Source organism: Tamandua tetradactyla, chromosome 6 (genome assembly GCF_023851605.1).
Source record: "Tamandua tetradactyla isolate mTamTet1 chromosome 6, mTamTet1.pri, whole genome shotgun sequence".
In the NCBI taxonomy this organism is placed as follows: domain Eukaryota; kingdom Metazoa; phylum Chordata; class Mammalia; order Pilosa; family Myrmecophagidae; genus Tamandua; species Tamandua tetradactyla.
The window spans coordinates 127,867,065-129,020,497 of NC_135332.1; the positions used below are offsets into that span (position 1 = coordinate 127,867,065).

A 1,153,433-nucleotide genomic window follows, 5' to 3' on the forward strand; every position below is an offset into this window, starting at 1 on the left:
TGGGCTCAAAGGGACTTCAATTTTCTACATCTCCAACAGATACCTCAGATCATCAATTTACCAAACAAATCCTAGATTACTAGATCTGAACAACTGAAAAAGGAAGAAGCCTAACATTTAACAAGTGACTACTATATGCGTTACAAAACAAGAGATGGGATTTAATTTTTATTTGTCAAAAAATGTAATGGGATTGGTACTATTATCCTCATTGCATTCAATTTCTTAAACTGAAGGCCACAAACCAACTTTTCATCTTATAAAGCAAAGTTTAAAAATTGTACTAAATTGTGTTATGGTAGCTACTGGTTATTCTCCCAAAAATTCATTCTTTACTTTCTTGGTAATGTGGCCATCCTAACCAGCCCCTTGTGGATAGCTGTGGCCATGTGGTTAAGTTCTCACCAATGAAACATCACTTGCTTAAACTGAAATTGCTTGCCTGGGATGTCCTCCTGCCTCTTCCTCTTCTCTGAACTGGAACAAGGAAGTGCATGGACACAGTTTAGACCTTGGAGATTAGGATGATGCTCAACGAATGACCTGACCAAATGCGGAAAGAGACCCTGGATTGCACATTGCTTTTGTGAAGCAGACATGGTCAACATGATTCAGTTACCATATTTAAACACATTCGTAATCTTAAACCATATCCCTGTGCATGTAAAACTGTACTAAATAGGGCCCTTTGAAGATGTTATTTTTAGTTAAAAGGTGGCCAAGTGAAGCTGGGTCTTAATATGGATTACTGGAGGCCTTATAAAGAAAAGAAACTGAAAGTCAAGGTCAGAAAAGACCACATAGAGAAGTAGGAAGCCAGTGAAAACCTTGGAGAGAGCACCATCATGTGCCAGGAAAGCCAGGAAACCCTTATGACTATCTGCAGCCAGTACCAGAATGCTAAAATCTTCAGAAAGCCTTGCAGATGTCTAGATTTTGGAATAGTCCCAAAACCATGAGCCAATAGATCCCCATTCTTTAAGTCAAAATCTGTTTGTGGTATTTGTGACAGCAGCTCAGACAATCCAAAACAGTCACTTTGTGACAGTTCTTTGTGACAGCCTTTGATCCTGTGTGACCCTGTTATCTAGCATTGACTTTGGACTCTTGAGACTCTAATGGGATATGGAATATACTTTATGCTTAGGGCTTAGCGACTGTGCACAATTGACTAAATTATTTGTAATTTACATATTGTACCCAAAATATGATGCTGCATCTATTTTTGTTGGTTCATGATTATAATATGAAACGTGAGCAAACTTTGCAAATGGAGTTAATTAGCATCACGTTATCTAAATGATCTATATTGCTAACAGAAAATCTTACAAAAAATCCAATATCTCTGTTTGGATCTAATGTTTGATTCTCATTACTTTCAGCTTTCAACAATAGTTTTGAATTTATTCAATTACCTTGCTTAGCTAGCAGGTACTCACACGCATGCACAAAATTTTTCATGGGCTGTTTTTTGAAAGTGGTTTGTGTAGGCATCCCAGCAGTTAAAATAGGAACCACTTTTTGTGCTGACCTAGAGTTGAACATTTTTTATATATACATGAAAATATCACTCTTATCCAATGGCTAATGACCCCAAATTCCAACCTTTCAATTATCCCTTTTAGTTATGATGCTAATTGCAGAACTCTTTTAGTAAATCAAAAGACATGGTTGCCTGGTAGAAAATATAGTAACACAATAGCAACATAAAAAGTCTGAAGGAATGGGACCAAAGATGGGAAATGTTTCTTTTGGCAGTGAAAGGGGATAGAGGCCAGCTGAGGAAAAGTAGATCTGAGTGCTTAAGATTCAATGAGAGGCTCTGGATGATTACAGGGATAAGTACAAATTTATGTACAAAAGCATTAGAAGGAGAAATAAAGGAGGCAAAAGGATGCACAGGTCACATTTTGCTACTTCCCAGGGATTCCATATCACAAAATACTAAGACCTTTGCTCTGGACAAGTATCTAATAAGAGATAAAGCTGACCTCAGCTCCCTATTCTCCCGGAATAATCACTCCTTAGAAGTGAAGAGTGATCTTAAGGGAGAGATTATAGCTAAAAAGATTTTGCCTAGGAAATCCATGAAGGATCACTATACATAAGGTTAGGAATTAATCTCTATGTGTATCAGGTGACAAGGGTGGGCCAGTCAGCCTTCTTAACTGCTTTGATTTGTCTCTGTTCTTTGGAAGGCATAAGAAATTGTTCTACAAGAGACCTTCAAAAATACCTAGAATCTTTACTGTGAAAATTTCAGTTGCCCTGCATTAATTTATAGTCAAGATATGAAAAAGACAGATAAAAATATACTGGGAGAGGACTACATAGATATGAACTTGAGAGAAATGTTTTGTAAGGCTTTAGACTTACATCTTCAAAAAGACAAGTATGCACATACTAGATAATCAGGAGAAGTCTCTATCTGTTATATCTTAATCAGAAAAAGGAGGAGGAAGAGATGGAGGAGAGTGGAATAGAAGTTTTCATTTTTTGAACACTTCGGTGATATGTATTCTTCAAACTACATAATGTGTTGCCTTTATTAATCCTTTCCTTGTAAATGACTACTTCTTGTTTTTCTTCACCTTGACAGTTTTCAGTACCAGTCAGGTATGTTGCAGAATGTCTCTCAATCAGGGTTTTTCTGTAGTGTTCGCATGGTGAGACTGGGGTGAAGAGTTTTGAGGAAGAAGACCACAGGTAAAGTGCCCTGTTCATCACATTGTACCAAGGGTACATGCTATGAACATGACTTCTCATGGTTTATGTTAACCTTAATCACGGGGATGAGGTAGTGCTTGTTAGGTTTCTCCACTACAAACTTACACTTGCTCTGCCTTTTCTACTCTGTACCCTTTAGATGGAAGTTACTGTGTGCAGCTCACATGTACGAAGGGGGGATTTATGCCATATTTAGTAATCATCTGTACGGGAGATGTGTTTATTCTTTCTTATTGAGATATTCAGTCACATATTAATATCAGTATAAACTCATAGATATTTATTTTCTACTTTGGATTACACTCTAATATCACTTTTTAAAAATTTATTTCAATGCTGAAATTGTTCCAGCTTTGGCCATTTGGGACTTCTTTCAGTTTGTTTCTCTGTCCCTGTTCTTTTGGCATGCACCAATCAATATGGGGTAGATTTGGGCTTTTATTTTTCTGGCACTACAAGATGCTCCAGGATCTTATTTTTCCAAGGAGTCTTAGTCTCTTTTATTGGAGGAGGGTATTACAAACCAAGATCTGGGGTCTGGGTGGATTACTCATTTACACTATCAGCTGTTTGCCACTGGCTCACAATTCTATATCCCTGAACATCTCTCTGAAGTAAAGATTGCAACTGCCAGATGAATATATATAAATGAATTCCATGGATCTCTGAAATCAGACTTTCCAAAACAGAAGTCTTCTCCTTCACCAAACCGGCTACACCCTCTGTTCTTCTAATCCTCATCGCTATTATTATTTTGCCCCCAGTCATCCTACCAAATGCTGAGTCATTCTAGTCTCTCCTGTATCTCTTATTCTGTCTCTTCGTCAATAATCAATTACTGTTAATTCCATCTCCTAAGAGATTATCAAGTCAACACCCACCAAGGTCTATTCCTGCACCTTCTAAAGTTCTAGTCTAGTTGTAGTCCTCACCAGCTCCTGGATGGCTATTGTAAGTCTCAATATCTACAACTGTGCCTCCTCAAAACCATGCTCCAACCTGAGGTCATAGGGAATTTTTAGAAACTCTGATCAGACATGTCATTTCCGTACATAGCATTATAACATGTATACTCTATACCGTCAGACAGTTAACAAAAGGGAAAAAGGCCTGTGTTCTTTCGTTATTATTCTAGCACTTGGCACAAGCCTGAAACAATAAAAACACAAATGATAAGCAGGTAGGTAGATGATAGATCAATAGATACATAGATAGATAGACAGATAGACAGGTAGAAACATCTTGACCACACCAATATTTCAAGTTTCTATGGCAGGTGCTGGAGCAACAAAAGACTTCAGAAGAAATCTCTCACTGTCTAATGAAACTGCTGAAAAGTGTCTTCCAAAAGCAATCATTACATGGAAATCATAATACTTATCATGACAGAAAAGTGACCATAGAATTGATACAACAGCAATTAAAAGAATACAATGCCCAAAATGCAATGCTGTTTGTTTATTCGTTTGTCCTCGATTGTTGTGTGGCAATGCTTTGTTGTAATCTATTAACTTTTTTTTTTGAGGTTATAAACAATTTGCTGCTATTAATAAAGAACTATGAATGATTTACATGCTTAATAAATTAAATTTTGTCTAATATATGCATAAAACAGTATCTGCTTTGCTCACATGTATGACAATGTGTTTTTTTGAGAGGAGGAGTAAAGCTGATCTTATAGCCAGCAAGCTGTAACAGAGGAGTGTGGCATGCATTTGAATAGCACTCTCTAATGGGAAACAAAAGGGATGAGAACTTTTATTCTTGTGCCAGTAAAATAAAACTACTGCAGACATGTTTCCAAGACTCTGAATTGTTTTCACCAGCAACACTGGGCCAACTAAACATGGTGGGTGCTTTACATTTGTACCTAAATTTATCATTCGCTTATCCAAAATATTTATGCAGCAAAACATTTATTGTCTGTTTCAGTGCAACAGATGAATCTATAAGAATTCCAATGCTGGAAGTCATAATATATGCCATCTTGTTTAAAGATTCTATATTCACATATGTATCCCAAGTGAGCTTTCCATTAGTGAGTATAAATTATGCCTTAAAAATCGTTTAAATATCTAAAATATGTGTGTTCCAGAAGTCTAAAGAATACAGATATGATAATATCATGGCTTAATTCCAATATTCCATATTCTGTTCCAAGCACCATCACTCAATTTTCTGTAAACTAATATAGATTGTTTATTTTTAAGTCTATCTACCAATATTATTGTACAGGACATACAATGTCCACCTGCTTTCAATAACTTTAGAATTTAATTGGAAAGATAAGACTCTCAGTCTCTCCGTCTCTTCGAATTACATATATGAACAATTCACACAGACACATATTGTTAAATAAAGTGGTAAATCAAACATAAGAATACAATAGATGTCCCAAATGAATGGTATACATGAAGGAAAAAAAATTTGACAGCCTCTTTTGGTTAGTATCATGCCTATTTTGCACCAATGGTTGAGTGGATTTTAACTAAATTTCAAGGGAAAATTTGGGACTTAAATTATAGGCTATGTGACATTCACAGATTTCACCTTAGGGATCCAGGGTAGCAACTGAAAGAGATCCCAACAATGCCAAGAGTAGTTGAAACAGAAATACAAGATGCTCATGTAGCTGACAACTCTCTCAGACCTGCCAGACTGATTAAACAGTTTGGACAGAGGAAACATTGTTTTCAAAGATGAGGCTCAAATAAAAAGTGCCTAGATTTGTAGATGTTGAAATTAGCTGCATCTTACATAGGTGTATAGGGGTAGTGCACCCTGTTTTACATATATGTGTGTGTATAAGTTAGTTTTGACTGCTGTGTATTATAAACACCTAAAATCAGAAAGTCTTGTTATAGCTTTATAATAACTCTCATTAGGGGAGCACCAAAAATATTTTTTTGTAATCATTGCTTGTGATTTACTTAAGGAACCAATCTGAGCAGAAGACATTTTTAAAATGCCTGCCAACATAATTTATGCCTTTGATGTTACCACATTAGTCAAATATAAACTGTTACTTTTATATTTGAAATTTTCAGCCTCATAATGCAAACACGGTACGTATCATAAACTAAAAATATTAGCCTATTAAAATATACATATTTTTATTTGAAGTTAATACATAGATATTATAAGGTATAAAATTTGAATGACAAAGTGTTTATTTTTGAGTAATTGGTTTGAAAATTTGACTCTTTTAACTAAAAAGATGGGTTGTATTTTATAAATCATTTTTATTGTTTCTTCCTAGCATGGGAATGTTTATTCTTATCCTTTTTAAAGCCATGTATTTGATCTTAAATATGTTGACAAGTAGTATCTGCTGACAGGAGGTGGTAATATTTTTCCTTTTTGCTAAATGAACATCACATTTAAGAAGAGCAGATTTATTTCTTTCAGAAAAATACATGAACAGCTATATTCTAATTATAATGCTAGTCAGCATCAATACGTTTATACTCTACCTTCTTAATATGTCAGTGTTCTTATGGTTTGCAAATATTCTTTCAGTCTTTCTTAGAATGTATGTTCTTTTAAAAAAAAATCCTCAGTTAAAGAGGTGATTCTTGAAACCTACTGATTTTAAGTTGGTTTTATATTGTTTCCTGCAGGTTGCATTTAAACTCACTATCAGTATCATTATAAACTCAAAGAGTATGCTGCCAGTTTTGAAGAGATGAGGCGATAGGCAGTAGAAAAGAAAGGAATACATGAATAGCAATGCAGTTCACCATAATTCATATCCCTCTTTAGGAATTCAGGGAGAACAAAGAAATGAGCATTAACAAAAAAGACGCTCTTTCTCATATCTCACCATTATTTTTAAATTACAGGAAAATGCCAGAAATTTTTCTAAGAATTAATCTGAACAGAAATTTCCTATCTTTCATTTTTGTAAATAAACTAGATTACCATAGTTTCTATTATTAATTAGCTTGTTAATGTCTGTTACAATAGGAAATTAATATAAAGCAGAGAGAAAATTAATTTATATGAAGTCCAAATATGCATTTTATTCACCTTTTTTCTTTCACCCTGTACAAATATCTTTTAGTAAAAAAAAAAAAATTCCCTTAATAATTTTGCTGATTTAAAAAAAAAATTACCACTGATTTTCTGCAACAGTCACAATTTCTTCATGAGATAAATGAATATTAAGTGCTATCATTGCAGCATTTGTACTGTGCAACATGAATCTAGTTAAAAATTCTAAAAGACCCAAAATCCCAGTTCTCAGAGAACTAACTTTTATATTTAGCAGACTCTGCCAGTTGCCTTCATAACATCTATTTTCCACATCTTCTTTCCTAACAAAACTGATTTTCTTAAGGTGCTATTTAAACATAGTCACCTCTGTGGCTTCCCTTACTTATTTGCCCTTTTAACTTTCTCCTTCCTTCTGAATGGAAGGCAGATGTGATGCCTGGAGCCATCTTGGGGTCAGGATAAGCATAGCAGAAAAGACGCAGAAAGAATCCGGACCTTTGAAGAGTTCTTGAGAAAATGTCTCAGCTTTGGAAAATCAGGATGCTGGCACAGGATGGTGTGAGCAGAAATAGGCACCAATTAAACCTGCACATTTTTCTTTGTTGCTAGCAACTAAATCCAGAAATAAAAGTAATTTCTTTTTTGAAAGAGACCCTGAAAGTTTGATTGAAATAATTAAGTTCCATAAGGTAATATCTTGCTTAAACCAAAATAAATGTTCATTGGACCTTTTAAAACTTAATTTTGATTACTGACTATAAAAAGCAAAGATATATTTAAAAATTTTTAAAGTTTGCTTTCATCTTAAAACTTCAAAATAGAAAATTCAGATATATATGAGATTATGTCATCTGCAAACTTGGGCAAGCTAAGTTAATTTTCTGCTTTGAAACCATCAGTTTGGATGCATTTTAAAAATCATTTCTTATCCTAATTGTATTATGTCCATCAGTTGAAAAAAATTTAATTATTCTAAGATGTATTTGAAGCATCTTATTTTCTGCCTGCCCCCACCACTCTCTAAGAAAGATACTATATGCCTTGTTATTCATGCCAGTTTTGGTACTGTTTCAATTATCTCATGGTTCAGGGAGTTGTTGGGTTTTAAATGGATATTCCCGCAATGGGAAATGGCTGCTGTTTTTCACCATATTTTCTCTTATCATCCATAGATAATTAGTTCTGCCTGACAAAGCACATCACAAGGGACAACTCCATAGCTTTCATAAGCATCTCAGCAGTATCTTCCTTATGGCTAATTCTTCCTGAACCTGTTTAAAACTGCTTCATTATAATTATTATAACTCATCACTTGTCTACACTATAAATGTAGGCAGTATTATCAATTTATGAAGCAGGTATCTGCATGTTATCTTTTTAATGCTCCTAGATATTTGCATAGTAGTAAATTGGAGCATGTAAAAAAAATAGGTTTACTCATCTGACCCTCAATATCCAAGCTTATGCACCAACATTGGAGTTCTATATATATTATTAATGTATAATAAATTCCTAAATATATTTCCTGCTCCTCCTCTTTTACATAAACAGTGTTAACATAAAGGAAAACAAACAGTTCTTCCTTCTTTATAATAATAAAATATATACAAATCATGGGTGAAAGTCCCTGAGTACTGAGTACAGTGAAAACATTAAAAAAAATTTTTAATATGATCAAATAAAAGATGTAACATCTATTTAATAAAAGCTGTTCAGGAATAGAAAAATCTACATATTAATGTATATCAGTTGTGAAATTTAACCCAATTAAAATATACTAACATGAGGAAATGTACTTTTTCACTTTTTATAATCAAATATAATATTTTTATACAGTCTTATATGTAATCACGTTTTGAAAAATATATATTGTCATGTCCATGTTCTTTCTTTAACCCTTCCCATGCCTCTTTTTCCATTTATTTCATTCTCTCACTTACAACCTTAACTCTAGACTCCTGAAATTTTAGCCCCTGTCATCTGTCTAGATATGGCCTATGGAAAACTCATCCTCTCAAAACCCATGCTGATTACTTTCAAAACTACGAAGACACTATTTGAGAATTTAAGTTACAAGAAGTGTATTTTTCTGATTACCTATTGGTATTTCCATTTGTGTATCTTGCTCTCTCTTCCAGTACAATATGTCTCCAAACTTATCAACTTTCTCAAAGACAAGTTCCAACACCAACTACACCCTCTGCTATTTTTTTTAAACAATGCTAGCTCCATTCTCCCAAAAAATAGGTGACATCAAGTTATAGTCTAGCTTTTCTTCCCAATCTTCCAAAATCTGTTCCTAAAGTCATTTCAGCTCTCCTCCAACACCTCTCTAGTGCCTTTCTCACTACACTGGTGAGTTTCTTCCCCAAGCATGAACAGCAGAAAGGAACTCCTCTGCAATGATGGGTGTTCATATTAGACAGGTCTCACCAAAGAGCTATTTTTGGAATCTTTCTAATACTTTTCTTCTGTGTCATCTGGTTCAATACAAAATCACATCTCTCTCTTGAAATCTCAACAAACTTCGCCTCTCTTGACCACTCCTGCCTCTTGAAACCCTCCTAGCTTCTAATGCATTTTGACCACTTCTTTAAAAGTTGGTGTTTCTTGGGACTCAAGGCACTGTAGAATGGTATGTAAACATGGGCAAATTATATCATTTCCTCATGCATCAGTTTCCTCATCTGTAAAATAAGGATAATGATAGTGTCTATGCTATACAGTTGTCCTAAATATTAACTGGTGAATCTATTTTATTAACTCTCATCTAGATAATTTTCCTAAGCTCCAGATAAGTATTTACAGTTACCCAGTAGAGATTTTCTATTGGAATACTTCCTCCTACACTTTACAACTCCAAATTCTCCTACAGGGTCTAGCTTGACTGTAGCTGTAATGTAAGAGATAAGATTATGTGCTAAAAGGGAAGAGGGCAGTGGAAGCATAAAGAACTTAGGCTGAGTGGTTGAAGCAGCTTCCTTATGTGGAAAAAAGGCAGAAAAGGACACAGGAAGGACTTGTACAGGGCCACTCAGCTGTGATTGGAGACAGTTCATCCAGAGGCATGAACGGAGTATAGCAACTAGATTTCTCTATCACTGTCCTTCCAGCATGGAGCACAGTGTTGGGAACACAGTATGTCTGAAAGTAAGCTCATTTCCATGAGTGAAAAAGACACATGGCTAAGCAAAGAAATGAATAAGTAAATAAATGATGATACCATGGCCTCTGAAAATGTTTGCCCCCTGACATTTTAGAACTGGCACAAATTAAGAGGTCCTATAAACACACTCAGTCCTGGGTAACTATAGTTCCAGAAATAACAGTTTCACATTGTTGTTCAGTTGTTATTTGGGGCAGGCTCCTTTCATTGTTAAAGGGATAATGATAAGTAATCTCATTCGAAAAATACATCAAGTTGGATACTTCTGGGAATGTTTGAAGTTTGACATTCTGGTAGATTCTTAAGAATGCAGTTCTATTCAAAGTCAGATCTGCTTTTTGTTTGCGCTACTTTTTGAAATAACTGTCCTTAAAACTGTTCAAACCCTTGTTACTCTTATATTTCTCTCTTTTTTCTCTTGGCAAAGCTCTGGGTCTCTATAGAATACATAGCCAAATTACTCAGTGCTTTTAATAAAGCAAAAAAAAAAAAAAGTTATCCCTGTCTATTAGTACCCACCCTGCATCACAGCACCCTGAGGAAGTGGACTGCCTCTCCAACTGAGTGAAACATATAAATCAGGTCCTGAATTTTCACAGGGAATGTCATTTCCCCTGCCTGAATGCTTGGTGTTTAAAGCATATGGAGGTCCACTCAGCATCACCCTCTATCAGCATTTTAGGCACTTGCCAAAGAATTCAGCCATGAATTGACTGTGATCCAGTACTTTGGAAAAGCTTGCTTGAAAATCTGATATTTCAGAATGTGAAGGGGAGACACTAACTGCCCATTACCCCAGTTTTTCAAAAACCTAACCCTTTATAGTTAGAGTGTAAGAAAGAAACAGATTCTGGCAGAAATGCTGAGCTGAGATCTTTACATTATGACCTCAATCTTTATAGAAAAACAATATAGAAATATTTATTTGAGGGTGGTGCAAGGGTAGCTCAGTGGTAGAATTCTCACCTGTCTTGCAGGAGACCAGGTTTGATTCCCGAACCGTGCACCTCCCTCCAAAACAAACAAACAAACAAAAATACTTATTTGAAAATTCTGTGTATTGCCAAAGAGTCATTGTAAAGATCTAAGAAAAACTCCTTTGAGATCCCAACATTGGAATAAGTTGATCCTTCCTAGTGAATTGGTGTGTTTTCTTTATCTGTCAATGAGAACAAAGTTTCAAAGGTAAATTTAATCCTTTGTTCAGAAAACTAACTCATCACAGGTGCTTGGTACATTGATTTCTCTGCAACCTTTAAAGAAATTGTGTTTTATTTAAAATATATGTATATTCTACAACTTAAAAATGGTTAATATATATATATTTAAAAAGTAGGAAGTAGGAAAATAAAGATTCAGTTCATATTTTAGACTGAATTTAAAATATTGAGAATCATCATATATGATATGCATTAATTCCACATAGCTAAATTTGCGATTTTAATAAGGAAATTCAGGTCTCAATTTTAAGTGTCTTTTATTCTTTTATTCATGTCTCCTGGAGAAATGAACTGAAATGCAAGGTTACTATAAGAACGTTTCAGAGTCATATTGACAAAGTTTCTGAGATGAGATTGTTTAATTAGTTTTTAAACTCTGACATCTTGTCTAAACAGATCAAAACATAATTCTACATATTGTTAGATAATTTGTAAATATTAATTTATTTTAGGGTATCCGAAGTTGCATTTCTCTAACCCAGCATAAACTAAATAGAAAATTAAAAATGAGTGGCTTTATAATTGTTATCTATTATTTAAAAGTATTTATCTACTTGAGTGCTTTACTTGGCAATTTATTATTCTATCCACTGGATTTTTTGTTGCTGATGAAAAAATATATTACAATTAACATTTAAGTAAGCATAAAATTAGGATATATTACATTTCTAATTCTAAAAATGGAATCTTTCCTGAATAAAATAATTTCTTCTTTCATCAGTAACTATAGTCCATTTCAAGAACATTTTCATCAAGAACAGAGGAACTGTCTATTCCCACTAGGTTGCTTGCAGAAAATTAGGAGACAGACTCTGGATTGATAAAATTTTGCTTATAAAATATCCATCCAAAAGTAGCATATGCTTGAATAATTTAAAGTTTAATTTTCCATCCTTATTTTCTGTTTTGTAAACTTTCACTTAGCTTATTATAATATTTTGATAATAGCCTTTTAAATTATTTGAGCCTCCAATAAACGTTCAGAAAATGTTTGTTGTTTTCTTCTTATAAGCCTTAAAATATACTATATATTCTGTTGTACTATAAATGACAAAAAATTACATATTACATTTGTTTGCAAGAAAGAAGAAGAAGCAAATTTATTTCCTGGGCCTTGAAGACAGTTGATTTGGGAACTGCTGATAAAGCATGCTATTTAGATTAAAAATATGCTATGTGAATATATCTCAACAAAATCTGCAGATTCAAAGTAAATAAATAAATAAACATATATTTATTTTCAAGACAAATTGGAAATTTGTCTTGAAAATTTGTCTTGAAAGTAAACAAGAATAAATACCGTATATCAAAATGTAATTAAATAATTACATTAAAGAAGAGTTATGACACTCGAGAAAACTCCTACATTTGCTTTTATGTAATTTGTAAGGTAAATGCATTGGAAACTGGCCCCCCTGCAAAGGCAAGTGTGAGGACTTCTGTTGAATAGTATACTGCTTTCTATGATGTAGAGCTTAACTGGAATATTTGTGTATTTATAAGTTTGTAGTTTGAAATATTCATATTTTGCCCAGTGGCCAACTAGTAGTATATTAACTTTTATTTCGAAAGCCTGTGTTTGATCTATGCTCCTGTTTTCTCTGGAGCTTTAAATGAATAAAACAACAAATAACTCACTACCCTGAAGCCAAACTGCCAAGGTTGTGATTTTTTTTCAGTTTTTAACAAGTTTGTCCCCTATCTCTCTCTTCTGAGTTGGGAGACATCCACTGGCAGTGGGGTGGGGGTGGGGTGGAATCTGGGGAGTACATACCACAACGATAACTGACCATTCTCTATGATCATATTTATCAAATTTCCATCATGCATTTGCTGGTACAAAGGATTTGTATGATTATTTACATAAAAATAAAAAACAAGGAGTTAAACTATTATGATGCCCAATTCTAGCCACAGATGAATACTATGAATTTATACTATGAATATGCATAGGAATATATAAGAGATCTGAGTTCTCCAAGATGAAAGAAGGGACTAGAGATTATCAGAGAAAATTAAAAATATAAAAGAGAAACCTTACATGAAAGTATCAAACTTAGAATTTCAATGAGACCAAAAGAGAAATGTGGGAAATACAAATCTACACATACCACAGACATAATTGACAATTTCCTATAATCACTTTTTAGCAAATGTTTGTTCATAGATTTGTTTGTACAAAGATTTGCATGAGCAAATATTAATTGATTAAGAGTAAAAGTAACAGAATAACTATTAGTGTGCAAATTTTCAACATGGCAAATCTTCAACTTTAAAGTAAGAGTAACTCTATAGTAAGAGACCTGCTGAGCCTATTATCATATGGTTTGTCATAAAATTATCTATTATATTCCTCTAGCTTTTGAAACTCTTGGCTTCAATCATTTACAAGGAAATACTGCCTTCAAACATTAAATTAATAAAAATAATTTACTGAATTTCATGGACATTAAAAGTGCCTCTTATTGACAAGAGCACAACTGTCATAATGCATTCATCTCTTGAATGCTATCATCTTTACACAAATAAATAATGAATAACCCTTATCTCACAAAAAAAAAATCCGGAGAGTAAATTAATATTTTAGCTAAAATCTCTAAGGCTCAAGGTTGTCTTATTTAAAACAAATAAAATTCAAATCAACAGAATACTAGCTTATATCTCTGTACACAAAGGAGTAACTTCATACCTCTGATTTAAGATCCTGTGGATGAACAATAAAATGCCAGTTTCCTCTTGCTCATATTCAAGATTCTTCTCCTTAAAAATTAATTTTCCGGGTGTGCAATGATGGTTCAGTGGCAGAGTTCTCCCCTGCCATGCCAGAGACCTGGGTTTGATTCCCAGAGCCTGCCCATGCCAAATAATAATAATACTAATAATAATTTTCCAATGAAATCTAATTGTCCTCTATTACCAGTCCTTGTTATTCAGATATATGAATCTCTTGATTTTTAACATGCAAATGAAGATAGCTCTCTCTGGTTTTCCTCTTGTTTTTGTTTTTCTTTAATCCTCCTTCCTCTAGCATAGTTTTGTTAGCCTCAGCAAGATTGTTTTCTGGAATTGTCAGGCAACATTTAGTCTCACTAAAGAAATGTATTGTAAAGCCTGCAATATACTTCGTAATATACTTTTGTCATATGTCTTTTAGGACTCATCTGTATGACCCAGATCTGTCCGGTTTTTGCACTCGTCTTACATTTCTCATATGTTGTTTAGGAGATTTTCCAGGCCCCAAGTGCCCTGGGTCTTGCAACTCCTTCTTCCCCTCTGCTTCCTTTCTTTTTGTTCTTACTCCTTTTCTTCTTTTCTACTGGTTCATCCCTCAACTTCTGCCTCTTGTCTGCATTCTCCTTCCCTCCATCTTTCCACCTTTTTTGATTTTCTTAGCTTCCTAGCTATATGGCAGCACTGTGCCATTAAAATGTCTTTATCCATTGTATGGCCCTTACTTAGTCAATTTACCAGGTATGGAGGTATGAAAGCCCTTTACTAACTAGTCTTAAGATCTTGCTGAGAGTCTTTTAGAACCTCAGTTTCTGACAGGGGGATTTTACGACATTATATATATCTAGCATCTAAAGCACAATAAGTGCTTATCGAATGGCAGATATTTTTTCTTCATTTTGTTTTTCGTTTTGCATAAAATGCCCTTTCTTTTTGGTCCCTTCAGTCTTACTTCATTACTGTATAAAAAATGTATTTTTCAGTTAACTTAATATTTTGTCTTTGGCATCTTCTCCGAGGCTCTCTTGGTTAGCCAGGCTGCTACGCCAAATGCCATACAATGGGTTTGCTTAAACAGTGGGGATTTAGTGGCTCACAGTTTTGAGTCTGCGGAATTCCAAAACCAAGGCATCAGTAAGGTGATTCTTTCTCCTCAAAATCTGTAATATCTTGATGCTGGCTACTAGTGACCCCTCGGGCTTCCTGGGCATGTATCCCCGCCTGGTTTCACGTGGCCAATGTCTGCTCTTCCTGTTCCTTGGCTTCCGGTTTCCCGTGCCTCCCCTGGCTCTCTCTATGTTTGAATTTCTTTGTTTACAAAAGATTCCAGCAATCCCAATTAAGACCCAACAACCTTCATTTAGTTGGACCACACCTTAACTAAAAGTAACATCTTCAGGGTGCAGGGGTAGTTCAGTGTTAGAATTCTGTCCTGCCATGAGGGAGACTCGGTTGGTTTCCCAGTCCGTGCACTTCCCCCAAAATAAAACAAATAAGCAAAACAAGCAAACAAACAAAAATCAACAAATGGTGATGCAATAACAGGATACTCACACATGAAAAAATAATGAATTGTGACCCCCGCTATACAGCATACATACGTACACATAAATAAATAAATAAATAAATAAATAAATAATATCTTCAAAAGATATCCTATTTTTTATAATAGGTTCACAGTCATAGAAATGCAAATTAAAATTAACATGTCTAAATTGGTGTGTATAATTAAATCTACCACAGGGGCCTATTTTCAGTCACAGTAATACCGCATTTTCATATTTAACTCTTAAAATCTAAGAAAATACTTGAATGAATTAATAGCTACTAAATTTATAAACTGACATCTTATATTCTCTTTAAAATGGATGACTGGCCCAACAGTAATCAATGAATGATAACAAATGGTGCAGAACATGGAACATGGCATGTGCTGCTCTTTTCTCTTTTGTGCCTAAATTTATCAGCGAATTCATGATTGCTTTCTTGTGTACACGTCTGTTACTTTTACAGGATTCTACTTTGTCACAGAACCAGGCTCAATAGGTTTAATACAAAATAAAGACATTTAAAGTAATATTAGTAGACATAGCAATTTGTTTTAAATTTACCTCTTTAAAAGTAGACAAGTTTTACTAGTAATTTCACATATGCAAATTATGAGTAAACATAGATCATAAGAAATTTGAACGTCTGTATCTGAATTTTTTGCATTCTCATAAAAATATATTACATGAAGATTAAAATAAATGTTAAAAATTAACATCTACAGGTTGCATAAAAATTTTGGTAGTGCTTCCTGGCTTATTTTACCCATGCCATATTATATGTTTAAAATGTATTTTCAAATCTTCTAACCACTTTCTTCGCTAGTTGGTATAAATTATCTGATGGTATTAGAAAAATTAAATGAAATCATATAAACTTGAAAGTGAAATATAAATGAAGTATGTACATTTACAGAAATAGGAAACATAATGAAGAAAAAAATTAAATGAATAAAAATTCAATTTTTGTGAACAAAACATCAAGAAAATGAGAATAAACTATTTGAGAGTATTGGTTATTAAAGTGTGCCTTTATACCATGTTGCTGCAATATATAATTTCTGTGTATATATTCAGATAAAAATAATACACAGATTTATATCTGCATAATTCATGCATCTAAATACGCTGTAAGGGAAAAAATATTGAGATTACATACCGCATATTTCACTATAGATTTTTCTTCAATCATCGTTTATATGTTTGGTCTTAAATTTAGTATACTTTTAAATTATAAAACCTCCATATCTCAACTCAGAGTGGTTATCAAAAGGAGCAGTTTATAACTGAAACTGTGTTTAAAAATTTTATATTTAAAGAGCTAACTTCTGAGCACATGACCAGGAAGACTTGATCATAATCTTTTGTACATACTTTTGTTAAAGGAAGTTTTAACACCCTCACCTCTACATTTTGAAAGTTTACTTCTTTCTTTATGTGTTTTTTGGAATCATTTAAATGACAATATGTGTACTACTAATTTTAGTTGGGGTGAATAATATAGAAAAATCAATTTCCATAAACATATTTTAGACGTACTTACACTGAAAAAATCATGCACTTATTAATTGGCATTACTAACGGTACTTGAATGCATTTAGTATCTTTCATGTACCTATTTTTCAAACCAGATATAGTTTTGATTCAATCCCATCTCTTCTATTTACTAACAACAGAATCCTGGGCAAATTATTTAAACTCTCTGACATTAGTTTTCTACTCTGAAAAATGGGTATAATAATATATCAGAGCTGTTGCTAGGATTAAGTGAGAAATTATGTTCAGTGAATATTAGTTCCCTTAATCTAACTCTATTTAGTCTTGTTCTTAATGTAGCAATGCAACCACAGACGTGAATGGCACATTGAAAATAAATGGTCATGGAATATTTTGAGTAGTGTACTATAATTATGTAGTAAATGGGAAAAGTACAGAGAGGATATTGATGTATTTTGCTTTTCTTCAGCAGAGCTGCATTTAAGATAAAGGGGAGTCATTTTATTGAATAATAAAAGCCCGACAATCACTGTGATTGGCTGACAGCCATTACTGCAGTGTAATTCTAAACAGCTTGTTTTTAAAGTTCTTCTTGAATAACTCTTTAAAACCCAGTCATTGCCCAGCCTGGTTGAAGGTTCAAAAAACTCATTTCTAAAGTTAAGTTGCAATATGTGCTGGGGGAAAAAAAATGTGTTAAAATAGCATTTTCTTCTTAAATGATTAGAATAGGATAGTTTTTGACAACAAAAGGGAAAATTTAGCAAACTAAAGTTCAAAGAGCAAATTCATGAATCTTGGAAGAAAGAGATCACATTTGAAGAGATGTTTTTAAAAATCTAAGGTCTTTTACAGGGAAAAGAGTATTTAAGCTGCATTATCCAGCCTAAAATGCTGTGATTTACAAACAGAACGCAACACTGTTCACAAAGTTACCAATCCACTGTGATACATTCATCTTTCACACTCAGCATCTCTAATCAGCAATCCTCAACTCAAAAGTATGTATAATAAGTTGGCAACTCTCCAAAATAAATATTTAATAATACTTTAATAGTAATTTTAAATCCCTTTATTTAAGTTGTGGATTAATACTTTATTTGGCCAATGAATTCTGACTAGAATGTTTGAGAAACATATTTGCTTTTGAAGCACTCTGTAGAGGATGTGGACTTAATTTTCAGAATTGTCTAGGTCAAATCATCTCTGGTGTAGCATTTTATCTTAAAATGTCTACATTGGAAACATTGGGATAAATATCAGGAGCAGCAATCTGCGAAATGCAGAACTGAATTAATTGCTCCTTCTCAAATATAGGGATACCAATTAATTCCACACAACCTAGATCCGAAGGAGCACAGGGAATGTGTCCTGGTGTTTGCACAAAAATGTATTGCACAAATTGAAGTGTAGCACAAAAATGAAGGAGGAGGAGGAGGAGGAAGGAGAAGTATAAGAAAGAGATGTACTCCAGGGCCCAGGAAGCTGATTCTTGAGCAGACAGCAATAGGAGAATCCCAACGCATTCAGCAATTGGCGGATGGCATCTTTGTTCAGGCGATAGGCATCCTAAGTCAGATGCTGGGTGGAGAAATCCCTTTCTCACCCTCACCTTCAGAATCCTGGGCTCAGCCACCTGGACTCCCGCGGGTTGCGCCGCCGCCTCACTCCTGCCTCAAGTCTCCCCCTCTCAACCGCCGAGTGCTCGCTCCCTCCCAGCAAGCACTCACACAATGGACTCACTTGTTTCCCCCGCACCTCTCTTTTGACTTCCAGCTCCAAGCCAGCAACTTGTGCAAGAGTCAGGTAGGAGGCTCTGCCGTGAAGCACGAACCCGAGGAGCCTTCCAGACAAGCTCTGCAGCACGCACGCACAGGCAGACAAAACAAACAATGCTTGGCCCACAAATGAATAAATTAACGACACCCACGCCCACACCCATCGCCTCGCAACCCGCAAAAAGAAACCCAGAATGGGGCGTACCAAATGAGAGATTTTGTTATGTGTTTTTTTTTTCAAACTGCAAACACTTAACCCTGAGGACGGATTAAGAGGGGCCGGAGCGTTCTGATGGCAATAAACATTGACGGTGGCTTTGCCCGTGACAACGCCCCCAGCATCGCGTTGAGCCAGGTTCCCTGAGAACCGCGCGGGGAAAACAGAGGTTTGGCGGGGAGAGAACCACAGAGGCGAAGGCTGCGCTCAGGAGGGGTTGGACATGGGAAATTGGAAAGAAAAAAAAAATGAGTCAAACCAGGTTTTAATAGTGAAACTTCAAGAGAGAACCGGATGGGTCCTCTCTCCAGGTAACTAACTTGAAGTGAAAAATAGATGAATACGTAAGGAAGTGCCAATCAACTACAAGTTTGAGGTGAGCAGCAAGTTGGACACCTCCACTCTGGCGTCTGCTCAACACCTCCTTAGCTGCCCGCAGCACACACGCTCCCAATCCAAGGCGGTGGCGACCGTGGCAGCAGCAGCAGAGGCGGCAGCAGTAACAGCAGCAGCAGCGGCCGCGGCAGCAGTAACAGCAGCAGCAGCTGCGCGCCTCCCGCCCAACCCAGCGCGGCTCCCCCTCTCGCCCGCGCCCTGCCCGTCTTGCGTGTGCGTGTGCGTGTGCTCAGCTTCAGCGTGAGGGGCACCTGCTCGTCTGGGCTCACAGCGGAGGCAGCCTCGCCGCGAGCTGCCGCTGCTGCCGCCACTCGTGCCGCCGCTCGCAGGCGCCGGGCTCCCAGCCGCCGCCGCCGCCGCCTCGCCAGCCCGAGTTGGTCTCTGTGGGGCTCCCCCCCTCGCAGCCTCGGTCCTTCCCCGCTGCCTGCAAGTCAGCCTGGCTCCAAGTCACGTGTCAGTGCCTGAGGCAGAGACTGAGAGAAAAAAACGCGCTTCATTCCTTCTTCCACCGCCATACTGTATTTTATACTAAATCTCATTTTTATTCCATCATTTTACTCCCGCTCGGTGAGTACCTTCTCAGTGGCATTCTTGTCCTATTCTTTTTTTTTTTGTCCTTTTTTGTTTTTTGTTTTTTTGTTTTTTTTTCTTCTTCTTTTTTTTTTCCACCTCTTTGATTATTGTTTATATTTGGGAAAACTGGAGGAGCATGGTTTTGAGCCTTTTCCTGAATCCAAGTTTTTCTAGCATGCGATGGTTCTGTAGACAAGGCGCTGTGTCGGGGAGTCCGCGGCGACCGTGCCGGCTGGGAGCGACTCCCAAGTCCAGCAAAATATGCAACTGGTTTTATGGAAAAAGCGATGTGAAATATGGTGCCTATTTTTCCTTTATAAATATAAAAAGCATGTTTCTAACACTTTTTTTGCATATTCTTTTTATAACATTTTTGTATAGGTGGTATTTTACAGCAGTGTTTACAAGTTTGTGGTCTTGCGATATACTGGTGCAAACCACAGAGCAAAGACATTAATTTTCTTTTTTTTTGTTCCCTTTTTGGAAGCCGGTGACAACAAATTCGTTTTTTCCCCCCTGTTTTTGATACCTATTGATAACATGAAACTTTTCTTGCAGCTGGTTACTGGGATCATTTTTAAGCAAAATACTTTTTTCTTCCTTTAAATTAACTATCACTTTTGCACATTTGATTTTTTTTAAGAAAGCCGAGATAATTTTATGATAGATATCCTGATATCTATATCTATATTATCCCTTCTTCTTCCCCCTTCCCTCCCCGTAAATCAATTTTCAAATGATGGCAGTGGAAGGTTTTTCTGACAAAAAAAAAAAAAAAAAAAAATGAAGTGCGGTTTGGTTTCCTTGTCAACGGAGGATGAAGTGAACAGCTGAGCAGCTTGCAGAGAGCAGGTACTTGGTCCCCTTGGAGGCGTTTCCCGGGTTTGCAATGGCAACAGTGGTCCTGGCAAAGAAATGTGTGCGTGTGTGTGTGTGTGTGTGTGTGTGTGTGTGTGTGTGTGTGCGTGTTCGCGCGCGCGCGTCTGCGGGCAGTGTCCGAGCCCGCGGTGGGGAAAGCCGCGTCCGGAGCGGGTGGGGGGTGGGGGGGAGCGCGAAGCCAAAGTCGGTCCCCGGCTTCGGGATTGTTTTCGGATGTGAGCAAAATACCGTCGCTCCCTCCGCTGCGTCCAGGTCGGCTCCGCGGCGGGCGCGCGGGCCCGGGATACCGTTGCCGGCGGGCCGAGTAAGTTCTCTGAGGGCCACTTGCAGAGCCCAGGGGACGAGGGCCGTGGGTATGCGGCTGGCCGTCGGGCAGGCCCAGGCGGCCCCTCGGAGCGTCCAGGTGATTGAGGGAGAAGGGGTAGGGGCAGGATCTTCTGGAGGGGCTGCCTCCTGGCCTCTCGGGCAGGGAGCTGGAGACGTTTCCACATCCTTAAGGATGGCACCAGCCGCCGCACGCACAACTCCAGCTCCTGATCTTCCCAGTGAGTCACGCAGGAGGTCTTCCGGTATAGTTTGCTTGTTTGGACGGGCTTTGCTTTCTGAATGGTGCTATCTTTGGACCTTGTCTTTCCGTGTGGTCTTGCGTTGGTTGTCAGTGACTGCTCACGTCTTCCAGGGCGTGGGGAAATAGTTACTTTCCATGATGGTTGCTTGGGTTTAATATCGAGGGTGAAACTGTTGGCATAATGGGACTACATTCCTAAGGTACAAAGTAACCTTTTATTTAAGTTTTAAAAGGGCAGTGTTTTCCCTCTTTTTCATATCACCTGACAGTGGTTGCAAAGGTCTTCCCCTGAGAACTGGGCACTTGGGGGAGAGGTGTAGGGACGTAGGGACGGAGGATTGTTGGGGGGAGTTATTAGCACAGAAGTGCTCAGTGTTGAATGTATTCTATGGAGTGTAAGCTTCTTTTTCTTTTTTTGACGATTGTACTGTTACATTTCCTGTATCTTCTAGCACTACTTTTGAGAGATTGTCAGTTGGAAATAAGAAGCCTTTTCTGTATTTAACACTGTGACAGAATCTGCTGGATAGCTTGCTAGCCAAATGAATTTCGAAAAGTCATACTTTGGGTGACTGTATTTCAATTTTTTTTGAAGTTTCAATTTTCTTACTATTTTTTTCTTAAATAAAAAGTTCAGCCATAAAATGATTGTGTGCATATATTTTGGATTCCGTTAAAATAAATACAAAGCAATTGGAATAACTTTTTTACTTCTTTTAAGATTTCTTCTAGATTGACAATAGGTATAAAAAGTAACTCCAAAATAAGAAGTACCCATAACAAAAGGGTTAATAGCCTACATTGTGGCATTTTCAAGCAAATATTTCAGTAAGTCTCTAACCTCAGTTAATGAAAAGTATTAAATTTATAGCTTTTGCTCTTTATAGTAAAAGTAAGGAGTCCAAAGAGTCATTATCACTAGGAGATTCAAATTTATTGCAGTATTTAGAAAGCTGCAATATTTTATTCACAGTGGATTCCCTCATCTGAAAGATCCTTGGAAGTTACTGTGCATGTGAGTTGTTTTTATATTCAGGCTAACTTTTCTCCTGTCAAGTAAGGTCTGCTGTATGTATATAAGGAAGATAGTTTATATTATTTATATGTAGACTATCAGAGTTTTCTTGAGCTGCACAATTCTTAGATTTGAAGCAAATATTACTCTATTAAGCCTTAAATTTAGATTTTCTTGTATATGTGTGTGTGTGTGTGTGTGTGTGTGTGTGTGTGATGACCTCATTGCTAAAATGTCTTTCATATGGGTTAAACAGCTAACATTAAACAATAAAAGAGACACTAGTAACATTTTCTGTTTATTATCATTTGTATTGTAATAATGTATGTAACTAGAAATGCTCATTTATTTAAAAAAGCAAGATGACATATGGATATAATAATCCAATATTGGAAGTTATTTAGACCTTTGAGAGAGAGAGAGAGAGAGAGAAAATTTAAGTGATCAAACCTGTGTTTTTAATGAGAGCCACTTTGTTAGTTTGTGTCTTAATACTGGGGCAAAAACCAGCTGTAATGTATGATGTATCAAAATGAGATTAATGCATATGGGGCTAAAAAAGACACTCATGGGATCTTAACTGGGGACAGATAGGTAGGTGTGCTTTTAATTCTATAAGTAAAGATATGCTAAGAACTTTTAGTCATTGTATGCTTCCATTTTATTTAATATCATTTTTCATTATATTTTATGCTAATATTAAATTTCTATTTATTACGTTGTTTTTTCAAGTTTCCTCTTTTCTGAATCATATTGGGAATTCTTTAATTCATGGAACTTGTCATGTGTTTTGTATGAGTTTTTTGTTGTTGTTATTGTTTAAACTTTTGAATGTAGTATTCTAGAGTTAGCACCGTCTACTGGTTTCTCAGGGAAAAATATATTGTTCTTTCATTCACCCGGCAATCCATTCCCATTCTGATCAATTTAATCATGCAAATTATTTTAACTGCTTATTGAGGTGAAAAACAAAGTTTTTGGTTTTATATCTTTTCATTTTTATTTTGCAGGAAGAGAGGGTTTGGGAGAGGATGGGGCTGAGGTGTAGAAGATCCAGAAATTATGTTGGCTATTGGACCAGTAAATGATCTCAAGAATTTTACTATCTGAAATGGTCATAAACTTTAAAGAGCCTGTTAAATTTTCTAGAGTTTTGTATTTGATGCCAGAATTTACATATTTAAAAAGATCTTGGATTACTAATTTAATTTTAAAGCTTCTGTACCAGTTTCAACATTGTAGAGAAAGAAAATCCTACTGGAGTTTTGTCTGAGTCTGTGGTCTGTCCAAGAATATTTGAATGAATACATTTTCACTGTTAAAAATAAATATTTCATTATTTCTTATATTTACCCTTACATAGTATTAAGTATTATTTTTCTCCTTTCTTAAAATGTGTCAAATAGTCACACTGTGGTAGTGTTATATATAAGAGGAAAAGCTTAGAAACATGTATTCATGAAAGGACTCTTTTATGTTGAAAAGTACAAAAAGATGTATTAACTATTTTGTATTAACTGTTTTGAAAAGAAAGTTTATTTTCCCAACTTTTGTGAAAGTCTAGTGGTTAAAAGAGCTACTGTGTTTATTTGTGATGACATTAGACGTGAAAATAAGAAAATAGAAAAATAGGGCACACAAATTTGATATTCCTAAACAATAAACAGTTTCATAGTTAAAAATAACATGCATTTGAATAACTGTTTCTTAAAGAAAATAGTTATTTATTAGGCAGATAGTAAGAAAGGTAGGGAAATGCTCCTATGTCTGTTACATTTTCGAATGCTTTCCACCTGAGTAAGAGTGTGGTCATGCTTTGCTTACTGTTTGTAAGTAACTAATTATACAGTGCAGCAAATCAAATCAAGCTCTACATTTCAAATCTTAAAAAGCTCCATTATGGTAGTAGGATAGACATGAAATGGACATTTAGAATTGCTTGCATGATAAAATGGAAATTGAAGAAAATATTTTATTGCATTTTAATTAATTTATTCTCCTTTCTGACTCTTAAAAACTAGTTTAAGTGGTAATTAACTGTGACTTTAAAAAACACAGTAATTTCTTTATTTCTTTTTATCACACTGCCATTAAGAAAAATCTCTTTTGCCTATAAAAACCTGAGAAAATGATACATTTTATTCTTCTAAATGTTTTTGAAGCTCTGGAAAGTAAATAAAAACTGATTTAAAACATTTTTCCTTATTGTTCTGTAGTTGTTTCTCTTCCTACTCTTCCTCTGCCTTCTTCTATGCTACTTCCAGTGACTTGATTATTCTTGCACACATTCTTTTAGATAGAATTAATTTAGTTAGAATTCAGTTATATTCTTTTTAACTAAAATTTTGTTTTTCACATGACTGTTAGATTTTCAAGAGAGTGTTGGGAGAATATATATGTTTTTTTTTCACAATTTACATTGTAGAAGAATGACTGTGTGTTTTTCTAATTCCTATGTAAATTAAAATAGATGTTTTTTGGTTCTCATTTTATTTCCCATTATCTTGCTGTTTTTCTAGGGCCAAAGCACTGGAAATGTGGAGGTGGGGTGATTTTTGTTCCCCACCCATTTCTAATACCAGAAAGGGCATTGGAATAACTTTGCTCAGTGTTGATTATGAATGTATGCTGGTCTGTCCTTCGAAACTGCTCTTCTGGGGTCAAGACTGCAACAGTTTATTTTTTGGACCATGTACAAATCCTAGTGGAGAGGAGAATTATGGAGAACGTGGAACCTTTCTCTACTTTTCTGAAAGATGTAATGGAACGCATCACAAAGAAAAATTAAGAAATTTTTCTGTTTGTAAATATTTTGGAACAATTACATTGGATTTATCAGTTAATTTTCTTTGGCTTAGAATAAGATAACTGAATAAGTTTTTCTAAACTTAATAGAAATTAGATGTATTTATACATTATCCATGTGTTTGGGGAGAATATTTACACACATTGGGATGACCATATGCTAAGTAATAACAGTAGCAACATTTTTTTTTGAGTCAGTTTGAAAATTAACAGGATGGAGTGGGGGGAAAACTATTTTTTCATTAAATGAAGATGAGAGAGAAACAAAAGGAGGCGTAGCATTTATCGATATGACAAATTTAATATTCTTCCATTTGCTTTTCTCTTCTGTAAATAGGTAGTAAATAAGTAGGATCATTATTTTATGGTTTTGAGGACACGAGCTTAGAGAGATGAGTAAACTTGCTCAGAACCCCAAGGGAAATAAGGCACAAGTGGCAGGACTGTCTGAATCAATAACTCATTTTCCTCTTCTGCACAGAAGCTGTCCCATTTGTGGAGAGGAATTTTTGGTTTGGTTCGCCTAATATAAAACAGTGTCTGTATACTTTCTTTGGAGCACTATTTTAAATGCCTGTAGTTTGGCACGTTTTCACCGGTGAGTAATAGAGCCAAAAATAACAAGTTGGCACCATTGACAAGATGTCACTGATCCCGGAAGACCTTCGAGTAGCCTTATGTCACATAACTCTCCAGGACTATAGGATTTTCTAAGGAGGAACCCAATGTGTAATTAAAGAGATGATCTGTGTCTATACAGGTTTTCAAGAGCCCTGGGAAAAGCGTTAAACACAAATATTTACTTCATAAGTGCAATATGTAGCCCCTGCTCTTCAGGCTTTTGCAGCATGATATGGAAAATTAGTCTTTTGCACAAGGAAAACTAAATGGCCAATTCTTTCATAACACAATGAGTCTATAAATGTAGGTGTCTCTTCTGTCTACCAACACCTCACTGTCAGCAACATCCCTACCCCAAAATATCACTGCTAGGCATATTCGATTGTGACATTTCTCAAGCTCATTTTTGTGTGTTTGTTAATAACATAAACACATAACTGCAAGATGTTATTTTAAGATGCTCTAACTGCAAGATGTTAAGATGCTGTTTTTAATTGTCTCTTCAGATGTGCAAAAAATATCTTCAATTATTAAATAGTTTTCTTAGAACTTGAAGATGCAATTATTTTATTTAGTGAGTACTTTCCAGAAAGATTGGGAAATGTAAATCAGAATTGAAGCAATGTTAATAATGATGGAATGGATTTCAAAGACATCTTGATGATAAATCCGCAAGTCCATATAATCAGTGTATTTGGAGGCTGAGAAGGTAGGAGGAATAAAAGATGACTTTGAATGTTCTGATCTGATAATATTGGAAACTAGTGGTAGAAAAAAGGCAAAACAAGGCAGAATGAGACTATCTAGAGGAGAGACTGATTTGAGTGGGGGATGGGAAAATGGTTCCATTTTGGAAATATCACTAATTCAAAGTTCTAATGTTAATTTTTGGATGAAATAACCAATATGCAATTGGAATTTAGATCTAAAGCTGGGAAACACCCTCAAAGCTAGAGAGAGAGATCTTACAAAACCAACCACATTGAAACTCTAGGAGGGGTTATGTCGACCAACAGCAGAATTTTGAGAAATTTCTTCATTTTTGAGAGTGGGTGTAGGAAGAGGAGGTTATAAAAGAGAAAAAGACGCTTAGGAGCATCTCAGGATAGTATTTGTGTGTGTAGAAGGCAGTGTTAGCAGGGGCAAATGTTGCATGGTTTTAAAGGAAGATGTAGTCCTTGAATTTATGATTAAAGTACCTTAGTTTTAAGAAGAAGTGAAATGAATGAGGCATATTAAATATGAAGAAATGAAGAATTATTCCAAGATTCTGGATAGAGTGTGGTAGGGATCATAAAGATTATTCCTTAGATTCTTGTGTGTGTGTGTGTGTGTGTGTGTGTGTGTGAGTGTGTGTGTGTAGAACATGATCTAAATAGCAAGAAGAATAAGAAGGTTTTTCCTGGATTAGATCAACAGATTTTAAAGATAGTTATATAAAAATAGAAAAGAAAGAACTTCCAGGAAAGTTCTGAAAAAAGAAGCAAAGAGGGGCCAATCTATCAGATATTGAAATATAAAGTTTTTCAAAATAGCATATATTTATTAGCTCATTCTACTGAACAGGCTTCAAAGCAATGTTTTCCAAGCAGTAGTGAGCACATCTATTGCATAAATCATGGTTTCTAGGTATCATTCCCCATATAAGGGAAGCAAAACTCCTTGGAGAAAATGGCTGGTTTTAGCTCACAGCACCTGGATGTCTTGTTGTGCCAGAAAATGATACCCAAAGAGAAATAATGGTCCAAGGAATGGAAACAGTAGTCAGTTTGAAGGGACTCCCAGTTGTAATATTTGGGCCAATTTTGAACATCAAGTGACTATATTAGTTTGTGAAACAATGAAGAAAGTAAAAGCCATCAGTCAGCAGTGATGATGCTATAAATAAAAAAGGATAGTAAAATATATAAGGCAATTCATAATTATATTGGAAAAATTAACCAGTTATTCTGCTTTTTTAGAAGAACTCATCTCAAGCTGATGAGGGACCTCTTTCTTTACCTATTGCAAGCCAAAAAATGTGAGAAATGAAAGAATTAAAGAATTACTTCTACCTTTCAATGAAATAAATGACTCAGGGAAGGATCATGAATGGATGCTAAAATCATTAGTTAAAAGTATTTTTGGTAGTAGCATTATCTTTTGGTGCCCAGATATTATTTCTAGCAGTTACTGTTTTAGTTTCCAGGCTGCTAAGACGAATACCAGGAAATGGGTTAGCTTGACAAAAGATATATATTGGCTCACAGTTTCAGAGGCTAGAAGGCTTATACCTCCCGGGGCCCACAGTATTCTGCTTGACTGGCAATCCTAGAGTTTCTTGATTTTTCTCATGATCTAGTGATGTCCTCTCCTTTTTCTTCCGGGCACCCCCGGACTTCCGGCTCCTCTCCATGGCTTTAGTCCTCTCCACTAATAGATTTAAGACCCATCCTGATTAGTTGACCACACCTTACTAAAAAGAACATCTTCAAAAGGTCCTATTTATAGTAGATTCACACCCACGGGTATGGGGTTAGGATTAGGAACATGTTTATTTCTGAGTACTTTACTCAATCTACCATTGCCACCTTCTTAAATCACTGAATGATCAAACTTAGCATGACTAATCGGAACATTTACATGATGGCTCTCCTAATGTGATACAGTATGAAATATCAATATCATTTGTGACAATTATTTCTAGAAATGTTAACCTGAATCGAATAGAGCCTATATAGACTTAAATTTCAGTTTACAGAAAATACTGGGAAAGAAGAATAGGTTAAACTAAATCATAGGGATATAATCAGACAGTGTAGAAAATGGGACATTCTACATAGAGGAGATCAGACACTTGGCCTGGTCTCTTAAAAAGTCAGTGTCATAAAAAACTTTGTGGGGTGGGGGGACTTTTCTAGACTGAAGAAAACTGAGGAAAGCCATATGCAAAGTTTGACACTTTATCTGATTCTAGTTGAAAAAAAAATAAAGCAGGATATAAAAGGTCAAATTTTGATATAATTGGGAAAGTTTATGTGTGATTTAGGTAATACATGGGTCTAGGAAGTGCATGCTGAATTATTTAGGGATGAATGACATGATGTCTTCAATCTAATTTCATATTATTCATTTTTAAAAGTGTGTGTGTGTGTGTGTAGGCCTGCATAAAGCATATAATCATTTGTTAACAATTTCTGGATCTAGGGAGTGGTTACGTAAGTTTTATTGTAATAGTCCTTGAAAATTTTTGCATATTTGAAAGTTTTTATTGTAAAAAATGCTGAAAATTTATTGGTTATTGCTAAGAAAAATGTATTAGGATTAAAGGCCAAAGTCCAATTGCCAGTACTTAAAGACACATGCAGCCTTAAAGATATGGAGATGGAAAGTAAATGAAGTTTAGTGTTAAATTGTGGAAATGAAATAGGATTTAGCACATTATTGAAGGAAGGGTATATATTTTTAAACCAGGATAAGAGAAATCTGAATGTGTATTCATTTTCTTTTTTCAGGATAGAATTTTCTAACCAGAAGAGACGGTGGTATAATAGGGAGGAGGATAATTACAGTAGCAAGTTTCAGAATGTTCTAAAACAGTTGGTATGATCAATTGTAGTACAAGAAGAGGCTGGTCACATCTTGCTTAAAAAAGGAAGAAAAATGGCTCAGTTCATTAGTTAACTAAGTATTCATTATTTATTAAACATATATTCTGCTGAGCATTTCATCTGTCAGTACTGTGCCACAGGATTGGATACACTGGTGAATAACACTGCTAAGTCCCTTCCTACAATGAGTTTGCCATCTATTAGTAGTTTGTCTGATTTTTCATTAAAGTTTAAGTGAAATTCTAGGCTGAGATTAACTGGTATGGGGATAAGAGCCTGGGGAATATAGTAGGGAATCTGCAATACATAAATCAAAAGATTCTAGAGCCAAAATAAGGGATTTGCCAAAGTTAATAGCAATTTGTTGTCACTTCGGTCAGCACAATTGCAATACTCTCTCCAGCAGTATTTAACAGCTTGTCAGCCAAATGGGACAAACGATCGGGGTTTACTTGGTTAGGAGATAAGCAAAGCATACGTGTTTAAACCAAAGAGCTTGGCTTTCTAGAGGTAATGTATATGTTGTAGAAAACGCCGGCAATTAATCTGTGTTGCTAAGGGGGCAAAGGCAGCTCCAAGAGATGAATGGACTAAGAACTGTTAAGATTTGAGAGCCTGAGGTGAGCATGAAAATTAATAGCCAGTTTACATTTTTTTTTTTTTTTTAAAGGAAAGACAGAGAGAAGGAAGGAAGGATAGAAGGAAGGAAGAGAGGAAGAAAGGGAAACATCTTTTAAACATTTTCTTGTTTTATTGTATTTTGTTTCTCCGTTTTCGTTACATGGGCTGGGGCCGGGAATCGAACCGAGGTCCTCCGGCATAGCAGGCAAGCACTTTGCCCGCTGAGCCACCGCGGCCCGCCTAATAGCCAGTTTACATTTTTAATAGAACAAGAGAGGTGTGAGTATGCAGGATTCTCAGAGGAGAATACTGTATTTCCAGATTGTGAAAGTGACACATATTAAATGGTGAATATTTGTTTTAGAGTATGGTAAGGCATGCACTTACTAAGACAAATGGTACCGATGTTGAGAAATTAAGGAACTGTGAGGCTGAGTGTTAAAGGTATAATTTATTGTAAGATATTGTTTCTTTAATCTATAATGTATGACAGAGGAAAAGGTAGAGAGGAAAACTCTATGACACTTGTAGTGTCATTCCTGGAAGTTTATAATCAATTGTCTTCATTTCCCATGGCTATGACAAATACCGCAGAATGGATTGGAGCAATTAGAGGAATTTATTGGTGGTGTTTTGACTGGCTGGTATTCCCTGGGTTCCTTGGCATTCCTGTCTCATGGTGATGTCCTCTCCTTTTATTTCTGGGTTCTTTTGACCTCTAGCTTCTGCTCTTACACGTGGCTTTCTCCCCATAAATCCTCCAGTAAAGCACTAAGGCCCAACCTCTTTCAGTTGATTCATACCTTAACTAAAAATAACATCTTCAAAAGGTCCTATTCACAATGGTTTCACAGCCACGGGAATGGATTAAAGATTAAGAACACATTGCCGTCCCCCCATTACCAGCGTGCATAATTCAATTTACCACAATGAACTAATCCCAAAAAGGAATTTTTTTTTTCATTTATGACTTCTAGGATTGTTGTCCTTTCTTTGAAACATCATGAAGTGAGCTATAGGTCTGCCATGTACAAGTTTCTTGCTTCTATTTGAGTAGAATTTTTCAATAGTACAGATAAACATTCTCATATGCATATACAGCAGACACTGTAACCCAGCTTTGGGTTTTATAAGACAATCATTGAGCAGAACAGAGAAAATGATATTGGATGCTATAATCAAGCAATTTCTACATGTAACAGTAAATGATTCAGATTTAAAAAAAAGTTATAAAGTGTCTGTTAGTGTGTTTTATATTCTAATTCAAGCACCTTTTTTTTAATCAAAAAGTCCAGGTGGCAGGTAGCTAGACAGGAGCTATTGTTACTACTATTTATGCTATTGCTCTGGCTCCCACCACCTTCCTTTGCAAATCATCCCGCTGGACCACGTGTATGCTAAGTGCTTAGCCATATGTGACCCATCTTTGGAACATCCTATAAAATACATTATTACCCTAGATTTTATCAAGGAAGAAATTGAGAGTAAGACAAGTGACTTGACAAATGTCTCAGTGCTATTTAATCAGTAAAGATGGGAATCCATCTTTGTTCCAATTGTTTGTTCGAAATCCATTACCTAAGTCACTGTATTTTAGGAGATGTTTAAAAGTTTTAAAACAAAACAAGAGACCCAAGATTTCCCCTCATTTTTTGTGAATCTTCTCGGGATATAAGTGGTACATTTGGAAAATGACAAAGCATAAAGTTGTGAGAGTTAAGAAAGGTGTAGATCATTGATACGAATGTTTGGATTATTAAGGTACTTTACAAAAACATTTTTGAAATGCAATACCCAGCTCTTCCCCAATGACTTGGGAACATTTAACAATACTCTTATGTTGTTCTCAAATCAGGATTATATAGAACCTTATGGGGAAATACGAAGAAAGAAAAATCAAAGAGCCCAAGAAAGAGGAACGACAACAAAAAGATTTAGAGAGAGCCAGTTGGGAGCCAATCAGGAGAGGAAAATAGTGATAGGATTTTGAGGAAGGAAAGGGGAGGTCAGCAATAAAGAGGTTCAGTTATATTAATGTGTATTTGCATCATATACAATTTATTTTCTAATATATAACACAGTGTTTGGGCAAATGAAATTTGTGTTGGAATATATTGAGAGTACCCAAGATTTCAAGTAAAAATATCTTATTAGAAACTCAAGTACTATAAAAAATAAAAATGCGTTTCAAAATAAATCTCTAGCTTTTAGATGTTTTAAAAGGGATATATAGTTTAATGAAAAATTTAATTTAATATTAATGAAACAGTTATATTAAAATATTGTTTTATTTAAATTAAATTATTTACATTTCTGAATTCATTCTACCAAGTTTGGAATATATATATTTATAGCTTTTTTTTTTAATTTCAGAATTGCTAGTCCTTCCCTCTCTGTTCCACATCTCTCCGCTGACATTCATGCAATGCTGTGGTGGCAGTGCTGGAAAGAAGAAAGAAGAAAGGGTAGAAGGGGCGTGGGGAAATAGAGGAGGAGAGTCACAATGGCTATGACCAAAATTCTCTAGATCAGAACTATCCAATATAAATATAATGCAAGTCATGAAAACAGGCCACACATGTAATTTTAAGTTTTCTATAAGCTGCGTTACAAATCCAAAGAGAAAGATGTGTAATTAGTTTTAATATTTTATTAACACAATATATCAAAACTTATTTCAACATGAAATCAGTATAAAATTATTAATGAAATAGTTTACTTTCTTTTATTTTTTTGTATTGTTTTCAAAATCCAGTTTGTATTTCACACTTACAGCACAGAACTAGCCACATTTCAAGTGCCCAGTAGCCACTTGTGCTAATGGCTAGCACATAACACTTATTTAAAAGTCTCAGGACTATGTCATGTTTTTAAACTCTTCTGAACATGTTGTTTCTTATGAGAGATCAGCCAAGATAGATTTTTAAAATATTCTCCAATGTTCTCAATATTTTAACTTTTGCTTTTTATTTAGAATCTAAATTGATATCCATTGAAGTTCATATTTTGACAAAAGTGATCCCAAAATATAGTCACTTGGCTAAGAAATATTAAGATTGCCTTGGTATTTACTGTTCCTTAGGAATAAATTAGCTTTCACTAAAATTTGCCTTTTCACTAAATTTGCCTTTTCAGTCTCCTCATTTGTTATTTGGTCCTTTAAGTTAAAAAAAAAAGCATTCAATTGTCAGAAAAGGGCATCTTCCTAAAATAGCTTTTATATTAGTGGTATTTGTAAAACATCTAATTTTTGGTAGGAGCTATTCATGGTCCTGTAGAGATATTTGTGGTTGTTAAAAACTGAATGATAAATTTAATGAGAATTCACATAGAGATTTAAGATTCCACTGACTACCAATTTAGCTTTAGATGTTACTGAAAATGAAATAACAATCCATTTTCTGAATTTTAGAAGTCAGTAAGTACAGGAAATCAAGGGCTTTGAATAATATGAACTTGCCTCTGCAATTGGGCTATTTTGAGAAAAGTTCATGCATATATCATTATATGGCTTGAAAATGCATTCTAAACTTTAATGAGGTAGATGGCATCTGGCATTATCATTATTTACTACAATTAACAATTCTGTTTTCAAGGTTGAATAATTACAGGTTTATGGCACTTACTTATTTACCAGTTCTGAAAATATAAGTATATTGCTTGCTGTTAGTTATGAAATATATTATCTTCACATTATTTTATGAATCCATTAATTTATTCACCCAGTAAATATTTCTTGAGAATTCCCATTCTGTGTTTCATGGGGATAGTAGATAAATGCGTGAGGAAGAAGCTAACACTGCAAAAGGGACAGACACGAATATATACCTTAAAGGTAAAAATAAGGTAAGGGACTTCGGTGATGCCTGTTGTTAAATGAATTAGATGGAACATATACCATCATTAAAATTAAGTATATACAGTTTTTCATACTATATCCTCATGCATTGTCTCATGAGTATGTGTCTGTGCAGGGTTTTTTGTTTTTGTATTTTAACCTGTCCACAATGGACTTACTCATCACTTCCTCTCTGTCATAATGTGTTATTTAGGAAGAGAATTATTGAGAATATAACTGCCAGTCTTAATTCTTTTCTGAATGTAGTTAAATGATGGGTGTCCTCCAGAAATATCTCTCTGCCCACAGAGCATGCTCCAGATTGTATAGAAGATGGTGTGTTGTGCAGGTGTTAGGTGGTACATTTACACCTTTCCAGCTAACTTGTTTTGGTTTATGATAATTCTGGCTCTACCCTCCGGTGGTTTTTCTCCAGTGGAAATTAACCAAAAGAAAATGTGTTTATATGGAGTTCATATTTGCATTTGTTAATTTGAAAACGACAACATGACTTTTTTTGGCCTGTGCTCACTGTGTTTTGAATGACTTATATTTCATTACAAATAAAAAGAATATTTGAACTTCCGGAGAAGATGGCGGCTTAGTAAGACGCACGGATCTTAGTTCCTCCTCCAGAACAGCTACTAGAGGAGTAGAAACGATACAGAACAGCTCCCGGAGCCACGACAGAGATCAAAAAGACAGCGTACCCCATCCTGGAACGGCTGACTGGCTGAGAGAACCCGCTGCGGTGAGATCGCCGAGGGGTGCGGGCTTCCCCGGGCCGGGGCGGCAAGCGGCCGGAGTCACTCCCTTCCTCCTTCCCGGGCCAGCTGGGACAATTGGACAGGCGGTCCCCTCAAGCCGCGGCAGCTGGCGCCACCCCCACGCATGGCCTCCCAGACCAACTGGGAGAATTGGATCGGAGATCCCCAGGCCGCGGAGAATGGTGACCAGGGTCCCTTCCAAACACGTGACTTCCCGGTCCAGCTGGGAACGGTGCACTCTCCCGGGCCGTGGTGGCTGGCGCCCTCCCACCACGCTTGGTGCCCCGGGCCGACTAGGATTTCAGACGGGCACTCTCCCGGGCTGCGGCGGCCGGCGACCCTCCCCACATTCGGATTCCCAGGCCAGCTGGCACTCTTCCAAGCCGCTTTGGCTGGCGAACCTCCCCCAGGGCGAGAGTTTTCCAAAGTTAAAGGACCCACAGCACCTTTTACTGGTGGGACCTGCAGACAAACGTGTGCCGCGAGCGCCACCTACTGGGCAGGATAAGAAAAACAGAACCCAGAGATTTCACAGAAAAATCTTTCAACCTGTTGGGTCCAACACCCAGGGAAATCTGACTAAATGCCCAGATGCCAGCAGAAGATAACGGATCAGGCTCAGAAAATTGAAAATATGGCCCAGTCAAAAAAACAAACCAATAGTTCAAATGAGATACAGGAGCTGAGACAACTAATGCTGAATATACGAACAGAAATGGAAAACCTCTTAAAAACAAAATCGATAAATTGAGGGAGGACATGAAGAAAACATGGGCTGAACAAAAAGAAGAAATAGAAAAACTGAAAAAACAAATCACAGAACTTATGGAAGTGAAGGACAAAGTAGAAAAGAGTGCTCAGATATAGACCCTCTCATCTATGGACATTTGATCTTTGATAAGGCAGTCAAGTCAACTCACCTGGGACAGAACAGTCTCTTCAATAAATGGTGCCTAGAGAACTGGATATCCATATGCAAAAGAATGAAAAAAGACCCGTATCTCACACCCTATACAAAAGTTAACTCAAAATGGATCAAAGATCTAAACATTAGGTCTAAGACCATAAAACAGTTAGAGGAAAATGTAGGGAGATATCTTATGAAACTTACAATTGGAGGCGGTTTTATGGACCTTAAACCTAAAGCAAGAGCACTGAAGAAGGAAATAAATAAATGGGAGCTCCTCAAAATTAAACACTTTTGTGCATCAAAGAACTTCATCAAGAAAGTAGAAAGACAGCCTACACAATGGGAGACAATATTTGGAAATGACATATCAGATAAAGGTCTAGTATCCAGAATTTATAAAGAGATTGTCCAACTCAACAACAGAAAGACAGCCAACCCAATTACAAAATGGGAAAAAGACTTGAACAGACACCTCTCAGAAGAGGAAATACAAATGGCCAAAAGGCACATGAAGAGATGCTCAATGTCCCTGGCCATTAGAGAAATGCAAATCAAAACCACAATGAGATATCATCTCACACCCACCAGAATGGCCATTATCAACAAAACAGAAAATGACAAGTGCTGGAGAGGATGCGGAGAAAGAGGCACACTTATCCACTGTTGGTGGGAATGTCAAATGGCGCAACCACTGTGGAAGGCAGTTTGGCGGTTCCTCAAAAAGCTGAATATAGAATTGCCATATGACCCAACAATACCATTGCGGGGTATCTACTCAAAGGACTTAAAGGCAAAGACACAAATGGACATTTGCACACCAATGTTTATAGCAGCGTTATTTACAATTGCAAAGAGATGGAAACAGCCAAAATGTCCATCAACAGACGAGTGGCTAAACAAACTGTGGTATATACATACGATGGAATATTATGCAGCTTTAAGACAGAATAAACTTATGAAGCATGTAATAACATGGATGGACCTAGAGAACATTATGCTGAGTGAGTCTAGCCAAAACTAAAGGACAAATACTGTAAGGTCCCACTGATGTGAACCGACATTCAAGAATAAACTTGGAATATGTCATTGGTAACAGAGTCCAGCAGGAGTTAGAAACAGGGTAAGAAGATGGGTGATTGGAGCTGAAGGGATACAGACTGTGCAACAGGACTAGATACAAAAACTCAAAAGTGGACAGCACAATAATACCTAATTGTAAAGTAATCATGTTAAAACACTGAATGAAGCTGCATCTGAGCTATAGGTTTTTTTTTTTTTTTGTCTGTCTGTTTGTTTGTTTGTCTTTTTTTTTGTACTATTATTATTATTTTTATTTTTTTCTCTATATTAACATTCTATATCTTTTTCTGTTGTTTTGCTAGGTCTTCTTCTAAATCGATGCAAATGTACTAAGAAATGATGATCATGCATCTATGTGATGATATTAAGAATTACTGATTGCATATGTAGAATGAAATGATTTCTAAATGTTGGGTTAATTTCTTTTTTTTCTTTAATTAATAATAAAAAAAAGAATATCTGAAAAATTAAAAATTAAATTTTATTGAAGAATTTTATATATATCTTACTGCTGTAGAAGTCTTTCTCAGGTCCAAAGGCAGAAGAGTGAAAAAAAGTCAAGAATAATTTTAATCAATTCATTCAACAAATATTTATCAAATACCTATTATGAGGCAAGCATTGTTCTAAAAAGGAAGACAGCTGAGAACAAAAAGACAAAAATCCCCATTTTGGTTTGCTGATTTATTTCCAGTGTTGTGATTTGGATTAAAATGGTATTTTATATTAAATCATAGGATTAATTTCCCTATGTAATTCAAAGCCCAAAATATGAATCATAATAAAGTCAAAACAAGTTTTTGGAGACTGCGGAAAATGACACGTTAACTAAAAGAAACGCCACACATTTATAGAAAATTAGACAATTTGTGTAGTCTCAGAGGTATTAAATAAAGTGACTCAGTATCTTTGATTGAAACTCATGACTCACCAAGAATTTGACAGGGAAATATAAGCACTGAAATTTGATCCATTACCTTACATTTTTAGGTTGTTTCAGAGAATGTATCCGTATTCCCCTGTCCAGGTCCTGTAAGATGTGTCAGGGTGTGAATGAGAGGAATACACCTCGTGAGTGTGTATGGGGCAGGGGGATTAATTGTTTACGAAGGGCTTTTATGGAATGATATTAGGTATCTAGTTATCAGATAGAATCAAGTTAGAGAATAATTGTTTTTTGCACCTGTGGCACTTTGCCCCTAAAATATGTATCATGTATATTTGATTTAAGTTGCTTTTACTATGCGATAGATTTCCTGTTTTTGATATCAGGTAGGGAGTTGGAGATAATCAAAGCACATTAATTCCAGATTGTGAATTCTGGGTTTTTGACTAAATGTGCCCTGGTTTTGATTCAGAAAGATAACAACAGAAGTAATTTATTTTGAACTGTTAATGATATTGTGAAACTTTGTTCCTTTAGGTAAAAAATGTTATTGTGAACGTCACATTTTTAATTGGTCTGATGATCTTTATATTGGTCTATCCATCAGGTCTTCAATTAGGAGATATCCCTTAGTTCCTTTTGCTATGTCTTTGTCAGTTAAGGGGAAAGCAGTTAAATACATTTAGCAGATATTGAAATGCCATACTTTCAGATTAAATTTATAGTATATTGAGAGAAAAAGTAGCTTTGGGTCTATGAAAAGTAAAAATGCATTATTTAGCCTTATATTTTGCTTTAATATAAAGAGTGGGTTTCTCAAATTCCAAATTTTTATTTTATACGTTTTTAGGTTTTTTCCTTCCAAGTTAAATTCATCCACATACTCTAAATAAATGTATATCCTTTAATAAAAAATGAAATGAAAATGAAAAATGCTCAAAAAGTTTAAAAGCTTATGATACTATGATAGTGTTGATACTACGTTTTAAATCACATAATAGTGAAGCAATTAAAAATTGCATCTCCCTCTGCCAACATAATATTTTGTATATATCCTTCTAGTTTTTGTTTAAATAGCTAATAAATGGTAAAATTTATAATACCCATATTATGCCACACATTGTATAATTTATATGGTTTATAAATAACTCATATATAAATACATATATTATCATATATAATAAAAATCATCCACTCAATATCCTGTAAGTACACTACCATTAACTATTATTTTACAACATGATTTTAATGGATATATAGTATTCTGTTGTAATAATTTATTTTGCCATGCCCTATTGTGACTGTTTTAGTTGATTCTTTTTTCTTCTCTTTTTCTTTTTTATGGTTATTTAAAAACAAAGTGCCTACCTGAACTTATATCCTTTTTTAGCTTGTCTTATTTCAGTAATGTAATATCATATTCACTCTTAATTTACATGAATTCATAAAATTGTAGCTATATTTTTGGTGAAAATACAAGCCTAGCTCTTCTCCCAGTGTTCATATAAGGACTTTGTCTTTGTATTCACCGTTCGTGTAAACCTGACTGAGTTGGACTTACTGAAAGATTATATAAAACATGAAAATCGTGTATAAGTATTGTATGATCTTCTAAGGCATTTTTAGAAGTAATTTTTACCTGCGTTTCATGATGACCTTAAAATCTAACCACTAGAAAAGACACCATGCAATTTCATTTTCCAGACTAGTTTTCTTGTGTAAGAAATAATATTTTAAACATTTAATTAAAAAATTGTCCAAACTTCTTTTTTATTTGGGTTGAAAATGTTGTAATGATTTCTTAATATTTTGTCATGTACATGTGAATTAACTTCTGGGTACTGTGATTGCTTGATAGCACAAATCAAAACACTTTCATAAGTAATATTTCATACACAGGTGAAATTATGTGAAACATATGACATAAAATCCAGTGTTACATGTGAAGGTACCTTGTGCTGTTTTAAATGAATTATTTCCAACAACAAAACTAAGGGATGTTAGTTTTGTTTGAAAAAAGAAACGAATGAAAATGAGGATGCTTATGACATTTACATTCATCACTTAAGGAATTGGATTTCTTACCTGCCAAAATGAGAGTGCTGGTGCTGTGAGTCTTTTCTAGGGAAAAGAAGCTGTATATATATTTCCTCCTTTAGAATTCTGCAGCCTAGCTAGAATGACTGGAGTTTCCTGAAAAGAAATATATGGTATCCTGTTTTTATTTTGTTTGGTTTTTTGTTTGTTTGTTTGTTTGTTTTCTGTTGCATGGATCACTACAGCATTCTGGACAGTATAGGAAGAAAATTGTAATTTCTCCAGCAGATTATACTAAGCTAATCTTAATGGAACTTTCAAATGTTTTTCTTTCATTTAGTCATGTATTGGCTGGGGTTTTCTCCCATCACGTTGTTCATGATGATAGGATAAAATGATGCTACTCAAAATATGGTCCATGGTTTGTTGGTTGCTAGTTTGAGATCAGAAAATTCCATAGCAATTTTACAGAAAAACTTTATATCATATTGTATGTCGTTGTGTTCTCCCCTACTTTTCTAGTAACTTATTTTAATTACTTTTAAAAATATTGGCTTGTGATTGATTGTAAATGGGAAACATTGTCAGTCACATAAATTGCTTAAGAAGTACAGATAAAAAGCTTATCACCTTGTATTTATACAGTTTTAGTCCTTTTTAGATTATGTTTCTTAAAAATAGGGACTGTATAATTCAGTCGTTCACTAATTAATTCAGTCATCTAGTCATTCATAAACAATTATCAATTGACCTAGTGCTAAAAAGTGATACATAATGATATATAAAACATTGTTCAATTATCATTGCTCACAATTCCTGGAAAACTTTCTGTATGAAAATAGTTTCCCTAATGATCAATAAACATTCCTAGAATTGAACTGTGTTTATTTAAGTAACTCTCTCAGTAATATGTTTATGAATATTTATGTATATGTACATATTTAGTGTTTATATGTGTTTACAGTTCTAATTCTCAACTGCTGATATTGTATGTGAATTGCCTAAAATCTCTAAAGTAATTCCAAAGACAAGCAAATCATATTAATTAGCCTCATAATTTAATAATTCTGAATTTAAAACAATCATATATCAGTCCTAAATAGTTCACCCAATAGATGTGAGCAAATATAAAATACTCAGTTGGTAGAGCTCCAGCTCTGAAAAGAAAGGGAGGCAGAGAAGGGTGAGCATAAAGCATATATCTTTTTTGTTTTTGAATTAGAAAGTATAGAAGAATATGAATAAATTAAATCTGTAGATATTATTATATGATTGTCTTAATAAAGAATAACTGAATATAGTACTTTGTTTTTCTTTGAAAAGATTATCCATATTCCATGTTCAGTGCATATAAACATGCATTACTTTGTTAAAAAATATTTTTATTGGTGACAACAAACAAACATGCAAACATTCCTGACACGCAAACATTCTATACAAGGTATACAATCAGCGGCTCTCAATATCATCACATAGTTGTGTATTCATCACCATAATCATTTTTTTGAGCATTTGCATCTTTCCAGAAAAATAAATAAAAAAGAAAAACTCATACATACAATACCCCTTACCCCTCCCTCTCATTGACCAGTAGTGTTTCAATCTACTCAATTTATTTTGACCTTTGTTCCCCTTATTGTTTATTTTTAATCTGTAGTTTTTACTCGTTTGTCCATACCACAGATAAAAGGAACATCAGATGCAAGGTTTTCACACTCACACAGGCACAGTGCAAAAGCTGTACCATTATACAATCATCTTCAAGAAACATGGTTACTGGAACACAGCTCTACAGTTTCAGTTACTTCCTTCTAGCCATTCTAATACACCTAAACTAATAAACCATAAACTAAAAAGGGGATATCTCTATAATGCATAAGAATAACCTCCAGGATAACTTCTTGACTCTGTTTGAAATCTCTCAGCCACTGACACTTTATTTTGTCTCATTTCTCTCTTCCCCCTTTTGGTCAAGAAGATTTTCTCAGTCTCTTGATGCTGAGTCCCAGCTCATCCCAGGATTTCTGTGCCATATTGCCAGGGAGGTTTATACCCTTGAGAGTCATGTCCACATAGAGGGGGGAGGGCAGTGAGTTTGCCTGCCATGTCAACCGAGAGAGAGAGCAGTCACATCTGAGCAACAAAAGAGGTTCTCTGTGGGTGACTCTTAGGCATAATTTTAAGTAGGCTTAGCCTACTTGGGGGTTGCCCATATGCAGGGATAAGTTTCATAGGGGAAAACCACAGGATTGAGGTTTGGCCTATTGATTTGGTTGTCCCTACTCCTTGTGAGAATATCAAGAATTCTCCAAATGGGGAAGTTGAATTTTTCTCCCCTTTCTCCCCATTCCCCCAAGGGGACTTTTAATTTTTTTTACTGTATAATATAACATACATACAAAGCAAAGAATGAAAAAAAGCAATAGTTTTCAAAGCACTCTTCAACAAGCAGTCACAGGACACATCCCAAAGGGACTTTTAAACATGCATTACTTTTTTGAGTCCCAGCTTCTAAAACAAATACCATTCAATGAGTTAGCATAAAAATAGGAATTTATTGGTTCATGGTTTCAGAGGCTTGAAAGCATGCTCCCTCCTAAATCCGTATCTTCAGACTTGCTGGCAATCTTTGGACTTCCTTAGCTTTGGGGTCACATGGCCATGCACATGGTGGAGTTTTTCTCCTTCCTCTTCTGGGGTCTGTTGACTTCCAGGTTCTGGCTGTTCCCCGAGGCTTTTCTTTCTCTCTGTCTGAATTTAATTCTGTTTATAATGGATTCCAGTAATCTAGATTAAAACCCAGTCTGATTCAATTAGGTTTTAATCCAGCCATACTTTAACTGAAGTAACATTGAAGAGATCCTGGTTACAGTGGTTCCACAGCCACAGAACCAAGGGTTGGCATCTGACTTACCTTTTGTCGGGGACATGATTGAATCTTCAACACAGTATAATTGTGGAAGTCATTACTGCCTATAGGTTCTATCATTGTATTACTTTTACATACCCCTTGCCAACATTAATTTGCCACATCACTCTTCTTTATGCTTATCTGTTTGTTTTTTACAAGAATGTTGTCTCACCATATTTTGTTCCTCAAAGTACCATGTGATATTTTGCTCTTTTATAATATTTGGTGAATTCCTGAGTGTATATATTTTTGTGCATGCCATATGTTCAACTACTATCTCCAATTTCTTTATAAAGCTTATGTGAGTATTTATATAATCAGTTCCAAAATTAATTTACTCTGAAGACATAATTTCAATAAGCAAAGATAGTGTTCATATTACTAGGCAAATATATAAATATAACACTTATTTGAATTCTTAGTATTACATTGACATACAAAGTATTTTTATTTTTTCCTCTCAATAATCATCTTGGTTCATTATTGTTTATTCCTGTTTTATAGAAGATGGGCTGAGGACTCAGAAGCATTAAGTTACTTGCACAAGGAGACAGGGCTAGTAAGTAAGAGCTAAAATGTCAGCCTAGGTCAACTAAGACTTTAAAATCCCTCAACTATGGCCCACTAGGTTGCACTCATATCATCAAAGCTAGGTTAACTAAGATTAGGCTATTTACAAATATAGCACTTTCATTTGATGTTCATTGTTATTTTTTTACATGTTGATACTGTAAAGTGTCTTCAGAGCTTTTGGTCTCTGTTAATGTTCTCAATATACAATTACTGAACACTTCCTAACCTTGACACAGGTCAGCTAACTTGACAATTTTATGGTTTCCAGGACCCATCTCTCTTACAGCTTTTGTACCTAGCATCCCTAGGTAAGATGAGTATATCATGATAATGAGGGCTATATGCTGGAAATTAACTGCTTGAAGCCCTTGTCTTCTCTGGATTTAACAGCAATCTGTTTAAGTTTGAATTTGAGAAAATTCCAAAAACGTTATAAATGAAAATACAGCACAGTGCCCCTCCAACATTTTTTTTAACTGGGAGATTTTGGCTTGTCACTATTCTATGACTTCCAACTGAAGCGTGTTACTTGAAGGAGCAAGTAACCTAAATTTAATATATCTTTGAAGCTGGGTGCTAGAAATAGCAGTGCTCTTCTAAAGCACTAAGTTAGCAATAAAAAGAACAAAGAGTAATCCGTGATTTCAAGATGTTTATTATTGTGAATCTGCCCATTTTAAAAACTTGGACTAAGAACGGAAAGGTAGCAAATTCAAAATTCCAATCAGTTTGGCAAATAAATAAAGATATCTACCATTCTATGCATTGTGGGAAAGACTAGGGAAATAGACAATAGTTCTGGACTTTGAGGAATTTTGTGTGAGACAGGATATAATAATCATGGCATGACTGACATGACAATACCAGTCTTCCTCCTTGTGCCTAAAGTGAAGTGACCTCATTTGAGTATCTGGGGTAAAGTTCTTTCCTTAGTCACTCAAATTCTACTCACTCTTTTAGGAGGGCACTTTTCTTATTAGAAAATGTAATTATTTCATCAAATCTCCATACATGAAACAAAGGAAAAACAGTTCAATAGGAACATATGGTTAAGGGCTGAATTAAATGCTATAAATTCAATTAGAAGACAGTATGAATTCAATTTGTCAAGTGACATATTTGAGGTGTCAATAGGTAAAATAATTGGCTGGTGCTTGGGGGAGAGGTCAGGAATAGAGAGAAGAGTTTTGGAATTTTCTAGGTGGAGATGATAAGTGATAATTGAAATGAAAGTGGATAAATTCTGGGAGTAAGAAATTACAGGCAGGAAAGGGCTTCTGGCATAGCATTTAATCATGAGGAATGTCCAGTGAAGTGAGTTAAAGGAAGGTGAACCTGTGAGGAAGTTAGATAGGTTGTGAAGTTCTGTGGAAACTGAGGGAGAGTAAAAAACAAGAGGTCTATCAAAACAGTCTATCAAAGCGGAGTTGCCAATTTGCTCTTTAAAGAGTGTGTAGATAGTTATATAGATATAGGTGAATAGATATATTCACACATATGTTTATTTTATTAGCATATTATTAGAAGGGAGAACTTTAGCTGCAAAATCCTATTGGCAATTGTGAAGTATAGGTCAAAGCCACTGTTTTTCTTTCAACAATTTGAGTTTGCTTGTTTGCTTTAGGTCAGCTGATGTATATCCTTGGAGTCTCTATAAATAACACAAAGATTGTATGGCTACATGAAACCCTTTTCTGTACAGTATTAAATTGTGAAATCAGTAATAAAAATATTTATATGAGAAGGTCAGCATTACTACTTTTCATTGAAGTAACATATATACAACTCGAAATTTCACATTTTCACTGAAGACAAACTTTTTCAGATTTGAATTTATTTTTTCATTGTCTTCACCAAATACGTGTTTTCTCTTCAAATCAGGATTTTCTAATTTTGTATCCAAGAAGATCAAATATAGTGACTAATTAGAAAAATTATCATGAGTTCCTTTTCCCCTCAAAATATAATTGGTAAATTATCATTTTTAAACCTTCTAACTGCTGGAAGAGATGAACTGCACCTTGTGAATTTTTGAATGATTCAGTGACCAGCCCTGTTGTTGTAGCTGTGATGGTTCTTAATCCTCTCTGGAGAAACAAACTTTCCAGAAGGAGAGGACTCTGTTCCTTGAGAACGGAGAGCTGTGTGTTGAAAGGGCCTGACAACTCAAGACCTGGCATAATTCCTGCCCTGCCTTTGGGCCTCACAGGGCACCTTGTTTGCTTGAACCTCAGTTTCCTTATCTATAGAAAATGGTCCTAAATTGTCTTGTCCTCTTTCATTACTGGAAGAGATGACAGAAAAAAAAATGTTGTGTAGTGATACTCAAATATATTATTTATTTATTTATTTATTCAAAATGTTTATGAAAAAAATTGAACTTTTAACAGCAGAGATCACGAACAAAGCTAAAACTTTGTAAGAGGGAGTATGTGGCTCCCTAAGTTTTGACTACTTGAAAGTAGCAGCCTTGCCTAAAAGTATGCTCTATTCTATCCAGCCACCAGGATAAAATACACAAGTAAGAAGGAAAGAGACCATTTATCAGGAAAATTGTATTGCTTTCATGAAGCTCCCACACCTTTGGGGGTTAGGTAATGTTCTGCTTTAATTTTGACTTGAAAAGCCTTAAACGAATAGATAATACTAAATAAAAGCATTTTTAAAATGACTTAACTCACAAATATCCATGCCCGCATCCCTAATGGAAAAAAAAACAAAACCACCAACCATACAATATATAGGAAACTAATTTTTAAGAAAGTGTGGTCTTTTTGATATTCCCTAAAGTCCAAGAGAACCATATGCAGTTTTCTGACCACTCCTGGAGGAACAAAACATAAGTGCTCACCCACTGTGAGCCTCCTTTCAGTCACATTATAACTACAGTTTTAACCTATAAATGTTTTTTGTTTGTTCAGTGTGGTGTTTGATAAATGACAGAAGTTTGGATTAAACAGATCTGCTCTGAGTATTGGCTTTGCATCCCAAACTTTAGAAACATCTGTTTCATCTGAAAAATGGGAATGATGTGGATGCTATGAAGATCAAATTAACAAACTGAGCCACCAAATGACAGTGTTTTCAATAAATGATGATTTCTCTCATTTAACTCTGTGATCCTTGCCTTCAGATTTGAATCATCTGGGGAGTTCCAACCAATCTCAGTCCTGTGATTTTTTTTTAAATTTTTTTTTTATTAATCAAAAAAAAAAGAAAAGGAATTAACACAACATTTAGAAATCATTCCATTCTACACATGTACTCAGTAATTCTTAGTATCATCACATAGATGTATGATCATCATTTCTTAGTACATTTGCATCGATTTAGGAAAAGAACTATCAAAATAGCAGAAAAAGATATAGAATGTTAATATAGAGAAGAGAATTAAAATAATAATACTAATAAAAAATATATATATATATATAAAAGGAAAAAGAAAAAAACAAAAACAAAAGATACAAACAAACAAACAAAAAACTATATTTCAGGTGCAGCTTCATTCAGTGTTCCAACATAGTTACATTACACTTAGGTATTATTGTGTTGTCCATTTTTGAGTTTTTGTATCTAGTCCTGTTGCACAGTCTGTATCCCTTCAGCTCCAATTACCCATTATCTTACCCTGTTTCTAACTCCTGCTGGTCTCTGTTACCAATGATATATTCCAAGCTGATTCTCGAATGTTGGTTCACATCAGTGGGACCATACAGTATTTGCCCTTTAGTTTTTGGCTAGACTCACTCAGCATAATGTTCTCTAGGTCCATCCATGTTATTACATGCTTCATAAGTTTAGTCTGTCTTAAAGCTGCATAATATTCCATCGTAGGTATACGCCACAGTTTGTTTAGCCACTCGTCTGTTGATGGACATTTTGGCTGTTTCCATCTCTTTGCAATTGTAGATAATGCTGCTATAAACACTGGTGTGCAAATGTCCGTCTGTGTCTTTGCCCTTAAGTCCTTTGAGTAAATACCTAGCAGTGGTATTGCTGGGTCATAATCCATTCTGCCAGTCTATGTCTTTTGATTGGGAAATTCAGTCCATTACCTTTTAGTGTTATTACTGTTTGGGTAATATTTTCCTCTACCATTTTGGCTTTTGTATTATATATATCATATCTGATTTTCCTTCTTTCTACACTTTACTCCATACCTCTCTCTTCTGTCTTTTCGGTTCTGACTCTAGTGCTCCGTTTAGTATTTCTTGCAGAGCTGGTCTCTTGGTCACAAATTCTCTCAGTGACTTTTTGTCTGAGAATGTTTTAATTTCTCCCTCATTTTTGAAGGACAATTTTGCTGGATATAGGAGTCTTGGTTGGCAGTTTTTCTATTTTAGTAATTTAAATATATCATCCCACTGTCTTCTAGCTTCCATGGTTTCTGCTGAGAAATCTACACATAGTCTTATTGGGTTTCCCTTGTATGTGACAGATTGTTTTTCTCTTGCTGCTTTCAAGATCCTCTCTTTCTCTTTGACCTCTGACATTCTAACTAGTAAGTGTCTTGGAGAATGCCTATTTGGGTCTATTCTCTTTGGGGTGCGCTGCACTTCTTGGATCTGTAAATTTAGGTCTTTCATAAGAGTTGGGAAATTTTCAGTGATAATTTCTTCCATTAGTTTTTCTCCTCCTTTTCCCTTCTCTTCTCCTTCTGGGACACCCACAACACATATATTTGTGCGCTTCATATTGTCATTCAGTTCCCTGATCCCCTGCTCAAGTTTTTCCATTCTTTTCCCTATAGTTTCTGTTTCTTTTTGGAATTCAGATGTTCCATCTTCCAGTTCACTAATTGTAGCTTCTGTCTCTTTAGATCTACCATTGTAGGTATCCATTGTTTTTTCCATTTTTTCTTCTTTGTCCTTCACTCCCATAAGTTCTGTGATTTGTTTTTTCAGGCTTTCTATTTCTTCTTTTTGTTCAGCCCATGTCTTCTTCATGTCCTCCCTCAATTTATTGATTTGGTTTTTGAAGAGTTTTTCCATTTCTGTTCATATATTCAGCATTAGTTGTCTCAGCTCCTGTATCTCATTTGAACTATTGGTTTGTTCCTTTGACTGGGCCATATCTTCAATTTTCCGAGCGTCATCCATTATTTTCTGCTGGTGTCTGGGCATTTGATCAGATTTCCCTGGGTGTGGGACCCAGCTGGTTGAAAGGTTTTTCTGTGAAATCTCTGGGCTCTGTTTTTCTTTTCCTGCCCAGTAGGTGGCGCTCGTGGCACTCGTCTGTCTGCGGGTCCCACCAGTAAAAGATGCTGTGGCTCCTTTAACTTGCCAATCCGAATCTCACAGTCGGCCCGGGAAACCACGCATGGAGGGGGGGTCGCCGGCCGCCGCAGCTTGGGGGAGTGCCGGTCCAAATTGCCCAGCTGGCCCGAGATGCCAAGCGTGCTGGGAAGGCCCCGCTATCCAACGTTCCCAGTCAGACCGGGGAGCCACGTGCGTGGAGGGGACCCCAGTAGCCAGCCGCCCGGCCGGGAAAACGCGCGCCCCTCGGGTATCTCACCGCAGCAGATTCTCCCTGCCCGTTCAGCCGTTCCAGAATGGGGTACGCTGTCTTTTTGGTCTCTGTCGTGGCTCCGGGAGCTGTTTCGTATTGTTTCTGTTTCTTTAGTTGCTTTTCTGGAGGAGGAACTAAGACCTCGCGTCTTACTAAGCCACCATCTTCTCTCAACTCTCTCAGTCCTGTGATATTAACCCTAGAGATTCAAATTCAACTAAGGCTAGGGTGGAGCTTGAAAATCTACATATTAAAATTCCCCTAGTTTCTTTTAATGGGCCATCTGGATGGGAACCCCTTCTATAATTTCATTATGGTGAGTACAAAGTGTTACAGAATAGATTTATCCCTCTCTCCCCCAACTCTGTGTGTGTGTGTTTGCATGCTTGTATGTTTTCCAATGCAATAACTATTTCTGAGTAGGGAGCTATCATGTTTTTTGCACAATATTCTACTTATTTGTATTTATCATCTCAAATTTACTTCTCTTTTCTTTGACAGTTTATGTTGTGTGATATGAATTGATGTGGCTACTTAGTATGGCAAAACTCACACAAAGGTAGTTATTAAAGAGAAGTGGTGACAGGATCATTGGAATAAGTGTATATCTCTGAAACTGACATTTTTGGATTGACACTACACATTTCAAAGAATGAATATTCTCATGTTGGTTTAAAAATGATTTTCATATCATATGCTGTCTAGGGTTACAGCCTAGGAATGTACAAGTTTAAAATAATTATATGCATATATATGTGTGTATGCAATTAACTTATAAAATTTAATTATTTTAAAAGAATCTATATGACAGCTGATAAGCCTTTAGTCTCTGGATTTAACATTTTGATAAATGATATTCAATACATTATAGATTTCTCAAAATGGATATTTTTTAGCAGCCTCTTGACATCACCCTAAGCTTCAATAGTGCTAACACCAGTACACACTGTTCCTCTTTCTCAGTTAGTAAGTCTTACATAAAAACAATATCTCATTAGTCTCAAAAAAAAAGAACAATTAAGGTTACTGTGATGTGAAAAATATATATACCAGTACTTATTCAAGAGTCCAAATAGAAATGAAGCACAAATCCACCTGCTCTTCTGTATCACTCTCTCTACCACTGCAGAAAACTTAGAAATATTCATGATATGCTCTCCTTTATTTTATTCATTGACAGAATCCAAGTCACAAGGTCATGAGCCCATGAAGGCATATTTTATAGTTTGATGAATGCATTTTTATTATATTTTATTTTCACAGATTTATTTAATTAAAAGGAGATGCACAGATTTATTTAATTAAAAGTATGCCAGTCATACTTGTATGAGATATAGAAGTGCTTAGATTGTTCATCTCACTCTGTTGCCAAAAATTTCATCATCATAACAATCAGTTTCATGAACTTAATGTGTGCTGGGTGCTAATATCTGAATGACCAGTATAATATTCATATTTTTATATGATTATAGCAAACTGTTAAATGGTTTTTGTAAGATATTTATATGTTCATTTCTCTATTGATAGCTATCATTTCATGGTTATCAATAAAAATTAGCCCAGATCCCTGAATAGTATTGCATACCAAATATTCTGTAGTCTTTGTTTCTAATATTTATACAATACCTGAAAGGCAGATGTCTTCTGATCTCCATTTTACAGGTGATGGAACTGAAAAAGTTAAGTCATTTGCCCATGTCAGTCAGTAAGTGGCAGAACAGAGATTTGAAGATTTGTCTGTCTGACTGTACCTGACCTCTTTCTCCCATACCTAAGTACTTCATCATCATAACGTACATTTCATGGTGGCTGTTACCTAAAGATCGTGCGAATTGGAGTTTACAAGGCCTCTTAGTTAATTTTCTAACAACGGGTCTTAATTTGACATGCACAGCTACTAGATTTCCAGCCATAGCTTGGACCAGGGCCTAAAATGGTCTATTGAGTGTTTGGTTGTGTAAATGAACACAACAACTTGCTCATCTTCTCCATCAAGTTACTGAATAGTAATGTAATTAGATCCAGTGCTTAGATTTTGCTTCCTTCCATGATGTTTTATCTTTGGTGATTAGATTACAATGTCAGTGATTAACATGCATAGTTTCCCCACTCAAAGCAACAAGAAACTCTCTGTTCAAAGTTTGAAGATGGCTGATGGGTTAATCCACTAATAGCCTGTACCACTATTCAAAATTTTGTACTAATGAATGGTGATGAATTCCATGATACTCAGAAACTGCTTTGTTGGCTGACACCAAGATACATCATGATTGGATATAGCTGTATATAAATGCTTATACTCAATCAGAATCCTGGCAAAAACATATTTAGAATTACAGAACAGAACAACATGCCTAAGGAAAAATCTGTGGATTAATAATAATAAGAAGAAGAAGAAGAAGAAAAGTAAATAATGACATTACTGAAAACTTATTTAGTACTTATATATTGCCAAGCATTGTTTTAAGCACAACATTGCATACATTTATACCTTAAGTAATTACAATAACCATTTAGTAAATTGAGGTATACAGCATGTAACTAAGTTGCTCAAGGTCAAAGAATAGCAAAGCCCTGATTGCAACTCAGGTAATTTTATTCCAGATTCTGTGTTTTTAACCATTGTGAATTCTGCCTTTCAGGAAGCCTCCTATAGTTGAAAATATTCTGAGTATAAAATGCAGGTTTAATTTTCATGAGGATTCATAGCAAATTAAAAATGGTTAATAATTTGAATATCAATTTTGAGTAAAACATTTTTTCCATGGATCACATGATCATAGTATTTTCTGATAAATAAATGGATGCTTAATTTCTTCTACAGCGTATGTATTTTTTAACATGAGGAATGTTATTTTAGACTTCTGCCCTCCATAATGTTATCACCATCTCCTATTTCTTGATGCTTTTTATTTTCAAAACTATTTCCAATGCAGTAGTTGATGTAATCTTCATAACTCCTTTGTGTTCTCGAGGCAGGTATAATTTTATAAACTGTTAATGTAGTGAGTAGCCCCAAATCACCAGCAAGTGAATCTGATGCTTGAAATGGGGAGATACATTTCATTTTAAAGAGGCAAATGCTAAATTACATCATCCACATTTGATGAAATACTTTCAAGCTTCAAGAAACAAGGTTTTGGTAGCAATATCTGCAGTCATACATGGAAAACAGCATAAATGAGGTAGAGGAAAATTAAGTATGGTATGACTAGGAATATCCCCATTAAAAAGAGAAGATTAGTAATTAAAATATTTTGTTAAGATATACTCTAATTATGAATTTATGAATATATATTTGAAAAGGCTCAGTATTCTCTCAAGCATGGTTTTCTTCAGTGTCTCTTCATATTTTGAAACAAGTCATTTTACTCACAATTTTTATCAGAATTTCACAAAAAGATTTTCAGAATGACAATTCATAGTAAATAAGTAATGAGATAGCATTCTCTATTTAAATAAAAATACCACATGACGTAAATTAATTTTAATGGCTGGAAACTGTTCTTTATAACGTGTTTCCTCATGAAATATCTGTGTTCCCTTTTCCTTACTTTCTAGGTTATTCTTAGGGGCTGGGGATAGAATGGGCAATTGTCTTATTGTGTGAAGACAGAAAATTTCTGCATATAATTAAAATATTATTTTATGCCTAAAAGGACTGCTATTTTGGAAATATGAATCAGATTCCATTCTTAAATTTATTTTATTTGGAGTAGCTAGGTTAACTTTTACTTCAAATTAAATTATATGTATATACTTAAGCGTGTGTATATTTTGGTTCAAGATAAAAGTAATCACTTTTAATTGTGACACAACATACATACTAAACATCAACTTTCATTAATCTGCATTAGTCATTTTCAAAACAAATCTCTGACCTAAATTTCATATAGCTTCCATTAATTAAGCTTTGTAAAGTATAAGAATTACATATTCATATTTAGGTTCCATCCTCAGAATATGTATCTGAATGTTCAAAATTGACATACATCTGCTATGGACAGTGATGTATACAATGATTAATAATTTATGTGAACTGACTACAGGTGCCCTCAATATTCCTTTTTAGTGTAAAAATGATTTCCTCATCAATAAAAGGATGGACTTTTCACTTATACTACTGTAAATTGCATGAACAAAATGATCCAAAGAGCTTAATAAAAAAAAAATTAAAGCTCTCCTTATTCTTCTTTCTAAATTACTAACACTTCATCTGCTTTGTCTTTTTAACAATTTGCTTTGCTGTGGCTGTGGTCCATCATTGTTATCAATTGCTTCAACCTGTACCTAATACTTCTGTCCAATTATTTACAGATGTTCTCTACTAGGTCATGTTACAGTTGTTGCCCTGGTGGGAAAGATAAGGCAATGGAATTAGGTAGGATGTAAATCAACTTTGAGTGACGAAATTTGATAAATTACATATCAGAAATTAGGATAAATTTCATATATAGAGAATAGGCAGTAGAATTATGGGTATGATTTTATGACCCTACTTTATTTCTAATAACTGGGTAGATTTGTATAGAATGGTATGGAAAATATCTTTGTGAGTTATTAAATCTATATAATACACTGAGTAGAGGAAATACAATATCCTTATAAACCTCCATATTTGACATGAATATAATCACATATTTCCCCAAAGAAACTTATTTACCTAAATATCTCTAAACTATGACATAATAATGTTTTTTAGCTCTATGTTAAAATTTTCAAATATTGTAAAAGGGATCATTTTACTACTATTTTAACATAAGAGCCATGATTCTATAAATATGGTAAGAATTAAAGAATTATTTGAGACATTTTTATAAAACTGTGTGTTAGCTCTATTTCAAGAAAAAAATGTGACCTCTGTTTAAGTGCTGCTCAAAGAATGGTCTCTGATTCTACTGCTCCATAGGTTTTCATCAGTTTCGCCATGAGGTAGAAACTGAGAGAATTTACATCTATCTTTACCATTTTGACAGAGTAATTTTTATCTGTTGGGTATGATAAACATTTGGCTCATCTTTTTTGTATGTCATGTTTTATTTCATTTTCCTGGTAATTTATTTTGATTTTATCAGTCCATGACAGATTGAGAGGGAAGAGGGGGAACCTATGTTCTTCATTCTAGAGAATTTAAAAAGCACCAATTTATCTAATTCATGATACAGAAAATTCAATACTACAAAAACAATGATAACTTTTAATAGTATCAGTGTTATTGGAAAAATTGTAATGCTTGAGTAAATGTCATGTCCATAATGATTTTTGACACAAAATATGCAAAAGCTAGCATTATCATTTGAATAATAAACACTTTATCAAAATATTGATCAGAGCTAAAATGGATCTTTCTGTTTATGACCAAAAACTCTTTTATACTTTACTTTTTATTGATTTGAACAATTTAAATGATTGTATGTTAAAAATAATGTTCATTTAAACTGAGTACAATATTAGGCACAGAGAAATTTAAATGTTCATTATTTTTGTAGAAAAATATCATAAATTATATTCTTTAATTTATCTCCTTTGCAAGTTACATCTTCATTTTTCTCTGAAAGTTCCTCCCTTTTTGCTGCATTGTTTAAACAATTTAAACATTTAAACAATGCATTGTCCTGCATGCAATCCATAAACTAGCCAATACCTTGCTCCCAATTTCTGAGAATATTTGTGATTTCTGAGAATATTTGTGATATTACCCTCATTAACTCAATTATCCTAACCCCAGAATGTACAGGGAGGAACAGAGACAAAAGATCTTTTTCAAACATGTTACTATCCACATTAACTCAATTATCTTATCCTCAAAAGGTACAGGGAAGAGCAGAGACAAAAGATCCTTTTAAAGCATATTTTAAATGATTCATTTGAATAAGTAATACATGGTAAGAAAAATCAAAAGTTACCAAAAGATATAAACTAAAATTTAGGACTCCCTTCTCATCACTCTACCCACTAGCTAGAACAAACTATTGCTAGCTACTTGTGTGAAGGCATATAAATATTCTCCCACACAAAGACATATATTCATGAAAAAGTGCTTTAGGAAGTCAGAATTTATAGTCCTAGAGGAAGGAAATTATTGCTTCAGAACATAATGCTACTTACTTGGACTTACTATTTATAAAATACTGTACTTGATGTTTTATGGTTATTAATTTTCATCCTTCTCACTACTCCATGGCCCAGAGCTGTGATTATCCCTGTTGTACAGATGAGGAAAATGAGCCTTAGAGGTTGAAGAGTTTGCTGGTACACCAGATCCTGAATTTGAGCATTGGCCAGTTGGTTGCCAGAACCTGTAGAGACATTTTGGCTATAAGCTGATATATGGACTCTCGAAAACAAACTAAAATTATGCAAGATTATGAGATAGAGTTTATAGGGCTTATGGGGAAATGCATTTAGGAGGAGATGACCCTAAATCTATTTAATAAATATCATAGACTACTTAAAAAGAAATGTAAAATTGTTAAGAAGTAAAGGGATACTAGGATAAATATAAGAATTAACCCTAAAAAATGGTGAAGATTGTATTAGTTTCTTGGCTGCTAAATATAATGGGTTGGTTTAATGACAGGAATTTATTGGCTCATGGTTTTGAGGCTAGGAAAAGTCCACAATGGAGGCATCAGCAAGGCAATGCTTTCTCCCCAAATACAGTTATACTGGAGTTGGCTGCAGGCCTTCCTTGATCCTTGTTGTTTCTGCCATATGATAATGCACATGGCAACATCTTTCTCTTCCAGGTTCTGTGGACTTCAGCTTCTGTTGCTCCCAATAGCTTCTCTCTATATCTGAATTTCACTCTGTTTGTAAGGGACTCCAATCATCCCCATTAAAAAACCTGACTCAGATGGACCACACTTAAACTGAAATAACATTCCAGAGATCCTATTTACAATGTACCCACAAGAAAGGATTAAGATTAAGAGCATGTTTTTCTAAGATACATAACTCAGTTCCCGACAAGGCTGTTGGTATAGGGGGTGAAGTTGTGGAAATAAAAGCAAAATGCTGTAAAATCAGAAGTATGCCATAAGCACTTCCAAGACAGAGTCGGTGGCCAAGCTGTGCCAAGAACGTGAAGAGGGTATGATACATTACTCATTCTTCCAAGGCTTGCTGCTTTCAGCTGTGTTACTGAACCTGTGCTTTCCTGCTGCTAACCTGCTGATGTAAACCCTTAAATTATTGGGAAACATTAAGCATAAACCAGTGATATCTAGTAGACCTTTCTGAAATGAGGGAAATGTTCTATAACTACACTGTCCTTTCTGTAACTACATATGGGTAATGAACGCTTGAAATGTAGTTACTGTGACAGAGAAATTGCATTTTTAATTTTATTTACTTTATTTACATTTACATAGCTGCATATGGCTAGTGCAGGTATAAACTAAATGATATATGTATTATACTAAGGTTATTTCCCTATTCACCAATGCATGTGAGCTAATTCTCATTCCAGAAAGAAGGGTTGCAGCAAGCAGATTGGTCTCATAACCTGCACGCTATGTTCCAGTCCTAAAATAAAATTGGGACTAGCTTACTTATATATGCAGCTAGCATATATTAACTTCTTTGATGATAAGAGAAAGGGTTGTAATGGGTTAGAATCCTTTTAAATAGAAGCCTGCTCATCGCTGAACACAGCTTAGCTTCTGAGCCTGAGCAAACTTTCTGTATCATTAATATGTAAATCTTAGTTTCAGTAGGTAAGCTCTTTCAGGACTGTGATCCACTTAGGGTATCCTTGTTTCTCTGTGAATAATCTTACCAGACAACACACTTTGTATTTTGATTTGCTGTGTGATTTTTAGAAATGACTCTGTCATTAAAGGTCAATGTATTTATTAGAAAGAAAGAACTATTAAAATTTCCCAAACAAAAATTATTAGCAAATACATATTTAAATATCAATTTTGTAAATGTATATTGAAATATTTAGATATACCAAATATTAAATATATTGGAAGTAAAAGACTCCTCAGATTGTTAGTGAATATAAGACTATAAGGTTATTTTAAATAAAACAGTTAACAAAGGGAATAGAATGATAGTTTGGGCAATACTTGAAAACTAGATTATATTTATCACTTAAGACTGGCTTTTATTGTGATATACTGAGAAGGAAATAGTCATGAGTTGAAGTTGAGAACACCATTTTTTAAACTATACATATATCTTGATCATATTTTTTCAGGCTTGTAGGGTTTGGTGCATGTGTAATGGAAATTTGCAAGTCCACTTGAAAAACAGGATACTTAGAAATATTTTATAGTAGATCATCTTTGAAAATAGTTTGTCTCATTCCCTGATTTTTTAGAAGATGCCTTGTTTTGATATGTTCTGCATAATCAGGCTTTAACTTGATGGCTGAGGATAAAACTAGACCCGCCTGAAAAGATATTCCATAAAACAAGTCTCATCACAGATTCAACAGTTTAAGCATTGTTTTAATATGTTTTCTGAAATATATATATATATGTATATATATATATATATCTTTACACTCTAGAAAAAAGATTCTTGAATATAAGTACTGGCGAGCTGCACCTATTTCTTGAAAGTAGATGGACTAGTCATAGACTATTTATTTAAGCCACTTTCCTAGTTGATAGCTGGGATGATGATAGTGTTTAAGTCTTTGTGGAGAGGAAGTGGGAGTCAAAAGCCTTATAATTGGAGATAAAATAATCAGGACAGATTACCATATCTCTGTAGAAATATTTTGCCCAAGCAATGTTTTGCATAAAGATAGCTTCATGCATTTCATCAAAACTGTGATGCCATTGAATGTAAGATGCACCATTAATTTATGTGTCATTAAGGAAAAAATCTTGTCAATTAAACTATGACATGCCATCAGTTGTGGAAAATGGCCTGCCTTCAAAGCTGTTAAAATGTGAAAAATATATGTTTAAAATTTTAAGAAATAGGGTAATAACTCTTTCATAAAGAATTCTCTAGTGCAATAATTTTGGGGGAAACTACAGACTAACATCAGGGGAAACCTTCATGCCCTACCTTTTAGAATGCCAATCACATTTCATTATCTCTGGAGAATATTCCTAACTCCAGCTCTGATTCAGATGTACCTCCTCTGGGTTCCCACAACACCTGTTCACAGCTCCACTGAAGCTTATCCAACAGTTGATTTACTGCTCGTCTCTACCTATCACATGATTTCCAGAGCCTCATGGGCTTCTAATAGATTCTATTCAAGTTAGTTGTGCAGTAACCTGTATATGGTTGGTGTGGAATTAATCTTTCATTAATGAATAACTGGACGAACAGTAAACAAAAGGGGTGCTGATGTTGCAGTCACAGTATCAAATGGAATTCTTTCTTTCAAACACCTATAGAATAAGAAAATGATTTTTCTGTCGCTGAATATTAGGGTAACATTTCAGAGATGTTTTCAAGATAGTCTGAAACCTGGAGTATGAAGTGCGTATACCCTAGAATAACATAATGCCACAGTAAGGCCTGGAGTTAATGACAGTGTAACTTAAAAATGAATAAGATGCTACTCTGTATTTCTTTTTTAACAGAGTGGAAAATGAAGCATATTTCTTTCAGTGGAGATGAAAGAGGATGAATGGAGCTGCATAGAATAACTGAATATGAAGAAAAACAGGAAATTTCAACTTTTAGGATTATTAAATATAGTAACTATAACAGAGTCTAACATAGATAGTAGGATCTATATTGAAAGGAAATAATGGATTTTGGAAGCAGAAGATTACTATCCTCCTTGTCTTAAAAAAGCAATGATAACAGAAGACATGCAGACATACAAAGAGGAGATGTGGCCAAACATTTTAACTATATCAGGATGATGAGCTAAAAAAAATGGGCCCTTGTTCTAGTTTGCTAGCTGCTGGAATGCAACACACCAGAGACAGATTGGCTTTTAATAAAAGGGGATTGATTTTGTTAGTTCTTCAGAGGAAAGGCAGCTAACTTTCCACTGAGGTTCTTTCTTATGTGGGAAGGCACAGGATGGTCTCTACTGGCCTTCTCTCCAGACCTCTGGGTTCCAACAACTTTCCCCGGGGTGATTCCTTTCTGCATCTCCAAAGGCCTGGGCTGAGTTGCAAGTGCTGAGATGAGGTATGCTGAGCTGCTTGGGCTGTGCTACGTTGCGCTCTCTCATTTAAGCACCAGCCAATTAAGTCAAACATCATTCATTGCAGTAGGCACACCTCCTAGCTGACTGCAGATGTAATCAGCAACAGATGAGGTTCACATACCATTGGCTCATGTCCACAGCAACAGGACGTGGTGCCTTCACCTGGCCAAGTTGACAACTGAATCTAACTACCATAGTCCTAATTTTTTTTACCATGACTTAACAATAAGAACTCAATTTTTAAAAAGGTTTTGACGTTCCTAGCCATAGTCACATAAATGAATGTATGGCTAGGGTATTCTGGAAAGTTTGGACAGCCTTAGTTGCTTGATTTGATCTGGACATCAGTACTTTCTAACAGTGTAGTTAGTTGTGATTTGATTATATACTGATTTCTTAAAAATGTTATCTGACTACATTAAGAGATTAAAGCTACCAATGCTATGAACAGTTATGAAATTTCAAGTTCTTTAAGTCTGAAAAAAGTGTTTGTGCCATATGTATAAATGTGATCAATTTGTCATGTGGGTAAGTGTAATTAATTTTTTAATGATTTGGCTTGACATAAGGTACATTATGTTTTCTGAGAATCAAATCCCAGTAGTTTTAACATGGATGGTGAAATATGGTATATTCCTGTCCCTGATAAAAACTACAACTGAAAAGTAAATAATGCCCTTGTTGCAAAACAACGACTTTTGGGAAACCCCATTCATGCAGTAAATGATTGACAAAGAGCTCATTGCTATAAAAATTTTCTTGAAGATGATAGGAAATGATAAAAAAGAAGAAAAAAACATAATGCATTTCCAAATGTCTTCCTGATTTTTACATCAGAGCACAATTTTTTTGCACACATAATAGCTATTTGAAAAAATTTGCATATTAACCAATATTTTATTTCCACTTGGCAATGAAACTAGCCATTTCACGTGAGTTTCATGCAATTAAATCAAACAAGAAGGACAATTTTGATAAACCACAGTCTGGAAAAATTAAATAGAATTTGTACATAAGTGATTAGGATAGCGTTATTAAAATAACTATGGAAGATTTTTCAGTTCCTTCACTTCATTAAAATTTTTCTCAAATATATTCACTTTATTAATTTAAACTGTAATATCTAAGTATATTTCACCAAACTATAAATTACTTTAAACTATTTTACTAAATCTATTTAATATTCTTACATTACACTTTAATTATTTAGTGGTGAGATAAAATGTATTTTTTCTGTATTTCTTCCTCATGATAAGGTTCACTGTGAAAGAAGAAAATCATGCTTGCTACAGAATGAATAGGCTTTGAGATTCATTATCCACCTTAGTTTTGCTTCAGCTATTAATCTAGGGAGGCATTTATTACTTTGCATATTACAATGCAATAGAGAATATCTGTTAATTAATTCCATTGGGAGATTTTGTTGCCACCATAAACAACATTTAAAAAATAATTTAATCATATAGGAGAATGGAAAGTAGAATATATACACAGTATGCACAAAAAGAAACATTACTGCAAGTAGTGATTATTTTCACATTCATAGAAAGAACCTGTGGTTATAACTCAGGAATTTTTCACAGGAGTAGAGGTGACATGGGATAGAATTTGATGGAGAGGAAGCCAGCATGGGTTAGTGGTTAAATATTTACGCAGTGGGGAAATCTTGGTTTCTGGTACTTGCTTTGCTGATTACTAGCTGTGAGAGCTCATGCTAGTTGTTTCTCTTCTCTAAACATGGATTTTGCCAACATAAAATGGAATAAAAAATAGTACTCAAGAGAAGGCATTTAAAGAATTAAGATACCATAAATAAAATGTTTAGTATGTGAATATAGTAATGCTAAATATATATATATATATGATATTATTAGATACCAAGGAAAAACTAAAATTAAAATGTGGAAAACATAACACTTACTATGTTATGTTTCAATGTCCATGTACTTAGACATAAGTTACCTAGAGTGCAAATTGATGGTAAATGTGTGTACTGTTGGGATTCTAGTGCAACCCATCTTCTTAGAGTCTGTCAGTTATGGTTTTGAACACAGAGCACAAAATTGCTATGTTCCATTCTTGACTGTGTATTTACGTTGAGCAACTATAATATACATGAATATCCATTTTTGTGTTTGTGTATAACTATTTAAAATGCTTGGAGATGAATGGATACTGTAAGTATGATATTGGGCAAAGAAAATGAGTATTGCTTAATCATTTGTGTAATGGCAACATTAATAGCAATTGTACCTTCCCCCAAGAATTTTTTGAGGATATTCAAGATTATTTTCTAAAATAGTGCATTGTAAAATGTGAATAGTTTGACTAGGTAAATGATTACTATTGTGTTTACCATCCTTTAAGAAAGTAAATATATAGTTTTCAAGTACAAGTTGAAATTTAGCCATATAAATCAATAAAAATCCTAAGTATTTATTGAAGATCTACCAAGTTCAATCCTTGTGTTATATCTATGCTGAATATGCACACTACTTAATAGAATTAACTTTTACTTACTTACGCAATAATACATTTTTAACACCCTTTATGTGTTAACTAGGGATACAGATAAAAACAAGGTACAGCCTTTATCCTCAAAGTGCATGATAAGTATTATGAAAGAAATAAGCACAGGGAGGAATGGAAGCCTAGGAATGGATCAGAATAACAGAAATGTGCAGAATAACGCCCTTTCTAAGGAGAGCACATGTCCACCTGTATCATGGACATTTATGAATAACATTACTTTGAGGTGGGGGGGTCAGTAAAGTCACCCTGAAAGGATATATTGAAATCACTTTCGTCTACGAAAATCTGGTCCCTGCTGCCGCAGAGGTTCTTAAGAGTTCATAAGCCATAGAGAGCTATCACTCACTTTTAACGTAACAAACAGGGGTGAAGGGATAGAGGAAAGAATGCTATAAGAAGACCGAGCCTTTAGTTGTGAGGTGAGGGAGGGTGCCGTGTCCTTGAAACACACACCCTTTTCAAATGAATCCCTGAAAAGAGAGTCTTGTAGGAAACCACATACCTGAGAAAATATTACTATAGCATCTACTGCCTGCCGTATCCACCTTGGATAATTTCTTTATTAGGATAATATTGTGTCTTCAAACTTGGGAATTTGGGGGATGGGTGGGATGGTAAAGTCTTCTTGCTTCTCTCTCCATCTCTGTTTTCCTCTCCCTCTCCATTCCTCTCTCCCATCCTCCCTCTCTTCTTTTCTCCCTCTTTTACTGGTTCTCACTTTCTCTCTCTCTGTCTCTCTTTAAATATCTTGCATTGAATATTGAATGTTCTTTTGGCCAATGGGGTTATATTGGGAGGGTGTTAATAAAGTCTTTTCTCTCCAAATCTTCTTTCTCTCTCAGAGTAGTTATCCAGAGTGACACAAAAGTCAAGTGAAAGTCTTGCGACTTTGATAGCACTCAAGGACTATCAAGGTTAGGTTGGGCAAGGAGCTAGGTAAGAGTCTGGAATATTCACTGTAGAAAATAGGGAGGTTGCGGAGAGTGGGTATGCAGAAAGAATACCAGGTGGCAAGATGTTATCATCATCATGAATTGGCTATTACCTTAATCTGCATAATGAAGTACTTATCTTCAGTCTGGACAGAGGATATTTTGTTGAAAGGAAATTTACGATTGAGGGTGTGATTATGGGACTCTGGCTGCTAAAGTGGAGTAAGGGTCTGGGGACAGACACCTCTGTCTTGTGTATCTTTCCAAGCCTAGTCAGGAAGTCAGGAAGTAAGTGGTGGTTACATATTTCTCCAATGAATAAATTAATATTTACAGGTCAGTAAAGTCAATAAAGTCAAGGAACTATATTACTAGAGTGTTGTGAATTCAATTCTTCCTAAACAACAGGAGGAGTTTAGGTGAATAACAATAAGCCAGGAACTCAATCTCAACCATGACTTAGATCCCCCAAATTCTCATAACCAGTATTCTCCTACAATATTGGTTTTCACTTGAGTGTGAGTAGGCATCTTATACTTATCATAGAAATGCTGTGTTTTCATCCTCCTTTAACCGTTCCCGCTTTCACCACGACCCATACATACACGTAAAATGGTCTCTACTCTTGGTCTTGTGCTTGATTTGACCTCTTCCATTTGTGCACTCTGTTGAGCCAATATGAGCCAGTTTTCTTCTCGACTTCTAGACAAAGCTCCAGGTACCAAGAAACTGAGAATTACATCTTCAAATAGACACTCTACCACTTTGAGAGTTGGATAACTCTCTCCCCTAAGTTCATTCTCACAAGGATGGACCAAGTCATTTCTGTGCATACTTCAGAGTTCAAATTGTGGCTTCTTGCCAGAGATGGGATTGTGGACAGAGCTTGTATTTTTAGGTTGGAGTATCCAACTGTATGTGAGTAAGGTTGCTTGTAGTGCAGTATGCAACAAGGCGTGGAAAAAGAAGTGGGTTAGGCTGGGACCCAGGGCCCAGCTTTTTCCTTGCTTCCTCACTCCTACCCAGAATTCCAAGGAATTTGAAAATTCTAGATTTAAACTCAGCCTGCAGATTCACTATGAAAAGTGCCTTCGTCAAGGTAGGATGATAGAACATATTATTTCAGAGTTTGACGGCTTGATTTATAATTTCTAGATGTTTAAGAACATGATTTGTATACCATCTATTCTATCCTGGCCCTGGGTCCCATGAGTAAGATTAAGTTGCTTGCCTTCTTCTGAATTTTCCTCTTAGCTAATAGCATTACCATGTACCCAGTTACTCAAAACAGATAGCTAGAAATTATCCTTAATTTCTTTCTTTGCCTTGTCTTTCTTCTCTAATACTGAGTAAATCTTAAAAGTTTTCCAACAAAGGCTATTTTGAGAATTTCCACGATTTTTCCATCCCATTGCCACCACCCCAGTGCAAGTCACATCATGTCTAGCCTAGATTTACTGAAATAGCCTCTTAATTGGGCTTACTGCTTTCATGTGTGCACTCTCTAATCCCTTCTCTACAAAGAAATTAGAGGTGATTTTTCAAAAATGCAAATCAGATCATGTCACAAGTTGTCTTAGTCCTTCAGTAGCTTTTCATTACACTTGGAACAAAAATGTAAATTCCCTGTCATGGCTTACAAGGCCCTGCCTGGCTTGGGTCCTGCTTATCTCTCCAACCTTGTCTTGTTCCCTTTTGCGGATTATGTTTCAGCCACATAGGCCTTCTCAGTTCCTAAAAGAAACTTTATTTCTGTCCAGAAGTGTGACCATTGCTGTTTCTTTGCAGGGAAATTCTTCCTGTAGCTCTTCGCGTGACTGTTTCTTCTCATTTTCGTGTCTCAGATTTTATTGCACCTACTCAAAGAGGCCTTTATTGGTCTCAATATTTGTGACTTCCCCTACTCCTGTTTTTTTCTCTCACATTACCCTCTTAATTGTCTTCATATTTCACCACAGTCTGGAAGGTGAGTGTGGTCATTTACTTGATTGCTATTAACTTGCCTCTCTGAAATGAATGGGCCATGAAGACAGAAATCATATCTCCCTTTTTCTCCATTGTGTCTTAATAGTCTGCCCTGTGTCTGATACATATGCAGAATCTATAAGATTTTGGAGGAATGAATGGTTGAGAAGAAATGTAAGTGAATTTTAATAGAAAGAGCAGAGGATCTGCATATCAAAAACAGAATTTTGATAATAAAGTATAGATACTTAAACATGACTATGTTTATTCAGAGATAATTTTGTATTTCATAAGATTATATTTCACTTATTCATATGTTCACAAATTTATTTATTTACTGAAATTAGACCTTCATATTTTATCTATATATTTATTGAGGGCCCAGTTCTATATTTATACCTAATCATGCCCCTTCAATCATTCTTACTACTCATTGAAAAAAAAAAGCAGCTATTACTCTGCTTTTCAGTTAAAATGCAAAGATATAACTAAAAGAAAACATGGACTCATCTAATTCATATTTTTAAATTTTGGGGGAATTTTAGTTCAGAAGCCTATTATGAAAGGAAGATAGGTCATGCACGTCCACAGGGATTATATGGGAAAAAAGTAAACATTGAAAAATACCATTCAGCCCTCAAGGGACATGAGTTTAAGAATACAGACCAGTAAACATATAGTGGCATAAGTGTTTCAGTGGCACAATATTGAGCTATAAGGGAGTGAATTGAAGAGACACTACTCCATTCTTGAGGGTTCAGTGACAATTTCTTTGTTCTTGAAGTGTCATTTAAGCCATGACAGAAAGGATAAGTAATTTACCTTATGCAAAACATATAGTTTAGTAGCAGATATATACTTAATAAATGGTGGCCAGCAAAGAGCATAGCTTAAGAGAGAGATTATTTATATCTATATCTACTGCCCTTTCAATTTATTTACCTGAAGATTTCTTTAGAAAATTTCAACATTTTTGTTAAAGCCAGTGAGCTGTATATATTTTAAAATTTGAATTTATTCTTGAAGTAGTTTCATCTTTTCTGTATACTATTTAAGTGCGATTTAAATTTTTAAAAATCTGGTTGTTCTGTGATAGCAATTTAGTGACATCCTTCAAGGGCCATGTTTTTCAAGTGTGAGCCACAATCTAATATATTGGTACTGATATTTATTAGTGGAATCTCGCCAGCATGTTATTAATGAATGTGGAATGGAATTGATTGGAGTAGAGTAGAGTAGAATTGCAAAGAAAGAAATATCTTAGAGTATCTTGCATAAGGTAGATTTTATGAAACTTGCTTCAGTTTTATGGGTGTACATGTCTGTGTTGTGTGTCTGTACTGGGATGCAAGAAGAAATGTATTTATTGAAAGAGATGTGAACAAAAATATTTGAAAGTCCCTAGTCTAGGTGTTAACATTCTAAAAACATTGCTTACTATTCTTGCTGACAATCACATGAATCTTTCATTTAGAGGGAATTTGATAGATAGTGCTTTATACGGCCAGAAAATGATACATTCAGTAGATACTTACCAAACAAATTTACATGAATCTTTTATTCCACAATTAAAATTTGTTTTCATTTTTTATTTCTAATTTTTTGGCATTTTCACCTGCAAGCTCTGTTGTCATTTTACATTCATTCTATGTGATATTTCCCCCAATCTCCTTTCCTACCTGACTCTCTTTGAATATAAAGAAATGATGTAAAGTTGATAAAGATTAAGTATTATTGCAATAGTTACGAGGCATAAGGTACCATGAACCATGTTTTAGAAATCATTTTTATTATTGTAAACTGAGTTAGGAAACATTTTTTGTTTCCTTTTTGACTTTTTAAATGACTATATCTATAATATGTGCATTTGTGTATTTGATCATGAAATGTTCATCAAGGAGCTACTTTGTGCCTGTCATTACAATTGAAAAATACCATTCATCCCTCAAGGGACATGAGTTTAAGAATACAGACCAGTAAACATATAGTGGCATAAGTGTTTCAGTGGCACAATATTGAGCTATAAGGGAGTGAATTGATGAGACACTCCTCCATTCTTGAGGGTTCAGTGACAATTTCTCTGTTCTTGAAGTGTCATTTAAGCCATGACAAAAAGGATGAATATAAGTTAGCACAAAATTTATGTGATTGTGGTTGTTAATGATCCAGTCAGAGAAAATAGCATAATGTGGTGATATGAAGGTGGAGGAGGGCTATGAAATGGAGTGGCGAGATTAGTAAACCAATTTAAAGAAGTTGAACTCCAGCTTTGGTATACAGGAGATAATAAAGTGTTTGAGCTAGCGTGTGCAAAAGTACCACCCTAAAAGAATTTTGATATCCATTTGCACTTGACCATAGACAGCTGAGTTAGCATTGGACTCTTGAAAATAAGACCAACCCTGGACGCAAAGGGATCAACTGGCAAAATCCCACCGTTTTTGTGTGGGAATGGAAATGGTAAGAACATCAATATTTACAACAGAGTCTCCTGAACTGCCAAATAGAGGAAATACCTGTCTTTGTGTCATGATGGTGAGGAAGCAACATCTTTTGCTAAATTAAATATAGATGACTCATCATACACCCACACACGAACTAGACATATTTAGGACCTCTACACCATTTCTGTACTTAGTTTCCTCCCTTTCATAAAGCTTGCATCAGTTCCTCTCTGTTAATCATATATCAGTTTGATCAATATTTACCTTGGCTCTAAAAGGACCTTAATACTCAGATCCTAACTGTTTTTACAGTTTCATCTCATACTCTTCATACATACATACATACATTTAGTCAGTCAATCATTCAATTAGCAAGTAATTTTTTGGTAAAACTTATAAAAACAAAGCATACTTCAAGTTTCCTTAGCAGGCACAGTGATCTTTAATGTAGTCCTTATCCTTGAAGAGAAAAAAAGAAGTGTTCAGAGACATCACAGGAAAATACCTAAATCACTCTGAATCTTCATAGTGGGCGCAAAGAATGTCTCATAGAGGTAATGGATTTGAACTAAGTCTTCAGGAATGAGAAAGCTTTGAATGTGTAAAATGTACAGTAAAGGACAAGCAAGTGCTAAATGCTCAGAAGGGAAAAGCACGTTAAATGTCAATTACTGAGTTTCCCTTGTGTTGCTTCAATCAGGAGAGAATTTGAAACCATTTCTTCTGTAATACTAGCATTCCATTAGATTTTTGAGTTGCACTGACTCCATGAAATGTCCACAGTCACTCCAGCCTCTTTGTTTCACTGCCCTGCCCCTCATCTCACTAAATGTTAAAATGACTTGGGTTTAAAATCTGAGTAACTGGAGGATGAATAGAGACTTCCAATTCAGAAAAGATAATGGATATTTCTGAAAAAAGAGAAAGTATAATTAGAGTGAACATCGAAGTATTTCCTGTAGAACTTGATCATTTTTGGATAAGAATGTATTATGTGACAGCTCAAAGAGAGATACTATTTAGAGGCAGAGCTGAGACAAGAACCCATGGTTCCTGCCTTGCAATGTTTCTCCCCCATGGTAGGGAAATGGAATTAGACCATATGGTAAGAAAGCTGTTTGCTGAACTCAAAGCTGAATATTTGAGTCCCACGTAAGTGAAAAGGCAATTATTAAAATAATATTTACACATACCTGTTGGTATGACATCCTTAATTTAAGAAGAGGGGGCATAAGTAACTAATTACATAATTTGTACTTGATTAAACAAAATCTATTCCAATATATATTACACACAGGTAGGGTTCACTGTTAAATGTCATAAGTGCTAGTAGACTAAATAATAATGTAGAAAAAGCTTCAAATATTTAACTTCTAAAATTATATGTGTAACAGTCAAAATTTTTCTATTGTATCTAATCTAGTTAAGGGAATTTGCATTTTGTTGAACAAATTAATTCACATATTTTTTACAAACCACAAGATAATTTACACGTGGAGAGTTATTGCCAATTCCATAACATTATTAAATATTGTAAAACAATTTGAAGAACAAATCCACTCATTTAATTTGTATGAAGAAAATAACGATAAACAAAACAATATGCATAAACAGAACTACATTTATGGAAATCTATTATCAGTGAAATTTGTGAATATCCCATGAATAATGTGATCAAAAGCAAATTTTGGTATTTAAATATTTATTTACTCAAGTTAAAATATGCATTTACTGTATAATAAATTATTTTCCAGTTATTCTCCTTAGAATTCTTGCAGGTATTGAAGAGACAGAACTTTTTTTCATAAGAAATAGAACTTAATAGTATTTGCTACTATATACTACTAATAACCACCATTATTGAGCACATATTTTGTGCCATATGCTGTGCTAAAATCTTTTCCTACATTGTCTAATTTAATTCTAATAATATTCTTGCAATTTTGTTATCAGTCTGCCCATTTTAGAGATGAAGAAACAGTTTCAGGGAGGATGAAGAATTTACTGAGCATCAAATAGCAATTAAATTAGTAGAGGTGATATTTTCAAACCCAAGCTTCTCAGATCCAAAGCCTATACTTTTCTTTTTTTTAAGTTCAGGTATGCAGGTGATATTCTTTATTAAAAGTAGTAATAAATAATATATAAATTCTGAGAATAAACCCAAGGGCGCAGGTTATTGGGTGAAGGCTCATTGTAAATGTCCTCAGACTGCAAACTGCTACACAGACACATCCATTCTGAAGCTATAGCTGTTACTTCTAAATTCTGAGATGCTGGGCTTTTTTTTTAACATTTTTTTATTGTGAACTATAACATATGTACAAAAAAAACAATAAATTTCCAAGTACATTTTAACAAGTAATTATAGAACAGAATTTAAATTTGGTGTGGGTATAGTTCCATGATTTTTTTTTTTTCATCTAGCTGCTCCAAGACACTGGAGACCAACAGAAATATCAATAAAATGATTCAGCAGTCATACTCATTTATTAAATCCTATCTTCTCTGTTATACTCCTCCTTCTCTTTAAATAATATAATACATAAAAGCAATACATTTCAAAGTACATCACAATTACTTGTGGAACAGATTTAAGAGTTTGGTATGGGTTACAATTCCACAATTTTAGGCTTTTATTTCTATCTGCTATAAGGTACTGTAGGTTAAAAGAAAAATCAGTATAATGATTCAGCAATCATACTCATTTGTTAAACCCGAGCTTCTCTGTATAACTCCACTATCAGCTTTGATCTTGTTCCCACTCTTTAGGGGTATTTGGGCTATGTCCATTCTAACTTTTTCATGTTGGGAGGGGCTGTCGATAATGTGGCATAGGGTGGAACTAGTAGATGTTCTGCAAAGGCCAGCGCCTCTGCATTTCAGGACTTATCTGATCCAGGAACACATCTGGAGGATTTAGGTTTTGGAGAGTTACCCCAGTGCATGGAACCTTTATAGAATATTCTGTAATGCCCTAGGTATTCTTTAGGATTAGTAGGAATGGTTTTGGTTGAGGTTTGGCAAGTTATGATAGGTAGCAATGTCTAACTGAAGCATATGTAAAAGTGACCTCCAATGTAGCTTTCAACTCTATTTGAACTCTCTCAGCCACTGATACTTTGTTACAAATCTTTTCCCCCTTTTGGTCAGGATGACATTGTTGATCCCACAGTGCCAGGGCCAAGCTCATCCCCAGGGGTCCTCTTCCACGCTGTCAGGGAGGTTTTCATCCCGAAGCCCATACTTTTAGCTTCCATGCTACAGTGTACTTACAGTCCGCACATAATTATAGAGTTACTGTATTTGCCAGGTACTCTTTCGGGTGCTAGGGCTATCAAGACACAAAAGGCATAGCCTGGGCCTTCCAGATCTTTTCTAGGAAGAGAATATATTTTTAGAGGAACAATTGCAATGAAATCTTTCAGATGTTAAAATTCGAAGGCATTAATGTTTAGCAACATCATAGAGAAGGCCTGTGATATCTACCTAGGGATTTTAAGGAAAGACCTTGTATAAGAAGTGATACTTGAGCTGAGTCTAGAAAGTAAGGAAGTGTTGGATGGCTAAGAGAGGAAATGGCCATCCACAAAGATGTGTGAAAAGATAAGGAACCATGTCATAGCGTGGGGAAATGTATAACTTACAGATTGATGGAAGCTCAAAATAAGACTAGAGAAAAAGGCATATATATATGATATATATATCATAAAGTACCTTACACCCAATTAGAAAGAGCTTATATTGTATCCCATAGCTTTTGGGAATTTAAGGTGTTGAAATGGTTCTGGAGTATTGAAAATGAAGTCATAAAAGATCCCTCTGGACTTCATGTGCAGTGCCATGAAAGGGGGCAGCCCCAGAGCAATGAGTACCAGTAAGGAGATGGTGACAGGCTCAAGTGGGGGCATGAAAGATGTTTTTAAAGGGTTTGTTTTTTTTGGCTCTTAAAACACATTTCTTTGGTTATATGAGCCTAAGTAAATTTACAGAGATCTGTTTAGTTCTCACATAATTATGTTACACATTTGTATCAGCAGATATTTCCATAGGTGCTGAATCATCACCAAGTCCATTAAACTCTCTCTTGTAGCCACTCCATCCTTTTGAAATACTCTTGTTTTGAATAATTAAAATATGAAAGCTCCTGTTCCTGGAGAGGCAGTTCAGTATCCCAAGTTTCCTCTTCCTGTTCAGGAAATTGAAGGGCAAATCAGAAAACAGAAAGAATTACAGTATGGGTTTGTCAAATATATCTGGTATATAGGGATTTAGTATTTGATAATGGTGACGTTTCAGATCATCAGAGAAAAGGCATATTATTCCTGAAGGGACCTTCATATAAGCAACTAGTCATTTGGAAAAATAAATATCTGGTCAGTAGATTCCTCCTTATTTCAGTATAAATTTCAGATGCATAAAAGATTTAATTTTAAAAACTGAAATGGTAATAGTACCAATATGAAATTTGGGTGACTTAGAATTTAGAAAGATTTTTAACAAATAAGTGATACCAATGATAGAAATTTAAGGAAAAAAGATTAATTAAGTATTTAAAATGTGAAAATATTTCAATGAAAATAAGTTGAAAAAAATGACGATGAAAATTGTTTTCAACAGAAGTGAGAGATGAATGGCCGGTAAGAAGAATTTGACCAATAAAATATTCAAATATATTCACACTCTCTAAGAATCTAATAAATGAAAATAAAAATGATAATGAAATGTCATTTTATTCTATTTAGTCAGAAATTATTTTTTTAAGTTAATATCCAGTGTTGTTCTGAAGTTGTGAAAATGGCCACTCAAATATACTGTTTGTGGGCATATAAATTGGTGTACTCTTTCTGTATTGTAGCTTAATTGTATGTATAAAAAATATTTTAAAAGTGTGTATATTTAAGCTTATAGTGTGTGTGTGTATATATATATATATATATATGTATATATATATGAATGTACTTTAAGGAGATAATCTCACATGTTAATAATGATGTTCAACAGAGATGTCCCATATAGTATCACATATAAGATCAAAATACTTTTAAAAAACTTCAGTTCCTGAGACTAAGGGACAGGTTAAAAACAACAAAATATAAAAATATATTTAGCCATTAAAAGTGGTTAAAAAGTAGACCAGTACTTGTGGATATGGAAAAATGCCTTGACGTATTTTGGAGACGTCTAGGTAATTAGGTTTTGGAAAACTTCTTACTTTTCTACTTAGATTTTTATTTGTGATATATTTTTATAATCAGAGAAGTACAAGTGTGTTAGTTAGATTCAGTTGTCAACTTGGCCAGGTGAGCATACCTAGTCTTGTTGCTGCGGACATAAGCCAATGGTACCTGAACCTCATCTGTTGCTAATTACATCTGCAGTTGGCTAGGAGGCGTGTCTGCCGCAATGAGTGACGTTTGACTTAATTGGCTGGTGCTTAAATGAGAGAGCGCAATGTAGTACAGCCTAAGCAGCTTGGCATTCCTCATCTCAGCGCTTGCAGCCCAGCCCAGGCATTTGGAGATGCAGAAATAAGTCACCCCAGGGAAAGTCGTTGGAACCCAGGGGCCTGGAGAGAAGACCAGCAGAGACCATCCTGTGCTTTCCACATAAGAAAGAACCTCAGTGGAAAGTTAACTGCCTTTCCTCTGAAGAACTAACAAAGTAAGTCCCCTTTTATTAAAAGCCAATCCGTCTCTGGTGTGTTGCATTCCTGCAGCTAGCAAACTAGAACATATTTGGTACCGGAGAGTGGGGTGCTGCTGCGGTTTGCAAATGCCAGATATGTTTGAACGGTGTTTTGGATGGCTAAGGGGAAGACTTTGGAGGAACTGTGAAGAGAGTGATGATGAAGTCCTGGAGTGTTTGAAGAGACTGTTGGTGTAAAAGGAACTACTACCAATCATGACAAAGGAAGACACAAAAGGGAGAGATTGGAGTTTGCAGAGTGAGAACCATGGAAGCTCAGGTCTGAAGCTAAGAAACCTCGGTCAAGAGAGTGGACCCACCCATATACATGGAGAGGGTGAGTTTACCCTGAAGGGCGAGGATGAATCTCCCCTTTCATTGCAGTGGAAGAGTTGTGCAGCCTCGGGCCTTGGAAAAGTCATAGCATGCTCCTTGGGGGACTGGGAGAGCCTGGCTGCCACCATGTGGAGGGGTTGAGAGTGTGCCCCAGAAATGGCAGAGAGCCCAGGGGTGGCCCTGATGCCTGGAGAGAGTGGAGCCCAGAGGTGGTGTCCTCGATGTTCCCCAAGGTTGATTTGGAAAGAGGCCAACCACTGCATAGGCCCTTGGAAGGGGTGGGACTGCCACCTTCTACAGCCGAAGGATGAATAACTTTCAGACTTTGAAATCCAATGGTGTTTGCCTGCAGGTTTCCCTTCCAGTTTCTCCCTATGGATCCGGTGTTTATCCTCCTTTGCATACTGGCATCAGATAACTTGTTTTAAGATTCACAGGCCCACAGCAAGAAGAGAAGTTTTTGACCCTGTTTAAGGTGATGCTTGAAGTTGCCAAGTTGACAAGGGTTGGACATGTGTTGGTTAGATTCAGTTATCAACTTGGCCAGGTGAGCATACCTAGTCTTGTTGCTGAGGACATAAGCGAATTGTACGTGAACCTCATCTGTTGCTAATTACATCTGCAGTCAGCTAGGAGGCGTGTCTGCTGCAATGAGTGATGTTTGACTTAATTGGCTGGTGCTTAAGTGGGACAGCACAAGCTAGCACTGCTTAAGCAGCTCAGCATTCCTCATCTCAGCACTTGCAGCTCAGCCCAGGCCTTTGGAGATGCAGAAATTAGTCACCCCAGGGAAAGTTGTTGGAACCCAGGGGCCTGGAGAGATGACCAGCAGAGACCATCCTGTGCCTTCTATGTAAGAAAGAGCCTCATTGGAAAGTTAGCTGCCTTTCCTCTTAAGAACTAACAAAATAAGTCCCCTTTTATTAAAAGCCAATCCGTCTCTGGTGTGTTGCATTCCAGCAGCTAGCAAACTAGAGCAATAAGGAATTTTTCATTTTGTAGGAAAAAAACTGATGGATTTTTTTGGAGAAATTTCATTATTGTGACAAGGCACACTGAATCCCAGGTGTAAGGCAGCTAGACTTATTCCATTCTGATCAGGTAAGTGGCTCAATGCAATTAATCCATTCTTGCTTGTGTCTTCTTTAGTTTAGGAACTGAGCAGAGTTGGAACTAAGACTTGAATTTTGAAATTTTGAGACAGCAGGAAAGGAGGATGGGACTGTTTGTATGTTACAAGCATGCCACCTCTATTCTTCTAAGCATTCAAACTCAAATCTCAAGTTTCTTGTGAAATTTTCTGTCTTTGTATTAGTCACCTTCATGCCTCAACAAGTCCCACTAATTCTTCCCTCCATTCTTTTTACTCTACTTGGACGCACATCATAATATTCTGAGTTTTCTTGTGTATTGGGGATGCAATCACTTTCCAATTGGTCTGGTTTCTTTCTGTCTCTTTCTCTTTAGTCTATTATAATACCACTGCTAAAATGTTTTCTTATGCCCGTTTTCAGCTCAAACTCTTCTAGTCACTTCCTGTTACCTACTGGTGACTGGCTTCCTTTCCTCATATGCTTCAGATACTAACTATAAGACTTTTAGTTGGCCAGCCAGTGCTCCGATGTATACACTTGACTTTGCAATCTCATCTGTCTGGAATATTATGCTGCATCTTTGATTACCTTGCCTTTCTTTCCTATTTTCTTTTTTTTCTCACATGGACAGACACCAGGAATCAAACCCAGGTCCCTGGCATGGCAGGGGAGATTTCTGCCTGCTGAGCCACCATCACACTGCCCACTCTTTCCTATTTTTTTGACAGCACTTTTACCTATTGATCTTTCAGTGTCTCCTATTGAACAAATAATGAACAAATATCATAAAAGAAGGCCCAGATAACTACTATAAAATGCAGTGCATTAGAGATTTTTGGAAAAAATCCATGGTTAAATTGTTCATTTACTTTCAAGAGTATAGTCTTACTATTAGTCTTCTTAGTTCAGGCATTTCTTAGCTTTGGCAGGTTGTCTCATTTGTCCATTTGCCTTTCGATATGTCTAAAAAAAAAAAAACAAGAAAAACATAGTCTTATTTTTCTAAGTGCCCTGTCAAATATAATTTTTTTTCTATCCATGTGACAAAATGTCATGTTTCTTTCTCATATCTTCCACAGAAATTGCATCATCCTACAAAGCTTCTTCAACCTGCATCTTTAGGCTAGAATACATGATGACTAGCATAAAGTATGGTATAGGGATTAAGCATTTGATTTGCAATGAATAAGAGAAGGATTGGTTTTAAATCCATATTCTGTTACTGACTTAGCTGTGTGACTTTGGAGAAGTTATTTCACCTATTTTAAGCCTTAGTTCCCTTGTCTGGAAAATGCTGCCATCTTTTAGTGTTTTGCCTTCATTAGAATATCTTTTCTTTTAAAAGTTTTAAAGTCTTTTATTCAGTTTTCTAAGGGGATTTGCAACCTAATCTTGTGACAATATTTACTAAAGTTGCAGCATTTTAGAAATAGTAGAAATGTTTATTTTGTTTTAGATACCATTTTCCATTTTGCCCATTTTGAACATTTTATAGAGTTTTATCTGATTATTTGCATTCTTTAACTTTTATTTTATTTAATTATATGAAATCTGCTTTTAGTTAACTCTAATGCGATTTTGTTTTCAATTTAATATATTTGAATCAGTGCAAACATATTTAGAAGACACTGGATGGAATACAGGAGAAGAAGTCAGTAGACAAATTAAACTTTAGGCAAACTGGTTTAGGAGAACTGAAGTGCTTCAGACGCCGGTGTCTTTTACTATCCTTCCTGCCCTATAGTTTAGGATTTGGAATCTGCACCCTTTTTCTTCACATAACAGGAACATATTTAAGAAATACTCCTCCACCTTACCCCCCCTCCACCCTCCTCCCACATAGAAAGTCAACTCCAGAACTGCCATTAACTTTCCAGGCTGATTCTAACTGCAGATGTGTCTCCTGGCCCTAGCAGCCTGGATGTTTGCTGCATAACTATTTCATGTCCATAAATAAGTGAGCTGCAATGCTACTGAAGCTTCTTGACTAAGAGCTAAGCATTTGGGGGATGAAAGAGGAAGGGGATGTGAAAAAGTAATGTAATTATGCACGATATATTAAATGTTAAAAAATAAGTTTCTAAAAATGCATTTTATAATTTATCAAATATTGATAACCTACCTTGCTACACAATGCCTTTGACTTTAGGTCACAAAGATTGATCTGGTATTGTCTTTACCTTAGAGGGGCTCACAGCCTCAAGCGAAAAAAGACAGGCTTAAATATAATTTATGTTGTTTGCTGTTTTTATTATTTTTTAATTAGCATTATGGACGTTGAAAAAGGAGTAATTATTTTTGCTGTGAGGTTAGACATGTTACATTGAAAATCATTGTAGAATTCTTTAGCTATTGATATGATTATGAATAAGGAGACTGATGCTTTGAAATATTTGATGTAGAAATCATTGTTCAAGAAAGATGTTAAATGTGTAAAATTTATAAAGTAGAAATTTCTTTACCTAACCAATATAGGAACCAATCAATTCACATAGGGGCTAATATTAGGAAAAATTAAGGGTAAACAATTTCATCAGAATAATTGAATCTTCTGACTTGTTAACCATTCCTTGTAGGTTTTCTATACCTGTGGAAGAGCCTAAAATAAAGACAAAACATTATGTAGATAACACATTAATTCAGTAGTGGATTTATCTTGCCATGCCTGTGGTCTATGCATACTTTTAGTTCTTTGAGAGGAGTGTGGAGCAAGTCATTGAAAAGCTTTTCCTTCCTTCATTTTACTTTGTAGCTGATTAAAAGCTGTATCTCAGTTGTCGGTTTCTATGACTTATTGAAATTTGTTAGGCATCTTCACTTCTGAATTTTGATCTGACCTCCAAAGTTATATTAAACCATTTTTTGCTACTGTCAATTGATTGAAGATTGAAGATTGGAAATAGAATGGCATCCTCTGAATATTTTGCAAAATTTTGATACATAAGTCACATGGGTCACAGAAGGAGAACTCCAGAAGTAGAGTCTCCAATATTAACACCTTAGCTTCCAGCATCAGTGATGCTGGTACTTGCCTCAAAACGTCTGATAACTAATAGTACTTTTAGTAAGTACTGTTTTACCAATTCAAATTGAATGAAGCTAAATTGATATATTCTAAATATTATCTGATGAATTACTTAGTGATTACCAACATGATTTCAGGGAAGGCCATCTGTTTAATTGCTTATTATGGCTTTAGAAAGTGTAATTGTACCACATGCATACAATGTAATCAACCTGAGTAATCTATTTTGCAATGTATATAAAAAATTTTAAAAACAGAACTATAAGGGTTTATTTGGGAGGCTGCAAACTTTGATGCTTTCTTTAGTCATGTATTTATGAACACGTGTATATGTTCTTGCATCTGCCTAATAGTATGAAGTTGGAAAAAACAATCACTACAAACCAACATGTATAAAAATATGATGAGCATATGCCAGGGATTAAATGAGAATGACTTTTTTTTAAAAAAAAACTTCTCAGCAGTAACCAAGAACTTAGTTTAACAGTCAAGACTTGACACAGGCCAAGCCAAGTAATTGCATCCCTCAGGAGGGATCTGCAGGTCAGTGGAGAGTGTTTGGGGTGAGTTTGAGCCTGCTTGTGATGGGGACCTTTAATGTTGTATAGTAGTTCTGGTCCAACTCGGGCAATTGCGTTGCTAAATTTCTCTGTCTAATAAAGGAAGACACCAGGAATTATGCTAAAAGAAAATAGGATGTAGCAAGTCCACTAGAGAACTTTTCTGCACAAGGCTGATCTGTGTCTGCCAGACACAGACATTAAAGGGCTTTGCCTTCAAATCACTCAGTATACTTTTCCAATCACTATCTTCATGTGGTAATTTCAGTGATAACATTTCACTGCATCAAAAAACTAAGATCTAATAAGCACTCAAAATAAAAATTTGGAAGCAAAAATAAAATGGTCCCAAGTTTCAAACACAAGTAGAAGATAAAATAATGGGAGATGCCATGTGATTTTAAAAAAGGATGTTGAATTGAATGACGTAGTATGATGTAGTGTAATTTACTTAATTAGTTACTATTATAGGTTGAATTGTCCACCCCAAAACATATCTTGAAGTCCTAACCCCTGGTATCTATGAATGTGATCCTAGTTGAAAATAGAGTCTTTGCAGATGCAATCGTGTTAAGATAAATTCCTACTGAATTGGGGTGGGTGCTAACCCAATATGGCTAATGTTCTTATAAATGGAAAAGAAAGACACAGGGGGAAGATGGTCATTGAAGACAGAAGCAGAGACTGGAGTTACTCTACTATAAACTAAGGAATGCCAAGAAATGCCATGGATCACTGATGACTGCCAAAAACTAGGAATGAAACCGGATGCTAGTCATGGCCAAACACAGATAAGAGCAATCATGAGAAAGAGGGAGAAGTCCTGAGATGAGGTCTAATTTCTGATGGATAAGAGCGCTGGCTATTAGAGGATCTAAAGGAAGGATCTGAAAGATGTGCAGAAGCAGAAAGCATTGCCTCAAGGGAAGAAAAGGAAAGAAACTTCGGGGGCTGAGAGAGAAGGAAAAGAAGAAAGCATTTGGTAGACATTAAAGTATAAATAAATGGACAGAATATCCCAAAATCATATGACCCACTACCACCTTTATCCCTGATAGGTGGTAATAATATACATTTTATTATATCAAAGAGAAAGGTGCTCTTAAATTAAATAAAATAAAAGCGCATTCAAATCCTTCATCCCTAGATAAAACTATTTTGTTGTTTATGCAAACAATTTCAAGATAATTTAAAATGAATAGAAATCATCAGCTGATCCAAACCAAACATCTCTAAGGAGTAAACAAAATGCAAGGTTTATTTTTATTTTGATGACAGTATTTCTCAAATACCAATTGTTCTAGTTTGCTAGCTGCCGGAATGCAACACACCAGAGACGGATTGGCTTTTAATAAAAGGGGACTTATTTTGTTGGTTCTTCAGAGGAAAGGCAGCTAACTTTCCACTGAGGTTCTTTCTTATGTGGAAGGCACAGGATGGTCTCTGCTGGTCTTCTCTCCAGGCCCCTGGGTTCCAACAACTTTCCCGGGGTGACTTCTTTCTGCATCTCCAAAGGCCTGGGCTGAGCTGCAAGTGCTGAGATGAGGAATGCTGAGCTGCTTAAGCAGTGCTAGCTTGTGCTGTCCCACTTAAGCACCAGCCAATTAAGTCAAACGTCAATCATTGCAGCAGACACGCCTCCTAGCTGACTGCAGATGTAATTGGCAAGGTTCACATATCATCAGCTTATGTCTGCAGCAACAAGACTAGGTATGCTCACCTGGCCAAGTTGACAACTGAATCTAACACACCAATCATGAAGCAGAATGAAATATAATATTAAATAAATACTAATAAACAAGGATTTGGAGATGTGAAAGAATATTTCATACTGAAAATTCAAAAAATCAGGAATGGACAAAAAAACTGGAGAATAAGAAATGAGTTGTTAAAATCAGTAAATTGAAGAAATATCACCCTGGAAAAAGAAATCCTAAGAAGTTCTTGCAGAATTAAAGATACATGATTTTATATAAGAACTTAGGTTTAATTTTGGAAAAAAATTAATAGAAAAAGAATTATTAAAATAAGAACTTTGACGAAAAGACAAAAAGCCACAGAAAATTAATTTTGGGGGTCTCACAACTTGAAGGGGAAGGCTTATATAGGCAGAAAAAGGAAGTTTTAAAGAAAATAATCAGGATTGATTGGTGCAGGAGTTTTCCTTATTTAGCTTAGCCTTGAGTTAAAGAAACTAAACTACATGAGAAAAGGGAGCTGGAGTGTGTACTGATTGATTGTTCTCAGGTTTCAGATTCTAGGAGAGCTAGCACTGATAGAGGATAACTTAATTAAGCTTTCATTCACTGACATGGGCATATCAAGAGGGTCTCTCAGGCTGGTCTCTATCTCAAGTCTACTTAATTTATTTAAGCAGTGGAAACGTTAATTACACTGGTAATGTTAAGTTGCTTTAAATCATTTTGTAAGTTAAAATATTTAGAAGTAAGACCCTTTCTCTTTCATAAAACTATAATTATCTACTATCAGAGATGGGGTACCTAATTTTTATAGACAGTATAATATTCATCGGTGAATGGAAAAATAGATACTCTTGAGTATTACAATTATTGCCAGTCGAAGACTTTGTTCTCTTAAATAAGCACAAAAACACATGCACACACGCATATGTACATGGATGTGCATGCACGTAAATACTTTTCCACATTTCTTCATGTATTACCATCATGATTTGGTGGTACATTACCAGTAGGAAGGCTGTATTTCCACGAAAGTGTTTTTATTTTCCCTTCATGATCTCAGTTTATTATTGATGCAATAGACCATTTTGGCTTCCCTCTTTTTCATGTGGGAAGCTTCCTCAAGTGTCTTAGACTTTCTGGTGCATTCGTCAGGGTTCTCAGGAGAAACAACCATTAGGAGATATCTGTAAATATTAGGATATTTTTATTTTTATAAGAATTATCTCACATGGTTGTGGGGTGTACAAGTCCTAATTCCAGAGGGCAGGCTGTGAGCTGGGAACTCTGATGAAGGTTTTTGATGAATCTCCCAGGAGAAGCTGGCTGGCTGAAGTAGAGATGGAAATTCTCTCTTTTGACAGCTGAAATCATCATTTCCCTTTTGAAAGCCTTCAACTGATTGGATGAAACTTCTGTTATTGTTGAGGTACTCTCCTCAGTTGATTGTAGATGCAATCAGCCACAGATGCAATCAGCTGCTAATGACTTAAGTCCACAAAATGTCCTATTAGTGACAATCAGGCCAGTGCTTGCTCAAGCAAACAACGGACACCAAAGTCTGGCTAAGTTGTCATATTACTTCATCATCTCATCTGGTTAGGTTCATATTTAAGAATAAGGCACTAAAAATCTCTGCCTACTTGGGATTGGTGAAATTGGATAAATGAAAGAGGGTACAGAAGACTTGATGACTGATAGGTTTCCTAAAGAGTGATCAGTAATTCGGATTGAATTCTCTGTTGAGGTGTCTTCCAAGTATCAGTACCTATTTTCTTTGAGGCCTTTCAGGTTTTACAGAAAAGAATACTGTGATTTTCTTTTTGGAGAGGTGTATATCTGAAGGTCAGGTAGGGAAAGAAGGCCGAGGGTCCTATAAATATGTACACTTCATTTGGCTTCACTGTTAATTTGCCTCTTCTCTCCCCTTTGCTGTTATAGATGTCCTCTACTCCATGCTCTCTTGAGTTTTATTTGTCAAAAGAATACCCCTCTATACACTTGGCAGGGTGGCGTGTGGGTCATTACCTGGCTGCACAGAGCTGGAGGCTTGCATTTTGAGTTTTCTTACACATCATATCTGTCAGGGCTTCTGAGATGATGTGAAACTAGCATCACTCTTTGTTCTTTCTCCTTGAAGGCAAACTCCCTCTGCTCTGCTTACCAAGTTTTCATTCCTACAAAAGCTTTCCATCAACATAAATGTGTTTAATTCTTCTACATGCTCTCATCTCACTCCTTTTCATTTTGCCCATATGACTTAGTAAAATTTTCATTCTAAATTGCCATTTTAGTGAGTTTGGCGATGGGGCAGGAGATGAGCATGCATATTTAATCTGCCCTGATTAAATAGAGGCAACCAAATGTTTTGTTATTGTTATTTCTTATAAAATTCTCAGTAAGTCTCTGATGTTATCACATTTAACAGATGAGGATATCAAGATTAAATAGAAATTAAATAACTAACCATTCAGATTTTATTCAAAAGCTTTTACTTGGGCAGGCCAGGTGGCTCAGGAGGCAGAGTTCTCACCTACCATGACGGAGACCTGGGTTTGGTTCCTGGTGCCTGCCCATGTAAATAAAAAAGTAAATAACTAAAGAAAATTTAAAAGCTTATGCTCATTGCTACCTAGGAAAAATAAAGAAACACATCAATATAGGAGTCCTAACTTTTTAACTCAGATGACTTTTTAATATTCTTTCTTGCAAGATTCCACATTTCAAATAATTTTGTCTGCTAAACAAATTGTACATGAAGTTATACAACACTGCATTTTACCATTTTGTTGCATTCATCCAAATATATAACCAAAGATCCTGAACAGCCTGAGTAGCCAGAGCTGTCCCACATGACAATAACAATTTTCAATATAAATGTTTCCACTGTCCTTCGAGCACTTTCTGATGACCATCACGTTTCTGCTAGCAGTTTATTCAAAGATGTGCAGTTTTGCTCTCCATGTCATCCCAAATTCCTTAACATGCTTTGTTTTGTTTTGGTAAAGTAGCACCTTACTTCCAGGTGTTAGTTGCCTTTTGCTGCGTAACTAATTACTTCAAAGCTTATTGGCTTAAAACAAAGCAATCATTTATTATCATTCATATTTTGTGACTCAGAAATTCAGACACTGCACAGCAGGTATGGCTTGTCTCTGTGCCATAGTATATGAGGCCTCAGCTGGAAGAATTAAAAGTTGGGGAGCTGGAATCATCTGGAGTCTCATCTTATTTCTGGAGGTTGATCCTGCCTGTTAGTTGTGACTTGCCAAGAACGGTAACGGGTGTGAGATCTTAACCCTGTGTGCATCTATTGTGGATTCTGGTAGAAGACATGAAACTTCTGAGTCAGAGGCCAAGGACTTTACTGATCAAGGCACAACATGCATTTCAAGTTTGCATCTTTGCTCTTGTCCCTAAGTCCCACCAGTAGGGACAAGAGTAAGATCCAGCTGAGTGGCTCAGGTGGATATTGTATGTATGTCTATATAGTGGGTTTGCATCATAACTGAGAAACCTTAAGATTAGGAACCCTAGTCTTTTTAAGGGGCTGCAAATAGGCCTGCCTGACCTTTGTCCTGGGGAAGACATCATTATACTCATCAGGATACAAACAAACATTATCCCTACCTTCCAACATCGCTTGCTATATAAAAATCTGTTCTAGTTTGCTAGCTGCCGGAATGCAACACACCAGAGACGGATTGGCTTTTAATAAAAGGGGACTTATTTTGTTGGTTCTTCAGAGGAAAGGCAGCTAACTTTCCAATGAGGCTCTTTCTTACGTGGAAGGCACAGGATGGTCTCTGCTGGTCTTCTCTCCAGGCCCCTGGGTTCCAACAACTTTCCCCGGGGTGACTTCTTTCTGCATCTCCAAGGGCCTGGGCTGAGCTGCAAGTGCTGAGATGAGGAATGCCGAGCTGCTTAGCTGTGCTACATTGCGCTCTCTCATTTAAGCACCAGCCAATTAAGTCAAAGGTCACTCATTGCAGCAGACACACCTCCTAGCTGACTGCAGATGTAATTAGCAACAGATGAGGTTCACATACCATTGGTTTATGTCCGCAGCAACAAGACTAGGTATGCTCACCTGGCCAAGTTGACAACTGATCTAACACATATCCTTTGGAAAGCTAATCTGTACAGAGACAAGTCATGTTTCTGCTGGCAAGATAGGGAGAAACACAAAAGACCTATTGAAAAATTTCTCCCAAGGAAAAGAAGGAGGAGAAAATATGGACATTGAAAGATAATTTTCAGCTCCTGAGACTATTAGGACAGACTAGTTAGAAATGAATAATTTTACCAGAGTATAATAAATATAAAGGAATTAGAACTTCTTATATTGTCGCCTAAAGGCAAGACTGACAAATTCAGCTTGGGGTCTTTTGAGTCAACATTTCAAATGGAAAGTGCTTGAGGGAAGCAAATTAGATACTGAAGAAATCTTCATACAACCTTATTTTTGTTCATATTATTATCATTGTCATTAGCTAGTGACCATATTCATGAGCTTTAGCAAATCTAAGATGCTTAAATAGTTTTGGATGGCATATTTTCATGGGAACATTTATAAACATTAAAGTAAATGCTTAGCCTGGAGAAAAGTAGGCTCAGGGGCATGCATGATGCCCTGTTTAAATAAACTGAAGGAATGCTGGTGTGGGGGATGGGGTGAGGAGAGGTGGAGCTTTAGATTGCTTCAGAATGCAGAAATAAGATCAATTAATGAAGGTTATAGGGAGCAGATTTACCTTCACTACAAAAAAAGAATTTTTTAATAATAAAAGCACAGCCTGGAAGGAATCTTAATTGACAAAAAGAAAGTACAGCTTTGAAAGCAAATGCAGAGAGACCTTCACAGAAAATAGAGCATGGAGAAATCAAGCTCTGAATACTGTAACATCATGTGTTGATGTTCAGAAGCCAAAGTAAGACAGTAAATCAGTAGCAGGGGCAGTGGCCCTAGAAGAGAAGTGCTCTTTGTAAAAATGGCAAACATTTCTTCAGTTTAAATTTTTGACATTGAGAAAATGAAGAAACCTGAGTGTCCCTAAAGTTACCTGGCAAGGATCATTGTATATTCTCAACAGGAAGACAAGACCAATGAAGACAGATGGGGCAAACTATGAGCTTCTTCCCTTCCTTTCCTTTCCCTCCCCTTCCTTTCCTTTTCCCTTCCCCTTCCTTCCTTTCCTTCTTTTCCAGCCCCCCTCTCTTTCTTTTTTTCCAGTCTCCCCTCTTCCTCTCTCATTCTGTTCTCCCTCTCTTCCTTCCTTCTTCCCTTGCTTCTTTGTCCATTCATCAGGTACATATCTACTTTGTACTAGGCACCATGTTCATACTTAAAGTTTGTGTAGTAAGCAGAATTTGTGGTCTTCACCTTCAAGAAATGTAAAAATTAGTGGGAAAACAATGGCAAAAATAAATAGTTGCAAAATGTAAATACTCTGAGAGCAATTGGAGGTTGCTTTAAAAGAGATCTACAAGGGAAAACTAGCTTACATTGGGAGAGCGAAAAATCATCTCTGAGAGAAGAATATTTAAGCTGAGATCAAAGGCAAATCAGGCTGTGCCATGTAAAGGAAGAAGAGAATATCATGAAAGATTTGGTGAGAAAGATTGTAGCATATTCAAACAGTGAGAGTAGGCCAATGTGCCTGGAGCACATTCGGTGTAGGTAAGTGATATGAAATGAGGTTGGAAAATTAGCCAAACTCCAAAAGCTGAACATGGTTTCTGCCTGGAGGCCTGATTGGTGGTGTGTAGATGTGTAAAGGGAAGAACAGCCAGCAGGCTATTGCCATAGTCCAGGTGAAATGTTCTGGTAGCTTGGACAAAAAGTTGGCCTTGGGGATAGAGAGACACTGATAATTGCTTTTCAATTACAAAATAGAAGAATTTACCAATTTTACAAGCAAAAAGATTGGTCATTCACCAGTATTATTTTCTGATCATCACAGTTATAGATGGCCCACAGTAAAGCATCTTGGTTATGGACACGAGCTCTTGAATGAGACTGGCTTTGTCCATCCTATGGTAGCTGTACCACTTCAGTAATTCTGGTCTTCACATCCCTTGCCCTAAATAAGCTGCTTAGAAGTAGCCACCTTATAGGTTTGCAAGACGGTCAGACTGATAATAGTAACGTATAGAAGGAAATCCTAGTCAAAGCATACAAGTTCCTTTAATTCAAGGTAGCTTATAAGAACTTAGCTGGGTGACAGTGGCTGTACAAAGCAGGAGATTTTGCACGATTTCCCTATGAGAGCAGCAAATGTCCTTCTTGTGCCTTCAGGCAAATCATGGCATTCGCCCAATATGAGGTCCTTGTAGATGTTTACTTTGCCATTCTTCTGTGATCTCCTAAACCCTTTTAGCTTGTTCCAATATTTGCGTATTACTCTTCATGTGTATGCCACCAGTAGTAACAATCCCAGCACATTCCTGAGTTTTTCTCAAAGCTAAAGTACCAGCTAAGTGTTTCTTTGCAGACCAGAGATTTATGTCTGTTTAAAGTTGATTTCTGCAACTTTGTGAAGTAACTCAATGAGGAAATATGTCAAAGACATTTGGTACATTTTCTGGAGAGTAGTAAACACATAATAGAATGCAGGATTTGATTATTAGTGAATTGCTAAATAAATCTATGCTTTAATTTTAGTTACTCTAACGGAATTTCTTTCATTTTCCAAGGGCCTATAATAAAGCACCCCTTCAAGTGTAATAATCCAGACATGTCTAAACGAAGTGAACCAGCTCACCATCTGCTCGCAGTTCTGCTACTTAGGCAGGGATAACACTGAAAACAACTGCCAGAGTTTCACTTATGCAAATGAATTAAACAGTTGAAACCAGACTATTCTTGCTCTGTATTAATCTCTAACTCCTAAAAAATCAGTACCCAAGTAGAAACAGTCCCTCTCTGAATTTTGTCAAGTGAATACATTTTATAATAGCTTTTTCAAGTGAATAGTTTCAAAATATAAAACAATTTTATGTTTAAATTTCCTGAACTAATTAATAATAATAATGTAGCTTTCTTTTTCCCTTAGCTTGCTTAGGAGCTACTTTTATGTACCTAAGAGAAAAAAAAATGCATTTGCTAATTTATATACTAGATACTAAATTATCTGTCTGTGACAAGCTTGCTTGGTTACATTTGGCTGTCATGAGATATCGCTTCAGGATGCTCATGAAAAAATTGGCCAGGTCTAGGCTTACAGCTTGAAGAATGATTCAGGGGGCTCTGGGGAGTAATTAGAAGTAAGGATTAGTCAGTAATGGGCCCTACTCAGCAACTATATCAAGCCTGGACCAAATGATCTGCTTCTAGGCAAACAGTGTCATGTCTTTCCAAGAGAATAACACCTGATGTGTTTCTCTTAATATACCTCAGAGTTCTTGGTTGTCAAAATTCATACATTATTAATGACTGTTCTAATATTGTTTTCCCGCAACTGTAACAGCTGCAATTTGGTGGTGTCTTCTCTTGCTCTAAATATCATCTGCTTTCATGTAATCTTTATTTATTTTGTGTTCTTCCCCAAATTCTCTCCTGGTTATAGAGTTGCATTGTGAAGCTGCAATGGAAAAGACATTCTTCCTCTCACTCCTGTCTTTTATTATCTGATATTATCGGACATTTGGGCTGAAAATCAATCATCTTGAGAGTTGGTATGCAAAATCTGTGCACAACTTAAGCTCATATTTATATGCTTCCAAAATAGGAGCATATAAGTAGTAGCAGTTTCATTTTTGAAAAAAATTTAATTAAGGAAATTGTAGGGTTACAGAAAAATCATGTAAAAAATACATCATTCCCATATTACCCCCATCTCAATAAAGAAAGGAAACTGAAAATCAATGTATCTATGTATAGTCTTTAATTTAGGAAAACAAGGTTTTCTAGCACTCACATTTTTAAATATTAAGACAAATAGTCCTTTATATCTTGTTGTAGAATAAAAAATTATTTTTGAACTCCATATCCAGATAAGGAACTGAGCACTTGGTACAATGTAAAACTCAAGTGCCCTCTCTTCATGTTAAATTATATTCTGTTTAATTTATTCTCAAATGTGGTAATGTTATTTTCTGGTTTTATGGGACTTTTTTCTATTTTCCAACAGAAAAATGAACATTTTTGATATTGTTATGGAAAAACTGCTTAATATTTTAGTTGGAGGAAATTGCAAGATAGAAATATAAAATTATATGGAGTTTAATTGAAACACAGGGAGCACAGAATAAGAAAGAGGTCCTTATAGATTGTTGTAATGCCTGGATATATCCTGGAGTATATTAAGCAGATAATCAAAAAAGTATTGGCAAAGTCCCCTGAGGGACGTGAGAAAAATAAGTATTAAACCTTACTATCAGAGAATCCCCTGAAACTGTGTCAAACTTTAGGGACACCCAAATCAGTAGGCCATGCCCTCAATCAGGAAGCTTACTCTTGTGAAGTTTATATAAGTAACAGAGAAGCTTACACTACTTATAGGCATACCTAAGAGTTACTCCTGGAGGAACTTTTTTGTTGCCCAGATGTGGACTCACTGTCTCTCAGTCCAACTCTGCAAGTGAAATCATTGCCCTCCCCCCTACGTGGACGTGACATCCAGGGATGAAAGTCTCCCTGGCAATGTGGGAGATGACTCACAGGGATGAATCCAAACCTGGCACTGTGGGATCAACAATTCCATCCTGACCAAAAAGGAGAAAAGAAATGTAATTAATAAAGTACTAGTGGCAGAGAGAGTTCGACTAGAGTCAAGAAGCTGCTCTGGAGGTTACTCTTATGCAAGCTTCAGTTAGACCTTGCTACCTATCAGAACCTCCCAATCCCCATTGACGGGACCATTCCAGCCAATCCAAAGAACACCTAGGGCAATATATAAAATCCTGCAAGGGTTCCATGCACTTCTGAAAACAAGCTCTGGGCACAGATAAACCTGGAGTAAGCACTAAAGGAACCAGAAGTTTCCTCCAACCCCATTCCAACAGAGAGAGGGCAGGGCTGACACAATTCTAAAAACAAAACAAAACAGAAGCCTTTGAGTTATACAGTACAAAATACTGGAAAATGTCTGGACCCCAAGAAGGGGGAGCTCATAGTGCTTGGGGACACATGCAACCATGTACCAACTCTAGGTCTTGATTGGCAAACCCAGGGAGAAGCACCAACTCTGAAAAGACTTCTTTTCTTTTTTTTTTACTTCTTAACAATTCATTAGAAAGAACTGCAAGCATTTTCAGGCTCCAGCACTGGCCCAAGCAAGGATGGAATTGAGGCATGTCTGAGAGACAAAGGAATTCGTCAGGTAAAAGAGGTTAATTGCCTAAAGGTTTATCATCTCCAGGAAAAGGGGGTGGGGCCCAGCTCAAGTGGACATCCAGCTTCAGGGAATTCAGAACCCAGGGGCTGGAAAAAGAAGCAATCAAATCCCACCTACTATCTCAGCCTCTTTCTCAACCACGCCACTGGCAGGGGGAGGCTGCTAAAATTAAAGGCACAGCATCAATTTACGCTGGTGGGGAGCTGCAGGCAGAAAAGTGCCATGTTCTGGGCAGGATATGAAAAGTATAGGGTTTAGAAGCTTGGTAGGTAACTCTGACAACCTGCTGAATCAAACCTGCAGGGAAACTTGATAATAGTTACTCTCTCCTCCTGAGACGTGGGCCTGCCTGATTGGCGAAATTCTGTCTGGAGTTGATACTATCTGAGGAGACCCTCTTCAAAAAAAAAAAAAAAAAAAAAAAGAGAAGCCTATATAGGCAGGGCAAGATACAGAAAAACTAGAACTGAATCAGTTCTGATCAGTTAAACAGAACCTATGCTAGAGGTCTAGAATACATTGAAATGAATGAAAAAGAACTCATAGAGAAAAAAGTCATCCTACAAGAAAACCCTAGGGAAAGCAGTGAAAACAACCTTTAGGATAAACTAATTAAGGAAATCAAATGACTAGATGCCAGCAAAAAATAATGAATCTTACTAGGAACCAAGGGTATAGCCAGTCAAAGGAAGAAAGCAACACTTTGAATGAGATATAGGAGTTGAATAAAATAATTCAGGATATTTGAACATTCAAAATCTCAACAAAAATAAAACAAAGATCTCATCAAAAATCAAAATGATTTGAGGGAGGATATAAAGAAGACATAAAAATGTGAACATAAAGAAGAATTGAAAGTTTGAAAAAACAAATTGCAGAACTTATGAGAATGGAAGTCACAATAAAAGAGATGAAAAAAGAAATGACATTAAATTTGAAGAGACAGAAAAAAGAATTAATGAACTAAAGGACAGAGCAACTGATACCCAATACACAAATGAAAATATAGGGATAAGAATGAAAAAATGCAAGAAGGGTTTCAGAGAATTGAATGGCAACATGAAGCACACAAATATACATGTTATGAGTGTCCCAGAAGGAGAAGAAAAGGAAAAAGGAGCAGAAAGACTAATGGAGGAAATAATCACTGATAATTTCCATCTCTTATGAAAGAGATAAAATGACATGCATATCCAAAACAGAAAAAATCCAAACAGACATACTCCAAGACACTTACTAATCAGATTTTCAGATGTCAAAGACAAAGAATTTTGAAAACAGCAAGAATAAAGCAACACTTCACATACAAGGGAAGCTTGATAAGACTAAGTGCAAATTTCTCAGCAAAAACCATGGAGGTAAGAAGGCAATGGTATGATATATTTAAGATTCTGAAAGAGAAAAATTACCAACAAAGAATTCTATACCCAACAAAACTGTTCTTCAAAAATGAGGGGGATATTAAAATATTTTCAGACAAGCAGTCACTGTAAGTTTTTGTCACTAAGAGACTGGCTGTACAATAAATATTAAAGGGAACATTATAGGCAGATAGGAAAAGACAGGAGAAAGAGGTCTGGGAGAAGAGTGTAAAAATGAAGACTATTAGTAAAGGTAAAAAGAGAAAAAAAATAGATAAAACATATAAAATCCAAAAGACAAAATGATAGAAGGAAGTACTGCCTTCATAGTAATAACATTAAATGTTATTGTATTAAACTCCCCAATCAAAAGACATAGAGTGTCAGAATGGATTAAAAAACAGAACCCATTTACATGCTGTCTACAGGAGACTCACTTTAGGCCATGGAAAAAAATAGATTGAAAGTGAAAGGTTAGAAAAAGATGTTTCATGCAAGCAATGGCCAGAAAAGAGCAGGGGTGGCTATATCCAATAAATTAGACTTTAAATGTAAAACAATTAAAATAGACAAAGAATGACACTATGTATTAATTAAGGGAGTAATTCAAAAAGAAGACATAAGAATCGTAAATATTTATGCACCAAGTCAGAGTACTCCAAAATACATGAGGTGAACACTGACAAACTGAAGGGGGAATAAGATACCTCTACCATATTTGTTGGAGACTTCAATTCCCTGCTCTCATCAACAGATAGAACATCTAGACAGAGGATCAATAAGGACACAGATTTTGAATAGTATGAGAAATGAATTCTACTTAATAGACATTTATAGAACATTACATACCACAACAGCAAGATACACATTGCTCATGGATCATTCTTAAGGACAGACCACATGCTGGGTCACAAAGCAAGTCTCAATACATTTTAAAAAATTGAGATGATACAAAACACTTTCTTGGATCATAAAGGAATGAAGTGGGGAATCAATAACAGTCAGAGGACTGAAAATTCACAAATATATGGAGGCTAAACCACACACTCTTAAACAACCAGCAAGTCAAAGAAGAAATTACAAGAGAAATCAGTAAATACCTCAAAGTAAATGAAAATGAAAGCACAGCATATCAAAATTTATGGGATGCAGCAAAGGTGGTGTTAAAAGAGAAATTTACTGCCTTAAATACCTATTTTAAAAAGAAGAAAGAGCAAAAATTGAGGAAATAACTGTTCACTTGGACGAACTTGAGAAAGATCAACAAACTAACCCCAAAGCAAAAAAAGAAAAGAAATAATGAGGGCAAAAGCAGAAATAAGTGAAATTGGGAATATGAAAACAATTGAGAAAATCAACAAAACAAGAAGTTGGTTATTTGAGAAAAATCAATAAACTCTATGGCTAGGCTGACAAGAAAAAAAGAAAGGATGCAAATAAATAAACTCAGAAATGGAAGAGGAGACATAACCACTGACTCTGCAGAACTAAAGGAGGTAATGAGATAATAATTATAAGCCACTATATACTAAGAAAATAGAAAATGTAGATGAAAAGGACAACTTTGTAGAAAGGCATGAGCAACCAACATTGACTCGAGAAGAGATAGATGACCTCAACAAACCAATCCCAAGTAGAGATTGAATCTGTCATCAAGAAGCACGAAAAAAAGAAAAGCCCAGGACCAGGTGGCTTCACGTGTGAACTCTACCAAGCATTCAAGAATGAATTAGTACCAATCCTGCTCAAACATCACCCTAATACCAACACCAGACAAAGATACTACAAGAAAAAAAATTACAGACCAATCTCTTTAATGAATATAAATGCAAAAATCTTCAACAAAATACTTGCAAATCAACCCAGCAGCACATTAGAAGAATTATACCCTATAACCAAGTGAGATTTATTCTAGGTATGCAAGGCTAATTCAACACAAGAAAATCTATTAATGCAATACACCATATCAATAAGTCAAAGCAGGAAAACCACATGATTATCTCGATTGTTGCAGAAAAGGCATTTAACAAAATTAAACATCCTTTCTTGATGAAAACCCTTCGAAGGATAAGACTACAAGGGAACTTCCTCAATAACATAAAGGGAATATATGAAAAACCCACAGCTAATATCATCCTCAATGGGAAAAACTAAACCTTTCCCTCTAAGATGAGGATCAAGACAACGATGCCCATTGTCACCATGTTATTCAACTTTGTGCTGGAAGTTCTAGCTAGAGCAATTAGACAAGAAAGAGAAATGAGGCATCCAAATTGGAAAGAAAGAAGTAAAAGTCTTACTGTTTACAGATTATATTATACTATATGTTGAAAATCCCAGAATATCTACAGCTAAGCCTATAGAACTAATAAAAGAGTACAGCAAACTGGCAGGGTACAAAATCAATTGTGTTTCTATACACTAGTAATGAGCAATCTGAGATGGAAATCAGGAAAGAAAATTCCATTTACAAAAGCAATTAAAACAATCAAATATTTAAGATCAAATTTAACTAAGTATACAAAAAACCTATACGCAGAAATCTACAAGAAATTGTTGAAAGAAATCATGAACAACCTAAATAAATGGCCAGGCACACTGTGTTCATGGAATTGAAGACTAAGTTAATATGTCAGTTCTACCCAAATTGTTTTATAGATTCAATGCAATGCCAGTTAAAATCCCAACACCTTACATTATAGACATAAAAAAATAAGGACAGAGTACCTCAAATAGCTAAAAATATATTGAGAAAGAAAAACAAAGTGGGAAGTCTCACACTACCTGACTTTAAAGTATATTACAAAGCTACAATGGTCAAACAGCATGGTACTGGCACAAAGATAGATTTTCTGACCAATGTAATCAAATTGAGTGTTCTGAAATAGAACCCACCTGGGTCAGAGCAGCCTGTTCAATAAATGGTTTTGAAGAAATGGATATCCATATGCAAAAGAATGAAAGAGGAGCCATATCTCACACACTTTGCAAAAATTAACTCAAAATGGATCAAAGACCTAAACATTAAAGCTAAGACCATAGCTTTAGACCATAAAGCTTTTAGAAGAAAATGTAGGGTTTAATATCCAGAATATATAAAGAGATTCTATCACTCAAGTATAAAAAGACAAACCACCCAATTAAAAAATGTGCAAAAGATGTGAACAAATACATTTTAGAAGAGGCAATACAGATGCTTAAAAGACACATGAAAAGATGCTCAACTTCATTGGCCATTATGGAAATGCAAATCAAACCACATTTAGATATCTTATCACATTCACTAGAATGACTATTACCAAAAAAAAAAAAAAAAACAGGAAGGGTTGGACAGGATGTGGTGGAAATGTAAAATGGTGCAACCACTGCTGGAGACAGTTTGGCGGTTCCTCAGGAAATTAAATAAAGAATTACCATGTGATCCAGCACCCCCATTACTAAGTATAGATTCAGAGGAACAGAAGGCAAAGACACAAACGGACATTTGCATACCAATGTTTATAGCAGCATTATTAATGATTGACAAGAGATGGAAATAGCCCAGTTGTCCATCAATAGACAGTAGCTGAACAAGCTGTAGTATATACACACAATGGGATTTTATGTTATGCAGCTGTGAAAAGACTAGTCATGAAGCATGTAACAATGTGGATGAACCCTGAAGACATCATGCTGAGTGAAATTAGCCAGAAACAAAAAGACAAATGCTGTATGATATCACAAATATGAACTAACATTAATGTGTGATCTTTGAGAGTTAAAGTTAAGAACACAGGTTATCAGGAGATAGAAAGAAGGTAGAGATCGGGCATTTGGTGGTGAAGGAATACAGAATGTGCAACAGGACTGATTGTAAAAATTCAGAAATGGATAACACAAAACTATCTGATGGTAGCATAATAATATAAATACGTGAATGAAGCTGAACGTGAGTATGATTGAGGCAGAAGGACTGGGGACATATATAACACTGAAAAGAAAGAGAAAATGAAGACTGAGACAATATAACTTAGGAATGGTTAAAATGGACAATGATGGTGATTAAATGTACAAATATGAAAACGTTTGTGCATAAGGGAGAACAAATGAATTTCAACATTGCAAGGTGTTGAAAATGATCTGCTGTCAGGAAAAAGTACAATCAATGCAAGCTAGGGTCAGCAGTAACATTGTAATATGCTTCCAGTAAATGTAACAAAAGCATTATGCCAAAACTAAATGTCAAAAAGTGGATGCTATTGGGAAAGGGGGGGTATGGATTATTTGCAGAAGAAAAGGAAATGTCTTCATATAGATTATGGTGGTGAAGGTGTGACTGTTTACTTAGGTTGAATTGTATGATGTGCGAATGAAATTGTTTAAAAATGAACAGAGAGAAAGAAGTGCTAGAGAAAATGTGAAGGAGATGTACCAATTCACTGTTGGTAGGGAAACTGAGAGGTGCAGCCCCTCTGGAGGGCAACGTGGTGGTTCTACAGGAGGCCACGATTGGGTTTGCCATACGATTCTGCAACCCTGTTGCTAGGTACATACCTGGAGGAATTGAGAGGGGGGACAGGAGTGGACATTTTCACACTGGTGTTTATGGTGGCGGTGTTGTGATTTACAATAAATGAAAGTGGCTTAAGGGTACAACGACTGAGGAATGGAAGGGGTACTGTAGTGTTTACATGCAATGGACCTCTGAGCAACCTCCAGAAGGAATGAAGTTGTGAAGCATGCGACTAGTAAATGAATCTTATGGACAGTATGTTGAATGAAATATCAGAAACAAAAAGACAAATATTATCATGCCTCACTCCTATGAAGTAACTATAATCTACAAATTCAGAAAGTTGAAACTGAAAGCATGGGTTATCAGATTGGAGCCTGTTGTATAAGGTCCTACATTATAAGCTCTTACAGCAGTGACATATGTTCAGGAGGTCTACATTCTGAGATATGGAACTATTTGTGCATAACCTAGTAATTCCCTGAAATTTCAGGTATTTATGTGAGACCTGAGACTGAATTAGAGCACTGAAGCTACGAAAGCCTGCAATACCCCGTACAGTAACTGTTAAAGAAGTGATCAGATTTTGACTAGAGATGAATGAAGCTGATCTAGATAGGAATGAGATAAATCAGTATATAGGGTAAACAGTGATATGGCCCATATTTTAAAACTTCAACTTCTGTATGAGACTAAGGGGAGAGATGTTTATTTGGTGCAAAATTTATATTTTGGGTAGTACATTATCTAATTTAACTTGTATGGTCAGTTTATTTGAACACCATAATTACATGGAATTTTGAATAGGGCGTGAGATCTCGTTGTTTTATACAGGTTAGTGTGATGCCCAGATATATCCCAGTATAATTTGGTCAGTGAATAAATAAGTATTTGCAAAGTCCCCTTTGGGGACTGGGGAGAAAGGAGGAAATACTCAATTTTCCCATCTGAGGAATTCCTAACATTCTTATAAAGAGTAGGTATAATCAATTCGGTAGGCTGAGTTCTCAATCTTGGGTCTCGCCCCTATGAAACTCATTCCTGCAAAGGAATAAGAAGCTTCGCCTACTTGTAATTATGCTTAAGAGTCACCCCCAGAGAACCTCTTTTGTTGTTCGATGTGGCCTCTTTCTCTAAGCCAACCTGGCAGGTGACTCACCGCCCTATCCCCTAAAGGGGACATGACTCCCAAGGGTATAAATCTCCTTGGCAACACAGGACAGAACTCCCGGGATGAGCACAGACTTGGCATCATGGGGTTAGGAATGTCTTCTTGACCAAAAGGGGGAGGAGATTAATGAGACAAATAAAGTCTTGGTAGTTGAGAGATTTCAGACAGAGTTGAGAGGTTATCCTGGAGGTTATTCATATGCATTATATAGATATCCTGTTTTAGTTTATTGTGTATTGAAGTGGCTAGAGGGAAGTAACTGAAAATGATGAACTGTATTCCACTAGCCTTGATTTTGAAGACGATTGAATAACTATATATGTTTTACATTGTGACTGTGTAATTATAAAAACCTGTGTCTGATGCTCCTTTTGTCCAAGATATAGACAGATGAGTAAAAAAAGAAAAAAGGATAAAAAATATATACATAAGAGGTGGAGATAAAGGGCAAAAAAACTGTGTATATTGAAATATTAGTGGTCAATGAGAAGGGGGCATGGGATGTATGAGTTTTTCTTTCTCTTTTATTTCTTTTTCTGGAGTGATGCAAATATTCTAAAAATGATCATGTTGATGAAAACACAAGTATGTGATGCTGTTGTGAGCTATTCATTTTACTATGGATAGATTGTACTATGTGAAGATTTCTCAATAAAAATATTTAGAAAAAAATGTTGTGTTTAACTATTGCATCAGCTCCTAATGCAGGTGGGTGGCAAGCTATTCTGGAAAGTTTTATTAGAACCAGTGCTTGGAAACTTTGAAATCCAGACTTAGGTGTTTGACCTTATTTTAATCACCTGAACTTTTTATTAGAAAAACTTTAACTTATTTATCTTTCTATCCATAGAATGATGACTGACAGCATACACTCAATAAAATATTTGCATAAAAATGGATTAATAACAGCATAATTGTGGCTGCATATCTATAATGGCTACATGTGTACCTAACCTCACTTACATAGAATTTTTTTTCCTGAGAAATTCTATTTAGATTTTTCAAAACCAATTTCATGGAAGCAGATGAATGAATGTGATATTGCATATAATTTCACTATAAACCAAATTAAAGATTTTTCCCATTTTAGAACCAGGGGCATAAATAAGGATTACACAGAGAAAAATTATTTGCACATGTAAGCTTTTATTTTAAATATTTTGAAAGACATAGATTTAATATCATGGAAATCCCCAGTGTGATGGCAAAAGAAGCAAATTGCCACAATTACATAGAGACACAAAGGCCACAGCAGCAAAACTTATGCCTAATTACTGCTAAAGGGTATAATTATCTCTGAAGTTGACAAGAGCTATATCTGTTGGCCAATTTGCCAACATGTCACATATTTCAAGGAATTACATTTTCTATCCTAGTTTTTAGCCTCAGATATGAAGTCCTCAAATAGGAAAGACGAAAGTGGAATTATATGCAAAAATAGATGCAAGCTTATCCCTTACATGTGTTCTTCCACAAAGAGGAATATTTCTAGATCCTGAAAATGACTTTTTAAATTGATAACAGAAACCTGTATTTTGATACATATAACAATTTTCATCAAGTCAGGGTGTGTTCTTTAAGTGTTTTTCCTCTGTAATAACTGGAGATTATGGCATTTTCTGACATAAACCATTTCAGAAGTTTGTACTTTCTGTCTGGAGGACCTGTAAGGTAATTTTGGCTCTCCTTGGGATCTCTATCTTGTCTACATCCTTAAAGAAAAATGGGACCCGCAGGCAGCTTTGTAGAGAAAGTGAACTGGACGTGGATATTTATCTGAATCAGGGAAATGTTATTTATTAACTATATGACTTTCAGCAAGTGCCTTGACTTCTTTGTCTCATTTCACTTTTCTTCTAAGGGCCTTAAATGAATTAACTAATTTAATTCTCAAGCAACTCTAAGGAAGAGGTACTATCATGATGATGACCACTTTCTAAGGAAGAAACAGAAGTATTAGGGGTGTAGTAATTTTTCCACCTAAATAGCATGTAATCCTGGGAATTGAGCCAACTTCTGTCTCTTGAGCAGTAACCCTACTCACTTCCTTCTCTGTCTAGCTAATACCTATATCTGTCTGTGTATCTATCTATCTCCCTATCCCTATCTATATCTATCTATCTATCTATCTATCTATCTATCTATCTATCTATCTATCTATCTATCTAATACCTGCTTTGTAAGAGTCTTTTGAAAATTAAATAAGATAATGCCTGAAAAGCAGGTGTTTATTAAGTGTTTTTTAACCCTGAATATATACATTTGAGAAGAAGATTTGGAAACAGGAAATTAATTTTTCTAACAAATAAAATTTTATCCTTGATAAAAGGAAGAAAACTGCTAGGAGAAAGATTATATGAACAATTTGGCCAGTAAAGGTAATTAGAAATAGTTTGGGTGGTTGGTGCCCCACTTTCAGCCTGAATTACTTTATGGAGCATTAGGTTACAGATTATTGAATTTTAGAACTATAGAGGAAAATTTATATAGAATTTCATTGTTTTTGCCAATTTAAATTCCAATTACCAAAGGCTATGCCCAGAGTTGAAGGATCCTACTTAGAGCAATGACACTTTGAAGAAATGAAGACTCACTAATTATTTAATGGAACTGTAAAATGTCAAGTACAGCCATAAAATGCTAAAAGTTCACAGCAGGCCAGGCTTTTGGTGTTATAAATTTCCATCAACATCATCATAGGGATACTAACATATGCCTTCTAATACCAGGTCAGAAATTATATCACGCTTGGTTTGTGGTATGTTGTTGGCTGGCTAGAAGTGACTCTGGGACAAAAGGCAATATACAAATGTCACACTCAAGCAAAGCGTCTTTTCTCTGAGTGATTCCATTCGCTTTCCTAACGGGATAGGTACATTTTCTGGTTTTATATTAACTTGATTTTCCTAGTGAAGATTCATAATAAAACAGGTGAAATGTTTTTTATGGATATGTGTGTATTTGTATTTTAAACTCATTTTAAATTTTGGAATCAAATTATTTGTGAAAAAAAATTCATCATTTCTAATTGAGACTTATTTGGATAAGCTTACCTTTCAGCAAGTTGGGGAGTAACAGAGCAAAAGCACATTTAAAGGGAAAATGGAGATTTAGTGCCTTGGAACATTGAGATTAATATCTGTATGAAAACTCTGGAAGATAACCAGACCGTAGGTCTAGAACTTAAAAGAGAAGTAGTGGCTATAGACAGATTTGAGATTCATCAGCTTATCTGGGTCCTGAAGCATGGGAGCTGTGGTAGTCTCACACACAAAAAAGTATTTACCTGATTTTTTAGATCAGTGCTTTATATGAGAACTTAGAAGATGATTTTTTCAGGATTTCAGATATCATAAAAAATGAGTCACATAAGAAGTATACTTGATGGCAAAATCAACTTCAGTTAATTTTGTTTGACCGAAAATTTAGAGGAATGTATATTAAGGTCTACATTTAGGTTGGAAAATTAATTATGGCACTACAGAAAGAATAGCAGAGACAGGCTTTTAGAAGATTTAGTTTGAAAATGGGCTAGGAGTGTTTCTGTGTGCAAGGGGCTAGGCTGCTGCTTCCCTCTGCCTCTCCCTCTCACCCCTTAAAACTACAACAACTAAAAAAACAAAATATCTGCGTTTCTGCCTTGGATTGTATCAAAACAGATCCTCTGTATCATTTGTCTTTCATTAGGTTATTATTTCTCCACCTCCTCTTCCTTATTCTTCAGATCTTAACGCATTCAGAGAAATGATGCCCTTTGTCTGGTTGAAGAGTGGGTCTCTAAATTATGTACTGTGAAGATAAGGTCAAGACTGTTTAAGAAATCATCAATTTGTACCAAGAGGTGCCATTGAGAACCTGTTAGCTCCCTGAAGTAAGTAGAGGATTTTTACTGCTTACCTTTCCCCACAAGCACACTTTTTTATATCTCTCCACAAACTTATTATTCCCATAATCATCTTTCAAGACTCTATTCTAGAGACACTTCCATGAGGGCTTCCCTGATTTTCCCAGCTCAGTGGAGCACTCCCTCTTTGTGTTTCTGGCACAGCTTTATTGTTACTATACTTACTACAATGAAGAAAAAGGATTTATGCACATATTTGTCTCTCCCTAGGAGTTTCTCTACGAGTTTCTCTGTGAATTATGCGGGAGCAGAGATCTTGTCTTACTCACTTGGGTCATTCAATTCTGTAGCCCTAGTCCTACTTCAATTTGTGACAATATGCTTTTATACTGAATTGAACTGAGTGTAGAATAGAAATGTTCTCTGGGGCTCTGGAAAAAGAAATAGGGCTAAAGGGCAGTAGTGACAAGGACACAGATTATTCAAATTAATTACTGATAATAAGGCTGTTTGATAGTAGAATGACCCACCTTTACAGTATAGGTCAAGCACAAGGTGAACGATAATGCAGAAGAGATTTTGTATTGTGTACTCTTGCGTAGCATGACCTCTAAATTACCCACCAACTCTTGCATTCTATGCCTTACATTTTTCTCTCATGTCGTTAACTACCCTCTTGGGTATTTTCAAGAGTACTTTCATATATATTATCTCATTTATTTGAACAAATTTCCTGTTATGTATGTAGGGACAGGTAATATCATTCTAATTGTTCAGTAAAATGAGGCATAAAGAAGTTAAGTGACAGGAACAGGGATATTCAGTCAGCATTAAATTTGAGGCCAGAATATATTCTTCCCCAGAGTAGTTTAGTATATTTTTATAAAGAATATCTGAAATTTTCTAATTCGGACATTTTGGAGAGTATAGTCATCCAGATATTCACTAATGAATATGTTTTTTCCTGCTATGTTTTTATACATGCTTACTTTTTTAACTGTTCAAACCACCAGCCAATAGTTTATGCAGCTTTGTCATGATTCCTAAAGGATTCTGAAAAGCGAGGAAAAAAACAGAGCAGCACATATGCAAAATAAAGTGCCTATGAAGAAGTGGTGATGACATTCCATCGTGTTTCAGCAGTCACTGTGATAGAAGCACTTCATGTCAGGATCCTCAAGAGTGAAGCCTGGGTTGCTGCAGGTCAAGTATCAGATTTGGAAGAGATATTTGGCTTTAATGCATTCTCTGGAAAGACTAGAGATGCAAAGGAGTGATTTGGTGTTGTATTAAACACCTATTGTGCATTTAATTTTGTCATGTCTCTCTAAATTCCTTGTTTTTGGTAGCTATATAAGAAGGACTGTACTAACAAGTTAGATAGTTCCTGAAGTCAGTTAAGATCTTATGAGAAAAATAAACTCATCATTTCAGGTACTTATTCCTGACTAACAAACTACCCCAGACTTGGTGGATTAATATTTAACAATGATTTTTACCTCATGATTCTGTGTATGGGTGGTTCATCTACTGGTCTCATATGAGATCACTCATGAACCTACGGTCAGCTGGTGGCTGGGCTATGCTTTCAGCTGGATCCTTTAGTTTTCCTCCTTTTATGGCCTGTCCAGATAGATAGTTTGGCCATCCCCTGTGTAGTGGTCTACGGGTCTAAGGGCCATTCATATTAAGGCCTGGGCTTTGTATCCAGTAATGTCATTTCACCACATTCTAGTTGATCTGAATAGGCCTGGACTCAAGAGAAGGAGAAATTGCCTGCACTTCTTGAAGGAGAAGCAGTATGCATAAAAGGGATAACAATGCATTGTGGTGACCAATGTTAGTGGCCGTAGTTAAATGCAACCTATTGCAATGACCACCCAGGAAAAAAGTGACAAAGAAAACAGGAAAATATGATCTCCAGAATAGCATTGTTATTTGCCAAGATCATAGAAATAATCACTTAAAAATTATATGAATGATGCTTCTACACATGTTATTTAAAAGCCCTAACAATCCTGATGTTCTTAGAGTAAATCAGTTGTTATTAGGTCTGAATTATAGTTATGCTTTTCCCATCTATGTGGGATTTTTATTGCTTGTTTCTTGCAATTTGGGGATGTGATAAGCGTTTTCTGAGATTCAGCAGTCCCACCAACTTGTGTAATTAAAGCAAATTGTTTCCAAAGAATTTCTTATCATGCATTACTTAGTTTTTGATTGATAACTAAATTATATTCATATAATATTGGGTTAATTTCCAGATCAATTTTTATAATCTAAATTTTTACTAAATATTTGATTTGATTTTAAGTTATTTCAGCAAAATTCTGATTCACATTTGCTTTCTTTTACCACTTCTTGATGATTATATAATAAATAGGTGATTTTCTCTATATGCATTTTAAAAATCTGAAAATATGGCTCTACAATATTGATCTGAAACATTTGGACTGGCTTTAATAGTTTTCTAGATATCTGATGTTTGAAAATTTCATTTATAGCATATGTTTTATTGCTTTAGTTGTGTCATGGCATTGGAAAAGCCATGTTGATGATTTTAGGATGTGTATTTTGCTTTCTTGAAGTTCACTGTGTCAGTACAGGTTTCTTAATTTATAAAAATCAAATGCATAATATGCTTATAAATCAATTGCTCAGCAATAGACTTTACAACATAAAGATGCTTGAAATTTTGTCTCATCACTTACTAAACTCAAAACCAGATTTAAAAAGTCTTGCTACTTAATCATTCTTTAAATATTTTCATGGCAATATAGTCAGCTCTTTTCTGGCAATAGTAATTTAGTAATTTGCATGATATCATTGACTAGAGGAGTCATGGTTCCAGAACAGAAGGTTTTGGTAACTTTTTCTTTTTAATTTGATTTTAGTGTTTAATGCCTGGTCCTCTGATTTAACATTTCATTCTGTCTACTGTATTCTTTTGCTAGTGGAAACATATAGCTTCCTTTTTTTTCGTTCTGCCTCTGTATACATAAGAATATTTTTTGATTCACACTTGAAACTCAAGATAACATTTCTAGTTTATTTGTAAGGAGTATTTACAAATCTAAATTGAAAAATATGATCTCTCAATGTATTTATCAAAGTTTTTATAGTTTCATTTTTGGTTACACAAAATAATATTATTTAATAAAATCCTAATGTGTTTCTTTGTTATTTCTGTAGATAATTTTTAAAAATCTATAATTTCTAGCTTTCATAAATAATTTTCTTAATTTTTTTTAAAAAATCTATAATTTTAGCTTTCATAAATATTTTTGTTAATGAAATAATACATTTAAGTATAACTTAACAAATTGTCCTATTCCCTTATGTACAAGAACTAGTGTGAGCTATTTTGTATACATTTTTAAATTGATAAATAGAAAAAAAGGTTTCTAAGTTTTAAATGAGCTGTATAGAATATCCAGGAATTATATCTTTTCAAATATCTAGTGATCTTTTAACATCATGAAATCAAATTTGTAGATTGAAATCAAGATATTTTAAAAGTGGAGTAGAGAGCGTGAAATAGTTTAGAATAGAAAATATCAGAGTACATAAGCATGTAGTAAAGGGTAAATGTTATTTTGCAAACGTTCTATTTCAATGTTATACATTTATGTGTATTCAGTCACAGCGTAAAATTTGCCTCTAGCTGAGAGTCATGGTTAAATCGGTGTGAAAGCTACCTGTGAGAAGCATCTTTATTTAGTTCTTCAATAACAAGATTAAATCTCACTATTAAGCTAAGTATAGCATATCCACTTACAGAACCACAAAGCTAGTTTTAAAATGAGCTGTAATTAATCATAAAAAGTATGAAATTTCAGACTTAAATAAGTTTTAAGTAAGGTATGGGTCTTCTATATTTAAACTTTACTTTTCATATTAAGATGCTTGGATTTCATCTACTTTTTAATTTTAATGTCTCAGTTTATTCTTCATAACCATAAGGACAATTGTCAGTCATTCTTGGAAATATATTGACAGGAGACTTCTCCTTTGATAGGTGTGAATATATTTGTTTATAGGACAGAAATAGTTTAATACTATGAAATAGTAAGTTTCTATTAATTTTATGTTATCAAGACCTTCAAATTGAAATGGTATATATAAAAAAAAATCAATGCAGTGAATAATGCCAATTCTCCCATTCTGCTTAATTTCATGCAGTTATGATCAAAGGTTAATACATTAGATTGGTATTGAAAACGGATGTTTTTCATTCTAATAATTGGTCGGTCATATGTTTAATGAGATGTGTGTGCCTTGGCTTAGTGCCTTTTGCTAAGGCACTAAAGGTGCAATTCTTCTTTCATGGTCCTAATATTTTAGTTACAGAGACTAAATAAATGGTCATGAAAAATGGGAGTTCCTTGAAGGCAACAATGATGTATATTCATAATTATAACTATTTCACCTCCAATAAAACTTTAGTAAGTGTTATTGAAAGAATGGGTGATTGGATAAATTAATTTAAATGATATTGGAAAGCCTGTGGCATTGTCTATGAATTTAACATGTGGTAAGAGAAAGGAGGAACTGAGATGAACTCAAGTAGTTTGGAAAAAATTTAAAGGAGATTTTTCTAGAGTTGAATTCTAAACGATAGAAAGAGTTGTTTCCGATTGGGACGATTGCAAGTAAAACTGTAAAGCCTGTTCTTCCCTACCTTTTTTCTTCACCAAGAAGAAATAATCAAATAAAAACCATCTCCACAGCCTTTGTTACCTGGGTGGTTGTATTGTCAGAATACTGGTTCCCAAAAGATGTCCATATCCTAATACCTAGAATTTGTGAATGTCACTGTTTTGGTTTTTCAAAGCTGTTGGAATGCAATATACCAGAAACAAACCAGCTTTTTAAAAGGAATTAAGTAAGTTGCAAGTTTACAGTTCTAAGGTTATGAAAATGTCCAAATTAAGGCATAAGAGGTTATCCTCACTCAAGAAAGTCTGATACCATCTGGAACATCTGTCAGCTGGGAAGGCACCTGGCTGGTGTCTGCTGGAGTCTCTGGCTTCTGGACATCTCTGTCAGCTGGGAAGGCACGTAACAATGTCTGCTAGCTTTGTTTCCTCATCTCATGAGTCTTCCCAGGGGACATTTTCCTTCTGCATCTCCAAATGTCTTTGGCTATGTGGGCTCTGTCAGGACTAAAGCTTTTTCCAAAATGGTTCCTTCTTAAAGGGCTCCAATAAACAACCCCACCTTGATTGAGTGGAGACACATCTCGATGGAAACCACCTAATCAAAAGGTACCCCCCACAATTGGGTGGGTCAGATCTCCATGGAAACAGTAAAAAAGATCCCACCCAGCAATGCTGAATGAGGATTAAAGAACATCGCTTTTCTAGGTACACAACAGTTTCAAACCAGCATAGTCACCTACGTGCAAAAGGGATTTTGCAGATGTGTTTCTGAATGATGTCTCTTCTCTTTTTGCATTTCCTTGGAATAGAACTGATTATCTGACCTGGATATCCAAGGCACACATTAGCAAATGACATATAAACTCCTGATTAGCAATGACATATAAACTCTGTCCTGACTCAAAAATGAACTTGGTCAATTAAATTCTCTTTCTCCATTTCTAACTTTGGAGTACAAAAAAAAAAAAGAAAGAAAGAAAAAATTATGATTTGTGATATGACTTGTAGCTAAAAGGTCATGAAGTAAGTCAGAGCTGAAAGTCCATGAAGGTCCTTGTGCAAGATAAAGTAATGGAGAAGAAGAAACTAGGGGGTACAAGAGCATAGTTATCATCAGAGAAACAAGATACGGGGAGGTATGCAGAGAGCAGAGACCTCAGAGCCCTTGACATTGAAGTGAAGGAATAACCCCACTGCAAGTTTCGATCCCCAACATAGTCCATGATTAATCTTCCAAGATCCTATTCCTTCCTTGAGATTATTTAAAAGAGTTTCCTTCATTTAAAAGTCATAGGCCTAAGTGAAACATGAACATTATCTATAAGGAGTCTTTGATAAAACCATTTTAAATGATCTAATGCAGAAAATTCCAAAAGAAGAAACTGGGTCAAGAAATGAGAGAAGGAGAAGGGACAGAAGGAAGGACAGAACAAGCAAGAAAGTCTCAAGACTTCACTTTAGGTCTTCATGAAAGTACATGAGATAAATTAACACTTGTAATTTAAAAACTTGCCCCGGGCCAATATCATTTTATAGGAATGATAAAATCAGGAAAGGGAATGAACAGCGATGAATAGTTTTCTGTCCTTTCTGTCCTTTTTTTCTGTCCTACATCATCGGTCTGAGGCTCTCAGGAGTGTATCAGTCACTTCATGGTGCATGCAGCTGATGATAACCCTGTGATGGCCTTTAATACATACCACTTTTTTCCTTGTTAACGTGTCTTGAAATCTACCACTCACAGCCTTCTGGCAACAACATATAATTTCTTATCAAGATCGAATCCTGCAATCTCTTACTCATCACTTTCCTCCTTTTCATATCCCCACAGTTCTAATCCCGGTCTGATCACATCTTGACTTGTCACCCACATAGGCCACCTTTCTCATATCTTTTCCATCTGACGTAATCTAGATATGCCCCACAATAATCTTTTAAAACTCCTTTTAATCTTGTTGCTGCCTGAGTCAAAAGACACCAAATGATTCCCTAACATTTACAGGTTCCTACTCCACAGTATAGCTTTCAAGGTACTCTTCAGGCTAGTTTCAAGTTCCATTTATCATGCCTCATATCCCATTGTATTTCCACAGAAATCATCTTCAGCAGCTAACTTGGCTCATTCAAAATCCTCTAAATATATCTCTTCATTTTTTGCCAGTGTGGTTTCTGCCCATCTCAATCCTTTCACCTTCAGTGTTCTCCCTGGCACATTTTACCTATTCAAACCCTAGTCTTCTTTTGTTTAGGCTCTTTCAAAGTAGAAAATGCATTGCTTCTGGAATAACCCATGCTTCCATTCTTTTAAAGACACTGAAAAGGAAACTTCAGAGCTACAAGAGACTGACTGAGAAGAACGATATTTTCTTCTCCTTTATTCCCTGTCAAATGCAATGTCATGCATTGTGGCCAATCCCAATATCATTTTCATCGTTTAGTCCTGAAGGTGGGAAGCATCAAGCGTTAAACTATCCCATACTTCAAAGTCAGGTCAGACTACTACACTAGCGATCTAGCAAAGGAATGTTTCAATACTTTTTTTTTTTAACACTTTCCCTGGGACAGAGATTGAGAGCTCCTAGTGAAATAAAATCATAACCTTAGCAGGTAAATGCCAATCCTTGCAATTGATGTGGGAAACAAAGGTATAACCAGTCTCCCTAATCAGTATTCAGAGGCATATCGTTAAAAAGAGTATAAACATGACCCCTTAAGCAGCAAATGTGCTCATTATTCACTCTCAGAGCAGATATACAGGAGTCTTACAGGTAAGGACAGAATGATCTTGCTTGGTTGTCTTGCTAAAGAAAACTGATAATATATTCTTTTTATCTTTTATGTAAGAAAGAAAAAAATATTTCATGGTGATTTATCAGTTTCAGGGCTCATTTGGATATTTACTTGAGAATCCCCCCAAATATCCATCTCTTAATTAAAGCCCTTTGATCTTTACTACCTAAAATTTCCTGATTCTGAGCTTCTGAAGCCCATTATACCTAAAACATGCATTAGCAATTAATCATGAAGCAGCTGATGTCACTTACCTCCTTGAGCTCTTATTTAAATAGTATATAGTTGTTTTAAGTATTATCTATTTTTTGTCACACCTACTTAAACAAATTAGAAGTTCCTTGAAGGAAGTTGCTGTTCCTTTTTGTTGTGGTGGTATTCCATAAGGTGCCCACCAGTGCTTTCATTAAAATAATATTCAATATTTCATACTGAAATTTTAGTATGCATAAAGCATTGTTCTGGACACTCATATCTTGCATATGTTAGGTTCTTTTCCCTCTCTCTGGAATGTCATTTTAAGCATCTGTCATCAAGAAGGCAACATCCTTTCAGCAAACCTAGAGAACTGTAGCCAAAAAAAATTACTTGCCTATTTCCTGAATGTTCATTAACATCTTTGCACTGACTACAGAATACATTATAGAATGCCCTATTGGGACAGAATTGTTCAAGGGTAGGCTCAGCAATAAGTAATCTTTTTCACCAGGGTTTACATAACCTCTTTGATTGCAAGTGAAGTCAAAGCAGAGAGAATTCCAAGATCTTTGACTATTCTAGATCCAATATCAAGTAGGCTTGGCTATTTTGCTGCTACTGATTTAAATTTATTAAATGATTGCTAGCACAAGTATCAGTGTTCATGGTGTTGAACTGATTCTACCTTTTCAGGTTTTTAATAAATAAAAAAAGATAATAAGCAGAGTAGTTTCAAGTGAGAAGCAGAGGAAACACTTTGAGGACCCTTGAGAATGACTACAAATAGTTTGTGGCACCTATGAACTGTAAGGTTAATCCTAAATGACATGAAGCTTTCAGAAATAGGTTACATCTTTTCTAGCAAATGCTTCAAGAGACTGGGACTCTAGGAGACAGTCAGAACGTGAGCAACTCCTCACAGCTGCATATCATAAACCAATGATAAATTTCATTTATTTTTAGAGAGTATTTGGAGGGCCATTAGCTGTCTACTGCTCTTTTAAGTCACACCCACATACTTTAAATCATAATCACCTCCATGAGAGTCATTATTCTTAAAAACAATCTGCATCACAATGTATAATGGAGAGGTCCAAATAGGAGTGTATGTCAGGTAATGATTGGAGTAAACTCGGCCTAAAGAACAATGCAGTACAATAATATAATTAATAGAATACAGGATAGTAATATTTATAGGAGAAACAAGGGTATTAAATGCAGTACTCTATAGTTTTCTGTATTACTTTCTGGTTTATTTCCTTTCTAAGAAACTTTTCCCTAAACCATAAAAATATCCCTTTTACAATTAAATAAGAAAAATTGGAACATTTGATTAATATAGACACAATTCTCAATATTAATCAAACAGAAGTCATCTTAGAACTACTAATTTCCTCTGAGAGAGATTTTTGTCCAGTCCATCCAAGCAATTTCTATAACAAAGTAGATAGCTGTCCATGTGCTGTAGCCTTCTCAAGTTAGACGGAAAACTGGATGAGTCCTTTGTTGTCTCACATCTTAATGAATGTTCCATATTTTCTTTGATATGTAAGTTCTTCTATGGCAAGAGAACATATTGTTTAGCAAAGAACAGAAAAGACTTGACTATTATGTGATAGTCTGCCAGCATATATAGTCAATTAAGGAAATGTTTAAAAGGCATTATTCTCATTACTAAATATGATAAATCCATAAGTTGAAAGAGTACCAATAATTAGTACTGAACATAAATGTTGGAAATGCCTTGTATTTTACAGATATAATAAACAGCAGGTATTCCTACTTTTCAGGTGATTAATATGAGTTTTTCACTAATTCTTTCTCTAAATCTTTTACTCTTTCAAGAGCAGTATCTGTATTACACTGTAGAAATTATGTAATTAATGGAAGAAAATTACTCACCTGCATATTTAAGAATAGAATTAGAACAGTGAATACAAATAAATTAAAAACTAATTAATTTGTAATTTATGAACTGATGGCCACTTATGCCATGACACATTGAATGCTTTAATAAGCAACTGTATTCAACACAAGTCTTAGTGGGAGTGATTGACAAATGTGGGCATGCAGGTCTCCTGTCATGAATACAGATGATGTCAGAAGTAGCTTTTTGTATTTTATACACTATTTGAAGATTGCACCTTGTTAATATGTCATTTAATTGTTGTTTGAATTACATATACTCAGTTTTGACTTTCTGTTCTTTAAGTTTTAATTGTCCTATGTTAATTAAAATTCTTTTGGACTAATAAACCACATGTTGTCAATGACAGGAAAATGCGGCCCATTAAGTTTAATTAATGGTTCAGACTGATTAGCAATGGCTGAGTAATATCAGTGACTCATAATGTATTTAATATATACCAACCATTATAATTATTATTTTTAAGAAAGATCATCAACTCTGGGTGTTTGTGATTCAACCCTATACTTACTATGGTCAATACTTTTTTTCCCTACTTTTATACATATTTTCTGGGAAGATATGGATATTAATACTCTTTGGATCATAGAAATAAATACTCATATGTATTATTGACAAATATATTTAGAGAAAATAATAATATAGAATTTTAACTGAAGCACATTTTCTTGATTTTTATGTTATTAAAATTATAGCACAAATGTTTATCTTGCTTATTTCCAAAATTTTTTAAGGGTATACTAGTTTTTTATTGTACATTTTTACTATTAGAATGCCTCAATCATGGCAAACACTTACTGGTTTTTCATAATGATACTGTTGTGGAAAAAAAGACCACAGACTCAAATTTTGGGATTATGTGAGCCATATTGCAGGGAGGCAGAGTTGAACTTTCACGAGCAAGGGAGCACCCATTCTGAACACTGTCAAAATACCAAGTTATGCTTTATGCCTTAAGATTTGCCTTGAATTGGTCACTCTCTGGAAAAGAAATGGCGCAAGAGATGATAAGAACTCATCTTAAAATGGGAAACTTTAAAAAGGCTATTTGAAACAGTTTTGATAACTCACAGAAGACAAAAGCAAATATATGTTTGAAAAGAGATTAAGGTACATTTGAAAACAGAAGTCTTGAAAATACAAAGGAGACAATACTAGCATTGAAGACCAGTAAAGGAATTCTAATGTTTTTAAGACACAGCAGCATACAGAAATTTTTGCTTGAGTTTTTAACTGATGACTTGACATAAAAGCCATTATGTCTATAATTTTCACATATACTTCTACAAAATATTATTACACAATGTACTGACATCAGATAATACCGTAGCATCTTCATAATGTACCTCATCCTACATTTGCTAATTCTTAATTATAAATACTGAATATGGAGCAGTAGAAGAAATTCCTTCTACTTTTCTTAACATTTTGCAGGTAGGAAAGTAAAATGCTTAAAATTAAAAAAAAAATAAGACTTGGATCTGAGGAGTTACAGGGAATTAATTAACTTGGTGGTGGAACAAGGGATCTAACGGGATTGCAGAAAGAGCACAAGCCAGACCTATTTTATGGAATTGCACTCCAGTTTACATTCACAATACAATAAGGGCTTTCTTCTTTCCTCTTCCCTTTCTCAATTTTCTTCCATTACATAATTTTTTTTTCACTTTGGCTAAACTGGTCACATTTGGAGAAAATTATTTCATATGCATTTAAAGCTTTTAGGACATACTAAGAATTCAAAATTATTTTTATTTTCCTTTTCATGCTGTTCATTATTATTATTATTACTTGGCCATTTGCTCTGGAGGACAATCTATTACACTGCCACTTCACTGAATATTTTTGAAGATGAGCGAGAATGCCAGTTCCTGGTTTGTAGTTTACAAAGACACTTCATAACCCATTCTGAGACTTAATAACTCATCTGTAATGCTAGCTTGACTCTAATAAATTCCAAAGGCTACAGGGTGCATTTCTCATTGTCTGTCATAGGAGAAGGTGGAGTTTTTTTGTTTGTTTGTTTGTTTTTTTCCATGTAATATCATAAGATACCTATTTTTGCTGTGGAATAAATTTAACTGTCTCTGGTTTTCTCTTTTGTGTATCCTTGTATCTCTGCTGAAACAATTGCATATTTCTATTAAAATTATTATGTCATACGAGGTCACAGGACATAAGATCAATAAATAGAGTGGCATGAATTTTATGTCAATTTTATTTCTGTATATTAGGAGCAAACAATGTAGAAATAAAATTTAAAAATGGAATGAAACAATTTCATTGATAGTAGCATCAAAAAGATTTAAATGTAAGAACTAAAATTATGAAATTTCTAAAAGAAAAATAGGAGAAAAAACTTGAGATCTAGGGGTTGGGCAAAGATTTTCTTACTATGGTAAAAAGGCATGAAAATTTTTTTAAAGATGACAAATTGAACCTCAGAGAAATTAAAATGTTTACTCTTTAAAAGAAAATGAAAAGATAACCTAGAACTAGAAAGAAAATATTTAAAAAATATTATTTGATAAAGGACCTATATTCCAAAATGTGTAAATAACTCTTACACCTCAAAGACAAAAAGACAAATATCTCAGTTAAAAATGGACAAAATATTTTAATAGACCCATAAATGCTGTATGAGGGGCAAATAAGAACATAAAACATGCTTAACATATTTTAGTCATTAGGGAAATGCAGATTAAATCCACAATGAGATACCATTACAAACCCATGAGAATAGCTAAAAATAAAATGCAAAATGTCGGTGAAAATATGGAGAAACTTAATGTAAAATGAAAACAGTTTTGTGGTTTCTTACTAATTCTATCCAGCTATTATATTCTTCGGTATATACCCAAAATAAATGAAACCATATGTCCATAAAAAGACTTGTTTTAACTGGAAACATTTCAAATAGCCATCAACTTGTAAATGAATAAACAAATACTACTCGGCAATAAAAAGAATGAGATATTGATACATGCAACCACATTAACAGATCTGAAAATATCATACTAAGTGAAAAAAGGTGGACAAAAAGCTATATAGTGTATTATTCCACTTATGTGGAAGCTCTAGAAAAGTCAAAGCTTTAGAGACAGAAGGTAGATCTGTGGTTTCCTGAGGTCCAGGAGTGAGGATTGGCTGTAAATGGTCACGGAAATTTGGGGAGGTTCTAAAATCATTTTAAACCTATTGTGGTGATGGTTGTGTAATTGTATTAATGTACTAAAATTCATCAAACTACATACTTAAGTGAATTTTATGGTAGTAAATTAGTTCACTAAAGCTATTAAAATTATGAGGCTACTCATAACATTGATTTTTAAAGTTGTTTTCTGTGATTTGTGGGAAAAGTATATAAATGCTTAATTAAAAGAAATGCACTGAAAGCAAAATTATTAATCTGGAGAGAAGACTTGCTGGCCTCTATCTGTGAGAATTCAGAGAATGGCATTCATTAACATCTAGCTCAGAAAACTGATTTTGTCAGCAGAATAAAACTATTGGTCATAGGGGCCTATATTCTTGTACATAAAACTATATTTATTACTGCAGACAGTACTATATTGCAAGCTAGGTGGCATTATCATTTATTAATCATAATGAAAATGCATTGACATATTTTGGAAAACAGCAATTACAGAGGTAAGAATTTCAGTTCTCTAAGAATGGCTTATAAGGCTACTCGTAAATTAGAAAACTGCTTGATTAGCACAGACTAAAACAATAGGAATTAGATAAATTTGATATTTAGTGGTATCAGGATACCCTGGTTCCTCTGTTCCACAGCATGGTTGGCCTTTTCCATGACCAAACAACTCCCTCATAGATATAGCTATAAATGGATATGGATATGGAGATGGATATGGATATGGATAGAAGGAGAGGTTAGAAGTAGATATATGCATTTGTTAGATTGATTCCTAAAAGCAACAAGATAGAAGCCACAAACTTTTTAACCTATCTCAGAAGTGAAACCTATTACATCTACGCATCCTATTGAATAGAAACAAGCCACTAAACCCTCTCTCCAGGGGAGAAGATTACATAAGGACCCAAAAATCAGGAGGCAGACACCATCAGAGGCATCTTAAAGGATGCCCACCATAGTTCTGTTTGTCTATTTTTGGGAGCAGCCTCCTTTTAGCTGAGAACATCAAGTGAAATTTCATCAATGGGGAAAATATATAGTTCCTACCAAAAAAGGCCGAATCAGAAATGCAGATTCCAGTAAAGAAAGCGTCAACTATTTACAGATGTATACTTCTTTTGTTAACAGTTGAAGGTCTTTTTATTAAGAATAATAAAATATAATAATAAGAAAAGAGAGAAAAGATATATATATTTTTTGAAGGATACTGAGAGATACAGAGCTACTTGAATAGTATAAGCCTCATGTTCCCACGTAAATTGTTGCTATTTGCTTTTAATTTAGCATCAGTCTAGCTGGAGACATAAAACTAGGATCAGGGAACCAAAAATATGTTTTCTGTGTCTCCTCTTTTGACTTCCTCCTTTATTCCTTTCTCATTTTTCATTCAAAATCATACATGTTTTTTGATTATTTAATTAGCGATAAAAACATTTGTTTTTTTTTTCATTGAGCTGGTCTGAAGCCTCTAAACTCCAGGGTCATGATCATATTCAAAGATTATTTTTATTGGCCAAATATAAAAATGAAATGTGAATTTAAAAATCATAAAACTTTAGTGTGACAGTAGAGCAGTTGGTGGTGGCGTATGTATGTGCCTTAAATTAGGAAACCATTGACAAATATTACAAGACTGAGTAAAAGATCTTTATATTTTTTTCTTAATAATTTTTAATAGTATTTTGTGTATTATTATCATTATTGTTATTGTTTTGCTTATCCATTTAATATGAACTTCATTAAATTGTAATAATTGAGAGAGAAAATCCACTTAATGTTCTGTCATGGTTAACTTAGGAAAGCCTAGCTGTACATACTATGAGTATAGAGTTCTCTGCATTGTCAGTAGGCAGTTTCCTGAAACTCATTTTTATGTTATTCTGAAATTCACTTTTATGTGAAATAGAGAAAATAATCAATTTCAATCCTCTAAAGTAAAACTATATGCAAACCATTTTAAATATAATATTTCTTTTTGAACAGTAAAGTTATTCAAAACCATTTTTTAACCTCACAGCCAACATTAATAAACTACTGTTAACACCAGGAGAGATTGTTTCTTCGGTGTTAACATTTTTATATAGTTCAGGAATTTTATGTCTACAAGTCATGGAAATCGAATTCAAATGAGCACAGAAAAAAGTTAGATTTTATTGAAAGACTCCTAATTTACCAAAGAGAGAATTAAAAAACAATAATGATGACTGTCTAGAATTCTGCCAAGACCTTTTCTGTCTCATAGCTTCTCACTATAGGTTCCCTCCATATGACGTGAGATAGTCTTCAGAGTTCTGCAACTTGGAGCTCCACTGTCAGGGTGAAAAATACCAGAAATATGCTCTAATGGCTCAGGTTTGGGTCAAATGTCCTCCTACGGATCACTCATCTGTGACCAGGGGAACAAGACCCTGTGGCTGACCCTACTTGAGTCTTGTACTAATTTTGTACTAATCAGCTACAACCCAGCGGGCGGTGAAATACACAAATGTTTTGAAAATTATGAATCAACTTGCTTTAGCCTTTGAACCTAATATATCTTGTTTATGCTTAGATCTTTTTTTTCTAGCGTTCTATTAAATTATAATAATTGAATGGGGAAGCACACGATATACTCTCTTAGTTCTCTATGCTTGTACTGGTTGAGTTGAAGGACTGGACAGTTCCCAATAGAAGGGAAGAAGGATAGAAAAGTAAAAAAAAAATACTGTTGACATCTCTAAATCATTCACATTTTTTTAGAACTTAGCCTGCTATTTGTTGAATACTTTGTGCAAGCATTTTAAGTCCATTCCTACTTGCTAATGTGATATACCATACCTGTATTGGGAAGTGGCAGATGAACTTGAGTTGTATCTGCATATTAAATTTAGAATTATTACATAGGCAACTTAAACTTCCAAGATCATATTGATTTTTCCCAATGGATTGTCCATTTCTTTGTCAGGGAAAGACTTTTGGAAGAGGGAATGGTCAATTTAGTCAGTTTTCTTAAATTCTTAGCAAGTTCTTTATCAGGATGTGATGCTTGAAATGAATTAACCAGGAATCTGTACCCCTGAAACAGTATTTATATTTCAGTTATTAATAAGCAAAAATTAAGTTTACTTTGGAAAATTAATGTTTGTACCATTCATCTCACAGCTCACCAGGCTGTACTCAATGGATAAGAAATCATATCACCTTCATCATTTGCTTTGATTATTGAAATATAGCAAGTTAATTGTGTTTTGCCATCTATATTTATTATTTATATATGTATCATAAGTTTTGAAGTCAAAATAATCATTGTAAATAGCTGTTTTGTGTTTGTTGATAATTTAGGGTGTATTGGAAAGAAAATGAGCTTTAGAAATAGACTTTGAACTCCACCTGGTTCTGTCACTTATTAGTGACATATCTAATCTGAACATAGATATGTTTTTACTGTCTTTGAGAATCAAATTGTCAGTAAAATAGCACATACTGAATGCATTGTTATGCTTTCATGTTATTGCATGTGAAAAGGCACCTACATAAAACATGTGACTCAACAAAAGTGAGTTGCCTTTCCTAGCCTAAATGACCCTCACTTCCACTATTCATTACTGCTTTGCATTTTACAAAGCACTTTCATGTCTTTTGTGCTTTTTGAACCTCATAACATCTTTATGCGGGAAGAAAGAAAGCTGTTATTCCCATTTTGCAATTAAGCAAACTAAGAAACAAAGTTGAAAATAGTAGATATTAAGTATTCTTCTGGAAAGTTTATTAAAAGACTTCTGAATTAGACCTGCTACTAGAATGATTCTGTTGAGTCTGTACTCATATTATTAGAAGCAGACAATACTGGGAAGAAAGGAATTTAAGGATGCTCCCTGAGAACAAGTAAGAGATGAACGGTAAATTAAGTATAATATTTAAAGTGTAATTTGAATTAAATTTGGACATACTCTAGATATCCTTAAGCTACAGGACAAAGAAATATAATGATCAGAGAACAAAATCATTTAATATTGGTACTTCAATCATGTCCAGCTTTTTTAATAAAGCAGTTATACTTATTGGATCAGAATATCATATTCAAACACTTGTTATCATCACCAAGTCTTTCTTCACACCAGTGAAGATTGAAAAATAAAGAGCTAAATTAATAAGAAATAGAATACCCTCAGAAATAAAGGCAATGCTGACATTTTCATAAGTATTAACATAACAAGTCACATTACATTGAAGAAAACACCCAATTGTCAGAAGACCAGAGTGTGATGTCCACCTCTGTGTCTTGGACTTTTATACTGTCCTCTTACTTGTCATTATTTATGTAGTAATTACCATGTTTTGAGCACTCTTCCAAGGGCAGGTTTCTGTAGTTAACAAGATAGACAAGTTCCAAGTCCATATTAGGAAGTTATTATTCACATTGAGAAAGAAATAAGTCAAACAATAAAATTCTGAAACAAAGTAATTTTAGGTAGCGGCAAGTCCCATGAAGAAAATGAGAGCATGTATTAATTTTCTATTGCTGTTACAGTAAATTACCACAATTTTAGTGGATTATAACAACATAAACTGAGTCTCTTACATTTCTGGATGTCAGAAGTTTAAAAATCAAGATGTTGGCTGGGAAGAATTCTTTCTGGAAACGTTAGGAGTAGATCTTTTTCCTTGCCCTTTTCAGTTTTTAAAGGCTGCTAGCATTCTTTGTTCATGGCCCATTCCTTGCATCATTTGCATCACTCCAATATCTTTCATTCATCATTCCAGCTCCAAGGTAAATTCTTATTTCGAAATACTCAGCTCAATCACATCTATAAAGACCCCTTTTCCATATAAAGAAAGATACTCACAAATTCTTAGAATTAGGATGTGAATATCAGCCTATCATATCAAACTAAGTGAGAGTATAATCTAGAAGGAATTGGATGCTTTTAGTTGGGGCAATCAGTGCTGGTTTACTGAAGTGAAAACAGTTAAGCTGAGGTCTTACTACTGAAAAGCTCTGTGTAGTAAAAGTGTTTGTATATGACATGCTACTACTAATATATATATATAAAAAAAAGAAAAGATATTACTTGCCCTTGGCCACCATTTTCTTAGTAAAATAAAAAATTATTTAAATTGCTATATAATGTGTTGTGATATACAGTTTCTTCATCACCAGGAACCAATGCTAAGGGTCCTCAGGAATGAGAGAGAAAAAAAAAATCTGAATCTCTAATAGTTGTACCACTGAGGGAGAGCCATCAAGACTATAGGCTCAGGAATTCACTCTGAGATGTTTTTCTCTGAAAACGACTATCAGTGCATATCAGAGGAAAGGTGCCACTGATCCCTTCAGACTACATTAAATTCATGTTTTAATTATAATATACAACAGTACTCTTCTGTTTGCTCTCGAAAGGCTTAGACATCCAAATATTGATATTAAATATCTGCAACTAATGATATCTCTGAGGCAACTACATGAGAATTGCTCCTAGGGTGGAAAAGCAACACGGCAAACTTTGCACGTTCCAAAGTATTAATTCAGGTTTGTTGGTTTTTATTTCATTGTAAAGCAAGATGTAATATATCCATTTGCTTTCCCTGACTTCCTAAATACTTAAAGCCAATGGCAATTTTTTCCTACTTCTAGGGTTTCCATTCCAGAAGTTGTTTATGTTCCTAATATAGAAAGTTGGAAATTTTAGAGGCATCATTAGAAACTTGACAGTATCTTTGTATTTCTGTGTTTAACTCCAGACACATTAAACTATAAGATCTTTGGGCTCAAAGACTCTGACTCCTGTATCTTTGCACTGACCATTTTGCACTGAGTACGTGCTCAGCTTGAACTCACAGAGCCCAGAAGTGTTCTACTGCAGAGTAGGTGAGCCATACGATTGCTTTGTAACAATCTAGATTAGGATTTGCTGTACATATTTATTTTTTTGGCTCAGAGTATCACCACATAGTTGTGCATATACGCCCATGATCAATTTTAGAACATTTTCATTACTCCAGAACAGAAATAATAATAAAAAATAAAATCAAAATCCTCCTATACCCCTTGTCCCTCCCTATTGTTGACCCATAATATTGGTGGAGTAAATTTGTTAGTGTTGATGAAAGACTATTAAATATTATTGTTAACTATAGTCCATAGTTTGCATATATTTATAACTATATATACATATATATATATGTTTTGTTTTGTTTTTAATTAGCCAAAGGGGTGGTTAGTTTTGTGTGAAAATATCTTTTGGGAGGAGGTATTTTTTGGTGTTATCCCATGAGGTAAACACATGTAGAATAGTCAAATGACATTTTTCACTTAGGTTTATTTTCCAGTTTTAAAACTCCCTAATACTGAGAGCCTGTGTTTTCACACTTTGGATATGTGCAGGGAAGAGGTGCATTATCACCAGGATAGGGGCTTGGGTAAGTGAGATTCCAAGCTGACAACCATGCCAAGTGTTCGTTAGTACTGAAAAGGAGTTTTATATGTTTATAAGGAGATTTTTCTTTTGCCTGAATCCTGGCTTGCTTTCTAAGTGTTATTCCTGATTGATGATGCTGTTTTAGTGTGAGAGCTAAGTGGAGCAGTCTCCTAAAACCAGTCAAGACACTGGTGTGTCCTAAATACTTCTGTATATTTTCTTGATAATATGAAATATTACAGGTTTTATTAACAAAACCTGTAATATTTCATATTATCAAGATACTCTGTTGGGATATACAATTTTTCTTGGAAATAGTTTAAAAATTCAGGGTTTTACAGTATATCAGCGAAAGAATTTAACACTATGAGTCAAATTTAACTTTTATTATGGTCAAGAGAAAGGCGTCCAAAAATGAAATTCTAACCAGAGTGTCCCCTCTTGGATATACATCACTATTTAACTTGACCCTAGGCATTTCATCTTTCCTCCTTTCTGGAATTGTCACCTTTTGGGAAATGCAGTAGGAGTTACTCTTCCCCAAAGATTAGTCCGCAAACTTTCGTTCTCTAGTCTTATTATCTCAAAGCAAGAAATAATTAAATATATATTCATTTCACTACTAGCCTTTTAAAAGTTTCCCATAGCATTCTAGTCACTGTGAAGAAAACCCTGAATTCTACCATTGTGTAGCTCCTGCTTATTTTTCCTATTTCATCTTATACTATCTTTTCCCCTTCCCCTATGCTTCAGCCATGAAAGCATCCTTTGCATTCTCTGACCAGGCCTTTATCTCAGATCTCTGACCAAAAGTTTTGAATGCCTCTTGACTTCGCACATGTTGTACGAATGGCACTGATGCATTACCTGGTACTGAAAAATATTATAATTTTGCTTGTAGGTATTTGTTTAGTTGATTATTGCCCTTTTATCTTGTCATATTATAAGTTTCACACAAATGGGGTTCTTATTCTTTTATTCTCTATTATATCCTCCATGCTTCATAGTATGGTGGGCACAGTTATTGATAAAATATATTTCAATGAATGAATGAGTAAATGAAACAATTTTTATCTCCTGAACCTATATCCTTATCTCTTTCAAATGTGAATCTTTGGCCTATTTTGGAAACAAGGCAGGGGTATGTGACTTATTATTTAAAGGCTCTTTTTCTAACTACACAAAGACTCAGCCCAGATCTTACTAGGACCTGGTTACATATTTGTTTTTCCATTTTTGTTTAGTTTTCGTTTTGGCCAATGGGAATGCTGTTTTGATTTTTGAGGACACAACATCCAAGAAGAGGTAAAAATAAAATGGTTGAGGGCACTAAAATCAAGTGAGTATGCACAGGTCACACAGATTTTATGGGTTAGATCAAATACTGGCAAGGAAATTAGAGGCTTTTTTAAATTTATTAATGACAAAAATACAATTTGAAATTGACAAAATGGAGCAGACCATCCAAAATTAAGGAAAACATCCACAAGACCTCACTGACACCAATTACAAGTTAGGCATCTGTGCTGGCTTGAAACTATCATGTACCCCAGAAATGCCATGTTCTTTAATCCATATTCAATATTGCTGGGTGGGATCTTTTTTATTGTTCCCATAGAGATATGACACACACAATTGTGGGTGGCAACTTTTGATTAGATGGTTTCCATGGATACGTGTCTTCGCCTATTTGAGGTGGGGTTCCTTACAGGAGTCCTTTAAGAGGGAACCATTTTGGAAAAAGCTTCAAAGCCAACAGAGACCCCACAGCCACCTTTGGAGATGCAGAAAGAAAACACTCCTGGGGAAGCCTTACAAAATGAGGGGAGAAAGCTATCAGACTTCACCATGCTGAGAAAGAAACCCTGAACATCATCATTTCTTTCTTTGGAGTTAAGGTATCTTTCTTTGGATGCCTTTGTTTGTACATTTTCATGGCCTTAGAACTGTAAAATTGCAACTTAATAAATTCTCCTTTTAAAAGCCATTCTGTTTCTGGTATATTGCATTCCAGCATGTTAACAAACTAAAACAGGGTCCCAAGACCAACCTCAGGTTCAGTAATTCCCTGGAAGGGCTCAAAGAACTTATTAGTGCTATTGTACTCAGAGTTGTGGTTTATTTCAGTTAAAGAACACAGAATAAAAGTAGCCAAAAGAAGATATGTATGGGACAGAATAGAGGAAATTTCTAAATGCAGAGCTTCCACTTCTCATTTCCTAGTGGAGTCACTGGCAGTGTTACTTTCTTGGCAACAATATGTGACAATTCATACAGAGTATTGCCAACCAGGGAAATTCACTGGAACCTTTGTGTTTATATTAGGGTTCTCTTTCTGGTGACATAGTCAACCGCCCATATGACTGACCTCATTCTCCAACATTGAGCTGATACCATGTGACCCATAGCCTCTATCATAAATCACATTGCTAATCTTTCTGGCATGGTCCAAAGCCCTAAGGTAAATAAAAACACTTTTAGCAGCCAAGACATCCCAAGGACTTAAAGATTACCTTCTAAGAACTAAGGGCAAAAGACCTTTATTTGATCAGGGTTGTGTTTTTTTACTACACACCTTCCCTCTCTGTTTGCCATTGTACTACAAAATAATCCACATAGAAATGTCATAAACAGAAATTAGAAGTGGAACTGCATATATTCCAGCTAACTCTTTTTTGGGAAAAAGGTTTAGAGAAATATTTTGGAAAGAATTTGTGCTATAAAGAATGAGGCAGGGCGGGCCGCGGTGGCTCAGCGGGCAAAGTGCTTGCCTGCTATGCCGGAGGACCTCGGTTCGATTCCCGGCCCCAGCCCATGTAACGAAAACGGAGAAACAAAATACAATAAAACAAGAAAATGTTTAAAAGATGTTTCCCTTTCTTCCTCTCTTCCTTCCTTCTATCCTTCCTTCCTTCTCTCTGTCTTTCCTTTAAAAAAAAAAAAAAAAAAAAAAGAATGAGGCAATGATGTGTAAAATTTGAGATGTATATATAAAGAGTTAACCTGAGTCTGCCAGTGGATACTCTCCCTGGGCACTTACTGACTTGTTTTTCTCTTGATCTAATCAAGTCACTGTGGGTAAACATCATTTATTTGTATAGCCATGCTATCTTCCTGTTCTGCTTGTTACTCTCACAGTCTGCAAGGACTCATAGAAAGGAAAAAGGCAAATTCGCTCTCATTTTTTTTGAGTTTCCTTAGGAGAAACTCTTTTCACTGGTGCCTCTGTTTGCACGTGGCATGCTACTTTGAGGATGTGATGCCTATACAGGTGACATCTGTCTTGTGATTATGATGTAATTAATATGAGGAAGAAAATCCAATATGGTTTTGCAAATAATAAAAGAGGCTAGGTTCTAGTTTAATCATTGAAAACTCTGGAATCAGACATGATCTGAGTGATTGAAAATATTTAGATTTAGGGCACAATTAGTTAGGTTTGCTATTACTTAAAGACAAAAGCACCCGTCATAGATTTTATGCCTTAAACAAGAGAAAGGAGAGCAGCCTATCTAAGGAATGCAAAATTTTCTCAGAGATGGAGACTTATAAAATATATGATGTCACATACTTCCTACTTCCAGTAAAATGAATGACAAATATTCAGAAATGAATAACTGATGCCATGGAATAATAAGAGGTTGATTATATTTATTAAATGAGTGTTACTCGAGACCACTTAAAAATTTAAAAGAATTTGCAAAGCAGCAAATTAAAGCAATTTATTAAAATACAATATTTTCTGTAATACACACTGCATATTTGTTGTAAAGCCTACACAAAAGAAAAAACAATAAATTAAATAAGTAAAAATAGTAGATAGTTGACAGAATAGTCTTTAGAGAATTATTCCTATGTTATTCCTATATTACAATAAAATGTGGCAAAAAGAAAATATTGTGATAAGAAATAGCTCATTCAATGATAGACAAAGTCTTTTCTTTTCCCCTAATAGCTGGTATGAAAATATCTTATTTAGAGATACTATTTTCTCCAATTTTCCAATATGTAAAAAGGTTAGCTATTTTCAGAAAGTTAAGCAGTAATGCAGAAAATTGCTCTGTTTGAACAATTGTTTTTCAGCTTCTAAAGTCATCTTTAGTTCAACATTAGAGAAATGTATAATGTTAGACTATATAAAATTCATTCTTATTCTCTTATCATAGTGACAATGGTGATTTGTTAAACAAACCAGTACATTTCCAGCTAAATGCAATGTTTATATTGTGAAATAAGTCACTTAGAAATATTTAAGGTTCCATTATGTAGCCTTCAGTTTTTCTTGTTTATACATGTTTTTGGCACTCCATAACAGGGTTGTTAAAAAAAGCTCTGCAGGAATATGTGAAGATTTTTCAAGGCAAAGGATTCACAGACCATTTTAAGCTTGTCACAGTCATGTTGGGCATCCCCTAGAGATTTCTGAATTATAGAAGCCTGTGAAGTCATTAGAGGAAAGAGGCCTAGGTTAAATCTTGTATGGCTGAGACCCTTCATATACTCAGTAATGGCAAAAACGAAGGTTAGGGTCAAGCTCTTTCTTTCTAACCAGCATTTTTTCCATTATCTTGAAATATCTACTTTGAATTATATTAATTGCATTGAAGGATGCAATAATTTAGAAACCTAACATTAGTGTCATATTTAATAGAAGGCTTGCTTAGGTGCCTGTGTTTAAACTGAAACATTCAAGGGAATTCCATTTCTCTGTGAGAAAGTAAAAAGAAATAGAAAGGAGTGGAGAGTTGTGGAGAGGAGAAGAGAAGGGGAGAAGAGAGAAATGTAATTGTAGATGGTGCTAGAAAACAAAAGCTTAATGAGTTAATTTGTTTTTTCATTCTAGTGCATTGATTTAGCCTCTATGAGGTATGAGATACTACACTAGTTCCACATGTGACTTTATAATGTACCCCTTATGGGGTGGGAAATTTTAACCAAGCCTGCAATACCTAAAATAACTACAGTGATGCATTTCAGTGCTACAATTCAAAAATATTTTTATTAGATTTCAAAGTCATTAAAAGTAAACATTTCAGTATACATTCTGCAGAGTATAAAAATGTTTTGTGATTTAATATCGTTAAGTAATAATGGATAGAAAGCTAATTTTTGATGATTATTATTAAGATCTATGCTTCCTCAGATTTCATAAAGTTACTTAGCTTAAGGACAACCCTACTGATGGGGGATAGATAGTGAATAAGCAAAACTACAGCATATAGCATGATAGATGATCATAAATGCTCTGAAGCAGGGGAGAGTTATGAAAAGTGTTGGGATGGAGGCACTGCAACTTTAAATAAAGTAGTTACTGAGAAGATAGTCTTCTGATGAATATCTGAAGGAGGTGAGAGAATGGGTCATATAGATATCTTGGGAGGATGATTCTAAGCACTAGGAACAGAAACTGCAAAGGCCTTGAGTGAGAACCTACCTTATGGGGGGGAGGAACAGCAAGGAGGTTAGTGTGGACTAAGAAAGAAGAACAGTTAGGAAATAAGGCCAGATGGAATAACAGGCAATTCTAGGCAATGTTGAGGACTTTGCAATATACTGAGTGGGAAAGGAAGTCATTGAAGGATTTTGAGTTAAAAGAGTTACATGATTTGACTTAAATTTGAAAAGGATAACTCTGATTTCCATGTTAATGTAAGCAGTGAGATCAGTGAGTAGGCTTTTGTAATAATACAAATGAGAAATGATGGTGGTTTAGACCACAATGTGGGTGTGACAATTATCAAATTCTGCATATACGTTGAAGGTTTAACTAGCAGGATGTGCTGGTGATTGAATTAATTGTATGAGAAAAAGAGATGAGTCAAGGATGACTTCAAGGGTTGGCAACTTCAAGGTTTTTGATTGGCATAACAGAAAGGGTGGAGCTGCCATTAACCAGCATAGGTATGTCTTTTCCTCTGGCAATGTTTAGTTATGCGCAAGAAGAGACAAGGTATGATGAAAGTCTGATGTGAGCAAGATTGATGTTTTATAGTTTCAATACTATGAAACAAGGGACGTATTAGGGAGTTGAATGTATATACAAAAAGGTTGTCATTATGATGGACCAAATAAATTAATCCTGAAAGATAAAGTGAGGATATAATGGTGATAGAGAATGGATGTGATAGGGTGGAGATAACATCATGGAAAAGAAAGGTCAAGAAACTGTGAAGATCTTATAGTGGTAAAATTATTGAATTCACTTACAATTATAATTGAGTTAATGTTGATGAGATGTCAGTAAGCCTGGGGCTGAAAATTTCAAGGGAGGGGATTTGACCTGGAAGGTTCAGAAGTGGAATCTGACTACAAGAGATTCAAAAGAGATTTTAGGAAGAATGGTGGGAAACGGTTTGCAGGAGGCAAAGAAAAACAACCCATTGTTTCAAGGTCTTTGGGAAAGAAAATGGCCACCTCAATACAACTAAAAGAGAAGCATTATCTTCAGGGGAGAACCAGGATTTAGTCAGAGTAGGGAACAGAGCAGAGAGTGAGTAAATATAATAGACTGAGTTATGTATCCCAGAAAAAAAGTATGCTCTTAATCTTGATCTGTGTTCCTGCAGATGTGAATCCACTGTAAATAGGATCTCTTGTAGATGGGGTTTTAGTGAGAGTGTGGACTGATTGAATGAGGTTGGGCTGTAATTCAGATTACTGGATTATAAACAGAGGAAATTCAGACATAGAAAGAAATGTATTTACTGTACTGTATTGTTTTTGTTTTTAAAGTCTCTATTACTAGAATGTGAGTCCCTTAAGGGCAGGAAAGAGAACATGATTCATTTACGTATCTCCATAGTATAGTTTTTGGCATATGAAAATTTAATAAATGTTTGTTGAAAAAAAAGAAAGAAATGGAGAGGAATTAAGTCATGGAAAGACACAGAGGTCAATGGAACCCAGAAGATAAAGGAGAGGACATTACCATGTGATGGGAAAGCCAAGGAATCTATTCAAAATGCAACTAACCCTAGGAGGAAGCAAGCCTTCCACTTCCTGAGCTGTGAGCCATTAAATTTCTGTTGTTTAAGCCAAAACCAGTTTGTGGCATTTGTGATAGCAGCCTAGCAAAACTAAAATAGTGGGTGTTAGGAAAAGCAGGGCACACGGGGATGTAGAGAGTGATGATCGCAGGTGAAGTTTATTGAGAAGCTCTCTCAGGAGAGATGGTGTGAAGAATAGACTTCAGCTCACCTCTGGGAGAATCATACAGCATTATATACACTGTGTTACGTGGGGCAAGGAGGGGTTCTTGCAATTGATGGATTATATTGATGTTGGGTCAGCATCATTAAAGAATTCCCACAAGACAGTGAGTCAAAGCTTAACAGATTTATTGAAGGGAGAAAGCAGAGAAAGCAGATGGGAACCAGCGACCTACCAGCAAAATGAAAGAAAATGTCTCTGGCTCTCCTTCTGAGAGTTATAGTTTTTAAAAGAAAAACATGTGGGGATGGTCTCTGTTACCAACGAAATATTCCAAGTTTATTCACTAATGTCAGTTCATATCAGTGAGACCATACAGTATTTGTCTTTCAGTTTTTGGCCAGTCTCAGAGACCATCAGGAGATAGAAATAGGGTAAGATATTGGGTAATTGGAGCTGAAGGGATACAGACTGTGCAACAGGACTGGATACAAAAACTCAGAAATGGACAGCACAATACTACCTAACTGTAATACAATTATGTTAAAACATTGAATGAAGCTGCATTAAAAAAAAAAAAAAAAAACACGTGAGGAGGGGAGGGTGCCCACTAGGTGGTGTTCTGTCCCTTGATTGGCTGGGGGCTTGTTGACTTGTGATCTGATTGGTTGCTGGGGTTCTGATACCCTGCTCTCCTGTGATGTGCAGCTGCCTGTACCGTCAAGGGTTATCAAGCAGGAACAGGTCTTGACCTATACCTATGGTAGTTTATCTTATAGGCATGTCTGGTCTCTCTTCATTCACCTTCTGGTGGTTGCAGCGTGGACGTGTCTGGTAATCATTCATCTTACTGTTACATTTGGTTCTGCCAAAAGAAGCTGAGAGGCCCTCGGGTCAGAGAGATCTTTTTTATATGTAAAGTTCTTTTCCTGAAAACTGACAATTATGATTGCTGTGGATCAGGGTATGGAGAAGTGGCATTTTTGGATAGGTAGTGGGACTTGGTTAGCAGCAGGAGGTTTAGGGTCAATAAGGAACCATTAGGTTTCTTTGCTGTCCTGGGAAGGTATTGGTGGTTGCACTCCGGTATGTAGGCTATGGTTTGCTGCATCCGTCACATAGGTCATGGATGGAGGTTGTTGTTACAGGGAGAAAAGCTCTAGCTGGTTAATTATTGCCAAATTGTGAGGGGGGATCTCTAACACTGGGTAAGGAATTCTGCCCAGAAAATGTGTTAGTAGTGGAATGGTGAATTCTAGAAATTGTGGGAGAAAGTTTCAGGAGTTGGGGTGGGGTGAGAAACAGAGTCAAAGGGTGATGTAGAGAACTGTAAAGGATTTTTGTTGGGGTTGAGATGCCCTGGTGTGCTGGTCTTCTGATGACTGATGTGCATAGTCCTCCACATGGTTCCGTGGCTCCTGAATTCAAATCAAGTTACTATCAAATCTCAGTTGTTTTCATGGAACCATGCAAAGCAAGGGCTGACTGTATTCTGAAATAAAAGGAGTAATAAGATTAAACTGGCTCCAGTGGGCAACTAAAGCCCTCAAGCTTCATCGGAAGCCTGATGCTGGAAGAGGCAGTTGCCTTGGAATTCAGGCCAATGGGCAGTAATGAGAGATGTTTGCAAGGTGCCAACAGCAGTGGTTCTCCAATTTTTCTGCACACTGAAATCATGTAGGGGCTTCAAAATCTCTGTATGTCCAGGCTGCGTCCCTTATCAAATAATTAGAATCTGGGAGGATTGGATCTGGGGATCAGTGTTTTAGAACTCTTCAAGTTGATTCCAATGGGCAGCCAAATTTGAGGACCAGTGTGCTATACTATCTCCTAATCTTATTATACTCAAATCATTTAAAGCATCTGTTGTGTCTTCACTGCTGATTTTCTCTTCTTCAGTTGTTATCTGTTCAAATGGTGACAGGCCTCATTTTTCAGTAGCTTAGCTTGATATATAAATAGTTGCAGAACATCATATTCATCAATTACATGGAATTCTGCATCTATGGAAATTTGTAATGTCACATCGCACATCTTTTGAATTTTATTTGCATATTATTGTCCTCCTGCATTTTATTGTTTATATGAAACCATTAATAGTCAACAAAAATCCTGGCCTCAAGAGTGGAGATAGATGTAAGATATTTTTATTTTACAATTTCTTACCTAAAAATTGTGTGAAGATTTGTAAAAGGAAAGTAATATTCTCTCTGATATATTTTATTTGTTTCACAATACTGGTGATTTAAGTAACTTTTGTCATTCAGCATTTGATATTTTATCAGAGACAATTCATTAATAAATACAATAATGCATATCTTTTATGTACACCTCACATTATTGTTTTAGGAAGAAGTGTGAGTTGCTAGGTGAGCACAAGAATGCTTTAAAAATTTTGATTTGTATTGGAAAATTGCCTTTAGAATTTTTTTTTTTTATTATTTCTTCATTAATAGGATATAAGGTATGATCTTTAGTTTCTAATGACAACTTAGGTTGTCATCTTGTCCAGGTGATGATGCCCACCTGTCTGGTCAGGCAAGCAGTGGCCTAACCATTGCCACAAGGATATTTCATGGGTGGTTGATAAACTGGAAGGTTGGTTTATTAAATCAACAATCATTTGATTTCAGCTATGACTGATTATATCTATGATCAACTAAGGGCTCATCTTCACCAACCAAATAATCCAATAAACTAGATTTGATCCAATCAGTTGAAGACTTTTAATGGAGAGGAGAGAATTTTCACTGCTTCTTTAGCCAGCAAACCACTCCTGTGGATTTCACTGAGACCCTTCATCAGAGTTGCCAGCTTCTCAGCCTGCCCTATGGATTTTGGACTCTTGCATTTCTATGGTTGCTTGAGACACCTTTATAAATCTGATATTTACAGATATCTCCTGTTGGTTCTGTTTCTCTAGAGAATCCTGACTAATACAGCTCGGTACTGGGAGTGATTCTTGAGAAACAATCTTAAAGATGGGTTTTTAATATTCATTTTCTGCTCTGACTAGACTCAGAGGCACTAATGACTCTGTTTCCAATAATCAAGATGGCACTGAAAGTCCATGGGATGAGTTGACAATAGAATACACAAAATATCACCATTAGATTCTACTATTTTTATACTCATATGAGGCAAGGCTCTGGGTGATAGTGTTCTTGACACCTTAACAGAGTTTTGTGGAATCAAGAGATACAATGATGTTGGTTGGTTGTTGTTAGATATGCTGGAAACATTTATGAGGAAAGGGATGAACTGAAGGCTTAAGATTTGCAACTTCAGTGCCATATGAAAGATGTTAATGTTTCCATGTGTGCCCTGAAAGTAAATCTTACTTCCTATAGTCTCAGACTTGAGATCTCTGAAAACCAGAGATTGTGCAAGTGGTAGATCTACAATGTAAACTAACATCTCAACCTTGCAGGGTGTCTGATGTTAAAGTGAGGGCTTTGTTGGAAAAGAATGGGATCCTGAAATTTGTGATGGGGACATGTGGCTTGATAATGATGACAATGGGGACATGGAAAGCCTGGAATCTGCTGAGCCTTTGCTAGATAGACCTGTAATGGACTGTCCTGAAGAAAGAACTTCTGGATCTCCAGACTGCCTTGAGTAGACAGCTTTGAGGCCTCCAGTCTGCCCAGAGAAGTCTTGCCATAGAACCATTCACCTAAAGAGATTAACTCTTTGGTACCTGCTAAACTTGTAACTACCTCCTCTGGGGAAACAGCACACTACCCCCACCCCTACCCTATCTGTAGCAATTAATCTTATTTCTCCAGATGAAACTGCAAGGAAATACCCTGAGGTATTTGGCTTGAAAGACACTTCTATTTCTTTTCATAATTCACCCCCACCACCCCTCTTTTCTTTAAGACCCATAACTAGACTAAAGTACCAACAGGTACAAACGTGAGGTACAAAGGTGAGGTAAAAAGTGTGACCCATGAGGAAGTACACTATACTCCAAAAGAACTGCAAGTGTTTTCCAGTCTATATAGATATAAGTCAGGGGAATATGTGTGGGAATAGATATTAAAGGTGTGGGATAATGGTGGAAGGAATATAAATTTGGATCAAGCTGAATTTATTGATATGAGCCCACTAAGAAGAGACTCTGCATTCAAAGTTGTAGCTCTAGGGATTTGAAAGGGCATTAACAGTTTGTTTGGATGACTGGCTGAAACATGGATCAAAAGGTGGCCGACATTACCTGAGGTCGAAATGCCAGAAATGCCCTGGTATAATGTAGGTGAGGTGATCCAGAGGTTTAGAATTGGAATGTTAGAGTTGATTTATCATGGAAGACCTGCTCATGTACCCAGGAATATCCAGAGGACACATCTTTCACCAGAACTTTGAGAAATAAATTTGTGAGACTAGCTCCATCATCCCTGAAGAGCTCTGTAGTCACACTTCTCTGTAGGTCAGATATTACTGTGGAACTGCTGTCACTGAGCTGAAATCCTTAAACACAATGGGGGAATGATCAGATCCTGAGTTAGCACAAGCCATATGGTGACAGTTAATCACCATAGACAAGGTGGGCATGGCTACCATAATGGACAGCAGACTCAAAGTAGCAGTCAAAATAATCTGACTCACAGAGACTTTGTGATGTTGGCTAGTAGATCATGGGGTACCTAGAAGTAAAATAAATGGGCAGTCTACCAAATTCTTGTCTGAGCTGTATAAGCAGAATTCTAGATCAAGTGAACTGACGTCTAAATTGAATTGCAAAAACACAGAGTCATGGCCCGTTAATTAATTCTCAGACTTGAGACAGTTTACAGACCCAGAGTCCCTTGAATGAGGGGAGGACCAGGTACCCTTGAGGAAAGATCCTTTTACATGGCCCAAAGTTTACACTGTTAACCTTCTTCCCAGCCTTCCCCAAGGAGACCTATGGCCTTTTACTAGGATGACTGTGCACCGGGGAAAGGGAAATGATCAGATATTTGAGCGATTGTTAGACACTGGCTCAGAAGTGACACTAAGTCCAGGAGACCAAAAATGTCACTCTGAATCACCAAAGTAGGGGCTTATGGAGTGTTAAAAAACATTTGATGTGTATTGGAAAATTACCTTTAGAATTTTTAAAAAAATTATTTCCTCCTTAGTAGGATATGAGGGTTTCCATTTTCCTCTGTGTGTACCAACATAGGATTAAAACATTATTTCCAGCTTTTATTTTTACTTTGACCAATTTATAAGTGAAGATTGGAATATCACAGTTTCAATTACCAATGAGGTTGAATGTTAAAAAAAAAATATTGTCCACTTTTAATTCCTTTGTGGGGAATTGTCATTTCATAAAGATTTTTATTTTTCTTTCTTAAACAAAATTCCACGTTATTCTGTTTAATCATTCAGAAATGGCGAAAAATCTGTATAATGTACTAAGAGCTAACTACAAACCTAAGCATTTGTTTTACCATGAAAAATTTAAACCTCCCTTCTGTTATGAATAAGAATGGCTGGACTAAGAGATTCTGTTCTAGTTCAAGGGTATTTTCTTTTCATTTTGACTTTAGGCGAAAGGAATGGCTATGTTGTGGCTTTAATAAAATGTTAGACACTGACATTACTGTTAATTGAAGATAATCAGTGATTGTTAGAGGAACACTGGAGAAAAGGGATATTTTACAAGATAAATGTCATGACAAGCAAAACTTTGGCTAGGGAAAAACATGTGGTCCTCCACTTGGCTGCCGAGCCTCTCCATCAGCAACCTCCCACCCACACTCCAGCACACCAAGACATGAATATTGCAAGTTTCAACTTGTTATAGTAAGCATTCTTGGTAGTAACACTTCCATAGTTACCTCCCATTTACATTCTTTGGATATTTTAGAAGTCTCCATCTTTTACCTCTTCATCAAATTCTAAAAGTTTCAGTATATTTTAGAGCCATATATCATTGGAGAAAAAGTGTTATTTTGAAATATAATTCTACTTTTGATATCTTCCAGATATTTTTTCTTTCTTATATTTATTACTTTTGTTTTCTTATCTCCTTTAAAATAATTGGTGAATCGATTGCTTATTCTGAAGCACACTGTTCTTTGGGGTTGAAATGCTGAAATGAGGCTCTACAAGCTCATTGTAGAGGGAACAGTCACTGAAGCATGTAATTTCAATGCAGTGTGAAGGTTCAGTGCAGGTTTCAATAAAGATAAACAGTGTGAAATAAGCCCAAGTGAAGGAGAGAGGGGGAAACTAAAGCTTAGTGAGTGTCACTGCTAATTGCCAAGCACTGAGAGAAGTCCAATCTCATTTAAATAAGAAGCAGATATTGACTGAAAGATCTGTGAAAATCCCTATATTTAATTTTGAATCTCAGAGTTTGCCATGGAAACTGGCAGACAGTAGGCATTAAATGAATGTTTGAGTAGAAATAGAGAGGACTTGGGGAAGCAAGGGACATTTGAACAGTTTTTGATGCATAGAATAGATGAATATTTTTTATCTTTAAAATTCCTTATAACAATATATAACTTTACATAATTTATAGATTTTTAAAATATAACACGAATTAGATTTCTATTCTCTGATAAATATTAATTATCAAAATATTGATTTTAAATCATTTCTTAAAGAGCTAAACTTGACATTTTAATATCTGACTAATAACATGACTTTATTGCTGATTAAAAATAATTAAAACTAATAAAATATTTTGTGATGTATATTAATGATGCTGATTTGCTTATTGTAGCTAGAATAGGCATCCAGTTTCAAGAAAGCTTCTCATTTGAATGGGGAAGGCTTCTCTTAATAAAAATGATAATTTGGTCTCGATTCATAGCCAATAAAATGACATCAAATCCTTCTTAGAGCTTCAATGAAGGTAATTAAGGATAAATTTTGCTTTCTCTAATGAGTTATTGGTAATTTAGGAGAGTATATTATTTCAAAAGTCTGTTGGTTCAATTCCAAGAAGTAAATAAAATGAAATTACAAATATGTATTATTTATGTTGTCAAGCAAAAAACAAATCTGGACTTGGTAAGGAGAGACTTGATTCTAAGGGATCATAGAAGGTGGGAAGAGGGACTGTTACCACTCTACGGTGGTACTATTTCAATGGGGGGGAACACTCTAACCATAAGATTAGCAAGCATCTCAAGAGTTGGGCAAAAAATAGCTTTTCTTTAATAGAAAGGAGTAAACAGAAAGAACCAGATGTGGGGAAGTGGGAACAAAGGGTGGTGGGATAGGATAGTAGATCAGAGAATGTTTAATCCTGAGACCAACTCCTAGAAGAGTTGTTTAGGAAGAACTGTACTTAGATCAGACTGAGTATGGGCCAAAGATCAGGGACTTGGAGAAAGAAGAAAATCTTAACCATAGTTTGATTAATAAGCATTGTGTTCAGATTGAACAGTGAGGGTGAAACAGTTCAGCTAGTCATTTCTTGAGGTAAAGAATGAGATATCGGAGGGCCTGTGTCTGGACTTGCCATAGAGGACTATGCATGAGTTTTAGCTAAATTAATATGGGGAAGGTAGGCCTTTGCAATGTTGCTGAAGTGAATTTGCTGCCCAGTGTGCATAAAAGCCAACATATGACACTTGCGTTTCAAAGAGAAAAAGAACTTTATTACAAAGAACTGTGTAAGGAAATAGGAGGCAAAAAAGCCTCAGATCTGTCTCCCAAAGTCACAAGGGTTTAGGGTTTTCATGGCATTTAAGCCATTTAGATATGAATGGTCGGTTATGGTTATTTGGAAGTGAGTAAAGATAGGCCTGAAAACTGATAAGAGCTGGGGTAAGCTTTAGGTTACAGTTTGTAGCAGTGTTGTAAATAGTTTGATTAACATAAAATAACAAGTAAAGTGACCAAGCTAACTAAACAGACTGACATAAGATCTGACAAAAAACTGGCTGGAGCAGATAGACTGTTACCTGTGACATCAGCAGTTGTTAATAGCTCTTTAACATACGATAAGTAACATAAGATAAGTAAAGAAATAGAAATAAGCTAAACAAGCAGGCTGTAAGTGAGGGGCTGTAAATAAGAGACAAGCATTTAGTTTATAGCAATGTTATAAATCCTCTATTAACATAAATTACAATAATAAGTAAAGCCACTGTAGTCAACTGTTACAATATCTCCACAACATTTTTTCCTGGCAAGGTTTCAGCAGTACTTTGTTTTCTGGAACACAAGGAATGGGGCAATTTTTAACCTCGGCTGTGTTCCAGGATGACAGCACTTTGGTAGAGTTCAACATTGTCGAGATACATGACATTTATGTTATAGTAACTGTGGAATGCACACACACATATGTATATAGAATACACACACAAACACACAATCATTACAGATTGCAATTTGATCTACCCTAAACCCCAAGTTACAGAAGGGTACTGTAACCAAGAATTAAGAATTAACAAATAATTTTGATTACTGAATCATTATATAGGTGCTTTTCTTACTTTCTCCTATATCGTAAAATGGCCAAAGAGAAGTAGCTGCAGTTGCTGAATCATGGCCCAGCTGCCTTGATCTTTGATAATTATAGTATAACTATATAGCCTTTATCTTGCGATTATAAAAACTTTGTGACTGACCCCCACTTGTAATCCCCTAGCCCTGTTTTTAGAGTCTTATGATCACAAAAGATAGCCCTAATGTTTGTTAATGAAGGACATAGAGTCAGCTCAGAACTAACCCATCCTAATTCCTAAACTATTTAAAGCTGAATCTAACCAAAATAGACCTGCCTGACATACACAGTAGCTTAAACTTCAATCTGTAAGTGACCTATGCCTCATTATAATAGTAAAAATCAAACCCAACATCATATGAAGGTTGCCATTTTCTTACACATGCTCTGTGACTAAGAATGTAATCAGTGTGTGCATGCTCAAATATTAGATCATCTCTGACTTCATCTTTAGCCATTGTACTCATTTTCATAAAACTTGCCCATCTTTTGATACTATAAAACTATCAAAGTTACTGCAGCTTGTTGAGACAGATTTTTAGGCCTATAGGTCATCCGATCAGCAATAAACTCTGTCTTTGAAAACCTGGTGTTTCAGAAATTAGTCATTTGAGCACATTGGGCAGAGAACCCTCTGCTTTTGATCAATATTAGTACTCTTATCTCATTTGAAATTTAAGTCTCACAGATTTTTCCTGTTTTCTTCCTAACATGGAATTAATAGCAAACACCAGGCTAAAAAAACATCAAGAAGCCTGGTCTAAAACTATACTGGAATAGCTTCTCATCCAGCCCTCCCTTTTCTACATCATGTTCCTATCTTTTGAATACCAATAATGTTAATACATTTCTTAAAAACAGTTTCTTCAATATTATATATTTATCTAATATGATAATAGAAAAAAGTGGAAAGAATAAATAACAAGAAACTACTTCTAAGTTTAAAATTCAAAGTAGATAATTGATTATAAATGCAAACAAAATCAGCTAAAAGGGAAATTTGAAAAAAAATAAAAATAAAAACAGAACCCTGATTGTGAGTCTTATATTTATATGGCTACAATTACAGAATAATTTGTTACCTGGATGTCAATTACCTGAGCTGTCTCCAAATCAAGTAATCTTCTGAGATTATTCTTCCTTTCATATATAACTAAAATTTAAGTATGTTCCATCTTAATTGTTATGGAAAAGCTAGCATTTATCCCACAGTAGCTATAAGAACACTTAGAATATATATTTCTCCCAATTATCTCTTGGCCTCATTTCACATTTCCACTTAATTCTCAGACTTCTAGTGTCTTTTCTCTATTCTTTGCCGATTCAAGCACTTTCATCTTTTCTCTTTGGCTTTCCCAATCAATCATGATCAAAAAGCTTTTGAAATTAGCAGTTTTTGTAACGCACTCTCAATAGCACAACATAGAAAACAATAGCAAATTAAGTATTGGAAACCTTACTCTTAACAGTCTCTCAGTTATATCCAGCCTTGGAATTTCTGGGGGATCTCATTTGTCATCAGTCGCGGGTCCCCATGCCTGCAGCTTTCCTGATAACTGCTGAGATTCAAGATCTTACCCTACCCCCCCGTCCCCAGAAATTGAAACCTTCTTTACCACTTCTTCTTGCTCCTCTCTGTTCTAAATTTCTTCATATTTTATTATGCATGAAATTCAGTCCTCTATTTTTCATGTTGGAGTAAGCTCTGGAAACGTGACTTTTTATATCTCCAAAATCTGTAAGATTATTTTTTTGAGTAGTTAGCCACTAGGAGAAAAACTGTGTCCCTCTCTTGGAAGGCAGAAACCACTGTCTGCTTCTCACTTCCCTGGATTAAAAAAAGTAGTCTTTTTCCTGTCTCCACTCTATGTAAGAGAATTTTTTATAGCCCTTTATATTCTACCTCTAAAATTTATCTTGCCAAACAAGATACTTGGAAATGTTATTGGCATTTTTAGAAGGTTTTAAAAGATAATGAAATTCATGTCAGAGATCTGGGTTCTATTCCCAGAGCCTACCCGTGCCAAAATTAAAAAAAGAGAGAAAGATAATGAAACTGACCATTTAGAAGTATTGTTAAGTGGTGCTGAAGTAAAAAATAAAGTGAATTGTGATTATCTAAACATGTGATACCCAGGTGGTAAACTAAAGAATGAAAAATGAGATGTGTAGAAGAGAGTTATTTTTAAATGAACAGCAGAATTTGAGGATGAATTTTAAACGTGGACCAGGTTATGTTGTTCAGGAATGCCTGCTCATTGGTATCCTCAATTTCATATGCAGATATCAACAGTATCCAAAGCTCAACTGTCACTTAAACTGTTGTCTGTGTAGGGAGCTCACTAATTTCTGTTAAAAGCTTGGCTGTAAGATTAGTATTTCTGAAGAATATGTTGCCAATTCATTCTTCTAAAAGCTTCCCCTGTACTCATGCCCTGTTGTCAAAGCACACTCCTCTAGAAAGCAATGAAGGCTAACAAAATGAGAAAAAAATCAGAGGCCATTTAATCATAACCTCATATAGCAAGACAGTCAGCCACCACTACTTAAGTTTAGCAGAGATTCAAAGGCAGATAGGTAGTCAAAAAGCTTTATAGTAAAAAGATGGGGAAAAATTCAGGTATATTTTGATTGGAGGTTGTCAGTATGGAGAAGCTGGAGGTGGGCTAATTAGAACGGGGTCATCTTAGGGGATGGTTGGGGCATATTTGGCATTCCCTGGGTTGGTGCTGAGTTGGAATGGGAGAGCACAATATAGGGAAGGTGACAATCATTAAGTTGTGATGTTCTGGACTGATTATAGCAGAGGTTGTGCTTTGAATTCCTCAACTAGTTCTGCAGAGGTTATGAGTCACAGTTCTATGGTCATACATGGTCACTTATTCCCCAAATATTAGCCACACAGCCTATTGATAAGGCAAAGATGAGTTTATTGCTTACCTGTGTAAGGGAGAACACCACCTTGCAAAGTTTTGGAAGTGTCTTGAGGTAAAGTCAGAATTCACTGCAGATGGAAAGTTTCATATAAAGTGAGTCTTTCAAACCTGGGGAGGGCTTGATTAGACTGGGAAAGTATAAAGATACAGCAGTCCAGGATTGGTGGAAACAAGGCAAGGATTTTGAGGTGGAGAATTCAACTGCCTGTTGATGTTTTCTAAAGGAAATGATGGACTTTTACAGAAGTTCCTGTAATGAGCATTCAAACCATTTATTGGACAGGAGGTTCCTGGACAAATGAAGTCATGCCAATAAAGACACCAAGGTGCTGTTTGGTTCTCATTGTACAGGCTGAGTTTGCAGTGTAGATAATTTCTGTTCTCACTGTTTACTGGGACTGTATTCTCAATGTTCTCTTTAGATACCATTGTTCTGCATTAAAGGATGCATTTTATATATGAAATAGCTACAATAAATTTATAGTCACATTTACTGAAATTTTTTAGAATTATTCATTACATTCCATTTCATAGCAATGTTTTTAGCAAATACTGTCCATTCAACCTCCAGGTCTTTATATGGGTCTAAGAATCCTGTATTATTTAAGACTTGACATTGTTTGGTCTTGCTGACTGTGGAAGGAGTCTCTCCTTGGGAGAAAATCAGTCTATGAAATATGTGTCTGAAGCATGGTAGCATAAACTTTGCTTGTTTTCTCCAGCTCGTACCAGGAGGCTCAGAGCTACTGTGGTGGGATTTATCTGCAGCTCGGAGGACGGGGGAGTAGCACTGGCTCTGGCCAACAGTGGCAATGTAAAAATTTATCCCCAGGGAAGAGGTAAAGTGAGTGGTTCCAGAATTTTATGAGGTAGGGAATTAGTCATGTTGTTGTGTTTGCATGACAAGCATGTTCTCATCCTACTGTATATGTCTTTCAAGTAATTGGATAGTGCTTTATCCACAAAGCCATAATTTAGCACCTGCTACTGGCTAAATGGAGACTTCCTACAGAGGTGGTAGTTATTCAAGGCAAGGACATTTCCCTAGCAATAAACTCAGAGCAGAGTTCAAACATTAAAGTTTCCTGAGCCACCAGGCTATTTTCTTAGTGAGCACTTTCATATCACACACACATATATCTGAGGACATATTTTTCCTAGGGCTGTGCCATTTTCCATGTTAACCACATTCAGCTTTCCCTTCCCTCAGAAAGGCCCCAGGCTCCTTATGCTAATTATTCCATCCAACCTCAAGAACTCTGCATACAAAGATATGGCATGCTGAGTCACACAAAAAGTCTTGTTTCACCTATTCCCTAGGGCAGGAAACATCTTTCTCTTACATTTATTTGACTGAGAGATACAGCTCAAGTAACATAGAAAAAATTAAAATTTCTGCAAGGTTACCTGGTTCTGCTTAAATAGAAAGTAACTAATAGTTTCTTTTGCTTAAAAAAGCAATCATTCAGGCAATGAGGATCTGTTAGGGACACCTTCACACCATTACACAACTGAATGAATATTTAATGCTGATCAGCTGATTATTAGATTTGCTTTGCTGCCTAAAGAGTTTTACAAATGTTGTCATTGCTGCTTTTTTGGAGTAGATAAATTTGTAATGGGAAAGGTCAAATAAACATGTTTATAGATGACAGTTGGATTGTTCATGGACGAAATTGGAAGACTTTAAAGATAAAGTGTTATAAGATTAAAATTACAAAAGTACAGGTATTTCTTACTTTGTATGGTAAAACAAGATTGTAAAAATGTACAAACTGAAACTATGCAAAACAATCTTAATAATAGATGGAAAAATGATGATTGCTATGTGATCTTGAAAACATTTTTTGCCAAAACATTAAAAACTAAGCTGTTAAAATACTGTAAAATGAAAAAAAAAATTAGCACATTGTGGTTTAAAACATTAGAAACAATCAGAACTATTTTTTTTTTTTATAAATAACTTTTCAATTCTAGTATGAATAGTGCTTGCTTTCTTCTTCTCATCATATAACCTATGATATGGAGTGTTTCAGTTTGCCAAAGTTGCTGGTATGCAATATACCAGAAATGGGTTGGCTTTTACAATGGGGATTTATTAGTTTACAAATTTATCGGTTCTAAGGCCATGAACATGTCCCGGTTAAGACATCAGTGGGATGATACCTTCTCTGAAGAAATACTGCTGGCATCCAGGTTTCCTCTGTGTGATAGTAAGGCAGATGGCCAGTGTCTGCTCGTCCTTTGTTCCCGGGTTTCATTACTTTCAGCTCCTGGTTCCAGTGGCCTCCTTTATGTGCTTCTGTGGGTCCTCTCTTATCTTCTCCAGGGCTTTTCTCTCTAAGCTTCCGTGGCTTTTTCTGCCTTTTATCCTCTCATAAGGACTTCAGTAAGGGTTTAAGACCTGCTTTGAATTGGGTGGGCCATATCTCTATTGAAACAACTTAATCAAAAGGTCCCACCCACGATAGATCTGTATCTACAGGAATGGATTAAAAGAACTTGGACTTTTTTAGGATACGTAGCTTCAAACCAGCACAAGGAATCAGCATCTTTTCTATGCATTGACAAATTACCATATTCCTTTCTAGGTTTGGATCAGCTTCCATTTTCTTATCCATTGTGCTTTTTCATCACAGATTTTTCTTCATTTATGTCAATAAATTTACCCTCACTAAGCTTAACTGGCTGTAATATTGTTTCTTGACAGACAACTGTGTGAACATTCCACACACAGCATTTCTTCTATTCAATATTTGCTTCCAGCACTATGGCTTTTTGATGCTTTGAGGCACTTCCAACTTTGTTGGCTAGTGATACCTCATTTCTGTAAAATGCCAAAGGGTTTCATCACAGGGAGACAAGGAGGCAACACAACTACATGCTTTGCTGTCTGTGCATGAACTGATTAACAGATGCACAGAGACTAATCACTGCAAGATTTTGGAAAAAACGATGTGAATCACCACTGATCATGATGCACATTTATTACATGCATAGCAGAGCTAGCAGCAGAGGTAATACTTTATGACATTACTCAGTGTGAATATAGTGTGATAATTGAAATTTGTATTATATTGTAGGGCTACTGGCATTATTTAAATGGCCATTGGTAATTGAAATTTGAGCATATTGGAACTGTGCAAAGCAAGGAATGCCTGTAAACTGTAGACTGCAAGCAGGTTATTGTTTCAGTTGCTTATATTTTGTAGAATAATGAAAGGGAACAAATACCATCACCTAGATTCTTGCTCTAATGAAAGACACACTAGTGGCCAAATGCAGATTTTAGAATCTATTTTAACTTGAAGTAGATCATAGTGAACAAAGAGTTGAAAATGAACAAGGAGAGGTCACTAATTTGATGGGCCAAAGGAAGAAAAGCAAAGGAATCTGTCACAATTGGGAGAACAATGCTTCCTGGTATAATTCCTAAAGAAAATTGGAATTTTAAAAGAATATATTATTTGGGAACCAAATCACTGCTGGTTATCTTGGCTTTCCAGGTGAGTTTGGAAAGTGATAAAGTCACTAAGTAATGGATTTTATGTTTTAGGGTTAAGGCAGTAGGGAAGGGAAAAGAAAAATTGCCTCTACAATTCTTAGGTTATGAATTTGCATATATTTTGTATATTTGACTTGTAATGTGGTAGGATTTTTAGCAGACGTTTTCTTCATAAACATACTTGATAGTTACTTTATAAGATAACTAGGGCTCTAAAATGGAAATCCAGTTAAGCAATTTGGAAATAGCACCCTTTAATAATACAAATTTTTCGTATTTTTTTAGTTGACAATTTACAATTTTCAGTAATGGGAACTAAACATCTACATCTTAATTATGAACTCAAAGTATGAAAATAAATTAATAATATGTACAAAATTTATCAAAATTATTATTTAGACTTTGGGCATTATCTAATATAATACTCAAAATTTGGAGTTATTGCTGGACTCTATCAAAGATTATCATATAAGGGAGACACTGACAGGTCAGGGTTAGTCTACTCCATCTTTCCCTTCAGTTCAGGGTTATTGTGAAATATAACAGTTATACAAAAAAGCCATGCATTTCAAAGTATACTGTAACAAGTGGTTACAGACAGATTTCAGAGTTTGGTATGGGTTACAGTCCCACAATTTCAGGTTTTTCCTTCTAGCTGCACAAAATACTGGAGACTAAAACAAAATCAATATAATGATTCAGCACTCATATCATTTGTTAAATCTTAACCTCTCTATTATCACTTCTCCTTTTCCTTTGCTCCTTCTCTCAATCTTTAGGGGTGTTTAGGCTATGCCTGTTCTGTTTCATGTTGGAAAGGGGTGTTGATAATATGGGATGGGGAATGGAACCAGTTGATGTTCTTGGAGAGACTGGCCCCTCTGGGTTCCAGTATTTATCTTGCCTAGGAACTATCTGGAAGTTTTAGGTTTCTGGAAAGTAATCTTAATGCATGAAACTTTTTAGAATCTCAGATAGAGCCCTACGTGTTCTTTGGGGTTAATAAGAATGATTTTGCTTGGGGTTTGGCAAACTGTGGTAATTAGTAATATCTACCTGAAGCTTGTGTAAGAGTAGCCTCCAGAATTGTCTCTTGACTCTATTTGAACTCTCTAGATACTATTTTCCCCCTTTTGGTCAAGACGGTGCTATCAATCCCACAGTGTCAGGGCCAGGCTTATCCCTGGGAGTCATATCCAGTGTTGCAAGGCAGGGTTTCTGTTTTTAAGAAGCTTACTATGTGGACCTTCTGATACGTACTGAAACCCTTTTCCATGAGACAGCTGCACATGATACCAAACGTAATAGTGATCATTGAACAATTCTTCTTTTTGTTGAGCTGAAGTCATCTTATCTCTTCTCCTTATGGTCCTTTTTTTTTTTTCTCTCTAGAATATAATGACTAAGTCTACTTGCTGAATAGAATAGCTCACCAAACATTCAGAGAGAGCTCCCTACCTTCCCTCACTCTTCTTTTCTCCAGGTTTCTAGATCATTTGCCTTCTGATTTCTGCAAACCTTACAAAGTTATTAGTTCCACTCTCTTTACTTTTTATATTGTGATTCAGAGAATTTACTTATTGATATGAAAGTTTTATCCTTTTCACATTCCTGATTCCTTTTGTGCTGAAGAGCAAGAGGAAGATCTTGGAAGCTGTAGTCTAGACATTCTCTTAAGGTGACTGGAAAACGATTTCAAGGTTTTTTCATAGACAGAGGACTGAGATAAGCAGATTTGCATTTTTAAAAGGATGCTTGTATAGCAGTTTAGAGTGGTCTTGGGAAAGAGCAGAGAGGACCTGGAAAGGGATGCAATTATAAATCTAGTGGGGGATATAGGAGAGAGGGAAGAATAGTTTAAGTTAATGTAGTATGTAAAATTTAAATAATGGAGCATATTGTCATGTTAATCATTGAGGCGGGAAATTTAGTAGATTAGTGTAGCAAAATGGATTTTAGTGTCTGGTGGGCTCCCCGGCATTGATAGGCATGGGTTGTTTGTGAACAGGATGGTGGAGGAGGGATACTGGACAGAGAATGTTTTGCTTCACAGGTCTTTGTCGGGAGTATCAGGGATGATCAAGAGACCACATGGTATCCACTTCTTGACCCTGCCTCATGACCAGGTTAACACTTTAGGAAGAAAGAGGGCTGTAAATAAAAGCAAAATGTACTTTTCCATGTGGGCCAGGTAATGCTTCAGGACCTAGCTGCCAATGTTTGGCCAGAGTGGGGACAGGGGTGTCTCACCATTCTTGTACAAAATAACATATGACTCTGACTGAATGAGCAGTGAAGTCAGAATGTTTGGAACACCGGAGACCACACCTGAGGGAAGGGACACTGTTCTGTAGAAAGCTCTGGCAGGAGAGGCAGTGTGAGGAGTCCTCCAAGTGCCTGTATTGAACTAAGTATTCATAAGGAGGCTGGTGCAGAGTAGCAAGTGACTGGTCAAGAACTTATATTAGGCACCTAAGGGATTCCCAGAAATAGTCAGGGAGGCCTTGAGATGTAGAATCTGAAGTCCTGTAGTTATGTAGGCAAGAGTCTATGAATCAGTGAATTTGAATATTAATACTAACATGATTTCATTTTTTTTTTAAATATGGAAGGCTTCACTAATTTGTGTGTCATCCTTGCGCAGGGGCCATGCTAATCTTCTCTGTATCGTTCCAATTTTAGTCTATGTGCTGCCGAAGCAAGCACTGATTTCATTTTTATCAATAATCTGTTGAGGTTAACACACATTCAGGGTGCATTTTCATTTATCATAATAAATGAAATGACCCTCTGTATTTATGTCTCTCCCACTAGACTGTGACCTACTGATGGCTGAGAGAGTGACATATTGATGTTTCTATCTTTGTAAATAGCACAGCACCTGTCACATATTAGAAACAACGTAAATAAATGTTGGCTAACTAAAAGAATAAGTGAATGAGGGGTAGCCAAAACATATAGTTGTTAATCAATTTATATTATTCCAGTGTTTTGTTGTCTATTATTAGAAATAAACTTGCTTAGAAATAAACTGTGAGTTAGAATTTAGAAATAAAGAGTTGCATTACAAATAGTACAAAAACATTTCCAGATAACATTGAACAGCCCTACAAGCGTGTTCTTAATGAACTTTAAGATATAGCTTCCCCTGTAATTGCTGACAACCATGTTGTTGTAAGTTGAAGATCATGTGTGCTTATCAGAGGTACTATTGACTTATACTCGTTCTGTTTATTGATTACTTAATTAGTTTTCTAAGATAGCTAATCAGGGAGAGATGAGGGTATTTAGGAGTCTTTCATTAAACCATGCTAAGAAATTTAAAACAGAAATGTGTGACCTGAATCTAAAGCTCAGTAGTAGAAGAGCTCTAGGGGACCACAGACACATGCAATACTATCCGATGGGTGCCAGAGTTATACAGTTTCATATTTCTATTTTCCTTTTCAGAATACAGTCCACAAGAGAGAGAAAGACATCACATAAACATAGCTATGATTATATTGATATTTTCATTTGCATCTTAATTACAGAGTAGCAGAAGTAAATGTACATTTATATGTCCCGTATATAGCCAACACATTACAGTTCTGACATTTTCTTATTTTTTAGAAATGTATTTATAAAGTATAAAGTCACTAATATCTTTTTTCATGTTTTAAAGGTGTAATTTTTAAATACAAATCAATATGTATTTTTGTTCAACTATTGACTGATACAACGTGAAATCCTTTATCTAGTAATTCTTTAACTTCATTTACTGTCTTTTAAAAATCAAGTTGTTCCTCTCTCTTTTATAATTAATTCAAATCTAGTAGCACTTTTACATCTAATTCTGAGTTGTCCTATGCAAAATGAATTCTAACAAATTTTTGTACTATACAAAGGAGTGGCTTCTAATTTTCTGCCTCCTTCACAATCACACAAGCTTTTAAAGAAAAGTCCTAGGATAAATTTGTACCTCCCACATATCTTTAAATTTTATTAGATTATTTGCTGCCATGTTTCTCTTAATAATAATTTTTGTCACAATAAATTAGAATAATGGGATTGTGCTATAATGAAAGCAGGATATTAATGATATGTGATTAAACTAGAGGTATGAACTATGAACACTGAGAGGAGAACATTTATTCTAGAGAATTCTAGTTGCCGCATTTAAAATGCACTCATTAAACAGTTTCTGATCTTCGAAAAACCATGTGATGAGGCTTTTATTATCAAGTTACATCATTTATTTATTAAAACTATTTTTCATATCAGTTTCAGAAAACAAAAATTACAGAGCTGATTCATGAAAAGTACTTGCACCTAACAGAATAAGGAAAAATAAGGATGATAAAATTAAGAGATAGTTTTTTTCTGTTTTAAGCTTAAAACCTAGGAGATATATGAACTATTAAATTAAAAATGCCACTCATTCATTCATTCATTCCTTCATCCAAGCATATGATAACACATATTTATTAAGCATACAATGTTCATCTGCATGAAAATTGAATGTGAGGGCTTTTTTTCAGAGCAAATTGCTCTCATTTAAAAATTCTTAGCATGGAGTAATAAAAGACTCATCTATACCTCTAGCTCTCACTTATTCCTTCCTCTAATCATTTATCTAGTCTTCAGCTGATTTTTATTCAGTAACAGATGCTCATTTACATAAAATAGGAAACAATATGTTCAAGAATGGGGGAACTGAAAAACAGATAGTTGTTTAGAAAATATGAATAAACTTTAATTTTATGAAAATAATCTATAGAGGGAGCACTTAGAAAAAAATACTTATAGATTTAGGTGTGTGGAGACAGAAAAGACCAGAAGTTAGACTATTAACAAACATAAAAAATATTTACATGTCTTCCAGTGTTTTTGAATTGAGTCAGATTATTTTTCGTCTGTAGATAATTTGGAGCATAATGTATTTTTTACCATGTAGTTTACAAGAACATTTGTATTTCAGCTTCTACCTGTTATTTCTACTCTTCCCCTTTAATGGTAAGGAAACCAAACTTACCATTTGAAATTGAACAAAATAGTGATCATTTATCCCAGTAAGTTACATAGTGTCCTTATTTTAATAGTTCTACACCAGCGGGATGATTTGGATGGGAAACTGGAGGTGAATGAGAATGTTAATGTGGGGTGAAGGAAGGCCTTCGGCAACCTGTTTGAGAAGAAAACTGAAGATGCAGAGCATGCTGCTCCGTTGTCCGAAGGCAAAGAGGTTTTCAGAAAGTATTAACTCTTTTCAAAGACAAAAAGTATTCTAACAGTATTCAAAATAAATTCCTAGATATCTTTGACTGTGCCAAAATAGGGTTTCTTAAGCAAATATTTGAGCTGTGATGAAGATTTTGGATAATCATACATATAAAAGAAAAGGAAAACATTTTTTTTCTAAAGCTAGGTTTTGGGTTCCTCTAGCTAGACTGTTTCTTAAACACTGCCTACCTAAGTGTTTTTAGATGATTCTCTAACAAGTCTCTTTCAGGGCTGGGTATTCTAGTGGATATGATGGACCTCTTCCCAGAACCCTTCCTCAAGGCCAAGGCTCCCATCCCCAGCTTCTAGGAGGCCCTTAGTGCTAATTGCTTTGAACTTTAGCAAACTGCCTAAGCCCAGGTTATCCCACCTCTCGGGGGCAGCCTATGGTTACTGTCAAGCTCATGGAAGAACACAAAGGCCTGGCCCTTTGCCTAAATTCAGGATAACCCTGAAGGAATTCCCACTGCTTGACAGTGAAGGAGATTTGGTGAGTGGCACATTGTCCAAAGCATGTGAAGATTGGGGCCTTAGACAAACGTGAAGTGCAGAGCTTTCTCGTAACTCTAGGTGACTTGTTCCACAAAGACAGAATTCTCAGGGTGAGATAAGCAAGTTGGATTGCTAGAGCTCTGTTTCCTGGTACTGCGATCAGAATCAAGAAAACTGGGGATAGACACCTTAAACTACCTGAAGGGAACTTTCCCTAGTGTTAGCATGTGCATCACAGGGCTAAGAAAAAGCCATATAAAGCCAGTTAAAAATATTATAGTTCCTTCTACCTTGAGTGTCTGTGTAGGTGTGTGCGTGTGTGACAAGTTCTAATACAGCATTTATGTGGGAAAGGGCTGGTACAAGCAGCTGTAGCTTGAGGCCACCACTGATTGGAAGACTCACAGTGGCAAAGGCTACTATGTTTTACATTCAGGGCTGTGGGAGAAACGGTGATCTTCTATGAGTTAAGAAGAACATGGAAATTCTATTTGGGAATTCCTCTGTGTGTACGTATGAAAGCACACGTTTCCTTCCTTTGTTTGTGATTCAGCCACTTACATGTACAATTCACCTTGATCCATAATATAGTAGATCAGTCTGTAAGCCCACAGGAACAAATGTTTATGTTTTAACATAAAAGGAAATGCAAACCTGTCAGTCATAATGAGTCTTCACTGAGTTTCATGTGTCAGGGCTTAAATTAAGGGTTAAGTTGAATCAGCAAAAATAAAAGGAAGATTAGAAAGTTGTTTTTCACTTCTTAATTCCAGTTTATATGTTTTCATTCTTCAGGGCTGTTTGGGTTTGCTAATGCTGCCCAAATCCAATATACTAGAAATGGATTGGCTTTTACAAAGGGGGTTTATTAAGTTACAAGTTTAATTGTTTTAAGGCCATAAAAATGTCTGAATTAAGGCATCCAAAAAAAGACACCTTGACTCTGAAGAATGGCTGATGGCGTCCAGGGTTTCCCTGTCACTTTGGAAGGCACATGGCAATGTCTGCTGACCTCTCCCAGTGCTGGTTTCAAACAGCTCTCTCAGCTCCTGTAGGTCTCTCTGGCTTACCCGGGGCATTCTCTTTCTGCATCTTCAAACATCTGTGACTTGGCCTCTGATCTCTCTCTCTCCATGAGCTCCTTTAAGGACTCCAGTAAACTAATTAAGACCTGTCTTGAATGAGCAGGGCCATATCTCCTTGAAACTTATCTAATCAAAAGGTGCCACCCACAATTGGGTGGGTCACATCTCCATGGAGACAACCTAATCAAATGATCCCACCCACAATAAGTCTGCACCCACAAGATTAGATTAAAAGAGCATGGCTTTTCTGGAGTTCACAACAGTTTCAAACCAGCACAATAACCAATTAACAAAAAAGCACAATCATACATGAATATATAAAATTTTACTTCATTTATTAAAATAATATCAATTCAAATCAACATTCAGAACAAACATTTCCTCCCCATACTGAAAATAATTCAAGACCACAAGGAGAATAGAAAACAACTTTCTAATTATATCTTTAGTGACAATAAGTAGGAAGTGCTGCCAAGAACATGGAGAGGGAGCAGAGGTGAATGAAGGAGGAAGAGTAGAGGAGATTTCCACAGCTGCATATCCCAGAAAGCCAATCAAGTTCAGTTTTCAGAGTTACAGGGCACTTTCTAAGACACAGAATAAGATCATGTATTTGCAGAGGTAGGAATGGGATGCATTGGTTTGAGTGAACAACTTTCCAGAATATGGCTTATTTTCCCAGAAGCAGAGGCCTCAGGGATTAATGAGTAATACATTTATTATTAATGTAATAATAATAAATTATTATTACCCTATTTTCAAAAACCCTATTTTCAGGAAGAAGTCTGTCTCCATAGTAGGGGAACTCACAAGTCATTGAGTTGTGTGGGAAAAACTAGTTGCCTATCTCCATTAGCTGTTAAGAAGTAAAAGCTAATTGAACCTCCTGCAAAAACCTGGGTCAGAAAAAGTAATACCACGTAGACCATAACTCTCAGCTCTCCTAAGTACAAACCACATGCATATAGACCACTCAGGAAAAACTCAGCAGTGGAGTGGATGGTAAATCAGATAGGAACCACCAGTTTGTCTATATAATGATTCTTTAAGAAAAAAAAGGAAAAGAATGTGACCTTATATCTCAAAATGTTGATCTAAGGTTAAAAATGACTAATTAATATAAAAATAAGCAGTTTGTAATTCTAAAATATATACTACAGAATGAAGTTATAGCAACAATGATCATCTGTATACAAACAATATAACACCAATATCCGTAAACTGGAAATCTATAGGAGATAAATGGAATAGAATAGAACCATAGTATTAGTAGAAAGCTTTATTCACCTCATTAGTTTATGATAAATTAAATAAACAAAAATAAAAGCATGCCTAAATAATATAAGTAATTTAATTATCAATATTTCCATATTGTTACATCCTGAAAAGAAGAAATGAACCTTCTTTTTGGCATTGTTAAAGCATTCATTGGAATTGATAACAACTACGTTCATAAAGGCAGCCTCAAGCATGTAGCCAAAATAGTTAGTGCAGAAAACAATCTGCAATAATAATGCAAGAAATTGACAACAAAATTAAAAATCCCACCATTACAAATTAAAAAACAAAAATACTCTCTTCAACTTTGTCAAAAAGGTGAAGAAGCAGCCAACTCAATGGGAGAAAACATTTGGAAATCACATCTCGGACAAAGGTTTAATATCCTATATACATAAAGAAACTCTGAAGAGCAAATACAGATAGCTAAAAAGCACATGAAAAGATGCTCATTTTCATTAACTGTAAGGGAAATGTAGATCAAGACTGCATGAGATACCACCTCACACCTCTAAGAATGGCTGCTTTGAGCAAACAGGAAACTACAAATGTTGGAGAGGATATGGAGAAATTGGGACACTTACACACTGCTGGTGGGAATGTGCAATTGTACAGCTTCTATGGAAGATGGTTTGATGTTTCCTTAGTAAACTAAATGTTAAGTTGCCCTATGACCCAGCAATAGCACTACTTGGTATATACCCAGAAGAGCTGAAAGCAATGACACAAAACAGACATTTGCACACTGATGTTCATACCAACATTATTCACAATCACCAAAAGATGGAAACAATCCAAATGCCTATCAACAGATGAGTGGATTAACAAAATGATGGACTATTATGCAGCAGTAAGATGAAATGACATTCTGAAATGCATGACAAGATGGATGAGCCTTGAGGACATAATGCTGAGTGAAATAAGCCATACACGAAAGGCTAGACACTGTATGACTCCACTTTTATGACCATGGTAAAGGTAAAGCCAAAGGTTTATAATACAGAATGTAGGGGTCTTAAAGATACATAGAAGCTAGAGGTGGGTGAAAGATGAGCTAATGAGGTTGAACTCAAATATAAGAGAAGAGATAGAAGTAAAGGCAGCTCTCTAGCAGGTCTATAAGTAATATTATATATTGAAGGTGAACATGATTGAAAGGGGTTGTATAGACCTATACACTAATTAACACTAAAAATATAAATAAGTTCTTACAAGAACTACTTCAAAGATATGATGCATGTACAAAGAGTGTTGGAGTCCAGGATATGGGGGAAAACTGTTATTGCATGTTATGGGCTTTATTTAACATGAAAACATCAGCAGTACCACAGCAACAGCAGGGGTAAATAATGAGGGAGGGACAAGAGTTAAGGGAAAGTTTAGATTTCCTGTTTGTTAAGGGTATGTTTATTGGTTATCTTTCTCTTGGGAACAATGAAATTATCTAAAATTGAGAGTGTTGATGGACTGTGCACTTTGGGCATTATACATGATGCCTAATGAATGCAGGTGGCTGAAGGATGCACCGACTGAGAAATAGATGGACGAATGATGGTGTATACATATGATTGAATATTGTGCTGCTACGAAAAAGGAACGAAATCATGAGGCATACAGTGATATGAATGAACCTGTGGGACATTTGGTGAGGCAAAATAAGCCAGAAATGAAAGAACAAATATTGTATGGTCTCCTTTAGAAAATGTTTATGAGAAAACAGGGGCCTAGATTGTAAGCTCTTATAGCAGACACATTTAGTCTGAGGTGGTAATTATTATTTCTGGATTTAGAGACCCAGTTTTACATATGTATAACCTGGTATTGAGAGATAAGAATGAAGCCGATCATGTTGGGATTAAGGTAATTCACACAGGGGTAAGGAAAACATTGTCTATATTTTAGGACTGCACCTACTCTTTGAGACCAAAGGAAGAAACTTTTATTTTGTCCAGAACCTAAATTTTCCTGTAGCACATAATCTAACTCAACTTGTCTGGATAGCTCATTTAAACAATTGAAACACAGGGAGCCCAGAATAAGAATGAAGGCCTTCAAACCTGTATAGTTTAAGCCAATGCCTGGATATATCCTAGAATATATTAAGTAGATAATCAAAAAATATTGGCAAAGTCCCTTGAGGGAAGGGATAAAATATATGGAACTATTAAACTTTGCCATCAAGGAATCCCCTGATACTGTGTCAAATATCAGGGGCACCCAAATCAATAGGTCAAGACCTTGATCTTGAGGATTACTGTTTGTGAAGCTTATGTAGGTAGCAGAGAAGCTTAGCCTACCTATTTGTATGTCTAAGAGTTACTTATGAAGGTCCTCTTTTGTTGGTCAGATGTGGCCTCACTCTCCCTATGTCTAGTTCTGTAAGTAAAATCATATGCCTTTCCCCTATGTGGGACACGGCATCCGGGGGTCAAAGTCTCCCTGGTGGCATGGGAGATGACTCCCAGGGATGAATCCAGCCCTATGGGATCAACAATTCCAACCTGACCAAAAGAGGAAAAAGAAGTGTAACTAATAAAGTATCAGTGGCAGAAAGAGTTCAAATAGAGTCGAAAGGCTACTCTGGAGATTACTCTTATGCAAGCTTCAGTTAGACTTTGCTACCTACCATGATTTGCCAAACCCCAGTCAAAACCATTCCAGCCAATCCTAAAGAACACCTAGGGCAATATATAAGCTTCTACAATGTTTCCATGCACTAGGGTAACTTTCCAGAAACCTACAACCTCCAGATGGGTCTCTGGACCAGATAAGTCCTGAAACCAGAGGGCTCAGCCTCTCCAGAACATCAACTAGTTCCATCTCCCTACCCCATATTATTGACAGCCCCTTGCAACATGAAAAAGTTAGAATGTCATAGCCCAAATACCCCCATGAGTGAGATAGAAAGTTCAGAGTTGATAGTGGAGTTATACAGAGAAGGTAGAGTTTAACAAACAAATATGGTTGCTGAATCATTAAATTGGTATTTCTTTTAGTCTCCTGTATCTTAGAGCAGCTAGAAGTAAAATCCTTAAATTGTAGAATTGTAACCCATACCAAACTCTGAAATCTGTTCTACAACTGATTGTTCTGCTGTGCTTTGAAATTTATTGCTTTTATGTATATATGTTATTTTTCACAGAAAAGAAAAAAAAAGTCTATTGCAATAATAAAAAAGTATTTATTTCCTCTAGCCTCCTATTCTGGAGTAGTAGAAGGAAAACTCTGAGATGATGGTATGGTAACCCATGACAAACTTTGGGATCTGTCCTGTAACTACTTGTTGAAGAGTGCTTTGAAAACTATTGCTTTTATCTCTCTTTGCTTTATGTTATATTATACAATAAAATAAAAAACTCTCTTCAATAAATTCCTATTTGAAAGAGTAATCCTAAAATATTTTAGAATTCTAGAAAATATGTAATGGAGACACTCAATATCCAAATTATTGAGATATCTAGTGCTCAGACATATTTACAGACTTAAATTTTCTAATTTAATATGAAATAAAGGTGCCATCATGTCATCAAATCGGATTATAGAATAAGTGATTTTGGGACAACCTTGTGTCCATCTGGGAAAAAAAAATTGGAACCTTACATAATGCCTTAAATTTTGTCAAAGTTCCAAATTGAAAAAAAATAAAAATAAAAGAAATATATTAACCAAGGGAAAATCAGACCACTACAGTGATTATACATATGTGCATATTTGTATTCATACATTGATAGGTATAAATATAGAATCAGATGTAGGTGGGTATAGATATATATATAATTATAGAATAGATCAATATAATTTGCTGTGGGCAAGGTAAATTCATTAAAAATAGATGGAACTTGAAGACATAATGCTGAGTGTAATTAGCCAGAAACAAAGGATGGCCTCACTGATATGAACTAACACTAATGGGTGAACTTGGAGTATTTTAGTCAACAACACAGGTTATCAGGAGATAGAAATAGGGTAGAGATTGGGTAATTGGTGCTGAAGAGATACAGATTGTACAACAGGACTGATTGTAAAAATTTAGAAATGGATAGCACAATACTATGACTTGTAGCACAATAATGTAAGTAAATTGAATGAAGCTGAATGTGAGAATGAGAGAGGGAGAAGGGCTGGTAGCACATATGAAACCAGAAGGAAAGATAGATGATAAAGACTGAGATGGTATAATTTAGGAATGCCTAGAGTTTACAATGATGGTGATTAAATGCACAAATTAAAATATGTTTTTGCATGAGGAAGAACAAAGGAATGTCAGTATTGCAGGGTGTTAAAAATAGATGGTCATCTATATTTTAAAACTTCAACTTCTGTGTGATACTGAAGGGAGAAATGTTTATTTGATGCAAAATTTATATTTTGACTAGTGCATTTCCTAATTTAACTTTGTATGGTCAGTTTAATTGAACACCATAAGTACATGGAACCTTGAATAGAGCATCAGATCTTGTTGGTTTGTCCAGTTCAATGTAATGCCCCAATAAATCCCAGAGTGATTTGAACAGTGAATAAAGAAGTATTTGCAAAGTCCACTTGGGGGAATGGGGAGAAAGGGGGAAAAAATTCAACTTCCCCATGTGAAGAATTCCTGATATTCTTGCAAGCAGTTGGAACAACCAAATCAATAGACCGAGCCCTTGGTCTTGGGGTTCACCCTTGTGAAACTTATCCTTGCAAAGGATGGGCTAAGCCTACTTAAAATTAGGCCTAAGTGTCATCCCCAGAGAACCTCTTTGTTGTTCAGATGTGGCCTCTCTCTCTGTAAGCCAACACAGCAAGTGAACTCACTGACCTTCCCCCTCTATGTGGAACATGACTCTCAGGGATGTAAACCTCTCTGGCAACTTGGGACAGAAATCCTGGGATGAGTTGTGACTCAGCATCAAGGGATTGAGAAAACCTTCTTGACCAAAAGGGGGAAGAGAGAAATGAGACAAAATAAAGTGCCAGTGGCTGAGAAATTTCAAACAGAGTTGAGAAATTATTCTTACTCATTATAGAGATACCCCATTTTTAGTTTATGATGTATTAGAGTGGCTAGAGGGAAGTACCTGAAACTAGAGCTGTGTTCCAGTAGCCATATTTCTTGAAAATGATTATATGATGATACAGTTTTTACAATGTGACTGTGTGATTGTGAAAACCTTGTGTCTGATGCTCCTTTTATCTATGGTATGGACAGATGAGTAAAAAATATGGATTAAAAATAAATAAATAATAGGGGGAACAAAGTTTAAAATGAATTGAGTAGATTGAAATACTTGTGGTCTATGAGTGGGAAGTGTAAGAGGTATGGTATGTGTGAGTTTTTTCTTTTTTATTTCTTTTGCTGGAGAGATATAAATGTTCAAAAAAATGATCATGGTGATGACTACAAAACTAAGTGATAATATTGTAAGCCATTGATTGTGCACCGTGTGTAGAATGTTTGTATGTCAAGAATGTTTGTATGTTTGTTTGTTAAGTTTACAATAAAAATATTTAAAAACATATTCTATGTAAAATCACCATAAACTTAATACAAAGTAACAAATGTGATATATATTTCTTTAGTTGACAAGACAAGGAGTAAAAATAGGTTAAAGATATAACAGATAGCTCACAGAAAACAAATAGCTTTTAAACATATTAAATAGTCTCAAAGTCTCTTGGGTAGAGTTTTGGAAAGTCAGGCATTCTTACATACAGCAGGAATGTAATTTGGCAACCATTGCTGAACTTAACATACCTGTCTAAGAACTTTCCTAGGAGTAGATGCCCACATGTACGAGGGAACATAGGTAAAAATTTATTCACTCAATATTATTTGCATTAAAAAATTTGAAATGAAGTGCCTTCAATAAAAATGATGATTAAATAAATTATATTCTTCTACATAATCCATCTAAGAATTTTGCTATAGTTATATTCCCACATATACATACAAGAGACATTGATTATATAAATTGTATTTGTCCACACAGTAGAATAATATGCACCTTTTATAAACTGATGTGGGATATTTACCAGTTATATTAAGTGATACAAGCCACATACAAAGCAGTGTGTTTAGTTTAGTTTTATACCTATATAAAGCTATTTTTATAAAAAGGAGAAAACGTATATTTTTACATATTTTAATATGCACAAAAATATTCCTGGAATTATATATGAGAGACTGATATAATGTACACCCATTGGGAAGAGGAATTTCATGTCTAGGGGAGATTTGTTTGGGAAAAGACTTCAGTGCATACTATTTTTGTATTTATGAAATTTGAACCAGATCAATGCCTTATCTTTAAAAAAAAGCGCTATTAACTTCAGAGGGATCCACCCATCTCTCAAAATTGGTTGAATTAGCTGATCAATTTCTTGATAATCTCAGACCTATTAAAAAGTCTTTGCATATTAAAGCACAGTGGGGATTCTTGTTACCCTATGATGGAGTATAACACAAGAGCATAAAATAATCTATTTGCAGCACAATTTGTAGCCAATTCTGAATATTTAATCTGAGTGAGAAATTGATTACATTCTGCTATCCTACAGTTTGGGAAAATTGTTACAAATCAATCACACAAATGTTGAAATTGTATAGAACATCTCCTGGAATTTTTAACTTTAATAAAATTGTAAGTTTCTTTGATAATAACATTTAGTTAAAATTTGCAACTGATATTATTTAGTCCAACTACTTGACTAAAAAATGAAGACCCTAGAATATTTGGTAAATTTAATTTTACATGGGGAAAACTTCACATACCTGTGACTACTGATGTATATAAAACCCATGTTTTCCACTTTTTGTTAATTTAGAGACAGTAGTCAGACATTTGAAAAGTCCTTTAAGCTCATATTCCTATCAGAATTTCACCAAAGCCATTTTTATTCTCCTTTCCCAGAAATAACATCTAAAAACGTCTCTTGAAAATCCATTTACTCTTTAGAATCTCTATCTTAAGTCTGCCTAAATCCCTTGTTTGCAATTTATATTCATTCCCAGAAGTTCTGACTGACAAAGAGATGGAAATGAACTGGTAATGTTCTTTTATATAATAATATTTCATATACTCTAAATCATTTGTTAGACTTTTCTCAGAAAGTATTTGTATGCTCAAAAATAAGAAAGATAAATTGTATTTCCATGAGTTTAGTCAAGTTATTATTGATAGTTATGATGAAATCCTTTATTAGTGACAGCAAAAATTAGATAGAAAATTAGAAAGGTTATTTCTACCCATTACACGTGTATTCTAGTAAGCATGATCAGAGAAAAAGCAAAATCTTAATGATTTATCATTTTTTGACATATTGTTTCTAGTGTTTGCTTAAACATTGTTAAAATGAACTGTTGATGTTTGCCAGGTGAATCTATTTCTTTTTAATTTCAGTATGTTTAAATATTTATTCTCATTCTACACTGTTAATTCAGTAATTTAAACTCAGCAACTTTCAAATTTAGGAAACTACTTTTCTTTGTTTCTAGAATCTTCATCCATCTCTATTCTGATCAATTAAAAAACTGGAACGGATAAAGAGCTCCCTTTTCCAGTAGTAAAATTGCACACTAAACACTTAAAATAAAATATAATTTGGGGCTGACAACAGTGGCTCATTGGCAGAGTTCTTGCCTGCCATGCTGGAGACCCAGGTTCAATTCCCGGTGCCTGCCCATGTTAAAAAAAAAAATACATATATATATATATATATATATAATTTGAAGTCATTAAAGAGCTTTTTAAAATTATTTGATCATTTCCTGAGAATGATTTTGGTTATGGATCTGATTAATTTTGATTAGCACACATTAATTAAAATTTGCTAATACTTCATATAATTAGGTATTCTCAAAAGCGCTAAACATTTAGATTTTGTGATTCATACAGGCAAAAATACCCACTTCTTATTAAGCAATCTGATTCCATGTTTAAAGGAGTATAGTAAGAGCTGTAGGAATGTAGCAGGTGTAAATCAGTACCAAATAATATTTTGTGAATCTTTAGCTACACATAATTCCCAGCTCCTAAATGAACTCATCTTTCACAACAGTAGATAGAGCTCTGCAGTTGAAAACACTGTTAGTTCCTAGAGGCAAAGCAAAGATGAATAAAACAGACTCTGACTTCAAGGATATTAAATCTAGTAGGAATTTTAGTGGTCACATGTTAGAATTTTCAAAGAAGAAGGTTAGAGATTGGGGAATTCAACCATCCAATGAACATTTTACCATCTTTTTACCCTGTTATCCTGAGCATGTTATCTTTCCTTACTCATGATCTTATAGGACAAGGTCATGTGGACTTGGGCAAAGGAGAGAATATGTGTTCTTTAGTGATGAGGGACTCTTTCAGAAGCCCTTAGGCTTAGATACCATCATATCACATCTACTTGAATTCTATACTCATAATGATGGAGAGGAATGTGTTTGCTCTGATTGGCTTAGAGAATCACATGGTTCTGTAAAGAGGATTTCAACTGAAGGAAAGAGGTTGGGGATAGCTTTTGCTTAGGCAACTGTCAATGTCTGCTACATTTTAGTTCCCTAAGCTTCTTAAAGCAAATGCCATGAAATAGTTAGGCTTGATCAATGGGAATTTATTAGCTTACAGTTTTGAGACAAGAAAATGTTTAAATCAAGGCAATGCTTTTCTCCCAAAGATTGGCTTCTGGTGATCCTTGGTTCTTCTGGCACATGGCAAGGCACATGGCAGAGTCTGCTGGTCTCTATTCTCTTACAGATTTCATTGCTTTCAGCTTCTTGCTTCCATGGCATGTTCTCTTGCTCTTTCTCTTTCTCTTTCTGTCTCTCTCTCTCCCTGTCTTCCTTTCCATTAAAACCTCACCATGTAGCACAGTGCAAGGCATCTAGGAGGATCTCAATAAATATTTAATTGATCGGCAATGAAAATAGAGTTTAGAATAGGAAAAATATAGTCTGTGACATCACAATATTTATAGTGTAGGAAAACTAACAGATTCTGTAAAGCTAGCAATTTCTGACTCATTATCTTTAAAATTTTTAAATGTTTGAAAGTAAATCAATGACATATAACATTAATATTTTCCTCCTTGTGAAATTCTTATTGGCTTTACTTGTAGAGAATAGGATAGCCTGCTGTTTTAGTTTCCTGGCTGCTAAAGCAAATTCAATGCAATGGGTTTGCTTAAACAAAGGGAACTTGTTGGCTCACAGTGTTGAGGCTAGGAGAAGCCCAAAACCAAGGCTTCAGCAAGGTGGTGCTTTCTCTCAGAAGACTATGACATTCTGGTGCTGACTGTCAGAGATTCTTGGTCCTTGGCTTTTCTATCACAAGGAAATGCACCTGGTGCCTTCTCCTGGCTTTTCCTTTATATTCCAGGTTCCAATCACCCTCAGCTTCTGGTTCCTCCCTCTGTTCCCTCCCTCCTTCCTCCCTCCCCCCCCCCCCCCCCCCCCCCCCCCCGTCTCTCTTTCTCTCTCTCTCTCTCTCTGTAATCTTCCCTATATTTTCAATAATTGAATTAAGACCCATCCCAATTCAGCTGGGCCACATATCAACTGAAGCAACCTCAAGTGAAGCAACCTCATCAAAAGGTCCTGTTTATAAGATTTCACACCCACAGGAATGAATTAAGTCTACGAATTTGTTTTTCTTACATACATGGCTCCAAACTACCATACCTGCTAACACATGTTGTGTTTTATATGGATAAGACTGCTTTGCCCAGGAACTGCCATTTACAAAATTAAGTGAATTGAAGTAGTTAACATACTCTATATTGATAGTCAACCACAAGCTATTTTCTTAAGTGATTCTAAAATATATGTATATATACGGTTTTCCCCTGTGGCTGGGAATACAGTTGGAGCAGAAGGATGCAACTGTATCAGAAGCTGGATCATAGTGTTCCCGTGAATATCTTTAACAAGGTTCAGGCTTCTTCTGTGTTTATGAGAATAAATAGCTTAGTTCCATTTATGTTTAAAATGAAGGACACTATAATGCTAAGATTGTTAGAAGTCAGCTAGAGAGCATTCTCAATGTTTTATGATGCTAATCTGTTTTCATAGTGAATAGATGGTACCATACCATAGTTGGTAAAGTTTGTCTAAATAACATTTGACTTTTCCAAAGGGTCAGATATTGCCCTTGGTTGAAGATAGTTTTAATACATCTATTAGATGTATTCAAAACTACATTTATGTTATGAATAGCTGGCCAAATTCATAACTTTCTTTCCTGCAGAGAAGAGAAAAGTGTTGTTCTTTTTCATTGTCTGTTACAGCAAGACAGAGGGAAGGCTCCCTTAAGTTGCTGTAGATGCCAACTGACATCCTCAAACAGGGCTTCCCTGCTCATTTTTTTTTTAACTTTCCAGTCCTTTAATCATAGCTAGAACAGATTTTTAAGGAAATCTTGATATTTACCAAATGCAAGTAAAGGTTTTATTAACATTTTTTGAGTCACTGGTACACAGACGAGGCGTAGAAGAGGTGAAGGTGTTCAAGGTAAAAAAACACATTTTCCCCATCATTTCAGCATTTAAAGATATCTTGTTTAAGTTCCAAGGAAAATGTATTTTTTGAGCTATGCTGGTCATAAAAAAGATATAAATTCTCAAAGGTAACTTATGAAAATGTAATTCAGATATATAACTAGTTCTGTTCTCTTCTTTGTTGTACAATTTTTTGAACATAGATATTTATGTAAAATTCTTGCCTTGTACTTAAAATACATAAATTGTGTCAGCATATGTAAGTCCTTAAATAATAGATATGTATTATTTAAAAACATAAGCTGAGCAAATGTTCTCTCCACATTTGAATTAAAATGTTTTTGTAGTTGAAATTACAAAATTTTATAGTACTATTAATTTGATAGTAAAAGACACATACATAAATCAAAGTCAGATAGTTGATGTCATGTTCAAATTTGACATATTTTGTTTAGGTTTTCATCAAGTACATAATACCAGTTATTGACCTGTGCTTGTGCTGTCTAATCTATTGTAATATGAAATATAGGGAGGTATATGATGGAGGTTCTAAGCTTGATGTTTTCCTTATGCAGTCAGCTCTCCATCTACTTCTCTCCCTGTGTGAGTACTCACATACACACACCACACTTTTATATCTCATTCTCAATTTCTTTCACTATAATAAAATTGCACTCTATGTATATTTATAGACATTCATAAATACATGTCTTGTATCTTGGCTACATGACACAATTTAATGGAAACACCAAAAAACTTAATGGTATTTGTAGATGCTTTTGAAGTCAAAATAAAGTGGAATTGTTTATTCATTCCTTTAGCAAATGATTACTTAATATCTGCCATGTATCAGAAACATAGTAATCTTGCTTCTATGAATAGGCATAAAGTTTTTTCTCCAAATGCCTTTCTGGGCACACATTCATTTTTCTGGTTGATTCAAATGAAGTTGGGTTAAAAAATTAAAATAGGATTTTTGTTTTTTTATGATTCCAGCTAAGATTATCTGGGAGCTTTTATCCCTTTGCACGATGTCTCTGATTATTAACTATCTTATTAACTTGAGTATAAGGAAAACTGGTGCTCTGGAGTTTGCCATGAAAATAAATTTTACTTACACCTCATCACCTACCACGGCACCTGTCATGGTCAGGTTCATGTGTCAACTTGGCCAAGTGGTGGTACCTGTTTGTCTGTTTGGGAAAGTGCTGGCCTGTCTGTTGCAATGAAGACATTTCATAGAATTAAATCATGATCATGTCAGCTGCATCCACAGCAGATTCCATTTGTAATCATCCAAGGGGAGTGTCTTCTGCAGTGAGTGATGCTTAATCTAATCACTGGAAGCCTTTTAAGGAGGATTCAGAGGAGACAGGCTCTCTTCCTGCTTCAGCTGGTGAGCCTCTCCTGTGGAGTTCGTCCAGACCCTCCATTGGAATCGTTGGCTTCACAGCCTGCCCTGCGCATTTTGGACTCTGCATTCCCATGGTCACTTGAGACACTTTGATAAACTTTATATTTATAAGTGTTCCCTGTTAATTCTGTTTCTCTAGAGAACCCTAACTAATACAGCACCATTTTCCATCTCTTCTTTTTTTGAGAGGACTCAAAGTATCTAAGGAAAAACCAGTGGTTGTGGAAAACTGTTGTGTTATTGTGTATATGATGGTGAAAAGTTTTGTTTTGTTTTCTTGGTATAGTAAAAGAGAGAGAGGAGAAGAGAGAAGATTGTAAGAATAAAGAAAAGGAAAAGAAAAGATTAAAAGAAGAATATGAAAGATATGAATGGGACTTCCGATTTTAGCTCTGACATGCAAAGGGCTTGGAAGTCATTACTTTTATCCTTACAACAAGAAACAGTTGAACAAATGGAAAATTAATTACTTTTGTTTTACTTTGAAGGCACAGAACAATCTATCAGTCTGAAATCTGAAAAGACACTACTCCAGAGAGTTACAGTTAAAATCTGCTTACCTTGAACAGAAGCCTTTGTGGCCATAAAATAGTAAGAATATTTACTTGATGATTTTGTTGATTCATTGGAGGGTGACTGTGGACTACCATGAGTGTGAGAAACTCTTTGGGGGCCACAGTCTTGGGCAAGTCTCCATACTTCCAAGGGTTTTACCTCCTGAAGAGCTGAGGAAGAGTCCCTCATGGTTCTGGCAGGAAGAAGGGAAGAGTAATCTTGGTGAAATATGCCCAGAACATTCTCCACAACAGAGACCTGTTCTCCAGGGGAAGGACTTTACCAGAGCCTTATCGCAGCTATGAGAATGGCATTTCCCCACTCCAGCCCCTGCACTACTGTCTCACCTAAATTGGGAGTAAGTGAAGAAACACTTGTGAAAGTCACAGCCCAGTGACAAAGGCTCACAAAAAGACAGAGTTCATCATCAGATTATAGAATGTTTCCCCTTCCCCACAACTTACCACCACATCCACGGGCTCTAGTATAATAACTGTGGATTATAGCTGAAAGAATTTTAAGACACAGATTTAAAAGCAAAGGGATGGAGAGAGATATGCACTGCTAAAGCTAATTAAAAGAAAGCTGATATAGCTATTTTAATTTCAGACCAAGTAGACTTCAGAACAAGGAAAGTCATCAGGGTAAAGAGAGGTATTAATTAATGATGAGATCAATTCTACAAAAATACAGAACAATCTTAAACATGTATTCACCTAACACCAAGCATCAAAATAAGTGAGACCAAGACTGATACAATTGAATGGAGAAATAGGCAATTCACTTATATAGTTGGATATTTCACCACCCCTTTCACAGTAAACAATAGATCAATAGACAAAGGTCAGTAAGGATGTTGCTGAACTGAATAGCACTATCCATCAACTTGGTATAATTGACATTTATAGAATATTTCCTGTACTAACAGCAGAATACACATTCTTCTCAAGCTCATGTGAAACATCCTCTGAGACAGACCAGATTCTGGGCCTATAAAAGGTAGGTACAGAATGTAGGAAGTCAAAAAATGGTAGAGGAGGAAATTTATCCGGAAATAAAGTAGGAAGAAAAATTAAAGACAGAAGAAAAGAGAAGAAACAAGAAAGCTAGAAAAGGAGAAAAATAAATACTAATAGCTACCACTTAATTTGAGCTTTTACTGTATGTATGGAAGTTCTGTACCAACCTCATCGCATACATTTTTTCATTTAATCCTCATGTACTATCATCTACACTTTTATCACTGTTTGTGGATGGGGAAATTGAGACTCAAAGAACTACAGTGACCTGTGAGTAACAGCCAAGATTCAAACCCACAGACCCTACTTTAACTAAGACTTGACTTTTTTGACTCTTTAAATATGGAGTCAGTATATAAGTCTATCTTTTATGGGCTGAATTGGATGGCTCAAGTCTAGAATGGATTCATTCCTAAATAAGCATTTTGCAGAGTGACCATGCCTGGTGATATAGTCTCATTTTATTCATATCCTTTCCCTCAAACTCTAGCTCCCTTGCTAAATCAACACTCATGTGTTTTAGATCTCCCTGCCTTTTACTATAAAACTTGTTTTCCTCTGTAGATCAATTTAGTCCAGCAAGGTTGTTCTCATAAATTGCCTCATATCAATCACTTTATACTATTTGTTTTTGGTTTTTATTTTTTTCTTTTTAAATTTTTATTGATACAACAACGTGCAAGCACATACATTCTTAACATATAAACATTCCATACATGGTGTACATCAGTGGCTCACAATATCATCACATAGTTGTGTATTCATCACCATGATCATTTTTTAGAACATTTACATCACTCCAAAAAAGTAAATAAAAAGAATAAAGAAAAAAACTCATGCATACCATTCCCTTTATCCCTCCCTCTCATTGACCACTAGTATTTCCGTCTATCCAATATATATATTTTTTAATTTTAACATTTTTCTCCCTATTATTTATTTATTTTTAATCCATATGTTTTACTCATCTGTCCATACCATAGATAAAAGGAGCATCAGACACAAGGTTTCCACAATCACATAGTCACTTTGCTAAAGTTATAGGGTTATACAATCACCTTCAAGAAGTATGGCTACTGGAAAACAGCGCTACAATTTCAGGCACTTCCCTCTAGCCTAATATACCTTAATCTAAAAAGGGGATATCTATATAATGCATAAGAATAACCTCCAGGATAACCTCTTGAGTCTGTTTGAAATCTCTCAGACACTGACACTTTATTTTGCCTCATATCTCTCTTCCCCATTTCAGTCAAGAAGGCTTTCTCAATCCCTTGATGCTGAGTCCTAGCTCACTCTAGGATTTCTGTCTCATGTTGCCAGGAAGGTTTACACCCCTGGGAGTCATGTTCCACGTAGAGAGGGGGAGGGTGGTGAGTTTGCTTGCTGTGTTGGCTGAAAGAGAGATAGATCACATCTAAGCAACAGAAAATGTTCTCTGGGAGTGACTCTTAGGCCTAATTTTAAGTAGGCTTTGTCTATCCTTTGCAGGGATAAATTTCATATGAACAAATCCCAAGGTTGAGGGCTTGGCCTATTGATTTGGTTGTCCCCACTGCTTGCAAGAATATCAGGATATACTATTTAAAGTAGGTGGAAAAGCTATTATATGAAGTTTGATGATTTTGCAAATGGCAGTTACCAGTATCTATAATTTTGGATAATGAGACCAGCATTGGGTGGAAAAGAGAAAGATGAAAAGATGGTTAAAATAAGAAAGCTTTTTCCCCAAGTAGTGACATGATATTTCTCAAAGTAAAGATATACTACAGTGTATCTTAATGACAAGGGCCGTAGCTTATTCATCTTTGTTTCCTCCAAGTTGAGGGTTTGTAAATAGAAGTGGTTCAATATATGTTAGGTGAATTATAATCCTTTATAACCATTTAAAATTTTGAAACATGCCTCATATTTTAGGAAAAGCTCGTACATATATTCTAAGTATGTTTTATACAAAGGAATGTGGTATGCTGCCAAATGTTCAATTAACACATAAATTATACAACTCTATTGTATTATAAAAATTTGGCCTAAATCTAACAAGGTCACTATAAAAAGCATTTCAATTTTCTTGTTCCTTTAAATTTAAGAGTTTTTTTTTAGAAGATTTAAGATGACCTAGGTTTCTGAAAAATAGCTGTCCTTGGAACTTTAATGCTTTCCTCTGTTCTCAAAAATATGTCCCTTAACAAACAAAAAGTCCTTCCATTGCTTGGTCTGGAGCTGAGCTCCTAACCATAAAGTCTGTTTTCCTCTTTTGCCATTCAATGTTTAATATTAAGCTGATAAACCAACACAAAAGAATGTAAAGGCACTTGAAATGTAGTTCTAAATTAAATATTTTTAAATAAACCAAATTAGGACAATTGTGGACTGCCTATACAACCACACATAATAAATTCTGATTTACTGTGAAAGTAAGTTTCCCTGGGATTCAGATTTCTATCATCCTTCATGCAAGTATTTTGTCAGTTAAAATTTTAAACATGCCATCTTATGACAGATAAGTGCTACATTATGACTCAATACGGCAATTATACTGGTAATCACAAAGTTGGAATACTAGAATGGTTAAAAGAGATTGGAATGTCACTGCAGTAGCATTGGAGCCATCCTTTTGACTCTCTTGTGTATATAGTTGGATCTTGTAATATAGTTAATAACACATAGGTCAGTATTGCAGTGAGTTTTAAAATGTAATATAGGGTGTGGGCTTAGAAGAATGATGCTTCATCTAATAAACAAGTGTTTTACTATATTAACTCTCCCTATCTCACTATTTTTTAAAAAATATTAGTAGATTGATTGTGCTCCTCAACTAAGAAGACTGGTGGTTTGACTATTGAATAAGTTGGTTATTTTACTGTTGAGTCAACCAAATGTTTTTAGTTAATTTTTCTTTTTTTTTTTTTATTACTGAGAATAGCATTACTCACACTTTGTATTTCAGTGAGGAATGGTTACTTACACCATTTTGCTAGTGACCTTTCTTAACCACTGCTGGCTTCACTTTTCCTATCTAAAAGTGGGGATAATAGAACTAACCATGCTGAGTTCTTTTTAAGAGCATATTTAAAAGAATCCTGAAGCATATTAAAATTTTCAGTATATTGAGAACCGATTCAGCTCTTTGGTGGAGTTCTATTATAAGGAATTATAATCCTTTTGCTGTCTGTCAATTCTCTACTTACATATTTTTAGTAAATAATTGTTTTTTGTAAGAATTTTCAGATTTTCGATTTCAAAAAAAATACTAATTTTGGTTACCAGTGTGATACTTTTATTTTTACAGTTAATATCACTATTATAGAATTATGAATGCTTCTCTAGATCCTGTGTTCTTCCTACTACCACAAATTAGTGAGGGTAATCTTCTGGAAGATTTCTAGGGTGGAGAAGCAGGTTTGCAGATACTTTAGCTCCCAAAAATAATTCTATCACTAAGAACTACATAACCCACAACAGCCTACTTCATCAAGAAATGCTCCCAAATATGTTACCACATATACTTTTTGCTATTGACTTAGCACTGCTAATTCTATGAAGATTGGCTCAACCGTGTATGTATAACTCAGCTATACAAAGCTTTTGTTTGTTTTTTTGTTTGTTTTGCTTGGGCAGGCATCAGAACTCGAACCCAGGTCTCTGGCATGGCAGGGGAGAACTCTGCCTGCTGAGCCACTGTGGCCCGCCCTATACAAAGACTTTTAATGGATTTTCTTATTGCGGCTTAAGGATTTTTGAATCACTGGGAAAGAACTACCATTTCCCTAAGTATGTCCTATGTTCACATTTCTGTAAATGTTTTCAGTGGAGGCCACTAAGTCCACTTTTATGGATTCAGTGTTATGGAGAGAGGGAAAATGTCATTACTAAGAAGCGTTCCGACTCCAAGTTGTGTGTCTCAGAGATCAATGACTATATCTACTTTTTATCTTGTCCATCTTGACAAATGTTGAACCTGAATTTGATCCTCACCATCACTCATGCACATTCTTCTTTATTTGTCTGTCTATTCTCTTAGGCTAGAGATGCAGACAAGTTATTTCAACATTGCCCAGTTAACATTCCAAGATGGCTGGCCCCTTTGGCCTCCAAAAATTCAGTTTCCTATTATAATATATATATAGATAGATAGATAATAGGTAATTTTTGGCCTACATCTTTTCGAGAAAATACAACAAAGAATTGAAATTCTTTTTCAATTTAGTACATAATACTTATGTACTAAAAATACAAATAAATAGTATATTACAGATGTACTAGACTTATTTCATATTTATAATATATATATGTGATTGCTCAGATAGTTTCATTTATGATTGTATTAATTATAGTGACTGCAATTAAATGGAAATTCTACTTATGACCCCAGTATCCTGTTTCAGGTAATATCCCTTATGATTCATCTGAAACTGTATCAGCTTCCAGCCTTTCTGATCGCTTCTCTGCTAATGGCCTCTTAGGACTATTCACTCCTTTTCTAGAAGGTAAAATTGGAGAGTGTTTATTTACCACCACTCTGGTAAGCAAACCAAAAAAGGGTTAGAGAGTTTGCTAGAAAGGTATTAAAGAGTTTGTGTGAGAAGGAAAAAGGTCCTAACCTTTTACATTGAAAGAATCAGTAGACTTTGGTCGCTATTTTAATTAAGTTTTGAGTTTGTCTTTCATTTAGAACTTATGGCAGTAATTAGCGGGAATTATCTTGACTTTATTGTCAAGTCAACATAATAGAGCTGTGAGAGTAAAGCAGGTCCGGGCCATGACAGAAACTGAAAAACTGCAGAGAACATTTGGGTTAGTTCACCATCTCTAGACTTAGAAATTTGTCAGTTGTCCGAATAACTTCTTTTCAAAAACCAAGTCACCCCAGATTTTCTTAACCTTGGAGCCTTTTAAGATTTCTTCATGAAGTTTTCATTCAGTATTAATGCACAGTGAGCATCATTCATTAAGCCAACATTAATCTGACAAACACTGTACTTCAAATAATTACTGCCTACCACAGTACCCTTGTCCTTTGTAAACTTTAATTTCACATACCAACAGCAATCACTTTAGAGTGTGATATTTGAAGGTACAAAAAAGTCTTGCCTTGGCAAATGTGTGTTTGAATGGTAATGTCTTAAGCTATGAACTCTTGGACTTTTCTTTGCTTCTCATGTTGCTATTATTTATTAAAGTGTCTCTTATACTTGAGTGTCATTTGTATGATTTTTTTCCTGTTCCATTCATGTCAATTAAAGTATTTGCTCTTTTATTAATGAAAACTAAAACACTATGACTTGTTATTTTTTAATATTTAAAAAATATTTTCATTGAGATAATCTTCACACATGTATAGTCCATCCAAAGTATACCATCAACGGCTCACAATATCATCACATAGTTGTGTATTCACCACCATGATCACTTTTAGAACATTTGCATCACTCCAGAAAAAAGAAATAAAAAGAAAAAAGAAAAAACTCATATATCCCATACCCCTTACCCCTCTCTCTCAGTGACCACTAGTATTTCAATCTACTCAATTTTTCACCCCTTCTCCACCCCCCCATTTTTAATTTTTTTTGTCTGTCTATACCCTGGACAAAGGGAGCATCAGCCACAAAGTTTTCACAATCACATGGTCACATTGTAAAAGCTATATAGTTATAGAATAGTCTTCAAGAATCAAAGTTAGGTATTTCCTTCTAGCCACTCCAATGCACTATAAACTAAAAAAAGATTATCTTTACAATGCATAAAACAACCTCCAGGATAACCTCTCATCTCTGTTTGAAATCTCTCCACCTCTGAAACTTTATTTTGTCTCATTTCTCTCTTCCCCCTTCTGATCAAGAAAGCATTTTCAATCCCATGATGTCAGGTCATGTCCCATGTTGCCAGGGAGATTTACACCCCTGGGAGTCATGTCCTATGTAGAGGGACTGGCAGTGGATTCACCTGCTGTGTTGGCTTAAAGAGAGAATGAGAGGTGTGGCTTGTTATTGAACAAGGAGATTCTGTTAGATCTCCTATTTTCCTCATGATATTTTAATTTCCCACAAATTTAATGGGTTTTAAACAACTACGATGCCAGAGGACTGCTTATTTTGCACAGTTTTTCATGTTCAGGATTTAAGCTATTCCATTGCCTTTAGATGGAGGCAGAAGTCTTTGCATTTTCATGGGAACTCTCTTATTGGAAATAATATTAGATAAGTCCCTTCGAAACTTATTTTAAAAGCACTATATCATAGCTAAAAGAAGAAAGATAAACTGACAAATCAGGAAAAGGGATATTATCATGAATATGTAAAAGACTCAAAAAATCATAAATAAAAGCTCCTATCACAATAGAAATTGAACAAAACATGAAGATGTTCAATCACAGTATAAATGCAAATAGCTAATAAATATGTAAAGGGACACATAACCTCACTGGAATAAAGGAAATGCAAATTAAAAGAATAATGAAATACTTGTATTTTATTTATCACATTGTGAAGGTGAATAAAAAGTTTTGACTCCAGCAGTAGCTAGAGCAAAGAGACAAACACTCTTATCTATTGTTCACAGGATTACAATATTTACAGTCCTTCTAGAGAAGAGCCTGGCTGTTTCTACCACATTTTTTTTTTTTTTTTTTTTTTTTTTTTTTTTAAAGGAAAGACAGAGAGAAGGAAGGAAGGAAGGAAGAAAGGGAAACATTTTTAAACATTTTCTTGTTTTATTGTATTTTGTTTCTTTGTTTTTGTTACATGGGCTGGGGCCGGGAATCGAACCGAGGTCCTCCGGCATAGCAGGCAAGCACTTTGCCCGCTGAGCCACCGCAGCCCGCCCTGTTACTACCACATTTTAAATGCCATACTATGTAATACCCTTTTTATCGATTCATAGGATTTTTTATTTTTTATTTTTATTTCATAGGATTTTATGCAAAGGAAATAGTAGACCAAAAACACATAGACCACGATACATTTGTAAGAATTCTCATCACAGCATTGTTGGAATGACAAACTAGGAAAAGAAACTTATGATTTACTAGGAGTTGACAGAATGTTATATGGGACACTTCTAAAATGAATAACATTCAGCTACTATAGAAGACACTGTGAAAGTAATAGTATCTTTCTTAATGAAATCCTCTTCTCTTCATTTCTATGAGAGTATACACTGTATTTTCCTTTAGCGTGTCTGGATTTTGCATCTCTTTAAAGGCTTATCCTCCTCCAACCAGCAGTTAAATTTTGGATTTCACAGAGTCTTGCCCAAGACTTATTTCCCTTCTCATATACTCTCACTCGATCAGAGTTTTTCGAGCTGTGGGTGGTGAGTCAATAGTGAGTCATGAAATTGATATAATGGATGGTAACCAACACTTTAAAATGTATTATTTTAAGGTCTATTTTGGAATCTTAATGTTGTACTTAAATACTGATAAATTGTTGACATTAGTTTTATGCTCTTTTCTTACTACATATGAAAAACCATTTCCCAAAGCTTTGTTTTGATTTTTATGAAGGTGTGTCTACTAGATTGCAATGGAAACAGACATATATCTCTTGTTATGTATTAGGACTTTTTTGAAAGTTTATAAAATGAATCCCTAGGGATCTTATCACATTCAGAGCTTCAAATACCTCCTACAAACAGATGGCTCTAAAATTTATAACTGTAGTCATATTCTTTTCTCAGAGATCTAGACACATGTATACAACCATTACCTTGGTATAGCCAGTTGGAAATTTCTAAAGCCGTCATGTCTGAAACTTAATCTATGATTTTCACTTTAAATGTTGGTCTTCAATGAATGGCACCATTAGCAGGTCCAAACCAGAAGCACTTTCTCTCATAACGCTTCCCTCTGCCAGTGTGCTTATTGATTTACCTTCTAATTTTTCTGAATCTTTATTATCTATCTCCATCTGCACTTGATGCACTGGGCAAGCTATTCTCCACACTTGTCTGAAATATAGCAATGAAATCATAAATGGTTTCTCTATATTTTCTCTGCACCATTTCCCAAATCTGTTCTCCTCTATGCAATATGAACGTGCTTTCCAAAATGCATGTCTTATGGTACCTCCACCCAGCCTTAACATCAGTGCTAGCTTCTTAGTTATTCAACCTGTGCAGTTGCCCAGGGCCTCATTTAGAAATAACTTGTGCCTGGTTTAATGCTCAGTATTTGCCATTTTGAAATTCGCAATTGTTTGTTTTGTTTTGTTTTTTCTTTGCATGTTGTACGGCAGCGGTCACATTTCATTCTTTTTCCATGTGAGTATCCCCTTATTGCAGCACCATTTGTTAAATTTTTGTTTTTGTTTGGTTTTCCATGTGTTTGCTTGTTTGTTTTGGGGAAGCGTATGGGCTGGAAATTGAACTGGGGTCTCCTGCATGGCAGGAATTCTACCACTGAACTACACTCACATACACACACACCCCCAACTGTTTTTTTCTTTTCTTTTCTTTTCTTTTTTGGCATGGGCAGAGACCGGAATTCAATTGTTTTTTAACACAAGGTCCTGCGTTTTCATTTTGTTATGGACCCCACAGAGTAGGTAGCTGGTCCTGCCTGGCATAAATTCTCAATGGCTTCTTATGTCTATTAGATTAAAACCAAACTTCTTTAATATAGTCTGAAAGGTCCTGCTGGTTTGGCCACCTTTATATATGTAAGGAACATAAAAAGAAGTTAAAATTGCTCTCCTCAATAGAAATTGAACAACAACAAAACAGACATTCAGTTCACAATATAGTTACAAATGACTAATTCTGTCCCAGTCATTGCCATTTTTCCTAATTCAGCCTTCCTTCAGTGACTGAGACATAATGTGATCCTCCTGCTGTATAGTCCTTGTGTGTGGACTCCTCTAATTGAAATGCTTTATTACTCTCTGTCCCCTCGCTCTACGCCACATTCTGTGCATTCTCATAACTAATATCAGCTCATCTTTCAGAATCATGGAAACTTTTCTTCCTTTTTAAATTAGGTCAAATATCTTGGGTAAATCTTTTCTTTCATAGTACTTTTTGCATATTTTTTTTTTTACAGCATGGATCATGATTTAAATTTTGGATCATGATTTAAATTTTGTAATTTGTGGAGCCTTTGATTAATATCTATCTGATTAGTTTGCAAGCATCTTGGAACCACATATCTGCTTTTGATCAATATTGTATTGCTAGAACTTGGATGAATTCACAGTACAAAGTAGCTGGTTTATAAATATATGTTGAATGAATGAATTAATTAAACATTACCTTGATATATTGTTAAATGGAGCTAATAGACTTTGAAACCATAGATATATCACAATCCTCTTATGAAAAAATAGATGCTTTTAAAGAGCCCCCAAAGCACATATACCAAACTGTTAATGCTTCTTAATGCTATGAGGTATGATTGCAGTTGGTGGCTATGCTTTTCTATTGCTCTTTATTTCAATGAAGAAAAATATAAAGCTCAATTTCTTTTAATAAAAAGTATACTAACAAATAGAAAATAATAAGGATATGAAAATGCATACTTCATATAAAGGAAATCCAGCTGATCAATATATATATGAAATAATGCTAAACCTCATTTTTTCTACGGTATATAAAATTTTTAAAAAGACACTCATTTCCACCATCAGAATGGGAAAAATTAAAATAAATTTAAAATGACAAGTGCTAACAAAAGGACCTCTTAGATACTGTAAAAGGCAGTGTAAATTGGAACCGCTGCTTTGGAGACCAATTTAGTATTATCTTGTATGTTGTTTGATTTAAGTTGCTTCATGCCTTCTGAGCCTAGAGAAATGTTTATGCCTGAGTGAGTATAAGGAGATATTTAAAGAAAGTTCGCAGAAGCAATGCTTGTCATAGCGATAAATTGGAAACGCTCTACAAATCTATCAGCAGGTGAATGGTCATTACAATGTGGTATATTTATACAGCAATGAAAATGATTGAACCAAAGCTACAGGCATTAACTGGATAAACCTTAAAAGCCTAATGTTGAGTGAAAAAAATGCCTTATGTGAAATATAAGGCATGGAGAATTTTCTTCTTTTCTTTGCCATCAGTCCACTCAATGGCTCAACTGTTTGTCATATTTATTCTTAGAAATCTCTTTATTATCCCTTGAAATCAGAAATGTTGTGCCTTAGGAAATGTTGTAGCTGTATTTTTTGCCATATCACAAGTGATTTAACTGTGACTGAACATTGCCAGTTTACCAACCAATGCTATTAAATAAATCTTGCTGGAAAAAAAAATTCCATGTACACCAACTCTTCATGTCAGTTTTGCTATTTATTGGAACTGCTCCAGCAGTACTTGCCTCCTCCTCCTACAATGGAGAGTTTCTTGCTTATGATAATTGATTGGCTGGAATAGGACTATGAGAAGCATAGAATGGAAGCGATATTGGATGTTTGGGGATTCTGATCTAAAGCCATTTAGGAATGCTTTATTTAAAATATAAGGCTTAGAGAAAATCCCTCCAGTCCTGCATGGCCCAGTTTCTTCCTAGTCCTGTTGTAGTTGGCACCACTGCTGCCAAGGCCTAGCACTGCAGTGCATATGCCTCAGCTACTGTCACTGAGCTGTTAGTGGACCTCAGTGTCAATAAAGAAGAGGCAAAATATTTGACAAGTAAATTCAACCATCAGGACCCACCATTATATTACCAAGTAGGGGGTGGAAATACAAAAAACAATCCTAATGATCCTTTTATAATGTAAGACAACGGATTGTGTGCCCCTCCTCAGGGCAGACCATCCAATGGTTTCCCATTTATCTCCAGGGAAAATCAGAGTCTTAACAATGATCTATAAGGTCACACCCCATTTTACTCTCACCACATCTAATACTATTCTCTCCTTTGCTTTCACCATTTTAGCCTCAGAAGCTTCCTTGTTGTTCTTCAGGGCTTTGGGGCCTTTACACTTTCCCTTCTGTCTACCTAAGCTCTGTCTCCCCATGTATATCCCTTTATTCATTCATGTCTACTATGTTTGTTACTGAACCCCTACTGCATGCTTAGTCCTAGGCACAGAGTGTCCTATTTTTTCCAAACTGCAAATCTCTGCAAGTTTTATATGTTTATCCTTCGACTATCTTGTGCAACAGTTGTGTTTTCTTAGCTATATAAGCAGGGGTTAAATTACTGCTATGCATGTTGGTTAGTGCTACAAGAGATGCATCCCAGGACGGTATGTGAGAAGAGAGGAGGAACCCCTTACTTAATCTAAGGGATTATAAAAAGACTTTCCAGAGCTAGTAGGGCTTGAGCTGGATCTTGAACTGTGTGTAGAAAAAGTCAGAATAGGGAAAGGACATCTTTGGCAAAGGAAAAAGCATGGGCAAAGCTATGGATTGAGAAATAATCAATCCATATTGAGGAATTTCAAGAAGTTCTAGAAAACTAAACCATTATGTTCATTTGGACATGTTCAGTGAGTTGAGATTGTTGAGAAGGGTCACTAAGCGCATTGGGTGCTGTGCAAAATGAAAGGCATTTTACCTTGAAAATGATTAAAATACACTAATATTTTAAACTGTATTATAAGAAACTATTGAAGAGTTTCATGTACACACTATCTTTATAAGCAGGAAAAACAGTCAGTGCATTTCTCCTCTGTTTACCAGAAATCTACTTGAGACATTTTTATCAAAACATCACAGGAGAGACTGATCTTTATCAATAGTCTATTAGGACCTATTCAAGCAGTAACTATAATATTCATCATTACACTTTTTATATATTTATAATTTTTATAATTTATATAATTTATAACACTACCTCTGTCTTTACTGCTAAAGCAGTAGTCCTGAGCATGTATGTCTGACTCACAGAAAAGAATGCTCAACTTATCCTGTGCCATTATTATATGTGTAACTTTGGAATCATGGCATCAAATCATTATGATAATCCTCATTTTAGTTGGATGCAATAAACTCCAGTTAAGGTTTTACTAGGTCTCTAGCGTAACTTTTAAAGCAGTTGCTACTTTAGACTAGTTAGAGGATTCTGAAATTTGACTCCACATCTTTTCTGAAGCCATTGTCAGAAATGCCATAAAACTTCATTCTTCATTATGCAACTTGAGATTTGTGTCAATACTATCCCCATAGTCAGAGGCCACTGTAAGTATTAAAATGAAAATATTCTGAATAAGAAAGCCTATCTGAAAAGCATATTAATTTTTCTTTCCCAATATTTGTCATGGAATTGAGTTTAGCTATGACCAAGCAATGCAAAAACAAAGTTGGTTGATACATCATTATTTTCTCATATGAATGGCAATATTTCAATACATTTGTAAATGTACTATATCTATGCCCCAGACTTATTAAGCATAATATTCTGTAATTAAACACAGATGGTTCTAAGTTACCATAATATTATATAAATCACAATAATTCCTTAAATTTATATATAATGAATTAGTGTAAATAGGTATGTATTATTTGAGTTATGTGAAATTATATTTTTATGCTTACAGAGTTCTTAAAATAGCTGAAGCTATTTGAATCTACATTTAATAGCCCCATCCTGCACATGCTTTGTGGTGCTTGCATCTGCTTTTTATACTTTTTCTGCCTTTTACATCTTCCACATCCACATTTTAACTTTTGCTTATTACAGTAGGCAATGTGGCTTTTTCAAATAATGCATCTTTCTCTGTAAGGAAAAGATTTAGAATGACTTTTCCATGTGGATCAGAAGAGCAGTTTGTTAAAATGTCCAGTCTGAAGTGCCATATGATTCTTTCTTGAGATTTATAGTTCCCATTTTCTATCAAGACCTTTTTTTTTTCTTAAACTATCCACAGTATCTGATTCTAAAGCAAATACAGAACACAGGAGATGGGGGAGACTCACACCATGAGGTATGAGAAAGGGAAATAAAAAAAAGATTGATCTGGTTGCCCATCACATATATATTTTTTTCTTTTTCAAGTATACAAGAGGTCCGATTCAAAAGAGAGGACAGAAGACAAAGGGGAAGGGGAAGACTCAGGAGTATGAGAAATGGGAATGAAAGGATTATACAAGATTTGGTCTCACAAAAGTTAAAAAAAGCACATAACTAAATAATTGATGAAAGAAGAAGAGAGGAATATCTAATAAAGAACAGTCTTAGTTATATTTGTATCTAGTGAAGACCATTGATAATATTTTAGGTGTTTTAGACTTTCCCTTTTGTAATGTCTCCAAGTTTATTATTTTAAAACTCCTAAGTACTACTTTTTTATTGCTGGCTACCAGAGTCTTTGTTTTCCTAGTGACCTTTATGAGAAGATCCAAGAAGAGAGAGAGACTAATGGAAATATGCCCATATAATGGCAACAAAGGAAAGTCCCTGAAGGACAATCTTTGGACTCAGAGAAGAGCTGGGAAGGATGGGTGGGTGACCTAGAAATTAAGCTAATATCCAGAAGTGAACCAAGACAATTAAATCTTAAAGACCATCCTGGGTTATTTCCCTAAAAATACATCAGCAGTCCTGTTATTTCAAGCCACTTAGGCATGAATGCAGACTTTACCTTTCTGAACTAAGGAATATAGCTTCCAGAAAGAGGGGGGAGGCAGAAACACTTTTACACATTTTATAGAAGAGTAAGTATAAGTCATTTAGATCCCATTTTACATCCAGTTAGTGATGTTTGTGTTTTACTTGCTTGTTGTTTGTTTTTTCCCCAATCCAGGGAGTGGTCTCTAGCCTAACGTTGAATTAATGCTTTCAGTAACCAACCCCTGGCCTAGCTTCAGGTGCTGATGTTGGATACCTTTAGTTCCTGCTCAATCTTGCCATAAATGTCAGTGAGAAAACATGAAAATGCCCAGTAAAGAATTTGATACACACTAGCAGTCCTTTAATATTAGTAGCCTTCTTGTAAATAAAATATACTAATTGAACACTCTGAAAGGAATTAAGATGAACTAAGAAGAACTTAAAAGATGAATTACACTATCTTTTTAAAGTGTTCAGTCCAATAAGATTGGATGCCTACTGATAATAACTAAAAGAGAAAAACCTTGTGAAAGACTTAGGTAAAATGCCATCTTTGATTAATTTAATTGATTAAAATTAATTTACTTAATTACTTAGGTAAATTCGCCTATTGCCCAAGCCTAGGTCCCTAATTAGAGTCCATGGGAATTTTCCTTATTGGGCTGTGCTGGTTTGAAAAGATTTATGTACCCTAGAAAAGCCATGTTTTAATCCTAACAGCCTTGTGGGAACAACGGTCTTTTCTAATCCCTATTCAGTACTGTATGCTTGAAACTTTAATTAGATCCTGGAGATGTGACTCAATCAAGAGTGGTTGTTAAACTGGATCAGGTGGCGACATGTCTCCTACTAGGTGGGTCTCGATTAGCTTACTGGAATCCTATAAAAGGGGAAACATTTTGGAGAAAGGTGGAGATTCTGAGAAAGCAGAGAATGCTGCAACACGACGAAGTGGAGAGTCTACGAGCCAATGACTTTTGGAGATGAAGAAGGAAAACACCTCCCAGGGAGCTGGAGAGGAAGCTAGCATATGATGCCATGTTCACCATGTGCCCTACCAGTTGAGAGAGGAACCCTAACTGTGTTCATCATGTGCCTTTCCAGATGAGAAAGAAATTCTTACCATGTTCGCCACGTGCCTTTCCACTTGAGAGAGAAACCCTGAACTTCATCAGCCTCCTTGAATCAAGGTATCTTTCCCTGGATGCCTCAGATTGGACATTTCTATAGACTTGTTTTAATTGGGGCATTTTCTCAGCCTTAGAACTGTAAACTAGCAACTTATTAAATTCCCCTTTTTAAAAGCCATTCCGTTTCTGATATATTGCATTCTAGCAGCCAGCAAACTAGAACATGGGCTAAGTCAACAGTGATCATCACCCTAATACAGATTTCTCAGCCCAGAAAACCTGTTGACTCTCTTATCTCCAGAAAAATTTCTGACATGTACTAACATGGAGCACATGATCTTGGCTTTCTAGAATTGAGTCAAACTGCGCAACTTGAAGTTGAAGGTTGTCTTAATTTGTTATGGCTGTGCAAATAATGGCTTAAAATAACAAAAGTTTATTTTCTCATAATTTTGGAGTCTAGAAGTCCAAAATCAAAACAAAATGTATGCTACTTATGAAGGCTGCAGGGAAGACTCTGTCCCATTCCTCTCCTGGCTTCAGATGGTAGCTTGGTTTTCCTTGGCTTATAGATACATCTCTGCCATTGTCCTCATGTGACCTTTCTTGTAGTCCTCTTGGTGTCCTCATCACCCTAATACAATCTGGCCTCATTTTAACTATTAACATCTTCAAAGCACTATTTCCAAATAAGAGCACATTCACAGGACTGAGAGTTAGAACTTGAACATGTCTTTTAGGGAGAGAAGTTATGATTCTTTGCCATGTATTAATTCTCTAGTATGTGTACCTCAATAGTAAATATTTTCTTGAGAATTTAAGCTATAAAGATGTGCCTAGCTCTAAGGACTCCATATTTTATCTTTTTTTAGAACTAGATCTTAGCACTTTAGGGCCATCATTTCAACATTTTAAGTGATTTATTTTTGATTATCAGAGAAAACAAATCTTGGCAGGTTTAAAGTTAAATTCATCAACCTTATCTTTGCCTGCCTCAATGGAACTACAGGTGAGCTCTCTGATATTCATATAAGGGAATCTAATTTCCTGATTGCATTTGGTTCCTGTCAAGCTGAAGAGGCTTTCATTTTAACATCTATACTCTGCCTTTTAATTTCCATTCTCTCTGCATGGACATCTAGATATGTTTGGGCAATTTTGACTTATTCTATCTAAATCTTTGCAGAATTAATTATCTCTGCATTGGTTCTTGATACAATGGAGACATTGAAATTTTGAGGAAAAGAAAATTATTTTTTTCAGGCTGTTCTTGTAGAGTCAAAGGTATTAATCACAATAGAAAATGAATTTTAAAATTTATATTTAAAGAACTTGACAGTGATAAATGCTAGTACTTGAAATGAATGTAAAAGAGACACAATGTTTTTGTTCTGGATGCCATCATCATAGAGTATATTTTAATTAACACTTTTCTTATTTATACTTTCTTCTAGTTGATTCCATGGTCATAAATTTGTTCCTTTCCCCTCCATTTTATTTTGGCCTAGCTTATCTCCATTCTGGAAACTAGTTTGAGTTGTTTGATAGAGATTTGAGCTTTTTCCACCTAAGGAACTTCTCTAAAAGAAAACAATGCAAACTCATGTGTCTCGAGAAAGAAACTTTCCCTCTTGCCTTGTTGATGAATTAATTAAAAAATAGTTTTTATTTATTCCAAGAAAATGTGCACTTCCAACTTTTTCTTTTTTTCTGATTTGCTAAAATCTATTATAATGAGAGGCAAATGACATAAAATCAGTTCTGGCCAGTTAGTGAGGACACATGCAAAATAAAAATCAGGAGAGGCTATCTGGGATTATATTAAATTAAAAGTTGACTACAACTGTATCATTCTCTGGATGCATGAAGACATAGTATATTGTTTTGGGAAGACCCTTAGTTTTAGTAATGGAATTCTGACACAGTAACCTGAGGTATGAGTTTGGTGAGAGGAGTTATGGATTCCCAGATTCTAGTTGAGTAATAAAACACATTTTTCTTCTGTCTTTACAGTCCTAAATCAACTGCTTTGAACTTTTTAGACTTCAGGCTGGCATCTGATTGCTTTCATATAGCACAGTTGATTAAACTTCAAGCAAATAAGACATCCTAGGAAAATGTCTGTAATTCTTATCCTTGCCAATGCTTACTTTATTAACCTTACTAGTATGGTCCTCATTGGTTAGGTTCAGAATTATATTTTTTCCACTTAAAAAAAAAATTAACAGGATGGTGCAACAGTGGGTCAGTGACAGAATTCTTGCCTGCCATGCTGGAGACCCGGGTTTGATTCCCGGAGACTGCCCATGAAAAAAAAAAAAAAAAGAACAGTTCTCTTCTAAAAATAATTACAGACCTAGTAACTTAAAAGTAATTTGATAGAAAATGTATCATTTCTACTTAAAAAGCAGATGGGTTCAAGACATACCCTTTTTGCCTCTACTCATAATTACTACACTCCCAGAAAACTTTCAGGAACAACATTTGTGAAGCATTCCAAATTTCACTTGGTTTTGTGTCTTTGGAAATGAATCTGTTAGGGGCTAATATTGTGAGATTGTTATGGAACTTAGATAATCAAGTCTTCTTAGAGCCAACCTCTTAATTATACCGATAAATCCAGTTCTGTACATTTGTAATGGTGATCAGTTCTTCAGCTTTATTTCCTCCCACACTTTCCTTTGCTCCCACACTTTCCTAAATTTCAGTCACAGGGGCCTTGTTTCAAATTCTTATACTCTCTCCTCATTCATGCATTCTGCTTCAGAATTCTGCTTTGCATTTGCTCCTTTCTCCCTCTAAATTCTTATGCTCCAGATTTTGCATAGCTTCAGGTTATTTAGATTTCACTCAGTATCATCACTTGCTATTTACCCTCCTCCCCACCATGTGTCTTAGTTTGTCAGAGCTGTTTTGACAAATTACACAGAATAGAATGGCTTAATTAAGAATTTATTGGGTCATCGTTGAATTTAGAGGCCAGACGTCTCAATTCAATTCAAGGTGCTGGCAAGGCCATGTTTTCTCCTGGAGTTGGTAGCGTACTGGTGATGGCTTGTTACAATCCTTGGAATTCCTTGACTGTACACCTTTGCCTCCACCACACAGTAAGGTCCTTGGATGCCTCCTGTGCTTCAAACGAACCTGGGTCTCTGGCGTGGCAGGCAAGAACTCTGCCTACTGAGCCACTGTGGCTCTCAACTGATTTTGTGCAGGGAGTGCATGGTCCGGGAATTGAACCCGGACCTCCTGCATGAAAGGCAAGCATTCTACCACTGAACCACCCGTGCACCCCCTCAACTGATTTTAACACAACAAAACTATACTGCAATTCACCTAGTTTAGTTTAGCTGTTATCTGTTGATCTTGGAGGGTTCATTTGAAAGTACCATTCCTAAGTTAGATGTTCTGTGGATCTGTGGATGCTTTGCTGAGTTTGTTTTTCTTTCATAGTACACTTCTTTATAGCACATAAACTCATCCCTCCCCAGGTTAAAATCATTAACCTGGCCAAACTGAAACATGAAATTAACCATCACACTTTTCAAGGTATTATCATTCTGTTGTTGTCATCGTTTTTTTTTTTTTTTTTTTTTTTTTCGTTTTTGTTCTTAATTCATTTTATGGTTGCAAGTCAGGTTGGGAATCTTAAGTTTATTAGTTACTTGTAATATTCCCAGAACCAGTTTGACTCCCGAGCTGCCTCCAGAGAACCTTGAGAGACTTTGTTGGACTGAGAAAAGAAATATTTTATTGCTGTTGTTTTTAAGGTAAACAAGAATAGAATATTGTTAGGGGAAGAGGAAGAAAAAGACAGGGAGAGAGGAAGACCTCAGGCCAATTTCCCAATCCAATCTGCTCTCCCTAGACTTGGACTAGATTCTAAGAACAGCCTATTTTTATCATTTAAACCTCCTTCCCTTTACACTTTCCTGTTTTAGGGCAGAAACTTCTTTTTTTTTTTTTTTTTTTTGAGGAAAGTTAATCTTTCCCTAATTATATTACCTTGAGAAACTCATTCAGAATAATGAAGAAATTTCAATCCTGGACATAGGTCACCTTAGATAGAAGACTGCCTGAGAACAAAGAGAAGAAGCTGATAGCATCTATTTCTCACATTCTTATAACTTTTTTATTTTAGTATGATTTCAAACATTGAAAAAAGGTATGCAAATAATGCAAAGAATGCCTACATCCCCTTAATTAGATGTATTAATTGTTCATTTTTTGTCTCACTTATTTTAATCATTATTTCTATATACACACATATTAATATTAACAATGTTAATATTTTTAATCGTTTGAGTGTAAGTTGCAATCATCATGCTCCTATATACTTAAATGCTTCAGTGTGTATTTAAGAACAGACATTCTCTTATATAGCCAAATTATAATTATAAAAATGAGGAAATTTAACATAGATAGAATACTAACCCATAGTCTATACATACATTTCATCAATTACTCCTGTAATGTGTTTTATAGTTTGCATAGCTGACATTCATTTGGTATATATCCACTATTAAAGGAAGTGTAAAAACATCCTGTGAAACCTTCTGCTTTTATTGGTGGATGCTTGATCATACTACTCTTTACAGTGTGTTTTTTACTCAGTCTGTGAGAAAATTTTTTCTCGGTCCACAGTTCCAGGAATAGCCATCTTTCTTCTGAGTAGCTGGTTTCTTCAAACCTTACGGACACTGCAATCACTTGTTTTCCACTATTGATAAAAACTAGCAGAACCGCAAGATACATGTTTTGTTCATTGCTTCAGCTTATGTTATTTTCCTTCCCTTTTTTATTTTTCTCTTCTAATTCCCTCACTTTCATTTGAAGCCTAGCATATTAAAAAATAATTTGGGGAACAGAGTAAGGTAAGAATAAATAAGTAGTTAACAAGATAGCTCAACATTTTATTTATCCAGGAAGGATCTCAGTCCCGTTTCCTACATCTTTCAGGGATGGGGTGGGAGATTTTTAAAGCCTGTAAAAAGCTATGTGTTCTTATAAGCCATTTTAGAGTGGTTGGGGAATCACTTAAAAATAAGAAAAGAAAAATCGGTAATTATTAGGAAATTTTCATGTGTTTTCTTAGATGGCAAGCTTCTAAGGAAGATGCCTTACCTCTTTTTTCATGGTTTGAAACTGTTTCCACAAACAGTTTAAATCCAGCCACAACCATAACTGCAGCCACAAAACCCAGAGTAGAAAGTACGGGTCACCCATCAAGAGGTTCATGTCTGAACCGTGCCCATGACAAGCAATGCACTGGGGCAGAAATGATGCCTGCTGCACACTTAGCAGAGCCTCTCTGAGCAGAGTTCTTCTTAGACACTAAACACTGCTGCACATTGATTGTTGTTTGTTTGCTCATTTGTTTTGTTACTTGAGAATCACTATACTATATAGAGAGTTGATTTAAATCTGCTTACAGTTAAGCTCTTCATGGTAGATTTAGTATCTTACAGCAATTGGCTGTCTGATAATCTTGGGAAAGGGTTAATTCAATTGTTACATTTTCACTTGCTGCCTACATCGTAGACTTGCTCACAATGGAAAGTAGTACCATTTTCTTTTCACCAGTGTTTGAGTGCATATTTGATTAGTTTCAGTTTTGTGTTAGAAAATTAATATGGCATTATCTTTCTATGATGTTTCCCACTGTAGTCACTGTAGAAATGGGCTAATAACACTAGCTTATTCGGGGAATATAGCTTCAGAAATGAATGTGATTTTTCCTTTATATTGAAATGGTAGTTTTCTAATAGAGATGCTGAATGTTGTGTATTCAAATATCTTTAAAGGAATAGTTAATTTAAAATTGAGTGCAAAGAAGCTACAGAAGAGTATTCATCCATGTAGATACAATTATGTTATGGTGGATAATGGATTTGTGTTATTCTTAATATCTATACATGGCTACAGTGAGACTGAAGTGGTTTTTATAACTTTTCAGTGCATTGAACGAAAGAAAAGTATGACAGCAGAAAGCATCTGATAAATTAAATGTGACATGTTTTTTATCCATATAAAATGCTTTCTGAGCAGCTGGTAATTGTGAATATTTCAGCAGTCATTTTTGATGTGGAATTCTTCTATGTTCAACACTAATGAGTTGTGAGTTGTACTTCATCAAATTGACAGTTTCCTTACTTTTGTAAATAGTCATGTGATACACCTTATAAAAACGTGATAGATACTCAAATCATTTTTAAAAAGGGAGAGATTTCTCTCTCTCTCTCTCCTCCCTCCCCCTCCTTCCATCCCTCCCTTCCTCCCTGCCTCCTATCCTCATTCCCTTCTTCTCTCTTACCTCCCCTCCCTCTATCTCTGCCTGTTTGTTTGTTTTTTCTTAAAGTGCACTGTTATCTTCTCCTCTAGGGGAACGCAATAAAAAAGAAAGTTTAGCCTTTATTCCATGCTTGCTAAAATTCCAGGCTTCATGCTAGGTAATATAATACACATAATCCATTGAAAAATTATTAAAGTTCAAATAAGCTCAAGGAAAAAATTATTATCACTCAAATAAACTCATAGAAATAAACTAAACTATGCATTTGATAGAATAATAAATGAGTATACCATAAAATTATAGGTTCTGTAAGATATCTTAATATAGAATAGTTGTATTGTTTCTTATATTTTAATATGGGTTATTTTTAGAGAATAAAGAGTTCCTTACATACTTACATCTTTTATAAAATCTGTGTATGCATTATCCTCATTTCATAGGTAAGGGTAGTTACAGATGGAGATGAGTGTTCATCACAGAGCTGAAGCAGAGTGCAGACTCTGGTGATGTAATTTATAATCTTTTTTTTACTAAATGATAGAAAGAAATTAATTTAACTCTATTAAGAATAAGGAAGAAATGTAGAGGGAGAATTATTAAATAGAACTAAAGATGTTAAGATCAATTAATCAAGTAGCGTATCTTGAATCTAAAAGGCTGAAATTGGCTCCGGCACTGGAATAACAAAAAAAATTTCACCTTAAACTGATCTAGTGTCATTAATGATATTAGCCCAACCCATTCTTTGGGGAAACATTATATATTAGGAAAAGTTCTATTAAAACTTGCAAATATTGTCATCTTTGAGTGGAAAGGGAACTTTAGTGTTCAAATAGTGCAGCTGAACTACTCAGGCATCTGCTTTTTGATGAAATGGTCATCTTTGACCTGTTCTATATCCTGTGATTCTATATAGTTCCCTGAATAAAGGCTTCCACTGTCTCACAGCTTGCACCTATATCTTCTTAGAAACTTCCAATGATAGTAATTTAGAATCTCACTCTCCTAAGAATGGCACCTGAGATCTTTGTAGGTCATTACTGCTTTCCAAGGAATTTCATTCAGATAATTCTGAAATATGTCAGAATTAGTAATCCAAAATACCTTTCAAAACAAGTCCTTAGAGATTCTAAATAAAATATAACAAAGTTCTTTTATAAAGGCATAGATGAGATCATACACCCGAAATTAAGGGATTTCTTCAGGATTCCAGTACCAAAAAGGCACTAAAAATCAGTGTTATAGCACATGAAATGAAGCTGGAGTTAGTACAGAGCTAAGAGGCTATTGTGTCAGTTTTGTCAGTCCAGGGACTTTGCCCCTCTTTACAAAATGGTAACATTCTACTGCATAAATGAGAGGCACCAATAGACTATAGTCAGGATTGAATATACAACAAACTTCCTCCATGACAAGAGGAAATGGCAATGGATCTTAGAATGAACTTCAATTTGTCTTTGGTTCCTCCTACTCTGCTCATAGGAGAACCTAATGCAAGTTTGGGGCTTCCTGCATGCAGCAGGTCCTTTACTTTATGAGGACAATTATGACTTCTTTGCTAAGTCTTGCCTTTTCTAGACTAAACATTCCCATTTTCTTCAAATATTCGCATGTGGCATGGTCATTGGTACTACAACATCATATTTACCTCCTTCTTAATCTTACTAAAAGAAACACGCAAGTTGCAGATAAACATGCAAAAATGGCATGTTCAAATCCTCTTTCAGCCCATTTTCTTTGAGTTTAATTTGGGGATAATCATCGTTTGAGATGTAAGTGAAATTAGTGGTCACATAACACCTTAGCACAAAACCTGGCACACAGTAAGTGTTTGACAATTTGCTTTTATTATTGTTTCTCTATAATGCAACCTCAGTATTACATCTATATATCTCTAGTCCTGGTATAACATTCTGTTATGTGCAGAACCCTCAAAACAGCCATTTACTACAGATATCAACATGTTAATTCAGAATGATGAGCTCTGTCTATTTGAATTTTCTGTAAATTATAAAAAATGTTCTCAGTAACATGAACAATTCTGTAAAACATCCCCTTAGAACTTTCTTATTTAAGTAACTTGCTTCAAAATATCAATGTGCTTCAAGACATAGTAATAGTAGGTAGTTTCCTAAATTTTACATCCAAAGCATAAGCAACAAAAGAAAAACTAGATAAATGGAAACCCCTCAAAATCAAATGCTTTTATGCCTCAAAAGACTTTGGTAAAAAGGTGAAGAGGCAGCCAACTCAATGGGAGAAAATATTTGGAACTCACACTTCAGATAAAGGTTTGATATCCCATATACATATAAAGAAATGATACAGCACAACAACAAAAGAACAACCCAATTATAAAGTGGGCTGAAGATATGAATAGATGTTTTTCTGAAAAGCAAATGCAGGTGGCTAAAAAGCACCTGAAGAGATGCTCATTCTCTTTAGCTGTAAGGGGAATGCTGGTCAAGACTACAATGAGATACCACCTCACACCTGTAAGAATGGCTGCTATTAAACAAACAGGAAACTACAAATGCAGAAGATGTGGAGAAACTGGGACACTTATGTGCTGCTGTTGGGAATGTAAAATGGTACACCTGCTTTGGAAGAGAGTCTGGTGGTTCCTCAGTAAACTAAATATCAAGTTTGCCCTATGACCCAACAATATCACTACTCGATATATAACCAGAAGAGCTGAAAGCAGTGACAGAAAACAGACATTTGCACACCGATGTTCATAGCAGCATTACTCACAATCGCCAAAACATGGAAACACTCCAAGGGCCCATCAACAAAAATGAGTGGATTAACAAAATGTGGTATGTACATACGATGGAATATTATGCAGCAATAAGGCAAAATGATGCCTGAACCACATGACAAGATGGGTGAGCCTTGAGGACATAATGCTGAGTGAAAGAAGTCAGACACCAAAGGATAGATACTGTGTGATTCCACTTTTATTACCATGGTAAGGGTAAAATCAGAGGCTTATAATACAGAAGATAGGGAAACTAGAGATACACAGAAGCTTGAAATATAAGGGACCTAGAGATACACAATTACCTAATGAAGTTGAACTTAATTGTAAGGCAATAGACAGAAGTGAAGGTAGTTCACTGGTAGGTCTATAAGTAATATTACCATTTTGAAGGTGAACATAATCAAAAGGGTTGTATAGACTCATGTGTCCCACTGATGAACACTACAAAGTTCTTGCATGAACTACTGCAAAGGTATGAACCTTTTACAAAGAGTATATAATTTGGGGGGTTAGGGCGAAATGCTATTGCATGCCATGGGCTCTGTTTAACAGGAAAACATCAACAGTACCACAGCAATACCAGGGGTACATAATGGGGGGAGGGACAAGAGTTAGGGGGAGGTTTGAATTTTCTGTTTGGTGAGGGTGTATTTGTTAGCTATCTTTCTCTTGGGAACAATAAAGTTATTTAAAACTGAGAGTGTTGATTGACTGTTGACTTTGGACATTGTACGAGTCCCAGTGGATAGAGGTGGCTGAAAGTTGCACTGACTGAGAAGTAGATTGGCGAACGACGGTGTATAAATATGATCAGCTATTGTGCTGCTACAAAAAGGAATGAAATTGTGAGGCAAGCAAAGATGTGAATGAGCCTGTGGGACATTTGGTGAGGCAAAATAAACCAGAAACAAAACAGCAAGTATTGCATGATCTTATTTAGAAAATACTTATAAGAAAACTGGGGCCTACATTATAAGCTTTTATAGCAGTTACATTTACTCCAGAGTTGTAACTGTTATTTCTAGATTTTGAGGGGCTGTTTTATATATATATTTATTATTTATATATATATATAAAACAGCCCCTCAAAATCTAGAAATAACAGTTTATTTATATGTATAAATATATAGTTATATTTATATATATAAATATATAGTTATATTTATATATATAAATATATATATATTTATATATAAAAATATATAGTTATATTTATATATATAAATATATAGTTATTATATATAAATAATAAATATATAAAATTTATTTATATATATTTATTATTTATATAAATAAATAAATAATTTATATATATATATATATACACACACACACACACATATATATATAAAACCCGGTATTTAGAGGTAAGAATGAAGCCAACCAGCTCGGGATTAAGGTACTTCAGAATACAGGAGCAAGGAAGGCATTGTCTGTATTTAGAACATCACCTACTCTCTGAGACAAAAGGAAGAATGGTTTATTTTGTCCAGAACCTAAATTTTCCATAGCACATAATCTAACACCCTGTCTGGATAGATCATTTAAACAATCCAAACACAAGGAGCCCAGAATAAGAATGAGAGCCTTTAATCCTTTATAGCATAATGTATACGTCTGGATACATCCCAGAATATATTAAGCAGATAATCAAAAGTATTGGCAAAGTCCCTTGAGGAATGGGAGAAAAAATATGGAGCTATTAAACTTTACCAATGGGGAAACATTGGGTACTGTATCAAATAAGAGGGACACCCAAATCCATAGAACAAGCCCTTGATCTTGAGGCTTGCTCTTGTGAGGCTTATGTATGGAGCAGAGAAGCTTAGCCTACTTATAGGTATGTTGAAGAGTTGTTTCCAAAGCACAGAATAAGAAAGAGATCTTTTAATCCTATATAGATTAATGTAATGCCTGGAAATATCCTGGAGTATATTAAACAGATAATCAGAAAGTATTGGCAAAGTCCCCTGAGGGAGGGGAGAAAGAATATGGAACTATTAACCTTACCATCAGGAAATCCTCTGATATTATGTCAAACTTTAGGGATACCCAAATCAATAGGCCATGCCCTTGATCAGGAGGCTTACTCTTGTAAAGCTTATGTAGGCAGCAGAGAAGCTTAAACTACATATAGTCATGCCTAAGAATTACTTCTGGAGGACCTCTGTTGTTGCTCAGATGTGGCCTCAGTCTCTCTAAGTCCAACTCTGTATTGAAATCACTGCCCTCTCCCCTATATGGGACATGACATCCATGGTTGAAAGTCTCCTTGGTGACATGGGAAAGGACTCCCAGGGTTGAATCGAGACCTGTCACTGTGGGATCAACAATGCCACTATGACCAAAAGGGGGAAAAGAAGTGTAACAAATAAGGTATCAGTGGAAGAGAGAGTTCAAGAAGAATCAAGAGGTCACTCTGGAGGTCATTCTTACACAAGCTTCAGGTAGACCTTGCTACCTATCATAACCTGCCAACTCCCATCCAGGACCATTCCAGTCAATCCTAAAAAATACCTAGGGTATTATATAAGATTCTACAAAGGTTCAATGCACTAGGACAACTTTCCAGAAACTTACAATCTCTAGATGGATCCTTGGACCAGGAAAGTCCTGAAATGCAGAGGGGCCAGCCTTTCCAGAACATCAACTGGTTCCATCCCCCATCCCATGTTATAGACAGCCACTTCAAACATGAAAAAATTACAATTGGCATAGCCCAAATACCTCTAAAGAGTGGAAGAAAGATCAAAAGTGATGGTGGAGTTATACAGGGAAGGTAGGGACTAACGAGTATGAGTTCTAAATCATTAGATTGATATTTATTGCTTCTTTGTATGTATGTTATTTTCCACAAAAAATAGAGAGAAAAAGAAAAATAGAGAGAAAAAAAGAGAGAAAGAGAAGTATAACAGACAAGATAGGATTTAACAAATGAGTATGACTACTGAATCATTATATTGATATTTCGTTTGATCTCCAGTGTCTTGGAGCAGCTAGAAGAAAAACAAAAAATTGTGGAACTGAAACCCATACCAAATTTTAAAATCTGTTCTATAACTGCTTGTTAAAATGTACTTAGAAATTTATTGCTTTTTCGTATATATGCTATATTTCACAATTTAAAAAGTTAAAAAAAATCAGTGTGAACCAGTGGTAAAGAAAACCATTGTATAGATGCAATTCACTTACCTTGAAGCCACTGCTCAATAATATAAATATCTATTATTTGAAAGTTGCTGATAATAGAATTTTTAGAGTCAAATAGACATATTGTGGAGTTCCAAGTCTTTCTACTTACGTCTGTGGAACCTTTGAAAGTTCACTCAACATCTTGCTCCTTATTTTTTCCATCCTTAGAAAATAAACAATATCTCATACCTCATAGTATTGTAATGAGGATTTAATTAGTTTATACATGTAAAATAATTAACACAGAGCATGGCATATAGATTAGGTGCTCTTGTTATCATTGTTATAATCAAACAGGAAAGGAAAATATTGGGAATACGACTGAACTGACAAGGTAAATGAAAACACACACAACTTATGGAAGCATCATTCCTCAGGAAGCCATTGCTCAGAAAATGAAAAAGAGAACAGTAGAGAGTCTTTTAAACTCTGGAAAATTCATAGTAGCAAGAATTGTTGACAGTACTTTGACAGTGAGAGATGCTACAAAATACCATTTAAAAATATATAAAACTCCAGTGGTGCAACAGTGGCTCAGTGGCAGAATTCTAGCCTGCCATGCCAGAGACCTGGGTTCAATTCCCGGAGCCTGCCCATGTCAAGAAAAAAAAAATTGACAAAAAAATTTATAAAACTCAGAATTCATAGTCCTCCCCAGCCATTTAGTTAAGAGCAACCAGGCCTTCACATATTAATCATCTGTGAAGGCATCAAAACATTACAGTTTAGGGCCTAATCGATGTTCATGGATTTCATTTTGCTTTGTGATAATGGAGGAATGTTTAATAAACTGCACATAAAATGAAAATTAAATGGAGAAAAAAGTTTGACATTTAAAGGAGTGAGTTTCCATTTTCTAGAGAAATCGCTAGAGTGGGTGGTTATTTCCAGATGATGGATAAGCCAAGAGTTTCTATAATTGATTAGTGAATAAGTAAATGTTGATTTCGTATGCCAATTACTCATAGATGTGGTACAGTGGAGTCCAGCTAGCCAAGGTAATGCAGGTTTATATCATGTTACTTTTCTGTGCCTGGACAATATTTTGTTTAGTCATGTTGCACTGTACTTTGGTTTCTTTTGGTATATCAATATTCTAAAAAAAAAAAAAAAGGAAGAAATGGTCTAGATGGAAGAATCTGATGAAGCAGCTGCTCTGACCTGTCTGTAATCATGATGTATAAAATGTGAACAAGAGAATCTCAGCTAGGCTTCTAGCTTCTTTTGCTGAATGGAATTTGAATCAAAAGTCACAACTGAAGTATGCAAATCTCTCTTATTTCCAAATGCATAGAAACTTTGCACGGTGATATAATGTTTAGCCACTGATCATTCTCTAGGCATCACAAGAGTAAAGAATTAAATCACTCTGCATTTAAATTGGATCACAATATTGGCAGCTGTGAATCCTGGTATTAAAGAATAATTTCTGTCAAAGAAGTATATTTTAAAGATTTAGTTATATAGTTTAGCTTTTTATGAAAATTCAGGGAAAATTCTCTCACAGAAAGGTATAGAGAATATTTACTGTCAATAGGTTTATATTATTAATGAGTTATATTCATAGTGGTATGAAATATTAGATCTGTCAGCTTCTTACAATTTATGGGACTTTTTTAGACCTTCGGCAACGCAGATAAGCATTGCTGTGCTCACTTGGAATATCGAATACGTCCTCCTTGCACTTTGAAAAGTAAATAGAGTACATACATTTATCAATTCTGACACTGATACCTTTTTACCTAGCTCAGCAAAGATTCCTCCAAATAATACAAAATTTTAAAACTGGAAGGCCAAACAAAATAAATAATCTTATACTTTATAATTGAAATATTTAAAAGTAAAATTGAACTTTGATTCAAAGTAATTTTTTTCTTTACTTAATTCATTATCTCTAAAAGAACATATAAACAAGGCTAGCAACATGATTCTTTTTATTTTTTACAGTTAAAAATAACAACTTATATAAATTTTAAAGATCACTGCATTTGACCCACATTGAGATATAGCTTTTAATTTTGGCCCGCTTAGAAAAACCCCTAACTTTGTCCATTTTCACATAAAATTGCTTAGCACTGCTTAAAGATTTCTTTGTCATTCAAGAAGGTGAACTTGTATGTGGTAGTTAGATTCAGTTGCAACTTGGCCAGGTGAAGACACCTAGTTCTGTGGCTGTGGACATGAGCCAGTGGTACATGAACCTCATCTGTTGCTGATTACATCTGCAGTCGGCTAGGAGGCGTGCCTGCTGCAATGAATGACATTTGACTTAATTGGCTGGTGCTTAAATGAGAGAGCGCGATGTAGCACAGCCCAAGCAGCTCTGCATGCCTCATCTCAGCATTCACAGCTCAGCCCAGGCCTTTGGAGATGTAGAAAGGAATCACCCCGGGGAAAGTTATTGGAACCCAGAGGCCTAAAGAGAAGGCCAGCAGAGATCATCCTGTGCCTTCCCACATAAGAAAGAACCTCAGTTGAAAGTTAGCTGCCTTTCCTCTGAAGAACTAACGACATAAATCCCCTTTTATTAAAAGCCAATCTGTCTCTGGTGTGTTGCATTCTGGCAGCTAGCAAACTAGAACACTTGTTTAACTGGAATTTTGTTTTTGTAAAGGCATTTGCCACAGAGAGAGGGGGCTTTGAAATGGAATTTGTTTCCTCTTCTGTTTATGCATTGCAACCCATGATCTCACAGAGGAGTATATGGTTAAGTATAATACAAATTAATTTATTAAGAAATTCTTGTTATCCTAACAGTTAACCAAGGACATTCTTTCTGTTGTTTCATAAAAGGCAGAAAGCTACATTGTTCTTCAAAAAGTGCTCTGTTAATGTACTTTAAAATTCTATAACTTTCTTTTACTTTAAATATTAGCTTATTTTTGACAGAGTAACATACTTAATCATTTTCAGGGGCCAGACAGTAACATAAGTGAGTAAATGAGCCAAATGGGGAAGGTGTCAGATGGTGGCCGTAAAGTGCTTGTGCTTTGACCAGCAAAAACTTGTCTCATTCTAGTACTTTTTAGAACTATTTGGGAGATAAACAGAACACATCCATGGACTGTACTGGTCCTGGTAAAGCTACCATTTAGAGGTTCCAGTTTAAGGTAACTGTTCACAGTTTAAGGTGAATCTGTTAGCTCAAAATGGTACTTTTATGCTTTTCATTTGGTAATATTGGCTGCTTCTCACAAAGACAGCTTGAAAAACTTTATCATAGGAGTATAATGAAGAGCCATCACAGTCTCTCTACTAAAACAGGTGCCTCTATCTTAGTCTCTTCCTGACCAATCCAAACATACTTTACACTAACCCAACTATTATCTTTTGAATACATGGCGTCTTTTCACGGTTCTCCTAAATACTTAAAGAATTTAATTGGTGGAAAATGTTACCACCTTCAGAGTAACATCTAAACTCTTTCAGAATGCAACTATAGTATCTTTCTGGAAGGTCTTCTAGCTTCATCTTCTTATCTCTACTTCTCCTCCTCCCCTCCTTGTTTGTTCTAACATCTGGAAGCGCATTCATTCCCTCACGGGCTGATGTTAACTGAGCTCCCACAATGTGTCAAGTACCATGTTAATTATATTGCTAAAATTCAGTAATCCAAAAAAGAACTTGTCCCATTCCTTGGGCGCTTTTACTGAGATTATTTCAGGTAATAGCTGACTTGCTTGTATGTTTCCACACTCGACTGGACTGTGAGTTTGAAAAGAGCAAGTTCTCTATTTTATTTTCTTAAAGTCACAGCCCTTGTGAGGAACCTGGCTCACTCAGTAGATGTTCAATGAGTGCATGAGGAATAATATATTACACTGCTGACATTTTAAAGTCATGATAAAATGTATAAACAAGTTGATGCCCAATGTCTTGGCCAGATTTGTAAAACTCACCTGAATGCACAACCTCAGATGCTTCTATTAATGGTTTCAGGAATTGACTGAAAGTCTGGCTTTCCTTTAAAAGTAGTTTTGTTATTCATGATGCCTTTGGGGGCTGAAATGGTTACCATTTATTATTAAAGTATATTTGTATTTATAGTAGGGATTTAATAACTATGTATAGCATGAATGAAAGAAAGTTTGAATTCTTATTGTAGAGGGAATCAAGTGAAAGTTTCTATGGATTTTTTTATATTGAAATATTAATTTTATTGGAGAATGGAAAATTAATACAGTCTACAGCTTGAAAGTAAACATATCAGAGTATGTAAGGTATGCACAAATAGAGAGTTTTAATAATAACGAGTTGACATTTGGTAATGTATTTGTAAGAAACAAGTGTTTTTGCTATCACAGTATTTTTTTAGCCACCTATTCACCTCATTATCAAGAACTCAAGTCTCTTCACTTCTTCATTTTGCTATATTTTATCTTTCCCTCATTCTCCTTATTCAGATTCCATACTCTGCCTTACTTGCTAACCGCTTCATATTGTCTCTGTTAAATTTTCTCTCTCCTCCTCTATCCACTGGTGACTTCGTCTTTACTGCTTCTACTTCCTTTGTGATTATGCGCTTCAGAGGATCCTTCCTAATATGTTTCCTCTAAAGTGAATATCTTGTTCCTTCTTAGTTAGGATCTCTTCCCATTTAGTTTTTATCTAATACACCCTTCTTTTCTCCAAAAATACTTTGTGCCTCTTGGTTCACCTTGGATCTAATCCAGGTGAAGGCAGTTTCCCGTTGTATAGTTTCTGAGCAGGCAAAATAAAGAATGTATAAAATGCACCTGAATTACTGGACATCTAATAATTTGTGTGATTGGCTGTAGCTGCAAATAAAAAGTGTAGCTTCTATTTGCAGAGGATTAGTGTTTGCAGCTTTCCTTCTTAGACTCTGCTACACAATCACTTCTGAAAAAAGAATAACCATTTGGGTGTCTTTGTAGCAGGCTATTTTATCAAGGGCTGTGACTTTTCCAGGGATCAAGCTTGCTATTTGAAACTATGATTGAATTTGATGTTGTCTTGAATGTGTTATTTTTCCCTGTATTCCTTGCTTAATGTTGCTCCACTTCACTTTACCTTACAAGAACTCATTGTATGTCCCACTGACATCCATTCCTCCAAGCCATTTTGCAACTATATTGCCATAAGCATCACTTTACAAAGCTGGTTATGTTGCCAAGGCAGTTGTCCATTTAATGTGCAGAAATGCCTGGTCAGAACTGATCAAATCATTACACAATATTTGGGCAATTAAACCACCCGAAATTATTACTGCTTTATTGACCTTCAACATTTTTCTGGAGTTCAAAATAACAGGAAAAATATGTTCCATCAGCTCCTCAAAAGTTACTCGATATGAATCCTTAATTCATCCCTACCAATACTTATTGAAAACCAACTTATTTACAGATTCCAGGCTCTAGGATAGAAAGTTGTATGGAAAAAGCTTGTGTGAGGGAGAGGGTGGAATAGTATACATGTGAAAATGAGCCTAAGATAAGGGGAGAATTCTGACATTCCTCAGCCGCTCACCACTGGTCAGTTGCCTTCACCAGATGCTGAGTCCTGACCAATTCCTCAGGCAACTCTGACCTACACTGAGTAGGGAATTGCAGACTAACAGCACCAGTTAGGTTTGTTGCTATAAGTAAGTCTTGTAGTAGTGGACCTGAGATCAGTCTTTGGGTACTCCAAAGCTCTGGAAGGAACCATTCATAAGCATTTCTTCTGACTTCTCCTGGATTGGCTTTCTAATCTGAGTTTTATCATATTTTAGACCAGGGTCTAAAACCCATTTCATTTGGCTGGGATTCCAGGTATGCTAAAATTTGTCACCTGCCCCTCTCCAGGGCTAGGTCTACAAATCAGATGATTTACTCAGAATACACTGTTGCCCCTTTCTAGGCTATATGACAACAAATTGTGCTGCAAACTATGCTAAGCACCTTACATAGATTATGCACAGTCCTATCAATTACCTCATGTATTACAGTTTAAGAAATTGAACATCAGTTAGGTTTCTTGCCACTTAGTGGAAAAGTTGAAATCCAAATCCATATTAATCTCTGAAATAATTTTGGGGATCACAGTTCCCTAGAATTTCTGCTGCTGAATTTTACCAACAAGACTGGGCATCTTAACTATCAGTGCCAATCATGCATTGCTATCAAGGTCATATATTCTGAAACTGACCTTGATGCTTCTCTCCCTATCTCTACCCTTTTGTATCCTATTATTTGCTTATATTATAAGTCAGGGTTCTTAATTACAGCTAACAGATGCAAATTCTAAGTACCAAAGTAGTTGATTATGAGGTATTTGGTAGCTTACAGAATTGATGAGTGTCCTGGAGAATAAGGCCTGAGGCTAAATGTTTAGGAAGCATCATTAGAAGCACATGGTAAGATTGACTTTGTAAGAAAATTAGGCTGGTGCCATGCAATGAGGTAGAGGAACTACCCCAAGGAGATTATGTCTGAGCCATTATCCAAGGAGGTTATGGCTCAGCCACGAACTTCAATTTGCATCCGTGGTTTATCACCATCTTCGTTGCTATTATCAGGGAAATCCAGACACCTCTGCAGAAGCCCCACAGAAGTGGTAGGCTCTTCCTAACATTGCTGACATTTCACTTCTCTACTTGAGTTCTGGAGCCTCGGTCAGATACCTGCCTCCCCATTGCAAGGGAAGCTAGAAATCCGAGTTTGGAGCCCTATATTGGAAAGGTGGAATTCATATGGTAACAATTTTTTCAGTTACCAAAGGGATTTTCAAAAAACAGTTTTTCACCTGCATATCTAAACAATGTCCACCCCTATTTTCCTGTCCCTGTGTCTTTATTTCCTCTGTATGCTATGCCCCCAACCACAAATATCTTCTCCAGTCGACCAGTGCACAATGATCTAAAATGCCAAGAAGGTCCAAATACAAATTTTATAATAACTTGCTGTATTGCAAAATTATACAGAAGCTGTTATTTTTGAGAGCTATTTTGGAAAAAAAAGTTAATGAAATTGTTTCTTTTAATGAAGAAATTAGAATTCCATGAATTCAAGTTTTGCATTTATTTTTCTTCTATTCATAATTCTCTCTTTTTTGGCCACGTTTTACAATTATACTATTAACTGTAGTCCATGGTTTAACTTAGGGTTCACTTTTTGTGTTGTGAAGTTCCATGGATTTTTTTTTTAAGTTTTATTCTAGTAATACATAAACAATCTAAGATTTCTCCAGTTAATCACAAATATATATATATTGTATATACATATATCAAATTATGAGTTATATATATTATAATGCTCTTTTGAAATGCTTATAGTACCTGGTTGACCCATTATTATACTGGTCTGCTGGGGTCCCCAGAGATCAAATAAATAAGTCAGTAAGCAAATAAATAAGTAAAAACAAACCATGCATACATTCGTCCAGACTCAGGCACTAGCAAACTTTCACAAAGGCACATTAATCAGAGTGCTACACTGATTAATGACAAGTGGTCCCTTTTCATATTATTGTGACAATACTGCCAAATAAGCAAAACACACATGCAACTCTCCAGTGGAAAATGTCTAAGAACAATTAGGGACAAGTAGTTTTGTGGGGACTACAATGCTATAATTGGAAGGGAGGTTTTGGAGCACTTTCATGAAGGAGAGAGATCGATAGAAGTGCTGTTATTTCTTCTTGGAAGAGTTTTGTTCAGCTATCTTCGTTCAGGGGTAAAATAGAGTTATTGGGGAGTGAAAAAGGACCTTGAGCTATAAGGAACTCTGTTAAGGACATACTTGAGACCACTGTGTGACAGGAAAGAGAGAAGATGGGGAGCATGACATTGTTTTTTGTAAGCATGTTGTTAATAGCAAAACAATCTACCAAAAATAATAATAGCAGGGTATTTCCTTTTGTTTGTTCTTGATTTCTCTTCCTTTGAACTTTAATTTAAATAAGACAATATTACATTAAAGTAAAATTTTATTTATGATAATATATTAGTTGAATACTGAGTAAAAATATAATATCATCATAAATCTGATTAGATAGATATTTTGTTAGGAATGTTCTGAATTTATCACTAAGAGGAAACTGAAACTCTGTATTCATTTTACCATATTTCTTTTCTGATATTGGTTGTAATGTTGTGTACTTATATTCACCTAGGTTTATTCCTCAGGTTAGTTAGTAATGTAGAATATTTTGAATGTAAATTTTTTACTTGATTATTGATTTTTTTAAAGGGTTTATTCTTTGTTAAGTTTTATGTAGAATCATAGAATCCTATGGTACAGAGGGACTTGTCCATCCCTCAAAGATTATGTAAATTCCCTTCTGCTATATTGCTGGCCAGTATATCTTTGATTTAGCCTTTGTAATCTCTAGAAAGTGGCCATCTAGCTACTGTTAACTTTCTCCAGTTTCCAAGAGTTAGGATCATTAGATGGCCAACTGCATCTTTGGATAGTTCTCTCTGTTTAATAGTCTGTACTTATATGAGTCTGAAATTTTTCTCTTTGCTGCTGCTTCTCGTTTGTCCTAGTTAGTTTCCTTAAGCAAATTTTCTGTTTGGCACTGTCAATGATGTAAAATGGTTACTCCACAACTTTGATAAAGTATATATAAAGTGCTTTGTACTATAAAGTACCTAGAAAAACATATGTTTGTACATTTATAATAATAAAATTTTTTGGCACTTTTAAATACATTGACTGCATTTGAAACTTACTAAGGGGAAATAATAATTTAAGGTTGCAGAGACAAAATGGGATTGGAGTAAGGCTTTGCAAAGTGACCTCGGAAAGTTAAAAATTTCACAGCATGAGTTAATTGTTAATTTTTAGATAGATGTTTGTGTGTGTATGTGTGTGTGTGTGTGTGTATAGAAGCCTGATTTTTACCCTGCAATGCAAAGGGAGTTACAGAGAAGGTAGCTCTCCTGACTTTAATTAAATAGAATTTGGAGAGTTCCCAATTAAGAAATTTTATATGCCAGTTTATTTTTAATTTAAGTCCAGCTTTGTTTGTGGAGATACTGGAAAGTTGTTTGTTTTACCCCCTTCTTAGTTTGCTTATTCTAGTCTAGCAATACCAATCCTTCTGTGCTTTGTCCAGAGGAAAAAGATTACTCCCATGTTCTCTCTTTTACCCAGTTCTTTCTCTGGTCATACTCTTTGGAAATGGAGTAACTTAGAAAAATGGAGGCCCCTTCAACGTGGTTATGTTTCTTATATTCACCTCATTCATCTAAATTGCACCAGAGATCATGAAGAATAAGAAATTAATAATGAAAGCTAATCAATAAGAAATACAGAAGTTTTGAAAGGAAATAAATCCTTTAAAATCTCAATAGACAGGGCTTAAATGAAAGTTATGATTTTGAAAAGCCCATCAACATACTTATCAGGAGACAACCTGAATTCCACTAAATCTGGTGTATAGTGGGAGAAGAGGGAAAAGGACAATTCCTGAAGAAGATTGGCCTGTGAGGATGCTCACCTACCTGCTTTGAGTTTTTGGAAGATTCATCCATGAAAAGCATGGGAGACACTCAGTGGAGACAGTGCTGTAAGGAGAGCAGGGACACAGTCTTGGAGCTGTAGCTGCATTGCCTCTTGGCATTTTCACAAAAACCTGTGGGTAGGTACCAATTTTATTCTCATTTTTAAAATGAGGAAACTGAGGCTTGATAGTTTAAATAATTTTCCCATAGTCACACAGCTAACCCACAGTCAGTTTAAAAATTCAATAATCTAACTCTGGAATTAGGCTGTTTTTAAAAACTGCTAGTGATATGGAAAGGGAATTAATATCCATTGAATGCAGACTGTAGGATTAGTAATCTGCCATTACAACCCAATTTAATATTTAAATACTGATCTCTGATTATAAAACCTAGGATTTTTCTGCTCTGCAAGGGAGCAATAAATTCTTTTTTTCAATTTTTTATCAATTTTTTAAAAAATATAACAAACACATTCTTAACTTATGATCATTCCATTCTATATATATAATCAGTAATTCACAATATCATCACATAGTTGCATATTCATCATCATGAGCATTTCTTAGAACACTAAATTCTTTTAAGCAGGGAAATACTGTATTCAAATAAAAATAAAATATTTTCAAGAAACTAGGTGCCAATCACCCAGTCCCCTTGTTGGACCAAGAATATTGAAAATGGAAAATCTTCCATGCTATTTAAAGCCATTCTAGCCTCTTACAAATAGATTGGCACCCACACTCAAGTTAACACACACATGCACAACTCCCCTTCCCCCCTGAAATTCTCATTGATTTAACAAGTATTTATTGAGCACCTACATGTGCCAGGTGGACTTTGAGGTGCTGGAGAATATGAAAATCAAATTCTGGACCTTTGTAGACTTTTCATTGTTTTTCTCTCTTCATTTAGACCACGCAAATGGGTAATTTTCCATGTCTTGATTAGATGTATAAGTGTTTCATCTCCTAATAGTTTTTAGGTCCTATGGGACAGAAATTAGGCTTTGCTTAATTTCGTGTCTCCCACACATCAATATTCCCAATACATTCCTTCTTTTGCATTTTTTTCAATCACAGACATAGAATATGCATTCATAAAACCCATTCCTGCACTTAAATAGATTGCAACTGTGACAATGTTTATAAATTCCCTGTACTTGAAATTTTTATCAAATTTCTAATTTGGGAAAGGCAAATTCGTAATTAATCAATGAGTCACTTATAAAGTATGAATCATTCTTTGGTATTTGGGCATGCTGAACTTTTCTATAAGGTGTAAGACTAAATATTGACTGTCTTTCAAATTTATGAAAAACATTTCACCCACCTAAAAAAGGGTGGTATTGTAGGCATATTTTAGAAATAAATTTAACTGCCTGATGGATTTAACAGTTCTGAGTAAATGCTTTTTTAAAAAGACACTAATAACTGAAATACAAACATTTTCATGTATATTGGATCAAGTGTCATAAGATGCCCTTGTTGTTCTTTGAAAGCTACTACATAACAAAATAATTATTTTGAGTAGGAGATTCTAAAATTTAAAATGCAGGCATATTTGTTATTAAATGTCCTAGTGTATTTTCCGAAACTCTGAAGTTTTTGCCAATGACTAACCACGGTAGAGAGTGTTTTTGTGTAGGTATTTATTTGTACACCTAAGGGAACTGACACTTTTATTTTTATTTTTACATTGTCCTTTAAAAGAGTGTTCATTGTGGTTACCTGAAAAACTTCCCAAACGATGTTAAGAATTATAATTTTACATAATAATTCTTTCTCCCTGGACTCACCTCAGTGAAAGCCACCTTGATTAAAAAGAATTTATTGATATTCTAGAACACACTTGAACTAAAAGTTTTGAACAAATAGTCTTACCCAAAGGTTAATCTCAGCATGATTTCCCTTTAAAATAAAATATCAGGCCGACTCTGGACAACTTTTAAAGGTAATGTAGTTTTTGTTGACTGTCTTTGGTGTTTGGTAGAGTTATTATTAAATGCCATACACCATAAAGCAAATGTCAAATATCCTCTCTGACTTCTCTGTCTCTCCAGAGTCTGATTCATCAAGACAACTTCCACCCACATGCCCAATTTCTCCTTCTATTCTCTTATCCAACACTGTAGCTATAGCTTCAGCCCTTCCTCATTCCAGTTCTGTCTCTTCTACCTTCTTTATTTATGTTTTGTGATTGATTCTTATGTAAATCAATTTAGCCTCTCAAGGGATCTTTTAAATTTTTTCTATATTCAATCCCTACATAAGTACACATAGTCCTTAGAGCCAAATTGAGAAAATTATTAATCCTCCTTAGAAGGTAGGAGTAACCAAAAGATTGCATACCTTCATATTTTGGTAGTTTTTCTTTATCACCCTGAGAGTTTAAGATGTTAATTTACTTTTGCTTATAGTGGTCCATTAGAAAGGCCACACTCAGTAGAGCCTCCCAAGATGCCTTTACTAGGGTAAATTTATTACCTTCCAGGGACAATCCTCGGCTTAATAACAAGTCCTGACTTTGTCAGCCGTACCAAAGTTACTTCCACCTCATATTAATCGTAATTATATGGGACTAATGTTTTAAATCAGAATGGTAATGTAATTTACTAGAGAAAATACAATTTTCAAGGGGACCAAACTATTTTGTTTGATGCCCATTTCATTGGCTCCATAAGGAAGACCTAAGGAGAGAGACAGATTTTATCCTAGGGAAGTTGTTAGTTATTTTCTAGAACAACAACAAGAGGACTTTAAAGTTCATTCTTCCAGTCATTCTATCAGGATCCGTTGAGCACTTAGTCTGGAAAGGGCTCTGAAGGCAGCCAGGGCTACAGTGATAAATACGTAACATCCACTGCCCTCCTGGCACTTAATTTAATGGGGAAGACAAGCACTCAACTAAGAATCACCAAAAATAATTTCCAGTGAAAATCAGAGTATTCGGTGAAAATGAATAACTGGGATCTAAATTAGCATATGGGCCAGGAAAGGATTTTTCCAAGGAAGTGCCAAATTAGATGACTTTACCAAAGCGTGACTGTGAATTGGTGAATTTGTGTGAATATATGGGTTGAGGGGGCAGTGGGAAGAAGTTTTTCAGATAAGTGGAACAGCATAGCTCATGCTAAGATCATGGGATTGATGTTATATATCTAGTTAAAGATTTGGGAATTTGTTCTGGAGTAATTGGAAGTTGTCTTTTATGGAGAGGAATGACGATATCAAATTTGTATTTTAAAAAGGTAAAATTTTCACTGGGTAGAGAATATGGTATGAAGTGAAAGAGACCCAAGTAAGGCCAACTGGGAGGGTATAGAAGACGGTGCATATAAAATCTGATTTTACTTGGCTTAAAATGGTAGAGATGGAAAATGAGAATGTAGATTGATTGCTACATATTTATGAGGCAGTACTTAGAGACTAATTAGATATGGGAGAGGATAGTGATAAAGGTGACTCTGAGGTTATTGACATAAACAGCTGGGTAGATGGTGGTATGGAACAATAGGGATAAGCAGTTTGATGTAAGTACTAAATTCAGTTTTGATTCAACTGCAAATTATTTAGGCTACATAAATCCAAACAACAATAGTTTAAAGCATAGAAATTCCTCCCCCCCACCCCTGATAAATCAAGAAGATTAAGATTGCAGTTCCAAGATGATTCATTGGTTCAGTAGCATTTGCTCTTTTATTCCACACCTATTGTTTCATTGTGTCCAAATGGCTGCAACAGTGGTTGCACCATTTGACATTCCCACCAACAGTGGATAAGTGTGCCTCTTTCTCCGCATCCTCTCCAGCACTTGTCATTTTCTGTTTTGTTGATAATGGCCATTCTGGTGGGTGTGAGATGATATCTCATTGTGGTTTTGATTTGCATTTCTCTAATGGCCAGGGACATTGAGCATCTCTTCATGTGCCTTTTGGTCATTTGTATTTCCTCTTCTGAGAGGTGTCTGTTCAAGTCTTTTTCCCATCCTCAAAAAACTGAATATAGAATTGCCATACGACCCAGAAATACCATTGCTAGGTATCTACTCAAAGGACTTAAGGGCAAAGACACAAACGGACATTTGCACACCAATGTTTATAGCAGCATTATTTACAATTGCAAAGAGATGGAAACAGTCAAAATGTCCATCAACAGACAAGTGGCTAAACAAACTGTGGTATATACATACGATGGAATATTATGCAGCTTTAAGACAGAATAAACTTATGAAGCATGTAATAACATGGATGGACCTAGAGAACATTATGCTGAGTGAGTCTAGCCAAAAACTAAAGGACAAATACTGTATGGTCCCACTGATGTGAACCGACATTCGAGAATAAACTTGGAATATGTCATTGGTAACAGAGACCAACAGGACTTAGAAACAGGGTAAGATAATGGGTAATTGGAGCTGAAGGGATACAGACTGTGCAACAGGACTAGATACAAAAACTCAAAAATGGACAGCACAATAATACCTAATTGTAAAGTAATCATGTTAAAACACTGAATGAAGCTGCATCTGAGCTATAGGTTTTTTTTTGTTTGTCTGTTTGTTTGTTTGTTTGTGTCTTTTTTTTACTATTATTATTATTTTTATTTTTTTCTCTATATTAACATTCTATATCTTTTTCTGTTGTTTTGCTAGTTCTTTTCCTAAATCGATGCAAATGTACTAAGAAATGATGATCATGCATCTATGTGATGATGTTAAGAATTACTGGTTGCATATGTAGAATGGAATGATTTCTAAATGTTGTGTTAATTTCTTTTTTTTCTTTAATTAATAAAAATAAAAAATTTTTTAAAAAAATGGCTGCAGCAGACATCTCATGTTTTCATTGAACGTAGGAAGATGGAAGGGGAAAGTTTCCATAAACTATCCTTTAATTTTTTTCCTCTTTTGTAAAGGCCCTCAGAGAACTTCCTCAAAGTTCTCTCTGGTCATGGCTTCCCCTAACTACAAAGGATGTTGAATGTTTGGAAAAGGAGACAGAGATTATCACTATTGGCTTAGACTGGTGACCTCTCACCCAAGTAGACCTCAACCTCCCCTTCTAGTAACTGAAAGTGAAATTCATGGACAATATAATGTATTCCACAAATAATCACACCAGAAACATTATATAATGCTTGATTTGTAATAAAACAAATAAAAAAGAACATGTAAATATCTGGGGACAGATTCAAAAGAAGGTAATTAGATGCTTGTAACTGTATATAAAATAATGAGGTAATTGATATTTGCAGCAATATGTGGAATCCCCCCAAACTCAGCAGAGATCATGCAGACTGATATATGTGTTCTTTCTGCTGTCCCAATGAGTGGTATTGCCTTCCCTTTTTCCAAAATGATGAGCTAATGCTGGTAACATTTCAAAGAAAATAAAATACATTGTTTGCTTGATGAACATGTCAGTTCTAATCCCAGTGGCACACAGAAGAGTGATGTGGATGCAGGACAATCCTTTTGTCCCTCCCATTGCAAGAAGACACTCCTTGGATCCCACCAACTCCTCAGTGTAACAAGAACGTTTTAGGAAAAAAGTGTAATATACACACTGTAGGTCAGGGTGGAAATGTAAGATCAACTGAAACCAAACAGAGATTGATTTCCCTGGTTTTGAGTGCTATCTCATACATTCCCAAGTGCTGCCTATAGCAATTACAGACATTCACTTCAAAGTCAAATTAAAGGTTACCCTGCACTGATTTCTCTTTGTGTTTCTAGCCCTAAGGAGTTCTGAATAATACTAGACCCAAGAAGTCCAGGGTAAGACTAATTGTAAGGTTAAAGTTTCCTTGGGAAATTTTGCCCAGTACCTTAGGCACTAGGGAAGTGTGTGCCTGAGAATTCAAATTAAATTAAAAAACAACTTTTAAATTCATGTTTCCAGGACTTTCAAGGAAATACCTAATTTATACTTTTTTGGAACTCTTGATATTCTGGGATGCCTTCTTGCAAATTATTGGCTCTACTAGTTTATGATCCTTATTTTGAACTAGACTAGCTTTAACTATTTATTTTCTTTTTTATTCTTTGTACTTTAACTTGCCATACATTTTGCTGATAGCTATTTTTCCATTGAAATTCAAAAGTTAAATGTAGCTAATCTCTTTGAAAATGTTTAGCTGATTTTTCTGAGGAAAAAAAGAAATTTAACTAGTCGAATTAAGTTTGATTTCATTAAAGTTTAGATGTTCAATTCTTTCCTCTGCTTCTTGAGAGAAACAAGAATTTTCCTTTACAATCTGACTCTCCTTCTGCATTGACAACCTAATCAGAGAAAAGAAAATAAATTTGGAGAACACATTAGTATTCTTATCAGCTATACAAATTGCTTCTGCATTTAATGTAAATTAGAGTTATTTAATCAAGTCAAATTATTTTAAGTAGCAAATAAAAATAGATGCTAATGAATGAATTAAATGTGATGTCATACTTTACTCATTGTTTTTAATTATGAAATTTTTAGTAAAGTCATTGAATTATCAAGTCATTGGTCTTAAATTTCTTAATCCTCCTTAAAAATTTCCCTTTAGGCAAGAAATGGTCGTTTTATTGATTTTTAAAGCAAAAATGAAAAAGTCTTGAAACAGAAATTCATAGTGGATTTGCACTGAGAGAGTCCCCAGAATCTTAGCTTTTAGGGAGGAAGACAAAATGTAAGTGTGTATATGCTCAAAATAACAAAAAAAAGGAATACTATGAAGACATGAAACTTCAGTTTATGTGTGCAGAATCAGATAAGGGACTATAAAATTAGACTGATTAATTAAATATGAAAGAAGAGATTAGTGAATGATGAATTAGCAAATGATGACTACGATTTTGAGCAGGGATTTAAAGGAAATGATGGACATGTGATGGCAAAAGTTCTGAAGTGATATTTCAGGCTGAGAAAACTGTGGAGAAAATATGACAGTTCTGAACTGGGCATGTAAGAAGAATGGTTTGGCTGCACTGGAGACTCCATGTTAACAGGAATTGATAGATGCTTAGAAATATGAAGAGTTGAGAGAGTGAAGAGACCTGATCTGATGGTTCAGATTCTGCTGATAAAATACAAGGATCTCCTAGAGTTTCTTTAGGTAGGAGGTATATAAGAACTATGTGTGAAGTCACTTTAATGGTATCTTATTGGAGAAGGACAATATTAGAAGAATCTAGAACACATAAAACTATGGAAATAGTTCAAGCCTGAGGTAACAAAGGACTATGTTATTGGACTGCTGGTAAAAAAAAAAAGATATAAGAGAACTTGGAAATGAAAATATTTTACATATTCATATTTGTGTAGACGTGCATATATAAACTATTTAAAAATTTTAACCAATTTTAGTGAATTAAATTAAATCATTATTTCTCCCCATAATTTCATGGTTTATAACTCCAGTTTCATTTCCTTGGTGAAGAATGCTGTGGCAGTAAGAGCAGAAGACTCAACTATAAATTAAAGATCCTTAAATTATTTTGACACACGGTTTTCAAAGGACAAACTCAGACAAAAATTTCTACAATTTAATGCTTTTATCTTGTAGGTTTCTACTGAGTCAGCATAAAGTACATTTGTTAAATGAGTCTTATATTCCTTATAAATTGAATAGAGTGAAAGATTGAGGCATTAGTTATAATATTAGTAATGATTTATTTGTAGATTCAAAGATAAACTTATTGTAGGAAACTAAGAAAACACATACTCTGCTTGAAGTCTACTTGTTTTAGATGTGTATTTAATATTTAAATCCTTGCTGTCCTTAACTATTTTCTGGAATTGTTTCTTTTATTTTCATTTAAAAATAGAAGCATTTTGGGCGGTGCAACAGTGGCTCAGTGGTAGAATTCTTGCCTGCCATGCCAGAGAACAGGGTTTGATTCCCTGTGCCTGCCCATGCCAAAGAAAAAAAAAAAATTGGTAGTCATTGCCAATAATCATATTTATTTGCATATTTTGTCTAATCACTTTTAAAATACTCATTTTATTAAAATAGCCATAAATAAAATAAAGATCAGGCACGTCTGGTTTTTATACAACAAACTGATATTTTAGAATCTGAATGAATTCCTGCAGTACCAAGATAGACTTTAAAAGCAAAGTCCCCATAGTTCTAAAAGTTTTTTTTCTCAATAAAATCTCTTCTAAACAGTTCTACAGGTGTACCTACTAGACCTGAGTTCTTTGCGATCTGATATCCACTAGCCACATGTGACTATTTAAATTTAAATTAATTAAATGCAATTAAAATGGTATATTCATCTATTGCTATAGATCACAAGAATTTTAGTTGCATACACTCTGAACTTTTTTGATATTGCTTGTTGCAGCTAATGCTAGAATGTGGAAACTCCTGTACCTTGTCACCCATCAAGAAATATTGCTTGAGACCATCATTCTAAGTAACCACTTGTGCTGAACAGTGAACATGAGCATGTTATATTAACCTACTAAATGTTGTTTTGAAACTTGTAAGACATTGCAGCCACTTAAAAGCTCCCTAATTGTAAATCTAATCAAGAACATTCTAGCGAGAGAGAAATAGAAATGATCAAGAATGTTTTAGCGTAAAAGGGATTGAAATGCTCAAGAGAGTTCTGAGTTATTCATTCCAATGAAGAGTCAAGGACAATAAATAAGGCAATGTGGTAAGCGTCCTTTTTTTTTTTATCTTGACTCCAAATGGGACAAGACAAAGCAGACAGCCAAAGATATTGTAAAATAGAAATTTTACTTAGATGTAAAGAAATGTTTCCTGGTTTGGAAAATAATTGCACAGAGGATTTATTGATTGAGGTTGTGGGATTTGGGGAATCTTTAAAAATGGAATACATTTTAATCTCTCCAGGGACATATGTGATACGCCTGCAGGCGTTAAGTGTCGGATGAATTAGATTCAGTGCCTTGGTTCTTTCACACCAACAATTCTATGAACCTGCAGAGGACAATAAAATTGGGTAATTCTCGCTGTGTTCTTCAGGGAGTCAGGTCTCTAGACGCTTTTTCTAACAGTGAATCAGTGCCAAAGTATTACCTTACAGGAAAAAACTTCAAATATAGGAAAGAAAAAAATAACTGAAAAACACAATATGCTAGAGCCTTGCCATTTTAAGAAGGCAGTGTTTTCAGAGGCATATTAGCATTTCCTCTCCTCTAGTAAGAATAAAATAATTTAGGTCCTAGTGTTGGCACACTACCCTTGAAAAAGCTTTACTTCTTATAATGCTGCTGAGTTGGAGGAAGATTGTATTAATTCTCATCTGAAAAGACATATGAAATACTGACTCGCTCCTTTACTCTGAATGGTAAAATTAGTTTCACACGTGATAAGTTCCATTCCTTATTTTGTGTAATATTACTTTACCACTGTTACTGGAATTTGTTCCAGCTGTGGCTGTGCTTCAAAATGAGGGCAGTTGGACATGCAGGTCACAGGCATAGAAAACCAAGAAGTTGGGATATGGCCCAAGTACTCTCACTAGGGAGGCATTGGAAGAAATCATACAGAGAAGAAACTGGGACAGCAGAGCTGAGGCTGCTGCCATGCAGTATGGCGTGGCTGCCTCAGAGCTGGGGAGAATTTAGTCAAATATCATTTACATCAAAGAAGAAACCCAAAGCCATCACTGGTCTGAAAAGCCAATGGCTTTTTTTATCCATTTGATGTAATCCTTAGTGGTATTTCAAATGAAAATCTGAAGCAGGTCAGGCTGAGTCATTTTTACAAGGCAAAATTCGAGGGAAACAGGAATCAAAGGCAGGAGGCAGATGGCATTCTAAATCTGTAGAAAGCTGTGTTTGAGAATAACAACCAAGCAAACAAACTATAAGAAAACTGACACTGAAGGAGAACACGCAGGGGTGGGAGGAGTGGGTGAGGAAGTAAAGATAAATCATGTGGGTAAGTCTTCACTAGACAGCAGGTTTTTTTCAAAGGCAGCCTGATGTAACAGAACAAGTGTTAGCTTTGGTGTGAGACAAACACAAGTTTATCCTTAAATTTTGCCGCTTCCTACCTGTGTGATTTGGGGCAACATACTTAGTTTATGTTTCTTCATCCATAAAATTCCAGTAGTAATTCTTATTTTCTGGGTTGCTGTATTTAGAATTAAACCATTACTGTGCCTGATTTGCAGTAGAGAATCAATGAATACTAGTTACTATAATTACGTTGAACTTCTGGTGGGTGGGAGAGTGCCTTTAGCATTCATTATTCATTGATTAATTCATTCAGTAAGTATTTATTTAATATATACATTAAAGAATGCCAAAGAGTTTGAGGATACAATCAGGAATGAGTATATTAGTTCTTAAGTTGCCATAGCAAGGTTAAACTGACTTTAGAATATAGATCACTAGGATTAAGCTATCTGTATGGTACCAGCTACAGAGACGTAGGCATCAAAATTGTATCTGAGAAGTGCAGAGAAGAATCGCCTCTGAATAAGATGCTGTTCTCATTCAGAGCATAATGGTCTCAGGCATTTCAACTTGTAGATCATCCCTAGTTATTCTCACTATGCAGATTATTTTATCTCTGGTAACAGCCCTTTGGTCAGTTCCACTGGAATTGAGAAGATACTGAAGGCTGTCCTATATTAAAAAAAAAAAAAAAAAAAAAATAGGGATTGATTAGGAAAGCAGAAACATCATGAAAAATTTAGAATAAGGAATTTATTATTGGAATTAAACCATGCAACATTGTAAAAAGTACTAGGTAAACAGAGATCTAGAAAGGGGCAATTGGAAGATCAAAAACACACACATACACTAATTAAGGAACATGAAGGGGAGTGGTGAAGAAGTACATGGAAAGTTGCTACCTTGCCCTGTGGTGGTGGGCATGAAGTCACTATAGGTCAGTTGGACAGATATTGGGGAAAATGTGAATATGGAGCAGAGAAAAGCAAGGGCAAGCTGGAACTTATAAAGACAGACTGGAACCCATGAGAACAAACTGGAACCTGTAAACACAAAGTGGAGCTTAAAGGACCCATGAAGACAAACCGGAAGCCATGTCTGTCTATCACTGCATCTAACCTCAATGATGGTAGTTCCCTGCAGAAAAGCTGGGGCCTTCACCACAGATCCACAGAGGCCCCTGCCCCACACCTCAGAGGAACTGAAGGAGGTTATGGATGGCAGGAGGGGTGGGTTTGGATCAACTGTGGGTTTGACTGCTTTCCCACATCAGTCAGGTGAGCTCATCAGATCAGGGACAGTGTGAGTGAGATGCAGTGATTGTTGAGGCCCTGCACAAACTTATGAAGGTTTCACATAAAGTCTTACCTCTTCCTTCCAAATTTCATGCAAATTCCTCTATGATAACTTTAACCTGATATAATATAGGAGAAGGAATTCTGGGAAACTTAGTTTTCAGCATAGTTAGGTTGATAGCTTGCGAAATCATCCTTGTGGGGAGAGAAGAGAATTGGTGTTATTATCACTCAGCTCTGGGCTTTGCAATTCCAATTAATCCTCTTTGCATCAGCAGTTCTCAAGAAGGAGTTCTGGGAAGGGCTGGGAAAGGGCAGACACAGGTGAATAAGGGGACACATCCCAGAATCACTTGAAGAACATTTTCTGACTGTTCACCTCTGCTTCTCTTTCTTTCCTTCCCCAGGGAGGTTAAGAAATTTTGCTTGTGGTTCATTTAGAGGAAGGGGACTCTGCTGCTGCCGAGGAATCCACAGCAGAGCAAGTCACTAATCTTATGGAAATAGACTCCTTCCCTTAAGTCCATCTATGTGGGATAAAACTGAGAACCACTGTTTTATATTCCATAGTAGTTTTTGGTTTGTTTGTGTCTTTGTTTTTACTTATTGGTTGACTCCTTAAAAACAGGAAGGGGGTCTTTTAATAACTTTTCTTCTCCTCTACTTGTTCCCCTACTTACCTAACTTACTCATAGTCTTGTTACCCAGTTAAGAGCCTTCAATAGCTAAGCATACAACAGAGAAGTAAGACCAAAGCAAATGGTGGGAACCTGAGCTAGAACTTGATTACCCATTGCCTAACCTAAAGCTATTCAAATTCAAAGTGGGTAAGGAGGTGAATAAAACTCATTTGTTAAATAAAATGTATCTGCCTTTATCACCAGGAAGTGGTAAATTAATTTAGAAACAAATATATGCCACTACCATCACTTCTGAGAAAAAAGTGGGGGTTGCCTTTTTCATATATAAAATTTACTTTTCTTACTAGAAATATGAAATTCACAGTGTGACATATTAAGGAATAAAATATTGTTGAATCATGCTGTAATCAGGAAACTATATCCACAAAAAGTACAGATATATAACAGCTTTGACAAAAACTCTCTAACAGAAACTAAAATGAAAGCATTTTAATATTTCAATGAAGTAGCATATGACCTAATAAAAAAGTCATGTATTAAAACTTTTTTATATAAATTGGAAAAATTAAAGAAGTGTTAATGCCTTTGGCTTATTCTTTCCCTCTAACTAACAATATAGTAAAAGGGGTATAGCATGTGATTTAGATTTGAAACCAAGTAACATAGTTTGGTTTTATTATGTGATTTACTAATATTATTAAATTAAGTTACTAAAGTGCAAATGATAATGAATTAGTTTGTTATGTGAGCAAAAATTCTGTGTATTAAGAAAATTTATATACCATGAGGCTAACTTTTGAAACATTGTATTGCATTTTTAAAATATTGTAAAAAATTCTTATGAGGAAAGTATGTTCTTTCCTGGTTCTCTAATTGTTCAGATTAAGCATTCAATTATTGCTAAACCTTACCTCAGAAAATTAATTGGACACATTTTAAGAGAATTTATTGTATGATTCAGAATAGTCTGCCCTATGTGGAAAACAGCAGTTTAAGGAGAAAATCTTATTGGCCACCCTAAAATAAAAAAGTTGATCTTTTTTACTTGCTATTGTCAAGTTTCCTTCATGTGTATTTCAGTGTGCAAAGCTCCTGGGAGAGTGTGAGAATGACAAACACGATTCAACTTTTAAAAATAATGAAGTTGTGGGCAGGCCACGGTGGCTCAGCAGGCAGGGTTCTCACTTGCCATGCCAGAGGACCGGGGTTTGATTCCCGGTGCCTGCCCATGTTAAAAAAAATAAAAAATAAAAAAAAAATAATGAAGTTGTAACAGTATTTGGCACATGATTGTTTTTTGGAAATTATTGTTGAATGAACAAGTCAATGAATTAGTAAGCAATAAAATCTTCCTCTTGATGGCAAAATATCTACTAGTACTTATGTAAAAAAAGCAGCAGTTTGGTATTTCTGATACATACATAAATGATATATTTTATATAAAATCCAACTGGTCTTTTTGCTTAGTGAACACAAATATTTCATTCATCTATTTATCAAGTATCTCCTATTTCCAGTTAGACACAATTTTTTTTCTGTTTCAAATTGTATTAATGACCTTTAAATCAACCCTAGGGTAGGATGAAGCAGAGATAGCAATTAACCGGAAGTTTCAACTTCTGCTGTGGGAGAGAGAGCCCTGCCCCTAACCAAAGCATGTAGGAAGACAGAGTCCCCAAAACATAGTAAGGGGGTATATATGTATCAAAATGACTAATGAGCACTAGAACCATTAAAAAAAATTGTTGTGATCTAACAGGGAAAATCATTCAACTTCTCTGGATATCCTTTTTATAAACTGCAAAATAGAGACTAAAGAATGGATAATATGTAGTTTTAAAAAGCAGATGTTTCAGATCAGTTAAAATGATAATACAAAACTATAGAAGAACAGAACAGAGGGGATGACCTGAACCAGTAGGGGTGAAAATGATAGATTGTCAGGAAAAATGTTATACTGATTGATAATTAGAAAAATCAGAGTTGAAGGAAAAAGTTTATGAAGTGTCTGGCCAGGGTAAATTGGGGATTTGGCAGATTTATACCTGAATGGTAGGAGCTTTTCACCACATCCATGAACACCTCAATGTCAAGTGAATATCATTAAATTTTTTTTTTAAATTCCACAAAAATGGAGATCTGGATGATAGAGAGTTGGAGAAGAGGAAATAGACTTTACATGACATAATATAGTAAACTTTTAGGTGATTTATAATACAAAATGGGGGAAATTATATTGCAGAGTTAGGGAGTGTCATGGTCAGGTTCATGTTTATCTTGGCCTGGTGGCGGTGCCTGGTAGTCTGGTTGGGCAAGTGCTGCGGGTCTGTTGCTATGAGGACATTTCATGGTCTTAAATCAGAATCATGTTGGCTGCAAGCACAGCTGATTGCATTTGCAATCAGCTAAGAGGAGTGTCTTCTGCAGTGAGTAATGCTTAATCTAATTATTGGAAGGCTTTTAAGGAGGATTCAGAAGAGACAATCATTCTGCCTGCTTCAGCCAGCCAGCCTCTTCTGAAAACTCATTGAAGACCTTCACTAGAGCTGCCAGCTTGTGGCCTCCCCTACAGATCTTGGACTCTTACATCCCCACAGTTGCCCAGCCAGCCTCTCCTGAAAGTTTGTTGAAGACCTTCACTGGAGCTGCCAGTTTGCAGCCTGCCCTTCAGATCTTGGACTCTTACATCCCTAGGGTTGCCCAGCCAGCCTCTCCTGAGAATTGGTTGAGGACCTTCATTGGAGCTGTCAGCTCGAGGCCTGCCCTACAGACATTGGACTCTACATCCCCAAGGTTATGTGAGACAATTTTATAAATTTTATATCTATGGATATCTCCTGCTGATTCTGCTTCTCTAGAGATCCCTAGCTTATTCAGAGAGAAAATGCTATATAGATAGACATGCCCTTGAAAACAAAGCCACCTACACAGAAATTTGAGGGAAATATATCTCATTTTCTCATAATAGCATTGTATGTTGTTGCATAATTTTTCATCTTTCAATATGATTTAAATCCATCAGGGAAAAATTACCAATTTTCAGATGTCTCAAAAAGTCCAAATGCTTGCATAAGCATAGATGTACCCTTAAGTATTTTTCAGAATATCTTGATTTTAGCAAACTGTATTATAAAATAGAACAAGCTCTCCCATACATTTCTTCTGATTGGCAATTCAACTTTTATAGCACACTTAAAATCAGGACATTTATTATTTTTATCATTTTTAGATTTCCTTTTGCTTTATGTCATCATTATAAGGAAGGTATCTAAGCAAATAAAAAATATTGAAGTGTTCAAACTATAGTGGTCTTGAATTTTAAAAAGCCATGTCTCACGGATTAAAAATTTAGGAAAAATTCTCTAGATCCATGCTGTCACCAACTCTTTGAGCTCAGGAAAGTTACTATTTTTTTTTTTATTTAAAAAATTTTCTCATTTGGCAGTAAGAGAGTGTCTTAAAATGTTTCTTCCTTTCCTTTTTTTTATTATTACAGAAGTTGTCGGTTTACAGAAAAATCATGAATAAAGTAATACAGGACTCCCATATACCACCCCACCACCAACACCTTGCATTAGCATCTTACAGCTGATGATAGTACGCTTTTATAATTGTGCTATTAAAGTTCATGGTTTTACCTATGATTCACTGTTTAGTGTCATTCCATGGATTTAAAAAAACTTATTCTGTTACCATAATACAATCTAATATCGCTCCTTTTAACCACATTCAAATATATATTTCACCGCTATTAATTGCATTCACAGTGTTGTGCTACCAACACAACCATCCATTACCTAAACATTTACATCATTCCAAATAGGAACCCCGTACATTTTAAGCCTCAATTTCCCATTCCTTATCCTCATCCTGACCTCTGGTGATCTATACTTTAGATTCTGACTTTATGAATTTGCTTATTATAATTATTTCAAAACAGTGAGATCATACAATTCTTTTCATTTTATGTCTGACTTATTTCATTCAACATGATGTCCTCAAGGTTCATCCATGTTGTTGCATTTATCAGGATTTCAGTCCTTTTTGTGGCTGAATAATATCCCATTGCATGTATACTCCACATATTGTTTACCCATTCATCAGTTGATGGACAACTGGGTTGCTTCCATGTTTTGGTAATTGTGAATCATGTCACTATGAGCACTGATGTGCATTTATCTGTTTGACTCCCTCCTTTCAATTCTTTTAGGTATATACTTAATAGTGGGAATACCAGGTCATATGGTGGTTCTATACTTAGCCTTCTGAGAAACTGCCAAACAGGTTTCCACAGCAGCTGCACCATTTTGCATTGCTACTAGAAAAGAGTAAATGTTCATACTTCTCCACATCCTCTCTAACTCTTGTAATTTTCCATTTTTTTAATAATAGCCCTTTAGTATTATGAAATGTTATCTTGTTATGGTTCTCATTTGTATTTACCTGAGGGATAATAATGATGTTGAACATCTGTTCATGTGCTTTCCTGGCCTATCCTTTGAATAGTTGTTTGTTCAAGTCTGTTGCTCAATTTTTAATTCAGATGTTTGTCTTTTTGTTGTTAAGTTGAAAAATTTCTTTATATATTCTGTTCATTAATCTTTTATCAGATATATGGTTTCCAATATTTTCTCCCATTTGTGTAGGTTCTCATTTTACTTTCATGATAAAGTCCTCTGAGGAACCAAAGTTTTTAATTTTGATAAGTCCCATTAATCTGTTTTTTCCTTTGTTACTTGGACTTTGGGTATAATGTGTGAAAAAACATTGCTTAACAAACAACTGAAGATTCTTCCCTATATTTTCTTCTAGGACTTGGATAATTCTAGCTTTTATATGAAGGTCTTTTACCCATTTTGAGTTGATTTTTATCTGTCATGTGAAATAGGGGTCCTCCTTGTTTTTGGAAAATGTAGACTTAGTCTTCTCAGCACCATTTCTTGATGAGACTATTCTTGCCCAATTGAGTGGCCTTTGCCTCCTTGTGAAAATTCAGTTTGCCATAAATATGAGGGTTGATTTCTGAGTTCTCTTTTCTATTCCGTTGGGTATATAGCTGTCTTTGTGCCAGTACCATGCTGATTTGATTACTGTGGCTTTGTAATAAGTTTTAAGATCGGGAAGTATGTGTCCTCAAACTTCATTCATCTTTTTCAAGATAGCTTTAGCTATTTAGGCTCCCTTAGTCTTCCATATAAATTTGATGGTTGACATTTCCATTTCTGAAAAGAAGGTTGTTGACATTTTTATTGGAATTGCATTGAATCTACAAATTGCTTTGGATAAAATTGACATCTTAATGTTATTGAGTCTTCCAATCCATGAACATGGAATATCTATCCACATATAGGACTTCTTTAATTTCTTTTAGCAATATTCTTTTTAGTTTTCTGTATACAAGTCCTTTAATCCTTGGTTAGCTTGATTCCTAGATATTGATTCTTGTTATTATAAATGGAACTTTTTTCTTGAATTCTTCTTCTGATTGTTCATTGCTTGTGTATAGAAACACTACTGATTTTGGAGTGTTGATTTTGTACCTGACCACTTTGCTGAATTTAGTTATTAGCTTGCAAAGCTTTCTGTGGATTTTTCACAGTTTTCTGTATATCGGATCATATTATCTGCAAATAGAGAAAGCTTATATCTTTATTTTTCTTCTCTGGCAACGAACTTCCAATACAATGTTAAATAAGAGTGGTGACAGCTGGTATCCTTGTCTTCTTCCTGATCTCAGAGGGGAAGGTTTTAGTATTTTACTATGAAATAAGATGTTAAGTGTGAGCTTTTCATATATGTCTATAATAATAATGAGGACATTTCCGTCTAGTCAGTTTTCTAAATGTTTTTAAACAAGTATTTTGTCAAATGCCTTTTCTTCATCAATAGAGATGGTCATGTGTTTTTTCCCCTTTATTCTGTAAATGTGGTGTGTTCCATTAATTTATTTTCTTTCATTGAATCAAACTTGCTTACCGGTAATAAATACCACCTGATCATGCTGCATAATTGCTTTAATATGCTGTTGGATTCAGTTTGCTGCTTTTTTTTTATATCTGTATTTATAAGTGATATTGGTCTGTAGTTTTTCTTTCTTGTAGTATATCCAGCTTTGGTATGAGGGTTATGTTGGCCTCATAGAATGAATTAGGGAGTGTTCCCTCCTCTTCAACCCTATGGAACAGTTTGATCAGATTTGGAATTAAGAACTGGAGTTAGAATTCTCATATGAAGCTGCTATCTGGTGCTGGGCTTTTCTTTGTTGGGAGTTTGTTTTTTAAAAATTACTGATTAAATCTCTTTAAATGCAATTGGTTTGTTGAGATCATCTATATCTTCCTGAGTCAGAACACACAAATTTGTATATTCCCAAGAATTTTTCCATTTCATCTATGTTATCCAATTTATTGGTACACAGCTGTTCATTTTATACTCTTTTTGTCCTTTTTTTTTTTTTTTTTTTAGTGAGGTCAGTAGTAATGGCCCCCTTTTCACTTCTGATTTTCATTATTCATGTCCTCTCTGATCTGGTCTTTGTTAATGTAGCTAATATAGCTAAAGGTGTGTCAATTTTATTAATCTTTTCAAAGATGTAACTTCTGGTTTTGTTCTTTCTATTGTGTTTTGTTGTTGTTTTTCTATTTCACTTATCTCCACTTGAATCTTCTTTTTATCCTTTCCTTCTGCTCGCTTTGGGTTTAGTTTGCTCTTCCTTTTTCTAGTTCTTCCAGTTTTGAGGAAGAACTAGATTTTAGTTTGATTTTAATCTGATTTTAGTTTTTCTTCTTTTTTAATGTAAGCATTCAGACTATAAATTTCCTTCTCAGCACTTCCTTTGCTTCATTCCATAAGCTTTGTTATGTTGTAATTTCATTCACATTCACTTTTAGATATTTTCTAATTTCACTTCTGATTTCCTCCTTATTCTATTGGTTTTTGAAGAGTATGTGCTTAATTTCCATGTATTTCTGAATTTTACATTTCTCCCTGTTAATTGATTTTCAGCTTCATTCTGTTGTGGCTGGAGAATATACATTGCATGATTTCAGTATTTTTTTAATTTATTGAAACTTGCTTTGTGACCCAACACCTGGTTTATCCTGAACAATGATCCATGTGTACTCAAGAAGAATCTGTATTTTGTTTTTGTTGGGTGTCATTTACATATACATTTGTTAGATTTAGTTGACTTAGTGCATTTTCAAGTTCTGTTCTTCCTTATTGATCTTCTGACTAGACGTGCTATCCATTATTGAGAGTGGTATATTAAAGTCTCCTACTATTAATGTAGAACCATCAATTTCTCCCTTCAAATTTGTCAGTATTTGCTTCATATACATTGGAGCTCTGGTGTTAGGTACTTACATATTTATAATTGTTAAATCTTCCTGTTGAATTGGAACCTTTAACAATAATTAATCACCATCTTTCCTCTCAGAAATGTTTTTTACTTAAAGTCTATTTTATCTGATATTAGCATAGCCACCCCAGCTCTCTTTTCATTACTGCTTGCATGGTATAGTGTTTGAATCCTTTCTCCCTCAACCTACTTGTGTCTTTAACTTTAAGGTGAATCTCTTGTAGGTATCATATAGTTGGGTCATGTTTTTTTTTTTAATCCATCCTACCAATCTCTGCCTTTTGACTGGAGAGTTTAATCCATTTATATTTAAATTCACTACAGACAATACTGAACTTTCTTCTGCCATTTTGCTGTTTAGCCTTGGTAGATCTTACACTTTTTTGTGACCTTCTTTTCCATTAAAGCCTACTTTTATATGTTTTGCTTTTTTTTGTACTATATTGAGTACCTTCTCATTTCTCTCTGGATAAAGTTTTCAGCTGTTTTCCTTGTGATTTCCATTCGATTAAAATTTAACATCCTAAATATATAAAAATCATATTTGCTTTGATACCAACTTAACTACAATGGCATCCACATATGCTTTTCCTATACCCCACTGTCCCCCCATCATTTTTCATACTTATTACCACTTATATCATTGTACATTGTATGCCCCCGAAACTTAAATTTATCATTACTTTTAATGCATTTACATTTTAGCACCTGTAGGTAGTAAGAAGTGAGTTATATATAAAATACTACAGTGTAATAATACTGACACTTATAATTACCCAAATGGTTATCTTTACTGTGTACCTCTATTTTTTTGTGCTGCTTTGAACCACTGTCTTCCCTTTCAGTCTGAAGAACTCCCTTTAGCCTTGCTTGTAAGGCCAGCCTAGTGGTAATGAACTGCAACAGTTGCTGTTTATCTGAGAATGTTTTAATCTCTCCTAATTTTTTAAAGTGAGTCTCACAAGATAGAAAATTCTTGGCTGGGGCAGTTGTTTTCCTTCAGCACTTTAAGTATCTCAAGCCACTGCTTTCTTGCCTCTATGACTTCTGATGAAACGTTGACACAATATAATCAGGGCTCTCTTGCACATAACATTTTGCCTTTTTCTTGCAACTTTCAGAACTCTCTTCTTGTCCTTTTTATTTAGTAGTGTAATCGATATATGATGGCTGTATTTTTATTCATGAGTGTGTGTATTTTTCTTCATGTTTATTCTGTTTGGTGGTCTCTGAACTTCTTGCATGTGCATATTTATATCTTTTGCCGTTTGGGAAATTCTCTGCCATTATTTCTTTGGCTATTCCTTCTGCCCCCTTCTCTCTTTCTTCTCCTCTAGGTCCCCATAATGTGTATATTGGTGAGTTTGATGATCTCACATATCTATCTTAGGCTATTTTGGTTTTTAATATTTATTTTTTCTTTCTGCTCCTCAGCCTGACTCATTTCAAATGTATTGTCTGTCTTCAAGTTCATTGATTTTCTTTCTTCTCCCCACCTCCAATCTGCTCTTGAAGCTCTGATGGGTATCTTATTTTCATCTCAGTTATTGTGGTTTTCAACTCAAGTAGTTCTGTTCAGTTTCTTTTTAAAATTTCGATCTTTTTACTTAGTACCTCATATTGTTCATTCATTGTTTTCCTGATATCCTTTAGTTCTTTCTCTGTACTTTCCTTCAGTTTCTTGAGCATTTTTAAAAAGGATTTGTTTGGTTTCTCCACATTCATGTTTTCCTCATTGTGCTTTCTTTTTTTTTTTTTATTCTTTTCCTTTGATGGATCATCATTTCCTATTTCTTTGCTTTGCTTGCCTTATTTTCTTTTTTAGCACACTGTCTATTTTAATATTTTAAAATGTTAATTCTGGGATTTACTCCTTCATGTCTGTTTCTCAGTTTTGTAACTAGCTGATGATATGACAGAGATGGTCTTGAGCTTCAGTACTCTTACTGGGAACGTCTGCCCTAGATGAATGCAATGTATATGCTGTAGAGCTTTCCCTGTCTTTCTGTGTCTCTGTCCTGTCCTGGGTTTTTGCTTGTTAATTATTTTGGAGTCCTTCTGTATATAAGAGTTTGTTTATAAACTCTTTTTCCCAAAGGTAGGTTTCCCTCTCTTGGGTACTTTTTAATGCCAGCAGGACTTTGTCCCAGAGTGTCTACCTCTATACTTTTTACATTCTTTGTATTTATTTATGCTGCTTTTGCCAAGATGGAAAATCCTAGGAGTGGGGTTACCCAGAGAGTACTTTCAAAAGTCAATCTTTCCCTAACCAAAAACAGGGCCAGGGACCCACAGAAGTTTGCAGACCAGCTCCAAGGTATTCTGAGGAGGAGATCAGAATTTGTTCTCCTAGTTTTCCTGACAGCTCCCCAAAGCTGAGTCTTCCTGGCCTGTCCAGCAAATGCAGCCCTTCAGTTATCTCTCCTCTGCTGTCCTGAGGAAGTGATGCATATTAAAATCTCCACAGCCTCCTCTCCAAGGAGGATTGAAACGATGGCTAAATCAATGGCTGCCATTGCCTTTGTCTGGGGCAGGTTGAAACTATAGATGCCCTCGAAGCCTGGGACCAGTGACCAAATCCATTAATCAAAAACTGTGATCAGCAATCAGTTGTGCCCATCCCTGTTCTTGGGGAAGAGATTTATGTCCCTTTCTGTGAGCAGCAGTTAACCAGGGACTGGGGCACACAGCAGCCTTGCCACAAGAATTGGAGATGAGCACCAGTAACCACTGTGCAGAGAGAGCCCTTTACAGCTCTTCCCCATAATATATATCTGCCTCTTTCTCCTGCTCTTCCTTGGATACTGTACAGTGTTCTTCTGGCCTCTGAAATTCCACAGTAGTTATTTCAGACAGTTCCTGTCTGTTTAATAGATATTTTGGTGAGAGAGGACTGAATCCTGGAGCTCTCTACTCTACCATCTTTTCCATAATTTTAAATAATTTTTAAGGCCACAGTCATCTTTAAAACTATGGGATTCTGTCTCCAACTTGCTCTCTATGCAAAAGTCGCATTTCTTTGAAATTTCCTGATACATTTAACTCTTATACTGAGAATTTATGGCTTAAATGGGTCTTCATAAGTGTAAGAAGCATGCATGTCCACATATCTGTTTGGATATGTGTTTAGTGTTTCTGGGTCTCTCTATTGGAAAGAGAAAACAATATGTTTATATGTACATATGTAAATAGATTCACAGCTCTGTCCATGTGTTTATTGAATAAGTGCTCCCAAATAAAGCACATATTGTATTATGGGTACTTATATTTTTACTAATAATATTGACATACAATCCTTTGTCTAAAACACTTGGAAACAAGTTTCAGAATTCATAATCAGAAAACCCATATAATGCATATACTATGTTGTACATAACAGTTCTGGCAGCATTTTTCCACTACCTCATATGCAACAAATTAATATTTCTTCATTGAAGTATATTTGATATTCAAAAATCAAATAAAAACTGCAATAGCCTCACATCATGTTCATGTTAAGTTTGGCTGCCAAATGAGTTCAGATCAGGTCAGGTTTCAACATTAAATAAATTAGAGACAAAACTTTTTAGTTTTCAGAAGGGTTGGGATTTTACCAGTGTAAATGAATAATTTTGAAACTGTGTAAATATTTTGTCTGACCAGAAATCCCTCTTTGTGGGAAAAACATCTTGGGGTGGGGGGGGGGTTGCTTCTGCTCCACAAAGTGTTTCTCATTGAAGCAACACCCTCTCCTGGATATATTTACTTGGTTCACCTAGGGGCACTGGACTTCAGTGAGGACAGATTCTTCCCTGGGATTTTTGAATTAGTGCAAAATGCACAGTTTTATCAGTCAGTTTCTCTCTGGTGGCAGAAGTTTGAAACAAATCAAAAACCATGTGTTTGGGCTATGGAAATTGACTGACTGCATGGAGAGAGTGAAGGTAACTTTTAGAGATACAGAGATCTGTAAATGGAGAGTGTTCTGTCAGCAATTCAGTGCCTGGTTTTAGTTCCAGAAGCATCTTATTTTTATACCCCCCACCCATCCAACTTTTCAGCAATTTAGTGATTCTCTCGGATTTAATGAACCAATGAATTTCCGTGTACCTATAGTAATTTGATCTGTGTTTCGGTTATTTTCATTCAAAAAAAATCTTTACCAAGAATAGAAATATCTCTTTGTTGAGTTGCAAATATTCATTTTGATTTTCCAGCTCTTCCATTTATCTTAAAGTCCTGCAGAGTAACTCAGGTGCCTGGTAGTGTTATTCATCTCTAATGGCAGGATTGTTTAATCATAGGAAATGCTGGAGTACCTAATTAACTTTTAAATTTCCCTTCCTAACACAACAGGTTGATTTCTTATCTACAGTACTTATAATTTGGTTTGCATAGGGCTCTCCTTTAAGTGGTCACTCAGTGGGCCAAGTGGAACAACATTTCACCATCCTTTATTTTGAGAATTTTTTTTTTGAGACGTAGATTTATGCTCGCTGGTCTCTATAGTGGGAAAGAGAAAATTGAGGGATTAAGCACTTACACTTAAATGATGTTTCACCAGTGGTACATACCACTTCTCTATACAGCAATTATTGAAAATTCCCATAGGAAGAGTGATGGATTGAGTAATGGAGAGTAGCATTGGGCATTTTTAGTGCCCAATACCCACACTATCCTCTTGGAAGCATGTGAAATTTTGACCGGAGAACTGGCATAAAATTTAACATTTGTGATGGTCAATTTTTTTCTGTATAAGAAAAACTGATGGAGATCAAAGGAAAAGAGATTGTTTTGAAAGCAGCTTCCGAAGATCATGTGTCAACTTTCTATCAATATATCCTTCAAATTTCAGGTCTGGGTTCTACACATTGCTTTTGTTCTCTAACTGTGGGTACTTCTGCAATTCCAGTTCATTCATTCCCTACAGACAGGGTTTAAAGAATAAATGAAAGGAATTTAAGTAGGGGATGAAGGATAAAGGCTGTGAAAATATTACCAGGAGGATTTCTTTCTTCGTTCATCATTGACTTTACTTTTCATTCAAGCATGTTATTTGAGACTTTATTAAATCATGAGTATGTTTATTTTGAACCTTGTAACACTGCAAATGAATCAATTGAATTGTATATTCTAAAAGAACAAGGCTATCAGTGATATCAATGAACAGAATATACCAATCTCTTACATAAGGCTTTATAGGTTAAGTAGTTTTAGGAAAGTGCTCTCCTATTATAATACATTAACTTATAGCAAACCATTAAAAAAAATCTAATGAATCCTTTTATTCTCAAAGAAAACTGTGTAAGCATTTAATCAATTAATACAATGGATTGAAAATACAACATCATTTTGGTGGAACAGTTTCACAATAGATGAATTAGAGACATTCAAATACTGAACATTCAACACAAGCTATGATATCAGCAGGGAGGCTTATTTGGCTTTTCTTCATTTTAATTCCATCAATCTCAAATTTTATTAACAGCAATGGGATGCAAAAAAACTCCAACAGTGATGCTTTACAAAACCCTACAAGCTTTGAATAATTTTGGTCTCTGTGGCAAATTTGTTTCTAAGGATATGTGTATATATTCTTTTTCCAGGATGAATGACCAGATGTTTCTTCCAGTGGGCATAAAAGAATTATGCTGTAAAGGACAATAGTTATTTTACTGTTTATAGAGAAAATACTGTTTGTCTGATTTACCTTGGTTATGAGAGCAAGCTTCAGTGAGAAGACTAAAATGAGTCACCTTACCTTCTGAACCCATTGCTAAAACAACAGTTTGTCAAGAATAATAAAATTATTATCTTCACATAAGTGAATGATGACTTCAGACTAATCAGAACATGGGAAATTGCATGCACAACCACAACCACACCCACAAACATATACTCACAAAGTGAGATTTTATGTCCGAGTGTGTACTAACCATGAATCTAGTAAATGGTGAGTCATTTGCTAGAGGTGAGCAGGATGAAGGCTATACAACTAACTTAGGTGGAGGTATGAGGATGCTATGTGGTCAATAGGTATAGAAGGCCTCAGTCTATCAGAGATTATAAGAGTGCCTTGTTCCAGAGAAGTGAGAGAAAATGAAGTTCACTAATGAGGATTTTATTACCATCTCTGGTGAAAAATCCCCAAAGGGCACTAGTATTGAAATATTAAATAATTAGGTAAAATAACTTGGTCTATGATGTTAGGAACAGGGATTAATTATTCTACTTCCTTTATCTCATAATCCATTCCTCTTGCCTCTCCTCAGAGATGCTCACTAATTTTACATTATGGGCAGTTCTTAAAGGCCTCCTAGAATCTCTGCACCTTCTGTCTTCTATATCATCTATCAAAAAAAAAAAAGTCTACCTGCGCATCATTTACTCAACATTTTCTAAGTGCCAGGAATATACTAAACACACTAACTTATTAATGTTATCTGTTTAAACAGATGTGCAATAACAGTCGTTGACATCATTTTATAATCTTTTGCCATGAAACACATTCTCAGACAATACGGTAGGCCTGTGAATAAGATGTTTAGAGATATTTAATGGATGATATTTATGGATATCTAGTGGCATTTTACAGCTCTCACTCCTCCCCTACGAAAAGCTGTCCATGATATGCCATGTTCTTTTTTGTGCTTCTAAATTGGATCCTCTCTGATTGTGAGCATGACATCATAGGGAAAATAAAGCAATACAAAACCTATGGAGTTCAATTTAGTAAAATGGGCAACAAATTGTAGTAATCACGCATATGAGTACAGAGGAGACTTTTTACATCTTATTTAGGTGAGCTGAACGTCCAGCATCTTTAAGGAGATGCTTGCTGAAATATTGTTTTATACAAATTATTAGAAATGAGAAAAATTTTCTGTGCATCACATTTTAGAGAACTTTTCCTAAAAGTAACTCTTTGAAGGCATTTGCCCTAATGGGGCAACGTTCTTATAAAAAAAAAAAATTAAGTCTACAAATTAGTAGTGTCTGTAATTAAGTAGTATATAAGTAGCTTCTATAATTAAAGTATAATATTAGGACAGACCTGATGAATTTAGGGAACTCACACATATGTATTCATCCACACATTTGCAGCGCGTGTTGTGGGAAATGATGACGACACTATAAGAAGCTAGCTTATAAGACACTTAGCTGTGATTAACTACAGAAAAGCCTGTCCAGAGTAAAGATCTTCCTTGTGAACTTAAGAAACCTAAAAGCCAAAACAGTATGTGCTTTGCAGCCAATGATGTCATTTACATGAAACCAATGCTAAGGTTTTCAAGATTTAAGGGAAGAGAGGTAAGCAGTGGGAACATGGCACCTCTTAGTTACTTATGGAGAAAGTCCAATATTCTTTTATGAATCAACAATAGCAAATAAAAATTTCTGATTCGATTTTAATTACTCCTCATGACTGGAATCCATCACTATGGAAGAAGAAATGCCAAGTATTTGTCTTTTGAGAGCTTGGCAGATAAGGGGCCTCCATGCACTTAGCCAGTCAGAAGCATCCTCTGGCATTTTTGTTTGTTTATTTTTTGTTAGTTTAGACCTATCATTAAGAATCAGGAATGGTTCTCTTCTGGATGTGGCAATACAAGCAGCAGCCTGTGCTCAGAAACAGAGGTGGGTGCAGTGAGGCAATAACATTTTAAAAGCATAGGTCTCACAGATTGATTTTGGCCGTGGTTCATACCACTTAGATTCTTTTGAGTTCTGAATATTTTAAAAACCAGATCACCTGTAATCACATTGATTCTATGAGCCAAAGCCCACGTCCATTAATGTCATTTTCTGCTCAAGTTATCCAGAGTCATTTTATATTCTTTGCCAACAAAAATCTTGATAGCTACCCACATAGCAGGTACTGTGATGGATACAAATTGTCCTAGTTTCTACTACGAGCCAACCCCTTATTTGAATTATATGATCACTTACTTTTGTAAACTTTTTAAAGTTTAGGGTTGTAATTTATCATATTCTTGCTGCATAGAGTCTGGAAGAAAGCTTGTATTTTTCTCCAAACGGTTTACGCTGGCTTTACTTGTTTTAAGTTAAGTGTTTTGATTAGGCATTTTATACTTATGAAAAATAAGTATAAAAGTAAGTAGTTGTTTTCAGAAATAGTTAAATTGAAAGCTTTAGAAGGATTAATAAAAAGAAAGTGTTTAAAAATACTGTCAAAATATATTTTAAACTTTAAACAATTAAAAAAAGAAACCACAAAAATCTTGAAGGGGTCTGCACAAAGATTCCTTCTCAAGACTTGAAGTTCTGGATGCATTTAGATGATTCTTCATTTCAACTGACTTTTTAAATTAATTGACCAAATATTGGCTCTGATTATCTTGAAAAGAGAGCTTTTAGTATACTGTAATGACTATTTAGGAGAAATCACAGGAATAACAATATTTAGAAGAGCTTCAACACAGGGCCAACTGTTCATGGCAACATGCCAGACTGGGTCTTGGAAGACATAAGTATTAGTGATACTGATAATAATGCATAGGCCATTTATTGGATGTTTAATAGATCCTGGACACTATGTTATATACCTCTTTTGTTTACGTGATATGATTTAACTCTTATAAGAATCCTGGAAATTGTAAATTTTAATATACCCATTTAAAAATGAGAATATTTGAGGTTGAGATTTAAGTGATTTTTTTTGATGGTAAAATTAGGTTTTCAAGCTTATTCAGTCATTAAGTAGCAGAGGCATTTTGATTCTCCTCCTCAGATGAAATGTGAATGCAAAGTAATAGGAAAGACTAAAAGATCATTTCATGGACCATGACTTTTATATAGAAAACATATTAAATACATGGGATTCTGTTTCCTAACAGAAGCTCTCATGGGAAATGGTCATGAGTAAATGTTACAGTAATTACCACATTATTAAAATTTGACATTCTGGCTGAATAATGAAAGCCAAAAGAGTCATTACATGGTTATTCAATTTGAGAAAATGAAGCCACAAGAAAACATGGCCGTTATTTAGAAAAACAAAACTAAAAGAAAAAATGGAAGGGAATCCTTTAGAAAGTACTGCCCAGTACAAATCTGAAATGGGGCTTATTTATTGCTTGCCACAGATGACACAAACATCGACACCCAGAGCACCCAGATCTTTAGTTACCTGTTAAAGTAAAAGAAATCATCTTGGAATAAAAGTTGTCCTAATAGTCACATGGCAAGCTCAATTGTGAATACTTGAAAATAAATATATGTTTTGGCCAGTTGGAAATAACAAATTCAATGACTTAAAGCTATGATAAGGACACACTCAGGCAGTAACAGGAAGGTATATACAGAATCAATTTATCATGTTTTTGTGAAAATTAAGCGCAGGAATGTTATGGCACTACAGCAATATGCAAATGTATGCCTCATGCTTTATAAAGGATTATCATTTCTAATGATTTTTAATAACTTTGCTAATAGAGATCATAATAAACACTAATAAACACTCAAGATAATTTGCAAAAGTGTATATAAATAACTTAAAAAGATAATATCATCCAACAAAGGATTTTTAAAATATATAAGGGTAAAATGTGATGTTCTTAGCCAAAACGTAACCACAATTCTCTGTGAATGGTCAATGGACCAGAGTCCTGGCTGATTAAGCAATGTGACTCCCATCCATCAGGCCTTCAGAAAAGACTATACCCTGCAAAACTGGTGGACTAAGACAAAGAGAATAGATTGAAGAAAGGCAACAGTTTAAGAAAGGGGAAAGCTTCTAGGGTTCTTTGAAGCAATAAATAAATTTGTTGACAAGGAAAATCTACCATGCATAATGTATTTTCAGATTTAAGAAGCCCTTTATAAAGTTGGTACATGAAACCTATTAAAATTTAAGTCAGCAGAGGATGGCTTATTTTGTTATGGGTAGAGAATTTACTTACAGGCAAGAAACAAGGGATAAAACAGACTTCCTTACTTGAAAAACATATGAACTAAGACTTAGCCCTGAGAACAGTTTTGCTTCACATTTTTACAAAAGATCTGGTAGAGTGTGTATCTGGTAAAATTTATAAATTGGCAATCATTCTGGGGATGTTCAGTTAAGCTAGAAATATTCCAAGTGAATCTGAATAAGAAGAATTAAACTGTGAGTTTTATTGTCAACAAATATAAGATAATGATTTGGAAATGCACAGTATGTGTAAGTCCAGAAACGTTACTGCTTAGCTGTCTAAAACAGAAGCAATTACTAGGACATCGTGGAGCTGTGACAAGGATTAAGAGTAAGAAACCATGTCATTGGAAGGCTGACAAATATAAGGCATGTGCCCTTTCACTGAGAAAGCAGAGTACTTGACAAGTAGTCAAGATACAGCCTCGAATAACTGAAATAAAAGAACTTTGATTACTGGGACTTGAATACAACAGGATAGCCAAATCAAAGGAGAAATGGGTAAAGGTTGGAGCTGGATTCACTGCAATTCACTAAACCCCTTATGAGTTTCTTTGTTTCTTATTCATCTAGGGTACAGTATATCTTTCTGATTCAAGTTCATATTAGTTTTCAACCTTGGGGTCAACTGGATACTAAAATTCAACGTCATTGACCCTAACAAAAGAGTTATGTAATGAGAAGAAGTGACCAGGCAAGTTAATTTGCCTCATCTGAAATACTATATGCACTCTTAGATCTTAAAATGTTATTTAAATAAAGTTACAGCATAAAATAGTTCAAGGAGGGTCCAGCCATTTGATGCATTATCTCTGCCGCTTTGAACTCATGATATTGAAATAACATGGGGCACGACATAGTACAGTTAACATTTTCAATATGTAGCCTATGAATAAGACAAACCCCTATAACTTCTAAAAATAAATGTGCCTTCGAGAGTTTAATTTCTGTGTTTCCTTAGTATTTCATGTCTTTTTTGATGTATGAAAAGAAATTCAATTCCATAGACTCCAGTATCATTCTGAGAATAGATGAGTTTGACAGATGGGGGAATTTGCCTTTATAATAAAATTCCCCTACAGTTGTGACTGAATTATTTATTGATAAAATGGGTAAAATGCACTAGTCATAAACCATGGCTTATTGTAATAGTGAGTAGGGTTTACTATTATGGTAATCACATGGTTCCCATAAGATCTAGCTGTTATATTTTCTTGGAGAGATGGTAACTTCTATTCTTGACACACATCCCAATTTGTATTTTTTTCACCTATCTTCAGGACAAAATAAAACTCCATATCTGGCTTTGAGTTTGCTACAATGTGATATATGATTACTTAGGTATAATCGGTTATTTCTTTTTCTTTCTTTCTTTCTTTTTTTTTTTTTACATGGGCAGGAACCGGGAATCTAACCCGGGTCTCCAGCATGGTAGGCAAGAACTCTGCCTGCTGAACCACCATGGCCCGCCCAATAATTGGCTATTTCTTAACATGAATTAATGCAGTTTTCCCATTTATATTACCATATGCCAGGTCAGGTGCTCTACTTTTGTATTTCTATTTTATACTGTTTTAGGTTGAACTTCTGGGGAGCTGTGTGCTTGGCTTTAAAGATCAGTTGTGCTCTTTGAAGTTGTTTGTTTTCTCAGTCTCTTTGCTTGGCTGTTGGTTGCTGCCTGTTTGTCAGATGCAGCCCTGTGCTTACAGCCTGCAAGATGCACCCAAGGACATTTTCACATTCAGATCATTTTTCAGCTCAGAATATGAAATTTAAATTTGAGAAGTATATTAAAATTTGAATTGTCTCTAGTTTTTTTTATCAAGAAATTTCACTATAGTAAGCATTTAAAGTAGTAGGCTTACACTTTTAATATTCCAATGATTATTTAATTATAATAATTTATCAGTAATGGTGAGAGAGGCAATCAAATTAGGACTAGATTATAATGTCTTTCATAGGGCTCAGCACAGTGGTGTATGTCTCCTTGACTGAGTGTACAACTTTCACTCACATACAATGAGGTCAATAATAAATCCATATGGGTAGGTACTTGTCAATAAGATTGGAATAATATTCCTGGTATTCATATTACTATAACAGAATATTTAGATACATTACTGATATCAGCTTTAATAATAAATACAACTTGAAATCAATCTAGTAAGAATTTTTTTAAAAACAAAGATGCTTGCTTATAAAATAAAAGATTTTCATTTAAGTTATACCATTTATCAAGTTCTAAAAAAAGATGTCTTTTTTTATGCTTTAATGCTGTTTGATTAAAGTTAGAATATTTACATAGAGAATTTTTGTGAATAACCTGATTTTATAGATATTTGGCTAATTCTGTTTTATATATTCCCCCGTCAAGTAATAAGAAATTTTAATATTGGTATTCTGTATACTTCTCAATATATTAGCTAATTTAGCACTGTGAGAAGAATATGCATTTTAGTGTAAGACAGATCCATGTTATAATTCTGACAGTAACCCATTTGATGTTTTATGGGTTATTTAATTCCTCCAAAGTCTTCATTTATTCATCTGAAAATGGAATTATGATGTCTATTTCACAGACTTTCTTTCTCCTTGCATTCAACCCATCATTGAGCCCCGTCATTTCTTCCTCTAAAATATATGTAAAAGCATAATATTTCTGAGATATAAACCAATGTATTTTCCTCCTTGGTGATCTCTAGCTCCTGTTGCCCCATAGTTTCATGTAAGAGCCAATCCTGATGGGCCTTCACTGGAGAGTTATTTCTATGGTAATAATGAGAGGATACACTTTCCACCTGAGTTCTCTAGGGCATGAGGATTCCTGCCCCTGAAAATGAGGACCAGATGGATGTATGTGAAGTTCAGATAAGATGGGGAATAGGAAAGCATGCTTCTTCTATGCCTTTATAGGAAAAAAAAAAACAAAAGAAGAAGCAGCAAGCATCCAGGCATGTGTCTCCTCCTGTTGGAAATCCCAGAGGGGGAGAGAAGTTAGGGGAAAGCTAAAGGCAAAAAGTACTTAAGTCGCCATTGTGCAGTGGGAGAAGAATGCAGCTGTACAGCTTAGGCCGACATCAATTGTGAGTGCCCAAGCAGAGTAGAAATTTTATCGCAAAATGTTTAAGCAAAGAGAGAGTCTAAATTAGTCACCCCAGGGTGGCCTAGAGAGATGCAAAAATTTCTACCCACTTTGTGGCAGGCAGAAGATATGTGAATTGAGCAGCAGTGGCCCTGCATCAAGACCTCCATGACTAATTTTGAGTTGTTTTCCCCACAGAAACTGAGAGCCGGACAGCTTAGGCAGGAGCCAATGAAGTCTAGTTTAGAGGGTCCATCGATGCCACCAAGAGTCAAGGTGAATTCAAGTCAGCAAAAGAGAACCCTGGGTTCTAAACTTAATAATACAATAGAACAAAATTTCATCAGCTACAAATTCAAGTTAGGGAAGCTAGCAAGATTCCTAGTGGTCCAGTAGAAAAGGGATGTCACCAAAAGGGGAACAAGAGACCCAGGGGATAGTCAAGGTTTTGAGGAAATTTAAGTTCCATGTTAACTCCTGTCATTTTAAAGTTTTAGTATTATATTTAAGTTTTTAATCCATCGTGATTTGTATGTGTGTGTGTGTGTAATGAAGTGTAGTCTGGATCTAATTTTACCATTTTCCATGTGGATAACTTATTTTTCCATCACCTAAATTCATTAAAAATATTTTTTTCCATATTGAATTTAATGCCACCATTGTTGAATATTTAGTATTTTCTATACCTATCTTTATATATCTGTCTAAAGCTATCTATAGCTTTTATCATCATCTATCAATCTATATCATCTAGCTGTAGTCTCTAACCTAATTCAATGGTCTGTTTGTCTATCCCATAAATCTCAACGTACCATCTCTATTTATTGCCATTGCTTAAAAATTAATTTTGGTATCTGGCAATGTATAAGTGTTCACTTCGTTCTTTTTATCAAATTTGAAAATCATCTTAACATTTCTTGGCAGTTTATTCTTGAATAATTTTATAATTTATTATTTTTAAATAAATTTAAATAAATAATCTTTTAAATAAATTTGAGGGGCAACTGGTTTATTTGCAATACAAGCCTATCTCCCCATCCAACAAAATGAAACAATGCTTTTACATTCTTTTATTATGATCTGCTAAAGTCCTTCAGTAAATGTTATAAATTTCCTAGGAACAACTCACATCTTTCATTGAACATTCCTGGACATCTAATTATGCTATAGTAAATAAATCCTTTTTTCACTTGTATTTCCAATAAATTATTTCTGCTGTATAGGTATTCCTTTGAATTTCTAGGTTGATATTATACCAGGCATCTGTGCAGAAATCTCATTAATTCTGACATTTTCCTCATTCTCTTGGATTTTATTTGCAAGCAAACATATAGCTAAAAAATAATTTTTTTTTCTTTCTTCCCAATCTTAATGTTAAATAGAAGTTTTGAAATGCCTGTACTAATCACTATACTTCTCTAACAGTATTCTTATACAATGGATGTTGTATTTCATTCAGTATTTTATCCCCTTCCATTGTATTTGTTACATTATAATCTGGTTCACTATTTTCTTTATTTAATATCAAATCTTTTGCAGGCATAGCAAACACATATCCTTAACTCCCTCCTTGTTCTACTCAAACTGCAATAAGTTTACCCATGCCTTGATTATTAAGTCAATTAACCTATTTTAATCCTCATACAACTTAATCTTATTAATGTATCTAATATGGCCTTTTATCTCTTTGATATAGTTTTCTTCATCACTTTCTATGAAGCTATTTTTCTCTGCTTTCTTTCCATCTATTTTCTTCCTGGGATTTTTTTCCTTCCTCTTCTCCCATCTAAATATTAATGAATCTACCCATAAAAAAAAGTCATTTTGAAACATTACAGGTCTGTTGCTTACTTAAGTTTTATTGATGATTGAAAATACAGTCAATCTATTGTGTTCTTTGAATACCTCTAAATTATTGATGAACCATATGTTTAAATTAGTATCATTAAGCTTTATTTTTCCATTTGAGATGTGTTCACTCTTTGTGTATGTATGTGTCTAATGATATAGAAAATCTTACATGACAATGTCAATAAATGAAACTGAGCTAGCTAAAATACTCATATTTGGGCTTCAAATTAAGCATATTTTCTATAACAACATTAAAAAAAATAGGATAAGAAATACTATGATCAGGTTTTTTAAATTGAAATATGAATGATATATATACAGGTCTTTTGAAATAGTTATTCTTAAGACTGTCTTTGATTCTCCCCCCATGGCTTAACACTCCAAAATAAGTCTTCATCTTTCAAGAATCTGAACATAATTCATATTAATACATAAAGAAAATGCTTTAACCAAGCAGATTTTCCTATAATGGCTTGGATTTTCAAACATCTGCAAATTAAATTAAAAGTTACTGCATTAGTTTGAAGAATTAGCTGAAATTAGCATAATTCATTTGTTCTGTTTGTGAATAACCAAAATTTTAAAGTTCTTAAAGATAATTGATGTGTTTATTAGGATAAATATAATTATTAATTTTAATTTAAAAATTAAGCCATAGTAGATACGGAGTATTTGATGACTATCATCACATATGCATATCTATATCATTGAATTATAAATCATGTTGCCTCTAGTTGCCAACTTGAAATGCCAAGCATTTCACTGATCTTCATCTTTCATGTACTGTTGACCCATTTATGGTCCCTGTGATGCCATATGGAAACTGCAATGTGTATCAACCTTTTACACTTCATGAAGCAAAAGAGATTTCATTTGCAAGCTTCTTTCATAGTATGGACTGATCCTATTTCCTAACTTATTTCTCTCTGTAACATTAAAAGATGGAAGACACTCAGAATTTTCTATTGGAGTGTGTGTGTGTGTTTGCTTTCTCTATGGTAATAAGCTGTAAACTCAGGGAAGGCAAGCAGCAGGTTTATCTTTATTTACCATCATGTTCCAAGTACCTAACACAATGCCTGATTGGTATGAATGAATACATTTCTTTCCAACATTTCTATTTTATTTTATAAATATAGCTATTAATTAAAATAGGTCACTGCTAAATTCTGATTACTACTTATTGTCAAGGAATACTAAAATAGGTTGACTTCTCTCAACAGCAGCTGAAAATACAGATTAATATGTACAGATCAGTATAAGACATCATATAATTAAGCTCATACTTGAATATCCAAGAATATAAATCAGGTAGAAATTCAGAAAAAGAGTGAGTTCCACAGAGGACTTGGATCATAGAAGTAATGTTTGAGTAAAGCTTAGAGAAGAAATATGTGTGACAGAGGGAAACTGTGATTCTACCTGAATTGAGCAAGACATTGAGGGCTGGAAGAAGAAAATATTCCAAAGTATTAGAGGGGTTGATAGGACCAGGGCTCATTAAAAAGAAATGACAGTGTTTGGAAACTTGAGGCCCATCTAAATAATAAAGAATCCTAAAGAGCAGACAAAGTTTTCTTTGTTTTTTGTTTTTTGTTTTTTTTTTACCTTAGATTAAGAAATGGGGATGTAATGAAGGTTTGTGAAGAAGAGTTATCTGATTTTTTTGCAGTATCGAAGCTAAACTGAAAATTGTATGAATTGTGTGGAATTGAGTGAGTGAATTAACCTTGGTTAAGGCTAGCAGGAATAAAAGGAAGAAAAAGAAGATCATATAATTGATTTCAGGCAGATAAATTTAAAAAAAGGTGACCAAACTGAAACCAGCTTGTCTAATCTGGGTAAAGAAATGGGCAAGAGGACTGTAGATAAAGGGAGCAAAAATGAGAAGTTAGGTTTAGTTTCTGACATGTGAAATTTAAGATAACAGCCAGGAATTTAAATGGAAATATCCCAAAGAGTAAGGAAGCTACTGAAATTATGTTATGCAAACTACTTTCCCTGTCCCACCTATTATCAGATACACTTGCATGTTCACAATTTGTTTCTCCTTAATTATGCCTGTTGCTTCTAGGTAAGTTTCATTTTACACATTACATTTAGTCTTCACTAACCCTCACTTTTAAATATTTTTATAAATACCCCAAGCACTTTAGTAGGCTAAATCTAGAAATCAAGAAAAGTGAGATGCTAAATATAAAATTTTACCTATTTGAGAAAGATATAAAGTTTCCTTTCCTTTAAAATGGGGATGATAATTCTTGCCCTGTCTGGCTCAGGTTACAAGGATCGGAGGAGATGATGGGTATGAAAGCACTTTGAAAACTAAAATCCTTTACAAATGCAAGCTATCATCATTATGATTATACAGTGTCCTCTATATGAACCTGAAACAGTTTTCAATTTTCATCTATCATGTCACTCTTCTAATTCCTGTAGAGCATGTCCTGCAAGATTTTTATCATAGGACTCTATTTTAATCAACGACAAATGCATTTTCATGAAAGCATAATATTGTTTCTATTATAGATATTCTTTGATCTCTGGATGAAGGCTAATACACATTTCAAGGACCATTATACTTCTGAAGGTTTTTCCCTGTCTCTTTCATTTTATAGTTGTGTTTCCCCCATATTACATGAGTGCAATGAAATTACTTTATCATATAAAGTACCATATAAAAACTTAACTGTCAGCCCCATCTTCTTTTCCCTGACTTTTCCTTTTCCCACTTCACAAATTCATATTCTTTGAAAAGCTCCAGCCATGGCCTGTGCCTACTGGCACAGGACTGTCCTAGATATTGGAGCAGAGACTGAAGATGTAGTAAGATGATAAGGAATGTCAGCCGCATCATTCAGTGGGGCTTACAACTGGGGCTAGACCCAAAAGATGTGCCACAGGAAGTCCTAGTTATTCTTAAGGCACCCTATGCCTCTCCTCTACTCTTTCATCAAGTAGTACTACCCCAATATTTGCAATGCTTATTTAAGCCATTGACATAATAATGACAACAAGAAAAGTGACACAATCCCATGAGTGCACACAAGTTATTTTTTTTATTAGAACAACTGTAGGTTTACAAAAAAATCATGCAGAAAGAACAGAGTTCTCATATACCCCCACCCCCACCACACACACACACACACACACACAATCTTCCCTGTTTTTAACATTTTGCATTGGTGGAAGTAACTTTGTTATAATTAATAACACAATATTAGTATATTTATACTATAACTATAATCCATAGCTAACATTAGGGTTCATTCTTTGTATTGTAGAATTCCTTCTTTTTGCAAACTTTTATTCCAATAACATATATTATACAACCTGAAACTCTATTTTATCTACTTTCAAATGCGTAGTTCAGTGGTGTTGATTACCTTTAAAATGTTGTTCCACCACCACAACCATCCATCAACAAAATTCTTCCACTTACCCAAACAGAAACTCTGTGCCTGTTTAGCATCAACTCCCACTCTACACCCCTACCCAACCCCTGGTAACCTATATACTAGATTCTGACTCTATGAATTTTGCATATTCTGCATAATTCATGTAAGTGAAATTATACAATATTTGTCCTTTTGTGTTTGTCTTATTTCACTCAACCTGATGTCTTCAAAGTTCATCCATGTTATAGCATGCATTAGAACTTCTCACAGAATTTATGATCACACATCTACCCACATATTCAGGAAAGTAATGAAAAATCAAATAATTCAGTCATCTTTTCTGTGTGTGAAGTATATATTAGAGTACTTTACATTTGTATGGGTAATCAGATGGCCTATTTAAAGATCTTAAAATTGCCATTTTTGGGGAAAATATACCAAACCTAATTGTTACAATACTGGATGGCTTTTATCTTTTCAGACTTCTTAAAGAAAAAATAGCATTGCTTATTGCTGAATGACAAATGCAACAAGTTAAATTCAGTAGATTTTCTCAGAGCTATATAAACAGGTTTTGGGGCAAGGCAAATTTCAGATATGTACCACTGTTTTTATAGAAGTCCTCAATAAACTATCTGGTTATATAAAAATTAGAATATAAATGAACCTTAAATATTATTCTTATTTCGTCTAATTTTAGGAAATAGTAGTATTAGAACAAAGAGAACTAGAACGCTGGTTCCCTTTCTATTTTCAGTCCTTGATTCTGGAAGGCCTCACTTATCCTAACTTTCTAGGACCTATGAGGGATAGCCAGACTGCCCCAGGCCATTGCACAATTTCTGTCTTCATTCTTGGTACCCTTTTCTTGGAGTCTTTTACATTACCCTCTCTTCAAGACTGACTCTCGTATCAGAACTTTACTAAAGAATTCCTACTTGAGGAAGCCCCCTGGATCCTGCATTGTGCTTTCCTTGCTACCTTTTCCAGGGCTACCCTTTGCTGTTAGACAAATCTTTGGTATGCCCATAGACTGCACCCAGTGAGCCAGTCCATGGCTGACCCTGAGCTAGATGGTCAGCCCTTGTCAGAGTTTGTTGGCCAGTTCCACTGTGCTTCATATCTAAGAAGGCATGGTGAGAATCGATTCCAGTACCGAAACTCAGTTTTCCCTCTCTGTCATTATTCTGCTTCTCAAAATATCCTCATTATCTTCCACCCCCAATAACTCATTCTCTTTCTGTGTGTGTGTGTGTGTGTGTGTCTGTCTGTCTGTCTGTCTGTCTTCCTCCCTCCTTCCTTCTCTCTCTCTCTCTTCATCTCCTTCTTGGCATTTATACAAAGAAGTACAAATATCCACTTAGAGAAAAGAGGCATCCTGTCAGTGGTGGGTCTTGTCTGATACTTGGATTAGGTCACTAAATCACCAGAGATTTAGAGGGAAAGAAAATTTGCTATAATTGCCAGAAGTTCCAAACCTGTAATCACTGTTGCTACTCTGGGTATGTCAAGTAAAGCCTCCATAGTTACTATTTGCCCTTATTCATCCTGAGTTGCATGTCATGTTTTTCTAATTTCCCTCTTCGTGAGAATTATATTAGGAACAGAAAATTTTAAATTTATTCCAAGTTTTTAATTTAATAGAAGAATACATTTTGCTAAGGAGTATATTGTTTCTGCCTGATGCATATCAAATTTGATTGGTGATGATATACTTAATTTTTAATTTTAGCAAAAAATGAGGAGATTTGACTTTGATTTTGTCAGTTTTGTGTGCTCTTAGTAGAAGATGTATCTAATACTTTGAAATTTAGCATTTCATTGTAGCTTCATGCGACAGGTATTACCTCTACCCAACTTTAAAAATAAAGACTTTGAAGGTCATTACAGATGGGAACATGGAAGGTCAAAAACTTCAGATATTTACTTCAGATTTAAGTTCATTGAACAATCAAACTTAAATCTCATACTTCTGCTTCCTATGTAATGAACCATACACAGAGCTGGTAACTTTTTTGCTTAATTTCATTCTTTGGTTCCACATTGTCTTCAGGATGAGCAAACAGAGGGTTTACAAGGTATTTCATTCTATCACTGCTTCTATCCTCCCCGTTCTCTTCTGAATAATTACCTTCCTTTACTCTAGCCAGTCTGAGCTTCTTATAAAACCATCTGGAAATTCTGTCCTATTTTTCACTTAGATGTTTGGCTCCCTGTTTTTGGGTAATAATCCTTTCGGAGAGCCGAAATGTGTCCAAGTTGGCCTTAGATGGTCTCTTGTGCTTCCTCTACTTTAGTCATTAGCAACATTTAATGCACTGCTCTGGTACCCTTAGATTGAGTTTCTGAGGGGAGAGGCCACCTCGATCATATTGTTTCCCCTTTATCTTCATCTATAAAATAAATATAGTAACAGTCACCCTGTAGATTTATTCAAAGGATTAGAGGTAATATATGTAACTAAAGTGACTAACAGTTCCAGGGACATGGTGATAAAACTAACAATAACTCATATTTATTAAAATCATTTTCTGTGTGCCAGGTACTAGTGTAGGCATTTACCATGCATTACCTGAAATCCTTACATAATGCTTTTATTTAATAGCCTGAACGCAAAGCAATGCAAACAGAAAGCACTTTTCCTTTTTCTTCAACCATTCTCTTCAACCACAGTTATCAAATCTTTCAACCATATGATTTCATGCATGTTAGGCAGAGACCATATGTTTTTTCAGATCTTTTGTTGTTAACAAACATAATTTAATTTCAATAATTGAAATGTATTTTCAGTTATTAATCATCAAGGATTGCTTTAATACAAATAAATATAACACTTTGCACATTCCCTCAGTTCAGTCCCAATTCCTAGCTCTAGCCATGCATTGGGAAATAATTTTAACTTGCCTCATGTTTTCTTAGTCTCTCTTGGTAATCAGTACCTCCATCATTGGTAGGAGCTGCCTGTCTTGAGAGATATATTGGTAAGCTCTCCAGTATTCCCCATCCCCGGTACCACCATTTGGGACCTAAGCATTAAACAGCTTCCTGAGAGGGGTATATGCTTTTGAGCTGAACTCTTTTTACCTTCTGTAGTGAATTGAAATGGTAAAATCATGTTCATAACACTAATTCAATTCATGCATGTAAACCTATTGTAAGCAGTACCTTTTGATAGTTTTACTTCATTTAAGGTGTGGCCCAAAAAGGGTCTTAATCTTCTTATTGGAGTCCTTTATAAGAGAATAAAATTCAGACAAAGAAAAAGAATACCAGGGAAGCAAGAAGCTGAAGCAATGAAACCTGGAAGAGAAGGGAGAGACCAGCAGATGTTCCCATGTGCCTTGCCAAATGACAGAGGAGTCCAGGATCTCTGATAGTCAATCTTCAGGAAGAAATTATCACCTTGATTTGGACATTTTCATGGCTTTTAAGCTGTAAGCTTGTAAGCGAATACATTTTCATTGTTAAATACAATGAATTTCATGCTATCTGCTTTGAACAGCTTAGCAAACTAAAAATCTTCCATCCAGGTCCATCCCACAGCAACAAATCCTGCAACCTCCTTCTGCTGAGTTCCCTTATCTGCTGGTTCTTTTGATGCCATAATGATATCAAATTGCTCTCCATGGGATCTACTGAGCCCATTCTTGTCATGCCAATCTGCTGTCTGCTGCCATCTCTGTTTACCCTACACTTATAGACTGTCACAGCCAACATTCTGCTTTCTGAATTCTCCAGGAGGAAAATGGGCTATGGGGGCTTGAAACTATATGTACATCAAGAAAATATATTCTTAAATATCTAATCCATTCCTGTAGATGTAAACCCATTGAAAGTAGGACCTTTTTTTTTTTTAATTGTGAAAACATGTTTACAAAAAAGCAATACATTTCAAAGCACACCACAGCAGTTAGTTTTAGAACAGATTTCAGAATTTGGTATGGGTTACAATTCACAATTTTAGGTTTTTCAGTAACACCTTCTGATAAGACTTCTTCAGTTAAGATGTGATCCCTCTCATTCAGGATGGGTCTTAATTCTATTACTGGAAATATTTATAAAGGGAATGAATACAGAGAGAGAGAGAGAGAGAACCATGGAAGCAAGAAGCTGGAAGCAATGAAACCCAGAAGAGGAAGAAGAGATCAACCTTGACATGTGGCAGAGAGCCAAGGTTCACCAGTAGCTGGTTTTTGGAAGAAGGCATTACCTTGATGATTCCTTGATTTGAATATTTTCTTGACCCCTAAACTCTAAGCTAATAAATTCCTAGTTTAAGCCTATCCATTTCATGGTATTTTCTGGAGCAACCTAAGAAACTGAAATGGGGGCAGTTATTTCATTGTTCACCTACACCCCAAGATGTTAGGGGCACACATCAAGTTGTTCCAGAATCTTCTCCTCACAGCAGCCATGCTGAGATTGACTCACAATCTCAGCAACGCGGAGGTTAGAATTGAGACAGTAGTCTCCATCTCACAAGCTCCCTATCATTATTCTCCGAGCTCTTGAAGCTAAACCCTTGCATATGTGTGTGTGCTGCTTATGTGAAGGGTAGGCGATGAGTCAAAGGCCTCGCCCTTGAATAATGTTGTGCTGCATGAATGACTGTCTCTCAACACACAGAATAAGTCTGCTTTGATAGGCCAGATGTTGTGCTAGGATAAGAGTAAGAAAAGTGTTTGGCTGTACTTGGATAATATTTGGAGAGATGTCTAAAAGCTGCTCTTTGGAACACCTTTTCTTCTTGTTCTGAAATTTAGGAATTTAGCAGAAATATTCAAGGCAATAAGAAAAGTTTCTTTCCACTTCATATTATATTTAAAGCACTGATTTATGTCTGAAGATATGACTTGAGAAGTTGGGTTATTTTCCTTATGGCCACAAAACAAGTAAGGGTCAAAGCCTGGATTTGCATCTAGTTTAGTTTAATCCCAAACTCCTATTCACTGTACCATTCACCTCAGTATGTGATTGTTCAATTGTAAATGGTCACCATAGGACATCTACAAGTGAATTAGACATCAGTGGACCTCTTCAGGGGTTATTTAGATACTTACAATGTAAAATGGAGTTTCAGATGCATTTAAAGGCTCACCCAAGTTAATTGATTCCTGCATTTGTGCTAGTAACTTAATCTTTTACCCCCAGCAAGTGAAGAAACATTTGATAGTCACTAATACAGTGCCTAGCTCTTTGGAGGATTTCTATGGATATTTGTTAAATGAAAGACTGCAGGAATTCAAAGTTGGTTGATGCAGCCACTCCAAGCAATAGCAACTACTGCCGAGTTTTGTCTGATGCTTTCATTTTGTGGGCCTCAGTGTCGTTGATCCATCCATCATCAGCTCTTACATTTAAGGCAATGTCCCTATAATTTTTATTGGATGACTGAATTTCTCCTATGTGAAACTTGGAGAAATACCAGATTTTGAAAGCAGGCTGATTGTGTTATAGTTGAAATTTTAATCAGCAAAAACCAATTTAAAAGAGTCAAATTGCAGCAAAATCTGGAGAATTCTAATGTTAAATGTAAAATCCTTTTGTGCTCCACAATAGCTACAAGTATCAGTCTTTAAAAAAATTGCTAACCAATGGCCACTGCAGAATAGTTTAATATAATGCAGTCATGATTCGTATTTTAATCTAAATACTCATAGGAAAAGAAATTCTGGATAAATCCCAGATATCTCTGAGGAATTTTAGAGACTGTCCTCTCCATCAGGTTAACTCATTTAACAACAATTAGTAAACACGTCCATCAGAAATGTTTAGTTCTTTTCTTGCAGATAAAATTATTCCTTTGTAGATGGAATGCATTGAAGAAATTTCCGTATAAAATTATGAGTGAAAAATATTAAATTCTATCACAGCTGCTTTCTGTGGGTTGACATCTTTATACTATGTATGTTTTCAGCATGAGTCAAACATTTAAAAACATTTCTCTGTATAGGAAATTCTAGGAAATGTAAAACTATAGTCAAAGAAAGTAGTTCAGAAGTTGTCTAGGGCCCAGAGTTAGGGAATGGTATTGACTGCAGAGGAGCAGAGCATGAGATAATGTTTGAGAGGTTTGGAAATGCTCTATCTTGATTGCGGTGGTTACCCACACTGGCAATTTCCCAACTGCCAATATTTATTAAATGTTGCTCTTACAGTGGGTGATTTTTGTTTTTCATATGTATATTGTACCTCAATGAAGCTGAGGGGATGATAAAGAAAATCTTAGTTATCGACCTCAGTTTATTTGTGTGTAATGTGTTTTATTCTGATAAAGTGGCCAGGGTCATGATAACTGCTTTAATGATGTTCTAAATGAAATAATGATAAAATGTCAACCTTCAAAATGATCTTAAAGATCTTTTAGTCCAATCCTTCCTTCCTTTCTTCATTCTTCAGGTAATCAATCAGCACTAATCAGTTGCTTTCGGTGTTTCAGGAGCTGTGCTGGTTATTGGGCACATGGAACCGAATAAAGCACAGCCCTTGCCCCAAGGAAGTGTATTATCAACTATTACTGTGCAACAGTACTCCAAAATTTAGTGGTTTAGAGCAACACATATTTGTTATCTCACATCCTTTGTGAGTTGGGAAACTTAGCTGGGGCTTCTGCTTCCAGCTCCTTCACAAACCTGCCTTCAAGATGTCAGACAGGCCTGAAATCTCATCTCAAAGCTCAACTGGAGAATAATCTATTTCCAAGTTCATTTATGCAGTTGTTGGTAGAATACAATTCCTTGAGCAGTGTTGGACCAAGGTCCTCAGTTGGCCAGAGGCTGCCCTCAGGTCCTTGACAAGTGAGTCTCCATCATGACATCTTCACCAAAGTGTGCAGACTAGGAAGGCATTAGAGAGTCTGCTAGGACAAGGAAGTCACAATCGTTTATAATCTAATCATGCAAATAACATCCCCTCAACATTGTCACATTCTATTGATTAGAAGTAAATTATTCAGGAACAGGGAGTTAACAAAGCCATCTATCCCAGGAGACAAGGATCCTTGGTGGCCATCTTAAGGCTCTCCACCACAGGAAACTCCATTGATTCAGCTGGCTATCCAGCCTTAATCCATCAAGAAGTCATGCAGGTAGTTCTTTAATCCTTTCCATCACAAAGAATAGTGCATAAGAATGGGAGCTTTTTGTTGTTTACATTTTACCTCTACCACTAGCTAAAATTACTAAATTACTTAAAATTTCTGGAAAAAAAGTAGATTTTTTTTGTCCTTTAAAATATAACCATCTGAGCTCTCCAAAACGTCAACTATTCCATCCTCCTATCCCATATTATCAACAACACTTTCCAAGATGAAAAAATTAGAATGGGCACAACCCAAATACCCATAAAGATTGGGATAAAAATTAAAGGAGAAGGTGGAGTTATAACAGAGAAGGTAGGATTTAACAAATGAGTATGACTGCTGAATGATTATATTGTTTTTAGTCTCCAGTGTCTTGGAGCAGCAAGAAGGAAAAATCTAAAATTGTGGGATTGCAACCCACACCAAACTCTGAAATCTGTTCTACAACTAATAGTTGCAGTGTGCTTTGAAATTTAGAGGTCTTTATATATATGTTATTTTTACTATAAAAAATATATAACCATGTGGAATAGTTTCATTGATTTGCTCAGTCAATAAACATTAAAAACCCATATTATGTTCTAGGTACAATGTATTTAAGCACCTACATACCAGAGGGAGAAATGATAGACAAAGAACCTGTTAAAGAAGATAATGCATCACTCACATTTTTTTTTTTTTTTTTTGCATGGACAGGCACCGGGAATCCAACCCGGCTATCCAGCATGACAAGTGAGAATTCTGCCACTGAGCCACTGTTGCACCACAATGCATTACTCACTTTTACTAAGAATTGATCTGATGTAGACATAGACATCAATCTTACCTAATATATTAGTTTGTTAAAGCTGCTGAAGTGCAATATACCATAAATGGAATAGCTTTTATAAAGGGAGTTTATAATGTTATGAGTTTACAGTTCTAAGACTGTGGAAATGTACAAATTAAGGCACCAACAAGAGGTTACCTTCACTCAAGAAAGACTGTCCAGATCACCTACGTCAGTTGGGAAGGCACCTGGCTGGCATCTGCTGGTCCTTGTTCCCAGTTCCATTGCTTTCAGCCATTGTTTCCTCTGGTTTCCTCTCTAATCATCTGTGGGCCTTCACTTAACTCCCCTGGGACACAGCTCTGGAGTCTGGCTTGCTTAGTATCTCATGGGAAGGCACATGGGCTCTGCCCATGTCTTGGCATCTATTCTCTCTGTTGGCACTAAAACATTTGTGTTTCTATCAGCTCTGACGTAACTGTTTTCCAAACATGTGCATCTGAAATTTCTTCAAAATGTTTCCCCTTTTAAAGGATGCCACTAAAGTAATCAAGACCCGCCTTGAATGGACAGAGTCACATCTCCATCTAACCAAAAGGTCACCCCCACAATTGGGTGTGCCACATCTTTGTGAACTTTATCTAATAAAAAAACACAACCACAGCCACAATGGGCCACAACACACAACCATTGAGATAATTCAATCAAAAGGATTTCTTCCTCCATTACTGAATCAGGATAAAAGGACATGGTTTTTTAGGGTATACAACACTTTCAAACTAACACACATATATTTTAAATGTCCTTATATATTTAATAAAAGTTACAACCCAAGAATATATATATCTTAAAAGCTTGTATTTAAGCTTTTTGAAAGTTTTATGAAATATGGGTTTAGAAAATATTAGTTTAAAATAATGGGCTCATGGGTGGGCCACGGTGGCTCACCAGGCAGAGTTCTCACCTGCCATGCCTGAAACCTGGGCTTGATTCCTGGTGCCTGCCAAAAAAATAAAATAAAATAATGGGCTCATTACAATTTTTAGAATCAAATCTTTATTTTGTAATCAAATCACATCAGATCTACTCTCTAATACGTAAGAGTTTCTCTCTTAAGTCATAACTTGGTTATTACAACATGTATTAGATAGAATACTACTTCCTTCCAAAGATGCCTACATCTTAGTCTCTAGAACCTATGAATATATTACTTTATATGGCAAAAGGGACTTTGCTGATATTTAAGAATTTTGAGAAGAGAAGATTATCCTAGATTGTCCAGGTAAACCCAGTGTAATCTCTAGGGTTCTTATAGGAGAGAGACAAGAAGATCAATGACAATGAAAGAAGATAATACTACAGAAGGAGAGTATTCCACCAACTAAAGAATGTAGGCAACCTCTGGAAGCCGGAAAAAGCAAAGGAATGGATTGTTCCCTAGACTTTATGGAAGGAACACAGCAATGCTTTAAATACCTTAATTTTTCCCTTGTAAGTGAATTTTAAAAAAGTCAGTTTGGACTTTTGACCTTCAGAACCATTGAGAATAAATTTGTATCATCTTGAGCCACTATTTTTGTGTTAGTTACAGTAGCAATAGGAACTAATACAAACCTACAAAGTAATAGCACTGCGAAATGGCTTTGTTTTCACTGACAAATGGAACCACTGCAGAGACAATTAACTACTAGAGCAGAGTGTGAAGGCTTTTCATTTTTCCCAGGGAAACTGTCAGGTCAGATAGCTGGTGAAGCTCCCCATTACCCCAATTAAGTCTTTGAGGGGAGCAAAGCTGTATAAAAGTAGGTGTGGATGTCCCCAGGGCCAGAAGCGCTACATTTATTGATTGCTGTAGTGTTTTTAACTGAACCTCATAATACTACTGGGATTTTAAGAGACAAGGTAAGATGTTTAAATGTAAACACTTTAGATGCTTCCTCAACTGCCATGCATTAAAAAAGAGCTGCTCCTGCTCTTTTTTATATACTAATCTGTGTGGTGCTGTTTGAGTATTAATTGCAGACAAGGAGAACACTTAACTCTGTACTGTTCCTGTTGTTTTCTGGGAATATTCAATATTAGAGAGACTGATATCACCTTTTATAGGGTTAGAGCAAAATCTGAAACAGCTTCTATGCCATCATTTTTGAAACTCTAGACTTCATTAAAACTCTTTTTGGCTTTCTTCACTGCTATCTTTCTTCCTTCTTATGAATTATTCAAGGCAGATTTCACTTGAGGTAAACAGTTTGATTTGAAGGTTTTTGTATCTGGATTTAGATGCAACAAGAAATGTTAAATGCTCAGAATTTTAAGTAAACAGAATGGCACAGACTCAAGTATTAAGATGGAAGACATTTGCTGTTAATGCTCTGGGGCTGCCATTGCGACTTCAGCTTGGTACTATTTGTCATTCTGAAGTAGGGAAGCATTATGATGCCTGCAGTATAAATCAGACTTTATAGAGTGCTCGGTCTCCAAGCACTTTGATCATTCTAATCCACTTTTCAGTTAACAGAACATTTTTTGATTTTACAAGGTAAAGTTGCCTCTTTTAAGAAAATTTAACCTTGCCAATATATTATTAATCTCTACTATTTTTGTTGTATTATATACTAAACACAAGACATTTTAGCTCACATAGAAAGGTGTGTCTCTTGAGTAAAATGAGGTTATATGTTTTGAGTTCACAACTAATGTGAAAGCTAAGAGGACCTAAGAAACATTACATTTTTAAAAAACTCAACAGCAGCCTAATTTAGGAGGAACTATTTCTTCCTTGGATTCTGTTTCTTCATTTTAATTTTTTGAACACTTAGCTTATGAGGTCACACACCTGATAAAATGATACGTGGAACACATGACTGAAACTATATTGCTCCTGAACTAATGGGCACAACTGGTTCAGTGTAATATAGCACATTTAAAAATCAATCCAAGGAAATCTTATTATAGTTCTGTCATCCTTTAGAACTGACTTCTTTAATGTCATTTTCTGTTAAAGAAGTCACATAAAATTATGTTCGTGAAATTACGCCCGGGTGGTACTTCTTTTAGGCAAAGCATTTTATTCATGCTCTCCGTTCTAACAAAATTCCTCTAATGAACAGTAAGAGCTAATATTTATTAATTATTCTAGACTAGAGTACTATGGGTGTGAGCCAATTATAAATAGGGCCTTGGGAAAATGTTATTTTTAGTTTGTGTGGCCTACTAAATCACAGTGAGTCTTAATCCTATTCCCAGACGCCTTTTAAAGAGAAAGTCCCAGGGTAGAGAAGGTGGAAATCAAGCCTTCTAGCATCTGAAATGGTGAGCCAATAAATTCCTATTGTTAGCCAACCCATTGTGTGGTGTTTGTCTTAGTGGTCTGGAAAACTCAGACAGGCCCAAAACATGTGTGAAAACCTACACTGCAACACAGGTATTTTATGGCCATCAGGTATGGCGGCCAATGAAGGGAGCTGAGGCAATCTTTCTAAATCTGGCTTTGCACCTTGTAGTCTCATTTTTAAGAAACTTGGGATGAATTGTGTATATTTGCCATCCAAAAGTTTAAAAGTGTAAGAGACATTAAAATGTTCTAAGAAAAATCTATTAAAGATGTGTTGGTTCCATTAAATTCCTTGGGTCAGGACGTCCTCTAATGGAATTTTCGTTGTCCCAAGTGTCAAATAAACTAGGGGGAAATTGACATTTGTTCAATTATTTAAGGGGGAAATTTATTTTCTTCTGATTTAACAAGGTGTTTTCTTCATATATTTAAGTTATCCCTTCTGAAAAGTCTCATGGGCCCCCCATTTTAGCTAGGGCAGACATCCTTAACTTGATAAACTGTTTACATTCTCTGGTCCTTAGTTTACATGAAGCTGGGCATATGATTACAAGCTTTTTCTTCAGTAGATCTGCTGCTAAAATATAAAGTTTGAAAACCACTGGGACTGTCTGTGCATGATGTGTATGATCTAAAATTCAACAGTTTTATAGTCAGTTCTGACCCGTTCTTTATTACCTTTTAACCCTTTCTATTGTAATGTACTTTAGTTTCTATTCTGTTACATACTATGGAAAAAGGAATTTCACTGAATTGTTGACTCAGTGTTTGCATGCAGGGGAGGCATACTCACCACCCTCCTATCCCTGGGTGCATTTGAAACATATGAGGAAAGATTAGGCTTTCTCCCTAACTATAGGAATACAAGAGTGTTTTCTACTAGTATTTAGTAGCCAGAGATAAGAGATATTTTTAAACATCTTGCTGTCCATAGGAAAATATTTTCATGTAAAAATATCAATATCACCCTTTTTGAGAAAAATTGTAATGGCTTATGACCATGCATTTTGAAAATCTCTACAGTAAAAGTAGATTCATTATCCTATAAGGATTTTCATTTCCAGGTTAGCTCACAACTTGCTCTGCCTTGAGCACTTCTCCCAAGTACCCTGTAGAAATTCTGTTTGTTCTTTTAGACTCAGTTCAGATCTCATTTCCTTGGTTAAGTCACTTGTAAACCTTTCAATTTAATCTCAGAAATCTGCCTACCTCTTGATGGCCTTTGTGCAATCTCTTGAAAACAAACGAATAATTTTCACAATATAGGCAACCTGAGAAAAATGCTTCTTGCTTTTCCACTTCTGTTTTTCTTATGAGATTTGTCAAAGGGCCTTGCAAGTGGTCAACACATAAAGCTTTTCTTTTGTTAAAACTGAATTTCTATTTTTAAAGAGAAATAGACAGAGTGTAATGAAATAATGACTCATCCTCATCAACCAAAACATTGCCACATCAAACATGCTGCCAAGATAAACAAGCCTCAGAGCTCCATTTGTGGCTCCATTATCCATTTGTGGCTAATTCATAATGGCAGCTCTATTAAAAGTACAGTATAGAGGCTACTCTTTAGTATCCTTTGTTGTTGTGTCTTAAATCGTGACTTCAATTTAGACATATAGAATATATTAGAGTAATTAGGATTTTCTTGAAATAAAGGTTCATTTCAGGGCTTCTCTGGAAATAAAAAGATCACCTACTGGCTGGCTGTTATAACATAGGATCTCACTGACCCACTGCCCTAGTTGAGATACCATATAGGAATAGAAACTAATCTGCAGCCTGGCTATCTTGTCTTAAGAACAGAAGTCCTTGATTCATAACAGATGTCAGTAAAGTGCCTAAAGAAATGTTTCCACGATATGTCTGCAAACTATGTGCTTTCAGATCATCTCAAAGAGATCATTTCCCTTGACTTATAGTTTTAAAGATGACTTTGATTTTAATGTTTTAATAAAAAGATAGAATTATGTTATTAAATATGCTAATCTATTTCTGTAGGGTATCATTTAGAACCATAGATAATGATGAGACTATTTACTATAAATTTTAAATTAGTTTAATGAGCCACACATTATTTCATTCTTGATGGATAATGGTCATAAGATTAAAAAACAATGCAAGAGAATTATAGGCTTTTCCCAAATACAAAGAAGCAAAGTGATTCTGTGCCATTAAGGGCCTAAAAGAAAAGAAAAAAAAGAGTAAGAGAAAAAATTGTATACACCATCTATATTATCCTAAATTTGAGTCACTATGATTTGTATAAGTAAGGAACTATTGGATATATTTTTATGTTTGGTAACGCATATTCAGAGCATTCATTTTTCTGCATTCTTTTTTTTTTTTAGAGAAATTGTGGGGTTACAGAATAATTGTTCATAAAGTACAGGATTCCCATAAACCACCCTATCCCCATGCAAACCTCACTCCACTATATTCTAGATTAACTCTATGAGTTTGCTTATTCTCATTGTTTCAAATCAACAAGCTAATACAATATTTGTCCTTTTGTGTCTGGCTTATTTCATTCAACATGGGACTTCAAATTTTGTCCATGTTGCTGCATGTATCAGAACTTCATTCTTTTCATGGCTGAATATTATTCCTTTGTATAGATATGAATGAGTGTTCCTGTTTTCCTGTGTCTTCCCCAACATTTTTATTTTCCATTTTTTAAATAGCAACCATTTTCATAGGCATGACATGAAATCTCATGGTTTTGATCTGTTTCCCTGATGGCTATTGATGTTGAGCATCTGTTCATTTGTTTTTTTGGCCATCTGTATATCTTCTTTGGAGCAATGTCTGTTCAAATCTTTTGCCCATTTTTAATTGGGTTGTTTATCACATAAATGTGAGGGTTAATTTCTGAGCTCTCAGTTCTATTATATTGATTTATATCTCTGTCCTTATGCCAGTACCATACTGTTTTAATTGCTGTGGCTTTGTAATGAGTTTTAAACTCGGGAATTGTGAATCATTCATATTCATTCAACATGGCTTTGGCTATTCAGGGTCCCTTACCCTTCTATATATGGCTTTTTCACATCTGCAAAGAAGCTTGTTGGAAATTTGATGGGATTGCATTGAATCTATAAATCCTTTGGAGATGAATTGCCATCTTAACAATAACATCTTCCAGTTCATGCACATGGAATGTCCTTTAATTTATTTGGGTCTTCTTTTATTTCTCTTAAAATATTTTGTAGTTTTCTGTTTACAAGTCCTTTAAAGTCTTGGTTAGATTTATTTCCAGATACTTGTTCATTTTGGTTCTTATTATAAATGGAAGTTTTTTCTTTCATTGTTTCTTTTGATTGTTCATATCATTACTAATTTTTGAATATTGGTCTTATACCCTGTCACTTTGCCAAATTCATTTATTAGCTCTAGAAACTTTATTGTGGAATTTTCAGGATTTTTGGTACATAGCAGCTTGCCATCTGCAAATAGGGAAAATGTTACTTCTTCCTTTGTAATTTGCATAGCAGTTATTTATTTTTCTTGCTTAATTGCTCTGGCAAAAATTTCCTTGAGCAAATTCTTCTTTATGCTCTTCTACTGTCTTTTTGATCTCCTTTATGTCATTTGCTATCTCACTTATTTTATTAAGTAGATTTGTATGAACATCTTTGATTTGTTGTTCCAATGTTTGTGTCTTCTCTGGTGTTTTAATTTGGTCATTAGGTAGGGCTATACCTGTCTGCATTATGATATGCTTAGTGATCATTTCCTTTCTTTGTGGCATGTACATATCTTGATTGATTTACTTTGGGAGTTGATTCCTTTCAGTAGTCTAAGGGCTTGTGTTTGCGGGATGGTTGTACAGCAGGGAGCAGGGTATGGTTTGGGGCACTCAGTGCAGTGATTTGTTTCAGGGCAGGTAAAGGTACAGGTTGGGAATGTTACGCTGATGCTTGTGAACAAGGGCACCCAGCAGCCAGGGAGGATGTAGTTGTGGTCTGGAAGGCTACCTACACTGGGAGCTGGTTGGGTGGGGGCGCCTGGAGTGCGGGGAATGGGATCAGGTGATGGGGTCCAGGTGCGTGGGGTGTGGGGTCATGGGACTGTGCTGGTGAGGGTAGGATGCCCAAGGAACATGGCCTGGCTTACTTCCTAGTCCCTGGCTCCTATCTGTGCACTCCCACGGGCTCCATGCCAGGCTCCAGCCCTCTGCTCTCAGTGCCTCGGACTCTGCAGCCAGGGGTGCCCCATGTGGTACAGAAGGCTCTTCTAGGTCAGCTGCACTCCTGAATCACCACCTCAGTCACCCTCCTATCCCTTCTCTCACTTTTCCTTGGAGCAAGGTTAATTTCAAGCTACTCTATTCAGCCATCTTCCCAGAAGTCCTGCATTGTTTCTAAAGCAACTTCTACAAACATACTATTAGGTAAGTATATTGAATATATTCTGGATCAGGAAGTGCTGAATAAGTGGACAATAAGAGGTGGTACTTCTGGGCATTTTCTTTTGATATTATGTCACCATTTTGAATAACACCTTTACACAAACATATGCAAATATGTTCTTATCCAGGAATATCAAAGCTGAATATTTAAATTCAGTTTATGTAATCAGGACATATTTTGACTACCATGGGCTTAAAAGTCTAAGGCATATTAAAGTATATAAACTACCAATGCTTTCTAGAAGCATTAAATAAACTTTTGCCTTCGCTCTTTGCTGAAATGTGTCCTTTTTGGCTTTGAGAAGATGATGGGTGGTTACACTGTCAAAGTTTCTTGTTCTCAAACATAATCTTCAAAGGACTGCCTTTTAAAACTTAGGCAGGATAGTTTTAATTAACCTTGAAACATGTGTGATCAGAGAAGAAAACTTACGTGGTAATGCAGAGCCATTTGTTAGTATTTTGTAATTGTTTGTTTTTACCATCTCTCTATATATAAATGCTTTGTGTAAATTTTTATGATGGATAGATGGATAGATCAATGTGTAAATTTATGTGATGGATAGATATGATAGATAAATAAATCAATTGATAAATTATAGATAGATAATAGATGACTCTCCCATCACCTAGCAAGATGGTCACAATTTTTTTTTCTTCAAATAACATTAAGGTTCATTTCTAACTTTATTTCATTCCCTATTTTGAGCCTTGAAAGTCTTTAACACATTTTGTTTTTGTTTTTAAAATAGCTACATTGAGATATAATTTTCATACCATGCAATACACCCACTTAAAATTTATAATTCAATGTCTTTCATTTTTCCAAGAGTTGTGATTTATCATTACGATAACCTTTTAGGACACTTTTTTACTGCAAAAAGAAACCCTACATCCCTTGGCCATCAACTCCCTCCCTATTCGCCCATCCCCCTGAGTCCTAGGCAATCAGTAATCAACCATCTGCCTTTATAGATTTACCTATGCTGGACATTTCAGAAAAATGGAATTCGATAATTTTTGATCCTGCATGAATGGCTTCTTTCACCAGCATAATGCTTTCAAAGATACTCCATACTGTGCCATGTAAAATTACTTTGTTTCTCTTTATTGCCAAAAATTTTCCATTGTATCATGTGCTGGTTTGAAACTATTACATACCCCAGAAAAGCCTTATTCTTCTAATCCAGATTCAATATTGTAGAGTGGGACCTTTCGAGTAGGTTGTTTCCATGGAGATGTGACAGACCCAATTGTGGGCATGGTCTTTTTACTAAATTACTTCCATGAAAATGTGACATACCCAAATGTGGGTGTGGCTTTTTGATTAGATGGAGATGTTACCCTGTCCATTCAAGGTAGGTCTTGATTAGTTTACTGGAGTCCTTAAAAGAGCTGACACAGGGAAACATTTGGAGACAGCTTAGATGCAAACATTTGGAAATGCAGAAGTCCCAGGAGACATGAGGAGCTAGGAGAGCTGACAGAAATTATACATGAATCAGAACCCAGCAAACATCATCATATGCCTTTCCATGAGATGCTAAGCTAAGAGAGGAAACCCAAAGTTTTGTCCAGAACACCTAAGTAAGGACCCACAGACACCCAAAGAGAAATCCACTGGAATCAGAAGCTATAGGCAATGGAACCGGAAACAAGGACCAACAGACCCCAGCCACTTGCCTTCCCATGTGACAGACACTGGCCTTTCTTCTGTGTTTAGGTATCTTTCTCTGGATACCTAAGTTTGGACATTTTTTACGGTCTTAGAACTGTATATTTGTAACTTAATAAATCTCCTTTAAAAAAACCAATCCATTTCTGGTATATTGCATTCTGTCAGCTTGAGCAAACTAAAATGTAAAGATATACCACATTTTATTTAACTATTAATTAGTTGATGGACATTTGGGCTGTTTCTGCCTTTTGGCTATGATGAATAATGCTGCTACAAATATTCGTGTGCATAGCTTTATGTGGGTATATGTTTTGATTTCTCTCTGATATATATCAGGCATGGAATTACTGGACCTTATAGTAATTCTATGTTTAACTTTTTGAGGGACTGCACTACTGTTTCTAAAGCAGCAGCACCTTTTTCCATTCACACCATCAATGTATGAAGGTTCCAATTTCTCCACTTGCCAATGCTTGTTATTATCTCTCTTTTTGATTCTAATCAATCTGGTGATATCTCACTGTGGTTTTGATTTACATCTCCCTTATGGCTAATGATGCCAAACATCTTTTCACCTTCTTTGGAAAAATATCTATTCAATCATTTTCCCAATTTTAGATTAGGTTATTTGTTTACTCTTAAGTTGAAATAGCTCTTAATATATTTTCACCACATTCTCCAATGAAACTACTATATCACATAATATGGTACTTTACTGTAGTGGTAAAGAGTGTAAACTCTAGTCTTAGAGTCAGAATACAAGCTGTGTGCTTTGGGTGAACTATGTAAACTCCCCATGCCTCCAATTTCTTATCTCTAGAGTGGGGGGTGATAGTAGCATATACAGTGAAGGTTTCTTTTGAGGGTGAAATCAGACACTTCATAAATAGCACACAGGAATGTGCCTGGCAAATGGTACATAATCAAAAATTGTTAGTTATGAAAAATGTTTAAGATTGTTCTTTCAGATTATGAAAAATGTTTATAATTATACTTTAAGATATGTGTATCAGATTCTGTAGTAAATATATATATCTTCTTGTACATGTCAATGGTAAATCCTTTTGGGGGTTTCTTTTCTTATTGAGAATAACCAGTGGTGGGAAGATAATACCACTGCACACACCATGATTTCTTTCCTCACCAGAACTAACAGTTCTAGAGTTTCAAAAGAATACAAAACCCATGGACAGTTTTAATTTTTTTAAGTTTTTATTACGATTAATTTCAAATAAGCAAATGTAACAAGCAGAGTTTACTGAATCCCCCATACCTATCACACAACATCAACAATTACCAACATTGGCAAACATTGTTAGAATGATAATTGGCAGAAATAATGAAAATATCTTGGCTCAAGACTAGACAGGTTCAGTATTCCACACATTTTTACTTTTCCCTTGATGTAATGAATTACTCTGTCTCTATCATGAAGAAATATGTGTGTTGATAGTCTGTCATTAGACAGAAGGACTGGGGGGAAATTTTCCAAACATAGAATCAACTTTTCTTAGAAAATGAAATTATAAGATTTAAAATCAGTTCACTTTGTGAAAACTGGGACTATTAATAAAACATGTTGACATATCTTTCATTATAATAATAACAATAATGATAATGGCAATGATAGCCAAAATTATTGATTGAGCCAGGCTCAATATCATCTCATCTTTATTTTCACAGCATCTTAACAAATTAAGGACTACTATAATTATCATTATAAAGAAGAAATTGAGACTTAGTAATGGTAAATAAATTGCCTAAAGCAAGTAGCAGGACTAAGGCTTTCTCCAGAGGCTATTTGTAGCCACCATGTCATATCTTAAAGCATTTTTACCACCATTAGCCTAATAATCTAAAAGGAAGAAAGCTAAGAAATGTGTCCCGGCCCAAAGGAGATTTCCAGGTGACAGACCAAAGAAAGCACCAGGCGTGGACTGAGACATGAACCTTTATTATAGGAATTTATTTACAGTAGTGAAAGAAGGAAGTCAATCAGAGAATCAAGCTGCTCGGAGGGTAGCCAGTACAGAGCTCTGCATGAAAGTGTTCCACAATTAGGCAAGAATCAACAGGGCCAGTTTTAGGGGCCCAAGACAAAGATGACAGAGGGGTCTCATGAAAAAGACTAGCTTAAACATTAACTGACCCAAGTCATGCAAGAGGCTGCATGCCTCAGTTTCACAAAGACTTAGGGAACAGCTCGGTCCCTGGGCTCCCACAGTCTACTCCATGCAGCAGTTTGCATTCACCACAGCCCACAGCATTGCATCCACAGTCCACAGCAGCAGTACAATAGGTAACAAAGTACAAACAAGCTGGCACATGCAGAAAATAATCCAACTAGCAAGTGGTGCCAGGTTAGGGAATTAAACCATTGTGACAGGGGATCATCTGACAGATGCTCAATATTTTGTACATAACTTTGCATATGTTTTAAAACTTGTGCAACATTTTATGAGTTATCAGGTATATATACACAACATTGGATATTTATTAAAGCACAGGTGCCACCTTGAGCCTCGATGAAAATATCTAGTGCCATCTTATTTTGCAAAACTACTTTTCTAAGTTGCATAGTTTCTTCATTAATTAAAGATATGGCTAATTTTGATTCATTATGTGTATGTGAAGTGTGATTAGCTAAAACAGCTACATGTTTTTCAGTTACTATGGCAGCTCTACTTGGGCTGAATATAGTTAAAGGGTAGAGCCACCAGGCAGTTTGCTTTATTCTGTATCTAGTTTTCACCATTTTCCTATTACTGGGCTTATGTGTTAAGGTGTCATGAAGAGTAGCAAGTACATAGGACTGTCTTCACATACGTAGTCCAATCTAGTTGTAGGGAAAGTAGGGCCAGCCATTTTGTCCACAGGTCCAGAGCCACTCCTTTGGGAAGGAATAGGTCCTATGCTTAATATCTATACCTTGCCATTGGAAGAGGCTGCCATTTTCCAAGTGGATGGTTAAATTATGAAGTTTATTAGGCAGCCACCCCATGTCCCTGTACCCTTCAATTTACGCTATGCAGACAGGTGCCACATTGTCAATAGTGACAGTCTCAGCAGTGAGCCATCCTAAGCCATCAAATACTGAATACCCAAGTATTCTATTTTGCTAGCTGCCAGAATGCAATATACCAGAAACAGAATGATTCTTAAAAAGAAGAATTTAATAAGTTGCTAGTTTACAGTTCTAAGGCTGTGAAATTGTCCAAATTAAAATAAGTCTAAAGAAATGTCCGATCAAAGGCATCCAGGGAAAGCTACCTTGGTTCAAGGCCAATGATGGTCAGCATTTTCTCTTTCATCTGGAAGGGTGATTGATGAACATGGCATCATCTGCTAGCTTTCTCTTCAGGCCTCTTGCTTCATGAAGCTCCCCTGCAAGCATTTTCCTTCTTCACCTCCAAAGGTCACTGGCTGATTAACTTTGCTTCTCGTGGCTATGTCATTCTGAAGCTTTCTCCAAAATGCTTCCTCTTTTAAAGGATCCCAGTAAACTAATCAAGATCCATGCAGAATGGGTGGAGACATGTTTCCATCTAATCAAGTTTAATACCCACAATTGATTGAGTCACATCTCCATGGAGGTAACCTAATCAAATTTCCAACCTATAGTGCTGAATAAGAATTAAAAGAAACCATTGCTCCCACAAGATTGATTAAGATTAAAACATGGTTTTTCTAGAGTACATAAATCCTTTCAAACCAGCATAAGTATAGGCTGGGATTTGTTATCTTGTTCCAGAATGAGAGAGTATATACAGAAATGGGAGTCAGCCTTAGGGGGCAAAGTCTCTGGTGATGAAGAGAAAGAGAATTGTTTTCCAGACTAACTTAGGTGGGTGTTCTGCCGTGTCATCATTACACCCCACCTTGTTTGGTTGGCAGGAGAGGAATGATAGTCTCTGGGAGACTGATGGTACCGGGCGACTACAATTCAGGGCATATTGTTGTGTGGGGGGGTTATGGCTGAAGTCCACTGCAGAAATGTATTTCCCATAATACTATGGGTGAAAAGAAATATGTTTTTGGGGAACAATGAGGGGCAGATCTTGGTAGTCTAACAGTATGCATGCTAAATTTCCATTGATAGATAAAAGGGTCCCTGGAGAAGGTGTGTTATGGGGGGCCTCAAATACATTATTTTTCATCTTGGGTTTGTACATGGTCCCCAGGGGTGGTTTCTACAGTTAGTTTAGGCACAATTAGAGTCCATAGTGCAATACATACAGTACCTTGCAGTATGAGGGACCCAAAGTTAACAAGATAAGCACTTTTTGGCATTTTGTGAAACAAACTGTAGCCTAATACTTAAATTCTGGGCAATCCCAATCTCCCATGAACTTATGATCCCTAACCAGCATAGCTTCATAGGCCAGGACCAATCAACCATATTTTCTCCATTTTCTAATGTTTGTGGCACAGACAAAAGCAAGTTATTTTCATTACCTCTCTGTGGATGTATCTTAACTCTGCCCCATTCCACAATTGGATCCCTTTACCTGTATCCTCAGGGCCTGCATGGGTCCAGCCTTCACCATCTTGATGGGTGCAGGGGTAGCCGCCCTGGGTCTAGATTTGGTGTTGGTCAAGGCAGGATACAATTGTCATGTCCACAGCTGTAGGGACCTTCTGTTATCCTTTAATTTTCCTTTTAAGAGGCTGTTCTTCCTCTTGACCAATCCTGCCATAGTTGCATTATAGGGTAAGTGAAAAATCTATGATACATCATGCTCTGTTGCCCAGGCTTGAGTCAATTTTCCAGTGAATGGGGTCTCCCATCACTGTCCACATGCATGGGGACTCCAAAAAACAACACTTATTTTTTCCAGGCTTCATATTGTAGCCCTGTGGTTATTCTTTGCTACTGGGAAAGGCAGCAACAGTCCTATAGCTGTATCTACAGCCATGAAGCTATACATTGTACCTTCAGACAGAGGAAGAGGTCTGATATAGTCTACCTGCAGTCAGGTGACTGAAAACTACTCACAGCCAGTGTGGCCAAGTTGGTGTGGAAGCATCCTGGGCTGTCATAGTGGACACGAAGGGCAAGCTACTACCACTTCCTTTAGTTCCTGTCATGTTATAGGCAGCTGAAATTACTGTGCCAGTTACCACAAGGTTTGATATCCTTAATGACCTATTTTCTAATGTAGCCACTTGGCAGCCTCATGTGCTGCAGACACTAGGCTGTGAATATTTGCCAAAGCATCCACCTCAATGTTGCCAAGCAATTAATCAGTGTTATGGGTGGAAACATGGGGAATAATTTACTTGCATTTATGGCAGGCTATCTGATGTCTTTCCACATCTCTTTTCCCCATAAGGAGCTACTGACCACCATCCATTGCTCTTGTTTCTATATAGCCATCCACATAGTCAGGCCTAGGTGTATGGCCCTATTGTCAGTATAAATGGTCAGTGCACCCCCGAGTTCACGAACAATGATCATCCACACTGCTTTTAGTTCAGCCAACTGGCTGCTCTGCACAGTCCCAGTTTCCTACCAAATGGTATCAGTCAGTGCTAGGCTGGAGAGCCACAGTTGTCCAAGTGGCAGGCTGCCTATGTTCCAACCCATCAGCGTACCAGGTAAAGTCAGGTATGCTCACATTCCCATTGATGTGGGTATGGGAATAGCCACTTCAGAATGATTGGCCACAAGAGAGAAGCAACTGTTCTTCCAAATAAGAGATACATCATAAAAGATGTCATGCAGCTCTACACTTAATGGGCTGTTGTTGAAAATACTACCCTCCAAGAGATAGTCTTTTTTCACTTTGTCAGCATGCTAAGCTGAGTACTCCTGACATAGAGGTTATTGGTGGGGTCATGCACCCATCCCTATATGGGGATGGTGGTTCACAGTCATTAGACATTTTTGTGTCAGTTCTTCTTTTGAAGTAGGGTGTTTAGGCTGCACGCAATTGTTTTTCCAAAGGGCTATATCTTAACTCTGCCCCATTCCACAATTGGAACCAGAATCTACTAGGTAGGTATTTTGTCTGTAGTCATTGCCACAAACCTGACCAAAAGCCAATATCAAATTGGCCATATCAAATTCACAAGGCATGTCTGGATTCACCCCCTTAGAGCTTTTGTCTGTGCTATAGCCCATTTGGACTTTTCAAAGACAGCCTACTGGGAGACATCCTATTCCCAAATCTCTAACTAATGCATATGAAGGCTTTAGGATTTGTGCCAAGTGTGTTATGAATATCCTCTCCAATATCCTAACAAAAACAGGAATGCCATTAATTCTTGGGAGTATAGGGGGTGGGATAATTTTTTACTTTGTCAACAACAGCAGAAGGAATAGTTTTAGTCTTACCCGGCCACCCAAAAATTTGACAGAGCATCCAGGCAGTAAATTGCTTCGATTTACTGCCCATCCTCAGCTTTCAAGGTGGGTCACAACTGTGCTAGCAACAGTTTCTAGTTCTGGAAGAGAATTGCTGCTTAGCATGACATCATCAAGGTAATGAAACAGAGTCACATTTTCATGGGGTTCCCATGCTTTTAGGTCTTGTGTCACCAGCCCATGGCAAATAGCGGGAATGTAAAGCTACTACTGTGGTAGAATCGTAAATGTCCACTGTTGTTCTCCCCATATGAAGGAGAATGCAGGCTAGCTGGAGAAATCTAAGGAAATGCTGAAGAAAGCATTAGCAAGGCCTAATACAAGATGAAATTGGCCTAAGTGGGTACTTATATCTTGTAATAAAATAGCAGTGTTCGGCATGGCTACAAACGAGGGAGAAGCTACTTGGTTCAGGTTTCTATAGTCAATTGTCATATGCCATGTTCTGTCAATTTTCTCTACTGGCCAAACAAGACTATAGAAAGGATTATGAGTTGGGATAATAATGTGTAGTATGTATTCCGGGCTAGGAGATACATATACTGTATAAGTTTGGGGGTGCAACCGACCAATCTGCATTAACAGCAGATTAATTCCCTGACCCCCATATCTTGCTATAGTGGGACCTCTGGTCCATGGCTGTTTCCCTATATTAAGCAACATTCCACTCTGGTGTCCACTAATGCTAAAACCCTGTCTTCATTGGTTGGGGGCCAAAAGATGGTTAGCTCTATGTGTGGCCTGTGATTCCCAATGTCCTCCCAAACTGCTCTTATTAAGGGTATCTTGACTTGCCCCCAGTCAAGGGGGAAGGAAACTTCCCAGACATCTTCAGCTAGGGGAGTGGAGGGTTTCTTCCAGGGCATCAGCCAAGGCTCTCATCATCCTCCTCTAGTGACCAGGTCTGGAGTTTAATGCAACTTTGTTCCTTGGGCAGCTTACTCCATAAGTGGACCAGCACTGCATTTTGCTGTCCATTAATATCCTCAATCTTTGTCCCTGCTTTGCTGACTGTATTGCACACAACAACCATTGTGATGTAGTTAAACAAGTGGGCAGTCCAAGCCACTCCAAGATTACCCCCACAGAGTCTCCCGTCCCAATATTAGGGAACTTAACATACAGGAGAAATCATTGCAACCCAACCTGGGGTGCCCTCTTCAGATCCTCACAGTCCTGTGGCCTGTTGCAGTCAGGAAGTATAAGCATCTCAGTACTACCTTGGAAGACCCTATTCATCTAGAAGGGTAGCCACCCCTTCCCACATAGATGTCACAGGCCACCCTGGTATCCCACCAGGGGAATCTCCCCTTCCCAAGTTCATGCCATCAAAAGCAGGGCTTCTTTGGCCTCCTGGCTGGCTTACCAATTATCCCTTCCCAAAGGGGCTTTTCTAGCTGAAAGACCAAAGAAAACACCAAGAATAGTCTGAGACATGAACCTCTATTATTTAGGAGTTTATTTACGGTAGTGAAAGAAGGAAATCAATCAGGGAACCAAGGGGCTCTAATAACGGCCAATACAGAGTTTAGTGTGAAAGTATTCTGCAATTAGGCGAGAATCAACAAGGACAGTTATAGGGGCTCACAACAAAGACAACAGAGGGGTCCTGTAAGAAAGACTAAGGTTAACAGTAAACATGATTCTGGGAAGGGGGGGATTAACATTTTACACAGAGAGGGGTCTTGTTTCTCGCGTACACTGATCAGTTGCACATTCTTCCTTTGTAAAGAGGTTAGCTTAAACATTAATGATAGAGGTCATGCAAGTGGCTGTATGCTTTAGTTTCACAAAGACTCATGGAATCCCTCAGTCCCTGGGTTCCCACAAAATGTTATTTTATTTAAAAAGAAAGTTTTTATGCATTTATCACTTGTTTTATACCTGAAACAATATCACTTTAAGAATGACACTACTTAGGTTTGCCAGCTTCTGTATTAATAGGCCCAAATATACATAATGTATAAACTTTTTTTCTTGTTCATATAATAGCATGGGGTGGGTGACAAGAGTCCGTGGTGGTTCTCCTCCGTGCATCCATTCAGGAACTGAGGCAAGTCAAGGCTCTTCTACTTTCAACACATGGCTTCTTGGAAGGAAAAGGGTAGCAGCAGGTTTTCAATTCCTGTTCTTGTTTTACTAGGGGAACCCGCCAAAAGAAAAAATGGTAAATGCATCAAATCTCTTTGTAAACTTTGATTAATGACATACCTCTTAGCAAACACCACACACCATCCGGAGAGTTCTTATCTATGGAAGGTACCTGGTCTAACTAGGGTCACACATGGCAAATCTGTGAATTTCTGGAGCATGTCACCCTAGAAAGTGTCATATAAACTATGTAATAAGTGAAATATAATTTTGAGAAATGTCATGATGAAAATAGATCCTTTTTATATAAGTGATAACTGTACTCATCTTTTAGAAACCTCATACATTAAGTCTGGGCAAGTGTGAATCCTCATCTGGTCTCTGCTGTGCTGTGCCTTATGTTTATCAGTCCACTTGAAATGATTAGAAAAGCTGGCTACCATGTAATATCTCTAACTTTTGTGAGTCTGATTTAACAGACCAAGCCTTCTAAGGCTGACTGAGTAGGGGATTGGGAAGCTTCTCCATTCTACTAGTATCAAGGGGAAAAAGCATATAGAAACACTCACGAAAAATTTTATAAGACTGGTCTGGCACATTGCTTCCTCTGGCATTTAACGTCTGGAATTCAGCCATGTGGCCACATTTAATTACAAGAGAAACTGGGAAATATCTTTTAGCTTTGTGCCCAGAAAGAAGAGTCTTTTGTGAGTTGCTGCCAATTTGTTGAAACAGACTAGAAAAATAAATAAAATGATCAGCAGTGTCCTTCTGCAGAATAGTAATATAATTTTAGCTTATGTTGATTGAGTGCTTGCAATGTACTAGGGACATCATCTCATTTACTCCTCCCAATAACTCTATGAATAAGAGACTGCTATCATAATTTTATGGATGCAGATTTTGAGGTTTTGGAATATGTAGACATTACTCAAAGGAACACAGCCAGTATGTGGCAGGACCAAAGTATGCACATATTTCTAACTACCATGATGTTCCTCAAAGCACTGTATTCATTAGTCAAAAAAAATCTAGGAATAAGAATATCATGTAAGTAGAGTTGTCAAATAAAATATAGGACCCCCAGTTAAATGTCAAGTTTGAAACATGCTTATACTGAAAGTTCAGTGTTTATCTGAAATTTAAATTTAATTGGGCATCCTGTATTTTTAATTTTCTGAATCTGGCAGCCATACATACAGCAATGCGATGTAAGAGAAAAAGAAGAAACTATGGGTCATGCATCAACCTTTTAAATTAATACTTGGAATAATCCTTTTGAACACTTAGCACAGTGATATAATTAACCTTAACCATTCTTACATGGAAAAAGTAGTGCGATAATCATCTCTTGATTATATGATATGAAAAAAATGTAGCTTTGAATTTTCTAAGGATGTATCTGAATAGGACTAGAAGCCATGCCCACCCTTACTAGATTATGCATAATCTTGCATAAGCTAAAATTAATATCAAATAATATTTTAACACTGGAAATTAGTTTAAAAGTTATCGGGCCAGATTTGTGTATTTTCATGTTACATTTTACTCAAGTATAATATTCACTATTTTATCCATTATTTATTCAAAGTGACTTGAATGTTGTACTGAGGAATATAGGATAAATAAGTGAAAATTAACACTAATATATCTCTGATACTTTATAATATACATAGTTTGTCATCCACACTGGACATTATTGAAAGGAAAAGGGGCATTCTTACTAATTACTCTAGGACAACAAGTGAAAATTAGGACAGTCCTGAACAAACTGGAACAATATTCCTCCTGTAGGCCACCTTATTTGGGATCATAGAATTTCAGAGTAGGAGAAATATCATAGAGTTCATTTAATTTCATCTTATCTTGTAGACTATAAGATCTAAGTCCCAGTGAAAATAAATGACATGTCCTATAGATTAATGATTTTCATTCAGTTTGATAGCATTTTTTTTTATAAAGCGTGATTGATATGACACTTCCTGTCATTCACTGTCCTTGTGTCAGACATAAGTTATCTTCTAAAACGATATTAACTTCAGCTAAGATGCTAAGGGCCAGAATTGATTAACATATTAACAAAAGATATCTGTATTCTTTTAGAACACAGATTCACTTTTTATAAGCCTATCAATAAATAAGAATGTATTTTATGAAGGTTTATTTAGATGCTATAAAAGTTTATCTCTAAGATATGCTAATGACTCTATGATAGTGTACAACAAATGGCAGGACATTTTTTGGTCAAGGATGGAGCTGAACCAAGAAGAGACCCAGTACAGAGTCTTACCGTCTGCCATCAATGTTTTCTCTAGTGAACATAATGCGCAATGAGCAGAAATGCATTATCTTTGGTATTGGTAAATGTAGGTGAACATTATTTTCACTTGAAATTGCTATTATTCTTGCAAGCATGAGTTTTTAATTATTAAATGTTACAAATATTCTATGATAATGTAACTACCCCCAATTTCCATATACTTAAATTTCTCTTTTAACAATAATGTAAAATACAATTTTTTTTTGTTTAGAAGAACAAGAAGGCAGTCTTAAGTGGTGTTAATGTACCACTCTCTAGCTTGTGACGCGTGGACAAGTTGCCTAACCAGTCTATTCCTGTATTCTTATCTGTAAAATGAGTTTATGATAGGAAAGACTACATACTGTTGTTGAAGTAAATTAGTAATACTGCTATAGATTAAGCACAGAATAAATATATACTCTCATCATTTTATTAATTCCTTTCAACAAAAACAGCTTTCTCTTTTCTTTGCCCAGTTATTTTTTAATTCTTTTTTCCCCAAGTATGAATTCGTAACCAATAAACAAAGAAAAATTACAAAACATTATTGATTGCTATATGTATTTTTTTATTCCTAATAGTTAAAATCTAATTCTAAAGTAGAGTGTCCCTACTCAACCTACTACAGTGATATTCTATTAAGTTTTTGAACATTTTATAGATTAAGTAAAAAGAAAATTGATGCCATGATAAGTATTTCCCACATTTATTAAAAGTGCATCAATTTTTTTCATTGCTTTTAAAGATAATATTACCCAAGTATTTAAGTTGGAGTTTTAAAGTGCATAGTATTAAGAATGAAGTAGGAGGATAAAGTTATTTTCTGCTTGAATTCCCAGCTTATGATATACATACAAAATGAGAAGGGAAATGAGCTCTAGGATGAATCTTTTTAAGTAAATTATGATATTTTTACTGAAAGTGGGAGGTATTTCTTTTTTCAAAAGACACTCGAGATCAATAATTATCTTAACCTAAATACACAAAATAATACAATATTTCAAAATCTGCTTAAAAATGAAATAAACACCATATGGGTGGGAACTTGGCAAACATAAAACAGATTTTGTGTCGAAGTAAATATGTCTTGTTTTCAGAATAAGAAAAATCAAATATTTCAGACTTAACTTTTTCCCATGGTATTATCATTAAAAATACCTTAAAATCTGTATTCACCACTCTCATGACTGAAGTGCAAAGTATTTATTAGAAAAAAAGTGAGAAAATCTGTTTGATGGGGTCCACTACCCATAAAACTTCGTATCGGCTCTCAGCCGGGTTTCACAATCATGGCTTTCTCGTTTTCATTTTCTAAAGGTTCCTTTTTTTTTACGTTTCCATTTTTTAGTCTTTTCAATGGCTTTACCAAAGTGTATCTTTTCTCCTCAGGTTCTCCACTGCTTGTGTTCCCCCTCACTCTAAGAGAGTCTCCAATCCCTGATATGGGGAAGATTCAGCTTTTTTCACTTTTTCCTTCTTTTTTTCTTAGGACAAGCAATTTGGTTCAACAGTTTTGCAAGCACTTGCCTCACTTTTGTGAGGATTAAATGAAATAATGTAGGTAAAGCAATTAGCATAATCCCTGACACTAATAATGATAGCTGTTATTTCTCTTTTTCTCTATTATGGAGTGGTCAAAGTTTAAATGGTGGATTATTTGTTTGAGTACTCTTCTTTCAGTAAAAGTGCTTGCCTTTGAAAATAACTATAACCTTGGACCAGACACTTAAACTTTCCTCTGTTTCCTCATTATTAGTATGGGGTTATAATGGATCTATCTCCAGTTTGGTAAAGAGAAGGAAATATGTAAATATATGTAAAGTGCTTACAAGTGCCTGGCACTTGCTAAACACTCAAAAATGTTAGTTACTATTAGTATCACTGTATTTAAAACTAATTCTTCAGCAAATATTTATCAGGACCCTGTTAAGTGCAAAGTGCTACCGTTTTAGAGGGCAATGGCAATGTAAAACATTCTTTATGGTTTAGAGGGTGATAAATATTAATCGAATAAATATAAAAGTATAAATGATAGTAAGACCTATGAAGGAAAGTATAGAGTGGTGTGAGAAGATCTAATCAGATTTGGAGAAACAAGCAAATTTGAGAGTTTACTAGAATCTTGTTTTATTTTTTTTATAGTGGTAATGTTTTAAGTTCTGAATATAATTTTATCAATGTACTTGAACTACAATTTCACTTAAAAGTCTCCTTAGCATATGAGTCCAAGATGTCCTTTAAGAAAAGCAGGGAAATTTTAGTCTAGGGAAATTTTACTGCAAGTTTCATTTATATCACAGGTGAATTACAAATCCCAAAGGCGTTCACATTACAAAATGATATTAGCCTTTGGGATAGTGAGGTCCTTTTCCTGACGCCTTTAATACCTTACTAATTATGGATTCATTTAATTTAGCCTTTACATTAATGATAAAACTAATCTGCAATATCTCTGAAATAACTTTTTAAAAAAAGCCATTTAGGTAGGCATCTTCTTGGTTTCCTTAGAGAGAAGACAGAATTAAATATTCAGTGAAAGCTTTGTCGTCAAGAACACAGGTAAATACAGCCATATTAACAGTTCATGGTAAAGGAAATTGGGCCCACTTAGGGGCATTTTGTTCAAAGTAAAAACATTTTGAACAGAAATTCCAAGGTGCACTCAGTAATTGGTAAACTCCTCAAGAAGTTACAAAAGCAAAGCCCTGAGGCTTTGGCGGATAGAGGGTAAGTTTGCAGAAAGGAAGAGAAAAGACAGGACTGTAAAAAGTGATCACACAACCTAAAGAAGGCAAAAGGGATCAATAAAGTTTTGTTGTAATTCTTTTCTCACTGCTATTTTATAATACTAGTTATATAAACAATTAAAATGACGGTTTTCTGATTCTTCAAAATACACTGTCAAAAGTAATTAGATCTCTCAAACATAATTGGTCATTTTAAGCCACTGAGATCAATTTAAAAAAATTTAGGAGATTTTTAAAGTTTTAATGTTTTTTCAATTATCTTTTTGCCTTGTACATTTATATTAATTTTTAAATATTTATTTTTTCAGTTATCCTTTTGCCTTGTATATTTATATTAATTTTTTAAATAATAAATGAACATCTATTATGTATATTTATTTAGACAAAAAAATTTTCTTTTTTGGGGAAAAAGTAGGTTTTATTCTACTGAACACTATATGCATACAGATGGAGGAAAAACTTCCATAGTCTATATATTCAGATATGTTTTTCAAATGAACAATTTAATTTAGATGGATCTTCCAATATCTTTTATTATAAGTTTTGCAAATGAGAACAGACTTTATCCCACTTTATTTTTTTTAATTTTTCTTTGGAACATATCTCTAAGCCTTGTATTTAAAGTTGCTAAATGCAATAATCTTTGATTAGAACACACATAATTCAAATTGTTTTAAGTTCTCCCTTATGCTTCATTCCAAGTGAGGGAGAAATGCATATGATTTTACATGAATTGAATCAATAATCTTCATTCTACAAAAGAGTTGTTGTAATAGGAAGATCTTAGTGTAATCAGAATCAGCTTCTTGTTTCCTATGTTTAATTATGAACCATATCCTTTTCTTCATCAAATCTGTGGCCTAGATCTTGCTGGCGGTTTTTTTTTTTCTTTTCATTCTTAGTTATGAAGGTTTTTTTCTTTGTGTGGCATATGTCAGAGGGGTTTTCTATCTGTTTAAATTCTCATTGTACTACACTTATTTTTATTTTATTTTACATTTCAATGCAAACTAAAATCATTTTTGTTGAGATAGAAGAATCTAAATATAAATTGCCAAAAAGTACATACTTTATCTGAACTTCTAGTACAAAAACAATCAGTCTTACAATCTTCCTCCCTTGGTCTCCATGAGATTTATCATTTTATCATGATCTTGATGATAATCTATTAATTTGTTAAGTTTTCTTGAAACCTATATTCACTTTCATTAATATTCACTTCTATAGTAATGGTTATTTTTGTAGCAAGGGAAAGTTAACAACATTTTTACTATCTTTATTCACTTTCATCTTTTTCAGATAATCATATTTTATTAATTTGAATTCCCCAGGAAGAAGTATGCTAAAAATAGCTTCACTTACCATATGTAAATGTGGCTCAAAAGATTATTTGCATCAATGTCCAAACGACTAAATCTCTCTGGCTTTTATAATAGCAGGTGAGGGGAAGTGGGGAACACCAGGTAGACCAAATCTTTCACTGATTGATGCATAACAAGACCATCTGTCTTTTGTGCCTTCCACTATGGTTTTATTCATTAAAGGTCAATGATTGAACATATTTGATGTGCATATATATATTTAAGGTTCAACTATCAACATTTACATTGTAATTTAAAATTCAATAGTTTAAGAAGAGTGGCATTTTACACTACAGATGAAATTCCCTAATATCGGAAAAGAAGTTGTGAGAAGTTTGTCTGTTTGCATCTTTTCCATGGCTTACTGACATTCATACTTTATTTTCTATAAAAATCATAAAAATGTCCTCAAAGAGACTTTAGAGCTCTATACTGCAACCCACTTATATAACCTAGCAAACCTGGATGAAGAGAGCTGAATGTTCTGCTTCTATCCTGGCTCTTAATCTAGATGCATGTGATATTCATCTGGAGCTCTTGAAACACAAGCCCAGACCTCTACACCAGCAAAACTCAAGTCCAACATCCAGGATGGGTCCTAGGAATTTCTCATTTTAAATGCATAGTTCCTTGTGATTGACTGTTAAGATCAAAAATATTTAATCTGTGCATTTCATCCTATGAATTCATAGTAAGAAGTCACATGAATTTAGAGTAGCAGATTGGAATTTGAAATTAGGCTGCTTAATACTCCCTTCACTATGACATATTGCCTCTATTTACAAAAGATTGAAATATTCTGTTTGAAGACACATTTTTGGTTAAACCCGAATCCTAGTAGCCAGTTGTAGTTTGCTAGCTGCCTGAATGCAACACACCAGAGATGGATTGGCTTTTAATAAAAAGGGATTTATTTCATTAGTTCTTCAGAGGAAAGGCAGCTAACTTTCATCTGAGGTTCTTTCTTACGTGGGAAGGCATAGGGTGATCTCTGCTGGCCTTCTCTCCAGACCTCTGGGTTCCAACAACTTTCCCCAGGGTGATTCCTTTCTCTATCTCCAAAGACCTGGGCTGAGCTGCAAGTGCTGAGATAGGGTATGCCGAGCTGCTTGGGCTGTGCTACATTGAGCTCTCTCATTTAAGCACCAGCCAATTAAGTCAAATATCATTCATTACAGCAGGCACGCCTGCTAGCCGACTACAGATGTAATGAGCAACAGATGAGGTTCACTACCATTGGCTCATGTCCACAGCAACAGAACTAAGCACCTTCACCTGGCCAAGTTGACACCTCAACCTAACTACCACACCAGTTTTCTTGCTTGCATTCAAGAGCCCATTCTGCAACTGTGGCTGAATCAGTAAGATCTTCTGTTACCTAGTGGTGCTGTAGTCTTGTATGCAGGCCACATCTAGAAATGAGTAACTGATTTTTTTAATATACTTTACAAAAACAAATTGAGTTGTCCTCTTATTTTAGACATTAAAAAATGTTGCTATCTGTAAAATTCAAATGTTACTCATACACAGGTCCTTATGTATCTATATATGTTTGCATGTTTATATGCATAAATATGTGCCTAATATTTTTGTATATATATAACTTTACTAGGAAATGCATTGGCTTTCTGTAATTAACACATTTCCTTCTTTTTCATTCCTTTATTTGTTCAATAAGTATTATGCCTTCACCATATCTGTCAATGCTATCAGATGCTGACATCATATAACAGCTGAGTCATAGATTCTTGCCTGAATTTCTGTACTACCAACCAGAGTAATATGACATTACTCTGTAATGTCAGAGTAATATGAATAGTCTATGCATGTCTTTATATCATATAAATTTACTGCTTATTTAGAAGGTTGAGATTTCATACATAACTATTCCCCTACGGCAATGAAAGAGACGCTTTGCATTCACTTGTCTACTCATTTCTTATTCTTTCAATATTTACTGAACACTTACTATGTACTGGTCCTAATGCTCAGAGCTGGGAATAAAAAGATAAGTAAAATCATACCTCATACTGGTCCTCATCCCATATAGGAACTACTGAGTAAGACAGACATCAACTATCATACAAATAAAATGTAAAATTCTACTTGTGAGAAGTACAGTATTCCAGAGATCTAACCTGGTCTGCAGTGGGAATAAGGCTGGAGGAAGGACCCAGAGGAAGGACAGGTTTCCCTTAGGAAGTAGCACCAGCTCTAAATGATAAAGAGGCATTAAATAAGCAGAGAGGATAAGAGACAACTTTCATAGGGAAAGATTGTAAATGCAAAGATTTTGTGCTTCCAAGGATCTGAGAGAAAGGCATAGAAGGAAATTGGAAAGTAGAACTTTTGTAAGTTTAAAACATTTTTCCATTTATTATTACAGAGTTACTCTTACCTCTCTGTAGGCAATATGTTGAATTTGTAAGAATTTGGTTTTGCTGAAGGTCATCAAGAATTAGGATGACCATTCTCCTAATATGTCCGGGATAGTCCTAGTATGTACTTGTCCAGACATAATTATTAACAGTACCGTTTTTACTTTCAAATGTGCCCTAGTTTAGATAATAAATTTTATGGTCAACTTACTTAGAATGAAAGTTATCATTGCATACTAAATTCTTAGGCCAAGTTAAGGGAAAGGAGTTCTGACAAAACTGTTCCCTAGGAAAGTACAGTTTTCATCAAGATTATTTTGCACAATTTCTTGCTGTAGGGCAATAAACTACTAGACAACCAACCAACATTTTGACTCCTTCCTTTTCTACCTTTTTTTTTCCTCTTTTACTCCTTTCTTCGATAGCAAAGTGGGAAGAATATTTATGTGATGTCTAAAATATACCAGGCCAAACATTAGGCAGGAGGGAACATTGTAGCGAAATAGGCAGGAAATAGAACAAAACAGAGGAAACAAGATGAATTTAAGGAAGCTTTTTGAAAGAGCGTGGGAGCAGCTTAATATGTACACTGCTTAGGAAAAGGGGGAAATAATCTTAGAATTTCTGCTGGACACAATTATCCTTTACTTTGTGTTCAAAACTACTAAATATAAAAGATTGTTTTTTCTGATTATCCATGCCCAAAGCCCCAACAATCACTTTGACAAGGCTAAACCCTCCTCGGAGAATAGAGATTCAAAGTTCAAACTAGAATCCTCAGTATTTGGTAGATGGAGGAAAATGCTAGGAGCACACTCTTTTAGAACCTGGATTATTATTATCTTTTGATGATGACCCTACTTTTCTCTTGCATTGCAACTAAATTTGGGGGGTTGACACAGTGTCACAAAGTGGAGATGCTCAGTCTTCCATTATCTTTTTCTTCTTCGGTGTGCTTTTCTAGATGGTCTGGGTTGTTATTATTCCTTAATGATGGAAACATAGCCATCTTTCTTCATTAATATCTTGAAGATATGACAGTCATTGCCCCAAGTGGCCAAACAGGGATGATCAAATGATAAAAGGTAATATGAGGATACAGATTCATCCTGCAATGCATCACCTGGTTATCCTGACATAAAAGTCATTGCTGGGGTGAGCAACAGTGGCTCAGTGGCAGAGTTCTTGCCTGCTGTGCTGGAGACCTAAGTTTAATTCCTGGAGCCTACCCATGCAAAAAAAAAAAGGATTAAAAAAGAAAGTCATTGCTGGCCTTTTCATATTCTGATGGAAGTACCATATACTCAAAATTGAAAAGATCTGTAGTGTCTGATATAGGCATTCCCACACAGTGCAGTGGTTAAAAGCATGGATTTGAATCAATATACTTGAATTTAAATTCTGAATCTGTTATTTACTGATCACGGAATCGTGGACACATTTAACTTCTCTGTATGTCTGTTTCCTCATCTGTGAAATAGAGATAGTAATTAAGCCTTCCTTATAAAATTCTTAAGGGAATAGAGTGAATCAATCCATATAAAATATATGGTATAGTGCCTAGCATATATTTGGCACTAAATAAAAGTTAATTAGTATTTTAAATATTTAATGACAGCTTAATTTTTAGGTTGTCAGGAACTGCTGGTATTTGACTAGTATTTGTTTAACATAAGAAGGGAAAATTCTAAATCTCTAAATGAATAGCAAAGCCATGCTATTTTGTTCTTCTCTTTTCTTTAATTAAAACATCAGTGATACTATAAGTACAGAGTTGAATGTTGATAAGTGACCATTTTTTCCTACTTCTTCATCCCTACCCCAACTTACTTACCTCAAAATGAGAATGAAGTTGAGAATCTATGAATTCCAAATTGAGCACTATGCTAAAACTTAAATTCACTGGGAACATGAACTTAGCCTTCAAGTTTTACTTGTCATTCCATAAGATACTTAAATTTAGTTAATTCAGTATCTTTTCTCCCTCCAGAAATCAATCTATTGCTTCATTCAGTCTCCTTAACTCCCTCATAGTGCTGCCTTTTTTTTCATATTTTTCCATTATATCACCTGGAAACCACCTTTCTATTTTAAATAGACCTTGCTTAGGTTATTTTAACATCTTTCTAACAATTACCAGCAATCCTTATCCCAAGTAAAAGCTAGTTCTCTCCTTCATACATCTTTCCTTTGAAACCCTCTCAGGTGATGGCTGTGTTTTCTCTCCAACATATCATGAAAGCATTGGTATGCAAAGAAGATCTGGTGAGTTCTTCAATTTCCATTGTTGCCTCCAGATTATTTTTAGCTTCTTAACCTTTAAAAAAATTAGTTGTTGTGGTAACATATATATGGCATAAAATTTTTCACTTTGGCCACTTTCTAGTGTATAGTTCAGTGTTAATTACATTCACAATGTTGTGTTACCAACAGCATCCATTACCAAAATTTTCATCATCCCACACAGAAACTCTGCTTATGCAATAAACCCTTATTACCCACCTCCCTGGGTAACCTGTAATCTACTTTCTTTCTCTATGAACTTGCATATTCTAGGTATTTCACATAAGTGGACTCATACAATATTCATCTTTTTGTGTATGGCTTATTTCATTCAACATGATGTCTTCAAGGTACGTCCATGTTGTAGCATGTATCAGAATGTCACTACTTTACATAGCTGAATGACTTCCCACTGTATGTATATAACATTTTTTCTTTATCCATTCGTCTGTTGATGGACACTTGGGTTGCTTCCACCTTTTGACATTTGTAAATAATATTGCTATGAATATTGGTGTACCAAACGTCTATTTGAATCCCTGTTTTCAACTGTTTGAGGCATCTGTCTAGAAGTAGGATTGCCAAGTTGTATGGTAAGTCTATGCTTAACTTTCTGAGGAACCATCAAACTGTCTAGCCCTCCTTCTCTGTGGCTCTTGTCCTCTGGCCAGGCTACATTTATCCATTGTTGTGGCTTTTTGTATATTCATGGAGGGCTTTGGTTTGTATCATGGTCTTCTTCTTTACCACAATTTATGCCATCACTAGGGCATCGTACATTTCCTGACCCTTTGATATCAGTGTCCTTTAACCCCATTCAGCTTAAGCATACTATTTCTTTTGTCATAAATTCTGTCTTTGCTTCCTTCTCTGTTCAGCCTGGAACTTACTGTTTGCCCTTCCCTTTCGTTCTGTTGCCCTATTCTGCACCTGTACCACCATCCTTCAATCCTGCCTTAATCAATCAACTCCCTCTGCTAGTAATATACAGGTCAGCCTATTAGAACCTCTGGTACAAGTTTGTGATCATAACTTTGATGGATTCTAAGAGATATTGAGCAAGCATTTGCATGTTCTTAAATGGTGCTGATTTTGTGCTAATTTCACAAAATAGCAATTCTAAACTTTTCTCTCCATCTGATTATCAACTTGATATTCTATCCTGATTCCACTGGAAGGCTCTCACTCGGAAGGGTGCAGTTGTAGCGTTAATTATCAGGAAGGAAGATTTGTGTATGTGTAAGTGTGGATGGGAGACTGGTTGGAGAGTAAAGTCTGCTAGTGACAGAACTTCAGGTGATAATTAAGTCTGGGTTTAGTTGCTACCTTTGCAGCATCCCTGCACATCATTGGGGGTACTGGAACTGGGAAATAAAGAGTACATCTATTATCCAAAGTATCAAGAAATCCAGGACGACAGTATCTCTTTTTACTTCATCATTGACTGGGAATCTCTCCAAACATCTCTTTGAACTGAGATCTAGGGCCATTGTAGTTCTTTTAGAGGCCTACTTTCTAAGATAACTACCAAAGTGAAGATTTCATCCATGATATTCAAGACAGAAAACGACAAATGTGTGCATGGGGAAGACTGAGTGTTAAAAGGTACTTAAACAAAATGCCTTATATCATCTTTTGACTCAGCTATTGCAAGAACCTCTCGATTAGACTTCCAGCTCTTTTGCCTCACCCCCTCCAGGCCATTCTTCACACAGCCTCCAGAGTCTTCTTTCTAAAAAGTAAAATGAATAATGCTATGCCCCTATCTTTCTTCATCCGAGAGTGGTTATCGAATTTAAACTTATATACAATCACTTGGGGATCTTGGTAAACTAAAGATAGCTGGACTACATCCTACAGATGCAGATTCTAATATTGCTGAAGATGTCTGCATTCTAAATAAGCATTCATGTTAGTCTCTTGCCCTGTTAGAGAAATTACATGTTGAGGAAACACTGACCTAAGCAATGATTTCCAAATGTATTCCCATGAAACAAAAAGCCCTCCCAGATCCATTCTTTAGTATAATTTTCTACTGCCTGCCCTTATGTACCCTATGCTTCAGCCATACACATTTCTTATCTTCTGTTCTCTCTTATGTCTGTGGCTTTGAATATATTGCATTGTTCATTTTGTGCAGAACATCTCCTGTTTCCTGCTGTTGTGTGAGAAGTTTGCACCAAGTCATTCAGCAGGTTAGGCATTTGTCCTCGGCCATGCTTTAGCTTCCTCCTAAACTACTTTTCAGGTTGCCCTGTAATTATCAATTGGTCCCCTCATCACCACTCCCTCCTTCCCACCTTGACTTAATGTAAGCAAGCGAATGTGTATAGTTCATTATTTTTTATCACCCGTACCTGGATATAGCAGGCATTAAATCCATTATTGTTAAATTAATGGATCTATTTCAAGTCTTTATCAAGTCATCTAGAAAGAAAGAGATGAAGAGAAAGAGAGAAAGAAATAGCAAGACAATAGATACATGCATACCCTCAAAGTAGTTGAATGTATTTCAGGTTTATATTGAAACTATTTAAGAATGACTAACTATCAAATATATAAACTTCTAATTTATTATCATTTTCTTTTATTTAATTTTAAACCTATTTTTCTTTCATATTAGACTGAAAAGATAATCAAGGTGGCCAGAAGGTCACTGATCATTAGAGCTTTTGAATATGTAATTATAAACTATCTGTCACTTCTAAGGAGTTCCACACCTGTCTTGGCTTCATTCTAACATGAGCGATGAAAAATTGTTTTTGCCTCAGATGTATAGTTTAGGTAATCCAAATTCTTTCACCCTTTTTAGAGTATGGCTGATCAGAAATGACTCATAGTTAAATAAAATCTTAAACACAGAGTTCTTGTTGTAATCAATTTAGCCGGCCTTAATCCAGTTAAAGATTCCTCACTTTCTTTGACTCTTTGTCAATGTCTTTCTCTATCCCCTCCAGAAACTAAATTAGGCATTTCACTATAATTTGTGTCATACTCTATCTTTTATGTTATTTGTCCCCACTGACACACTCACATGCACCCAAACACAAACAGAAGCACGCATATATACACTAAATTCCGCAGACAGAGAAACTAGAGAAAGCATATATAAATTATGAAAGGGCAATTACCTTTTTTTTTTTTTTTTTTTTTAAAGGAAAGACAGAGAGAAGGAAGGAAGGATAGAAGGAAGGAAGGAAGGAAGAAAGGGAAACATTTTTTAAACATTTTCTTGTTTTATTGTATTCTGTTTCTCCGTTTTTGTTACATGGGCTGGGGCCGGGAATCGAACCGAGGTCCTCCGGCATAGCAGGCAAGCACCTTGCCCGCTGAGCCACCGCGGCCCGCCCGCAATTACCTTTTATATATAATTAGCATAACACACTCTATCTTAATTTAAGTAAAAACTTGTAGTTAAGCATGAAAAGAAATGAGTGTCAGATATGCCTACTAACACTCCACAATTTATATTTCATAAACCACCTTTAAGGTAAGACAAACTTAAACACCATTTAAGGGGAAAATTGCATAATGTTCCATTTTTCTTCATTTCTACACTCTCAGATTTATTTCCACACTAATGATTTATAGGTTTTTCCCTGTTTGTTTTACGTTAATTTGTGGCCACTTTTCCTTTATCCTACAAAAGCCACACAAAACAAAACAAAACAAAACTCAAATCCCTTTTGATAAGAAAACACAGCGTGCCTGAGTGAGAGGGGAAGGAAGGGGCAAGAAGAAGCATATTCTATGGTTTAATGCTCCGGGCTTACAAAAGCATAGTGTTGGAATGGTAATTGGATTTCTGAGCATTGCTTTTGAGAATAGACTGCTTAAATCATTGAAAAGGAAATCATTGCAGAAAAGAAGCAGTGAAGAATTGCACAGGCTGTTTGACTACTTACATAATAAGAATAGCATAAGGAACAATGAAGAACTGGTTTAGTGCTGTTGAGATTTGACATCTTTAAAAACCTGATATTGTAGCTGCAGTTTTGATCTTTATTCCTTTGTTGAATGAAGTCCCAATGCATTTTGGACTCCACCTTAAATGAGGATTGAAATAAATGAGACCTTTTAAATGCTTTCAGGGAAAAAAAATGTTTTTCCCCAAAGGTTACATTATTTTACTTTTGTATGAAAAGTAATGGTTGGCAGGTAAAACTCTCTATTTTTAGTTTGTTTCGTATGTTTACCACTAAGGCAGTTCTGAATTGTCATTCTTAAAATGTTAAGTTTCTTATAGCCCCAGAGTTTTTGTGTAAATAGAATGGCTGCCACACAGTAAACATTCACAACTTCGTGTGCTGGGGGGGGGTGGGCGGGGTGGGGGGGATGGGGGTGAGGCTGGAGAGAAGGGTGTGCATTAGACACCCTATTAATCTCCCATTAAATTTCCCACTAGCAACTTCAACTAAAACATTGCATTTACTAGGTAAATGGAGTCCAAAACATCCTGTGGCCCCTTTTGTAACAAATTTATTGGTAAGTTCAAATATAAATGTTCAAATATAAATATAATATAAATGCATTCTTCTCTTTGTTCAGAAGGGAATAAAGTCACTTACAAGTCATAATATGAACAGATTATACAAGCATTCTTACTCGCAGCCTAAAACCTAGTTTTATGGAGCAAGAACTGTTGTGAATAAACTAATGTGTGTCAGGGGTTTACTCAACTGTAAAATTTAAATTGTTTCATAAAAAGATTTCAAGAGGAGAATTTTAGTAACTGGAAGCCTCAAATTTTATCTGTGGACTGACATTCGGGTCAAGAATGCAGAAAAACCAGCATTAGAAAGTCATCCATTTGAAGCAAACATTCAGATACAGTTTTCTCTTTTTCTCAAAGAATATGTTTGTGCTGCCTTATTTATCAGAAAATATTCTAAGGTATAAAATCAAAATCATCTCTCTATGGTAAATATCCTGTGATTTCTGAAATAGTAAAACGCTAGACACATCCATTTTCTTAATAAAATAAAAAATAAAATGATTTATTATGAAATATAGCATATATACAAAAAGCAATAAATTTCAAAGTGCATTGTAACATGTAGTTATAGAACAGGTTTCAGAGTTTTGCATGGGTTACTGTTCCACAATTTTAGAATTTTCCTTCTAGCTGCTCTGAGACACTAGAGACTAAAAGAAATCAATATAATGATTCCGCATACCTGTTTGTTAAATCCTATCTCCTCTATTATAACTCCTTCTCCTTTGATCCTTCTCACAATCTCACGGGTATTTAGGTTGTGCCCTTTCTATCTCTTTCATGTTGGAAAGGGGTATTGGTAAAATGGGATAGGAGGATGGAACTGGTTGATGTCCTTGGAGAGGCTGGCCCTTCTGGGTGTCAGAACTTATCTGGTCTAGGCAGTTATAAGTTTCTGTAAAATAATCTTGGTATTTGAAATTTTTTAGAAGCTCAGATGGAGCCCTAGGTAAAATGTATTTTCTTTAAAAATAATTTAATTATAAATATTTTGAACAATATTTATCATTTAAAAAATAATCTTCATGATCTTAAATAGACTCAGAATATGCAAGCAAAAATATGTAATTTACTTACTTTAAAAGCAGTTTGTGTACAGAATATAGGGGACCTAGAGATACGCAAAGCTTGAGATGGGTCAACAGTTACCTAATGAGATTGAACTTAATTGTAAGCAAATATGTAGAAGTGAAGGCTGTTCACTGGTGGGTCTATAAGTACTATTACCATATTGAGGGTGGACATGATTGAAGGGGGTCGTATAGACTCGTGTGTCCCACTGATTAACACTGCAAATATAAATAAGTTCTTGCATAAACTACTGCAGAGGAATGAATCTTATACAAACAGTGCATAATTTCAGGTTATGGGGGAAGATGCCATTGCATACTAGGAGCTATATTTAACAAAAAAAACATCAATAGTACCGCAGCAATACCAGGAGTACACAATGGGGAAAGGGACAAGAGTTAGGAGGAGGTTTGGATTTTCTTTTTGGTGAAGGTGTGTTAATTGGCTATCTTTCTCTTGGGAGCAATGAAACTCTCTAAAACTGATGGGCTGCTGACTTTGCTGACTTTTTTAAGCACTCAATAAATGTTTGTTCCTTTTTTTATATAGATTACTGGTATAGGAATCTGTAGAAATATTTTCAAAACCAAACTCTTCCTATGTATCATTTCCTTAAGATAAAAATCTGTAAAATTTTAGCATTCTCGTATTCTCGTTCAGAAAACAAATATATGCCTTTGTTGACATGTATGTTACTTTTCCTTCAGCCAAGTAGCAAATGTACCCAGAACTTGCCATTCATAGCATTTATAACTTATGGCACATTTAATAGGTGAACACTTATGTGTATTCTGCCTTGTAGTATTTACCTTTATTTCATATTTGTTATTTTCCCTCTGAATTTAGATTGTAAATTCTTAGAGAGCTGGGATTATGGGATTATACTTTATTCTTTTGTAAAATACATAACACCAAAAATAGGATGCTGTTCATGCATCATAGTTTATATGTATGATATAGTTTATATTGATGCATATATATGTCTCGATATAATTTGAAATATATATATATTTTATATATTAGATATATATATATATAAAATGTATATATATATTTTTCAAATCCAAACAATGGCAAGAACTATATTTTCGACTATTCACATCAGAAATTTGTGTATGAAAATCTCTATTGTTCATCTGCATGGTATTTCTTTTAAGTCTTGATAAGAACATTGCAGCAGGGCATGAAACAGCTTGTTTCTGTAGAGATTTTTTGCTGGGAAATGTTTGAATATAAAATTAATATGGGTTTCTGACACTTTTATTCAAAAGCAAATTTAATACCATTCCAAAAAAAGATCTGAAAACTATTAGAACAGTATTATTTTGTTTGAGGAAAGGGCAGAATGTGTATATTTAATTTATTTGAGAAACTTGAGATTTTGTTTTGTTGATCTTTATTTTGTTTCAGTTTTAGGATAGTAATATCTATTATTTTAAGTAAAAAAATAATATGTACAGTAATAGATAAAATAAAATAAGTAAATATATTTTTATAAAATGTAAAATAAATATAGTTTAAAATATTAAAATATTTTTATAAAATACATAAATACAAAGTAAAAATAAAAACAGTGAGGGAATAAACTGATATCCTGAATACAGTATTACCAGCATACCAAGAATTAGACATAACCTTGTCAGTTGCCCCATTTGGCTTTTAGAGGGACTTATGAAAGCATTACTCTCTTAAAGGGCGCACTATCTACCTTCAAGGAACTTTGAGGAGTAAGAAAAATAGCCACTGTGGAAAAGAGGAGGTTTTATACTCTTTGATGTATAGGATTCTATGATTTTAGGAATCTGTGATTATTCTCTGTACCAGAGCATAGTAGCCTTCATAGATATTAGAATTAGTAACTACATGAAATTTACATTTATTTCTGAATGTGAGAAGGATGTGATTTCCTCCTTCTCTAAAAAATATGTAGTGTAGGCATAACATTATCACTCTGTGATAGATTTGTTACATTTCTAAGATAAAAATTTTTCTAAAAGTACAAATTATGGTGTTAAATATATTGAATCATATCAGGAATTATCTGAAAAGAAGAAAACTAAATAACAATTTGTAGTTTTCAGAATTTTAAAAGAAATAGAAGAAAAACTGTTACTCACAAGAGGATTGTTTAATTATTCCAGATAAATACATCAATATGAGGAACTCTAAGTTAGTGATGTGCAATAATTACTTTAAACTTCAGAGAATATAAGATCAGATCATGTGAAACGCTTTGCTTAGGTTTTATCATTTGTATTTCAGCATATCATAGATCCTACTTTTCCTTGGTTCCCAAGCATCAGCTTCTCATAACATTACCATTCCCAGCAGATAGACTAAGTCTAACCTCTCTTTCCTGAATCTTATAAGCCTTGAATTCTAGAAGTGGCCCTTTTCTTTCTCTCCTGAAAATAGGCATTGAACAGTGCTTTCAGTGCAGGATCATCTTCCCAGTTCTCTCGTGACTCAGTATCCCCCAGACTCACTCACTGAGAGGTGTCCTCCTGCTGGATTGCCTTCAGATGGATCTGATGGGTGCAGAATTGGCTAAAAAGGATACTTTCTTCTTTGGAAACATGTTTTTTTGGAGGGCTGGACTACTGAAATCTTTCCAGCAATCAAAGGAGCCAATGTTAATTTTTTATTGTTTCCTTTTCTCTGATGTGTCCTCCCCATTGTCCTGGGAAAGATGTCTCTGTTTTATATGGTATGGGGGATGTGTCCAGAGAATGTCAACTTGATTAAATGCTAATTTCAAGTCGAGAAATAAATAGTGCAAGCTATTGCACTGTTATAGAAACTCTTCCAAAGTTTGTCTTTGATATCATCCTTTTGAGGGGTTCTTCTTTCTGTATACTACTTGTGCCATCTGTTCTGTTTTAAGGTGCTCTTTTTTTGCATTATGGAGAATTGATATTTTGTTGTTTTCATATATATGTGTTTTCTTTGAACACAGTTACCATTTGATCTAAGTTTTTGTTTTTACTTTTTAAAACACAAATCACTATGCACTCATTTTTTTCACCCAAATTTAATAACTTTCAGATATCTATGGTTACATTTAAGACAAATGTGTTTGCAACTGTGTTGATACTTGGATTTCTTTATAATTAAAAATCGTTTAATCAGCTATTTATAGTTGATGAAACTTCACTCATGTATAGCTGTAAACTTCAAAGTTTAACTGAAATTTTAAACCTTTTTTAACTGGTGTAATACACAATGATATGTGCAATCCCAATTACTTTCAGAAACAATATTTAAATCATTATAGTACTTAATAGAATCACTACTAATTCATTATATTTCCAAGTTATGTTATTTTACATTTATAAATCATTATAATTATGGCAATTAAGGCAGAAGTTAGCAACCTACTCTAAAAGAGAATGATCCTTTGCAATTTTATGAAAGAAAAAATCTTTTCAGCATTTAATATATGTATGAGTTTTAGAGGTAGGTAATAATTTAAAGTCTTCAGTAGACTGGCATTAGTCACATTTACTTTCATAACTTTGTGTGTAGACTTTACTCAAGGAAAAAATATAATTCTATATATGTTTGTTAATTGTCACAGTGGTCTTACCCGTAATATCTAAAATTTGGGTGTATGCCTAAGCCTGAGAAAGACAGAATAGTGAAGTGATTAATGGTAAAGAATTAATTCAAAGTTCGAATTTTCTAAACTTCAGTATTTTAGGATTAATGAAGATAAAATAGTTTATACTTCATATAGGATTGTTTAGAGAAATTGAATAAGATGGTGGCTCATGGCAAGCACTCAGGAAATGCACCTATTCTCATAATTAATCAGCTGTATTGTACAGCTTTTGGCAACCACTGATCTTTTTTCTGTCCCTGTGATTTTACTTTTTTAAGAATATCATATAAATATAAGCATGTCTTGCTTTTCACTTTCACTTAGTATAATTCATTTCAGATTCATCCATTTGGCTGTGTGTATCAATAATCTGTTCCTTTCCATGATGAGAAGTATTCCATTGTATGTATGTGCTAGAGTTTGTTTATCCAATCCCATTTGAGGGACACTTGGGTTATTTCCAGGTTTGGACAATTATGAATAAACCACTATAAATATCTGCGTACAGGTTTTATGTGAACATCTGTTTTTATTTTACTTGACTAAATTCCAAGGAATGGGATTGTTGGGTACTATGGTAGGCCTGTGTTTGACAGTATAAAAGAAAACTGCATTCCAAAGTAGTTGTGCCATTTTATATTTGCACTAGTAGCTCCATATTCTTGCCATCACTTGGTATTTCGAGGTATTTTTGTTCGTTTATTTATGTTTTGCTATTCTAATATGTAGCAGTGATGCATTCTTTTGTAAATAAGAAAAATATATTTTCTTAAGACATTGCAATATAAAACAATCATCCAACTAAATTGAAATTACAAATTTTTACACATTTTTATGAGAGGATTTTGTGTTTTCTCCCTTAGACTGTTTAGTAGCAGTAGCTTAGTTCATCAGATTTCATTTTCTGTGGTTTTTCTAAGGTACAGTGAAATTTTGAAGAGAGAGAGAAATGGGAAGAGAGGAGGAGAGAGAAAGAGAGGGAAGGATAGAGGGGGAGGGAGAGAGAGAGAGAGAGGAAGGGAAAAAGAAGGGAAGGGGAGGGGATGGCAGGGGAGGGAGGAAAAGGGCAAGAGAGGGGCCCTGTCATTATGTTGCTCACAATTTATTGGAAGCACTGAGGTAGAGCTCAAGATATACTCCTGGACATGTACAGGAGAGAGGCTGGGTCATTAGTTAAGTGGATGCATCTTGTTTATTGGTTAATATGGCTAAGAAAAGTAGTTACGATGCTTAGGACAATAGGGCAGAAAACTTTGATGGATCAGATTTGGAGATTCAAAATTACCTTCATGTTTAAGAAAGCTACACTGTTCTAGTTTGCTAGCTGCTGGAATGCAACATACCAGAAATGGAATGGCTTTCAAAAGGGGAATTTAATAAGTTTCTAGTTTACAGTTCTAAGGCTGAGAGAATGTCCCAATTAAAACAAGTCTATAGAAATGTCCAATCTAAGGCATCCATCCAGGGAAAGATACCTTGGTTCAAGAAGGCCGATGAAGTTCAGAGTTTCTCTCTCAAATGAAAAGGCACATGGCAAACACAGTCAGGGTTTCTCTCTCAGCTGGAAGGGCCCATGGTGAACACAGCATCATCTTCTAGCTTTCTCTAGCTAGAAAGAATTAGCTAGGTAGAAAGGATTATTCTACCTTTATGAAATGGGATTTTGATTAAAACATGGCTTTTCTAGGGGACATACATCATTTCAAACCAGCACATACACCAACTATTTATTCTTTTTCATTTTGTTATAGGACTCTTAATCATAAATGCTAATGTATTCAATTTTATGGAAGAGTTAAATTTTAAGCTGCCAAAGATAGAAGAACTGAGATAAGATAGTAGAATGGAGATAATAGAAGAACAATGCACAGAATCAAACCTTAGATATATGCCATCTTAAATTGGTGTTTACTTCATCTTAATTTACAAAGGTATGAATAATAGAATTACGATTTTAGTTCTTTACCTGAATTTTTAAAAAATAAGGATTTTTTATTGCTTTCTTTTAGCATCTTCTGATTCAACTCCCCAACTCAGTGCCCAAACAATTCACATCCCATGGCAAATATTGAGGCCCTTTTCTGCATAGATGGACTTTAAATTGTGACGTAATCCTTAAACTATTGTTCTTATGCTCAGAATTGTCCTATATTCATTTGTGTGGGTTCTTTGACATGTTAAGATATGAACAGCAGCTTACAACTGGCTTGAAAATTCCTCTCTGGGTCATAGTATATGCAACTTTTGGCTCGTGGCCAATTACGGGCATCTGTTCTTAGGTCCCACCATTTATAGATCAACTTAACATAAATGTTAAGTGGGAAATATGAGGAAAAGGAATGCTAAATAGTTTAAACAAAAGAGAACAACACTAAGAACTTGAATATTAGAGCAGCAAAAATGACAAAAGTAGAGAAATGTAGGAAAAGCTATGGAAATGCATTTGAGATGTTTGATAATCTCCTGGTATGATTTTCCTTTTCAAATTCTTACAATTTAAATATTCTTGCCACACTCATATTTATATAGATATGAAAAATTATAGATATACATCATTGTGATGACATAGCTAAATACAAATGACCACAAGATACTTTACAGTATACTGTTTTACAAAATTAGGATCAATTCATTTCAGTATTTGCAATTTAATTTCTAATTAAATGAGTCAAATTCAAATGCTGCATATGGAATGGATATTCCCTAGTATCAACACCTTTGTAGGCCTTTTATTATTAATTCATCCTCATTCCTCTATTCAATGAATGCTTTTTGGTTGCCCTCTCTATATGATGATTTATAGAAAGCATTAAAGATACAAAACCAAATAAAATCTGGTTCCTGACCCCAAGGTGCTGTCTAATGTGAGACAGAGTTTCAATGAACACCGCTATACAGAGAGTGAGACAAAGGAGAATCAATAGTATCTGAGCTGAGATTCAGAGTGGGTTCAGAAGGCTCTCCTGTTACAAGTGACAGCATAAGAGGCAAGGAAGCATTGAACAGCACTTTGGGGAGCAGGCTGGGAAAGGAAGAGGTATTCTATTTGTTGTTTTTATGCTGCAAAGATCAAAACAGGAAGTAAAGGAGGATAGTCAGTGTTTGGCCACAAAAGTATTGTATATCATGCTACAAGCATCCCTAATGACCTACTGCCTACTATGTGAAAATCAGCTAGTATAGTGGTCAGGTGCACAGTCTGTGGAGTTAAGATGCCTGGATTCCAGCACCAGTTCTGACTTTTCTCTGCTGTGTGAGCACCACTTCCAACCTTCAGTTTCCTCATCTGTATTGGGAGGTCATGTACAGAGCCTACCTTATAAGGTAGTGGTGAGGATTAAATGTGTTAATGCAAGTAAAGCTAAGAAGATCATGGTTTCATTGTAAGAACTCAGCACCAGCAGGGTGCCTTCATTACATTACTGCATTGGCCTGTTAATTGTCACCAGGATTTTCCTGTAGACAACAGATAGATGGGTCCTATTTTTAAATTCATTCTGCCAGTCTGTCTCTTTTGATTGGAAAGTTTAATCCATTAACATTTAGTATTATTACCGTAAAGGCAGTACTTTCTTTTACCATTTTGCCTTTTGGATTTTATATGTTGTATTCATTTACCTTTCTTTTTATTTTTACTGATAGCCTTCACTTCTACATCTCTCTCTCCTGCTATTTCCTCTCTGTCTGTAGTGTTCCCTTTGTATTTCTTGCAGAGCTGGTCTCTTGGTCACAAATTCTCTCAGTGATTGTTTGTCTGAAAATGTTTTAATATCTCCCTCATTTTTTAAGGACAATTTTGCTGGATATAGTATTCTTGGTTGACAGTTTTTCACTTTTAGAATCCTAAATATATCATACTACTGCCTTCTCACCTCCAAGGTTTCTGCTGAGAAATCCACACATAGTCTTATTGGTCTTCCTTTGTATGTGATGGATTGCTTTACTCTTGCTGTTTTCAAAATTCTCTCTTTCTCTTTCACATTTGACAGTCTGATTAGCAAGTGTCTTGGAGTACATCTATTTGGATCTATTCTGTTTGAGGTATGCTGCATTTCTTGGAGCTGTAATTTTATGTCTTTCATAAGAATTGTGAAATTTTTAGTGATAATTTCCTCCAATAGTCTTTCTCTTCCTTTTTTCTTCTCATCTCCTTCTGGGAAAAAAATGGAATGCTTCACAAATTCGTGTGTCATCCTTGTTCAGGGGCCATGCTAATCTTCTCTGTATTGTTCTAGTATCAGTATATGTGCTACCGTAATGAATAACTGTCACCAGAATTTTATGACATAATTTTTGGTGGTATTAAGGCCCAGTTTACAGAAGAGGACTCATCCTCAGGGTGTTAAGTGACAAATCTAGCACAAACAGGAAGTATTGTATCACCTAACAAAGCACTGTCTTTATCAGCAATAGGGAAATAATTTCAGAGGTATTTTCTCTATGACTCTTCATATTGAGATATCATTGACCCTAGTTAGTAAGCTTCAAAATGAAAATGAGAACAACTAGTGACTTTTCTGAATCCTAAGATTTTTACTTTCAGTTAATGTTTGGGAACTCACCACCATCAGTGAGCTATAGAAATGGTTGCCTTCTGGTACAAACATAGATGAGGAAGTGCATCACAGATGAAAATCTTGGGATATATGAGTTTCATACATAACCACCTAGTCTCCACATATAAAACCCTTAGCCCCAGGCTTGGTACAGAATAGGTTCTTAGAGCAGACCTTGTTATTACAAATTCAGAGCCTACAGGAGCCATGCACGGGACAAGTGGAACACCCAACTTTCTTTCAAAATGGCTTCTTAAGTTGATTCTTTACACATAAAACCTCTTCTTTTGTTTTTGGCATTTTTCTTAAAAGCACACAGCCCATGTGTGTGACCTCCACTTTCCCACTTTTGATATAGACATCAATATAATAAATGCTTCATTTCCTCTTAATTCTATCTTAATAAATAAAATAGCCCAGATTTGATGGTGGACAGTAACTGATACTTTACCTCCAATGCCAGTAAAGTAGTAGAGGGTGGTAAGGATGCTGATAATTGTGGAAAATATGCCACATCTAAGGAAAGAGATACGACGTAGTTCTGCCTGATTGCTGATAGAATGAGGACCCAATATTGTCACTTTTCTAAGTTTTCAGTGGAAGCCAGAGGAGTGGAACTTTATGTATTTTTTCTTTATGTGGCTAAGTAATTCAAATCAAAAACACAAAACAAAACATTTCATGGTCCAGTGGGATATGAAAAGGCCAAAACACACATGGTATTTGACCTTAGTAACCTCCATCTAGCAGTGATGGTTGGATTTGTATGGCAGATAGATCATTCTAACATACCCATTTGTCTGTCTGTGTTATCACCCTGTACATGGTATTGAAGTTATGAAAGTAGATGAGATTTCTAGAGACCATAGACAGAGTGGAACAAACAAGGAGGCAGAGGCTGAACTATCAGCATAATCAACAGTAAAAGGTTGTCAGAGGGAGAGGAAGCCATGGAAGAAGCAGAAAGAATGATCAGAGAGGAGAAATAAGCTTAAGAATGAAACAGCATCACATGTTTCAGAATCAGCCAGTAATAAAAATACTGAAAATTTCCCTTCAGATTTGGTGACTTTGAGTTTGCTGAGAAATTAATGTGAGCAGTTTTGGTAGAGTGGATGACTTATGGTGGATTGAAGAGTGAATGGAATATGAAGAAACAGAGAAGGCTGATGTATGCTGCTCTATTGAGAAGTTTAAATCAGAAAGTAAAAAAAAATAGGTGTTGAAAGCAAGTGAGTGGAAGGGAATTTGATATCAGGAAAGAGCTTATTTTATGAGAGAACTTGAGCATGTTTGCCATCAGGGGTATTTCTGCAATAGTTACTCAAGAAATGGAAGGAAACTTTTATTAACATCTACTAAATAGCATTCACTGATGTTACAAATGTTTTTACAGATTATCTCATTAATTCTATAAGCATGCTGAAAGGTAGCTAAACGTACCTTCCTGTTACAGACGGGGGAGACTTAGTTTCAAAGAGGTTCAATATCTTTCAGAGCGTTACATGACTTTAGAATCAGAATTTGCTCTTTTCTTTGCTATCCATCTAACAACTGTATGCTAGAAAAGATTGACGTTAACTTGGAAGAGTATTCATGGTGTTTGGAGCTATGTCCTCCACAGAAGCATTGGCTTTAACTTAATTCATTCCTGTGGATATGAGCATTTTGATGAGGTTAAGGTATGGCACAGCCGACTCAGGATGAGCTTTAATCCTATTAATGAAGGCTTTATAAAGAAGGTCACAGGCAGAAAGCCATAAGGAGCAGCCAGGAGCTAAAAGTGAATGGAGCCAAGAAAACAGGAGATGTTGGCATGTGCATTGCCACATGACAGAAAATCCAAAGACCACGAATCACTGACAGCCCAGAGGATGCGGCTCCTTGTGAGGGTGTAACTGAAAGTCGAGACTGGAAATGTCGTATCACAGTGAGGATCTGTGGAAGGTTCTATGTGATCCCCTGAACTACATGCAAAACCAACAAAGTTTTTCAAAATTTGTATGAGTGGGGCCACTGCCGGTGGACTGAAAGGAACAGAGAAGGGACGAATTAAAGGAAGACTTTCCACTCTCCATCTGTATTTCAGCCAGCCAACTTCTCATGGGGAATTACTCAAAAACCTTGTGTTCATGGCTTGTGGCCTAATTTACAGAACTCAGACTTGCCCATCCCCACAGTCATGTGAGCCAATTCCTACATTAAATTTCATAATTTTATGTTATATATGTCCTGTCAGTTCTGTTTCCCTGGAGAACCCTAACACAGTGTCTAATATGTAATAATTAATCTGGAGACAATAAAGTCTCTACTCTTTATAGCATACTATCAGAATAACATATTTGGGTTTTCAGTTTTCGTATTAAAACCTACAAGCACACACACACACACTCGTTTGCTTCCTGCATATCATAATTCTAGTTTTGTTTGGGAAATAAATAATTTAAAATTTTGTTTTCTCATCTTCCACCTAGATAAACTAAAATGGAGAGGAGATGGCTGCTGATATTTAATATTAATTTATATTTTATTATCAATAATTGATTATACTATAAAATTTATAGCCTCATATTTAGTCAAGATTGACTTCCTCTCATTTCACTTATTCTCAATGTGTTTGCATTAATTGAAAAACATGGGCTCCCTCTTGTGACAAAATCTAATGATTCTGAATTTCTTTTTGTGCCTTGGAAAATCACCTATGACTTTTTAATTTGTTAAAAACTTTTATTCTATATAAACTATATATTTGATTTTTAAACATTTCTTCATTTCTCTGATAAATTTTCTAGTTTTTCAAAAAAAGATCAATATTTGAATCAGATTTGTGTTTTAAATTTTATATAATATTTTAATATGTTTATTTTCAAAACTACTGAAAGTATCCTATTAAGGGGGAAAGAACAAATTTTAGTCCACTTCTTTTGCATTTTAAATATGCTATTAAATATTTTTGAAAAATCTTTGCCAATATTGAATTAGTCCTTATAATATTTAATTTACTTCCACCCTCAAGCTATATGCACAATTTACTTTATATTCTGTATATTCCTTGCATTTGATAGATGTGATCATGTTCCCCAAAACATATGGTAATTCCCATTGTTTGACTCATATAAACTTCCTATATTCCTGAAGGAAATGGTATGTGCATTAAACTATTTAGAATGCCCACAAGAGTTCTCAGAACGAAAAGTAGTTATTTTTTTATAAATGAAAGCATTATGCATCTGTGTATGTTAGTAAGTAAGTGTGCATGAGATTGTGCAATAAAAAAGAAAAAGAAAAAAAAAACACAGAAGACCTATATTTATGGCCCTAATTCTGGCAGGGTCTTTTAAGATCATTTCAATTCCAGGATGTGAATCTTCACTCTCTCATGAACTACCTATATGGCCTTGGGCAAGTCATTTTCCTTTATGGGATGTCAATTTTCTTAACTGTATAATGAGATAATTGGAATAAATTAGTATTTCTCAACTTATTCTCTGCATGAGCATATCTGTGGGAAATAATGTATTGTTATAACTCACTGCAATATTGATTATTAAGGCTATGTCTCTGGGATGACAGAGAAGGGACTTTTGGTTGGTAACAGGGCATAAATACAAAGACCTCAGGGATGCTGATTATAAAACATTGCCCACAGTCAATATGATGTTCTGAGGTAGTGGGGAGGGGTACCATGGGGGGAAGTGCCCAGTCTTAACAATGAGTAAACCAGATTCTCAGATCTATGATCTATGATCCTATAAAAGCTAAAGAGGTTGAAACACTTTGTGAATGCCATATTTATAGTTAATATGTGAACCAGGACTGGAATTTTATTGTCTTAATCATGTTAGTATTTTTATTTATATCATTTGCACACTGCCCAGCATTTTGCTGGACTCCTAAACTCTAGGCTGCATATTTACCACCAATTTCAAAAGAAGTAAAATTCAGGGCATGATCCCTCTTTTCCATCCCTATTCCTGTCAGTGCATGTTCCACTGCAAAGGCTTATTTCAGTCAGTTCTATAACTCGTGTGACTCCAGAGGGCATTTGAGTTTGTGGAGCTGCTTCAAGTGTCAGTGACTGGTTTGCATTACCTCTGTCAATCATGTTGGATGTGGCCCCAAGAACTTCCTTGCTACCTGCTTCACTCAGGCAGCTACCACTTTCTTCTAAGGGATGCCCTCTAAGTCTGAGCCTTCTTGTCTGGATCCCTATTTTCCTCTTGCTATTCCACTTCTGGGTTTCTCTCCCAGTACTTGAAAACTGTGTGGGCAGCCTGCTTGAACTTTGAATTCATTTCTATTTTTGGAGGCCACATCTCAAATCAAAGTAGGTCCACAGTCTAAGGCCCATTGATTCATCTGAGAGAGTAAATTCAGTCTCAGACATAGGAACAACAGCAATAGGTGACTGGAACTTCATATTTAATTTGCTGCCATTCATTCATTCAGATTTCGAATATTTATTGAATGACTGCAGTGTATTAATTTGTTCCTTGTTGCTTCAGGAAATTTGGCACTGGATGAGGAAATTTGTTGGGAAGTTCAGGATAGAGAACTGGTACTGATGGCTCAGGGAGATTTGAGTAAATGTGATGGACATGGATATATTAGTGTGGACAACCAGAGCTATGCATGCATGTATGTATTTGTTCATTCCAGAAAATGTATTGTTTACTCTTTATGTGTTGAACACAGCTTTAAAAATACAGTGGGAATATATTTTTTAAATATTTATATAAAAATATAGTGGGAAAGACAGACATGTCAGAAATGAATACATTATAATGTTTATTGCGTACATTATTGCAGGGGTCGGAAAAGAACATTCAAGATTCTGTGTGTGCATGCATGTCTGTGTGTGAATGGTAGGCAGAATTTGCAGGTTTTCTAATTTTGATTATTGACAAGTTTGAATCAGGAAATGGCAAGAGAAACTCATGGGCAATTTCTCCTTGACAACTTGCTAAAAATAATGTAAGTTTTTATAAAAATACTTTTCTTTGGCCTCAATTTCCAGATCTCCACATAGTGCCCCCAAATTTTTGGAGTTGATGAACAACCTTTCCTACAGGATTATTCACTGAATGAAACTTATCACAACCTAACAAAGCACTGTTAGAAGCTGTACTTTTTCTTCATTAAAGAAATAATTCAGGGAGTAGTGACTCCATGATGTTGGATGGGGGAGTTATTGACATTAGTTAGATCAAAAGCCCGAAAATGAAGACAAGGACAACTAGCATGTTTCTCCTGACTCCTGGGGATTTTTACTTTCACTTCACTCTTCAGTGTTTGAGAACTCACCTCTCACAGCCTGAACCTTATGTCTAATTCATCAGTAAGCCGTGAAGATGGTTGTCTTGTAGTGCAAACATAGGCTGGGAAGCTCATCACAGATGGAAATCCTGGGATATATGAGCATCACACATCTCCCTTTCCTTACCATATGTCAAACTCTTTCTAAAGAGTGGTGCTTAGGTTATGCTATTTTCTTTCCCCTTTTCTCTGCTTCATATTCTTCTAAAAGACTCAGAATCTTCAACCTTCTAATAGAACACTTGTATCCTCAAATGTATAGATACTATTAAAATATCCAGTGCACACGTGGTTCAGTCCCATTCAGATAATGGAACCAGAATATTAAATTCATATATAAGGATTGTGAACTTTTAGATTTTTTTTTCCTATTCTCACTGATTGTATGCTAGTTACAAAGTGATCTCTTCTCAAGAAATTGCAAAACAAACAAAACGCCCTTAAAGAAAAGAAATATATGAAGTATATTTATATTTATATTGCTCTTTGTTTTTGTTTTTATGTTCTTGTTTTCTGCTTTAGTACAGGGCAGAGCAGAACTGCAGGAAACAGTTGCATTGCCATTTTCCCCAAATGCAAATTTGGAGAGCTTTGAATCAGCAGGCAGAGAAGAGACATTAGGTTCTTTGATGATCTCTGGAAAGAAAGAGCACATGACCCTCTTTGAGCGTTAGTTGCAAAGCTCTCATCTATTATTCAAATTCATTTCCTTTATGGTTGTATTCTGTCTTCCAGCACAAATTCTTTGCCTATACCTATGGCTAAGTAAGGGATTAACCACTTTCTACAGTTCAGTGCCTTCATATAGTGGCTCCCAACACTGGCTTTCCAGCCCAACCATTTTTGAAGTCCAGCCCTGCCCAAGAAGTTCTGATTCAGAATCTCTGAGTATCAGCCTCTTGAAGCTAAGGTTTATAACTAATGCGCTTTCAAACAGAAGATATTTAGTAAATTTCAATTGAATGAAAAAGGGAGCTGAGTTAAATAGTTTTTCTTATATAAATCCTATAACTATTTAGTCCCTATCCTATAAATATTTAGTCTCATCCTTAATTGATGTGTGTTATTAATCTTATTCATCTGTCTGCTCTTTTGAATTTGCTTGTATTATGAGGAGGCACTAAAAGTTGTATGAAACTACGAGGACTTTAGATCCAGTGACCTAGGTTCAATCCTGAGTTGACAACCTCCATAATTGTTCAGGGGCTGGTCAAATCAATGTGTTTCCAAACTGGAGATCACAACAAGGCCCCTGTAGGATTGCTGTGGAGTTTGGTCGAATGGTGCATGTAAGTTGCCTTCTGGACTTTAAGAGCTCAGCAGATGTTACTCATGTTGACAGTAATGATTTAAATCAGTTTTTTCAAACAAGGTCTTTCTCAAAACAGTAGTCTCCTCCTCAACCCTCACCTTCTTCAACACTACCCTAATGATTCAGTAACACAATGTTTAAAATATGGCCCAAAATAACTTCAAATGACCAAATCCCAGAAACATATTCTAAATTTTTTCTTCTCACTAGATAAAATGTGATTGTTCTCTGCATGGTTAGTTTCTGATGTCCATTTCCTTCTGCTCTTACTTTCCTTTCTTAGGCTCCTTTGTGAACTCTTCTTCCTAATACGTTGTGGCTTCTGGAGAATTTTTCCTTGGGTAGTCTTTCTTCTAAACCTACTTGATTTTTTTGAGCCAGAATATTTTCTCTTACTTTAAACTACTATTTGTTTGCCAATGACACCCAAATCTACACATGGAGCTGAGACTTCAATCTTGAGCTGCACATTAATAGAACTATCTGCTTTCTGGATTTATCCATCTCGATTTCTCGAAGTCAGCTCAGACTCAACCAATTAAAAAGCAGATCCTCATGACTTCTGTGCCAGTTAATTGTATCTCTTAATCATTAATTAAAAAGAATGAAACCTGGGCCTCATTCTAGACTCCTTCATCTCCTTTGCTCCCTACACCATTAAATCAGTCATGTAATCACAGCAAGTCCACGTCTTATATTTCTCTAACCTCCTCCCGTTCTCAAGCCCAGCTCTGGTTCGAGTTTTCACCTTTCACAAATCTAATTGTGTTACTTCCCCATATGTCCTTAGTGCCTGAATCTTAAAAACAAAATAGCAGTCAAGGAACCCCATTATTTCCTATTAGGGTGACCACACATCTTACTTTACCCAAGAAAGCCCCATTTTATGCCTGTTTTCCTAGCATGATTACCATTAGAGCTCACTTTAAGTCTCAAAAGTGTCTCAATTAGAAGGATAAATTATGTGTTCACTTTCTATCTCACCCCCCTCCTAGCACATTCTTGCTTTCCAAAGAACATACTCTTCCTTGAGCATATGGTATAATATTATACACTATGCCTTTGAACATTTTGTTCTCTCTGCCTGTCACCCTTTCCTTCTTCATCCTCTTGTCCACTCCTTCTCAGCCTTAGAGGTCCAGATTATGAGTCACGTCGGCATATCCTCTGTTTTGTTGTTGTATACATGTAGTTTCTCTTACTTGCCTCATTCTTACATTTCTCACATTCTATTGAACATATTAACCATCTGTCACTCTTTAGTGACTGTGAGATTCCCAATGGCGGAATCATATATTACTCATTTTTCATGTCTCAAGATACAAGTTCATGTATGAGATCCTAGAAATTGCTCAGTAAAAATTCAATGAGAGGGCGGGCCACAGTGGCTCAGCAAGCAGAGTCCTCGCCTGCCATGCCAGAGGTCCAGGTTCGGTTCCTGGTGCCTGCCCATGTAAAAAAAAAAATTCAATGACAGAATAAATGAAAGTTATCTCATTGTTCAGGTTTTTGTTCAAAAATATATGAAACATTTTAGAGGTATTTTAATTTATACATATAATTAAAACTTACAGATAGAACTCCAGAAAATGTCATTTTAAATGATATAGTATCAACCACTGGATCAACATGCAGTAAAACTAATAAAGGCAATATAAAATTTCTAATGCAGTTTACATATATTTTCAAGAATAATTAGTAAGAAGACAACTGCTTTAAAGGACCTGGGAGAACTGGGAAACTTTTGACAAGGGAAATCAGAAATGTGCAGTCCAGTGAAGAATTAAACTACTGGGAGTAATAATATGGGCTGATGCACTCAATATAGCAGTAATGCCCTCTGAGAAGGATAGGAAATAATTCAGTTCCTCCAGGCTGCATGGAAGCTAAATACAGTATGACAAGAAATAGTAGCAGTACTCATTATGTCTGATTGCTAATTACCCCTTTGAATGATTCAGTTATGCCTGCTACTAGATAATTAGTTTAGTAATTTATGGCTGCAGCGCAAACTAGTATTTTAATTTTCACAGTACAATTTTCACAATACCTACAGTTCAGATAATATCTTTCTTTTTTATTCAATTTTAAATTGCTTTTTTGAAAGCCTATAAAAGGGCAAAATGCCTTGCATTTCTTCCACATATATTTCATGCAAAAGTTAGTGCTTTATGGAATTTTATTTAACTCTAAGCTACAACAAAATAACATCTTATTAAATCCTGTTTCATTACACTTAATTTTGCCAACTTAGTGAACAAAAGGGGTGAAATTTTCTAAAAGATTCTGTCAAGTGACTCCGTTTTACAGTTGCCAAGTTTCATGTTCCAAAAAGACATTGAATTTTCGATAATTCACCTCCTCTTTTTACACATTTCTACTTCAGGCATGGGGCCCTGTTTATACCTGGATGTTTTTCCTCAGTGTCTACCAGTGGCAAACTGAGTACAGCTAATTGTCCTTTCCCACCCTAGTCTGGTGTGATGCACGAGCAGGTAAACAAGTATCAGATCATAGGAAGACTCTATTATCATCTGCAATTTCTGTCTGAGTAGATAGGTTTAACACAAGCCAAGAAGAGAAGGATAGATTGGCTGGAGATTGCATTTTTGCCTTTGAATCAATACATTCTTGCTTCCACCTGCTGTCCTCCGATATTTCAGCTACCTTGCTGGGTTTTATGGTAAAATTAAGAAATATGGTTATTACCTTAAATAATTTGTCATCTTTTATGAGTCTGTTTTTGTTTGTTTTTAGTTTAAAATTTCTACCAACATTTAGGTTACAATAAAATTTTGGATAGAGATAACAGTAAATCTTAGATATAGAGAGGAGAAAAAGATGGGGAAAGAAAGATTGATATCATGATGTGTTAAAAAATTCTCATGGTTCTGCAGGGCATAGACAACCTTGCTCAATTAATTTAATGTATCTAAACATATATTTATTTTCTATGTTTGTGACTATAGTAATCACATTGGCAAGATTGCTGAGTGATAAGAAAGAGGGTTTAACTTAAAAATATCCTTGTCTAGATTTTCTATTATCAGGCCTAATTGCTGAGTAGATGATAGAAAAGTTGAGACTCAACACCAGTTAAGACTAGGTAATTTTCATAATAAGAGGGAACAACTGAAATGCTTAAAATAAAAATACAACCTCTCATTAACTATTTGGTTTTTACCATACTGAATATATTCAAAAATGAGGGCTTTTAAATTAATTAACACTATCAAACATATTTTCCTTGTGGTTAAGAGTTTATAGCCAATATCTTAAAATTAATAATATTTGGCATTATTTGTTGCTCGCCTTTGCTTTCAACTTGGTACTTTGTGTTTTACTGTAATCCAATTACACAATGCACATGGTTTGTTCTTGCAGTATGGTTCTTGTACCCGATATTTACCAGCACTGGATCAATGTTCTAAAGGGCAGTCCTGACAGTGTTATTTCTGTGAACATCAGGCTAGTGTTTATTACAGACTGAATCTATGCCTTTTATTGCCAACAGTCTTACTTGAAATATATGTTCCTTGACCCATTTAATAAATGGTTCCCCACAGATAGGGCAGTGTGACTCTTCTCTGTTTCTATTGATGCTTTAAAAATTTTTTTCTTACCCATAAGGCAGTCTGTCTAACCATCAAAGCATCGTATTGACCTTTTCAACTTTGTTCAGGGTGACAGTCGGTTTGTTGTTGATGCTTCTTTTTTTTCTTAAGTTGCTAACGAGAGCTTGAACAGTTTTTTGCACTGCCAGAATCTGAGGCAAGTAGACTGTCTTCATATTTGTAGTTCATTCTCCATTACTTGTTTCAATACTATTTATATACTAAAATAAAGTGCAGCTATTATAAAGTGTATAGATGAGTCAACAATGATTTAGAGGTAAAACTTAAATGTGGTTAGACTTTTGTCAATAGTAAGAAGCCCAATGATATCTTACCTTTTTGCCTGTGTTATTTTAGCTTTCCTCCCACTAGTAAAAAAATAAAGGGGATATTGCTTATCAATGTAGGTATGGTGTATTTACAATGAGCTATTTGTTGATAGAACTCTTTAGAAGGAAGTCACCATAGTACCTTCCTATGTTTCCATTAGAAATCTCAGCCAACTGAAGACTTTTTCAAGACTTAAAGAAATGCTGTCATAGCTGTCAAGAATGCATTGTTCACAGAACATTATTATATTTGGTGTTGAATTTTTCATGTATTTTTCTATACTTTTTATGACCTTCATTTTTTCTAAATACAGAATGAAATAGAACAATCATTATGTAAAAATATCTAAAAGAAAGGATGCCTATTTTTTCATTGGGTTTGTGTGCACATGTATGGATAATTAAGATATTTTGGGACAGTTTTCTTTAGAGGAAAATGTAGAGCCATTTCCCTATCTTATAATCTTTCTCTACAGGGACTGCCTTTATCTTTTTTGAGTACATCACTAAAAATAGATGCAGTACAGTGTTTCCTACTGTGTCTCGTCAGAGCTTTTAAAGAATTAATTAGACTGTCATAGGATTTGATACTTCTTAGTGCTAATAATTCTTTTCATAGTTCCTTTGATATGTCATATTTTATTACATTATATCTACATGTGAGTTAGTAAGATTTTGACATGTGTACATATACCTAGGTGTTTACATGTGTTTATGTTGGTGTATAGATAGATATATAAGCAATTGGGATTCTTGGCTATTTAAAAGTCAGTTGTACATATCACTCCCATGTGATTTGAGAAGACTGAATGTAGATAAAGTTAAAGGTTAGGAAGCAACATTTTGTCATGCAATTTATTTATTTGTTCAGTTAAATATATCAAACAATAGATGAAGAGTACATATCATCAGTAAGGAGTATAAACTAAATTAAACTGAATCTATGCCCACAAAGATTTAAAAATCTAAAAGGAGACAGAAATAGATACATATAATTTACAAGTTGAAACAAGAGATGCAATCAAAGAAATACACTCAAAGTACTCTAAGACAACACAGAGAAAGATAAAACCAATTAATTTTGTCTTGGACACTTTTCTAAGACATGATTCTAATATTGTCTTCTTCATACAGGGGGCTTAATGTCAATGACATGAATATCTGTGATACAAAAATGACAGATAAAGCTGTATTTCATTAATGTCATCTCAAACAGCAATTTCATTGGCTTTGAAAATATAGAGTTGTCATATATTTTGGCAGCATGAAAATACAAGCAAGCAAAGACGATATCTAAGGGCCTAAAGTGGAAATGAAATTTTGCCTTTCTCTTTGCATTTCTTGCATTATCACTTATTTTATATTTTTACTTACTTATCTTTTCCAAACCGCATTTGGTTAACTAGTCTCAAACATAAAATGCTAGCTGAAATTACGATTCATGTATAAAGTTGTGATTAGGATTAAATATAATAAATGGACTTCATACACTTCCAGAACTTCAGGGTCGGAAGTAACATTTCTCTGGTCAAGGCCGGCTGGACCCTCCTACCAATCACGAAGCTCTGTGTTGAGCACTGGGGAGACAGAGCCTCTTCTGGTTGACAGAGTCAATATCCAGGCCAGAGCCATATTCTAATATTCTAATATTCTAATGCTGTATGCTGGAGGCCACAATGGCCAGCAGCAGGTAAATACAAAGTGGGAGATCTTGAAGTTCTGTTTTGTTTGTTTGTTCAAGGGGGCAGATTGTTTTCAAAATTGATGAGAACTCCTGAACTCTCCCCAGAAAATTGCACATACATGCAAACTGCTGTATATAGTTTCATGGGCTTCATACATCTGAAACTTCTCCCAGGGTAAGGACCAGTGGTTTAAGTTGTAGTTGAAATAATGCAAGGAGGGTGTTTTCCTTTAGTTGATATACAGTTTTACAACTCAAATCAGATAAACTTGTAGTCAAGAGGAGGTCCCTGTTTCTTATAGTAATGTAGCTGGTAGCATCAATTGGGGGTCTGGGACTTGAGGTCACTCAGCTGACCTCCACACCTACAGATTGAATCTTTGGGTACATCTCTTTCATGCATTCCCTCACTTGCCATAGTCCTTCTCATCTAGGTTAAGAAATAATTCTTACATCAAATACTTTAGGAAGTTCCCCCTTAACATTCAGTGTTACGTAACCTTTTAATCCCATAATTCTCTCCCATAGGAAAGTCTCAGCTTCAATGGAGAACAGACTATGTCTTACTCATTTCTGAATCCTCTTTCCTAGCATAGTGCCAGGCAGTGGGAGGTACCCAGGAAATCTTTCATGAATTAACAAAAGTCAACAATTAGGTATAGCAGGTTTTGATATGTACCAGAAACTAGAAGCAGAGGATGCTTCCACAGTTTCTGAATGAATAAAAGATTTATATGATCTGAAACAAGTTATTCTGTGTAGAATAAACTGGGATAAACCTACATAGTACAATGTAAAAGTCACTATCATGGAAAGGGAACCAAAATAAATGAACTGCCACAAAGAATTTAAATCCATTGATTGGGAAACAATTCCAATGTAGAAGCCTATTATGTGAGTAAATCTCTGCTGAGTTCATCAGTTCCCTCTGATTGTTCAGTTAATGTCACTTCAAAACGGACTATGCTTTCCTTGTGTTAACCTTTCTTCCTAATTGAAAGTGTTCAGTGATTCAGAACTGGATAAGGTAAACCTTGAGTCTGGTATTAACGTGGAATTATTTGTTTCAATCAGGAACAAAAAGATCATTAGAAAAAGGAAGAAACCTTTAATTCATCTGAGGAAAAACAAGTTGAAATAGTATCTGATTTAAGACATTTTCCAAAAGTTTTACTGAAAAAGTACCCCCAAATGACTCAGCTTTTAGTATGCATAGAAAAAAGATTGTACTTCCTTATGTCATTCAGGAATTAAATATCAAAAAATAGATTTAACCTAGACCTGATTGAAGGCAAGTTAAATAGCAAAAATCCAAGATAATCAAACTGCAAAAGCTTCCTTATGTTTACTTATGTTTTTAAACACAGATGAGTCATTTCAGTTGTTCAATCTCTTCTTTTTAAGAGCTCTAGGTTAATTGGGCTAAAATGATCCCTAAGTCAGTTTCAGTGCAGTTTCCACATCTGTTTTATCATAGTACTTATTCTATCAGGAACTTGTCACTTGAACAACTTACATAAGAATTTACATATGGACAATTTGTCTAGTCTGATTACCTAAAATCTTTCTAACATCATCTTAATTCCAACATGTCTTTATTTATGCTGTTTCTTCTACCTAGAACCACTCTCTACCTCAACCACTTATTTATATGATTACTATCTGTTTTGTACTCATTCTTCAAAATTCAGTTCAAGCCTCTCTTCTCTTCATTTTCAGTCTATTTTGGATGCCTCTCTTCTCTGTTCCTTGACCAAATTGTGCACAATTCTAAAATAATGGGGCAGAGATGCATTTGTCTATGTATCTCCTTGGGCAGGGACAGTGTCAGGTTCCATGTGCCTAGCACAGAGAGTGGGCCATTGTAAATTATCACAAGTTTTTTAATACATTAGTGGATGACCTTTCAGGTGCCAAATCAGATGCCTATTCTAAGTACTTTATGGTTATTAAGTCATTTAATATTCACAACAACCATTTGAACACGAGGAAACTAGTTTAGAGAGGTTATGCTGCTTTCCTGAGATTAAACAACCAGTAAATGGCACAATTAGGATGCTCACACTGGGAACCTGACTCCAGAGCACACACTCATCGATTATGCTCAGTTGCCAGCCCTAATTATGTATGTTTTTTTTTTGTTGTGTTTTTTTAATTCCTGGGCAGGTACCAGGAATCGAACCTGGGTCTCGGGCGTGGCAGGCAAGAATTCTGCCTGCTGAGCCAGTGTGGCCCGCCCCCCAATTAAGTCTTTGATGGTATTGGATTATTGGTCTTTTTTTCCAAAGAGAATGAGGAGTGAGTGATTTATTGCTTATTCTTTATTCCCTAAATATTTATTCCCCTCTTTCTTGGCATTAACTCAACAAATAATTATTGCATTTCTACTTTGAACCAGGCACTAGTAATATATAAAGTAATTAATATACCTGACTACAGGAGACTGAGATTCCAAAGGGCAAAGCATATTATTTTTTTTTTTTTTTTTTTTTTAAAGGAAAGACAGAGAGAAGGAAGGAAGGATAGAAGGAAGGAAGGAAGGAAGAAAGGGAAACATTTTTAAACATTTTCTTGTTTTATTGTATTCTGTTTCTCCGTTTTTGTTACATGGGCTGGGGCCGGGAATCGAACCGAGGTCCTCCGGCATAGCAGGCAAGCACTTTGCCCGCTGAGCCACCGCGGCCCGCCTGCAAAGCATATTATTAATATGCTGTATTTTGTTAAAATTGCATCATAGGAATTTTTAGACTATGTTACATCACCTTATAATAAGTACAATCACATTAGTCAGGGACATTTTTTAATGTCATTCTGTATCATTTATACATTTGACTCTGACACATATTTTAAATTACATCTGGTAGTGAATTATCATGATTTCCCACCATTGGTGCTCAGTTTTAGAAGTTGCTTTGAGCATCCATGCATTTCTCTGCAATACACAGTTTATAAAACTCCCAGAAAAAAAAAGGACTAATCTAAAATTAAGAATATCTGTTTTATTTTTGTACTGACAATGCAAATGTTTATCTAAAAAAATCTAATTTTATTCCCTTTTCATAGCTGAGCACAACCATAACACTTCTAGACTCTTAGCTTCCTTGCCAATTGTCATTCTGAAGAACAAATGGAATGAAGGGTTCGGAAGTTGTATTTGCTCTGCATTAATAAAAGCAGTAAAACTGTTTTCTCCCCATCCCTAAATGATGTAGCAATAACTCACAGAACAGATAAGTGATATTACAAGATGTCATTTCCATAGCCACTTTTCTACTCCTAGCTATGAATAATATAAACATGAGGGTTTACTTTTAACTTTTTTAATGCTCCAGAATGGCAGGAGTGGCTTTTATTTTTATTTTTACTGATAGTATTCCTTCCTTAAATCAACTTAATCTAGTAGGCAATGTCACATTTTACCAAATGTCCTAAGGGGTTTTAACTGCATATAAAGCGTTGTTTTGCATTATTCCAGAAAACAGGCATATTAACGTTTTCACAGTTAGAAGTACTTCTTCACAAGAACAGAATCGTTTGATTATTCTCTGGTGTGACATCATTATATCTTTATAAAACTTTTATATTGTGGTTTATTTGAGTGTTGTATTTTGAACATTCTCTTGTACTTTATGTCTTGCATTTTTATTTACCCCAGTTATGGGAATCACTCAGCTATTGCTTATCCTAATGTCTTTTTACCTCAACATTAATCTTACTCTTTTATTTTTTATTGGTACCAAACACAATTTTATGTAAAAAGGCTAATATATTTCTTCAATAAGTTGTTAATTATAGAAGCTTTTAAGAAATAAAATATATATTTTTTAAAAGTAAAATAGACTGTCAGAGCATCTTGACTAAGGTTGGAATACTGTTTTAAATTATTGAGTGGTAACTAGCAAGGCAAGAGTCAATATTTAACACTGTTAAAATTTTTACCATTGATAATATGATCTTGGGTATATTTGTGCTGTTGCTTAGCAGTCACTTAACTCCTTTAAGTTTGAATATAACCACCTACCTGATAGAACTATGACCAAAATTAAGTAGATAAGATGCATATCACAGTGTCTTAGCACTTAGGAAACAATAAATGGTATAGAAATAAAATTCTAGTTATCTTTGACTTTTTTATCATATATGACTCATTGTTGAATTAAGATGCTTATGGTTAATTAATTTTGTACTATTTTAGGCTTATCTCTTTATTTGCACATGTTTTTCTCTTTTCTGCTCCTCTTGAGCTGATGAACCAAATTACTCCCTTTTGAGCTGAACCTTAATTCAGACCAAGTTAGAATAGCTTTCATTGATGCTTCTAATATTCTATTTGCCTTCTTATATTTTTACTACTTATGGTGTTGAGTTGAACTTGTTTAGGTAATTATCTATCTTCTGAAATATATCATGACATCCACACAATACCAAAAAACTTATTTATACTCACAGCCTCGGTGCCAAATGGCATATAGTAGACACTCAATAAGTATATTTAAATGATGAATAGTGAATAGTCTGAAAGAACTTAGGTATCTGCTCACAACTTTATTTTTTCAGCCAAATAAATTAACACTCTGTTGACCCCAACTCAATTATTTAATTTGACTGAAACATAATTTGAATTGTTTGAAATAATCAACTTCAACTCTACTTTGTCTAATAGTTCCTTTGTATTTTGCAATTGATCCTTATGTAAATTAAATGATATTACAAATGTCAAAGAAGATAAACATGTAGTCCTGCATCTTCATATACTTCATATACTCATAAGTTGAGTGTAGACAGTTGTAGAAATTTCAGTATGGATGAAATCATGAGATCACAAAAGCACATTTCCATATTTCCAAACATGACTCCTTTCAAAGGACACTGTGAAGTTCCTATATAATATTTTAAATTGCTGTTATATTTATTTTGGTTATATCAAGTCCTGAGTTTTTGGGAAACAAATTCATTTCTCTTTCCAAATTTGGCTGCACCATGACACTATATGCTTTCTCCTAAATTGCCCTATTATCTTTCTTTTTTCCCTTTTTGATTACAAAGCACAAACATGCATTGAATCATTTGTTTGAAGAAAAAATCTATTTTGCATCCATATAAAAGGAATGATACATCAAAGTTGGAACATACCTGTCTTTACAATGCCTCTTTAAATTAATATCTGAAAGGAAGAAAAGTGTATTGCATCAAAAGTAGTTTACTTAAAAAAAGGGTGTTAATTTTAAGTCATTAAGACACAAAACATTAGTATGGATAAATAGTTATTATAAAGCCATCTTATACAGTAAGCAGATTTTGTAAACAAATTTCCCCCACTCCAAATGAAATGTCTTATGCATTTTGTTTTTGTGAAGCAAGTAAGCATGAGAATGAAGGATGCTTGGGGGAGCAATAGTCATTATCATCATTTAACTTTGATTATGTTTTCAAATGAAAGCATCTGATATTAGACATTCTTGAAACCTATTGACAATAAAAGGTGAATTAAAAAAGGTAATAAGCCAAACAGATGAAAGCCAATTCATTCATAAAGTATTTTTATAATATATTTATTGAGGTCCTGCACTTTTCCTACAATGTGATGAAATACATAATGCGTATGTAACGTGATTATATATGGTGTGATAAAAGTTTTGATAAAATCTATAAAAGATGCCATGAGCACATCTAGAAGGGATACTTAACCAAGAGTAAGGGATCTAGGAAACTTTCTAGTAAATTTATATCTGAGTTCAGACCTGGAAAACCAAGAGGCATCAGCTATGTAAATAGAAAGGAAAGGAAAATGCATTTAAAAAGTTGATTTAAGAGTTTAGGGTGAAGATGGCAAATCAGAGAATTGCATGGGAGTGTAAGCTGCAAATGGAAATCAACAGACTTAAAAATGGGGAGGCAACTAGGATTCAACTCACTAAAGGTATTATAGGTCATGTTGAGGAGTTTATCCCAAAAGAAATGAGGAGTCATTGAAAGAGTGTAAGCAGAGATACCAACATCAGTGTTGTGTTAGAGGTACTAAGTTGAAAGTAGTAAGTGAACACATTTGGGAACTGGGAGTGGACGCATGTAAGGTAGAAAAGATGGGAATCTGAAAGTTAAGAGAAAGATGATTTCAAATACAAACTTGGGATTGAAAGGAGCTAAAGTTCCCATTCTGAAAATGTATAAAATCATGGAGAAAATGTACATCGGTAGAGACGGACAAATGTAAGGGAGAAGCGATCTTAACACTACTTTCAAATGTCAAGAGGCAGGAGAAAGATGAGAAGTAACAGCTGGAATGTTAGCGGGAAAACGACTGGAGAAAATTGACCACATGTGCCAAGGGTTGAGAGGGTTTTAAGAAGAAGAGTGATCCATAGTGGCAAACGCTGCAGAAAAGCATTGAAAAATACTCAGTATGTTTATCACCAGAGCAGTGATTGGTTACTTTTGTCTTTGTAGTATTAAAGCAAAATAGGGGCAGAAGCAGGTTGCCAGGGTGAAAAAAGTAGGAACAATGAGGATGGACTATGCTACACGTTGGAGAAGTTTGATGCTAAAGAAGAGGTGGTACTCACTGGAAGGTAATTTGGAACTCAAGAAATGATTGTTTTCAAAACAGGATAATATTTCTGATTACGTTTAAATGTTGATTGGAAAAAGATAATGGAAAGAGAACAATTGAAATACAATAGAGAGGTTACACAGGTGGTTCAGTGGCAGAATGCTTGCCTTTCATATGGGAGACTGGGGTTCGATTTCCATCTCATGTACAACCTCCCCCCCCCACCAGAAAAAATGTATAATAGAATAAGGGAGCCTTATTAGAGGCTCATTCTGTTAGAGAATGAGCTTTAAAGGCATAGAAAAAAAAATCATCTGAAAGATGTTCCTTTTTCCTGGGTACTGGAGGGATGGAGGGAGCTATGCATAGAGCAATGCACAATGTAACTTGTGCATTGGGGGAGCCCAGAAGGAGGGCAAAAATAAAAAGAATTTCAACTTGATGGCCTCCATTTTCTTTATAAATAAGGTGCTGAGTTTGTTCCTTGTGAATGAGGGGGAAAACAGGTGGAGTAGAGGATATATGAAGTGTGGTAGAGGCTTAAAATATCATGAATGAGCAATGGCACAGAGAAGTGACCAGGGAAGTTAGTAAGGAGTGATGGTTTCTGGGCAATTTAGGACTTCCTCTTCAGGCTGGAGACCCTTAGTTTGTCATGTCACTCTTTCACATACATTTTCTCCTTGCTAAGAAGCCAATAGAAGAAGCAGGAAAACATTGGCTGCTGTGTAAATTGTTAAGCACAGAAATTTAAGTTGCAAGATGGATCTAAAATTTAGACTTTGCTAGGTGTAGAAAACAGGAGCAAGAGTTAAAGATTTTGACATTTTAATTGAGAGTAGTCAAAGGGGGGAACCATGGAATCTTGGCTAGATGCGCAAGAGAGTGAAGATAGGGTGGAGTGGATAGATTGAGACATCTAGTCTACTAGTCTAGAATATGTATTATGTTTGCAAGAATAACGAATGCATGAGAAACTTGATGTAAGGGTCCTCTTAAAAGACAGAATATTGGAGTTTAAACTTTCAAATGTGGAGGACATTAGGGAAAGCCCAAGAGATTCACCTGAAAAGCTGTAACAAATGCTAAAATGATTTGGTAAGAGAGTTCAGTGAAAATTAATTTTTAAACAATCCGTTGTCTTAAAGAACCCCTCTCTTTTACTTTTAGAACTTAATTATTTTGAAATAATTTAGGTTAGCACAAATATTAACAACCCAGGATGTTCATCAGAACTTTGTAAACAATGGCAAATGATTTCAAACAGCAGGAGTACAGTAACAGGGGAGGCTTTAAATAAGTTATAGTAAATCTATTAAAATTTGTGGGAGTATGAATTAGTAGAACCTTTTTATACAAGAAAATCTTACCTGTCTGTCAATTTTACATGTGGATATCATTCAACCAGCAAATACCTTTAGGAATTTATGCTAAGATATATTTGCACACATGCAAAATGAAGAAAGCCCAGGGATATTTTATTAATGTGTTGTTTGTAAGAATAAAATGCCCATCAGTATGGAACTCTCTAGGCACTTTGTGATACATTTACCAAATGGAATATAATTAAGCTATGAAAAGCAAATGTAGAACTTCTTCACTGATTTCTCCAGTATGCATTATTAAAGAGAAAAAAAAAAAGATCAAGGTTCAGAACTGAGCGTGTGGTAAGAAGTCACCGATATGCAAGATGGGTAAAGGTCTATATGTGTTTTTATATATAAATATGTATGTATATATTATATTCAGATAAATATATTAGAAAATAATATGACTATTGCTGGTGAGAAGAGAACTTGGAGGGGGGAGAAAAAAATAGAGAAGGAATTTTTATAGTTGTTTCATTGCAATCCTTTTATGCTTTATGAATTTTGAAAATAGTTATATATTGCTATTCAGAAAAAATTTTAAATAAAAATATTGATATTAAATCTTTGTATAAAAATATAATTTTTTTAGAAATTTGGAAATCCATTCACAATAATGAGCGAAGGCAGGGGGCAAATTACAAAACAGTATGTATATCATGCCTACATTATATAGCCTTAGTAAATTAATTAGAGAAAGTAGACCTCAAAACACTAATAGTGGTAATTGCAGCTGATAGGATGATATTTGTTCTCTTCTTTTGTTTCTGTGCATTTGTACATGTGCATTGTTTACATTTTTGCAAATTGGACCAGTGTACCATGAATTTCATTCCTATAGGGGAGAACTTTTTTTTTTTTTTTTAATTATGGTTAGATAATCTCTGGAGATCCTTTCTTTTAAATGTGAAAATCATGTTTCAGATTGTTTGCAATAAAACATAATAAAGACAAATGCAGAATCTTCTAAAACATCTTTCATTTTAATGAAAGACCAGTCTTGTGACAGATGTACTTACTAAGAACTTTTATTTGTTATCAGAAATAAAATGTATTCACTGTTCTAAATTAATAGACTATTGCAAGAATGACATACAAGATAAATTTAATTAAGAACAATATATATTGTTAGGTGGCACACATAATTCACAGCTAAAATGAAGGACCATTCTGTTTTTTAACTTCAGCGTAATAGCTGAACAATAAACAACTTGTGTTAAAAATTCAGGCAAATTAGTGCACATACTGTAAGTATAGTGTCTGCAAAATCTTGGTTTCAGGGAGAAGCTAGGAATTTTAATAGAATTGTATAGTGAAATCTCCCAAAATAAAACTGTATTTCTTCAGTAACTAATTTGCAAGTCTATTAAATATATAATCATGAGACAGATCAAAGAGGGATGTTAGCCTTATTTGTGGCACAAAGTAATTATTTTTAAAAGTTTATTTTTATGCATCTGTTAACATGGAGATTAGATTCTTTGAAATGTCCTTTCATTTGCGTTTTTAGAATCTTATTGAACCCTGAAGCACTAAGATTAACAAGGCTTCACTTGTTAAAAATTGTTTTTCCTATTTTAATCACTGACAATTTAGTCACTCACAAATTGAATGACTTTAAGTTCATTTCTACCTCTCTACTCCGAATCTTGCCTTTAGTTTGGGTAATTTCAGTGCCCATAAGCATAACCAGCAAACACTCCAGACTCACAATTTTTGGGTCTCCTCAACTCCAGTGGCCTTCATTTATATATACCCTGATAATACCATAGTTGAACTTTATCATCTCCCAGGCATGATATCTTATCATCTGGCATAATGATAATTCTATCTCTTTCCCATTTTTCTACCTTTATCTCTTTCACTTGTGTAATTTTTAAATAGAAGTTGAATAATAGGAGAAATTCTCATATTGTTCCTGATATTAATAGGAATACTCCCCATTAAGCATGATGCTATATTTTATTGGGTTGGATATTATGCATGTAAGGATGTATCTACCTTTCCTTGAGAGATTTTTTTTATCAGGTAAAATTGTTGAAATTTTTGTGTCTATTATTTATTTTTAAATTTCATATAATGTCTGTTTTATTAATATGAATGATATTGATTTTAATCTTTTTAATTAATTTATGCATGGATTGGGTTAATGGATCCCATATCAATGGAGTAATTTGTTTTACACATGTAAAATGAAGAATGCACAGGGCTATTTTCTTGTTGCATTGGTAGGTTGTGGTGCATTGTTCTTTATTTAGGTATGCCAGAAGAATGGTATTATATTGGTGTAACTATTCTGAACTCGGATATATGACATTTTTGTATTTTTAACTTCAGTGTTTAATAGCATGAAAATGTAATCATCGAGCAGTTATCGAGCTAACTGGTACTATAAGAAAGAATTGAACTGTGATCTAGATATAAATTCTCTGTTTTAAAAATCCCTGAATTATACAGAAAAGATGTTATTTCAACTGTAAAAATACTTTTAATTATTTGTGTTTACTGAAAGAAAAAAAAAAGAAGATAGATTGAGATTATTCAGAAAACCTACTAAACATCTGATCACATTTTAAAATAAAGAAAATCTCTGTTTTGATTAGAAGGTTAAGTTCCAAATACACTATCTTATTTAAAAAAATGTGTGTCTCCAACTCGCCTCTTATAGAGGCATTTTGTTTTTTACATGTTACACTGATGAAGCATATGAGCAGAGATTTTAATTTTTTAGAAATGTAGTCCGAGGAAAAGTTTTGTAAACACTTTCCCCTTTAGATATAAAATTTCCTTACCCCATCTGAAAAATAAGTTTCTCAATAAGAAAAGCTATTTTTCAGTATGTTCAATATGAACCATTAAAACTGTTACTTTGTTGACACGAGCCCTGAAAAGTTTTGACAAGTGTATGCAGTCACGTACCCACCACCTCAAAGTACAGAACACGTCCATCACCCCCAAATTCCCGCCTACCCCTTTTTACTCTGCTCTTGGCAACCGCTGATCTGTTTTCTATCCTGATAGCTTTGCCTTTTCCAGAATGTTATATAAATGGAATCATACAGAATGAAGACTTTCTGGAGAGGCTTTCTGTGCTTTTCGCAATTCTTTGAGATTCATCCATGCTATTGTATTTTTCAGCAGTTTGTTCCTTTTTACTGAGGTATGAAGAACTGGTGTTTTTAATTTTATTGAAATCCAAATAATCAATTTTGAGAAAAATTTTAAAACATAAACTATTTTACAAAATATTATTCAATGACCTGGTTGGATAAAGGTGTACATCTATTTGATTGGAATATATCAAATAGCATGTTAATAGTTCTCTTAATCCCTTTTCTCTCAGTTTGAGAGTTATTGATGATTACTTCTTTTCCATGAAAGCTGAATTGCCAAGGGCATAGCTTTCAAAAAGTATTAACTGCAATGTCTGTGGTCCTGCAGTTTGAGATGAAATTTAAAACAGGAAGTGGTTTTCTTGAAGCTTAAGGGATTGAAAGGCCAAGATGTGACCGATTGTGTAGGTTCTTGTTGGTTTTTTCTGTTGCCAAAAAAAAAAAGTCTTTTTGAGCTGAACAAGAAAAGTATAAAATTAAAGTAATTGCACACTTCAAATTTTAGTAGCAACATGAAATCTTGCTGGCAATTTGATGCTTTACTGACATCGTGGCCTGCTAGCCTGTTGCGAATTACATCAGATGTGAATGCTGCTTATTTTTCCCAGTGACTTTTCAAATGGGTCTTGGGGAGCAGCTCTTATGATCTACCAGCAGCGTGCCGGCAGAATTCCAGCCGGTGTTCCAGAGTCTGCCTCTTCAAATCGGAAAGTTATTCAGCGCCCTTTCCCTGTTTGTTTCTAATTCACTAGTCATTGTGTATAATTATATGTTAGAGGGATGATTACACACCAATGAATTACAGTCAAACTTGGCTTGTTAGTACATAAGCTATGGTTGTTAATCACAATCATTTAAGCAGGAGCTCAACCTCCCTGAAAAGCAGATGCTATGTCAGTGTCCTTTAGGGGTCTCCAAACCAGACCCATCTGATGTGTCAGAGGGAGGACTTGGATGTGATAGGTCCATCACTTATGTTACACATCCTTTTGTGGAACTGGGATCAAAACAGGGTCATAGTCTCAGAAGTATGGTTTCTCCTTCAAGTTGTGTGACTTTCTGATTTTATAAATGATCAACATAAAAAAAATCAAATAACACTGCACATTGTAGAAACAATTTTGAATTGGTATATTGTAAGGCTGTTGCTATAAACAGAAAAGCAGATTTTAAAATCTGAGCTTTTGTTTCAAACATTTTCCAAGTAAACTAGAAAAGCAAACAAGGATTTGAAGTTTCTCAGTCTTCCGAAATTCATATTACCTTAAATTAGGACATATGTGGACTATAATACAGTCGATTATCTAAAACAAACTTTATGTGAAAAATGCAGCATCGTCTTAATATGTACTGTGACCATGAGTTTTTCCATCTAAAAAATGGGCATACTAATAAGATCTTTCTCAAGGGATTATGAGTATAAAATGAGTTAATATTTTTTTAAAAACACTGTATTTATTTATTACATAAAAGAAATAAGTAAAATTTTCTTAATCCTGGCAGTATATTTACTCACAATATCTTGGACAGTAACTTGCAAACAGAAATTACAGACTCAGTGTTTCTAGAAACACTTTTATGATTTTACTCATGATTGTTACTTTAATCCTACCCTTTTATTCAAAATGTTCTACTAGTTATTGTTAATATACTAGTCAAGAATGCTTGTAACAGAAAAACAGCTTTTGCTTCCTTAATTTTATCATTCATCCATTCAGAACTACTGTGTCCTTGTCTGTACATATCTGTACGTAGACAAACACCTTTTCTCACTTCTTCTTTTAAAGGAGAGAGATATGCTAATTATTATAAGATAAGAAGAAAAAAAAAAGATGTTTGGTGACAAAGAAAAATATCCCGAGAGTGTCCAGAAGAGCAAAGCAATTAATTCCATCTAGGAAAGTGGGAAAGGCTTTGAACTGAGGCAGAAGGAATTTTCTTCAGAAACTGTTTAGTGTGGATTTCCTACTAGTTTACTCCTTTACAGGTTTTAATTTAATGGAGTTGTCTTTGAAACTACTACAAAACTCTTCTTCTGGCAGCTTTGACACCAAATCCACAGCTTCATTACTCAGTTATGCAACATCGGAATATATATTTAAAGTCCTTAAAGGATTTTTTCTATTCTTTAACAAACTTGTAGATATCTAAGGGGGCAGAAAAGAATGAAGTTGATCAGAGTCCCTTAGAATAATCTATATATTAAGAGTTTGATTTGTTTTCTATACATTTTGTCTTTTGGAACTGCCTTGTTCAGATTTTTAAAAGAATTATACTCTCAATATATATTTGTGTGCTAAAATTATTAATAAAAATTTAAATTGTAAACTTTATAATTTAAATTATATATGTAAGAATTTGAAGAATGGCAAAGAAAAATTTACATTCTACAAATAATCCACTTAAGTCAATTATCTTTATCTTGGAGTTCATTTGAATCTCTTAGAAAGCATATATTAACTTGAAAACAAAACAATGATAATAATAATAACAATAATATTTTTAAAGCTTTTTCTAGGAACTCAGCAAAACATTCAGAGTGAATTTAGGCAATTAGCAAAATGTAATGTGACATTCTCAAATGCAAATTAAAGTTATTACTTTATCTTTTCAAAATTAATTTTCAAACTTTGGACGTTTTATAGAATAAAATATTTCATTTTGTTTAAACTTCTTTAATAGTCCTCCTATAATCAGATATTTTCAATGTGCTATACTACCCTATGTATTTCACACATTTTAAGTGTGCTTATTTTGTGTACATTTCTGTTTTTAAGAGTGTAATTTGAATCTTCATTAAGTAAAATAATTCATTTCAAGTTGAGAAAATCTTATTTTAAACTATTAGATGAAGTCACTGTTAAAGAAATAAATTTCCATACGCCAATATCATTTGTGTAGTTATTTACCTTATTTTTATTGCCTTGATCTAGCACATGAAATCTATATATCACACAAAAGTTTCTTTTCTATAAAATGTTTTAGATTATGACTATTAGTATTGTTACAAATGCTATTATTGCTACTAAGCATAATAAAATTTGTTTTAAAAAACCTCCCTGCCTCAAAGAATAAAATGGAATCAGGTTTTCCAATATGAACTTCTTCTTCCTGTTATTTAAAGTGTTTTCTAATTCAAGCAGTCATTGATTCTGATGCATTAAGTAGCATAACTATAAGCTGAGGACTAAGAGCAAATAAAAAGGTGTGTCTGTTTTTTGAGTAATTGAACTATTGCCTATTTCATCACTATAAGCAAAGTCTTTACTACAAATTTTAAAATAGGAAAAAATGGATGTTTAGCAATGAAATGAAGTGCTAACATAATTTCAAAAGAGGAAAGTTGAATCAGCTAGGAATATTATGCTTTCCTACTTCAGTATTTCATGCTTGTGCCTATAAAAGGCCAAAATGGTTATTGGCCAAAATTTGTGGAAATTTTTGGAGTTGTTTGAATAAAACAACAAAATCATTAACATAAATATCTTTTAAAAGGGTCCCTTTGGAAAACTACATTTCTAATTATCTTGCCTTATAAAAATGTATAGTAACTAGTTATAAGTTATTGTTATAACTACAAAATGGAATAAATACAAGTCCATAAACAAATTTCATGGTACCAGAGTGAGTTTTCTACTCTTTAAAGCATTGCATACTTGTAATGAGTTCCTCAAATGGAATTTCAAGCTCAATAGATTATCACCTAGAAAGTATCTTTGCAACTGTGTTATATAATAATCTCTCAGGCCTTATTTGATGAATTTCTGAAGGTGAAAAGTTCTGTCTCATGGTGTCTTTATTTTGATGGTGTCCTAAATGTGAAAAATACTATCTCAGGAATTGTAAAGTAGACACCTTTGAAAATGCACTTTCTGAAGGTGGTATTGGTTAGGGGACTTCAATTTTTAGATGTGTTTGTATTCATGTAGACTAAATGTATAACTACATGTATGTCTATATGCACTGCTCTGTAGCTCTTTGGAAGAAGGAAATAGAAAACTTGCCAACATAACTATCTTCTTTTTAAAGACATTTTTAAATATATAAAACAAATTTAGTCAGATTACAAAAATCTCTAATGCAAAATTTCTGAGTGCAAAACTATAGTACAATGATGTGCTAGCACGAGACAAACATGAAAAAAATGTAACTTGGCTATGTGCTAGCTTGAAACTGTTATGCACCCCAGAGAACCATGCTATTTTTCTAATCCAATCTTGTAGAGACAGACCTATTGTTTAGGGTGTGACCTTTTGATTAAGGTGTTTCCATGGAGATGTGACCCATCCAGTTGTGAGTGGGACCTTTTGATTAGGTGGTTTCCATGGAGATGTGTTTCTGTCCATTCAAGGTGGGTCTTAATCTTACTGAAGTTCTTTAAGAGGGATCCATATTGGAATAAGCTCAGAGCCAGCACAGACAGACATTTGGAGATGCAGAAAGACAACACCCCCGATAAGCTGTTTGAAACCAGAAGACAAAGGACCAGCACACTAGCTACATGCCTTCCTAGCTGACAGAGGTCTTTTAGACACTATAGGCTTTTCTTGAATCAAGATATCTTTATCTGGATGCCTTAGTTTGGACATTTTTATGGCCTAAATAAAAGAAGTCAATCCAGAGTGGTGCAATTGTTGCAATTATGGCTTAGTAGCAGGATTCTTACCTGCCATGTTGGAGACCTGGGTTCGATTCCCATGAAAAAAAAAAAAAAAAGTCAACCCATTTCTGGTATATTGCATTTGGCAGCATGTAAACTTGTAACTTAATAAATCCCTTTAATAAAAGCCAACCCATTTCTGATATATTGCATTCCAGCAGCATTAGCACACTAAAATAGCATAGAATAAAGAAAAGGGGTGGTAATTTATTTTCTTTCATAAGAACATATGTCAATATTAGTATCTCTACTCCTTCATTATCAAATTTCTCAAAATGTTTACTGTATTTATAAATATATCTATTGGACCAGTGCAAACACTTTTGTTATTTTCTTCCAGGCTAATGATGTTTACTGATTTGATGAATATGTTGGTGCTATGCAATAAGGCAGAAAAAAGATGCAGAAGCAGATGCAAACTTTAGACCGAAGTTCAATTCAATTTTAAACATCTTCGGTTTGAAGTAGTCCAGGAAATTACTGCAATAAATAGACTTAAAGCTCAGGTGCAAATACATCTGTAAGTAAACAGATTCTGCGACAATAGATTTTTATATTGTAATCAAGGCATGGTTTTAGAAAGTGTGGTAATTCAGAGGGCTAATATTGAATAGAAAGAAAATATTGCAGAGCTCCATGTTCTTCACACATGGCAGAAAACATTGTGATAAAAAATTGAGATAATCATGTCACTTTTTCTCACTTCTAATTTTGTTGTCATGTACAAATATTTCCCATACTTCATTTTCTAGATTAAATCTTAACTTTCTGTTTGTTCACATGATGACTCTCTTCATCATTTTGACCTAAGTCATAGATGGCCTTTTACTTCTTTCCATCACTCACGTGTTCATAACTTATTTTAGTTGACCATATTGTACGTATTGAGAGATAAGGCATCTCCTTTAGCATCTAACCTGTGTTTTTCTTATCATAAGCACTCCTTATATGTGTCAAAATAAAATAACAGGAGGGCCATGGTGGCTCAGGAGCAGAGTTCTTGCCTGCCATGCTGGAGAACTGGGTTCGATTCTTGATGTCTGCCCATGTTAAAAATAAATAAATAAAGGAAAAAATAAAATAACACTGACTTTCAGTTCACTGTATTTTTGCCATTGTCTGAGGTGGCAAAAATCCTCAACAGTATTTGAGAGGTGAATTTCAGTGAAAATAATTGCACTAAAGCTTCAGAGAGTGTGATTTTTTTTTAAATTTCATCTTGTGTCTTAGAGCAAAGGCAATAATATATCTAGCATTACTCTCCTAAGGTGACTACTAGTCATTAACCCCCTTCAAAATTCAGAGGAAGGTATGACAATTATCAAACAAGCTGAAATGATAATTGAATCAGACCAAACAAGTAAAGTATAAAAATGTCATAATATAAAATCCTCGGATTTGTCGGTGAGGGATAGTTTTCATTTACTTTTTAATGCCTCCAACTAAAATGTTCATTGAATAAATAGTTTAAAAAATTTTATTAACAAAACAGAATTTTTATCTTTCTTATTTTAAAATTCTTCTCACTTTTGGGGGGAGGGAGTCTCTGTGAAAGGTTTTTAGCAAAAGCCTTTGTGATAAAGAATATGCATTACTGTTGTGAATTATCCAAGGAGTTTTTCTTATCTTATGTTTATCCATGTGACCCTTAATGGGATGTTTTATATTTTACTAAAGTTCATCTAGGTATCCATTCAGAATAGCTTATTAAGTGCTACTAAAAACCACGAATGCTACCTGGTTAAAGAGATAAAATGATAGCCACCAGACCATCAACAAGCAAGAACTTGTTGCCAAATTTTGGGCAGGGGACAGTGACAAAGATGAATCCATTGAAAAATACAGAGCAATGTAACATATCCTCTGACAGATGAAAGGAATTGCGTGTCATAAAAGAATAGAAAAATAAATCTAATTAAATAGGTCTACATGAAAATGACTGCAACATCCAGTTTCCTATGAAAATCACTTTCTGCCTTGGCAAAAATACTGTGGCCTATAAATATTGCCTACCTATCAGAATAATCTATTTTAGCTTTTAAAACTTACAGATGCCTGACTCCATCCTAAATAAAGTGAATCAGAATACCTTGGGATGGAAGCTGTTCTTCAGTACTTCTCAAAAGCTCTAGATGTCATTTTAATGAGATCTCTAAGTAGGGTGATCTTAAATTCTATTTGCCCAGGACAATCTTTCTAGGTGTATATGCCCCAGTCTAGTAGTTAATAACTTTCCTTTTCCCCTCTATTTTCAAAAGTTTCCAAGTTTGGACCAGAAATTATACAATCATCTCATGTAGAAGGAATATTATTCCAATAGTATCCTACATTAACCTTTGCTTTAAAATGTCATATAATTTAGAAAATTCTCAAATAGAATGCTATATTTATTAAAATAGAAATTCAAATTGCACATACATAAATATATGAAGTTTCTCCATGATATTGACTTAGCACAGATTCTAGATGTTAACAGGTATAAAAATGATTGCTTGAATAAAATAATTTAATATGAAAACTAGACTATAGTGGTATAGTCGAGGAATAACTCCAGGGAACTTGATGGGAAAATGGTATTTGTTTTCTAGATGTTTAGTTGGAAGAAAATGTGCTGAGTGTTTTCCATTTGCCCCTTTAAGCCCACTTCCATCCTTCTCTACCCTGCTCTGTGTCTTGGGTCTACCTTTTACTTTCTGGTGGAATTTGCCCACTGGAAGGCATTGAGAAGAATACGAGGGAAGGAATGCGTGATGCAGCTCCACTCCCAACCCTCTACTGCAGATACTGTCTCCATTTCTGATTTCTGTTAACCCCACCTCCCTGAGTCCCTGCAGATGCTATACGCAGAGTGCTGCACAGCCTTTGTAGATTTTCCTTAATCTCATACACCTTTGTAAATAATCCTTTCATTTAACTTTCTAAAATTACCCCCAACAGAATGTGCCTTCCTACTCCTAAAGATATTGGCTGTTTATCATCATCATATACAAATGCTCCATGTTGACTGAATGCTTAAAAATGAAATTTCTATGTTCAATGCAGAAATCAGTCTCTTATGATTTTCCCCTTAAACCTGTAATCAAAAATGGATGATAGCATAAATATTTACATGTTAAAAGGAAAGTTTGGGCAAGCCATTTCACGAGCCATAAAAATTGTAAACAAGTTTGTTTTTCCAAAATGACTGGAGCCTGTATTCAGGATTACCATAGAGGCTGACATCCAAAACGCTGAAGTATCACTTATACCTTAAGAACGTGGATATAGTTGTTTTCGTATCATCTTACATCTTTAAGATGGTCAATTGTTTGACAGTGTTTTCTATCTTTTTAACTGGAAACTAGTATATTCTTGTTATGGTTTATGATTATTCTTATAAGAAAGGAAAAATGTAAGTGCAATAAAAAGCACAGTTGCCCTTTTTTCATATTACTTGGTTATTACTTACATGATTGCTTCTACTGAACCTGAGTTAAAAAATTTTAAAAGCAATGTTTACTATAGTCTTCAAATATTCTCTTTATAAAAAATTCAACTGTTTTCCATTCATGTCCATTTTCCCAGGATAGATTATTGAACTTGCTGAGAACTTAACCACTTCAGATCACCAGAGCACCTTATAACACCTAGCAGTTGTTATAGACTAAGTATGACTTGAGATTGGAAATTCTACCTGAGATTTGGAATTCAAAGCTAATTTTAAGAAATGTATACTGATCCCTAGTAGCATCATAGTCATAGCTTAATTTTATCTTGTGAAAAAACAACAAAAAATTATGTTGAGACTTAGAAAAACTTCCAGCAATATTTGCTGAGTATCTAGTATGTTCTGCCTGAAACAGTTAGCAATGTTTCATAATTTAATTGTCTAACCCAATGAGCTAGTTGACCAGTGGGGCTCAACTCTTGACCTTTTGTTCTTATCATAATCACATCTAAGTAAGCTTTGAGAGTTAGTTAATTATATTTGAAGTTGAAGTATATGAGACATAAATCTAACCTATATCCCAAATTTGGACCATTATGAAGACTAATTGGAAAAGAGAAAATAGGAAGTTACACCTCCATTGTATTTGAGCAACTCATCACGGCAACTCATCATCATTATGAAAGGAAAACTAAATTGGGTTAATGATCTTAAGTTTGAATATTTGTACATTTTGGCTTCAAATATTTTTGCCTCAATAAAGAAAAAAAAATGCTTAGAGAGAGAAAAAAATGCTTACTCTAAGGGCCTTCTATTAGATTCCCTTAGGAAGAGAATGTTAATGAATGCCTTTGGCTTTGTAAAAGACTTATGCATATCCTAAATTGAGTGGAGCTAGAAAAGGAGATAACATACATATTCTTCATGAAAAATAAGCAGGGTCTTTTGCAGCATATAGGTAAATACACCAAAAACAGATGAGGAGAAGATACTTGAGAAATGTCTAAATAGACTAAGGTTCAAAATAGAGGGGGAGAGCAATGGAGTTTCTATTTTGACTCAAAAGAGAAGCCAGTTTTTGGAGATCCTAGTAAAGGGTAGAAAGACTAGTAATAGCAGAAATGACTTTCATATTCCTACAGATTTCTTAATCTGAGTCATAAAGCACAGCAGTGCAAATGTGCCCAAGGTAGATTTCATAATCTTTGTTATAATTAGTTCCTGCTGCAGCTGACGGATGGCCTTAAAAATTGAAGGGTTGGAAAAATAAGGTGTCAGAGAAAACAGGTATAATATAAATTGGATGTTGCCATTTACCTTTAATTGTTTTTGTGCATTATATTTAGCATCACTTAGTTTACATATCTTTGTACACATTTGCTATAGGATGTATACTTAGGTACTTTGCCAATTATTATGAACAGCAGAAATGAAATGGTGTTTGCTAGCAGAAGGAGGTAAGAAGACTTGGCCACAGCAGGATGTAAGGGCCCATTAGAGTTTAAGAACACTTCTTTTTTTTCTAATAAAAGTTTTAATAAAAAAATAACATTTTTTATTGTGAGATATAACATATATACAAAAATGCAATAAATTTTAATGTACATTTTAACAAGTAGTTATAGAACAGATTTCAAAGTTTGGTATGTATTGCAGTTGCACCATTTCAGCTTTTTCTTTCTAGTTACTCCGAGACACTGGAAGCAAAACAGAAATATCAATATAATGTTTCAGTAGTCATACTCATTTGTTAAATCCTAACTTCTCTCTTGTAACTCTTCCTTTTTCCTTGTTCCTTCTCCCATCTTTAGAGATGTTGGGGCTATGCCCATTCTAACTTTCTCATGATGAAAAGGGGTGTCAACAAAATGAAAGGGGGGGATGGAACTAGTTGATGTTCTTTGAGACACTGGCACCTCTGGGTCTCACAACTTATCTTGCCTTGGAACACATCTGGAGATTTTAGGTTTCTGAAAAATAAACTTAGTGCATAAAACTTTTGTAGAATCTCAAATAGAGCCCTGGTGTTCTCTAGGGTTAACAGGAATGATGTCGGTTGGGGGTTGCAAACCGAAGACACATCAGTTTTTTTCAAACTTGTTTATTATAAAATATGACATATATACAAAGCAAAGAAAGAAAAGAGCAATAATTTTTTTCATCACATAGTTGTATATTCATCATCATGATCATTTCTTAGAACATTTGCATCAATTCAGAAAAAGAACTAAAAAGAAGACAGAAAAAAATCATACATACCATACCCCTTACCCCTCTCTTTCATTGAGCACTAGCATTTCAATCTACTAAATGTATTTTAACATTTGTTCCCCCTATTATTTATTTATTTTTCAACCATATGTTTTACTAATCTGTCTATAAGGTAGATAAAAGAAGCATCAGACACAAGGTTTTCACAATCACACGGTTACATTGCGAAAGCTGTATCATTATACAATCATCTTCAAGAAACATGGCTGCTGGAACACAGCTCTACATTTTCAGGCAGTACCCTCCAGCCTCTCTGTTATGTCTTAACTAAAAAGGTGATATCTATTTAATGTGTAAAAATAACCTCCAGGATAACCTCTCAACTCTGTTTGGAATCTCTCAGCCATTGACACTCTTTTTTGTCTCATTTCTCTCTTCCCTCTTTCGGTCAAGAAGGTTTTCTCAATCCCTTGGTGCGGAGTCCCAGCTCATTCTAGGATTTCTGTCCCACATTGCCAGGGAGTCATGTCCCACATAGAGAAGGGGAGGGCAGTGTGTTTGCTTGTCATGTTGGCTGAGAAAGAGGCTCATCTGAGAAACAAAAGAAGTTCTCTTGAGGGTGACTCTTAGGCCTAGTTTTAAGTGGGCTTAGCCTATCCTTTGTGGGGTTAAGTTTCATATGAACAAACCCCAAGATTGCGGGCTCACCCTATTGCTTTGGTTGTCCCCACTGCTTGTGAGCATATCAAGAATTCTCCATTTGGGGAAGTTGGATTTTTCCCCTTTCTCACCATTCCCCCAAGGGGACTTTGCAAATATTTTTTCATTCACTGCTCTAATCCTTCTGGGATTTATTGAGGCATCACTCTGGGCAAACCTACAAAATCTCATGCCCTACACAAGGTTCCATGTACTTATGATGTTCAATTAAGCTGTCCACATAAGTTATATTAGGAAATGCACTAGTCATAACATAAATTTTGTACCAAATAAACATGTTTTGCTTTAGTCTCACACATAAGTCAAAGTTTTAAAGCATTAATTACCATCTATTTTCAACACCCTACATTATTGACATTCCATTCCTTTGTTCTTCCTCATGCAAAACATTTTTAAATTTGTAAGAACACATCAATTTTTAAGTAACTATTGTAAATAGTATTTTTCTAGATTTTCCAGTTGTTCAGATACTTATATTCAAAATTATGTATGGAAACTTGCCTCACTTATTCAGTAATTGTTTTCTTCCACTCATTTATGCTTATTCTTTAATTCTTAACCAAATCATATAATTAGAAGAAGGATAAAAGAAAATAAAAAGAAAAAAGTTGCATTGTAAACTAAGATGATGTGAAATATAATACATAAAAACAAAGTGACACACACTTTGACTATGTGTGTCAAAGTGATTGAACAATTGGTTAAAACAGGGAAATAATACACACTTTTTAAAATCTTCCAAATGAGGATAAACTATTTTCCTATGATAGATAGCACCATGGAAAAAGTATCCTGTGTGACAAATTTATTTCCATGTTTAAATTTATGGCTTGTGGTTTTTATGGCTTGTGGTAATTGTGATTGCTGGTCTGGTTATTAACTAATAATAATTAGGAAAACCAATTTTCTTTTATTCATTTATTTATACTCAAGGAATAGTCATTCTTTGTTTTTACTGTTAAATAACTGTGTTGTTTATCTGTACTTTTCTGCACGCAAATAACCATTCCGCAAAATCCACTCAATGTTTTACATCCTCAAAAATCTCCACTGGGGTGCACAGGTGGTTCAGTGGTAGAATGCTCGCTTGCCATGCGGGAGACCTGGAGCCAATTCCCAGACCATGCACCTAAAAAAAAAATCTCCATCAATCTATAACTGTGGCTACACCCAGCAGCTCAAAATGCTCATGAAAAGGACCTACAGAATATAAGCAAGCACAACAGGAACCCAAGCACTTAAAAAGAAAAAAGGGCACAAAAAGCCCATGTGTGCTGAAGTGTATCTTTTTTCAGTAGTGATTCATAGTACTTTTATTTTTTAATTACCACAGTGTGCTGTGTATGTTTCATTGCCTGATCTTGTAGATATAATTTCCACTAATGCATTCCACACACACAAAAATTCCCTTCTAACCAAATAACTGAATATGCCATGGTATAAGTTTGATAGTTTATACACTGTTATCAGAAATAATGACTCCCTTGTAGGTCCCTGATACACTGTGGATAAATGAAAGTTCTAGGGAGACATACGTAAAGTTAGCACTTTCAGTCGTGCGCTTATATTGGTAAGATATTTAATATAAAAACTATATTTGTATTTAATTTCCTGTATTATGTCTAAATTAAGTTAGTTACATAAGAGATAATAATTTTGTGGTTCTTTATTTACTGTTACTTCTACAAGATTTTCAAGGTGCCTATACTGGAAAATTAGAAAATAATCAACATGAATTTCAGTATTCATGAAGACTTAGCATTTAAAATAAAATGACTTGTTCCTATTTCTAACCTCATATTACAGTTAATTTTCTCAAATTTACAAGGCTAAAATAACATGGAATGATGCTTCCTAATATTCCAAAAGCTAGATCTTCTGGAGATTGGACTTGATACATCACCTTTTTCTATTATTCTTCTCCTTGCAGTGTGGAGTATTGGCTGGTGTGCAGGTAGACCTGTGAAGTCACTGAAGATCTCTCAGTGGTCCTCAGTGGTTAATCGGGCTAATCAGGCCACTGTGCCCTGAGACTGATTAATAACGTTCTTAGGGTAGTAGTGGTCTGAAGATTTCATCTTCATCTTAATAATCCTCTGCTTTCTATTTAATAATAACACAAATGATTGCACATCACTTAAATAATGCATCTTTGTCCTTGAGCTTAATTTTGCCAGATGAAACCAAGCAAGAGAATCATCAACTTAAGAGTAGAAAATGTAATAGCTGATGAAAGGATGAGATGACTAATTGGGAAGGCAGTTATCATCAAGAATGAACAGACAGATAGAAGTTACTGCATTTTTGCAAAGCCATTAATAGACAAAATAGACTGAATTGGATTTGAAAACCATTTCTAAACGAAGGCCTGTGGTGCTTATGTTCATTAGTATTTCTCAAGAAAGACTATACAATTTTATTTTGTGTAGGATATTTCATATGTTTTTCATTCATTCCCTTTAAGTATTCCCATTTCCTGTTTTAATGTGTTTAGTTCTCCTTTTTTTGGTAGATATTATTGAATTATGTCAGTTGCAAGATATAAATAATTTTTCCAATTTAACATTTCTGAATGAAGATACATCTTAAAATTGGCGCAAATGTTTAATTGAGCTTCTTTTTCCTGAAAACCTGCCATTTAGTTTAAAAAGTTTTCTTGCTATTTGATAGCACCTTAGAATTCATGGAAAAAAAGGGTTATTCAATAAATTCATTCAGTTAACAAATATTTATTGAATGTCTGTCATACAAGGGATAAGGCTAAGTGTTAAGTAAGCAGCTGTAAGAAGGACAAAGTTTCAATCTCCTTAGTCTTCTACAAGGTAAGGTAAATATATAAACTATCAAATAAGATATAATCTAGGAAATGACCACTGAGACCATAATGCAGATATATTAAAAATGCTGTCATATAACAAGAGAGGGAATAAATAATTCTGGCTGTGCTATTCAGAGCTGAAAGAATTCATCAAGTGAAAGGCTACCAGGCAGAGCAAGGAGCCATAAGCAAAGGCAGGGAGGTGTGAAATGTCAGGGTTTGTATGGGAATGGTGAGTAATCTAGTAGGACTGTGGCATAGGCAATTACTCTCAAACAGAGGAATGAACAGAATAACAAAAACAAATTTACCCATCTGTGGTATTGACTCAAATAATTTTTATGTATGTAGTATGTCTTTCTTTTCACAAACATAAAACCTAACAAAATACTCACTAAATGTTAAAAAATCATAAAACCAATTAAAATCTAAGCAATAACATTAATCTAAGTGATATGAGTCACTTAGATTGTTTGGGGGCTCAGCAAATTCAACCAAAGCAAGAAACCATTTTTTAAACACTGATTTGTGAATTAGATAGGGCAATCAATTTAAATCTATCTCAAAGTATTACATTATGATTAACAATGGCTAATATTTATTGAGTGTATAGTATATGTCAAACTTTAAGAACTGTTTTTCAGCCAACATCTTACTTATTCCTATAGACTTTTCTCTAGTTACTTCCTTTTCATTGCATCTCATTGGGTTTCATGTTACCTCTCTGGTTACTCCTTCCAGACACCTTTGTGGATTTCTTCCTTCTCATTTCTTCTTAATGTTGTAGGGCTTCATCCTTGCTTCTTTACAGTCTTTCCTTTTGTAATCTCATTTAGTAACAAGCGTTCCATTTCCCTCTATGTCCAGGCAACTATCACATGTATATACACAGCCCAGATTTCCTCACAAACTCCAAACTCATATACTAAGCTACCTACTCAGCATCTCCACTAGGTCATCTAAATAGACATCTCATTTCATATTCAACATGTCCAAACTGAACTCCTGATCTTCTCCTAAACCTGTACCTCCTACTACCTTCTCCATCTCAATTGATGATAATTCAATTCTTCCACTTATAAAGGACAAAAGCTTGGAGGTTTTCTTCACTTTCATTGTTCTCTCAATTCAGGTCCAAAATTTGTCATGAAACTAATCGATTTACCTTCAAAATATATCCAGAATCAAATCTCCTCTCACAAACTCCACTGTTCTCACCTTGACCAAGCCACTTTTCTATCCTGTCTGTGCTTTTAAAAAGCTGCCTCATCAGTTTCCATCCTTCTACCTTTATCTGGCTATAGTCTATCACAATCTCTTTTCAAAAAAGCTGCCGAGTGGTCATTATATAATGTAAATTATTTCACTCTTCTAATTTAAAAATAATTTTTCATGAAGGGATTACTTTTTTTCTTCCAGAGTAAGAGTCATATTTCTGACAGTGGCCTTCAAAGTCCCATATGGCCTTTCCCTCAACTCCTTACTCCCCCAGGCCCTGCACTGATGACTTTGGTGCCGTTGCTTTCTCTGCCTGAAGTGCTTTTTCTCTCATGCCCTTTAAGTCTGCTCAAATCTGTGTGCTGAAGTATAATACCTGGCATTTGTCCCTGAGCACTAGCAAACTTGAATATCTTCTTTTTTTCAGCCTAATTTTAAAATCTTTCTTGCAAAAGAATATTTATTATGGAGTAAAGCGGTGGTCCACCCAGTCTATTTGACACACAGAGTGGGTTATTTTTTAAGACTCTACTCCTACATACAACAGAATTATGTTTAGTATTAGTCATGAAATTATAAAACAATCATAATATCTAGAAAAGAAACCCAAACAGTGAAAATTTAAAACAATCATAATATCTAGAAAAGAAATCCAAACAGTGAAAATTTTTTATTCAAACTTGTATATATATTCATGCCAGTTAAATACATAAATAATAATGAATTAAAAAGAAAACAAAGTTACAATAAAAGAACACAAAAGGATCATGCTTAACACTTTTAAATTATATTAATGTACTTTTTAAAAATAAGGAAAATATAACTACATTTTACTTGGTTGCAGTAATAAATATTTTTCAGGCTAGCATCTGCAAATTGTCAGACTTTGTGCAAATTAATCTTCTTTGCATACACATGTTCCATAGACAGTATAATTACATTTGTTGATCTATCTTTGCTCATAGTTGATCAAAGAACACTTTTAATCAGTTTTCATTTCAAAAGTTTCTTCCACATGAAGCAAGAGATAGAAAAAGTTTCAGTAAAGTTTTGATATAAGAGTACATTTGAAAGTGATTCATAAAAACCCCATTTTATAATAAATTCCAGAAGTTTTACAGATAAAAACAACGGATAATTATAAAATATGACAGAGTTGATATAAATCACAGAGATTGGAGATATGAATTACACCTTCAAAGGATTCAAAACTTTATGGATTTACTCTTGAAAGGAATACTTGTAGTAGTCTCAGTGACTAAAGCTACATGAATGAATGTCCATATACAGTTTTTTTTAAGGATAAATAATAAAAGCATGACAATTTGAAACTTACAAGTAAAGTATTTGTGGTAGTTACATTCAGTTGTCAACTTGGCCAGGTGAAGGTACCTAGTTCTGTTGCTGTGGACATGAACCAATGGTACATGAACCTCATCTGTTGCTGATTACATCTGCAATCGGCTAGGAGGCGTGCCTGCTGTAATGAATGATGTTTGATTTAATTGGCTGGTGCTTAAATGAAAGAACTCAATGTAGCACAGCCTAAGCAGCTCAGCATACTTCATGTCAGTACTCGCAGCTCAGCCCAGACCTTTGGAGATGCAGAAAGAAATCACCCTGGGGAAAGTTGTTGGAACCCAGAGGCCTGGAGAGAAGGCCAGCAGAGATCGTCCTGTGCCTTCCCATGTAAGAAAGAACCTCAGTGGAAAGTTAGCTGCCTTTCCTCTGAATAACTAACAAAATAAATCCCCTTTATTAAAAGCCAATCTGTCTCTGGTGTGTTGCATTCCGGTAGCTAGCAATCTAGAACAGTATTAAAATTCAAAAAGAACCAAAGTAGTTGTTAAGAATTCAAACCAACAAAGAATTTTGGTAGGGAAAGCTATTTTCGCTGACATTGATAAGAATTGCCTACATACTGTGGAACCCACCCCCAGTTCCACCCTTGGAAGAAAACTGATTATATCATAATAATCAGTAATCCAAGATAAATATATTCTATTTAATATAAATTATTTGGATATATTTGCAGAAGTCAAGTTCAGCTTCACTGCACTTCTACTTTGGCTGAATTTTTGATATATGGTAAATGCATTCATCCATGGGTATTTTTGTTCATAGGAAAAGCCTATTAAAGTATGAAATTATTTACCAATCTTTTAATATAGGATAGGGGTCAACACATTATGGTCCACAGGCCTAATTTGACCTGCTACCACTTTTTGTAAATCATATTTTATTGAAACACAGTCATGCTCACTCTCTTGCGTAATGCCCATGGCTGCTTTCACGCTATGCTGGCAGGATTGAATAGTGCCAACAGATACCATATGGCGTGCAAAGTCTAAAATATGTACTATCTGTCCCTTTACAGAAGTAATGTGCCAACACCTTTTTTATTACACTTGTGTACAGAGAACTGGGCTTTAAAGTTTACTCTATCAAGGGGGATGCAAAAGTAGTTCAGTGGGTGAATTCTTACCTGTCATTCAGTAGACCCAGCTTCAGTTCCCAGCCCATGTACATTCCCCCCGAAAAAATCAACAGATGGTGCTGCAATAGCAGGTTACTCAGGGGAAAAAGAATGAAATGTGACCCCCACCATGCAGCATACAAAAGATAAATTTTTATTTTATAATAAATTTATTTATTGGCTATGTTAATGAGGAACAGAAAAAAATTGGTTAGGATATATGTAGTGATTTACTAATACAGAAAAGTGTACTAAGGCAGCATGGGTTGTTGTTTTTTTTAACATGACTGTGAAGTAAACAGAGGAAAGATGTTTTATCTGTGGCATTAGATTTTGAAACATTATCTTTTCTGTTTACACTCACATTGGAAGGAAATGGCATTCAAAGAGAAAGAATGATTGAAGTGTTAGCCTATGAAAAAGGTAAGAAAAAATTTACCATGAGATGATTTATAACTTCTCCTTGTAGAGACAGATCTTTTCATGGTACAAATATTTCATATCTGAAAGTGATTGTAACAAATGTGATGTTTTCTACCCCTTTAGCTTAAGCTGTGTGGCCTGCCTCACAAGTTTGGCAGTACAAATATGGTTGGATCTTGTGCTTGTCCAATTAATTGCATGAGTTATTACCATCCATTTCAGCAAGAAATCCAATATCATCTTTTTGAGGTGTCCTCAAAACCTAGAATCACTAGGTATTTGAGGCTTTCTTAGTCCAAAGAGCAGAAAGATGGAGAGTTGGGGAGTCCAGATACAAAAAATCCCATTTTCAGATGCCCCTTGCTCCTGTTTTGCTACCCTGTGCCACTACTGTGAATTGCCCTTGAATGTAACTTTTGCCTTCTCTAGGCCCTGGAGAGGATCTCTGGGTCTTGCAGCCTTTCATCTCAGGAAGATACCTGGACTCTTTAAATTTATTTCCTCCCCTGCAATAATTTATGCATAATAAGAGTCAATTGGATGGGGTAGCTGTAGTCAGACCAAAGATGGTCAAGTTATTAGCCTTCATACTTCTCAATATTGCCATACATTTGCATAACTTGCCATGCATTTGCATACTAAGAGGGCCACTTAACTGATTCATAAAAGAAGATCAGTTCCAAGATAATGTTGGGCCCAACTTGAGAAAGAAGTAAGCAAGATCTTTTTTTGAAAATAATATTTAACATCTACTTCATAAGCTATACTGACACATTTAAAATGACATTAATAAGAATTATAATTGCAAATAATGTATGCTTTTTACTGTAAAAGAACCACTAAAATAGTTAAGAAAACATACCTTCAGTAATTATCAAAAGAAGAGAAGCCATGTAATATTTGAAAAAAATTGGTTCAATGATTTAGTATTAGGTACACATATATTCACTATTTTCACCTGCTTCCTACATTTATATATATAGCATTGCTATTATTTGTATATTCAAACTCTCTATGCCCAAGCAATATAAACTAGTGTTTTCATATTAAGTGTGAGCATAAAGAAATGTTTTATGTCATCTTTACAGTGTAACCTTAAATGTTGTTTAATACTCATGGCTTTTCTTCCTTTCCCCCTTTGTTACCTAAGCTTTTGTGTTACTGTGGAAGTGATACATTTATTCCCTTTGACATGACTTGTGCCAGAAACTCTGATACCCAATTCTGATACCTGTAAACTTTTTACTGACTTTACCAAGAATGACATTTAGTTGACTCAGACATTATGTTCTAAAATAGAAATTGAGTTGTAACACAAATATTTGTGTTTCACATGTGAAATTTTCAATATTTTAGTACCAGAAGTATCTAAATATAATCAGGAAACATTTATCTGTTGAACTATACTGTAGTAAAATTCTTGGGATTCAAACATACCAAACCAACACTCTAAGGCAATTTATGCTCCAGTTGGAGAAACTGACAGAAAGAAAAGGCATTTTTGCATATTTTCATCGTATGATGGAACAAACATAGCATGCTGTGAATCCCTAGAAACAGGAACTGAGGGAGTTGTTGGAAGTAGTAAGAAGATCCAGTTATCAGAAAGTTACTTTGAAGATATTCTGACTCTTGAAAGATATGTGGGAATAAGCTGGGCAAGGGCTTGGCATGAGATAAGAATTAAGGGTAAGTTGACTGCAAGACAGAAGCACAGGAGAAAAACAAGTAGTGTGTACTAGAAAGCTGCAAGTGGTTTGCAATGGCTCAGATTAGTGTTTTGTTGGAAAGTTCAAGGAAACAGGTTGAATTAGTGAAAAAGAGCCAAGTCCTGAAAGATCATCCATGGAAAGAGAATTTTTCCCTAAAGTAAAGAGTAATGTTGAATGATTTTAATAACAGCAGCACAATCAGATTTAGTTTTTGTAAAAATCATATTGACAAAAGTATGGAAGACCTGTGTGTGTGTGTGTGTGTGTGTGTGTGTGTGTGTGTGTTGTATTGTGTAATTACTATATTATTATAATAAATATTTAAGATGTTAACTCTTGCAAAATTGGTATGAATGCTAAGAAAAGAAAATTTAAGAGCTGTGATTAGACTAGATCTATTAATTTATCAGGATTCCTAAACTTTCATCTCTCCCTGCCTAATAAAATCTTTCTAAACTTGCCTTTATGCAACCCTCTCTTCTCACTGGAACAATTTTAGAGCTGCCACCTAAGCAGATCATCCTCATAGACGGTTTCTAATGCTTTAATTTAAAAACCATGCTAATTTCTTTCAGCAATGGATAAAATGGCAAATTATATATTATATATATATATGTGTGTGTGTGTGTATTACCATAATAAAGTTAAAAAAAAACACTTAAGCTAGCTTTCTCAGGAGCCATCAATCTAAAGGACACAGTGAAGGAGATAATCTGCTCAGGGGTCAATGAATGTACAGAAGAAAAGATAAAATATATTGCCAGGAATAATTCCTGGATTTAAGCAGGTTTAGTTGTGGGTTACATAGACTCTGCATTCTTATTTGACAGCTTCTGGGCCTTTGTGTCCAGAGGAAGCATTAAAACAAGTCTGTTAAGACATTTCACCATGGAAGGTAAGAAAAAAGTAAGATAAGACTGGAAGAAGATTTGGAAAGGAGATAAATATTTACATAAACAAAAAATATTTTCAGGATGGAAAAGATTAGAGAATGATTTAAGTTGAGGGTGAAATACAGAGGGAAAATTTTAAAATTCAAGGACAACATTTGATGAAGCAAGAATTTGTGAAGCAGTAAAGATTTATAGAGCATAAGTGGAAGAAACATGGAGAAATCATTCAAACATACATTTAAATAATTTTTAATTTTTATTCAAATTTTTAGAAACACTTCATGTGAAGGAAGGATCTCATTTATTTTGTGGTACTTTCCAAAGCAGAATTAAAGACCCCTGTGAAGAAATTTTAAGGAAGCATACTTGGATAAAAATTTGGAACTTTTTGTCAGAATGAGAATATCTTTACTGCTTTCCCTGGTTATATAAATAATGCATGCTAAGTATAAAAAAAGAAAAATGAAGAAAAACATGGGGAAGAATTTTTTCTTCGAATCTAAAATCTCAATATAAAGGAATCTTTTGCTGACCACCTTTCATACTGTTTTCTTTATATGTATATCCGTACTTGTATAGTTTAGGTAAATGGCATCATATCTTACATGGTATTTTGATTGGGATACTTTTTTTTTAAATAACCTTAAAAATGTATGACTCCCATCCCAAATCAAAATCACCGAGTGAGGTGCTTCAGGCCTCCATCCTCCCGTCCCCACCAGAAGCTTTGAACAGCCAGCAAGAACTGACAGAAACAACTTTCCAGAAAGCAATTAAAGGACTGTGGTAAAAAGGCAAAAACTGAATTAAGAAAAAGGCTACTTAAAAGCAGTAGGGTGTCATAGCACTTTGGGTGGTCCCACCCCACCCCTCACTGGCTTGCTGTGGATCCCTGATCCCATTTCCAGAAGGGAGCATAGTAAACTTCATGCAAATATCAGGAACGTGGCCATCTGGCCCAATCTGGCAGCGGTGGCCTGAAGGACTCACCATCCCAGAACCTGCAGGTAGAAGGTGGCTCACAGTACTCTCCTACAGAATGATGTGTGACAGCACAGTCAATTTGTACTGCCTGGAGCAGGGGATTATCAGATAGTGAGTGAAGTACTTGGGAATGTGAGGAATCTGTGTCCTCTGCAAGAGGGGACATTTGTGCCTCCATAAATGGGGGCATTCCTAGGACCACACAGGCATACCCAAGACAAGAGTCAGGAGCAGAAGGGATCAGGGAAGCCCTTACTCTTTGGCCTAGAACTATTGTCTAAACTCTTCGTATAGAAAAACCCTGAAGGAAAGCACTTGCACACATCAACCTGCAAAGATTGAGAAAGGTGTTTTTTTTATTTATTTATGCATTTATTTTTCGTTAGCTCTTGGCACTCAAGGAAAGCTTTTCCATACACCAGGTGGGTACAGGTTTAAGGAACAGATGCCTCAGGGTCTAATTTCCAGTGACAACACATTAAAATATCAAAATATCCAGATTGCGTACAAAGAAACAGGAAGTGAATGGCCCAGTCAAAGAAGATTAAAGTATTAGAAACCATCTGTGAGGATGATCAGACATGGGATGTCCCAAAGATTTTTTTTTAAATGGTCCTAAACATGCTCAAAGAGCTAAAAGAAAACATTGAAATATATATATAAAGGAAATTGGAAAATAACAGATGAACAAAAAGAGAATAGAGAGATGGAAATTATGAAAAAGAACCAAAAACAGCTGTAGACCACAGTAGCAATAATTTAAAACTCCCTGGAGGGGTTCAACAGCAGATTGGCACTAGCAAAAGAAAGAGTCAGTGAATTTGAAGATAAGACAATTAAAAGCATCCAGTTGGAGAAGCCAAAAGGAGAAAAAAGGAAGAAAAGTGAACTGAGCGTGAGGTACCTGTGGGACATGATCAAGTATAGCAGAATATGCATTGTAGGAGTCCAAGAAGGAGAAGGAGATAAAGAGGCAGAATAGATTCAAATAATAATGGCTGACAACTTTCTAAATTTAACAAAACTTCAATACGCAAATCCAAGACATTCAACATGTTCATGCCACAACATGTTATAATCAAACTGTCAAATGCCAAAGATAAAGAGAGAATTCTGAAAACCAGGAGCAAGAAGTAACGTATCATATAAATGGGAGTCATAAGGGGGTGCAAGGGTAGTTCAGTGGTAGAATTCTCACCTGCAATGCGGGAGACCTGGGTTCAATTTCTGGCCAATGGATGTTCCAAAAACAAACACAGAAAAACAAACAAACAAATTCAACAAATGGTGCTGCAATAATGGGATACTCACATGGGAAAAGAATGAAATGTAACCCCTGACAAACTGTATACAAAAAAAAAAAAAGAGTCAAAATAAAAGTTCTGATTTCTCACCAGAAACCATGGAGGCAAGAAGGCAGTGGGATGCATATTTAAATTGCTGAAAGAAAAGAACTGCCAACCAAGAATTCTTTATCTGGAGAAAACTGTCTTGCAAAAATGTGAGTTTAAGACATTCCCAGGTTAACAAAAGCTGAGAGAGTTTATTACTAGTAGACCCGACCTCTAAGAGAAGCTAAAGAGAGTCCTGCAGTTTGAAAGGAAAGAATAAACAACAGCTTGAAATCACTTGAAAGATAAAGATCTTTGGTAAGGATAACTACTAGAGTAAATATAAATGCCAGTACTTTGTACTTTCGGATTGTAACTCCACTTTTTACTTCCTACAGGATCTAAAAGACAAATGCATAAATTGCAATAAGAAATCACTGGGTTTGGACTCATAATGTATAAACAAGTAATTTGTGACAAGAACTACATAAAGATTGGGGGGCAGAGGTGGTATAGGGCATAGTATGTGTATATGATTGAAATTAACTTGGCATCAAAGCAAAATAGATTGTTACAGATTTAGGAAGCTAAATTTACACTCCATGGAACTACAAAGAAAACCTCAGAGAATGTGAAAGTTCGTAACAGAGGAATTACAGTACAGACTGCCGAGAGCAACGGAGAGAAGGAGCGGTGAATTAATGCAAAATAGATGCAGGGTTTCTGTTCGGGGAGATGGGAGTTTTCATGGACGATGGTGAGGGTACTGCAACATGGCAAATGTGATTAATCCCACTGAATGGTATGTGTAAGTATGGTTGGGATGGGAAATCATAGGTTATATATTCATTCTAACATTTGTTTTTATAAAAAAGGACAACCAAAGAGACAATGACAATTAAATGCAGTATATGTAGGTGTGGTTGAGATGGGAAAGTTTATATTGCATGTATAATTCCAACATAAAAAAAAAAAAAAAAGCAAAGGAAAAGAGAAAGCAACTTGAAAGAGACAATGATAAATAAAGGCAATGCATGATCTAGGACAGGATTTAAGAAAGGAAGGGAGAAGGCTCAAAAGGGCACTATTGGGACATATAAAAAAAGGAATATAGACTATAAGCTTTATATAAATGGTACATTTTTTGAACTTGATAGCTGCCTTTAAGGTGGATATATATATAAGTGCACGTCTTTATTCTTAGTAGATGTACCTGGAAGCATAAGGGTTTAAGGAGGATGGTGCAAACAACTTACACTCAAATGTTCAGGAAATGATTTGATAAATAGAAAGATAGATATATAGGTAGGTAGGTAGGTAGGTAGATAGATAGATAGATAGATAGATAGATAGATAGATAGATAGATAGATAGATAGATAGATAGATAGATGGATGATGTATGGAACAACAGATAGACAAGTAGAATGATACAACAAATGTCCCAAATGTAAAACTGGTGGATCAGCGTATCTGGGGATTAGGGTATGCTGAAGTTCTCTATAAAGGTTTTTGTATTATTTTTATAACTGCTCAAAGAGTTTCAAAGAATCTCAAAATAAAAAAACTTTTTTCTTAAAAAAAGCATACTACAAAAAGGAAGAATTGTTCACTTTTCTCTTCCTATTTTCCTTTCATTCTCTAACCTTGCCTGCCCCTCACTCAGGTGACCAGAATGAATGATGTCGTGTGACTACATTTATAACTTAGATTCTTTTCATTTAGTGTTTTCTCAATTTCCAGAGGTGTAGATGGGCAGTCTGATACCAGCTGAAATATTCTCCTGCAAGTAACAAGTTTATTTTGTCTAGAGCTCATGACATTTCTCTGGGCTTGTAACAGAATATGTCTATATGTATTTTATATATACTTTATATATATATATATATATCCTACATGGATCTACTCTATTATTCAGGAGTAAGTTTTTCTTTAACTTTCCTTTTTTTTTTTTTAATATTCCAGTATTATCTTTTGAATTTCTACCTCATTTCCATGAGTTAAAAATTTTCCATCCAGTGTGAATTTGTATTTGCATTTTCTTTCTCTTGGCTCTGTCGTCTCCCCCTTATTATTATCTTTCCCCATTAATACTTACCTCGTTTTATATGCTTGCTGTATGTTTTGAGATATTTTTTGCTCTCAGGAATGACCAACACCTTGTCTTTTGGTTCTGAGAGTGCTTTATGCTGGATTGAGCCTCAGGACTCATATTTTTCCTCCCTCCTTCCTTCCTTTCATCCTTCCTTCCTTCCCTCTCTCTCTCCCTTTTGTCCTTCCCTCCTTTCCCTTTCCCCTCCCTCCCTACCCTATTTCTATCCTTTCTTCTTCCCTTTCTTTTTCCAGTCTGTTAAAGTTGCTATCTTTCTCCTCTGGCAGTTGTACTTTAGTAAGAGTACATATTCTAACAGTCATTTTGCCTCTATTCCCTGGTTGTGGGGCCTCAGTGCATAGTTATTCTATGTGAGTTTTCATGGCTCTGGTATTGCTTGGAGCAGATCAAACTAGTGTGAAGCTTCAAAAGGAAACAAATCAAAAGATGGAGGGAAGTGCAGCAATATCTCCTGCTGGCTTGTAATGTACCAGCTTATAAACTGCCTATCTTCCCGGGAGCAGCAGTCAGGTCCCAGGTCTCTTTAGTCTCAAAGCTTAGACAAATCTCAGGCTCAGACATAGAACAGAACTCAACCTATTTGTCAACTTTCCTTTGCAAATCTTACTAAGTCAGGGAGACTCAGCAGGCTCTCCTTTCCAACATGCATGGCCCTGCAGCATAGGCACGTTCCATTCCAGGAGACACCATGACCATCGATGACGATGAGATCGCCATCATGTAAGGCAGGGATCCTGCCTGCGGGCCACGGTCTTTCCAGGAGCTCGGCAGAGTTGGGTCTTCATCTCAGGCCCTCTGCCACAGTTCCCAGGATTCCTGTGCTGTCCACAGGACAAGCCTTGCATGCAGTCTCCCTTCTTGCACAAGGCAAAGCTCAAATCCCCCACAAACAAACAGAGCTCACCTAGCTCTCAGTGCTGTGCTCTGCCTCTCAGCCTATCTTGAGAGTTAGGAGCATTCAGGGATGAGAGAAGGGCTTTGTTTCAGAATGCTCCCTTGATTTAGAACCTCAAGAAGGAAACATCAGGAAAAAAAATGCCACCTAGGTAGCCATATCTTTAAAGTGAATTTGGATTTTTATAAAATAAGCAGTTCCTTGTTATATCAGAATTATTAAGCTTGTTTATTTTTGATGATGTGTCAAGGATACTACAGACTGAATTCCTAAATTGAGAATCAAGTAGTCATCCTAGATTTCAGGATTTCTTTCCAGTTTTGTGTTTCTATTGGATACTTCTATTAGATACTCCAATCCCTTACTCTTTCTCACCATAATTATTTATTAACATTATTTTACTATCTTGTCAAACTGAATAAAGTAGGCAAATGGAAATTTATGTTACTCATGTTTTAAAGTAAAAAAAATCCACACAAATAAACCAATTTTCTGGAAATCACACAGTAATCCTATATAGAACTAGCATTTAGCTTAGAACTATAAACAACTAACTTTTTTTGGCCTTTAACATTACCAGTTGCCAGAAACAAAGAAATAATTTGACAGAATGAAAAATTAAACCGTATTACATGAACGTAGTGAGGCTTTTATTTCTTCTTTTCCACCTGATTTTTTAAATTGAAAATATAGTACAGGCCCATGGTTTAAAAAGTAAAAATGAACTATGATGAAAAGTATTTTTCTGTCCTAACCACAGAACAACGACCTCGCCCTTAAAAGCCACTATTCTTAAGAAACCTAGCTGATGCATGTGATTCAACTGTTTCTCAGCAACAAAGCTTTCATTAAAAATATTTGGTTACAACATTTTTTGCAAGCACTTGGATACTGTGTTATGTCCATCCTCCAAAAACAAGCCAACCAACAAAAACCTCAGTAAATCTTCCTTGCTGTCTGAGTTACATTCAAACTCCTTTACTTTCACTAAAAGTCTCCCAGTCTGACCTTCATTTCTCTTTTCAGCTGATCTCCAGTTGCTTCTTTATATGTATGTAGTGAGCTCATCAACTGAATATTCTATGAAGCTCCTCATGTTTTTTTAACTCACTGAAATCCCAACTCTCTCACTAACCATTCAATTGCCACCATCTCCATAAAGTTTCTCTGCATACCATTAGGCGATTATGTTTTTCTCTCCTATGACTGTCCCAAAATACAAACGAGTACCTATTATTAATTTAAATAAATGGCTACATCTTTAACAAGTCATTACACATGCTATAGTTTCTTTGCCTTGTGGTTATATTTGTAATTATGATTATATTTATCGATAGATTATAACCCCCTGGAAACATAGCCCCATTATTTTGCATTTAGCATCCCAGAGCACGTCCTTAGTGTACACACAACATAAACTCATCTCTGATGTATTTTGCCTGGAGTGGAAGAGTAAGACCTTCACTTCAGCCTCTTCCTTGGGGTATTATATAAAAAGTCACCTAAAACTTTGCAAATGATGCATGTTTTATATTCCTTTGTTAGATGCCTCTAAAGTAGTGCACAGATTCTGTTTCTTTCCAGAATAACTGAAATGGTGTCACAGAGGTGCAAAATATTTAGAGTGATCAACTTGAGAAATATCATTTTGATTTTGTAATGGTTTATTAAAAACCTTGTTGATTTTCAAAATTTTTATATTCTGTTTTTAGTACCCACTATTTCTTAATTTAGGTTTTAAAAACATCGAACAAAAGAAGATATTTAAAGAAATATACCTTGAAATAAAAATATGCAGATTTCATAATTTGTCATATTTACCTGGCATATGGAAGCTTCTAGGAATAGGTAAATAATTTATTCATGTAAATTGTATGTCATTAGAAAACATGTAAACACGATATTTTCTTTATCATTGGCTTTTCATTTCCATTTTTTTTTAAATCTGAAAGCTTTTAGGTGCTCACCATTTTTATTTCTTCTTTTTTACAGCCCCAAAACTAAGTGGTGCTTCTTATGTTCTCTTCTGTCTTTGTAAACTTTGGCTCTTTTTTTAATCATTATGAGTAAAAGTCCATGCATTCTCTTTAGAAAGGAGAGGGGATGGAAATATTATTGGGTTAGCAATTACTCTTTAGTAGGTATAGTGGGAAAAGACTAGGTTTTGAAGTCAAGCAAACAGGCCATTCCATGACTTACTTCCTATGTGTTTTCAAGGACATCACCAAATTCTCTGTTTTATCTGCTTATTCATAAAACAAACCCATTTTATGGTTTGGTAAGATTTAATTGCAATAAGTGAAAGCACTATGCCAGATACCTGTAGACAAATATTTATTGAATATCATTTGCCTTTTCTATTAGAATAGTCTCTTTGTTACGGAACCAAGTATTCAGTTAGTGAGACTATTATTAACAGCCAAAAAGACTATGTTAAATTCAGTGATCTTTTAATTTTGTCTTTTAGGTTCAGTCATGGTGTTAGTTTAATACAGCCATTCAGACCCCAGTTACTTCTTTAGGTGAAATGCAAAGTAGCACTGAAATCACCATCAGATTTGAAATACCAAAAATAGCCACTGTCCAAAATTCATAAACAGTTCCTGCCATTGCTGCAGAGCCTAGTTTCATGCAGGATGACTGCCTTGGAATGCTAGGGATTCCGTCGCAAAGAAATTTGATCAGATTAACATGATGTTTCCCTTCCAGTGTTGTTTAGATGTTCCTGTAATAGAATCAACTCCTAACCATGGCTTTATTGGCATAATTATTTAACTAAGGAAATGGAGTTACTGCATATAAGCCTAAATTATGAAGACATACCTATCATTCTCAGAATGAGCCCTCATAGTGAGTACAAACATTAGGTCATCTATATCCATGAAAAATTATATAAACATATTCTTATATATAAGTATCCATGAACATATATCTAAATATATATATATATATTTAGATATATATATATATACACACACAAACCACATATATGTGTATATATATATGTATACAAACCATATATATGTATATATATGTGTGTGTGTGTATATATACATAGAAATATATATATTTGTATTTGTACATGGTTTGTAATCCAGCCCTAACTTAGACTTTCAAGAACACTTTAGTTTACTATCACTCAGGTCCATTCTAATGTAACTGCAATTGCAATTTTCAGCAATTAGTTTAACTGATCAGTGTAGTGTTAGGAGAAGTTTTGATAGTTTTCCTTAGTACTATGGGCCAGAAATCAAAGAAAACAAAAATCTTCCTCTTGTTCCCATTGGAATTCCTATAAAATCTGAACACATGAAGAATAAACTTAGAAGAATGCAAGTATACTTGATCAATAGTAGCTCAAGTGCTCAATATTCTCATTCAAAACTCTGGAAACACTGGTCCACGTTTCTTCTTTGACTCATAGTGTGAGAAGAGGCCTATTACCACCCATTTGGACCGCCATCCATGTCTTACAATCCTGCTACTTTGTGGTATGAGGAACAGAATTGGTAGGTAATGCAACATCGTAGAGAAACTTGTCTCCATGACCACTACTCTCAAGTACATAGGTGGAGGCAAAACAAGAAAGAGGGAATCTCCAGGGCCTCTTGTAAGGCCTGAATCTACTTATCTACTCAGATCCACAAAACAGGAAGTGGACTATGGGTCCATGCCTTTCACAGAACAGTAACTACACCTACTAAAATTGTGGCTTATTTGATAACCCAAAATTGGATCATCATATGAACTACTACTTCCTGGTACATACGTGTGTGTGCAGATTAGAATAAGTGGGGTTGGGTAGAGAAGCTAACTTTCCATCCTGTCACAATACACTAAACTCTTAAGATTATGTAAAAGGGGAGAGCATTGTATAGATTAGTAAAAATGCATTTTATTTCATCTTCACTATACACAAAATTTTGGAAAAGGAAAAGAAAGACTGGTAAGGAAACTCTCATTCTGATCCTATTATCCAATATTATTATCAATCACCAAGATCCACATGATTAGTGTGTGTCCTCTAGAAGATAGTATAATATAATATTCAGATATATAAATTAGGGTGTCTAAAAGAGTTTCAGGGTCCAAATGAATAAGCTGTCTTGAATTTGTGACTTGTAGACCAAGTATCATCACCCTAGGATAGTATTTTCATTATACTATTAGCTCTTCAAATTTCTAACTACTTTATTGAGCAATATGAAGTTCTTCTTTTCATTTTTAATGTAATTTTCTTTGATTGAATTGAATAATAACCATTATGCATAATTCCATAAATTACTTACTTTGACTAAAAAGCCTCATTGTGGCTACTAATGGATCTCCTTTTAGACCTTGTGATAGAGGATTCTTGAGTAAAATATACACTGCTTAATAACAAGATGCATCTCTTCCCTGCCCAGTACTGACTGTGACCATCAAATAGTATTGCTAACCTCTGTTGAGAGAAGTAGGGGGTGCTGGAATTACTATATATTTTAAAGTTTAATCATCAATGCTTCTGATGAGCTCCATATAGTTTTTCTTATTCACATCTAAATGAAACGGTCTTTTAACAATATATTATTTTAAGAGTGATAGGGTAATGATGACACAATTTTCAACTGACTGTTGCCTGTTATAAATAATATGAAAGCAAATTATGACCACAATAGTGAGAAATTTGAATTATTATATTTCTTGAGAAGATAGGGAAAACTTCGTGTAATCAGAAAAGGACAAGTCCAAAAAGCACCCATCATGTATAATTATAGCCATACCTTTTTTTTTAACCTAATTATGATCAGCAAATTTCTATATGTTTAGGAGTAAAAGATATTTTGCTGATGTTCTTCTCTCTCTCTATGCTACTTGATTAATGCATGCTTCATTAGACAAGACTTTATTAAGTATCTACTATGGAAAATCTTGTAAGTAAAAGGCAGAGATAAAACATGGTTAATATTATGCAACCAGCTTTCCTAAGTAGCTTACACTGTGGTGGAGGACTTCTAATGATTTTTTAAAAAATCATTTCCTCAAACTAGATGTTTGTCTTTGTTTTCAATAGAACATTGGACTGGAGGAAATAGGAGGAAAAAATTGAGTTAGTGCATTGTGAGCTTTAATGGCAAATCTTAAAGAAATTAAATGGGTAAAGTATAGATCATTAATAAGATGTAAAAATTAATTTTTATTTTTAAATTTCATTTACTCATATTACCAACTTTTCAGCCAATTAAGGAGCTGCATGTTTTAAGCATTGAACACAGACAAGATAACAGGAGCAATTTGGATCCTGCATGTGATTTGGGAGCTCCCAGACAAGGCAAAGCCATCCCCGGAGATGTCTTAGAACTCCTATATCAGTAGGGTTTCAAAAACCATTTACAGGGAAAAGATCTAACATTGGACTCATATGTATTGAGGGATCCTAAAACACACTGGCATTTCTTGAGGAACAGTTGATCATATTGATTTGAGAGCTTATAAAGATATTAGTTTCAAATAATTTATTTTCTAGTACATCCAACACCATAAGCGACTGTATAAGGTTATCACCATGTAAGTAATATTTAAAACAGCTTTCTACAGAACTGATACATAATGATTTCAAAAACCTAATTTTCAAAGTGTTGCAAATGGCTGCTTTTCAATATCTTTTAGAGCTGCAGTGTTTATTTTACAACCTTTTTTCTGGCCTTTTACTTCACGACATCTGGTAAGCTTTACTGATAATCAAGGCTGAATAACTTATAACATCTACAATCAGTATGTAATCAAATCTGATGAAAAAACATTCACACATGCTTATTACATTCCTATGTATATATTTTTAAATGAACTATTTTTAAGTGCTGCTATTTAAGACCTTATCCTGTAGCTCTTGAACTAGAAATGTTTTTTTGTGTGTTATTATCAATATCCAGGTATCAATGTGAATATTCAAAATTAATCTGGTATTAGTGTTGGCATTTAAAATCCAGGCCATTGTTTTCTAATTTCTTTGTCCTTGTCTCAAATCTAATACTGATTTGGGAGTTCATATGGATATTTATAGAAAAAAAACTGCATTTTGAGGATTCACTTCTAAATACTTGGCATCCAAAATGTTACTAATGAAAATTAATTGCTTTTCATAAAAAAGGGACATTTTACAAGACCATGTAATCATATTAGAAATAATGACTGGCCTCGTAATGGAAAATAAATGTGATCCGAGGTGTTCTGGCAGTGTAGCCTGAGAGCTGGTTTTGCATGTAAAAGTGCAATTTCAATTCCCACTGAGGGGGTTTTGAATCTCAAAATAATGAGTTCTGTCAAATAATTAATTTTGTTGACAGGACTAAGTTGAGAGTATACAACCTTACACACATATATTATAATTATTTGGAATGACAAGATGATATAAAACAATAATCTTCAATTCTGGCTGTCAAACTTGATCAGATAGTTTCTTTCAGCACTTCTGAGATTCATTTTAATAACCTTGAGCATACATATAAGTCAACATCATCTATCGTGCCACTTACATATAGAATATTTATTATAGTTTTTGAATGTGTGCATGTGTGTGTATTTATAGGAAATGTTCCTGTTTTTACAAAGCACTCCAACTCACCAGGAGGTAGCCGTAACTCAATTTTCAGATTTTAATACACCTACTCTTTTCTGGAGTTTTTTTTTAATGAGGCCATATAGATTATGTGTTTATTTTGTGTTTATGTGTTTGTTTTGTTCTCTGAAATGTTGGATGTTAGACAACACTGTTAACATACCTAGTATTTGCCCTTCAAATGTCATTACATAACCAATTTAACATTATACTTAGATTTTCTAGAACATTAATGAAAAGGAACCATCCCTTGTAGTAGTCAGGTTCAGGGTTCAGCTTGGCCAGATGATGGTGTCCAGTTGTTCTGTTGCTGTGGACTTAAATCATCAGCATGTGAAACTCATCTATGGCTGATTACATCTGCAGATCCGCTAAGAGGAGTACCTTTCACAATGAGTGAGGCTTAACAGCAGAGGTCAGAAGAGAGCTGAACAGCTCAGACCCAGACATTTGGAGATGCAGAAGGGAATCACCCCGGGGAAAGCTGTTTAAACCCAGAAGCTGGGAGGGAAGGTCAACAGACATTGCCATGTGCCTTCCCATGTGACAGAGAAAGCCAGAAGAAAGACAGCTGCCTTTCATCTGAAAAACTGTAAATGTGTAACTAAATAAATCCTCTTTATAAAAGTCAGTCCATTTCTGGTGTATTGCATTCTGGCAGCATTAGCAAACTAAAACAGATTTTAGTACCAGAGGAGTGGGGTGCTGCTGCATTTGCAAATACCAAACATGTTGAAATACCTTTTTAAATGGATAAGGGGAGGATTTTGGAAGAATTCTAAGGAGCTTGATAGAGAGAACCTAGACTTCTTTAAAGAAGACTGCTGATAGAAATATGGACTCTAAAGATACTTCCATTACAGATTGGAAGAAGGGCAACCCTTGTTTTGAAGTGGCAGAAAGTTTGTCAAAATTGAATTCTATTGCTGGATGGAAGGGAGAATTTGAATTTAACAATCTGGGATGATTGGCTGTGGAGATTTTCAAGCTAAATATGGAAGATGCAGCCTGGTTTCTCCCTGCAGCTTATAGTAAAATGCAATAAGAAAGGGATAGGCTGAGAACCGAACTTTTGGGTGCAAAGAAACCATAAATTGACGGTCTGGAAAATTCTGGGCTTCCAGAGTGTGAGGCCCCAGAGAATAGTGCCCATGAGTTAAATGAGAATTTAACCAAACATGGAACCAGTCAGACATTACAAGATGAGCCAGGAGTGGAGATGGAATTACCCAGAAAGGATTTGTGGAAGGTCCTATTGTCTGATGGAAAACCATCTCTGTATGCTAAATGCTATGTGACAATTCAACAAATTTTTTGTGACACCTGTATAAAAGGAACCCTCCCGGTCTGCACTGGAAGGGAAAGAAAATGGCAGATAGAAGGAAGAATAGCCTCAGATGCAGAACCACAGAAGTTAAGGTCTGAACCAAAAAAAAATCTCGGGCCATGAGAGTAGAGCCACCTATGCATGTGGAAGGGCTGCGTTTGCCCAGAAGGCAGAGGTCGGGCCTCCCACCTTGATGTTCAGAAAAAGTTCTGGTGTCCCAGGCCTCAGAGAGGGTGGAGCACATTCCCTGGGGATGGGGGTAGCCTGGCTGCCACCCTATTTTTCTGAAGGAGTTGAGCATGCACCCCGAAGAATCTGGAAGCCACCTAGATGATTGAGGAGAGTGGAGATGAAAGTAAAGATGGTCACCCCAGTGTTCCCAATTGTTGCAACCCTCATCCCAGTGTTTGGAGACAATCGGGCTGCTGCATAGGCCCTTGGAAAGGGTGGGACTGCCACTTTCTATACCAGGAGTTTGAACTATTCTCAGACTTTGAAATCTAATGGAACTTTCCCAGCAGGTTTTTGGAATTGTTTAGACCTCTGTTTTCCTCCCAGTTTCTCCCTCTGGCAATGGGATCATTTGTCCTGTGATTGTTCCTTCTCTGTATACTGGAAACAGATAACTTGTTCTAAGTTCACAGGTCCACCAGCCAGAGGAGAATTTTTTCTTTAGATGAGCATGGCTATAACTGACCTTGATGGAATTTGTGCTATTTTTGAATTAGTATTGAATTAGTATTGTATTCATACTGAAATGATTTAAGGCTTTGTGATATTGTGATGAAATGAATGCATTTTGTATATGGAAAGATTTTGTGTATTGTATGCAGGACAGATGAGCATTGTTGGGGAAAAATGTTATTGTTTTCTATTTAGAGATTAAGTATGGTTAAGTACGGTTTAAAGTGATGTGTGTGGTGGCCAAGTTAACAAGGTGTGGACATTGTAGTAGTTAGGTTCAGGTGTCAACTAGGTCAGGTGATACTGCCCAATTCTGTTGCTGTGAACTTAAATCATCTGCATGTGAAATCTATCTATGGCTGATTGCATCTGGGTCAGCTAAGAGGAGTGCCTTCCTCAATGATAATAGGAGAGGTCAGAAGAGAGTCGAGCAGCTCAGACCCATATGTTTGGAGATACAGAAAGGAATTATCTCTGGGAAAGCCATTTGAACCCAGAAGCCGGGAGGGAAAGCCAGAGCAAAACCAGCTACCTTTCATCTGAAGACCAGTAAAGGTATAACTAAACAAATCCCCTTAAAAAAACAGCCATTTCTGATATATTGCATTCTGGCAGCATTAGCAAACTAAAACATCCTTTCATAGATACATTGCAATTTATCTTAAATAGCTAACAAAATTCTCTTTGAAACTGAATATTTCAAGACATTCCAATTAGAATCATGAAAATACTTTCTATTTAACATTGTTTTGTTAGTTCATGGCCATTGCAATAAGGCATAAACATAAAGTACCTCAATGATAATTTCTTGCAGACTACATGAAAACCAATGTACATAAACTGAATAATCACTAGAATAAATGATGTTCAAGTAAGTTAGATTGTATTACTCTATGTCTTTAAACCCACATCTTTCTCTCTCTCTATCTTCTCATAAAACAAAAATCTCTAGGGGTGGTTCCAGGCAGTAATTTTTCAAGAACTCCTAAAATAGTTCCTTTGTATAGCCAGGTTGAGACCTGTTGATCAACAGTAATAAAGAAATCTTAAAAAATGGAAACGTATCAACCATGTTTCCAGAGGGAAATTTGACTATTATAAAGATATAGATTATTTTTTCCAATTTAATTTATAATTTGAATACCAATCCAATTAAACTATCACATTTTTGGTAATTTGGCAAAAGAAAGATTATTCTAATGTTCTTATCTGGGTAAATCATTGATGTTTGTACATAGTATTTGAAAATGTGGTTAAGAAAAGTAACACTATTAAATATTTATTCACATACATATATATATATATATATATATATATACACATGCAATAATATAATTAGCATAACCATGATGAACATAATTTATTATAGCCTAAATTATACATTGCAGATGATTTGGTTAGCAAATGACTATTCAATAAATGTCAACAATTGGCTGGAACATTGGCTGTTCCTGAGGCAGAAATCAACTGTATCCTCACTCAACATTATGAAGCTATAAATGCCAACAACCCTTGACCAGTTTATTATTATTCTAAGAACTAAAACTAAGGCTAAAAATTAAAATACACAGATATGTAATCCTAATTACTATTTGTTATAGGGCAAAATTAAACAGCTCTGAATCCAATAATACTTAAATGCTTATGATAAACTTGAAGTATAAAAAAACATAAAATATTTCTGTGTAAAAAATGAATTGGAAATAAAATGGAAGGAAATATGACAAGATTAACCATCTTTGGGGGGTTATTTTCTTCCCCATTAGTTTTCATTTTTATCAATTTCCACATGTTTTGTAAACAAGCATTTGTCCATGAACCCTACACCAGTCTTAACTTTCCAGCATCCTGGGGACATGTTTGTCATCAGTCCTCACCTGATCTGATTCAGTACATTTTAATTGTCATTGTTCTAAAGCACAGTTTGATCAGGGGTTTACAATTCCAGAAATATTTTTCCTCTTATCATTTATGAGTTAAAAATTTTGACACATTCTTATGTACATTTATTGTATGTTTACGTGTGCTTCAAACAACAGAAACTGTTCACATTTAATCTGAAGAGGGGAGCATTATGTTAGGATTGGAAAGAAAAGTTTAATTTTTTTGTGTACATTTTTCTATTATTTCACTTGTTTACAAACAATAAATTGTATTATTTTGTCAGTTAAAAATCTTTTCAGGAAATAAAATAAAATAGAGATGTGTAGAGTAATATGAAAATTTTGAGATGAATTTTAAAATAAAAAAACTAAACTTGTGATTAGAAATGCTTTAAACATTGATCTCAAAATAGAAGAATTAAGATGACAGAGAGAATACATTAAAATTTTAATTACCATTATTAATAGGTGTTTTCGTTAAAGAGATAAAGATCATAAAAACATTGGCCTAGTATGTGGTGCATAGAGAACATTAAACATATGATGATTGTTTTTCATAGTGGAATTTTTGCTCACTTTTAAGGGCCATTATGTGTCTGAAGTTTGTTTTTCCGTTTTTGCACTCAATTCTTTATATTGGCAAGCATATTGTGACATAAAACTCCATAATTACATTTGAATGGTAATAGTGACACACTTTACATTGATCAAATTGCCCAAGACCATAAAATAATGCTATTCTCTGGAACTTTTTTTTCCCCAAGAATCGTCTTTATTTTTTCTTTATGTGAAAGTGCTGCCATTATCCGAATTTTTGAGATAGAATAAGTGAAGTTGAAAGAAGGCCAATAACTTACTCAAAGACATACAACTGGTAGGAAATAATGCTTCCTGACTCCAGATGCTGTGACTTTAGGATTCTATTACTGTCTCCATTTTTATAAATTAATCTATTATCATATTTCCAAAGTTCTATCTCTATCATTAGATATTACAAAGTTTACAATGCAAATGAGTGCTATTTAAAACACTAACAGAAGTGCTTTGTGAAATATTATGCTATTAGATTTTTTCAGGTTTGGAAATATATTTAGATATACTGAGTAAACTATAGAATTTTCTTATGAAAAGGAAAGCAAGCGATTAGTTTTGCTGAATCTCATTGGAATTAAAAATGATTTTTAAATTTAAGTAAAGTAATATATTAAATTAGATGAAAATAGATTACTTTCCAGTCACAATGTATTTTAACCCAAAATTGTCATTTATTGGGCATATATATTTTTTGCTTATCTTTGTTCATGAAATTCCCATACTGCATGTGACAGTTAAATAATTTAGTTGAGTTAGAGGACAAATAAATTTTTACCTGGTTGAAATATCATTTTTAGATAGAATTCTTTCAGCCTAAATCAATATACTCCTCACACTCTGAAGATAACAGATATTTTGCTGTCTTCTAAATGTAGTAAAGGTAATATAAATTTTTTTTAATCTGAATATTTTCACAAGTCAATACTCAATTTAACCATAAATGTTATATATCTATGTGATCCAAATAACGGTTGTCATCAGCTGGTATTTATCTAGAAAATCCTATAGGCACTTTGGCAAAGGGTCCAAATCATACTATAGAATTAGGATTTGTTTTGTTGACCTCATAAATTAATGATCGTGGATTTTGCATTGTAATTCACTGTTTCAACCCTGCACTTTCCTTTTTGTTTAAAAAGAAGAAGATAATCCTAGAATCACTAGGAACTATCCCTACAGCCTAATCATCCATCAGATCTATAAATAAAATTGAGTGAATGTTTCTGTTTTGTTTGTTCACATGTAACTATGGGTGCACAGAATTGAATTAATTCTTGGTTCATCAAACCAGGCATCATTAGTCCATGTAAGACCCATTTTATTTGAGTTAGTTATTCAATTATAGGATCCCAGAGTCTAATAACGGATTCTTCCAGTTGTAGTTCTATAGTGAGGCAACATACAAGATTTGTGGCTGGTTGGGATAAACTGATTAGGTTTCCAGACTAAAATTCAGGCTGTGGCATCTGGTTAGTGTTTTGCAATTAGAAGGAAATAGAAAGGTCTACCTAAGTACGAAGTACATTAATTTGCCATTAAGGATGAATTGTCAAGTCTCATTAAGCACATAGGGTTTTTGTTTGCCCCTTGGTAGCCCTGTGACACAGGAGATAAGCCTGGATGACTTTACCACTAACTGAGGTTTATTTTCCTTCCAATGGCCGGGCACATGTTTGGCATAGAGAAGGTCTTACCCTACATTCATAGAGGTGAGCTGTAGCCAGTCACTCTGTACACTGTTGTAAATAATTAAAAGCACTTTCCATGAATTTATATTTTACACAGTAATTGTCAGGTCCTGATGGTAGTATATTTCACAATTAGCTGAAAGAGATTTGTAGGTTTTCTCTCTGCCAGACCTTGTATAAATTGCCAATCCTTTCTGAAAGAGGGAAATTAAGGACATATTTCATGAGTTGATACCTGTCAGTAGATTAATGGCTGGCATTTCTAAGACTGTATTGAGAAATTTAAATCAACACTTATTAACTTGATGCATTGCAGGAAGGTACTCTTGTTGTTACCAATGTAAGGGGAAATGATTCAGAGGAAGACTCAAAGGAAGGCATGTTAGATACATAAAAGAATTTATAATATTTCAAAAACACAGTTTTAGAGATTATTGCCACTCTGAATAGAATTCTAGTACTATGTGAATTACACAATCATCCCCCTTGAGAGGGAAATAAGCTCCTCCACTTCATGAACAAGGTGAATTCTTATCCCAGTGTCCAAAACCACCACAAAAATATGAGTGAGTTAACTCAATGGCTTGTATGAGGATGCATCACAAATAGGAGCACTGTACAATAAAATAGGAGCTGGATTAGGTGTTAGCTGTCTGAATCCTAGCTCTCTAGGAATTCTGGACTCTTTAGGCTTTGAAATTGTGCCAATAGTCCAAGTCTAGCTACTTCACAAGGATATTATAAAGATCAACGATATAACAATAGGGAAACATTTTCTAACACTTCAAACAGCTGTACAAATGTAAATTTTAAATACAAATCTTGAAAGGAACTGCAGTATAAAAGATAGACTAATCATTAATTTTATTTAGCTTGTACTGTAGGTGCTTTCTGTAGTTTGTATCTGTAGTTTTTTTTTACAAAGCTGAGTTTTTTAAAGTTTGCACTCTGATTGAGTTTGAGCCCATAAAAGTGTAACCCATTTTACTCAAAGGAAATCAAGAATGTAAAGAAGCTAAGCATTTTACCTTAGATCATGACTCTTAAGCTACTGCTCCTCCATTTTACTAGGCTGATGTTGCATTATACAAATTCTAACAAGAGTTCAAACAAATCTTTTCAATTCAGGTAGATATATTTTATAGAATTTGAGGATTGCTTATAACTAGTTTTTAAAGTTAAAAATGCAAATAAAACTAGTGGCTGACTTTGTTGAATAAAACTGGATTCCAAAAATTTTTTTCTGTTTACAATTTTGCTTGCCAAAATACATTGCATGTTGATGGCATATGTTACATGTAAAATATATTTAGTCAAAGAAAAAAAATCCTGCAAATAATGCAGTTGAAGTGCATTGTAAGCTACAGGTTAGAGGCTGGGGACATCTGCCTGGGATGTCCATTCTTCAGTGTGAAGATCACTAGGGTTGATGCATTTGATATGATTTGCTTGATAAGTTTCTTACTTTATTTCAATGAGTCTTTGTAGAAAAATGGGGCATTTCAAAGAAGAGGATCATCTCAGAATGAGAAGGAATAAGCTTAAAGTAAATATATCTGTTCCCTTGCCAAATCCTCCAATACTGAAATATTAAACAAATTGAGCTACCGTATGACATCTCAGAGCCAAATGGAATGAGGCAGGCATTGGCCTTAATACAGATTCTACTATTTGCTCATTGTGTCACCTTGGTCAAGTTACTTAGCTTTGTGTGTGCACCATTTTTTTTGATCTGGAGAATGTGAATAATACTGTCTTGCTCATGGGTTTTTTAATTCAGTGATAACCATGAACGATCTAGGACAGCATCTGGCAAATGGAACCCCACAAGTGGTACCTGTTAATATCCAACAAAGCACGGACAGGACAATGCCTTGCTAAAACCTTCCTAAATTTCCTTTACAAAATAGCACAAACAGAGTAGTTTTAAACACAAATATGTTTTGTCTCACAGTTCTAGAAGATAAAAGTCCAAATCAACGTGCCCACAAGGCCATGCTTCCTGTGAAGTCTGTAGGGTTCCAGTGTAGGCTTGCTGGCCATGCATGGCATTTTGTGGCATGATTCAATCATCGCCTCCTTTACGTGCCTGTTGTCTTTTCTCTCTCATTTTCTCTATTACTATGTCCAGATTTCCTCTCCATTGTAAGGATGCCAGTCATGCTGAATTACATTTGGTCTCATATTAACTAATAATAATACCTTCAAAGATTCAATTTCTAAATAGGATTACATTCATGGACCATGGCTTAGGACTTGAAGATACCTTATGGGGGGACACAATTCAATCCATAACATCTATGTTCCCCATGTCCCCTTCCCTGGCTATTCTTTTCTTTTCCCAAAGACACACATTTCCTTCTACCTTTCTGGCATTTAAAAGGTTTTCTTACTTTTTTCCCCTAATTTTAACCTGGTACTTTATTGTCATTTCTCTGCTTAGAGGCTGTAACTTCTGACCAACCCACCCAACTTGGATTAAACCTTTTCTCTTTCTCAACACACTGTCTACATGTGCAAAGTAAAGCAAGTGTGGCATTGCTGAACTATTGCTTTGCATATATTCCCTGGGTTTAAATAGACACATTGACTAGAGATAATAGGATCGTTCTTCCATTGCCTTTGAGTCCTTTCCTGATGCCTTATTGAAGCAGTTTTATAGGTCACGCAGGCAGTATTTAATAAATGGTAACTGACCATGGAAGATTTAGCTGCTGCTTTTCACAAAGGTTTGTTACATCACAGTGCACTAACTCATGACCTTAGACCACATCCTGAACACCTCTCTTTGAGACTTGATATCATGAATTAAGAATAAAAATGTGAAAAACTCTGAACTGCATGTCACTTTGCCTTTTTACTCAAGTTGTTCATTTATTACATACAATTACATGTTTTATACATAACCAAATTACTATGCATGTGCACACTGTATAATTAACATTCTTGTTGGTAACATAATATAAATTAAATTCCTCATAAAATAGAAAATAAGAAAGAAACTTAATAATAAGTTATCTAGCGCAAGCTCCTTCTTTGAAGATAAGACACTTTCACCAATGTTGTCATGTGTACCTACATCTTCTGACTCACTTGAGCTTTACCAAGTAAGGAAGTACCATGATTCTTAAAAAAAAAAAAAACCGACAACACATTTAGTAATTTGTTGACACTGAAAGTCATTAGAGACATTAGAGTTAAGATTGTTTGAATGTTATATATTTTTTTCTCTCTGGGTTTGTAACATTTATCAACAAACATCAGTCTTGCCTCAAATCAAGATTAGGCAGTATCAGTCCTTAGCTAAAATTCTAAGCAGACTTTGTGTGTTTGTGTATAGTGGCCTGCAGGTGTGGGTCTCCCAGAAAGAAACGGGTTTTGCAGGTGCTAAGATTATAATAGATGAAGAAGTCCTTTGGAAAGCTCTTGGAGTTCTAGCAGATGGTTCCCTAGAAGTGGCTGTTAAATGCAAAGTGTTGTATGAAACCTTAGGATAATCAGAAAACAGTGTAAATAAAGTCTTGCTGAATATGCAATAGGTAAGAAAATATCATCAGTGTTTTAAAAAATTATTTTGGCATCTGGATGCTTAAGCCCATAAAAACTACTTATGTGGTTGTGATAACTGTTTTTCTGTATAACTCCTTGCAAAGTCGAGACCAGTGCTGTTTGTGTTTATGATCCTAAGTGATATTCAATTTTCGTTTACAGAATAAACTTTACAGCTATCAACTAAATAATAGGTATAGAGTGGTAGTGATTATTTCTAAATATACTTTAGTAAAATACAAGCTGCTGCTTTATACAAATGAGGGAACTACTCCCCTCCCAATTGTTTTACTAGCTCAATTTTCCTGCTTGAATCTATTGTGAATAGTGGACACTAAAATGTTTCTATATGAAGCAATGACTTTATATGCCATTTAAAATAATGAGATCCATTCCAAATATGATATGTCACATCCCTTAGTTCAGCACTGATCATATATCTTCTTCAGCACTGTTTACAAAAATTATGAAGAGATTTAATAACATGCCATTAAAAATAGTGGTCAAAAGCATTTCATATCTACATTTGATTCTCAAAATCATGCTTCTGATCTTTCAAAAAATATGATAATCCCTGCCAAAGTGGATATTTCGATGTATTTGGCTCAATAGGCTCTTCTATTTAGATTTCTGTGGTAGTTATGCTGGAAAGGACAATGATCACTATCTTTGCAGGTATAGGACAAAAAAGACTATATTGTGTACAGTATGCAGGATAAAATCAATACTCAATTGATACAATAGGTAAGAACACATTTCCTGTCTATAAGGTATAACATAGCCTTTTACAAATGTAAACCTACCAGAGTTTTTCTCCTTCAGCAGAATCTCTGCCTGTTTCATGAATTTTTACTCAAAAATATTCAAAATATGATCATTTAAAGCAAAGGAATTACCAATGAATAGTGCCATTACAAAATTATCTCAAAATTATAAAGGAAAATAATCCAATTACTATTTGCCATTTCGGGGGGGTTGGGGTAATAGTGTTGAAGTAAATTTATACATTTAATTCAGCATTGGTAATATCTAAGAACTAAAAAGAATAGTGAACATCTATCCATTTAGTCGACTTACTCTTTTAATGGTCATTTACTAATTTGAATCAACTCAGTTTGAGTTAAGCACCTAATATGTTTCAAATATTGAATTTAGTTATACAAAACAGGGTTTAAATGTATATTATATATAATATATAATATGAAAGTAAAACCATGAGAAGAAAGAGTTAGGCCATAAGCAGCTGATTTTGTTTCTGCTTATTTTTTTTACCTAAAATTCTCTATAAAAGGAAAACAGGATAATTTTATCCCTGCTTGCAAATGTTTGCAATGCATTGATTGAATATTTAAATTGTTCAAGCTATAGCCTGAAGAGGCTATTTTGTTGCTTTGATTTTGAAACTTCATAATCTGTCTCAGCTAAATTTGAAAATTTTCAACAGCTACAGTTTCAAAATGTATTTAAAATGTTGGAAACATTTTAAATAATGGTATGTCCTGAGAATAACTCGTAAGTGAAGTTCATTTTCAAAGTCTTCAGTGACACCTGTTTATTGAACTAAAATTGATGTCTGGTCTTTGATGGGGACTTGATAGAAACTTAATGGCAACGGACTTCATGCACAAGTCAAGCAAAGGTTATGAAGCTCTTCAGTGTAAAACATCCAGGAGACTCAACAGCATTTTTCCCTTTGCAGGGAAAGACTTCCCTGGCTCTCATGTCCTGAGGAGGATATCCCACTGCAGATGGTATCTCTCTCCAAGGCTGATATCTTCAGCTGGGAGATCATTGTATTCTGAGAGACACAGAACTCTTCTGACTATATCCTGGTTTGTTGGTGTAGCACAGACATGTGCAAACTATAAACCAGCTCTACCAAGTGTGAGTGCAAATTATCATGTGAATATTAACTTCTGTGTGTCTTCTGAGGTTGGAAACTAATAGGAACCTAGTGAAGTATATTGCTGATTAATAAAGCAGTCTGTATAAAATCAGCAGATCCCCGGAATCTGATCCCCCCATTTAGATGAGCCTTAATACTATCTCCACAGACTTTATCACTATTTGTAACAGAAATTCAGAGAGAAATTTCTAATATAAATGCTCAAAAAGACTCCTAGCCAACACTATTACATTAGCACATAAAATGTATCTTCCAGATGAAGCTTAGGTCCATGTGGGCATTTTGGCCCCTGTGAAGAATCAGGCACTCAAAGAAAAGATCCATAAAACATGAAGACCATTCTTGAGAGTATATGTACGGACCGAAAGTCAAGAACTTCTGTAGCATCACGTCCTTATTTTGTGTATGCCAGTGACACCCAGGAGCATAACGTCGAAGGCAAGATAACTGTAAAATCACAACTACTCAAGAATGCAAGATAAATATCAACTAAATCTGTGATATGTTGCTTGTTAATTAAAGTACCCTTCAGAATGTTGATTCAAAAGAATCTCTGTGGAGACCAATGTGCTAACCTCAAGATTACAGTGATCTCGGACATATCTCCACAGCACCAGGCAGAATCATTTTGAGTGGCAACTGACGTACAGCACTAGGAATCAATATCCAAATCCAGCGTCAGAGACCTTATCAGAAGAAAATTACCTGAGAGTGTGGTAGTATTCAGAGAAGAGATGTAAATCATGCTTTGATAAACTCAATACAGCTGAGTAGAGTAAATGCTGTTTTCACTAAGAAAAATATAATCTACAGCCTGAATTTCTAACTTATCCATGTATTCTTATTAATAACTAATTTATCATTTTTGAGTCACTCAAAATGTGCCAAATGCTGTGCTTAATGCATTACTACCTATGATTTAAGCCTCTCACGGCCAAGTCAGTAGTTGCTGTAACTAATACTAAATTACAGGTAGAAAACTGAAGATCAGAAGGATTAAGTGTGGAAGCCTACAAAACCAATGAGAGGCTAGTAAGAGACTGCCTTTGTTTGAATAACTAATGATTAAGCATTCTTAAAAACTAAGATAGACTTCCTGCCAAAGGATGACACAGCTCTCATTTTATACCAGTCGTACTATGTTAAAATCTTAGTGGAATGTCTATATGGAGACGAAAAATATCTAGGGAAATAAGACACCCAAGTATGGAATACTTACATCTACAGTCAATCCGCTCGCTGTTATTTCTTAAATCAGATCTTTGTAAATCTTAACCTCTAAATTTATAAACTCATGATTACTAATAATTCTAAAACATTAGCCAGAAGGGTATTCATAATTCCTAATGTCTACATTCCTTGGAATTTGCCAATGTTTTTTTGAAGATTCTGGATTATAGCTAAGGGAAAAATTGGAAAGTCTTGGATGTCATCATAGACTATTGCATCAATAGGGATAGGATTTAGCAACGTGGATTGCTAGATGCTATCATTTATGATGCTCCATCTACATTCATAGCAGTTGAATTTAAGGATTTTGCAAACAGGAATTTCATCATTGTAGACATGCAATAGTGATTTTCATTGTCTCACTTTTATTGATATTTAACACAATTTCAAACATTCAAATCTGTGGAAAGAAATTCATCACAGCACCTATTGTAGGGTATTTATATTTTAAGGAGTACCAGAAATTTCAGAGAATTATTGTGGGATTTAAGATCGTTCACTCTAGGGCCAGTCTTCCAAAGCCACATTAATAATGGTTGAAAGTTATTCATCTCTGCAGATGGTCTAGCAGCCTACATGAAATCACTTAGTGGTCCGAATTTACCTCCGGAGGGAACTGTCATGATTGGCAGTTTGAACAAAGAGGACTAGAATGAAATGGACCTGCTAACTAGGAGTGAGTGAATTTCTCCTGTGGGCATGACAATGTTCACTGCCTACAATTTGGCTTTAAGTGACCTGAGAGCTTTAAATGGAGAAAGGTGTTTTATTCAGTGGGGGAATATGGGGTAATAGAGCAAATTTTTATTCCAGTGAAAGCACAAGAAAAATCATATTACTATTTCTCCATTGCTGGCATCATGTAATACATGTTATAATGAGTGTAATGACCCCTATACCTTGATTCTCTATATCTGCCTTATTGAACCTAATGTGAACTATGTCATACCAATTATTATTGTGTGACTCACATAAGAAGGCAGATAGGAGTATATTTGTTTACTATTATTATTTTGCATTATTTTGAAACTCTAGTTGAAGTCTGTGGATTGGTAGCAATTTTATTTTACAATTTCTTTAGAAAAAATAATTAGAAAAATTTGTGAATATTCCCAAGATATATTATTTGTCATTCCCCTTTTTAATATAAATCACAGACTGGTTTTGTCAGTTCATGTCTTTTCCTCCACCATAACATTGAGATGGTAGTAAAGACACTAAATGAGTTTACCTTGAGCACTCTACTGATAGGTGTCTTCCTTGAATAACTTGACACATACATTTTTGCAAACCCTGCAGATGCCAAAAGGAAAGAGGTAGCACTCTTTTTCTTATTACTGTAAAGGAATTACTATCTAGCAAGCTTTTAGACCAATGTCAGGTAAATAATGCTTATTACATAGAAAAGCAAAACTGCTTGTTAAGCTAGTTTTAATAATTTGCCATAGTATTTTAAAATTCAAAGTCTCCCAAATGGAACCATTTTTACAAGTCTTTGCAATCTTTTTTTTAAAAAAGAGGTTTATAAATTTGGGTGATGTGAAGAAAGAAAGAAGTAGTACCTTTTACTTCCCTACTTTAGTCTAACTGCTTGTTTCCAGCCCAGGCAGGTAGGGCTTGGTTTCTACATAGAATGTGGCTGTCCACTCAAGAGAGAGATGATGTCTCCTCATGAACCATGACCCTCTGCCAAATAAAGGTTCAAAGAACTTTCAGTGAAATCAGGTTGTGTCTGTTCTTGGTATGTGATCCCTGATAGTAGAGATATAATACCAATCACGCATCTCCGGTGTCTTGGAAGCTTGTTTCTTATTTGTACCATTCACCCAAGATTCATACATCACAATGTGGAACTGACTCTGATTGGCCTATTTCCCTCAGTCAAGTAGAACAAATCTAGTTATTATTGGATCAGCTGCTCTATATAACACCAAACAATCTTCTGTCCAGACCACATTGACCCATGGAAAGTCATCTTGGGAACATAATTGGAGTTGACATCTTAGATAATGTGTGTGACTAAAGCTACTAGTTTGCAGAGGAGGCAGTTTTCTAAGAATAGTCCATGCAGTCAATTTACAAGAATTATATCAATTTGAACTCATTCTGCAGAGAATATGAGTGCAGATCGGGATAACCCATTGAAGTGAATACTTGCAAGTCATATCATCAAAATGTTTTTTTCTGTTTGAATCTTTTTTGCTTTGAGTTTAAGGTATATTTGTAAGTACTTCTCTGGAATCTTCTAAATCAAATTTAGGCATTGGATAAATAAAACAATACTTGTATGATCCCTGACAGAATACATATAAAATCCAATCATAGCATCTCCCATGACTTAGAGGAAGCAAGTTTCCTTGCCCTAAGACTCTTATACCGCAGTCTTAGCCTTGGGTGAATTGAACAAAGAAGAGAGTTTCACTAATCATTTGTTTCCTACTTTATTCTTGACTACTTAATTTGTCCCATCCAGATTTCTTTTCAAATGGGTCACAATTTCTACACAAAGGTCTTTCACTCTGTCATTAACCAAAGTAATTGTCTCTTATAGACCATAACCCTCTGCCAAATAATGATTGGTGCTGCAGCACCACGTTAAATATTTCCCAAGAGTTGATTTAACACCTGCCCTTCTCTGCCTGAAATTTTTCAATCATTCCTTGATTTATATTTTCCAAAATAATTTGAATTAACTTTAATACAAATGTTTATTAATTAATATTCCAAATCCCTGAGTTTGGAACATTGACTCATCATATCCATTGATTTCCAATTTTATAGTTATAATAACAAATACAAATGATTAACTTTTTTGTTAACTATGGTTGTTGCACAATTACTATACCTATGTATTTATTTTTTCTTTTCAATCAACTAATTAATCTCAATTTCTAGATGAAAAATTAAGTTAGTAGCAAACAGTTCTATTAAAATATAGTCTCTGCTGTTAAAATAGCTACCCAGGTCTCCTGCATGGCAGGTGAGCATTCTAACACTGAACCGCCCATGCACCCACATTATTTGCTTTTTTTTTCCCTACAATTTGCTTTTTAAAAAATCAATGCCATTCTCATTTTCTATAATTTCATTTTCTATTGCTTACAAAATATTGTCTTTGCGTTCTACCTTGAGCTATTGAATGAAATACTATGATTTTTTCTAATTTTTTAAATCTTTGGGCACTATAATCAATGGTATTTTTACTATTTTCTTCCTAAAATCTCTCATATTACTCCATCACTTTCCTGTGAAATTAACTGCTTCTATTATCAATGGGTACTTATTAAAAGATATTTTTATGTCTTCAAAAATTTTTACATGCAAATTTTAGCTGAAAGGGAAATAGGTATAGGTACATTGGTTCATATGTGGTGCTGTCACCACAATAATTTATTTAGTATCTGGGCTCTATTGTAGTTATTTCAGTTTGCTAAAGCTGCTGCAATGCAATATACCAGAAATGGGTTGACTTTTTCAGTGAGGATTCATTAGTTTACAAATATATAGTTCTAAGGCCATGAAAATGTCCAAATTAAGGCATCAAGAGGAAGATACCTGCTTGAAGGAAAGGCTGCTGGCATCTGGGTTTCCTCTGTCACACAAGAAGGACCAACACAACTGCTGGTCCTTCTCTCCTGAGTTGGTTCCAATGGTTCTCTCTCTCTCCTCCTGAGGCTTTTCTCTGGATTCTATCTCTTAGCTTCTCTGAGCTTTCTGAGTTTCATCTGTCTTTTATGCTCTCATAAAGTACTCAAGCAAGGGAATTAAGACCTACCTTAAATGGGCTGGATCACATCTCAATGGAAACAACCTAATCAAAAGGTCCCATCCACAATAGGTCTGCACCTACAAAATTAGATTAAAAAACGATGGTCTTTTCAGATTCAAGCCAGCACATAAGTGGAAAGAAGGATTTGACCTGAATATAAGTAACATGTTTCCAAAAACTTTATATGGTCAGAAAATTTGTTCTTGCTGTTATATATAGTGGTGATAATGGATTGAAATATTAAGAAAGAACTACTGAATGTTAAAATTTTAATACTGGTGTTTTTTATTAATTGTCATCATCTATTGACTGTTGTATTGTTTTATAAACAGTAGATACTTAATGTTTTCATTTTTATTTTATTTTTTTTGCATGGGCAAGCACCAGGAATCAAATCTGGGTATCTGGTATGACAGGCAGGAAGTCTTCCTGCTGAGTCACTGTGGTCCGCCCAGATGCATAATATTTTAACACTGTTTTATTAACATAAACTCTGCAGATTTAATGAAGTGTATATTTAACAAAGGAAATTGGAATTGCTTTTCACATTTTTAAATATTAATAACTTTGTGTAATGATATCCCTGGAAAGTTCCAAACATTAAAATTTTTTTCACTGGATAGAAAGAAATTATGCTGTTTCTGTTATTATGACCAGTTTAGCTGAACTATTGAACAAACTTGAGTTGCTATTGCAGATCAGATTATCCCTCTTTCATTTAGCCTGTGGTCTGCCCACTCTTCCTATACTACTAATGAATCAGAAGTTGCTTCTGTTGTAGTACTTAGGAAAGAGCTTACAGGTATCAAGGTTGCTTTGAGCATGAGAAAACGATCAGGCACAATCTTTCCCTGCTGTGGTGAATGTTCAGTCTTTCTAGTTGAGGATTCAGAACTCAGCTAGGGTTTTCTCATTCTGTTTGAGGCAGGGATTTCAGTGCTAGAAATTTATTCTAATTAACTTTGTTAGAGGGTTCATCTCATATGCTTTCATAATCTGAGAAAACTGGACACAAATTATGTACCCATCAAGAGAACCAAGAAAATGATGGTAGAGCTTTATTATTATGTATCTATGTCCAGTAAGATTATTTCACAACCTAATAAAATAGGTGTTCAAAAATAAGTTATTATATTTATAAGTAGATTTGGTAACATGTTTTTTCTAACTGACAATCTTTTTTTAAGTACTAGAAAAAATGATGAAAATATACCAAGATTTTTAACAACTAAATGTTTTTAGATTGTAATCATATTTTTCTTCTGTAATTATATATTACCTCATGTATGTGTTTTTGTCAAAATCTTCACTTTAAAAAGCTCCATTTGGTTGGCTCATTTAAGGAAGAAGTTTGAGGCTAAAGAAATGAATCTTTATCATAATTGTGACATTAACCATTATGAATGGCGACAATATCACCAAATACTATGGTGATTCCTCCATGGAAAAAAGGACATCTGAAGATTTTCAAAGAATAGTTTTATGATACATAAGCTCAATGGAAGAATTGTCACTGTTCTGGCTGTTTAGAATGACCATTTTCCATTGAATATAAAATCTTTGCCCCAATATATATTTAGCATGAACTGATATTTCTGAAGGAGAGAAACCACAATTAAATGCCTCTGAATTAGTAGAATTCATTGATGAGCAAGGTACATGTTTCAGACAATTTGTTTAAAATAGCTGTTTATAATAAAGAAAAAAAGAGACAAACTTGATGACATTTAGGCAAAGGATATGTTATATCTTTCCAAATTATGCATGACTTTTGTAGAATAAATTCAGACTCTTCTCTTGGCATTCTCTTAATTCATTTTGCCCAAGAAGAAATGCTTAAAATACCTGAGCTTATTTCCATTTGATTTTGCCCATTTCCTAACTATGAAACTAAGCAATTTTATTCCACCTTGTTTAATGAAAACATTATACAAGTTCATGTGAATGAGTTCAAAATATTGTGAAGACAAGTGCCCTCGAATGTATGGTGCAAAGTGGCAAATTCTATGTCTGTTGAATCCTCACATTATGTTTTAATGCATAACTCAAATATCACCTTCTTCAAAAAGTTCCTTTAATCTCCCCAGCTGAATATGATATTTCTCTCTCTGATGTTACAACTTTAGTTTTTATATCTTGCAGCATTAGCCATCTTTTTACCTTACATTGTAGTCATTGTTATTTGAATACTAGCTCTGGACTTAAGCAGATGATGAATTTCAGGGCAACAGTCCTTCTTTCTTATTTATCTAGCATCTTTTTAATCTTTTCCTGGGTTATTGAATACATTAAATATTAATATTTTGGCTGAATTTTTGAATACCTGTGGTGTTTTGTTCTGTTGTTGTTCATTCTTTATTCAATATGAGTATATAGTGAATTGAAAATTTAGATTAGAATGTCGAGACCACTAAATCAAGAGAAGGGTAAAATTTACTGTCTTTTAATTTTGCTACAAAAAATGTTGGCTTTAAAGCACACTTTATAGTCGCCTTTAATTCATAGTTAATATATTCATTTTAGATCCAAGGATGGAAATTGCCCTAAAAAATAATTAAAAGGCTATTTATTCTTAACACATCCTTTATGACTTCACAGATAATTTACCATCTAAATTTCATGTTCCCAGAATGAAAAATTAGTTATTAAATGAAAGCTACTTGAAGTTTTTTATTTGTTCTTCTATTATAATATTTCTCACATCCTAACATCTTTCTTGAATTTTGGGGAACAAAGCATCCCTATTTTCTGGGCATGAATGAAGCATAAACAGCCAAATTATTTTTGATTTACTTTTACTCTGTGTTTCGAAAAGGCCAGGGCCCTTTTGAGTGGTCTTTTGAGTGAAACAACATATTAGATATTGTCTTTATTTATAAACAAAAATTAAAAACTCAGTCACACTAGTCACATTCTAGGTGTTCAAAAGTCACATGCTGTTATGATAATTATTTTGGATTTTTGGATAGGATGTTGGAGATTGTGTGTTTTACATTGTTGTGTGTCTGAGATCTTTTATTACTTTTTTTAAGTCTTAGGCATTGTTCTGATAAGCAGTTGGTTGTTTTTGGTTTAGTTTGATCATCTTGAGAGTTTTTAAAATTTTCTAGGGTTGTTCCAATGTACATTTTACCCCAAGGTAAACTTAGCCACATTATTTAAATCAGACCCTTCTGATGTCGAAACTTAATGCCCAAGGGGTCAGTTTGGGCTCTCCACTTTTGCTGGTAGGAATTTGAATGCTTCTTTGCCCTTTGTGGTTATGGGGTGTCTTCAACTTGCATCTTTCCAATAACTTTTTCAACAGTCTCGTGGAATTTTACCCTGTGCATGCAGGTCTTAGGATTCTGCACGGATTCAAGGGACTCCTAAGCAAATTTTTGGAGTTCCCTTTCTGCATAGCTATCCTTTCTGAACTCTGATATCTATATCCTCCTCTCAATAAGATCATTTTCTCTGCCTGGAATACCCTCTCTGCTCCCTGACCTGAAATATACTTTCCATGCAGAAACTGGGGTGATCCTAGTACTTACCTTTTTTGTTTTTTTTCTCTCAGCTGTCATGCTTTTGGACTCCCTGTGATTTAATTTCTGAAAACAATAGTGATATACATAGATATATGGTTTTCCAGTTATTTAATCAGGAGGACATATCCAATCCCAGTTATTCTACCATGATTGGAAGTGGAAATCTTTCTTCAACTGATTGAATATTCATGTAAGAGAGAAGTATAAGTTAAAATTACACTATGATATCAGGCTTGATGTTCCGACTGCTGAAAAAATAATGTACAAAATGATAACAAAAGACCTCTTACATGATTGATAGAAACTTGCAAGTGAGTCCTTTGTGAGAGATATTAGATGCATAAGTATTTTACTGTGATTAAGGGTCATTACATAGAACTGCACAATTGGGAGTCTGGAGTTACAGATATGGGAGCCATTCACAGAGTTAAGCATGAAATCAGGGATATCTTGTTGACATTTACAGTGAGAATTCAGAGTACGGGCATGCCTTAATAATGAATTTGACTCAGTGCCACCATCAAAGACAGATCACTGGACTTTGTAAACCGTGGGGCTGAGTTCATCTAACAATTCTTGTGTTTGCCTTTCAACCAGCATATCACTCTCCAGGAAATAAAATGTCAGCCACGAGAGTTGTTTATCATTGAAAGTAAATCTATGATGCTTCCAACAATATGCATCTTGTAAGAGCAAAAGAAAATAATGTGATTTCTACAGCTTCTATTACTGATGTTGGTCTGGATTGGTAAAAAAGGTGGTCATCAATCTTTTCCAAAGAGCCAAGAAATGGATCGTTAGTGTGTGTGCGTGCGTGTGTGTGTGTGTGTGTGTGTTTTGATAAAATGATTAAAAGACACTAGTATAATGCAGATGCTAAACTTTTATTTTAAAAATGTATATCCTTGGTTTTTCATTTCTCAACTGATTCTTAGAGCATTTGCCTTAAAGAATGCAATAGATTGCAAGATTTTAAAAATAATACCTGACTTTACTACCTTCCAAACAAATTTGAACAATTGATCAAGAAATTGTTTAACAGTGACTAATCTGAAAGAATTAGTAAGCAATACAATCCTTGTTCTTAACATTGTCTTACTCTGGATTTTATATGAATAAAATGTTTATGAAATTTACCTTTGTTATAAGGAGGTATTTGTAATGTTAAGTATCCAATACAAAGTCTAAGTAATCTAAGGAGTAAGAATGAGCAACTTAATTTGAAATATTTTATGTTACTTAGTTGCTCCTAATTTGGGGAGTAGCTGTTTTGAATGCATAGTGAATAAATTTTTAAGTACATCCAATTTAGATGCCTTTCCTTTTACCACTTTAATGTGCAATTTAGAAGTGGCATTTAAAGTGAATTTTTAAAAGTCAGATGCACTTATTAGTTATTTTCATAACTAGAAGATTTTAGAAGAGTCTTCTATTAAAAATGTAATTGTCAATGTTAAAGGGTATAAATTAGCTAGTGTTCATCAGTGATCACCAGTGTTCCAGATTGTGCCCTTGTAGAGATTTTATTTTCTCCATAATGCTTCCTTTAAATTATTAGGCATGTTAGAAGATGATGCCTAGAAATAATATATGCTTAATAAATATTTTTGAATGAATGACTGACTGAATGAATGAATTTAAGGCCTTAAAAATAATAAACCAGTAAGTGCTAGAATACTTAGAAATAAAGATTGCATTCAGTTTAATTAAGCACACTTACCCACTCTGACAAAGTCAGAAAACACTTTTTTTTTGCAAAACCTGGCAGTCCTTTAGAAAACATAGGAACCATCAGTTAAACTGATTAAAAAAAAGTAAGGTTGAGAATAGAAATTTCAACACTGTTACCCAGCCTACTCATCCACTGATCATTGATGAATACAAACTACACATACTGTTTGGTAACTGAAATGTGCTATTGGTTCAATTAAAGAGAAAATACAGAATTAATTCTGGTTAAGTCCCCATCTTTAACTGCAAGGTCATATTTTTCTTACATTAAATTTTCTAATTGAATATATGATTTTTTAATGCTTTTTCTCTTCCACAGCATTTAATGAAACGTATTATTGACTTCTGATAGAGGGGTTCGAATAATGAACGTCCACCTCTTATAGAAAATGTAGACGTAAAAATGCATGTGCTCAAACAGCAAAGAAAGGTGACATTACTCTGATCCATCCACCATCTGACCTTCATCATATTCTATTTTCTTTTTCGTTGATATATAAGGTGGCTTATTCCTTGAACTTGCATCTGAATAATAGACAAAAATAAAAACAGCTGCAAAATGTTAAATCATTAAGCAGGGCCAAACTTTGGACAAATCAATCAGGAATTTATGTACAAGTATCTATTAAGTTATTATGAGTGGTTTTCTACTTCATTTAACAGTACACTGTTCACCTTTTATATTATTAAATTTTCTTGTGAAGAAAATCGGTAGTACTTTGGGATTTTTTTTTACCGAAGTATACTATAGAAAAACAGTTGAAGTCAGCGCGCTATGTAGTCTAATTATTTACTTTTTGATCGTTTGTTTGTTTAAGGTATAAAACAAGGTGAGCCAACCATGACCGGCAAAACACAGACCAGCAACGTGACTAATAAGAATGACCCCAAGTCCATCAACTCCCGGGTTTTCATCGGCAATCTAAATACAGCCATTGTCAAGAAAGTTGACATCGAAGCCATTTTTTCCAAGTATGGAAAAATAGTTGGATGCTCAGTGCACAAAGGTTATGCATTTGTACAGTACATGAGTGAGCGGCATGCGAGAGCTGCAGTGGCTGGAGAAAATGCCAGGATCATCGCCGGCCAACCACTTGGTAAGTCACAGTTGCGGATTTCATGTTAGTGCCAATCCCTGCATGTAACTGGATGTGGTTTTATTGTTTAAAAGGCAGTACCACCATACTGTGTCTTCTCTAGTCAGCTATAGTGCTTGTATCTTTATAATTTATATTTCTGTCCTCATATTGTTTTATATAGAAATGTCTTCTTTTATCTACACATTTATAAAGCTGAGATGAAATCTTCTTTGTAATATTTTTATTGCTTCCACCAATCCTAACACAGTCAGGCAAAGAACCCATGTGCATCTTGTTTAGCTTTATTGGACTTGACAATGGCCTCTATCTTCCAGAAGACCTTATGGTAATCAAAGCATAACTTTTGCTTGCTGTGTGTTTGTAACATTTGCCTTGACGAGCTAATGCATCCAATATATTTTCCTCATTTCCTTTTTTTTTGGGGGGGGTAGGGGGGAAAGAATTATTAAAACCACAAAAGTAAGTAAATTTTAGAAGGAAAGAAGGAATGTAACCCATTATTTCTTATCTATTCGTTAACCTCGTACATTATGCCTGTTTGTCATATACAACAATCCGATTTGTATCCCATGACCAAGAAATCATATAAGATGCCAAACAAAGGAGTAGAATGCAGTCTGAAGCAATATGAGAAGACATTTATTAAGGAAATGTTAATTGTAGGTAATATATAGATTTTAAAAGTTAGAAAATCATTTAGATATTTTTCTATAAGAGGGAAAATATAATTGATACATTACTGATTCACTAATTTATATCTCTTGGCCTGCATAGATTGGTATATCAAATTGGCTATTCAACATTTTCTCTTGGATATCCATCAGGCATTTCACCTTCATTTGTCCAAAACAAAACTGGTGCTTTTTCCCATCCACAAACTCTCCTACCCTAGGCTGCTCCATCACAATAACTAGAAACCCCATATATCCAGGTTTTGAAACAAAAATCCTAGGGTCAACCTTAATTTTTTCCTTTCCTCAACCCCACTCCAAATATAATCTATTCTCAAGTTTTCTTGCTCCAACTGTATCCCTAACCCAACCATCTTTTAAATCTGTACCAATGGCCCTCTCATATAAGATGTATGACATATATGCTTATAAGATATAAAATGCTTCATGGACTACTGAAATACTCCCTCTACCTGGTCTTCCTTTTGCTTCCTTGTTTCATTCTGTTCAGTGCTTAAAACTTACCTCCCCAGAGAGGATCTTCTTGATCAGCCTGTCTAAACTAGAATGTTTTCTGCCCTTTTTCATAATCCCATCATCTATGGAACTGTATATTTAATTTGTGATGTTGCCTCTGTCATGTCCTTAGGCATAAAGCTGGAGGAACATATTTAAAAAACAATTTAAAGAGAATAAATCAAGTTAGAAGAGAGTTAAGAATATTGTGAGCATATTCAAGTTATATAAAGCAGTTAAGAAAAACGAGGGGAGGGCAATAGCATAATTCATTAAAATGAGAGTGAACCCTGAAATAACACACCTGGGCGGGGACAAAGAAAGATCCTTTAAGTGCCTTCTGTATAATAATCACTGCTATATGATAATATAATTTTTACTTTTCCCCTTCATTTTCTTATATGATAAAGAAAGGTAATGCTTTACAAATAGACAATGTTTTCCAATTGTCCCTTTTTGTTTTCTTTAATCTCCCATTCTGCTTCCTTATCTTGACACGGGAATTTTCTGTTCTTTTTTATTTTTCTTTCCATTTGAAGTTATTTTTTCAGACCACATCCCAACCAATTTCAGAGAAAATCCCACTTATTGCCTATTTCTTGCTTTTTTCCTATGAAACTAGCACATATTTTATAGAAATGTGATTATTTTGTTTTTATTTAATAGAATATCAAGATATTGTTCATTAAATGTCCAGTTCACTTATTAATGAGCTGAAGCTGATTTCCCAGAGTCCCCTTTTCTATCATTGTTCATCAAGTCATCATCCTTTAAGAACAATGCAATAAGGAAGGAGTAATAGCCATCCTAAGATGCTTACTTACATTCACCCAAGGAGAAAAAATGATGACACCAACTCACTTTTCTTTCAGTGGCACAGAGTTGAATTGTGCTTTTTTCTCATTTCCAGTCACTCCTCTCAGATTTTCTTTTGGTTGTGTCGTCATACTAATCTCCACAGCATGTATCTTAATCAGCCACAATCACCCTTTCTGCCTGAATTCAAGTCAATGACTTTATTCTTTTAGTTGAAATCTAGTATTTCACTACTTTGTCTAAAGCTTGATGTCTTTTTATACAGAGCAAGCAGTTAGCTATTTAACTAATAACTTTTGCTTTCAGGACAAATAACTAAACCATTCACTACAGGTTCAGGCAAAAAGCAAGAGTATGTCTTTAGTAGCTCCCTGCAGGAAGTTAGTTTCTTAGCTGAATGCTGAATGAGACTCTTAATTTTCCAGGAGGTATATCCACTTCAAGCTTTAAGTCCTGTTCTTTTGTTTGCTGACATGGGCAAAACTTGGGTTCAGGTAAATCAGTCTCTTGTCCTTTAATTTTCCTTACTTTGAAATAAACCCTTTTTGATGTTCAGCCTCCACACAACCCTGAAAAACTTAATATGAAGTCATTTGATCAAGGACCAAGTAATACACTCTTGTCATAAGGAATGGATTTTAGCTTCATGTATTACAGTCTCTCTAACATGCTCCTTTATCTTTAGAATGGGAAGGAAATTAATATTGATTAACCCATGCTCTGAGATAGTTTTCTGCATATATTAACTAATTTGATCTCCAATTATATATATATATCCATGTATCTTCTTCTGAATAAGAACATACTCTCATCATCGCTATGTATTAAAAAACTTATAAGCAATTTAAGGGATTAGATTTAAACATCAATTGTACTAGGACAAATTAAACAACCTTTGTTGCATAGTCTTGTAGGTCACTAAGAAGGTGAAGAATATAAGTGAGAAAAGGCTATGGGTGTTAGACAATGATTTAGAAGTGAGTATATAGGTATTAAAGTCAATGTATATGTCTGAGGGTATTCAGGTTAAATATATCTAGTAGAATCTTGGGTACACAGATCTTAAACTAAGGAGAGAGATTTGGGAGTCATCAACACAGTTGCTGAAGTTGGACTAGTGGATAAGCTCACCCAGGAAAGTCTATAGAATGAGAAGAAAATATTGGCTGAAGATGGATCTCTTGAGAAATCTTTCAGTTCCTGGAAACAACCATTTCTGTTAAGCCCACTGCAAATATCTAAATCAAAACTGTTTTCTGCACAGCTATCTGATTCCCAATTCTAAACTGAAGTTAATTCTGTGGTTAACATGGCTTTCCTAAACTTCCTATATTAGAGCACTGCTTTCTTAGGTCTACAGTCCTTAAATTGCTTCCCTTAGACTACTAATGATTTCCAAATGTCCAAGTCCAAATACCCGACTTCTCTTATAGATTTAATATATGAAAATCTTAATTTACAATATCTCAAGTACATGATCTTTAAGCCTTAAGTTTCTTTCCAGATCAATATCTGTTATACCCAAAGTCATCTGCCCAACAGAGAAGCAGAGAGAATTTTATCTATCATGTCAACTTTATTGTCTGTCTTTTAATACACCATTGGCATAAATAGAAATGTTTTGTAGACCGATTTTAAATCAGCCATTGCAGACACAGTCAGGATAATTATACTCATCTGACTATAATAGACCTAAAAATTAAGGTCAAGATTTCCATAAGTCTGTTGGTACTATAAATACTCTGTATTTTTCAGGAGAAATAGCTTTTATCATGAAATGATCCTCAAATTGTGTTTGAGTTTTTAAATATAGGTCAATTTTACCTTCTTTTCAAATCAATATAAAAGGAGAAATTTACTTAAAATGTTACTGAATCCCACCTAAAAATTACAGTGTATAGATTAACTGTGGGAGCTCAGAAATTGGAGCTCAAAATACTGGCACTCTGTTCTGGATGTTGAAAGTAGGCCACTGTCTAAGGTCTTGATTGATTTCTTTCCCTTGGGTTTTTTTATTCTTATTATGTTGACACAGAGTCCTAAATTCTATACTAGAACACATAAAAAGGCTAATATTGGAAATTTATATTACTTTTGCATCTAAATTTAGTCACTGAACTTTTTTTGTTCAAATGTCTTTTGTGAAAGATGAAGCACAATTTTAGAATGTTTAATAACAATTTTTATATGAGAGGTCACACATAATGTGTCCTTTTGTACCAAAATATAAGGTAGTAGTTGGAGGCTAAGTCTAGATCAGTGCCATTTTTATACATCTACTAATTACACTGATTTGATTACACAGGTGCTATAAATAAACATGTGGAATGTCTTTCCTTATCTTTAGATTATTGCATTGTTAAGATGCTTGCAAAAGACACAATTTTTTTTGTTTTAATATTAAAATTTATATATACAGCACGCATGAATGTACAAATATTTGATATTGAGGGTTAAGTAGAGATAGGTGGTAAGCAAGAATGGGTTTTGTGGATTTACTCTTTTTGTATTAATTAAAAAAATTAACAAACAAAACATTTAGAAATCATTCCATTCTACATATATAATCAGTAATTCTTAATATCATCACATAGTTGCATATTCATCATTTCTTAGTACATTTGCATCGATTTAGAAAAAGAAATAAAATGATAATAGAGAAAAAAAAAAAAACTATACGTACCATACCCCTTACCCCTTGCTTTCATTTACCACTATTTCAAACTGAATTTATTTTAACATTTGTTCCCCCTATTATTTATTTTTATTCCATATGTTCTACTCTTCTGTTGATATAGTAGCTAAAAGGAGCATCAGACATAAGGTTTTCACATTAACAGAGTCTCATTGTGAAAGCTGTATCATTGTTCAATCATCATCAAGAAACATGGCTACTGGAACATTGCACTACATTTTCAGGCAATTCCCTGCAGCCTCTCCACTACATCTTGAGCAACAAGGTGATATCTACTTAATGCATAAGAATAACCTCCAGGATAACCTCTCGACTCTGTTTGGAATCTCTCAGCCATTGACACTTTGTCTCATTTTACTCTTCCCCCTTTTGGTCGAGAAGGTTCTCTCAGTCTCTTGTTGTTAATTCTCAGCTCATTCTAGGGTTTTTCTCAGTCCTTTGATGCTGAGTCTCAGCTCATTCCACGATCTCTGTCCCACGTTGCCAGGAAGGTCCACACCCCTGGGAGTCATGTCCCATGCAAAGAGGGGGAGGGTGGTGAGACTGCTCATCATGTTGGCTGGAGAGAGAGGCCACATCTGAGCAACAAACGAAGCTCTCTTGGGGGTGACTCTTAGGCCTAAATTTTAAGTAGACTTGACCTATCTTTCGTGGGGTTAAGTTTCATGTGATCAACCCCCAAGACTGGGGGCTCAGCCTATAGCTTTGGTTGTCCACACTGCTTGTGAGAATATCAAGAATTCAACTTGGGGAAGTTGAATTTCTCCCCACTCTCACCATTCCCCGAAGGGGGTTTGCAAATGCTTTTCCAGTCACTGATCAAATCACTCTGGGATTCATTGGGGCATCACTCTGGGCAAACCAACAAAATCTCATGTGCTACCTGAGATTCCAAGTACTTACGACATTCAATCAAACTATCTACATGAGTTATATTAGGAAATGCTCTAGTCAAAATCTAAATTTTGTAACAAATAAACATTTTTTGCTTTAGTCTTACACATACTGTCACATCAAAAGACACAATTTATGAACTTAAGTTGGTTACTAATACTACAAGGGACCAAACTCTAAAGCATAATGAACCCATAGAAATTATCCTTGTTTTAAAGCCTACAGTCTTTGAGGAGCAAAGTCTAGTTTGAAAAGGGAATACATTAAATTAAATTAATTTCACTACATTATAATTTTTACAAATGCTAAAGGATTTTAGAGTAGGAGCATGATGAGTAGGGATTTTTAATGTTAAAATAAATCTAGTTATTATTCTCATCCTAAAGTAAGTAGTTTGAAATGCATTAGTAGAGAAGCAGATGTTGAAAACAATACTGAGTAAGAACAAAGGAAAGGGAACAAACAAATGATTGTTACAATCCATCATGCATGCCCTAAGAATAATAGATTTCAAATATGTTCTATCCTGAGCCACCATTTTGTATCCAGAGTGATCTTTTCAAAACTACAGACTCAATCAAATCACTTTCTGATTTAAATTTTCAGTGATTTCCCAATGTTCTCAGAAAAAAAGAGAATGAAATCCACTCTCTCTCTCATAGCCTACAAGTTTCTGATTTGTTTCTTACTCATTTCCTATCACATCATAGTCCTCTCAGCCTTGCTCAACTAAACTGACTTCTTTCAGATCTTTCAGCAAGTCACATTCTTTCCCTCCATAGGGCCTTTTCATGCACTGTTTCAACTACCTAGAATGTTGTTTCTTATCAACCTCCCCATTACTACACCCCACTTCCCACTTCTTGACTCACCTTTTCTGGCTCCTCACCTTTCAAATCTCAGGTCACATGCCATTCATTACTTTAAGGAAACTTACACTGATCTCTCAAACATAGAATATTTTCCTTCCCTTCCTAGCACATATCTTACTTTTTATCACATTTTATATTAGTGAATTTTAATACATTTTTTTATTATGAAATATAACATATATACAAAAAAGCAGTAAATTTCAAGGTACATTTCAACAAGTAGTTTTAGAACAAATTTCAAAGTATGGTATGAGTTACAGTTCCACTATTTCAGGTGCTTCCTTCTAGCTGCTCTAAGACACTGGAGACTAAAAAGAAATACCAATATAATGATTCAGTAGTCATACTCAATTGTTAAATCCTACCTTCTCTGATACAACTCTTCCTTCTCCTTTGATTCTTCAACTCTTTAGGGATATTTGGACAATGACCATTTTAACTTCTTCATGTTGAAAAGAGGTATTGACATGATGTGGCAGGGGAATGCAACTGCTTGATGCTCTTAGAGAGACTGGTAACATGGTTTCAGGGCTTATCTGGCCTAGGAACATCTGGAGGTTATAGCTTTCTAAAAAGTAAACTTAGTGAGTTAAACTTTTATAGAGTATCAGATATTCTTTAGGGTTTACAAGAATACTGTTGGTTGGGGCTTGGAATACCATGGTAATTAGCAATATCTAGCTGAAGCTTTCATAAGAGTAACCTCCAGAATATCCTCTTGATGCTATTTGAAATCTCTTAGCCACTGATACCTTATTTTGTTACATTAATTCTCCCCGCTTTGGTCAGGTAGGCATTGTCGATCCCACAATGCCAGGGCAAAGCTAATCCCTGGGAGTCATATCCCACATTGCCAGCGAGATTTACATCCCTGGATGTCATGCTACATAGAGGGGAGGTTAATGATTTTACTGGAAGAACTGGGCTTAGAGGATGAGGACACATTGGAGCAACAATAGAGGTCTTCCAGAAGTAACTCTTAGGCATTATTATAGGTAGGCTTAGCTTCTCCCTTACAGATATAAATTTAATAAGAACAATTCTCAAAATCAAGGGTATGACCTTTTAACTTGAGAGTCCCTAATGCTTGAGAGGGTATCAGGTATTTCCCAGATGGGAAAGTTTAATACTTCCATTTTATCTCCAGTCCCTCAAGGAACTTTGCCAGTACTTTTTAATTATCTAACCAACATACACTGGAAAATATCCAGGTATTAAATTAACCGATACAGATTTGTAAGACCTTGCTCCCAGTTCTAGGCTCCATGTATTTAGGTTGTTTAAATGAATTGGCCAGACAGGTTAAGTTAGACTGAGTGTGACAGAAAATTTAGGTTTTGGACAAAATAAACCAGTAGATGAAGTTCTAAAATACAGACAATATCATCCTTTACCCTTTATTTTGGTTTACCTTGGTCCCAACCAGATCATCTTTGTTCTTATCGCCAATTGAATCCTGATCTCTTTTTCAGTTTTTAACAGTTTTTTCAGTCTTTAACAGTTGCTGTGTGTAGGAATGCTGACTTTCAAAGCTGCAGAATTCTGGCTCTGAATTGTAGGTGTCGCACAAGTACCCAAAGTTCCAGGAAAATACCAGGTTATACACGTATAACATAGCGTTTCAGAATTTAGAGATAACACTTGAAGCTCTGGAACAAATGTCACTGCTAAAAGAGTTTACAGTCTAGGCCCCAATTTTCTAATAGATATTTTCTAAAAGAGACCATATAATATTTGTTCTCTTGTTTCTGGCTTATTTTGCTCAACATAATGTCCCCATGGTTCATGCACCTCATTTGCATGCCTCATGACTTCCTTCCTTTCTGTAGCCATACAATATTCCATCATATGTATTAACCATCGTTCACCCTTCTGCTTCTCAGTCAACTTACCTTTCAGCCACCTCCATCCATTGGGTATCATGAATAATGTCACCATAAACATCAGTGTGCAAATGTCTGTTTGAATTCCTGCTTTCAGTTCTTTCGAGTATATTGCCAGTAACAGGATTGCCTAATCATAAGTCAAACCTATATTTACCCTCCTGTGGATCCATACATTTTCCTTTGGAGGGGCTGCCACATTCTATCACCCTACCAACATTGAATAAGTATACCTTTCTTTCCACATTTTCTCTAGCACTTGAATCTTTCTGTTTATTTGTTTGATTTGAATCTGCAGATTTTGTTGAGATCTATTCGCATAGCTTATATTCTATCCAAAATAAACAATGTTTCACAGTATATTAGCTGTACAATCATCATGCCTCTCAATTTTAGACAATTTTCATCTCTCCAAAGAGAAAACTAAAAGGTAGACACGCCCACACTAAAGAGAAAATCCAGCACTCTCCTTAACTCTTGTCCTCACCCCCCCACCACCACTTATTTAGCCCTGGTATTGTTGTGGTACTAGCAGTATATTCCTGTTAAATATAGACCACATCTTGCACTAAGTAGTTTTTCCCATATGCCCTTATATTATTAACTCTTTGTACAAGTGTCATACTTTTGAAATAGTGCATGCAAGAACATATTCATATATATTGCCTGCTGTATAGTGAGGGTCACATTTCATTCTTTTTCCATGTGACTATCCCATTATTGTAGCATCATTTGTTGAATTTTGGAGGGGATGTGGAGGGAAGTGTATAGGCCAGGTGTCCCACATGGCAGGTGAGAATTGTACCACTGAACTACCCTCGTACATCCTCAAGAACTTATTTATATTGATAGTACTAATTGATAAGGTATATAGCTCTAAACACCCCTTTCAGTCATAATTACCTTCAGCATAATAGTATTACTTACAGACCCACTAATGAACTACCATCACCTCTATCTGTTGTCCTACTTCTAAGTTTGATCTTATTAACTAGTCTGCATGTATTAGGTAACTGTTCCCCCTTCTCTATCCCCTCTCTATCTCTAGGTCCCCTATTTTCTACATTTTAAGGCTCTGAGTTGGTCTTTATTATAGAGTTCATATTCATGAAATCATACAGTATCCTTTTGCGTATGGCTTATTTCACTCAGTATTATGTCCTGAAGATTTATCATGTCATCATATGCTTCAGGACCTGTTTTTTTCTCACTGCTGCATAATATTCCATCGCATGTATATACCATATTTTGTGTATCAGTTTTTCCAATGATGGACACTTGGGCTGTTACCATCTTTTGGCAGCTGTGAATAATGCCACTATGACCATCAATGTGAAAATGTCTGTTTGTGACAGTGCTTTCAACTCTTCTGGGTTATATTCTGCTTTGCAGGGCAACTCAATATTTTTTTTTTCTGAGCACCCACCAAACTGTCTCAGTAGCTGTACCATTATACATCCCCACCAACAGTGCATAAGTGTTCCAGTTTCTCCATATCCTCACCAACATTTGTACTTTCCTGTTTGTTTAATGGCAGCCATTTTTATAGGTGTGAGATGATATATCATTCATTTTTTGATTTGCTTATCGCTAATATCTTTTGCCCTTTTTATAATTGGGCTGTTTGTTCTTCTGTTGTTGAATTGTATGATTTCTTTATATATACTGAATATCAAACCCTTATCAGATATATGGTTCCTAAATATTTTCTCCTATTGAGTTGGCTGGCTCTTCACCTTTTTAACAAAGTCCTTTGAGGCCAGAAAGATTTGATTTTTAGGAATTCCCATTTATCTATTTTTTTCTTTTGTTGCTTGTACTTTTGGGTATAAGGTCTAAGAATCTATTTCCTATTACTAGGGGTCTTGAAGATGTTTCCCTATATTTTCTTCTAGAAGTCTTATGGAACTGGCTCTTATATTTAGGACTTTGATCCTCTGAGGTAATTTTTGTATAGGGTGTGGGGTAGAGGGTCCTCTTTTATTCCATGGATATCCAGTTCTCACAGCCCCATTTATTGAAAAGATTTTTCTGTACCAGTTCAGTGAATTTGGGGACCTTGTCGAAGTTCAATTTACTGTAAATCTAGGAGTCTACTTCTGAAATCTCAATTTGAGTCCATTGGTCAAAATGTCTATCTTTGTGCCAAATCATGCTGTGGATTTACGGTAAACTTTAAAATCAAGAAGTATAAGTCTTCCCACTTGATTCTTCTTTTTTAGTATGTTTTTGGCTATCTGGGGCCCCTTTTCCTTCCAAATAAACTTGATAGCTAGCCTTTCAAGTCTTCAGAGTAAGCTGTTAGAATTTTGATTGGTGTTGCATTGAATCCCTAGATCAATTTGAGTAGAATTGATGTCTTAATGATATTTAGCCTTCTTATCCATGAATGTCTTTCCACCTCTTTAGATCTACTTTGATTTCTTTTAGCAGTGTTTAATAGTTTACATCCCTGGTTAAGTTTATTCCTAGATACTTGATTCTTTTAGTTGCTATTGTGAGTGGAATTTTTTTTTCTTAACTGTCTCCTCAATTAGGTCATTACTTGTGTGTAGGAACATTGCTGATGTTTGCACATTAACCTTGTATCCCACTACTTCACTGAATTTATTTATTAGCTCAAGTAACTTTGTCATAGATTTCTCAAGATCTTCCAAGTGTAAGATCATGTTACCTGCAAATAATGAAAGTTTTACTATGTCCTTTCTGATTTAGATGCCTTTTATTTCTTTTTGTTGCTTAATTGCTCTAATTAGAACTTCTAATTATGTTCAAATAATAGCGGTGACAGTGGAATCCTTGTTTCATTCCCAATCTCAGGGGAAAGGCTTTCAGTCTGTCACCGGTGAATATGATGATAGCTGTGGGTTTTTCATATATGCACTTTATCATATTTCATATATGCACTTTATCATATTTAGGAAGTTTCCTTTGATTCCTGTGTTTTTCAATATTTTTATCAGAAATGAATGCCAAATTTTGTCAAATGTTTTTTCAGCGTCAATCAGGATAATCATGTGATTTTTTTTTCCCATTCGACTTGTTAATATGTTGTTTTACATTGATTGGTTTTCTTGTGCTGAACCACCCTTGCATGCTTGGAATTAACCCCACCTGATCATGGTTACAATTCTCTTAATGTACCATTGGATTTGATTTACAAGTATGTTTGAGAATTTTTTGCATCTATATTCATTAGGGAGATGGACCTGTAGTTTTCCTTTCTTGTAGCATCTGTATTCAGTTTTGGTAGTAGAGTGATGTTAACTTCATAAACTGAGTTAGCATTCTTTTTTTCCTCAACTTTTTGGAGGAGTTTAAGCAGAAACAGTGTTAGTTCTTTATGGAATGTTTGGTAAAATTCCCCTGTGAAGCCATCTGTCCCTGGGCTTTTCTTGGAAGGAAGATTTTGATGACTGGTTGAATCTATTTGTTTGTAACTGTTTTGTTGAGGTCTTCTATTTCTTTTTGAGTCAGTGTAGGTTATTTGTGTGTTTCTAGGAATTTGTCCATTTCATGTATGTTGTCTAGCTTTTTGACATATAGTTGTTCATAGTATCCTTTTATGATTTTTTATTTTTATTTTTTCAGGGTCCATGGTAATGACCCCTCATTTCTGGCTTTATTTATTTGTATCCTCTCTCTTTTTCTCCTTTGTTGGCCGAGCTTAGGGATCATCAATTTTATTGATTTTCTCAAAGAACCAACTTTGGTTTTATTGATTCTTTTTCATTTATTTATTTATTTATTTTGTTCTCTAATTCATTTCTGCTTTAATCTTTGTTATTTCTCTTCTTCTATTTGCTTTGGGATTAGTTTGCTGTTCTTTCTATAGTTCCTCCAGGTGAGCAGCTAAGTTCTTGATTTTTGCTTTCTTCCTTTTTATAAGGAGTGTATTTTATTTATTTATTTATTTATTTATTTATTTATTTATTTATTTATTTATTTTTGCACAGTTAGGCACTGGGAATTGAATCTGGGTCTCTGGCATGGCAGGCAAGAATTCTGCCACTGAACCACCGTGGCCTGCCCTGCTCTTTCTTCCTTTTTAATATAGTCATTTAGGACAATAAATTTCCCTCTCAACACTTCCTTTGCCAACTTCTATAAGTTCTGATATGTTCTATTCTCATTTTCTTTCATCTCCAAATATTTACCAATTTCTCTTGTAATTTCTTCTTTGACCACAGATTGTTTAAAAGTGTCTTATTCAATCTTCATTTATTGTGAAAGTTTTGGTTCTTTGGTGTTTGTTGATTTCCAGCTGTATTCTGTTATGGTCAGAGAACATGCTTTGAATAATTTTAATATTTTAAAATTTGATAAGATGTGTTTTGTGTCCCAGCAAAGATCTATCCTGGAGAATGTTCCATGAGCACTAAAGAAGAATATCCTGGTGTTTTAGGGTATAATAATCTATATATTTCTGTAAGGTCTAGTTCATTTATCACGTTGTTTAGGCTCTCTATTTCCTTATTAATCCTCTGTCTGGTTGTTCTATCTATTAAAGAGAGTGGTGTATTGAAGTCCCACAATTGTTGCTGAAACAATTATCATTCTCTTCAGTTTTGCCAGTGTTTGCCTCGTGTACTTTGGAGCTCCTTGATTGGGTGCATAAACAGTTATGATTGTTATTCCTTCTTGGTGAATTGTACCTTTTATTAATATGTGGTGTCCTTCCTAGTCTCTTATGAAATCTCTGCATTTAAAGTCTATTGAAATAGATTGAAACAAACTTTTAATCTGTTACCTGGGTCTAAGTTGAGTCTCTTGTAAACAGTATATAGATGGCTCATATTTTTAAATCAATTCTATCAATCTGTATCTTTTAGTTGCTGAGTTTAGTCCATTAACATTCAAAGTTATTACTATAAAGGCAGTTCTTGAATCTGCCATTCTATTGTTTGATTTTTATTTATCAAATCCATATATTTTCCCTCTCTTTCTTTTTATCCTTTAAGCTACCCTTACTAATACTCTTCCATTCTGTGCCCTCCTCCAGACCTCTTTCTCCTGTGTTTTGTTTTTTTTTTTCATCTGACAGTACTCCTTTAGTATTTCTTGCAGGACTGATCTCTTTTTAACAAATTCTCTCAGCATTTGTTTGTGAAAATTTTAATCTCCTCCTCAGTTTTGAAGGACAACTTTTCTGGATAAAGAATTCTTGGCTGGAAATTTTTTCCCTTTCAGAATCTTAAGTATATCATACCACTGCCTTATCACCTCCATAGTGCCTATTGACTAGTCCAAACTTAGTCTTAGGTGGCTTCCCTTGTATGTGGCAAATCACTTTTCTCTTACTGCTTACCGGACTTTCTCCTTCTCATCAGCATTTGACAGTCTAATTAGTATGTGTCTTGGAGTGGGTCTATTTGAATTTATTTTATTTGGAGTTTGTTGGGCTTCTTTGATTTGCATATTTATATACTTTATATGGGTTGGAAAGTTTTCCTGAGTTATATCCTCAAATAATCTTCCTAGCTCTTTTCTCTTCTCCTTCAGGGACATCTATGATTCTTATATTTGTGTACTTCATGTTGTCCATCATTTCCCTGAGATCCAATTCAAATTTTTCCATCTTTTTCACCACGTATTATTTTCCACATTCAAATTCAGTTGTCCTGTCCTCTAATTCACTTATTCTTTCTTCTGCCTCTTCAAATCTGCTGCTGCATGTCTCTAATATATATACACACATTTTTTTTTTCATGAGCAGACACTGGGAATCGAACCCAGATCTCCTGCATGGCAGGCAAGAACTCTGCCTGCTGAACCGCTGTGCCCCACCCTCTAATTTTTTAAATTTGATTATAGTATCTTTCATTTCTGTAAGATCTGCTATTTTTTTATTTAGTCTTTTAAATTCCTTTTTATGCTCTTCTAGTCTTCTTCATATCCCTTATGTCTTTAGCCAACCCATTGAACTTATTTAGGAATTTGTATGGGCATCTTTGACTAGTTGATTCAAATTCTATGTTTCTTCTGATGTTATTTGGTCATTTGGCTGGGCCATATTTTCTTCCATCATCATGTACTTTGTGATTTTCTTCTGCCTTCAAGGCATATGATTTTCTTGATAAGGTTATTTTTAAGGTTGATTTTCCTTGCTCATCTAAGATTTTGTAGTTGCTTGGGTTTACATTGAAAGTCATCTTTTGCACTTGGTTTGTCAGTAATTCACCACCAAACCAAGGCCGGGATCTCATGCAGGAGGTGCAACTCTAATTAGAGATCTGTTAAAAGCTAAGCAGAAAAGCAGTTTGCCAGAGTACACTTTCTGCACCTTCCCAGCAGATGGTGCTCTCGGGCTCCCACTTCACCTCAGGCCTGACTTTCCCCAACTAAGTCAAACAACTGGGCTGGGACCCAACCAGGTACAAAGCCAGCAAGGCCACAGGTCTTGGTGCTTGCTAAAAGCCACCAGTTCTGGGGCTGGGTGTGGGGCACTGTGGACCTCAGTGGAAAATCTGCCTGTAGGCATTAATGAGTCTAGTGGCTGCCAGACTCCCATGTGGAATGATGTTGTGACTGAATATTTCAACTTCCCCTGCCCACAGCCTACCTGGGAGTGTCTGGCAGTTCAATGTAGCTCACTCCCACATCCCCATCTCTCTGCCCATGCACAGCATGGATACTCTGGGCCTCTGTGGAGAAAGGGTAGAGGTGGCAGAACCAGGAGACACTTTTGCTGGCCAATTGTCAGATCAGCTCAGCTCTGTATCTCCTCATCCTCCCAAGGGAAGGGCCCCTCCAGTCTCAACCAATAACAGGTGCCCACAGCAGCCTGCCTCTGGGGTCAGGGGTAGGTACTACGCTCAGCAAGGTCTCTCTGCATAGGTAAACCAAGCTTTAGGTTTTCAGGTTTCCCATGGAAGCTCATAGCTGCAGAGCTGAGAGGGAAGATCTCCCAAGCTGATTCAGAAATGGGTGTGCGGGGACACACTGCTTCTTCAGCTCCTACTCCTGCCTGTGCATTGCAGCATGCCCCAGGTGTAGATAAACTCACCCCATCCACTCAACCATAATTTACCTGCTTTTTCATCCAGGTCCTCCCTATATAATATAAAAGTCCCTCTCTGGTCACCCATATGCTGGAACTGCTGTCCCCATTGTTTTTCTGTCACTTTTCTAGTTGTTTCCCAGAGCAGGAGTGAACTCAGCCTATCCTATTCCATCACCTTTCTGGAAGGACTATATTTGTAAATTTTAAATTGATATCTGTTCCTTTTCCCTCTTCGCTCTAAGTCGCAAGAAACCATTGAACACATGCATGCTTTTAATCACCTTCTTAACTGCTAGCAGAGTGCTGACATTTCCATGGAAAATACTCAGTGAATATTTGTTAGATGAACAGTTGTATGTTTGGATAGATGGATGGTTGGAGGGATGGATGGGCTTGGCTAAAGTGCTCCCCCCACCCCACTGAAAAGGACAACATTTAAAAGAGGAGAAGAAAGTAGAGAAGGAGAAAGGGTTGCAAGTACCCAGCAGAGCAAGTAGCTTCAGTTTAGGGTTACTGTTATTAGAAGGCACTGGGGCCTTCTTGTACAGTAACTAGATATTCAGTCTCTCTAAAGTCTGACAGCCCAGAAGTAACGATTTAGTAGATCTGATTTTATTTATTTCTAAATATACTCCATTCTTTAGTAAGCCTCATATATTCACACACATATTTTATTCAAAAATTATAGTAAATGATATATTGGTTTAAAGAAAGATCTTTAGTAATTGGAAATGTTTTACACATTCCTTAAAATGGCATTCTTTCATGGCTTTCTCTTAACAGCTGAATATTTACATAGATTTCCATCATTTTCCAAGGTCTGTCATGTGCTTCTTATCTTATTTATTTTTCACAATAATACAAAGACATAACTAATATGAGTACTTATGCCCATTTACTGAATAGAAACTGAAGCTTAGGAAAATCAACTAACCCTTTATCACATAACTCATAAATGGTGTTGCAAGATTGCAAAAACATCTTCTGATCAAAAAAAAAAAATAGTTTTGCTATTTATCCTTGCCAGTAACTCTTCCTTACCAATAGAGTGGCTGGTCACTTTGTCATCCAATCCAAGGTACTTTTGAGAGTGAAAAGTATTGTGGCATCCAATTTAAACCACAGTTATCCTGGACAAAATGAAAAGGACAATCACCCTTATTAACTGTGGTTTTGTACTAAAGGGGACTCAACAACTTGTTTGATCCTTCCATTGGACAGATATTGTATAGTATAGTAACTAAAGTATGTCAGTCTTAGTGTCATTAGCTGATCAGTAGCTGATGCAATTAAATTTTTTCCCCTTCCTCATAAAATCCAATCAGTTCCCTGAAAACAGAGATGGTGTGTCCCTGTCTCATTCATTCAGAGAATGAGCTGTAGGAAATTTCAGCATCTTTCAGTGGTTGCCTTCCAGGCACTGCCTAGACAAGAGGTCCAACCAGCAGATGGGGGAGGAAAAAGGGAGGAAGTCTGATTTGTTGGTTTTGCAAATCAAGCCTGGAAATGGTGTTCATCCCATCTTCTCACATTCCATTGACCATACCTAAATGGAGCTGGGCAACCTGTCCCCCGCAGTTACTGTGTAAGCAGGACAAATACAAATCTGAGTTTCTGAGAAAAGTTTCCTCCCTTGTAAAATGATATTGAGTTCATAGAGTTGTAATACAGAACTGATATGTTTGTAAAGTTGGAAACATGCCTGCATACACTGCATATCACGTGATAAAAGTTTGTAAAAGGAGACTTCGGCCTGAGGTCATTCTAGGGTCACAAGGAATCCTCTATGTCTTTTGGCGGAGTCCATCTGGACAAACTTTGAAAATATGGCACATAGTAGCGCATAATGGTAGGGTCAGTAATGGCTGAGAACAAGAGATTAATTCAGGTGATTACAGGTGTGATGAGATATGACTCTTGAAGGAAAGACAGATTTAAAATTAGTATTCAAAGGATAGGTTGGATGAAGCCTCATACCCTATACCTTTCATTCAGACAGAAGTGTATAAAGCCCTATAGATGGAGAAGTGAACTCATGTAGCAGAAGCAGAATGGAGAGATATACCATTGATTTTAGCCCAAGGGTCTTGAGTGTTGTGCTAATGTGTCAGTGTGAAGAAATATCTATATGGCTGTATTCAGTTTAATGAAGATTGGCTTCAATGTACTATTTTATATTTTCCAAACTATCATTTGGCTTGTTCTTATGATCTTAATTATGTCATGTATAATTTAATGTACCCATTGATTTCCTCTCACTGTTGAGATAGTCATTCATTTATTCATTCATTTACCAAATAATTATTAATTTTCTCTTCTAGGCAGGATATTAGCTTGTATTAGGTCCTCTGAAAATAAAATTTAGCCACAGATTTTGACCAATTTTTATGACCTATTTGTTAAATCTTCTATATGTTTTTTTTGTGGTTGCAATATAATTCTCTGTGATTAAATAACATGGTACCTATACTTTGTAGTTTCTAATAAACTGTATATAATGATACATATTTTTAGAGCAAAGTCTCTCACCCTTGGCACTAATGATATTTTGGGGCACATAAGTCTTTGTTTGGGAGGGGCTGTCCTGTGCATACTATGATGTTTTTCAGTATCCCTGACTTCTACCCACTAGAGGCCAATACCACTCCATCCTAGTAGTGGCCACCAAAAATGTGTCCAGATATTACCAAATATCCCATTAGAAGCAAAATCACCCCTGGTTAAGAAACTATGCTTCAGAATAATCATACCAAAATTTACTCCATTAATCTTCAGAAATGATGTATCAGTTTTCACTAAGATAAGCTACATGAAAGCAATGCTTTGAGTTATTTTGATAACAACTCATAACTTATAATAAAGATAGTTCTTTCCCCATTGTATAGAAAGCAAAATTTAGCACCTGCATTTCTGAGCAATTATAATAATGTGTTAAGACCATAGTTTACCACTTGTATCATTTTTGTTTAATCCTTAAAACCACAAATGCCTGAAACAATTGATCTATCTTTATAGTTGATGTGTTATGTGCTTACTGATTTTAAACAATATCTCTAATACACAGTGATGAGGGATGGGAGTGTTTTCCTTTTAAATCTCCTCATTCACACATGTCAGGTCACCAATAGAAATTATGAAGAAAAAGGAAAACCTTGTGACAGTGTTAAGTGAAAAATGCTAAGTTCTGAAACTACCAGACACTTGGAATGACCTTCAAATATATGTTATTTAACAATATCCCTACAAGCTTTTGAGAAAAGAAAAAAAAAAAAAAAGAACTACAGCATCTTTAGTTTATGTTCTCTCTAACAAATACATTAGTTCTACCATTGCTTCCGTCCTGTTCCATTTTTATTAGTATTATTCTCCTGCCTATGCCTTCAGGTACAAATTAGATGCATTGAGTGAACATCCAGTGAGGACACATTGACAGAGAGCCTATGGTGAAATGATAGTCATGGCTAATCATTTTGGACAACGCAGTCTATTGCAGAACCCCTCAAGAAGTTCATGAGCCTTGTAAGGGTTTCTAAGTCATGAAAGTCTTACAGAAAACATCTAAAGAATGCTGCAGGTAATAAAGAACACTTTTAGAAAGGCATATTTATATATAAATCTATTGCCATTCAAAGTGATAAAAAATAAAACTTTACTTTTAGTTTCTTAGTATCTAAAGAACATATTGTCATCATACCTTCTCAACTTGATGGCTTGACAAAGCTTTCACTTCCCAAAATACAAATCTTAAGTAATCCTTTGGCAAATTTGAATACTTGCTGCAATGAGCATGTGAAAATATTTGAATTAGTATATATTTGAATATTTCTTAATCACTTTTGAACTATTCACTATTTCAGCTTTCTCACCACACTAAAATAATGCCCAAATGTTCTATATTTTAACCACATAGTATCTCAATAGATTTTATATACACAGATATTCAAAATGATGACAAGTTGCAGAGGTATATATGTAAATACTTTTTTTCTAAATATTATTCACAAAGCTGTGGAGGGTCTTGAATGGTAAACAGGTGAGTATGAATGTGCAGAATTGCTTACACAATTGTATTCAGTATGCCACTTATTTCCTTTTTTCTCTGGCAAATAAAAATGTGTAGCTTGTAATGACAACATTTCTTATTTATATTTTATTTTCACTCATTAACCTTCTTAGAGAAATTCAAGATACACTATAGTGTGTTTTTAAAGTTTTCTTTCCAACATATTTCATGGAGCAAGATGATCGTTGCATAAATCCCATTTTACAAATAAAGAAACCCTGTTATATACTGTAGGTTGAAAAGAGCATGTTTTCATGAAGTAATATGTCTTGTACTGTAGGTTGAAAAGAGCATGTTTCCAAGAGGTAATATGACTTGGAATTTTCTTCTAACATTTTCCAAAGTTACTGTACTTTTCTGTAATTCTGCTATCCTAAGTACACATATATCTGGTAATTGTTTGGGAAGTCTTCACCCTCTTCCTTTTTATCAACACTGTCATCAGCTAATAAGTACAAAAAAAACCACACTCTGGGTACTGTAAAGTACAACACACAGTTCAAGTTTTCAGTAATCATAAAGAGCTGTTTAAAATGCTATAAACAAATACTAATTTGCAAGTTTTCACGATACAGTGGATTAAAAAACTGACAGTCTGACAGCCAGGAAGAGACAGGACCCCACACATGATAGAAAGCCTTGGGGATTTGCTTTATGTGCTTAACTTGGTTGGCTTAGCACTGAACCTAAAGTAGAAAAGCAGTAGTGGATACCGACTGTGGGTAATGGCTGCGCTGGAGCTATCTCTGGGAAACTTCAGAGCAGCATTTATGAGACATTTATTAGTTCTATTTGTTGTAACTTATTCCCTAGAGTGAAAATGGATGCAATAATAGATAAAATGCATTGCCTCAATTTGTCCTTTAACCCTGGCAGTAAAATGCTTGAAAGTCACTTGTGAACTTATTTCAGAAACTGTATTACTATGAACATTTATTCTTTCAACAGTACGTGTGGAGTTGTGTTAGCTGCTCTCCAATAAATATTATGCTCTAAAGAGGCATGGGAACAAATTATGCCTCATCAAAATAAAAGAAATTCATGACTTCTCTTGAGAAATATTCTATATATAAAATAGCATACAAAAGAAGTTGTCAAATAGAAGAGAAAGTGTTTCAGTCCAATTGGAGAAATCTTTGCCTGTTTCAAGGTTGTTTTCTTCTGGGTTCTTGTGTTTGCTCTACCATTTGCATTTAGATTTTAATACACCTGGCACTGAATTCTGTGTAAGGTGTGTGGTATAAACAAGATTCATTCATTTTCATATGAACATCCAATCTGACTCCATACTATTGAAGGCACTATTCTTTCCTCAACATTCTGAAATGTCTGTTTTGACATAAATCAGGTGATATATATGCACAATTTTATGTTTTTGATACTACTGTAAATAGTACTATTCCGACCTTTCTCTTCCTAATTTTTCTTACTGTAAATTTATTGATGCAGTAGTCATTATTCTTTTAGTTTAATTCTAACAGTTTAGGTTTTTGAAGGGCATTCTGTGGGTATGATTATGACTCCTGCAAATAATGCCAGCTTTATTTCTTCTCTTCAGTGTGAATACATAACTTTTCTTGCCCTATTGCATTGACTAGTACCTTCAGCATAGTACTGAATAGTAGTAGTTATTGCAGGCATCTGATTCTCATTTCCAATCACACAAGAAAGCTATCACTCTTTTGCTATTTTTGTTTATTGCAGAATAATTTGAAAAAACTCCATATCAAGTTAAAGGCGTTCTCTTTCTATTTCTAGTTGTTTAAGACTTTTTATCATAAATGTATGTTGAAATTTATCAAATACATTCCATGTGTATACTGAAATATTAATTTTATTTTCTCCTTTATTCTGTTAATGTGATAGCTGCAGTAGATGAGTTTCAAATGTTAAATCCATCTCACACCCCTGGAATTAGCCCAACATGATATACTCTATTTTCCCCCCTCTATTTTCATGATAGAGATGGCCTGCAACATGTCTTCTTGTTATGTCTTCGCCTATCTAGCTATCAAGGAATTGCTGGTGTCATAAAATGAATTAGGAAGTGTTCTCTCTTTCCCAATCTCTGGAAGAATATAATTGATGTTATTTATTTCATAAATATTGGTAGACTACACCCACAATGTTATTTGGATCTGGTGTATTTTTTGGAAAGATCTTTTATACAGATTCAAATGTTTTAGTAAATACAGAACTGTTATTTCATTTTTTAAAATTTTTTCTTGCATCAGCTTTGTAGAGATATGTTTTTCAAGGCGTGTGCTCATTTGATATACATTTCAAATTCATTGGCATAAAGTGTTCACAGTATTCTCTTATGTTTTATTTGCATTAGGAGCTAAAGAAATATCTTTTGATTATTTTTATTCCTAATGTTGCTAAGTGTCCCTTTATTTCTTTCTTATCAGCTTTGCTAAGAGTACTTTATTCAAAATAGTAAACTGGTACCCCAGTGCTCTCTAACAATTAAAATGGTTTTTTTTTTAAAATTTTGAGTAATATTAAGAGCTGAAGGATTTAAGCACAGTTGATGTGTCACTTGCAGTTATCTCTATTAATGATCAAATTGCCATGGCTTTAGCTAAAGATAGCATATTCAGGTTGGTTCCTGGGCCATTTTGACATAACTCAAGTAGTCTTTGATAGTTTTTTGATTTCTGATGTGACAGAATATTCCAGGTTCATCATTTCCTGCTCCACAGTAGGATTCAGCCAATTCCCCAAAGAGCTCTAGTACAATTTAGTGGGACGTGTCATTTAGATACAACATTCTGGATGCTATAAATGCACATTGATACTGAATGGTTATTGTTTCTAGGATGTTTCATTGGCCAGAGCTATGTTGCACACACATCACACACACAGATTTTTGTTTTAAGACAAAAATCATCCCTACAGGAATTTTAGTTGACCTCATCAGTCTCACTTCTATACTTCCTTTCAGCACTCCCAGAAATCTCACTTCTCAGTGACACTAATGCAATCACCCATTTGATTTATCCCACAACACACATATGACAGTCTCAGAATAAGAGTGCCTGTACCACCAACCGCATTATTACTTCTGAAAACAGTTTGAGATTTTATTGCTTTGTGGAGTTTTTTCCCCACAGAGAATATGCTGCAAGGTAAGAACAACAAACTTACTGTTTTAAAGTCACTTGGAATGGCTCTTCTCTGTGAGGTTATGTCACCAAGTGACACACGGTTACAGTCCCAGTTGCATGTTTTTCTTAAATTTCACTTTGTTTTACAGCTATGTGTGATTCTGAAATCAAATTTTGAAATAAGATATATTCAAAGAAATTTCATTTCTATCCCTGTCCCCTAAGGCCTGTGACTTTTCCCCCCATTTGTAAACTTTTAAAAAGTGGTTGTTTAACCTTTAATATTTTCAATATAGGTATAGGAATACTTGCATCTCTTTTTTAAAAAATAGGAATATATATATATTCCCCTCCACTTAAAATAAATTAAGGCATACTAAACGCAGTTTTAGTCATATTGCATTTTTACTTAACAATTTATTCTGGTAACAATTCCATATCTTTAAGATGTTCTCATTCCTTTTTACAAATGTATAATACTCTATTTTGTAGATGATATATAGTTTATTCAACCAGTCCTCTGAAATGGTCATTTAGGTTTTTCCAGTCTTTTCCTATTACAAATAATATTGTAATAAATAGCCCTGTGAATATGTTCTTGCATAGTTTATTCCGTGTACTCTGGGATAGATTCCTAGAAATGGGTACTGGGTCAAATTATAAAAGTATATGTCCTTTGTGTGGCTATTTCCAAATATTTTATCCATTTATGTTCTACTTTGCCTCCTATCTAGCAATGTGTGTAGCAATGCCTGCTTTTCCACAGACTCATTAAAAGTATATTGTTAAGACAAATTATTTGCCTACCTGATGATTTCTAAGTGGTATCTCAAATAGTTTCAAATTGTGTTTCTCTTATTACGAGTAATGTAGATTGCCAATGTGTTTCTCTATACATTACTTTTGTTTTAACTTTCTTCTTGGCAATTTAAAAAATGACTATGTAATTAATTCATTAACCTTTTTACTATTGCTTCTTGAATAATATTTACAAATTTTCTCCCGGTCCTAAGTTCTATAAGAATTCATTTGCTTTCTTCTTCTACCCATTAGTGTTTATGTTTTATATTAGCTTCTCTGATCTGCTTAGAATTTATCCTGATGTGTTAAGGAATTGGTCCAATTTTGTCTTTACACATATGACAGATGTAATATTATCCCTGTTTCCCTCAGTGGTTGGTAATCTTACCTTTATGCTGTACTAAATTTCCATCAGCAATTGATTTTATTTTTGCTTTTCCTTTCCTATTCCATTGGTCTGTCTGTTTCATAACTTGACAATACTAAACTGCTTTTATTACAGAATAGTATTTTTTAACATCTGGTAAGGAAGTCCCCTTCTCTGTGCTCTCTTTTATCAAAAATGTCCAGTCTAAACTTGCTAGTTTATTATTCTAACCAATTAATTATTCAAACTTTCTAGATGCAAAAAAAACCCCACATTTTATTGGATCTTCTTTAAATTTATAAATTGTCATAGAGGACTGTCATGTTTGCGGTGTTAACACTTTAACCAAGAACATGGTATGTATTTCTATTTGTTCAGATCTACTTTTGTTTCATTGATGAATGTTTTAAGGTTCTCCTCTCATTGTTCCTCATGAAAAAATGCATTGTGAATGCAGTGTTTATTCTTAGGTACATTATTTAATCTTTTGTTACTGTAAATGGAGTATTTCTGACATTGGATCTTATTTATTTTTTTTCTTGTAACTAATTTCTATTTTATATATAATTACTATTGATATTTTGTAATTGAATTACTTTACTAAATTATATCTTTTTAAAGTGGCCCTATTATCTTTTGGTTATTCAAGGATATAATCATAGCTTCAATAAAAGTATTTTAAGTCTTTCCCATTAATTCCTATGCTTCTTATTGTCAAATTATATTGAGTAAGAGCTCCAAAGCAAACTAAAATAGTAATGGAAATAATAGGCATTATGATACTCTTGACTCTGTTAGAAAAGTTTTTTCTATTTCTGCGTTAGGTAAGATGCTGCCTTTGGGGGATGTGTGTGTCTTTGTGTGATAGAACTTCTAATGGAAATGGGTCTTAATTTTGTCAAATATCTTTTTAGTATCTATGGAGTTGATCATATGACTTTTTTCCACAACTTTATTAAGGCAATGTATTAATATGAACTCATGAATTTGTTAATATTAAACTCTTTGTATTCATAGAATAAATCCCACTCAGTCATGAAGTATTTTTCTTTAATTACATCTTTTGGCAGAGTCTGGCAATATTGTCTTTGGAACTTTTACATTAATATTTGTAAATGATATTGGTCGATTGTCATTTGGGAGACAATTTTGACCAGATTTTGAAACTAATAGATTTTCTGTATCATATGAATCTGAAAGATTTTCATTTTATTCTATGCTTGAATTAGGTTAATTGGCTTTGGGATTATCTGATTTTCAGAGATTTCATAGGATTCCCCTGGATAAGCAGCCCTGCCTGGTGGGCTTCATTTTGGGGGGTGAGGGAGTTTCCTAAAATTCAATGATTTTCTGCAGTGATAACTGATTTTAAATAATATTGTTTTTTTATTTTACCAACTTTTTGAGTTGGTGTTTAGTTTTATTCTTACTTTTCATTTTTAATTGATACAGGTAGTTGGTGTTATTTATAGGAATTGATATTTTATGCTTTCATTTTTGTTATTTTCTAAAATTCCGTAACATTGTTTTTATCACCCCTTTGATCTGAGAATTGTTTAATAGTTGTTTTTTAATTTCTAAGAAGAATTTTTGTTATTAATTTCTTGTGTTATTGAATTTTCTTTGTTGCCTAAGATATGGCCATGTTTTTGTAAACATTCTTGTAACATTCCATATCTGTTTGAAGAGATGAATTTCTGCTTTGACGATCTGTAATTTTATATATTACAGTAAGACCTACTTTACTGATTATGTCATTTAGATTTCCATACATTTATTAATTTTTTCTTCACTTAATATGTCTTGGAATGAGAAGCTAATTCAAATATATTAAAGGTATATTCCTATCTTCTTTCCTTGCATCATCTATGATTTCTGATTTGTGAAATTTGTTGCTGTTATTGGCCCAGAGGTATTTTTTATTATATATTCACTGTAAAATGTAGTCATTCATATTAAAATATTTCCATTTTTGTCTTTCTCTATGCTTTTTGGAATGAATTCCACCTTGGAAGCTAGTAATATTATGACTGATTTAAAAAAAAATTTCTGAGTATGCCATCTTTTACCTGTTCTTTTTAAACCCTTTGTAAATCTTTCTGATTTGTTAGCCAAGATGAAAATCTGTTCTCTTAACAGATATTTAAGCAAGTTAACAATTATGGTTATGCCCATATTTGATCTCAGTGTTACATATTGCTTTTATACATATATGTTTGTGTGTATATATATTTATGCACATGTATATATATACATGAATATATTTTTACAACATAGAAATCTTTTTATTTGTTCTTTCTTTTTACTACTGTTTGTACATATTTTGCTGTATGGGAAGGCATATTTTTATTTTAACCATTACCTTTATACCAGTGGACCTCAACTGGGGCAGTGTTTATCACTGTCTAGAGAGATTTTTGTTTATTGCACCTGGGAGATGCTACTTCTGTCTACTGGGCAAAAGCCAGGGTTGCTGCTAAACAAGCTAATGCAGAGGACACCATCACAAAGTTTTATCTAGACTAAAAATCAATAGTGCTGAGGTTGGGAAACTCTGCTTTAAGCTAGTATTGAAATATCCCTAGTCCTCTCAATTTTGGCTTTTCTCTATTCATTTCCTATTATGATAAATAATGAAATTAGCTACTAATCTCCTCTTTCTTTTTTCAGCAGCACCTAATTTGCTATCATGTTCTTCTTCGAGTCAGTAATGTAAGACCATCAGCAGACTTATTCTACACTTGCTATAATTATCTTCTCCATTACTTCCCTATTCTTGATAGTTGTTCTAAACCTGTATTTTCAAAACATGTAGCTACTACCCAGTGTCTTTATCTCCTATAGCCATTATGTGGTCTTATTTATTTGCAAGATAAGCATATGTTAAATGCTTACCACCAGTACTTAACATCTTTCCAGTGATTTGGGTTATCTGAAACTTGATTTTTGATAAATCCCTCAGGAAGCTTTATGAGAGTAATATTCCTTCAGTTATCATGTGATCACAATGGTTTGTGGTCGGTTTCACTTGATGCAAAATCCATGTGTCCTGTTGATTCTTAAATATGATATTGTATGGTCTTCTTCTATAAAACATTGCTGTAGAAATTCTGATGACAAACTGATTTTACTTTATAAGTGACTTCCTGTTTCTAACACGATGCCAAAATGATTTATACACTATGCCCTAAATGGTTATTATTTTACTAGAATTTTGGCTTTTCTGGATCAGTTTTCCCAAGGATGCAATGTGCTCTTTTAGTACATATTTTCAAGTTACCCCTTCTTTCAAGAATGAGTTCTTAAATTAAAATTATACTCACTTTCATCGTGTTGACCTTCTTTACCATCTACTTATACCACTTTTTCCTCAAACCTGTTTTAGATTTTTTTTTTAATTTTTAAAATTTGTTCCCTCCTATCTCCTGTTTCTCATAAGGCAGCATCTGCAGTATTATTTGCTTGTGTTCTTTCTAGTTTAGACTTTCTGAAGTTGTGTTTTCTGTTATTTCCAAATCTTGTCTGAGTTCTGTTAACCTCTTTACAGATCTCCTTTTCTCCATTCCCTGATTTCACTGACTCTTATTCTGACATATGTAGTTATTTCATAATTTCTATTTTTTTTCTTTAGGTTATTTAGCTTGTTTTGAAATCCCCGCATAATCCATTCTGTTTTGTGACCGTATCTTTCTGGCGTTCTTTCAATGTCCATAGGGACATTATTGTATCTTTTGCCTCTTAAAACCCATTTTGAAATTTGAATATGGTCTATTTTGTGACTCATTTTTAAGTGAAATTCATTCCCCAATATTTTTTAAAGATGGGGGTTGGAAAAATAGGTGTTCTAGCTATATAGTTCTAGAATTCTCACTTCTGTTGTTCCAGAAAGTAATAAAATTATACTTGCTTATGATTCTCAACCGCAGTTATAGCTCGATCTTTTTGTTGTTGTAAATGTGTTTTTCTGCTCAATTTGGAATCTATTTCATACATTTATTTTTGTTGTGGGGTTTTGTTTGGAAAGGTACTTACTAATGCTTGTTGGTTTTGACAGTTTATTAAGTCAACAATTCTCTACCACAGAAAGTTTTTGTCAAAATTCAGACAAAATACAGCCCCACAAATTGTACCAAGCTCTTCAAGTTTTGGCTTTGTTAGACTTCCAAGGAGGGATTTTTGGCAGTGCCAGCCTCCCTGTTCTCAGAGTCCTGAGAAGCCCAGGCCCTTTGCTCTCCTTCCTCTCACGTGGAGGCCGCTGTGCTCTAAAGGTCTTGTCTGATGTGATGACCTCTCACGTATTTTCCTGGGATCTTGTGGCCATGCAGAGTCACCTATTTTTGGTATATGTTGAATTTGGGTGTTTGGTTTAGCTACCCTAGTTGCTCTTTCTGTTTTTATGGGAGTATTTGTACAGAACAAAAATCAATGCCAGGGCGACACAATGGTGGCTCAGTGGCAGAATTCTTGCCTGCCATGTTGCAGACCCAAGCTTGATTCCCAGCGCCTGCCCATGAAAAAAAAAATCCATGCCACCACTAACTACCCAGAGTATTCTTTACATGTATATATTTGTAAAAAATATATATATATATATTTTTTTCTTTTGCATGGGCAGGCGCTAGGAATCGAGCTCGGGTCTCCAGTATGGCAGGCGAGAACTCTACCACCGAGCCACCATCGCATCACTTTACCTATATATTTTTAACCATTAGATATTATTTATAATGTTTTGTACAACTACTATTCATTTATATTTCCCCAAATATTCACCCTTTCTGTTACTCGTCATTCTTTCCTCCATTTCCATGTTTCTCTCTAAAGAACTCCTTTTAGTGTTTTGGTATTATATTGGTCTGCTAGTTATAGAAAACTAGATCAGTAGTTATTTTCTTTCATCACTTTAAAGATGTAAAAGAAGTTACTACAAAATTGATGAAGAGATTTTCTGAAAATCAGTCTTGCTCATATGGCAATTAAAATTTAATCAAACTGTATGAAAAAAATATTTCCTTTTTTGCCCTTCCATAATATAGAAAACAAGTATAAGTTCTAGACTTCAAAGAGTGCTCATACTTTCTTTGCTTAACCAGTAATTAAATGTGACCCTAAAATACTGCCCATGTAGATTTATTTAAAATGGTAATTTTACTTCTCTGAAAAAAAGTCACGTAGTTTAATTCTTATGCACCTTTCTACCTGATTTTATTTTAAAAAATAAGTGCATTTATAATGGAATGGAAATATGTAGGGCTTTAGAGTCTCATAAGAAAATCTTATTATTTCAGAGTATAACAATGTTGAACACCGAGATTCTTGAAATACTATTATTTTGAAAGTTCTCCCAACACTGAAAATAAGCAAATTAAAGGCTTAATAATAAGCCTTTTAAAATGTATTATTGAGTTGTTATTTGTTTATTAACTATAAGAGATGATAAAAGAACCATAAAAATAGAAATTTTTATTTGAAGGTAAGAAAATAATTATTCCATTGAAATGAAATCTTAGGTCAATAATTATTAACCGTGATATGAATAGTAACTAATATTTAAAAGAAAAATAAGGAAAATGAAGCACCGGCAGGAATTTTCAAAGCATTTACACTTAGACACAAATCAAGGAGACACTAGCGAGAGAAAATGGCAATTCTCCCAGGTTTTCCACTGAATAATTTAATTTATATTAATTAATAATTTCCTGTTTTGTTTTTTAATTGAAATTTAAAATTTTAACTAAAATTTAGACTATAGCAGATAAAGTTAGGAGAAAAATAAAAATGGTACATGAAATTAGCCTTTTAAAATAAATATAACAGGCATGATAAGCTTTTGTAATAGACTAAGTTTTGGTTAACAAGAATTTTAACTTTTAAATTAAATTCAATTTTAAAATAAATGATCATTAATTAGCATAGGAGTTGCTGGCTTGAAGATGAAAATAATAAAATTTCTACCTAAAAGTCATTTAAATCCAGGTCTAGCTTCAGTCTTGGGAATGAATGAATTCTGTGCTGTATTAACATGGCAAAAAAAAAAAAAGAGAGAGAGAGAAATTGAGATGGAGTTAATTAGAGAAGGTTTTGCCTATCTAAAAGTTGAGTTTTGAATTGAAATGTTAAGTAAGTAATGACTTGGTGGAGATGATAGGTAAACGCATCCTAGTTTAGAGGACTAGCTTGAGCAAGAAAGAGCTGTGAAGAAAGAACAGTCACAAATGGATAATAATATGCAGAGACACTGAAATGCAGTGAGTGATGACATTGGAGAACAAAGAAAAATGATTGTACAAAGATGGCAGGGACAGGTTGGGGATAGGGGCCACATGTAGTTTGTTCACAGTTGTATTCCACTTCCTGAGCTAGTTCATCATGCTGAATAAATATTTTTTTGAAGTTAAGCTGTCTCATTTTTTTCTGTGGTTTGGGCCAATGTAATAATCATAGAAATGAAAAGGAATCATTTAATCATTCATTATCCTCAACTCTGCTGTGAGTCCCTACTACAAAGGGAAAAAACTATTGCCCTGGTTCTATGGAGGCTCATAGTTTTCTGGAGGGTACAGAATGATAGGAATAGATATTATTTCAGTGTATCATGATAAGTTCAAAGGCCGAATGATTAACAAAGTGAAAGCTCTAAACTCGGTCAGAAACATTTAGGGAAAAAAGTTCAGCTCCAAAGCTGAACAGAACTGGGAGCAATGTGGTTTTAGAAAAGTGCGAGGAAAATACAAGTTGAGCATACTATTAATTGAATTTAGAACATAGTTTTTGTTTTATCTGTTTTTACAGACTACAGTGAGATGTGTATGTGTTTGGGAAAGGACATATGGGAACGGTAGCTGTGTCAGAGTGGGATCATTGCTGATGGTTAACTAGACCACCTATCTCCCATATGGCCCCATCCATATGCACATATGCTTGTGCTTATAAGATAAAACAAGGCAGTCATGATCGACAGATAGTAGCAGTCCTATGTCTGAGCAAAAGCAAACAATCCTGACAGTCATTGAGCCATGGTGCTCTGATGTCTGATACTCCCTTCTTGGCTCGACCCCATTTGGCCTATAATCTTCACTAATGTTATAACCTGGTACCCTGTTTTGGATCTTTGTTTTGAATTTGACTTCCTAGACCCACTTGCACTGATAGATTAGAGATAGATAGATAGATAGATAGATAGATAGATAGATAGATAGATTAGATAGATAGATAGATAGATAGATAGATAGATAGATAGATAGATAGATAGATAGATAGATAGATAGATAGATAGATAGATAGATAGATAGATAGATAGATAGATAGATAGATAGATAGATAGATAGATAGATAGATAGATAGATAGATAGATAGATAGATAGATAGATAGATAGATAGATAGATAGATAGATAGATAGATAGATAGATAGATAGATAGACCCACAGACAGACAGACCCACAGACAGACAGACCCACAGACAGACAGACCCACAGACAGACAGACCCACAGACAGACAGACCCACAGACAGACCGACCCACAGACAGACCGACCCACAGACAGACCGACCCACAGAAAGACCGACCCACAGACAGACCGACCCACAGACAGACCGACCCACAGACAGACCGACAGACAGATAGATAGAAATACATACAGGGAAACAAGCTGGATGAAAAACTGAAAGAATTATTATGCCGTCATTTGAAAAATAATTTTGAATATTAAAATATACTAATTTTGAAAATTAAAAAAGTAAAAGAAAATATACTAATTTTAAACAATTTCCAACTCGAGCAAAGTATAAGCAATCAAATCTTAATTAGGAAAGGATCACTCCTTGTTGTCGAGAGTGGAATGAAGGCCAATGGAATGCACTTGTGCTGACAAAATTCTTTCTGGCAGTTCTCAAGAAGCCTCTCGCGATGTTTTGGGGACTGAGATATGTACCTCAAATCACTTCATGACAGAAATAAAAATCTGAAATTTAAAGGTATATCTAGAAGTGTACCTCATAAGTTATTTAGTAACCTCTAAAAGGAACTGAACTAACCTTTCTTTAGAGTATTTAGAAAAGCCATAAAAATCAGTAGTTCCGTGCCCTCTGTTCCTAGAAAAAAAAGAAAAAGGATAAGAATTCAATGAAAGTCAGGTTATAGATCCAGGTAAAATCATTCTATAGGTAACAGTGGACCTGTACTGTCTATTACGTTTCCTTTCCATGCATCTCTATTGTTATATTTTCATATGCTATTAATCTGAAAATGGTGGAGGCTGAAAAAGTAACTATTGTACAAACATTCCCTGCACATAACTATTTAAAAAACTTGAGAATACAAAATGAAACTCTCAAAATATCTTAAAAACAAAGATTTAATGTGACACAATCACATCCTTAATAGAGTTTTATTTTCTCATATTCCTTTAATTCTCTTACTGAATTGAAACTTAATAGGTTTCTTTTAGAAACTTGATTATCAAGATGCAATTGTAGTTTTGTAATAACAAAATTCCTTGCAAAATTAAGTAATCATGACTGAAAGACATTTATTCATGTTTGTAGGCAACAGTGCTTTATCATTAGCTCAAATTGTCTCAGTATTTTTCACTTTAAGTTAATTAGACTATCACACATTTAAGAAACGGGACATGTAACAATTTATTGTACTTTCATTCTAGTCATTGTATTTTGTTTTCCACTAGAATGTATTCTCTCAAATATCTTTATCTTCCTTTTAATTTTCTTATTCTTTTTTTATCTTTCTAAATAAACATTCCCCCCATCCCCTCTTTCATCCCCTGGTAATTTCTAATCTACTTCCTGAGATCTTATTTCTTGACATCTGAGTGATATTATACAATATTTATCCTCATGTCCCTTGCTTATGTCACTCAGCATGATGTTTTCAAATTATTCTGAGTGTGGCATGTCTCATAATTTCCTTCTTTTGTATGGCCAAATAACTAGAGTTCCAATTTCTCCACTTCTTCCCCAATGCTTGTTATTTTCTGTTTTTTTGTGTGTGTTTTTTTTTAATAATAGCTAATCCTTGTGAGTACAAATTGGTGTCTTATTGTGGTTTTAATTTATATTTCTCTAATGGCTAATGATGTTGAGCATCTTCTCTTGCTTATTTTTACATTTGTGTATCTTCTTTGGAGAAATGTGCATTCTCAAGTTCCTGATGGATTTATTAATTGAGTTGTTTGCCTATTTGTTGTTAATATTAAGCACTTATCTAACATACAATTTGCAACAAGTTTCTTCCATTGTTTCTTTAGTTGCTTGTATTTTTTGCATATCTAAGAATTCCTTGCCTAATCCCGGGTCATGAAGATATGCCCCTATTTTATCTTCTAAGCAGTTTATAGTTTTAGCTCTTATATTTAGATACTTGATCCATTTTTAGTCTTTTTTTTTTGTATATAGTGTGAGTTAGGGTTTAACTTCTTACACCTGCATGTGGATATCCAGCTTTCTGAGCACCATTTATTGAAGAGACTATTCTTTCCCCATTGTGTATACTTAACACCCATGTTGAAAATTAACTGGGATATGTAGATTTTAAGGAGGAAAACTATAAGAATGGTTATGATAATTATTGTATGGTGTTTCTATTATATATTAACATAAATATTACAAATCCAGTAACCAACTGGCCTTGTCTACACAAGGAGCATTTATAATAAACCAAATCCAAAGAACCAAAAAAATTTTAAAATTCCAAATTATTTTCCAATCATGATTAGCGTGACTCAGCAAATATCAAAGATTCTAGACAGTCTGAACAATATAACACCTCTGACTTAGCTTTTCTCCAGCAACTGATAATTCTTGAGAACACTGCTCTTTAGACTTCTTTATTTAGAAAGAACCCTTTCATCCATAATGCATTCCATTTTTTATTACAAAATGGAGCTGCAATATCTCCCAGCCTCTTTTCACTACCAGTCTTGCAATATGTCCTCACATGCAACCAAGCCTCCTTCCCTACATAAATACAGGTAAATGAATGTAAATGCCTATTTTAGTTTGTTAATGCTGCCAGAAATGCAATATACCAGAAATGGGTTCGCTTTTATAAGGGGAATTTACGAAGTTACACGTTGACAGTTCTAAGGCCATAAAAATCTTCAAACTAAGGCATCCAGAGAAAGATACCTTGACTCGAGAAAGGCCAACATGGGAAGGCATCTGACTGGTGTCTGCTGGTCCTTTGGCTTCTGATTTCAAAACAGCTTCCCGGGGAACATTTTCTTTCTGCATCTCCAAAGGTCTCTCTCTGAGTGAGCTCTGAAGCTTTTTCCAAAATGGTTCCTTCTTAAAGTACTCCAGTAAGCAACCCCACCTTGAATGGGTGGAAACACATCTCCATGGAAACCACCTAATCAACATGTCCCACTTACAACTGGGTGGGTCACATCTCCATGGGAATGACTTAATCAAAAAGATCCCATCCAGCAATATTGAAAGAGAATTAAAGAATATGGCTTTTCTGAGGTACAGAACAGGTTCAAACTGGCCCAAGGTCTAAAATATTCTTTGGGCCCAGTGTAGAATTTTTGCTAGATTATTTCTTCCAAAATGAAAAAAAAAAGAAAGAGAATGCAAAAGTATCTGTTTTCATAATGTAAATGTATACTGTCAATTAATTAGGAATTTTCAAGGAATTTTTATTCTTTTTGCTTCCTTTATTGCTGTTTTTAAATCTTAATTCTGCACAATATGTTAACTCCCTTATAATTATTTATTTTAAGACTCTTTCTTCATCTAGTTGCAATTTACATGCCACCAGTACATTCCTGATAGCTGCCAAATAACTGGTTCTGCACACATGTCCCTTCCTTGGTGTTTTGGGTAGAAATTTTAATTGTATTCTGAGGCTTCTTTTAATTTTTTTAAAAAATATCTTCAGCTTGTAAAATTTGTCTCTCAACATTTTCTGGAAACAGTCCCAGGCTCAACATGTAGATCACATCCTAAGTACACTGCATTCACTGTAGCCTATCATAATGTTCTGAATTTAGATATGTAAATTCACACAAAATTCCAATGTCATATACTTCCTTCACAATAATAAAAAAGCTGCTGACCAGCAGTTTAGAGTAAAAGAAGAATAATAATATGACGAGACGTGTACTAGAACAAAGAGGTCAAGGATATTGTATATAATTTTAATTGTTTTAGATAATTTGCTTTTGTAATAAAGCCATAAATATTAGAAAGAATGACAGAACTTATAATGACCTACTCAATGACTTGCCAGTACATTAGTTTTTTTTTTGAGATTTCTGCACTCCCTTCCCAAATTAATTGCTTTCATATCACATGTATTTTCAATAACAATGTAACAAATAATAAAAACGAAATAAGTCCATTTCATTTGATTAAGGACAAGAGTGGTTCCTGCAAAATATTATTAAAATGACTATTTAAATTGCACATACCCTGTACTCAAAATTGTTGTGCAAAAGTGTTATGATGTGTGGAGATGATGGATGAGGGAGAAATAGAAACTATTAATAAATGAGACTGCTTAAAACTTCTAAAAGAACATCCAAAATTTTTACATTATCTCATTGTGTACTTGGAACAAACCCATAAGCCATATGTTACTAATTTTCTTATCAGATGAGGAAACTGATACTTGGAAGATTTGCTCATGAACAAGTAGTGAGTGTCAGAATAGGAGTCTTGCCCAGACTGCTTGACTTGAAAGACTGAGCTCCTAGCCATCATGGGGGAGACTCTATAAAGACAATAAAGTTATTTTTATTGTTTCATTACATTCCTATGATATTAGTTACTATGGTGATTTTGTAACATTATCCTCAAAACTTGGATCCTTGCCATGCCTCCTGGTAGGCAATGTATTTCTCCATCCTGTTGTCTGCTTGCCCATGAAACTTGTTTGGGCCAATTAAACATGAGTGGACTTGCTGTACTCCACTTCTGAACTGAGCTTTGATACATTCACATGGTTTGGTTTTTGCCTCTTCTGTTTCTGCCCTTTGTTATGACAGCAGCATGTCCTGTGTAAGGCTCCCCTGAGCCTGGAGCTTTAGATGAAAAGACATATGAAGCTGATCTTAAAGCCAACAGCAGCCTAAAACAGGACCAACCACCAATGACATATAATTTGAGTGGGAAATAAATATTAAAGCCACTGTTGTTTTGGGACTAGTTGGTACACAGTATAACTTTAAGACAGCTAACTAATACATTTATCAAGCATTTAGGAGACAGTCTCATAGCAAAATTGCTCATTTTAAGTGAATACTTTTGCTCACTTAAGTAGAAAACATAACTTGTCCCAACTTTTTCTTAATGCATATAGAAAGTAGAAAGTTGTTCTAGAAATTACATATATATCTTACATAGACAGAATACTGTTTTTTAGCATAATTTTGTGGTGCTTATTCCAGGAATGTACTTCTGTGTGAATATATATCCCTACAGTGGTACCAAGAAGATGGAAATTCACTCATTTTGTTTAAGCATTGCTTTCTCTCTGTAGGCAGTTTTTATAAATAATCCTGGGAGCAGTTACTCATTATATAAGCAATGCCTTACTGAGCATGTGTTTATCAAAGTAATTTTCTCCATGATTGGACATGCCTGGGGTGGTTCCAGAGCAATCAGTAGTTACAGGGAAAGGAGAGGAGTCTGAAAACAGAGTAAAAAGGGGGCACAGACAGAGGCTGGGATATGAAGGAAATATTGGGCTCTCCTTTGTAACACTGTATTGATATCTGGAATCAGCAAATATATTCTTAGATGCAAGCTTTAATAACATTTTAATATATTTGTTAAAAATGTGAAGAAAGGTATGCATATTCTGAATCATGTGAATGACCACCATTTACTTCAATATATCACACAATGTCAGGTCTGGGTAGTTTGCAAAAGTTTATATTTATGATAGAATTGGACACTAAGTATTACTGCTGTAAATTCCTGGGCTAATGAGGAAAGAATGAATGCCGGTGTAATGAGCCAGTGACATATTTAAGTGAAGTAAAGGTCACAAGACTTCAAGGCACACTGCCCAAAGAAAGATTCTGCAATAGTTTAACCAGAAAAGCCATATAATGCAATCATTAGTAGCATAGCTCTGGGGTATGAAGTCTAAAGCACCTGTGCCATAAAGGTAATTAATCTGTTCATTTGGTAAACTGTGATTTAGCTTCATGATACATCATTATCTTTCACGTTAAAATTAATGTTGACAACTTGAATTTTATTGTTATTATGGTTTTATTTGTATTTAATTCATAGATGTTTTAATTATAGTTGCATAAGTTACAAGCATAAAGTGTCAATACCTAGTTTCATATTTCTATATTTTTAGGAAGTATAGTAAATATTCAACATTGGGGATTTGCAGGAATTGTGTTTTCCTTATATAATCCCTACTCATTACAAGAAACATTTTCCTCAAGCCATAAACTTGCCTTGTACAGATAGGTAAAGAAGTTAAATCTCACAATAAAAAATCCATAAATTTACTATATTTTGGATGTTTCTATTTTATGTTTAATTTTTTTTAATATCCTTTAAACTTATGAAAAAAGTAAAAATATGGCATTTCCAGCTGAGATTCTCAGTGATTTTACTTTATAATTTTACCCTGGTCTACAAAGCAGAGAACAAGAACTTTAGAGAGATGAATGTTAGTTTTTGTGCTGCTAAAACAAATATCAGACAATGGGAAAATTATCAGTTCATGGTTTTAAGGCTCTAAGTCCAAAATCAAGGTATCAGTAAAGCAATGCTTTCTTCCCTAAGACTATGGCTGTTCTGAGCCTACTAGCCAGCAATCTTGGTGGTTCCTTGGCTTTTCCATCACATGGTGACATTCCCTCCTTTCTCTTCCAGGTTCCACAGACTTCCAGCTTCTAGCATCTCACAATGGCTTCTTCTGTGTCCAATTTCCTTTGTGTATAAGGACTTCAGCCATATTGCATTAAAACCCACCCTCTTTCATTTTGGCCATACCTTAACTAAGAACATCTTTAAAGGTCTTGTTCACATTGGGTTCACATCCTCATGTCTAGAGGTTGGGACATGAACATGCCTTTTGTGAGGGGCATGATTTAATCCCCAGCAATGAACATTTAGAGAGAATGAGTGGGAGTGCTAGCTCTTTAATCTACTCTTCAAGGAAGTTGGGGGAGAGAATTTCTTTGTACCTTGAAATCCAAAAATCTCTAATGATGAAATTTAGAATTGTTAAAGGTCCATTTCAATTCAATAACAATTGAAAAAGGCTTTTTCCTAATGCCAGATTCTAATGGTATTGGCATGATCGCAAGGTACTTTTATTTGCAAACTGAAGAAAGAGTTACTTGGTCTACATTCAGCTTATTCTCAACTGCTGACTTCCTTGGCTGGCCAGGCTTCCAGAGGCTGCACCCATCAATCCAAATTGGCTTTTTTTAATGTTCTACTCTGCATCTGGACATCCATTAGATGACATGTGCTGCTCTAAGCCAAGACCCAACCATACTGGAGAACTCAGTGAATGATAGTTCATTGCAATATAGTCTTTCCTTCTGGACTAATGCAAGTTGTTCATTGGAATACCTAGGTATTTTGGGCAATTAGAGCAGCCCAGATTTTTGTAGAGATAATTTTAGACAATTCTTGAAAATAATATCTGACACAAGCTTCTTGCACAGAAATTTCTTCCTTAGAACTGACCCGGCTAATGAACCTGTGTTCCTGGCCAAATTCCACTTGATTGCAAAGGAAACCCTTCTTCATTGAAAAAAAAATGCATCAAACTCCTTTTCTCTTCTTCTAGCTGACATTTATGATTCATTTGAGGTTATTGTTTCCTTGTAGAAAGATATGATTCTCCAAAACTGACATTTAAAAAGGTGAGAAGTCATTATTCATTAATAAGCCTAGTCACCTTATAAACTATATTTTAATTGTGAAGATTACAGCATCTCCAATTTCTATTCTTAAGAAAAATACATATATTTTAATCATTGCGGAATGATAGTTACTATTTCTGTTAGCTGAACTCTCTTCTCTACTATTTCTGTTGGCTGAAATCACATCTGTAGGTTTAATTTATTTCCCAGTTTTGCAATTATCAGGGTTTTTTTCTGGGTTTATGTTGACCTATATATACTAAAATTTGAATTTAAAATTTATGGTCGCTGGAGATGAAAGTTTTCCTACTGAGATAATTAGGCAGTATGGTTGTAGCTTTTCAACGTATGCTGTAAATTTCAGTGAGGATTGTCCTCTATAATTGCTTTTAGCACTTTCTGAATTTTGTCCTTGGCGCTATGCTTTGATTCAGCAGCACCTGAAACACATCATTTTCTTCCTTCTAAAGGAGGTCACTAATCTTTGCTCTCTGCACTGTGGTGAGACTAAAGGAACACATAGCAGTCAACAATAACATTAAGTTATAAATAAGATGATAAAATCTTATTAAAGTATTAATCACATTTTCATGTAGTTATTATCATCAGATGTTTTATTTGTCTGAAAGGTAAATGTTCATTAAAAGAGGCCCAAAATAGCACTTTCCATTCATTTTGTGGTTTTTCATCTAACATTTTACTGAAATGATTGGGTGATTTTTTCTACTTATTTGGATAAAAAAGATGATAAGATACAATTTTTCACTTCATATCAGTAATTTAAATAGTGAAGAGGGAGTTTTGGTGAGTTAATAACTATTTAATATAAGAATTGCTTATAATTCATAAAAATATGCACAGTAAGTGTGAAGATGTAAAAAGAAATGTACTTATGGGAGCAGGAGTAGAATTTCCTTAGAAACTATGAAGAATTTTGTTTAAACTTCTGGGCAGTCAGAAAAGATCTTTAAAGAAAAAAAAACTCCCTTTAAAAAATGTTTTGAAGTAATTAACATAACCTTGGCTCTAACCCATTTAGCAGTTTGGAAAATACTTATTTCTGGTAGAGTTAAATTTGCATTTAGTGCCAATTCATTTTTTATGTAAATAATTGTGACAGGCTTATTTGGGTGGATGATCATTTTGGTTAATAATGGGGGCATTGGAAATGGTATAAGAGAATGGGAAAATTAGTATTCAATTACAATATAAGGCTACAAAATAAGGCAAAGGGCTAGATGGTAAAAATAAAATATTGCTAATTATAGAGATTACTTATTTCTGAATTTGGGAGACTCAGATGGTAAAAACGTTAGGTATTTCAGGATATGACCCTTCTGTTAGTAAGTATTTACAATAAATAAAATTAGGGCTGGTAAGGGAGCTAAGACAGGTCAGCTATGAAATATGAGGAAACAGGGCAAATAAAGGAGACTGCCAGGAGGCACTGAGGACTGGGTGATAGGTTTCAAAGGAGGTAGAGGTATAGTGAGAGAGAGCTCTGAATTGCATTCACAAAGGCAGGTTAGAAGAGTTGTTTTAGGTACTTGCAACAGATGCTTACTCTGGCTGACCTAAGCAAAAATGGAACATATTGGAAGGCTATGTTATTGGGTACAGCGTCCATGAGAAGATCAGATGGGAAGCTAGGATGAAACACTTCCTGCTATTTTCAGTTTTTGCACTTGTAAACACAATATAGATTAGAGGGAGAGAGTGTCCACATGGTTATCTTGGGTTATCCATCTAACTCTTGTCTAGGGAAAGGCAACGCATCTTCATTAAAGCTCTCCCTAGCCTATGAGCAAGAGGAGGAAAGGCAATTTCTCTAAGAAGAAATTAATGAAAGAAATGTGTTAAACAACCAAATAACAACAGCAGCAAAAGTGGAAACGGTCTAGAATTGCAAATAATTCTACAGCTACTGCTGCTGAAAGAAAAATAAAACAACAGTAGAAACAGTGTGCCAAGAGATAAAATACTATTTTTAAGGAACCTGCTGTGACTATTCATTGATTTATCCATTCTTGTTAGTAAAATTTTGTGGCAATGTTTTGCTTTGCTTTTTTGTTCACAAAAACCTAGTTAATTGTCTTAGTTTGCCAAGACTGCTATGGTCAATACCACACAATACCTTAGTGTGTTGACTTAAATATGTTGAATTAAACAACAGGAATTTATTGTCTTATGGTTTTGGAGGTTAGAAGTCCAATGTCAAGGTATTAGCAGGACTTGCTCTTTTCCCACAGGCACTAGCATTCAGGCATTCCTTCACACATGGTATTCTCTCTCTCCTTGGGGCTGGTTTCCACTGATTTCTGGCTTCTATTTCCATGTCTAATTTCCTTTGCTTATAAAGACTTTAGCCATAGGATTAAGGCCCACTCTGATTCAATTTGACCTCATCTAAATAGAACTTTCAGAGATCCTACTGATAAATGAGTCCACACTTTAACTAATAATTACACCTTCAGATGTTCACACCCATATGACGGGGGTTAGGCCTTGAACATGTCTATTAAGAGATGTGCATTCTTATTCAGCACTCAAACAGATTTTGATTCAAGGGAATACAGGTCAGGGTAAATCATTGTGTCAGTTGCAGCTGAGACTGGAGACCAAGTTCAAGTCAAGAAGAGATGATAAGATAGACACTGACATCCTTGTCGACCTTCACACAGAGGCAGCCTGTCACCCTGTTTATCTCTTTGAGGAAGACATTCTAAGGAAGGGTTTCAGGTCTGCTGAGAAATTTTAGACTCAAAGCTCTTGGCATGGTCACTTAACTGCTTCCTGTTTCTGAATCTCTCTAATTATTAAATGGATATTTTCCCCTTTCTGCCAAATTTTGTGCCTATGCATCAAAGGAATCATGTTTGCGGTTGAGTGCAATAGAGGACCTCTTAAATCCTGGAAGATTTATTATGGCCTTTCTTCTTTCAATAAATTTTATTAAATATTTACAATCAATCAGGCTTGTGCCATTTAATTCCAATCTCTGGAAATCCAATCCATTTAAGCCAGGCACCTGACAATGCCAGTATTTAGGATTGCATATGTTTTCTATTACATATTTTGCTTTTATAAGTGTCAATGACATGAAAAGACCATGGAAACCTCTCATTGAAAATACCAAAGCTAATGAACTATCAGTTAATCTAAGTTTTAGTTAAACTAGCCTAATTAGAACTATGGACTATGTATTCACTATGCCTAAAGAATAATTTCAAGATAATGACTCTGGTATAGAAAAAGTGTTAGCAAACATACAAATTGTGTTTCATTCCATATTTCTCTTTGCAAAGCTAATGGCTAAAGGCACTGCCTTGGTTAACGTTAGCATTAGAAAATCATTCAGGTACTTTGAAATATTACTGAAGCTTATATTTATGAACTATTTTCATCTAGGCCTTATGGATTTTCCTCCAACAGTCATACTCTGATTTAGGTTTGTGAGATGATTTTCATTGCCTGTCATTTCACAGCAGCCCACATCTATGTCAACCATCAGAACCTGTACATTAAGAACTTTTAAGTGTTTTCCTATCTATTCTGTTTATGTTAGTGACCAACAGTGTACACTAAATAGTCAGGTGCTCTTGCATTCAAATCCTTACCATACTATTTGCTAATTGTGTGACTTTGGAAATGTATACCTCCCAGTCTGTTATCTCATATCTGCAAAATACTGAATCAAAAAAGTACCTGCCATTTACATGTAAAACGCTTAGGCAAATTTTGGCACATGTTTAGCATTCAAAAGATATTAGCTTCTAATACATCATTGTTCAGTTCAACTGACTTCTCTTCTTACAAAGTCATTCTAGAAGTGTTCCATTTGAATGACTCCTGTTTTGATTCTGATCAATCAGGCAGTGATAGAAAGCTGATACCAACCTGTCCCTTAATGTCAATAGAAGCCTTCTAGAAGATTGGTTACAGTTATTGCTCTAGTTTTCTTTGCATTTTGACCCTAGAGTCCCATGTTTTTTTATTATCTCCTGTATTAGGGTTCTCTAGAGAAACAGAACCAACAGGAGATATCTGTAAATATAAGATTTATGCAAGTGTCTCATGTATCTATGGGAATGCAAGAGTTCACAATAGATAGGGCAGGCTGTGAAGATGACAGCTCTGATGTAGGGTCTCCAGGAGTTCCACAGGAGAGACTTGCTGGCTAAAGAAAAAATGAAGTCCCTCTTCTTCCTTAATAGTCTTTTCCTGGTTGGATTATCTCATTTGTGGGAGACACACCATTAGTTGATCACAGGTGTAATCAGCCATAGCTGCAATCAACTGACTGATGTTTTAATAAGCCAGCCTTCTGGTTTATCAACCAGTCATGAAATATCCTTTCAGCAGTGGTCAGGCCAGTGCTTGCCTGACCAGACAACTGGGAACATCACCTGGCCAAGTTGACACCTGAACCTAACCATCACATATCCTATCTGTGATTATTAGGAATCAAATTGTGAAGTGCGAAAAGAACAGCATTTCACATATTTCTTGAAATGTCTGGCTTTGCATATAGTTTTCCTGGCAGAGGCTTATATACCTTGACATCCTTCAAATCCAGGAATGGCCCAAGTGTTTGCAGTATATGCATCTAAAGGCACATATTATTCTTAGACTACAAGCTCCACAAGCACTAATTATTTTCTAACCTGCTATTTTCCATGCCACCCGCCCCGCAAATAAGCTTAACCCTCAATGACAAATGCCAGGAAGAGAAAGAAAAGTTACCACTTACTGTAATTGTCTATAACTCATACCAACACTTGGGGGCCACCAGGTGAATGAGCTGCACCATCTCCCAGCTGTGGAATTCAACAAAGCAGCAGTGTGGAAAGGCAAAAGAAGGGAGCCTATATGGATTCTGATATACATAGTTTATGCCTCCTCAACCTCATCTACAGGAGACATGCTAGGTGTGTGCAATGCATAGGTTGCTTTCCAGCTCACAGGCCCTCTGCAGAACCTTGCATTTCCTCTCCAAACCCTTCCCTTAAGAACTCAAAGCCACCCACTTCTGCTTCATTCCTTCCACCAGGGTTGAGCATGCCAGTACTCAACTAACTCCATCTCTGATTGATTGTTACTTTATTTGCATATTGTTTTACTCAATACAATGACGTGCATAAGGAGAGTGAATTGTAACTGGCAATCAGGAGTAAAGCCTACACAGCCCTTGTTCTTCCCTGTGTTTACTTCAGCCATGTCATTGACTTTTCCAAATTTTAATGGTTTTGAAAACATAGAAGCAAAACTCACCTCAACAACATCTTCTATGGTTCTGTCCAACATGCTTTCTCTTAAATATCATTTCAACTAATGCATTTTTATTGATTTAATATGTAATACATTTAAATATTTAATAAATTTCTATTACAATAAACTTCAAATCATTTCGAAACAAGCATAATCTGAGATTTTCCTTCACAAGCTCATTAACCAAATTCAATTTATATGTGTGTTCAATAACCTCATAAAATCCCTTAATCCAGGAAAATAAACTTCTAATCTCTCTGATCAATACTATTATGGATTACTGGAAATGCCTGTCTTGCTCATTATCAAATCACAACTGATTTGAGAGAATTTGGCACATAATAGATTTTTATTAGAGCAAATGAATGAAAGAAGTCATTATTTGCATGCCATCTATGGATACCTCAGGCTTTGGTAAACAGCAATATTTGAAGGCTAGCAGTGATCACTTCATGAGTTAATTATTTAACTAATTTTATACTACCTTTTAATCCATTAATTAACCAATTAATTAACTAGAGGCATCCATGCCAATTATCTTTCTTGAGAAATGCCCACAGCAGCATAAGCATTCTAAATCTACTTATTGTTTTATATTAGAATGTGACCCAATTTATCAGAGCAGACTGTGCAGACTGGTAAAGGTCAGAACCTAGAAGGTCAGAACCTAGAACTTGAGTGAAGAATGGAGATCTGGAAGACAAGAACATCAAAAAGTTATGAAAAAAATAATGAATTTAAACCAGTTGTAAGTGTGGGATTCAGCAAATGGTGCAAGGAGGTGACAGGAAAAGTTCTGAGAAGGTGAACAGGCAGGCAACCAGTTTTCACCATGACCACCACTCATCAAATACCAGGACCAATCAGGGGACTCTCTAGGGCACAGACAATTAGTACAAACAGACAGGGCATTTAAAGAGCTGGGAAGGAGATTTGGAAAAATGGAATCAGAATATTCTTCCTTGCTACTTTTCTCTTTACATATAAGTAGTGACCACATTAACTATCTCCTTGTTATGTGAAGTGTGATCTGCAGACCAGCAGCATCTGCTTTGCATGGGAGATACTCAGACCAAAGCAGAAGCCTACTGAATCAGAATCTTTATTTTAATAGGATGTCCAGGTTATTTGTATGCACACTAACTCTAGAGAAGCACTACTCTAACACCCCAAGGTGGTCAGAAGCTTGGGGCCACCATGCGGAGAGGCCCTGGGCACAGGACTTGATAACCTCTTGAACCATATGAGCTTGTGACTTATGGCATAGAGGCCTTGGGATGAGGACCAGAATGGCAGGTCTGGAATGGCAGGCCTCTCAGGTGGCCTGCAGAGATACATAGCTTCTGGAAATGAATGGTAGTCCCAGATACATGGATAGTCCTAAGAGTACCAGATGACTCTCTGATAAAAGATATACTGCACTGGGGAGTTGAATCCTTTTCCATCCTGAGCCTGGGTTAGTGCTGAACTTGGCAGCAAGGAAACCTGGGAACAGAGAGATTTTTCCTAATGCCTTCATCAACTTCTTTGATGTGTTACAGGCCTATAGAAACAGATACTGCAAATTATTTCTACATACAATTCTACAGTGTCTTGACCTGAATCTCATAGGAAAATAGAATCAAGAAAAGAAGAGGGGAATAATAAAACATTGTCCCTAAGAGTACTCAGAACTTACACAAAGGAAGAAGAAAATTAATAACCATAGACATCTTCTTAGGGAGAAAAAAGGAAGAAACAGAATATTACCTTCTCCAAACAAATAAAAAGAATAGCAAAAGCAAAAAAGGAGTCTAATTACAGCATAAAAATTTGCACTGGAAGGTCAACAATTTTAAAATTTGAATTTTAAAAGTTAGTAAATTAATTAAGAAGAAGGTGGTCACTGCTAAGAATCAAATTACTAATATAATTTTAGAATAAGAAAAATTCCAAAACAGTGCAAAAACATCAAAAGATAAAATCCATGGGATAAAAGATAAGGGACAGGGAATGCTACAGTAGCAATTTGTAGGAAATATAAAGGAAACATTAGAGATAGAGGAAAATCCATAACAAAAGAAACAATAGAAAATATTTTCCATGAAGTACTAGTTTTAGTTTCCTGACTGTTAAACAAATACCATACAATGCTGTGGTTTAAACAATGAAAATTTACTGGTTCATGATTTGAGGGTATGTGAAGTCCTAAATCAAGACATCAGGAAGCCAATGTTTTCTCCAGAAGACTGGGGCATTCAGGAGCTGACTGCTGGCAATCCTTGGCCCTTGGTTTTTCTGTCACATGGCAATGCACATGGTACTTTTCCTACCTTCTTTGGGTTCTATTGATTTCTGGCTTCTTCCTGTGGCTTTGTCTGTGTATGTCTGAGTTTCATTCTATTTATGAAGGACTCCAGTAAAAAGGTAAAGACCCACCCTGATTTAGTTGAGTCACATGGTGCACAGGTTTGAAAGGATGTATATACCCTGGAAAAGCCATGTTTTAATCCTAATTCCATTTTGTAAAGGCAGCCATGTCTTCTAATCCCTATTCAGTGTTGTATGTTTGAAACTGTAATTAGATCATCTCCCTGGAGATGTGATTTAATCAAGAGTGGTTGTTAAATTGGATTACGTGAAAGTGTGTCTCCACCTGTTTGGGTAGGTCTTGATTGGTTTACTGGAATCCTATAAAGGAGAAGAAGAGAGAAAGCCAGGAGATTCTGAGAGAGCAGAACGACATAGCCACAAGAAGCAGAGAGTCTACTAGACCGCGACTTTTGGAGATAAAGAAGGAAAATGCCTCCCAGGGAGCTTCATGAAACAGGAAGCCAAGAGAGAAAGCTAGCAGATGATGCCATGTTCACCGTGTGTCCTTCCAGATGAGAGAGAAACCCTGACTGTGTTCACCATGTGCCTTCTCACTTGAGAGAGAAACTCTGAACTTCATCGGCCTTCTTGAACCAAGGTTTCTTTCCCTGGACGGATGCCTTTGATTGGACATTTCTATAGACTTCTTTTAATTGGGACATTTTCTCAGCCTTACAACTACAAACTAGCAACTTATTAAATTCTCCTTTTTAAAAACCATTTCTGCTATATTGCATTCTGGCAGCTAGCAAACTAGAACGCATGGTATCTGAAGTAACCTCATCAAAAGGTCTTACTTACAATGGGTTTACACCCACCGGATTGGATAAGAACAAGAACATGATTTGTTTTCTGGGGGTATAGAACTCCAAGCCTCCACAATACTTTTTAAAGTACTTTGTTAAAAGTACTTTTAAAGAACCAGAACAGAGATCTCAAGAAAGGATAAGAAGTAGAGAAAAGGGGCCAAGATAGCAGCTTAATAATGTACGCGCATCTTAGTTCCTCCTCCAGAGCAACTACTAGGTGACCAGAAACAGTGCAGAACAGTTCCCGGGGCCACGGCAGGGACCGGACACACAGCGTACCCCAGTCTGGACTGGCTGGATTGGCTGCAGGCTCCGCTGCAGTGAGCTCCACGAGTGGCGCGCGCTTCCCCGGGCCGCGGCGGATGGCGGCCAGCACCCCTCCCTCCCTTCTTCCCAGACTGAGAATCTTGGAGAGGCAAGTTCCCCAAGCCGCAGCAGCCGGCGGCCAGCAACCCTCTCTCGCAGGCGGCTTCCCGGACTGGCTACGAGTCTCGGATCAGCAAGTTCCCCAAGCCCCCGCAACTGGCGCCCCTCCCCCACAGGTGGCTTCCCGGTCCGGCGGTGACTCTCAGATCAGCGAGCTCCCCAAGCCATAGTGGCCGGAGACCCGCACCCCTCCCACACAGGCGGCTTCCCGGTCAGGCGGCGAGTCTCAGATCAGCGAGCTCCTCAAGCTGCAGCGGCTGGCGGCCGGTGCTCCTCCCCCACAGGCAGCTTCCCAATCTGGCAGCGAATCTCAGACCGGCAAGCTCCCCAAGCCACGGCAGCTGGCGGCCGGTGCCCCTCCCCCAAAGGCGGCTGCCCGGAGGGAGTCTCCAACAGGGGCAGGGACTGGGTCCAACCAAACACCAATAGTGGCATTAATAAAGGAGCCACAACATCTTTTGCTGGTAGGTCCCGCAGACAGACAAGCGCCACATACTGGGAAGGATAAAAAAAACAGAGCCCAGAGACTTCACAGGAAAGTCTTTCAACCTGCTGGGTCTCACACTCAGGGAAATCTGATTAAATGTCCAGACACCAGCAAAAAATAACAAATCACACCAGGAGAATTGAAGATATGGCCCAGTCAAAGGAACAAACCAATAGTTCAAATGAGATACAGGAGCTGAGACAACTAATTCTAAATATGCAAACAGAAATGGAAAACCTCTTCAAAAACCAAATCAATAAATTGAGGGAGGACAGGAAGAAGGCAAGGGATGAACTAAAAGAAGAAATGGAATGTATGAAAAAACAAATCACAGAACTTATGGGAATGAAAGATACAGTAGAAGAGATGAAAAAAACAGTGGAAACCTACAATGGTAGATTTCAAGAGACAGAGGTTAGAATTAGTGAACTGGAGGATGGAACATCTGAAATCCAAAAAGAAACAGAAACTATAGGAAAAAATAATGGAAAAATTTGAACAGGGGCTCAGGGAATTGAATGATAATATGAAGCACACAAATATACATGTTGTGGGTGTCCCAGAAGGAGAAGAGAAGGGAAAAGGAGGAGAAAAAGTAATGGAAGAAATTATCACTGAAAATTTCCCAACTCTTATGAAAGACCTAAAATTACAGATCCAAGAAGTACAGCGCACCCCAAAGAGAATAGATCCAAATAGGCATTCTCCAAGACACTTACTAGTTAGAATGTCAGAGGTCAAAGAGAAAGAGAGGATCTTGAAAGCAGCAAGAGAAAAATAATCCATCACATACAAAGGAAACCCAATAAGACTATGTGTAGATTTTTCAGCAGAAACCATGGAGGCAAGAAGACAGTGAGATGATATTTTTAAATTACTAAAAGAGAAAAACTGCCAACCAAGAATTCTATATCCAACAAAATTGTCCCTCAAAAATGAGGGAGAAATTAAAACATTCTCAGACAAAAAGTCACTGAGAGAATTCATGACCAAGAGACCAGCTCTGCAAGAAATACTAAAGGGAGCACTAGAGTCAGATACGAAAAGACAGAAGAGAGAGGTGTGGAGAAGAGTGTAGAAAGAAGGAAAATTAGATATGATATATATAATACAAAAGGCAAAATGGTAGAGGAAAGTATTACCCAAACAGTAATAACACTAAATGTTAATGGACTGAATTCCCCAATCAAAAGACATAGACTGGCAGAATGGATTAAAAAACAGAATTCTTCTATATGCTGTCTACAGGAAACACATCTTAGACCCAAAGATAAACATAGGTTGAAAGTGAAAGGTTGGGAAAAGATATTTCATGCAAATAACAACCAGAAAAGAGCAGGAGTGGCTATACTAATATCCAACAAAGTAGACTTCAAATGTAAAACAGTTAAAAGAGACAAAGAAGGATACTATCTACTAATAAAAAGAACAATTCAACAAGAAGACATAACAATCATAAATATTTACGCACTGAATCAGAATGCCCCAAAATACGTGAGGAATACACTACAAATACTGAAAAGGGAAATAGACACATCTACCATAATAGTTGGAGACTTCAATTCACCACTCTCATCAATGGACAGAACATCTAGACAGAGGATCAATAAAGAAACAGAGAATTTGAATATTACAATAAATGAGCTAGACTTAACAGACATTTATAGGACATTATACCCCACAACAGCAGGATACACCTTTTTCTCAAGTGCTCATGGATCATTCTCAAAGATAGACCATATGCTGGGTCACAAAGCAAGCCTCAACAAATTTAAAAAGATTGAAATCATGCACAACACTTTCTCAGATCATAAAGGAATGAAGTTGGAAATCAATAATAGGGAGAGCACCAGAAAATTCACAAATACGTGGAGGCTCAACAACACACTCTTAAACAACCAGTGGGTCAAGGAAGAAATTACAAGAGAAATCAGTAAATATCTCGAGGCGAATGAAAATGAAAACACAACATATCAAAACTTATGGGATGCAGCAAAGGCAGTGCTGAGAGGGAAATTTGTTGTCCTAAATGCCTATATCAAAAAAGAAGAAAGGGCAAAAATTTGGAAATTAACTGTTCCCTTGGAAGAACTGGAGAAAGAACAGCAAACTAACCTCAAAGCAAGCAAAAGGAAAGAAATAACAAAGATTAGAGCAGAAATAAATGAAATTGAGAACATGAAAACAATAGAGAAAATCAATAAGACCAGAAGTTGGTTCTATGAGAAAATTAACAAGATTGATGGGCCCTTAGCAAGATTGACAAAAAGAAGAAGAGAGAGGATACAAATAAATAAGATCAGAAATGGAAGAGGAGACATAACCACTGACCTCACAGAAATAAAGGAGGTAATAACAGGATACTATGAACAACTCTATGCTAATAAATACAACAATGTAGATGAAATGGACAAGTTCCTAGAAAGGCATGAACAACCAACTTTGACTCAAGAAGAAATGGATGAACTCAACAAACCAATCACAAGTAAAGAAATTGAATCAGTCATTCAAAAGCTTCCCAAAAAGAAAAGTCCAGGACCAGACGGCTTCACATGTGAATTCTACCAAACATTCCAGAAAGAATTAGTACCAACCCTGCTCAAATTGTTCAAAAAAATTGAAGTGGAGGGAAAGCTACCTAATTCATTCTATGAAGCCAACATCACCCTCATACCAAAACCAGGCAAAGATATTACAAAAAAAGAAAACTACAGACCAATCTCTCTAATGAATATAGATGCAAAAATCCTCAACAAAATTCTAGCAAATCAAATCCAGCAACATATTAAAAGAATTATACATCATGACCAAGTAGGATTCATCCCAGGTATGCAAGGATGGTTCAACATAAGAAAATCAATTAATGTAATACACCATATCAACAAATCAAAGCAGAAAAATCACATGATCATCTCAGTTGATGCAGAGAAGGCATTTGACAAGATTCAACATCCTTTCCTGTTGAAAACACTTCAAAGGATAGGAATACAAGGGAACCTCCTTAAAATGATAGAGGGAATATATGAAAAACCCACAGCTAATATCATCCTCAATGGGGAAAAATTGAAAACTTTCCCCCCTAAGATCAGGAACAAGACAAGGATGTCCACTATCACCACTGTTATTCAACATTGTGTTGGAGGTTCTAGCAGAGCAATTAGACAAGAAAAAGAAATGCAAGGCATCAAAATTGGAAAGGAAGAAGTAAAACTATCACTGTTTGCAGATGATATGATACTATACATCAAAAACCCTGAAAAATCCACAGCAAAACTACTAGAGCTAATAAATGAGTACAGCAAAGTAGCAGGTTACAAGATCAACATTCAAAAATCTGTAGCATTTCTATACACTAGCAACGAACAAGCTGAGGGGGAAATCAAGAAATGAATTCCATTTACAATTCCAACTAAAAGAATAAAATACTTAGGAATAAATTTAACTAAAGAGACAAAAGACCTATACAAAGAAAGCTACAAAAAACTGTTAAAAGAAATCACAGAAGACCGAAATAGATGGAAGGGCATACCATGTTCATGGATTGGAAGACTAAATATAGTTAAGATGTCAATTCTACCTAAATTGATTTACAGATTCAACACGATACCAATCAAAATCCCAACAACTTATTTTTCAGAAATAGAAAAACCAATAAGCAAATTTATCTGGAAGGGCAGGGTGCCCCAAATTGCTAAAAGTATCTTGAGGAAAAAAAACGAAGCTTGAGGTCTCACGCTGCCTGACTTTAAGGCATATTATGAAGCCACAGCGGTCAAAACAGCATGGTACTGGCATAAAAATAGATATATCGACCAACGGAATTGAATAGAGTCCTCAGATATAGACCCTCTCATCTATGGACATTTGATCTGTGATAAGGCAGTCAAGCCAACTCACCTGGGATAGAACAGTCTCTTCAATAAATGGTGCCTAGAGAACTGGATATCCATATGCAAAAGAATGAAAGAGGACCCATATCTCACATCCTATACAAAAGTTAACTCAAAATGGATCAAAGATCTAAACATTAGATCTAAGACCATAAAACAGAGGAAAATGTAGGGAGATATCTTATGAATCTTACAATTGTAGGTGGTTTTATGGACCTTAAACCTAAAGCAAGAGCACTGAAGAAAGAAAGAAAGAAATGGGAACTCCTAAAAATTAAACACTTTTGTGCATCAAAGAACTTCATCAAGAAAGTAGAAAGACAGCTTACACAATGGGAGACAATATTTGGAAACGACATATCAGATAAAGGTCTAGTATCCAGAATTTATAAAGAGATTGTTCAACTCAACAGCAAAAAGACAGCCAACCCAATTACAAAATGGGAAAAAGACTTGAACAGACACCTCTCAGAAGAGGAAATACAAATGGCCAAAAGGCACATGAAGAGATGCTCAATGTCCCTGGCCATTAGAGAAATGCAAATCAAAACCACAATGAGATATCATCTCACACCCACCAGAATGGCCATTATCAACAAAACAGAAAATGACAAGTGCTGGAGAGGATGTGGAGAAAGAGGCACACTTATCCACTGTTGGTGGGAGTGTCAAATGGTGCAACCACTGTGGAAGGCAGTTGGGCGGTTCCTCAAAAAGCTGAATATAGAACTGCCATACGACCCAGCAATACCATTGCTAGGTATCTACTCAGAGGACTTAAGGGCAAAGATACAAACGGACATTTGCACACCAATGTTTATAGCAGCATTGTTTACAATTGCAAAGAGATGGAAACAGCCAAAATGTCCATCAACAGACGAGTGGCTAAACAAACTGTGGTATATACATACGATGGAATATTATGCAGCTTTAAGACAGAATAAACTTATGAAGCATGTAATAACATGGATGGACCTAGAAAACATTATGCTGAGTGAGACTAGCCAAAAACTAAAGGACAAATACTGTATGGTCCCACTGATGTGAACCGATGTTAGAGAATAAACTTGGAATATGTCATTGGTAACAGAGACCATCAGGAGATAGAAATAGGGTAAGATAATGGGTAATTGGAGCTGAAGGGATACAGACTGTGCAACAAGACTGGATACAAAAACTCAGAAATGGACAGCACAATACTACCTAATTGTAATGTAATTATGTTAAAACACTGAATGAAGCTGCATCTGAGGTATAGTTTTCTTTTTATTATTATTTTTATTTTTTCTCTCTATTATCGTTTTCTTTTTCTGCTGTCTTTCTATTTCTTTTTCTAAATCGATGCAAATGTACTAACAAATGATGAATATGCATCTATGTGATATTAAGAATTACTGATTGTATATGTAGAATGGAATGATTTCTAAATGTTGTGTTAGTTAATTTTTTTAATTAATAAAAAATTTAAAAAAAAAAAAAAAAAGAAAGGATGAGAAGCAAAAGATAAGGTGAAGTGCTGAGCAAACTGTAGGATGCCGTGAAACTTAACAAGGTCAGTTTGTGTGAATGTGTGTATATGAATGTTTGAATCTAAATGGGTAATATTTAGAAAAAGGTTCTTGTAACAGAAGAAATGTAGTTAAAGAATAACCTAGTAACTATTTGGAATTATGAGACTTAAACAATTTTGGGAAAGCCAAGGAGTTGGAAGAGGACAGAGTCAGTAGAGGGAAAGGACGCAAAATACCACAGGAAGCTAAGTTGGTAAGGAAACCAGTGCAGAGATAAAAGTGGTCCAAGGAGTCGAGGTCCTTGGTAAGTGGTGAAAGATAGCTAGATAGACATCAGTGATGATATATAGCAGATATTTTCTTGTCATAACATAGAGAAATATGTGTTAATTATGATATTGGAAGTGGAAAGCTAACGTCTCATGGAGTGGAAAAGGGACTAAAATACAAAATAGTTACCAATTATCAGGCTGGTAACTGATATTTGCACAAGGCAAAAACCAATCCACATACAAGGATTTAATGCCACTAATCAGAGGGTTGTGTTAGAATTACTTAAATTTATTCTACCTAAGTTGACAGTGGAGGCAAATATTTAATATCAATATTGTCACTGCTGTTTGACATTTGATGAACCAGTAGTCACTTTATAGCTTTAGGGTTATAAGACTATGAACTTATCACTATGAAAATGAATTGCTCTTCTTATAGTGTTCCTGAAATAACTTGTAGCTTTCTAATTGTTTGGATTCTGAAATAGGGAGAATTAATACATTAATTTCATCTATGATCGCAAATATGAAAAAAAAAACTAAAAATAGTCTTTTTTTTAAGTCAAAAGTATCAAATGACTTAACTGCAGAAATAGTTGTTCATGTTTGTAATTGGAATCTTTGTATTATACATACCTGAAACAATCCCAATATTTTTGAAGGTGTGTGTTTAACCTCCCTTTCAAATAATAGCATGTTATTCTACATGATTGTCAGTCTTCTAGATTTATATATTCTAGAGTTTAGCTTGTATAGCCAAGAGACTGTATTCAACTTGGTGAAGGATTTTCAGGAAATAAAGAGTGTATGCTACTGTGAGGTAACTGTTAACCTGATCACGACACTGCACATCAATGTCCTGCCCTCAGAAATGGGAATAATGACTTAACTGTGAACGATACTGGGTAATGGAAGTTGACCTGTATCCTCAATTCTAAATCTCTGGACCTACAGCTGCTCAGTCAGTCTCTAAGACCACAGGGACCAGTAGGTGGGAAGTTTCTTCAGTACTGCTGCATCAGGGCCATATCATGTCTCAAATCTGTCTCCAAACTTCTCCAGGAGATGCATATGTTCAAAAAGAGGAACAAAAAGAGATGTCTTCATTGAGGGTAATCAAGGAATGGTAAACTTATATAGGTATATTTATCCACAAATCACACAACCACATAAGTTTGGAGATAGAGATGGGAAGCAATTGATAAAAAACAAAAATAATTGGCTTATTCCACCCTTAACATAGTTATCTCAGCAATTTCATCCAGCCACCTCACACAATTATTAATAAATTTGAGTCCCTTAAAAATGTAATATCCAAGAATAACATCATTGAAGCTGATTTTACAAATGGAAAATATTTTTACATGACTAATATGATCATGTGCTCTTTATCTTCTGAAGAGTTTTTTACCTTATGGATAAGTCTATTCTTTCTGTATTTGGTCTAACTCTCTTGGAACAATTTTTTTCCAAAATCTAACATCAAGGTTCTAAGAGAACCTAAGGGAAAACTCCAGGCTTTGTCTGAGAAACACCAGTAGTTTGAGACAGATTTACAGCCTTTAGTGTAAGCAAATGCTGAGTGATTAAACTGGGTAACATTTTTTTCCTAATTCCTGGCAGTTGATATGGTGCAGTGAACTTAGATCTTTTCTTAGTTGTTTTTATGGGCAGGAAATTGCTTCTCCAGAAATAAACCTTTTTCTCCTTAAACTGTGCTTAAAGATTATGTTTAAAGGGCTGCGTCCCTGCTATTTCACTTGTAAACCTTATAAGATATTATGAATCTGTTGCTTATTTTAATTACATTATTTTATATGTATTTGGGAGATATATTTGCTATAGACTTTTAAAATATAGACTTTTAAAATGTTAAGCTCTAATTGCTTTGTGTTTCATTTTTACATTTGGGAGCCATGATTTTACCAATAAACAAAGATTTCAATATGAATTCAGAAGTTCCTAGATTTTTATATTCATTTCAAAATGCATTCGAAAAGTTCTCTGGTAGAACTGAGGGTATATCTCTACAATATAAAAATAAATAATGTTTCTATATAAACTCCTTTTAATATAATTGGTATTGTCTTGCAATTTATTTACCTCTCTTAGATTTAATTCCTGCTAAGCATGTTTTACTATCAATTCCAGCCTCCAGATAATTATCATTTATGAGAAAAGTGGTACAAATACATGTTAAATAGATCTGCCTCTCTCTATCCTCTCCTGACATAACGTCCCTACTATTTATGGTAGCTGATCTTAAATACTCAAAATCAGTTAATATTGGAGTGTGAGAGGCCAATAAAAATAACCAGGTCAATATCACACCCACTATAGAAAAACCCTTGTTTTTTTCTGCTTACAAATGATATCTGACCACTATTGAACTCTTCCAAGAATAAGTGTATTATTGGGAAATACATCCATGGACTAAGTTAAGTCTGCATTTAAATAACATTAATCAATTGTCCAAACTTCCCATCTGCATCTTTGGAAAAGCCTAATACTTATCCATACGAGAGCCTTTCAGATCTTCGAAGACTCGCCATCATTACCTTGTGGAAGTCTTTTCCCTCTCTTCCTACCTCTCTACTAAACACTCATAATTTCTTCAACATTCTTCCCATGAATGTTTCTAGTGATCGTCTTTCCTCTGGCCCTTGCCCTGTTTTTCCCAAATCTTTGATAACTTTTTTAACCAATGGGGATTTTAAGTTCATGAACACCTTTTCGATTATTACCTGATACTAGAAAGGAAGGTTTTTCTAGATTCTCAATCTGTCAAGCGATACTTTATCATATTTATATTAATGCAACCTGAGTTTAATGGATCCCTCACTTTGCAAGGCTTTTATTTTGCCTTGTAATGATTTTTCAATGAACAAAAATGTTAAAATCTTGTTCACATAAAATACTATTTAGACAGGTGTACTTTCGTGCTGTGTTCATGCAATTTATTTGGGAGAATGCAAAATCAAGGCTTTATATTTATCACTGCTAACATTCATTTTGTTAGTTTTGTTTCATAGTATACATTTGGAAGATTTTTTTTTTAATTTGCTTCTAGTTTTTAACATATTAGCAAATAAGTCTTTCAGACTTAAGTATCTCTGTTATAGTAACTGATGAGTGGAACAGTATTAAATTATGTCCTAGAGAATCTCTCTCAAGGTCAATATAAATTACATATGTAGATAATGATAAAATGGGTTAATTACCTAATTCTTTCTGAGTTCAGTGGTTCAATCATTTATAGATCCACAAAACTATATGTTTATATAACCCATATTTCTCTAACGTGGCCTACTTTAAAAGCTATGAAAATTTATGAAATATGTTGGCAAAATCAAGATTTTCAGGTTCTGTAACATTTAAACTATATACCACTTCTAGAATGAAAAAACAGGGAACATTTATTTTAGCGTTGTTTAGTCTTGCTAAACTCAAGCTAGCCTCTAAAGAAGATTTCAACTATTAAATACGATTATGCTGTGCACAAAAATTTTGTAAATTTTAAAAGCAATATGTATTATAAAGGACAACTGAGGGTTGAAAAAAGTCTGTTCTAAAAATTTTTTTGAAAACAATATTAAACACATGGTCAATAGTTTAAAAAAATCTCTGATTCCTATAACAAAATATAGTAAATAATAAATCTTAATACATATTTATGAAATGAATGCTTGTAGTTGATTGTGCCAAAGTGCCACATGAAGCCCCTGCCTGGAAGTCTATGTGACTGCTGCAACTGGCTGATATGCAATAATGATGACTGTAGCATGGATGGATTCTTATGAATGCACTGCAGGTAAAACAAGGAGAAAATGACAAGCACAGGTCCATTAATTCTCAGGTCCAAATTGTGAAAAATAGAGGACTTCCACAACAACCCTAAAAGAAGCTCTTATTTCTTGTAGCCACAGGGTTGATTTGGCTGAAAATCAAACACAAAATGTAATTGTGTGTGTTGCTGTGTTACAAAGTGCTTACTCTCCTTTGATTGCCTAGTGTGACTGCTGGGGATTAAATCATGTCCCCCATAAAAGGCATGTTCAGGCCCCAACCCCTGGTCATGTAGGTGTGAACCCATCTGTAAAACAATAAGGCTTCTGAAGATGTTATTAGTTAAGATGTACCCTAACTGAATGAGTGTGGGCCTTTATCCAATATTGCTGAAGTCATAAGCAAAGGAAATTGTCCATGAGAAAGAAGATACAAGAAGCAACAAGAAGCTGGAAGTCAATGGGAGAGAAAGGAGAAGACACCACCATGTATGTTGTCATGTGACAGAAAAGCCGAGGAACCCTACAGATTGCTTGCCATCCAGAAGATAATAACCCAGGGAGGAATTAAACCTTCTAGCCTCTGAACCCATGAGCCAATAATTTCCTCTTGTAAAGCTAATATACTGGATAGTATTTATTTTAGAAGCTATCAAGTTAAGACAATGACTGTGGGGCAGGGTTTTCCAACCTAGGCACTACTGACATTGGACAGGATAATTATTCATTGTGGGGGACTGACCTATCTATGCCTCATAGGGTGCTTAGCAGCATCCCTGACCTCTACCATCTAGACACCAGTATTAGTCTCCTTCAGTCAAGGCAATCAAAAATGTCTTCAAACACCCACGATTAAGGAGAGACAAAATTATGTCTGCTTAAGAACCATTGCTCTAAGAGATGCCACTTGTACAAGTTTCATTTTACTGCTGTAAGAAATTAGCAGTAATTTAGTTGCTTAAAGCAATACAAAGTATTTTCTTACATTTCTAGGGGTCCGAAGTATGAAATGAGTGCTACAGGACTAAAAAAAAGGTGTCAACAAGGCTGGTTCCTTCTAGAGTCTCTAGCAAAACTCTGTTCTTTGCCTCTTCCAGCCTCTAGGAACTGTTTGTGGCTTTGTCCTCTATCTTTAAAGCCAATTAGGTTGCATATCCTCCTTCTGACCCTCCAGCTCCTTCTTCTAAGATTTCTTGTGATTATACTAGACCCACCAGGATAATCAAAGATAAATTCCCTATCTCAAGAACCTTAACTTAATAACATCTGCGAAGTCCCTTTTGACATGGAAGATAGCTGATTTGCAGGTTCCAAGCATCAGAGCATGGATACTTGGGGGGAGAGGGACATTAGTCTGCATACCATACCACCATTAAGATGGATATCCTTATTTCAATGGAGATTTTGAGATCCTGGAGTAGCAGAAGCCAAGTGACAGCGTTCAATTGCCAAAGATAAGGTGAGCACATATTGTAAAGGGAAGCAGGGCCATGCTGGCAATCAGAATGCCTTGGTGCACTGTGATCTTTGAAAATGGCTGCTTGATCATGGTGTCACTAGAAATGAAATAAATGGATATTCTACTAGAGTAGTAGTTGGTCTGTATAACCAGAAAAGTCTCAAATCTGTTAGCTATAAACCAGACTCAGGTCTCTTCATTAATGAGTAAAGCCTGTCACTCATTTTCCAGGCCTATGCAAATTCATAGAACCAGAATCCTTTGACTGGGGGGGAGGCCAAGTCCTCTTGAGGAAGGGTTCTAGACCAATGGCACAAGTACATCTTGCAAATCTCTCTCCAAGCTCTCCCCCACTTAGCCAGAAGATCGGACAGGTGCAGCCTAGTCTGTGATCAAACACAAATGATATATAAGAAATCAAGTTTGGAAATTTCCAAGAAGTTCTGGAAGGTAAAATTGTAGGAGCTGATGTCTAGACTCCTTTGACATGAACCACGTGGTGATTATAATTAGCCAAGTATTTTAAAGACTTTCTAAAACACAACTCCGTTTAAGGAGAAATTAACATCTGAATTTTCTTGAAGCTGCTACTGGGCAAGCCTTTGTTGCCAACCTGAGGCAATGAGAGGAAATTAGAGGTATGCTGGTTTGGGTTCAAATTTTAACTTTGTTCTTTACTCACACTGTGAATCTTGGAAAATTATCATGGCCTTTCAGGGCCACCGCAATTTCTTGATCTATAAAATGTGGTTAATACCACCTACCTCTTAGGATTGTGACGACTAAGTAAAATAGTTTATATAAAGTAGATAGCACAAAAATTTTTAGTTTCCTTCCATTCCTTCCTATCTCATCCCTCCTCCAGTAACTGAAGGTGAAAAGGATTAATTGCCTTGTCCTTAGTATACATTGAGCCCCAAACCAACACATTAAATTAGGTATGCAAAAGTTCAGTCATTTGGCTACTAGCCTCCATTGATAATGAAAATACTGTATTTTTTTATAGGGACCATTAGACTGTAGGCCATTTGGATGTCTTCAGAAGAAAGAATGATGACATTGAATTGCATCAAGCATTTCGTGCTTATTCATGCTATACCCTTTACTAGTTGCCTTTTAAAAAGATGGTCCTTTACCTGCAGCAAGAGAAATTTTAAATTAATGGTGTTTTCCCACACTGGAACAAAAAATAGTGCCAGATATTCAAATAAATTTATACCATAAAAAGTTTGTGTGTGGGCAGGCCACGGTGGCTCAGCAGGCAAGAATGCTTGCCTGCCATACCAGAGGACCTGGGTTTGATTCCTGGTGCCTGCCCATGTTAAAAAAAAAAAAAAAAAAAAAGTGTGTGGGGGCAGCAGTCTATGAAAAAAAAACATTGTGATATATGTTCCTGAATTATAAATAAATGTAAATACTGAAAGACTAAAGATTGTAAAAGGCTGTGGCAAAGCCAAGGATTTCTTCTTCGCTCTTCATACATGCTAGAGCCACTTATTTTTCTGTTTAATTCACATTACACTTACATCATAGCAAACCTTTTTTTTTTTTGTAGTACACAAATAAAATGGCTAAGGAAAGCAAAAGGGTCACCACTCACTTTCCCACTTAATTACAGTGATCATATGATATATTCTCTAAACTTGGGCTCTTTATATAGACTGATATTCTTTACTACAGTTTCTGGTTTCTTCACATGTCTAGTAAGTTTTGATTGGATTCTGGGCATCATTAATTTTCATTTAAACTTGTTGAGTGTTGGGTTTAGTTTAATCTGACAAGCAATTAAAGTAATTGTAGATTAGGATGTTTCTTTTGAGGCATGTTTTTAAGCTTTAACTGGTATGCTCTAGTTTTGCCCTACTATTAGAATGTAATCCTTCCAATGTCTGTCTTTAAAGCCTTGGCTGTTCACAGAGGGCTTTCCCCTCGGACTCAGCAGTACTCAATTGCTACCCAGCCCTTTGTGAGTTCTTTAAGTTACTGAACTTATTTTGATAGCCTCCACAATTGTTCTTTGTCCAGCTTCCTGGAATTTTGCCCTACATATGCATGGCTGTGTATTCAGTAACAGACTCAGTGAGACTCTTATGTAGATTTCTTTCTTTTTCTCTGCAAGCTCCAGTACTTTTCCCTATATACTCCAGGTACCTCAATATTTCTGAATACGTATGTTTGTCTCCACATCTTAGAAAATCTGCTGTCTCTGCTTAGGTTCCCCCTTTCGTGCATTGTGATCTAGAAATTCTCTCCTGGCAGAAAGTTGGGCTGGCAATCACAGGACCCCTTCACATATTGCCTTTCTCTTTGTGCTCTTGGCCCTGCACTGCCTGCTGTCCAATGTCTGAAAACTCTTGTTTCATATATATTTTCCAGGTTTTTGGTTGTTTATGGCAACATGGCAAGGCAATTTCAGTACCTCTGTCAAGGTTGAAAATTGAAGTAAATAATATTTTATTTTATGTATTTCTGTCAACAAAGCTAAATATTTGGGTGTTTCTCCATCCTGCTGTCATCAGACTAAACTTGATTCAGAATCCTCATTTGTCCACCACCACCACCAAATGATCCATAGGCCTTGGTAAAAGTCCTTGGAAAGCAGAAAGTTCTGGCTATTTTAAACCAGTGCCATAATAATGGACAGTATTGCTTCCATTTCACTTGTGGCAGATGACTTTAACCCTCAGATTTGTGAATGAAAAGGAGACATTTGACGGTAGTTTATATTAATATCATTTTTAATATCATTTTTATTCTACAGTAGAAATGAAAGTTTTTCTATTTATTTCAAGGCTACTATCTTCCAATTAAACCTCATCCACGTCTCTTGCTTGTTTATCAAAGTCGAACATAAACATAAAATATAGTTTTGGCAGCATATATGTTTTCATGTGCACTAATTGAGAGCTCATTAAAAACAAATTCTTTAAAACAAAACTAAAGATAGTTTAAAAGACTTGGTTTCTTCCCAGAATCCCAGAAGGGGTGCAATTATTTTGCTTTAGTTTAGCTGAAAATAAGTTTTCCATGGAACAATTTACATTTGTAGGCACTAATGCAGGTCAATAATTGTCTACTGCAGCAGGGAAAGTGTTCTCCCTCATAAAGATGGAGGTGGACAGTTCTGTCAATAAAGAATCATTCTGTCTTGCTGATACTGCAAAGGCTCCCTCTTAAAGATGCATCAACGAAAACTGTGCTCCCTGATGGATAGAGACATGGACATCCTCTTTCCTTTTATTCAGGTCAAGGAAATGAGAGGGGAATATTAGGCCAGGATATCCATGAGACTATATTTTAAAATGGAGATGTCACCTTGGCTGCTGTCATCTGATGACTGCTTCTGAACCAGAATGGGATGAAGGCAGCTCGAGCCTTCAGTATCCTATAATCTTTAGAACTGGTAATACTGTGCATGAAACAACTGATTATTCCATCTGTCCTACTTGGCTGTAAAACAAAAAGAATGGCTTATCCATTAGTTAATATTAAAAAGGAAAGTGTCATTAGTCCTACATTTGATCCTATATTTAATCATAAAATAATTTACCATAAGGGGCAACCAGCATGTTTTTTTTCTTCAATAAATTACTTGCTGGTTTGAAAAATAAAGGCTCATTAACACTATATATTTAAAACGGTGGAGGGGAACAACTTTCATTTCTGTATACTGTGAAAGTTTTATGGTGGTTCTTCATGCTAGAAATATAAATAAAACAGGCAGCAAACATAAATATTAAGGGCTGTTGTAAAGTAATAAGTATAGAAGAGATTTTTTAAAGCATGTGTTTTGAGTACTATAAATAAAATTCAGTTTCATAGTTAGATATTTATATTTAATTTCAGACTGCTTGAGAACACATGGTCAGAATTTAGATTAATTGCGCCAACTTTTATTTTGCCTAAGACAGTAAACAAATCAGTGATCGAATCATCTAGATGGCAGATGTATTTGTTTTGTTGTAGGCAAAAGTGAGTGCCTTTAGGCAATGCGTTTGCTGTTCATGTTGGCACAGGACTGACCACTCTCTATAGCAGTATGGCTTGAGGTTAAAACCATAATCTCTAAAACTAGACTTGAATTCTACATTTGCTTGATGCGTAACTTTGAGACTAGCTGCATTGTCCCTGTAGAGCTCTGTAATCACCATTCTCTATAGGGCAGATACTACTGTGGAAACTGCTATCACTTTGCTGGAATCTTTAAACACAATGGGTATGAGCATGATCAGATCCCTCATTGACAGAAGCCACGGGGTAGCAGTTACTCATCATAAACAAGGGAGGTGTGGCTGCCATAATGGACAGTAGACTCAAAGCAGCAGTCAAAATAATCTGACTCAGAGACTTAGGGTGTTGCTACTATAGCATGGTGTACCTAAAAGTAAATAGATGGGCAGTCTACTAAATTTTTGTTTAAGCTATATAAGCAGAAGAGTTCTAGGTCAGGTAAACAGAAGTCTAATTTGGATTACAGAGACAGAGTCACAACACCTTAATCAATTCCCAGACTTGAGGTGGTTTACAGACCCAGGGCCACTTGAATGAGGGGAAGGCCAGGTACACATGGGGAAGGACCTTGTACACTGTCAACAACTTTATACTGTTAATCTTTCTCCCACCCATCCCCAAGGAGACTTACAGCATTTTACCAGGGTAACTGTGCATTGGGGATAAGGAAATGATCAGATGTTCGGTGATTGTTAGACACTGGCTCAGAAGCAACATTAATTCCAGAAGACTCAAAACACCTCTTTGTTCCACTGGTCAGAGTAGGGACTTATGGGGGTCGGGTGACTGATGGAATTTTAGCTCAGGTCCATCTCATATGGGTTATTTCCCCAGTGTGGTTATTTTCCCAGTTCCAGAATGCATAATCAGAATAGACATACTCAGCAGCCAGCAGAAGCTCCACAGTGGTTCCTTAATGTGGAGAGAGGGCTGTTGTATCAGAAAAAGCCAAATGGAAGCCACTAGAACTGCCCCTACCTAGTAAAATAGAAAATCAGGAGCAATACTGGATTCCTGGAGGGATTGCAGAGATCAGTGGCACTCCTAAGAGCTTGAAGAATGCAGGGGTGGTGATTCCCACCACATGCCTATCCAATTCTCTGGTTCAGCCAGCCAGTCTCTCCTGTGAGATTCATTGAAGAACTTTATCGGAGCTGCCAGCTCGTGGCCTGCCCTTTGGAATTTGGACTCATGCACCCCACAACTGCATGAGACACTTTTATAAAATCTCATATTTACAGACAGCACATGTTGGTTCTGTTTCCCTAGAGAACCCTAACTAGTACAGGTAAGTTACTCTATGCTTCAGTTTACTTATCTGTAAAGTATCTACCTCGTAAAGATTAAATGTGCGTGTGTATAGAGTCATGTGTATGCATATATGTACATATATGCAGGCAATGTATATAAAATGCTCAGAACAATACTTGGCATGTAGTAAGCCTTCAATAATTGTAATGTAGTAGTAGCAGTAAAAAATAATATCTGGTCTGTTCACAAATGTATTTTACCTGCCTGGCTCATGAAGACATTTAAGTTCGTGACCCAGCTCTCAACCTTAATCAGAGCTCACACTGTGCAAGAATATAATGAATTCTATTAAATATAATGAATTCAAGAATATAATGAACTCCCAGCCAATTTGCTTTCTGTTCTACAGCATCTCTATCTTATTGTAACTCTACCAACTTGACTGTCTCCTTGTTCACTGAACTTTTGACTGTACATCGAAACTGACAGCTGTTTCCTATAGGTGACACCCACTGCTTCACACAGCTGTTATCTGACAGTTTTCAGGTCTTTCAAAGGAGAGCACATGATGGAAAGGCCATCAGACAAGCAGGCCAACAGTTGCATTTGGCGTAATTACACACTTCCTTGAGGGAAGGAAACAGTCAATCTCACAGTTTTTAGTCAGGCTGCCACTATCCACCTATTTTGCAAGGTACATTCACAGAGTTCAAGTGGTTGATTGACTGAAGCTGAGGAGGAAAGGCTAAATGTCATCTTTTAAGAGGAAACTGGTGGCAGCTCTTTAGGAGCCTGGCAGGCAGAGTGAAGTCTAGAATTAAGAGTGACAGAGGAATGGCATGCGGTAAAGAGAAAGACTGCATTAGCTGGCAAAAAAAGAAATCAGCCTGTGGTTTTGGTATGCGTGGGGTTTGATTAATGGTGGAAAGACTAAAATGTATACCAATTGAAGTTTGCACAACTATTTCAACATTCAAGATAAAAACTTCTGCAATTTAATTTACAATAACTTTTAATTCCCTTACTGTGAATTGTTAATATAAACTCCTTTCTTTTTTAAAAAATAGTTCCCAAGATGTTGCAATTTTGTTAAAGATTTTTTTTATTGAATTTTTCACACTCTAGGTGCCACCTTAAGAGATGTGAAAAATCCAGAAAAGTATAAATATCTTACAGTGGGGCAGTGTGGAAAAAATAAACTTAAAGTAAATGATAAACTGAAGAAAATATGTGAAAGCTTTAATTCATGATATTGTAATGCTAAAATAAAGACAGTTTAAAATGATTGGGATCTTAGGTAGTACAACAAAATATACTAAATAAAGCAATCTTACTTTATAAAATTCAACATCCAAATTAATGTAGCATTTACAACTTTACTATCTGTGTTTAACACCAAAGTTTCTATCTTATTATTTAGGTATGATAAGTCCTATTTTAGTGACTTACACTATGAAAATTATTGGATAAACTAAAATCTGTTTTCTCACTTTTAAGAATCTGAGAAAATTATGGTAAAATGATAATTATTAATTAGAATTTGTTCTTCTATGTGTTATTTTTCTTTGGTTAGTATCTAGCAATTTTTCAGGAAAGAATGATCTTTTAGCCCTGTGCTTTCTGTTAGATAAATAATGTGGGCAAGAGATAAAATTTTATATTTTCCAGGAGTCACATTAAAAAAAAAAGTTAAAAGAAACAGGTGAAATTAATTTTAATAATGCATTTGGTTTAACCTACTATTCAAAATATTATCAGTTTAATATGCAATAATATAAAAATTGATGAGATTTTTTACATCTTTTTTTATGTAAGTCTTCAAACTCCTGTGCATTTTGCACTTACAGCACATCTTGATTTGCTCAATAGCCACATGTGGTTAGTGGCACCATATTGGATACCAAAAATTTCAGTTATTTTACCTTCATCCAATTCATTCATCTCTTAGGTACATGAAGTCAACAAATTAAATATCAATGAATGGTAGGGCTACTATGACAAATACCCTACAAGTTGGCCTAAAAAAACATTTATTGTCTCATGGTTTCAGAGGCTAGACATCCAAAATCAAGGTGTTGGCAAGGCCATACCTTCTGGTGCTGATTTGCCCCAGTCTTTGGGTTTCTTTGGCTTACATGCCTGCTGCTGTCCTGTGCTCTTGTCATTTCTAGTGATTTCTAGCTCTGATTTCTCTATCAGAATTTCCTCTCTTACTGAGGCCTCTTGTCATACAGGTGTTTAGCCACAGGTAAATAGGGTTTTTAGAAGAGCTTATTCCCAAATGAGTCCATATTTTACCTGATAAGATCTTCAAAGAATCTTATTTACAAATGGTTCTTGCCCACAGAAATGTGGATTAAAATTAAGAACATGTTGTGTGTTGAGGTACATGATTCACACGTACTACAGCAGATACATGTTTATGGTCTACTTTTCATCTTAAACTATATTTTCAAGTTAGTTTTGCTAGTACTCCTGTTCAAGCCTAAATAATGTCCATGGTTAGAGGAATATTTTATCCTTATTAATACTGTTAATTATAAACATTGCTCTAGTTACATTGGTTGTCTAACAGATTCCCCCCAAATTTAGCATCTTAAATCTACTATTTTATTATGCATGTGGATTCTATGGTCAGGATTAGAAAGGGCAGAGCAGGGGTGGCATGTCTGGAATCTCAACTATGAAACTGGGTGGCTAGGGATGACAGTGTTTGGGAGCTGGAATTATCTGGCGTCTTGTTCATTCACATTTCTGAAGTCTAATCTGAGAGAACTCAGGGACTTCAACTGCCAATCACAGTGTCTACTGTGGCTGCACCATGTCACTTGGCCTCTTTATAGCATGTTGTTTCAGGGTGGCTGGACTTTTTACATGGAGACTCAAGGCTCAAAGTGCAAATGGTCCAGCAAGTAAGACCAAATTCCCATTGCCTTGTACAACTTAGCCTTGGAAGTCTCATAGTCTCATTGATACTGTGTTCTATTGGTTATGGACAAAGTCACTAAATTCAGTCCAGATTCTAAGGGCTGACTTTAGAATCTGAGACTTCGTTCTCTCTAGGAGTGTCAAAGAATTTGAGAACATGTTTTTAAACTTCCACAAAATTTTTCTTTCTAAAGTCATTGCTTCATACCTTCCCCATATCCTCTGCTATATGAGATAAATGAACTTTCCTAAATTTTTACCTATTGTAAATTCAGATGTTGACTATACTCGGACATTCATCAGACATGGCATTTCCATATACCAAGAGTCTGGCACAATGCCATATATTGCACATATAATTTAAGAAAAGTGAGGATTATATTAACTAATAAATGTTAAGTATTCAGCAGAGGCCTGGACATTAGACGTGCTCAATAGTTTTTAGCTTTTAAAAGTGTCTCACAGAGCTATTCTCTTAATGATAAATTAAAATCCTAATGATGTTTAAGTTATAACTCCATCGCTCCCTACCTGCTTTGCCTTGATCAAGTTACTTGAATTCTCTAAGCCTTTGTTTTCCTTTTGAAAATGAATATAATAATTGTCCATTTTCACAGAGTATTAAAGGTATTAATTGGGATAATACATATGAAATGATTATTATACTGTCTGGCACACAGTAAAAAAAAGTTTTTTATGATAATTTGTTCAGAAGTTGTAACTCAGACAAATTTCTCAATAGATTTTTCCATGGAGAAAGGACTTTTAATCAACATGGTGGGCAAATAGGTAGTTATATATTACAATCATATAGAGAGGGCAATTCTATGCAAATATATTTGATATATTTTAAAACATAAGATCATTTATGTTCTTAAAAGAGTTTAAAATTCATCAAATCCAGTAAATGTTCAGCTTGAGCGTAATAGTAACTGGGTGTCTATTAAACACATCTATAATCCATTAAACAAAATTAGGATATTTTGTTGTCTTCTTATATGATTGATTCTTACCTTAGAGTGGAACATTTGGAAAAAAACAGTTCACACAAAGCTATATTGACATCTGGCTATCTCTATATTTTAATATATCAAAATTCTTTCTAAGTGGTTAAGAAATTGCTGATGGTATTGCTGTTAATATGTATTTAAACATAACTTCATACTCCAATAATGAATTTAAGAGTAATTTTAGTAATAAACATGTAAAGAAGATTTGAATTGTAATGGTAGCTTTTATACAGAATTTGACTTGGAGTTTTGTTCAGATTTTACTTTTACGTTCTTAACAGTGCAAAGACCTAAATCCCCCAAAAAGAAGCAGATGATCTGTGCTGGTTAGAAAGGATTGTGTGCCCTAGAAAAGTCGTGTTTTAATCCTAATCCATCACATGGACGCAGCTATTTCTTCTAATCCCTATTTAGCACTATATGTTGGAGATTTGATTAGACTATCTCCATGGAGATGTGACTCACCCAATTGTGGGTATTAACCTTTGATTAGAGGGAGATGAGGCTTCACCCATTCCAGGTATGTCTTGATTAGTTTACTGAACCTTTGAAAGAGGAAACATTTTGAAGAAAGCTTCAGAACAACGAGAGAGCAACAGAGCCACGAGAACTACAGAGCCCACACAGCCAGAGGCCTTTGGAGATGGAGAAGGAGCACACCCCTAGGGGAGCTTCATGAAATAAGAAGCTAGAGAGAAAGCTAGCAGATCTTGCCATGTTCGCCATGCGCTTTTCCAGTTGAGAGAGAAATCCTGAATTTCATCGGCCTTTCTTGAGCGAAGGTAACCTTTTATTGGTGCCTTGATTTGGATATTTTTATAACCTTACTGTAATTGGAACATTTTCACAGCCATAAACTGTAAACTTGTAACTTATTAAATTCCCCTTTTTTAAAAGCCATTCTGTTTATGATATATAGCATTCTGGCAGCTAGCAAACTAGAACACCATTTCAGAAATGGTATACCAAGCTGGTATGTTAACTGTAGCTCTTTCTCCACTCGATGAAATAACTGAAAAACAGTGCCTTGGGCCTGCTCAAATGTCAGGTAGCCCGCTTAACTAAATCTAACCCCTGTTGAAGAATTTTTCACCCATCATTTTTCGTATGACCCATTTCATTTGTATTGCTATAAATATGTAATATTTTCAGGAATATTATTATTATCATCCTAGTTAAGACTCACAAATGATACTAAGAGAACCTAAGCTTAGGAAATCATGGTCTTTCAGCAGTAAATGTCACTGAGCTAGAAGTCAGAAGATGTGCTGATTTGAAACTGTTTTGTACCCCAGAAAAGCCCCTGGGTGGAATCCTTTTGGTTAAGTTGTTTCCATGGAGATGTTACCCACCCAATGATGGGTGAGACCTTTTGATTAGGTGGTTTCTATGGAGATGTGTCTCCACCTGTTCTAGTTTGCTAACTCCCGGAATGCAATATACCAGAATCAGAATGGCTTTTAAAATCAGAAAAGCTTTTTAATAAGTTGCTAGTTTACAGATCCAAGGTCAAGAAAATGTCCAATTAAAACAAGCCTATAGAAATGTCCACTCAAAGGCATCCAGGGAAAGATACCTTGGTTCAAGAAGGCCGATGAAGTTCAGGGTTTTTCTCTCATCTGGAAAGGCACATGGTGAACACAGTAAGGGCTTCTCTCTCAGCTGGAAGGGCACATGGTGAATATAGCATCATCTGCTAGCTTTGTCTCCTGGCTTCCTGTTTCATGAAGCTCCCCGGGAGGCATTTTCCTTCTTCATCTCCAAAGGTCGCTGGCTTGTGGACTCTGTTTCGTGGTGCTGTAGCATTCTCTGCTCTCTCCGAATCTCTTTCATTCTCCAAAATGTTTCCTCTTTTATAGGACTCCAGAAACTTATCAAGACCCACCCAATGTCTTTTTTGGGGTACACAACATGTCATCACCTGATCCAGTTTAACAACCACTCTTGATTAAATCACATCTCCAGGGAGATAATCTGATTACAGTTTCAAACATACAGTATTGACTAGGGATTATTCTGCCTTTATGAAATGGGATTTAGATTAAAACGTGTCTTTTCTAGGGTACATACGTCCTTTTAAACCAGCATACAACCCATTCAAGGTGAGGTCGCTAACTGGAGTCCTTTAAGAGGGAACCATTTTGGAAAGTGTTTGAGAGCCCATACAGCCAGAGAGCTTTGGAAATGAAGAACTACCCCTGGGGAAGTCTTTTGAAATGAGAGACCTGAAGAGAAAGCTAACAGATGTTACCATGTGCCTTCCCAGCTGACAGAGGTGTTCTGGACTTATCAGCCTTTCTTGAGCCAAGGTATCTTTCTCTAGATAGGTATCTAGATATCTCTAGATACCTTGTTTGTTTTGGTATGCTAAAACTGCCAGAATGCAATATACCAGAAATGGAATGGCTTTTAAAAGGGGAATTTATTAAGCTGCAAATTTACGGTTCTAAGGCTATAAAAGTGTCCAAAGTTAGGCATCCAAAAAAAAGATACCTTAGCTCAAGGATGACCGATGGGTTCAGGGTTTCTCTGTCAGCTGGGAAGGCACATGGCAATATCTGCTAGCTTTCACTCTTGGCTTCTTCAAATGGGTTTCTTTCTGCATCTCCAATCTTCTCTGTCTGTGTCAGCTCTACAGCCTTTTCCAAAAAGGCTCCCTCTTAAAGGATTCCAGTTAGCAGCCCGACCTTAAATGGGTGGAGGCACATCTCCATGGAAACCAAGTAATCAAAAGATCCCACCCACAATTGGGTAAGTTACATCATGGAAACAACTTAATCAAAAAGATCTCACCCCACAATATTGAATGAGAGTTAAAGAACATGACTTTTTTGGGGTACACAACAGTTTCAAACTGGCACACTTGGATTCTAGTCCTCTCTCAGTTGCTAACAAAGTAGTTGATTTTGAGCAAGTCACTAACCCCTCCAGGCTGATATGGTGTAAGATTTTGGTGTGAAAATTAATAGAATGTATAAAGGCATTTACCTACAAACGTCTTTGATTCAATAAAAAAGCTATAGGTTTACGTCTCATTGTAATGGTCAATGTTACACGCATACATTTTACAGAATAACTCTGTATGTGCTTTGTGATTCTCTGAGACACTAAATCAAATATATTTATTCCTAACTAACCAATGGCTTCCTTGGTGGATTTATTGACTCCATCTATTTGCACTCTTTGGGACATTGAGCTGCTGTAGTAGGAGAGATCAATGCCAGCAATTCGAGTGTTTGATTTGTTTGGCTTTATATTCTATTTCCTTGGTAAAACTGACCTAACATTTTCTTGCTTTTCTGAAAAATAGTAGTGATATTTTTGTGAAATAAAATAGCTTAAGTCTCCTTGCTCTTTGGCTGTTGGGTAAGCTTATTGAAATCAGGATCTTGGATGACTAGGCTAAGTATGCTTCCTGATTGAGTTGGAAGGTTTTACAAATTAATGGTTAAATTTCTAAATATGAATCTAAAATGGTTTGATGAAAGCTGTGCCACTTTATAGTACTATTTCACTTTGTTTGTTGGACAATAGGGCAGACATAATAAAATCCAGCATGTTAAGATATACTGCATTGCCGTAAATTGTGTAGTTGCAAACTTTCAAGTCATCCAACTCTACTTAATAGCTTTCAGAGGTCATGATCCCTAGTCCAGTAAAATTAATTTTAAAAATGATAATATAAATATTTGAATCTACTTTCTGAATTGTATGGATTACTGGGATTTATAAAAGTCTTTTGGTAAAATTTGTATTACTCTGTGGTAAAGAAAAATGGTAAACTGCTGTACTGCAATAACTGATCAATAAATGCTGATCCTATTTCCTGACAGAACCTACAATAATTTTTAAGTTGTTTTATATTGCTGGAAGAGTGAAGGAAACATCCTGTATAATTATAAAAGTATTTGTGTCTTCCTATGTTAGAGGGAAACCAATGTTTTTGATCATTAGTATATGCTAGAAATTGTGCTATGACGTTGAAGTATCTTGCAACATTATATCTTTGTAACAAACTTATGATGTAACAGAGGCTTGAAATGGTGAAGTTATTAGTCACAATTATTCAGCTGGAAAGGTATGGAGCCTAGACTATAACCCATAACTGCGAAGTTGAGATTTCCACATGGCTGATGATAGTGGATATGTTTTTAATTGAAAAAATCTGGTTGATATCAGAATAGATTGTATGGCATTAACATGTACAGAGGAACTTAAGGAAACAGATGCAACACATTCATGTAATTTCTTAACTTTCTTAAAATTTTGAGGACATTTATTATATAATCTTTAGTTATTCATTAAAAAATAGATATTAAAATGTACGCGTATTTCCTTTCAAGATTTTTCCCCCATGAAATAACATCACTTTGTAATCATCTTACAGACATTGAAGAAGCATCAGAAACTTGGCTAAAGCTGTGTTAAAGAGCTGAGATCCATGAGTTAAGAAAAAATTTAATGAAAATAAAGATCGCAAATAATAGATCAGCTAAAAGACAACTACTTTCCGTTACTTCATACCTTCTTAGGATCATTAGAAAACTAATAGACAGATAATCTTTCACTTCCACTGAAAGCATTTTATGATTAGCTTGCCCTAAGGCAGTCATATCCTACGCCATGTCACTCATCATCTTGGGTAGGGCCAGCCCTTGTTTCTGCCTCACTAGTTACTCAGTGATTAATATATTCAGGGTCCTTATTTTAATTAAGACATCTAGGTCAGTTTTCTCCAAGAATGTGTGTTTGAGTCCTTGTTGTTGTTATAGGTATTTTTAAAATAATGGTGATGAGTTATATTATCTCAGTTTTCTCTTAAGCATCAATATTGATATGTAAGCCATGATATTACTCATTCATTCTCTGAGTGCATTAACCTTTTCTCTGTGTTTGTATCTGATCTGCCTATCTGATACAGAACAAAAACCCTCTTGAAACAGTATCATTTGGTGCTGCGTACCTTCTAAAGGCATTACATAAGCTAAGTAAATGCTTATTAATGAATATAATTATTAACATTATTAATGGATATTATTAATGGTTCTGACAGTAATATGTGTTGATTATTACTGAAGGAAGTAATGACCTAAATTTTATTTTTTTAATGTGTGAAATAGAGTCAAATGCATAAATACATGTATAGATAGATATATATTGTATAAAACATATAATACATATAATTGTTAAATGTGTGTGTGTGTGTATATATATATATGCTTCAACCTAAAATAATAATGAAAGTAGGTAAAATACTTCTAACTTTTACATTGACCCTTTACTTAATTAATGTCTTTTACTTACACATTAATAAATATTCCAGATGTGTCCAGTACTCTGCTACATATTGGAGACAAAAGGACGTGCAAGAAATGGTTGCTGCCCTCATGCTGCCCATCAGACAAGGTGCAGACAAGTCAATAGGCATTTGCAGCCACGATGCTGAGTGATGAATCAGGGCAGGTGTGGATAGCTCATCTCAGCATCCCCCAAGAAATGCAATTTTCAGGATGTTTTCCCAAGTCCATACGGAGATGAGCATTGCTGACCACTATGCACCAGTCACAATTAAGCTCCAAAAGAAACGATGGAGAGATTTTTATTTCTATTTTCATATGTGAAAACTGGAATTGGGGGACACTTTTTATAAACTTGTTCAAGATTACAAAGCAAAGATTTGAATCCAGGTCTGCCATACCCAGAGTCTAAATTCTTTCTGTTCATTTATTGCCTCACTAAATAAAAGCTTGTTGCAGATTGAATTGTGTCCCCACAAATGGTATATTCAAGTCCTAACCCCAGTGCTTGTGACTGTGACCTTAATTGGGAATAGAGTCTTTGGAGATGTTTTTAGTTAAGATGCAGTAAAACTGGATTTAGATTTTATATATGACTGCTATCCTTATAGGAAACAAAGGTTTGCACTCAGACACTTCAGTGAGAGAGTTGGTGGGGAGACTTCAGTGTGCCAGCAGTGCAGAGGCAGATATCGAAGCCCAAGAATTGCTATCAAACCACCTGGATCTAGAAACACTGGGGAAGGATTCTCCTCTACAGATTTCAGACTTCCAGCCTCTGGAATTAGGTGACAATAAATTTTTGTTGTCGTAAGCAACTTAGTTTTGGTACTTTGTTACAGCAACCCTAGAAAACTAAGGCAAGGCTTAAGAGTCCAAGCAGTTAGAAAAGAAATTTGAATATATATAATAGGGAGCCTGACTTAATTTGATCTATTAATGGGTACATAATAAATTTATAATTTGATTCTTCCATAGAAATAGAGCAACTAATATTTAAATACCTAATTTCACAGCTAATATAGTACAACTGACCTGGAAAGCCATACTGAGCAATGTTTTCCTTTCTTTAAAAACCTCTACATTGCAGGATTTTATGTGCATAAATCCCATATTCTTTTTAATGGGATTCTTCTTCTTTTTACAAATATAATTTATGACCTGACATAGGCATGTTCTTTTCTTCTGTTTGACTCAGTATTTTTTAGAATCCTATGTTATATATACATTAAATCATGTTAAATATTTTATTGATAAATTTTCACACACATACATTCCATATATGGCATGCAATCAGGGGCTCACAATATCATCACATACTTGCATATTCATCACTATGATCATTTTTTAGAACATTTATATTACTCCAGAAAAAGAAATAAAAAGAAAAAAAAACTCATACATACCATAACTCTTACCCCTCCCTCTCATTGATCAGTAGTATTTCCATTTGCCCAATTTATTTTACTCTTTGTCCACCCATTACTAACTTATTCCTTATCCATATTTTTTTTACTCATCTGTCCATACAGAACAAGTAACAAATACAAGGCCTTCACAATCCCACAGTCACATTGTAAAAGTGACATCTCTATACATTTGTCTTCACGAATCAAAGCCACTGTGGAAACCAGCTCAATAATTTCAGGTACTTCCCTCCAGCCACTCCAATACACCATAAGCTAAAAAAGGATATCTATATAATGCATAAGAATAACCTCCAGGATAGCCTCTCTAATCTGTTCAAAATCTCTCAACCACTGAAACTTTATTTTGTCTCATTTCTCTTTTCACCCTTTTGGTCAAGAAGACTTTCTCATTGCCTTGATACTGGGTCTGAGCTCATCCCAGGAGTTCTGTCCCATGCTGCAAAGGAGATTTACACCCCTGGGAGTCATGTCTTACGTACAGAGGAGGGCAGTGAGTTCACCTGCTGAGTTGGCTTAGAGAGAGAGGCCACATCTGAGCAACAAAAGAGGTTCTCTGGGAGTGACTCTTAGTCCTTGTTGTAAATAGGCTTAGCCTATCATTTGTAGGAATAAGTTTTATAGGAGCAAACCCCAAGATTGAGGGCTTGGCCTGTTGATTTGATTGTCCCCACAGTTTGTGAGAATATCAGAAATTCTCCAAAGGGCAAGTTGAATATTTCTTCCTTTCTCCCTAGTCCCCCAAGGGGACCTTGCAAATACTTCTGTATTCACTGTCCAAATCACTCTGTTATTTATCCAGGCATCACACTAACCTGGACAAACCAAAATAATCTCATGTCCTATTATGGTGTTGAACTACCTGACCATACTAATGAAATTAGGAAATGCACTACCCAAAATGTAAATTTTGCATCAAATAAACATCTCTCCTTTTGGTCTCACCCAGAAGTTGAAGTTTTAAAATATGGACCATGTCATCCTTTATGCCGTATTTTGATTTACCTTAGCCCTATCCAGATCAGCCTCATTCATATCTTTACTTGAAGTCTGAGCTTTTTAAATAGTTCCTGTGTGGAGTAGTGCTGACTTTCATAGCTTCAGAGCTCTAATTCTGAGTCTCGAGTGTCATAGAAATACCCAAAGTTTCTGGGAACAACCAGGTTATAAACAAACAGCTCAGTATCTTAGAATTTAGAAGTAACAGTTACAACTTCTGAACAGTTGTAACTGCTGCACGAGTTTACGATCTAGGACCCATTACAATAGGCCCTAATCTTATAACCTATGCTCTCGACTTCAGATCACTGAATTTTTATATTATAGTTAGTCCATAAGGTTGAGGCATGATAATGTTTGTCTTTTTGTTCCTGACATTTCATCAACATGCAGTCCTTAGGGTTCATACACCTAGTTGCATGCCTCACAACTTCATTCCTTCTTGCAGCTGCTCGGTGGTCTATTGTATGTATACACCAGAGTTCCCCCTTCCATTCCTCAGTCCTTGTACCCTTAAGCCACCTCCATCCATTGTGGATCATGAACTCTGCCACCATAAACACCAGTATGTAAATGTCCATTTGAGTCCCCACATGCAGTATGAATCCTATATAATATATTTTTGTGATTCCTACATCACTGTAAGAAAATTATGCCTCATTTTGGTTCACTTTCTCTGAGTTAAAGAACAACATTGCTGTCTCAACTGTCCAAGCCTAAAAAAAATTGATTGCTACTGAATGTATCATTAAACACAACATTCAGTAACTTCAGCATGGACTTCAAGTAGCAATACTCATGTTTGAGAAGGAGAAAAAGTAAGAATATAGCCCAAAGACAAATTTCTTCTTCCTTAGTATCACATTATGTGTATTCATAGAACATAGGATTATAGAAAAAACATGCATTAAAATGGACCTTTGTCTATTAAATTCTGATCTTGCAACTGAGATAAAGGCTTTTGAGCTAAATTTCTATTATCAGATTAGATTTTCTATCAATTCCTAGGTTTACATTAGGGTGCAAGCTTCTTTGAAATTTAAAAGGGAAAGAGGAACTCCTAAAAAAATCATTTGATTCTTGAAGTGTTGATATTTGACTTTTGAGTAATCATACTGAGTTTCAGAATGCTTGTATTAGTTTTCATAATGTTATTTTAAAATGTTTCCCAAAATATGTTCGAGATTCCTGTTCCATAAGATATAATAGGAGTTTATGTAGAAAAAATTTTGTGTGTCGAATAATTCTGGGGAAGATCTGAGTTAAGCAAAATAAAATGGTTTCTTTCTCATAAAACTTATTACAGCCTTTACTCCCCTAATATAAAGAATCGAACCCTCACCCCCACCCAGGGAAGAGTTGATAGAATGCAACTTTTCCCAAACTGATTTGATCAGGAAACCCTTTTTTACTCAAAACCAATTAAATATTTTACTAAGCAAAAAAAAAACCAAAAAACTATGGTATTGCATAATATACTGTAAATAGCTACTAACTAAAATTTTTAATTATTTATATATATATATATACATAACAAGTAAGAGCTGTGGAACAGGACTTCCCAGATATCTTAAACTCTTTGCAGAAACTCCAAAACTAAGAATGCTAGATTATAAGCAGCTCCACAATCTAACTAGAGAACAAGCTAGAAACCTTCATGGTGGCTGAGTACAAGACCACAGTTTTCCTCAGTTTTTAATCCTATTGTCCTCCTTCAACTCCTATAAAAGAAGGTAAGGAATTTAACAGAATCATGGCCAAGAGCCATGGAAGTAGAGTTCTAAGCCTTATAGAGAGTATTATGACATTTCATACCCCCTCTCTCCAGTGCACATATGGGTAGGAACTGCTGTTCCCTCCCCTCAGCCAACTGAACCATTGGAAGATCAAGGTGGCATTGTCCTGTTAGTGAAGTACCAAGCTGTAGAAATTGGTAGGCCCAACACATGCATTTGAGTGAGTCTCAGCAAGAAAATTCTTGGGTGCTGTTGACCTAGGTTGCTAAATTAAGGAATGGATATGAACAAAGAGACTAGGACCTGATAAGTGTGAGTCACTTTTAACCAGGCTGGATGGGGTTGTTGTGCAAAAAAAAAAAAAAAAAAAAAAACATAATGAAAGAGGTCTGTGTTTCTTGAATGTGTGAGTTTGCTGTGGACCAGTAGTTCAAGAGATTTAACAAGATAACATGCCCAAAGGGCTACCTCATAAGGCAGAAAATGCTGTAAGATCTGCCTCTGGGGTTGGTGCTGGCGCTGACAGGGATAAGTGACCCACTTCAGAGAACTGTGCAGTGCTATTTGAATGGTGGTGTGTTATAGGCAATGTCACTGCCTATATCACAAATGTGCTCCTCAGAGAAGTCAATGTTTGTATATGTCCCATAATGGGAAAGCATGATGATCAGCGGGTATTAGTTAACCAAGAACTGCAGCAGCAGCACTAGTGTGTAAGACTTTCATACCCCTTCCTGAATTTCCTCCTGGAACAGCCAGAACACAGAAGGAAAGAGCTGAAAGGAGAGCCGAAGAAGAAGCCACATTCCCTTCCCCACTGGGGGTTTCAGTATTACAGTTCAGGCCTAAAGTGAAGGGAAAGGAAGGGCATTTAACTGGTTGTAAGTGTGAATTTTAGATTTATTCAGGATTAGAGTTAATGTTTGAGAATTGCTTTTTGTTGTTGTTGATTTTCTTCCCCGCTGATGTGGACTTGGCCTAATCTTTGACAGTGAATCTTCAGCTATAAGATTTCCTTAGAGATATCTTCCGGAGATCTGAAAGAGTTTCCCCAAAGAGCATATTAACTGTAGGGTTTGGAGAAAAGAACAGGTTTTTTTTTCTAATTGTATCCCATTAGATTCAACTTGTCCATTAAGCCAGTTACAGACATTTTATTTAATTTCCTTATAATTAATTTTATGGTGAATTACCAAATAATTTGATTGAGTAATTGAAATAATACAAATTTGCTAACTTAAAAGCATACATTTCTTATATGAACATATAATTTATATATAATAGCTTATAAAATACTAATGAGCATAATTATTGCAAAAATACATATTTCAGAACCTCAGATTATCAGGAAAATACTTTTAAACAGCTATGGTCATATTATATTATCTACTAATAGGGCCATGGTGGCTCAGCAGGCAGGAATGCTTTCCTGCGATGCCAGAGGACCCGGGTTCAGCTCCCAGTGCATGCCCATGTAAAAAAAAATTTTAAAAAAAAGTCAATTATATTATCTACTAATAAATTGCTGAAAGCCCAATTATTATATTGATTGTATTCACATGATCACATCTAGTAATATCAGAATCAGAGGGCTAATGGCAATTTAAATTAACTCACTGTGTTAAATTTTAGGAGAACAATAAGAATGCCAAAAGGAGAAAGGAAACATATGAATGTGAAATAAGCTCAGACACTGTGTTATGTAAAATTATTAAAAAGTCATATGTAATATTCTTATATCATGTAGCTGCTGGTCAAGACATCAATCATTGTATTTTCTGTACATTGAACATGATAAATTGATTGTGCTCTAATGAAAGGATCTAATTACTTAGAGAAATGAAGAGGGCATATGAAAGCTCTTTAGCTCTCATAGCCATACATTATCATTAATGACACTGAACCCTATGTGGCTTAATTCCTTTTTATTGTACATTTTAGGATAGACCATCATCCTAATTCATTTCTTTAGAGAGAGGTCAAATAATTAATTTATAATCCACCCATTTGCTAAAAATAGCAAATGGAAATATCACAAAATGAAGAAATCTATGCAATCGTGCGTGGTCAGAAGGTTTGTGCTTGGATTTTTTTCCAGTCCTAGCTGAAGTTTCAGGGATAGCAACCATAAAGCTTTTATATTATAATTGACTTAAAAGTATTTGTAAAACCCATTCAGTAATTTCAATTGGCTACCTTGTGAGCATAAAGTTACGCTCGAATCTTGTTATAGCCATATATCAGAATCAAGGTTCAAATTTATTTCAATAGTCTGGAATTCAGGGTCAGAATCAGCAAGATGAAATACAGCAGGGGACATGAAAACTTGTGTATTTGAGTTCAAATAATCATTTATGCAAACGTAGCATAGGGAGACCTTTGTTTCGAAATGAAGATTATTGAAAGCACAGCTGATAGCAAGGGAATTCATTAACATTCAAAGGATTCTCATATGGAAGGAGAATTAGGGCTGTAGGTAAGTGAATCTATGGAAATTACCTTTAGACTATTTGTAATTCAAGAACTAATGTTAAGAATCAGAGGTATCAAATAATGTGAATGATTGCTCTTGAGGTACTGAGTGGCCTTTCCCTACTGTCCTTGGTTACTTCCAAGCACAGGCAGTTGCTAAGTCAGAAAAGCTGATGATAAAGAAGGCGTTTCGGCAACCAAATCTGGAACAAAAGACTGTATGACTTTTAACGTTCCTTCTGATTTTGAGATTCTTGGATTGTATTTGTTGAACTTATGTAATCAATCACTCTCTCATGGCATTTATATTCTACCTTAGTGATTAGAGTTATTTATGTACAATGTTCTTTTTTTTTGCTGTTCGATTACTAGCTGTGTACCTTTCCCCATTATAGCTTTTTTATATTTTGCTGTTTTCTATGTGCCACACATATGAGCAGCTAACCAGTGTATCTTTTGGGACCTGTGATCCTAAACAATGTGGAAAATTGTTTTAAAAAGAAGAAAAAGTGACCTATATAATATGATTTCAAAAAACCCGGTTATCTTAAACATTCTGATTGTTTTATTGGTCTCTATACCTTGGAGCTGGCAATACTATTTAATAGCCACAGGAGGATGACGAAAATGTGCAGGGACAGGACCCTACTGTACTTCAAAAATTTTAGAGATAGCAAATTCATTTTCAAAAACAACCATGTTCACTCTGCTCAGATATAGCCAAGGCTTTCATTCTCTTTGCCTTCTTTTTGTTCTCTCTGCAGATAGGCAAGGTTTGCAAATTGATACAAATCTGTCTATTTAAGGTGTCCAATGTATGTTTTAAACATTCTTATTTAAAACTTTAAACTCTGTGGAACGTTTTGCTATAAATAATCCCTAATTTTAATTTCACTGAATCTTTTATCATTATTGATATCAAATGCTATTTATGCAGTGCTTAATTGAATGTGGGCCTGTGAATACTATTGAACCAAGATAATTAATGCTCACCAAAATCAAGTAGATGATTATAATAGGACATATCCCACAATAGTACCTGGAACAGAATAAATATCCAATAAATTATGGTTGAGCAAGGCAGACTGAGCTGATGAAGTTAAAAGAATAAAAATCAGATAATATAAAAACAAATAAATAAAAAATAAAAATCACAACTTCTGGTGTTTCTGCAGTCCTAAAAAGAACTAAATGTCATATTTTCCTTACTAAATTAATCACTTCTGCCCTCAACACTCTTCCTTCTGATTTGCACACATGAATAAGGATATTATGCACAAAAAGATAAACATTGTCTCATCTAATATACACGATTTAAGCCTCCTGGTTGTTTGTAAATTACCAAGTTATGCTTCTTGGGTGAATGTAGTGAAGTGGTCGACTTTAAAATGATATCAGGCATCCCAACATTACACTCCAAATTATACTACAATATGCATTTGCTTTGACACATGGTCTATTTGCAGCAATTTTTAAAAACATATTTGTTTAAGTCTTATTCTTTTACTTTCAACTAAAAACATCCTATTTACTTTCAGAAGAAAAATGGCACAGCAAAAGGCAAGATAGATGAACCAGAGACCTATAGGTCGGCCTTAACCTTTCAGTTGAATATGGTATTTATAAAGCACAGGCGTTGGTGAAAAGAGGCCTAAATTGGGATGCTCTGACTCTATCCCTAGCCGTTTGTGTTACCTATGAGAACTTACTCAATCACGCCAACATAAGCCTCATTGTTTTTTTCATGTTAATGGTGACAAAACCTACCACACTGTAGTCTTGTCAAATCTGATGATATATCTAAACTGCTATGCACAGTTACTTGCATTCATTCAATTGTGTGATTTGGAGAAGTTGCAACAATTTCTGGGTTTCAATTCTCTTAACTCAAAAAGTGGGATTATACTATATGAGCTCCAATGACTTTCTAGCTCTAGCATATTCTGTTGGACTTTTTCCTCATTCCATTGCTACTTCCTGTATTTCTGGTCAGTTCTACTCTTTCCAGTACAGTTTGTTTATCCCCTGAGTGTGCAGGCTGTTGGGAGTGTACTGCATGCCTTCATGTCAGGCATCTGTCTCAGTATCCAGGCACATCACGTGAAGAATTGTTCATGCCTGTGCTTGCTGCTCTCCTGGCTCTAGTCATTGTGTGATCACTAAACCAGTGATGAGGACGGAGAGAGGGTGAGAGCAAGAGAGATTGAACAGCCCAAAGATTCTAGAACCTGGTTAATACCGAAAGTAGACTGTAGAGAATAGGGGTGGGTTGTGCCAGAAACCATACATCTCTAGCTGAATTAGAGTTCCAGGGGCCTGTTTGCATAGAGAACAGCTCTTGACACACCAAAATAAGAAGGAGAAATGTGAGTCCCATATTCATTAAAGGCCAACTGACCAAATGTTATGACTGTAAATTCAATTGTGTCCTAAAAGCTAGACATTACGTGATAGGACATTAGACACCTAAAGTAGTTAGAAAAGAATTTTTAACCTATGAAATAGCAATAAGTGGTCTCTCTAATATCTTTAATCAGAAATTACAGAGAAAAAACTTAAAATTTATGTGGGAAGAATGGAACTCAATAGGTACTTATTTTAATAAAAAGCATATTGATTTTCTTTGGGGTTGTAACTATAAAAGTTTTATGTTTTTAGGGAAGCAGGTCATACACACACATGAACAGTTTATTAATGACTTCATGAACACGGAACATTACTCATATAATCTTCTTTCTCTTCCAGATTATAAGTAACTAGAGGTCAGAGACTATTTCTTATCATGGACATAACATTAGAACACATCATTCACCAAATGAAGCTGGACACTTGATTTTCTTCTGTTATCTAAGTTTTTCAAAACTCGTTTTAAGAACTCCTAAATGTGGATATAGTTCTGTAACTCTTATATACTTGTGCACAGAGAAAAGCTGGTTTGGCTTCTCCAAGACTCTTCAGCAGTCTTACTAAGCTGGGACCTGTGGGATTCATTTGAACAGCATCAGGGGTACATTCATAACACTTTGAACATCTTCTGTCTCAGCAGCTCAGTGATCTTACCCTCCGGTGATAAGCTAGTGTCCCTCTCCACTTCGCCTTCCTGACAAGGGGATGTACCTTACTCCTTCAAGAACACTATTGAATGCCTCTTCCTCCTTGAGACTCTCTTGAAATTCCCCAGATACGATTGCTTGTGTCACAATATTTTGTAAACATCTTTATTACAATAGTCCTTATATTGTATATGGCTCATCTTTAACTTCGTCTTCTTTGATAAACTGAATTACTTCATTCAACAAACAAACATCTCTTGATTGTGTCATGATGAAGGTGCCTTCCGTGAGTGCCAGCCATGGAGCATATTACCTTGTGCATAAGGAATGAAAAAACCATGAGCTCAACCATGCTCACTTGTACCCAGCCCAAACAATACTGCACAAAATAGAATACTTTTAAAAATATGACCTATAGCAATCAGCACCTCTGCTACAATTTCCTTACATTGTAATAGTTTCCTATCTTAACCGGTGAGAAAAAAAGTATTTTGCTCTTCTCAGAATTTGCTGATAGGTACCAAAATTAGGTTGTGGAAACATATTTGCTTCTAAGAATACTTACCCTTTACCATCCCACATAAATAAAAATTTATCATGGCATCTTAAATGATTTGTATATGAAAAGCAATGAGAAACATAGAGTTAACAAATATTTACTACTTTGTTACTTTAAAAATGTTGACATAAATCAAAATTAATACAATAAATTCCTTTTCCCTGTGAAGTCTTTAATGCCATGCTTTAAAAAACTGTGTTCTTATAAATCTCAGGGTTCCAGGGGTGAATTTGAGATCCCTTGAAAGAAAGTGAGGCTGCAAGGGATTTATTTTATGTGTCGGATATGTCACCTTTGGGCACTATTCTAAAGTTGAGTCAGGGTTTGTAATTCCAGCAAATGAAAAAAATAAAAGACAGACACTGAGTGTGTGAAATCCAAGACTAAAGCTATACCAGCAAGCACCACTGCATGTTTTGGGGCCTTTTGTCTATGTGCATTTGCATATCACTCTTGTATTAGGAAAACGATTGGGCATCAGACATGTTATAAATAGAAAAAATTCATTTTAAATGAATTAATATGTTTTACAAGAAGACCATTGAGCTTGCAGCTTAGATCCTTCATTTGCACACAAACTGCTATTAAGAGTATGAATATCAACATCTTAACCCCACTCCAGATTTTCATTTGTTAAGAATGAAATCCAGGACAATGTCTATAAGATATGTTGACATATTGAATCTTAACAAGAAAAAAAACAGAAATTACATAAACAGAAGAGAATCTCCTCTTGAACCAAGGCCTCCCCCAAATAAGCCCCTGGATGTTTTCTGTTAGATATCCACTGCTAACATTGAAGAGAGGTGTGGTTTCAATTCTTCCTAAAGATCTTTCTGTCTAATGGCATATCTTGATTATATGCATTGAGTGTGAAATTTCAGACATCTTCATATAAAACTGCTTATTAATTTGCATCTTTTTGATTTAAGTAATAGAGACAAACTTATTTTACCTCATTTAGTAACAGGGGGTGGTTCTTGTAAGGAAAAATGTGGAATTGGAAAATGTAGGAATCAGTGTCAAATAACCAGACTGCGAGGGAACAGGAAAACACATAGGATATGGACATTGAAAAATCATTAAAAAACTGATAACCTCCAGAATTATTATTATTATTTTGTATTCTTTTATTAAGATATAATTCACAGGGCAATGGTGGCTCAGTGGCAGAGTTGTCGCCTGCCATGCTGGAAAACTGGGTTCGATTCCCAGAGCCTGCCCATGCCAAAAAAAAGAAGAAGAGTTAAAAAAAAAAAAAGATATAATTCATATACCATAAAATTCACCTATTTAAAAGTCTACTTTTTTTTTTTTTTTTACTTTCCAACTCTATAGATTTGCTTATTCTGGATATTCCATAAAATGAAATCATGTAATATGTGGTCTTTTGTGACTGTTCTTTCCCGTAGAATAATATCTTCAAGGTGCCTCCATGCCATATTGTGTTATCAATACTTCATTTCTCTTTATTGGCAATAATATTTCACTCACTTGATATAACACATTTTAGGCTGTGAATATTCGTGTATACTTTTTTTGTGGACATATATTTTCATTTCTCTTAGATGTATACCTAGGAGTAAATTGCTCAGTCATATGGTAACTCTATGGTTAAACTTTTAAGCATCGGCTAGACCGTTTTCCTAAGTGGCTGCACATTTTACCTTCCCACTATCAATGTCTGATGTTTCCAATTTCCCACATCCTTGCCAATACTTATTATCTGTCTTTTTGATTAAAGTCACCTGGTGGGTGTGAAGTATAATCTCATGATTTTGATTAGCATTTCCTTTGTAGCAAATGATGTCCTATAAGGCTTTTTTCATGTGTTTATTGCTCATTTGCATCTTCTTTGGAAAAATGTTTATTCAGATTCTTTTCCGTTTTCAAATTGGGATAAGTGTCTTTTATTTTTTTTGTAAGCTGTGTGGTGGAGGTCACATTTCATTCTTTTCCCATGTGACTGTTCTGTTAATTGCAGCACCATTTGTTGATTTTATTTTTTTTTTGGAGGGGGGAAGTGCAGGGACCAGGAACTGAAGCTGGGTCTCCTAGTATTTTACCACTGAACTACCCTTTTACCCTGATACTTGTCATTTTATTTTTGAGTTAAGCATTCTTTTATATTCTAGCTCTAAGAGTCTTTTCAGACATATGATTGGTAAATATTTTTCCCATTCTGTGGGTTGACTTTTCGATTTCTTGATGTTACTTGAAGCAAAGAAATTTTAATTTTAATAAGGTCCAAATTACCTGGATTTTTCTTTGAATGTTTGTGCTTTTGGTGTCATAACTAAGAAAAATCAAGGTCACAAATATTTATGCCTATATTTTCTTTTAAGAACTTAATAACTATATTCTTTATATTTAGAACTTTGAGTAATGTTCACATATAATTTAAGATAGGGATCCAAATTCGTTCTTTCTGCTTTTATAGTTTCAGCTTTGTCAACAACTTAATTCTAACTATCATCTGTTTATTTGATCTTCTCTACATCATGAACTGTGCTCACTCATAACTTATAGTTGCTCATAGTTGCTGTGACTCAGGCTTTCAGCTGCTTTATGTAGTCTTGTGGTAACTTCAGGCTGCTTAGCTTCTATTTTATCAATTGATGAACTTTCTTCACTCATCTGCAGTATCCAGGTAAGAGCCCTGCAAAAGGAAGCCTCACTGACACTGAACAGTATGGTTACTGTTTTGGCAGAACATTCAAAAAGGTCTCTAGCAGTTTGCTCTTACAGGGTCATGCTTCATGCATTTGTCCTCTGCTAGGGAATCATATGAAACAGAATGTGGTTTTAGATATACAGGATAATCCTCTGCGCACACACCATTTGTGATTTCATAGATTGGCCTTTTTTCTCTCCAATTTAATTCATTAAGCAGAGATCAGAATAGTTTAGTCATTCTTCTCATTAGACCTGGGGAATATTGTATTTTTGTTTGCTTCAAGTGTAACTTCCTCTTTGCAAAGTGAAAAAACTTTCATCATAACTTCCTGAGCTCTGGTCTAGTCATTCTATCTTTCCTTAGATTGAGCACAGTCATATATGAATCTTTGTGCCTTGGAACCTTCCCATCTACTTGTTTAGATTCATCTTCCATGTGGCTGTGCCTCATGGTACTATTCCTTTCCTCATTGGCTCATTCAGGGGAGCATTTGTGCTCATTTTAGTGCCTCTTGTACATCTTCCCATTCAACTCTCACCAGGTTATGCATCTTTAGAATTCCCATATTGACTATAGAACGTCCTTCACTGCCTTCACTGACATTTGAACTGTCTTCAGTTCAAATATCTAGATTCTAATTTCCCAACCCACTTTTAGTGTCATCTATCAATTAACCCCAATGCCTAAAAAATATTTACATCTCTGAAATATTTGTTCACATTTAATTATTTAACTTTTTGTTAAAAAAGCACAGTCACCATGCAATCTACAATACATTAGAGAACACAGGATATTTGGGGCAATATAATTATGTTGTGTACCATTTAATGATATATTAAAAACAACTTCTATGTTAATAAATTATTGATCATAAGACAAAGACATTATTCCTGCTTTTTCTTTTGTCCTAAGTGGAAACATTCTATGGATTTATTTTATGAGCAACATTGCATTGAAATCCATATATACATAAAAACGAACATAATTTATTGCAAACAATTTCAATATACAGAATTGTGGATTGGGAAAAAATGGCTGAAGCATTCTACCCTGACTTAATAAATGAGTAAACCGCAATCAATACATTTTAATAACTAATAAATTTTAATATTATAATACAAATCATTATTTCTCTAGCCTGCCACAAACATTTCTTCAGTTAAAACTAAATGTGCTTTTGGCTATAATAGGAGAGAAGACATTTTCATGTTAACAGTTCATCCTGAGATGTTTTTAATATATAAATGATTCTAGCCTATCGATCCTAGATCAAAATCTTCAAATAAACCTGATTTATTTAATTAAATGGAATATGTAAGCCAGAAAATTCTATCAAGTTGGAATTTTAGCTTGAATTAACCTGTTCTATTTAGAAAATTTATCTTTCAGTCACACTTTTATTAACCTTGAGTTTTTAGAGCATGGTTGCTTTTAAAGAGAGAGAAGGCAGGGAGGGGATTCTTATGTTGAGTAATATTTTATGTCATTGATGAGATAGGGTATGGACAATAAAGCTAATTTTGTAGTATATAAGAAACTGGAAATTAAATCTCCCCGCATACAAGCAAAATGCGTTTTAGGAGGCGTACTAGATAACAAGTAGAGCAGTAAGTAGAAAGTAGCTGCTCTTTAGTAGCTACCTGACACAATACACACTGGTAACTCTGAAAAAAAAAAAAAGAAAAAGAAACACTTCCAGTAAAATAATAATTTCCCAATGATTATTTTTATTCACTAATCTTTGGTATATCCAAGTTAGTAAATTGTTGAATCAGGTATATAGTGTATTGAAAATACCCTTAGATAACCAGTTACATGTATTGCCAGTTGGCTCATAAGACAAAGGCATTGTTGGGATGTGACTTATTACATAGAATTTGGTCCTCAGAGTTAAATGGATACAGGGTGGCTACCTCAATCTTAGCACCTCATAAAGTACTGGAATATTTAGCAGAGAACTAACGTATTGATTTATAAGGAAGCCATTCGGTGGAGTGGATAGAATACAGGTTTAGGGCCCAAAAGAACGAGGTTTGAATCCTGGCAGCAGAGCTCAAAATTATGTGTCCTTGGGTAATTTTCTTAATCTCTATTAGCCCGGTATGTAAAGGGGTGATAACATAAACTTTCAGAGATATGAATGTTAGGGATAATGTTTTTGACTGTGCTTTTAAAGAAGGAACCAATCTTTAAACTGTAGCAATAAAACATGAAACCCAACTACCAAAGTCTATAGAAATCCCATCTTCTGGTAATAGTGTTTCCTCTGTAGAAAATCTACTTTGGAAGTGCAATTAAAATCAGCAGAAATTTTGGTACCCAAGAAATCATAACAGGGGGGACTTGTAAAATGAGTCTCATGCTTAAGGCTTAATAGCCTCGTGCCTACATCTCTAAAACAGGAAACAAAACAAAACCTGCTCCCAAGAAAACTGAGTAGGCAGAATCTTTGGTGAAGGCTACCCTTCCAAGGAAAAGCATTAGAGAAATGCAGAAGATGTCTTCTTCCTCAGCACAGTTTAGGAGGTATGCTTTCCTTAGACATGATAGGAGAATTTGCCTAGCTAAGAATTTCTTAGACATTTTATTAAATGACTATCAAATGGGTAAGGAGTCAACGAAATCACTATGGAAAACTCTGGGTATTTTGGTGCAACTCAAATAAACTGACACTTTCAATCAGGTCATTATTACTGTGTTCCATTGTCCATTTATCCACATTATGGCTAATGCAGTTTTGTGTTGCTCTGTATTCACAGCACTTACTACATAGACTTAATTGATCCATACTGTAGTTCTTTCAACTGTTTTTTCTTGCTGACTGCAATTATTTGAAAACCATCTCTCTTCTCTGACAAAGTCTTGTTGTGTATGCCTCTCTCACACCTGCTTCTACATTCTCATGAGAGACTGGATAGGAACCATCAGTTTTCTAGAGTTAGGGGAAACATTTTTGCATAGCAAAAAACCTGACCTGCTCTTGCATTTTGTTAAACTGTGTCTCTTGCCAAGGAATTCCAATTTAAGTAGGCTTAAGTTCATTGGCCTTAACTGCTTTATTGTTTCTGGTTCCCGCAAGTGGCCTGTCTCTAGGAGGATCAAGTTTCACAGTTAAGGCAAACCAGCCCAAATTACAGAATTAGAAGTGAATTATTTTTGCCGACGTCTCTATTCTCTCTCCAAGCTGCTTTTTGTCACCTACAAAATTTTTTGTTCTTGGTACCAGTGGTGCTCAATAATTCTTAATCATTCTGTTGGGGAAATAAAAATCTCCTGATTTACTGGCATTTTTTTCTTTCATTGATTTCTTATGATTTGCTTTTGACCTAGCTTCTTTCTTCCCCCTCTTATCTGGAACACGATTTGTACACAGCAACCAGAGGAAATCTTGCTGATATTGATGGAAGGAAGAGATTAGTAGATTCTTACTTAAGAGAGCAGAATAAGAACTTAAGATAATATAAATAACAGTGAGAGCAAATAAGAGGCTACAGATTCAATAAACAGAGTATATGCCTCAACGGGAATATGAACTATATTAAAAACTAGCATCTTTGAAATAAGAAAATCTAAAAGAATGCTAGTTTTCCTACCGAGATAGTGAAGTTGTGTGTGTGTGTGTATAATATATATATATATATATATATGAGAATAGGGAAATATTTTTCAAAAATAATGAAACATGGCTTAATCTTCATGAATGTTAGGCTTCTCAAAAGTCTCTCGATCTATCATTAAATGCTCTAAACCCAACCCTCTTCCCCAAACTCTCTATAACATTTGTGGTACCATCATTTCAGTCATTCACTCCAGAAACTTTGTATTTTTCTTGATTTCTCTCTTAAGCTCACCTTCTAATTACAAAATTCTGCTGATTGATTGCCCAGATATTCTTGAGGTATTTTTCTTTCTTTTAATCTCTACTACCAATATCCTTGTAGACCTTTTCATAATTCTTATATGGAATAACTGAAATAGCCTCTTAATATGCTTGCATGACTCCATTCTTGTCTCATTCCAAAACTTGCTCCATAGATTTGGTCATACTGATATATCTAAAGTGAGGGTCAAAGCTAGCCTTATGTCTGTTTTTACAACATGTGAGCAAGGAATTTTTTTTTACATTTTTAAATGTTAAAAAAAAAGCAAAAGAATAATATTTCATGATACCTGAAAACCCAAATACGAAATCCAAATTTCAGTAACCAAGAAATATTTTGGGAAACTCTCAGCTGCATTCATTCATTTACATATTCTTATGGATTCTTTGGTATCACAACTGCAGAGTTGAATAGCTGTTACAGCAATGGGAATAGTTGGGGCAGAGACAGAGTTGCAAAAATATTTACTATCCAGCCCTTTACAGAAAAAGTTTGCCAATCCCTGCTCTAAACCATAAAGGTGACCCCATCATTTCTCTGCTCAGAATGCTTCTATAATATTCCTCCATCACCTGAGCATGACATGCAACTTGTGTTATGGTCCTATATCTCTCCAGTCTCATTTATATTGCTACTTTCTGCTGCATTGTTATTTCTTGTCTGGGCTCCTATTTTTTTGACTTCATTTGTGCAAGTGTCTAAATTGCAAGTTTTGGATTTTGAATCCCTTTATACCAAGAAAATGATCTAATTTATCGTTCTATCCCCACTGAATCTTACAATATCTCACAATTAATAGGGTCTCAATAAATGTTTGTTGAATAATTTTAAATACCCAACATAAACAACAAGTAATAATAGTTTAGGGTTAAAAGAGTATTTTACATATGATTATAAAAATATTATATAACAAAAACATAGTTATACAAATTATTTCCAAACATATAAATTTTTATATGCCTTTGCAAAATCCATGATTTTCAGTTTTGGAACTTTGCAGCAAAAAAAATATATGTGTTTAGGGGTGCACAGGTGGTTTAGTGGTAGAATGCTCACCTTGCATGCGAGAGATCTGGGTTCAGTTCCTGGACCATGCACCCCACTCCCCCTAAAAAAAACTTTAAAAAATATTGGTAGATTGAATTATGTATCTCAATTTAGACATGTTCTTAATCTTAATCTGCATTCCTGTGGGTGTGAACCCATTGTAAATAGGATCCTTTGAGGGTGTTATTTTAGTTAAGGTGTGGCCCAACTGAATGAGAGTGGGCCTTGATCAAAATTATTGGAGTCCTTTGTAAGGACTCCAGAAGGAATTAAGACATAGTGAAACCACAGTGAGCGGCCAGAAGCCAGACATGCCCATTTGAATCTGTTGTGGCCCCCAGAAAAACCATGTCCTTTAATCCTCATTCAATATTGCTAGGTGGGAGCTTTTCGATTGTTCCATGGAATGTGACCCACCCAACTGTGGTTGGGAACTTTTGATTAGGTGGTTTTCTTGGTGATGTGTCTCCACCCATTCAAGGTGGGGTTGCTTACTGGAAACCTTTAAGAGGGAACCATTTTGGAAAAAGTTTTAGAGTCCACACAGCCATTAGAGATGAAGAATGAAAATGCCCAAAGGGGAGCTTCATGAAACAAGAAGCCTGGAGAAAAAGCTAGCAGACTTCACCATGTACCCTTACAGCTGAGAGAGAGAGGCCCAGAATGTCATCAGCCTTCTTGAAGCAAGTTATCTTTCCCTGGATGCCTTAGATCGGACATTTCTATAGCTTTGCTTTAATTTGGACAGTTTCACAGCCCTAGAACATGTAAACTTGCAACTTAATAAGGTTCCCTTTTTAAAAGCCATTCTATTTCTGGTATATTGTCTTCTAGCAGTTTGCAATCTAGAACACCGAAGTAATGAAACTCTGAAGAGAAAGGAAAAGATACCACCATAAAATGGAATAGCCAAGGAACAAGAATTGCTTGCAAGCCAGCACCAGATGAAAAGACTTGGGGGAAAGAGCATCTCTTTGTTGATGCCTAAATTTTGGACTTCTAATCCCTATTCCATACTGTATGTTTGAAATGGTAATTAGATCATCTCCCTGGAGATGTGATTTAATCAAGAGTGGTTGTTAAACTGAATTAGGTAGAGGGGTGTCTCCACTCATTTGGGTGAGTCTTGATAAGTTTCTGAAGTCCTATAAAAGAAGAAACATTTTAGAGAATGGAGATCTGGAGAGAGAAACCCTGAATTTCATCGGCCTTCTTGAACCAAAGTATCTTTCCCTGATGGATGCCTTTGATTGGACATTTCTATAGATTTGTTTTAATTGGGTCATTTTCTCAGCTTTAGAACCTTAAACTAGCAACTTATTAAATTCCCCTTTTAAAAGCCATTCCATTTCTGGTATATTGCATTCCAGCAGCTAGCAAACTAGAACAGATTTTAGTACCGGAGAGTGGGGTGCTGCTGCAGTTTGCAAATACCAAACACGTTGAAACGGCTTTTTAAATGGATAAGGGGAAGAATCTGGAGGAGTTATGAGGAAGTTGATAGAGAAGACCTAGAACATTTTGAAGATAATCTTGGCAGAAATGTGGACTCTAAAGATACCTCTGATCAGGTTCTAGACAGAAATGAGACGTGTGTCATTACAGACTGGAAGGAAGATGAGCCTTGTTTTAAAATGGCAGATAATCTGACAAAATTGACTAGTGGCTTTGGCTGGAAGGCAGATTTTACAAGCCATGAACTTGGATATTTAGCAGAAGAGCTCTCCAAATTAAATGTCAAAAGTGCAGCCTGGTTTCTCCTCACAGCTTATAGTGAAATGTGACGAGAGCGAGAAGCTGAAAACTGAACACTTTAGTACAAAGATCCAGAAATCGAAGTCCTGGAAAATTCTGGGCTTCCAGGAAGGGGGACCCCAGAGAATAGTGCTCCATGTGAAGATTTGACCAGATGTGGAACCAGTCAACCATTCCAGTGAAAGCCAGGATCGAACATGGAGTTATCCACGAAGGATTTGTGCAAACTCCTTATGTCTGATGGGCATGATCCAAGGCTACTGCATAGAAAGCCAACAAGAGTGTTGTGGGACCTGTATAAACACAGCTGCTGCCAGCTGGACTGGAGGGTTCAGAGAAGGGACACATTGGAGGAAAAATAACTTCAGAGGCAAAACCATGGAGGCTAAGGTCTGAAGTCAAAAAGCCTTGGGCCAGGAGAGCAAACTCACCCAAACCTGTGGAGAGGATGAGTTTGCCCCAAAGGCAGAGGATGGGCCTTCCACCTGGTTGCAGTGGAAAAGTCATGCCACCTTAGGCCTTAGAGAGGGTGAAGCACATTCCTTGGGGTTTGGGGAGAGCCTGCTGCCACCACCACATGGTGGGGTTGAGCATGTGCCCCAGAGATGGCAGAGAGCCCAAGTGCAGTCCCAATGCTTGGAGAGGGTGGAGCTGAGAAAAAGGTGGTCTCCTCAATGTCCTCCAAGTTGCATTTGGAGAGAGGCAGGCCTCTGCGTAGGCATTTAGAAGGGGTGGGACTGCTGCTTTCAGAAGCCCCGAAGACAAATGATTCTCAGATTTTGAAATCTAATGGACTTTACCCCGCAGGTTTTTGAAACTGTATAGGTCCAGTGACCCCTGTGTTCCTTCCTCCCTATGGAAATGGGTATATGTATCCTATGAATATTCTTCTTTTATATGTTGGCAGTAAATAACATGTTCTGATTTTACAAGTCCAGAGCCAGAGGAGAACAATCTTGCCTTAGGACAGACGAGGCTTGTAACTAACTTTGAGATTTTGCACTGGTTTTAACCTTGCATTGTACTTGTGATGTTACTGAAATGGTTTAAGGTTCCCTGATATTGTTATGGAATGAAAGTATTTTGTATATGGGGAAAACATGTCTATTTTAGGGTCCAGGGGGTGGAATGTGCTGGTTTGAAATGATGTATGGACCCTAGAAAACCCATATTTTAATCCTAATCCCATTTTGGAAATGCAGCCATTTCTTCTAATCCCTATTCTGTATTGTATGCTTGAAACGGTAATTAGATCATCTTCCTGGAGATGTGATTTAATCAAGAGTGGTTGTTAAACTGGATTAGAGGAGACCTGTCCCCACCTATGTGGGTGGGTCTTGATTAGTTTCTGGAGTCCTATAAAAGAGGAAACATTTCAGGAGATTCAGAGAGAGATTTCTGAGGGACCAGAGAATGACCTAGCCACGAAAAGCAGAGTCCACCAGCCTGCAACCTTTGGAGATGAAGAAGGAAAATGCCTCCTGGGCAGCTTCATGAAACCAGAAGCCAGGAGAGAAAGCTAGCAGATGACATTGTGTTCACCATGTGCCCTTCCAGCTGAGAGAGAAGCCCTGACTGTGTTCGCCATGTGCCTTCTCATTTGAGAGAGAAACCCTGAACTTCATCGGCCTTCTTGAACCAAGGTATTTTCCCTGGATGGATGTCTTTGATTGGATATTTCTATAGACTTGTTTTAATTGGGACATTTTCTCAGCCTTAGAACTTTAAACTAGCAACTTATTAAATTCCCCTTTTAAAAGCCATCCTATTTCTGGTATATTGCATTACAGCAGCTAGCAAACTAGAAAAATCTTTATATTAATTTTATAAGTCAAGAAACTGTATAGCAAAAATAAGTTGATTCATCTCAAAGAAGTTACTAAAATAATCACAGTAAGTATGTATGACCTTGACTCCAGGTAAGCATTTCACTGAAATTAGTTGAATGTTATTTTTTAAAAAACAGATAATATATATCCATTGAATGACTATGTTTAAAGCATACTGTTAATTTTTTAAACATAAAAAAAATCTTCTTTGACATCTCCAACTAGGAAACAAAATCTGATGTCTTAAGAGTTTTAGCATTCATGCCTTTCACACAAAACCATTTGGGTTGGTTGGGACTAAGGTAAAACAAAATACAGGGTAAAGGTTGACAGTTCCTGTATTCTAAAACTTCACCCTCTGTGTGAGACCAAAGGAAGTGATGCTTATTTTGTCTACGACTATGGCCAGTCCATTTAAACAACCTAAACACATGGAGCTTAGAATAGGGAATGAAGCTTGTAATTATATATAGTTTAATGATACTTCCAGAGTATGTTGGGCAGATAATAAAAAAAAGTATTTGCAAAGTTCTTTGAGGACTGGAAAAATATATGGAACTATTAAACTTCCCCACCTGGAAAATTCCTTATACTCTCTCAAGTATTAGGTATTACCAAATTAATAGGCCAAGTCCTTGATCTTGAAGTTAGCACTTATGAAATTCATTTTTATAATGGGAAAAATAAGCCTACCTATAATTATGCCTAAGAGTTACTTCCGGATAACTTCTTCTTTGTTCAGATGTGATCTTTTTCTCTTTAAACCCAACTCTACAAATAAACTCATTACTTTCCCTGCCCCCTCCCACCATGTGGGGCATGAATTCCATGGGTGTTAGTCTCCTGGCAACGTGGAACATGACTCCCAGGAATGAGCCTGGCCCTGGCATCATGGGATTGAGAAAGTCTTCTTGACCAAAATGGGGAAAAGAAATCTAACAAAATAAGGCTTCAGTGGCTAAGAGATTTCAAAAAGAGTTGATAGGTTATTCTGGAGGTTGCTTTTGTGCAAGCTTCAGCTAGATATTATAAATTGCCACAGTATGCCAAGCCCCAACCAACAGTATTCCTGAAAATCCTAAAGAATACCCAAGACTCTATCTGAGATTCTATATTAGTTTTATTCAGTATATTTTATAGTAACCTAAAACCTCCAGATTGTTCTTATGCCAGATAAACCCTGAAACCCAAAGTTACCAGTCTCTCCACAAACATCAACCAATTGCATCCCCCTATCCCATAATGTTAACACCCCTCCTCAATATGAAGGAGTTAGAGTGGTCATTGCTGGAATATCCTTAAAGACTGAGCAAAGGATCAAATGAGAGGGAGGAGTTGTAACAGAGAAGATGGGATTTAATAAATGAGAATGACTGAATCATTACATTGATATTTCTTTTTAGTCTTCGGTGTATTAGAGCAGCTAGAAGGAAATGTGTGAAATTGTAGAACTGTAACCCATACCATACTTCAAAGCTTGTTCTATAGCTGCTTGTTAAAATGTATTTTGACAGTGGTAGAATGCTCACCTCCCACGTGTGAGACCTGAGTTCAATTTTCAGACCATACACCCCCCCCAAAAAAAATCATGTACTTTGAAATCTACCACTTTTCTGCATTTATATTTCACAATAAAAATATTTTTCAAAAAACCATTTGGATTAATTCAATAGCATGTGAATGTGTGTGTTTTTTTTTTAAAATCCTTTATACGTCAAACAAATTGTTTTAAAAGAAATTCTTCTTGGCTTTCATTCTTGCAGAGAGATGTGAGATATTGGCCCAGGGTTTAGCAGAATTTTTTTTCTCTTTTGTCGTCACCTGCGTAATCCACTAATTTCCCTGGGCTGGCCTAAATTGATGATTTGTGGGACACTCTCCATTTGGAATCTAATGTGCATGTTGCAATTTTTAACTAGTTGGTGAGTAATATCCCAAGTACATATATTCTTCTGGGATTTTTATAGTGTTTTCTATCGCTATTTGACTTATTTATTACAAAAATTTTTAATTTGAAGATATGCTGTCTTTACATTTCTTTAAAGAAAAACAAAGCAAAATAGCTAGTGTAATCCTTAATTACAATCTGTCCTCTAAGTAGAACTCACACTTAATTCACCAAATGAGATGTTTTTCATTAACCATGTGAAATTATAACACCTCTGCAAGAGCTGAGTTGAAACAATTGGTTCCTTCAGTATAAGCAAATTATGGACTTACTGTAAGCTACATTACTATGTTTTTAGTTTATTCTAGACTCTTTCTCAGCTAGACTTAGATATTCATTTTATCATGGAAACATCTGCTGTTTGTTATTTGCCTGCTGAGAGCACACTCATGCTTTTGGCCACTGTGTAGAAAGGCCTGCTCTTTAAGAAGTTAATGGATAAGGAAGGTTGGTATTTGAGGCAAAATGTTTTTCTAGTAGGATCCTCATCAGTGACATTTGCTTTCCTTCCAGCTCACTGCCTGAATTTGCAGGCCTTTGGGCCTTCATGCACAGCCCATCTGTTGGAGCAGGCCTGTGCCAGGCTGATTTGGATGTGGCTGAGAATGAGGAGGGAATTTTGAAAAATTACTTTCATAATCATTTTTTTTCTCTTCATGTAAAGTTACATTGTTGGGATGAACATGAGTCTGCTATCCTGAGCAATCTGATAACATGATGTTAGAAATAACCATTGAGCAGAGCTTATTGAAATATTCATTTATATTTGGAAATATACTAGATTTAATGATGTTTTATTGATTTATATTCAATAATTTACATCATGATGTCATTGGTTATCATTAAGAATTCAATTAAATTCGATGACTAGGTTTAGAAAATATGTGTTGAGAACTGTAATGTATAAAGTAAGGTTGATATAAAGTCTGTATAGGCAAAGATATCGAAGCTTCTAGTTTAGGAATGGCAGAGAAAACCATAAAAAGAATAATACAGATGCCATTTTATAAATACAAATTGAATTCTATGAATACTGATACCACTTATTTCTAAGTACTATGATTAGTGCTTCACTAAGGTGTGTTATGTATTATCTAAATTGAATCTTATAAGACATTGTCTCCATTTTACAGGAAAGGAAAATAGAGATGCATAGACATTACATAACTGGCCCAAGGTCCCATAGTTAAGTCAAGGTAGGGCCTGGATTTGAAACCTGTTTGTCTTATATCAAAACCTATGATTTTTACCACATGCTACAATACCTACCAAAAGCAAAGATAGAAAAGAAGAAAACCAAAGATGTGTTCAATTCCATGGCAGATTCCTGCCTCCACTAGAGATGTAAAAGTTAAACACTTACTTTACTAGCCTCCTTGGCACCTAGAAGTGACATTGGGACAGTTTCTGGCCATAATTCTTCTGATAGGGTTTAAAGTAGGACAGATGGCTTGACTATGCTCTCCTTCACCTCATCCCATCTTTCTACCTTAAAAGCAGGCAAAGCTGTTGCCACCATCTTACAATGAGACAAAATTGAGAGCTGCATAGACCTTGGGTCAAACACTGTTGAGTTGATGAATATCACTAGCAGCTGTCTTCCTCCAGATTTATCATTTGTGAGAAAATTAAAGTCCTTTGGTTTAAGCCACTTGTATCGGGTTTTCTGTTACTTGCAGCAGAGCAGAAATGTAAATAACAACAAAATTCATATCCAGTGTGAACTTCCTTGTCCATCTCTCTAATAAATCTTTTCCAAATCCCTTTAACTCACACACCCCCTTACTGTTTACCTGGCTAAGCCCCAATCTTGAATCATTCCAGATGCCCATCCACTTTATTTCTCTATGTGGGGTTCTTAACACAGTTGAAAAAAAATGATTTCGATCATAAGTTGGAGACATTTTAAATCTATAATCGCCAACTTCAACTGGGCCCTTAGTATTACCCAGAAAAACCCTCTTGCTTGTGCTTTTGGGATTCCTTTCTCAATTTCCAAAATAATTGTTTTAATTTTTATTCCTTGTTAATATGCCCTGTCCTGCACTTCATACACCCTAACCTCTTTCCACCTTGCATCTAGTGTTAATCCCTATACTGTGATCCACACTCCACCCCCTTCCTCATTCCATTATTTATCACCTCGGACCCATTTTTCAGTCTCTTCATCTCTACTGACCATTTCCTCTCAGCATTCAAGTCTCTCCCACATTAACAGCAATGTGTGCTCCTTTCTAACCACTTTCCTGTTTCTCCTACTCTTCATAGCCAGAGTTCGTGAAAGAATAGTACATAACCAACCTTCTTCATCTCACATTTATTCTCTAACTGCCAATATGACTTCTATTCCTTAATGTTTCATTAAAATTACTTTCTCTGAGTTCACTAAAGTCCTCTGCATTTTCAAAGACAGAGGATATGTTTTTCATCCACGTATCCTTTATACATTCTTTGTTGTCGGCTTCTTCCTCTTGAACATTTTTATTTTCCTTGGTTTGCATGGGTCTACTTATTGTTAGTCTTGGAATAGCTCTTCAACAAGTTGCACTTTTCTCTATAGACTCTTCTTCATTTCCCGCCTCTTAAACCATGCTCTTTTCTTACTTCGCGCTCTCTAAGTCATCTCATCCATTCCTTATTGTCAAATAACTCAGTTATTTTTGCCATAAAATTCAGTGCCCTCACCTCCATGAGGTCATATGCATTCAACTCACCAATCTAATTTTCTAGGCCTTTCCCTTGAGCTCCAGACCCATATTTTAAAATCTAACAACCACCTTAAATCCAAAATATTCTATACTTACTTCTCAGCTTTCCACACAAATCTTGTTCTCTTATCTACTCACTGCCCAAGTCAGAAATCTTGAAGTCATTTTGGAGTTTTCAGCGTTCTCCCTTTGTTAACAGACACCAAGTTCTGTGATTTTTAATAACTTTAGACTTTGTCTATTTATTTCATCCTTTTAGCCACTAACTTATCCTAAGCTTCACAGCGTCTCACCTGAATTACTGCAGTAGGCTCTTAATGGATCTCTCTGACTCTATTCTGCCTTCATTTTAGTTAATTCCCATGTTTTCACCAGAGTGATTTTCTATAATAGAAATACATTGGTGCCATTTGTTCACTGAGATCCTTCAAGGATTTTTCAGAGCTTATAGGATTTAGTCCAAACTTTTAGCATGGCATTCTCTGACATCTGCTTAGTTATCTAATATAATCTCTAACTATCCTATATGGCTGCACTCATTTCCACTTATCCATTAAAGAGTTATTCAGCTTATGATATGTGTGAGAACCAGACTAGCTGATGGAGTTACAGACTTTGTCTTGTCCCTCATCAAGCTTAGAATCCAGTAGGGGAGATAGACAACAAATAAGTGAACAAAACAATATCCACCTGTGATGAGTAAACTAAGGAAATAGATTTTTATCATAGAAAATAATGGTGGGAAGAGGACTTGGTATTGTGTGGTCTGGGAAGTTCTCTCTGCAAAGATAACATTTAAGTGAAACTGGAAGGATGAGAAGTAGTCAGATACATGAAGTATTGAGTGTAAGAGTGTTTCAGACATAAATAACAGCAACAGTAAATGGCCTGAAATGGAAAAGAATCTTGCAATTCCCATTGGTCAGACAGCCGTTGCGGTAGGTGAATAAGTATTGGGAGGGAGGGTGTTAAAATGAACTATTTGTAATTGCCTCCAAAAGGTGTTTCCCATTCTGCTTCGTCTTTTTCATATGTGCTTTCTATTATTGTTATCATTTTTATCACCGTCACTATTACTCATATTAATACTACTATTGTTAGCATTTACCTAAAAGATGTCTTCCTTTTATCTTTGCCAGGTTCACTCTACTGTTCTTCAGATTAGGTGACCCTTCCCTGTCTCCTCAGCTCACACTGTGAATAACTTTGATAGTAATCATCACATGCCAGTGTCCTTACTTGTTTGTTTCCCCCACGAGACTAAATTCTTCATAGGCTTGCACTGAGTTTTACTCATCTTGTATCAACAGCGTCTAGCAGAGAAGCTGGTATATAATTACAACTTAATAAATACATGTCAGATAAATGGATGAATGAATGAAGAATTATGACATTGTATACTGCTCACAGTTGAGAAAATATTAAACAAATTGGGAAGAAACAGGGAAGGGAAGACAGCACTCCATCATCTGTATAAGATTTCCATGAGCCTCATAATCACATGAGGCTGGTCTTTGAGGCAAAATCTTTTCACGTGTGGGACATCACTCTGCCCGCTTTAGAGATGAGGAACCAGAAGCAAGACAGGTGAGCTATTCACCAAAAATTGGCATGTCAAGCGAAAGAATCAAGCCTGGCTGGCCAAAAAGCAAGTGTAGCCATTATTCTGAAAAATAGACTTTAATAATAAATACCCCTTTCACTGACATACAGGGGCATTTGCATTGTGGTTGCAGCTATGTTGTTAATCTTGTTGTTACGGTTTATCTGTGTGGGTCACTCCATCCCTTCATTCGCGTCTCTGCTAAAATGTCATCTCCCGAGAAATCCTTTTCCTGAGCCCATCTTAAGGGAACCCTCAGTTCCCCTGTTTTAAACCCTTTTTCTCAGCTTTTTTTTTTTTTTAATAATACTTATCCCTACCTGACACTTTTCTAATCATTTGCTGACAATTTATGACAGCAGAATCTGAAGCCTCACTACCTTTATGGAACCAGTGATTTGAATGAGAATGCTGATAAATAACCCCTCCCTCCTTCACAGCGTTCCCTGACCAATTAGAAAGGAGGCAGATATCTTTCTCCTCGTATAAAATAGACTGTTCTTCCCTTAACAACACCACTTTAGATTAATTTATTTGAGTCACTAACTGTAAGTAATGAGTTTTCATGCCCTACCTATGCAAATGTTTAATTTGGGGTTGCTGATAAGCTGTGAAAGTTGGAAAAATATTGAGGAGCAAACATGAGCTTGTTGTTGCTGCCAATATGGGATCTCTCTTCTGGAGTTTTTTTGATTTATCTCAATCACTTTTATCTCAAACCTGGGCTATCGACACCAAGAGCACACGGGAACACATATAACCGGGTAGATCGGCAGCGTTCTGCGTGCAAATGTGAGGGAAATGTGAAATACTCCAGAGACCATCTGTGCCCCAAATGCCAAAAATGTGCACGTCTCACTGCTTCTGCCAGCAGGGTGTATTGCATTTCTCTGAAAGTATTCCTATGCATTTCTCATGTGAATTTCTGCAAAACATTTAAACTCTTTCTCCAGATATATTGCAAATACAAGACGACTTGCCACCCACTTTCCAAGACGTTTTGTCTCTGAAATTGTAGCACATTTTAATAGGTTTGTTTTCCATCTATTCTCATTCCTTGCCTTAACCTCATATCAATTTGAAATCCATCGATGTGTCACATTCGGGATTTGTTACCAAGAGAAACTTAACTGTCAGGTTTCCTGTTCCCTTTTAGAGGATGAAAAATGCTCTGTAGCTTTTACTTATTATGTGTGATAGATGAAGGAAAACACTGAGTGCAACAAATGTTTAAAGGCCGAGAGGCAAATCTTTGGAAAGCACATTGGTGCCACCATGTGGTAATGAGTTGGTATTTTTGAAATTCTATCTTGGTGCGTTCTGCTCTTCAAACATTCTACCTGCGTACACAATTTTTGTTCCATTACCTTCCTAAAATCTAACTCTCCTATTACCCTTGAAAAGGTGAATTTTTATTATAAACTAAGTCAAGGGAAGTCTCAGAAATTGATTTTAAGAACATTTAACTTTTTAGCCAAAGCTTGCTTGCTCTCTTTTGTTTTTTCTTTTCTTTTTATTATTTAAATGTGAAATAGGGGGAGAGCCCTATTTACAAGTTTCATTTAAGGATTTCTAATAAAAAGAACATTCTCTTTGAACTACATCAATAGCTTTTACTTGGGTTTCCATCTTAGTACACATCTGCACCTCTGTGTTCTAATTGAAAGAATATCATCCCATTGACTTGGTTTTGCTTACACACACTTAACATGCTGATTCATAGGTTCTAGGCAGTATTCTAAGCAATGCATGTAAACTAAGTCACATAATCCTCATAATAACATTTTCGGGTAGGTGTTAGAGTATCATTGTCAAGGTCACCCCCATTATCATCATCCCCATTGTCATCACCCCCATCATCATCATCATCACCATCCCCATCATCATCATCATCCCATCATCATCACCCCTAGACCCCCTGCTCTTCATCACTGTGCTATGGCATCTCTTCTTTGTATACTCCAGAGCCGTCCATAGTTAATCTGCTGCCCATTCCTATCAGCCCCTAACTTCTGCAGAGCCTCTCTCCTACTACTAATTTTCTCAATCTACAAACTCAGTTCTGTTCAATTTCTCAGCTAATCCCAACTGGAAGAGGAAGAGTCCAGGTCTGTAGTCATAGTTTCATTCTGTACATTTGATCCACTATTATCCTTTTGGTTCCAAACCTCAATTCTGTTTTGCCAGGAATATACCCTGTAAGCACCCAGGTCCACTGACAGTCCTTTTCTCCCTCCCAATGGTGTTGACCTGTATGAGCCCCTGCCTCAATGGCCTCGCACACTGCTTCCCCACTGGGGAAGAACAGATCCCGGATTCTGACCTCCCGAGGGAGACCAAACTATGAAGCCTATGGCCATCTGACATCAAGATTTCTGTCGAAATATCCCCCACTGCCAGGTTAAACCTCCAAGAGTCAAGGTCAAGTGGCCAGGTCTCTCTGCAAAAAGTGCATTAGACTTCAGGTATTCTCCATACAAACCAGCTTCATACTTGTGTCCATTCTCCCAGCTCTGTGACCCCAATCTAACTCCACCCGAGCACATGTTATTGAGATCACAGAAGCTGTTACACCCAAATCAGTCCAGTGTTTCTCCATTGCTTTCTGTTGGAGAACATATCCACCTTCTTTTGTGTGCATCTCGATTCCCTAGATGTTCCTACACCCTCATATACACATCGAATATCTTCCCTTTCTTTCTTTCAAAAGCAGTCGATATCTTCTGTCCTTCACAAAGTGTTCTCTGATCAATACTTGCGGTGGAGTATTTATTAATTTCTTCAATCATAAACAGAATGTATCATTACCAATATTTCAGCAGGAGCATGTCCTAATTACTACCTAGTGATAGTGATCTTGCTCTTGTAAGGCCTAATTTAGTATTTAGTTGGATGTGTATCTGCAATATTGGCTTTGAGAAAGACTGAGAGTGTGTTTGTGTGGTTTCAAAAACCTCACACCATTTTGCAGATATAGAAAATTACATGGAGTCCTGCCTGAAAATTTAATTGCATGTCATTTATTTGAATTCTCCTTCAAAGATTTTTTTAATATGTTTTAATTTTTCTGTGAAGAAGTAGAGAGTCTTTCCATTGCATGCACAAAATTTAAATATGGCCAGGGTATGATTTTAAGTGTTTATACAAATTAATGTTGCATGGCCGGGACTTACATATTACCCTGTGTTCTTGTGCAATTAATAAAGGTTGTTTTATGAAAATACATATATTTTTGCAAAAAGGCGTAATGGAAAAAAAAAAAGAAGAAACAAACCAAAACAAACAAAAAGGCATAAGAAATTGCCTAGTCATTTAAAGAATAATATACTATCACATATATATGCTTAAGACCATTACATAGGGGTAAAAACTCGTGGTGTGGTAGAAGGATTTGGGGTCAGGATTGAGCTCCAGTTTTTGCTCATAATGCATTAACTAATTACCAGTATTTTATATCAATGAAACCTTTTATGTAAATGGGGGAAACAATACATTCCTTCTGGAAGTAGTGAGTGTGTGTGTGTATTTAAAGATACAAATTTAAAGTGCTGCATACATGGCTAGTATATTTTTGTTCTTCTGTAAAGGTTATTTTTATTCCTCTAATTCCATTTAATAAAACTAAACTGATATTTCTATCTTTTATTTTTTTCCTTCATTGTTCGCTCCCCTTTCTTCTTTTTCTTCTCTTCTGTTCCTCTTTTCTTCTGCCCCATTCTCCTGGAAAGCAGAAGAAGGTGGAAAAGAAGCAATATATATCACACTTCTGTAGGCCGAATGCTTTACTTCCTTATTTTCTGCTGACCCTTTCTGTCCAAAATACACATATAATTTTCAGTAACTCAATACTAAATTTATGAGAGTTTGTGAAGACAGATTTGGCTAGAGAGTTATTAAATATGAATATAGACCCTCAAGCTGATTTTTAAATTGCAGAAATTTGTCTCTGGGTTTCCAGGTTAGAAACAAATCTGCCAAATGTTAATTTATGAAAATGATAATTAAGGAAGAAGGGAGGCTTTAAGGCAGAGGAGAAAGGAGACACTGGACTGGTCAGCAGGGCTGGATGTGGTGCTAGATGTGTCACGGCTGACCATGTGTGTTGCATTTAAATTATGCATAACAAGGGTATAAATTTACTGCTGTGCCCACCTACTGCAATTATTGGGAGAATAAAAGGAGACAGACATTGCACCTGAATAGTCTTGAGAAACAGTAAAGTGCTATGACAATGTAAGGATGATAATTTATAAAATTGTAAAGAAGAATACAATTTAGAACATGTTTTCCCAATGTATTAAAAGGAACTAACACTTTCCTTTTTCCCAGAACCATATAATTGTGATCTTCATTTGATGCTATTTTGATGTTAACATCAAGGAATAATCCATGATTTAATCTCTACTCCTTTTAAAATTTCATTTGTCAGCGATTATAAAGACAAACAAATGTTTTAAATTTTTTTAACTTTTTAAAATAACAAAAGTTATTTTATATTTAAAGGTAACAGGTCCCCTAAAACTGTTAAGCTCATATTTAATGCAAATATACAAACTAGTTAATGTCTATCTGTCCCAGAAATTCACTTCCTGAAAGTTGTAAAAATAATGTGTACTGAAAAACTGAAATATTGGTGATATGCCAATTTTAATGAAATATAATTTTGAACATATATACATAAACATAAAATTCATAGAAAGGGGGGAATATATATTAGTGACATGATTTCTACAAGAAAATTGAACAATATTAAATTGACAGACAGAGATGACATTGTAGCCCCCAAAATGGCAAGCAACCAATCAATAGCCAAAATAAAAATCTATTCAAAATTGTTCTTAAACAGGCTTTTAAGAGATAAAACATTTTATAAATTTTTGCTATGCTGGGAACAATGTTAAGAATTCAATATAGAATTGGTGTTTTAGGGAGAGTATCTGTATAATAAATCCTATATTTTGAAACATTTTCCTTGGTGTGCTTATGAACAAAGCCAGTTGAAACACACACTCTTGGTAACTCCTTCTTATGATCAATAATATTCTTTCATTCATCATCATAAAAAATACTCTGGTTTACAAAGGTGTTTTAGTTTGGTAAAGCTGCTGGAATGCAATATACCAGTAAAGGAATGGCTTTTAAAAAGGGAATTTATTAAGTTGTAAATTTACAGTTCTAAAGCCATGAAATTGTCCAAATTAAGGTACCAACAAGTGGTTTCCTTCACTCAAGGAACGCTGATACCACTGGAGCACCTTTATCAGCTGGGAAGGCACGTGGTAACATCTGCTGGCTTTCTCTCCTCATCTCATAAGGCTTCCCCATGGAAATTTTCCTTCTGCATCTTCAAAGATCTCTGGCTGTGTGGGCTCTGTCGGCGCTAAAGTTTTTTGCAAAATGGTCCCCTGTTAAAGGGCTCCAGTAAACAACCCTACCTTGAAAGGTGGATTTACATCTCCATAGACATCATCCAATTAAAAGTTACCACCCATAACTGGGTGGGTCACATCTCCATGGAAACAATCAAAAAGATCCCACCCAGCAATATTGAATGAGGATTAAAAACATGACTTTTCTCCGGTACACGGCAGTATCAAATTAGCACAAAAGGCTATTTCAGTAAGCAGATTTTCATTTAAAGGTGCAATCAGGTCAGATACCCAATAATCTCATTTGTCCCAGCATCCTCCTAAACCCATAGCTAGCCTGGAGAACCCTCAGTCACTGTGTGTGCCCCACTCTCAGCCAGGATGACACTGTGGATAGTAAGGCACTCAGTCAACTTGGGCTCCTAGGTCCCCTTCCTGGGTTTCCGAGCTTTAGAGAGCGCCACTCTGTGCTCCAGCATCGAATTTTGCTTCACAGGGTGAAGACTTTCTAGGGCCAAGGGTACTCAGCACCCACACCCTCCTTCTCGATGTGTTCTTCACCAATTCTAGAGGGTAAAGGACCAGGGTGGTGTTTATTTGGATGGTTGGGTTTTTTGTTTGTTTGATTCCCCATTTTGTTGATGATCAATATTTCAGTAAAATTCAATAAAAATAAATTCATAGGAAGAGAAAAATTCATAAAATATATATATAAAATTACAGTCTCCTAATATTTTTGTTAACCTCAATAGACAAAATTATGTCATAGAGTTGCTGTAAAGTCTCTAAATTCTATTCTTGATTTCTGTACCTATCTCCTTGAGGTCCAGTAACAAACAGTTTACAGACAACAGCTGTCCATGGACCACGCTTTGGGTTGCACTGTTCTTGACCACACTTTTGACACTCAGGATCCCAGAATTCCCTGCCCAAAGGTCCCATGCCAACTCCAAGGCCTGCGGCAAGCCTCTCCCACAGGTGCATTCTTCTAAGGGTAGTGAAGGAAATCCTAGAGCAGAGGGGTAGCGGGGGGCAGCTGCTGGGGGAGGAGTGTTGGGAATGCAGTTCAGCTAGGAGAACCCAGGGGGCCCTCCTGTGGGTCTGGACTTGTGATGAGAAGAGAGAGGCCCAGGCTTGCAGCAGTGCCTCCTTCACCCTCTTGAGCCTGTTCCCTCATGTGGAGACAGACTGGAGTCCGCAGTGCTGTTCTGTCAGTGCCTCTGGATCTGCTGCTGCCCAGCCCTGCTGATCCTGAATGCCAGGCTCCCTGGGACTGCTAGACTAATCCTGCAATTCACTCCTGCCTCTACATGGTGATAAAACTCTTAACGGATTCTTGAAGGGAAATAAGGGCTGCATATCCTAAATTCTAAGATTCCCATATTTAGTGAGGAATGATATCGATTTTCTGATATCCAACACCTGCTTGCTAAGCTGCCTCTGAAGTTTTTTGAAGTCTCTGGTTCTGGACCCAGCTCTGCTATGTCAGTCTGGTCCAGTAGAAATTGGCTGAAATCAGAGTCAAGTTTGCAGATTACAGCATTTTATTCATGATACCAAAATTTTTGCTGCAGCAAGGAAGCTTGTCACTTCACAAAAGGAGAAGAGGCATCGGCATTTTAGTGTTGGCAAATGGTTTTTATAAACACAAAGGAGTGGTGTTGCTGGTCTCATAAGATTGGGTTTAGGGCAAGAGGGGCTTTAGTTTGCACTAAGTAACTCATTAAAGGCTTGACTAGTTATCTGAGTCAGTTGCCTCAGTGGTAAATTAAAAGGGCTGGGCTCATCCCTGGGAGTCATCTCCCACGCAGCCAGGGAGACTTTCACCTCTGGATAATGGGCCTTTTTTCTAGATGTGGATCTGCAGTCAAGAGAATTGAGGAAAGTTATCCCAAATCTCACCATCAGTACACTGAAGAAAGGACCTCAAACCAGACCTTTGGCTCAGAGTCCAGTGGGCTTTCCACTGTATCATTCAGCCTCACGTCTGAGAACCAAACTAGCAGAAATTTCTGAACTATACTAATCTTTGCTGAATACTATAATTCAAGAGGCCAGCATAAATGCCAGATTTGTAAAATCCTTTCTAATCTGTAGGTGGCATGGAGTAGGGCAGAGTTAGAGGGCTTGGGAGTGACACATCTGGGGTTTAAATCTGAGTATCTGAATTTTCTTTTTATAGACTTAACCTCTCAACCTCAGTTTTATCATCTGTGGAATGGGATTGTATCTATTTCAAAGAGTTGGTATGAAAATTAAAAATAATGATATGCCAGAAAGCACCTCACATAGGTGCTGCTTCATTTTGGGAGATTAGAAAATGTGAATGCTTTCCCTTTCCCATCCGCTTTCTGAAACCCAAGTCCTTTAGCCCATTGGATGTAAATGCACAGTTTAAAAATATCCATTAAGTGGTGCAATTTCACTTTCACTGGCACCTAGTAAAATTATTACTAATGGGTTTTATTTTTTAAAACAGTTTAGATGGACAGAAAAACTGAGCAGGTTAGTAGAGAGTTTCAATATTACCCTACCCTGCATAGTTCCCCCATTAATGATCTTACGTTCACATTATATATGGTAGAATTAGTGAACCAATACATCATTATTAACTAAAGTCCAGATTTTATTCAGATTTCCCTCGTTTTTACCTGATATCCTTTTCCTGTTCCAGGATCTCATCCAGGATGCCACATTATATTTTAGTTGTCAGGTGTCCTCAGACTCCTCTTGGTTATGATAATTTTCAGACTCTCCTTGTTTCTGATGACTTTGACAGCTTTGAGACATAGTAGCCATGTGTTTTGTAGGATACTCCTGTGTTGGATTTGTCTGATGTTTATCCCATGGTTAGATTTGGGGAGGAGAACCACAGGAGCAAAGTTTCATTTTCATTACATCATATCAAGGTTACATACTGTTAACATGATCTGTGAGTGTCGATGTTGATGTTACACACCTGGTGAAGCAGTGGTGCTCAGGTTTCTCCACTGTAAGGTGCTCTCCTCCCACCCCCTTCACATACTGCCCTCTTTGGAGGGAGGTCATCATGCAGACTCACATTTAAGGAGTAGGGAGTTATGCTCCCTCTCCATTAGGGTGGAGTATCTTCATAATTGATTTGGATTCTTCTGCATAGGAGATGTGTTTCTTTTCTGGCATTTATTAACTTACTCATTTATTTTTATCAGTATGGACTAATGCACATTTATTTTAATTTGGCATTATAAACCATCACTACTTTATTTTGTCCCTCACATTATTCCAGCTTCGGGAGTTCTTTCATTTGGCTCCTTTATCCCTTTGGCATCACATCAGTGTAGGTTTTTTGTTTGTATATGTGCATGTGTTTTCCACATTACCTTAATTTCTGAACTATAAGATGCTCCAGGATCATCTTGTATATTTCCTGCCTCTGTCTTAGAATCAGCCACTTCTCCAAGGAGCCCAGAAATCAATATCTGGGTGCTAAGTGTTGCTACTGGAGTGTTGTTTCTTTTAGACCATTTAGATTTTAATTAGCCCATATCCATGGTGTTATTTTATCACCATCTATCGTACTCTGCAGAATACTTATAGTGGTGTTTTAAGAAGATGCCATTGAATCCTTTTGGAAACAGTTTATTCATATAGGATATTCCAGCAAATGGTTTGATTAATGAATGGAAAGTGTCATTAACACTTAGAAGTTATTGTGTACATCAAAGAATCAAGGTGACTATTTTTATGGAAAATGCATGCTTTTTTTCCCCTATATTTTACCTGGGCTTTCCTTTCTCGGGTGAACAGTCATGCCAGTTTTTCTGAAACACAAGGTTCCCAGGATGTGGGACTTTCAGTTTTAAAACCAGGAAGAGCCCTGGGCAAACCCGGATGAGTTGGTCACCCTATTCTAGCTCTTAAAACAATTAACAGTAGAAATTAAACAAAAAGATTGACTTAAATAGATATACATAGATTGTGTGTACATATGTGTTATATACAGATATTCATTCATTCACATACACACACACACATATATATATGAGAGTTAGGGGATTATGTGTGAATAATCTATTTACAGTATCCCTAACTCACCCTCATAGTAGGCACTAAACAGATATTTGTAAATTAAACAAGTAATTGAATACATTGATTAATTAATCCATAACATGCTTGGCTAATGCAATAAACATCCAATGAGTATTTACATATTACATTTCTGTTTGTACAATATCTTCTTATCTAATTTAAATTTATCATTTTTAACATCTACATTGTGTTTTATGGTATTCATATTTTCCCTGCTTGTAGATATGCTGTATTATCATGAATAGTTTAGAAATGTTACTATTATAGTCAACTCTGTAGTAGATTCATATTCCAAAGAATATAAATTACTGACATCCTAATAGGCAAAATATGGGATTTGCATTTGTGAGCTTAAATATGTTCCTACGTGTTTGGTCATTTGTCTCTATTTTTAAAAAAATAAATGGACTATTCCTGTTTTTTTCGTGAATTCTTGAATTAGTATATTTGTTTACTAGTAAAAACTCCTTTTATAGTAATGCTGTTAGTCCTGTCCCTAAACTTATTTTTCACAGATTGTAGTTTGTCTTATTTTCTATGTAGGCTATTTTTATTTGGGGCATTTTTGGTTGTTTGTTTTTAATAGTCAAATGTATCTCTGTTATTTCCTTATGGTTTCAGACTCTGACATCACTTAAAACACTTTTTTTAAAAAAGGTTATTTGTCATAAAAATAGAATCAAAATGGCCCATGTGGTTATCTGTGATTACTGATGTAAGACACATATGCCTAGCCATATCAGTTATTCAAATGGCAAACAGTCTGTCCCAGGAAAAAATTGTTGCCTCTCAGAACTAAACAATTAAAATCCAACATATTTTATGATTGCAAGCATCACAAAATCACTGCAGAAAAGCATAGTTATGTTGTTCATCAGTTACCTGTGACAAAGTCTCCCATTTATAGCCTTAGTTCCTGGTATATGTGGGGCTTATCTATGAGTCAAAAAACAGAACCTATGTTTTAGAAGAGCAGGAAGTAGCCAATACCACACAGAAAGTGACCACAAGAAGGAAATGGATCCTGCCTAATACCGTACTCGAGAAGGGAAGCATGCAGAGATGCTATGAAATAACATACTTTGATATTCTTTTTTGAGAGAATAGGAATCTTATATTTGAAGTATTTAATTTTTTTTCCTTTTTTATTACAGCAAAATAAAAACTTTTGAAAATGTACAAACCAGTGCTACTCTGGAGTACCTCATTGTGTAGGTTGGTGGAAGGGGAAAATTATAAAAATTTTCCATCTGAAAAAACTAGGGATAAAGAGAGTAAGACACCGTCAGTTCAATATACTGCAAATAGCATCATTAATAATATTTTTAAGGCATGTTATGAATCCAGAGTGACACTGTACAAAGGAAAATGTTGCTGCTGCATGTAAATTGCTTGTATTTTTCAGTAGATACTAATTTAGTTATGGTAGTAAAATGTACTGTGCAAAATGGATTATTTTCACTATTTCCTTTGAAGATGGTTGCAAAATGTGTTTACTTGTCATGATCCCAGTACATGGAGTGCAGAGCGCTTGAAAAGATTAAGGGTTTAGAGTTGCCTTAGGTAAAGAAGTTAATCAAATGAAGGAAATATGAACTATCCATGTAAACATAGAATTTAAATAAATAACATTGAACACAGGATGAGTTATGCTTGTCTTATAGATTTATGTGTAAACCAAAAGCCTCTATTTCCTTTAGTCCTAAAAGAGAATCTTTTTAAAAAAGGGTAGCATAGTAAACTCAGTTGATAATAGAGAAGAGCCTAAAAGATATTCTTCTTTAAAATGAAACAACACTGAACTTCTTACTATGGATTGATTCTTTTAAGGAATCATTTATTCTAAACATAATCACAAAAATTTGGCAGAAAGCTCCTGTTATAATAATCATAGTTAGCATCTACTAAATACTTCCTATAGGCAAGACACTGATTCTTTGCTACTTTGTATGTAGTAACTAACTGACAGGGATGCGAGGGTGGTTGGGTGGTAGAATTCTCACCTGCCATGCAGGAGACCCGGGTTCGATTCCTGGCCCATGCGCTTCCCAAACAAAGAAAGAAACCAACAAAAAACAAAGAAACAACAACAAAAATATTCAACAAATGGTGCTGCAATAATTGGATATGCACATGGAAAAAGAATGAAATGTGACCCCGCCATACAGCATATAAAAAGAGAAAGTAACTAATTGAATCCTCAAAACAATCCTATGAAGAAATTACTATTATTATTCCCATTTTATATAGGGAAATATAGACACAGAGAGTTAAGTAAGGAATCTGAGATCACATAGCAGCTACAGTAGATAGCAGTTGAATGTAGACAATTAGTACATTCAGCAGAATTTAAATAAATAACATTTAAAATGGGCTGAGCTATGCCCATAACTCCAATAAACTAACAAATAGCATAGCTGTATCTCATAAGGCTGGGAGAAGGATGAAAAGAAAGGCATGAATGAACCACTGATGAGTGCAAAACAACTGAAGTTGTAAAAGTATCTTTCTAGCTTGCCAGAAATCATTATTTCTAAACTGTTGAAACATTTTATTGACTAGAGGCACGCCCTACAGCAATGGTTTTTCAAATGCACTGCATGAAAGAATGACTGGATAAAAATGCTATTAAAGATGAGGCTTATAAGAGTGTACCCCCGGAGAGTCTAGCTTGGTCGGCCTCATAGTGGGACCAGCGATTGCCCTTGCACGCCAAGCGCTGCAGGCCCAAGGGGACTGGCTTTGCTTCCAGGCACCTCTGTCAGGAGGCCCGCATGCCTTGCTGGGAAAAATAAGAAAACGAAGGTCCTTTTTTTCCCTAAATGAAGAAAGGACCTCCTTACTAAAAAAAGGAAAAGAAGAAACTCATTTGTAAACATGACTAGCAATTAGACAAACATTGATTAAAATAAAATAGAAATTCATTTGAGAGGAAGATGGGCCAGGCTTTAAAAAGCCACTGAAGGATGGTTCGATGGCGGCTCCGTGGCAGAGTTTCACCTGCCATGCCAGAGACCCGGGTTCATTTCCCAATGCCTGGCCCATGTAAAAAAAAAAAAAGTCACTGAACATCTTTGTCAGTAATTGCAGAAGTAGACGTAGTGGGGTTGATAATGCAATAATAATAAAAACACTAAGCAAAGATTTATAAGCATTCCCATGTGTCTGTCACTGCACTAATATTATGCATGTATTATTTAACTTAGCTACTATTACTATCCCCATCTTGCAAGAGAGTGATGTGATCTTTCCAAATTCATGCAACTAGTAATGGGCAGCGGGAAGATGCTGACTCAGTCCTGGTCTGCCCCAGAGCTTTTGGTCTACGTCAGTCTCTACATGTTAGGAATAGGTCCTACCCTTTATATGACATCTTCTTCATCTCTCAAGGTAGATTCTATCCCTAGCTCATTGGTTTTCCCCAAGAATAGGTTTTCTAACTGACCCATGGAATAGATTATGGAGACTTTGGTGTTTATTTCAACTCCTTGTCTCTTTAGAGGGCTATGAATCCAAGGTCCAATGGCTGGTGAAAAAAGCCGGGACCACAGTCAAATTGTTTTTCCCATCTTTCCTTTTTAATCTTCTTCTTTTGGAAATATTTAAATATTTTACATGGTAGAGTTTTATAAAATATGCTTGTAGTTTTGAACCACACAACTATTTCCCTAGACTTTCCCTAGAGGTAGTCAGGAGATGTGGGACATGCATTACATTCAGCATTTCCTGACCTCAGTGAACATTTACTGATTCCTGCCTTTGAGGAATGATGGCATAAATTTCTGTTAAAAGAGGCTATAGAGGTGAAAACCATATATTTTCTTGTTTGCTGCTTTATTCTCAGTTTTTTTTCACAATGCCTAAAAGGTAGTAGATGTTTGAAAACATTTAGTAAATAAACATTAAGTGCATTTTTCTCTTAAATTATACCTCTCATAAAGATCCACTTTAGATAGTTATTTTATAATTTTGTGGAAATCCTTTTAAAATGGGTTATTGCTCTTTGGCTATACTCCTTTATTAAGCTGAATTTACTTTACCTAATTTAATTAGCCCAAGAGGACCGTGAGGGATTCTTTCTCTTCTATTAGCTGTTATTTCCCAATTGTATTAGCTTTAAACATCCCCCTTTCCTGGTTTGGTGTTTTAAAAGAGGACAGAAAAAGAAAAGAAAAGTAAAAAAAGAAACAAAACAAAAAGAACAGAACAAAATAAAGAAGGGAAAGGAAGGGAAGGAAAAATGAAAAGGAAGGGAAGGGAAGAGAAGGGAAAACCAGATTATATCTTAGTGGTTCCTGTGGACATTTGTATACAATAGTTAGTGTTGTTATATATTTACATGCTACCTTATTCCAGAGAAGAATGACAATTGCTTAGGCTCTCAATAAAAGTTTACAAAGGCAAATTAAATTTGATTAATTGGTTTAAACAATCTGTTATACTGCTGAGTCATTAGGGTCTGTGAGAACCTGACTATAAAACTTTCCCACAGTAAAGTACATAGATTTTGTAATAATTATTCCACTGCTAAAATGTTTTGTCTAATTACTTCAAGGTTTACTGTCTTAATTCAGACTATAGCTGCCTGTAGCCCTATAGAATGTCAAATGATGGATTCTAAATTCAGACCCACTCACAAAGGCAGGAACTTGGAATATGTGTGTTGCCAGCCCTATGCAGTGCAAATTTAACCATTATTTCTCAGTCCCTCTTCTGTGAAATGAATTTATTGTCTATAACCCCTAGATAAAGACTTCTCTAATCATACCACTTGCTAATCACAAAGCTATTTCTTCATAATTATTATATTAATAATTTAATACAAATATTTGAGTTAAAATATTAAGGGAATGGAATTAATTAGAAGGCTCAGTGAGTTATTATTATTACATTAATAATAGAATTGCATAGGGAACAATTCAAGACAAACGTAGAAAGTGAAAATTGAATTGGTACAACTGAAAGAGAAGAATACGTTTGATACCACAAGCAGGGGTAGCAATGAGTGTTAATAACTTGGTAGGGAGAGGCAAGGAAAGAAGCAAATGACAGTCCTTCCGTGGTATAGTTTAGCATGAAGTACTTGTTCAAAATTTATTCTAGGAAGAACACTGAAGTGTTTGCTTTACTGGCAATTTCCAAGAAACTCTAAGTGTGATTTTCTCTGAATCCAGAATTAAGTCTCAGGCATGAACATTCATTATTTATTGGGTCAGACTATGTTCCAAGTATTGAAATATTTCAGGGGCTAAATCTGATAAATTGAACTCTGGGCAGGTTTTACAGAGTGGAGTGTCATTTTCTAGAAAAATGGCAGCAATAAGCATGGAGAAAAAAATGTCCTTAGGGTTATTGCATCCAATAACCTGCGTCCAAGGTCAGATCAGGTATTCCACACAATCGCATGGGCTTTAGTATAATTATTCCAGAAAGGCCCCTTTCAGGAGACATAAGACTAATTTCTTTCTAATTTCCTACTGGCAAATGGACAAGACCAAAATCTGTAGGCATCAATGTGGCATGGAAGCATCAATACTTTTCACTTTGAAAATATATATATATCCATAAAACAAAATGCAAAAATTTAGTTTATATCCTAAGTTGTAACCTATATAGGGAAAAACAGTTAGTAGACAGATTTATTTAGGGGGATATCTGAAGTCATATTGCGAGGAATAAGCATTAACTGAAGACTCTACACTTTTCTGAGATAGTCATGTAAAATGTTAAGTGGATATCTCTAAGGCATTGTGTACTTTATATCTGCTTAAAAATTTCAAGACACTTATGTCCAACTACAAGTTATAATTACAATACATGCAATTATCCATAACAATTGATAATAATGATGACAGATCTAATGGAAATTTAAATTTGGTCCTGAACAAAGAACTTGCTTTAAGTTTAATTCAAATTTAAACTGAGGTTCATTCCTCGGTTGTTATGTTAGAGTTGTCCTTTTATTGTATTGTTTGAACTTCAGTGGACACAGATTGTTCATTAGGTAAAGAATTAATGAGTTATCATATTAGTGTAAAACATTGTTTTGATGTGTTCATCTAATAATAATAATAATACTTAATACTTAATAAGTCATCTAGTGATTACTTCCCATTTTCAGTGTTAAAAGACATTCCTTATGATGTATTGGAAAGTTAGCAAAGAGGATAAATATGTTTATGAAATTATTAAATCCGTTAGCATTCAGAAAATGATTTTTACCCCTTTCATCTCCCAACTGCCCATTAGTAATTCACCAACAATAAGCAAGATTAAATTTATATTATCTTACTATTGAGAAAATTGCTGACCTTGACAAGAGCTCTTTCAGAGTAGTATGGGGAGGAAATTCTCAATCAGAGAGCATTAAGGAGAGTGAAAGGTGGAGTTAAAGATTATGAACCACTTTTTAAAGGATTTTTGCTCTAAACAAGAGCAGAAAAATCATGTAGGGGTTTTATAGTGGGGAGGGATTTTGCTACAACTGAAGTTTTCTGCTTAGAAGATGGGAACTATCACAAATATCATGTTGGTGAAAAAAAGTAGTGAAAGAGGAAGAAATGCTTGAGTAGACCAAAGGGTATGGAATCCCATGCCTAAGCAGAGGGTTTGTGTCAGTAGGAAGGGACCGCAGCTCCATTGCAACAGAGGGGCAGGTGGAGCATAGCGGGTAGATGAGGTGGGTAGATCTGAAGGTGAGGGAAGAGATATTTCTCTTTTGACTGTTCCTATTTTCTAGGTGAAATCATCAGCTGAAAATCTTATGGAAAAGACGTAAAGTTTTCAGTCTTTGTGTGTGTCTTTAGAAATCATCTCATTCAACTTGCCTCCCAGTGCAGGGATCCAATGCTCAAATGTGACTATGGCCATCCGACTTCTGTTTGTACGCTTCCAGCAATGAACCGCTTACCTGTTCAGAGACAGCCCTTCCCATGTTTAGACACCACTTTTTTAGGAAATGGGTTCTTGCTGTATTGCTGTAAAGGAAACTGGTGGAACAAATTACCACTGATAGCTTAAAACAACACAAATTTTCTATCTTACAGTGATGTAGGTCAGAAATCCAACACGGGTGTCAATGGGAAATTAAAGTGTCAGCAGGGCTGTTTCTTTCTGGGGACCCTAGGAAAGAATCCATTTCCTTGTCTTTTCCAGCATCCAGATGCCACCCTCATTCTTTTGCTCATGGACCCTTCCCCCATCTTCAAAGCAGGCAGCATTGCATCTCTCTTTGCCTTTCTGTCTCTTTCTGAGTGACTACAGCTGGGAGAGATTCTCTGCCTTTATGGAGGCATGTGGTTAGATTGGGCCCGCCTGGATAACCCAGTATATTCTCCCCATATCAATGTCTTGACCCTGAATCACATCTCCAAAGTACCTTTTGCCATGTCAGCTCACACATCTTTACAGTTTCTGGGGTTTAGGATGTGGCCATCTTTGGGGGCTGTTATTCTGTCCACCACACTTACTTCAGATTTAAATATTTTCTTCATTGGCTCTTGATTTACCCTATGGGGAATTCTGACACAAAATAGTCTTTCCTTTTCTGTAGAATAAACCTATCACATGCTTGAAGACAGCTTCTACAGTCCCATATTGCCTTCTTTTTTGTAGCTCACCTCACCAGGCACAGTTCCAAGACTTCACCACTTGCCACCAATCTCAGGAAATCTTCCAGCTTTCCAAATATCTCTTCAAGTACAGTAGCCTTATAGTAAACACAAAAAAATAAAATGTTCTTGACACGTCATCCAGGGGTGAAAGTTTCCCTAGCAACATGAGAGATGACTCCCAGGGATGAGTCTGGCCTTAGCACCATGGGATCAACAATTCCATCCTGACTGGAAGGGGGAAAAGAAGTGTAACTAACAAAGTATCAGTGGCAGAGAGAGTTCAAGCGGAGTCGAGAGACTACTCTGGAGGTTGCTTTTGCGGAAGCTTCGGTTAGACCTTGCTACCTATCATAACGTGCCAAACCCAAGCCAGGGCAATTCCAGCCAATTCTAGAGAACACTTAGGGCAATATATATGATTCTGCAAGGGTTCCATGCACTAGAGTAGCTTTCCAGCAGCCTGCAACCTCCAGGTGGGTCCCTGGCCCAGATAAGTCCTGAAGCCTAGGGAGCCCAGCCTCTCCAGAACATCAGATAGTTCCACCTCCCTACCCCATATTACTGACAACTCCTTCCAATATAGAAAGTTAGAATGGCCATAGCCCAAACACCCCTAAAGAGTGGGACAGAAAGATCAAATGTGATGGTGGAGTTATACAGTGAAGATGGGATTTAACAAATGAATATGATTGCTGAATGATTAAATTGATTATCTCTTTTGGTCTCCAGTATCTTAGAGCAGCTAGAAGTAAAAACTAAAATTGTGGAATTGTAACTCATGTCAAACTCTGAAATATGTTTTACAACTAATTGGGATGCTATGCTTTGAAATTTATTGCTTTTTTGTATAGATGTTATTTTTCACAAAAAAAAAGGAAAAAAGTTGATTGTGATGATAAAAAAAATATTTAAGCCCTCTAGTCTCCTATATTCTGGAGCAGCTACAAGGAAAAATCTGAGAGGATCATATGTAGCCCATGACAAACTGTGAGATCTGTCCTGTAACTACTTGTTGAAAAGTGCTTTGAAAACTTTTATTTCTTTGCTTTGTATACATAACAATAAAAAACTTTTTTAAAAAGCTCTTGACAACAATCCTTTTATCCATATAAAGAAATACATTCAGATATAATTTGGAAATAGTGTACAGAGGAATTAGAGCATATTTTGATGGCCAAATATGTCCTAAGAATTTCAATATATATTGCTCTTTTAAAAATATAGAAACATAAGTTTCTAACATATTTGTTTGTTGGAAAGGAAGAAGTGAAACTATCTTTCAAGTGACCTGATTTGAGTTCATTTCATTTCCACAGTTATTTAATGAGCATTAATGCAAGTTATAACACAGTCTCCACCCTCGCTGGCTTTCATGTTAATTGGGGAGATGCACAGAAACAAATAATTTTGTTATATTATAGTAAGTACAATGTTAAAAATAATTATAGGGGGTGGGCCACAGTGGCTCAGCAGGCAGAATTCTCCCCTGTCATGCTGGAGACCCGGGTTCAATTCCCAGTGCCTACCCATGCAAAAAATAATAATTATTATTATTATAGGGTATAATGGGAATATATCCTGGGTGGAAGAACTAGTCAGGAAGGCTTCATGGAATTGTTGCCTGAGCTAAATGTTAATAAATAAGAAAGTAAACTGTATGGCAAAACATTCCAGGTAACAGAAGTAAAAGAAGCAAATCACTGTGTCACTAAACAGTATAGAATGATGGCATTTGATAAATTTTAAGAAGGTCATAATAATACACTGAGACTACTGTTTGCTATGCACCAGCTAATTCTCTAAGTGCCTTATTCTTTTAACCATCATGGAATTCCTATGGGGTAGGTATTATATTTACCCCCTGTGGTAGTTAGATTCAGTTGTCAACTTGGCCAGGTGAAGGGACTTAGTTCTGTTGCTGTGGACATGAGCCAATGGTACGTGAACCTCATCTGTTGCTGATTACATCTGCAGTCGGCTAGGAGGTGTGCCTGCTGCAATGAATGATGTTTGACTTAATTGGCTGGTGCTTAAATGAGACAGCACGATATAGCCAAGCAGCTCAGCATACCTCATCTCAGCCCTTGCAGCTCAGCCCAGGCCTTTGGAGATGCAGAAAGAAATCACCCTGAGGAAAGTTGTTGGAACCCAGAGGCCTGGAGAGAAGGCCAGCAGAGATCATCCTTTGCCTTCCTACGTATGAAAGAACCTCAGATAAAAATTAGCTGCCTTTCCTCTGAAGAACTAATGAAATAAATCCCCTTTTATTAAAAACCAATCCATCTCTGGTGTGTTGCATTCCAGCAGCTAGCGAACTAGAACACCCCCCATTAATCAGTTTAGGAAAGTGAGGCACAAAGTGGTCAAGCAACTTACTAGCATTGAATAGCTAGAAAGTGGCAGACTCAAGATCTGAACCTGTGGATGTCCTCAGAAACATTATTCACAGGTATTATACTTACCCGGCTCTCCATATTACTGGAATGTAATATATAGAGCAGAGGTGATAAGGTAGTGTATTAGTTAGGGTTCTCTAGAGAACCAGAATCAACAGGGAACACTCGCAAATATAAAATTTATAAAAATATCTCACGTGACTGTGGGAACACAGAGTCCAAAATCCACAGGGCAGGCTGTGAAGCCAATGACTACGATGGAGGGTCTGCATGAACTCCACAGGAGAGGCTCGCCAGCTGAAGCAAAAGAGAGACTGTCTCTTCTGAATCCTCCTTAAAAGGCTCCCAGTGATGAGATTAAGCACCATTCATTGCAGAAGATACTCCCCTTTGGCTGATTACAAATGGAGTCAACTGTGGATGCAGCTGACATGATCATGATTAATTCTATGAGATGTCCTCATCACAATAGACAGGCCAGCACTTGCCCATCCAGACAAACAGGTACCACCATCTGGCCAAGTTGACACATGAACCTGACCATGACAGTCCACCCCTTGTCAATTTGGCAGCTATACATACTACCTTAAACCATACCTAATTTCTAAATAAAAATAATAAAACACACCTTTTTTCTTTCACCTAACAATATTCAACTGTCCTGCATATAACTGGAAACACATTAAATCTCTCCAGAATAGAATGCAAATCCTTGGGTAATATTCATTCTTAAACTTTATTTTTTACAACTTAAATAGTATAACATGAACAAAACAGCATTACATTCCTCGTTTCGGTAACTAATCATGTGGTCGAAGTTCATATTTATCACTAACTTCTTCCACTACCCATTCTATGTTACCTTTACCCTCAGCAAGCACTTCAGCTGGCCATGGTTCTTTGCCTGGTAGAGTGACCCAAACCTTCATTCCTGAAGTTACAGAGCCATTGGTAGTCCTGCCTGGATTGGGTTGTTGCAGTTTTCCATTGATTTTAATCACAGGGCATGGTAGTACTAATAGACGCCCTAGGGGATCTCCTATATTCCAAGAAAACTCTTCTTTGCCTCCATTGTGTAGGTGCAGTCCTATTTCCCCCTGATAGTCAGGGTCAGTCATCCCAGACATTAATGTAATCCCCTTCTTAGCTTGAAGAAAGTTGATCCAGTGGCATAAGCAGCCCAAAGTGACCAGGTGGCATCTTAGATTCCAGTTCAATGGAATCATTGTTGTTTCTTCCGATGGAAGCACTCCCTGTTTTGGAACTAAAACCTGTAGACCAGCAGAGCTCAGGGTCACAGGGACAGGAAGCAAAAAATTTCCCAGTGGATCACTAGGGGTAATAGTGAGTGGTATCACTCCCATTTTCACCCCTTAGTTCCTGGACCCATGGATCCTGGCTATGGGAGAAACAGCACCATACAACGGACGCTGATTCAGAGCATATACACCTTCCTGGAGAACATTACACCAGCCTTTCAAGGTATTGCCACCTAGTTGGCACTGTAATTGAGTTTTCAAAAGGCCATTCTACCATTTTATCAATCCAGCTGCTTCTGGATGATGGGGAACATGGTAAGACCAGAAAATTCCATGAGCATGTGCCCATGCCTGCACTTCACTTGCGGTGAAGTGTGTTCCTTGATCAGAAGTAATGCTATGTGGAATACCATGACAATGGATAAGGCAATCTGGAAGCCCACGAATGGTAGTTTTGGAAGAAGCATTGCATGCAGGGAAAGCAAACCCATATCCAGAGTATGTGTCTATTCCAGTTAGAACAAATTGCTGCCCCTTCCATGAAGGGAGTAGTCCAATGTAATCAACCTGCCACTATGTAGCTGGCTGGTCACCTTGGGGAATGGTGCCATATTGGGGGCTGAGTGTAGGTCTGTGCTGCTGGCAGATTGGGCACTCAGCAGTGACTGTAGCCAAGTCAGCCTTGGTAAGTGGAAGTCCATATTGCTGAGCCCATGCATAACCTCCATCCCTACCACCATGACCACTTTGTTCATGAGCCCATTGGGCAATGACAGGAGTTGCTGGGGAAAGAGGCTGACTGGTATCCACAGAACAGGTCATCTTATTCACATGATTATTAAAACTTTCCTCTGCTGAAGTCACCCTTTGGTGTGCATTCACATGGGACACGAATATATTCATGTTTTTAGCCCACTCAGAAAGGTCTATCCACATACTTCTTCCCCAGACCTCTTTGTCACCAATTTTCCAATTATGGTCTTTCCAAGTCCCTGACCATCTAGCCAAACCATTAGCAACTTCCCATGAATCAGTATACAAACGCACCTCTGGCCAGTTTTCCTTCCAAGCGAAATGAACAACCAGGTACACTGCTCAAAGCTCTGCCCACTGGGAGGATTTCCCCTTACCACTGTCCTTCTAGGACACCCCAGAGAGGGGTTGTACTGCTGCAGCTGTCCACTTTCGGGTGGTACCTGCATATTGTGCAGAACCATCTGTAACCCAGGCCCGAGTTTTCTCTTCCTCAGTCAGTTCACTATAAGGAACTCCCCAAGAGACCATAGCTCTGGTCTGGGAAAGAGAAGGTAATGTAGCAGGAGTGGAGACCATGGGCATTTGTGCCACTTCTTCATGTAACTTACTTGTGCCTTCAGGACCTGCTCTGGCCCTATTGCGTATATACCATTTCCATTTTACCATAGAGTGCTGCTGTGCATGCCCAACTTCATGGCTTAGTAGGTCAGACAACACCCAGCTCATGATAGGTAACTTGGGTCTCATGGTAACTTGGTGGCCCATGTTAAGTGCTCAGTCTCTACTAAGGCCCAGTAGCAGGCCAAAAGCTGTTTCTCAAAAGGAGAGTAGTTATCTGCAGCAGACGGTAGGGCTTTGCTCCAAAATCCTAAGGGTCTGCATTGTGATTCTCCTATAGGGGCCTGCCAAAGGCTCCAGACAGCATCTCTATTTGCCACTGACACTTCCAGCACCATTGGATCTGCTGGATCTACAGCCCAAGTGGCAGAGCAGCGTGCACAGCAGCCTGGACCTGTCGCAGAGCCTCCTCTTGTTCAGGTCCCCACTCAAAATTAGCGGCATTTCTGGTCAATTGATAAATGGGCTGGAGTAGCACACCCAAATGAGGAATGTTGTTGCTAAAATCCAAAGAGTCCAAGTAGGTATTGTGCCTCTTTTTTGGTCGTAGGAGGGGCCAGATGCAGCAACTTATCCTTTACCTTAGAAGGGATATCTCGACATACTCCACACCACTGGACAGGTAGAAATTTCACTGAGGTAGAAGGCCCCTGTATTTTTGTTGTATTTATCTCCCATCCTCTGACACACAAATGTCTTACCAGTAAGCCTAGAGTAGTTGCTACTTCTTGCTCACCAGGTCCAATCAACATGATATCATCAATATGATGGACCTGTGTGATGTCTTGTGGGAGGGAAAAACGATCAAGTTCTCAGCAGACAAGATTATGACATAGGGCTGGAGAGTTGATATACCCCTGAGGTAGGACAGTGAAAGTATATTGCTGACCTTGCCAGCTGAAAACAAACTGTTTCTGGTGGTCCTTACTAAAAGCTTTTGAGAAAAAAGCATTTGCCAGATCAATAGCTGCATACCAAGTATCAGGGGATGTATTGATTTGCTCAAGCAATGATACCACATCTGGAACAGCTGCTGCAGTTGGAGTTACCACCTGGTTGAGCTTACAATAATCCACTGTCATCCTCCAAGATGCATCTGTTTTCTGCACAGGCCAAATAGGAGAGTTGAATGGGGATGTGGTGGGAATCACCACCCCTGCATCCTTCAACTCCTTAAGAGTGGCAGTAATCTCTGCAATCTCTTCAGGAATCCTGTATTGCTTCTGATGTACTATTTTGCTTGGTAGGAGAGGTTCTAGTGGTTTCCACTTGGCCTTTCCTACCATAATAGCCATCACTGCATGAGCTAGAGAGCCAGTGTGGGGATTTTGCCAGTTGCTCAGTATGTCTATACCAATTATAAATTCTGGAACTGGCGAAATAACTACAGAATGGGTCTGGGGGCCCACTGGACCCACTGGGAGATGGACCTGAGCTAAAAGTCCATTGATCACCTGGTCTCCATAAGCCCCCACTCTGACTGGTGGTCCAGAGTGACGTTTTGGGTCCCCTGGAATTAATGTCACTTCTGAACCAGTGTCTAATAATCCCTGATGTATCTGATCATTTCCTTTTCCCCAATGCAGTTACCCCGGTAAAAGGCCATTGGTCTCCTTGGGGAAGGCTTGGAGGAAGATTAACAGTATAAATTTGTGGCAGTATAACAGGTTTCTCCCACGAAGGGACCTGGCCTCCCCTACATTCAAGGGGCTCTGGGTCTGTAAACTGTTTCAAGTCTGGAAATTTATTAAGGGGCCATGACTCTGTGTTTTTGCAATCCAGGTTAGACTTCTGTTCACTTGACCTAGAACTCTTTTGTTTATATAGCTCCAGTAAGAATTTAGTAGACTACCCTTCTATTGTATTTCTAGGTACCCCATGATTTACTAGCCAATGCCACAAATCTCTGCGAGTCATATAATTTTGACTCCTGCTTTGAGTTTGCTGTCTATTATAATAGACATGTCCACCCTGTCTTTGGTGATTAAATGCTGCCACCTGGCTTCTACCAACTTGGGATCCTGTCATCCCCATTGTGTTTATGGATTCCAGCTCAGTGACAGCAGTTACTACAGTAATATCTGACCTACAGAGAAGTACAACCACAGAGCTCTTCAGGGATGATGGTGCTAGTCTCACAAACTTATTTCTCACTGTTCTCGTAAAAGGTGCATCCTCCAGACATTCCTGGGATATAAGAGCAGTCTTTGCATGATAAATCAACTCTAACATTCCAGTCTTTCTAAGCCTCTAGATCCCCTCATCTACATTATACCAGGGAAGTGCTGGCATTTCAACCTCAGATAATGTTGGCCACCTTTTGATCCATGTTTCAGCCAACCATCCAAACAAACTGTTAATACCTTTTCTAACCCTTCGAGCTATAACATTGAAAGCAGAATCTCTGCTTAGTGGGCCCATATTAATAAATTCAGCCTGATCCAGCCTTATATTTCTCCCACCATTATCCCACACCCTTAAAATCCATTGCCACACATAGTCCCCTGATTTCTGTCTAAATAATTGGAAAACTCACACAGTTCTTTTGGAGTATAACATACCTCCTCATGTGTGATACGTTGTACCTCACCTTTGGGGCCTGTTGGGACTTTAGTCTAGTTATAGGTCTGGAAGAAATGAGGGGTGGTAAGGGTGGGTCATGAAAAGAATTAGAAATATCTTCCAAGCCATTTGCTTCGGGGCCTTCATTTGCAGTTTCATCTGGTGAAACAGGATTAATCACTCAAGGGCTAATCCCTTCAGGAGGAGGTTGGGTGGCCAACTCCTCAAGGCAGTGTGGAGTTTGGGTGGTTATGTCCTCAGGGCAAACTATTACAGGGTTATCTAGAGAAGACTCAGCATGATCTAGGGTTTCAACCTCACCCCCGACATCATTATCAATCCATATGTCACCATCCTATTTTTCAGGGTCCCACTCCTTTCCAATGGGACCTCACTTTAACAGCAGACATGATGCAATATTGAGATTTCACTTTATGTTGTAAAGTTGCTACTCTAATAATAAGATTCTGAGTCTGATTTTCAGAGATCTCAGGTCTACGGCTACAGGAAATAAGATTTTCCTTCAGGATACTCATAGAAATATCTACATCTGTCAGACCACGCTTAAGCTTCTTGTTTGAAGACTTAAGCCCATCCCTTTGAGTCCTTAATGTGGCAAGTATATCTAACAACAACCAGCCAACATCTCTATACCTCTGGTGTCAAAAACATTATCTCCCGAGCCTGGCTTCGAACAGGCAAAGCATTAGGAGAATCAAATGGTGATATTTTGACTATCTCTTTTGCCAACTCACTCCATGGATTGGGAGTGTCATTCTGATTATGGAAATCAGAGTCCTTAGTGCCTTTGAGTCCAATCAAAGTAGAAAACCATTCATTAAAACCCATTTTTAAGATTCTGTTTCTTAAGAGCCACTCCTGGTACCAAGATGTATTAGTTAGGGTTCTCTAGAGAAACAGAATCAACAGGGAACACTCGCAAATATAAAACTTATAAAAGTGCCTCACTTGACCGCGGGAACACAGAGTCCAAAATCCGCAGGGCAGGCTGTGAAGCCGATGATTCCGATGGAGGGTCTGGACAAACTCCACAGGAGAGGCTCGCCAGCCAAAGCAGGAAGAAAGCCGGTCTCTTCTGCATCCTCCTTAAAAGGCTTCCAGTGATTAGATTGAGCATCACTCATTGCAGAAGACGCTCCCCTTTGGCTGATTACAAATGGAATCAGCTGTGGATGCAGCTGACATGATCATGATTTAATTCTATGAAATGTCCTCATTGCAACAGCCAGGTCAGCACTTGCCCAACCAGACAAACAGGTACCACCCTTGGCCAAGTTGACACATGAACCTGACCATGACAGACAGAAAAGTCAGCAGGAGCATTTGTTAAAGAGTTTGGACTTTAACTTGTAGGTGAAGGGGCTCCTTGAAGGAGTTGAATAGAAGAGCCTTATGGTTAAAGTTCTATCACACCCCCTTGTGGTTGTGGGGAACTGATAAGAAGGCAGCCAGGTTAGAATCTAATTAGACAGAGGGGCACTGTTCCAGGCAAAAAATGACAGCAGGCTTGGCATAGAAGTGCTGAAAATGAGAAATGTTTAGGAAGCAAAGTAGCATGATGTGGTGATGGTTTTATATATGGGGATGGGAGATAACTGGACGGAGGGAGATCAGAGATGACTCCCAAACAGTAGTTGGAATGACTTTTGAACTTAACATGGTTGACTAAAGGAACTACTATAAGGGAGGCAGCAAACATTGAGCATGTTAAATTTATGCTTGTAAGTCCAGGCTGTGTTAGTAGGCAGCTGCCTTTATGTGCCAGCTTTCTGTTAATTCTGCCCAGCTTTACCTTTTGAATGTCTAGTCAAGCAATTTTCGAATTTATGAAGATCACAGAGCGTCGACTCCCATTTTCCACCTCTGTTGTATTATTAGTTTCACACCACACGATGGAGCTATTTCCTCACATTTCTTCACACTGAACTTTTATTTATTTTGCTTTTCAAAGAAAATCCACCCAGATAAACACTAGATGTAATAAATAAAATTTAAAAACTTTAAAATAGCAGGCTATTGCTCTGAAAAAATTAGGTTCTGTGAGACAAAAAGGATGAAAATTCAATGAGTATTCTAAACCATCTGCTGATTATTTTGGGGTGAAGTTTGAGACTGCTGAAAAATATTAATCCAGGAATATTGATTTTCCAATGATTCTTAGAAGAGACACTGACAAAGCATAGAAATATAACTGTTTGGTAACAGAATGTTGTTTTGTAGTGATCAATTTAATATAAGTAAGCCTCAATCAAGTTTTGAATTGATTTAAAATAATTGATTATAGAGAACCATATTTCCAAGCTACATTCTGATGTATGTATGTCTCTGCCATGTTTGCTTCCATTTGTAAATATGTATATTTAATATATTTATTATTATGTATATTAATATATGCTACCAGAACTTATCAGACTTTGAACTTTGATCATTAATATATTTTTTACATTCTTTTTTCTTTTTTAGAGAAGCTATGGATTTACAGAAAATTTGTGCACAAAATGCAGGATTCCCATGTACTACCCCATAACTAACACCTTGCAGTGGCCTAGAAAACTCATTACAATTGCTGAAAGCCTCAATTGCACTATTAACTATAGTCCATGATTTAACCTAGAGTTCACTATATATGTACTGCAGCCCCATAGATTTTTTTGTTTAATTTTTACTCTGCTAACATATATATAACTTAACACTCCCCCCTTTTAACTACATTCAAATGTATATTTTAGTGCTGTTAATTATGTTCACAGTGTTGTGGTACCATCACCACCATCCATTCCTAAAACATTTGCATCATTCCAAATAGAAATCCTATATGTTTTAAGTTTTAACTGCATATTCCCTATCCCTACCTCATCCCCTAGTAACCTATATTCTAGATTCTAGAGTTTGCCTATTCTAATGATTCCATATGAGTGAAATAATATAATATTTGCCCTTTTGCATCTGGCTTATTTCACTCAGCATGGTGTCTTCAAGTGTCATCTGTATTGTAGCATGTATCAGGACAGCATTCCTTTTTACAGCTGAATAATATTCCATTGTAAAATAACATTTTATTTATGTATTCATTGGCTGATGGAACTTGGGTTGCTTCCATTGTTTGGCAATTCTGAATAATGCCACTGTGAGCATCAGTGTATTCATATCTGTTCATGTCCTACTTTTAATTATTTGGGGTATAAACCTAGTAGTGAGATTGCAAGGTCATGTGGTAGTTCTATACTTAGCTTTCTGAGGAACCACCAAGCTGTCTTCCACAGCAGTTGCATCATTTTACATTGCCACCAGCAATGAATAGGTTTCCTATTTATCTGCATCCTCTCCAACACTTATTTTCCATTGTTTAATAGCAGCCATTCTAATGGATATGAAATGATATCTCATTGTAGTTTTGATGTTGAGCATCTTTTCATATGTTTCTGGCCATGTGTATATCTTCTTTAGAGAGTTGTCCAGTCAAGTCTTTCGTCCATTTTTAAATTGGGTTGTTTGTCTTTTCGTTGTCAATTTAAAGGATTTCTTTATATAGTCTGGATCTTAAACACTTATGGGATATTCTGGTTTCCAAATATTTTCTTCTATTCTGTAGGCTTTTATTTTATTTTCATGATAAAGTCCTTAGAGATGCAAGAGTATTTCATTTTGATGAATGCTATTTTACTTATTTTTCTTTTGTTGTTTTTGGTTTGATATAAAGTCCAAAAAACCATTGCCTAATTCCGGGTCCTATAGATGCTTCCCTACATTTTCTTCCCAGAGTTTGATAGTTCTGGCTCCTATATTTAGGACTTTGATCCATTTTGAGTTGGTTTTTGTATATGGTGTGAACTAGGGGTCCTCCTTTTTTTGGGGGGGTGGGGGGTGGGTAAATGTAGATCCAATTATCCCAGCACCATTTGTTAGATAGACTATTCTTTTCCAATTGAGTGATCTTTGCCTCCTTGTCAAAATCAGCTGAGCATAACTGAGAGAGTTGATTTCTGTGCTCTCAGTTTTGTTTCATTGATTTATATGGCTGTCCTTGTGTCAGTACTACGCTGTTTTGATTATTGTGGCTTTTTTGGGGGGTGGTGCATGGTCTGGGAATCAAACCCACGTGTCCCACATGGAAGGCAGGCATTCTACCACTGGACCACATTACAGTGGCTTTGTAATAAGTTTTAAGATTGGGGAGTGTGAGTCCTCAAACTTCATTCTTCTTTTTCAAGAAGAATTCTTGTCTTGTTTCTTATCTAAGAAGGAAATCTTTCAGTCTTTCATCATTAGGTAGGCCTTTCTCATATTCCCCTTTATCATGTTGAGGAAGTTTCCATCTATTCCTAATTTTCTAAATGTTTTTATCAAGGAGTGCTTCCGAGGTCAAAGAATTCCATTTTTCTTATTAGTTCAATCCTTTTTGAATGATCTCTTCCATAGTCTGTGATGCTGTTCCACTTCTCTGTTTGAAATCTAGGTAACTGAACTTCCTATCATAAGTCACACATTTGCGAAGGCTCTGTTTGGAGGAAACCTCAGTGAAAAGACATTCATTCTTAGTCTCACCATAATCCAGTGTTCTTCCCATCACTCTCCAGAAAGAAGCGTCATTGAATTCACCAGCAATGGTGAATTGCCAGATTAATGGACAATTTTCAATGTTTATTTTATAGGGTCTCTCACTAATATGTTCAACATTTCTTTTTTCCTGCAGCACTGTGTTCTGCTAGGTTCCTTCAAACATTTCTGTCAACATTTTCTCAGTTTTCTTTTCCCTATTTCCTGTCTCTGCACTATAACAAATTCCATGCTTATTTCTCTAGCTTACACCTCTTCTATGAGCACAAATATCATAGCTAAAATTAATCTTGACATTTTCTACTTTGCCATCATGATAAATGGCATAATCATTGATCCTCTCATTTATTCAAGTTAGAAATATGATACATATCCTTGATTCCCCCTCTCTTTTAACACATATATCCAAATCCAATCCATCCACATACACTATGAATCTATTTCATACTTTACTCCCACTATATTCACTTCTCTCTCCACTGCAAATAGTGGGTCTACTCATCTATCTTTACCTGCTTCAACTTTTGCATTAGCTTCCTAATTGATGCATGTCTTTCCCTAATAGCCCTCTTTCAATCCGTTCCTTACAACTTCATAATCTTATAAAATTATAAAAGAAAATAATGCCATTCATTATTTTCAGTGACTTACTGTTGAACAAATAATAAAATTCTAACTCCTAACTTTCATATAGTTTGACTGATTCTATCTCCCTTCCTTTATCTTAAGGTAGTCTTTTCCTTTGCCATTATTCTGCAGCCACCATCCTTTCCTGTATCTTCTCAAGTTCACTGACTATAATAATGAGGGAAATATGGAGGCTATTTTGTCTTAAACAGATAATATAACAGGCACAGGGACAAAATACAATTCCAACTGTAGACATCTGAACTCTCTGGATGACTACTTGATCAGCAAAAGAACAGAGCAATGGATCTTGACTCAGAAATATAATATACAGGAAGCAACTACAACCCAGCCTGTGGTAGGAACTTAGACCTTTTAACCCCTGCCCTAATTTTTCTCCATAGCCCACATCACCTTCTAATATAGCTATATAATTATTTGACTATTGCCTACCATGTCTTATTAGAATGTAAACTCCAAGAAATCAGAAAATTTTGACTATTTTTTTATCCCTATAAATCCTGCACCTAGATAGTAGTTGCACAATAAATATTTGTTGAATGAATGGAAATAAAAATGAACTACAATATTTTACCTGTCATATTAGCAATTATTACAGAGAAAATAAATGTGGGGAATTTGGGAAAAAGACTTCAAACTGTGCTTTTTGTTTTTTTTTTTTTTGCTCAGATCCTACTTCTGGGTATCCATCTTAAGAAAATAAGTGAGCGTAAAAATAGCTACAGATGAATGGTCATTGCACTATTTTCTAAAAATGAAGAATGAGACCTAACAATCATCAATAATAAACAGATTAAACAAATTTTGGGTCACCCATGCATAAAAACATGAACAATAAAACGATGCTGTGGATCAGCATTTGCTGAGATGTAAAGATTTTGTGCATATATTGCTCAGGGAAACAAAACTCATGTGACAGAACAGCCTGTATAATATGTATAATCATATTTAATACACTCATTCACACAGTGTATTCATATACACTTTAGTCATATAGACTAAAGTTTGAAAAGTTTATGCATTACAATATTGAAAATGGTTGTTGAGTGGAATTATGTGCGATGACTCTCCTGCTTTTTAATATGTTTCCTGATTGTTTTCCAATGAGTGTGAATTATTTGGTTGAAGACAAATAAATATAAAAGAACATTTAATCCAGAAATTTTATAATTGATAATGGTTAATTTAAAAAAATATTAAATAACCTGCTAACCATCACCATCATCTTAGCTTTCCTCTGTAAGAATAATATCCCTGAAAACATGGGAGAAGGAAAAAGGACATGATAATCAAATCTTAATTCTGATCACCAAGAGAGAACATAATTGAAGTGAAGGGACTTTTAGTATAATCAGACAGTGCCATTTAGAATTTATTTCAGCTAAGATTAGTGAAGCAGATTATAAATATTATTCAAAAATAGAGGATCTTAATTGGATATAATATAGTTCAGAATGGCTAGAAGAGTCTGAAAACTGAAAATCTGACCCTACAAATCCTCCTCCTGATTAACAACAGGAGGCATCACCCTAAATACAGCTTGGCTACCCCATGTGCCCTCCAATGAACCCTTGTTATAAATGGGATGGACAAGTGTGAAAGGATGGGCTCATAACCCAGGACAGATGGGTGAAGACCAATGAGCTTTCAGAAACGTCAAACAACAGCAAAAAGACCTGTGCTTAAGCCAAAAGAAGAATTGTGATGGGTAGCTTTGATCGTTTGGAATATGCATTTATTCAAAAGGAATGTTTTGGACATGTTTATGAGTCAGATATTTAGCCAAGCATTGGAATACACATTATTAGTTTGTTAGATGTTAAAAGTGGGAAAGAGGAATATTGCAACTTTTCTTTTGCTTCCATGTTTTCCTCAATAGGGCTCATCTTCAAGTTGGGAAGCATATGAACTTGACTTTGAGGAAAGTGAAGTTCAAAATGTTTTGTTTATCTTACTAAACTGGAAACTGTTAAATAAAAGCAATGATGATTGTGTCCCCAGTGCCTAGTTCCATGGCTGCAGCAAAGTATTTTGCAGGCACTCCATAAATCTTTGCAATGGAGAGCAGAGCTATGGAGATTAGCAGAAAATCTAAATACTTTAATAAATGTATTTGCATGTCCTAAGTATTTAGGTCTTAGAGTATAAGAAGAAAAATTTGCAAATGAGGTTAGATTTTGTAAAAATCAAGAGGCTTTGGGAAGTATCAGAAGATTGAAGCATGTAAATGTTTATTATGAAGAGCTACAGATAAAAATGCATTGTAAGAACAACCTACTGGGGAATGACACCAATCCCAGGGTCAATTCTAGAAGGTATATACTTGTTTTAGGAATATTCTGTAATAGAAATGGTGATAGTGAGGGAATATCATGAGATCATTAACAAGCCCTGAACTGCATTTCCTTTTCTGATAGCATCACTTGGTTGATAAATTAGAGAAATATCTTGATAGTGTCTTTGTATTTCAGCAAAATCTTTGCCTATTTCAGCAAAGTCTGTCTTTCAGAAATCCTGTCCTCAAAGAAGAGAAATATGGACTGTGTGAAAATATTACATCAGTGTATGATATTCTTTTAATATGACCAAAAGTCATTTAGCTGAATTCTTTTTTTGATTACTGAAAATATAATAAGGTTCACCTTGAAGTTTTGACTTGATCTGTTACTAGCTTTGCAGTGTAGGCAAATTACAAAATAATTAATCTCTGAGTCTAACCTTTTCATACGAAAAATAAAGACAAAAGAACCATGAGAATTTAATATGGGATGAAGGTAAAAATCTTTTGAAAACTGTGAAACATTTCAAATATGTTAGTATCGTTGCAACTGTTTTCAGGATATTTAGCACTGTTTCCAACATGGTAGCTTCAGAAGATAAGCAAGGTCAAAAGAAAGTGGTTTTTTGTTTGTTTGTTTGTTTGTTTATTTTAATGTTTTGAATGGGGAGACCTGCATGTAAGTGTAGATTGAGGAATAGAACTCAGTATAAAGGGAGACTGAAATATTAAGCAGAAAGAGGGTCAGGAACAGAATATTGAGGGTAGATTGATAATAGGAATCACTCAATTTCATGTCAACATCCTTTCTTTCTTTTTTTCTTAAGAGCAAGTAGGTAGAAGATGTTTTGAGTATACTTGCAGAGAGGGAGCATGTGGGCACTCTCACAAGAGAGGCCTGACACTGTGGGCCAATCTGCTTTTATAGATTTCTGTTTGTAATTTTTTTAACTACTTTACTACCTTCCTCTTTTTCCTTTCCCTGTCAATGCTTGAGCTTAAATAACGCACTTAGGTTGGGGTTGTTTGACCCTTAGTTACTGCTTATTGCTGTTCTTCTCAGAGATATCTTTCCCCTTGAGTCCTGACCAGTTCTGAGAATTTTCCCTATGGTTATTCAGTCGCCACCCTAATTCAAACTCTACCTCATTTCCCCCTCAGAGATCTCCAGCTCCCTTAATCTTAAAAGATTTGGGCTGAAGGTCTGTCTTACGTAGCTGCTTCAAGCTGTCAATGGGTTGTAGGCTTTACCTGTGGGAGCATAAAAGTCTCTGGTTATATTATTGAGGGAGGCTGGTTGAGTGTGGGGAACAAAAGTGTAGCCTCTGGCAAGGAGAAGTTTGTTGTGAAAGGCTATTAATCTGGAAGAAATAAACTGAGTGAGAAATTGTAAACACAGCCTGAATAGAAATGGGAGCAAGATGGTGATCAAGCTATTATCCTAACTATTAAAATTTCATCTTCAAGTCCAGACTCATCTTTGGGAGTCATATCTCATGTTCCTAGGGAGACTTACACCCCCATAAGTCCCACATAGGGGAACAGGTAGTGAGTTTATTTGTAACATTTCACCCATGCAAATTTAGCTAATGGAAGTATAGAGAATCTTTTTAAATTATTGTAATATTTCATACGCTAAATTGTTTTAAAACCTCATTTTACAAGGTGAAATAACAATTTTTTGGTAACAGTTTTCCTGTAGGAATGAGAAGACTTGTGTTTTGAAATAAAGGATGATAAGGTCAACATAAACATTTAAACAGAGTACTCAGATGGTTAAGAGAGTAGCATTGACTATAACAGACAGAACTTGTTTCATAAGCTCTCTATAACTTTTTATATCTATCTAGGGCTTGTAGTCAGCACTGACTACAAACAAAAGCTACTTTCTCAAACTTTCCACAACTTTTCACATCCCTCCATGGCTTATAGTCAGCTATAATTATGAAACTCACTTTCTTGAACCTTCTGCAACTTTCCATATCCATTCAGGGCTTGTAATTGCTAGCGACTACAAAATTCACCTTATCAAACCTTCCATAACTTTCCATATCTATCCAGGAGTTGTTATAGCCAGCAGTGACTACAAACAAAATTCACTTTCTTAACCCCTCTACAACTTTCTATATACATCTAGGGCTTGTAATCAGCAATGGCTACAAACAAAATTCACATTTATACTAGGAATATGTTAGTTTACAAAATTAACAGCTTTCAGGATTCTGTTCTGAGACAGTTGGAAGTTGGTAATGTCTGGTGCTAAGGCATTCTTAAAGATATGGGGGCTATTTTGAAACCCTTGGAGCAGTATTGTCTGAGTAAGCAGGTTGGGGAATTTTATCCTTAAGTCCCCACCATTTAAAAGCAAATAGGTGGGTGGGTCATGGTGGCTCAGCAGGCAGAGTTGTTGCCTGCCATGCCAGAGACCTGGGTTTGATATCCAGTGCCTGTCCATGCAGAAAAAAAAAAAAAAAAGCAAATAGATATTGAGATTCAGGTGAAGATGGTACAAAGAAATGTGTCTTTAAGATCTAGGACTGAGAACCAGAATGCAGACAGGGGCTACTCACTGCTAGCCCCCAGGATGCCTTCGTTCCATACAGACAGGTTTATTTGCCTAAGGATTTCTTTGAGATGCTAGGAGAATTCAATCTAGTAGGGGCTTCCAGGAGAGCATAGTGTAAATACTGTCAGGGTTTACTAGTGGCCCCCAGGGAATGAAGAAGATCCCTCCCTAGAAGGAGGGTGGGGCATTGAGGGGCAATGAGAAATTGATGAGATACTAGAATGTTTCCAAGCTTTTAATGGAGAGGGGTAGTGAAGGTTCTAATTTTGGCTTTACCATCAACTCCTATAAGCAGACAAGTCTGAGTTAAGGTAGGCCTGAAGTGCCAGTTCAGGACAGAGTGGCTCCAGTGTTAATTAAGAAATTAAAAATTTTACCTACCATGTCAGTTGTCACATGAGGATCCTCTAGGTTGATGGTCAGATGTGAATTCAGCAGAGCCATAAGCAGCCTCGAGCACCCTTAGTCTTCGCTTGCCATGAGCAGGGCTCTGGGGACCATCTCATCCCCCTAACCCCCAACAGGATAAAGTGTACCCCCTGGGGCCAGTGCTCATGTTGGTGGCACTTGGGGCAAAGCTCAGGCAGGCCCCAAGATCAAGGATTACCTTGAGGCTTCTGGCATTCTCTCTGCCAGTAGCCCACTGACCTGCAGTTGAAGCAAGGTCCTTAAAGTTTAGAGCCACAATTCTAGTGGCCTTGAGGGAACAGAGCACTTTTAACTGCAACTGCAATAAGCTGAGCTTGTTCTCTGGTCTTTTGCTTACCTCTCATCACCTTCTCCTCCTCCTCAGCTTTGTTTAATTAATGATGGAAAAGGCAGTTTCTACCAGGTTATTAGTAGGAATTTGAGGGACCAAGGAGAGCTTTTGCAGCTTTCTCCAAATGTCAGGGGCAGACTGGCTGATGAAATGAGTGCCCAGCAAAATTTGACCTTCCTGGGAAATTGGACTCACATTAGTAACCTTTTAAGGCTTCCACTAACTTTCCCTGGGATAAGGTCAGGTTTCCCTCTTTCTCCTAAATGATGTCATTTAGCTTATTACAATTAACTGGCTTGGTGGTACATTTTATTATGCCTTTTAGCAAACAAGTTTTTTAAAGAAAGATCTTCAGTAAAAAAAAATCCCCTCTAATGGAAATTGAGACACGGGCATAACACAAAGCAACAAGACCCTCTCAGGTCCTTGTTTTGATAGAGAGCTATAAACATCTGGGTATAGGGAATTTCTGACTACTTTCTCTATCTATTACAGAACAAATCTAACTAGAGGACAGTACTGTAATGGAGAATCCCATTGGAGGGCTATGCTTCCCCATCTTCTAGCTTACATTGACTGTTGGCATTTCCCATTTTCTCTGGAAAAGGAAATAGAGGAACCTCACTAGTGCCAGTGTACTATGTGGCATCCCAACATGTATTGGAGCTGGGTGTTTCCCTCTCTGCCAGCCCAATCTCTTAGGAACATGGAGAGCAAGGCCACCAGGCATCCCCAGGACACCTTTCCTGACAAATATCTGGACCTACACTTCCATGGGGTTTCTAAAGCCTTGCCTGGAAGAATTCTAGGACAATGTTCTTGAGGATTCCTTCTTCTCTGCTGGCCCAATCTCTTGGTATTTGGGCATCCCCAGGACATCCCTCCCCAGAAGACGTCTAGATCTATGCTCCTGAGGTGGGAGTGCTTATGCCACCTGAGAAAAGTCTAGGACAATGCTCCTGGGAATACCTTTGTCTTCTAATTTTCCCATTTCCTGAGAGCTAAAAAGCAAGCATACTCTAGAAGAAGAGAAGCTTTATATTCAGCTGAAATGGGTCTCAATAGAGACTAAAAGACCAAAACCTGAAGGGGAGACACTCCCATTGGAAAGTACCCAGTTCCCATGGGTCCAAACCAAAGGTGACCCCCTAGAATGTCAAAGACAGCACGTTGTTTGTGACAAGAATCCTTAGCCCAGAATCTTGTGTAACAAAAGATGGGATGTCTCAGAAGGCATTGAAAGCCAGAGAGGAAAGAAGAAGACTTTCACGGAAGCAGGGGAGAGGACTTCTGTTGAAGAGGTGAAAAGAGGAATAGTGCCAGCAAGAGGAAAGGTTTGAAGGGCAAGGAAATTTTCTTAGGCAAGTGAGAACCAAGAGGTGGTACCCAGGGGTAAGGAAAGGAGAGCGTGTAAGGAAGACTTGGAGAACTGAGAAGGGAGAGAGAGATGGGGGGTGGGGGTGGGGAGAACTTGAATTGATTCCCATTGGATTCCTGCTCAACATGGGGAAAACCCCCAGTCAGGTCTCAAAGGCAATATCACCTACTACTCTGAGTTTCCTTGGATCTGTATTGTGTGGAGATGGGCTCCTGCCACCCTGAGGAGGGAGCCAGAGACTCACATTACCCTGAGTTTTTGTCTTTGGGAAGCCAGAGCACTGCCCCTAGATTCCTAGAGACACAGAGTTGCATGAGGACATAGGCAAGGATAACAATGAACCAAGTGAGAAGACAAAAAGAAAGCATAGTCAAGTCTCCCAATCAATAGCCATGACTAACCAGTCCAGATGGTCAGAGAGAAGTATCTCCTGGCTGGCTCACCAAAATATGTTGCCAGATTCAGCTCCCAAGTTCTTGGCTGCAGTGTGGGAAAGAATTCAAGGGCACAGCATAGATAGAGCAAATAGGTAGAAGATTTGAGTACACATGCAGAGATGGCATGCAGGTACCCTTGCAAGATAGAGGCAGGAGGTGAGAGGCCCTAACACACTATCTATGACATTTTTAGCTGACTTTAAGACTTTTGCCTCGCAGATTAATAAGATCCTGAAAGGATTATGCATAGGATTATTTCTGTGATTTGAACAAAGTGTTGCTTGATGATGACATTTTATTACCAATCTAAATTAGTATTACTTGTTTCTATTATTAAACAAATTCTTCACCTTAGATTTTTACCTTCTGTATCTTGATAATGGGAAGTTAATTCTTTTTCAGCTACATCCTTACTATGCTAAAAGGCAGATCACATCATTGAAATGCATTCTGGAAATCATCAACAAATGGATATGCTACAAGCCTGATGTTACCCAACTCCATTTTATAAATTTCCTTGGTAACAGTAGATAAGCAACTATCTTGGAGAAGAGGGAGGTAGGCATCTTAGCCATATTCTTAAAAGATAATAGCAGAATAGATATCAATTGAGAAATTAAGTTGTAACTGTATATTCATATAAGCATATTTATATATTTATGTACATACATATTATACACACATATCTCCTCCAATATTTTCTTATTTTTTCTGCCTGAAATCTCTGCTTCATATATTTCAGCATAGTAGTGACCTTGACTATTCTAGCTGAAAGCAGTGGTAAATGCTATTATTTTGTAAATTACCCCACAGAGAATATTTGGAAGATAGTTTTGTGGAAAGACTTATGAATATCTCTGAACAACATTATTTGAATAGGAAATAAAAAAGAGCTTTTTCCAGAGGAACATACAGTGTTTTCATTTCAGTGACACTGAATTCCCACAATACACACTCCAATGACCTTGAATAAGTAACTGACTCAATACGGTAGTATTTTCAGAGCACAGCTCTATAATGCCTTCGTGCCATGTATATCACATTTCCTTTCAGAACGGAATGTATTTCAATTTAAATATCTATCCCTCAAAGGTTTATGAAAGCAACTGAAATTGACTACACTTTTTCAGGCTGTAAAATTGGAGAATTTATCCATAGATTTAGACTTAACATGAATTAATTTTTTTTACTATAACTGACAGAATCGGACTTTTTTTCTCTCCAATATTGCTATAGAATGTTAATAATTTTGAGACTTCTCTTGGGTAAATTTCCATTTAATGTACTTTTCTAGAGATGTGCTGTAAACTACCTTTGTATTACTTCAAAATGTCCTATATCAGCCATAAATTTTATAGCTAGAAAGATCACAAGCTGATAACACCCAGATAGAGTTTGAATAGTAAGAGATAAGGACTTATCTCATCATGTAAATAAAGTGGAAACTCAATTTCTCTTGCTTTCTTTTTCACTTTGTTCTTTACTATTAGCTGCACAATTTGAAATAGCAAGATAGCAGTTACAATAAAAATAGCATTTTCTGTATTTATTTGATATTTAATTGAAATACTTCAAATTTTACAAAGAAATTTCACCTTGTTAATTCATCAAAAGAAATTCCTTGTGGTAAAACTTTTGCTTATTAAAATTTAAGATAAGAGAGAGAAATTTAAGATAATGAAGCACATGTGACATAAAAAAATAAAATATTGACAAAAAACAAAAGTGTTTTAAGGAAACCGGCTGTGAAATCCGTGCAAACTAAAGATTAAATTTCATATAACACTTAGAAAATGAAAACCAAATAACTTATCTTTACATATTTGCAAACTTTAGTGGTCACGTCATTTCCAAATCAGAACAGATGGTATATCTGCTTCTTACATGTTTTTACCACTTATACAGAGGCATCTTATCAATAAAAAGATGGGCAAAAGCTTTGCAGTCAACCAAACCTAGATTTGAATCCTGCTCACACTTAAATGATTTGGACTTGAGGAAAGTTACTTAAATTTTTTTGAAAAGCCTTGTCTTCCTCATGGAATAAGAAGCTTCTACCTTGAGAAGGACTGACTAATGGTAAAATGAAATGATGCATGTAAACGCCAAACAAAAGACCCGATTAATGAGTAGTTACCATTGAGGGTCTAGCCCTAGATGTTGCTGGACAAGTGTAACCATTAGCCTTAAAAAGTTAGTGGTAACTTTTAGATTAGATTAGACTGGAGCATTTCCATGCATGATTTCTACATCTAAATAAGATTGTACTTTTCAATAACCTAACATGCTCTTATCACACAGATTTATATTCTGTCCCTAGATGTATCCTTTCTTCATTTATGCTTCTCTTTCTTTCCTCCACACTCAAGTTTCAAGAAAAAGCTTAACATCCTCTGTCTGCTAGTAACACTCCTCCATGTCTTTATGTCTACCTTTCAAAGACCTATGTTTTCATCAAAACTCAGCTGAACACTACATCGTCCACAAGCCTTTTCAGACAGCCCAACTGAAATATGTCTATGTCTCTCCTTCCCACTATCTTTCTCATTTTCTTAAATTTGTAGAACTCTTAATAAAATGCTTATCTGTCCCTTTAGACTTTGAGCTCCTGGAGCTAAAATACTACATGTTCTCAGTTTTAAACACCTCAGAGTTTATAGCAAGGTCTTATGTACTTAATACATTCATTCATTCATCAAAACTTTTCTAGCACTGTCCATATGTAAAGTACTGAGGATACAGCAGTGCAAGAGACATTCATATTAGGTAATAATAGTAAATAAATATTTGTTTGAACTAAAGATTTTACTTATTTAGTGGTTACATTTCTAGCAGCCTCTAACCCAGAAAAGTAGAAAAAGCCTCTAAATACAAATGAAAGCATTTCTCATAAAAACCATGCCTTACTCTGTAGGAGGCTCCCTTCTCAGGTCAGAGTGTACTGACTTAGTAATATGTGGAAAATCAAATTAAGGGACTCATAAATTACTCATCATCTGATTTCCACTGGCAACCATTAGTCCTTTCTAAGTCCAGGGGCTGTAGATTATCATCAGGAGTGAGTAACAATCACTTACTGGAAGCGGGGTCACGGACAACATTATAAAGAGTTAGCAAGTCAGGCTGATATGGAATAAATAATAAGAATGGCAAACTGGGCCTTTTAGTAGGAGAGCAGCAAACTCTATTCATGTCAATAGATTCCAAAGGTTTCCTGCTGAGTAAAAATAAACATTACCATGGGATGATCAGGCGCTCAACAAAGAGTCCTTTGTAGTTGTCAAAAATTGTTCGGCATCAGCTAAGTCCACTGCAGTTATCATAACAGCTATAGAAACCAGAAGGAGCCAACGGTAATAACAACGAACCACAGGACTCACACAGGAACTGATGATCACAGCAGTGCCTCCAAGCTGAAAACACTCTAAAATGTGTATTGTAAATTCTCTTACCAAAAAAAGACTTCCATAACTACTTAGAAAGGATTTTTTCATACATGGATAACACCTTACTGAGTATGTTTTTATAGATCATTAAAAGGGCATGTTCTATATATTGGAGAAATACAGCCAGTCAAGACATAAGCTGATTGAGGCATCACTTGTATTAGTAATATATAGAGAACTCAGTTATGTACTCAACAAGGAAAATAGAGGGTAAAGCCATGCTCAAGCATACTTATTCCAAAATGTCCTCTGTCTAGCTTGAGATTGTATTCTTTGTTGAGCCTGGAATTGGGTTTGTGGCAACAGGTGAGAAGAGGTCTGACTTCCTGAAAGTACTTAGGGGTAGCTGGAGAATATTAGCTTTAGATTAACAATGGTTGAAACTAATATTCCAGTACATGTATTTCATGGATAGCTAATTAGATGATAGTCAACTTGAGATGTAAATTTTGGACTCATCAGCATATGAACTGTAGTTGAAGCCCTAGAATTGGATCTGTACATCACCAAAGAATGTATAGAGTGAAAAAGCAGGAAATTTTCTAGAATTAAGGTTTAAACATTGGGAAAAATCAAAGACTGAGAACGAATGGTCAAAAAGATAGTAGGGGAACTCTTTATTATATGCCACAGCAGTTTGGAAGAGGACCAAGTGCTCCAATTCTCCTGAACTCAGGCTATTAATACTTAAACTGTAGGAAAATGATACATCAATATGTTCCTTTAGGCTGCATTTATTTCCACTGCATTTATTGAGCTGAAACCTTCAAACTTGTAAATTAAAATCATCAGTTATAGTTCTGACTGTGGAAAATCTGCATCTATACATACTCAGCCTGTAGTTAAGGAGACCCTGCTGTTTGCCAGGTAATGGTGGTACAACGGGATGTCACATGCTTCCTGCTACCAGGAAGTGAACCTCCTGCTTCTTATATACTTGCAGCATGCTTAGTCCATTGCTAAGTCTCTATATACATTTTCTCACTGAATTCTAACATCATTTCTATATAAACCTATATTCTCTTATTATCCTCATTTTCCTGAAGACTAAATGGAGACATGAACAAGTGAAATAATTTTTAATTGCTGTGCTTTGCTTGGAGAAGATAAAGTAAGTCTAATTATCTTCTGCTTTATAGCCCTTCCATTTTTTTTTTTTTTTATGCCGGTTGTCATGTTCTCTAAGTACTGTCTTCTAACTGAAGGGTTTCCTCCAGGTTCTTCAAACTTTCCTTTTGTGACAAGGATTTCAGGCCTTTTATCTTCCTGGATAAATTCATCAGGATACTCTATATGTGGACAAAGCCCTCTTATAAAACATTTTTGGATCTAGTCTCTCAAGTACAATAGGACAATCACCTCCTTTTTTTATGGAAACTCCAGCTCTTTGGATATTACATTCAGCTCTTTGACAGCTACATATACTCTATTCATTTATACATATAAAAACCTCTAAGTATTTTCATATGACACAAAATTATGTCACCTTGTCCTTGGATGCTAATACTTTTGGAGTAATTGTTTCTTTAGATTTAGGAGATAGAATCAAATGCCACTGAAAATATAGCTCTTGGAGGAAACTTATTCTACATAAGGCTCTCTCTCCTATGTCCAAAAATGTAAATATTCAGTAAATGTTAACTGCTATTATTAATAGTCTTCTGTTCTAGGGATGTGGAGACTGAATAATTCAGCTTTATGACTTTCAACTATTAACTTATGCCTTATACCCTAAGCAGTGGATTTATGGCATCTTTGGTTTCCTTATGTGAGCATAATTAAAACACATTTGGTTTTTGCTGACTTGAGCCTCTTAGTCCCCCCCCCTTTTTTTAGCTCTTTTACTTTGTCTCCCTCTTCCTTGTTTATCTGACTTTTTTTTCTATAATGCAGAGTGTCCTTTTCCAACAAGAATCCATTTGAGAATTCCTGCAATACAATGTACTTTCTTTAGACATCAGTTTTCCTTACATATAAGGATTACAAGATTTTAGTACCAGAATTTTTATTTTTCAAACATCCACACAAAAAAATTCCTTTTTTAATGGTACTGCCTAAAATCATTATTCTTAATTTCTACAATTTCTCTGAAATTTCTGTAATCCACTTTCTTAAAATTTAGATTTATGACCCTGATCAGGGATTCCTTTCCGGGTGTTATAAATTCAAAGTAGAAGCAGATTGTTTTTCCTGTAGTTTATTAAGCATAAGGAAGTTTCCATTAGTTTTGTGTCACAGAGGAACCCTTCCTGAAAGAAATGGGAGTGCAAGCAGGATTACTTATGAAATACACATGTTTCTTTATAGCAGTTAGGGCATCTCGAAGGAGCCCCAGTGGTAATTCTCATGTTTTACATGTGGGTCTGGTCAGCTGGTGGCCCTGTTGTACGATAGCATCTCCGAATCCTCTGTCTCACAGAATAACTTGCAATGCATGTTATGCCTACAAGAATGATGCTTCACTTTGTCCCTTTTCCTGACCCAAATGTTCCTCTCCTTGTCTACACTCACTGATTCTTGGACCTTTTAATGGTGTTTATCTTGTTGACAAACAGGAGTACTCCACACTCACTGTTAGATTTGGTTTATTTTACACGAAGAAGCTGTTTCCATCTTCATAAAAATCTATCATTTGGATAACATCTATTTTTTTTAAGTGAAGAAAAGAAAATAGATAGCAGAATTAAAGTGTATCTTCAAAACTAGATTAGAATAAAATAACATCTGATTATCTTGAGGACAAATACCTTCACAGTTTATCTGTCACTGCTTCACCCAAAATGAAAGCTTTTCATCCTGATTTTCTAACTATTGTGTTATTGCTGGTCTTCATCTATGTGAAACTTGACTTCTGAAAATTAAAATAGAAAAATAGTCAAACTACTTTACGCTTCAGGGAATATGCACATATAGATCTTTAACAAAATTTTATTGTAGTTTTCAATGGTTTCTATGCTTCTATATCCAAAATTCTATGAGTCTATGTTCTAGCATGCCAGAGAGATGAAGTGCTGCTTCATTTTATGTTATAATAGTGATTGTTAATTCACATTATAGAGTGTTCAAAATGTACTGACATACCTGAATTTCATGGCATGTTATGTAATTATTAATTTTCAGTAGACATACACATAATGAAAATAGGAAAATGAAAGAAAAATGAGTCTAAAGGACCAAATGTTTTACTGTTTACTAATGTTGGATTTTGTGGTTGACTACCTCATGTGTTCTCTTAAATATTGATCCATTATTTTAAATTAAGGTGGGTGATAAATAAAAGGCAGAAATGGAAGTCCTGTGATTTGTGTCATGGTAATTAAAGAACCGTTATGTAAAATGTATTTATTCCTTTCTTCAATTTTACTGCTACTTGGCATAATGTATCTGACAAACAAAGAAAGGATGATGCAGGGAAAGCTGGAGCATCCAATTGCACACATTTCATTTATATAAAAATGATGAATAAGGCTCTGTAAGTTCAGAGTTGGTTTGTCTAGAGTAAGTTTTCTCTTTCAAGCCAGTATTCTTAGGTATGAAAGGACACCAGGAGTCATATATCTAACATTTATTGTTACTGTCATCCTCTTCCTCATCATCATTATTGAATGCTTCCCAGGTTTAGGTGACTCTGTGCTGGATGTTTTTTATTCATTTTCTCCTGTGCACACAGCAAGCCTGCAAAGACATTATTATTCCCATTTCACAAGTGACAAAGCAGAGATGAAATTTATTTAGATATTCATTTAACAAATACTTAAGTGATCATTTATCACGTCCTAGGCACTATTCTAAAAATCAGGTATACCCCAATTGAAAATACAGCCAACATTGCCTATTCTCAAGGGCTGACATTTACAGTGAAAATTAGTAAATTATATAATATGTTAGATGGGGATACACTCCATGAAGAAAAAGTAGAACAGTGTAAGGAATACCTGATTGCTGGAATGATAGCAGAGAAATTTAACATTCTTAAATTGTTTAATGCTTTGACTTGAATTCTAATTTATCTGACATCAGGATTGCAATCCCTGCTTTCTTCTGTTTCCACTTGTCTAGTAAACTTTTGTCCATCCCTTTGGTTTTGGCTTTTTGAATCAGTGTGTTTACGTGCGTCTCTTGTATGCAGCATAGAGGCTTTCCTGTTGGAGATTTTTGCCTTGTAAGTCAGCTTTGACATCTGTTTTTTTACCACATGAGTACACGATAATCTCATTCACTGGCGTGCCTAATATGTTTGATCTCAATTATGTTATAGTATCTTATGTTGTAATAGCCATGTGCGTTATAGCTTATTTTTACTGTGTTTTCTTCTGTTGGTTTTTTTTGGGGGGGACGGGCAGTGTATGTTCTCTTTGTTGTTGTTACTGTTGTTCCTTTGATTCTTTAATTCATTTTAATATATTTTGATATTTATAAAGGTTTCTATTTTTGTTCTAGTGGTTACTTTTAAATGAATACTTTATATAGTGCTCTTAATCCTCCTTTTTCTTTACTACCTCTATTAGACTTTTAACATATCTTCTGTCCATATTTATTGGTGTCTTTTGACTCCCCCCTAATACCTACACAATAGTTAATGAATTTATTTGACTTTACTCTCTTCTCTCCATTTTTACTGCTCATGCATTTGTAAGAACAGATCATATTTATATATTATTCTTTTATTTATGATGCAACTCACTTTTTATTCTTAGTGCTACAGTTGAAAAATATGAAATACACACAATTTATTCTTTTACTGGGAATCTCTCCAGTCAACTTTTCGTTGAGTGAAGCTCATCTTGTGAATGTATTCTCTTAGAGGGCCCACATTCAACACTGTCTTTCTAGTGTATTGATATTTGGAGAACTTAACTAGCATCGGGATTTCTTTCCTTAAATTTTTCAAAAATGCTTATTTTTTTGTCCTTGCTTTATATTTTGTTTTTTGAAAAGTCTGATTGCCTTTCTAGTTCTCTTGCCCTTGTAATTATGTCATCTCATTGCTTGGAGACTGAGGACTTTTTTTTTAATTCTCGTGATGTTCTAGTTTTCTAGCTGCTGGAATGCAATATACCAGAGACGGAATGGCTTTTAACAAGGGGAATTTAATGAATTGCTAGTTTATAGTTTTAAGGCCGAGAAAATGTCCCAATTACAACAAGTCTATAGAAATGTCCAGTCAAAGGCATCCAGGGAAAGATACCTTAGTTCAAGAAGGCCGATGAAGTTCAGGGTCTCTCTCTCTCTCAAGTGAGAAAGCATGTGGTGAACACACTCAGGGCTTCTCTCTCAGCTGGAAGGGCACATGGAGAACATGGCGTCATCATCTGCTAGTTTTCTCTCCTGGCTTCTGGTTTCATGAAGCTCCCTGGGAGGCATTTTCCTTCTTCATCTCCAAAGGTTGCTGGCTTGTGAACTCTCTGCATCTCATGGCTACATCGTTTTGCTCTCTCTGAATCTCTCATTCTCCAAAATATTTCCTCTTGTATAGGACTCCAATAAACCAATCAAGACCCACCAAAATGGGTGGAGACATGTCATCCCTTAATCCAGTTTAACCACTCTTGACTAAATCACATCATCCAGGGAGATGATCTCATTACAGTTTCAAACATACAGCAGTGAATAGAGATTATTCTACCTTTATGAAATGGGATTTATATTAAAACATGACTTTTCTTAAGGGGCATACTTCCTTTCACACGTGATTTCCCTCAGATATGTCTAGGAGTTGCTCATCGCAGTTAATTTTCCCTGATACCAACTTGGTCCTTTCAATGTGTAGATTTATTGAAACGTTTTCTTGGAATATGCCTTTAAAATGTCAGTTCTGCTACATGATTTTGATTCTTTCTCTTAAAGTACTGTAATTATAGAAATATTGGACATTGTGCTGGTTTGAAAAGATGTGTGGCCCCTAGAAAAGCCATGTTTTAATCAAAATCCCATTTTGTAAAGGCAGAATAATCCGAATTCAATACTGTATGTTTGCATCTGTAATTAGATCATCTCGCTGGAGATGTAACCCAATCAAGAGTGGTTGTTAAACTAGATTAGGTGATAACATGTCTCCACCCATTTAGGTGAGTCTTGATTATTTTCCGGAGTCCTATAAAGAGGAAACATTTTGAAGAATGAAGGAGATTCAAAGAGAGCAGAGCAGAATGACATAGCCACGTGAAGCACAATCCACAGCCAGCAACCTTTGGAGATGAAGAAGGAAAATGCTTCCCAGGGAGCTTCATGAAACAGGAAGCCAGGAGAATAAGCTAGCAGATGATGCCATGTTCCCCATGTGCCCTTCCAGATGAGAGAGGAACCCTGACCATGTTCACCACGTGCCTTTCCAGATGAGAGAGAAACTCTGACTGTGTTCACCATGTGCCCTTCCACTTGAGAAACTCTGAACTTCTCAGTCTTCTTGAACCAAGGTATCTTTCCCTGGATGCCTTTGTTTCAACATTTCTATAGATTTGTTTTAATTGGCCTTAGAACTGTAAACTTGCAACTTATTAAATTCCCCTTTTAAAATGCCATTCTGTTCCTGGTATATTGTATTCCGGCAGCTAGCAAACTGGAAAAGATATCCTTTGCTCTTCTTTCATTTCAACTATTTTTTCTCTCTGACTTCTTTTTTTATCTTATTTTCATCCGTCTGGGTCTTTTTTTTTTTTTTTAATTATCAATGCCTTTTATAAAATTTTCACTTGAATCTGTTCTCCCTTGGGTATCTTTCAATTTGGTCCTCATTTCTGTTATTTAGTCTTTTTCTTCTATTTATTTCCAAAGTTCAGTTATCATTTTATTTCTTCATGGTTTTTATCCTTTTCTGCTCCTGGTTTCTCATTTCTAATTCAAACTGATTTTTCAAATATCCGCCTATTCTTCATTTCAAGATTTTTAATTCAGTTGGGAGTATTGTGCTACAGCTCTTTTCAGGTCTTTGGTTGGATTTGGTGAGGAAGCAGTATTGTCATCAGCTGAATTCCTCTGATTCACATTTACTGATTTTTATAATAGTTTGTACAGAGTGATCTGCTTTCTCCTATGCCTATTTGTTTCTTAGAGTGGGATAGTGTCCACTCCTTTTAGTTTTGCCCTGCCCTCATTTGTACAGTTTGTTTGTTTGTTTATTTCTTTCTTTCTTTTTTGTGCAGTTTCTTTTATGGATGGTGTTTGTGATGGTGGTGGTAAAGGAGGCATTGATATGTTTTCCTCTTTTTGTTTCTTTGATTTATTTCATTTTCCTTCCCATTTCCTTCATTTTATCACAGATATATATATACAAGTTCTAGCTTCCAGTTTTATTTTCCTGGGCTGCTCAAGCATATACCATGAAATGGGTTGGTTTAAAAATGGACATTTATTAGCTAACAGTTTTGAAGCTAAGATAGAAGTCTAGATCAGGGCATCATGAAGGGGATGCTTTCTCCCTGAAGACTGTGGTTTCTGTGGTTGACTGCTGGTAATCCTTGGTCCTTAACTTCTTATGTGTTAAGGCACATGGCAGTGTTTTCTGGTCTCTTCTTTCTCTTCCAGTTCCATTGATGTTAGCTCCAGGGTGCTCCCTCAGTGGTTTCTCACTATGTCTGAATTTCATTCTGCTTTTAAAGGACTCTAATAATAGGATTAAGGCCCACTCTGATGAGGTGGGCCACACCTTAACCAAAGTAACCTCATCAAAATGTCCTACTTACAACTGGATCACACTCGCAGAAATACACTGTTTAAGAACTTGTTTTTCTGGGGTAGATACAATTGCAAACCACCAAACTCCATCTTTAAGCACCTGACATCCTTTTTTTTCTCCCCAGAAGTAATGTTTCCCTGCAGTTGCTACTTCCTGGGCCACTCCCTTTCAAGCTATTTCCTTCAACCCAGTGCTGTGCACTAACAATTCCTGAAGTGTGTTCGGTATTTTGGCATTTACTATTGGATTTTCTCTCTCTAATAGTGATTTTGTTTGTGCTCTCTCTAAAGCACCCCCATTCTTCAGTTCTTTTGAACTGAATCCCTTAAGCCTGCTCACCCACCTTCTCCATATCCACAGGCTCGCAGAGCAGGCAGTGAAAATGCTATTGGAACTTTTTCCCTTGCATTTACACTTAATTTGAAGGTTCATTTCCTAGAACTACTGAAAGTATGGTCATTTGTGGTTTTATTTGCTCGCCTTGTTGATTTTACAGTTTAGTTGGGAGAGTAAGTAGAGAGATTCTAAATCAGGCAGCCACTATTAGCCTCCAAACCTCAAGTCTTTCAGATCTGATATAAGGTCAGCAGAGTAAATATTCATGGGTAGGTGATCTTAAACAAAAATTTGAAGGAGATTATGCATGGGAATCTCAGGAGGAAACTTTCCAGGTAGAAGACACAGCATGAAGGTCCTAAAATGTGAGCATGCATGGCATGCTTAAGTAATGGAAAGAGAGCCCTGAAGTGGACTATAGATGTGCATGTGGAATTTAAGAGTGGGCTAAGAGTTCAGAGAAGTAAGCGGATGGAGTGTATTTGTAAGGATTGAATGGACTTGCAATTTGGGGAGGTAGTATTTAAATATAAATTTGTCTCCACACCTTTTATTCTTTGCACAATATAATGTTGATATTCTTAAAGGGTTTCATTAAGGTCATCCATATTACAAGGATAACCCAGAATTTCCGAGTTTGGTGCTGGGAGAAAAATGTTCTTATGTACCATCATGATAGGACTCTAAGAACCCAACATACCTCTGATATTTATGAGCCTGTCACTAATTTCCACTGTCACCCCCACCCTATAGGTATTTATAGAGGGGTACTGAAATATTTCTAATATACACTTCAAAAAGAAATAAATATTTCTTAACTTTTGACCTTCTATACCCCTTATAAAGATAGCGAAGACAATAACTGGAACAATCAAGCAAAACTTTATTACAAACTAAGAGGAAACAAATTGAAATAAATAAATTTTTGCATTTATTATGTACTGCAGCTGTTGGGGACTGAATCATATACCCCACGAGACCATGTTCAGGCCCCAATCAGGGTCCTGTGGGTGTGAACCCATTTGTAAACAGGACCTCTGAAGATCTTATAGTTAAACTGTACCCAAACTGAATGAGGATGGGCCTTAATCCAATATGGGCCTGAAGTCCTTATAAGCAAAAAATAAATGAATAAAAATAAAGGACATGGAAAGAGAAGCCACAAGAAGCAGTAAGAAGCTGGAAATCAATAGAACAGAAAGAGAAAGGAGAAGATTCTGCTATGTAATGAAAAAAGTCAAGGCACCCCAAAGATTATCAGCCAGAAGATACCTACCCTGGGGGAAAGCAAACTTTGTAGCCTCTGAAATCATGAGCCAATAAAGTCTTCTTGTTAATTCATCTGATTACATGGTACTTGTTTTAACAGCTGGGAAACTAAGACAACTACTAAAAACAATAATTTTTTTTTAACAAACTAGGAACTGTTATCATTACTTTATAGATATTAAATAATTTAATTCCTTAACAATTTAAGAAGTAAGGATTCTATTATTAATTTCATTTTGCAGTTGAAGAATTTGAGGCACAGTTAAGCAACTTCCCCCAAGATGCCCAGAAATGTTAATGATATGTTTTATAGGTTAAAGATTAATTGTCCTCAGGTTTCCCCTTCCTGGACCCACGCCTCCATCTAAGTGCAAGTATAGATTCCTTTCTCTGCAAAATAGATTGGACAATTACAGGAAGGTGAATTCTTCTAGATGTCTATCTCCTATGTGAGTATATGCCTCTTGGCTTCTTTCCCTGATAATTGACAATGATATCGTATCCTACTTCTCATATGACTCCACCTCCTTGACAAAGGGATGTGTTCTTCCCTTTGACCCTCTAAGATATAAATTTTACAACATTCTTGCCATAAATACATTGGAGCAAGAGAGTGGGTTTCTTTATAATAACAGTAAATATCATAAAACCTCTCTTCTGGGTTTTCAGTACCTTTTTCTAATACCTTTGCTTGTAGTTACTTCCTGAGTTCATTGAAAAAGATCGAAAACTTTTACCTCTCTTTTGTTTTGCCCTGTGGTTCTTAGATATATGTTTTCATGAGCTCCTAGGAGCATCTGCAAAAAAGAAAAGTGTAGAAATCTTTTTCATTAATACACCCACTTAATATCTTCACCATTGAATACCATATAGTCATATAACCATAAGTCACTTCTAAGAGCCAGGCAACAAACTAAAAAGAAATGAATGAGTTAATTAGGTTGAAAATATGAATAAAATTCAAAACTGTAAAGCACAGAACAATATGTGTTATAAATAGATGCAGGAGGGGCACAGGGAAAACCCAGTTTCTCTGAGTTAGATGAGAGGAGCCAGTGTGTCCTGCTCCTTTATCTTTCCATATTCTGTTGGTAGAATATTAGGCTATGGATCATTTTCCTTCCCTCCTATAGGAAAACATTATAAGACTTGGCAAAGTTCATGTATGTAAAAGTGACCCACACATATAAGGTAAGTAGGCAAAGACAAGAGAAAGCATTTTCTACTCTGTGTACAGCCAAGAAGAAGTTTATTGAATGTTGGAAAACTGAGTCACAGAGGGTCACTTTAGAAGCCTCCTTTCTCCAGTTAACTCAGGAAGAGACCAAAGAAAAGACAGTGTCTTCAACAATTTAATAAACCTATCCCATATGATATTCAATGAATATGTGTGTATACTTTAATAATATTGGGATATCAACAGAAGTTATTCTCTTGCCTGCCATCTGTATTTAAGTTAACAAGGGGCATTGGGGACAGCTTAGTTTTGCATGGGTTTCATGTTACCATAGTTTGTGGCAGTAAAAATGTTCCTAAAGAATTCTATATTTAAACACTAGCTTTATCACTCTTTAAATACTCATTCATTTTCTTATTCATTTATCAACAAATGTTTGATCAACTATATGCCAGGCACTGTTTTGGAGCTAGGATGACAGTCATGGACAAAATAGCAAAATCCCTGATGACATGAATTTATTTTATTGTTTAAGATAGACAATAAACAAGATAAGACAAATATATAGTATATTATAGTGATAATTAATAAACTGAACACTAAAAGGGGAGAAACAAGTGTGAGGGGGATGGTGGGCAAAGTATTCAAAAATTTTAAGCAAGATAGCTAGGGCGGGTTTTACTGAAAAACTGGCAGTTGAATTAAAAACCTGCGGGAAGTGTGACCCTGAATGCAAGGTGGTTCATCTTCTGCTCTTAGTTTCCTCCTCTGTAATTTGACGAATGACTGAACTGAATGGGCAATGCCAAAGTTTTAAGCTAAACAATGGCAGCTAACCAGTGCTCTTTACATGGTTGGTTGCCTTTTTAATGTACAAATTCAAAGTCAGCACCAGGGAAGGCTGTGTCAGAGACTCCGTGTTCTATTTCGCAAGTTGCCAGAATGTGATATACCAGAAATGGAACGGCTTTTCAAAAGGGGAATTTATTAAGTTGCAAGTTTATAGTTCCAAGGATGTGAAAATGTCCAAATTAAGGCACCGACAAGAGGTTACCTTCACCTAAAGAAGGTCAATGAAGTTCGGGGTTTTTCTCTCAGCTAGAAGGGCACAAGGTGACATCTGCTAGCTTTCTCTACAGGCTTCCTGTTTCATTACGCTCCCCCGGGGGCATTTTCCTTCTTCATCTCCAAAGGTTTCTGGCTATATGGGCTCTAAAGCTTTTTCCAAAATGGTTCCCTCTTAAAGGGCTCCAGTAAGCAAACTTCACCATGAATGGGCGGAGATGCCTCTCCACGGAAACCATCTCAAAAGCTACCACCCACAATTGGATGGGTCACATCTCCATGGATAATCAAAAAATCTCCCACCCAGCAATATCAAATGAAGATCAATGGACATGGCTTTTCTGGAGTCCACAAGAGATTCAAACTGGTACAGTCCCCAACAGGGTTGAAATGCTTAAAAAAAAGTTATGACAGAACCAGTTGAACCTGGGAAGGATCATTTTGGTCTCTGCTAAGGCATTTCAGCATGAATGTCCCCTGCAGAGGTGGTCTCCTGCAGACACATTAAAGCAGCATCAGACTCCAAGGCTATGACGCATATTTACCAGTGCATCAGCTGCTGTGATATCATGAGCTGAGATCATTGATGAAAAAACGAGGAAGGAAAGTTTATGTTCTATGCATTCAGTATTAATTTGCATATAGTTTCATTTGAAAGTAAAGCAGTTCAGCCAATAGATGGTGCCAGAGGGTTGGTTCTCACTGCAACGTCAAAATTGTTTTACTGAAGAAAATCTCTTGAACAAGGATTCTGATTTCTTTTCTTTGATCATGTTAATCATTTTTCATACTTGGTCAATTATTAACATAAGAAAAATGTAAAATTTAGTTAGATTCACATTACCATACATTGAGTGTATATTTACAAATATTTTCGAAATTGTTTATAAATTTTGAATGAGTAAATAGAGAGGAAGAAATTAATTCTCATATTTTACAATCATAAACTATACAGGATTGAGAATTGAATCTTGTATCCCACAAGAGCCTTGTCTTAATCTACATCCCTGTGGGTGGGAACCCATTTGTAAATAGGACCTTGGGCGATGTTACTACTAGTCAGGAAGTGCATAGGAGCTCCTAAAATCCTATTGGGACGAGGCCAAATTCAATCAGCATGAGCCTTAATCCCTATAACTGGAGTTCTAATAAGGAAGGAAAATTGGCTGTGGCAATAGAAGCAAGAAGACAAAAGCCAGAGAAGGAGGAAGCACGTTGCCTTGGGCAGAAGCGGAGATGCAAGCCAAAGAACCCCAAGGCTCAGAACACCAGGCTCTAGGAGAAAGAATAGTTGCCAATACCTGAATTTTGGACTTTTGGCCTCCCAAACCATGAGATATTAAATCCCTGTTGCTTAAGCCACCCAGTGTGTGGTATTTGTCACAGCAGCCTGGCAAATTAAGACATACAGAGAATACATAGCAAGTCCGCCTGCTTATCTGTGGTGTCTTTACCAAATCCCTTCTCACCGGAGTGTGTTCTTCCAAATGGAACGCACCATGTTGAATTCACCCACCATCCCTTTAAAAATAATAATGCTCCATAGTGCTCATTCACTGAGTAAATATTTGTTGAATTAAATCCATTACAGTGATATCTCATTTTCAAGACCTCTAACCTTTTGTATTATTTTTATAAAACCATTAGGTAATCAATAATACTTAACCTTATCTTAGATTCACTCAATGATTGCATTTGTTTTCTTTGAACTCTACTCAACATCCCTTCAGATGATGGGTGATGTTAATTTTTAAAACATGAAATTCACTTATAACTGTGCCTGGCAATGTAGAGAGAGCATGATGTAAATGTTATTACTACAGTTAATGTAAAGAATAACATTAATAAATTAATAATTGTCATATGATTAATAATATGTATATAACCGCAATATTAACTTGCTTATTTCTAGGTACATGTGGTGAAGATAAATATAGTTATTGAATTAAATTGAATTCTAATTATGAGAGAAATGAGAAATTTATTGAAACATAAAGGTATTAAATTTAGAGACAGAAAATTACTTTCCATTAATATAGTATTGGAGTTATTTCATCTGAAAAAGTTTTGAGTCAAAAATAAGCAAAAAAATATGTAAATTTGCCAGTTGGTGTATGTACTTTACAGACTAAAATAACAAAAGAAAAGATGGAAATAAAAAATTATGACAATTTCATAAAGCATTATGGGCTATATGAGAAATAGTTAAAAATAGAAAATGAGACAGTTTGCAGGAAGATAAGGAAATGTAATAAATTGAAGTAAATTTGAAGAGCAAAGTAATACATTGAGGTAATACACTGAGCCCATTGTACTTGAGATGAAGTAAAATGTCAAACTCTGTAGATAAAACCTGGGAAAGAAAAGCAGGTTGATTAGATTAATGTGATTTAAAAGACTAGAGAAAGAGTCTGAATATCTTGAATTTCAGAAAATGAGAACATTTCTATAGGCCTTTGTATAGATGGTATTGTAGAAACCGTTGCTAGAATCTCAAACTTGTATTTGACATGACGATTGATCATGTTATTAGATCTCAAGAGCCTAGAGTGTCCCTTAAGGATGCCAGTCTCCTGTGATTACCCTTAAGAATCTGAAACGTAAGGCAATTTGGTGTCAGATGTGTCTCCATAATTGGATATAATATTGGGACCATAATTGTCAGAGTAGAAAATTTTCAAATCTCTTGCCCAAAAAAACTTCTATTGAAAGCTACCATTTTAAATCAATCTGATACCTAAAAACTTAGAAGTTATTTCTCCATTATAAGGTTTCTTGTTCTAATATTGGCCAATGGATAGCATTTTTCATGTTTCTATCACTTCAGTTATTATGATCTTAAAGAAAGAAATAAGGATTGTACTATTATTTATTGCCAAGGTGTGATCAGACCCACTGCTAGTGGCTTTGATACTGAGTAACTATAGTTCTACCCTATAATAGTCTTACAGTAGCTTGGCCCAGGAAAGTTTTATAACTTACTCCACTGATGGAAAACAGTTCCCCCGCCCCCCATGTATTTGGTGGATCCTGTTCTTAAAATGGCTCTGTACTATCTGAAATGCCTACGTAATGTGTTTATGTCCATAACGAGAGTAAGAAGTAAGGCTGTGATTCTATTCTAGGTCTGCTTAACCCCAAAGTCCTTGTTCAATCTATCTCAGGGGCTCATATATTCTAGCTTCTCTGGGACAGTTCTGATTTATGCCCATTCATTGTAGCATTTGTACTCCACCAAGATGTCCATTTTGGATGATACATTACGTGGTCACCTTAGATCACACTAAGAAACCAGAATTATTTAATCAGGATTCAGACATTGCAACAATGCACTGGAAAGCTAGAAATGTGGTTTCTATTTTATGTGCTTAAAAAATAGAAAGAGGATATGAGCATCTTTTCAAATTAGTGTCCTCGTACATTGGCATAAAACTCACTGTGTACACCAATCTGTCCAATGCTTAAAATACACGGGATGTGAAACTTGTAGTGTTACCTGAGTTTAATATTTGATACTTTACATGCTACAAATATGTTTCAGGCTTTTTAATTCCTTGCTAGTTGACTTTTTAAACTGATACCCAACAAAATAGCTTATTTTATATTAAAGAATTCTAAGAATATTATCTTATACATAATTATCTGTACATACACATAGATAAGCTAAGAATGAGGACAAAGTCCTTAAATGGCCTGTGAAGCCATATACTCCCCCTCCTTCATGCTCCCTCCTTCTTTCCTCCCTCTAGCTTCTTTTATTTCCTTAAACAGATGAAACTTCCTTCTCCACAGAGATTTAGCAATTGCTTTTTTTACTTGCCTGGGGTGCTTTTCTATCTGATAACCCCATGGCTTACTTTGTCCCCTCCTTCAGGTTTTTACTCAAATCAAATTTTGCTCATTTCACACTATCTGAGATTCCACCCCAACTCCCCACTTTTAACAGAATTAAAATAGCAACATCCCCATATATCACACATCTCTTTCCCTAGTTCATTCTTCTAATATACTGTATAATTTGCTTATTTGTTGCACTTTCTGTCTGCCCCCTCTAAAATGAAAGCCCATTGAGAGCAGGGTTTTTATTTTGTTCTGTATTGTTTTCTTGTTTGAGAGGTAGATTTGGGGGTCTACGTTTCCACTGTTCTTTGTGTTTTTTTTTTGGCTAAGGCTAGCTCTGGGAATTGAACCCTGGTCTCCAATATGGCAGGCAAGAATTCTGCCACTGAGTTCACTGATATTTTTGCAATATGTAATACATTACCTGTTATGTTGTAGGTACTCAATAAATATTTTTAACCAAATAAATGAAGAAACAGATTATGAATATACAGGCTTTCATCTTACAGGTGATGCTCTGACTCACTTGTTGGGGGTGTGTTCCAGGAATTAGCATTTATTTGGCTAGTCTTACATTATTAGCCATCACTGAGAACCAGAAATGGTAAACACCTTATATGTATATATGTTATTACTAAAACACACAATAATGCTACAAGCTGGATATGCCATTAAATAATTTGCTTATTTCTCTTAGTAAAGAGTAAAGGGAGTCAGTTCATAACCAAAGCCAGTTATTATTTTTTTTAATTATTTGTTTTGTTTTGTTTTCTGATATGCCATGAGATACATTTGCAGTGAGAGTCAATATAAAAATGTGAGACTGCTTTTCATGCCAAGCTTGTGGGTGCAGCCTCATTCTCCTCCACATACGCCCTGTGCATTCATAGAGCTGATACCGAGGGCCCAACATAGCTTTCTTTCTGAGATTGTTGAAGTTCTCATTTGATAGCCAAATATTCATCAGCAATTTTATTGGCAATCCTTGGAAAATAATTGCTATCCCCATTCACAGGAAGATGACCAGTTTCATTTAAATGAACTCATAAAGATGGAAATGCTAAGGGAAATAACATCACTACCAACAACGTGTTAAGCACAATCCTATCTGAACTTTATGAGATGAGATATTATATTGTTATTTTATAGTGAGGAAATGGGCCACCAGAGTTCAGGAAAAAAATCTGGGTATATAGTAAGCATTCTAAAGTCTTAGAACCTTTATTTCCTTCACACTCCTTCTGGCTCCATTCTATGACTATTCTTGAGAAATGGATGCAAAAATACATCCACAATTGAGTGTTGATTTCCTATAAATCAGGCAACTGTGAGAAATAAAAGAAAATTTTATCTATGAATTATTTTTGTATGCTGTATGGCAGGGGTCACATTTCATTCTTTTTCCGTATGAGTATCCTTTGTTATTGCAACACCATTTGTTTATTTTTTGTTTGTTTGTTTGGTTTGTTTTTGGGAAGTGCATAGGCCGGGAATCAAACCCAGGTTTCCCGCATGAAAGGTGAGAATTCTACCACTGAAATATCCTTGTACCCCCTTATCTATGCATTTTTAAAATGTGCTTTAAATGCATATAACATGAGCAAAATTCATTCTGTCTGAATATGCATTTGGTTTAAGGAGCCATGATACAATAAACCAATTAGCTGTTTTCCCCTTAAATATCTAAAGTAGCCTGGAAGATTTTCTTGACTCTGATTATAATTTTATAAACACACAGGACAATGGAAAAATGTTTTATGTGACAAAAATGATCTGGCTTTAAGCTGCTGATTCAGGTATTACATAAGGCTAAAAATTATTTATGAACCAACATTATGAGTACAGGAAATTTCAACTGCTGACACTGTAAAGATTTTTATTGTACTTTCACTGTATTTTTAAAGCATACTAAAAATGTATAGGTCTCTACAAACCTAGCACAGAGTTAGAAATCCAGAACTTATTGTGATATTCCAATCACAATTTCTTTTTTAAATACATAATTAATAATTTTCCTCAACATTCTATATCTTAAAAAACTATTTGAGACAGTGCACAGTATGTGGTAGCTGCTTATTAAATATGTGTCATCTGTTAAACTAGTTCCTTAATAACAAAAGAATATGATTTCATGTTTATAGTTTCTAGTAACTTAAAAGAATTGCAATTAACAATAAGTTTCCCTCCCTTCCTAGAATCCCAGTCTTAAAGCCAGATGAAGCTTGTCAAGTTTTCTGGAAAACTTCTTGTGCAAGCATGTGAATAGACACCTTTTCCCTCACAGCACTGTATTAGTAAGGGATTTAAAAGGATGTATATCAGCAAGTAGAAAGATAACAGGTGGGTGTCCATCCACAGATAAATGCTTTCAATAAGTACCAAGAAGACAAAACTTGAATGAAAGAAAGTTGAATGAGGAAACAGAGCAGAGAATATCCCAGGCCATAAGAGCACTCTAATGGGGGGCAGGGGACAGATGATATCTTTAAAACAGGGGAGTAAACCTAAATAGAATATAGGAAACCCAGGAAATTGTGGCTCCAACTCCAGATAAGAACGTACAACAGGGTGAGAGGGCAGTCAGTTTGATGGACGTAAACAAACACCAAGTGGGGAAGGGGTGGGGAGAAGGGATTCTAGGAACAGAATATCTCAAAAAGGAAGGGAATCCAGCATTTGACATGAATTGCTATTCTTTATCCTTTATTAAGTGCGTGTGCGTGTTAATGTACAGTTAGCATTTCTGTGCCAGAGCATAGATGTATTTCTCTTTCACTCTTCGTCCCACTCTGTCTCTGTAATTAGGGAGATATATAGGAAATTATAGTTAAACATATAGTTTCAGAAACAGAAAATGAACAGAGTCATCAATAATACTGATTGTATAAAAGGAGGCTCCAACAGTGCATGATTAGGTAGAGTAGGAGGAGAACTGAACCCCCAGAGTTGAGGTCCTCTCTGCTAAGAAGATGAGGCTTGACTGGGTCACCTGCCAGGCACATTAAATTTATTTTATTTTTTATTTTTTTCTCTGGTAAGTGTTTCTCCTTCGTTTTTGCTTTATACATTTTGCCTGACAAATCTTTTCTCTAAATTGTGCAATACATGTAGTTTCCCTTTTCTTAATTATTTGAACTTCAAATCAAACATTTTATTATTATTGCAATAACCACTTATTCTTATTTGAATTTATCTATACTTTAATTTTCAGGCTTCCTGAGTTATTTCATTATGGGTATGGCTTTCATTGATAGAAAAAGCTTTTCTGTCATTTTTTTCTTTCAGTACTTTTTTTCTTTTGAAAGACAAAAGGAAACGCCACCTAAATATATGGTCATTTTTTTCCTTGACCTTGCTGCTTTTCTTTCCAGATAAACTAGCCTGTCCAGCATAGAAGGAATTCTGCAAAACTTTGTTCCCTCTTTTCCTTGAGCTTTTTTTTTTTTTTTTGGACCCACATTGCTTGTAACTTTTCAATTCAAAAGTGATTTTCCTCATGATCCTGCAAACCCTCCACTTTTAGTTATTACCTGAAAAAAATTAATCGAGTAAAGTTTGTAAGCTATAAAACCTGCAGTTCATCATGTAACCTCTTTTCTAGCTCTCAATTTTTATCCAATATCTCTTCTTAAAATCTTTCAATGACTTCTCATTGCTCTCACCATAAAGCTCAAACTCCTTTACAGAGCTCACCATGTCCTTCCTGAGAGCAAAATGCTTTCCCTTCCCTCCTTGCTCCTGAAAACTTTCCTTCTTGCACTCTGTGCCACAATCACAATATGTACATTTTAGCTGCTTAATCAGTTTATGGACCTTATTTGGGTCCATATTTAAAGAACCTATGTAGGAAAATACTTATGAGATAATAAAAAGAAATCTGACCACTAACTGGATGTTTGATAATACTGACATTTTTGCTAATGTTTTTTCCATATGATAATACTATTGTGGTTTTGCTTAAACAAAGAAACTTTAACTTTGAGATATGCATGCTGATATACCTATGGAAAACATGCTGTAATATCTGAGATTTGCTTCAGAATAATTTGGGTTTGGATAATAAATGAAACAAGATTGGTCTGAACCAACCTTGTTTAAACAGGATGGTGGGCACATGGTATTCTTTATACGAATCTCTTGACTTTTGTGTGTATTTAAAAATCCATTATAAAAAAGGAAAACACACGACTTCACTAAATTCAGCCATCTGATTTAAGCTAGTTTTTAGCTCCAAAATCATCACATGAGGGATCAGGCTGAAAACAACTACCTGGCAATAAAGAATGGAAAGCAATACTGGACAAATTTGGTTTAATCTTAAGTTTTTTCTGGAATATAGAGATGTTTGGTCTTGGCACTCTGAGACCAAGCAGTCACTTTAATGGCACATGCATTGACAGAGTTTGGTATTTTCTCGGTGAAACAAAGATAACAGCATATTAATTTAGCCAGCCTTTGTTAGCTCTATTATTGCTTTAGGAATTAGCTTTAATATATATATATATATATATATATGTATATATATATATATATATATGTGTGTGTATATATATATATGTATATATATACATATATATTAAATATGTACACATATATATATATATATATATATATATATATATACACTCAGACTTATATTTACATTGCTATGAAATACTCAACTATTTTTCACTCTATCATCTTCATGTCCTGTGCCTCTTACTTCATTCTCTTAAGGATCAATCCTGAGGACCATCATACAATGAAGATGCTGTATTGTAAAAGCACTTTCATATTCATTCATGTGAACAAAATATACTTGTGCAAATAAGTGTGCACAGAGAAACACATTCATACACAGACACACAGCAGATATATAGTTAACACCAAAATCAAGCCTCAAACTACAATTTGAGGCTAAACAAGGAAGCGTGTATTTAAGGGAGCTTAGAGTTTAAGACACAAAGTGGGATGGAAAAGCTTTAAAAATAGACACATGGTGGTGTGACAGTGGCTCAGTGGCAGATTTCTCATCTGCCATGCCAGAGACCTGGATTCGATTTCCTTTGTCTGCCCATGCAAAAAAAAAAAAAATTAGACGGAACAATTCTTCGTACTGGCCCCTCCATTTGAATCAATGGAAGATCTTAAAAAAAAAAAGCTTATCCTTGGATCCCATCCAAAATCAAATTAATCTGAATCTCTGGTGATGAGACCAAACATTAGTATATATATTTTTATGTTTCCTAGGTGATACTAATGTGTAGCAAGCTTTGCAAACATTTATTTGAGATAAGATAAATAACTTGTCTTTGCCACTTTACCTCCATTGCTCCATCTAGATCCTACTCCCAGAACTGGTAAAGTGAGAAGGGGATATAAAGCTAGGAAAAATGGAATGTTGGAAGTACTTTGGAGTTTCTTCATTTATTCATTCTGCAAATATTTATTAAGCCCGTGTTATATGCTGGACACTCTAGTATGTGCTAGGAATACAAAATTAACAAAATATGATCATTGCTATATATATATTGGAAGAGATAGGCAAGTAAACTGTGATAGCAAAGCTAAGTGGTCAGTGCTGAGTTGAAGATAAATTTGAGTTAGCCTGACAAAAGTGAGGAAGCAGACAAGTTTATTGAAACAGAGAAAATGTCCCCTTTTCCACTGTTTCTCTATTTAATTCATTTGTTAAAGAAACTGAGAAACTTGTCCTATGATTTTGCTGTTAGTTAAATCTAGACACTTGCTCAGATTCAGGTTCAATTTTTGGAAGGAATATTTCATATGCTGTGTTCAGAACTTCTATCAAGAGAACAAAGCTACTTGTTTGTTCTTTTTGGATTTTAGCCACCATTTATGATCATTGCCTGAATTCATTGTTTTATTAGGGGCTCTGAAATGGTGATTCTAATTAAATTATTCCTTCTTAATTTATTTACTAGAATATTTCTATAAGGAAAAACTTCCTCTGATCAACTCTGAAATACAACCAGTACAGAGAAATCAAGATAAATGTTTTGATTCTTTCTATTTACCTGTTTTCAAAATAATGACTTGTTCTTAACATCATTTGGATTAAACCAAGGAGGCATTCTTTTCTTACTATCATTTGAACTCACGGTTTCATATATTTAATTTTTTTTACCCATTATGGCTATTTTGGGGGGTGGGGGGGTGTACATGGTCCAGGAATCAAACACAGGTCTCCTGCATTGAAGGTGAGCATTCTACCACTGAACCACCCAGGTACCCTTGCATATGGCTATTCTTTTTTGTGCTCTTGTTGTTCCAAGTTCATTCAAAAAGAGTCATTTCAAGTTGGCTCAAAAGTGCTTTAGACACAACATAGGTAATTTCTATTTTTCTTATTTCTCCTGTGATAAAATGTAACCTATTTATCTTATAGCTTTCCTGATTCACACCCAAAATCATCCAGCCCTCCAAGTACTATAGCAGGAATTGGCATTTGGGGACCCAGTGTAAGACTGGGCTTGTATTCATATAAACTGGAGAGGATGCAGTGGTTTTCTGAGAAAGGGCAAGTGGAGTAGGCACTCCATGGGCTGGAGAATGAGTGCAGCTCCGTGTAAGTAAGAGGCCACAACCCTTTCCTCTGTTTTCTTGTCATTATTTTTAAACCCTTAGGGTAGATAGGCACAGGTTCTATATCCCCTTTCTTACATGGCTTACCTTCTTGGATGAAAAAAAGACATGCAATACTTTTAAGCAGTTATTTTATAAATTACTACCACTGCATTCATGGAACCCGATGTCTGTCAAGGTTTATGATGATCAGAAAATGTTTATTGAACAGTCACTATGTTAGGTAGAGAGAGAATAAACATTAATAAGACCTTATTCCACTGTCCTTCAGCTTACTCCAATGGTGAGGCGAATGCTGTTCTTAAGAGCCCACAGGAAGAAATTACGAATTCTGCCTGTGTGAGAGAAGAGTTCATGGAGTGAAATGCTTTTGAGTAAGGGTCATGAAGTAGTAAAGCTCTAAGGGGGAGCTGAAGGAGAACATTTTTAAAAGTTTGAACAGCCTTAGTAAAGACCAGTGTTTTGGGATTTGAAAAGAAAAGATCATTGCTCTGTGTGGTTAGAGTATAGAGTGCATGCATGGAAGTTCTAATATTACACTGAGAAGGCACCTTGGGTCAGTTTGTTAAGGTAGGGAGATCACATACAAAGTTATTGTCTCACTGTGGATAATCCCCAGAGAGGGATAAATAGAGAAGCAGATTGCTGAGACATTGTATCAATTAGAACAGTCACCTTGGTGAGTTAAAGAGCAATACAGGAGTTAAAAGATGACAGATTGATTTTGTTATGAGTACTAATATTAGAGTTTTGTTGATAGTGGGGTGAATTCAACCCAGGATAGTTCAAGCTCAAGAGTGGCCCAAAAGGACAGGTAAGGATTTTAAAGAATTTACAGGATCAAGCAATTAAAAGAAACCAAGAAGCAGATCATCAAAAATCAGATCTACTGATAAGTGACAGTTTTTGGCAGCAGGGCTGATTTAGGTAACTTGTTCAACATGGCATTCTTCATTCACCCATACATATTGAAGCTCATTACTTTCTTGGTACCATACTATATGCTAGAAACACAAAGAAAACTAACACTTGGTCCCGCCCACCTTTGAAGATGTTTACAGTATGGTGGTAAAATATAGCTCATTAATAATCAAAAACAGGGATTAGAAAGAAGAAATTCTTTTCTAGGGTTGGTTCTGCCACACCGCCCCCAACTCGGTCCCATTTCGCTGGGTCCACCCTTCACTCCTTGACTATGTATTTTAAATTAGAGGCAATGCGGTATTTTCTCTCTTTCACCACATGTTGATCCTATAATTTATTATGATTAGTCCCTGTGGTTGGCAGAGCTATTTGGGCATTACCATGTCAAAATGCCCATCTGCTTCTGGGCACGCTTCTGATCAAATCTGTCCCAAGCAAAAGTCAGGGATGCAATCTAACTTCCCCCCTGGTTCCATACCATGGATTCTTAATTAGATTTTGAAAATAAGCATAACTTAATTTCTTCTCCGTCAGACACTCACTTGAAATATTTTACTCTTCAGAGCCTCTGTGTAAGTTGAGTAGTTCACAAACCAAAAGTATGTATTTTAACTAATTCTGAGTGCTTCCACTCTCTTTTCATGTTCTATCTTCCTTCATTTAGTCTCAAACACCCCCAGGCAGTTGGCTTATTTGATATCAAAATTCTTGAGAGCTTCTTCCTCTGCAGTGGGGTTTAATTTTTTTTTTACTTTTAGGCATCTTCTTTCTGACAGCTCCACACAGACCGAAAAGTAAAACCCACCTTTGTCACGTCTTCCCTTCCACTGTCATATAGATTGTGGCAATGGACTTTGAGTCCTTATCAGCTTGATATCTTTTTTTTTCCCTGAGAAGGAACTTGAGAAGACTTAAGAGATTTTGTGCTTTGTTTTGATCATTTTCCCACTTAAGGGATTATCCATGAACTCTTTCTGCCTGGCATTTGACTTGAACAAAACACTTGTACGTGACTAGAAATTTCTTACTGCACTGTTCCTTTAGAAAGTACTTCAGGGGAGTAACTTCAGAGATCTCATCTTTCTCAGACAAAGAGATGATTGTAAAAAAAATTTTTGAGAAATTCCATCATGTGTTCATACCAGGTTTCTAGAAATGTATTAATGTTAATCTGCTGGGCACATTTGCACAGATCTTTGCTTTACCACGCTGGCTGAGGCATCAAAAAAAAAAACTGTAGAATTTCTAGAATTGGAAGAAGACTTCAGAGGTCGAATAGTTCAACCATCTCATTTTTCAGTTGAGAATCGGCCCGCAGAAGGGTTGGGATGTAATGGATTACGAAGGGTTTCGTGGACGTTTGGTATTAGAGCCTGGATCTTCTGTTTCCTGGCCATTGTTCTCTTTATTCCTTCGGCATTCTTCAATATTGTTTTAAATGCTTCCTCCTCCACCTTTAGCTCTCTCTGGCCTCTTACTACTTCTTCCACAGGTTAAAGGATAAGGTCTTAATGCTGCACAGTGCTTTAAGTACTTCAGTGATAGCCCTCATTGTCATTATCTCAATAAAGCTGTATAACCTTAATCTTGACAAACAGGACAATTTTTCTCCTATCCCTAGTACTCTTTTTTTAAGTATATACTGAGTGCTCATGAATTGTGTTCTTGTTAAAATATAGAATGACCCCATCTGCCTGTTAATGTGATCATTTCTTGCTTACTAGGTTATTCATAGGATCTAAGACTACAGGATATTTTGGACAATTTCCTATAAAGTAAACACAATTTGAATTCAGTGTGTTCCTTAGATTTAGTGTTACTTATTTTCACTTAAAATTTGTTATAAGAAAGTATGTGCCAATGTTTTAGACGGATGAAGGGAATTATATATAATTCAGTGCTATCTACCTAAATAGCCTTGAATTCTTAAAATGTAAATATGCATAGTTAAATTATTAAAAGGGAAATTTCTTTTTTTGAAACATAAAGCCAATAGCGAATAAGATTTATTGCACTGCTAGGTCCAAATTACTTGAGAAATCAATGTTAATTTGAAAGTTTGGCAAATAAATATTTCAGTCAAATAAAAACATGGATTTTTTCATGAACTTTCTGAAATATGCTAATTAAATATTTTTATATTTTTAATTACCTTATAACTTTGGATAACTCAGGTGGTTTTAGAAATTAATTGGATTAATTTTTTCAAAAATGTGTACTAAATATATAACTAATTCACCATATTTTCTATTAATTTTCCACTGAAGTTTTTAAGTGATTTGTCTTAATAGACCCTTACAAAAGGCCCCTTTAGTAGGATATAGGGAATTGAATAGAATATATAAAGTGCCTCAAAATCTAATTTAAAATTCATTTCTAAAACTATAATAATTATGACCAAAACCTTGGGGAATATTTTCAAAACTAAATTATGAGTTGAAATTTTAGAAGTTGATATTTGACTTGAGGAACCAATTTCCTAGTGATATTAATGCCTGAAATATAATATTGTTAGATTTAAACATCTTTCTCCTGGAAGGAGAATTTGTCATCCCTTTATAATTCCTTAATATTTACCATTTTTTGGTCACCTCAATAAAAAATGTCAATTTTTGGTCCATCATTTGCTATAATTGCTTCCCATGCCTTTTCATCATATTTTAGAAATATTAGATGTTCTTTCCTTCATGAAATGACAGTAACGGATTTTTCTAAGTTCCTACTTGACAAAATATTTTACCCTTTGGAATTTTTTGGACCCATGAAATCCCAAAGTCTAGGAATCACTGATGAAATATATGATAGCTTCAGATGGTAGCAGTTTAGAGTGTCAGGAACAGAGAGGGGGCTGAGTCCCATGTGTATTATTATGGAGTGGTGTGGGGAATTAGTTGATTGCGTTCCATGTCCCCAATATGGAGAGAGAGAACTAGCAAACCTTGAAGAGGAGGGCTTATGTTGACCATAAAGGGATGTCCTAATGGAAAATATGGACCATAGGACCGAGGATCAGATAGGTTGCACAGGCCAATTTGGAGGATGTCTCAGAGCTTAATGGGATTGTACATTTTTGCCAATGACCTACACTTAGGCCATAGGAAATTGTACACTCCCCTCACCTCTAAAATGACACTATAGAAGCCTCCCAGTAGTTAGAGAAGCTCCTATGTCCAGGAGAAAGGGAATGAAGACAGTCCATAATTGACTGAGATCAATGAATGACCAAGAAAAATGAAAAGAAGCTCAAAGTAACTCATTTTATCTAGAGTCAAATCAGATTACTTTTCTGCCAACAAGTCAGCTTGGATGCTTGAGATATACATTAAGTACAATTATAGAAACCCGAAAAAATATTTTGTGTACTTGAGTTTCTGGTTTAATGACAATATCTTGCCCACTGAATTTATATTTTAGTCCGTGTTAATAGCCAATTAATGTTTGTGTGTATGCGTTATATTGTTGTTTTTCTCCAGGTATCAATGCCTTGGTTAAAATAAAATTTGATATTGCTTGTCCTTTATTAAATAAAGTCGAGCGAAAATTATTACCTTTGTAAAATGCATTATGATTAACATGTCAGGTATTTTGGGCAGTACTAAACATAAATCGAAAATGATATAAACAGTTAAACCTGGTCAATGTACTACTTATAACCTTAAAAAGAAATTAAAGGTTTGATTCCCAGTGCCTGCCCATGCAAAAAAAGAAATTAAGTATTATATATGGAAATAGAATAGATTATTTACTAAGAAATGGTATGTTGTTTTACTATCAAGAAGAATTACTCTACCTATTTTTCAAAGACCACAAAAATGTATTTTTCAGAAACTTTTGTATCAGAAAAGTGTGCCTACCACATATTGTATCAAACATTTAGACTGGTGGTAAATCTGGAAATAGAAAAGAACAAAGATTGCTTCTGAATGGCAAATGTTTAAAACCAGCAGTATTTATTGATATTTAGTACAATGATAGAAAATAAAATATGCAATTACTTCAACTACTTTTCAGATAAAGCTGTTTTAAGGAAAACTTATTAGAGCAATGGCTAACCTGGCTCCCATATGAGATGACTTTATTTAATGACATTTTCAATGTACTTTCAATGCATGTAGTTCTAGTCTAAGTTATTAGCCCAAACTAGTTCACTTTACCCACTTCAGATAGCGTTTTTCAAGAAATAAACACATTCAGCAGAAGTGGGAAATAAAACCGCTTTCGATTTCACCATTTATTGGAGGTTGAACTTCTTTGGATTGCTGGGGCTATAGATTTTTCAAAATAGTAGTTCAGAATGAAGTCAAGCGATATTACTTTTTCTTCAAATTACCAGCCACCTGAAAAAAATCATTAGTTCTAAGTTTCAGATTCCATTATATTGCAAATTATCCAAGAACGCCTGGATTCTCCTGCTTTAAAAAAAAAAAAACACAAACTGCTGTCTTTATGGGAATGGACAACTCTTGATTACCATGGCTAAACTGCCAACCTCATGGATTGCCTTCTGCAGAAAGGACCTCTTCGGCCCTGCACAGTGTACCATTTTTTAACACAACCAATAGCAGGTGTGTAATAAAAAAATTTTTAAGGAGGCGACAAAGAAAAAAAATGATTGTCTCCTTCAATATGGAATTCTTTGTAAAGTCTCTTTCTTTCACATTTCCCTTGTAGAACACTGACGCTGAAACTAGTACTAATGCATAAAATAGATAATAGCAAAACTGTCATTTATTGCTCCTTATGTCATGTCATTTTGCTGGGCAGAGTTATTTGTTTAGTTATTCAACTGTTATTTTTTGAGAATCCATGATATTTCTGGTAGCGTAGAAGGATGAGGAAAATGAAGATGTTTACTGCCCTTAAGGGGCTTATAGTCAGATGTTAAAAGAGATGACTGTTTAAAAATAGATTCAAAGCAATGATAAAGCTATGCAAGTGGAATTATTAAAGTAGAGACTAGTCTGAAGCAAAACTTCCTGGAGGAGTTGAAGATTAATTTCCATCTTAAAGGACAATTAGAAGATTTTCAGGTAAAGATGGAGAGAGATGACATTATTCCAAATGGAGAAGCTGTGTGAACAAATTCATTGGAAGAAACAGTATCTATGTTCGAGGAACTACAAGAAATTTGGCATTCGCAGGTTGGGGCTGTCAAGAATTAAGACAAGAAAGTAGGCAAAGTTAAAGCTGTGAAAGGCCTAGTATGACAATTTAAGAAATTTAAGCTTTATCTTGTAGGTATGAGCAGCCAATCAAAAGTTTCAAAAGTCAGACATGGTTTATGTATATGTCTTATATACATGTCTGGGGAGAAGTTAGGTTTATGGGGAGAAGGAAGGTGTTACAGTAATAAAGGTGAGAGAGAATGAGACCTTCAGCTAAATATGATAACAGACATTGAGGGGGAATAAAGGAGTAATCATGAGGTGAAATCAGTGGACTGGTGATTGATTTTTTTTTCTTTTCAAGAGAATGAAAAGGCTTATTACTCACATAATGAAGCTTTCTGAGGAAAAAGGGTAGGCTCTCAAGCTGGACAAAGTATGGCTTGACAGAGCAGAGAAAGGAGACTGGCTGGTAGTTTTATGATCATTGGGGAGTGGGGGTGATGAGATTCCCTGAGCATGGATAGGGTTTGTTTGATTTGAAATTCCCACTGACACCAAAAGACAGAGCACCTGGGCTTTCTTTTCACCTTGTCCACACAGGGGGTGCAGAAAGGTGTGATTTAGCTTAAAAGCTGTCAGCCTAGATCAAAATGGATTTGGACTATTATAAGGCTATGGAGAAGCGGAAGTTTAAACTAAGTATATATATTCCCTTATCAGTTCCCTTTGAAAACTCTTGTCCCCCAATTTGTGGTTCTTTGCTTCAGAATACCTGGGTATTTAAAGAATGTTCCATGTGAAGATATTGGTATGGTTGATACCTAAGACTTCCACAAGCATTTTTGCCAGGTTGTGGTGAGCAAACATTTCTCTTTGTCCCTTGTACAATCATTAGTTGCATGTTTGTATGTAAATAACACAATTCTATGTAGGGGGGTAGGTACAGGATTTCTTTACCTAACTTACTGGAGGCTGAGGGAGAAAAGGAGCGGTACACTTTTTTCCATACCCATTGTCACACATGAGCCCCAAGGCAACTGCTCTAGCCTTCATCCTCATTTTCTTCCTGCCACTTCACCCAACACCCACCTATTTTCTACCCTGCAACCCCTCATCCAACCTACCTCCTCAACACCCTACAATTAAAAAGACCCTCAACAGCTCCTCTCTAGTTCCTGAGTCTTTCATGCCCAAGGGTATTTGCAATTCCCATTCTACTCCTGGACCATCTCACTGGCCAACTTTCATTCTTAAACAATTTCATTGTTACTTTCTTGGGATGGCTTTCCTGAGCTCCCAGATCTAGTTGCTTTTGCTATTCCTCTTGCCTTTTTCCTCTCAAATAATTCTATATTTTCCTATAAATAATTTGTTCACTGTTGTTTATAGGGTATTTATTCATCTGTTTTTAGCATCCCTTCATCCACTATATTGTAATCTCTGAGAGGGCAGAGACCATGCTGTTTTGTAGAAACAGCTACAAACTACACTATGTCTGGAATTTCTGTGCCCTGTTCAGTGCTTTACATATAGAAAAATGCTAATAAGAATGTTGTGCATTAATTAGTGAGAATTCAAGGATTATCTTAAAATGGTAATATGGATTATTTGATGAAGAGTGATATAAATAGTTAAGAAAAGTAGAACAAAGGAGAGTCAAAGAAGAGTTCAGTTTTGGATAGATGTCACTGAGGCCCTTTATAATGATTGCATGTCATAGGTATCATTAACTTCATTCTGTAAATGATAAAATTAAGTTTGGAAAAATTGAGTAACTTGCCAGAAGTCACAAAGTTGGGAAATAAGATTATAAACTAAGGTCTCAATGATTCCAAAGACTTCATTCCTTCCACACCCACAGATTTGGGTAAACAATATCATTTTGTTATGATTGGTAGCACACTAATTTTCAGACATTTGTTCCTTAATTTTTTATATTGTTGCACTCAGTAATTTATGGTCTTCATATGTTAGTCATGGGCATTTGTAATAAAGATTGCCACTTATTTTTGGAATTTTTTTGTAGACTTGACCTTTTTATTCATTCATTTATCCACAAATATTCTGTATCACAGTACAGAAGAGAAACAGTTCTAGGAGCAGAGAAAGTCTGGGAGAAAAAGAGGCAAGTAGGATGTATACTAAGACCAATAGGATATAGCCCCTAAATGTAGTAACACATGGTCCAGTGAAGAAAATAAGTAAATATATAAATAAATACAAACCAATATGGTAAGTGCTACTGAATCACAGAAGAGGAAGGAACTAATGAGAGTAGTCAGCTCAGCTACAACATACGTGTTCCTAAAGATTATCATACTACTCAAAGTGGTGCAATAAAAGAAAACACACATGTTAATGGGAAAATTGAGGTGAAGGACACAACCATCAAAGCGTTCATTAGTGACACATTAAAATAGAAAAAGACAGGACCCTAATTAAATCGGTAGCATAGCTTAGTTTATGCATGTACAATTGTCAGCAAATGTGAAAATACTATGGTAAATAGGGCATTTTACCTTGAAAAGCACATGAACTTTGCTTTTGGAATTGAACTTCAGAAGGGATGCAGCTCTTGAGTTATTGTAAGATGGTAGAAAGAGAACAATCTGAAATCAGATGGAAGGTTGCAGCACCAAACACAGATAATTTCAGTGCATAATCCATGTACTGAATTGGGGTAGCTGGTAGATGAAGTTTATATGTGGGTGTGTTTTGTGAATTCTTTCTCAGTTCAGGCAAAGAGGGAAGGGCATTAGGTAAAGGGGACAACATGCAAAGTAACTATGTGATGGTTAAGTTCATGTGTCACCTTGGCATTTGGTCAAGCAAACACTGGCCTGGTTGTGACTGGTATTTTGTGGATTTGAATCAACAGTCAGTTGATTGCATCTGTGGCTGACTACATTTACAATCAACAAGGGAGACTGTCTTCAGAATTAGAGAAATATCATCTACTCAAGTCTCCAAGGGAGAACTGATGATTTCACAGTCAGAAAAGAGAATTTCTATCTCTACTTCAGCCAGCCAGCTTCTCCTAGGGAATTTATCAGAAATTTTCATCAGCATTCTCAAATTGCAGCCTGTCCTACAGAATGCAAACTTGCCAATTTCCACGGTAGCATAAGCCAATTCCTATAATAAATTTCATAATATTTTGCATATATCTCTATCTCTATCTCTAATCTCCTGTTGGTTCTGTTTCACTGGAATGCCCTGACTAATTCAGGGCCCAAAGTATAAATGGAACATCATGTTTAGCAAACTTCCACTATGTCCTATACTAATCCTTATACCACTGTTTTTTCTTTCTGAGAAATAATTTTCCTCGTAGTGACTGTATTCATTTCCCTGCTGCTAAAACAAATATCATAGATTGGGTTGGCCTAACAACAGGAATGTATTGGCTCAAGGTTTCGGAGCTAGAAGGCTTGCTTCCCCCCAAGGGCAGTAGCTTCTGGCTGGCCAGCTCTTAGGGTTCCTTGGCTTTACTGTTACATGGCAATGCACATCACAGTGTCTTCTTTTTCTCTTCAGGTTCCATTGACTTCCAGTTTCTGACTACTTCCCATGGCTTCTGTTTCTGTTCTCTTGCTTTTAAGGACTACAGCCACATTGGATTTAGGGCCACACTCATTCAGTTTGGGCACACCTTAAGTAATCACATCTTCAAGCACCCTAATTACAAAATGGACTTACACCCACAGACCCAGGCTGAGGACCTGAATATGCTTTTGTAGAAGATATGATTCAATCCCCGATAGTAAATGTCTGAGTTTTTCCCCTTCCCAATACTTGATTCTTCATTTCTCATTTTTCCCGATTGTCTTCCCTCTATGTCTAAAATCATCTTCATTTTATACATTTCCATTTATTTTTGTGTATTTCCACAGATAGCATGGCAATGCAGTACACTTTTCAAATGCTTTCATTCCTAGCAATTGAATTAGCCTTGCCTTCATGTTAAATATTACCTATAATTTTTTCAAGTCAAAAAATAAGGACTCATTCACATATTTAGAATGACAAAAAAATGGTTTCTTTATGAATTCTAATACAGTGATAATGCTATTTTCATTTAATCTGTATCCTAAAATATCTACAAATTTAATGGCTAAAATTAATACTAGTTAGAGTTTTTATTTCAGTAGAAGACATATTCTTCCAATAGGTTTAATTTAATGTATTTCCAGATAACAAATATGAAACACTATTCCAGACATAAGATGTTCTTTTAGCTTCCTTGGCTGCTCAAGCAAGTACCATGCAGTGGGTCGACTTAAACAAAGGGAATTTATTAGCTTACAGCTTTGAGACTAAAATCTAAATCAAGGCATCATCAAGAAGAACTTTTCTTATGGAAAAAAAACTCTTCTTATGGAAGACAAGGGTTTCTAGTCAGAGGTCCTTGTCCTTTGCTTCTCTGTCCCATGACAATGCACAGGTTGGCCTCTTCTGGCCTTACCATTCTCTTCCCAGTTCCTTCTGTTGAATTTTAGCTTCTTGCTTCCTGTGGCTTTCTCTCTCATCTGAATTATAGATATGATTTTATATTATGCAGATTCATTAAATCAATTAACAATCACCTATTAAATGCTTGCAATATGCATAAGAATATCTTCAGGTCTTTGGTTCTATTTCATTTCATTTCATGCTGTATAATTAAGGGCTCCTTCTGTATTGTGAATATATACTCAGAATATTTTTTTCTTTTTAATGCCACGTTCTACCTTTATTATCCTTTTACAGGCTTTTATAGAGGTTTATTACTTTCTGTAATAGCAACCACCGAAGTGCCCTACAGCAAATTAACCTCTTAGAATGCGGAAGGAAAAATGTCATCTCTGGCACCAGCCACAATGTTTTAGATGTTATGAGTCCAGGCAAGTCCAATCTCTTAGATAAACCTGTGAGACTTCTACTAGGCCTTTTGTGGGTCCCTTTCCAGACAACTCCCCCTCGCCTGCAGTTCCAGCAAATTCATAGAATGTTTTACTTACTTCAGAAATAGCTTTAAATATGGTGTAAGTGCTTTGAGGGAAGATGCAGTTTCTGTTACATACTCTGTATAGGATCTAGCATATTGTAGATGCTAATAAGTGGCTTTGACCACTATTATTTCTACTGACCATTTCCTGGCATATAGCTGGAGGGCTATTCTGAGGCCAAACTTTCAAACTAGGTAACCTCAAGGTCCCCTCCCACTCTAAATAACAGTGGAGTCAAAAACTATTAGCATCATTTTGTTTCAGGGCTCAAAAAACTTGAATGTACATTATTTAAAAGATAAATATTCTAGATATTTGATATAGCAATGGAAATAAATATAGAAATTGAAGGATGCTAGAGTGAATTTTTTAAAATGTCAACATTAGGAAAGCATTATTTTTATAGTAAATAAGGAACTGAGGATTCATTATTTTTCAGTATTTGGAGAGTGACATTGCCAAATACCTAATACCAATATGTAGTCAAGAAATTGGTTTATGTCAGTGGCTAGGGATTATGTCTGACTTAAAGCAGTGCTGTTGTCATTTTTTAAATGTTTCTTTTTATTATATGATATAACATATATACAAAGCAGAGGAAAAAAAAAGCAATAATTTTTCAAAGCACACTTCAACAAGTAATTACAGAACAGATCCCAGAGTTTATCATAGGCTAACATTCTATCATCTCAGATTTTTCCTTCTAGCTACTCCAAAACACTGGAAGCTAAAAGGACTATTAATAAAGTGATTCAGCAGCCATACTCGTTTGCTAAATCCCATCTTCTCTGTTAAACCTCCTCCGTCTCCTTTAATTCTTCTCCCATTCTACAGGGGTGTTTGGGCAATGTCCGTTCTGACTTTTTCATGTTGACACTAAAGGACAGAGGGATGCAATTAACTGATAATTCTGGAGAGGCTGATCCCTCTGAGTTTCAGGATTATCTGACCTAGGAACCCTGTAGCAATTATATGGTTCAGGAAGGGAAGAAACCTTTACAGAGTTTCAGTTTCAGCCCGAGGTGTTCTTAAGAGACAGGAGGAGTGATATTGATTGGGGCTTAGCAAAACATAACAATTGGTACTATCTAACTGAAGCTTGCATAAAAGCAGCCTCCAGAATAGCCTCTTGACTCCATCTGATCTCTCTTAAGCACTGATGCCTTACTTTTATTTCACTTCTTTTCCCCCTGTTGGTCAGGAAGGCACTGTCAGTCTCAAGGGCCAGACTCATCCCAGGGAGTCATGCCCCACGTTGCCAGGAAGATTTTCACCTCTGAATGGCCTTTATCATGTAGAGGGGGAAGGTAACAATTTTCCTTGCAGAATTGGGCTTAGAGAAAGAGACACCACATCTGAGAAAAAGAAGCTTCCTGGAAGCAATTCTTAGGCCTCATTATGCATACATAGTCTTATCTTCTCCTGTACAGAAATAAGTTTCATAAGAGCAAGCTTCAAAATCCACAGCTTGTCCTATTTTCTTGGGAGCTCCCAGTGACTGAGAGGGTACCTGAGTTTCCAGATGGGGGAGTTTATAGTTAGATAGATAGATAGATAGATAGATAGATAGATAGATAGATAGATAGATAGATAGATAGATAGATAGATAGATATAGATATAGATATAGATATAGATATAGATACATAGATATATTTTTTCCCCTTCAGATCCTCAAGGGGCTCTACCAATACTTTTTAATTATCAGCCCACCATAATCTGAGATGTATCCTGGTATTATATTAAGCTATAGAGAATTACAAGGCCTCCTTCCCATTCTGGACTTCAGGAGTTTTGGTTGTTTAAATGAGTTATCCAGAGAGGCTGATTTAAATTATGTGTTAAAGAAAATTTAGGTTCTAGACATAATAAACTCTTCTGCCTTTGATTTCATACAGTAGCTGAAGAACTAGAGTACAACAGTATCATCTTTTACCCTGCATTCTCACTTAGCTTAGACCCAGCCAGATTAGCTTTGTTTTAAACTCTAATTGAGGCCTGATCTCTTTTATGGTTACTTTGTTATTATATATATAGCTGTGCTAACTTTCAGGTCTGCAGCACTCCATTTCTGGATACCCAGATATCAAAGAGCTACTCAAAGTTGCAGGAAAATACCAGCTAATACACATATAGCTCAGTGTCTCAGAATCCACAAGTACATTCACAACCTCAGACCAAATGTGGCTTCTATAAGAGCCCACAATCTAGGCTCCCATTTTTTATAAGTATTTTCTGAGAGGGGCCATTTTTGTTCTCTTGTTTGTTCTTTTGTTTCTGGCTTATTTTGCACAGCCTATTGTCCTGAAGAATACAGACACACACTGATTAGGAAAAAAATACTTGAGTGAAAAACAATATTATTTTCTTTAATTAATAATTGATCTTCTGATAGACAGGGGCCTTATTTTTCCACATGGATGCTCAAATTTATTTTAAAGTCTGATCCTTTGAGTCCAATGCAATCTAAGTTTTTAAGTAACTCACTGCTTCTGTTGGTAAAAATCTATATTCAATGGAGCTGTCATTTGAGATATTAGCATTGCAATAATGAAAAATTTTGTTGCACAGTCAGCAAAATCATTGAGCCTATTCAAGCTACCTGTGTACAATGTCTCCTTCAAGGTGCTATGAACTACAGAAGTGTTCTAAGCACTTCTCCTATTTTCTAAAAAACATTCTGTAGTAATTTACTAGATAGTTGTTAATTTTGAAACTAATTTCCAACTGCAATTTCAGGACATTCGTTTCATTAACTCTTATCCAAGAACTGTTATACAGGTCATTTAATTCTTATTTTTCTTTCCTATTCTGCCTCCTGTCTTTAAGCTCATTCATTTTTTGGTACTTTACAGATACAAACAATGTGAGAAAGATTAATTCATAATTAATTCTGCAACTCTTTGTTGGAATTAATAAAAGGGATCAAAATGGCTAAATTAACACATTTCATTTATTGACCATCCCCACCCTCCTAATTTGCCATTGATTATCTTAGCTACTTCCCTATTCCTCCAGTTGTTGTTGTCTTTTCTTTTTATTTAACAACATAATCTTGTAATATAAAGCCATTATGGTTAGAATTTGCCTTCCATTTTAAATAGCATGTAATGTTCATCATGAATAATTTTTTATTTGTAAGAGACCTTGGATCCTGTTATCTCAGACTGTTAGGTGACAAAGTAACAAGGTATAAAAAGGACAAGATACCTAATAATGAGATGCAAATAAAGTAAAATATAATTTCCTAACATAAAAAACAATTTAAAGAAATTTTCTACATTTCTTATATACAACTCACACAGAAGATGGAGCTAGTCTTTAAGTTCTATAGTCAAATATTAAATAATTAAAACAAATCCAGGAAAATGAAGAGGAGAAAGTGGATGGGAAAGTCTAAAGTACTGGATTATAGGGACCCAGTCTTTAGATGGCATCTGCAGTTTTTATTTTTATAGACTACATAAATTATCCATTTATCAGTTAAGAAAAGTTATAGAGGTGTGACTCTACAAAGGAAAAGTGACACAACTGCTTTAGGATGATATGATTGCTAAAATCCTTATCCTTGTAAAATTTATTTTTTGAGGTTAAAAGGAAAAGAAATCTAGCATCTGTAAGCATTTTGCAGTTATAGCATATACAGGTAAGTCAAAGCACTGTTTGAAGAATTTCCACATGACTGGTATTTATTAAACCTAAAAGTGAAAATTGCTTTCTTCAGTTTTATTAGAGTAAAAACATTTTGTGTTATTTTCAGGATGACTTTATAAGGGATCTAAAAATGATAAATGGGTTTGTGATGAACTACTATGGAAAGAAAGTCAAAGGTATTGTGGTTTCTGTCTTATATAAAGTATGGCATTCTAGATTACAAAGAGGTTTATTTTTCTCAGCACATCTCTCCTAAGATCTAACATCCTAGTCACTTTTGGCAAACTGAAAACATAGATTATGTTTTAGACTTTCTAAATCTCTTTGCTATAGGAAAATTGCACTGTGCATTTTAAAATTGTTGATTTTCATCAAGTTGTTGAAATGAGAGTAAAATTGACAAAGTATACAAAACTATTTAGAAATGAAGAGTAAGACTTACATTTCATTATCTGATTATATACCTGAAGAATCCAACACAATTCCCCTTAATTTCAGAAAGATTAATTGAGAGCCTCTTATTCTACAAATACTGGGCATTCTTCCTCTTCTCACAATCTAGTGAAAAAATGGTTATACCTATTTCAGACGTATGCTAGGGCTGCTGTGAAAACCATAGAGTGGAGCAGCTCTGGAGAAAGTCAGATAAGACAGGAATGGGACGTTCTACATGGAATAAAAGCACATGCTAAAGAAGTGATACTGAAATAACCAGAGCAGGAAAATATAGTCAAAGCTTTCTCAGGAACATAGACACAAAAATCTAAACAAGAGCAAAATATTAGCAAAGCAAATCCAGTAATCCATAAAAAGGATACTCATCATAATCACATTGAGTTTATTTTATAAATGGAAGTCTGGTTTAGCACTCCAAAGTCAACTCATATATTTTATATTAACTCAATAAATGAAAAAAAAAAACATATTCATTAATACATGCAGAAGAGGGATTTGACCAAATTCAATACTCTATCATGGTAAAAACTTTTAGCAAACTGGAAGATAAGGGAATATGTTTAATGTAGTTTTTTTGAAAATAAAATTACACACACAAGACTAAAATCATACTTAGTGGTAAGTTATTGAAACTTCTCCTCATGAAATCCAGAATGAGTAGGAGATGTCTATGCTCGCTGCTTATACTCATTGTTATGTTGAAAGTCATAACTATCATAACTATCCTTGTCAGCAGATAACTTGATTCAATATATAGAAAATATAAAGCAATCTCACAGATATCATCTCATACCCACCAGAATGGCCATTATCAATAAAACAGAAAATGACAAGTGCTGGAGAGGATGTGGAGAAAGAGGCACACTTATCCACTGTTGGTGAGAATGTAAAATGGTTTAACCACTGTGGAAGGCAGTCTGGTGGTTCCTCAGGAAGCTAAGTATAGAACTGCCATATGACCTGGCAATACCATTGCTAGGTATCTACTCAGAGGACATGAGGGCAGGGACACAAATGGACATTTGCACACCAATGTTTATAGCAACATTATTTACAATTTCCAAGAGATGGAAACAGCCCAAATGCCCATCAACAGACAAGTAGCCAAACAAGCTATGGTATGTACATACGATGGAATATTATGCAGCTGTAAGACTGAATAAAGTTAGGAAGTATGTAACAGCATGGATGGACCTTAAGGACATTATGCTGAGTGAGATTAGCCAGAAAAAAAAGGACAAATACTGTATGGTCTCACTGATATGAACTAACATTAATGAATGAATTTGGAGAATTTCAGTTAAGAACAGATGTCATTAGGAGATAGAAATAGGGTAGGTATTGGGTAATTGGAACAGAAGGGATACAGATTGTGCAACAGGACTGATTGTAAAAATTCAGAAATGGATAGCACGATACTACCTAAGTGTAATACAATAATGTTAGAACACTGAATGAAGCTGAATGTGAGAATGATAGAGGGAGGAGGCCTGGGGGCACAAATGAAGTCAGAAGGAAAAATATACTATAAAGATTGAGATGGTGTAATCTAGGAAGGCCTAGAGTGTATAATGATTGTGACTAAATGTTCAAATTTAAAAATGTTTTGCATGAGGAAGAACAAAGGAATATCAATACTGCAGGGTGTTGAAAATAGATGGTAATTAATATTTTAAAACTTTAACTCACGTGTGAGACTAAAGCAAAAAATGTTTATTTGGTGCAAAATTTATATTTTGACTAGTGCATTTCCTGAAATAACTTATGTGGATGGCTTATTGAAAAAAAAATCTAGACTATTTAAATCAATTAGAATTAGTTAAGCAATTCTTAAACGTAAATATACAAAGTCAATCATCTTTTATATACCAGAAATAAGAATAAGCATATGTAAAATGAAAACTTAAAGGAGTACTATTTACAATAGTGTTTACCAATTTCAATAATTCAAAGTAAATCTAACTGATAGTGTGGAATACTGCTACACTGAAACCTACAAATCTATTCATGGATTCGAAGACTCAATATTAAAATATCATTTTCCCCAAACTGATCTATAGTTTTCAATGCAATCCTAATAAAAAATTCCTTGTAGTGTTTTTAAATGAAACTGGATACCCTGATTCTATAGTATATATGGACATATAAGACCAAGAATATTAAAACAATCTTGAAGAAATACGAAAGTAAGGAGATTTACTCTACTGGTTTTTGAGATGTTATAAAGCTACAGTAATTAAGGCAATGTGATAATGGTACAATGATAAGCCAATAGCCTAAAGGTACATAATATATTAATGGAATATATATATATTTCAGTGATTCGTGACAATGGTGGCACTGCAGAGTAGGAAAGGATTATTTAAGATGAAATGGGATTGGGCGGGCAATTGTGGCAGAGTGGCAGAGTTCTCACCTGCCAAGCCAGAGACCCAGGTTCAATTCTCGGTGCCTGCCCATGTCAAAAAAAAATAAAAGGGTATGAGATTAATTGGATTCCCATGTGTTCTAGTTTGCTAACTGCTGGAATGCAATATATCAGAAACAGAATGGCTTTTAAAAAGGGGTATTTAATAAGTTGCTAGTTTACAGTTCTAAGGCCAAAAAAAGTCCCAATTAAAACAAGTCTATAGAAACGTCCAATTTAAGGCATCCAGGGAAAGATACCTTGGTTCAAGAAGGCTAATGACATTCACCATTTTTCTCTCAGCTGGAAGGGCACGTGACGAACGTGGCGGTATCTTCTGGCTTTCTTGTGGCTCTACAAAAGGGACTCTCTCCAAAATGTTTCCTCTTTTAAAGAATTCTAGTAAACAACTCTACCTTTTATGGGTGGAGACACACCTCCATGGAAACCATCTAATCAAAAGTTTCCACCCACAATTGGGTGGGTCACATCTCCATGGGAACAATTAAAATGCTCCCACCCAGCAATATCGATGAGGATTAAAGTACATGGCTTTTCTGGCATCCACCACAGATTCAAACTGGCACACCATATGGAAAGCATTAATCTTGACCACCTGTCTCACATCATGAAAAAAAATAGTAAATTCCAATTACATTCAAAATCAGCATGTCAAAATAATAAAGCTTCTAGAAGAAATCACAAAAACATATTTTCCTTACGTTGGTGAGGACAAAACCTTCTTAAAGATAGCATAGAAAATAATAACTGCAAGAGAAAAAATGAGAAAAATTGAACAATATTAAAATAAGAATTTATGTTAATCAAATATACCATTAAGAGAGTGAAAAGCAAGCCAAACAGTAGAAGATGTTTTCAATACATATATCTGACAAAGGAATCTTATCCAGAATATGTTAAGATTTCCTACAAATCAATTTAAAAAATACCAGAAAATCAGGGGGGAAGGGACTTCAAATAGCACTTTAGAAAAGAATATACACAAATAGCAAAAAAACAAAAACCACAGGATGTGGAACAGATAGAACCCTCATGTATGGCTGGTATAAACACTTTGGAAAACTTTATGAAAGTACAATAATTAAGACAAGGTCTTGGCAGTACCTGTTAATGCTAATCATACAATATCTTAAACATGAGTATTTCTATTCCTAGATGTAAATGCATGTCCCCCCAAAATGTATACATATGTTCACCAAAAGATTAATACAAGTATGTTCATTTAGTGTTATTTGTGATAGTCCCAAATTAAAAACCTCCCCAAAGAACATCCACGTAGAACAGGTAAATAAATTGCAGTGTATTAATGCAATACAAAAATATATAGTGTTCCCAGTGCCTGCCCATGCAAAAAAAAACAAGAGAGAGAGAGAGCGATGAAAATGAACTGATTATTATGACACTGACCAAATTTGAATATCAGAAACATAATTTTGAGCATAAGAAGCCAAATACAAGCTTTGATATGATAATACCCATTTACATAAAGCAGACACAACTAATTTATGGTGTTATCTGTCAGGAATGTGGTTAACTTTGGGGAGAAGTGACTGGGAAGGGACAAGAGGAGGGAGCTATTTCTTGACCTGGATATTAATTAAACGGTATCTTCACATTATAAAATGTCTTTAGCTCCATATTTAACATGTGTACACGTCTCTGAATATTATATTATATTTTAATACAAATTTTACTCTTAAAAGTACCACCTACAAAACTATTCCTCTGAATTTTAGGAGTCATGGTTTCAGTCAGTGTCTTCCCAGCTATGAAGTTTTAAGATTTTTAGAAGCAGAGTCGCTGACTTATACCTTTTGCCATTATCTTATGCAATTCATTGGTATTGTTCTCATGGATTTGATTTAATGGAAGCCATTAGATATTTTAAAACACAAGGAAACATGATTTGATTGTTGTTTTTTAAAGATTATCACTGTTATGCAGAGAACGTACATATTTTTCTCTGGTTTACGCTATTTGAGGCAAAATAAAATGTCAAATTAATTTATTATGGCATTTCTTATATCCCATACATTATAATAGAATGGCATACATCTCTGTTTCTCTCTATGATGCCTTTCTCTGCTGCACAAAGCAGAAAGCTAAAAACGCAGGGCATGAAGCATCTATTCTGCTGAAGTAGATTGTAACAGTGTGGCTCAGGAGCCAGCGGTAATAGCTCTGGTTTCCTAATCCTTGCGTTTGTTGGCTCCAGCAGTGGCAGTAGTAAGGTGACTCTAAAATAGGCAGCTATTGAGTCTACTTTCCTCTTAGCAAGTGGCTTCCTGAGCATGGAAATGGCATCAGCTCACTTGGTTGCTCAGTTTTGCAGTATAGCTTTGAGAGCCATTGATGAAAATTCAATTTAAGTCTGTTTCTTCATTCCTCCCAGTGATCCTGTAGGGTATTTGTTGTCTCATAGTAAATTCCTTTCCTTATAAAGTACCTAGAGGTGAGTCTTTTCTCTACAACTGATTCCAAATTGATAACAATTGAACACGATCATTATTTTGTACAAAGATCAAGTGTCTGAACTAAATGGACAAATAAATGTATCCTGTTCTGTATTTAGCTTAATCCTGACCCTGTAATCTCTTATCATACGATCAATTACATGAAAATAAATTTCGATCAGTACAATTCCATTACTACTCCTGCAAAGTGATCAGCGAATAAGCTTTCTCTTTATTAAATGAGTAGCATCTTCCACATAACTATAAATATCAGGGTGTGCACGCGCAAGCCACCCATCTAGTGTCATTGCACTGATAGTGAGTCTCTGCAGTTGTGATTTACCTTCCCTCATTTTCTCATGATTCCGGGACATTGTATTTGCCTTGTTTTGGTGGATAAAATGATGAAAGAACCTTATATCTTGTTTATATTGTGTCAAGGGTTGATTTACTTCCATAAAAGAGTAGAAGAGAAATAGAAAGCATTTAATACACATGCAAATATATACACATGCACGCAAAATCTATTTAAAGCATGAAGTATTGGCTATAACAACAGATTCTTCAGTCAGAGAAGTTTAGAATCAAAAAAGAAGTCACTGGCTGTATACTGAGTCCTCTCATGATGTTAAGTCACAGTTAACATTATTTTTATCATATAATTACACTTAAGCAACTTTGCATATGCAGGTCTCCCAATGGATTATTTCTTAATTCACTAATTCACAATTCATGTAATATTTTTATTATGTATCTACTAATTGCAAAATATGTTGGTTTTTATGGGAGATATAAAGCTATCAATCAAGTTATTCTGTCCTCATAAAACCTATAATCTTGTGTGAGAGACAGACACAAACATTTACATTTAATAATAGCACAAACCCTAAACTAAATTATTATATTAGATTATGATTAATATTATAAATAAATTATGCAGATATAGAAGAAGGGGAAATTAATCTCATTTTCCATAGGGGAAGTTCAATACAGATATTTTATTGGCGTTTTATAAGATAGAAAAGATAAATATCATGAACAAATAATCCTAATAAATAGTTATGTTTAGGGAACACCTAGACCTGTGTGCCTTGGCCATATCATGTGGGATGGGAAAACTAAGCCCATGTAAGAAAAGTTGAGGCCAGATTGCAGGAGATCATAATATCATTCTAAGGTTTTTAGATGTCAACTGAGAGCCGCTTAAATAAAAAACATTCCAAAACCTGAGGCGGGGGTGGGGGGCAGTTAGAAAGAATATTCTGGTAGCAATTTGGTGTGGAGATTATCGCATATTATCCAGATAGGCCCAATTGGTTCTCTAAACAGTGGGCAGGAAGGTCAAAGTGAGGGAAAAAAAGGGACATAACAATGGAACCAGAGGTTGAAATGATGTGCTTTAAACATGAATAAAGGGGCATGAACCAAGGAAGGTAGGCAGCCTCTAAAAGCCAGAAGAGGCTGAGAAATGCATTCTCCCCTGAAGCCTCCAGAAAGAAGACAGCCCAGCCAACATCTTGATTCTAAGCTTCTGACCTTCAGAATTATGAGAATAAATTTGAGTTGTTTTAAGCCACTAAACTGTGATGGTCTGTTACGGTAGCAGTGGGAAAGCAATACACTCATTCATTCCTTAAGTGTATGTGGATTATCTAATATACCTTGAACACTATGCTGGCTGCCGAGGGTATCAGTGGTAAATGACATAGGTGCAGTAGATTGCAGTTTTATAGAGTATTCTAATCTTATCAGAAACACTCAAAGTGAAGCAAATTTGGGGAACGTACTAGACTTGATGTGCCTTGTTAACATCTACTTGGGTGTGTCTAGCAATAATAGCTAAAAACATATGCTAGTCTGTTTTAAGTACTTTCATATATTAACTCATTTAGTTTTTAGTCCTGTAAAGAAGGCACTATTATTCTCCCATTTTACAGATAAGAAAATTGTGGTATAGAGATATGAAACAACTTGCCCAAGATCAAATGGCTGGTAAATGTCAGAACTGGGATTCAAATAAATTGAGATTGCCTGGCTCCAGAATGCGAGCTCTTAAATCATCAGACTTGTGACAATTATAGAGTTGAATCTGGTGTGTCACCTAGATGCACAGATATTGAACTTCTAAAGAGGGAATTGATACTGGTAATAAACTGAGAAATAACCATAGGGTAGAAGCCAGAGGATGAGTTTTTGAGAAAGAGATAATAACTAACATAGTCAAATGTTGATTGATATCAAGTAGAATGAGGATTGACAAGAAATGCCTTGATTTGGTGCTCTTATTATACAAGTTTTTGTGTTCCCATTTTCTGAAGTCATATTTGTTAAACACTCTCAGTAATGTTTAGCAACTTTGCACATGTTTTTCAGCAATATATTTTTTCAATAATTTCAATGTTTTGGGGCAGCTCTCACTAACCCACTTTTTAATGTGCACCAACTCACATATATACATCTTGGCTTAACTTCTGTAACAACTTCTAGGACAGAAATAATTTATTCTGTTTCCTCAAATATTTTGTCCAATGATTTGCTGAGAATTAGCTCTTGTTTGATATTTATTTGCCCAATACAGCGCCATCCATCACCGCTTGCTGCCCCCTTTACAAAATTAAAAGCATTACTTAGAATATCAGAATCCTGTGTACATTTATTCTTTTTGATATGATCAGATAATTTTTAATGCAATTTTATTCGCACACAATATAATCCATCGAATATACAACTGTTGGCTCTCGGTATAATTATAGAGTTGTGCATTCATCAACACCGTCAATTTCAGAACATTATCATTGCTCCAGTAAGAAAAATACAACACTCATTAATTAATTAATTAACATTTTTATCAACAAAACATAACAACATACAAACATGAACATTCTTAACATATGAACATTCCATTCTTGGTATATAATCAATGACTCACAGTATCATCACATAGTTGTGTATTCATCACCATGATCATTTCTTAGAACATTTGCATTACTCCAGAAAAAGAAATAAAAAGAAAAAACTCACACATGCCACTCCCCTTACCCCCCCATCATTGACCACTAATATGTCCATCTACCCAATATAATTTAACCTTTGTTCCCCCTATTTTTTTTCTATACCCCTTACCACTCTCTTTCATTGATCACTATTATTTCAATCTACTCAATTTATTTTAACATTTGTTCCCTGTATTATTTATTTATTTTTAATCCATATGTTTTATTCATCTGTTCACAGCATAGATAAAAGGAGCATCAGACACAAGGTTTTCACAATCACACAGTCACTTTGCGAAAGCCATATCATTAAACAATCATCTTCAAGAAACATGGCTACTGGAACACAGTTCTACGGTTTCAGGCACTTCCCTCTAGCCTCTTTAATACACCTTAAACTAAAAATGGGATATCTATATAATGCATAAGAATAACCTCCAGGATAACCTCTCGACTCTGTTTGAAATCTCGCAGCCACCGACACTTTATTTTGTCTCATTTCTCTCTTCCCCCTTTCGGTCAAGGAGATTTTCTCAACCCCTTGATGCTGAGTCCCAGCTCACTCTAGGATTTCTGTCCCATGTTGCCAGGGAGGTTTACACCCCTGGAAGTCATTTCCCACATAGAGAGGGGGAGGGCAGTGAGTTTGCTTGCCATGTTGGCTGAGAGAGAGAGAGGCCACATCTGAGCAACAAAAGAGGTTCTCTGGAGGTGATTCCTAGGCCTAATCCTAAATAGGCTTAACCTATCCTTTGTGGGGATAAATTTCATATGAATAACCCCCAAGATTGAGGGCTCAGCCTATTGATTTGGTTGTCCCCACTGCTTGTGAGAATATCAGGAATTCTCCAAATGGGGAAGTTGAATTTTTTCCCCCTTTCCAGCCATTCCCCCAAGGGGACTTTGCAAATACTTCTTTATTCACTGTTCAAATCACTCTGGGATTTATCGGGGCATCACATTGGACAAACTTACAAAATCTCATGCCCTATTCAAGGTTCCATGTACTCATGGTATTTCAATTAACCTGTCCATATAAGTTGTATTAGGAATGCACTAGTCAAAAATATAAATTTTGTACCAAATAAACATTTTTTGCTTTAGTCTCACACAGAAGTTCAAGTTGTAAAATATGAATGACCATCTATTTTCAACACCCTGCTATATTGACATTCTTTGTACTTCCTCATGCAAAAACATTTTTTAATTTGTACATTTAGTCACTATCATTGTACACTCCAGGCATTCCTAGATTATACCAGCTCAGTCGTTATCATCTATTTTTCTTTCTGGTTTCATATGTGCCCCCAGCCCTCCTCCCTCTATCCTTCTCACATTCAGCTTCATTCAGTGTACTAACATCATTGTGCTACAACTAGGTAGTACTGTGCTACCTATTTCTGAATTTTTATAATAAGTCCTTTTGCACAATGTATGGACAGATAATCTAGCTGTTATTTTTATGAAAACATTCATTTTAGAAACCTCCAGGATTCACCTATTTATCAATAAATATGATTTCAATATAGACCGTTGGCTATTTTATATTTATCTATCCCCTTCTAGCTTGTAACGGGTACTTATTAGACATATTTATATGTCTAATAAATATTTGATGAATGGTATGATGTGGTCTAGCATTATACTAATTATTATTGTCTTAATTTGAGTAATAAACCATTGTTTGGACTGTGTTTATAACGTGATAATAAACTTAATGTAAGAGAAACTTCTATCAACATTGTTTATTGGAATACCAGGTATGTACCACTGTCCTGGTTCATACATCAACATATTCCAGAGATCACACAATCTTTGCTTTCCACCAATCTCAGTAATTCTCTCCCTCAGACTTAATCATGGTTACCTGCTGCTCTATCTCTTCACAGCACTCATCCACTCAGATTCAGAGAAGAATTTTTATACACTGTCACAAAGCCACAAATCTACTTTCAGAGCACCTATTTTTGAACTTATAGAATGTATTCATTCATGGAATCACTCAATTAAAGTAGGTATTCCCCACTAAAATGCAAGCTATGTTGGTGTAACAAACGTGTCTGTTTTTGCTCACCAGTAGATCATCTAAATCGCATAATTAAAGTACACAATGTACAGGTATTGAAGAAATGAATAAATTGAGAAGTTAAAGTAATTCAATTTCCATGAGGGATCATAAATGGCATTCTAAATATTATAATAAAGAATCAGGTTAACCTGACCCAAGTGGAAATATAGGTATTTATGCTACCAGAAACACATGCCATCATCTACCCAAGAAAATTGCAACAGTAAAATATGAATATTTTCCTCATTGAATCAAGATCAGGTTACAAGCTGAAATCCTGGTTCCTTTCTCTGTTATCTTGTTTCCTGACAATCATTTCTTTAAGTGGTTTTAGAATTTGAGAACCAAAGAATTTTAAAATAGAATAATAACCTTTTCACATGTCCTGCATGTGTTCATATTTTGTGAACCCTCAAATGACTCATTAAAGTATTTACTGCACACATCAGGTGGGCTTTCTAAAGCTTTCCAAGGTGTAATTTAAAGATAGCATGAGATTTAATGTTCCCCAAATTAAAGGAGACGATTTTGAAAATAAAATTTGAGACTCTTTTTTCCCCCGTAGTTCCTTTTTCTGTATCTAAGGCCATTTCAGTAAACATCTAAAGATGGTTTTCTAATGGCAAAAGAATCATGAATTTCATTTACATATTTACTGTTCACATACTGCTGTGCTAGTAATGGCAAATTCAGAGTTTATTCAAATAGTTGCCTTTGAAACACATATGTGAGGTCAAAGAATATCCAGGTGGTTCTGAGCCCTTTAGCAGATACAAATACACCGAAAATGAGGATTGGAGATGGATTTCTGAAATGCCCTTGGGCTGTGTAATGCTAAATTATACCTGAAAATTCATTCTATTCAACTCAGCAGGCTGAAGTAGCTCATCAATGTGATAATTATAACTAAATATGAACAGGAAAGGAATTAGGAGGATAAGACTGCTGTGTGTATCCTACTTTTGTAGGCAGGGGAAAATGAATTCTATTAATGAACACTTAAGATATTTTATGCATATTTTATATTGGAAATGCTTAGGAATTTTGAGGTGCAAATTTTGCTATTGTCATCAGAAGCAAACAAAAAACTATGTTGAATGTGATTCATAAATGGAAGCTGATATTTAACTGATGTTTTTAACAAAGTCCATAAAGAATCACAAATCTTGTACTGGTTGTTGTCTGTTTTAAGTAATATATTTTTGTATCAAGAACAAACTATCATAATGTCTAGCCCAATATTTCAAGAATATTATTTATTCATTTATTTATGCCGTTCACTTTCTTTCTTACTTACTTTGATCTAATTTTAATCTAGGAAGTCTCTTGGATCTGTTCTAATCCACTCAACTATTTTCCCTGAAGAAATCCTGCAAGTCCATACTGGACTTTAGATTAATATCAATATATAATTTCAACAGGCTTTGTGCATTATGTAGGCTTCGATTCTGCCAGTGCATAAATATCTTCAGAATCCATGTATATGCCTCTCTCGAATTTTTTATCTGGAGGTCTAGGATGGATGGATAGCATAATGTAGTCTACTTTGAAGTACCATAAATCACATTTATTCTCCAATTGTCTCACACTTTAAAGCAGGTACATTTTGCAAAATAAATAACAGTAACCCCTGAAATTCAAACTGAAGTGAATCCTCAGCTACATTCTCTATTCTCCACTGTTTTCTGAATTTGGGTTCGTTGTCTGACATTTATCTGTTTAATATTGGAGGCAGAGGTATTGTGGATTGAGCATTACTTTTGCAATTCAAAGTTATGGCTTCAAATTCCAGCTCTGCCTCTTGCCAGCATTGTGATCTTGAACCTCACATCTCTTATCTGCAAAATGAGATAATGACTCCTACCTCACTTAGCCATTGTAAGATTAAATAAAGCAGCATAAATAAAATCCCTGGCACAAACTAGACATTGTTCATTTTTGTCATTCTATTCAGCTTCTGAAATTAATCAGTGAACTCTTTTAATTAAAATATCTCATTTGTATTTAATTCATTGCTTACATTATGAAGTGAAAGTTAGTGGACTCCAGGGCTGATGATGTGAACTTATAATACACAGCTACAACTATTACAATCTGTACTTTTCAAAACAGAAAAAGTAGAGCACCATGCCATAAAGTGCTAAATCCTGATGGAATTTTCATTATCAGGGAATCCAGTGTGGCTTCTTAGCTGCTTTAATTTGTTACCCTTGTTTCTTGTAAACTCATTCAGTACTCTCTTTAACCAGGGCACAGTGGAAACCTATGTCAGATAAAGTTGTGAGCTACTGAAGAAATGTTCTTCATTAATAAAACACCTCCACTGAACACAGTGCAGCAATTCCCCTACATCATTCCCATCTCCAACAAACTATATTGTTGGGTTCATATATCTGTAAGGTAATATGTTTCAGATAATATACCTTTATATGACACTGTGCTCTTTAGTGTGTAATACCCAACATTTGTTAAAATATGTTTCAATAGTTTACCTCCTATTCAAACAGGTAAAAATAATTTACTTCATATTTTTATTATAATTTCTAGGGAATTCAAGCTTGCTTTAAGTCTCTATGCTTTTTTCAGCTATTTTAGCAACTATTAAATATTTGCACTCTTCCAAAGGATGTGATATAAAAAGTAGAAAAACATTATTCTGACACAAAGCAAGGTTCTACAAATAAAAATGGGATGATCAGACAACTAAGAATATAAAACTAAGTCTGGTTAATCAAATTTAGGCTAAAAGAAAAGAAAGAAGAAACTTAGATAAGCTCCAATTGAAACCATACAAAGCAAACAGAAGTAGCAAAAGGGAGAATGCTCAAAAACAATCACCTCTAGGAAATTCTGTAAAAATAAATCAACTGTAATGTGAGTTAGAAAGAAGAAATGTAGTACTGTGTTTAACACTTTTATTAACTATTTCAAAAACCCAATTATGTGAAGGACTTCTCTGATATTAGGGCAGAAAGAACTAGAAAAAGTCCAAAGAATTGAGGAAAGTCTTAACAATAAAATCCAATTGTAGCTTTTTCTAAAAGAAAAAAGTCTTTTCAAGGTACACAAGAACAATTAATGAACAAAGGCAAAGAATATAGAAATGACTTGTTTACTTATTTCATTTCCAAGAACAGCCCAACATAAAGAAACATCATTGTGAAAATTATTCTTTTCCTTAATTTGAATCAATAGTACAAAAGAAAACTTGGGCCAAAGTTAGAAACTTTTATATTTCCTCTCAGTTCAAAAAGATCAGGATAAATATACTAAAAAAAATGATGTGCTAGATGAAAAGATAAGTAGATTTTACTATTTAACTGAATATTTCAGTTAAATCGTTTAGATTAGCCACTAACAGGGAGAGCACTTGACTTTGGGCAAATAGATTGGGTTCCAATTCAGAGGCATTTGGCAAGGCAGCAAATCAGTTAATATAGATAGGTGCACAAGATTCAGATGTTAAAAAAAAATTTTGGAAACATTGGTGATTATGCTGGGGTTGAAAATTATTTGATAGTTAGCACAGAAAGGAACTAAGGATTCAACTGACATCCAGAATTCATAGGGATTGTACTAGCAGGAGGATGTTTCAATAAGGAAGGAAGGGTTATAATATTTGAGAGGAAAAAAGGAGGAGTTGCCCCAGGGACAGCTGGCTTGATAGGGAGGGAGGCCACCTATGTTCACACCTGCACACCACAGTGTTGAGGATAAGAATGACCTAAGAGAAAGGGTAACTGTGGGAAAGTTTTTGTTTAAACCTAAGGAGAACTGATCCAAGGACAGTTGGGATATCATGCATATCACCTGAGGAAATAATTTTAGAGAGAGTGTGTTCACAGATCAAATCTCCAGGCTAATTATAGGGAGTCCTGGATTGAAGTCCTGGTGGGAGTACTTGTTATAAGTTGCCTGACATGCACCTCAGTTCCCTTCAGTTATCCACTCAGCGAAACTTGCAAGAGATACTTGTTGTGGACCAGACATTTGTAAATGATGAATTTGGACAACATAAATTTGCTATACACTTCCAGCTTTAGTATTTGATTATTAAGTAATTCTCTGAAATCTCACTCAAATCAAGTTAAATATTTCTAAACGCTCTGCAGAGTGTGTTTTGATACAATTCCTACTTAACTGTGTCAAAATCAACACATTTCAATTTTTAAAACTAGATCAGACTGTCAGATCTCTGGATGAGGTAATCATCAGGTAGTCTTGATGTTCTTTAGATATTTATTTAGTGTTTTACTTGGAGGAAAAGACAAGGGCTGGGATTGGTGGAGAAGGGAACAAGATATGCATACTGCTGCATGTTTCACAGACCTCTGGTATCCTAGCATCCGTTCTGGTTCCAAACTTGAATGCCCCTGCCAGCAAGTCAAAATCCCTGCAGTTAACTGCATCACCCCTCTCAGAAAACAAACACCACTAGTTGTTATGGAACGTGTCCTTTGTGGCATCTCATCCCCTGTTTCCTCTACAGCTAACTATTCAAAGTATCCCTTCAACCTCAAATGGCATGTTAGAGTTAGCTGGCTGGGAAGAAAGATCAGCCAGATTGGAAGCAGGGAGGGAACTACCTCTTACTAGGAGGCATTAGCCAAGACACTTGGGCTCTCAGCCTAATTTTATTCAAACATAACATGAAGAAAATAATAACAATTGTAATAGTACCTCCATCATATGATTGTTTTAAATATTCAATAAGGTAACACACATAAAACTTTTAGAAGAGAGCCCCTTCTGACACTTATATCTACATTCTTCCCCCCATTCATTTGTCTGAAGGTTTTGCTTTACTAAGCCCTTTCTATTCCTCAATCACTGTCCATGCCTTTCTCTCACCTTCCTCCTCACACTGCAGCATAGTGCTCACTAAGTCACCTTTCTTTCACTGAGTATTTTTGAGAGCCCAAACTTTGATGGTCTAAAGCCATTCAGGATGCAAACACTAGACCCACTTAAAAAGTTCAAGAGCAGATTTCCTGTGTGTCCTGAGATCAAAAGATTAACATTGGAAAGAGTTTCTGAGATAGATATCTCTAGATGGAACCTAGAAAAGGCAGTCCTGTGCAAAATTGGGAGGACAGAGGCATGCCAAACAAGGATATGCCCCAAATGCCATGAAAACAATCAGGACTGAGAATTAAAATGAGATGACCAAGGTTGGAGATGGGGAGAACTTCATGGAGGGCTTCCTGCAGGAGGGGGCAGAGTGCCTAGCACATAGTAGGCATTCGCCAAGATTGAGACCCTATTGTATGCTCCTTCTATGCTGGGATCTGAGGATATAAATGTGAAACTATGTAATTCCTGCTTTGCCTGAGAAGCACAGCCTATTTGGTGAAATGGACAAACAAAACTAAAAGTGATAATTGCAAGGTGCATGGGTGGTTCAGTGGTAGAATGCTCACCTTCCAACGCAGGAGACCCGAGTTTGATTCCGAGACCATGCACACACCCCCCCCCCCAAAAAAAATGATAATTGCCTTAACAATTGAACATACAAAGTGCATCAGGGCTCAGAGAAGGAAAGAATTTAGCAGAGTTTCAGAATTAAATACAACACTCAACAGTCCAGAATGACTAAAACAAATATGAACCCAAATGAGAGTTTTTAAATTTTCTGGAACTATCACAGCAGGGTTTTCATATTTCATATTTGAATTTTCAATTTTACTGTTCTTCCTAAATATATAAATCCATTCTTAATTCAACATTACTTCAAGTGCACACTTTAATGGTGCAGATTTCATTGTAGAACTTCACTGATCGGTTGGGGGGAGGTGAAGGAGATACAATTTTCTCTAGAAGATTTGCATTAGAGAGAGTAGTTACAGGCTGTAGCATCTCCCCTGTAATTTTATGAGAATGGTATTACCCTGGCTTTCACTGTGTGATTGCTGGTTACCTTCTGTCAGTGAGCAACAGTCTTACTGCAAAGCAGGAGAGGAGCACAACCCGTCTCTTTGTCTGCGTGGTCAAACCAATTACTTCTTAGAAAGTCAGATTTTTTTCAGCATGACCATGTACAGGAGCAAACGCAGACATCAGAGATGTAAGTAAATACTGACCCAACTTTTTCATATGCCTGTGGGGGGAAGAAACATACTTGATTTCTTAAAAGACTAATCATGACTTCTTCAGCTGTGTCCTGTTAGTAGAAAAGAAACTGTAGCTTTTTCCGCCCTAACCTTGATGTTTATCTCTGTGGCATGCTTGAAAGATGTTGTGGGGAGAGGGGATAATTTACCTGTTACTATGGAAACCCTTGGAAAGGTTGACAAAATCAACAGAGAAACAGATCAAATGCAATTTCAGTCCAGCTCAGCATCCTTCATTCAGGCACGGTCACTGGATAGTTCTCCTTTCTGCTTTTCCAGGAGTGATAGATTTTTTCTTTCCTGGAAGTCTCTTGAAAGGTTTGGGAAGCTAGCCTAGAACTTCTATTTATTTATCCTTTTTCAATGACAACTCACAGAAGAGAAATAAAACAGTTCAGGCTGGAAGAGAGAGAGCTAATCATGAATGACAAATTGAATATTTAACAGAAAATTCATTGCCAAACTTCTTAGTCCAGGGCATATTTGTAACATAATTTACTAGTGGCACCGTTTCCAAGGGTTAAAAGGAGTCATCTGCAATCTACCCGAAAGGAGCTGATTCTGACTGAAAAGGAACAGCACAATTACCCTGGCCTAAAGTCCAGAACAAAGATGATTACAAAACTGAACGCCATCAGGATTTAGCTGAAAATCAAAGAGTCTTAGAGTAAATCTGCGTTTTACGGTAAGGCAATATGCCTCTCATGAAAAGCTTTCTAATCACATCTCTCTCATAAATCCAGCCCTTTATCACTTTATCTTTTCTATTGTTTAAAGTAAATATTACCAGACTTAGTCCAGAATGGCCTGTCAATCGCATCACAGAAAGGTAGCTACAACTTGCTCTATAGTCAAGGTCTACACTTTTCCATTATTCCTTATGATGTCTATCTATGTTAGCAAATACATTTTTAAAAGAAGCAGAGAGATTATCAGCAATAATTACTCTATCAAAATGCCAGCATATAGTAGAAATTTAGTAATTTTTTTAGCATGATGATTTATTTTTTTAGTCCATTTTCACTGAAGACCTGAACCCCAATGTTTCTCTAGACCAAAGAAGTTTCATACAACACTGAAAGCTCTGAAGGCTAGACCTACCACTCTGATTCTATATGGCTGATTGCCTTTTGATACCATTTCATTCTTGCGACTGAGAAACAACATATGGTAACTGTAACTTTTCCCTTATAAAAACGATTGCTGCAAAGCCCACACATAAAGGGCTGATTAATTTCCTTGTGACTTCCTCCTGCAAAAATGGATCTAAATTATGCATGCACTTGAAAACCATATTGCACCTATACCCTTGTATCTTTTATATCCCCCTTCATTCTTTTTCCATATGGAAAATCATCACTTTAAGGCATATGGCAAATAAAAGATTCTCAGAAAAATTGTATCGAATCCCCTCCCCTGAAATGTGCTTGCTGAAGTCTGCGATTAAGCAGCAGGAAGAAATTGTGAATTACATGAGACAAGTCAGAAGATGTAGAATTATACAGGCGTGAGCGCAGTGGGGAGTACTGGAACAGTTTAGTTTGAAAAAATCTAATGTATTATTTATGTTCAATGTTATCAGTTAGCTGAATTACGTTACATTAACTGTTTCTATATCTTAATCATATAGCATAAAACATCAGAGAGCAAGAATAGAATAAAATTAGAGTATATGGAATGCTTAGCAATAATAGCAGATTCCTTAAATGAATCTCTTCCACTAATAATATTTGCAAAAGTGGAATGCAATGCAGTTGTTTGCTATCATACAGGTATATAAAAAAATCTAAATTATCCTATCACAGAAATCCAGTACATTTCCGTTTTCAATCATATCTTTTATAGTGTGTTTTTGATCATGTAAAAGGCATAAACTCACTTAGAGGCAATTGTAATCCAATTAAGGCAATAATTGCATACTTAACAAGACCTCACTGTGGGAAAGAAGGAAAGTATTCTTATGATTTTCTTTAAAATCAGATTTGAACATAAATCAACTTTCTAATTTCCTCATTCCTTAAAGAGTGAATATAATTTTCTTTAGTTAAAATACTATAACTTTCTTTTAGAAAACCCAACCAAGAGGAATAGGAAGGGTATATGTGACTAGACAGAGAGAGAGCAAAAATACTTGTAAGAGATCTTTGAAAGTATAAGTTGCACTAAGCCTTTGGAAATTCATGTGGGACCTTACAATTCATTCGTCACTCATGTCTACATTGATTATTTATCATTGTAAAGGAGGGAAAGAGGAATTGAAATGTACCCTTTTCGCTGCCTCTCCTTGGGCGATTGCTGTGGAAAATGAAACAGTTTCAGTGGTCATTCAGATAGCAAATCTTAATTGTACTTGACTGTATTAAGACTTTCAGTTACATACAGCATTTGTTGAATGGTACTAAAAACTGTTTGCATATGTCAGACGCCGATTCTGTCCGAGTCAAAGGGATAGAGATCACTTTCAAGAACTCTAATACATGTAAACCCATTTTTACAAATAAGGTTAATGTGGGACTCAACACTAGTATAAATAACTTTTTACTTTAGAGTTTATCAAAATATCAACTTTTTCATACGCATGACTATTTATTAAAAACATAGGTTTTTATCTTTAAATTTCAAAAATGAATATTATGTATGAAACAAGTTATACCTGTAACCTCCCTTACTGAAATTCCAGATGACCTTGAGAAAAAATAACATACTTAGAAAAAAATCTTTAATGTGTTCTTGAAATACAGACTAAAAGGAAAGCTAGGGTAGAGTCCACCTGGTAGTAAATATAGATTTTGAAAATACTACAACCCTCATACCACAGCAAGGAAAACAGTGTAAAACTACTTTTAGAAATGTAATACTTCATTTTATTCTACTGAATTGGAGTAGATATTCATTTTTGATTGCTAATGATATGTTTGGGTAATCATACTGGAAGCATCTTTTTATGGAAATCTTTGATGAGATTACACTAGACATTCAAGTACTAGTCTTAGTCTTCTACTTGTAATTTTGGAAAATAACTGTTTTCTGTGTGGGTTGCAATTTCTTCTCCTGTAACATCAGCAGATCGGGCTCCGATAAGACATTTGCTAAGGTGTCCTGCAGCTCTAACTCTCAGTGCACATACAACAGAGGCTTGTCATTTAACCCTCCCTACTGGAAGACACCTGGTGGTATCTCATTGCCTGCACGGTGACTCCGGGCTTGTACATCAGACACATGGGTGATCATGAATTTACTGCATGGGACCCTAGAATTCATATGAACATTAATAATTTCCTGTAGAAGAAAGAAAGAAACATGGCATATATATTCTAAAAATACCTTCCATCCATCCATATATATTGACATATATATACATTCTGTTTTTTTAAGTTCTGAAATGATATGCCTAATAAAAAATGTATTTAAAAGATGCTAAATGTGTAATAGCTTTTGATATATTAAATTCTATTTTAAAGAAAACGATATCATCTGGGATCTCATTATGCTTAAAGGTAAAAAAAAAAAAAGTATCCTCATATTCCCAATGGTTGGGAATAACTAACCCAGAAAATGACATAAAACCTGGCCTTAGCACATAGACAATGATGTCTTTGTCACCCACAGGACACATTCCAGTGCCACCTCTGTCCTAGCCTTTATCAGGCTGCTGGGTTTTCCCTCAGACTCACCAGATATGTCCCATCCTGATGCCTTTGCCCATATATGTCCCTGTTGATGGACAGCCTTCCTCTGCAGCTTCACACACACAAATCTCCTCTGCTCAAAGTTTCAAATGCCACCTCCTTCATAAAGTCCTCTCCGGGTTCTGTGCCAAAATTTGTCTTTCTCTTCCCTCTTTCCAGGTGATATGTTGTAATTCTATTTACACTTCCTATTCACTGTTTTACATAGAGAAAATTGTCTGTTCACCTCACTAATCTCTTAGTTTGTTCCATGTCAGGTGCCTTATATTCTTGTTTGAAGTATTCTCAGTGCATAATACAATGTTTTCTCCATAATAACCAATAACTGTCTATTGAAGTTCATTCATTTCAAAGATATATTTATTGGCCACACATTACTTTCCAGACACTGTTCTGGCATTGGGACTGCAACACCGAATAAATCAAATTTCTACAGAGGATGAGAAGATGATACACAAATAGATTATAATATTAATATGTCATGAGATGCTAAGTGCTATGGAGAAACAAAAAGCATATAAGGGGGAAAGGGAGTTCTGGGAGATTGGGTGGGGATGGCTGTTTCTATGGGGCAGCCAGGAAAAGTCACCATGATTAAGGTGTCAGGTTGATTAGACACCCATAAGAAGTGAGAGAGAGCAAGCTTGACTTCTTCCTGGACAGTTTGAGGAAGAAAAAGCAAAACCCTGGGATACTTGGGATATTGGAGGACCAAGGCTATTGAGCAGAGAATGTAAGGAGATGAGATCAAAGAAGCTTTAGGGACCTTGGGTGGGCGAAGTAGGACATATCACGTAGAATTTAATAAAACAGTAAATTTTATTTGTAACTGAATTCGGTTATGAAATGTAGCTATAAGTTTTAAGAAACACTATCCAAAATTTCTAAGTCACTCATGCCATATTTTTATTAAAATGGCAATTATAAGAATGATATTTTTACATCATAACAGTTCATACCATGCAAATTCTCCAATCATGGATTGGAAGAGAATTAAACTGCCATCATCTAGAGGCCAGAAATATCTTACTTTGAATAGAAATCTTTTCTGATTTGTCTTCTCATCAATATCTTTGTATTCATGATATATTACCCCTTTCCTTTTTTAAAAATCTTGCTATGAGAAAAAATAAATTTATGGTTTGACAGAATTATTGTAAGACTTCTTAAGGCATTAACTGGGAGAAATAATACCATGACAAGTCTTAATTGACATAGAATTGGTGCTTATTTAGTGGTCAACAGGTATATGGATAATAGGTCTGTTTTCCTGTAATTGTTGAGACATTACTTGTCTTAGCTGTCACTTCATATCTTTACTACAACATTCTGTCTTACACAAGTCTTTATTATAAGTCATTATTAAAATTCTTTGTTGCAAATTAAATAGCAATATCACCCTTATTATTATTCAAAATAAATATACTGATACTGTAATATTTTCATAATTGTGAAAGGGAATGAAATCACTGATTATTTATTCCTAAATTATTTCCTATCTCAAAATTGACATTGTTCATTACAGAACCAGTTAAAGTGTCAGGTTTCAATAGGTTTGAAATGTTTTAACTTTACACACACAAAAATGCTTTAAGGCTTGATTGATAAGACTCTCTAGAGGGCACTATTGCATTCAATCCTTGATATCTGTTTGATAGAAGCTTGTTAGGAATTCTACTCTGACATCTGAAATGTCTCCAACCTTTTTTCCGGTCAGGTTCCTAATATGAATTTTATAATTAGTACAGATTGGGAGAGTATAACTTGACACCCTCCTCTGTGGAATCATGCCTGCATGTGTAGAAACAGGATGGTCTGATTGAGCATGCTTATTGGGACTGCAGATGCCAGTTTTGGAGCTGCAATGCTCAGATTGACTGATGCCACTCCTGATACAGATTGACTTCAAATGGAGATACATATTAGTCTGCCGCACATTTTTAATTACAGGCTTTTATAGGCTCCAGCCAGCGACTGATTCTGCCTGTAGAAATACTTAGTCTCTCTGAGGCACAAAGTCTGGTAATCTGTTTCATGTATTTTTCTATTTAACAATGCGCCACACAGTCAAATGGCACTTTGTAGAGGGCAAGCATTTGTATGTTTTCTCTTAACTCCCCTACTTTAAGAAAACAACTTGGCTATCAGACATCACCTGCTCTTTTAGTTGTCCTCTTCTAAGGTTCTGTATCAATGTTTTGTTTATATCTCGACCTGCGTCAAGGCTACAATATTGAGTCTGCCCCAGGTGTTTGACTCAACATCCTCTGCAGAATGCCATTTATCTCTTCAGAGAATATTGCAGTTAAAAGCAATGTGGATATGTGTTTATTGAGAAAATATTATATCAATTTACCTTTTTAAATTTCTGTAATGAATGTAAGTGCTTCAACATAATTATAAGAAAAGACGGCCATTCATAAGCATTATTGGACGAGGGGACAGTAGAGGAAGTAGTCTTTGTATGAGCTAACATACATTACCTTTGGAGGCTCAGAAAAAGCAGCTTGCTTAGAAACCATGATTTGGTGTAATTATGCTTTGGGGACAGTCTATTAAGTTGAGTTATATGAAACTGTCATTTTTGTGAGTCAATAATAGCAGTTTCATATGGCTAAATACAAATGCCAACCTCCTATGAGGCAAAAGGGGGAGGGAGTAGGTAGAATTCATTCACACAAGTACAAGTTGGCATTAAAAGTCAAGGTCTGTATAGTTAAGCTGAGGGTGAGTACTTGATGTACTAAAATCATATAATTAAGTGAATATATTTTTTGTGGTCCTTTAGTGTATATGTTACATGTTTAACAAAGAACCAGAAAGTGTCTTCAGGCTTGTGAGCATGGATAGATTAGATGCAGTTTTTGTAAAAGTGGCACATCCAGCTAAACTTTGGAGATTATCAGAACGTTTCTAGAAGCTGCCTACCTCCCACCAAACGTAAAATGATTATTATAAGAATTCAAACTATAATTTTGCATAATTTTATCTTTAAATCTTTGCTATCATCCACATGGAAAATGGGATAACTATAGAGGAATTAGTAATAATAGCAATCATGATAAAACATCATTTGACATTTGTTGAATTCTTACTATGTGTCAGGTAGTATTTTAGTCCCTGTCGTGTTTTACTAATGTAATGTGTGTAGTAGTAGAACAACAATCTAACATGTAATAGAGTAATAATCTAGTAATCTATGGCACTTTCCATTCTCATTGAAATGTCAAAATTTTAATTATAATTTTAGCCTTCTAATTCCTAGGAATAGGAATACACAAAATGAAATTAAAATATGCATATGAAAAAGGGTGAAAAAACAAGCGTGTATGTCCCCTAAGGAAACTAAGAAATTAACTTTGAAAAGGCAAAAATAATTTGAGTGCATCATGTATGCTAGAAATGATCATTAGAAAAAGGTGAGTTTGATATAAATAGTTATGGGACAACAAATACAGTTCTTAGAAAAATTTTATGACCACCTTAGCAAAACCAGATTTGGCCAAAGAAATAAATTTGGAACAATATCTCTCTTTTTCGAATAATATATGAATAAAAAAAAATGACCCGAGGTAAGTTTTACATGCAAATGTGCAAATAAATCCACACATAAGAATACGTTTGCTTCATATGCTCTCTTTTCCATAAAAGGTTTCCACAACTAAATAAAGAGAAGGACTCTGAAGTGATCTTAGTAGTTATTCATTGTGAGTTGCAATACTATTATTGATCTAGAACAGCTAAATTGTTTGGCATAGCCTTTTGATTCATTTTCCTTTTTGTTGTTATTGATTTTCTTGGCATTATTTCTAGAATTGCATTCTCATTCTAACTATGGAATTTCTGACACCTTTAGTTATATAAGTCTGTGATACATATCCACTAATATTGACTCAACGTCTTAATGCCCTCTTATCATTGACATTACATTTTCACTAAAACTTCATTTGTATTTAAAATAAAGATAAAATCCACATCTATCTCCTTAAACCCTTCATATAGTGTGTTGCATATTTTTTTGTAATGTTTCTTGCTTTAGGCAGCTGAATATTGGAAAATGTTACATCTATTTTATATTATATGATTTGTTTGACCCTTAGTGAACTTGAAACTGCCTTAGAGGAACAGCTGGATGTATTTCCTTAAATAAATACACATTGTTCTTCAAATTGCTGGTATTTGTCTTCTTAATAGGCTGCACAGGCAATGGGAATCTTGACTTTGGAGTCACCTCTGTTGGTTCCATGTAGATCAGTCTGTTTTATACCCTCTTTTTTTCCCATACTTGAACAGCGTTTCTCAACTCATTTGTTTTTGAATGAACAGCACCAGGTCATAACATCCTTTACCTGACTTCTCAGATATTATATTTTTGGTATTTTATTTTATGTAATAATTAAAATGTCACAAAAATAAATATGAAAATATAAGACACCTGTAATGCATACAGATTATCTACCATTTAATTCTTTATAATTTACAGTGGCAATGGTTAGTGAGAGGCTGGTTCACAATTAGATAAAAGTACACTTACACAAAATCAGAAAATCTTTATCAACTGAGGTAGGAGGAAAAATATATTTATCTACTCACATCTGGCTTTGCTGAGATAGCAAGCCTTAAATGGTCACTGGAATTGAAAGATGGTTATACCATTTTTCTCAGCACTGAATTTATTTTCCCTGAACTATTTATGTCAAACTATCCTTTTTCTAACGATCATTTCTAAAATAAATGATGCATTTCAGTATGATAGATAGATAGAAATTCTTAAAAAAAAAAAAGGCTGTGGTCAGCAATACTTTATGAAGTTTTCTAGAATTTGTTTACAATATAGATGGAAATATTCTCCAGATTATTCACCATCCAAGTATTTCAGAATGCAAGCTAAATTTTATTCATTCAAAGAGAAGATTGTATTTGAATGAATAGGAAAAGTTATTTGAAATTGAAAGAAAAACAAGTCATCTTAAGTTCTACTTAAAATATTTTTGATACTTGAATATTTAAGAAAGAACTTAATAATCAAGCTCAGAGAGACTAGAAAAATTTCGACTTAAAGATCATAGCTAACTTTGTTGCTGAGGTTCTCTTTTGGTTCAATGGAGTTGTGTCTCTGGAAATTGGAACCATATGAAGTTAACCAGTTCTCTGATATTAAAAACAATTGTCCATCTGGTTAAAGACACTGTAAGTTTCTTTGGTCCTATGGAAACAACTCTCTAACCTAATCAATTGTTTGGGGAAATTACAAATCTTCAGTAATAGCATTTCCCCCAGATTACGACAGGCAGTAATTAAATCAACAGTGATTTGCTATATACTTCAAACCAAATTAAGTAAGCTTGCCTTGTTTACCAGGATGTTAAAGGATAAAGTGGCTTGAGGCCTGAAAAACTCAGTGAGTTGCCTGCATTATTAATTTTACCAATATTAATTTAGGAATAGGTTGCATGCTGTCAGGAATAGCTGTTGTAATATACATTTGACAAACAGGTTCTAAATATTATAATTGACTGTAAAATTGCATGTAATTCTGTATATGATCTCAGAATATATGCAGTGTATAATACAACTTTGTTTTGTGTCCAGAATAAAATCTGGAAATGCCTAAGCTATGCTATAATGATGATTTTATCTCCATTATACTTTGTAACTAACATTTCAATCACTGATACAGACTGATAACTGCAAATATGAGTATGAAGCAAGACTTAGTCTGTGGAGATTTTCTAATGGTCATTTTTTGTGTGTACCATTTTAGTTACTTAATAGTACAGTGTCATGTAGCATTGTAGCATATACTTACTATTGCCATATTTACATCACAATAAACTTAGCTTAAGGTATTATTTATTTTAAGTCACTGATGGCTTTTAATCATTATTATTGCTTTTTAATATTTAAGAAAAATTATAAACTTCTGTCCATGTTTATTTGTCTGGACTAACATTTATAGAAATCTTTTAGCTTTATAACTTGCGGAATTTTATTCTCTTACATCTAGAAAAATAAAATAATAAGTTTCTCCAAACAGGTTATTTTATAATATGTAAGATTTCACTATTTATTAGGTGATAGTATGTATGTCCATTACCTATTCTAATTTGAATACATCTTAGCTGCTAAATTTCTGGAAAACCAAGTAAGTCTGGAGGTCATTTTAGTTGCAAGTAAGCATCATCATTGTGTTGTCAACTGAAGATTTTATTGATCACTTCTTTCAGGTATTTTGGGTGAATTTCTGTATCAGTCATAAATGAAAGCCTTCATATTATTCAGTCATCTAAACTTTATTACTTGGTTGTCAAAACCAACTGATTTTTCAATCGTTGTTCAAAAATACACGTTAAGAAAGCATTGTCTATGCTTTTATGACTTTAGAAAGATTTAGCGTCATTTCTTGACTGTTATTGTCTCACTTTTGAAGGTTCATTTCTTGCCATTCTACTTCACATACATACATTGCTGTATGATACTGAAAAATATTTCTATTCGCTAAGGAATTGTTTCTGTCTTTAGTTCCTTATGTTACTTCTTTTACTTAGAACACTTTAGATTGCTCTTATCTAATTCCTACTAATCCTGCAGGTCCCAGGTTAGACAAATACTTCCTACTGATAAACTGCTCTGAGCGCCTCATGGTTAGTAGAATTGTTTTTACATATTCCTTTGAGCCCTATATGTACCCACTATATACATTGTAATTTATCTAGTCATTCAGTCTAGAAGTCAGAGAGCAGATCTCTTTTATTCATTGCGGTATCCCCAGCATGGTCTAGGAAACCCTCAACCAAGAGTTGTTGAAGGATGGAAACAAAAGATGATTGCCTCATTATGTGCCTAGATAAACAACTAGAAATTTCAATCTTTTGCCTCAAAATAATCACTCTGATATAATCTACTGATGAAAAATATTTTGCCTTTCTACATTCACAAATATCTGGATAATATTCATCTGCTAAGATCTTTTTTTCTCATCTTTGGAGTTATTTGCCTATGGGTAATCCTAATTTCTCTATTTCAACAGAGGCATTAGAGGAACTAAACATCCTTATATTATTTCTTGGATGAGTTAACAATATTTACTCAAAATTTGAGGTACACATTTTTTTAATTATGATACCTTCATGCACCGTACAATCCATCCAAAGTATACAATCAGTGGCTCACAATTTAGTCACATAGTTGTGTATTCATCACCATGATCATTTTTAAAACATTTGTATCACTCCAGATAAATGAATAAAGAGAAGAAAGAAGAAACCCATACATCCTATACCCCTTACCCCTCCCTCTCACTGACCACGAGTATTGCAAACTACCAGGTTTTTTTTTACCTCTTCTCACTCCCCCATTATTTATTTACTTATTGTCCTTATTTTTTTTATTCATCTGTACATACTCTGGATGAAGGAAGCATCAGCCACAAGATTTTCACAATCACACAGCCACACTGTAAAGCTATATAGTTACACAATCATCTGTAAGAACCAAGGCTACTGGAACACAGTTCAGCAATTTCAGGTACTTCCCTTTAGGCACTCCAATGCCCCATAAGCTAAAAAAGGGATATTTATATAATGCATAAGAATAACTCTAGGATAACCTCTAGATTCTGTTTGAATTTTCTCAACCACTGAAACTTTATTTTGTCTCATTTCTCTCTGCCCCCTTTTGGTCAAGAAGACTTTCTCAATCCCAAGATGCTGGGTCCCAGCTCATCCCCAGGAGTCCTGCCCCACGTTGCCAGGGAAATTTATACCTGAGGGAATCATGTTCCACATAATGGGGAAGGCAATGAATTCACCTGCCAAGTTGGTTTAGAAAGAGAGGCCACAAGTAAACAACAGAAGACATTCTCTAGGAGTGACTCTTAGGCATAATTATTAGTAGGCTCAGCTTCTCCTTTGGAGGAATAAGTTCTTTAGTGGTGAGCCCTAAGATTCAGGGCTCAACTTATTGAATTAGTTGTTTCTACTGCTTGTGAGAATATCAGAAATTCGCTAGGTGGTGAAGTTTAGTATTTCTTCCTTCCTCCCCAGTCCCCCAAGGGAACTTGGCAAAAATTTTTTTATTCTCTACCCAAATTACTCTGGGTTGTATTGGGACATCATACTAACCTGTACAAACCAAGAACCTCACTTCCTATTCAAGATACCATGTAATTATAATATTTGAAGAAACTGATCATACAAGTTAAATTAGATAATGTGCTATCAAAAATATAAATCTACACCAAATAAACATCTCTTCCTTTGGTCTCACACAGGAGTTGAAGTTTTAAAATATATACTATATCATCCTTTACCCTGTATTCTGATTTACCTTAGTCCTACCAGATCAGCTTCATTCATATCTCTAGTCAATCCGACCACTTTTTCAACTTTTTAAACAGTTGCTATATTGGATAGTGCTGACTTTTATAACTTCAGAGTTCTAACTCTGAGTCTCAGGTGTTACACAACTACCCGAAGTTCCAGGGAGTGACCAGGTTATACACAAATAGCTCAGCATCTCAGAATTTAGAAATAACAATTACAACTTCAAAATAGATATGACTGCTAGAAGAGCTTACAGTCTAGGCATCTGTACAATAGGCTCCAGTAAGGCACACTTCTGGAAGTGACATGAAATACACATAATGACTTTTTCCCAGGGACTTTGCATTAATCATTGAGCAACTATGCTAGTTTCTATTTAGTTCTAAGAGTCCATATTCTTGCATGGTTGTGTTTCAAGAACTGAAGACTTGCGCCTGATTACATTCAGAATTATAACATGCCTCTCCACATTCTGTTATTTCCTGTGTTCAGGGGTGGTAGTGCTGCTAGGTTTCATTACTCCCCTAATAAATTTTGCATCAGTTAAAGGAATAAATTGTTTGTTTCTCTACAGATTTTTGGTTGTTAATCTCAGCAGTAACTCAGTGATTGATTTTTTCCAAGACCTCAAATTGGAAAGACGTAGGAATGTAAGGAATGGCTCAAACTAAGTCTGGGACATACTGGCTAAATCTATGAAAATTAGGCTTCAGATTAGTTATAATGAATCCTTGACATTAATTTATTATGCCATTTTTAAATTGGGGGATATAGCTAACGTGGTTGTATAAAGTAATTTCATACCCACTTTCTTATTCTTATCTTTCATCTTCTTTTCCATTATTCTTGGTACTCCATAGTGGTATCAACTGGAAATTCCTAAATATTGTAACTTCAAGTGATCTCATGTCCAAAGCCTTTATAGTTACTGCAGGTGAAAGCTCTCTCAAGGGCTTTCAGTATTTCAAATATGTGGATGTACAATCTGTGTCAATAATGAATATTGCACATTAAATAAACTTGAATGGTTAGAGCACAAACTTTAATCTCAGCATTTGGCAAATTTCTGACATAAAAGCTTAGAATGAAAGAATTGAAAAGAAGCTATTAAAATAATGGCAGAGACTCTGAAAGAATCTCCATGTTCCTACAGTTTTTTCCTTTTCTGAATATAATTGCGATTTCCAAGAATTTTTACTGAAGAGTAATTTTGCTGTCTGCACTTAGTTATTTAAAAAATGTAAAATTGTTAGAGGAGCAATAAGGAATTCATTAAAGGATTGAAAGCAAAATATTATGTGCCTGATAAATTTCTCTCCAAGCTTTTGAACTGATTTGATTAGCACATCAAGCTAGTGGCCAAGGTCATAAATTTGAGCTATTTGTGTCCCCGTTCACAAGGACTTCATTCACTGACCACTGTATTCACCTTGCCCTGCCACCCTTCAAAGAAAAACCTGGTGCTCTGACAGCAATGGATAGAGAAGGAAAACAGACAAGGACAAAAACAGAACCTCCATGTCTCAAAGCACATATACGGTTAGGGATTGTGACACCATCATATACAAAAGAAACACTTATTTTTGATTAAACAATTATTTGTTTTCATTTCTTTTGCATAGACAGTAAAATTCAAACTCACTAATTTTTAAAAAAATCTCAGACACCCATGTTTTACTGATACTTCTTTTTGTAACAAGAATTTGACATTTTAAAAGAGAATATCCTGTCATTCCACAAATATTACCTCCTTAAAAAGCATCACAAATTTGTCAGCAAAGTTCTGGTTATTAGAATCAGGACTCAGTCACTAAATGGTGTTCTCAAGTCTGGGATTCTGCAGAAGGAACCTGCTGCCCTTGTCTGCCCCACGGCTTCTTCTCTTCCACCCCTTGCCTATCTTTCCCCTCAACATCTTGCTAACTTATTATTGCATCATTTTAAAATTTCAAACAAGAAGTAGATGTGGTTAGCATGGTAGAAGAATTATATATCCCTCAAAAGATGTTCTTAATCTTAATCCATGTTCCTGTGGGTGTGAACACATCTGCAAACAGGGCCCTTTGAGGATGTATTATCAGTTATGGTGGGGTTCATTCATAATCTTCTAGGATCCTATTTAGATATAGCCCAACTGAATCAGGGTAGGCTTTAATCCGTGTTACTGGAGTCCTTTATAAGCAGGAGAAATTCAGAAGCAGAAGTCAACAGAAACCTGTACCACAGGTCTTTATGCTGCTTTGAACCACTGTCTAGTGTCCTTTTCAATCTAAAGAACTCCTGTTAGCATTGCTTGTAGGGCTGATCTAGTGGTGACAAACTTCCTCAGCGTTTGTCTATGTGAGACCCTCTCCCTCATTTTTGAGAGGCTAGCCAGATATAATATCCTTGGCTGGCAGTTGTTTTCCATCAGTACTATAAGTATTTCAACCCACTGCCTTCTTGCCTCCATCGTTTCTGATGAGAAATCAGCACTCAGACTAATTGGGACTCCATTGCATGTAGCATGTTGCTTTCTCTTATGGTTTTCAGAACACTCTCCTCATCCTTTGCATTTGATACAGTAGTCAATATATGATAGAGTATTTTTCTTCATGTTTATCCTGTTTAGTGTTCTTTGAGCTTCTTGAATGTGCATATTGTCATTTACTAAGTTTGGGAAGATCTCAGTCATTATTTCTTTGACTATTCCTTCTGCCCCTTTCTTTCTTCTCTTTCTGGAACTCCCGTCATGCATGTATTGAGGTGCTTGATGGTGTCCCATAGCTGTCTTAGGCTAGTTTTGCTTTTACTATTTTTTTCCTTCTGTTCCACAACCTGACTCATTTCAAGTTTCTTGTCTTTGATTTCACTGATTCTTTCTTCTGCTACCTCCAAGCTGTTCTTGAAATCCTCTTGGGCATTTTCATTTCAGTTATTTTGGTTTTCAGCTCCAGTCATTCTGTTTGGTTCCTTTTTAAAATTTCCATCTCTTTACTTAGACTTTCATATTATTCATTCATTGTTTTCCTGATATCCTATACTTCTGTTTCTGTACTTTTTCATCTCCTTGAGCATTTTTAAGATCATTTTTAATGGCTCTGTTCAATATGTCCATATTCTTTTCTTTTTCATTGGTGTTTTCTGCATTTTTATCCTCTTTGAATGGGCCATCATTTCCTGTTTCCTTGTTTATCTTGCACTCTTTTGTGGCACACTGCACATTTTAACATTTTAAAATGTGAACTCTGGGATTTACTCCCTAGGTTGTCTGTTTCTTAGTTATGTAATCAGCTGGCAATGAGACAGAGATATTTCTTGAGTTCAAAACTCCTCTCAGGAAGGCATGCCCAAAATGAATACACTGTGCAAGGTTTTGCTTGTCTCCCTCGACCTCTGTCTTTTCCTGGGCTTTTGCTTGTTAGCTGTTTTGGAGTTCCCCAGTTTACAGGAGTTTGGTTGTCCCTGCTGTTTCCCAGGAAACAGACCCCCCCGCCCCGAGTACTTGATGCTGGCAGGCCTTTGTCCCAGAAGGTCTGCCTTTACAGTGTTTTAGCTCCTTTTGTTGTCTCATGCTGCTCAGCAATCAGCCATGCCCACCTTCTTCTTGTGGAAGAGGATTTTTATGTCCCTTTTGGTCACTAACAGCTATCCAGGGATTGGAATCTGCTGTGAGAGTTGGGAATGGGCACCAGTAGCTGCTGCCTGGCAAGAGCAATTTACAGTTGTTTATGGTAATGTATCTGCTTCTTCCTCCTGCTCGTCCCTGGGTGCTGTGCAGTGTTTTGGCCTTTGGAGTTTCAAAATAGTTGTTTCCAACAGTTCTGGCCTGTTTAATAGTGATTTTGTGGGGAGGCCTGAGTCTTGGAGCCTCCTAATCCACCATCTTCCCCAGAAGTCAGGACCAAATGTCTTAACTTTCTTTTTTGATCAAGTATAAATTCATACAGTTGGAATTTTATAGGACACAAAATAGTTACAATTTCATAAAAAAACTTACTTCACAAAGGGATGTGAGGCTAGTCTCAATGAAAATTTTTCATTATACTCTTGCAGGCATAAGTAAGATTTCAGATAATTTAAAGGATACAGAACTAATGACATATGCTGTTGCCTTTTCTCTCAAGACATCAGAATGAGTGTGACCAAATTTCTCTAAGAAACTTTGCTTACTTGAAATAACCTGAGAATCTAAGATTTCTTTCATTAAGGAAGACTTTAGGCTGGTTTCAGTTAGCATAACTAACTGGCTATTCTTCAACAAACGTTCCTCTATGAATGCTTTGCATGGCGCCATGTCCTTAGCATTCTCAAGAGGTGACTAAATTCTCAAAGGGGACTAAATAACAGTTTAGTTATGCTGTGAGTAGGATTCATGGGAAAAGCTCTGCTTTTATCTAATTAGATGACAGCACATTCTGACATCTTGCTTAATAAGCATATATCTTACACTTCCACTAACAGTGCAAACCACAAATTACAAATTTGCTTTCCATTTGAACCTGAGGTTATCATGTTCATCAGCACAGGGATTTCACAGACATGGAGCCAGTTGGACAGAATTAATCAGCACTTGCATTCTAACGCTACACTCCAGTTTCTATAAACATAACCTAACAATGACATAAGAATCAAGCAAAACCAGTGCAGAGTTATCTAGGATGTCCTCCTCATTCTTTGCACAGAGGAAGAATGGATTTGTTCGACTGCTGACCAAAAATGGTGCTGAATAAATGGGCCTGCCTACCTTCCTTCTTTGGGAGATGGGATTTCTTCAGCATCAATTATTTCATTTTGCTAAAAAGGGAATTTTGTTATCGAAAATGTAAGATTTCATATAAATCCATATAATACTCTTCTCTTATAGTTGAATAATTAGCATCAATTTTCTATAGTTTCTTACTATTTCAGTAGTCTATCTTTCCCTTTACAGTGACTTTTCTATACTTGTCCTCTTTCCAATCAACCTCTCTTATGTGTTCCTCCACTGCCTTTTATCTCTATTAAAGTATATACCACACCATAAATTATAAGTTTTCTTTGCAAGGCACCTCCCAGTAAATAATGGCAACTAATAATAAATTTCTTATCTTTGTGTCACCTTACCTGGCTATGTACATGGCTCATCAGAGGATCTCAATGGTCATTTGTTGAATGAGTAGATGAATGAATTCACTAATATTGTCAACCTCTGGCTTTAGTGTCTTTCATTTTCTATTTTTATTATTTTATCTTCCTTTGTTTACATGCAGTAACAAAGTATGGAGAAACTAACTCATATATTTACCTTTTCTAATAAAAATGCATCCAAAGGAGCCATAATAATATAGATAATTTCTTAATGTACATGGCTACAAAGGTTTAAACCTTTACTTCTCTTCGTGGTTGGTATTTTAGTCACTATTACAAATTCATAATTCAAAAATGTTTCACTGCCTACCTTTCAGACAATATATATAACAGGTTTCATATATAAAGGAGAAATAATTCATCATCATTTAGTCACCTCTTGAGAATGCTGAGGACATTGCACCATGCAAAGCATTCATAGAGGAGCATTTGTTAAAGCATAACCAGTTAGTTACCTATTTATTTATGTTAGAGGGAACATGTCCAAGGCTCTTGACCTACGATTTCAATTTGTGCCAAACCTAAAAAGCACCGTCTTTTGACATTCATTTAGAGTCCTTCTCCTTGATCTCTTTTGGCCTGAAGCCATAAACTTCAGATTGAGAGCTTCTAAAGCAACTTGTTTTGCCCTCTGCTTTGTTACTTACCAAATCATTTTAAATTGAAGCAAAAAAAAAGGAGTTCTTTTCCATATTTTTGTCAATATAATAAACAATTTTCTCAATTATTCCACTGTATATTATTTCAACATTTTTCTCTACACTATGCACATTATGTTGTTTAAGATTTATAGGCAAGCTGTGATTTCACTGGAATTTGGGCTTGCAAGTTCACGAGATAATCATCAAATCAGTAGTCTACAATTAAACTCTAAGTAATGGTACTCTGTATATTTTACCATTTTTAATACTCTCCCCCAATGGAACACTTCAATGCTATTTTCACAATGAGGACAGTACTGTAAGTGCTAACAATATTTTTAATTTGCATCATTTATTAATTATGAAGCATAGCTTCATTTTTATCCTTGATTTATAAACAAGTTGCTACTTAACACCCTCTAAATTTTGTGACAGGTAAGGTGAGCATACATATTTTAATTATGAATATTATATCATTTTCCTACCATAAGAACTGCCTAAACCATACTATATCTAATTATCCGAGTACCAATATAATTCAAGGATGCTGTATTAAAAATGTTATTTTCATTTTTCAGGAAGTGACTTAAGCAAAGATTCTTTCTTTCTAGGTATAACATGACTGACAAGGTCATTAAATAACGTATGAAGATACATTCTCATGACAAAAGACCAAACAAGAATGAATATAGGACACATTTCTTTTCCCATTACAGTGCAAATTTGATTTGTGGTAATAGTGGTTAATTATTTTGAACAAAGAATCCACTCAATCTTATCAGTTTACCAAGAAAAAGGGATAGTATTAAGAGAGAACTTTGATATGATTTAAGACTACTAAAATAGATTATTTAGTTTGATGTATACTTTAATCAAAGCAGTGTTATCATGTCCATTAGTAGATATTGTATCTGTTCACATACAAAAAGTGATCTTTCTTTAGCAAATTTAATTTTCAATCCCTTCAATAATAATTTTTACATTCACCACATTCTACTTGAGTGTGAACATTATGTAGTATATGTCGATGAGTCCTTCAGTTTAGAAATATGAATTACAATGAGATAATAAAACTGCTAGAGGCCAGATATGTGAAGCTCATAATGAATGACACAGATTCCTAACTATTCTGCTCATAAACATTAGAAATGAAGGGAAAGCTTAATCTAGTTGACAAACAGCCTGCATAAATATATTTTATGTTGTCTTTTCCTAGATTCATATAGAAGTATCAAACACACTTAACCACATTGAACAATATTTAAAATCATCAACTTCCTTTATATTTAAAATGATGAGTATGAAAACAATTTGCTTTATAAGCAACTAGGTTTGTATTTTTATTAGATATAAAACAATAAAATATCACCAACTCACAACATTTTAAGAAAACTAAAGTATGTCTTTATTACAAAAGTAAATCAAAATATATAAAAACAAAGTGAACTTATAAAATCAAGAAATCTTTAAGTAACCATCAGTTTGAATAACTGCATACATAGAGAAACCTGTTCAGTGGTAACATAATTGATCTAGGTTATACTTTCATAACTTTCCTTTTAATATGTACAAAGTGTAATCTGAATATGATGTCTTTCCCATGGATAATGGTTGAAAAATTAGGGCACATCCAAAAGAGGTATTTTACTTACTACCTAGCAGTTTACCTGTATCTTTGTGGGCTGTAACTAAAAGATAATCAGTGATCTATTATGATGTCAACTCTATTAGGACTTTCAAAAGAGAGAAATAAAAATACCACTATACCTTTTCTAGCAACAATCTTTATGAAAAGGGAATTGGTTTAAATCAACAGTTTAAAGTAAATCATGCATCTGGTGCCTGCCCATGCAAAAAAAAAAAAAAAGTTAATCATGCAATATTGTATAAAATAATAAAAATATTTGCCATAGAAAGACTCTACTTTATTAATCATCGTTCTAGTTTTCTAGCTGCTGGAATGCAACACACCAAAGACAGATTGGCTTTTAATAAAAGGGGATTTATTTCATTAGTTTTTCAGAGGAAAGGCAGTTAACTTTCATCTGAGGTTCTTTATTATGTGGGAAGGCACAGGGTAATCTCTGCTGGCCTTCTCTCCCAGACTCGGGTTCCAACAACTTTCCCTGGGGTGATTCCTTTGTGCATCTCCAAAGGTCTGGGCTGAGCTGCGAATGCTCAGATGAGGTATGCTGAGCTGCTTGGGCCATGCTATGTTGCGCTCTCTCATTTAAGCTCCAGCCAATTAAATCTAACATCATTCATTGCAGCAGGTATACCTCCTAGCCAACTGCAGATGTAATCAACAATAAATGAGGTTCAGGTCCCATTGGCTCATGTCCGCAGTAACAGAACTAGGTGCTTTCACCTGGCCAAGCTGACAAATGAATCTAACTACCACACTCATTAAATAAAAGAGCTCAGTTTCTAAGGTGTCAGTTTTTTACCGAGTCTTTTTCATGGTTCTCACCATTTTAAGGCTCAGCTTTTGTGTGATTAAAGTTATTCATTTGTTGAGCATTCATATGTTCAGTGGAAAACGCACTATTCTGGGCCTGGTGGGGTTTGTAAGTATGCATGAGAGTGGTCTTCACCCTCCAAACTTTATACAAAAACAATGTGAGACCATGACTGACATGGGCTGTGAGAATGTCTTTAACAAAATGTTCTTGCAGTTCTGAGAAAGATAAGATTATCTCTGCTATGGTGTTTAAAATGTGAAGGACAGAGAGATTGACAATAATTAGAAGTGAGGAGGAGGTTATAGAATGAAACAGAAAAGGGAGCTTGGAAGACGATAGGTGTGTTTAGAGAATGAAAAGTGTTTACGTTTAACCCCTACATAGAATTCTTCTTTAATAGCTGGGCTGGAAAAGGGGATACGAGGTGTAAATATAAGTAGACATCAGGTTTGGAAGATCTTTAGTGGTATACTTAGAAGTGTGACATTCAACCTATGATAATATTGATATCAACTGTTGTGAGTCATTTAAGATGTAGGAGACACCATGGTAAGCATCTGAGTGCATTATCTTAGTTGGTTTTCACAGCAAACCTCTGAAGATTTATCTTAATTTTATAAAAGAGGACAAAGAGTCTTAGAGATACGCAATAACTTCCCAAAACTGGTAAGCAGCTGAGTCAAAATAAAAACCCAAATCCTTCTGATTGTAGAGGTCTAGCCACGCCCTCACCAGATATCCATTCCACTTAGGAGGTAGGAAACATTTTGAGCAGAACAGTGGAATCTGATAAAAGTAACAGTTTAGGAAGATTAATCTGACGGTACTGTGTCACAGGATTTGGAAATGACAAAACTAGAAGCAAGAAGACAGTTCATCTTGGTAGAGGAATAAGATAAGAAAAGCTAATAGTTTTTTTATGGTAATGGGACTTGAAAGTAAAAGACTAATACAGAAGAGGGAATAACAAAACCATATTAAGATGGAGACTTATGTTAATAGAAAAGAAGGAAGAGGATAAGTAGGAGAAGGATGCCAATGATAGTGTCTGAGTGACAGAGGAAGAGAAAATAGAGATCTACAGCAGGAGGAAAAAGTGCAGAAAAAATAGGGGTGGAGGGAAAAAAGTGGGAAAGAGGTGAGGTGTTTCTTTGCTGAAAATCCTACTGAAAAGAAAATAAGCTACCTAGATTATTTAATTTATTTCTTTATGGCAACTGTCTTCATTATCTACTATTATTATTTCTAATTCATAGAAAGGGAAACAGAGGCTTGAAAATCTTCCTTATCATGGCCACAGAGCCTATAACCTCTGCAGTTGGGATCTTCACTCAAAGTTGGATTCCAGAGCTCATGTTCATTGAATCCTCCCAGTAATTTTGTTTGGTAGTGTTAGAAAAAATAAGCCACACCTGAAAGAGAATAAACACTCACCTGATTGTGGAGATGAAAAGAATTTATTCACACTCTTGAAAGAACAAGCGCTCAACCAAAATGTGGTGGCTTAGCGTGCCAAGCAATAGGATGTGAATTGTATTTCATTGTATGTGTATATCACATATTTTTTATCCATTCACTGTTTGATGGACACTTGTGTTGTTTCCATCTTTGGCAATTGTGAATAATGCTGCTATGAACATCAGTTTTCAAATATCTGTTTGAACCCCTGTTTTCAATTCTTTGGAGTATATACCTAGTAGTGGGATGCCCAGGTCATATGGTAGTTCTGTTCGTAGGTAGTTCTTTACCAAGGAATCACCAAACTGTCTTCCACAGTGACTGCACCATTTTACATTGCTGCCAGCAATGAATGAGTGTTTCTATTTCTCCATATCTTCTCCAACATCTGTTATTTTCCTTTTTTTTTTTAATATCAGACATTCTAATGGGTGTGAAACAGTATTTCAATATGGTTTTGATTTGCATTTCCCTGATGGCTAATGATGTTGAACATCTTGTCATGTGCTTTCTGGTCATTTGTGTATCTTCTTTGGAGAGATGTCTTTTGCCCATTTTATGATTGTTTCTATTGTTGTTGTTGCTATTGTTAAGCTGAAGGATTTCTTTATATACTGGCTATTAATCCTCTACTGGATATGTGATTTCCAAATATTTCCTCCCATTGTGTAGGTTCTCAGTTTTCTTTCATAATAAAGTCCTTAGAGGAAAGAAAGCTTATTTTGATGAGGTCCTAATTACCTATTTTTCTTTTGTTCCTTATGGTTTGGGTACAAAGTCTAAGAAGCCAGTGCATAACACAAGGTCCTGAAGATGCTTCCCTAAATAATTTTCTTCTAGGTGCTTGATAGTTCTGGCTCTTATATTTGGGTTTTTGATCCATTCTGAGTTGATTTTTGTATATGGTTTGAGGTAGGGGTCCTCTTCTGTGGTAGTTAGATTCAGTTGTCAACTTGCCAGATGAAGGTGCCTAGTTCTATTGCTATGGACATGAGCCAATGGCATGTGAACCTCATCTGTTGGCTGATTACATCTGCAGTCGGCTAGGAGGTGTATCTGCTGCAATGAATGATGTTTGATTTAATTGACTGGTACTTAAATGAGAGAGCACAATGTAGCACAGCCCAAGCAGCTCAGCATACCTCATTTTGGCATTCATAGCTCAGCTCAGGCCTTTGGAGATGCACAAAGGAATCACCCCAGGGAAGGTTGTTAGAACCCAGAGGCCTGGAGAGAAGGCCAGCAGAGATCATCCTGGCCTTCCCATGTAAGAAAGAACCTCAGATGAAAGTTAGCTGCCTTTCCTCTGAAGAATTAATGAAATAAATCCCTTTTTATTAAAAGTGAATCTGTCTCTGGTGTGTTGCATTCCAGCAGCTAGCAAACTACAATAGATTTGGTACTGGAGAAGTGAGGTGCTGCTGCAGTTTGCAAACACCAGACATGCTGGACCAGGGTCGCTTTCCTTCCAGTCTGTAAGGACACGCACCTCATTTCTGTCTAAGGCTTTATCAGAGTGTCTTTAGAGTCCATATTTCTACCAACAGTCTCTTCAGAGCATTCTAGGCCTTCTCTATCAAGTTTCTCACAACTCTTCCAGATTATTCTCCTTATCCATTTGAAAAGCTGTTCCAACACATTTGGTATTTGCAAACCACAGCAGCAGCACCCCACTCTCCAGTACCAAAATCCATTCTAGTTTGCTGGCTGCCGGAATGCAATATACCAGAAACAGAATGGCTTTTAAAAAGGAGAATTTAGAGACTTCCTGGAAGATGGCGGCTTAGTAAGACGCGCGGATCTTAGTTTCTTCTCCAGGACACCTACTAGGGGAGTAGAAACGATACAGAAAGCGCCAACCAAGACTCCTATATCCAGCAAAATTATCCTTCAAAAATGAGGGAGAAATTAAAACATTCTCAGACAAAAAGTCACTGAAAGAATTTGTGACCAAGAGACCAGCTCTGCAAGAAATACTAAAGGGAGCACTAGAGTCAGATACAAAAAGACAGAAGAGAGAGATATGGAAAAGAGTGTAGAAAGAAGGAAAATCAGATATGATATATATAATACAAAAGGCAAAATGTTAGAGGAAAATATTATCCAAACAGTAATAACACTAAATGTCAATGGACTGAATTCCCCAATCAAAAGACATAGATTGGCAGAATGGATTAAAAAACAGGATCCTTCTATATGCTGTCTACAGGAAACACATCTTAGACCCAAAGATAAACATAGGTTGAAAGTGAAAGGTTGGGAAAACATATTTCATGCAAATAACAACCAGAAAAGAGCAGGAGTGGCTATACTAATATCCAACAAATTAGACTTCAAATGTAAAACAGTTAAAAGAGACAAAGAAGGACACTATATACTAATAAAAGGAACAATTAAACAAGAAGACATAACAATCATAAATATTTACGCACCGAATCAGAATGCCCCAAAATACGTGAGGAATATACTGCAAACACTGAAAAGGGAAATAGACTCATATACCATAATAGTTGGAGACTTCAACTCACCACTCTCATCAAGGGACAGAACATCTAGACAGAGGATCAACAAAGAAATAGAGAATCTGAATATTACTATAAATGAACTAGACTTAATAGACATTTATAGGACATTACATCCCACAACAGCAGGATACACCTTTTTCTCAAGTGCTCATGGATCATTCTCAAAGATAGACCATATGCTGGGTCACAAAGCAAGTCTTAACAAATTTAAAAAGATTGAAATCTTACACAACACTTTCTCGGACCATAAAGGAATGATGTTGGAAATCAATAATAGGCAGAGTGCCAGAAAATTCACAAATACGTGGAGGCTCAACAACACACTCCTAAACAACGACTGGGTCAAAGAAGAAATTGCAAGAGAAATTAGCAAATACCTCGAGGCGAATGAAAATGAAAACACAACATATCAAAACTTATGGGACGCAGCAAAGGCAGTGCTAAGAGGGAAATTTATTGCTCTAAATGCCTATATCAGAAAAGAAGAAAAGGCAAAAATTCAGGAATTAACTATCCATTTGGAAGAACTGGAGAAAGAACAGCAAGCTAACCCCAAAGCAAGCAAAAGGAAAGAAATAACAAAGATTAGAGCACAAATAAATGAAACTGAAAACATGAAAACAATAGAGAAAATCAATAAGGCCAGAAGTTGGTTCTATGAGAAAATCAATAAGATTGATGGGCCCTTAGCAAGATTGACAAAAAGAAGAAGAGAGAGGATGCAAATCAATAAGAACAGAAATGGAAGAGGAGACATAACTACTGACCTCACAGAAATAAAGGAGGTAATAACAGGATACTATGAACAACTTTACGCTAATAAATACAACAATTTAGAGGAAATGGACGGGTTCCTGGAAAGACATGAACAACCAACTTTGACTCAAGAAGACATAGATGACCTCAACAAACCAATCACAAGTAAAGAAATTGAATTAGTCATTCAAAAGCTTCCTAAAAAGAAAAATCCAGGACCAGATGGCTTCACATGTGAATTCTACCAAACGTTCCAGAAAGAATTAGTACCAATTCTCTTCAAACTCTTCAAAAAAATCGAAGTGGAGGGAAAACTACCTAATTCATTCTATGAAGCCAACATCACCCTCATACCAAAACCAGGCAAAGATATTACAAAAAAAGAAAACTACAGACCAATCTCTCTAATGAATACAGATGCAAAAATCCTCAATAAAATTCTAGCAAATCGTATCCAACAACACATTAAAAGAATTATACATCATGACCAAGTAGGATTCATCCCAGGTATGCAAGGATGGTTCAACATAAGAAAATCAATTAATGTAATACACCATATCAACAAATCAAAGCAGAAAAATCACATGATCATCTCAATTGATGCAGAGAAGGCATTTGACAAGATTCAACATCCTTTCCTGTTGAAAACACTTCAAAAGATAGGAATACAAGGGAACTTCCTTAAAATGATAGAGGGAATATATGAAAAACCCACAGCTAATATCATCCTCAATGGGGAAAAATTGAAAACTTTCCCCCTAAGATCAGGAACAAGACAAGGATGTCCACTATCACCACTATTATTCAACATTGTGTTGGAGGTTCTAGCCAGAGCAATTAGACAAGAAAAAGAAATACAAGGCATCAAAATTGGAAAGGAAGAAGTAAAACTATCACTGTTTGCAGACGATATGATACTATACGTCGAAAACCCGGAAAAATCCACAACAAAACTACTAGAGCTAATAAATGAGTACAGCAAAGTAGCAGGTTACAAGATCAACATTCAAAAATCTGTAGCATTTCTATACGCTAGTAATGAACAAGCTGAGGGGGAAATCAAGAAATGAATCCCATTTACAATTGCAACTAAAAGAATAAAATACCTAGGAATAAATTTAACTAAAGAGACAAAAAACCTATATAAAGAAAACTACAAAAAACTGCTAAAAGAAATCACAGAAGACCTAAATAGATGGAAGGGCATACCGTGTTCATGGATTGGAAGACTAAATATAGTTAAGATGTCAATCCTACCTAAATTGATTTACAGATTCAATGCAATACCAATCAAAATCCCAACAACTTATTTTTCAGAAATAGAAAAACCAGTAAGCAAATTTATCTGGAAGGGCAGGGTGCCCCGAATTGCTAAAAACATCTTGAGGAAAAAAAACGAAGCTGGAGGTCTCGCGCTGCCTGACTTTAAGGCATATTATGAAGCCACAGTGGTCAAAACAGCATGGTATTGGCATAAAGATAGATATATCGACCAATGGAATCGAATAGAGTGCTCAGATATAGACCCTCTCATCTATGGACATTTGATCTTTGATAAGGCAGTCAAGCCAACTCACCTGGGACAGAGCAGTCTCTTCAATAAATGGTGCCTAGAGAACTGGATATCCATATGCAAAAGAATGAAAGAAGACCCATCTCTCACACCCTATACAAAAGTTAACTCAAAATGGATCAAAGATCTAAACATTAGGTCTAAGACCATAAAACAGTTAGAGGAAAATGTTGGGAGATATCTTATGGATCTTACAATTGGAGGCGGTTTTATGGACCTTAAACCTAAAGCAAGAGCACTGAAGAAGGAAATAAATAAATGGGAACTCCTCAAAATTAAACACTTTTGTGCATCAAAGAACTTCATCAAGAAAGTAGAAAGACAGCCTTCACAATGGGAGACAATATTTGGAAATGATATATCAGATAAAGGTCTAGTATCCAGAATTTATAAAGAGATTGTTCATCTCAACAACAAAAAGACAGCCAACCCAATTACAAAATGGGAAAAAGACTTGAACAGACACCTCTCAGAAGAGGAAATACGGATGGCCAAGAGGCACATGAAGAGATGCTCAATGTCCCTGGCCATTAGAGAAATGCAAATCAAAACCACAATGAGATATCATCTCACACCCACCAGAATGGCCATTATCAACAAAACAGAAAATGACAAGTGCTGGAGAGGATGCGGAGAAAGAGGCACACTTATCCACTGTTGGTGGGAATGTCAAAGGGTGCAACCACTGTGGAAGGCAGTTTGGCGGTTCCTCAAAAAGCTGAATATAGAATTGCCATACGACCCAGCAATACCATTGCTAGGTATCTACTCAAAGGACTTAAGGGCAAAGACACAAACGGACATTTGCACACCAATGTTTATAGCAGCATTATTTACAATTGCAAAGAGATGGAAACAGCCAAAATCTCCATCAACAGAAGAGTGGCTAAACAAACTGTGGTATATACATACGATGGAATATTATGCAGCTTTAAGACAAGACAAACTTATGAACCATGTAATAACATGGATGGACCTAGAGAATATTATGCTGAGTGAATCCAGCCAAAAACTAAAGGACAAATACTGTATGGTCCCACTGATGTGAACGGACATTCGAGAATAAACTTGAAATATGTCATTGGTAACAGAGTTCAGCAGGAGTTAGAAACAGGGTAAGACAATGGGTAATTGAAGCTGAAGGGATACAGACTGTGCAACAGGACTAGATATAAAAACTCAAAAATGGACAGCACAATAATACCTAATTGTAAAGTAATCATGTTAAAACACTGAATGAAGCTGCATCTGAGCTATAGGTTTTTGTTTTGTTTTGTTTTGTTTTGTTTTGATTTTACTATTATTACTTTTATTTTTTTCTCTATATTAACATTCTATATCTTTTTCGGTTATGTTGCTAGTTCTTCTAAACCAATGCAAATGTACTAAGAAATGATGATCATGCATCTATGTGATGATGTTAAGAATTAATGATTGCATGTGTAGAATGGTATGATCTCTAAATGTTGGGTTAATTTCTTTTTTTCCGTTAATTAAAAAAAAAAAAAAAAGAGAAGGGATAATTGGAGATGAAGGGATACAGACTGTACAACGGGACTGGATATAAAAACTCAGAAATGGACAGCACAATACTACCCAATTGTAATGCAATTATGTTAAAACACTGAATGAAGCTGCATGTGAGGTATAGGTTTTTTGTTTTTGTTTTTTTTGTTTTTTTTTCTTTCTATTATTGTTTTAATTCTTATTCTGTTGTCTTTTTATTTCTTTTTCTAAATTGATGCAAATGTACTAAGAAATGATGAATATGCAACTATGTGATGTTATTAAGAATTACTGATTGTACATGTAGATTGGAATGATTTCTAATTGTTTTGTTAATTCTTTTTTTAATTAATAAAAAAAAAAGGAGAATTTAATAAGTTGGTAGTTTATAACTTATTGTTGTAAATATAAATGTCCCAATTAAAGCAAGTCTATAGAAATGTGCAATCTAAGACATCCAGGTAAAGATCCCTTGGTTCAAGAAGGCTGGTGAAATTCAGGGTTTCTTTCTCAAGTGGAAGGGCACATGGTGAACACAGTCAGAGTTTCTCTCTCATCTGGAAAGGCACATAGTGAACATGGTCAGGGTTCCTCTCTCATCTGGAAGAGCACATGGTGAGCATGGCATCATCTGCTAGCTTCTTCTCCTGGCTTCCTGTTTCAAGAAGACCAGGAGACATGGTCCTTCTTCATCTCCAAAGGTCACTGGCTGGTGGACTCTGCTTTTTGTGGCTAAGTCATTCTGCTCTGCTCTCTCTCTCTGAATCTCCTTTATTCTCCAAAATATTTCCTCTTTTATAGGACTCCAGAAACTAATCAAGACCCACTCAAAGGGGTGGAGACATGTCATCATCTAATCCAGTTTAACAACCACTCTTGATTAAATCACATCATCCAGGGAGATGATCTGATTACAATTTAAAACATACAGTATTGAATAGGGATTACTCTGCCTTTATGAAACAGGATTTTGATTAAAACCTGACTTTTCTAGGGGACATACTTCCTTTCAAACCAGCACAGCATCCAATTGTTCTTAGTATGCACTTATAGTCCTGTTTATTACAGCAGGGTCGGTGGTAATGGTCTCCCTTTCATTTCTGATATTTGTTATTTTTATCCTCTCTTGTTTCCTTTGTCAGTCTAGCTAAAGGTTTGTTGATTTTGTTTCTCTTTTCAAAGAACCAACTTTAGGTTTTGTTGATTATCTCTATTTTTTTTCTATTTCATTTATCTTCACCATAATCTTTGTTATTTACTTCCTTCTATTTGCTTTGGGTCTAGTTTATTCTTATTTTCTAGTTCTTCCAGTTTTGAGGTTAGGTCTCTGATTTTGAAGGCTTTCTTTTTTTAATGTAAGCATTTAAAGCTATAAATTTCCCTCTCAGCACTACCTTCACTGCAGCCCATAAATTTTGGTATTTCGTATTCTCATTTTCATCATCTCAAGATGTTTCCTAATTTTGCTTCTGATTTCCTCATCAACCCACTGATTGTTTAAGAGTATGTTATTTAATTTCCACATATTTGTGAATTTTCCCTTTATCTTTCTGTTTTTTTAATTTCTAGCTTCATTCCATTGTGCTTGGAAAATATATGTTTTATGATTTCAATATTTTTTAATTTATTGAGACTTGTTTTGTGACCCAATATATGTTCTCTCTTGGATAATGTTTAGTATGCACTTGAGAAGAATGCATATTATGTTTTCATTGGGTGCAGTGTTCTATATATGTTTTGTTAGGTCTAGTTGGTTTAGTGTATCATTCAAGTCCTGTAGTTCTTATCACTCTTCTAACTAGATGTTCTATCAATTATTGAGAGTGATGTGTTAAAGTTTCCTACGATTCATATAAAACCATCATTTTCTCCCTTCAAATCTATCAGTTCGCTTCCTATATTTTGTGGCTCTGCTGTTAGGTACCATAAATATTTATAATTGCTATATCTTCCTGTTGAATTGTTCCCTTTATTGGTATGTGTGCCATTTGAGAGGATTTATGTACCCTAGAAAGAGCCATGCCTTAATCCTAATCCGGTCTCATGGAAGCAGCCATTCTTTTAATCCCTATTCAGTACTGTATGTTGGAAACTTAATTAGATTATCTCCATGGAGATGTGACTCACCCAATTGTGGGTTTAACCTTAGAGTAGAGGGAGATATGACTCTGCCCAATTCCAGACAGGTCTTGATTAGTCTTCTGGAGTCTTTTAAAAGAGGAAGCTTTATGAAAAAAGTTTGAGAATGGCAGAGCCATGAAGCCGAGAGTTCACGCAGCCAGAGACTTCTGGAGGTGAAGAAGGAAAACACCCCAGGGAGAGCTTCATAAAACAGGAAGCCTAGAGAGAAAACTAGCAGACATCACCATGTTTGCTATGTGTCTTTCCAGTTGAGAGAGAGAGAAACCCTGAACTTCATTGGTCTTTCTGGAGTGAAGGTAACCTTCACTCAGGAAGGTTGAGTGAAAGTTGGTGCCTTAATTTTGACATTTTTCTAGACTTGCTTTAATTGGGAAATTTGTATGGCCTTAGAACTGTAAACTTGCAACTTATTAAATTCCCTTTTTTAAAAGCCATTCTGTTTCTCATATATCACATGCTGGCAACTAGCAAACTAGAACAGTATGGTAATGACTATCTTTGTCCCTCATAACTGTTTTTGACACAAAGCCTATTTTATCTGATAATAGTATAGCCATCCCAGTTCTCTTTTGGTTACTACTTACATGATTTATTTTCTTCCATCCTTTCACTGTCAACTGACTTGTTTCTTTGATTTTAAGTTGAGTCTCTTTCAAACAGCATATAGTTGATTGATGCATTTTTATCAGTTCAGCCAATCTCGGGCTTTTGGCTGGAGAGTTTAACCCATTTGCATTTAAAGTCACTACTGCTGACAATACTGGTCTTTCTTCTGCCATTTAGCCAGTTAGCCTATGTAAAATTTATACCTTTTTGTCCCTCATTTCCATTAAAGTGCAACTTTTTGCATGATATTGTCAGGTATAAAACATTGTCCATTACCAATCACCACTGTTTACTAATTTAATTCACATTGCTTGTCCTTCAGCTCTCAGGTCAAAATATAATTTCCTCTAAAGCCTTCCTTGATCACTGAAATAGTGAAGTTTCCACCTTGAGATCTCTCATAGCTCTTGGTACTCTTGCTTTATAACTCTTAGCCATCTCGGTAATTATGTATCCATTTGCATGTGTTTTTGATATCTTGCCCTCCCATTCATCTACAATCATCAAGAGAAAGAAATCTTTTTTGCTCACCATCTCATCCCTGGCACCTCAAACCAGCATAGAATAGCTGTTCAGTAAACATTTATTGAATGAAACATCAATGTTTAACAGCCTGGACCATGTTGAAATTCTAATCCCTTCATTTATTAATTGCATGGCCTTGGATAATTTTCTTAAAAGCTAAAATCTTCTCTTTCACCATCAGATAAAGAGCAATAGTCATCATCTAATGAGTCAGATTAATCATGAAAAGTTCTTGACATATAGAAAGTGCTCAAAAATTTTAGTGTTATTATAGTACAAAATGTCAAATCACCCAAAGAAGATAACTAATATTTTGAGGGAAAAATGTCTTTTCAGTATAAGTTAAAACAAATACAGAATGCATTTAATATTCAGATAAGACTTGAAAAGGATTTGTGTAATTCTTTTGACAAGACACTGTATAATCATGAATATTAAATATTCATTTTTGAGAATTAATGTTGATTTTACTCTGATCCTCAGAGGCCAATATTATTTTGTGGGCAAGTCAGAAGTGTGATAAAAAATGGAAACTATGGACCACCAAACTGTTAAATTATCTTCTTGATGTGCTAATGTTTACTGGTCTCAAGTAAATGATGGTTATTAAGAGAGTTCAAGTAAGCCACAACTTTATGGTTTTGGAAACAGGCATAGGGTAATAGGCCTGGCATTATTTTCAGCTTCATTCCTGTCACCTATCATTGGAATCTGCCATTTTTTCAGAATCCTAGGTTGTACTTACTCCTCTACCTTGTACCATCCCCTAAATTTCCTCATGTTATCAAATTAAGAAATTAAACTAGCTGATCTATGGTTTTCCTTTCTACCTAATAGTCCTTGATTTTATCCCCAGTCTATCTACCTTGTCAAGTAGAGTTGTACAGCACAATGCTTTATGGAAGGGCATGTAAAGAAAAAGTACATAACATTCATACTGATGCTAGGACAGAAAGTGGAAGTGGATCTAAAATATGGAGGATGTGGGAAAATAATAACATGGCACTTATAAGAAAAGAGTTTAAACTTAGCCTAAGCTTCGAAGTGCTAGAGATGGAATCAAATGGGCCAAAGTTTTAATTCCCCTCTGCCCCTGCCAAGTTGTTTGCTCATCTGTATATTAGGAATAATGTACAGGATTTACCTCATAGTTGTTTTGTTGAATGGGAAAATATCTGCAAAATCCTTAGAACTATGCACGGAACAGTAAGCACTTGAGGAAAGGTAGTCAGCATTATTACTCCATTGAAATACTAGGTCCATCACTATTCACCAAGTCCAGAGATGCTGGTGGTTTTCCTGCATGATAAGAGTTCACCCACTTCTAAACTGACCATGCAAAGAAGACTAGCTGAAAAATTTAAAAAACAGAAAAAATACTTGCTGTCACAGCAAAATAACGTGTTTGTTGTTGCAAAATAAACATGAGTTTGTTCTGTATACCAAGTATATTTTTGTTGTTTGAAAATATACACAACCTTTTTATTTGGTGACGCGCCTACTCTTTGTGTACAAACTGCATGAATTATGCATGAAGTCTGTAGCATACAAATTCTGTGTAGTCCATTTGAATCTGTGAGTGGGCAGATAGATTTATCTCTGCTTACCCTTCAGTAGTTTTTGCTACTAATTCAATGTTTTCATTCCTATTGTCCATATCATCACTTAATTTAAATTTTTGACAAACTAATTTACTAAATGGAATAGTTTTTAGAGCAGAAAAAAAGTCTTTATTCATCTTTTTAAAAACTTAAAATTGGTTGAATCAAAGAATTTGATATAATTTCTGTGTATATAGTTTGACATTAGAAAATTTATGCCCAAAGATTAAATTTTGCCTTCATTTTTATGATATATCCATCTAAAAAGTCCTCATTTTTTATTTCTTTATTGGTACAATTGGTTATTATAAAAGAATTATGTTTTTGCTCTTTTAGATGGACATAGTCAACCACAAGAGCAAAAATGCTTCTGTTAATGAATATATCTAGAAATAGAATTTTTGAAGCAATATATTTAGTGATAGAATGCCAAAATGCATTCTATTGTTTTGTGATAGTATGTCCTTGACAGTCACTAAAAGACATGTTGATTATTCTTATACGAATAGAGAGGTCTGAGTCACTGTATCTTGGTTTTTCTATCTGAAAATGGAACTATGAATGAAATAGGAGAAAATGATTTGTGAGGTATCCATTAATGAAATCTGAAAGGACATTTAAAGTAAAAATTTGGATAGCGTGGAATATTGCCATAAGGTAATTATGATAATGTATCCAAGAATAAAACTGGAAAGAACCAACAGTAAATAAATTAGTTTCAAATTAAATACCTGGTTTTGAAGCAGATAATGTAAATAAGTAGTTGTAAATTATGATATATATTTTATATGTATGTGCGTGCATGTGTGTTGGTTATTGCACATGTATTTCAGATATCATGTTTACCAGGAATTTCAGTGCACTTTTATTGGCCACAAATAGTCAGGAGCAAAGTTTCACTTTTCTTATTGATGGATTGTCCATTACTACTTTAGACATTTCTCAGTACTAAGAGGGACAATATCCCCCCAAAAGTGATTCCCGTCACATGAACAATGAATTCTTGGCATTTATCCCAGCAATGCTTTTCTAATTTGCTTATACACTGTCCTCGGGGCCTAGAGCAGTGTCTGCCACAGAAAGGGAGGGAGGGAAGCAGGGAGGGAGGAATGCCTATCCAACCACAGTACAGTTTTGGGGGGTTAAAAATGTGACTGCACAATCCTTTTCAATGTGAAAAAGTTGCATAGAACAATTATTCCTAAAGATTGGGAGAGGGATCAAAGGAGAAGGAGGAGTTATAACAGAAGATAGGATTTAACCAATGATTATATTCATATTTATTTTACTCTCCAGTGTCTTAGAGCAACTAGAAGAAAAAACTTGAAATTGTGCAACTGTAACCCATACCAAATTTTGAAATCTGTTCTATAACTACTTGTTAAAATGTACTTGGAAATTTATTGCTTTTGTGTGTGTGTGTGTTATATCTCACAATAAACAACAACAATAATGTGACTTAGAGGCAAACAATTTGAAAACTTCTCTCTCGCTGTATTCTGCAACCTCTACCATGCATGATTCCTACAATAAAAAGAGAACCAAGCCCAGCTATGGATCAGGCACCCCTTTACCCGGCAGTTGTGCTACCCACATGCCCACTACTGACTGGGCTTCCGCCTAACTTCACGTACTCAGTCTAAATGGCTGAGCCTCTAACCTGGTTCCAGATTCATGTGCCAATCCCTTTCTTAGATTGGCATGCTCGCCTGAAACCCAACTCACCTGACGGGAACATGGACCATCTACCTCCCTTTCTACTATGGGCTTCACACAGCAAGTCTCTCTCTAGCCATTAATTGGGCTTCTGATTAAACTTGAATCTTAGAGGAGGATTCTCCTATCCAACATGAAGTACAAAGCAGGCCCCTTTCCTTACGATTCAAACACTGAGATGCAGTACAGGTTCAGAGATTTCATTCAATATGTCTCCTTACACATTGCAATTTGAATTTCTGACAAAGCTTCTTAGAGACCAACCTTACAGTTGATACCAAAATACTGCAAAATTAAATACATATGATTATGATATATTACCTCCTAAAATATTCTTCAGAAAGTGCAATGTTCAAATACTGACTATAACCAGAATTTCCTGGCAACATGAGAGACATAGGAGGAAGATGCGAGCCCAGTTTATTTTAATTTTATAGGGACAAAAGAATTACAATAATGAGCAAAATATTCCCCTTTACTATGTTTCTTCTAAATATACCAAATATACTCGCATGATGGGTTTAAACTGTTTCCAAAGATGCCTGAATTGTCCATGAGCACAGAAGATATGCACTAAGCTTCTCTACAACCAGCCCTGAGCTAGGTGTTTGATACAGCAGTCGGATAAAAAGATTACATAAAATCTCACCTTCTCTTTCCAAAGGATATAATTTGGGGAATAAGATATATGTACTGGAAACAACTAAAAGACAAGAGAGAATATAGTGCAGTGTATACTTTAGTGGTTCTTCTGTATTATAGGTATGGAGAGATCACCAGAGAGATGAAATATGAGCTAGACATTCAAAGTATATAGGAATAACTTAAACCTGGAAGCATCATAGTTATGGAATATCTAATCATATTTCATATTGTCTATCAAATGTGGGTGTTACTAGATAACTTCTCCATTTACATTGAACCATAATTCTCTAACAGGTATTTTTAGAGACCCATCCTTAGATAATTCATAATTTAATTTGATCGTTGATTCTGAATTTCATGTTCTCTAAGAAAATAACTATTTTTATTGCATTTTAATGTTCAGATTTGCTCATTGTGTCAAGCTAAAGTTCTTAACCCAAAGCTTACATTAATCAATATCTCTATCATTGTCTACTTCATAACAGTTATCATATTATGTTTTCATTCAACTCCTAATATGAAAATAATCTTTAAAAAGAAATATTTTATTGGATTTTCTTAATCCGATTCAGCTTTCCTACAAATTTTGAGAGACACAGAGTCCTTAATAGCACTACCAAAATAATACTAGATTTATGAAGAACTTTTTTGCCACATTCTATATAGGTAATTCACATTTTAAGGTTAAGAAAACTGAGACGTCAAGAGATCAATAGCCCAAAGAGGTAATAGTGCAAAAAGCAAAACATGAACTTTCTTTCTGGTTCCAAATCACGTTGTCTAAATCACCATACTTTTAAGCAGGAATATTTTTAAAACTCTGATCATTGAAAAATATTGATTGTTATTATTAGCAGTTACATTTAACTTTTTGTTCTAGTAAAAGTAAATAATGCTTAATTTCTTCTTAACTAATAAAGCATGTCAATAAATACAAATTTACCTTCATGTAGTATTTTTTACTGTTATGCTCTGCACCCTTGACCATCAAAGTTTAAAGGAAATATTTTAGATAACCCCTTTTATTTTTTTTTCTTTCAACCTGAATAATTTATAATCTAGAAGATATCTCTAGAGAATTAAAGGTAGTTTCATATAATATATATATATAGAATAGTGCCATCTGAGGGCACATATATCAAATAGAGAACATGCCCATATGAAATTTGCATGTATAATTCCAAGATAATTAGACCGATTTTCAGATCAGTTTTATGACAATTAATCAGTACTTTCATACATGATGTATGTGATACATAGGTAAATAGATAGAAGAATGACTCTATGTCAGATATTGTGCTAAGTGCTGATATGTAGTCAAATTAGATATGATTCCTTCCTTTGATGAATTTGCAACCAAGCACAAGAGTCAGACAATGAAATCAATGTTTGTACTACGGGCTATGGTTGAGGAAGGCACAGAGTGCTATCAGAGCAAGAGAACACCACCCAAATCAGATGGGAATTAAGGATGGCTAGAGGAGATGCTGCTGGAATTGAGTTTGAAAGTAGGAATTTAGAAGAGGAAGAAAGGGGAAGGACACTTCTGGTACAGAAGACAGAGGAACAGCAAACATAAAGATGCCAAAAGAAGTCCTCAAGAGATAGGCTCATGAGTGCGCTAGATCAGGCCACAGCTCATTTATGTACCAAGCTAAAGAGTTTAGATGCCTCCTGAAATCTATGGGAAGTCGCTGTGGAACTGCTAGTGGGGAGTGACAATAGATCTTAGAGACCCACCTCAAACTTGGATCTGCAGCATTGCCAACAATGCTCTTAACAGATTTTACATCCCTTATTTTTATTTTTACCTTCTCCGTAAGTGGGAAAATACACTGAGAAAACATAAATGATACTGCCTCAGAAGCTATATCTTGGGTACACAGATATATATAATTATTTTATATATATAATTATTGATGTGAATGTCATGGGTACATCAAACTATAACTCTATCCTGACACTTCTGTGCATAAGGTCTTAGGATTAACTGTCATACTATAAAAATATAGTGAAGATCAATGTAGTGATTCTAACAGTAACTTCCCAACAATCTACATGCATTTGAGATCTAGAGAATTATTAAAGAAGTAATTCCTTTTGTTACAACACAAACCTATTAATGAGTGTTTAATCTTTGCAATTTTTGAGATAGCTAGCATAGATTATTTTCTTAATTGATAGAACTTCATTCTAAAATTAAATATTTATTCCTATACTAATATTCAGTGGGAAGCTGATGAAGAGATGAAAGACCCATGAAATAGGAATAATTGTGATAATATATGAATGGTTCTCATGAAGATGTTAGATTTATAAGCAAAACTCTAAAATTCATTGATAGAAATGTAAAACAAATTCATGAATCAATGATTAAGATGCACTTTTCACTCTGAAAGTTAAGATTTGTGCATTTTGTGTTGTTCCATAGTTCCCATTGAGAATAAGGCTCATTTTATATATATATATAAATATATATATATAAATATATATATATAAATATATATAAATATATAAATATAAATATATATATATATATAAATATATATATAAATATATATATATAAATATATATATATATATAAATATATTTATATATATATATATAAAATTAAAGAGCTTGGAGTTTACTTCAAAAGAAACTAGAAAAAATAAGATCAAATAAAATCATGTAAAATAGATTATATAAATAAGTGACTACATAAGCTACTAGAAATGTGGAGTCTAGGTGTAGAGAGATATGAATCAGAGGGAATTTTTTGAGGAGATATGTTCTGATTCTAGATCCTAAACATACAAGAGAAATTGTTGAGTAAAAGGGAGTGAAAAAGATGAATAAGGTAGAAGAACTAGTTTGTGCAAAATCATGAAGAGAACAATTAGCATTTATATTTAGGAAATGGATTTAAGTGGTTCACTTGAAAGAAGCAGATGAATAATTTTTAATAATAATGAAAGATGAGTTCAGAGAAATGAGGCTTAGAACTATTAGTTGAGTATCATTTAGTGGAAATCTTTGAAGTTAAACGTTAATACAAAAGAAAATAGAAATATCTGCATCCCTTAATAAAAATAGTGAAATAATGTAGGAATAGGAATTGAAAGAACCATATATAAGGACAGGAAATCCAAGTATTAGGCCAAGCATGGGTTTGTTTGAGTGGTGGCTTTTGGAATTTAAAAAAAAAAAGGCACTCTACGTTCAGGGGTCAGTTCTAAAGTGAAGGGGGAAGAAAGAAGACAAGAGAATAAAAAGCTTCAGAATTGAGTTCTAATGTGTGAACACATTTCAAGAAGACAGCGGTGCTGTTATGTAGGAGGGAACAGTTGGAAAACGTGTCTTTAGGGAAGGAAGAGATGAGCTTAGTTTCCAACATCATTCTTCAGGTATGCATAATGTCCCACTGGTAACAGAGGACTTCAAAAACTAAGTGGAAAGCTGAAGGACAGGGGCATCCATGGGGAAAATAGTTTTGAAACTTGGAATAAGTTGGCTATTCTCTGCAGAAGGAAGTGCTGAGAAAGAAGGACAAAAGACTAAATACTGAAACTTATTATTAAAGGTCAGGAGGAGAAGGGAGGAACAAAGAAGGCAGAGTAAAAGCAGCTAGTGAGAGAAGAGATTATGCAACAGAGTATAATTTATTCTAAAAAAGAAAGTCAGTAATTTAAAAGAAAACATTTTAATGTTTCATGTATATACTCACAGCACAATAATACATTACTGAACTCTCTGTTATAACCCCGGAGATTAAGAATGAATCACTAGCATTCAATTGTATAGTGAATAGGTAAGGTTGAAGTCTGTATAAATGGTTGGGAAGTTTCTGTACTATCTTGGCACAAGCTTTCATCATTGAAAGTTGTCACATTCTTGGCTTGAAGGTTTGTTGATGACAAGTACTAGGAAATGTATAGGTAATGAAAGGTTATATTCTTAATGTAACTGATGTATTTGCTAACAACTATTGGATTACTATTATAATTACACACATATTATGCTCCTCTAAGACCTGAAGAGTCTTGTAAGTAAAAACTAAAGAAAGGAAGAAGAAAGAGAAAGAAACAGAGAGAGAGAGGGAAGAAGGCTGGGAGAGAGGGTATTTTTCCATAGGGAGGCATCAGAAAAGGAATTTTGGTTTACTAAGCCCTAGTCCCCCAAAATGGACTTGGGGAAATGGTTATTTTTAAGAGATCTGGTCCCTTTCCTATGCACAGATTTAATATTATACCCTGCTTACAGCTTAGGAAATGTCTGAAAAAGAAAGGACATCCTGTCTCAGGTAGTAGGTAGAAAAGAAAATGATGATTGCAGAGTCAGCTCCTCGAGGCACTGCCTGACGGAGCCTTCTCCAGACTCACTGTCCATGACCCATTCCCACTGTCTAGCCCTCCAGAGCGACATCTTGCTCAGCATATCTTCCTAATTTACAGAAGAAATGTCACTTGGAAAAGAAAGTGGATTTGCTCCAGATCATACAACCCCTCCCCTAGTCTTTCATTGTCATAGAAGGAAGTATTGGGTTTAATGGGATTTGACTTTTATAACCTCTAGTGCTACATAATTCATTTATTTCTTAGCTGGCTGAAAATTTGAGGTGATATCGTCCAAGATGTGGACATTGGAATGGTTTATGATTTCCAGGACTTTTTTTTTTTTTTTTCATTTTGGTTCTCTTTCCCTTGATCCTGGGTAGGGTGGGGAAATAAAGAGATGAAAAAGAGACAACAGAGAGGATTATAGTCATATAAGGATTACTTTTCTAAGGAGCTCAAATGTCCTTGGTAACCTTGTCTATTACAAGTTTAGGTAGAGAAAATACTGGCAAAGCTCTTGAATTTAACAGATAAATGCCCAGTATAACATCAAAGCCTTTATAGACAATTGGTTAGCATTTTTATATATAATAATAAAAGTTCCTGCCAACAAACTGTCATTTAATTTTATTTTTTCTTAAGAAGTGTCCTTAGGAAAGAGTCGACAATTATAGATGTGTGATAAATGAACATACCAATGAAGAAAATATATTATTTTGTTAATACAGTCATAAAGTTAATTCGACCAAAATGCTTGTTGGAAAAAAAAAAAAAAGGTTAACACTAAGAAGTTAACTATATGCAAAGAAAGAAAGAAAGAGAAATAGACCCTCACCTATTTGATTAGCTCCTTTTTTCAGGTTCTTTTATCTCTCTGCCTTCAGACACACGTGACGTTAACAATGGCCGCAGGGAGCAGGAAAAAAATAGAGAAAAGTGGGAGAAGTGGCCACTGACCCGCACAGGGCAATGATTTTGATGAGCGCCAAGCATTAAAGCCAGGGAATGCAGGTGCAATGGAACATCCCCCAAGGGAAGATAAAATCTTTCCCTGGAATAATACATAACAGTTTGGTCTCGGCAAAGAGTTACAGAGAATCAGTCTGTCCTTCAGCAGTCTGATTAGGTTATCCATCAGGCTGGCTAGTGCCTATATAGTTTAAATCAAGAAATTCTCCCCAATTCTGTGTGCTCCTGAGGGGAAAAATAATTGAAAGCAGAGGTTAATGCTACTTACTGATCATGTGAGATCATTGAGTAATATTTAGCTTGGCACTATTCAATTTAGCTGTCCCTTCTTTGACTGCCTGATAGAGTTATTTCTCTTCTGCTATTTTCTGGCAATCCCAAGAAAATAAATTATAGTTACAGTATCTACTAGTTTTAAAAATGTATTCAATTATTTTTGTAGCACTTTTGATAGCTGTAACACTTGCTAACTTCAGACACATTGACTGCGGGATTAATGTAATCATTTCTATAGAAAACATTTCAAAGCTTTAAAATGACAGCATTCTAAAATAAGATAGTGATTCCCTGACACGGGATAAAGCGAAATGGAGAAGTGTTTACTATGTTCTTTCCTCTGTTTCAAAGGTGACTTTGCATGTGAGTTCAACTCTGCTCCTTCATTCGAAACAAGGTTGAACCACAAGGAGTATCAGAAAATAAAGCAAAATGTCATTGAGCGTTCTTACTGACAGTCCCCACTTCCACCACCCCACCACCAAGCCAAAGGTGCCTCTTCTTGGGACACTGTCAATTTAAGCCCAATATTTTAACACCCATTGCCCTAAGAAAAAAATCTCAGATTTCAGTCACCAATTTTACCTGTGCCAGGTGGATTTACAGTCTAGGATTAAGGGTTAAAGAAGTTAGAAGCACTTAGCTGAAGAAAAAAAGCCTGAGAAGTAATATAATAGCTTTTAAATTTATTGAGACAACCTAGAACAACTAGTCATATTCTATCCTAAGCACTATAACAAAGAAATCCAAATCACAGAATGTCTAGATATAAACATGCCCTTTTTTTTAGGATACTGGGAGGGAGGAAAGAATGGCGGAGGAAGAGAAATTGGAGAATTATGAAGGAATGGACTAAGAGTATGAAAGCTGTTATTTTCTTAGCTACTTCTCCCTCTAAATCTCCACATTTCTAAGCTCAAAGTTTTCCCAATCCTGTAGATTTTCTGGTTCTCACTCTGGCTTGAGAAAGGTACAAGGAAGCAGTCTGAGCACCACTTGCCCACTTGTGTAATGCCCAGCCACAAACCAAGCGTGGCTTGTTTTGCATAAAAATACTGCAGGGTTAAAAAAAAAATAAAAAATAAAATAAAAAAAGGAGAGCCACGGTGGCTCAGCAGGCAAGAATGCTTGCCAGCCATGCCAGAGGACCCAGGTTTGATTCCCAGTACCTGCCCATGCAAAATAAAAAAATAAAATAAAAAAATACTGCAGGGTTGAAGTGGATATCCTATGCCTTTGCCTCTCCCCCTTTGGATCCCACTCAAGCGAAGCATTAAGTGATACTTTAAAGAGATAAAAAATTTCAAACTTATCCCAACACACTTAGAGTGCCAACTACTTGACCTTGATAGGAAAGAAATTGGATTCCACTTAAATGTACAACAATCTCATTAAAACACCTCAGATTCCTGGACCATGTACCACCACCATCTATACCCCCACCCCCCAAAAAAATACCTCAGAACATGTACTTGTCAATTATTTCTTGTGGATCACACTGAGAATAACAAATCTGAACTAGCCGCAGAGAGATCAAGGTCACTCCAGAGTTTTAAAGGATGACCACTTACTCTGGTTCAAAATAGTCTTCCAATTTGCTGATACTGATATCAAGGCACAACTGTTCACTTTGGAGAAACAGAGGTTTAGGATTGGTGCCAGGTTGATGGTCTTTACTGAGATAAATCATCTCCACAGGAGTTGAAAGAAAAAAAAATAGATGACTGATGTTAAAACCTGACGCTCTGCTGTAATGCTTGTTTTGAAACCATGACTTTACTACAAAGTAATTGAAGAATAATAAGCATGGTGCAAATTTCTATTCCCTTAGACATAACTCCATCCAGGAGAAACATTAGGATGAGCATAGAAAACTGTACCCAGCTGAACCTGAGGCAAATAGGAGCACATAGAATGCACACACATACACATTCACACACACCTCAAGCATCTACTTACTACCTCAGCTTACCATCACCTTCGTGCAACCATGTCTGTTGTTAGACTGTCCGTAAGACTTCAGGTCACCTTCTCACTCCACCTTAACTCACAGGTTGCAACCCTTCCAAGGCCCACATTTACAAACAACTGCCAGGTCTTGCCATATTTATTGTAGTGTTTATGTACTACTTTTTTACTTTTTCACTTTATATCCACTGAGCAACAACTCCCTGTTAACCCTTCCCACCCCCTGATAACCTCTAATCTACTTTCTGTCTGTGAATTTGCTATTTCTCCACATTTCATATGAGTGAAATCATAGTGTTCTTATTTGCTCATTTCAGTCAGCATAATGTTTTCAAGATTCATCCATGCTGTAGCATGCTTCAGAACTTCATTTCTTTCTATGGCAGGATGATTTTCCATTGAATGTTTATATCACATTTTTGTTTATTAATTGCTGATGGACACAGGTTATTTCTACGTTTGGTTATTGTGAATTTGGCTATAAACATTGGTGTTTGAGTAACTGTTTGAGTCTCTGTTTACAGTTTCTTTGGGTATGTACCTAGGAGTCGAATTTCCGAGTCATGGGGTAATTCTATATTTAACTTTTTAAGGAACTGCCATACTGTGTTCCATCTTGACTACGTCTTTTGCCTGTGTTTGTGTGTGTTTCTTAATGATTTAACATATGTAAAGCTGTGCTACTGCTTTTTATTAGGCTACTACAATCACTGATAACGTTTTCTGAATGTTGCACTCCAGCTCAAATTTTCCAATAAGCCCTGTGATTTTTATTGTGCTATCAGGCATAGCGAAGTGATTTTTAGGAACTCATTTGTGTTATCAACATAGTGACTGTATTCTGTGAGTTGGGGTTTCAATTTACTCTCCAATGCTTAGTAGAGCAAAGAAAATGTGGCTTCTTAATTTTTCTATTGCCATCTAATTTTCTTCACAAGGCCCCCATTTGATAGGAATCATATAGAATTTTGCAATAATGAGGTGTCTCTTATTTAAAGTGGGAATGCCCTCCTAAGACATCTCCTTCCAGAACCCCAAACCAAAAACTGGGCAAAAGCTCTGTATTTTGTCTTTTTTCTTCAACCCAGCCACTGGACCTCGACACATTTCTTGCTGCCTACTCTTTCCCTCTGTTCTATCCCTGTCTCCCTCCCATATCCCTTGGGGACAAAAGTTCTGAATTTCCCTCTTCTTTTTTTTTTTTTTTCAGCTTGGACCTTTCCTACATCTTATCTCTCCCCTGCCAGAGACAACTAGCATCATAACTCAGCCAGAATAGTGGAAGCAGTAGCCACTCCCAAGCTTTGGAGAAATCTAGGATTGAGTCTGCAGAGTATCTCTTGATATTTACTAAGACTTAAATAAATTTAAGAAATCCTTTATTTTTCAACAAGCCTTGACTTTCAAGCTTATTTTCTAGTTGCAGTCTCAAATCTCTTAGTCTGGGTATCAAAGTTTTAAGAGGACACTTTTCCTACTTGCTTTTCTGCAGTAATTTAAATGCTCTCCAAAGCCAATAAACGTCTCTCACAGGATGAAGGAAGCCACTCAAGCAGAAATGTAAAATAATAATAATTATTATTAATTTTTTTCAACAAATTTTAACTCCATTCCAAGCATTTGATTTTCCTCTCTGGGTTAACATAGGTACAGTATTTTATATCAGATAGAAAGAAAATGAATAAACATAGAAAAATATATAAAACTTTGACAATTTAGTGATGATTCGAGCACACTGAGACAACTTTACCTTTCTCAAGTTTTAGTATTCAAGTCAGAAAAATTTTTGAATAATAATTTTCTACTCTCCCCCCCCCCAAGGGGTATAGCAGTTTTTTCCCTCAAATCAGAACCCTGGTATTATGTTTGGTGAAGAAATAAGGGTATCAGTCATAGTTAATAAAGGATAATCCATGACCTTTTTCTTTCACTGACCCATTCCACCAAACTCAATTCTTGAAAGGCATTCTTTCTTCTATTTTGTAGGTAAAAAAATAAATTATATTTACTATCTGACAAGAAATTACATAAAAATAATCTATTGTTGCCATGGAGATCTCAATAAGAAACTAGTTTCAGGCATAAAGTTAAAGAAATAAAATGAGAAATCAATTGAAATATACCTGAATCTCAGATACTCAACAGCTCAGCATAGTAATTTAGAAGAATTAGTAGAGTTTACTTAATAACTAAATACTAGGCTACCATTTAACATACTTGATGTCTAGTAGAAGTTTTATATATAAATAGCACTAATTACAGCTATTTTTATTTAAATCAATATTCATTTCTTTAGAGTTATATGTTCAGAACTGAAGTTACTTAAGAATTTAGGTTGATCTATGTATTTTTAAATCAACATACATTTTATAACTGTATTAAAATAAAAATGTATGTATATCCTTAGAATAATGTTCTAATTTTCTTTTATGAGATTAAATTTCCCTATACAGTTAATTCCATTTACAAACAATTATATTCTCTTAAACATTAAAGACATTAACCGTGTCATGTTTACAGCATTTATAATTTTTATAATACCTCTGATTACATACATCATTTTAATACCTCTTATTCTTTCAACATCTTAAATGCCTGAAACTACAGACTTACAAATCTAGCATGCACATTCTTCCTAAGCATTTAAACACTTCTTGTAAATATTATTAAATTATTTTATTTTAAATTCCTTAAATAACAGATAAAATAGATTACACCAAATATTACAAACGTTAACAGAAAAATAATAGTAAAGGTTTGATTCAACTTATCATCTCTCTACTTATGTTTTAATATTTTCAGGATTTTAAAGATACTTTCTCAGATAAAGGGAAGAGAGTTGCCATTGCAGAGAGCAGAATCTAAGATCATGATATAAATCTTTATCTATTAATCACATAACTGACCCCAGAAGAAAAACCTTGTAGCCTACATTCTTTCAGGATGATTCTAACCCAGCCACCCTGAAACTTTTCTTACAGTTGAGTTCTATTTGCTTGGTCAAAAATAGAAACCAAGTCCATACATTTCAGCTGAGATTTATTTTGCAATTTAGTAAATCACTTATCCTCCTTGTCTGATTTTATCTTAATCCCTTAAACTGTTTTTTAGCTTATTGAGTAGGGAGGTAGAATTCTGCATTCCCACTTAGGTTGCAGGTAATTCCAGCAGGACTTGAATCGATGCATCTAATCTTCTTACTGCCTGAGAGGATTCTGCATTCTCTTTTCATATTTTTCTCTTCTGATTCTTGGCCATGATTCAACAGAGTTGATTAACATAGGCATATATTTGTAGGTGGGAATCGTAGGTCTGGAGTGGAATGTTAGACCCAATTTCCCTAACTGACAAATAAAATGTCCAGGTTTCGAGCAGTGCAACAGTGACTCAGTGGCAGAGTTCTCGCCTGCTATGCCTGAGACCCAGGTCCGATTTCTGAAGCCTGCCTATGCCAGAAAAAAAAAAAAAAGTCCAGGTTTCAGTCATCATAGTATGAGCTTGAATAACATTTGGATAATACGTTTATTATCCAATATATGGACGAAAGATGGGTAAGATAGATAGGAGAGGAGTGGCTCAGAGAAAAATGAGAACTAGTTCTAGGAAGTCTCTTGTATTTAATTTTTAGCAATTTTCTTAAGGACAAGATGACTGATTATAACCCTGCCCTTTGTTTCTAAATCTGAAATTCTTTAAGTTACTAAAAATCAAACGAAGTGATATATTGTCTTAAAAGAATTTGAAGCCAGGAAACAATCTCTTTCCCCTGTTAGCACTCTGCCCGAAAGTATCACTTCCAATACATTGATTTTTCATCCTGACTTCAAACTATGCTAATATTTTGTCCAATGTTCAGAGTCTTAGAATGTCACACCAGTTGAAGGCAAATGTTCAATTAATTATATTAGGTTATCAATATAAAATCATGTAATTGAATTTTCCCAAGTATTAAGAACAACATAAGACATTAGGGTTTAACCTCTTGATTGTATTTTTTAATGCTTTTTATTGTGAAATATCACTCATATACAAAAAGTAAAAAATAATTTTTAAAAAGCAATAATTTTCAGGGTATATTTTAGCTAATAGTTACAGAACACATTTCAAAATTTGATATTTTTTACATAGGATCTTTTTTTATTTGAGAAGTTGTGAATTGACAGAACAATCATGCATAAAATACAGGAGTCCCATTATACCTTACTATTAACACCTTGCATTTGTGTGGAATATTTGTTATAATTGATGAAAGCACATTTTTATAATTGCACTATTAACTATAGTCCATGTATAACTTAAGGTTCACTGTTGGTGTAGTGAGGGTCCACAGATTTTCAAACAAATGTTTATTGTTACCATATATGCAACATAATTCTCCTTTTAACCACATTCAGATATAAATTTCAGTGCTGTTAATTATGTTCAAATGTCATGCTACCATCACCACCATTGTGTTAGTTAGATTCAGTTGTCAACTTGGCCAGGTGAGCATACCTAGTTCTGTTGCTGCGGACACAAGCCAATGGTACGTGAACCTCATCTGTTGCTAATTACATCTGCAGTCGGCTGGGAGGCATGTCTGCTGCAATGAGTGACATTTGACTTAATTGGCTGGTGCTTAAATGAGAGAACGCAATGTAGCACAGCCTAGCAGCTCAGCATTTCTCATCTCAGCACTTGCAGCTCAGCCCAGGCCTTTGGAGATGCAGAAAGAAGTCACCCCGGGGAAAGTTGTTGGAACCCAGGGGCCTGGAGAGAAGACCAGCAGAGACCATCTTGCACCTTCCATGTAAGAAAGAACCTCAGTGGAAAGTTAGCTGCCTTTCCTCTGAAGAATCAACAAAATAAATCCCCTTTTATTAAAAGCCAATCCGTCTCAGGTGTGTTGCATTCCGGCAGCTAGCAAACTAGAACAGATTTGGTACTGGAGAGTGGGGTGCTGCTGCGGTTTGCAAATGCCAGATATGTTTGAACGGTGTTTTGGGTGGCTAAGGGGAAGATTTTGGAGGAATTGTGAAGAGAATGATGGAGAAGACCTGGAGTGCATGAAGGGACTGTTGGTGTAAATGGAACTACTGCCAATCTTGACAAAGGAGGACACAAAAGGGAGAGATTGGAGTTTGCAGAGTGAGAACCATGGACACTCAGGTCTGAAGCCAAGAAACCTCGGTCAGGAGGGTGAACCCACCTGTATACATGGAGAGGGTGAGTTTACCCTGAAGGGTGAGGATGAGTCTCCCCTCTCATTGCAGTGGAAGAGTTGTGCAGCCTCGAGCCTTGGAAAAGGTGTAGCACGCTCCTTGGGGGACTGGGAGAGCCTGGCTGCCACCATGTGGAGGGGTTGAGTATGTGCCCCAGAAATGGTAGAGAGCCCAGGGGTGGCCCTGATGCCTGGAGAGAGTGGAGCCCAGAGGTGGTCTCCTCGATGTTCCCCGAGGTTGATTTGGAAAGAGGCGGGCCACTGCATAGGCTCTTGGAAGGGGTGGGACTGTCACTTTCTAAAGCCGAAGGATAAATGACTTTCAGACTTTGAAATCCCACGGTGCTTGCCCTGCAGGTTTTACATCTGTGTTCCAGTTTCTCCCTATGGAAATGACAACCTATATCCGGTGTTTATCCTCCTTTGCATATTGGCATCAGATAACTTGTTTTGAGATTCACAGGCCCACAGCAAGAAGAGAAGTTTTTTCACCTGTTTAAGGTGATGCTGGAAGTTGCCAAGTTGACAAGGGGTGGACATGTGATAGTTAGATTCAGTTGTCAACTTGGCCAGGTGAGCATACCTAGTCTTGTTGCTGCGGACATAAGCCAATGGTATGTGAACCTCATCTGTTGCCAATTACCTCTGCAGTCAGCTAGGAGGCGTGTCTGCTGCAATGAGTGACGTTTGACTTAATTGGCTGGTGCTTAAATGAGAGAGCGCAATGTAGCACAGCCTAAGCAGCTCGGCATTCCTCATCTCAGCACTAGCAGCTCAGCCCAGGCCTTTGGAGATGCAGAAAGAAGTCACCCTGGGGAAAGTTCTTGGAACCCAGGGGCCTGGAGAGAAGACCAACAGAGACCATCTTGTGCCTTCCACGTAAGAAAGAACCTTGGTGGAAAGTTAGCTGCCTTTCCTCTGAAGAACCAACAAAATAAATCCCCTTTTATTAAAAGCCAGTCCGTCTCTGGTGTGTTGCATTCCAGCAGCTAGCAAACTAGAACAACCATCAATTATCAAAACATTTCCATCGTTCCAAATTGACATATCTTTTGACATAATGCAAAATAGTCAATAAGTAATTATTTCGTACTGTTTTCTCGTATGTCCTTTAGATCTCATTCATCTCTTCTCTTCTTCCCTTGGCAATCCTCAGTTACACTAACATCTGCTTCTCTGCAATTAACTTGATCATTTTTGGTTTTGCTACTTTCTGAAAAGAGAATTCTCTATAATGGCAGCAGCACTACTCTGAGAATTGGGCGGCACAATAAGTTAACCTCCCCATTGTCTAACAACTAGTTATGCGAGGTAGTGGTTTAAAAAAAATATATTATGAGCCAAATGTTCAATGTAATGTAGATGACAATCTAGGCATCTACACCTGATAACAGAAAATGGGAGATATAATTTAAAAAGTTAATATTGTTGCCATTTTCCAAGGAATTTTACCCCCACAGTTTCATTCCCCAGCCCTACCATTGTTTAACGCCTTTTCACTTTATCTTCACTGTTTGAATAGTGTCTTAACTGATTGCTCTGCCTGGTACATTTGCTAATAGCACTTTTCCTAGTCTTAACCACAATCTAACCTATAATTACCTTTCTTTTGATTCTTGAATTCATTTCACATGTCATTGTTGAGTATCATCTATGTGCTAAGCACTTATTAGGCCCTGTGTTTTAGTGGAGGATTACCAATAAATATATTATTGCATGTACTATGGAAGAGGTAAACCCTAAGAGTCCAGATGGAAAGCCCTAGGCAATGAGACAGAGAAACTACCCTGGAGACGTGAAATGAGTTCTAAACTCATCAGGCAAAAATTCACAAGGCATAATAGTAAGAGAAAGAGCATAGAATATTTGGGGATCTACAATATAATAAAAGCTATGTTATCCAATGTGATCAGGGCCAGTCAGTTGGTTAAACAGTCAAAGGGAAGAACACTTTTTTTTTGGGCATGGGCAGCATCCAGGAATCCAACCCAGGTCTCTGGCATGGCAGGTGAGAATTCTGCCACTGAGCCATCATTGCATCGCCCAGGGGAAGAACACTTTTTAAAATGATACAGAAAAACTTTATTATGTAGTAACAAGTCAACTATAACAAAATCAGTAGTATGAACAACATAAAAAAAAAAATACTTCCACATATTGAAGTCTGAACTTAAGCTGTCTGGGACTAATTCAGTGGTTCCTTGATGGGGATTCAGGCTCTTTCCATTTTATTGTGATATTATCCTTAGAGTGTTGCCTTCCTCTTTATAATTGAAGATGGATTACCCCATACCCACAAGCTCCCCATTCCAGCCAGTGGATGGGGGTGTGGTCCACCTACTCAAACACTCTCTCCTTTTTCCCTGCACTTACTTTGCAGGGCTGGCAAGTACAGGAGACAAAAGCACTATTGATACTGTCTTCTCATATGCTTGCTTTAGAAGAATCTTTGTTCTTTTGTGGCCACATAACCCTGCACTTTAACCTATTATTTATGAGTTGAACGAGCTTGAGTAACAACCTCAGTAGGATGTCTTGACCAGAACCAATAGATCTTTGCCTGACATCCAGTTGGTGGCATCATTTCAAAATATACTTTGAAATATGTATTCCTCACTGAGGCCATTTAAAGCAAGACCATGGCTACTATCCCAACTGCCCTTCATGGATACCCCAAACTTGCGTATGAGCTCAGGCTGTCTTCTATGACTTCCTGGAGAATTGATCCTCACCCCCATTCTACTTGACCATCCCACATTACTCTCTCCCAAGTTTGCTCATAGCACTATGATGATCAGACAAGCTGAGTGATGAAGTAGACATCCAGTTGAGGAACTGAATATCAGTCTTCCTTTCATTCTGAAGCCTCCAAACTTCATGAGTTACCTTTGGGGTCCTTTGACCTTGGCTTAAGAGATGGATGCCAGTTGGGTACCACTCTCCGCATCCTCAGTGTAGGAGATGAAAGGAGGGGATGGTTCACTTCACAAATACTATACTCTCCCAATGGCAACCCTCTAGACCTCAATACCTCTCCGAATGGAAGAGAGAGGGAAGAGGAGGAAAGAGGAGTGGGAAGTGGCGCCTCTCAGTCAGTCCTGTGGGGAGGTGGGTGGCAATAAAAGCTATAATAATAATAACTAATAATAGTTAACTTTTGTTGAGTACTTATTACATTCCGAGAGCTCTTCCTAGTGCTTTACACATAATAAATTATTTAATTTCACCCCACCCCACCCCCCGCAAATGACCATGAGGTAGTCCTTTTCTTTTTTTTATGGATGACTTGAGGTTACTTGTCCTCATTTATAGTCTCCTGGGTAGTGGAACCAAAGTTTGATCTGAAGCAGCCTGGCTTCTGATCCTGGGGCCAAGACTAGCTATGGATATATTGATTCCTAGGTGACATGGAACCTTGACTGAGGTGGAAGTGCCAAGATGATGTAAAGAGATTACAGGTGCACAATTTGAAAGAGCTATTGGAACTTGGCTATATAAAGGGCAAAGCAACACGCTATGATACAATGCTACAAGAGACTGACAAATCAGAAGAAAATGCTGGTGGAACACATCAGATAAAGACGCAGTCATCTTTCGTGCACACAGACACTATGTCTCATAATCAAGTAACAATCTTTGGTATAGACGTGGTAGAATAATCATTGTTGACCCCATATAGGTCTTTTCTGTCACATCTGCACACATGAATAACAAGCTATCAGCAAAAATACCTTCTCAAGACATCAGAGACACTGAAATATAACAGGTGCTTTAAAAATTCAATAGTGCCCTCCATTTATATTAACTGTATTACTGTGTCCACATGCCTAACAAGCATTGTAACCATCAATAAACTTCAATTCAGTTCTTTAATGTCTACCAAAAATGGTTATGTATTATCTAGGCAGAATTGGCAAAATTGTTTCTACTGCATTAGTCATTTTTCCAACATGGTCAAATTGGTGAGTATATTTATGAATGCTGGGTCTTTATAAAACCACCTCTTTAAGAAATAGGAAAGAATCTTCCAAACTTATGTTGTTTTCTAACATTGGAATATTTATGTGTTATTTTAAGTATTAATTTAAAGATAATGATGGAATTATTTGGCCACACTGAAAGTCAAAGAAAATTCTAGTTCTATAATATTGTGACTAAATTTGTAATTCACTTAGTTTAATCATTTCTTATTGCAGAAATTTTGTGACTTGGCAACTTATTAAAACAAAATAAAATATGGCATATTGTGAAAAAAAAAGAGAGACTCTTATTGCATGGTTTTAACATTTGACTATGTCATTAAACTAACGGTAATGGAGACATATTTAAATCATATGCAGTGTGGTTAAAATAGACTTTTCCAAAATGGCTTGTGAAAATTTATTGTAATTTATTGCTATGAGCAAATACACAGTCCACATTCTTCTTAAATTAGTAATAAAAGCACAAGGTACATATTTAGAACAATATACCCCTATGGCATCCCCCCAAACAAACAAACAAGCAACAGTAATGCTTGAAATATGGAGTGATAAAATGTCCAGACAAATTTTCAGATGTCTAATAATTAAGTAAAAAGGAAAAGAAACACAGTAAAGCAAGTGAGAGGAATTTCAAGCTGGAGGCATAAATTTGACAATAGGTGGTCATCAAAATGAAGGGAAAGGAATTATGGGATCAACATACAAAACTGTTCAGACAATTTCCATGACCCATGCATGCCACATAACAGGCCCTAAGTGGTGGCTGCCTTCCCTTTCCTATAAGTAAAAGTTAAAACATTTTACTGACAATTAAATCCTAGCCACAAAACACACCTACAGTTGAAAAATGTCTGCTTTGCTAGCTTCGAATTGACACGTTTTCAATAATAAATATTGATGACAATGCCATTTTGATTTATGTACATAATTTATGAACCCACTGGTAACACATGACTATATTCCCAATAATTGGATTGTTAACATAATAATTTATACAGCCACCTGATGATCAAGTCACACTCTTAAGAGAGAAACAGCGATGCATAATTAATTACTTTCAGATTTTAATATTCATATTGCTGATGAAGTTTCCTTGCCATGATTTATCATCTATACTTCATATACAAGGTGAAAGCATGATAACAGTGCATTTTAAAAGGCTGTTCTGTTTTTTCATTAGCAGAACTAATTGATTCATAGATGAATACATTTGCCTTCACATAATTAAAGCATATTTTAATTACTCTGTGAATAAAACCACAATTACTGTTCTCTTTTAAGATGGTTAAGGATTATTTTTCTTCTTTACTCATTTATCACTTGACTTAAGGACAACTAACGTGAGCACAACTATTCTTACTTGAAATTTCCTATGGTGCTGGATCTTGTTTCCTTCTAACTGAGTAGTGATAATATATGTACTGACACACTAACAAGGAGAATTTGAATTAAGGATGAAAAGTGCTTCTGAGAAGTAACATCCCATATTCCTCTCTATTTAGAAGTATGGACCTAATCAGTTATTTCTTAATATGAATAGAATTTTAAAATATTTTTGATAACTTGTGGAGATTGGTCTATATACTGTTAATCAAACTGAGTTCAGATGCCAAATATTACTGAGGCAGTAGAGCTCATTAAACAATAAAAGTACATAATCCCTAAATTCTTCCTTAGGACTTAGTTTTAGAAGTAAAACTCACCCTGATTTCACAGAGAAAATAATGACAGAGATCAGTTTATACAAAAGTACAATTTTTCCTACGGCAGTATATAGGCAACAAAAATCATTTAACTTCATGGATAAAACATCCCCGCTGTGCAGTTTGTGTATCTCTTTTATGTTCCTATGTGGGGAAGATGATTTATACACCAGTCAGTGTTTAAACTGGCTTTGGGGACTTATATTTTAGCTATGCAAGAGCAGTGGATTTGATTAACTAACACTTCCATTTAGGATCAGTTGTGAGTACTGAATTTGTGATCTGAATGTTAGTAGAATTTTTAAAAGTCAAAATGGGGGAGAACTTGTGTAGTGTAGTGTGCTTAGTACAAACATTTGGTTAGCTGAGATAAGGTATTCATAAAGAGAAAAAAATGTTTTATTTCAGCAATTATATCCAATCTGAAATTCAACATAAAAGTATTACGAAGTGAATGGTTCTTTTCTTTTTTTTAATGGCTATATGTCATGGCTGGAAGTCATTAAATTTCATAAATTGAAGTCTGGAGAACTTTTATATATGGAAAAACAGAAAACCCACTAATTAATCTCACTTTTGGAGGGTTTTGTTCCATTAAGTATAGACTTCAAGGAAAATAGAAGAAAGAACAGAGAGAAAAATTAGAGGTTAATTGCCTTTGTTGATTCCAGAGTAATTTTGACAGTGCTGAACCATTAAAATATGTGTAACATGGATGAATATATTCTTAGTAAGACTGTGTGTTTAGAGAAATTTTATTCTCAACATTGAAATTTTAATTCTATTTATAATCTACATAAAAGCTGACTAAATTATATTTATAGAAATGTCAGCTTACAGGAGTGCCTTGTTACACTAAAAATATTGGATGAATTTCCAATGAAATATGCTCATTCACATCAGTTTATTTGGAGGACAGGAATAATACCACCTAATTAGCATTTTTTCCTTTTCTTGTTATTTTCTCCTTTTCAGAGTATAAATGAAAACCTCAGAATAATTATCTTAGTTGTATGTTCTACATAGCAAGCTATCTCAAGCGTAGTAGCCGAAAGTAAACATTTCTGTGGGTCAGGAATCTGAGAGTGGCTTAACTAGGTGGCTCTAGTTTAGAGTCTCTCACAGCAGCTATCTGAAGGTTTGATTGGAGAGGAATCTGCTTCCAAGTTCAACATGTGGTGGCTGGCCATGTGGTGTGGCTTCACCATGTGGCTCTGTAGGATGCATCATAACATGACAGCTGGCTCAGAGGAAGCCATCCAAGAGAAAGTGAGAGTGCACCCATAATGGAAGACACCATCTATTTACATAGATTTATTATAAGGAATTGGCTCACACGACAGTGGGATTTGGCAAGTTTGAACTCTGTAGGGTTGCGAGTTGGAAACTCTGATAAAAGTGATTCTGAAGTCTGACAAGTCCATTTTCCCAGGGGAAGCTGACTGACTGGAGTTGAAACAGAAATTCTTTCTGATCTCTGAAATCCTCAGTTCTGGACTTTCAGACCTCCAACTGATTGGGTGAACAGATTCCCGACATTGCTGAGAACAATCTCTTTTGTTAATTGTAGATGTGATCAGCCTCAGACGCAATGAACTGATAATCCATCTTCAAAATATCCTCACCGTAATAATCAGTCAGTGCTTGCTTGACCAAAAACTGGGAACCATAACCTAGCCAATTGACATATGAAATTAATCATCACATACTGTAATGAATTGCCACTAACTTAGCAGCTTAACACAAAACTATTTTATTACCTTACATTTCTCTATGTCAGAAGTCTATCACTGGACTCAGAGGACTAAAGTGATGATTTCTGTAGAGCTGCAGACATTTTAGGGAAGAATCTATTCTCTTTCTTTTTCCAGGTTCTAGAACCTTCTACATTCCTTGGTTTAGGCTCCCTTCCTCTACCTTCAAAGCCAACAATGGTGGGTTTAATCCTATCACACTGACCTCTTCTGCCTCCTTTTTCCATTTTTAACTTCCCTTATCATGATATTTTTTCCATACAAATAATCCAGCTTAATCTCTATTTTTTTAAGGTCAGATGATTAGCAATCTAAATTCCATCTGCAAATAGAATTCCTTTTTACTATGTAATGTAACATATTTACAGGTCCCAGAGATGAAGACCTCTCTGGGGTACTATTTTTTTCCTAACACATGTATCAAAGAATTTATGGAAAAAATTTAACTGTCATAGTAATCCATCACTATTAAATAATGCCCTAGAGTTTCCCCCACCCCCACCCCAAAACATATACACAAGGTCCTGTCCCTTCAGTATAATCATCAAAAAAGTAATAAGCACTAAATGTAGTAGCAAAATAAGACATCATTGGAGTTCAACATCCCTACTTTTCTTTTTTCCAGGTATTCAGGGTTTATCAGGAGTAGAAACATAAAATGTCTACCCTAAAGAGGAAGAAGCAATTAGTTGTAGTTTAAGGAATGTACCTCTGGAATGAGAAGGAATCTTGTTTGAATCTGGATGAACCTGGCAGCCTTATCACATAGTTGTGTATTCTTCACCATAATCATTTTTAGAACATTTGTGTCAGTCCAGATGTATCATCCTGTTGCTAGGTATATACCTGGAGGAACTGAGAGTGGGGACACGAATGGACATTTGCACAGGTGCATTTATGGTGGCAGTGTTCCTGATTCGCAATGGATGCGGGTGGCCTAAGGGTACAACAACCGAGGAATGGAAGGGGAAACTGGGGTGTTTTTACATTCAATGGACTGCTGAGCTGCTGCAAGAAGTAATGAAGTTGTGAGGCATGCAACGAGATGAATGAAATTTAAGGACAGTATGTTGACTGAAATGACAGAAATAAAATGACAAGTATTATCATACTTCATTCATATGGACTAACTAAATTATACAAACTCAGAGAACTGAAGTCGAGAGCAGGGGTTATTAGGTTGGGATCTGTTGTAAAGGGTCCTAGATTGTAAGTTTTACAGCAATCACATATATTCAGGAGTTGTAATGATATTTCCAAATTCTGATATCCTGAGCTCTTTCTGTATAACTTGGTCATTCCCTAAAACTTTGGGTGTTTATGTGACACCTGAGACTCAGAGTTAAAAACTCTGAAGCTATGAAAGTCAACATTACCCCATTCAGCAACTCTTTTAAAAAGCTGAAAAAGTGATCAGACTTCATTTAGAGTTATGAATGAAGCTGATCTGGAAGGGCTAAGATAAATCAGAATACTGGGTAGAGAATGACATAGCCCATATTTTCAAACTTCAACCCCTATGTGAGATCGAAGGATGAGATGTTCATTTGGTGCAAAATTTATATTCTGGGTAGCACATCATCATCATAATTACATGGAGTCATGAATAGGACGTGAGATCTTGTTGATTTGCCCAGGTTAGTGTAATGCCCCGATGTATTGGACAGTGAAAAAAGAAATATTTGCAAAATTCCCTTGGGGCTGGGGAGAAAGGAGGAAATATTCACTTCCTCATTTGGAGAATTCCTGATATTCTCGCAGTCAGTGGGGGCAACCAATTATATATATATAGGCTTAGCCCTCAATTCTGGGGCTTGCCCCTATATGAAGCTTATTCCTACAAAGGAGAGACTATGTTTACTGATAATTATGCCTGAGAGGCACCCCTAGAGAACCTCTTTTGTTGTTCAGATGTGACCTCTCTCTCTAAGCCAACTCGGCAGGTGAACTCTTTGCCTTCCCTTTTACCTACGCATGACTTTCGGGGGTATAAAAATCCCTAGCGACATGGGATTTATAATTCTCAGGGATGAGCCAGGACATGGCATGATCAGAATGAGAAAGTCTTCTTGACCAAAAGGGAAAAGAGAGAAATGAGACAAAATAAATCTCAGTGGCTGAGAGATTTCAAACAGAGTTAGGAGGTTATCCTGGAGGTTATTCTTACACATTATATAGATATCCCTTTTTAGCTTATGGGTATTGGAGTGGCTGGTGGGAAGTACCTGAAATTGTTATCTGTGTTCCAGTAGCCTTGATTCTTGAAGAAAACTGTTTGTCTAAATAATTTTTACAATGTGACTGTGTGATTATGAAAACTGTGTATCTGATGCTCCTTTTATCCAGGGTATGGATAGATGGGTAAAAAAAGGGGGGGGGGATAAAATAAATAAATAAATAATAGGGGCAGATTAAGGGTAAAAAATGGGTAAATTGAACTACTGTGGGTCAATGAGAGGGAGGGGTTAGAGATATAGGATATGTGAGTTCTTTTTCTTTCTTTTTACTTCTTTTTCTGGAGTGATACAAATGTTCTAAAAATGATCATGGTAAAGAATATGCAACTATGTGATGATATTGTGAGTCACTGATTGTATAATATGTTTGGACTGTACATGTGTGGATATTTCTTTGTAAAAATAGTTTTAAAAATACAAATAAATCCCTGAGGAGGAACCACATATTGTCTTAATTTCCCAATTTTATGGGCAATTCCTAGATGAAATAATTATTCTGAACGCTTTTAATAATGATGAATAATTCTATTCATAAATCCTTATTAGGCCAATAGCTAATTTATCTATGTGCCTTAGTTGTTTCTTTTAAACTCCATCTTCTTATTGGTGACTAACTATAAAGGGGATGACATTATCTGTAAGTGGTGCTGTAAATTTAATTTTAAAAATTCAACAATTAAGATAAAATTGTTCAATTTTTTCAGTGATAATATTGAATACAAATTTGGGTGGAACACAGCATGGTGGTAAAAATAATGTTCTTACTAAATGAGGAAACCTGTGGAGCAGTAATGTACTTGGAATTGGTTATGGTATATAAATAATTCACAATTGCTTCCAACAAGCTGTGATATTTTATGAATTTATACAGACTGTAATTGTCACATTTGATAAATATTTTATGTATACCCAGAAAACTCAAACTACAAAAATTTAGGTGATTAAATTTATGTTGAATTAAAAAGAAAATATCATGGCATTTAAAACTTTGTCTCTTTGCTGCTTGTTCCATTGCATTTTGAAATGTTTGAGCTTTTGAAAAATCACTGTGTAACGTCTCTAAATTTTGGTAACATTTTGTTCAAAATCACTTGGAAATCTCATCAGGATGGTCAGAAAATTTTTAATTTTAAGCTTTTTAAAGAATTGCAATCATTGAAAGCAGAGCTCATAAATGAAAAAACAATTATATTCTTGCAAAAGGTTCAAAGACGAGAGAAAATAAATTAAACAATAAGGACCCAAAAGGTATTCAATATTTAATTTTGAAGGTCTATTATACTTCGAAATATCTCAACCTGAGGGAAAAGTCTTTGACGGAGCTCCTATTTTTAATTAGATAATTACATTCTGTATAAGAATAAAATGAAATTAAGAATGCCAGTGACTGCATGGTTATCTACAATTGCCAAAACATTTTAAAGAATAAGACATTTTTGACAAGTTTTATTTTATAAAAATATGTCAAAGTACTCTGAATGGAGGTAAAAAGACAGTACTCTTTGGGCTGTGAAAATATTTGGGCTGAAATATTTACACATTTCAATATAAAAATAGAAGTGAGGATATCTTCCATGTGTCATAACTGGCTCTGAGCTTATCAGTATTCTTGGCACCTGTAGAGGAAATGTTTTCTCAATTAAAAATATTATATTTCTGAAGCAAAGTGAAGCAAAAGTGGAAAATGTCAAAATTATTAACTATAATGTGCAACTTTGAAGAAACTTTGAGACAGTTCTATGAAAAATTTAAAACGAGAAGACGGATAATTACAATGTACAGAAAAATGTCAGTGACAGTATTAGAAACAAAGAAATCATAAAAATTGATCAAAATACAGTGGAAAATTACTCAGTTTATATTATTTTTCATATTCAGAGAAGTGATCTATTATTGTTTAATTTTGCTTTCCTTTAAACATATTTTTAAAACATCAAAACATTGTTTTGATGACAACTTTTATAAAATCAGTTTATAAAACAAATTTGTTCATCAATTAAAAGTTTTAAATTATGTTATTTTAATTATTTCAATGCCCCTTTCACTCACAAAGGTGACCCATTAGATACAAGTTATATGCTTACATTTGCTCTATTTGCTGCCACTTTTTCTCTGAGATCCTCTTCAGCACAGAAATCACATTTATATTCATTTACCCGATACCTAGCCCAGTAGCTGGCTTGTTCGGTATGTTCAAAAATCATTTGATAAATGAAAATAAGTGATGTGTGGCCGTTTATTTTCTTCTTCATATAGCCATTGAATAAAATAGGCAGTGCATAAAATAAGGCATCCAGGTATAGGTGTCCACTTTTTCCACTACAATTTTTGTTGGAAAAAAAATACAGTTTGAATCTAAATAAGCCCCATAAATGATCTGATTTAGCAGGTAATTAGTAAGAAGTCCAAGTTTCCACTTTTGTTTGCCCTTGCAGACGAAGCCTGGGAGAATATAGTATTTCCTAGTAACAAATGGGAATCTGGCCAACCAGTGATCTTTGCATTAGCATTCTAATAACCAGAGGCCACCACGCCATAGTGCTATGTCAGAACTAATTTATGAAACTGGGTCCAAAGGTTCATTAAAATGGTCACAATTCAGTGACTGCCCAGTAAAATTAAGCTACAGTTTCATTTTCATAACAGTGAATATTTTAACATACTATTAAGGACATTTTTCAAGTGTTAAAATTAGCTTCCATTACGTGAAGGGAAAAACAACAAGATTAGAAAGCTATTTACTTTTGTACAAAATTGACTTCACTCTCAGCTTCAGGCTCAAAATACTTCAAATGCTCATATTTTTTGAGCACAAGGTGGGCTGTACATGCATTTGCAAGTCTGGTGCATTTTTTTCCTCAGAATAAAATCACTTCGGTGCAGCTCCAGCAAACCACACTACCGTGAACCTATCTGGCCAGGAAATCTCAGGCAGCTCAGCAGGGAGCAGAATGTGCTTCCCCATTCTGCCAGATAAATCTCCTACAGTGTTCATTTAATCATGCACCTGCCTCCAGGCTGCCAAAGCTCCTGGTGAGTGCATGCTTATAGAATGCTCTCAACAGCCAAACCAGATTCAAATGGCATAAATGGTGTGACACCCCAAATCAGGTGAAGAGCAATGAGATGTAGTAGGGAAGGTTCTAGAGTGTGCCTGTGGTGTGGCTCCAGTTCATTTCTGCTGCTGATCCTCAGATAGGCAGCGTCTCCAGGGCAAAGACAGGATTTCCCTGCGCCTATCAGTTCAGTGCCTGGCATCAGCCCACACTCAGTAATCAAGATGATTGTGTGAAGTGAGCTAAGGATATTATTATGAAAGCCATTTAATTTCTCAGTATCTCAACATTTGTATATATGAAGTGAGAATAATGAGTCCTGCTCTGCTTATTTCACAGGATTGTTTTGAAACTCTAAACTAATAAGAACTGTAAAAACACATTTTAATGGTTTGGTGCCTATCCTTGAGTATAACCATACTTAAATAAGTAAACGTATATCCATTCAGTTGTCAAGCTTACAGACTATTTTCTTTATCTTCTGAATTTTTTTATTCATTGGAATAGTAATGAATCCCTAAATCTTCTAAATGTGAACAATAAGACTCTGAATGACCTTTCCTGGCAGCCTATATTCCATGGCTGAATTCTTTAGATTTTTATTTTAACTTGGGCAAGGGGAAAAAAAGCCTAAGGATAAAGATTTTCTTTCTTTTCTTTTTTTTTTTTTATTATATGCTGTATGGTGGGGATCACAATTCATTCTTTTTCCATAGACTTGACTAACCCATTATTGCAGTACCATTTATTGAATTTTTTTGGAGGGGTGGGGAAAAGTGCACAGGCAGGGAATCACAGGTAGAGAATTCTATCGCTGAACTACCCTTGCAACTTCAATATTTTCCTTTTAACTAGTTGTTTCTGGATGATATTTCTTTTAATTTATTTCCTATTTAGAAGATAGCATTGGTAATTTGGATGCTTTATGATACTATAAGTTAGACATGAATATCAAGGTTAAATTTCTCTAGAAAATGATAGATACCATGAGGGGATTGCTAACTATAGATATATGCAGCAAGCAGCCGTTTATTGTAACAGTGTAAATAATATGTAATTTAAATATTAACTTAATTTTTAAAATGGAAACATTCCAAAATTGATTGCATGAAAAAGAATATACGTAAAATATATTTCTGAATTTTTCAAAGAATCTCAAAGCTCTGTTCTGTTTGGGTGTGCCTTCTGAAAAATATTCTATCTCACATACACACAAACACACACATTTGAGTTAAACACAACTGAATGTGTTTCTGTTTTGCAGAATTTTATCTCTTAATACAAAATGGAAATATCCAAGAAGGAGATATATTACAGTATTTTTGCTAAACTTACTTAATATGATACATTTGTTTGGCAATATACCTATTAACATCCTCCAAAAACATTGTACAAATGAATATCACTTTAGGGGAAGTGTTGACTAAGTATGTTTGATTAGACGCACTACACACTATGCAAAGACATGCCCTCTGGCTGCATGAATTTGATGAATAGACTCACTCACTGAGTGTCCACTAGAGAAACAACACTGTGCTGAGTGCGGAAGTTGAGTGAAATGCTTTAGAAGTTCAAAGCCAAGGAACAAATATTCAGCCGTCTGTTCTATTGGTGTGGTGTAGCAGTGGAAAATGAGGTTCCAAAGAAGAAGTCATTTCTATTTGGGTAGAATTGGAGGCATCTTCCCAAGAGTCAAATGCATGTTATAGCAGAATTCCGATACTATTTCATCATGAGTAGTATGCTAACAAGGGCTGGTCATATAAATGTATTGACATGTGGCAGTAATCATTTCTGAGGATGACAATTTAGAATACTACCTGTCTCCATTTGCTTCATCTATTTGCCTCAAATAAGAATAGGTCCAGCTCATTAACTTCTTTCAGTTCTGTAACTTTATGGTTGCAAGGTGTAATGATATTGCTTACTAAGTTTAAAAATAAAGAGGGTATGAATAGCCAGATAATAGGATCCACTGACTTGGTGTACAAGTGCATCTGCATAAGAATTAGGAATTTAATCAGAACTTTTGGGATATGCCAAAAACATTCATTTGAAATAATTAATCCTATACCTTTCTTGAGGATAATATGAGATACCTTAATATTAGTCTTTGGTATGAATCTCATTTTCAAACTCAGGAACTCAAGGTAATGTTTTATAACATACTTTCTCAACGTTTTATTCTGAAGCCCCTATCCTATGTGAGTGACAGAAAATTGAACCTTGTTCATGCTTCCTCTTCCCCCACCTTATGAGAATCTTACACAGTGCCAGCCTTAGGAGATCTGTTTGTCATTGACCACAGTATTTACTGCTAAAATGGCAAGGCCAACAGCTCTTGACATGTAGGAACCTAAGCCTTGGCTTCCAACTAAGCTGGATTGTTCTGAAGACATGATTAAATGTCATATTTTTAAAGACCCCAGCAAAGCTTTATATTCACTACGATCAGCTGAGCTCACTGCCCACTAACTATCTCTTCTTCCTTGACTATCTCCATCCCATTTCAGCCTTCCTCTTTGTCCTCTAAAACCAGGTTTTGGGTGATCTTCAAAATTATGGTGCAAAATATATGAACTTGCATATATAAGTATAAATTTCCATACATTCAAAGGAAAATTCTGCATTTGAACATTACTGTTTAGAAGGAACAAAGGATTTTCTTTTCCATTCTTAACACCTTTGAAGAGAGGCTAATAATATGGGAATGCTGCATTTAACAGCATTTCATGAAAGACTTGCTATCATATGAGAATGCTGTCAAACTCCTAAATGTATCTTCAGAACCCCTGAAACTATATAATTTAGAAAATTCATGCTACAATTTTTGTGTTGATAGACTTGTCTCGGTTTTTTGTTTATTTATGAGAATAATTTTATATTTTCAGTCTATAAGACATAGGATCTAAGCTAGAGACACACAAATTATATCTTATGGTATTTCTTCATGGACATTACCCTGTACTATCATTACAGGGGTTATATAAACAATAGAAATTTGTATTTGTTTCCCTGGCTTTTTTAGTCCAACTCTGTCACACCTGAAATGTTCAGACCTCCTCTGTGTTGGCTGTGCCTTTTTCCAGATCATTTAAGAGACACCCTCTTCACGATTCATTCTCAAATCTGTCCTCAGATCAGAACCCCAAATTATATCCTATTTAAATCAAATTTAAAGTTGTGATTAGGGTCTATAATTATTTTCTCCCAACCAATGATCCCAACTACCCCCAACTGTTCTCCTTTTCCACTTTATCCCAACTAGCCACCTCTGCTAAAACCATTTGCTCACCAAAGCCTCGAATCTTAACAATTATCCTTTACACAACTTACTATTTTTGTTCCCATTTTGTTTTTTAATTCTTTATTGGTTATCAAGTAGATACAAAAGAAAATTTTTTAAATATTTAAGGTATAAAGAATAATCCTATAATAAAACCTGTCCTGGTTTCCTCCTCTATATTGGTGGGAAAGATGTTACCATGGACAATTTAGCAATTCTTTTTATGAACAAAGCTGTATTCCATGCAACTGTTCTTGTGTACTGAGAAATTCTCATGAAAAATGCAAATCAGAAGACTGTCTCATTCTTTATGTTTTTATTAAGCACTCCTGATTCCCTTTAATTTTTTTTTTATTTGGCATAGTTCTTACCTTTTGATATTCCTCTTATTATGTTTGTTACTGACTATACATCTCCCAGCAGCAGAATATAGCTCTCCGCGAGAGCAGGAATTTAAGTCTGTTTTGGGCACAGTATATCCCAAGCACCCATTTCGGTGCACTACTATTCCAGGCATAGAGTACATACTCAATGAATATTTGTTGAATGAATGAATAACACATGACACTGTATGAATTCATAGGCATATGGAAAAAATGAAAACTAAAATTCCATGGCTTACTTTCCTCAAATGGTTTAATACTTTATTAATCCATGCTATTTTTTATGCTTTCAGATATCAACATGGCAGGTGAGCCCAAACCATACAGACCAAAACCTGGAAACAAGCGGCCCCTTTCAGCCCTTTATAGGTAAGTAAGCAAAGCAGTATTTTGCTATACATAGCAGTGAATTCTTACAACTTTGTAAGTTGTACATAAACTATAAAGCATCAGATATTTTGAAGAAAAGTCCCCACTTGGCATAAAGTGCAGGAAAATGCTGATAGTCAAAATATAAATGTACCATACAGCATTGGAAGGGTTCTTGAATATCTAACTTCTCATTTCTGCTTAAACAATCCTTCTAAAATATATTTTTCTGATGAAATGCTCTATGACTCTACCAACTGTAAGGAGAGGTCAGTATGTATTGAGTACTTATGACTTGGCACTAACTATAGGTGTTTTACAAAAGTTGTCTAATTTAATTTAATTTCAGGAGAATTGGGAATTCTAATTATTTACAAGGTCACACCACTGGTAAACAAAGGCACCAATACTCAAACTCATGCTTTCTGATGCTGTACCTTAAATTACTTTCTCCCTATAATTCAGCCTCCTTTGTTACAAAGAACACGCTCCTCTTAACCCTATGTCTTCAAAACAATACATATAGCCCTTCTCTTCTCTAGAAAGACATGTCCACTTTCTTAGACTTTCCTAGTATAGCTGGGTCTGAATCAAACATTCTGGGCTCTCACCTCCAGGTACACCAGTTTATCAGTGTCCCCTCTACATTTCCAATTCCAGATGCTTAGAGTAGACTAGATTAGCACCTTTGTCATTCTGTACTTCTATTGCGTTAAGTAAAATTCAATTAATTTGGGGAGGATGGAAACCATAAACTCATATGATTTTTAGTTATTTTTAAGAGCCACATAAAAAAACTCATTTGCTGCCCTTGAGCCATATGTCCCACTTCATCTACTTTCGCCATTAGCTTTATACTGTAAGATGCTGACTTTGCATCCATCTCTGTTAAATTCCCTTTTGGTAGATTTAGTCATTTGTCCCATGATATTGAGATCTCCTATCGCCCAATTTATTAGGTGCTTTCCCAGATACATACCATCATTCTATCAGTGTCCTCAAGTGAAGAGTTAATGTGAGTGTTGAGCGAAACACCTTTCTTTTCCTGGTATCAGGAAGGTAAAGGAAAATTGAACTGTATGTGTTAAAATTGAGTTTGTTCTGATAGAGTATAGTAAGACGAGCACTCAAAAGATAGCTTGGAACCGTTTCTTTGTCTTTGTTCTCCAAAAACTGGTATTTCTCCTTTTCAGCCACTTACAGCCTCATCGGCTTAGGTATAAAAGAGGGTCAGAAGTAAATGAACTCTGAGGTCCTGTTCAAGATGATCACAGCTCTCCCTAATGTATGACTATCAGCGATTTAAAAGTATATATTTAAGGATATTGCAACTGCTCTTATTACTTTGGCTGTTTGAATTTATTTAACTTTAATAAAATTGTTTATATAAAAGTGGAAAGCTACTTAACAGAATTCATAATTAGGCATAGCAGTACGGATGTGAAAGAGTTGAAATGAAGTCAACAAAAGGCAAATGACACTTTCTGTACCTTGCTTGAAGTAACCAAGAAATGCAAATTATTTTTATCAGATTCATTGTTAAATGTATGCATGGAGCTCAGCTCGTGCAGAACATTGGGAAAGTCATATTTTCAATTACTTTTTTAAAAGCTCACAATGGCTTTTTTCTCATCAAGGAGTTACCACTGGCTGCACAGTGATGTTAATTTTCATATCTTCCCTTTTCTTGGATTGTTTTGATTTTCTTATGAGAATAGGAGCTCATGACAAGAAACAAATGTCTTTATAACTGTTATTTCTCTATTACTAAATTACATTGAATTGTGAATCCGAAAGAATTAGAAGGAGAATTTCATTTATATCAGCTATATTGGATAGAATCACAGTGAGAAAGTGCTAATTTATCTTGTTTTTATTTGTTTATACAAATTAAGGCTGGGGTACTCTGCAATGGCACGGCAGTAACAAAGAGAACAAAAGGAAATGAATGTGCAGTTGAGAACACTCTTTTATACATATTTTCTCATTCTTACATAAGCTTAATAATAATGTCTTTCTTTTATGTGGATAAACTATGTTATCCTAGTCATTACTCTTCTATTCAACACAGAACTCCCCAAGGTTGTTATTATCAGCCTCACTTCATACATGAGAAAACTAAGTCTCAAAGACTATAAAAGACTTGCTGAAAGTGAAATAACAAGATTGGGAACAGAACTCTGGTTCAGCCTCCAACTCCAGTGATCTTGTCACTATATCACCTGCTACCACCTAAATGAGACCAATTATAAAACACACAGATTTCCTGGCCGCTAAAAGTAATACTAAATTGTACATCTGTCCATGAATACCATGCCAGTAGGTGCCAGAGGAAAAAGTGAGCACCAGGTACAGCGTAAGAACACCAGATTTTTCATCTATTTGCATGGTTATAGGACACAGGTTTTGAGCTTCAAGTTCCTTATCTAAAATAATAATTGCATAATTTTCTCAAGTGGATAAAGATGCAAAAATTAGGTGAAAGCACCAAGCATATTGTAGGGAGAATGGTAGCAGCTGAGAAGAAAAAAAGGAAGTGTCTTCTGCTTTCCTATGCTTCACATCTTTAGTTCTGTTCCCTTATCTATAAAATCAACGAGCTAGAATTGGACTGATTCGTTCATTCACACAAGACATTTGTTGTATATCTGGTTCTAGGCACTGTGAGAGCTGCTGTTCTAGGCAAATGGCACAGTAAAAACCACGACCACAGGGTGAGGAGAGAGGAGAGCACATAATGAAACTAATTTATTTTTATTGTTATAGGCAATCTCTGATTAACCTTCCTGCTTTAAGCTTCTATGTCTCCATGACTATTCCATTGGGGGATAAAAATTATCTGCTGTCATATTTTCTTCTTCACCTACATCCTCTTTATCTCCATCATCAACTACAAAACCATATTTGCATACGATATCCAGTGAGGTATAAACTGACTTTGTTATTTCTTTTAATAGGGTTTTTCAGTATAGCAAAATACCCTTCAATAAGTGCTAAATTAACATACATGGAAGATACTAAAATAAATAAAACACAGTGAGACTGTAAGAGGTTTAGTATCTTATGCGTGAACTAGATTCATAAATAAATAAGGACCCTGTTTCCGTTTCCTAGCTGCTGAAAGGAGTACCATACTCTGGGATGGTGCAAACGTGAATTTATTGGCTCAATGTGATGAGGCTGGGAGAAGTCCAAAATTGAGGGGTCAGCAAGGCAATGCTTTTTCTCTGAAGATTGGCATTCTGGAGCTGGCTGCTGAGGATCCTTGGTCCTTGGCTTTTCTGTCACATGGCAGTACAATGTCCTCTCCTTTCTCTTCCTGGTTCCATTGGCTTCCAGCTCCTCTCCATGACCTCCCTCTGAAGGTCTGAATTTCATTCTTTTTATAAAAGACTCCAGAAATCCAGATCTGGGCCACACCTCACCTGAAGTAACGTCTTTGAAATCCTATTTACAATGGGTCCACAACCATGGAATGTGGACAACAACCAAGATCATAGTCAAACTGAGCTACACAGTTCCATCCACTGCAGACACCCTAACTGAACTATGCATAGAATTTGAGAATAAAATAAACGAGGAAGTGACTGATTCCACCTAGGGAATAGATTGAAAAGTCTGGGTAAATTAAAGAAGAATGACACTTGAATTGGCTTCTGTGCAAGCAGGCATTCATACAGTTGACAAAGTTAAAGGGCGTGCCAGGCCGAGAAAACATGTGCCGAGGCATAGGCACAGGAAAAGAAAAGAGGACCTCAGGATGGGAGCTAGGAGAACCTACAAGGTGGAGAAAGGTAGCCTGGAATATTATTGTGGTGCAAGCTGCGAGAATTCCTAGATAGCAAATTAAGGAGATGTGGGCTTTTATTCTGCAGACAAAAGAAGCAATTTGAATATGATGACCTATTGGAGATGGCATGTGAGAGGGAGTAAAAGTCACAGATACCTCAAAAGATTCCACCTTGGGGCAACTGGGGGAACGATCATGAGATGCTGAGGAAAGAAATAGGAAAGACATGATGAGCAACGATAGGCTTAGGAGTAGTGTTAGGAGAAGGAAGCAAAAATAAATTATTTCAGTTCTGGACATGAATTCATAAGGACAGTGAATTCATTAAAATAGCATTTGTAATACAAATGTCTCCCATTAGAGGCTATTTATAAATGAAATATAATTAATCACTTGTTAACATTTCATTAATATTGGACCTGGTCCTAATAGTGAATAGAAAATCCATTCTCTAGGGAACATATTGTAACTTTTAATAAATTACTGCTTCAGATGTGCTATGTACATAACACAGTATCTATGCTGCTCTGAAATAATAATTCTCCCCCAGGAAGGGAGTTTTCCAGCATGCCAAGTTCCAATTAATGATAAGTAATTGCTAAATGAAAATAATTGTTTGATGGTTTTACTTCTGCTTGCAAAGGAGACAGACCTTCCTCTCTGATGTGAGAATGAACAAAGGTACCGGAGAACAAAGATCCTATTTATCAGAGTGAACAAGTACAGGTTTTCATTCACCAAGAGGCAGCCCTCACAATGGCAGGGAACATAGCTCTGTAAGACATGTAATGCATAAAGTGTCACCTCATTCATTTCATAGAAATTATTTGGTTATCATTCCCAAATACGGTTTTGTGGCTGTCATATGGAAGCACATCCCCATCCCACATAGATGCCCGTGGGACTCGAGAATGTCACAATGAGTAACTTTAAGACACCAGAAGATTGTCACAGAATAGCCTATAGTTACCAGTATCACCATTTTAAGATCACCAAAACTGCTGGTGGTACCCATAAGTGTGAGTTATGCCATGAGAATGAGAATTTCAGTGATCATAAAACTATCAGTGCATGGCTCAAATAAGGTGAATTTATGCAGTAAGGTATCTAGGGGGACACTTTGGACTACATGGTTCTTATTATCCTTCATGGTGACTCCAGCATATCATAGGAAATGGGACCTTTGAAGTGCCTCCAAAATGTCCCTAGAACCTTGACAATGGAAATGAAAGGAATGAAAGCTAATTTCTCCTTTTGCTAAATAACAAAAATTAATATGGAGAAAAAGTATTTCAGGCATCTCAATGTCATTGACGTTCCCTGTTTGATGAAAAATTGCAACTGATCATTTATTTATTTTCTGTCCCCTTTCACAGTGTCAAGGCTAACACCCACTCACCTTTCAGACACTTACTACTTCCACTGTCAATGTCTTCCTTTACACTGGCAAAGGCCTCTATGTCATCTACTAGCCAGGTGGGTCTTATCAGAAACCCATGGAGAGGCAGACTCTGTGATTTTCAAAGTGTTTTTTCAAAGAAGCAAATTTTTTTGTCCTACTATCCATAATAAAGCATCCTGTCCTTCCAAAATTGGCTAGAGCCCGAGAACTGGCATGCATGCCTGCAAGGTTCATTTTGAAAGTATGTTGTTGCCGGGTCTGTGTAGCAAATGGCAGTTTCTTTTTTCTGCTTCTGAGTCAGTCTTCCTGTGCAACCACATTCCTGGCATGGAAGAGTGTATTGGCCAATATCCACAAAAACAAATCCTAAAAACTATTTGCTTCTAAAGTTCAAAGCTGAATATCCATACATCCAAGTAATTGAGGGTGAGTTCTCTCTAATTCCTAGTTCCCAATCAAACATCGAAATGCCTTTGAGCCAGAATAGGTTCCAAATACTTACTTTGTGAATGGTTTAAAATTGTGCAAACATTTTATATGAGTACATTTACTGGGAAACATGTTAGGCAGACCTGGCACTTATGTTATCAGCAGTTTGAACTTGAGCTCTTTTTCCTCAGGTTCATCAGCTGCATAATAGAAAACATAAAAGATTCCTACAGGATGATTTATTTAAAGATCCTATAACTATTCTAGATGCTTTAGAAATTTGTGTTATCATCATCATTATTATTCAAAGACAAAGATCTCTAATAAAGTATTTTAGGAGGTGTTTTCAAATGACCCTTTAGTTATGATGATATTGTTAAAATTCATACAATTAACTAAGCAGGCAAACATTTCCCATGGCCATCTAACAAAGAAGAGATAATTTTTTAGAAAGATTACTTTTACTGATAGTATGTCCTCATATTTCAATGCTAATAAAAGCTAACTTATAGATCTTTTACTCTAAAATGTTTATAGAAATGCTGACACAATATGCTTTTCAATAGTTCAGCTGGGGGAAATTTTCTATTTGGTTAAATAATGACCTATTTACATTTTGTTTTCCTTCGTGTTTTCCATGCATAAATATTCCTTATTTTTTTGTGCATGAAGATCCAGATCTGTTTGTAAATGAAAGTCGCATTTCAGGGACAAGAGAGACTGGATGGTGCAATTCCTTACTGTAGAGAACCTATCTCCAAGGTTTTATGATTTACGTTGCTGGTGTTCAGGTTGTTTGGAAGGTTATTGTTCTGTGTGTTTGTTTTTAAGTAATTTATCAAAAAAATAAACAAAAGCAAAACCATGTCATCAATATGGAAAAGAGTAGCTGTCAAAATCCAAGAATTGGATGAGAATTAAGGGCAGGATAGGTAGGTAGAATCAGAACAAGAGTTTAATCACACTAAGAAAGCTTATGCAATGACAAGATATTACAAGTGTGCATCAGATTTAGCTATGAGATTCCTGGCAGCCAAGGCAAAAAAAAGGGAGCATGATCATTTATGTAACAATCTAGTAAAAGAAAGAACTTCAATGTGTAAGGAGAAAATATTTTTTCCTAACTCCATGGAGAGAAATGTATCACTTAGGCCTTTATATGAAATCGTCTAAACAGTGTAACAGGCAGCACACTGAGTAGCAGTTACACATGACACATACACATGCAAAAAAGTGTTTTAAGCAGATGGCATTTTTCTTATGAAGTCTTTCAATAAAAGCCGAGGATAATTATTTTACTCATTTTACCAGAATAAAATAGCTCTGATATTAATTGAATATTCCCAAGCTCCCCCAGCCCATGTGTAAAAATAGAGAAACATTAAAGAAGTAGTTCAAATATTACTGACCACCAATATTTCTTTCTCCTTTTTATTGTACCCAAATTGTAGAGCACCCAAACTGGGCTGCTTTTACTTCAACATTTTAGAAGTCTTTAGTCAAATGTTTCTTTCTGTTTAAATGTATTGTAGCTTCCCACAAAGCTTACTGAAAACTCCCGTGGTGACTGGGCTGGGGGTCAAATCCAGTAGCAGACTCTACATTTTTACAAGTCACTATTGCTTATTTTGCTATAACAATTTCAACATTCCTAGCCCATTCCTCCTGATCTTCATTTCTATGGCGACTTAGTTTGACTAATTCTAGGTAGATATTTCTACTTAACATCCGTCAGCCCCTGCTCCAAGACCCAAGCTCTTTCTATTGCTTTTTTCCATCAGTGCCCCTGCTTGTGCACCCATATTTACTCCCCAGTTCCCCTGCCTCCCTCAAGTTCCAAACCAGCATGCTGAGCCCTCTCTGTGCTTAAATTAACTCTGCAGTCCCTGACCTGGGGGCTGTTCATGACCTTTACAGAAATCTAAATGAGAGAGTTCTTCACTGCTCTATGAATGCACATAAGTAAAATCCAAAGAACCCACTGAAACATCTAGAGAATACAGAAAGAGAGTCAATGTTAAACACTGCCAACGCCGGTTCCCAACCATACTTGTCGACCAGGAGCTTGTCTGCCCCGACCTTTGTGCTCCTCACTCCTCTTCAGCGCCCTCAGGCTCCGCTTCTGCCCAGGAGGAGCTGGGGAGGAAAAAAACTCCTCTTGGAAAAATAAAGGTGAATTCAACTCCAGACCCCTTTCCATGGAGAGCAGGCAACCGAAAGCTGGAAGAAGGGATAAGCTTTCATTTTAAATGAAATTGGAAATTTTAACAATATGGCCTGCAGATTTTATTTGCTAACGTGAGACTTTTAATGCCTCATTGAATTGATCAGTGGATTCTTCATTTTCCCCAAATCTTCTAATTTCCCTCTTGATTTTATCCATATGACAGGGGAAAACTAGGGCCACAAAACTGGTTTGAAGAAGAGTGGGGTAATAAGGTTAAGTCATTTCCTGATTTGTCCAGCCCTTCTGACATAATGGTTAGCAACCAACCCAAAGAGGGTAATTATTGCTTATTTACTTGTATTTGCTGTTCTCACTGGAATGTATGTCTTGTTCATTGGTATGGCATATAGTAAGTGCTCACTAAATATTTGTTGCTTGATTAAATGAATGAATACATGAAATAGTTATGTATTTTAAGACCTTCTTTTCTGTTTCCCTTTTTCAAAGTTCATAATATTGCTAATAGGTAATGTAAGATGTCCCAGCAAGTCAAAACATCAACAACAAAAGAAAATGAAGATCTGATGCAAATACATAGTAATCATTCATTCAATAAATAATACAGATACCCAAAAATGGATGTCAAAACTGGGATTTTGCCTGTAGTTATAACAAAAGCATGAAACCCAGTGTTAAGCTTCTATAATATGAAAATAAATCATAGTTTCCATGAGAAAAATTATGCTGTAAAGGCTTCAGTCCTCCAAAGAGTCACTCCAAGAAGCAATCTACTTGTTCTCATGATTTTTTATTTTTAAATTTTTTTACTTTGGATTCACTGCAACTGTCAGGTTAGTATTATGAATAAGGGTAGGAGTTCTGTGTTATCAAGGCCAAAAACTCCAAATTACTAAACACTCCTCACAAACCACCCCTCCCCTCTTTTAGGATACCAAGGGAGCTTATGTACACAAGAAAGAGCTGCCAAGCAGAAATACACATGTGATGCCACGAATAATTGCACTAGTGTCCAGTAAGACTCCATGAAGTTCCCAAGATAAACTACAGAGCAAGTCACACAGACTTCTTTCTAGCCAAATTACCATCCTGTGACAAACTGTATAAAACTCTTATAAAAGTGATGTTCCCCAATGCCTATCTCCACATAGTAAGCCCAGGTCCAAATTGCCTACATAACTGCATGTTTGGAAGACTCAGAGAGCAAGAGTGGGATGACTCCTTAGACGGCTTGTTTACCAATCCCCAAGAACTGGAAGAAAGAGTTTTACACAGTGACCTCTTGCCTTGTTTTTTAATACAAGGTGAGGTGGTGGGAAGAAATGGAAAAGGAACAGTAAACCTAGCATAGGATGGATGGGGCTGAAATTTCACCTCATCTTTACAGTTGGCAGTTACAAATGAAGAAACTTAGCTCTCTTCTTCCAGTTGTTGACTTTATTGAACTTCGAACGCTGCAATCTGTCATGAAATAGTTGCTGTCAAAGATCCCCCTGTCAGTACTCTCTTGTGATGGTCGTTTTTGCTGTATGTTCTTTGTGTCTGACTTTCTTTGTGTTCTTCATGGTTCATGTCATGTGGTGTTGAGGTTAGAGTGCAGACAGCAGCCCTGCTGGTCCCTACTGGAGCTTCAGAGGCAGATGTGTACCCAGCATTACTGGATCATTGAGCAAGTGCTCCCTGCCTGGAATAAAAATGCTCTGCGGGTTTTATCTTACAAAGGGCAACAAACTTGTTAGTTCAAAAGTTGAAACTTCTTCAATGTCAGTCCTCACCTCTTTTGTTTTTAGAATATTGCTGTTTTTCAGGGTCTTTGGATCCAGGAACCTATTCCTTCTATTAGGATAGGCCTTGCTAGAGAATTTATGACCTTTGAAATTTCTACTAAAGATCTATCCATAAGCTGATTGTTTTTAATTTTGAATAGTTACCTTATTGCTTTTTCTTTGCACTCCAAGAGTTGCTATTTCTCCCACCTTCTCAATCTACAAGTTATATGCAAGATCCCAGGATGTTTTCCATCCATAAGACCACACGTAAAGAGCATGAGAGAAACTGATGTATGTCTAAGACTTGTCTCTGAATGAAATAAACTAGGGTGAAAGACTAAGTCTTCAGTGTTGGAGTGCTCCCTTTCATCACACACAAGGTAAACCAAGATTCACAGAGAATGAACAACCAGCCGAGAAGTGGCAGAGTTGGGGCTGGGACTCAGGCTTCCCTCTCTTTCTAAACTTGTACTATCTGTTTCCTCTTCCAATTTCAAGATTTAGATTTTTGCCTCATTTTCCCTTTAAAGTACAATGGAGAATGATATTTAAGAACTTATTTAGGTAAGAATAATGCTAAATTTCATTTTATTGTGCCTCTTCCTGGGCTGTTAGAACCTTTCCACATTTCTCTGATTGCACCCATGAAGCACAGGCCAGGGCTTCTCACATGTGCACTGGCCACTTATCTTCCAACAACTGCAAGGATAAAAATAATTAAAAGCATCACATGTAGAAGGGAATGCTTTAGCCCATGCAAAATGAAGAGAAAAGATAGGAATAATGGCAATATAAATGGACATGATTGGATTGATGGAAAACCAAACAGCTCTTTTTCCTGTCAACTTGTCTCACCCTTACAATGTGAAATATTTTTTAATAAAAATATTATTTTTACTAAAAAAAATCATTTTGTAAAATTAACTAATTCTATTATTTTTATAAAATGTTTTGCCCCTTATCAATTAAAGTTTGAAAATACCTGTCATAAATTATGAATTAATAGAAAGTTTATAGAAAGCAGCTTTTTAAATTTTAATTATAAGGCAGTTCTTCAAGGAACAAAAGTGAAATTTATAAGTTTCTTAGCTCTGGTTGGCTTTACATATATTAATTAGAAAATGGTCTATGATTTCCATGTAAAAATCACAAAATCTACTTGGTGTCCTTGTGAGAGGAATTCTTCTGATTGAATTATAGGTACTGGGAATAAAGCTAGAAATGCTGCCACTTACTACTCCTAGTTAGATGATAAGAAAAAATGACACAGTCTCGTTTGATTATCAGTTGGCCATATATGATGAGTGCTTCACGCAAAAATTCATCCTTTTGTAAAGTAATTGACTCAAACTTTCAAAATTTCTTTCTAGTGGAATTATAGCATGCTTGATAATTCATCCTTATTTATATTGTTAAATATTAGAACACTCAGGGATCTTCTCCCACTTTTCCCATCTCCAAGTGCTGACATATATTTCACATTTCTTTTCCCTATTGTGGAATAAAAGTACAAGAGGCTTGTTTTGAGTTAAGAATATTATATTGAAAATAAAACTTATATGCCATATCATTTGCACTTTAAAATTTGTTTGAACTATCTCCTGGTGTTTTCCACTTATCTGTCAGGATAACTTAATCCTGAAAAGATGGTGGTCGTTAGACAGTCAGGTAACTTATAGATCAAGTCCTACATCTGAGCCTACCTACCTATGCCAATTAAGTGATCATAAGCAAGTGATTAAACTTCATTTAAGCCCAGTTTTCTCACAAGGTATCAGACTAAACCATTTCTTAGTTTATTCCCATCTCTAGCATTCTGAGATACTGCTATTTACTTTCTAATTTGGAGATTAAAGTAAGGCAGTCATGCTTCATTATCAAATTTAGTCCTTTTCTCCTTCAAAATCTATCCAGCATCTTAAATACATTCATATTCGTTGACTAAGAAATTCCATTTCTGGGATTGTATCTAAGGAAATAATCTTAAATATTTTTAAAATGTAAAAAAATATATATATGAAATTATTCCCAAAGAAGATATTTGCAGTTTTATTTATAATAGAGAGTAATCTGATCCAAGAACATTTTAAGCAACAATGGATATGATGAATCCATTAGATGGAATGGTCTTGCACCATTGGAATAATATTCATGAAGCCTGAATAATGATATAGGGTAAGGACTTATATCTTAATTAGAGAAAAGTAGAAACAAAATGACATAAAAAGCATGAACAAAGCTATTTAAAATAACAAATGAAAACTATACAGGGTGGGCCACAGTGGCTCAGTGGTAGAGTTCTCACCTGCCATGCTGGAGACCCAGGTTCAATTCCTGGGACCTGCCCATGCCAAAAGAAAAAACTATACAGAGAAAAAATATAAATAAATAGAATAAAATATTAACTGCAATCATCTTGGAATGGTGGGAATATGGATTTTTTTTTGTAAATCTAATATATAATGCAAATTTCCTTTAATAAGACTTTTAGAACCAAACGAGGAGAATTATTTAAAAATCAGGTTTTTCCAGAAGGCAGTAATGACCTGCTTTATTATGCTATTAATGAACACCTTACAAAAGCACCTACGCAGACAATGATGAGGATATTATTGTAGCTAGTGTTGGACAAAACCAGTTAAATAGATACAGTCCTTCATCTTTAGCACCAAACTCTGTTAGTCACCACATTGTTAGAGAGGTTACTTTTCTAATAGGGTGACTTCATTAGCATTAGTTCAGCGCAGTCTGAACAGCCCTGGTTGTTGAAGTCGTTCCAGGCAGTGCTAAACTGCCGGCAGTGGCCTGTCAGTCAGGGCCACCTCAGGCCTAGGAGCTCAGTGTACAGAGGGAAGTACGAGGAGCAGGGGAGAGCAGCTGAAGTCATCTACTCTTCAAAACTGGAAAAGTCAAAATTTATGAGCCCTTAAGTGGTGCAATAAAATAAGTAACCAAGATTGCATGGTGATGGCAGTTCTGACTACAGATTAGTGAGCCAATAATAAGACAATGGCGGCTACATGACAATAACTGCCCCTCCTAGTATTTAAAGCTGTAATTTAGCCATCCTGCTGCTGCTGCTGCTGCTGTTTTGCAAGGGCAAAGTGTACCTTGCCTAAAAAGAGTAACAGAATAAAGTCCAGGTTGCAGCCTTAGTATGCAGAACATGAAGCATCACAGGGAAAGTTAAGGAGCTAGATGATGTGCTCCTGACTCTTCTAGAGAGAACCAATCAATATAGGACAACCAAGGGTGATCAGTCTGAGTACAGTAAATGTGCCAGAATGCACTTTTTAGGACTATGACACATCAACCAAGAGCTGAGTTTGAAAAGGAAATAGCGGATGACCCACAAAATACAGATAATTGAGTGTGAAATAGCATCTTGAATTGGATTGCTTTACAATTGTTATAGGTTCTTGAAGCCCTATTCTTACTAAACCATCCACAACTTTGAGATTGAAGACACTTTTATGATAATTTGAGAATTCCAGAGGAATTTAGATTGAATTGTAACTTCTAATTTCTTGATTTGCTGAGGATTGTGGGTTTTGCTAGGTAAAAGATGAATTAATGAAAGACAAAAAAAGATGAATTAATAAAACTATAACACATGATAAATAAAGGCATTCATTTGGCTCTCTATGTTGAATTAGGGTAGTCTATAGGTTTCTCAAAGATGACTAGTTTAAAAATAGCATTTGATATTTGGTCACATCTATTAAGAAAATGTAGAATTAGCCTAAAATAATAATCACAAGTAGATAAAACTCTTTTTCCTCATATATATTTTTTTACTCTTTGTTTGTTACCCCAGTTCAACAGAGCACATTTTATTTTTTAGAGGATTGAGAAAAGAAATATTATAAGATCAGTTCGGAAATAAGAGCTAAATTGAGTGTGGGAAAGTTGAAACACTTTGCATGATACAACATAAAAATATTGTGAAAGAAGTAATGTCAGGGATCCATTTTAATTGAAATATCAAATATATTTTTTAAAATGTAATGCTGACGAAATAAAAAGCAAGAAAAAACTAGCCTTACTGTGGTGTAAGCAAACCACAATGTCAGGGCAGGTAAATACTAGAGAGGCAATCTATGCTTAGTCTTACTGGAAAGTTTTTACCCATAGGATTAGGCAACGTGTCACAGTTCCTGTCTGTAGAACCAGATCCAGAGCAAAACTCAAGTCCTGGGCAAAATCACAAAAAGCTGATTAAGACATCCAGGAAATCCAGTCAGCTGGTCACCCTGACGGATCTGAGGATAGCAGAGGAATCTGAGGATAGCAGCCATTATAACTTATTAGGAGCCAGAGCTGAAGTCAAATTTTAAAGGCACACCAAATTGATGGAGAGAGGGATGAAAGACAACATAAGTACTTCATCTGGGTCAGCTCTGAGGGTCTATTTGGAAACAACAGGGACTCAGGAAGCCGTTTTGAGTGGGCCACAAGTTTTTGATGCTAGGGGGATGGTAAACCTCTCTTAAGAAGGCTGATTTGGGTACTGGTCAAATTCAACTTATATGAAGACTCTCAGCAGATCTGGTGGAGGAGAAGGAAACAGGTACTACTTCAGTTATTCATTCATCAATTAGCTATTATGCATCTACTGCGCATTCTTCTGGGCACTGAGGATACATCCATAAATAAAATGGACAAAAATCCTTGGACTCGCATTTGAGTGTGACATGACTGATACAAAACAAAAACAATTCAATCAATCCCGGGTTAGGAGATAGTAAGCGTTATAGGAACAGTAAAGCACGGAAAAAGGGATTAGGAGAGGGGAGATGAGCAGTGCTGAAATTTTCAATAAGGTGGTCAGAGAAGGCCTCGCTGAGAAGATGATATTTGAGCAAAAACCTGAATGAGGTGATGAGCAGGCCTAGTGATACTTGGGGGGGAAAAAGCATTGTACACAGAAAGACTAGCCAGCACAAAGGCCCTGAAGGAGAAGCATACTCCATGTATTTAAGATAAAACAAGAGGGCCAGTGCTTCTGGAACAGACCCAACAAAGCTGGGTAAAGGGGAGCAAGGAGAAGTTAAGGAAATTACAGCAGAGAGATAATGAGGAGCCCAGATCATGTAAAGCCTCGTAGACCTTGAAAATACTTCAGTTTTTACTCTAAGTGAAATGGAAAGCCATTGGAAAGTTTTAAGCAGAGGAGTGGCATGATCTGACTTACATTTTGAAAGGTCATTTAGCTTTATATTGAGAACAATTGGTGGAGGTACATGGGAATGGGGCCGGGGAACCAGACAAAAGATCATGGTGACTCAGGGTAGGAGCAATTGTGGCAGAAAAAAATGGTTACATTTTGGGTCTATTTTGATGGTAGAGCCATCTCTACTGCTGGATTGAATGTGGACTATGAGAGACAAAAAGGGAGTTGAAGATGTTCTCTCCATTATCCATTGCTGATAACAATCATGCCAAAATTTACTGACTTAAAAAAAAAAAGAATGGACGCTACTCTAGGTTTTAGCCCTCTAGGCAGCAGCAACTTTTGGCTTCACACCAGTATCTACAATGACATAAAAATCAGTGCACCTTGGTGTTTCTTTGCTTGTTCATTTTGTTTGGGTTTCTTTCTTCAGCTCATATTGTTTGGTCTGGCACATCCCCAAGGAACCAGCATGGATACTGGCCTCAGCTTGGCCTCAGCAGCAGCAGCTTCCAGCTTCCTACTGGTATCTATTGAGAGCCATGGAGAAACAGCACATTTTTTTAAGAGAGAGTTTTTTTTTTATATTTGTTAGTACAGGCCTACCTCAGAAATATCAAGGGCTCAGTACCAGACCACTGGAATAAAGCAGATATTACAATGAAGTGAGTCACTGGAATGTTTTAGTTTCCCAGTGCATATAAAAGTTATGGTTACACTATTCTTTTGTCTATTAAGTGTGCAATAGCATTATGTCTGGGAAAAGAATGTATATACCTTAATTTAAAATTATTTTATTGCTAAAAAATGCTGTCATCACAGCCTTCAGCAACTTGCAATCTCTTTGCTGGTAGAGGATCTTACCCTGATGTTGGTGGCTGCTGACTAATCATGATGATAGTTGCTGAAGGTCAGGGTGGTGTGGCAATTTCTTAAAATAAGATTAACAATGAAGTTACGTCGATGGACTCTTCCTTTCATGAAAGATTTCTCTGCAGAATGCAATGCAGAACTTTCAAAATTGGAGTCAATCCTCTCAAACTCTGCCACTGCTTTATCAACTAAGTTTATGTTATATTCTAATTATTTTTTTTTTTTTTTTTTTTTTAAGAGAGAGGGAGGAAGGGAAGGAAAGACAGAGAAGGAAGGAAGGATGGAAGGAAGGAAGGAAGAAAGGGAAACATTTTTAAACATTTTCTTGTTTTTATTATATTTTGTTTGTTTGTTTGTTTTTTACATGGGCTGGGGCGGGGAATCGAACCGGGGTCCTCCGGCACGGCAGGCAAGCACTCTTGCCCGCTGAGCCACCGCGGCCCGCCCTATTCTAATTATTTTGTTGTCATTTCAACAATGTTCATAGCAGGAGCAGATTCCATCTCAAGTGTGGGAGTTAGGTTCAGGTGTCAACTTTGCCAGGTGAAGGTGCCTCGTTGTGTTTCTGTGGACATGAGCCAATGGCATGTGAAGCTCATCTGTCAATGATTACATCTGTGGTCAGCTAAAGGGAGTGTCTGCTGCAGTGAATGACATTTGATTTAATTGTCTGGATGCTTAAATAAGAGAGCTCAATGCAGCACAGCCCAAGCTGCTCAGCATACCTCATCTCAGCACTCGCAGCTCAGCCCAGACCCTTGGTGATGCAGACAGGAATTCACCCCGGGGAAAGCTGTTGGAACCCAGAAACGTGGAGAGAAGGCACCAGAGATCACCTTGTACCTTCCAGTATAAGGGAGAACCTCAGATGAAAGTTAGCTGCCTTTCCTATGAAGAACTATAAATTTTTAACTAAATAAATCCCATCTTAATAAAAGCCAATCTATCTCTGGTATGTTGCATTCTTGCAGCTTTGGCAGACTAAAACATCAAGAAACCATTTTCTTTGCTTATTCATCAGAAGCAACTCCTCATCTGTTCAAGTGTTATCATGAGATTGCAGCAATTCAGTTACATCTTCAGGTTCCATTTCAAATGCTAGTTCTCTTGCTATTTCCACCACATCTGCAGTTACTTCTTCCGCTGAAGTCTTAAACTCCTGCTATCCGTGAGGGCTGGGATCCACTTCCCCCACACTACTGTGAATGTTAATATTTTGACCTTCTCTCATGAATCATGAATGTTCTTAATTTCATCTAGAATAGTGAACCCTTTCCAGATGGTTTTCAATTTACTTTGCCCAGATCCACTAGAAGAGAATGACTATCATGGTAGATCTAGCCTTATGAAATGTATTTCTTAAGTAATAGGACTTGAAAGTTGAAATGTCTCCTTGATCCATGGGCTCCAGAATGGATATTGTGTTAGCTGGCATGAAAACAACCTTCATCTCATTGTCCATCAGAAATCTTGGGTGACCAGGTGCATTGTCACTGGGCAGTAATATTTTAAAAGAAATATATATTTTTTCTGAGCAGTAGATGTCAACAGTGAGCTTAAAATTAAAATCATCCAGGCTTTGGTGTTCCATTTATAGACCACAGGCAGAGTAGTTCTCATGAAATTCTTAAGGGCCCTATGATTTTCAGAATGGTAAATGAGCATTAGCTTCAACTTAAAGTCACCAGCTGCATTAGCCCCTAACAAAAAAATTAGCCACTGACTTCTCTGTCTAGGGAAATCTTAGATAGCATCTCCCTCCAATAGAAGATTATTTTATCTACATTGAAAATCTGTTGTTTAGTATATCTACCTTCATCAATTATCTTAGCAATGTCTTCTGGACAACTTGCAGCTTCTACATCAGCACTTGCTGCTTCACCTTGCACTTATGAGGATAGCTTCTTTCATTAAACCTCATGAACCACCTCTGCTAGCTTCAAACTTTTCATCTGCAGCTTTCTCAATTCTCTCAGCCTTAAGAAAATTGAAGAGATGTAGAGTTTTGCTCTGGATTAGGCTTTGGCTTAAGGGAAATGGCTGGTGTGATCTTCGATCCAGATCTCAAACTTTCTCCATTATCAGCAATAAGGCTGCTTCATTCTCTTATCATTCATGTGTTCACTGGAGAAGCACTTTTAATTTCCTTTAAGAACTTTTCCTTTGCATTCATAACATGAGTAACAATTTGGTGCAAGAGGCCAACTTTCAGCCTATCTCAGCTTTTGACATGACTTCCTTTCTAAACTAAATAATTTCTAGCCTTTGATTTAAAATGAGAGATGTGCAACTCTTCCTTTCACTTGGGCACTTAGAAGCCATTGTAAGGTTATAATTGGCCTAATTCCAATATTTGCTGAGTCTCAGGGAATAGGGAGGTCTGAGGAGAAGGAGATAGACTAGAAATGGTTGGTCAGTGGAGTAGTCAGAATACACACAATACTTATTGACTAAGTTAGCACGTTTATGTGGGCACAGTTTGTGGCACCCCAAAGTAATTACAATTGTAACATTAAAGTTTACTGATTACAGATCACCATAAAGGCTATTATAATAATGAAAAAAATAGAAATTTTGTGAGAATTATCAAAATGTGGCACAGAGACACAAAGTGTGCACATGCTGTCGGAAAGCTGGCATCAATAGACTTGCTCGATGTAGGTTTGCCACAAACCTTCAATTAGTAAAAAAGCACAATATCTTTGAAGCTAAGGTACGCTTGTATCTCCACTTGCAGACAATATGAGTTTATACATAGAAAGTCCAAAGCAATCCACAAGAAAACTACCAGAGCTGATAAATAATTTCAGCAAAGTGGCAAGGCACAAAATCTTATACATAAAAATCAATGTTATTTCTATACATTAGTAATGAATAATCCAAAAAGGAAATTAAGAAAGCAATTGCATTTACAATAACATCCAAAAGAATAAAATATCTAGTAAGAATTTAACCAAAGATATCAAAACTTGAACACTAAAAATTATGAAACACTGCTGAAAGAAATTGAAAGAAGACCTAAATAATAATACGACATCCCCTGCTCATGGATTGGAAGACTTAATATTATTTAGATGACAATATTACTCAAATAATCTATGAACTCAGTGTAATCCCTGTTAAATTCCAGCAGTTTATTTCTGAAGAAATGGAAACTGACCCTCAAGTTTGTAAGGGACTGCAATGAGCCCCAAAAGTCAAAACAATTTTGAAAAAGAACAAAATTAAAAGACCCATATTTCTCGATATCAAATTGTGCTACAAAGCAAGAGTAACAAAAGCAAGTGTGTTACTGACATAAAGATAGAATTCTAAGGGTTGAACTCCAAAACACTCCAGTATTTGAAGTCAGGACCAGCAAAGGAGACTGGGAAGGTCAACTAGTGAAGTTGTCAGACTGAGTAGAATGAAACCAAATGAAGAAAATGTTTCCAGGAAGAAGAAATCATCACATGGGTCAAGTACTTTTCAAAGTTGAAATTAACTAATAATTGACTACTGAACTGAGCATTGTGGAGATTATTGGAGATGACTGACATCACAAAATTAGGTCAGCAAGTGGCCGTTAAGGTCATGAAATTCTGAAATTAAGAGTCAAGACTTAATTACTTCAGAGAACTAGAAAAAATAAAGCTGGGTCTGAAAAGGTCTAGGGTTACCAGGATGGAAGCTCAGACAGAAAATTAATCTGCCAAACAAGCTTGGCAGTGGGAAAAGAGCAGAAGCACAGTTAAGCAAAAATTAGAGTTTGTTCTCCAAGCTTATATCAGACACTAGCTGCAGATTAGGTTAATGAGTTTAAAGTATGACATAAGACTAGGAAGAGAGGGCAAAGTTGAACCTGGGACCTGAAAGGGTTTAAGAGTATTGGCAAAAGTAAAGAGCATTGAATGGAGAGAGGCGGGAGTGGGGGGCCAAGGGCGGAATGGGGACAAAAGTCAAGTGCTCGTCCTGACCAACTGGAGCTGGTCCTGAGAAAATGTCTATCATGTCACTCAGCACTATGACAGTCTACACATCTTATCTCTGGCAGTCAAAAAACTGCACAGAATTTATTGACTCTCAAATCATCATACTAAAATAGAGAAAAAAGATAAATGATATCAGAATTATACAAAGCGCAGTTACTGAGAACGAGATCTTAAAGTGGAGAACTCTGACTGCTCACCAGTCTTCACTCTTGCCAGACGCACAGTTTCTCTGTAGGATTTAACTGGCTTTAGCAAGCACCTAAATAAGACAACTGGAAGAGACAGCTGAACAGCCATTTGCTCATTTTTCTTAAATGTACTTTCTTTCACTACACAGGTTTGGAACTGAAGTGAGCAACTTTTCCTACATGAATGTAATTGAATTTGTAAGAATTTCTTTTAAAAAACTAATTTTTTCTTAATTTAATGGAAATATCCACAGAGTTTTGCAGTGTGAGGTCTGGTGGGATTAAGCCTGGAAGATAGTGGAACAAGAATTAGACTCCACATTCTGTCTTTGCTAAACATTGACCATCCCCAATGCCAAAAACTGTTGGGACATGAGTTTCAAGTCTCTCAGGAGACTCTGCCAATGGTTAACAATTTTTCTTGTCAGGATGTTCTTCTTTATACTTCTCCACTACTCCTCTTGCTGCAGTTTAATCTTCCCAGTAGAATTATGAAAAAAATGTTATAACTTATCCAAGGAAGATGAACCCTGTAGCCTCAATTTCCGGTTGGCAAAAGCCATGACTGAGTGCCACGGAGATCTTGGTTGATATCACAGACGCCATTTAACTCATCTCTACAGTTAGCAATGCATTTGGTGCAACTTGAAATTACACTTACTCAGGGGCCAGGGATGGCCCTAAGCAGAAATATCAATTGGGCATGAAAGCCCTTTAAAAAGGAATCTCAGGAAATAGAAAGTATTTGTTTTATTTTACTCCAGAGAAATTGAATTTGTTGTAGGAAAATCTTGCTGTAGGAGAGAAGGAGCCCGGGTCTCCTCAGCACTATAGGGGAATGTGATGCTATTCTAATGGCCAATAAGTATTACGTAGGAAAATGGTACAAATATACTGTAATAGTAAGAATTCAAGTTCTTAAACATACCACCTGTGGTAGTTTGAAGCTGTTGTGTACCCCAGAAAAGGCATGCTGCTTTAATCCATTCCTGTGGGTACAGACCTATTATAGGTGGGACATTTTGATTAGGTTGTTTCAAATGAAAAGTGGCCCACCTTATTCCAGGTGGCACTTAATCCTCTTGCTGGAGGTTTTTTTTTTTTCTCACATGGGCAGGCACCAGAAATTGAACCTGGGTCTCCGGCATGGCAGGTGAGAACTCTACCTGCTGAGCCACCGTGGCCCACTCAGGAGTTCTTTATAAGAGAATAAAAGATAGAAGCTAAAAGAGATGAAATTGAGAGCGTCTCACAGAAAAAAAGCCACAGAGAAAAGTTGAGAGTCAAGGACACACCCAGAGAAGCTGAGAGAGAAGGCCACTGAAGCCAGAAGCTGGAAACAATGAAACCCAGGAGAGAAGGACCAGCAGACGTCATTGCTATATGCACCTTGCTATATGACAAAGCCCAGGTTCATTGGCAACTGTTCTTCAGAGAGGGTATTGTCCTGTTGATGCTTTAATTTGCACATTTTGACAGTCTTATAATTATAAACTTATAAGCCAGTCCATTTCTGGTATATTGTATTTTGTCAGCTTGAGCAAACCAAAACACTACGTGGATGGTCATCCTGTCTATGACTTTTTAGCTAGAGGGTCTCTTCCTCAGTTTCCTTGTGAATAAAATGGAGATGGTGATGGTACCAACTTCACAGGAAGGTTATAAGGATTATGTGTGTTTGAATGCTTAGAAGATTGTCTGGAAAACTCAAACATATTGACTATTGTCAATATTAAGTACTAAATGTACATTATTATTTGTACATATGAACAATGTCTAGAGATCTAGGTTCTGCTGTGGACTTAATACCTCTTCATTACTTGTGTGGCCCTGAGCAAATTTCTGTACTTTCCGCTGGCACAGAATTGGTAAATGCACATTTAGAGAGCATTCTCCTCCTCTCCCTTCCTTTTCCCAGGGCAGACAGAGCCTGAGTAGGTTTTGGAATTCTTGTCAACACGTTGTTCCTGGCAGACACCATTAATCAATGAGAGTTAACATGAAATTTAAAATTTATCTGCGCTCTCAGCTTTAAAGTATAAAAGTTTTTAAGGACATGATTGCTCCCATTCTCAGCCATTTCAAACGATCCCACCATAGTATCACCTCCACACCCCACGTTGCTACAAATTTCTCAATGGTTGGCAAGACACCTCAAAGGGATGCACTTGAGGTGATCCTCTGTATCCATCACAACACTCTATCCTTATAAGTAGACACGTCTGGAAAAGGATTGTGGTTGGAATGAGAGTCCACTGGGAGGGCTGCTCATGGTCAGTGTGCAACAGTATCTTGGATCATTGTTCACCCAAAGACCCCAGAGACTGGTAAGCCATACTCAAGGTGTATGCAAACTTTGCTTGAGTTGTACTCAAATGTCTTTGGGCAGAGGGAAGTGAGGACATCTGTGTCTGTGCAGGCTGGTGCTTTGTCCCATGCTGCACACCCAGGAAATTGTTCTTCCTAACCAGCCTCATGGTGCTCACTAGGAGAGCCCTAAGGGTGTGTCTTCTGACTTCCAGGCCTTGGTCAGCCAGCATAAAAACCTTGGGAGTTTTGGTTTGTTGTTTTGCTTTTCTTTTTTCCCATCAAGTGAGGGAAGAATAACCCAGAAAGTTAAGTACCACAGATATTCTGATTTTCAATGGCTGTCAAAAAATTTCACCTGTGAATACTGTTCCTATTATATAAAGATGACATCTGGTATTTTGGGGTTTTGTTTTGTTTTTCTTTTGGCAATAAATGAATTTTCCAGAATATTGATAGAATTGTGTTCAATTTTAATATGCAAAATGTTCAGGAAAGGAAGACACCTCAGAACCACTTATACAAGTGCTTATCATTGATCAGAATCATCATCTTCTGCTCACATTTAATCACTTACCTTGACAAAAAGCCTGTTTAAATCAGAAGGCTTTGGAATAATCAAAACATGTGGATGTGTTTAGATTACAAATGATTATGATTAAATGTAGACTGAATTTTAAATATAAAAGTAGGTCTCCTATAATCCTCAAGAAGGTTATTAAGATATTTATAAAATAGCATGCCAGGCTACTACTTAAATGACAAGCAGTTAGTTAGCCAAGTGTTAATTCATTATGTGCGGGGCCATACGGCACTCAGTGGAGGGCCAGAGAGGCCAGAGGTAGCAATTATGTCATCTGTACCTTTCCCTAGAGAACAGAGCAGTGAGTGAAACTACAGACATTGGGGTCAGATAGAATCCTGATTCTATCACTTTACTGTCTGTCTTTGAGCAAATTACTTGATCTCTCTGAACTTCAGTTTTCTCATCTGCTGCTATTGTCTGAATAAAATATATTAGAGGACTTGACATAGTCCCTGGTACATAGCAAGCAGTGGCTTTTATGATAACCATTAGGCCCTTTCAAATTATTTTGGAGAGAGGTGGGGTAGATAAGAGTCTGCTGGACTGTTCTTTTCTACCTAAAATGTTTTTCACATGTCTGTCTTTAATACACTTTTTGAAATGCAGATGGTGATCAAGTGTTTTCTAGAAAAAAAAAATGCATAGGGATAAAAAGAGGTCCTTTAATTCCCACATGGATTAATTTATTCATTCATAGGTTGACAAACGAGTTTTGAAAAATCAATAGATTTTAACACTAGCTTTGGTCTTAGATAAATTGACTCCATATCTGAGAATGTTGACCATCCTTAATTCTTACTTCTTTCTGCCTTATGCTAAGAATACTTGAGCTACTTCCAGAGAGAAATCTTTTATTTTTTTATGTACTTCTAGTGTACAAAATAGATTGAAGGCAAGTAACACAGATCCAGGCACAGGTTTACTCATGCCATCAACATTTGTAGGTCATCTGCTTTGTTCAGGGTATAGGTTAATACAAATGTCTAAAAAATGCAGCCTCTCCTTTCTGGATTTGCTTCTTCTACAGGTGTAGGGTCTGTTGATGATCCCAGATATTCTTCCCTCAACCATCTTCTCATTTTTGCACTCACTGGGTGGGCTTATTCTCCTATGATTTCATATTACCATCTCTGCATTGATGACATGACTCCCAAATCCATGTTTCCAGCCCAGATGTCTCACCTGAGTTCCAGACCCATATTCCACTTATTGGCTACTACATATCTTCACCAATATATCCATCATGGTTCATTCATATATATACTACAGAAAATGTTTGCCCAAGTTGGATTCTCTATTTCTATTAACAGCCATGAATGCAGGAACAAAAACTAGAGGATGTACAGATTTTTTTAAAGCATTTATTTCTTTAGTTTATCTAGATGTATTTGTTTATTTACTTATTTATCTGCTTCTCACAACAACCATATATGTTAGATCTATTATTATCTCTAATTGTAGATGAGAGAATTAAAGAACAAAATAGAGTTCCTTACTTCTCCAAGGCCACACAGTTAGTAGGTGGTAGAGCCAGGATTGGAATCAGGGAGTCTAATTCAGGAACATATACCTTAAGCCCTTTGGCACATCCACCTTAAATGAAGGTCTGGGCCTGGGGTTGTCAATGCTAAGGAGAGTAGATTGAATGTTAGTGTTTCAGTTTGCTAAAGCTGCACAAAATGCAATATACCAGAAATTGATTGGCTTTTATAAAGAGGATTTATTAAGTTATGAGATATAATTCTAAAGCCATAAAAATGTCAAAATTAAGTCACCAGCAAGAGGATGCCTTCTCGGAGAAAAGGCAGCTTGCATGCGGATTCCTCTTTCATATGGGAAGGTACGTGGTGATATCTGCTATCCTTCTCTCCAGGCTCCTGGTTTCAAACAGCTCTCTCAGCTTCTGGTGTTTCCTGGGGCATTTCCTTTCTGCATCTCTGTGTCAACTCTCTCAGCTCTCTCTCTGTTTTCTTCCATCTATTCTTTTCAATATAGAACTCTAGTAAAAGGATGCAGACCCACCTTGAATTGGGTGGGTCACATCTCCATGGAAACAATCTAATCAAAAGGTCCCACCCACAATAGGTCTGCACCCACAAGACTGGATTAGAAAAACACGGCTTTTCTGGGGTACATAATGGTTTCAAACCAACACAAAAAGCCATATTACTGCCCAGTCATTTAACTACAAAAGCTTATAAATATAATAGAGTTCCAATCATCCTTATAAAGATTGGTGACAAAGCCCGAGTCTTCAAAAGCAAAGCAGTTGGAGTCATTTCTGCAAAGAATACAGCACATCCAAAAGCTCTAAGGTGTGAGAAAGCATAATGCCACCCAGACTGTAAGAAATTTGCTAAACTTGACTGGAGCATGGAATCTGTAGGCTGAAATGGTAGAAGACAACAGCTGGAAAGAAACACTAGAAGACTGTGAATGAACTTTTGGCCATATTAAAGGATTTGGGACTTCAGCCTTAGGCAAGGAATGGGAGTAAGGGTTGGGAAACAAGGCAGGGAAGTTCATCTAACAAAAGCATTACTGAGAGAGCATCCTATGAAGTAGTCATGCTTCTAGATTCTTGAAATCCAGTAGATTCCTGCCTTCAAAAAATATACAGTAATATAGAGATCAGCAAATAGACTAGAGATTTTAATACACTGTAGTTAAGTGCTGGAGGGTACTATGAGAACAGTTATGAATCACTCCTAATCAGCCCAGGTGTCTTCTAAGATAATACTTCCTAGGAGCCCTCAGAGATTTGTAACAAGCAGAATTACATGATAGACTTCGCATTTTAGAAAGAAATTTTGCTCGCTGATATGGGTATTTCAAAGAAATGCTAGTGAAAGAAGCTCATTAAGAAGTGTGCTCTAAAAGCCCATATAAAAGTTGACGGTCACTTGAACTGTGATAATAAGAATAAAAAGGTCAGAAACAGAATAGAAGAGGCTTTTGGTAACAGAAACAACAGAATTTAGGAGCTACTGAAAGTGAGGATTGCTAGGAGGAATTAATTAAAAGACGCTAAGGTTACTAGCTTGGTCACTTTACTGGCTGTGTATGCCATTCACTTACAGAAAGAGAAGAAAGAGCAGATTGAGGAAGGCAGAGAGTGAATTTAATTTGGGACATGTTAAGTTAGAGGCTCCCACAATTAGAGCTATCTAGTGGACAGCCACAGATCTCCAGTACAACAATGCTAGAGATGTAAGTTTGGGAATCTCTTGTGTGTAGATGATATTCTCAGTAGAGCGCAGAAAGTATAAAGAGAGGAAATGAGGCAATGCCATAAGGGAAATGCAAACAAAACAAAGCAAACAAAATGCAGAGATGAAAGGCAGTGTATGAGCCATTAGCACATGAATTTTGGAGCCAGAATGCCTAAATTCAAATTCTGGATCAGACACATATTAGCTTTGTGACTTTAGATAAGTAACTAACATCTTTGTGTCTCAGTTTCCTCATATATAAATTAGGAAGGATAATAGTGACTATCTCAGAGGTAGTCAGCAGTTTGAATAAATCAGTATTTGTCAAGTATTTTCAACAATATCTGGCCCTTAGTGAAAATAGAGTTTTTCTTAAATAGAAATATTATCATCCCCTTATCCCCATATTTGGCATTCTATTTTATTTCTCTATTGTACCTTGCTTTCCGAAGGCTATGGTTTATCTTAATTTGCCTCTTAATTCTGTACCTGATTTTTTCCCTAGCAAGTCCTGATTATATATTATTAAATTCACTACCTGTTTCATCTTAGAAATAAATCTTAGGAAAGATAAAAATCAATTTCTTTCTTCATAAAACAATTTACCTTATAAAAAATCCCAGGAAATGATCCATGGGCATTTACCAATATAATAACCTGTTTCTAAGAAATAAATGGATAAATAATTTTTCTCCAAAAGGAGCTTCTCCTAGTAGCTTTTTTCTTTTACGTATCTTTCACATATCAGAACTAAAATTACAAAATCCACTTTTCATATATCCAAGAAATTGTAGAGCTCAGTTTTCCATGACACCTTTGAGCATTCCATTTCAATACCTAGAATACTGTTTTTCCTTTCCCTCTGCAAGATCTATTTATTTTTCCATTTTAGCCCAACCCAATCTCCTTTATAAACTCAGCCCTGACACCATCATCGCAAAGGGCATTGCCCATCTTTGAGCTTCTAATCTTACTGTCTCCATTAATATGACGTATTCTCTGACCAACAGTCTTAGATAAAACAAACCAACTTAAAGCATCGATAAAACTGGTAAGAATATTAATCACAAAGCTAATAAGTGTCTGATCCAGAATTCGAATTTAGGCATTCTGGCTCCAAAATTCATGTGCTAATGGCTTAGAATTATCAACTTATCTTTAACATCGTCATGGTCATCAGAATCCACTCTGCAAGGGTCTGTGTTGGTTGCCCTATATATATAACATGATGTTCTTCACAATAGCCCTTTGAATTGACCCTGATGTTTGCTATATTATTAATGAAAAAAAAAAAATAGGTTAGGCAGAACCTCTGAATATTCTCAAGGCTAGGGAAACTGATTCTATGGAGTGAACCACAACTGAGCATTTGGTTACAAAGCAGAGAGAGCACCATTCAGCACGGGCCAGTTGTCATTTTTCTGTGCAGCTAACATCATCTTGAGGAAGAGGCATGAGATAAGAGGATCTGATGGAGGCTCCCTGCCAAGATTTCCTGCCCTACCTCATCACATAAAATGCTTGGTACCTCGCACTTACCTTCAGTGGCTTGGAGTAGCTAAAGGGCAATTGTTTTTCCTTTCTGCTCAGCTCCTGGAGCATCAGCAACTATCTCCCACCTGTGCACATCAGAAGGCTTAGTCTCTTATCTAAGCAGAGATAATTCTTACCAGTTTATTGACACTTTAAGTTGGTTTGTTTTACCTAAGACTGTTGTTCAGAGAATACGTCATATTAATGGAGACAGTAAGATTACAAGCTCAAAGATGGGCAATGCCCTTTGAGATGATGGTGTCAGGACTGAGTTTATAAAGGAGATTGGATTGGACTAAAATGGAAAAATAAATAGATCTTGCAGAGGGAAAGGAAAAACAGTATTCTAAGTATTGAAATGGAATGTTCAAAGGTGCCATGGCAAAGCTAAACCAGATGCGTGGGGGCAATGAATAGACAAGTTTCTGGAAAAAGGTAATAAAGAACAAAGTGATAAAGAAAAACATGGAAAGATGGTGTGGGACAGGTTTGTGATAAGGTTAAGCTAAAAAATTTGGGCATCATCCTCTGGTTGTCAGAATTGTCAGAAAAGATGGTGACATGAAAATTGCATTTTAAGGAGATTAATTTGTCAGTAGGGTCAGAGGTTGAATTGGTGGGATAGAGAAGGAATTCAAATTAGCCTTAACTCCTATGTCTGGGAGAATATCTAGATATGTATGAGAACTAGAGAGTGTCTGTTTTGAGAGGTTGTTTTTAATTCCTTCCAACAATGTAGTTATATTTCATGTGTTAGCACACATTTTCTGTAAAGATCATATAGTAAATATTTTAGGGTTGTCGACCACAGTCTCTGTCGCAACTGCTCAACTTACTTGTTGTACAAAAACAGTCTTAGACAATATATAAATAAGTGATCATGGCTGTGTCCCTCTAAAATATTTTATTTCTTTATTTATGGACACTTAAGTTTTAATTTCACATAATATTCATGTGTCATGAAATATTCTTCTTCATTTCATTTTTTTCAAACATTTAAAAACCATTCTTACTTTGCAGTGTACGAAAGCAGGTGGTGAGTAGAATTTGGTCCATAGGCCAGAGTTTGCCAACCCCTGGTTTGTAAAGCCTCAGTCAGAACTCTCAATCCAACATCATTTTGAAAACAATAAATTCTCCTCTGAACTGTTTGTTCTATGAAGCACTGGGAAGGAGATAAAGTGGTGATAGGAGAAGAGGACAACTAATCAGCCAGTCAAATTAACCATACTAAGCACTGGGGTCAGTGGGGCAACATACATCCCTATATGCACAAACCCAACAGCTGCCTGTCTGAAGCTTCAGATAAGGAACAAAAGTCAATCAAAACCTAAGACTTCAAGCAGTTTCTGAACTCAGCATTTTGATAATTGCATGGGAAAGGCAAAAGTGGCAAGTGCCTCCCTTTTATTCAGGTTGTTTTTGATACCCTTCAGGAGGAAAGTACAACATAGGACTTCAACAAATGGTATAGAATGTCAACATCAAAGACAGCTTAATGTGAGAGCAGTGGGTAAAGTTGAATCAAATCTGAACAGAGTCTATATATATTTGAAGAGACCATCTAGGGCAGTGTAAGTAACGAGAACTAATATGGGAATGGGGTAAAGAAGGGATACAAGAGACATATAAAGGAAAATTAATGAGATGCTTTGGATGAAACAGAGAGGTGTCTGATAAAAAATACTTTATAATACTCTATATTATTCAATGCTACTAAGAGGCACATAGCTGTGAGAGGCAAAGGGATAGTATAGGAAATAGGAAATAGAATTAAGGAGGCTGGAGGGCAGCACCCCTCGCAAGCAAATCACACAAATACACTCAAGTCTAAACGTTAGGCTGAAATTATTGATGAATACAAAGAAAATGGATCCTGTTAATTCCCACATATCTATTTTTTCAAATCTTACTCAATGGCAAATAAGGGAGAAGTGGTATCATCATGATGTTGAGGGCCCAAATAAAGAAAAATTTTCTTGCATCATCTTATATAGAATTCACCCTCATTTCTTTGAGGCAATTTCAATTTGATCAGCTGGTGCTGGTCCTGTGTTATCAAGTGAGCATATCCAAACATACCTCATTATTTATGTTCAACATTGTTTTCCTTATTTCTATTTGCTTATCTATCACAATTGTATGGGGAAAAGCAAACACATAGAAGAACGGCAAATAACTTACATGGGGATAGAGGCTATGAATAATGGAGGGATTTAGAAAAGGAAAAGGTCACATAAAATATTTACCTCCGGTTTCTTAGCACAAACTGTTGGTTTTGTCTGCTTCTTCCCCACTTGTCACTGTCCAGAATCATTGCTAGGGTGCTTGCTCCCTGAAAGAGCCCTCTTCCTGCCACGAAGGTTCACCTAAAGCAGCATTGGCATATGGTAAAGACTTTATGTCAGCTCTGACCTTAAATGCACCAAGATGTATTTCTAATAAGCTATTTTTTACCTACATAGAATGAAATAGACACAAAAGAGGAATTATTGCCTTCATTGTTCATATTTATATAAAAGTAAAGTTCCATGGCCTAAGTCTAGGAGAGTACCATCAGGTCTCCACTTCAAACTATCAACAGTGCTCAATAAAAGTTTACTGTAGAATTAAATGTTCTGCCATTTCCTACAAATATTTATATAAAAATAAACAATTTCAAAACAAGAAAGATTCTTAGAAAGCTCAAACACCAGGATTTGGATTAAAATGTCTACATTCTTTGCCTATATCTAATCCATAATCAAATGTTAATAAACCCATATAAAAATAAAATGCCCAATTTACCCTACAAACTGATCTCCTTAAATTTTAACCTGATAATATTAGAAGTAGATACTTTCCTGTTTACCTCTTGCAAAGAATATGGGGTTAATTTGTGAATTCAAAAAATCAAATGGAAGCAATTCTAGCCCATTTTACAGATGATAAAAATGAGCCCCAGAAAGTTTAAGTAACTTTCTTGAGATGTGACAGCTAACCAGAGGCTTCCGGATTATAATCCCTACTAGAAATACTGTATCGTACAGAAAATATCTAGGTTATTAGGAGATACAGAAGAGGCAAGGGGGCCCTGATCTATGATCTGACACTTGGATGTCACAGTCTATAAATGACCTGCACTGAATGGACTGCTGCCTCTCTCTTCAGTACAGAATAGTTACCCTGGAAATAAATTACTTAGCCAATGTGTAGCCAAAGACATTATAAATTTCTTTACAATTACAAGAATCACAAATAGATATTATATTTAAACTTCTACAAATTACCATGAATAAAGAAAATAATTAGACATGACAAGTACAAATCAGAATTAGGCTAACATTATCATCATCTTAAAGTATCATTGAAATCCTATATTGCCATTCCAATGCTCTCTCGTTTTATTCAGCCTCTGCATTAATCCGGTCAGAATAGAATTAGTCTAGATTAGGCCTTCCTATATTATTTAGAGATTTTTACTTGTGATGAATTATACATTTTCATCCAAACAAGTATAATATTTCTGTTAGATTCGTGTAAAAGCAATCTTTGAATGTGCGGCATATTGTTATATTAAAATTAATTTTTAATATTTTTTCACAGACTTGAATCAAAGGAGCCTTTCCTGTCTGTTGGGTGAGTATATGTCTAAATATTTTAAACCTACAAGTTAACAAGGTTTTCTAAGATAATATTTTCAGTCATTTAACCCCATATTCAAAACAGCATATCACTGCATGCATCATTTCTTGAGCATCGCCATCTGTTTTACAAACATTTAAATAAAATGCTCACTAGGCAGTTCTAAGATCTCAGAAATTTAGCTAGTCAATGAATATGAAATACTGTGTCCTCTGTAAAAGCCAAACAGTGATTATCCATAGTCTCATCATATAAAGATATGTTCAGATTGGTTTGTTAAATTCCTCTAAAATCACAGCTTCACTTTTCCTAATATGTCCACCCAAAATATTGTACTCCGTTTCCATTCAACGTGCTCTACTTCACTTTTTCTTCCTCTTCCTTCTCTAAATCTGTCTTCAAAATCCGTGTCTCTCTTTTCTCCTTTTCTCTCATTTCACTTTTATCTCCCTAATTCCCTCACATTGCTTCTCTGAACACAAAACCAGAGATCTCTGAGGTAGATTTATTTAAGGCAAACACTAATGGTCATCTGTCAGGGACCATTCTGAGTCATGGAACATTTCCTAATTGGAGGCTGCTGGTTCACAAACTATATTAAGTAATACTGTCGACAAGAATACACATGTACTATTTTCAGGCATTTAGAACTAATTAAGGACCAGCACAATTTTATCTGATCTATCAAGTAGTCCTTTGGCTAATATATTCAAATGTCTTATTTAGAGATTTTTTTTTTGCATGCTCAGCATTTTGGGTGATACTATAAAATATTAAGAAATGTTAGATGTAATCTCGGCCTGAGAGGAAACTATGCTGCATTTGATAACAAATCACACACAGGAAGCCACTATACTTGTGCTTAATGACCAGGAACATGGGTTTGGGTACAATTTTGAAATGATCAGATTAATTTTATTTTATTATTTTTTGTGGCCGTTGAATATTTCTTCATTCATTGAGCTATGTGGTTCCTTCTTCCCTTCTACATCTCACAAAAACATTTTAGAAAGTTCATTCACCTCAATAGGAATCAAAATAATTGTTAGGGAAGCTGGGAGGAAAAAATAGGATATATATGCGTTTATTGGAAAACTACATGAAAAATGGAAGGTCATGTTGGTGTGGTCCAAAAGAATTGCTAAGCTTGCTTCTGTGCCTCATTGCTAAAATCTTGAGGCCCAAGAAAACCTTTTATTTTGAATGCATATGTTTCCTATGCTTTTCTTCATGCCTCAGTGCGGTTTATCTGCAGCATTCCCCGTTCTCACCAAATACTTTGGGATGATACATTTTTAGGTGAATATCTTTGTTTTACAAGGGCAGACCCTAAACAGTCTTTATTTTATACTCATCAGGATTTCAGCACCCAGGATTAAGGCCCTGAGAAGGTTTTCAAAAATGAATGATGTATAATTCAGGAAGTGCTTAAAATGGGAAAACTGGTATGGTACTAATAAAATAGTGCTCTTTATTTTTTAAGATATGTCTTAAAAGTAAAGTGAAATGAAACACACAACCCAGTCGTTCTGCCAACTGGACATTTTAATCGATAGCTAGATTTCTCCATCCCCCTCCAAGAAAAGTACTGTAAATACAATTGTCCAGAAGTATGTATGGCTCTCCTCTTACTCCTGTTCAGTTAAAGGATAGGTTCATAGTGGACGGAAAGGACTCACATGCGCCCACCATGTACCAGCCAGACAGCCATGAGAACCATTGTTCTGATGCACATTTGCTTGCCAAACAGATAAATGCACACTCTATGGTATATAGTACTAGTTGACATGGGAGTATAAAACATTGTATTTGTCCAGCACCCACCCTGTGCACCTCACATTAATTGTAATTTCACGTTCAATTTCAAAACTGTATGATTACATTCATGAGTGTGTCAGTGCTGACGATCACATCCCACAGAACATCACCTGCCGTGTCTTAAATACATCCAGAGGCTGCAAGCATCCTCACAGATCCTAATGCTCACCAGTCTGCTTGTATTTCAGGGAGTAACTGACACTCCCAGACTTTGGTTCTCTTAGTTTTGAAATGGAGATTAAATAACATAATTTAGATCAAACACTTAGCACAGTTCTTGGCACACAGTAATTGCTCATAAGTTTTACTATTATTACAGTTGTAGAAGATATAATCAGAGACATGTGAAATAATTCAGAAAATAAAGCTCCATTTTTATAGGCATTCCTTTGTGTTACAAGTGGAAACAAAAAAGAAGTATTTACAGTGGAGGAAAAAAGATAAATATGAATGGAATGAGCTATCAAACCAAATGGGTACAGATATTGTTTCATATTTTAATGATGAGCACTGATAATTGTCATTTAAATTTTTTAAATGGAAGGAAATACTGATAAATTTTTAATGCACATCTCAATATACATAAGGAAGCCAAATTCCTCCCCTGATAAATGTGCTTCACTAATTATGAAATAAAATTAAAATCTGTCATAATATAAACAGAATCTGAATATACCAATAGAAAAACTTGTCAAAGATAGTTATGAACACAAGAAAATATCTTCTTACTGAGAAGGATAATGGAATTGTGAAAGGAAAGTGAATGAAGTCTCAGATATCAGATATTCAACTAAAGAGAACTTTCTGTCATAGACACTAGTAAATGACCAATAAAATAACATCATTTGGAAAAAGCAAAACTGAGCTATAGCCTGGAGATAAAGACCCATCCCAAAATGTGATTCTGTTGATCTGGGATGGGACAATAGATGCCATGTTTTCCAAAATTATCTGGGTGATTCTGATACCAGTCAGGTCTGAGAACAATCATCTACACCATGCTTCCATCCTCCCCATACTCACACGCAGTGTGTCCTTATGGACACGTATGGTCTCTGAAATCTCTTCAGAAAACCTTTGAAATATAATCTTCCAACAGTCCCTTGTTAGCAGGTAGAATCAGTGGAGGTGGCCACATTGATCTAGAACCATCTTTCAGTTCACCCCTCGGAAGGCCAGGACAGATCCAAAACATCAACCCAGAAGAGGTGCCATGGAAGTCTCCATGGTATGCAGGGTGCACAGGGCCAGTGCTAACAAAGGTAGGTAAAAACTCATTCTGATACTTTCCAGTATCTAGACCTGCTCACCTTACTCACCTAACATTAGGACCTTGTTATGTTGTTCTCATCTGACAATAACACAGATATTCCAATTCTCATAAAATGCCATCTGAATGAAAGTGACAACTGATTAGGTTTCCTTGCTGTATGTTCTCATTGCACTCTGTGCCTTTATTTCCTAGCACTTTTCACACATGTAATTAAATAATCCTTTTTGGGATTTTTGGTATATTGCTTACTCCCATTAGATAGGAAGTTCCAGGAGGAAATGGCTTATTCATTATTTACCTCCAGATACTGCCATATTGTCTGGTCCATAGCCCCATGACATGGTTATTGAATAGGTCAACCAAATTAAAATTAAACTCAACTCCCAACTTTTTTTTCCTTTTTTTTTTTCTCTTTCCTTTCTTTCAACTCCCAATTTTCTATAGTGACTTTAAAATGTAAATCTGGGAGCCACGTTTGAAAATAAAGGATTAAGATGCATACTGTTGAACTATAAACTGACCCAGGAAACCTGATGAAAACCTCTGCCATCCTTAGTTTCAAAGACCCAAACTAGAAAATAGCAGTGAAAATCAATCTTGAGTAACCTAACCTTGACATTTATTCTTAATTTTTTACCTGAAACAAGTGTTTATGTTCCAGGGTTTTTCATGGCTATTTACTAACACAGTTGTCAACTTACATTATTAATTAAAACAATAAGTTAAGCAACCTGGTTTTTAGTGCCAGGCTTAAGCTTCAGCACTGAGTACTAAATGGTTGATATTCCAGTCATTCTAGAAATGTTACAAATTAGAGCAATTCATAAAATTCTGCTGGCAAATGCTCCCTTTGATGAAGCATCACATAAATTCTGATTTTGGAAGTAGGTTGGGAAAATTCAGTATCAAGTTTGCATTTAGAAAAGTAAACAAGAACAGAGTGATGGTCTCAATTAAGATGCTAAGATATAAATCTTAATTTAAAACCAGTCTTGCCTTGGAAAAGCCTTTTGCAGATTTTTAATGAAAAATACAGATGAGAGGGAAAAAAAGCTCTCAAAATTTATTTGGAGTTTGGGACTCACATTGTAAAAGGAAATGTCAGGACAATGATTGACTCCTCTTCAGTACATGTACCCTGACTGTTGACACTTTGCAGACCGGAGAAACTTTTAAAATATACTCAGGGCACTAAATGAAAATTTTCATGTGAATTGTTGATTCTAACTCTTTACCATGAAGTTGACTTCTTTAAAAGAAGACATTTACTATATATATCGGTTGTATTTTTTACTTGAAACTCTGATTCATATCAATTGTTCAGTTAATGGATATTTATATGAGTAGATTTACTGTGAGGATGATTCTTTATTTCATGGGTAATTTTTCAGGATTTTTTCATTGTATCGCAGAATAACTTTTAAAATATATTGATACAGTGCAGAACATATTATTTCCCAGGCTTGATTGTGAGACTTTTAAGAACACATCAAGGATAAAAATACTGGAATTATTGCAGAATTCTTGCCTGCCATGCTGGAGACCCAGTTTGATTCCCAGAGCCTGCCCATGCCAAAAAATAAATAAATAAATACCGGAATTATGATGTTTGTCTGTATTGAGACAATAGCTCACTGAGTGAGCAGATCATGGTTCAGCCAACCTGCATCTCCTGAATCCCCTGAGATGAACAGGACTTATTCTAGTGAGTCCTGTTTACCGAACACTTTGGGGGCAGGGTAGCTCATCCTGCCTACCAGCTAACATTTGTATTTTGTTAAAATATTTTCTTTGAGAAATATTTTCCCTCTTTTCTTTCCAGTCTTGAAACTGGATTTAGATATTCAATAAACTTCTGCTGTTGTGAAAACTTTATTAAACTTTAACATCCTTATTACAATAAAGATTCACACTGTTTTACTTGTATCCACACTTCATTTGAGACCTTGTATTTGGTAACAAATGCTGTTCATTATTATCCTATTAGCTATTAGCCGTCTGCTTTAAAGACCCAAATTCTGGGATTTAATGTCTTTGGTTTGAATCCCATTTCCTTCCCTTCTTGTCTAGGTACCCTGGGCAAGTTATTTAACTCCTCTGTGCTATTGTTTGCCCAGTCCTCTTTCATTCTTTTTTTTTTCTTTTTTCACTCAAAAAGAGGTAATGGGGGTGCAAGAGTAGTTCAGCAGTAGAATTCTCGCCTGCCATGCAGGAGACCCAGGTTCGATTCCCAGCCCATGCACTTCCCAAAACAAACAAACATGCAACTAAAGAAAAAGCAAACAAACAAAATTCAGCAAATGGTGCTGCAATAATGGGATACTCACATGGAAAAAGAATGAAATGTGAGCCCTGCCATACAGTGCACAAAAAAAAAAAAGAGGTAATGACTGTCAGGGCATTTATAAATGAGATAATGCAGTCAAGTGCTTTGTCCAGTGCATGGCATATAGTAAAAAGGAAATAAATATCAATTATGATGTTGAGATGCAACAATTAAGTTATAAATTTGTCTTCAAGAAGTTCCACTGAACCATGGAGACTCCAACTGATTGAATCCAAAGGCCTGAAAATTGTAAAAGGATGATAATGATAATACACATGGTGGTATTCTTTAGTGGATGAACAATTTCAATAAGAATTGAATTCTGGTAATAGAAGTTCAGAAAGAGAGTGAAATCAGCACAAGAGTGAGGGACAGTCCTAGTGGGGGAACCTCTGAGGAAGGTAGACAAGTAAAGAATAAAGCAGTAGAATGAAGACAAGAAGATAATCTGGAATGTACCTAGAGTTATATAAAATATCAAGTACAACATTGAAAATTTTATTAAAATAATAAAAGCATGAAAAAAAGAAAGAAATACTAACTTAGAAAAGGTTGGTCATTGAGCATGAAAATATAAAGGCAGAATTACTGATCATGTCAAGTCATTGTTGCTTACCAATTAATCTAGAATTGAGAGGTTGTCTTAGCTCAGAAAATAAGAGGTAGAAGAAATTGGCCAGAGTGCCAGAAAAATTTTCAAAATAGAAAGTAGGACTGAAGCTTATCATCAGGGCAAGGTGAAAATTCAATAGTTATAAGAACCACATTCCTAGGAGAAAGAACTGATTGAGTGGCAGCAGAGGGAAGGGACTGCACAAGGTATGCCAGACATTTTCAGTCGAGCAAATTTGAAAATTTCATGAAAAGACAAGAGGGAGAAAAGATGGATGAGTTAAGGTAGAGCAAGTATATTGAGAAATTATACTATGTAAGGAGGTTTCATTTCATCATATGGATGAAGTAGATTCACTGGTTGTTGCATGTTTATTTGCTTGTCTGTCTGTCTGTTATGTTTTTAACTGAGGGTGGCATTCAAAGTGAAGCAAGAATACAGCCAGTTAGACAGTTGTTTCAGTATTTCAGGCAGGACTTAAAAGAGGCAGGATTTGAGTAGAATGAAATAAGGATGGAAAGGAAATGCCTAATGAGATATTATTTTTCTTAAAGCATATCAGAATTACTGAGTGATTAAGTGGTATCTTAGCAGGTACTCAGTAGAACTCGCTGGGATCACGGTGACAGTATGACAAGCTGAAATCCAGGTGCAGTGTCAAAACTAGAGAAATGTTGATCAGAAAACGGTCCCTAAGCTTGGAATACATCCACCTGGTATCATGGAATCACTAATGGCCAATTCAATGCCTACTGTTGAGGGGGTGGATTCAATTTTCTTTAGGTCTCCGGGGAAGGAGGGATAAGGGAACAAAGCCAACCTGCCTTTTGTAAAAATCTATTTTTTGTTTTTCTAGATTCAGACAGTGTTCCCACAAAATTAATGACTCTTTTAGCAACTGTGCTTGTTTCATTTTTTTCCCAGGCCCTCCAGGCTTTTCTCTGGAGAGTACACATAGTTTCCACATCCCTCTTTTTGTAATCTAAAGCAGTTGTGCTTTCAGGCCTGATGCTACAACTATAATTTTAATTTATCAACCTGCCACTCAGTGAAATGTAAAAATATTTGAACGCTTAAACCCATGATTTTTTTCTGCACCTGTCAATGATACTTTCCTATACTTGTCGAAGTCATTTACTCTGCACTGTGATAGCATTTACAATATCATCAATAAATTGGGTATGCATTCATGTACATGTATATTTTGACAGTGGTGTCTTGTATGTATGGGCTCCTGGATGTATTTTTAAGAAGCAAGGACTTCATGACTCTTCAACAATGAAATACAATAGAGTCACCAAAAGTGAGTTTCCCTTAGTCCTTACAATTAAAAAAATATCTTTGGAAACAGAGAGGCTGATTGGGACTGGAAATGGCTTATATTTCTTCAGTGAAATGTTCTCCTCAGGGAAAAGGAAGTAATTGCAGTTTATAGCAGGCAAGAATAGAGTGTTACATGGAGGGAAGAAAATACATAGGATCATTAAATAGATTTATTTAAGTTCTGCTTATAAAGAAAGCAGTGGTGCAGGACTTTATAGCTGATGATATTTCAAAAGGGTATTATCAGCACTTCTACCACTGTTGAATTCATTCTTACAATAAAGCGTCACATTAAGCCAAATGTCACAGTTCGTATCCATTTTACTTCTAGAATTCGTGTATTATATGTCATAGGCAAAACCACCCCAAATCGGATGAGATCTTTGACAGTAATAAATTAAGGCACTAAAAAATCAATCTATCTAATACAGAGAGCACCTAATCAATCATTAAATCCATTCAACCTAATAACAAATCTGATGCTATTCTAGGTTATGTGTCTATTTAAAATGAAATGTTAAAATTGTAACAAAAAATATTGAGTAAACATCAGTGTCCTTTAAACTCTTGGCCATTGCAATTCCCGCCATTTAATTATTTTAAAAAGGCAAGTTTGATGAGAAAACTATTATACCCTTCTGAAGGATTTATGACCATTTCATATCACACAATTTTAAGTTAATATAACAATGTGTAGAAAATAACTAAAACTTGGCACACAAAAGATCTCACTCATGAGAACTTATTTTTTTTAACTTTTTATTTTGAAATCATTTCAAACTTAGAGGACAGTTGCAAAAATTATACAAACCTCACACAGAGAACTCTGACATACCCCTACACCACACCCCAGAAACCTAGATCCATCAATAGTATTATTTCACCACAACTTTGCCATTTCATTCCATCTTTCATTTATCTGTTTATCCATCTATCTATTTGTATGTGTATGTGTGTATATATATATATTTTAAAAATGTGAACAGGTTGCACATATCATACTCCTTAAATACATAATACTTCCATTATATATATATATCCTTGTATGTAGTCTATTTACTATATACAAGGATATTCACTTCTTTAATCACATTAAGTGCAGTTATCAAGTTCAAAAATGTTGCTATTTAAGCTTACATTCTGTATTCCAATAATTTATATGTCCCAATAATGTGCTTTTGAGCCTTTTTTCTCCCATTCTTAGATTTCATCCAGTATCATGTGTTGCATTTAATTGTCATTATCTCTTCAGTTTCTCTTTCTTTTTTTTAAAATTTTAAAACATATATTCATCATAAACCTTCTCATCTCACCCCCTCCCAAACATACCTTTCAGTGGGATTAATCACATCCATTACTAAAACTTTCCTTTCACCCTAAACAGAAACCCTACATTCATTTTGCATTAGACCCCCTTGTCCCTACCCCCTCCCCAACTCTTGGAAACCCCTACTCTACTTTCTGTCTCTATGAATTTGCAAATTCTCTGATATTTTCTATGTGGTTACCATGGAGCATAAAACTAACATCCTAAATCTGTAACAATCTTGATTGCCTTGATACCAATTTAAGAATTTATTTAGCAAACATAAACCATGTTTCTATACCCTTCTATCCCACCCCTTTATGTAGTTTTTTCACCAATTACATATTTATAAATTATAACTCCAAAACCATTGATTTATCTTACATTTTATGTATTTGCTTTTTAGATACTGTAGAAAATTTAAAAATGGAATTACAAATCAAAAATATAATAATACTTGTATTTATATTTAACTGTCACTATCTTTATTTTCTCATGTGGCTTCAGCCAATTGCCTAGTGCCCTTTCCTTTCAATCTGCAGATCTCCCTTTAACATTTCCTGAAGGATCAATCCAGTGGTGATAAAGTCCCTCAGCTTTTCTCTGGGAATGTCTTAATTCTTCTCTCATTTTTGAAAGACAGTTTTGTCACATACAGAATTGTTGGCTGGCAATTTTTTGCTTTCTGCACTTTAAATGCATCTTCCCTTTGCCTTCTTGCCTCCATGGTTTCTGATGAGAAATTGGCAATTAAACTTATTGAGGTTCCTTGTATGTGACTATTGTTGCTTCTCTCTTGCATCTCTCAGAATTCCATCTTTATATTTGACATTTAACACTTTGATTATAACATGGCACAGTGTGGGTCGACTTGAATTCATCCTGCTGGAGTTCATTAAGTGTCTTGGATATGAATATTCACTTTTTTTGTTAAATTTGAGAAGTTGTCCGCCATTATTTCTTTGAACATCCTCTCTATATCCTTCTCTGTTTCTTCTCCTTATGAGACGTTCACAGTGCGTACACTTGATGGTGTCCCACAGGTTTCTCAGTCTCTGTTTATTCTTTCCTCTTTCTGTTCCTCAGATTAGATTATTTCAATTGTCTTATTTTCAAATTCACCAATTCTTCTGCCAGTTCCAATCTGCTATGGAACCCTTCTAGGGAAAATTTGTAAGTTTTGTTACTATGGTCTACAGCTCTGTTTGGTTTCTTTTCATAATTTCCATCTCTCTATCGATATTCACTTTTTGTTCATCTGTTGTTTTCCCTATTTCCTTTAGTTCTTTGCCCGTGTTTTCCTTTCGCTTTTTGAGCATACATAGGACCACATTTTCAGTCTTTATCTGGAATGTCCCAAGTCTGATCCTACTCATAGATGGTTTTTAATGCTTTATTCTTCTCCTCTGCCTGGGCCATATATCCCTGTTTCTTGTATGTTTTGTAATTTTTTATTGAAACCTGACATCTCAATATTTTAATATCATTTCTAGAATGTAGACCCTGTGGCATCTGTTCCTTAAATTTGTATCCACCTAGTGTTATAATAGAGCTTTCTTTGGATGCCTGGAGCTAATGAAGGTGAGGGGGAGAAGGAAGAAGAAAAAAAGAAAACATTTTTCCTGGTCTTTGCAGATTGCCCTCTCCTTTCAAGCCTTACCCGTACAATGACTCTGATGAATAGCTCCAAGAAAAGCACAGGGGCCTCCCTGATCTTTTCAGCACACATCTCTTGTCTTGGTTATACATGCGTGACCCTAGGAATTCCCCTATTTGCATGGGTACAAATGTCCCTCTTCCCTAAGAAACAGTTTCTTTACCATCCTGGGCACTGCACTGCATGTCCTACAGTCAGCACTCACTTGCTTCAGGCAGCCACCTGACTGCTGTAGGAGAGCTTGATGAGCCATTGTCTATATGCAGAGCAAATTCTGGGAAGGTAAACCCTTTGGGTCACCACCAAACAGATTGGGTCAGACATCCAGGCTCCCACATGTGCGTGAGGGTCACTACGCTCACTCCTGAGCTGGTACCAGGGATCCACACTGGAAGCAGGAACTAGCTATGCAAAGGGATGAGGTAGGTGAAAGCCAGAGCTCCTTGAGATCCTACCTTGTCTATGTGGCCTTTTTCTTGATTCTGCACTTGCCTGGTTATTGCAATCCTTCAACTGTTTTCTGGAGCTTTGAAATAAATGTTTCTGCCAGTTCTTGCTTATTATTCAAAGCTTCTGTACAGGGTCAGTGTCCTTAAGTATTTCACTCTGCTCTCTTGATAGGGCCTTCTAGAACTAATCTTAATTGATGCTACATTGAATTTCAAGCAATAAAAAGCTTTGAAAATGTATTTATTTACATGACTACCACTGTTTACTTATTGCCATCATCACTATTCTCAACGAATATGAATTCTTTTAAAAGCATCAAGTAATATTGAAAAAGGTGTACATTTAGTCTGAATGATCAAAGATATATTTATTGAAATAGTGGTTAAAATGATTTTGTTGTCATATGTAGAAATAGTACATGTAGAGAATGCCATTGGTTCAATTTGAAATAAGATCTTAGGCCTATAAACTTTTAAAATCAGTCCTGAAAACACTCATTAGAAAAATGTATACAAAACAAAGTACTTTGCTCTTAGTCTTGAGTGGTAATTATTATTTCTGGAATTTGAGAGGCTGTTTTATTTATGTATAACCTGGTATTTAGAGATAAGAATGAAGCTGATCAGGTCAGGATTAAGGTAATTCAGAAAATAGAGGTAATGAAGACATTGTCTGTATTTTAGAACCTCATCTACTTTTTGAGACCAAATGAAGAAAAGTTTATTTACTCCAGAACCTAAGTTTTCTGTAGCACATAATCTAACTGAACCTGTTTGGATAGATAATTTAAACAATCCAAACACAGGGAGCCCAAAATAAGACTGTGGGCCTTTAATCCTGTATAGCTTAATAGATGCCTGGGTACATCCCAGAATATAATCAAAAAGTATTGGCGAAGTCCCTTGAGGGATGGGTGAAAAACATATGGATGTATTAAACTCTATAACCAGGGAAATCCTTGATACTGTGTCAAACATTAGGGACACCCAAATCAATAAGTCAAGCCCTTGATCTTGAGGCTTGCTCTTGTGAAGCTTATATATGTAGCAGAGAAGCTTAGCCCAGCTATGGGTATGCCTAAGAGTTACTTCTGGAGGACCTCTTTTGTTGCTCAGATGTGGCCTCACTCTCTCTGAGCCCAACTCTGCAAGTGAAATCATCGCCCTCCCCCCTACGTGGGACATGACATCCAGGGTTGAAAGTCTCCCTGGTGGCATGGAGGGCAACTCCCAGGTATGAGCCTGACCCTGGCACCATGGGATCAACAAAGCCATCCTGACCAAAAGGGGGAAAGGAAGTGTAGCAAATAAGGTATCAGTGACTGGCTAAGAGAGTTCAAATAGAATCGAGAGGCTACTCTGGAGGTACTCTTACACAAGCTACAGTTAGACATTGCTACCTAACATAACATTGGATTGCCAAACCCCAGCCAATCCTAAAGAACACCTAAGAGTCTACAAAGGTCCCATGCACTAGGGTAACTTTGCAGAAACCTACAACTTCCAGATGGTCTGCAGACAAGATAGGTCCTGAAATGCAGAGGGGCCAGCCTGTCCATGTCAGCCATCCCCCTATCCTGTATTATTGACAGCCCCTTTGATCCTGAAAAAGTTAGAGTGGGCATAGTCCAAATACCCCTAAAGAGCGGGAGACAGGTCAAAGGCAATGGTGGAGTTATACAGAGAAGGTAGGGTTTAACAAATGAGTATGATTGCTGAATCCAATATCTTAGAGCAGCTAGAAGTATAAACCTAAGATTGTGGAATTGTAACCTATGCCAAACTCTTAAATCTGTTCTATAACTAATTGTTGCAATGTACTTTGAAATTTGTTGCTTTTTTGCATTTATGTTATCTTTCACAAAAAAGACAAAAAGTTTATTGTGATGATAAATGCACAGTTATATGATATTGTGAACCATCGATTGTACATTCTGGATGATTACATGGTATGTGAATATTATATATATATATATAAATATATATATCAATAAAAAATAAATAAATTTTTAAATGAAGTGCTTTCATATCATTCATCTGATTTCCTTCCTCAAATTTAAAAGCTAAATTTCCAACTGAAATATACTTGATTGTCTAAATAATATACTGGCAATATAAACAGCACTGTTCTTAGAGGGTTTAAAGTATTGATTACCCTTTTTTATATTGTTCAATGAATCTTTACTGATTCTGGTACGGAGGAATTAGTTATCATCACTTTTTTAGTACTGGAAACCTAAGATATAAGGATGTGATGATATCTACACAAGCACATAAGAAATATTGATAACCAATTTGGAGTTGGGTACAGCCTGGGGCTTTTGGTTAAAGAATTGGCAATTTCATGCATACTAACATTTCATGCTGTCCTCTGAGTTTCAAATTCAATTGAACTCATCATAAGTGTCTAAATAATAGCTTTAATTATTCAGGAAAATAATTATGTACATAAAGAAGTTATTTATTGCTTTTAGAGGCAGTGTGAAACCCAGATTTGCATTATAAAAGTGCTAGCAAAAGTTTTAAAGCCTCACTTTCCAATTAAATTCTATTCATCCTGCCAAGAATGACTGATCTTTATTTCATCAATCTCAAAATGCGACCTTTTCAACACATTTAAAGACATTTTCAAAGTACAGAATATTTTTGATTCAAAAAGATTTTCCACTTAACTCTGCAGAACAAATCAGTGACCACGGTATAATCAATAACTGGCCCAAATTAGCAAAAATCATGCATCACGCTTTAAGAGCTTATTACGAAAAATGCACTGGGGTGCTAAGTAAGCTAGATATTAATATGAGAATCATCCCCCAAAGCTTCATCTTTTTAGAGAGCTTATTATTCCCTCAGGGAAGTTTTTACTAGATCACATTCAGAACTTACCATTAGTACTTGCAGGCCCTAATCATGGAAAATATGGGAAAATGGAATAATAGTGCCTGAGGTTTGACCCCTCACAGGCAGCCTTCAACTGTAAGTCTTAGCGCTTTCTCTTAGCTTCAGTGAAAAGCATATAAAAGATGATGCTCACCATATGACAGCTTTCCTGGATATTGACTAAATTATCATATCATGAAGGCAGTATTTCAATGAAGTTAGGTTACAGCCCAATTGGATACTAAAAATCTTGAAAGCCTTTTAGAAAGCGAGGCTCTCTAGAGAATTTATTTTTAAAATGGATTCTGTAAATCATGGACCTTTGTGCACATTCCTCTCAGTAGGCCTGTTGCAGGCTGAGAGCTTCAGACTCCCACGAACTCTACCAGATTAAGGGGCTGCCCTATAAATTAAAACAATCATTTCTAATTTTCTTAAATCACCAGATTTTAGGTTGAGGCTCTTGAAGAAGGGTGTGATAGCATGGCTGCCCTTTGTGTTATGAACAGCTGTCCAATTTTATTAAGTGCATCAAGTCATTATTTGGAGGGAATTGCAAGTGTATAAATAATATGTGATAATAATGCCAGCTGCTGAAATAAGCTAGCCTCCTAGAAAGGGATATTTTTCCTATTACTGTGATTAAATCTTGAGCTTTCTTTTGATATTACAAAGCACCAAATCATCTTTGCTGGGTTATTTAGTAAAGCATGTAGATATTTACTTCTGACAGGTGTCAGATGAATGGTGGTGTCAGTTTAATTTAGATGTAACTATACAATACATTGATAAGTATTTATGCTTGATAATGATATTTAGGGAGCATTGTTAGTTGTATAGCATTTAAACCTCCAAAGTACAAATCAGGGTTTAAAAAAAAAGTGGATATTATGCTGTCATTTCTTTCTAATCAAGACTCCATTTTTAGTACCTTCATCTTTATTTCTGAATATCAATTCGATTATCATTAGATAACATTTATTCAGTGTAAAATCTGCTCAAATCATATTACTAGATGCAGAGGAACATGGAAAGGTGAGCTATTCTTCCTCCCAAACTACTAGAAGTTCAAGATATTTGGAATTCATTATTCTGTTTCTCTGTTATAATTAGCAGTAACATTTTTCCTTGTAACTACTACTCTTTAGTACTTTTTCTGCCTTTTTGAGCTATGTGGAATATATTCAATCCCTCTTTCACTCAACAACCTTTCAAATATTTAAACAGTTCTTATAATAATTCAACCATTTTCATGTGGGGGGGTCATTATTTTGAAACTTTTTGCCATCTTAATTTCCTTTGTCTATATGCATTCCAGGTGGTCAAACTTCTTCATCAACTGCACTGGCATGATCTAAATTAAATATTTCCATTGATGTCTTGAAAGTGAAAGTCTGATGGAATTGTCTCCTCTTAGAAAGACACTTCTCTTAATGCTAACTAAGTTATCATTAGCTTTGTGATGAATTTGTGCAGTTAATATATCTATCCTTGAAGGAAAATTATTAAAATATCATTATAGTATAATAAGTTAAATCACAAATAATATTATATAAATAAATAAATAAAATATCAGTGAACATCTGTACCCTTTGCCTAAACGTCACATTTGGCCATTTTCAAAGACATAGAATGCAAGAATGCCTAAACTGGGTTGTATCAGTTAGGGTCCAGTTAGGAAACAGGAGACAGAAACCACACAAGTAGTTTTAATGAGAAAACATTTAATATGAACAGTTGTTAACTGGCAAAATATGGTTGACTACTAAATTGGGGAAAAGAGACCGAAAAAGTATATAGGAATGGGAAAATGTAGAGTACAACTAATATCTCTACATTTGAGGGAGGATACCCAAGGAAGTAACACACTTGAAGAGACAAAACCCCTTCCCATCCCAAGGCTGAGTCAAATTGTGTTGGAAAGATGTGGCTGCAACCTATTGGGTGGCAGAAAAGTTCAATGGGATACCAATGAGCTGGAGACAGTGAGTAGGAAGCTTCTTACTGGGACACTCTTGGAAGGGGAAGTGTCACTGGGTCTCCAATACATTGCTGATAACCACGCCATAGGAGGAAGTGAAAAAGCACATTGGAACATGGAAAAGAAGTCCTTTCCTCTTCCATGCCTTGCAGTTTCCTTCCAATGCCATTTACTGAGAAACTTAAACATTGTGCCACTGGGAAAGGACCAATGGTTATAGGGTCCAGCCCCATTATTTCAGTGCAGTGGCAACAAGGAGTGGGTTTAGAGCTGAAGGGCAATGACTTGATAAAGGGCAGAAGAGTCTAACCCAGCATGAGAACTGCAATGATCTAAACATTAATATTGATACTTTAAATTTAGATATTAGAATCTTTGAATATAGACATTTATTTTTCTTCAAAAAGTCATAAAAATAAATATAACAGAAAGCTATAAAAGTGTAGCATTCAATTCAAGAAACATCTACTGGGTGACTACAGACACCTGCCTTTGCAGAGCTTTACAATCTAGTGAGACAAACTAATAAATTGTCAATTACAATACAATATATTTAGAGAGAAGTATGCACATTTATGATTAAATTCAGGTAAGATGAAGAGATGGATAATACGCCATGAGATTTTGACATGAGCCCTCCTGGAATTTTACTCTGAAAACATCAGTGGCAAGCTATTCAGACAAAGTAGATTAAGTTCAAAGCATGAAAGCAGGAATGATTAATGGAATAGGAAGATTGCCTGTGAGGGGAAAAGCTAACAGAAATAAATCGAAGTAATGTAGCTAAGTGACAAGAGAGACAGACAGCTGAAAAGCATGAGTCAGATGTAAATGCAAAAGGCCTACAATCAAGGAACAGCACAGAAAATGGAATTTAGTCTAACTCAACAAACTTCATAATTGGGAAAGATGCAGGGCTTGAGTCACACTTTTAAGAACGGATACATTTCTAGCAGAAAGAAGAGAACAGCATATGTTGAAGGATGGCGAGATTGGGAAAGACCCAGAACAGAAATTTTCTAGTAAACAACTAGTTAGGCTAACAGAAAAGATTATGTAGAGATGTAAGAATTTTATTCCCTGAGATCAAGGAGCTTTTCTCTGCCAGAGCAGTATGAAACACAGAGTGAGTGCTGGGAAATGCTGAAAGATTAAAAGATTGAATGAATGAAGTGTGAGAGAGAAGGTTGGAAGAAGGATCAACATTTTGGAGTTTGAGAAAGAGTCTGAAAATTTCCTTGTGGGTCTTGGGAGTAATGGAAGTGTTTTTATTGTTTCTGTTGTTTCTTGTAATTTTTATTTTTTGATAATTTGTAAAAAGGAATACTTTTAAGTTAATAGCAGCATATATGATGGGTAGGAGGTGTGGATATTCTTGAGTCAAGAATACCGGTCTGGAGACTATTTCACAGGTCAAGCCAGAGTGTATATCTCAGGGCCAGCCCCCTGAAATGCATAGATATTTGCTTCTCCTGCTATTGCTATTGTAATGCTCTTACCAGGTGTTTTGAGCAATTTGTGAAAAAGAAATCTTCATTCTCATTGCAGTTTTATAAAGTAATCATGAACTGAAAAAAAATTATATAAATATATATTTTGTCTAGACCATAAAATGGAAGCGAGAACTAAAGACTTGAGGAACTTTGTGTGAACATCTTTCCTAGCAGGGAATGGCATAGAGAAGGCTAACAGTATACCCCATTTAAGGTGATATTTCCAAAAGTAGAATCCAGCATTAGCTAGGTCAGAAGAGAGAAGAGAGAAAAATAATTCTCTGTTGTTCCTCTTCTTTTGTTTTCTGAACTCACTTTTCAAATGTCCTATCACTGGTCCTTCAGTTAGAATGTTCATCCTTTAAATGTGTGAACAGTAAGCTTGACTCACTAAGTGAAAGACCACAACTCTTAGAGGGTCTGGGTGGATCATTTTAATCTTTTGAACTTTCTAGCCACATTCTCTTCCTAAGCTTCCAGATCCCGAGTCACAACTAGCCAGAAACTCTATGAATGTGTCATAATTTTCTTAGTTCCCAAGGGCCTCCTGTCCCCATTCTAAAGATCCTTAGGAGTGAATCAAGTATTTTGTCAATGAAACTCAGTAGACTGTGTAGCTTATTTCACCTTTGAATCCCAAATATATGCATGGGTATATCCAGTACACACACACTCCAAAATAAATTTACAGATTCATATACATTCCATAAAGTGAAAATGGACAGAATTTTGTACATGTATTATCTTAACAAAATTCAGACATTTGATCAACTGTAGATATTCTGACAGTTTGGAATTGGAAACCTACACCAAAATTTTATAACAAGTTATAATCAGTGCCCATGGGTACTTCTCAGAATGCTTCTGATTTCTTTAGCAACCTTGAACGTGGGGAAGTATGCTCTGGGAATTCAGCCAGTTAGTCTACATGATATCTTCTGCATTCTTTATTTCCAGAACTAATCATATGTAGTCTCAAGAAATGCTGTGCTGAAGAGAAAATAACTTCATAAAGCACTGTCCTCCATACTTGTTCTACATCTCTCTACCACCAATTCTTGACCACTTAGAAGGACCTACCTTTAGCATATTCACTTGTCAAATCTCTACCCTTCCTACAAGATCCAAATCAAATACCATCTCTTTTATGAACCCTTGTTTGGTTCCTGGGTCCCACCCACCACATTCTATTTCTTCTGCCTATAAGTTCTCACAGCAATTTGGCAGTTATGAAATTACACCTTGAATGACAGTCATATGTATATTTGTCTAAATCCCTTATACTTAGATTGGCATTCCTTGAGGGCAGAAATTGTGTTCTACTGATACTTAAATCCACAATTCCCAGTATTGCCCTGACTTGCAATAAGTACTCAATAATTGATTATTCAGTTTAATTGAGAGAAAGCCACATATGGTAATTGAGAAGGCTCTATTAGCAGTTATTATTGGCTCAATGCCTGCTAAGAAACCATTAAAATGTTTCCTCTTTGTGCTCAGGAGTTTATTAATATTCTTCAGGTTAGATTTTAATGAAGTTCTGAGAGAGAAAATAGAAAAGAAATACTTTTGTATATTAGTCTACTCATATGAAACTGGTTATGAATTCAAATGGATTAGATAAAATTGATCACATATATTGTAAACCCCAATGAATTGTAATTTCTTCTTCTATAAATGAAGAGGTTTAAATGAAATTCTCAAAAAGTTTCTTGGTCCTCATTTAATCTTCTGTAATAAAAGAAAGAATGTGGGTGTATGAGTCTAGACAATTACTTTAGAGACTCTGTTTTCCCATTAAGATTTGAGGGAATCTGTCCATTTAGAATGCAGGTATGTTGATTGACAAATAGAATAAAAAGTAGTAAAAGCTTACTAGGAATAAAAACACAAAAATATTCAAAACTATCATATCACTTTTGCAAAGAAGAGAAACTGCCAGAGGTCACAATGCCCATATCCCCCCAAAACAAAACCATGGCATGCCTGGATTTAGTTTTTTAGTGGATGGTACTCTAAACATCTTATTATCATTTTGTTTTCAGTGGCCTGACAACCAGAATCTCATATGAAGCCAGTACAACGAAATACTTATAAAGTTTCCTCTTCTAATAGCCGAAATAGATTGGCACATAAGCATAAGAGCACCACTCTTGGTTTATAAAGAAAAAAGGGGTCTTTCTTAACTGAAAGACTAGCTTTTCTTGGAAATAAAATTCTGGGATTTTATACGAACACAAAATTCTTTATAAACCTGAATGAGACTCCTGGAAATTCCATCTTTGGGCATCTAATTTCAAAGAGTGCTTCACAAAGAAAGAAAAGGAAGGAATTTAAATGAAAGAGACAGAATAAAGGGGAGAGAAAATAAAAGACAAAAGCTTGAGGAAGGAAGCAAGAACACTGGAGAAAATGTACCGACAGGAATCAGACTTGCCCTGCAGTGATCTCTTTTTACCTCTTTGAACTTCTTCTTCTTCCTTGGAAATCCAGCTTGATTTTATAGCCTCTAACCTGAGGCAACCACTGCCATGGTGTTTGTGCTAAAAAGCCCAGACCAGGAGACAAACAGGCTTGTCATGATTACCAGAACATGTATTTGTGTGTTTCATTTCATTTTAACTTTGACAGGTAAAACTGAATTCAAGGTGGGAGAGAGGGGATTTGGGATCGTATTCAGATCAACCTATGTCTTAATCTCACCTCTGTGACAATTGCTAAAAACATCCATTGAGTGATTACAGTGTGCTGGAAGCTGGGCTCAGTAGGTGGTTCCTGACACTATCCCATTTTGCAAATACAGTTTAGAAACAGTAAATAGACAGTTCAATTCCATATACAGTCAATGACAAGCTAGTGTCCACGTTTGGAGTTATTTGATTCCAGGCTTCATCTCCTGCTCTCTACAGAACTGGCTTATTTTGCTACTCCTACTGCATTTCCCTTGACCTCTAAATTAGGACCAGGCCTCCATTCCCCTTCTCTCTCTACACTTACTCCTGAGGAGGAGTTCACCTTTCTGATGACATTAGTGTAGTGACAACTCCCAGAATTAGTTCCCCCACAAGGTCTCTTTTTCGGACTTCAGGAGTATCCAGTTGCCTACTGAAAGCTTTTCTTACCTATATCATGAACATCCTAATGCTATCATGCCCAGAACTAAACTCATGATTTTCCCCAATCATCTCCAGCTCAATAGAGGACAACACAATCGCCCCAGATTCTCCAGCTGAAAACAATAAATTCCATTCTATTCAAAATATGACTTGAATCTGTCTACACATCACCATCTTGCCTGCTACCAGTGTAGCCTAGGACACTTATTTCTCGTCTGAGTGATGGTGGTAGACCCGACCTTACTTTAATAAATCTACCCAGGTCTTCCCTGACCTGTGCTTATGTGCCTGGGGTTCTCTGGCTGTCCCTTTGTTCCCTGACTCTTGCTAGGGGCCTTCTCATCCTTCAAGTCTCTAGTTAATGACACCTCTTCAGAGAGTCTGGTCCTGTCCAAATTTCTTCACTTAGTTCTCCCACCTCTGTTTTGTTGTTGTTGTTTTTAACTATCATTCATTTCCTTCTGAGTATTTGCTATTTTGTAATTATTTGTTTGCTTATTAGTTTATTTTCTGCCTCCTTCACTTGACTCTAAGAAACCTAAGGAAAAAGGAGCCAGTTTTGTTTACAACACCTAAGTGCCCAGTATAGGTGCCTGACATATACACACAGCCTTAATTAAATTTTAATGAATGAGTGTACAAATTACTACACTTAACTGTAATACCTACCTGTGTTATCTTGGTAATTTAACCTCTCTAGACCTCGGTGTTCTGTAAAATTGGGATAAATCTTATACATTGTTGTTAAGAATCAATGACATTAGGCAGATAAAAGCATCCAGGACAGGGTTTAAATATCAAGAGTGTTTCCTTCCCAGGATGGCATGTTTTATAAACAAAGTTTAAAAAAATTCTTAAAGTGATATACTGTTTCCATCATCAAATTTTTCTTTGCTTTGGTTGTTGAAAACCTCATGCTCTCCAAACATGAATGCCATTATAGGTGCATTTGTATTCTACCAACATGGTCTTAAAAACTGCCTAATATAAGACACAATGATGAGGGTCAATGACAAATGTAAGAGTAGAATTGGTCTCACTTTGAAACGTCCAAACAAAAGTGTGTTTATCAGGTGCTACCATTTCTTGGTGACCCAAGCAGTAAGTGAATTACAATGAAAGAAGCATATATACTGCTGTTTAAGGAAAGTTTTGAGATGAAATTTTACATTAGGGTTTGTTAGTAGTCAAAGATTGTCTTTAAAATCCCTCAACTCAACATCATAGTTGTGTCTACACCACCAATATAAACTAAAGCATAATAATCTGTGACTGTCAGATGAAAGTGGTTATTTTTGCTCTGTCTCAGGCAGTGGTCTCGTTGCCCTCCTTGATTTGCATGTGTGGCTGCAGTGGAGCTCAGGCCAGCCCTTGCTCCATCTGCTACCATGAACACGGAGTAGGTTCCACTTTACATTTCAGAACTTGAGCTCAAAGAAATAATGTTATTTTCTACTAGACAGTGTTGGGCCCAGAACTAAACCTGTCTAATAGGCTAGTATGCTTCCTTAAGCATTTTCCCCGTCTGGAAGTATGATTAAGATTTTTCCCCAATAGGACAGAGTGGCTGGTTGTGAAAACACCAGTGGTGGATTCAGAAGACTTCTTCTCAAGTCTCAGCTCCATCACTTTACTAGTGATAATGAACTGGGGCCCGTCTCTGCACCTTAGTTTCCTCCGGTTATGCTGTCACACAGAGTGGTTTTGAGGGCTAAAATCAAAAGGACATGATGCGAACAGAGTGTTTTGTAAACACAAACAATGATGCACGCAGAAGGGGGCAAATTTTATTATATATTCCTTTAGGGAGATCAGCCATAATAATCTTTTCACTAAAATATATGTCTATTTGAATAGCTTAAAATATTAAATTATTGTTATAGGTCTCAGCCGAGTTTTTTTATTTTTATTTTTCAATTTTTCTAGGTTTAGAGTATTGAATCAGCAGTTTTCAGAATGAAAAAGTTCTGAATTTCTGAGGAAACCACATATCTGTTTACCATTCACATAATGCATGGGTCATTAAATCCTATTTCAAAACCCTTTGGTCATTGTTTAGCCTCATTGTATATACTTTAGGAAAAAGGGAAATCTTTATTATATCTTGTCTGGAAAATATAATGGTCTTCATTCATATTTAATTACAAGTGTTAAAAATAAATTTATTTTGCTATCCATCTTCCATTCCCTATTGCACAAACCATTATCAGTCTCTACAATGCTAAACATGTAATAAAAGTTTGATATAACTTTATATCACATTGGGCATTATCTTGTGAAGCCCTTTAAAGCATAGTTGCATTGTAAAATAAGTATTTAAGAAGTGTTGCAATTTTCTTTCTATAACATCATAAATTAATGTGTTTGAAACAAATGCCAACTAACTTTTTTTGTTTTCATCCTTAGCGGTTATGTCTTTGACTATGATTACTACAGAGATGATTTCTACAATCGGTACGTGAAGTTTTTCACCCTTGTTTCCCTTTGATTTGAATGATCCTTTAAAGAATTTTGAGTGTTTCATTCACAGGTGTTCTTGACGATGTTTAAAATAGTTTTAAGGTTAAAATAAAAGAAAACATTTTACTGAGACAAAATAAAATTTAATATACAGATTTTCCTATTTTCATTATACTTATTCAAGCATAATGGATCTTGGACTTTTAGGACTTTGGAGGTACTTAAGCTTAAAATCTGGTTTCTAACATTTGTATAATATTCTAAAGATTTAATTAACTAATATTATTGCCAGGTCTATTGTTGTTTTAGAATTTTTCAAGAGTGAGAGTTTTGCAAACTCAGGAAATAACCTCAACCTTCTAAAGTATATCTGCTCTCACATAACACTTTGAAAATATGTTGGGTAAAGTCAGCAAAACATATAGTCCTTGTCTTGAACAGTAGTATGGGACCAAAAAGTGACCAGACAAGCTGAAACTAAGCAAAGTGGTCTTAATAATCAATGGGAAAAAATACAATAGCTCTGTGCCTTTCAGTAATTTTTGTCAAAATGTATAAAACTCTCTTACTGGCAGTTATAAAGGTAGAAAGAAATACAAAAATAGTAAAATTACTATTTAATACACTGTAATTTTAAACCTTCAGAAATGTTGATAATTAATGTATTTTATTTCTCTGTAAAAAAAAAAAACAGTGAAAATTGTTTCAACAGTGCTTGACTTCTTATTACCATATGGAGCAAGCATCTTTTCTCTGCCATGGTGACTTGTCATACCAGCTTCCACGTGTTATCAATGTCATGAATTTTTGCCAATAGTTCCTTCGATGTGTAATTTCTTTACTGATGCCACTTCCTCTGACATCTTCATCCTTTTCTTTACAATCATTTTTCTCATTTATGTCAATAAGTTGGCCTTCACTAAGCTACTCTGGCTATGCATCTAGAATCTCTCCCATGGCGGCAGTGTCATCCCCATAGCCAGCCATATCTTCCATAACTCCATTTACATTTGATCCCAGTTTCACTTACAGTAATTATCTCTTTTTAATTCATTGCTTCACATACATCTTTATTGATCAATTCCCTCTTTTTTGATTATCCACTTTTGGAAAGTGCCATGTGAATTTATCACTGGGAGGCAAGAAGACAATACACCTAAACACTGCTCTCTGTGTGTGAATTGAACAACAGAGTCACAGTAACACTCACTGACAGACTCTGAAAAAAGTGCCATGACTGGTCACTGATCATATGCCCATCTGTAAGTGACAGAGCAGTTTATGGATCTAAGAGCTAGCAGCGAAGTTTGGACTTCATGACAGTGCACAAGCGCAGGATACCCTTTCCTGCCTCGGGACGTATATCTGTGCTGCCCCCTCTCCTAATTTGTTGCCCCACAAACTAGTTAACAACTTCATCTTTCAGATGGCAGCATGGCTTCCACTCTTAGACTAAATTTGATTCCTCTGTGTGCCTCTCTCACTACCCAGTACTGTTCCTATACAGCACTTCTACTTTGAATTGCTACATTTCCGTCTGCAATAACAGCATTCAATTCACATCTCCCTTCCTTCTTCCATGAAGACAGCACACTGCTCAGTTTTCCTCCTTGTATCTTTGGGGTCTATCATTGAGCCTTGCACGTAATGAATACTGAATCTGTGTTATTAATTCATCTCCTCTGATTTAGAGAGACTATGATTTTCCCCGAGTCAAACAATTAATGACAGAATTGGAGTTATAACCCAGGTATCCATTTAGACTCAATAACTAACTCTGTTCATAGCAAAACAGTGAGAGAGCAATAACACTTCGAGACCGTGGCTTTAAATAAAAGGAAATAGGCACCTACATGGTATACAGTCATACCTTCATTACCACTCTATTCAAACTACTGAATTCTAAGTAAGTTCTTTTACTAGTTATCCCTTCATAACCAAATATGATCATTTAAGAATGATTTTTAATTGTTTTTGTAATTTCTACAAAATACAAGTTTTATTTTATATACTAAACTTGTAATAACTAATTCTAACAGTATTGTGAGGATCTGATTGCATTATAATAATCCCATTCACTATAAGAAAATATAACATTTAGACAGTCCTTATACTAATCTAAAATCTCAGTTCTTGACCATTTTAAGTCATTTTCTGCTATTGCTCTTTTTTTAGGGTACAGTATACTATCCTAATTACTATAAATAAAGTTTTCAATTAATATGCATGGTATTATAGTCTGTCAAGGTGAAACTGTTTTCACATTGTAATCATCTGTTTACTGCTTTGTATCACATGACTTTCTTCCACATTTAGAGAATTTTTTCCTAAAATGGAGTTTTGTTCTAGAAGGCAGGAGGCCCAAGTTCTGGTCACTGCATAAAATTAGGCAAGTCTGGTTTTCAATGCTCTCATCTTTAAAAGGAAGCTGAGGTATGCATTTTACCATCTATAAATTACACATCAATACAGTGAGTCAACTGAGAGAGAGATATGTCAGTTAATCAATAGATTCATAGATAAAGCTTACCTCCAGAAGAGCAAAGACCTTAATCAGTCAAATAATTCCAGAGCCCGAAGTTTTTAGAGGGCTCTACACTTTGCAAATTGCTAACTCTGAACAATTTTCAAGATCGCTTAAATTTCTTACATAAAATGCTCGGCTTATAAGTGTGCAATAGATCAGTATGCTTGTATTGCTAACAGTCTGTCTGAGCAGTCTGTGCTCCCATTAATTTCTTTTCCATTTGTTTGCACTTGACTAAGAAAGGCATATGCATCAGTCACTAGAGAATATAATTAAGAGTTTCCTTTGAACACAGAACCCCATGAAAGGAAAACAGAATAAAAAGGTTGGGCAAGATAAATAGCTTCCAGAGTCACTGCTAACAATTTTATCCACAGTAATTCCTCTTAAGTTACTCTATTTTCTTTTTATTAGTGGTGCAAACATGGGCACATGATTTAATCTCACAAAACAGGTTACCTCATCTGTAAGGTGAGCATGAAAATAATTCCTACCTCAGAAGATTGTTCTGAGGATTAAAGGAAGTAACATATGTATAGTGATCAGCATTATGCCTGATATACTATAAAGCTTAGTCAACATTAGCTACTAAATCAGTTAACAATAACCATTTAGCAATGATGGTGATTGTATTTCATAGAATGATACCCATATAGTAATGAATGTCCATATGGTGAAAAATAAACTGTGTAATGAGTTGTCCTTTTATAACAGACACTTCATTGCAGTACCTCTGAGTTTTTGTTTTTATAGTTTTCTCTTCTCCTGCTCCCCAGAACTTTCCAGCTATAGCTGAACACACTAACCTGCAAAAGAGAGAGCCCTCAACTGTTTCTGTTAACCCATTGTTGCTTTGTTTAAACTTTGTATCAATGAGGAAAACCAAAACCAGACCAGTTAGATTAAACAGGGATGATTGAATATAAAAACTTGCTAACTAGATATTAAGTAACTGAAAATGCATAAAGAAAACATTGTAGCAAAACTGAGTTAACCATGGCAGGAAGAAGCCACCACCTCTAGGACTGGCGAAACAAACAGAAGAGGTTGCAATTATTAAAACTTAAATGGAAAAGGGCCTTACAGAACGAAAACTGTAAGGAGGTCTGTTCAGCTGGGTCTGGTGCTGCTGTGTCCGAGTCCAGAGGGGTCCCCATAAACCGGAACCTGTCTGAGGAGGGGGCACTGCTGGCTGGCTGGTGCTGGGACTTTAAGGGGGGTTCTGCAAGTGGTTGCAACATCTGAAACTGGATTCAACTGCTGCTACTGAAACCAGTTGCTGCTGCCTCTCTCTCCCTCCTTCTTTCCTTCCTCACTTCCTCCAGTTTTCTTCCAATCCACCATCCCTCCCTCTGTCTCTCTCCCCTTCTCCCTCTTCCCCTCTCCTTCTCATTGGCTCCTTCTCAGCTGGCCTGGCCTGGCAGAAATGTGGTTTGCAGAGCCCCAGCCCCAGCAATGGCAAAGGGTGGGTCTGAAGCTGAGAGACAATAGCTTAACTGGCACACATCCAGATTGTGTTCTCATCCTCTTTCTGTCAGTTTTCCTGATTTAATGTGATCAGGGTTTTCAACCCTCGCCTAGTTTGAACTTACAAAATCTCTTTACATGAAGTCCCATCTTACAGTGATTGCTTTGATACATTGGTCTAGCGGTAACTTTTCCAAAGACTAATCGTCTATCCATGGTCTTAGGGATCAGAAAGAGTATGCTAAATAATAGATATGAGTGGTTCTAAATTTTTATCTTTTTATATTAAAGCATCTCCCAATTATTTATATCAGTGGCATTTCCTTTTAAAGGGTCACATGTTATTAAAATTAAACAGAAATATACTCTTTCAAGCAAAATAAAGGAAGATGTATGCCTAAAATGATATTGGATCCCCCATGGGATGTTTTCAATTTCTGAAATATTACCACTGAGCAGTTTACAACACCCAGAGATGAGTAAGCTTTTATTAAGAGAGAAAAAGAAATGCCAGAGGTGCCTTTGCCATGTAGAAAACATATATATTTTAAATAATTTTAAATGGGTATTGTTCATATCTGGAACAACTTGACCCCATATTAATTAACAGAAGAGAAGCCCCTGGTATTGCAGTTAATGACAAAACTCTAAGTTTCAGTTGTTTCAGACCACTGAGTACAGTGCATAGTCATAAATATGGGAAAAACATACATTTTTTTTTTCCGCAAATCAAAATTTCAATCTGGTAGAATGCTGCTCCACTTAAAATGCTTGGAAATAATAGCATGGTACAATTGGCCAAGCACATGATTTAGAGTCAGAAGACATGAGTTTTTAGCTCTAGATGTACAACTCATCTCTTTTTGCCAGTTTTCTTCATGGACAAAATGGCTTAATAATGCTAGCCTTACATAATTATAAGAATTAAATATGGAAATCATTTTACTGATTTATAACCTCACAATGTCCAACCAAATGTATTAACTTTTTAAATTACAAAAGTGCTCTACAAAATGTAGCAGAGAGCAAAGTTGGGCAAAATACAAAGACAATATTAAGGTCAAAATATTGCAAAAAAAAAAGTGTCTTTCAAGATTTCAACCAGCATGCCTTTAAAAATAAGTTCAAGAAATCTTTACACACTATCCAAGGGGAAGATTTCACTGAAAATCTTGAAAAGTTTAATGACAAAAAAAATTAAAAAGCAATAGAAATTAGCTATTTTATCCATTCGCTGGTCGCAGATGAAGTGTGTCTGTAAAAATTATTTTTTAATTCAATTATCACCAAAAGCTTATTTGAAGCAGGAGTTGAAATTATAGGTAGATTTTTGAAATTTTGAGTATTTCAAATAGTATAGGAAACAGACTGCTAGACTACAAGAATCATTCATGTGGATTTCAAATATATCCCTTCTTTCAAATGATGGAACCTTAATTTGGCACTGTGAACTATGTCTGCCTGAAGTTAAACGTGCTGAAAAAGAGGGCTGAAGGCTGAATAAGTCGTGGAAGATCTTCCCTGGCCTCTGGGTTATTCATCTTCATATACCCGCTACAAGTCCCCACTGAGGAAAAAACCCTGAACTTTTCTCAGATTTTGGCCCAGAGATCCCAGGAATTTAGTCTCCTCAGTGCAGACTACATATTTTTCTTAAACATCAACCACACGGTGATTGATGAGTTTAGAGGGAAATTTAGGGGGAAAAAAACACCACCAAGTAATTACCAATTCTTGAATTCACTATTTAAAATTAAAATTAAGTATTCAGTAAAATACTATACAAATTTGACACTTCCTAAGTGTTATTCTGAGATTTCAAAATCACATTACTTGCCAGCAAAAAAATAGGCATCAAGTCAAAAGTCCAACAATCAGGTGATGATTTATTAGAAGGTGGTATATTTATTTGAGAAAATTTACCACTGCAATTAAAATAAACATAAGAAGACTATTTAGCAGCCACAGGAAATGTTTATATCATAAACTAAAGTGAACTACCCAGAATGCATGACTATATATATTGTGTTTTCGATGGTGTGGAAAATGTGGATGTCTATAGAGAAAAAGATTAGATGATGATAGTAGTGGCTTGGGGTGCAGAAATGGAGGTTGTGTTTTTTTCATGTATTTTTTCTAGAACATTACTGTATTATTGGTAAAGCTTAATAATAACAAGCTTTGAATAAAAACAAGCATAGAAAATTATTCCTTTCTGCATTAATATGCCGTGAAATTGCCTTTTGTACAAAAGGTAGCTATTTTTCTAAGTTGTTGAAATCATTTCCTTATTCTTCCTAGAGATACTGTCTATTTTTACCAAGTAAATTAATGCTAAATTATTTACCAGTGTTTAGCTTTTGTAAGCAATAAAATGACATATTTCAGAAATTATTTAAAATGAAATTCCAAACAAAAGGTACATTAAAAGTAGAAATGTTTATTAAATAAAACAAATTAAAGCCTCAAATTTCTTCAATAGCTTGCTTTTATTAAAATCTGACTTAACATTTATTTTATTTAATAGGTGAGGTGGGTCTTTTAGAGTTGTCATTTTATAATAGACCATGGGGTAGGGGTGGGGGAGTAGATTATATATTTGACTTTATTATAAAGTATTATCTATTTGACCAGTAAGTACTAGGAGGACAAGTTACTCTGACCAAGCAATATTAGGAAAAATGAAGAATCATTAAATAAAGGAGAGGCAATATAATTCTAAGAGTGAAAGGAACAAAAAAATAAAAGGAAAGAAGAAATTTTAAGCTTTTCATTACCCTTGAGATATGGTTCCCACTTAATTTGGTTGGATTTCAATCTTCGTTGTCACTCTGTAATCTTAAATGGACTATTCCTTTAGCCTCAACATTATTTGCCAATTTCTTTGATTTGCTGTAGATAGAATTCTGATGGAAAAGCCCATGCTTGTGTTACCTTCTCAGGCTGCATTTCAGCAATTTCCCTATGCAGTTAGGACCTCTACACCCCATCTTTGTAACCCCAGAAAACCTGCCCTCCTTCCATTCTGTTATATATTTTTTGCATTAGGACAATACCCAGTCTTCCTTCTTTTATTTCTGGTAAACAAAAGAGCTTCCAATGAAAATTAGGAAGTTCCCCCAACCCATTAAATTTTGTAAAGTTAAAAAAATCATGTTCTCACGTGAAATAACCATACCTTTCTTTAGTTTTGTTTTGTAAAGTGTATATCACATTTTACAAACTCAGGTTCTGATGCTGCATATCTTCCCATCAGAGTTGCAGAAAGAATTGGCAAAACATTATCTGATTATTGGTAAGAAAGGAACCTCTCTCTTTGAAGCAACTCATCATAAGATTCAGAGCACAAAGGCCCCTCTCCATGACAATTTAAAGTGAAGGACACAACGCAAACTGAGAATATCATTAAAAGTTGTAGCTACCTCACAAACACACAATGAGCAAATGCAACTATCTTTACAAAATCAAGCTAGGCCAACTGTCGAGGCTTTATAGTCTTTGGCTGGAGGAAGCAATAGAAATAATGATAAACATTTCTGTCACCTATAAACTATAATTGCACTGTAATTGAAGGGGCAATGACCGCTGTAGTTTTACTTGATCTGTCTTTTCATTATGGCATTCTTGCATCATTATGTATGTTGGTTGCACTTTAGAGATTTTCTTAACCCAATTTATAGATTAGCTTATTTAATGAACCTGTTAAATTGTACTTTTGTGGTCTGGGGAGATGGTCCCTCTAAAAGAGCTTGCCTTTTATCTCAAGCAGCAACTTCTATGCTGGAAAAATCTCATTTGAGTTTCAGTCAATTGCCATATTTTCTTTTCCCGCAATAGCAGTGGGTGTTGCAGCCTGTCCAAAGTGCCTCTGTATTTTGGTTCACCGACTAAAGGTGCTCTGTGAATTCAATTTATAAATAAGTAATGTAGACCTTGTTTTGTGATTGAAATGAGGGGCAGATTTAGTTGAGCCTTTTGATTTTCGAGCCCCTAGTGGTATGGATGATATGCGCAATGCTTTTCGGCACCATCCTGCCTACACTCTTTAAAGTAAACTATAATGTGTTCACATCCATGACCTGTTCTTTGCTAGCAGTTCTTCAGCTCTAATGGACTTTGCTTATTCGCAGGGGATGCCACCTCTCTTGAACTCTGTCGCATTTCATTTCTTTTCCTTTCCAGACATCACTTAGTTTCCCCCAGCATGCTTCCAAATCATTTTTGAGCATTTTACCTCTCTAATGTAGCAGAACTTCCTAGAACTAAGGAGTTCTGCTTTAAATGTGATTTATATGTTACTCTCTCCCCATAATGTAATAGTTCTAAGTGTCTCTCAGCGAATATATAGAAACCTTAATCGTATTTCATCTACCCCAAAAAAGAGATTTTTAGATTTCCATCTGTATGCACAAACTATAATGTTATGGTATATCTTATTATAGACTTTGCTTTTTTTTTTAAATTCTTTTCTTCCTATGCTAGTTTTCTCAGTGCTCACTTTCATACTAGAGTATTTTATAGACTGTTTTAACACAATTACAAAATGTAATCCATATAATGATGTCACAATAAAATGTGTAACAATTATATGTCAAAAACACTGTTTTCTTTATAGTTGATAACAATTATACATCTGGTTTTCACTAGCAAATAGTTTCACTAAATAAATGAGTAAATGAGTAAATATATCCCAATTATGTTCCTCATATGTACCAAGTCATTCAAAAGTTGGTTATATAAGCAGTACAGATCCAGTATAAATAATATGAAGGTTTTGAATCTCCTAACTAATATTTATATAAACAAGTAAACATTCATTTTTTAATGAAAACTGATTATGGTGCATAGCATTTTTTCACTTTTCAGCAAAAGCATCTAGAAGTTTTATTGATATTTTTCATGAGAAAAATGTTCAATAGCTAACAAACAAACATCTCTAGGCTCAGTTTCCACATCAATAAATAGTCAGGATAATAAAAAGATATCCTGATAAATACATCCTACCAATACTTCAATCAACAAAGGTTTGTCCTTGAGCTAGTGCTATGTCACTCAAACCCAGTCTCCTTTGTCTACAGTCAAAGGAATCTCTGGCTACTTAAAAAGCCCATAGAGAGAGAGGTAAGGTGCCATCTTGATTTATCTCCCACAGTTGTTTTCTTTAAGCTGATCTTCTAACACTTCTTCCCTTTCAAGCCCTGTTCATGATCAGTTGATAATTTCTTTTGCTTCATACTTGATTCTGTATGATCTTTGTCCTCTTGCCAAATTAATGTGCTAATAAATGAGTGGTATATAAAAGAAAGATTTCTGTTCCTAAGAAGGGTAAATCTGCTTATCTAAGCAAAGAAATATACTTGAAAATAAAGGTCAGCATGATTTCAACAAATTGCCTATAGAATTGGAGCAAAGCTCCTTGTTCATTCATACCTTAAAAATGAACAGTTCGCGTTGCAAGTCAGATTCTAATATCTAGAAAATGTAACCTGATAGTAGCATCCTGTTTCTTTAGTGAGAAATGAATCTGCCAATAAGATACCTATGTCTGAATAATAGAGAACAGAAAATAAATAATCCTTCATTGAAATTTTCCACCAGGCTATTCTCCCAATGATTTCATGCACTTTGTAGAATACATAAGCACCAAACCAACTCTCAGGGCCGTTTGTGTTTTGTGAAGGTTATTTGATTACCACGGGCGTGTGCCTCCACCTCCCCGGGCCGTAATTCCACTCAAGCGCCCCAGAGTGGCTGTGACAACAACTCGCCGAGGGAAAGGCGTCTTTTCCATGAAGGGGGGATCAAGATCGACTGTCAGCGGGTCCTCTTCATCAGGCTCTAAATGTAAGTAATGTTCTTTATTCTATTTCCCTCTAAAGAAGGGCAGGGATAAGTATCATTGCATGAATGCCTATATTCAATAAATTAGCCAAATAATTATGGAGTGTGCAAAGTATTATCAAAATAAACAAGAATGGTCTCTGCTTTCCAGCACGCTACACTGCAGCAGGACAGACAGACAGTCATGGCTTACAAAACCCCAGGGTGTAATCTGAAAAGTGTTTGATGCGAGCAACCAACGCTGTGTTCTGTCCTCACTTAGCTTGTGACATGTTAAAGACCTGAACCATAACACGTTGCTTTTAATGAAGAAATAATTTAACTTCAAAAGAGTACACATGCTATTTTGCTGAGAAACATTATGTAGTATTCGTATATATTTTGAATATTTCAACACCAGAATAATGAAGGTAGGCAATCTATATGACAGAGATGTTAAAAACATAACTTACTACAGTATTATAAGTCACTATGAGAATTATGTCTGAAAACACATTCAGTGTCATAAAGAAAGTAAGACTTTCATATAATTTCACATTAATTACTAAAAAGTGGAGAGAGAAACTTTCCAATCAAACACACTGTTAGATTTTTATATAGACCAGTACAGTTATTAAATGTCATGTCATCAATGATATCAAATAGACCAGCTAAAGCAAGGTATTAATAATAGGGTGGTATAAGGGAACTCTGTGTTTCATGCATGATTTTTCTGAAAATGCACAACTTCTCTAATAAAGAATTTTTTTTTTTTTAATTTTTACATAGACTGATTCAGAACTTTAATTTGTTATTAGGGTATTATTCCTAAGAAAAGGATAACAAAATTTCCTGTATTTCTGAGCTCACTTTCTAGCAGAGAGGACAGAGACAATGAGCAAACAAATTAAAATATGAGATTTAGACAACAGAAAATCACTGTGTAAAAAAATAAAGCATAATGAAGAGATAGAAAAAGTTGGGGAGCTCTGTCTTTCATAGGATCGTCTATGACTGCCTCCTCGATAGGTGTCATTTGAGGAGATCTGAAAGGAAATAAGGGAGTAAGAGAGTTAGCTCTGAAGCTAGCTGAGGCAGTGCAGTTCTGGCCAAAGGAAATGGTCAATTTAATTGGAATAGTCAAGGAACAACAAGGAAGCCAGAGCCAGGGAGGGAAAATAGGGCTGGAGATAAAGTGAGAGAGGTAGAGGGAAGGCCAGTTCCAAGATGGCTACGTAGGCCATGGTAAGGACTTTGTATTTACTCCAGACAATTGATCTGCATTCCAACCTTTTCAGACAAGTACAGCAAATACCGGTAGCCACCCCCATCCCCAAAGAACTTGATATAACTATGGAGACAAAGTCCCAACCAGTGAAACACTTAACATTCCTCTCCATCCATTACCTTGGGAAAGGTATATATTCTGCCGTCTCGGCCAGTGGGGCTATAGAAAGCTTGATAAAGGATTTTTGACTGTGTTTGGAAGGGTAGGTAGATCTGTCAGGTAGGTAGATCTAGAAAGACAGATAGAGGCGGAGAGGCTCCTGTTATTTGGAGAGGCGGTACACTGTGGTGGGGAAGAGTTAAGCTTTGTGTTAAAATGCATGGGGTAAAACCCTCTGTGCTCCAAATTTACTACTTCTGTGGCCTAGGGAAGTCCTCTAACCCCATAAGCCTTGATATTCTCTTCTGGAAAATGGAAATAATAATTGTGTGTCCAGTACATCATTGTGAGAATTAAATGACTTATCCATGAAAAGTGTTAAGGCAGTTCTTGGCTCTGCCATTTCCTAGCTGTGGGTTGTAGAGCAAGCTTCTTTGCTTTCTCTGCCTTAGTTTTCTCCTATATAAAATGGGAACGATTACATTGCCATCGTCTCCTTAGAGTAGTTGTGAGGATTGAATGAGCTAATACATGTGTCTGGTATTATGAAGGACTCAACAGATAATAAACATTAATAACAATTATTATTACCATCATTGGTATTACGTCTGGTATTATGAAGACCTCAACAGATAGTAAATAATAATCATCATTATATTACTTTATCATTATTATTATTACTACCTAGGCAAAAATGTAGTGCTAGGAATGTCAGTTAAGAAACTGAGGGCATTATGATTAAATATAACCCCAAAAATTGGATAGCAGGGTGATAAAAAACTGTGGGGAATACTGAAGGGTCTGGATTCCATCCAGGAGTGAGGGAAAAGACTGAGCAAGGTGGTACCAGACCAACATTAAATATTAGGAAATTCCTATGTGAGGGGTAAGTATGTGGAGGACCTAAACAGGGTGTGGAGATCTTATTTTAAGGGCCACATCTGTAGATAGTCTTTGGTTAAAATAATTAATTGAGAAGGATAAAACGTAGGTCCATTTAATTCACCCCAGTAAATACACTGCATTTCTCAGTTACATATGATTGTTCTGCTGGACAACTGAGTACCACTTTGTTTAAAGAAAGAAATGAAGTCTTGCTAAAATTAATACCTAATATTTATATAGGGGGCAGCCCAACTAAAACAACTATGATGTGTTTCCATTACTTAAATACATTTTTGAGCATCTCTGCTTGGCTTTCTCACTGGGCTTTAATAGGGTTCATTAATATAACCAGATTATTATAGAAGGGAAAAAAAGACAAATAACAAAATGTTCAATTAAGTTCTTATATCAGTATAGCTTGTGAGCATTAAGATGTTCTTCTGAGTTCTAGTAGAATCCATGTTTTTCTTTGCTTTCCACTATTGGCCCAAAAATGTTACAATGTTTCCGCAGTGGAATTATAAAAGCATGTAAACATAAGCCCTACTGATAAATCTCAATAACATTTCTTACCTCTGCCTTGTCCTCCTTTTTTTTTAGAGTAGTTGTAGGTTTGCAGAAACGTCATGCAGAAAGTACAGAGTTCCCTTATACTCCCCTTTCCCCTATTATTGATATTTTGCATTAGTGTGATAACTTTTTTACAATTTATGAAACAATATTATTATAACTATGCTATTAATTTTAGCGCACTGTTCACATTAGGGTTCACACATTGTGTTGTAGAGTTCTATAGGTTTGTATGTGTGTGTGTAAATATGCTTGTGTTAACTTATATACAACTGACAATTTCCCTTTTTTCTCTTTCGATTATGCAATTCTGTGATAATCACATAAGCAGAGTTGTGCCTCCATCCTCATCATCCATTGCCAAACTTTTCCATCACCCCCAAAAGAAATGCCATACCAATTAAACATTAACCCCCATTCTTCAACCCCCAGTCAGCTCCTGATAACCTGTATTCTAGTTTGTTACTTTATGGATATGCATATTCTGCTTATTTTATATAAGTAAAATCATACACTATTTCTCCTTTTGTGTCTGGATTATTTTACTCAACATGGTGTCTTGAAGGTTCCACAACATAGTCACATGCATCAGAACTTCATTGTTTTTATGGCTAGATAATATTGCATTGTATGTGTATACCCATCCATTCATCTGTTGATGGACACTTGCATTACTTCCACCTTTGGATACTGTAAATAATGCCACTATGAACATCTGACTTCAAATGTCTGTTTGAATCCCTACTTTGAATTTTCTCCCTAGAAGTGGGATTGCCAGGTTGTATGGTAATTCTATACTTAATTTTCTGAGGACTTACCATACAATTTCCACAGTGGCTCCACCATTTAAATTCCCACAATGAACAAGCGTTCCTATTTCTCCATATCCTCTCCCACACTTATTATTTTCCATTTTTAAATAATAGCTCTTCTGGCGGGTATGTAATGATATCTTGATGTGGCTTTGGTTTGCATTTCCCTGATGGTTAATGATGTTGAAGTCTTTTCATGTGCTCATTGGCCATTTGTATACCTTCTTTGGAGAAAAGCCTATTCAGGTATTTTTTCAGTTTTTAAATTGGGTTCTGTGTCTTTTTGTTATTGAATGGGAGAACTTCTTTTTATATTCTGGATATTAAACCCTTATCAGACATATGGTTTCCAAATATTTTCTTCCATTCCTTAGGCTCTGTTTTTGCTTTCTTGATGAAGTCCTTTGACGCACAAAAGTAAAGTCTTTTGATGCACAAAAGTTTATCATTCATCTATTTTTTTTTTATTTTATCACTCATACTTTCAGTATAAAGTCTGAGAAACTACTGCCTAACACAAAACCCTGAAAATATTCCCCTATGTTTTCTTCTAGGAGTTATATATTGTTAGTTCTTATCTTTAGGTCTTTGATCCATTTTGAGTTAATTTTTGTATATGGTATTGGGTAGAGGTCCACATTCATTTTTTTGCATATAGCTGTCCAGTTGTCTCAAAACCATTTGTTGAGAGACTAGTCTTTACCCCACTGAGTGGACTTGAGGCCTTTGTCGAAGATCATTTGGCCAAAAGTATGAGAATTTATTTTCTGAAACTTCAATTTCATTCCATTGGTCTATATATCTGTCCTTGTAATATTACCACGCTGTTTTAAAATCAGGAAATATCAGTCCTCCAACTTTGTTTTCTTTCTCAAGATGGATTTGGTATCTGGTGCCACTTACCCTTCCATATGAATTTGATTATTGGTTTTTCCATTTCTGTGAAGAAGTCTGTTGGAATTTTGATTGGCATTGTATTGAATCTGTATATCACATTGGGCTGAACTGACATCTTAACATTTAGTCTTCCAATCCATGAATATGGGATCTTCTTCCATTTGTCTTGGTCTTCTTTAACCTCTTTCAGCAATGTTTTATAGCTTTCTATGACAAGTCCTTTACAACTTTGGTTACATTTATTCCTAGATAGTTTATTCTTTTAGTTGCTATTGTAAATGAGATTTTTTTTTTCCTTGATTTCATCTTTGGATTGTTCATTACTACTATGAAACACCACTGAGTTTTTGGGTTGCTCTCATATCCTGCTACTTTGCTGAATTTCATTTATTAGCTCTAGTAGCTTTGTTGTGGATATTTCAAGATTTTCTATGTGATTATGTCATCTGAAATAGGGGAAGTTTCACTTCTTCCTTTACTATTTCTTTGTCTTGCCTAATTACCCTGGCTAGAAATTCCAGTACAATGTTGAATAAAAGTGGTGACAGTGGGCATACTTGCCTTGCTCCTTTCAGTCTCTCATCATTGAGTATGACATTAGCTGTGGTTTTTTCATATTGGCCCTTGATCATATCAAAGACGTTTCCTTCTATTCCTAGTTTTTTAAGTGTTGTTATCAGGAAGGAGTGTCATATTTTCTTAAGTGCCTTTTCTGCATCAATTGAAATGGTCGCATGATTTTTCTCCTTTCTTCTATGAATGTGGTATATACATTAATTGATTTCCTTATGTTGAACTACCCTTACATATCTGGGATGAATCCCAATTGTTCATGGTATATAATTCTTTTAATGTGCTTTTAGATTTGATTTGTTAGTATTTTGTGGAGGATTTTTGCATCTATGTTCATGAGGATATGAGTCTGTAATTTTCTTTTCTTGCAAAATCTTTATCTGGCTTTGGTATTAGAGTAAGGCTTGCCTCAGAGAAGGAGTTGAGAAGTTTTCCCACCTCTTCAAATTTTTTGAAGAATGAGCACAATCAGCTTAATTTTTCTTTGACTATTTGGTAAAATTCGCTACTGAAGCTGTCCAGTCCTGGGCTTTTCTGTGTTGCTGGTTTACTATTACCATTTGAATCTCTTTAGTCTGTTGAGATCTTCTGTTTCTTATAGAGTCAGTGGAGGTGGTTGGTGGACATCTATGTGCCTCCACCTCTTCTAACACTTGCCCAGATCAGTTCCTAATATGCAGAACGCTGACTATTCTAATAGCCTTCTGAATGGTTTCCTTCACTTTTACACTCCTCCCTGATCCTGTCAATTCCATGTCCAACTGCAGGATTACTCAAAATCAGGAGCTGTTTTTAATTCCTCACTCAAAAACTCAAAATTACTATCATTTACCAAATAAGAATCCAAACTCTGGTTTACTTGGCAAGATGTGTCTGACCTGGTACTTCCTTTCCAATGTTTTCCCCACTAGTCTCCTATTTTAATTGAATACATTTTAAAATATGTATCCAAACTCATATTTATGTATCTCACCTTAAAGTCCTTTCCTATATTTCAATGAAGGTTTTATAGACTATGTTTTTTGTATATAAAAAATTATTATTATTAATTTTCCCTCTTCCAAGAACCAGCTTAGGTAATATCATTCTCATGAAACAATTTTAGACCCTTCTGCTAAAAGCACATCACCTAACTCCAAATTCATTGTTCATCTTCCTCTTATGGGACTTAAGCTTTTCTGCCTCATGTTGTAGTCATTGAAACGCACACCTAATCGTTCCCTTTTAGATTACAAGTTCATTCCTCACATTACTTTTGCTTTGCACAGATCATGCTTTTAATAAATATTCATAGGATATGTCACCAATTTTTTTTTTGTATTTTACTTTTTGTTGTTCATACCTTTAAATTTTTGACTATGAACCACATTTAGAAATGCTGAAATTCAGAGAAAATTAGTTACAAAACATCTTGGGTTGGTGAAACGAGAGTATAAATTCTGACCTTACACACCAGGGAATAAAAGAAGCAAAGATGAGAATGGGGATGTGCACTTTCTAGCTCTATGATTTAAGATCTGCTAATTCCTTTACTTAGAAGACCTTTTCTGTCTAGGAAAATCCAAAGTATCCTTCATTAACAGATCAAGAACTCCCTCTCCTATGAAGACTTTCATGATCCAATCATGCAACCCCATCAAAACTAATTTATCTTTTTTCTTTGCCCACATAGTTGACATGAGCTTGATTAAGCAGCTTGTGACAGGTATTAATATTCCATAAATAAAATAGATATGCTAATGCCATTAATATTTCATAGATAAAACAGGCACAGTCTCTCATTTTCAGTTATTGCAATATAATGAGTAAGACCAACAAGTAGGAAATAACTTCAATACCAAGAGATAGGCATATTTCTATTATTTCCTGTATATTATATTACTACACATTATAATAATTTGACTATATGTTTGTTTCCCTCCACTAATTATAAACTTCTTGGGACAAGGGAGACAGCTCCCTATATGAGAAACTCAAGACTAGGAAAAAAAATAAAAATAATTAAGCAAACAAACAAAAACCATGGACTTGGCGTCAGGTGGCCCTCTCTAAACTGGATTTTGTGTTGCCTCTTTCCTAGGCAAATTTAAACACATTACTTAAAACACTTACTGCCTAATGAATGCCTCACATATTATCATAAGGATTAAATGAAATGATATATGTGAGCAGGTGTTTAATGAATAGTTATTTTATAAAGAAATGGTAGCATTCTCTATTTTATTTTCTCCTTCTAAAAAAATATAGATGGTACCTGTCCATGCAAAAAAAACCCAAAAAAACAGAATATATGTATATATATAGAAAGAATGAGTATGTAGATGTATTTAAGCATAGGTATAATTAATACATGCATATGAACACATATGTAATTCCTTTTTCTAAGAAATTCCACCTATTGGGTAACTGCCTAACTTATATTTACATATATAAGATGGAGAATTACAGAAATGGCTTCCATTTATTTTAGTAAAATATTTTTAAATCTGCCCTTTGAAAACTATTTACAAGGCTGGCAAATTACCTTTTGCATATTAAATTAATTTAAAATGTGTGAACAAGACGAAAGAGAAAGAAGCGGAAGCAAATGAATTAAAGTGATAGTGATGAGGATTTAGAAAGATCCACATTGCAGAAATCAGTGGCCCTTATTTTGCCTAGATGCGACTGAATGAAAAATACCATGGTTCCTTAATTCGGTGAAGGAAAAAAAAAACTGAAACTGACCATCATGTATTTCACATGAAGCTGTACAATACAATAAAGAGCACAGAGATCATAGTCAGAAGACCCACGTTTTAACTGACCTCTATCTGTTCAGATTGTGTAACTTTGAGAGTATCTTATAAATGGCCAGATGCTCATGTTATTTATTTTTTAATTAGTGTATGTCAAAGTGATAAATTGTTGAGCTCTGTGCAAACTATATTTATTCCCCTTATTTCTTATATTAAATGTCAGTTTATCAAAGGCTGGGAAAAATAAAATAAAAATTTTCAAAATTAAAATTATTACTGACATTTTTAATTTTTCAACAAAGTTCACAGGAAGCATGGTGTTGGGGAGGTAGACTAGAAAATTGTGTAGACCAGAATTTCTCAGCCTTGGCACTATAGACATCTTTTGGGCCAGATAATCCTCTGTTGTGGTATGTGGAGACTATTCTGAGCATTTGAGGATGTTTAGCAGCATTCCTGACCTGTACCCATAGAAGCCAGTAGCATTCCCCACCCAAGTTGTGACAATCAAATATTATACATTGCAATATTATATTGCAAAAATATGCATTGCAAAATGTATATTAGCTGAAAATATCGTCTCTCACTGGTAATTCCCAAATTTATTTTTCTACCTCTGGTCTCTCCCATAAACTTGCCTGAGTCATATAATCACCCTTTGTTAAAAACTCTAGACAGTTAAAGTTTCTTTATTTGTCCCTAAATAGACTTGACCCAAAGGGGATTAAAATAAATTGAAGTATTTTTCATCACATTAATCATAGATGCACACATTTTTTTAGATGGACAGATGGTATCACCCTATGTGCCTAATTTCCTTTTTAGATTGTATCTCATGTCCCAGTGAAAGGTACAAACATCATTTTGTTGATTGTATCAGAATGTAATAACACTTATCACCAAAAAAATCAATGAATCTCTTAGAAAAAGCAGGTCTAAAATGATTTAATATGACTTTCTTTTACCCAAGTACTGTAGTGATAGTTTAGGAAAAATATTTAAGATTATTTGCATGATGCAAACATGATCCCTTCTTTCTCTAGAGTTATTCTTGTCTCGAAAAAAGAAAGAATGAAACTGAAGTTTATCCCAGGAAATTTGTTATTTTTCCCCCATTTATCTTTATACTGTTGTTAAAGAATAATTCAAAATTAGGACAAATAATCATTTATAGATAAGTTGCTTTACTCAACTGGATGGCAAAAGATATTGTATTATGACAACATTGATACCAATTAAAAGCAGTGAATTTTCTGCCTGATGTACTCAGATGACCAATTCCTGAGACACCAGGGTTTCAAAGAGAGGAAGAGTCCATTGCTAAGCATGATGCAGGAGATCCCATTGCTTATGGGCCTAAAAATCTGTCTCCCCAAACTGGAGTAATTCTGAGAGTTTTATAGCATCAAAAGAAGGGCAAGTTTTAGGATAATGAGCACAAATGGCTTAAGATTAGAGATGATCTAATTATTGAGCATGCACAGATGGGTTACACGCGTAGTCACAGAACTAAGCCTGTAAGAAAATGGTGGCCTGAAGATGATGCTAGGCTTGATTATTAGTATTATAATGAGGTATAGATCACTTATAGGTTAAAGTTCAAGCTACTGCGCATGTCCAGTGGGCCAGTTTTGGTTAGATCCACCCCCGTCTAGCAAGATAGTTTTGGAATTGGGGTGGTTTAGTTCTGGGCTGACTCAAGGGCCTTTATTAATAGACATTAGGGGCTGTCTTTAGTGATCATAAGACTCTAAAGTTGAGAAATAGGATAAGGGGGTTCAAGTAGGGGTCAGTCACAAGTTTTTATGATCACAAGATAAGGCTATATAGTTATGCAGTTATTATCTGAGATCAAGGCAGCTGGAATTTCCCTCTGGCTATTCTAATAGTATTACTTTCTAATACTTTCTAATATTAGAAAGTAAAAAGAAATAATTATATAATGATTCAGTAATCATAATCATTTGTTAAATCCTAATTTCTCAGTTACAGCATGTTTTCTTTTCTCTATAAGTGTTGCAAAGTTTTTTGTCACAGAACTCATCTAGATGAAAAAGAGATTATTTTTTTCCTTTGGAGACAGTGTTACTGCCATTTACTAAAACACCTGTTACGTGAATATACTCACTACCAGGGCAAACATCCTGTATATTACCTGAAAATAACAACCTCTCGGGTAATTCCCAAATTTATTTCTCTACCTCTGATTTCTCCCATAAACTCCAGACTCAGGTACTCAACCACCAACTTGTCACCTGCGTTCGGATACAATAGGTATCTCAAATGTAAAAGTCTGAAACAAAATTCCCTCTACAACCTGAGCCTCTAGCAGTCTTACCTATCATAGCAAATGTCAATTTTATCCCTCTAGTTACTGAGGCCAAAAGTTAAGGAGTTCTCCTTAACAGCTTTTTTTTTTTTTTTTTTTAATATGGGCAGGCACCGGGAATCGAACCCGGGTCCTCTGGCATGGCAGGCAAACATTCTTGCCTGCTGAGCCACCATGCCCCACCCAGGAGTTCTCCTTGATGTCCCTCTCTTACCTACACTCTACTTGCAAACTATCAGCAAATCCTGTTCCCTCAGTCTTTGAGATACATTCAGAAGCCATCTGTTTCTCACCACCCAACCTCTAATACCTTGGTCCAGTCCGGTCTACTATCACTGAGCCCATGAATGATTTCCACAGCCTCCTTAGTGTCTCCCTCTAGGGGAAGTTCCTTCCTTTCTTCTTCCAGCTTTTGGTAGTTCCAGTAGTTCCTTGGCTTGTAGCATTATAACTGCAATCTCTGCTTCCATCTTCACATGGCCATCTTCCCGCTGTGTCTATGTCCCTGGGGCCACATTTCCTTCTTCTTTATAAGAACACCAGTCATATTAGATTTAGGGCCTACTCTAATCCAGTATGGCCCCATTTTAATTTAGTGACTTATTCTGCAAAGTTCACATTCTGAAGTTCCTGGGACATGAATTTGGGGGGACACTATTCAACCCAATACACACCCTTATCACTGAGAGTAAAAGTCAAAGTATTTAATCTGGTCTAGTAATCAGATCTAATTTTCCCCAACCCCTGGCTGTTCTACATTAGAGGACTTTTACAATAACAATTGTAGAACATCAAGTTGATTTGAAGTATTCAGTATTATTATTAGAAACAAACAAAAAATACCCCTAAATCTCACTCTCTGATATTCTATATAAAACAAAGGCATTTTATTCTATGCAATGTTATCTTTAAAGATGAAGATTTTGCATTTTTGAGGATTGGTGGAAATGGGGGGAAAATGCTAAAGTAAGTTTGCCAAAAGCATGTGTTCTTTTCTTATTTTTTCATCAATTGCTTCTGATAAAGAAAAAGTATATTTCCATGCTAATCTTCTTTTTGCTCCTTCTGCTTTCTTATCTGTCTCCTCATTAGAAAGACAGCTCCTGGAGAGAATGTCTTATAATACTTGGCACATACATATACACAAAGCTTTCAATAAAATCTGTTGCTCTGGTTTGAAATTGGTGTGGAATCACTATATATAAACATACTCGTAACTGCAAATTTTTTCATATTTGTTAACTGCTTACTGTGCTCAAGATGCTGGGCTAGGTTTTTTCAGAAATGAAAGGAAAAAATGATAGAATGCCTTCTGTTCTGGTTTGCTAAAGCTTCTGGAATGCAATATGCCAGAAATGGATTGGCTTTTGCAATAAGGATTTTTTTTTTCTTTTTGGGTGCATGGTCCGGGAATCAAACCTGGGTCTTCCACATAGAACACGAGCATTCTACCACTGATGCAACAGGGATTTATTAACTTAGAATTTATAGTTCTTAGGCCATGAAAATGGGCAAATTAAGGGGTCAAGAGGAAGGTACCTTCTCTGAAGAAAGGCTGTTGGCACCCAGGGTTCCTCTGTCAGATAGCAAGGCACATCACCTTTATTTGTTGGTCCTTCGCTCCCCAGTTTCATTGCTTTTGGCTCCTAGTTCCAGTGGCCTCCTTACTGAGCTTCTAGGGATCCTCTCTTAGCATCTCTGGAGTTTTTTTTCCTCTAAGCTTCTCTAGGTTTTTCTCTCTTAGCTTCCTCAGCTTTTGCTGTCCTTTATGATCTCATAAATGACTTCAGTATAAAGAATAAGACCCACCTTGAATGGGCTGAGTCACATCTCAAATTGAAATAGCCTCACCAAAGGTCCCGCCCACAATGGGTCTGCACCCACAGGAATGGACTAAAAGAACATGGCCTTTTCTGGAGTACATAACAGCTTCAAACCAGCCTACCTTCTCTCCATTCTATGGAGGTTGATTCTGAAGAAACTGTGATTGGGTAAATGCAGTAATACATGCCCATTCAGCTTCAGATAATTGTTCAAAATTCCTTCTTTCATGGATGTTGTATCATCAGAGATCAAAATAATTTATCAACCAGGAATCTGAATAACTTTTCCAGGATCTGGTTTATGGTGAGAAACAGAAACTTTTAATTAAGTATTAATTATGTTCAATGTGCTTTAACCATTTCCTTTTAAAGCCTATTAATTACTATTTTAAACAGAAGAAAGAGCTTATCAAAACACAGATTATTCAAAAGCATGACCCCAGAAATTCTTGAATGCCTAATAATTGTCTTGACTCTCAAGAAGCTTATAATTTAATGATAAAACTAAGACCGGCAATAGAAAAGTCAACAAGCTGTATGAGTCTACCAGTAAATGTGGCATGCAATTAAAAAGATTACAAATGGAAGATATCCCTTCCAGTAGGTTAATCAAGAAAGAATTCATAGGAGAGGGATTAAATCAGATGGATAAACAGGTGGTTTTTTTTTTCGCATGGGCAGTCACCGGGAAGCGAACCCAGGTCTCCAGCATGGCAGAGTACTCTGCCACTGAGCTACTGTGGCTCACCCAGGTGGATAAAATTTTGATAGACATATTCAGAGGAGAGAAAGAGTCTTTGCTGGGAGAGACATGTAAATAATAATAAAAGAAATAATAATAGCTACTGCTTCTACCATGAGCCTGATTACATGCCTGGTGGGCAGTACTGATTGCTTTAATGACACTAGCATATTAAATTCTCATAACAATCCTTTCGGGTAGATTATGGGACTTACAGAGATGATGAAATTGTAATTAGAAATGACTTACCCAATGGCCATAGATGTGAACTGTGTCTCTCTGGTTCCAAACACTACTTGATTAAGGACTGAACTGTTCTATTCAAGTGAAGTGTTCACTATGAGAAAAAGTAAAATATACAACTGGAAACATACATTGGAGCAGATCCTGAGTACCAGTGTAAAGAGTTTGGTTTGCACATGTGTGTTTCTAGGTTTTTTTCCATATAGAAAAACAGGACATTTTGAAAGTTTTTCAGTAAGAAAGGCTTATGATTTAGAAATATTGCTCAGAGGCCACTATGCAAGAGGCAAGGCAAACTGAAGGCAAAAACGCAATTGAGAGTACAATGAGAAGAGTGCAGTGAAAATGTGCAGTCATGCTTTGAACCTACTGTATGCTTAATTCTCAAATAACTTACTTGGGGGAAGAATATCAGATGCCAAAAAGTTGCAAAGAGGAGAAATGTTCTACATTTAGAAATCTACAGCTGGAATATATATATCCATTATGATGGAGTAAATAAAAACACATAGGGGCTTAATGGTACCCATGATGCAGTAGAGAAATTGTTAAGAGCAGCAAAAAAAAAAAAAGTCCGAAAATGAAGGCAGAAGAGAATTAAAGCACATCAGAGAGAGGTGGATCATTCCATCTGGAATTCCATCTGGAAACTAGGCATAAGAGCAAAAAACCAGACCCTGTCTATGAATCATGAATCCAAATGAAGAAAAGTAAGAACAGTACTAGAGCCAGCTAAACCAGGTAAGGGGCAAGGCTTCTCCCCAGGACCACACTGAGGTATTGGAGTGCAATAGGAAAAAGAGAACCAGTGGGGTAGGCACAGATCAGGACCCTGCCACCCAACATGCTCACTGACACATCCAAGGAGAAGTCATGACTATGTTGTAAGCACTGATTTGCAGGAGCTTTGATGAGCATTTGTCGCCTTCAGTCCAAGAGAGAAGTTAGGCAATCTACACTGGACCAGAGACTCATTTCAACATTCCTCGGGAAAAAGCTGTCAGCACCTCTCTGGATTTGTCCTTATTCTGTCTAAGCCAAAATAGTATTAATTAATTGGATCCTCTTTTTATAGTGATCTGGCTCTGATCTTAAAAGACATTCCTACAGTGCTACATTAGCATCTGGACTTAAAGCCTTGACTCCCTGGAAACACTTAAGTTCCTACTTGTGAATCCAAATTTCTAGTTGTTTTGCAACGTAGTGTCTGCAAAGTGAGATATTTTTGGTTTATTGGTTTGTGTTGTTTGAAAAAGGTAAACAAGTAAAAATTAGTTGATTGAAATCCTGTCCTGAATATTGGCTTCACTAGCTAAGAAATCGATTCTATTAGTTATCAGCTGTAGTTCCATTTTCCTGCAATGAAATCTAGTGTAATAAGATACAATATTTTCAATTAAATTTGATAAGTTTAAGTAAAACTACATGACATACTTCCATCAAAGGGAATACGAATCGTTCTTCAAAGCAGAATCAATCTGTGATTTTGACAGATGATATTTTTCAGATTTAGCTGTGATTCAACAATGATACCTTTATGTCTTTATAGTAATTGACAAGGAGTAATTTTCTACTGTAAATCTATGTTCTACTTCATAATAGGAACACTCCACAGGGCCCCTGATTCTTAAGTTTTTATTTTGCAATCTACTTTGCATACAAATAAAACTCTAATTTTTGGGAAAAAAATGGCTTTATGATTAGCAATGTTTTCTTATTTTTATCTTGTAAAATATCTAATCTTCCTTTGAGCAATTAATGTATATGTTATATATATAGTTTACTCTATATCTTAATCTATAAGCAGAAATTGTATTTTGTTATTTTTTAAAAATGTCCTGAAGGCTAAGGAATCAAGGTAAACAATCTGGTTTCTTTGGAAATATCTGGGGAATATCCAAGCTGACATCACATAAATGAAGAAAAATGCAAATGAAAAGTTGTCAATCCTGATGTTAGTCCCCTTTTTTTTTTCTTTGAAGCCATACTAAGCACCAAAAAGCTGGGATGGGAACCACAATGGGAAAACATATTCGTGAGAACTTCAGTGAATTTCCTTTTCCACAGGTTGGAGGGCTTATAGAGAGCAAGCACAACCTACTGCTTCATTTCTTTTCTTTTTTTTTTTTTAAACATAACAACATACAAACAGGAACATTCTAACCATATGATCATTCCATTCTCGGTATATAATCAATAACTCACAATATCATCAAATAGTTGTATATTCATCACCATGATCCTTTCTTAGAACATTTGCGTCAATTCAGAAAAAGAAAAAAAAGAACAAACTCATACATATCATACCCTTACTCCTCCCTCTCATTGACCGCTTGTATTTCCATCTACCCAGCATATTTTACTGCTTCATTTCTTAATAAGAGCCAGTGACATAACAAGTGTTCAGTAAGTAGAAGAGAGTTCTCTGGAATCTAAGACATTTTGAGAGGATAAAAGGAACTAGACTGAAAACACCATTGACTGCTGAAATCTATATTATAACCTAGTGCCGTAAAGTAGTATTAATATACCTATCATGATTCAATCATCCCTCAGTTTGAATCTATCTTACATTTCAGATTTCTTTTACTATTTGCCAAAACTGAATTTAGTGTCATTTTAGTTATTTTTAGAAAGTGTTTCTAGATTCCTCTACCCTTTTACATAACCTTCAGTCAAAAAGATTTAGTATCTCTGAGATTCACTGCTTTTAATGACCAAATCACCTAGTGTTCCCAGGAGCACTGGAAGAAACGAGTTGCTGATATAAAACTAAGAAGTATCCTTTGTGACTTGACATGGTCTTGAGAAAACATGGGGTGTCTATGAGTTTTGCCCTACGTGAGTCATGACGCATTTGATGCTCTTTTGCTTTCTTTCCCCTTTCATCCTTCCAGTGAAATCAGATGAGTTGCAGACAATCAAGAAAGAATTAACCCAGATCAAAACTAAAATTGACTCCTTGCTAGGGCGCCTGGAGAAGATTGAGAAGCAGCAAAAGGCGGAGGCAGGTAAGTGGAAGGATCTGTGACCACAGATATGTCAGAATTATATCAGTGAAGCCGCATCAGTCACAGAGGCAGCGCAGGGTGAGGGAGACTCTGGCTGAGTTTAATAGAATTTAATATAGGCACATGGAATAAATAAGCTTTTAAGCCAAGAGTTGCAACAATAGAGTATTTTTTTTTCATTTCAGAGGATGTGAACTGAGTTTGCAAAGATTCACAATGAAAAAAGAACCACAACAACAAGGAAAAGTATTTTGATGATAATAATATGTGATGGTTGAATCACAAGTGAAAGTTTATATAGCAATATCAAGTAATTTTGAATAAAATAAAATCAATTAATGGAGTAAGGCTGTCAGGTTAAAATAAGATTCACATTTCCTTTAATTAACTGCAGCAAAACTTAACAGATTTAACAAATCATTTTTACAAAGCCCAACTCCCTTATTGTCACCCTGAAATCTTCCAATTTCACGCAACTCAATACCCATAGTATGCCCCTAGCCACACACTGGACAATTTCTTTGACTATATCCTTTTACAATTTAATGGCCTCTTCCCTTTGAAGTATCAGCCCTGATGCTGGTTCCATTATAATACAATTCTAATGACCTTTTCATGTGGCTACAGATATTTTTAGAAACATAGAATAAGAGAACTGGAGAAGCTTAAAGATGAGTTAGTCCATAGTTTGAAAATTGTGTTCTCCTAAGGCCTTAGAAGCCTCAGGGCTTCCTTGGAGAAAGTGAGGTGGAATTACTAAACCAAATAGGAGATAAGCACAGGCCTCCTCCCAACCCAACCCTTACTCCAATCAGTTTAGCTCTACCTCTTATCTATTTTATATGTTGGAATTCAGCATAAGACTTAATTTGATGAAAGAATTTCACCTAAATAAATAAAGTATTGAAAGTCATTGATCCAATACTACCTCCTCATTTCACAGATAAGAAAATAAAGGCTCAAAGAGACAGAATGATTTTTCTGTGGCTGTTAGTGATAAAGCTTGGTGTCAAACCCAGGTCTTATGGCTGAATCCAGTACCCTTTGCAGTACATAGTCTCAATCTCAGGATTTTACCCAGGGTCTGGTCCCAGAATTTTAATGAAAGGAGTTATCTGGGTAACCCCTAACTGGTGACAAACAGTTGGGATCTCAGACCCCAGAGCTTCAACAAGCAGAAGCCCATCAGTTTGCTGATTGTATCACTCACTGCAATGGGAACTAGAGCTCCCCTGTTGGGGGTGAGCCATGCAGACTCAAGAATGAAAAGAAGCCAGATGTAAGGTGGTGAACCAGCATAATGGAGAAGAAATAAACTTTGGTTAAAATCCTCACACCCTACTTAGTCTCAGTTCTCTCATCTGTAGTATGAGGATAGTAATGGCTATCTCACAGTATTCTTGTGTGAAGTGATTAAAGTGCCATAAGTAAAAAATATAGCACAGGGCAGGCCATGATGGCTCAGCAGGCAGGGTTCTCTTCTGCCATGCCAGAGACCCAGGTTCAATTCCCAGTGCCTGCCCATGCAAAAAAAAAAAAAAATATATATATATATATATCACAGTCCACAGTCATAGCACAGTATAAAGGCACAATAAATGGTAGCTCTTTGTGGTAGGGAGCAACACAAACATACAGACAAACGGACATTTCCCAATTTCCCTTCTACTTTCATATAACCCATTTTTAAAAAGCACGAGGCATGTATCTAGCACATGGCAAGCTCTCACTAACATTTGCTAAATTGATGTGGATAAGAAATGGTAGATTTTTGTTTAAATGTCTCTTACAAATGCTTTCTACTAAGAAAAGATCCTCTACCTACTCTTCTTAATACAGAACTAGAGAAATTTCGATTTTACAAAGGTTTTTTTTTTTATATGCTGGTTTATGACACTAAAGTGTTGCTGTAGCTGAAATATCCTGTGATGTTGCCTAAATCAATATTTCCCTTTGAGGAACTTCTGTGAAATTCATTATTATGCAAAACAACCCTTAGAGCAAAGGACTTTGATAACCAATTTGCACTTCAGTTTAAAGGATTATGGAGAACTCATTTAAATATAAATCACTTCAAAGAGAAAAATGTGATCTTTATTCTATCATATTATACCTTCCAGTTTGCTGCAATGAATAATATCTTCCGCATATCTTCTTGGATGATCGTCTATAAACATAACACTAAAATTCAAAGCTTGCATTTTCCTTTCATGAAAGGCTATCACTTTATTTTTGCACGTGTTTAAATTTTTCCAGCCATGAGACAGTTACTTTTAAACTGATAAGATTATTCCTTTAATATTAATGTGTTCTTACTTTAACACCTTAGGAAGAAAGTGGAATTAATTTGCAACTTCATTCTCTTAATAATTGTCTTCTCAATAGTATTCATATTTATGGAGATAAAATGATCGTTGTCTATATTTTTCTATATTTTCCTTATGACAAGAAATTGAGGTTATATGAAGAGCATCAATACTACATTCTAGAGAATAGAGAGAAATTCTTTAAAATTCATTTAAAAATACTCAATACTTCCTTATTAAATTTAAAGGTATACTCCTTTTAATGATTAATTGGCTTTAAGCTAATTATTTGCTAGCTAGCATTTACTTTTCATTATTACTTCTTTCATACATCTCTCATTCCCAAATCGCTATTATTCATTTGATAATAAATGGTATGCAGCACAGATGTAGCAGCAGCAGAGGGAAGGAGGATCGGAAAGAAAAAGTGGGGAAAGCCACACAACTCAGAACTTGTCCTGAGTTCAAGTTTCATTGTACCATTATATCATTCTTTTTTCTTTTTTGTTTGAAGTGAATTTCTACACTATCCTGAATAATCACAATGAAATATAAGTATATCATTTTGGATTCTGTACACTTTAAATTACTTCTAGTAGATGTTTGTGTGGTATCCCATCTCTTTCTTTGAGATTGTGAACTTCCTAAAAATAGACCATGTCTTCTCTTAACTCTTCTCAAAACCATATACTATGGTCAGTGAATGATTTAGCAAGTCATTTGGCTTCTCTAGGTTTCAGGCCCTTCAAGTGTAAACTAGAAGAATGAATTATGTACTCAAATATATACCCCAGCTTTTGAAATTAAATTTACAATTTGTATGACTCCATCACGTATACATTATTTTTTCCATTGAATAACACAACTTCTTTTGGTACATAGGGACTGTGTAGATTACTGAAAGCAATAAATCACCCTTGACATCAAGCCTACAATTGTGCTTCATTCCTAAATGATTCTCTTAGAAGACATACATTATATTGCACATATTAGAAGCACAGTTCACATATGCTGTATACAGTTAATGTTAACCAAAAATGGAGAAAAGAACAAGAAGGAAAAGTAAAGGCTGGATATCATACCATGGGCACAATTACTCCATGGGTATCTACATTTTTAAAAAAAAAATCCAGTTTCAGACATACATTCTGAAGTGAAAGGCAATCAGACATTATTTAATTCAACTCTATTTCCAGTAGTATACCTGATATATGGTCAGCCAGTCTCACCTGGACAATTCCAAAGATAACATCCAGTGTAAGGACTAAGCATTAGTGGGGTACAAGGGTAGTTCAGTGGTAGAATTCTTCCACCATTTAAGACACCCAGGTTCACCTCCTGGCCTATGCACTTCCCCAAAAATTTTAAAAAATTGAAAAACAAGAAAATTCAACAAATGATGCTACAATACCAGGATACTCACATGGAAAAAGAATGATATGTGACCCCTGTCATACAGCAAACAAATAAAGGAATTAAGCATTAGAAAGGTCACAAACCAGAGTCCAATAGGATAAATTCACCCTGCATTATGTCTGGTATAAGACAAAGATTTTTTAAATAAATAAATTGCCCAAAATTGGAATGTTGTAGGTAAATGTGAAAATGTATGACTTCTCTTGGAATTCATATTGGAATCTGCCAATAGTGCCACTCATTTTTCACGACATATACTTTTCAGTTTACTAATATCTTTATCCAGTCAGTTCACATACTTATGTTATTTATTTCATCCCTATTCACTTTTGTGACTGAGACCCCTATGGTAGCTTCTTCCTTACATTTCTCCTTCCAACATTTTTCTTACTTTGATTCACTTATCCTTTTACTGTCCTCTGAAACCAAGCTTAATGTCTAATCCCTTGTGAATGTAATGGCCAGTTGAATATTTAAAGGGAACTATAATGTTCTTACCCTTATAAAACTCTTGAACAAACAGTCTATATAATAAGCCTATGGATAATCTCTTTAGCTGCATTCAAACTTTGGTCTTCGCATCTTTGAAGCCCTTCTTTTCACATGTAACTTGGTTTTGTATCTAGATCCACCATCATCTCTTTTCTTTGAGAATCTATATTTTGTCACCCACAAATTGTGATATTCAGAATGCAAAACTGCTCCAGATATGATCAGTGCTGCAACCTATAACATGACTACTACTTCTGTTCTGAGTAAGTGCTATCATTGACACTTAAGATTGAATTTGTAATGCTTTAGCTTAAAGATGATGGATTGTACACATGAACTGAGCTCGACTTCCTCCTGAAACTGTATTAAAATAATGTGGGATTAAAAAAATAAACACAAACATAAACCCCCAGGGATAAAGAAATTGGGAACAAAATTTTAGAAACTGTATGGAGATGTTTATCTGACTTAGTACATCCAAGATATCTGAATCCACTTCTAACTACAAAACTTCTGAAAGACTCAGGAATTGACAGCATCAAATTTCTCTGGAAGAGAGGTTATAGATTGTCTGAAAGTTCTATATCTGCATTCTTAGCTTTCTCCCCTCATTGGCAGAAGACTAGAGATACATCTTTTACGAACATCTCAGGACTGAAAGATAACAAGCAATGTTGAGAGTAGTTGAAAACTGGAAGAGAAGTGAAAGTTTTATGCACTATCTATAGAAATGCCAAACTTCTCCTCCCCTTCACATGCCAGACTCCTGGAAGAATCCTAGAAAAGTCTTCGATTGGAAACATGAAGGAAGATTGAAAGATGTTGCAGTGGAGATCCCCAAGAAAATAGTCAACCGGATTTCCCTACAGAAGCAATACACTTCTATGCCTACAATGTTTCCAGTCATTTTAATACTGCTCTATAAGTTGAACAAACAAACAATGATCACCGGAGGAAAGCATTTAACATAAAAAATGAGGAATGGAAGAAAAATGGAGGAAACACATTATGAAGAAAGAATAAATTTTTTGAAGAACACCAATTAATACCTCCAAAGAGATGAGAAGATACTGCATCTTGAAATAATATGAAACTATAAAACAGAATATTCAGAGACTAGATAAAAGAACTCTTAGGAATTAACATGTGATAGCACAAATGAAAAATTCAATACAAATGTTGGAAGACAAAAATTGAAGAAACTCTCCCAGAAAATACAGAAGAAAATAGATATGGAAATTAGGAGTGGAAGTATAAGAACATTAGAGGATTAATTATCTCAGTATTGGAGTTTCAGAATGAAAGATGAGAATGATCATCAAAAAATAATAATTTAAGAAAAGTGCCCAAAACTGAAAGACATAGTTAACCAGATGAAAAATATTATCATGTGCCTGGAATGATAAAGGAATGATGATGCACATGAAGGCAACGAGAAGCTCCTACAAGCTTCCAGAGAGGAACAGAGTGGGAGGGGGTGAGGAAGAGAAAGAGGGAAGCAGAGAAAGAGGGACAGAGAGAAAGAATGGTTTTCATATAAAAGAACAGGATTCAGAATAGCTCCATTAGAAGATAGAATGCAGTGAAAATATGCCCTTAAAATTCTGAGGGAAATTATTTCCTCCCTAAAATTTTGTACCCAATACCAAAACTATTAAATATGAGGCTCAAATAAAGAAACCTTCAGATAGCAAAGTATCAAAAAATTTACATCTATTTCACCCTTTCTCTGAAAAGTATGGAAGGATGTACTTCACTAAAATAAAGAAGTAAACCAAGAAAGAGGAAAACATAGCTATCAAAAGCAGCGAATCCAAACAACAGAGGCAAATGGATTTCCCATCATTGTGGTAAAGGAGATCCCAGGAGATGATATGAGCCTAAATCTCAACTGGTCAGAAGCTCCAGAAATGACTTTTTAGAAGAGGAAATTGAGACTAGCTAATGGATGGGGAAATGGACATGTTTAGTAAAGATTTACACCACAGGAGTCGGGGAGGAAGAGTGTACGAGTACATAGAGTACATAGAGAACTAAAAATAAAACGAAATAAAATATTGAAGGCCTAAGGCAATTGTTAATTCTAAAGAAAATAAAATATCTTTTCAGAAAAGAAAATTAATCATTGTATACTAACTGCTGAGCTGCACAAAGCATTTATGTAGTTATAATTATGTAAACACTGAATATTGAAATATACTATTTCAGGGAAATAGGAAGTGAATGAGTAGTGTGTGAAAGAGAAGTGAATCCTCAGCTTCCTAAGGATGATTTCAACAAATAGTGCATAAAATTGATCAAGAAGTAGCAATATTATTTAGAGATAGGACAAGTATTTAAAAGATGCAAAAAAAAGCCTTTGAGGGGGTGGAAATGGTGAGGAGGCATGAAAAGAAGACCGCTGTTTTCATAACAAGACTGTATAAATATTGGACAGTATATAAGGTAAATGTTTAAAGCTAGATGTAAGGGGGATAAAGGAGCTTGAGTTACCTTTTTTAGCAGTTGGATCAAAAATTTTCCAGCTGCTTACTGGGAGCTTTCTGAGGCTCTCTCTTAGATGCTTCTGTTCCTTCCATGTCTAGTGTTGCCAGACCTTAACTCTGGTAACTGAAATATCTTTTTACTCTACTCTCTTCTTTCTGTTTTCCCAATGCAACTGCCGATACCCAAACCTCAGCTCTCATTTGCATGGTTGCACTCATCTTATTTTTTTAAACAACTTTATATTTTACACATTATAAAATGAGTATTTTACATACTATAAAATATATCTTCTATCTATTAAAAGAGATATATTTTACTTATTATAAAATTAACCAATTTCAATTCAATTGTTTTTTAGTAATTTTACCGAGTGGTATAACCACTGTGATATATTAGTTTTTGGGCATTTTTCCTGTCAGAGTTGGATAGCCTTTTAACCAGACACTCATCTCTTGTCTGTTCCCTCTTCAATTCACTTTCTTCATGGCAAATAGTTTATATTACTGAACTATCTAAAACTCCAGATTTAGGAATCAAGCCTCCTACCAGAGGCCTAGTTACAAAATTTACTAGCTACGTGAACCTTGGAAGGGTACTTATAAAATTTATGAAATGAGGGAAATAATATCTATGCCTAAAGATTATTATGATATTTAAAGAAGCACAGCATCTCAGTGATCTTTACAAATGGTGTATATATCAAACTGTGGTCAGCTCACCAATCTAGGTTCCTTCATGAGAATAGCTTTGAAGTGACCTCCCCCAGTTACTACGTAACTGATATTTTAATCTGAAAGCCTTCCTCTTACATAACTTTCCTAATGCTCATTTATGTGATTCTTTGGAAGATCACCATAATAAGTTGGATCTTTCTAAACAGCATTTATTGGAATCATTGAGTTAAATTTCACACACACACACACACACAAAGGTGTGGTAATGTAGAATTTTTACAATACAATTTATACTGGAATATAAAAGAAATCTTTCCAGGATAGTAGCTTGACTCTAATGAATAATGTGACTGTTTTTGTACCAACATTCATTCCAACCATCTGCTAAGTACAATTCAGCTAGCAATTAGCAAGCAATTAAGCCAGCATGTCAGAACACTTAATTGCCAACTCAACCAATTTTAGTGGTTATATTAATGATAATAGCTATGCAGCAAACCCAACTTAATAAAAATACTTTGAACATAAATCCCAACAATTCTAACTTGTTTTCTGAATCAGATTTAGCTTTCAAAATAGAAGTGAGCTGAATAGAAAAATATTTGAATATGAAACTTGAAATTCAACATCAAATTCTTTCTTTTCATACCTTTTTATATCCTGAGACACATTCCCTTAAACAGAAGTATTTACCTATTACTGCCTGCTTGTCACATCTTTTCCTTTGTAGCCATTTTTCACCCAGACTTTTTCATTCTTGAATTTAAAATTATCCTGTTGTTACCAAATAAATCCAAAATGTTCTCCTGGCCTATCAAACTAAGCCATTTTTCTAAAGATACATTAGAAAACAGCACAGGTTATTAAATAACACTTCCTTAAGTTGAAATTCTAGCTTTCTCATTTATTAAATGAATGACCATGGAAAGGCTTGTGCCCAACGTTTTTATGCCTCAGTTTCCCCTCTGTAAAACGAATAAATAAGCCTATCCTGTGGGATGTTTCAAGGACTAAAGCTATTGAATGTTAAATGATTAATACTTAGTAAGCACTCACTAACTTGCAGCCATTATATACCTTTTTATTCTGTTGAAATCCATAATTTAGGTGAGTTTAGAGCTATCATTTAGGCATGAGCTGCAGGCTTTTAAATTCCTGATGCAGTCTTAGAAAACAAAAAAGATCTAATACTAACTCCCCTCTCTTCTCACAAAAGAAATGAAAGCAATCCTTCACCCTCTAAACAGTTGAAGACTTCTTCATTTAACTTTTCTCTTGGAGAACTTATCAGTGTAAATGTGCACAATTTTATTCTAAAAATATCAGAACTCACATTTTACTTTGAGATCATTGCAAGGGGCTGACATGGAGAATGTGGTAAGGTCAGTTCATGTCAGGTTCATACTTTTGCCACAAGAGTGCCAAATTCAAATATCACTTTCACAATAAAAAGAGTCTGATAATCAAACATTGATTTTCATTCTTTGATTCCACAAGTCATGAGTATATTAAACACACATTTAATTTATGCTTAAGGGTCAGGTTAGCCAACAGGGATAAAAAGGCAAAAGTGTTTCTGCCCTACTGGCAGAGATGTAAATGCACACACACACACACACACACACACACACACACAGAGAGGGAGTGAAAAGTAAAAGTGATAAGTAGGATAAGAATTGCACAGATAAAGTGAATGTTATGAAGTTAAGATTAACTTAAAAAATAGTACTTATTTCTAGTGGGAGTGAAATTAGATAATTATTCAGAAAACGGTAGGGCATTTGCTTTATTTCTTTCTGTATCAACAAGATAATCGCTGGACCAAAACTGCTTGTTAAACTGTGAAGCAGTAGTTTAATAAACAAGATGTGCTTTCATCTTGTGATTTTATTAATGGAACCTGTCACTGTATAGTGATTATAACATTTCCCATTGAGGTGATCACAAAAGTCTATGATCACAACATATTACTAAAGCACAGACTGGTTGTATTTCCATTAAATTCCTATGAAACAATTCCCGTTTAATTAGAGCTTTTTTCCTCAGGTCAGATTATGTCTGACTTTATGTTTATGTATGTATTTAGTTTTCAAGTTATTAATTGAATGGATGAAGATAAATTATAGGTTTTCTCTCTGACCTGCATTAATACATCCTGCCTTTGAGATAAGCCATCAGAGGAGTTAGATGTATGTTATATATTAATATAAAAAAAAAGACAGTAACTGAAAACCCTTTGTCTATCAAAACATAGAAATGAAAGGCCATATTAAGGCCAAAGTTATCTTAATAATATGATTCTTAATGATCAATAGTGATGAATGATTTTGACATGGACAATTTGTTTGCAACAATCAAGTAATCAATATAGATTCACTGTAAGATATATTTTGAGTATTTTATGATAATGTATTTGCATGACTTTTTTACAGTTTCAAGAAAATTCACATCTTTTTTCCTTATTTGAGGATACAACAGCTCTCTGAAGATGTTATTTTTATACCCATTATTCAGAGAAGAAAACTACAGTTAATGGGATTAGTAATTAGTAGAAGCATGATCCCAAATCCTATTTCCTTTTCAATACCCTATATAATCGCTTCTACTCTATGAGGAAGGCATTCACTGAGAGTATAGAGCACATCACAATGTTCCTTGATAACTGTTTGAATTGCTTTGTGATTTTCCATTTACAAAAGATTGCAGTTATACCCTTTGAGTGAAGCAATGACCTTGTGAGGCAATAGCTCAAATTTCCAGGAAGTTTAAAAACTAATGAGAAAAGGATAAGACAACAGTAACACAAACTATAAGACAACATTCGGGGTGGGCCATGGTGGCTCAGCAGGTAAGAGTGCTTGCCTGCTATGCCTGAGGACCCAGGTTCGATTCCCAGTGCCTGCCCATGTAAAAAAAAAAAGACAACATTTGGTCAGGTCTTTGGATGATCAAAAGAGAGAGATCACATTCAGCAGGGAGGATCAGGAAAGTCATTTCTATTACAAAGGTAACTGAAACAAATTGATGCACAAAGCCAGAAGAGGAGGGCTGCACATCTGCAAACCCTGCTCCCACACAGGCTCCTTGAAGACCTGCTATACTTCTTTGACCAGAGAAGTGAGGGGGGCAGATGATAAATACAAAAACCACTGCTAGGAGAAAGAGTGGCAGGTCAAAACTAGAATAGTCAAATCCACTGTGAGATCCAGAGGATCAGCAATAGTAGAAAAAATAGGGTGGAGTATGAGATGGGTTTAATGTCAGAGGAGTCAAAAGTTGTTGGTGTTCACAGACTACCCATCACAGCCTCTTCTCAATGGGCATTTGCCATAGGTGTGGGGGTGAGTCAGCTTAGGTTAAAGGTCTAGAATTGTAGAAAGCAATGATAAGTGGAAGGAAGATGAGATAAATGAAGCTTAGCAATTTTCAATAACAGTTAAACTGAAAATGCTTTATCTCTTGTTTAATTTGTCTTCCTTTTAATCCAGATATGTAGGTCATCTTGTATTGATTAAATCATTTTTCTTCCTTTGACTCTCTATTTCTCTACTTAATTTGAATTATAATTTTCTGGGTTTAGGGAAAAAATCTTGGCCAAATTTTACAATGACACATTACAGTCTTCGTGGGCCTTCTATGTTAAATAGTATGAAGACATCAGAGAAAAGGAAAGCATTTATTCTTCTTTGTTTCCGTCACTACCCTCTTTATGTATATGAGTATTAAAAGGTAGACTGTAAAAGAAGTATTTATACCTTAATGTCAATTACGTAGTTATATAGAGAAAACTGAAGCTAACAAGAAAAAAAAATTAAGGAACGTGTAAGTTTTTATCTATATATGTAAAGTAAATGTGAAGAAAAAAATTCTAGGCTTTGGTCATTCTAAGCTGCCCATAGTAATTAATTTTAACCTTGGTTAGATCTACCACCTCTTTTCTTCCTCTAAAATAGAGCTTCAGACCCACAAGATTTTCACTGTTGTTCCCCAGTTTGACCAGGCTTCCTGTTCTGTGTTAGCTCATGGATTGCCTCGAAGTGGCCACAATTGGCCAGTATGGCTATCAGCACAGTTCCCCTTTAGGCTGGTTTCTGTAAGTGGAGGAATGCACAGAATCTGGCAATTAGCCATGATGGCATCATTGTTATAGCCATTGTCATTTGTGTAACTGGACAAAGGCAATGGATTCTTTTGCCCATGAGCTCAAATGACCAGTTTCTGAGACACGAGGTTTCAAAGAGGGAAAGAGTTTATTACTAGGCACGAAGTAAACGAGCAGATGACCTAGCAGCCCAAAATCTATCTCCCCAACTGCAGTAATTCTGATAGTTTATGGCACTAAATGGTGGGCAGGTTTTAGGCTAAGGAGCCCCGTGGTCCCAGATAATATCATTAGAGGTGATTTAATTATTGCGCCTGCGCAGATTGATGACCTGCTTAGTCACAGAATGTGTGTAAGAAAATGGCGGCCTTAATGCGATGATGGGCATGAGTTTTAGTATTAATGAGGTCTAGGTCACTTGTAGCTTAAAGTTTAAGCTACCACACATGTCAGACAGGCCTATTTTGGTTAGATCCAGTTTTGATTATCAAGATAACTTTGGACTTGGGCTGGGTTAGTTCTGGGCTGACCCACAACCTTTCATTAATAAACATTAGGGGCTGTCCTTAGTGGCCACAAACCTCTAAGGTAAAAAAACTGGATAAATGGGTACAAGTAAAGGTTAGTAACAAGGTTTTTACAACCACAAGGGCACCAGATAAAGGCTACACAATCATTATCAGAGATCAAGGCAGTTGGATTACAATTCAAAGATTTCAGGTATTTCCTTCTGTCTGCTCTAATATACCAGAAAGTAAAAAGAAATAGCTATAGAATAATTCAGTAATAATCCCTTAAATCCTAACTTCTCAGTTAAATTTGGACATATTTTTAATGAAAAACACAGCTCCTTTTTGTATGTAAAATACACATATATGTAGTCCTTCAGTGTTTGCAAATCATTTCCCAAATTAAGCTCTGCTTGACTTCACTGCAACCCCCTGAGGCAGATACTATTATCAATGCTTTCTTATAGATGAGGAAAAGGCAATTTAACATGTTTAAATGACCAGACCAAGTGGCCAAAGCTTAGATGGAAAAAAATCTTAGATGCAAAGCCAGTGCATGCTATTCCTCTTGTAAATAATTGAGCTGGAATTAGAAACATGGTCAGGGCACATCCCTATACTCCTATCATATTTCAATACATAAACTTTGTTATTTGGAGAATTAAAACACAAAAGCATTTATTTATAGGTGACTATTCTTCTAGTCACCTGCTTATTTATATATTATTTATTTATCAAAGCTTGTTGATTTACATATGACAGCTAGTTTAAAAAAGTTTTGTGCTGACTCAAAATGTACATATTGATACTTATTTTCCTCTTAGCTCACATTATGAAAAAAAAATAAACAGGAATGACCCAAAATCTTTGGGTAATACCTTTTTAGAACCACAAAATATAAATGAATAAGCTCCACAGTGGGATCTTTTAAAATTCAAAATCAAATAATGAATGAATCATCTGATAAAATATATTAACAACAATCAAATTAATTGAAAACAACCCAGGCTTTGAGAGAGAATCATAAGCACATACTGGAACAAGTTAATGAAGGAGATACTAAGATGATCTCATTTATTCAATATCCAATGTTTCTTGACACTGTCACCAGAGATAAAAACCAACTACTAAGAAAAATAATTATGATTTTGACAGGTTCCTATTTGGGTGGCTTTCTGTAAATGTATTGTGCAGATCCTGGCAATTAGAGGGAATTCTGTTAAGGTTCACTCTAACTTCATTTATTGAGCACTTATTATTTGCAAGTGACTACACTAAACGCATTGATTTACTACTCAAAACCCTGAAAGTCAGGAAATAGTAATCCTAATTGCATAGATGGGTAAACTGAGGTACAGAGGGGGCCAATAATTTGCAGCATTACACAGCATCAGCAGGCTACTAAGTGGTGAAGCTGGACTTGAAATACAGACTCTCTGGCACCAGAATTTATGCTCTCAACCATCGTACCTACCCACAATCATGAGCAGAACTTAGCCATTAAAATTTGAAAGGATTAGTCATGTAGACATTTCTTCTGAAGGAACAGCATGACTACTTTTGTACTTTTCTCCTCAGTGAGGTTTTCCAGTTAGGCTTGGACTTGTCAATGAGATCCCTTCATCCTCCCTCCTTGAATTACATTGTCTATGTTATATCTGATTTTTTGCCTTTAGTTTTTGCCCTATTTTCCCCCCATAGAGAACAACCTTATTAAAAAGACTTCATGTAAAATAAAGGAGCCAGACATCTGCTCATGGAAATTTTTATTTATATATATAAAACTGCCTATCTGGAGTCCCTGATTTTTGCTAATTCCATTAAAAATAAATATGCTTACATGTAAATGCACACTGATAAATGCACATAATTTACATGATTAACTAAATAAAAGTGAAAACACTAGATTATCTTACCTGCCTCTCACACCTAACAGTATCCAGGGTTTACCTTTTTATGGACTGTTTTTCGTGGTTTATCCAAATAGCTCGTCAGCAACCCAAGGTAGTAGTCATTTGCTTTTTCCCCCCAGAAGCTCAGAAGAAGCAATTGGAAGAGAGTATAGAGCTGATCCAAGAGGAATGTGTGTCAGAGAATGCAGATCACTCTACAGAGGAGCCTGCTGAAGGAGGGCCTGATGCCGATGGCGAAGAGATGGCTGATGGGATAGAGGAGGACTTCGATGAAGATGGGGGTCATGAGCTGGTAGGAACCACTTTGGTGTCCACACCTTTGGGTAACAGTACTAGCATGTCAGCAACTCATTCATTCTAAAATAAGAATTAAATTCTTTGGAGCTTATTTCTTATATGCATATAATGAAGGCAATACCAGTGCAGAGCCTTGCATATAATAAGTGCTCAATACTTCTTTGCTAACTTAATATATGAGTGGATGAATGAACAACAGAAATGCTATATATGAGATTTGGTGTAACTAAAGACACAAGGGAAAGATTCTCTTTCCCAAATGAAAGGAATCCTGTGTTTGGGCAATTAGAAGTGAACTATAATGGATATATCATCCTGGTAACAAAAGACCCTTTACTGGAAGATACAAACTCTCTTATTTGATAGTTCCTCTCACTGATAGTAATCATGTATATTAGTTGTATGGACAACAACCTTTTCTACACTCTGCTCACTACAATGACCCTTTGGCATATAACCAGGTCACCATTTTCAATGCCTATGGTATTGATTCCCATTTTTAGGATTTAGGAATTAAGCTGAAATCTCATTCTTACAGGTTTTACTTTCTCAACATTGTAATCATTACATTGCTCATTCCCAGACATCCTTTCCTGCATAACACTAGGGACTTGGTAAATATATGCTGCCGAGGATATTATTTCTCATTTTTTGTCAAACATGAAATTACATATACTATCTTTAAGGGCTTTACTAATGGAAATAGAGAGAGAGAGAGAGTGTGTGTGTGTGTGTGCGTGTGTGTGTAATGCAACTCTCAAATATGCACGGACCGATCATATTGATATCAGCATAATACTAATAGTTGGTTTTTCTTCCAAGTAATACAGGTTCAGATTTACTATAATACCTAGTATTACTTAATTTTGCTGTGGGGGTGGGCATTGTAACCAGTAGTTTCAAAGAAAGTTTACTTTTATAGAATTCTATGTTGACGTCTAGCATTCCAATTCTATTTAAACTCATTTCACCTTCATTTGAACCTTTCAAATATGAGGCTTTAATCACCACCTCCATTTCCACAAAAGACTACATCGTGTTGAGGGACTTCAGTACCTAGTTTTAAAATTGTGTGGTTTCAGGAATCTGTTGAAAAGGGACAGCATGAAGAGATTAGCAAATTCCTCAGCTTCTTAAACAGGACTTTAATTTACCAACGTGCTATCTTTAGCACCCTCTAATCAGACTTCTCATCTCTCCATGGTGACAGCTCTCCTGGAGGTCTCCAGGGCATCCCTATTGACATTACCAATGGTTACCTCTCTGTTCTTATTTTAATTGACTTCTCAGCAGAATTTAAAACAGCTGACCACTCCCTTCTGAGAAATCCACTCACCCCACTAATTGCTCCTTCTTGGTTTCCTGTGCTAGAAACTTCTCTGTCACAGGTCCACTTTAAATAATGGCGTATCCAAGGGCTCTCTCTTAGGGCAAGGAGTTTGAAAGAAGTCAAGAGCAAACAGAAAAATCAGAGGCAAGATCACCTCTGCAGAGTGTTTAGGGAGGGGCAGGATCACAGATTTGAGAATGAAGGCCAATTAAAGAAGCTAATAATGGAAAATATAAAAGACAACTAATTTGGAAACCATATAAATAGTGACAGTGTTAATAACCAATTGAGGTTAGAGACCTAGGAAGTTTTGTAAACTTTAGTGTACAACAGAATTCCTGGGAATCTTGTTAAAATAGATCCTGGGTTTTTCTGAGAGTTTTTCATTCAGTAGGTATGAGTAAGGAACAAGCATTTGCATTTCTAATAAGTTCCCAAGTTATGCTGATGCTGCTGGTGTGGGAACCACATTCTGAGAAATATTTTAATGGAGACATCGATCTGCCCAACTGTGCGATTTTTCTATATTGGCTTTTATCAGCCCTAGTGGAAGCATGGAGAAAACAAACAGATGACTGGTTCAGAGTGGGTTTTTTGTCAGATATGTGCAAAGAGAAACAACAAATAAATGAGTTGCTGCTATTAATAAAGAGGTCATAGAATCTAATTTGAGCAGGAAAGGAAAGGAAAACAGGAGGGGGCTAAGAAGCAGAAAATAGAGGCATGAAGGAAATTCAAATTCCTATGCAGTTGAGGGCCAGGAGAAGTAGGACTAAGCAAATAAGTGAAAAATGGAGGTTGTTCTTAGTGTCTGAGATATTTCAGAAGTGTGACAGCTATGGGTGATGAGAAGGCCCAAGGGAGGCTTGATGGAAGTGAGATCAGTGCAAAAGTCACTGCAGATGAAGAATGCCAGGACCTCAGAGATTTGGGTGCAGGATGGATTCTCTATCCTGGGTCTGAAGTCACTCTGAATAGCAGATGGAAGGTGAGAAGGTAGGACAATTATCAAAAGCCTTCCACAAAATAGGTAGCATGGCCAATTTTAGAAACAGATCTATCACTATGCAATGAAATACCTTTAAACAACTTCTCTGACTTTCAACTTTCTTATCTGCAAAACAGGAAAGTTAGATCAGAAACTTCTAAAATCATTTGTCTGACCATCCCTCTGGGTAAGTATGTGCACCAAGAGGCACCTGCCTAAAGCCTAAAGGAGCCAGGGCTGATCATCCAGCCAAGGGAATAAAATCCAAGCCATGTTGTTCAGTTTGAAGGTAGTTATTAGAAATATTGCTGCCTGGAAGTGCTCAGGTTTTCTCCCTCAACTCTTGCATTATATTTAGGGACGTAAGGACAAGAAAAATTAAACTCTATTTCTAGTATCTCATTGTTTTCCAAGACTTAAAGAAAAATGAATGAGGATAAGTTTAACATTTAGTTAAACAATTAGTCCCTGCAATCTAAATGGAGAATCAGGGGCCCCTCCCAGTGATTGACAAGAAAAATTCCCTGAGCTGGTATCTGTTTTCCTCCTTCCCAGACTACATGAACCTGATCATCCTTGGTTGCCAAAAAAGAAAACTAAATGCCCAAACTTTCTATTTTTGTAATAATGAAGGGTATTATAGATTTGAGCAGCAAGGGTACAATATAATTAGGTTTTTAACTCATGCAGTAGGAACCAAAAAGAAGATCTGGCATCCACCTGACCAGTCAGCTGGTCAGAAAAAAAAAGCCCTGAAAGCTATTCCAAAAGAAGGAATGGGAAACAAAAATTGGATCTGAATCAAAGAAGACCCATGAGCTTGGCAGTGCATCTATAAATGGTGGAGTCCTTGCGGAATATGTGAGAAGCTGAAGGCATGAGCACAGGCTGTCCATATATCATCTAGTTCTAAACATCCAGTTAGTTTAGTTGATTTCCATGAAGCAATCCACTCAGCTAACATTGAGTGCCTTGTATGTGTGAGCCAGGTGCTACAAATGTTGTAACTACATCTCAAAATGTTTCCTTATGTATGAAATGAAATTTTTAAGTAATTGATTTCTTCTCCCAGCTAGTTTAGTGTCTTACAAGTTGATGACTGATATCCTCACATATAAAATAATACTCACAAGACTAGATAATTTATGAGAAGTCAGCAAAGGCTAAAATTCTGTGATTCTAAATTAATCCAAACTTATACATTATTTTATTGGTGCAGAAGATAAGATTTGAATTTATTTCAAAGTTGAACTATATATATTGATGTACTGTACATACTCTGTTGCACCACAGCCACACTCCTGGTTCTGAATACATTAGAAAATATTTACTGATTGACCACTCAGTGAAGGGCACTGAGATGTGTGCTCTGGTAATAAAGGAAAATCATATATATGTCTTCAAGAGGGATATGAATTAACTGAGGACAAATGACATGGATAAAAACACAAAGCCCTAAATGGTAGAAACTACATAAGAGAGTTTACAAATGGGAAATCACACAGCTGGAATGGCCAATAAAGACTCTTGACAGAAGAGGGATTCTAACTTCATCTCAAAGGATGCCAAATTAAAGAAACAGCATGTACTAAAGTCGAGAGAGGGATGTTCCCATCATCCTTTGTTGTCTCTAAATCATTTTATGGAAAATATATTTAAAATCCAAATGTATTAGATATTCCATAAAATGATAACTAGATGGATAACAAGTAGACAATAGATAGAAAGATAATTTTAAAACACCTAGACATTCCAAAAGTGAGACATTTACCTTTAAAGCTCTTTTATTCTCTTTATTCATATCCACTAAATATATTTTCCTTTTATATAAAATTATCATCCAAAATAAAAAGTTGTCTATACCATAATGAGAATAGTGTAGAAAAGTAAGTACTCATATTCTGCTCATTCAAAAAGATGAGCTCTCCCCAGGGTGTAGGAGAGAGTGACTCTACATCCATTCTAGGACATGCAGCACTGCTAGATGTGTTTTGGAACCTGAGATCAGTTCAGTGTTTTCCGAAATGAGGTTCCTGGCCAACATGCATCCAAAATCTTGGGAACTTGCTAAAAATGCAGATTATTGGGACCCACCCAGACCTACTGATGCAGATTTTCTGGGGAAAAGGCCCCAAAATCTTTACTTTCAGCAGGCTGAAGTATGAAACCACAAAGCTAAATGAATCACTGACTCCCAAAGGAAAACTATAGACAAGGAAAACATTTAAAAGGATTAAGGAGAATTTGAGCTCTTTGAATTGTAGTTGTAATTACTTTTGCTTTTGCTGACTATACACAAGCAAGTCAGGCAAACCTAGTCCAGAATCCACAGTGGAATACCTAGCTGAACTGTGCAAAAGTTTGGCATGCAAGCTGAGGGATGTGTTATAATGCATCTTTCATCATTTAACAAAACATTCAACTAAGCAGTAAGTAACCTGGGTTTACAGGCTATTGAATTTCTATGCACATGGGGAAGGTCTGAACCACAAATCCAATCCTGTGGCTGGAGAGAGCTCAAAGCAATCATTCCCATCCCCCACTGGAAAACTGGAATGCACGGAGTACTCTGATCAATATTCTCAGTCTTTCTTTATGAACAAGATTGAAAATGTCCTCTCCTTTTTGAAACTTTTTGTTCCTTTCCTAATGAAACTCTTCACCTAGATGCTTCCTGTTATCAACTTTGCTTCTATATGTTTTGATTATCATTATTTGGACTGAATGCTAGCTAGACGACCAAAAAGAACTCGTGCAACACTTTCCCCAAAGGTAGTGCCAACTGAATTAGTTTAAGGTATAAATCATAAGCAAGCAAGCAAGCAAGTGGTTAACTTAACTTGTTTGATTTGGGCATGTTCCTTCTTCTTGCGCTCTATCAGTCTGTCATATACTGTTTTCCCTAAGCCCCTGAGAATAGATGTTGAGGGCATGTAGAAAGCTGTTTCATGAGTTGGATGGGGTTAGGGATAGAATAAACAATGACCTGCTGCTGAGGAAGGTATGGCCAGGGTCATACCCAGCTAAAGGTCAGCTCTTTCCAACAGGCCACAGAAATGGGATATGGCTAAAGCCTTTGGTGAAAGAAAGCAGAGGGAATAACTCCTTATTCATCTCTATTCCTGGCTTTCCACCCTGGAATCTCACATGTTCAGGAGCTCTGATCCCTCTGCAATTAGTGATCCTCATAGTGAATTTTAGGCATGTTACTCTTGGCATCTCTCTTGACTTCCATCATTTTTAATTTAATTAAAAGACTCTGCCTGGTCCATTGGGGCAGTTTTTTTTTTTTTTTTCCTGATGCTGGATAGCTTCGCTGATTAAAAACATAAGTTCTGACTGCAGTCTAACAAGCACGTTCAAATTTCCATGACTCTAAAAACTACAAACTACTTAGTTGTGTCCTCACTGGCCTCAATTTCAATTTTTTCATCTGTAAAATAGAGTTGATGGTATGTTTCTGACCAGTAGGATTGCTGGGTAGAGTCAATGAAGTAATTTCTGAAAAGTGCTTCTGAAAAGTCTTGCATTCAGTTCAGGAACCATTCAGTTAAAAAAAAAAAAAGGCAGAGTTTGTGTTTTTATGTAGAGCAATTATATCCTCTAATATATTTCCCACCCTATTGCCCCCTTTAACTTCATGCATTTAATTTTGGCAACACTAATGTTTCCGTACCTTTTCAGATTATAGTATCACTTGGGTTACAGCTACACTTGTATCTATATCTATATTTCTTAGTGAAATAAATCTGCTGCCTTCAATGCATGGCTGCTTTCCTTGGTGTCTCCTCAGACACCTGGGGTTCCAGGAATCCCAAGAAGAGTCTCAGCCATGCGCAGAAACATGTATAACTATGTTCTTCTCATGCCTGCCACTGCCTGCTCTCCCCTTCAGGACATGGCTTTACCCCAGCCCTTTGGGATAGAAGATAGTTCTTTGCTGATAGGGCTACACCTATCTCCCACACCCAAAGATACAATGCTCTCAAGGTACAGCCTGTACAGCCATCTTCAGGTCTCTGGGGCCAGAGATAGTGGGTTCCAGATCAAAGATGGGAGAATGTTTCTCCTCTCCCAGCTCCACGTTGGAAGTTGACACCTGGGCCCCAGAGCAACACGTTGAGTCCTGAAACCCATGAAGTCGTCATCAAAAACAGCCACTTGAACTTTTGCCTGGGTGTTACTTAACATCCAGTTTGATCTTAAAACTTAAGCCAGGCCATGCCATTCTTCTACTTAAAACCCTCCAATGGTTGTAGGCAGAAGGGTAAATCTTCTTGGGGATCTACAAAGCCCAGCATCACCTGGTCTCCCTGATCTGGTTTGTAGTACTCTCCCACTGACCCTGTATTGGCCTCGAGGGACACACCATGCATGCTCTGGCCTCAGGGTCTTTGCATTTGCTGTACCAGATAATAAATGGCCTTGATGTTCTGCTAACTACTTGAAGTATATCCCATAAATGTCATGTAAATAAATTGGGAACTGCCTGTACATAAAAGAGAATTCAGATGCATTACAACCTAGTGATCTGATGCACATATTTTTGGAGCTAGAAATAGGGTTCCCAGATTTAACAAATAAAAATACAGGATCCCTAGCTAAATTTGAATTTCAGATAAGCAATGAATAATTTTCTAGTACAAATATGTCTCCAAAATTGCATGGAACATACTTATATTTAAAAGGTAAATTTGTTATTTTTATGAAGTATAAATTCAGTTGGGCTTCCTGTACTTTATCTGGAAACCCTGCATAGAAATAGGGTTGAATAAATTGAACAAATTATTTAATTTCTTTCAGCTTCAGTATTCTCATTTGTGAAACTTTAATAATAATACTCACTTCACAGTGTTCTTATAGGGATAATACAGGGAACCTACTTAACAAAGTTTGCTGGCACAAAGTAAGCAAGAAATTTTTAGCTACTGCCTTCGTTATTGCTATTATCATTATCATCCCAGTTTTCAAATTAAGCTTTCAATAAAACATTAGAACATTTCTAGCAAATTAATCTTCAAATGCTTTCAATAAAACATTACAACATTTCTAGCAAATTAATCTTCATGTGGAACTTTGTGTTTTTAAAGGCTCTACTGATTCAAATTTGTTTGGTAAAAAAAAAAGCAGTTCTTATTTGATAAGAAAACCCTCAGGAAACAAAAACAATATTCTGAGGAGAAACATATTTTGATTCCCTCTTGTTAGATTTTTCTTTGATTTTATAGTTGCTGGATTATTTGATTCAAAAGAGTTTCTTTTGCTTAATTAAGTCTCCCTCTCCTTTTTTTTTAAAGATGTGTTATGGCTTTTTATTTTCATTTTTGCTGTAAATTTGCTCTCTGGCTTATGTGATCTGGCCACCAATACAGTAACAGATGGTCAATTATGATTTTAAAGAATCTGAGCATATGAGAAGCCTTAGATGTCACATTTCCTTTCATCAAGCAGCTACTCATTCATTAAAACAAAGAAGAATTAATCATGGAAGTTCAGTAATGTGTTATATATTGTTAGTTCTTAAAGATGCAAAGAATAAGGCATAATGCTTTCTTGTTTCATTAAGCTCTCATTGGGTAGAGGAAGGGGTGCTGCAGCCAGAGCAAGCAGATATTAGCAAACCAGGGTGATGGATGCAATTATCACCTGAATCATGGCAATAGAGTATGGGAAGTGAAATGGCAGAGCAAATGAACCTGAACACACTTTACACGGTTGTGTCTTAAAGAATGAAAAAGCTTCTATAAGGAAAAGAGAGACATTTCAGCAAAGAGAAGATAATACACTAAGAAGAAAGGCTTGAAAGAACTTGGCAGCTATTGAGAAGTTGTTGTTCAGTTTAGTTAAAGTAACGGTTCTCAGAGGATAGTCCCAGGATTGCTGGCATCATGTCATGTGGGAACTTGTTAGAAATATAAATTCTCAGAAATGCAAATTCTCAGGCTTTACCCTAGACTCACTGAACTGGAAACTCTAGGGGGTGGATCTCAGCAGTGTGTGCTTTCTGTACCTCATCCTGCCAAACACTTATTCTTATATCAATACTCAAGTCTAATATCATGCCTCTAGAAGCCTTCCTGATATTCCTGGATAGAGTTAAATGTACACTCTACATCTCACATGAACCTCTATTGAGACACATACTAGATTGCTGCTTTTACTTTTTTAAATGCCTGTCTTCTCAACTAGACTAAAAACTCCTTATAAAAGCTGCCAGAATGCAATATACTTGAAACAGAATGACTTTTAAAAAGGGAATTTATTTAGTTGCAAGTTATAGTTCTAAGGCTGTGAAAATGTCCAAATTAAAGCCTCGAGGAAAAGATACCTGAACTCCAAAGAAAGGGCTGATGAAGTTTGGGGTTTCTCTCTCAACTGGAAGGGCACATGGTGACATCTGTTAGCTTTCTTTCCTCATTTCCTAAGGCTTCCCTGGGGGCATTTTCTTTCTGCCTCAAAGGTTCCTGGCTGCATGGACTCTGTTGGTTCTGGTGGCTCTGTAACTTTTTCCCAAATGGTTCCCTCTTAAAAGGCTCCAGTAAGCAACCTTACCTTGAATGGGTGGAGACACATCTCCATGAAAACCATCTAATCAAAGGTTACCACCCACAATTGGGTGGGTCACATCTCCATGGAAATAATCTATAAAATCCCATCCAGCAACATTGAATTAGGATTTAAAAACTTGGCTTTTCTGGAATACACAACAGATTCAAACTGGCACAGTCCTCAAAATGTGGGTGTTCTGTTGTCATTTTGGAGCCACCATTCATGGCACAGTGTTCAGCATATGATAGGGTACATGGGAATTGATGGGGAAGGTGGTTAAAGGGATGTTGCTAAATGTTCTTTGACATGCTGCATCATACCTCCATGCACTTACATATGCTATTCCCTCTATCTTGAATAACCTTTCCCACCCTTTGGTGTATCCACCTGGTGAGCACATCTCCTCTCATTAAGACTATCAACACATGTCCCTTCTTACCTGAATCCATCCCTGAACAAGACCCCCAGGCTATCCTGGGCACCACTGCATTTGCATCTTTCTTTGTCCCACACTCTATCTATATCCCATCATAGTTAACACACTAAATTGCAATAAATGATTTTCCTTCTTTCTAGCTCACTGATTTGTGAATTTCTCAGGGCTTATTTTAGTTTGTATTTTTCTATAGTGAGGTGTTTAGCACATGTTGGTGTCAATAAATATTTGTTAAAGAAAAGAAGAAAACATCTGCAGATTACCTGAAAGCACTATGAGACCTCTACCAAACATTTATTTTTTTTTACATGGGTAGGCACCAGAAATCTCCGGCATGGCAGGTGAGAAGTCTGCCTGCTGAGCCACTGTGGCCCCCCACCAAACATTTTTAGGCACATTTTATTGTCTATCATAATCAGATCGTGTTTTAAATATGACTCTTGTATGCATTCCCTCTGTGATTTAGAGGATTATTATGCAAAACAGAGAAGCAAACCGTTTTCATTATAACTTACTCACTAGTTCATCCAGGAAGCTGCCTGCATCTTAAACGCACTGAGGAGGAACAGAAGGTGGTTTAAAACCCACACATCAAAGTCAACACAACAGTATTGATTCTGTGTTGGTTTTCAGTGGTTCTGTATTATTACCTCCCATGAGTGATAAAAATGCAAATTTGATGTAACCTGAATTTAGTGAGCAAAGCTAGAAGGCCAAGTTATGAAACAAACCAGAAAAAAAAAGCTTCTTTCTTATTCCTAATCTGCAAAATTTAAAGCCAAAAAGTACACACACATGCACACACACACAAACAAGAAGTCAGGAGTTCATAAGAAAATAAATATCAGAGGATTCAAAAAGAGAGTATGCCCACATAAGTAAGATAGATGCTGTGATTTCAACTGCAGTCCAGAGGACAATGTAATCATTAGAATGTAAGCTTGGGGCTAACAATTTTTAGTTGTTAAAAAAAGGGCGATGGACATGCAGTTTCCTAACTGCCTCTAATGATGCTAATGGCAGAAAAATAAACCTGTAGTATAGATCCAAACAAAATGAAATATTTTTACCACCCCAGAGTTTCTTCACAAAGGGATACAAAAGAGGAAGAGAACATAGAAAGGTTCCAAAGTCCTTTGGAAATGACAGGCAATCCAAAAATAAGCCTTAAATGTCCAAAAAAAAAAAAAGAAAGAAAGAAAGAAAGAGCTATTTTTCTAGAGATGCTATGACATAATAGAGGAAAATAGAGCAATCTCAAGTATTATTGCTGTCAGATTTTGAAAAGCTAATTATGAAAGTTGTTGGAGAAATAAAACAATTCTACCAACAATAAGGCCCACTCCCCCATAACAACATGGAAAAAGAAGACAAATTTGGGTGGGCCACAGTGGCTCAGCAGGCAGGAAGGCTTGCCTGCAGTGCCAGAGGACCTGGGTTCGATTCCCAGTGCCTGCCCATGTAAAAAAAAAAAAAAGAAGACAAATTTAATTGAGTAAGTATTAATAGATTTACATACATTTAAGGAAACACCAAAGTGACCACAGGACAAAATTGCACACACTTTACACAGTGAAGCAGAAGAGAAAACAATGGCCTTTCTTATTCCTTGAGAGACAAAAAGGAACTATAAATCTCATGAGAGACCCAGAGCTAATTCCAGAGGAATATATTTCATATCTAGAGCTTATTTGGCCTAAGAGCTTGGTGACAGTACTAAATTATAAAAAAAACTGGAGTATGGGCTTTATCCCTAGAGAGATAAATCTCTCTGTTAGAGGATACAGTAAGGACCCAAATTCACCGTGCCTCCAAAGAAACACTCTAAGTAAAGTGGTAAAGAGATATTGGTCTCTTTGCCCTTTATAAAGGAGAAAAGCACTTTCATTTTGCCTCACCAAGGGCAGGTATCAGTTTCTCAATTCAATTCAAAAAAGAGTTGTTTGGGTTTGGGATTCAGATGGACCTGCCTCTCAATAGTTATGTGACCTTAGGCAAACCAGTCAGTTTCTGAGGCCTGCTTCCACTTCCAAATCTGTTAAAGGAAGTTTTGTGAGTTAGTAAGAAAACTAAAGAAGAAGATATTTGTGATAATCCTCTGCTGTAAGTGTATGGCAAACAATCTCTCTCTACAAGTCATTTAAAATTTAGTGGAAATGACACTTGTAGGACATTTTAATAATCTGAAAGGGAAAATTTAAATGATTTGGTTACAATGCTTGTACAGATCCTCTATAACTTTCATTGCCTTAAAATTCCATCATATTTTATTAGAAATCTTGTACAACAAGACCTTCTTCTATTGTATTCTCTGTTGAGATGAGGGGTGCGGTTTGTGATGCTATGCTGACACAGCATATATAGTACTGTTGCCGTGTTGAACTCCCAGTGAATAGTTTCAGTGATTTCAAATTTCATGGAAATTGTTTTCATTTCTACAGGGATACTAATAAGACATAAATTGGTAAAGTAAAGACAGTACATAATGATCTTACTGAAGGAGGAGGGTTTGCCTATCATTTACTTAGTCATGCATAATGTGACTTGACAAATCTAAACTTTTGTGTTTTGATCTTTTGACCCCCACTCCATTCTTAACTCCTAACCCTCATCCTTGGTTCCTTTAGTCTTTCGACATTGACCTGAATGTAGAAGACAGACTAGATCACTTATGGGCAGGGATTCCCATCCAGGTTATCAGACACATACACATATAAGAGCATACAAGAGGAATTTTTATGAAGTGAAAGTTTATATATATATATGCTATTATTTGAGGAAGTTAATTGAAGTTATGAGGTTGAGAGAAGCTTTACCAAGAGCTAGCTCTTAGAACTACCTGCATTGATATTTGTGTCCATAATGAAGAAAGATAGGGCTGGGGTAAGTGGTGATGTCTGCATGTTAAGAAGTACAACTGGGCAGAAGAGTTAAGCATTGGCTTTTGGAACAGAGAATGTTAAATCTGAAATTGTGTCATCTTCCTGTTGCCTAAGAGATAACTCCCATTGTTCCATTAGGGTTGGTAAAATGCGACATACTGATCTTGGTAACACGGGGTTCTTAAATAGTCTACTACCCAGAGTTAGCCAAATTGCAAAGTTTAAAAGCACAGTTCCCAAGACTTCCCTCATATCTGGTACTAACTGCAAGTTCAGGGGGTTTCCAAACTACCCTCAGGTTTGATAATTTGCTAGGACTCATGGAACTCACTGAAAGCTATTATACTCATAGTTATGGTTTATCACAGGTAAAAGATAGAGATCAGACTCAGCCACAGGAACAAACACATAGAGCGGAGTCCGAGAGGATTCAAACATGAAGTTTCTGTTGTCCTCAGGATCTGTTACCCTTCTAGAATTGAGGTTTGAGAATACAGAGTACTGAAAACTAGGAAAACTCATCTGAGTGTTAGTGCCCTGAGGCGTTACTGTACTGGGGCTTCATCAGGTAGGCGTTGAGCACGAGGTTGAGCTTAGTTCCTAAATTGACTGATACCACATGACCCAAAGCCCCCAAGCTGTCATATGATTAGGCTTTCTAGAATGGTCAGCTCCCACCCTACAACCATCAGGCATGGCTTCTCCCACTCTAAGATTTGGTATGACCATCCTCTGTCCCGACAAAGACTCTCCTATTAGTATAACAGAGGTTGTCTCCCAGAAGCTGAGAGCAAAGGCCAGACCTCTCTTTGGGGAAGCTCAAATTCTTTACTATGCATCTACCCACATGTCTTGTTCAGAATGCTTATTTTTCTGCCAGATGAGAAAAAACCCTACCAGTGTTCTTTTGTTGACTAGCCAAGCAACACTAAATCAAAAACTCTTCTAAGATTCTGAAAGGCAAACAGATCTTTCTTTCCTTGTAAATTAGTCCCAAGCCCAAAGGGCAAAAGCTATTAGAAACAGATTTCTAGTGATATTAAGAGTTTTATGAAACAGAATAATAATTTATCCTAGATAGATGCCTTTTCTTTAATGCCATTTTTATTCAGTTAATCAGCAAATATGAATTTAATGATTACTAGGCCCAGGCACCCTTCTCTGGGCTGGGAAGAAAGAAAGTAAATAAGAAAGAAAAGGTCTTTGCTGCAGGGGGTAGGGAGGCAGCTTCATTTTCAAGTGGAAATTTGCATTCCAGCTAAAGACTTATATTGTAAAACATTCTCAAACATAAACATATTCTATAAAACTAATACAATGACTGGAGTATCAGATTGATACTTATATATATATAGGCATCCCTTCATTATTTCTTAAATATGAAACCTATAGTTAAAACGTTTAATTGAAATTCATTGAATAAAACAGATAGTAGGAGAAATATTTTAAATAGAGAGGCTTTTAAGGATAGATAGGAATAGAAGCACAAGATAACTTTTGTTAACCACTGCTACTTGACTAGCGCTTCATAAATTTCTAGCTTAAGGAAATTAGTTTTATAGCACAATATGTTATTTAAGATGGTAACAATTAGTCAATATTTTTAAGAAGTAAAATAATAATTTGAGCAAATAATATATAATTAAAAAAACTGAAAAAACACAGAAAGAGAATTTGATTTCTATAAGAAAATAATTCCATGTGCTCATGAGTTTACTTAGCAGTACTTATTATGTATTTTTGAAGACGTTTCTATTTTTCTCTCAGCCACTCATGGGAAAAACACAATTCATTCATGGCCTAGAAGCTGTAGATTTGCTTTGACTTTTAAACCATCATTTTAACCAGAATTACCTCCAGTTTGAGAGAAAAAAATGAAGACTGTACAAATGGCATTGGTTTAAAAAAAACAGTGATTTAAAAAATGATCCTGTAACCATGGAAATATGGTTTTAGAGTCATAAAAATTGAAACATACTGTCTTAGTCTTCCAGGGTTGCAGTGACAAATACTACACAACAGGTTGGCTTAAACAACAGGAATTTGTTGGCTCACGGTTTTAAAGGCCAGAAGTTCCAAATCAAGGCATCTTGATCAAGATTGAGCACAGCCTCTCTCTCTCAGAGTCCGAAGCATTCTGGCGATGGCCGGGCTCTGACACTTGGTGATGGACCTTTGTCTCCTGTGGCTTTCTCTGACCTTTGGCTTCTCTTTAAAAGGTCTCCAGTAATACAGATTAAGACCCAAGCGGATTCACCTGGCTACTCTTTGACTAAGAAGAACATGTTCAAAAGGTCCTATTTACAATGGCTTCAGACCCACGGGAATAGGGACTAAGATTAAGAGCTTGTCTTTTGTAGGGTACGTGACTCAATCCTCAATACGTACTTCCTCTGTACTTCCGTCTTGGTTTCTAATGCCGCCTTTCACTATGTTATGTTTCATGCATGTTCCATTCAATGTTCTTGAGACCTTTTTTCACTGTTTATGGAGAATTGTGCAACCACTGAAGATCCCAGACACTGAGGAGGTCTGGTTAATGTAGGCAGTGCCTTCATTTAGGTAGAAATTAGCATCTTTAAGCCTTTCCTACCTTTCTATTAAAAAACGCTCATAGAAGTAATCTCCTTTGTCCTATCTGGTAATGAATTTTGGGCTTCTGATACAATAATATTATATTCCTTGAATTTTCTGGCACTAGCATTACATGAATACTAATTTTTGTAATTATTATCGTCATCGTTTTTTTCTTCCATACACAATTTATAGTAATACCTCCTATTTTCTACAATGTTGAATCTTTAAAAAACACTGGGAAGCATAGTCATATGTTTTCTTTATTCTAGATCTAAAATGTTAAGCAAAGTAAAATATCCTATATGGAAATACCAGAGGCTATTTTTAGATATGGCAGATAATACATTCATGTAAAGTGTTACATAAAGTATATTAAAATTACACAAGCCAATTTTCCAAACATTGTGTTAATTGGACAGATTAAAAGACTTTTCAGGGAAATGTTTCTTAATTGTAAGATAACGATCTCCCACTACCTTTTTCAGCGGTTGCTGAAGTTGGTGGCCTAAGCATTGTACCTGCCAAATTATCAGCAGTTTTTTTCAGGTTTGGATGTCTGATAATGCTCCAATACAGCTGATCCATTTCCTGGTATGCTACAGGCATAGGACTTTACCTATCCTTTTTTTTTATATAGCTAACTTTAAAAATATTGAGCACAGTGAACTTTAAAAACTCTTCGGACTAAAACTAAATTAATAGATAAAAGGCTATGTTCATTTGATAAATATCAGCGCAAGAAATTGAACTTGAGCAAGCTAAAAAAGTCATTAACAACAGTGTATCTGATGGGAACTAATGTTATACCTGCTCAAGCTACATTGAATCTAATAATCTGTGACAGAAGGAATGGAAAAGGAAAGCATTTCATTAAATCAAGAATTGAAAGAAAGGGAAGCATGGCTTTTTTTTCCCCCTTCAATTTCATTCTTAGCTCAACAGACAAGATCACAGTGGAAAAGAAATTGTCTAATCGGTACTGACCTTTTGTAATCCTTGCCCTATATTCTAGAACTTAATTACTAAGAAATGCATTTTCATGGTACGGCACAAAGTTTTTATACAGACTGTTTGAACTGCAAAAGACCTTCTTCCAGGTCCCCTGCCTGCACTGGGCATCTTTATCACCTACCAGTCAGGGACCACATCCAGCTGTGTCCCCACAGGTTGGAACTCTCATAGGAGCAAACCAAACTGCAGGAATGGAGGCACTCTACTTAAGGTCTTCCCTGCAAACTTCCACTGACTTCAGAAGGATTCTGAATACGGAAAATCACCAGCTCCAGGGTAGATTGAGGGGAAGTGAAAGTTCAGGTCTTTGGTAGCCTGATAGGAACGCCTGTCAGCTAGATCTTGATAAGTATTCTGCCTATCTCACATAAGCTTGATATTCTCTATCTTGCCATATTTTTTCAGAATGCTTTTTAATAATGTTCAATAACATTTCCTAAAAAAAAAACCTTCCCAGGCTGTGACCAACTGGAATTAGCACCCACCCTTGCCATTTAAAGCTGTGACTTGGATGAGTTTGAAATCACTTTAAGGTCTTAGTTGTCTCTAAAATCTGGAAAAATAGCTTATCTGTAAAAAAAACAGAAAGCTGAAAAAGTAAGATATAACATTCATACACACACACGGGGGGAGAAAAAAGGAGGATTTCTAATTTCATTGCAAGCCAAGAAGAAAAATAAACAATACTTTTTTTATCACCACCTTACAGGAACAATGCTAAAGTTTTTATTATGCATATCATCTCATTTATTGCTTAAAATAACCCTGGAAAGTAGTTTTTTTTATAAAATAATTGATGTTTAGAAAGGTTAAGTAACTTGCCCAAGGTCATACTACTAATAAGAGGCAGAATCAAGATTCATTTAAGATCCATAGGATTCCAAAGCCCTAGATCTTTTCACTGTATTAGAGTTTCACAGATTATAGCAACTTTAATTTTTGTAGTACCCTTATGATTTTGGCCTTATCCATGCACAATTGGTGCTATTTTTTAACTTCATTTTAAACCTTAAATTGGCCTACCTTCTGTTTTTGCTTAAAGCAAAGTATCTTTAAAGCTAAAACTTTAATTCTCTCAATAAGTAAAAAACTAAGTATCCTTTTTTCCTAAATAGGAGGAATATTTAAAATAAATGCAATGAAAAGGTAAAACATTTTCTTGTAGTAGCTAGGCATTATTGTATGATGAAAGCCCTGAGACCTTGCTTGCATGTGTCCCTTCTCTGTCTCTTTTTGTTGTCGTCATTAAATGGACAGTAATAGAGAAAAGTGAAGATACACAAACAGAAACATTTTCTTTTGTAATCAGAAACAGAAGAGCACCAAGAAGAGTAATTTTCTCACTATTTGCATCACCCCACCTTATTATATCTTGGGCACCTGCAGGAGTTTGAGCACCACCCTGGGAAACACTGAGTTCAATCACACGGACCCCCACTTTAGGCTTGGTAAAATGGTTACTGACTGTGAATGACAGTCTGGTTGGCTGTTACCCTCCTGCAGGCATCATCCTTGCACAATTTTCCGCTTGAAGGTGGTGGAATCTCTGCATACAAATTGACCTGTGAGATCACATTAGAGAAGTACTCCCAAATTCTACAGAATTTGGTATCTCAGAATTGATAAAAATGAAATGCCATAGTATGCTATGTACTCCAAGAGCCCTGAGAATCTCAGGAGGCAGATGCTTTTCCCTCTAGTTTTCTGTCCACCTCTAGCACCCAGGAAGCTGTCACCTTTGGTCTATGATGTATTTTAAAGAAATATCAGATGACTTCCATTAAAATAGGATATTTCCTTCTCAGACATTCTCATTTTTAAATGTTAAAGTTTGTGGCACAGTGAGAAAAAGCCTGAAAAGAATACAGACAAATATTTCATATACTTTTGTTTCTATACAACAGATTGTCCATAAAAAAGCTACCAGAGTGTGCCCAAATACCCATGGGTTGGTCAATAAATAGCTTCTTTCGGAATATTGCCATTCCTAGGTATAAGGCCTCAGCATTCCTGGCTGACAGTGCAGACCATTCCCAAAGGGAATGGTGTAAATTACACTAGAATTACACTGAAATATTTAGATTTACTTTTGCATAAACATTATATGTATAACACAAATAGTTGAGCATTCACTGCTGATATATAGTATATTACTATTCAGATGAAAACCTATTGAGAGCTTAAACATGTTCTAAATTACTTTAAGCAAAGTAGGAAAAAGTGTTTGTAGCAGTGTTAATGTGTTAAGGCTTAGAAAGCATTGGGTTAGTGTTTCAGTTTGCTAATACTGCCAGAATGCAGTATACCAGAAATGGATTGGCTTTCACAAAGGGGATTTATTAGATCACAAATTTACAACCCTAAGCCATGAAAATGTCCAAATTAAGGCTTCAACAAGAAGATACTTTCACTCAAGAAAGTTCAATCACTTCCAGAGCTTCTCTGCCACATGGGAAGACACATGATGATGTCTATTGACCCTTTGCTCCCAAGTTTCGTTGCTTTCAGCTCCTGGTTCTAGTAGCCTATTCCTTGGGCTTCTATCTGTCTCTAAGAATCTGGACTCTCTGCTCTTTGTATTGGCTCTATCATCATCTCCAAGCATCTGCATCTGAGCTTTCTCCAAAATGTTCTCCTTTTAAAGGAGTCTAGTAAGCTAATTACGAGCACCTTGAATGGGCAAGGTCACACCTCCATGGCAACAGCCCAAACAAGAGGTCCCACACACAATTGGGTGGGTCAAATCTCAATGGAAACAACCTAATCAAAAGGTCCTGCAGGGTGGGCCATGGTGGCTCAGTGGCAGAGTTCTCACCTGCTAAGCTGGAGACCCAGGTTCGATTCCTGGTTCCTGCCCATGGAAAAAAAGTCCTGCAAAATGGGTGTGGCCCCACAAGATTGGATTAAAGGAACAGCTTTTCTTGGGTACATAACAGTTTCAGACCAGCACATTCCACCCTCTGAACCCCAAAAAGGCACGTTCTTTCCATATACAAAATACATTCATTCCATCACAATATCACAAAAGCCTAGAACCATTTTCACTAACAATACAAATACAATACAAAGTCAAAATCAGTGCAGAATCTCATCAAAATCAGTTACAGGCATAGTTTGTCATAAAGCAAAATACTCCTCTAGCTGTGCACCTATGAAACTTAGAACAAGTAATCTGCTGCTAATATACCAAGGAGGGACAGTCATAGGACACAATGTTCCCATTTCTATATGGAAAAATTAAAAGGAAAACAGAAGTCACCAGACCCAAACAATTCTGAGAACCAGCAGGGCAAACCCCATTAGATTGGAGAGTCATTTATCCTCATGGCTTGAGAGTGGCAGTCCCACTCTTTCCAAGGGCTTATACAATGGTTCTGTTCTCTCCAAACACTGGGGTGAGCATTCCAACATATCCAAGCATTGGGGAGACCACTTTGTTCTTGGCTTCACCCTCTTCAAACAACTGGGCAGCACACAGGTGTTCTGCCATCTCAAAGGAACATGTTCCACCCCTTCAAAACAGTGGGGTGGTGGCCAGGCCCTCCCCATGCCCCAGGGAATGTGCTGCACACTCTCTGAGGCCTGAAGGGGTTACACTCTTCCTGAGCAATGAGGAGGAAGGCCTGCCCTCTGCTTCGAGGGCTAGCTCACCTTCTCCACATGAATGGATGGATCTGCTCTCCTGGCCCAATATTTACTGTCTTTAGACCTTAGTTTCCATGGTTCTGCCTTTGAAGTCATTTTTCCTTCAATTTGTCCCTTTTCTGACCCTTTTAGTCCATACTGGCAGTGATTCCATTCATACAGAGCTTGAAAAAAATTGTTGGTTTTCCATGTAGTATACATGAACTTTCCATAAATCCTTTTGGATAATGCCATCTCCAATCCTGGCTTGTTTTGAAATGGCTGACTGTTTCCATGTTTGGTTAAATCCTCACATAGGGCACTATTCTCTGGGGACTCATCTTTCAAAAAGAAAGCTCAGAATTTTCCAAATTATCAGCTTATTCCTTTCATGTCACATATTACTTCAAGCTGCAAAGAGAAACCAGGTTTCATTTTGCGCATTTAGTATGGAACTTTCCTCAACTAGATAGGCAAGCTTACTGCATTCACATTCTACCTTCCACCCACACCAGGATTCAATCTTGCCAAATTCTCTGCCACTTTTAAGCAAGTGTTGTTTTACTTCTAGTTGGCAACCCACATTTATCATTTCTGTCTAAGACCACATCAGAGGTATCTTTAGAGTCCGCATTTCTACCAACAGTCCGTACAAAGCAATTCAGGCCTTTTCTATCAAGCATATCACAATTCTTCCAGAACTTTCCCCTTATACATGTGAACGGCCATCCCAAAAGCCATGCCAACATGTATGTTACTTGCAAATCATAGCACTCCACTTCTATTTTGCAAACAAAACAAAGTCTGTTTTGTTTGCTAAAGTTGCCAGAATACAATATACCAGAAATGGTTGGCTTTCACAAAGGGGATTTTTTAGGTCACAGATTTACAATTCTAAGGCCATGCAAATGTCCAAATTAAGGCATTAACAAGAAGATACCTTTGCTCAAGAAAGCCCAATCACTTCCAGAGTTTCTCTGTCACATGGTAAGACACATGGTGATGTCTCCTGACATTTGCTCCCGGATTTCATTGCTTTCAGCTCCTGGTTCCAGTAGCCTCTTCTCTGAGCTTCTGTCTGTCTCCAAGCATCTGAACTTTCTGCTTTCTGTATCGGCCCTATCAGCATCTCCAAGCATCTGCATCTGAGCTTTCTCCAAAATGTTCTGCTTTTAAAGGAGTCCAGTAAGCTAATTAAAACCCACTTTGAATCAACAAGGTCACACCTCCATGGAAACAACCCAATCAAAAGTCCCATCCAATAGGTCTGCCCTCACAAGATTGGATTAAAAGAATGTGGCTTTTCTGAGGTACATAATAGTTTTAAACCAGCACAGTTACTATCAGCCAGTTAGGAAGAACTATGGTGTCTTGGGCCAGTCAACTACTATACCTTAGTTTATTCATCTATCTATAGAATGAGGCTAATAGTTACTTTCTTTGTGATATTGGTGTAAGTATTAAATAAAATAAAACACGTAAAGTACTTTAAAAAGTGCTTAGCATATAGTGAGCCCTCATTACCTGTTAGCCTAAAATTAAGCCTAAGAGTTTTACTATTCAGTAAAAACTAGTGGAGAACTACTTAAAGAGCCAGACTTATTAAGTAGAAAATATCAGTTTGATATTCATTCATAACTGATTAGTGGTTGCTAAATTAATCTCCCATTTTAACAGAAAGAATCAGAAGCTTATACCTTTCTTTCAGGTGATAACTAGCTTGACTTTAATAGCAGAATGAAGTACAAACAGGACAGAGCAAGGAAGGGACAATACTGAGGTAAGATGTCCAGCCCACACACGCTATAATACACCCCCTCATGTTAGAGAGGTAAAACTTTTTTGGTAACACTTGAAATTGCAATTTAACATGTAGTAAGATGGTGCCTGAAAACAGATATATAATTCGGAACACATCATAACTCTATGTATACCATAACAGTAGAAAAAATATGAATTTATTTTTATTAAATAAAAACTGGAAACTAAGAAAAAAACATGGTTCTCATTATGTAGAAAGATCTACTTCTTCCACTTTGTTAGTGATGCCATAAACCCTAGGCTATGAGAAGTTACCAATTTAAAAGAAATGATCCAATATCACAATCGGTTGCACAAGCATTCTATAATTAACTACAGTGATAACAGCCATGTGTTACTATACATAAATAAGACAGCTTTGCTATCTCAAAATGAAAAATCTGTTGCCATCAATTATTTGAAACATTAAGGTTCAAAAGATTGTGAAGTAAAAAGAATCATAGGATATAAGTGTGAATTCTACATGAAAATGAATGCCTTGTCTAATAACAATTTGAAGATGTTCTCTTTTAATCAAGTGCATATCTTCTCACTTAAGTACCTTGACTGAACATCATTCCTTTGAAATTTATCTAGTGTACTAAAATGACTCAGTTTTTGCTCCTATGAAAAAGACCTAGTCATATATTTTTAAAAATTGTTCTTATACTTTGCTATAGAAATAATATAAGTATTTTAAATAACTTGATATTTCATGATAGTTATGTGAAATAAAATGTTATAACTATGAGATTAGATCCAATTGTTGGTAAATTTTATCCTGAATTTAAAATATATCAAAATTGTTGCACTTCATCTTCTAATCTTCATGGTTATGTTTGATCTCCATATATAGTAATGCCTAGCAACAAACAGGACATTTTTCTTTGAACCACCCCTGTAAACATAAACAGAGTAACTCTATTTGGTAGTAAAATTAAGTAAAATATTCAGCCCTGTAACTGATTTCTTTCCTATGTGATATATGGTATCTTTTATGGTATAGAAAGTAATAAAATGTTTATTGATTTTCATAGTCCAAATGGATTCAGTCAATGAGATAATTATACTAAAATGTGCAATAACTGCTTGCTATTTTTATTGCTTTATATGTACAAAGATATTAATAAAGCTATATGAAGGAAAAATACTGAGCTAGAAATCCAGTTATGAAAAAGCATCCACCCCATAACTCCCTTAAAAAATAGTTATAGTGTTCATTAAGACTGTGTGCACATATACCTTAGTAAATATTTGCAATTTTTTTTGACCCCGAAGCTAATTCCCTATATTCCTTTACTTGCCTACATTGTCAGCAACAATACAGAGCAGATCTCCAAGATAATACAATGGATGCCTGCCCACTTGGCTTGCCAACACTTAAATACCAAAACTCCATTAGTTCAAAATTCAACTTTAAACTTAAACAATCAATGTCAATAGACACATTGTGCCTTAAACTACACCTGGACAATTATTTCTCCAGTACCTTCCAGCAGGGACCAGGGGTTTTAGAGAAAAATCTATTGGAAGAGCATGTTATTGACAACCTTCAGACATAGGGCATCTACTTCTGTGATGTGAATTTCAAATCAAATTTTTATTTAATGTGGCCCTCAAGCAAGGGCAGAATAATGGGATTCCGAGATTAATTTATTTTACCACTTTGAATGAGATCTTGGAAATTTGACTTTCTTTCCTTGTACATCACATTTTTCTTCATTTAGATGGTTATTTGTAAAATGTTGAAATAATTTATACTTCGGATGCACAATGCAGATGTAGGATATATTATATTTAGCCAAGCAACACCACATACTGTTCACTTAACACATATTTATTGAGCACCTACTATGTGCCAGACATTTTGGAAGATGCGATGGGAAGCCATGCAAACACTGCCCTCTTCGTCATGAGCACACATGTAGCGATCATGAGTCCCTTGTGGATTACCAAAATCAAATCCTGGTGATTAGACAATGCTGTATCCTTCTGTTCAGGTCCATAATGAGATTTGCAAGAGGAATCTGATTATAAAGGAAATTCCGTCCAAATAAAATGTTTGTTTTCAGATTGAAGACAGATTAGCTTGTGGAAATCTTCTAGAAGAAAGCTAAGGTTATGCTGAATTTTTCATTAATTTATTGAATTAAAATAATCTAAGCTTTATTTCTCTTGATCCAAACCTAAATGACCATACAATTGACACTGCTTCCTATATTTTATATTCTCTTATCTTCAAAAGAACAGAAACACAGGTGAGATGATATCCAAAATGTATTTCAAAAAGTAACCTGCAGCATAAAGTATTACCTGAAGGAAAAAAAAAAAGTAACCTGCAGAAGAAACGATATAATCAGCCACATATCATACAGATAAAGCTCAATTTCTAATTCCTTCTACATCTGTTATAATTCTGGGATTTTTGATAATCACGATAATCCAAGGTACTACAAGTCTCTGAAATCATCTCTGAATCTAGGAGTCTATTATATTGAGCATAATTTGAGTTCTAAGACTATTTTGATAATGTATCAAAACTTAAGATTTAAGATTTAAATTTTTTTGGAAATTAACTTTTTTCCCAAATGTACTGGAAAAAAAACAATGGCTTATTAATAGAATAATAATGTAAGTATTTCTTCATTTTACTATTTTCATTCACTTTCTCAGATTAATTTTATTCAATTTTAAAGTTAAAAGTATTTTATTATATTCTAATTTTTTAAATTGTTTTTATTGTAAATTTAATTAAAAAGGATTGTTAAATAACTATGACAACCTTTCCCTCAGTTATTCTGGATGATCATGAATTAATTACACAATTTTAAAGAGCTTTTAAAATTTTACCTCTAAGTCAATCAACTCTAAATCACTTTCCTGTTAGACAAAAATGCTTTTAAAAATATTTCTAGTTGTGATGGCAAAACCAATTTCCCAAGGAATTGTAGAATGCAGTTAGATGTATGAAATCTCAAGGTTCATAATATTTCTAGTATTAATCAGCATGTGGCTTCTAGCACTGGAATTGACTTAAGCAGTTTGGAGTATTATCTTCAAATTATCGTTATAATTTCCAGCACTGGGAGTATCTAATCGTTGTAAGACACTGTATAATTAGCACGAAAAATCAGGAGTGATTTTTGATCACTCCTGATTTTTTGATCAGCATGATCAAAATGATCATGCTGATCATGTATTTGATCAGCATGATCAAATACAGGCTATGTACCAAACAAATTACCATAATTCATAAATTCAACTAGTCGAATATCACTGTCAGTGAGCCCAAAAACACTTAAAATATAATCATAATTATCATCAGAAAGTCTGAGGGTACAGTTCTGAAGAACATAAAGAAATGTTAATATATAAATGTATGTGTAACTGAACATCCAAGTTCTGGTAAGTCATGTAATTTAGCAATGTGATTAAATATTTTTCAGTATTAAATTAATTGAATTTTACACTGATATTTTAAATAAAATTATGTAGCCCATATTAGTTTTACTCTAAAGTTAATTGTACTTTTAAAAAAAATCAAATGGATTTTATAGCATAAAAGTTCTCCATTAGACAAATGCCTTAAGCAGGTTTTTAATTAAAATGGCATTGAATTAGCTCAAAACAGAACTTTAAAAGGAAATATAGGCAGATCTGCCAAAAATCAAGGAAAGGCAAGTGGCAAGTTATATGCAAATCTTAGTATGTTCCCCATAATTCCATCCCTTTTTCTCTCACTTTTCATTACTACACCCGTGTATTTGAATGTCCCAGTTGATATCATTTGTTCTATAAATAAATGTTCACAGCCTGCCCTACAGATTTTGGGCTCTACGTTCCCACAGTTATGTGAGACACTTTTATGAATTTTATATTTACGAATATTTCCTGTGCAGTTTGCCTCCTTAAAAGCCTTCCCACAATTGGGCAGAAAAGATTATTAGGGAAAGCACTAGTCTTAAGTAAAGCAGGCTGGGTTTGATTAGGCAAGTCTCTCACTCTCTGATATGAGGATTAGAGTATAAAAGAAGGATAATCCTTGCCCAACAACCTACCTCCCTGTTTTGTAATGAAAATCAACTGAGAAAAGACATAGGAAAGTACTGTATAAACTGACACGTGCTGGACAGATAAGATTTCTTATTATGCTTTGGCCCATGCCCACAGGCTTAGCCCAGTTTCTAAAAATAACCCAACGCCAGTCTCTGTTTGGAGGGAATGAAGCAGAGCTTTGCTAAGTAATTCAGATGCCTCAGACTTAAAGACACTCTTGCTGTAAATTTATTACAGTCATTTGTGGATTATCCTATTAACCAGATCCTGCTTTACTCCTGGAAACAAATTAGGTCCCAAAAACTAAATGCACAGAAAATTTTGTCATTGTTCAGAGTCCTGCTTTAATGTCCTGTCTAATACCAACCCACCTTCCTATGGAGTTGCTCTCTGCCTTGCTCTCTTTACCATCTGTATTAGTTAAGGTTCTCTAGAGAAACAGAATCAACAGGAAATATTCGTAAATATAAAATTTATAAAAGTGTCTCACATAACCGTGGGAACATAGAGCCCAAAATCTGTAGGGCAGGCTGTGAAGCTGATGATTCCAATGGAGGGTCTGGATGAATTCCAAAGGAGAAGCTCACCAGCTGAAGCAGGAAAAGAGCCTGTCTCTTCTGAATCCTCCTTAAAATGCTTCCAGTGATTAGATTAAGCATCACTCATTAAAGAAGACACTTCCTTTGGCTGATTACAAATTGAATCAGCTGTGGATGTAGCCAATGTGATCATGATTTAATTCTATGAAATGTCCTCATAGTAAAAGACAGGCCAGCACTTGCCCAACCAGACAAACAGGTACCACCACTCGGCCAAGTTGACACATGAACCTAACCATGACAGTCCACCCCTGGTCAACTTGGCAGCTATACTCATCACCTTAAACCACACCTAATGTCTAAGTAGAAATCAATAAGATACATTTTTTTTTCTCACCTAACAATATTCAACTGTCCTGCATATAACCGGAAACACATTAAATCTCTCCAAAATAGGGTGCAACTCCTTGGGTAATATTCATTCTTAAACTTGATAACTTACAAGTTAAATAGGATAACATGAACAAAACAGCATTATAGTCCTTGTTTCTGTAATTAATCACGTGGTCGTAGTTCATATTTATCACTACCTTGTTCCACTACCCATTCCATGTTCCCTTTACTCTCAGCAAGCACTTCAGCTGGCCGTGGTTCTTTGCCTGGTGGGGTGACCCAAACCTTCATTCTTGAAGCTTCAGAGCCATTGGCAGTCCTGCTGGGATTGGGTTGTTGCAGTTTTCCATTGATTTTAATCACAGGGCATAGTAGTACTAAAAGACGGCCTAGGGGTTCCCCTATATTTCAGGAAAATTCTTCTTTACCTCCATTGTGTAGGTGCAGTGTTATTTCCCCTGGATAGCCAGGGTCAATCACCCCAACCAGTAATATAATTCCCTTCTTGGCTTGTAGATCAAGGGGTATGAGTAGCCCAAAGTGACCAGGTAGCAGTCTTAGATTCCAGTTCAATGGAATCATTATTGTTTCTCCTGGTGGAAACACTCCCTCTTTTGGAACTAAAACCTGTAGATCATCAGAGCTCAGGGTCACAGGGACAGGAAGCAAAAATTTTCCTAGTGGATCACTAGAGGTAATAGTGAGTGGTGCCACTCCCATTTCTACCCCTTGGTTCCTAGACCTATGGATCCTGGCTATGGGAGAAGCAGCACCATACAGCAGACACTGATTCAGAGCATACACGGCTTCCTGGAGAACATTACCCCAGGCTTTTGAGGTATTGACACCTAGTTGGCACTGTAATTAAGCTTTCAAAAGGTCATTCCACTGTTCTATCAATCCAGCTGTTTCTGGATGATGGGGAACAATGGTAAGACCAGAGAATTCCATGAGCACATGCCCACACCCACACTTCATTTGCTGTGAAGTGTGTTCCCTGATCAGAAGCAATGCTGTGTGGAATACCATGACAATGGATAAGACATTCTGTAAGCCTACACATGGTAATTTTGGCAGAAGCATTGCATGCAGGGAAAGCAAACCCATACTCAGAATATGTGTCTATTCCAGTTAGAACAAATTGTGGCCCTTCCATGAAGGGAGTGGTCCAATGTAATCAACCTGCCACCATGTAGCCAGCTGGTCACCTCAGGGAATGGTGCCATATCAGGGACTGAGTGTGGGTCTTTGCTGCTGGCAGACTGGGCACTCAGCAGTAGCTGTAGCCAGGTTAGCCTTGGTGAGTAGAAGTCCATGTTGCTGAGCCCATGCAAAACCTCCATCCCTACCATCATGACCACTTTGTTCATGAGCCCATTGGGCAATGACAGGAGATGCTGGGGAAAGAGGCTGACTGGTGTCCACAGAATGGGTCATCTTATCCACTTGATTATTAAAACCTTCCTCTGCTGCAGTCACCCTCTGGTATGCATTCACATGGGACACATATACCTTCATGTTTTTAGCCCACTCAGAAAGGTCTATCCACATACCTCTTCCCCAGACCTCTTTGTCATCGATTTTCCAATGATGTTCTTTCCAAGTTCCTGACCATCCAGCCAAACCAACAGCAACAGCCCATGAGTCAGTATACAAATGCACCTCTAGCCAGTTCTCCTTCCAAGCAAAATGAACAACTAGGTGCACTGCTCAAAGTTCTGCCCACAGGGAGGATTTCCCCTCACCACTGTCCTTCAAGAACACCCCAGAAAGGGGTTGTAGTGCTGCAGCTGTCCACTTTCAAGTGGTACCTGCATACCATGCTGAACCATCTGCTTAAACCAGGCCCGAGTTTTCTCTTCCTCAGTCAGTTCACTGTAAGGAACTCCCCAAGAGGCCATAGCTCTGGTCTGGGAAAGAGAAGGTAATGTGGCAGGAGTGGAAACCATGGGCATTTGGGCCACTTCCTCATGTAACTTACTTGTGCCTTCAGGACCTGCTCTGGCCCTATCTCATATATATACCATTTCCATTATATGATGGCGTGCTGCTGTGCACGCCCAACTTTATGGCTCGGTGGGTCAGATAACACCCAACTCATGATAGGCAACTCAGGTCTTGTGGTAACTTGGTGGCCCAAGGTTAAGCATTGAGTCTCCACTAAGGCCCAGTAGCAGGCCAAAAGCTCTTTCTCAAAAGGAGAGTAGTTATCTGCAACAAATGGTAAGGCTTTGCTCCAAAATCCTAAGGGTCTGCGTTGTGATTCTCCTATAGGGGCCTGCCAAAGGCTCCAAACAGCATTTCTGTTTGCCACTGACACTTCCAGCACTGCTGGATCTGGTGGATCATGTGGTTGAAGTGGCAGAGCAGCTTGCACAGCAGCCTGGACCTGTCGCAGAGCCTCCTCTTGTTCAGGTCCCCACTCAAAATTAGCAGCTTTTCTGGTCACTTGATTAAAGGGCCAGAGTAGCACACCCAAATGAGGAATATGTTGTTGTCAAAATCCAAAGAGACCAACTAGGCATTGTGCTTCTTTTTTGGTCATAGGAGGGGCCAGATGCAGGAACTTATCCTTCACCTTAGAAGGGATATCTCAACATGCCCCACACCATTGGACACCTAGACATTTCACTGAGGTGGAAGGCCCCTGTATTTTTGTTGGATTTATCTCCCATTCTCTGACACGCAAATGCCTTACCAGTAAGTCTAGAGTAGTTGCTACTTCTTGCTCACTAGGTCCAATCAACATGATATCATCAACATAATGGACCAGTGTGATGTCTTGCGGGAGGGAGAAACGATCAAGTTCCCTGAGGACAAGACTATGACATAGGGCTGGAGAGTTGATATGCCCCTGAGGTAGGACAATGAAAGCATATTGCTGACCTTGCCAGCTGAAAGCAAACTGTTTCTGGTGCTCCTTAACAGCTATGGAGAAAAAAGCATTTGCCAGATCAATAGCTGCATACCAGGTACCAGGGGATGTATTGATTTGCTTAAGCAAAGACACCACATCTGGAACAGCAGCTGCAATTGGAGTTACCTCCTGGTTGAGCTTATGATAATCCACTGTCATCCTCCAAGATGCATCTGTTCTCTGCACAGGCCAAATAGGAGAGTTGAATGGGGATGTAGTGGAAATCACCACCCCTGCATCCTTCAAGTACTTAAGAGTGGCAGTAATCTCTGTAATCCCTCCAGGAATCTGGTATTGCTTCTGATTTACTATTTTGCTAGGTAGGGGCAGTTCTAGTGGCTTCCACTTGGCTTTTCCCACCATAATAGCCCTCACTGCATGAGTTAAAGAGCCAATGTGGGGATTCTGCCAGTTGCTCGGTATGTCTATTCCAATTATGCATTCTGGAACTGGGGAAATAACTGTAGAATGGGTCCAGGACCCCACTGGATCCACTGTGAGATGGACCTGAGCTAAAACTCCATCGATCACCTGACCACCATAAGCCCCCACTCTGACTGGTGGATCAGAATGATGTTTTGGGTCCCCTGGAATTAATGTCACTTCTGAACCAGTGTTTAACAATCCCCAGAATATATGATCATTTCCTTTTCCCCAATGCACAGTCACCCTGGTAAAAGGCCATCAGTCTCCTTGGGGAAGGCTTGGAGGAAGATTAACAGTATAGATTTCTGGCAGTATAACAGGGTTCTCCCCCAAAGGGACCTGGCCTCCCCTTCATTCAAGGGGCTCTACGTCTGTTAACTGTCTCAAGTCTAGAAATTGATTAAGGCACCGTGACTCTGTGTTTTTGTAATTCAAATTAGACTTCTGTTCATTTGACCTAGAACTCTTTTGTTTATACAGCTCAAACAAGAATTTAGTAGACTGCCCATCTATTGTATTTCTAGGTACCCCATGATTTACTAGCCAACGCCACAAATCTCTGTGAGTCAGATTATTTTGACTCCTGCTTTGAGTTTGTTGTCTATTAAATAGCCTCATCCACCCTGTCTTTGGCGATTAGGTGCTATCACCTGGCTTCTACCAACTCAGGATCCTGTCATCCCCATTGTGTTTAAGGATTCCAGCTCAGTGACAGCAGTTCCCCAAATAATATCAGACCTACAGAGAAGTGCAACTACAGAGCTATTCAGGGATGATGGTGCTAGTCTCACAGATTTATTTCTCACTGTTCTGGTAAAAGGTGCATCCTCCGGACATTCCTGGTGTAAGAGCAGGCTTTGCTTGATAAATCCACTCTAACATTCCAATCTCTCTAAGCCTCTGGATCCCCTCATCTACATTATACCAGGGCAGTACTGGCATTTCAACCTCAGGTAATGTCGGCCACCTTTTGATCCATGTTTCAGCCAACCATCCAAACAAATTGTGAATGTCTTTTCTAACCCCTCGAGCTATAACATTGAATGCAGAATCTCTGCTTAGTGAGCCCATATCAATAAATTCAGCTTTATCCAGCCTTATATTCCTCCCATCATTATCCCAGACCCTTGAAATCCATTGCCACACATACTCCACACACATAGGAACTTTAGTCTATTTATAGGTCTGGAAGAAATGAGGGGTGATGAGGGTGGGTCATGAAAAGAATTGAAAGTCTCTTCCAAACCATTTGCTTCAGGGCATTCATTTGCAATTTCATCTGGTGAAACAGAATTAATCACTCTAGGGCTAATTCCTTCAGGTGGAGTTTGGGTGGCCAACTCCTCAAGGCAGCTATGTCCTCAGTGTAGACAATTGCAGGGTTATCTAGAGAAGACTCAGCATGACCTAGGGTTTCAACCTGCCTCCAACATCCATCCTGCCTATCCATCCATATGTCACCATCCACTTTGTCAGGGTCCCACTCCTTTCCAATCAATGTCCTCACTTTAATGGCAGACACCATCCAAGATTGAGATTTCAATTTACATTGTAAATTATCTTACTCTAATGTAAGATTCTGAGTCTGATTTTTGGAGATCTCATGTCTACATCTACAGGAAATAAGATTTTCCTTCAGGACAATCACAGAAACGTCTACATCTGTCAGATGGCACTTAAGCTTCTCATTTGAAGGCTTAAGCTCATCCCTTTCATTCATTAATGTATACAGTGTATCTAACATCAACCAGCCAGCATCTCTATACTTCCTATTTCCACAAAACTCCATAAAGGCGTCAAAAACATTATTCCCCAGAGCCCAGATTCGTACAAGCAAAACATTAGAAGAATCGAATGGTGATATTTTGACTCTCTCTCTTGCAAACTCACTCCATGGACTGGTAATGTCATTCTTATTATGGGAATCAGAGTCCTTAGTGCCTTTGATTCCAGTCAGAGTAAAAAAACCATTCATAAAAACCCATTTTTAAGATGCTGTTTCTTAAGAACCACTCCCACTACCAAGTTGTATTAGTTAGGATTCTCTAGAGAAACAGAATTAATAGGAAATATCCATAAATATAAAATTTATAAAAGTGTCTCACATAACCATGGGAGCGTAGAGCCCAAAATCTGTAGGGCAGGCTGTGAAGCTGACCATTCCGTAAGAGGGTCTGGACAAACTCCACAGGAGAGGCCCGCCGGCCAAAGCAGGAAGAGAGCCTGTCTCTTCTGAATCCTCCTTAAAAGGCTTCCAGTGATTAGATTAAGCATCACTCATTAAAGAAGACACTCCCCTTGTCTGATTACAAATGGAATCAGCTGTAGATGTAACCAACGTGATCAAGATTTAATTCTATGAAATGTCCTCATAGTAAAAGACAGGCCAGCACTTGTCCAACCAGACAAACAGGTACCACCACTTGACAAAGTTGACACATGAACCTGACCATGACACCATGTTAGAAGATCTGACCTAAATCCATAGCCCATAGCTGGGACCCCTCTACTACTTTTGGACCTCCCAAATTCTGCCTAGCTGCCTGACTTGTCAGTGCAATTTCTAGGTTTTTGTTTAATAGATAAGCAGATTCAGACTTACTGTGGAGAATTTTTTCTAACCAGGAATATCCACAAATGAAGAAAATTGCTTCATGAGGTGAAGAATTCTATATCCCTTGAGATAGTCAAGCCAAAGCTATAAACCCATCAGTCCTTGCTCCTATAGAAGGCAGTGCTGCTTTGGTTGGGAGGTTAGAAAAGATCACTCTACAAGCCTAGGTGACTGCTGAGTAAGTTGGCATGGCGTAGAGTGGCCAAAATTAGCCTATCTTTTCTAAAAATGCACTTATTCAACATTAACCCCCTATCATGTATAAGGCTTAGTGGTTATAATATCCAGCATTTATTAAGTGTGTGTTATGTGCCAGGCACTGTTCTAAATGTTTTATGTATGAAACCTCATTTCATCCTCACCCAAATCTTATGAGGTAGGTTCCATTATTATTGTCCCTATTATAACAAAGAACACAAAGTAGAAAGAGGCTAAACAGATTGCCTATGGCACATTACATAAGGCAGGCCAGGACACAAACACGGTAATTGGCCTTCAAAGCCTATGTCTTAACCATTTGGCCACTCTGGCTCTCTGATAGCTTCTGAAGATACAGCAGAGAAGACAGACATATGGTCCCTAGCATTTTTTATCTTATCACACTGAAAATATGTATTCCTATAAGGAAATCAAAAGAAGCTACACTGTTTACCTCTTATTTGAAAATTACTTGTGATTTCAATGAAATGCAATGTTCCCCAGAAACTCAAATGCTCTGTGTGTCTAGATACAAACGCTATTGCTGCCTGCATGCCTTTGTAATTTATAGCAGTAATTAGACAGGGGAAATGATGTCATTAACTCTTATAAGTTTTTTTAATCACATATCGTAAACAATGTCCCAAACCAAATAACTACAGTATTTTTAATTCAGTATCAAAAACTATTTATACCATGTCTATAATTCAATCTAATAACATAAACTAAAACCTAAATGATGCAAATGCTTGGCAGGAAAATAGTTCATGTGAGTTTGGTAAATAAAATTAAATTATTTTACCATTAAGATTTTTCTTTCTTTTTTACTTTTATGACATTTCATTATAGTATTTTATATTTTCCTTCAGTTTTTGAAGAGAGAATAGAACCTCTTAGCATTACATTTGTAGTAACTTAAGTCATATGACTATAGAAAATTATTATCCCAGTTTTTTCATCTCTATATTTGGTTATGATATAACAAAGCCCACTAATTCACATATTTGCGATTCTCTGATGACAGAATGAAGATATGTTCAGTGTGTCTTTTGGTCATACTTATTTCATGATTGCTGTGAGACGAATGGAGAATAGGATGAGGACATAAGAAGTACTGGGCAGCACAATGGGTTTGAGTTATAAAATTGAGCTCTTAGGATCAGAGGGAAAAAAAATAGGTAAGGAGAAAGTGGACATGGATACCAGAGAGAAGCAGTGAGACTTTCCAAGTAGCAGGCCCAGAAAACAGTTTTCCAGTCCAGTCATGACTTACCAAGAATCACTATAGTTAATGTCAAGAGTTTATCTGAATTAAATAAGTTCAATGGTGTGGAGAAGTACAACAAACAGGAAAACTCCCACAAAAATAAGTATGCTAACGAATAAGTTAGTCAACTATAGTTCCATGGATGCTGACGGAAGACAGCAGAATCCTGGGTCAAACACACAAGACTTTATTACTTACAGCAAAAGCAGCAGCAGGAGCATCTGCATAGTTGTGCTGGTTCCCTGAGTTGCCAAACCCCAATTTGAGGTGGAGGGCCAGGTGGAGCCTACATCACCAGTATGCTACACAATACGCATGTATTGCAGGACTACATGGTGCATTCTTGAGTTACATCACCTCTCGGGATTGTCATTAGTGTAAACAATCTGAAAAGAGTCCTGGGTGAAAGAACAGTGAAGGTCTTGTGATTTTAACACACTCAGCAAAATGTGTGTAAATGTAAAGAGACCCAGGGAGGACAGCCTCCCAACCATGAAGAGTGGTGGTTTGCAAAGAGTGGTGACCAGACCAGTGGCAGGAGTAGTCATAATTTACCAGAAATGCAAATTCTCAGGCCTTATGCTGAAATGATGTGTGTACCCTAGAAAAGTCATGTTTTAATCCTAATCCTATTTTGTAAAGGCAGCCATTTCTTCTAATTCCTATTCAGTATTGTATGTTTGAAACTGTAATTAGATTATCCCCCTGGAGGTGTGATTTAATTAAAAGTGGTTGTTAAACTGGATTAGGTAGAGGTGAGTCTCCACCCATTTGGGTGAATCTTGATTAGTTTCTGAAGTTCTATAAAAGAGGAAACATTTTGGAGAATGAGAGATTCAGAGAGAGCCGAGAATGCTGTAGCACTACGAAGCAGAGTCCACCAGTCAGCGATCTTTGGAGATGCAGAAGGAAAAATGCCTCCCAGGGTGCTTCATGAAACAGGAAGCCAGGAGAAAAAACTAGCATATGATGCCATGTTTGCCATGTGCCTTTTTATCCAAAAGAGAAACCCTGTCTGTGTTTGCCATATGTCTTCTCACTTGAGAGAGAGAGACCCTGAACTTCATCGGTCTTCTTGAACCAAGGTATCTTTTCCTGGATGCCTTTGATGGGACATTTCTATAGACTTGCTTTAATTAAGACATTTTCTTAGCCTTAGAACTGTAAACTAGCAACTTATTAAATTCCCCTTTTTAAAAGCCATTCCGTTTCTGGTATATCGCATTCGGGCAGCTAGTAAACTAGAATAGATTTTAGTACCGGAGAGTGGGGTGCTGTTGCTGCAGTTTGCAAATACCCAAACATGTTGGAATGACTTTTTAAATGGATAAGGGGAAGAATCTGGAGGAGTTGCGAGAAGCCTGATAGAGAAGGCCTAGACTGCTTTGAAAAGACTGTTGGTAGAAATGTGGACTCTAAAGATACCTGTGATGAAGCTCTAGACAGAAATGAGGCACGTGTTATTGCAGACTGGAAGGAAAGTGAGCCTTGTTTTAAAATGGCAGATAATCTGGCAAAATTTACTAGTGGCTTTGGCTGGAAGGCAAATTTTAAAAGCCATGAACTTGGATATTTAGCAGAAGAGATCTCCAAACTAAATGTGGAAAGTGCAGCCTGGTTTCTCCTCACAACTTATAGCAAAATGCAACAGGAGAGAGATAACTGAACTCTTGGATACAAAGAAACCAGAAATTGAAGTTCTGGAAAATTCTGGGTCTCCAACAAGGGAGACCCCAGAAAATAGTGCCCTGTGTGAGGATTTAAACCAAATGTGGAACCAGCCAGCCATTTCAGAGAAAGCCAGGATCGGACATGAAGTTATTCAGGAAGGATCTGTGGAAACTCCTATGTCTGATGGGCATGATCCAAGGCTACTGCATAGAAAGCCAATGAGAGTGCTGTGGGACCTGTATAAGCAGAGCCGCTGCCAGTCTGGACTCAGGGGTTCAAAGAAGGGAAACATGGGAGGAAAACTAACTTCAGAGGCAAAGCCATGGAGGCTGAGGTCTGAAGTCAAGAAGCCTGGGGCCAGGAGAGTGGACCCAACCAAGCCCGTGGAGAGGGTGAGTTTGCCCCAAAGGCAGAGGATGGGCCTTCTACCTCGCTGCAGTGGAAGAGTCATGCTGCCTCAGGCCTTGGAGAGGGTGAAGCACATTCCTTGGGGTTTGGGGAAAGCCTGGCTGCCACCACAAGGAGGGGTTGAGCGTGTGCCCCAGAGATGGCAGAGAGCCCAGGTGCAGACCCAATGCTTGGAGAGGGTGGAGCCAAGGAAAAGGTGGTCTCCCCAGTGCCCCACAAAGTTGCATTTGGAGAAAGGCGGGCCTTTGCGTAGGCCATTGGAAAGGGTGGGACTGCCACTTTCAGAAGCCCCAAAGGTAAACGACTCCTAGAGTTTGAAATCTAATGAATTTTGCCCTGCAGGTTTTTGAAACAATATGGGTCTGGTGACCCCCCTGTTCTTTCCTCCCTATGGAAATGTGTATATGTATCCCATGACTGTTCCTCCTTTGTATGTTGGCAGCAAATAACTTGTTAGGAGTTTTCAAAGGTCCAGAGCAAATGGAGAAAATTTGCCTTAGGACTGCCCATGCCTTTAACTAACTTTGATGAGACTTTGTACTGATTTTATTCTTGTATTAATCTTATATTTGAAATGTTACTGGAATGGTTTAAGGTTCTCCAACATTGTATGGAACGAATGTACTTTGTATATGGGGAAAACATGTCTTTTTTAGGGTCCAGAGGGTGGAATGTGCTGGTTAGAAATGATGTATGTACCCTGGAAAAGCCATGTTTTCATTCTAATTCCATTTTGTAAAGGCAGCCATTTTTCTTCTAATCCCTATTCAGTATTGTATGTTTGAAACTGTAATTAGATCATCTCCCTGGAGATATGATTAATCAAATGTGGTTGTTAAACTGGATAAGGTAGAGGTGTGTCTCCACCCATTTGGGTGAATCTTGATTAGTTTCTGAAGTCCTATAAAAGAGGAAACATTTTGGAGAACAAGAGATTTCTGAGAGAGCAGAGAATGCTGTAGCACTATGAAGCAGAGTCCACCAGCCAGCGATCTTTGGAGATGAAGAAGGAAAAACACGTCACGGAGAGCTTCGTGAAACAGGAAGCCAGGAGAAAAAGCTAGCAGATGACGCCATGTTTGCCATGTGCCCTTCCAGATGAGAAAGAAACCCTGACTGTGTTCGCTATGTTCCTTCTCACTCGAGAGAGAGACACTGAACTTCATCAGCCTCCTTGAACCAAGGTATCTTTACCTGGATGCCTTTGATGGGACATTTCTATAGACTTGCTTTAATTAGGACATTTCTCAGCCTTAGAACTGTAAACTAGCAGCTTATTAAATTCCCCTTTTAAAAAGTCATTCTGTTTCTGGTATATTGCATTCTAGCAGCTAGCAAGCTAGAACAGGCCTCAACCCAAACAGTGAATCAAAAATTCAGTAATCTGAGTTTTAATAAATCCACCCAGAAATTCTGATACCCACTAAAGTTTGAGAACTCCTAGAACAATGAAAAGGATTCTTGATAGCAGTCAGGATATTGGGTATAGTCAAGGTTCTTCCACTAACTACCTGAGTGAGTCACTCACCCTGTCTGGGCCTTAATAGCTTCACCTATAACCAGAAAGGATGAGATAATTTCCAAGTCTCCTCATTCCTTATATGCTATGACATGTATCTTTATCAATGTCGCCTGTTTTAAAAATCTTAAAATGCACATGGAAGATATTGGTAAATCCAGGAGAAAGCAGCCAGCAGCTAGGCAAGTACCACATGGTTTCATTACAATCTTCACTGCTACAGATTGCAGACTATGGAGCGAATATATGTGTGTGTGTGTGTATATATATATATGTATGTTCTAGTTTGCTAGCTGTTGGAATGTAACACACCAGAAATGGATTGGCTTTTAATAAAGGGGATTTATTTCATTAATTCTTCAGAGGAAAGGCTGCTAACTTTCAACTGAGGTTCTTTCTTACATGGGAAGGCACAGGATGGTCTCTGCTGGTCTTCTCTCCAGGCCTCTGGGTTCCAACAACTTTTCCAAGGGTGGTTTCTTTCTGCATCTCCAAAGGCCTGGGCTGAGCTATGCATGCTGAGATAAGGTATGCTGAACTGCTTGGGCTGTGCAACACTGAGCTCTCTCATTTAAGTACCAGCCAATTAAATCAAATATTATTCATTGCAGCAGGCATACCTCCTACCGACTGCAGGTGCAATGAGCAACAGATAAGGTTCATGTACCATTGGCTCACGTCCACAGCAATAGATCTAGACACTTCACCTGGCCAAGTTGACACCTGAATGTAATATATATCATATACTGGTAGTCTGGAGCTAGCCCCACAGACTCACAGAACTGACTTATCAGCATGCTGGGAGTGGACTGGTACGTCAGACAAATATACAATAACAAATATGGAATAGGCCATTATACAAATTCATAAGAGCTATTTATGAATTTACACTGAGACCTGTAACTGACAAAGAGACTAATTTTTCTGTCCTCTAACCTGAGTATTCTCTTCAATAGGCAAGTTGTTAGGAATTATAATCAGAAATTTTACTTGAGCAGCACAAATTTAGAACAGAGAGTTGATTAAATGTTTTGATTTTCCCTGATATAGCCATGTCTACAGTAAGAATATACTTGTCACCATGGGTCAGGTTCATATCTAAAGCCTGGGCACCCTCACCCCTGGACAGTTTTTAGATGGTGTTTCAGTTTGCTAATGCTGTCAGAATGCAATATACCAGAAATGGCTTGGCTTTTACAAAGGGGATTTATTAAGTTACAAATTCACAGCAATGAAAATGTCCAAATTAAAGCATCAACAAGAGAATACCTTCACTCAAGAAAGGTCAATCATGTCTGTGGGTTTCTCTGTCACATGGGAAGTCACATGGTAATGTGTGTTGGCCCTTCTCTCCTGGGTTGGTCTTCAAAAGGTTTTCTCAGCTCCTGTGGGTCCTCCTGGAGCATTTTCCCTCTCTAAGCACTTATGAATCCTTTCTTTGTTTCATCTCTTAATGTAGCATCTCCTGGGGCATTTTCTGTCTCCCAGAGTCCTTTACTTGGTTTCATCTCTCTGCTCTCACTATGTTTTCTGTTTTTTTTTTTTTCTTCATAAAGGAGTCCAGTAAAAGGATTATGATCCACCTTGAATTGGGTGGGTCACATCTCCATGGAAACAACCTAATCAAAAGGTCCCACCAACAATTGAGTCTCCACCACAAGATTGGAATAGAAGAATATGGCTTTTCTGGGGTACATAACAGTTTCAAACCAGCACAGATGGTCTCTTAGTTTGCCAGGGCTTCTGTAACAAACACCACAGACTGGTTGATCTAAACCATAAACATGTATTCTCTTATGATTCTGGCACCTCAAAGTCCAAAATCAAGGTGTCAGGGCCACGTTTTCTCTGAAGTCTGAAGTGTTCTTGTGTTGGCTTGCTGGCAATCCACATCTTAGTCTCTACACTGTCACATGGCTGTCTCTCTTCCTGTCTTCCCCTATTGTGCACCTCCTACTACTATATCCAAATTTCCTCTTCTTACGGGAGTCATGCTCCTCTGCTTAATCCAATAATATTGGATTAATGCCTCTCTGATTCAGTTTGGCTTCACTTTCACCAATACTATTTTCTAAAAGTTCCTATTTACAAAGAAATTCACATCCACAGGACTTGGGGCTAGGACTTGAATATAGTTTATAGGAGACCTAAGTCAATCCATAACAGATTGGTCCAACTGAGTTGCCCTCCAAGAGTCTCCTGTTTTTCTGTATCTTAAAACCTTCAGTCATGGACCTGTCAAGTCTCAAGGACCGAGAAACCTTTCTGCCTCTCCTATATAGTCTCTGCCCTAATCATTTAAGTCTTGACTTTGAAGTTAAAATCTCAGAAGACAATTTGAAAGTCTTGTTTCCAAGTTTTTGGTGGGTTACCATACCTTTCTCCTCTTTGTTCTGTCCCGTGCTCCCTGCCCCACTCCTCTGCTCCCTAAATGTCCATCAACTAAGGAATGGAGACTATTCAGTCTCCAAGAACTACATAATGGAAGAATTAGCTGCCTTCACTGTAGCCATTCCAGTAAGTTATTACTCATCTTGGCCATTATTCCATTCTGGTTTTTGTGATGTGATTCTTTTAACCTAAATATATAATGTAATTTTGGCCGCAACAGCTTATTATTAGAAGGCAAGTTTTAACTTACAACGAAAAGTAGGTGCTGGAATCTGTTTGTGTTATTTAGAATTAAATTGAATTATAAGTCATTTGTTCTGAGAGATTTCAAAAGCCAAATGTATTCACTTTGTTCAAAGAAAGTGAATGAGCAATTAGTCAATAAACATGGTCAATGTTGACAAATATAGAAAATTCCTGTTTGTAAGACTCTGCTTTTCCATAAAATGTTACGCAGCCTGTATTTTCTCTAGCCATTTTTGCTTTTATAGATGCTACCTCAAAATATAGGCTATCTAGATTTCTCTAATTACTCATCACTTTTAAAGCTTGGTTAGAAAACAGGACAACAGAAAAATTTCTGATATTAAAGAAATCACAAGTTCTTAAAAAGTATGCAATTTTTGTAGAACTGTAAGTAAGGCATATTTATTCCACATATTGCTGTGCCAATTTTATTTCAAACATATTAATGCATGAGGTTGAAAATTAAATGTGCTAGCCCAGTAGATTAATACTATCCTTTTCATCTTTGTCAAATAGAACTAAATTGCTTGGTTCAATAAAATCCGGTCCCATCTGAGTGGCTCTCTTTGTTGGTTTTCAGAAAAGGGAGAGATTGAGAATTGAAAAAGCATTCATCATCAGGAGAATTTGTTTTAAAAGCACCCAAGCTCCCATACAACCAGTAGATAAATTACCCACTATTCAAGAGAAGGAGAGCACAATCAGTTTCCCATTATACTAAGCCAATCAGCTTCTCATGTGCCTGTCTCTCTTGAGCAAAAGGCAGCAAGCATGTCAAAGCTTTCCCCCTCTTCCCAGGCCTTTAGAAGCAAGCCCTTTCTCAGACTAAATGCTTTACGGAAGCTTTGTGAATACATTTTACCATTGTTTTTAGATAAGGAGCATGACATTCATGACTCGTACCCATATGGCTAAGAATACCTACTTCACAATGCAAAATTAATGTCGCTTTTATATTGTACCACTGACAGGCAAGTGCTTTGAAGCTTTATGGCATGGAAGTAAGACTTCAATAAATTATTTGCAATCCTACCTCTCCTCTTCCCAGAAGAATTATTTTTTGTGTGTAATCATTTTACGATTAAGAAGCAAAGGAAGGAATAAGGATAAATCATACTAGAAGTAATAGAATATGCAAAAAATCTGCAGGCTATTTTGTTTTTTTCCTTCCCAACAAAATAGATGGTTGTTAAACAACTATTACCTCTTTGGAGACATGAAGAATGGTGTAAGAATATACTGAATAAATTTCCTCTGCCATGATTTAGCCTAGAGAAACACAACTACAATTAATAAACTCTACAGGCACAAGTGTTGCAGCATTTTAAACATTTTGCATTTGTGATAGGAAAACAATCAACAGAGGTCTTAGAGACGAGAGTGTAATTGCAGTCATATAAAGAGTCTTATTATAAGGGGAAATGTAGGTCATTATATATGCTATTAAAGTGAAGTTTTAAAAAAAAAATAAACAATGGAACTGCACAAGACATTGAACCCTCAGTTAAACAATGGACTATAGTTAACAGTAGAATTATAAAAATTTGCTTTCATCAATTATAGCAAACGTACCACACCAATGCAAGGTGTTAATAAGAAGGTAGTAAATGAGAACCCTGTATTTTATGCAAGATTTTTCTGTAAACCCACAACTTCTCTAATAACAAGAAAAGAAAAAAGAAGGCAGTGGGGGGGAATCCTTATTTTCTCCCTGCACACAAATATCACCAATCAAAACCTCAAACGGCAATGCCTTCTGTTTGCGTATCAGTATAATTCTACAGGTTAATTTAATTTGCTTTCACTTAAGTTATCCATTTTCACATTGATACTGGAGAATATACATTATATGCATACAGGTAGCCTATATAACTTCCTTTACACTAAACAAATAGTAACATGCCTCTTTTGTATCATAAGGTCAAAACTTTGTGCTTGAGGAGTCATGCTCGAGAACATGTCCCGAAACTTCATAAGGAACTACAATTGTACAATGTTTCCACCTTTAAAATACACATATGTATATCTGATATATGGTATTGGGCGAGGAGAGGGAGAGAGAAGAGGAAGGAGGAAGTGAGTAGGGAAACAAAGAGTGAGAGTGAGAGAGTGAAAGAATATTAAAAAGAAAAATAAAAGAACTTGTGCCTTATCCATAGAAGTTCCTTTCCTAGAGAGATGATTTATTATAACTTTTGGCTATAGAAAAAATGATCTATTGAGGGATGTATTTTGTTTATTTTAATTGTTAGCTTCTTTAAAGTTTTAAAATAAATTGTTAGGCATTTATTATTAGCTTTATACCTATAAACCTAGCAAATTTCACAAAGCACCTCTAAGAGGTCTTTGAATAACTACTGTCCCAGATGGGCCAATGAAATGCCTTCAAACATTGTAAACAGCCTTTAGGAAATTTAATATTTTTGATATCCTGTTTTCAAATACCACATTCTTCTGGCTTAACCCATAGATCTTTCTGAAAATGACATACATCTTAAAATCTAACAAATGTATCAATATGATGACCTAAAGTTTTCTTAGATTTTCTGATATCATACCCAAACCTACTTAGACTTCAAATCATAAGACTGAAATCATATGTATTTCCAATTGCACCTTCTAAACTGAAATTACAAGATAGTCACTCCAATTAGCCAAATTCTCTCAAATAGCATAATTACTTTAGGCACCAAACATTGACAGATTTCTTCCTAAGTCAAAATATTAGTACTGTGATTTCTTTTCTTATAAACGTTTTATATTTAATTCCAAATCTTCCTAGAGTTAAAAGATATGTACTCACTAAGGAAGACAGCATCCCAGTTAACTGAATCATTTAAATGTATATATTCTGAAGTTTGAAAGATGCATACCTATCGAAGAAGAGAAATGATCATCCAATTACGCTAATATCCTTACAACTTCTGAATATCTTTGCCAGACATGAGATCTGGAACTGCAGACATCCAGAGCAATTTTCACCACCCCAACTGCCATACTTGCCTTTCTCAACGTTTTTGCATCATGGGGTTCAAAACCTAAATGAAAATTCACGTGACCCAACTCACTAGCAACTCACAGGAGTCAGCAGCTCCCATCCAAATTGATGCCTTGATTTGTCTTTGACTCTTAAGATATGCACATAGATTTTCCATCTAACTCCAAAGACCTTTAAAGTTGACAGAATAAAAATATGTATTAAAAGTTAATTAACTATACTTTCTAGCAAAATTTAAAATCCCAGTGATGGAATCCTACTTTCTTTTGAAATCAGATTTCTCAATTCAACTACTCAACCACTTGTATTTAGCTCTTTTATTTGTTGTTTCTGACTCATCATTATACTTAGGAAGTCATTCTCTTCCCTTCCTCCTTCTAGAACTCACATCAGTGTTAACACTTTGTTCTATTGCAAGTGCTTAAGGCTTGCACAAGGACTGCACTTTTCAAAGCTTTTTTAAAATTTTTTTTATTTTTTCACTTTTCAGAACTTTTTAGAGGAGAAAAGTATCCTACGGTTACTCCTGTTCAGGGCAGCAAAGATTCATGGACAACTCAAATCTCTTTTCCCTGACTAGAAATTCAGATGGCTTCCTTCTGACCTGGGTAACAGCTCAGGTTGAAAAATAATAGCCGTACACAAGCAATAAATTTGCTGGATTTCTTTTTTTTTTAGTCATAGTATAGTATAAGTGTAAATACAACAAAAGATTTCAGAATCTATCATAAAAAGTATTTGTCCCAAAGATCTAATTCTTCATCCTTTTCTTGATTCAACCTTAAAGTCTAATTCACATATATGCATGCTATCAAAAATGAAATGAATCTTTATATTTAAAATGTTTTCTTTTCTCAGTTTCTACAGATAAAGTGATCTGAAGTAATGTATGATGCCAAGAAACCAGAAAAGAGAAACTGTGACAACCCCCAGAAATGTGAAAGGAGGTTTCTTACTGGATAGCAAAATCTTTGGTTCAATTTATATAAAAACCCAAATAAATAAAATGGACAGTATTGTTCAATCTTAGAATTTCCATTTCTTCTATGTTCTAAGCTGTACAATTGTCAGGTTTTTATGGTTTAGGTTGTAAATGTGTTTTCCCCCTTGGTTAATTAAGCTGTTGTTTTTAAGTCTTAAAATGTGAAGGACATTTATGAATGGTAAGGGAGACACTGTATACAAATGTATATTTGTAAAAGCTATTTTTATGATTAGCATGTTTTACTGTTGATCATATATAAAGTCGGGTGATATTGCAATTCTATGTTTAAAGCTTATTTCCAACTATATCATATAAGAAAAGATACATAGTATGCTACTTTTTATAATTTATTTTTAATTTATAGCTTAAATTACTACATAGTATAAAATTCTTGAAAAAGTTATATTTCTGCCCTCTACAAGCACCATTTTTATTAATGAAGAATGCAAAACTTTCAGATGTGATACAATAATTAAAGGACTGTTGGTCTGACCTGTGACTAAATTGAGCTTGCTCGCTCTACAAAACTGACATGAATAAATTATTACCCAAAACATCAGTCTGAATTAGGAGATCCGATAAAGTTCAGTGCTCAAATAGTTAAGAAATAGATTGGAAAGGAATATTGTTTTGTCTTTGGATCCAAAGTTTAAATTGGTACATAAGTCACTTCATTTCATCTGTTACTAGGAATTCTCCTTTGCCATGGATTGCAGGTGTTTTACAGATGCTCTTCGCTGTTGTCTTGTCCTGTGAAAATGGAAGAAACCATCTTCACAGACTATGGGAGAATTCAGCATATAATTTCTTAATAAATACTCTCTTTTAAAACAAAGTTGGTGTGTATCTTTTCTTTGGGGCACGCTGAGTTTTAACATTCACTTTGAACTTTTAAAGTCACCATAATGCCACAAAATCTGTGCAATAATAAAAACAGGCTAACTTCACTAAAATGTATCTTTTATGGTTCAAATCCCCACACTTTATGGAGTGACCTGTATTCTGGATTATAGTAATTGGTCATATAAAAGGAAACAAGATGTTTGTCATACCTCAATGAAGGCACACTCAGATGTTATTTCTAAAAGGTAGATTTTTCCCCCAAATGCAGAATGTTAAGAAAATAGAAAGCAAAACTACCTCATCAGAAAGTATTTATGCTCTGCCATACTTAAAGTCTGCAGCGAAGTGATTGCCGGCTCCTCATTAAAGAGCAAACAGACAAACATAAACATCACTGAGAACACCTAATGGGATTAAGGCTGACTATTTTCAAAGAAAATGAAGGGAGACTAAAGAAATCAACCTTGGTAAGTTTTCCTTGAATTTTCTACTTAAATTTCTTTAAGGTGATTTATCCTTTCTCTATGTCTTTCAAAAATAGCCCATTAAAACTGATACAATTTTATCCGAGAAAGGGTATCCAAAGACCAAAATTCTGAAGAAAAATATTTATGGCTCTCTTACTGAAGAAAATAAATACACTGCAGTTACCTATGTAAAGTCTTTAGAAATTCACATAATAGACCTAGGGTCTGAATCAGAATGTACTTTCTTTTTAATGGAAGGCAACAACCTTAATGTGGAGCAGCCTGCTATTTTTTCTATTGTGACATTCAGATTCTTAGAAAAGAAATAATATGTATATATTATAAATGTATATATAAAGAAAGGGAAAGAGAGAAAGAGAGAGAGAGAAGCACTACTCTAATGTTCAAAGCCATTCTTAAAGAGAAGCAATTTGCAAGTTAATTTATTGTGTTGTTGAGACAGCCTTCTATTAGCCACTTGAGATATTCTGGAATACTCCAGCAACTGTATGTGGTTCATGCAAGATTTGAGGTGACTGGGCACGAGAAACAGTCCTCGTGTTTTTCTGCTACACCCAGGAAGACTTGCTTTCTTTACCTTTACATCCTGTACTAATGGTGTCTTGCATACAGTACATTGAGCAATTTCTCCATAAATGGCTGAGAATTAAATAAAGCAAAGGTGTGTTTGGAGTTTTTACCTCATCATTTTTAAAAGTTATAATTTGTGAGCAACTGCTATGTGCTAGACACTGTTGTAATTACTTTGTATGCATTGTCACTAATACACACAAGAAAACAGTATGGTAGGTATTATCATCATCAGTTTACAAATAAAGAAAGATCATTTATTTATTCTGCAGTTCATTATTGAGTACCAACTCTGTGTCAAGTGTCAGTCCAGACACTGGGGGGGTGGGGGAGGTCCAGCTATAAATAATGAAGATTGAAATCTCTGGCATTATGCAGTTTGTATTCTTCTGGGGGCAACATATGATAAGCAAATACACAAGCAAGAGTAAGGAGGTGTTTCAAGTAGGTTGTCAGGAAAGCTTCTGTGGTAAGATGACATTTGGACAAAGATATGAAATGGATGAGACAGTGAGTCATGTGGCTGTCTATGGGAAAGGCGTCCTGAGTAGAAGAAGTAGCAAGAAAATGCCCTGAAGCAGGAACATACTTGGTGCATTCAGAAACAGCAAGAGGCCAGTGAAGTTGTATTGGAATAAATGAGGGAAAGAAAATAATAGAGACTTAAGAAAAGTCAGGATTCCAGATCACAGAGCCTTGGAAGTGACTCGGAATTCACTGGTCCTCATGTTGCATTGCATATTGGGAAAGTGGAAAAGTTTGAGCAGAGGAATGAGAAGATCTCACTTAAGGGGTAAAGGAATCATCGTGGTTGCTTTGTTGACAATAGACCTTAAGGAAGAAAGAGCAGGAAGGATGCTAATGTGATATCACAGGTTTATTGTTCCATTATCATTATAGCACAAGCATTCTTAGAGAACAGGTGATTGAGGAGGAACCAGCAAAAAGACAAAGGAAAAACAGAAGAGTTTGGTATCCTGGAATCCAAAGGAAGAAAGTGTTGTAAGGAGGGGGTAGTGACCCACTATGTAGAAGGCTACTAACAGGTCAAGTAAGATAAGGATGATTGGATATAGCAACAGGAAGATCATGTGGCCTTGTAAGCAGTTACACAGGAGTGCACATAGCGGGAGGAGCACCCAGCCAAAAACCTGATAGGACTTCACTTAAGAGAACATGGGAGAGATTTTTAAAACACAGAGTATAGACGATTCTTTGAAAGAATTTTGCTATGGGGGTGGGCAGAGAAAATGGATAAGTAGCCGGAGAAGAAGGGATGTCAACAGAGCTTTGTTTCATATTTTTAAGGGGGAAATAACATTATGTTTGCATACTTATGGGCATAACTCAGTGGAGAAAAAAAATGATGCAGGAGAGAATGGGGACAACTGTTAAAGCAAAGGGTTGGCTTCATGTAAGAATATAGACAATTAATCCAGAATTGCAGAAGGGAAGACAGTAGGTGAAGATACATGGGTGGGGACATGTGTAAGTTCCCTTCTGTTTGTTTCCATCTAGTGGGAGAGTAAATACACCAAGAACTCTCACTGGGTTGCCCAGTCCAGTTTGAATACTCACAAATTTTAAATGTTTTTCTCTAGCTACTTTCAGCTACACTACAGGGACAGACTAGGAAGAGAGTGGACTCTAACACAGGGTAGATGGTTTTGTCAATTGAACATGATGAGAAGGCATGTCACAGAAATCAAAGAAGGCCTCATAGATGTTATATGTTTTGAGCAGGTTCTTAAAGAATAGTAGAATTTAGATAGTTGGGGAGAAGGGGGGTATAATACATGAAGAAGAAATGGCATGAGCAAAAGCAGAGTTAAGAACCCTCTGTGTGAGCTCAGCAGAGCAGATCATTCATTTATTCACTAAATATTTGTTGTATTTATCCTATTCTGTATCTATACCTGATAATGGGCATACAGTGGTCAATATGGACTCATTTCCTTAACTCAAGGCACTTAGCCAAGGGAACAATATCAGGAAATAGCTGAAAAAAGATGAAAGAATAAAAATGTTTAAAACAATATTGTATATTGAAAAGAACACTGTATGTCAAAGTCCTGGAAACTATGTTGCTTACAGCTCTGATGAATATGAATTGAGAAGCATTTTTTAATCACCTTTTCTCAATCTGCAGAAATGCAGCAGCATTGGTGCCCTAAAGTAGAAAGTTGATTCATCACAACTTTTTAATACCAAATCCTCAAATCAGCTGTACATTGAACAAAATATCACTGTTCTCCAAAAAAACAGGAATTCTCTTCCAAATCAGCCACAATATTGCAAACATCTGCATTCCCATCAGCTCCTTCCTTTATACAGCCATGGAGACACTTCAATTCCCAGCAAACAAAATGGCAGCCAGTTGCAAGGGACAAAAATGGCTACCAATAAGCCAGCCCTTCTCCTAAGATGCTCATTTTCTTCAGGTATCCAGGGCCATGAGCTTCTGAGGAAACGTGGTCTGGGTCTATCCTGAAGTCCTAGGATATGATTGTGAATTTAGATATCTCTAAGCCAATGATTCACCATCCAACCTATGCAATTAATTGGAAACTTTAAAAAATTTTTAGACATTCTGATTTAACTGGTCTTTTTTTTTCAAGTTGACAATTTGATTTTAAGTGCGTACAGGGTCAAGAATCACCAACCTAAGCCAGTTAGGAAATCCATTCTTCCTACAAGTGATAATTTAGGAATCAGGCATGTAGCATAATTATTTCTAACAAAATATGCAGGAATATCTTCTGGGGAGCTTCTCAGGAAGGTCTTCTTGCTCGTGAAGGGAGACACTATAAAGGGGTGTGTCCTTTTCTGCCTATAGATGAAGTTGTGTGAGGATGTGAGGCCAGGAGCTTCCATAGCCATCTAATAATAATGAGGAGTGTTCTAAATTATTGCAGATGGCAGAAGAAAAAGACGGAAAATATCTGGGACATTATTAATGTTTGCGAGCCACTAAATTATAAACCCAGAATCTAGTTGACATCTACACTTCCTAATATATGACTTAATAAATATGCTTATTGCTCAAATCACTTATAGTTATGATTTCTGGTAATTACAGCTGGAAAAAATCCTAAACACTGAAGGCCAAACATGAAATTCCATCTACCCTACTGTTTGCAAACTTCAGACATAGCTCTCTGCATTTATGGAGAAGCATATAACCAAAGGAAAGAAGAAAAACATGAAACATATAAAAAATAAACTGCATTATAAGAGGAGATATTTCAGTTGAACCTAAATGAATAAACATATCTCTAAAAGCAATTTTTTCACAAAAGAAAATATTTTAGAAAATCTTTCTGTTTTCATTTAAAAATAAACCAAAAAGGCACAAGAAGACGGGATAATAAAATTGGAGCACAGAGCCATTAAAAAATAACAATATGAAGGCAGATCTTTTTTAAAAAATTGAAAATACAATCAAAGAAACCCCAAAACAAAAAACTAAGCCAAAGGCAAACTTTATAATGCAGAAAACCAAATAATTGTTGTGGAGGACAAATCTAAAAGATTTACATAGAATATAGAGTAAAAATTAAAATGTGGAAAAGATGACGTTAAATATTGAGGGAAGAGAAAGATGAGCCAACAAAAGTATCACACGTGATCCTCAGGAAGCAGGGAGAACAAATAGAAAAGCTGCAAAAACCAAAGACGTAACTGAAGACAATTTTCCACCTGAATAAAAACAGCTTTGTCTACAAATCAAAAGTCTTACCATAACCCCAGGAAAATGTAATTTAACAGGAAAACCCAATATTCTTTACAGAAAAAATAAAATCTAAAAACAGACAAATAACAGCACACAGGAAATTCTAGGTTTCTACAAAATAGTTAAAGCTGGGGTTCAGATAGGAAAACTTTTACGCTCAAAAGTGCTACCCCCAGCACACCTGTCCTTCCTGTATGAAGTACCAGTGAAACATTTCAGCTATCTATAGACTCAACATATACCAGTCATACTGAATTCCTGAAAACATTTCTGTACACTATACCTGAAGACATAGATCACTTGACTCCAAAAATAAAAATAGAAATACATAGACATTTATTGCACAAAGACTTAATGTTGAGCACTGAAGTTGGTAATCATATAGACGTGCATATAAATGATTTTTACAATGAGATATTCATAAATGAGTAAAAAAATAACAAACAAGAACATTCCTGAAAATATGATTTATGCATAAATAAAATTACTGCTAACAACAAACTGCATTTAAGATTCCAGTCTGAATTAATAAAGTTGCCTGGGAGAGGTCAAGAGAAGAAAATGTGTATTAGATGTAATCCTGCATAGATCCATTCATTTAACAAGCACTAAATAATCATCTACTCGCGTCAGGCACTTTTCTAGGTTCTTAGGAAGCATCAGCAAACAAAAGAGATGAAAGCCTTGCCCTTCTTGTGTGTCAAGTCTTTATTTTAATCGAAAGAAATCATTAACAAAATTAGAAACAGAATATATAACTTTGAAATTCCCAAAGATGATGAAATCAAGCAAGGCATTGCCTGTACCCCAAAAGAAAATGGAGAAAAGGAAGGGAGAAAGAGAGGAAGGGAGAAAGAAAAGGAAGCTATAAGGATGTAAAACAAGCAAACAAAAATTTTAATGCCTAAGCACAGAATAAGGGAATACTTATTGAAACAATAAATAATAATGGGTTAAACCACTATATTGAGAAGCAAAAACAAACAATATTGGGTTAGCAAAATAAATCCTGCTTAAAAATCACAACAAAAACGAATCATATTTTTTTTTAAGTTTAAAATGAAGGGATGATTTGTGACACATATACTTCATTAAGGATTTGCATCCAAAATATACAAAGAATTCTTAAAAATTTAACAATGAGAAAACAAACAACCCAGTTATAAAACGGACAAGAGATCGAATAGACATTTCACCAAAGAAGATATAATGATAGCAAATAAGCTCAACATCATATGTCATTAAGAAATCGCAAATTAGACACCACTACACAGCTATTAAAATGACAATACCACGGACAAAATCAAATGCTGGTAAGAATGTAGAGCAACAAGAACTCATATTCATTGCAAAATGGTACAACCATGGACAATTGAGCAGTTTCTTACAAAGCTGAACATAATCTTACCATATGAGCCAGAAGTTACCCTCCCAGGTATTCACCCAAATGAGGTGAAGACTTATGTCCATGTAAAAGTCTGCACACAAATGTTCATAGCAGCTTTATTCATAAATGCCAAAAAAATGATAAGCAACTAAACTATCCTTCAGCAGCTGATTGAATAAACAAACTGTGATATATCCATACACTGGAATAATATTCAGCAATGAAACACAATGAGCTATCAAGTCACAAAAACACCTGGAGGAAACTTAAATGGGTATTGCTAAGTGAAAGTAATCTAAAAATGCTGCATCCTATCTGATTCCAACTGTATTACATTCTGGAAAAGGCAAAACTATAAATAGAGACAAAAAAAAAAAAAAGGTCACGGTTGCCCTGGGGAGAGGGGAGAGGGAAAGGGTGAATAGGTAGAACTCAGGGTAGGGCATTAAAACTATTCTGTATAATACAGGAGATGAATAAACATCATTAAGCACTTTTCAAAATGCATAGATTTGGATATCACAAAGCGCAAACCCTACTGCAAAGTATAGACTTTAGTTAATAATAATGCATCGATATTGGTTCTTCAGTTGTAACAAAGGCACCACGTTAACAAAAGATGTTGATAATAGAGGAAACTGCCAGGGCAGGGGACAGCGAGTTGAGGGGAAGAGGTGGTATATGGGAACTCTCTGTATTTTCTGCGCATTTTTTCTGTAAACTACTCTAAAAAAATAAAGACTATTTCTTAAATGAAGGGATGAATGCCTCCCCCCTAAAAAATCTTTGCTATTAGAAGTTAACCGGTGAAACCTACGAAAAAGTCAAAGAATAGTACATTACCATGCCCTGTACTCCATTTCAGAGCATAAAAAAAGACCTGAATCTCCACAGTTCATCTTATGAAGCTACCTGTCTCTCATATAAAACCTTGACAAAAAAAGGTAACACACAAATGCTAAATATATATATATCACTAATATATAAATATAGATTCAAAAATATGAAATCAAAATATTAGCAAAGCAAACTCAACAAAATGTAAAAAAGAGCCTCCATAAGCAAGTAAGACAATATTCCAAAAATTTGTATATATTCTCTTTCCTCTGCTTCTCTCTCTCTCTCTCTCTAACACATACACACACACACGCATATATATGCATCTTGAAACTATATTCATCTTCATATGAATGAATATGAAAATGTCTTTACAACTGAATCTGCATTTTAAACAAAAATTTAAATAGTCATATTTAACTTATTCTAGATAAAGAAGCAAAGTATAATAAAGCAGGAACAGAAATGATTAATATGATTATTGGAAAGGATGAGAACATGTTTGTTCGGATGTCATGTGATTATTCATCTTCAAGGAACAAGAAGGTAGAAAAAAATACTGTTAGGCTTAATTATGAGTTCAATAAAATTTGAAATATTCAATAAAATAAAAACATATAACTTTGTTATGTACAAATAACAACAGTGAAAAAAATATAATGAAAAAAATATTTCATTTTACAACGTGAAAATACCTAATTAAAACACATACAAATAAACTCTACAAGAAATTCACAAACCTACATAACATACACCACAAAGTTTTATTCATGGAAATAAATAATATGAATATATGAACAGACATAAGATGTTCCTGGATGTTAAATTTGAAGTTGTAAATATGACGGTTCTTTGCATGTTAATTCAGTATAAATTTTTCCCTAAGCCTAAAAGATCTCATTCACTCTTCTAGCTTTCAATGCCATTTCATATACTGTCAGGTCCCAAAAGTACACTTACAAAGTTGATCTTTCTTTTTGTATAGCCAAGTGCTCAGTGAACATTTTCATTTGGATGCTTCACAAGCATCTCAAATTTAGCTCTCATTTTTTTCCTCTAAAACTGATATCTCTGAAATTCCCATATCTATAGAATCATCTTGTATTTTTCTCTTGTCTCCCGCCTCCATTCCAGCACCACATTTTGCTGCTTCTACCTCCAAATATACCTTGAACCTCTCTACTTTTCTCAATTCCACATCCAATATTCCAGAAATCACCTTCTAATTTATCTCCTTGCTTCCAGTCTACCTGCAGCTCTAATCTGAGTCATCTTTTAAAGCTGTAAATGTAAAATGCAGATTTCTACACTCTCATTTAAAAACCTAATTATACCCCATTCAGTGAATAAAAACCAAAGCATTTGCATTGTCCATGAGACACTACATGTCTAGCCTCAGCTGGTGTCTCCTCACTCTTCTGTCTGTTCCTTGAGCATTTCATGTTTTAGACTTGTTCCTTTGCTATGCCCATAGCTGGAATACTCTCTTTCCAGCTCTTCATAAAGCCAATATGTGTACTCATTCATAAGGTTTCAGCTTAAAAGGACCATGTATAAAGCATATAATACCATAGGCCTCCCCCCCTAACCCCACCCCCATTATTCTTTATCATAACATTCTGATAGTTTCATAATGCTTTTTGATTTGGCTTATGTACTTGCTTATCATGTACTTGCCTATCTTAAGACTGAGATTTTAGTTTGTTTCATTCATCATACAGCACCTACTCCAGTGCCTTAAATGTATAAGGAAAGCAGCATCACTGAAACTTGTTTTTTATAGGACTCTTGCTTATATTAAATTTCATCTGGATAAAAAAATAAATAAAATAAATTATAAATAAAATAGATAACAAGTAAAAGACTTTTGAAGGAAGGAGGATTCATCATACCATTATTATAATAATTAAACCAAAGTTGTAAGAACTCAAAGAAAAAGAGAAGAAAATGAAAAAAATGGCAGTCAGTTCTCTGAATAGAATAGACTCTCTTATTCATAAGAATTTAATATATAATAAAGGCATTTATTAGATATATCAATGAAAAGAAATAGCGTTTAATATAGAGAGCTGGGACAACTAAATAGTCACTTGTTAAGACATATAAAATTTAATAACTTTCCTTATATTTCTCATCAAAATAATTTTAAAATCTAATTTTAGAATCAATATCATTATTCAAACTTAAAAAAACTTTCTTTTTACTCTTAATACTATTCCTTCTCTGAATGGGGAAGAACTTTCTATCCACAAAGGCATTAAGAACTCAGAAGGGAAAAGATCTTATTCCAAAAAATGTTAACTTATATAAGTCACAATCAACCAGAATACAAGAAATTTCAAATACTTCAGATTAATATCCCTCATTTATAAAAAGATCACAATGATAAGATACTTCAAGCACGTCAGTAGATATCTGGGCAAATGATACGAGCAATTTATAAAACCTACCAGGCTTGCCTTCTTTGAGCACCATCTAGCTGGAGGCAAGGATATTGTTCAAGTTCACTGAGGCACTGACACCCCCCCCTAAAAGGTGTATGAATGACTTGCTAATGCTGAGTTTGGCTCAGGAACCAGGAGAGCTTGATAATCGTTCAGATAGCTTTATAGAAATGTTGTCTATGTAGATTCTTTTTTAAAAAATATTTTTATTGAGGAACCTTCACACATTAACAGTCCATTTATAGTATACTATCAATGGCTCACAATTTCATCATATAATTGTGCATTCATCACCATGATCACTTTTACAATGCTTGCATCACTCCAGATAAATGAATAAAGAGAAAAAAGAAGAAACCCATACCTCCTATACTCCTTACCTCTCCCTCTTATTGACCACTAGTATTGCAATATACCCAATTTTTTTACCCCTTATCCCTCCCCCCATTATTTGTTTACTTACTGTTATTTTTTTTATTCATCTGTCCATACCCTGGATAAAAAGAGCATCAGACAGGTTTTCATGATCACATGGTCACCTTGTAAAAGCTATATAGTTATACAATTGTCAAGAATCAAGGCTACTGGAACACAGTTCAAAAGTCTCAGGTACTTCTCTCTAATCACTCAATATACCATAAACTAAAAAGGAATGTCTACTTAATGCATAAGAATAACCTCCAGGATAACCCCTTGACTCTGAAATCTCTCAGCCACTAAAAGTTTATTTTGTCTCATTTCTCTCCTCCCCCTTTTGGTCAAGAAGGCTTTCTCAGTCCCATGATGCCAGGTTCCAGCTCATCCCAAGAGTTCTGCCCCATACTGCCAGGAAGATTTATACCCCTGGGAGTAATGTCCCATGCAGCGGGAGGGCAGTGAGTTCACCTGCCAAGTTGGCTTAGTGAGAGAGGTGACATCTGAGCAACAAAAGACGTTCTTTGGAGATGACTCTTAGGCATAACTGTAAGTAGGCTTAGCTTCCCCTTTGCAAAATAAGTTTCAATAGAGGTGAACCTTAAGATAAAGGGCTCAGCCTATTGAATTGGTAGTCCCCACTGCTTGCAAGAACATCAGCAGTTCCCCAGATGGGGAAGTTTCATATTTCCTACTTTCTCCCCACAAGGGGACTTTGCAAATACTTTTTTAATTCTATGCCCAAATTACCATGGGATATATAAGGACATCACACTAAGCTGTACAATTCAACCAGATCTCATTTTCCGTTCAAGATTCCATGTAATTATGGTGTTCAAATAAACTGAATATACAAGTTAAATTAGGTACTGCACTACACAAAATACAAATTTTGCACCAAACAAATATGTCTCCCTTTGGTCTCACAAAGAAGTTGAAGTTTTAAAATATGGAGCATATCATCCTTTACCCTGTATTCTCATTTTGTGTAGAATCTTTAGGAGTGGTTATGTAAATCTGAGTATAACAGAAACTAGTGAAGTAATCATTCTGCTTCTTTCTCACCTCTGGAAAAACCTTACAATCATCAGTAAATCCCATAGGGAATGAGGATCAAGAAGCGAGGAGCACAGAGATATTTTGCATCTGCTCCTGCTCTGTGTAGCCGTCTCTTTTCTGATAAATTCTGCATTGTTGGCCAGAGTGGAATTTTGTAGTATTGTGTTCATGTGATTGTTTCCAACTAATGTGTAATGCAACTGCAATACTGCAATGGCTAAACAGCTAATAAACATAATATTGCAAATTAAGGTAGCAATTGAGATTCTATTTAATACCTATGAGCGTAGCAAATATAAAAATTTAATAATATACCATGTAATTGTGTTCAGAATGCAGTGGGGGTTAAACTCTTGAAATTCTTATAATTGAGCTCATAAAACTAATGAGCATATTAATTAGCAAAAATTTTCTAGAAAAAAATTTGACTATATTTTGGCATGTTTCAGGAATGTTAAATTTTGAAGCCATTGAATTATGATCATGAAAGATGGGAATTTTAGGGTTAAAGAAGGACACAAATTACATATGCAGGGCTATCTCACCTTTATAAAGAAAAAAGAGTTGAGAAAAAATTGTGGGATTATAAATTATTCCTCCTGAATTTTTTGTACTTTTCTGCACTTTTAAATATTCTACAAGAAAATTCACTTAAAAAAAACAGAAATATTATTCAAGTCTTGGTAACTGGAAGAGACTAGGGAAGAAGATAATTGATTTAGTATGAGACATGCTGGATTTTAAAGACCATCAGTGTATCCAGTGATAAAATTCCCAGGAGAAAGTGGACTATATTTCATGAATGTGAGTAGGATTGAAAGTCTCATTTGGGGAATCATTTACAGAGGTGTCATGGAAAGATGAAGAAATGAAAAGAAAAAAAAAGCCTCTACAAATTAAAAATCGAGAGAGCCAGGTCTAACCTCTTGAGACTCTTGTCTTTATGGAAGGAAAAGGAGAGAAGCTGACAACCAAAATAGAGAGGGGTGGTCAGGGACATATTCCCTACTATGTGTATTAATGGTTGAACATAGGTACATGTTGGTCTAGTTGAACTGAAAGTCTTTGTATTAAGCCCACCATAGTCTTTTTCTAACATCAGTTCACTGGGGTAAGAGGTCTGTCAGAAAGAATAATCAGCAAACTTCAACAGCTGGCTATTAAGTTGAATAAGTAGCACTAATTTTTTTTAGAAAAAGCCCTCCCCATTGGAATGGGTCACGGCAAACAATATGTCCCAATTAACACAAATGGCAATCAACCACTCACCCTTCAGCTCACACCCTCTCTTGAGTGATCCATCTCTGACTCTCAAATCTCAGGCCACGAGTCTTGCTTCCTAATTTCTCTTTAAAACTCTTCAACATTCAGGGTTGATCTTGAATAGAAAATGAGGGCTGTATTCCCTAGATACCAGGATTGAGTTAAGGGGTGGAAGGAGAAAGTAAGAAAGTAAAACAAAAAATCCATAAAATGTGCTAAATTGCCTTATTTATAATGGAAGATGGATAAAAATCTACTTACCATGATGTGTCTCAGAGAGGACTGCAGGTAGTTAGAAGAATTATTAGGATCTGCCTCTTGGCTCAAGTAATAACCAGTAATATATAGCGAAGGGGAATCCCACTAACTCAGGTCTTCTGTTTTGTCCATGGTGTATTTAAACAAGGTATCAACCCTCCGACCTCCTTCTATCCTCTTTTATCATTCACCCTCACATTAAAATACTCACACAAACACACACACACACAGAAAGCATGGCTCCTTTTCAAGTTGAGGCTGACAGCCTTTGGAGTAAGGCCAGTCATGGATTCAGTCTTCTGACTTCCGCTTTACAGCCTTATTACCATTTGTTCCAAATTAACTTTGTAAGTTTAGAAAGAGCAGTCCCATTCACAGCCACTTATCCCTCTCAACGTTGTTATTCTCTGATCACAAACAAGCAAAAAAAACCATCTCTCTAAGATCCACTTTGCTGCAATTCTCTGTTCCAGTGACAGAAACTTTGACGTAACTCTTCTACCTGTAGTCATAATTTCCCTGCATGCACTGTGTTCTGTGTATGTTGTTTTTAGATATTGTTAAGATTCTGGTTGTAATCTTTCACTTACGAGAAAGTGTCATTAACTTATTGATTAAGGCCAAAAGCTTCTATTCTTTATAGACAAACAGAAGGAAAAAAGGAGCCATTGTCATCGCCTTTTGACAATTTGTCCTAAGACTTTGTAGAAGACTAGTTTTCTCTTCAGCTTTCCTGAATTACTTTTGTTAATGCATTAAATTTCTTCTTGACAACTGTAGACTTCAAAGCAATTCAAAATCAGTTATTGTGTTAATACATATGTATTATGTTACAACATAAAGCACTATCTCCTAATAAGTGCCAAAACTATTATCAAAAACTCCCAGGAACCACAACTATCTTTACTAACCTTTATTTATTTTGGTACTTTTTCATTTCCCTTGCTCTACTCACTGGCAATACAGCAAAAGTACCTCAGGCTGGCATTTTAAAAGGCCTTTTATAATTTCATTATAGAGCCTTCAATTTGTTAATTCGTAGTCTTCTCCACTAAATAGAATACAGACTCTTACCATGTAAATCTCTCTAATGAGCAGATTTGAGTATATCACTTTTCTTTTAAGAAACTTAAATTACATTTTAAAACCTAGAAATCTTTCCATTGCCTAAAAATTGACATCCATACTCAACCCGGCATTTAGGGCCCAGCATAACCTGGAATCAAATTTCATTCCTGGGCTCCTTTTTTCCTACTTCCCTAGAGGTAGCAAAATGTTAACAAAAACAAATACACCTCAAAAAAAAAAAAGAAAACAAATAAACTTCCATCTTCTTTCATTTCATTACAATTAAACAAATATTTTACATGTTTATTGAATATCCATTTTAAATTGCACACTATCCTGGCTGGAAAACCTTTCCCTGGCCTCAGAGCTGCCCATGCTGGCATCCCTCACCCTCATTTATATTTAGTACAACTATACATGTGCATATATGCATTTGTAAACATCTCATTTCATCAGGATTTAAGGTGTTGTGTATGTACTTATTTATTCATTCATTCAATTTCTGTTTATTGGGTATAGCCTGTCTGTCAGGAACTATGCTAAGCACTGCAGACACAAAGACGAAAAATACAGACTCTAAGTTTGTAAGAATTCACAATCTAAGGAGGTTGACAGAAATGCAACCTACTGAGTGATACTTTTATGCTTATTCCAGGTGATTCCATCAGCAAAGCACTTCATAGCTCTCTTTGAGAAACCCACACAGGCAGAGGTGAATCATCAAGAAGAAAACATGTGCATGGCTTCACCCCCAAGATGAATAGTCATAACCTGATGGAGCTTTTGTGCGTAGTCATTGGTCTGTAACAGATTCAGTGATAATGGTATTTCAACTTTCTTATTAGGACTCCGCTTTCAATATCTTCCCTAATATGTAATGTAAGTGCAATCTGTATACTTGACTTCACTTTAGATGCTGATGAAGGTCACCTTTCATGCCTGATTCAAATCATTCATAGTGATGCAGACACATCAAAAAAGATAGATTATCAAAAATAAATCCATGATCTCAACACTGCGGCCATGAAAATAATTCTTCTAATGCTAAACTGTGCCAAACTTTAAATTTAATCAGCCTGTTAATATTCAGTAAAGCTCATTGACCACATATAATGAATTGATCAGGCACCCATTTCATTCCTAAATCAACAATAGTTGACTTAGAATAAATTTGGAGATCTGTGAAAATTAAGCAACCTCTTTTGCAAATGTCAATTAAATTGTCCTTTTTAGTTTTAAGTGTAACTTAGAGTTACTAGGCTTGGGTCAGTGAGCGTTTACTGAACTCCCATTGCATGCAGGTCCCTAGTCAACAGAAGAAGACTGGAAAGCAAGTCAAAGCAGAATTCAACCTATTGCTTGAGCAAAAATAAAACAAGTAAGAAGGACTTTTTCTAATTTAGTCTCTGAAAAGCAGGACTCCCCCTTTTTATGCCCATAAACGGAGAATCCAAAGATACAAATATTTGATAACCTGAAATGAATTTGTAGATTCAGTCAGGATACAAATCCAGCAAAGAGCAGCCAAAAAAGATATGAACCAGTTTGGATCCCCATCCTGGAAATGCAAAACTCATTAATTTGACCTCACAATTTTGACAGCCTGTGGATGGCCCAATGAAATGATCTCCAAATTCTTCTGATTACTGGGATTCTTTAATGACCCTTTTTTAGTAGGTGTTAGGAACATCAAGATGAAATGCTCTAGCCTCGTGGAAGTTTCCAGGTTGAGGCAGGTAATCCAGATGTAGATGGTCTGGGAGGTCCCAATTAAGGAATGACCCTAACTGTGAAGCAAAATATGTGAAGTGTTCATTTGTAGTAGATTGCTAACTGGAGTCATCACACAAAATGGTATGTTTTCCATCATTGCAACTGCCTCAGTTCAAGCTCCGAGCCTTGGAATCAGTAAATGTTCTGGTAATAGTAAATGGACCCCAACCGCTTTCTTTTGTTTCTCAATTCAAATAAGCATCTTCTCTAGTATATAGATTCCAAAGCAGGTTTGCCAGGCAGTGAGAAGAGAAAGCTATTAGAACAGATTTCAAAAAGGTTGTGTTCTGACAGAGCCTGTTCTGGTAGATACATGAAGACTGGAAAGGAAGGTGAAGGGAAGAACAAACTTTATGGGGCTCCAAGAAAGGGTGAAAGTGAGCAGGCTCTTCCTTTCCCCTCACCACCTAACCCCGATCCTTCCTTGGGATAGAACCCAAGAACTCTTCTTAGGAGAAGAAGGTTATTCAGTTTTGTAAGTTTTTTAAAATACCTTCCTTGCAATGAGACTGGGATCAATATTTTATGGTGGACTAACTCAGCTACGCCAAAGAAGACAAAGACCAGCCCTCCGCCACTCCTCTGTCTCCCTTAGCCCCACCATTACCCCTGATCCTGAGCAAGCTGTGGTTGCTAACTGGGACATGAGTCAAATTATAGCCAAGAGACAGTATCATTAAGCATGGGGAGAGACTCCTTTGGTGGGTAGGCTATGAATTGCTAAGTCATTATCACATAATGCCCATGCCAAGAGTATAGATCATACAGACATTCAAAGCCACTCAGAAATAGTGCCAAGCCCAAAAGCAATGAGTCAAGGGTATGGTCTTGCTTCCTCCATTCCCCATCCCATCCTAAGCCTGCAATGCTAAATAGATATCTTATCTGATTTGTAAGCAACTCAGAGGACGAGAATGTGAGAGAATTCCCAGCTAACATTTGTGAAAATGGCTGATGGATAATAATATTTAAATATGGCAGAAAAACCTTTGGATTGGATTGAATACCAGATTATTAAAAATTGAATTTTCTGCTACTAAGATTAGACAGGGACTCAAAGACAACAACAAAAAATTGTTCAATTATAAAATAAAATTCTGCTTTTTCACCTCTGAGAATTGTGGTTTGTAAAAACCACAAACCATTGTGACAAGAATATCTAATTTGACTACTCTTGTGTACAAGAATCTTAAATGAAGTAATCAGAGAAGATCCAATCAGTCTAGTTCTTGAACTAAAAATGAAATGGAATGAAAATTGTGTACATCTTTCATTACAGCTAATTTTAAAAGATGTACAAATTAAAAATAGTATGTAACAGTTATTAAATTAATTTCCACATGTTTATGCTAAATTATTGGTTAAAATAACTCATTCAAATGTCATTCATTCATTTGTTCATTTAGTATTTAGTGTATAATGATGGAGTACCAGTAGCATTGAGCACCAAGGCTATGAAAACATAGTCTTGCTTTGCAGAGATCTTTTGGTCCTATTGGGAGATAGATATGTACATACTTAGTGTAATACAGTGTGACAGTGATAAATGTAATGATGTAAAAATGAACTAGGTATACCCCTAAAGAGTGGGAGAAAGATCAAAGGTGATGGTGGAATTATATAGAGTAGGTAGGGTTTAACAAATGAGTATAACTGTTGAATCATTATATACATATTTCTTTTAGTCTTCAGTATCTTAGAGCAGCTAGAAGGAAAAACATAAAATTGTGGAATTGTAACTCATACCAAATTTTGAAATCTGTTCTACAACTATTTATTGCAATGCGCTTTGAAATGTAGTGCTTTTTTGTATATATGCTATTTTTCACAAAAAAGAGAAAACAATCAATTGTGATGATAAATGCACAGCTATTTGATGATATTGTGAACCACTGATTGTACACTTTGGATGATTACATGGTGTTCTAGTTTGCTAGCTGCTGGAATGCAATATACCAGAAATGGAATGGCTTTTAAAAAGGGAAATTTAATAAGTTGCTTTTTTACAGTTCTAAGGCCAAGAAAATGTCCCAATTAAAACAAGTCTATAGAAATGTCCAATCTAAGGCATCCAGGGAAAGATAATTTGGTTCAAGAAGGCCAACGGCATTCAACGTTTCTCTCTCAGCTGGAAGGGCACATGGCAAACATGGTGGCATCTGCCGGCTTTCATGTGGCTCTACCGAAAAGGGACTCTCTCCAAAATGTTTCCTCTTTTAAAGGATTCCAGCAAGCAACTCCACCTTCAGTGGGTGGAGATGCACCTCCATGGAAATCATCTAATCAAAAGTTACCACCCACAATTGGGTGGTCACATCTTCATGGAAACAATTAAAATGTTCCCACCCAGCAATATTGAATGAGGATTAAAGGACATGGCTTTTCTGGGGTCCACCACAGATTCAGACCAGTGCACATGGTATGTGAAGCCATATAAATAAAAAATAAAATGTTCCCTTTGGGTGAAGATAAATAAATGAATAAATAATTTTTTTAATTAACTAGGTATAGTGGTAGTACAAGTTCAATTTGGCTTGAGACAGAGAATTCTAACAAAGCAGAAAAGAAGACAAGGGCAAGCAGCAGAAAAATGCTCAGAGATCTGCAACAATGGCAATTCCAAGGAAGTATGCAGAACAAAGGGAACTTGTATTGGCCAGTAGTATCTCTCTTCTTATCTTTAGGGAAGCCAGAACCATGGTAATCTTCTTCACCAAGAAAGGGAACAAGGTTTACTAGCTGGTCATTAAAATGCTGTTTAAGTCTGGAACTCCTCAAGGCACAGTTGTGTTAGCTTGTCTACATTGTTTATTGAAAATACATGTTGACTTCTGCTTCCAAACAAGAATAAGTCGTGGGGACTAGATGTAACCTTCCCCTTGAAACTAAATATCAGATAAAACACATGGAACTTTCAAGACATTAGACACCAGGAAATGAAGGACAGTGAACCCCATGAGACAGGAAATAAAGGAGTCCTACAATTACCCAGTTTACTCTCCAGGGAAAGAGTTTCTAGGTGCTGGCACAGTGATAGGGATAGGAGACCCAGGCAAATCCCAGCCATTATCCTGAATAGAAGAGATAGTTCTGGGAATTTGGGGAAGCCAACTTGGCTGGAGTTCACAGGTTCAGTGCACTGAAGAGGCAAGAGCTGCACAGAGAGCTCCAGAGATCTACAGGGGTCCCCTTTGAGTACTGTTCTAGTTTTCTAGTTGCCAGTATGCAACACACCAGAGATGGATTGGCTTTCAATAAAAGGGGATTTATTTAGTTAAAAGTGTATAGTTCTTCAGAGGAAAGGCAACCAAGGTTCTTTCTTACATGGGAAGGCACAGGGCGATCTCTGCTGGCCTTCTTTCCAGGCCTCTGGGTTCCAACAATTTTCCCTAGGGTGATTCCTTTCTGCATTTCCAAAGGCCTGGGCTGAGCTACGAGTGCTGAGATGAGGCATGCTAAACTGTTTGGGCTGTGCTACGTCAAGCTCTCTCATTTAAGCACCAGTCAATTAAATCAAACATTATTCACTGCAGCAGGCATGCCTCCTAGCTGACTGCAGATGTAATCAGCAACAGATAAGGTTCTCATACCATTGGTTTATGTTCACAGCAATAGAACTAGGCACCTTCACCTGGCCAAGTTTGACACCTGACCCTAACTACCACAAGTTCTGAGTTAAGATTGATCAGCACTTGCATTTGAAAACTACCCAAGTACCCAATGGATTAAATGGAACAGTGCCCCAATATCTTACAGTGCTGGAAATAGTGCCAGTTCTCAATAGCCACAATAGAAAACCTTATAACTCCCTAGTTATTGGTTACAGAATTAAGAAGGTCCTTGCCCTGATAGTAGGGAAAAATTAACCCCTGACTAAAAGCTGCTCTGATGCCACATCATAGAGCTTAAAGCAAGAGCTAAAAGACTCTATTGTTTTTAAATAACTGCATCAATGAATAAAATATAAGAATTTTTTAAGAATATAAAAATATATAGCACCCAAAATGGAAAAATTCATACTGTCCGGCATTCAATAAAAAATTATCACACATATTAAGTGCAGCAAATATGGCCCATAATGAGAAAAAAAATGAATTAATTGAAAATGAACAAGAAATGATACAGATGATATTAGTAGGCAAGGACATTAAAATTGCCCCTTAAGTTCAAGAAGCTAAAAGAAAGATTGTATATGCTTATTGAAGACAGAGGATGGTGTTTTGAAAAATCCAAATAAAACTTTTAGAGATAAAAAACTACAATGTATGTGATGAAAAATACACTGGGTAAGATTTGTGGCAAATTGCAAAATGAAATATTAGTGAACTTGGAAGTACAGCAATAGAAATTATCTGACATTTTCATATTTCATTTTTTAAAAAAGAATAGATTGGGGGTTTGTCATGGTCAGGGGCATGTGTCAACTTGGCCAAGTGGTGGTACCTGTTTATCTGGTTGGGCAAGTGCTGGCCTGTCTGTTGCAATGAGGACATTTCATAGAATTAGATCATGATCATGTCAGCTGCATTCACAGCTGATTGCATTTGCAATCAGCCAAAGGGGAGTGTCTTCTCCAATGAGTGATGCTTAATCTAATCACGGGAAGCCTTTTAAGGAAGATTCAGAGGAGACACGTTCCATTCCTGCTTCGGCTGGTGAGCCTCTCCTGTGGAGTTCGTCCAGACCCTCCATCAGAGTCGTTGGCTTCACAGCCTGCCCTGTGAATTTTGGACTCTGCACTCCTGCGGTCACGTGAGACACTTTTATAAATTTTATATTTGCAAGTGTTCCCTGTTGATTCTGTTTCTCTAGAGAGCCCTAACTAATACAGGGTTACAAGTGTAGTTCAGTGGTAGAATGCTATTGCCTGCCATGTGGGAGGCCAGGGTTCAATTTCCAGTCCATTCACTTCCCCCTCCAAAAAAAAAAAAAATTAACAAATGGTGTTGCAATAATGGGATAGCCACATGGAAAAAGAATGAAATGTGGCCTCCACCATAAAGCATGCAAAAAAAAAAAGAGGACAGATTAATAGTTTGCACCTAATTTAACCAATTATGCAGCCTGACTTTAGTTACATGACCATTGGCTTGTGAAAGACCCCTCAGTAAACTTGAGCCTGGCTCACGAGAGCCGGAGGCACCTGGCATTAGCTTGGTGCAATCTGATGGTGAGGTACTTCCTCTGCAACTGAGAAAGAGCCCTGCACGCTGTGCCTGCGAGTTTGCACCTCTTCGTTATGTGTCTGTGCTTTCTTTCTCCCACAATACCACATCCTATACTTTTATGAAAGCATTGCATGAATATATCCTGTGTAGTCTTCTGAGTCTCTCAATTATATGACAATGTGCAATTATATGACAAAAATTATATGAGAGAAAAAAAAATTTTTGAGGAAGGAGAATTAAGTTATGGTCAATAATAAGATGATAGCATACAGTGTTGTGAAGGAAAGAAATAAAAGATTGCATTTCTGCAAATTTTGAGCAGAGATAGAATGGAATTTAAGGGACATAATACAGTGTAGTAGATAAGAACCTAGCCGTGAGGGCTAGACTTTCTCTGTCCATTTCCTACCTATGTTGTCTTGAGCAAGTTGCTAGGACTTTCTGTACCTTAATTGCCAGTGTCTGGCAAATCAGACAAATAGTAAACACTATCTGAATATATGCTGTTAATTTTATTTCATTTCCATCCATGGGTCATTGAGGTCTGGGTAAATATCGCTATCTTTTACAAAATGTGGATGTTATTTATTCAAACAAACAAACAAGCAAACAACAAAAACAATAACTAGGAAAACTGTATATTACAGTGAATAAAGTATCTGTTCTCTCCAAACCCTTACCTGTCATACGATTATTTGCTTTCCAGTAAGCATCAATTTTTAAAAAGCAATTTTTGTCAACAGGCTATAAAAAATCCTATTTAGAATTTATATATGCCTCAATAAATTGGATGCTTCTTTTTATTTTAAATAATATAAAAGCAAATGTATTTAGAATAGAGTTATAGGAGATATTCCAAAACGAATAAAGAAAGAAAATTGAACAATTCACTGGAGAGAACAAAGCCATGCAGGGGTGAAATAAATCTCTCCTTTTAAATCACTAAAAAGACTTAGAATCATCTACTGTATCCTTGAGGACTGCAGAAGGAAAGAGAAAAGACAGATTAATTTATTATCACTATATTAGCCCAGAGATTTTGCATACTAATAAGTCATTGCTACCTGCTTCACTAGCTGAAGTGCTCCTTTATGCACATCAAGTTGTTAATAAACTCACAGTGAATTTAATGCTATTTTTTATTTCAGCTGTAAAGAGGTCAATAGACTTTTCAGTTTAAAATATTCTGTCTTCAAAGCATGCATTTAAAGTGAAAATGTTAATTGTAGTTAATAAAAATATTATTTATTAAAGCACTTATTTGGATGGAATGTTGGAATGAGTCATCCTTGTTGAGAACTGTCAAGGGTCTGAATTACTCTAATAAGTTAGCCTGTTAACACTTTGTGGATGCTGACAGAAGACACAAGACTCTTGGATCAGAGACAAAGGACTTTATGTACAGCACATCAAGCAGCATAGATTCATGTTGTGCCTACTCCCCTTGCCTCCAAATTCCACAGAGGCAATACATAGGGGCCCAGGTGGATGGAGTAGACAGAGTAGGCTTGTGTCATACCTGAGGAATGCCAAGTTTAAGAAACCTGAATCTTTTATAAAAGGCTGAAAGAACATCTGCCTTTTTGCCCTGGAGGGAGGCATTATCTTTCTTACACTGCAAAGTAAGCAAGCAATCCCTTTACTCTGGAGAGAGACACTGTCACTATTTTCCAAGGTTGTTCATCATCTAAGAAAAACTCTGGACAGTCTCCAGAACAAAGACTGTCAGTGCCTCTGATCACAAGACATCCATAAATATAAGAGACTCATGGGAAATTGTCTCCCATGGAACTACTTTAGAGTATACAGGTTAAAAATTAAGGATGGATAAAGATATACCATGTTAACACTAATCAAAAGAAAGCAGGAACAGTTTTCTACTTGGGGTTAAAATGGGGGGATAGAAATGAATAGGTAAAATGTGGGCAATTTTAGTATGATACTGCAATGGTAGATACATGACATTATGCATGTCAAAACTTGTAGAACTTAATGCAAAAAAAGTGAACCTTAATGTATGAAAAACTGCGAAAAATCATTGGGAGGTTGGGGATCCCAGGAAAGAATGCCGACTGTGAAAACAGAATCTAACTACGTAACAAAGGTGTAAAACACTCTCACTGGTATAGAGGGAAAGGTTCTGACTGAAATATCTTTGGAAGGTAGTAGAGTTTCTAAGAACTAAAGTCAGAAGGAGCTGTACCCTTGATAAAGCGGTTTTCCATGGAAGTAGGGTTAACAATTTTGATACTGTTTTATATATATGCAGTTGAACAATTAAGTAAATGGATACCATATGGTGGGGGCCAGGATTTTCACTATTGGAGTAGAAATCTGCAAATCAGCAATGAAGGAGGCTAAAATTGCCCATGCAGGAATGGATTACAGTCAGACATCAGAAAAGACTTAGGTTTAACTAATATGGATACAAATGGCCACATATACAAATATTTATAGATATGCATATATACATAGGTTAGAATTCACGTTTCTTTGCTCTATCAACTAAGAAGGCCTAAAACAAATGATATCCTTGTAGCAACAAGCACACTTGGTGCCAAAATTTCTAACACCATTTTCCAATAAAAAGGAACCAAGTCTTCTCAGAGAAATGGCCGATTCCAGAGCTGGAGCATGAAATATATAGGATGCGCCTTGAACCTTTCATAGCACCTGAAAGTAGAGATGTGCTCAAAACACACACACACACACACACACACACACACACACACACACACATAAATTATGGGAGCATGCCAAAGAGTACAGGAGCCAAGTAAAAGAGATCCCAGTGGCAAAAGCTGGAACAATTTGAGCTATAAAATAAAGTAGCATTGGATAATAACCCAAAGAATCAATTAAATATCCATGACTCCATGTTGATATAAATAAATGATTGAATAAATTAACAAATGTGGATTAGTAGACAAATGCAGAAGATTTTCAAATTTAAAAAAATTTTAATTGAGGGGGAACAAAACTCCACAGTCCCTAATTTGCTAATTGTAATAAATGTATCACACTAATGTAAGGTGTTGACAAAAGGGGTGGCAGGGTTGGGGAAAGTGTATATGGAAATTCTGTACTATCTGCTCCATTTTTCTGTAAATCTAAAACTGTTCTAAAAACAATGAAATAAGAGCATTATATATTTTTTAATGGGTACCGCAGAGGGTATTACACCTTCAGATATGAAATCAGTACAGCTGACATCTCCTATTCCTCTGAAAATCAGCCTCACCTGAGCCTACGGACTTCTCCAATATCACGAGACCCCAATGGTGGCTCATTTGGCCCTGATCCCTTTCAAATGCAACTTATTTTCCAGGGTAGCCTTGAAGGCTCCAAAGATAATCTATGGCCAGTTGTAGCTGCTATTCCAAAGCACCCCACTCCATCTTCCTGAGTCTACACAGAGACTCGCCGCTGCCCTGTTTTGCTCTACCACGAACAGAGGAACCTCTCCTGTGTTATTCCCCCAAGATGGCTGGCAGCCTGCAGCAAGCCTCCACGGATGATCTTATCACGTAAATCATCATCTTCTAATCAGTAAAGGGGTCTTTCTTTGCCTCTGAAGAGGGGTACAGCTGGAGGTCAAATGATGAATCACTTCAGAGACAGCTTCCATTTCTCTTGGCTATGGCTGAGAAGCGTCATAGACTTTAAAAGAAATAACACCTTAGCTGTAACATGTGTTGGCCTCTTTCCCTAATGGGCCAGTCATGTCCCATGTGCTTTCCATTAGCATGTGGCTGATTGGAACAGCAGGGTGACGTTAAGTACTGAGAGGCCCGGGCAGGCCACGGTAGCCGTTCTGGGACAACTGCACTCAACCCACCATTTCTTCTCTTTTGCTGGCCAGGATAAGGGCTCTTTCAAACACTGGTACATTCTTTTTTTTTTTTAAACACTGGTACATTCTTGGTGCATATTCTCTATTGCAGTCATTGCTGCACTGGCCCCTGGAGGTACCGAATATGCCCACTGCACAGCTGCCCCAAGCCATGTTACACTGCAAATGTAACTTCGCTGCTCATGATTCTTTTATCAATATACCTAAAACTCTTCTCTGTGGTTCACTTTGTTCAGGGAAGGAGCCCTCCAACAGTATCCAAGGCAAGAGGGAGTAACTGCACTGCAACTGTATATCTTAACTTTGGGGCTGCCAACACTACCCCGGGGATGTGTCTTGCATTGCTATGTGTGACTTGTCACCATCCTAACTTCATTTTGTCCTGTTCCCTAAGGGCCACCAGGCCCACAGAAAATAACCACTGCTGTCTTCAGGGGACAGGCATGAGCCACCCTCTCACCCAGCTCCCTGTGTTCTTTCCCCCTCAAATCTAATGAGCATCTAAATCCTGCTGACACTTTCTGCCCAAGGGTTGTCCAAATCTAATTGCTATTTTCTGTAGGAATTCTCTTGATGATTCATCCAGCACACCACTATAAAAAGAGCCTTCCAAAAATATAATTTTTATCCTTTTCTACCCTGTGCAAAACTTCCATTGATCTTAGAGGACTGAAATCAATGTTCAAACTCCTTAGCCTGGGCATTCATGGCTTTATGCCTTTTCTGTAGCCATGAATGCCAGGTTTATTAGCTTATTATCCACAGGCCTTTATATGAATTCTCTAAATCTGTCTAACTGGTTTATGCTACACCATCAAAAATGCTATGGGCTTCAGAAATCACCCCCACCCTCCCTTGGACTGCCAATACCCACGTGGTCCTCATTTCTCCCCACTGTCATTGAATTATTGTCTTTATAAATCACAAAGCTGTTAAACATGTAAGCCTTGTGATTTAGCTAAAGCAAAAAATCCAGGACCTCAAGCCATAACTGGGTCTGCAAAAAAAGCATCTCCAACAGGAAATATACCATAGACAAAATAACTTTTTTAAAAAATCTGAGTTTATTCTTCATCAATTTTCTAGCAGATGTTCTTATATAGATACATTTTTTTTCTAAGCCAATGAGTGGGAAGACCCCAGATCATCTCATTAGGTCCTTATATAAACACCACTTTTATGCTAAGCTTAAACATCACTTACTTTTTGTGTTTCCCTTTCTCCAACACTTCCCTCACACGTAAAATCCACATGCTTTCTCCTCGATGTTTTCAGAGCACTTTCTTTATCCTGCACTTTTGGTTTCTGTTCTTTAGTGGCCACTGTTTATGATAATCTATATGTTCCTCACAGCAGTAATATCTTTCTTGTAGCCCCATTTTTATACTTGGGGAAGCTGAACCTTCTTGGTCTTATCCTAGGAAAAGTACTGCCTTTTCCAATATCCTCTGATCCCCAACAGAGGAAAAGTTCTTAACTCTGCCATATGTTGTGCATATTATATGACTTAATAACGTGTGGTATATGGAAAGAGAATGGGGAATTCATAGGTGAAACATGCCTAGTTTCAAAGTAAAAGACATCTGAATATATTTTAAACAGAAGGAGGCACAATCCATTATTAATAAGGAGGCTTTTTGTGAAGGAGGCATTCCTCTACGTGTAAAGGGTCCTTTGACTTCAGCAGCAGGTTTGAGACTCCCATGTTCCCAGGCAATATTATAGTCAGGCTGAGAGGCAGAGAAGAGAGTGAAAAGAATGACACAATTGTCTGAAGGCTCTTGGGTCCAATCAGGAAACTACCAGATGTCATTTATTCACATGGAATTGTGTGCTTTCTATTTCTGTTTTAATTTTTTCTTAAATAGAGGATATGATTCTTTAGCCAATATTTCTTAGTGTTAAGAATTAAATGTAAGAAATAACTTCCTATGGGGAGGCAGGGGCGAGGGTAGTTCAGTGATAGAATTCTCACCTTCCATACAGCAGACCCGGGTTCGATTCCCCACCTATGCACTTCCCAAAAACAAACAAACAAGCAAACAAACAAAGAAAAAACAAACACAACTTCAACAAAAGGTGCTGCAATAATGGACTACTCACATGGAAAAAGAATGAAATGTGACCCCGGGCATATAACATACAAAAAAGAAAAAAAGAGAGAAAGAATTTCCTATGAACCAAAATAGTCATACTATCTTATTTTAAATGCAATGAACCTTTGTTGACTAGGCAATCTTCCTTCAGTCTCCATGCCCCCCCTCTACTCACTTAGTGTTGACATTAGTCTGCTGGCTAGGTTCTCATTGTCCCTTCAGATATTTCTTTGATAGCTCTGGTCACACAGTATTTGTATAAGCTTTGTCTCCCATGTTAGTGAACTCCGGGAGAACAGAGATCGTGTTTTATTTATTCCTTCCTGTACCCCCAGTACCCTGCCTAGTGCAGAGCTCATTGTAAAACTAATTGTTAATTGACTGAATTAAAGAAGAGTTTGTACCAGAAAGCCAAGGATTTCAATGCTTAATTAAAAATTAAATTCAGAATAAATCTAATTAAACACATAGAAGATATGCAAGGTTGTTTAAACATATAGAAAATATGCAAAAATATTGCATTTCTTCTTTATTTGTTTGTTTGTTTTTTTATTTTACTTCATGTCATCAGCCTCAAAGATTTCCAGATTAATAGCAGTGGTAAGTTTGATAAACTGCAGGTACCCATCACTTTTTTCTGTTATATAATTCATTTTCTTATGTGTGTTTCTGCCTGATAAGGATAAAATGTATTTTCATAGTACCAATTGAGGTGGTGCGTTATACATTTCTGACAGACAAAATACAAGTTACCACTTTTTTGGCATTTACTTCACTGGAGTCAAGCAACTAATCAAAGAAATAGACTCTTAAAACTCTCATATCATTAGGTGATTGTGGAAAACATTTACCAAAATATTAGCATTTTATAATCATTTTACCAAATACCATAAATAGTCTTAAAACAGAAATAACAGGATGTTATCAGTTTCTTCTGAGAATGCGATTTAGCCAGAATGGGCAAAAATACCAACTATATTATTGAATTTACAATCTAAACATAAGTTTCTGCAGAATTCATATCCTTGATTTAGTGGCAGAAAATGTCTCACAAATAACATTACTCTCTAAGCTAAAATAGTTAATTTTTCATATTCAGTTCCCACAAACAAATTTTCTGTGTTTCCACTGTGACTATAAAGCAGTGAAATAGATTTTTTAATCAAGCATATTAGTATGCATGCATTCAAATGTGTCACCCTTCAAAATAGTCACCTTGAGACATTTGGAGGTTTTTGCAAGAATGCTACTATTCCTCTAAACACTTATCACAGTACTGGAGGTATGTTTAAATCATGATGATAGCACAACAGAAGGAGTAATAGATCTTATCTGGATTTTGAGAAAAGCTGCAGAGAAATGGTGGCATTCATGCGTGGTTTTGAAGGAATAAATATGTGTTTTCCTAAGAGAAGCATGGAAAAGAGAATTAAAGCCAGTAGGAGGAGACCGCTTAGGTAGTTATGAGTGGTTTGGCATGACTGTATGAGAAGCTGAAGGAGATGGAATTAAGGAAGTAAACCAAGGCAAGGTCAAGGAAGGCCTTGTATATCAGGCAAAGAAGTGCGGAATTAACCCCACACATCAGAGATGAGCACAAAGGGGCTAAATTTTAATTTTTAAAAATATTACTCTGGTCACAATATGGAGGGCAGGTTATAGATGTATGAGGCCAGAGGAAAGAAGGCTGTAAAAACCAGTGAGAGCTGAATTCCTACAGTAGGAGCGAGGATGGATATAGAGATGGATCTGGGGAATTATTTAGATGGTAGAACTGATGAGAGTTAGTGATACAGTATGTGAAGATGCTGAAGGAGAGGGAGGAGTCAAGAACAACTCTTGCAGTTCTGACTTGCATGATTGCAAGGACAGTGGTACTGTTAGCTAGATGAATGAATATACATAGTGCTTATGTGGAGAAAGTGTATTCAGAGTTGAAGAAATTTTCCAATTGACTCTAATTTCAAGAGGGTGATCAAGCTTGGAGACATAAATGTAAAAGTAAGAGAATATAGGAGGTAGAGGTGACCATGAAATAGATGACTTCACCCAGGAGGCGTATAAAGATGAGAAGAAAAGAGACCTAAGAAGGAACCCTAAAGGCCATCAGATTCTCAGAGATTAGAAGAGAAAGATAGTTAAAGTTGCAAGACAAAAATAATTAAAGAGGGCAGGCTATAGTGGCTCAGCAGGCAGAGTTCTCACCTGCCATGCCATAGACCAGGGTTCAAGTCCCAGTGCCTGCCCATGCAAAATAATAATAATAATAATAATTAAACATCAAAATCTTTAAGGAGATTGGATGAACTGGGGGCTTATAATACAAAAACGAACATTTGCCTTAAAACTACTCTCCTATGATCTCTAGCTTTTGGGGGAAGCCACTAGAGCCTTGATTACAAGTTGTGCTCAGTAACACAAATTAGTTTACCTGAGCTGGATCACAAACACCACAAACTTGTGCTGGCTTAACAACAGGTACTTGCTGGCTCATGATTTTGAGGCTAGAAGAAGTCCAAAATCAAGATGTCAGCAAGGTTTCCTTTCTCTAGGAATCTGTAGTGTTCTGGTGCTGGCTGCCGGCAATCCTTGGGGCTCACTGGTTGGGATCTCTGCCTCATCACATGGTGATGATGTCCTCTCCTTTCTTTTGCTCTTCCAGGTTCCTCTAACTTCTGGCTTCTTCCTATGTGGCCTTCTCCAACTTCTGGTTCCCTATTTCTTCTTTTTCTAAGACCTCCAGTAAACTGCATTGATACCTCATTCAGTTGAGCCAAACCTTAACTAAAACTAACATCTTCAAGAGGCCCCATTTACAGTGGGTTCACACCTACAGGAATGTGGATTAAGGTTAAGACCATGTACATAATTCAATGTACAACATGTCATTTAAAAAAAATACAAGGAGAAGAATTCATGGCCAAATGTTTTAGGGAATTGCTGGGTAAAGTTCCTTTACTAAAGAAGTTCACAGATCCATTAACACCTAATTACATCATGAATATCCAAAATAACAATCAAGGAAGTATATAGTATTTCCCAAGGACATTCAATCTCAGGGATTTTTTTCTTATTCCTCTGTGGCTTCCTCTGGTCTATACAGAGTAGATAGTTTGAGAAATGCTACAGTAGCATATATGCTCCCTAATTTTATAGTGGAGATCTCATTATCTACCATAACAAAGCTAATCATAAAAATATAAATATAAAATATAAATAAATCAGACTTCTGGAGAAGATGGCGGCTTAGTAAGGTGCGCGAATCTTAGTTCCTCCTCTAGAACAACTACTAAATAACTAGAAACAGTACAGAACAGCTCCCGGAGCCACGACAGAGACCAGACACACAGTGTACCCCAGTCTGGAACAGCTGGACCGGCTAAGAGACTCCACTGCGGTGAGGTCCCCAAGCGGCGTGCGCTTCCCTGAGCCACGGCGGCTGGCGGCCAGAGCCCCTCCCTCCCTCCTTCCTGGGCCGGCTGGGAGCCTCGGATCGGCGGTTCCCCAAGCCGCGGCGGCCGGCGACCGGCACCCCTCCCACACACGCGGTTTCCTGGACCAGCTGGAGCCTCGGATCAGCAGTTCCCCAAGCCGCAGCGGCTGGCAACCGGTGCCCCTCCCACACATGCGGCTTCTCAGGCCGGGTGGGAGCCTCGGATCAGCAGTTCCCCAAGCCGCGGCGGCTGGTGCCCCTCCCCCACAGGTGACTTCCCAGAGGGAAAGGAAAGAGTCTCCAACAGTAGTAGAGACTGAGTCCAACCTAACACCAATAGTGGCATTAATGAACAACTTCTGACTACTAAAAATAGACCCTCAGCTCAGGCAAAACTGATCAAGGCGGAAGTCGCCTATTGGGCTAACTGAAAAAGAGGAAAGGGGGCAAAACAGAGCCTTCTGCGGCTGTTTCTATGGAGGCTTGGTTGCCTCTGGGCTCAGTGCTGGGATTACACAGGTTGCAACTGCCCCAGTGCCGAAACAGGCTGCTTTCAGGACTCTCTACCATCTGAACCTTCCCCGCAGGAGGGGTGAAATGCAACTCAGGTAGAATCCCTCTCTCAAGGAATTCAGATCCCAGGACTTTACAATTTGAAGCCATTAAAACCAGCCTACAACCTTTCCTCTGTCTCTACCACACACACAGCAGCGAGAGTCTTCCAAAGTTAAAGGAGCTACAACATCTTTTGCTGGTGGGACCTGCAGACAGGCAAGCACCACATACTGAGCAGGATAAGAAAAACAGAGCCCAGAGACTTCACAGGAAAGTCTTTCAACCTGCTGGGTCCCACACTCAGGGAAATCTGATTAAATGCCCAGACGCCAGCAAAAAATAACAAATCACAGGAAAATTGAAGATATGGCCCAGTCAAAGGAACAAACCAATAACTCAAATGAGATACAGGAGCTGAGACAACTAATGCTGAATATATGAACAGAAATGGAAAAACTCTTCAAAAACCAAATCAATAAATTGAGGGAGGACATGAAGAAGGCATGGGATGAACAAAAAGAAGAAATGGAAAGTCTGAAAAAACAAATCACAGAACTTATGGGAATGAAAGATACAGTAGAAGAGATGAAAAAAACAATGGAAACCTACAATGGTAGATTTCAAGAGACAGAGGTTAGAATTAGTGAACTGGAGGATGGAACATCTGAAATCCAAAAAGAAACAGAAACTATAGGGAAAAGAATGGAAAAATTTGAGCAGGGGATCAGGGAATTGAATGATAATATGAAGCGCACAAATATACGTGTTGTGGGTGTCCCAGAAGGAGAAGAGAAGGGAAAAGGAGGAGAAAAAGTAATGGAAGAAATTATCACTGAAAATTTCCCAACTCTTATGAAAGACCTAAAATTACAGATCCAAGAAGTGCAGCGCACCCCAAAGAGAATAGATCCAAATAGGTGTTCTCCAAGACACTTACTAGTTAGAATATCAGAGGTCAAAGAGAAAGAGAGGATCTTGAAAGCAGCAAGAGAAAAACAATCCATCACATACAAGGGAAACCCAATAGGACTATGTGTTGATTTCTCAGCAGAAACCATGGAAGCAAGAAGACAGTGGGATGATATATTTAAATTACTAAAAGAGAAAAACTGCCAACCAAGACTTCTATATCCAGCAAAATTGTCCTTCAAAAATGAGGGAGAAATTAAAACATTTTCAGACAAAAAGTCACTGAGAGAATTTGTGACCAAGAGACCAGCTCTGCAAGAAATACTAAAGGGAGCACTAGAGTCAGATATGAAAAGACAGAAGAGAGAGGTATGGAGAAGAGTGTAGAAAGAAGAAAAATCAGATATGATATATATAATACAAAAGGCAAAATGGTGGAGGAAAGTATTACCCAAACAGTAATAACACTAAATGTTAATGGACTGAATTCCCCAATCAAAAGACATAGACTGGCAGAATGGATTAAAAAACAGGATCCTTCTATATGCTGTCTACAGGAAACACATCTTAGACCCAAAGATAAACATAGGTTGAAAGTGAAAGGTTGGGAAAAGCTATTCCATGCAAATAACAACCAGAAAAGAGCAGGAGTAGCTATACTAATATCCAACAAATTAGACTTCAAATGTAAAACAGTTAAAAGAGACAAAGAAGGACACTATATACTAATAAAAGGAATAATTAAACAAGAAGACATAACAATCATAAATATTTATGCACCAAATCAGAATGCCCCAAAATACGTGAGGAATACACTACAAATACTGAAAAGGGAAATAGACACATCTACCATAATAGTTGGAGACTTCAATTCACCACTCTCATCAATGGACAGAACATCTAGACAGAGGATCAATAAAGAAACAGAGAATTTGAATATTACAATAAATGAGCTAGACTTAACAGACATTTATAGGACATTACACCCCACAACAGCAGGATACACCTTTTTCTCAAGTGCTCATGGATCATTCTCAAAGATAGACCATATGCTGGGTCACAAAGCAAGTCTCAACAAATTTAAAAAGATTGAAATCATACACAACACTTTCTCAGATCATAAAGGAATGAAATTGGAAATCAATAATAGGCAGAGTGCCAGAAAATTCACAAATACGTGGAGGCTCAACAACACACTTTTAAACAACCAGTGGGTCAAGGAAGAAATTACAAGAGAAATTAGTAAATATCTCGAGGCGAATGAAAATGAAAACACAACATATCAAAACCTATTTGATGCAGCAAAGGCAGTGCTAAGAGGGAAATTTATTGCCCTAAATGCCTATATCAGAAAAGAAGAAAGGGCAAAAATTCGGGAATTAACTGTCCACTTGGAAGAACTAGAGAAAGAACAGCAAACTAACCCCAAAGCAAGCAAAAGGAAAGAAATAACAAAGATTAGAGCAGAAATAAATGAAATTGAGAACATGAAAACAATAGAGAAAATCAATAAGACCAGAAGTTGAAAACTTCTGTTGAAAATCTCATAAGATTTTCTCAACAATATGAGAAAATCAACAAGATTGATGGGCCCTTAGCAAGATTGACAAAAAAAAGAAGAGAGAGTACACAAATAAATAGGATCAGAAATGGAAGAGGAGACATAACCACTGACCTCACAGAAATAAAGGAGGTAATAACAGGATACTATGAACAACTTTACGCTAATAAATACAACAATGTAGATGAAATGGACAAATTCCTAGAAAGGCATGAACAACCAACTTTGACTCAAGAAGAAATAGATGACCTCAACAAACCAATCACAAGTAAAGAAATTGAATCAGTCATTCAAAAACTTCCCAAAAAGAAAAGTCCAGGACCAGACGGCTTCACATGTGAATTCTACCAAACATTCCAGAAAGAATTAGTACCAACCCTGCTCAAACTCTTCAAAAAAATTGAAGTGGAGGGAAAGTTACCTAATTCATTCTATGAAGCCAACATCACCCTCATACTAAAACCAGGCAAAGATATTACAAAAAAAGAAAACTACAGACCAATCTCTCTAATGAATATAGATGCAAAAATCCTCCACAAAATTCTAGCAAATCGAATCCAGCAACACATTAAAAGAATTATACATCATGACCAAGTAGGATTCATCCCAGATATGCAAGGATGGTTCAACATAAGAAAATCAATACAATTAATGTAATACACCATATCAACAAATCAAAGCAGATAGGCATTGCAAGTCAGAAATGCTTGATAATGATCCTGATATGATTATAGGTTCTATGAGGGGAGAAACTCTTATCTTGTTCACCCCATCATCTGGCACATAACCGGCACTTATTTATTTTTGTTTCAATGATCCCGTTTTCAATGTGTTGATCTTAATAGGGACCACTGTACCTGTTCACAGGATTATTTATAAGGAGAAAGAATAATACTATAAAAATTATAATAAAAAGAGTTTACCTTTACTTTAATTAGTTACAATTATAGGCATTTTTTATTCTCTCACAGACTTACCACTTTGCTGCGCTAAGTGTTCAATAAAGACTTGTCCAATTGAATACACATTTGAGTATTTTAAAATGGAAAAAAATATATATATATATATATAAATACTTCTTGCTGTGCCAATTTCAAAATAAAGGCTTTCCTCTGAAGACAGAAACAATCTTAAAATATATTTAATTATTATTTGCATTAATTAGGTTCTTCTGAAAAGCAAACACTAAAGTAGGATTAAACCTGCAAGAGATGCATCAAAGGAAAGTCCTGAGAGGGAAAAGGAGGGAGCCAGAGGAGGAAGGCAGGCCATCTGACTAAGTTACAGTCCGACCCTTATGAAGAAAAGAGAGAAGGAAGAGGAGATCAGTATAAAGAGTTACAAACTTCAGAACTGCTTTAAGAACATTTTGACCACACCAATGAGAAGACTTCGTGCCACATCCACCCAAACAGAAGTATTACAAGAAGAACCTGCCTTAATGTCTGTGCTAGCTCAGTATTTGGCTGAGAGTATCATGGCCTCAGTGAAAATGCAGTAGCGGAGTCATAGAAGATGAGTGATGCATTTTCCTGGATGCCATGGTCCACAGGCCTCTCTTCCATTGAACCTCTCTTAATGGGGGAATATTTTGAAAAAGGGATTTATTGGGACAAATTGCAGGCACCACTGCTCTAGCTGATCCCAGGACCACAATGGGTACATATCTTCTCCCTCTTCTTCTACTATACATTCTAAATACCCTTGCCCTTAGTTGTCACCTTGGCAGATTTTGGTGGCTTTCCTGGTGGAACAACCCAAACCTACATTAAGGAGAGATTCGAGTTTGTTGTAGCCATATCCTGTTCACTTCACAGTTGCTGTAGGTGTTTGTTCATGGTTACAATGGGTAAAGGAGTTACAGGAGGCATCCAAGTAAATCACCTGGGACCCATCCACACATATTTCTACTCTGGAAAAGCAGACGGCCTCCTCCATCTGATTACCCTCTACATAATGGGTCTCCTCATCTTTTGGTCCCAAGACTCCAAGTGTTTTAAGTGTCCTGGCAGCAGACATAACTTGTTCATTGGAGCCCTGTCAGTGTCCCCATCTCTTGGTAAAAGTATGTCCCCTTGGGAAAACAGAACCTCCAACCACACAGATGAAGATTCATGAGGACAGGAAGCACAAAATTCCCCAGGAATCACTGGGAGTAATTGTAAGTGGAACACTCCTACCTCCACCCCTTATCACCAGGAAATTCCTTCCTCCTTTCTATTGTGGGAAGAACATCATAAAGAGGGCTCTGACATTATGTACATACAACATCCTGAATGAGGGCACCCCATCCTCTAAGAGTGTTTCCTCTGAGCTGGCACTTCAGCTGTGCCTTTTGAAAGCCATACCAACATTCTGTGAGGCCAATTTGCTTTGAATGGTGTGCCAATGATACAACCAAAAGATTCCATAAACATGGAGCCACTATCACATCCCCTACACTGTGAAGTGGATCCCCTGTTCACACATTACACTGTATAGAATTCCATGCCCACAGGCAGTCAAGCCAACTCACCTGGGACAGAACAGTCTCTTCAATAAATGGTGCCTAGAGAACTGGATATCCATATGCAAAAGAATGAAAGAAGACCCATGTCTCACACCCTATACAAAAGTTAACTCAAAATGGATCAAAGATCTAAACATTAGGTCTAAGACCATAAAACAGTTAGAGGAAAATGTTGGGAGATATCTTATGGATCTTACAACTGGAGGTGGTTTTATGGACCTTAAACCTAAAGCAAGAACACTGAAGAAGGAAATAAATAAATGGGAGCTCCTCAAAATTAAACACTTTTGTGCATCAAAGAACTTCATCAAGAAAGTAGAAAGACAGCCTACACAATGGGAGACAATATTTGGAAACGACATATCAGATAAAGGTCTAGTATCCAGAATTTATAAAGAGATTGTTCAACTCAACAACAAAAAGACAGCCAACCCAATTACAAAATGGGAAAAAGACTTAAACAGACGCCTACCAGAAGAAGAAATACAGATGGCCAAGAGGCACATGAAGAGATGCTCAATGTCCCTGGCCATTAGAGAAATGCAAATCAAAACCACAATGAGATATCATCTCACACCCACCAGAATGGCCATTATCAACAAAACAGAAAATGACAAGTGCTGGAGAGGATGCGGAGAAAGAGGCACACTTATCCACTGTTGGTGGGAATGTCAAATGGTGCAACCACTGTGGAAGGCAGTTTGGCGGTTCCTCAAAAAGCTGAATATAGAATTGCCATACGACCCAGCAATACCATTGCTAGGTATCTACTCAAAGGACTTAAGGGCAAAGACACAAACGGACATTTGCACACCAATGTTTATAGCAGCGTTATTTATAATTGCAAAGAGATGGAAACAGCCAAAATCTCCATCAACAGAAGAGTGGCTAAACAAACTGTGGCGTATACATACGATGGAATATTATGCAGCTTTAAGACAAGATAAACTTATGAACCATGTAATAACATGGATGGACCTAGAGAATATTATGCTGAGTGAATCCAGCCAAAAACTAAAGGACAAATACTGTATGGTCCCACTGATGTGAACGGACATTCGAGAATAAACTTGAAATATGTCATTGGTAACAGAGTTCAGCAGGAGTTAGAAACAGGGTAAGACAATGGGTAATTGAAGCTGAAGGGATACAAACTGTGCAACAGGACTAGATACAAAAACTCAAAAATGGACAGCACAATAATACCTAATTGTAAAGTAATCATGTTAAAATACTGAATGAAGCTGCATCTGAGCTATAGGTTTTTTTTTTGTTTTTGTTTGCTTGTTGGTTTGTTTGTTGTTGGCGTTTTTTACTATTATTACTACTTTTATTTCTTTTCTTTATATTAACATTTTATATCTTTTTCTGTTGTGTTGCTAGTTCCTCTAAACCGATGCAAATGTACTAAGAAACCATGATCATGCATCTATGTGATGATGTTAAGAATTACTGAGTGCATATGTAGAATGGTATGATTTCTAAATGTTGTGTTAATTTCTTTTTTTTTTTCTTTCTGTTAATAACAAAATAAATAAATAAATAAATAAATAAATAAAGAATTCCATGCCCAGGAATCAGGTATTCCTCAAGCTTCCAGACAGTGATGCTGGGAGAGACTCTGCAGACAGAAAAGGCAAATCACATCTAGAATAGAATGGATGGGTCCAGTGTAGTAAACTTGCCACCAAGTGACGGGTGGTACTTCTAAAGGACTAGTGCCACATGGTAGGCTTGACTTTGTTCTCGCTACCCAACAGGTGGACAGGTAGAGGCTGCAGAGCCTAGATGCGCCTCAGTAAGTGGGAGTCCATGCTGTTGGGCCCAGGTATAGCCCCTGTTACTACTACCGTGGCAGTATGAGTTTGGGGCCGAAACCAGAAAGAAGCAAAATTTCCCTTCAGGGAAAAGTCATCAAATCATTTAAAATTGTTCTTCTGACTCAAAGACTATTTTTAGAATATTATATGACCCCACTCAGTATTCCCATCACAATTTTGACTTAATCATATACCTGTTTAAACACAGTCCCTAATGCATGGCTTTCATAATTTGTGTGTCAAAATGATATATTCATAATGTAACTCAGGTTTGCTGGACATGTCCAGATTTCATGCAGTTCTGTGCTTTTCAAAGAAGCAAATCATTCAAATTGTATCACTGTTTCCTCAATATAAAGACTTGTTATTCAATAAGAAGTGTTACTTGGTGCAATGCAGCAGTCTGGCCTCATAGGGCTTACACCACCCAACCCTGGCCTTGAAGTTAGAGGCAGCAAAATTGAGTTAAGGAAGCCTCAGTGGATTGGTACCATTATTTTGAGAAGTAACATGGCAACATAAATTAAAATTATACACACATACACTCTTTGACTCATCACTCTAATCCCACCTATAAATAAAACCATCAGTATGTAAGGAAATATGTCAAGAACCATTTACTGCAGCACTGTATATAATGGAAAATGATATTAATAATTGGAAACAAATGGAAAGCAATCTTAGAGGAATGACTGACTATATGTATATATATCCTGGAATGCAGCTTTAAAAAATGATTTGAATGGATTTATGCAAGGTTTTGGTGAAAAAAAAAAGCAACAATAACAAAAAATCCAGCATACATGTCTGTATATATATATATATATATATACACACACACATTTACATATAGACAAATGTATTTGATTTTATAATCATGGAAAAATTATAAAGGATATGTACTAGGCTATGAACACCCATTATTTTGGAAGCAGACAGATTGTAGATGGACAGGACATGAAGGAAAGGATGAGGGAGGAATCACCAAAAAGGGTGGAGGGTAATACTGTCCCCCAAAAATTAATAGTATGTATATTTTAGCCGACTTTTAAAATATTAAAGCATAATTAAAAATCAAAATCAAGTGGATACAATACAATGGTTAATTATTTCTAGTATACTATATTGACAAAGAATTGATCAGAATTTCTGACCCTTTGAACACTTGCTTTTTAAAACTGAGCAAAGAAAGAGAGGGGGAAGAATAAAGGAGGAGAAATAATCTCAAGACATTCGAGGCAAGTAGTAGTCTCATAGGACAATAGATGTTGAGGCTCACCTGAAGGAAAGTGTCTCTCCTTAGACAAAATTAACCAGGTCCTTCATTACTAATAGGGAGTCATATAACATATAGTTCCAACTAGGATACTTTTGAAAGTGAAAGGGAACACTACTATTATGTTGGGACGACAGGTGTCTTCTAGGAATGTCCCAATTAAATCAGGATATTACTGATCACCCCATTATCGAGAATGATACTAGGAGCTGGGATGGAGTGAAGAGCAACTGAGAGGTACAAAGAAACAGAAGCCTTGTGTTGCCCTCAAGGAATCGCAACCTTAAGAAGGGAAGAAATTAAACAAGTTTAAAACACAGACCTGGATGTGATGTAACGCACACCGAAGAAAGAAGCACAAATACTGCAATGAAGAGAGTCAGGTGGAGCTCATCGGGAAAGCCTAGGAGAAACTCATAAATTATAGTGTTCACCAAAGAAAGTGAACCTATTTGAGAAATGGTTCATTCTCAAGGAGGGTAGGACAAGTCCTTCACTTTTAGCTTTTGTTTTTCTGCAATTGATTCTACCTCTATCACAAGTTTTACCTTTCAGTAAGAGAAGAATCAAGTACAGTTCAAAATTAGATCTCCGGCTTCCCATCTATAAACCTTAATAAGCAACATAGCAATAATTAGTGAAGTCTGTGGACCCATTTGTATTATGCAGTCTATACAATGAACCAGATGTTTTATATTCACAATTACAATAAAATTTTATGTTGTATATAGAGAAACTACAGTAATCTCTGCAGTTTCTGCATAAAACCGACAATATTTTCCTCTTTGATCTTGTATCTTCACTCTTTGGTTCACTTTATGTTTAATTTTTCACTAAGGTCCCAAACCTCTCCTATAAATGGTCTATGCCACTGCTTTTCCCTCTTTCATATGCATACAAATCACCCGGAGATCACGTGAAAATGCATGTTTTATACAATATGTCAAAGGAAGGGCCTGAGATTCTGCATTTCTAACAAGCTCCCTGGGGCCCTGCTGCTATTGGCCCATGGACCATGCTGAAAAACCAGGTTCTGTGTTGTTGTTACCTTCAACTGCTTTACCTACTTTTTAGCATTTTCATCCAAATCCCAGAACGTAAGAATGAGACTGAATACGGATAATCTAATTATGATTCTGAGTCACTGAGGAACTTTATAAACATACAGACAATGTTTCAGAAGATGTGGGGGAGAATTCAGGATATGTTGGTCAAAAGAATTCACCAGCTGATTCTAACAGCCAGCTAGGTTTGGAAACTACTGGGCTAAAGTTGAAACAAACATAATAAAACCAGAAGAAAATTTGAATAGCAACTCCACTCTGTTTACTGTCTGAATAAAAAGTTCAGATTTAGCCCTCTACACTGTTAATGTTCTTTATGATCTTTGAGTTCCCCATAAAATAATTAAATTTGGTCCTTAGATACTTCATGGGGAAGAGACAATATTATTTTCCAAGTAGAACATGAACAGTGTACTTGGGTATATATTCCCATTAAAAGCAAGAGCTGTTGTAATAGTCCCTGAAGTGGGTAATGCAAAGCTTCCAATTCAATTATTTTCATTTTAATCCAAGGCTTTGAAGGAATCAAGCCTGCCAAACATAAAATATGTCAGCATGTGCCATTCTATGCTAAGGGAGAAAACGAATTCCAAGTACCTCTTTCTAATCAATGCTTTTTCTCTGTTTAAATACTGTCTAACCAATGTTTTTTAATCACCTCCTTTGACAGGTCAGGATGTACTCTGGGGTTTCAGAAGGATTTTGTGGTTTAAATCAATTTCTCAATTCTAAAATGGTTACTGAGCTAAATTAGTTTCCATTGAATTGGTTCATTGAATATAATATTAAAATCATGTTATTTTAGTAATAATATTGACACATTTTTGAATGTCTATGACATATTAGGATCTATGCAAAGACTGCTTATGTAAATAGTCATATGTATAACTAAGAACAGCAATGAAAGATGGTCAATATTAGATTTTATAGATACAGGAGTGAATGCTTGGCAAAGTTGAGGGTTTGGGCTTTTGTCAATTATGAGCCTATATTTTAACCCATACTTACCTGCATCTTGTGCAGGCAAATGAAGTTCCACTATGACATTCAAAATCTGTGAATTGATTAAAGCATTTTCACTTCCTAGAATTAAAGAAATGTGTTATCATTAATGAGGCTCATTCTGAAGAAAACCATGGTAATCATTTTGTATGCTCCAAAGAAATGAACATATATATCCTTTAAGTTTGAAGGCTTCAGGTTTTAGCTTCATTTCAATTATATATAAATACAGATCCAAAATTACAGTTTCCCATATAAATAAAGATTTCAAAACAAAAACATCCGTATCTGGTCCTCACAGTGTTATTTAGGAGGAAAAGACCCACAAGCTCCAGTTTGTCTCTAAAAGAGGGGACAATATCCTGGTACCAGAATCCACAGCAGTCTGGTGAGTCCAGCAGAAGATACACAAAATAGCATCAAGAGTTTGTACAGAAGTTGAATGCTGGAATCAATAAGGATGCTCCCTCCAAACAAGAAAGCCCCACACGAAAAGAAACTTCTAAAAGCAGGCCTGATGCACGGCACAGTGGGTCATGGCCCTGAAAATGGGCAACCATAATGAAGAATCCTGTAAAAGGCTTTTTGGAGAGACAATTGGAGGCACCTTAGAAAGCTGAGGTAGTGTTGTGTAGTGGTAACAACTGATGGTAAATGAGAAGGAAGGAAGGAAGCAGATGGCGGTATGGTCCTACCATATCAAGATAGATTCTAATAATGAGAGGGAACCAGACCAAAAAAAAATCATATATATTTTTAAAAACTGTCCTTCTTATAGTGACAGAATATACCCTTGAGGAGAAAAATAAAACAGAAATAAAGATGAAAAAGGGATCATAGAAAAAGTGATAAAAATATGTCAGGCAAAGAGCATATATATTTTCCCCAAAGAAGAAAATCAAAACAATTAAACAGAACAAATATTTTAAATCATAATTCAAAATTCAAGAAAATTTGCATAACTAAAAAGACCCATGTACACATTACAAGCAGATGCTAGGTACCTCACAAAATGACAGTACTATTACTCTGAAGCACATGCTAATAAAGTTATTAGGCTTTAAATTTAAAATAAAAACATTCTTTGTGTCTCTAAGCAAAAAAAAAAAAAGTTATTTACAAAGGAAATAAAATTAGATTGTTGTAATCTTATGCACAGAAACATTGAACCCCAGAAAACAATCAGGCAAAATCCACAAGGACTCAAGAAATGAGTGCAATGGATCCTCATCTAACATACCTGACCATCAAGTACCAAAACAATATGGAAAATGCAAAAACTCAAAAAATAGTGTATTCATGACTCCTTCTTGAAGAATCTAGAAGATAGCTTAACTCAACAATAATGTAATTGGAGAAAGTTCAGAAAAAAAGGACCAGTGGTGAGAAACACATTTATTTAACTGTGAATCTAAGATTTAACCAAAGTTGGGGATTGGTGTTTTTAAAGCATGCCCACAGATTCTTTGGTATACCACCCTTCAACAGGCCTGATTCCTTTCTCCTTGAGTGGGAGCTGGACTTAGTGACTCATTCCTTATAAATGAAAAACAAACAAACAAATCCAACAAACAGAAGTGATAGTACTTGATTTCATTAGAGTGTATGGCTTCCTCTTTCTCTCTTTCTCCTTCTTCCTTCTTCTCTGTTTCTCTCTTTCTATCTTTCTCTCTCTGTCTCTCTCCCTCTGTCTGATCACTCACTCAGGGCCATACTGTTGCCATGTCATAAGGCTATTGCCCTGTTGAAAGGGTCACGTGAAAAAGAACTGAGGTCTTTGCCAATAGCCAGCAAGGACTTAAGGCCTCCTGCCAGCAGCAATTTCAGTGAGCCAACTCTGGAGCAAAACCTCCAGCCCCAATCAAGACTTCAGATGACAGCAGACCTGGTCGACCTGTTGGCTGTTACCTTTTGAGAGATCTCAATTCAGAACCACTGGGTATGTCACTCCTGGCCTTCAAAAACAGCATGAAATAATAACTGTTTAAAGTTTCGAAGTTTAGGCGTATTTTGTTACCCAGCAATTGAAAATAAATACATATTTTACTACCTATAAGTGAGGTGCCTTTGTGTAGATGCATAGAAATGTGTGTCTTTAAACCTGACAGAGGAAACATCTGGAAGAACTTAAAGGAGAGCACTACTGAAAGCCTAAAGTGCTGTGATCAGACTGTTGGTAGAATTCCAAACCATGAGAAGGCTCTGGGGAGGGCTTAAAGGGCAGTGAGGAACATGTAATTGGAACTAGAGGAAAGGGAATCCTTATTAACTAATGGCAGAAAGTTTAGCATCACTGTCACCTTCAGTTATATAGAAACTGAAAAATGTACCTAAGGAACTGGGTGATCTAACAAAGGGGGTTCCCAGCCATAAAGTTAAAGTTGCCATGTGGTTTCTTCCTGCTGCTGATAATAAAATGGGAGAGGAGAGAGATAAGTGAAAAGTAAATAAATACAAGAAACTAATAAAACAAAAGGAGCCAGGACTTGCATTTTGAAGATTCAAATTTTGTTTGTTAAATGCTGCTAGAATGTAATATACCAGAGATGAAATGGCTTTTAAAAGGGAAATTTATTAAGTTACAAGTTCACAATTCTAAGGCCATAAAAATGTCCAAACTAAGGCACCCAGATAGAGATACCTGAAGGAAACCTGATGTCTGTCACATGGGAAGGCATGTGGTTGGCATCTGCTGCCCCTTGTTCCCAGTTCTGTTACTTCCAGCTTCTAATGTCAGTGGTTTCCTCTCTAAACACCTGTGGGCCTTCACTTAGCTCCTCTAGGACACAACTCTAGGTTTGGGCTTACTTAACATTTTATGGGAAGGCACTTGGTGACATCTGCTGGGCTCTGCCTCTCCAAATCAGAGAGCAGATGTCTGTGGTCAGGCATCTACTCTCTCTGTCTACACTCCAAGCATCTCCAAATATCTGCATCTCTGTTGGCTCTGAAGAAACTGTGTCTTCTCCAAAATGCCTCCCCTTTTAAAGGACTCTGATACACTAATCAAGACACACCTTAAATGGGAAGGGTCACACCTCCATCTAATCAAAAGGCAACCCCCACAATTGGGTGTGTCACATCTCCAGGGAAGTAATCTAATAAAATGTCACATCCACAATTGAATGGGTCAATCGCCTTGGAAACAATATAATCAAAGGTTCCCAGCTTGTACTATTGAATCAGGATGAAAGAACATGGCTTTTCTGGGGTATATAAAACTTTCAAACCAGCACACCTAGCTTCACCAAATTATAAATGATGCTAAATTTAGGAAACGGCTTTTAAGAACAGACATTGCACAGAACACTGCCAGGAAAACTTGTTCTAAAGATGAATAATTCTTTATTAAAATTCTTAATATCTCATTAAGTATGATGCCTAAGAGTAACATTTGGTCCTCAAAGGCCTTTTAAAGAGTTTAAGGATGTTTCTCATTGATCTTTTAATCAATACCAATAAGATTTCTAAGCAGTCTCAGGGCCTATCCCTCAACCCATCACAGCAGAAGAAAGAGAGAGGAGCTTAGCCTGAGTATATTGTGGGTCATGTATTTTTTTATTTTGTTTGTTTGTTTGTTTTCGCAATGGAGTGAAGCCTCATTAAGATTTACAAGAAAACTACAAAAATTTTAATAGAATTATACTCACAGAAATATTACAAGCTTGGACTAAAATGGATAAATATAATACATAATAACAGATGCCACTAAAGTCCAAAAATTCTAGCAGGAAACTGTCTGAGAAAACTATGCCGCTTCAAATGAGGATTACCTCTCCTGGAAAAAGGATGACTCAGAGGGTGGAGTAACAAGCCATGGAGAATCATTCCTGGGCAAGAGTAGAACCAAATCTGAGTCCTAACCAAGGAATTTCCAACATTTTCCCAGCTGAATTTTCAGAATTGCTGCACATAAATGACTTCTTGTATCACCTGTTCTTTCTCTTTTTTCAATAGGAATTGCTTAGAGGTTGTCCTATGCTTTCCTACCATGGTATGATTGGCATGGGAGGTGGCAGAGAATTTGTCTCCTTGGTTCACAGGTCATCGGAACAAGAGGAATGTACTTGAGGAGCTATGCTGAAGGAACTATATCCAAGGAGCCTCAGATGCACCTGGAACTGACTTAGATGGCAAGATTCTGAACTTCCAGTTGATGCTATAAAGAGATAAAACATTTTATGGTGTTGGGAGGGGTGTGCATATTTTGCATATGGGGAGGAACATAAATACTTTGGGACCAGGGGATGAACAGTGATTCTTAAAAAATATACCCACAGATTTGGGTATAACATAATTCTCTTCTCCATCAGGGTGGACAGGACATATTGACTTGCTTACAGCCAATAGAAAATAAGTAGAAGCGATGGTACATGACTTCAGAGACTAAGTCGTAGAAGGCTCCGCAGCTTCCTCTCCCTGTCTCGCATTGCTCGCAGTGGGAAAGTCCAGCTGTCATGTCATGAGCACATTCAAGCAGGCTTGTAGAAAAAGTCCATGTGATGAAGAACTGAGACCGATGCCTGAGACCAGCAAGGAAGTGAGGCATCCTGCCTACAGCCATGTGAGTTGGCCATCTTAGAAGCAGATCCTCCAGCTCAGTTGAGCAACTGCCACTTCAGCCAACAGTTTGACTGCAGCCTCATGAGGGACCCTGACCCTGTACCACCCAGATAAGCACCCAGAGACTCCCAACACTCAGAAGCTATTGCGGTAATAAAGGTTTGTTTTTATAAGCTGCTAGGTTGTGAGGGTGATTTGTTACACAAGAATAGATCAATAACATATAGAGATAAATAAGTACTATATGATTTAACAATGTAGTGATAATAAAGATGAGCAAAAGTGAGAAGTGAGCAATGAAATGGGGAGAGAAAAAGAAGGAACAGTTATCTTGAACATAAGCAGTAAAGAATTTAAAGCTGATAAATTAAGTAATAAGATGTGGATAACAGTCATATAATAAATGTAAAGATAAACACTAAGAAAGCTAAACCGTGGATTCAAACTGAATGAGAGGAGCAGGAGGAAAGACAGGACAAGTTTGAAATCAAATGGAACAATTAATTACCAAAACTGAAAATTGACTAAAACAAATAAACCTAACAGCATATCAAATTGATAACATCACTTTCCAATGGACTCAGTCATGTTAGGTGACTTTATAATCTCGGACCTTGTTCTTACGGGGATATATTAAAAAGAAAAATAAACCACAATGAAAGAATTGAAGAAAAATATGAAACGTCATTGAGGACTTACCCTGTTATGGTAATTATTAGCAGTGTATTTTTAAAATTATTTTATGCATATTGTGGGGTAAATCAGGTAAGTGTGCTAATGCTGATAACTTAGATTTTCATTGTAACTAAAAAGATACAAGTATAAAAGAAAAGAAGTAATGTAAAAAAATTGGATTTAATTTGAAAAGGAGATAAAATAAAAACTTGTGATTTTAAAAACATGTATCCTACAGTCTAAACACTGGGAAATTCTGAAGCAATGACATCCCAGTGCAATAAGAACCCTTAGTACCCAATAAGGTATAACCAGAGCTCTGTAGAAAGGTCATTTCCCAATGAAAGTAACCAGCGCTCTTTAAAGAAACAGCTAAGTCCAGAACTGGAATACAAAATTCACAAAGTGAGCGTGGGATTTCTTGCTCTGCCAAATTGCAAAGAAACTGTCAAAGCAAATGAGTTCCCATCCAAAGAACACAGTAGCCAGCTTAAAGGATCTATGATTGGCCAACAGAAAAAGGACTAAAGAATACCAGAAATGGTAACTAAGTAGGTATTTTAGTTTGCTCAAGTTGCCAAATGTAATATACCAGAAATGGGTTGGCTTTTACGATGGGGATTTATTGACATATAAGCTTCCAGTTTTTTTTTTTTTTTTTTAAAGGAAAGACAGAGAGAAGGAAGGAAGGATAGAAGGAAGGATAGAAGGAAGGAAGGAAGGAAGAAAGGGAAACATCTTTAAACATTTTCTTGTTTTATTGTATTTTGTTTTTCCGTTTTTTGTTACATGGGCTGGGGCCGGGAATCGAACCGAGGTCCTCCGGCATAGCAGGCAAGCACTTTGCCCGCTGAGCCACCGCGGCCCGCCCTAAGCTTCCAGTTTTGAAGCTGTGAAAATGTCCAAATCAAGCATCATTCAATGATACCTGAACTCCTCTGTCAGATGGCAAGGCATGTGGTGTCTGCTGGGCTCTCCCTTCTCTTCGGATTTAGTTGCATCCAGCTGTTTCCTCTCTGTTTTCTGTGTCCTTCTCTCTCAGCTTCTCTGTCTTCGTGCTATTTCATACTCTTTTAAAGGGGTCCAGTGAGAGGATTAGGACACCCCTGGGGCATGCCTTGACTGAAATAACCTAATCAAAGGTTCCACCCACAATAGGTACACCCACCAGAATGGATTAACTTTAAGAACATGATCTTTTAGAATACATACAGCTTCATTCTATCATAGTGCAATAACATAACTATAAAGAGCTTTTTTATTATTTTTACTTAGCACTCATTGAAAGATAATGAACCATTTAAAACAAAAATAATAGATTATTATATGGTTTCTACCATGTGTAGAAGTATGTATGTTGTATACATGTGACAAAAATAGCACAAAGACCAAGAGAGGAAAAATGTACACTTGTAACATTATTATACAACATGACATATTATAATATCGTATATGACACATACAAATACTGTAAACTCCAAAGTAACCATTAAAATAGCACTTAAAAGTTATAGCTAATAACAAAGGAAATAAATGGAATCATGTGAAATGCTCAATTAATCCAAATGAAAATAGAAAAGGGAGAAATGAGGAATGAAGAAGCAAAATGACAGACAAACCTAAACATAACAGAAACCAATTAAGTGTAAATAGTTTAAACAACTCAACTAAATGAAAGTTTGTTAGACTGGATAAAAAATAAAAACTTATCATATGCTGCCTACAAACCCCAATTTAAATATAAAGACGCAAAAATGCTGAAAGTAAAAAGATAAAGATATATGATACTAACACAGTCAAAGTAAAGCTGAAGTAGCTATATTAATATCAGACAAAATCGATTTCACCAAAAAGAATATTATCAGAGCTAAAGAGGGTCACATGATAATGATAAAAGAGTCAATTCTTCTCAAGATGATACATGAATCAAATAATAACAGAGTTTCAAAATATGTAAAGTAAAAACTGATAGAACTATAAAGAAAAATAGACATATGCAATATTATACACAATATTATAGCCAGAGATTTCAATATCCCCTCTTGATTATTAATACCTCATACCATGTGCAAAAGTTAACATATACCTAAATGTAAAATTAAGTTTTTAAAACGTCTAGGAAAAAAACTAAAAAAAAAAAGCTTTGTGATCTAAGAGTAAGCATAGTTTCCTGAGATACTAGAAGAAAAAACATGATCCATAAAAGAAAAAATAGCCAATAAATTGGATTTCATAAAAAATTCAGAATTTTGTTTTTTGAAGACTGTTAAGATAATGAAAAGACAAGGCAGAATCCAGAAAAATACTTGGAAGCCACATGTGATAAAGGACTGTTTCTATAATATTTAAGGAACTCTCAAATTAAGAAAAAAGCAAACAACTCAATTCAAATTTGAGCAATAAATTTGTGCAGTTTAACAAAAAAAAGAAAGAAAATTTACAGGTGGCAAGTAAACACATGAGAAATGCTCAACATCATTAGTAACTAGAGACCTTAAAATGAAAACCAAAATAAGATACTAGTACATATCAGTTAGAATTTCTGAAATTAATAAAGATCTTACCAAGTGTTGACAAGGATATGGAAGAAACGAAACTCTCATTCAGAGGTGGTTAGAATGTCAGATATACAACCACTTTGGACAACAGTTCAGCAGTGGCTTAAAAAATTAAAGAGAAAGCAGGCAGACATCACCCTATGCTTTCCCAACTGAGAGAGAAACCCAGAATGTCATTGGCCCTTTCTTTGGAGATAAGGTATTTTTCTCTGGCTGCCTTAGTTTGGACATTTCTATGGTCTTAGAAGTATAAACTTGCAAATTAATAAATTCCCTTTTTAAAATCCATTCTGTTTCTGGTATATTGCGTTCCAGCAGCTTTAACAGATGAAAACAGAGCCCTAGATATTCTTTAGGGTTGGAAGAATGGTTTTGGTTGGGGTTTGCAAACCATGGTAAACAGCAATATCCAGCTGAAGCCTGCATAAGAGTAGCCTCCAGAACAGCCTCCTGACTCTGTTTGAACGCTGTCAGTCACTGATACCTTATTCTGTTTCAATTCTTTTCCCCCTTTTGGTCAGGATGGCATTGTTGATCCCATGGTGCCAGAGCCAGGCTCGTCCCTAGAAGTCATATCCCACATTGCCAGAGAGACTTTCACCCCCGGATGTCATACCCCACATAGGGGTAATGGTTTCAGTTGCACAGTTGGGCTCAGAGAGAGAGATTCCACACTAAAAAATAAAAATAAATTAATTAATTAAAAAATTTAAAATAGACCTAATATAAGACCCAGCTATTCCACTAGTAGGCAAATTTACCAAGAGAAATAAAATCATATGAACATACAAAGACTTGTGTATGAATGGTCACAGCTGTTTTATTTGTAATAGCCCCAAACTGGAAAACCCCAAATGATTATCAACAGGAATGAATAAACCAATTACATATATCCATACAGTGGTATACTATGCAGCAGTAAATACACAGAAATGTGCTACTGATACATGCAACAATACGTATGAATCTCAAAATAAATTTGTGGATGAAAAAAATTGTCTAAAAAAATACATAATATATATAATTCAACTGATATAAAATTCTAGGAAATCTAAATGAATCTAGTTACATAAAATTTAACAGGGCAGGTGACAGTGGCTCAGCAGGCAGAGTTCTCGCCTGTCATGCCAAAGACCCAGGTTCATTTCCTGGTGCCTGCCCATGCCAAAAAAAAAAAATTCAACAGTGGTCATTAGGGGATGGAAGAAGGGAAGAGACAGGAGGGAAGGATTACAAAGGGGCACAAGGAAACTTTGGGGAGTGATGAATATGTTCATTAGTCTTATTGCTGTGCTGGTCCGCAGGTATATATCCACGTCAAAACATATCAAATTGTACACTTTAAATATGTGCAGTTTATTGTACATCATTTATTTATATCTCAATAAAATTGTTAAAAATCCATCCTCATCATTCAGGATTTATCTCAATATTGAAAGAAAAGTTTAAAATTAGAAAATACAATTCACCACTTAAAAATATGAAAGCAGAAAAATTATATGAACATCTCAGTTTATGCAAAAAAAACTCAGAAAATATGATGTCTATTTATAATACCTCTTATCAAAGTAAGAATCAAAGAGAATCTTAACCTGACAAAGATGTTTATCAAAAACCCCTACAACAAGCACCTACCATCTCTTCTACCCCATATTCCAGCCTATCCAATAAAACAAGATAAAAGAATAAAAATCCCTTATGCCCATTAAGAAAAAAGTTATAAGATATGAAAAGTTTTGTAGTACTTAAAACTGAATAAAAGCTTTCCATAACACCAAAACTAAAATGCCAGCAAAGAACAGAGTAAGAATATGCCATTCACAGTTTTTAAAAAAGGGCAAAATAACCAGTAAGTGTATTTTTAAATTAGGAATTACAAATTAACGAACAAGGAATTGCCCCTTCTGACTAATCATACTTTTTAAATAAAAGAACATATTAAGTTTGACAGTAGCAAGTTCTTTTGAGTATGGGGGCAAATAGTAACTATCATATACTTCTGTATGAAGTATCAATTAGCAGACACCTACAAGGATCAACTTAACAATATCTAGTAAAATTTGGCGTTCATACATTGGAAACCAGTGATCCTGGCTCCTCGTGCCGCAGTTCAGAGTGCCGCCTGGGTCTGCTATTATTTCAACAATAATGGCTAATTCATATCAAACATGTGCTCCTTAGAAGTCATCTTAAAGATGAAGTTTATCTTTAAATGTTTGAAAAGCATTTTTTAAAAAAAGAAATAATAATTCTCTATGCATGGCAACTGAAACAATCCTGTAAATCAAAGCCATATAAGACATTTTTTTTTAATCTGCCAAATGCAGAATGTGTTGACAGTCCAACCAGGACATTTCAAACTCAAAAGCAGGATTTCTCTCCTTTAAAGGAATCATGACATGGTGAGAAAATGGCACCTGCAGAGCTCTGACCTCCAACAATCACGCAGTGCCTGTAAATAGTTTACGTATCCAAAGAATAATTTTTTTTCCCACTTTCTTTTAGCAGTTGAATCTTAATATAAAAATACTATGCCGATAGAACAAGATAATAATATTGAGGGAAAAAAATGTTACATGAATATCTTCAAACCAACCAAATTGTGAAGTGAAATGGGGGGAGGTAAGGAGAACAGGGGGCTGTAGCTTAAAATCCATAGCACCACATAAGGATGACTTACAGGCAGTTATTTAGTATTTCTTCATTGGACTTACATAGGAGTATAAAAAAACAAAATACAAAATTTCTCGCCAAAATGGTCAGAAATATTTTAAGAAGCCTGATTTTTTTAGTCTAAGATACAAACCAAGAGTTCAGATCAAGAAAAACAGGTTTCTGTGTTTTTTTTTCTACTATAAATGAGACCAATTCGCTAAAGTTAATGATATAATTATAATATAGCATCTCCTTTTAGAGAAAAGATATTTCAATTATTTATATGCTTTTCTGCATGGCTAACATCATAATATGAAGAGTATATTAAATTCATCAAGATATTATACAGTCAGTTTCCTAGATGAAAAAAAGCTATAGTCCCCTTGATAGTAGAAATAAAATAACCTAGAATGAAATAATCCATATGTATATTAAAATAGGATTTGTGAAAATGAAGTCTGCCAGATATTGGAAGAAATGATCTCATTATGAAATCCTCATGTTCTCATTTCCCTGAAAAGCCATAATTATAACCATACCTTTTTAGTGACCAATTACTGTATTCAGGGTATTCTCTGAAATAAATGCTGTGCTATTTTTATTACTTGCCTATTTGTATTTCCAACTCCAAGAATAGAAATCTACAACACAGCTATTTCCATAAATCCAAAGCCTGAAATAAATGACACTGTTCTATGAAAACACTAGCATAAAACAGTGCTTACTTTCTTTCCCATAAGCCTATGTGAATATAGATCACTTAATTAACTTTCCTTGTCTATGAAATAAAACAATCTCATCTCTTTAGTGCAACTTCCCTTGATCTCCTTATATAATTCCATTAATTTTGTAGTAAAATTTTACTTCTGTTTCATGTTCAATTTGCAAATCCCTGCAGGACTTTGCTCTTCTCTTGTGGCACTCAGAGATGAAAATTATGTTTCCAGGCTACCCTTCTTTGTGTGTTTCAAAGTTAGAATTGGCCAAAAGAGTTGCTTGGGAAAAAAATTGGAAAGTTTGAAGTGAAGACATTCATTATCAAATAATGGCACACAATTGCAGATAGGCCAGCAGGTTCTAATATCCTTTCTTCCACATCGAGTTCTTCCTAATCGCTCACTTGTTGACTGACACTGGCCCAGACATGACATTTATAGTTGCTTAGTTGAAGACACACACGGTGGTAGCTAAACAAAAGCAACACCTTTCCAAAGATCTCCCCACGCTTTCTCCTGTTCAGTCCCACTCTGGTGGCTTGATTTCTCAGATGGATTTGTTAAGAACTCTTTCTCTGATCTTCCAAATCCCCTCTGGACCTTCCCTTCCCCAAATCTTTTCACAGTTGTGTAGGTCTATATTCTATAATCTTCATTCCAAAACACTCTCACTGACTCTGCTTCCAAGACTGAATCCTGGCAGATGCATGCTCTATTCTACCTCTGTTACAAGCTATTTTTAGACTATGGTATAACCCGCAAAAATGATGCCTCAAAGCTCAATACATCTTATGAGAGTTTGCAGTACAAACTGTTTAGGAACAGTTCCCTTATCACACTACCTCTGATAGGAGTGGCCAGTGTGAGGTTGCCACCGTGTTGAACGTAGCTGTCTTTCACCAGTACATTCTATATCCTGACCTCAGAAGAAGAGACTCTTCCTTTCTACTAGGAACGGAATGAGTATATCCATAATTCCCATGGTACAACAGATTCTAGATTAATGTATTTAATGATACTTTGCTAAAGGTATAATAAAAGGTAAATCAACACACGGAGCAATTTACAACTTCTGACAGCCCCAGACCCTCCTAAATACCATTTCTGGACTGGATATCCTTCTCAATCTTGAATTGCTTCACAAGAGCTGGAGTAGTTTATGCTTTTCTCCAATACCACACCCCAAATCGCTCCAGTTACCTCCATATCTCTAAGAAAATGAACCTTCTCTTCCCTTGAGTCTAAAACTCATCTCCTAAATCCTCACCCTGACTGCTTCCCAGAGTGACTGAAAATTGAAATATCTGTACTCCTTAGAAGGGACCACGTTCCCCTCAGTCCCAAGCATGTGTCGCTCCCCAGGCTCCTAAAAAACTCCTAAAAATCTGACAGTATATTTTTCAAAGCCTAAATTTTTTAAAAATCTCAAAATCCAGTCTCACAAATCGACACCTGGTGATGATGAAAATACGATCATTACAGTAAATTTTAAAAGCAAATTATATTCATTTAGCAACATCGGTTCATCAATTGTAACATATGTGCTTCACGTATGCAAGACGATAACAGGGGAAACTGGTGGGAGAAGAAGCAGAGAGAGGAGTTAATATGGGAAACTTCTGTGCAATTTTTGCAAATAAAGTTTATGGTTATTATTAATGAAGAACCACTGTGTGAAGATCCAGTACAGAATGGAAACTCCAAGGAGCAAGCCCGGAGTTTTGGACCATTTTTCCCTTAGGCTGGTGGCCAAGTCGAAAAAAAGTGACTGTGAGACTGAGCAGTATTCCTGACAGCTTCGAGTGCTAGGGAAACAAAAGTTGGAATCTGGGGCCCTCTGTATTTTCTGTTTCGACCCTGAAGGGCTGCATTGTGGGAAAAAGATGCATTAGAAATATTAGCCCTCACAAAAATTTCATCCCACCTTCAAGCCTTCTCCCTGACTAAGAAAAATCTCAACTTCTGAAACCTGTTTTAAGAAACCTCAGATTAGGGTGGGCTATGGTGGCTCAGCAGGCAGGAATGCTTGCCTGCAATGCCAGAGGACCCGGGTTTGATTCCTGGTTCCTGCTCATGTAAGAAAAAAAAAGAAAGAAAGAAAGAAATCTCAGATACCTGGTAGCTCACAGACCAAAAAGAGCAAATAAAAATCCTCTCTGGGGAAAGATAACCGCATCCTAAGTCTCAAGTTGTTCCTACACATAGTTTTGGTTTTTTGCATGGGCAGGCACCAGGAAACAAACCCGGGTCTCTGGCATGGCAGGCAAGAATTCTGCCTGCTGAGCCACTGTGGCCCGCCCTACATATAGCTTTTAAAATATAAAATTTGACACATAATCAAAGGTAATACAAACAAGAGATAGCATTTCATGCAGCAGAGCTAGCAGAAACAAGACAATAGAAACAGCTCCAAATATTGAAATCATCAAACACAGACTTTGAAATAATTATATTATGTTCAAGATGATAAAATATTGTGTCCAAGGAAAGCAAAACAAGATTGTAAATATGGCAAAGGACTGGAAAATATAAATAATTGGTATAACATATTTGAAAAAGTACCACATGAAAAATTTTAAAATATGCAAAACAAGGGACTCGGATAGGTTTAACATCTATTTATGCATGCAGCGCAAAACAGTAAAATTGTTTAAAAAAAACAAAGAAAAGGAGAAAACATTAAAAGCAGCAAGAAAAGGCAAATTACCTTCAAAAGTTAAACAGTAACACATTCTAATTTCTCAACAAAAATAATAAAGCCAGAAGACAATGGAATTAAATACTTAGTGTGTTGTTAGATCACTGCCAATCTATAATTCTATAACAAAAGAAAATATAATTTTCAAGAATGAATGTGCAATAAATATACTTTCAGATAAAGAGAAACTAAGATGACTTGTTGCTTACAGATCCACACTAAATGAAATATTAAAGGTTATTCTTTAGGCAAAAAGATAATTTTAAAAAGGAAGTCAGAAATACAAGAAAGAATGAGCGGAATAAAGGTAGTTAATATGTGGGCATACCTAAATGAATCATGACTATATCAAACTTTTTTAAATGTCTTAAGAGCTTTAAAGTAGAGAATTAAAATAGCATGGCAAGAAGAGGAAAGAAAACAGATGGAGGGATACATGGAGTCAAAGTGTGCTCATTCTTGATTGTCTGTGAGGAGGGTGAAATATGAGTTCGCATTTGATTTTGATATATCAAGGTTGCATGTTATAATCTCTAGGGTAAAAGACTACATGAATTCTTCAGTTTCAATGGAGGAAAACTGAATAATAAAAAATCTGAATCAATAGTAAGATAAACTAAAAGAGAAAGGAAAAAAGGAAGATTGAACAGGTGGAACAAATGAAATCTATTTAAACACAAATGTATCAGTAATCACACTGAATGTAAATGAACTAAATGCCTGCAAAGGATATTTGTAGTGAAAATTGAAAGCTTTCTCTATGAAAACAAGACAACACATGTATGGTATTCTCAGATTGGAAGATTTAATACTGTAAAAATGTCAATTCTCCCCAAGTGAATCTGTGAAATCCATTTAACCACAAGGAAAAGCCCAGCAGTCTGTGTGTGTATGTATGTGTATTAAATTTGACTAGCTGATTCTAAAATAGGCCAGAAAATATAAAAGCTCAAGATATACCAAGACCCTCTTTAAAAAGAATAAAGTAAGATGAAATGCCTATCTCTTCTTGATATTAGTTCATTACAGAGCTACAGTAATTAAGGTAACATTGTATTGGTACAAAAATATATAAAAGCCCAAAGGAACAAAAGAGAGATGCCAGAAGCACACCCACATGTATAGTGACTTGATTTACAACAAAGGTGACACTGCTGAGCAGCAGGAAAAAGATAATATTATCAACACAATTTGCAGATTCACAGATCCTATAACCCAACATGTCCACTCCTCAGTATATACCTCACAGGAATATTTGCAAATAGATACACATCAAGAGAAGTATAGCAGCATTATTTTAAAAATAGCTGAAGAAACAGTCTACATTCCCACCAATAATTAAATTGTGGTATATTCATACAAGGGTAAGCTATCAGCAACGAAAGTAACTTACTGTAGCCTCAACCAGCAATGTGAATAAACCTCAAAAAGTCAACATTAAAAGAAGAAGCTAGGAACAAAAGAATACATACCTAAAGATTCCATTCATATAAAGTGCAAAAACGGGCAAGATAGGGTGGGCCACGGTGGCTCAGCAGGCAGAGATCTCGCCTGCCATGCTGGAGACCCGGGTTCAATTCCTGGTGCCTGCCCCTGCAAAAAAAAAGAAATAGGAAAAATTGAAGTATTAGTGTTACTTACTATGCTTAGGCAGTAAAACTACAAAGAAAATCAAAGCTCTCATCGCCATAGAAGCCAGGGTGATTGCCTTTGGGTGGGGAGGGTTGTGACTGGGAGGCGGTGTGCAGAAGGCTGGGATTGCCAAAGCTGGCGATGTTGGATTTCATGATTTACTTTGGGATATAATGTTGACCTGTACTTCTTCTTTTGCACACTTTTCTATATGTATATGTGTGTGTGTGTGTATATATACATATATATATATAAAACAATTAAAACATTTTTAAGTGCAGATTATAAAACAATGTATTATATGATCCCAATTTTGTAGAAAAATTGTATGCATGTATGCACTAAAAAAAAACTTGGAAGGGTTTCCTCTAAATTAGCAACATAGTTTTCTATTTTCAGATGGTGAAGTAACAGGTTTTTTTTCTTCTCCTTCTTCACACTCTCTGTACTTTCCAAATTTTCTGTATCAAACATGTGCCTCCAGATGTGTATCTGTTACATAAAAACCCTGTAATTCATTTAAGCAATGCCATAATATCCTATTTTCAATCTTTCTACTCAAAATGTAACCATCCTACACATATATAACGATACCCTTTATTGTGAGATGAATTCCTGGGAGCTAAATTATTGGGTCAAAAGTTAAATATTTTGCATCTGCTAGGTACGGCTGATACTGGCCTATAAAAACTTCTCTCCACAACCCTGCCAGCATTAGATACTGTGGTAGGCTGAATTATGGACCCCAAAGGTATCCAGTTCCTAATTCCTGGAACCTGTGAATGTTACCTTCTATGGCAAAAGAAACTCTGCAGCTACGATCAAGTTATGGATTTTGAGATGTAAATAGTTTTCTGGATTGTTCTGGTAGGCCCTATGCAATCATAAGAGTCTTTACAAGAAGGAGATTTGATACATAAGAAGGAGATGTGACAATGGAGGCAATAGTTTGAAGTGATGTGGGGAAAGGTCATGACACAAGGAATGCAGATGGCCTCCAAAAGCTAGAAAAGACAGGGAAGCGGATTTACCCCTCATCTCCAGAGGGAAGCAGCCTTGCTGATACCTTGACTTCAGCCAAATGACACTGATTCAGACTTCTGGCCTCATGTCCCCATGAGCCTCACACTCATGCCGTGTAATCTCCCTTCCCACAACTGGGAACGGAGCACACTGGACAATCACCCACAGCCATACACTTTACACCATAATCTGTGCGTTTGACTTTAGTTTTTTCTTCAATCCAAAGCTGTGTTCTATGTTCTCAACTCTATCCTTCCACAAATTCAAAGCCCTCTACTCCTTCTGCTTATGTCCTACCCACTAGGCAGGTGCTCGCCCCTCCTAAATGCTTCACAGCACTGCAGACAACCATGTTATGCTCTGTTTTAGGCTGATATGATTTAATCTACCTCTTAGGGTTGTTAGGATGGAAATATGTGGTAATGGATATGAAACTATATACATGTAAGGTGTGATTATTTATCAAGTTAGTTGAAATTGAAGTGAATCTATACTCAAATGTGGCCTGGAATCATACTATAGTTCTGATTATAATTCATTTAAGGATCTGTTGCATATTCTTGTCTCCATTATTAATGAAATGAAATAGGGGGTATATCAAACCCTCAGTAAAAATCTGACTGATATCAGGTAAAAGCCTGAGTGTTGAATTTTACTTAAGTAAAGAATCTATGTGGTCCTGACTTTGCTCAAAATCAATCAAGTTATCAAGGACATAAAAATATCCAAGCACAAACAAATATTTCATAAGACAGGCAGTTAAAAAAGTAATCTGCATATATAATCAATAGAGGAAGGCCCAAAGCAGTATTTTATAGTTTCAGAAGAATTCAAAGTAAATTTTACCTTCATCCAGCCTCCCTAAGGGCCCAAAGCAAAGATTTTATTACAAGGAAGATTAAAATAAATAACTTAAAAGTGAGTAATTCTCTCAATTACTATTTTCTTAATCCTCAATTCATTTGTGAGTTAATATAGAAAGTTACTGGAACATTCAGAAGATAAGATTAACAATGCTTCACTGTTTTGATGACTGTGTTGATTACTATAATTCCAAATGTGAGGCCAAAGCTGCTGCTAACCATTTTCCAACATCACTGAATATGAAAATGAAGCCAACACAAAGATAGAGCGAAAGATAGTCATGGAACCGTAAATGCATGGCTTAGGCGCTTCTATCTGGCCATACATGAAATTCTGATCTTTTGGTATTACATGTCAATAAATTTTTTAAAAAGAAAATTTTAAAAATTTTTTATTTTATTTAACAAATAAAGCTCTGATTCTTTATTATACTCCTGTTATTGCTCTAAGAATTTCTCCTGAAACAAAAGAAGCATTTCAAACTTGTTCTGCATAAGTCACAACTCTCCACAGAAACAGAACGGGACATGATAGATTAGATAGACAGATAGTAGATAGATAGATAGAGAGAGAGAGAGAGAGAGTTATAGAGAGATAGAGATATAAAGAGATTTATTATAAGAAATTGTCTCAACAATTTTGAAGGTTGGCAGGTCCACATTGTGCGAGGCACACCAGAAGCTGGAGATTCCAAGAGCGATTTTGAAGTCCTGAGTCCAAATTTCTTAGCCTGGAACTTCAGGGAGAAGTGGAAGGCCGTCATCTCCATTTTAGTCTAGGTATACATGAGCCCAACTAAAAGACAAATTTTTTCATTTTTCCTTGTAGCTAGATGACTAAACAATATGACTAAATTTGGACTAGTGAGATGTTAACAAAACTGTTATGTAAATCTTCTTAAAGGGAAGAGACAATCTCACCTCTACTCTTGTTATTTTCCTGGAATGTGGATTCGGTGACTGGAACTCTAGCTGTCTTATTGGATTATGAGGTGAACTTGAAAATAAAAAATTACATACTGAATTTCAGAGTAGAAAGAAAGAAACCAGGATGCTTGATGACACGTGGACATTGTACCATTCCGTATTGCCAATTTCTGGGCTTGTTTTATGTGAAAAAGAAATAAACTCCTATCTTGATGAAGCCAGTATTATTTGGAGATTTTGCTTATTTGTTGTAGATGAACCTAATCCTTATTTACCAGTTTTTAAATTTCTAACTGGAATTTTTTCTTGCTAATAATTCACAAACCAACAGTTCAATGTGCTATAAAGTGCCTTTACACACTTCAAATCTTTACTCATCATTTTTCTTTTCCATTTCTCTATTAGCCAATGTTAAGAAAAGACAGAAATGTTTCAGTGTATTGAAGTTGTAGAGAAAACATTACTAAAGATTACTAAAGAACAAAGATCATGTGTAAATGCATGGATTACAATACTATTTTGTTTGTACTTGCAAACTATGTGGAGTGTTTTCAGTTTCTATCTTCTTGACAAAGATCCCTAGGAACCGGTGTGACAAATTATGGCAACTGAGACAATCCTGCTTCTCCAGTGTATGACATGGGCTGAAATTATTCAGATGGGGTGCATGTCATTGGGTCTCCTGTCTAACTTTTAATTATGTGTCAGTTAACGCAGGGTGAAGGTTTCTAAAAAGATTTATTTTTTGTAGGTTTTTCTTCTTCCTAGGCTTAGGAGCTCCTGAACCATATTTTCCTGGCATTTCTTTTTGAATCTATTGTCATTATACCATTCTTGGGCAGTGGTGGAAGAGGGGTGGGGGGTGGGGTGGCAGAGAGATGTATGGTTTGTCCAAAACACCACTCAGGAAACTCTTTGCTAGACTACAAGCCAATTAGCACTCTGAAATAACGTTAATAGATATCAGTATCATGAGATACTTTCAACAGGCCATTAAAAGTTAACATTCAGTAAAATAACAAAAACTATGTACATGTAACCTTTTTTTGCCTGTACAATTTTTTTTAATCCTTGTGCTCTTCTTTTTTATTGGGAGAAAAAGTATTCTATTGTCCTTCTTTCTACTTTCAGAGACAGGTTATTGAAAGAAAATTACAGGTGTATTGATCTAGAATCCCACCTAAGAGTTTTCTGTGGGTATTTAAGGCTAGTTAAGAAAAGCCATAATCTCAGAGCGCCTGCCCATTGGCTATAGGTTTAGTGGTGGAAGAGGAGGGTAGCAGACCCTTCGGTATATGATATGGTTTGCATTGTGTTCCCCAGTTTGGAAATATTCTCAGTCTTGCTCTACACTCTGGTAGGTGAGGACTCATGGTAAATAAGATCTCTTCAAGATATTACTTCAATTAAGTATGGCCCCACAGTTAGGCTTTAATACCGATTACTGGAGTCCTCTATAGGCAGAGTGAAAGTCAAATAGAAGGAGAAGCCAGGAGAGGCAATCATGTGCATCGCCATGTGACAGCAAAGCCAAGGACCAAGATTGCCAGCAACCAGCCCCAGAATGCCACCGTCTATGGGGAGAAAGCATCGCCTCTATTTTGGACTTCTCCTGGCCTCAAAACTCAGCCAACAAGTTCCCATTGTTTAAGCCAGTCTATTATGTGGTATTTGTTTTAGCAGCCAAAAAATTAAAACAGCGTAGAACAGCTCTCAAGTTGTGATCTTCATACTCTGAGACACATTCAAGGGATCTGTGAGGTCAAAACTACTTGCATTACACTACGACATTATTCATTCTTTTCACTGTGTTGACATCTGCAGCCTGATGGTGCAAAAGCAATGGTGAGTGAAATTGCTGTTGCCTTAGCATGAATTAGAGCAGTGGCACCAAGTTGTACTATTAGTCCTTGCTCTCTTCACTGCCATACACTCACAGTTTAGGGGAAGGCGGGGGTGGTGGGGTGGGGGGGGGAGGGAAAGCCAGTTTCACATAATGTCTTTAGTCCAGTGGTAAAATCATTAATTTTATTAAATATTGAGAATTTGGGGAAATTTGATCTGCCGCAATGAGTCCGACACCTTCTCAATAATGACTTTTCTGCAGAGCCCAGTGGTGATATTAAGCAATGTGAATTTTTGATACCGTGCAGTGAAATATGTTACCATTTGGAAGTTCTCCAAAGTTCAGTGAATCAATATTTTTCAAGTGACCAAAGGATGATGTTACAACATCATACGTGGGGAAACAATCTACAAGACAGGCTATGGATTTTAATGTAACAGAATACAGAAAGCTTATTAATATAGTCTTGGAGCCCACATTGCAACTAATCTTTAAGAAATTATCATTTGTTATAAGGTGATATAATATAAAAAAATCCATATTCATCTGAAAAGGATAGTAGATACAGTCAATTGTGCATAATGCCTACTTCAAAACAACTGACTTTGTTCCAATGAAAACAACCAGATGACTGCAGAAAACTGCGCCCAGCTGAGCAGAGCTGTGTAGAAATGCATCAGACGCATCCAGGCGCATCTCTCAGGAGGACCCTGAGCCACACCCTTTCACAGCCAGGGCTGCAACGTCCTGCTGGATTTCACCTCATCCTTCCACCACTGCTTTACAAAAACTCCGTCTGTAATCCTTACCACAGCCAAGACCAAAGGGCTCCCGCCTTTCCCCTTTCTTTAATTTTTCCTGCTTCCTCTCAGACTATTTGGGGGGGGGGGGGGCGCGGTTCTCTCTGCACTCTGTTTTCCTCTCTTCGTTTCTCTTTTCTCTCATTCCCTTTCTGCCCCTGTTTGATCCTCTTCCTCTCACCCCCAGGGTGGCCACGGCAGGCACGGCAGCACAGTGGGCTGGCCTGGTGGGAAGGCAGCCACCCCTTCCACAGCACTCTTCAAGCCTTTTACAAGGTAAAGTGCCATATTTAGTGTACTACTTATTCGCTTCTTAACCACTTGGCATGTGTAAGTAGTACTACCTTTTTTTTTTTTGAGTGCTGTCTCCCAATCCCATTTTCCTAAACTTGGTGGTTTTTATTGTACAATTTTGCATAACCCCGTATTTTTTTTTTTTTAGGAATTTGTGTGACGTTATAGCAGAACTGACCCTACTCTTCCTGGAATATTTTCTTCATATACTTTAGCTACTTTCTATATTTCATAAATTTCAACCAGATTTTCTTCCCATACTTCAGCCAAAACAAGATATTGTAACGGTCTGAGAGCAGAAACAGATGAGAATCCACTGTCTTCTATTAAGTCAGACATTAAAAAGATTTGTGAGAATGCACGAAATGTCACTCTTCTCACTAAATTTTTTTTGTTTTGGAAAACAGTTACTTTTGATAAAAGTGTCTTATCCTTATTAACCTGCACTGGGTTTATTTTTTAATGAATTGTAAGTAATTCTTAGTAGGATGTATGTTAGTAGTTATAATCCACATAAAGAAAAGCTCTTTAGGATCTTCAGTAATTTCTAAGAGTGTAATGAAGTCCTATGACAAAAAAGTTTAAGAACTGTGAGTTTGAAAATATATATATACTCATGAGCCTTTTGAATCTAAAGGTAATGTCCAGGTTGAAACAAAGTATCTAAATTGCCCCTTTTGCAAAAACGATGGAAAGATTTCATTTTCCTCTAGTAAGGAAAGAGAAGATTTGTCCTTAAAACAAGGAACATTATGGAAAGTTTTTGTTGACATTTGCGGTGGAAGTAAACAAAAAAAAAAGCTGAATGCATCACAGAGAGATGATAAAATATTTAGATGTCTAGGAGAAGCTGGCAGGACAAGTTTAGAGTGCAAGCTTACAGGTAACAATCAGGACCTACAATGCCCCCAAATCCAGCCCGCAAAATTCTCACCAATATTTTGGAGGATTTTAAATTATCTGCAGTAAAATGCAAATTAGGGACACAAATGATTTTTTTGGGATTTTACAGTAGTGTTGAGCCCACAAAAACCCCAGAATTTGGTTCCACTCTGGTGACATGAGCAAAGCAATTGTGTTTGCATCAGACATTTTATATGTCCCTGACAATTCCTTTGCTCTCCTATATTTGATGTGAAGCCAAACCATTTCCTAGATGAGACAAAGAGACAAAAACTGAGAGAAAAGCTAAAAAAGAAGTATAATAAAGGACTTACTTTGTGTTTCTTGTGTACCTAAATAGTAGTGCTACTTACCATTATCATAGAAACAAAGATTGGAACATTTCAATAGTACAGCAGACGCGTCCATTAGGTGAGCCATGATGTTCTGAACGATACTGTCATTTTGATATTCAAACTAGAGGCAGATTCCCACAGCTATTTATCATTTTGAGAACCTCAAATAACAAGTGTGTATAAATAGGTGATGCTATTACTGTACCCAGGAAATCATGAGTGTTGATGTACATGACTCCAAGGTAATGAGTTTTTAAAAGAGATGCTCCCACTCTGGATAAAGCAGTGCTATTATTAGCTAGCACATTTTTCAAATATGTTTAATACAGATTAATCTTTCTTTCTAGCATCTTTCTGAAGTTAGCTTATAACCTTTTTTGAACGTTAACCACATTTTTGCTTATTCCCTGCTTTCTACAGAGGCCCTATTTGGGAAAACCATCATGCTGAACCCTCAAAGTTTAAAATCCTCTGATTCAGCTCTGAGAACCTAAGTCCATTACCTTTCACCAGCTCTATAGCTCTACTAAATTTGGGGTGGGAAGGTCTGCTAATATTTGCCAAAGCCTAGGAATTGACAACAATTAGTAATTGCAGTCCCAGCTAGCTCTAACTAGCTCTGTAGATATAACTGTATCACCAAGTATTTGTTTTCTATGGTCACAGGATAACCTTTTTGAGTCAAAGGCAATAATCTAAGCATATGATAAATGGAAGTTGTAAAACCAACTTTGGGCTTTCATATATATTTTTAATGGGAACCAGGAAAAGGGAATGAGAAGGCTGAGAAAGTTGAAGAGTATGAATTTCTATATAGGACCAATGAAGTCTCCTAATATTTGGGAAGCTTGGGGCAAGAATAAAACATCAGCTCACATGGCTTAAATCTAAATATTTAAAGCTATAAATCAAGACAACAAACTCTTAAATAAAATGTGCTGTATCCTCCTGCCTCTACAATTTATGGGACTCCTCGAAATGCTGGTCAGGAATGCAGTAGTATAGGAAAACCCAGTTCCGCATCAAAATCCACCTCATCTCCCATCTCTGGCCTCCTCCATTTCTTTGTACCTCATCTCTGTCTCATACCCTCTCACCGTGAGGATTCCAAAACCACATTTATATCTATCCCAACCTACACATCCAAGTTCTGTTTTCATCCTTCATTGAAAACAGTCACTCCTTAGCTACCTCTTGTACCAAAGGATGCACTCACATTGGTACAGCCTCCCTCTGAACTAGCCTCTTACCAACCTTGCCAAAAACTAGACTCAGGGAAAAGACACATGCAGTCTCTGGAAGTAAGCTCAACATTGTTTGGAAAGGAATTCTGGGGACCCAGATTCCCAGAACATGGGCTAGAATGGGGAAATGGTGTAAGGACTGCATAGGCCTATCCCATTGGATCTATAGACTCTTTGCCCTTTAGAGAATGGTGCATCCAATGGAAAAGTGAGACAAGGGCCCCACTTGTGATGGTCTAAAAGGGGTATTATATATTAGGATAGTTCAGTGATTTTTCAGGGGGATGAACTTCTTGTATCACATTATATCTTAGTTTTCTAAGCCTGCTGTAACAAAGTACCACAAACTGGGTGGGTTCAAACCACAGAAATTTATTATGTCACAGTTCTAGAAGCTAGAAGTTCAAAATCAAGGTGTCAGCAGAGCCATATTTCCTTAGACACTTGTAGGGGGAAATCCTTCCTTGACTTTTCTAGATTCCAGTGATTTACCAGCAATCTTTGGTGTTCCCTGGCTTGCATTTGCAGCATTTTAATCTCTCCCTCTGTCATCACATTGCCATCTCCTCTCATGTCTCTTCTGTGTCTCTACTCCCCTTCTCAAAGGAACACTGGTCATATTGGATTAAGGGTCCAGCCTATGCTAGTATGAGCTCATCTTAATTCTATCTGTAATGGTTCTATTTCCACATAAGGCCACATTCAGAGGCACTAGGGGTTAGAACTTCAATGTATCTTTTGGGAGGACACAGTTCAAACCCATAACGCACAGGTAATATCTTTAGATATTTTGTGTGTTCTTTTTATATTACTGCATCTTTCACCAATCAAAGAAGTAATGGATGGGTCCAAGCAAAAAAAAAATGAAATTAAAAGATCAGGAATATTGGGCCAGGAGAGAGAAATGGAAAATCATTTGCAACATACAAATGCACAGACACCATCATTTTCTAATGATGTAATTTGTCATATGAAAACATGGGGTTTCCATAATCTTGCAGCTGCCCTCCAGAGAGATCTGCATGCCTGTTCAGAAGCATGCATTATACTTAAGTCTGCGTCATTTTGGATGTCACCTTAGGGAAAGTAATTAGTCTCATTGGTTCCTAACCAGCACCCAGCATTAGAAATCCAGCCTAGTGGACTGGAAGTTGCAGAGAAATGAGCATCTCCTGATCTGAACAGTGTACTAGATGGCAAGTTTGAAAAGTTAGAAAGTGGACAGCCCATATAGTAAAGTGTAGGTGAGCTAAGCAAGTGGGACTCTGCCCTATCATACTTTAGGCAAAGCAAAGAGTTCCAGAGAATTTCCCTGATTTAACAGATTTCTCTGTACCAGTCATGACCATGATTTGTGGGTATTGTGCAGGAAAGTGGCACCAGACCTCATTATACAGTAAAGGCAGCGGGTCGTGAATGCTCTGTGCCTCTCTTTGCTGTGACCCTCTGACTTTTTCATTGTTGGTGTCCAGATGCCTGGGGCCCCATCACAACTTCATCTTTCCTGTTCCAGAGCAGACTGCATCAGCACTCACCGCTGGATCTCAAGGACAACCTTTCTACAGCAGAATACTGCTCATTTCTGAAATCACGTTTGAGAGAAATGAAAGGAATGCTTGCAGTCACCTAACCCAAATCCCTCATTTTAAAGCTGGACAAGACAAGGTGTAGAAATGAAGTGACTTATGCGAGATCACATAGATTATTAAAGGTTGGGACTAGAATCCAAGGAAGAGGGTAAAAAATATAACAGAAATAACTAATTGGCTATCCATGTTTGATGAATTCCTACAATGTGCCAGGTATTTGACCCAATTTATGCCTTTTAATCCTCACATCCATCATGTAAGGTGCGTATGGATTAACCCCTTTTAGAGATGAGGGCATGAGATGAGTTAAGTGGCTTTCCTGAGGGCACAGTGTGAATGACAGAGCCAGGATTCCAGTTTGAGTTCTTTCTATCACACTAAGCTGCTTGTCATATTTTATACGCCTCTATGTCCTCTACAACATGTGTGGTGCATATGGTGGGAATTTATTAGCTGCCTGTTCTTTAAAACATTGCCTGAGACAAAGCAAAATGATAAAGGGATAAGCAACTTATTACTCCCTTTCTAAACCTCTACCATTGACACCATGATAAAAATGATGGTCACCAGAGTTGTTCTGTTCGGTTCACAACAATAGCAGGAATAAAAATTACCTGTGTCTTCCGGTTATAAAGCACTTTCAAAATCCCTAGCCTAAAGCCTACTGAAAATTAGGCCTAAGACTCACCCCAAGAGAACTTCTTTTGTTGCTCAGTTGTGGCCTCTCTCTCTCTCTCTCTTTGCCAACATGACAAGCAAACTCACCGCCCTCCTTCTGTCTACGTGGGACATGACTCCCAGGGGTGTGGACCTTCCTGACAACGTGGAACAGAAATCCTAGAATGAGCTGAGACTCAGCATCAAGGGATTGAGAAAACCTTCTCAACCAAAAGGGGGAAGTGAGAAATGAGACAAAATAAAGTGTCAATGGCTGAGAGAATCCAAACAGTGTCAAGAGATTATCCTGGAGGTTATTCTTACGCATTAAATAGGTATCACCTTTTTTAGTTAAAGTGCAACAGAGAGGCTGGAGGAAACTGCCTGAAAATGTACAGCTGTGTTCCAGTAGTCACCTTTCTTGAAGATGATTGCATAATGATGTACAATTTTGCAATGTGACTGTGTGATTATGAAAACCTCGTCTCTGATGTTTCTTTTATCTACCTTATGGACAGATAAGTAAATCATATGGATTAAAAATAAATAAATAATAGGGGGAACAAATGTTAAAATAAATTTAGTAGATTGAAATGCTAGTGATTAATGAAAGGAAGGGGTGAGGGGTATTGTATATATGTATTTTTTTCTGTTTTCTTTTTATTTCTTTTTCTGAATTGATGCAAATGTTCTAAGAAATGATCATGATGATGAATATACAACTATGTGATGAAAAAAAGAATGTTCATACTGTATATTGATTGGTTTTATTAATAATTTTTTTTTTTTAAATCCCTTGCCTAACCACCTGTGGGGTCACTGCCATTATTATCATTTCCATTTTAACAATAATGAACTTGAGGTGCAAAAAATATTGAGGAACTTCCTCAAAGTCACAGAGGTAAACAAGAAGTATAGTAGGAACTTAAAACCAAATGTTCTGACTATACAGGCTTCTAATGAATCTAAATTCCTTAAAATTTGGGGAGTTCGTAAATAAAGAATAAGTTTTTATTGATGTTGGTCAATGAATATATATTTATTATTTGGAAAATGACAGAGAATCGTGTCTTTTAGTTACCTCAATCTCTTTGAGGTAAGCATTCACAGAAATTCAATCTATTAATAATTGAACATGGGCAGGATGGAGCACCTGAAAAAAAAGATACTATTTCAGTGCCAGTGATGAGACAAAGAGCAGGCTGAGGAGCTCATTCATTACTGCCTTCCCCTTACTGATCACAGAAAAGCTAGAGAGTCGGTACTATGAAAACAAGCTACAGAATTTCCTTTGCAACAACATGTGCTCCCTGATTTTCCTGAAAGAACATCCTTGGATCATGGTTGAAATCAAATAGGAATTTTTCAAAGGGCTTTCCTTGAAATCATTTAGTTAGTAAAGCTATGATAAACAATATTTTAACAAAGAGATGGTACTCTGATTTTCACAAGTGATGTTTCTATGGATGTATCATTTTGACTTAGATAAAAGAAACCAACAAAAAATATGTCACCTTACCGAATTATGCCCCCCCAAATCATTTAAAATATCGAGAAATACTTCTTACATAAATCAATATATAAGATAAAAAAGGGAAGAATGGCATATGGGAAGATTTACTGTATTTATCTTATTAATGTAGAATGGTAAAAATTCTTGTAGTGTAGCCATGATAATACCATAATACAGTTCTGTAACATTCTCTTTAATACCAGCACCTGTACTTCCAAATAAGTGTTAGCCATTCTCAAATCTTTTGTTAATAAGAGAAAATAAATGCATAAATGAAAAGTGAATGGTGTTGTTAGCTACATTCCTATCATGTTTCCATTTTTAGAACTTTTTCATTCACCTTTTAGAATTAGTTTCGAAGTCTGTAGTACATTTTTTTAAGTTAATGTACTGATGGCAAATGTTAATCCTTTTGGTTTTCAAGTATAGCAACCCTTTTGGGGGTCTATGAGGCGATATTTAGAAGCCCACACTACTCAGTCAAAGACCTATGCTTGAACAGGATGCCCGGTATGGATTTTCTCCATTCTGGTTTCTCCTTTTTATTTTTTTTAAGGCTGGTATGGGATGAGCGAAGCAGAATGCAGAGGAGGGTAGGTGAACTAGCAGCACATTCTTTCCATAGTCTTCTTTTCAAGCAGCAACTGCTATTCAAAGAACATAGACATTTCATATCCTGATTTCTACTGGCAGGATTCTACAATATAAAGCGCAAATATATTCCCATTCACAATAATTCCATCAAAGCAAACTCTGAAAGAGAGACACCAAATGTATTTCCTAGGCTGAGAAAAGGAGTTTCTCGATTTACATTTTCTGAATTCATGTAAATGAAGATTCCTAAAACCAATACCATAATTTCTGGTGAATCTTCCCCAACACAAGCCTGTAAAGTTTTAAAGTAATTATGAAGAATGTGATAGCCTAAAACTGGAGGGGCAGGGGGGATAACATTGGTGGCTATAATTAAATTCACTTGGAATTAAATCACCCATTCATTTTAATTCGTGGTTGTAGAGAGCCGCTTTCCGGGTTTGGCCTAGTGGACACGCTGCAGCCTGCTCTAGAGTTCCCCCCGCCCATCGAGTGAGCCAAGATGGCGCTCACATCCTGCTTCCGCAAATGACGCACACGCCCACCAACCCTATCTTCCAATCACCTCTGTATACGTGGCATTAACCTATTGGGTTTGGGCACAGTATATAAGAGGTTACCCGGACGGGGTGGGTGGAGACGACTCACAGGGAGCCGTGCCTGACGGCCGCATAGAGGTTGTTCCCCCGCGGGAAATTTCGCCCGCGCGGAACCTGTAACAGAGAATGCAAGCTTAACTCCAGTAAAGGTCTGTGCTTACAACTGCTACGTGTCTTGGACCTGTGTTTCTCACCAGCGCGGATTTGTCTGCGTCTGTCTCTGTCTCTCCTCATTGTCTCACCCGCCGGCCGGGGACCAGAAGCTGAGCGAGAAGTCGCGGACAAGTGGTGGCCCGTACGGGGAACCCTTCTGCTGCCTTTCCCCGAGCTGGTGAGGACGTGCTTCTTGAGTTCGCAGCGGACTTCCCGCGCTTGATCACCGCGAGAAGGTGAGTACTTCTTATTACGTGAGAGTTAAGGGCTGTGGGCGTTCAGGTAGCCCCAGTGAATCGGGAGAGCTCCCCGATTGATTAAAGTACAGTGCCGACTGCAAGCATGGGGCAGTCAGGAAGTTCACCTTTATTACCCCCTTTAAAAACCCTTTTGAAGCAGCGGGGCATCTCAGTTAAGAAGAGTTCCCTCCTGCGGTTCCTTGACGATGTTGTTACCTTTGTCCTTTGGTTCGCCCATTCCGGTAGCCTCAGTCTGCCCTCTTGGTTAAAACTTGGTAATAACATAGAATGGGCGCGCCGGACGGGCCTTTGTATGGACCCGATCCTGGTCCCTATATGGGAGACCGTTCGTGCTTGTCTTGAGGCAGAAACTGCTACGGGCCTTAGTCCGTTCCCTGCCCTGCTAGAGGCACGGCACGCGCTTCAGGAAACTCAGTCAGCTTCGTCTGCAGACGGCTCCTGTAAGAGTGAGCCGCCAACTTGCAAGCCGCCAGAGTCAGACGTTAGTTCGGACGACTCTGACTCAGAGTCAGATAGTAATGAGACCGAGGGTGCAGACGCGCCTCCGCTGATCGATTGGGGGAGGCCCCCTGTCTCACCCACGCAGCCTTCCGCCCCGCCAGCGCCTGCTGCAGGGGCGCGGTGGCTTCCGGTGAATGGTTTTGGTGATCTCGCCAAAAACCCTCACCACGGGCTCCCTCTGGTGGCCGAATCAGGTAATTACAGTGGCCCTCCTTTGCGAGACCCGGAACCCCTTACAGGCTGGTCGGGGGAGGGGCAGTTACGGCCGTGCCCCCCGCCCGAGTGGAGCAGGCGCTCAGCAGCGCTACTCTGAAAAGAATAAACCCCAGTGAGCCTTTTGAAGCCTGCGTGCTGCCGACAGAGTTACAGCCCACGGCAGTGCTATGGCAGCAAGAACCATTACTCTGGGTTCACCCTGGAGTTTCCCCAAAAAAGGTCCTAGAGCATTATCCTACAGCTGTTGCAGATCTGGCCTTAGAATCAATTAAAAGGGCCATACAACATTTCGGCCAGCAACCTGAAAACCTCAGAGTACCTTACTCTTCCCAGCAACTTGAGATACTCACTGGGTGCATAGATCAATGGGCCATCCTCCGGTGTACATTTCTAGGAAGCATTAACAATCAATTCCCAAAAGCCCCCCTTTTGCAGTTTGTTACTCGACACCCAGTAATTTTTCCTAAAGTAACTTCGCCTAAGCCACTAGTGGGCGCCCTCACCGTGTACACGGATGGCTCCAGCTCCGGTACAGGGGCGTATTGTGTGGAAGGGGACACTCCCAAAACAGTATTTTTTCAACCACAAAAACCTCAGTGGGTTGAATTACAAGTCATTATTACAGTCCTGAAAGAGGATGTCCTGTCAGGACAATGGCAAGGCCCTGACCCAGTGCTCAGCTGGGCCAGAGGCTCTGTTTGTGTTTTTCCCCAGGAGCCAGGACGTCAACCAGTGTGGGTTCCAGAAAGACTGGTGAGAACCGTGACATCGCCCGAGGAGGCCAAGGAGCTGTTGCCTAAAAAACCAACAAGCCTTCAACCTGAACCATCAGATCAGGCCTCCAACTCTGCTGATGACGGCGGCGACTGACGAGATAGCAACGAAAGCGCCGGTCACCCTTCGATTGTTTAGAAGGGGGACCAGTTTTAATAACCCCCGTTGCCTTCGACCTTTCCAAACTGGGCGAGACTGTACAAAGTCTGTGGAACCGAGTCACCTCATGGTTCTCTTGGCCCAATTTGACTACTTGGATTCTCGTGGCAGTGGGACTATTAGTGGGCTTAGTCACTGTTAAATGTTTGTTAGAACGCTTGTTCCAGACACAGCAGCAACTACGTGTTTCTACCATGTTAGCTATGTCTTCCCAGTCAAATGTGGGTGTGCGTCCCTCCTCGATAGATAGCCCGTCTGAATCACCTGGGGCAAAGCTCTTGTCAGCAAGGTTTGTTGCAGGCTCCCTGGCCACTACCCGTGTTTAGCTAGGCACCAGAGGCTGTTAATTTTGCGCGCCTAGCCGCCTCGACGGTGGAGCTGCGGCCGCAGTCCTGGCCAGACTGGGCTTGGCTCTAGCCATTGCACCGAGGCCTCCGCAGCGTTTCCTATGCCCTGGCTGTCGCTCTCATAATCCCCGCTTGACCCAGTTGCGAGGCGAAGCACTGCAGGGAGGAGTCACGTGGTATCCAGTTCACGGACTCTCCGGTCTCTATATGAGGTGAGCATTCTGGTCGGTGCCAGAGGCTCCGTCGTGTGATGACGCGAGCCTAGTCCAGACTCCCCAAAGCACCAAACTATGTTGTGAGCCACTCAGGCCCACGGGAGCACCATCATCAATAGAGACACTGGGTACAAGAATACGGTCTACGGACCATGCCTCTTATAAAAACAAAAAGGGGGAGATGTAGAGAGCCGCTTTCCGGGTTTGGCCTAGTGGACACGCTGCAGCCTGCTCTAGAGTTCCCCCCGCCCATCGAGTGAGCCAAGATGGCGCTCACATCCTGCTTCCGCAAATGACGCACACGCCCACCAACCCTATCTTCCAATCACCTCTGTATACGTGGCATTAACCTATTGGGTTTGGGCACAGTATATAAGAGGTTACCCGGACGGGGTGGGTGGAGACGACCCACAGGGAGCCGTGCCTGACGGCCGCATAGAGGTTGTTCCCCCGCGGGAAATTTCGCCCGCGCGGAACCTGTAACAGAGAATGCAAGCTTAACTCCAGTAAAGGTCTGTGCTTACAACTGCTACGTGTCTTGGACCTGTGTTTCTCACCAGCGCGGATTTGTCTGCGTCTGTCTCTCTCTCCCTCCTGTTCCCTCCGCCGGCCGGGGACCAGAAGCTGAGCGAGAAGTCGCGGACACGTGGTATATTAGACCTTTCATACAATAAACAGACCTTGTCAGTGTGAAATGTCCCTGATGAATATAGAATTTTATTTCTATCTAAAAACTAGTGATATTATCTCATCTTTTCATTCTGAATGGAGTGCTTCTGAACTACAGCAGAAGATTCATTGTTAATGTGAGGTATTTTCATTCCCTTAAAAAATAAATTATTGAATTACTGTCTCTCAGCCCAAGAATGAACTGCTCAGCCTCTCTGTGATTGGCTCCTGGCAACAGTAGCTCTAGAAAATGTTCTTTTTATTAACAGCATCAACCAGTGGACCAAGATGTTGAAGAATCATAGATAAAATATCACAAAATTTTGAGAAAAATAAACATTTTAATGATAACTGAAAATATATTCAAAAAGCAATATTTGAAAGAAAACTTATCTGCTGTTAATATACTTCTACCTGCTGAACAATTTTTACTATTGTGTTTCTTTAATTTAAACACTTATGCATAGCTAGCTTAAATACACAGTTCTTCCTGGAGAAGTCATGGGAGAAGAAAAAAATCAGTCCCCAAATTGTTATACTATGGCCACAAAATGACCACTCATTACTATAGGTTCTGTGGGAAAAATCAGTCCTATTGATTATTTAGCATTACTTCAAACAGTGATATGTTGTGGTAGCACTTTCATAACACCACCAATGATAATAAAAATAGTCATAGTCATTTTTTAGGTGCCAGGTTCTGTTGAAATGCTTTATATATATTAACACAGTTAATAATCACAACACTCTATGCGGAAAGCACTGCTGTTATTCCCATCTTACAGATGAAGAAATCGAGGTGCAGAGTGGTTAAGTAACAACAGAAAAAATGTATCTTTGTCAGAAAACCAAAATTTTTCATAATAGAGATAACCCATCAGACAAAGACAAAAATGAACTATGTTTGTAAATGAACAAGACAGAGATTCTCGAGATAAACATTCCTGTAGATTGATTGAGCCCAGGCCACCCGAGACCTTGTGTGGACAAAAGCAGTACACTCGTTCCAAGCAGGTAAAGTTCAGCTGCTTAGGCTGAGAGACTATCAACCTCACATTACGCTGAATAATAATTTATGAATGTGCCTCTGCACATTAAAAGAAGTTTACTGTTTAGAGGCTAAAAGGATGAACTATTTAAATGGAATTTTAATTAGAATACTGGGGAAAGAGTAACTTTCACTGGCAGGAACTGAATAAATGTATGTGTTGAAAACAATGAAGGGAGCATTGCCTGCCTTTTAATTAAATCACAACTGGAACAAATTCTTGTGGGTCTTGATTATGCTCATTTGTTGGAAGAATTGTTAAATGGTTCTAATTGATTGCATGTGATTCATTATACTACAACACAACATTCAACAATTATTGAATTGCTAATACTAAGAATTATCCACATACTGTGGTTAATGTTGGGTTATGAGAGTAAAGCTGCATTGAACAGGGCTTAAAATTAATCCAGGTTATTGGCCATTTAAAACGACAGCTTGTACGGTAAGACCAGTTTGAATAGTGTTATGCCAGGGTTTACAGTTCTGTTATGAATAACCTTCAGAACTTTTTCAGAACTGTTAATACTGAGGTTATGTATAAATGCTAATAACATGAAGCAATGGTAATTTTTAAATGGTAGATTATTAATTGCTGACTTTTAGGCATAAACTTCTACTTGCAATAAGAATTCACAAAAGAATAATCTCAGTCAAAGCTGAAATATTTAGGGGAGGCAGTTTTAAATGACAAGGAGTTGAACAGAATAATGAGCACACTAGACATTTAAAAAGTGAGATATGTTTATTAGTCTATTGTTATTAGATAAATCATATAATAAAATGCAACACTTTTTTTCTTTTCAAATGGAGTGGCGGATGCAAATATCTAGCAAGGTTTATCTATAATATTTTCTCCTCATTAATTTTATTTTAATGTTCTCAAAATTCTGATAAATTAGCTCTCATTAGAGATGCCTATACTGTGCATGTTATAAAATATTCCAGAAAATAAAATATAGGGAAAGGTGATCAATGAAACATTGGCAAAGTGTTGAGAATTATTGAAGCAGATGAATAAATTATTGAAACAGATGAATAAGCGCCCATATATCCATATATATGGGGGATTTATTATGCTGTTGTCTGCTGCTGTGTATCTGAAAATAACCAAAATACATTTTTTAACTGGGACAGATTTTTTAATTAAATTGTTTCCATTTAAAATGCTGATTTCAAAAACTTACAATAACCACAAAACAAATGATGCATGAAATGCTTTTTACCCTTCTGAAGTTTTACAATATATCATCAGCACTCATCTGTTTTATACTGCTAAGCTTGAATGGTCATTTGAGGCAAACATTTTTGAAGCCCTTCTTTTTCTGATTTAAACTGGAATGGCTGCAGTTTTGAGAAGACCATCCCTTGCCTTCTGCGGCTTCCCTGCCAGGGCCTTGATGATATCCACAAGGATTTTCTGTCTCAAAACACAACCAACAAGGCCACACAGTGGAGGAAAATCACAATAGCACTCTACATGTATGAGTCTGCATGAAAATGTCTCAACATCAGAAATGCCATCTGCTTTCCAGAATTTGAGTGCTTCTTCCAGCTTCTTACTAAGATACTAAATAACTGATCTTCTTCTTAAGCCAAGTAAACTTGCAAATAGTGTGAAGAATATAAAACCAAAAGTAAATAAAGTGCCAGTTCTGGTTTAGCCTGGGTGGTTCAGGATGATGATTTGTGCAGTGAAATAAGCATATGCCATTGGCGGTTATTCTTACTGTCTCCAATCACTTTACAGACACATTCTTCACGGGGAAGCCCATATTTTCTCCTAGTAAAATGTGCTTAAACTGACATGGTGTTATCTATGGTCATCCATTCCACTGGGCCATAGGTAAGCACTAGTTTTAGAACATCAGTCCATCAAAGCCATGGGTCTATCAAATCCATGGCTAATTTCAAGTATAAAGATATCCTAGAAGAATAGATAGTAGCTCTCACAAATTGGCTAAGTCAAGAACATGAAGCAATCCAAAACTTATCCCATGAACCAAAGCACATCAAAGCTTGGCTCCAGCACCAGCATTTTGTAATAACTCAAAAAAGAAAATTGGCATAAATGCTACTTGTATGGCTTGTCATCAGCCTTCTTAAAGTAGTTTCTAACTCTTTTACAATTTCCTCATATTATGTCAGGTTCTAGAGTGGTATGGTAGAATACATTTGTTAATCACAGTCTCATAAGTAAGTGTGTAAAACAGAATGATATTCCTTAAAATATCAACTATAAATTCCATACAAATGAGAGCAAGGTAATCAGACTGAAAGGTGCCTGTAATCAGCTGTTGTTTTATATTTTGATTTTCTATATCCTGGAGCAAGCAACGGGTGGGTCACATAGTGTTTACAGACCCCGATTTCCACAGGAAGATAATAAGGATAATACCACATCCACATGTAGACAGGCTTTTTTCCAAGACTCAGGTAGGTGTATGAAGAGACCTTTTCCCATCTCAGCAACCTCCTTCTCAAATGTCTCGTTTGCTTCTTGAATGCACTAAAGAACAGCCTAAATCTCATCTGTTTCCAGTCTCAAATCCTAATGCATGTTTTTAATACCCAGAGTTTCTTACGTAGTCCTCTTGAGTGTTTGCATGGAATTATCATATTCAGTCTTTGTATATATTATCCACATAAAACCAGGTGTATGGATCAATGAAGATGATAACACTGTTTCATTTTGCATCTACGAACTGTTCTTTGAGCCTCATCTTTAGTTTGGAGCTACATCCTTAAAGATGAACATTTGTTTAAGAAATGGAGCATATACTGTGAAAATCAATCAGAATGACAAAAGCATGCAGAATTGTGTTACATAATGAGCAGTTGAAAAAATAAGGAATTGAGGACAGGAAAAGAAAAGATTTGGGCTGCCATTTGGAAAAGAGAAGAAAAGGGAGCAATGGGGTGGAAATTACAGATATAGGGGCTCAATTGAAAGAAAGACTTAACAGGAGCTGTTAAAATGAAATGTGATACCCCAGGAGGCAGAGCATATTTCAGCACTGGAGGTGTTCAAGAGAAAATAAGAAGAGTGTCTGTCTGGAAAACTGTAGAGTGATTTGTCTGGATGACTTGTAGGATTTCTTCCCACTGTTAAGAGTTTTTGATTCTTTTATCCATTCTGAAATTAGTAAACAGCTCTCTACTGCAAAGAGGACTGGCCTGGGGCTATTTTTGCAGCAATAAACAGTGAGGACACATCAGTCTTCCCAGAATTTAATGATTAAAACCTTTTAAACATACGTTTCAATCCGTGCTTGTTAAAATCTCAAACATTTTTAATTTAATGTTATTGAATACTTATGATTTTCCAATGTTGATGAATTATTCAATAAGATGTTTCTAACATCTTTAAAAGATTTTCATCTTTTAGGTTATGAGTGTATACTTAATCCCTAGGAAGGAAAGGCATTAATTTTGCAATGTGCCAGTGCTCTTTTAGGTCACTCCTAAAGCATTCACAAAGGGCATGATGGCAAAGTTCACCATTTTTATCACTGAGCAGACATGGATTCACGTTCAGGATGGGCAGTGGACCAAACTGTGTGAATTTCTGACAACCAACCTGCCTGGCTAAGCCTGTTTTTCCATCCGTAAAACATGGAGAACACTGCCTATCTTGTAGTATTTTTTGTAAATTAAGTGAGATAAAAAACACAAAGCATCCAGCACACTGTCTGACATGTAGTCATCATTCAATGAATATTAGTGCCTGTTCTTGCTGCTGCTGCTGTTTGTTAACCATTAACCCATTTTCACATTTTACAAACTCTCCAAAAATGTTATTTATGAGTTTCTCTGACATTCTAGTACCTATCTGGGTAGGAATTTTCACAAATAGGAACAAATTTCATCTTGTGCTTCACCTTTATTTTCAATTTTAATGACAAAATTTTGATCTATGAAATAGTAAGGCAAATTTCCAACATGAAAAACTCCCAAAATTGATAACATGGATAGATTGAGAGCAATAATCATATCATGTCAGCTGAATATCATCATCACAGCTCTGAAGTGGCACACTGTGTTTAGTTCTCGTCTTTGACCTAAAAACTATGTTTGCTCCCAACATATGCTATTGCACAGTATTTTGTAGTTCTTGTGAATGTATGATTGTCATACCATGAATACTAATTAAGTTAAGAAATATTAATGACCATATTTTACCTATTAAGCTATAAACATTTGCCAAATTTTTCTGCACAGTACATTTGAACCAAAATGAGTTTACTCTGCTTCTAAAAACAGTAAGCATAGCCACACGTTTATTTAATGATTTCAAAAATGCAAAAGAGCAAAAACATAATTTTTTCTACCTTTTGAGTATTTTCCAAAGAACTATGAAAATTTTCAGGAATCGACAATTTGTCACAAATTGACATATTAAAAATGTATATTAGTGTAAGATCTGTTTTATTCATATATATGTATCTTCCATCAGCATACCAATTATTTCCATAACCCAGAAGCAACCTTTATTAATATGTCAGTATTACACTTTGAGCTTTCCCTTTGCCCCTCCACCATCTCCGTAAAATATGGAAAGAATTTGTTTCAGCCTAATCCACCTACTATCTAGAAAGCCTCATTTTAAGAACATACATGTATTCAGGTTTTTTCCCAAATTCAGTAAGCTTTGAGCAGAAACTCCCTTCTATAAAGGTGGGACAAGAGGAAGACGAGAGGAGCTGTTTCATTCCATTAGGTCATGACACTGCTCTGTTTCTACAAATTAATTATTTATTTTGCCAATCCTTATTATTGTAGCTATGATAGCAAATAATGACATGGCTAGTTTTCAGGCTAGTAATAAGGAGGAAGAGATAGAGAAAGAAAAAATTAAAAAGAGAAGATTTTTTCTACGCCACATAATAAATCAAAAGGAAAATTCAGATGATAACCCAAGGCTAATGGCTTCTGACTTCATATTTTATTTAATAGCTCATGCACTCTTATTCTAATAGGAATACTTTGTGCAGAAATAGCTAAAATTTTCTAAGCCATTGATTGAAACCAGAAAAAGATCTAAATTGGTTCATCAAATTTTATGCCATTGGTATTATTTTTCAACTCAGCAACTGTATTTTCCCATTCACTAAATCATAGACCAATGCTTAAGAAATATCCATGGAAGACAAAGCACTCAAGAAAAAACAGTAACTGAAAGCACAAATAAAATAATGTAAAAATCATAATATCAATCATTTTAAATACTAAAAGCTTTTTCAGTTTGTCAAAAAAAGGGGAGGGGGGCCAAAGAACCTAAAAGAACAACATCATTACTTTCAAGCAAAATGTTAGCATTTAGCACTGAACATACATGGGTTTGCATTCAGGATGGGCAGTAAACCAATCTGTGTGAAATTCTGCCAACCAACCTGCCTGATTGAGCCTGTTTCTTCCTCTGTAAAACATGGATAAGAACACTGCCTATCTTTTAGTATCTTTGTAAATTAAATGAGATTTAAAAAAACACAAAGCTTGCAGCACATTGTCTAACACAGTCATCATTCAATGAATGCTCGTGGCTATTCTTGCTCCTGTGGCTGTTTGTTAAATATCATAAATAAAAATTATTCTGGGGGGCAGGCCATGGTGGCTCAGCAGGCTGAGTTCTTGCCTGTCATGCCAGAGACCCGGGTTCAACTCCCTCTTGCTCCTGTGGCTGTTTGTTAAATATCATAAATAAAAATTATTCTGGGGGGCAGGCCATGGTGGCTCAGCAGGCTGAGTTCTTGCCTGTCATGCCAGAGACCCGGGTTCAACTCCCGGTGCCTACCCTCGCAATAAAAAAAAAAAAAAAGAAAAAAATATTCTTGGGAATCTCAGGAAGATAGATTTGGATTCAATAAATCTGTGAAGAAATTCAGGGAGCTCCAGGGCCCTGGAGGTGACAGTAGAGCACAAGGCTAAGAGCCTAAAACCTGGAAATGAAAGACTCCGGTCAAATTCCAACTCCACCACTTTCTTCTAGCCAAGGGAAATTGGACAAATCATCAACATATCAGTCCTTAGCTTCTGCTTCTGTAAAAAGAGGATAACACTAGTACCTGTCTCATAAAGTTGTGATAATGAGTGAAAAATTCTTAGCTGAGTATCTGCCCATAGCAATTGTTAGCTAATAAGATTGTGAAGATATTTTAAACAAGGCAGATGACTACTTTACTTGATTATAAAGTGCTTACTTCCAAAGACCTCCTCGGCTCTGTGGATTCTAAAGGAGGCAGCACGTTCTGACAGCCCACAAAGCAAAGGAGAGAGAAAGGAAACCTCTGGAGAAAATTTAGCTCTAGCACAAAAATGCCTACTTCCAGCTCTGCATTTTATTAACACACTGGGAGAAACTGAAAAGTTTTCTGGCAACATAGTTCTTAAAACGGGATTTTTCTCACATCATTTCAACGGTACATTTCAACACTCAAGTAAACATACGCATTTGGAACCCAGTCTTCCAAAAAACAAATAAGGCAGGAAAATAGTTTTTTCATGTTGTCAATCCAAGTCATCACGTGAGAATATGTCAGCAAGTCTAAAAAAAAAAAAAAAAGATGGCATGAATATAAAAATTATCATTTTTAGAGACAGTTATTTGAATAGTTCCATGTTGTTTGTCAGAATCAGAGATTAAGCGATTCTTCCAGAAACCTGGCAAATAAAATAAATGAGCTTCCTTCACAGGTGATGATGCAGAATAGTGCAAGAGAGGTATAGTTGGTTCAACAGGCACATTGACAGATAAGAACTTTTCAAAATATAAATAAATGCCTCACTTAGGCATGAGATGTTTTTATTGTTTGTTCCCTTTACTAAAAAGTCATCTTTAGGCCAAGTACTTGATCTTTTAGTTTCACCTTTTGGAGTCTATCAAAACTTTAGCTTTGTAAGCTCTAGCCCCTGGTAGATACATTTCATTAACCTAAACAACAATCTTATAGGCCAAATATTATGATCCTAATTTAGCCATGGTAAAACAACAGAAAACTAAGTGACTCAGAGACACTGAGGCCTTGTGGCATAAAGGAAAGAAAGATGCCATGTTTGAACACTAACAAAACCTTTCTCTAACCTCTAAGTTCTTGAGTACTCTAAGCTTCAGTTTTCTGTGTGTAAAATCAAATAACAATAGTTACCTGCAAAGTCATGGGAATTTGTAAAATGCATGTAAATAGCCCTACTGTGGGCTTTAATTTATCACCATATTTACAAAGATACCCCACATTCCAACAATAATTTGCTACTTTGAACTTACGGGTTATATACTACCACAGTTATGTTCCCAGTTAAGGGAATCTCCTGCTTCATAAGCACATGCAAACTGACACAACTGAATTGTTTAATAGCTGGTCCCCATTCAGTCTATCCCATGCAGGACTCCAGATCAGTTAGGATTAGGCAGATGTCCACTGGTGGGGTGAGATTGCCAAAGATAGCTGAAAACCAAAAGGTAAGGTTTAGCATCAGCAATAGGCAAGGTACTCAGAAAGGACTCAGGCCCTACAAGTGAGGGAGGACTTTAGAAAGAATTAGCCTAGATCTCTGATTGGGGAGGATGGGACGAAGAGAAGTTGTGCCATCTTTATCTGAAGCAGTTCTGAGACGCCTTATTCTATAGACTCCGAACAGATTCATGTGGATCCAAGCTGTACATCGAATTTCCTTCCTTTAGTCAATGAGATCAATGCCATTAAGTCTTATACAAGCCCCTTTATTAGCCCGATGGAGGGTCCAACTGGTTGTTTAGTTACATAAAAGTCCCCAAGGTGGAACTGCTGCAGGCAACCCCTGTTTGTTAAAAGCCACTTCGTGTTGCAGCAGGCAAGCCCCTGTTTACTTGGGCCACTCCCTGCTGAAAAATCTCCCAGGCCCCAGGATGGTCAATAGGCAGGATAAGAGAAGTCCCTGTGTAGCCCCCTTCCCCGCAACCCCTCATCTGCTTCTTTAAACCCTGCTTTGCTCCCTTCCCGATTTAAACCAGCCAATCGCTAACCTTGTCTTTAACATGTCATCCTGTCTATGAAAACTGATGTCAACCTTTTGTTCGGAGCTCAGACTTTCAAAGGCTACGCGGCTGAGCTCTATGGCCATAGACTATAAAACCTACTTCCTGAAACTACGGAGCCTCAGCCTGAGTTTGTTCTGTTTCCGTGTAACATTCCAGAGGGCTTGAAGCCTCATCCCTGTTTCACACAACAGAACTTCACTCTTGTGTTCAAGCAAGAGTTTATGCTTTAATTATACCCTTCCCATCTCAGGAGCAATTGTCCAGTTCACCCATCGATTGAGACAATATATATTATCCTTTTTTACTTTCTAAAAATGCACTCCTCCCTCCAACCATCTGCTAATTGCTTTCCTTTCACAGCAGCTGGTTATAATTTTAATTTATAAATTATAAATTAGATACATCTCAGCTGCTTCCCCTTAGCGACATCTTAGCAATGACACTCTGTGGGAACTTGGTGAAGAAGATTTCTTCAGAAACGGTTCCAAGTAAAAATTTAGTTGTTACCAAGTAATAGGAACCCAAATCAACAAGCTTGTCATTTCTCTGATGAAAACTAAAGCTGTGAGGATGTTTCTAGGGACACACGTCAATTGAGTAAAGGAGCCAAGAACCAGCACCAATGCCTAGGTCTCCAGATTCTTTGGTTAATTTGTGCAGTATACCAAGTGTGATTTTTCTCTTAAAAGTTCAATATAATTTAGCAAAATGCTGAATGTCTTTGATAGTTTTAAACAGAAATTTGAAAAAGCATTTGTGCTGGTTCCATCAGCTATGCTCAGACAAGACAAAATGGAGACAGACAGACGCAGGATACACAAAGACCAGTGAGGGGTATGGAAAAGGTAGATGATTTGGAAGACCATTAAATCATGAAGCTGCAACTGCAATATATTCTCCCACCTATAGAAATGCTTCACCCTGAAATAGAGAGAACACTTGCACATGAGTCACTTAATATCTCCAACTGTCAATCACAATTCTCCATACAAACAGGGGAACTGTTATTCCACTCTTGCCTGCAATTGCTAGTTGCACAATAAAGACATTTACATAATGAGTCAATGGGATAGAACATCAAAAACTGTCAAACAGATCTTCATTCCTCACAATGATAGTTTCACACTCCTATGGCAAACTCATTCACACCTGTCAAGGAATAAATCACCTGTAGTTTATTGAACTGCATTCTATACAAATGGAAGTTACAGGATATACAAGGTTAGCATTATGAGACATGGAGCTTACATTCTCATTGGGGGTGCAAGATTGAAAACATGTAATTTAAGAACTGTGTAAGAACTTTCTAAATTCTAAAGAGTGGATTCAGATATTAAGTACCCAAATCATCTAATAGTTGAAACTAAATGATTCAATGTTAAGAAGACTTTCGTGCTTTTGGTATCACTATTTATACCAAATAGTATATATAATATATATATAATATACCAAATAGACATCCATATAATAATCCAGGAAAATCACACTCAACATATTAGGCATTTAAAATATATGATCTTCAATGTTCTTTGGCTGAGAGGGTGGTGGGGAGGCTCTGTATTTCCATGTGACTTGAGCTTCTCACTGCATGGTGGCTGGGTTCCAAGAAGGCTTGCCCTCAGAGGAAGCTTCTGAGAGCCAGGATTTCAAATGGCATTCCGGGAGGAAGCAGTGCAATGTTTTATGACCTAGTCTCCAAAGTCACATAGTGTCACATCCCTATATTCTATTAGTGGAGCAGTTACAAGCACTTCCTAACTCAAGAGAAGGGGACATTAGATCCCAAATCTCAAAGAGCAAAATGTCAAAGAATTTGGAGCACTTAATTTAAACTTGCCACAATTAACTAATATAATTGAATTGCTACTCTGTCTCAGGCTGTGATGACTTTTATGTTTCCTTTAACTCTCTTACCTCCCTAAAATTTCGTTATTATTATTTTCATTTTAGCTATAGATAAACTGAGTCTGAGAAACTGTCCTCAATTCACACAGGTGGCAAGTTGGTAGAGTCAAGATTCTGACCGAGGCATTCTGACTCTAAATGCCACATATTTTGTATTACATAACCCTGTCTTCCATTTAACAAAAAAGAGGAGAGAAATAATGAAAAAATCAAATTTAACAGATTTTTTTTAATTATCACCAGGTATGGGCATTTTTTTTAGGTGTACCCAGCATTCTTTCATTCTTCTGATAACAAACTGGGCTGTTACCAACTCATAGAGTACCCTTAGACAAATTAGAACAAGTTTCCCTCCAATCATATGCAGCCCCAATGGATCATGTTTTGGCAAATAGAGTCCAGGCTAGATTTAACCGCCCAGTCACTCTGTCAGCTGAGCACCTGTCTGCAATGGACAGCCTGAAAAAACTTGGAGGTATTGTCCTGACCCCAAACCACCCTCATTCCTTAGGAGGTGAGTGGAAACCACCCCTCCCTGTGATCCAGCTGTGAACATGTGACCCACATCTGCATGAGAGACTCAATTCCAGGATTCTTGTTGACACTATTGGAAAAGGGAATTACTTTCTTTGCAGATCCTCCTAGCAAGAAAGATAATGTCAGCCAAAAAAACAAGCCTGAAATAAAAATAGCACAGAAGGAAACAGAGCAAAAACATCGAGAGATATACTGGGTCACTGGATCCAGCCTTACCTGAATGTAGACCCTACAGTGTGAGCTAATCACCTTCCTCAATTAAAAAAAAAAAAAAAACTTAAGAATTGGTTTGAGTTTGAGTTAAACTTATGAAACTTGCAACTCAGGGTGTCCCAACTAATACACCTCCAGGGTCATAACTTCACTTTCGTTATCTGTAAAAATTTAAATAAACCTAACAATCCTTTCTAGCTATAGAAAAACAGTATCACCTATATCTCTGTGCCTCAGTTTCTAAGTCTTTACAACTAGGATGTAGGAATATAGAATGTCCATATCCCCTTCCAAAGCTAACAGCCTGTGATTCTGTGATTTCACGTAGATCAACGAAGAAAGTATCCTGGTAAATTATTTCTATCCAGATTAGCTCAAAGGATGTGGCAAGGTGGGAACAGCTCTGTAGCACTGCCACCTGGTGGCTATTTGCATCAACCTTGCTTTTGCCTTTTTTTTTTTTCTTTTAAATTAGAGAAGTGACGTTGCAAAACAATTATGCTTAAAATACAGGATTCCCATGCACCATCCTACCACCAATACCTCCTATTGCTGTGAACATTTATTACTATTGATGAAGCACTTTCTATAATTGTACTATTTTTTAACAGTAGTTACCTGTGTTATAATTGATGAAAGATTATTAAAATAGTTCTATCTCATCCATTGTTTACATCAGGTGTATTTTCCCGCATCTACCACTCTATTATTACTACCTTATATTAATATCATACATTCGTTATAATTCATGAGAGAAAATTCTTATACTTGCACCATTAACTAAGTCCACCATCTATAATAGGGTTCACTGTGCTGTACAGTGCTGTTTTATCTTTTAATTTTTTTCTCATAATATATACAACATAAATTTTCTTTTAACCACATTCACCTAAAGAGTTCAGCACTGTTGATTACACTCACAATAACATGCTACCATCACCACCATCCATTTCCAAACTTTACCATCAGCCTAAATAGAATTCTGTACAAGTTAAGCATCAGCTTCCCATGCTCTAACCCCAGTCTATTTCCTAGTAACTCATATTTTAGATTCTAATTCTATGAGCTTGCTTATAATAATTAGTTCATAACAGTGAGATCATACACTATTTGTCCATTTGTGTCTGGCTTCTTTCAACTGGACATGATTTGTTCAAGGTTCATCCATGTTGTTGCATGCATCAGGACTTCATTCCTTTTTTACAGCTGAATAATATTCCATTATATGTATATATACCACATTTTGCTTATCCATTTATCAGTTGATGAACACTTACGTCACTTCTATCTTTTGGAAATTGTGAACAATGCTACTGTGAACATTGGTTTGCAAATGTCTGTTCAAGCCTCTGATTTGAGTACTTTGGGGCATACACCAAGCAGTGGAGTTGTCCAAGCATATGGCAATTCTATATTTAGCTTCCTGAGGAATGGCCAAACTGTCTTTCACAGCAGCCACCCCCTCTCCCCCATTTTACATTCCCACCAGCAATGAATGAGTGTTCCTATTTCTTTGAATCATCTCCAACACTGGTAGTTTTCATTCTTTTTAATAGTAGGTGTAAAATATATCAATAATAGCAATGACATGCTTTCAGAAATAATGTCTAATTTCCAAGATGCATAAAATTTAAATAAATAAATAAATTTCAACAAATACTGAGCATCAGCTGTGCACAAGCTTTGCTAATGAGCAGAAAAAAAGGTTTGAAACAGTCTCTGTTGTCATGGACTTTTACTCTCATGGAACCATCAATACGGTTCACACTATAAGAGGATAACAAAAGAAAGTGATAGATGTAGATGATCAGAACACAAATGCTTGAGAGATTAGGAAAATATTAGAGAAGGTGTTATCAATATGAACCTTCAAAATTTACACTACTTTAGCATCACTGAAGATGGAGAAAAAGGCGTGGGCAAAAATTAATGCAGTGCTTCATCACAGAAGCTACTTTGGGAATAGCTAAAGCTATGGGCTAGAGCAGAATTGGATTCAGGAGAGTACTTAGAGTAAGGATTTTTAAATGTTACGTTTCAAGAAAAGCTTGAAAGCCAGTCTGAGCAAACAGAGAGCAGACCAGATTGGAAGCGGGAAATTGGAAGTGTAATCCTGGTTTGGGTCTGATGCTAACATATCATGACGGCCTAAGCTAGGATGTTTTTTGTAAGAGGACTGGATAAAAGAAAACAGATACAAGAGATATATCTGCGACTCCATGGGATTTAACGATTGATTAAATTTCTGTTAAGAGAAAGTAACTTCTTAGTGTGGGGAAGTGTAATACTGGATTTTTGAGCACAGATGACATAAAAATAGGTGTACTGTTGAAATAAACAGGGACTCAGGAAGAGGAGATTTTTCGTGGGGGAAAAAAGAGAGAGCGAGAGAAGTAAATTCTAAGTTCACATTTAGGCATGTTAATGATAGAGTTCAGAAGAATTCCTGGTAAGCGATATCCAAGGTGTAGCTTGGAAATGAAGGTTTCAGACACAAGAAAGAATCTGGAAATAAAGGTAAAAAGTTTGGAACCGTCTTTGAAATAACTGTTAAACTCAACGAAATAGATAAAAGGGGCAACCAGCAGAATAGAGAGAGAGAAGATCAAGTGTAAGACATTGAATCACACCAATGTTTAGAGTATGAGAAGAGAAAAAGAGGTTAGTAAACAAAAAGAAAAATCAGGTGGGGTCATGCCATAAAAACCAAGAAACAAAAGCTTCCCCAGCATAGGAACGGGCATCAGACGATCCAGAGAAGTGGAAGGATAAAAAATAACCAAGACCAGTGGTTGAACCGCACAGCAGTTGTTGCTGACGGTAAGGAACTGTTTCACTGACATGGCCAGGACAGAAGCAAACAGAATAGGTAATGAGGGAGTTGAAGCAGCCTTCAGAGCCTACTCTCAAGAAATTTGATGTAGTGGGAAAAGAAAGGGAGAGGATAACAGCTTAAAAGCAAAAGGTGTAAGGGAAATTGTTTTTGCTTTTGTGAGAGCTCAGCCAGGGCGACAAGTGAGAGTGGAAAGCGCTGCCTCAGAGAATCCACACCTCGAGGCTCTCGGGCCCCTCCCGCAGCTGCGTTCCAAGGATGCTTCCTTGATAAACATCCACCCCCGGGCAGCTACAGCCTCACGCTGTGCAAATTCCCTTGCCCGAATCCCTTCCCCCTGACAGCTACAACCTTGCAGAACGAAAGCAGTATTTTAACTTTTAACCTCACCAATGGAAAACGGCCAACTCTCAAAAACCCACCTATGAGAACCCCTCCTAAAGCTACCTCCAGCCCCCCCTTTGAAAACCTATCAGTTTTTTTTTTGATTCAGGGGAGTGAGAGTTGATTTCTTAAGTCTCTGCTAATAACCTTCTTTCCCCACTGTCGCGGTATCGTGTCTCTACCTCTATTTCTCATCTCCAACCTCCCCCCAAATCCGGGACTTTCAGTCTTGTTTTGGTTTTAGGTTGGAGAGAGACAGATGTGTTTGTAGGTGGAGAAGTTTGATAAGAGGAAAACATTTAAAATGAAAAAGAATGTCAATTGAAAGGCAAGATTCCAAAGACAAGGGCCAGTGTAACGGCACAGCCAGGGAGTTTATATTTGGAAAAAAGGAAAGAAAATTTTACCTCATATAGGAACAAATTATTAGAGGATGGACAAAACAAAAAGCAATGTTATGGCAGAGAGAAAGTAATGTACCACAAGCTGTCACTTAAATTCTTACTCTTGATAAATAAGATGAGAGTTATAGTTACTAACTCATCCTTTTTGACTCAGGACTTACCCAGCTTTAGTCCTGGAAGTTCCACTTCCCAAGAAACCCCTCAGAATTGGGCAAACCCATGCACCAGCTGAGTATTGCTGATGTCACCTGGGTTGGTATCTTATTGAGAGTAGGGAAGAAATCTGAGCAGAGTCTTTATGGGGAAACTTGACAGGAAATGAGTAAATGGACTGCTGAGCAACAGCGATGGGCCATCTTACTGGATGACAAGAATTTGTAACACCCATCAGCAAGGTGTCAGCTGCACAGGTTCACACTCAGCTAGCTGCGCAGTAGCATGAACTCAGAAAGCAAAGGAATGGATCTTGCAGTGCACATGATGCTTTTTACTCCTCAATCCCATGTTGTTTGTTTCTCAATAGAAACTTTATGGATTCTATTCTTGCCCATACGACCTGTAACATCCTAATTATTAAATATAATTATTACTTTGCAAATTTCCCTTTTCATCTGTCACAGTTTTCCATTCCTTCCAGGAAACACTTTACTTTCCTAATTCTTTTCCTACGTGGCCTTAATCATGTCTGGATTTACCTTCCCTAAAGATCAGCCAGCTTTGATTTCTACTTTACAGTTGTGTCCCTGGGTAAATTTGTCTCTATCACTTCTACTTCACTGAAGACATATGAAAGTCAACAAGGCCAAAACCCAACTTGTAATTTATTCTAAAATTTGTTCCTCCTCCCTGTATGCGTGCTACCATTTGGTCAACTTCCCGAGTCAAAAACCTAAGAATCATCGGTTCATCCTATTCCTCATTCTGCAATATTAAATTCTTTTAAATTTATTTTCCTAACAGCTATCATTATCCTTCCTCTTATTTTTTTTTCTATATCTACTATTATTTCTATAGTGCTATAGTTTCTATAGTTTTCCACTGGCTTGATTTAGGTAAGATCCTGAGGCAGTTTAAAGAGCTGATTTAGAAGGTAAACAAGCCAAGGGAGGTGAAGGTAAAGAGAAAGAAAAACAAGTGAGAGAAGGAAAGATTCGAAACAATGTTATAACCCCCCTGGCCAACACTTGACAACAAACTGCAAAGAAACACATGCATCCTGCAGCCATGTTTACTGAGCATGGTAGGCTTTCTAGAAGATTGCCGAGAGAAACCATACCTTGGAATAGGAAAGGGTAAAGGAAAACGCTCTTCTTTCTCCTACTTCCCATTGACCAAGGTTCATCCTGCAGTGAGCTGACATCCCCACATTCTAGATTGTGTCTTCCGGTTACATTATATGGCATTTAATCCAAGTCTGGAAGAGTCGGTGAATCAATATGGGTAGAACTGAACCCGGTGATGGTGGCAAGGGCTCATTTAGGAGCCACACGGACCTGAGGCTTAATTCTAACTTCAGCCACTGGTTGAGCCCAGCAAGGGTGCGGACACAGTCTGGCAGGTGGGCAGTGCCTGAGTGGCCAAGACAGTCTATCAGGCGCACAAAGAGGGGGAGATCTAGGTTTTAAATGGCCTGAAGTTTGTTCAAGTTGTAGGACTCATCTTCAAAACAGGAATGCAAAATCACTAACATAAAATTTGGAATAACATGAATATATGTTTAAAATGAGAAAGGAATCACAACAAATGACAAAATCTAAAAGACAACAAATACTACAAATACAAAATTCAGAAAAAGTAGCAGAATATTTTAATTTGTGTCCTGACATACTACCCCTGTAATATCTCTATTTCTGCCTGAATCTTTTACTGCCTTTTCATATGACAATGTTTTTTCATATTGTTTCCTTTACAGATATTAAAAAGATAAGTCGACCTTTTCTTGTGCACAGTGATCCAAATCTGTTTTAGCTATTGGCAATTTAGGAAGTTTACTTCAACTTGGAGGTAATTCACATAGATTGTTAAGATTGTTTTCAAATTTGGGAAAAGATCAGGTTTCTCTTTAATATGTGTGCTACTTCCACAGACTCGTTTCTGGATCTAATATTTCTCAATTATCCTTCCTCCAGTACTTCCGGTGTTGGGTACCAAAGGGCTTATCCATATCACAATATGCCTCCTGGCCCAAAAACTTCATGTCATAATGACGAGTGAGTTGGTACAGTGGGTCATAGGATTCCTGGAAGTCCTGTGAACCACGTAAAATCATCCCACTAGAGTAAAAGAAAAAGGACCCCCAGCTCACCTTCCTCTTAGCTGGATCCCAAAATTGCCTGTGGCCACTCCAATACTATCTTGTTTCTATACAAGCAAAATGACAGAGATGAGACAGAATGGAGACACCATTTAACCAACTGTGGTTAAAATATATTACCTTTGTAATATTTAGGACAACATATGACCTTGTAAACACATTGCTAGGGCCACTCCCAGGTCCTTAAATGAATTCATGCAAGTGAAGGGCCCAGAAGCTTTGTTAGCTTATCCACATGTCTGCACTAGCTGCACCAGATTTGTGGCCAACACTTGGAGTAAGACCACCCTGAGTACCTGTACAGAATGTTTGGCCATATTAAATATCTTATGGTTTCCAAAAGCACCTTGCTCTTTCAGGCTTTTGCACATACTGCTGCCTGTCTTTCTGGAAAGCAAATGTTGTCCTTGCTTATATTCACCCAACTTCCTTTTCCTTCTTTGTGATGCTTTCCCTGATCACTGTAAATAAAGTACATTTCTTTGTGCCTCTATACTTAATATGCACCATTATTATTGTACTTATTCACTCAATTATCAAATACATATTGACCACCTACTGCCTGGCAGATACTATACTAGGAAACAGCAGTGAACAGAACTCACAGTCTCTGACGTCATGGAGATTGCATTCTAGTTGATAAGGGCAGACAGTAATCAAATATTTAAGTAAATGTGTAATATGGAAGATGGTGATTTTTAAAAGGGAAATAAAGAGCTGAAGGGAAGGACTGTCTATTTTATAAATGGACATCAGAGAGGAGCATAAGGAAGTGAAGTACTAAATCACTCCCTATCTGAGCTTTCCGGGAGAAGGAATTATAAGTGTGAAGCCCCTGAGGTAGAAGTATGCTTGGTGAGTATGTGACTTTTAGGTTTAAGGTTCCAAGAATAGCAAAAAGGCCAGTGGGAAGTGGGAAGAGAGTAAGAAAGGGGGAAAGAAGGAAGAGACTGTATCAGATAGATGACAGACAGGTCTCCTGGGCCCTGTAGACGTTGCAAAGACCCGGACTCTCACTCTGGGTGAGCTGGGAGGCCAGTGCAGAGCTGCGAGCCAAGGGCTAAGGTGATCTGACTCACAATGTAAAAGTAACCCCATGCTGAAAATAAACTGTGGCTGTCAGATTAAGAATTATAGTTTATTTATCTTTGTGTTAAGTAAAGGGGGACTATATATATACTTTTTTCTTTCTTTCTTTCTTTTTTTGCATGGGCAGTCACCAGGAATTGAACCAGGGTTGCCAGCATGGCAGGTGAGAACTCTGCCACGGAGCCACCGACGTACCACCCAGGGGGAGTATTATTTTAAAGCTGGCAGCAGATTTCCTTTTATAGAGAAAATGTTTAGAAAAATAAAGATCTCAGGACATGGCCAAATGGGCTGACACAGACACAGAGAGAGCTGAATTGTTCTGAATAATGGAGTTAGGAGAATGTTGAGCTCTAGGGCCTGTGTGAGGAGATTAATGGGTAGAGAGCCTTTGGAGAGACTGGGACCGCCCAAAACCAGGAAAGCTTTGGGAAAAAAGTCAACTAGTGAGAAATTCCCTGTAACAGGAAGTGTATTTTCATAAAGAAAACATGAATTACTCAATTTTAAGTCATTGAACACACTATTCTATGTAATAGGAAATCCTTTCAAATCTTCAGGGTGAAAACTGTATAATACACACAATGCCTTACGTGAGTACTGTGTTGTGGAAATGAAAGATAAAGATCTGTGACCATTTGGGGTTGGAGTGGAGAAAAAAGATCAGGAATAGAAAATGAGAAGTCAGGCCAACAATTCAGGGGAAGCATAAACAGATGTGAGGGATGACCACAGAGGGTGGGTCACAGTGGCTCAGCAGGCAGAGTTCTTGCCTGCTATGGCGGAGACCCAGGTTCGATTCCTGGTGCCTGCCCATGCAAAAAGTAAAGAAAATAAAAGAGATGACTGTAGAAACATTTTCTCAGGAGGGACGCTGAATTTTTCATCACAGGAGGGAGGAGTTCAAGACTATTTATAATTTAAATAGAAAACGAACAGCAGCTTTCCAACAGTGGAGCCTTAGGCATTTGGGATCCAAAATTGGAAAGACACAGTTCCCGCCCTTGAGTCACTTACAGTCTAGTGGATAATCCGTCATGAAAACAACCAGAACTGGCAGCAAGCACCAGATGCCCATTCCACATGTTTACAACCAGGTCCTTTCTGTCAGGTTAGTACCTGTGCCAAACTGGTTGTCAAATATTTTTAACATCACACATGGAAATAATCACAATGTAATATTAAAGGCACATATCCTATATTAAAGGCATATATCCATGATGCCAAAGAAGCAGAGAGAAAAGATATTTTTATCACATCTTAAATCAAAATAGGAATGATGAGTAGCTTTGCCTATTCCATGGCAATCTCATGAAATCTACCTGCCCACAGTGATATTTTTGAAGAAACATCAACTTGTAAGTCTGAAACAGACCCTATAGAGAAAAGAAATATAGTCAAAAAATGCTTTGGTGACTTTCCACAATCGCTGTCCTAGTTAAGACTAGAACTGGGATGAGAATCAGGTCTTCTAATTTCCATTCCTTGATGTGTTCATTTTATGCCCATTGCATACCCCACATTCAGGCGTCCATATTTCTCACCTAATGACTGTAGTAGCTTCTCTGCTGAAATAGCAGCAAAAATCCTGGGCTTGGGTCAACAGGCATGAGGTCAAGTCCATACTGTAATACTTTAGCTCATGACCTTGGGGGAAAAAGTTAGCTTATTCCTCAAAATCCCAATATCCTCATTCAGGAAATGGAAATAAAGAAGCCCACACTTTTATGAAATTTAAGATAAATTATGTAGCTTTGTCTAGTGGCAGTATCATAGCCAATGAGGTTTATTGGAGGTGTGATTACTGCTAATTAAACTAAACAATGCAGATGAAACCCCTTGAAACTCCTTACCATCAGACTCTTCCCTATTTCGATCCATACCCAAGATAATTTTTCTAATACAGATCTGATCAAGTTATTAATGTCTAAAACTCTTTGATGGCTCCTCATTCCCAAATGGGAAAATCTAGACTTCTTCCCATAGCATACAAAGACTTTTACAATCTGGATCCAACTTGGTTGCAATGATGCCCCATTCATTCTCCACAATATTCTATGTCCCACTCACATTGAATGATTTACTTCCATTCCCCAGGTATGCCATATTCTCCTATACCTCTGTTCTGCTCATGCATTTCCACTACCAGGCATGTCCTACTCCTTCTAGACCAAACTCCTACTCACAAATTTGTCTACCGCTCTAATTCATCCTCAAAGATAATGTGCACCATTGTTAAAACTAGAATGCATTCTTGTATTACTTTTGTAATTAAACTACTAAATAAACTGTTCAGAGAAAAGATTAGAGTTATTGAGATGTCACTTTTTCTGTTAAAATTTGCTGATACCACTTAGTGCATTTAATTGTGTTTCTATGATGACTGTATAGTCTATTCATTCTTTGATTATTAAATCATAATAGATTTTGTGTTTACCTAACATTTAAGTTACTGAAGTAGGTAATATTTACCTCATCATCAAGCTCAAGAACTACACCATGAAGTTTTTGCATAATGTACCTATGAAAGATCAAGCAGGAATCAGGGTTGTGTCATTTACTCTTGGGGAACCCAGACCAGTCACATGTTCAAGCTTTACCCTTTCAGGGCAGGAAAAAGAAATGTCAGGGGACCCAGGTTAGATTACCAGATAGTAATTACCAGTAATCCTTTTGTTCTGAAAGCTGTCATGTGCAACATAATCCTATATGGTGGAGAAAATCACTAGTCTAGACTTGCCCCTAGAAACTATTTTCTCTAATTCCTCTAAACTTGTCCTTATAATGTGATTTTTAAAACTTAAACCCTTGGGTGGTTGATTAATTTCAACTAGGCACTTTGTATGCTCTTTGGGTACATGATATCTGTGGAAAAAAGAAATAAGAGACATAAGAGGTAGGGATGGCTTGATTCTTCTAAGAGTGGATAACAAAGATGTGAGCAGCATAGCATTTATTGATAATTTTTAAAAGAGGGTATAATCATGAATCTCATATAAATATTAAATGAGCAAGTCTCAAAGATATTATTTAACTCATTTTGTGAGGGAAGTAAGATGTTACAACCCATTCAAAGTAGGATCCAAAGAGAAAATGTGTTTAGGCACTGAAGTTAAAAAAATAAATGTTGAAATGAATATGCTTAAACAATGCCAAACTGGTCGATAACCATGGAGTGATAGTCAACTATATGTCCACAAGACACATGCCTTTCTACGGAAAAGAATCACTTGCATTGCTAACAGCACTCGGTCAGTTATAAATACTTTTGACTCTATGATATATAACTAGGAAGAGTGTGTGTCTACCCTTCCAGTGAGGTCACACAATAATGTTTTTGTCCATTTTCTAATCTTTCACAAATTTTCCCTGTAATAGCACTCTAACACATTAACACACTATTTCTACAGAAATACTTCTTCTATAAATTTAGCAGCATGTATATTCTGGGTACCTTACCAAATACCATGACTGCTCTTCATATTACCTTAAAACAACAAGATCTATGAAGTCTCTCAAATCAGTTGTTCATAAGATTTAACCAGGGATGCTTCTCAAAATTCAGATTTCTATGTCCCTACCTGGAAATTTTTATTCAGTTGGTTTATAGCAAGGTGGCTGGAAAGAACATATTTTAAAAATAAGCATGATTCTTATTATCAGGTGGGTTAGGAAATATTGCATTAAAGCAAGGTTGAAAATAATATAATAACTAATTATAGTTTCAAGTACCCTTAAATTAATCAAGCAGTGTTTAATTAAACTTTTATTTAACCTAGGAAGCTTATTACATCTTTTTTGGTGAGAGTACCTAAAGTTAAGATCACTTATTATCTCCTGGATTCATTACTTTGCCAATATTAATAGCATCTGAAAGCAATTCTCTGTCACCTTTTAAAGGTCCATACTCTGCATCTTTATGTTTTCCTCACCTTGCATTGTATGGTGTAATGGCATTCTTTGAGCTGTCAAGAATAATTTATAAACATAGCAAACTGAACAAGAAGCAACAAGCTGAGATCAGTCACCAAAAAAATAGCAAAGATGGTTGATCTCCAAACCTAAAATATTAGCAGATGTGGGAGAGAGACAAAGGTGAAGTAAAAGAGTCGGTAGCCAAAATCAGCCTCTTGAATGAGGGTGAGAGTGATATCTGAATCTAGAGGGCAAATCCCAAGTTCAGATTCCATGTGAGTGCACAAGTTGGCAAGGGAAAAAAAATTATGAAACAAAAATGGTAGATCAAAAAAAAATTCAACAAAAGGTGCTGCAATAAGAGAATAGTCAAATGGAAAAAGAATGAAATGTGGCCACCACCATACAGCACACACAAAAAAAGGTAGGTCCAGATAAATTTGAAAAATAGCTTCTTCCAAGACAAAGTCAATTTCTTCTCTTAACAAGGACTGAGATACTTCTACACTACCTGGTAAATGGCCATTAATCTGAGTCTCCCCATCCCTTCCTCCTAGCTGACCCAACTTCCCTAGGATCCAGCAAATGAAGGGATATCTGGCACAGCAGAAAACTCTAAATCCTGCTCCAGCACTAGTGCCAGTGACTATTCTAACTGCTAAAGGACACATCTTACTGGTTGTTAAATGCTGTGTTAACTCTTGCTCACACAAATGGCTCCACTGTTCTTTCATGGTACTCCTAACCAGATTCCTGAAATTACCCAAAGAGAAATCAAAGGGGATTGTTGCTGTTATTTCAGCATTTCAATTCTTATGTCTTCTCAACCTGAAAGTGTCCTCAGTGGCAGGTCATGTCCTTACATTTTGCTTCGTGACTAAATAATGAAGTAATGCACTAAATGGGGATTGAGTTAATATTTTGCCATGTTTTAGTTGGTACATATTTTGCTACTTCTTTCCCACTAATTCCTATGCAGCCTCTTTTTAGATACTTCTAAAAAGAGTCAGAACAAAATTATTGAGCATCTGTTTTCTGTAAAGGAACGTGGTAAATGCTATCATATTTAAATATAGACCAAAACAAAGCAACACAATTTAAATAAAGAAAGCTATCTCCACACAGTGGAAAATATTTTTTTCATTCATGGGTCTATTGTTTAACTCCCAATTCCAGATTTTTCTCAGCATGCTACATTTCCTATAGAAATAGTTGTAACTTTCTCATTAAATAATCTTATGCAAATTCATTTATATACCAGCATATGAATATACGTGATGCAATTAGTGAAGAACTCACACCAGATGTCTAAGGGCAACTCTTGTTTCTTTAGTTGGGACCTTGGGAAAGTTCTTGAAGAACCCTGGTCTTGAATGTCCGACCACATAAATGAGTATATCAAATAAGAACAGAGATATTCAAATTTTGTAGGCACATAAAGAGTTCTTTAAAAAAAAAATGTTGTACAAAGGCTCAGTAAGGGAACAGAGAAGCAAACTTCCCCAGTTAAAGGGGAGGGGAGGCAGAGCATTGCCAGCTTGAGCCACATCTACTTGCCAGGCAACTCTGAGACACTAAAGGTTCTTCAACTTAAGAATCTATACAACACAGTATGAAAACAGTGGGAAAGATGATCCTTTCAACTCTGAAAAGCCTATAAATTGTTCTTACTGCTTGTGTTGTTCAATAAAATCAAATGAAGGCTCAAACAATAAAGGCTAAACTTGTACAAATACATAGTGGAGAATAATATTATGTTATCCATAATAGATGGAAAATGACAACAAGTAGACAAGGTCATGCCATTACAGCTCATTCTCTATCTTTTTTTTTTTTGTCTCATGATAAAATCCAAACCAAATAACAATTGCAGACAAAATAACATCATAAAATTTTAAAATAATGATAACATAGGAAATGTAGACCATTTTTACTGTGAGCAGTTAGCTGTGGTGCTTAATAAAGTCCCTTTCCAAAATTTCCTTTGATTGTTTCATTTTGGGAACTACCTATGTCCCTAACAAGACTATAACCTATGTAAAAGAAGCTCCATCATTTTTAGAACTCCCCAAACTGCTACTCCTATATAATTATTTTACTTATTCCTTGGTGATCACTATTAACCCATTGATTTGGACAACTTCAAAAAAAAAAAGTTGAAACTTTTACAAATCGAATTTATACTCCACATGGTGGTAAGAGTGATCTGCTAAAATGTAAACTTGATCACATGATTAGTCTGCTTTAAATCACTTCATTGCTTCCCACCTTCCCTGGAATAACTCTTTTCCAAGACACAGCGTGAATCAGGCACCCTTAAAGACATGGCTCCTACCGTTCTCTCTGGTCTCTTGTCCCATTCGCCCCGTTTCCTGCTTTAGGAAATTTGGCCTACTCTGTTTCTTAAATGTCCCATAAGGCAAAGACTTTAACTTTGCAAATCTGAGCCTAGACCACAATCCTTTCCACCTTTACAATTCATTCATTCATCCTTCAGACTTCAGCTAGGGCCTCACTTCCTCTGAAAAGCCTCCTTAACCCAGACAAAGTTCCATATCTTATTATACACTTCTACGGCACCTTCTATTTTCCCCCAGAACTGTGCATCCATGAAATTGTATAATTAAACCTTTGTAATTATTTTCTTACTCTGAATGCCTGTTGCAAGTTCTATGTGGAGAGGGCCATGTCTCATGACTTGTTTATCACTAAATTCCCAGCATTTCTAAGAGTTGATATCATTTGACAGTAGTCAATAAATATTTATTGACCAAAAGAGGCACTTAGAAAATTTATAAATTTCTGAATACATAATGTAACGGCTAATATTAAACTCACTTTCGCGTAAAAATATATTTAAATTTTCTTTTGTTGTAAAAGATTTGATGATGCCTTCAAATTCTTGGACTAAATGGGATGTTCTGAATATCTATGCTTTTACAGAGCCATCTAGTGTCCATTTTGTTCAGTGAAGCTAAAAACGAAATAAAGCTACAAAAATAACAAACAAATAAAAAACCTGCAATATACTCAACAATGAGCAATGCGTACTTCCCATTTGAAAGCAACCATTTACTGTATCAAATAGCCACTCGAAGGACTTTTTTTTCCTAAGCTACCTCTGCCCTTCACTGTAGAGACCCTGTGTTATTTCTTCTAGAATTTTGGTAACTAAATATCTGATGGGAGATCTCTAGTGGCCATGTTATATTAAACGGATGTGCTGATATCTGCTCCCTTCTGGAACCCCACTAAAATGACAAAAGGAGTAAAGCATGCTTAAATATTCAAGGATAAAGAGAACACACTAGCAGACCACAGAAGATAAGAGATGTAGAAAACATTTTGGAATCTATAAAGCAGAAGAATGGTGATAAATGACATGGCCCTTAGAGAAAGCTGAGAGCTAAGGAAGCCTGTGGAGGAAGCCAGTAAAAGCAAGTCCATTCCTATTACCAAACCCCAGAATGTCTAAAATTGGAGGCAGTAGTTCCTCAAGATGGTGAGGTAATATGCAGTTTGACAGGGAAAAAAAGAAACATATAGAGTCAAGTCTCTATATATTTCTCACTCTCTCAACTCCGCGGAAGACTGGGGGTGTACTCTCAGGAGAGTTACAACAGGAAGGACTTTAACCTTCACAAAACACATGAGTTGGATAAGGCTTCATACTAAAAACAATGGAATAAAATTGTATGCTCTGAATGGTGATATTTGCAATCAGCCTCTCTCTAAAATGTGAAGTAAAACTAAATTAGTTTGACATTACTTTGGCTTAAATCTGACTTTATATTATTTTCATTTAAACATTTCAAGTTAAATATGAAATCCACCAAGCATAGAGTTGGCAATGAATAAATCTAATATCTGTTTAATGTTAAATGTTAAATGCCCAGCATGGTCCCTTTACAATTTAGGTATATTTCCTGTGTTTAACGATTAACATGACTTACAATTTTTAAATCATATTCACAACAGTATCTCCTAGAAACAGTAAAACCTGAAGAAGTTTTATGAGTTTCATACAATGAGTGACCATTAAAGCTCAGAAAGAATTTAGAGTTTAACGAATACCCACAATTTACAGACAATGAAGCAAAGTCACCAAATGGATAAGTTACTCCAGCAAAATTATGCTAATAATTAGTACCAAACAGACACAGAGTGGAGATCTCTGCCTTGTACATAATAAATTATCTATAGTGCATGTTACTCATTAAACAAAAATAAAACTTACCTAACATAATGGTTAAAACACAAGCTTCTATATTTCACAACAGATACTTATATGAGGTTTTCTGAAAGCCAGACATGGAGACTATAATTATGATAAGTGACTTTTTGAGAATTGAAAAAATAGAAATCACTAAGCTTTCTAAGGCAATGGAATTTTTCCCAGGAAACAAAACTCTTATTCAGTAACAAATAGATGCAATGATCTTTCTGTCTCCCAAAGAAGTATTTAAATACTCCTCGCCCAATAAGAGAATCACAACTCTAAGGGTTGCATGTGCAGTGTCTATGCTGGGGACTTAGTCATGAAAAGATGGGGACAATTTTCCTAAAAGGAGCACAATATTTCATTATCAATAGATCCCAAGGTTCTCTGTATTCTGATTTACAGTTTAAGCAGAAGGAGATCCTTGCAAAAACTTGTTACCAGGAACAAAGGCAGCCTTTCTACCAGGGACCTTCAGTTTGCGGCTTGAGAGCACAATTTCGTCAATTTCAAGGGTAAATGTCAAATGCTTTATTTCCTTGTCTGGAGTTATGCTCAGTTATAAGAAGAAAGAAAACTGGAGCAGGCTTGAGAAGACTTTCAGTGAAGAGTTTTTTGATGTCTGCAATAGTGCAAAAGGCTTTGGCCAAGAATTCTTCACATTTCACATTGGGAGGTCATGGTTTATGATGCAGGGAAATATATTTTTTCCTGAAATATCCGGATGGTTTCCTTCAACCATTTCTTCATGTATTCAGTAACATATATTAAATGCCTACTACATGCCTGACACTGCTCTAGGAGCTGATGATACAACAGCAAACAACTGAAAAAATGTCCTTGCCTTCATGAAGCTTATATCCCAACTGTCATGGTCAGGTTTGTGTGTCGATTTGGCCAAGTTGTGGTACCTGTTTGTCTAGTTGGGCAAGTGCTGGCCTGTCTGTTCCAATGAGGGCATTTCATAGAATTAGGTCATGATCACATCAGCTGCATCCACAGCTGATTCCATTTGTAATCAGCCAAAGGGGAGTGTCTTCTGCAATGAGTGATGCTTAATCTAAACACAAGAAGCCTTTTAAGGAAGATTCAGAAGAGCCAGGCTTTCCCTGTCTTGGCTGGTGAGCCTCTCTTGTGGAGTTCATCCAGACCCTCCATCAGAATCATCAGCTTCACAGCCTGCCCTGAGGATTTTGGATTCTGCGTTCCTGCAGTCACGTGAGACACTTTTATAAATTTTATATTTGCGAGTGTTCCCTGTTGATTCTGTTTCTCCAGAGAACCCTAACTAATACACCAACAGAATTATAAAGGGACATAGGCAACAAATAATCAAATAAGTATAAAATATGTCATGGGATGATAATTGTTACAGGCACAGAGTAGATTAAGGGAAATACAGTAATTGTAGCAAGGTTATTCTATACAAAGTGCTCAGGGAAAACTCTTTGATTAGGTAACATTTGAGCAGATATCTGAAGTAAGGGAGCAAACCATCATATTTTAGGAGAAATGGTCTTCAGGGAGAAGAACAGCTTGGTCTTAAGTTAAGAGCCTACCTGGTGGATTCCAAGGTCAATAAGGAGACCTTTGTAGTGGGAGCAGAGTGAGCCAGAGGAAGAGAGGTAGGAAGATAAAATCAGAATGCTGCAGAGCTTACAAGCAAGAACTTTGGCTTTTAACTGAGAGAGACAGTATTACTTTTGAAATTACACAATGAGGCTTAAATTTCAAAAGAATTTCTCTCGCTATTGCATTGAAAACAGACTACAGGTAATCAAGGATAAGACAGGAGACCAACTAGAACCAATTACAATAATGATCAGTGAGTTGTAGCAGTAGGGCGGTGACAGGTTTGGGACATGTTCTGTATATATTTTGAAGGCAGAGCCAATACAGTTTCTTAACAGAATTGATGTGGGGTATTACAGAAGAGAGACATCAAGGATATTTCAAGGCTCTGGGCCAGCCAAATAAACACTACTGAGTTGACGTTAACTGAGATGAAAAGACTACTGATGCAGCAGGTTTAGGGGAGAAGATCAAGAATTCAGTTTTGGACATGTTAAATTTGAAATGCCTATTAACTACCAATTATAGATGTAAAATGGATGGTTGGATATATAAATCAGTATTTCAAGGGAGAAGTCCAAGCTCAAGAAATACAGTTTGTAAGTAGAGAGTGTGTAGGTAACATTCAAAGCTCCAAAACTGGAGGAGATTAAGGAGGCTCGACCCAGGGCAAATCCTAAATGTGATCTTTCAGGCCCTACCATAGGCAATTACAGGGCTCTGCCTAGCAGGCTTTATGGGGGAAAACTGTCTTCCTCATATCAGACTTGGTACACAATCAGTTTTCTGGATGGAGTTATAGTTAAGGACTCAGGTCTCTCAGCCATCCATGTTCATATGCATATCTGCATTTCTAGCCCAGGCACCTCCATTCTCCTTATAAAGGGACTTTCCAGGTGCCTCCAGCAAGACTTCCTTATGAGGGGAGTAGACTGGGGCAGTTTCTCCAGTACTCTGACCCAGTACCTTCCAATCCTGGCCAGTACCTCTTACTTGCTTCTGACCACTTATTCTCTCCCCCAGCATCCATAAAAAGGTGGGAGAAAGCTTCGTTCTGGGATCCTCAGCAGTAAGACTATGGTCTATCTATACTTCATGTCACCTGACTCTCTGCCGATGCCTTTCCTTTGGAAAAAATGAAACACTGGGGAACCAATGCTTTCCTCCTTTGCCTTTTGCCTGTACTGCTGCTGTAAGTGAAGAAAGGTTTGATTGTTACTTTCAGTTGGCTCTTTTCTTCCTAATTGAACATCTCTATACCTGTGCAGCTTAATAGCCTTTAGCAGAGAAGAAGTAAAGAGTGGAAAAGAACTCCAAAGTCTGAGTTCTGGGACATTTTGGATATTTGTAGGTAAAGGGAGGAAAGAAATCAGCAAAGGAGATGGAGGTGGAGCAACAAATAAAGTAAGAGAAAACTTGGGAAGTGTGTTGTATGATATCAAGTGAAAAAAATGTATCACAATGAATGCTTTTAATCAGTCAAGTAAAATAAGGACTGAAATTTGGCCACTGGGTTTAGTATTGTGAAGGACATCGGTGACCTTGACAGAAGTTGCAGTGAAGTGGTGGGTATAAAAACCACAGTGAATGGCTATTTAAGAGATGATGGAAGGTGAGGAATTGGAGATAATGGGTATAAACAAGTCCATCAAGAAATTTTGCTGTAGGAAGCAACAGAGAAATGGGTTAATGGTTGGAGGGGCAACTGAAGTTCAGAGACAGTGTATTTAAGGATGGAAGAAATAAAAGCTGTTTATGCTGAAGGAAATCTCCAAGAGAGAAGTAAAATTTGATAATGAAAGAGAGAGGAAAGACTTTATGGAGAATTTCCTTTAATAACAGGATATGGAGTCAAGTGCAATAGTGGAGGAATTGGTGTTTGGTATGGGCATAGATGGTTCATCCATGGTGATGAGAAGAAGACCAAGTATTTGGGCACAAATGTGAGCTGTTGGGTAGATGTGGTTGTCCTAGTTTGCTTGCTGCCAGAATGCAATATACCAGAAACAGAATGGCTTTTAAAAAGGGGAATTTAATAAGATGCTAGTTTACAGTCTAAGGCCAAGAAAATGTCCCAGTTAAAGCAAGTCTATAGAAATGTCCCATCAAAGGCATCCAGGGAAAGATAGCTTGGTTCAATAAGGCCGATGAAGTTCAGGGTCTCTCTCTCTCTCTCAAGTGAGAAGGCACATGGCAAACACAGTCAGGGTTTCTCTTATCTGGAAAGGCATATGGTGAACATGGTCAGGGTTCCTCTCTCATCTGGAAGGGCTCATGGCAAACATGGTGTCATCTGCTAGCTTCTTCTCCTGGCTTCCTGTTTCATGAAGCTCCCAGGGAGGCATCTTCTTTCTTCATCTCCAAAGGTCACTGGCTGGTGGACTCTGCTTCTCATGGCTATATCATTCTGTTTTGCTCTCTCTGAATCTCTTCTCCAAAATGTTTCCTCTTTTGTAGGACTCTAGTAAACCAATGAAGACCCACCCAAATGGGCAGAGACATGTCGTCACCTAATCCAGTTTAACAACCACTCTTGATTGAATCACATCTCTAGGGAGATGATCTAGTTACAGTTTCAAACATACAATACTGAATAGGGGTTAGAAAAAGTGGCTGCTTTTACAAAATGGGATTAGGATTAAAACATGGCTCTTCTAGGGTCCATACATCATTTCAAACCAGCACAGTAGTAAAAGGAACTTGAGAAATTGTCTTTTCTTTGTTAAATTTTCAAAACACCGAGTGTGAAGGTGGAGAAGGGGTGTTGGAGTTTGAGTAGAAGCAAGAAATATTATCTGAGAGAAGGAAATAGTAAAAGAACCAGAGTGGCAGTTCTCAAAGAACTGTATTTGAAAGATCTGCCCAAGTCTCTGAACTAATATTTTCCAGATTAGCAATGCATAATATACAAAATCCTGCATGGGTAAAAGATCCATTCAAAGAGAGGTCTGTAGATCCCTGAGGTTATTTGAGACCCTTTTAGGGGGGGCTTCTGAGATCAGAACAGTTTTCATAATAATACCAAGAAATAATACCATATTTACCTGTTTCATTGAGGTGATATTTTTACAATGGTGTAAAATTAATGATTTGTGGTACTTAATACAAATTAAGGTAGGGGCACCAAACTGTATTAGTAGTCATTGTTTTTTCCACCATTATGCTGTTGCAAAAAAAGAAAAAAATGCTAGTCTAAGTTAGGAAGTCCTTGATAAGGGAGTAAAATTATTACATTAAATTTCAACCCTCTTAAGTACCTTCTTTTTAATATTCTTGGTGACAAAATAATAAAGATATATAAATCACTTCTGCTGCATTCCAGAGTCCAATGGTTATCTTGAGGAAAAAGCTTTTGGGCAGTTGGTCAGTTGCAAGCTAACCTAGTCACTTTTTTCACAGACAACACTTTTAACCTAAAAGAATGACTGACAGACAAATAATGCTTATTTAGACTTCAATATTTGGAAGAGATTTTTTGGAAATGAATGAGGTATACGAGCTAGAACTTCAAGGAAAATTGATGGTATTTGTTGCCAGTGATAAAATTCAGTCTCTTAAGTGAAAATTAGAATTTTGAAAAATTGTATCTATCATCATGAAAATCAAAGATTCACAATATTTAAAGATTTTTCTGATGAGATCAGTGTTGATATTAATGAATGTAATTTTTTTCTTGGTATCAGGTTAGCATTTGAAAGATCCACGTCTCTGAACGAATAGTTTTCAAATTAACAATGTAGAATGTACAAAATCCTGCATGGATAAAAGATCCGTTCAAGGGGCTAGGTAAACCATTGGGTTTTAAAAACAGTGTGTGAAAAGTTCGTTAACTCATTAACATAATTTCAGATGCTACATTGCAATTAACATTTCAAAAACCCCTACGACTTGCTTTAGTTCACTAATCGGCTGCCAGAAATACAATATACCAGAAATGGGTTGGCTTTTATAAAAGGAGATTTATTAAGTTACAAGTTTACAGTTCTCGGGCCATAAAAATACCCAAACTAAGTATTTAATTTAGTTTGAGAAAGATGCTATGACACAAGAAAGGGCCAGATGGCATCTGGAACATGTCCATCAGCTGGGAAGGCATGTGGCTGGCATCTACTGGTCCTTTGGCTTCTGGTTTCACACAGCTTCCAGCTTCCGATTCCAGTGGCTTCTTCTCTAAGCGTCTGTGGGGCAAAATTCTGTATTTCATGTCTTAGCATTTCCTGGGGCTGGAGATTTCTTCTTTTTAGATTCTGGCTATTTCTGTGAATCCTTGCTTAGCACCCAGACTATTTCTGTCTCCATCTCAAACATCTGCGTCTACGTTGCTTCTGATCTTTCTCCAAAATATTTCCCCCTTTTAAAGGACTCCAGTCAACTAATTAAGACCCACCTTGAATGAGCGATGTCACATCTCTATCTAATCAAAAGGTCCAACCCACAATTGAGTGTGTCACATCACCATGGAAATGATCCAATTAAAATTTTCACTTTCAACAATAGGTCTGCCCACACAAGATTGGATTAGGAAAAGAAGGTGGCTTTCTGGGGTGCATACCATATTCAAATCAGTACACTTGTCAAGTTTTGATCAAAACTAGAAAGAAATCCAAAATTATCTTAAAAAGCTATTGAAATATTTCTCTTTTTCCCCAACTATATATCAGTGTGAGGCTGGATTTTTCTCTATATACCTCTACCAAAACAACAAACATATCACAACAAATTAAATATGAAGTAAATACGAGAATCATCTGTTTTCAATTAAGCCAAACATCACACAGATTTGCAAAAAAAATGTAAAACAATGCCATTCTTCACACTAAATTTTTTGGTTTGGAAAATATAGTTATTTTCATTAATATATTTTATCTTATCATGTAATTGGTTTCTTCCATTATTTCAAATAAATTATTACATAATTTTTTTATTTCTTCATATAAATTTTTTATATAAATATTGACAGATGTAACCCACTTAAATAAAAGCTTTACAGGGGCCTCAATAATTTTTAAGCATGTAAAAGGTTTTTGAGACCAAAAATTTTGAGAACTGATGGATGCAAGAAATGCAGTATGATTGCAAATACTCATAAGCACTATTTAATACTTTGTTTTGTTAAAAAGGAAAGTTATGCTCACTTTTTAATGTCTTCAATGTTAATATTAACAGTTAATACTTAATGACAGCACTAATAAGTAGTTATAAGAATTCAATAACAGAGAATTTCAGAATCCAAAAATATAACTAGAGATTACCCAGGTTATTTCTCACATGGTGTTAGAATATCAGTTTTTTTGGAGGGGGTGCATGGTCTAGAATCAAATGTGGGGCTCCCACATGGCAGGCCAGCATTCTACCACTGAACCACCCATGCACCCCTGATTTTTATTCAAGGTTTCATTTGATGTTACACTTATTAAGTAATGTTTCTTGTATTCATGGATTTTATGTCTAGAATAGTAATCTTGACTATCGTGAGTCTTTCTAGATATGCAATTATAATTCTACCACAGTTGACCATTTGTAAGGTGAAATGGAGAAACTGGGATATCCACAGTTGATGAGTTATATGCCCAGACTTTCTAATCTGCCTTAGTTAATGCTAACCAAGTTCTTATACATCCATGACTGTGGGGTTTTGTCTAGGGCCTCCCTAATATACTCTGTGTACAATGAGAGATATTATTATACATGTAGTTTCCAAACATATGAGATCCAATACCTCCTTTTATAATGAATGTTGTATAATGCCCCTTGTTATGTTGACATTAAATTATTGGTAAGATAACCTACCTACAAGCCCAAATTTAAAAAAATAAATAAAACAGCAAAATGCATAAAAAAAAAGCAAACTAAATGAAAAAGTAATTTACAATATAAAATAATAGTATTTCAATATATGAATGTGAATGATCAGCATGACTATATTACAATTTAGTCAAACCATCTGAATTTACCAGATGCTTGCAACTACAATAAGTAGGTACATTATGATAAGTTTGGATTTCAGAGGTAAAAAAATGAAAACTCATACTGTATGCAAAGTAAGGCAAATGAAAGGAGAGAGATAAGAGTGTACATCAGAACAAAAATTAACGTCAGGGCAAGTAATTCAAAACATCTTCCAACTACCCTCATACATTAGCAATCTTTGGTTACATATGCACAAAATTAATTAGACAGTATTTTGAAGAAACTGGTTGTCAAGTGAGGCAATCTGAAAGTTGAATGACTCAAGTCTTTTTTATTTAGACTTTGCTACAAAAAATATATGTATTTCTAAAACATATAAATATTTCTTATCTTATTGATTAGAATGCAAAATAAAATAACCTTCCTTAATGATTCATTTAAACATAGTTTTCATGGCATTGTTCTGTTGTAATGTCAAATGGAAGCTTGGCATAAACAATGGGAATTTACTGGCTCACAGTTTTGAAACTAGGCAAGTCCAAAATCAAGCCACCAACAAGACCATGCCTTCCCCCAGAAGACTGTGGCCGTCTGGGGATGGCTGCAAGTTGTCCTTGGTTGTTGGTTTTTTGTTACTGGGAAATGTACATGACAGCCTTTCTGGCTTTTCTCTTCTCTTCCAAGTTTATTCAGTTTCAGCTTCTGGCTGGTCCCTGAGGCTTTTTCTCCAGGTGTCTGAATTTCACTCTGCTTATAAAAGACTCTAGTAATAAGATTAAAACCCATCCTGATTCTGTTGGGCACACTGTAACCATAGTGATCTCATTACCAGGTCTTATTTACAACAGGTTCACACCCATAGGTTCATACATGAAGTTTCAGAGCATGTTTTTCTGGTGTACATAGCTCTAAGCCACTACAGAGGTGGAATGCCAGGGATCCATTAAGTCCATAAAATGTGTTTTTCAGTTTCTTGGTTCTTCCACTTTCCTTCCTCTCCCCACCTCCTTCCTATTCATCTCAAAACTTCACTTCCTCACAAAGTCAGAGTTAGTTTTAAACAATTTGGAGAAATGCGGGTAGACATTGCAAGTTTCCTTATTATCACTTCCCTTACAGAAAGTATAATGCAAAGAGGAATACACGTTGACCTAAGTGACTCTCCCCTTCAACAAGATTGGCGGGACAGTCACGCTAAAGATTTGTGGCTCTATGTTCAGATGCAAAGTTAAGCAATTCAAGCAAGGAATAAAGCACATAAAGTTTGTGCTTGGTAACAATATGTGCAGCTTTTATTTGATTAGAGGGGTATCTGATTTGAAGCATAAAATGCTATTATAAAATTTCAGGCAAAAGATAAGTCTTTCACATTTGATGTTGAAGGAGTACAGAATATTCAACCAAAGATTGATTGTAAAGTCTCAGAAATGGATAACACAATACTTTCTGATGATAGTACAATATTGTAGAGATACTGAACAAAGCTGAGTGTGAGTATGGTTGAAAGAGGAAGACTGGGGCATGTATGACACCAGAAGGAAAGATAGAAGTTAAAAAACAGAACTGTACAACCTAGCAAAACTTAGAGTAGCCAATGGTGATGATTAAATTACAAATAAAAGAATTTTTTATGTGAGGGAGAACAAAGGAATGTCAACCTTACAAGGTGTGGAAAATGGGATAGTATATGGAAAAAATGCAATCAATGCAAAGTTGAGTCTATGGTTAACAGTAACGTTGTAATATGCCTTCAGTAAATGTAACAAAGACAATATATCAAAGCTAAATGTCAATAAGAGGGGGATATAAGGGAGGGGTATGGGATTCTTGTTGTTGTTTCTCCTTTTTAAATTTTATTCTATTTTTCTATTTTTTATTTTTCATTTTATTTTCTTCTTCTTCTTTCTTTGCAGAAGAAATGGAAATGTCTCATGTAGATTGTGGTGGTGAATGCATAACTACCATGATTATGCCAGGAACTATTGATTATTTTACTTAGGATGATTATATGGTATGTGAATAAAACTGCCTAAAAAATAAACAGAAAGGCACAGGTGCTGGAGAACATGTGGAGAAAGGGATGTACTGTTCCCTATTCACTGTTGGTAGAGAATCAAATAGAGCAGCCCATCTGGAGGGCAGAGTGGTGTTTCCACAGAAGGCTAAGTATAGTATTGCTATATGATACTGAAATTCCATTATCAGGTGTGTATTTGAAAGAACCAAAATCCGGGACATGAATGGACATTTCCACACTGGTGTTTACGGTGGCAGTATTCACAATTTGGATGGAGGTGGCTTAAGGGTGCATTGACAGCTGAACAGAGGGCAAACTGGGATCAGTACATACTGTTCTAGTTTGCTAGCTTCCAGAATGCAATATACCAGAAACAGAATGGCTTTTAAAAAGGGGGATTTAATAAGTTGCAAGTTTACAGTTCTAAGGCCAAGAAAATGTCCCAATTAAAACAAGTCTATAGAAACGTCCAATCTAAGGCATCCAGGGACAGATACCTTGGTTCAAGTAGGCCGATGAAGTTCAAGGTTTCTCTCTCTCAGGTGAGAACGCACATAGCAAACACAGTGAGGGTTTCTCTGCCATCTGGAAAGGCATGTGGCAAACACAGCATTATCTGCTAGCTTTCTCTCCTGGCTTCCTGTTTCATGAAGCTCCCTGGGAGGTGTTTTCCTTTGTTATCTCCAAAGGTCGCTGGCTGATGGACACTCTGCTTCTCGTGACTATGTCATTCTCTGCTCTCTCAGAATCTCCAGCTTTCTTCAAAATGTTTCCTCTTGTATAGGATTCCAGTAAACTAATCAAGACCCACCTGGAATGGATGGAGACATGTCTCCACCTAATCCAGCCTAACAACCATGCTTGATTGAATCACATCTCCAGGGAGATGATCTAATTAAAGTTTCAAACATACAGTATTGAATAGGGATTAGAAGCTGCTTTTACAAAATGGGATTAGGATTAAAACATGGCTTTTCCTATGTCCTTTAATCCTCATTCAATATTGCTGGGTGGAAGCATTTTGATTGTTTCCATGGAGATGTGACCTTGGAGTGAGTGGTAACTTTTGATTAGATGATTTCCATGGAGGTGTGTCTCCACCCATTGAAGGTGGAGTTGCTTACTGGAATCCTTTAAAAGAGGGAACATTTTGGAGAGAGTCCCTTTTGTAGAGCGATGAGAAAGCCAGCAGATGCCGCCACGTTTGCCATGTGCCCTTCCAACTGAGAGAAACTTTGAACTTCCTCGGCCTTCTTGTACCAAAGTATCTTTCCCTGGATGCCTTAGATTGGACATTTCTATAGACTTGTTTTAATTGGGACATTTTCTCAACCTTAGAACTGTAAACTAGAATTTATTAAATTCCCCTTTTAAAAGCCATTCTGTTTTTGGTATATTGCATTCTGGCAGCTAGCAAACTAGAACAAAAAAGATTTTCTCTTTTTGCATTTTTAATCACTCCCCTTCTTCCATCCCAGAATGGCTACATGATGCTGGTGACACACAGTCACTGTGAAATCATAAAACTCACTAAAAATGGCAGAACAAAAAAATAGGGGTATTCTTCAACACTGTGACATGATAGGACCTGCATGCTAAACCAAGACACCCTACTTTTTTTTCACTTTGTTATACAAACAGAATAAATCCCTACTTGTTTAAAAAAAAAAGGGGGGGGTTTCTAAGGTACATACATCCTTTCAAACTGGCACACTTGCAATGGAATATTGGGTGGCTGCAAGAAAGAATGAAGTTGTGAGACATACCACTAGGGGAATGGACCTTGAGGACAGTGTATTGAGTGAAATAAGCCAGAAATGAAAGACAAACATTATAACACCTCGTTAATATGGACTATAATGTGCAAATTCTAAGAATTGAATCTGAGAGCAAAGGTTATCAGGGGAAGGCTTATTGTAAAAGTGCCTATACTATAAGCTCTGACAGCAGTCACATCTATTCTTGAGTTGAAATGATTATTTCTAAATTCTGAGATACTGAGCTCTTTATGTATAAGTTCTGGTCATTCCCTGGAACTTTGAGTATCTGTGTCATACCTGAGACTCAGTCAGAGTTCTGCAGTTCTGCAAGTCAGCATTATCCCATACAGCAATTGTTTATAAGGCTGAAAAAGAAATCAGACTTCAATTAGAGATATGAATGAAGCAGATCTGGTTAGGACTAAGGTAAATCAGACTAAAGGGTAAAGGGTGATACTGACTGTGTTTTAAAACTTCAGCTTCTGTGTAAGACCAAAGGAAGTGATGTTTATTTGGTGCAAAATTTATAATTTCTGTAGTGCATTATCTAATTTATCTTTTATGGTCAGTTTATTTGAACATCATAATTGCATGGTATCTTGAGTAGGGAGTTAGATCTTGTTGGTTTGTTCAGGTTAGTGTCATGCCCTGATATATCCCAGAGTAATTTGTGCAGAGAATAAAAAAGTATTTGCAAAGCCCCTTTGGGGGACTGGAGAAAAATGTGGAAATATTAAACTTCCCCACCTGTAGAATTCCAGAGATTCTAGCAAGCACTGGGGCTACCAATTTAATAGGCTGAACCCTCAGTCTTGGGGCTTGTCATGAAAAGTATTCCTGCATAGGAGAAGCTAAGCCTACTGATAATTATGCCTAAGAGTCACCCCCAGAGAGCCTCTTTGTTGCTCAGATGTGGCTTCTCTCAAAGCCAGCCTCACAAGTAAAAACTGCCCTCCTTCCTATGTAGGACGTGACCCGCAGGGATGAGCATCGTAGGATTGAGAAAGCCTTCTTGACCAAAAGGGGAAAGAGAGAAATGAGACAAAATAAAGTTTCAGTAGCTGAGAGATTTCAAACGGAGTCAAGAGGTCATTCTGGAGGTTATTCTTATGCATTCTATAGATATCCCTTTTCAGTTTTTAGTGGATTCGAATAGCTAGAAAGTAATATCTGAAATTCTTTATTCCAGTAGCCTTGATTATTGAAGATGGTTGCATAACTATATATATAGCTTTTATGCTGTGACTGTGATTCTGAAAACCTTGTAACCGACACTCCCTTTATCTAGTGTATGAACAGATGAGTTAAAAATAAGGATAATAAATAAATAAATAATAGTGGAGAAAACAAGCATGGGACATTTTGGGTGTTCTTTTTTCATTTTTATTTTTATTTTTGTATGTATTTTTTTGGAGTAATAAAAATGTTCATTTGAACAACGAAAGTCAGTTTTACACTTTGGATGATTATATGGTATGTGAATATATCTCAATAAAATTGCATTAAATAAAGATAAAGTCTTGGGCTAGAGCAATGACAGGACAAAGAGAGGGAACTGATTCAAGATCTAGCTTAACAGTGCATAAATACAAATTCCCATGTAGAAAGAATAAGGATTAGCATTCAATCAGCTGTCTTAAAGATGAGGGAGTATTCCAAAAAATTTTAGATATCCTTTCTGTGCTTACATATAGCTTTTAATTAATGTATACATAACATTACATAATATTATATCTCTTAATTCCCTAGACTGTGAGCTCCTTAAATCACAGTCTAATTTTATCCAACTTTTTTTTTTGTAACTCCTAGCTTAGTATCTGGAACATGGAAAACATACAGAAAAGCGTTTGCTGAATAAATAAAATTCTAGCCTCCCTTATGACCAAGTACATACACTTACAAAATGTCTAGCTGAAACCAGATAGATAGTCTGGGTCCCTGAATAGAATTTTCAGTTCTGTTTAAGTCAACTGACCTATTTAGTGATCCAGCTCATAAGCCAGTACTTATAATATGTTCTAAACAGGTAAGACAATAGTTAAACCTTAAACAAAATTAGTAACTGGATAATGATAGCATTAAAATGCAACCAAGAAATAAATTCTTTTGTTAAAATACATCACACATTAAAATTTTTTCCAAAATATTGCTTCTTAAACACAGAAAACAGAAGTAGACTTTAATTCAGGAGTGGTTGTGGTTTGATATTAACAAGACTGATCAAACTTTGTTCTTGACATGACTCCAAGCTGCCTTAAGTAGCAGAGCTAGTCCTTAAACCCTAAGGGAACTTCCCTCAGGCCCAGACTTCTCCCTGCCCCTTTTGAAGCCTCATATTCCTAACTGGAAACATTTCCTACCTTGATTGTCATGTTACTGCAATGTTTGACTTAGTTCTTTTAAGTTTCAAGACCCCTCCAGCAGTTTTTAGCACCTTCCTTCTCTCCACTCCTGCCTCTCACATGATCTCTGCATATAAAAGCTTTGCAACATACCCCTTCCCTGAGATGTTTCCAGCTTAAGCTTTGAGTATCTCCCTATTGCAATAACCCCCTTAATTAAATCTTTCCTTACAAATTAATATCTGGACTTCAATTATTTTAATTTACAATATGAAATTCTATAAGCAATCTAACTTTTCACATCCTTCCTTCCTAGCTTGTGGCAATACCGTGTGACTCTGAGAAAACAACTCCACCTCTTGAGACCTCTCTGTTTCCTCACTAGGGGTGATGTCAGCAAGTTAGTAGAGTAAGAAGATCTGAAGCTCTGTTCCCCCAGAGAAACACTGAAAAACAAGCTGAAACTGACAGAACCAACTTTTTAGAGCTCTGAGAAACCCTCAAAGGGTTATAGTAATTAAGTGAACACCAAATCAAGAAAAGAGAAACTTAAAAAAAATTGTAGGAAAGCCTCTTGAAGCTGTTACTAGCCCATCCTGCACCTCTCCCTGCTCTGTGTGGTACCAGCCTGTGTTCCCTCAGTGGATCCTAGGCATGGGCTCCAGAGGGAGCAAGTAATCCTTCTATGCATATTGGCATCATGTTTGTCTGCACCATTCCACTTGGTGGCAGGATGAAGGACTGATACAATATGCTTGTTTCTGTCTCACCTATCCCAGAACTTACCCTAGACATAGAAGCAACTAGCAGAGCTGCTAAAATACTGCAAGAAAACAACCAATCTTAGCTGCTTGGAGCAAAAAATTACCTACATAAAATATAGCATCTGGACCAGGAAGAAAGGCTACAGATTTCTTGGGGGTTATGGGGCACTGGGAGTATCCATATTTACTGGGAATTTATAAGTCCATATGCAAATGCCCAAGGCAAGATGTGTGCCCAAGAAAGACCCAAGAGAACCATTTTCTTTCTTCTTGGGCTGTTCTTTATGCTCAGTATAAGGCTAGCTAAGAACTGAAGGAGAGCACCATAGCAGAAACAATATGCAAAGACTAAGAAAGGTGTTTTCTTTCATTTCTTTTGTTGTTGTTATTATTGTTAGCTTTCAGTATTCAAGGAAATCTCTGGCATAACACTAGCTGGAACACAAGCTATTGACCCTTTCAGCATCCACAATAAGAAAATGGGCCCAACGTCTTTTAGGACTTTTGAGTTCTGGAGGCAATATATTCCTTTCTAAAATTTTTCACTTTAGCTATTTGTGCTGTTACTCACAAATGACCCACTTTGATTGGGGACCCCTGCAACAAAAAGCTCTAGATTCTGTTAAAATTGCAATGCAATAGGCATTCTCTTTAGTGTTTCCCCAGAGATTTACTCACTATTGAGGCTTTAGCAATCTCTTCTCGTGCCTCCTGGAATCTCTGGAACCATCTGATAGCCATAAATTGTCAACAGGCTTCTGTGGTAAGCAGAATAATATTTCCCCCCAAATGTTCACATCCTAATCTCCAGAACCTGTGAATATGTCACCTTACATGGCAAAACAGGCTATGCAGTTATCATTAAATTAAGAATCCTGAGATGGGTAGATTATCCTGGGTTAGCTGGGTAGACACAATATAATCACAGGGATCCTTATAAAAGTAAGAAAAAGAAAGGATAGTCAGTATCAAAGTGATGCAGCATAGGAAAGACTCCACCGGCCATTGTTGGCTCTGAAGGTGGAAGGAGACCATGAGACAAAGGATGTGAGCAGCCCCAAGAAGCTGGAAAAGGTAAGAAAAGTACTCTCCCTGGAGCCTTCAGAAGGAATGCAACCTTGCTGACACCTTGACGTTAGCCCAGTGAGACCAATTTTGGACTTCTGACCTGTACAACTGAAAGATAATAAAATGTGTTGTTTTAAGCCACTAAGCTTCTCTAATTTGTTACAGTAGCAATAGGAAACTAACACAGCATGTGATGCAAGAATATGCCCTCATAAGCCCCAAACTGTATGGTATTAGAATGGTAATTGCTGGCTACCTACTTGCTTCTCCTAGAAATAGAGACTTTCACTAGCCCTTAACCAATGACCTTCCACACTCAGTTGCCCAATCTCCCTTTGGTCATAGAAGCAGCACCCTACAAGCTTATGTGGCTACTGAGGACTCCTTGTGAACATAAAAATTGTACCTAAATGATAGACTAAAACATGGGCCTTCTAGCATATCCTACCTGCAGGAGGGACTGGCCTCATCTTTGTCAGTCCCTTGTCAAATGCCGTGGTTATGGAAAAGGTCACCTTTCTCCCAGATGCTTGGCTACCTTGGGAACCCTTTGGGAATCAATAGAATGAAAAACAAAGGGAATACATATATATTACAGACAGTAACTCTACCATACACACATGATGGAACTTGCTGAAGAACTGCTTCTTTTCATCCCTTAACTGAGACATTCCTGATCAAGAGAGGCCCATGGGTCAGCAGAATTGGCTAAACTTCAGGCAGTTATCTTAACACTGGATGCCCTGGCTAACAATTAGTCCCACCTGCACATTTTAAAGACTCTTAGGCTATTGGCAGTGGTCTGGCTGTCTGTTTCAATGGCAGAGACAAAAATTCTTTATTCAAGGTTGTCCTTTTTGGAGTGTGCTGGCTTAAAACTGTAATGTACCCCCAAAAAGCCATGTTCTTGTAATTCTAATCCAATCTTCTGGGGCGGATCATTTGTTTGACTAGGATCTTTTTGATTAAGCTGTTTCCATGAAGATGTGTCTCTGTCCATTCAAGGTGGGCCTTAGTCTGCTTACTGGAGTCCTTTAAGAGGGAACCGTTTTAGAAAAAGCTCAGAGCCAACACAGACAGAGATGTCTGGAGATGCAGAAAGAAAACAACCCTGGGGAAGCCATTGGAAACTAGAAGCTGGAGAAGAAATACAGCAGATGCCATGTGCCTCCCCATGTGACTGAGAAACCCCAAACACCATTGGCCTTTTCTTAAGAGTCAAGAATCTTTCTCTGGATGCCTTGGTTTGGACATTTTTAGGGCTTTAGAACTGTAAACTTGTAACTTAATAAATCCCCTTTAATAAAAGCCAACCCATTTCTGGTATATTGCATTCCAGCAACTTCAGCAAACTAAAACATGGAGTAAAAGTCAAACATATTTTTACAAATTAAAAAGTCACAATACAAGCCCTTATCTAGGTACTCCTTATCCTCTCCAGACTTCCAGACAATACTAATAGTGATGAAGGGACTCAATTTACTTTAAAAAATATGCAATACTGGGCTCTGGAACAAGGAATTAAATGGAACTTTCACCTCCTTTACTAGTCTCGGGCTACAGGAATCAAATAAATTCAAATTAAAATCTGTGAAGAATGGCATTTTTCAGGCATAGTCAAACATCAGGGGTGGATTGTAATAAAAAAAATTCTGGTCTCATTTTGATGTTTGGCTCCTGAGAGTTTTTAAGACTTATGGATTCCCCTTCCCCATCTGCCCCACATCTGGGCAAGCTGATAGGAAAGCCTGAGTGCTCCCTCCTTCAGTGTCCATATGAAGGTAAAAGCATACAAGCCTCGGTCCACAAATGCAGGAACTCTCACTCCAGCCCTTCCCCTTAACCACCATAGAACTCCCAGCCAGTAGCTCCTGCCCACTTTCTCAAGCTATTTTTGGACCTGCTTGGGAGCCTCCCTTTACTGCCCCCCAAAAAGTTGCACTAGATGAGTAATACACCTTTTCATATCCCCGTAGTACATAAGTGGTATCATCAATCTTGGCATGTAATCCATATCTGAAGGGGTGGCAGGTTCCATCCCACCCATATGGGGAAGATTATAACATCCTTGAAGTTTAGTTAGTCCATAATATATCCTTGTTTAAAAACAAATATTTCAAAAATTTTACAAAATACTGGAATTTACATCCCAGGAAGATGCATCAAATTTATACCATGGCTTCCCCTATTCACTAGCCTGTCATCATTTGAGCTAAAAGATCCCAGTTTGAGTAGCACACATGCAGTCTTATCTCCTTAATTTGTAAGGGAAGAAAGTTGGAGGACAAAAAAACAATGGAAAATCTAAATTCATACAGCCAGCCAGAATATAGATTATGACTCAAAAATGTTACATTTTCCCAAAGTCATGTTAATTATTACCTTTAATTCCATATATCTAACACTCAACATCCAATACAGATAGAGTCTGGGGAAAATTACTCAAAAGCACAGTCAAAAGTCAAACAACACTAATTACGAACTGCTGTCTGAAAAAAAGAAAATAGAATCAAAGGGAGAGTCCCAGCTGCAAAGAGCAATAAGCTTCTTCTTCTTTTTTTTTTTTTTTTTTTTTTTTTTTTTGCAGTTACCGGGGAACAAACCCCGGTCTCCAGGTCTCCAGCATGGCAGGTGAGAACTCTGCCTGCTGAGCCACCATGGCCCTCCCACAATAAGCTTTTGATCAAAATGTACATGTATCTTCGTGTTTCTAAAACACTTTATATATGCCCAATTTGGAGAAAATACTGAATAAATTGGCTGCATGTATAGTGAGCAGTGATTGTGAAGGCCGTACTCAGTTCTGTAGAGCTGGAAACAACTTTCCCTGAAAGCCAGTCACAGTGTTCTTTCCTCACAGGATCCCTAAGGTCTTCACTTGCCCTTACTGTATTAGTGGTATTACTAATTTAGCCCGTCGGCTGTAGTTGCCAGTCATTCTTTGCTACTACCTGAATGTGAAGCCCAGTCCTACTTTTCAATTCCAGAGGAGTCAAGGAAACGTTTAATTTGGACATTTTGTCATCTCTAGGAATTCCAAATTCAGGACTGGAAGAAGTCTATGAGTGCATCACTCTACAATTCATTTCCATAACAGAAGATTAATGTTTTGGTTTGCTAAAGCTGATGAAATGCAATATACCAGAAATGCATTGCTTTTACCATTGATGATTTATTAGTTTACAAGTTTACAATTCTAAGTCCATGAAAATGTCCAAATTAAGGCATCAACCAGATGATACTTTCTCTGAAAACTAGTTCTGGCAAGCTTGGGCTCCTCTGTCAGATAGCAAGGCACATGGCCATGTCTGCTGGTCCTTCTCTCCCAGGTTTCATTGCTTCCAGCTTCTGGCTTCAGTGGCATCCTCTGAACTTCTCTGGGGCTTTTACTGTGACCGTCTCTTAATTTCTTCTCTTGGCTTCATCTCTTAGCTTCTCTATGGCTTCCATCCTCTTATAAAGGACTCCAATAGGAGGATTAAGAACTACCTTGAATGAGGTGGGTCACGTTTCAATTGAAACAACCTAAGCAAAAGGTCCCACCCACAATTGGTCTGCACCCACATGAATGGATTCAAAGAACATGGCCTTTTCTGGGGTGCTTAACAAGTTCAACCTACCACAATGAGCTATTGGTAAGAGGGAAAAAAAATAATGAGTTAAGAATGCATTCAGTGTTAAATATCCTGATAACTCACAGAAGTCTTTCTCAAGGAATTATGTGAATATTTAGGCTGGGTGATCTTGGTTCTAATAACAAGTAATAGGTAATATATGAAGATGCTTTCACTGGTTCAAATGTAGTCAGATGGCAAATTCATAAGTTTATATTGACAAAGAAATACACTTATTATTTTTAAAAGACATTTGCATTAATTAGGCACTAATTATATATTTATTGAATTGATTTTTTTAAAGCAAACTTCCAGGATTGGGAAATTTACATTTTTGCTAATATGTAATTTGAAACATCAAGCAACTCAACTGAACATCTTTAAATATATGTGAACACCACATAAATAACCTCTTTGTGAAACAGTTTCTCGTTAATTCATTTTCAATTTTTAAATTTAATTGTTAGTTATTTTTACTTATTTTAAGTTTATCTTATCAATTGTATGCCTAACGACAGTTACCATTAAAAAGGACAAAAAGATACCATAAAGAAAAAATTTTGTAGTACACTAGGACCAAAATGCCTCGTAGAATTTATATAATTTAAATCTTTCATCAGGATGCTAGTTCCAGAATTTATTATAGGATGAGCAGGAAAGGAAGCCTCTTCGAGAAAAAGAAAAAAAAAAAATAGAGTGCTTTGCTTTTAAATGTTGCAGTAAGTTCGGAGATCTTAGGAACACTGTTCTCACAACTAAAATTTGAATTAAACTGTATTTATCTGGTTGCAATAACCTGAACTGATAGGCCATTGTAATTTTGTCATTCATGAGTTAAGGCAGAGTGAGGCTAGGATATACTCATTGTTGTATATTGAAGTTAGGTGTTCCATCAGTCCTGATTCAGCCCCTTCGCAGGAGGGCTTTGTGCTGGCCAGGCCCAGTGATAAAACATTGGTTCTCAGGTCCCACCAACGAGGTCAGAAAAATATAGGACTGGTAAAAAAAAAAAAAAAAAATCGCTAAGAAAGAAACTAAATCAGCTTTTATGTGTTGTATTGTCACTGAATTGTTTCGTGGCTATTTTTGTTTCTGAGGATTAACATATATATATATGTAAAATCATAAGCATACGCAAATATACATAAATATATGAAAATTAATTTCAATTATATAAGTGACTAGCTCTGTGACCTTGGCAAATTACTTAGTTTCTTACAAATCAATATTCCTCATCTAAAAACGGGGATCAAAATAGTACAGTACCTGTCTCAAGTGGTTTATATGATTTAATAAGCTAATATAAGTGCATAGCACAGATCCTGGCACAAGGAGGTGCCATATAAATGTAAGTTATTTTTATGACTACCCTATTAAAGTCCACAGCCAGTTTACAAAAATTGTGGGTTTATATACCACTTCTTTAGATAAGAACTTCTGAAGGAAAAGGAGCATTAATTTGACTTATTTAGTGAGATATATTGTGTGTCCAGAACTGGGCCAGCTGCCAGGGTTCCAGTCATAAGCAAAACCCAGACCATGTGTTAGTCATCTCTGTACATGGATTGATTAGCACGATACCTGACACAAAGCAGATGCTCAAAGTAGTGTGTCCTAATTAATGAGTAGCCAGAAATATAGAAAACATAAATACTGTGGATTATCAGCCCATTTTTTAAAACTATTAAACTAAAATCCACTAAGTTAAGTGACATAGATTTGCTAGTAAACGGGAGATATGTATGAGTAAACGAAGATCTATTAATAAGTGGCAGAAATGCAGACATGTGATTCAAAACTAGCACTTTATATCATACTAATCAAACTTCTTTTTGACACAGAATTGAAGAATTACTTGCTTCAGGATAAACATTAATGAGGTTACATTTCCATAGAAGAAACCTAACTTGGATTTTTTTCATTATTATGAATTATTGCCTAACTTGTTTAATGATGCATAACTTTTTGAATGCTCAGCCTGGAAAACATTTTAACTGATATTAAGATCTCAGAAGCTTCAGTTCAGAAAACTCACAGGTTAAATTTTTTTTTCATGATGCTAGGTACTGTAACAAAATATGTTTGAGTAAGAGAGGAGGAGAGCAAAACACTTTATAAGATAGGGTCAAGACTTTTAGAAACACAGCAAACAGCAAAAGCTAGAAATTTATGTATGCCTATACAATTAAATTTCAGGCTTTAAGAAAATGAAGGGGGAAAGTATTCAGTTTCAACGGGTAATAGGATATTTCCATGGAACGATTTTTTTATTCAGCACCATAATAGGTGCAGGAATATTTATTTCTCCTAAAGGGGTATTAAAATACTCCGCACTCAATGTGGGAGTCTCCCTAATCATTTGGGCTGCTTGTGCCATTGTGTCTATGATGGCAGCTCTTAGTCATGCAGAGCTGGGAACCACCTTCCCTAGAAGTGGAGCACAGTATTACTTCCTCAAAAGATCTCTTGGACCATGTATTGCTTTCTTCTATCTCTGGATCAACCTATTTATTATTCCAGCAGGAATTGCTGCCAGAGGCTTGTTACTAGCAGGATATATTATCCAGCCTTTCTATCCTGGATGTTTTGTTCCTGAGATGCCAAAGAAATGTCTAGCTTTAGCCATTTTATGGTGTTTGGGAATTCTAAATACTCGAGGAGTGAAAGAGGTGACTTGGTTTCAGACTATTGGTACAATTGTGAAAATGACAGTTCTCTGCTTTATATCTCTAACTGGAATCACACTTTTGATAAGAGGAAGAAAAGAGAATGTAGCCAGGTTTGAGAATGCTTTGGATGCTGAAGTTCCAGATGCCGCACAGATTGCAGAAGCCTTCCTCCAAGGACTATATGCATATGCAGGCTGGGGAGTCCTTGTTCGAATAGCAGGTAAAATTAATTTCTCAAATCAGTGAAACCACCACTTGGCTATAAACAGATAACATTCGGGCACCTTAATACTGAGAAAGAAATACTGCATTGTTTTGATATGATTTATTTCTCTCTTACTTTATTAAATGGGTAGAAACACAGTAAGTTCTCTACAAAGAACTGCTTTCCAACTTTGGAAAGTGAATATTTGCCAGATATTTACAGTTAAAACAAGTGCACATAAAACTGGAGCAGCTTAAAACTCCACGGCAATTGCATTTTTCTCATTAGACAGGTATGTCTATTTTTCCTAATTATACCAAATCTTCATCTGAGAAAAAATTATAAAGTAAAATACGGATTATCTATAACCAATCACCTTGTATGTACACCTAAGTGGGGATCACATGCACATAAAATTGTATAACTTTATTTTATTTAAAGTACATACTGAGAATTTATATATATTACTAAATATAAATGGTTTTTAATGAATGCAAGCTATCGTATCATACGAATATTTAACCATTATTTAACCATTTTCCCATTTTTTGTGCCTCAAAGCTATTTTCAGTTGTTTACTTTTTGTTTTTTTTTTTTTTTGCATGGGCAGGCACCAGGAATCGAACCCAGGTCTCTGGCACCGTAGCCTGCCCCAGTTGTTTGACTTTTAAATTGTATACCTATTGCTGCTATCAGCATCCATTTATATAAATCTTTATCAGATCTCTAATTGCTTAATTAGAAAAAGATCTTGAAGTAAAATTACTAAGTGAAGGATATGAATGTTGAAACACATCTTAAGAAATATTGCCAAATTGCTCTACAAATATACCTACTAGAGTGAATTAAAATGATTACTTTGCAATGGTATACTTTTTCATTCTTTTGCCACTTACAGTCATGAATCCAAATCTCATTATTATAACTTTTTATTCTTCCACTACTAATAAGAGTGAAGAGTTTTGCAAATATTTATGGCTATGTATATTTCTTCCTTGTGAGAAGGCATTCAAATATTTTCATTTGTTCTTTCCATTTTAATTTTTTTCAAGTTTTTTACACTATACTTATAATACATCAAACTATTGATCTTTTATTGTGTCATAGTTTTCATATTTTGAAAGTCTTTCCTTATCTCAAGATCTAGATTAACATGTCTTCAATTTTTCCTAAATCTTTATTTCCTTACTTTTTTTATTTTACTCTTTAATACATATGAATTATTTTGAGGCAGTTGTATGGCGTGAATTAATAATATAATTTTGTGTTTTCCAAATAAACATTTGTGTCAGGATTTGAATTCATGTCAATCACTGTTTTGGTACTGGCAATGTACTCTCAAGTTTAGTCCAAGATTTAACTAGCCAAAAAACCTAATGCAGGCAGTAAAAACAGCAGGGAATATATTATCATACTGATATGAAATAATTAGATAAAAGAAAAAAAAGAGCAGGAAAGACTACTCTAATGTCATTGAAAACTATTACCAACTAAACTGATACACTATTCTAACCCTTCATTAACATGTAGTTATAATTCTAACCTCTTGATCACAAGATAGAGTGAAATTAGCTCCAGTTCTTCTGGACTAAACTTTTCTATTCTTAACTAAGAGACTTTGTTGAGGACCTCAGGGATACAACATTGAAACCTAGTACTTAATAGAAGTCTCATGATACTCGAATCAATAATTTACCCAAGACATGATAAGCATTCAACAAAAATGACCAAATGAGTCTTGCTGTTAGCAGTCACCTTCTTTCCATGTTATATATAATTTTATTTTTTTAATTATGTTTTTAACTTTTTTATTGTGAAATATAAAATATATGTTAAAAAGTAATAAATATCCAAGTACATTTTAACAAGTAGCTATAGAATAGATTTTAAAGTTTGGTATGGATTACAGTTCCACAATTTTTCATTTTTTCTTCTAGCTGCTACAAGACACTGGAGACCAAAAGGAATATCAACGTAATGATTCAGTAGTCATGTTCATTTGTTAAATCCTATCTTCTCTGTTGCACTTCTTTCTATTTTTTTTTCTTTTTTCTGAAAAATAATTATATACATATAGTTTTATACATATTTCTTTTAGTCTCCAGTTGCATTGGTGTGCAAATGGTATGCAATTGGTGTGCAAATGGTATGCAAAAAAGGAATACATATCAAAGTACATCACAACAATTAGCTGTAGAACAGATTTCAGAGTTTGGTATGGGTTACAATTCTACAATTTTAGGTTTTTATTTTTAGTTGCTCTGTGGTACTGGAAACTAGAAGAAATATCTTTATAATGATTCAGCACTCATACTCATTTGTTAAACCCGACCTTCTCTTATAATCCATATTATATATTGTAGTGAAGCCACTAACAGATTATGCAAGAAGTCATTTTTTTTTTAAGAGGCCTATTTTTTGCTTTTGCAGGAGAGCTGAAAAACCCTAGTGAAAATATCCCCAAGTGTGTGATTACTGCACTTACCCTTGTATCACTGATCTACTTATTGGTTAACATCTCCTACCTAACAGTCCTGACACCAAAGGAAATCATGTCCTCAGGTATGGCTACATAGAACCAAAGGAAAGATAGCATCTGTCCTATTCCCTTGAATAAAGAGGTCTCTGATATATAGTAGGCTTCTTTGCATACCATAGGAGAAATAACTATGTTGGTTCATATGTGGATTATTTGTTTATTTAAAGATAAAAGCTAAAAAGGTCTGAGCAGTATTTAATTTGGAGCATATATTAATGGGTATAGTCTAGCATCAGAAATAGAAAGCATTAAGAACTGGAAAAGGAAAAAGTGGCAGACTACAACATATTTCAAAAAAGAAATATGATAATATGCACCAAAATCTTTGGGACACTCTCCTTCAGGGCATTGCAGGTGCTCTGAGTTTAATATCTGCTTCCCAATAACAAGTGCATTCACCAAAATTTATAGGGGACACAAAGTTTAAGTATTTAACTTTTCCTATCAGTGAATATATGAATCCTTCTGCACTATAGAACTATATGTATATAATTTCAGTTTACCATAAATTATTGATTTCCAGGATTAAAAAAAAGTTTTAATTAAAAGTTGTTTTAATTACAAATTTATAGGTAAAGAAACAATTTTATTTTTCTTTAAAAACAGAAAAAGAAAGTGTTTTAATTCTCAACTGAACCACACATATTTAGACACATATATTTTTAAATGTATTTTTTAAAATTTTACATTGCCAGTTATCACAATGTCCTAAAGGTAAAGGAAATTCAGAAATTGACTCTTAGTAAAAGAAAAAGAGTTTTAAATATATATAAGGCTTAATAGTACAATGTGGTATAAATCCTAGTCCCACATCCAGCCTTCCTGTTCCTCAGTTATCTCAACTCTAAGATAAAATAAGAATGTATGATTTGCTCACCTTACACATTATAATGATAATCAAATAAGAACTATATGTAAAGATACTCTGAAAATCCTAAAGCACACAAATATTCTACTATGGGAGCATGACTTAATGAATTCAGTATTATGTTTGGAATGACCTAACTTTAAAAGTTGCATTCCAGACTTAACATCTGTGCACAATGATGAGCATACATGACTCTTGGTTTCAATTTTCTGATCAGTAAAATGGAGATTATAACTATTATCCATCCTATAGTATAGGATAATTAGGTAAGAGTAAGAAAAATCATTTTACAGAATTTTAAAACGAGTTATGAGAGTTAAAGTATTTTCCATTACCGAAGTGTGGGGTTTATAAACTACATATTGTAACAAAGATCCTACATTTTACTGGAATGAAGCAAGAATTAGCTTTAAATCAATCTTGATATATTTAAAGTTACATATTATAATTACCAGATCAACCATTAAGAAAATAAAAATATATATCAATTATGAAATAAACAAAGAAATTCAAATGGCACATTTAAATATTTATTTACTACAAAATAAGGCAATAAAGAAAGAGCAGAATAAGAAAAAAGATATGACAGAAAAAATAGCAAAACAGCAGGTGTAAATACAACAATACCAATAATTAAATTAAATGGAAATGTGCTAAATACTCCACTCAAAAGGCAGAGATTGTCGGACTTGTTAAAATAATTTGTCCAAGTATATGCTGTCTGCCTGAGACACACTTTAAATTTAAAACCACAATGGGTTGAAAGTAAAAGATGAAAAAATATATACATGCTAGCAGTAACCATAAAAGAGCTGGAAGGCTGATATTAATAATAGACAAAATATACTTTAAGGCAAAAAAATTTTACCAGAAACAAATAAAGACCTTTCAAAATGACAAAAGAGTCAATGCATGAAGATGTAACAATTGTAAATGTATATGCACCTAACAACAGAGCACCAAAATATATGAAGTCAAACTGACACAACTGAAAAGAATCAGACAAATCAACAATTATATTTCCATAGGTCAGTGCAACACTCAATAACTAGATAGAGCAACTATAAAGAAAATCAGTAAGGCTATATATATAAAAGACTTGAACAACACTATCAACCAGATTGGTCTAATTCACCTATATAGAACACTCTACCCAATAGAAATAGAATATGCATTCAATAGAGCCACATATGTAACATTCTCTAGTCTCAAAAATTTTGAAAAAATTTAAATCATACAAAGTATGTTTTTCTACCACAATGGAATCAAGTTAGAAATCAACAGCAGAAAGTAATTTGAGGAATCCCAAGTATCTGGAAATTAAACAACATACTTCTCAATACCCCATGGGTCAAAGAAGAAATCAAATGTCTTTCAAGAACAGTGAAGAGTCTCAGACTTAACCTTTATTGCAAGCTAACAAGTTAGGCTGCCATAGTTTCATGGATGTTAGCAGAAACATGCTACCTGGATTAGAGACTAAGATAAATTTCTATTCATAGCAATAACAGTAGCCATAATATCATTTTGCAGCTGTGTCTCCAGGCCTGAATTTTCAGAGGGCAATATATAGAGGGCCAGATGAGGTACAACAAACCTTCCTTACATTTGCCCTGAAAAGAAACATTATCTTTATTAGACTGAACAGCAAACAAGCCTGCCTTTTGACCAAGATGAAGACACTATCTCTTTCTTACATGGTTGTTCACTATATAAATGCCATTAAAAATATAAAAAGTCCAAGTGTGGGCCATGGTGGCTCAGTGACAGAGTTCTTGTCTGCCATGCCAGAGACCTGGGTTTGATTCCCAGTGCCTGCCCATGTAAAAAAAAAAATATATATATATACACACACACACACACACACACACACACACATATATATATAGTCCAAGACAAAGATAGTCAGTGCTTCCACTCACTTGTGCAAAAACACTGACAACCCGTGAAGAATTACCTCACAATAACACTCTTCATTTCCACACTTGGCTTCTGGTGAATTTTCCCACAACTGTACCACTCTACCAGCCACTCTGATAACTGACTAACAGAGACAGGGAATAATTACATACACTTTTGTTTCATACAGCATTTAGTTAAGACGACTATTACAATATTCCAATGAGCAGGTTAAGATTAACCTATGATATTGACCCAATGAGTTTCAGATCCAGCCAGATGTAAAATATCCATAAATCATTAGGAACTATTTTAGAAATCTAGGTGGCTTTCTTCTCAGGTTTCTGTATTGACTTGTCTACTTGGCCTGACACATGATTCAGTTACAGCAGGATGTACCAGTAATTGCATAGACTCTGCCTTGGCCAGCAAGAAGGAAGTCTGGAGTATTTCTATAGTCCATGAAAACCTTGGCCAATGATGCCTTCCAGGGATGAAGTGAAGTCATTGATCACTTCAGCTAAAGTCAGGAACAAATTTTTACCAGATTTTCTGATTAAATGAATCCATTGCAGGGGAAATGGCCCACAGGTTTTGCATAGACAACCTGTTGGTATGGACTCTAATCAAAGGATATAGTTTTGTGAGCTAGCCAGTGTAACATACCAAATAGAATGTCCAAGTGAGGCACATATAGTCTGCAATATAAAATATGTCCAGTAAGATACTGGACCTTCTCTTCAATGAAAAGAGGCAAAAGAGACAGTACTTTTTTAACCAGCGCTCTGCTGACACCAGAGCCCCACTCCAGGTTCAGAGTTTTGCCACAAGAAAGAATTCAGGAACAGGCAGGTAACAGTAAATACTAAAGTTTATTCAAAGGCTAGTACACACTAAAGAAATTAGCACAGACATACTTATGAGAAAGACATGCAATGAATGGCATGGATTTAGCTTGTTTTATAAGGGAGTTTGCTAGCAGTGATTTTCCATTTCAACCTTTGAATACCAGGTGTCTTCTTTGTTTCAGGAGGAGATAACTGTGCTTGTGGAGTTCTGGCATGTACTCAAAAGTTTGTTTGAGGCACATAGTTTAATGATCTTTATGACCCTAGGCTTTCTTTTATTAACTAAGAGTCCATTTTGGGCTCAAGACTTTACAAGCTTTATGACTTTGTGGGGTTTCAGGGCAGTAGAGGAAATTCTTATCCTAGAGAGTATGCAGTTGTGAATTACTCTTTCAGAGCTGTATTAGAAAACAGGGAACAGCCTCGATGCCTTATTCTATCTTGCCTCCCTTTTACCTTGACTACCAGGAGGATTGAGTGTTGTGAATCACCCTACAAAGTCCCAAGAAACTTGACTTGGCAAGCAGTATCTTGAATTTTGTTAGGGTTAATCAGCCTGTCGGTGTAGTTGCAATAACACCACATGGAGTCAGAGACTGAAGATTCTGACTTGTCAGTGAACTTATGTCTATACAGTATAAGCTTTGGATATCAGATGGCAGAGGGAGATGATCTGATTACAGTTTCAAACAAACAGTATTGAATAGGGATTATTCTGACTTTACAAAATGGGATTTTGATTAAAACATGGCTTTTCTAGGGGACATATATCCTTTTAGACCAGCACACCTCCAGCTCCCATTACCTTTGTCACTTACCATACAGTGTAACAAGTTTGCGTTACAATTATTTATTATATTGTACGTTTATTTTATACATATTTCTTATAGTTTTATGTTTGGCAATAAATCTAAAATTTTTATGTCAATAAATTTGATAAGTTGACAGCATAATGCATGTTTCTTTAATGCAGTCCTTTGTCTTTGCTAGAACTATAGTCGTTACCTTTCTGAAAAAAATATATACAGTATAAATTTTACTGTATATATAACATCAGTTATATAATTAGTGGCTTCTCTGATTATTTTTTACAGATGCTGTGGCTGTTACCTGGATGAATAGAGTCATCCCTTCCATGCAATGGGCCATTTCAATTGGTGTTTCTGCCTCAATATTTAGCTCCCTTAATTGTACTATATTTTCAATGTCAAGGATATTCTATACTGCAAGCCAAGAGGGCCAGCTACCTTTGATCTTCTCAACTCTCAATAGCCGTTCATGTCCAGCTGTAGCTGTGATTCAGACCCTGATCTTTGCCTCCATTTTAATTATTCCCTCAGACTTAATCATTTTAATAAACTATGTGGGATTCACAGTCTGGATTGAACTAGGGTTACAGATGATAGGTTTATTTAAACTGCGATTCCAGGAGCCCAACCTACCTAGACCTTATAAGGTAAATTATGGTCCCAAAAGAAAACATTGTCTCCATCTTTCTAAAGATAATTTGTTCTTTCAGTACATTTTTCCCCATGTCTACATGTAAAATTTCTCCATTTTAGGAACATTTGATCTAAAGTCTAGACTTTCTGTTTATCAATCTGTAAACTTTTTAGAATATTTTCAATTTGAAATCTCAGGATAGAAAGCACAGAACTAGTCCTTGTCAGAAAAGGCAGAGGATTCTTAAAACACTTCTATATTATAGCAAATACAGCTAGTGAAATCTGAGTCACAGAGCAGCCATATGTGGATGTATTATCCATGTACTAGATCTCTTTGGAAGAGATAAACTAGGATCAATGATTATTTGCTCCTGACCCAGTCCTCAACAGTGGTACTAGTTTAGGTCACTTGCTACAGTTACTGGGCTTGCCTAGAATTTCTCAAGCAGCTCAAGTCAAATTTCTATCAATGCATAAAGCTCCACCTTTAATAGGCAATTTAGAATAACCACACTCTAGATATTTGTGAGGGAGTATATAATCTCAAATATGTGCATCTTTCTAAGTCTTAACTGAGAGGAAAAGTATCTATGGAAAATTCACTGAGGGAAAGGGATTTTGTCCATTCTGTCCTAAAACCTACCCTCTGATGCATTAAGTGCATCTAAAATGTTTCACAAAGCCAGTAAAAGGGGTTCTTTTTATTCAAACTGTCTACCACAGCTCATTTACCTATATTGAGAGACTTTCACCATATAACCTCTGGAAACTATTCCTATATTTACTGCAAGGAGATTGTTAAATTATATATGTTTATATTATGCAACAATAGAAATATGAATATATTTTTACTTTATGCAAGAATGCAAATGGGTGCCTATGTGAACCCACTGAAGAAAATTCTTTCCAATATCTGTGTCAGGAATACTTATGTTTCTAGGTAGCTTATTTGTTTTTCTTAAAGACACCTAGACTAGTGTAAGAGTGTGCTAAAAAGCTTAAAGCCAAACTGGTGATTAGTCTCTATATATGAATAGAGCTTATAGGAAGCATTTTATCTTGCTATATAGCATTTATTATTACTAGGCCATTAAATTCTTTTAAAAATGTGGTAGACTCCAAACAATTCTTATTTTATCAATTGATCATATTCTAAAAACAATCAAGGGTAGGTAAGAGAGCAATGCAGCTTATGCCTAAGGTTTTCAAACTCCCATGTGGAAAAGAATAATTTAGGGATTCTTAGACCTAATCTCTAGGACTACTGATTCCTAGAGTGAGGACTAGAAATCCAAATTTCAGCATGTCTTCCTGGTATTTCTCATGAAAAACTTCACACGCTACACTTTGAATGACTTTGTACATTTCCTTCTTAATTGGAAAGAGTAGAAGATAATGATAGTCTTGCATCTGAGTCATTCAATGATTCAGTAAATATGCTCTAAGCAAATACTATTGGAAGATACTAGTCTAAACACTCCAGGAATATGCAGATAAATCAGCTGTTCATTCTGCAGTCAAGAACTAATTGGTCTAGTAAGCAAGGAAAGAGAGTTACATAAAACATAATGATATAGGCATTAATAGACAACATTTATTGTTGCAGATACTTTTATAGAAAATCTTTGTCGAAGCTACTCTGAAAGGCAGGCATTGTTAATTTCCATTTTAAGGAAAATGTGAGGACCAGAGAAAGTTCAATAACTTGCCCAATATCACAGAACCAATAAATGACAAGAGTCTGAATTTAAAACCAGTTTGTCTGAATCCAAACCCTGTGGTCCTTCTATGTAGAAAATGTTTCATAAAGGAAATACTTACAATGCTATTTCCATGTTAAAGTGGATGAGGAAATACTAATTTCTACATTGCCCTACTGGAGGATAGAAAAGTTAGAAAAAAATTAAAATTAGAGGTTCAGCAAAATGATGGAACTATTAAGTAAAAGCTTTCTGTTCTGCTATTTTACATCTCAATAGAAATTCCTAGCAGAATTTTTCCTCTTATAAAAGTTGAGTAAGGACTTGTAATTATTTTTTATCCTTTAAAGCAACTGCCTTAATATTGAAGAATCGCTTATAGATAAAATTCTTTTAAATTACTGTTTTATAATAACTGCCAGAGACCTTAGTCCTCTCTAACACTGATTTCTTTTTTATTCTCAGGTGCATTTGCCATTTGCATTTGGAACCTTGGCCATGTCTCTGTTCTTAGTTTTGATACCACTTATCAAGTCTCCTCAGATGTACCATATCTATGTTTTTCTTTTTATCCTCAGTGGACTTTTCTTTTATTTCCCTTTTGTTCATTTTCATTTACATTCTACATATTTTGACAGGATAACTTCCTTTTTGCAATTGCTATTGAATGTTTCACCTCCTGATGACATTGATGAATATATTTTGGCAGAAGGAACATTACAGAAAAGTCCACCTGAAAGTGTAACAAAACAACTATAAATTGTGCATATTTGGCAAGTAATTGATTTATTAAACACATCTTTCTTCTTCAACCAGGCAATGCTCCTTGTGTATGTTATACACATGGTATGTTAGTTTGGAAGCTGTCAGGATGTGATATACCAGAACTGGAATGGCAGAATTTAGTAAGTTACAAGTTTACAGTTCAAAGAAAGTAAAAGTGTCCCAATTAAGGCACCAACAAGAGGTTACCTTTACTCAAGAAAGGCCGATGGGTCAGGAACACCTCTATTACCTGGGTTGTCACGTGGCTGTCATTTGCTGGTCCTTTGCTCCTGAGCTCCGCTGCTTTCATCCTCTGATTCTGTGGAGGTTCCTCACTTTACTTCTCCAGGCTCGCATTCATCTCTTGGCTTCCCTTGGCTTTCTCCATGTTCTGGCTTGCTTAGCATCTCATGGCAATGTCTGCTGGGCTCCAAGCATCTCCAAACACCTGTGTCTCTGTTCTCCACATGTCCGCATCTGTGTCAGCTCTGCAGTGAAGTTTCTGTCGGCTCTGAGGCTTTTTTCATTTATGTCATTTGTGACTCTCTCCCAAATGTTTCCTCTTTTAAAGGATTCCAGTGAACTAATCAAGACCAATCTGAAATGGGTCTATTCAAAAGATCACACCCACAATTGGGTGTGTCACATCTCCAGGGAGATAATCTAAGGTTTTCAACATCTTATTGAATCAAGATTAAAAGAAACAGCTGCTCCCACAAGATTGGATCAGGATTAAAACCTGGCTTTTCTAGGGTACATAATACTTTCAAACCAGCACACATGGCTACATATTTAAATCATAACTATCACAAGAAATCTAACATCCACACCTTTCCAATTTTAACACATATTATTGCTAACTGAAACCCTACTTCCAAAATCAAGCTTGCTGAACCAATTCCCCAAGACTGAGCTAGATGTTCCTAAGCATTCTGGGCTAATGTCATGGTTCATATTCTTTTTTAAAGTGTCTACTTAGCTGTTGTTTGTTTTTATTTCCCTGAAGATGGTGAACTCCTCTTTATTCATCATTATCCCTAGGAAAGTATTTAGACATGAATAGACATTTGACAAAATAATGCATGAATGCATAAATGGATGAGTGAATGAATGAATGAATGAATGAACAAAGGAACAGTTGGTGCAAAGTAAGTAGCATCTCCATTAAACTCTGACTGGGCTTGGGTCCTTGGGAGGACCTGGCATCTGAAAAATATATAATTATTGGTTGAGGTTCTCTGTTTTAGCATGATCAAGGCTTGAATGCTATGTAGAGATAAGACCAAAAGAAAAGCCTACACTAGTTATCAAAAATTACTTATGTATCTCTTAATATTAACTCACCTCTCTGAAGCTATACTTATCAATATTACCCCACTAGAGCCAAAATAAGTGGCACCATTTTGCCTTTGTCATCCTTGGCATTGCTGACTTGACAACACTTCTAAACATAATTGGAGACCACTTTCAGTGACAGCACTGAAAGGATTAATAAAGGATGAAAGTTAAATCCTACAAAAATATCAGAAAATCTAGGCTGAGAGAAACTATAGGCAATTGAGAATAAAATTGGATGAAGTGTATATACTTGGACTGGTGTTTTAGTTAATTAATGCTGCCATAAATGCCATATACCAGAAATAGGTTAGCTTTTACAAAGAGAATTTATTAAATTGCAATTACAACTCTAAGTTCATAAAAATGTCCAAACTAATGCATCCAGAGAAAGAAAACGACAAGAGAAAGGGCTGATGATGCTTGGGGTTTCTCTGTCAGCCAGGAAGGCATGTGATGATGTCTGTTAGCTTTCTCTCCCAGCTTCTGGTTTTAAAAGTCTTCCCAGGGGCATTTCCCTTCTGCATCTCCAAAGGTGTCTTGTCTGTGTCAGCTCTGAAGCTTCTTCCAAAATGGTTCTCTCTGAAAGTACTCTAATCAGCAACCCACCTTAAATGGATGGAGACACAGCTCCATGGAAACCACCTAATCAAAAGCTCCTGCCCACAACTGGGTGGGTTATGTGTCCATGGAAACAACTTAATAAAAAAGATCTCACCAAACAAAATTGAATCAGGATTAAAGAACATGGCTGTTCTGGGATACATAACAGTTCCAAATGGACACAACTGGTTTAATATTAGAATAATACATGGGTGGGACATGACTTTCAGTTGTATAAGTCTCCCCAGCAATATGGGATATGACTTCCAAGGATGAGCCTGGCCTTGCATCGTGGGACTGACAATGCTGTCTTAACCAAAAAGCGGAAGCGAAATGAAACAAAATAAAGTTTCAGTGACTAAGAGATTTCAAATAGAGTCAAGAGGTCATTCTGCAGTTACTTTTATGCAAGCTTCAGCCAAATATTGCAAAATGCCACAGTATGTCAAGCCCCAGTCAACAGTATTCCTGAAAACTCTAAAGAATAACTCCATAAAAATTTTATTTATTAAGTTTATTTTTTCAGATTGTTCCTATGCCAGATAAGTCCTGAACCAAGAGGTACTAGATTCTCAAGAACATCAACCAGTGTCATTCCTCTACCCCATAATGTCAACATCCGTTTTCAGCATGAAGAAGTTAGAATGGTCATTGCCCAGATAGCATGAAGATTAAATCTATTTTAATTTGCTAATTCTGACAAAATGCAATATACCAGAAATGGGTTGACTTTCATATAGGGGATTTATTAAGTTATAAGTTTGCCATTCTAAGTACATAAAAATGTCCAAACTAAGGCATCCAGAAAAAGATACCTTGACTCAAGAAAGGCTGATGGCATCTAGAACACCTCTGTCAACTAGGAAGGCACATGGCTGGCATCTTCTGGTCCTATGGCTTCTGGTTTCAAACAGGTACCCTGGGCTTGTTTTCTTTCTACATCTCCAAACATTTCCATCTATGTCAGCTCTGAAGCTTTTTTCCAAAATAGTTCCCTTTTAAAAGACTCCAGTAAGTGGTTTAATACCCAACCTGAATGGGTAGAGACATGTCTCTGGATGGAAACCACCTAACCAAAAGACACCACTCACAATTGGGTGGGTCACATCTCCATGGAAACAACTTAATACAAAAAATCCCAATCAAACAATAGGTCTACCCCCCAAGATTGGATTTGGATAAAGAACATGGCTTTTCTGGGGTACACAACAGTTCAAACCACCACATTCCACCATTTGGAAACCCCCAAAAACATGTTTTTTCCATATACAAAATACATTCATGCCATTATAATATCACAAAGCTTTAAACCATTTCATCAACAATGCAAATACAATATAAAGTCAGGAACAGTACAAAATCTCATCAAAGTCCATTACAGGCATGATCTGCCCAAAGCAAAATTCTCTTCTGGCTCTAGACATTTAAAATTCAGAACAAGTTATTGGCTGTCAATATATTCCAGTAGAGATAGTTATAGGTTAAATGTTCCCATTTCCAGAGAGAAAAAATTGGAAGGAACACAGGGGTCACTGGACCCATACAGCTCCTAAAACCTGCAAGGCAGACTCCACTAGATTTCAAAGTCTGAGAGTCATTTATCATCCTTGGGGCTTGGAAGAGTGGCAGTCCCACCCTTTCCAAGGGCTTATGCAGCATCCCTGCTCTCTTCAAATGACAGGGTGAGGGTTGTAACCTTGGGGAACTTTGAGGAGACTACCTTTTTCTTGGCTTCACCCTCTCCAAGTATTAGGACAGCACCCTGGGTCTCTGGCATCTCTTGGGAACACATTCAAGCCCCTCAGAATAATGGGGAAGCAACAAAGCTCTCCCTAGTACTCAAGGAATGTGCTCCACTCTCTCTGAGGCCTGGGGCACCAAAATGCTTCCTAAACATTGAGGCGGAAGGCCAATCCTCTGCCTCTAAAGCAAGCTCACCCTTTCCATGTGGATGGGTGGACCTTCTCTCCTGGCCCAGGATTTCTTGGCTTCAGACCTTAGCTTCCATGGTTATACCACTGCAGTGATTTTCCCTTCAATTTGTTCCTTTTCTGTCCCTTTTAGTCCAGAATGACAGTGGTCCTATTTATACGGGTCTCACAAGAAACTTTTTCCATACAGTATACATGGATCATACCCATCAATTAATAGGACCTTCCACAAATCCTTTCTGGATGACTCCACTTCCAATTCTGGCTTTTCTTGAAATGGCTGACCAGTTCCATGTTTGGTTAAATCCTCACATGGGGCAGTATTTTCTGGGGTCTCCCTCTCTGGAAGCCCAGAATTTTCCAGACCAATAATTTCTAGTTTCTTTGTACCCAAGAGTTCAGTTCTCAGCTTATGTCTTTCCTGTTTTACTGCAAGCTGCAAGGAGAAGCCAGGCTACATTTCCCACATTTAGTCTGAAGATCTCTTCTGCTAAATATCCAAGTTCATCACTCTCAAATTCTGCCTTCCATCCATTACCAGCATTTAATTTTGTCAAATTCTCTGCCACTTTAAAACAAGGATTGCCTTCCTTCCAGTTTGCAATGGCACGTTCCTCATTTCTGCCTAAGGCTGTATCAGAAGTATATTTACAGTTCAATTTTCTACCAACAGTCTCTTGAAAGCATTCTAGGCCTTTCAAATTAAACTCCTCACAGTTCTTCCAGAATCTTCCCTTTATCCATTAAAAAAGCCATTTCAACACATTTGGTATTTGCAAAGCATAGCACCCCACTTCTCAGGTACCAAAACCTGTTTCTAAAGCAGAACATAATGTGGGGGGTCTTTGCAGACACTTGGTGTTTATGCTCCCTTTTTTTTTTTTTTTTTAAAGGAAAGACAGAGAGAAGGAAGGAAGGAAGGAAGAAAGGGAAACATTTTTAAACATTTTCTTGTTTTATTGTATTCTGTTTCTCCGTTTTTGTTACATGGGCTGGGGCCGGGAATCGAACCGAGGTCCTCCGGCATAGCAGGCAAGCACTTTGCCCGCTGAGCCACCGCGGCCCGCCCTATGCTCCCTTTTTAATACTGAAGGAAGAATTCAATTCTTGCAAGGAGTAGAAATGGTTATGGTGTTTGTTTATAACTTCAGGAAATCTGTGAAGCTCCCAGGGCAGACTTGCGGAGGGATAGGGTGGTAGGTGGAGGCTTTCATTCCCTTTTTATTTTTACAGTTTTAGGAAACTTAAAAAAAAAAAAAAAAACATTTCTAGCCCATCTTTGAGGCAGCTTTTGTTCTGCCTGCCTAGTTCCAGAAAGAGCCTTTGAAAGAAAGCCATAGGGTGGATTCCAACTGAGAGAATGATTAAATGAGAAGAAAGAGGTGTAACAGAGAAGTTAGGACTTAACAAATGATTATAAGTAATGACTCATTACATAGATGTTTCTTTTTAGTTCCTAGTGTATTAGAATAGCTAGTATGAGATGCCTGAAATTGTCGAACTGAAACCCAATATCCCTGATCTTTATGATTGTATAACTATAAAGCTTTTATCATGTGATCATGTAATTGTAAAAGCCTTGTGACTGACACTTCCTTCATGCAGTGTATGGTTAGATGAGTAATAAAATAAAGACATGCATGGGGAAAAAAAAGGTAATAAGTGGAGATTCTTGTGATAACCTATTGAATGATTAATAAATCATAGCCCATCTATTCTTTTAAAATGCTGTCTCAATAGGGTTTTGGGAAAAATGTATCTGGCAAAGAAATTCACAAATACCAAATGTTCGAAGGTCACGTATTCTATATTATGTTTGGAAATTAATTCAAATGCTTTAGAATCCAGGCCTGTAAATTAAAATATCGATGTTTCACAATGATAACTAAGGAGTCTGGTTCATAGAGCATGGAGCAAAAGAAAACATTACATATGACACTGGCAGATTTCAGCTGGTCCTGCAGAGTCTGGGCAGTTTGTGGAGGATATTTGTGACTGGGACAGTAGGGCTGGATGGATCAAAGTGGCATTCTAGTTGGGCATCCCCAGTAGGTGTCCCCTGTCTCCCCCCCCCCCCCAGCAGGTTCAGGCTGCCCTTGTTTGTTTGTTGTTGTTTTGGGGAGTGGGGGGGAGTTTCATGGGGCTTCACACCAAGACTTCAAGCATGGAGTGGTTCAGTGTTCAAGATCATCAGTTGGCAAGGTGTGGGACATACCTTCCCTAAAAGTACCAAAACTGCACTGCATGTAAGCCAGGTGCACCCAAGCCAGGAGTATCTAGCCATGGCTTCCAAGACCGTTACCTGCCTGCATGCTGCCAGAGCCCACTGCCAAAAGGGAGAACTGGGAAGAAGGCAAAAAATGTGAGGTGTGCCAGAAAACGAACAGCTTTAGTGCGAGCAATGGCTCTCATGAGTTTTACTTCCTGTGCATGGTCTGCAAGAAGAATCCTGACAGCACTGCTGTGACTACATGGCAAGGACATCTAAGGAATGCAAGTCCTGCTAAGGCAAGAAGTACAGGCCAAGGGGTATAGCCCTAGACAGAGTGCAGACACACTGAGCATCGAAAAATGGGAGTTGTTGGACATCAAACGCCCGGAGGCTCATAGCCATGGGCCCAACACCAAACCCATTGTATCCATTCAAGTTTCTCCAGAAGATTAGCATCTCTGAGCTTTGCCTCCCAATGCAGCCAGACCCTCTATGCTGTAGAGTAAGTGACTCCAGCTGGGAAGTCCTGGCATAAGTTTTGCTTCTGGTGTGCCAAGTGTGGCCAAGGACTTAAATCAACCACCCTGGTGGACAAGGATGGACAGTTTTACTGCAAAGGGTGCTATGCTAAATCTCATTTTTTCTGTCACACATCACTAATGACCTAAACTTTAGCCTCTGGTTCCCTTTGCTTTAAATCCTTGAGGTCCCAGCACCAATTAGAGTCTCCCCCTACCAGTGTCTAGATTATTCATTAGCCAAGAATTCAAGTAAATGAATCCATCACCATCAGTGAGACCTCAGCGTTTAAGAAACAGAAACATCTGCCCACATTTGACCCTACAGACCTGTGTTCTTAGACTTAGACTGTCTATCATTAACTGGCCACCACACCTAAGCCCATTTCTTGGTGTCAGAGAAATAGCAGCAACAGGCCAAAGGGGGAGTGAAACGGTACCAACGTGGGTCAGAGGAAGACTTGTTTATTGGATCTTTGAGATTTTTCTCTATGGGAAAGAGGGTGTGTGGTCTTCTTGATGTCCTTCATAACAGGCCTGGGAAGCCCCAGCTCTGGGAGTCACTAGGAGCAGGAAGAGAGGCATGCATCCAGGGTCAGAAACTATAAGAGCTGTCTGCTTAAGGGCCTTTGCCTTTGAGTCTATGTGAAACAGGTATCGTTCCCTAAGTCTGAGGATCCCAAAATCAGTATGTCATCTAGTTCTCTATTTGAATAAAGGTCCTGATGGAAACACCTCCAACACACATTCACATTATCAGTGGCCCAAATCTTAGGGTAGGTACATCTGACCCTAGCCCTGGGTTAGGGTCCCAGCACTGCAGAAGCCACTGCTCTGTTCTTAGCATACCTGCTTGACACTTAGATGTAGAGGGAGGCAGCCACAGCCTCAGTCTTCATCTGGACACCTCTTCTTTCAGTACCCAGTTTTCAGGAGCCCCTTCCACCTCTTCCTTTTCCAGAGACCCTTCCCTGGCCACATAACTCCCATTCCTTCCAGTCTCCAAGCATAGGAGCAGAAGGAAGTAAGGAGAGTAGCTTGGCCCCACTGCTCCTAGTGACTAAACAGACAACACTATATGAAGTGGTTGACTGAAAGGGCTGCAGACATGAGCTGTAATCAAGTTGATGTCTCATCTGGTCAATAGAACTGTTTAGAAAAGAAAAAAAAAGTGGCATTCTAGGTGAAGGACCTGATGACCTGCCATCTCACATTGTTATAGAGAAGTTAGGGCAGGTTAAGATCATCAACTTAACCCAACTGTGTAGAAAGTCTTTGAGCTTGGCCATTGGGCTGTCAATCTGGCAGTTATGAGCAATATCCCAAATACAAATTACTTTATCACTCCACAGTACCCTCCCGCCCCCTCACTCCTGGCTATCAGATCTCATTAAACCGAAAAAGAAATGTTTAGGGCTGATATGTAATGAGAAGTTCAAGAGAGGCATTTGTGCTTTAAATTCCCACCTACTTTCTGGATTTGTGACATGGTCATGCCTGACCAAAGTCTGTTGTCCTACTCACATTGAGCCAGCCCATCTTTCCCTGGAGGAATGTCCACAAAGTTATCCTCAATCGGGAGAAGTGAAAGATTTAGCCATAAACTAGGCATGAAAAAAAAAACATGCCAAAAGGATGATAATCACCTGAATCTCTCATCCATAGGTAAACCACCAGTCCTAAAGTATACAGAGGGATTCATTTACTGGAGTGCTTCTCAAACTCAGGGATAGCAATCATTTAGGATCCCATATCTGGTTCACCTCATATTTCATGTGATTCCCCACCTTTTCAATATACATATACCTTTCAGCCTCAGGCTGAAAGAACTCAAATCAAGGCATGGGGTACTCTGACATCTGGACTAGGATTCTCATTGGAAAAAAAAACCAAGGGTTGTGAGAGTTCTAGATTATCCATCAGTCAAGAATTCAAGTAGATGAGAGAAGCAAAAACAAATTGCTCTAATCCCTAAAGGGTAATCCACTGCAGCAGCTTTGTCCTGGTGTTTCCTTTGTACCTCTTCTAATAAATGTCCTAGCTTGCAATTGACTTTGGCATTAAGTCCTTCCACTGGTTAGTCCTTTCCTTAACCCTCATTGGGTCCCTTTTGCAAAGAGCCAAAGTCACACAAACAAGTGATGTGAGAAACACCACTGGAATGTCCAGTCCTACAATCATCACTCTTTTTTGCCACCCCCCTTTATTTCCAGCTCAGACGTAGACTGAAACTTGGTAATTCTTTCAACCTTGGAGCAGGTATGTATAGGCCTAGAAAGCAACCATTTGCCAGTGCAGCACCTGGCAATCATGCAATGGGTTGTTCTGGCTCTTTCACATTATTCAACTGCAAAACAAAAAGCTGCTCTATAATTCCCAGGTTTCACTATCATGGAGGACTCACTGCTCCAGAGCTTCAGTGCTGCAGAAACAAAAGATCTGAAATCACCATGTCACTGGATAGACCTACTTAGCCAACTATCTTTGCTTGGCCCCACGAGGAATGTTTTACAAGCCCTGGATAGCCTAGTTAAACCAAGATACTGCTTCCAAAAGACCATTTCACTGGGAAAATAGCTCCACTAATTGTACTTTAAGGTGCACTGATCAAAGTCACTGTCAACATAGCTTATAGTGCAGGGTCAAAGAAGCTTACAGGTACAGGGCTGGGAGAGCACATAAGGCTCTCCAGACTTTTGACCATCCCATAGTACCAGGGTTATACTTCAGAGAAGGGGAACCCAATCCCATAATGGGACATTTGTAGATGGAGAAGTGGGAGCAATCCAAAGCCTTTAAGTTTGGAAATAAGAATTCTAGTACTCTCTTTAAATACATCTTCACTGAAGCACATGTAAAATTTGCTCAACAGAAATATAAAGAATCAATCCCTTTATCTCTGCCACCAACCAACAACTGATGGAATGAAAAAAGAGGAAAAACTATCACTATCTACAAATGAAACAATTATCTATGTATTAAAATCATTAAGCAATTATTTTTCAACAATGAAACTGGGTCTAAGACCAAGATTATACTAAGAACAATTATAAATTACACACCAGCAATCAATAGTAAAAAAAAGAAAGTGTTTAAAAGAATTTACAAATGAGAATAAACATAGTGTACCTAAGACTAAATTTAACCAAAAAAAAAACAGAAAAAAGATTATGATTTACTCTTATAGTCTGTTTTTCCTATGCAGAATGGATTGGAAAGGCATAGAAGCTAAAGCAGGTAGATGAGTTCAATGTTTTTTTGCAGTTACCCAAGAGAAAATTGTTAATGGCTGAGACCAAGAAGTTTGAAGTAGAACTTTGGAAATAGAACCAAAGAACTTGCCTAGAGATTGGATATAGGAAGTGTTCTAGTTTGCTAGCTGCCAGAATGCAATATACAATGAACAGAATGGCTTTTTAAAAGGGGAGTTTATGCAAATGTACTAAGAAACGATGATCATGCATCTATGTGATGATGTTAAGAATTACTGATTGCATATGTAGAATGGTATGATTTCTAAATGTTGGGTTAATTTCCTTTTTTTCTTTTTTTCTGTTAATTAATAAAAAAAAGGGGGGGGCGGAGTTTAATAAGTTGCTAGTTTACGGTTCTAAGGCCGAGAAAATATCCCAATTAAAGGCATTTTTAATGCCTGGATGCCGTGTCCAATCTAAGGCATCCAGGAAAAGATACCTTGGTTCAAGAAGACCGATGAAGTTCAGGGTTTCTCTCTCAAGTGGCAGGGCACATGGTGAACACATTCAGAGTTTCTCTGTCATCCGGAAAGATGCATGATGAACACGGTCAGGGTTCCTCTCTCATCTGGAAGGGTACATGGCAAACACGGCATCATCTGCTAGCTTCTTCTCCTGGCTTCCTGTTTCATGAAGCTCCTGGGAGGTGTTTTCCTTCATTTCCAAAAGTCACTGACTGGTGGACTCTGCTTCTCGTGGCTATGTCATTCTGCTCTGCTCTCTCTGAATCTCTCTCATCCTCCAAAATGTTTCCTCTTTTATAGGACTTTAGAAATTAACCAAGACCCACCCAAATGGGTAGAGACATGCCTCCACCTAATCCATCTTAACAACCACTGTTGATTAAATCAAGTCTCCAGGGAGATGATATAATTACAGTTTCAAACATACAATGCTGAATAGGGATTAGAGGAAGCAGCTGCCTTTACAAAATAGGATTAGGATTAAAACATGGCTTTTTTAGAGTACATACATCATTTCAAACCAGTACAGGAAGTGAAGGAGATATCACAGATCTGAATATGGCTTTGAGAAACTTAGTGAGTGATAAAGAATTTCACTGAAGCTTTGGATGAAGAGACAAACTGGAATGATGGCAAGAGTTCCACACTGACATATAAATGTTGAAATTGCCTATCATATAGAAGTAGATATATTGCATAGAGATTTCTTCATCCAAGTGGATGAATTAGCTTGTATCAAAACAACCCTCCTACAAAAAACACCTGAACATTTAAAAAGTTGTACAAAGCATAAAAATGTTTGAAGGAATTAGAAAGAAAACAAAGCAGGAAGGATTCAAAAGGTTGAAATTCTGGAGATAAGGAAAACTTAGAGAGGTGAACCTGATGTATATCATCACTCTCCCCCAAAAGCATTTGCCAGTTTGTAATTGATGAACTAGAAAGACACATAAAAATAAAATAACTTAATAGAATCAGGAAGAGAAAAAAGACGGAAAACAAAACAAAGAATATGAGGCATGTGTAACATGGACAAAAAGTTTAATATGCATGCAACCTCAATCTCAGAAAGGGAGGATAGAGAATGAAGCAACAGTATATTTGAATAGTGACCAAATATTAAGTTTCACAGTCAAGAAGCAGGACCAAGATGCTAAAATAGGTGTCCGGAACTATGATAAGGAGATTGTGCTGGTTTGAAGCTATTATATCACCCAGAAAAGTCCAAGTTCCTTAATCTTCATTCAATATTAGTGGGTGGGAGGTTTTTGATTGTTTCCATGGAGATGTGACCCACCCAATTGTGGGTGGTAACTTTTGATTTGATGGTTTATGAAGATGTGTCTCTACCCATTCAAGGTGGGGCTGCCTACAGGAGCCTTTTAAGAGAGAACCATATTGGAAAAAGCTTTAGAGCCACTAGAACCAACAAAGCCAACAGAATGGACACAGCTGGAGAAAGCCATTGGAGAAGCCTGGAGAGAAAGCTGGCAGAGTCATCATGTGCCTTTCCAATTGAAAGAGAAACCCCCAGGGTATCTTTCCCTGGATTCCTTAATTTAGAGACTCTCATCGCCTTGCCTTAATTTGGACACCTTCATGGCCTTAGAACTTTAAATTTGCAAGTTAATAAACTCCCCTTTTTAAAAGCCATTCCATTTCTGGTATATCACATCCTTGCAACTTACAAACTAACTCAATTTTGGTCCTGGAGAAGAGGGGTGCTGCTGCGGTTTGCAAAAACCAAACATGTTGGAATGGCTTTTAAATGGATAAGGGGAAGATTCTGGAAGACTTGTGAGGAGCTTGATAGAGAAGGCCTAGAATGCTTTGAAGAGACTGTTGGTAGAAAGGTGGACTCTAAAGATACCTATGACAAAGCCTTAGACAGAAATGAGGCACATGTTATTGCAAACTGGAAGGAAGGTGATCCTTGTTTGAAAGTGGCAAGGAATCTGGCAAAATTGACTGCTGGTTTTAAATGAGAGGCAGATTTTAAAAGTCACAAACTTGGATATTTAGCAGAAGAGATTTCAAAATTAAATGTGGAAAGTGCAGCCTGATTTCTCCTTGCAACTTATAGTGAAATGTGAAAGGAAAGAGACAAGCTGAGAACTGAACTCATGGTTATAAAGAAACCAGAAATTGATGGTCTGGAAAATTCTGGGAATCCAGAAGGCAAGACCCCAGAGAATAGTGCCACATGTGAGGATTTAACAAATGTGGAACCAGTCAGCTATTTCAGAAAAAGCCAGGACTGGAGATGGAGTTATCCAGGAAGGATTTGTGGAAAGTCCTTGTGTCTGATGGGCATGATCCCAGCCTATTGTATAGGAAGCCAACAAGAGTGTTGTGGGATCTGCATAAACAGAACCATTGCCAGTCTGGATTAAGAGGGACAGAAAAGGGACACACTGGAGGAAAAATAACTTCAGAGGCAAACTATGGAAGCTAAGGTCTGAAGTCAAGAAACCATGGGCTCAAGAGCGGACCTACCCAAGCACTTGGAGAGGGTGAGTTTGTTCCAACGGGAAAGAGTGGGCCTCCACCTCGTTGCAATGGAAGAGTCATGCCGCCTCAGGCCTTTGAGGGGGTGGAGCACACTTCCTGGGGATTGGGGGGAGTCTGACTGCCACCACTTTGTTCTGGATGGGTTGAGTATGTGCCCCAGAGATGGCAGAGAGCCCAAGTGGAGCTGAGAAAAAGATGGTCTTTCCAATGTCCCACAAGGTTGCATTCAGAGAGAGATGGGCTACTGCATAGACCATTGGAAAGGGTGGTACTGCCATTTTCTGAAGCCCCAAAGATAAATGACACTCAGAATTTGAAATCTAATGGAGTTTGCCCTGCAGGTTTTTGAAACTACTTGGGTCCCATGACCCCTGTGTTTATTATGATTTCTTCCTATGGAAATGGGAATATGTATTCCATGACTGTCCCTCCTTTGTATGTTGGCAGCAAATAACTTGTTCCAAGTTTTGCAAGTCCAGAGCCGGAAGAGAATTTTGCCTTAGGACAGATCATGCCTGTAGTTGACTTGGATGAGATTTTGTACTGTTTCTGACTTTGTGTTGTATTTCTTTTGCTACTGAAATGGTTTAAGGCTTACTTGTATTGTTATGGAATTAATGTATTTTGCATTTGGAAAGAACATGTCCTTTGGCAGTCCAAAAGGTAGAATGTGCTGGAAGCCAAAACAAAAGCCAACCTTAGAGAAGTAAAGTGAGGAACCCCCACAGGAACAGAGGCTGAAAGCAATGGAGCCCAGGAGCAAGGGACTAGCAAATGTCAGCCATGTGACTACCCAGCTGACAGAGGTGTTCCTGACCTATCAGTCTTTCTTGAGTGAAGGCAACCTCTTGTTGGTGCCTTAATTTGAAAACTTTCATTGCCTTAGAACTATAAGCTTGTAACTTATTAAATTTCCCTTTTTAAAAGCTGCTCTAGTTCTGGTATATTGCATTCTGGCAGCTTGCAAACTAACACAGATATCTTGAGCAAAGTCTGGGTGTAAATATAAATCTGTGCATTAGCAAAGTTTAGATTGTACTGACAGCTATGGAACTGGATCAGACACCCTACAGTAAAAGTATAGAGAGAGAAAAATGAGGTCCCAGCAATGCTCCAATATTTACAGGTCCAGGATGCAAGGAGAAATGAGTAAACATGTGATCAATAAAATATGAGGAAAATGAACAGTGTGAGGTATGACACAAACAAAAGAGGAGATTATTTTTGGGCACCTGGATTCAATGATGCCAATAGATGGGTAAATCAGGGCAGAGATTTGGCCCTATGGTACTCAATACTAATTTTTAAAAGGGCAATTTTAGTGGGGTATGTGACATGGAAAACAAATAGTGTGCTGATGCATAAACACAGATACAAGAGCAGTATAAGGAATAAATTTTAGATCTTAACAACAGCAAAAAAAAAAAAAGGGTAATGCAATATTTAAAAAAATAATAGCACCAGAGAAGATATCTAGGAATAAAAATCTAAAATATGTATGTTTACATGATCAAGACAGTCAGTATGTTTAGGAACATCCTTGGATAAGTAATTAGTACAGAACAAAAACAGTATGACTGTCATTTCTCTCCAATGGATAGAGATAGAGTAGGGAATGGGAAGTTAATGCTTAATTGGTTCAGAGCTTCTGTTTGGGGTGATGGAAATGTTTTGGCAATGGGTGGTGGCAAAGGAAGCATAACACAGTGAATGCAATTATCACCACTGAATTGCATATATGAAAGTGGTTAAAATGGTAAATTTTAATTGTATATATGTTACCGGAATAAAAATTTATAAAAACCATAGGGATGGGAGAAAGGCTGATCTATGCAGCTGTGTCACAGCTGCCACCAATCCACAAAGGTATAATGCCAACCTGCTGCCACAGCTCTATGCATGTACACAAAGGGCCCCATGCCTTAGACCAGCGCATACCAGGGTTATGCCCCCCAAACTGGTGCACCTCTACAGCTACATCCTCCCTCACCGCTGGAGGCCCATGTTCACAAGCATTAGTATAACATCCCCAACCTGCACCCTTACCTGCCCTGAAACAAATGACCACACTGAGTGCTCCACCCCATGCCCTGCTCCCTGTTGTACAACCATCTCACAAACACAAGGCCTTAGACTACTGAAAGAAAGCAACTCTCAAAGTAAATCTATCAAGATATTTTTATGCCACGAAGACAGCAGAAAATTACTAAGCATATCACAATGCAGACAGATATAGCACTGCTTATTGACCAGATTAAAACACCAGAGGAGACACAGACATTGGAACAACTAATCAGAGATGTTCATACAACTGTACTTAATAAAATAAGTGGGATAGAAAATGATATAAAGGAGATCAAGAAGACAGAGGAAAAGCACAAAGAGGAATTTGAAAGAATAAATACAAAAATAGTGGAGATCACAGAGATTAAAGACTCTTCTGACCATATAAAAAACACACTAGAAGCACACAACACCAGATTTGAAGAGAAAGACGAAAGAATAAGTGATATAAAGGACAGGATAATTGACTTCAAAGACTCAAAACAGCAAATGGCAAAAAGATGGAAAAAAATTAATGGGTACTCAGGGAAATGATAGACAAAGCATGCAAATATAAGAATCATTGGTGTCCCAGAAGGAGAAGAGAGGAGTAAAGATCTAGGAAGAGTAGTTGAAGATATAATGGGGGAAAACTTCCTAACCCTCATAAAGTACATAAATATACAAATCAAAGAAGCCCAATGAATTCCAAATAGGCCTTCCCCAAGGCACATACTAATCAGTCTGTCAAATGTTGAAGAGAAGCAGAAAATCCTGAAAGTGACAAGAGAAAAACAATCTACTACATACAAAGGAAGCCAAATAAGACTGAGTTCAGACTACTCAACTAGCGCCCTGGAGGTTAGAAGGTGGTGGCATGACATATTCAAGATCCTGAAAGAGAAAGATTTCCAGTCAAGAATTCTGTACCCAGCCAAACTGTTCCTCAAAATTGAGGGAGAGAGTAAAGTTTTCACAGACAAAGAAGTCCTGAAAGAATTTGTCAACAAGAGACCAGCACTACAAGAAATACTAAAAGGAGTTCTGCTGGCTGAAAACAAAAGACAGGAGAGTGAGGTATAGAGGAGGGCACAGAATTGAAGAGTATGACTAAGGGTAATTTAAAGAATACAAAGAGAAAGAGGGAAAAGTATATATAGATCTGTCAAATAAAATTAAAAAGATAAGAGGATGGAATCAAGAAATGCCTTTTCAGTAATAACTTTGAATGTTAACAGACTAAATTTACCAATTAAAAGATATAGATTGGTAGAATGGATTAAGAAACATAATCCAGCTATATGCTGCTTATAAGAGACTCATCTTAGACACAAGAATACAAATAGATTGAAAATGAAAGGATAGAAAAATATTTTCCATGCAAGTTGTAACCAAAAGAAAGCAGGAGTAGCTTACTAAAATCAGACAAAATAGACTTTATATGTAAAGACATCATAAAGAGACAAAGAAGGACACTATATTAAAGGGTCAATTCACCAAGAAGATATAACAATCATAAATGTTTATGCTCCCACTCAAGGAGCACCAAAGTACATGGGACAGACATTGGCAAAACTGAAGGGAGCAATAGATGTTTCATGAATAATAGTAGGAGACTTCAATACAGCACTCTCCTCTATAGATAGAACAACCAGACAGAAGATCAACAAGGAAATAGAGAAGTTAAATAACTTGATAAATGAATTAGACCTAACAAACACATATAGGTCATTGCACCCCAAAGCACAAGGATATATATTTTTCTGTAGTGCTTATGGAAGATTCTCCAGAATAGATCATATGCTGCGGCACAAAACAGGTCTTCATAAATTTATAAACCAGCACTTTTTCTGTTCACAATGGGATGAAACTGGATCTCAATAACTACCAAAGAACTAGAACATTCACAAATATATGGAGAGTAAATAACACACTCTTAAATATCCAGTGGGTCAAAGCAGAAATTGCTGCAGAAATCAGTACCTATTTGGAGATGAATGAAAATGAGAATACAACTTATCAGAACTTATGGGATTTGGCAAAGGCTGTACTGAGAGTGACAGTGTAAGCTTTTAGAGCAGACACAATAAGTGGTGGTTATTATTTCTGGATTTTGAGAGGGTGTTTTATATATATAACCTGATATTTAGAGATAAGAATGAAGCCGAACAGATTGGGGTTAAAGTAATTCAGAATATAGGGGTAAGGAAGACAGTGTCTGTATTTTAGAACCACACATACTCTTTGAGACCAATGGAAGAAAGGTTTATTTGAAATGGAACTGAAATTTTCTGTAGTCCATAATCTAATTCAACCTATCTGTATAGTTCATTTGAACAACTGAAACACAGGAAGCACAGAATAAGAAAGAGGTCCTTTAATCCTGCATAAATTATTGTAATGCCTGGAAACATCCTAGAGTATATTAAGCAGATAATGAAAAAGTATTGGCAAAGTCCCCTGAGGGAGGGAAGAAAGAATATGGAACTATTAAACCTTACCATTAGGGAATCCCCTGATACTCTGTCAAACTTTAGGGATATCCACATCAATAGGCCATGCCCTTAATCATGAGGCTTACTCTTGCGAAGCTTATGTAGGTAGCAGAGAAGCTTAGACAACCTATAGGCATGCCTAAAAGTTACTTCTGGAGGATCTCTGTTTTTGCTCAGATGCGGCCTCAATCTCTCTAAGCCCAACTCTGCAAGTGAAATCATTGCCTTCTCCGCTATGTGGGACATGACATCCAGGGGTGAAAGTATCCCTGGCGACATGGGAGATGACTCCCAGGGATGAATCCAGACCTGACACCATGGGATCAACAATTCCATCCTGACCAAAAGCGGGGAAAGAAGTGTAATTAATGAAGTATCAGTGGCAGAGAGAGTTCAAGTAGAGTCGAGCGGCTACACTGGAGGTGGCTCTTACGCAAGCTTCAAATGCTACCTATCATAATCTGCCAACCCCCAACTAGGACCATTCCAGCCAATTCTAAAGAGCACCTAGGGTAATAGACAAGATTCCTCAAAGGTTCCAGGCACTAGAGTAACTTTCCAGAACCATACAACCTCCCAGATGAATCCCTGGTCCAGATAAGTCCTGAAACCTAGCCCAGCCTCTCTAGAACATCAGATAGATGTCCTAGAACATCTCCCTACCCCATGTTAGTGACAGATCCTTCCAATATCAAAAATTTAGAATAGCCATAGCCCAAACACCCCTAAAGAGAGGTATGGAAAGATCAAAGGTAATGGTGGAATTATACATAGAAGATAGGACTTAATACATGAATATGAATGCTGAATCATCAAATTGATATCTTTTGGTCTCCAGTGTTTTGGAGCAGCTGGAAGTAGAATCCTAGAATTGTGAAATTGTGACCCATGTCAAGTCTGAAATATGTTCTACAAGTAATTGTGGAGCTGTGCTTTGAAATTTGTAGATTTTTTGTATTTATGTTATTTTTCACAAAAAAAGGAAGGAAAAAAAAGTCGATTGTGATGATAAAAAAAAATTTAAGCCCTCTAGCCTCATATATCCTGGAGCAGCTAGAAGGAAAAATATAAGAGGATCGTAGGGATCTGTCCTGTAACCACTTGTTGAAGAGTGTTTTGAAAATTATTGTTTTTTATTTCTTTGCTTTGTATATATGTTATACAATTAAAAAAATTTTTTTAAAAAAAGAAACATAGAAATGAGTGTTCAACATAAACAATAAATCCTAATATAAATTGTGGACCACAGTTAATAGTATAATTATACTAATATTGTTTCATTAATTGTAACAATATACCACACTAATGCAAAATGTTAGTAATAAGGAAAAATGGTATGTGTGAGGGGCAGATATATGAGAACTGTGTATTTTTTGTATGATTTTTCTGTAAATCCACAACTTCTCTAAATAAAAAATATATAACAGTAGAAATTTAAAACGTAATAGAAAAGGATGATGATAAACAAGGAAATCTCCCAGAAATATAAAAAATGACCAAGATATTGATCACAGAGAAGATAAACTTATACCAGTCCAACAATCCTAAAAATGAGAGTAGAAAAAATGAGACAAAGTAAGAAATTTTCCCATAACTGAAAGCCTTCAGTCTACCAGATTAGTAGAGATCACCAAGAACCTGTGATAATGAATGAAAGATACAAACCAAGGCATATTATGATGAAATTTCAGAACTAAACAACTCCAAAGAAAAGCAAATTGCCTTTCCTAAATGTTCTAACAATCTACCTGGTTAAAAAGAATTAAACTGGCTATACTGAGTATTACCACATTTTTTCTCTTTGACAGGTAGATTTGGAGAAATAAAATCTTAGATTTAAAACTCAGTTTTCTTTGATTATTAATGAGTTGAAGAGTTTTTATGTTCATGTCCATTTACAGTTTTGTGATGAACACATGCTGTTTGTTGTTCTCTTTCTAATTTTTGTTCAGATGTTTTTTTGTTTTTTTACATGGGCAGGCACTGGGAATCGAACCCAGGTCTCCGGCATGGCAGGAGAGAACTCTTCCACTCAGCCACCATTGCCCGCCCTGTTCAGATGTTTTTAACACTGTAATTTTAACATCTATAGCATCAAAACTATCTAACTATAAATTTTTACCTTTTTCCATTGCTTATTAAAACTTGCCAGCCCTTCCCTACCCCACAATTTAGATAGATATCAATCTATATATTTTTTATAAATCCCTATGGTCTCAATTTTATATTTAACCCCTTAATGTACATGAATTACTTTAAGGGATCTGTAAGATGTGAGTTAATAATACAACTTCATGTTTTCCAAATAAATACTGTGATTTAAAATGATCTTTATCATACAGTTTGCACTTTCATTATTGTGCAATGTACTCTCAAGTTTAATGCAAAGATTTAACTAGTCTTCAGGGTAATAGTAATTGGAGAGTAAAAAGATCAGGAGAGACTATCTTAATGTCATAGAATACTGTGACCAGCTTTTAACAGATGAGCTATTCTAATCCTTCATTAACATGTAGTTACAGTTCTACCACGTAGGCCACAAGATCAAAGGAATTTAACTCCAGCTCAAAACTCATTCTCCAGAACTAGGTTTTCAAGGTTTCTAAGCTTCTCTAGTTTCAAGAGGCTCATGTTGAGCTCTTCCTGGATACAGAACTGAAATGTGAAAAGAACAAAACATAATAATCACAATAAAAATCATAAAATAAGATAATTGAGAATATCTATCAAAATCTGTTGGTTGGTTTCCCGGTGCCTGCCTGTGCAAAAAAAATCTGTTGGAACATAAACCTTAAGGGCATCTTGGGTACTCTGAGTTCATCTCTTCCTCCCAGGAACTATAACTCAAATGCTTTGTCTACAGTCACATGCCCTCAGTAAATCTAGGGGGAAACTCAGCTTGAATTCTTAACTTTTCCTATTACTGAATACATACACACACACACACATCCTTATATAAAGTAGATCTGTATTTACATAATTTCAGTTAAGTATAAATTGGAACATTTTACTGTTTTTAAAATTACTAATCTATAGCTAAAGAAACTGGAGTTTTATTGTACATTTTCTTCCACACAAGTACCATAACTCCCACCATGACTATCACCATCTATCACTCATCACCATTTGACATATTATATGTATGCGTTTGTTTTACTTTTAGCTCCCAAAAGCACTTCTGTCTGTCCTGACTAGAATATAAAATGTCTTTGTCTATTTTGAGCCTTCACATAGTAGATACTAGATAAATCTTTGTTGCATAAAATGAACAAAACACCTGTTTTGGTCTGCCAAAGCCGCCAGAATGCAACACACCAGAGATGGGTTGGCTTTTAATAAAGGGGATTTATTTAGCTAAAAAACATATAGTTCTTCAGAGGAAAGGAAGCTAACTTTCAACTGAGGTTCTTTCTTACATGGGAAGGCACAGGTGATTTCTGCTGGCCTTCTCTCTAGACCTCTGGGTTCCAACAACTTTCCCTGGGGTGACTTCTTTCTGCATCTCCAAAGGCCTGGGCTGAGCTGTGAGGGCTGAGATGAGGCATGCTGAGCAGCTTGGGCTGTGCTACCTTGAGCTTTCTCATCTAAGCATCCAGCCAATTAAATCAAACATCATTCATTGCAGCAGGCATGCCTCCTAGCTGACTGCAGATGGAATCGGTGACAGATGAGCTTCACATGCCTTTGGCTTATATCCACAGCAACAGAACTAGGCACCTTCACCTGGCCAAGTTGACACCTGACCCTAACTACCACAATACCCAAACAAATAAATCATGCACAAGTTAATTTCTTATGTCTTCTGCTATAAATGTATGGATGAATGCATGCATGCATTAATTAACACATATACATTGGATAGACTAATTCCCAATAGGGGAACAATGGTAGCCTACACATTTTTAATGCTATACTGGATTGCATCTATCTCTAAGGTCTGTATAGATATACTAGTTGTAATGAAATATGAACAACGAATGCCATTTATTAAGATCCTGATATGTGAAGCAATCCAAAAGACATTTTAATACCATGGAACTGATCCTATGATAATAAGAAATTATTCTCATTTTATATATGAGGAAATATGTATTAAAAAAAACCTATAACTTGCTGAAAACCATGCAGTTAATAAGTGGCAGAGTGGGATTCAAATCTTTGCCTACTTGAATCCAAAGTTTACATCCATTTCATTAAACTAGTTTCTTCTTTTGGTACCCATCTACAAACTACTGATTCAAAGTTAAATATTACCAATGTTATGCCTTCAGAAGTGAATTCTCTGCTCAGAACTTCTGAAACTTTCCTTTCTCAATGAGCTGTATCTAACTTGTTCAATGGCACATGTGATTTTGGAAAAATAATTAACACATGAAACATTTTCACTCTGGCATTAAAAGAGGTCACACATTCTTAGAACAATTCATAAGTAAGTCATTTAAAAAATCAAGCTAAATTCAACAATAAAATGCGTGTATACAGCTGATGACGAGAATATTGCTGGTAGTGGTGGTGCTTTACAAAAACATAGGGGGAAATACATAAAAATTAGCAATCCACATGAAAATTTTAAATTACTTTTCAGGATAAAGAGAAAAAAGCAAAGGAATACAATTCCAGAGGGCAGTAATTTCCTCTGTGGAACTATTTGATTACTCAGTGCCGTAATAAGTTCAGGAATTTCTTTTTTTTAAATTCAGGAATTTTTGTATCTCCTAAAGAGGTATTACAATACTTCTCACTGAACATGGGTGTCTTCCTGAGTATTTGGGCTGCCTGTGCCATGGGTCTATGATCATGTCTCATAGTAATGCAAAGCTGGAGACTATTTTCCCTAGAAGTGGGACATAGCATATATCCTCAAAACAGGAAATATTATTGCTTTCCTTGTTTTTGAATCAAATTTTTTGTTTATCTTTTAGCAATTGCTGCTCAAACCTTGTGACTGTCTGATTATATAATCCAGAATTTCTACACTGAGTGCACAGCATGAGAACTATCAAAGAAATGCCTAGCTTTGGCTACTTAGTGATCACTAGGAATTCAAATGCTCAGAGATGATAGAAATGATTTAGTTTCAAACTATCAATACTTTCTTCCATTCAGTAACTGGAATTGTTCTGTTAGTGGATGGGGAAAAGGAGACTGTAGCCAGATTTACCAATACCTTTAAAGCAGCACTTCCAAGTATCGTGCAGATTGCAGGTTTTCTCCAAGAATTTTTATGCATGTTCTATCTGGGAAATCCTGATTAACAAAGCAGGTAGAAAACATTTTTGAAAACTTTTGTAGCAGACATAAAAGTTTATCCACAACACTAGGGAGAAAACCACATCTCATTTATTTATTTATTGAAATCCATTTCATTTTGCCCTGAATTACAAGGATGTAGCTAAAAGAAATTCCAGCCCAGCCATCATCAAACCTGTATTTATTTAGCTTTTCCTATTCTTCAAGGCACGTCCCTTACATAAGTGTTGAAAGCTTTATAAATGTTTTTCAGAAGAACACTAATATCACTTGAACTCTCAGCTTTTACTACATTTTCTCCTAGGGTTTTTTAGACAGTTTAAGTTAATTATTAATTTCACAAATAATAGATTATCTTCTATTTGAAAAAAGTTTAAACAGATCACAACTTTTAGGCTCAAACCAGACCCCTCCCTAGAAGTAACCAAAGTCATCAGTTTGGTGTGGGTCCTTATGCATTTTCTATACATTTGCACTTAGAAAACACATAGCATAGTACTGGATATATCATTACTAACATTTGTTACACCTAATTTTCACTCTACCATGTGTCTTAGAAATCTTTCCATGTTAGTACCGAGGTGTTTTAACATGCTTTGAAATGTTATATAATATTCCTTTGTATGTCCTTACCACGATTTACTGAGAAATTTCCCCATTAACGGACATTGAGTTCTTGTGCACATGCACAATATTCTCTAGGGCAATGCCTCTGCTTCTCAGGTGACACAAAGTATTTAATAACATTTGCCTAGCTCTCTGGAGTAAACCAGATAAATATGTGACTGTGAAAAAAATCATTATATTTGAATTATATAAGTATGATAAGAAAACATAGTATAAAGTTGTAAGGATAATATAAACATTTAATTTGTACAAAACTTCTAAAATAAATCTCAAGAATTTTAATGAGAAATCTGAGCTAGCTCTGAAGGTATATTGTCCTGTTTCTTTAGGCAGCTACCATTATGCAGAACATTTGAAACTTGTTCCCATGTGATGCCATAAGCTCAAACAAGGAGGTGTTCCAACACCTGGAAATTTACTGCCCACTGTTACAAAAGACCTGGGAACTATTGGAAGAATTCTGATACTTTCTGTCTAAGGAGCATGGAATACAACCCATTATGCAGTTGGGGGAATAGGGAGGCCAAGAGGGAACTTCTGGAGGTTACAGCAACAGCCAAGGGCCCCTGAAAAAATAATTTTATAAAATTTTTATCGTTTATTGCAAGGGCAAATTTTATCATTGATGCTGACTATCAAAAATTGTAACAGGCTATTCTTCCCCCATTTAGTATGCTTAGCACCCTTATCATAAGAAATCAGTTGGCCATAGATGAGTGTGGTTTCATTTCTGGACTCTCAATTCTATCCCATTGGTCTATTTTTTGTTTATTTATATGCCGGTTCCACAGTTTTGATTACTGTGGCTTTGTAGTAAGTTTTGAAATAGGGAGATATGAGACCTCCAACTTTGTTCTTTTTCAAGACTGATTTGGCTACTTGGACCACTTGTGATTCCATTTGAATTTGAGGATCAGCTTTTCCATTTCTGCAAAAAAAGACAGATGGAATTTTGATAGAGACTGTGTTGAATCAGTAGATACCTGTGAGTGGTAGTGACATTTTACTATTAAGTCTTCCCATCTACAAACACAGGATTCTTGCTATTTATTTAGGTCTGCTTTAATTTCTTTCACTAGTGTTTTATAGTTTTTAGTGTACAAGTCTTTCACCTCTTTAGTTAAATTTATTCCTATTTTCTAATTTTTATTATTCTTTTGGATGTTATTGCAAATGAATTATTTTCTTGATTTTCACTTCAAATTGTTCATTTCTGGTGTATAGAAGAAATACAACCAATTTTTGCTTGTTTAGCTTGTACCTGCAAATTTGCTGAGTTCATTACTTATTAGTTTTCTTGTGAATTCTTGGGGGTTTTGCTATATAAAGCATCATGTCATCTGTCAAAAGAGATAATTTCCCTTTCCAACCATATACCTTTTATTTTCTTGCCTAATTTCTCTGGCTGGAATGTTGAGTTGAATAGTAGTTATAAAAGCAGGCATCTTTATCTTATTCCTGATCTTAAGAGGGAAAGCTTTCAGTCTTTCACCACTGAGTAGAATGTTAGTTGTGTTTCATAGGTGACCTTTATCTTGTTCAGGAAATTTGCTTCTATTCCTAGTTTTAAGGATGTTTTTATCATGAAAGTATTAGATTTTGTAAAATGCCTTTTCTGCAACAATTGAAATGTTCATATGGGTTTTTATCCTTACATTCTCTGAATATGGTGTATTACATTGATGACTTGTTGAACCTTTGCTATCTTGGGATGAATCCTACTTGGCCAGACTGTATAATACTCTTAATAAGCTGCTGGATTCAGTTTGCTGTATTTTGTAGGATTTTTGGTCTATACCTTTATTTTCTCACCTTTATCTGGCTTTGATGTCAGAATGAGTTAGGAAGAGTTCTCTTTTTTGCAATTTTTTTGAACAGTATTGGAAGTGTTGCTGTTAATTCTTTTTTGAATATTTGATGGAATACACCAGTGACACCATCTGATCCTGGGTTTTCCTTTGCTGGGAAATTTTTATTGCTAATTCAGTCTCTTTGTTACAGGTCTGCTGAGATCTTCTATTTCTTCTCGAAACAGTTTAGGTAAATTGTATGATTCTAGGAATTTATTCATTTCATCTAGGTTATCTGATTCGTTGGTGTTCAATTGTGCAAAATCTTCTCTTTTTTCTATGGGAGCAGTAGTAATATCCCTGTAGTTTTTGCATCTTCTTTTTGTCTTTGTCATTCTGGCTAAATGTTTGTCAATTTTGTTGATGTTTTCAGAGTACAAACCTTTTTGGTTTCATTTTTTCAATTGTTGTACTAGTCTCTATATTCAATCTATATTATTTCCTTTCTTCTACTAACTTTCAATTAAATGTGCTCTTATTATTTTAGTTCCTTAAATTGTTAAATTATGGTATTGACTTGAGATCTTTTTTGTTAATTTAGGTGCTTACAGTTATGAATTTCTCTCTACATTGTGAATATAATCAATACCACTGGATTCTACACTTGGAAGTGGTTAAAATGGGAAATTTTATGTTCTATATATCTTATCACAATAATTAAAAAGAAAATTTGAAGAGATCACTAAAACGTTTAAAAATGTATAACCACTTCAAACATAAAGTCTCTTGTTCACCATCACAATGAATTTTTGAAATTAATATATTTCAGAATAATCTTGCCCAATTCCGATAAACACTATAGCTGGCATTTTTAAGTTGATGGGATTTTCTTGGAGGTATATTTGGGGAGAATTGACAACTTTACAATACTAATGATAAAGTTTACCTTGATCTATATTTCTTTTTGTCCTTCTCTAAAATTCTTCATAATTTTTTTCACATTTTACATTAAATCTATTTTGTGGCCCTTTATAATTTTTGTTCCTATTTTTATTTAGAAAATCCAAGACTCTATGGAGATCTAGCATATCATAGGCAAATAAGGGCAGTTTATCTCTTCCTTTTAAATGCTTAAAATATATTTTTCTTTCTCAGCATTGGTTCTTATTCACTTAAAAATAAGAGCAGGAATCCTTCCTTGTCTTGCTCATGTTTCTAATGAGAATACATACAACTAATATTCAGCATCAAGTATGAAGTTCGTTGTAAGTGTTTGGAAGAGATCCTTTATTTCATTAGGGCATCATCTTCTATTCCTAAGTTGCTAATTTTTTCTTTAATTATGAAAGAATACTGAATTTATCAAATAACCTTTTGGCCTCTTTTGAGATGATTATGTTGTTTTTCTTTAATCAACTAATTCAGGGTAAAATGTCCTTTTTCTAGCTTATTGAAGTTTTGTTCCCTGATTTTTAATGTTTTGTTGTCATTGCTTTTTGCTATTGTTTGTGTCAAATAAATTCATTTAAAGTTCCAATTTTCTCCTAAGAAATTTCTGGTCAAATAACTACAGATTTTGATAATGACTGCTTTAATTATCATTCACCTATAAGCTATAATTTACATTTATTTAGGAATATGATTTTTTAAGTGTCCATTTAAATGAACTTAATTTTGGGTAGTAGCTTCACTTCGTTCAAGTATGCGGTAATGTGGTCAATGAATGTGTTCTATGTGCTACCAAATTCAGTTGAGATTTGTTGAGACTTCTTTGTAGTTCAGTGCATACTCAATTTTATAACAACAAATTTTATTACTACTTTAGTCTTCATATATGTATATAGACAGACATGATTAAATGGAGACATAAAAGATTAATAGTAGTGGCTTTCTCTGGTAAAATAAAAAGTGATGTTGATTTCATTTTTTATACTTTTCAACATTTTCTATAATCAGCGTATTACTTTTATGGTTAGATTAAAAATATGTTTCCTAAAGCTAAAAAACTATGTTTCTACATATATAGTAATAAATTGGCATGAAAACTAGAGGACATTAAGAAATGTTAAATTATATTTGGTATAATTTAAGAATTCAGGACAGCATAAAAAATACATTAAACATATTCCATCAAAATTTAAATTTTTAGAGCTAGTTTCTACTGAAGGAGGAGAAGTTCACTTATATCTAGATAATTCATTTTGTGAGAACAACTAACTTTCCAAATATTCTGGATAAATAAAGTAATATAACAGCAAAACACAAACTACAAAAATATTGTATACAAAGGTTGATATAGTTAAGTATACATATCATGTACACTTGATGAGGTAGCAGGTGGAAAAGAGTAGACAACTAAATAACTAGAATTCCCCGAGTAATGCAAATTTCTTCAAGGGAAGAAGTCACAAGGCGTAATGATCCAATGTGCCCACATCATTGACCTGATTGTGTCTACAGTCATCATAAAGATAAAAAACTTTGTATTTTATTTTAGAACAAAAGCTTATCTATGTATACTATATATGAAATGATTAAAAGTTAAATGATGGCTTTGTGCATCTTGTCTAAGAGATTAGCATAAAAGGGCTATGTTGATTACAATAGAAAAAGACTAATTACAGCAGTACCACTGTTATCCCTTCCCAGAATCTGTTCTCTTAGAAATGCAGTAAAACACTAAAAGATATTTTTAAAGTATCAAGATAAAGAAAAAGGAAGAAGCAGCAGCTATGGTTTCCTTTATACTCCTCATCCAAGTCAGTCAACAAATCTTATAAAATCTACCTCATTAATATAGATCCAGGTATTTCTTTCTCTTTGTTTTCATCTCCTTTTGGTCCAGGTCTTACTTTTTCTTACCTTGTTTACTGCAATAACCTCCTACTTTATTCTCTCATCTCTAATCTCTTCCCTCTGATTTAGCCTCCATTCAGTTTCTAGAGATAATCTCATAAAACAAATAGAATCCTGTCACTTCCCTGCTTACTCTGCTCTGCGGCTTTCTTGGATCTCTTCCAATCTCACCCTCACAACCCACCTGCTCAACCCCACTCCATTACCTCCTCCCTTCAGAGCAAGTACCAACTTTTCAGCTCATGATAGTAGGTTCTTCAAGATCTGATTCAAGCCTGTCTTTTATCCTCATCCATTGCCTTCTTCTACACATACTCACTCATCATCATCACCTCTCCACACATCAGGCGATCTAAACAATTTAACATTTCCAGAATAGAAACTGTTTTCTCTGCCTCCCCTACAATGCCATCTTGCTGCTCCACCTGACTTAGATGCTTAGCTCATGCTTGATATCACACTAGTAAAACTGATTCCAAATGTATTATTCTTTTTGTACCCCACAAATGCCTCCTAGATACCATGTAAAACTATTCCTAGGCAGATATCAAAATGCGGTTTAACAATGTGAAATAAAACTATAGAGTGTAATAACTGAACTTAAAATGTTGATTGATAAAGATATTAATTATTGGCTCTTTGAATTGCAGAGCTGAGATCTCCTATACAAATGTCATGGTTAGGGACAGGTGTTAACTTGGCCAAGTTGTGGTACCTGTTTATCTGATTGGGCAAGCACTGGCCTGTCTGTTGCAATGAGGACATTTCATAGGATTAGGTCATGATCACGTCAGCTACATCCACCGCTGATTCCATTTGTAATCAGCCAAAGGGGAGTGTCTTCTGCAATCAGTGATGCTAAATGCAATCATGGGAAGCCTTTTAAGGAGGACTCAGAGGAGAGAGGTTCCATTCCTGCTTTGGCTGGTGAGCCTCTCCTGTGGCGTTCATCCAGGCCATCCATCGGAGTCATCGGCTTCGCAGTCTGCCCTGTGGATTTTGGACTCTGCGTTCCTACGGTCACGTGAGACACTTTCATAAATTTTATATTTGCAAGTGTTCCCTGTTGATTCTGTTTCTCTAAAGAACCCTAACTAATACAACAAACTAATTTAATTTTGCAGATGAAGAATGAGAAGCAAAAATGCAGGTGACTGAACATTTTTGATTAAATAAAAAAACAAGCCAATAATAGAAACATTAATACATCAAATGATCATTGAAAAAAGAACAGCAATCATTAAGTTAGTGAGGCAGCTGATACACAAGCTTCAATTTTTGAACTGCAGTCAGTAATCATAATCCATACGTAATGCCCAAAATTTGCGAGAAAACATACAGTACATTTAATTATCTTTACAACACCATTTAATGCTTCCATTGTCAAGTATTTCTTAAATAAGACTATAACATACCCCATTGAAAATCTTCTCTATTTTAATTGATATTGAATTGAAGTATTAGTGACATCAATCTGTTTCTACATACAACCCTGCCCCAGAATTTACTGACTTAAACCAAAATCCTTTAATTATCTCCCAATTCTGGGATTTGGCAATTGGATTGGGTTCACCTGGGCACTTCTGGTCTTTATAGGTCTCATTCATTTATCTGTGTGTCCTGAGCTGGGCTGACTTGTTCCTAATCCATTTTCTCATATTCTAGCAGGTTAGCCTGGCTTTGTTCAAAGTGAGGGAGCAGAGGCATACAATACATCTTGAGGACTTGACTTTGATTTGGGACTAACATATCACCACTCCCAATGCATTCTATTGGCCAAAGAGTCAGTCACAAGCCAGCTCAGAATCAGAAAGTCAGTAAAATAGATTTCACCTCTACCTCTTCTTGGAAGGACCTGCAAAGACACATTGCAAAGTGTGTACTTAGAGGAGTGTGGAGAATTGTAGCCGTGAATTTTAGAATGATACTTTGAGCTGAACAATAGAATACTAACGGCAGCCTGGAAATATCTTCAATGTTAAATTTGTAAATCGACCTTTTATTTGGTTCCTAACGAGTTGCCACCGAAGATTTTAGTTCAAGATATTGACAGGTTCAGAGTGGACATATACCTCTAACGTTTCCATTAAAAAAAAAAAAGTATTTCCACGACCTCAGGGAGCAATGGGTAGCCAGGAGATTTTTTGTGAGACAACACAGCTTTGTTTTCACACCTTGAAAGCTGGAATTTGACTTGGCAGGGGTCAGTTCAGTCATCAATCACTTCCATTTAGGAAACATCCCCCTATACCCACATCGCTTTTCAGTTGGCTTCGCTGTGGTATTCCTAGCATTTGTCGTGTGTGTGGTAATGCTTTGTTTTCGTTCCTGGAACTGCTGATCCAGCCATGAGACTAGGCTTCATCTTTTTTTGTTGTTTTTTTAAATGGAAAGGCATCTGGAATCGAACCCGGGTCCTCTGGCATGGCAGGCAAGCATTCTGCCTGCTGAGCCACCATGGCCCACTAGGTTTCATCTTATCCCTCCTTACATAGGAACGTGCCTGGCATACAGTAAGGCACTCCACAAAGTTTAACGAATCAGTGCACAGTGGTGGGAACAAATTATAGGTATTAAAACTAAGCGGGAAGCATCCATCCTCCAACGCCCCCACGCCGGGAGAAGAGCAGCACTCCAGCCCAAACCTGAAGAGTCCGGCCGCAGATGCCGTAAAAGCGTCGGGAGCTCCTGGCGGAGAGGATCAAGCCGGTGGTTTTACGGCACCGGCAGGGCGGGAAAGGGCCCGCAGTCGGTTGGAGGGAGCGCCCTCGCCCCGCCCGCTCGGGCCGGCCTTCCGCGCACCCGGAAGGCGTGTTCCCGGCTCTGGGACCCAGAGCTGGGCGCCGGTTGAGACCTCGCACCCCGTCGCCGGTGCCATGGAGGCCGCAGTGGCACCAGAAGTTGAAAATGAGGACGGCGACGGCGACAGCAATTGCGGGGACCTGTGCTTCATGGACAAAGGCCTGCGGAGGTAAAGGGCGCCCCAGGGCTGCGGCCGTGCGCTTCTGCCGCGGGGGAGACCATGGGGGCGGTGGGGGCCCCGGAGGAGCCGTGGCACTGTTTGGCCTAACTAACGTGAAACACAAGGTCGCTCTGGTCTCGTCCCGCATTGCTGAGCCAAAAGTGCCCCTTTTCCCAAGTGCCAGACTCAGCGAGCTTCTCAGCTCCTTTTCGCCCTTGGCTTTTATGCAGCAGTTCACGCAACTCTACCCAACCTTGACAGTGGCCCACGACCTGGCTCTCTACCAACTTCTCATCACTCCACCTCTCTTTTGCTGATTATGTCTTTACTTATTCTTGTTCCTTTGCTTGTCCTTTAAATGTTGGACGTCCCGGATACCTGTCCTGCTCTCTTCTCTGCTACTTGTTAGCTGACAAGAACTGCCAGCGTCGTGGCGCTGGTAGCCGTGGAGTGATCATCATTAGTTTTGCCTCAATTCTCTTTATTCCTATTGCAGTTTTTTCTCCACAGATCACTATCATACACATATTTTTATGCTTATGAAGTACTAAACATATATTTAGCTCATTGTTCTTCTCTCTCAGTCAGCCCAAACTGTGGTTATACAAGACTTAGTTATGCCTTACTGATTTCCTATATCATCTCTTACCATTTCCCCAATTACACACAGACCTACAGGCAGTTCTACAAGTAGGTTTCCCTGTGCTTTTACACATGCTGTCCTTTTGTGGCATGCCTTCATCTATATTAAAGGTCCTGGATCCTGATCTAAAATTCACCAAAAGACCCCAGGAAGATTTTATTTTTTTATTTTTTAGGTTTCTGGAAAGTAATCATAGTGCATGGAACCTTTGTTGAATCTCAAATAAAGCCCTCAGTGTTCTTTAGAGTTGGCAGGAATGGTTGTGGTTGGAGTTTGGCCAACCATGATAAATAGCAATATCTATCTGCAGCTTGCATTAAGAATAGCCTCCAGCTCAACACTAGCCCCCTGAACCTTACTCTTCTCATGTACCTAGCACGAATTTTAGCTGCTGCTCTGGCCCAGCTCTTAAGAACCAGATTCCTACTTTTTTTTTTTCTTTTTTATTAATTAAAAAAAAAATTAACACAACATTTAGAAATCATTCCATTCTACATATGCAATCAGTAATTCTTAATATCATCACATAGATGTATGATCATCATTTCTTAGTACATTTGCATCGATTTAGAAAAAGAAATAGCAAGACAACAGAAAAAGAAATAAAATGATAATATAGAGAAAAAAATAAAAATAAAAAATACAAAAAATATATATAAAAAAACAGAACAAACAAACAAAAAAAACTATAGCTCAGATGCAGCTTCATTCAGTGTTTTAACATAATTACATTGCAATTAGGTAGTATTGTGCTGTCCATTTTTGAGTTTTTGTATCTAGTCCTGTTGCACAGTCTGTATCCCTTCAGCTCCAGTTACCCATTATCTTACCCTATTTCTAACTCCTGATGGTCTCTGTTACCAATGACATATTCCAAGTTTATTCTCTAATGTCAGTTCACATCAGTGGGACCATACAGTATTTGTCCTTTAGTTTTTGGCTAGACTCACTCAGCATAATGTTCTCTAGGTCCATCCATGTTATTACATGCTTCATAAGTTTATTCTGTCTTAAAGCTGCATAATATTCCATCGTATGTATATACCACAGTTTGTTTAGCCACTCGTCTGTTGATGGACATTTTGGCTGTTTCCATCTCTTTGCAATTGTAAATAACGCTGCTATAAACATTGGTGTGCAAATGTCCGTTTGTGTCTTTGCCCTTAAGTCCTTTGAGTAGATACCCAGCAATACCATTGCTGGGTCATATGGCAATTCTATATTCAGTTTTTTGAGGAACCGCCAAACTGCTTTCCACAGTGGTTGCACCATTTGACATTCCCACCAACAGTGGATAAGTGTGCTTCTTTCTCCGCATCCTCTCCAGCACTTGTCATTTTTTGTTTTGTTGATAATGGCCATTCTGGTGGGTGTGAGATGATATCTCATTGTGGTTTTGATTTGCATTTCTCTAATGGCCAGGGACATTGAGCATCTCTTCATGTGCCTTTTGGCCATTTGTATTTCCTCTTCTGAGAGGTGTCTGTTCAAGTCTTTTTCCCATTTTGTAATTGGGTTGGCTGTCTTTTTGTTGTTGAGTTGAACAATCTCTTTATAAATTCTGGATACTAGACCTTTATCTGATATGTCGTTTGACATATGAAGATTTTTTAAAGGAATGTTTACATTCCTTTACATTCATATTTAATAACAATAATAGCTTCCATTTACTGAAAGCCATCTATATTCGTAACAATTCTGTAAGAGTAATTTTTTTCATTTTACAAGTAATGAATTTAAGAGTCAGAAAATCTAAACAACTTGCCTAACTTCATGCAGCTACTGAGCGATTGAGCTTCTGTCTAGTTTCAGAGTCTTGTGCTTTTTTAGTGTACCACATTAACTGCACATTATCAATTGCCAGAAACTGAAAAATTCCAGAATATGACTATGTTAAGTCATTTACAGTATATGTTAATAACATAAGGTCTGGCACTAAATAAGGTCTCAGTAATGGTAGCAAGCTAGATCATTGGGAAATGCTTCAGTAGTCACATTTAGAGGTTGCAAGTTTGAAATTTGGAAGTTCTTTCTCTTCTGCCAAGGATTATCATGTACTTGATCTGGAGACCAAGTGATGAGCCAGATGACTTTATGTCCACATGCATAGTGGTTTGTGTTTTAAAAATATGAGATTCTTAATGCTAATTTGGAAGCAAAATTGAATTCCTTGTTTTCCCTTAACTCTCTCCTATCAAATCTTGGCTGCTACATTTCTCAGTTCCGCTGATGTCAGAGTCAGTTTTCCTCCATCTTTACAGTAGCTCCTGCAGTACCTACAACAGATCCCCATGACATTGTGTGTCCCTTTTCCCGACTCCCATCCACCCATTTAGTGGCTCTGAACTTGCTCCTAGAATGGCTATCATCAGGAGAGGTTCAGGTTATAAGTAGCAGTATTTGAAGGAATGAAGTTCTGTTTAAAGGAGGTGTATTCTGAATTCCAGCAAAGGAAGACGGGGACTTGTTCCTTAAACATAAGCAATAAATAGTAGTTTTCTTTTGCATTCACCTGCTTTCAAGTTAAATAGCCATTTATAAACAGTCAAGAAAGATAACAGACTCTTGTCAGATTTGGATTTATACTTGGGCTTTGTTGTATCATAATTATATGAACTGGCGCCAGTTACTTGATTTCCATTAACTTCAGCATCCTCTTGTAAAATGTGACTTATACTGGTTACTGCTTATAGCTGTTGTGAGGATTAACTGAGATGAGGAAACTGAGGACAGAAAGGTTAAATCATTTGCTCAGATAGCACAGCAAACAAGTGGTAGAGGGCATTATTATTCCAGTCTTAAAATTATTGACTACTATTCAGTACTGCCTTTACTATATGTTGATAACCTTGTTTGCACATAGAAGATAGAAATTCCCGGGGTCACTTTTCTCACTTAGTTGGGTTTCTTGTTCGTGTGGACCAAATTCTTCTTGTATGGTCCAAAATTATATAGTTTATGGGGTAAGATAACATTTCAAATCTACCACAAATAGATAGGAATTTATTCTAGAATGAATAGGCAGTGAAAAGATGGCTCAGAGGCAAGAATTCTCACCTGCGGAGCTGGAGACCTGGGTTCAATTTCCGGAGCCGGCCCTTGCCAAAAAACAATTGTGAGAATGAATAGTTAGCACATACTTGTTATCTACGTGCTGGTTGGTTTATTTTATTTGGTCATTGCTTTTAAAATCCATATTGTACTTGTTTTTGATAATATGTATTTTCTTTTGGTAGCATATCAGAGTTATCTTTAGATTCAACCGTTCATACCATCAATCTTCACTGCAATAATATCTCCAAGATTAAAGCTATTGATCATGTTTGGAATTTACAACATTTAGATCTATCATCTAATCAAATAAGTCAAATTGAAGGCTTATCTACGCTGACAAAACTAAGCACTTTAAATTTGTCCTGCAATTTGATCACAAGAGTAGAAGGTTAGTGATTTTCATGTAATACTTTGCCTAAAGCAAATTATTTAAGTTCATTTTTCTTCCTTAAAGAATGGAATAAATGTTATAATCAACTTTTGCAAAGCATCCCTAAAATTCATTACATACAAAAGTTTCAGAAAAGTATCAATTAAAAATGTTTTTTAATCCCATTAAAACTGATTTTACTGATATCGAACCATGTATTTGCTTCCAAACAATCTGAAATAGTTTGTGGTGCTATGCCTCTCTATAATTAATCCCTTAAATCTTATAAAAGCTTTTTAAAAATTTTATTTTATCTTTATTTTCTCTTATTTTAGGACTCGAAGCACTAACCAATCTGACTAGAGTGAATTTATCTTATAACCACATAAATGATCTTAGTGGTGAGTAGGTATGCTTGTGTTTTCTGTAATGCTAAATATTTACCACATACAATGAGGTAGATTACTTATAATGTTGGAATATTGAATAATAATTCAAGTTTTGACCAAAAATCTTCTCTAAAGAATGTGCTTTAGTTGTAATTCCTTTTGTTGATGCCAAAATCACAGCTGAGTAAAAAAATAGGAGGAATAAAGGTTTATCTGTAGCAGGAAATACCTTTAGGGAAGGACCAATTTGGAAGGATATTGCTTTAATCTTAACTAATGAATCAGTATAGATTATATAGAGAGCAATAACTTCAATAGAACTTTATATGAGGATGAAGATATTTATATCTCTCCAATGTGGCAGCCTCTAGCCATATGTGGATACTGAGCACTTGAAATGTGGCTAGTGCAAAGAGGAGCTAAATTTCTTTTTAATTGGATTTAAATAGCTGCATGTGGCTATTGGGTACTATACTAAGCAATGTAGATATATAGCATTCTAAAGACATTTTAAAGTGAGAATCAAACCTATTTTTTCTTTTTGTCTATGGCATGTCTGAGAAGTTTAAAAATTGTACCTATTTTTTTTCATTGAAGTACTACAACCAATAAAATAGAGTTTTGTAATTGTTCTCAGAATTAACTAATAGAACTAGAAAAATTCCTCTAATTATCTTCATAATCCTTATCAATATATGAAACAGTCTTATTCCGTTGTTTTTTTGTTTTTCTTCCCTCGCTAGAAAAACACTGCCCTATGCCAGGTACTTAGTATGCAAAAAGTGAGAAAGAACTAGCCCCTGCCCTTAAGTTGAAGTAACAACAATATTTTCATTTTTTAAAACCTTTTTTTCCACCAGAGTCTTGAAAGTGTTCAAATTGAATTTACCCTGAGCTCTGTCACTTTGTGTGATATTGGGCAAAATTTGGCTATAGTTTTTTTTCTCTGAAAAATGAATGTTGTACTGGATAGATTATTCATTCACTCAATACATATTTATCCAAAATTCCTGTATCAGACATTCTGTTGTGATGGGGGAGAAAAGCAATAACAAATCCATGTTGTCACAGAGCTTACATTGTTGTGGGAAAGAAAAGTCATGTTAAAAACCTCCTCCCTCCAAAATGAGGAAGGATTTGAATAGACACCTCACCAAGAAGATACTAATGACAAGTAAACATAGGAAAAATTCAGTATCATTAGTAAGAAAATGCAAATTAAAATAATAATGAGGATACTACTTCATAGCTACTAAAATAGCTAAAAATTTTAAAACTGACAATGAAAAGTGGTGTGAGAATCCAGAGCAATGAGTACTTGCATATATTGCTAGTAGATTTCACAATGACATTCCTCTTTGTAAAACAGTTTGATGGTTTCTTACAATAGTAAACGTACACTTACCATTCAACCATACAATCTCACTTCTAAGTATTTACCCAAGGGAAATGAAAACATGTATGAACACAAACACCTGTACATGAATGTTTGTTTGTTTATATATAACTTTATATAATCATATTTATATCACTAATCATTATCTCCAAACATTGAAAGAAACCATATGCCCATCAACTGGTAAATGAATAAACAAACAAGCAGCAACATGAATAAATCTAAAAAAGAATTACACTAAGTGAAAGGAGCCAGAGACAAAAGTCTGTGTAATTCAGACATTCTGACAAAGGCAAGGCTAATGGAATAGAAATCAGCTCAGTGGTTGTGAGAGGCTGTTGGTAGGGAGAAAAGATAGATGGCAAAGGGACATAAGGAAACTTCTGGGGGGTATGGAAATGTTTTGTATCTCAATTGTAGTGGGGCTACACAGCTGTATATGTTTGTTAAAGCTCATAGAGCTGTACTCCTAAAAAAAAAAAAGGTAAATTTTAGAGTGTGTAAATTCCATCTCAATAAACCTGAATTATTAGGTAGTGATAAGGATTATAAAGAAAATATGCAGCCCTGTGAGTTCTGATAGGTAATTCGTAGAATAATATTTTATTTTTTATCTTTAAAAAACACCTCAATAAATAAATAATGGCCACTTAAATGGTAAGAGTACTAAGGCAGGATCAAACTTGACATGTTAAAGGAACATAAGGAAGGATAGTGTGGCTGGAGCATAGCAAATAAGGGATTAGAATGCTAACAAATGGAAAAGTAGACAGGCCAGATCACATAGGGCTTCATAAGGTAAGAAGTTTGCATTTTCTTCTTGATACTGTAGAAAGTCATGGGAGGTTTTTTTTTGAAAATCAAAGTACATTTTATTCCTTTTTTTTTAATCATCACAATAGACATTTTTTTTCTTTTTTGTGACAAATAACATATACACCAAAAAAAGTGATAAATTTCCAAACACATCGCAACAATTAGTTGGAGAACAGATTTCAGAGTTTGGTATGGGTTGCAGTTCCACAATTTTAGGTTTTCTTGCTACTCTAAAGTACTGGAGGCTAAATGAGGAATGGTAGAGAGTTGGACTTGGGTGATAATTTAGAGCAGTAGATAGGGTTTTGCAATGAAGTTAATTACTGCTCAATTGGAATGAGGAAGTAAGGGAAGAGAATTAAAGAGAAGAGTTTTCTGTGGAGTATCAGGGTGGATGGTGGAACTATTTACTGGAATGGGAAAGATTAAAGGAGGAGGAGCAGGTTTAGATAAGGGAATGAGAATCAGGTGTTCTATCTTTCAGTTTGAGAGCCCAATTGCACATGTTTTTATGTTAAAAGGTATATTGAAGTAACTGAAAAAAAATGATGAGTAAAATCAGATTTATGTATACAGAACTGTAAAAGAGGACTCTGGGGGGGAACAGTATAGAATGCATCACAAACTTCCTCCGTTTTGAAGCAAGTTCTGAGGCAGGAAAAGAGTGCAAGCGCTTGAGGGCTATGGAGTCCCTCTGCACCACAGCTACAATTGAAATCAGGTGGCCCAAGGACATGCGCTGCTGGGTATCAGTAGCATCTGCTGCAAGCTTGTTTCCTTCATTGCAATGTTCGAGATAAGCTCTTGTGAGAAATATTATCAGGCAACTAAATAAAGTGGGTGCTATTTGTATTTATCTTAGGTCAAATCAACAAAATTGAAGTGTATTACACTATTTGCTTGTCTATTCGTCAAAAATGGTATGTTGAGACAGCCTGAAGCCATTGTTTTATTCTTGTTCTCATGTAATTGTTTGCATTGGCCTTAGGAGGTGCATTTTTTTTTCTTTCTTTTTTGTTTTTTAGACATTTTTTATTGTGAAATATAACATACACAAAAAAATAATAATTTTCAAAGTACATTTTTAACAGGTAGTTATAGACCAGATTTCAAAGTTTAGTATGGGTTACCATTCCACAGTCTCAGGTTTTTCCTTCTAGCTCCTCCAAAACATGAGAAGCTAAAAGAAATATCATTATGGTGATTCAGCAGCTGTACTTATTTGTTGAATCCTATCTTCTCTTCTCCTTCTATCTGGAACCAAGTGGAGGAATTGGGGTTGAAGCCTCAGAAGGATGCTATCCTTATGTTTCTTAAAAACAGCAAATGGCTTTACTGATATCCTAGTCATTAATTTTATTCCTTTGTCTCTCAAAGTTTAACCTGGATTACACTTATTTTTAATTAGCTGTTGGAAAGATGATTGCTGTGGCATCAAAAGAACATTTTTCCTGTTGCAGGGTTTATGCATCTTCATGGACTGAAGCATAAACTTAGACATATTGAGCTACATAGTAATTGTATAGATAGTATCCACCACTTACTTCAGTGTATGGTAGGATTGCACTTCTTGACTAATCTTATTTTGGAGAAAAATGGAGAGGATAATCCTGTCTGTCATTTACCAGGTATGAATAATTAATTTGATACTTTTTATAGTGGTTGATATTCAAGATTCCTTCATTTACTTAAATTGGTGTTTTTGACCCTTTTTTATTTATTGTGTCTTTAGAAAAACATAGTTACAAAAAAATCATTTTAAGACAAAGTAAATTGCTGTTAATAGAAGAATACAAGTCTAACAGTCCAGTAATTCTCCATTTAGATAATTTCATATTTGATAATTGAATACCTCAATATTAAATTATATCATTAGGGTATATTATCATAGTATGTTAAATACCATGCAGACATAACAAATATACAGCTCTTTATCTGCTGATAGGCAATTGTCTCTAAGATATATTATTAAGTAAAAGAAAAGCATTCAAGTTGCAAAACATTTATGTGAAAAAGGGTAACATATGCACATATGTAAAATATATGAATAAAATATCTGGAAGGATACACAAGAAACTGATATTGGCTAATTGGGAATATAGAAATGTTTGGAAAACTCTACTGTGTTCTTTTTGAAATTTATAATATGTAAATGTATTACATTATTGATAAACCTAATGTAATATATAAATAGTGCTGCTAAAATGCTGTATGATCTAATTCGGTATCATTGAAATGGGCAAAGATTAGCAGACCAGACTACCATTTCTAGAACTGACTTATTTTGAATTGCTTTAACAAAGCAATAAGATAGAAATGTATAGTATATGAGTATACATTCTAGAGATCTGCTTGGTTAGAATTTGGCTACAGAGACTCCATTCTGTCATTAATATGCAACTATGAGAAGGCTTTTCCCAGTGTGGAAACCTATTTTGATCATTATTTTTATTTCACAAGAGTATTTTATGATTTGTGATTGATTTTTCTAAGGCCATAAAATAATAAAGTCTCCCTGAAAATCAGGGCAGATTTCATAATTTTCTGGGAAAACTTGTTTCCTGGAAGAAAACCTTTTTTCTAAAGCAATTTTATTTTTCTTTTCTTTACTAACCCACAAGTTGGAATTTTTCCCTAATAATATTGCCTTAAAAACTCCTACAGTTTGAACCTCTGCTTTTCACTTTCTTTCCTTGATTAGGTATTTCTGTCAATAGCCACCCTCCCACTAGAACTGAAAAGAAATTTATTGCCGAAACTACTTCTCTCCCCTCAAGATTTTTAATACCAATTTGTCAGACTTCTTTCTTATACTTTACATTCTTCAAACTGCTTCATTTTTCTTTATTATAAATACTCAGTTTTAAACTTAACAGGTAAGCAAAATTAAAGTGTTCCTATTATCTTACATAACAAATTAATGTTAATTTGTCAGATATTTCTTATGTTTAATTGTTCTTAGGCAAAATAAATATTGCTCTTGAATACTTATTAGGTCCTCTGTCTTAATATTAGTTATATGTAATTTACGGGGGAAAGGGAGGATGTTTAGTTTTATTAATACTCGAGACCTTAGTGGGGAAATTCTAGTTCTCTGGTTGTTATCCACATCATCCCAATTTATGTTTATACTGTGAGATTAAAAGTAAATAAGGGGGTGGGCCACAGTGGTTCAGCAGGCAGAGTTCTCGCCTGCCATGCTGGAGACCCAGGTTCAATTCCCAGTGCCTGCCCATGCCAATAAATGAATGAATGAATGAATGGATGAGGTGCAGTGGTGGCTCAGTGGCAAGAATTCTTGCCTGTGGAACTGGAGACCTGTTTCCTGGAGCCTGAGTCTGACCATGCCAAAAAAAAAAAAGTAAATAAGACATTTTTGGCTTCCTACCCAGAATAAATTGCTCTTGGTGTTATACATTTATAACTTTAAAGCAGTTTCATGAACAGTTAAATCCAAAGGACATAATTTTTGACCTTCATCAGGAGGGTTTTTGGGAAAGGGGTGTTGTTTATTTTGTATTTGATGATTACATCCTGGAGAAGGAATAAATAGCCTTTATTACAAATGTATTGTTGACTTTGAAATTGATTTTATCATCCAAGTGATATATCTGATAGTTGACTAATTTATTAGCTTAATTCTAAAATCAGTTAACTTGCTGTTTTTTAAATTCTGAGTTTTTGTTTTGAATGATTTGTTTCCGAGGATACAGAGCGATTATTCTCCAGACTTTGCCACAACTTAGAATCCTGGATGGCAAGAACATATTTGGTGAATCGTTAAATTTGTCAGAAATAAATTCATCACACCTACAGTGCTTACAAGGTCTTTTGGATAATTTAGTTTCTTCTGATTCTCCCCAAAATATAAGTGAAGATGAGGTATAGTAATTGTGTTTTTCCCCCAATATAAAAGATACTTTTAAATATTAATAAACAAATGTAAATTAAGAGGATTTTGGTTTGTTTCTCTTACAGATCATTGGTAGTTTACCAGTGGCAACACCGAATGTTGATCAGTTAGCACCCTTGGATCAGTTTGAAAACACACCAACAAATACTGCTTTGACATCTTTTATGCCTATGTGTCCATCTTCTGAGCCAGAGAAAAGTAATCATAAAAGTGATTTTCAGGATGAAATACAACTTCAGAAATTAGATGATCAGATTTTACAGCTTCTCAGTGAAGTAACTATTTTTCTTATTTTTCCGAAGTATTACGTACTTACTGAAGAAAAGGTACTTAAGAAAATGTAAAATAAAACTCAGGTACAAGCTGACCAACCCATAAACAATCTGTAATTTAACACATGAGTATGTGTATATATATTTTTTCCTTTACAAAAATAGGGTTCTATTATAATAGTTCTTACAATTAATTTATAAGTAAGGTCATTATAAAGTTAATGAAAATGTTCTGTACTATAATAAGATTATTTATTCTTCTTAACTATGGGACTTGTAATTTATTCCAATGATTTGGGGAATTTCAAATCTCTGAAAATCTGTTTCGTCTTTAATTTTATGTTTTTCCTCAACATTTTATTAAGAAAATTTTCAAACTTACAGCACAGTTGAAAAAATTCCTCAGTAAATACCAGTTTACCTATCACCTAAATTCTACCTTTTTACCATTTTTATTATTCATTGTGTATTATTCGTCCATCCACCAAACAATCTCGCTTTATGATGTATTTCAGAGAAATTTAAATATCATTACACTTCTTCTCCAAACATAGCATTAATAGAGTTCAGTATTTTTTTATTTTGATATATAGGTGTGTGTGTGCTCTGTATTGACAGTAAATGTAGCCATTACCCGAATTTATATGAAGATATATATTACCTTCATCCCAGAATGTTCCTTTATGCCCCTTCCCTCAGGCAATTCTCCCCACCTCCCAAGAGGCAATCACCTTTCTGATTTTTTTCTGCAATAGATTATTTAATACTTATTTTACAACCTAATAGAAAGGGAATGATAGAGTACATACTGTGAGTATGGCTTCTTTCACTCAGCATAACCTTTTAAAATTAATCCATGTTGTATGTTTGTCAGTAGTTTATTTTTATTGTTATGTAGTATTCCATTGCTTGAATATACCATGTTTTTTTTTTTCATTATCCTACTGAGTTACTACTGGGCTATTTCCAAGTTTGTGTATAAAGTCATTATGAACATTACTATAAAAGTCTTTGTGAACAAATATTTTCATTTCTCATCAGTAAGTAACTATATGTGGAATTTCTGGGTTTTAGAGCAGGTGAGTGTTTAGTTTTTCTGAAGTGGTTGTTCCATTTTACACTCCCACAAACAATGTATGACTATTTTAATTGCTCCACATCCTTGCCAATATTTTATTTTAACCATTTTAGTGGGTATCTAGTAGTATTCATTGTGGTTTTAATTTGCATTTCACAAATGATTAATGATTTTGAGCACTTTTTCATGTGCTTATTGAATATTCATATACCTTCTATTGTGCTAATGTCACCACCATCCATTACCAAAACATTCCCTTCATTCCAAACAGGAGCCCTGTATATTTTAACCCCCAACTTCTCATTCCCTATCCCCACCCAGTCCACAGGTGTGCATATATTCTGCATTCTAACTCTATGAGTTTACTTATTCTAATTGTTTCAAATCAGTGAGATCATACAATATTTGTCCTTTTGTGTCTGGCTTATTTCACTCAACATGATGTCTTCAAGGTTCATCTGTGTTATCACATGTATCAGGACTTCATTCCTTTTTACAGCTGAATAATATTTTGTTGTGTCTACCACATCTTATTTATCCATTCATCAGGTGATGGCTGCTTTGGTTTATTCCATTTTTTTGGCAACTGTGAATTATGCTGCTATGAAATTGGTATGCAAATATCTGTTTTCAGTCCCTGCTTTCAGTTATTTTGGGTCTACATCTAGTTGTGGGATTGCCAGGTCACATGGTAGTTCTATACTTAGATCAGTTTTGGCTATATTTTTATTAGATTATCTGTTACTGGATTGTAGGAATTCATGTTATATTCTGGATACTATTGTTTTGTCAAATAAAAATTTTGTGAGTATTTTCTTCTAGTCTGCGGATTGCCTATTCATTTCCTTAGTGGGCTTTTGAAAAGCAGCAGTTTTTAATTTTGATGAAGTCCAGTTTGTTGTCATCTTCTTTCTTTTATGGTTTTTACTGTCGGTAACTTAACTTTTGTGTATACCAAATGACAAAGATATGCACCTGTGTTACTCTTTAAGTGCTTTACGGTTTTACCTTTTGTGTTTAAGTTTTTGTGTATTATGTGTTGTAGGGGTTCAAGTACCCTTTTTTCCCATTGGATATTTAGTCCACATCATTTGTTTTTCTTCCTCCAGCTGGATTGCTTTGGTGCCTTCTCAAAATGGTCAACTGATTTTACAAATTGAGGGGTCTATCTCTGGGCTCTCTTTCTGTTTCTTTGATCTTATGCCAGAACTGTCTTTATTTCTGTTGCTTTATAGTAATTCTTGAATACTGTTCAGCTAAGTCTTCCAAATTTGTTCCTCCCTCCGTTCCAAGATTTCTTTGGATATTATATAGATCATTTGCATTTTAGGGCCTTTATCATATACCATTTTCTTTTTTTTCTTTTTGAGGATGCAAGTTTCATCTCTAATTATTTTCCTTCAGCCAGAACTTCCAGCCTAAACTTCTTTTAGCAAATGTTGTAGTATAATCTGCTGATGAAAATTATCTTTATTTCACCTTCATTATTGAATAATATTTTCACTTGCTTTCACTGTTGATTTCTGGATTGACAAATTTTTTCCTGTTAATACTGTCTTGCCTCTGTAGTTTTGAAGGCAAAGTTAGCATTATTTCAAATCATTGTTCTATGTATGTAATGTGTCATTTTTCTTTGGTTATGTTCAAGATTTTATCCTTTTTTTTGGTTTTCAGTAGTTTGATTATTCATAATCACACTATGCCTAAGTGTGATTTTCCTCTTATTTATACTACTTGGGGATTCTTTGACATCCTGATTTTGTAGATTTATGCCTTCAACTGATTTGGAAACTTACTTGCCATAATTTCTTCAACTATTTCTTCTGCCACATCATTTCTTTTTAGGATTCTGGTTACATATTTCTTAGATCTTTTGATAATGTTCTCAAGAAAATTCCCTAAGGCTTTGTTCATTTTTAAACATTTTTTTCTCTATATTCTTCATATTGAATTATTTCCATTGACCTATCTTGAAGTTCACCAACTCTTTCCTTTATCATGTCATTCTGCAGTGAAGCCCAATCAATCATTTTTTACTTTAGGCTTGTATTTTTCTGTTGTAGAATTTCCATTTTCTAAAGTTGCTATTTCTCTCCTGAGTTTTCTTCTCTTTTCATCCATGACAAGCATATTTTCTTTTATCTCATCACACATAGTTATCAATATTTTAAAGTTCTTGTCTATTTATTTCAATTCTAGCATTTGGTCATCTTAGGTTTTCTCTTCATTGATTCCCTTTTATCTTAAGAATTAATCACATTTTCCAGTTTGTTATATGGTATATAATTTTGGATTGTTGTGAATGTTATCCTGTGGAGGCTCTGGATTCACTTATATTCCTCCAAAGATTATCGTATTTTCATTTTAGTAATCATTTATTTACCTTGGTCTTAACAATCAATAAACTTGCCTCTTGGACAGCAAGTTTTATCCTTTACTGGGCTACTTCCAGTCTACCCTATATTGTCCTCTGTTTGTGTTCAAGCCCCAAAGTCTGGTTTTCGTACTTACATGGTATTTAGACTTCCTACATGTTTTTGATTAGGATATGCCCTCAGATTGTAAACCATAAAAACAGACATACACCTTTAGTCCCTTTTTCCAAGTGTCAGATCGCCTCTAGAATAAGCCTGCTTTTGTTTGCTGTCTAGGACCTTCAAGTAGTTTTTTGTTCATTTTTGTTTTGTTGTGTTTGTATTTTTTTAGAGTTTATAGTTTTTGTCTATGGGAGTGTAAACTAGATAGGATTATACTTGTCCATACCTGCACCTGATTTCCCCTGTTTTTAATTTGAGCCATACCTGGTTTTCTAAATCTTCAATCTGGTAAAAAGTAATAATATTTTAGGATACTTGATGTTTTTAACTTTTATGCTGAAGTAAATTTTTAACAAACTTTGTTGTAATTTTTTAATTCTAGACCTCTAATTGTTTATTAGATAATGTTCCTGAGAAAGACCTCAGACTGAAAGGAGACACCGATGCAACTTCTGAGAGTGACTTTGGAAACAGAAGAGAACGCAATAGAAAAATTCCTCAAAGATCAAAAGTCCCATATTACTCCAAAACTACTCAAACTTTTAAGCACCACAGTAAAAACAGTTCTTTCGTAAGGTACCTATTATAGCTTTAGAAAATTCAAGTAAGGAACAGAGTCAGAAGTAAATATGACTGGCTTCTTCCTAAAAGCTATTCATGGTAATATTTATTACCTTACTAAAGTCAAATATTTGACTTTTTAAGCCTTGCTAGCTCAGATTTGGTCAGTACAGTCATATATTTTTATAATAGAGATCATTTCTCTATAATAGGTTATCACTGACTGAGTTATAAAATTAACAGATAAAATTAAAATTCCATTGTATTCATTTACAGTGGGAAATAAGACTGTCATAGGAGCCAGATTCACTTGAGTCTGCATGACTAGCCTTTTCTCTCTCTGTAGGCAAAGCTAGATGGAAAGCCAAATCCTAATCAGATGGTACTTACTGAGCTTAAGATCAAAGGTGAATAAGGTGATCCTGTTTATTACCATCAGGGTAAGACAGTCTGATGCTTGTATTTCCACAATAGGGATCAATCATTCAGTTCATTTATGGTCAGAATATACTACCCTAGAATCTCTGGTCTCTGGCTAGTGACATAATCTATCTACTCCAATCTATTACGGTCAGTTTTAAGTTTGTAATTCCCAAAGTGTAATTATATTTATTATTTTCCCAAGTTCTTGGGGATCACCTTACCATAGCCCCAAGTATTGACAATACTTTGTAAATTTTATTCTAACCAGGAATTCTACCCACTCACGTATATTTATAGACTAGTCATCTTTTTTAAAATTTTGAGGCTCTCATTTACTAATCATTAATAAAGCACTCATAAAATTCATGGAGCAGTTTGTCCAAGTTGCTCTTTTTTTGATGAATATCCTTTTTTTAAGAAGCTATTGTATATATGACTACAAATACAAAGAAGTACCATACTTTTCTTTATTTGCTATATTTTATTCTTTGCAGTTGTAATCGTAAAATGGAACAACCGTACTTCAGAGATTTGTATGTAAGGTCATCTTTTGCTAACTCTAATTCATTAGAAGAATCAGAAGAACAGAAGACTGGAGTAATGAAAATAGACCCAGGTAGCCCAGAAGACACCACTTACAGGGTATGATTTAGGAGATTAAGAAAAAATGAATTAGTATAATCTTAGTTTTAGGTATAAAGTTAGTACCCCCAAATTATGCATATTTTATGGTAAAAAAAATTGGTTGTCATTTTATTGGGATGATGAAAATGGGCTATTTTTCCTCTCTTGATTTGCAAATTTTGTGTAATATTATCTTTCTAATTTTTAAAGGATTAGAAATAATGCATTTATTTAAAACCAGATTTAGGTAAAAGCATGTGTTACATCCTATAGGGAGAAAACAGATTATCATGTGTTTTTTTTTTTTTTATTTAAATAAAATATTTTTTTCTCCAAGATTAGCTCTACCCTTAGGTTATAAGTAAAATCTGAATTATAGCAATAATAAATTCTCCTTAACTCATGCTCTCCCTGTCCCTCTTCCTCCCCCCCATAATTCAAAAGTATGAAAACTACAAATGAGTGGCATTTTATTGTAATGAGAAATTTGGTGACCTTTGGCAAGTCACTTAATTTCTTTGGTCTTTTTTCTTTTAATTTTGGGGAAAAAATAGATAGCACTAAGTAATTTCTGGGGTCCTTTTCAACTTTAAAATTGTTCTAAGTTTTTGAATTATTATTTCTTAAAGCAGTGATTCCTAACTTTTTTTTGGGTCTCAGACTCCTTTAAAATCTGAAGATTTCTATAGATCTATCTTCAGAGGCATCTACTTTTACACACACTCAAAAAAGTTGCGTGTAATTTCAAGGTTTTCATGGACTTTCCTGGAAACTGAATTAAAAAAGTCTTCACTATTTGCATTACCAATTCTCATGCTGTTGATAATTTTATAGTATAAGTTAATTATTTTACATTTTTCATTAACTTGCCTTTATTTTATTTATTGAAGTATTAGTTATACTTTTGAGGAAGGCTTTAATATTGACAACAATAAACTATTATTATTATGACAATAATATTAATGGCAACTAATTTTATTTAGTGATTATTATGTTTTAGGCACTGTGCTCTATGCTTTTCTTACATAATTTGTTCAATACTAGCATCACCTCTTTGAAGTAGGTACTATTATTCCCATATTTTAAATGAGGAAATAGAGGCATTGATTTCCAGTTTACATTGCACTGTTGTTTTCTTTCAGTCCCTTGTTGAACAGCTAGATCAAGAAAGAGAGAAGAGATGGAAAGCTGAACAAGCTGAAAAGAAACTTATTGATTATATTGATGAACTGCATAGCCATGCAAAAGATGCAAAAGGTATTCATAGCCTGGCTCTACTGACCACAGATAGGTAAGAGAAAAGCATATAAGCCTAAAGATACTTCATAGTATAAAGAATACTGAAGCTGAAACCGGAATACCTTAGTATGATAAAAATAATGTATGTGGTTTTAGTGTGATATGACCTAATTTTATTAAGAGATTTAGTACTTTATTAGCCTGTTAAAAGGTACAGTTATTTGAGTCTTCAAACTGGGAGGTGTCAGAAAATTGAACAAATAAATGTCATAAATGCAGAACAAAGAAACTAGGACAGGCAAGCTTTTTCTGGAAAGGGCCAGATAGTAAATATTTTAGGCTTTGGGGGCCACGGAGTATTGCAGCTGTTCAAGTCTACCATTGCAGTGCCTATGATTGAATGAGTAAATCAAATAGAACCCATTAGGTAGGAAATCCCTCAATTTTTCAATCTCCCTTCCTTGCACAAATGCGCCAACCACAAAGTTGACCTACCAGTGTTGCACATGATACCATCTTTTCCATATGCTCCTTCATCTTACTCTATCAGTCATCACTTTTCCTCCCTTTTTTCTTAAGTCTATTAACTATATTAACATTTTCAAGTCTCTTCCAGAGTTTAACAAAAGAAGAGAAAAAGAAATATATATTTGGAAAATACAAAAAAGTATAAAGAAATTCATGTGTCCAGTTCACACAGAAATACGACTTACTATTTTGGTGGATTTCCTTCCATTTTTCCATGTTAAAATTGAATTGAAATTCAAATAACATAAAATTAAATATTTTAAAGTGTACAAATTTGTGGCATTTAGTAGATTTCACAGTATTATGCAACCATCATTATATAGCTCCAAAAATATTTTCATCACCCCAAAAGAAAACCCATACCCAATAAGCCGTAACTTTGCATTTCCCCTCCCCCACCTCCTGGCAACCACTAATCTCTGCTTTCTGTCTTTACAGATTTAATAGTTCTGGATATCTCATATAAATAAATCATAATTGTATATGACCTTTTTATCTGGCTTCTTTCATTAAGTATAATGTTTTCCAGGCTCATCTCTATTGTAGCATATATGAGAACTTCATTCCTTTTTATTATTGGACAATATTCTCTATGGATAGATACCACATTTTGCTTATCCATTCATCTGTCAGTGGACACTTGGGTTGTTTCCACCTTTTGGCTTTTGTGGATCATGCTGTTGGGAATATTGATTTACAAGTATCCATTTGAGTTCCTGCTTTCAGTTCTTTTCAGTATATGCCTAAGAATGGAATTGCCAGGTCATATGGTAGCTCTGTTTAACTTTTTGAGGAACTGCCAACTTGTTTTACACATCATATGCACTATTTTAATTTCCCTCCAGCAGTGCAAAAAGGTTCCATAGCCTCACCAACTCTTGTTATTTTCCATTTTTTTAATAACCATGCTAATGGGTGTGATGTATTATTTCTTGGTTTTGATTTGCATTTCCTAATGCCTAATGGTTTTGAACATCTTTTTATGTGCTTATTGGCCATCTGTATGTCTTTGGAGAAATGTCTATTCAAGTCTTTTGCCCACTTTTTAACTGGTTTTTTAATTGGGTTGTTTGTCTTCTTGTTGTTGAATTATAGGAATTTTTTAATATTTTCTGGATATTAAATCCTTATCAGATAAATGGTTTCCACATATTTTCTACTGTTGTGCAGGTTATCTTTCATTTCTTAATAATCCTTTCATGCAGATTTCTTTGTGAGCACTCCTTTCACTGTGTCCCATAAGTTTTTGCATGTTGTGTTTTGTTTTATTCCTTTCAAAGTATTTTATAATTTCACTTGTGAGTTTTTCTTTGGCCCCTTGGTTGTTTAAGAGTATGTTTAAATTTCCTGTGTTTGTGATCTTCTGGTGTTCCTTCTGTTACTGATTTCTAATTTCATTCCATTGTGGTCAAAGAAGATACTTTGTATAGTTTTGTTCTTTTTTAATAATGAGACTTTTTTTGCACTCTAACGTAGGGTGTACCTAAATTAATGTTCTGTGTGAGAAGAATGTGTATTCTGCTGTTGTTGGGTAGATTGTTCTATATATGCCCTTAGGTATGGTTTGTTTAGTGTTGTTCCAGTCCTTGATTTCCTTCTTCATCTTTTGTCTGCGTGTCTTACCCATTATTGAAAGTAAGTTATTTGAAGTTTCCAACTATTTTAGTAGCGTTGCGTTATTCTCAGGTTTTACTTCATAGATTTTGGAGCTCTGTTGTTAAGTACATATATGTTTATAACTGTTTTATCATCTTGATAAGTTGACCTTATTCATTACATAATGTCCATCTTTTGTTCTTAAAGCTATTTCTGTCTTGAAGTCTTGTTTTGTCTGATATTAGAGGAGAAACTCCAGCTCTCATTTGCTTGCTTTCTGCAAGGAGTATCTTTTTCCATCATTTTACTTTCAGCCTCACTGTGTCTTTGTATCTAAAATGAGTCTCTTATAGACAAGATATAGCTGTTTTGAAGTATTTGTCTAGTAATACCAATGTCTGGGCTTCCTTGAAAACAGTTTTCTATTATTTTTTCCTGTGAATCAGCAAATATTCTTGTTTCTTTGCATGCCCTATAATTTTTTGTTGCAAAACTGAACATTTTGCATGTTATAATGGGCCGCTCTCAAAACCAAGTCCTCCCCTTTTCTAGTGTTTGTTGTTGCTTCTTCTTGTGGTTTGTTTTTTGTTTAGTAACTTTTCTAAGCTATTTTTATAAAAGTATCTATTTTTACCTTTGTGTCCACTGGAATCTATATTCCATTAATTTATTGGTCAGCTATAGTTTTAACAGAATTTCTTTAAATGCCTGGAACCAGAAAAAAAAAGAGAAGCAAGTTGAGAAGTGGGAAGAAAAAGTATTCTCCCAGTTTTTGTACCTTCTCTCTGTTTGGAGGCTGTAGGCAACACTTAGCCAGGCTGTTTTGTTTGTTTGCTTTTTAAATTCTGCCTTACTCTTCACCTCCTGCCTACGTGCAGTCTGAAAGTCAGCCAGAAATGAAAACTTAGGTCCCTTCCAGCCTTTTCTGAGCATGTGTACAGTCCTGGGCATGTATGTGGTTTTTTTGGTTCCCTGGTATAATGCAGGAGCTTTTAAAAGTCCTTATTCCCCATGTACCTCCTTTTCTAATCTCCTCATTCCCAGACTTTTCTGCTTGTTTGTTACTTGTCCTGTTATCTTTCACACCAGGCTATTGCAGCCAATAGGTTTGCCTTTAAAGTCTTCCAGTAAATGCTGCCCAGAAAGCTTCCCCAGCCTTGTAAACACCATGTGACCGTGGAAACAAAGGTAATCCCTGGGACCAGTCTTTCAAGGAGCCACCTTATAGGTCAAAACACACACGACTGTTTCTTGAGAATAAAGTTTTTATTGTTCCCCTGGCACTAGCAATCTGCACCGGGAGTATAAACTTGCCATCTACATGGCTGGTGCTGATCTGGGGAGTGAGAGATCGTTGGCAGCCAATTTAAAGCATCTTCTTTCTTCATTAAGCTTTCCCCTTGTTATTTAAGTTTTCGACTAAACCTAGCCTCAGACTGTTGAAACATGAAGTTTAAAAGACATTATCAGAAATTGTCCATACGTTTACTTTAACTGTCTCTCACTCTTCTATCTTCTCTGTGGTGAATTAGTTTTTTTTTCTGCTGCATTTTTGCTTTGCACATGTAGCAAAGACCATGAATGCAGCCAGCTCTGAACTTGTGCATCCCAGATCAGCAAACATAGAAGAAAGAATTCTCCTGAGCTTTTAAAACAAGATCTAATTAAGCCAGCTTGATTGGGTCCCATGCTGATAACCCAGATTTTAAACCATGGCTTTGTTATCTGTGTGACCCAGGGCAAATGTCTTAAGCTTAGATTCTCAGTTGCTTTTTTGTAAAAGAAAAATAATTCTAGGCTAAGATATATCTAGATGTAGTTCTCCTTTCATTTTATTTTGTTGTGCTTATTTCGTTTGGGAATATATCATCACTCTCTAGTGCTTACACAGACTTTTCTTTAGCTCCAAAAAGTTTCCTTCTCTTTTGTCATTGCTTTTTTAATTTTCACTGTTTCTTTAAGATAACCTATCATTCTTTTGAATATTCTGTTCTCTGCCCTCTATTATCTAGAAATCCAAAGTTGATTGATAGAAACAGAGAGCTATATCTCCCCATTTTTGTGTCTTTTAGGCAGTTACACGCTCATCACTAAACCAGTTGCTGTGACTAGGGGAATGGAATTCAGTGATGACCCCCTGTGATCAGGACATTGGATCTGATATCAGAAAAATGGGTCAAATGGATTACTGGGAAAGAAGAGATGTTTATTTGATGCAAAATTTATATTTTGGTAGCACATTACCTAATTTAACTTATATGATCAGTTTAGTTGAATGCTATAAGTGTATAGAATCTTGAATAGGGTGTGAAATCTTATTGGTTTGAATAGCCTAGTGTGATGACTCAATATGTCCCAGAGTAATTTGGGCAGTGAATAAAGAAGTATTTGCAGAGTCCCCTTGGGGGACTGAGGAGAAAGGAGGAAATATTTAACTTCCCCATTTGGAGAATTCCTGATATTCTTGCAAGTAGTGGGGACAACCAAATCAATAGGCCAAGCCCTTGATCTTGGGGTTTGCCCCTGTGAAACTTATTCCTGCAAAAGATAGGCTAAGCCTATTTAAAATTATGCCTAAGTGTCACTCCCCCCAGAGAACCTCTTTTGTTGCTCAGATGTGACCTCTCTCTCTAAGCCAACTCAGCAGGTGAACCTACTGCCGTTCCCCCCATGAGGGACATATTGATGAGCTGGGACCTGGTATCATGGGACTGAGAAAGCCTTCTTCACCAAAAGGGGCAAGAGATAAATGAGACAAAATAAAGTTTCAGTGGCTGAGAGAGTTCAGAGTCAAGAGGTTATCCTGGAGGTTATTCTTATGCATTATATAGATATCCCTTTTTAGTTTATGGTGTGTTGGAGTGGCTGGAGGGAAGTATCTGAAACTGTTGAGCTGTATTCCAATAGCCTTGATACTTAATATAGTTTTTACAGTGTGACTGTGTGATTGTGAAAACCTTGTGTCTGATGCTTGTTCTATATAAGGTATAGACAGATGAGTAAAAAAAAAAAAGGATAAAAATAAATAAATAATAGAGGGATAAGGGTAAAATAAATTGGGTAGATTGAAATACCAGTGGTCAATGAGAGGGACAGGTAAGGGGTATGAGATGTATGCATTTTTTTCTTTTTCTTTTTATTTCTTTTTCTGGAGTGGTGCAGATGTTCTAAAAATGGTCATAGTGATGAATACACAACTATGTGATGATTTTGTGAGCTATTGCTTTACACCATGTATAGCTAATAAATGTGTGTGAAGATTTGTGAATAAAAATATTAAAACAAACAAAAAAGGATTGCTGGAAAGAAACAAACAATAACCACTATAATGGGCTTTGGTACCAGATAGTGTGGATTTATTAGTTCATATTAGTTCATGTTTTATTTTTCCATCTCATCCATTCCATCTCCCATTTTTTTGTGTTTCATTTTCTGTATTACGTTCTGTTCTTTAGTACAGATCTACCTTAACTCCATTCTGTGAAGATACCAAACAAGGTTCTGAAATTAAAATGTTTTTATTCTCTCCCTGTCGGTAATTATTTCTGAAGTTATGCTTTTCCCTCTGTGTTAAAAGATTTTTCCAGAGGGATCTTGTTGGATTGTTCTCTCTTCTCATTCTTGATTGTGCACTAGGTTTCTAGATTTGGTGTTTGCCAACAAGTAGGGGTTTTTAAGCCCATTCCTAGCATAGTGCCCAAAACAAATTAGGTGTTTTTTATTAAAGTTTTGCTATTGAGTAGTGTAGTTTACATCAGATACAGTGTTGTTAATTTATGTACAATGTTTTTCCTTTTTCGTGTATTGATAATTTCAGGCATAAGGGAAAAGTATTACATTTTTTTAAGCCATTTGTACCCTGAGAGTTTGAAACATACTTCAAGTCTTCCTTACTCTTATAAACTTTAATATTAACTGCAATTTTTATCATTGTTTTGTCTGTATAATATAATTAAAACCACATTTGATTTCTGCTTTAGGCTAAAGGAAATTATTTTTAAAGAGAGAAATTCCAAAATGCAACTTGAATTTATGGTTCACAAACTTCAAAATGAAATTAAAAAATTAACTGTTGAGTTAATTAAAGCAAGAGATCAGCAAGAGGATCATCTTAGAGCCCTAAGAACTATGGAAAAAGCATTAGAAAAAATGGAGAGGCAAAAAACAAAGCAACAGGCAGCACAGGTACTTCTCTATTTTAAATTAATCAATCACGTAGATTAACAGTAGTTGATAGTTTCTATTCTGAAGTAGATTATTCCGTTTAATAAACCTAACAGATGTTACCCTACATGCAAAAAGTAATTTAAATATACCAGTAACTTTAAATAATTTCTAAATCATAAGCAGTTGCAAGAAGAGTTAGTAGAAATATTGCAGGTTGTTAGGCCTATATTCTTTGAGAGATGGTTTTTAAAAATTCTAGGTGTGATTGGAAGATTTTCATTTTCATGGTTTCTGAATGGAAATTATCCTTAGGTGTCTGCAATGCAAGTAAACAGTACTTAATGCTAGTGTATTCTCCAGCTATATTCTGTGTGACCATAGCATCATTAATTTAATAAATGTTGGAAATCAACTAAGTCATTAGTTCCTTTCATTTAGAGTAGTCACTTTTCTGTTAGGAATTGGCATTAAAATAAAAATGGAAAATATTATCTAAATACTGTATTTGTATGTATTTTAATCAGATGAGAGTCATTCAAGAGGCGGAGCTCAAAGCTTCGGCTGCTGATAAAGAAATAAATTTACTTAGAACTTCCCTTCATCAGGAAAAGGAAAAAGTACGACAACTTCATGAACTTTTTGCATTGAAAGAAGAAGGACACAGGTAAATAAAAAATATTGACGTTTAAATAGAAGAAAAAGAATTCTACTTGTTCTTCCCCGATACCTAAAAATTGACAGTGATTGAGCAGTGGTGAAGTCTGTCAGAATCAGTTCATGTAAAATACCAAGTATGTGTATGTATTAGAATCAGTTCTGTAGCAAGAATTAGTAACTTAAAGAACCTTAATGAATGTCTGTTAATTTTTTTCTGAGTCTTGAGGTCTGGTCTCATAACATTGAGCTTATTTTGCATTTCTCCAAAACCAACCAAAAGTTGGTCATTATAAACAGATAATATAAAATTGTTTATATTTTATATAATATGTATATAAATATATATGTATAAATAAATTGTTTTAACTGACTTCCATGTAACTACTTGTTAAATTAATGTGTTTTATTGCTCTTAATTCAGGAATTGGCAAACTTCTTCTGATAAAGGCCAGTTAGTAAATATTTCAGCTTTTCAGTGCCATACCTATCTCTGCCATTATAATGTGAAAGTAGTCATAAATAATATATAAATGAATAGACGTAGCTGTGTTCCAATAAAACTTTATTCACAGATAAACTTGGAATATGTCATTGGTAACAGAGATCATCAGGAGATAGAAAGAGGGTAAGTATTGGGTAATTGGAGCTGAAGGGATACTGACTGTGCAACAGGACTGGATACAAAAACTCAGAAATGGACAGCACAATACTACCTAACTGTAATATAATTATGTTAAAACACTGAATGAAGCTGCATGTGAGAATGATAGAGGGAGGAGGGCTGGGGACATAAATGAAATCAGAAAGAAAGATAGATGTTAAAGATTGAGATGATATAATCTAGGAATGCCTAGAGTGTATAATAATAGTGAAATGTACAATGTACAAATTTTAAAAGTGTTTTTGCATGAGGAAGAATAAAGGTATATCATTTTTGCAGGGTGCTGAAAATAGATGGTAATTAATATTTTAAAATGTCACCTTATGTGTGAGACTAAAGCAAAAAATGTTTATTTGTTACAAAATTTATATTTTGACTAGAGCATTTCCTAATATAACTTATGCAGATAGTTTGATTGAACGTCATAAGTACTTGGAATCTCAGGTAGGATGTGAGATTTTGTTGGTTTGTCCAGAGTGATGCCCCGATGAATCCCAGAGTGATTTGATCAGTGACTGGAAAAGTATTTGCAAGCCCCCTTTGGGGAATGGTGAGAGTGGGGATAAATTCAACTTCGCCAAGTTGAATTCTTGATATTCTTACAAGCAGTGTGGACAACCAAAACTATAGGCTGAACCCCCCAGTCTTGGGGTTTGTTCATATGAAACTTAACCCCACAAAGGATAGGTCAAGTCTAGTTAAAATTTAGGCCTAAGGGTTACCCCCAAGAGAGTCTTTTTTGTTGCTCAGATGTGGCCTCTCCCTCCAGCCAACATGACGAGCAGTCTCACCACCCTCCCCCTCTCTGCGTGGGACATAACTCCCAGGGGTGTGGACCTTCCTGGCAATGTGGGACAGAGATCCTGGAATGAGCTGAGACTCAGCATCAAGGGACTGAGAAAAATCCTTGAATGAGCTGAGAATTCACATCAAGAGATTGAGAGAACCTTCTCGACCAAAAGGGGGAAGAGTGAAATGAGACTAAGTGTCAATGGCTGAGAGATTCCAAACCAGAGTCGAGAGGTTATCCTGGAGGTTATTCTTACGCATTAAGTAGATATCACCTTGTTGTTCAAGATGTAGTGGAGAGGCTGGAGGGAACTGCCTGAAAATGTGGAGCTGTGTTCCAGTAGCCATGTGTCTTGATGATGATTGAACAATGATATAGCTTTTACAGTGAGACTCTGTGAATGTGAAAACCTTGTGTCTGATGCTCCTTTTATCTACCATATCAACAGAAGAGTAGAACATATGGAATAAAAATAAATAATAGGGGGACAAACGTTAAAATAAATTTAGTTTGAAATGCTAGTGGTAAATGAAAGCGAGGGGTAAGGGATATGGTATGTATAACTTTTTTTTCTCTATTATCGTTTTATTTTTCTGTTGTCTTTTTATTTCTTTTTCTAAATCGATGCAAATGTTCTAAGAAATGATGAGTATGCAACTATGTGATGATATTAAGAATTACTGATTGTATATGTAGAATGGAATGATATCTTATTGTTTTGTTTGTTGTTAATTTTTTTAATTAATAAAAAAAAACTTTATTCACAGAAACGGGAAGGAGACCCCTGCTCTGTAGATCCTATAACTTAGAATACTTTTAGTTAGAATTCTATTTACTGCCCTACCAGTTGAATTTTGTGATTGCTATGGGTTAAATGCACTTGTTTTCAAACCTGGTTTGTTTTTTTACTTATATAAATTGACTTTTATTAAATTTTAGTGCATTAGGGAAAATTGTCACATTAAGTGTGGGCAAGACAGTTATCAAAGATTGGAGGTAAATAATCACAAAAATCTAGGAGTTTATATTTAGTTGCTTCAAAAATGTTCTCATTCCCCAGTTTAAAGAACCAAAACTGGAAAGAATGGTTTTACATTATAGGTTTTATTTATGCCAGAAAAATAGTGGAGAATTCCAAAGAATGAACTCAGCTTTAAATTAAAAACTTTGGCCCTATCTAAAAAGACTAGTAAATAATTTCATACTTTAACTGACTTTCCGTAGTCACCAACCACTAGTCCAAATTAGACTATATTTATTGCATGATAAAGATTCAGCGAAAGCAGAAGATGCAGCAGAGCAGAACCTGACTTCTGCAAATATACCTAAAGATTTTTGAAAGCCATAGTATGATTCTGAACTATTTCAGTGAGGTTAAAATTTGTTGTGCACTTCTTATTCCCACCATCATTGAATACACAATCAAATAAAACTAATATTCTCTTTCTACCCACCATCCTGTGCCAAATTTCTGTGTTTGAAAGTGGGAAGCTCATTTTAAAGGGACAGTAAAGAACATAGAGTATTTAAAAACTATTTAAAGACCTTAAATTTTTTTTTCATGTAAATGGCATCCTGTGATTTTTATTTGTTTCTTATTCCAGGAAAGAACTTGAAACAAGGGACTTTTTTAATGATGCTGAGTTCCAGAATGCCTTAGCTAAAGGAGTAGCCAAAGAAAAGAGAAAACATGAGCAAGATATAAAAGAATACCAGGAAAAAATTGATATATTAAACCAGCAGTATATGAATTTAGAAGATGAATTCCGTATTGCTTTAACTGTTGAAGCCAGAAGATTCAAAGATGTAAGAATTGACATCAAGCTCTTTATTGACAACAGTATCAGCAAGAAAGGGTTTGATGAAAGGACTATATTTTAGAATCCTGGGTCTATTTACATATTGGGTATATGACCTTAAACAAATTACTTGCATTCTTAGAGCCTTAGTTTCCTCCCCTAAATAATAGTTACTTTCAGTGCTTTGGCAAAAACTAAGATCATAAATAGTGACATAAAGAGAACACTGGAATAAGAATTGGGAAACTTGAATTCCTTCCTATTACTGTAGGGCAAACCATAGACCTTAGATGGTCAAATTAAACAAATCTGGCTTACCATCTGCTTTTGTAAATGATGTTTGATTGGAACACATCCATACTTATTTGTTTACACATTGCCCATGGCTACTTTTGCATTATAACAGCAGAGTTGAATACTTCCAAGAAACCATATATGGCTTGCAGAGCTAACAATTTACTTTCTGGCCCTTATCAGGAAAAGCTTGGCAACCCCTGCTATAGCCAGTTGCTCCAGGTATATACTAGATCCCATCTCCTCTTGCTTCTCAGTGATACGGTTCCTGCAGATCTTCACATCTCTCTTTCACATCAATTTTTCCCTCTATATCAGATCATTCCCTTCAGCATACAAACGTGCTGTTATTTCTCATCTTAAGAAAACTCTCTTGATCCCATTTCCCCTTCTTGGTTACCATCTTGTATCTCCATCTCAATTTATGTAAAAAGTTCTCAAAAATATGTCTGTATTTGCTGTCTTCAATTTCTCTCCTTCCTTTCTCTCTGACCTTTAGCAGGTTCCAATTTCTACAACTCTACCAGCACTCCTTTAGTCAAGGCCACCGATGACATCCACATTGGAAGTTATCAGTCAATTTAGTCCTCATCTGATTAGAGTTGAGCAGCATTTGACAAAGTTGGTGCCTCCTCCTTGAGATTCTTTCTTCACTTGGTTTCCATCACATCATATCTCTGGATTTTCTTGGTTTTCTGGTACTTCAGTTCTTTTCAATCTACTTTGTCAGTTTCTCTTATTTCCTCCATAATCACATTATTGGAATGGCCAAGGGTTCCGTCCTTTAACCTCTTTTCTTTTCTAGGCACATGCACTCTCTAATAAATTCCTCCAGCCTCATGATTTTATATAATGTCTGTATGCTGAGAATTTCCACATTTACATTTCCATCCTGGATCTTTTGCCAGCATTCCAAACTTATATGTCTAACCACGTTGTTAACATCCCTACCTAACAAAACTAACACTTACTGTATCTTTCCCCCTAAACCTTCTACTTCAGTAGTCTTACCCACCTAGGTTAATGACAGCTCCATCCTTTCAGGTACTTAGGCCAAAAATATTACAGTCATCACTGACTTCACTTTATCTCATACTTAACATTGGGTCCCTCAAGAGGTTATTACCTTTAAGACTATACCTGGCCATTTTTTACCATCTATACTACCACCATTATCCTCTCACCCATATTGTTTCAAGAACTTCCTAATTGATCTCCCTTTTTCTACCATTACCCCCCTTTCTCTCCGTGCTGCATAGCAGCTGGAATGTTCTTTAAAAATGTAAGTTAAATCATACTACTCTTCTACTCAGAGACTTCCATTGTCCTCCCTTATTCACAGTAATATTCAAAACTCTCTACAGTCTAAGCCCCCAACCTCCTGCTATGATTTCATCTCCTACTACCTCCCTTTCATTCATGCCACACCAGTGACACTGGCCTTCTTGATATTCCTTAGACATTCCTGCCCAGAGCACAGCACTTTTCTCCCAGGTATCTGGATGGCTCCTGTCCTTAACCTCCTTCTAGTCATTACTTCATTGTTACCTTGTCGATGATTCTGCTGAACCTGCATCTCAGCATTTCAGTCCCTCCTAACATTGCTTTTTTTTCCCCATACACCTAATTGCTTCTAACATGATATGCAATTTATTGTGCGCATTGTTATATTGTTAATCCCTATGCACTAAAATATAAGCTTTTGTAAAGCTGAGATTTTAGTCTTTGTTCATTGGTGCCTTCCAGTACCTAGAGCAAATGTCTCACGTATAGCAGACCCTCAGGAAATATCTGTTGAATGAATTAATTCTGGCTTGAGTTCTGACACTAACTCGCTGGGTGATTTGGGCAAATAAATCACTGCCCTGAGTCTCTTTCATCTGAAAATGAGTGAGTTGAAATAAATTATCTCTGAATTTCATTCTTTTGCTAAAACTGGTTCTATCAATGAAATAAATAAACTCTTTGCAGATCATATTTTTCTAAATAGTTGGAGAACTACTATTTATAATGCAATTTTGAAATATAGGTTAAAGATGGTTTTGAAAATGTTGCAGCTGAGTTAGCAAAGAGCAAACATGCTCTTGTTTGGGCTCAACGAAAAGAAAATGAGTCTTCCACTTTAATTAAAGATCTGACATGCATGGTGAAGGAACAGAAAATAAAACTTGCAGAAGTTTCAAAATTGAAGCAGGAAACAACAGCAAATTTACAGGTAAGACTATAACATTATATTTCCTTTTTTTTTAACCTGAGTTTTTTTTTTTAAGTGTTATGATCTTAGGAAGTACACAAAATGAACTTTTAAATGATATAAATTGTATATCATGACATGTATGAGAAAAGTTAAATAACTAGAAGAGTAAATCTGTGATTTCACAGATAACATTGTTTATAATAGCATTTAAGTAAGATAAAGTAATTTTAAGGCATATTAAGTAAATGGATATCAATTGTACAGAGACAAGCAAAGGTTGTGAAAGTGATGCTCAAATGTTTAAAATTTGGGAAACACTACTTCAATTGCTAATAATAATTTTGTTGTGGTAGTGGTTTTTTTAGATAACCCTTTCTATGATAATTTTTAAACTAATCTCCATTGCTGTTGTCTCCATTTTAAACATTATTAATGATTGGCCCAAGATAACTTACTTATTGAAAGTTACTTTTAAGCTATTAACATAAATGCTTGATGAAAAATTTGGGGGTATTAGAGGGTGGTTGCTCTTTTAAAATGTTAGCATAAAATTCAGTATGTAAAGGAGTGGCTTCTTAAATGACATTTATTTTTGGTGAATAAAAGCATAAGTTTTATGATGTAAAATCTGCAAATTTTTACTTTGTGTTTAACTCTTTTTCCTCAGAAAATTTAGAAAATACTGAAGCATTTAAACATACTAATTACTTCACATTATTTATTTTTCCTTATTTTGGGGGATATACAGAATCAAATCAGCACCCTTGAAATTTTGATTGAAGATGACAAGGAGAAGAGTATTCAAATAGAACTTCTCAAGCATGAAAAAGTCCAGCTTATTTCTGAGCTAGCAGCGAAGGAATCACTCATTCATGGTTTAAGGACAGAAAGAAAAGTATGGGGACAAGAGCTGGCACAACAGGGTAAATTTCTCATATTTTCAAGGAGAAAATCATCCATTATTTTATAAACTAGCAAATCTGGTTATTGGAGAGAGATAAGGAAGAACTTAACTCTGCCTCTAAACCAAGGAAGATTTTCAAAAGATACTTAATCTGGAAGGCTAATTTTAAGTATTGACTGGCTAAACAGGAATAAAGTACCTCTTAGGAAATGGGAAATAAACGTTTTATTATACCAATTAAGAAGTTCTAGCCCTATTTGTTTTTCATTTTCTTTATTCAAATATAATTTGACCACATTTCTGAACAGATGTACCTTCAAAATACAGCAACTAGTAAGTTGTTGAAAATATTTCTTACAACAGTAATTTTAAGTTATTGTACATGTAGCATCTATTCAGGTATTTGTAACATTTATCCTATTTTACATACAAAAATTGTAAAATAGTATAAGAAATGTAGACTACTTTAGGTTTAGGAAACCCTCAATCTCCTTCCCTTTCCAATCACTGTAAAATAAGAGATGTTCACTATCTTATGCCATTCATGGATACCTTAAAAATTATGAACAGGTAGATGTTGGTCTTAATGTAGCATTGCTCTTTTTTTTTTTTCATTTCATGTAGAGTCTTTTTTTAGGTCTTTTTTGTTTGAATGGCATAACGTGTGAATATTACATACTGAGTTAACTTGTTTTGACTTTATTCAAAGCTTTATATTTTTAAATAGCAATTGATCTTTAAAAGTCATTATTCTTTTTCCCTTTTCTTCCACTTCATTTGTACTGTTTTTTTTCTTCAATATTTTTTCTGTTGCATTTACTGCATTGGTACTTTGTTAAATTAGATTTTCATAAAATACCAAACCTCCACAGTCTGAAAGTTTGTTAACAATAATTTTTGTTTCTTTAGGAGCTTCTCTATCTCAAAATCGTGGAAAATTAGAGGCCAAAATTGAAAATTTATGTAGAGAGAATGAATCGCTGCAAAAGGCAAATGAGCGTGACAGTGATGCATTAAGAATTAAGAACAAAATCATAGAAGACCAAACTGAAACCATTAGAAAATTAAAAGATGTAAGTTTGACATTTTATTTTGGGTAAAAAGTGAACGGCAAATACAGAAATCAGCAGATCAGAGTCTCCAAAAAAATTTTGTCTCGATAATCCTTAACTATTGTGGTGTTTAGAACTCAACTAGCATGTGTTTTCTTTTTTAATATTTGTCCTTTCACTCTTAAAAGTGCTATATGATATTTCTTTATTAATTTTAAGTGAATTTTATTTCAAAACTTTATGGCAAAACATATCACCCCTTAAAATAATTGGAAGTACTTGGTATAAATACAGACTTAGGAATCACAAGGAAATTCGCATTTTTTAAAAATACCCTTTAAAAGCATTTTTTCAATATCTTCCACTATTTCTAAGTCACTTCTGAAAGTTGTGAAAGAAATGACAATCTATATTAAGCTCATTTTATTTAAGAGTGTATGAGTAGATTATGAAAGATTCACACTTAACTCCAGCGGGAAGCTGTTTTTATCCTCTTCTTCAATGTGGCCTATCTAAACTGCTAATTGGATCATTTATTTCAAAATATTTTAATCTGAAAATGTTTCAGAAAAATGTTTTTAAAGTTATATTAGGCACTGAATCAGATTTGAATTCTAAAAATTTCTCCTGGAGAGTACCTCTTAAAGTGTGAGAATACTGAGAAAAGGGTTTTTTAAAACTTCCAAATGGGAATATTCAGCCACAATGTTAGAAACTAGATAAGAGTTGATTTTTTACCCTTAATTATTTTCAGAAAACTCCCTGAGAACGTAATTAAAATCAGAAAATAAAAAAGCGTATTTATCCTTCTTTTCTATATCTATAGCTATTAGGTAGTAAGCCTTTTTTTCTTGTTTTAAAAATCTAGCCAATCATATTTTTCTTTGAGTTAAGATAAATATGAAACATTTGTGACTTGCATTCGAATTCACAGCACAAAGAAGATGCTGAGATAAAACACATTGTTTTTGACCTAGTTGACTAATCCCACAGTAAGATAGCTGTCCTCTTTTCAGTCTCTGAGCAGAGTTTTGGAAGAGAATAACTAGTAGTGAGTGCCAGTGGAGCCAATAGACAAATAAGCTTTCATCTTAGATTTTTGGTTAAAAACACAAAACTGAAATTTAACTCAACATTGCTAGTAGTGCTGTTAAGTACATATCCTAAACATTTATTTCTTTCTTTACAATGTAGTACATTTAACGCTGCAGAACATTGCCTCAACTTCAGATAGACCATGAACATTGATGGTAGTTTCCAACTAATCACATAACCTACGAACATGGGCACAATTTCCTTCTACAATGAATTAATCATAGCTAAAATCTAAAGGGAAAATTACCTAATATGCATAATTTGGAGTTTGGTGTTTTCACCATTCATCTTAAAAACTCAACTAAGTGGCTCTATAGTTAGCCTCTGACAATAGAAATCCAAAACACATTTTTTTAAATTCTCTTTCCTCCCCATATATTTTAGTACTTTTCAGTATGTATGTACCATAAGACTCTCTCTGATGCTGCAGTGTTTATTGTTTTTGTTTTTGTTTTTAAGTAATAAGGTTATTTCATAAGAAGCTTTCGTAGGCTTTTTGGACTCCTCATAATATGTGCCAGGACTGCACACTCCAGTGCTTCAGATCAGATAAACAATTCATGACTTTTATGGAAATATTGGTCAAGACTAAAATACTACCTGATAGCTTAGAATTTTGAGATATTTAGGCAGACTGAAGAATTGAAACACAATTTTTTGTAATATTTAACGAACCATTTTTTTTCACATGGGCAGGCACTGGGAAATGAACCTGGGTCTCCTGCATGGCAGGTGAGAACTCTGCCACTGTGCCACCATTGGCCACGCCCCCGTATTATTTTAAATAAGGCTTTTTAAGCATGTATGTGTGTACTTCCATGTTCTGCTTCCCAAGAGGAAAAAACTGAAGGAGGGAATGAGGTAAAAATAAGAATTGCCAATTTCATTTGATCTCACAGAGAAATAACTGATTTCAATAGTAATTACTATATTGCAGGACAGTAGCTTTCTTTAACTGTTTTATGTAGCATTGCTGATTTTAAGACTTGCAGAACTCTAGATCTGAGTCTTAGGTGTCACACAGGTAGCCAGAGTTCCAGAGAGATTCTAGGTTATACATATCTAGCACAGCATCTCAAAATCTAGAAATACCTTTAACAGCTCTGGACTAAATATGAGTGCTGTAAGAGCTTACAATCTAGGCCCCAGTTTTCTTATAGGTATATTTTCTAAAAGAGACCATACAATATTTGTTATTTTGTTTCTGGCTTATTTTGCACCACATAATGTCCCCAACGCCCAGTCACCTTGTAGCATGCCTTACGACTGTGTTGCTTTCTGTAGCCGCACAATATTCCATTGTATGTGTACACCACAGTTTGACTTTTACTTTTCAGTCAATGTATCCTTGAGCCATCCATTGGGCATGATGTATTATATCCAAAGTCAACAACCCATGTCTCACATTGATTCACTTAGTTGTACAATCATCAACATTCTCATTTTTAGACAATTTTCATTGTTCCAAAGAGAAAAATAACTGATAAACATACCCTCACCAAATAGAAAGTCTAAACCTCCCCTTAACTCATGTCTCCCCCACTCCCACAGTTATTTAACCCTAGTATTGCTATGATACTGTTGATACCTTCTTGTTAAACATAGAACATAGCATGCAATAGTAGTTTTCCCCCTATATCCCTTTATTATTGACTCTTTAGGGAAACATCTTCAAGACCTCATAAATGGAGGTAGTTTCCTAAACTTTATACCCAAAGCAGAAACAACAAAAGGAAAAATAAATGGTAACTCCTCAAAATCAAATGCTCATGTGCCTCTAAGGACTGTCAAAAGGTGAAGAGGCAGTCAACTCTGGGAGAAAATCACATATCGGATAAAAATTTGATACCCTGTGTACATAAAGAAAGCATACAACTCAACAACAAAAGAACAACCCAATTATAAGAAGGGCTAAAGATATGAATAGGCATTTTTCAGAAGAGCAAATACAGGTGGCTAAGAAGCACAGGAAGAGGTGCTCATTTTACTGGCTGTAAGGGAAATGCAGATCAAGACTACAATGACATCACCTCACACCTACAAGAATAGATAGAAGTGAAGCTTCTTGTTAAGTTTATTCTCAGATACTTGATTCTTTCAGTTGCTATTTTGAATGGATTTTTTTCCTAAATTGTCTCTTCAACTAGGTCATTGCTTATGTTTGGAAACATTACTGATTTTCGCACAATCTTATATTTTACCACTTTTGCTGAATTTGTTTATTAGCTCAAGTATCTTTTGTCATAGATTTCTCAGGATTTTCAAAATATTGTATCATGTCATCTGCAAATAATGAAAGTTTTACTTTTCCTTTTCAGTTTGGATGCCTGTTATTTCTTTTTCCTGCCAATTGCTGTAACTAGAACTTCTAGTGCAACATTGAATAATAGTGTGAGGGAGGGCATCCTTGTCTCATTACCGATCTTAGCAGGAAGATTTTCAATCACTCCCTATTGACTACAGAGTTGGCTATGGGTTTTTCATATATGCCATTTATCATATTGAGGAAGTTTCCTTCGATTCCAACCTTTTGAAGTGTCTTTAGCAGAAAAGGATACTGAATTCTGATGAATGCTTTTTTAGCATCAATTGAGTTGATCATGGAATTTTTTTCCCCTTCAGTTTGTTAATATGCTGTATTACATTGATTTATTTTCTTGTGTTGAAACACCCTTGCCTTCCTGGTATAAACCTCACTTGGTCATGGTGTATAATTCTTTTAACATGTCATTGAATTCGACTTGCTAGTATTTTGTTGAGAATTTTTGCATCTATATTCATTAGGGAGATTGGCCTGTAGTTTTCCTTTCTCATAGTATCTTTTTTTTTTTTTGCTGGTTGGAAAGTTTTATTGTAAATAATGAATCAGTATAAAAATGGAATATCAAAAGGGGAGAGGAGAAGGGTGTGGGGTGGGGAATACAGATGTGCCTTGCTAAATGCAAAAGAAATGGGCCCCTAAGCCTTGCAGGGGATAAAGTGGGGGTGGGGGTAGGGTGAGTAAAACAGGTTTAGGTGAATATAGATCCTCCATAAGGGTGGGAATCCTTAGAGCATGGGATGGGGTGACATTTCCTTTTCACCAAGAGGTTACATCGGATTTAGCTAGGCTAGGCCAGCAGGGAAGGAACTCGGAAACTCCCTCCCCCTAACCAGCTGCCCAATCACAGAAGCTATCAAGATATTGACCACCAGGAACAGGGAACCAGCACCCATGAGGGGTCTCATAGTATCTTTACCCAATTTTGGTATTAAAGTGATGTTAGCTTCATAAAATGAATTCCTTTTTCTTCAATTTTTTGGAATAGTTTGAGCAGGATTGGAGTTAGTTCTTTTGGAATGTCTGATTAAATTTCCCTGCAAAGCCATCTGGCCTTCGGTTTTTCTTTGTAGGAAGTTTTTTGATGACTGACTGAATCTCTTTACTTGTGATTTGTTCATTGAGATCTTCTATTTCTCGATGTAAGTCATTCATGTGTTTCTAGGCATTTGTCCATTTCTGTAAGTTGTCTAGTTTATTAGTGTATAGGTGTTCATAGTAGCCTCTTATGATTTTTATTTCTTCAGGGTCTGTGATAATGACCCGTCTCTCATTTCTGATTTTGTTTATTTGCATCCTCTCTCTTTTTCTTTGTCAGCCTAAGGGTCCTTCAATTTTATTGATTCTTCTCAAAGAACTACCTTTTGGTTTTATTGATTCTTTGTATTTTTTCTGTTCTCCAATTCACTTATTACTGCATCTTTGTTATTTATCTTCTTCTATTTGTTTTGGGGTTAGTTTGCTATTCTTCCTCTAGTTCCGCCAGGTGAGTAGTTAAGTCTTCAATTTTTGCTCTTCTTTTTTGATATAGGCATTTAGGGCAATAAATTTACCTCTCAGCACTGCCTTTGCCACATCCCATAAGTTCTGATATGTTATATCCTCATTTTCATTCATCACCAAATTGGTAAATAGGAAATTTACCAATTTTTCCCTAGCAATTTATTCTTTTACCCACACTCATTGTTTAAGAATGTTATTTAATCTTCATATATTTGTGAAAGTTCTGGTTCTTTGGTGGTTATTGATTACCAGCTTTATTCTGTTGTGATCAGAGAAAGTGCTTTGAATAATTTCAGTCTTTTTAAATTTACAAAGATTTGATCATTTTTAATAGCACTTAATACAAAGGGGTAGAAATGTTTCTAATGTGAAAAACATTTTTGTAAATCTTTTCTAAAATACACATCAATAATTAAAATAAAGTCCTGACTTTTCTTGAAGTGTTTGCAAGAAAGAGAAGAATACATTAAAACATTACAAGTGCAAATCACTGAGATACAAAAATGTACTCAGGAACAACTTGAGGAAAAATCTTCACAACTGGATGACGTAATGTTAAAATTGGAAAGGCACAATGAAAGAAAAGAACAATTAAAACAACAGTTGAAAGAAAAGGAAATAAAACTTGAGGAAATTAGAAAAGCTTACAGGTATACAGATTTCCCATTAAGACTTAAAATCCTGTGGCTCAGTAGTTTCATGTAACCAATTTTATATTTTAAATTATTTCTTCTCATATTAGTATACTTAACCAGAAGTGGCATGATAAAGGAGAACTTCTAAGTCATCTTGAAGTACAAGTAAAAGAAGTGAAAGAAAAATTTGAAACCAAGGAAAGGAAACTTAAAGAGGAAAGAGATAAAAGTATCGAACTACAAAAGTAAGTTATTAAATCCTAAAGTTTGTGTGCTATCTTTGAACATAAACACTGAATTGGGATGGGTGAGATATATATATATATATATATATATATATAAAGAAAGAAAGACTAAAAACATGTAGGACATAGTAATTTGCCAAATACTTTATTTCTGTCCATGAAAAATATAGTAGATGTAGTAGCAGAAATTTTATTTCCAATAAAGCATTTTATTTTTATTTCCAGTTAAGACTGGTGCCAAATAGATGTTTTGATGAGTTCTGCCACTTACTAGCTCTTAGACCTTGAACAAATGATTTTGTCACTGTATTTCATTTTCCTCTTGTATAAAATGAAGATAATGGTTGTATCTGCCCTCAGTGTTTGGTGTGTTTTCATTCTGTCTATTTGTGTGTGTTTATGTTGTATAAATAACTTATATGTATCTTAGAACAATGCTTTTACACTTAATAGTTGCTGTATAGTATTTTGTTTTTATGACTGCTGTTGTTTTTATCAACTCTGGATGGAAGCAGTTGGTCATATTTTCGGATGTTTTATGTGGAGCTTAATAGAAATAGCCATCTGCCTGCCAAGGGCGATGAGCTCCTAAAGACACTAACATTCAGGTGACACCACTGTTTTATTTATTTCTGCTCTATTCTTTGTTATTTCTTTCCTTCTGCTTGCTTTTGGGATTTGTTTTTTTTTTTTCCTCCAGGTATGCAGTTAGTTCTTTGATTTTAGCTCTTCTTTTTTTTTTAATGTAAGTATTTAGAGGTATAAATTTCCCACTCAACACTGCCTTTGCTGCATCCTATAAGTTTTGATATCTTGTGTTCTCATTTTCATTCAGCTCAAGATATTTACTGATTTCCCTTACAATTTCTTCATTTACCCACTGACTGTTTAAGAGTATGTTGTTTAACTTCTTCCATATATTTGTACGTTTTCCAGTTCTCTGCCTGTTACTGATTTCCACCTACATTCTGTTATGGCCAAAGAAGATGCTTTGTATATTTTCAGTCTTTTTAAGTTTATTAAGACTTGTTTTGTAACCCATATGTGTGCTCTATTCTGAAGAATGATCTCTAGGCACTTGAGAAAAATGTATATCCTGCTTTTTTGTGCTACATATGTATGTCTGTTAGGTCTAGTTCATTTATCATAGTATTCAAATTCTTTGTTCCGTTATTGATCTTTCTGTCTATTGGTGAGAGCTGTATTGAAATCTCCAGGTATTATTGGTGAGGTATCTCTCTCTCCTTTCACTTTTGCCTATGTTTGTGGCATATATTTGGAGGCATTGTGGTTAGGTGTATAAATATTTATGATTATTATATATTTTTGGTGGGTTGACCCTTTTATTAATATATAGTGTCCTTCTTTGTCTCTTCTAACTTTTAAAGTCTATTTTGTCCGAGATTAGTCTAGCTACCCCAGCTCTTTTTGTTTACTATTTACGTGGATTATTTTTTTTCATCCTTTCACTTCAACCTATTTGTATCTTTGAGTCTAAGGTGAGTCTCTTGTAAACAATATATAATTGGATCATGCTTTTTTTTTTTTATCCATTCTGCCAATCTGTATCTTTTCATTGGGGAGTTTAATACATTAACATTCAGTTTTATTACTGTAAAGGCAGTACTTAGCCATCTTGTCTTTTGGTTTCTTTATGCCATATCTTTTTTCTCTCTCTTTTACTTTGTTATAGCTTTTTTTTCTGTATAGTTGATATTTTGTGATTTATCTAATCCCTTTCTCATTTTTAATTCTGTATATTTTTCAAATACTTTCTTTGTGGTTGCCCTCTTGTTTGTGTTACAAAACCTACATTTATAACCTATTAATTTGAAAAAACTAACTTATCTTCAGTTGTATACATGCTCTCTACTCCCATAACCCTTCTTTTCCCTTCTTTATATTGTTTTTCTCCCATATTACCTCTTTATATTTTGCATGCCCATTATCAGGAAATAAGATTTTTTCCTATTCAGTTAAAAAGAGTAGCTTTATATATTGAGGTTGCAGTACTGTTGAGTTTTACGTTTATCCTTTTTGTTACCTTTATGAAGATCTTCATTTCTCCATACTGCTCCATGCCACTCTCCTGTCTTTTCCTTACAACCTGAAGAAGTCCCTTTAGTAATTCTTGTAGGACAGGTCTTTTGCTGATGAACTCTCTCAATTTCTATTCATCTGTGAACATTTAAAATTCTTCCTCATTTTTAAAGAACAGTTTTGCCAGATAAAGATTTTTTAGCAGCTGATTTTTCTCTTTCAGTACCTTAAATATATCATACCACTGCCTTCTTGCTTCCATGGTTTCTGGTAAGAAATTGGCACTTAGTCTTATTTAGGATCTCTTGTATGTACCTTTTGCTGTTTTCAGAATTCTCTTTATCTTTGTCATTTGACATTCTGATTGAATGTGTCTCCAAGTACTTCTTTTAGCGGTTATTCTGTTTGGAATAGGTTGTACTTTTTGGACATGTGTATTTATGTCTTCCATAAGAGTTGTGAAATTTTCAACCATTATTTCCTCAAATATTCTTTCTGCCTTTTTTCCCTTTCTCTTTTTGTCGTGGAACACCCATTATGCATATATTTGTCTGCTTTGTGCTATCATTCATGTCGCTAAGATACTGCTCAATTTTTTAAATTCTTTTATACATCTCTTATTCTAACTATGATATCAATTACCCTGTTTTCTAGTTCTCTGGTTATTTATTCTATCTGTTCAAATCTGAGGTTGTATACCTTTAGTGTATTTTTTATCTCCATTATTGTGCCTTTCATCTCCATAATTTCTGTTATGCTGCTTTCAGATTCTTCTTGATGCTCACACATGTCTTCTTAATATCCTTTAGCTCTATATCCACCATTAGTTTATTTCTATCCATATTTTCCTTCATTTCTTTGAATTGATTTAGATTTGTTTGACCTTTGATTAGTTCCAATTTTTTTTTATTTTGAAATATAACCTATATATGAAAAAGCAATAAATTTCCAAGTACATTTTAACAAGTAGTTATAGAACAGATTTTAAAGTTGGGTATGAGTTACAGTTCCACGGTTTTTCATTTTTTCTTCTAGCTGCTCCAAGACAGTGGAGACCAAAAGAAATATCAATATAATGATTGAGCAAGTTCCAAATTCTGTATCTCCGCAAGCTTTAATTTGTTCCTTTAACTGAGTCAGATCTTTCTCTTTCTTAGCATGGCTTGTAATTTTTTGCTGATGACTGGGCATCTGATTATTTTGATGTATTAACCCTGAAAGTCAAATTTTCCCTCTTTCCTAAAGTTTTATCAATTGTTTTTGTGTTAAGGCTCTTCTTAAACAGTTGATCCAACTTATTCTGTACTTTTAGAATAGACTGTGATTAATTGTTCACATTTTCTCAGCTCTTCTACACCTGAATTTTGCCCTGGATATGCAGTGCAATTTTTAAGATTGTCCTTGTTGAGTGCAGTTGTTTCACAAAGAAAGCTTCCTTTTCCCTGTTCCTTCTCTAGAATCTTGATCTGTTCTCTTTGTTTTTGTGCAGAATTTTCCTCCGAGCTCTTATTTATGATTTGTTTAAATTCTCTCCCTTACTCAGTATCCCCTTTCCATTATACTTTTCAGTTTTGGGACCCGTCCTGTCTTACAGCAGTTTGGTGCTTCTCCCAGCCCCCATTTCTTTACCATGAGGCTTTTCTCCCTCTTGTTTCTTCCGCATTAGTGTATCCCACCCTGGGGAGCTAGATGGAGCCAATCCAGAAAAGTCTGTTTTATGTTTTTAGATGGTCAGGCAAACAGAAACTTGTGCATCTCTTGCCAATAGTTCTGCTACAGTGTTTTTTACCCTGGGTTCAGTTTTGTGTGTGGTACTCCTCAGCTGCTTGTGTTCCACCTGGGTCTCTGTGGAATTGGGCCCTTGTGCCTGTATATCCGTGAAGTTCTAGCTCATTGCTGTGAATGACTGTATGGTCTGCATCCATGGAAGGAGGGAACCAGGCCATGCTGTCTCTGTGCAACTGCCAAGCTGCACAGGACAGAGTGAGGGGTAGGGATATGGGCTGGCAGGTCTGCAACACAAAGTATCTACCTGATTTTGTTAGGTTATTTTTCTCTTTTCTTTTGATTCAGCAGTTAATCCTTCTCCAGTCTCTGTCATACTCCAGGGATCCAAGCAAGTGGGATTTGTCCTTTCATTAATTGATTCTGAGGGGAGACTTTTCCAGGGGATGTCTTACATCTCTTCATATTGATGTGGTCACTCCTAGACTTGGCTTTTTAAATATTCTGTGAGAGAAATTCATATTTAATATAAAGGAATGTTTTTGCCTGTAAGACACATTCAGCACTAAATTTCTGATGCTCCTATTTAATGTATTTATTAACATGGAGTGTTGCCCATTATGCATTATTATAAGGAAGTCAGACATATGTTTGTAAACTTAAACCATCCTGCAGCATACACCTGTCATCACATTGAAAACCTAGAGAAAAAGGATCTATAATATGTGAAGTTGCCTTTAAACTATATCCCATTCTCAAAATAAATGGGGAAACAGGGTACTCTAACATCCAAAGAGTGAAAGTTATAACAAGGTTCCAGTAATGTTACCTAGCCTTGGTCCTACTTTTAATCTAACAGATTCTGCTAGATGATGAAGTGTTGTAACTTCAGTTACTGTATGCTAGCCCTTAGTCTTTACACATGACTGATTTATGCTTCCATTAAAATGGGAATCTAAGAGTCATCATCTTAGAAGAAAAACATCTTAATTTATACATATTCACACACATGTATACACATGTACATATTTATTTATTTAAATTTTTTTTTAAGGGATGCACTAGAAAAACTTCATAGTATGGATAATGCCTTTAAAAAACAAGTTGATGCAATTGTTGAAGCTCATCAAGCTGAAATATTACAGCTGGCAAGTGAAAAGCAGAAATATATTGATTCTGCAAATGAAAAGGTACTGTAAATAAAAGTTATCAGCATGTTATAGTTAAATAAATTAGATCCTTGAGATTTATAGAGTAGAGCAGGTTGCGTCGATCAAATAGATATGAAGAATGTTCCCAAAACTATCATGAAACCAGTCAAAATGTTACTAATACTTAGATTAGTTATAGAAGTCCTGGACAGGAGGGAGCCAAGATGGCGGTTTAGTGAGTTGTGGGATTTTGTTTGTCCTACAGAACAGCTAGTAAATAGCCAGGAACAGTACAGAACAATTGCCAGGGCCACATTAGTGACAGGACATACAGCATACACCAGTCTGAACAAGCTGGACGAGCTGCGATCCCACCTAGAACTGTGAGTCCCCCAAGCTGTGATGGCGGGCACCCCTCCCCCACAGGCTGCTTCCCAGAGGGGGAAGGAAAAAGAGTTTACTAGCAGCAGGGGCTAAAGGCAACCAAGCTCTAATTGTGGAATTAATTAATGAGTTCTGACTGCTGGAAATAGGCCCTCACCTCAGCTGAACCTCGAGTAAAACTGGAGGTTGCTGGTTTTTACCCAGAGGTTTCTTTTGGTTCATACAACACGAAATACTTGAAAGGGTCTGGGCCCTAAAGGAAAGGAGGGGCCACATAGGACTTAGAGATACACAGAGCCACATACCAACTTAAGCTTTTGATTGGCAAACTCAAGGAACAGGGGTCCTGCTCTGAAAAGAATTTTTCTTTTCTTGTTTGTGGCTGTGTTTCTACAATTTGACTGCTCTTTGCATAAACCTGCAAGGCTTCTTAAGGCTCCAACCGCACCAGAAAGGGCAGAATTAAGCTTGTCTGAGAGCTTCTCTGGAGGCTGTGCCTTCCCCAGGAGAGGGGTGGGGCCCAGCTCGGGTGGAATCCCTCTCTCAAGGAATTCAGACACCATCATACAACCTCTTCTGTGTCTCAACCACACCCCCAACAGCAGGGAGAGTCTGCTGAAGTTAAAGGTACCACATCACCTTACGCTGGTGGGTCCCACAGGCAGACAAGCACCACATACTGGGAAGATAGAAAAAACAGAGTCTAGAGCTTCATAGGAAAGTCTTTCAACCTGCTGGGACTCGCCCATACGGAAAGCTGACGGAGGTGATTCTTTCTCCTGAGAGGAGGCCACTTTGGTCTGGGAAAATCTGACTGGGAATGACAACATGGGGTCTATAATACCTAAGTATACCCTCCTAAGGTTAAAAAAAAAAGTGGGTACCATACAGACAGGGCAAGAAATAAGAAAACAAGAACTGAAAAATTCTGATCTGTAAAAAAAAAAAAAAAAAATCTAAGCTAGAGGTCTAGAATAAGCTGAACTGAATGTCAAAGAACAGACAGATAACAAAGTCATCCATCAAGAAAATCCTAGGTAAAAAAAAGTGAAAACAATCTCTAGAATAAACTAATTTAGGAAATTAAATGCTTAGATACCAGTAAAAAATAACGAATCACACTAGGAAAATTGAAGATATGAGCCATTCAAAGGAACAAGCCAACAATTCAAATGAGAAAAAGGAGTTCAAACAATTCATTCAGAATGTTCAAACAGACATGGAAAACTTTATCAAAAAACAAATCAATGAATTGATGGAGGATATAAAGAAGGCAAGGGATGAAGAGAAAGTAGAAACTGAGAATCTGAAAAAACAAATCATAGAACTTATGGGAATGAAAGGCACAGTAGAAGAGATGAAAAAACCGTGGAAATCCACAATGTTAGATTTCAAGAGGCAGAAGATGGGATTAATGAGCTGGAGGATGGGACTTCTGAAATCGGACAAGCGGAAAAAAATATTGGGAAAATATGAGCACAGACTCAGGGAATTGAATGACAACATGAAGTGCAAGAATATATGCATTGTAGGTTTCCCAGAAGGAGAAGTGAAGGGAAAAGGAGGAGAAAAACTAATGGAGGAAGTTATTACTGAAAATTTCCCAAATGTTATGAAAGACTTAAAATTATAGATCCAAGAAGTGCAGCATACCCCAAACAGAATAGATCCAAACGGACATACTCCAAGACACTTACTTATCAGAATGTTGGAAGTGAAAGAGAAAGAGAGAATTTGAAAGCAGCAAGAGAAAAGCAATTTGTCACATATAAGGGGAGCCCAATGAGACTATGCATAGATTTCTCAGCAGAAACCATGGAGGTGAGAAGACAGTGGTGTGATTATTTAGATACTAAAGGAGAAAAACTGCCAACCAAGAATTCTATATCCAGCAAAATTGTCCTTCAATTCAAAAATGAGGGGGAAATTAAAACATTTTCAGACAAAAAAATCACAGAGAATTTGTGACCAAGAGACCGCCTCTGCAAGATATACTAAAGGGAGCACTAGAGACAGGTAGAAAGACAGGAGAGGGAGGTGTGGAGTAGAGTGTAGAAATGAAGACTATCAGTAAAAGTAAAAAGAAGAAAAATTAGATATGACGTATAAAATCCAAAAGGCAAAATGGTAGAAGAAAATACTGACCTTACAGTAATAACACTAAATGTTATTGGATTAACTCCCCAATCAAAAGACATAGACTGGCAGAATGGATTTAAAAAACAGGACCCATCTATATGATGTCTCCAGGAGACATATTTTAGACCCAAGGATAAGGATAGGTTGAAAGTAAAATGTTGGGAAAGATATTTCATGCAAACAACAATCAAAAAAGCAGGAGTAGCTATACTAATATCCAACAAATTAGACTTCAAATGTAAAACAGAAGAGACAAAGAAGGACACTATGTATTAATAAAAGAAACAATTCAACAAGAAGATATAACAATCGTAAATATGTATGTACCAAACCAGACTGCTCCAAAATAACATGAGGCAAACACTGAAAAGAGAAATAGACACATCTACCATAATAGTTGGAGACTTAATTCCCCACTTTCATCAATGGACAGAACATCTAGACAGAAGATCAATAAAGGAACAGAATTTGAATAATGCAATAAACTAGACTTAACAAACATTTATAGAGCATTGCACCCCACAACAGCAGGATACACCTTTTTCTCAAGTACTCATGGATCATTCTCAAGGATACATCATATACTGGGTCACAAAACAAGTCTCAATAAATTAAAAAAGATCAGATCTCACACTTTCTCAGATCATAAAGGAATGAAGTTGGAAATCAATAATAGGCAGAGGGCCAGAAAATTCACAAATATATGGAGGCTCAACAACCCATTCTTAAACAACCAGTGGGTCAAGGAAGAAGTTACAAGAGAAATGAGTAAATATCTTGAGGCAAATGAAAATGAAAAAACAACATATCAAAATTTATGGGATGCAGCAAAGGCAGTGCTAAGAGAGAAATTTATTGCCCTAAATGTCTATATCAAAAAAGAAGAGGGTTCATTTCCTGGTGCCTGCCCAGCAAAATAAATAAATAGATAAGTAAGAATGAGCAAAAATGTAGGAATTAACTGTTCACTTGGAAGAACTAGAGAAAGAACAGAAAACTAACCCCAAAGCAAGCAAAAGGAAAGAAATAATGAAGATTACAGCAGGAGTTAATGAAATTGAGAACATGAAAACGGTCAAGAAACTCAAGAAAACCAGAAGTTGGCTCTATGACAAGATCGATAAGATACATGAACCTTTAGTGAAGTTGACAAAAAGAAGAGAGAGGATGCAAATAAATAAAATCAGAAATGGAAGCGGAGATATAACCACTGACCCCGCAGAAATAAAGCAGGTAAGGAGAGGACACTATGAACAACTCTATGCTAATAAACTAGAAAATGTAGACAAAATGGACAACTTCCTAGAAAGGCATGAACAACCAAGGCTGACTCGAGAAGAAATAGATGGCCTCAACAAACTAATCACAAGTAAAAAATAGAATTAGTCATTAAGAAGTTTCCCAAAAATTAAAGTCCAGGACCAGTCCAGATGGCTTCACATGTGAATTCTACCAAACATTCAAGAAAGAATTAGTACCAATCCTTCTCAAACTGTTCAAAACAATTAAAGAGGAGGGAAGGCTACCTAACTTACTCTGTGAAACCAACATCACCCTCATACCAAAGCCAGACAAAGATACTACAAAAAAGAAAATTACAGACCAGTCTCTTTAATGAATATAGATGCAAAAATCCTCAACAAAATTCTTGCAAATTGAATCCAGCAGCACATTAAAAGAATTATATACCATGACCAAGTAGGAGTCATCCCAGGTATGCAAGGATGGTTCAACATAAGAAAATCAATTAATGTAATACACCATATCAACAAATCAAAGCAGAAAAACCACATGATCATCAGGACTGATGCAGAAAGGTATTTAACAAAATCCAACATCCTTTCTTGGTGAAAACATTTCAAAGGATAGGAATAGAAGGGAACTTCCTCAACATGGTAAAGAGAATAGATGAAAAACCCATAGCTAACATCATCCTCAAAGGGGAAAAACTGCAAACTTTCCCCCAAAGATCAGGAACAAGACAAGGATGTCCACTATCACCATTGTTATTCAACGTTGTGTTGGAAGCCAGAGCAGTGAGACAAGAAAAAGAAAATACAAGGCATCAAAATTGGAAAGGAAGAAGTAAAACTCTCTCCGTTTGCAAATGATGTGATACTATATGTTGAAAACCGCAAAAAATCCACAACAGAACTACTAGAGCTGATAAGTGAGTACAGCAAAGTAGCAGATCAACATTCAAATGTCTGTAGTGTTTCTATACACTAGTAATGAACAATCTGAGGGGGATTCAAGAAAAAAATTCCATTTACAATTGCAATCAAAAGAATAAAACAGGAATAAATTTAAGTAAGGATGCAAAAGGACCCATACAAAGGAAACTACAAGAAATTGCTAAAAGAAGTCACAGAAGACCTAAATAAATGGAAGGGCATACCGTATTTCATGGATTGGAAGTCTAAATATAGTTAAGATGTCAATTTTACCTAAATTGATTTATAGATTCTGTGCAGTACCAATTAAAATCCCAAAAACTTACTTTTCAGAAATAGAAAAACCAATAACCAAATTTATCTAGAAGGCCAGGGTGCCCCAAATGGCTAAAAATATCCTGAGAAAGAAAAATGAAGTCGGAGGTCTCACACTACCTGACTTTAAGGCATATTATGAAACTACCGTGTTCAGAACACCATGGTACTAGCATAAAGATAGATATACTGACCAGTGCCTAGCATAAAGATAGATATACTGACCAGTGCAGTCGAATAGAGTGATCAGATGTACACCCTCTCATCTGTAGACAGTTGATCTTTGATAAGGCAGTCAAGCCAACTGACCTGGGACAGAACAGTCTCTTCAATAAATGGTACCTACAGAACTGGATATCCCCACGCAAAAGAATGAAAGAGGATCCATATCTCACATCCTATACAAAAAATGACTCAAAATGGATCAAAGACCTAAACACTAGCTCTGAGACCATAAAACTGTTAGAAGAAAATATAGGGAAATATCTTATAAATCTTATAATAGGAGGCGGTTTCCTAAATCTTGCATCCAAAGCACGAGCATTGAAGAAAAAAATAGATAAATGGGAACTCCTCAAAGTTAAAAACTTTTGTGCATCAAAGAACTTTGTCAAGAAAGTAAAAAGGCAGCCTACACAATGGCAGACAATATCTGGAAACGATATATCAGATTAGGCTCTAGTATCCAGAATATATAGATTATTCAACTCAACAACAAAAAGACAAACAACCCAATTAGAAAATGGGCAAAAGACATGAACAGACATTTCTCAAAAGAAGAAATACAATTGGCCAAAAGAAACATGAAAAGATGTTCAACTTCCCTGGTTATTAGGGGAATGCAAATCAAAACCACAATGAGATACCATCTCACACCCACCAGAATGGCCATTATCAATAAAACAGAAAACAACAAGTACTGGAGAGGATGTGGAGAAAGAGGCACACTTATCCACTGTTGGTAGGAATATAAAATGGTACAACTGCCATGGAAGGCAGTTCGGCAGTTCCTCAGGAAGCTAAGTATAGAATTGCCAAAGATCTGGCAATATGATTGCTAGGTATCTGCTCAGAGGACATGAGGGCAAGGACATAAATGGACATTTGCATAGCAATATAATTTAGGAATGCCTAGAGTGTACAATGATAGTGACTAAATATACAAATTAAAAAATGTCTTTGCATGAGGAAGAAGGAGGGAATGTCAATATTGCAGGGTGTTGAAGATTGATGGTAATTCATATTTTAAAACTTGAAGTTATTTGTGAGACTAAAGCAAAAAATGTTTTTTGGTAAAAAATTTATATTTTAACTAGTGCATCTTCTAATATAACTGAACACCATAAGTACATGGAACATTGAGTAGGCCATGAGATTTTGTAGGTTTGTCCAGAGCGATGCCCCGATAAATCCCAAAGTGTTTGAACAGTGAGGAAAAAAGTATTTGCAAAGTCCCCTTGAGGAATGGTGAGAAAGAGGGAAGATTCAGCTTCCTTATTTGGAGAAGACCTGATATTCTCACAAGCAGTGAGGACATCAAAATCAGTAGGCCGAGCCCTCAATCTTGGGGTTTGTTCATATGAAACTTATTCCTGCAAAGGATAGATTAAGCCTATTTAAAATTAGGCCTGAGAGTCACCCCCAGAGAACCTCTTTCGTTGCTCAGATATGGCCTCCCAGCCACACGGCAAGCAAACTCACTGCCCTCCCCGTCTCTACCTGGGACATGACTCCGAGCGTTGTAAATCTCCCTGGCAATGCAGGACAGAAATCCTAGAATGAGCTAGGATTGAGAAAACCTTCTCAACTGAAAGGGGGAAGAGAGAAATGAGATAAATAAAGTGTCAGTGGCTGAAAGATTTCAAATAGAGTCCAGAGGTTATTCTGGAGGTTATTCTTATGCATTATATGGATAAACCCCTTTTTAGTTTAAGGTGTATTAGACAGACTAGAGGGAACTGCCTGAAACTGTAGAGCTGTGTTCCAGTAGCCATGTTGCTTTAAGATGATTGTATAATAATATAGCTTTCATAAAATGACTGTGTGATTGTGAAAACTTTGTTCTGATGCTCCTTTTATCTATGATATGGACAGATGAGTTAAAAATATGGATTGTAAATAAATAAGGGGAACAAATATTAAAATAAATTGGGGAAATACTAGTGGTCAATGAGAGGGAGGAGTAAGTAGTATGGTGTGTATGAGTTTTTTCTTTTTTCTTTTTATTTCTTTTTCCAGAATGATGTAAATGTTTTGAGAAATGATCATAGTGATGAATATACAACTATGTGATGATATTGTGAGCCATTGATTGCATGCAAAGTATAGATTGTTCATGCATTAAGAATGTTTGTGTTATATGTGGATAGGTTTTATTAATAAATAGTTATAGAATAATTATAAGGAAACAAAAATTTAAAGTTTGATCTTTAGTTACATACCTGCTTTATGATCACTGGATAAAAATTGCCTATATTCCTCACTAATCTCATGGAAGCCCCTGTGATTATATGTGTGGAGGCTAAGAATATGAATATATTAGACACAATCAATCCATTACCAATAGGGCAAAAGTTCTTAAAGAATACTTTATTATTAATTAGGGTTCATTACTATCAGCTTTACCATTTTGACATCATTGAGAGAGGAATGAATTTAGGGTGGTGATTTTTAAATCAGATTTTATTCTAAATCAAATCTAATTAAAGACAAGCATCAGAATCACCAGTAGAGCTTTTTAATAATATATAGGCATGATCTTCCCCTCAGAGACTTTCCTTCACTGAGTCTTAAAGTCAGATCTACATATTTTTAAAATTCCACAGATGATTCTGATGTGAAATCTGTTGGAATCCATTAGATTAAGGGACAGTTGTGAATTTCCATTTTTCCCTGAATTTGAAGTGGTAATTAAAAGCCTGAGGTATCTGTATGATATTGGTTATTTGAAAGTCAGCACCTGAAGAAAGAGTTCAATCATAGAAAGGCAAATTGATACGCTTTTATGGCAATTGTAATCAAGATCGTGTGGTTAAGTAATCAAGATCGTGTGGTTAAGTGATATTACCCATAGGAGTCTAATCAAAGAGAAAAAGGGAATGAAGTCTTAGGAAACAGTCATAGTGAATATTGAGGTATCACTTGACCAAAGTATGGTCATTTATTTCATTTCAAGTCAACAGATGTTTCACATGTTTTATTTAAAATATCATGTGCTTAACAATTGATAATGCTAAATAAATTATAAGATTAGGTCCTTAGCTATGAGGAAAACATTCATTTCCATTTTGGTCCTCCTGTCAATTTCAAGAAACATTAAAAGGGAAGTGTTCTGTTAGAGACTTGGAGAAATGGCACTAGAGTTTAAATGTAATAATCAGGTGAGTTAGGAAAATGTGAAGATCATGTAGAGGTGTAAATTTAAATTAGAAGAAAATTATGCCTCTAAGAGATACATATTAGTAAGGAATAAATGTTAAAATGATCTCTCAAAAAGATGGTAATTTATAATGAACAATTTTAGAAATGCATTGGGGATGGAAGCTACATTAAAGAGTGGGTCTTTGGGAAGGCTTACTATTTCAGATCTGAAAGTCTGTAAGAAGGAAGTGTTTAGTGTTTAAGTTGAATACATGACTCAGCATTCACAAATGACATAGAATGGAAAGAGTAAGTCAGAAGACTGCTTTCTGTCCCAGCTGTGCTATTTAGAGTCTGCACAACCTTAAACAAATAGCTTGTTTGCTAAGCCTTACTTTTCTAAGCTCTAAAATAGAAATAAAATTAATTGCCATGAATTTTCTTAGAAGAACCTTAAGAGACTTGTTTGTTTTGGGGGAAGTGCATGGACCAGGAATTGAACCTGGGTCTCCCACATGGCAGGCGAGAATTCTACAACCGAACTACCCTTGCACGCCCCCACCAGCAAAGCAAAGAACCTAAAGAGAACTAAATAGATAATATATATGAAAGTACTTTATACTAATATTGCATTTTTCCAATTAGCAGTAGAAATGATTTTACAAATATTATAAATAAGTAGTATTTTAGAAATTTTTTTATTTTAAATGCACAAATTGCAAAGTATATGAGAACAAATTTTTTTTTTTTGCTTTTTTTCATTCACTATGCATTTTTAAATGCCTTTTCTTTGAGAAATCAAAATGTAAATTTTACATGTCAATTTAGGTCTATCAAGTTGAAGAAGAAATGCGTGAGCTTCTGGAAGAAACATGCAAGAACAAAAAGTCAATGGAAGAAAAAATTAAACAGCTCTCTTTTGCTCTGAGTGAAATTCAGCAAGAATTGTGATGATACTGAGAAAGAAATTCATTGAAATATACCAGCAAACCTATTGTAAAAATTATTAAATATTGTAACAGTAGTAACTTCTATGACTTTGAAATGTCTCTTTCTACACATTTCATTCTGAATATATTTTTTAAATCTTTGATCAAGTATTTAATTGTATATACAGGTTTTTATAATAAATTGTTAATAATTGTGTGTATTAGAACAACCTATCAAATAAGACTTAAGATACTTTTTCTTGTTTTTGCGCTGTACATTGTTTGGTAATTACACATTTGCCCATTTATATGTAAATGAAAATTACGATTAGCATTTTGATTATGTGAGAGAATTATTTTAATCATTGTTACTTTACTGTGTTATTGAAGAATGAATTATATTGGTGGTCCTTTAGTTAATGTAGTTCCATTCTTTTTCTCAGAACATGAGTATAGCCAAAAGCAATTTGAATCTGTGTGATAAAAGATGTGGCATTTTTTAAAGTACATGTAAAGAATGACTCACAGAAAATGGCAGAATAGGGCACTTTAAGATGATACCTCCACTGAAGCAATCATTAAGCTAACTGAAATCAACAGAATCAACTTTTTTGAAACTCTGAATTGTAGCATAAAACTTAATCAGTGAAATAAATGTTTACTGACAAAAGAGGCAGCAAAATTTCAGTAAGAAAGTAATCATTTTTGCTTACCAATCTATCTACATATCCCTTTCCCAGCTCAGCAGCAGCCATGGTGACAGCATTCTGCATTCCTGATGCAGCTTGCTAGTGCTGAAGTGGGCAATACGAACCTTGTTCTGAAAAAATTGTGATTGTGTGTTTTGATCTGTCTCACAGTTCCCTGAGGGACCATTGCAAAGGCTTCCCTGTATCTCAAACCCATCAGAATCAAGCAGCTTCCTGGGAGGTATCTGTCAGCATCTGAGCCACCTGAGGGTAGGGACAGTGGGTGGGGCAAGCAGCACGCAGACCTAAAAGCCCAGTAGTGCTGGAATTTGAGAAGAAGGATCCTTGGTTAAACAAAGACTTTGAAGGAACACTGTGTGTACCAGTTGTCTTGATTTCCCAAGACACTGTCACAAATATCACACGCTGGATTGGCTTAAGCAACAAACATTTATTATGTCATTGTTCTAAAGACTAGAAGTCTAAAATTAAGGGGTTTCCAGGACTTCCCGCCTCCCTGTAGTTAGCATTCTGGTACTGGCTTGCTGCAGTCTTCGAGTTCCTTGGCTTGCATATCTGTCCCGTATCACATGGTAATCTCTCCCTTTGTGGCTGCTCTTCCAGGTTCCTGTTGACTTCTGCCTTCTGACTCCTCCCTATGACTCACTCTGACTCTGGTTTCTGATTTTTTCTAAGGCCTCCAGTAATACAGATAAAGACCCGCCTTCATTCAGTTGGGACATATTTTAACTAAATACCTTCAAGAGGTCTTATTTACAAATAAATTCACACCCACAGGAATATGGATTAAGAACATGTCTTACATTGCAGTACATAAGTTAGTCTACTATACCAGGAAAATGGGAGTACAACGCGTATGCCCAGGGACTGACACATGCTCAGAAATGTTTGAGATGGCAGTAGACTTACACCTTGTAGCCAGTCCTTAGGTTCTTCACCGGCAGGTGGTGAAAGCTAAGGTGGAGTTTTTAAATGTCCTGGATAAGTTGGAATCTCCTAGCTTAGAAAAAAATCTACAAAGTCTGCTGTTTCAGTTATTGGCATAAGGTGTTTAAGAAATACCTTTAGGTCATTGGCTCCCGAGATAATCAGACCAATTTTGGTGGATATACCTGACAAATAATATATAATCTTGCAAAAATAATTTGGAAAAGTCACTAGATAGACAATTGCTTCCCTCAACAAGCAACAACAGTAAACCTAGGGAGTGGGGAAATCTAGATTACCACATAAAACTCAAAATGTCCTGTTTTCAACAAATGATAAGTCATGCACAGAAAGAGGAAGGTATGCCTATTCACAGGAAAGAAATTACAGTTCATCTCTGAAGAACTCCAAGCATCAGACTTAGTAGACAAAGGGTGTAAATCAACTTTATTAAAGATACTCAAGCAGCTAAAGGAGATTGGACAAGGAGTCAAAATAAAGCAGGAAAATGGAGTATGAACAAAAGAGAAATTATAAGAACCAAGCTAGGGATTCTGGAACTGGAAAGTACAGTATGGAAAGTTAAATGAAAAATATGCTAGAGGATTTCAACAGCAGATTTGTGCATAAGGAGAAAATTAAAGATGAAGTTACCAATTGGGAGCAGAAAGAAAAAAGTAAAGGAAAATGAATAAAACCTAAGAGGCCTGTGAACACATGAAAGTACTAACATATGCATTATAAGCTCACCAGAACATTAGAGAAAAGGGAAGAAATATTTAAAGAAAGAATGACAAAAATATTCCTGAGCTTAAGAAAAGACATGAACTACACAGCCAAGAATCTCAACAAACTCTAAGCAGGATAAACTCAAAAAGAATTTTCTCCACACAAAAACACAAACTGGGAAAACAAAGACTCTTGAAAGCAAGAGAAATCACTGGTTGCATAGAAGGATTTTCAATAAGACTAACAGCTGATATTTCATCAAAGATTGTGCTGGTTTGAAACTTTTGTTATGTACCCCCAGAAAAAGCCATGTTCTAATCCAGTTTTGTGAGGGCAGGCTTATTGTAGGTGGGATCTTTTGATTAGGTTGTTTCCATGGAGATGTGACCCTGCCCATTCGAGGTGGGTCTTAATTAATGTACTGGAGTCCTGAAGAGAGCTGATGAGCAGAGAGATGAAGTCAGGATGCAGGCATCTGGAGATGCAGAAGTAGCTGCGAAAGTCATTTGAACCCAGAGGATAGGAGAGAAGAACAGCAGATGTCACTACGTGACAGAGAAACCCTGGACACGATCACCCTTTCTTAAGGGAAAGTATCCTCTTTTTGGTGTCTTAATTTGGACGTTTTCACAGCCTTAGAATTGTAGTTTGTAACTTAATAAATGCCCTTTAGAAAAATCAATCCATTTCTGGTATATTGCATTACAGCAGCTTTAGCAAACTGAAACAGACCATGGCGGCAAGAAGACAATGGGATGTTTGGCAAAGCTATCCTTCAAAAATGAAGGAGAAATTAAGACATCCCCAGATAAATAAGTCAGCTCTATATTTTTGGTTTATGGCTCTGTTTCACACATGATTTAAAAGGCAAACTCATAAGAAATTTATCTTGATGGTCATATGATGTTTAAAATTTTGACAACAAAAAGGAGTGGAATTATATAGGAGGGTTTGTATACTGTTGGAGCTAATTTTGTATAAATTCAACCTAGATTATCAGTTTAGTATGTTTATTATAATCAGGGTAAGCACTTTGAAGATAACTTTTAAAATGTATAGAAATTAATATGAAGAGGGAATCAAAGTGATCCTACAAAAAAATCAAAAGTGAAATAAGGCAGAATTGGCATAATATAGGAACGAGAGGATATGAAACTTGAAACAAATAGCAAATTGGCAGAAGTCATTGCTTCCTTATCAGTACACTTTAAATGTTAATAGACTTCACTAATTAAAAGAGATTGGAGGATGGATTAAAAAAAAAACATGGTGCAGCTATGCTATCTATAAGAGACTCATTTTCTATCTAAACACACATATAGGCTGAAAGTGAAAGGATGTAAACATATATTCCATGAAAATAACCAAAGGACAGCTCAGGTGACTATACTAATCCATACAAAATAGAATTTAAGTCAAATATTGTTGTGAGACAAAGACAATATATTGATTTGGGGGGGTGGGGGGGTTGACTGTTCATTAGGAATGAAATTATGCACCAAACACAGTTCCAATAAGATAAAGCAAACGCAGATCTCAAGGGAAACAGACAATTATACAATAATAGTTGGAGACTTCAATACACCACTTTTGATAATGGATAGAACATTTAGACAAGACCAGTAAGGAAACAGAGAACTTGAACAACCCAAAGCCAACTAAAAGTAATACATAGAACACTCCACCAAGCAACAGAAGACACATTCTTCTCAAATGCACACAGAACATTCCCCAATAAACCATATGTTAGGCCACAAAACAAGTCTCAATAAATTTTAAAAGATTGGAATTATGTGAAGTATCTTCTCTTACCACAAAGGAATGAAGCTAGGTATCAATAACAAAAAGAAAACTGGATTATCCACAAATATGTGGAAATTAAACAATATGCTCTTAAGCAATGGGTCAAGGAAGAAATCACAAGGGAAACTAGAAAATATTAAGAGACAAAGGGGAATTACAACATACCAAAGCTTATGGGATGAAGTAAGAGCATAGTGCTGAGAAAAAATTTATAGTCAACTTTAGAGTATATAAAGAAAACCCACAGCTAACAATCGTATTCAACAGTGAAAGACTGAAAGCTTTCCCTCTAAGATCAGGAACAAGACAAGGATATCAACTTTGACCACTGCTATTCAACATTGTACTGAAAATCCTAGCCAGAGCAGTTAAGAAAGAAAAAGAAATAAAAGGCATCCAAATTGGAAAAGAAGAAGTAAAACTCCTGAATTGCAGATAACATGTTCCTATATATATGAAATTTTTAAAAAATCCACCCAAAAAACTACTATAGCTGATAAATGAATTTGGCAGTGATAGCCTATAACATAAACACCCCCAGAATTGTTTCTGTACACCAATAATCATCCATCCAAAAAGGAAAATATTTAATTTACAACAGCACCCAAAAGAACAAATTACCTAGGAATAAGTTTAACCAAGAAGATGAAAGCCTTGTACACTGAAAACTACAAAATATTGCTGAAAGAAATTAAAGAAATGGAAAGACATCCCATGTTCATGGATTGGGAGATTTATATTGTTAAGATGTCAGTACTACCCAAAGCAATTTACAGATTCAACACAATTCCAACCAAAATTCCAGCAGCCTTTATTGCAGAAATGGAAAAGCTAATCATCAGTTTATCTGGAATTGCAAGAGACCTAAATAGCCAAAACAATATTGAAAAAGAACCAGGTTAGAAGACTCACAGTGCCCAATTTGAAAATGTACTACAAAGGTACAGTAACCAAAACAGAGTGGTACTGGTATAAGGATGGATATATATATCAATGGAATAGATTAGGTAAAACCTTTCTGTTTTGGGCAATGAAAAGTTTTAGTAATAGAAGATGGTGATGTTAGTGCAATTAATGTTACTGAATTGTACACTCAAAAATGATTTAACAGCAAATATATATAACTACAATTTTAAAAATTAAGATACAATGAAATGGAGAACTCTAATGGTGGTCTGAACTACCTTCTCTATTTCTTTACGTCCTTGGAGATACAATATTGCTGCTAATAATATTGGTGGAAAAAGAGAGAAAATGAGTCTAGTTTAGCGTGTCTGCTACTATGGCTTGAGTCACAATGATCAAAGGTGATACAGGCAGCTAAATACATTTTATTACTATATTTATCTCGATTATACATTCCATTATGTAGATGTAACCAGCGTTTTTGTCCAAGTGCATGCTTTGATGTATATATCTAAGACAGTTGTTTTAGGGTACCCAAGATCTGACTGTGTTCTTTTGATATGGCTCAGTCATACTGAGATTCTCAATAATTATTGTCATAGCAATATAAGTATGGCTTACAGTCCAACCTAATAGCTTTCCAGCAAATAGGTTATTACCTTTTCTTTCCTAAAGTGCCTTACTAAATCTCACTCCAATTTAACCTCCCAAAAGATTTGCTGAATCAAGCACACAGATGCTCATCTACATAGCAAAACACACACCTCACACCTATTTATTAGAACTCATGAAATGAAAATGAGAACCAAAACAACCTCCCTGCCCTTTAACTAGGCTGTTATTGAGGAAATGCTCATTCTTTGAAGAGATAAGAAACCTTCCTATAGTGAGTATCTACTCTTTGGTTTGAGCATATGTACTAAGAGTGAATTCTAGGGGGTTAGTTTGTCATGCATTACCAGAGGCTCACCAAATAAAAACATTATTTTCATACAACAACATTTTCTCTCCACTCTCTGTGTGGGCTTTTCCAAGGGGATATTGTGCAGTTTCTCACCATGGTTCCTACTGGATTTTGGAAGAACTAAATGAAGTTTAGTTGTTACATCTGTAATTAGACTAAATTTTGCCATATCTTCCTTTGAGAAGTATAAAACTAGTCTGCTCACATATATAGTGATCTAAGTATGTGATTTGTAAATGAAGTTGGAGTTTTTGTAGCTACGACAGCTTTCAATGGATTATTTTGTTAGCCATTTTGATCTATTTACCACTGTTTTTGTTGGTAATCTACCTATCTTGTGTTTAGATTCTGTTATTCTGCTTTCTTAAGTATTTCTCATTGAGAATAAGTGCATGGGTGGGTGACTGAGGATACGTTTTTACCAGTTTTTTTCCATTATTCTTAATCCTTTCAGGGGAGCTTTTTTTTATAATAAATATTTTTATTATCATACAAACATTATTGACATACAGACATTCTATGCATGGTGTACAATTAAGGGCTCACAATATCATCAGTGACTCACAATATCATCACATAGTTGTGTATTCATCACCATGCTCATTTTTTTAACATTTGCATCTCTCCAGCAAAAGAAATAAAAAAGAAAAAAACTCATACAGACCACATTCAGGGGAGCTTCTTAACTGACACATTTTTCTTGTGAAGAGTGGTAAGAAAATGTTGGTTATAATTTCAAAACTTGGAAAGCCCATTGTGCTCAGTGTTAACAAGGTAGGCATGTACCACCTATTATTTTATAAACATTGAACTTATGAAACCTGTGTGCTTACTCTCTTTGCTGATATGATCTTTTATAAAGATTCTGAAATTTGAATGCCACATCTTACAGAGGAATAATTCGCTGATGTCTACAAAAGTAAAACAGTTTGCTTCCTGTCAGCTAAATGATAAATGTTTACAAAATTTCAGTTGATTATGGTCATTGAAGAAGCTGATGTATTTAAAAATTATGACATAATAATTTCATGATTTTCACCATATTGTCAAACTATCCATACTATTTCTTATTAATTTCCCTAAAATTGACATATTTTAAGAAGTTAAATGCCTCTTTTAGTTACAGTTTAAATAATATAAATGAAATCACTGGTTTAATGTTCTGGTTATGTTTATTTTCATTTTTTTCTAATCCACATTAAATTCATCATGCGAGTGTTAAGATAAAAAATCTTTGATCATGATTCAGCTAAAATGATCCTATGTACAACTAGTCATATGATAGTCACACTTTATGAAAGACAAATAAATTATTTATAGTCTACTAATTGAGGAAAGATTCCAGTGGTAATATTTCAGTTCTTCCATTTTTATTTTGCAACATCTTTTTCAGAGTTTCTAAAACAAATATTTTATTTGTTTTAGAAACAAACTGACATAACTTGGTTGGAAGATATACACTGATCAAAGTCTGAATTTTTGTTGAATAAGTTCTTTAATATTTTAATAAATTGCATAAATACAATCATATAAATAAATTTATAACTAAAATCGTTTATTACAGGGGGAAAAATAAGATGGTACATTTGTTAAGATTAAACAGTTCTCAGATAACTAACTCTTACCACTTGTTCTAGTTTGCTAGCTGCTGGAATGCAATATACAGAGCGGCTTTTAAAAGGGGGAATTTATTAAGTTGCAAGTTTACAGTTCTACTCCTATGAAGATGTCCAAACTAAAGCAACTCTGTGAAAATGTCCAAATTAAGGCACCAACAGGATGTTATCTTCACTCAAGAAAGGCCAATGAAGTTCAGGGTTTCTCTCTCAATTGGAAGAGCACATGACGAACATGGCAATGTCTGCTAGCTTTCTCTCCAGGCCCCCTGTTTCATAAAGCTCCCTTGGGGGTTTATTCCTTCTTCATCTCCAAAGGTCTCTGATGTGTGGGCTCTTCTATTTCTTGTGGCTCTGAAGCTTCTTCCAAAAATGTTTCCTCCAGTAAACTATTAGTTCTAGTAAACAATCAAGCCCCACATGGGATGGGTGGGCTCACATCTCCCTTAATCAAAAGTTAATACCCACAATTGGCTGTGTCACATCTCCATGGAGATAATCTCATCAAGTTTCCAAGCTACAGTGCTGAATAGGGATTAAAAGAAATGGCTGCCTCTGCAAAATGGATCAGGATTAAAACATGGCTTCTCCCTAGGGCACATAATCCTTCAAACCAGCATACCATTTATCTTGAGTGCTTTGTTTTTCACTTTTGAGAATCATTTTCTGGCATGTCACAAGGAATTGAATGGCATGGGGACTGACTATTGGCATGAAATTATCTTTTAAACTTTTTCAAACTTAGAGAAGAGTTGCAACAACAATATAAAACTAATACAGAGAACTCCAGTAGATCCTCTACCCAGATATCCAAAATTACCATCTTCTAACATTCTGCCATATGTTATATAATTCTGTATTTTTTCTCTCTCTCATCTATCTGTTTTCTAAACATTCAAGAGTAGATTGCATACATCATGTAAGAAATTATCTTTTGACTGCAAAACTTTTGACTTAGAATCACTCCCTCTTGGTGATAAATCCAATTTTTTTCAACCCTCAATTGATATAAGTCTCATTTGCCAAAGGGTGTGCATCTGAGGGCACTGTCTATAAGTTTATGTTTTTAACTTGGGCACAGTATGGTAAACAGTAGGTCTTTGTGTGATGCTTCATTATCTGGACAAGCTATCGTCTTATGTTTTGGTAGCTAGTGATGAAGGATTTCAGTCTTACTGAAATCTCAAAGCTGTGGTGTTATCAACAGTACTGCCAGTGGGAGTGTTGCTGAGCAACTTGGTTTTTCAGGAAGATCTAAATGGCATGAGCTTCAGTGAATGTTTGACCAAAATCTGCCTTTCCTTTTTTTATGTACAAGAGTCAGAGAACGGTTAAAGGACTACTAGTGCCTAAGTAAATAGAAACTTCCAGACTATACCAATTGAATTACTTTTTATAAATATGGATTTCTTTCTTGTGTCTTAGATTTGAATATGGTTCCTACCCACATACCAGTTCAAAAGCTGTAACAATGAAAAGGAGAATTAGAATTTTCAATCCACTCTTCAAGAAGTTTTAAAGGCCACTACATCACTTCTTGTTTTAACTTCATACCGTCTTTTTCATATATGTACTTTCTGAAGCTACCCTGATAAGGCAATAAGGTAGAGTACAAGTTACTAAATAAAATTTAAAATTTCTCTGTGTGAATTATATATCAATCTATGTTTAAATGTACTTTGCATTTCCTCTTTCTACTTACAGGATATAAATTTCTAAAGACTTCTGTTCATTATTTATCATATTGTTGTACCATGCAGATCATGGGTAAGCAAAAAATAATGTTTATCATAATGAGATGATTAATAATCATTTTAATACAAAATAATAAAATATAAACAGAAAAATGAGCAACTTCATAATAGAGCATAGTATCCGCCCAATTAATCCAGTTGTAATTAATCTGAATTTAACCAAGGAATACTGTCATGCATTTACTACTCCTTAGGTCAGTGGAATAAAGTTTGGAAAATTCTTACCTGAATCTTGTTGATAAAGTATGAACCCTGAAGTTTTTCCATTTTTTTAAACATTTTTTATTGTGAAATATAACATGTATACAAAAAAGCAATAAATTTCAAAGTGTATTTTAACAGTAGTTATATGACATATTTCAAAGTTTGGTTTGGGTTATAGTTCCACAGTTTCAGGATTTTTTTCCTAGCCGCTCCAAGACACTGGAGACTAAAAAGAAATATCAATATAATGATTCAATAGTTATACTCATTTGTTAAATCCTAATTTCTTATAACTCCTCCTGCTCCTTTGATCCTTCTCTTCTAAACCCCCCAAAGGGGTATTTGGGTTATAATTTTTATAATTTTTATCATGTTGAAAAGGGCTCTCAACAATATGGGACAGAGAGATGGAACTGGTTGATGTTCTTGGAGAGACTGGTCACTCTGATTTCAGGACTTACCTGGCATAGGAGCCATCTGAAAGTTTTAGGTTTCTGAAAAATAAACAGTGCATACAACTTTTGTAGGATCTCAGATAGAGCCCTAGGCACTCTTTAGGGTTAACAGGAATGATGTTGGTTGGGGCTTAGAACACCAGGGTAATTAGCAATAACTAGCTAAAGCTTGCCTAAGTGTAGCCACCAGAAGAGCCTCTCAGCTCCATCTGGATTTGTAGCCACTGATGCCTTATTTCATCATTTCTTTCCCCTCTTTTGGTCAGGATGGCATTGTTGATTCCACAATGTGGTGCCAGGGCCACACTCATCCCTGGGAGTCATGTCTCATGTTGCCAGGGAGACTCACACCCCTGGATGTCATGTCCCACATAGGGGGTAGGGTAATGATTTTACTTGCAGAGTTCGGCTTAGAGAAAGAGGGGCCGCCATCTGAGCAATAAAAGAGGTTTTCTGGAAGTAACTCTTAGAGATAATTATAGGTAGGCTTAGCTTCTCCACTACAGAAATAAGTTTCATAAGAGCAAGCCTCAAGATTAGGGGCTTGGCCTATAAACTTGGTAGCCCCTAGAGTTGGAGAGAGTCTCAGGGGTTTCCCAGGTGGGAAAGTTTAATGTTCCCTATTTTATCTCAGTCTATCAAGGGACTTTGCCAATACTTTTTAATTATCTGCCCAACATATTCTGAAGTCCTAACTTTTGATGGGAAGAATTATTAGGCTTTTGTAAGAATTGGCACAAGGAATTGGTAAAGCCATTGATAGCCTTTTGAGAGTAGTTTCCTTATAGCCAAAAGGATATAAAAATCATAGATTAATATCTTACAATACCATTTTCTTAAAGGTTACTTATATTCTGGGGTTTTTTTTTGTTTGCATTTTTTTTTTATTTGCATGGGCAGGCACCCAGAATCAAACCTGGGTGTCCGGCCTGGTTGCCTGCTGTGAGCAACAGTGGCCTGCCCTGTATTCTGATTTTTAAAACTAGATGCTTAAATAATTTAATTAGCAGAAATCTCACAATTCCACAATATCAAAAGCAATTTTGCATTAGCAGTCTGATCTTCAGCAATTTTTAGGGAACTATTTCATTATTTTTCATTTTGTTAGTGTTCTCAAGGAGTGACCATGCACATATAAATTTCCTGTAACTATTTGTGAAAATGCCCATTTCAAGGTCAAATTCTCATCAAATGCTAATTTGATTTCTGAGGTTTTGATCCAAGAATCTACATTTTTAACAAACCACACAGATGATGTTTCCCCTAAAGTTTAGTAATTGCTTATGGAAATAATTTTTAACTTCCTGACATAAGATTTTGAAGCCTAATCAAAATGGCTGCTAATTTGTGAGTATTTCTGTTTGAACCCATTCTTCTAAAAATGATTGAGATAGTTATAAAGTAATACTATATAACTGTGAGGTTTTTTAATCATTTAAATTTTGTCTGTTGCTGTACCCGTATCTATAGCTGAATGGTCTTCCTTCAAATTAAAACAAACTAAAAACCTCCTTAAGAAACACTATTGGACAACAATCATAAAACTATTGGCAAACTTGGTGTTGTTAATGCCAAATCACAAAGGGAAAACGATCCTCAGCTTAAATTTTTCATGTTACTGTATTGACCAATATTTTAATATTTTACTTGAGGTTTTTAATTCTAAAGTTTATATAATTCTTTCATTGAAATATAGGCTATCTGGTTATTGGTAAAATATTAGTATTTTTATGGGTAAAGTGCCTATGAATAGTAAACATTTTTAATAGTTGTCAGCTTTACTAGTTAATGCTCATGTCTGATTATTCACTTCCTTTCAGTGACCCTTTTGTGCTTATTTATTGTAATTTTAAATTAAGCAATACCTTTTTTGCATGAAACTTTCTCCATTAATTTTTTACTGCCACATCCAATATATATTGTCTACTATATTCAAAGTGTAGCGTGGCACCAAGTCATTTCAACTTGGTCCTAAGTTTCATGAGTTTGTAATCTAGTGAGAAAAAACGTTCTTCTACTGAAATATGTGTGTGATCCCATTTACCATCAGTGGTTTGGGATGTCATTGAAACACAAGAACCTGCCTAATACCCTAAATTAATACAAAGTATTAAGAACACTGTTCTAGGCCTAGGAGATCTGAGGTGAGTCTTAACTTCGCCAGTAGCTAGCATTTGGGCAATTCACGACCTTTCCATGTTGTTTCTGACCTATAAAGGATTTGGAGATGATTTCAGATGCGGATAAAACCAACCTTAAAACTCCATGGTTCTGCTTTTCCTGTATTCCAAATCTAAACAGGTGATCTATGGAATCAAGCCCTGCACTTGGTTCAAGTTGTTGAAATACGTGCAAACGATTTTAAGCTCGAAAAGAAATCTGAGCAAAGGCAACAAATCCCACCGCAACGAAAATGAGTGACTTTCGCCTAAACTTTCGGTCCCCAAAACGGAAAGCCTACCAGCTTCAAAGCTCAAATTTTTGACCATTGGGCATACTGATTTTCTGTCCATTTAGAAGTCTTCTTTCCTCCCAACTTCCTGCGTGAGAATGCCTCCCCTCGGGGCAGGCAGCTCGCGCACAGCGAGAAGGCGAGTGTGAGGCGCACGCTCACCGACAACCCCCTCCTCCCTGGCCGCGCCTCCTACCTACTGAAAAATGCGTTTCCTGGCAACGGCGGGCCACGGCGTCACTTCCTGCCATTTAAACTCGGGTCCCCACCTCCTCGCTGCCCCTTCTGGCTTCCACTCCCCCTCCCCTCGGCCGTGGGCTTCACTCACGCTTCGCCCGCCTTGGGTAGGGGGCGGAGGCCGAGCGTGCCGTGAGGCCCCGAGTCCGGTGGGCGCCGCGCACCTCTCGTTTGCAGGAACCCGCGACCCTTGTCCGGCTCTCGGCCGGCGGCAAAAGCGGCCGCGGCGGAGCCCACCCGGCAGGTGGCCGGGGGCGGGGGGCGGGTAGGGAAGCGAGAGGCGGTGCGCGGGCGCCGGACCTCTGCGGCGCCGGGACGCGATGGCGGCTGCGGAGCCCTCGAGCTCGGGCCAGCAGGCGCCGCAGGGCCAGAGCCAGGGCCAGCGGCCGCAGCCGCCGCCTCCCCAGCCGCAGCAACAGCAGCTCCTGCAGCTCGGGGGCGGCGGGGGCGGCAGCAGCAGGCATGAGAAGAGCCTGGGGCTCCTCACCACCAAGTTCGTGTCGCTGCTGCAGGAGGCCAAGGACGGCGTCCTAGATCTCAAAGCGGTGAGCGCGGGAGGCGGGGACGGGGGCGGACTTAGGAGCTCGCGGCTGGGGGAGAAGCCCACCCCCTGGTCGCGTGCCGGTAGGGCGGCGAGGTGTGGACGGTAACCCGGAAACCGGGCCATGTGGCTGGCCGCCGGGCCCTGGACGCCGTGGTGAGGGTTGGGACCAGGGACGGGGGACCAGGGACCAGGATGGCCTCGACTGGCCGCGTAACCAATGGGATCCGGGCGCCGCGTCGACTAGCGACAAAGAGGCTCCGGACCCCCAGCCCGCCCGCGTGGCGCAGGGACCCAAGGGTTGCCGAGTGCCCTCCCGGCTCCAGGGGACACCCGGGCTCCTTGCCAGGAGATACTTTCGGGATTGAATTTGGGGAATTGATGATTTTAATAGGCGAGTCTAGTTAGGATCGTGTTCTTGTTGTAAAAAAAAAAATTGAGCTGGGTTTTGTCAAGTTTTCTGAATGAAAGGGAAAAAAATGAACTTCTCTCCCCACTCCTCTCATTAAAATTAATAGTAATGAGAACTCTTCCTTATATAGTTATTTTCATTATCCTGATAGTCAGGAGGAGACATTAGTGACTAATGTAGGTAGCATCTGTCAGAGTTCAAATTTGCCAGTACACGAAAAGAGAATGTTTTATATAACTTTCACCCAAAGAGATGGAAGCGTTTCGTGAACGCTAGCCCGCCTCACGAGAACGTCTGCTTCGCCCTTTACTACGGTTCAGACTTTTCAGACAACATGCATGGAAAGCTGTGCGGTCATCCAGAGTGGCTTAACCGTTCCGGATTTGGACGGATTCCACAGCGCGGTGGAAAAAGAGAAAGTGATCGCTTGAATTAAAATTCTACCGAGTTTAAGTAAGAACTCAAGCTTTAAAAAAAAAAAACACCCCTTCTGGGCGTTACCTCCACTAGATCTTGTCTTACTCGGAGGGTTGGTATCAGGATCCGAGGGAGTGCCCAGGTGACATTACCTGGCTTGAGAGTGTCACTTTGATCATCAGGGCTGTTCACAAAGCAGGAGAAGCAGCATCTGAGGGGAGCCCGCCCTCCAGTACTTTATGAATGTGGGACAGAAGAAACACAGGGGCCAACTTGATGTCTTCTGTAAGGAACCCTCTCCCAATCCTCCTCCCACTGTAGCCCAAGCTGTGTTTCCTCTGTTCTCTAGGTGTAGCGCTCGGTAAGTGTTTAGCATTGAATTATCTGCAAGTTGTTGTACTTTACGCAAATGAGGTAGTATGCGCTTACTTTGTATTGGGGAAGCTTTTACTAATCTTTTTAAAGTTTTACTTCTGGAACTATTTTCCACCTTTAGAAATCGTCTCTCTCTCTCTCTCAACCCTCTCTTCCCTCTCCCTGCCTTCCTCCCTCTCTCCCTCAAAGTGCTTTATGGCTTATAAATTGTAGTGTGTTAAAATGGATTCTGTTTAAAGAATTCTGTAGGAATCCCGTGAGGTCAGTAAAGAAAGCCAGGGATGTTATAAAATACAGATTGCAAACTGCCATTCAAAATATATTCACCTGTAGCCAGTGATTTCAATAAAAGCAACCAGGGAAGTTTGGGGTTATACAAATAGGACTGACCTCTGAGGATTGAACCTTCAGGGCTTCTTCCTCAGCTTGCCCTTGGAATATGATGGAACGTTGCTTTTGTTGACCTTAAATTCTTTGGCTTTCTTTTGTTTATCTGTGGCTTTAGAATTGCTCTACAATAGTCCCATAAGCAGGAGTAGGTTATAGAGTTTGGTGTTTTATAACAACATTGTTTCATTCATTCTGGAACTCTCCTAAAAGTTCAGAGGTTTTTGTAGTAACGTTAGGTCCCATTATATTAACCACTCTATATTCCTAGAGTAAGTATAGTTTGAGTATCATTCTTTTTCACATACATGTGATGTGTATTTTCCATTTCTTTGTATAAAATGTATGTAAATCAATATATGTAAAAATCTTACATTGAAATCTTCCCGATTTTTCTTCTTGAGCATCGTAATAAAAGATGAAGATACTTTTGACAGTTCATATTGAAGCTGGACTGACACAATTATAAATTTCCTCTAATTTGAAATTGTAAAGCCCTACATATTTACTTTGGAAAGGGGGTGTATTTTAGCATATTATTGATACCTCTAGGTTGTACACTTAACATTTTTAAAGATGCAGTTAAACATTTATGTGAATATTAGGAAAACATTCATTAATATGGGAAAATATATGGATTGCAAAGATGACATTTTAAAAATTAACCTTCACATTAAAAATCCAGTGTTTACGAGACCTTATAGATGCTATTTCTTTTCTGATTTATGACATAAAGTGCTGAAGAATTAGAACTTAAATGCTCTGTCTCAGTGTTCAAGTTTGCAAGGTGCTGGAACGCCATATACCAGAAACAGAGTAGCTTTTAAAAGGGGGACTCTATTAAGTTGCAAGTTTACAGTTCTACTCCTATGAAAATGTCCAAATTAAATCAAGGCTGTAGAAATGTCCAATCTAAGGCATCCAGGGAAAGATACCTTTGTTCAAGAAAGCTCATGATGTTCGGGGTTTCTCAACTGGAAAGGCACATGGCAAACATGGTAACATCTGCTAGCTTTCTCTCCAGGCGTCTTGTTTGATGAAACTCCCCTGGGGACGTATTCTTCACCTCCAAAGGTCTCTGGTTACCTAGGCTCTGTGGTTCTCTTGGCTCTGTTGCTCTCAAGCTTTCTCCAAAATGTTTCCTCTTTTAAAGGATTCCAGTAAACTAATCAAGACTCAGCTGGAATGGGTGGGGTCAGATCTCCCTCTAATCAAAGGTTAATATCCACAATTGATGGGAATAGAAACACCTTGGAAATTGTTTGAGAAAATTTTCATATTCTCCACCCAGCACACCCTGGTATAGTCATAATAGTGAGAGTGGAGTGGTTACTATCTCTTTCTTCCAGTGATTGATGTTACGAGAAATTATGTATTGTCCTTTCAAGCTATGTGGTTTGCCAAATTATGCTGATGATGGCTAATATTTATTGTCAGTTTATTATGTGCCATTTACATATATTCACTGATTTAATCCTCTTAACAGTAGTGGAAAGTTGGGTCAAACATTCCCATTTTATAGCTGAGGAAAAAAGTACAAGAGAGTTTAAATAACTTGCCAAAGTCAAACAAAAAGTGGCAGAGCTAAGATTTGAAACTAGAACATTTGTTCTCATTTTGTATGCTACATTGCCTTTCAGTATTCCTTAAAAAATAAAGATCTTAGGTTTTTTGTTTGTGTAAGAGCACGGAGTCTATTTTGTAAGGGAAAATGCATTGTTTGTTCTTATCCCCTGTACCCATGATAGAGGCAACACTGAGCCTCCAGTGTTGAAAAGGTACTGATGGCAAATCCCATATGTCCCTTCAGGGCTTATGCTATTCCATAAATTAAACCAAAGCTCTGCTTTATCCAGAGCTAAGAATTTGAAGTACTGTTAAGATAATCATGGCTAAGTGTCTATATGTTGTTTTGAAAATTCTTATTAAATATAATTTATATCTGAGTTTCTCTATTTTATTTGCCATTTTGGCACCGTTTTGAACTTTTAAAAGCATGATCAAGGTGGCTTATCTCTTTAATTGTACTTGTTCAGATACAAATTGACTGATACCTGTGTTAATGTGATAATACTTAATGTGATAAAGTATTTATGATGTATCTCACTGGTCCTGAACTCATACCCATTTAGGGTAAGCCGATTAAAACACAGCCTGGAAGAAACAAATAACTTAATCTAAGGCTTCAGTTTGTGACACCAAGGGAAGAATTTTAGGAAGAATTAGCCTAGGGAGCAATTAACAGGTGGTATAGCCGAATCTGTAGAGCACCCTTCAGTATTCTAGGAGACTGAAACTCCACAACACTAATAAAATGATTAATAATGGCTAATTCTAAATGACAGGCACTGTGCTAGGTGCTTTACATGAATTAAGTCTTAAATCTCATACAAAACTATAAAGATATATCTCCATTTTGCTAATTAGGAAATTGAGATTTAACTTGCCCAATATCCACGGTAAATGAGATATGTACTCACATCATCTTGATGTCAGAATCAGTGTCCTTAACCACTAAGTTAACAAAAAGTGGACCTACCCCCAAGTTGCAGCATGAATTGAAAAATAACTGTATTAAGTTGAAAAAAATAAAAGGCTGGAGTGGAAGTGTGTCAGCCACCTCCTTTTTTCCAGTTCTGGACAGAATAAACTAATTCTGCCACTTTTCAACGGTATGTTCTTGGGTAAGCCCCATCTCGTGTTTATCATTTAAAATGGAATATATAAATTGAGTATATCCATCCCAAGGAGGAAGAGGGGAGTGAAACACCAGAATCGTCTGGAATGCTTGTTAAAAATACAGAATCTAAGGTCAGCCCTAAGAAATCTGGTTCTCTACAGCTGGGGAAGGGGCCTAGGACGCTGCATTTTAAACAATTACCCCAGGTGATTTTGATGACTACTGAAGTTCCAGAACCACTGCACAATGGAGTAGGTTCTGTTGTTTTCTTTTCAATTTGAAGTTACTAATTTAGGAACCTAATTTTGAGTGGAAATGAGTCAGCTTTGAGAGTACTATCTATAAAAGTGCAATAATGAAGCCAGTGTTGCAGTAAAATTCCATTTGACTGTTCTTTTAGGGAAAATAGGAAAATTACAAGATTTTGAAGTTTGGGATTTACTTTTTTTTTAAGGAGAGCAAGATCAGTGCAACTTCAGCTGACTCTCCTACATCGTTTGTCTTCCAGGGGAATGAAAGATGAGATGATGCTCAGAATAATGCAAGAGCTTCAGTCATTGAGGAAGGATCTTTTCCTCCAATTAAGAGTAGACAGGACTGTAGCCGTTGTAAAGATTCTCAACATGAGTAGGAATAAGGAGTTTCTTCTGATTGAGCTTCTCAGTTAACTGGGAGATTTTAGTAGTCAAAGAGTCCAGGCCTTTTAAGTAAGGTTTCACAATTTTATAGATCCTTTTTACAGTTTTTTAATTTTTTAATTTTTGCATGGGCAGGCAGTGGGAAACCAACCTGGGTCTCCAACATGGCAGGCGAGAACTCTGCTTGCTGAGCCACCGTGGCCCGCCCCTTTTTACAGTTTTGTTTCACACTAAATCTGACATACGAATAGAAAAATTAGAAGTTACATCAAGAAGCTTTTAGGCATACAGAATTTAACATGCCTACATTTGTTAAACGTACATGATTTGGAAGTGATGGCTGTTCTTTCCCTTGAGTGGTAAATGGATGTGAATGTGGAGGTTACATCTCAGATTAGAGCTTGATTTGTGTGCCTTGAAGATATCTAGTCTTGGGAAGGTTTGGATGGAGTGGAACTGGGTGGGAATTTGGGATGTTAATGGGAGAAATGTTGTCCCGGTATACACCTGGCAGGGATTTTGTTGTGGACTTACTTTGGTTATTTATGTTGCAACAGATTAACCTGTGTGAGGTGAAGCCTTGTAATATACTGTTAGTAGCTGTATTGTACCTTAAGTCCTGAGTAAATATTGCTTACTAGAGTTTTTTGATTTTTTTAAATCTACTTTAAAAGATAATTGAGGACAGTGCAGTGGTGGCTCAGTGGCAGAATTCTTGCCTGCCGTGCCAGAGACGCAGATTCGATTCCCGGTGCCTGCCCATGCAAAAAATAAAAAAACAGGTAACTGAATCTGTTAACTTAGTTGTAATATTAGACAGTATTACATTTAATAACTTCCTGCTGCATTGGCAGGTAACTTTTAAGAAGATGTATATATATCTTTTTTTTTTTAGAAGCTATATACATATATATGTGTATTATATATATGTATTTTTTTTTTCACATGGGCAGGCACTGGGAATCAAAGCCAGGTCTCTGGCATTGCAGGTGAGAACTCTGCCACTGAGCCACTGTGGCCTGCACTAGAAGCTATATTTTTAATGCAGGTTTTCAATGATTATTTTGGGAATGTTAGACAGTATTTTTCCTGTTTACTCATATCACTGTGAAGCAGTCTGTTTCCCTCAAGCAGCCCAGATGCTGAGTGGAGCTTAGATGCTGTAGCAGGGTTTGGTCCTGGAGAAGCCCAAGACTGGGGTGACCATTTCCCCAGCTCCTGAGTCCCACCTGCTAGCCCTCAGAGCTGAGAGGTCCCAACAGTGCTGATGTTTTCCTTTTGGGTGGGCTCACTGACTGTTGTTTTTCATTATTGGAAAATGTGTATCTCTAAACATAACCTTCTAAAATTCTCAATTTCTAGCCACAAAGAGAAACATCTTAAAAAAAAGCCTGCAAAGGAAAGATTCAGATTGGTATTAGACATCACAGTTGCTCTGCTTGGTGCCAGAAAAGAAACATGCATTTTTGGATTTGTAAGGCATCCTTCTTTATAGGAAAAAATCATTTAAATAATTACTGCAGTTCAGTGAAAATTGAATTAGAGTAGAAATGTCAAGATCAGCAAAGACAAAAATAGAAGAAATAGCAGTGGACACTGAAACTAAAATAAAAGTGTTACCATTGTAAACTCTGTGATTTTCAACTGAGTTAAGAATATCTTTTTTAAAAAGAAGTATGTGTGAGAGAAAATAAAATTCAAACCATATTCTAGATTGTCGTAATAAAATCTGAGATATACAGACCAAAATATGCTTCCATCCTCATTTTTTAATGAGAGGAGACATTTATTTAATTCTTAATATTGAGAGAAAGAAAAATATGGGTATAATTTTCTATTAAAACAAACAATAACTATTAGACTGGGAATATTCTCTGAATTGCCATCTCATTTACATACAAAAACATAGAAAGCTTAAATAATTCAATAAAAAGGAACAAATACTCAGAAAATAAGCATGAAGACATCATGCTCAGAAAATATAAAGTAAGTAGTAAATTAAAACCCATTTACTAAAGTACATGTGCATATGTTCAGATTCTTTGTCTTTTTAATAAAATTTAAATGAAAAAAAACAATTCAAGCATATGTTGTTTACAAGAAATCAAAGGAATCAGAAAGGTTAAATTAAGGTAAAACAGGAAAGAGGAAAGTGAAAATAATAAATTGAGGTAGAAGTACTAATTATCAGATAAAGTCTGTCTTAATATCAAATGCACTTAGAGGGATAAAGTTATTTTTAAGAATAAAATCATAATCTGAAGATAAATTATAAAAGTCAAAGGCCTTTATTAGCTGACCAGAACTATGAAATAGTTGAATAGGGGATGCCTGTCTATGCAAATTAGGCATATATTCGTCTGGGTATGTGTTGTGTTATACCATTTCTTTACTATGTAAGTTGGAAAATAAATATTTCTTAGAATTAGTCTTCTGTTTTTTAGATTTTTGCCAATTAAGATTGTCCTTCCCAAATTATTAGTCCAAGTGTCCCTTTTATGGCTAAAACTTAAAGGATATGTTTGTAAAGAGGATGATATTTTTTCTGATTTACCTTTTTTCTTCCATTGATCTCAAAGAGTATGTGTGGTTCTAAAATATAGACACAGTCTTCCTTACCCCGATATTCTGAATTACTTTAACTCCAACCTGTTCGGCTTCGTTCTTATCCCTAAATATCAGGTTATATATATAAAATAGCCTCTCAAAATCCAGAAATAATAATCACTACTCCGGACTTACAATTTAGGCCCCTGTTCTTATGAGCATTTTCTAAAGGTGACCATACCATTGTTGTTTTTTTGTTTCTGGCTTATTTTGTCTCAACAGATGTCTCACGTGTTCTCACCAAATGTCCCACATTGTTACATACCTCATAGCCGTGTTCCTTTTAGTAGCAACACAACCTTTGTTCAGAAGTTATAAACCATCGTTCCCCAATCTACTTCTCCTTCAGTGCATCCTTCATCTACCTGCATTCATTGGGCATCAAATAGAGGGCCCAAAGTCCACAGTCCAGCAACATTCTCAATTTTAGGTAATTTCATTGTTCCCAAGAGAAAGAAAACCAATAGACACACCCTTGCCAAATAGGAAATCTAAACCTCTTCTTAATTTCTTGTCCCTCCTCCCTTTATTTACTTCTGCTGTTGCTGTGGTAGTGCTGATGGTTTCGTTTTGAACATAGCTGATAGCATACAATATCAGTTTTCCTCCTGTACCTAAACCTCTTTACACAAGAATCATATCTTTGAAGTAATTCTTCTGAGAACAAATTCATATTTCTAGACCTAATTCATATAAATGGGTCTTAATTTACTACTTACTTTATATTTTCTGAGTATTATGTCTTCATGCTTATTTTCTGAATATTTGTTCCTTTTTATTGGATTATTTAAGCTTTCTATGTTTTTGTCTGTAAATGAGATGGCAATTCAGAGAATATTTCCAGTCTAATAGTTATTGTTTTAATAGAAAATTATACCCACATTTTTCTTTCTATCAATATTAAGAATTAAATGTCTCCTCTCATTAAAAAATGAGAATGGAATAATATTTTGGCCTGTATATCTCAGATCAGTGGGACATGTGAGTCTGTCGGTCTTGTTCATCTTCAATGTAGTAATATTACTTACAGACCCACTAGAGAACCACCTTCACTCCTGTGTATTCCCTTACATTGGAGTTCAACCTCATTAGCTAACAGTTCACCTATCTCTAGCTTCTGTGTATCTCTAAGTCCCCTTTATGCTGTATTATAAACCTCTGATTATATGTTTATGCTGTTCATAAAAGTGGAATCATACAGTATCTGTTCTTTTGTGTCTGGCTAACTTCACTCAGCATTATGTCGTCAAGGCTCATCCATCTTGTCATGTGCTTCAGGATGTCATTTTGTCTTACTGCTGCATAATATTCCATTGTATGTATTTACCACATTTTGTTTATCCACTTATCTGTTGATGGGCATTTGGTTTGTTTCCATCTTTTGGCAATTGTGAATAATGCTGCTGTGAACATTGGTGTGCAAATGTCTGTTTGTATTGTTATTCTCAGGTCTTCTGGTTATATACCAAGTAGTGTTATTGCTGGGCCATAGGGCAACTCGATACTAAGTTTCCTAAGGAACCGCCAAACCATCTTCCATAGTGGCTGCACCATTATACATTCCTACCTGAAGTACGTAAGTGTCCCAGTTTCTCCACATCCTCTCCAACATTTATACTTTCCTGTTTAGTAGCAGCCATCCTTATAGGTGTAAGGTAGTATCTCATTGTAATCTTGATCTGCATTTCCCTTATAACCAATGAAAATGAGCATCTCTTCATGTGCTTTTGAGCCATCTGTATTTGCTATTCAGAAAAATGCCTATTCATGTCGTTAGCCCATTTTATAATTGGGTTGTTTGTTCTTTTGTTGTTGAGTTGTCTGATTTCTTTGTATACACAAGAAATCAAACCTTTGTCTGATATGTGATTTCCCAATATTTTCTCCCATTAGTTAGCTGCCTATTCTAGTTTGCTAGCTGCCGGAATGCAACACACCAGAGATGGATTGGCTTTTAATAAAAGGGGATTTATTTTTGATGGAGAAATCATAAAATATTGCCAACATGGCTGCTGTGGCTGATGCAAGGCAACACAAAATGGCCTAACCTGTGACTGGCTTTCTTCCCAGAACTGGCGGTGGTTCGCGCCAAAAATGCTAACCTTAAATCTGCCCTCTGCCCTAGCAACAACGGTGACCGATCCCAGCCCGACACGTGTCCCTGCATGCTCCCAGCCTATATAAGCCTGTGCAGTTCCTCAATAAAGCGGACACCTTCCACTCACCCTTGAAGGTTGTCTCCTGAGTCGTGTGCTGTGTGCTCTGTGTCTGTGTGACTGACTCAGTACGGCCGCTTACCCCCAGCCATCAGCTACCCAACAATTTCATTAGTTCTTCAGAGGAAAGGCAGCTACCTTTCAACTGAGGTTTTTTCTTATGTGGGAAGGCACAGGGTGATCTCTGCTGGCCTTCTTCTCTCCAGGCCTCTGGGTTCCAACAGCTTTCCCTGGGGTGATTTTTTTCTGCATCTTCAAAAGCCTGTGCTGAGCTGCTAGTGCTGAGTTGAGGTATGCTGAGCTGCTTGGGCTGTGCTACATTGAGCTCTCTCATTTAAGCACCAGCCTATTAAATCAAACATCATTCAACAGCAGGCACACATCTTAGCCAACTGCAGATGTAATGAGCAAAAAATGAGCAACAAATTCTGCTGCTCATGTCCACAGCAGCAGAATTAGGTACCTTCACCTGGCCAAGTTGACAACTGAATCTAACTACCACACTGCGTCTTCACCTTTTTCACAGAAGCATTTGATTTTGAGGAGTTCCCACTTATCTATTTTTTCTTTTGTTGCTTGTGCTTTGTGTATAAAGTTTCGGAAGCTATCTCCTATTACTAGGTCTTGAAGATGTTTCCCTACATTTTCTTCTAGAAGCTTTATGGTGCTAATTCTTATATTTAGCTGTTTGATCTACTTTGAGTTAATTTTTGTGTACGGTGTAAAATAGGGGGTCCTCTTTCATTGTTTGGCTATTGAGATCCAGTTCTTCCATGCCCAATTATTGAAAAAACTGTTTTGCCCCAGTTCAGAGGACTTGGGGACCTAGTCAAAAATCAGTTGACCATAGATTTGGTGGTCTATTTCTGCACTCTCAATTCAATTCCATTGGTCAATGCTTCTATCTTTGTGCCAGTTCCATGTTGTTTTGACCACTGTGGCTTTATAATAGGTTTTAAAGTCAGGGAGTGTTAATCCTCCCATTTCGTTCTTCTCTTTTAGGATGTTTTTAGCTATTTGGGGTCTCTTTCCCTTCCAGATGAATTTGGTAGTTAGCTTTTCCAGATCTTCAAAGTAGGTTGTTGGAATTTTGATTGATACTGTGTTGAATCTGTAGATCAATTTGGGGAGAATTGACATCTTAACTATATTAAGTGTTCCTATCCATGAGCAGGGAATGTCTGTCCACCTATTTAAATCTCGTTTGATTTCTTTTTGCAATGTTACATAGTTTTCCATGTACAAATCATTTACATCCCTAGTAAGTTCATTCCTAAGTACTTGATTCTTTTAGTTGCTATTTTTTTTTAGTTGCTATTTTGAATGGAATTTTTTCCTTAACTGACTCCTCAGCTAGGTCATTGCTTTTGTATAGAAACGTTACTGATTTTTGCATTTTTGCACATTAATTTTATATCCCACCACCTTGCTGAATTTGTTTATTGGCTCAAGTAACTTTGCTGTAGATTCCTCAGGATCTTCCAAGTATATTATCATATCATCTGCAAATAATGAGAGTTTTACTTCTTCCTTTCCAATTTGGATCCTTTTATTTCTTTGTTCTGCCTTACTGCTCTAGCTAGAACTTGTAGCACAGTGTTGAATAATAGTGGTGACAGTGGGCATCCTTGTCTTGTACCTGATCTTAGGGGGTAGGCTTTCAGTCTCTCTCCATTGAGTATGATGATAGCTATCATTTTTTCATATATTCCTTTTATCATATTGAGGTAGTTACCTTTGATTCCTATCTTTTGGAGTGTTTTAATCAGAAAAGAATGCTGAATTTTGTCGAATGCTTTTTCAGCATGAATTGAGATGATCATGTGATTTTTCCCTTTTGATTTGTTAATGTGCTTATTACATTAATTGATTTTCTTGTGTTGAACCATCCTTGCCTTTCTGGTATGAACCCCACTTGGTCATGGTGTATAATTCTTTTAATGTGCTGTTGGATTTGATTTGCTAATATTTTATTGAGAATTTTTGCATCAGTGTTCATTAAGGAGATTGGCCTACAGTGTTCCTTACTTACACCATCTTTACCTGGTTTTGGTATTAAAATTATATTAGCCTCATGAAATGAGTTAGGTAGAGTTCCTTTTTCCTCAATTCTTTGGAAAAGGTTGAGCAGGATTGGTGTTGGTTCTTTACAGAATGTTTGATAAAATTCCCCTGTGAAGCCATCTGGACCTGGACTTTTCTTTGTAGGAAGAATTTTGATAACTGATTGAATCTCTTTACTTGTGACTGGTTTGTTGTGATCTTCTGTTTCTTCTTGAGTCAGTGTAGCTTGTTTGTGTGTCTCCAAGATTCGTCCATTTCATCTGCTTTGTCTGGTTTATTGCTGTATAGTTCTTCATAGTATCCTCTTATGATTTCTTTTATTTCTTCAGCATCTGTGGTAATGCACCCCTTATCATTTCTGATTTTGTTTATTTGCATCCTCTCTTTTTTTTTCTTTGTCAGTCTTGCTAGTGGGCCATCAATTTTATTGATTTTCTCAAAGAACCAACTTTTGGTTTTGTTGATTCTTTATGTTGTTCTTTTGTTCTCCCATTCATTTATCTCTGCTTTAATTATTTCTCCTATTTGCTTTGGGGTCCGTTTGCTGTTCTTTCTCAAGTTCCTCCAGGTGTGATGTTAAGTCCTTGATTTTTACTCTTTCTTGTGTTTTAATAAAGGCATTTAAGGCAATAAATTTCCCTCTCAGCACAGCCTTTGCCACATCCCATAAGTTCTGGTAAGTTGTATTCTCATTTTCATTTATCTCCAGATAGCTACTGATTTCTCTAACAATTTCTTCTTTGACCCACTGGTTGTTTAAGAGTGTGTTATTTAATCTCCATTTATTTGTGAATGTTCTCATCCTTTGATGGTTATTGAGATCCAACTTCATCCCATTTGATCAGAGAAAGTACTTTGAATAATATCAGTGTTTTTAAATTTGTAAAGACCTCTTTTGTGCCCCAGCATATGATCTATCCTGGAGAATGTTCCATGATCACTAGAGAAGAATGCACATCCTTGTGCTTTGGGGTGCAATGATCGATATATGTCTGTTAGGTCTAATTCATTTATCAAGTTATTTAACTTCTCAATTTCCTTGTTAGTCTTCTGTCTGATTGTTCTATCTATGGAGGAGAGTGGTGTTTTGAAGTCTCCTACTATCGTTGAAACATTTGTTGCTCCCTTTAGTTTTGCCAGTGCCTGTCTCATGTACTTTGGTGCTCCTTGATTGGGACCATAAACATTTATGATTGTTATATATATCTTCTTGGTGAATTGACCCTTTAATTAGTATATAGTGTCCTTCTTTGTCTCTTATGATGTCTTTACATATAAGGTCTGTTTTGTCCAATATTAGTATAGCTACTCCTGCTTTCTTTTGGTTACGACTTGCTTGGAAAATCTTTTTCCATCCTTTCACTTTCAGTCTGTGTGTATCCTTGTGTCTAAGATGAGCCTCTTGTAAGCAGCATATAAATGGATTATGTTTCTTAATCCATTCTGCCAATCTGTATCCTTTAATTGGTAAGTTTATTCCATTAACATTTAAAGTTATTACTGAAAATGTGTTTCTTGAATCCACCATCTTATCTTTTTAATTTTATTTGTCAGATCTATATATTCTTTTCCCCTTTCTCTTTGTATTCTTCAAATTACCCTTAGTGGTACTCTTCAATTCTGTGCCCTCCTCCAGACCTCCCTCTCCTATCTTTTAAAGTTTTCAGCTGGCAGAACTCCTATTAGTATTTCTTGTAGGGCCAGTCTCTTGTTGACAGATTCTTTCGGAACTTCTTTGTCTGTGAAAACTTTAATCTCTCCCTCAGTTTTGAAGGACAGTTTGGCTGGGTACAGAATTCTTTTCTCTTTTAGGATCTTGAATATATCATACCACTGCCTTCTCTCCTCTAGGGTGCTAGTTGAGTAGTCTGAACTCAGTCTTATTTTGTTTCCCTTGTATGTAGTAGATTGTTTTCCTCTTGTCACTTTCAGGATTTTCTGCTTCTTCTCAGCATTTGACAGACTGATTAGCATGTGCCTCAAGGAATGCCTATTTGGATTTATTCTGTTTGGAGTTCATTGGGCTTCTTTGACTTGTATATTTATGTCCTTTATGAGGGTTGGGAAGTTTTCCCCCATTATATCCTCAACTATTTTCCTACCCCTTTACTCCTCTCTTCTCCTTCTGGGACACCAATAATTCTTATATTTGTGTGCTTTGTTTTATCTATCATTTCCCTAAGTTCCAATTCGATTTTTTCTATCCTTTTTGCCATTTGCTGTTTTGAGTCTTCAGAGTCAATATCCTGTCCTCTATATCACTTATTCTTTCTTCTGTCTCTTTAAATCTGGTGTTGTGTGCCTCTTGTATGTTTTTTATTTGGTCAACAGAGCCTTTAATCTCCATAATATCTGCCATTTTTCTGTTTATTCTTTCAAATTCCTCTTCATGCTCTCCAGCTGTCTTCTTGATCTCCTTTATGTCATTTGCTATCCCACTTATTTTATTAAGTACAGTTGTATGAACCTCTTGATTAGTTATTCCAATGTCTTTATCTCCTCTGGTGTTTTAATTTGGTCATTAGGCAGGGCTATATCTGTCTGCATTGTGATATGCTTAGTGATTTTCTGCTGTCTTCGTGCCATGTGAATATCTTGATTGATTTACTTTGGGAGTTGCTTTCTTTCAGTAGTCTAAGGCCTTGTGTTTGCGAGATGATTGTACAGCAGGGAACAGGGCACAGGGTGGGGCACTCAGTACAGTGATGTGTTTCAGGGCAGGTATAGGCACAGGTTGGGGGTGTTATTCTGTTGCTTGTGAACATGGGTGCCCACTGGCCAATGAGAATGGAGCTGTGCTGGTGCACTGGTCTAGGGGGCGTAACCCTGGTGTGTGCTGGTCTAAGGTATGGGGTCCTTTGTGCGCATGCATAGAGCTGTGGCAGCAGGTCAGCATTATGCCTTGGTGGATTGGGGGCAGATGTGACCCAGCTGCACAGATCGGTACTTTCTCAGATCTGGTAAGTGAGGCTGAGGGCACTGCGCATGCGTCGTTCTAGGGCTACTCTAAAAGTGGACTTCCCAGAGCTGAATGATGTGACTGGGGGCTTGTGCGCATGTGTGCACCTAGGAGTGAAGTAATGGGATGTGGATGTGCACAGCTCTGTGCCGGGTTTGTGGGTGTGGCTATGCGCCCTCTGGGAATGGGTTGCCTGGGTGTGGAGGTTAGTGCCTGCAACCTTTATGCACTGGCAACAGCCTGCAAGAAACAGGGAGGGGGAGGTTGTGCTCGGGAGGGGTGTAGGAGAGGTGGGTTGGGCTGTGCTTGGGTGGGGGTGTGGGGCAGGTATGTACACGGGGGACTGGTGGGATGAGGGTGCCTGGAGCATGGGAAATGGGAGCTGGTGACAGGTTTCAGATGCATGGGGCGTGCAGTGAGTCGCTGGTCATGGATTTGCCCTGGAGAGGGTAGCGCACCCAAAGAATGTAGCCTGGCTTGCTTCCTAGTCCTGGGCTCCCATTCATGCACTCTTGTGGGCTCCATCTCCGCGAGTCCACACCAGGCTCCAGCTTTCTCCCTCTCAGTTTCTTGGCTTCTGCAACCAGGGCTGCCCCATGTGATGCAAAAGGCTCTCCCAGGTCAGCCATAGTCCCAAATTGCCACCTCAGTTGCCTTCCTGTCCCTTCTCTAACTTCCATGGAGCAGGGCTAATCTCATACTCTATTTGGCCATCTTTCCAGAAGTCTAAATTTATTATTTTAAGCCACTAAATTTGTGGTAATTGTTACAGTAGCAATAGGAAACTATGCAGATACATTTCCTTACTTCCCCTTAACTAAAGTGACTATGGTAAATTTCATATTTTTCTCTTCTCAGCAACCTGTTCTTTTCCTTAAGAGCCGTTATTCAAGATAGAATTATTTCTTGTTTACATTTTTTTTGTGTGTTCCCCTCTAGATCAAGTGCTCTATAAGTCCAACTATACTGACCCAGCCAGCCAAGTAATGCTGTGTATTAGTGGTACATAGTAAGCTTTCAATAAATAGTTGGGGGAATGGATGATATGAGGTTTGAATCAGGTGAAAGGGCATTGCATGAAAAGCCAAAAGACCAGAGACAGCAGGAGGTACATTTGAGAAGCTATAAATCCTGACAGTTTGATTAAGAGAATAGTTCTTATAATCTGGTAAGATTTTAGACCTGAAGGATAGTGCCTGTGGAAATGTCAAGATGGGGAAAGATTCAGGTGATGTTACTATGTACAAGTGATAAAACTAAGATACTGAATCTATGGGAATAGGAAAAATTATGAGTGACTGCAGAGTCTCTGGCTTGGTAGTGATTTTCATTTAGAAGTTATAAAAAGAGGAAAAGACTTTAGAAAAGAAAAAAGGTAAACTCAGTTCTCGGCATGTATGAGAAGCCTGCAGGTCATCCTGGCATAGATGTTGGGCAGCCTGTAGGAATTAAGGGTCTGGCGCCCAAGGCAGAGATGAAGGCTACCAGTGTCATTTGGAAGTGATTGGCTTATGAGCTGGTTAAAAGAGAAGATTTAAAGTGAAGAAGGATGAGAATGGAATTCTAAATACTAGTATTGAGGAACAGCAGAGAGGATGGAGACTGAGAAGGAGCAGTCAAAGACTTAGGAGAAAAACTTGGAGGTTCTGGTGACGTTGAGACCAGGGGGCAACCTTTTAGGAATGAGGAAAAAGCCAACCAGTGTCAAGTGTTGCAGAGGATACAAAAACACTTTGTAGTGTTCCTTAGATTTAGTACAGAGGACATTAAAATAATATCCTTAGAGAACATCGTAGTCATTTAGACATTTTTAATTATTTCCCACTTCTGATAATCTAAACTAAAGAATTACTGGATCAGAGGATGATAAACATTAAATGAATGTTGTCTAATTGCTTTACAAAAATATAATAATTTGGGGCGGTGTGACAGTGGCTCAATGGCAGAGTTCTCGCCTGCCATGCTAGAGACCCCGGGTTGATTCCTGATGCCTGTCCATGTGAAAAAACTGCCAAAATTAGCAACATATGAATGTGCTGAGCCATTTCACCCCTCAGGAGCGTAGTGGTTAAAAAGCGTGCACTCTGGAGTTTACACTCTCTGGGTTCAAATCCTGACTTTACTATGTATATGCTTTAGGCAAGTTAGTGAACCTTGCTTGGTTTCTTCATTTGCAATAATGGGAACAATAATTGTACCTGCCTCGTACTACTTTTAGAGGAGTTGTTGAGTTCTTACTGTTAAAACATAAACTGCCCCCCACAGTAAGTGCTGTAACAAGTACTAGAGAGTAGATAAGGATATAGATCACTCAAAACTGGGTATGCTAATGTTTTCATATTTTGAAAATTTTTGGAAGATGATAAATAATGGTATTTCTATATTTTAGTCAACTTTATAGTTGTATAATTTATATACATTAAAATGTACCCATTTTAAGTGTATGGTTCAGATTTCGATGAATGTTTATACTATCACAATCAGATGTGAAATATTTCCATGGCCCAAACAGCTCCCTTTTGCCTCTTCCCAGTCCGTCTGGGCCCAGGCAAATATTACTTTGTTTCATTTCCTATGGATTATGATATATTTTTCTAGACTTTCATGCCAGTGGTATCATATAGTGTGTACTCTTCTGGGTTTGACTTCTTTCACTCAGCACAGTGTTTCTGAGATTCATTCATGTTGTGTGTTTCAGTGGTTCATTCTTTTCTATCACCAAGTGGTAAATTAAGTAATTACACTTATTCTTTCACCAGTTGTTTCTAATTTTCGGATTTTTAGGAATATGGCTGTGAACTTTCATGTGTCTATCTTGAGGGGAGCATACCTCGTTTTTAATTTGCATCATTTGATTATTCTTTCTTTTTTTTCAAAAGTTTAAACTTTTAATTTTGAAATACTTTCAAACTTACAGGACAGTTACAGAAATAATACAACCCTATACAGAGAACTCTGATATACCTCTACCCCTCCGCACTAAATACCCAGATCCACCGATTTTGACATTTTGACACAGTTGCTATATCATTCTATCAGTGTATGTTTTTTATCTTAAAACTTTTTTTATTGTATAATATATATACAAAACAAGAAAGAAAAAAAACCAGTCATTTTCAAAGCACACTTCAGCAAGTAGTTACAGAACAGATCCAAGAGCTTATCGTAGGCTACCATTCCATCATCTCAGATTTTTCCTTCTAGCTGCTCCAAAACACTGGAGGTTAGAAGGAATATTAATATAGTGATCCAGCAGCCATATTCATTTCTTAAATTCCTTTTTCTCTTTTATACTTCCTCCTCCTTTAATCCTTCTCCCAGTCTATAGGGATCTTTGGAGAATGACTGTTCTGACTTTTTCATGTTGAGAGGGGGTGTCCACACTAAAGGATAGGGTATGTAATTAATTGATAATTCTGAAGAGGCTGGTGCCTCTGGGTTTCAGGATTTATCTGACATAGGAACCCTCTGGGAATTATATGTTCCAGGAAGGCTAACTTAGTGCATAAGTCCTTTATAGAGTATCAGTTTGAGCCCTAGATGTTCTTAAGAGTCAACAGAAATGATGTTGATCGGCGTTTAGCAAACCATGGCAGTTAGCACTATCTAACTGAACCTTGAATAAGAGCAGCCTCTTGACTCCATCTGATATTTCTTGGCCACTGATGCCTTATGTTATTACACTTCTTTTCTACTTTTGGTCAGGAAGGCGTTGCCAGTCCTGTGGTGCCAGGGCCAGACTCATCCCAGGGAGTCATGTTCCACATTGTCAGGGAGATTTTCACCCCAAATAGATTGTACCAACCACGTTGTGGAGGAGGGCAATGATTTTCCTTGCAGAGTTGGGCATAAAGAGAGAGGCTACAACTGAGCAACAAAGAGGCTTCCTAGAAAGAACTCTTAGGCCTTGTTACGGGTAGTCTTAGCTTCTTCACTCCAGAAACAAGTTTCACAAGAGCAATCCTCAAAATTCAGGGCTTGGCCTATTTTCTTGGGAGTCCCCAATGGTTGGGAGGGTACCTGTGGTTTCCCAGATGGTAGAGTTTAATAGTTCCATATATATATATATATATATATATATATTCCCCCCCCCCCTTCACATCCTCAAGGGACTCTACCAGTACTTTTTTTTTTTTTTCTTTTTTGGGTGGGCAGACACCAGGAAGCAAACCCGGGTCTCCAACATGGCAGGCAAGAATTCACTGAGCTACTGTCGCACCACCCTCTCCCAGTACTTTTTTTTTGCAATGACAGGCACTGGGAATCAAACCCAGGTCTCCGGCATGGCAGATGAGAACTCTGCCTGCTGAGCCACCGTGGTCCCCCCTACCAATACTTTTTTTTTTTTAACTTTTTTTATTAATTAAAAAAAATTAACTAACAAAACATTAAGATATCATTCCATTCTGCATATACAATCAGTAATTCTTAATATCATCACATAGTGCATATTCATCATTTCTTAGAACATTTGCATTGATTTAGAAAAAGAAATAAAAAGACAACAGAAAAAGAAATAAAATGATAACAGAGAAAAAAAAGATTATACATACCATATCCCTTACCCCTCGCTTTCATTTACCACTAGCATTTCAAACAAAATTTATTTTAACATTTGTTCTCCCTATTATTTATTTTTATTCCATATGTTCTACTCTTCTGTTGATATAGTAGCTAAAAGGAGCATCAGACACAAGGTTTTCACATTCACAGAGTCTCATTGTGAAAGCTATATCATTGTTCAATCATCATCAAAACACATGGCTACTGGAACACAGCTCCACATTTTCAGGCAGTTCCCTCCAGCATCTCCACTACATCTTGAACAACAAGGTGATATCTACTTAATGCATAAGAATAACCTCCAGGATAACCTCTCAACTCTGTTTAGAATCTCTCAGCCATTGACACTTAGTCTCATTTCACTCTTCCCCCCTTTGGTCAAGAAGGTTCTCTCAATCCCTTGAAGTTAGTTCTCAGCTCATTCTAGGGTTTTTCTCAGTCCCTTGATGCTGAGTCTCAGCTCATTCCAGGATCTCTGTCCCACGTTACCAGGAAGGTCCACATCCCTGGGAGTCATGTCCCACGCAGAGAGGGGGAGGGTGGTGAGACTGCTCGTCATGTTGGCTGGAGAGAGAGGCCACATCTGAGCAACAAAAGAGGCTCTCTTGGGGGTGACTCTTAGGCCTAAATTTTAAGTAGACCTGACCTATCCTTTGTGGGGTTAAGTTTCATATGAACAAACCCCAAGACTGGGGGGTTCAGCCTATAGCTTTGGTTGTCCACACTGCTTGTGAGACTATCAAGAATTCAACTTGGGGAAGTTGAGTTTCTCCCCACGCTCACCATTCCCCGAAGGGGGCTTGCAAATACTTTTCCAGTCACTGATCAAATCACTCTGGGATTCATCGGGGCATCACTCTGGACAAACCAACAAAATCTCATGTCCTACCTGAGATTCTAAGTACTTACGACATCCAATCAAACTATCTACATGAGTTATATTAGGAAATGCTCTAGTCAAAATATAAATTTTGTAACAAATAAACATTTTTTGCTTTAGTCTCACATATAAGGTGACATTTTAAAGTATTATCGTCTATTTTCAGCACCCTGCAATAATGACATTCCTTTGTTCTTCCTCATGCAAAAACATTTTTAAAATTTGTACATTGTACATTTCACTATTATTATACACTCTAGGCATTGCTAGATTATACCATCTCGATCTTTACCATCTATCTTTCTTTCTGATTTCATTTATGTCCCCAGCCCTCCTCCCTCTATCATTCTCACATGCAGCTTCATTCAGTGTTTTAACATAATTACATTACAGTTAGGTAGTGTTGTGCTTTCCATTTCTGAGTTTTTATATTCAGTCCTATTGCACAATCTGTATCCCTTCAGCTCCAATTACCCACTATCTCACCCTATTTCTATCTCCTGATGGTCTCTGTTACCAAGGAAATATTCCAAGTTTATTCACTAATGTCAGTTCATATCAGTGAGACCATACAGTATTTGTCCTTTTGTTTCTGGCTAATCACACTCAGCATAATGTCCTTAAGGTCCATTCATGTTGTTACATACTTCATAACTTCATTCTGTCTTACAGCTGCATAATATTCCATCTTATGTAAATGTCACAGATTGTTTAGTCAACTGTCTGTTGATGGACATTTTGGCTGTTTCCATCTCTTGGTAATTGCTAATAATGCTGCTATAAACATTGGTGTGTAAATGTCCATTTGTGTCCTTGGCCTCGTGTCCTTTGAGTAGAGACAGCATATAGATGGGTCCTGTTTTTTAATCCATTCTGCCAGACTATGTCTTTTGATTGGAGAGTTTAATCCATTAACATTCAGTGTTATTACTGCATGGGTAGTACTTTCTTCTACTATTTTGCCTTCTGGATTTTATATGTCATATCTAATTTTCCTTCTTTTTACCTTTACTCATAGTCTTCCTTTCTACGCTCTTCTCCACACCTCTCTCTTCTGTCTTCGTATCTGTCTCTAGTGTTCCCTTTAGTATTTCTTGCAGAGCTGGTCTCTTGGTCACAAATTCTCTCAGTGATTTTTTGTCTGAAAATGGTTTAATTTCTCCCTCATTTTTGAAGGACAGTTTTGCTGGATATAGAATTCTTGGTTGGCAGTTTTTCTCTTTTAATAATTTAAATATATTATCCCACTGTCTTCTCGCCTCCATGGTTTCTGCTGAGAGATCTGCGCATAGTCTTATTGGGCTTCCCTTGTATGTGATGGATTGCTTTTCTCTTGCTGCTTTCAAAATCCTCTCTTTCTCTTTGACCTCTGACATTCTGATTATTAAATGTCTTGGAGTATGTCTATTTGGATCTATTCGGTTTGGGGTATGCTGTACTTCTTGGATCTGTAATTTTAAGTCTTTCATAAGAGTTGGGAAATTTTCAGTGATAATTTCCTCCATTAGTTTTTCTCCTCCTTTTCCCTTCTCGTCTCCTTCTGGGACACCCACAACACGTATATTCATGCATTTCATATTGTCTTTCAATTCCCTGAGTCCCTGCTCATGTTTTTCCATTTTTTTCCTATAGTTTCTGTTTCTTGTCAGATTTCAGATGTTCCGTCCTCCAGTTTTGAAATCCTATATTCTGTCTCTCGAAATCTACCATTGTAGGTTTCCGTTGTTTTTTTCATCTCTTCTACTCTGTCTTTCATTCCCATAAGTTCTGTGATTTGTTTTTTCAGACTTTCAGTTTCTTCTTTTTGTTCTTTCCTTGCCTTCTTTATATCCTCCCTCAATTCATTGATTTGGTTTTTGATGAGGTTTTCCATATCTGTTTGTACATTCTGAATTGTTTCCGCTCCTGTATGTCATTTGAATTGTTGGTTTGTTCCTTTGACTGGGCCATATCTTCAATTTTCCTAGTGTGATTTGTTATTTTTTGCTGGCTTCTAGGCATGTAATTACCTTAATTAGTTTATTCTGGAGATTGCTTTCACTTCTTTTATCTAGGGTTTTCTTGCTGGATGAATTTGTTGTCTATCTGTTCTTTGACATTCTGTTCAGCTTTATCTGGACCTTTCGCTTAAGCTTTGTTTAACAGAGGAGAATTTTTCAGTTCTGGTTTTTTTCCCCCACACACACTTAGGAGGGTCTACTCAGATATTATAGACCCCAGCTGGATTTTCCCAGACCAAACTGGCCTCCTATCAGGAGGAAAGAGTCACCTGTGTCGGTTTTCCCTGAGGGTGAGACCCAGCAGGTTGAAAGACTTTCCTGTGATGTCTCTGGACTCTGTTTTTCTTATCCTACCCTGTTTGTGGCACTTGTCTGACTGCAGGTCCCACCAGCATAAGATGATGTGGTCCCTTTAACTTTGGCAGACTCTCCCTGCTGGGGGTGTGGTGAAGACAGAGGAAAGTTGTAGGCTGGTTTTAATGGCTTCAAATTACCAAGCCCTGGTGTCTGAATTCCTTGATGGAGGGATTCCACCTGAGTTGGGCTTCACCCCTCCCCTGGGGAAGGCACAGGCTCCAGACAAGCCCCCAAAAGAGCTCACTTCTGCCTATGCCTGTGGCAGTTGCAGCCTGAAAAGTCCTGCCGCTGTATCCAGAGGCAGTCAAGCCTTTGTAGATACACAGCCACAAAAACCTCTGTTTCCTTCTTTTTTTTTTCCCCCTTTTTCTGTCAGTCCTGCCCCCTTGGCGCTGGGGCAAAAATGAGCAACCTCCACTTTGATCAGGTTCACCTAAGCTGGGGGCCTATTTTTAGTAGTCAGAATTTGTTAATTAGTTCCACAATTGGCATTTGATTGTGCCCAGTCCCTGCTGCTGGTAAAGTCCTTTCCTTTCCCCTCTGGGAAGTGACCTGTGGGGGAGGGGCACTGGCTGCCGCAGCTTTGGGAACTCATGGTTCAGGGGAGTGCTCACAGCTGGTCCAGCTGGTCCAGACTGGGGTACACTGTGTGTCTGGTCACTGACGTGGCCCCAGGAGCTGTTCTGTACTGTTTCTGGTTATTTAGTAGTTGTTCTGGAGGACGAACTAGAACGCGCACCTTGTTAAGCCGCCATCTTGACCCGGAAGTCTCCCCTACAAATACTTTTTAGTTAGCAGCCCACCATAATCCGAGATGTATCCTGGCACTACACCAAGCCATAGGGAATTACAAGGCCTTGTTCCCATTCTGGACTCCAGGAGTCTGGGCTATCTAAATGAGCTATCCAGAGAGGCTGGTTCAGACTATGAGTTACAGAAAGTTAAGTTTCTGTACATAATAAACCTCCCTACCTTTGATCTGTACAACAGCAGAAGGTCTAGAGTACATACACTATCATCTTTTAACCTGCATTCTAATTTACCTTAGACCTAGCAAGATTAGCTTCATTTTAAACTCTAATTGAGGCCTGATCTCTTTCTCAGTAACTTCAATTGTTATTATATATAGCTGCACTAACTTTTAGGTCTGCAGCATTCCATTTCTGGAACCCGAGTGTCAGAGAGCTACTCAGAGTTCCAAGGAAATACCACCTGATACACATTATGGCTGAGTGTCTTGGAATCAAGAAATATATCCACAACTTCAGACCAAGTGTGGCTGCTATAAAGGCCCACAGTCCAGGTTCTTTATTTTTTAATAAGTATTTTCTGAGAGAGACCTTAGCATATTTTTGTTTGTTTCTGGCCCATTCTACAAAACCCATTGTCCCCAGTGTTTATTCAGTTCATTGTGTGCCCCTTGATGTCCTTTTTGTTCCGCACCAAATTCCGTCATAAATGTATCATATAAATGTACTTCTCAGTCATTGTACCCTTTGGCTCCCTCCATCTATTGGGCATCGTGGATAATGTCCAAAATAAACAAACCATGTCCTTCAGTATCTTCATTTGATTGTACAATCAGCAGCACTCTCAATTTTAGACAATTTTCATTGGTCCACAATGACAACCAGCAAACATAATGTCACTTACTATCGAATCAGAACTACCCCTTAGCACCTCCTCCCCCACCCCCACCACCACCAGTTAGTTGCCCCTGGTAATGCTGTGGTCCTGTTAACTGTTGGCCATAGCATACATTTTTAGTTTTCTGGCTATATCCCTCTACTCTTTGTCCACTATCCAACCATTGAAATAGTTCATGTGAGAACTTATTTATAATCTTAAACTGAATCATTGGGATACATGGCACTATACATTCCCTTTCAATCATATTCACCTTCAGAATGGCGATGTTACTTATAAACCCACTAATCAGTTATCATTAGGTCTATCTGTTCCCTTGCGTGTAGATGCAACCTCTTTGGGCAGCCTTTCCTCCATCTCTAGCTTTTGTGTACCTCTAGGTGTGGTATATATACTACAGTGTAACCTCTGAGATTCCCTTTACCAGAGTCATAATATCGAAATCATGCAGTACCTGTTCTTTTGTGACTGACTTACTTCACTCAGCATGATGTCCTCAAGGTTCATTCATGTTGTCATGTTTGGGGACATCATTTTATCTTAATTGCTGTATAATAGTCCATCCTATGTATATTCCATGAATATTATTTCTTTATTAACTCATTAAAAGTTTGAAAACTAGAGAGCAAGACAACTGGCTTCTCAGTGGGGTTCTTCGTGCCCTGTGCAATGAGAGAGCATATTCAAAACGAGTGATGTTGAGAAGGGCAAGAAGATACTGGGCCGAGTGCCACACTGTGGAAAAGGGTAGCAAGAACAAGACTGAGCTGAATTGAATCTGCATGGTCTGTTTGGGTGAAGACAAGTCCCTGGATTCTCTTGCACAGATGCCAACAAGAACAAAGGCATCACTTGGGGAGAAGAGACACTAACGGAGTATTTGGAGAATCTCAAGAAGTACATCCCTGGAACAAAAATTATCTCTGTTGGCATTAATAAGACGTGATAGCTTATCTCAAAAAAGCTATTAATGAGTAGTTGTTGGCCACTGCATTATTTATAACAAAACATGTGTGCTGGTGTGAAATGTCAAAAAAAGAAAAGCCATGTTTTAATCCTAATCCCATTTTGTAAAGGCAGCCACCTCTTCTAGCCCCTATTCAGTATTGTATGTTTGAAACTATAATTAGATCACCCCCCCCCAGATCTGATTTAATCAAGAGTGGTTGTTAAGCTGGATTAGCTGGAGGCATGTCTCCACCCATTTGGGTGGGTCTTAATTAGTTTCTGAAGTCCTATAAAAGAGGAAATATTTTGGAGAATGAGAGATTCTGAGAGAGCAGAGCAGAACGACATAGCCACACGAAGCAGAGAGTCCACCAGCCAGCGACCTTTGGAGATGAAGAAGGAAAATGCCTTCCAGGGAGCTTCATGAAACAGGAAGCCAGGAGAAGAAGCTAGCAGATGATGCTGGGTTCACCATGTGCCCTTCCAGGTGAGAGAGAAACCCTGACCGTGTTCACCATGTGCCTTTCCAGATGAGAGAAACCCTGGCTGTGTTCCCCATGTGCATTTCTGGATGAGAGAGAAACTCTGGCTGTGTTCGCCATGTGCCCTTTCATTTGAGAGAGAAACCCTGAACTTCATTGCCTTCTTGAACCAAGATATCTGTCCCTGTATGCCTTTGATTGGACATTTCTATAAACGTGTTTTAATTGGGGTATTTTCTTGGCCTTAGAACTGTAAACTAGCAACTTATTAAATTCCCCCTTTTAAAATCATTCTGTTTCTGGTATATTGCATTCCGGAAGCTAGCAAACTAGAACATGTTTTATGAATTTTTTTGTTTTTACATGTAACCATATTTAAATTGAGCTCATACACCAGAATTCAGATCATTAATGGATGAAACAATGTTTTTGTTGGACAATCCTGAGTTAAATAAGATTGGCTTATAGTTAAATGAATGTGATCAAGCTTTTTGAATTTTGATAGTAATTTTGGGTTAGCAAGTGCTATTGCTGTTTACCCTTTCTAAAAATATAACTGGACTTGAGATTAAGTTGAATAAGTAATGTTTAACTTTTCACAAAGTTGGTAAATGCCAACTCATAACCTATAGGAATTGGTTTTATATTCAGATGTATATAACTGGTTTTACAAATATATTTAAATACTAGGGAAACCCCTTCACTATCTCAGAACAAGGAAAGACTTACCTGATGTAATAGTTGGTGTTCATCAGTCTGTTTAAAAGCAGGTGCTGATAATAAGGTAGCTATGCCCACTTTGTCTTTTTGGTCTTAACTGTGTCAATCTAGTTAAAATTCTCTGTATCTAAAAGGTTGCTTTTTATTTAACAAAAGGCATTTTGGTATGGTTTATATATAATACCAAATAAAGAATGCTGAACACTTAAAAAAAAGTTTGAAAACTTTTTCAAGAATGTTAACAATTTTTTAAATTTTCTAACGAATTCTGTCTTTTGTCCATTTTTAAATTTATGGTCTTCATGTTTTCTGAGCCATCTATATGAGCTCTTTGTGTATTAAAATATTATCATTGTTATATTTTTATGCTTTTCTCTGGTTAATTCTTCTTTTATATAACTTTAAATTATTGAGACAGTCAAGTATTTATTTTCCCTTTTTATTTTTCCTATAGATTTGACACTTAGAAGTTTCCAGTGAAGGATATTTTTGACATTTGGATGTGTGTGTGTGTGTGTGTGTGTATTTGAGCAGGGGCCACAGTAAGTTTAGGGGTTTTAGTCAGTATTCAGAGTAAGCTGTAGTCACAGTTTTGAGAGCAGCTGAAATGAGATAGATTTGACTTGGTTCATATTCATCTATAATCCTTTTGAGATTTTTATTATTTTAAAAGTTATATCTCACTAGTTTAATCAACTTAAATATGATGAGTCCAGGTATCTAGAACACATTGTTTCTCCAATGAGATTTGAGGTAATGAGATTTTGTCCATATTTGGGTTTTCTGATTAGCTGAGGATATAGCTCTGTTAATAATATTACTACTTAATAATAATTTAATCATTCATTTGCAGTTTTTCCAAATGCATGATACATGTCTTTGTCTTAAATTGAAAATTCTGTGTATGGTTTTAGTTTTGGGGTAACACAGGAGAATCATGATGGGTATTCTTTTATTGTATTCTTTAGAACTAATAGCCTCAAAGATTTTGGAAGTATATTAGACTACTGCTATGCAAAATACTAAGTGGCCCTGCTTTCTATGCTTTGTGAATTTTTGTATCCTTTTTATAGTTTCTCTCCTGTCCCTTAAAGGCTAATGGTTCAGTGGTTACTTCAAATTCTCCTTTGAATTTTGAAACTAAATAGCTCCAACTGTTAAGAATCATATGAAAATAGGAACTCCAAATGGGGTGAACTCTGAGTAGTAGAAATATACCTTTTCATCTATTTTTGCTGTTCTGAATCCTTTTCACCTGTTTTTTAGTGCTTGACTGTGTTTTGATTTATTAAGGTTAATGATTCATACTAGAAAAGTAAGGTTTGCTGTAGTACATTCCATGATATGCCTTTCAATGAACAATATTTTATTATCACTTCTGGTGAGAAATGGGATTAATAATTATTGTAATAACTAACATGAATGTACTGCTTACCATATGCCAGGCACCCTTTGCTGTGTTTTGTCTGTTAACTCATTTAATCTCACAACAACAGAGTCTTAAGGAACTTGCCCAGGGTCACATACCTAACAAGTAGGGCCCATGCCAAAACCCAGGTTCCTAACCTCCAAATTCTGCTGCCAGCAAGGTGAAAATACTAGTGGTAGAATATAAGGTGCACACTTAATTTTGTTCCTGTTTTAGAAAAGTAATATAATGTCATAAAAGAGAATTTCCAAAGCAAGCAGTGGAGAACTTAAGCAGTCTCTAGATCTAGCAGTGTTCAGATTTCAAAAGTTTTACAGGCTTTTCCTAAAAAACTAGATATTTTATCAACTATCCTTTCTTTTCTTCTGAGTAGTTTTGTGACTTGAGATAGTAAAAATGAAGTTCCTCCTAAAAGTTTATGCAGAGTTCGTTAAAAATGAAATTTTTTTAAATTGGAGCTTTATGCCTTTTAAAAATATTTGAGTACAGAGCAGCAGTTAGTTTGGGGTAGCCAAGCCACTGAAGATTTTTGTTGTTGTTGCTGAGAGACCCCTTTAAGACAAGATTCTGATTGGAAAGTAAAACACTGATTATGTGCTTAGTGCTACTTTTGGAGGGAGTTCTTTGTGTCCCTGTAGTTATTTATTTTTGGTATTCAATTTCCTTATTGATTTAATATCTTTTGCAGAACCATTGAAAGCACACAAGTGGCCTCTTATAAGAACCCTTTCCCTTTTTCCCCCATCTTAAGAAATCTTTCTTTTTTCAGACCTCTTACAACACTTGATCTCTACTTCAAGATGGGACTGTCCCATTTTTTAAACCACCTAGGGTATCAGTTACAGTCCCAGTGCTTTAGATATGTATGCAACATTTGTATTGCTATTGGTTATTATTTTTGAATGAATGATTAAGTGGAAATGAAGATTTGCTTTTTCAGCCCATTTTATATCCTCCAGATGAAACCTCCTCTAGACCGCAGGGGTGGGTACTTGTTGACTTGGTTATTCAGTGCAGTCATATAGCTTGGGAACTTTGAGTAGTGTACCAATTTAAAGTCTTTAAAAATAAGTCTTTTATTCAAGCCCATTTGAAAATGCTTTACAAATTTATTTCATGAATATATAATTAATGATAAATTCTACCTTGATTAGTCATTAGTCTTCTGAATATGTTTCCTATAAAAATTTGTAGGAAGTTTTATCAAGCTCTTGTGAGCATTAAATTACATAACATCTAAGATCCTAGTATACAGTTATCCCATTCTTGGCTTATGAAAGGTTTACCTGTAACATGGTTTGGACTGAAGGCATTCTGCATATTAACTAAGTGTTTGAAATTAAGGAATCATCCGTTTAAATCTTTGACACTTACTACAGGGTAAGTCAACATAAAATACTGCATGGCAAGATTGAAAGTGAGTTCACTCAGTTTTTGTTTTTTTTTTGTTTTTTTTTTTCTTATTAGAATGTTATAGGCAGTTTCAGTGCATCATACTTGGGCCACTCCTACTTTATTTCCAGGAAAAACCTGTCCCTTGTGCATGTATGTGCACTTGTGTGTAATTTATTGATTTTATACAGTGTTTCTCTTGCACTTTTTAAAATTTTGGATTCTGGCCTCCTCACTGTAAGGTTAGTTTCTGAACCACAATAGGTACTTCATGAAGTGCCCATGTATTGACTGACGTGGTCCTGGAAGAGTAGTACAAAGTACCTGATTTGGTGATGGCGAACCTGAAAGATGTTTTCCAAAATTACTTTTTTGAATGCCCCCACACAGCATCCCTGAACAAATAAACCTCAACTAATCCTAACTCAGATAAAGCTACCCCAGAATCTTCTTTCCTTTCACAAGTTGATACTGGGTCATAGGGGACTCATTTAAATCGAAGGGGTGGGGCTAGTGGGTCCTTTAGCCCAGTTTGCACTTACATGCTGTCTCTCCCTTCTCTCCTGTTTCTGTTTTAGTTTTTGTTTTGTGTGTGTGTGTGTTCTGCCCACCTTTTAAAAGTATCACAAGCTTTAATTTTGTTCAGCCTATAAGCATTTCTTTGTTCACCATTCGTGAAAGATCATATTATTAGAAAAGTATTTCATATGTGAAGGTAAGATCTATTTATTTCAGAGTTATGTTTTTTATTTTCCTCTGAACTGACTTAGTTGGGGGCAGGATACAATTAGATGTTTCCTTTACAGATGTATAGGTCAAAATCTGTTATTAAAAAATATAACCATTGAGGGCGGGCTGCAGCGGCTCAGTGGCAGAGTTCTCGCCTGCCGTGCTGGAGACCTAGGTTCGATTCTGGGTGCCTGCCCATGCCAAAAAAATGTAACCATTGATAGTAAATTTGATATATATGCTATAGTGGTAAGTGAGGTATGGGGGTATGGGCAGGGAGGCCCTAAAGATGGTAATTTAACTTTCCTCTGCCTACCCCTTACCTGTACCCAGGCAGTTCTCCACAGCTGGAGGAGAATACACAGTGACGCCTATGGATCTCATTTAATTTATGGACTCTAACCTCAAAAAAAAAAGTCCAATAGTAATCCAAACACAGGGAGCCTTGACTAAGAATGAGAGCCTTTAATCCTGTACAGCTTAATGTAGTGCTTGTATATATCCCAGAGTATATAAAGCAGATAGTCAAAAAGTATTGGAAAAGTCCCTTGAGGGATGGGAGAAAAATATAGAACTATTTATCTTTACCACTGGGGAAACCCCTGATGAACGTGTCAAACATTATGGACACCCAAATCAGTAGGTCAAGCCCTTGATCTTGAGGCTTACCTTGTGGAGCTTACGTATGTACTGGAGAAGCTTAGCCTACCTATAGGTATGCCTAAGAGTTAACTTCTGGAGGACCTCTTTTGTTGCTCGGATGAAGCCTCTCTCTGTCTCTCTAAGCCCAACTCTGCAAGTGAAACCATTGCCCTCTCCCCTATGTGGGACATGACATGACATCCAGGGGTGAAAGTCTCCCTGACGGAATGGAAGATGACTCCTAGGGATGAGCCTGGCCCTGGCACTGTGGGATCAACAATGCCATCCTTACCAAAAGGTGAAAAGAAGCATAACAAATAAGGTATCAGTGGCTGAGAAAGTTCAAATGGAGTCAAGAGGCTACTTTGGAGGTCACTCTTAAGCAAGCTTCAGCTAGACATTGCTACCTATCATAACTTGCTGTGGTTGTTAGATTCACTTGTCAACTTAGCCAGGTGAACCTGCTTAGTTCTGTTGCTGCGGACATGAGCCAATGGTACGTGAACTTCATCTGTTGCTAATTACATCTGCAGTGGGCTAGGAGGCGTGCCTGCTGCAGTGAATGATGTTTGACTTAATTGGCTGGTGCTTAAATGAGAGAGCACAACATAGCACAGCCCAAGCAGCTCAGCATACCTCATCTCAGCACTTGCAGCTCAGCCCAGGCCTTTGGAGATGTAGAAAGAAATCACCCCGGTGAAAGTTGTTGGAACCCAGAGGCCCAGAGAGAAGGCCAGCAGAGACCATCCGGTGCCTTCCCACGTAAGAAAGAACCTCAGTGGAAAATTAGCTGCCTTTCCTTTGAAGAACTAACAAAATAAATCCCGTTTTATTAAAAGCCAGTCCATCTCTGGTATGTTGCATTCTGGCAGCTAGCAAACTAGAACACTTGCCAAACCCCAACCAAAACCATTCCTGCCAATCCTAAAGAACACCTAGGGCATTATATGAGATTATACAAAGGTTCCATGCACTAGGATAACTTTCCAGAAACCTACAACCTCCACATTGGTCCCAGGACCACATAAGTTCTGAAATGCAAAGGGCCAGCCTCTCCAGAATATCAACTAGTTCCATACCCCTACCCCATATTATTAACAACCCCTTCCAACATGAAAAAATTAGAATGAGCATAGCCCAAATACCCCCAAAGAGTGGGAGAAAGATCAAGGTGATGGTGGAGTATACAGAGAAGTTAGAGTTCAACAAATGAGTATGATTGCTGAATCATTATACTGATATTTGTTTTAGGGTCCAGTATCTTAGAGCAGCTAGAAGTAAAAACCGAAAATTGTGGAATTGTAACCCATACCAGACTCTGAAATTTGTTCTACAACTAATAGTTGCAGTGTGCTTTGAAATTTATTGTTTTTTTTTGTATATGTGTTATTTTTCACATGCAAAGTTGACTGATGATCAATGCACAGCTATATGATGATATTGTGAACCATTGATTGTACACTTTGGGTGATTACATTCTGTGTGATTATATAATATATAATATATATCAATAAAAAATAAATAATGAAAAACAAAAGGGAAGCAGATTAGTAGCTGCCTGGGGTCTGAGGTGAAGATAGGGATTGACTGGGGAGGCTTTCCAGGAGCATTTCATGCTTGATTTATATCTTCACTATGGCAGTGGTTATGCGGGTATATACACATTTGTCAAAACTCACTGAATGGTACACTTAAAATGGTGCCTTTTATCACATGAAAAATTTAAAATTTTATGTAAATTATGTAACTAGTTTTATTTTCTTGTATATAAATCATGTGAATTTTGTTTTATATAATTTTTTTACTGTATGTAACTTATTTTATTGTGCATTCATCCTTTTATTGTATCTAAATTATCCCTTAACCTATGTGAATTAAAATTATGAAACTTAAAAAAAAAAGGTACGTAGTGCTGCCCAGCAATCCTATACTACCTACTTTCTCACCCTCCTACTTGAGTACTTCACACTTTTTCCTCTCTTAACTAACACCCCCCCTCCACCACCACCATTCTACCCTCAATCTGGGGTTCTCAGCCTATGAGAAGGGAAATTCTATTCTCTCGCCCTCCCCTATCAGTAAACCTACCTGCATCTGCACCTGCATACCTGCCAATGTCAATTACAAATATGGCCAGTTTCTATCCAAAGCCAATCCCTGTACTTGTCTGGTTTGCATCCACCTCATCTTCAGTTACTCAAATCAAGAACTCTGAAGTCATCTTTAACTTCTCTGTCCCCCTCTCTCTCTGTATCTGAGACTAGCTTTACTTTTAAAATATCTCCAGACTTTTCATTTCTCACCACTTCCACAACTGTCACCTACAACAAAGCCATCACCATCCCTTGAGTGGATTATTGTCACTGCCCTCTCATCAAACTCTTATCTTCCACTCTTGTCCATAGAAGGTTAAAAAGAATCTTTTTAAACGTGAGGCAAATCACTCATGTGCTCAAAACTTTCCATTGGTTTTCCATGTTCACTAAGTAAAAGCAGAAGCCTTTACCATGGCCTGCAAGACCATAGTAAAACATAATTTTTTTTATGTTATTAAAAACATAATTTTTTTAATGTTATTAACCTGCCTCCCTTCTTTGAGGGCAGGAGCACAAATGTATCCATAAGACCCAGAACCATGTGTGGCAGAGTGGGCAGTGAACAAATGGATAGGGGATGGGATGCAGCAGATTTATTCATTTTCTGATTCTGTTCAAGTATCAAAGTCTTGAATGATTTCACTTAAGCTTTGAAGAATTCACATGCAACTTTTCAAAAACTTGCTTAAATAAGGCCACAGTCTTACCCAAAATCCTGTTTCTACCCATATTTGATGATTATGCTTTTATTAGCCAATATTTGAGTATTTACTGTGTACCAGACATTGTGCTAAGATTATCCAGTTTAATCCCACAATAATGCTATTCAGTTAATTTGTTTTTACCTCATCTCACAAAAAAGGAAGTGAAGCTTAATAATAAGCTTAAGAGACCAGCTGAAGATGGTATGTGGCAGAGCTCAGTGTGCCTAACTCCTGAACCTAACTTCTTAAGAATTTGTTGCAGCTGCTAACATAAAAGCTTCCTGGAGATCCTTGTTAAGTGCTATGATCTGTACATGTTGGTCATTTAAATGTTTATATACAAGTTAAGAAAAGCATTTAAGAAATAATGTTTAGTTTTGGAAATCAAGGGTTAAACTTTTTATTGTCAATATGTATATGAGATACTTCTTTCTTTTTTTTCGATTTTGAGCTAAAAATCAAGTCTCATGGCTATTAACCTAATGAGCTAGGACAGCTCTTGTCTGGTTTATACACACATGTTCTAATACCCAAACTGGCAAGCTGTTGCTATGGCTGTGGAAGATTTTGTGTGTGAGTACATAGATATGAAGCCACAGAGCTGTGGCTTGGAGTGCTCTGGGTAACTTCACAACAGGGTCTCTCCAGAAGAAAGTAAGAAATGAACCCTCAGCATCAGTTTTTATTAACTTTGCAATACACTGTTGTACTTCAGAAAAACAGCATCAAATTCAAGAACAGAATCTCTGAAAGTAGATAAAATAAGAAGGAAATTGCTAGCTACAAGGAAAGGGATACCAGTGAAACTACCCCTAGTGCTACTCTTAATTTTCTGGTTCTCTAGAAGAGATAGTGCCAAGAACTTTACCATTCATTGTTCTCTTTGCCATATCCTACCGACTGCCCAGTTTGAGGCAGGTATCCCCTTACTGAAAAAAGGACTGAGTGACTGGACATTAGTAACCTTTTGCTTTGAAGCACAGAAAATTGATTAATAGAACTGGCATGTCACATTAGGCACCAAATGTCTGGCAAATCAACAGCTGTCAGTCACACTTTCTCCCAGAGGAAGGCAGAAGATCCAGGTAACAGTGTGCTGTGCTAGGTTTTAATAGGAGCTACTTTTTTACAGAATCAAGAAAGTAGTGATGCTCCAGGGAGCTGGTAACCAAATTGTATGAAACTAAATCCTGTCCATTAATTCAGATAATACACTGAGAATTGATCTACTTACCTCTTTCATCGGTTGGGACATAAATGTCTTTTTCTACTCCTATGACAAATCTTAAAAAGTGACTCCACATTCAAGATAGGCTGATGTCTAATTCACTGAAAGTTCTACAGGGAGACCTCTTTAAGGTTCTGTTTGGGGAACGGGTGTCAGAAATGTAAATAGGAACTAATCAGAAGAACTGGAAAATGATTTTCAATTCATTTATAACATGATAGCGTGTAATATTTTTGTGAGCATGCTCTTATCTAATGTGAGTGAATGTACCCATTTTTTGTACAGTATTTGCTAGTGCTACAACCTTGTGCTATTGTTTTTTATTTCTTTTTGATTTTGTGCTGTGTTGGGATTACATGCATCATTCCTCCTTTTTCATTTGGAGTTCAGAAATGAAAATGGTGTGTTTCAAGGTATTGCAAATCTGTGTATAATTTAGAATTTCCTTCCAAGTATCTTGATTTAATTACCAAAAAATTGCTAAGATGTAATATTTTTAAAGATTCAAAAATAATTTAGGCTGTCTTTAGATGAGACTTATTTATGAACAGAGAAATAAGATAGAGAATGACATGGATAGACAATTAGTAGCTCCTCCTCAGGATTAGTCCATAAAGTGACAAAGTATTACTGTGATTTTATTTTTGTGGACTTTGTGTCATGACCTCCTTTTTTTTTTTTATTCCAACATTCGCTCGCTTTTAAATGGAATAATTTCTTTGGTAGTTGCAACGTTTGGGAAATGCTTTGAGCATATGCAGCTATTCCCAGTCAACTTTCCGGATTAAATTTGGGAATGGACTCATGCTATGAACTTACTCATCAACTCTTTTTGGCTTTAAAATACAAAATGTCCTTTATTTCATTGTTCTCTTTGTTTTTTTCTTTTTAAATATAGGCTGCAGATACTTTGGCCGTGAGGCAAAAAAGAAGAATTTATGATATCACCAATGTCTTAGAAGGAATTGACCTGATTGAAAAAAAGTCAAAAAATAGTATCCAATGGAAGTAAGTTACAAACCAATGCCTTTTCCTAAAACCTTTACTTTTCTTTCCCAGTGCTCTATGAAATCTGATGTTCTAACTTTTGTCACTCCTAAATCTTATTCAGCCCTCTGTATGTCATACACTGCATACTACATATTAATCCTTCCCTGCCTAACTAATATAAATTACAAATATAAATCTCCTACTTGATAAAAGATATTTGTGTCTCCAAAATCAGTATGCATAGCATTTTCACAGTCCTTTATGGACATGGGCAGAGCAGTGAAAAACTTGAGTCACCTGACTAGCCTGTTTGTTTCTGTTTGAGGTTAAGCAGGTCATTTCTCTGCTCTCTTCTTTTTATTCTTAAATTATAAACAAGTGTCATTTTTTATGGTTTTGTTTTCCATTGGAGAGTTCACCAAATGACCCCCCAAGCATAATGCTGAAATGCTGTCTAGTGTTCCTAAGTGTAAGAAGGCTGTGATGTGCCTTACTGATAAAAATACATGTTAAGTAAGCTTCTTCATTCAGGTGTGAGTTATAGTGTTGTTGGTCCTGAGTTCAGTGTTAATAAATCTATGTCTTTTTTAGTGAACTCTAATTACCACCCCCCCAAAGTGATTGATGATTAATTTGCTTAAATATATGTTCAGTGGCTTTTTTTTTTTTTTGTATGCTTTTTGGCAGGGTCATATTTTATTATTTTTCCATGTGACTATCCTGTTATTGCAGCACCATTTATTGAATTTTTGTTGATTTGTTTTTTGTTTTTTTTGCTTGTTTGTTTGTTTTTTGGGAAGTCATGGACCGAGAATTGAACCCTGGTCTCCCACATGGCAGGCAAGAATTCTACCACTGAACTACACTTGCACCCCCGTTCAGTGGCTTTTTAAAAATGTTGCTCTAAAATATTCTGAAGATAATTATACTGTTTCTAGATGAGGTTGAATGGGTCAGTCTCTAGCTGACTAAATGTAACCTGAGGCTTTCTAACCCTGTATTTCCCCTAGGGGCAATAGTTCAGTATTCACCAATTCAGTGTTCTCAGGAACTTTATAGAACATAATATATAGAAAACCTTGAATAATGAGACTCAGCTGTAATTGTTGGTTGAAGTGCATGCTGTTATTTATTAACTATTGAACAACTTTGACAAACTGAAAACCAAATACTTCTGTTCTTCAAGTTTTGTCCCTTTGACCTTATGTCTTAGGGGTTTTAGCCTAAAATTTCAACAAACTCTTCAGTGATTATAATTTATTTTACCAATATCTCAGACCATATCATGAGACTGTCAGATGTGACTAGCTTTGACATCCTTATGGCACCTGTTAAAAATCACTTCCACATGACAAATTCCACTTTAAGAGCATATTGAGAATTTTAGTGATTGGTTGTTCTTGTCAATAAACTTTCTAAGTGAATATGTCAGGTTTTCTGGTTTTTAAATTTTCTAATGATTTCACATTTAATATTTTGAAGAGTAAAGATTTTTGCCTTGAATATGGTACTAAATAAGTCAGTTTTATTGCTACAAAAGTTATGTGGTACCCAGGTCTAAAACTGGGGATATAATTTTTTTTCTGATACTGGGGATGTTAATTCTTAAATATTTTTAAGAGGTGTTGGTGCTGGCTGTAATACTAAAGAAGTCATTGATAGATTAAGATATCTTAAAGCTGAAATTGAAGATCTAGAAATGAAGGAAAGAGAACTTGATCAGCAGAAGTTGTGGCTACAGCAAAGCATCAAAAATGTGATGGATGACTCCATTAATAATAGATATCCTTTTAAATAAATTATACAGATACAAATAGTTATAGAGTATGTATTTATAGAATATGTCTTTCCAGGCTGAAGGTTAGTTGCTTTATTCTAGTACTTTTAGAAAGTTAAGTTTTTAAACTAAATATAAAGTTTTAATTTGATAATATTCTTCTGACAATTTATACTAAAAATGTACATTTTTAACCTTTTTAAGTTATGTGGTACATGCATTAACATTATTCCTGCATTGCATTGAGGAAAAAAAAGATTCATCAACTTTAGATCTACTCATTAATAGGATATAATATGCTAGCCAAAAGTATGCTTAAGGATTTGTTAATATTGGACTTCATTGTCAAGTGCATAGGTCTGTTAGAATGATTATGATCACTGTCCTAAGTTGTAAAAATTCAGTAGTTCTCTAAGTTCTGAAAAATTAATTTTGGTTTGAAAATGAAATATCATGGGTTCACAATCAATCCAGGATACCTTCTGCCTAATTAGCCCAAAGATAGTACCAGCTGGCAGACAGGGTTCCAAGGGAGGAAAGAAACATTGGTGATATACTCCATGTATTTCTTACAAACCAGTGTCTTAAGTATCTGTGATTCTTCTGATTTGTGAACTTGCCTGTACTCTTAAGGTAACTTTTATATACATTTTAATTTGTACCACCTCCCGTAAGTTTTTGACTAAAGATGTGCAGTATAACTTTATTTTTCATGTTGTCTTGGATTTTGGTAGATAAGTTCCAGTATCTCACTTGTTATTTCCTTTCTATTGATCAGAGCTCCTTGGAGTTTGATAACAATGGGAGTTTTCAAGTTGTGCTCTGAGAAGTCCTATGATTCAAAAACCATTTAACTAGTTAATCTTGAATTTTGCTACACTGCTTTCCAAGTCCCCGATTACTGAAACTATGACCCAAGAAGATTCTCAACATAGAAGTGTATACACTTGCTCTCTACTCCTACCACCAGCCTCCTTTCCCCACCCATCCTCCACCCTGGAGAAGCCCTTGTCTCTGTGAGGAATGTTCACTGTTTGCCATCTCCCTTCCAAGGGTCCTCAGATGTCACAAAAATCAGAAGCAGCTTTTTCTCAGAGCAAAGGATGGACACTTTATAGATCTTTATCTGATTGTCTTTGCCTTTCCAGAGAGAAGAGTTTTGTTCTTTTTAATCAATGGATAGCAGCCCTTATATGTACTTAGATTTTATCTTAGCCTTCAGATGTATCATCTTAATTTAAATGCTAGACTTTGATTTAAGTGTTGTTCCTTAACTTTTTATGATAGTACATTTTCCTATGTAACACATGAAGACATCTGTAATTGCTTTACTGGTAAGTACTGTTAGCAATTTTTTTTAAAACATTCTTCCTCTGATCCACCTCTTTAATGCAGAGTAATTCAAACCTAAGTCAGTATTTTCAGTACTTGCGGACATTTTGTCTCACTCTACAGTGTTGTGTATTGATGGGCTGCTTTTGTTTCTGTTTTCATGATGATAACTGCTTTTACAGCTTTTACTTCATTTGCCTTCATTGGTAGGTACAAGCTGGGTGGGTGATGAACAGGAAGAGGAGGGGAAGTAGAGTCAGAAAAGGGTTAAGCATCAATCTCAAAGTCAGTGTCACTGACAAAACCTGCACATCAGCCACTGTGCTCCATCAATTACAGATAGCAACTGTGCTGCTCCCAAGTGGAACCCAAAGAAAGTGTGAAGAAAGAATTATATGAATTCATTTTATAAACAGGAAATTATATCCACTCCTGTTCTATTACTTACCCCTATTTTTTCCCCTTGAAATGACAACATAATGTATTAATGATTAAACTGGGGATTAGTGACCTACTTTTTCAAAATTATAACACAAGCAAATTTTTTGTATTTGCCCTTTTTTTTTTATGCTGTATGGTTGGGGTCACATTTCATTCTTTTTCCCTCTGTGTATCCCATTATTGCAGCACCATTTCTTGAATTTTTGTTTGTTTGCTTTTTGGTTTTTGGGAAGTGCACAGACCAGGAACCCAGGCCTCCCGCACGGCAGGCAAGAATTCTACCACTGAACTACCCTTCCCCCCTTGCAAATGCATTTATATTTCATCATACATGCCCTATTAAAAGGACAGCCTTGTATATTACACATACAAAAAAACTATGCCATACATCTTTTCAAGTAAAATTTGACTTCCCATCTGAGACTATGTTGGAAATATGTGTGGCTTTATTTCTCTATTTTTCCACTAAATCTCCTGAGCTTTCAAAGAAAGTTTGGAGAAAGTCTAAATCTAAAATTTGATGAAGACTATTGTAGACTTTGGCTTAAAAAATAATTCACTTAAGCTCAAGATTTTACTTTATCATACCTGATTTGTATTTTCCCTAGCCATTTAAGTAGCTCAAATATTCCAAGTAAATATGTTATTTAATTAAAGCTAAAGTATTTTAAGAATCTGAAACTTTACCAGGGACCAAAGTCATCTGCATAATTTGAACTGAACTTGTTAATGAGAATAACAGAGTTAATATTGAGAATTTATTCTGTTCTAGGAAGTACTTATATATATAAGCTATATATATATATATATATATATATATAATCTCATTTAATCCTCAGATCACAAACCTATGCAGACTATATTTCCCCCATTTAACAAAATTAAGAACGGAAGCCGCAGATCACCTGGCTAATAGTCTGGGCTTCAAACCAAGCATTCTGACTTTAGAGCCCACACTCTCACTATATTGCATGAACAACAATATTTCCTGACATTTTTAACTTTTTTTTTATTTTTTAAACTAGGTGATACACTTTTGGCCATTCAAGCACCTTCTGGTACACAGCTGGAAGTACCTATTCCAGAAATGGTAGGTAAGATACTTGTGTATGAGTGGGAAAAATGGATCTGTTTCAGTAGGGGCAAACATATTTTCTTTATCTGAACATGAGCTAATAGTCTATAAGCACTTCCTTTCAAGTTATCTGAAAGTGTTGATATCTGAACTTGGATTTCTTCAGTATTTGGGTAAAATTATAGGGGAAGCGTCTGAAGAACTCATTTAACATTTTGATTATAAAGAGTATTTTTTCAATTTGATTTTATTTGAACTAGAAGGAAAATCAGTTATAATAACCACATCTATACCTGAAATAAAAATCCTAAGTAAAGAAAAAAGTTCAATTTAAATATCAACCTAATAGATTGCTTTAAATTGTCTTTTAAAAGTCAAAAATTTTCTGGCTTTTTCCATCAAAAAATATAGTGGCAAAATGCTATATATAAGTTCCATGATTTTAGTTTTTAGATTCAGATTTTAAGTTTTTTAATTTAAAGTTATGGCAACCAAAATATGAAGTAGAAAAAGGCTACTTTATTATCTACCCCCTCTTCCAGGTGTTCTAGAGATTTGTATTTAGGACATATATTACTAGATTATGAAACTTGAGGATATTTTACTTTTTTTGATATGGAGAGATTTTATATGTATATCTCTAGCAAAATCAGTTGTCTTTGTGCTTGCTGAATGAAAAAAAAAGGAATCCTGACTTGTGGTGAAAGTTGCTAATTAGGATGGCATGTTGAGATGACAGCATCCATGATGGCCTTCCGCAGGGGATGGAGTCCAAATATATGAAGGATGTTTGGAGCACTGCTGACATGTATTTTTATTTTACTTTACTGTACTATTTTGTACAGTAAAGATAAGATGGTTGCCAGAATTCCATAGCCAAGGGTTTCTGATGATCTGTGTTTGAGAAAAGTTTACTTTGGGGGGACAAGGGTTTTGAACCCTCAAAAACCTTTTCTATCCTTGGTTTCTAACCTTAGGTTTTGACAGGATAATTCTTTTTGTTGAGTGAATTTAGTTAGTCCCTGACAGCTTTGTCCAACTCATTTTTAATGTAATACCAAGTTCTGAGGTACCTAGAAATGTTAACATGTATTCATTTGTTCTACCCAATAACTTCAAAGGGCCAGAATGGACAAAAGAAATACCAGATCAATCTAAAGAGTCATTCAGGACCTATCCACGTGCTACTTATAAATAAAGAGTCCAGTTCCTCTAAGCCTGTGGTTTTTCCTGTTCCCCCACCTGATGACCTCACACCTTCCTCTCAGCCCTCAACTCCAGTGACTCCACAGAAACCCACCCTGGCTAATCACAATTTGCCTGAGCAACCTGCATCTGAAAGAAGCCAGAACCTTCAGCATCTACCAGCTACAGATATATCATCAGGTGGGTTTAGGACTTTGTTTTTAAAAATTAGAGGGTATGGGGGTGGGGGTACAGCCTATTACATATTAAGAGTTGATGATTGAGCTACTGAATTTGTTAGTTGTACTTTATTTCTAATATTTAAATATCTAATAAAAGAAGCAAAATAGTAAGTTTAATTTAATTCACAAGTATTTGGTTTCTCCTTTATGTCCAGTGTCAGGTTAGGTATTATGAGGAAAATTTTTAAATAGAGCCTGTTTTTAATTATATTACTACAAATAAGTATCATAGGCAGGATATATTCACTTAGTGTGCATATAAGTCTGTAAACAGCTATATACAATTCAGAAATATGCAATCAGGAACAATATAGTATGGTTAAGACTGTATAGAACTATGAATATTAAGGAAATATGGGCCAAGGTTTGCTGTTTTCCTAGAATACTGTTTTTGGTAAGGTGATCTTTAAGAAAAAACTTTCCTGAGTGAAACCCAAAGGAATTAATGAGGTCAGATTAGGTACTAGCTAGTGAGATTGAGTGCACTTAGAAATCTAAGTCCATGTCTCCTTGAAGAGTGCCTGTTTGGTTTAAGCCAAATTTGTTCCTTTTCCCCTTTTTACTATTTAAATATGTCAGCTTTTATCTAAGATCCACTTTGTTGAGTTCTTTTGTCTTCCTAGTAACTTTAGGATGAACTATTGAAATGTATTTTTTTACATTTAAGAAAAATCAAACTAAGGTAGAATGCAGAGACTTATGTCTCAGGTTATCTCCATATTCTTTATTGTCATACTTTTTATTTGGGAAGCTTAAAGTAAAAAATGTCCCAGTTGCAATTATTTAGGAACTTGCCTTCCTAAATTTTTTCCTCTCTGAAATGATCGACAACTAAAATACAAAAAATAGGGCATAAGGGCAAGGTCCACATCTCCTACATTTATAAAAATTTAAGAGTAATGCTAAGGCTAAAATATGATGATGACAGTGGGAATGGAAATGGAAATGAACATATTTGAGAAATATTTGTTTGGTCAAAATAAGTAAAATTTGATCCGTGAGATCTGGAGATAAAGTTATAGGAGTAATGGCAACAAGTTTTAAGGTTGAATGATTGGGAAAATTATAATACAACTAACTGTAAAACAGTCAGTTTTGGGAAAACAATGATGAGAAATCCTTTAGTCTATGACATCATGAATAGTGTAGGTGCTCATGAAATTGATATGGTGAGACATGTGCATGATGACGCAATGGGAAAGTTGGAGTTGGAACTCTCAGGAGGAAGAATAGTATGGAGTTCATGGATTTAATGAAATCACCCCCAAGCCTTTAAATGTGCCAACAACATTCATTATAAGCTATGTGCAGATCTCTTTTCTGGGTCTGAAATGGGAATAAAAGAGTGAACAAAAAAATCACGCTTATAAGCATTCTACCCAATTGCCCTGTAAGGTATGAAGGTATTATATTCATTTTACACACATAATTCAGCACTGTTAATTATACTCAGTAAATGTGATACCATCAACTCTCTCCATTTCCAAACATTTACAATTAACTTAAATAGAAATTCTGCACAAATTAAGCATCAGCTCCCCATTCTCTACCCTCATTCTATCTCCTGGTAATCTATATTCTAGATCCTAACTCTGTGAGTTTGCTTATTATACTTAGTTCATATTAGTAAGATAACACAATATTTGTCCTTTTTTGTCTGCATATTTCACTCAACAGAACATCCTCCATGTTGTCACATCCATCAGGACTTCATTCCTTCTTGCTGCTGAATAATAATCCATCATATGTATATACCACATTTTGCTTATCCATTCATCAGTTAATGGACAGTTGGGTTGCTTCCATCTTTTGGCAATTGTGAACAATGCTGCTGTGAGCATCAGCGTGCAAATATCTGTTTGAGTCTCTTCTTTCAGTTCTTCAGCCTGCTGGGTCATATTGCAATTCTGTGCTTAATTTCTGATGAACCACCAAACTGTCTTTCACAGCAACTGCACCATTTTACATTCCCACCAGCAGTGAATGAGTGTTCCTCTTTCTCCACATCCTCTCCAACACTTGCAGCTTTGTTTTATTAATAGTGGCCATTCTGGTAGGTGTGAAATGATAATCTCATTTTGGTTTTGATTTGCATTTCCCTAATAGCTAGTGATGTTGAGCATCTTCTCATGTGCTTTTAAGCCATTTATATTTCCTCTTTGAGAAATGCCTATTCAAATCTTTTGCCCATTTTTAAATTGGGTTTTCTTTTTATTGTTGATTTACAGGATTTTTAAAATATATTCTGGATATTACACCCTAATCGGACATGTGGTTTCCAAGTAAATTTCTCCCACTGAGAAGTTCTTTTCACTCCCATGACAAACTCCTTTGCACAAAAGTTTTCAATTTTGAGGAGGTCCCATTTCTCTATTTTTTGTTTTGCTGCTTGTACTTTAGGTGTAAAGTCTTAAGAAGCCACTGCCTACCACAAAATCTTGAAGATGCTTCCCTGCATTTTCTTCTAGGAGTTTGATAATCCTGGTTATTTGGGTCTGTGATACATTTTGAGTTAATTTTTGTGTATGATGGGAGATAAGGGTCCTCTTTCATACTTTTGCTTATGGATATCCAGTTCTCCCAATAACACTCACTGAGTAGGAATAACCCAGCTGAGTGGTCTTGGCAGTCTTGCCAAAAACCAACTGGCCATAGATGTGAGGCCTGTTTCTAAACTCTCAGTTTGATTTCATTGGTCAATATATCTATCCTTATGCCAGTATCATGCCTTTTTGACCATGGTAGCTTTGTAATAAGCTTTGAAGGCAGGAAGTGTGAGTCCTCAAACTTCATTCTTTCTTGTCAAGGTGTGTTTGGCTATTCAGGGCCCCTTATGCTTCCAAATAAATTTAATAATTGGCTTTCCTATTTCTGCAAAGTAGGCGCTGGAATTGTGATTGGGATTGAGTTGAATCTATAAATCAATTTGGGTAGAATTGACATCTTAAAAATAGTCTTCTAATCCACGAATATGGAGTATTCTTCCATACATTTTTAGGTCTTTGATTTCTTTTAGCAAGAAATCAAAAACTACTTCTTTTGTAGTTTACTATGTACATTCTTGGTTAAATCATTCATAGGTATTTGATTCTCTTAACTGTTATTCTAAATGGAATTTTTTTCTTGATATCCTCCTCAGATTGTTCATTAATAGTGCATAGAAATACTACTGATTTTTGTGTGTGCATCTTATATCCCACCACTTTGCTGAATTCATTTATTAGTTCTAGTATCTTTGTTGTACATTATTAGGATTTCATATGTATAGGATCATGGCATCTGCAAATAGTGAAAGTTTTATTTCTTCCTTTCCAGTGTGGATGCCTTTTATTTCTTTTTCTTGCCCAACTGCTCTAGCTAGAACTCCTTTTACAATGTTAAATAACAGAGGGGACAGTGGGCATTCTTGTCTTGTTCCAGATCTTAGAGGTGAAGCTTTCAGTCTTTTACCATTGAATATGATGTTAACTGTGGAATTTTCATATATGCTCTTTATCAAGAGGAGGAAATGTCAATTAAGTGTTTTTATCAAGAAAGGATGCTGAACTTTGTTAGATGCCTTTTCTGCCTTAAATGAAATGATCATATGATTTTTTCCTTTCGTTAATATAATGTGTAACATTAATTTTCTTATGTTGAACCACCCTTGCATACCTAAGATAAATCTCACTTGATCATAGTGTATTAATTTTTTTAATGCGTGATTGGTTCCAATTTGCATGTACTTTGTTGAGAAGTTTTGCATTTATAATCATAAGAGAAATTGGTCGGCAATTCTTTTTTCTTGCAATATCTTTATCTAGCTTTATTATACAGTGATGTTAGCCTCATAGAATGAGTTTGGTAGTGTCCACTCCTTTCAATTTTTTGGAAGAGTTTGAGCAGAATTGTTATTAAATCTTCTTGGAATGACTGGTAGAATTCACTTATGAAGCCATCTGGTCCTGAACTTTTCTTTGTTGGAAGGTTTTTGTTTTTTTAATTTTTTTTATTAATTAAAAAAAATTTTTTTTAATGACAAGAAAGAAACACAACCATTGTTGGAAGGTTTTTGATGACTGATCAATCTCTTTACTTGTAATTAGTCTGCTGAGATCTTCTATTCTTCTAGAGTCAGTGTAGGTTGTTTGTGTTTCTAGGAATTTGTTCATTTACATTATCTAATTTGTTGATCTACAGTTGTTCATAGTATCCTCTTATTATCTTTATTTCTGTGGAGCCAGTGGTAATGACCTCCTCTCATTTCTGATTTTATTTTTTTATCTTTATTATCTTCTTTTTTTCTTTGTCTGTCTAGCTAAGGGTTTGTCAATTTTATTAATCTTTTCAAAGAACCAACTTTTGGTTTGTTAATGTTCTCATTTTTTTATTCTCAAATTCATTTTTTTCTGCTCTTTGTTATTTCTTTCCTTCTGCTTGCTTTGGGATTAGTTTGCTGTTCTTTTTCTCTTTCCTCCAAGTGTGCAATTAGGTTTTTTATTTTAGTTTTCTTTTTTTTTTCTTTTAATGTAAGCATTTAAGGGTATAAATTCTCAATACCAGCCTTGCTACATCCATAAGTTTTGAGATATCTTGTGTTCTCATTTTCATTCATCTCAAGATATTTACTGATTTCCCTTTGTTCTAGTTTGCTAGCTGCTAGAATGCAATATACCAAAAATGGAATGGCTTTTTTAAAAAAAAGGAATTTAATAAGTTGCAAGTTTACAGTTCTAAGGCCATGAAAATGTCCCAATTAAAGCAACGCTATAAAAAATGTCCAAATTAAGGTAACAACAAGAGGTTACCTTTATTGAAGAAAAGCCAATGAAGCTCAGGATCTTTCAACTGGAAAGGCACATGGCAAACATGGTGACATCTGCTGACTTTCTCTCCAGGCTTATTGTTTCATGAAGCTCCCCCAGGGGCATTTTCCTTCTTCACCTCCAAAAGTCTCTGGCTGCATGGGCTCTGGTTCTTGTGTCTCTCTCATCATTCTGAAGCTTTCTCCAAAATGCTTCCTCTTTTAAAGGATTCCAGTTATGTAATCAAGACCCACCTGGAATGGGTGGAGTCACATTTCCCTCTAATACCCACAACTGGGAGAGTCACATCTCTAGGGAGAGAATCTAATCAAGTCTCCACCTAAAGCTCTGAATTGGGATTAAAAGAAACGCTGCCTCCATATGATGGGATCAGGATTAAGCCATGGCTTTTCTAAGGTACATAATCCTTTCAAACCAGCACACCCTTTTAATTTCTTCCTTTGCCCATTGATTGTTTGAGAGTGTGTTGAACTTCCACATATTTAATTTTCTAGTTCTCTGCCTGTTGTTGATTTCTAGTTTCATTCTTTTATGATCAAAGAAAGTGCTTTGTATGACTGATGTTTTTAAGTTGAGACTTGTTTTGTGACCTAACATATGGTCTATCCTGGAGAACGATCCATGTACACTTAAGAATGAATATCCTACTGTTGGGGGTACAGTGTTCTGTATATGTCTGTTAGGTCTAGTCCATTTATCATAGTACTCAAGTTCTCTGTTTCCTTATTGAACCACTGTCTGGATGTTCTATCTATTTCGTCCTTCAGTTTTCCCAGTTTTTGCCTCATGTATTTTGGGACACTGTGGTTAGATATATATTTATGATTATTTTATCGTCTTAGTAGATTAACCCTTTTATTAATATCTAGTGTCCTTCTTTGTCTGTGAGTTTTCCATTTAAAGTCTATTTTGTCTAATATTGGTGTAGCTACCCAGCTCTTTTTTGATTACTGTTTGCATGGAATATCTTTCTCCATCCTTTCACTTTCACCCTATTTGTGTCTTTGAATCTAAGGGTAAGTCTCTTATAAACAGCATATAGTTAGATCATGCTTTTTTATCCAGTCTTCCAATTTGTATCTTTTGATTGTGATTAATCCATTAACAGTGTTATTACTGTAATGCATTGTTGAACACCTCAAATACTATTTTCTGAACTAAAAAGTTCTTATATATTAAATACTTTCATGACTGAATTGATCATTGTTCTGGTGACTTAAATTTTGGTGACTCAAGATTTCCTCTTTATCATAAAACTGGGAATTAAATTCATTATACTTTCATTTCTTCTTCTCTTATATCTAATTTGGAACATTCTATGGAAAAAATACCCAGTATAATCAACAATACTTTATTTCCACAAAGTTCTAGTACTTTGACTTTGCACTTGCTGAACAAGCTGCTGATTGGACTCTTTTTAAATATAACCACCTTTACTGTTAAGATATAAAAAAAGAACATAACAAAACTTTATATTTCTGTTTCCAGCAGGATCTATTAGTGCAGATATCATTGATGAGTTAATGTCTTCTGATGGTAAGTAATTTAAAATTTTACTAGCCACCTTACATCAATAATGCTTTTCTAGAATTTAAGTGGCACATAATTTTTTAAGTGAGGAACTTGTATTTTCTAATTGCTTAAATTTACTATGATAATTCATAAAAATTCTCCCTTAAAGTAAATATCCTTCAGAATGTATTTTTTTCTACAGTTTGAGGGAAAGGAATCCTTATTACCTTCACTGAATAAACACTAAGCTTTTGGCATACTAGCCCTTTTTACTCATGTAGAAGCTGACCCAAAAAGAATATCTAAATCAACAGGTGATCTGAAAACCCAGTTTTGTATTACATGAACAATACCAGAGATTAAAAAGTGAAATGCCACAAGTTTTGGAAGTTATGAGAATTTCAAAATGTTTTTCTGTGTTTAGTTTTCGTTTTGTTTTTTTTTTTTAATTATGAGGCAATATTAAAGCCCCTGAATAGTATGAAGTACCATCCAAGGAGAAAGCCATGTGATGTAAATATATATATTTTTGGTTCAGTTAGGTGACAAAGTTCTCTGATATAAAATACCTTTATTTGGTGTTGGATTAGAGCATTCTGTAATTAAGAACAATGTTGTTCTTCCCCGCTAAACCTAAAAGACTAGCAATCTAAGAACACGTTCTCTGCACTGAATCAGTCACCACAAACACTGCCTTACCCCAGTGTCCCTTACCTGCCTGACTCCTCTTGAAACAAGTTTGCAGCCCATGTTATAATCTTAAAGATGGTCACTCAAAAGCCACTGCCCATTGTCTAATCACTCCTAGTTGAAGTATGAGCCAATTTAAGGCTCCTCTCTTCTACGCAAATAGAGTTTGGAATGGAAGCCATCCAATGAACAAATATAATTTACTCATTTGTCACTGACACTAAATATTAATGCCAGAGAGAGAAATATTATTGTTTTGCACTTTGAGGCATGTTTATTCACTCTGAATTTGTCATTCTAGTTATTTTTAATTGAAGGAATGAAAGGTAGGCTCAAGATTCAAGGATAACCCATCTGAATTTTACTTAAGAGCTATTAAGTGAAAGCTCATAAATCATGAGCAAAAGCTCAAAACACTTGACTACCAACTTATCAGAAAGTAATTTACTCTAGAAACAGGGATCATGAACAAGTTGGACGAAGCTGCAACCCAGAGGCTAGTTTGGTATCACAGGCTACCAGAAACACATTGAATTAAAAAAAAAAAGTTGGGAACAAAAGAATGAAAAACATCGTACCAAGGAAAGGGGGGACAATAGTTTGCTAGTTATTACTTTGAGGTACCATAAGTTCTAAGTTATCTACCCTTGTTTCAAAGTGCTGGTTATCAACCCTGACTTTAAAGTTCAACCTGGGGAGCTTTAAAAAAATGTAGATTGTCAAATCTCCATCTTTAGAGATTTAAATGAGGAGGAATAAATCTCACCAAGACAACTTTTCCAGTGTCAAAGGCTATCTCAGCTGTTCATAAAATTTAGACATGAGGAATTCCAAAGTTTCCATTTTTTCTTAATCTTGAGTCATGCTCACATTAGGATGATAAAGAATACCCAGCCAGATTCAGAACAAAGCAGGATATAGAGGAGTTAAGTACCCTGGTAGAGAAGGGAGAAGGCTTTTCTGGCGCTAATTCCCACCAGGATTAACAGCTACACCATCATCTAATCCAAGAAAATTGTAAAAATTATTTTTTAAATCTCTCAGTTTCACATTTCTGTAAATTCTTAGATTCAGAGTCCTGGCTCCTAACAAATATACCAGAGACCCAAGAAATGGTAACTTACGTCAATAAAAATACAGTAACTACTTAGGGATTTACTAAATATTTATGTAGAAGCAGAAAACATCAGCAAATTTATTAATTTAGGTCTAGGTTGTACATCTGTTTTCAAAGTGACAATTTGTTTAGCAGACCAAAGAAAATACTTTAACAGGTATGTACTAATTATACATTTAATGAATATCTTTCAAAATATAACTAAACCACAAGTCATTAATTTGACCATTACTTTTGCTGTTATACTTATATATATTTAATTTGGATTGACAGGAAACTATCTTTAACACTGAAATTGTTCTTTGTTTGCAGTGTTTCCTCTCTTGCGGCTTTCTCCTACCCCAGCAGATGACTACAACTTTAATCTAGATGATAATGAAGGAGTTTGTGATCTGTTTGATGTCCAGATACTAAATTATTAGATTCCATGGAAACTTGGGACTGTTATCTACCTCTAACTGTAACATTTTAGACTTAATAACCTGAGTATTCAAAATAATGAATGTAACATCTTTTAGTTCACTGATTCTGAAGTCTTCTTCCCTAATACTTTATTTTTTACTTCACAAAACTTCAACCATAAAACAAAGGGCTCTAATTGCCTCAGGGTAAAGTGGTAACCCACAATCCCTCCACCCACCTACCCCCCACACACACACACTTCCTGGTAATTAACTATATTCTGGGATTCCAATTTGTCTTTCATTTTAAAATTCTGAATCCTTGTTTTTTTCCTCTAACCAGAGGAAAGTTAAAAGTAGACTTCAGGTCATCAAAAACAAAAGTTAGCCCAGAGGCTCAACACTTGTTTGTCTTAGGTTTTTACTGCCACAAAATTGTCCATATTTCTTTGTCCTTCCAATACAGACATTCACTGCCACTTATAGGTGAAGGATGTAAATTAGGACATATTAACTGTTTCAGTGAACAGATTTTGTGAAGTGCCTTCTGTTTTAGCACTTTAAGTTTATCACATTTTGTTGACTTCTGACATTCCACTTTCCTAGATTATAGGAAAGATCTGTTTATGTAGTTTGTTTTTAAAATGTGCCAATACCTGTATATTAACAAGATTTTTAAAAATAAAGTTGTATAAAACATTTATTGATTTTGAATTTGATGCTTCACCACTATATTACAACAGAGCCATTAATTTCGTAGCCTCGTCGACATTAACTGGTTTGTTTTCATGATGCTGCTGAGAAATCTGAAGGGAGAAAAGTATTACATTTAGAAATTCAGATAACAAAAAACATATATTATCTGATCTATTTTTTCTATGCATTTTTGGGTATAGAATAGTCTGATTATGACTGAACATGCAATATACATTACAAAGTCAAATACTAAAAGTTACATTCAACTTAGATTTTCAAAATTTGGAGTTTCATCTACTAGCCTTCAGTTTGTATTTGAGCCATATAGAAAGGAAAGGATTTTTAGGATTTTTACTTACCAGCTGTTTCTGCAGAGGTTCAAGAGGTTCAAGGGAAAGGCCTTTTGAGAAGTGTGCAAGTTCCTTTTGTATATCTATAAAAGCTTTATTTACTCTGTTAACTTTTTCATCATTCACAATGTTTATCTTTTAAAAAAGGAAAAAAGGATTAATCCAAGATCCATTAAATGTAAAATATGTTCAACTTCAATTAACCATGTTAAACCTAAAAACATATCAACCCTACCAATTTGTGGGAAGAACTCAACTAAATTTCTTGTAGTCTTAATGGAAAATTTTAGAAGGAAGGTTTTGTTTTGTTAAATAAGAATTATGTAGACATACCTCATACCTAGACTTTATTGATATAGGCAGGCCAAAATATGTGACTACAATCTTTCTAGGCTATGGTACTATGATCTCTCATCTGTAAAATGAGGAACATGGATTAAATGATTTTAGTGCCTTTTTAACAGTATGACTCTGAGTCCTTCCTTAATATTCTTGCCTCAGTGGAAACCTGCCAATCCCTTGAGGACAGCTTCCCCTATAACCTTCCTCTCTTGAGTCGAAGAGCTAGACGTATGTGTCACTGCTATTACCAAACCATTTCTTCTTCAAAATCTCCTAGGCTCCTTTGCAACTTTTACATCAAGATTTTCTGGTGCCTCTTAATCCACTGCTGTTACCTGCCAACACCACAAGTACTTTCTGCTTCGTGAAAGATTTCAATCCTTGTCTCACTGACTCCCTCCTTTTGCCTGTCATCATTGCTTAATGACTTCAACAAAAATCTGATCTAATAGCCCATTCATCTCTTGTGGTCATCATCTCCATTTCCTCTAAAACTATCTCAGCCATCCACTCCCATGGAATCACCTTAGTAACTGGACCCCTTCCCACCTATTTCACTATTTTTCACATATTATCCTCTCTTTCCCCCCAGTCAAAACAGTTTTCATGGCCATCATTTTTTTATAACATATCATTTATGTATTTTAAAAACATAACATGCAAAACTCATTTTACCAGGGTGATGCATGCATAATTAAGGACCTATATCAAAGATATTAAAATGCTAGCCTATGAGAAGGGCTTGGGGGTGGGGTAAGGGTAGAGGGTTTGGGGCTGAAGGATAAAAAACTGAAAATGAAAAGCAATTAACAACAAATAACCTTGTACGGGCCCATGAGTGCCCTATTCACTGAAGAATAGTGTAAAACTTAAATCTAAGATCCTTTAAAATATTAAAAGACAAAATATAAGACTGCAAGCAAAACCTTCAGCTTATTAGACCCCATGTGACCAGTCTTTGATCACTGGTGGGGAAGATTGCAAAGGGGATTGATCAGACCTCAAAGAGGTGGCAGCAGGTTCTGTAGGATGGCCGAGGCAGGCGGGGCAGGCAGGGATAAGTCTGAAGGTCTGTGCTGAGGGACACCAGGAGAGGGGAGAGTTCTGGGCTGGAGGGCAGCATAGGTGCCCTCATAACGAACTGAGTGACCAATTCTGGTGGGGGGACCTTTCCCTTCTTCAAGCGATACACTGCTCCGGATAGATTGCTCACCACAGCCCCAGAGGCCAAGCTGGCTGGTGTCTGGCATTGTACCAGGGTAAAGTGGTGGAAGGCATCCTTGCTCAGAACTGAAGGGACTGATGAATATGGGGGTGGGAGGTCTATGGAGTAAGGAAATACGCTGCAGGCTAAGGGGGCTAGGTACTGATTTTCCACCCAGGAATCAAAGCTAGAGGCATCCCCTGACCAAACGGCATCAAAGCAGCTGGAGGTATATGCCCCACCCAGAGATAACCACCAGAGGGTACCCATGCTAAGGTCCAAGGGGCTGCGTAGGCTTGAGGTGGGAAACCCATGTAGGGGTAGAAGGCACAGGGAGCCCCCATGACAGTTCAGCTGGCTGGGTAGGTGACAGGCTGGGTTCCTAGGGAGGTACAGAAGCTCTCAGCAAAGCCCATGTCTGCCCATGGGATTGAAGCAGCTGAATTTTAGTTGAGGGCCAGAAGGCATGGAGGATACTTTTCTTCATAGCTTGTTCCTGAGAGGTGGCTGCCCCCATCATTGATGAAATCTGATCTTCCTAAATCCTGGGCAGACCAGATGGGCTTGTTGACCAGGTTCCCCTTAGCTGCTTTGCTCCCACCTGATTCTCCTAGAGGCTCCTTAGCATTGAAATGCTCTACAAGTAGGAGTCTGCGGTCTTGGGCAATCCCAGGGAGCACCACCATCCCTGGTTAGACACTGCTCTTTCATCCTAAGGCACCAACCTCCTTGCAGACTCCAGGACAGAGCCGGTGGTCACACCTGGAGCCTTGGAAATTCCCAGCAGCCCATGACCAGCATTTAATTCTTTATACTCTCTTAACTTTTCTTCCCATCTCTCCCTTAATCAAACACATGGTTAAACTCAACTGTCAGCCTTTTCTGTGCTTGGAATTGAAGCTTAAGAAAATCACGACTGGCTGACCAGTTTCATTTTTAATTCATGACCACAAATCTCAATTTACCATTTTTATGATGCCTGGCAATCTTATGCCTTGCCTTTTAAGTTAGTTTACTTCCTGAAAACAATTTAATACTTTCTCAAACCTCCAACCATGTTGCCTACCATGGATCTCATTCTCTTGGGTCTTTCCAATCAGCAAAAAACAGTTCTAGTACATCTATCCAAAAGAATCTTCCTCAAATATACCAGGTTTTTCCCCTATTTATGGCCTCTGTAATTGCTATTCTCTGCGAAGAACATGCTGCTACCAACTCTTCTCAATTCAACACTAGAAGCACCTTAACATTCAGGTCTTGCTTAAATGTCACCTTTGAAGACAATTCTATATATAAAACTGTTATCCCCAAACCCCATTATATCACTGTGCTTTATTTCTTTCATAGCATTTACAAAGTCATAAAACTGCTCAAACAAAAACCTCAATTCAGCTAGCTCATGGAAGTCAAAAGATAAAATGTTAGACATGTCTACGGACTATTATGGCGATTACTGAGTCCTGGAGAGCTAACTCTACTTACTACTTAAACTTTAAAACATTTTAAGGAATTTTGTAATCCACTTAATCTTGATGACATTTCCCAAATATTTTGAAATGTAAACCTGAAGATAAAGAAAGCCCCTTCTTTTCAAATTTTGTATTTCAAAAAGCAAAGCATTTTATCTTCATTTTACAGGTTTCAGTTTGCGTTTCATATATTTTCAGAGATAAGAATTACTGAAGAAAATAAAGTAGGTACTGTTTGACATTCCATATCCTGGTTCTGTTAATAGGTTCTTGAATATATTTGAGATCAAAGATAAGAATTGTTTCCCAATCCATGATTTTTCTTTTTATGATTTCCATGCTCAAATAATAAATTAATATGTGGATCCTCATACACTTGCAGTTAAAATACTTTTTTCTTAACAAACATTTGGAAGAAAGATACTTGTTTTTCATCCCCTTTTTTTTTTTAAGAAAAGTTTAAAAGCATCTTGCCTTTGAGGGAAAGACTAAGAGCCTTTGTTTTAAATAACAGCATTCTTTTTTGGTAGTTTGATCACTATGCTTCTCTTGTATAAATAAATAAAGTCTGTGCCTAACTAACACTCACCTTCTTAAGATTCGTGGTAACTGGTTTTGCTTTGTTTTTTTTAGTCTTAAAGTTTTTTTGGCTGGCTATGTGAAATACATTCCTGGACTTCTGCGCTCTTAATTTGTTCTTGGCCATTTTCTAGAAAAGAAAGAAAAAGAGTCCATTAAGTTGTCCACATTTATGAACTGTAAATCTATTTAAATTCTTAAAGATTCCAATTAAATATCAGAATTTCTATTTACTCCTGATTATTTTTAAAGCTGCAGCAGGTATTACATGGATTGTAATTATTTCCAAGTCTTTCACTCCTACTAGATTTTCTGCTCTCTGAATGCAGTCTATATCTAATTCTTTTCTGAATCTCCAGCTCTTGGCCCAGAAGAGCAACTCAATTAATGTTTGCTAGGTGAATTCATTAATATTATCAACACTAACAGCTGTTTTTACAACTCTCTGCAGCATGTGACAATGTTAACCATCATTACCATCCTGCTAGTTTGTGTACCTTTTTACCACTCCACTTCTTCCATACTCTTGGGACTAACTCCTCTGTTTCCTTCCTGCCTTTTTCATTTTTTTTTTTAACTCTCCATTTTCTCTCCTAAGTGTAGGTGCATCCTCAAGATCAGTCCTTAATCTTCTTGCTATCTCCCCCTCTTCCTTAAGTGACTTTCAGGACTTCTATTTCACCTCTATGTGAATGGATCCTGCCTTGAAACCATTTTTTTTCTCTGTATCATTAAGCTAGTAGAGTCTTCCTTAGAAACATCTCTCAAATCTGTCTTGAATAACACATTTGAGAATCATTTTCAAAATATTAGTAGATAACATCTATTGAGTTTTTATGTGTACCGGCACACTGTCAACATTTTACATGCTTTAACTTATTTATTCCTCACGTAATCCCTTTGCGGGAAGTACTATCATCCCCATATTACAGATAAAAAAACTGATGCGAAGAGAAGTCAATTAATTTGCCCAATATCATGGCAGTAGCAAACAGGGGATGCCAAGATTCAAAGCCAAAGCAGACTAGATCAGAGCCCACACTCTTAACCATTACGCAACATTACTTCTTTTGTATAAATTTTAAAAGGAATACAAAAACACGATGTAGTACTGCCTAGTTCAGGACCAGGTCACTGCTGTGGTTTCTAGGTCCCATCTACTGTATCAAACTATACCCATACCTGTTTTTAAAATAAATTTTTACTGGAACCCAGACATGCCCACTCGGCTATGTACTGCCTATAATTGCTGCCACTGCAACTATGTCCAACAAAGCCTTAAATATTTACTATCTAGCTCTTTACAGAAAGTTTGCCAACTCTTAAGCCATCTGGACTCAAGTCTTTCCTGCACATGGTTATATGACGAACCTTCTCAATATTAAAATTCTCCCAATGTGTAAGGGACAATATGCCTCAGACAGTCCAATATCCTAAATATGCCAAATATATCTCCTGTCATACATACTGCACTACACAGCCTTGTCTTCTAATTGTTCTCTGAAGACAACTTGCACCTCTTCCTTTACTCACTTGTATCTTTTGACTGAAACATATATTCCTTCAAGGTACAGCCTATGACCAGCTTCCAACTATTTAACACTTTACAGACCTTAACTCTTCTGGGTCCCAAATTCCTACTTAAAAAAAAAAATCATTGGAAAAATACGCAGAAAAAAAAACTTCCCTAATTTAAAACAATATAAAAGCCTTCCAATAGCAACAACCTAAATACAATAATTCATAATCTAATATTCATTAAGCAATTACTATGAGGCAGACGTGTAGGCGTGGTACAGAAACTGATATACACACATTTCCTGATCTCAAGGACCTCCCAGCCTAGTTGGGGTAAAACACAGAATGATCTGCTACACGCAGTAAACGAGAGGCCCGCAATAGAGTTGGAGATTTGGGAACACAGAGCTTAGTAGACAGGGTTACACCCCAGTTAGGAGAGTTAGAGGAGTACTATGACAACCACGTGGAAATCACGATCACGACAAACTGGGAAACAAAAACTGGGACCCTGCCATGAGCTGACAGGAGCCGAAAGCCCTAGCAGGCATCGTGGTTCCGGCCTGCACGAGCAGGCAACTACGAGTAGGGGTGCCCCAAGCTGAGCGCAACCGAACCGAACCTCAAGGCAGCGACTGCCCGAAGCCCGCCCATCCCTGCCGCGAGTCCCGGAAGCGGCCCACCCACCCGCCGGAAAACATTTTACCAACCTCTCTCCAGTTCTCGGATACTGGAATGCAACCGCTCAAGCCCCAAGCGACGCCATCTGCAGACGCACAAGGTCCAGGAATTTCCGGAGAGACGGATCCAATCACGGTTCCGCTCACAAGTCGCAATCCCGCCTCCCAAACGTTGCCCCGCCCACAGAGCGGAGTTCCGCCTGCCGAGCGAAGCCCCACCTACTGGCATGGCGTTGCCACGCCCACCGATAGTAATCCCGCCCATAGAGTCCTGCCCTCCCCACCGAGCAAGGTCACCTAAACCCAGTGAAGCTCCGCCCATAGCGCGAAGTTCCACCCTCTGAGGAAGGTTCCGCCCCGTTAACGTCCCTTGCCACTAGGCCGGTTGCCGGAGACTTCCTGGCTGGAGAGAGGCGTTAGAGACTGAGCCAAATCTTGCCTCTCTGGGCTAGGCGTGTGCAGAAACCGCCCCAGGTGTTCCTGAGTCATCCGAGCCTTGACCGTCGCACAGCCTCGGTCTCCAGCGGATCCTGCCCAGCTCCAGGAGGTGGCGCTGCGCACCTCAGAATGGGGTCTGGGCAGCGGCTTCATTATCCCACAGATCTTGAAGCAGATGAGGCAGACAGAATTATGGTTTCTTGAATGGAAAGTTATTGATGTAAATGCAGGAGAGGAAGAAATTGATGTAATGGAATGACATTATAGTGTTTATGAAAATTTGTGGGCCTAGCTCTTGTGTCGAAATGCTGACATAGGACACATTCACCAAGGAAATGATATTGCTACGCACACAAGAGCTGGGGAATCATACAAAGTATGAGTGAGGAGACACCATTTGTGTTTTACCTACCCCTCCAGTCAGCAGCATGGCCATGGACAAGTTTATTCATTTCTCTGTGCCTCCATATTGAAACGGCTGTCATACCCACTTTAGAGAACTTGCGTTATCTCTTGGCATCACTTTCCAAGGGGAACCGGTCTTCTCCCCTCAAGTGGTCCTGGTTGGTCTGATAATGACAGTACGTCTCCCACGGATTTTTCAACTAGATCATGTGGAGAATGCTATCTCTTGCATTTGGTGTCTTTGTGCAGGGAAGGTTGGTCAGCCCCTCCCGCAACTTGGAGCAACCTGTCTGCAGTGGGAGAGAATGAGGACAACACACAAAACAGAGCTAAATAATAGAAGTGAGAACCTTGATTATATCATTTGAGTTCCTGAATTCAGCCAAAGAAGGAAGAAAGGTTCCTCCCTGGGCTTCTCAGTTACCTGAGATAAAACATTACTTATTTGTTTGTGTATGGCTAAAAGTATCTTGGCTTTAGACCTCCTTTTTTTTTTTTCTTTTTTATCGCTTATACCTGAAAGAATTTTGAGTCTTCTCCTGTCCTACCTACTTCATGGGATTTTTCTGCATAGTTACTGAGATTCAAGATATGAAAGCATAAGGTATTACTAAGGCAAAAGAAAAAGCATGTTTTCTAAGGGCCTTATTCAATCATACATAAAGAAAGAAAAAAATCTTTAAACATATATGTAAATAGCACATTTCCTCTTCAAGTTTTTATAACAATCTCAACGATGGATAAAATCATAAATAGAAAAATCATCTTTCAGAAACCTCAGTTTTTCTATTGAGATTTTAGCAATGCACAATTCTTTGTGCAGCCCTAGTCTTGGAAGCAATTCAACAAGGAAACAAAGACAATTGGGGGGAAGACTAAAATCAGAGCACATATAAATAATTACAAACTATAACAAAGCCAGCCTTATATAGATATACTCCACAGTAAGCATGTTTCATATGTTCAACCTTATTCTCCCTGCCACTCAGTTTTATTCAGTTAAAATATTTTGAATACCTAGACTCTGTAGGAATTCAAATGAAGCACATGAGATGTTTTCTTTTTCTCTTAAAAAGGGCAAAATCACCTGGGGTATATCCGTACGTGGAATGATGATGTTTGACAGAAAATGGTGAGAACTATAATAATGCACAAAATAAGTTATTTATGGAAGGAAATAATTCCAAATTGTGGAGACATTCATGTTAAAGTTCTCATCTGTTTATCCTAGAGCAGGGATCAGCAAACTACAGCCCAAACTAAGATCCCATCCATTGCCCGATTTTCTATAGCACATGAGCTAAGAATGGTTTTACATTTGCAAATGGTTGGGAAAATATCAGAAGAATATTTTGTGACATATGAACAATATATTAAATTCAAATTTTTAATTTCCATAAATAAGGCTTTCCTGAAACATAGCCACACTTATTTGTTTCCATTTTGTCTGTTACTGCTTTTCATGCAACAACAGCAGAGTTTAGTCATGATAGAGACCTAAAATACTTACTAGCTGCTGACCCCTGTCTCAGATGATAAGCAGCATAGTAGGATTAATTGACTGAAGTATTAGTGCTTTATTCTCAAAATTACAGAGACTCAAAAGAAAAAGAAGCATTTTTCCTCCCAGCAGCCCAAAGTGGTAGGTTTGTGTCCTGAGTTTGGGCTCCTTTGCCTCTAGACGTTGCCAATGGCTTTTGAGTGTCAGCACTGAAAATGGAAGTTCCCAGATATGTAGAAGACACTCCCACCTGAACCTTCCTTAGGAGTGGAAAAGGGAAATGGCTTAATCCTAATGCAGAAGGTGAGTGTCTAGAGACTGCAGAAATGATTGGAGAGAGGGTGTTAAAGGACAGTCTACAAGTGCTTATGACTTAAGTCCCTTTCACATCACCACCACGGTGTAGCAGCTATAGCACATCATCCCTGCACCAGTAAGTGTACAGAATGGATGGAGCTGCCTGCCTTTAAATGAAACCAGAACATTAGCACTGAGCATTTCAGCAGCCACTGTGATGGACTTTTCCCATTTTCTGGGTCCCGTGTAAGCAATCTTCTTCCCATATACTTCAGACTGAGATTAACTATGACAAGCTCAGGAGTAAAAGTTTAGGGCCAAATTTAATTGACTTAAAAATTCCATAAGTACTTGGAATCTCAGGTAGGACATGAGATTTTGCTGGTTTGTCCAGGGTGATGTCCCAATGAATCCCAGAGTGATTCGATCAGTGAATGGAAAAGTATCTGCAAAGCCCCCTTCGGGGAATGCTGAGAACGGGGAGAAATTCAACTTCCCCAAGTTGAATTCTTGATGTTCTCACAAGCAGTGTGGACAACCAAAGCTATAGGCAGAGCCCCCAGTCTTGGGGTTTGTTCATATGAAACTTAACCCTGCAAAGGATAGGTCAAGTCTACTTAAAATTTAGGCCTAAGAATCACCCCCCCCAAAAAAAAAAATTCAAATTTTATGATGTTTCTTATACTCAAGCATTTAAGAAAAAAGCTATTTTAATGGGCAAAAATGGAACCCTTCTAGGAATAGAATAGAGCATGAGCAGGTCATAGACCCATTGAGCAGGTCATAGACCCAGAGGAAATGCTGTTTGTAGGAGCTGGAATACTCCAATATGGCTCTCTCAGATAACCACAGTACAACTGCCAAAAATCAGGAAATTAACACTGATATGTTACTAGTATTTTAATCCTCAGACACAGTTCAATTCTATCAATTATCCCAATGTCTTTTATAGCAAAAGGATCCTATTTAACATAAAGTGTTACATTTAGTTGCCATGGCTTTTAGTCCGCTTTTATCTGGAACAGCACCTCAATCTTTCCTTGATATCCCTGTCTTGACATTTCTGAAAATAAGAAGCCAATGGTTTTGTAGAAGGTACCTTAATTTGGGGTTTTCTGTTGTTTCTTCATGATTAGATTTGGAGTATGCTTTTTTGCTTTTTCCTTTTTTTTTTTAACTTCCCAGAAATACCACAGAAATGATGCTGTACTCTTCTCAGTGTATCCTATCAGGTGATGCATGATTTTGATTTGTCCCATTATAGGGTATTTTTGTTTCCTAGGCTGCTCAAGCAAATACCATGAAATCTTTTGGCTTAAACTATGGGAAGTTATTTGTTTATGTTTTTGAGCTTGGGAAAATGTCCAAATTGAGGCATCATCAAAATGATGCTTTCTCTACATAAAAAGTATGGCATTCTGGGGTTGGCTGCTAGTGATTCTTGGTTCTTCTGTCAAATGGCAAGGCACGTGGTGGTGTATCTTGGTCTCTTCCTTCTCCTCCTTGTTTCATTTCAGCTTGCTTTCCTATGGTTTTCTCTCTGTCTGAATTTCATTCTCTTAAAAAGAACTCCAGTAATAAGGTTAAGACCTATCCTGATTGAGTTGTGTCACACCTTAGCTGAAATAGCCTCATCAAAAGGTCCTTCTTAGAATGGATTTACACCCACAAATGCAGATTAAATTTAAGAATTTGTTTTTCTGGGGCACATACACCTTCATGCCACCTCGTTCCACCCTCTGGACCCCTAAAATACATGTTCTTTCTATATGAAAAATATATTCATTCCATCACAATATCACAAAAGCCTTAAGTCATTCCAGAAACAAAGCTTAATACAAAGTCTCATCAAAATTGGTTATAGGTACAGTCTGTCCTGGGGCACAATTCCCCTTTGTCTGTGGACATGTGAAACCTACAGAACAAATTATCTGCTTCTGAAATACAATGGAGGGACAGGCATAGGATAAACATTTCCATTCTCATAAGGAGGAATTGGAAGGAAATAGGGGTCATGGGTTCCAAACAGTTCTGAAACCCAATCATTCGCTACTAGATTTCAAGGTCTGAGAGTCATCTATGAAAGGAGGTTTTGTACTACAGGCCTGATGAAGCTGCAACCTCACCCCCTTCCAAGTGTTTGCCCAGTGGTCATGCTATGCTCGAACACTGGGGTGAAGGCTTTGCCTTCTCCTAGTATCCAAATGGCACCCAGATTCTCTATGAACACATGTGTTAGTTAGATTCAGTTGTCAACTTGGCCAGGTGAGCATACCTAGTCTTGTTGCTGGGGACATAAGCCAGCGATACGTGAACCTCATCTGTTGCCGATTACATCTGCAGTCAGCTAGGAGGCATGTCTGCTGCAATGAGTGATGTTTGACTTAATTGACTGGTGCTTAAATGAGAGATTGCAACTTAGCACTGCTAGCAGCTCGGCATTCCTCATCTCAGCACTTGCAGCTCAGCCCAGGCCTTTGGAGATACAGAAAGAAGTCACCCCGGGGAAAGTTGTTGGAACCCAGGGGCCTGGAGAGAAGACCAGCAGAGACCATCCTGTGCCTTCCACGTAAGAAAGAACCTCAGTGGAAAGTTAGCTGCCTTTCCTCTGAAGAACCAACAAAATAAATCCCCTTTTATTAAAAGCCAATCCATCTCTGGTGTGTTGCATTCCAGCAGCTAGCAAACTAGAACAACACAGGAGCCTGGCTTCACTCTCTCAGAGCACAAGGATGGCAGTACTCTTCCTGAACAACAGGGTTCAGGAAGGCCTGCCCTCTCCAAGCACTGGGGCAGACTCACCCTTTCCAAGCACATGGAGTGGACCCACTCTCTTAGCCTGAGAAGATGTTTTTGGTCCAGACCTCAGCTTTCATGGTTCTGCCCTTGAAGTTATTTTTCCTTCAGTTTGTCCCTTCTCTGTCCCTTTCAGACCATGCTGGCAGTGGTTCCATTGATAGAAATGATGCAAAACACATGTCAGTCTTGAATGTAGTACACAGGAGTCCAAACCATCAGACAAAACAACTTTCCGAAAATTTTCCCTGACTAACTGCATTTCCAATCCTGACTTCCCTTGAAATGGCTGTCTGGTTTCGTGTTCAACTAAACCCTCACCTGGAGCACTATTCTCTAGGGGCTCATTTTCCAGCTCAGAATTTTCCAACTCATAAATTTCTGGCTTCTTTGCAGCCCAGAGTTCAGATTATCCCTTTTCTCTCACATTTTGCTATAAGCTGCAAGGAGAAACCACACTTAGATGGAAATCTCAGCTAAATATTCAAGTCCATCACTGTATTGGTTTGTTGAAAGTGCTGAAATGCAATATACCAGAGATGCAACGGCTTTTTAAAAGGGCATTTATTTACTAAGGCCAGAAGAATGTCCAAACTAAGGCAACAAGGGAAAGATACCTTGACTTAAGAAAGGCTGATGGGTTCAGAATACCTCTGTCAGTTGGGGAGGCATGTAGCTTGTGTCTGCTAGTCCTTTGGCTTCTGGTTTCAACGCCTTCCCCAGGGACATTTACTTACTGCATTTCTCTCATCTTGGCTCTGTGGCTTCTGTTGGCTCTGAAGTTTTTTCCAAAATGGTTCCCTCTTAAAGGACTCCAGTAAGTGACACCACCTTAAATGGAAACCTCCTAATCAAAAGGTCCCATCCACAATTGGGTGGGTCACATCTCCATGGAAACAACTTAATAAAAAAGATCCCACCCAGCTATATTGAATCAGGATTAAAGAACATGGCTTTTTGGGATATACAACAGTTTCAAACTGGCACAATCCCTCTCAAATTTGGCCATCCATCTAACATCAGCACTTGATTTTGCCAAGTTCTCTGCCAATTTAAAACAAAAACTACTTTTCCTTCCGTTTTCAATAATATATTTGTAACCAAGAAGTTAGGATTTAACAAATGATTATGAGTACTTAATCATTATAAAGTTATTTCTGTTTTTACTTTCTAGTATATTCGAATAGCCAGAGGAAAATACCTGAAATTACTGAACCAGGGCCCTGCTGCATTGATGTTTAATAATGATTGTATAATTATATAGCTTTTATCTTGTGATTGTAAAAATCTTGTGACTGGCCCTCATTTGTACCTGTTTTTCAACTCTAGAATTTTATGATCCCAAGGACAGCCCCGAATGTTTGTTATTGAAGGAACTAGAGTCAGCCCAGAGCTAATCCATCCCAATTCCTTAACTATCTTGCTAAACCTGTATCAATCTGTGCATGTTCAATAATTACATCACTTCTAATTACATCATCTAGAGCCAGTGTTCTCATTATCTTAAACCTGCCCATCTTTTGATACTTTAAAATTATCAGAGTTATTGTAGATTGGGGAGATAGATTTTTAGGCTGATAGGCCAACTGACTTTCTACTTCAAGCTTAGGAAGAAACACTTTCCCTTTTTGAAACTCCCATGTCTCAGAAATTGGTCATTTGAGAACCCACCACTTTTGATAGGTGTCATCACTTCTGCCTAAGGTCTCATTGAAAGTAACTTCATGTCCATATTTCTATCAACAGTCTTTTCAAAGCAATCTAGGCCTTTTTCTATCAAGCACCTTAAAATTCTTCTAGCCTCTACCACTACCCAATTTTAAAACCATCGGATTCCTATAATCCCCTCTGCCCACCATCATAAATGGTTTCTATACTTTGCTCAGGCTCTGACCTTCCCTGCTCTGCTGCCTTCCCCCCAACCCTCCCTACTACACATACACAGACCTTCCTGGGCCCCACCTAATGACTTCAGACTGAAGTAAGGAGGGAAGGAAGGAAAGTAGGAAAGAAGGAAGGGAGGGAGGGAGGGAGGAAGCCAGCAGATAGTAGTTTAGGATTTTATTCAATAGATAATGAGAAATTTCCAACCCCTCCTCTCTTCCCCCCACCCCCCACTCACCCACACAAGAGATTTTTGCATAGTTTCCTTGTAGCTTAAAGAAATTAGTAAAGCTACACCCAAATGAAATCTGCATTTCTTGTAAGAAGTCAATTAGATTGCAAATGTTTACATTATTGATTGTGGAAATTGAGTCTTTTTTTTTTAATTCCTTGGTGAAAGAAACATTTCTTTTTAGACAAAGAATGAACATTTACAATAAACATTCCACGTAAGAAAGGAGAACAGAACAAATGGGCCCCCCTCCTTTCCATCCAGGTCAAATTGCTAGAAATATCTGGAGTGGAAGAACCACTAAGTGAAAAGGGATGCGTAACTTTTTGTAGTGAAGGAAAAGTGATCACTTCAAGAGATAGGGCACGGCTTTAGCTTTTCATTATATATTTTCCGTAATTCAAATGCCGTTTGTCTGTGTATTTATCTCTCAATTAGTCCATGCACTCTTCAGGGACAGAGTCAATTACCTAATCATCTTTGTATTCCCATCCAGGATTATATATTTTTAGCACATGGGAGGTGTGGCATAAAAGTTGAATGAGATAAATTTCCCCAAGGCATAAAAAAAAAAAAAAAAAGACAAGGAATTATAGCCTATACACTAAAATGGATTGTAAAGTTCTATGATCTTTCGCATGATTGAGAAATACCTAGAAAAACACTTTTTATGTTCTTACAGCACTATTCCTTGGAAGTGATAGTTATTCTACAAATACATTTTCAATTTAGTTAAGCTGATTTTATCCAAAGTACTCTCTTGGTCAAATGCCCAGAAATCATGAACTTGAACTAGTTACAATCACAAAGTAGGGCCCACATATGAAATATTTAAAGGTTAAGAACAGTCAAGTACTTATCACAAAGGCAATAAAAATATTCAGAAGGTACGAGGTCCTTTCACATTTTTTATGATGGTTGGTTAAAATGCAAATAATGGTTAAAAATTAGAGAAATTGTGAAATATTTAGGTACACATTTAAAACCCAGAAAATTGGCAAAGTCAAAGAAGGGAGTACTTTAACATTCCAATTTTTAGCAGCATTTAAAAGGAAAAGTTGAAAGATGCACTTTGTAATTATCATGTTAAGTTGATAATAGAAACTCTCAAGTTTTCTAAAGATCAACAAGAATTTTGTCTTTTAGTTGAAATTGTTGGTTTAGAATTAACACAGACTGAAGGAGACAATTTTTGACTCTCCTCTGTGTTGTTTTATAGCAACCCTTCTGTGTGGAGCTCCTACTAAGAAGCTCCTATCAGAGCATCTATATTGTGATAAATACAATGAAAAATACTAGGGACTATAAAGTATTTCACACATATTTGCCTCCTTCAATACTATTCTTTTTCCTTTTTGGATTAGAAAAGTAATGAAGAGTCATTGTGGAAAATTTGGAAAATTCAGAAAAGTATAAAGAAAATGAATAATCACCAATTACTGCATTCTGGTTCAACTCACCCTCATCTTTCTCTCTCCTGGATTATTGTTATGATGCCCTAACTGGTACCCTTTGCTTTCATCTCTGCTCAACCTGGCAGCCAGAGGAATCCTGGTAAAATATTAATTAAATTGTGTGATTTCTCAGCTCAACCTTCCAGAATAAAAACCAAAGTACTTAAAACATCCCATGAAGTCCTGCAGTGATCCCCTTTGCTGGCTGCCAGTGTTCTCTCTGACCTTATCTGTTCTCCTTCCTCCTTGCTCAGAACACTCTAGCCCTACAGATTTTCTTACTGTTCTTTAATCACTCCAGGCATGCTCCTTCTCCTCCACCCTGCTCCCAGGAGCTCTCTCCCACTACATGTTTGTAGTGCTCACTCCCTTGCCTCTTTCACTTCTTTCAAATGTTATCTTTTCAGTGAGGACTTTCCTGATTTCCTTCCATAAGACTGCATGTCCTCCAACGTCCTCGCTCCCCTTCCCTGTTTTCCCATTATCACAATATAACATAATATTTATTTTATTTATTTTGTTAATTATCTGTCTTTCTTTACTAGAAAGTAAGCTCTTGCTAGAATGTAAGCTCGCTAAAAGCCTGGCTTTTTTGTCTGGTGTTGTTAGCTGCTGTGTTAGTCTTCTAATGCTGCATAACAAATCACCCCAAAACTTAATGACTCAGAACAACAATCATCACTTAGTATCTCATGCTTTCAGTGGGTCTGGAATTCAGGAGGGGCTTGCTTGACAGTTCTGGCTCTGACTGTTTCATGAGGTTCGAGTCAGATGTTGTTAGGGCTGGCTTGACTGGGGCTAAGGCATCTGCTTCCAAAGTGTCCCACCGACCTGTCTGTTGCGGAAATGCCTCAGTTACTCTCTCCATGGATCTCTCCACAGAGCTATTTGAGTATTCTCATGACATGATAGCTGGCTTTCCCCAGACTGAGCAATCCAAGAGAGCAAGGGGTAGCTGCAATGCCTTTTATGACCTAGCCTTGAATGAACGTGCCATCATTTTCACTGGATTTGATTAACCACCCATACCAGTCCTGATTCAGTGAGGAAGGAGGTGAATACCAGGAGGTAAACATCAACTACCTTGGAGGCTGGCTACTGCAGTTGCTATATCTCCAGTACCTAAAACAATTTGTGGCATAGAATGGGAGCTCTGTAAATATTTTTGAATAAATAATAAATTTCAATCCATTCTTTACAGTCCTTTATTTCTAATCACATATACTAATATTTTTGTTAAAAATTGGAATTACTCTGTAGATAAAATTTTAAAAATTTACAGCACATATATTTGTTAATAAGTATAGTTTAAAAACATGACAGTTAATGTCTTTCTAAACTTACATCTTATCAGTAAATTGTTTCAAGCTACTTCTTTTCATTGGTTATTTTTGTTGTTGCTAGATTTTTTTTTCTGTTGTAAATATGCTGTGATAAACACATGATAGATGAGTCTTTGACAAGATCTCTAATTATTTTCTTGGGGAGCTTGCCTAGGAATAAGGTCTAAGTTTACGAACATTTAGAAATTCTTGATTTAAATTGCCAATTTTTTTTTTGCCAGAAAGGTCATATATTTTACACTTCTACTAATAGTAGTAATAAGCTTGTTTCACTCCATCTTTATCAGCATGGAATGGTGATACTTTCCAGTAATTGACACTTTGACTTGAAAAAACAGCATTTTTTAAAAAAATTACATCCTTTGACTTTTGTTATATGTATATAGTATAGTTTTTTCTTTTCTTTTTCATGAAATAAACTGATGAAATGTTGAAATAGTATTTTTGATAAAGTGGGTTAAATAAGATATATCGTGTGACTAGTCAACAAAACAGTTACATATAAGGCTTACATTTGTGACTCCCGGTATGATTCTCTTGTATAGCACTAGAATACGTGTCTAAGCTATATAGATTACTTTCGTAGAAACTGGTAGAAAGCCTGAAAATGACAACAGATTAAAGCCTGGGTATGGAAAGAAGAACCCGAGAAAGGCTGGAGGGATTTTTTCCCCTGAACAACAGGAAATTCCAGAGCACGTTAGAATGCTGATAGAAACGATCAAGAACAGGGAGTGGGGTCGGTAACGTAGGCTATAAAGGAGATAATGATACAGGTTTAGTGGGAGCAGGGGGTCTAACTAGATGAGTAACGCCATGAAGCAAGCCTCTAGTGGGGAGATGCAGGAGGGTGACTTCCCAGAGTGAGGATAAATAAAGCCTTGAATGGTGAATGAGATGGAGCTGTGTGCCCTTTCGTAGAGTACAGAAGAGGGTAGATAAACCTGATAAATGCTGATGACAGAAAGTCGTATCTGCAACTCTGCTAGCACCTCTAATTTCTCTCTGTCTTTATGTTTCAAAGATTTGACAGCAATAAAGTAACATTGACTTATTCATTCCAAAGCAAGGGACTATTAACAAGTCTTTGACAGCTGAGCTATTTTGGCCTGAAAAATTTGGACTTTCCAACATTAACCTGATGTTTATACATGCTCTCTTCCTTTTAGATAATCTTAGCCCTTTCCTTTTCTCTTTCAAGCTTTACCTACTTTTGTGAAATGCTCAGATCAGCTATGAAACACTTCAAAATATGATGTGGATGAATTTCTACTCGAGAAATTTTAGTTGATATTCAACAAAAGAAGAGAAATGTAGAATGTAGTTTTAACAATGTGCCTTTGTCTGACATTTTAGGACAGAAGAACTGTTTGGCCCTAGTTTCTGTAAGTTACAACCTGAGAAGTGACTTGAGAGCTGATTCACTGAAGTTCCCCTTTCAATTTTAGAAGGAGAATCTCTGTTCTGGCACAGAACGTAGGTTAATTGGGCAAGTCCTTTAACCACTTTCAACCTCAGATTACTCCTTGGGAGATCGGATTATGCAATCCTAATGTTAGGAATAGGAAATTTGAGAAATCAAAACCATGTATAATATCAACTCCATAAACTAAACACTCGCCATGAGATATCCAAATGATAAGATGTTCCTATGGTTAATAAGTCACAGCTGTACAAATCACAGGAATTGATGAGTAATGGAAGTGACATACAGATGGACAGAACCTTGAATTTGGGACTTTGCAGATTGGGACTATGTCCATAACTATGTGGCTTACCTATTTGATTAACTGGGAACCTCACTCACTTCGGTTTCCTGCTCTGAAAACATCAAATGATAATAGCCACTCTGGTTCTCATTTAGAGTTCCTTAAAGGAATAGCTGGAAAAATGTGCCTCTCAGACATAGAAACAGGATATACACATGCTCTAATAATATTAATTCATGTGTTGATATTTCCTTAATATGTTGCTACACTTAAATATTTTTATGGTGCTACGTATTATTGATTGTTTTACAGAATCTGATTCATTGAAGAAGAGAGCATGTTTTTTTTGCAAATAAAGTTTGAACTGTGCTTACTGGTGGTTCTGGAGTGAAATAAAGAGGATGACCATATGCTAGTCAGGATACTTAGGATCTCTGATCAGTGTTAATCTTCTTTCAATTGTTTATACTTGATGGCTGTGAACCTGGAGACAGAGACTCTTTGAGGAGAAAACAGCATATACACACTGTTATGAAGGGTTATTTACCAAGGGCCATTGATTTGAAAAAGATTGTTGTCCCTCCAATTTTTTTATTTCAAACCTACAGAAAAATTATAAGACTAATATCATTGGCATTCAAATATCTTTCAATTTGATTCATCACTTATTGACAGAGATTTTTTTGAAAATCAGTCGCAGTCATTAAGGCACTTCAGCCCAATACTTCAGCATTCATCTCCCGAGATTAAGGACATTCTGCTACACATCTCCAGTGCCATTATGACACCAAGGAAAATGAACACCGAGTCCATAATATCACCTATATACTGCCCATGTTTCCCCAACTCAAAGTATATCTTACAGGTTTTTTTTTTTCCCAATCAAAAATCTAATTGAGGTTCACACATTGCTTTTGGTTGTTACCTTCTTTAGTCTCTTTTAATCCTAGACTGTGTGAATATACTATTCCTCAACTACCTTTCACCCAGAGGTTTAAGCACACACTGCTGATCTTGGCCTGAAACAGGTATTACATTGACCTTGCAAAAATGGTCATTTTAAATTTCTGTTATTCCATCTGCATTTAATAGCTGGCCCTCTTTCAAAAGATCTCTCTCTTTCTTTCAAAAGTTTCTCTCTCTCTCTCTTTTTCTCTTTCTCTCTCAAACACACACCCACACACAATCATTGTGGACTCACAGATATTTGGAAGGTAGGGATTAACTCTATTACTACCATTATTATTATTGATGGGCAAGTTGACACGCATTTGGCAGTGAGATCACTTACAAGTCAGCTCTTCTGCACGTGTATATGTGTGTGCATTTTACATGACCCCATTAGTCTTGGTGCACTTCCCAGCTTTCTGGGGAAAAAAAGATGTTCTAAGCTCACCTTGATTTTTTCCTGCTCCAGGCCTGAAACCAGTCACTTCTCAGGGAGCTCTGGTTCCTTCCAATGAGGAATGGTATTTAGAAACCAAGATCTGGGTGACAGGTTCTCATAGCAAGAGATAGACCCAGATATATAGGGCTTGAAGCTAATACAATTTGAGGACTTTAAAAAAGGAATCACATTTATAAATATAAAATTAGGTACAGGGCCTTAGAAGAGATCCCTATTTAAGAGCCATAAAACTAAAGTTTCATTAACTACAGTGATATTGGAATGTTATTATTGTTAGAATTTTTGAGTGAACAGTATATTCAAATCGAACACCATATATTTATATAATCAGAATGAAAATCATGGTCCCTAACATAATGAAAATATTTGGTCATCAGTTCTATCTTACACATAAAAATCCATTTCAGACATACACCAATCAATATTCCAACCACCACCACCAACAACAAAAAACCCTACTAGTAAAGTACAAGATTCTCGTCATAGGAGCCAAGATGGCAGCTTAGTGAGGTGTGGCATTTAGTTCATCCTCCAGAGCAGCTAGAAGTAGCCAGGAACAGTACAGAACAATTGCTGGGGCCACGTCAGTGACCAGACACACAACGTACCCCAGTGTGGACAAGCTGGACCAGGCTGCGAGCCCACCCAGAACCATGAGTCCCCCAAGCTGTGGCAGCCAGTTCCCCTCCCCCATGGACTGCTTCCCAGAGGAGACAGGAAAGAGACTTTACTAACAGTAAAGGGCTGAGTGCAACCAAGCTCCAATTGTGGAATTAATTAACAAATTCTGACTACTAAAAATAGGTCCCCAGCTCAGCTGTACCTCAAGTAAAAGCTGAGATTACTGGTTTTTGCCCCAGTACAGAGGGGGCAGGGCTGACGGAAAAAGAAGAGAAAAAAAAAAGCAGAGGATTTTTCCGGATCAGACAGCGCAACATATTTGAAAGGATCTGGGCTCTGAAGGAAAGGATGGGGCACATAGGACCTGGAGATACATAAAGCAATATACCAACTTAAGCTCTTGATTGGCAAACCTGAGAAATGGGGGTCCTGCTCTGAAAATATTTTTTTCTCTTTTCTTTGTTGTGGCTATGTTTCTATGGCTTTACTACTCTTTGGATACAACTACAGGGCTTCTCAGGCTCCAACTGTCCCAGGCATGGGCAGAATTAAGCTTGTTTGAGAATTTGTCTGGAGGCTGTGCCTTCCCCAGAAGAGGAGTGGGGCCCAGCTCAGGTTGAATCCCTCCCTCAAAGAATTCAGACCCCAGGGTCTGGAAACTGAAGCAATTAAAGCCACCCTACCACCTCTCCTCTGTCTCAACCACACCTCCAGCAGGGAGAGTCTGCTGCAGTTAAAGGTACCACATCAACTTATGCTGGTGGGACCTGCAGGCAGACAAGAACCACATACTGGGCAGCATATGAAAAACACAGAGTCCAGAGGCTTCATAGGAAAGTCTTTCAACCTGCTGGGTCTCACTCTTAAGGAAAACTGATGCAGGTGACTTTTTCCTCCTGAGAGGAGGCTAGTTTGGTCTGGGAAAATCTGACTAGGTTCTATAATACAAAGTATGCCCTCCTAAGTGGGGGGAAAAAGGCAAGGCAAGAAACAAGAAAACAAGAACTGAAAAATTCTGATCTGTTAAACAAAACCTAAGCTAGAGGTCAAGAATAAGCTGAACTGAATGTCAAAGAACAGATAAACAACAAAGTCATCCAGCAAGAAAATCCTAGGTAAAAAAAAAAAGTGAAAACAATCTCCAGAATAAACTAACTAAAGAAATTAAATGCCTAGACACCAGCAAAAAATAACAAATCATACTAGGAAAATTGAAGATACAGCCCAGTCGAAGGAACAAACCAACAATTCAAGTGAGATACAGGAGTTGAAACAATTAATTCAGAATGCTTTAACAGACATGGAAAAGCTCATCAAAAATTAATCAATGAATTGAGGGAGGATATAGAGAAGGCAAGAAATGAACAAAAAGAAGAAATCAAAAGTCTGAAAAAGCAAATCACAGTACTTATGGGAATGACAGGCACAGTAGAAGAGATGAAAAAAGCAATGGAAACCTACAAAGTTAGATTTCAAGAGACGGAAGATAGGGTTAGTGAGCTGGAGGACAGGACATCTGAAAAATGACAAACAAAAGAAAATATAGAGAAAAGAATGGAAAAATATGAGCAGAGACTCAGGGAATTGAATGACAACATGAAGCACATGAATATATATGTTGTGGATGTCCCAGAAGGAGATGAGAAGGGAAAAGAGGAAAAAAACTAATGGAGAAAATTATCACTGAAAATTTCCCAACTCTTATGAAAGACTTAAAATTATAGATCCAAGAAGTGCAGCGTACCCCAAACAGAATAGATCCAAATAGAGGTACTCCAAGACACTTATTAATCAGAATGTCAGATGTCAAATAGAAAGAGGAAATTTTTTTTCTATTTTTTTTTTCAATTGGAACGCTTCTGAATTTTCATGGCATCCTTGTGCAGGGGCCATGCTAATCTTCTTTGTATCATTCCAATTTTAGTATATGTGCTGCTGAAGTGACCATGAAAGAGAGAATTTTGATGGCAGTAAGAGAAAAAACAAGCCATCACATACAAGGGAAGCCCAATAACACTAGGTGCAGATTTCTCAGCAGAAACCATGGAGGCAAGAAGACAGTGGTATGATATATTTAAGATTCGAAAAGAGAAAAACTGCCAACCAAGAATTCTATATCCACCAAAATTGTCCTTCAAAATGAGCGAGAAATTAAAACATTTTCAGACAAAACAATCACAGAGAATTTGTCACCAAGAGACCAGCTCTGTAAGAAATACTAAAGGAAGGACCAGAGACAGATAGGAAAAGACAAGAGTGAGAGGTGTGCAGAAGAGTATAGAAAGGAAGACTATCAGTAAAAGTAAAAAGAAGAAAAATTAAATATGACATATAAAATCCAAAAGGCAAAATGGTAGAAGAAAGTACTGCCCTTACAGTAATAATATTAAATATTAATGGATTAAACTCTCCAATCAAAAGACATAGACTGGTAGAATGGATTAAAAAACAGAACCCATCTATATGCTGTCTACAGGAGACACATTTTAGACCCAAAGATGAACAGGTTGAAAGTAAAAGATTGGGAGATTTTTCATGCAAACAACAATCAGAGAAAAAGCAGGAGTAGTTATACTAATATCCAACAAATATGACTTCAAATGTAAAACAATTAAAAGAGACAAAGAAGGACACTATGTATTAATAAAAGGAACAATTCAACAAGAAGAAATAACAATCATGAATATTTATGCACTGAGCTAGAGTGCTCCAAAATACATGAGGCAAAGTCTGAAAACACTGAAAAGAGAAATAGACACATTTACCATAACAGTTGGAGACTTCAATTCCCCAACTCTCATCAATGGACAGAACATCTAGACAAAGGATCAATAAAGAAACAGAGAACCTGAATAATACAATAAAGGAGCTAGACTTAACAGACATTTTTAGAACATTTACACCACATAGCAGTAGGACACACCTTTTTCTCAAGTGCTCATGGATCATTTTCAAGGATAGACCATATGTTGGGCCACAAAGTAAGTCTCAATAAATTTTAAAAGATTGAAATCATACAAAACACTTTCTTAGATCATAAAGGAATGAAGTTGGAAATCAATAATAGGCAGAGGGCCAGAAAATTCACAAATATATGGAGGCTCAAGAACATACTTTTAAATAACCAGTGGGTCAAGGAATAAATTACAAGAGAAATCAGTAACTATCTTGAGGTAAATGAAAATGAAAACACAACATATCAAAATTTATGGGATGCAGCAAAGGCAGTGCTAAGAGGAAAATTTATTGCCCTAAATGCCCATATTAGAAAAGAAGAAAGAGCAAAAAAGGAGGAATTAACTGTCTACTTGGAAGAACTGGAGAAAGAACAGCAAACTAACCCCAAAGCAAGCAAAAGGAAAGAAATAATGAAGATTAGAGCAGAAATAAATGAAATTGAGAACATGAAAACAATCAAGAAAATCAACAAAACCAGAAGTTGGTTCTCTGAGAAAATCAATAAGACTGATGGACCCTTAGTGAGGTTGATGAAAAGAAGAAGAGAGAGGATGCAAATAAATAAAATCAGAAATGGAAGAGGAGATATAACCACTGGCCCTGCAGAAATAATGGAGATAATGAGAGGATACTATGAACAACTTTATGCTAATAAATTAGACAATGTAGATGAAATGGACAACTTCCTAAAAAGGCATGAACAACCAACATTGACTCGAGAAGAAATAGACAACCTCAACAAACCAATCACAAGTAAAGAAATTGAATCAGTCATTAAGAAGCTCCCCAAAAAGAAAAGTCCAGTCCCAGATGGCTTCACATGTGAATTGTACCAAACATTCAAGAAAAAATTAGTACCAGTCCTGCTCAAACTTTCAAAAAAACTGAAGAGGAGGGAAGGCTACCTAACTCATTCTATGAAGCCAACATTGCCTCATACCAAAGCCAATCAAAGATATTACAAGAAAAGAAAACTACAGACCAATCTCTCTAATGAATATAGATGCAAAAATCCTCAACAAAATTCTTGCAAATCGAATCCAGCAGCACATTAAAAGAATTATACACCATGACCAAGTAGGATTCATCCCAGATATGCAAAGATGGTTCAACATAAGAATATCAATTAATGTAATACACCATATCAATGAAACAAAAAGCAGAAAAACCACATGATCATCTCAATTGATGCAGAAAAGGCATTTGACAAAATTCAACATCCTTTCTTATTGAAAACACTTCAAAGAATATGAATAGAAGGGAACTTCCTCAACATGATTAAGGGAATATGTGAAAAACCCACAGCAAACATCATCCTCAATGGGGAAAAACAGAAAACTTTCCCTCTAAAATGAGGAACAAGACAAGGATGTCCATTATGTCACCATTGTTATTCAACATTGTGTTAGAAGTTCTAGCCAGAGCAATTACACAAGAAAAAGAAATACAAGGCATCAAAATTGGAAAGGAAGAAGTAAAACTCTCACTGTTTGCAGATGATATGATGCTATATGTTGAAAAATTCACAGCAAAACTACTAGAGCTAATAAATGAGTACAGCAAAGTGGCAAGGTTACAAGATCAACATTCAAGAATCTTAGTGTTTCTATACACTATAATAAATAATATGAGGGGTAAATCAGAAAAAAAATTCCATTTTCAATTGCAATCAAAAGAATAAAATATTTAGGATTTTTTTTTTTTTTTCGCATGGGCAGGCACCAGGAATCGATTCTGGGTCTCTGGCATGGCAGGCAAGAACTCTGCCACTGAGCCACCATGGCCTGCCCTTAGGAATAAATTTAACTAAGGATACAAAAGACCTATACAAAGAAAGCTACAAGAAATTTCTAAAAGAAAACACAGAAGACCTAAATAAATGGAAAGGCATACCATGTTCATGGATTGGAAGACTAAATATAGTTAAGATGTCAGTTCTACCTAAATCGATTTATAGATTCAATGCAATACCAATTAAAATCCTGAAAACTTACTTTTCAGAAATAGAAAAACCAATAACTAAATTTATTTGGAAGGGCAGGGTGCCCTGAATAGCTAAAAATATCCTGAGAAAGAAAAATGAAGTCAGAGGTCTCAGGCTACCTGACTTTAAAGCGCATTACAAAGCTACAGTGGTCAAAGCAGCATGGTACTGGCATAAAGATAGATATACTGACCAATGGAATCGAATAGGTTGTTCAGATGTAGACTCTCTCATCTATAGACAATTGATCTTTGATGAGGCAGTCAACCCAACTCACCTGGGACAGAACAGTCTCTTCAATAAATGGTGCCCAGAGAACTGGATAGCCACATGCAAAAGAATGAAAGAGGATCCATATCTCAGACGCTATACAAAAATTAACTCAAAATGGATCAAAGACTTAAACATTAGATCTAAGACCTTAAAACTTTTATAAGAAAATGTAGGGAAATATCTTATAAATCTTATAAGAGGAGGCAGTTTCCTAGATCTTACACCCAAAGCATGAGCCTTGAAAAAAGAAATAGATAAATGGGAACTCCTCAAAATTAAACACTTTTGTGCATCAAAGAACTTCATCAAGAAAGTAAAAAGACAGCATACACAATGGGAGACAATATATGGAAACAATATATCAAGTAAAGGTCTAGTATCCAGAATGTAAAAAGAGATTGTTCAACTCAGCAACAAAAAGACAGACAATCCAATTACAAAATGGGCAAAAGACATGAGCAGACCTTTCTCAGCAGAGGAAATACAAATGCCTAAAAGGCACATGAAAAGATGCTCAACTTCCCTGGCTATTAGGGAAATGCAAATCAAAACCACAATGAGATATCATCTCACACCCACCACAATGGTCATCATCAATAAAACAGAAAACGACAGGAGCTGGAGATGATGTGGAGAAACAGGTACACTTTTTCACTGTTGGTGGGAATGTCAAATGGCACAACCACTGCAGAAGGCAGTTTGGCAATTCCTCAGGAAGCTAAGTATAGAATTGCCAAATGATCTGGCAATACTATTGTTAGATATCTACTCAGAGGAAATGAGAGCAAGGACACAAATGGACATTTGCACACCAATGTTTATAGCAGCAGTATTTATAATTGCCAAGAGATGGAAACACCCAAAATGTCCATCAACAGAAGAATGGCTAAACAAGTTGTGGTATATACATACAATATTATGCAGCTGTAAACAGAATACAGTTATGAAGTATGTAACAACATGGATGGACCTTAAGGACATTATGCTGAGTGTGATTAGCCAGAAACAAAAGGACAAATACTGTATGGTCTCACTGATATGGACTAACGTTAGTGAATGAACTTAGAGAATTTCAGTTAAGAACAGAGACCATCGGGAGATAGAAATAGAGTAACTATTGGGTAATTAGAGCTGAAGGGATACAGATTGTACAGCAGAACTGACTGTAAAAATTCAGAAATGGATAGCGCAATGCTATCTAATGTAATTCGATAATGTTAGTACACTGAATGAATCTGAATGTGAGAATGATAGAAGGAGGAGGGCTGGGGACACAAATGAAATCAGAAGAAAAGATAGACGATAAAGACTGAGATAGTATAATCTAGGAATACCTAGAGTGTATAATGATAGTGACTAAATGTACAAATTTTAAAATGTTTTTGCATGAGGAAGAACAAAGGAATGTCAATACTGCAGGGTGTTGAAAATAGATGGCAATTCATATTTTAAAACTTTAACTTATGTGTGAGACTAAAGCAAAAAATGTTTATTTGGTACAAAATTTATACCTTGACTAGTACATTTCCTAATATAACTTATGTGGATAGTTTAATTGAACACCATAGGTACATGGAACCTTGAGTAGGGCATGAGATTTTGTAGGTTTGTCCAAAGTGATGCCCTGATAAATCCCAGAGTGATTTGAACAGTTAATAAAAAATTTTTGCAGGGCAGGCCATGGTGGCTCAGCAGGCAGAGTTCTCACCTGCCATACTGGAGAACTGGGTTAATTTCCTGGTGCCTGCCCATGCAAAAAGAAAGAAAGAAAAGAAAAAGAAAAAAGTATTTGCAAAGACCCCTTGAGGGAACGGTGAGAAAGGGGGAAAATTTAACTTCCCCATGTGGAGAATTCCTGATATTCTCACAAGCAGTGGGGACAAGCAAAGCAATAGGCCAAGCCCTCAATCTTGGGGTTTGTTCATATGAAACTTATCCCCACAAAGTATAGGCTAAACCTACTTAAAATTAGGCCTAAGAGTCATATCCAGAGAACCTCTTTTGTTGCTCAGATGTGGCCTCTCTCTCTCAGCCAATGCGACAAACAAACTCACTGCCCTCCCCCTCTCTACATGGGACATGATTCCCAGGGGTGTCAACCTTCCTGGCAACATGCAACAAGAAATCCTAGAATAAGCTGGGACTCAGCATCAAGGGGTTGAGAAAACCTTCTAGATCAAAAGGGGAAGAGAGGAATGAGAGAGAATAATGTGTCAATGGCTGTTCAACTTCAGAAAGAGTTGAGAGGTTATTCTGGAGGTTATTCTTATGCATTAAATAGATACCACCTTTTTAGTTAAGGTATATTGGAGAGTCTGGAGGGAAGTGCCTGAAAATGTAGGGCTGTATTCCAGTAGCCATATTTCTTGAAGATGATTGTATAATGATATATCTTTTGCAATGTGACTGTGTGATTGTGAAAACCTTGGGTTTGATGTTCCTTTTATCTACGGTATGGACAGATGAATAAAACATATGGATTAAAATATAAATAAATAAACAATAGGGGGAACAAATATTAAAATAAATTTAGTAGATTGAAATGCTAACGATCAATGAAAGGGAGTGGTAAGGGGTATAGAAAAAAACTAAGGGAAACAAAGGCTAAAATATATTGGATAAATGGAAATACTAGCAGTCAATGAGAGGGAGGGGTAAGGGGTTGGGTATGTATGAGCTTTTTTCTTTTTATTTCTTTTTCTGGATTGATGCAAATATTCTAAGAAATTTGTATATTCATATGTGATGATATTGTGAGTTATTGATTATGTACCAAGAATGGAATGATTATATGGTAAGAATGTTTGTATTTGTATGTTGTCATGTTTAAAAAAAATAAAACAATAAAAAGTAGTCAATATTAAAATAATCTTAAAAAAGTACAAGATTTTCTCATGGTTCTTTTTTTTAAAAAAAAAAAACTTCTTTTATTTTATAGTATAACATACATACAAAGCAAAGAAATAAAAAAGCAATAGTTTTCAAAGCACTCTTCCACAAGTGGTTACAGGGAAGATCCCAGAGTTTGTCATGGGCTACCATACAATCCTCTCATATTTTTCCTTCTAGCTGCTCCAGAATATAGGAGACTAGAGGGCTTAAATACTTTCTTATCAATCGACTTTTTTTCCCTTCTTTTTTTGTGAACAATAACATATATACAAAAAAGCTATAAATTTCAAAGCACAGCACCACAATTAGTTGTAGAACATATTTCAGACTTTGACATGGGTTACGATTTCACAATTTTAGGTTTTTACTTCTAGCTGCTCTAAAATACTGGGGGCTAAAAGATATCAATTTAATGATTCAGCATTCATATTCATTTGTTAAGTCCTATCTTCTATGTATGATTCCACCATCACCTTTGATCTTTTCACACCTCTCTTTGGGGTTGTTTGGGCTATGGCAATTCCAAATTTTTGATATTGGAATGGTCTGTCACTAATATGGGGTAGGGAGATGGAACTATCTGATGTTCTGGAAAGGCTGGGCTAGGTTTCAGCATTTATCTGGAGCAGGGACCTTTGTGGAGGTTGTAGGTTTCTGGAAAGTTACTCTAGTGCCTGGAACCTTTGTGGAATCTTATATATTGCCCTAGGTGTTCTTTAGGATTGGTTAGAATGGACCTGGTTTGGGGCGGCAGGTTATGATAGATAGCAAGGTCTACCTGAAGCTTGTGTAAGAGCAACCTCCAGAGTAGCCTCTCGACTCTATTTGAACTTTCTCTGCCACTGATATTTTATTAATTACATTTCTTTCCCCACTTTTGGTCAGGATGGAATTGTTGATCCCATGGTGCCAGGTGTGAATTCATCCCTGGGAGTCATCTTCCATGTTGCCAAGGAGAAATTCACCCCTGGATGTCATGTCCCACGTAGGAGGGAAGGGCAGTGATTTCACTTACAGAGATGGGCTTAGAGAGAGTGAGGCCACATCTAAGCAAAAGCAAAGGTCCTCCAGAAGTAACTCTTAGGCATGCCTATAGGTAGTCTAAGCTTCTCGGCTACCTATATAAGCTTCACAAAAGTAAGCCTCAGGATTGAGGGCATAGCCTATTGATTTGGGTGTCCCTAAAGTTTGACAGAGTATCAGGGGATTCCCTAATGGTAAGGTTTAATAGTTCCATATTCTGTCTCTCCTCCCTCAGGGGACTTTGCCAATATTTTTTGATTATCTGCTTAAAATGCTCTAGGATGTTTCCAGGCATTACAATAATCTATGCAGGATTAAAGAACCTCTTTCTTACTCTATGCTTCCTGTGCTTCAATTGTTCAAATGAGCTATACAGATAGGTTGAATTAGATTATGCACTACAGAAAATTTCAGTTCCAGATCAAATAAACCTTACTTCCACTGGTCTCAAAGAGTATGTGTGGTTCTAAATAGACACTGTCTTCCTTACCTCTATGTTATGAATTACTTTAATCCCAACCTGTTTAGCTTCATTCTTATCTCTAAGTATTAGGTTATATATATAAAACAGCCTCTCAAAATCCAGAAATAATAATCACCACTCCAGACTTATTGTGTCTGCTCTAAAAGCTTACAATCTAGGCCCCTGTTTTCTTATAAGCATTTTCTAAAGGTGACTATACCATTGTTGTTTTTTGTTTCTGGCTTTATTTTGTTTCACCAAATGTCCCACATGTTCATTTACATTGTTGCATGCCTCACAACATTGTTCCTTTTTGTGGCAGCACAACCTTCATTTCCTTATGGTTCTTAATATACCCCTCTAAAGACATAGAGCCAGAGTAGTGTAATCAAGAGTTTTACATTTTTTTCTATATGTAACAGTTGAATATACAATTAAATTTAATATACAATTAAAAAAACTTGTTTGAATTCAATTTTAGGGTTTGCTTTTATACTCTCTTTCACTTAATTTTCTGAAGATACAAAGTATTTATGATTCAAAAATCAAAGTAAGACTTCCTGGAAGATGGCGGCTTAGTAAGACGCGCGGATCTTAGTTTCTTCTCCAGGACACCTACTAGGGGAGTAGAAACGATACAGAAAGCGCCCAAAGCCACAACAGAGATAAAAAAAGACAGCGTACCCCATCCTGGAACGGCTGGCTGGCTGAGAGAAGCAGCTCGGGTGAGATCGCCGAGGTGCGCGGGCCTTACCGGGCGGGGTGGCAAGCGGCCGGAGTTACCGCCTTCCCCCTTCCCGGGCCGGCTGGGAAAATTGGAGAGGTGGTCCCCTGAAACCAAGGCGACTGGCGCCCACACCACGCGCAGCCCCCGGACCAACTGAGAGAATTGGATCGGAAACCCCCAGGCCGCGGAGAACGGTGACCCCGTGACTCCCGGGGAACGTGCACTCTCTCGGGCGGGCCGCTGCCGCTGGTGTCCTCCCGCCACGCGTGTTGCCCAGGGCCGACTAGGAAATTCGGACGGGCTCTTTCCCTGGCTGCGGCGACCAGCAACCCTCCCTGCGTTCGGACCCCGGGCCGGCTCAAGCCGCTTCGGCTAGCGAACCCCCAGGACGGCGAGAGTTTTCCAAAGTTTAAGGTCCCACAGCACCTTTTACTGGTGGGACCCGCAGACAAATGTGTGCCACGAGCGCCACCTACTGGGCAGGATAAGAAAAACAGAACCCAGAGATTTCACAGAAAAATATTACAACCTTGCTGGGTCCAACACCAAGAGAAATCTGAATAAATGCCCAGACGCCAGCAGCAGAAGATAACTGTCCACGCTCAAAAGATTGAGAATATGGCTCAGTCAAAGGAACAAACCAATAGCTCAAATGAGACACAAGAGCTGAGACAACTAATGCTGAATATACGAACAGAAATGGAAAACCTCTTCAAAAATGAAATCGATAAATTGAGGGAGGACATGAAGAGGACATCGGCTGAACATAAAGAAGAAATAGAAAAACTGAAAAAACAAATCGCAGAACTTATGGAAGTGAAGGATAAAGTAGCAAACATAGAAAAAATAATGGATAGCTACAATGATAGATTTAAAGAGACAGAAGATAGAATTAGTGATTTGGAGGATGGAACATCTGAATTCCAAAAAGAAACAGAAACTATAGGGAAAAGAATGGAAAAATTTGAACAGGGTATCAGGGAACTCAAGGACAATATGAACCGCACAAATATACGTGTTGTGGGTGTCCCAGAAGGAGAAGAGAAGGGAAAAGGAGGAGAAAAACTAATGGAAGAAATTATCACTGAAAATTTCCCAACTCTTATGAAAGACCTAAAATTACAGATCCAAGAAGTGCAGCGCACCCCAAAGAGATTAGACCCAAATAGGCGTTCTCCAAGACACTTACTAGTTAGAATGTCAGAGGTCAAAGAGAAAGAGAAGATCTTGAAAGCAGCAAGAGAAAAACAATCCATTACATACAAGGGAAACCCAATAAGACTTTGTGTAGATTTCTCAGCAGAAACCATGGAAGCTAGAAGACAGTGGGATGATATATTTAAAATACTAAAAGAGAAAAACTGCCAACCAAGACTCCTATATCCAGCAAAATTATCCTTCAAAAATGAGGGAGAAATTAAAACATTCTCAGACAAAAAGTCACTGAAAGAATTTGTGACCAAGAGACCAGCTCTGCAAGAAATACTAAAGGGAGCACTAGAGTCAGATACAAAAAGACAGAAGAGAGAGATATGGAAAAGAGTGTAGAAAGAAGGAAAATCAGATATGATATATATAATACAAAAGGCAAAATGTTAGAGGAAAATATTATCCAAACAGTAATAACACTAAATGTCAATGGACTGAATTCCCCAATCAAAAGACATAGATTGGCAGAATGGATTAAAAAACAGGATCCTTCTATATGCTGTCTACAGGAAACACATCTTAGACCCAAAGATAAACATAGGTTGAAAGTGAAAGGTTGGGAAAAGATATTTCATGCAAATAACAACCAGAAAAGAGCAGGAGTGGCTATACTAATATCCAACAAATTAGACTTCAAATGTAAAACAGTTAAAAGAGACAAAGAAGGACACTATATACTAATAAAAGGAACAATTAAACAAGAAGACATAACAATCATAAATATTTACGCACCGAATCAGAATGCCCCAAAATACGTGAGGAATATACTGCAAACACTGAAAAGGGAAATAGACTCATATACCATAATAGTTGGAGACTTCAACTCACCACTCTCATCAAGGGACAGAACATCTAGACAGAGGATCAACAAAGAAATAGAGAATCTGAATATTACTATAAATGAACTAGACTTAATAGACATTTATAGGACATTACATCCCACAACAGCAGGATACACCTTTTTCTCAAGTGCTCATGGATCATTCTCAAAGATAGACCATATGCTGGGTCACAAAGCAAGTCTCAACAAATTTAAAAAGATTGAAATCTTACACAACACTTTCTCGGACCATAAAGGAATGATGTTGGAAATCAATAATAGGCAGAGTGCCAGAAAATTCACAAATACGTGGAGGCTCAACAACACACTCCTAAACAACGACTGGGTCAAAGAAGAAATTGCAAGAGAAATTAGCAAATACCTCGAGGCGAATGAAAATGAAAACACAACATATCAAAACTTATGGGACGCAGCAAAGGCAGTGCTAAGAGGGAAATTTATTGCTCTAAATGCCTATATCAGAAAAGAAGAAAAGGCAAAAATTCAGGAATTAACTATCCATTTGGAAGAACTGGAGAAAGAACAGCAAGCTAACCCCAAAGCAAGCAAAAGGAAAGAAATAACAAAGATTAGAGCACAAATAAATGAAATTGAAAACATGAAAACAATAGAGAAAATCAATAAGGCCAGAAGTTGGTTCTATGAGAAAATCAATAAGATTGATGGGCCCTTAGCAAGATTGACAAAAAGAAGAAGAGAGAGGATGCAAATAAATAAGATCAGAAATGGAAGAGGAGACATAACTACTGACCTCACAGAAATAAAGGAGGTAATAACAGGATACTATGAACAACTTTACGCTAATAAATACAACAATTTAGAGGAAATGGACGGGTTCCTGAAAGACATGAACAACCAACTTTGACTCAAGAAGACATAGATGACCTCAACAAACCAATCACAAGTAAAGAAATTGAATTAGTCATTCAAAAGCTTCCTAAAAAGAAAAGTCCAGGACCAGATGGCTTCACATGTGAATTCTACCAAACGTTCCAGAAAGAATTAGTACCAATTCTCTTCAAACTCTTCAAAAAAATCGAAGTGGAGGGAAAACTACCTAATTCATTCTATGAAGCCAACATCACCCTCATACCAAAACCAGGCAAAGATATTACAAAAAAAGAAAACTACAGACCAATCTCTCTAATGAATACAGATGCAAAAATCCTCAATAAAATTCTAGCAAATCGTATCCAACAACACATTAAAAGAATTATACCTCATGACCAAGTAGGATTCATCCCAGGTATGCAAGGATGGTTCAACATAAGAAAATCAATTAATGTAATACACCATATCAACAAATCAAAGCAGAAAAATCACATGATCATCTCAATTGATGCAGAGAAGGCATTCGACAAGATTCAACATCCTTTCCTGTTGAAAACACTTCAAAAGATAGGAATACAAGGGAACTTCCTTAAAATGATAGAGGGAATATATGAAAAACCCACAGCTAATATCATCCTCAATGGGGAAAAATTGAAAACTTTCCCCCTAAGATCAGGAACAAGACAAGGATGTCCACTATCACCACTATTATTCAACATTGTGTTGGAGGTTCTAGCCAGAGCAATTAGACAAGAAAAAGAAATACAAGGCATCAAAATTGGAAAGGAAGAAGTAAAACTATCACTGTTTGCAGACGATATGATACTATACGTCGAAAACCCGGAAAAATCCACAACAAAACTACTAGAGCTAATAAATGAGTACAGCAAAGTAGCAGGTTACAAGATCAACATTCAAAAATCTGTAGCATTTCTATACACTAGTAATGAACAAGCTGAGGGGGAAATCAAGAAACGAATCCCATTTACAATTGCAACTAAAAGAATAAAATACCTAGGAATAAATTTAACTAAAGAGACAAAAAACCTATATAAAGAAAACTACAAAAAACTGCTAAAAGAAATCACAGAAGACCTAAATAGATGGAAGGGCATACCGTGTTCATGGATTGGAAGACTAAATATAGTTAAGATGTCAATCCTACCTAAATTGATTTACAGATTCAATGCAATACCAATCAAAATCCCAACAACTTATTTTTCAGAAATAGAAAAACCAATAAGCAAATTTATCTGGAAGGGCAGGGTGCCCCGAATTGCTAAAAACATCTTGAGGAAAAAAAACGAAGCTGGAGGTCTCGCGCTGCCTGACTTTAAGGCATATTATGAAGCCACAGTGGTCAAAACAGCATGGTATTGGCATAAAGATAGATATATCGACCAATGGAATCGAATAGAGTGCTCAGATATAGACCCTCTCATCTATGGACATTTGATCTTTGATAAGGCAGTCAAGCCAACTCACCTGGGACAGAGCAGTCTCTTCAATAAATGGTGCCTAGAGAACTGGATATCCATATGCAAAAGAATGAAAGAAGACCCATCTCTCACACCCTATACAAAAGTTAACTCAAAATGGATCAAAGATCTAAACATTAGGTCTAAGACCATAAAACAGTTAGAGGAAAATGTTGGGAGATATCTTATGGATCTTACAACTGGAGGCGGTTTTATGGACCTTAAACCTAAAGCAAGAGCACTGAAGAAGGAAATAAATAAATGGGAGCTCCTCAAAATTAAACACTTTTGCGCATCAAAGAACTTCATCAAGAAAGTAGAAAGACAGCCTTCACAATGGGAGACAATATTTGGAAATGATATATCAGATAAAGGTCTAGTATCCAGAATTTATAAAGAGATTGTTCATCTCAACAACAAAAAGACAGCCAACCCAATTACAAAATGGGAAAAAGACTTGAACAGACACCTCTCAGAAGAGGAAATACGGATGGCCAAGAGGCACATGAAGAGATGCTCAATGTCCCTGCCCATTAGAGAAATGCAAATCAAAACCACAATGAGATATCATCTCACACCCACCAGAATGGCCATTATCAACAAAACAGATAATGACAAGTGCTGGAGAGGATGCGGAGAAAGAGGCACACTTATCCACTGTTGGTGGGAATGTCAAAGGGTGCAACCACTGTGGAAGGCAGTTTGGCGGTTCATCAAAAAGCTGAATATAGAATTGCCATACGACCCAGCAATACCATTGCTAGGTATCTACTCAAAGGACTTAAGGGCAAAGACACAAACGGACATTTGCACACCAATGTTTATGGCAGCATTATTTACAATTGCAAAGAGATGGAAACAGCCAAAATCTCCATCAACAGAAGAGTGGCTAAACAAACTGTGGTATATACATACGATGGAATATTATGCAGCTTTAAGACAAGATAAACTTATGAACCATGTAATAACATGGATGGACCTAGAGAATATTATGCTGAGTGAATCCAGCCAAAAACTAAAGGACAAATACTGTATGGTCCCACTGATGTGAACGGACATTCGAGAATAAACTTGAAATATGTCATTGGTAACAGAGTTCAGCAGGAGTTAGAAACAGGGTAAGACAATGGGTAATTGAAGCTGAAGGGATACAGACTGTGCAACAGGACTAGATACAAAAACTCAAAAATGGACAGCACAATAATACCTAATTGTAAAGTAATCATGTTAAAACACTGAATGAAGCTGCATCTGAGCTATAGGTTTTTGTTTTGTTTTGTTTTGTTTTGTTTTGATTTTACTATTATTACTTTTATTTTTTTCTCTATATTAACATTCTATATCTTTTTCGGTTATGTTGCTAGTTCTTCTAAACCAATGCAAATGTACTAAGAAATGATGATCATGCATCTATGTGATGATGTTAAGAATTAATGATTGCATGTGTAGAATGGTAGATCTCTAAATGTTGGGTTAATTTCTTTTTTTCCGTTAATTAAAAAAAAAAAAAAAAGAGAAGGGATAATTGGAGATGAAGGGATACAGACTGTACAACGGGACTGGATATAAAAACTCAGAAATGGACAGCACAATACTACCCAATTGTAATGCAATTATGTTAAAACACTGAATGAAGCTGCATGTGAGGTATAGGTTTTTTGTTTTTGTTTTTTTTGTTTTTTTTCTTTCTATTATTGTTTTAATTCTTATTCTGTTGTCTTTTTATTTCTTTTTCTAAATTGATGCAAATGTACTAAGAAATGATGAATATGCAACTATGTGATGTTATTAAGAATTACTGATTGTACATGTAGATTGGAATGATTTCTAATTGTTTTGTTAATTCTTTTTTTAATTAATAAAAAAAAAAAAGAAAAAAAAATCAAAGTAATATACTCAAGGAAGACTCGCTCTCATTCCTATCCCTTCACCACAATCCCACCCATCCTTTATAAAGAACCATTTTTATTAATTTAGGGTTTATCCTCCCATGTTTGTGTTTGCAAAAAATCTGGAAATTTTATATACAAATTCTTACTTCTCTTTCTTTTTTTAAATGAAATGTAGTATAATATATACATTCTTTTGAAACTCTTTTTGTTTGTGTGTTTTACCTATGTGTCTTGAAACTCACTCCGTATCTGTTCATGGTAATCTTTTTCATTTTAGCTTATAGTTGGATAGTAATTCGTTGTCTCCATAGTTTATCTAACCTATTTGTTATGAGTGGTAATTTGAATTGTTTTTGACATTTAAGCTTGCTATTTTGAAATATTGGATAGACTACTGTATAAATTTAAACCAGAGGGGATTATGAAACCCTGGTGTTAACTGAAATTAAAAAAAAAAAAACATTAACAGTTTGGTAAACATTGAAACCCCCACAGAACTGAAATTTAACAAATTTGGTTCATCCCTTCATTCATTCAACTATTATTGACTATTAGGAACTTTTTGGGGGCCAGACCTGGAAGAAATATACTGAAAGCATTTATTTACCTTGATGTGCTAAACCAACTAAGTTACTGAAAATGGATTTACTAGTATCCTTACAGAGAGTTTCCTAGGGTTTATAAAATACAAAGCAATTGACCTGAGGCAAGACACTGTGAGGAAATATTTCATGGAAGTTTGAGCTTCCATTATCTCTTATTGCATCCATATTTAGGATAAATATATCCCCAGATATTTTAGCCTATGTTCACATATAAAATAGAGAATGAGTGCACTAGAACCCAAGCTAACCTCTTCAAGATAATTTTCATATATATATACACCACTGTCTTCTGTGGTGAAAGCGAGAACAGATCAGACCTTACTCCTATTAAATTCCTGGCATACACAAGTGCCAGAGAATATGGAAGGGAGAAAGCCACAGCCTTCCTCGAACTATAAGAGGAGAATAAAGTTTATTGTACTTAATACTGTACGAGAAATTTTTTTTCTCCTGTTACTTTCTATCCCATCAAGAACTACTTAAGCAGAAGCAGGTATAGGCGGTAGTATGGGGTATTTAGGTGAGGTTCAAACTGATTCTTATTACGTGGCTCCTAAACAATGCAGTGGTTACCAAAAGAGGTATCTTCATGCAATCACTGCTTTATGCAATCTATGTGTGGATGGCAAGGAAAAACGAAATATTACACTTAACCAGTCACTTTTCGGGTCCATTAAGAAACTCATTGCGTAAGTTTGTCCATATGAAATTTCAAATGGACCCCAACTCAGCCCCTCAGGCTACTGTAACAGTGATCATAATCCTGTCGCATCACATGGTTCCCTTTATTTTTCCACTCGGCGCCCAGAACACGCAGGACTCCAGGACAGAAATACACAGCTTTACAGTTAGTTCCGCCCTCAGTGTAAGGCACCAAGCCTACCAACTTTAAGGCCATCAGAAAAAGATGGCCTGGAAAGCTGCTCTTCTCCAGTCCAGCGAAGGGGAGCAGCACTTCGCGACCAAGTGCCAACAACCGGGTTTCAGTAGCTCACTCTCTCGGAGCCACAGTCCCGCCAGGGGGTTGGAGTAAGACCCAGGGAGCCGCGGCGTGGGTGCCAGCTGCCAGCCGGGATCTCTGCGCGCGGGTTACTTCGCTTCTCTTTAGTCTCATTTCCTCCGCTTCCAAAATAAATTACTTAACTATCTCCCTTAAGGAAGTGTTGTGAGGATCGAATCGGGTAATGTGGGTCAACTTCTTGGCCGGATCCTGGCCCATTCGTAAGCCCTTAAAAAAGAAATTTCTTTTTGTGGTGATTTTCATTGTTTTGCACTCGTAACCACCACCATCACCGACCTCTTCATCACCGTCTCCAAGATCCCCACCGCCCACCCTGGTGACTCGAGGGTCGGATGACTCATTTCCAGGGCAGTTCTGGAAGGCAACAGTTTCCTTTCCAAGGCTACTTACTACTTTTCGGAAGGCAGGAAATCCCCTTTGGAAACCCTCGTACACTTTTCTCTGTAAGACTCAATCTCCCTCTCCGGTTCGTATTAAGAGTAAGAGGGAGCTCGCGGCGCTGAACTCTGCGGAGCTCTGCCAGCGCACCCAGCACCCTCTTCACGCGCTTTCTCCGTGCGCCGCTGCCCCTGGCGGACGAGGCCGGGAGCGCCCTAGCCCTCGGCTTCAAGAGCGCCGACTTATGCTGGGCTGCACCCCGCGGTGTCCGCCCTAAATCAGCTCTCGCCAGCCCGCGCGCCGGCCCCACTCCCTTCCTGATTCCCTCTGTCCAGCCAGATCTTCCTCTGCCTTTCACCCGAGGGACCATGTCGAGGATCAGCTGGGGATACGGCGAGGACAACGGTGAGCGCTTTCTGCGGAGTGGGAGCGGACGGGACGGGGCGGCGACCCCTCGGAGCCCGGTGCAGTCTGGCCCAGGGTGCGAGCCGATGGCCCCGCGTCTGCCAATCATACAGATTCCCCATCGAGAGAAACTTTTTTCTGTTCCTCTTTAAATTGAGCAGTACTTCTCGGAGCCGATTGCAGGAAGCGGAGGGCTGGGTTAGCCGTGTGTAGACTGTAAAAGCGCTTTTTGGGGGGCGGTGTTAGTGATGGTGCGGGTTGGTGTTTGTTAGTCCTGTTAAGAGGTTCCTCCAACCCCCAATCTTCATATATATTCATTCACTTTCGTTTGAAAAGACCAGGGACTTCCCTAGCAATAACCACGAATCAATGAAAGGCAGGAAGAATAGAAGTCTAGCGACATACTTTGCTGAATTGAGGGCAAGTTCGCTTTCAGACTTTTAAGTTCACTACTTAGGAGAAACGAATCATGAACAATCTTTGAAAATACGTTTAAGATATCTTAATTTGCATTGCAACACTGAAGACTAAATTGCTTTCTGGCAACCAAAATATCGCAAATTGATTAATAGCTGTTGCTACAGAACATCTCCACAGCAGTATACAGTTGTTTGACTGCTACTGTTGGCTTTTGTAAAGCTTTAGGTCCTTTCTGGAAATTGAAGTTCTTGTTTGTTTGTTTTTTATGTTGCTTCTCCACTCTTTTCCTCTCCTTCCACCTTCTTCCTTGCAGAAACTGGGGTTTATTGACATTATGACATTGGTCAAAATGCATTTACTGATAGGAGCAGCAATAATAATAAGATGTATACTCCTTATAAATCCTAAATTATCAAAAGTAAACCATTTTTCTTGTTTTTACATTATACTGGACTGACTATTTGGAATAATAGGTAAATGGCACCAGGTATAGTGAACTACTGTCAAAATTAGTGCACTATTATGCAAATTATTACTACTACGCCTACTTGTAGTTATGCCTGGGAGTCACCCAAGGAGAATCTCTTTTGTGCTCAGTTGTGGCTTCTCTCTCCAAGCCTACTCAGCAGGTGAACTCACTACCCTCCCCCCTAGGTGGCACATGACTCCCAGGTGTGTAAATCCCCCATGGAAATGTAGGACAACTCCCCAGGGATGAGGTGGGACCTGGCATCATAGGATTCAGAAAGCCTTCTTGATCAAAAGAGGGAAGAGAGAAATGAGACAAAACGAAGTGTCAATGGCTGAGAGTTTCCAAACAGAGTCGAGAGGTTGTCCTGGAGGTTATTCTTTTGCATTATACATATGTCCATTTTCGGTTTGTGGTGTGTTGGAGTGGCTGGAGGGAGGTGCCTGGGGCTGTTGAGCTGTGTTTAGGTGGTCTTGTTTTTTTTCAATTTATTGTGAAAAATAACATATATACAAAAAAGCAATGCATTTCAAAGCACACCACAACAATTAGTTGTAGAACAGATTTCAGAGTTTGGTGTGGGATACAATTCCACAATTTTAGGTTTTTCCTTTTAGCTGCTCCAAGACACGGAAGCAGTGTCAGCAGTCATACTCATTTGCTAAATCCTCTCTTCTTTGTTATAACTCCACCTTCTCCTTTGATCCTTCTCCCAGTCTTTAGGTGTAATTGGGCTGCCTAGTCTAACTTTTTCAAATTGGAAAGGGCTGTGGAATATAGGATAGGGGGATGGAACTAGCTGATGTTCTAACAAGGTTGGCCCCTCTGGGTTCCAGGACTTATCTGGCCTAGGAATCCATCTGAAGGTTGGAGGTTTCTGGAAAGTAATCATAGTGCATAGAACCTATGTAGGATCTCAGATAAAGCCCTAGGTGTTCTAGTAGGATTGGCAGGAATGGTTTTGGGTGGGGTTTGGAAACCATGGTAAGTAGCAGCATTTAGCTGAAGCTTGTGCAAGCATAGCTTCCAGAGTAACCTCTCGACTCTATTTGAACTCTCAGTCACTGATACCTTATTTGTTGCAGTTCTTTTACCCCTTTTAGTCAATCAGGAAGGCATTGTAGATCCCACAGTGCTAGGGCCAGGCTCATCCCTGGGAGTTTTGTTCCACATTGCCAGGACTTTCACCCCTGGATGTGATGTTCCATGTAGAGGGACGGGCAATAGTTTCACTTGCAGAGTTTAGCTTAGAGAGAGCTGCTGGCCTTGATTCTTGAGGATGACTGCATGATTGTATAGCTTTTGCAATGTGACTGTGTGGTTGTGGGAGCCTTGTGGCCGGCACTCCCTTTGTCTGAGGTACAGACGGATGAGTGAGGGACTAAGGACAAAAAATAAGTGAATAATTGTGGGGTGGATGGGGAGTAAAGGAGCGTTGGGTGGGTTGCAGTGCTGGTGGTCAGTTGAGGGGGGATATAGGATGTATTTTTTTTTTTTTCTTTTTGTTTCATTTCTGGAGTGTTGCAAATGTTCTGGAGGTGATCACTGTGATGAATACACAATTGTGTGGTGATGTGGGCCATTGATTGTGTACTTTGGATGAAATATGTGGTGCATGAAGATATCTCAGTAAGGATATTTAAAAATATATAAAAGAAAAAAATAAAATCAACACGCAAAAATAATAGCATTCTTAAATGTATCCCATTGCATAAGCCCAACACTATGCTGAGAACTTTTGCTCTGAAGCTTGAGCCGAAGGATTTGGAATAGATGATTTTGTTTTTACTACACAATATATTAAAGTCTACTGAAAGAAATTTAAGAATAGTGCCAATACCATGAAAAATAGTAAAATTAAAATTTCCGTGAAAAAACAGAACTATGCTTAAATGGTTTTAAAGCTGAATGTTTGAGCTTTGAAAAGGGGGGAGGGCTCTTTAAGAGATTGGGTAATGAACCTGCTACAGTGACTGACAGATAATATTGAGTATTTGATGCAAAATATTTTATTTTGATTTGTCTCTGCTTTTAAAAAGAGTTCTGAAAAAAAAGAAAAGAAAAGAAAAAAACATTTCTGACTGTAAGGACTAGAAATAGGAGAGTAAAGGAATTGAAAGGAGAAATAAGCCCTTGGGAAAAAGTGCAACGTGCCGTGGCACATGCATTGCATATTTGAAACCTCAAATCACCTTAGGTTCACTGATACTTGGTAGCAGTAAAATAGAAAGCTTTTTTTCATATAAAGAAAAGGACTAAGATTGTCATGCTGAAAGAGTCTTCAGAAAAGTAAATGAGAGGCTAACAAGGAAACTTAAGGCCTTCTCTGTAATAAATTGTAAGCGAGGACTTTTGACCCTCAAGTTGCTTTGAAGTTGAAACTTCCCGATACACAAGATGACAACTTTAAATTGAGGTTTTGGTTATGTATTCATGCTATGACTTTTTGAATTTGAAGCATGTATGAAAGGAATAATTTGTGCTTTTTTTTTAGCAAAAATGAAGAGTAACAAGCAACATTGGACTAAGATATTGCAAACTGTTGAGGGTTGTATATATCTGCAGTTCTTTAAATCTTACTCTTAAAGTTTTATTTTTCTTCAAGTGTTTGTTGTTAGTAATAAACAGTTAATTAGTTGTCATACTGTCACTTCAATAAGTAAAGAAAGTGTGGTTAGTGAAGCCGAGGAAAGCTGATTAGTACACTTCTCCCCACTTGGTGGTGGCTATGCAAATTGCAGACAGTGAAAAGGAGAAAATCAGAGCTTCATCCTCCAAAGTGACTCACATCTAAAGACTGATTTTGTACATACATGACAGAAAGCTGCCGCCTTGCTATTGATTTTATTGAGAGGCAAATTTGAATAGATTCTTCTGGAGAAATGAGAAACTTGCCAGCTTATCGGTTCACATCAATTTACCAAACATGTGCCTGTTTAATTTGTGAACCTGAGGCAATTTTGACTTTTTGCATAGAGGATCAAGATGACATTTGTCTGTTGTGTGGGAATTCAAATGTAGTGTTGGCAAAACAGTCACAGAGGGACCGTCTGCAATGTAGAAAGACAAATAAAATTGCAACTGCCTCCACCACAATCAACAATATCATATGTCCTCATGTTGTAGCCATTTTATTTGCATTATCCAATATGAAAAATGTGTCTATTTCCCTCGAATGCCTGTTGCATTTGAGAGGGGATTGAGCTGAGGCCTGAGTAACATCACAAGATATTGGTAAGTGGTAAAAGAATGAAGGAGGAACAGCATCTTTTAAAGCTTCTCCCTTTTATCTAACACAGATTTGCAGGTCCTCCCACCATCCTACACACAAATGTGCGGACTGCTGGAGTGACCACAGCCCTTGCTTGGAGCTGAGACTGAATCTCATTGTTTTTAATCATGAGTTGTGCTGTTGTGAGTTTGGTTAAGGAGTCCTTGGAAAGTACTTTGTAAAGCTTGCATGCTCTTTTATCTGTAAGGGTTAGTTTAATTCAGAAAAGTTATTTCAGGCAGATCAAGAATTTCCCTTATTAACGATGAAAATAATCAGTCTTTCGAAAAACAACTAGGGATGGGGGGAGCGTGGGGAGTGACTGCTTAATAGAAAGTAGTTCCTTTCTGTGGTGATAAAAATGATTTAGAACTAAAGAGATGTGTTGCTTGCACAACATTGTGTATGTACTAAATGTCAATGAATTGAAAATTTTTTAAATGGTTAGATACTATGGTATATGAATTTTTACCTCAATATAAAGAAATTATATGCCTAGCTGAGGGAGAGGATCTTATTTTATTAATCTTTGTTGCTTTTTTTTGTTTGTTTTGTCTTTTTATCACAAGCTCAGTGCACTGCACTCAAGACATGTTTGTTGAATGAAATGAAGAATGAATGAATGAGACTACTTATTAGTCCTTTTCTTTTGGTCCTATATATTTAAGGTCCTATTCATTGGAATGAATTTTTCCCTATCGCTGATGGAGATCAGCAATCTCCGATTGAAATTAAAACCAAAGAAGTGAAATACGACTCTTCTCTCAGATCTCTTATTATCAAGTATGACCCAAGCTCAGCTAAAATCATCAGCAATAGTGGCCATTCCTTCAGCGTTGACTTTGATGACACAGAGGACAAATCAGGTTGGCTCTTTTGTTTATGGGGGTAGGGACACGAAGTGGACTTTCTTATCTTTTGTATCTTTCATATTTTATTTTGACTAGATCTGGAATTTGTCTAAATGAAGCATATTTTTATCTTTATGTGAATTGAGGTATCATGTTTTGTATTTTGACCTTAAGATAATTTTATCTTGAAATGATAAAAAGGAGTGTTTAGAAAAGGGTTTGTTGAATGATGTTTTAAAATTTATCTTAGCTTGTTATTATAACTTCACTTAGCATTTATCATCCCCATCATGAAAATATTCAGAGTTTAATTAATATTTTATTAGCAATTCTTACTTTGTTCTGAAAGTTTTGGTCATAATTATTTTAGCATTTATTTGAAACATTTCTTTGCTGATTAGTATATGTTGTTTACACAAAAAGTTAGCTTTTCAATATATTTTAATTACAAAAATAATATACCCATAGTAAGTAAAACCACACAAAACTGTATGACAAAAGTTAATTGTTCTTTTTCTCCCCACAACCTCTTCTGAAGTAATGCTGTGTCTTCCATAATAAGTTAGTGTTTAACCACATGTGCACACACATATATAACTTTGGTTAAGTTTTTGTCTTTTATTTTAAAAAATAAAGTGAAATTGTGTTATATCACCCTGAAACTTATTATTCTCCACTTAAAATTATTTCATAGACATCTTTCCCAATGAAAATTTACAGAATCTATGCCCTTGATTAAAAAGCTGAATTATATCTGCTTTAAATTGAATCATAATTTACGTGCCATTATCTTAACATTTAAAGGGGGCAAGAAGTTTGGCTAAAAAAGAAAAAGGAATTTGAAACACATACCCACTTTATGTTCCTTATTAATACTTTACTAGAAGTTTTTAAAAAAGCTTTGTTTGATTAGTTCATAGGATCATATCTTTCACAGAGTGGCTAAATAACGGACCACTCAAAATTTTATCTTATTTCTTAATTTGGTAACTAAATGAAGAAATGTAGTAAAGAGTATTTCCTTAAAATGAATATTTGATCTTTCTTCAAGCATACCTCTTATCCAAGAAATAGATGGCATTCAGTTTTAAAGTAAAGTGAAAGTGCAGATTAGAGAGAATCCTATTTTGGAATACTTTTTGAGGTTTCTGATGAATTAATTCTTTTTTTAGTCTAACATGAGGATGATGCTATATTTTCTCTCTTAATGAAAAATAAAGTTAGATTCCCCTGAGACAGAAACTATCTAAATAGTTAATAAATATCTAAATATGGGTCATGAGTCTCATTCTTTTTTTTCTCAGGCTAAATCCGAAGAGAATATTCATGATTATTCTGGGAATTAAATCAATTACCAAGGAGAAGCACCATGGTTAAACAAAATAAGTTGATGCTGAGTTTTCTTTTTCTTTATTAAACTCTAGAAAACTATAAACACATACTTTCTTTAACAAACTACTGTAATTTGAATAAAACAGTTTCCAGATTATAAAGGAACCACTGGGAACTAAAATTAACTCTTAAAGCCATCAATTAACAGAACCACAGGCAGCAAATCTTCCTGCAGAGGTCCTTCTGAAGGCTGGTTTGTATGGGCACCTACACAACTCAGGGCTAACCCAGGGAGCTCTCTTAGAATTTAACAATCATTTAATGGAGACAGGTGGGTGTGAAATTCTTTAGTAAGAATTCCTATTGACTGTAAATAATAATGTGATGAGGCAAAACAAGGCAGTTCTCACTCTGGCTATTGGTCTTTCAGGACCAGCTCAAATCTTATCTCTGGGACCCTCTCCTGACTGGCCCCTCCCTCCTCAGCCACAGCTCCCTTGTCATCCCAGGATTGTCCTGTCACAGCAATTTCCACATTGCGAGCTGAAGGCTCACTATGGGCATTGGTTGTGTCTTATTCACTCAGCTAATTAGCATGGTGCCTGGTACACAGTAGGTACTTTGATAAATGTGTCTCTCAGGTTTTTTTTAGTATGATGTGTCTTGGAGGACATGAAAAATACCATGACATGACATTAGGGTACACGGTGGATTGGCATATATAGGTCGTCAGTAAAATTACAAACCAATGAGAAATTAATACTTAACATTTTAACACCTAAATAGTTAAAAAGTTAAATAATGGGTTATTCATTGTTTGACCATTTAATTTTTAAAGGCTATGGTACCAATTTTTGTATTTTATTAAATGAAACAGTTCCTGGAATATAGTAAGTGCTCAGTAACTATCAGTAATGATTATTATTATTATTATTATTATTATGTGCTCTATGTCCTTTCTATGGATGAAATATGTGTGCCCCAAATTTTTAAAGTTATCAAAGGGAAGGAAGATAGCTTTTTGCTAAGAAAAACTTCCTAGGAATAGCAGTAATTTGTTAGATTTGGTGTTTTCTTGAATTTTTATCCCTAAAAACTAGAATTTGTCAATTCCTCAGTTGTGATCTTGCTATCTAGTTCTAGGTAAAATTTAGTTCTATGCTAAATTCACAAGATTGTCACATATGCGATTTAAAAAAAAGCAACGAGAACATAGCGGGGCATACCATGGATGTACAGACCCCTGAGAAGTCAAGATATCCAGGAAACTGATTTGCTAATTTTTAAATGAAGTTGTAAGACTTCATTGTAATTGTCTGTCTGTTTCCCTCCACTGTACTGTAAGTTCCTGGAGGATAGGGAGGGTTCAGTTCATCGTTGCACACTTTGTGTTAAATGCAGTGACTGGGCCGTAATAAACTTAATTGCTGAATGAAAGAGTGATCCGAAAGTAACTCGGCGTGCCTGTGCTCAGAGCAGACGCCAGAACTAACTCAGGCCTTCATGGCTCCATAAAGAGCATAGGCCCCCGTGGCTGGAAACGGCCCCCTGGCTCTCCTCCTACCATATTGGCAGCGTGGTGCCCTTTGGTTCTTACTGTGCAACAGCAAGAAAAAAGGACAGTAGAACTGTTGATTTCTTTTAATCTGGAATGTCATTGCACAGCTTATGGTATCTCTTAGGGAAATGTGCCTTTTAAAGGTTCTGTGAATGATCTTTGAAGCCTGTTATCGTAAAAGGTGAGTTCGTGTGTTCATCACACACTTTTTGTTCATCTCCTCTGTGACAGTGACCATGTTGGTAATGGGTTCAGCAGTGGCCCAAACAGACACAGCCTCTGCCCTTGTGGACACTGTCTATTCTTTTTGTAATGGAGAGACTGAGGAGTGAGCCCTGGAGGCTGAGGAGAAGTGGTTCTCTTTTCTCTTCTGTTTTTCAGAAGGCTTTGAGAATAGCTATCTTTTTTTAATGTAAACAAACCTGAATCCAAACAAATCTAAAAGAAGCTCCAAACATTCAATCTTCCAAAAGATTTTTATTATCTATTCTCACAGTTCTTCATGAGTAGTTTTAGGATTGCAGAAGCTATGACCATCCAGGATAATCTTGTTATTAAAAATAGACAGAGAACCACAAATATAGACAAAGATGGTGAAACCCAGCGAGGCTTAAGCGAGGCTTGAAAGATCTCATAATTTAGTTGCTGAGCTGGGACTATTCAGATCTGTTGATTCCCAGACTGCAAATACAACCACTACACCAACTCTATCTGGTTTTTGTTTGTTTGTTTGTTTGTTTTGCATGGGCAGGGACCGGGAATCAATCCGGGGTCTCCGGCATGGCAGGCAAGAACTCTGCCACTGAGCCACCGTGGCCCGTCCTGTTGTTGTTTTTTTTTTTAATGCAGTTTTATTGAGAGATATTCACATGCCATATAATCATCCAAAGTACAAGTAATCGTTCACAGTATCATCAAATAGTTATATATTCACCACCACAATAAAATTTTGGACATTTCTATTACTCCAAAATAATAAAAATAAAAATAAAAAAGAGCACCCAAAGCATCCCATACCCCTTATCCCCCCACCATTATTTGTTTATTTTTGTCCTTATTTTTTTACTTATCTGCCCATACACTGAATAAAGGGAGTGTCAGCGCCAAGGTTTTCACAATCACACAGTCACACTATAAAAGCTATGTAATTATACAATCATCTTCAAGGATCAAGGTTTCTGGATTACAGTTCAGCAGTTTCAGGTATTTCCTTCTAGCTATTCTAGTACATTAAAACTAAAAAAGGATATCTATATAATGCAAAAGAATAGTCTCCAGAATGACCTCTCAGCTCTCTTTGAAATCTCTCAGCTGTTGAAACTTTATTTTGTTTCATTCTCTTCCCCTTTTGGCCAAGAAGGTTTTCTCAGTACGATGATGCTGGGTCCAAGTTTGTCCCCTGGGGTCACGTTCCACGTTACCAGGGAGATTTACACGCTTGAGAGTCAAGTCCCATGTAGAGGAGGGCAGTGAGTTCACCTGCTGAGTTGGCTTAGAGAGAGAGAGGCCACATCTGAGCAATAAAAGAGCTTCTCTGGGTACTACACCAAGTCTTAACCACCGATATTCAACTTCATCTGAGTCAATCTAGTAATGAAGTAATGAGTCATCTGAACCAGTCTAATATAGATAGTCTGGTTCTTTTGGTATTTTTTGGGGGGGGCGTGCATGGTTCAGTAATTGAACCCAGGTCTGCCATATGAAAGGCAGGCATTCTAACCACTGAACTACCCATGCACCCTTGATAGTCTGGTTTTTTTCCTACTCTGACAGTACAGCTCAAAGAGATACATGCTCTCAGCAAATGTATTGTGTTTCCCTTAATTTTTATTTCCCTTGCTTTGTGTAGAAAACTACACATTAAACCTCTTAACATCTTTTGGTTCTTGGTCGGTCAGGTCTTACTTGACATATTTTGAGATAGTAGTTATATAGCATCGCTGAAGAAGAGGGTAATTTAATTAAAACTGTTGTTAAGATTGCACCTCACCAATTTAACACTAATCCTATTGTGTGCTGATGGGTGTTTAGTAATGCTTATGGTGCATTCAGCATTCTCCTATAATCTTTTAAGCAGGTCCAATAAAGATTAATTGGGAGGAGACGATTTATGACTGTATTTTCTATTAAGAAGCTTTTCTGTATACCTGTGATATGATTCTTTTCCGTAGTTTTAGAGATCATATTTATTGAGGAAAATATACTTTGAAGTAAAATATAAGTAGCTAAAGTGACAAAAATATGATGGATTTTTAACAAAAGACCTAATTTTATGTTGTTTTACAAGTATTTCACCTTTCCCCAAGAATATAGAATTTAAGTGCAGAATATATGCTTAATTTGCCAATTTTTATAATACCAATAACAATAAAATAATAGTAATAGCTAACATGTCCAGCAGGCTGACTGTGGCAATGGTAAGTGCTTTATTTTCATTCATTCTTCTAATTCTCGTGGTAGCGTCAGGAGGAGGGGGACCCCATAGTCTCTCCAGGGTACAGATGGGAAGCTTAGAAGTTAAAGACTTTGCCCAAGATCACATAGTAAAAGAGAGCATGAGTCCATGTCCTCTAAATGCCACATCCCGCGTGCTCTGCCCTCCCTAGAATTCTGCACTGCCCCTCTGAGCCTCATGAGCGTCTTTGCATGTCATATCCTTATTCAGAGACGCTGACTCATCCACAAACAAGTCAGTTCCTTATTTTAAATAATTGTTGATATTTCCTAGCTGTTCCATAAAAATCTGTGCCGTTGACTCTCTAACTTTTATAAATGTTTGTGGTTGCACCTCATATACCTAACTAAAAGTTATATTCCTGTCAGCAAACTGAATGACACATGTCAAAAAATGGCACATGCCCTAGACCACACGAAAACATTGAGTAGCTCAGGACAATGTTGTGGGTTGTGTATTACAGCATGTGCAAATACTGTTTTCTCGCTAACTTAAAACGTATTGGTGTTCAGTTCTGCGAGGGGGTCCTCTCACCGGCAGCTACAGGCTACGGCAGTTTCACCTTCACTGGGGGTCTGCTGATGATCAGGGCTCCGAGCACGTGGTAGACGGAGTGCAGTATGCTGCTGAGGTAAGCCCCCCACTTCTCCCTGATGTGGGGTGTTCCTATGCGGAGGGGTTTAAGGGGCACAGGGGATAGCTTCCTGGACCCCTGGAATAGGTCCCTCAGCCAATTAGATATCTCACTGTCTGAAACGCCTTTATTCATTCAATATGAGAGTGACATATTCATGTCAATATGATGTCTCTAAACATAGCTCTTGTAAACCTAAAACCAAGCTGGTAGAGCCAGTTATTGTTCCCATCCTAGAAAGGAGTAGATGGTGACTTGAAAAGATGAACTATTATATCCAGGTAGGATGCAGTTGGATGGCCACAATCCCAGATCTGTCTGATTCCAATTTATGAACTCTTTCTATAATATCTATTATATTGTCTGAAGGGCTGGTGATAAGGGAGAGAAAGAAGCATTTGTTTTAGCCCTAATAGTGTACATGTTTGATCCAGACACAAATATATACTACTACCTTGTAAAGATCACATTTAAATAGATGATGGTAAATGGTCAAGTTCTACTTCTCAGAAAAAAATACACAAACCCTCCTAAAATCAGCCTTACTTCTACAAATACAGACTTAAAATGGAAACTCTGTTAATTATTCTGGCCATTAGTAAAGCTTAGCACAGTAAATATTTATTGGCTTGCTTGTTTTTTCCCTCCCATTGGGAATTTACTCTTTTTTGTTATAGTTATATTCATTAACAGCACTTTGATTTTTTTAATCCTCTGGTTAAAAGATAATTAGCAATACTCCTCAAGTTGTAATATGAGTAAATGTTGCAAATATCCAACTTTACCAGGAGATGATAGGGGCTTATTGTGTGACTGAAATCATTTGGCTCATTAGTCACTAGGCAAGACAGCAACATTACAAGGTGAGGACATTTTTTCTTCATTTTCTCATTGTTACTGTTCTAGCTTGCTAGCTGCCGGAATGCAACACACCAGAGACGGATTGGCTTTTAATAAAATGGGATTTATTTTGTTGGTTCTTCAGAGGAAAGGCAGCTAACTTTCCACTGAGGTTCTTTCTTACATGGAAGGCACAGGATGGTCTCTGCTGGTCTTCTCTCCAGGCCCCTGGGTTCCAGCAACTTTCCCTGGGGTGACTTCTTTCTGCATCTCCAAAGGCCTGGGCTGAGCTGCGAGTGCTGAGATGAGGAATGCCGAGCTGCTTAGGCTGTGCTACGTTGCACTCTCTCATTTAAGCACCAGCCAATTAAGCCAAATGTCACTGATTGCAGCAGACATGCCTCCTAGCCAACTGCAGATGTAATTAGCAACAGATGAGGTTCACGTACCATTGGCTTATGACCTCAGCAACAAGACTAGATATGCTCACCTGGCCAAGTTGACAACTGAATCTAACTAACACATGTTCACCCCTTGTCAACTTGGCAACTTCAAGCATCACCTTAAACAGGTGCAAAAACTTCTCTTCTTGTTGTGGGCCTGTGAATCTCAAAACAAGTTATCTGATACCAACATGCAAAGGAGGATAAACACTGGATCCATAGGGAGAAACTGGAAGGACAACTTGCAGGCAAACACCATTGGATTTCAAAGTCTGAAAGTCATTCATCCTTCGGCTTTAGAAACTGGCAGTCCTACCCCTTCCAAAGGCCTATGCAGTGGCCCACCTCTTTCCAAATCAACCTCAGGGAACATCGAGGAGACCACCTCTGGACTCCACTCTCTCCAGGCATCAGGGCCACCCCTGGGCTCTCTGCCGTTTCTGGGGCACACGCTCAACCCCTCTACATGGTGGCAGCCAAGCTCTCCAGTCCCCCAAGGAGCATGCTATGCCTTTTCCAAGGCCTGAGGCTTCACAACTCTTCCACTGCAATGAGAGGGGAGACTCACCCTCACCCTTCAGGGTAAACTCACCCTCTCCATGTATATGGGTGGGTCCACTCTCCTGACCGAGGTTTCTTGGCTTCAGACCCGAGCTTCCATGGTTCTTACTCTGCAAACTCCAATTTTTCCCTTTTGTGTCGTCCTTTGCCAAGATTGGCAGTGGTTCCATTTACACCAACAGTCTCTTCAAGCCCTCCAGGACTTCTCCATCATTCTCTTCACGGTTCCTCCAAAATCTTCCCTTTAGCCATCCAAAAACTGTTCCAACATATCTGGTATTTGCAAACCGCAGCAGCACCCCACTCTCCGGTACCAAATCTGTTCTAGTTTGCTAGCTGCTGGAATGCTAACACACCAGAGATGGATTGGCTTTCAATAAAAGGGGATTTATTTTGTTGGTTCTTCAGAGGAAAGGCAGCTAACTTTCTACTGAGGTTCTTTCTTACGTGGAAGGCACAAGATGGTTTCTGCTGGTCTTCTCTCCAGGCCCCTGGGTTCCAACAACTTTCCCCGGGGTGACTTCTTTCTGCATCTCCAAAGGCCTGGGCTGAGTTGCAAGTGCTGAGACGAGGAATGCCGAGCTGCTTAGGCTATGCTACGTTGAGTTCTCTCATTTAAGCAGCAGCCAGTTAAGCCAAATGTCACTCATTGCAGCAGACACGCCTCCTAGCCGACTGCAGGTATAATTAGCAACAGATGAGGTTCACGTACCATTGGCTTATGTCCTCAGCAACAAGACTAGGTATGCTCACCTGGCCAAGTTGACAACTGAATCTAACTAACACAGTTACTGAGCTATGATATTTAGTCTCTTTAAAATACTGATGTTCAGAGATCATCAAATCTCTGGCAAATGGGCACACCTTTCCTATTTTATTCTTCTATTAACACGTACAGCTGACCTTTGAAACTATCAAACAAAAATGGCCATTTTACATATTAAAATACATTCATTTGAGTCCAAGTGCTTATTAAGGTGTGGGAACTGCCTTGTCCCCAGAGAAGATGAAAAAAAAAAGTTCTCCAATGTGTTCTGTGGCTGTGGACTAAAGATACCAAGATCGCAGAAGGAAGGACTCCTGGGTCTGGACGTTGTCTCAGTTTATATCATCTACTGAATAGCTTTCATGTCTGCATTCTAAAGTTTTGTGTTCAAAAGTTAACATGTTTGCTCTAAATCTCAGCAGCTCAGTGGAAATTAAGAGCTGGCTGCTTTGGATCCTTGTGCTCAAATTTTCTTAAGTGACTCAGCAGAGTTGGTCCCTTGTTTTACAGTTGTACCTTGTCCTTTTGTAAATTTGAAAGTATGTTCTCACAGAGGACACTCTGTTTTGGCAAGCAGTGTTCTGAAAAAGACCCTCATATCCTGAAGTTTGGCAGAGGCTCGGAATCATCAGAGGTCACCTGCAAAGCAAAGGCCATCTTGGTAGATTTCTCTTCTTGAAGTGGGCACAACGTTGACTAGAATTTTGTACTGTTCTTTTTAAAAATTATTGTTGTAGTAACATATACGCAACTCTAAATTTCCCATTTTAACCACTTTCAAGTGTACAATTCAGTGGTATTAACTATATTCGCCATATACCATCACCAATATCCATTACCCAAATTTTTTATCACTTCCAATAGAAACTCTGCACCTATTAAGCGGTAATGCCCCCATTCCCTTCACCCTCTGGCAGCTGGTAACCTATACTCTACCATCTGTTTTTATGAATTTGCTTATTCTAGGTATTTCATATTGAGATTATTGAGTATTTTTCTTTTTGTGTCTGGCTTATTTTACTCAACCTGATATCTTCAAGATTCATCCAATTGTAGTAGTTACAAGAATTTCATACCTTTTTTATGACTAAATAATACTCCATTATGTGTATATACCACATTTTGTTTATCCATTCATGTGTTGATGATTATACTGTTCTCTTAATATTTATTTAAAACTAGATTTTAGTTCATTTGCTCATTGATCCATTCACTCACTCATTCTGCAAGAATTCATGGAAGCCCTCCATGCCCATGATTTTTGTCCAGCTTACATGTTCTCATCCTGAAGGGAGTGCTGGAAAGAAGGAAGGATGCTACAGGTCCCCATAACTATGTAACCTAACCCAGACTCAGGAGTCAGGGCATGTTTCCTTTAAGCAGAGACCTGAAGGCTGAGCTGGGGTGAGTCAGGCAAAGGGAGAGATAGCAGTAGTTCTGCGTAGAATCAAGTGTGAGGACTTGGGGTAGGAAGGAGCAACACACATTTGAAGAACAGAATGGCCATTGTGCTTAGAGCATAAAGAACAAAGGAAAAATTATCGGAAGAAAATTTCCTTTTTTTGATCCTACTAATGTGAATCATGATAGGGATTGTGAACTTTATTCTAAGTGCAATGGAAGACATTGGATAGCTTTGAATTGGGGAGTGAGGAGGTTTTCATTTGAAAAATATCATTCAGCGTACAGTTCTAGAATAAACTGGATTGAAGCAAGAGGAGATAAGGGGAGCCAGTTAGGAGGCTTTTGGGGGAGTCACAGCTGCTAAGCGGTGGTGGTTTGAACTGTAGTGCAGGTACAGCGCTGTATGGATAGAAGTGTTGTCTTCGGTGGGGTTTGCCAATTGGATGTGAGGATGAGGGTTAGGAGGAGTGAATGTTTCTGATTTGAATAGGAAATGTTGATGGAGATGGAGGACATCAGGATTGGCAGTGTGGTAGTGGTAGATGCTAAACCTATAAACAAATAAGTTGAAGTTTTTTAACAGAAACAACATGAGGTAATCTGGTAGAGGGTGAAGGGGTGATTAGAAGAGACTTCTTTGAGATGCTATTTGAATTGAGACAGAATTACAAGAAGTCTCCATGAGATAATCTAGGGAAACCTTTCTAGGAAAAGGGAACAGCAAATAAAAAAGTGCTAAAGCAGGAATGAGATTGGCATGTTCAATAAAAGAAAGACATTGACCTAGGGGATTGCAATGTAGTGAGGGAGAAGTGCGGTCAGAGATATCCTAGAGTTGTAGGCAGGGACCACACCATGTCGGGCTTGTAGAGAACTGTGAGCAGTTTGGGATTTATCCCAAAAATAGTGGAGAGAAAACAATGGAAGATTTTGAGCAGTGGGATGCCATGCTCGGCTAGATAATTTTACGACATATGCTGAATACTGTGTGGAGAACCAGCTATGGCCAGGCAAATGTTGAAGCTGGGAGACAAATGAGAAAGTTGTGGAAATCATCCAAGTGAGAGATGATGATGATTGTGCTGTGGTGTAGTGGAGATGAAGAGATGTGGACAGATGGATGATATGCTGGAAGGTAAAGTCAATGGGGCTTACTGCTGGAAAGGATGCAATGAGTGAACAGAAAAAGAAAAGTCTAGAAACACTCCTCAGGTTTTGACTGGAGCAACTGGAATGATGGCTGTGCCACTTACCGAGATGGGGAATTCCAAGGAGGAGCAGGTTGCAGGAATTAACTTTCTGTTTTGGACATGTTACGTTTGAGATGCCTGTCAGGCTCACACTGAGTAGGCTGTTGAACAAACAAAGCTGGAGTTTAGAGAAGTTTAGAGAAGGACTGGAGAGGGAAGTACTTGGGAATTACTTGTATTTGGTTTTAGGTTCAAAAGAATCCCTTTGCACTCAACTGTGTAAATGAATTCAGGAGCTAGTTAGTTTTTCCAGCTGCTCTTTAACCTAAGTTCATGATGATCACCAGCAAGTGGTGTTCCCTTAAAAAGTAAAGAGAAGAAAAGAAAAAGAAAGGAAGGAAAAAACATTGAAAGCTATAATATAAAAAATTTCCTTTTGTGTCTAATCTGATGACTTGAGACTTTATAGGTAGAGATTAAAGTGATATAAATCATGAAAAATTTTGTCCCAAGAACTAAGCGCCTACGAAAAATAGGCTAATTGTTCACTTCATATTTGTTAACATTATCTGATTGCAGTTTACAGAGAATATACTATAGGTGTATTAAATATGTAGTTGATGGTGAAACTATTATTTCAGCATTAATGGTGGACTTAAGGCATAGTAAATATATTTCATGTATCACTAGTATACAGTTTAAAAATATTGAAGCTGAATAACAGTATTATTTAGAAATTGTTTTCAAGTAGGGTAGTGCTATTTTTGTAGTTCTATAATGACTTCTTTTTTAAAAATATTTTTATTGACAAATCTTCACACGCGTACATTCTGTTCATGGTGTACAATCAGTGGCTCACAATATCATCACATAGTTTTGTATTCATCACCATGATCATTTTTTAGAACATTTGAATCCCCCCAGAAAAAGAAATAAAAAGAAAAAAGAAAAAACTCATACATACCATATCCATTATCCCTCCCTCTCATGCAGTAATTTCTTGTTATTCAGCTGAAATCACTGTTGGTGTTGTTGTTAATGAAGAACTGAAAGTTTGACATTTGTTTGTTCATGTTTGAATTCAAATACAAATACTAATAAAAATGATATCAGTTCCTCTGAAGGCATTGTCAGTTAAGCAAGAAGTGTGGGAAGAGGAGGATTTGCTATTAAAAAAAAAAGAATTTTCTTACGCTAGCTTCCAATAGTTGTTTTGTTTGTCGTGTTATGGTTTCGCCAACAGAAGGACCTATATGGAAACATCTCTTTTTAGTTACATATTCATTTTCTATTTGGTTGTTGTGACTCTCAAGCAGTCATTTTGCAGCTTTGGCGGGTGTCATCTCTTACTAAAGGAACTGATACACTGGCATGGAGCCATGGAAAACAGTCTTCACGTCCTTCTCAGCTCCTCCCTTACCGAGGAATGTCATATGTCTCATGAGAGCCAAATACATTTTTGTTTCATCATCCAATGATTTCAAGTTTCTTTCCTCCCCCAACTCTCTCACACCAACTTAGATCGTGGTGTCACAGGAATTTGCTTTTATATTTTCTGTCTGATTATCTGACAAGCTTTCTTGATTTATTGTGTGTGTGTGTGTGTGTGTGTGAATGGTTTTACAGTTAACTGTTTATGATAATTCTAGCCAGACGTCCCCCCTCCCCCATATTAGTGTCTTGTCAGATATGGAGTTGTATTTAAAGGATGAGATAAAAACATGTACTTGGAAATACTGAATTCTCTTGATCACTTAGCTAGATGGGCCACAGGCATGAGGCCCCATGAAGTGTTTTCTCTCAGACGTGCCAAAAGGATTGCTTATAAGGGGACTTTATCTGCAGGCAGTTTCTCAGATGGGCTCCTGAGGACAGTGTTATCTGGCTGTCACCATTTACAAATCTTTAGGGTGTGCCATGTAAGCCCTTTGGCTTTGATCTCAGATTGTCCTCCTCTTAACCAGGACTGGAGACTCTCCTCCTGTGGTTTTGCCTTATTGCTTTTCTGCATTTCTTTCTCCATTGTTCGTGTGTTTGGGAAACTGCATTGTTTACAACAGTGCAATATTTGAGACACCTTTGTTCTTGGGGAAAGCTGCTTGCACAAAGTTCTAGAGCTGTGAAGTAGTGTAGTCTGTTTTCTGGAGTCTCAATCCCCCCTTATTTTTCTTTCCCCTACATGTTTCTCTTTTCTGTTCCTCAACAGCATCAGCTGCCTCTTATTTTCTTCCACAGACACCCCAGACCCAGCAAGTTTCCCCATTAAAACTTGCTCTCTGATCTGAGCTTATTCACTATACATGTGTGAATGCTATTTGAAATAGTTACACTTAAGGAGAATTGCATTTTCAAAAGCAGTACTACAGTGATAAACATCCAACTGGGTGGTTTCAGGAAACAGCTGGTACTGTCCTTGGCAGCAGGATTGTTCTGGAAACTCACTGCATGGGTGGTTGACTTACCCACCTACAGGGAGCCAAAGTTGGGTTCGTTCAGTGAACGCTGCCACTGACTGGGACCTGATACAGGGCTACTAGATTGCTATTGCATCTCTGAAAGGCCAGAGGCCCCAAGTTGCTAAGTAGTAACGGTGGGACATCGTTAGGCTGGAGGGGCTTGGCAGGATGTTCCAGGGCATTCCAAATGATAGCCTCTATTATAGTATGCCAACAAGTATGTGACCGTGTTCCTTCACTTCTTATACTTCAATTTTTGGACAAAAGTAACTAGAAGGATTCTAAGGCTCTTTTGAAGAACATATTATATATGAGTATATAGCACCAGAACATCTATATAAATGTTTCATTTGCACTTATGCTTGAATTATGTTGTGTACCTCCCTTTCAGCTCCATGTTGTTCACTGGAATTCTGACAAATACCCCAGCTTTGTTGAGGCAGCTCATGAGCCAGATGGACTAGCTGTTGTGGGAGTATTTTTACAGGTAAGAATTCACTGTAAAATAATTTAAAATAATTCAACAGCTGTGTTGGATATGTAGTTTCAGTTGTGGAGTGGACAGCCAATCATTTTGTTAATAGCCAACTCTTTCTGGGTTTAACCTTTTCCATTTACAATGAATTTTTAAAATGTGTGCATTAGTTTATTGTTCATCTAAAGGGCCCAGAAGTACCCTAGAAACATGGTCTTATGATTCCTCTATTGTCCATTGATCATTTGTATTTGAATCCTGGCAGTAACAATCAGAACTAATAATAGCGACAGAAATAACAATTGAGACCCTGAGAAGAAAAACTTTATTCCCGGGTCTTCCTACTTACATATTAGTTGGAATTATAGGAAAGAGTAAAGCTCAAGTTCCTGATTCTTCAAGCACTAATTTGACCACAATGGCTTGTTGTCCCAAACATGTTGACTTTTTTGTTATTTAATAATTTTGTGGTATTTCCCTTTGTGTAATATTCACCTGTGGTCAGACAAGTATTGTCATAATATCTGTGGGTAGGTTGGGCTGCTTAATTGTTGTCATAATATCTGTGGGTAGGTTGGTCCCCCTGCAACCACATCCTTGTAGAGCCTGTGCATTTGCTGTGCCCATAATCTGTGTCTGATGTTGTAAGTCATGGAGCTGGGACTGGGAGAAGCGTGGGACAGAGGGGAAGAGTGGCAGAGATGCAGCATTCCCTTTTCTTTTGCCTCCAAGCCTGGGTGTTGGCCGTGGAATCCAGGGAAGACAAGAGATTATAGTTTAATCCTGAAGATCAATTTAGGTCACCAGTAATAAGAAAAGAGGTTCATATATTCTTCTTATACAAATTCTGCTGATGATGGAATATCCTCTTGATTTGGGACCTCAGACTGTCTTAGGCTGAAACTGAACCATGTTTGGGTCTGATGTTTTGACACCACTATAGCCAGTTTGGATCTAGGTCTGAAAGTCACATCTGCCTTAATAAAGAGTTTCCTAAGCAAAGTTTCTCTCAAGGTAACTTATATCTTAGACATTCATAAAGCTGAAGAAAAATATGAAGCTGTTCCTACTAGTTTTGGAACCAAACTGACAGTTCAGCCAAGGAGCCCTGTAATATTATCTGGTTGTTCAGATTCTTCTGGCATGATAAGGCCAGTAGGTAAAATAGAACTTGATTTTAGAACAATAGCTTTCTGTTCTGGGTTAGCTTAGCTTTTTAGAAAAATTATTTTTAAAAAATGACTGAAGTGGAGTGATTCAGACCACAATTTCTTTTGAAATTTCATATTTTCAGATTGGAGAACATAATTCCCAACTGCAAAAGATTACTGACATTTTGGATTCCATTAAAGAAAAGGTAAAATATTTGCTAATAAGTAACATATTTGTGTGACTGTTCTCTTACTTTTCTTTGAATGCTTAGACCTTAGGCACAGCAAGTTTGGAACATATTTGACCAGCAGAGCAGAAATAATCTACTACTATTTTTCTTTTGAAAATTATGAAAAGATCTTAAATTATCTAAAATAACCACTAGCAAATCTATTTATGCGTAACTAGTTCCCATATTGGTATTTCAGAATAAACCTTTAATTGAAATACATTTTAAATAACACATATTAAAACAAATCTTAGGCTTCTTAAATAAATCTAGATAATGACCTATTGATGTTTATAATGGGCAGACACTAAAACAATTCCATATTATTTCTTTGGATGTATGTAATTCAAAGTCTGTGTGAAGCTATTCTATTGTAATTTTGGGGAATTCTCTTTTTTGTTTACCAGGGTAAACAAACTCGATTCACAAATTTTGACCCGTTATCTCTGCTTCCTCCATCCTGGGACTACTGGACATATCCTGGATCCCTCACGGTTCCACCTCTTCTTGAAAGTGTCACGTGGATCATTTTAAAGCAGCCTATAAACATTAGCTCTCAACAGGTATATCATCTCTTCCCAGGTTGATCTTGATTTACTCCGGAAACTGGGCTTAATCTATTATTTTTTTTAATCTTGTGCTTTATTTCTGCCATGTTAGGAAGCGTGTGATTTCCCTTCCTTAGTCAGATGGTTGGTTGGACCAGATGAAATTGATGTTTCTTCATTGTTTGTCATGCTACGATTAGATGGTTGCTTTCCCAGTCCTTAGATTTTGAAATCTATTGTGCATACAGACACTGATGAAAGTGAAATGCCATTTTGAACACTATTATCGCTTTCTTTTGTTTGGTCTGTTATATAAACAGGCTTGGATATAAATATATAAATGGCAAAATCATAAGAGAGGATACTTTTGGAGGACCACACCCTCCTTTCTGGCCTCAGTTGTTCTCCCCCCACGGATTTCATGTTCAGAAAGCCAGCCGCGCAAAGTGCCATAGGCGTGGTGCCCTGTGAGATTCACATACCTAAAACTCAACAGCCTAAGAGTTTAAGACAATCTCTCGGCTTTTGTTCACAAAAACTTTGTGGGGCTGCACAAGAGCCTTTTAAGCATTTTTTCAAAGGTCATGGGGTGATCTCTTAAGACCTATGCTTTTCTAATGAAAACATTTACTCTCTTACTTTTCTGAAAAATGCTTGCGAGGGGCTGCAAGGGTAGATCAGTGGTAGAAACTTTGCCTGCCATGGAGGAAACCCAGGTTTGCTTCCTAGTCCGTGCACTTCCCAAACAAACAGATAAGCAAACTAAGAAACAAAAAACCAAACAAACAAAAATTCAACAAATGGTGCTGCCCTAAAGAGATACTCACGTGGAAGAAGAAGGAAATGTGACCCCTGTCATACACGTGCAAAAAAAGAAAATGCTTAGAAGCCCCTGCAGCAGCTGGCCCAGCAGTCTGCTAAACTCAGGATGTCTTCTTTGTCTGCAAAAGCTTGGCAGATTAACTAACCTGACCAAGCTGACTGAGTGATCCCATGTGTTCTGGGTGTGCTGTGCTTAGCGGGTTTTGTTTTAGTTTTAGTTTTCTTCTTGCAATTAGGTGCTGCAGTATTTAGTATGGTCAAACCAAAGACTAGAGCAGGTTCAGCTATACCAGGGTCATGTCAGGTAACATTGCCCCTTGGAGTTCTGAACACATCAACTTTCTGTTGGTTGTTTCTCAAAATTCTGTTGACCGTGTCTTTATAGTTAAAGCCAAATAATGACCTGGGAACACAGTTATGAAAGCATTTTATAAAAGTCTTGGTAGAACTCCAGAGCTTGACTGCCATGAAAACTCCTGTGAATTTTTTTCAATCATGAATCAGTTGTGTTGTATCATGAATTTGATGTCATCGTCAGTGGCCTTATTAAGGGAGTTCCTTTTTCTCCTCTCCACCTGTAAAACTTCACTTTTCAATACCTTTGTTAAATGTGAGCAGATTTATATAGTGAGTTCATAAATTATAACAGCAAGGTAGTTAATAATAAGAGCATCATGTCTTTCTCATCTTTCAGGGATTTCTGTGTTCTTTAAAGTTACTTGGAAAATGATGTTTCTTTCAATCCACCAGGGATTTGGGAAAGAATATATCAAAATATGTAATTTATTCCTGAAAAAACATAAAGTTCATGTTGTTAAAAATAACTTTCTATATGTATAGGAATTACAACTGTCTAGCTGTGGAATCACTGCTGCATCTTATTTAAGGTTCAATTAATAATACATATTAATGTGATTTAGATACAGTACAGTGTATAAAATATAGTTGCATTGTAGGGCCCTCCTGTCATTGATATTTCACTTTGAAGCGTTCACTTAAATCTGCAGTAGTAAGGACACTTACAGACGTTTTCATTTCTAAGCAGATTGAGATGGTTATCTGAGTTAACTTAATTATTATAATGTGATATTATGGTGATTTTGAGAGTTAGAGAATTAAGCAAAAAGATATTTTAAAAGTACAACTCTGGTCTAATCATGAGAAAAATATCAGACGATTCCATGTGGAGGGACCAGTGTTCCTGAAAACTGTCAAGGTCATTATAAAGAAGGCCTGGCTGAGAAACTGTCACAACCAAGAAGAACCCTGCAGGATGTGATGACTAAATGTAATGCAGTATTCTGGATGGGATCCTGGAACAAAAAAAACATGTTAGGTAAAACTTTAGAATATCTGAATTAAGTATGGCTTTAGCTGATGATAAATTTATACTCATTCATTAATATTGACAAATCTACCCTATTAATGCAATACAGTAGTAACAGGAACCTGAGTTTGGGGTACATGGGAACTCTCTGTACTACCTTCATGTCTAAAATAGCTCAAAAATTGAACATTTATTTTAAAAACTCCCAAACATGAGAAGATCAATGAAATTATTTAGTTGCTTAGCTCTTTTAGGTTAAGTAAAATGAAAATATCTTTCGTATATACCACTGACTTAGAGATGTTACTTTCTGTTTTGGTTTATTAATGCAGCCAGAAATGTAATATGCCAGAAATAGATTGGCTTTTATAAAGGGAATTTATTAAGTCACAAGTTTACAGTTCTAAGGCCTTACACATGTCCAAACTAAGGTGTACAGAGAAAAGATACCAGGACTCAAGAAAGGACCAATGACGTTTGGGGTTTCTCTGTCAGCTGGGAAGGCACATGGTGACATCTGCTAACTTTCTTTCACTGCTTCTTGTTTCAAACATCTTCCCCAGGGGTGTTTCTTTCTGCATCTCCAAATGTGTCTGTCAGTCAGCTCTGAAGCTTTTTCCAAAATGGTTCCCTCTTAAAAGACTCTAGAGGGTAGATTAAGACCCATCTTGAGAGGGTTGAGATACATCTCCATGGAAACCACCTAATCAGAAGATCCTACCTATAATTGAGTGGGTTACATCTCGATGGAAACAACTTCCTCAAGAAGGTTCCATCCTATAATATTGAATCAGGATTAAAGAACATAGCTTTTCTGCTTTTCTAGTGCACACCAACACTTTCAGACCAGTGCCCTTTCCAAAAGTTAATTTTCAAACTTAATTTTGACAGCTCTTTCTTCTCAAAGTCAGAGGAATATTGTATTTATTCATTTTTCAATACCATCATATGTCACTTGCTTGAAAGTTAGTATCTTCTTTTTAGTAAGTTGTGGACAGCTTTTTTCCTAAGTTTTGCTACTGCTCTTTCTTTCTTTCTGACTTGTGTGTGTGTGTGTATGTGTGTGTGTGCTCCTGCTCTTTCTTACCTAGTCACTTTCTGATCTGAAGGGCAAATCGGATGCTTTTCATTTTCTTTTTCTTGATTTGAATCCATTTTTCTTCCTCAGTGTCAGACACTCGGTATCATTAACTGCCATGCCAGTGAGCAGGTATACTATTTTCTGATATTTTTGACAGTACATTTGTCATATTCTTTGGAAGACTGATTTTTCTTGCCAAGTCTCTTTGAGTTAACCTAAATTATCCAAATTGGCTTGCTCGATTGCTGAAATTCCACATGCAAAATAATTGGCTTTAATTATCTTCTCTGTGTGTTTTTTTGGCAGTAGGGGGCAGTGCATGGACCAGAGTTTGAGCATGGGTCTACCACATGGCCCGTGAGAATTCTACCACTGAATGACCTTGGCACCCCTCTACTTTAATTTTAAATCTTTTTCCCTCCTCTCTGTTCCTCACCTAGGATAATTATATTGAGCTGTGTTCAAGTTGATTCACTCTTTCCTCTGTCATGCCAATTTGGCTAATGCCATCAGTGTATTCTTCATTTTAGAAACTGTACTTTTTTTAATTCTAGAATTTCCGTTTGGTTCCTTTTTTATTGTTCCTATTCTTTTCTGAGACTTCCCATTACTCTGCTATTTCTCATGCACTGAAGTGATGCTTTGTTTAATTTTGTATAATAATCACACAGCCATTTTACAATTCCTTTTACTTCCAACATTTAGCTCCTCTTGGATCAGACTCTATTGCTTTACTTTTTTGTTGAGAATGTGTTCCATTTTCCTGGTACTTCTTATGTTGAGCAATTTTTATTATATCTTAGGTATATGAACATTAAGTTGTGGAGATTCTGGATCCTGTTATTTTTTCCTTTGATAAGTATTGTTTCCTTTGTTTTAATGGGTAATTTTTCTTAGCTGGTCTTGAACTGCAAATTCTGTTTTTTTGTGAAGCAGCTCTGTTCAGAGTCCAGCAAATCTACTTGGAGTCTATTCTACACATGCATGGTTCCTGAGTCAGTCAAAGATGTGGGTCGAGTTTAGGTATCCAGTCTTTGGCTCTTTCCTTTGCAGGATTATCCATCACTTCAGGGTTCACAGTTTCCTGGCTTCACTTTTCAAAAAACTGTGAGTTTTCCCAGGTGCATCCCATTGCAGCTGTGTGTACTTTGCAGACTGTGCTCAGCTCCAGACTGAAATCTGGGGGGGCAGGAGCTCACGTAACAGAACAATTCTTTTCCCTTCCCAGTGAGCATGACCTCCCCATCAGAGTCTTCCTGCTCCTGTTCACTCTCCAGTAACTTCAACTAGGTGCTTTTTGTGGCATATTTGTATTTCAGAGTTGTTTTCTACAGGGAGGATGTTAGGAGGGTATAAGTCCATTATATCTGGAAGCAAAAATGCTAGTGTCCTGTTTTAATAGTAAAATTTTGTATTTTAAGATCGAGGAATGCTCTCCTTTACTTCAGCATCTCTAGACTATATATAAGATGAGGAAAGAATTCCTCCTTTCAATCTAATCTATTTAACTCTATTCTAGATATACTACAGATATTCAATTCTAGATTTACTTACTAATTGCCAATTTTGTAAGGTTACGTACAACATTATGCAAGATCCAAACGTGAAAAAAAATGGGCCTTGTCCTTAGGGCATGTACTCTAATACAGAGGATAAAATAAATATATAATTAACCTCTGGGTTTCAATACTTATCTGACTCACAAACAATCTGGAGGTTATAGATTTCTGGAAAGTATATTTAGTGTGTGAAACTTGTAGAATCTCAGATAGAGCCACAGGTGTTCTTTAGGGTTAACAGAAATGATAATGATTGGGGATTGGCAAATTATAACAATTAGCAATATCTAGCTGAAGTTTGCATAAGAGTAGCCTCCAGAATAGACAATTCTGTTTGAACTCCCTTGGCCACTGATACCTTATTTTATTACATTTCGTTTCCCTTTTTTGGTCAGCAAGGCATTGCCAATTCCATGGTGCCAGGGCCAGGCTCATGTCTGGGAGTCATGTCCCACGTTGTCAGGGGTATTTTCACCGCTAGATGTCATGTCCCACATGGGGAGGAGGGTAATGATTTTATTTGCAGAGTTGGGAAGGGTTAAAGAAGAAGGTAAAAGAAGGTTTGTTGCAGCTGAACAACAAAAGAGGTTTTCTGGATGTAACTCTTAGGCATAGCTATAGGAAGGCTTAGCTTCTTCACTATAGAAATAAGTTTCATGAGAGCAAGCCTCAAGATCAAGGGCTTCATCTATTAACTTGGGAGTCCCTGTTGTTTGAGAGTGTCAGGGTTTCCCAGGTGGGAAAGTTTAATATTTGCATATTTTTTCTCCATCCCTCAAGGGACTTTGCCAATACTTTTTAATTATCTTCTCAACATACTCTTAGATGTATCTAGGTATTAAATTAAGCTATATAGAATTACAAGCTCTTGTTCCCATTCTGGGCTCTATGCATTTGGATTGGTTAAATGAGCTATCCAGGCAGTTATATAGTCTGCCATAGAAAATTTAGGTTTTGGACAAAATAAATCTCTCTTCCTTTGGTCTCATCCAGTAGGTGAAACTCTAAAATACAGACAATATCATTTGTTGCATAGGGGATTTTATTTATTTATTTATTGGTATTGGCAGGCTCTGGAAATCAATCCTGGATTTCTGGCATGGCAGGGGAGAATTCTGCTACTGAGCCACTGTTGCACTGTCCCATAGGGGATTTTTTTACACTGTTCTTTCTACTTTTGTGGGTTTGAAAGTTTCCACAATAGGAAATAAATTAGGAGAAAACATAACAAAGAAAAAATTGGAGATATTATATAGTGTTGTGGTTAGTGCATGGCTTATTTGCTGGCTTATCCTTTGACACTTACTATCCATCCCTCAGGCTCCTCATCTGTAAAATAATACTTTTTATTGATGGAATCATGTGGCAGATTAAATGAGAGAATGTAATATAAAATTACAAACTTAGCACAGTACCTGGCCTATAGTGTTAAGCAATAGAGAGCTTATTTTTATTATTACTCAACTTTGACAGGCAGGTAAGTGTTATTAAAGACTTTTGAGCAGGAGAATGACACAATCAAAGCTGTTTATCAAAATATCAAAAAAGAAAATTTCAGGAAAAGCCACAGAAACAAGAAGCTGGACACTGATGGAAACTGGAAGAGAAGGGAGAGACCAGCAGAGGCTGTCTTATGCCTTGCCATGTGACAGAAGAGTCCAGGATCGCCAGCGGCTGTCTTCAGGAAGAAGGAAAAACTCAGAAAATGAATCTTTTTCTGGCCAGATAACTCATTGGCCAGAGATCCTACTGCAGAATGTTTGGTGAAGATGTTACCTTTTGTGGAGTCTTAATACGCGCGGTTGGTTTGCAAGACAAATACGGAACAGATAGAGTTTTTAATGCCCCGTCGTGTGGACGAGAGTTGTCGGATTTGGAGTTGGAACTGCAGTGACTGGTGCTGCCATGGGAAGCGTGGCAGGGGAAATGGGAAGTGGCCCATTGCATTCTGCTATTGCAGAAATTCAGTTTGCAGATGATATTTTCTCTACTTTTCATCAGATTGTTAATGAAGCTGCCAAATACTGTTACCGCTCTAGTGATCTTTTCTCATTGCGGAAGCTTTGCCATCCGGGCCCCTTGGGGCGGTGTTGGCCATGGGGCTCTCTGTCATTCTCAGAGTCCTGAAGCTTTTCTTGCCCACTGTGCAGGAATCAAGGTGGTTATGCCCAGAAGTCCATGTATAGGAAACCTAGTTATCTGAAATAGTCTCATTTTTAAAGACAATCTCAGTTTGCTTTTTTTCAGATAACTAGGTTTACTATACATGAAAATTAAATTGTCAGCATTTGAGCCAAGAAAAACAGCAAAACAGGTTATAACTACTCAGACTCAAGGCTGCACTGGGGAGTCTCCTGGCAGGGGCGATGTGGTGAGTCTGGCTTAGTGACAGAAGAGGAGGTTTTCTGCCTGAACTAAGCCTGGGGCTGGGCAAGGAGATGGAACCGGTAGCTGCCAGCCAGGGATGTACATTTAGAGGCCAGTGCAATGGCAGAGGACACCCGAGCCAAGAGAAGTGAATCTGAGCTGGGGTTGGCTGATGCAGGGTCCTACTGGCTGGTCTAAGTGACTGAGAGGCCCAGAGCCAAAAAGGGAAGGAATTTGGTAAGATATTGAGATAGGTTTAGGGATTCTTTCCAAAATGAGCCACCTGCTCAGGGAAAAGAACAAGAATAATATCTAGTTTTAGATAATTGAGGCTAAGGAGTTATAGAGCTAGGAAGTCATGTTAAGTTTCCAGAACAGACCAAAGAGAGTGGGAAAAGTGAAGCCAAGATCTTCAGAGGAATTGGCAGTATCACCTGAAAGGCACGTTGTGCTTGGTGAGCCCCATGGGCCAGCGCCCTGCCTGGGACTCAGCATTCCTGCACAGCCCCACTTGGAATGGCTGCTCCAGAAGAACTGGAGAAGATCACCTTTGAGGTGGGGGCTCAGGTTCCATTTTATTAACCTCTGCTACTTGACTTGACCTGAGACTTTCTTAAGTCTCATCTAATTTTAACTACAATGGTCTGGGCTAATTTTAGGAATCCCATGAAATATGAGTAATAGTAAATTGTAAGTGTTTATCTAATCTTCCCATATTGCTACCCTTTCAAAGACGCCTCACAGCACCACTTGTGGAAATGCAGGGCTATGTGTGATGGCAGATCTGGTCTCCATCAAGTGCGGTTAAATGCTCTTGTCCATTGATACGAAGGACTGCGCTCTCTTCTGCCTCCCTTGCTGCCTGGTACTATATAAGACATGTCTTACGCCTTGGGTAAATGGAAGTGGTAGAAGCCTAACTGATATGTCCTAGTTTAACTTTGCTGGGACTCTGAGATTAGTTTAGAGAATGAGGACTCCCAATAATTTAATAATTTGTCCTCAACAAATCAAAATAAAACAACCACCAAACACATGTACTATTGGCAATGTGTTTTTGGTGAACATTTTCAAGAAGGTAGAATTATTCAGATAATTTACATTTTACCCCTGCAAACTTGTGCTAAGTATTAATAAATAATGTTAACCCCCCCAAATGAATTGTAAAATAATTTGTAAATTTTTTATAAAAGAAAAATTTAATTAAAAAATGTAGATTTATATCTATTGATGCGCAAAGATGTCTAGGATATGTATAAAGTGAAAAATTCAAGTCTTGAAGCAGTGTGGATGGTTAAGACTGTTTTTGTAAAAAATATATAAAAGGCATATTGTGTGTGTTCATTTATATCCGGAAGAGTATACTCTATTGTGTTAACAGTGGTTATGTCTGGGTGGTAGGATTCTTAGTAATTTTTTTCTTTATGTATGGCATGACGTTTGTAAGCTTTTTTTAAATAATTAAAAACATTAAGCTCTTTTGGTTAAGAAATGTACTCCACACCACTTAGATTGTATTACAATATTATCAGAGATTGAAGGGTCCTAGGTTTTTCCCCATGGTTAATTGTTTACCATGCGCAAGTGAGGTGAGAGCAAAGTTAAAGGGAAATAGTACTTAAAACAAAGGATCAGGATTCCATAGAATGGGCAGGAGATGGTTTCCACAAAACTGGGGCCATGACATGTTGGCTCATATACCATATTGGGGCTGTGATATACAGAAGTGCTTGTAAATGTTAAGTGTAATTCAGACAGCTGGAGGACACTCACGAGGTACTCTAACCCAGTGCTCCTCGTTATGGAGGATAAGAGACAATAAACAATTTGCCCAAGGTCGTGTAGCTGATTAGTGGCGGAAACAGAACCAAGACCTAGTTCTGAGAGCCAGCATAGTGCCTTTGTCCTATTTGGCCTTTTTTAGTGACATTCTCTGGTTTAGAGATATTAACTCTTTAAACCACATTCTGCATGCTGTTTCCTCTTTTTGCTTTGATCTTTGGATAAAGAGTGCTTATTTCTGACCATTATATAACATCAATATTTAGCTTTGGCTCCATCTGCTCTTTCTTTCATTTATGGCTTAGATGTCAAGCACCTGTTATGTATCAGATACACTTAGAAGTAAAATTAGATTTATATCATTAAAGAATAAAAAAGTCCTAAGACTTCAGTCTATTTTCAATTCTAGGACAGCTCTAGGTAATTCAGGAAAACACCCAGAAAATGTCAGGGGTATTTGGGCAAAAATATTACTAATAAAATAATTTGCAATGCGATTAACAGCTTAAAAATCCAACCTTGGCCCAATTCTTAAGTAAATTATAGGTTGTTCACTTTATCAAAATATTTCTCATAACAAATATGTAATAACAATAGAAATGCTGGGAAGGAAATAGCCACCTACTTAATTTTTGAACCCATGGATATTTGTATAGTATTGAGACTTGAGCAGAAAAGTTAGTTTATTATGACCCATAACTTAAAACTTTTTATTACAACACTTGTTGTTCCTGGTTAAGGTTATACATTGCTTAACTCTCTATGCAATGCAATTCGTTAATGTTGATAAGACTTTTCTATGCTGAAACATTTCTTGTTTTCAACAGCTGGCCAAATTCCGCAGCCTTCTGAGTACAGCCGAGGGTGAGGCGGCAGCTTTTTTGTTGAGCAATCACCGTCCACCACAGCCTCTGAAGGGCCGCAAAGTGAGAGCCTCTTTCTATTAAAGGTTGTCCCCGGTGGACCCCTGCAGACGTGGCTGCGGAGAGGCAACAGAACTGAACAAACCCCAGACTCTCTACTACCAAGTCTATACTAGAATCTTGATTTGGGGACTTTTGCTGTCAGCTGCCGCATCACAAAGAAAATCAGATCTCTTTAATCAAACTAACTGAACTCATCTGTCTCAGATTTGCACTCGTGGGTATTCAAGCAATAAATATGATTTGACTTATATCAAAACCCGTGGGATACCTCTACTTCACCCTGTGTGGAAACCTGGAAGGCATTGTGAACCTCAGCATGTATTAAACTTTTTACCTTGCCGGAGAGGCCAAACCAGTCACATCTTTCAGTGATGTGTGATGAAAAACGTAGTTTTTAGTTCCCGAATTTTAGGATTGTGACACCCTTTTCTAAACAAGTGATTCCGCTACATGTTTCACTACTAACTGAGTCATAAAGAGTAGATAACATTTTCTTTTAAAGTGATTTTTTGGTGTATTATTATGTTGCTGATTTGAATGGCATAATGCCTTTAACAGTGAGAACAATATGATACTCTGTGTGGGGTGGGATTCAGCTACTGAGTGGGTCCGCTCCACAGCTCCCAGATAAATCATGCAGTGTATGTTAAGGCATTCCTCAGGATGTAAAGGTCATTTACATTTTAACAAAGTATGCCATGTATCATATTCCCTCAATATGCTAATGATGAAATGGCTAATTGACAATAAGTGAGCTAACGATGGCATAGGACCAGCACTGGGAGAGCTGCCCCCGCCTGGCACACACGTTGCCGGCCTTTGGTTCTCAGTTTTGGCAACAGAGCGGGAAGAAGTCCCGTGGGGGTCATCGTGCCTATTGGTGGGAAAAAATTATTTGAATCTCCTATAAACTTACAATTATTCCATAAAACCTTCAACCCATCCTCACATCAGAGCCTGCCTCCTCTTTCACACATGTCTCTCAGTCTTTTAAGTAATTTATAAGATGACTCTAGGTATTCATTTTAACCCATTACCTTTTGTATTATATTTTTGTGATATTGTGTGCGTGTGTGTGTGTGAAAGAGGATAGCATGGGGTTCTTTTTGCCCTTTCTGGTATAAATGAATGACACTAGGCATTACCTTAATTTCTTATTAACCACGTTGATGTTTGATCACTTGCTATACCTCTGGTGATTTGTTTCAGATACTTCTCTTCCTCTGGATGTAGATTTTAATAACTGAAATTATTCTCTAATATTTTCTTGAGAGAATAATTGAGTATCACTAAAGAATGTGAAATACTTCGCATATCCTATGCTCTTGGAGAATAAAGTTGCTATCTCGGTTATTTTTGCTTTCCTCTCACAGGGACCAGCTTGAGGACATCCAGGTAAATAGTTAATGAATTGAATATTTTCATTTATTGGCTATCTTTGATAATTTTCTCCCTGCTTGAGATCAAATACACTATAAGTTAGCATGGAAAGTAAAATGTGGGTTGTCATCTCTTGAAAATCGTTTTTTTTTAAAGGAATGCTTATTAAATTCAGCTTGCACAGCCAGAAGCTCTAATAGTTTTAAAAATACTAGTTTTGAGTAGAAGATGTTTCTTTAGTTTGATAAGACATGTTGTGAAGTATCCTAGTCAGAGAAAGAACCCTGTTTTCTCCGAAAATGTAAATTGCTATATCTGGAGGGGCGTGTAAAATGGGGCTTTTAAATACTGTGTATGTAAGTTACCACTTTGTAACCTATGGTTTTTGCTACAGAATTCGAGCTGTTCTATGCTATAAATTGCAGGTTAGTAACTAAAAAAGTTGACACAGAACTGGTTTCCTTGAAGATTGCTAATTTATATATCTCTTAGAGGCAAAAAGATTGTTACAATTGTTATATTGTCTCTCTTTAAAAAAATTAAAGAGTTGTAAATACTAGTATAGCTTGCTTTTGTTTCCTGCAACATATATTGGATCTAGGTTTGTTAAGCTTTTTAAATTTTAATTTAAATTGGATTCAAACACAACAAAGAAAATGAGTAAAACTCTGAATAGCATTGGGACCTTGTGTATGCAATATACAGTGAGATTACATTTTTACACCTTTTATTTTGAAAAAAATCTGAAAAATCTTAGAAAAAAATTGAAGGAAGAGTAAAAATAACATTTTTTTAAATTAACTTTTTTTTTGAATTATTTCAGAATTAGTTACCATCCTCGTGCTCCATTATCTCACAAGCTTCAGTGTGTATTTTCCTATTTTAAGCTAGGACGTCTTCCTACATCACCACAATGCAATTACACAGCCATGAGATTAACATTGCTTTATTATACCATCTAAGACAGTTGCGAATAACTTGTTTTATTTAGTTGTCCTGTCTCCTTCAGTCTGAAACAGTTCCTCAGTCTTTCCTTGATTTTTATGATCTTGACACTTTTGAAGATGACAGGCCACAGTTATTTTAAAGAATGTCCCTCAGTTTGGGTTTACTTGACGTTTCCTTGTGAGTTGATTGGTATTCTGCATCGTTAGCAGGACTGTCACAGAAGTGAGGTTGTGCTCTTCTCAGTGCATCCTATCAGGCGCCTGATTTTGAGTGTATTCACTTTTACCTCTTGATTAAGATTGGGTCTGCATGGCTTCTCCATTTTGAAGTTACTCTTTTTCCTTTATAATTTATAAGTACTTTAAATATACTGTGTAAATATCTTGTTACTCATTCAAATATTCAATTTATTTATTTATCTATTTCCAGTCTGGATTTATAGAATACTATTTTATTCAGTGGGTCGTCATCCATTATAAATGTTATTTATTTTGATGCTCAAATTTTTCTTGATTTGGCAATAGGACCCCATCCAAGCTAGCTTCTAAGTCCTTTTTTCCCCCTAATTATTATTGATATATATTATATATTCACATACCACATAATCATCCAAAGTGTACAATCGATGGTTTGCAAGATCATCATATAGCATTTATCATCACAATCGACTTTTTGTGTGTGTGTGTGAAAAATAACATATATACAACAAAGCAATAAATTTCAAAGCATATTGCAACAATTGGTTGTAGAACAGATTTCACAGTTTGGTATGCGTTGCAAGTCCACAATTTTAGGTTTTTACTTCTAGCTGCTCTAAGATACTGGAGACTAAAAGAAATATCAATATACTGATTTCAGCACTCATACTCATTTGCTAAACCCAACCTTCTCTGTATAACTCCACCATCACCTTTAATCTTTCTCCCACTCCTTTGGGGTTTGGGGGCTGTGCCTCTTTAACTTTCTCATATTGGAAGGGGTTGTTGATAATATGGGATTGGGGATGGAATTAGTTGATGATTTGGAGAGGCTAGCTCCTCTGCAACTTCTATGTCCTTTTGATAGGTCTCCAGTTCCTTATATTCTGGCAGCTATAAGATGTTTCTGTCTCATCTTGTGCTTCCTTTTCCCCAGCTCTGAAATCAACCATTTCTTTAAGGAGCCCTTGTTTTCTTTTAGTGGAGAATGACATGGAGAAGTCAAGATTTGGACACTAGGTACACTTATTGCTGAGTGCATTGCAACTCCTAGGACAGAGGTAGAAATGTACACACACATGTGCACAAACATTCAAGTGTATTCACATATTTGACATCCGTATTTTTAAAAATAATTATCTATATTCAAAACTCATTTCACACTATCTCCAATTTTAATCCAACACTGTAGGTTTCATTCTAATTTTCTCTATTTCCATATTTATAACTCTTCTCCAATAGTGAGAAGCCTGGTTCCCATTGTCCTCAATATATTTACTTATTGGGCCAATTCTCACCACAGCTGGCTTCTAATTCTACCCTGCATGGATGCCCTCCTCGCCAACATGAGCTCTGATGTTGTGTGCTGGGCTACCATGTCCTACTGTCTTCCCACATGATGTTGACTTAGCTTAGCCTTGTCTAACGGATTTCGGACTTAATTGTTCAGGAAGGGAAGTAGGGAAGGAGGAGAGCTAGATTATCACTTGAAATATTTTCTGCGCTCCTTACAAGGAAGACTGTATTTTCTAAAGCAAGGTTATTGAAGATGTAGCTTTACTCATACGTGTTTTATCATCACATTCTTGTGGAAATGGAATGGAATGTTTTTAAAAAGTCTTTTAGTACCTCCTGAGTGGGAATTCAGAAAATGTAGGTTAAGGAATAGTGTTCTGTTTTCAGAGGGCAGAGAGGCATCCTGGCCCTTAACTAGTTCCCTCAATTTATTCTTATTTCAAATTCTACTAAAGAAGCTTAACTCTTTTATGTGAAGGTTTAAATACCCATTGAAATACAAACTCCCCTTAGAGGGTAATCTTTAAGTTACCATCTGTAACTTTATTCACTGTAGAATAGTCGATCTTTATATGACAGCTTTTAGTGGGAATAAAGACTGTGACAGAAGGAATGTTGAAAAGATATAAAAAAGTCAGTGCTCTGAGTGGATGGATCACCAAGATGAGCCCAAACCCCTTCACAGTTTTGCCTACATGCCTCATTCTTACCTGCATCTCTATCAACTTGCACCATTCCTGGTATATGGCAATCACTCAATGTCGGTGAATAGAAAGCACTCTTTATCAAAAAGAATAATTGGAATTTTTTCTTTTTCTTGTGTGGCTAGAAACCCCTCTACCTGCCTAGAGAGGAATTATAACCAGCAGAGAACCCCCATCCCTGCCATTGACTGAGAGAAGTCTTTCTGCTTGAAGATCTCCAATATTTCTTTGTTTTCCCATTCTCATCAGTACGAGTCCTCCAGTGGGAAAAAGTGGGTATATTAAATTTTCTTGTTTCAAATGAATTTTCTTTCAACACAAACTCGTTATTTATCTTAACTGTATCAACAGAATGAGCGTTGCAAAAACTTCATGTGGGTTTGTGTCTTAATTATCAGCTGAACTATAACTCAACCCTAAGTTCCTTATTGAAGGAAGGTGAGAAAAAATGTTATACAAAGGATTTGTAATTGAACAGTGACTTTATGACATAACTACTCTTAGAGAAGGTAATTCTAGGCATCTGTTGTTGACTGGTACCAAAGGTGTTGAAAGTATAGGGAGCCTCTCTGAGGCCCCAGACATAATCTCATAATTAAATCCTTTGGCATTAATAATATATATATGGCACATTATCAGTCAGGTTCCACCAGGAAAACAGAAATCACCAAAAATTTCAAACAGAGGAGGTTAAATGCTGAAAATTGATTATACAGTTTATAGAAGATGCTGAAAAACCAAACAGGGGGTAATGAAGTAACCAATAGATTAGCAAGAGCAGGAAGCTATCACCACCCTTGGCTGGGGAACAGAAGGAGTCTAGGGGTCATTGTCACCCAGCTGAAGTTGGAATTACATTAGACCTGACCAGCAGGAGCTCTGTTTTTAATTTTTTTTCCCAGGAGACATAGCCACTACCTGAGACCCTGCTTGAAGCAGAGAGAAGGGGAGAAATACTCTTGATTATCCTTCACTCTGTCCTCCAAACTCCTTCTGCTGTTCATTGGCAGAACCTAGCCACAAGCCAGATGTTCTAGTTTGCTAGCTGCTGGAATACAACACACCAGAGACAGATTGGCTTTTAATAAAAGGGGATTTATTTCATTAGTTCTTCAGAGGAAAGGCAGATAACTTTCAACTGAGGTTCTTTCTTACGTGGGAAGACACAGGGTGATTTCTGCTGGCCTTTTCTCCAGGCCCCTGGGTTCCAACAACTTTCCCCGGGGTGATTTCTTTCTGCAGCTCCAAAGGCCTGAGCTGGGTTGAGCTGTGAGTGCTGAGATGAGGTATGCTGAGTTGCTTGGGCTGTGCTATTTTGAGCTCTCTCATTTAAGCACCAGCCAATTAAATCAAACATCATTCATTGCAGCAGGCACGCCTCCTAGCCAACTGCAGATGTAACAAGCAACAGATGAGGTTCACATACCATTGGCTCATGTCCACAGCAACAGAACTAGGTGCCTTCACCTGGCCAAGTTGACAACTGAATCTAACTACCACACCAGACTACATGGAAATTTGAGAAGTCATCCTGTCTGTGTTACAGAGGAGAGCAAGGGAAAGGCCCAGGAATGGATTGGAGGGCAAATAGGCCAAGACACCAAGGGATGGAGACTTCCATTATGGAGGTCAAATGGCTGTGAGTCTTGGCCTCATCTCATTGTTTCCTGAGAACTTTGCTATCCTTCTCTCCCGCAGTGGAAACTGAATTGGACCACAAGGTCAAACCTCTAGGTCCTAGAGATATAAAGATAATTAAGACATCCTGCTCTCAAACAGCTCCAAATCTTCCAGGACAAATATACAAATTGCATCAATACAAAATGTCAAGCAATTTAATTTGGAGTGTCTGATATAGAGTGCTGTGGGAACATGGAGAATATGGAGATGAGTTCTGGAGAAATTAACAAAGCCATGAAGTTTTGCAAGTGTGGTATATTTGGAAACTGAGTTTTCTGTGTGGTTTTGTACTTGGTGCCTGGTGGTAGGAACATGTGTCAGTTAGGACTCCTGTATTTGAAAATGAAAAAGAAAAATAAAAGCAAAACACAAACAGCCCTGCAACTCAAAATGAATAAAGCAAATAAGGAATTAAGGAATTTATTGATTTACATAATTGGAAGTCCAGTGGTCGGGCTCAGACCAGGCCTTAGTCTCCTTCCTGTACTGTCTCCCTCTTTGAGGGCTCCATCAACACTCAGACTCTTCATCTTGGCAGGATGGAAGGCTGTACCTCCATGCCTATACCGCTTGCCCTAAGCCACGACAATGAAAAATGGAGAACATTCCCCCAAATTTTCTGGCTTGAACTCTCACTGGCCTAGATTGAGTCACATGTCCATTCTTAATCCAGTTGTCCTCCTGGCCAATGGATGGAATATGCAGATTGTTTGGTTTAGGTTCCACAGTTGCTCCTGGAAGGAGAGGGAGTCAGTCCCTAATGGATCAAGAGTGGGGGAGGGGTGGCTGCAGTAAAGGAAAGCTGAGGGCTTCTACCCGAAGAAAGGAAAAAATGTTTCTGGGTAGCAAAAACCAACAAATGTTCATTCAGGGCGAAAGAGTCACAGAAGATAGGCCTGGAAAGAACAAATTTATGAGATAATTCAGGTCTTCGTGGAAATAGCCATCATCTGCTGAAAGGGAATGATGTTTCTCAAGCCAAATGTAGGATCAGCATTTCAATAAAGACACAAGAATTTGTGCTTTTAAATTTTCTGCTAAAGCTTTGTTAAAGTGAGATAGATTTCCAGTGATGATGAAGAATAGGCATTGTCAGACTGAGGTACCCAACCTGGAATTGGCAAAGCTGTCATTTCAGCAGGACAGAGCTACTTGACCCAATTTGGTTGGTGCTTCCTGTCGAGCCCACATGTCGACTCTGGATTATGACCTTTGTGGTCTGTCTCCTGCTGGCCTCCCACAAGGGTCAAGGAGATGGAGAAATCAATGTTAGATCTTGTTCTCATCTCTCTTAGCCCTCTTTGGACTAGTCTAAGAGCAAACATGGATTGATTGGTAGCTATTCGCAGTGGTTTGACATGTAGATTGCTCAAGAAGTATTTATTGAATGAATTAGTGATGAACACTTGTGTAGTGTGTTGGATAGTGTCCTCCTGAAATTCATGTCAACTGGGAACCTCAGAATGTGACATCATTTGGAAATAGAGTCTTTGTAAACGTAATCAAGTTAAGACGTTAAGATGAGGTCATACTGGATTGGGTGAACCCTAAATCTGATGACTGGTGTCTTTATAAGAGAAAGGACACAGAAAGAGAAAAGACATGCAGGGAAAAAGGCCATGTGACAATGGAGTTGGAGATTTGAGTAGCGCATCTATAAGCTGCATTGCCAGCAGCCATCAGAAGCTAGAGAGAGGCATGAAATATATTCTTCCCTAGAGCTTTGAGTGGGAGCAAGACCTCACCAACACCTTGATTCCAGATTTCTGTCTTTCTAAGCTGAGAGAGAATAAATTTTTGTTATTTTAAGCTATCCAGTGTGTGGTAATTTGTTAAAGCAGCCTTAGGAAACTAGTACAACATGGATGAATACATGTTCTAATTACACAAAATTAGCAACTCTTGAAATCCATTCTTCCTCATTGAAATAGCAAATACCCAAAAAGTGGTATACCCCTAAAAACTGGAGCAATTTGTTCCATAAGGAAATGCTAGTTTATTAATTGTGAAATTATTCTGATATAAATGGGGATAGGAGTAATTGTCTAGTGACTAAATGGGTATATCCTTTCCCCAGGGCAGTCTCCAAATACCGTGGCCCATCCTTGCTCTGGCTGAGGTCCTCCTGGCTCTTCTTTGGTCCTCTACTGGTATCATCTGTATGATTTGCCCTTTTCGCTATTTTGATATTAGAACTGCTAGTTCAAAAGCAATAGTGGGTACAACTGCTGGTGTCTTAAAACAAATCCAGACTGTGGCAGCAAACTGTACTGGAAGTCATTATTTTCTTTACCACCATGCAAAGGGTGTACCCATCCTTTTAATACTCCATGTAACAAAATGGAAAGATCACATGAACAACTTTTGCATAAGGAAGTGCAATGATTATAGTCAACAGAAGCACTTATGTAATTGTTTCTTTTGCAAGCTGAATTAGCCACTATTTTCATGGAACACCATTTTTGCTTGCAAGTGCCACTGACAAACTGTAGATTCAGAAATATCGTTGCTCAGAAAATAATTGCTAAATTATTTTCTTGGAAACAAGCAAAGTGAGCGTGTCTTTAAGAAAACAACTAAAATATTTGGTGCCAATGATAAAATTAAAACTTTCAAGTGAAAATTAGGATTTTGGAAAAGTTATATTTGACTCTGTGAGCATGACAGCTTCTTAATGTTTTAGGGATTTTTTGATGATATTAGTGGTAATTTTAACAAGTGTGATTTTTTAATATAGCATAATGAATTGTGGCAATATTTTGAAGATATGCATAAATTAGTGAACCAACGTTTTCCAAATGACCAATGCATGATGTTGCAAAATCATGCACAAATAAAAGACCCATTCAAAAGCAAGTGTTCTAGTTTGCTAACTGCCGGAATGCAACACACCAGAGACAGATTGGCTTTTAATAAAAGGGGATTTATTTCATTAGTTCTTTAGAGGAAAGGCAGCTAACTTTCAACTGAGGTTCTTTCTTATGTGGGAAGGCACAGGGTGATCTCTGCTGGCCTTTTCTCCAGGCCTCTGGGTTCCAACAACTTTTCCTGGGGTGTTTTCTTTCTGCATCTCCAAAGGCCTGAGCTGAGCTGCAAGTGCTGAGATGAGGAATGCTGAGCTATTTGGGCTATGCTACATTGAACTCTTTCATTTAAGCACTAGTCAATTAAATCAAACATCATTCATTGCAGCAGGCACGCCTCCTAGCCGACTGCAGATATAATTAGCAACAGATGAGGTTCACTCGCCATTGGCTCATGTCCGCAACAATAGATCTAGGCACCTTCACCTGGCCAAGTTGACAACTGAATCTAACTACCAAAGCAAGTTAGACCAATAAATTTTAATGGAGCAGAGTACGAACACTTTATTGATACACAACGAATTTTTAAGAAACTACATGTCAAGTTTGGTGCAATAGCACAGAAGAAGAGGCACAATTATCTGAAAAGGCTATTAACTTATTCCCACCTTTTCCAACTATCTATCTGTGTGATTTTTCCCTTCAAATGCTTCAAGCAAAGCAGCCATCACAACAAATTCAGTGCAGAAGCAGATATGAGAATCCAGCTTTCTCAATTTAAGGTATTTGCAAAAAATATAAATGCTACTTTTCTTATTATTTTTTCATTTTGTAAAATATTGTTATTTGTTCATAAAAATATGTTAACACATACTAAATTTATTATTGTTATCTTTAAATGAATTAAAAAACAAATAATTTCAAAATTTCTCAATTTTAAGTTTCTTATTCAGTACATATCAATAAATACATAAATAAAAGCTCCTTGGGCTCTTCAATTTTTTAAATGTAATTTTACTGAGATATATTCACAAGCCATACAAACCATCTGAACTATACAATTACTGGCTCACAGTATCATCACATAGTTGTTCATATATCCCCACGATCAAATTTTCCCAAACTTTTTAAGAATGTAAAAGGGTCCAGAGACCCATGGACTACCATATATTTCAGTTTCAGACCTCTTGTTCTTTTCAGCCCTCCTCTCCTCTAAAAGTGTTGTGGTGGGTTGCAGTGAGCAGAATAACTCATCCTATAATAAAATCATATTCATATGCATACATATATCCTTAGACATAAAAAGGTAAAATGAAGTCACCTAGTCTGTTATTTGACATAGCATTTATCCATCTGTCCAGCATGTCTAGGTTCCCTCTGTCATGTATGGTCCTTCCTCTCTTTTGATATTACAATCTTTCTTGTCCCTTTACTTCTCAACATCAATTCTAGCAGTTTCTATTTATCCCTGTTTAGGGACTGTTTTAGTTTGCAAAGGCTACTGTAATACAATATACCAGAAGTGGAATGGCTTTTTTAGAGGGGAATTTATTAAGTGGCAAGTTAACAGTTCTAAGCGTATGGAAATATACAAAATAAGGCATCCAGGGAAAGATACTTTAATTCAAGGAAGGCTGATGCGTCTGGAACACCTCTGTCAGGTGGGAAGGCACAGTTGTCCTTTACTGGTCCCTTGTTCCTGGACTCCGTTGCCTTCAGCGTCTGTTCCTGTGGGGGTCCCTCATTTTGCTTCTCTGGGGCTGGCTTTCATCTCTTAGCTTCCCTTGGCTCTCTCCAGGTTCTGGCTTGCTTAACATCTCATGGCAACATCTGCAGGGCTCCAAGCATCTCCAAACATTGGTGTCTCTGTTCTACAAATGTTGGCATCTGTGTCAGCTCTGCTCCGAAGTCTCTGTCAGTTCTCTCTCTGTTGGCTTTCTCTCTCTGTGGCTCTGAGATTTCTGTTGTTTCTGGTGGCTCTGTTGGGTTTGAGCTTTTTCCCAAATGGTTCTCTCTTACAGGTCTCTAGTGAGTAACCCCACCTTGAATGGATGGAGATACACCTCCATGGAAACCAACTAGTCAAAAGTTACCACCCACAATTGGGTAGGTCACATCTCCATGAAAACAATTAGGAAAATACCACCCAGCAATATCAAATGAGTATTAAAGGATATGGCTTTTCTGGTACATAATAGCTTCAAACCAGCACAGGGACAGAAGAAATAATACAATTTTCTCTTTAGATTTAGTTTTACTCTTTGAATTGATATCCAAACTACTAATTCCATGATCACTTGAGCTCTGGCCTAGCAGTTCCCTGGATTCTGCTAACAGAAATTTCTCATCTACCTTTGGCTCCTACCAAACTGCCTAACCCTCCTACCCTAAGCATTTGGTTTTGATAAGCCACTCCCCAGCACTTTCTCTTTTCTTTGTCTTTATTTTTGAATAAATATATTTTGAATAAGCTCTCCAAGTTTCTTTGCCACATCCTTTCTCAGTCTCATCTTGACCTTCATATTCCTCTCATCCCTTCTTCTAATTCCCTAATATTTAGTGAATTACATCTCCAGGACTTGACCTTCTAGTTCTTGCCTCTTCTCTTGGAAAAGAGCAATAATCTCTCTAGGCAGATTATTTATAATTCAGGTTTCTTCCTAGGTCATAGCAATCAAAAGGGTGTGTGTGGACAGGGATAGCCTGGGTGGCTATTTTCCTAGGGGGTGTCATAAATTGATGACATTTTCTAGGGCTAGAATAAAGCCTTTATCTGTGTAGGAACAGAAAACGAATTTGTCAGTACCATGAATCTCTTTCTCAAGCTTAGACTCACCATAAATGAGCTCACAAGTCTTGCATAAAACAAGAAAATCAATTCACCATTTATGGGAAATGGAATTAGCTGCAATACTCAAATCAACATTATTCAAGAATAATTTATTGAACATTGCTAGGTAGGCCATCATATCTAGGAAAACGAGCCATAAGTTTGCTTAGTGAGTATAAAACAAGAACAAAGAAAACAAATAGGAGAAATAAATGTTTTACATCATTAGACCTGGAATAGCCTGAAACATTCAACTCACAGAAAGGGTGATATACGAGTAAAACCACAAAAATATAATTTTTCGGGGTATATCTCTCAACATTTCCAAAATAGGCATAAATTTTGTCAAGAAGACCAAAATGCTTGGTCTCTTGGCTAACATTTTCTCAACACTGAATCATGTTTGAATGAAGTCTGTCACTATAAACTTGAGTGGTTTTTACTTTTCTCTTCGGTAGCAAATCAACTATTTTTCCTAAATGGCATATCATTTCTTTGGACATGTTGATGCATTCACTCAAGTAAGACTTCCAAGTCTGTAAGCCCTTCTGCCCTTTAGGGGCAGAGATTATAGATTATAAAGCCCAACTCTCAGAGCTATTTAATTGATATATATGCTTTTTAAATGTAATTTTATTGAGATATATTCAGACAGCATAAAATCCATCCAATCGATGGCTCATAGTATCACCAGATGGTTCATCACCATATTCAATTTTTTTTAATCATCACATAGCTGTGTATTCATCACCATGATCACTTTTAGAACATTTGTATCACTTCAGAAAAAGAAATAAAAAGAAAAATCTATACATCCCATACCTCCTACCCCTCCCTCTCATAGCCCACAAGTATTGCAAGCTACCTATTCTAGTTTGCTAGCTGCTGGAATGCAATATACCAGAAACAGAATGGCTTTTAAAAAGGGGAATTTAATCAGTTGCTAGTTTACAGTTCCAAGGCTGAGAAAATGTCCCAACTAAAACAAGTCTACAGAAATGCCCAATCTAAGGCATCCAGGGAAAGATACCTTGATTCAAGAAGGCCGATTAAGTTCAGCATTTCTCTCTCAAGTGAGAAGGCACATGGCGAACACAGTCAGAGTTTCTCTCTCATCTGGAAAGGCACATGGTGAACATGGTCAGAGTTCCTCTCTCATCTGGAAGGGCACATGGTGAACATGGCATCATCTGCTAGCTTCTTCTCCTGGCTTCCTGTTTCATGAAGCTCCCCAGGAGACATTTTCCTTCTTCACCTCCAAAGGTCGCTAGCTGGTGGACTCTGCTTCTCATGGTTATGTTGTTCTGCTCTGCTCTCTTTGAATCTCCTATTCTCCAAAATGTTTCCTCTTTTATAGGACTTCAGAAACTAATCAAGACCCACCCAAATGGGTGGAGACATGCCTCTACCTAACCCAGTTTAACAACCACTCTTGATTAAATCACATCTCCTGGGAGATGATCTAATTACAGATTCAAACATACAGTACTGAATAGGGATTAGAAAAAACAGCCGCCTTTACAAAATGGGATTAGGATTAAAACATGGCTTTTCTAGGGTACATACATCATTTCAAACCAGCACACTACCTAATTTTCTTTTACCCTTATCCTCCCCCTCTATTATTTAATTATTTTCCATCCTTATTTTTTTTTACTCATTTGTCCATAACCTGGATAAAGGGAACATCAGCCACAAGGTTTTCACAATCATTCGGTCACATTGCAAAAGTCATATCGTAATTTACAACCATCTTCAAGAATCAAGGCTACTGGAATACAGTTCAACAGTTTCAGGTACTCCCCTCCAGCCACTCCAATACACCACAAATTAAAAAGAGATATCTAAATGTGTAACAATAACCTCCAGAATAACCTCTCAACTCCATTTGAAATCTCTCAGCCACTGAAAGCTTATTTTGTCTCATTTCTCTCTTCTCCCTTTTGGTCAGGAAATCTTTCTCAATCCCAGGATGCTGGCTCATCCCTGGAAGTCATTTCCCAAGGTTCCAGGGAGATGTACACCCTTGGGAGTTATGTCCCATGCTGTGGGGGAGGGCAGTGAGTTCACCAGCCAAATTGGCTTAGAGAGAGAGGCCACATCTGAGCAACAAAAGAGGTTCTCTGGGGGTTACTCTTAGGTATAATCATAAGCAGGCTTAACTTCTTTGCAAAAATAAGCCTCATAGGGGTGAGCCCCAAGATCAAAGCTTTAGTCTATTGAATTGGTTGTCCCCAGTGCTTGTGAGAATATCAGGAATTCCCCTGGTGGGGAAGCCTGATATTTCCTCCTTTCTCCCCAGTTCCCCAAGGGAACCCTGCAATACTTTTCTATTCTCTGCCTACATTACTCTGCAATGAATTGGGGCACCACACTAACCTGTACAAACCCACAAGGTCTCACTCTCTATTCAAGATACCATGTAATTATAGTGTTCAAATAAACTGACCATACAAGTCAAACTAGACAGTACACTACCAAAAACATAAATTTTGCACCAAATAAACATTTCCCCCTTTGAACTGACATAGAAGTCAAAGTTCAAATACAGACCATATCATCCTTTATCATCCTTTATCCTGTATTTTGGTTTACCTTCATCCTATCTAGATCAGCTTCATTCATATCTCTAGTTGAAGTCTGATCACTTTTTCAACTTTTTAAACAGTTGCTGTACAGGGTAATGCTGACTTTCATAGCTTCAAAACTCTTTAACTCTGAATCGCAGGAGTCATAAAAATACCCAAAGTTCCAGGGTACAACCTGGTTAAACATAAATAGCTCAGCATCTCAGAATTTAGAAATAACAGTTACAACTCTGGAATAGACATAACTGCTGTAAGCGCTTACAATCTGGGAAACTTTGTAGTAGGCCTAAACCTGTAAATTGACCTCAATTCTCCAACCTTGTATATTATAGTCAGTCCATATGAGTGAGCATGACAATATTTGTACTTTTGTTTCTGGTAATATTTGTCTTTATGTTCATTCAACATACTGTCCTCAAGGTTCACTCACCTAGCTGCATGCCTCACAACTTCATTCCTTCTTGTAGCTGCTCAGTAGTCAGTTGTATGCATACATTGTAGCTCCCCCTCCATTCCTCAGTCAACGCACCCTTAGGCCATCTCTACCCATTGCAAATTGTGAACACTGCTGCCATAAATATCAGTGTGCAAGTGTCCATTTGTGTCCCCATTCTCAGTTCTTCCAAGTATATACCTATCAATGGGTTTGCAGGATTATATGGCAACCTTACCCCTAACCTCTGTGGAGCAACCACCCTGCCCCCCAGAGGGGCTCCATCTCTCTGCTTCCCTACCAACAGTGAGTAAGTATATCTCTTTCTCCTCATTTTCTCCAGCACTTGTATCTCTCTGTTCATTTTTAAACAGTTTTGTTCACTCATCATACAGTCCAACCTAAGTAAAAAATCAATGGTTCTCAATATAATCACATAGTCATGCTTTTGCCACTACAATCTATATGAAAACATTTCCTTTTCTTCTGCCAAGAATCCCATACCCCTCTCCCATATCCCCCACTTATTGACATTTCATTTTGGCATATTGCCTTTGTTACATTCAACGGAAGCATATTATAATGTTCCTGTTAACTCTAGACACTATTTGTATTGATTGTATTTTTCCTGTATACCATCCATTTTCAACACCTTGCAACTGTGACATTCATGTATTCACCCTCATGCAAAAATATTATTATATTTGTACATTTAATCACCATCATTGCCCATTCTACATGTTCCTAATTATATACTGTTTCAGTCTTTATCCTCGATCTTTCCTTCTGGCGTCATACATGACCCCAGCCCTTCTCCCTTAACCATACTCAGCTTCATTCAGTGTACTTACGTTATTGTACTACCATCAGATAGTGATGTGCTATCCATTTCTGGGTCTTTACAATCAGCCCTGTTGAGCATTCTGTATTCCTTCAGCATTGTGCCAGTTTGAAACTGTTGTGTACCCCAGAAAACCCATGGCTTAATCCTGATTCAATATAGTTGGGTGGGGTCTTTTTGAATAAGTTGTTTCCAAAGAAATGTGACCCACCCAATTGTGGGTGGGACCTTTTGATTAGGTAGTTTCCATAGAACTGTGTCTCCACCCATTCAAGGTGGGTCTTAATCTGCCTACTAGAGTCCTTTAAGAGGGAACCATTTCGGAAAGAGCAGATAGCACTCACAGAGTCCACACAGTGAGAGATCTTTGGAGATGCAGAAAGAAAATGTCTCCGGGAAAGCCCTTTGAAACTAGAAGCTGGGAGAGAAAGCTAGCAGACATAACCACATGCCTTCCTAACTGACAGAGTTGGCCTCTCTTGAGTCAAGGTATCTTTCTCTGGATGTATTAGTTCAGGCATTTGAATGGCCTTAGAACTGTAAACCTGTATTGTAATGAATTATCTTTTACTGGTATATTGCATTCCAGCAGCTTAAGCAAACCAAAACAATTACCAAATGCCCAAACTCTACCCTCTGTCTATCTCTTGATAACCTGTGTTCTTAATTTTAACTCTCAAAGATTACTCATCCATGTTAGTTCATATTAATGAGACCATACAGCATTTGTCCTTTGTTTCTGGCTAATTTCACTCAGGATAATGTCCACAAGGTTCATCCACATTGTTACATGCTTTATTACTTTATTCTGTCTTACAGTTGTGTAATATTCCATTGTATGTATAAATCACAGTTTGTTTAGCCACTCATTCATTTATGGACATTGCCATTTCCGTCTTTTGGCAACTGTGAATAATGCCACTATAAACATTGACATACAAATGTCTGTTTTGTCCTTGCTTTCAGTTCCTCTGAAATATACCTAGTAATAGGATTGCTGGATCATATGGCAATTCTATACTTAGCTTCCTGAGGAACTGCCAAATTGCCTTCCAGAGCAGTTGCACCATTCTACATTTCCACCAACAGTAAATAAGCATGTCTTTTTGCCACATCCTCTAAAGCACTTGTTGTCTTCTGTTTTTTGGGGATTTTTTTTTTTGATAATGGACATTCTAGTGGGTGTAAGATGATATCTCATAGTGGTTTTGATTTGCATTTCTCTGATAGCCACTGAAGTTGAGCATCTTTCCATGTGCCTTTTAGCTATTTGTAATTCCTCTTCTGAAAAGTGCCTATTCATATATTTTGTCCATTTCTTAATTGGGTGTTTGTCTTTTTGTTGTTGAGTTGTAGAATCTCTTTGTATATTCTGGATATTAAACCCTTATCTGATAAGTGGTTTCCAATATTGTCTCCCATTGCGTAGGCTACCTTTTCACTTTCCTGACAAAATTGTTTGACACATAAAACTGTTTAATTTTTTTTTTTTTTTTTTAAGAGAGAGGGAGGAAAGGAAGGAAAGACAGAGAAGGAAGGAAGGGAGGAAGAAAGGGAAACATTTTTAAACATTTTCTTGTTTTATTATATTTTGTTTGTTTGTTTGTTTTTTACATGGGCTGGGGCCGGGAATCGAACCGGGGTCCTCCGGCACGGCAGGCAAGCACTCCTGCCCGCTGAGCCACCGCGGCCCGCCCTAAAACTGTTTAATTTTGTGTTGCTCCATTTATCTATTTCTTTTTTCAATGCTCACACTTTGGAAATAAGGTCTAGCAAACCACCTCCTATTACAAGATTTATAAGATATTTTCCTTAACATTGTCTTCCAAAAGTTTTATGGTCTTAGCTCTAATGTTTAGATCTTTAATCCATTTTGAGTTAATTTTTTAATAGGATATGAGATAAGAGCCCTCTTTTCTTCTTTTGCATATGGATATCCAGTTCTCCAAACACCATATATTGAAGAGGTTGGTTCACCCCAGTTAGGTTGACTTTACCACCATACCAAAGATCAATCATCCTTAGATGAAAGGGTCTATTTCTGAACACTCAGTTTGATTCCATTGGTCAGTATATCTATCTTTATGCCAGTACTATCTTGTTTTGACCATTGTAGCTTTGTAACATGCTTTAAAGTCAGGTAGTGTGAAGCCTCCCACTTTATTTTTCTTTCTCAAGATATTTTTAGCTATTCAGGGCACACTCCCCTTCCAAATAAATTTGGTTATTATTTTTTCTATTTCTGAAAAGTAAGGTTTTGGGGATTTTAATTGGTATTATATTGAATCTAAAAACAAATTTGGGTAGAATTGACATCTTAGCTATATTTAGTCTTCCAATCCATGAACAAAGAATGCCTTTCCATTTATTTAGGTCTTCCATGATTTCTTTTAGCAGTTTCTTGCAGTTTTCTGTGTGTAGGACTTTTGTTTCCTTAGTTAAATTTATTCCTAAATATTTTATTCTTTTGGTTGCAATTGTAAATGGAGTTTTTTTTTCTTGATTTCCTCCTCAGATTGCTCATTACTAGTGTATAGGAACACTACTGATTTTTGGGTGTTGATCTTGTACCCTGCCACTCTGCTGTACTCATTTATCATCTCTAGTAGCTTTGCTGTGGATTTTTCAGGATTTTTGACATATCATATCAACTGCAAACAATGAGAGTTTTACTTCCTCCTTTCCAATTTTGATGCCTTTTATTTCTTTTTCTTGTCTAATTGCTCTGGCTAGAATTTCAAGTGCAATGTTGAATAATGATGGTGACACTGGGCATCCTTGTCTTGTTCCAGATCTTAGATGGAATGCCTTTCCCCACTGAGTGTGATGTTAGCTGTGTTTTTTTCATATACTCCCTTTATCATGTTGAGGAAGTACCCTTATATTTCTATCCATTGAAGTGTTTTCATCAAAAAATGATGTTGAATTTTGTCAAATGCCTTTTCTGCATCAATTGATGTGATCATGTGGTTTTTCCACTTTGATTTATTGATGTGGTGTATTAAATTAATTGATTTTCTTGTGTTGAACCAGTCTTGCATACTTGGAATAAATCTTACTTGGTCATGGTGTATAATTCTTTTAACGTGCTGCTGGATTCAATTTGCAAGCATTTTATTGAGAATTTTTGCATCTATATTAAAGAGATTGGTCTGTAAATTTCTTTTCTTGTAGTATCATTGTCTGGCTTTGGGTTTAGGGTGATTTCGGCTTCATAGAATGAGTTAGGTAGCTTTCCCTCCTTTTCAATTTTCTTTTGAAGAGTTAGAGCAGGATTGGTACTAATTCTTTCATGAGTCCTTGGTAGAATTCACATTTGAAGCCATCTGATCTTGGACATTTCTTTTTTGGGAGCATTCTAATGACTGATTCATGTATTTTGAGACACTCTGGGTCAGTACATAATATGATTATGTCTTCTTGATGAATTTTTCCTTTAATTAATGCAGTGTCTTTTGTCTCTTTTAATTGTTTTACATTTGAAGTTTAATTTGTCAGATATATATTAGTATAAGTACCTCTGCCCTTTTCTGGTTGTTGTTAGCATGAAATATCTTTTTCCAACCTTTAAATTTTGATCTGTTTTTGTCCTGGGGTCTAAAGAGAATCTGTTGTAGACAGCATATGGATGGGTCTTGTTTTTTAATCCATTCTGTCAGTCTATGTCTTTTGATTGGGGAGTTTATTCCATTAACATTTAATGTCTTTTGGATTTTACATATCATATCTTACTTTTTCTCTTTTTTACCTTTACTGACAGTCTTCATTTATATACTATTCTTCAGACCTCTCCTGTCTTTTCCTGTTTGCCTCAAGTGCTCCCTTTAGTATTTCTTGTAGAGTAGGCTTCTTAGTCATGAACTCTCTCAGTGTCTGTCTGAAAAAATTTTAAACTCCCCATCAGTTTGAAGGAAAGTTTTGCTGGGTATAGAATTCTTGGTTGGCAGTTTTTCTCTTCAGAATCTAAAATATATCAGACCACTGCCTTCCCGCTTCCATGGTTTCTGCTGAGAAATCCACACATAGTCTTATTAAGCTTCCCTTAGTATGTGATGGAATGCTTTCCTCTTGCTGCTTCAGAATTCTCTCTTTCTCTTTATATTTGACAATCTGCTTAGTAAGTGTCTTGGAGTAATCTATTTGGAACTGTTCTGTTTGGGATATGCTGCACTTCTTGGATCTGTAATTTTATGTCTTTCATAAGAGATGGAAAATTTGCAGTGATTATTTCCTCCATTAGTCTTTGTGCCCCCTCCCCTTATCTTCTCCTTCTGGCACACCCATAACATGTTTATTCATGCATTTCATGTTGTCATTCAGTTCTCTGACACCCTGCTCATATTTTTCCATTCTTTTCCCTATCTGTTCCTTTCTGTGTAGGATTTCAGATGTCCTGTCCTCTAGTTCACTAATCCTTTCTTCTGCCTTTTCAAATCTGATGTTATAGGTCTCTGCTTTTTGTTTGTTTGTTTGTTTGCATGGGCAGGCACCAGGAAGTGAACCCATCTATTGTTTTTTTCCATCTCTTCTATTGGGCCTTTCCTTCCCATAAGTTCTGCCATTTGTTTCTGTAAACTTTTGAGTTCTTCTTTATGTTTGACCAAAGTCTTTTTTTATACATTTCACCTCTTTTTGCCATATCTTTCCTCAACTTGATTTGATTTTTATGTGGTTTTGCATGTCCATTCAAACATCCTTAATTAGTTGTTTCAACTTTTGTATTTCATTTGAAGTGTTGGTTTGTTCCTTTGACTCGGCCATATATTTGATTTTCCTAGTATGGCTCATTATATTTTTGTTGGTGTCTCGGCATTTGATTTCCTTAATCAGTTTATTTGGAGGTTGTTTTCACTTTTTTATGTAGGTTTTTTTGTTGGCTGGCTTTGTTCTCTATCTGTTCTTTGGCATTCAGTTCAACTTATTCCAGACCTCAAGCATAGCTTTCATATAATTGATCTGAATTTTTCAGCTCTTATTTTTTTGGTTCTTGCTCTGCCTATATGAAAATGTTTTGAGGAGAGTCTCTTCAGATATGATCAACCCCAGTCAGATTTTCCTAGACCAGACAGGCCCATGTCTCAGGAGTAGGGTGTGATCAGTATCAAGTTTCCTGATGGCAACACCCAGTCGGTTTTGAGACTTTCCCGTGAAGCCTCTAGACTCTGTGCATTTCCTATCCTGCCCAGCATGCAGTACTCGTCAGCCCACAGGTTCCCACCAGCATAATGTGGTGTGATGACTTTCTTTTGCAGCAGCCCCTCCCTGCCAGTGGTGGGATTGGGACAGAGGCTGAGGTGGGCTTAGGTTGCTTCTACTTTCCAGCCCCTGGAGCCTGAATTCCCTGAAGGAGTGCAGCCATTTGAGCTGGGCCTTGCTCTCCTTTTCTTGGGGAAGATACACCCTTTAACTGACTCGCTGCTTTGTGTCTCAGACATGCCTTAATTCATCCCTTTCCTGGGGCAGTGCTGAGGTATGAGAATGCTAGCAGTTCTATCTAATGAGCTGTTATATTGAGAAATCACATATTATATAGTCATCTAACAAGCTGTTACAAAATAAAAAATAAAAAAGAGAGAGAGAGAGTAAAAAAGAATGCTTTTTCAGAGTCAGACCCCAGCTCCCTGGGTTTGCCAATCAAGAGCCAGAGTTGGCACAGGGCTCTATGTGTTCCTAGGCTCTATGTGCCCCCTTTTCTTGGGGCCCAGCCTTTTCCCAATATTTTGTACTGTCCAACTGAAAAAGCCTCTGTTATCATTGTTGTTGTTTTCTTCAGACCTGCCCCTTCTCTGCTAGGGAACCCAAAACTCCCAGTTCCTTTAGTGCTTACACCAGGCTTATCTGTGCTTGTGGCCTGTTTTCAGCAGTCCACATTTGTTCAATAATTCTGCAATTGAGGCTGGGTAATGGTGGCTCAGTGGCAGAATTTTGCTGCCATGCTGGAGACCTGGGTTCAATTCCTGGAGCCTATCCACACCAAAAACAAAAACAAAAACAAACAACCAGAAATTCTGCAATTGGAGCCTGATAGAGCTAACCTTCTTGCTTCCAGCAGAGTTTCTTTCTTTTTCTGTCAGGGAACTGGCCTGCCATGCCTCCTAGGCTTGGGAGACATATAGTTCCGTGTGGGATCTCAGCCATTCCACCCATTCCAAACTGGTGTACAATGTGCGTCCAGTCACTGATGCTCCCCTACCAGTTGTTCTGTGCAGTTCCTGACTATTTATTGTTTGCCTTGGAGGACAAACTAAATTCCACACCTCACTATGCTGCCCTCTTGCCCCACCCCTCCGATATACAGACTTTTAAACTCATTTTATTAGTCTGTGTTCTTGGGGGAAAGTCTCAGTATATCCCCCAAGTACTAATAATGATACTATTTAAATCCACTTATTGAATAGCTTTTTTGGGGGGGGTGGTGGGGTGGTGGTGCATGGTCCTGGAATCGAATCCAGGTCTCCTGCTTGAAAGGCGTGAATAGCTTTTTTTTTTTTTTTTTTTTTTTTAGAAAAAGAGAACACAATGTTTTAATCCAAGAAAATGAGACAGCATATCTAAAAGAATTCTATATAGTCTGTTTCTTCTTTTGATTCCTTTTTATTTTCATGGGAATTTTCTTTGAGGGGAGCTTTAGGTTTTGCTACAGGCAGATGCTGTCTTTTCTCAGCCAGCTGGCATGAGAAATAATAGAAAAAGATTGGGGATACAGATGGGAGGCACTGTATAAAGGTGAGTCAGATGAAGCCCAATTCCATGACTCAACCCAGGTTTTGCAGGTATAAAGACTCTTGGACACAACTTTCAGGGTTGTTATGCAATCCGAGTCTTTGGGAGCCGTGATGCTCCTGCGGCCCTGTCCCCAGGGTGCTCCCAAGCACACTTACCTGAGAGCCCCCTTTACTTTTGGCCTGGGGACTGTGCTGTGTTGGGGTCTCTCCATCTGTCACTCAGACATCCTGAGACAAAAAATGAAGCAACAATTACTAAACCCACATCTATTTACTCCTTTTATTGCCACGCATTAGATATACTTGCTGTGCTTTCCCTTCAGCAATCAGAGCCTGGACAAACACATGCTTCAAGTGCTCTCTGCTCTAAACAATGGAAGGTTCTGTTGCACTTTGTAGGCCCCAGACACGCACTATTTGCTGAATTTGCTCACTCATCATGAGTTTAACATCTGAGCCCTAATTATTCTTTTACATAAAGGACTCTCTTTCAAGAAAAAGCAAGGCCAAATCTAGTTTCCTTACCAATGTTTAGGAAGAGAGGAGGCAGGGAGTTCTGTTTGATTTCATTATGACAAGGAAACACAGCTTTCCCATTCCAGCCAAACCACCAGGTCATTTACAGTGAAAGCGTATCCTTGTTAAAAATTAGCAAGATTGAAAAGTTTATGAAGACATTCCATTTTATTAGAAGAAAGATATCAGCTATAGGTATTAATTGCTAATAATAATAGATTATTTTATATTCAATAACAGATTAATTACTGAATTATTCCCTATAACCAGGTAGTATTTATTGTAAGTGTTGAAGTTTATCACCAGATCATTTACTATCTTTCAAATGACTTGGAAAAACTTGATCATGTACTCTTGGCTCTATTATGATTTCATGTGGGTAAACTTACCTTATGAAATATTCTGCAGGTAAGTCATAAATCGAAGCCAAAATTTTCTTACGCTCCTTCTCCCCCACCCTCTACCATTCCTCTAAGTGTTTGACACAGAATCAGAGAAATATTTGTGCCTAATTGTGAATTTAATTATTTATTAGATATGGATATAAATGTATACACATATGAACAAATTTAATGATTTACTAAGCATGGATACAGATGGATACATGTAAACTAATTAGATTATTCAGTGTACGTGGGTATATATGGCTGTGGATAGACATGGACATATGCACACATACATGTATGAATGCACGTGGATGGGTGTACATCCGTGTTCCTGTGTTATTACTTGCTTCCGCAACACATCTCCTAGTTCTTCTCCTCCCTCACTAGCAGCTTCTTCCCAGTTTGTTCTTCTCTCTCTACTTTGCTCACTCCCTGAGTGACTTTACTTAGCTCCATGACTTTAAATCACACCTGAATACATAAATAACACCCATATTTATATCTCCAGGCCAAACTCTTCTCTTGAACTCCAAACTCACATATCCAGCAGCCTACGGGTCAGCTCCTTGGGCGGAGCTCAAATTACCATGTTCAAACACATCTCTCGCTTCCGCCCAGCAGCACCTGCTCTTCCCGCAGCCTGCTTCCTCTCCCAGGTGTCTTCACCTCAGAAAACGGCACCCTCAGCTTCACAAAACTCACACTCTTCTCTTTCTCTGAAACAGTAGCCAGGGTAATCCTTTAAAAAATAAACCAGAATGTTTCCTTCCATCGAGCTCCACCCTTCAGAGACTTCCTACCACTGAGAATAAAACAGTGCTTGGCCCATGTTAGACATCAATAATTATTTAATGAGCAAACGAATATTTTACCATGCACATTTGAAAGAACATGTCGATTCACAATATGTCTTTACTTTTCTGGGTTAGCTTTGTGTGTCTGTAGACACAGGATGTAGAACTCGTAATTAGCTCTAACCTACTTTATGCTAGCTTTGATATTATATTCAGTATAGATTTTTCCTTTCTTTTAGAGATATAGCAAAATTTGAGATATGAGAATCACACTGCCAGTCTGATACCCCTGAGTTATATATTTGAACGTGGTTAAAAGCGAAATTTTAGTTGTATATATGCTGCTAGAACAACATTAAAAAAATAAACTACCAAAGCACAGGACTGTATAACACACACAAAATGAACCTTAATCTATACTATGGACTATGATTAATAGTATAATTGTAATATTTTTGTTCCATAATTGTAAGAAAGGTACCACAATGATGCAAAATATTAATGATAGGGAAAACTGTGTGTGTGAGGTGGGCACAGGGAAATTTTGCATTTTCTGCACGATTTTTCTCTAAATCTACAACTGCTCTAAAAGCAAAAAAAGATACTGCAATCTTTAAAATAAGAGAGAGTACAAAAGGCACATACAGGTATATTCACAGACCATTTTCATTAGTGCTTCAGGACGTTGCAAGGCTCCTAAAAGTTTTTATGTATCATTCCAAAGTATCAATCTTCCTGTCAATTAGCCGACTCACAATTTAATGGATGCTGTATTTCCTAATAATTACGGTCATCTCTTTGAAGATTTGAATACTACATCTTCTTAAAAAATACTGCTAGGGTGAGAGACACACTTAGAAAAAGGGAGCATAGGAGAAGACTGGAGAAGGATGACCAAGATTTTCTTGGGGTAAATCATCAGAATTTGAAAGAGAGAATATGCAGTAAAATAAAAAGAGTATTTGAACAGGAATTCAAGAAATTTTAAGAGGGGGAAAACAAACAATGTGAGTGAAATCTCTCGAATGGCGGGGAAGAAGAGGCCAGGACAGCGGTGAGTTGTATCTCATGTTGACCCGTAGGTGGCGCTGTTGGATCAGAAAGCGTGATTTGCACGGTAGGAGCGCGGATTGGCCGATGGGCCATTATCCCTATCTGCTAATGCACGGTTCCTGCTCCTTCCAAAGCTCCCTCTCCCTAATTATTGCTAAGTATTCCCACAAGTGTATTACCTGGGCTCGTGTGTAAGTCATGTCAGCTCACGCATAGTGCTCCACAATGTCCTTTCCTTTGTTCTCAACACCTACCTACCCCTCCCCCCGCAGTTACATCTCCTGCCCACCAGCGGGGCTGCAAGCAGACCCGCCACCTCCTCTGAATGTCACATCTTCCCTTCCCCAAACTGATTCCACTGGGCGCTCCTCTGTCTGCTGGGGATGAGAAGGGTGAGGAAGTTACTAAAACAACATTGTAAGACTATTATTTTCATCTAGCCATCTTCTTTCCAATAGTCTTAATTATTTATTAACATTTGCTGTCTACTACTTAAGTATGAAACAGGAGGAAGGGACCGTAGGTTGAGGCAAGTTTCGATTTAAATTTCCAGTTGTCAAGGCCGCTCTACCTTGATTTAACCATTCAGCTGTGCTTCCTTAGAAGTGAAAACCTCTCCAGAGTTTTCTACAATCGGGATAGAGTCTCACCTGTGAGTGTTGTTTTCTTTCTATGAAAAGGAGTGTTCAAAGCAGTACTTGAAATGCCGGTAGGCATCAAAGACTTACCAGAAGCTTTCCTATCTGAGCCTTACCAATCAAAAGCTCTCTGTGTCATTTTACCACTCTGTCTTCCTCTTTGGCATGCCCACTCTTGTTGAGATTCACAGTGGGGTTAGGAGGCCAACTGGAACTTTTTCTTCAATCCTTATTGCAGTACGGTTTTGGTCAGTTAAGATGACCGGCCTGCCTTCCAGGCTCTGAGATTTTATTCGGGAAGAGTCTATTACCCTCCCCTTACCACATCTGGTCTAGTTCCCTCCCGCACCCACCCATAAATAAACTGCCATTCCTCAGAGGCCCTCCCTAGATTTAGGGGAATTAAAATTATATTTTATTCACACAAAAAATTGTGGGAGAATAATTAAGATTTTTCCAGCCTTAGGATTCTAGGGAAGTCAGGTTACTGCTTTCTCACGTAGGAGAAAAGTTTTGAGAAGGCTTCAGGGGCACTGCCCTCCCACCTACAATGGAATCACCTGAGGTCAAGCAGTTCTTCTCTCGATAGGTTTTCAGATTTGAGGTTAAGGGCATCCCTGTAAGGTAAGTACCGATTCTAATCAGAAGGAAAGAGGGTGAAGAGCGGTGGCTTGGGAGCATTAGCTAAGTTCCTTTGCTTCTCCAAGTCTCAATTTTCTAATCCATACAAAGAGAATAAGAATAGTATCAGCATAATAAGTTTATTGTGTACGTTAAAGGAATTATCACAGCACCAAGTACTCTCAGTAAATGTCAGCTGTTGTTTGAATTGGAGCAATCTGTCCAATAGGGAAATAAAGGTAAGAACGGTTGGATAGCTTCTCATTCCTTTTGGGTTCTGGCACTAGTCACTGCTGATGTTTGTTATGTTCTAAATGAAAGATTAAAAAGTTCTAAAGAGGAAACAAATGATTGTGCTCTCAAGAACATAAGCTGCCAGCGTACCTTTAAAAACCATATTAGTAAGTCTGTCTTATGAAAATTGCAATGTTTTAAGCAACATATTTAGACATCAATTAATCAAGTAGGGTTTGCTGATTAACTGATTGAAGTTGAATAAAAAATTAGTGCTGATGCTATATTTAAAAAGCTGCAGTTCTGATGTAAGGCTGAGATAATGGAATCAACCTCAGAAGCCAGAGTCGTGGATGAGATGGAAGGGGGATGTCAGCAAATAGATGGACAACAGAAGGAGGAACAGCAGTGAGAAAAAAAATGCCTCCTGACAGGTCACATCATGTACACATGGATCTTTTCTTCCTGTTAAATACTTAGTCAGTGAATTTAAATAATGGATGAAGCCTTATGTTCTAGTTTGCTAGCCGCTGAATGAGATGTACCAGAAATGGAGTGGCTTTTAAAAAGGGGAATTTAGTAAGTTGCAAGTTTACAGTTCTAAGTCCACGAGAATGTCCAAATTAAAGCAAGTCTATAGAAATGTCCAAGTAAAGGCAACAACAAGAGGTTACCTTCACTCAAGAAAGGCCGTTGAAGTTCAGAGTTTCTCTCTCAATTGGAAGGGCGCATGGTGACTATGGCAGTCTGCTAGCTTTCTCTCCAGGCTTCTTTTTTCATGAGGCTCCCCTGGGGGTGTGTATCCTTCTTCACCTCCAAAGGTCTCTGGCTCTGTAGGCTCTTATGGTTGTCATGGCTCTGAAGTTGTTTCCAAAAATGTTTCCTCTTTGAAAGGATTCCAGCAAAGCAGTCAAGACCCACCTGGAATGGGTAGAGTCTCATCTCCCTCTAATTAAAGATTAATACCCAGGGCGGGCCACGGTGGCTCAGCAGGCAAGGATGCTTGCCTGCCATGCCAGAGACCCGGGTTCGATTCCCGGTGCCTGCCCATGTTAAAAGAAAAAAAAAAAAAAAAGATTAATACCCACAATTTGGGCGAGTCACGGCTCCATGGAGATAAACTAATCAAATTTCCAACTCACAATCCTGAGTAGGGATTAAAGTAAATGGCTGCCTCCACAAGATGGATCAGGATTAAAACATGGCTTTTCTGGAGCACATGATCCTTTCAAACTGGCACACCTTATTTTAAGTACCTTTTCCAATCTGTATATTTATAGATAGAATATTAGATTAATTGAAAATATACAGCTGAAAGTAAAAATCCTGAATTCCAAATATGAAAGAAGAACGTATTTTCAAGTAGTTGTACTGATTTTGTCATCGCATTAGCAGTTTGATAAGGAAAAGACAGCTTTTTACCAAGTATTTAAAAAGGGGAGGGATCTAGAAGCACACTTAACCAGTGCTATTTTTCTGTGGTTCCTGTCTCCAAAAAGCCCTGGGGTAGAAGCAGCTCCCTGCAGCCAGTGTAGTAGGCGTTTACTGCGCTGGACAAAAGAGCAAGGGAGGAGCACCTCACTAAATCTGGATTTTTCTCTTTTGACTCCACTCTTTACCTTAAAAATTTTATAACTCAAGTGCAGTAGAATGATCATACTAAAATCTATTAAAGCACTAAGTGCTCTACAGGAATCAACCTATTGAGGCTCACAAAAACTCCATGACTGAGGAACTCTTATTCGTCCTACTTTACAGATGAGAATCCTGAGGAAGGAGAGATGAACTGTCCAAAGCATCAGAGTTAGCAGATTTGACAAGACATAACACATTTCCATCAAGTAGAGGCATATGTTTCTAAAACAACATTGTAAGACAAGACCATTATTTTCATCTAGCCATCTTCTTTCCAATATTCTTGATTATTTATACATATTTATACAATATATACATACATATATATATATATATTATGCCTATATGCCATTCTACTTTTTTAACATCATTTTATAAATAGTTTCTCAAAAACATTTTCTGATGTAGCTAAATAGTTTTTTTTTAATGGCAAGTGATATAATAGTATTTTTATACTGTGCTCCATAGTACCCCGAGAAGAGGGAGAGAGAGCACAAAAGGCAGGTCTCAGTTCACCTCTATCATTCTGCCTTACCATGAGCAATTCCTTTTTAGAAATAAAATATTTTAAATCAATTTACATATATAGCTTATACCTATTTCATTGAAGAAAGGATTACATTGCCAAAGCAAAGTTTAAGTGCATTAATTATATAATAATTTATACCTCTGTTGTTGAACATTTAGATTAGTTCCTGTTTTTGTTTGTTTGTTTTTTTTTTCATGGGCAGGCACTGGGAAATGAACCCAGGTTTCCAGCATGGCAGGCAAGAGCTCTGCCACTGAGCCACCATTGCTTGCCCTAGATTAGTTTCATTTGTATTGCTCTAAGTGATATTGCTATGAGCAACTTTGAATAGAATACGTTCTTCTTTCTTTTAATTCTTTCCTTAATTTAAATTAGTAGGAGTCTGTTAAAGTCTAAAGTGTCAGGTCATTTATGAGCATTTTTAAATTGCATTGCCAAATTACCCTGTCCAAGGTAATTTATAACTCCAATGGCAATGGAGCCCACTGTTTGCCCATAACTACCTTGTAACAGCTCTGATAAAACAAAAAAGTAAAAACAAACAACAACATACACACAAACTAATGACATAAATTAGTGTATTTGTACCAACCTAATTTAAAAGGTTGGTTGCATACCGTGCCTCAAACTAGAGGGTAACTGTGGCCAAGTCCAACAGGCAGTATAGAATTTCAGCTCACTGAAATGCTGGAGAGTTAGTGGGGGAAAAGTGTTGGCTTTGAATGGGAAATCTCTTGAAGCAGAACTCCAGGAGAAATTCACAAAGGGTTATTGAGGGACCACAGAAAAAGTAAGATTTCTGGTCCTTCAATAATCTTGAGGGGCCATCCTAGAGGGGGAGCTAGACTTTCTCGGAGGGTTTCTTGCTGCTCATTCATAAGGCTCTATTGGGGAAATATTAATGTAGTTAACATGCAATTGGGGTTTTAGAACATAACATTATCAAAGACAAGGGAAGAAAAGAAAAAAAAAATCACCCATATTCTCATCCCTACAGCAATCACAACTTACCATTTTTGCCTTTTAGGGATTCAGAAAAATGAATTTCTAGTGCATCTTCCTCTTACAAAGTTTTGATGATTTGTTTTACTTTCTGAAAGTTGGATAATGCAATGGCAGATTTAAGGAACCAGATAAACTGGGTATAACCCCATGCTTGTAAATACCAGATTTGCAGTAATTTACAATGTGCTTTAAGAAGGGTAAAGGCTACTTTCCTTTCCCAAAACACTAGTTTACTTCCCTCCCTCAAACTTAAAACCTTCCAACTAACCTTTCTGCTTGCAAGCTCCACAGAGAGAACAAGGAACTTTTGCACCATTTCCTCACCTCCATGTGACATCATCCATGGCGAGGTGGCAAATGGTTGGGGAATGTCACACCAGCCCGGCTGTTCTCATCTCTCCTCTCTTGAAGCAGACTTTCAGTCTATGGTGTCACACCAATGCCAAAATTAGGGTGGAACAAGGAAGGAGGGAATATGATTGTTTATTAAATATGTGTGTAATTTCAAATGTCAAAAGTCATTTATTTGCCTTTTGCACAGAAAAATTATTTAAGTTTGGCTGCATGGCGTGTTGTAGGAATTTGACTAACACAGTCGTAGTTTACCCTGAACTCCTGCATTCCCATTCAGATCCCATGGATCAACCTGGAAATTGCAAGACAAGAGTCTGTCAGTACAGAAACTGTCCCTCAAATCCATGGTCTTAGTTCAGGTCTTGATTAGAGACCTGAACTTTCCAACTCTCTTGCCGTCAGCCCATCTGCCTCACCACCACCATAACCTTTTCTCTAAGATACAGAACTGGTGGGTGTTCTTCCCTGGCCATGCGGCTTTGATGAGGGATACATCACCAGCAGAGTAGAGTTTAAACACGTAAGCTCTGTATTCGAGAGCTATGGCTCTCTGGCTCCAACCCACTTTTCCAGTCTTATTTTCTGCCATTTCCCCTCCATCCCCCAGGTCTCCTGTGTTCTGTCCTCTACCACTCTCTAAACAAGCTCTGTTCCTGTCTACTGTTGCTCTTTCTCATGAAATTCCCTGTCTATATTTCTTTAGAAATAGAAATGTGACCTCCTCCATGAAGGCTTTCCTTGGCCATCTCTCTACTCTGAGCAGAACTAAGAGCTTTTTCAACTTTGTGCCCAAGTGTTTTGCTCATCGTGCTCTATACCACTATTGGCACATCTAACTTTTCAAGGGCAGGGAGTGTGTCTTTTTCATATGTCCCTAAAACTTGTGTGTACAGTGTCAAGCATATAGTAGGTGCTTGTTTAATATTTTTGAGTGAATGCATTCATTTGTAACTCGAAAATGGTCACTGGTCAGTTAATAAAAAGCAAATGATGGTGTTTCCCTAATATTTGTTTTTTTATTGATTCAACCACGATTTATTGAGTCCTTATCATGTGCCAGGCACTGTGATGGGCATTGGGATTCAAAGATGAATAAGACCTAGCTCCTGTCCTGAAGGAGCTGTCACACCAGCTGTATTAAATATATTAATATATTTAATACAGCTGTAATAAATATATTAATATATTTATTATATAATATATATTATATAATATATATTAATATATGTAATATATTAATACATAAATATATTAAATGTATTAAATATATTACACACATATTTAATAAACAATCATATTCCCTCCTTCCTTGTTCCACCCTAATGTTGGCATTGGTGTGACACCATAGACTGAAAGTCTGCTTCAAGAGAGGAGAGATGAGAACAGCTGGGCTGGTGTGACAGTCCACCTTATGACGGAGAGAGATATATAAAATGACATTTAATTATTTATATTATGAAACAGAAAAGTTACAAAATTTAAAGGTGTAAGTAGCAAAAACATATAAAGTATATGTATAATTTCTGTTCTCTTCTATTCAGAAAAGATATGTTTGAGAGTATTTCTTCTTTCCTCTATCAGTAAGGGCACAATTCTGGGGATTTATGCTGGGCAAGCTGAGGACTTAGACTCATTCTTTTTTCTATCACATGCAGCCACCCCCATGTTGGATAAAGTTGCCAGGGAGAAGAGCAGCAGCGCTAGGTAAGCAGAAAGAAAGGCTGCTTTCTTTGTAGCCAGAACCCTGTTAAGAGTCTCTACTGTTACAAGAATCTGCATTACTAGCATCAAAACAATGGTATCTCTACAAATATCCTCAGCCTTCTTCTAGTAAAAAATGAAGATAAAGTAGAGTTCAACAAGAAAACCAGAAGAGAACCATGCGTCAGTCATTGATTTCAGTGTAAGCCTATCTCACAGGGTTTGAGGATTTGCTATAGCCTTCCTCTAGTTTGGCCAGAGTGATTCAAGGTGTCCCTGTTATTAATGAGACATGATGTAAAGCCAGACAACCTGACGAAGTCATCTGGCATTTTGTAAAGGTAGAGGTCACCATTAAAGGACTTGTGCAGAGAAAACCTTCATTATTCTTTTATTCAAGGAAGAAAATCTGGATGCATCGAGCTATAAGACTAGAAGGGATATCTAGAGGTCAGGTACTTCAGCCCTTGCCTCTTTCTGAGCAGAAGAAAATTCAAGTTATTTAAAAAACCCAAAGAAAGTAGAATGAACCCAATGAAACTGATCTTATTTTGGAAGCCAAATTTTTTGCAGCAAGTGGCATTGGTTAACTCCTCATGGTAAGTGAGCTGATATTCTAGCATAGCATGGAACCCATAAGACATTTTAGAATTTTCTTATATACATTATTACTTTTCTTTGGTAATCTCTTGGGAGTGAGTTTTTTTAAGATTATACAAGATAATAAAGTTTTGGATTTGTACCATGCTGTATGACATGAGGTGAAGACTTTTGAGAATATCGTAGAAACAAATTCCATAGAAGGAGGTGTACTGGTTGGTCCCCTTTGGGACGTGGAAGCAAGTACTGACTCCAGTTGTAGGAACACAATGCTACTAGCTGCATGAGGTAGTGGAGAATCAGAAGAGCTTATTTTGAAGATTTTTTTGGGGGCCGGGGTACATAGTCCGGGAATCGAACCCGAGTCTCCTGCATGAAAGGCAGGCATTCTAACCACTGAACTACCCGTACACCCATATTTTGAAGATTTTTAACAAAGCGATAATGAACTCTTCAGGGTATAAGCAATGATAACCATCACCAGCTCCTCTGTGGTATTATTTCCAACTATTTTAACATATTGTCTTTCTGCACCCCCCACGTCCGCTTTTCAAAAGCTCAGTACAGTTTCTATTTTAAAGATGTCTGATGCCTTTTGCTACTGTTTCAGAAAAGAATAAGTGGCATGTTGGAACTTTAATCTGTCAATCTGTGATGTAGGAGTCTATCAAAGTTGACCTGAGTAATGACCTGTAAGGTAAATGGGACTTGAAAATTAAAGACAGTAGCTTGCATCAGGGGGTTAGATAGCCTAAGTACTATGTCTTCTGAAATCAGAAAGCTTTTGAGATGGATTTAGAATGAAGACTTCAAGACACATGCTCAGAGTAGGCATACTTGGAGGTATGTATTCTCATTTTTATGAAAGATTTTTAAACTTCTTCAATTTGCAGTCGGCAGAATGATGGCCCTTGAAAGATGACCACATTCTACTCCCCAGAACCAATGAAATGTTACCTTACATGGCAACAGGGACTTTACAGATGCATTTGAGTTACAGATCTTGCAGTGGGGGGGAGTATCCTGGATTATCCAGGTGTAACCAATCGAATCACATGCATCCTTAAAAGCTGAGATGCTTTCCTGGTTATGGTTAGAGAAAGGGCTATGATAATGAAAGCAGTGTCAGAGAATGCAGTGTTAGTGGCTTTGGAGATGGAGGAAATGGGCGAAGAGTCAATGCATGCTGATCTCTAGGAGCAGGAAAAGTTAAGGAAATGGACTCTCATCTAGTGCCTCTGTGGGGAATGCAGCTCTGCAGGCACCTTGATTTTAGCTCAGCGAGACCCATGTTGGATTTCTGACCTTTAGAACTGTGGAATTATAAATGTAATTGTTTAATGCCACTAAGTTGTGGTAATTTGTTACGGCAGCATCAGAAAACTAATTCAGGAATAGATTATGATGATGATTATAATCCTGAGAGTAGGCTTGTGTCTGGCTTTAGAGAACAAGACTTTCTCTTAAAGCTGTTTTTTTTTTCCTGTACTTATGGAGCAAAAGGGAATGTGTATTATTTACCTGCGGTTTTATTTTAAAACAAAACCACATTTGAACAAATTAGAAATAAAAGCAAAGCCGGAGTTATTTTAGCCTCAGTTGAGCTGATTTGAATTTCTTTGACAGTTCCTTTTCAGGGCAGGAAGCTATGGGAACCCTTAGATCATCTATTGCTTTTTTAAAATAATGTAAGTTAGAGTAGCTACATACAGGAAGGTGTAAGCCCATAAATAAATATGATTGAAATATAGCAGAGTGAATGTAAGGTATTTTCCTATACCACCAGGAACTATAAGTAGGAAAAGGAAAAAACGAGGATATGTTAGTAAACTACTGAAATATAATTTCAAAAATATTAAATATGTTTTAAATTTTATTTGTGCCTTCTTCCTAATCACAACAATTCAGATGTCGAGAGGAAGAAGTTTTGGAAATCAATTTTTAAACTTACAGCAGTTGCTGAGAATTTTGACTACTGACTTGGTGAATGAAAAACATTCAAGTCTTTCTGTAATGTCAAGGCAGGATCCCTTCTATCCTTCCATTTCCCCTCAGTTTGTGCATATTAAAGCAATTTTGGCATTTCGTACTTTTCCCCCATGAGACCCCCCACACCCCCAAATGTAAACATTCTAACTCTTACCCTTTTTTAGCAAAAGCCAGGACACTTAGAAGGAGACTAAGGAACAAGGAAACAAACCATAGACAGGGATTTTTGCATAATCGAGAAATTTGTATGGTACATAAAAGGGTAATAAAGGAGTGTGTGTGGGAGGTATATGGTTTATAAAGGGTTATAAAAATGATGTATGGAGAGTGGAAATGGGCAAATTCATGGAAAGGTAATGGAGGAAATGATAGGAGTAAAGCAGTTGTATTTCTGAATATAAGCCACGATTGGAACAGCCATGGGTTCAAAGTTTAATAGGTAGTGAATGGATTTAGATTTCCTCAATTCTATGTGGGCATGTTCATAACTTCACTTTTGTCCCTAGGACAGAGAGGTAACTGCTGAACTCTGTTAAAGATGGGGAAGCCCATTTCTCCAAGCCACCTTTCAACTGCTACAGATGATCAGATGTACATGTGCAGCCTGTTGGCCCAATGGATTTGCTGTGGGTACTAGTTAGCCTGTGAAGTTTCCTCAAAAGAAAGAAAGAAAAAAACCTATTTTTTTTTCCTAAGGAGATTCTCTTTATCATGATATTAGACCCCATATTTGGTCATTTTCTCTGAGCAGTGGCAAACGTGACCCTATCCTGGAAGAGCATGCCTCCCCGTGCCAATGAGAGTAGGTATGACTTTCAAATGAAAGTAAGTGCCAAAAGCTTGAAAATATGCATACGCTTTAACCTTCTATAAATCTACATTAAGGAAAAAGCAAAGACAGTGTACAAGTGTACAAGTATTATGTACATCTTGCAGAATGTTGATCACTGCAAAGATGTCTGTCACAACAAATATTGGCAACAACCTAGATGACCAACAATAAGAGTTTGTTTAAAAATGCTCACCTACTTAATAGAAGAGTATTTTCTCATTAAAGATTACCCTGTAGAAAAAGAAAAGAAGATTACCCTGCAAAAATTGATGTATATAATGAGTTGAATTGTGTCCTTCCAAAAGACTTTCGGTTCTAGCCCTGGTCCTATGACTGAGATTTAATTTGGAAATAAGGTCTTTGGAGATGTTATTAGGTAAGATGAGGCCAAATTGTATTAGGGTGGACCCCAAACCAAGAAGATTGGTATCTTTAGAAAAAGGGAGAGTTGGACACCTATGGGCAGACAGTGGGGAGAACTTCAGGTGATAATGAAGCAGCAAATGCCATGGGTACCATGGGTTGCTGGCAAGCTGCCGTGAGAAGCCAGGGGGAAGGCACAGAACCAACTCTCCTATGCCGTCTTCACAGGCAGCGTAGCTCTGCTCACATCTCAAGTTTGGATTTCTAGTCTTTAGAACTGTGAGGTAACAAATTCCTGGTGTCTTAAGCCATCCAGTTGATGGTACTTTGTTACGGCAGCACTAGGAAGCTAAAACAACATGGAAGCGTAGTCATAAATTATTGACAAATGAAAAAAGGAAGTTAGAAAAGAATAATGTCTCAATTTGTAATATATATCTATCTCTATATCTGAAAGATCACATTCTAAAATGTTAATATTTGGTCTTTGGGTAGTAGGATTAGGGGTAATACTAATTTACTCTTTAGGCTTATTTGTAAATTTTTGTACAGCAAACTTGTATTTCAACCCACATCCTCCACCCACACATCCTAGAAAATGACAGCTGGGAGCAACCTCACAGTTCTGCTCGAGAAGGGGATTTGCACCCATGCAACATCATTCCTTCCAGTCTACCTATTCAAAGCAGTAGTATGTCATTCTGGGTGTCCTAAAGAAGGGAGGGAGGGGCTTATAAGTTCTTCTTAGGGAACACCAGCAAGATACAATTCCACCAGGCAGCAATGTTGATGGGGAGAGTAGAAGAGAAGATGGTTCAGCGGTGATGAGTTGTGCTGGTTTGGTCATAGAGGGGAGAGGGTTGCCAGTGCCCTGCTGTTGGGATGCCTTTTGTGTTCCACATTGTTTTTTAGCTGGGGGATTACCAGGGCAAGGTTTCCATGCCAGAGCATTCAGTGTGGCATGCCCACCCAAATTCAGAGCTCAGTGTGATTAATATCAGCTTTTAAACACTGCTATTAAAATTGAGCTCTTGCCAACAGAGTCCATTCTTACGGATGACTTCTGTGCTCAGGAAGTGAGTAGGCAATGCTATGGTGACTTTAGTGGAGCATGAAGACAAACAAGAAAATGGTACATGGTCTGGGAACAGCAATTTGTTTTGCAAGACTCCTTGCATATGGGCTATCTGAAAAGAATCATTACTATGGTCTTTCTCCTGCCTAAGCCCCATCATTGCTCAAATCTCCCCCACACTCTGCAGCAGTGTGTCTCCAGTGTTAGCAGTAGCACAACCCACAAACCTTTGCAGTGTTAACTTTTGTTTCAAGGACATGGGCAAAAGATGTACCTGAATCACAGTAGTCATGAGAGGTGTTTGGGATTGTGGGTCTTCCTGTGCTGAGCACCAGATCCTGAGAAATAGAGATGTCCATGTGTTCTTTAAAATGTTTGTTAGGCTGTAAGAGGCCCTCTGGAGTCAGGCCCAGTACAGGGGTCCTCTTCCTTGGGTCTAAGAGTGGTACTGCCTACCAATCCAAGCAATATTTTCAACAAGGCAGGCATTTGGATGAGTCTTGAAGGAGATGTAGCACCAGGAAGCATGTTGCTGAGAGTATGTGCAAGGGCATGGAGGAATGTAGTAATGAGCTTATTCAGGAAACTGTAGACCTGTCTTGATTGCCAGAGCACAGGACGCTTGAGGGAAATTATAGAGGGGAAGCAAGAGAGTGAAGCTGGGGATCCGTTACAGAGATCTCTGGACTTCATGCAAAGGCAAAGGGGATAAAGTGTTTCATAAAGGGGAGGCATTTGATTAGATGAATGTGGAGGACAATTAGGAGAATGGCAACATCAGAGACAGGGACACCAATTAACCGAGCAGGAAAACGGTGATGACCTTAACAAAGATATGGTAGTGGAAATGGAAATGATAGGAGAAGCTGGGAGGGGTTTGGGATATGCTGAGGGGTTGAGGTATGGGCAGGCCTGGCATGTTGTAGTCGTTGAACAATTGTTTGATGAAGTGAAATGTGCTTCTGTTTCCAGTGCCTCCAGCATTTTAACTACACCGTACATATGCCTTTGTTTAACTATGAATTCATCTGAATATATTTTGTAGATACTGTGAATTGTGAAGTTGGTAAATTCTTACCAGGCAGAGATTGATTACAAGGAAAGTCTATACTAAAAAGTTCTCTGTGAGGCAGGATTTAATACTGCTAAAGTATTCACTCCAAATGTGAGCAGTTTCTTGGCTACTGTCTCCTTGGATCCAAGAAGTTCATCTTACGGGTCCATCGGTTATAGATCATCGGGTTATAATGTATAGTGCTCACCAACAAGTTCTCGGTACCAGTTGCATTGTCCTTTGGTTGCCATCAGTAAGATTCTTTGTCTTCTTTGCCTAGTGGGATATATTCGGAATCCTTCTCAAATTTTCTGAATAACTTGTAACTGTAGAATGTTCCTTGTAAATCATTTAAAAGTGCTGAATTGGGTTTTTTTTCTAAATCAAGTTTAATTGAAAATGATTTTTTTGTGTCTGTTTGCTTTGCTCTATTTGACTTCATATAACCTTTCAAAATTGATTAGGGACAGATTTATAATACGTATAGTTTGAACTAGGCCTGGAAATTTGAGAGTCACAGGTAATAGGAATTATGTTGCTTTTATAATTGTCTTAAAAAAAAACTTTTAATATATGCTTATTGCATCTGTCTTCTAAGAGCTGGGTCAACTCTATTACATGCTGCAAGTTGAATGCTGCTGTTCTCTGAAACTTAACCTTGACCTTAAATAAGGCACAATGAGAAGTCCAGCCTTAACAAGGGATGTCACAGCTAGTTATCCTGACTACTGCTGTGGAGCGTGTGCTTCAGCTCTGGTACTGCTTCTGTCAAGATTCTGTGCATCTATCTGAGTTTGGGCATTAATAACCCTAGCTCTCTAAGATAAGGACCATAATGTACTTTCATCCATTCTTCTTCCCAGGAATTGGAACCTGGTTCCTCTGACCTCAGTTTTGAGACCGGAGCTCTTGATTATGTGCCCACTTTCTGAATTATCCAGCTAATCCTGGATTTCAGCAGGTCACTACATCTAGTGTTTGATCTCTAAGTATGGGCCTACTATTTTCTGTCTATTGCTTTACTTTTTAAATGTTTCACTTTGCCTGCCAAAATGAGCTTTCTTCAACTTCCTGAGTTAAATCTATTCTCCTAGCATATTCCTTATCCCAGGAGGAAAGTCTGATAATAGCTTCCAGGCCTGACCACTGCCTTCCAATTTGTAGAGGCAGACTGGTTATGACCTGAAGAATAGGCAAATTTGTAGCTTAAGTATTGGCAGAAAAACCTTGCCAGATAAGTGGCAATGGGAAGTTGAAGTTACATTACTCTTCCTTTGCCTTCCCACAGCATTTGGTTGTATATATACATTATAGTATGTATTTAATTCTAATTTGACTTCAATTATTTACATGGATACCTTCCCCAGTAGACTGTAAGCTTCTTTGAGAAAGGGTCTATGTTTTACTTATTTCTCTATCAGCTACAGCATTAACGTAGTGCTCTCCAAGTGGTAAATGCATAGTAAATGGTTGATGAAATAGAGAAGTATGAAATTAGGATTTGTAAGCTGCTCATTAACAGGATCAATGTCTTATTCATTTCTTTATTCCCTACAACATCAGAGTAAGGCTTTCCATATAGCAAAACACTTAGTAAATGTTCAAAATAATAAAGAATGTAGAGTATCATTTTCAAGTGTCTGAGTTGATAAATTTATTGCTTGAGATTCTTCCTTCATAAGAATCAGAAACAGCTGTCAATTGGTTGTTTGTGCTTAACTTTTCACACTCTATTATTCTTGTTTATAGCAAGAATAGCTGCATTTATGTTCAAGTCAAGCATTGAGCGTCCAGAATAGGCTCTAACTTTTTGAGTTTTTTAGGAGAAATAAAGATGAATGATAATCAGTCTTTGCTTTCCTGCTGTTCTTTTCTCACCTGATCTTTTTGAATTCTGCCTATAGTCTAAAAGAAAGATACATGGAGTGTATAAGAATTGTAAAAGAAAGAAAAGAAGAGCTTGTGAGATGCCCATGTGACATGCTGTGGGGAACTCTGTATTAGGAAAGTCTCATATCCAGCTGTGGGAAAACAGACGGGCTTCGTGAAGGGATGATATTTGAAATCAACCTGAAAGTATGGGTAGGATTTTCATAGGAGGAGAAGTAGGAGATGATGGTGAAGAGAAGAACACGGGCAGAGGCAGGGAAGCAGGAAGGCACAGGCCATGCCCAGAGAATGTCAGATGGTTGTATCAGGCTATAGCATAATGTACAAATTGGGAACAAATAGAAGGTAAGTCTTGCAAGGTGGACTAGGGACATGGTATGAACTTTAGGGAACTTGGGCCAAACCGTATGTTCAGTGGCTCCCAAACATAGCAGGTCATTATCACTTGGTAGTCTCTGAGAAAGATAACGAATGACTCCAGATCTCTAGAATCAGAATATCAGGATGACTTGGAAAATTATATTTCCTTTTGTTCTAGTTTGCTAGCTGCTGTAATGCAATATACCAGAAACAGAATGACTTTTAAAAAGGGGAATTTAATAAGTTACTAGTTTACAGTTCTAAGGCCAAGAAAATGTCCCAGTAAAAACAAGTCTATAGAAATGTCCAATTTAAGGCATCCAGGAAAAGATACCTTGGTTCAAGAAGGCCGACGATGCTCAACATTTCTCTCTCAGCTGGAAGGACACATGGCAAACATGGTGACATCTGCTGGCTTTCTCGTGGCTCTACCAAAAAGGGACTCTCTCCAAAATGTTTCCTCTTTTAAAGGATTCCAGCAAGCAACTCCACCTTCAGTGGGTGAAGACACACTTCCATGGAAATCATCTAATCAAAAGTTACCACCTCCAATTGGGTGGGTCACATCTTCATGGAAACAATCAAAATACTCCCACCCAACAATATTGAATGAGGATCAAAGGGTGTGGCTTTTCTGGGGTCCACCACAGATTCAGACCAGCACACCTTTTAAAAGATCTCCTCAGATGATTTATATCTCTCAGGTTTGAGAATCACTTGTGTATTATAGATTACCAGCCAGGAAACTCTACTCATTCATCAAAACTCTGTTGAGTGCTTATCATACATGAGATATTGTGCTAATATAGAGAGGAAGCCAACAGACATCATCACTTGTGATTTAGCCAACATTAAATGAATAATTATACAAATTAAAACTGTACTCAGTACTGAGAAGGAGAAGTACAGGATGCCATGAGGGCATATAACAGGGAGCCTGACAACTCTAGTTAAGGAAGCACCCTAAGGAGGTGAAATTTTAGCCAGGTGCTGAGGGAAAGTATTTGAAAGTCATTGCAGTAATTCAGGATGAAATAATGGAGACCTGAAATAGGAACTAGAGACAAGGAGGAGATGTACTTCCATTTTGTTTTTTTCTTTGGGCCAGTGAAATAAAGGGGAAAAATGCTACAAGAAAAAAATCAGGAAGCAAAGAAAGAAAGGAAAAGAAAAAAAACCACAGCCACAACCCAGAAGAGAAGTGAACCATTCTATTGTCAGAACTGTGGCTTTGCCAGGTTCTTTTTAAAGAGTTGATGCCTTTGCCCAAGCATTGAAGGTTTTGCTTGGGACTATGGTCTCTGGAAGTTTAGTTTTTTTTAATATCTCCTTTATTATAACAATTGCAACACTGCTCTGCTGGAGTGAGTGATTTAAAGTTTGCAGACCTTTTTTTGTACATTGTATATAATCAAAAATACAAAAGCAATGCATTCTCTTTCCAATTTTAGAAAGAAAGAAAAATACCTAGAGGTCTCTTCGCTCTGAAATCTCTATAAATCTGGTCCTCTCTTTAGCTTTCATTGGGTCCTAGCCATGTAAGGAAGCAATAAATGCCACCAGGAACCTCAATTCCTTTTCCTTTATTTGTTATATAAGCTTCAAGACTTTCAGTTCTCTTAATTTCAATGGAACTAACAAATGTCCCTGTTTAATCTAAGCTCCACCAGAGAGCTTACATTTGAGTTAGTTTTGTGGAGGGTATAGCTACTTATTTTTCCTAAACCTGGTTTAATGATTAGCTCTAATATTTGTAAAATAAAAATAATTTTCTGATCTTTTATTCACTCACATGGTTGGTGGAAGGCAAATGTCTGCCTTTGATACTCAGTTGACATGTAATGATTCTGCCGTTACAGATTTAGGGAAAATTCAGATTTCAAACTTGGTGATATCTTTTGCAAATGAGGCCAGTTCTAAATCTACCTAGATCCACCTGACTTTACTTACCCCCAGTCCAAAC

The 1,153,433-nt window shown here is 36.2% G+C and overlaps 6 protein-coding genes, 2 long non-coding RNA genes, 4 other non-coding genes and 1 pseudogene across 37 annotated transcripts; 7 read left to right on the top strand and 6 right to left on the bottom strand.

The window, feature by feature from the left end:
- Positions 1-21,013: 21,013 nt before the first annotated feature.
- RALYL (RALY RNA binding protein like) lies at positions 21,014-762,765 on the top strand. 16 transcript variants are annotated; one of them, XM_077167101.1, is made up of 12 exons: positions 356,672-356,763; positions 362,646-362,805; positions 364,099-364,209; positions 364,598-364,876; positions 624,447-624,522; positions 655,526-655,558; positions 678,206-678,253; positions 687,934-688,097; positions 703,970-704,083; positions 718,102-718,274; positions 739,385-739,456; positions 761,978-762,748. In XM_077167101.1, the coding sequence occupies exons 4-11, from the start codon at positions 364,621-364,623 to the stop codon at positions 739,415-739,417; spliced, it is 897 nt and encodes a 298-aa protein (XP_077023216.1). In that variant the 5' UTR covers positions 356,672-356,763; positions 362,646-362,805; positions 364,099-364,209; positions 364,598-364,620; the 3' UTR covers positions 739,418-739,456; positions 761,978-762,748. The 16 variants fall into 16 exon arrangements, 12 of the variants coding, with proteins under 12 accessions (XP_077023227.1, XP_077023218.1, XP_077023217.1 ...); XR_013178316.1 differs by lacking the exons at positions 362,646-362,805; positions 364,099-364,209 and adding an exon at positions 741,722-741,923 and having other exon boundaries at positions 356,669-356,967; positions 761,978-762,755; XR_013178317.1 differs by lacking the exons at positions 362,646-362,805; positions 364,099-364,209 and adding an exon at positions 741,727-741,923 and having other exon boundaries at positions 356,669-356,967; positions 761,978-762,755.
- Positions 142,855-142,961, bottom strand: LOC143689131 (U6 spliceosomal RNA). Its single transcript, XR_013178598.1, has one exon. It is a non-coding gene; the product is annotated as a U6 spliceosomal RNA (small nuclear RNA).
- On the bottom strand, positions 179,669-179,739 carry TRNAE-UUC (transfer RNA glutamic acid (anticodon UUC)). The gene has a single exon. It is a non-coding gene; the product is annotated as a tRNA-Glu (tRNA).
- On the bottom strand, positions 285,732-285,839 carry LOC143689186 (U6 spliceosomal RNA). The gene has a single exon (XR_013178648.1). It is a non-coding gene; the product is annotated as a U6 spliceosomal RNA (small nuclear RNA).
- On the bottom strand, positions 364,097-372,060 carry LOC143688798 (uncharacterized). Its single transcript, XR_013178320.1, has 4 exons — positions 371,709-372,060; positions 366,928-367,062; positions 366,076-366,207; positions 364,097-364,304 (listed from the first exon to the last, which is right to left on the bottom strand). It is a non-coding gene; the product is annotated as an uncharacterized LOC143688798 (long non-coding RNA).
- Positions 388,822-438,297, top strand: LOC143688799 (uncharacterized). The gene is made up of 2 exons (XR_013178321.1): positions 388,822-388,926; positions 438,214-438,297. It is a non-coding gene; the product is annotated as an uncharacterized LOC143688799 (long non-coding RNA).
- Positions 762,766-883,597: 120,832 nt separating the features above from the next.
- On the top strand, positions 883,598-894,348 carry SLC7A13 (solute carrier family 7 member 13). The gene is given in 5 exon segments (XM_077163310.1): positions 883,598-884,279; positions 886,695-886,826; positions 891,513-891,874; positions 894,029-894,311; positions 894,314-894,348. Coding segments are annotated over 5 exon segments (1,494 nt in total).
- A 30,605-nt stretch (positions 894,349-924,953) lies between these two features.
- LRRCC1 (leucine rich repeat and coiled-coil centrosomal protein 1) lies at positions 924,954-986,530 on the top strand. 7 transcript variants are annotated; one of them, XM_077167115.1, is made up of 19 exons: positions 924,955-925,188; positions 929,059-929,264; positions 929,582-929,647; positions 933,308-933,475; positions 935,554-935,729; positions 935,826-936,035; positions 940,030-940,223; positions 941,126-941,273; positions 942,398-942,546; positions 948,599-948,803; positions 949,310-949,449; positions 952,498-952,699; positions 955,016-955,201; positions 955,932-956,106; positions 956,997-957,160; positions 962,499-962,707; positions 962,800-962,937; positions 967,757-967,892; positions 986,235-986,530. In XM_077167115.1, exons 1-19 carry the CDS (start codon positions 925,094-925,096, stop codon positions 986,238-986,240), a joined length of 2,973 nt encoding a protein of 990 aa, XP_077023230.1. In that variant the 5' UTR covers positions 924,955-925,093; the 3' UTR covers positions 986,241-986,530. The 7 variants fall into 7 exon arrangements, with proteins under 7 accessions (XP_077023232.1, XP_077023230.1, XP_077023228.1 ...); XM_077167113.1 differs by lacking the exon at positions 986,235-986,530 and adding an exon at positions 977,054-977,257; XM_077167114.1 differs by lacking the exon at positions 986,235-986,530 and adding an exon at positions 977,054-977,257 and having other exon boundaries at positions 935,826-936,030; positions 940,049-940,223.
- Positions 986,531-990,231: 3,701 nt separating this feature from the next.
- On the top strand, positions 990,232-1,041,293 carry E2F5 (E2F transcription factor 5). Of its 5 annotated transcripts, XM_077167124.1 has the most exons (9): positions 990,521-990,608; positions 991,115-991,317; positions 1,025,923-1,026,032; positions 1,027,635-1,027,796; positions 1,029,082-1,029,125; positions 1,030,590-1,030,654; positions 1,031,761-1,032,025; positions 1,038,360-1,038,407; positions 1,040,503-1,041,293. In XM_077167124.1, the coding sequence occupies exons 4-9, from the start codon at positions 1,027,714-1,027,716 to the stop codon at positions 1,040,610-1,040,612; spliced, it is 615 nt and encodes a 204-aa protein (XP_077023239.1). In that variant the 5' UTR covers positions 990,521-990,608; positions 991,115-991,317; positions 1,025,923-1,026,032; positions 1,027,635-1,027,713; the 3' UTR covers positions 1,040,613-1,041,293. The 5 variants fall into 5 exon arrangements, with proteins under 5 accessions (XP_077023236.1, XP_077023237.1, XP_077023239.1 ...); XM_077167121.1 differs by lacking the exons at positions 990,521-990,608; positions 991,115-991,317 and adding an exon at positions 990,232-990,456; XM_077167122.1 differs by lacking the exons at positions 990,521-990,608; positions 991,115-991,317 and adding an exon at positions 990,232-990,456 and having other exon boundaries at positions 1,038,363-1,038,407.
- Positions 1,041,291-1,047,592, bottom strand: RBIS (ribosomal biogenesis factor). The gene is made up of 4 exons (XM_077167127.1): positions 1,047,460-1,047,592; positions 1,045,242-1,045,361; positions 1,041,647-1,041,772; positions 1,041,291-1,041,397 (listed from the first exon to the last, which is right to left on the bottom strand). Exons 2-4 carry the CDS (start codon positions 1,045,356-1,045,358, stop codon positions 1,041,326-1,041,328), a joined length of 315 nt encoding a protein of 104 aa, XP_077023242.1. The 5' UTR covers positions 1,045,359-1,045,361; positions 1,047,460-1,047,592; the 3' UTR covers positions 1,041,291-1,041,325.
- A 15,767-nt stretch (positions 1,047,593-1,063,359) lies between these two features.
- LOC143689218 (U6 spliceosomal RNA) lies at positions 1,063,360-1,063,462 on the bottom strand. Its single transcript, XR_013178677.1, has one exon. It is a non-coding gene; the product is annotated as a U6 spliceosomal RNA (small nuclear RNA).
- Positions 1,063,463-1,080,291: 16,829 nt separating this feature from the next.
- Positions 1,080,292-1,113,582, top strand: CA13 (carbonic anhydrase 13). Its single transcript, XM_077167126.1, has 7 exons — positions 1,080,292-1,080,497; positions 1,085,326-1,085,523; positions 1,091,366-1,091,484; positions 1,099,539-1,099,634; positions 1,100,917-1,100,979; positions 1,101,411-1,101,566; positions 1,111,317-1,113,582. Exons 1-7 carry the CDS (start codon positions 1,080,461-1,080,463, stop codon positions 1,111,434-1,111,436), a joined length of 789 nt encoding a protein of 262 aa, XP_077023241.1. The 5' UTR covers positions 1,080,292-1,080,460; the 3' UTR covers positions 1,111,437-1,113,582.
- LOC143685721 (2-oxoisovalerate dehydrogenase subunit beta, mitochondrial pseudogene) lies at positions 1,107,974-1,109,850 on the top strand (annotated as a pseudogene).
- Positions 1,113,583-1,153,433: the final 39,851 nt, after the last annotated feature.

What these genes read in the sequence shown, in the direction of transcription:
- RBIS (XM_077167127.1), bottom strand. Translation starts at nt 1,045,358, where the DNA reads ATGGCCAAGAACAAATTAAGAGCGCAGAAGTCCAGGAATGTATTTCAC. An exon ending in TTACCACGAATCTTAAGAAG is followed by an intron (nt 1,041,773 to 1,045,241) that starts GTGAGTGTTAGT and finishes CTTTTTTAAAAG; the next exon opens with ATAAACATTGTGAATGATGA. An exon ending in AACCTCTGCAGAAACAGCTG is followed by an intron (nt 1,041,398 to 1,041,646) that starts GTAAGTAAAAAT and finishes TTCTCCCTTCAG; the next exon opens with ATTTCTCAGCAGCATCATGA.
- LRRCC1 (XM_077167113.1), top strand. Translation starts at nt 925,094, where the DNA reads ATGGAGGCCGCAGTGGCACCAGAAGTTGAAAATGAGGACGGCGACGGC. An exon ending in CAGAAGACACCACTTACAGG is followed by an intron (nt 941,274 to 942,397) that starts GTATGATTTAGG and finishes GTTTTCTTTCAG; the next exon opens with TCCCTTGTTGAACAGCTAGA. An exon ending in TTGATTCTGCAAATGAAAAG is followed by an intron (nt 967,893 to 977,053) that starts GTACTGTAAATA and finishes ATGTCAATTTAG; the next exon opens with GTCTATCAAGTTGAAGAAGA.
- CA13 (XM_077167126.1), top strand. Translation starts at nt 1,080,461, where the DNA reads ATGTCGAGGATCAGCTGGGGATACGGCGAGGACAACG. An exon ending in GGGATACGGCGAGGACAACG is followed by an intron (nt 1,080,498 to 1,085,325) that starts GTGAGCGCTTTC and finishes TATATATTTAAG; the next exon opens with GTCCTATTCATTGGAATGAA. An exon ending in TAAACATTAGCTCTCAACAG is followed by an intron (nt 1,101,567 to 1,111,316) that starts GTATATCATCTC and finishes TGTTTTCAACAG; the next exon opens with CTGGCCAAATTCCGCAGCCT.
- E2F5 (XM_077167121.1), top strand. Translation starts at nt 990,232, where the DNA reads ATGGCGGCTGCGGAGCCCTCGAGCTCGGGCCAGCAGGCGCCGCAGGGC. An exon ending in GCGTCCTAGATCTCAAAGCG is followed by an intron (nt 990,457 to 1,025,922) that starts GTGAGCGCGGGA and finishes TTTTAAATATAG; the next exon opens with GCTGCAGATACTTTGGCCGT. An exon ending in GATGACTCCATTAATAATAG is followed by an intron (nt 1,027,797 to 1,029,081) that starts ATATCCTTTTAA and finishes TTATGATAGTAC; the next exon opens with ATTTTCCTATGTAACACATG.
- RALYL (XM_077167103.1), top strand. Translation starts at nt 364,621, where the DNA reads ATGACCGGCAAAACACAGACCAGCAACGTGACTAATAAGAATGACCCC. An exon ending in GAGCCTTTCCTGTCTGTTGG is followed by an intron (nt 655,559 to 678,205) that starts GTGAGTATATGT and finishes TTTCATCCTTAG; the next exon opens with CGGTTATGTCTTTGACTATG. An exon ending in GCAGCAAAAGGCGGAGGCAG is followed by an intron (nt 704,084 to 718,101) that starts GTAAGTGGAAGG and finishes TTTTCCCCCCAG; the next exon opens with AAGCTCAGAAGAAGCAATTG.